This window comes from Osmia lignaria, chromosome 8 (assembly GCF_051020975.1).
Source record: "Osmia lignaria lignaria isolate PbOS001 chromosome 8, iyOsmLign1, whole genome shotgun sequence".
Taxonomy (NCBI): domain Eukaryota; kingdom Metazoa; phylum Arthropoda; class Insecta; order Hymenoptera; family Megachilidae; genus Osmia; species Osmia lignaria.
Window position 1 is genome coordinate 13,478,819 of NC_135039.1, and position 1,153,433 is coordinate 14,632,251.

A 1,153,433-nucleotide genomic window follows, 5' to 3' on the forward strand; every position below is an offset into this window, starting at 1 on the left:
CAAACCGGCTAAGTCGTTCTAACACAAGAACACCGTCCAGACTCCGCACTCCAGCGACCCAAGTGAATGCACCACGTTAAAGGGTCGAGTTCCGATCGGTCCGATAATTGGAAGGGCTATCGGCAGTCTATTGGTTTGATCCCCCGATCCCAGGCTACCAGAAGCACGCTGGTGGTCGTACGAAATTCATCCGTGTCCCCGTCGTGTACATATACTCGTACCTGTTAGTACACAACGTGTACGTGTTCACTGATACACTCTTCCAGGCCTGTTTGGACGTGTTTTCGAAAGCGTGTCACGCGATTCGTGTCTGATGATTAAATGAACGAAGGGACAGGAATGGACGGACAGGTCGGGAGTGGACTGCCTGGATTGGTACGTATGTACGTAGGCGGACGAACGACTACCCCGTGACAGGAATAATTTAATCCGGTGCCCGAGGGAAAGGGTTGAATAAAATATATTCACATATTCGTAGTAGGATAATATGAGACACGAGGAGGCGAACTTTGGCTCCTCGAGCATTCGGCGTCCCGTCGTTCGCCCTTTAGGGAGGTTATGGTGCTCTGGTGACTCGTCCCGTTCTTCGGAAACTGTCGTTTCCACTTCGGATGAGAGGATTCCGAGAAGAAGGAAGGGACGACGAAACGGGTGAAGAATCGATGCCGGGTGAATGATGAGAAGCCGCGAAGGGGATTCGGGTTGCTGGTGTGGGAGAGAAAGGGTTCGTCTCGTCGGGATTCCACCCACGCTTTTTTCACAGGATAGCATCCTCGCGAGGAATCCCATCAAGGTTTGGATACTTCGAGGAGGTGCGGGTTAGTGTTAGAGGGCTTCGAAGTTTAGCTTTCAAGTCAGAAGGGGGCATTTTTAGGTCAAATTCGAAAGGCAAGGTATTGATTATAATTTTTAAAACCAAACTTAAATTTACTATCTACTGCAAAATGGAGGGTAGTGTAGGTTCTAATTTGAATTATTTAATTCTATTCAAAATTCTCTTTGAAATTTTTGGAAAGTTACACCCTATTATATTTTTATGTAAAAAAATATTGTCTACTTTTTTTTGAAGGGAAACTCTTAAGATAATTGTAGTAATGTACTCTACCACTCTCGACCCTTCTCATCCTGGCAAACGGAACCTATCTTTCACATTTCCCTACCCAATACCCATCAAATGGGGGATCCACCATGAAAGCCAGTGTTCCGCCATCGAAACAGGGTAACCCCATAATTCCACCCCGAATCAAAGGGCTCCCAGGCATCTTATTCGCTTGCAGACCTCCTGCGTCCTGATGGCTGCCTGAACAATGTCACCTGCGGTGTAATTAATATTCATGTGTACCCTCATGAATATGACCCTGCGCCTACATCCACACATCAGGAAGATAGTTACATAAACACTATTATCATTTCAATTTCCTTATTGATCGAACCACTGTATTACACCAGAGACATTCGACTCTTGACGAGGGCAGATTTGGATCTGACACAGATCGTTTCAGCGGATTGTGCAGGTATCAGGATGCCATGAAAGTGCCAACCGATTATTGGATGACACACAAAAGTGTTAGGGCAACATAAATCCGAGCTTCTCGTGCATGAAAGGGGATCGAGGAGAGGACATAACAACGAACGAGACAATTCTGGACAATACAAGAGTAAACAAGGGGATCAGGAGAGGAGGAACGACGAGGAGGGTAGGTCGGTCGGTGAATTGGGGTGCGACAACCCTAGGGGAGGCACGAATTGCGGTTCATTCCCCACCAGGAGGCGGTTCGGAGGGTTAATGGGCTATCATCGTGATTCGGTATTAGGGGAGGGTTTAAAGCCATTTTCGCATTCCTTAACTGGCCTTTCATGTGATTCCATTACAGATGACATTATTCTTTTTCAGTGGTTGTCACCTGATTTCTCAATTTCATTTTTATTAATTTCTAATTCTATGTCAAGGGTATAGCAAATAGAAAATTAAATCGAAAGATATTTTTGAATGTCCCAATAGAGAAAGTATCTATCGAATTTGCATAAGCATTGGTAATCTAATGATAAAACCTTGAATTTATTGATGATAACGTTTTACATGTGTAAAAAAATGAGAGATCGGAGTCTGTGATTTAGAGAGTACGATCTGAAGAGATTGTTACGTAAATAGAGGAAATGAGAGGTTCAGTGTTAAGCGAAGATTGAGGAAGTAATTGAAGTTTCACAGCACGAAAGGAAATACAGAGTTTAAACTTTCTAATCACGTTCTATCATCATCTCTTAACTGATGTACGTTTCTTTTATGTTAACGCCACGTTTGCCACTGAATATGTATGTCGATCAGAGAATAATTTATTTAAATTAATTCACGCACTGCATTCAGTTCTACGGTAAGGTTAAATGAAAAATAATTTTCCACGCTACAAACGATGAAAATAAGAAATAGACTTTAAAAAGAATCATCTCACCTTGACACAGGATATAAGAATATGTTAATTAAATGACAGCTTTAGTTCATTGAATTCAATGATTTTTTAGAAAAAGGGGTAAAAAGGGTTGAAAATTCGTCACTTGAAGGCCACGTGTAAAACTATATATGCGATAGGTGGGACACCTCATATGCCCATCATCTGGGCGTATATACATCAGCGACGCCAGGAAGGTACACCTAACATCTGGGCGTTTCCGTCTCGAAGCAACCTTCCTATCCACGGGTGTCCCCGAGCGGATGCTGAACCTGTTCCGCGAGGGTATATCGGGCTCTGACCGCGAAAACAAGGAACGGTAGTTTGGAATCCGATCCCCCGTGGGGCCAACGATCGGCTCAATTTGTATCCCGATGCTCTTCAGCACGAGGTCGCGATTCCGCACCGCCTCTTCATGTCGTGGTTCCGCCCCGCGAGTTTGACGGCCTGCCCTCCGCGGGAGCCGCCCCCGCTCTTCGAACAGGAACACAGGAACTCGTAGGAACTTGATGAACTTGGCCTTGGGAAAGCGTACACCTTATTGCGATTCCCGTGATGGATATTTGTATACTATTCCTGGAATTGAATATTTTTTATCAAAGACTAGTGGGCTTGCACTGCCATTGATAGCTTCGGGTCCTTCTGTTCGACATGTGCTGAGATAGTATAGTAACCTCTCGGTAATTCCCTGTTCGGAAAGCCCCATGTACACACGTGTGTACCCTACTTTGCCTCCTAGGTAGATAAGTGATGCAAGATGACACTCGTTCCTTAGAAAGGCCTATCTCCAAAGCACTCAGAGCGAGGAATTAAAGAGCGTCTGCTATAGTAGGGTCATTGTATCCCCTACCACTTGACCCGTATTCTTCTCAAGTGCCAAATGCCCAAGTCTATACAGTAACTTAAACCTGAATTATGGCCACCCTCCATGTCATTATCCTCACTGACTTACTATTGACACTATGCGCTATGGTCCTATTCAGGGATTAAATGCTGTCAGACATTCAGCGTGCCTGATTATTGGCTACGAATGGTATTCCGAATCAACCCCACAGGCGGGTCTCGGTAGGCCGGCAAATCGACACCCTGGCATGCGTAAACACGGGGTTCGAAGCCCCGAGGGGAGGAGAACCTTATAATGAATCGCGCATGGCAGATTGCGCAACAGTGTTCGCCTTTTCGAGCTACCCCTCTTGGCATCGATAGGGTGGACGGGGTGCAGGAGCATGCGTGAGGGGTGGCGAGTACATGTGCGATTGATTGCGGACATTTATACAAATGTATACTTCTATAAAATATGTAGATACAAAGGTAGAACCTGGGTAGAAATTTAATTTATACTCATTGTCAGTCTAATAATTGATTCTCAATTTCACTTTAGAATTGCAACATTGATCAATTTTACAGAGATAAGAGTCATTTGATTCTTTGGTTAAAAATGTAACCTACCACTTCTTTAGTACACTTAGTGGGTGATTTATGTCCAATAGCATTCACGTGAGGCCTAAATACGACTGAAGTGGCGCGTTGAAATTATTGCAGCGTGTCTTCATTGACCCAATCGAGCAGCAGACAGCCAGCCACGCGATTGAACGAGGCGCCTGCGCGCGACCCTATCCAGGGACAGATCGTTCCTGAAGGATCCCGGCGAAGAAAGGTGGAGAGGTCGGAGGACAACGGTCGAAGAGGAGCAACGGCACAGCTGGTAGGGGACAGATAGTCGCACGAGGTTGGACGAAAGGGCCAGGCACACGCCAGTCGAAAAAGGGTGCGACCTTCGTTGGCCGAGGCCAGCCCTCGGGGAGACCGCGCCCACGCATTTTCAGCAGGATCGCAGCAGACGAATGGAGCTCGATGGCCTTGAAACTTCTCTTCCCCGCCGACATTCCATGCCGAGAGTCGTCTGATCCCTCGGAAGGGCCATCAAGGGTCGAGGGAATCCCCCACCATACCGACCGCCGGTTCTTACCATGGGAGGTGGGCGAAACGGGTTTTTGCAGCATCGTCGACGAATGCCAGGGGCTACGACCAATCGAGATTCCTCGCCCTTTGATTATGGTGCTATAAAATGAAGAATAGACAGTTGTCTGCATAGCATGTTCACAGTCCTGCACCCTCCTTGTTAGCACCATTGGTGTACCTAGGGAGGAGCTAGGGAGGGCTTGGAATTCTTACTTGTCCATAGCAGCACGTTTGCCCTAAAAAGATTTTCAATAAAATTAATAAAAAGTTAATTGCAAAATGCTTAAATTTTTGAGTTCTGTTCTACTTGATTTTTCTTTCTTTTCTATCCATGTTAGTCAAAGACCTCTCCTCTTCAAGTGGGACATGGATTAAAATTCTACTTCCCTCTGCAATTTATTTTATATAAAATACATTCATGTTTTCATGATTTTTCTCTACAAGACACACCTACGCATTTTGAACAGGATTTCAGCAACTGTTGCAAGGCGAATATGTATAAGATCCTGTACCAGTAAATCTTCTGAATATTTTCCTACAATATGAATTTGTTAAACATATTTAAATTTTGTATGTAACAATGAAGAATATAATCCATTATTTACTTCAGTATATTATCATTAATCAATGTAGAATAATAAGCATTGAATTTTATATTAAATAATGAATTTCCATTTTAAAGTGTTTCCTAACTTTTATCATACGACAATATTTCGACCATAAGCCTCGTAATGGCTACTAGGGTGTTGCCATGGTGAGACACTGTACTCCATGAAAATATGACAGCCACACCATAACCTGATACTCCTAAGCATCCTACTTCCCTATTTTATGATATATGGAAGATATGAATCTATCCATCTGTGAGAAATACCATGAAGTATCATTTCACCTCACATTCAAGTTGCTTGAAATTCATCTCAAACCCACTTATAAATATGCCACCAATCAGTATACTGAACACCATATATCATTAGGGATATATACAATACTCTCAATTTTTAAATTCTGAAAGTCAGTATAAAATATAAATCAATATAAAAATGATATACTTCATAAATTAAATTATTTTTTATCACAAGAAGTACATGCATATGATATCAGTGTTTATCAGTATTCCTGAGTAAATTGAGAAGCAACATTTTGACATCTCCAAATAGGAAAAGCTGAATTGATATCACTTTCAAAATAAATAGCTCAATACGTGACTTTGGTCCGCAATGCTTCCCGCTCTGGAACCTCCTTTACTGCTTTATTCCCCTGCTACACCGATGTAACGGAGTTGTTTACACTGCGCATGTAATATGGCACCAAATGCGTTTCTGTCCATGTCATGCTCCTCCTGGCTCTCCCTGTGTCTCCCCCGTCTCACCCAAGTGAAACATTAAGCGACCTGCCTGTTATAACAACTGGTTACGCGTGCGATTGCTAATGTAACTTACAAATCTGTATCTCCTTTATAAATCCTTCCTATAAACATCATACGAAACCGCTATCTAACAGTCGTCAACATTATTAAGTACAATCTTTTTCCTACACTGTGCCATAGAAAAAACGTTGAAGAAGGACATTATTACATCTTGTTGAGACCTCAGGTCAGAGATATCAGAATTGAGGAGAAAGTCGAATCGTTCTCGATACATCCCCAATCAGGAGCTCATGTATGAGAGCATCGTGTCGAGTAGGATGTTTTCAGGTTAGGACCTCTGTTGAACAAAAGAAAGGGAGAAAAGGCGACATCAAGAGCAAATCACGATACAGTTGGTAGCAGGATCGCAGCATTCCATGAAGGATACCCATTGTATCGAACGAAATGCATAAATACCATGGGACAGGAAATGTGGCCACCCTAAATCCTCTGTCTCTTTCTTTCAGGTCCAACAAAGAAGTCTCTCAATCATTATTATCAGTTGCTCTTAAGAATTTTTTGCACCATTCATTTGTTATCAGTCAGATTAATGATATTGATTTAAAAACACGAATCTTGGATGACTTTTTTGAGAATGAATTGAACAGTCAGGATACATAGAAGTCTTCTTATAAATGATGGAGGATATTTGTCTGGGGAATGTCTGATGTTCCCCCAGAGAATAAGAAAGCCGTTTACTGACCCTACACAACCGAAAAGTCCACAACGAGATATGAAAAAAATGAAAAGTGATATCCCTGTTAACAGGAGACCATGGTAGGTCTGGAGCCTTCGGTCCGGAAACAGGTTGGCATTTGACTTCCTTTAAAACTGCTGTCACCTCGTCCTTCACTTTCAATACCAGCTTCGCGCATCTGACAAGTTTTAGTCAGAAGATATGAACCTGCAATCATATACTTCAACTAAGTCACTGTGATCAACTAAAGTGTATAATTTTGATCACTTCATAGTTATACAAAATATGGACCTTTAATTAATGAATTTTATTTTAATCAAAGTGCTGGCTATTGGAAATCCAGAGTTTCATCCATAATAATTTATCAAGATGATTTTTTAAGGATATTAAATAATATATAATTTATTACAATTAAAAGGAAGCACGAAGTATACGGATAATTAAAGTGGAGTCTGTGTAGGGCACTGAAGGAAACGAAGGGGTCGTTGGAAGGCTTGGCGAAGAGTGCATACCGTGTCATCATTGTAATAACTGCAATTAGATTCGCTCCATTGAGTTCTAAATGCGGAGACTCGATCACCAGGAACGCAGAGGGATAGAAGAGTGACGAAGGATCCTTGGAAGGAGGAGACGCGATCTTCCTGCGATTTCATCCTGCTATCCTGACCGCTGTCGCCGTCTTTCTTATTAATATGCTAATTTTACATGAGCACAGCATGAAATTATGAAGCAGCAACTGCTCGTTCCTCTGCATTTCCCCGAAACAGTTTGTCCGAGGGTTTTCAACGTTGTCCAGGGTGTTTCAGGCTTACAGGCACGTGTAATACGAAACACCTTCGACCAGGGTAGCATGGAAGTATACAGAGTCGACTCATCCCTTGTAAATCTTGTTTTCTTCGAGGCAAGGCTTCTCTTCTCTTTCAGCAGTCCATTCGTTCGTTTAGCTTTGCACGTTGAAGTTGTTTGGGTTTAAGGTTCCATCGATTTCTATGGTGATATTAGCTATCAATGTTTGAAAATCAGCTGTATTTACTTATTTTTTGGATTCTAAGATTCTAAGAGGCCTGAAGCTCCAGGGCTCCATGGCATGCCACAGAATAAGCTTGGGAGCAACGAAGGCACGCATAGTGTCCTACTCTACTAGGTAGAGCCCCGAAGTTTATCGATAGGCCATAAAACCTAAGCCTTTGGCGTATTAATTAAATGGTCTGCATTAATTAAAAAAGAAAAAGTTCGACTTCTAGACATAAGTCAGAAATTTGATAAAGGGTAACAGTTTAGATACTGCAACCGACGCTTCAGACTCGTCATGATCATTTTTCTGAGAGGAAAAATCGGGTTTGTTGCTGAGGATGATTCCAGGAGGAACAGGACCGCATCAGCAGGTGGATCTCTCCTGTCCACTTGACGATCCGCCCTTCAATTCCCGGAGGAATGAAAGATTTTCTGCTTCAGTGGCTTCGAAAGAAACAGAAACGACCGATCGATCAGGAATACACGAAAAGGCGGAGCCGGCGAGACTTGACGTTTCTTAAAAATGATTTGGTGTATTTCTATGGTCTTCGTGGTCATGAACGAGCAACCAGCCCTGTAAAGTTCCCTCGTTGTTGGTTCGTGACTGGCCATATCATCGGCAGCCATTTGATACCAAACTGAGACTACTGGACACCAGGAGATCATGTGCAGAGGCCCTTTGTAAAGCACATGTTTTCGAAGCTGTGACATATTAATTTTGTATAAAGTTTTGTTACAGTTTGTCGCGATAATTATTCATTCATTTCTTTCCAAAGTGAAGGAGGACCTTATTAACCATCAATTAATGTGGCAAGTTTGAACACATATAATTAAAACTAGTCATTTAATTATTTTTTCAAGTGACAAATATTCCAATGTCCATTTATCAATAATATATTTTGGAGTTATTAAAATATCAAGGTTATTAAATAAATATTTCCATAATAGTCATATGAAACTCATCACAATGTATTATACATTAAGCTACTGTATACTAAGAAATTAGAATAAAATTAGGTACAAAATATACACATTGCAATTATAAACTCCTAGTACAACCAAAAGGCACATAAATATAGACAACCGTATATACAGTGACATAGAGACCGGATGTTCTGCGAAAGGGCATCTAAATACCCACGAACTTGGAAACATTCGGCCTCACATGAGCAGGCGGACATGAAGCGAAGAGTATACCCGGCACGATTTTATGATACGAGGAACAGGAAACAAGTATGCGCTCGTTATGTTAATCGACCTGATGGTTAGTAGAGCTTAGAATTGCATCGAACGATTTGAATATCCACTGGGAGAGACGGTGTTCGAGGAGAACTTTGAACATCGTACACCGAGGACAGAAAATGGATAAACAACCTTATGGGGATGTTAGAACACGAGAGAAGGTTGATGCCTAGGTGTTTTCTGGGCAACATATTGATTGCGTAGCTTGCTAGTAACAGTATCTAGCGATACTATTATATGGGGAATGCTTCATTTGTTTTTGCCCTCCAATTTTTTTCATCCAATTAGCTAAGCTAGTTACTGGCCTTAGTTAATTTACTGAACTAAATTACATGGTCCGTTCCTTGTGCCTATGTCCCAAGGAAACACAATGCACCATAATTTCCACCAGCCCTGCACGCGTATCGTGCTCGGTTGCGGGCCACCAGGCCTGGCACCATACAGCCCTTTAGAAATCCAAGACTTTATGACACTTGAGACGGCTATTCAAACTGTTGACGAAATTTTCGAAGGACGATTGTATTGTTAGATTCTAAATTACTAAAGTATCTATCCTATATATAAATAAAATACTAAGGTGTAGTTAATTAATAATTATATACCGAAAGTGCTCTCGGCTGTGAATCTTGGAATTTTTCAAATATGGATGGGTGTACCGTATTTTGTTTTTTACTGTTGATGGCGCATGATATTTCATTTTGTGAAACCGAAATTTACATTGCAGGGTAGGAATCTGTATTATTACGGGTTTGAATTCCTACCACATCGACATAATTCTGCCATATCAACGATATTCTGCCATACCTACAAAATTCTGCCATATCTACGAAATTCTGCCATACCATGTAAGCTATATACACTTTATGCATGTGCATATATATAAATATAAACATGCATACACTCGACTCAGGTATCTAGCCTGTCAAGCGAGATAGGACTATCTAGGCAAGACTAGATGAGAATCGGTATACCCTAGGACCTAGGTAGTATGGCAGTTGGCAGATTAAATGGCATGTTTTACTTCGAAGAATTATTAGAAAGGAACTGGCGACAATGAACCCCTTGACCGCACCATAAAGACACACAAAGTCGTCTCGGCCCGGGTAGGTCCCCGCTGGCACGTAACAATACGGACCTCTTTATGGTGCAGTGAAGGGGTCCATTGTCGCCAATGTTCCTTTGTATCCCCTAGCGAGAGGATCACCCTGTATAATTAACAGTGTAATAAACAAAAAGAAAGGAAACAAAATTATATTACTCCCCGACGGGGAGTCGAACCCCGGTCTCCCGCGTGACAGGCGGGGATACTAACCGCTATACTATCGAGGAGGAGTTGTCGTTGTTATTATTGTTATCACTATTTATAGTATTTATTACGCATTTTTCTCTATATTAGGTTGATGAGATACCAACAACTATACTATCGAAATGGGAGATGGTTATCTACAGTTATCATGTATACAGAGAACAGTTATCATCGCTGGGTAACGCCTGCGATACTATTCCTAATCGCTCGACGGTTGAAAACTACGAAATCCTAAATCAACTACTCAATGATGCCATAAGATGGCAGCACGGTGCTCGATTGGACGTATCAAAGTGTACGTCTATCTCATGAAATGCCACGGCCCAAAAGTGGCAGCGCGTGTCTCCTGTCGCTCGTGACGACGATTCGGCGTGTGTGACTCTTGTGTACATTATTATCTTTAACATTCTCCTTTCATTTTCAATTGCTCATTCTTCGTACGTGTGACGAGTGTTTGTTTCGGTGTGCTGGTCCGAATGAGACCGCATGTGAGACCGCATGAAAGCCCTTAATTCGCATCATTTCGAACGTTTACGTCGATCGAGGCGGTGACGACTGCGTTTGCCAGCAGCATTCGGGTGCGGTAACAGTGATTCGGTATTGTTGTTCGACAAGGACAGGAAAACTGTGGTGTCGGGGGACAGGTGAATCGGCCTAGCCGAACCAGACGTGTAGAGAGAGACAGACACTGCGGACCAGACGTTAGGAGAAAAGTTTGCCCGACACGCGACACAGACACGCAACGTGTACGTATACAAGCGTGAAAAGAGACAGGCGTACGTTAACAAACATCGGCATAAGTGTACGCGAAAAACAAGCCGTAGTTTCTCGTTGAGCCGGGTGGAACGGTGATTTTTTTTTTTTCGCCGCCATATTTGTGCCGCCGTCACATGCAACCTGTTGTTTTCGGTGCGTCCTCGTGTCGTCGCTGAGATCGCTGCCGGATACGTTCCGGCTACGTGTGCGTAAAACGTCAAACGCGGGAGTTCACTTAACCTAAAACATCGGCCCTGGGAGAGACCGTCAACGTGGGGATCTACCATCAGGATGAACGGGTGAGCTTTTCTTAGGAAATTATCGACGAGAGTGTCGCGGCGTGGGCGCGTGTACATTCGTGGAAGAAAGGGAAAGGATATAGGGTGTAGCTGAGTGGGTGAGCGAGAGAGAAAGAGAGAAAGAATCGATCTGTGCGTCATAAAGAGAGAGGTAAACGATATTGCGGACCATCAGAGTGGGAGAAAGAGAAAGAGAGATTGAGTGTGCATTCCGTAGGGTAGAGCGAGAGGAGTACACGCGACCAACCCGAGCAGGCGCTCTTTCAAATACTGCTTTTCCTTTTCTTTTATTTTTTCTCTGCGTATGGTACATACTGTATTCTTTTCTGTGCGCTTTCGTTTGCCCTCGCATACGTGTATGCATTTACGTACACGTGCCCAACTAGACGTTACTTATGGCTTTTCTGCTTCTGCGTGCCGGTGGCCACGTGATGCCGCCTCAAACTGGTGCTGCGTCGCGTGGCCTGTGCTCCCTCTCTTTACTCTCACTCTCACTATGATGCTCTCCAACGATGATCATTATTTTGTCATCGGGCTCGTTGGCTTCGCTTTTCTTCTGGGTCTGGTACGAATTTGCTGGTTTTGGCTGTCGAGTAGATTCTTATCATTAAATCTTTGTACAAACTTGTGTTCTAAAATAATTGTACGGAAGAGGTTCCTTTTTATGAGAGTGGTAATATGTTTATATCTTTATAATAGTGCCTTATCTAATATTATTTATTATTGTGACAACTACTAATTAATACACGATGGTCATACAACTTTCAGTTTCAAAGTTACGTGACTTTATAAAGGGTTAAGCGTTTCAAAGGGTTGCTCGAATGACGGGAAATTAAAATATTCAAGAGCAGTCGAATTTCATGAGGGTTAACTTTCCGGTCGGTATTTCGACGCACGCGGTAACTACCCCGACAGTTTCACTCTGAACAGGTGTGTTTTATCAACCCACGGTCACGTGAGAACTGCGAATTCGATAACGCGTGTGTGCCACCTATCGTTGGTGGATAATTCTTTCCAACTTCGTCATAATCGAATGCATGAAAGATAGAAAATTAATTTTATTCCAAGCGTATAGATAATGGCGCTATTTAAACAGCCCCGGGGTTCTATTATTACAACACATGCCAGATATACTTGCGGCTTATCATCACGGATTATATTCGCATATTTCACATACCTTAAGGTGCATAAACATCTTGCAACGTGCTAACGAGAGCCGCTGCGTTCCACGTTCCCAATTTTCATTTCATAATTGCACGAAGCCAAGTCGTTCATAACTCTCTATCCGAAGACGTCTATATTTGCCGTGGCAGAGACGTTCCTTGGACGAAATTAGATTTCGCCACTTCATCGGTTCCGCGAGATATGCAATAAGGCGAACGTGTCCAGCTCGTGGATTCGCGCCAGGAAAAGATTTATCGGCGAACCGTGTGCCGCTACTTAATAAGACGCTCCTAGCTTCTGATAGCTACCTACCGGTAGCTGTGCTTCCAATAGATCTCCCTATGACACGTCGCCTATTCGAATCCTAGCCGTGAGCAACGATAATGGGACAATTAGGTGACATCGTTCTAACCGCTTGTAACACGGACCTCGAGATCCCTGTGCCCTGTATTTGGGTAGCTGAATCTTGTTACCGATTCATCACACCCTTGGGTAGTTTCCATGCATTTCGCGGAATTCCATTAGCCAGGGAAAAACAAGAAACGAATTGAAACCATCGCTCATAATTTGTACCCTGATCAAGTAGGGGAAGATGGGGCAAGATGGGTACCCCTTTTAAATATACGTATTATACGTATTAAATATGTTATCGCCATTGCTGATCGTAAACAACAGCTCAACCAAGTGTGATGTTTCACCGACTTTCTTATTATTTTCGTACATCTTTTAAGGAGTGATATTGGCATTAAAATATAACAGGAGTTCTATGCACTTATATATTTCTGACGCAGAATTTAACAGACTACAGGATAAGAATGTCGTTTTATATTTTTGTCAACCAAGTGTGATGTTTCACCGACTTTCTTATTATTTTCGTACATCCTTTAAGGAGTGATATTGGCATTAAAATATAACAGGAGTTCTATGCACTTATATATTTCTGACGCAGAATATAACAGACTACAGGATAAGAATGTCATTTTATATTTTTATTAACAATGTTTAAGTGATACGTTGAAAAAAGAAGCAAGAAAAAAACATCAAATATGGCTATCAAAAAGATAAAAAAACGGGTGAAAATAATATCAGAAGAAGACGACGACAGTGAAAAAGAAAATATTCCATGTTTGGACTGCAGTGGATTATATTTAGATTCTGTGGAAGGTTGGATAAGTTGCCAAAGATGTGGCAAATGGGCCCATTGCTTGTGTGCTTACGTAGATGACGACGACGATGAAGCCGTACATGTGTGCTTCTGTTGTCAAACCGACAAATGATTGACTACAGACAATTTTGTTAATTAGTTAATAGGTACCCCATCTTGCCCACAAGGGTACCCCGTTTTGCCCCACCCGTGGGGTTAATAAACCTTAACTACCCCGTCTTGCCCCAGCTTCCCCTACTGTCGTTTCCAAACATTTATAAATAAATCGGTAAACGGAAAGGTCTTCGATAGACAGCGATAGTCTTTGTCAGTTATAAAAGAGAGGTACACGGAATATCCGAAAAGTTCGACGAAGGCAACAGGCTCGATTTATCGAGCGACAAGCCTGCAATTTCCAACTGGAACGATGTGCCAACTATCCGCGACAATGGTTCCGTTATCGGTGCTCGAAGACACGGAATCGCGTGAGGAGAATCGGATCGCGCGAATCTAGTCATTTCCGAGGATCGTCCCTTTGATCGGTAGCTAGCAGAGCCCTGATCGATGTCACGGCTATTGAAATGCAATATCGAGCACGAAGATAGGCCTGGCTCCTCGCTCTGCCGTTTGCATTCACCCGCCTCGCATTTATCAACGGAACCGGCATCATTACCTAACACGTATTCAACCAAGTCAGACGCTCGCAGCTTCAATAACTGGCAACGATGAATGCGATCCTGCGAACGCGAAAAACGAGTCGGCCAATAAACTGATTTTCATTCAGACCCCGATCCTTTCAGACGATCGCTGGCCTGTGCGCAGCTGTATGCAATTAACATACGTCAAGATACATGCAGTCAGATTTTTAAAATAAACGTGGATTCTATTGTAGGACTGTGAGGCAAAATTGTAAAAAAAAACAGACTGGATTTTTCTGGTTTTTATTATGTAGGAGAGAAAAAGGCGTTTCGCCTCAGGATCGTCTGTCAAACTCGTCAGTGGGGCTAACAACAGACCATCCCTGCCCTAGACACCTATCGTACCGCTATTCGGAACTTATATATATCCGAACGGCATGCCGGGCGAGCGCTTGCGAGAGACTTCGTTTAATCTCGCCGCCATCTAGCGCTTCCCGGCCCGAACTCAAGACGTCCGGGAAGACGAAACTCTCCCCTCCACTAAACGCCTACAATTACGATAGGGAAACTTAGGTCTAAATAGGCCTCCAGGATTTGTAATAATATTTCTATAGAACGGATGACATCGTAAGGTGGCAAATGGATATGCATTCCTCCTTGATACTTAATACTTTAAAAGCATTCATCGCTATTCATTCATTACTTCCCATAGAATAATTTCCACATCGAACCATTTCAATCGCATCCTCATCGTCCATTTCGCTAGGAAACGACCACTTAAAACGATCGATCCTTTCATGCTAACCGTTCAGACCGTTTCTCCAAATGAAAGAATCGTTCATAGCCCATCGTCATCATCGATCGTACCAAATAAAAAAAAAAAAAAAAAAAAAGAAAAAGTCAACCATGACAACAACCACGCGGAAAGGGGGAAAAACCGAGGAGAAAAAGGATTGATGCAACACGATTGACACGAGTCAGTGCACGTCGGGACAGAGCATCGTATTCATCGATATAAATGCCGAACGGACGATGGTGATGGGGACATTCGAGGCTGCATCGAAAAGTTCAATCGACGGATGCGCAACGATGCATCGGTAATGCACCCATCCGGGGCTTCGGGGCCAATTTTGTCGACGGGGGAAAAGGGAGAGAAATAGAAGGGCGAGAGGGAGAGACAGATGACGAAGAGGCGTAGGGAAGCACCGATGTCCCTCCAGTAGCAATTACCGGGCATTCATGGCATGGAAACGTCGTCTGTCTCCTTTTCACGGCATTGTCAACGGCTGGCCATTTCTGTCCGCTCAGAAACACACTGGGCTTCGTGTGTAATCAAAAATCAAGTGTCCAGGTTGACCCGAAACGTCGAAGGGGCTGAAAGAAATGGCCAACGTGAAATATTGCTTTTGATGGGAACCGTGCCACCAGTAGGAATAAACGGTGTGTTTGTTTACGTAACAGAGGGGGCAAACATTTTTTTATTTTCGTAGAGGGATTGATGATGAGAAACAAGGGAAGATTGTTAAGAGTTGTTCCCTTTTTTTTCGGGGATGATATCATTTCTCTTCGGTGCTTTTATAGGGATTATCTTTGGTGTTGGGTGATTATGACCAATGACAGGGATAAAAGTTTATTCAGTTACACGTAGCGAGGGCTTTTTATTTTGTTATGAGATACATTGTATAAACAATAATAATGAAGCTTTGTGGGTTTATAAAATGATAAAAAAAAACAAAACGTTAGGAGATCTATTGGGAACTTCTTAAAAGTATTATCGTTTGGGGGAGAACACTTTCTCTGGGGGAGGTAGAAAAAAAATCTCTGTAAATCGTTGTTAACTGTCGGGTACTTCTGATCTTGGTCGGCACGGTAGTCGGGGCAAAATTGAAAAACGTTCCGAGGCCGCAAAAATGATCGCGCTTCGATTTCATTGCCGTCGGTGGCCAAACAAAGCGTTGCTCCCATCGCGATCCGACGATCGAGTCGTTTTATAAAACGCCATCGAACAGTTACCCGACAATTTTCCAATCTCGCATTTCCAGCCCCGCTGAAAACGCGTTCCAGATGCCGTTCGTAACATCGAACACAGCTAGAATCATCGAGATGATTCGATTACAAAGCGCCGACGAAAGCTTTCATAGGGTAAAAATCGATGCCCAATCGTTCAACCATTGGGCCGTTTGTAGCGAAATCGGTGAAGTTAAAATGAAAAAAATGAAAATACGAAATACAAAATTAAATTAAAATGGCCAGGCTGTCCGGGAGCTAAACTATGTGGGACCGAATTATCGAAAGGCCACTGTAGTTAAAAACCGAAGTTAATCGAATAGTATTAATTTCCATCATTAATTCAATGGTCGAATTGCTGGAAAATGACGACAAAGTATCGAATCCCCGCCACCCTCGCCCCTCGTACGTTCATTTCCATGAAGGACCCCGAAATGGACTCCCAACGCAGAGACCTCCCATAGCGTTTCCCATCACGAGCGTTTCCCAGTCAAATCCAGCGCAGTTCAGGCGCGTGCTTCATTTATGTGCCGTGGATGTGTTCGTATAAATGTCGCTTGCACGTGGGCCGCTCGCATACAGAGGGATTTCGACTAGATTCCAGCCTGCCCGACTGAACGTACGTTCGGCAAACATCAAGAATGACGGGCGAAATTATAATCGCTTGGGCTTGTGGCTGCATACGAATGTCGGCTCGATTATCGCGATCGATGTGTTTCGTTGGGCTATGGAGAGGAATGAATATGTAGATTAAGGATGAAAAGATTGATTATTCTCAAAAGAATGTGGATATCATTGATGGAACAGGATCATGCGAGTCTATTGGGCTGGTTCATATCAAAATGTAGAGAGCCTGACATTTGATGACATAAAGGTGTAATAAAATACCATTCGTGTTATATTAATTTAAAGCTTAAAATATCAGGAAGATATGCAGAAATTTTTTATGGATGCCTCTGGGTTTTCATAGTGTACAGACATTTTAAGGCACCCTTTAGTCACAAAGTTCCATGCAAGGTTTAACGATCACGTTTTGATGCTAACAGTTTGTGGCACAGTGCCATGGTGGGCCATGAAAAGACGCTATAAATTTCTGAACATCGACATCGAGTAATAATTCAAGCAACGCGTACCAATTTCAGCTGGGGATACTGTTTTGACTGTTACTATGATTGCAATTCGTATGCGTAGGGTTTAATGCTAGTTACCCAAACCATTAATATCTATGTATATCGTTAAGAAAATGGTAAATCAAAGAAACATACGCAAAATTGCTTTTTTACATGTTAAAATCCACTATCGTGGTTAAGTGTTTCATGGTAAACGAATATTTCACAGGGTAATTCAAATTTTCTCGTCACACGAGAACTGTAATTTGAATTTAAACATCTCTGGTGAAAAAAGAAAGCTTATCGTCGTGTTAGGGATTGTTAGAGCCAGCAGACCGTTTCGTTATGCGAGAACGTTTTTCCACAGTTATATGGACGCGACGATTTGAATCTTTTATGGGGTGCACGCGAACGCCAGATCAAACTTCACGCATCGTTAGGGTGATTGTATAGAATTTCACGTGGAATGTGTACAGCCCGCATGCGGCAGCGGCCCATATCGTTTCGTTATCGATGATTCCGCTCTAACGTATGCGTAATTTTACTCTTATCGGCTTTTTACGTGGCCTGTGACTAAAACATTCAGGGTATGTTGCCGTCACGACATGTTCTCCTGTATCCACTTCTGAACTTAACACGTTCTCAATTAAATCTAGTGGAATAAAAGTGGAAGAGAAGGGCATAGGGCATATGGCATATGGTATATGGCATATGGCATAGGGCGTAGGACCAGAGGGAGGACCTCCTCCTGTAGGAGGACAAGGCGTACACTATTTAAACACAAAAATACTTAACACCCTATGCTATAAGGCCCACTTTCTTACCGATTTAACTAAAATACCTCTAAGGATCGAATACCAATACCGTAGGTACTTGAAGGTCCTCGGCTGACTGGACAACTCCGCGTCTCGGCAAATGGCCGACACAGTGGTTACGGAATTTTATTAACGACCGCAACGTGCCGGTGGTCCGTGTTTGATGGCTAGCTGGCATCGATTCCGGTGCACGCTAATTAAAACTGACACACGGTGTCCCATGACGCGTATCCATAGTCGCGACGCATCGTGTTCCGTCTAGATGGGTCCGTTGTCAGTCAGACTTCCTCTTCATTCACCCATCAAGATTTCACGCGTTCCAGTAATTTCGAGTTCCTTCTGGGTAACCAAATTGGTATTCGATTGGTTTCACATTATTTTCTTTGTTATATCTTTTTCTAGATTAGTAGGAACGAAATAATTATTAGTTCCATTTTATCGAATAAAGGCGACTGAAATCACAGTTAGGGAGCAATATGTCCTTCTCAACATATAAAACACCTTTATATCCACTTGAGGTCGCGTCCCCCAAAAGTCGTTGGTTCTCCAGCTAGGAACGTTTTCACCCTCCCATGGGGGGTGGGTGAAAGGAATACCTCGATTCGATGGCGTCGATATCTCGATCCTAAAGGCACACAAAGGGCCACTCGAAGGCGACGCGCAAATGACAAATCGTCCGCAAATAATAAATCTGTCGATCGGTCGGCCCGCACATGCTGTAGCCTGATTCTTCGAGCCGAGAATGGCTGAATTTCAGCGACCGGCGGGGGAAGAGGGGAGTTAGAAGGGAGGTCGAGGGTCGTGTTTGCACGAAATACGGGCTGGCAGGTATTGAATTTTTCTGACATTTTCCTCGTTTTTGGAAGCCGAACAGCCGAGGGCGAATTTCTTGCCAATGGGCTTGATCCTGCTATTTATTTCCCTATGCTTTCTACTGCCTGTCTTCTTCTTTTCTTTACGCGTTCGTTAATGTCCTGCTGGATATTACTTTTAATATACGTTATATACCCAAATCTTATCTTTACGAAGCTCGTATCTCTGGAGGGTTAGTGTTTGAAAAATTTCTGGCTACGCGAAACCGATAACGATCTGAATTTCAAGTTATTCAATTATTCCACGCATCTGGTGCGTGATAATCAATTACCAACCGTTCGGCCGCGTGAAATTCGCCGTTAACTTGGAAAATCACAAACAAACCAGTCTCGAGAACAGAGTTTGTTCAGGCGTTTCGAAATTCGATCAGATGCACATTGATTCGAGCTGGCTGGGCGGAATCGATCTCATTAATTTCCATCGACTACGACGACGACGAAATCGAGGGCTCTCGTGTCGAAGAAAAGAAGCCGAGCAACACACTGATATAGACGCCCTCAGACGGGGAAGTTGAATTCTATGGGTGCATTCCTATTAGTCGGTCTGATGAGAAATCAGGGAGAAGGAAATCAAAATCGAGCTGGGAAGACGTTGCATCGAACCGATTTGCGTCGTGACGACCCACGAAATCTCAACATTTCCTGATTATCCTGATCGTGTCTCCTATTTACTATTACTATCTTATCGAAATTGGAACTGGACCAATTGGATGAAACATTTCGTCCTTTTAGGTACAGTCGCTATCAAATCAGGCTTTCCTAGGAAAAATGGTCCTCTTGGCTCCCCTGTAGGGGATACCTTCATATCTTAAGAACATAGGTAGGTCGCTCAGACGTTACTGGTGCTTCCTTAGTACAACATGCACCTCATATGTAATATTAATATTTTGAAAATTCTTGCTTTGCTGAACATTAAAGCATTCTGAAAAAGCAAGATTAAGGAAAAAAGGAAGATTCTGAATAAAGTCGTGGGAGAGTGCAGGATGCCAGGGGGCATAGCGATTAGCATTTTAATCGTTTACCCAGCTAGTGACGAGCTCGTTCGTCGGTCCAGTGGTTGCCTCCCTCATTGGTCGTCGTCTAAACACGTGCGAGCCTGTTGAATGTCTTCCAGCCGCGATGACAAAGTCGATATTAGCCTGTCTCGAACGATCCTGGAGATCCTCGTTTGCATATACTCGGTAACGGGGCTTCGTTTTTAATTCTGTTCCCTGTAGGAGGCGTGCAGCGTGTAATTACCTTGTTTTACGGCGCGTTACACCGGATGAGTTGGCGACTCTTCTATATTCGAGCGGAAACTGTGACGTGGTTAATATACCGGAAGCTATGTGAACCTGGCATGTAACTTTTAAACGATTCAACTACAAACGAAAAGGAAATCACTACAAACAACTACAAACGATTCTGAACCAGTTGGAAGAGACGGGTTTCAAAAATATTAAAAATTTACGAAGTTGGCTGAGACGGATAAACAATTGCTTATAACTTTTAAACTATTCAACTACAAACGAATCGGAAATCACTACAAACAACTAAAAACGATTCTGAATCAAATGGAAAAGACGGATTTTTAAAATCTTAAAAATTGACGAAGTGGTCTTTTAGGCGGATAAACAATTGCTTATAACTTTTAAACTATTCAACTACAAACGAATCGGAAATCACTATAAATAACTACAAACGATTCCCTATCACATGGAAAAAACCAATTTGAGATATCTCAATGTCAGGTGCGGGTCAATTTTTCAATTTTGTTTATTTATTAATTGATCCAACTACAAACGAAATATTACCATTTTCCTTTAAAAAAAGTTAATTTTTTAAAAATCGGGTGCCAGGTTCACATAGCCAATACCGGAAGGGGAATTCAAAATTTCCACGTCACGATTAATTAAAAACATTTCTCTTAACCATCACAGTTATTTAATTTTTTTTTTTTTAATTTATAAGAAGCTGTGATGGCAGACATAATAATTATTAATTTCTTGATAAACACATAAAGAATAAAATATTCACGAAGAGATTGTTTTCTGCGACATGAATTCCATTATTCCAATTTTATCGTAAAATGTTCGAATAAACACGTTTATACCCATTGGTTACTTTCGACCCTGAGTATTCCAGTTCCAACCCCTTTTTTTTCTGCTCCAACATGCGCGTATTTTATTTTATTGTACCAGTGATAATATATTTTAATGTATTCTGTATTTAGTACGCGTATGAAAATAAAGTCCAACGCTTCGATTGTTTCCCGCATAAAAACTTGTTAATCGTTGAAATTCAAAAGTCTCGTTATGCTCGTTCCTGTGATTCCCATGTTGCTTTTTTCGCACGTTCAATATTTTATTAAATTTATTCAGAAAAAAGGGAAAAATATTTCTTGACAAATTAGCACTTGTGCTATATTTGAAAAAAAAAAAAAAAAAAAAAAACAGAGCTTTTTCAAAATGCAAACATCAATAATGGAAATATCTACAATGAAAAATACCGGCGCAGAAAGAAACGTGAAAATTCGAGCGTTAAAAGTTCGCGTGGGTGGCTCGATTTGTCCAGGTCATTAGCGTACAAATTCGATGACAGTGCGGTACACCACAGGGACATCAGGCTGACATGCCGTTTGATCTTCGCACGCAAATGTTTACGGAGCCATTAGGACCACGGATTGTCTCCGAATTTAGGCGACAGCCGTGTACGGGTATCCGTTACGCAAACAAAACCGCCCGCGGTCGATACGCAGCTCATAATTTGATCAGTCGAAAATCGTCGGATAACAATTATCGATCGGGCCGAGTGATTTGCGGACGAATGGGGTACGGCCTGTTTTAGTCGCGGTTTGAAAATTAGGTTAATTAACGATCATGGATAATGATCGAGCTCTTGCCGGTGGAAATTTAATATTAAAATTCTTCAATTTTAATCATTCACGGTGGAAGTGGTCGATTAATTGGATTATTAGATCTGGATTCAATTTTTAAGGAATCCTTTCATTTTTACCTTGAAAATATTACCGAAAATACTGAAAACTGACAGATTATCTTTCTGTTTATCCCCTTTCTCGCTAAAAAAAAATTTTTCAGTGAAAGGAGATAATTCGAGAGGAAAGGTCAGAAAGGAGTCAGATACAAGTAGCGAAGATAAAGGGTTAGTAATTCGAAGGGTCGTGTACGGACGTTCATGCGGTAATACCGTAATCCCGTAATCCTTTGCGCGATTCCTGTGGCCGACTAGGACCCGGAAATTCTCCTCTTTCGCGGGACAAACAGAATTAAAACCAACCTGGCCGCTCGACGCTTGCGTTAAACGCGATTAAATATCAAAGCCTGTCGTCTCTGCAGTCGACCAACCCCTAACCTACATGCACCATCCACCCCCCTCGCGCTCCATTATGCGGGGGTTAATTAGGACCAGCTGGGAGGGGCGAACGGTAGCCACGGACGATCTATTGTCAGTGGAAAAACCTAGCTGGCCCGTCGCTTTTATCGCGGATACCTTGACAAAAGTATACCAGTCCTTGCTTCGGGTCGAATTAAACGAAATTTTTCTGACGAATATTGCGCGTACCTTTTCCTCGGTGATAATTAAGGTGCCCTTTGTAGATAACTACTGGCTTAAGTATCGACAACAAAGTGGATTTTTTACTTTATCCTGGAGGAGCTTTCTACCAAGGTCGGACGTTTAAAAAGGGTGTACTTTCATTTGGAAAAGAGAAATTTTTCTTTCGAATTCAATTAGCAAATTTTGAAAAATTCTTTAGCCACGTTAAGGAATGATTAAGCAATTCTTAACGAGGAAAAAACTGATTTGTTTTTTTTTTCCAAACAAGTAGTAAACGCAAAGGAAAAATGTAAGATTCTTTTGTAATCAGGTTTGCTCTGCCTCGAGGCTCTTCTTTGACCTGACATTTTTCATTTCAGCGAATTGTAATGAAACGTTTCGTTGAATGTGAATTTTGCAAGATGTAAAAAGAATGAGTATACTGAATATTAAAAAAGAACGGATTGAATCCTTACAATATTGGGCAGAGTGGGTAGAGTGGGGAGAGTTGGGGCTCTCTTCATGGTCCGCCATCCGAGGAATAAAATAATTAACTGTTTGTAAACAAAACTGATAGTACTCTTCCACTTAAAAGGGCTTGGTACGAAGAGGGCCAAAATGTGAATTTTATTGAATCAACATATTTATTATTATTGACAATATTCTTTTGCTGTGTAAAAGATTTACGTACTTCGTGCGTTCAGAAATTTTATACCCCACGAAATGAAATTCGCGGCAAAGGGTATTTTTAATTATCTCATCCCGTGGAAATATTTAATATGAAAAGAAGAAAGCGTTTTTTCGTTGGTAAACGAAAGTGGTTAAATTGCATTTAGAAAAGTATCTCCTTTTTAATCATGGAAACGCAATTAAGATTTACAGCAAAATTTATATTCCAATTTATCAAATAAATCAATTTTAAATAAATTTTTTCTGCGATACTAAACAAGTCAAAGGTAAACCCATAACATACTGAAACTTTTCCCGAAATCCGTTAATATTTTCAGAATCATACGCGAACGGTTTACTAACAGGAAAATCTAGGAAACTTTATGGTGAACTCGACAAAAGTCCGAAATAGGATTTTCGTTGAACAGAACTAAAAATTTCACCACGATTTATCGAGGCTTATGGTACACGTTTCTAGTGCCCCCTTTTTTTTCTGAAAAAAAAAAAAAAAAAAAAAATGGTTCAACAACTTCCAATCGTTCGAACGATCATTACTCGTTATTTCTTCTTTAATCCAAAGTCCATTGGATTACAAAATCCCGATTTGTGATGGCATACCATTCGGTTATTTGTAAGAGTTCGTGGCTTAACTTATTATTCTCCTCGCTCGAACTTCATCTCCGTATCTTATCGGGTCATGGTGACCATAAACAAACTACGATATTTCAACGGTATTTGAATTTAAACAGAAATTTGATCGATGAAAATTCTGTTTAAGAAAATAAAAATCTCGGAAGCTGGAAAATAGAAAAATCAGCACGTGTCGTGTTCTTTCCGACGTCTAAAGGATTTATCCTAGCGAATACTCGCCGTTCTTTGTGCATGTCACTGAAATTCGGTATACCTGCGTGAACGTAATGTCAACCATGATTCTTCTTCCTTTCTGTCGTCCTCTTTTCCTTTGTACTTTTACCAAATCGTTGAGAATAAGCTGACAGATCGACTGGAAAGGCTTTTCCACTGTGATGGGATTCGCATCACCTTGGAATCTCGTATCCTACCGAATACACTACCTAATAAAAGAACACATACTTCATATTTAAATAAAGTAATTCTCAAAATTTCAACTGTTTTTCGTTTCAATTTAAAATGAAGCGGAATGCTTTGAAAATGAAAGCTGTTTCAAAAGTGGGGCTCGTTTGAAAAAAAAGATCTGACCGGACTTCGTACACAGAAGCATTGTTGTCGAAACGTTTTTCACATTGACGACAAAATGAAACAGTTCTAATTGAAAAGTACATTTGGTTTTACATCCACGAAAACAGAACAAGGGTGTAATTGAAATACTGTTGAATTGTGGGTTCCACTATTTTTCCAAAAAATTTTCAAATTTCATGAAAATTGTGTATTTTGCTTGGTTAATTTTCGCTAATTAATGGCTAATTTTATATAAAGATATGCATTTGTATAGACTTCGTTATTTTTTTTTCATAATGGTTAAACAGATTTAAGGATCCTCGTTATGTGAACTATGACAGTAAGAAAAGCCCTCCCTGTCCCGCAATTAATCTTGGCAAGTTTTCGAAATTAACCCCGCCACCTAGGCACTGGATAATCCTCCATTTACTCGCTCGTTCGGTTCCTTTCATCCCCCCCCTGGATACCACTGTAATACTTTTTAATAATGAAAATCCCGTTTGTAGGCTGCCAGTCTGCAAGACACAGCGGGAGAAAGTTTTTAATGAGCGAAGATTTAGCCGATATGCGAGCAAGGAACATCATTTGAATTGCGAGTTCTTTGGAAAAGAAAATTTAATATCCGATTTCTGCCGAAATAGTAATCCACGCAGATTTCTATATCGAAATCGATAAAACAATTTTCTGGTACGTTTTGCCCCTAGGGCATTCTAGAGTGCCCTCAGAACTCTAGTTGTCCCTTTCTGGTTCATCTTCAAAGTAAATGTTGGATTTTCAACATTTTGATCATCCTGTATATTCTGTATTGTTTTCAATGTTTTATGTATTTTTTTAAGAGAACAAAGAGGAGTTATCGTTGTTTTTGTTCTCCTGTTTCACTAACTTTTCACGAGCAGAAACGATGCGGAAGCCAAATGCAACCATTTCGGCCTGACCGAAAATATAAAACCAGGGGTACGGGGGGTGGTTTCGTTTATTATTTCATGGGGCGATGGCTTGCGGTAAAGATGTTCGACATATAACGATGATTTTGTTGCATACGGTTTTTTTCCCCTGGTGAAATTGATGTTTCATGGAAATTCGTGGGAGAGGGAGAAATAAAAAAGGAAAAAAATCACGCGAAACGTTATTCAAACTACGTGTTCCCGCAATACAATGTGTAAAAACATTTGGTCTATGCCAATATTTCATTTGTTGTTTAAATTACATTTTATGAACCTTTATTTTAAATCATTATTTATTTTTTGATTGAAATGTCAGTATTATTTCATATTGCAACTTATTGCAGAACATATAAAATTTAATTATTTTTTGAAAATGGTTAATTATCAATTAATTATAGTTTCATATTTTAATTACATTTTTAACGTTTTCGTATTAATTTCGCCAAAAGAACAAAAGAGAAATATATTCTTCTGGAATATTTTTAGTTCAAATCTACCAAAAAGGGAGTACACCTTTCTGTGACAGTATTTTCCATTTTATTTCACTTTGAAACGGTTACAACGTTAATCAGAGTCACGACCTTGTTAGTTCCACTGTATCTTCAGAGGAATTCTTCTGACGTCAATGTTTCACAAACGAACGGGAGCCACGTGTGTAGTGAACACGATGCAAAATCGGAAATTCAAAGTAAGTTACCTTCGTTCGAAGCTGCGTTTGACACATCTATACTGATTCGTAGCCGTATGCGTCCTCTACTTTCGTCAGAACATGTCTTTCTATCGTAACTGTCCCCCCTACCATCTTCCTCCTATTCTTCTATTCTTTTGTATCAATCTGAAAGTCGATATCCTGTACCCTTCTGCTTGTTCTTTGAATTCGTTCGTCACGATGCTATCAATTTTCGTTTTTTTTCTTTTTCATTTTGCAAAACTTGCTTTTGCTAAAGCCTTTGTGCTGAGTAACAAATTCAATTACTTGAGAATTTGTTGGATCGCAATTATTCTCTCAACAATTGTGTATATATATTGAAATTATAAAATTTTGTTGCAAAATTATTTGAATTTTAAATGGTACAGTGTTGAGCAAAGTAGACTTTCTTAGGGAAAATAGCGACGCATAGGACTGCGACCCCCACCACTTGCGTAGAAACGTTCACGCGGGAGAATTTGAATTTCTTATTCGCACTTTCAGGTTACTAATTAAAAATTATGTTATTTTGATTCTAAATCACCTTTAATATTACTATTGTCAAAATGAAGGTTTGGAGAATTTTTGCTTGGCCTGCAACGCGAATTTCCCCAGGGAAATTCCCTATATGGGGACTAAGCTGTTAACAAATTCATCAAAATTCAACCGAAATAAAAAAAAAAAACAATTTCTCTTCTGTTGCAAACAATTCTCTCTCGTGATCAACAGTTGCCAAATTCAAGAAAATTGAACATACACAATTAAAATCGAGCCAAAACGCAATGGGGGGAAAAAACAAATCCCTGTCAAAATTTCTCTTCCAAACAATTCACCCTCGTCATCAACCTCGAAATCGTTTGAACTCTCGCGTTTATCGTGCGGTCGGGTCGGGCAACGAAAAGCAAAACGTAACGCACGAAACAACAGAGTGAAAAAAAGAGGGGATGAAAAAAAAAAAAAAAATCAGGGGAAAATAAGTTCGTTCCAATCAACGCGTATCGGTCGTGTGGTCGAACGAAATGGCAACCGTTGGAACGGCCGATTCAATTAAACGAAAGCGAGGTGCAAAAACAGGGTTTCGTTCTTGGCTTACTCGGCGTTTCATCAGCGTGGAAAGCGGAAATATTCCGCAGGAAGCGCGAGGGGGCGGCGGGAGGGGCGGGGGAGGAAAGGGAAAAAAGAAAATCCCCGGGCTAGTGCAACAACGTTTGTTGTTTGACGGACGTTTGTTTCAACCGGTCTGAGAAGGATTCTTCTCGTTATTGGCCTGCCATTTGTTTCTGGCTGCTTTTGATACCTAGCCCCGACGATGATGTTTTTTGCGGTTAAAGAGCAGCTCGTTGATCTCCTCTTTCAACCTCGGGCGAAATGTTTAAACGTTTTTCAAAGCGACCCTGTTTCAACGGTGAAACTTAATAATGATATAACCGTCTGTTTCTGATTCGAGACTTCACTGTGAAGCTGGATATTTTTTTTTTATGCTAAAGAAGAGCTTTGGTAGGGTGCAAAATTCTCAGATGCTTCTACGTTTCTGTTTTCTGATTGTTTATTCGAGGAAGAGAATTATTAATCCCCAAAGTCTAAGGAACAATGGGCCACTCGTAGAGAATACACAGCTTCTCCATGAATCATCTTAAGCTAGAATGCAGCCAAAGCATCCGGCTGTCGGAAGAGAGCTATCTGCTCGGGCAATTAGACAGCCTCGTGCTTACCATTCGATTAGTCCCTAATTACATTTACCTGTAGCTGCTGCATCATCCCCCTTCAACTTGGAACTCTAACTAGACATACTCGGACATGCGTGATCGTCGATGTGCATCATGTGAACGTCATACACGAATGTATATCGAGTGGGGCAATTCCAGTGTTACAGGCAGGTATGAGTGCCTTTGTGATACACTAGGAGGTTCTTAGAGATGAGTTTGCCATACCTAAAAACCATACTTAAAATTTTTTAAATCTAACATTTGAGTAGGGTAACGTGTATAATTATTGACCCTTTTCCTAAAAAAGGAAGGAATACAGCATAATGCGTTTCTTTGTCCTCGGATGGCGGACCATGGAGAGAGGCCCGGGACGGCGGACCATGGAGAGAGCCCCGAGACTTTTTCAGGAATATGGTCAATCATTATATAGAGATCCATTTCATTAAATTTCAGTTGAAATTTAAGAAGTTCCAAAATTTAGAGGGATGATAATAAAGTAAATCGTCAGCTGTGTCAGTGGTTAGTTATTTGAGGAAGAAAAACTTTGACGTGAAAATGCGAGCGATATTGCACGGCAAACGAACAGTTTAAAAATTAATTTGTAGCTTTACATAGTTTTCAGCTTGTTTCGCCCGCTTCATAAGGCGTCCGTCAGATACTGAAGGATTCCTGCGACTCAGATGAAACGATATTGGACGAAACTTTTTTCAATAAAAGCATTTCCCTTTTATCTGATTAATCTCCACAAAATTCCGCAGTAACTTCAATTGAATTCATATTTAAAAATTGCACGGGTACAAAACTCCGGCAAAATTACATTTCAACCCCCTCTGTATGGATTGAAATTGAACCTGCATCGTGTTTCGCAATAAATCTTTAACCTGGATTTTCTCAAAGAAACGAAATATTAAATAATCGAAAATTTTGGCAAACAAAAGAATTTTCACTTCTGTTTAGTCGAAGTTGTTATTGAAAGTGTTTTTCGTTATCTGGGGCAGCGTTCCGGGAAAAGGGGTCGTTTCTCGTCGAACGTTATTGATTGCACGCAGAATTACGCGGGGATTATTTGTAACGTTATACAGCGACCGATCGAGCGTTACTAATTGCCGGTACAAACAAATGTACAGCACCGTTTGAAGGTACGCAATGGACGTTTTGCCCCTGTCCGACAACGTTTCAGCAAATAGAAGTTTATGACAGCTTTAGAACTGTTTATGACTTGAATGAAACGTCATAAAATATTGTGTTAAGTTGTTTTAAGTACATTTGCCATCAAAACTGGCTTCCCTGGGGAAAATGCTGATGCTGATTTCTTTTTTTTTTTTAATATCTATTGTTCTCTGATCACACTGTGTTTTAGAAGAGAAGTTTTTAATTTGTTAATAAAATGAAATAAAGAGCAAGTCTCGTCAAGAATACGTATCGTCGAGAAGGAATTCTAATTAGTCAGCACACCCACGTATTATCAACCCTTTGCGAACGGCTGCCTGTTGCCCTACGATAACGCCACCCCCTCGCGAGGCGACCACAAGGCGCTTAGGGTGCCTCGAAGGGTGCCTCACAACGACGTTTAAACCGCTCGAATTTACTCGCATAGGTGGTGCCAGCGATGCAAAAATTCTCGAACGATTGCAAAAACCGTCTCTGGAAGCTGAGATTAAACAGATTAGGGCGGGATCGATGTTGACCCTTTGCGAATATATCAGGGCCCCTTGCATACTTGCAGCAGTGTTCAGAAAATATTAGTGCCATTATTTATTAAATATAATTAGTAATTAAATTTTATGGGTGAACAAAAATTAAAGAAATTGCTTTTGAAGGAGTGATATGAATTATGGAAACGAATTTTGATTTCTTTAATGAATAATCTCTGATTCTGTGATAACATATATGTTGTAAAAAATTATTGAAAGGGACGAGAAATGAAAGAAAATCAATTAACTGTGTTCCAATAATCTTTTGAATAACGAAAATGAATTTTGATTTTACTTAAATGAAAATGTATGATTTGATAATAAATATTTATGTTACGGAAATTTATTAAAAAGAGTGAGCTTAATGATGGATATTGGAAATGAAAGAAATGAATGAACTGCTTTTCAAGCAATGTTTTGAATTATAGAAATTAATTTTGATTTAATTTCAATGAAAATCTGATTCTTCGCTAGCACATACTATCAAAAGTTTATAAAAAAAGAAAAGAAAGTTTAAAGATACAGATTTGAAATGAAAGAAAATAAATAAATTTTTAGAAATACATTAATGTTAACAAAATAAAATCCACGTTTCCCTAAACGTTTCTTGTTTTATTTGTTTAACATTATATGTGACTAATTATTAACATTTAAATTTCATTCTAAATTTTTAACAAAACATCCTTCGCTATGCATGTTTGTTATTGCTTAATTGAAAACGGGCTATCTGTAAAATTTTTTCGAATTTGTTACTAATAATTTTTTCTATTCAATCTTCTAAAACGCTTTGCTTGAGGATTTTCCAAAATACAAAAATATGAAGTAATGGAATCTTATCCTGTTGCAGGTAATCTAAGAGTTTGAGAAGAATTGAATTCCGTTTTTTTTATGAAATTTTGGAAACTTTTTATTTTTCCTTTTTTTTTTTTAAGACTTTTGCGATCCAGTGCTGAAGATAACGGATACCATATATTTATTTTTCAGACGTTTAAGCATTATTTTAGTTTCAAATTAATAAATATAATTGTACAGTATTGAGTACTGTACATATCAATATGTGAAATTTATAAAACCAATTTTTGTTAATTTATTATTAATAAAAATCATCAGGTAATTTCATCTTATCAAAACTGTTCTGTGTAAAAATGTAGAAAACAAATTAACACAGTCAATTAAAGCACAATTAGTGGAATGAAATTGAGAGCTTTTTAATTTTTACACGAATTACTACATTTCAAAATTTTATTTATAAATATAAAATTTCAACCTTCTATAATTCAAAACTTGCCATTTATAAAAATGAAAACAGTACACGAATTATAAGATGAATAAAAAGATCCATAAATGAAAAATAAACTTGTTTACCTTAAAAATTTGTTCACTCTTTATTTCAGCCGTTCCCATAAAATAAAATAAAATAAAATAAAAATAGTCATGGCGCAGCAGAACATTCCTAACATTCAGATTTCCAAAACGCAGCTGTCTCTCTTTTCACCCTCTGTCGCTTGCTTTCTTATCTTCTATCTCACTCTTTCTCTATCTGTCTCCAATATTATGTTCGTAGTCGTAGTGATACACCAATGATCCTTTTCTTAACCCCATATCTATCGTATTTATGTGTACGTTTTTTCTAACTCTTCTCTTTTCTGTTTTACTTTACAGAGATACTCTGCACAGCGGGCAAAAGGTACGAGCCTCCCTACATTTTACAATATCTTTTTTTTTTGTTTCTCTTTTTCTTCCGTTTGTTGTCTGTCTCTCTTTCTCTGTTGCTCACTTTCTCTGTCTGTCTTCGTCTCTCTTCCAACCCCCTTTGTGCCTATCGCGTTTCATCTTTCGCCATTGAAATAAATTCGGTGAAGCAAAAAATGTGTAATGTTACCGAAAATTTTAGGGATGTTTCTTCAGGGTAAACTGTGAGAAAACATGAAGAATTTTAAATTATTCTCTTTAATATTCAATAATTAATACATTAAAACATGCACCAAAAATCATTTTCTCATCTACTTTGCTTAATTACAGTCCGACAAGAATGCTTTTTAATTTTCGTATTTTAATCTTTAAATGAAAATACTCGTAGGATTTAATTCAATTGAATTCGTGAATAATATCTGTCCCATCCCCAATTGACCCCCTCCCCCCATACTGCACCCGAAAAATGTCCCCTCGGTCTTCAGTCTTCTCTGATTCACGTAAGTAGATATACATTTTAATTTCTTTAAGTTATCACCATGCATCAGTATTTTCTGAACGATGTGACTGAATTTAATATAATGTCGCTATAGCAAATCAGATTGACTGATGGCGGGGAACAGGCTAGCTAATAATGGCGGGAAAGAACCTAAACGATGCTTTGGTAATTTTGGTCAGAAAATTCGACGAGTCGATCGCGTTCGCAGCTTCCAATGGATTTCCCGTGTTCGTTCGTACGTATCGCTAGGAAAGCCACGACTTACGCGAATATCCCGTGACTTATGCCTCCCGTTACCCGTACCGGGTCCTTTGAATATCACCCTCCTCGTGGTTTAAGCGCTTCTCCCTTCGCCCGAACCCCTCCGATTAGCAAGCCGCTCGAATCGCACGATATCAAGTTTCCGCTAAGCAAACGGAATTAGCCGAGCTACTTCTGATGTTTCCAGGAAATGTGATTCTCAGAAATGAACCGTTTCATGAGCTTCAAAACCTATTCGAGTCAATTTTGTAATTAGCTTTTTAATTAGGTTCGTACGTTACAAATTATTTCATAAATTAAGGTAATTATTTTTCGTTGTAGATTATTTTAAAAAATTATTAAAGTTGCTATAGAAAGTGCTGTGGGATAGAATTTTCTTCCTTTAAATCTTATGGAAAAACCAGTATGGTGCAGAATTTCTGCTCGAATCTGTCGGAAAGGTAGCTGGTCCGACAATAGTCGAAGATAGCCAAGGTATCCGCAAAGAGAGGATCCAGGGGGTGGATCGAACGGCAGAAGACGTTGAATCGTATTTAAATTTCAAATGCCCCTTGAGAAACCAGCGCGGCCGGATATAATCGGATATCCGGACGTTCCGTGGAAAGCTAGGTATTACGCTCGATGTTACGGGGATACCGATTTACCTGAGTAACCAGCTGGAAAGCAACTAGAAATAAACTGTGCTCCCTTTGAACACGGTATCATCCTTGAAACGTTCATACCCTTTACCTCGACCGTCGTATCTTCATTCTACCCTTGTTCTGTGATGTCATATCACTTCATATCTATGATACTTCTCATCCTTTTTCATTTATTTCTACATACAGGGTGGCAAAAATGTCAGAAGGGCGTTTGAAAAATTCAAATTAAAATTGAAATTGTAGAATACTATTTCAATATATTTATTTTGATACGTGTCAAAAAAATTTAATATTCGTCCATTTTGTACATGCGTCACTTTCTCCCTTTTGAATTCAATTTTCTGTCCGACTAGTCTCGGTTTCAATTTTTTAAAATGTATCGACTGGTACAAACGCTCTTTGTGTTACGTGTGCATTTGACGTGCAGGCATTGCCACGTGTCCTTACCAAATTCGCAGCTGTATATTCGTCAATAATCGATTTTCCAATTTCTAGTCGACATTCATTCACCCTACGTTATTCGAACGTTTATGCGACGATTCCTTTCGAAAAAGTTGAATTTCCAGTAATATTGCAGAGAAATCGAAAAGCCGCGAAAGGGAGCAACTTGATCTCATCATGGTTCATCAGTTCGTATCGACCTGTTCGATACTCGTTATATTCGATAATCAGCCAATGGACGATCGAAACGACCGTCCTGATTACCGATCACCAACTGCGCTCGAGTTTTCATCCCTTTGCTCGCATAATCTACATCCCCAACCCCCCTTCGTTCCCTTTTGTCCCGTGTCGCGCTCCTCTCGATCTCGAGTGGTGTGTCGAGACCTATAGGAGCATTAGTCTCCTCGAATCGTTAATTAACCGTTTGATGCTGGACTCGGTCCACTGGACGCTCTTGTACCCAATGTTTATCGTCCTTCACTGACTGTACCCTGTTCTAACCTGAATGTTTAAACTATTGTTAATTAAGGCCCTTATCCCTCAATTCAGATTCCCAATAATCATTGTATCTTTGGGAAATTTTGATTAAAAATGGAATTCATTTAATGTTTTTCAAAGACCAAAGGGCAAATAGGGGTAGAAGCCTATGTTGCCCCCAGGTGTACACTTGGAACATTCTCCTTTATTTACAAATTCGAATATATCAGGATATCCTGTACTTGGATCTGTATTTTGGATCTCGGAACCCATAGCACGTACTCCATACGAAACATGCTGGTTCACGAAATATCGTGTTCGTTAAAGTCGAACGACCGATGTATGTTCGTATTCAGTTTGCTCATCGATCGACGAAAGCCGATCTTCTCTGCTCTTAGGAGGCTGGAAGTGAAACGTACCGACATGGTATAACCAGCAGGTAACCGGAGAAGCTTAACGGACATACGTCCACCTTCGTGCATCCGTGTTAGACCCGTTCCATAGCCAGATAATTTAGGTCACCTCACTTGCTTGGGGATGATCCTCCTCCCTTGATACACAACAATAGTCATTAGAGGATCGGTTCGACGCCTCGCCAATACCCTCCAAGAAGGTGATAACGATGACGTCGATAATGATGATGATGGCTATGCTGATGGAACTCTGTGGCAAATACCACCCATCGTCAACCAGTTAAGTCCTGGTGCCTTCAGACCTTAGGCGTTGAGTGGTTAAGTGGTGCCATGTGGGCCAACAGTAACCCCCGATATTTCTCATTTAATTTCCACTTCTGGCATGTGGATTTAACAGTAAAGAACACGAAAGGGTTAACTTGAACTTGTCGATTGATGTTATTTCAACGTCATATCAGTTCGACCTAGCTGCCCAAACGTACCCGGCAAATATTCCCTCGACCGAAATATAATTAGTCGGTTAATTAGCAGCCGGATGTGGCTGTACATGCGCCGTGGCCACGATAAGATTTGCGTATGTGCATTTCGAGGCTTATTCTGAATCTTTCATGAAGGTGTCCGACTACGGACCTTATGCATAATGGACGTTGCATGAATGTCGAGATACAGTAAGTACGGACCTGTATCGAATTGGCGTTCTTAAGCACGAGATGGTATCTTTCAATTTTTCATTAAAAAGACACTGGTTCAATTTCGACCCTAACCACCGTAACCTAGAAATATACCGAGACTTCAACAGAATGAAATTTGATCTTGTCTTGGTATTTAAGGATTAACATCCCGACGTCGTGTTATCCTTTTTCACCGAGCAGAACCTGCGTCAGATCTTCAAATCCTTAGATTGAAGAACGATGAGGAAGTAGGGGAAAGGTTGCTCGAGCATCGTCGCATGAGAAGTTGAAATATCGTCGGACGTTGTTTGTCTCGAGGGCATACACCCTCGTTAGGCAGGCAAATATGCGACAAAAGACTTGAGGGAGGATGGGAGAAAGACGAAGAGACTTAATAATACAAGATATTATAATTGCGGGGGAAAAGGGTCCGAGGTTGAAGGAGCGTACGATCGTTAATAAGACATGTTCGACACGAAAATTGATCTCGAATGCATCCTCTTGTAAGGAGGAAGGTTGTTAAATGTTTCGGTAAGATTACGCGGAAAGTTCGGAGATATTAAATTTATTATTCTTGCTACTTTTCAGCGAACTTAATACTGAATTAATTATTAGAATATTGTAACACCGTTGAAGAGGTATTAGACATGTATATTTAAAGCAAAATTTCTGATTTGCAGTGATTGATTATGCATAGATAGATTTTGAGGTTATTTGACGCCATATTGGATTCTACCCATAATCCACATAAAGTTAATTCGCATAGGTGGCGCTCGTAAATCAGATTATAAATGGAAGTCAAAGTAATCTCAAGGAAAACAATTAAACTTGAAAAATTTCGAAACTTTTTAAAATTTACGATCATTTACCATTTACAGAAGCGTAAAATTAGGGATATAAAGGACTCTTTGGTCCGCTGGAAAGGTAGCAAGAAGTGGTATCATAGATAAGCTTAAGTTAAAGGCTCGCAAAATTTCAACGACTAATTCCCGTCGTCTTTCGCAGACCCGCCCACGTTGCCTCTCTCAACGCCACTTTGTACAAACAATCTTGGCGCGAAATTACCCCTTGCCTTTTCTTATGTCCTTGCCACGGTTATTTGTCGAGAAAGATCGAGAGGTAAGGCTCGCTGTTGCGGAAAATGAAAGTTGTCTTCTGAAGGAGTTCCCTTACCACTGAGCTTGTTCACGCGTGCGTACATAACCTCTCTAAACAACGGTCATCTTAATAACCCGCGAATGCTTCGTTAGGTTAGGTTAGGTTAGGTTAGGTTAGGTTTTCATTTTCTTCTCTATACTTTATTAGCTATTTTGTTACTATAAATGATCCAAGGTACTTGAATGATGAAAATTACTGAATTAATTAACTTTACTGTAATTATTATGACGATTGATACGTAACATTATATTTTTATGAAAGGAAAAATGATTTTAACTTGGATAAGGGTGTGTAACAAAATTCGACGTCAGAGTGGAGACAGGTTCTAACGAAGTTTTTATAGCTTCTACGTCGCAACGGCAACAGCAGCGTTAATTAATACGTTAACGAAGAGGGTGCCACCCCTTTGAGCTTGTAAAATCTATATAAACATTCAAGATTCGAGCCAGCTGTTCGTTCGACGAAAATCGTGCCTCTACGTTATCGAAACTGCCAGTCAAGGAGATCGATATGGATTTTGGCGGAGCTTGTAGAAACAAAATGCTGAAACTTTATCAATAAATTTCAATTTTCCATAAAATTTGCAAGGAATCGTGAAAAGTTGCCACCTTCTAACAATTTCTTGAAATTCTCAATAAAAACCTGAATATTAAGCATTAAACTGGGAGTGAATATAAAAAGGTGGGCCAAATTGACCCATGTATAAAATATTAGATTAATTTCATAAAGTAACAAACGTTTCATATCTTGAACCAGGTTTAAGATCCCAGAATTTTAAATAATTCTCACTGAGACGTGGAAAACACGTTTAATTAGCACAGTTGTGGCAATTAATTAACTAAGCACTTGCGAGAAAGTAGTTCTTGGTGTTCTAAATATCTTCATAGCGACAAAGGGGGAAACTAGCGATACACCATAAACAATTCATCCCACACAAATGCAATAAACGAAGAAATACACTTCCTCCAATATAATTAACACTCCGCGTCGCTCAATTACAAAGCACATTTTTCTTCGGCAATCAAATATCAAAGCCGAGTAATAAAGCGATGGTTGATAGCCGAACTCTCTGAAATCTCATCCTTTCTATCAAAAATTCTCCTTTGGAAGATCGATTTCTACGAGCAATAAACTAGAGGAACTGAGTTTGGGGAGAGCTTTAGAATTGGTCCCCGTAGCGAAGCCATCGAAATCGCAATAAAATTATTCGTGCTGGCATGCGAGTGAAGAAGCCATCCCTCGGTTATGAAGTTACGAGCAGAACAGTAGTAACAGTAAAATCAGAAGCCTGTCGACATCTCTGCTTTGACCTATCCTATCGTAAATTTAATGCGATCGTAGTAAAATCGTCGTGAACACGGCCGAGTTAAGGCTGTCCTATTAACTCGCCGCCATTTTCTATCCATCCGACGCCGATGGCACGGGTCACGTGATCCTGGCCTGTCGTGCGAGATCCAACGAAATTAACGCGCGGTATCTCGTGGGACGATGATGCGTGTTCCTGATGGAATTGGAACCTCGATTGATACCGGTAGATCCTGGCTCTCGCGTGCCTGGCACGCGTTTCGTTTGCGTCTTGGAAGTTTTCGCCACGTACCGGGTGTCTCTGAAGCGTACGAGAAAAGAATTATAGCGAAAGTTGGATATCGTGACGCGAACCTGGCAGTTATGAAATAGAGATGTTTTTTCGGCTCGAGCCGAGCGTTTGAACGTTGCCGAACGTAGAAAAGGACAGAGAGCGAAAGAGAAAGAGGCCGGAGAATCAAAGAAACCGAGATCCCCCTAAGTGATGGGGAATTATCCAATGGATACTTATGCAACTGTTACTATTTCTCGAAATAATTGACGATTATTTGAAATGTCGTTAATTAAAGAAATGCATGCCCCTGGAGGTAAAAATGCAGAAAATTATCGAATACTGTTGGATTTTATCTGGAATCATAAATGCTGTCCAGAAAACAATCGAACGCGATAAGTCTCCAGGGAGTATTGATAGGGGAGCAGGATCTGTCAGGGACAGAGAAACAACGTCGAAGCTCGTAGAAGCGAAAACTACGGCACACGGCGAGACCGACGCACAGTTATTCATAGAGAATACATTACGTGGAACTTGGCTTTGATCTGAGCCGGAGTTCGGATTATGCAGACCTCTCTCCGTGTTTCCCCGTGTGACGTGTGGCGAACGCCATAGAACAGTCAGCAAATCCAAACTGCATTAGTCGTGTCGACTGATGCAACAGAATACTGCTATCAGAAATTCGAGAACAGCTTGAGAGGCTCTCAGGAAGAAACGAATCTTGTGATATTCGTTTGAGAATCAAAAGGGGAGGATATATATTATTTTCAGAAAGATTTTGAGACATTCATCTGGGTATTTTTTAATAAGGAGGTAATCCTCGGATGGCGGACCATGGAGAGAGCCCCGATTCAGACCTGAATTTCTGAACACCCTTTGTCGTCGAGAGAAGTCTATAATCATTCTACTGTTGCATGATTATTAACCCATGATTATTGACGTAAATGACTTGCGTCAGTGGTATATGCGTGTAACTGGTCAGACCGTTACTATGACATAATGCAAGTGAAATTCGAAACCAGAGCAAAGTAGGAGCACCTCGTAACAGGGTGTGAATTTCCGGCAGGAAATGTGTTCCTTGTGATTTTTTGGAATACTTATCAAAATAAATTGAAAATGAAAATTTGATAATAAAATCTGAAGGATCATGGAACCGAGGGAGTGAAGTATGGAAGTGGAAGAGCACCTCTTTCAATATGAATAATTCGAACCGAAAATTTCATCAATTATTACAGACACATGCAAACAAAATTGGTTCGTCAAAAAAGTTTCAAAATTCCTTGCGAACCGTAACGAACAATAAAATATTTATACAACGAGGCTGTTAATGTTTCTCCCTTTGGAACACGTATGAAGCATAGCAAATGGGTGAATTTCTCTTCTCGCTTGTTTCTTGCCTTTTTCGCTTCGTGTAATGAAATTTCAACAACCTCCATCCCTTCCCTCCATTCGTAAACCAGAAATTTCGTAATAATTTGAAAAAACGAAAAGAGGAGGTAAATTCGTTCGTATTTTCCACGGTCTGATGAAATTTTTATCTTCCCAATGTACGAATTACATGGCCATGCTCTTTCATATCCTTTTCGTTTTTTCGGTGTTTCGTTATTCATCAAATTATTGATCAAACCGTGACGAATGGATTTTACGATTCAACCGAACGAATGGAACGCGTCTGTCTTCTTTTTTCACTGTTTCTTTTGAAATTACTGGGAATTTTGTTTACTTTATTCGCAAGATGAATCGCTGTATTAATTGTATATGAAATTTAAAATTCAAAGTTCGAATTTTTACACTCCACTAAAATTCCGAACTTTAGTCAAATTACCGGAGACGGACAAATATTTTTACAACTCCTGTCCAATTGAGTCACAGACAAAAACAAAGTGTGACACGACGAGGGATAAGAGGCGGAAGGGACGGCAGCGTTTAAGCACCGCGGAAAATTCAATTTGGAAAAGCGATCCGGGCTCGTGTATCTCGGCTTCAATTTACCAGTCTCGAAAGGATCATGCTGCTGTTATGGATACTGCGGATTCAACATGGAACTCCATATCGCGTTGCCAATAGAAACCAGAAACCGTATCAAACCCTTGGGGTTGTCCCATAACACGTTGTTTTACCATAAACAGCAACTAGTTTATTTTTGGTTACTATCTCCTTAATGCATATAGGCTGAATATCTGACCTTTGAACAATAATCAACATAAATATCTTGATCCAAACAGGACCAATTAAGTCATATTGAGCATAGCGTCTTAAGACGTCATTCGGCCCAACGCGTTTATTATGCTTGTCGTCTTACGACGATATCCCTATTGAAAGTGTTAATATTTCTTTTTCTATAAATAATATCGAGCTACTTAATTTACATCGTGACTTCGAAAATGTCTGATTAAAATGAAAACATGAATCGATTTGATAGATCGTTGAATACAGACCGGATAACTTTCATTTAACGAGAATTATGTAAAGGCGCAGAATTGTTCGAACAATATCGTATTATGCAGCCACTCTTTTATGAGGGCTCAGAGAGAAAGAGAGGAAAGTCGATGTAAGGCCGTCGATATCGTTAATCGAAGACGGAAATTCCCGACAAAGGATGAATAGACCGAGCAGGGAATACAAAAGCTGGATAAGTAAATAGCTGCGGGTTTACGTAACTCTCGAGCCAGCTAGTTTTCTTCTTCTTTTTTTTTACCCTCCCCGTGGTTAAGCATAAGTTCGTCGAAGCGTTGTTAACGTTTGTTCGTGGGTATCGATTACCCGGTTTGGTTAGGTGAAAACTGATACCCCATTTTCAATATGCGTTCTCTCTTGCGTCGATAATGCACCGGATAGAATCCCCTGCAAAACCTGTTCTTCCTCTATTTTGCTTGCTTTATCTATTTACTTTATCCTTGACGAGGTGTAATTTGAAAGTTTGAGAAAAATGAAACAGAGTCAGCTAATATGAAACAGGGAATTAACGAACGTCGAGGCGAAATTACCAGGGAAATGATCAGAATACCCTATGAACTGTGTAGAAGCTGGGAGACAATCGGGACGAGGGCAATCTAAGCCACGGATCCAACGTTACATCGACCAATCATATTGCGATCTGCGGCTGCACAGGCCAATTTGGCCGCAATACTAACGCACTTTGCGATTCCCTTTGTGACTTAGCGCTGGCAGACATCGCCCCGTTGATTATCCATACTTGCAGATGCACCGTGTGTACAATATCGGATTTGCTTTTGAGACGATGCCGTTGACAGTTTGATTGCGAGTATCTGGGTCTGAATTCGAACCGACTTACCCGGCCGCTGTTTCAACCGAACCCTGGCAGGTGACTGTAAATTGGACCTTTGCCTCTGACGATGAAAAATTAAGCCCTTTGACCTATGCAGATCTTCGTGTTCAGCTATAAGTTATTCCGTTTGTGTGTTTTAGTCAGTTTCAATTTCATTGGAAATAATGTCAGATATAGAGGATGCAATACTGATGTCCTGTCCTTCCCCGGCGGCATCCCCGGGGAAAGTGACAGTCTAGCGAAGGAGGCCTGTGGCTCCCCACCACTTGCGTCTAAACGCTTACGCGGGAAAATTTGAATTTCTTATTCGTACTTTTAATATTGATATTATATTTCTAGAATTTTCATTTTCCCTAGGGAAGCCTGATTTAATTATCAGTGTACTGTCTTTCACTTGTCAAGGTAGTTAAATTAAATTCGGATTTCGAATCACCACATGTAATCCGAAAAGTCGCGAAGAAATGTATGAAAAATGGATAACAAGGCGGCCGCACAAGCGCAGGGTACATTTAATTACGTATGCGCGAGTAAAACGCCATAGGGCTGCTACGAATATTTCGACGAACCTTGTAACGACGCTCATTGTTGCGCGCTAATAATAATCAAGCGCCGGTACGAGCAGCTCCGTTTGAAGTGGCTTCATTGTTAATGAGTCGAGTAATTAGCTTCCTGCAACTGGATTCGTCCAAATTCGACCGTTCGTATGCAATTGCACAGAACCTAACATGGGTGCAGTATATGCGAATCAGCTGTTCGATCGGTTATCTGTCGAGATCATATGTCTTGCGCTATTTTTGATATAATTGGATTGAATTTTAATTAATTTCAAATAGGGACGTGTGGGTAGCCGAGAATTGGGTGCTCGGAATTTTCTTCTCGACCCAACCCCACCCAGTCACTGCCCGACCCAATTCGATCATTACTGGACCAACCTCGACCCAACGCGAGGCTCGGGTACCCGTAGTTCTTCAAAAAAATACTAGGGACATCATCTCTAGATCCTGAATCGCATAAAATTGTGCAATTTATTAATAAAAAGAAGTGATCATGATGCAGGCATTTCCACACCCTTCACCCAAACTATTAATAAAGACCAATTTCACCCATCACTCCCCACGTCCCTAACATATTTATTCGTCGCTTAATTTTCATCATCAAGGCATTAATAAACACAAAGGTGTTACCCACCACGAACTACGATATTATTAATCAACTTCCTTCCCAGATCCGCGATAAAATACCTCAGCCGCATAGCTCTCCTTCAAATTATACATCACTGAAGAACCTCGAACGTAAAATCCAACTCACCCCTTTCTCGAAACAAATTTTCAAGCACGGTTTAAAACACCACCCTCATAAAGCACCCTAAATTCCAACAAACCACCCAGAATCACCATGACCAACTTTCCTTAAACGATCTCTCAAGACAATTCCAAGAAGCCTGGAAAGATCCCCCTTCTGTCCTGTCAACCCTTTTCACCCTACACGCAAATTCAGCGGAAATTTCGACGTTCTGACATCTTTTTTGGTGCAGGCAGCCGATAGTCGGGGAAAATGTTCAACTCGAAAAAAAGGGACGTTCTGAGTTATGGTTATTTAGACCCATAATTGAAATATCATTATAGGGTAAGTTCGAAAGACCGAATTGTATAAAAAATTTGAAGCTCCCAAGTACTTGATGAATTATAAATAAAAAATTATAAATGGGTTTCGTACACAGCAGCTGGAGCAGCGGTAATCAGCCTTTAGATATTTTCCTTTGCGCTTTGTCCACCGTTGGTAATGCTCCCTCTATATCCGGGCTAAGCCGAAATAATGTTGCACCGCGTTAAATACTTAAAGGCCGACCCGTGGCCCCGTTTCCGCGAGCGGCGGACAGCTTACTCGCTCGCGGTTCCGGCATTACCCGGAAATCCTTCTGCGTAATTCGTAACGCATCGATCTTGAGTTTACGCGAGCACCAAGGATTCGTGATTAAAGCATCACGGATAATCTTGCGGACCTTTGCTCACTGCTTTGGCCGAACTTGTGGCAATACTGCTGTTACTCTGAGGTCTGAATTAAGATCCTCCATCGCAGAGTATCTTAATTATATATAAATGAGTTTATTTGAGAGGCGATTATGCGTAGGCGGGCAGAGAATGTTTGGTGACTAGCAGTGGGGCCAGAGTGGGACTAAAGTAGTACATTGGGCTGAAACTTAATGCCTTCTGACGCCATTGCTTAGGATTTCTGTTAAAGACTTGGACACTAATTACTCTGGGCTGGTTAGCCATCCGAATTAAGGGTTAAGTGTTCATTTTGAAATTTGTACAGATAGTCCAATAAGATCTCGCAGGAATTTATTCCAAAATGGCGGTCAGGATTGAAAAGCGAAAAGTTCGAGCGAGTTTCCAGCTGGGCTCTTCTTATAAAAAGAAGGAAAAACAGGTCTGGCGAAGAAGGAAGAGGCCGGAAGTGGCGTGGACGTAAATAATCCGCGGAAAAAGAACGCGTTGGAGCCGCAATCACGCGGAGTGGCCGAGTTTTTCCGAGTTCCCCATAATCAACCCCCGCAGTTTTGCTGTATGTCTTTCATGGTTCCGTCAGGGGGGGTGGAACGGGTGGTAAAAAGAGAAGAAGTTCACTTCTCTATCCGCGATTACACTTCTGGGAAATGAAAAATTTCGGGGGTGAGCGGGGAGGAAGCGAGCAATACATCGCTTTTATGCGGTCTCAAGTAATTTACCCTCTTCGAGAAGAACTTGACAATTCCGCGATTCTTGAAATACTTGGGGCGAATGATTATTCGCGCGCTCTGAATGGGTGTGCGAGCAATTATTGTTTAAAATTATTCCCCGCAGCTTAGTGGTTAAATATTTTCCAACTCTATTTCAGTAAAAACGAAATCTCTTAAAAAAGAAATATTCGCAATGCGATCAAATGCTTCTGGTCTTTATCCCGCGTATGTGGTCAATTTAACGTAGAGGAGACCCCTGCGCGCAACAATGATAACATTTTCCAAAATTCAACAGCGGTGCACGGATTGAAGTAGCAATAATTTAACGATTTAACCGACCACTCAATTGCCAGCCATTTCAGGCATCAAACCGAGGCTTTCAAAATTTCCATTAAACCGATCACACGAGAGTGGCTCGATTATTTCTAACGATAGCCCTCCATTGTTTAACAGTGCAAACATGTATCCCCGACCTCTCGATATTCCGAAACCATACACCGGGGCTGTTCCAAACGTTCGCGTGCACTCTGGTAAGCTGAAATAACGGTCTTCACCTTCGGATCCTTTATGCCCTTAATCAGCTAATTAGCCGAGCATGTCCGCTCATGATCTCCTCTTGCCCGCTGTCATTACACGACAATATAGGTACAACCTCGACACGGCCTGCTTTTCGGTCCTTCTACCCCTTTGTCCTAGCCTGGACAGCGTTTAATTACGATCTCGAAGCATCCTACAACTGCGCTCGATATATCCGACTACATACATCCAATCTGTCGAAGCATACTTTACAACCCCAAGCAAGGAAGTTTCTCATTTTTCAATCATACAGCCAGCACAGATTGTCTCTAAAACAATGACCAACTCGAACAGCCTTCCCGACTTTTGGTAAATTAATTAGCAGCCGTCTGGTGCGACACAATCGTCGTCGCTGAAGAAGGGAATAGTAAGCCAGGCTCGATCAAACAGGGTCCTGGAGGCCCTTCCTTCAAAGTAGTTCGACGTGATTAGCATCTCAGCTGGCTGGCTTGTTAACGCGACTCTGTACGTCTACAAAGAGACGAAGGAAGGAAGGCAAGGGTGTGCAAAACACACGGCAACCAGATTTATCGCGGCGGACAGGAATTCTTGACGTGCTGGAAAACGGAACGAGCACAGAGGGATCGCGAAGGCACGATAACGACGGGAGGAGGAACGGTGCCGATCGAATAACGAGGCGAACAGGTGCGCCTCTGTGCACCACTGTGAAATAACTGAACAACCCCGTGGAACTTTGTTCGTTATTCCGACAATTAGCGGAGCCTGTATTTCTTGTTGATTCCGCCATCGGGATAGAACGATGGTGGAAGGATTCGTTCAGTTGCGACTAAGATCGTTTTTGTTCATTTTAAGGGCGATGGTGTCTTTGCCTTAAAAGAGGGCACTTGGGGTGGTACAAGGGCAGGAGAGGGACCTCCCCACACGTATAGTCTTCATAGACTTATATAGACGGAACATAAGTGCGGGTACCCGAAAATTTTGGTCTCGAACTGGGAGGGGGGGGGGGCTAGCAGAGTCTCCTAATCAATGCCTTCTAAGAAATGTAAGTGTGAAATTTTTATATTTCCAGCTCTTAGCTTTTGGGTAAATACGGATGAAAGAAGTAATTTCTAGTGGTCCTTGAAAATTTTATGTGAATCTATAAGGTAATTCTATGAAAACGATGGAGAAAACTCATTAGCAGTGCATAGAATTTTTCTCGTACGAGCTCGTTAAGGACAGTATTTTCAAGAAGATGAGGTTGCTTTGAAAATACTCCTATACAGGGGTTGGTACGCGTTTTTTATCACGTTTCTATGGGGTTGAATAGGGGTTGGATTGGAATTTGTAATTTTTTAAGTAGATTATTCCGTTTCTTCTTCTGAAAGTCCTTCGCTCTCGTCGTTCAAAGAATTTCGTAATTGAAACTGTTCACGAGTATAATAGTTATCTGAATTACGGGAAAATGTAATTTTTCAACCCGTTCTGTTTCTCATTTTTTATAATTATAATATCGTGGAGGAATGTCTGCGTCATAATTTCTTTCTTTGATATTCGCAATTTGTTTTTCAATTCTCTTAGTAGATAATTTCTCGTTGAAATCCTTTCGTTTCTTTTAATCAGTTAAGAAGAATTTTATTATAACTAAAAAGTCTTATAAAAGACAAATTTTGAACATCTTTTTTTAAGCAATTGTTAAACAAAAAATTTCGATCTTTTCACATAACATAAATGTATCTTTCGAATATGAATTCGAATTTTGAAAAAGTAAAATTCCTCAGCCATTATGTTACGAGGCACCCTGTAGGATCATCGTAATCCCAGCTTCGCGGAAGAAAATGGTGTGTACAACAATTTTCTCCTCGTCATCTGCCTTTTCCATCATCCCCTTTCTCGTTGGCCTGACTTTTTCTTCGCTTCTGAATCGTAAGCAGAGCTCGTGTCACTATCTTGACGTGCCCTGAAGTATATTCGAGACAGTTCTGTATTACTCGCACCAGAGATTCTCAATCGAGAATGTATCCGAGTTTTCTGGACGAAGATTGATAACAACGAACACGAGTCAACTACAGTTCCCCTTTCTTTTTTCAAAAATAACATAAGTGATCTAAATATAAGAATATTATTTTTTTAAATAACATAGAGGTATAGCTGCATGAGATTCTATTGTTGTGATGAATCAACCCTTGGTAATCCTCCGAATTCTTTTCGAACGAAATAAAGTATTTTCGAGTTAAATTTCGAAGACGGCCCCATGGGGAATCCCTGCGTAGAATTAGTAGACACAGCCATATTAAGGGAACTAACGGGAACATAACGTTGGCTTCATCCCTCCAGATTTTCAAATATTCATTTTCTCATAGCGGGAACGGGTCTTGCATGGGCTACTCTCCCCGTTCATCAGGGGGATGCAATGGATTACCCGGTAATGTCATAACCCCCATCTGTGCCACCCCATGGCACCCCTCGGAACCTTAAGACTGAAGACGACGACCCTAGGAGCTGATCCGATTAATCGAACTTCGCGTGTCAACCATACGTTGCCGTTCAAAATTGATGAGCAGCTCTGTTTGTTACAAAAATTGTGTTTCTAATATTCTCTAATAGGGCTCTCTAGAGAAAATGGCGCTATAGGGGAAGTAGCAATTCTCAAAATCCTAATTTTACTCGTGACTATTCGTAGAATCATTAATTAAAATTATTTTTACTATCCTTCTTTGGCCCAAACTTTTCTGGGCACCCTGTACAGAGGACATTCGGCCAACGAATTCCGGACACGTTCACGCGTCTCGCTCATATTGACGGTCGACTTGCCACGATAATGACCGACCGGGCCGGGGCAAAAGTGCAGCAGGGATCCTGGTCGTCCGCGCGTTCCCCTTTCCGCGACATGGAAATCGGGCCAGCATCGATTACGATATCGTCGTGTCGCATGACAGAACGAGCCACCCGGCCATCACAATACGCTAATGCGACATATTGTTCAGCTCGGCAAAAATTGCCGCTCGTTACACCACCGACAATGGACGAGTCACTGTCCTACGCTACCAAACGTTCTGTTGAAAATTATAGTGGACATATTCTGACTTCGGGTCAGGTCCGTTCTGTCCGGTTGTTGGAGAAGAATCGAGTTGGTTTAAAAGATTAACTGGAAATATTCTGATATGCAGTGGATTTTTATTGCGCGACGAAATGGCGTAAAGAAGAATGTCGATAGCGATAGTTTTGAATCGGAAGCAATTTTCAGGAGCATTCTCACTTCTGAACAAAGTGCTCTGTTTTCAAATTTATCATTTATTTTCTTCTATAAAATCCCCCCCACCTAAATTTAACTAAGAAATCTAACCTAAATTCAACTGCCTCCTAAAACACCGGAACGAAACTTGATCCAAATAAACTCGGGGCGAACAGAATCTTCAAAGAGCCCCGCGGTGGAAAGCGGAAACAAAGGAAAACCTGCACACGGTGTATTTTTTTAGCCGGACCAAAGGACAAAGGGGTAACACGAAACGAACGTTGAACGTTAACATTCGCTAGAGGAAAAACAACCAGTTGGATACTTGAAGCGAAACAACCACGAGGACCGCAGAGCGGCGAACGGCTGGCCGTTGATTGACGATTTGCATAGACAAATAAGTTCCGGGCTCTCTGATGAGTCGCGTCGCCTAGCCTGTTTACCTAGCAGTCGAATAATCGTTTTCGAAGCGATTTCGAGAACCGTGTTGAAATGTGCAAGGGCAAACAATGGCCGAGTACCTTTCGAATTCGTTAATGCCGATCGACTGGCTCGATTTCCGTTGGCATCGACCTCTCGAAGACCTTTGAAACATTTTTAACCCGAAGAAAATAATGGTAGTGACTTGGAGATGGTGAATTTTCAAGAGAATTACATTTACAATTACTTTAGTGCCTAAATTGAAGGTCGAAGAATTCTTTCTAGGGGACCCGAGCTTGAACAAATCTCACCACGAGTCCTAAATTCAAGAGAACAATCAACTCTACCTTCGAAACAACCGCTCAAAGCAAAACGTCAATCTTAATTGTTGCTTGAAGGCAGGAAAGCAAAAGACAGTACATAAATGTAGGAACGTCAGAAAGTTGGTGGATTATCAACGGCTAGACCTCCCTCGAGGATGGACACAGCTCTCGGTTCTATTAAGACAGGGCTAATATACGAAAAGCATAATGGAATCCGTTGGAAATTAAGTTCCACGCGGCGCGGAGAGTTAACGCGTGCATAAAATATGCAGGAGCCAAGGTTTCCATGGGGTTTCTTCGCCGCTCAGGGAAATTAATCATACCAGGACTTGGCGGAGGCCTGGTGTGTTTGTCTTCCTACCGTTTCCCATTCGTTCCCGGCTGCGGGAAAAAGAACTCGACGCGCAGGAATCTTGGTCGCGATTTTAATGAAGACAAACGTCGTGTTCCTTTTTCTGTCCCTCGGCCACTTTGCCGGACGAATTTGCAAAGGGATTGAGGTTATGCGAGGCGCTGCTTGTAACTCGAGATTTTAATTAAGGAATAAGGTATAAAACCATGGAATTATTGATTTTATGACTGTAGGAAAGTTATTAGTGCTGTTTTTGTTTCATTACAACATATAAAGTTTCATAATTACTGGTTCATTTTAGTATACTTACGGTTTAGGTTAGTATACCCCTCTAAAAAGGCCCATTCATTTTGTTGCTGAGAGCGTGGACAAGTGCTGCCACCATGCTATGGCCCCCATAGGCTTGGGTCGCTATTAAAAGAGGTTATGTTCCTCTGATGATGCGTAGTTTTAGTCGTAGGTTAGTCCTTTTACTACCCATACTCACGAATCCTGCGGGAACGGTGAGAAACGACCCACTGGAGGCTACTTTAGCTCTTGTTCTCAAGGAAAGGAGGTTATGCGTATTTTGTGGGCGGTCTGGCAAAGAACAGAGGGTAAAACAGGATAATTGTGGTGCTTGTTAAATGAAGATGTACTGTGTCTCCAGTATTATTAGCCGTACTTTTGTAACCCCCAACATGCAGAAAATAGAAGTTACCAATACTTATAACTGCTGTTTGACTCGATGGTCTCTTAGAGTGTCTGGTATTTGGTAATTGAATTAGCCGGAAAGCTACTTCCGAAGTGCCAAATTTGTTAAGTTAAACTGCTAATCCCCGGCAACTTAATTCCCCGTTATCAAACTCGTACCCACGAGGTAAGGGTGAAGGGTGCTTGCGAGTTCGGTCGTGTCCAATGAAGCTCGCCGATAAACAGGAAAACTCCGTAAGCCGCCTAACCACCCCATAAATCATCGACTCCCTGTACACGTGTACTTCCTCTGTTCCTTTGTTCCCAAGTTTTCAAAATTCAAAAAATCATATTTGACTTAATTTTTACTTTCACTCCACCATAGAACGTAGCGACTTAATTATAGCCAGCTTGCACGATAAAATTGCAAATTCCCGTCTCTTTTCCCTAAATTATACATCCTCGAAGAAGCAGCCGTTCTAAACGGATTTCCAAGCACAGTTCAAAACTCCGACCCCAGTAGCAGTGTTCTAAATTCAAACAAACCATCCGGAACCACTGCGGCCAAGTTTCTCCGAACCATCTTCAAAGTCACTACCACGAAGATCGAAAGAACCCGTCCCTTTCTATCTCGTCCATCCCCTTACCACCGTTCCCTGGAATTCTAACGGAAATTCCAGTGTCCTGACACGGTTGAGGATCTGGCGTTTAGGCACGAAACACAGACTGCGAGGTGACTGGCAATTAGAACCGCAAGGTATTCTAGCGTGGAGTGGGGAAGGAACGCCTGGAAGCAGGCAACCCGACAAAACTAACGACTAGGAGATAAACGGCTCAGCAAACGACACGCGTAACGAGCCAAGGTGCCACGTGGAAACGGACTGGAAATTCGCCTTAGGGAGAGCCAGAGTGTCGGGAAATTGTGCAGGATACGTGGTAAATAAGAGACAGGGTCAGCTTTCTGTTGGATATGGGTGTCTTTACTGAGATACTTTTCAAATGATAAGATTTCCAAATGAAAAATTCATTTTTCCCTATGGCTCTCGTTATATTGCCAGTCGAGCCAGTTCTTCCCCACACAGAATGCGCTATAGGTACTTACGGGACACGCTGTATTCCCGTAATCAAATGTGTCTACGTGTGTCCAACGTATGCTAGTGACCGATAAAAGGTGACTGCACTGGATTACCCGTCTATTTGTCGCGAGAAACTAATTGCAGCACGACTGCGGCCATGCATCACGACGACAACGGTCTCTTGGAAAAGCACGCCTCGGTTTCGAGTGAATTACTGGCCAGAGGATTGCTTTATCACTTTTAACGACGCCCTCGTTGACTCGTTTCCAGTATACTGCTCACTCTCCAGTGTTTTCGAGTTCACTGGGTAACCTTGAAGGGCTTGTTACACGGTAGAAGGACCAAGGTATACGTTTCGTGGTTCAATCACTGCAGCGCGTGCCGTTTCGAAAGTTTCGATGGTATTTCGAAAACTTATCAGGTTGATCCATGGTGAATGTTGGATAAGCTTCTAAAGTTGAGTAGAAAGTCATTCACTAATTTAATACTTTTTCTCTTTGTATGCTGAATTTATGCTTTTCGATTTTTAATAATAGCAACGCAATATGAATTATGTCCAGGTAAATAAAATTACCTGAAAGCCTTCTGCACTATGCATCTATAGTGTTTTATCTCCGTGTAGGTGTGTCCGTGTACGAAAGTTTCGACTACGATAACCGTGAAGCGAATCGGGGACACGGAAGCTATTTTTCCTCGACAAACTTCCCATGTATTATTCACCCCTTGCGCTTCTGATATTTCACCCCTGAATGCTCTAACGCGTTCAGGTTACACGCTGAAGACACGATTCTTCAGGATAACTTTTTGATGTTTGTAAAACGCCTATTTCTCTGATTCTCCGATTATGAATTCAGACTGATTGAAATGTTTATTTCTTGCGTCATTTATACTTTCAAAATCTACGATATTAAAAATTGAGGGTTGCTTAGGAATAACAAGTTTATGGGACCGCCATTAGTTACGCGCCATTTTCGCAAGAACTATGTTCGCTTTGGGCATACCATCAAAGGAATTAACAATTATCTTCATCTCGAGATAGGATCAAGTTTTTCCTGCTCGCTTTCCCGTTTCGTGAAGGGCGAAATTAACCGGGAGAAAGAGAAACGTCCGGATAGAAAAAAAGAGGATGGGAAAGGGGAGTGAAACGACCCTTTGGCGGTGCTTAAAGTACCTTCGGCGGTTACGAAACCTGCAAAGCGCGCCGGATATCCCTTTAATTTCGCGTAAGCCCGGTCTTAAGTTGCGGCGAGCAAAAAAGCCGCGGGAAAGTGGGAGCAAACGCGGCTTTCCTATCCTCTCGAACACGCTTCAACAACTTACCGGCTGTTTGTGGAACGATGTACAATAGGTTTTGCTTCGTTATCGTAACTAAGCACGATAATTAACTCAGACTAATAAAATGTGAGCTCTATTGCAAATAGCAATTAAAAGAGAAATAAATATAAATAAAATAAAAATTTGTTTAAGTACTTGTAGCAAAATAAGTGTACACTTGTGATCAAATGAAGTTTCCCTAGGGAAAATGGCGATATAGGGGAAAAAGGAATTCTCAAAATCTTAATTTCGACCATATTGATATTAAGAAAAAGGAATATAATTTCGTATTATTATATATTACAAAATTACTATTCAATTTATTTAAAATGTTCTCTTTGCAATGCTGATGTTCATTTGACAACCTAACCTATAAGGCTGTTCATTGAATATCCAAGCATAACCTAACCTGATGAGTTAAAAGCCAACGAAGTATCGCGTCCATATCACGTGATCCAGTTCATTTAATGCTGTTTGACGGTGTTCGAACATCATCTTACTGTCAGCTCGAAGCTGGATCACAGGGAATGCATCATTTAGCGTGCGCGTAGAACAGCTCGTTGCGCGGGAAAGCAGCTCGACCTGGTGATGCATTGCCCCGGGAGATTAATGTATCGCGGCGCACAGTTTGTTAGAGTGAATAACGACCGGCTGCAATAATGATATCGCCGTTAAGCTGTCCGCAAAAGTTTCGTTTTCGCGGCCATACACAGCAAACGATCTCCCCTTTCAAATTCGATCGACTCGAACAAACATGACCATTTTTGCATTTTTCCCCTCAATTTTTCAACAATACAAATATATTTTATTCAATTGTGATCAGGTGTAAAGGTCTGATCACGTCGTGCAATAGAGTAGACTCTCTTCCTATGGAAATATAACCTAACATTTTTTAAGTTTTTCTGCATATGACACGTGTGTCTATGTGTCTAGACAAGGATGAAAGAATGGCGAGAAGAAATATGGCGCTCGTCGCACAGTTCATTTAACCCCTGCCACGATTTCTCTCTAACCAGCTGCCCACCAGGGTGTTGTAACTCGCTAATGAAGTATTTATTATTCCATTACCACGTGCCACGAATTCACCTACTCTATCGCTCCTCACACGTTGTTTTCTCTGCTCACATGAGACACCTACAACTATGTTCCTTATCCTTTGATGAAGTGAGTCAACTTTGCATAGAAAGGGTGCAATATCCCTTTGAACCTTAACTATTTAAAGTAGAAGGTTCTTGATGTCCTAACTTAGGGACTCTAGAGATGAGCCTTTTTAACTGTAAGTAAGGAAAAATTAAAGTGAGGTGCAGACATGTGAGAGCAAGAGGCATTCTTGACATGGAATTATCGAACAGCTTCTGTACTTTGAAGATAAGTTTCTGAGAATATTAGTCATTTGATTTGAACATTTGCTATCTATCACGACTACAGTTGATAAATATAATAAATATTTGATTCACTTGAAATAATGTTTAATATTAGTTCCATGGGAACATGTAATCAAAGCATTGAAGGGGATAAACTGGATCCTTAGACACGCATGGATCGTATTTGTGACGATATTGGAAACTAATCAAGCGCTCTGTCATCGTCGCTGTGTTATCAATCTCGATTATGCGGCCGGAGACGAATAATGATTAAGATCATAACAGAAGCATCGACTAAGATCAAAATTACTGTCATGCAACCGAACGCTGCCATTCTAAATAGAATTAAGAATATACACTTTTGAATTATGATTTAATTAATTAATTGCCAGAATTATTTTTCCCTTTTTACTTAACATTGGAACAGAGAGAAACCACTTGTACCTCGATTCCAATAGGCACCTGGCTGCTCTGTACGAGTACAAGTGACCCCTGCATGCGTGTTTATTCAGCGCACGGCCGTTCATTACCCACATGACAATATTGGTTGATGGGAATTGCTTGTATCCCGTGGTACGCACCATTTGATATGCGGGCCCTTCTCTTACTCGCTCTGTGAGTCACTCGTCTATCCGACCGATCTGTTTGACGTCGTTCCTGCCAAGTTTTTTACCGTAATTGTGAGCCATTATCGGAGACTCAATTGGGATATCATAATACACAGGGTGTTGGAGAAGGACCCAGATGAATGAGCAAAGACTTCTTGGTATGTTCTTGGGAAAGTACGATTGTCTTCAGAGGAATTGTGACCCTTTAAGGTGGCCAAAAATAAGAACAGTTCAATTGGACGAGACATTCCATTGAAGCCAATTGATAAAACGCCAAATGGAACAACGGGGACGTTTAGACCTGGCCATACACCCTGACGCCACGTCTCTTAACGATACGCGCGACATTTATGATGCCATGCGGAATGACGCACCGCCATTTCTTATTGGACATTCTAAGGAAAACGATTTATTATTGCTAGCCACCGTCCGTTTGAACTGGCGACGAATAATTTGTTGCGTCTTGTATGCGCATAGCCGTGTGGTCTGGATACACACTGTCACCCGAAAATACCGGGCTGTATTTCAACGAGAAAATAACACGATTGACACGTGACATTTGCAGCCTTTGAAAGACGTTCGTGAAATATTCATTGGGATGCGTATTCTGATGGTAATTGAAGAGGTTAGGGATATGTCTCTTTTGTTAGGTTAGGTTTAATCTGTTGACCGGTTTGGTTCTACCAACTAATAATGTGAAACTGTAAATATAAAATTAGATTGATTTATTTTTTTAAATCAATTTGAATTTCACGTTGAACGAGGGTGTGAAAGTAAAGTTAGCATAGTTGACCCTCTGTAATATTAGTTTGATTGGAATCGATTCGTTTACATTTCCGTCGATACGATATTGTACCAGAGCTCATGAATGAGATCGAGGTTACGCAATGAACGTAACTTCGTAGTAACTGCGAGTAAAATCGGAAAGGAAGAGATACGAGCGTGAAACTCGATAAAACGGGCTCATTCACTAGTTATCTCGGACAAATATGTACTCAGATACGCCCTTACATAATGCATTTCTCTGTTCTTTGTCCGCGTGTATCCGGACTGTGTACTTCAACCAGTGAAATAATTCTCAAACAAAATTCAATAGGACAAAAACGAATATTGAAGAACTACACAATTTTTAAAGCGTTTAGTCACGTTCAAAATTGGAACCGCAGCCCTCTATCGAGCCACCCCATGAATAAAAAGTGAACGCAACATTTTGGTCAAGCAAAAGGGCTTCTCATTGAACGGGACATCATCCTGTCGTCTAGTAGGTTGCGAATATTAGCCGGCACGTCGGTCCTCTGGCAAAGATTTGACAAGCTCACAAAGAGAAAGGGAGAGGGGGGGCGCAGATCCCTATGGAAGCTTCCACTTGGACGTCCTGGAATGGAAACGAGCAGCCCTACCAATCTGACATCTGCTGTCAGACGGTTTGACAACGAGATGAGCGTAAGCATCCGTGGCTCGCGAAGCTCGACCGATATCTGATGGATTTTGATTATGCAAGGGTCTGTTGATGTGTCTTCTTTGATAAAATGCGTCAGCCAATGCGAATTTTTCGTCAGCCATAGTGGCAAACCATGAGGGATGGGGCTGCTGACGGACCACCTACGTCAGTGATGCCAGTTCTCAGTGAAATGAAACGAAGATTACAATATTACTTAGATGGTCTCTAAATAGCACAACGATTTCATCCCATCAATATTCTTCCCCAACTGTGCCCAACAAGCACAAGCTTAAATTGCCCCAAAGCAAACTTCCTCGACATAGAGTTCCCCTGGCCGAAGAAAAATGATGATTACTATTCATCAACTTCTTCCTCGTCAAAACACTTGCCATTCACAGCTAGAGTCCTAATTTAGCCCAGGGCAAAATCCCCATAGAACGAAAAGCCAAAGTTAGACAGCAGCGTATCCATGTGATAGCTGCTTAAACGTCGCGAAGTTTAGTCGGAACTGTTATTGGAAAGTCAAACATCGAGCGGCACGGAGCCGGGTCAAAAGTTGGCCACGAGCCCAGCTCGTGCTGTTCTGGCACCAGCATGGAGGGACAAGCGGCTCGTGTGCCGCGCGGGAGCGACAGAGACGAGCGAAGATACGAGAGAAGAATAAAGAGCCGAATCGCAACAAGTCGCTTCTAGCGCGACACGCTTTGACACCGTGGTTAATTAACTGGCTATATAGCGTATGATCGACTTGTCCGCGGCAATTAACGCGGGCTCGTGCGCGGAATATTTTCGGGATGGGCAATTTATAGTCCTAATTGCACCACCATCTTCCGTCCCTGGATACTTGTCTTTCACTTGACTCGCGATTTTAATTTGGCCGCGATTTATGCCCAGTCTGCAGTGGTTCCCAATATGTACTGACCATCGGGGAATTTCCATGGATCGTACAGCTGGGTAAAGTATTAAATAGAGCTTTTTGCAATCATATAAGAGCGGTGAGAAAGATATAGGAAGGATTTGAAGGAAGATAGAGCGCCTTTTGTCAAAGGTCTGTTGGTAGACTCATCAGTATGGCTATCTAGCAGCGCCATCGTTGTGACCGCGGTAGATCCTGGAACCTAATCCCATGGATACATGGTACTCATGGTATCCTAAGAAAAGGAAGTGCTTTTTTACAAAGAATTTATTATTATAACACTAAACACTAAAGAAGAGGGAAATGTGAGTCGAGGAAAGGACAGGCTGGTCAATTAATTAACCAGCAGACGGATGGCAGATGGCGCATACCGTAACGATGAAAGTGAAAGAAAAAGACAGCATAAAACGAAGAAAGATAGAGAACAAGAACCGATTATGACGTCCCTCTTCTTCTGTTATAGTCATCGAGCTCCTTAGAGAGCGGAGGAGGAGCGATTACTTAATTTAGATTAATTTTGCTTCCCTCGTTTCTTACGCGTCTGGCCACTGGGAAGATTTCTCTGGTATTCTGCTGGAACTTTGTTCTTTTCCAGCTAGAGAAAGTTGAAGGGGAATATGGACGGTGCAGATGGATTTTGTGAATCGTGAATCATCCATGTATTAGAAAAATTGGTTAACAGTCTTTTTAATGGTCACCCTTAGTAACTATGGGCAGGGCCGGCTTTGGCGTGTCTGTCACTCTAGACAAGATTTTTTTCACCCCTCTGCATATGGTGCAGGGGGGGGGGGGGGCTAATACTATAGGGATACTCAATATTTATTACAAATCACTTTTTAATTCATATTTAAATGTTTAACTAGCGTATCCGGGTGACCAGTTTCCATACAAATTATCGTGGAAATAGTGGTCATTATCGGTAACAGATGTCCCAATTAAATCTTCAAAGCTGGAACGTCGATACGTCCTCGGCAATGACGCTCATTTTAAATTCTCGTCTGTCGATCGGTTCACGAATGATCGAACGAGCGCGTAATAGGTTCTTAATCGGACTTGAAATTCAGGTTCACGGTTGTTCGATCGAGAGGCGAGGAATCGAGGCGTGTCGTTTAATCGGTCGCTTAAGTAATTGTTTCCGCCTCGTTGGCCGTCGTGTTGAGACGCAAAGGAGCATTAACATAGGTACCTACCGATTTCGCATTTCTGGCAGCAGTCTTTTACATAAATAATGTTTAATACCTAACATCCTTCCGTTATTAAATGAAATTTTCTGTAGTCATTTTCTTCAAAATGATTTAGCATAACTGCCATTGGTTAGTTTTTGTAAGTTTTGGTCACGATTGGAGTTAATTATGGTATATTGATTACTCTGTGGAATGGAATCGAGCAACAGTCTCAAGGTAGGTCTTCATCTACCAAACCTGCGTCACTTTACCTTCTTTTATCGCGTCTTAGTCGTTTAAAGCAAGTTCCTCGCGAAAGAAACACGGCTATACGAGACTGTTGTTAGTTAAAACTCATAAGTCTTCGCCGTGACTTCGCGACGCCGCGTGAAAAGGCTTCCCGGTCAAACGGCGCCCACGATAAATCTTAATTCGCGCGATGAAAGCGGCGCTTAACGTTTCACAGGTTGAGATATGGGCTTCCTTCGTTGTCTCCATTTCGCGCGAAAAAGGAAAACGAACTGTGCTAAAGAACCATCGTCTGGTTTTCATATTTATTTCTAATCCATTTAGCTTCTTCAGGATTAGATGATTGAGTGGTTATTGTAGGTGGGCATTAGGGGATGCGGGTACCCGAATAGATATACCACATTATCTCAGCTTTATAAATTCCAATATGGAAATCAATCAAAGTATATTAATTTCATACAGTTCCCGGAAGTTTCAATTTTCGATGCGCCATTTTGAATGGACATTACCGGCGGTCATTACACGCCAGAACGACAACGTTCCGCGGAACGGACCAGGAACATGTGTTTTGGTATTCTTGCAGCGTGAAATGATAATTCATTACCTAACCTAACCGTGCTTTTCATTGGATGGTCAAACACGGAACAGTTTTATTTTCTTCTTTCAGGTCTATCGATCACAGCGATGAATGTATTATCGTGTTTCGATACGTAGCGCGCAATCTCCTGGTGAAAAATGAAGTTCCTCCAATCGACTCGCGTTGTTTCCCCGTAATAATGTTACCAATTTATCGGTAATTAAAGGCTGCCACGCGAAGCACGCCGGTATGCCAGTTTAATTAAACTTTTTCTTTATTGTTGCTGCCGATCGTTAAAACCGTTGTAACGGGACCAAGATATCGCGAATATCTGCGCTCTATTTTTCACCCTCATCGGGCTGTAAAAATTCATGCTTTTATAAAAGAATTAAAATTCTCATTCGAAATTCCTCTTTTTGCAACTAAACTGAAATATTTCCGAGCTCGATTATTCAGATCACTGATTATTTATTATAATTGATGATTGGTTAGAAATATTAATTTTCTCTATATTGCCGCTTTTATCATTTTTGGCTTTTCATACTTCTCCACAAAGGTTCAATTTCAATCAATACTTTCTGAACCAATTATAATGCGAGGATTATTCAATCACATCTAGGTACCTCATATATCAGTCCCAGTTTAGACGCTTCAAAGACAATCATCCATGCTGCGTGGCGCCACTATCGCAGGAGGAACATACAGAAACCTGTTCGCAAATACGATTCCCCTCGCTCAAGTTTACACGTAAAAGGTGGCCCGTCCTTTGTGTATACAGTGAGCAAGGATCCTGTGGGTATGTTCCCATGCAGGAGCGTCCCAGGGCCGTAGCCTTCGCCGTCCATAGGTGGCCCTTCTCCATGGTCCGCGTCTTTGTCTCAGAATTTCCATGTTATATAAATTATCTATTATTTAACAAAGGCCTTTACGTAATTCAAGTATTTATATACGTGGCTCGTGTTGGTATCGCCTCGATGTTTAACGTTGCGTAATCCTGGTATGTTACATGCTTTTATGTAACCCAAGTGCGATTTTAACAAATGACTCTTTAATAAATGATTCTTGATCGTAATAATCAGCCGATAACAGGTTGTTCTCTAGACGTTTCGATCGCTGCTTGATCCTCGGGGAATTCCAAGAAGTACCAGGGACAGTGGCTTCGTTTTTTATCTGAAGCCATCGTCGGATGAAGTTTCCTTATTTCGCCATCTCGGCGCTTCTTTTTCCTCGACTCGTCCGACGACTTAACCTCCACTACTCAACGCTTCACACGGATAATAGCCATTTTCTTTCCTAAGTCCAAGTTTATGCAGCGTGTAAAATTGATTAGAACTTACTTAAATTTTTAAGGACATATTTTAGTAGATCCTATTTCCGCTTAAGACCCATTCACATCGAGCTTCTTCCCGCGCAAAACCTAACCTAAACAGTCTATAACAGCATTTTTTTTATTAAATAACTATGTGAATATCTTCTGCTCCAAACTAGTCCAGTCATTCTCTGTAATTCAATTCACAAGATACACTTAATGTAGTTACAGTAACCCCTTTCACTGGTAAGTAAATAAGTCTACTTTGTGTTACACAGCGGGCAGGAAATGGAAAGGAAAAGTTAAGAAAGACGGTGCCGGTCTGTTAATTAACAGTTACATTTTACGGGTTTAGCAACGAATCGCCTGGCATTATATGTGCAGTTGGCTTAGTTAAGCTCTTTCATAAATTTACCGCCGAAATTCGCGAGTAATTAGCAAGCAGTAACCCAGTTCCAATCAAATGGCGGTACACTAATTATTAAAATCGTGCGAAGTTTATTCGTGCAATAACCGCATCTTATTAATAATTTAATTAAAACGGTTCCAATTTCCAGCCCCACTTGTAGCTACCTAATTTAATTTATTCGAATAACACGGTGCGATAATCACAACTATAGATACTTCTCCACTTCTACCATATAGACAGCTCGAACCGCTGTAGTCCAAGAATCTCGATAAAAAGGAAAGAAGAATAAACTCGCGGGGGTAAAGAAATATCGGGCATTCCGTAGCCGGAGGCGCATCTTCATCGAGTGTCTTCCAGCGAGCAAGCGGAAAGACCAGTCGTGTGAAAAGGGCTTTACGTGTGCGAATCGCCGCCAGCGGAGACGCACGAGGGCCTTCTTTTCCTTTAGACCTGTACTTCCTCTCTTATGCAGGCTACCCCAACACAAAGCGGCGTTTTCTACGCGCCACGGAGCCACGCTGTGCAAGGTCTCTCCCGTTCGTTTCCCTCCCGCCCTAACATCCCTCTTTACACCGCACACCCCTCGCCGATGTTTCACAGTCGTCGTTCCTCCTTCTCGTTCATCCATTCTTTCTCAGGCCCTCGTGGTGCCCTCTCGGTTCCTCACCTTGCCCGGTCGCGTATTCTTTTCGCCTATGCGACAGTGTGCACGTGCATACACCGGGTGTCCACTAAAGGGGGCAGACTTATTTGGACTTAAACGTATTGCAATCGTATGTAATGCTCATTATTATTCACCCACCATCGGTGACCGTCCTTGCCAGGGTTACACTGGTCCTGGACGTTGCAGGTTTTGACGCCAGGTATGCGGTAGTGAATTGAGAAAAATAAGGCGAATTGAACTTGAAGTTTAAATCCGGTTCCATTGTATAGGGGTTGATTTTATTCGATGCTGGTACCCTTACGGTTGTATCTATCGAAGCGAGTTTCAATATTGTATCATGGCTTGTAACACGGGAAATTAATCGAAGGAAAGAATCTTAGTAAAAATTCGCAGCAGACAATCGGAGGTTTAACGAGAGGCTCGCACCGCCTCTTGGTAACCGACGACAGCTCCCACGAATCAGACAACAATAGCCGAACAACAGCAACACCTTGCGGACTGGCAAAGTTTCGCTTCTGCGAAACAGTATTACCGGCTTTCGAGTTTCGAATCGAGAAACACCACCCCGTATAGTAGTCGGTGTGCGCGGCGGGAACACTAGGGCCGGCTGTATCGTGTGTCGATACACTAATACACATCACACAGATGGTCGCGAGAAACGGAGAAAGGGTGCCAGACAGAGAAAGAACGAGTAAGAAGAAGAAGAACGGGTGTAGTCGAGTCGAGTCGAGTCGGCTGTTGCCGGCTGCGAGTTTCTCCCTCCCTTGATTCTCTTGCCATCCCTCCCCAACTCAGTCGCCCTACCCAGCATGGTCGCTTCAATCACCCCACGTCCCTCCGGCGAGTCGACATGTTTCCCCGTCTGACCCCTCCGTACCCTTAGGCAGCATTCATATTGGCAGAGTAACTTATAGTCACTGGGTTGACAGAAATAATAAATAGGGAAAACTAAGTTTTAGATTAAACATTGAAAATCGGAACCTGGGTCAATCGTGACCAAAACTTAAAAGACATATATGTACAAGAATTTATTATTTACTTATTAATTTAAACTTAAGTATATAATTTTGAAACGACAGTTTTATATATTGAAAGAACTAGGAAATTAAATTAAAATTGGAGCTCTCCCCATGGTCCGCCATCTTGTGGCTAAAGAATGTAAAATACTTGAGATCGTTTGGATATGATTTACAAAATATTGGAGCAGAAAGTCCATAATAATACCAGTACTTTTGTTATAAATAATCTTAGCTTATAAAATAAAAATAATCTTAGTCGATACAATTGACAAGGGATCGAATTTCCGAAATTTGGCGTAAAAGTGAAAAATTTTATAAAAAATTCATAACTCACTACTCGTATGTGAACGCCCCCTATAGCAGCCCAGAGTCGAGTGGTCGGCACCGTTCTTCCTTCGTTTCCCTCGTCCATCGTCTCCTTTCCCCCTCTAGATTCGTCGTCTCGCTCTGTCTCCCCCCTCCCTCCTGCCCACGGCTCCTCTCGTGGCGTGCCACGACTCGTGGCGAAGTTTTAGCGTCGCCTACCTCTACTCGTGGCGTGCCTACAATTCTTAGCCGGATCTATTACGCGCAGTTTTCGTGTTCGAGCGACGTTTCGTCCTCGCCGATTCGTTTTCTCTGTCGTAACCTTCCTTTTCATCCTTTTCCCTCGTCATCTGCTTTCGTTTTTTTTTTTTTTTTCGCTTCGTCGTACGTTTGATTCACGCGGCGCGGCCGGTGAGTTTTTAGTGTGTAATACGAGCCTCCGAGAGAGAGAGCGAGTGTGAAACGTTTCGACGGTGTAGCTATTTAATTTTTTTGTTGTCCTCTACGAGTCACGCTGGTGTGCCGGAAGAAAGAGCGTCGATCTCGCCGGAAGTACTACTCCCCCCCCCTCTCCCCCCCCACTCCGAGCCGCGGGTATCGTGATCTCCGAGTGGCCGATTCGCGACGCGCCATCTCCTAACCTCCAAAACGTTTTCGCGAGACAAACCGTTTCTCGTGACAAGCCAAACCGGGCAGCGACTGCGTCCTGCTCATCCGTGTGACGTTGTCTTCGATTCAATATTCACGAGGCATTCGCGCGTTCGTTCACTTCGCTCGGCGCGGGTTGTGCGTGGCGAGGAAATCATCGATCTCCGGCTTTAGCCGCCAGTGATACGATCGTTTATCCGCGATATCGAGAAGCCTGTGCCTCTTTTGTTGTGTTTCATTGTGTGCCAAGGATAATCACGCCGTGCGACCACTCTCAGGGAGTTTACGTTTCGGATACGATCTTCTCCGCTTGCCGATCAGGTCCTACCGTTTGCACGGTGAGTAAAGAGAAAAAAATCTGAATTCTTTAATTTCGTTTCGTAGCACGCGGTTACTTCGTGGAATTCCGAGTCGAGTAGTGTTTTATTGCCGACGATGCCGCTCCTGCGCTTGTGCCTGAAATCAGTGTGTATACACACGTATCTCGCCGGTCGCTCCGTCTGTTGAGTTTCAAGGGCGCATGTCCAACGACCATTCGCCGACGCTTCGTTCAAACGAAGCCGACTCTCTTTCTTTCTCTTTTCTATTGCGCCGTATTCGATTACACGCGGATTTATCCGTATACACTGCCATAAATATCAGTTTTCGTTACGATTGTGTCCTGTACCTTTTGTTCGTGTCTAGGTCACGATTACCGGCGTCCATGCCTGAAATCATAATATTTGTGCTGCTTCGGTATTTACGTTTGCGCGGCTGAGATTCATGGTACACACGCGCGGTCCGTTACGCGCCAAAACCTTTTCGACGTCTCATACGTCCGTTAAACAAGATTTCCTACGAATATACATATTCTTTTTCCTGGTGCTTTCCTTTCATTGCTCCACTCATTCGCACGTTTCGTGTGAAATTCCTTATTTTTACAGTGTTACGCCGGCTAGGGATATTTGAATTTATCAGGTTTTTTTTAGTGTGCTCCGTTCCTTTGTGCTAGGGTAATAACGTTTGAAATGTAAATTATAATTTAAAATTATTTTTCATATTTGTTAGTGATTTAAGTTACTTATTTTAATTAGTAACTTTTATTATTATAAAAATAACTAGTGTTTTATATAGCATATACTAATGCACATACGAATACAAATATAGCATTCAATACTCAGCCATAACATATATCAATCCCAGTAGATTTACGACCCTAAACGTACCATCACTTTTAGACCCTGCCAAGTGTCAAATAAATCCTGTTGACGTTAACAATTCCATGGAGCGAGCAAAAGTATTCGCCTTTACAAATATACCGGCTGTACTTCCTCCTAAAACTCTCTCGTAATCCACGCCCGTGACCAAACCAAACGAACAAACTTACTTTCTCGATTTCCCTTACGAAACAACCTCGTTATTTGATGATACTAGTGTCTATGTACACTCGCGATCAAATCAGGCTTTTCTAGGGAAAATGGCGCCTCGGGTTCTCGCCCTCCCCCATAGGCATCCTTGGGACGAATGACAATGTAGGGGAGGAGCCTCATTTGAAAGTTTGAATTGATATTTATTCATTATTCATATTTAATAATCAACAATTATATTTTTTAATTTTTAAATTGCTTTTAATATCAATATAGTAAAAATAAAAATTTTGAAATTTCGTCTACGTCTTCCATATTTTCAAGAAAGTATAGAAATCATCATAACGAACTTATCATTTCAAGCGAAATCGTTAATGGTTCTTAATGGCTAAGTGAAATTCTAATCTTCATCTATGAAACGTCCATTCAGAAATTTCTCTCGTCTGATTGTTCGTTAAATGGCACGATATCATCGATGTCAATTAGTCAGTGTTATCTCGGAAGGAGTACGAAGCACCCGTCTGTTTTTGACCCATTAAATCGTTATTAGCGACCCAGCGATATCTGTGATTACTATGTGTGGGCGTAAAAATGCTGCCCTCGTAGCGTACAGTTACACAAGGCTTTATCGTGGAAACGACGACTTCTGTGTCTGTTGGTTCCTCGAACTCCTCGCGTGTACGCGACCACGCTAACCAATGGGTCCAATACCCTCGTAAAAGCACCCACGTGGATGGAAAAGTATCGATCAGACCTTGCCTTCTGTTCGGATAGTTTTGCGGTAGGCGCGGACCTGAAAGAAGGACCGAAGGAGGATTAGTGAGCGGTAAAGCATACTATCTTTGCTGCACTAGAATGCTACTTATACAGTTACCGGGTCATTAAACTCTTCCATTTGTCTAACAATCACTTGTTCATAAATTTCTTTAGGCAACATTAAATGGCGTCGAATAAAAGTGGGGGTATTTGATAAATTTTAAATATATGTAATTCCATTTTAAAAAATTAGGTATTGCAATGATTATCAACCAAAAGTTTTTGTTATTACACAAAGGAGAATAAGAATTATCCTTTCAGTCACATATAGCATTTTCGTTTTACCAGGGCCGTAATATTAAATCACCTTATCGATCACATTTGCTCCTCAAGCAAGCTCGATGAAAAAATGATGTCGAACTTGCTTTAGAGCACCTGCGAAGGAAATAAATTCCGGCTAAAATTAGGAGCTGCAGGAACACTGGTTCACTACCGACGAAATTTTGGATAATGTTATGAATAATCGAAACGATTTCCGGGCGAAGTCAAAGTAAACTCTTCTATAAATCACTCGTTCAAACTTGTTACATTTCACGCTTGGGGAAAAGTTAAGTTCAAAGTGTCGAAGAAATTTCAACTCATTTACATCTAGCTAAAAGATATTTTCAAATAAAACAAAATTAGAGAAATATTGTGTATAATCCTTATTCAATTTTCGCGGTGCAATTAATTTGTTTATTTTTTTTCTGTAACGAATTTGATTTAATCGCATTCGGAGATTCAATTAAGTTACTAATGATATACATCCCTTTCATGAATGTATCAAATTAATTTTCAATATCACCGTTCGATCCTCGTGTGTAATATTTCGAATATTCTATTTATTTCAATAGCATTCGAAATTAATTTCTAACATCGATAATAATTCCAAAATTGCGTGAAACATCCGCTGACTGATATGAATTTCATTTATTAATTTAATTTCTTAAATATATTTTTTATTATCGTTGTTTTCCTTTAAATTAAATTACTAGAATTTCCTTCCAAATTTCTTCAGAAATCCTTTGTTCTATTTAAGCCATTCAGGTCAGTTTGTAACAAATTTGACCAAGCTGGCCTTTGCGGGTCCGTTGTTGATCGAAAATTGAAGAGGCGTTTGTTGAGAGCGCAATTTACCTCGCGCGAAGATGGTCGATGTCGATCTGGCCCGCAATAACGACGCCATTGTCAATAGAAACTGGCTTTAAACTGGCAATCAGAGCGTACCTTCCTGCAAGTTAAACACGTTCGCTTCGCGTATTGCGTTAGAGCGGTTGTCAGGCAAAGAAACTCTTTGTACGTAACAGCCTCTTCAGCGATTAGAAACTGTGCCTTCTGTGTTGCGTTGCGTTTCACGAAGCTCGTTTCGAGCCTCGTGAATGGAACCGGTAAAAAATAATTTCATAAAAGTGTACATAGTAAAACGTTCGTTAAGCACTGTAAACTTAAGTTGGAGCCGTTTGGGCCCGAAGGACTCCCACCCTTCGGTTCGCGAGTCTGTCGGCTATCCTCGGGCGCGCTCGGCCGCAGTGGGCGGAGCTTGAGTACAGTGACGTCAGAAACCTTCAAGAATAATAGAAAAACTTTCTTTTCTGCCATCTCTAAGTTAGGTACAGTTTATATTAACACTTTGAAGACACTGTTACCTATTCCTGACTCTGATACTTAACTTTTTAAGTAATTATTTTTCATCTTATTTTTACTAAAATTATTAACATGTTTAATATCGTGCTGAAGACTTTAAAAATGTGTTATACATGAAATCATGTGTCCATCGTTGTTCTTATCAAAACCGTTCCATATCTGAACGAGTCGAGTTACGTTAGGAATAAACAGTCACTTCGGTTCAGCCAAATGACCGAATGAAATTGAAAGTTATTTTCCCTGGTGACGCTGGGGCCACCTGTTTCGATGCCCATGGACGCTTTTTGTTAGTGGACGTCCCTTCTTACCATGGTGTAGACCCCATCGTGGTAGCAGGCATGTGAAACCGGTTTCTCCAGTGTTCTGGGGAATTTCAGTCCAGGAACGCAGACGTAGCATCGAAACTGGTTGAATATTCTCGTTCAGTTGGGGACTTGGAGCGAATTCTTACGAATAGATTGCGGATGTGTAGGCAATTAACAGCAGAATTAATATTTCCCCCAATTTAGGTAAATTTTTTAGAAAAATGGGCTTGAAATCTTTTGTGGTGATAAATTATTATTAATAATTAATTATATTTGAGGCATAATAATAGGAGGTCATCAGTAACCACCCCAGTATTTTTAAGAATTTTAAGATAAAAGTGGACCAATTTTATAATTCATATCTGCAGGTATTTTTAAATGTAACAAATGAATAATAATACATATGTCACCTGTAATTTCTACCTAACAAAAAATTATTATTAAAAAAAAGAGACAAATTATTTAAAGCGATAGAAGAAAAACACACAGAGAGGAATAATTAAATAAACCGTCGGTTTATTCTGTGGTCGCGGCTTTCGATAATAACACTCTCGTTCCAAACCTCCTCCCTCGCCCTCCCCCCGGATTAATTTATTTCCCCCCCGGTTCCTCTTTGTTCCATTTAATCACATTGCACCATTGAAATGCGTGCTCGCAAGTAAAAACAGCATTTTCGTGCTGGCCCGTTGATAAATTGAATTTAACCGATGATCGGAGCACCAGGATCAAATATTTATTACGTGTACACCGGTCGCGTTTACTATTTTGTCTCGCGCCCCCTCTCGTTATTTAGGTTGCTCTCGTATCGATTGTTACCTATGGAATCGTTGTGCCCGGCCAGGTAACTATCAATTCCCATCGAACCAACGACATAATCCAACGGAAACGATCTACAGGCTGTTACAAAATTAATTTTATCAACTTTACTTTGGAACACAAAAAATTAATGACCTTTTAAAATAAAAAAAAAATAATTAATAATTTCGTGTGCCCCAAAGTAAAGTTGATCTTTGTTAAATTTTGAAAAGAGTCGAAGAGAGTTGGGAATATTTAAATTTGATTGAAATGAGCATGTCAGTGAAATTTATTTTAAGAATGCAACGCTGTTTGGTTCCACGAAAAATATGCCCCATTGTTCGTATGGTTGTCGCACGATGCTTACCGTTTGTCATGCAAATTTAGTGACGAAGAAAAACTTTCCGTTGAACGTCATGCCCCTTCGGCATGGCCAAAGAAACCACGTGCGACACTAGTTGCTTCTTCGTTCAAGGCCTCCCAACTTCCATAGCACATCAATCCAGTCTTTCTTTTTCTCTTCCAAGATTTCTCTTCGTGGTTCCGCGAATTTCGTGGGCAAATATCTTTTTATTCAAGGAAATTCTATTTTTTTTAAAAATTGTTTATTAATCCTTGGATAGTGTGCTATTGATCACCCTTAATTTAAATTTAACTTCCAAAATGTTTCCATTTGCATTATTCAGGTTTTAGGATTTCTTATTTTTATTTTCAATTGGTGCATTGTTCGTTTGGTAATACCAAAATTGACTCTGAGCTTTATTTTTAGTTTTGCACTCTGAAATGTTTTCCTCAACAGCAGAAAATTGTTATCTAATAAAATTCAATGTACAAACTGAACTAACTTTGTTTTCCACTGTTATTATTATTACAAACAATAGAATATTTTCCTGTTTTTTGTGTAACCAGATTTTATTTTGATTTTTAATGAATCCGTATTAAATGTTTCAACGCCCCAACATTCTACTGTTCCAATCCTTTGTTTTCTGCCACATTGCATTCTGTTCGGTTTCTCTTCAAAGCAAAAACATTCTGCAGCTCGGTATTTGCAAACTGAATTAATCCTTTTGTCGGAGAAAATCGATTTGCCATTGCGTGGGTACGCAACTTGGCCATGGATTTATAGATTGATTCTTGTAAACAAAAATAGTTAATCATATCAACAATATCAAACTGATGGTCGCCTGATAATTCCCTGCTTTTGGAGATGGGCCTTTTCTAGGCAACAGGCAGGTGCCATCGAAATTATCGAGCAGTTCTTTTTCCAAATTAAATCCCTTCAACCCCTCAACCTTTTGTAATAATTTAAATGAATTATCCTCTCAATAATCATGTAAATCCTGCAACCGATCTCGACTAAATTTTGCAAGGAAGTTATTGTCTAGAATTCTATGGAAAACGTAGACCACCATGGAATTCGGATACCTTATACCGTTTCTCTGATTTCACCCCCTTCACGATGAAGCCTAAACAATGAGGAGAGATTCGAACCGCTAATCAACGTTTCATGTACCGAATAACGATACGTATAAACCATAATTCTCTCTTGTGAAACGTTAAGTTGTTTAACAATTTATGTTTGCATAAATAATCCTTAACCGTGCGTCACTTTATTACGGGCAAATCAAATGGAAAGGTTGAATGGAACGAGACTTGCTACATCATCCTGGTAATTGAACAAAATTCGCGTCGTTAGATATACGTCAGAATTGGTTGTTATCGGTGTTCTTATCATCAAAAGAAGTAGCGACGACGTTTATTACGGTGTACTATTATTTATTTTGCCTCTGGTTCGTAGGAGAAATAAATTATTGACCCGGCGTAACCGGCGTTCTATTTCACCTTCTTAAATTTAATAAATCAGCGGAGGTCTAATTTTGAATGACTTTAATGCCCACAAATTTCATTCCATTTTTTATTATATCATTTAACGAAGCCGTAACATCGATAGAATCGGTGGCAGCAAAAATAGAAGGTCTGAAGGCCGATTCACACGAGGACAAAAGCCATTCATTTCATTATTGTTTTCTTCGTCTTATATAATTAATCTGAACGTAAGCTGGATGGAATCCAGATCCAGTGACACGGTTGTCAGGTTACAGGAAAAAGGAGGAAAAAAAAAATTCGTCTTTCTCTGTGTGGGTGGTGAATTATAACTATGTAGTTGTTGAAAAGTATTTAAGAACAGACGCGTAGAATTATGTTATGAAAGTTTTTTCTTTCTCAATGAATATTAAAATTCGTATATTTTAAGGCCATTTGAAATTTTTGTCCCTTATCGCCCATAGGGAATTTCGTTCTCCATTCAGAGTCGAAATATCGTCCGCGTAATATTTCGTAATTTAACCGTTCTCCGTTATGATTTAAGTTGCGTGGCCTATCGTCGTTATTTCGCGACCGAAGCGAACCGCTAAACAAGGAATGCCTCCCATTATTATGCTCCCCGTTGCACCACTTATCATCGATCATAGCGTTCGTATTCCACGGGAATTGTTCTCCGCGGATCGTTTCACCGACCGAGAAGACCTTTTTGCAGAAAAGGTTGCACACCGTTTCACCTTGGAAAGCGACTTTTAACCCCTTGTCTTTTCCTCCATGAATAAGTAAATTGTAAGTAGCATTCCGTGCGAGGTCGCTTTGTTTCAGATATCGTGCAAAAATTTCAAGTAAACTGAGATGCGAAGTAGAAATTTATTAGGTTGGAAGATTAATGAGCTGTTATATATTATTAATCATTTTTTAGGGCTAACCGAAAATTCGAGTCTCAGGTTAGATTGGGTAATGCCCAGGTTAGGTTGGCTAATTCCCAGGTTAGGCCGGGTAATGCTCAGGTTAGGCCGGGCAATGCCCAGGTTAGGTCGGGTAATGCCTAGGTTAGGCCGGGCAATGCCCAGGTTAGGTCGGGTAATGCCGAGGTTAGGCCGGGCAATGCCCAGGTTAGGCCGGGCAATGCCCAGGTTAGGTTGGACAATGCCGAGGTTAGGTCGGGTAAGGCCCGGCTCGGGCGGATCCCGAAAATAAAAAAATCCCTAACTTCGCTCCCAAATTGGGTTTGGGATCTCGAATTGAGTTCGAGCCCCAAGTTGATATTCGGTTCCCCAAATTAGGACTACCCAAGCACCCCTATAATTTTACTAACTTAAAATTAACGAACTAGGTAACGAAGTAGATGGTAATTGTCATTGAAGGCGAAAAGGTTGTCGACGGTGAACGAGATGGAAGATCTCGCGAGTTTCCCTAAAAATTCGAGGCTTAGAAGCCAGTTCACGTTCGAGGGCTCTATTTTTCCCGTCGATCGAACGTCCAATAGAGCCGGCTCGTAATTCACGTCGCTGAGAGTTAATTAATTAAATCGGCCTCGTTGTGCCGCGGCTGATCGATACTGAAAATTATGTGGCTCGATATGACCGGCTTCCGTTCTCTGCCTCCTGCGAACTTCCTCCAGAGAGAATGATCATTATCGCGACTCATTTTCCTTATTGCACCTATGCACCTGCATTCCAGGCCGTGTTTCAAACGGACGAAATTGACCCATTGGTGCGTAAATTCAGCCTAAGGTAGCTTGAAATTTGGATTTTTCTCAAAATTGCTTTATTTTGTGATACCTAAACTTATCGGTACAGTTGCTTCGCATCGGTTTCACGTTACTGAAGAAGTAGGTGAAAGGTGTAGTAAAGATCATGCAGCTGTTCTTTTTCCTACTCTTGATACGGTTATCGACGTTTCACCGTCAAAAGTGAAAAGAAAACACCTGCTTCTCGTTAACATTTTGTTTGTTCATGTGCCTCGGCACGCTCTACTCGTTTTCATAATTCATCGAGCTAACTAATTTTTAAATAGAATTTTTCTTTAGTTAGCGAATCTTGCTTTCTTGGTTCAGCTGGAAGAAAGTTCTCTACATCCTTGACCTAGAATCAGTAGCAATTTATTGATTTATCAATTTGCATTCTATCGTTAGAAGCTGATCGTTAGGCACTTTGTCTCAAGTAACAGTTCTTATCGAATACTTGTGCCCTTTTCCCGAATTTCAAACACAGAGAAAAAGATTAAGGAAAAAATGGTAAAAGATTAACTATATTATATATCGCATATCTGCAATAATCATTCAAGCTTCCCTAGAGAAAATGGTGACGTCCGAGTTCCCACCATTCCCCCTTCCCTTTTAATATTAATATCGTCAGAATTAGGATTCTGAGAATTCCTGTTTCCTCTGTATCGTCATTTTCCCCAGGGAAGCCTGATTTGATCGCGAGTATACTGTAATCATTGTATCTCTATCGCGTACTCTATGATCCTATTCCATCTCTGAACCAACCGGATGTTATTACCGAACAACGACCCATCGCTGGCAGGGCTTTTGTCCTTAAAACAGGATTATTCGGTACAGCGAGGAAATTGTTCCGAAAAACGAACGGGCCGCGATCTTTGAAACAGTATCTCCGTTACATTCGAACGGACGCATCCGGATTATCGGCAGATTGAATAATTCAGCTCGTTGATGAAACCCAATGGGTTGTGCTTTCCATTGAACGATCATGCGTTTTGAGTGCTGTTCCGAGAATGCAAGCGTTTCCTGGAAATGGACTTCGTGTTACGTTTCCACGGTGCAGTCAAGCACAATGGACTTGGGAAATACGGTAAAAAGAAGCATTAGAATCGAAGAAACAAGAGCTTTCAGACTTTTCACCGAGGAGCTTTTTTTCTGCTTTAAGTATTTGAAACCCTTCCTCGTCTTCTGTAGTGGAGTTCTATTATGTCGATTTTCATGCTAATCGTTATGGGTTTTAGATTTGGAAACAGTAAAGTGTGGAAAATATTGCAAAATGTAGAGTTCAAATACTGCAGGACGCACCCGGTGCGTCAGTCTTTGCATCCGTTAATTTGGATATGACGCACCAAGTGCGTCGGTTATTGCGCAGTGTACTATTAGCGTTGGACGCACCTGCTGCGTCAGTCCATAATGCATCGGGCTCGGGAAAGTTCGGCTGGCCTCGGGTGGATTAATATGATTCGGGAATTCGCCCGAGTCCACCCGACTCCGTCCGAATTTTTCCGAACTGAACCCACTTCTCGGGTATCCCCACGTCCCAAAGAACAGTAACGTTTTGGTGACGAATTTTAAGAACGTTTTACGAACACCTTGTATACCCATCAACGTCTTGACACAGCTGTACACAAATCGAACGTTACACGTCGCGCGATACTGCGTTCCAGGAACGGAAGTGTGTGCGGACACCGATGCGTGTCGACACACACGGCAAGGCGACAGGCACACGCACGTATCTTAAGTCCTCTTATATTAGCTCGGGGTGAGTGCATGCTTTTATCAGCTTATCTTTGAAAGCAACGGTAAACATTTGAATTATTAAGTCTTGTCTGGTCCTTTCTACTTCTCTTCGCTTCTGTCTTTTCAATTGTGCCCGCACGTCGCCGCTCGGAGCCGTAGGCGGATCGTGCAACAAAGAACAAGGCACCAACGATGATCCAAAAGCGGAAAGTAAAGTTAAAAACTGTGTAGTAAGAAGAGTGACTTCGTCGAAAATTAATGAATCTTGGAACATTTTGGATTCTTCAGTATGCTTGGATAGATACAGAACAAGAGAAGTACGTTACACTCCAAGTTTCTCTTCATGATTTTTTACTTGACACTTCTACATTTCTCTCTCTACATTGTTATGGTGAACCCTTTCGTTGCTGTCGGCGCAGTACGCGCCCTCTGTTTCGTTCCAGTCGGTTCTTTCAGCTTCGAGTCGCCTCTCATCCGCGACAAGTTCTGCTTTCACGAGGTAGAACAGAAAGGGAAAGGGCGAAACGAGACTCGTCCTTTGTTCAGGACCCGGTTCAGGCCCAAGGGCTACGAGCAATGACCCGATTGCCCGCCAGCCTGTAATTCTTCATTGTTCCCTCCTAGCTGGCTGGCTGAACGGTAGTCTCGACTACCTATGGATTAACCTTGAACGTGGCGGAGGAACAGCTGAACGATCGCCATAACGTCCTTGGAAAATTCTTTTCTGATTGCGCATTTTATTCACTCGTTCCATATCTTTTCATCCTAACTCGTGGTTGAATAGAATGGGCTTACCGGGTGCTCCATTTAATTTTCCATTTTCAAAGGTGCTATGGTGTGCCTGGAAATCTTTCATAAAGTCACAACTCTACCTATGACCCTGTTAAACTCAGCCTCATCTCGAGTATAGAGTCTAGTTAGGATTCGTGATCCTGGTTCACTAGTTTTGTTGATCACTCGTGGCAGGGAAACAGATGACGAGTCTGCGATTGGAAGAAGTGAAAGTATGTTGGTGGGTCAAGTGTGCCGAGGGCTCCTTGCGTAATGCGACCTCGTTCCCCAATGATCCACGTATAATCCCTGATTTCTAATGGCCATTGCACATCGGGAAGATCGATCAGCCTACAGCAGAATTTGGCGAAAATAGTATTTGCACTTGTGAGATATGAAAATATTCCATAAGTGCCATTTTTGGTACCATTTTGGCCATCAAACTGTGCCATTTTGGCCATCAAACTGTGCCATTTTATATTAAGAATATTCATGAATCGTTTATGCAGCCATATTTTTTAAACTTTTCACTTCAAGTGAGTGCCATTTTGTAATAATTTGATGTCATGAAATCATACAAGAACGTCTGAGTTTCAGATTCTGTTATTTATCGAAGCTTAAGATAATCTTGTCGTAGCAATGGCAAATATTAATGGTAAAAATCACGCGAGGTGCATTTTTAATGTTAAAAACGGTCCTGTTACGAGCATCGGTCGTGATACATTTAGCAAAAACTAGTCCACGTCGTGCTGTCGCCAGAGAAACACAATACCGTCCGTTAATTACAGTACTATCAGCTCGTGATAAGCGTCCGTTTACATAACGTGGACAAAACGTTTTGTTCGAACGAGAGCAGAGAATGGTCGTTGCTTCACGTTTCAACTGAAATCGCCAGGACGATCGAAGTTGTCGCTTGAACTTCGTCGAAGTCTGTTGTTTCGTTGTATCTGCTGTTTCTGCCACCGTATTCGATACTTACAGTTGAGTATCAATAGACTAACAGAATTTCGTGACATAAAAGTATCCTAAAACGATATTTATGCTGTATCGATTTAACGCTTAAAGATTGTTAAAAATTTCTACATAAAGTTTTCATGGATATTTTTAATACAAAATAGAGGAATTTTTATATTTTACTTTACTGTTATATTTTAACTCCCAGTGAAATAGATGATATTAGCATACGTGGTGTACCAGATAAATTGAACTTTTTCTTTATTAACTTTTTATTGTATACATAAAAATGAAAAATAGCTCATTTGGGAGGTTAATGTAGAAGGGCCGCGATGGAAATATTGCAGTTTAGAATGAATATTTTAAAAGCTTGATTATAAATTAAATGTAATTTATAGTAAAATATTCTACAGCAATTTTGAAGATTATTTGGAATACTAATGTTCTGGTTTTGTGTAAACTGGTTACTTTAGATTAGCTTGAATTGATGGATATGTTCGTGAATAATTAGGGTGCATTTTTAAAATTAGCTTAACATATAATTTCAATGATAAGGAAATATGTTTATGAAATATAAAAGAGTGTAGAATTCCAAATATTGCGGAACGAGAGACGGTAGACGGTTATATCGAGTATTTTATTGAAAATATTTGAACAAGGACAAGATATGCTATTTTTACATATATTTATGAAATATTGTGCAATAAAAGATTAAAGAGAATTACGAGAAATACCCGTGACACGATAAAATGTCGAGGTTTAATACCGATCATTTTCACGTAATTCCCTTGAGATGTAAAAATAAATGGTACATCGATGACGCTGTTAAAATAGAATTACGTGGCGTTAAAAAATAGCCGTCGGAAACACGGAAAAACATACTCGTTCGACTGAAAATACTTACATCTGCCCAATGGAAGAATGTATAGTCTGTGTTGACGTTTAACTTATCATCAAGAATTGCTTGTTATTTTAGGAAGAATTCAATTAAAATTTCTCAGAAAGTGTGAAATAAATTTTCATTTTTATTTCTCTTTATTTTACCAAATGATTATAAACTTCATTCATAATAAAAATAATACCCATTATTGTTTTCAAAATTCTTTGGCTTAAACATGAAAAATAATATTTCAACTTTCCCATTAAAATGAATCGAGAATTTGTCGATTACCATCTGGTTAAGGATCCGGATAGCTTTCTCAAAAGAAAACTTGCTCAAGAAAGTGTGAAAAAAGTCTATCAAAGTATCATTGTTCTAAATATTAATTCAAATTTTCCCGCGTAAACTTCTGCACGCAAGTGGTGGGGAGCCCCCCACGCTTCCTCCCTTTCCTCGGGCCCACCTCCGGGGACCAATGGGTGCCTAGGAAGGGAAAGTCCATGGTGGGGACTGCGAACCTGGGGAAGGGGAACCTGAGAAGTCACTGGGAGGGGGGCTAGGAATATCATCATTTCCCTAGGAAAGTCCACCATGCTCAATACTGTACTTTCTTCCACAAAAGCAACTGTTTCTCCATAAATGAATATCATCTTGGAAAAATTTCCCATCGAGTTCCTCAACTTTAACCTTGATCATGAATTTTAATAAGGAACCGTTCCATTGCCATTGGTCATTGTTCACAGTTTTCCTGCAAGAATTCAGAGTGTCGTTTGTATGGTTCTGGATTGTCCTTTCCACGTGGCTCTCTTCAGCGACCTTGTCCGACATTCTGTGGTTCAAATCTAGCGGATTACGAAGCGTTTCCGCTAGAGGAAGATCTCTTCTGTCGTGCGTTGAAGTCTTCGAGTTCTTAGAATAATTTGTACTAAATATGTATCTCTCTGAATCCAGTGGTCGATGCTTCAATTTTTCATAATTGAATAATTAATAAAAAGACACGGTGCTAAATAATTTCTTTTCTTATTAATGAGATTCACAGCATTATATCTAATTGTAAGTTCAGTGTTCGGCATTGTTTATGATTCTCTGTGGAATGAATGGAGCTAATTATCATTCAATTTCCGGCGGAGAACGAGAAGTTCGTTTAGTTGCTCGTACGTTTATAATTTATTTAACACACGTCGATCGAACGTTGAAAGATTCATTACCAGTTTTGACTGGCTGCATTAATCATTTCTGTTTCTACCACCCTGACAAATATAAGCGTTCCGTTGGATACCCAATTCAACGAGTTAAATTGGTTGTTGAGATCGAACGAATTTCGAAGTATCAGTCTCTAAATTACTCCGCTTCTCTGTTCAGCTTGCAAGAATAGTTCGTTCAACTTCTCACTATCGTTGGGAACGAGTTACGTGGTTGATTGGACTCTAAGTTTCAACGATATTATAACTTTCAATTAACCCCCTTGCTCTGTCGATTCAACGGTACTTGCACTTTAATCAGTCTCGTTTCATTCATTACTTTCGTTTATCTTCATTTTTTCAAAAAAAAAAAAAAGAAGAAATATATCAGAAGGTACATTTAAGGCTTGATTGGTGGTTTAATTTTAATTGGTTCATTAATAGCTTGTGGGTATTTGAAAAAAGTCTTCTCTGCTTTTTATTTTAGGATAGTTTCGATCAGCATTCTGATTCTTTTTAAGCTTTGTTAAGAGAGACTTTAAAATTAGAAGTTTAATTAGCTAATTACTAAATAATTTCTCACACAGCTATAAAATATTATCATGAAACAATTATACGTTATCGCAAAGTAATAATGCAAAGAAAATTAGAAACGTTATCAGAAAGAATTATAGTTATATAGCCTTTGTACAGTACCGAGAGTGGAGGCTTACCTAGAGAAAAATTTCCCCAAATTCCCTATGGCCTAAAGAGAGCCTAGGGCCTAAGAAGAATCCAAGACCATTATAACACCATTTTCCCTAGGAAAACCTACTTTGCTGGATACTGTAAAAATCGTACCGATAACAAGCAATGCAAATACTTAATCAGTAAGACGTGAACCGGTCATGTTAAACCGTGAGAACAGGATGGTTCGAATTTCATCAACACTAGTAGCACCTTTCCACGCGAAAGTCCCATTCGGTTCGCAAGCAATCGTTCCGCTCGAAAATAAACGTGTTGTCACGCTCGTAAATTGGAAGCAACGTATGTGTGGCGGTGTTTGCAGTGGTCGGCTAGCTGGTACGCACGCTAACCGAGTGACACACTGTTTGGGGACGCAGGTGAGACCATTTTCGCGTGTCCGGTCATCAAGCAGTCATATCCGGTCCACGGCGCTTCGGTAAATAGATCGATTCTTCGTGTGATTGCGTTCGCCGCGTAGAAAGGGTCAGCTCAGGAATATTCGACGAACCGTTGTCCATGAAATCCCAGTTGGACCTTCTCTACGGAAATCGAAAGATCGATCGACGTTCTAGTCATTTGTCAGCCATTTACCGTCAGCTCCTTTCGTAGGTGACCGCCATTTTTCATACATTGAAAATCATTCGTCTTCTTGGCATAGAAAATGAAAAAGTCAAAAGGTTACTAGGACACAATAAATATAATTGTTTGAGAAAAACAGTTCCCCAATTATGGCTTACAAGATGGAAACTAAAAACGGGAAAAAAGTCACCGTCTAATTACGGAGAAAAACAAGAGCATCCGTGAAAAACAGAGAAAAAGAGTACAACTCGATACCGTGGCAGAACCGCCCTTTTCAACCCCGGCCCATGGTTTTCGACATAATTGCGCGTACGAGCGAGGCAAACAATAATCCGTGTACGAAAAGGGGAACGGGTCTGGCATAGTAACAAACAGAAGCGTCGAGTGGGCCAAGTAGCGAAAGCATTCGTGCAACGCGAGCTGAAAGGGCCGGAGGGTGAGCACGAAAGCTGCAGGGAAAAGTGGACGTGCAACGGGGTGAAAGGAGGAGAGGGAGAGATAGATAGGTGGTCGAAGGGTGCACAGGCAGGTACACGAATTTACATGCAGCTGCGTTGACTCCGGCTTTAATAATTCAGAGGTCCGACTGACCAACGGTCCGACAACGTGTCTGCGGTTGCCGCTACGAACGAAACCGACGTGGCTGAACGGGGAGAAAGTTGCTCTTTGTTCCCTGTGTATCGTGGTTTGAAAAAAGTTCCTTTTCTTCAGGGATACTAGTTTCCGACTGACAAGAGGTTCGATTTATTCCTAGAATTTTGAATTATTCATTTCCTAGACACACAGGGTGTGCGTGGCAGTATTACAAATGACTTTTTACCTATCTGGTTCAGTAGTCATAGATGATACAAAGGTGTACTTCATAGAGTTGGGCAGTATTTATTTAAGGGTGGTGGCAGGTAGAACCGACTCGACTCGAACCGAGTCGCTGCGTGCCGAACCGAGCCGATTCAATCCGAACCGAGTCGCTGGGTGCCGAACCGAGCCGATTCAATCCGAACCGAGTCGCTGCGTGCCGAACCGAACCGAGCCGATTCAATCCGAATCCACTCGCTGCGATTCGATTCGAGCCGAGCCGAGTCGCTGCGATCCAAACCGAGCCGATTCAATCCGAACCGAGTCGCTGCGATTCGATTCGAGCCGAGCCGAGCCGAGTCGCTGCGATCCGAACCGAGTCGCTGCGTGCCGAACCGAACCGAGCCGATTCAATCCGAACCGAGTCGCTGCGATTTGATTCGAGCCGAGTCGAGTCGCTGCGATCAGAACCGAGTCGATTCAATCCGAACCGAGTCGCTGCGTGCCGAACCGAACCGAGTCGCTGCGATTCGATTCGTGCCGAGCCGAGCCGAATGGAGCCGATTCAACCCGAACCCTATATTTCGAATATCCTCACACTCCTGCTATTCATACCCGACTAGAGTTTGGTCAAGCGGCCTATAGGTGTCGTTCCTAGTCGAAGGGTTAACCCGTCCATTTAATTTCATCGCTGCAGACCGTTTTAGGATTTAATCAAGTTAATGCCGGCGGGACCGAGCTGGCACAATTAATTCGCTTGAAACGCGGTTGGGCCGCGCCTATGGCAAGGAATCCGCCCGCAAAACCCCCGATACAAAACCGCATGATACAACGCGCAGTGTGCAAACGTCTTTTGTGGAATACACAAACGGCAACCAGACGGTCCATTAACCTTGTATCTAAACGTGTACGGGTGTGTTAGTCCTGCAAACCTGCGGCCCCTTGGAGCTTCGCCTATTGGTCCAAGCTGGTACAATTTCGATCTGCAAAGTGGCGGTCAGTCGCTGTTCGATTTTGCATTGTGATGCTGGAGCTTGGTGCGAACTCCCAGAAATCTATAAAGAGGGTAATTTTTTATTTCTGTACAAATTTATTTGTGTTCCAATAGTTGGAAGAAGAGGGAAATATCTGTGTATCTAATAGTCATTCATCAGACGATTATCCAATGAAATATTTCGGTCACTTCTTCTGAACGAAAGGAAGTGACTGATTAGACTTGGGGTCATGCTTCGTCATTCGTTTGTTACGCTGGTTTCGAACTGTTAGAAAATCTAACGGCACCTACCGACATGACTGTTGTCCCAATCGTGATGATATTAATACTGCAGCGAAAAATAATTTCTGGTTATAGACTTTGGAATTTTTAATATTTATAAGTACCAAAATTAATTATCCAATTTACGAAAGATTTCCTCTGCATTCATCTCCAGCTGCTACGTATTTATGGTAGATTCAGTAATTCAATTTTCAAATGCAGAAATGATGCATTCGTCAATGTGGTCGGGACGTGGGTCAGATCAGTGCGGCATGTGCAACGCTGTTGTTCGCTGGATTCACCCAAGAATAGGTTTTTACGGCTGGCAAGGCTCGTCTGTATCCCTAGAGCGAATTATTTACTTCTGGCCAGGAATAGAACGGCCGGATATTTATTTTTCCACTGTCCCTGCTCGCACCACCCGACGAAAATATAATTTCCTACGAAAAGTCGATTGTTCGACTGCTCGAAACCTCTTGGAATCTGCTTGTACTTCGGGCGAAGAGTGTTCGTTGGTTCGTTAGCGTTAGTTCCCGACGAATTTAGCTGGGCGATTGTGCGAGAAACGCAGTTCTCCAGAGACGCAGCTGGCAGAAAATGCGTCGTTCAACTTGCGAACAACATAAAGTTAATAATAGCAATTCATAAAATGTGTAAATTGGAGAAAATTAATATTCAAGCAAAAATGTTTGATAAATAAATAAATAATAATGAGAACTTAAAAAATTTTGAAAGCAGCTAATTGTGCGTTTTAAAACAAATCGAAAAGTCCTTTACCGTTTTTCAATCCGTCGCTTCGTTTTCGAGATACAAGCGATTGAAATTCGACACCCACATCAGCTGATCGCTCGGGCACCCCGGAAGTCGAGCAGCCAATTTTCAATCGCTTATATCTCGGAAACGAAGGTACAGATTGAAAAACGGTAAAGAACTTTTCGATTTGTTTTTTCACGGCAAATCCACAGCCTTTGCGATGTACACTTGCTGTCAAATCAGATTTTCCTAGGGAAAATGGCGACATAGGAAAACAGGAATTTTCAAAATTTTTATTTTGACGATATCCTTCGACCGACAACTTGGGGTACTATACAAAGGTTATCAATTAATTTTACCGGATGAAAACGCTAAAATTAATTTATGAAAGGATCTTAGAGGGGATTAGATGAATTTTTCTCGACGTCGACGTTGTTCGTCGGGACGGATTGTAGGTGTCAGGCAAATTCTCGACGTGATCGCAACATGACCGGCAACGTCGCTGCGACAATTGGCAATTAGCCGGTTCGAGCCGGTGGGTCAATTGGACCCACGCTTACAACGATCGGATTCGCGAGTCCGGTCACGTCTTGCCACGAAATTACTCGTTGGTATACGCATCGTCGCCGCTCTCCTGAACTGACAACTTGAATTACTCGACATAACTCGTATGTACACTCTCGTGCATAAATCATAGGACGCTTAGTTTCATGTTTAAATTAACGTTATCAGACATCTGTAATATTAAGTCAACCAATTGTTTACTGTGGACAATATCTTCAAAGAATTCTCAGTTGGATTGAAATTTAATTATTAGGATAACCATTTAATTAATTTCACCTCTCCACTTTGTTGCTACCATTTCAAATAATTTTTATGTACTGTAATAGGGTACTTGGGGACATTTTCATATATAATCACAATAATCAAAATAATTCACTATGAACTTCAGTAAAGGTGTCCCAGGACTTCTGGACAGGAGTGTATGTACATCCTCCTTCGTGTTACATGTGTTCGACCTTCGTTCGGACTTCACCTCCGTGATTCTCATCCGTTCAGAATCGTTTACACGTTTAACGCTTTGATGTTAGGTGTTGCTTTGATTCGTGACATTACATAGAGGGTTTCACAGTGGTTTCCCTTTGATTCTAAATTAGATATTTGTTGAATTGCCTGCAAAATTATTACTCCTCCAAATTTCCAAGATATTTTATGTCATATTCTTAGATGACACTCGATGATTCTCGTAGGACCGTACGAACGCCAGGAACGCTCAAAGGGTTAATCCTCTTTTTACTCGAAGCTGTACGCGAACACGAAACGACATATGGCAGTGCTCCAACAAGTGGCAGCAAGAACGTCATATGCAGACGTTGCGGCCGCGTGCACGTCGTCCATTGTCTGGCCTGACGCGTGACGTTATACAAGGTGTCGGGAAAAAGTTATTCCAGAACCTAAGCTCATGGTTGTTCTAGGTACACTCTAGGTCAGCCCTGTCCAAGTAGGGGAATTTACTCCTGGAACACATGTTTTTGGTCCCCTTCCAACGCTGCTCCTTCAAGTAAGGTGGGACGGTTCGGACTACTCCGTCTTCCCTACCGTCTTTGGTAGTCGGAACCGTCCCATCTTACTTGAAGGAGCAACTTTGGAAGGGGACCCAAAACATGTGTTCCAGGAGTGGATTCCCCTACTTGGACAGGTCTGCTCTAGGTCAAAGGAGACTTCCGGAGGGAGATGGCGATGTCTCAGGTTCCCTCTTTCCCCATAGGCTTCCCCGATAGGCTTCCACTTCATAGGGGTCTTTGGTCCAAAAAACTATCCTTCATCCCTCATATATTAAACATTTAAAAATGATGACTTTGAAGTTAGTCTCCAAGTGCCGAATGCCTTTATTTAGGATTTGGAGAACTCTATAAACTCAGAAAGTTTCAAGGTGTCCCCTTGGACGGTTCGTAGTGTGAACGAACCTTAACGCCGTGGAGTGAAACGCTCACGAAGGTCAAGGCGAGTTCTCGCCGGAGCTTGCCAAGAAATTCGCCGGCTCACCTCGTGGACGTCCATTGTTCCCGACAATCTGGCGAATCCGTCGATTATCTTCCGGGACTATCCGAGCCCCCATCGCGTTATGGGAGCGTGGGCAGGGTCCGCGAGCAACGGAGAATCGGGTCGCTTTCGTACGGCTGGAGGCACGCTTTGTGTCCGTGATACTGCGAGCTGAAGAGTTATTCCGGGAGCTGGTCGCAGAGGAAAGGGAAAGTTTCTCTTGCGGAATCGATTAATGGAGGCCGTTCTTTATGTCGAAAATGTCCAGAGGATTCATTGAGTCATCCGGTTTGACGTGTTAAAATTATTTTGATAATTTTGGATCATGAACATCTGGGGTGCTGTAATTAATTTTAGAGATATTGGGAATAATTGAGAACTTTTACCCTTAAGTGCACGAAATTGTTTCCTAAACAACTATGATTATTTATTGAATGCAGTTCAATTTTGAATGATAGAAAAAGGAATTTTTTAATAACAATATAAATTGTCACAAAATTTTTATTAATTGGTAATGAGTTTTAATTTAGATAGATAATTCTGAGCATTTAATTGAAGGGTTGTGAATAGTGAAAGGAAGAATTCCCTGAAACTTTTGTCAGAGAATGTACACGGCCACATACCAAGCCACGATTTGAATTACAATCGGCGCATCCCGCCATCCCGTCCAGCCGGTTCGCGTCTCGTTAACCACCCGCCATTCTTATGTAATTTTATGCTAAATTTCTACCATCGTGCACCTAAAATCCCCCGTCCGTCAACCCTTTTCCCATGAAACTGTGCTCGGCGATCTACTTGCTTGATTTTTCATGTCTAAGATCTCCCTCTTTTGTTTTCCCCTTTTACGCCCTGGCCAAAGCTGCACCTGCATTTTCTGCTGTTACATTGTCCTGGAAATTTTTCCAGAATTTTCTAGCCTTTTTCAGTGATCAGTGATCATAAATTGTTATTATAGTCCAAATTTTAGTTTAGTTAAAGTATTTTCCAAACATTTGTATGTGAAATTTCTGTTTATTAATATCTGGGTACCAATGGGACTAATATTTCAATAGCACTAATTGATACTACAAAATTTCCAAGTTGAAAAATGATTTAACAAAAAAATTAAATAAAATCTAAATAAATTAGCAAGCTTTCAATAAAATCCGTGGAAGAAGGTACAATAATGATTGTAAAGAAAAACTGAAAGGTGCAGAAGATTTTTTGTTGCCTTTTGAAAAGGAACGGGAAGATTTCTTCTACTTTTTCTTAGGAAAAAATACTTCAAGTCGGTATAAGATTCTTCCTTCTTCTTTCTTCGAGCACTTCCTTACCACCAGCAGATGAACAGGCATTCTACTTTATCCTCTTGCGGCCAAATGTGTCTCCTCTGTCTAAGAAAGTTTCTTTAAAGTAAAATCGATGCAAAATATTTCTTAAAGCATCCTTTTATAAAGCAGTATAATAGTAATTTTAATAATTACAATGCAAGTGGTAATGTTGCTAATAGTGATAACAGTAAATTATTAATGGTGATAGTGCTAATGATAATGGTACCAATAGTAATAGCGTTAACAGTAATACTACCAATAGCAATGGTGCTAATTATAATATTATTAATGATAATGGTACTAATAGTAGGTTCTACTATAAAGCCTTACCGACCAGAGTCCCCGAAGGTCCGACGTCTGAAAGTCATGGGCATGTTACCACATTACATTGCCAGAAGTATGGTAACTGTATAAAATTTCACAGGGGAGCATGTTTGAAATCGATAACGCTTGGTAAAAATCTGGACATGGCTCGTCGAAGCCCTTTTGGCACAGAAGGTTCTTTGTACCTTCAAAGGAAGCCCCGCGTGAAATCAGATATGGAAAGGAAGGAAAAGGGAATCAGAGAGCGGAAAATCTCGACGAAGGTTCGTTGCTCTCTTCAATGATGACGTTTTCTGATTTTTCACGGTCCCTGGATCTCAATGAATAATTCTATAAAGGAGATACCTGAAAGTTCCAAATTTACTTGCCAGTTTGCTCTTCATTTCTTCAGATTTCCAAATTGAATTCTGTATATGCTTTCCTGATAGCGATATTACCAATAGCAGTTAGGTGTTTAAGGAGTTAAAAGCTTAATCGAATAGGGGGGCCAGGAATAGAGTCAGTGAAAAATGAAGAGCAAGTCATGAAGAAGAAGAAGAAGGAGTTTACTCGAAGGGGACAGGTCGGCTTTAGAAAATTTGCATGCTAATGAGCAGGCCAGCCTGTTCGCAGCTCCTGCTCGCCCAATGAAGTTTCAATTTATTCATGACCGTCACCGTTCCCGTTCTCGGATCCATTATTAATTGTACGCGACGTATAATCCCTGTCGAGGCTGTTGGAACCGGGGAAAAATGACCGTTAGAGGAAGTGAGAAAGTGGACTGATAAATTGTTGTCGTCGATAGAGGTGAAATTTAACGATTCATGAGTCAGTTTACGAATAAACATTATGCCAGACGAATCACTGTCTTTTCAGATTGATTTGTGTTCAGATTTGTTTAATTAATAATATTGAGCAATCGTTAGGTAGATTGAAAGGGATAATGGCCTCTGACGGCACTGGTCTCAAGCTCCGCCCATTTGGCCCGAAGGTAGCCGACAGCGCCCGAAGGTTGAAAGTATCGAATTATATTGTTTAACTTTAATATTTCGTAAAATTTCAACTTACATAAATTTCCATTCGATAATTAAATACTGAAAAATTATTTTTTGAGAGGAGGTGTTCTTTTACTTTTTTTTATTTAATAATAAATTGAATCTTTCTTCGCAAGGAACTAGATATTTGTTTCGTTAGCTAGCAACGTGTTACTTTTTGCACGGTTCTTCATGTCAGCAGCTCTGGCATGGCGATTTCTTCGATCGTTATCTGATTCTTGAATTACAGTTCGCTGATAACAGGTTGCTCAAGTTACTTGACGATTTCATTCTCAGATACCTATAGCGAGAGTCGAAGAAGGTTCACGAAAACATCCATGGACTTTTTATATGGTAATGATATTTAACAATATAAAGTACACAAGTTGGAACTTAAATTTCATTTGAAATTTATTTTCAGTTCAGCTTCCAATTTAACTGTGAATGATTCATATTTCTAGAATTAAGCAAACTTATAATGTGATTCAATCATTGGAAATTTCATGAGGGAATGGGGTTAAAAATGTTGCTTTCTATTACGAGTTCATCCAGAAGGAAACGAGAAAGAGACGAGTTACATTGCGGAGAAAATTAGCGAGCTTTGCGTAATCCTCGTAATCCGCTTTTGTTCCACAAAAATGGCCGGTTACATTCTCCGTCGGGGCCACCGTGAATTTGCATGCGACACCTGTTTCTCGTACCTCAAACCGTCGCCCATTCTGTTTCTATTTGTAAATATAAAGAGTTTCTGATGCAGACTTGACTGGTTCGTTGAATTGAGTAAAAAAGTCTGAAGTAGAAAAAGCTTCCTGTCCTTTTTTTATAATTTTTTAATCACTACTGGTGATATTATCATTAGGGATAGTGCTAGGGAGGATATTGGCAGTAGTGATGTTTAATATCTATAATTTTATCATTAGGGATATTGCTATTTCATTGGTAATGTTGTTAACAGTATCATATTCTAAGTAGTAATATTACTAATTAATAGTAATTATCACTACATAATAGCAGTAACCTTATGAAACAGTAGCAAGTGTTTTGTCCGGAAACAGCATTGATGAAACACGTTGAGACAAATTTTCGAAACGACCACCGTACCACGTACACCCTCCACGCCCATATTAACGTAATTCGCGGCAGCGAACGAGCTTTTTAATTAAAAGTACCCGCGCCGCCATTATCTCGCGGACTTATAATCGCGCCTATCCATCCACCCTGGTCGTCACCTCCTAGCGACCTGGAAGTCGGCCTTTATTCGCCAAGCACGAGACCGTAATGAGTAATAATTCAAATTTCTATGCAGTTCGCGGCGGCACGGCACGAAGGAAAATAGAACGGCTTGCTCTCTGTAACGGCTACGGACGAGATTGTCTCCATTTACCGTGATATAATGCAGGGGCCGTGAATGAAATCTTGTTTTAACGCTTCAGGGATCGAGGATTTTTCACTTGTATCCATTTTAAAGAAGAACCACTGCTTTGTATTCGGCTAGTGTACAGTACCGAGCATGGTAGTGATGCCCCCTCCATAGGCCGGCCCCTTCCTGGACCCCCAGCCCTCTCCATAGGCTGCCCCTTTCTCTGGCGTCCGGCCCTCTCCATAGCCCGGCCCCTTCCCAAGCTCCCACCTCGCTCCATGAGTGGCCACGGTGAAAGTGACGGTAGTAGTGGGAGGTCCCTATGTATACAGGTCCGTGGTCTCCCCTACCACTTGCGTAGAAACGTTTACGCGGGAAAATTTGAATCAGCGTTAACTTTGTTATTCGTGCTCTTCAGTTATATGCTTTAATTAAAATTTTTTTTTTTATTTAAAGTACTTCTACGTCATTCAGTGTCACAGTATTGAAATTTTGACGACGTTACCTTAACTTTTCCTCCGATCATTACCGTGGGTATTAGCGTCCTTGAGCATTTAAGCACAGAGGGGGTTCAAATTCGTAGGTAGCGTAAAACTCAGAATCAGCCAACCGAAAACTCCGTCCCTAACCCCTCCGCAAACTCGTGCGCCTGTCTTTCCTCGCCGTGTCACGTAGAAACTTGGATCGTTGAAGTTGCAGCTTTGCCAACGACAAGTTGGATCGGCGAAGTTACCCACCCCTCCGGTACACGTCCTCTCTTCGAGCTATCGTCGACTTTCGTCTGCTCCGGGAACGGTGGCGGGCACGTTTTGAATCTGTCCCCCGTAGCCGTAGCCGACGTTGGGAAACGAGGGAATTGTCGTTGGGAATCGTGCGTAGAAGACAGGACAAAGGAAACGCCTCCGGGCGACGGGTGGGCCAAAGTGGGCGGTTTAAAGTCTTCTTCCTCCTCTTTCCTCCGCTAACGTTTCCCGCTTCCACCGCGATCCGAGCGAGCTCTTTCGCGGGGCTGTTTTGACACGCTCGTTAGGATAATAGGGGAGATGTTGCTTCTGTAGGTGAAAGGGAGGAAGATAGACGTTTTCGGGTGGTAAGCGGTGAAAGACAACGTTTTACGGCGGACGGGAACAAATTCCTTCAATTAAACTGTTTTTAAGATCAATTTTCAAGGCTGTTTGAATTGCTTCAATAAAATTGTTTAATTAAACAGACTTAATTTATTTTGTAATCAGCTACGTCTGTATTCACCCTTCAGTAAATGCCGCATTCCACCTGCAGGAATATAGCCTTTGTTATTTTATAGAAATTTATTTATTTACAACTATTTTATAAGCACACTTTAATCTTTCAAATCCCTGTTTCATTAAACTACAAGACATAATTTAATTAAAAATTATCCAACGACCGACCGGACGTGTTTCCCGCCCGTTTCGTGCTCCGTTGCGACACACGTGTGGCCCCCGATTCTTGCGGCACGTTCGTGACACCCGTCGACGAAGCCAGCGTTGGCTCGTTGATAAAACACGCGCCGGAAATTCCGGCAAAGGCACCTGTTACGCGACGTCGCGTTTCGTGGTGTTTCAGGTGTTCTTTAACACTTTCCCGTACAAAATTTCACCACCCTGTCGTTTCGAAACGTGGAATCATTTTTTTTGTTTGAAAAATTAATTTATTCGCACCGAGTGAAAGTAAAATGAAAATAAAGAGAATTGCTGTATTAATTAGCGGGCAGAAAAGAAAATTTCTGTATTCATAAAGAAAGTCATTCGAACTTTCACTTGTTGAATAAATTAAAACCCGTACTTGCTCGAAAAAGTAGAAGTTTCAAGCTTGAATGTGGCGTTCGTTCTTATCATTCAACGGTTGATTAAAAACAACGAATTAAGAAGAAAGTTTCACGTTATTACAAAGCTGAAAGGGCAACCACTGGAATTTTATACCAAGAGAAGGCTAGTGGAACGCCTCGTTCTTTCACGTTTTCTCTCCCCAACAGATCCTGACTTTTCCTCTTTTCTCTGTTTCAGGTGAGTTTCCTCCCCGTTTCCTGAGGGACCAAAGACTTTTCGTGGCGAGTCGGGGTGAGTTAAGGCTAAAACTTTCGTAAGAATCCCTCCCGTTGAGGGATCGACAAAGGTCCACCGAGTAGACTCTACTCGGACCAACAATGGAGATGATCTTTCAATTTCCTGTGAAAGATCTTTGTTTCCCTCAGTAAAGTACAATAAATTCACCATATAGATTATCGGGTTTAATTTCGTCCTGCATAAAAATAGAAAAGATAATAGACAAGTTAATTGTTTACGGAGTGAACGAAACGAAACGCCCGTACACGGTTAATTAATTGTCGTTAATTAGTACGTTCCCTCGCCTCCTGTCTCACTTAATCCCCGTCCTGTTAATAATGTCATGGTAATGCCGTTTTTTAATTACGCTCTATTACCTCGCTCTTTTATCACGTTTTTAACCCGTCGCGTTTGGGAACATTTAATTAGTCTCGTCGAACGGTTCACTTTCTGACGAAACAGTCTTTTTTTGTCTCATTTTGTGTAATTTTTCTCACCTCTTGCCAAGCAATTCATTGTTGAAACTCGAATTAGCAGACGTGTTCCTCGATTTAGAGCAAAAACTATTTTACCTTGCCAATGCCAGGACTGACGTTCGTGTGCGATTGGGAAATCGATGAGGCCGTGTCGAGGTGCGCTCTCGAAATTCTAAATAACTGATGGCACCCTTGAGAGCGCCTCGTTTCGCCAGCCCTTTCGGCTTGGAACAAAAAGAAAATGGCCTTGTATTATGTTGGCATGTATCATTTCTTCGCTTACCTAACAGTCCTATTAATTAAACTTACCGTTGAAAAATTATTAAAATTATTTTATCAACGCAAAGCGATTCCTTTTTCTCTAAAAAAAAAATAAAAAAATACGATTCATCGTTCCGTGAATATTATCGTTACTTCTTCGACGGTTGCCGGAAGTTCTCGTTGGAATTTCGGAAAGGAGAATAGAAGGAGGATCGAAAGAAAGGAAAGGGGTAGAGAGTTAAATTGTTCCATTGTTCGACGCGAGTAGAAAGACACCAGCGGAGGAGGGGTGGGTGGGTCGGTTAGAAAGGGGGTGGAGAACGACAAACGAAGGGTGGCAGGCTGGTCTGTGCGTGGAAATTTTCCCCACCTGTTGCCAAACAATTCCCATGGAAACGAAGTTATGGCCACGGTTTCCGCCAGATAAATACCGCGTACACGCGCACGCGTTCCCGGTAACGAGCGTGCAACGCGTACCCACGTTTCCCTTGACAATGTTCATGGAAAACTCGTCCCTGATGTGATTCAAGATAATCACTTGTCATTTACATCCACCGAGAAAGATTGTGTTTATGAATATAAAAGATAAGGGTGCGGGGTTACCCGAAAAATCGAGTCGGTTCTGAAATTTTTTAATAATAAAAAATGACTTATAAATGCGACTGCTTTTCATCCACTTTAAAGAACACATCTAGGCAGCAACCCTTTCAGTCAGCCAATGGCGTCTGAAACGAAATAAAACGCGTTTTAACCGTCATCCTCCACATGTTTCATCCGGTGGTCGGGTGTTAATTGCTTTCGCGAAGGGCGGCTGAACGATTTCAATTATTCCTTCCCTCCACTACTCCACGCTCCTTTCCTCTTCTACTTCTCCCCCCCCCCCCCCCCCCCCCCCGAGTCGTCTGGTATGCTCGCCCTCTCGCCCTTGTTCGTCGAGGTGGAAATGTGTCGGAGGATCAGGAAAAAAATCCGGAGATTTTAATTAGAAGCCTCTCTCGTCATCGCACCGAAGATCAGAGTCATCAGCACAAGGGTCGACGTCGACGTCACAGACGCTCCGCGGGGGTGCAATATACCGTGAGCACCTCGACTCGTCTGCACCCATAGCTCCGCCATCCGTGAAACTCCCCATCGTTTTATGTATATTTTGTATCGTCGTGTGTGCACCTTTGTAAAGGATGTCTCGTTTAATGTCGAATTAATTTTAATTTCCATTTTTCCATTCGCTTGCCGCAAATGTTAAAGGTCATTTGAATATAATTTATCGGCTAACGAAGCTTCGATTATTAATGAAAACATCAATTTGTGAAGCTGTATCGTAAATGAACACGGCCGTATCAAGATGGCTTGATTAATCTTGGCTCATTATTGCAAACGTCTCGTTATTTTCCACAAACTCGAGGCATTATATATCGGGAATTCGTTGCATCGGGTTACGTTTCATTTATAATCATTCCGAAATTGTAATTGTATCGAAATTATTATTGATTCGCCGAACAGATTTGACGATGATTAAAATACACGAATATCGGTGGAAACGATACCCGCACGCATTCGTTTTAAATATTACGCAACGTCGTTAATTGTAACTCGTACCTGTATAATAATTAATACACGCCAACTGGTTTCAGGAATCAGGCTATGAATATATTTAGGAAACAATAACATCAACGAAAGCAGAATAATATCGTATGATAATGTATTCGAAACATGAAGTCATCAATGGTTGAGCTTCATTTTCCACGATTATACATTAAACTCCATTAACAATTGATATCTCTGTTTACAGCGTAATCGAAAAAGTGTTTTTCATGATTACTAATTAGTATAGAATTGCAAACAGAATGATAGTTGATGTATTCTGATAATTACAGTCGGTTGTATGAGTGCATTCGTTAATGGACGTACAGGGCGACTCAAAAGAAATACACCTTTCAAAATGGTAAAAAGTAGAGCTGTGATTTTCCCGGGTATTCGGGTACCCGAATAATAACACGGGTAGAGTATTTGGATAATACATACTCGGGGCACTTGAATACCAGGGGCACCCAAACATCCAGGGCACCCAAGCCACAGGAATACCCCTCTATAACACTATATTCTTGCAACACCTTCTATGGCGAGGTTACGTCCATAAAATGGTTGCACGTGATTCTAATGTGACTAAAGCAAAATACAGTGGCCGGGTTAAACATATTTCTAACAGCATCCCTCGTCCAACCGGCTGGAAGCGTTCAGCCGAAGACAAAGCGCGACCAAGCGTCTTCGCTTGAAGCTGAAAAATAATCGTCCTTCTCTCTTAATAGTTCCAGCGTTCTTTCGCCGCGGCTGCGATGATTTACCGAGCGTACACGGTGTCGTCGGGACACGTCGAGTTAATCGTTATTTCCTGTCCAGCTCGCACGCGAGCCGCTCGAGAAGCCTTCCACGGCTACGGATATCAGCTCCTGCGCGCTTTATCGGCCGTCCGAGAGGGGGTGGCTTAATAATTTACAACGACAAGATACACGCCTCTGTTATTGGCCCATAAAGCATCCCCGCTATGCTTCCACTCGTTTACTCGCCGTCCGTGTTTTATGTCGTCCTCTTCGGCTCTCGCTGTGGGATGAACCGATATGGGATTCTTGGGGAAGGTTACTTCTTCGAGGGCAGCCTATGTACTCCTAGACTGAACGTCACTTTTGTTCCTTTCAAAATTCTTCGTCGCAGATGTTCATTGTCCTGGCTTCCTTTCACTTGGATTCCTTCGAATTTCATCAGCCACTTTTTGATAGCCTGGCAAGGTGATGGTTCAGGTTCTCAGGAAGAGCTAGGGTCCTTTTCTGATGTTTTATCATTCCCTTTCAGTTGGACAGTGATGTTAACAGCAGAGGTTTCTTCTGTCAGGACATTCCGATCTAATCCAGGCCTAAGTTAGACCTAACTAAGTCCAACACCTAGCTACCATTTCTTCAAATCTTCCCAAATCTCATTTTAAATATTCGATACGAGCAACTTTAGCTTTTTGTTGAAAAATAAGGGTACCTGACACCTATGGATGAATAGTTGGAAGGGTGCTACCTTCGTCCTCAGTTGAGTGACGATGCCTCGACTTAGGAGGCGGTCTTAAGTGGCCCCTTAATATTAAGGCAAGCGTTGCTGGTCGTTATTGGCACCCCTGTGCATTAATCCAGTTACGGCGCGCGCCGACCGGAAATTTGTAGGCGGTTATAAATTTTAAAACTTGTTCACGCACCTGCGTTCGTACACCCTACCATTTACCGAGGTGAATCGATTAACCTGAAGTATTTTGCGCATCCATTAGATCGTTTCCGAAGTGTTTACGTATTGAGTTAAGTTTGTTCATTCGTGTCCTTTTGATGGTTAAGTCTGTTGCACATTTAGCAAAGATGTCCAGAAGGACCTGATGGTGGACGCCTCATTGGGGACATGACTCTTCCAGGCGTGTTCAAGCAGAGACTCGGTTGCCCCACAGGGTGGCTGTCATCGTGAAATTTTCCTCGTCTAGCGCTAGGTACAATTCCATCGGGACCTGGACACGTCCGTGTCCAATTAATCGATAATATATTTAATTAACGTTGTTTCGTTGGACGCTACTGGTGGATGTTTAATAAATCGCGTTGAAAAGCGGCCTGTTAGCGTCCTTTACCCGGGCACCATATTATGTGTCAGCTAATGAGAGAGTCAAAGTTAGCCCAGAGGCCGTTCGTGATCCCGATTGGTCGACTATTAACAACGGCCGACCATAACGATCATGGAACGCGCGACAAATACAAATTAATTAATAACGTTCATAAACCACTCCCGGCCGTGGAGTTGCTTTAGCGGCTGGCCCGGGCCAGGGTTAGTTAATACCCGTTAAATTATCTCCGGTACTTACGCGGCGATCATTAATTTACCTTCTGTCCTGCTGCTCTTCGCGTGCACGCAGGACCAAGGCATCTTTCGTGTACGCAGGAATATTAACCGGAAGCTGCTTCAGTGGAGGGTTTTTCGGATTTGCTACACGAAGTAAGATTGTGAGAGATTAGGACTCCCCCATGAATTGAAGTCTGTTGTCTGTAGGCAGAGGTCGTAGGATAAGGTAATGGTTGTCCAGGTTCCTTAGGTAATAAGTCAAGAGCTGGGGTGGACTTGGACTGTTGTAATACTGCTGGGGACACCAGTCCACCCGGTTTTCAGATACTACTTTGATGCTGTCATGGACATCAAGTGTTCCAAACTCTCCAGACCATTTAAACTGGTACTTTTTCTCTGCATAACGTTTGTAATTGTTATAATTCAACGGGGAACAGAGTGGACGTCACTTGTCCTACCACTGCCACGACTAAGTGATTGCAAACCGTCCTTTGTCCTAGGCGGAGGACAGGGATAGTAATTACTCTTAATCAACAAGAGTCAAATGGTGGGATGGTTTGGATTGCGATCATGGTTGGTTGTTTAAATGGACTGAAGACGATGAAAAGGTTGAAATAGATGTTCCATAACAAAGTCTTAATGTCCCTGGGGGATCGATACCTAATGTCCCTAGTCCTATGACCCTGTGATATTTTTCAATCATAGACGTGGTATCTAGGAATAATTCATAAGGAGGGCATGCCAGGACCTAAATAGAACATATATCCTCAGAGTTAGCCCATGTCATCCCCAAACACTGCTCCTTTCATCAGCGAACCCCACTCGTTGAATCAGTTAGTAGGTACCCCTCTTGCCCAGGATACCTGACATTGTTTTTTCCACGTTGTACGAGTTAAACGAAGCATCAAATCGAGCAATAAAATCGAATAGCACGCGGCGCAGCTGAGAGGTCCATCCGGGTGAATGCGACACCTCGCGGTTCCCGGCCGATCGTTAAAGCACCCCCTACGAAACGGCTGCTCGTAAATCAGAACATAGTCGATCGGACATTCGTCACGCGAGCTTTCGGCCCCGATGTCCGAATAAAAGGGACACCGAGCGAACGGTTGCAGCTGGGGGCTGACAGTTTTCACCGTAAAAATGACGACGCCCCTGGCTATTTTATTACAACCTGAGAGCCGGAATCTCAGTTCAATTATTATCAGCCTCTTGTTCGGACATTTCTCCAGGCTGGATTTTGTCGTTCGTGTAACAGAGTGTATACAGGTACCTGTATCGGGCACCAGAACCGACAGGATCAGAATCGAGTCGATGAAATCCGAACTACCCCTAATATAGTCTGCTCAAAAAGTTGTCATTTTTGCCATTACTGCCTCTAGACTCGGCTGGAGGGAAACTGTAGCCCCCTGAACCATCAGGGCTGGATTAGAGGTTCTGACCGCGAACGCGTTAAAGGACCCATCATTCCCCATAAGCCGAGTGAGACTGATTCCAAATGGAAAGGAAAAAGGTAGCTCGAAGTTCGAGTCGAGTGTCGGTGGCACTTAGACGTGGTTCGTTAGCTCCTGTAGATTGCATCTCCCTGGATTTAGCCAGGTTACCTGCCAAGCCTGCACGTCGACCATTACCAGACGATTGCCGGCTCGAGTGCAATTTCGTTTCCGGATATCGAGACTGGTCGCCGCAATTTCTTAGCTGCCACTTAAGTATCTGCTATTTTTCGCTCCCCCTCGCGAGTACACTTACAGTCTGATCAGACCTTTCTTCATTGATGTCGGTCTGCTGGGCTGTTGGACAAATGACTTGATCCATTCCGTAATTATTACGGAACTATTCAAGTGTCATGGTTTTTAGGATTGGGTCTTGAGTGACCCAGCATCCGCAGTCCAGGGATTAATAGATTTGAAAATAGATCACGGATTTATCTGAATTAATGTATAACAAATAACCTGTAAAATATTTTTCCCATTTTTTGATATTTTCAGTATTTACTTTTAAAAAGTCAGCTTTTTACGGAAATCACAAACAGCAAATATCGATCGTTATTTGATACGTGTATTTTTTATTTTTATGTTATAAAACAGTTGAAATTTTGTTTCACCGCGTCTGCCTTTGAAAACTACAGAAAATTCATGATTTATACACGTGAAATTCGAGTTGCAAAAAATATGTCCTACCCCCTCAGGCTTCGGAGGCTTGATTTTTTCCTTCCCCCTCGGTAAACTGTTTAACATATTTCGAAATTCAAAAAGCTTATTTCATAGAGTTCCTCGTTTTAATTAAAACGTTGAAATTGCCGCAACATTTCCCTCGGATATCCAACAAGTGTTGCTCTTCCTTTTTTTTTTCCCCCCCTCAGAGTTGTTACTCATGCGAATCATCGTCGGTATCATTTTTCATGAACTTCTGGCGAGATTAAAATCAATCGGAGACGGTGAAACGGTGAAAGAATGTCGCAAAATGGGAAGGACATCAGTCTCCGGAGAATTTCGGTAGCTCGAGCCGAAGACGAAGCTGTTTCGTGCAGGCGGCGCGCATCGGAAAAGCCATCAGTGTGCAATCGAGTCCTCGTGTGACCACGATCTCTGTCCGATTATTCCGCGGATTTCGACGCGAAGAAATACGAGCTGTCAGGGGAAAACTCTAACACGCTCGCGGTCCACGCTGTCGCGATTCGTGCGAGGAAAATTGCGGGACATCGTTTCGAAATTAGCCTTCGAAAGGCCAATGCTTCCCGTGACCCAGGAACAAAATCTGTCCATATTGAATTTTCTTCCTTCCATAGGATATTTAATTTTGAATTTATTAGAAATTTTGATAAACAGATTTCTTGTATTTTTTTTAAAGAGAAGAATAGGATTTCATACAAAATATGATTGATGTTATTTTAATTACGCCTATTAGGTAGAATCACAAAGTAGAAATGTTTCTAACGTCACTGTCGAACCTCCGGGGACCGTTTGGAGGAAAAGTGGAAAATGTTGGGAAACCTTGGTTGAATTTAATTCCCAGAGGACGGCTGAACGTCCTCTCCCGAGTGTTTTCGATTCCCCAGCTTTTTGCATTATGCCGTGTTTCACCTGCATCCACCTCTTGATTCCCAGCTGTCGTCAAAGAGAATTATTTTCCCTCGATAACGAATTCCATTAACGTAAAAGTGCGTCTTTTATAGATAAGCTTATAAGCTTATTCTATTTTTCTCTCTTCCTCCTCTTTCCGCGTTTCTTGATTGTTCGATGGAAGTTTAAAATCGAAGGTAAAAGCTTCGCGGGTGAAGATTTCATCAGTAATTCAATAACGAAGAAGTTGTATGAAAATTTTCAAAAGGTATAGCTATTATTGAAACGAATCTTTGAGCCAAACGTCAGATGTTGAGCAGCCAATTAAGAATAACGATTCGTGGCAGAGCGTCCCGACGCTATACCGACGACAGGTCGCTATTTCTGACAGTGTGCGTCGTTGATACAGCCTCCAGCTGGCAAGTTTCTATCACCATCCTCCTTCGTAGCCAACTCTGTCCTTGATGGCTAATTAGTTATTACTAATTGCCTCGAGTAGTTCGGCAGTTTCGATTCGTCCCATCGGTTCTAGGGTGTGAGACGCGTTCATGTTTCTCTTGAGGACACCACGTGGTCGAATAAGGGCGAAAATTTTCCTACGGATTTACTATTCTAGAAAGAAACTTTCACCGAGCAGCCTTATTAAACGTCTGCAACAACAGGAACGGAAGTCGAATAAAACGATCCCTTTCGGCAGAATCCATCGACGGGAACAATTGTTCGCTAAGAACGAACAACCAAAAAGGGGGTGGTTAGGGGTTGAAGAGGGTCTCCTCTCATCTAGCAACACGACAAAGGACACGACCGACGATTATTTTATTTATAGACACGCTAATGACCCTCGCTGGAACGGGGAAGTCGTCGGCTCGTTATTTCCTTTCTCCCTTCCAGCTCTTCCGGTTCCTGCGCGTGGCATGGCACTCTTTTAATCGTGCCAGACGTCGATTCGGCTTTCGTTCAAAATTTCACCCACATTCCATTGTTTTTTAATTAATTTGATAAATTATACATCTTTTATTTTTTATTCGTATAAACAAAAATTAAAAATTTATTGTAGTTGAAATAATTTTCAGAGATTTAACAGTTTTTTAATCGTGCAAGACGTCGATTCGGCTTACGTTCAAAATTTCACCCACATTCCATTGTTTTTTAATTAATTTGATAAATTATACATCTTTTATTTTTTATTCGTATAAACAAAAATTAAAAATTTATTGTAGTTGAAATAATTTTCAGAGATTTAACAGTTTTTTAATCGTGCCAGACGTCGATTCGGCTTACGTTCAAAATTTCACCCACATTCCATTGTTTTTTAATTAATTTGATAAATTATACATCTTTTATTTTTTATTCGTATAAACAAAAATTAAAAATTTATTGTAGTTGAAATAATTTTCAGAGATTTAACAGTTTTTTAATCGTGCCAGACGTCGATTCGGCTTACGTTCAAAATTTCACCCACCTTCCATTGTTTTTTAATTAATTTGATAAATTATGCCTCATTTATATTCTACTCGTATAAACAAAAATTAAAAATTTATTGTAGTTCGAATAATTTTCAGAGATTTAACAGTTTTTAAAAAAAGTTCTTTTTCTTGTGGTATAATGAGTTTCTGGTAATTTTATAATTAACAGGATAGAATCTATTTTGAATGGTGTAAAAACGAGTCAAGTGATTCGTAAGGGAATACACGGGCGACCCCGTAACTTTGATAATGCGCTTTGAGTGCAAACTATCCGGGCAAGCTACATTGGAGCTCGTAAAATAATTACCGATCAATCGAATCGGTGTTAATCGGGTAATTAGCCATTAACTGAACCGTATGCTTGATCGTTTGTAACGCGTCCATACAGGAAATAAACCGTGCGAGATCGCGATATCGTTAATTTTAATCTTTCGAACATTTTGCAGCAGCATCGTCGACAACAGTTTTGTAAAATCATCATTACGAGAAGATTTATTGTGTAATTATTGATGTCTGCTGCTTTTTGAATATGCCATTTAACATTCTATAAATCAATTAACATCTAATTAATATTTGAAAATCCGTATCAGGTTCTCATATTTTGTATTGGATACTTAAGACCCGGTCCCGAAATTTCGGGTACCCGGGCGCTCCTAATAATCTACAATCGCATCGTTTTTAAGCTTTCCTCGTTAATCTTTTATTTCGAATCGCCATTAGTCCATCAGAAGAGTCTGAATAAACTGTAGCCTCGTTTAATATCAGCCTCATTATATCGTCGAACGTTCATTTCGATACAGGTGGCATAAATTCCAGCGATTTATTTCAGCCAATGAAACGTTGTTAATTAACAAGTGGGAACCGCGAACGGTATTCCTTTCAATTTTCCAAATTATCCGTGCGATCATGAACGCGACGAGAAAAGGAACGTAGGCACGCACTCCGTTCGTCGCGTTTTAATAAAACGATCAATAGGGTAAAGATAATTTAATGAAACAACAATGTTCGTTATTCACGGCAGAACAATTCGATTTTCCCGGACGCGTTGGAACGCAAAACCGTGTGAAAACTGGCCGTATAACCGGCCTCCTGGTCGTTTACATAGAAATCGGTGCGGGGGCTGATAAACATGGGTCCCCCTCGGGGGGGACGGTGTGCCGATGGTTTTCGATTTTATTAATTGCAGAAATTAATTTAGGCACCGGCGAGCGAACGCTAACGCTTCAATTAAGATTGAACAGTCAATCAAAACTAATTGAAACGGGGATATAGCGGCGTTGATTGGATGTTTTTAAACGTAACCATTAACGGGCCTCGATATCGTTTACAGACACTTTTCATCCACGTGGAAAACCGTCTCGTTCTTTTTCACCCTTTTTTTTTTTGTCGTTGCTGTATCGATGAACGATATTGATGGAACATCGATGGCTTCTGCGGATATTCATGGTGATTTCCAGTCAACCTTTTTTGTTACATTTTGTCGAAGGTTTATTCGAATAAAGAATTTCAATCGATGTTCAATTGATGATGCTTATTTATCTTATGATTTTAAATAAAATTAAAAAAAAAAATAGAATTTTTTATGAAGATTAGTATTTGGAGGGTTAAATATGAAGTATAATCAATTATCGAATTATAAATAAATATTCGCATTTGTGGTCAAAAGAATCACAAGCTCCAGTTAGAACAAAGAACGTCTGAATCTTTTATAGTCTTCAATAAATCCATGCAGACTCCGAATCTGAACGACACGCTTCTCGTTAAATCCCCGTTTCCTTCTTCCAATTAAACCATATTCGATTAATTAAAGACTACAGAGGCGGGAAGTCATGCGCGCAGGACAAGCCTCTCGAACTTACGCCAATTACTCCGAATCCTGACGTTAATCAAGCTTTCGAACCGAGCAGACTACAAACGCATTGAGAACCACTGCTCTTATCAAATGTTCTTTCAATTGAACATCAATAAAGATTGCGTGGATTAATATTAAGTTATTCAAAAGTTAGACCTATTTAAAACTGAGTGTTTTTCGCGTATTTTGTGAGGTTAGGTTGACGCCATATTGAATTCTACCCATAATTCGTCCAATAGGTGGACTAACCTCAAATCTTTAGAATCCAACATGGCGTCAAACTAACCTCAAAAGTACGCTAAAAACACTCAGCTTTAAATATGCACAACTTTTCAACGAATAGATTCCTAGAGCTGAAACTAGTTTTTTCGAACCTCTTTCGTTGAATATTTTTCTAGTATAAAAGCGAAATCAATAATTTTGTGTGCCCCAAAGTAAACTTCAACCGGGACCTAACCTTCTCGCAGAAAGCATAAGTAACGAAAAATCGATCCTTCTGATATCCCTTTTCTCGTAGCCACTCGAGCGTGTTTCCGCTGGCTGGTCGGCGCGGACTTAATCGGAATAACCGAGATTCCTCTGGTTCCCAGCCTCCACGCCAGCCTCTGGAGTACCCAATTCCAGCCCTAACCTCGTTCGTCCTGGTAACTAAGTGGCGCAATCCTGTCGTGGATTCTCTCGTTTCGAAACTTAATCGCGCGGCGTATCAGGATCTCGCGTGTCAGAGAACGATCGTCGACGAACGACCCTCTCGAAGCTAACGAATTGCTTAGCTGCACCGTTTCGCAAACGAGAACATCATTCTCGAGCCATTCTGGCTAGTTCGAAGAAGAAGAAAATGGAGGGTAGTTTTTTCGGCAACGGTGTGCTTTCGGTGGTCACGGAACACGGTGATAAAATTAATTTATAGGGGTTGTTTCCTAGGATTTTCGGCTACGGTTGTGTATCGAGTGTTTCGTCTTCTGAGTAGAGATGGATGTTCGAAACACCTGTTTGCAATTCTACTTTAGAGTTAATTGTAATGTCCGTGTCGTAACAATAGATGAAATTTTTTAAAGGATAATAAACAGGGTTATAGGAACAAAAGAGGAGAAATTAGTACAAAGGAAGCCTGTTCAAAGAGCTGAATCCTTGAAAAATATTAAACAATAAGGTTAAAGGGAATCATGCTTTCAAACGTTGTTCAATCATGCTCTGATTCGCTTCAGACAACTGAAATTAAGCCGTCAAAAGGATCCGAAGAAAGATGGTTTCTTCGATTCCGTGAAAATATCGGCTCCCTTTGAGAATCATCGAAGCTTCCAAAGAGAAGGACGGCACGAATTCGTTAATTCAGTAAACAACAGGGGGTTGCATCCAATATTAAACGGCACTGATACGGAGAGAACAAGATGGAAGTAGGCAGATAAGGGAGGCAGGGACGTGGGGGTTGAAGAAAATGAGGCAAGGTTGCATCGCGATGGGCGGGGGTGTGTTTCTTATCGAAATTCTTAATTAGAAAATTTTAATTATGTTTTGAGGCTTCGTGCATCGTTGGAGAGAGACAGAAGGGGGTAGTTGGAAAGGGTGCGAAAGGAAGGGGGGTTGGAAGGCGCGAACTCCCCTGCACCGCGTTGATAGTGAATTTCTCCGAGATGTAGGAAGACCCGGCGAGGAAACGAGGGGCAAGGGGCGGTTCGAATGCCGAAGGTAATTAAGCTTGCGCCTCATAAAGATCCTCCAAAGACGTTGTCCTTCCGGGGCCGATATTAAATTTCACCTGTGGCCCTTGCCGTTCCCGGTGGATCTGCTTTAGGGCTCGTTGGGATTTCGCGAATGCACCCAGCTGCTGTTAACTGTGCCTATTTAATTTGTTAATTCCTTGGTACTGAAAGAACAGCCGGGGGGTTGAGGATGGAGGTGGTCAAATTTTACCATTCATAAGTAAACTCTTACAATACTGATACGGTAATTAATTAAAAATGATTGCCCGTAAAGAACATAATTAACCACGCGATCGCCTTAAATTCCCTTTGCGAATAAATGTTACAAACAGACTGGAATACAAAAATCGAGAAAGCGTCAGACTACCAGCTGCTCCCGTCCCTTAAACAGCGTTACTTTTTTCACCCCGTCGTCTCTACACCCTACTCTGTCTCTCTCTCACGGTTTTTTATAGAGGTGGATATTTTATTCAGCGGCATCTCGGCCCGTTCGTCTCTCGCGGCGTTTGATATTGCAGTCTCATTGCATAAAACCCGAGGCTTGCATAAAACACGGGCCAGCGTTTCTCGAGCGCGAGCTGACGGCTCGGAAAGACGGTCAGGAACGAGGCTGTGCGTCGTACAGGATGGGGGGGGGGGCAAAAAGGAATCCGTGAAAAAATATTCATCAACTCGAGGATTAAGCGCGACGTCCGTCGTTGAAGCCTTCGCTGTGTGTAGCTTTAGCGTCTAATTTCTGGCTGCTCTTTAAGCACCAGGGACTGTGAGAAACGGGGGGCGTGGAAGCGTATGGAGTAAGGGAGGGGGAATCGCAATTGTCCCTTAATTCAACTGAATATCAGATGAATTTTGAGACACCCTCTATATGGGATAAAGTATGGGGCGTTGTATCGCATAATTATAGACAGTTTATTTTTCTGCCGCCTCGATAAATTGAATCCCAATTGAAACAGTACTTGGTCAGACGTTGTGCACGCCACTGGGACAATTTACATTTTTAGCCAATATTCGAGCCAGTCATTCGCTCGACGGACCGTGACTCGTTTCCGTTTCTCCACGGCCGTTGCTCTCCAATTTTCCCTGTTCATCTGGTCCGCCGCCATCGCGTGTGATTCACCGATTTCGCGTCGTTACGCCGTGTACCTGTTGCCGGATTATCGGGTCGTGCGATGCTCGTGTCCCCCGAGGAGCTGTCTTTTCAAGGACGGAGAAATTGGGACGGGGACTGGTGAATCGAAACGAGAAAGGGTTTAGAATAATCCTGTTCGGGAAGTTACCCCTAAGGGCATTTAATTGTCTGTTTGAACCCTTAGACAATTGTCTCTTCCATGGCGGACAAAAGTGGCATGACGGTATATAAATTATCATATTGAACAATAGAAAGGAAGATGAAGAATTTGGGAAGATTTAATAACGAAGAACGTCTGTTTTCATATCTGAGATTTCATCTGCAGGAAATGTTAAACGCAAGTTTGATCGAGGCTCTCTGCTTCTGAATTGCAGACTAAAACATATCTCTCTGGTAAAACTTGCACGTCGACGATGCCCGCGTTGAAAAGAACTTACGTGAGCGCGAGAATGAGCCAGAGGCTAACTAGACAAAATAACAAAAAGCTCGATTACGATAATCACGTAGTCGAGGCTGGGAACGCTTCCTTAATACTGACTCCGTTAACTGCTCTGCTTCATCCTCAAAGCTGAAAGACCTTCGGGCTAGGAAACGTGAATGGCCTACGATTTTCTGCTTCACCTCTAATGAAAACGATTTTCACCCGTGCATGGTTCCATTTATACATCTAGCCAATGTACGCGCTGTTATGGTGCTTTTAAATTATTAGAATAAGAATTATTTTTCATTCGGATCATATTTAAGAAATTTGTTTTATAATCATAAATACTTTCGTTGGAAGGTCACAAAAATTCAAAGTATTTCCTTGTGTACAATTTCGAGCATAGTAGATTTCTCTAGGGAAAGTGGAGTTACGTCATTTTCCGCGGGACCGCCTTAGGGGCGGGGCAGGAACCTGGGGAAGGGGAAGCCTTTAGGGCGGAGCTCCTGCTCCTACCTGGGGAAGGGGAAGTCTCTGGGGAGGGCCAGAAACTAGCGGAAGGGGAAACCTCCTGTGGGCTAGGGACCCTGGAGGTGGGGGGCATTGCCACTTTCCCTAGAAAAGTCTGCTTTGCTCTACACTGTACAATTTATATTAAGAATAGTTTCTAGAGAACAGGTTAACTTTTAAACATCTGCTATTTCTTAATATATTTCCTGGGATTCGTTCTCACTTATGGGTTCCTTAACAGAGCAATCTTTTCTCATAAAGCTGTTGGTTGTACTATGAATACAAACTATAATTTAGCCTGGGAGTTAGTAGCCCTTCTAAGTGTTAGGGCGTAAGGAAGACCCTTCCTTACGGGACAGTCCAGAGGATCCTCTGGGCACCTCTTACCAGCAAGCTTCTCCCAGTTAGGAAGCGAAGTTAGCCACGGGTCGTTAATTCCGGTATGAATATGCCCGGTAGAAGCGCGGCTAGGCGCTGGACCCCTCTGTTAAGTATGTTTGGAGTGTTGGTTTATTAAGCAGAAGCCGGGATCGTTGATGGGTTCCGTAGCAAGAGATTTTGTTTTGATGTGGCTCGAACCCTTTAGGTAGGCGACCTGTGCGCAGGATGTAACCAGAGACGATGCCTTGCTGACCACCAGGAGTTTGCTGAATCATTTATGAACCTACATTTGTGTACATGATCTTACGTTTCTAAAGTACAGGGTGTCCCATTTAAATCAACCCTTTCAATTATACCTGTAGACGAAACTGGAGGAAGAATATTAATAATATACTTTCGGGCTGACGTTCTGAAAGAAAGGGGACAGTGCCCCACACCTAAAAGTAGTTCTGGGGGTATGGTCCGACATGGGAACACGGTGTTCACGGAAATAGAGATTTTCCGGAAGGTCTTACGTCGGCTTTGCCAGCTAAGCCGTCTTGGATCGTGCGGTTGCAACGTTTCCTTTACCGCCCCTTCATGGACCACCCTGTTTTTCTCTCCATTCGTCGCTGTAACTCGCGGATCGACCACCGTCATCACGCGACACTAATCTAAGTTTCGAACCTCTGATCCCTCCATAAGGTACGTGTTTAACACGTCAACAGCCATCTTTAATAATATGGCACATTATTTTTATCTTCACTTTATTGTAAATGAAGGTACACCTTCGGTCATCGATACACCTCTTCCGCAATAACCAACAACTCGCGGGAATAAAGTTTGATAGCATCCCTGTACTCTCAGAATTTTACAGCGTTGAAAATTTCCCCGGTAACCCCGCCCCCTCGAGCACGTACGCCGCAACACGCCTCGGCTACATCACGCTAAACCGTGTAACTAAACCTGTAAACCCTCGTTCCGCCGCAATTTTATGTCCCGGGAACTTCCCTTTAAAACCACCCGCCGACCTAACCCGGCCCAACTAACAACGGAACAAAACTCGCCTAACCGAATTTCAAACATGACCCCGGTGGCTGCTTCTGTTCTCGTGAAACTCGGTCGATTTTCTCGTTGCATCCCGAAGGATTAAGCTGATCGTGTTCGAGGAACACTTGAGGGGGGGAATCGTCGATCCGATTTCTTGGAAACTGATTTCGGGGGAATTTAAGAGAGGCTGCCAGATACGTTCAGCCGGATCAGCACGCACTCCCGTGTTTTCATGTAAATCGACGGCTTAAGGGCTTGATTGGTTGGTCGCGGCCTTATTAAACTGTACTCAGAGCGGTTTAATTCGTAATGGGGATCGTCGCCGTTTCGAATCGTGACCTAAATATGATTGTTGCTTTTAGAAGGACGTGGAATTTCGATCATGGTTTTTTTCCAGATATAGGATTCAAAAATTTTTTTATTGGAAAACGTCCAGGTTGAAGGGATGACAATAGCCCTTCAATTTTTTATCCCCCTCCAAAAATAGCTGCTTCTACATCATACGGTCCATAATTCTAGCGAATTTCCATTGATCTTAATGGATCAGCGCCTTAATTGGTCGCCGTTAATTGAAACGCGGTCGCGAGACCGATGGAAGTCCCGAACCGAGGAAAAGCGACGAGTTCGGAACAATGTTCGTGCGCGAGGCGTGTCGCGTTCGAGCTGAGAAAAGTTCGGCGCAGATAGGTCGTCGCTGCCTTTGTTACTACCTTTGTTGTTCAGCGAGGATTTAAGATAAGGGCGGCCGCGCTTTGTTCCCGAACGCTCGTCGTCGCTCGAGTTTGCTGATTGCACGCGTTGCTCGCTTTCACGGAGACACCGGTACGTGTTGCGGGATTGTGAGTTTCTTTTCTTTGAAACGCGACGGAGAGGTTGTTCTTCTTCTTTTTCACGAAAACTTGTATCGTTCCGCGAGGGATAAAGATTTCAAATGTGGGTTTATAATTTCTTGAGATCTCATCTCATCCCTAGGTAAACGCAATTGAAAATTTCATTAGATAATATTTATATTTTCTTGAAGTTTTATTTATTATTTTTCCAATATTTTGTTATTTCCATTATTCGTTATTTCAAATACCTAATAAAAATATTTCTAATTAGATAAGTAACCAAATTTCAGTATTTTTAATTTTAGTATTGATTTATTGATTTAGTATTGATTTTAGTATTGATCATTTTAGGGGGAGTTCTTTGTACAGTATCAGAGCATTATTCTGATGATTTTAAATTTCAACCATCTTATTTTGGATGAAGTATGAATTTATTTACTCAAAGTCAAAAAGATTCTGATTTGTGCCCAATGTGTTGCAATAGATAGATACATTTGTGTCATGTTCTTTGTTCGAACGGACTGTTTGTAGGATCACGACGAGAATGCAACTGTTAAACAATAAAGTACAATTTTATACGACGTTCACTAAGAGTTTCGGTAATAAAGTTGAAGATGTACGCACGTTGGTGTGACCATCGTTTCGAAACAAAATATCAAAGTTTATAAATAGTCGAAGTGAATTACTGTTTTATTCGTTGCAGAACGTGTAAAATTCGATGTGGTAACGGGGTCAGTATGACCGAAATACGATGCGCGAAGTTTAGGCTTGATGAAAGGAAAGTTCCTGATGCATCTTCGTGGTTTATTACAGTCGTAAAGTGTATTTGTACCTTGAAGCATGTGTAATAAACGTGTAATATCTGTGTTCACACGTATGCTTGTGTGTCATAAATCAATATTATTTGTACGATGCATGTATGAATTTATAAATGGCTATGACAATTTTCTTTTAACTATTCTAAATTAAAATTTTTTTTTCTATTAAACAAAATTTTGAAACATAGATATTCTATCAAATTTTCTTGATAGTTTGTCATTCCTGTTATTGTATTGATTTTCATTGAACGTGCTCATCTGACGTACCACCATTTTTCTATGTTTCAGGTAGGTCTAGTAAGCAATAAATTGATTTGTGTTCTGTGCACGAAGGGAAAGTACGTGCGAAGATTCTAGACAGTATGATGATGGCAAACCTACCCCCCGTTATGCTGCCACCCCTAACCGACTATGGGATGCTGACTCCTACCCTCGGAATAAAGGTGAGTCGCGATGATCCACTTTGGATTGGCAGCGAATCGCGTCGAAATTGTTCTAACTACTCGATTCGCGCGCCTCTTAAAACGTTACTATCCATTTTGAGATCAAATTGAAACAGTTGAAATAAAAATAGGGGAAGAAAAGTGGTTGGTGCTTGGGGTAAGTGAATCATGTGTCGTATCTTTTCTCAATTTTATGTGTCAATGGACCACATGGTGTAGTTTAACACGTTTCGTCTAAATAAAAAAAGAAAAAATATTTTTATATCTTTTGTTTCTTAAGGTGGGTCACTGATAACCCATTGTGCAGAGGACGTGTTAGACAGCACCACTTGTTCTTGTCACGACGATGTTGTGATGCTTTGAATGTCTGTTTATTTTGACGTGAAACAGGCATGCTTTTCAATTTCTTTCATTATTAGTATTATTATTATTATTATTAATTTGAGCAATGTAGGCAATTTTAATTTTGATAATGAAATTCAGACTTGGAGGGATTTAAAATATTTCCTATGCGATTGTCTGTGTTTCGAAAAAGCACAGTGAGAATTTTAAACAACTAAATAATTAATAACTAAAATTCATGGCACGGGGTGGTCTTAAAAAGAAGCTAGGGCATTTGATTGCCAATAAAAAACGTGGAGAAAGCCATTCTCTTCGGTTATCGCCTTTCATCCAACGTGCTTTTGTACCCCTGTCAGCCACGTTCGACTGGGTCGCTGTAAACCACCGGATATTAATTAAAATTCCTCTGGAAATACTTGGTAGGGACGTGTGCCGATGTATTCGTCGACGACGCGTCTAATTTACTACACGATTTTCCACGTGCTGCCCTTGGAAAATGGAAACGTGCATCGATTGCTTCGTGGTTGTCGCGTTAGTTGATGCTTCGAATCATTCCTCTCACTATTACCTTCATATTTGACTGTTTCACGTTTGAACATCGATAACTCGGCTGGTTTAATTGTTTACGAGCTATTGCAACTCTGATATTAATATCAGACCTCTTGTATCTTGTGGAAATGTCATAAATGTGTAGCATGTTCCAGTCGGTCGAGCTTCACTTTGGGTCACACGAAATTATTGATTTTGTTTTATACTTTATAAATATTCGACGAAAGAGGTTTCAAAAATACCAGTTTCAATTTTAGAAATGAAAAATCGAACGTTTTTAGCGTATTTTTGATTTCCATTAATCATCTGATTGACATTTGTGGTTATCCCGCCAAAATGAGCGCCACCTATATGCATCTCTTTGCTCTCATTGGACGAATTATGGGTAGAATCCAATATGGCGTCAACCTAACCTCAAAAGTACACTGAAAACGTTCAGTTTTCCTCGGATGGATTTCTAGAGTTAAAACTGATATTTTTGAACTTTTCTCATCAATAATTTCAGGTCCTGGGTGGAGTAGAAAAAATTTGTTGCCAAAATCGAACGCTTTTAGCGTATTTTTGAGGTTAAATTGACTCCATATTGATTTCCATTAATCATCTGATTGACATTTGAGGTTATCCCGCCAAAATGAGCGCCACCTATGTGCATCTCTTTCCTCTCATTGGACGAATTATGGGTAGAATTCAATATGGCGTCAACTTAACCTCAAAAGAATACTGAAAACGTTCAGTTTTACTCGGTTGGATTTCTAGAGTTAAAACTGATATTTTTGAATTTTTCTCATCAATAATTTCAAGTCCTGGGTGGAGTAGAAAAAATTTTTTGCAAAGTCTAATAATAGAATCTCTGGCTTCTCCAACGGTCCTAACATAAGGGAATAAGGGCGCGGAATTACAAGCGATTCGAAGCGGGCATTCGGCAATTAAGAGGAATCCCAGAAGCTTCGGCGTGATTTTATCACGGCCTCATCTCGAAGAATACGCCATTGTAGTCCGATCGTGTTCTTTCTCGACGCGATAACCGTTCTCGTTACGCCGGCTTATAAAAGAGAAATGCAAAACAGGCCTGAATGACGGAGGATGATTCTTTCGGGCAAACTAGGACGAAAAAGTTGAATAACATCAGGTTAGTTAAATGTATCACCATCGTTTCAGTTGAGAAAATTTAAAAAGATGAAAACGGACTCGCATTTCTGCAATTTTTATGTTTGCATTTGTTGACGATCGAACAGTAAATAATTTATTTGCATTCAAGTCCAACTTCAGTTTCAGGGAAACTTTGTTTATAATTTTCAATATTACGAATCCAATTTTGCAACTGAGATTAGGAAATTTTGCAATTTTGAAATTAGCAAAATAATAACCCGAGCCTGCTAATTTCACTGTAATTATATTTCATTCGGCCGGGAATGACCCCAGAGCGAGGGCGGTTACAAGGCAAAGTTAAATTGCTGAAGCAACAATTCATGGGGAACCGTAACACTTTGGATTTCTCCAAGGGGTACAACTTTTTGACTGCTCGTCAATAATTCTGGTTACAATCAAACGTTGAACGCGTTATCGTACCCTTCCTCTGGATCTCATCAAAACTATCGAGCCCCTCCCTCGGCTGTTGTCACCTCCCGGTTTACGTTTAATTAAAGACTACGAGATAATTAAGCGATTCAATTAAGTAGATATAGCCTGAACTTGCGAAGAAAACGACCCCCCTTGTAGGGAAATCGAGACTGGTGTTCACTGGGGAAACTGATCGATACTGTGTTTAAAATTTGTATTCGATCCTCGAGTTTATCATCCCTAACCTGCTCGTGACGTCTTAAGATTTCATTCGGTCGAAAATTGCAATTTTTTCAATGATTTTGAATTATTCAATTATACATACATAAAGAAATTTATGTTGAATTTTTGGAAAATGAATTTTGGTGATAAGTAATAGGAAGTTTAGAAAGCTGGTTGATCATTTCACGTAACACAATCGATTCTCCTAACGTGTTCCCAACGACAATAACGCGCTCCCTGGGGCAAAGGAACCCCGATCGAGCGTGGAGAAGGACGTGTCCGCTCCTAATTCCTCTGTTTGCCTATGCAAACGAAGACCACCAGCTCTCACCACGGGGTGCCACCACGCCTCTGTGTGGACTGTGTGTACGTGTGTCACTTGCAAACACTCGCACACCACGTCATGTCCAGCGTCCATGCCACGAGCGGACGTTCCTGTTTCTTTGGAGGGCTGTGAACTGTTGGATAGTTCTGATTCCCTGAAAATGAGGCAAGCCTCTGTCTTGTTTCCAGACATTTCATTTTTAAAATTGATACTTCAATGGAAAATTGTTCTGAAATATATTCATCCACCATGCAAAGTGGGTAAAATGTACCCCATAGGCATTTTGAAGTATTCGCATCAACTTCTTTAGTAATATTTGAGTTATTTATTGATAAATTATCATAGGAATGTAAAAAAGACTCGGTTTGTAATGGAAATCATTATAGATTAGTCGTGTGCTGTAGGGTTGGGGCTAAAGATACTCTTTACTCTTTAGACCCTCTATTATGACAATCCCGGTATGTCTGAAAATTCGCAGCTCTTCTGTAGCATCCTGTATATCTCTGGTAAGCAGAAAATCCCGTGGGCAAGGGGGGAAAGAACCGTGTCGAAGCGAGATTCCCGAACGGCTGTAAGTCAAGGATTGTCTCGTCCGCGGATTACGCGCGTTCCTTCACGAGGAATATTCCCCGTTTCCTGGGATAGCAACGGCGCGACGAGGCTGATTTGAATTTTTCTCGATGGCTCGACGCCTGCGGCCTGTTCCCGGGACACGTCGCATTGAATATTCCATAAATAAATCGGCGTTTAATAGAAAATCGGAGGGAACCCCTGACCCACCTCATCGCTCACTGTCACGCGGTACTCCAACGAAACCGCCTGGTATCTCAATAATATTCAGTTTATAAAGTTTCAATGGCTCCCTTATCACGTGGCTGAACGCCTCTTTACCTCTGTTCCTTCTTTCTTCATCGTTTCATCGACGTTTAACGATCTTCATTTAACACCTAAACAGTTAAACAAGGCTTAACATTCGGATGATGATGCCTGGGATTATACGCCTGTATTAGAGTCGATTCCTGTGTTTATGGTACTTGGTTTTTGATATTATTCCTTTCTTTTTGCGTGAAAAGTAATGTTTCATAGGCGTGACTGATAATTACTCACGCCCAGTTAGGACACGCCCCCGGGCCTACGTCCATGTGGTGGGGGAATGCTGCTAGGTGGGAAAAAGTAAAAACCTTATTGACTTGGGGCATCATAAGCCACGCCCATCTAGAATACGCCCCTTGGGCCCACGCCCACCTAGTATACGCCTCTTGGGCCCACGCCCACCTAGAGTACGCCCACCTGGGCCTACGCCCACATGGTAAGGAACATTTCTAAAGGAGCACAGTATTTCGTTTTCTATATTAGTTGGTTAGTAGCATGAAGAGTGAAGTTTTATTGACGTGCAGAATCGTTAGTCACGTTTGCAGTATCAAAGGTATCAGTAAAACGTGCAAGGTACAAAGTGTCAAGTTCGTCAGAATATAAATATCGTTGTTTATTTTCATCAGTGTTTTGAAGCATAAAACGAGCACTTGAATCAGTTGATAAAAAAAAACAATACACGGTAGATGTTTATTTGTTTTTCATGAATTGAATCACACGTTTTTATGAATCACTCCACGCCTCCGTTTATTTACATTCCTATGAATGCTTGTAAATCCAAACGAAACAGTGACTTTGTAACAACAATTACAATGTTTTAAGTATATATAATACTGAAATGTATGAATACATTCTTCGACAGTAATGATCACGATGAAACAACATTCTCAAATAATAGAAAGCAATTAATGGATATTAAAATTTCTGATAATGATGTCAGTTGTTAATAATTTTGATGCAAATAATTATATTGTAACATGAGAATTATGCAGGCATATCATTAGGCAAAATGTTTGCAAATGAATGCTACCCCAACCCTTCGCAGATATTGTAACAATCTGAAAAAATAACCATTCTAGATAAATTGATAATAATAATTTCCATAACAACGTTCACAATATTAAAATTAATAATATTATCTGAGAATTTTTTTACATGTCCACCCTTCGCGACTCGAAAAGTCATTTTTTAATGCAGTGGGGGGAGAAAAAAAAAAGGTTTGAATGGAAGCGCAATCGTTTACCTTCTGCCGGCGCTTTATCAAAAACCAGATAATTATTTACGTGAATAGAGGCACCCTGACGAAGCAGAAATCCATCACACTCGATCAACCACCTTTCCACCCCCCAATAATATCTAACATTCAGCCAATCGACGATGTATACAGGCTCGTTTATCTTTTTATACCCTCTGTTGGCTCGCACCTAGGGTCGCTTCTGAAATGAAGGACCCGCGGATATATTTTCCCTGCAATGCTTATTCATACCGTGTTTTCGGAATTCTTACGTGATAAATGACCGAATTGCTGAGATCCTTTGCCCCGGAAAGCAACGAGCGCCCTTTTCCAAGGGATCGAAAGTTTTTCGGTGGCTCCCTTTTCAACGGAATGATTCGTCGAAAGTCGCGTTTTGTTCGAAGAAAAATGAGATGATCTTGTTAATGCCCAACGCATGAAACGTGAAATGGTGGAGGTAAATTATGATTAGCTACCGAACCTCGTTCGGAGGAGTATTCGTTCTGAGCTCGGGGGAGGTGTTCGAGGTGGCGTCCCTAGAATAAATCGACTTTAAATAAACTGATAATTCACAACTGCAGCTAATTGCAGAAATTAAATCATCATTCTTCAGTTGCCAGTCTCAGTCAGCCTAGATCAACAAAACATTCAGCCGGCTAGCAAATGTCAGTTAAACAATTCAGAATCCAAATGATTAAACGGGATAACTAAAACAGCATCGTGCTGGGGGTAAATAGCAACAAGGACGAAGAGAAAAGGGCCGTAGGCGTCACTCGTAATGGCCGCCGCAGCGGCTGCGGTTGCAGGGACGGCGCGCCTAAAATCCACCGCCCTGGTCGAAACAAAGCGGCCGGAGCAGGGTCGGTCGTTCAAACAGCCTCTACCTCTGCAAAACTTCGACAATGGTTATTGTTTCCGCCTCTACCTGTAACCGGCCTAATAAAATAACGAAGGCTAACCGTGGTAGGATACAAAAAAAGAACAGGGACGGTCGTAGAAAAAATCGGTACGGGATAGAACGGTAACGGGAAAGTTGGAGGCAGAAGTACTTGGCCTATGGGTCGTTATCGTTTCCAGCGTGCTTTCTGATGTTTCCCGCCGCTACGGTTCTGCTTGTTTGCTTTTTAATGACGATGGGGAATCGGTCTAATGGCTGAACCGGTGTTTTAGAGAAGCTGCGAGATATTTAATTGCCGAACCGTTTGCCCCGTGAATGGCCGTGCTATTTTTTTCTGCAGAGAAACGTTCGATGATTTTAGGAACGCTTTGGTGGCGCACTCGATACGGTTAATTAGAGCTTCGGGCGTGTTTAAGGGCTCAGTTACATCGGGTTTAGTTTCATTTCGCTTTGTTCCCAGTTGCCATAGGACGCACGATACCTGGGGGTTGTGAAATATTTTACTCGATTCGAGGAATTTCAGAGGTGGAAAACGTACAGATACCAGTCGCTAGTTTCCCAGCTTATCATTTCGATGGCAAATTCCTCGGAAAGTTGGAGGTTTCGCGGATTTTTCAACCCGTTTCTCCGTTCTCTACCGATCCGATTTCTGTAGGGTCTCCCGTTGGTCCCGCAACGGCCGATTTACCTTTTCCATGGAATTAACTGGTCGCTGGAAACCCACCTACACACTTGCGCGACCGATGTTTCAGTAACGGCGGCGACGACGGCGGCGACGACGACCTTGTCTGTAATTAAACTAATGGAAACCCAGCCGGTGCTTTTATGCGATTCGAGGGTGCACGTTGTACAGAGTGTACACAAGGGCGGGGAGGGCAAACATTGGGACGCGATCCATTGAAATTTCACGGCGCGACGAATTCACGTTGTTGAAAGCTGCGAAACTCAACCAACGATGACTCGAAAATAAAAAAAAAAAAATAAAAAAATTGTCAAACTACGGAAAGACTGGATGCTTCAGTCCTTTGATGACGATGTACCTGCGTGTAGGCTCGAAGTAGGTCGTTATGGTAGCTTATGAGGTACTATTAATAAAAATATAGTATAATTCAATTTTAATAGAAGATATTCGTTGGATGTATAACGCAAGATTTAGAAGTAATCATTTTTCAAAGGGTTAAAGTGCATGACGCACCTTATGCGTCTTAAGGAATTTCCTATTAATACCTAAAGTGACGCACCCTGTGCGTCTGATAGTGATATTTCAAGATTTACAAACCTGTTTCTTAAGGAAATTTTATTTAAAAAAGAAAAATCAATGAAAGTTATATTTTGATATTAATTAATATCATTGTTAATGACAGTGATTGAAAAAGAGCAAACAGGTGGATCTTTTAATTGCCTCGATGAAAAAATTATTCAGAGGAAAACAACGGAAGCGAGAAATAATGGATTCGGTTGCTCAAGAGTGATTAATGGCCTCGCCGGAGCGTTTAAGATATAATTAATTAGCAGGTTAAGTAAATTACTTGACTTTAAATAGTTTCCAAGTTTCACTAGACTCACCGGCGGTGTTTGAAACAAATAATTGTCGCATGGCAACGTTTTAAACGTTTCCTTTATAAAAATACTTCGCGTGCTGTTTTTAACGAATGAAAATTTGTTTTCCTCCTGATTTTGAAGCGTTGTTAAATTACAAGAGCTCGCATTCCGGACAAATTTTCATTTGATAAGCTTGTTCAAATACAGAAGAATGTATATTTTACTGTTCAAACATTTAAATATGGTTTGATGTACATCCTTTACAAGGAATTAACAGAATTTATTTATTTCCAACAATTCTGTTTATTCTGCGTCAGTCGTATCGTTAATTAGATATAAATTAATGTAAGTTTCAATATTGATTGTTGAAAATACGGATGGAAATAACATAAGCGGAAGTTATTGTACATTCGTAATCAACAAGGGCGACTGAGGGAGTAGGGGGACTGAGGGAGTGGGGGGACTGAGGGAGTGGGGAGATTGAGTGAGTGGGGGAACCGAGGGAGTGGGGCGACTGAGAGAGTGGGGGGACTGGGCCCGAAGGAAAGGGGCGTCTACGGTGAGGCCCAGGACCCGAAGAACCTTCGGGGAGGGAGGTAGGCATTTTTTCTGACGAAGTCTAATTTGATGGCGAGTATACCCTGCCATAATTAATAAATTTAGTATCTAAAAAATGGATTCATAACAACAGTGTCTTCTAGTACAGTATTTCAACTGTAGCCTCTTTACTATTGCTATAGTTAAAAGGGAAAGAAAACTGGAAATAAAATAAGAGGAAAAAAGAAATCAGACGATATCGATAGAAAATACCTGATGGCAGATCGTATATCCGTTAAACGATAATAAGAGAAGCAGAGTGTGGTCGATAGTAGTGCAGGTAGTTCGATAGACATTACCAGTACGATCTTGGGAAATGGTAAAATCGCGGTGTCCCGACGCCGGCAAATGGAAAATGGATCCCTCGTACGATTTTAGTATACCACGTGCGCCGGATCCGCGAATCGTTGTATTGCCTCGTTGCATTGCCGCGTTACTATCTTCCAGCTACCATATCGTATAAAAGCCCTCTCGAATTCTCATTCCTGATAATGCTGAATTCTGGTAAATTTCACAGGATCTAGCCGCGAAATCGTTGCGATCTTTACCTGGAGATTTGTTTAGTCCTCGAGCCTTTATATTGCCTTTCTCTGTTAAGTCTTTAAGGATGCAACAATTATTTCAATTAACACTGGTCCTTACTTTTCTATAATGAATTTTTCTGAAAATGATCAAAGTTATAATAAACTGCTATAAATAGCGGAAGTTTTTCATTGGATACAATCGATCCGCCATTAGCCGAATGCACGTCCCATTGGAAACGCAACCGATCGGACAATAAGGGGTTAAACAGTTATTAAACTGTTCATTTCACTGCCCCTTGGACAGTGAGAGGAGGCAAACAACGCGCACAGGAAACAGGGGTGGACGGGGCGTGCACAGGTGAAGGGGTATAGGGGTCAGTATCGTTCGCTCGCACCCTTAATTAGCGCACTCAATTAAGCAGGCGCAGCGAAGCCGCACGACACAGCGCGCTGACTTTTTGCGTTTAAACTGCGTTAGAGGATCGAATTGTCGACGATTATACGGATGCTGGTCGAATTATTTTTCTCTTCTGGTTGAAATACAAACGAAGAATATTTATTTTTATTATTAAAAATCTTATGAGTATAATTATTACATATCAAATGCAAATGAATGAACTACTTGAGATGAACATTTTCATGGGACAAGTAACCTCAATTCTCATAATAAAGTCAGTAGCATTCCCTCAGTCTTACTTTGGCTATAAATGTACCTGGCCCGTCTAATATTAAGCCTTCTTCGATTTTCCGTGTGCTCATTCATTGGAGAATTGATTGGGAATTCGCCTCGTTGCGTGACGTTATTGTCATTTGGTTCTCAGAGAAGACAGTTCAGGAGACCTTATTTCTATTTGTGAATTCTCCGCCTTCCTTTGTCAAGTATTTTCTGCTGGTAAATCACGTCGACGATGAGAAATTTGGCCTATTTAATATTGTGCCTGTGGTACTTGCTCGAGATAGGGCTTCGGATTGGTTAAAAGGCAGAGGGAGCATTGTATGTTCCATTCAATTTTCATCAAACTATCAGTTCTTCGGTTATCAATTCAATTTTTTATTCGCAAAAAATTTAATTAATAAATTTATGTATTCTAAAAATGTTAAATCGCTGTCTAACGATTCCTCTTGTACAGAAAATGTTTTGCATTTTGAAATTTTATAATTCGCACAGAGAATCGGTCATTCGTTAGTCTTGAAAGGAAACGGAGATGGAGAGGAAGTTGAAACAGTCTGCAGATGTTTATGCAAATGTTGTCCCTATTAAGATGTTTAAACATTATGATCTCTGTTTTGCATATTTCGTTGTACTTTACTTCATGCAGCATAAGATTCGCATGTGCATACATTTTTCTAAATTTCTATCATATTTTTCCGCATGGGTGTTTATAATTTTGTGCTTTGAATATAATTACATTTAAGGTAATGAAAAAACGAGAAAGGACGACGACGGAATTAAAAAGGATCGTTATTGTTTAACACAACAGACCCTGTTCAGGTTAGGGACAGGTGGAATATATTTGCTGGTCGGCCACAAATCACCAGTTTCCGATCCCTGCTAATCCCTTGGACTTACGGGAGGGTCGTCGAAGAGAAGGATTTCCGTTTCTACACTGGTTCACCATGAATTTTCTTCTCTTCTCTGAATCTTTTCTACTCAGTTGTAACTCTTCCCTCGTAGATTGCATCTTGAATTCTTGTTTCCCTTCCGAAGATTCTATTTAAAATAAGTTGCATCCCTCAGGAAAATAAATCTAGGGTGCAGTCAGACTATCTGGTGTTTATAAATTTTTAATGTAGGCGTTTAGTGGAGGGGAGAGAGTTTCGTCTCCCCGGACGCCTTTAGTTCGGGCCGGGGAGCGCTAGATGGCGGCGAGATTGAACGGAGCCTCTCGCAAGCGCTCGCCCGGCATGCCGTTCGGATATATATAAGTTCCGAATAGCGGTACGATAGGTGTCTGGGGCAGGGATCGTCTGTTGTCAGCCCCACTGACGAGTCTAACAGACGATCCCGAGACGAAACACCGTTTGTTTTCTCTTTCCTACATTAATAAATCATATATCTTCAGCCAATTAATCCACCCACGAGTACATAATCCCCTCTCTAAATCTTCAAATTATCATCATCTCTTGGAGCAACTATTCATCATCCAAACTCTTCTTCAACTCCTCCAAAAGCTTGGCATTCCCCATAGTTTCTGAAGGAATACCACGAAAGGAGAGACCGCTTTCCCTTTCGAGACCACTTTCCAGCCCCAAATCCTCGTCCATCCCGGGCAGCGTGTAGGTAGAGGATAAGAAGAAAATGGCCGTAGGGCGATCGGTCTGTTGGGAGTCGAATCGACGACGGGAAACGAGAAATCGGTCGACGCACGTTTCCCAATGGGAGAACGAGAGTCGGTGACGGGCTTTAAATAAATAAAGAGTGAGCCCACGAAGGGAATCAAGAAAGTCGGAAGGGGTCTGGGGTATAGGACGAATGGGGAATCCGAAGGGAGGGTAGGAACGGGGGATGCGCATCCTGGGAGCCATGCATCAAGCCCTATTACTCTCGCCAGCCTAACTGCTAGACGTAACTGAAATCCAGGGAAATCTGCTCGCCTTGTCCTCGCCAGCCTTCGTGCCCAGAAGATTTCGAAGGGAGGAAACTTCCTGTTTCCATGTTTCCGTCCAATGGTGGTCGGGTTTGATTGTTCGTTCAAATGGATTGGATATAAGCTTCTTGGGGTTTTTAGCGATTGAGTAGGGTGATGCTGTCGGTGGTAATTGTTTTCCTGGGGATTTCCTTCATTGCTAGGGTAATTCCTAGGTACAGAGGTAATTTATTTGATTGGGTTAATTGATTTCTAAATCACTCGATTGCTAAAATTTTGGATGTCCTAAAGGCCACTGGGTCGGTATAAATTTGAAATTTTCGCGTTAAAAGGAGATTGTTTAAAATATAACTTCACGGACGATTCACTGTGAAAAATATCGATTCAAGCCCGACCTACCTCCGTGCATCTTTTGCATTTTATTTCAGCTCGGACCGTGGTGCAACATCAATCATCCTTCGTAATTTAGCGCGTGGAACAATCGACAGCTGGACCGTAAATGGATTTACCGGCACGTATGCACGGATGACCGCAATAATGATTCGTTCAAACAGAATTATGCACGGCCGATGCCGCGATAACGGCGCCGCTAAACATGGACAAATCGTTGTTACACAATTCTCTGTCGGCTACTGACATTCGCCAACTTGATGGACAAAATCGATTAGTCTGGAGATCGACTGCTGTGTTCTTAATCCTTTGACTGTTATGAATAGCAGTTTCACGTTTCAGAAGCTAAAGATACTAGGGAATTTTGAGTTACGAGCAAGGTACAATAGCGAGCTAACTAGACTTTCCTAGGGGAAAAGGGTCCCACTATTCGCTTATCAATTTTTACTAAGGATATTTTTTTATTCGAAACTTAAAAATTTGGGATTTTTGGCCCTATTCCCCTATAACAGTAAATTCTTACTAGGGAATTTTTATATTGGAAACTTAAAAATTTGGGATTTTTAATTTTTCAAATTTTTAGTTTCAAGTTTTGAATTTTTGGCCCCATTCCCCTATAAAAGTATTTTCCCTAGGGAAATCTCCATTCTCGGTGCTGTACAAAATCTAGACTTATACAAGTAAATGAATATTCGTCAGATTTTAAGTTGCCCAAGTTAACTTCAAAGTCTTGAAAGTTGTAAAGTTTTAAAGTAGCCTCGAAATCATCTTCAGAACCAGACTGGCCGATCCCGGAAGAGTATATTTATCAGGATGAAAATCCTCGAGGCTGTAAGCGATTACAGAAATTATAGTACACCGACGAATACACGAAAGCTGCGGAGGAGTAAGTTAAATAGGATTCCTAGGGACATTTCGATCTTCCGATTCCGTGGATCCTCTTTAGCCAAGCGTGCGCCGGTTAATCCTGAACGTATGTCGCGATTTCGCGATCTGCATACTGCTTACCCGAGAGTAATTTCCTCGGGACTTAGGGTCGTTCCTCGGCGACGACGACTGGAGGTGCTGTTGGCTGACTCTACCCTACGAAAACGTTAGTTTGCCCAATGTATTAAGTCGTCGCCGGTCTAGGGGATTAACGATCGGAGTCGACGTCTAGTAATTTCGTTTGCGCTTAACTCGTGACGCGGCGCTGCTGCGTTTTATCCCCATTAACACCCTATTGATGCGTATTCCATTTTATTCCCTTAAAAATTTTTAAATAAATTACTTTTCTCACCTCCAAGATGAATTTCATGCCTCAAAGTTTATTTATAAACTGATTCGTGCGAGGTTAGGTTTGATGCCGTGGCATAAAAATGTACACCTCTTTCGACGAAGTGTCTTATCGAATTAAGAATTAATTAATTAAGAATTAATTTAATTTCTGTTTCAGGTAAGATTTCTGGCCTCTTTGACTCCGTTTCCTTTGGCACGCGAGCGGCTCGGTAAGTTAATTAAATTTCTCTTAGCGTTGTTGCCTCCACCGTAGTGCGAATAATGAAAGAATATTGGAAGAAAAAATGCAGGATTTCTGTGCCACCCACTGGGTCGCGAGTGTGTTATAAAAACTTCATTACAAGTCCGGCGCAATTAATGATTGTTAGAATGTACCTCCGATGAACGAGAGGGTGAGATAAACTTCACTTCGAAGTGAGCAGAAAAAAAGTATAAATTAAATTAATTTGCAGAATTTATGAACTCGATGAGTCTGTAGGAAGTTACATAAATTTTCAGATAATTATATCAGCACCCATTTAATTATGCTTAGTTAAAATTTTGTATAACTGAAAATTAGTTGAGTTATAAACTACGCGAGGTAATAAGTGGGAAATTCTTTGTCAGCACTATACGAAATTCCAAGTTTCATCCAGCAGACAGAAGAGTTCCTTGCACGCGAAGAAGTTCGCTGAAAAATTCAGTGTCTAGTACAGGGTGGTAAAAAAGGAAAGTAGGGTCCAACGAGAGGGTGGTTATCCCAACGTCTGGTTGTGTTTCGTCGTAATTAGAGGTGGCCGTAATCTCGAACAGCCGCGACGCCTAGTAATTATTTCATTTGCTACTTCTTGATTTGACAGTAATTAACGAAGCCCGTTCGTCGACCAGGAATTACCACGTCAGACGTCAAGTCAGCCCCATCGAGTAACTCGCATTCTTCCCCTTGTTTAACCTTCATTGTGCCTGATACCACGGTTCTGTTTAATTAACGATATTTACCCCCGTGCCCCTCCACCCTTATCTTCGTGTCTATTCCACCCACCATGAAAATAGAAACCTTCCGAATCTTCGTTGTTTTAGGAACTTTCTTTGGAAGATTTTTTGGAAGATTTAAGAAGGGTTGTAAATATTTTGGTAGTAGGGTGTTGATAAAATAAAAATAAAATTTGTTAGTTTGGAAATAAATTTTATTGGTACCGTGTGCGGGTACTCGAATCTCGGGTCTGACCGGGACGGGTAATGATCGAGTTGAGTTCGAGTCTCGACTTAAAAATTTTTGTCCTAGACAAACTTTCAAAGTCCCACTCGAATTTAAAGAAATTCCCGACCCGACTTTTCGGGTACCCGCACGTCCCTAATTCATAGGAATGAATAAAAACATAGAGGAATTCATGTCCGAAGTATAGCGTTAAAGAACGCCAACTATCGAATTACACTCAGTAGGGTGGAATGTGATAATTATCCAGCGGAAATGGAGCACAAATTACAGTGGTCTATTTGACGGACGTGGACCACGGGTGTACACGAAACTAATGAGGACGAAGTTATTCAGAAAAAGGCACGGATTAAAGTCCTTTTCTTGTGACTGTAAAAACTGACAGAGAAATTTCCATAAAAGCTTGAAACACGCGTTTCACCTGTTTTTACTAATTCTGTATCTCGATATTCCTTTATGCTCCCCGTTGGCGGTAAAATTTGCCACCCGTGCTTTTGAAATTAATGGAAATTATAAATTGATAGCAGAGTGGGTATTAAAAAATTCATCAGAAATATTTCTCACCCGAATTTTATTTAAAATTACATTCTCTAACAGTTCTTCTTTAAAAAATAACATTATAAATGTATAGTCATGATCGTGGAGAGAAAATCTCCAAAAATCTCGCCCTCCTCGTTATTCATTCATGCGATCCTCGGATAATCAGGTTACCACTTTCGAAGGGAGTCGATTGCTCGAGCGTCCTCTCAACCTCGTCGAGGGTGAATCGGTTCATTGTGCAATCGATCCTGATCAACGGTGGTCGTTTCTGAACAATCAGCCCTGAAAAGAAGTCGTCGAAGGTTCTTGTGTGGTCTCGTTTTTCTTCGGTCTTCGAGGATCTGGGTGATTACGCTCTAGAACCATCATGACTCTATCCCTCGTTTCCTTGTTTCCACTAACACGCGTTGTCGCCTATAATCTCGAAGAGACACTTGGAAAAGTGTATTTTTCAATCGAATCCATTGGAACATCTTGGAAATGTTCATATTCTGCTATTATCTTTATCAAATTATTACACAGTCACAAAAATCGTCGCACAAAATGCACCCACATCAGTTGCCCCTGCAAGGCTGTCGAACAACCGAAAAATGGTTCAAAGGACCGATCTGAACGGCAAACACTCGTCTCCGCGGCGTACATGCCGGCCACGTAAAATCAAGCAATCGTTCGAAGCGAAGCGGCGATTAAGCGAGCGCGCTGGTAAGAGACGGACAGGTTGAAAAATAGAGGAAACGAAACGAAACAGGGTTAGTAAAGACACCACGGGTCCTCCGGCACGGGTTGCCGGTATCGTGGAGGGAGGCGAGGACGCGAAAAGGTGGAGGAGGAGGTGTCGAGCGTAGAGTCCGCGGTGAGCTTTGGGGATCGCGAGCACGCAGACTCGGGCAGTCTCGCGTGATCTCGGCCCAGTCTGCTTCCCGATTGGCGGGTGACGTAGTAGCGGGGCGGGAGGAGCAGGGGGGTAGCGTTTGAAAGGCGCGTATACGCCGCGATACGACCGGGCTGCGGCGACGGTGGCGGTGGAGGCCTACGCGGGCGTCGCGAGAGAGACGCTCCTCAGTTGTGTCAAGCTAGGCGATCGAGTAGGACGCTCTTTAATCGTTCCCGCCTCCGAGTTACTCTCTCACGTACACACACACCGCCTCACACACACACACACACACACCACACACGTACACAATACACACTTCTCTCTGTCTCGACTCCCGCGTTGCTCCTCCACAGACAGAGCCGCTCCACTCGTCCGCAGACCAGTTACACACGTGCACACAGACAGACACACACGAGCCCGCGGTCTCTCTCTCTGTCTCCCCTTTATCTCAGCTTCGTTCTCTCCTAGATACTTTGTTTCCCTTTGAATCCGCCCGCAACGCCGCCGCCGCCGCCGTCGCCGATCGCCCGTACACCGACTCTTGTTTACCCGCATCCGTTTATCTCTGTCAGCGGCGACGCGCGCGTGCCAGCCGCTACGGGATCAGCCTCGCGGAAGGTCTCCATCGGCCGCGTCTCCGGACAGCACATGATACGCGCCGCGTCGGGACCAGGGTGTATCCGCAGCCTCGAAGTCACCTGGTTGCACGTTCGGGTGTGCCAGGGCTGTCCCGACGACTCTAGCCAGCCATCCGCCAATGGGCCGAACGCATGCACCGGCTCCTTTGAATCACTGTCTCACTGATCCTGCCCCGTTCTTGCCTGTCGACGACGACCGTGTGTGTGTGTCTGTGTGTGTCGAACGCGACCAGTGAGACGACCAGTTGTCGGCTACCAATCGAGAAAGTTTCGCCAGCCACCCTGAACTGCGAAACGGGTTCAAGGTCGCCCTCATCGTCATCGTAGCAGTCGTCGCAGCCGCACGGGTGAAAGCTAACTGCTGACCACCACCGGAGGAATCCAGAGCAGGAGGATCGCTGCGAATCGTGGGACGCGGGCGAAAAAGAGATAAAGGAAGGACGCGAGGCCGAGATTCAAGATTCTCAAAGAGATTTATATATATACAGAATTTATTTTGTTGCCGCGGCGGGCCGCGATTCAGAGACTCGCGATACAGAGTCTCGTAAGTCGTTCGGACGTTAGATGATCCGAAATCCGGGAGATCCCTAGGTAAGACTGAGAGCGGACCTCAAAGAGAGCCCGAGTAGCGCTGATAAAACTTGCGACAGTATTCGTAACGCGCAATCCTCCTCGTGTTTTAATCCCCCTCCCCCTCGACCCTTTAGACGTAAACGAACTTGTTCGTAAGTATTAGAATAATAAAAGTACGCTATAAGTATATAAGAAGAGATGGTCGCGCGTGAATCATGAGCGACCGATCGAATTAAAGAGAATCGCGTCAAGACAATCAAGCACAGTAGTGGGTTGGGCATAATCGAGAAACGAGAAGAAAGGATAGAAGATAAGAGAGAGGGAGAAGGAACACCGAGTTCTTTCCTCTCTTCGAGGAGAGGCAAATTGAGAAATAACGAGTTTCGTGTCTTCATGTGATCTCCAGCCTCTGTACCGAGTCTACGTGTGTACACGCTCTATTATTCTACATAGATACATATATGTATATGTATATATACATACGATATATATATTATATATATTTACACTTATATACATACGTTTATATGTATACACCCTTCGCACATATCCGATCGTTGGGCCGAGCTAGATGATCGATCTAGAAGGAAACTAGACCAGGCCCTGACGAACGTTTCTTCCCTGTGTGCTCCCTGAAACAAGGGAACGTTCTCTGTCAATCTTTGTGACAATCATTTTCAGCTAGCTCTCTTAGTGTATTCAGACTAAGTGTCTCTTTTTAAAAGTCGCGTTTTACCAATCGACTCGAGTCTTGTCGAAAAGAAAGAAACATTTTAGGAGAAGATTAAAAAAGAAAAAAAGAAAAAAAGATACGACAGAAGCAAATCACGTACCTACGACGTTTCAATTAACGTACACGAGCGAGCCGTGCGAAGCCAACGAAGACTTTCGCGCGTCTTCGTCCCTCTTCTTAACCTCTAACCCTGCACTTGACACACATTTGTACGCGTGTGTGCAGTCATAAGCGTGTATCTTTGACCCATCTCAAGTCAGTCTGTCTTCACCTTTGCACGGTCTACCCTCGTGCACCATAACTTCCACTCCCCCCCACTGTACGCCCTCTACTCGCTCACCACTTTGACAATCATCACTTTGTATTACACCGCGTCTTGGGTAACCGCCTGATCGCACTATCACTTTAGGCTTAACGCGTTTGGCCTGCGTGCGCGCTTATGGTCTCCGCGTGTACATACAGTAAGGGATCTCTTTAGGTGATAGCCTAGTAAGCGTCGATAAGCGGCGTGCGTGTATCCGATCTAGCTGGTAAGATATAAAAATACTTAGAGGGCAGAGAAACTCTCGTCATCCGGGTATCTCGTTCGGACGACTAATACCGATCGCACGATCATACAGAGAAAAGTTGATCAGTAAAAGAAACGGGTAGCATCATCGGCCTCGCGGTCCAATCGCCACAACAATCGGTCAAACTGTGGTGGCCGTCGTTCGAGTTGAGCAGATCGAGCAAGACGGAAGCTCGCCATCAGGCGTCATCCCTGGAACGTGCCTGGGCCGCTCAGGAACGCGCCAGGTTCTTCTGGAGCCTGCAGTCGTTGCCGGCGACTGGCAGCAGCCGTGGTTTCTTCGTTCAACCAAGCAAGTCTTGGCTAGCTGAGACGATCGGCGCCGAAGAGGCACGTTCCTCCATCACCACGTATTTTCATTCGTACCCGTTTGTCCCGGGTGGTGCGGTGTCCCTGCCTCCGCCCCTGCTGAACAGCATCAACAACGCGGCGGCAGCAGCGATCACCCCCGGCCTGGTAGGACACCTTTTCGCCGGCCAACAAGCCTGCAACCTCGGCTGCAGCTGCACCTGCACCAATATCGCCAACTGCAACCCGCACCACCATCAACACCATCACCATCAGCAGCAACAGCATCATCATCATCAGCAGCAGCAGCAACAGCAGCATCACCATCATCGGCCCCTCGCTGCTACCACTGTCCTCCTGCAACCGGTCGAGCACATCAAAGACACCATGGTGAGTCCTCGACTAATTCGCCTTTAAATGGTTGATAGTGGATATCTCTTGGCGTTTCTGGGGATTCGATGAGTGGTTATGGATTAAATATCCATTTCGAGCTCTCTAATGGCTAGAGAGACAGATGGAAGGTATAGGGTTTTTTATTATTGCAAAATTATTTATTAATGGTGCTAACAATTTTGTTGAACTGAATATCTAGAAGAAACGAAATATGTCGTCGCGAGGCTATGAAACGCGTAACCTTCCACGATCCGTCATCCATGGGTTAACTACCCTGGTGAACTTGCTGCTGGATCGATTCGTGTCCAGAAATAGCGACGACGTCGCGTTTCACAGCTTTCGGCTCGTCTTATTGCTTCTGGCGTCTCGTTGCTTCATTCTTTCCACTGTTTGACGTCTTCTGAGCTCATGGCATAGCTATTTCCATTATATTCCGTGTTTACCTCTTCCCGCTGATATTCGGAAATGTTTCATCAGTTGGTAAATTGAGGAAGTGATCGGTTAAATTTATTTTTGGATCCTTAATTAAAATTAACATTTAGAACCTTAGGCAGTGGGATTAGTGTATCTGGCTATGTGGGTATGTCCAGATTCAATTCATTAGGGCAAAGTGAATCTAGAACCTATTGGAAATCATATTACTTAAGGGAGGACTTAATATTTGTCAGTATTAGCCATTTAGACAAGGAAACAAGGAGGGATTTATCATTTATAGAGGATTCGCCGTAAAAATTCTTCTGCCAATTGAATGTCGCCTCAAAAATTCTGCTTTGTCACCGTTTAACCGTGCCGGAAACGAGGGGGGCCGGGATCCATAGCGCGAAGACAGGTGCGCCTAACGCAATTCCCCGTCCGAACGAGGAACGGAGGAAGGTCGGATCGCGCGATCGAGCAGAAAGCTCGAGTTTGCTCAGGATTCCCGATCAGACGCGTCTCCGTTCGCGTAGGAGCCCCTCTCGACACCTGTCGATCGAGGGATTAAAGAGGACGCCACGCTAGAAACACGGCGGGGCTTAAAGCGTCTTCTTGCTGGGCCACAAACCTCGGCAAACAGGTTCTATCTATGAGAAATGAGAGGATGTGAAAAAGGAAGGTAGAAAGAGGTTGCCCCAAGGCCGGGAAGGGGTTACTTCCGGAGAAATTTTAAACTTCGTATGTCGGATCATTTTGACCCACGTCTAGTTTGCAATAGTCTTACGTTTGAAATACAGGCACGCGTAAGAATTAATTTTCGATGATAATTCATAATTTCGTCGACGGAAGACTCCAGTTGTTGTTGGTAGAAGTTTTCAAGCGCCTGAGCAAACGTACTTATGATATATCCTATCAAGAAACTTAAACTCCCGGTTCGCTTAATCTAGCCGGCAAATGGGAGAGAAAGTTCTGCTTGAGCAGTTTGCTAATTTTGCCACCTAAACAGTTCCTTAAGGACTGGCTGTCAAGATTTCAAACTGTCGCAAGTGCTACTCGGGCAGTTTTCAATCTCCATTTCGTATGTATTCAGCGCATGGACTTACTGCTCCTATGAATATATCCATTTTGAATTGGAAACAGTAACAAAATCGGTATAGAATATCATTACTTGAAACTGTATATCTGTGGCACTATTTGCATTCTATTACCGTCTGACCTTACTAAATATCATTTTTATTATGTTGTCGAAGAAAGTAGATGGGTAAAAGAGAGATTAATGCAGTACAATCGCGTGCATAGATGATTTACGCGGATTAAAGGGGGCGGGGCTTCTCGCGACTCGTGTGGCGGGCTCGGCAGAGTTCGGCTCGCGTCGGCGCTTGGCCACGCCCCACTCACTGGGACAACGTTTCTATGCACTTCTTTCGAGAAGCAATTAAAATAGACAATTTCTGACTTTCTCATCATGCTATCAATTATTAATGAAATTCAGTATGCTGTAAATTCACATATGAAATTTTCTAAGTAAATAGCAAGAAGAATTTGATTTCCTAATAGAAAAATCTAGAAGATTTAATAGAAATAGTAAGAAGGAACGTTTTTGTGAGCCAGTTGCTCGACGACGAAGTAAAATCGTGTTCCAGCGAATTGAAATGGTCGGATCCTTGCATCCTGAGGATTCGCCACACACTTTCGACGAGGAACGGAGCTTACGTCACGCTCGAGAAACGAGGGAGAACGGTCGTTGCCTCTTGACAGGCCGTTTCAATGCACCGTTTCCGGGAAGATTTACGCTCGCCTCGAGTTCACGCGCGATTCGACGCGACATTTACACCGGGACGCTGAAGATACACGCGCCCACGAGCACTACCTTGTCGAATATTTATACCCGTCCCGTTCTTTGTTCGGGACGAAAAAGACCCCTCCGTTTTCTCGTGATTTGAACCAGGAAAATAATTGATTCTATCGAAAGGGAAACATTTATCTATGATTCTAAAATGAAATTAGAGTATCTTTTTAAAAATTCATAAAAATCGACGTGTATTAATTAATTAATATCTTGTTATTCATCCTGGTAACAGAACCACCATAAATTTCAATCCTAAAAAATATAAAACACGAAAGCTGTTCGTTATAATAAGCAGTGAAGTAAGGAGGGTCGAATCGTAACGAGTAAAGAGAGATTAAACTAAATCCTGGCCGGGTCAAAGCGTTTGATATCTTGTTGCTTTTTCATCTTTCGCTGCAAACTCCGTGTTAATTACCTGGTGTACATAAGGAACGGGGTAGAAAGATGGAAGAACCGTTCCTTCAAGTTTCAATCGTTTTATCAGTGACTTGTTGACATTTACTATAAATCTGAGAAAAACGGATGAACGGAAAATTGCGACACCAACTATTATAAAACTATTACAAAGATACTGTTATTAAACTTCAGAAACCTGTAGGGAAGAATCTTATTTTTCATAACATCTTTTATCGGAAACATCGATGGAACTCTCGTAATTGTTTTGATATAATTTAAAGAAAGTATTTCTTGTCTCGGAAGTTGTAAGATCTGTTGAAAATTATTTTTCCTTTAAACGAAACTTTGTCTTTTATACCCCGGGTATTATTTTATTTTCTTAATCGAAGAAATTTGATTCCCTCCGCAAATTAATTCTAACAAAACTATTCGTCCATTTGCACTTCCTGCATGTCTGTTCGTCTTCCTCGCCGTGTTCAAGAACCATACCGTCTGCATCAACTTCCGGTCCACGGATCGCGTGAAAAAAATCCTTGAGCTAGTTAATTATTCGAGCATTAGCCTCGCTCTTTGTATTCCAATTATGGTCCGAAGGAATTCTTGAAAATTCAAAGCGTGCAACATATTCGGCCCCATTGATGTAATTAAATTTTTTCTTTTTTCTTTTTTTTTTTTAATTAAATTTCAATTGCTCTTCTGTCGTGGACTCGTTATCAGGAAGTTACTCGGAAGATTTCTCTTACAATGCGAGAGAATCAGCCGCGTTTAGCGAAGCATCTCGCGCGTAACAGTTTGTCATGCCAGGTTAAATTGCGCCAAACGACGCCAGTTTGCGTCCTAACCGCATTGACCGACAATTATATAACCCTTTTACACACAGTCCTGTTATATTCCTTGGGGATTCACGGGGCTGCCTTTGAACCGACATCCTCAAACATCCGCGTATCTTCTTGATTACCTTGAATCCCCTTCAAGATGCATACCACCAGCTCGAGCTTCCTTTCAAAGAACGAGACTAGTTGAGTAATTGCTGCTAGTAAATATTTCAAGTGTCTCTTTATTTCGTGCTTCGAAGGAGGCAAATTTTGTTAAAAGATCAGGTTTTTCTAACAATAAGATAAACGATGGATCCTGGGTCTGTCGATTGATTTTATTGAACCCAATTGGGGATTCTTTTTATAAGAAAGAGATGGTGAGATGAAATATTGCAATTTGATAATTTTATTAAGATTTATTAATCAATTTGTCAGCTCGAATTTATTAGACCTTCTTTTGTCCACGTTCGACGAATATTTACCAGTCAAGTTTTCAACCCCTTTTTTTTAATCATCCCGTAGATACGTCTGATTTATTATTAAACTACAGCAGAATTTTCGTTCGAATCGCTTTCTAATCAAACTCTCTCGATAAAACCGTGAAAATTCTGGGACGAGTGGTGAAGTTGTTTCGTTGAGCTCGTAAAAAATCGCGTCGACGAATAGAGAACGAGATCGAACAGGCGTTCGACTTTGGTACGAGGTCTCGTAAACTCGAAACTCGTGGATGAACTGGAAACAGGAATGGAAATATTCGAATTACGGACGATTTTGATGGTAATAAATAAGTCTTAAAAAGATATCTTTATAAGCTCAGCGTTTATTTGAACAATACCTTAAGAGAATGTTGTTTTTAATCAAGAAGACACTTTTAAGAACGAAAAATATTATATTGAATAAGTATTTAGAAAAGAAAATTTAGAATTGTGGCTCTCTCCATGGTCCGCCAACTTGGGCTTCTCTCCATGGTCCGCCGTTCGAGGGTTGCTATTAAAATTAATTTAGAAGTACAATAATATTATTTTCAGTTATTAAATATTATAAAATTTAGTACAGAATAGCACCCTGGGGGAGGGTGCTTTCCCCATTTCTCCTGGGGAAAGCTACTAATATTATTATACTATAAATTGTACAAATGATCTGAATCGTTGAATTACAATGTCTCATCTCATCGATACCCTCAACTCAGAAACTTCTTACGAAAAATCAAACCCTTCCAAATTATCCTTTTAATCACCTGAAGCGTTACGAGTACCGTAGTTACCAAAGTGTCCAACGATTGATCAATTATCATAGTCCGTTCGAAGGTGATTTTTTTTCCAAGACAAGTAACACCTCGAACGAAGTAATTGATAACATCGTTGTTCAAGCGTCCTGATTGCTCGTCGAAGTTCGATTGGGAATCAGTCGAGTGCATCGGAGTGCGCTTTAATCGCGGCACGATGGTAAATCGTAAGAATCGAAACGATTCTCGACCAGGAGCAGAGGGGTAGGCGGGGGAGGGTTCGGTTGAAAGAGTAAATTGAAGATTCGTTGAAAGTTCTAGCTCGACTCGAGGAAAGTTTGTTGTTTAATACGGTGGCCGGGGAAATATTCTGCCCGGCGCGAAAGTGTATCTTGAAAAATTTGTTCAATTTACAGCGAAACGTCAGTCGGTACGAATGTAAGGATGAAAAAAAAAAAGAAAATTCGACGAAGGATCTGGTAAAGTTTCCTTCAACTTTCTCAATCCCTCGAAGGTCCGTGTTATATATTTAAAAAGAAATTTAATAAAGTTAAATCTCTGTCTTCCATTTTTTTTTTCTCTCTTCTCCTCCGTATTTTGTCAATATTTCAGTGAAGCGGATGGGTCAGATGAGTTCGTGGAAATTATGAATGAATGGAGATTGATTAATTAAATATATTGAAATGGAGAGGTTTTTAATCCCTTGAGGAAGGAACTAGTTGGATTTTCGGATTATGTTAAATCAAATAATGTTTTCGTTTAATCTTCCTAAAGTGATACATATTCTCATCGTTTTATTGCTGTATTATAAAATCCACTTTTAGTGTAATGTGGTATTGGAGGAAGTATTTGATAGATATATTTTTTTATTGTCAGAAGTCAAATTAAAAAATTACAATTCATTTGTAATTTTGTTTCGTCGCTCCATATATTGAAATAGTAATTCTTAAAGGAATAGTGTGAAATCTAGAAAATAAAATTAGGGTTAATAAAAATCATTAAATGGTTGACAAAATTTACATAAAAATAAAAATTTAGTTGGTTCGGAAAGGAGGAAAAAGAGAGGGTGTATTGCGAAGATAGCAATTCCAATCCTCGCGAGTACCGGAGGGTTAAAAAAGGGTTAGAAAAGAATCAGGTGATCTAAATTCTCCACTAACAGCATTCCAACTAGACGAACTCCTACATTATTTTCCTCTCATTTTTCCTGTTCTCTTTTGTTAAAGAAAGAAAAAAAAAAATGAAAGAAAGAAGGGCACGCATGAATCTCGTTTCTTTTCCTTTTATCCGCGTCGCGGGCCTACTTTCGATCTCATTTCCGAGGATCGCCTTCCATCTTGCATTCGCCTGGAACCTTCAACAGCAATTCCCTCGGCAAGAGGTTGGCTGCCGAGACAGAAGGGGTGGTCGAAAGAAAAGGAAGGGGTGTAAATGGGGTGGTATCGTAATGCAGTATTGTGAAGACGTGCCTGCAGGCTCTTTTCCCTTGGCTGAGATGTAGCTACGATATGCAGTTATGCTCGCGAAAAGGAAAAGGGTGCCTCGACAGCGATGGCGACAAACGAGCTTTGAATATTTTTCGTGAAACCTCTATTTCCAATTTTTCTACGGAAGCTTTATATATGTAGAATTTAAAAAAAGAAAAGATCAATAATTTTGTGCATCCTAATATAACGTAATACTTTTTATTCGTATAAGAGTGTTCTACTATTTTTCGTGAATTCGCTTTAGCGTTCTTTTTGGAGGCCTCTAGATTCTTTCGCGCGGACCTCCAAGAGAGACGATCGGGAAATATGCACGGACCAATCAGAGCCGCGCTCGCGCCTGATTGGCGCGGTCCCGACCGCGGTTTCGCGAGCGTCCGCTACGCGAAGAAAACAGATAAAAAGATTCGAAAATACTGAATAGCTGACACTCTTCGTTGAGATACAAATTATAGTCGTTGATATGTAATTTCCCCCGTGGGGAATTTCGTTCTAATTGCCTAGCAATAGAGAAGCAGCGGCGAACGTAAACAATCGGATTCGAGTGTTGTGAAGCGGCTTCGAACGGTTGAAAACAGCAGGCCACACGCACCGTACCTCGGTGCTCGACCTTCTCGCTACACATTCCTAGTCTTCGTTCGGCCGTCGTTGAGTTTGGTCGGGTCGTGTACTGCGCTCGAATTTTCGTGCCGTGTTTAGTACTTTCTAAGTGTGCGTGTGCGTGTGTATTACGCGTGTGAGTGTGCTTATTGCTGAACATTTTACACCATGATTTTCTACGACCGTGTGGATCTGCCTCAGACAGCCCAGTACCCGTTTCCTTTCCTCAGGTGTAACAAGGTATTTCTTTCTTCTTTTTACTTTATTTTGTTAAAGAAATTGTAACTATAAACTACCGTGAGTTGTTGTCTGATATGAGTCCCATGCATATTAGGTTAGGTTAGGTTATGTGATTGAAATACATTTTCAAACAAAAGTTTTTCAACTAAAAATTGTTTCAATCACATATAACCTAACCTAACCTAATATGCATAAGACCCATATCAGACAACGCCCCTATCGTGGCTTAGGAATACTATAGGATTTATAATTTTTATTTTTAAATTGATAAAGTTATTTAACTAAATCTACTCGGAAAATAATTGATACTGAAAAGAGCAGAAGCTAAACATCAGCTTCTACGAATACTGCATTGAATCTATATTTACAAACTTCCTCTCCATCCTGGTTCTACTTAACTTACACGATTGTCGCTTTTCAAATATTTATTAACCTCTTCAATCGGCAACAACGTTCCATTACCCGTGCTGTACAGTGTGTATTTGATAAAAGTGTCCATCGAGTTGCATCAAATTTCCCAAGAAAAACAGGTAGTCGAGTGTCGAAGGTGTATTCGACCGCTACCCTTCCGGGAAATCCATCCCCCTTGCAACGTGGACAGGTAGAGAGAACCTTTCGCGATACGTAAAATGTAAACTCGGCGAGTAACTGTGGATTCTCTTTCTTTCTTTCTCTCTCTCTCGAGAGAGGGAGAGGGAAATATCGTTGGAAAATTTTCCGGGGGTTCCACGAGCGACTCGAGGCCATCAGCAACGTTGTTCCCGGCTGGAAAGCGTACTCAACCATCCCCTTACGTATCGTGCAGGCAAAGTAATGCCCCAGGTATCTATTGCGGGCATAGTAAATGCTAAAAGAGACCCAGAGAATGTACGTGCACCGCCTATGCTTACCTGCAGGCTACGGGGTTGATGTTTGCAGCGGGGGTAAGTGGCCGTGGCAGAAGTCGTGAGAAAGAGACTGTACAATCGCAGTGGTTCCCATTGCTTAGGGTTCTTACCTGTGAGAGAAGGGAAGCTGGAGATGAAATTGTTTAAGGGGTTGAAGACAGCTGGCAGGGTGAATTTGAGATTCAGTGTGTGAATTTTTCTCTGTTCGTTTTTCCTTCCCTTTTTTCTTAGTGAATTTAGGGTGACGAGGTGGGGTGGTTGCTTTTGGGTAAAACATTTTTATTGTTACTTTATTTGGGGTGAGATTTTCTCAGATTTTTTTATTCATTTTTTCAATAGATTTTCTTTAGGAAATTTCAATTTTTGTGTCAAGCGAAGAAAATCGATTAAAATTTATTCTTGACTCAATTTAAAACACAGAATAAAACCATCATGAATTATTCAATTGTTTTGATAGCTCCTGGAGGTGCTAAGTTTGGAATTTAGCAAAGTTCAATTGAATTACTCGAATAATTTTCATAAAATTAATTTTAGTGATGTTAAAAATACAAAGAGGTTGAAGTAATTTTATTAAGGAACGATTGAGAATCACTATGTTCCGTGGGATTATTCCGTCGGTCTTAAGAGGTTTTGTGGGAAGGTGATCTTTCCCTTACCTATGCCAAATTCTAAGATTATATCACTGCAAATTGTTCCGTTATTCACGTCAGGTAAAATGCTTGAGTCTTTGTTTTTCAAAATGTATTTCACCGGCTGGGTATGTTAAATAAACGTTTCGTATGCAGTTCGTATATTTTCATTTTATTTTTAGCAACGATTTAATTTTCTGAAGCTTCGTATTCGAAAATAAGCATTACAAATATGCATTTATAAAATTAATTTAAAATTTACATTCTGAAAATTTTAAAAATTACTGTTGAAAATTAATTAAATAAATTAATGAATCTATATTTTCTCAATAAATGAACCAGTCGAAGATCGATAAAAATTTATAAATGATATTTTATTATAATCGAACATTGTGTAAGTCTGTAGTATAACATTTAGTAGCTGGTATTGGTAGGGTAACGATGTTGTTCATGCATGTTCCCATAATTTATGTTCCTGTAAGACGAGGATTTAAACTAATAACGATTAAGCGAGTTTCCATGGGATTGCATGGGAATGGATTCTCGACTTTACCAGAAAATTTATTGTTCCTTCGACGATAGCCTTATGATAGACCCTGAAATTATTACCTATAACATATATTTTAATATGCATAAGGATGAAGCATTGTTCATAGCTGATGTTAGGTAAAAATTTCCTGAAAAAAGATGGAAAATTTTTCCATTTTGCTAATGGAAAATTAAGCTTAAAATTAAATTATAAATATTGTAAATTTTTAGAGGAATATGGGTACCCGAAAATTCTAAAAATTGTTCCATTTTCTCGATCCAGTTAATCAAAGAAATATATTTCCCTCAAAAACATCATAATAATCAGAAGCTCAGCAAACAACCCCTCACCTAATTAATCCTCGTTGTTGTTTCGTTAATCCGGCGTCGCCACGTATCCGGTATTACCCCTCGGTTTAATATCTCATCAAGGGAATGATTTCGTGACGAATATCCCACCCCCCCACGGCATCATCCCTCTCATCGATGGTACGACGATGAGAAATACGGTGATTTAGGGGGAATTCGTCAGAGCCGCGAGCCTGTCTAGATCTATTATTGGCGTTGGAACGTAAGTTAGTGGCCGCAGGGGTTGCGAAAGGGGGCCGGAGAAGTGGAAGTAAAGGGGGTGGTTTGCACCGATGGTGTCTGGGGATAACGTAGCGGACGTATTAGGTAATTGTGGGGGGTGAGTCTGAGCCTTGGCGAGGAACGGGTGATTTATATTGCCGGCACGTGACGCCGGATAGAAATGATCGTTAGCCACCTTCGTAGGGGTAGCGAAACCCCTTACGTGTGTTCTTCTATCTTTCCTTTTGGATTATGGATGGAATTTTTTCAATTGTTTGCTCATTTCATTTTAAATTGCTTCAGATATATTTTATATCAAAAATCATCGTTAATCATCTTCGTAAGGGTGGTTCAAACCCTCGTGTATTTCAACGAAAAATTAATTTCACTGGTTGATAAATGAAAATACAATCGTAAATGGAATTTTTAATCTGATGGTCAAGTAACTTTTTCATCCTGACGTTCTTCTGTTCTGTCCAACGGGTAGGAAGATTGAATTTTCGTCGCTCGAGTATCCCCGTTAAGGGTTTCGCCTGGAATTTAAAAGCTTTCACGGCTGAGAATTCTCATCTCAATAGGGTGACATCTTGACGAGACATTCAGCTTTCGAGATCCGAATTACGGAGACACTCGTCTACCCCTTTCAGGAAACTACCCTCTCCTATCCGTTCTTTTGACGTGCCTACACCGGAACTCCTCACCCTTGATTTATCGTCGTACAGGGTTGTAGGTGATGGGGGAAAAAAAAAAATGGAATTTCGCGGTTTAAGGATTAAATACACCGAGAAGATTTATTCCAATTCCAATAGTTAACAGGATAAACGGTGCAAGGGTTGAGAAATGAAAATTTATTCTGAATTTATTATTTCAAAATAAATATCCTAACGAATTATTTTCTTTTTTGTTGCAGGTAAGCTTTCAAAGCCTATTCAATGCGTCGGCAATCTAGGGTTAACCTACCCCTGTACCATGGAGAATATAGAGAGCCAGGTATTAAAATTCACGTAGTTCATCCGGAAACTTTTGCAGCGAGAAAATCATCCCTTAACGAGGGGATCCAGAGTCGTAGGTTGCTCGTAGCGCATAACCCTGTAGATAATGAGAGGGATGTAGGGGGGGATGGGCGAGAAGGGTGGCGAGAAAGAGGGTAACGGATAGGAACGAAGGGGCACCTGCGGTTTGTCGGTGCGTTACTGCGGTGTACGATGCGGTGTCGAGCCGTCAAGTTCATATTGCTGGTTTCCTGTCATTAACGTGCCTCAGACCTGTGCGCGGACCGTTCCCTGCACACGGTGTGTCATGTGACCCACAAGCTGCTACGAAATATCGAATTTCTCCTGTTCGTACACACTGATGCATAGTTGCAAATTTCGTCGATATCTTCATCTTTTCAAATTTCATTAACTACAGGGCGTTATTAAATTGTGGGTATAAAGTAGTGGTTTTCGATGAAAACCAAAATTCAAATATTCTATCTGGAAAGGTACGTTCTGTAAATAAGAACTTAAGAGAGATTATGCAATTAATTACCATTTTATTTTTATTTCTAATGGAATAATTGTACGAGAAGAGTAAATTAACAGATAAGCTTCCCTAGGGAAAATGGAGATACAGGGGAAGCAGGAGCTATTAAAATCTTAGTTTTGATTTACAAATTTCCAGAACATATATAAGATAAATGTATAATTTTTAGACGAAAGATTTGGTAAATAATATGAAATATAGAAGTGAATTAGAATTGTGGCTCTCTCCATGGTCCGTCGTCCGAGGGTTGACGGAGAAGCCTATTAAAATTGTTATATTCCACGAATTATCAATAATAATGAAAGTTAAATTTACATTTTATAAAACTGTGAGTATTCGAGAGAAATTTCAACCGTAAGGGAAGGAATATAATTTTTTGTTGATTGGCTCAGAGGAGATTAAACATTACACATCAAACTGAAGTATCCTCCAAGAATTTTAATGTTGAAACAAACACGTTGGCAACAGGAAATGAAATATCTTGTGCTTGATGAAAGAACACCGTGTGTTAAGAAATAATGGGAAACGAAACGGAAATGAAATTCCATTGTGGAGTGTCGTCGACCAGTCCAGCTCGAAGATTTATTATTTTTTACACCGTATATTACCTTATTTCGGCGTCAAAATAAAAACGCACGCTGCGTGAGAGACTTATGAAATACCACCCTTTATAAACGAGATTGCATTTCGTTCTAGATACAAATTTTTATCAGCAATTTTCATTTTAATTGGAATTGGAAAATATTGTTATTCCCTGTGATAAACATTTTGGAATAAATGAAATTATTATTATTGTAATAGTTTGGTAAAATCAAAACTCAAATTAAGGTAAAACATATGGCAGTGGAATTTGTCAAGGTGCCAACTATAACCACCTCGCTCTCTCGTTTAGAATCCCCTAATATTAATTGCCATAATCTTTAGATCGTGGAATAGCGTAAGTCCTTGCTAAGTGTTCCAGTTTCAATTCGGCTTCCTGTGCAGCCGAAGCGTGACAGCTTGCCTAATTCCTTCACTTCCGGATGAATTTGTCCGGAAATACAAGGTCTCGCGTGCAACCTGTTTCTTAGTTGTATGATTTCCACTCCTTCACTGTTAGGGCTGTCGTGTACTGGAATTGAAATCTAATTCAAATTTCTGAGTACACGTGAAATATTTGAAAATTAATAAAAATTTCTAACTGTATAGAAAATTTGAAATTCATTCATTTTTATTTTCAAATTTTCCAATTCTTAAAAATTTTCTTCCATTTCGTACAAAATTTTCATTCAAAGATTTCTCAAATTCCTGAGAACACGTGAAATCTTTGAAAATTAATAAAAATTTCAAACTGTATAGAAAATTTGAAATTCATTCATTTTTATTTTCAAATTTTCCAATTCTTAAAAATTTTCTTCCATTTCGTACAAAATTTTTATTCAAAGATTTCTCAAATTCCTGAGAACACGTGAAATCTTTGAAAATTAATAAAAATTTCAAACTGTATAGAAAATTTGAAATTCATTCATTTTTATTTTCAAATTTTCCAATTCTTAAAAATTTTCTTCCATTTCGTACAAAATTTTCATTCAAAGATTTCTCAAATTCCTGAGAACACGTGAAATCTTTGAAAATTAATAAAAATTTCTAACTGTATAGAAAATTTGAAATTCATTCATTTTTATTTTCAAATTTTCCAATTCTTAAAAATTTTCTTCCATTTCCTACAATATTTTATTTGTTCAGAATTTTCATTCAAAGATTTCTCAAATTTTCCAAAGTTAAACTGTTATAACCAGCAACAAGTGATCCAGTTTTCGTGAAAAGAGTGCTTTGAAATTCCACCCTTGATTCTACTTGCCCCAGGGTAATTTTCTTACTGAATACTCTTGAATCTTTTCATAGTAACCCTCGTGTAACCATAACAAACGACACACTTTGTCGAAACGAATCCAGGAACCAGTTGTTCCTTTGAGAATGAAAATCCAGCTGAACTCGAAGTTTCTTTGATAGAAAATCTTTGGGTACTCTCGGATTCCCTGTATCGAGCTGGATATATTCTTTGCTTTCAACCTAGCGCGTTTCATCATGCTGTTTCCTGGTAAATCCTGGAAAGATTATTAAGGGAAGAGGCAAAGTAACCTCTAAGTCTACTTAATGCTCGAGTTCTCCGGCTGTCTGGCGTTTAATTATTCCACGGCATCATACGTTTGCTTAGTTAAACGTCTTTGCTGCTTTATTACAAAAATGAGAGAACCTCGTCTCGACTCTTGCAAACTCTCGGAGAGAGAGAGATTTTTGGACGTAGTTCTAGATTGCTTTTTGAGATATTTTCAGGTGTGTTTGCTTTTTGCCCAATTTTATAATAAATTGTGTTGGTGGTGTTTTACCGTAAGTCATTTTTAATGTTTAACTGAGAAATGGAAGAATTATGGAAAAGCAAGTTAAGAATTATTTCAGAATCGATCAATTGTCCCAGAGAATTTTCAAGCTACCATTTTTCATCCGAGAAGTCGATCTCGGCTAGGAGGGACGAATGTTGCCTCTCGATCTTCAAGTTTTCCCAATATCCTTCCGCTTTCGCGAGCTTCCTTGAAATCGTTCGACCGAGCGATTTCAAGCTACGAAAAGGGACACGCTCCAAAGCCTTTTCGCCTGTTTCTTCCCTGTCACATTAGCTTGACAGTGCACGCCGGTCCGCCATCGTAGACAACCTGGATCACTGAAAATCCCTCTGTTTTTTTCCTATCGTGCGTTATCATGCCTCGCCTCGTTCTCTTCTTTCATCCATTTCACGCTGGTCGTCGCGAATTTTCGTTACTGTTAGCATTTCAGGATTTAAGGAACGTTTTCTTTGCATCTGGGGAGTTATTGATACGCTAGAACTTCAATTATTTGAGGTTGGTATATCACTGTAGATGCTAGTGATCCCTAGGGATAAATGGAATTTAGGGAGTGGAGATTTATACGAAAATAATATTTATTTTATTGCAAATTTTGGTGGAGAAATGATAGATTTTCTTAGTTTGGGGTCCCCCTTTACTTATACACCTAAATTCCCTAGGAAAAGAGGATCTAGGGAGCACTAGACTCGTGTTATCTAATCTAGACTTAACTCGGAGTATTTGACTTGTGAAAGATTGAAACAAAATTTATACGAAAGTAATATTTATTTTATTGCAAATTTTGGTGGAGAAATGATAGATTTTCTTAGTTTGGGGTCCTCCTTTACTTATACACCTATATTCCCTAGGAAAAGAGGATCTAGGGAGCACTAGACTCGTGTTATCTAATCTAGGCTTAACTCGGAGTATTTGACTTGTGAAAGATTGAAATAAAATTTATACGAAAGTAATATTTATTTTATTGCAAATTTTGGTGGAGAAATGATAGATTTTCTTAGTTTGGGGTCCCCCTTTACTTATGCACCTAAATTCCCTAGGAAAAGAGGATCTGGGGAGCACTAGACTCGTGTTATCTAATCTAGACTTAACTCGGAGTATTTGACTTGTGAAAGATTGAAATAAAATTTATACGAAAGTAATATTTATTTTATTGCAAATTTTGATGGAGAAATGATAGATTTTCTTAGTTTGGGGTCCCCCTTTACTTATACACCTAAATTCCCTAGGAAACGAGGATCTAGGGAGCACTAGACTCGTGTTATCTAATCTAGACTTAACTCGGAGTATTTGACTTGTGAAAGATTGAAATAAAATTTATACGAAAGTAATATTTATTTTATTGCAAATTTTGGTGGAGAAATGATAGATTTTCTTAGTTTGGGGTCCCCCTTTACTTATGCACCTAAATTCCCTAGGAAAAGAGGATCTAGGGAGCACTAGACTCGTGTTATCTAATCTAGACTTAACTCGGAGTATTTGACTTGTGGAAAACTGAAATAAAATATAATAATAGTGTCAGTTATCAGTAGAGATGTACGGGTACCCGAAAGTCTCTGAGTTCGGGTACCCGAGCTTCGACCCGAATTCTGAAAGTTCACCCAGCACATAAATTTATTCTAGTACCCCTAATTTCAAAATTCGGCAATTTTCTACCCGAATTTTCGGGTACCCCTACAATTCTACTTATGCCACATACCAAAACCTAAAATTGGAAATTGAGGAATCGAATATAAAAGTATTTATGAAAGCTGCATAACGAGATCGAAGATAATTTTTTTTTGAAGATTGCGCCCTTCATCCCTGTGAAGTTTTCAATCTTTAATTCGAGGATTAAATTGGAGCAGGAAGGGTGTATAATCAGGCGTGGAGTTTTAAGTCGATGAAGTTCCAAGTCCATTTCCATTCCTTTGGTATTATCGACTCGGATCGAACCAACGAGCGAACCGAGAGTGTTCGCTCGTAATGGAACGACGATGTTTCAGAACGTTTTATAGAAAGTAAACGGTCGCATTTTCGCGATGACGAGGGAAACACGAAAGCTCGAAGCAGGAACGACACGTTGCTAAGGGCTTTCGCCTGTTCCACGGCCGTCACGTTATCCTTGATGCTTCCACCTGCTGGAAATCCTTCCTCCTGTCCTTTCCTGATGTTGATTGTTCTGTGAAATGCTTTTAAAGATGCGTTCTGGATGATCGAAAACAGAATACAGTTCCTATTGAAAATTAAAAAAAAATTATCATAATTATGAACATCAATCAATCAAATCAATCAATGAATTTTCTGGACAAATATTTCAAATGGCATAGATTTTTAAAAGTTGTCTCGAAAACTTGCTTCTTCTGAACAAAATCACCAATAATCAGAAAATTGAATCTCGACCTCGATACCGTCCATTATTCCCTGGAGAAGAAATTGCAGGTCTGTATTTGCACGTGTGGAGAACCCGTTTGGAAGGTCGTCTGGTTGTGGGCAGGATGTGATTATGGACTTGGCGACCTCATGGTGGCCAACCACCATTGTAAACCGCTTGGAAAGCTTTACCTATGTGTCCACAATGGTCTGACCTTCGTCCTCCTTACACGAAGTTGGGATATTGATCACTGGATGAAAAAGGACGATGTTGCGAAATACAGGGTACTCCATTTTGAGTTTGTCTTAAAAATAGGGGAGTAAAATGTGGTACATAAAATGAAATATGTGGAAGCAGAAGATGCTACATTTTTTAATTAACCTTTGAATGGCGGACCATGGAGAGAGCCCCAATTTCAATTCATTTTATATTTCATATTATTTTTATTTTTTCAATTTTACATTGTTCCTTTAAAAATTATACTTCTAATATATGAAATTTTGTTGTTTCAAAATTATAGTAGATTTGGGTCCTGATTAAGGGTTACTTTTAAAATTTAACAAATTTCAGCTTAAAAGTTTGCTGACTTTGCAGAGCTTCGAGTTTGCAGAAGTGAAAGAGATTTATAAATAAATTTCAGATTCATAAATCATACTTAACAAATTACACTCCTTATCTGTTTCAGTAATCTGAAGTACATAAATCTTAATTACTGAAAGTAGATTTCGTTAACTTTGTTCATGTAACTCTGAGGGCTTTAAAATTAACTATGCTGAAGACGAAGATTTTTATTTATCCTTGCAAGTTCCCAGAATAAACAGTATCCTGAAACATTAGTTGTAATCAATGAAATTACATTTTGATAATGAAATCCAGTTGGAAAAGTTAGATGCTCCTGATATTCTGAGAACGAAACTCTTGATTAATGAAGATGCATTATTATCACTGAACCTTGCAACGAAAAGTCAAAGATTCTTCGTTCTACGAATGAATACCATTATGCTAATGGAATTTACACCATCCACCATCAATTTACATTTTGCAATTTTTATGAAACTTGAATATTTTTCTAATTCAATTTTTTGATAAATCGAAAATTCGATTATAAAGGAACGGTCGAAAAAATCTGAGAAGAGAAATATTCCGAAAGCTCTGTTCTCGTCGATGCAAACCGTGTTTACTGGCCGGAAATAAGAGGGTCCTTCTTCCCCTGAATAGATTCGAGGCTCGTTTCGGGAACAGAGAACGTCCTGGTGAGAAATCAAGTTATTTCGGTTGAACGAAAAGCCCTTTTCCTGGAGAAAGAATCCACGAGAAGGTTTCTTGGTGATCGATCGACGTTTCCCTCTCCGTTCACGATTTTACGTGTCCTGATTGTAACCCTCTCTAATAGGATTTTATTTTTATTTATTTTTAAAAGAGTCAAGTAATTTTTATTTTCATATTTTCGTGCCATTTTATTAAATTCAAATTTGGAATTAAGAAATAATATTTTATAAAATTTTCTAATTTCACTTGAAATATCCTGTATATTTGTATCATTCGGAATCCACGCAATTTAGTGGTGCAATATCCTATAATGCGTCGCAGAAAGATCAACAGTTGGTGAATCGCAATGATTGGATGTAACATCTGTGTTACAGTTTGATTCTACCTTTCCGCGCAAATAAACGGAGCTTCGACGCGAATTTCCATCGCGAGACTTTGTTGCATTGGGAACGTGGCTTCACGCTTCAGGGAACCGTACACTCGTTGAGAATATTAACCGTATCGATTCTTCGAAAATATACAGATATATTTTCTCGATTGAAAATGTTCATTTATTAACAGAAAGGATTACACTTCGGCAAAATAAATAACGAGGGAAAAGGTACTTTTACTTCGGTGATTTTTATCTTAAAATAAAACCATTGAAAATTCGTTGAATTGTGTTAATAAAAATTGGCATGATTTTTTAAGAAATTAAACAGAGGGTTCAAATGGACGGGGTTTTCATGGTCAGACTTTAAAGATGAAGGCTCGATAGCTTCTCGGGTGCGAAGGAAAGGAAATGAAAGGAACGAGACACGAGAGAGGGTTCTAAAATAGAAAGGAAAGGCATGGGGGACTGTAAAAGGTAGCAAACCGGGAGTGCAACGACCAAGTGCAGACGGCTGTGCAGAAACGTCACGGTGGGGTGAATCCTCGTGCATTCCACTCTGCTTCAAGGTTGAGGTCAAGGCACACCTAACTATTCATTGCCGATCTAGGAATTCGAATAGCTGGTCGAGTTACTTAGGACAGGAATTCAGAATGTACACTCGAGATCAAATTAAGTTTTCTTAGGAAAAATTGTGGAGCTGTGATTTTCCCGGGTATTCGGGTACCTGAAAATAAAGAGATACATCCAAAAAGATGATAATATCTCGAATTTCCCATTTTTCTCCATGGGCAATGTAGCAAAGAAGACCCTATTATTATATATTTTAAAAATTTTATTACCTACATTAGTTTTTCTTCTAAATTACTTTTCATATTAATATCGTTAGAATTAGTGTTGAATTTCGAATCGTAATTCAATCATCAGTTTGATATCAATTTTGAATGATATAATTGGAAATTGGTTATTCGCTAATGGACAAGTTGCTTGATTCAGTGTCCAGAGGGTTCGTCCTCGAAACAGAAGGTCTGACTTGGTTCGTCTTTCTCAAACACGAGGAGACGAACTGGTTGCCCTTGTCCTCGCTTTCGAGACGTCTGCATCGTAAATTAATTACAATTCTTATTTTGCTTTTATATTTCTTAACTCCTTCTGCTGGAAATCTTGTTAAATTTTCAAAATTTCTGCAATAATAGGTAATCCATCCAATTTCTTCTTTCTTGAATGCAAAAATTTGCCATTGAATTAGCATCAAATTACACTCACTAATTATTAAAAATCTCGGATAATTAATCCTCATTTTCACTGGAAATCTGAAGTTCAAATATTCATCTGTCAGCTACCTTCTCATTTGTCAAATTTGACTGATATTTGGCAGGATTTCGAAATTTCCCTACTCGTATGATTTCGTCAAATTCGTAAGGGAGAATCGCAAGAAATTTGTCGAGCAAGCGTCTCGTGATTCCCCATCTCTTTGTGGCTTGGATTCAACAGGTTGCAGCCGTCTAGCTGCGAGACGAAAAGAGGTCGTTCGTCCTTCCTTCCTTCCTGTCTTCCTTCCTTCCTTCCTCTCATCGTCAGCCTTTTTATTCGTTTCTCGTTCCAATTAAGCGCTTCGCGACAATGTGTTTCAAAACGCGGAATACGTGCGAGGAGTCTGTCAGCAAGTGGAAAATTTATATTTAATTGTCTGTCTCCATACAATCATTTTTCTCAATAATTTTAGAAAATAACCACTCGTTTACATTAAAATTTTTATAGCAACGATCAATATTATCGATTAATAATTCCTTCTATTCAACTTATAAATCCTCTGAACCGTCGATTCTTTGTCGAGCGAAGGAACAGTCTCGAAAAAGCCGCAGAAACAATCACATCCTCTCGGTACGATCGGAATCCAGCTTACAACCCTCGGCGACCACCCTACTGTGCCGAGTCAGAACGAATTGCCTCGATTCTGCCCCTCCGTTAAGCCCGTGGCACCCCTCGTTTCCGGGAACACGAAAACCCAGTTAGGGCAAAACACGCGTCACCGTGTCATGGGGTGCAAATCATTATAAAGAGACCAGTGGCCATTGTCGATAACGCCAGTAACGTCCACCCTCGTTGAAACAAGTTTACGGTCACCGTGTATGTGCAACGGTAGTCGAGACTTCCATTGGCCATCATGGTTAACTATAGTTAACTGAGCTTAGGCTAGATAGGTTGGACGCATAGGGTGCGTCATTTGGAGCATTAGATATCTTGGACGCATAGGGTGCGTCATTGGGAGCCTTGGGTATTTTAGACGCACAGGGTGCGTCATTGGGAGAGACGCACATGGTGTGTCATTGGGAGCATAGGATATCTCAGACGCATAGGGTGCGTCATTAAGAGCATTAGATAGGCTGGACGCATAGGGTGCGTCATTTGGAGCATTAGATATCTTGGACGCATAGGGTGCGTCATTGGGAGCCTTGGATATTTTAGACGCACATGGTGCGTCATTGGGAGCATCGGATATCTCAGACGCATAAGGTGCGTCATCAATTATATTGCCCAAATCCCCACATAAAAACACTTTTCTTTGAAAATAGAAAAAAGGGAATTGTATTTTCGAAGAACGAAAGAAAGGGCTGATTTCTGGCCGTGTAGAGCGAGGGGGTCAGACGAGTAATTGCCATCGGCCAAGGCTGATCGAAGGTCGTGGTTGCAATTTAGACGGATTTATGGTACCCCTGGTATCCTTAACTCAGCCCCGTTCCCCGAGGCCTCGAATTTTCCGAGCTGTTTCCCGGAAAACTTCGCTGTCATGCTCCGATCGTGCCGCTTCACGGTTTACTGGACTGGCCCGGTGTCGGCTCCTCGGAGGATTGTTGAAATTTCGCCTCGTAAATCACGGATGTAACGTTCGCTTTTTGATGTTCACCGCGGTAGATCGATCAGGGTGAGAGCGTTCTCCTTTTTTTTTTTTCAAGCCCGTTCCGTTGAATGTGGTTCAAGGACTCGGGCGACGAAACGGGGTCAGGAGAATTTTTTCCCGCGGTCCGAGGATGTTTCTTTTGGATCTTTCGAATTTTTCCACTTTCTGACTCGATCGGATGACTCTATCGCAACCCGGGTACTGTTGTTAAATTGGATCGAACAGAGAGAGCCGGGAGCTGTTTAAATGAGGACCGACAAGATTGACGGATAACCGTGGCATGGAATTGACACGGGGAATCGATAGGCGAGGCTTAAAGACGAACATCGATGCTCAGAGTTTAGTAATCGATCTAGAAATAGAATCTCTCGCTATAACAGTATCTCGATACTGTTGCTCTCCTTGGGAAAAATGAGGACGTCTCCTCCAGTTCCGTAGGCTTCTTCGATTCCAAACTTTAATCCACAGTCTTCCACTTTTCTTCCTTTTTCTTCGAGTTCTCGGTGAAAGGTAGTCGCGAGGTATAAAACGTAACGCCGTCGTTTACTCTCGGCACAAACAGTTTCCACTTTTCCGCGAGAAATTCGCGGCATTATCATGAGCAAATTTGACTTTCCTCCTTCGTATCTCCGCATCCGTGGCAGCAAGTTCGAAGCATGCGGCAGCGGTTGCCGTCTCCCAGGGGCAGAGAGCACCGCGCAGCGCCCTCTTTCCAACTTCCGCTCACGAACCGCTTCGGGATTGACTATGCATCAGTCGAATTCCGCTGGCACGTTCCGGCCACGCTCGAATTCCGTTGCATCCGGCTGGAAAAGTGGAATCGAAGATGCTAGCAGCTGCTTCTCTCTCATTGTTTCACTTTATTCCCTCCGCCGGGCTACCATTGCGATTTCATTTATGCCGCCGTTGAATTTATTTATTTTTATTTCTTTTTTTTTTTTTTTTCGAATATTCTGTACGTTTTTCCAGTTTTGTCCAGACACGTTGGAAACGAATTTATGAATTGATTTCGATGGAAATTAAAGCGTCGATGGAAGTGCAATTAAACACATCGATTTTACTAATTTCGTTACGGCTGACCGGTCGTGAATGTTTATTAATTGTCGTTTCCGTTTCGCCTTTCACGATAAACATCCGTGTAATTAAGCTTGTCGCGTTTGGGGTTGATTCGTTTAAACAGAAAGTTGTTTTTTCCAGTTTCCGTCTCGTTTGTGACCTGCTCGAAAGTTAGTTCCCGTGGTGAAATTTCCAAAATTTTCTCCTGTAACTCGTGAACGCTGAATATCGATTCAAAATTACCTCGTGTTCTGTTTTCCTCCCCAAACCGGTGAAATTTAATTACCAGTTACCATTGCTTTTTTCCTGCGAAATTGAACAGCGTTCCTTTTTTTCTTTATTTGTGAAAGTTGCAATAATTTATTTGTCGTTTCATAATTGAATGGGGCAAATAAATTATTTCTATGAAGAACTTTTATGAAATATAGGTTCGTTCAAAATATACCATTTTTATAACTATAATCCTGTCAGCGACGCTGCGTTTCCGGTTGGTCGGGGCCACGACGTCGGCCATCTAATCGAGATATCAGGATTCGCACGGTCCACGAACCTTCGACTTCCGGGACGGCGGTAGGACGTGCAAACGAGCAAAGAAATCCGTGGTGCGTAAATTTCGAAAGCGTCGGGACGTTTTTCCACGGATAAGGGGATATTCCCGAGGCGTTGAGTTTCTCGAATTTTTCCTGGAGAAAAGAATAACTGTTGGAGGGAAGCATCTGTCGTCCAAGAGGGAACAGAGAAATCTGAACCGGTTCGAAAAAAATATCGAGTTCATGAAATAGGAAAGAAGTATACAGAAAAATAATTAATTAAATTTTTCAATTGGATTCTTCCGATGATCTTCTTTCTTAATAATGAAATAGACCCCGAAGATTAACATCGACATACGATAAAACATTGACGGGAGGTATATATGGACATTAGTTTCGCCCTCGGAAGGGATAATTCGAGGCGATACACGGGTCCATGGAAGTCGGTCTAATCTCCCGGAAACAGCCACGAAGAGAAATTCCGCTCGTTTGGTGGGGTCACGCAGAGCTAGCAGCAATTTCGTGAATGGTCCGTGGCACAGCCTTTTTAAACATTAATCCCACCGCAATTGCATTTTTCGCCGGGCTTCCTTGCCGATCCTTTAGCCCAGGATTCGCCGTGGAAACGCGATTAGGTCGCCTCCAGTGGTTCCCAGCCGTGTGCCATCGAAGAAACCCCCGTACACCCTGGGGATGAAACCCCTCGAACGTGTTCAATTTCGTGCGTGAGCGAGGGATATTCTCGATGATCCTCGGCATACACTGGGATGATTTTTTTCTTCTTTCCTTGAAAAAGTTTGAATAGGGATCGGACAGGGTCGAATATGCTCTTCTTCTGTGGAAAGTTTCTGCTTTATGGGGATGATTAAAGTTGCCAGAGCCTGAAGACCTTCTACTGGTCAGTAGGGTCGATGTCCACCATATTCTGATCCGACGTTATTAATCTTTCCTGAAGTCAGCTCTCATTTCAATAAGTAATTAATCAAGACTATAAACTGAAGCTAAAGAACTGATGATTCTAATTTAAACTTCTGGTAAGGTACGGAAAGTTGAAATCTTATCAAGTAGCGATGATGTTTGGAAGTGTTTAATACAGGGTCGAAAATTTGATGGTGAAAATTAAGGAAGAAGTCTCTCACGGATGCAGAAGTTTCATCCAAGGGACGTGGATCTTCCCCCTGAAACCATCGTGCGTCCCTCGGGGCCGGTCTCGCGTGAGGGGATGAAAACTCCGGAGACGATATTAATACGAGCTTTCTACGTGACGCATGGTCTAATTTCCTGAAAGTCCATTAGAGGAATCATGAGTGGTCCCGGGGAGTCTGAGAAACTGCCCTTTCGAGGAAGATGTAAATGGTTGAAAGGACGGGGACGTTTATAGATTCACGAAGGGATCGGTATCTCCCTCTATTACACCTGGGAACTTTATGAAAAACTGATGAACTTGTTACATTTAGAAAGGTTTTGTTTAAAAATACATTTTTAGACTGGTTCATTGATATTCACTGCAGTTTCCTTGCATCTGAATGACAATCGCAGGGTCAGCCGAACGATCACTGGATCCATCGCCGTAATCTTCCGACGGTGAATATAAACCGGCATGCAGAAATGTCGCATTGTTTCGAGGCTCAGTCATTAACCCTCTCGCTGGAACTTCCAGTTTGAACAACAGAGAGTCATTATCGACTCTCTATCCACTCTCGTCCTTCCTCTTGTTTCAACAACCTCGTAAACTGATTTGTCTCTCGAAACGTGACCGATTTTTCCCTCCTGAAATCAGGGTTCATTTTTCAACCCTTTCTACATGAATGATTTTAATGTTAATCCAGGAATCTGCAAATATCATTTTATCTAACAATTTCTTTTTTCTTTCTGTTGCAGGTAAGCATTCCATATTTTCAAAGGGGCCTAATTAGCCTTTTGGTAAGTGAAATTGAATCTTTCAAAGAGAAAATTTTCAAAATTTCTGAAGAAATCTTTAAATTCGAAATAGTCTGTTGGGACGTTTCGTAGTTTTATCTGCTTCGAAGGTAGCAAGATTTTCGTCATTACTTTACTGTAATAAAATATTCTGTTTACGAGAGGATATACATTTCTTACGAGCTCTCGGGTTACTCTGTATTAACGGTGGATGTAATATTACGTAAATCCTAGCCAAGGTTTACACTATATCCTGGAAATTTCTCTATTTCCTTCATTTTCACTCGTATGTTCTCCCTCAAAGTCGTAATAATTATTAGTCGAAACTGTGCGGGTTGTTTGTTCATGTTGAAAATTCGGATTGAAGAGAAATTGAAATTAAATTCATAAATAATAATTCTCGAGCACTGCTAATTAAGGTTTGCTAATTCTGTAATACTTGTTTATAATGACTTTGTTAAAATTGAAGTTATTATCATTGAGGAAAAATAATATCCTCTTCGAGTTGCTTTCAAAAATTAATTCGAATAATTATTCATGTTAATTAGCAATTTTACAAGTGGACTGTAAATATTTATGCATTTATAATGTGTAAGAGGGTATAAAAATGTGTTAATTATGGGAAAACGAGATAAATTATTCAAAGTCTATAAAATATGCAAATCTGAGATAATATTTTATAATAACGTGAACATTTTGCATAAACATCTGGAGTGTGCTTGTAATACATTCGTGCCAGATATTGTTTGATATTCGGATTTTTGAGAAAATCAATTTTGAAATGACAGACGTTTAAACAACTCTTGTTATACATAATTATTTCCTTTGCGTTTGATGGTAATATCGTTCTAGTAATCTACAGTCATACTTATCTGTTCGAGTTACCAGTATCTGTGAAACCATCACAATAGGATGACACAGACATGCATTTGTCATGTGTAACAAGAAAGCAAATATTTCCATCAATTTGTAATTGTAATGAAATGAATGCATAATTCAAGTATATTACATTATCTCGATTCGTACCAAGCAATGGCAACATTTGCAAAGATCAACAATTCGCTTGTAAGGGAACCATCCTTCAGATTTTAATAAGCTGAATATAATTTAGGTAATATTATACAAAATATTTAAAAGAACTTGGTGAAACTTGTTCCTTTTAACCCTTCAGCCACGCCATTGTTATACTACCAACACGCAAATTTGTCATAAATAATCCAAGTGGCTGAAAATATTATATAAATAAAATTCAAAAATTTCACTTACTTAGCCCCCGGGCTAAGGAACGCTAGATTCGTCCCTGGGAACAATGGGGTCGTAGATGGTGTAAACCGGGTGTCCAAGCCTCGAGTGGACACGGTGTCTCCTCTCTTATTTCCTGTCCGGCGGAAGTGACGGTTGTTGTGTGCGTGCGTTGCTCAAGCCCCGAGGGGCAGGGGTCGGTTTTAATTAGAGAGGCTGCAGATCCCAGGCTACAGGACCGAAACAGGCTCTTCGATTAAATTATTAATTAACGTTCTCGTGGAAATACCACATCACACACGACTGGTGGGGCCCCACGGCGATACATGGGAAAATGGCGAGGATGGAAAGGGTACAAAGAGAGACAGCCCCACAGGCATCGGTGATGTGGGGGTGGAAGATAGGGGTGAGACGAAGGGATTTTACGCGTGTGCTAACCATGGATCCAGGTAATCTGTAGCATGCTGCATTCACTGGCCAGCTATGACGATGGAAAGTGTATTATGGTGGCTTGGTACACGATGCTTTCAGCTATTCAACGATCTCTATGCCTGGCCTGTATCGATCCTGAAAGGCAATCGATCTCTACAGAGCCATATCTTTAAAGTGAAAGAAGGTTTTTCGGTATAGAAAGCATAGATAAAATTATCCCAATAGTTGTTTCGTACGAAGTGGTCTGATATAACTTTACTTTGGGGCACACAAAATTATTGTCTATTTTCTATATATTTTAATAGTATTTGACAGTAAAGTTCAAAAATACAAGTTTGAACTCTAGGAATTCATCCGTTCAGAAGTTATACGTATGTAAAATTGAACGTTTTTAGTGTATTTTGAGGTTAGTTCGACGCCATGTTGATTTCTACCCATAATTCCTCCAACGAGCACATAGGTGGCGCTCATTTTGGCGGGATAACCTCAAATGTGTATCTCAAGTTAGTTTCTTCGACTCCATTTTGATATAGAAATCAATATGGCGTCAACCTAACCTCAAAAACACACAAAAAACGTTCAGTTTTTCATTCCTACAATTGAAACTAGAATTTTTAAACCTTTCTCGTCGAATATTCTTAAAATACATATTAAAAAAGAGCTTGTCACGATTTTAAACATTTATTGATCACTGTTCACTACCTGGTCTGGCATGCACATAAGCAATTCTCAGTGGTAAACAAATCATAGTAGATACACCGAGTCAGAAACAAAGGGAAAACAAGGGTCAGAACGGGACACGGATTAACCAGGACAAGGTACACCCTTTGTCCTTCAACCGAAATAATCTCGCGTGGTTTCAGTTAATTCGAGGCGAGTAAACGCGAATTTCTAGCCACCGATTTGGCTTCCCTCTGACGCCCAGAGGTTGGCTGGATATTAAGCGTTAATCGTACAACGAAATTTACTTAGAAATACGAGGAGAGGGTTGAACATCGGCGGGGAAAGACCGTTGGAGGGATAGGGAAAGAACGAATGGTGGAAACTAGCCGGGAAACTAGCTCGACAGCTTAAAGGAGAAACGTCTGCTCCGCTGTTAAACTTTCCTACCCTTGATTGGACATTTATGACGGCGTGCTCGTAAACGACGGTTACAGACGTTAATTAGCATTTATCGCCGCTTAAGTTGCCCGACTGACGCACTTCTCTCTGCGATTCTTGTTTTTCTGCTTTTCCTCATGTTCGGGCTTCATTTTACTTGATTCACGTGAAAGTGTACCAATTGTACCATTTTGTCTTGGAGTCTTGTCTTTTCTATTTTATCCAGAGATCTAATAAAATTGAACAGTTGCATCTTTGATTGAAAGAGGTCACGTTTTGTCCTTAAGGGATGCAGAATTTTCAAGTTCCATTCCCATGGATAAATAACGAGAGAAATGAAAAATTGACCAGTGTTTCACGAATGCGGTTCGCGTTTCGCCAGAAAAATGGAAAATATATCACAGTTGTACAGGGCGACGACATCTGTTCGCCAGCCCTGACATGGATCACCAACCCCTGCCTCGTTCTTTCCCCTTTCCATTTAGTCTGCTCTGACCGACACCCTTGGGATCCTCAAACTTGCCGACGTCCGACAAGACGTCTCACTGAAGTTCCAAGAAACTTGGTTTACCCTTATATTTTTAACAAATACGACCGACAGCAAAAGTGAACCCGTGTCGCAATAAAATTGTAGAATATTTTTTTACTTATTTTCAAAGTAGGAATTTGTAAATATTGATTTAAGGGAAAGTTATTTCGGGGAACGTTCGGGAAACTGAGACAGGCAATTCACGTATAATAAAAGGTAAAAAAGTGTCCGAATGATCGGTACCATTATGATAAATTCGAGGGGCGAAAACGTGCGTTGGGTTAGGCCACACGAGTCGGTTTATTACGTCTGCTCGTGAAAAATGATGGGAAACAAGGGAAGGAAAAAAAAAAGAGAAACAGACGTTCAGATCAATGTGAAACAAAAGTATCGCGAAAGTGAACTGTGTTCTCGAAGGGTGGGGGGTGGTACTCGTGGAAATTTAATACTTCTTCTTTTTCCCTCGCTGGACCGAGTTCGCCCGATTTCGGGGATGATTGATCGCGAATTTTCCTTCCTTTTTCCCTCTGAATCTCGTGTCCGTGAAAAATTAATGTATCGCGCGTGAAAAAACACTTTCGTTACTTTTATTTCTTGCCCAAAAATTCCATTAAAATGTGCCACATAAAATGCCCTCGTGTGATGCTTATCAACGCGCACATAAAGGGGATGGTTTCCAGTTTCATCGGGGTAGAAATCATTTTCGTAAGAATCAATTTTTCATATTATTACGAATTCGCAGATCGGGTATTGTTTATATTTCTGCTCCGACTATACCGAAATCGTAACCACCGTGAAAATAGACTAAGGGAGGCAAATCGTGGATCCATAGTTGTCCAATCATGGCACACGATCAACCGGAACTCCCGTCAGTCACTCAATGTCCGCGCGTGCATACGGTCACACGTGTCCCCATCGATCAGCACACGCATCGGCACTTAGCTTGGCGTGCGACACGCCACACCGTGAACAATGAAGCGCCGTATCTGGGCCGTAACTGGTATACGAAGGGTGGAGGAGACGCGGCGCGCTGACTTCGACATAGTCAATACCGTTCGCCAGGCAGATAAACGGTAAGAATAAACACAGAACCATAAAGAGAGTGCGAGAAGGGTGAATGGAACGATAGGGGCCAGGAAATCGACTTACAGAGACTCGATACCCGGTGAGATGCAGGAGAAATGTAGGTGGCCGGGTTTAATTAAACCCTAAGGAAGTCAGTCGTCTCTCCCTGGGTGAGACAAGTATATCTGAGACCCATGATGACGTAGAACTTGAAGATTTTTAAATTTCATAGCCAATTGAAATTTTTTCATAATTTATGTAAATCAGAATTAACTTAAACGAATGCATGACATCGTAAGATGTCATGGCGGAGTTGTAGTAGCGATAGGGTTAGGTTAGTAATTGTAAAATAACGGAAATTCTGTTGTCCGTTCCGCCAATCGTCTCCGTAACGTAGCCACTGAAACAAGGTAGGGGTGTGAACGCCTGACTTACCCTTGCACAGCCACCCCCTGATCCCGTGCAACGTGCCGTGTTTCACACGACCACCAACGATGCCCATTGTGCTCCACTATTACCCTCCTCCTCGTCCCCATTCTGCTTAGCCCGAGACAATTCCGATAACGAGCTTTTACCCAGTTTCGATTAGAACTGGCTAATGCTGAGGGGTAACGTCTCTGTCTCCCTTCCTTCTATTATCTTGTCTAGGTTCGTTCATTTAATAAGATGTTGCAATTAAAACGTTCTAGGGAAAATGTGTTAGCATGATTTAGGACGAGATACGGAACCGATGAGACGAAAATTTTGAATTGATATTTTAGTTTCCTTCTGATGATTTTATTATTTAATTATGTGTATAATTATTATAATAATTTGCAACCATGTGTACTATATTTTTTCTTCTAATTATGCAAACTATATTTCTTCCCCCAACTGTACACACTTTATTTCTTCCATCAACTATACATTGGTATAAATTTTAATACAATTAGATAAATTTAAATGATTTCATTGATTGTTACGATTGAGAAGCGTCTGAAACGTGGAAACAAATAAGACACCAAATATCGTACAATAATTCATACGATTCGCATCCGACGGTTTTCGACGTCAGTTGTGGGTTACGCGGGGGTGGCGAGGGTTGAAATTACACGTTTCACGATAACGTCATTAATCATTCTGTTTCGAATGTTCAACGCGTAAATAGAGGATCGTTTTGAAGCGAGGACCGTTTCTCCGCGCGGATTATCTGGCGTCCATGTGAAACGAGCTGGCCGCATTTTGTAAGCGTGCATGAAATATTGAACCTGTTAGCCCGTGGCAATATATCATTTTAATATCGTTGTAATCAATAGTGTTGCCAGTTCAGTTAATTAAACTGTCTTTTCGTGCTATCCTGTCGAATCTTTGTGATTCCTTCTTTGATTTCAAAACATACTGAAACTGTTTGGAACTGTAAAAGTGTCATTCAAGAACTACTAATAACAAAATCATTTTTTTTTTTTTTAAATAATGACATTTGGGGGTTAAAAATACCCTTGTGTTAGCAGAAAATAGTAATTATGAGTACATTAATTTGTAAATCTTGTATTCAATCTGAAGTAATTGGTAATTAAACAAGAAAAGTAATAAATTATGTGGGGTATATTATTGCTGACAGTAATCGGTGGTAGCTGATTCATGTCGTGAAATTACAGTAAATTACAAATTGATGTGCTTATAATGGGTCTATAATGTGATTTAAATGGATTTTTGTCTGGCTAGATTCATGTTACGAGTCACTCTAGCATTAAAGTATATCTTCGGAAAGATTTCTGAAAGAAAGATGCTACATAACCCTTTCATTAAAATTTTTAATACAAATGGATCAGATTAAAATTCGTCTATTGTTCGCTTTTGAATATTTATAAAATCACCGTTAATTAACTATAATTAATTTAAAATGAAATATATAATTTCGAAAAAGATTTAATTAATGAATATTTGAATTATTTTGAAATGAATTATAATACAAATGTTTCTGGCAAAGGAAAATAAATTAGTCATTCAATCTGCAGAAATCTAATACGTGTATCTCGTCTGATAATGCGTTGACTCGTTTCCCTTTAATCCAGCGCGCCGCGCCTGACCAGACACTGACTATTCTACTTGATACTTTAATGAATACAACAACCTGTTCACGCGGCGTGTTTCAGTGGTTAAAAATAGCGAATTAAACACTTATTTAAACACGATCGATCACATTATCAGTTGTTAACAACAGGAATCAAATACAATATTAAATTAAAATTGGGGTTTTCTCCTTGGTCCGCCCTCCGATGATACTTGTATAACGCAGTACAGTTTCATTATTTTTCATCACAAAGAAATGGTATTGGTATCGGCGGAAACAGAAAAGATTGCGCTTTAAAATAATCATCGTTGCTTGTCGATACGACTTCCGGTTGCCGAGATACCGTCGTTTAAATAGAAGGCTCATTTGTGACGTCCCCCTATTTCTGTCTCACTCTGGTATTGACCTATCACAAACGGGTCACGTGCTTGCTGGTTAGTGATAGATGCTGACTCAGTGATTTTTTTACTAGTACTACTAGTGACGTAAGCGTTACTAGAGAAAAAGAAACTAGGTCAGCGTATTTCCTGGAATTTCAACCGCTATTAAGCAGCATCCTCAACGTCTTGAGCGTTGAAACTTGAGACTTCATATCTCGGAAACCAATTGTGGCACCCAGATGAAACAAAATGCATCATTTAGAGTATAGTTTTCTCTATCTTTTGAGTACATTTGCAAAAAAACTGTTTTCAAATTTTTGTAAGAAAATTTGTTCAGAATCTTTAGATACCTCATAGACAGAATTTGTATTAATTTTTTAATGAAAGGAAGTGATTAATTCTTTGCTAATTATGTACTAATTTTGCTGTGTTTAAAACACACCTACCGGTTCTTAGTACAAAAAAATCAAATCGATCGTTCAATCACACGTACTAAACTTTGCGGTTTCCAACTTTTTCCCAAACGTCTCTCTTTCGAGTAAAAGAAGAAAAAAAAATTGGTCGGCTGTTAATGAAACGATCAGTGAAGCAGAAACTTTCCAGCAACTGGAAGCGACAGTCCCCGGAAGGTGTGCGTAATCAAAACCAGCCGGAAACTTATCGAATCGTGAGAAAAAGTTGAAAGTACTGCTTTGAACTAATGGAAGCCATTAGTAGTTTCTGGTAGCTGTAATTTAATCACAAAGAATAAATTATTCGATAAACAAACTTACAACTGAGAAAAAGTACATAACAAGAATTTTCGAAGAACGCAAATATTACAAGTATTTAATATTTTTTATTTGTAGAATTTTCATTTCATTTTGTAGAAGTGAAACATTAATATAAAATATTGTAAAATACAAACAATTAATATGGAAAGGAAGAAAATTCCAAAGAAGTTCCAATAAAAGACTAAAATCTGCCCAAAGGGTAGGGCAAAAAATGGTGAAACAGAAAAATGGAGAATAGCCAGAGGTTCCTTCGTTGGATGGACACGCATCGTAAAAGGTGAACGTGGAAAATAGCCGACAAAACGAGCACTCTGCTACCCAGAGAGAAAAAAGGGGGTGGGTTTGGTACAAAGGGGTGGCGCGTGCGAGGGTATTAAGCGGGAAACGCGATGGACGCTCGTGAGCCACGAAAGGGGATGCAAAAATGCGGTCGAGGGAAACGACACGCGGCTTTTCCGTCCTTTTGTTTCCACCTTCAGTTCCGTCACGCACGGTGAAGGTTTAGTTTCATGAAAATACCTCAGGAATGAATTTCCTAACAAATTTATTCAGAATGCTATTATGCGTAGTAAAGTAACTGGCAGAAACTTGTACATTCGTTGATTTTCGGCTAATGGGCGGAGCTTCGAGTATCCTCGGACAGCGTCGGCTAATCTCGGGCAGCGTCGGCTAATCTCGGGCAGCGTCGGCTAATCTCGGGCATCATCGGCTATTCTCGGCAGCGATCGTTGCGCCACGAGTCATTAGGAATAATAAAAGAACACTCTTTTCACAATTTAGCTGATTTTTTTTTAAAATCAATTTTCCTTAATTTTATTAGTGAAATTGTTTCTTCTTCCTATTGTTTCCTCGACTTAATTTGAATCAATTTTCCTGGATATTGCATAGAGGCGTGAATTTTTATGAACATTTAAAATCGCTTCTGGTTGCCTCACGTGCTTATGCAGATTTTCATATTTTCAATTAATGGTTCTCCCTGGTGGGAAACTGAAAAACAGCACAGTCAGCCTCGGTTTTAATTTCCTTGTATCTCTGTTTCCCATCAACTATAGTCATTAACAGCCACTGCGTGTTCTTGAATATCTACCGAATCATATTTCGTTGTAAATTCATTTTAATCTTGGTAAAAAATTTAGATTGGTACAATTAATAGAAAATGAATTCTTAATAAAATTTTTAACATTTATAATAGCAATTTCACGGGTTTAATAATTTATTGTTCGAGGCAATTATCGTGGTTGTTAATTCTTCGTAAAGTAACGTAATATAACATTCGGATTCGTGCTGTTACCGGCCCCTGGTAATTCGTCCTGTTCGCCTAATGGGTGATTCACATTGTTGTTAATTAATGAAACCAATATTAGGTGCTTCACTATTAACGCTGATTACTAGACCGTGGATGTTTATGCACCTGTGACGTATCAAAATAATGCGAGCTTACGTAAACGTTGTATGTTATGTATTTTGGAAAATAAGATGAAATGTGCAAATATTTGAATGATACTGTTAATATGGATTGTAACGGTTTGTTAAATTAACGGTTCGATAGGAGAGCAGATGAAAATTTAGCCTTCTGTCCTTGGAGATTAAGTTACCCGGAACTTTTAATGGAGGCCAGGAATAATCGTTGGGATTTTGCTTTTCAATTTGCTTCGGGGCGTCGAAACACAGAGGCCGGAAACTCATGTTTATTTAATTTACGTGCCGCAAACAATGACGATCCGCCTCGGCGAAATCAATTTTCCGCCCATTACCGGGATCCAGTGGAAATTTATTCGGGAAATTTGGGAGAATCCGGAAAAACTAATGGATTCTCTTGAATATTTCATTTGTCATCGTTGCACAATTATTATAAAAATAAAAATAATAACATAGAATCTATTTTACGTTTTTAATGATGAAATGGTTTTCTATAAAAATCTATTGTTGATTGGAGGAATAATTTAAAAAATAGATGAATTTTGTCACTTTGTCAATTTTAATTGTCATTTAAAATAATTTTCGCCGAATGTTGGATGAGGAGGGATGGCCCTGAAAACTAGCAACCCTCGACTCCTGGTAGTCGGCTGTGCCCGAGTCATTACCAAGGCACAATGCACGATAATCCGATCTTCATGAAGGAAACGCGATATATTCCCGTTCCTTTCCCCGGAACAAATCCCGCGGATAAGATTGAAAAACGGATTACTCGAAGGTCATTCGAACAGCAGCTGAAAGGATCGACAGCCGCAGCCCGTGTACGGAGCCATTCATAGGAGGCTGCTTTTGTGATTTTCTCATTACCGGAGTGGTAAGACACGATTCTAGAAGTCGGGAATCGTGCTTTCAGACCGGAAGACGATCTTCTTATTTCATCCTTTCCGCGCGTAATACCTTATAAATCGGTTGGCGTACGAGGAATTAAAGTTTTATCTGATAGAAAATGAGCGAAGCGGACCAACTCGATAAAATTCGTGTCTTTTAGTTAATTTGACAATTTATGAAATGCAGAAAAAGATAATTGATTGATTATCGGAAGAGTCGGCGACTCACGGTACTTTAACGATTCTTGTCACATATTCGTTAGTTCGATCAACTTTTTATACTTATATCGGATATAGATAAAATAATTCTCTGTGTTCGAACGTTCCAGCAGTTTGTTCGAACCCGTTAATTACGATTATCCGCTCGTAATCATCAGTTTCAGTTTCGAGCAGAAAATGCAAATTGCTCCCGCGAATGGCATTGTTCGCGATCCGGTTCCCAACTAAATTAGAATCACAGTGTATTCGAAACTTGCTGGCCGAGTTACGATGACTGCATTATAGTTCCGATGTATGCATGTTAACGTAGGCCAGAATCGGAGGAAGATTAATGGAAGGATGCGTTAGGATTCATTAAGCTACTAATTAAGCGAACCTTCCTCTCGCGAGTTAATGAAGATTTATTTTTTCTATCCGGCAACTTTGTATTTTTATATCAATCCGAATACGTGTCTCATTTACCTTGAAAAATTAAGATAAATAACTTAATTCAATTATAATTTCAATTTTACCTTCTTAAAAAGTTTTTAAAAAAAAAATGTTAGTATTTTAAATGATTCTAATTACACAATAGTATGCCTTCATTTTCATTACGTCAGTGAACGTGTTAAAGTTTAAAGTACGGTATAGTGAGAGGATTAATTGTTTGTTGAATGAAAGCAGACGTTAATTCGCAAGGTTAATAATTAAGGGTTAATATTAAACCTTCGTCCCGAACAATTCCGCTAGCTGGCAAAAACGACAGGACGAGCGATCTCTGCCAATTTACTTTGGCCCCGTTGGCGTTGCTGTTGCCGGAACACCGAGGGTGTTCATCCCCATTGTTACTCGGGCAAAGTAGACGTTGCCAGTGGAGAGGAAGGGGTTGGTAGAAAAGTCGGCTGCCTTTGTGAAGGGAAAAGGGGGCCAAGCTATGGCTGCTTCCGCGGTTGTTTACGGACCTGTCCATCACCCGCCACCAATTAGTATTGTAACTGGCAGACGTTTCTATGACGCGGCTTATTTCGTCGTGCGTGGGGAAAACAATGAGAATGCTGCAGCGTAAGGATCGGGGAGGGTGGTTTTCAATTGTCTGCATCCACACAGGTGCTTCGATACAGAACGAATTTATACGAAGACGATGACTGAAGATTTACCTTTGGGCAAATTATAATCACAATTAAAATGAAGTGTTCGAAATGAAGTTAGCATAATTTACCGTTGAAAATATTTTTTCACCAATCTCCCTCCCTTTAACCCTCGGAGTACGGTCCGTCGGGGGCCGCTAACGGGGTCTCTCGTGACTCACACCGAGACGTGTCTCCGGAGACCCCGTTCCCGTACTGCGAGGGTTAATTTCATCCATTTTCACCTGAATTCGTCGATCCATTCCCTTAAGAGCTTCTCTGAAACAACGCATTCCCTATAAACCTTTCTACGCTGTATTTTCTGTGGGGGGTGTTGGAGGGAAAAAAAAGAATCGTTCCTCCCCATTAAAACGTCGTGCACCTTAAAATAACAACGGTAGTTCACTTAGCCACCTAAGTGTGTATCGATACACACGCTCCTGAAAGACACACCTTACCCCATCCCTGGGAACAGTTACAAAAATGATAAAATAATTTTATGATGACTATTGAATAGTCATTGACTGACTTAGAAATTCGGGGTTGAATTGTCAAAGGATCATCGAATGTGGGGGTGAGAAGTAACCTTGGCAAACTATGACCATTATTTTCTTAACATCCTGTACACTTAAGGTGATCGTACACTAATGCATGTACACTTAAGTTGGCCACGTAGAAGCTCCGGTAACTACATCTGCTTATAGAAGCTCCCGACAGTTTCTTCTCACCCCTGCCAACCCCCTCCACGACCGTCATTATCATCCATTTGCTAATACAACAAGATAAATTGCCCTTCCTACGTTGCAACGTAACACCCTACCTGGCAAGTTTTCTCCTTCACTCGGCTACCCCTTTCTAAAGGGAGAGGGTGGAACTCGGGGGGGGAGTTGGTTCGCTCGGTCGAGGGTGGAAGCACCACTTCCGCCGGATTTCTGCCGGTTTTCTTTTCTTTGTTAGCTGAATTGCGTGTGGTAGAAGCGAGTTCTAAGTTTGAAAAGAAATTTTTATTTGTATCTTTTTTTCTCTTAGTTAGGGCACGAAGAGGGGTTGGATTTGTTGAATACAGTTTCTTTTATAGTTTAAATATTGACCATTGAAAATTCGAGTTGTTTCGTTTCGTTTCGATGGCCATTTACATACACGTTTTACCATTCTTCGTAAACACCGACCATCGAAGGACAACACGATCTTATCAAGTAGGGGTGGCTCGATAACAACCCGAAGAAGGGGCGGAAAAGAGAACAGCGATCGTCCAAGTTGCGTGACCAGCCTTGATGAAGTCCCATCGATCCGTTTTCAAGCATTTACCTACGCGTTCGTGTCTACTGGGATTCTTCATCTTTTTTTTCATCTGTCCTTTCATCCCCTCGACTCTATTATCAGGTTGTTAAGGTTCGCGGTGTAAAACAGCTTCTGATAATTGTTTATTCAGTTCACGTTTGTTCCAGTTTCTTTTTCAAGGTTTTGCGGGTGGTTGTAAGTAGTAATGGTCGACGCATTGTCAGACGCCGGAAATTAATCCGGGGAAACACGTTCGCGTGGGAGGGATCCTTGTTTCTGGAAATGAATGTAGTACTATCAGTTTTGCAAAACCTTTTCTTGATTTGCCTTAAGAAACAACGATGTTAATTTTATTATCACTTTCTGTTAAATAAGAAATAATTAGGTTTGGTTAATTGCACTTGATGCTGATTATTTTCAGTGCCTTCTTTGTTTAAAAAAAATTCTTATTTTTGCATATGAAAGCACTTAGATTTATTTCTAGACTGATAAACGTGAAAGATGATAAATCCTAGAATGGCGGACCATGGAGAGAGCCTACTTTAGATTAGATTAGACCAGGCTCCGCTGTTCAAGGGTTAAATTGTTCAAATACAATCTACTAAATATTTCTAACTTTTTCATTTTCTATTTTGCAGGTGAGTGTCCCGGAATTCCAGTACGCTCGAGGGACAGGCGCGTCCCTGACGATGGTAAGCCATAAAGCAATGTAGCTCGCGTTTCATCCCCGGCGTACGACCAGCTTCAGCACCGCGTGGCCCCATTCCCGCTTCCCATCCCCCTATCCAACCGCCCTGGTCTCGGCTAATACCCCGAGACATCCTTCTTAATTAACGTCTCGCGATATATATATATTCCGTTCGTTTGCGCGATTAAGCGACTTCCCGGTCGACGATCCCTCTCGTTGACGACGCGGAAACGCCTTAAACGTCCTTTGAGAAACCAAGCTTTCGTGGCTTGACCGAGTCCTTGTAATTGACAGCCCTGTACCAGCAATTTTAACACGCTTCTGTCGTTGCATTTTCATGCTGAAAATTTTCAGAAAATATCGAATCACCTTTGAAGAGATAGAGGGGTGTATTTCAAACACAAGACATTTATCTATCCTTTCAACAACAACAAATCAAGTCTCGTTTTACAGTTACCCTCTTGCGCTCCTTTCTACCCTTGCCCGTCTAAAATAAGACGCGTCCCGGGAGGGGTGGAGACGAATGTGTTTGTATATCATCAGGGTGGCCGCTAAGGGGTGCAACTCGCGAAAAATCGCTCCGGGCCACTGGGGTAAAACGTGACATCCTCGTTGACGTTGAATCATTGTTTCAAAAATGCTGTTGCTAAGGGTGCACGGTTTCTTCGGGTGCACAAATGCATTTCATTCAAAATAATTATACATAAAAAAATTTATAATTAAGCCTTCATCCCTTGCACGAGGTTCTAACGACCCCCATTCGTTTCGTCGAACGGAACTCCACCTCCTCTTCGAAGAGTACGAATTTCCAGGAGATCTTTGGGATCTCCTGTTCCTTGCGCCAGGATATCGCGTTATACGTCACATGATAGATTACTATCAGTCGGGGGATGTTGAGCCGCGAATACGTCACTCCGTCGCGAAAATAGATTTCTCGCGCGATTCGTGGCACGGAAATTCCATTCGTCGTCGGCTGAACTTCGAGGCACACGGAAACGGCGATACAAGGGGCGGGGGGAGAGGAAGGGAGGAAAATGTGCTCGAGGGATTTCGAAGCTAGGAATCCTCCGCTCCTCGCGAGGGTCAATTATTGGCAGGCTGCCTAAAGCGTCGGAAAATGAAAAGATATCGCTGCTCGTGGGCTTACCGACCAACCCAGATCGCTTCGATATTGATTTTCTTAGCGTTGTTTGTTCCCCTCTGATACTGTCTGCCGGATGAATTTCGTTTTCCCCGAACTTACCATTGTTTCGCTTTATAAATTCAAAATCATTGAATCCCTGGATTTACAATCCGAGGATTTCAATTTTTTCAGATTAAAATTCCAAGATCTATTAAAATAACAAAAGGTTCTCGATTTCTCAAATTTCATTTAAATCATCTCGTCACCTTTCGATTTTATGAAAGCTTTCCGTTGTTCATCGACAGAAATAATACCGAAAAATTAATTTATAGTTTCCTATATTAGAAATTTCTCAGGAAAATAGATTTGAAAATTCTGAGAAAGCTTCGTGAAAAAAATAAAAAAAATGTCGAACAAATTCTTCCTTTTAAGCGACTCCGTCACACCTTTTCATCCCCGCCAAAGAAGCTTTTCGTTTGCTCTTCGATGAAAAATACGAGCTGTAGTATGTCGGACGGGATCGAGGGTATTCAATGTACACGGAAATGAGCGTGCACTTTCGCGGGTTTCAGCTTCAAAGGATCCTCTCTCGTCTTTTCTTCCGGCCCGAACTTTCGGCTCCTACCAAAGACACCGGCATTTTTCACCTTATACAGTTTCGAGAGAAAAAAGAAAGGAACTCCCCGGCGAGCTTCTGTCGTTTCGTCGACCTGCGTCGAGAGATTAATCATCCAACGAAGCGGGGGGAGGGTAATTAATCGTACACTGATCAGGGATGAGAATCTTAAGAATGTTCATTCGTTCTTCGAATTAAAATACAAGACTGGATGAATTGAAATTAAATTTTATAGTGATTTCTTTTTTTTCAAAATATTTTTAGAAGCATAAATGTTATTTTTTGGTATGGTCTTAAATGATGATTCAAAGAGCGAGAGACTGCACGAGACACCGTTGGGACGGTCTTAAAGTGCCTCGGAAAGGAGAAAAATGGTGGCACGGGACACACGCGAAAATCCAACCCTATTTCGCTTTCAATTTGTACCTCGTCAAAGGGGCGTAAACAATTTCCAGAATGAAACTCGTATACGTCTTGCGAAAGGCTTTCTTCGAGACGTGTACAAAGGATTCGTGAGTTCTGTGATTTTTCAGAGATAAACTAACTTCCAATGTAAATTCGAAACAGGAAATTTTAATACCGTTAAAATTATCAAATCGACAATTGTTAGACGATAAAGTATCTTAATACCCGAAGAATCGTTGGAAGTGCACAAAGAAAGAAAACAGCAGGCAGAGTCGAAATCCAAGAGGGGGGGGAGGGAGGTCGGCTTATCCCCTTTTCCAGGCGATTTACGTGCGAAGTTCACGTGGAAGGAAGAGAATCGTTTATCACCTGACGAGCTAATAGATAACACGGTGGTTACGTGTTCGAGGTTCGAACGGTGCCAAACCTCTCCCAGAATCCACTTTATCGGTCTCGATCGACCGGCAGCTGCGGCCTCCAGGCTCTGGCAATTCCGTCTCGACTTCGAACTTCCGGCGAATGCTCGGTCTGCCGGAAGTGCGTAACTCTTTACGGACGACGTGACCCTTAACCGAACCACTGATCCTCGCGATAATCCCTGGAACAATTCACGAATCTTCCAAACTTAGAAAATCTTGTACGTTCGATATTATCACAGTGATCGTTTATTTCATTTATTTTTTAATTAAAGATTCAGTAATACTCAATGTTTCTATTAGTATTCCCGGTAAATCTACCTTCTTCCAAAATATATGTGGGGGTTATGAGCGGAGCATATGGCGCCCCTATTTCCTCTGATAGCCGCAAGGTGTCGCGCGTGTAGCTCCATCCTTTCTCGCAAGTGCTCCGTCACGGGCCTCGTTGATATATATATACCGCAGTTCACCAGAGTCCGTAACTGCGACGCGCAGGTTGGAAGGTGGTGGGGGAACGCAGCGAGCTCTCCGCTAATCGCTTTCTACTTCGTTTGGGAGTATCGCCAATCAGGGCGAAGATGCGTACTGGAGATGCGCGAAGAACGAAAACGGGTCTTTTCGCAGTTATGGACTACGGTATACAAGATCCGTGAATATAGAACCCAAACGTCTGGGGCAGGGACTGTCCGTCAGCTCCACTAAAACGAGTTTTCTGGTGGATCATATATAAAAATTTAAGTTTCCGACTATCGTAAGAGGAACAACGAGGGCAAAGGAGAGGAAGCAATTGCAGCAAGGCGATATTTCTCGAACAGGAGACCAGTGTGTCGATCAGGAGGAAAGGGTCCAAAGGGAGTAAGAAGAGGAGCTTCGAGTCCTATTTCATCGGGTTTCCCGATGAGAGTTTGGCTTCTCTAGCTTCTGATGACTCGTGAAACTCCTCGAGACGACCATAAGCCGATATATTTATTGCGAGATACTTCTGAGACCAGCTCCCCCGACGGGGGAGTCGATTTACTAAATAAGACCGGAAGTGGATTGCCTGTGACATCAGCGTCAAACTTCTTCTACCTTTGAGGTAGGATTTCAAAGGGATTTGTTTTTCTCTTTTACCTTCCTGATCAACGATCGACTCGGAGACGATGATAAGAAGTTGGTACGTTAAAAAATTGTAGGCCCTTCTTGATTTAATTAGAAAAATTGAAAGGAAACAGCGGAATACATTAACTCGTTACGATGAAGGCTGAAAGAAATCCATAATTTCCCGGAAATTTCTTGAATAGAAACAGGTCGACGTGTTTTTCAGAGAAATTCTAAGCGGCTACAATCGTATCGGCGCGTTTGAGTGCGTTACAAGCGTCTCGTTTCACCCCCTTTTCACCGGCAAACCCCCCACCATCCCTCCTCTATGTTGTTCACAAGAGAGAAGCGTTCCAAAAAGATAACCGCGGACACCTCGTTTCCGGTTTCTCGGTCTCTATAGACGCGTCGACACGCAAACGAGGCCAGCCGGCATTATTACAGTCGCTTCCCTCCTTCTGCACAGAGGGTGCAGGGTTGGTTGGCCTGGCTCGTTGAAACTGGCACGGAGAATTCTTTTTCTGCCACTTCGAGACGCTTTCATGCTCTCTGCCAACCGATTTTCTACCGGAAAATGCTTAATCGTGTTGTTTGCTGAATTTTCAAAAGAGATCTTATCAAATGGAGGGTTAATCTTTGGAGAAAATTTTTCAAAAGTGTCTTGGAATTTTTTTTCTCTTCATATTGGCTCAAGTGGATTAAGGAAGATGATGATGGTTGATTTAAAAACGGGGTTAATTGGCGAAAAATATTTTGCTAAAGAGATTTTTATTTATTTATATTTTCTTAAGTATGCGGAATTGGGGCGAATGAAAAATTGAAGTCACGTGAAAGGGGATGAAGAATCGATGGGTCAAGGGATGAAGCTGAGAAACTTACACGCGCGAGTGGGAATTAACGCACGGCTCGTCGACGCGAGGGTTGAAAACGCGTCGTCCAGCAAATATTAATGCGCTCATTAGCCCCGCTTCGTATTCATGCTATGAAAATTCATCGTTTATTATGTAACGATCGCCAACGGCCCTCCTCGCCCTCGATAAAATCGCGATTAACGATTAATGACCAGCGATGAACGATTTTCGATCACCTCTGTCCTCTTCACTTTAATCGTCGATTTTAATTTAATGGGTCGATGGGTCCTGTAAATGTTATTGTTTATCCTGATCAGTTCCTTTTCAGAAAAAGAATTATCCATTTTATGCTATCAGTTTTATAACATTTTTATCGTATTTTATAGTATTTTTTTTTTTAGAAATCAAAATTTATAAGAGAATAAGAAATAGGGGATGATTTTTTCGCGATTGAAAGCAATCCTTAAATTTCGATCTCAGCAGAGAAAAATTAATTTTTTCCACGAAATCTCACTTTCCTCAGCATCGTGCAAGAATCACGCAGAATTTTTCCCGGAATTCGCTCCACCCTTAATCGAGTTGCCCTTAATCGACCAGCCTAATTTTCAATGATACCCAGAGATATCCCCCCGGGCTGGCGAAGAACCAGGGAAAAAGTTAACACTAAGGGTGCGGCAACGGATTCGTTGTTTCTTTGCTTTCTTCCATCCATTCACATTAATCACTGGTTCGGGACGGGGCAGGGGGGTGGTCTTTTCCTTCCTCTCGTTTTGTTCTCGCGGCGTACCGTGTTGCAAACGCCGCTTTAATGGGTTTCTTGGAAACGAACACCGTGGCCGCGATAAACATCGATAAAGTCTGCTCGAGCTCTTTTGCCATGCTTCTTTTATTCAGCCTACGAGTAAAAGAGACAACAATTTAAGGGATGTTGAGAAACTTGGGGGTGGATTTTTTATTCTAATTCTAGATCTTTGGCAAATTGAAAGAAATAGAAATTTTTGGAAAAATCATTAACCTTCTGGGATTGAAATCATTATCTACCCCTAAAATATTTTAAGGGGCGTCGAGAAACTTCGGGGTGGATTTTTTATTCTAATTCTAGATCTTTGGCAAATTGAAAGAAATAAAAATTTTTGGAAAAATCATTAACCTTCTGGGATTGAAATCATTATCTACCCCTAAAATATTTTAAGGGGCGTCGAGAAACTTCGAGGTGGATTTTTTATTCTAATTCTAGATCTTTGGCAAATTGAAAGAAATAAATATTTTTGGAAAAATCATTAACCTTCCGGGGTTGAAATCATTATCTACCCCTAAAACATTTTGGATCACTTTTTCAGCGACGCAAAGCTAGAAATAATCGAATATTTCCGGGTTCCTGTTTTCCTCGGGAAAGGGGTTCAATTTCTATGGCGATATAATTTTCTTCCTGTGGCCAGCAACCCTTATCTTGACCAGGGTCGCAGATAAATTTTCGGATGACAGTAAGATGGATGAAGGACGGGGTGGAAGGCAGGTCGAGCAATTTAAAACCGGCCAAGACGGACAATTTAAATTTTTCGCACTACCCTCAACCATCTGCAATTACTCCACCCCGGTCAAGGGGTGGGAGCGAAAAAAGAAGCGCGAAAAGAGACGCGATTCTAGCAACTCGCGGGTAATTGCTGGCTGCCATAATTGCTTCGCTTCGATACCATCTTCCGACTGTTGGTCGGGGGTTGAAACAACCCCTCTGGAACTCTTTGTGTCGCAGAGATGACTGATAGTTAAAGTCTTCTTTTATTATTTCCAGTTCTTAATATTTTTGGAATATTATTTGAAAATGATGGGGGGTGGTTTTATTAATATACACTTTTCAATCAATTTATGACAGTTATTTTATTTTGCTACATAAAGATACAAAGAAAGCAAAGCAGTGTTAAGTACAAAATATTCTTTTCTTGCTCATCACCCTCTGTTTAAATAAAATCGTTTCAAACCACCCCTAACTACAAGAAAGATGTGCAGAAGAAATTAATCACAGATTTACGTAATCAAACGATAAATCCTGTTCTGTATCGAACGTGCAACTCTTCGAGTAAATATATAAATGGGCTGGTGGGTGCCGTAAGGGGGTTGGGACGGGGATGTTGCAAGTTTTCACGGACGCGCAGGTGCGAGGAGAAAAAACTCACGAAATAAATCTCGTGGCCAACACAGTTTCACCTGTAAGAGAGACCAGCTCACCCCCCTCATCCCCTAACCTAACCTGTAGGAAAAAGAGCGGGAAGAAGAGTGACAGAAATAATCTGGAAGGAACGTTGCCGGATTATTACAGAATTTTCCTTTCTTTTTTCCTGCAATCACTGTCTCCCTTTTTTCGCGCCCGTTCCTCCGAGTTTCTTTTTCTTGTACGCTTAGGAGCAACCGGAAGTCGTTCCATCTTTCTTGCGACAACGCTCGGATTACGTCGTTTAATTGTTTCTTAAGCTAGATCGACCACTTGGCAAATGTGTTCTACTTTCGTTCTTCTAAGATTTCTTCAGATGTTAAACCACGAAAGGGTTAATTTGCAATATTTTTCATTTTTCTTTTTTACTAATAATTAATTTCAGAATTTGAAAAATGCTATTATTTCATTTTTCTCGCAAATATTAACGATAAATTAATGGAATTTTTATCACGACTGGAAAATTCCAAGATTTCGTTAAAAATACTTTTATGAAAGGTTTAGAAAGCTTCCCTATCGTTCGTTTGTTCCGTATCGAATCGTTGTCGCGTTTTTCGAGACGATCGATCTTCGATAGGCGTTTTTGATTAGGCCAAGGATCGGGATTAAACCCTGGAGCAGCTGTCCGCGTGGGTGTTCTCGTTTGCAGCGGAAAAACCAGCGTCTTCCCTTTTTAATCTGGTTCGTTCTTCCAAGAAAATTACGTTAGTCCCAGGATCGATTCCCTTGGATCAAGGAATTGCTAATAATAAGATGAGACTACTTTGAAATAGCAATACCTTACCTTGTTAAGCAAACAGGTATCCAAATTAAATACTGAAAAATAGTGAATTTTTAAAATTTCTTTCCTTGTTTTTATATATTTTTTTTATTTACTTTAGGTTTTCTTTTATCATGGAAAATATCAATTCTGATAGGAAATATTATCCTTTTTTATTTTCTTATTTCCATTTGTGAATATTACAATTTATCATTTTCTAGCAAATTTTCCAAAACATTTCCCAATTTTTAAAATTATTTTAATCGATTATTTTAATTTTGAAAACTATACAGACATCAGCAATATTATTTTCATTTTCAACGAATGGAAAGAACTATAATAGACCATGAATAATTTCACTCTGACATTCGATATTTCCATTCCCTTTTCCTACCTTTCAAAAACTTCACATTTCCCTACAATATTACAATCTTCCTCGAATTCCCCAGCGATATTGTTATTTCATCGACGGCGTATCCGATATTCAGTTTCTTTTCAATTCATTCGCCGGTTCATTTTCGCCGATGGCTAACGCAATATCAACGTTAGACGTAACACACACGGCTTGAATATCTCGCGAGATCGACTTTCTCCTCCATTGATGGCGCATCTGCACCATCGAGCCTCGTTTCCGGTCGGCTTAGCCGGTCTACCCAGGGTATCCTGTAAAATATTAATACGAATGCTGTCGGATAGGGTGAAAATTCGATACTACCTACTCTACTTCGTACTGTCGCTTCCACCCATACCCCTTCGACATTTCTTATGGTGTTCGTCTCCCTTCCATCTCCCGTCTGTGCGTATATTGGGTGTCTTATTCACATTTAGGGTGACATTACGTTTTCTTCTTGTCGAACAAGAACAGATACGAGATATCGTTTCGAAAGGGGATCCCTAATATAAAATTTTAGCTTCGAATATTTATTCATTTCGGGGGCTCTCTCCGTGGTCCGCCGTCTTGAGGCTCTCTCCATGGTCCGCCGTCTTGAGCGCCGAAAGGTTTTTATTAATATCTCAAAAACTAATAATTACCCGAAGCTGAAATTTTATATCCAAGGTCCATTTACCCCCACAACTCTTCCAAATATCATGTCGATCCCCGTCAGGGGTGTTTCGGTACAACAGCTGTATTTTCCTGTTTCCTTTGGCTGGGATCCAAGGTGTACTGATTTATGCAACACCCTGTACAGAGAACACTTGCTAGACCTAGAATTCACGTTACACCAAGCTCGAAACGTATTGCTAACAGAGAATATTCAATGCACTGGTCAGGTAAATATTCGATGAACCTGACTCCTTCGAATATACAGGGTGTCTGAGAAGGAAGAACTGAAAAATTATCGATAATAATTTGTTAATATTCGATGACAGACCTGGAAACATTTCTGAAAGGTGACAGAGGAACGGGTCCAGGAAAAGGGTAGCTAAAAACCGTACAATTCTCTGGCTCTGCCTCGATTTCTCTAGAGGTTCGTTAAACAATTTCCCGATGAAAATTCTCGCCGACGGAATCGAAGGAAGCATGCACCAGGGCGGTTTAATCGTGAAAAACGTGGTTCGAGGAACGAGCTAGCTCGCCTTGGAAAAAGAACTCGACGGGCTAACTCGATTTACGAAATTTCCATATTTATACGGGGCCACTCCATCCCGTAGAGTATACACTACGCGAGTGTGTGTGTGTGTACGTGGTTTTTCTCTTGTTTTCCTTTCGATGGACTAAAAAGCAGCAAGGGAACGGTTGAGAAAAAAAAGGAACCCCTTCGTCTGCAAGCAATTCTAAAATCTCAATTTTACAGACTAATTTGTCCATTATTTATAAAATACTTTCTAGAATTCTTATTGAAACCTCCCATGACATTTTTCCTTATTTTATTCAATTAGCACCTTTTCTTTTTTAAATTGTCTTAAAATATTTTTAAATGGTCAGAGCCATTTTTAAATGTCCAGTGTTTCCAAAAAGTGATCGATGGAGCATAGAACTCAATTAAAATCCAATAGTCCTGAAACGGCAGGACGAAGGGCGGGTTGATTCAATTTGGAGTGTCTGACAGGAGCGGACCATTGGAAACGGCACCGGTGGGAATGGAAAATACGCGAAAACTCGGCAACGCGTCGCCATTCTTTCGCGATATTTTATCCGGACTATTTATTGTATATATCTGGGTCGCGTATTTTCGCGTTTGCGTCGCCGCGCATCCTGGGACGAAGGGATTTGATTTACGCGCCACGCTACGCTCGTACGTTCTCGCGCGGACCGAAACTTCTCGAGGCTGGATGTGTTATCGATAGACTGGTTGGATTTGCAATTGCTTTTGTTTTATTATAGAGTATAGTGTAAAGTTTCCTTTGAGATAGGTTTTGTGGACTTGAGATTTGAAATGGCATTTATTTTAAGAAGTTTGTAGACGAAACTTGGTTCACCTATGTTCTTAATTCAAGGTTCTCGATGGAAATTCTTATATACTTTTATAAAATCCCAAAATCGGTACTAAAATGGAGAAGAAGGCATTGGAATCTGTCGTTCAGAAAGGGAGAAAGGAAGGAAAAGGAGGATATCGAGTAATGGGGAAGAGGGGAGGGAAAGAAATAGAAGAGTTTCCCTTCCAACTCTTCGAATGGAATTACTTAGCTCATCCGTCGCCTGAGGGATCCTTCTGATCGCCTTTAGCACACCCTGCTCTAAAGGAAATAAAGTAACTCGTGGGTTCTTTAATATTTGTGGACTAACAAGCTCAGCGATTCGGTTTACAAGATACCCTGCCTCGATACAGATACTTAATTTATTTCCCATTTCTAACTTTCCCATTTCGAATTTTTGATACAAGAAAACCATAACAAATCATATTTTTCATAGAAAGTCTATGGAAACAGAAGGACCTCGCACGAGTTCCTTCGATGCAATCGAAAGCAGGTCGTTGAAATTTAATTTTGAATATTGCCGACCCTGTTGTTTTTCCTTCGAGGAAGGAAAACATTTTCCCGGCACGTGCAGCGAGGGACACTTTCGATATTACGACGGAAAGGTATTTCTATCAGCTCGTTAAGAAATTACTGTGCTCCGAGGACGTTTACCCTCTTGAAACCCAGCCCGTTTCGTGTTTCTCGTGTTCGAAAAATATGTAATGACCTTTTCTAACGTTACCATTACAAATTTAATACGTATAATTTGAAGGAATATTGAGAAAAAGATCGGAGTGCAAAAAATACCTTAACCCAACCTGTTCGATCATTTACGACTGTACTTTCGCTAACTCTGAAATATTGCGGTGTAAAATATTGTACTACAGGGAATTAGTGTTTTAAAAGTAGATTATTGGTGTTTTACGGCATCGTAAATCGGCTCTCCCATAAAGATGGAGCATGGTTGACCAGCATCCCGAGCAGATGTAGTTTCGAACACCTACGAGTACCTTACTTTATGGTGGTATTTTGCTATCAGAGGCAGATCATTCATGTTTTATATTATAAATATAGAATTTCAATGGTATTTTTTGTTAATAATATGAAGAAATAACGTTGATCAGACGAGTCGAATGATAAGAAACGAGGAAACACGAATGATTATTATTACCATATTAATGGGTACATCCAACGAAGAAACTTTTTTAATATTCACCACTTAACAAGTTGTTTAACTTTTAATAACCAGAGAAGTGGTTCCAGCAATTTGTTGGAACAAGTTCTAGCTCGGTAAAAACACAATGCTTTTCCTTTTAAGCACTCTTTTCCTCTGTCCCAGTGCTTCTCTTTCAAAATGTTGTAGCTTTTCATAATAGTGATCGAGTTTGAAGAGTAAACGATGTTTAACACTTCCCTGAAATTTTTCATTTCTTGCAATTTTCAAAATGAATTGTACAAATATCTTTTTATAGTTAATGATTTATGTATATGTATATATTCGTAAAGGAAGAAGATAAAATAGGCGTTTGGAAAAGAAGAAATTGCAAGTTTCTCGTAAAGGGTGAAGACTCGCAGCTTGAAGTTAACAAAAGCGGAAGCAGCGAAAGGAAGAGAACGGAAACACGAATGAAAACCTTGCACACGGTTCAAAAGGAACGATAAAGCTGTTGAAAGAAGCCGATTGGCTGGTAGTGTCCTGTTGTGGATCCTACGAGACATCAACGATGTTGTAAAATAATGCCTTTACTGTCTGACGTTGGTGGTTCGATCGTAAAGAAAGCTTTCTATTTATTCTTTTTCTCTGTTTCATATTGGGACATTTTTTTCCAGTCGTGTAATTAATTAGGGATACCCGAACTAATTTATGTGCTTATAATTAATATAATCAGAAAATATTTCAAAAATTTCTGAGTCTTGATTAAAATTTCCCAAGAAAATTAATTAAAACACCATCTATCAATTTATCCATAATCAACCATATTAACAACGACAAAAATAAAATTTCATTTCCATTTTCTTTGAACGAAAACAGATTCCCAATTTGACCCTTTAATATCATCGAAAATATATGTGGCCAAGCATTTCCCACAAATTTTCCTTTTCCTCCCCGTGAACAGGGAAGGTGGCCGGCCACAAATGGCCATGTTTCGCGGGTCACGATATACCGGAGTCGATCGACGGTAAAATCGAGCCATCGAACGCCGGTCGACAGCCATTTTTCCCCGCCACATAATAGCAATTATATTGACAGGAACGATCGAGGCTATTCCGGAAGCGGAAGGGACGCGCCACGATTGTCCGGAAGCCGTTGAAGATTGCGCCACGTCTATGCTCGATTTTCGTGAACCTCGATCCCTAGAAAACTACCCCCTGCCCCCATATATGTCCACCCTCTATATTGCTTTTCGTGGATGAAATATAACACCGACAGGAAAATTCCACATAATTCATCTTTTGCACAATTGAAAAAAAGAAATTAATGATAAAATTATCAATTAATTTACAATTTTAAAATAATCTATCTGCGTAAAAAAATGTCAATTTTTTTTCAAATCTTCCCATTTGAAAATTTGTTATGCATTTTCAAGATTCGGCAAAGTATAATATTTGTGCTTTTTTCCTCACTTTTTCTCGCATAAACTTGTCTCTTCAAGTACACCGAAAATATTGAACTCGCGACACGTGCAATAGTCGTCGCACGCCCACTTCCGTGTCCCTCTTTTCCCGCCCCCTCTCGCCACCAACCCCTTTCGACACATCCCGGCAGCCTCAGTGAACCACCGCGACTGCCTCGAAATTGGATTGTTATTCTATTTTCGAAAGCAATTTGCAAGTGTTATCAAAAAGTTTCCTCGAGCCACGCCTTGCACCCCTGCAGCCCTTCGGATCCCTTTAGCCACCCTCGCGCCGGATCTTCCGGCTTGGCCGTCCAACAAGAGGGTGTCTTTGATGTTTCTTTCACGCGTCTCGTTCCTTTAATCGAGTCTACGATTAGGCAAATACCTTCGTTCAGTAGACATGTTTTTTCCATGAATTATAAGGACCTTGAAAAATGTTCCATGATATTGTGTTTTCAATTGAACGAAACGAACCGCGTCGCGATTAAAATCGTTGTTTTTGTTCGATGCACCGGTCGTGTCAGTCAAACGTCAGTATCGTCTAGCATTCGATCCAATTTCTGTTCCAGCGAAACGATTAAACGGCACGCGGCTGCCGTGTCATTAAGTCATCTCATTACGTGACTCGCATCGGGATTAACGGACGGCTGACGTTTCGCCTACGTTCCTTACACAAATTTCACTCGAGTGTCACTTATCGCTCGAGCGACGCTTCAAACTCACCCTTTAATTCCTGTACACGAATATCGCCTTCGCGCCCGACCTAATGTCACGAATTAATTAAACTTTCAACCGTCCGGCACCACTTGGAATCTTCGGGACAAGAAAATCGGCTGCCGTTGAAGAACGCAGGATGATCTTAATTCATTTGGGCCAGGTTACAGTCAAAATAATCCTGATCGGATTGGGATAAAATTTGGGGGTGGGGGAGGGTTAGGGAACTCTAAATACAAAATTTTAGCTCAAAGTATTTATTAGTTTCCGAGTAGGGAAACTCTCCATGGTCCGCCGTCCGGGGGCTCTCTCCATGGTCCGCCATCGAAAAGTTGAAAAACGCATTGCATTATATTCCTTACTTCTCAAGTGAAAAATTGCATTTCTTCATTCGACTTTCATCCAGCCTGGCGAAAAACAAAACTTCGAAAAGGGCAGATTTTACCCTTATATTTATTTCGTTTTCAGTCTCGCAAGTTATTCCGCAAGGTGGTAGGTGTTCGTATTTCCTGGGAAGCAGCGTTACTTTGAAATTCATGAAGTCGAATGGCTTAACCGCGTAAGGAAGTTTCAAGGGGAGGGATAGAAGGGTGGGAAAAAGTCGCGTACGTTAGAGCAAACACATTTTCTATTTGCGACTTCGTTGAGTGGTTCCTTCGATATTTGAATATCCGCTTTTCGTGAAATTAAATGTGATTGCTGGAGGTAGTTTCGAGAGCCTCGCCCTTCTTTCGAAAAATTGTCCAATCAGAAAAATGGATACCGTTGCGCGATACGATTCGAGGTATCGTATCGGTAATTTTCACCGGTAGCTGTTAACACATTTTCAAGGACAGCTTGTTCTTGATATTCATCATTTCCTTGTTCCCTTGGGTCCAGTGAGAAGCAAAGTCGAACCCGAGGTGGAAGGAAGCCACGTTTTCCAGCGAATACCGATCAGCTTTACCTTCGTTCGTAATTCTTCCCCATCGTTCTCGAGTCGATGCAACGGTGAATAGTATGCACATAACTTCCGGTCTGGGTAATGTTCGATCCTTTGGGAATATTCGAAGGCTGGTTCGATGAAAATTTACAGTTGGCTGATACATACGTTACTCTCCGTTACGTCGAGGATTCTTGGCTTCCTTGTAGAATTACCACTTCGCTCGTCTCGAGGAAACGAATAAATTATCAACATTTACGGAAATATAACACGTCTGCTACTAGCAATCGGATGGGCAAGCATTATTTTATGCACCTCCGAGGATCTGTCCGAAAGGTCGGCGACGCACGGTACTTATATTCTCTTCTCTATAGTTAACCCTTTCGCTGCTATGATCGTTCAGCAGATATATAATAGAAATTTTCATATACGTAAGTTAAAATAATTCTCGTTGCAAATAATATTCCCTTCCAAAGTAGGAGGTTCACCGAAGTCCCCAGCGAATTAATTAGTTAAAATTTCATGGATGATCGATTCGTTTGATCGGATCATTCGAGCCGGATAGATTCATTTCATGGTTCTCCCTGAAGATCCTATCGGTTCCAATAGAAAATCGTAATTGAATATCGTTACCACGATTTAGGACAGTGATATTTTCTTCGAGGACGAGCCGATTGTTCCACGATGCTATTCAACGTTTCGCGGTTTTATCGAGATCCCTGGCATCGATTGGACGTTGTAATTGAGTATCGTTATTGTCGTTCGACTGGCGGGCAGTCCCTTCGAGAAGAGATCGATTCTCCGTTGATCGCATTCAACCCAGCCCATCGGCCACTGTTGCTGGAATTATCGTTTAAAAGGAGTTTGCAAATCAGTCACTTCGTATTCACTTTAGGCAAACAAAGAAGAAAATTTGCGGTTTTTGTACACGATAATGATTTTCACACGAAAACGATGGGAACTCGAGTTTCCAAGAAAGAAGCTGGAAGAAAGGAAGTACAGTTGAAAGAATCGAAACAATTACAACGTCCCCGATCGACGAACAAGAAGAAAGAAAAAAACAGCACACGGAAAACGATACAACAGCCATTCCGCATCGGGAGATCGGTTCGATGAATTCTAAAATAAAAAATACAAAAAAAGAGTAGAAAGAGAGGATGAAGAAAGTCTTAACAATCGATAGAGAAAAGAGAACGAGGAACGAAGATTGCTTCTGATGACCAGAAATGGCCACGCTGTGGCTTCTATTATACCAGCTTACCAGTCGATACAATTTCGATTTTACCACCCCCAACCCGTCAGCCCGTAAGACCAAGCTGGACTTTATTATTCCAGAAGAGGGGTGGAACGTTTGGTAAACGGTCCCGTAGGAAGGTTCGAATGGGAAATTTAGTCGGTGGGATGCGATTAAGGTCGATTCCTCGAGGTGCAGATGAAATTTAAAGCATCCTGTTTCGTCTGCAACCCCTTCGAGATCGACGATACGAATGCAAGGGAAGGTTTGCCTTCTGCATGCTCGTAGGGGATGAAAGCGAAGGGTGAGAAGTCGGCAGCCGATGCAGTTCCGAAAATCCTCGGAACGCATTTCTTCAATCTTGGATGGCGGACCATGGAGAGAGCCCCAAAACAGTGGACGCTGTCTCTTGGAAAATTATCCTAATTTTCTATAATAATTATGAAAAATTCTGATGAATCTATTATATTTTATTTCGTACAATGATGCTGTCATTTGTGTGAGACAAGCATGATGATTTCTGACCTAAGCTAAGATCACGGTATGCAACAAAGGGTTCGCCTAAAGGAAGCAGCGAACCATATAACCGAATGAAGCTCGGAAGATTTGTGTCAGACTGTCGTGATTTTCATCGAGACCCTTCTTCTTCGTGGTAAATGACGTGGAAAGAGGGGAGAAATTAAAGCCGCTCGTTAGGGTGAAACGCCGTTCGAACGATCGGACCCGTTCAACCAAAGAACGGCTTCGATATTCGAGATACAAAGAGAACGAAGAAAAGTGGATATCGTGTCCTCTCCTTGTCCCTTTTTCTTCATCCTGATTCCTGCTGGTCATATTAAATTGGATGAACTTGGAAACGTCCAAGGACAGATGGTTCAACTCCTTTTCTCGTCACCCTTCGCCAATTCCGAGATAATTAATTGGATCGAAGAGGAGAATTCTTTCGATTCTTTTAGTTTAAATTTTGATTATTTGTATAAAATTCGTATCGAAGTGGAGCAGTTTAGAGGATTCTGTCCCAACTTGCAACGTCGTCGTGAAAAAGGATAAGAAGGGTTATATTGTTCAAGATAAATTGTTCATCATCTAGATCTTTTTCAACTCAGCAGGTTTCTAGGATCAAGGGAAAATCATTTCACGTTATTGCTATCCAAGATCACGTTTATGATCCACTTTGATGTCCCTTAGAGATTTAGTGATCGATAATGTGTAAAATCAATTCCTATTTTCTAAACTTGTGATGTAAATTCTTATCGAAAATTCATAATAGATTTAATAGTCTTTCTTTTATATTCATATAACCAAGTTTGTAGATTATAGTCAGCTTCGACGAGATCATATAAAGGGTTAAAGACTGAGATATTCCAAAATATTCAAATTTTCAAGTTCCTCAAAGTGAATTTTTACTTCAGATTTCCATAATACTTTAAAACCACTCAATTTCTTTGAAATCTCCATAGAGATATCTGTCCAATAGAAGGATGCACAAATTCCATATCCCACGGTTAAGCGATCCATCTTGAGAGACCATAACCATCTCAGCCAGTGTCTTATCAAAAGGGCTATCTCGTGTCAATATTACCACAGAAGCTTCGATACTCCAGGAAGCCGAAATATTTCGCAGAAGACGTTCGTATGAAGTTTCAATCCATCATGGTGTCGTGGGTTTAGCGACCAGTTGAAAATTCCATAGGATCGATTTTTACGGAGTATGGTGTTCTTCTCTACCTTAGAAAAGGATAAACGTTCTATAGACAGATAAACTTTGAAAAAATTGTAATTCGAAGTTGAAGGGGCAACCAAGTTTTTCCTGTAGGATCTGTCGACCCTGGTTGATCCGCAAAGTGTCCCAGTTAGGCGGTCGTCGAGCAAATTGACAAGCGAGCCCAGCGTGTGCCAATTGTTTGCCCTGCAATTAATGCGAGTCGCACGAATTCTCGAGCAAATAAGAGGAGAATCCCTTCGACCATGGGGAAACTCGGATCGCCTTGCAGCTCGGACGTGAAATTGGTTTGTCAACCGAGCAAACCCTTCGCGTGCCATCTCGAATACTGGATTTACTACCCTTAAGACGAGCAATCGATTTTGAAGAGAAATGAACAAGGCGAACTTTTATTTTGATATCGTAGAAAATTGAGAAATTTTAGGGGTTGAAAATTCAGGTCAGCAAGAGTCAGGCAGGAGGAGTTCATAGGGCTCTCTCCATGGTCCGCTATCCAGTTGTTAAGAAATTTCTTACCTTTTTTTAAGGAAAATAAAGTCAACTAAGAAATTTAGGTATAGTTTCCATGAGAAAAGACCTCAGAATTGACTAAAAATCTTACCAACCGAAGCAAGAAAAATTCCTCTTCAGGATTCAATCAATCTTTCAGCCAGCTCCTCGATTTCTCAAAAAATTCGGCACAGCCCGTTTGGTGGCCACCGATCCGTGTCGTAGGTACATCAAAGAGGGCAGATTCGAAATACGAGAATGGAATGGAGTAGTCTTGTCTGAAAAGAGAAAGTCCATAATCCATAGGTTCGTGGAAAGTAAATAATACAGAAGGTCCGTTGGTCTGTCGGTTCGCTGGACCGGATGTTAGCTAGGGGATGAAACCGTCTCTGTATATCCGGGGGAATATATGAAATTCAGCTCCTCGTTCTTGAGATTTTTGCGGAATTTCCTTCTCTTCTTTTGTCCAAGGTACTTTGTTGGATCGAAGGAAATCGATTGCTTCGAGACCAGGGAATTGTTTTTGTTATCGAAGCCTAGCGGTTTGCCGAAGAGTTCCCTCGATTTCCGGAGGAAATTTCTTCGTCACTGTTCGTCGATTTGCTTCTGCTATCGGAAGAATTGATTTCACTCCAGATATTAATTGATGTTTCTTTTCCCTCTGATCGTGTCAGACGAATTTTTTAATTTAAGAAAACTGTAATTATTTTGCTATTATGGTTTAACATAAACTTTATATAATTATTTCAAAAAATCCTGATGGTTCTGACAATTTATATGCGACCAAATTTAAAGAAAAATAAAATCAATTAAAATTGCACTGTTCAAATCTCGAACGGCGGACCATGGAGAGAGCCCCAGTTTTCATTTTCATTTCCCTACATTTTACACTGTTCCTTTAAAAATACATTTAATTTTATGTTAATATCTCTGTTTGGGTCACGATTGACCCTCTGCTCTGTTGAAGGGTTAAACATAGAACAGAATGTACCTAGCTAAACACCGTTGAAAATCCTTCCATAAATATTCCTCAAAGCAAACTCACCCTTCATCCTTCCGTTTCCATCAAGTCTTTCTTACGTAGACCCGGCTGGATCCTGTACCATGATCCTGCGGGACTCTTTGATCTGCCATTCTGTCTCTTCAGCGGATGACACGGACGAGCGAGGTTATGAATTATCTCGAAGCTGTATTTTCTTCGTTGAAAGGTCGAAAGCAAGCGGAATACCTTCCCGTTAAATTGTGTCGATAAATTGAGAGGAAGCTACTTGAGGGATAAGAATTCTTTTTTCCGTTTTCGCCAAGGGGTTGAAATCGGCGCGAGATAGAGCCTCTCTGTTTATCGTCGCTTCCTTTGAGGGATAACAGGCAGGAACCGAGAATTAGAGTTGGGATTCGCGTGATCCTGTTATCGTAGTTCTCGTGGAATCGCGAGTTAAATGTGTTTACGGAGTTGGAAGGATTTTAATAATCCACCCTGGGATGTGCAACGCTGTTCTGGGGCTATGGGGATCCGTTTAACGCGGATCTCCGTTATCTGCTTCGAGAGCCTGTCATTTTCCAGTTAAATATCTTCCGTTGAATTGTACCTGATTTTTCGTAACTCATTTCCTCCCCAGAATTATTCTGTACTAATATTTTTATTCTCTTTGTTTCAGAGGGGTAGCGACGAGCTTTTGTCGCAAAGTGGAGCAGTTAGCAATGGTGCTGCAATGAGTCCACAACCACATCACGCGGCCGACAACAATAATGACGCCAAGAAGGTAAGTTCTGGAAAGAATTAATTGATAATTAATTTATTATAAAATTCCCAGCATCTCGAATTCATCGAACTCGAAACCAACCCCCCTCGGTGTGATTCATAAAGTAATTAATGGCAGAGAAATTATTTTTATAACTTTCACGGTTTTTCTCTTTGTTCAAACAGTTTTCTAATTTTATCTTCAAACACCGATTTAAATCCAATCAAAATTCGATAAATGAAATAGAGAAAAAATATCGGCGAATTCACAAACAATATTTGTCGTTAAATTCCGTCGTTTCGACAAATATTTGGTTGAAAAATAGTTAACAGTTTCGATTGGAGCGAGTTCCGTGTACCGAGCGGACACTGTGCCGAGAACAAATGCTTTTCAGTCAGCCGGGCAAAAACTATCGGTGCAGAATTTTGCAACGCGGACCGGCAGGAAATATTTATTATTGTCAGTGACGCGTGACGTTGCTGTTGGCCTCGTATATGGAGGAACGATGATGGAAAAAATGTCGGAAGTTTAGGGGAACGATAGATGCAGCCGTGTGTTCGTAAGCCACGAATGATGCACGTCTCTACCAGCGGCTGCACGTGCACCAGGTTGCATCGAAACTTGCATCCGCAGTCTCGTTAATCATTTCCTCTACGTGATGGGAGGAAAAACAGTAAAGTCCTGCGACATACACGCTTCGATTCTTGCCGTTTTCCTTTTTCTTTTCTGTCGTCTTTCTATTGTGCAATCTATCATAGGGAAAAAATAGAGGAAAGAAAAGTGGTTTGAATTTAAACCGTCCCACAATTCTGCTATTTATTATTTATTGCAGTATTGAAAAAATTAATTCTGTTTATTCTACCTTGAAATCTTTGAGGCTACGACTGATCCACGAAAGGGATCGTCGTTCCGGTCGTTTAGAAAGTAGTCCACGCGTGCATTTGCAAATTTTCGCGTGCAACATTGCGTGTTTTAAAAAAAAAAAACAAAAAAAAAACAGTACACTGACGGATCGTTAATGCGGCCACGGAAAGAAACAGAGAACAACGAGGGATTCGGTGACAAAGCCAGCTCCGCGTTCTCGGCTTTTACTTTGAAAACGAACACGCTCTACTTTTCGACGGTCTCAAAAAAAAAAAAAGGGCGAAATTGTTAGCGGCCTATGGAGCTTGAAACTGGAGGCGCTTCTCTGCAAATTTCACGAAAAATCAATCGCGAAACTAGAAGATTTTTCTTAGCATTTTATAACTCTGAGTTCCTTTCAGGAACGATTTTTAGGGCGAATAAAAGCGAGAGATGGAAACATCCCCTTGAAGCGAGCTTCCCTTGAGAATGACCGGACGATCAGACGAAGGGAAGAAAAAGAAAAATAATGTTCAGTAATTGATTCTGGTGTAACACCTTTAACGAGACCTTAACGTTCGCCCTTCTTTTCATTGACGCTCCAAAGGGGGTTGAAGGGAACGCACCTCCCAAGAATAAGTGGCGCAACACGGTCACCATTCGTGGATAATGGGACGGAACGAGGCAGTAAATGGCATGTCAGAAAGAAACTGGGACAATGGAGATTCTCTCCAACTAATACGGCAAAGTGTCGAACGACACTTGCGATATTAGGGGTAGTTTTCACGTCCCTTTTCCAAGTAACTCGAAACCCTTCTCTTTCGAAAGCAATTTTTCTTAAACAGTGTCAGTGGAAAGTCTTGGGCATCGTTTTATTTAAAATTACAATCTGTGATTTATAAAATTTCAGCATCACAATTAAAATATTTTGTAAAGTAATTCTGTGGGGGTTATGAGCGGAGCAGGGCGCCCAGGCGCCTTGGGCCTTTCCTGCGACGGCCGCAAGGTGTCGCGCGTGTAGCTCCATCCTTTCTCGCAAGTGCTCCATCACGGGCCTTGGCAATATATATACAAGATTCGTGAATATAGAACCCAGGCGCCTGGGGCCAGGGCCGTCCAGGTCAGCCCCACTGGGGATGGTTCCCGAGACAAAAATAATTTCTCCGCCGTCATCCTACAATTTAAATTAAGAATCGCTAGACCCTAAGTATCTAATGTTGAATAGATAATGGAGATTAGTGTCGAATTCAATTTCCTCGCGGATAAAGGATCACAAAGAGCGCCGCGATCCCCCCCACAATAATTATGTGTTCGAGAAGGAAGGACGTAAGCAGATTACACGTAGCCGATGAATTCAACGGTTCGATTCAGGTTGATCAGAAGCCACGAACGGCTTCCGATTTCCGCAAGATCGGTACACGAGCCATCCCTCCTTTCACGGCTGCCGTTTCAGCCATTTTCTCGATTAAAGACGACGGAAACCCGTCGCGGGACACTCTGTTTCTTTCCCCGCCGTTTCCGCTCTCGATCGACCAACCTAATTTCAAGATTACTTCGAAAGGGAACGCCTTATCTTGTGCTTTAAGCCTGATTTTCATCTTAGCTCGACAGAAGTATCCATGTGTTTCTATGATTCTTATTTTCCGATTAATCTTTCGTTTTATTCAAGTATTTCCATTTTCGTTCACTGTTATTCGGCTAAACAGTCGGATTTATTATTCCGCACAAGCGAACCATCGTTTTAACCGAGAGTTCCTGCCGTCCAATTGTTTCGCCGGATGTCGGAATTTCATATTAGAAAATGCACGAGAGAGACCAATCACCTATGGAGATTTCTAAAAGCTGACCGGAAACTTCTGCCCGGCATGTCTGACATATTTCGTTCTGGAATGTTTCTCTGCGAATGCACTGGAACGTTTGCTACGATTTTCGGATGCCAGCAGTCTGCCGTGTGGATAATCTCGATTCCCCGATTTTACGTTTCACAGATCTTTCCATTTACCTCTCAGCTTGATAAAGTTAATTAATCAGCGACATCGTTTGGACGAATCACGAGATAGCGTTTCAAATAGTGTTTCGGTCTGTCGTTGATTAAATTATTTATCAGTGAATCGCACATTTACTTTTTGGTTTAAATATTTGACAATAAAAATGATTTTCAATATTTTCGGCCTCGAGGCGGCTATTGATGAAAATACCAGGTGTCACGAGATATTGGTGAAAACTAAACCTAACCCAGGTCTAAATGGACGTGGTTGAAATGCCAACACGAATCAGGTTGTTACCGAATTAAGCGAGACTGATGTTCGAAAAATAGACGACCCGTGTTCCTTTAATAAAACAGGGAGAAAATTGATTCATAACCGTTCAGAAATATAAAATTTCAATTTTCCTTGTTTTGGTGAAACCTTTGTATGCGAGCAAATATTCAGAAAAAAAAGAAGAAAAAACATTTTCAAATATAAAAAATTCGATTATTTTATCCGGGTTTAAATAAACTTTCGTAAATCACCCAATTAAGATGCTACGATGCCCGCATTGTTATCAGCTCGAGCGAACCATCGATTACCCATCGGCGTATCAAAGAATCAGGAACACCATGGGAAAAGAGGAAAAAACAACTCCGCACTCTTTTTCCATGGGGACATAACGAGAGGACGAACGTCCAGTCGGAACCGAAAAGGCAGACGCAGGTGGAAGCAATTTATCTAAACGGCAGCTTTGTGAGGGCACTCGAATCGAAAGCAGAGTCCATCCGGAATATTACTGGCCGCCGGCAGAGCCGTACCATTACCTTTTCTACGCTTTGATTCTTTTGTACGTGGGCCAGCACCAAGAGATTTCGACCCGTTGCTACCGCGCGATTATGTGGGCGTACTCGCCATATTGCGGCCAGGCAAATAAAAAGAACAGAAGAGAGTGAACGTACTTAGCGATCCATGGTCGGGCAAGAGAAACGATTTTCCGCTCGAAACGTCTGATCGATGGACATGGGATTCTTAGGATCGACTTGTAAGCTTCATAGTGTAAGAGAGAGAGACGTCTTTTGACGGGGCAGTCCATGAACGTTTATTCAGGCGTTAGGGATAGCGAGCATAGACGACCAGGTCTATAGATATGTAGAGTTTTCGCTGTTTCCTGAAAATAGGTGTGATTCTTTGTTATAATTGTTAATAGTCTTCTATGAATGCTATGGCATTGCCCTCATATCACGTTTGCACAGAAAAGACCATAGGGCGCAATTGGTCCTAAGGCACAATCAGATGCTACCTTTGGGGAAGCATTTAGGCAAGGAATCTTGGAGTGCCCTGTGTGACTCTTTGTTAGTATTGTAGAAACTCTTCTATACCTGTTGTGGCTTCGCCCCCACATAGCGTTTACACGAAAAAGACCATTGGGAACTATAGGTGCTAAGGCTTACTGCAGGACCAGGTCTATAGACATGTAGATTTTTCACTGTTTCCTGAAAATATGTATGATTCTTTGTTAAAATTGTTAATAGTCTTCTATGAATGCTATGGCATTGCCCTCATATCACGTTTGCACAGAAAAGACCATAGGGCGCAATAGGTCCTAAGGCACAATCAGATGCTACCTTTGGGGAAGCATTTAGGCATGGAATCTTGGAGTGCCCTGTGTGACTCTTTGTTAGTATTGTAAAAACTCTCCTATACCTGTTGTGGCTTCGCCCCCACATAGCGTATACACGAAAAAGACCATTGGGAACTATAGGTGCTATGGCTTACTGCAGGACCAGGTCTATAGACATGTAGATTTTTTGCTGTTTCCTGAAAATAGGTGTGATTCTTTGTTAAAATTGTTAATAGTCTTCTATGAATGCTATGGCATTGCCCTCATATCACGTTTGCACAGAAAAGACCATAGGGCGTAATCGGTCCTAAGGCACAATCAGATGCTACCTTTGGGGAAGCATTTAGGCATGGAATCTTGGAGTGCCCTGTGTGACTCTTTGTTAGTATTGTAGAAACTCTTCTATACCTGTTGTGGCTTCGTCCCCACATAGCGTTTACACGGAAAAGACCATTGGGAACTATAGGTGCTATGGCTTACTGCAGGACCAGGTCTATAGACATGTAGATTTTTTGCTGTTTCCTGAAAATAGGTGTGATTCTTTGTTAAAATTGTTAATAGTCTTCTATGAATGCTATGGCATTGCCCTCATATCACGTTTGCACAGAAAAGACCATAGGGCGCAATAGGTCCTAAGGCACAATCAGATGCTACCTTTGGGGAAGCATTTAGGCATGGAATCTTGGAGTGCCCTGTGTGACTCTTTGTTAGTACTGTAAAAACTCTTCTATATCTGTTGTGGCTTCGTCTCCACATAGCGTTTACACAAAAAGAATCATTGGGAACGATAGGTGCTATGTGCAGGGTGCAGGGTGCTGGCATAATGGGACTGGACTAGTAGGCAAGGTTGTTACTTTACTAAAGTCTCCACCCTTTCCTACTTGTAAGTGGTATTTTTGAAAGTGTTTGAAATATTATTATTAATATTATTTAAGTGGTATTTTTTTAAATTTAAATTATAGTTAAATGATATTTATTTTGGCCCTATCAAGGTTTACCTGCAAGAATTCCCATTTATTCGTGTTACCTCTGAAAAACTTGTGTAATTCCGACCGAAGCATTTCCACCCTGCTAATTTCGTTGTCGGCATACGAGAGCAGACAGTGAAGCATCTTGTACCACTATTCGCGAACCTTGGGAATTAAACGCGTTCTTCGCCTTCTAGCTGCAATTCAGATCTTTTTTTTTTTCAGAAACGAATCGAATTGGTAAAAAGTAAAGTGCTCGCTTTTTCTCGTTTTCCCAAACTTTCGAATCATCGAGAAACACTAATTCTCACTCCCTCGGTATTACCTAGCACCGTTCACAGAAGCATCAATCCGTGCACTATTTTTCTTCTCTAATTCTCGATTACCCGCGGGAACAACCCTCGAACGTTAAGGCACGCGTCGGGGGGTGCGGCGATGATAAATCAACCGGATGTTAGATTAGGGTAGCAAGAGGGGGTGAGGCAGGTACAAAGTAGCAACGAGACAGGTAACATGATTCCCATTGAGATTCGCAGTCGCTGGCAGCAAGCCAGAACGCTCTCTTTCTAACTTCCCTCTTGTAACCTGACCATAACTTACCCCCATACGTTTCTCCCCTTTTTTTTCTAAATTTTTTCATTCCATTACATTCACTAGCAAGTCCGTCCTCTTTTATTTATGGTTCCAAGGAATGATAATATGTTTGCAAATTTTTGGAATGCACCGAAAGGATATTCGGTGCAACTAAAAAAATAAATTATTATTAAAATTGCAGATATTGAAAGTTGAGTTGATATCATGGCGATTAAGATTTAAATGCTTGACGTGGAATAAAAAGTGCGGACCAACCAGTAACCGAAACCCTGGCGAAAGGGCTTCTTCCGGCGGAACCGCGACGATAAAAAGATATTGGCGGTCGTAAAGACGCGGGGAATCGTGCTTATAAAAAAATTGGACGCCGCGCGTAAAAGCGGCGGAACTTACTTAATGGCGGATCTCTTCTGCCCGGGGCGTAAAAATAAGGGAAACAGGTTGCCGGGTTAAAAAAAAAAGCCTCATTGCTGCTGCAGGGATAAATAAGCCCCTGCAACCGTATAAACTTCACCACCTCTTCCGCCTTAATATTTCCGTTTCCAAGACGGAACTCATCTGATTCGTTGTTGCTCAGTAAAATTGTTGCAAAGATGTTGGAATTTTTCGCGTTCCCTTGAAAGTAGTTGCTTCATAAAAGTAAATGAAATATAAAATCAGTGGACTTAATTAATATCGGGGATTGATTAACCGTCATTTTTAATGATCTTCTAACATCTGATGCTTATTGGAGGGTGGCTGATCGTTCCTGGAGGCGTAAGAGGGTGCGTTTACTCGAATTTCAGTTGGAGTTTCGCAAACCCCTCTCGCACACGCGATATTTCGATCTACGAAACTTTCTGTTGCATATATGTTTGGACTCTCTGGCAAATATAACCCTATATTAACCGTGTGACGAGGGAGTAGACCCCCGAGGGTGCTTTTGACGCTCTCACCCTCTCGTGAACGTTAGCAAGCTGATCGACGTGCTAGAGTTAGGATCTCTAATTTATTTGCCAATCGATTTGTCCAAGTGTTTATGTACCCAGAACCAGCTGCTTATAATAGTAATTGAATCATTTTCAATTTTACATCCTTCCTAATTCTGCAATATTCTTTGTAAATATTTTACAAATTTTCTTTTAATTAATCAAGTTTCTGCTAATTATATCATTTTGTTAAATATTTTTAATTTTTAATTTTCAATTAAAAGCTGGTAGCTGGTTGAGAAACACTGGTTTAACAATTTCATGGACGGTTCAGTGTCTTACATGAAAGCCACACTCGTCTGTATTCAAAATTCAGGAAGGTAGTTCCAAGTAATCCGCAACAGGAGTAACCTTACCACGATTAATTGGGAAGTGCCGTATAGTAGATTTTAATAGTGGCCTAGAGTAGGTTTATACAATAGATGTTGGTAGCAAGTTTCGAGTTACCTTCGGTGTAGGTATCAGATAATAGGTAAGTACAAGTTGAACTCCAGTGTCAGGTAGCGACTACTGAGCATTAGATATTATGAAATGGGGTTGCATTAAAATTCAAGTAAAAAAACAATAAATTATTTACACAGAATGGAACTTATGCGAGGTTGAAATTTTGTTTCATATCTTCAGACTGGAATAAAACATAACCTGTTTGCAATTTATCAAATTTCCACTCGTTTCACCCAATTTTTTCCACTGCATTCTAACATAACTGGGGCTCAATTTCATCAGTGACAGCTGTGATATTGTTTCTCAAATTGTCAGTCGTACTCTAAAGCATTTTCATTAGAAGACGTTTTGTCATGCTGTTTGCAGTCTCCCTAAACAGAGTAATTGGAGAAGGAAAGGAATAGGGTAGATTCTTAAAATTGTCTCCTTATTGTCACGAGTTTCATCGGGACAGTGGGTTGGGTCTTTTTTACGATGGCTCTCCTGGTCGTACGACGATTCTCGTAAAACTCTATCGAAGGATAATCACTAAATCGACGAAAGCTTAGAAATTCTTAAAATTTAACTTGATCCTTTTATATAAATTCGATAAATAAATTACTCGATTGATATTGTGTAGGAAAAATAAAGACACTCTTAATAATATATAGAGTATTTGCTATTTATAATATAAATATATTCTGTACAGGGTACAATGATTGCATTCATTCAATGAAATCTCTTATTATTTTTAATACAGTTATTTTCAGTTCAGTCAGAATCGCGAAACGCTCTCATGTTTCCTATTTTTTTTTTCATTTTTATTACACATTTTTCTCTCTGTTCGTTCACAGTAAATAAAGTTTAACGAGGCTGCATTGTTCCGACTGTTTCTACTAGTAGCCGAATTGTTTCCGTGTTTGGACGTTTGCCCTCTGTTTTCGAATACAATGGAGCGAAACGAAAAACGGGATCCAATGAAACCGAATTGTACCTGCCTCTTATGAATCCGTTTATTCTTGTAATTGGAAAGAATAACGAAGCATTATCATCTCTGCTCACGCGAATATGAAGTACTAGGCTCTCCTATGGAACATTAAAACTGTCCTTTAATATTTAAAAACTAATATACCGATAAAAAGTAAAGAAAAGTTTGTGTAAATTCAGTAGAAAAATATTGCATTTTTTATCTCCCCCAAAAATTGCTTAAGCATTTTTAAAAATTAGCCCCCTTCTCCCCCAAAGATCGTACTGCATTGGAATAAAAATGAAGTATTTAACCCTTGGTCCTCGCTGCAGCTGAAATTCAATTCAACTTCATCCCCTAATGAACGCGGTGCCACGGTTAACAAGAACGGAAAAGGACGAGTGAATAATCGACGGCAGCTCATTCGATCCTTTCCATCCGACGTGTCTCGATGACACGAGAATGGCCAAGTAACATCCATAAATCAACGCCATCGACGTGGGTTCACGGATGTGCAGAAAGCGGGCTCGGATGGAAAGGGTTGTAACGTTCCTCTCTGGATATATATATATATAAAAAAAAAGAAAAAAAAGGGACAGCAACCGATAGAAACGAGACGATTCGAAAACGATCCCGTCCCGATAACGATCAATCAAACTGATATTTATTCACGTTGTTTAATACATTTAATATGACTTCCATCGACCACCGGGGTACCGGAAGTGCCACGGCAATACGCCACCCGTCCCGATTATTTTCAACCCTTCCTGTGAAATACGATTCGACGATTGAAATATCGTGAAAATATTTCGGACGAATCTGAGCGTGGGTCACGATCGACCCGTCGTCACTCGCGTGCGGTAAAACAGAAACATTGAAAATGGAAATGGTGTTAAAAATATTTAATTGAAAAACACTGTTTTAAATCGAACACAGTAGCGACCCTGTTATCGTGGACACCGCCCCTAATAAATCCCGCATGGACTAACGAAAGGGTGCCAATAGGAACGTTCCAAGGGTAGCTAGGGGTGGGGGTAAATAAATTGGTCGAGGTGGCGATATAGAGGGGTCGCAATGCAGTCTTGCTGCTTCCACGGAAAGGGTGTAGAATCGTAGGACGGACAGCAGGCTTGGAAATACCAGTTATTGATGAACCGTACACCCCCTAACCGCCCCCTTCACGACACCCATGTGTCCAGTAACGTCTGCTGGCGTGTGCACACCACGATACAATGCCGTAACGCCACGTTCATAACCGTATTTGAAGCCATGCAGCCTGGAACATGATTAATTGCACCCCCTGTTATCTTCTACGAACGACAGTGGCCTGGAAAAAAAGAGGGGGGAAAGAGGAATCTCCGAGGGGGGTGAGGAGGGCTACTTTTTTATACTGAAAACTTTTATATTTTCTGATTCCTTTTTTTTAAATGTGAATTATAGGTTCATTTCGATGGAGAAGGGTTGTCTTATGGGGTTGATAAAGGGGTAATGTGGACCTTTTCATATTTTTTTTAACTGTTTCGAAACACATCATGGAAACTCTAGTGTTATGTTTCTTTCACTTGAAATTTCTTTTTTTTTTTTTTTATTCAATGGAAGGATAAACGTTTGAAAAATTCGAATGCTACAAAGTTCTGTCACTGTCAAACACTTTGATGCGAGCTTATCAGCCGTGGATTTTCACGTCAATGTTACGAATCGATTCTCGTGTGTCGATTCAATGCTGGGAATCATCTATTTTCATGGAAAGTCGTTTGAAAGCTTTCAAAATATCGCAGATCTTTGTCGTGACGTTTGCAAATGCAATTAAGCCCTTGTTTTCCGATATTGATGAAAAGTTTCATCTTTTATTCAACATTGAAGATTCTATTTTTTCAATAAAATTTTTCAAAATTTATAAAGAATATCGAAGTTCTTCTGAATTATTGAATTACTATGGAGAAGAATATTTTCTATTTCAAACCACGTTAAATTATTGCGAACAATGCGCGTTTCTCAGGTACCACAACAAAATGAACCTATAAAACACCCTGTACAAAAGGGGGATAGTCTTGTCATGAATGGAATTCGAGTGGAAACAAAGAAGGAACCGTAAGGAATGGTAAATCGAACGTTCACAAACGAATGCGAAGGGTGTTACACCCTGTTGGCTGAGAACGAAATACAGCAATCCATCAAACCCCAGCTAGAAACTCGAAGAGATTGCCTTTCATCGAATCCAGACCATTCGTCTCTTACTATCGTTTCAGTTTGGTGGGCCATTTGCAATCGAACAGGGTGTAAGGGGTGCCTAAATGGTCATAGAGTGACATTCAGGTAATGCGTATTGACATTTTGGCGATAATCCTCCATGGGCGTTCACGAAATTCTGAATTCTATGTGGGTGCTTTGGGAAGGGTGCTAAAGGGGTGTCGAAAGTCGAAAATTTTGCTGGGGTTCGAATTGGGAATTTTTTAATTTCAGGTGTCATTCGATTATTAAACGACTCGATCCAACTCGATTTTTACCCTATTCGGTCCGAACCGAGACTCGGGTACCCGCCTCATGAATTCACCTATGAATGACAAAAAAAAATTGAGGGGGAATAAAATTGGTGAGCTATTTCGAAGATTGGACATTGATGTCTTGCGAGGTCCTTTTTCACCCCCTCGTTTGTCTTATTCCACTTTGCAATCCCATGAAGTTAGATGGTTGTTATTTCTACGATCGTAGCCGTGGGCAACGCAATTTCGATAATGGTAGAAGCTGGTGTTTGTCGGGCTCGATGAGCATCAGTTTGTAGGATTTAGGGATGTTTATTGGGGAATATTGATTTTCTCTGTTGCTGATGCCGACCCCTTGTTGAAACCTGTTGTGTTCGAAATTCGATAGTTTCTGGGAAATTTATATTTCTCTTCGAGTTTAATAATAATTTTAAACTAACAATTCGTGATAAACGTTTAGTACCTTTAATATTATTTAAAATAACATTCCAAATTATTTTTTCTTTTTTTTTTTTTTTAAATGAATTATCTGTTCACGATAGCTGTTATTAACAGACTAAAAACAATTTAATTGTTTTTATTTGTTTCAAAGGGAAAACCATTGGTTTACATTTCTCGTTGCCATGTTTTCGTCAGATATTCGTGTTTTTGTCACGATATCGAGGGTGAAAGCATTTTTTCCCAGCTGCATCCAGGAAAATATTTGTCGACGTCGGTCACCGTTATCGTTTCACTTCTTTCGCTGTTCTTTTTTTTTCACCTTTTTTCCCTCGTAAAATGGTTCCGTTCTATTGGATTGGTTAAATGCACCGTGCATTCGATAATAAAGAAAAAATAGGACCTTCGTTTTCGCGATTAATTAGGACACTTTACTCAAGTTCAGTGAAACTTTAATTTTCTTCAGTCCTTTCTGTTGGAAAATTCTATTCTGAAAATAATTTGCTTATCGAGAAATTAACTGGAAGTATTAAATTACAGATTTTTGGAACAATGAAAAGCCAAGGGAAAATATAGATTAACTGGAAAATTCAAATAATGCTTTTGTTACAGGTTTCGAACATTTTCATTCAGCTTTCCATTGAATTTTAAAACTGCTTTCAGTCGAATAAATTCCAATATCATACCTGTAACAACAGCAATGTAATTTTTCAATCATTTTCATGCTTTCAGAAGCTTCAATTGTTAATTTGCTTTTGTATTATAACTTTCAGTTGTTTAATGAACAAGAATATATATTAAGTAATGGATCCAGTAATTTTGTTATTTTTGTATAATTTATCATCAATTTTAAAATTTCTAACAATTCTAAAATTTAGTGAATATTTCAATAACAAAACACACTACTATTCAAAATACAAAGCAAATACCATTTATTAAAACTTTCCAAGCGTACTTTATTGCCTAGCTAACAATTACGAATCCCATAGAAAATAAAAAGAAGAGTGGTATAGAAACGAAGGCAAATTTTTCTCCATTCAACGAGACAAAGGCCCTAACAACGTATGAAAAAGAAAAGAAAAAAATCGTTTCCCTCCCTTGACCATATTAAAAAAGAAAATAGACACGAAAGTACCAATAATTGTTTCCATCGTGTTGGAAGAAATCAATCAATCTACTTTGATTAACAATAATTTATTTTATTTAAAACCATCATCATGGATTATAAATTATATTAAAAATATTGCAAGGTGATATATAGAGGAGCTGTTCGAAAAGGGTTGAAAAGGGGTTGTAGAGGAGAAAAATGTGTAGAATGGACAAGTGACCTATCGAAATCGATACCGTGGCGTGTATTCATCGAAATCGAAACGCGAGATGGGGGGTGAGACTGGCTAAAAGGAACGCGTTTCGCTGTAAGGGATGAAAAATGATGGCAGCACGTTTTCTTTTACCTGGCCGACGCATACGTACCGAGCTTGAAACGGTTGCTTTGTTTCTGTTCGTTATTTTATTAGGGGAATTGAGATAAGAGTAAAATATCGTGTAGTTTAATGGCTCGTTTTATAATAATAACTGCGACCGAGGGGTGGAAGTGGAAAAAGGGTTGGGTTAAGGGTTGAATGTCTCCGTTGGGACAGTGTTACTCTGATGTGATATTTTACCTTTTAATATAACGGATTATTGCGTATTATCGTAATAATATTTATAAAAATTTCATATGAAAAAACATATCAGCAGGCTTGTCGATAAAATATTGAAAATCTGACAGGATCGAAATTTGTTCGTTTCAACATTTTCCTAGTGCTTTTTCTTTTCAATTTGCTTAGCTGGCCGATGTTTTTTGCCGGCCATTTCTCATCGGTTTCCACAGGCTGTTCTTCCAGCCACCAATTAAACGAACACCAGGCTCCTTCACTTTTTCCCGTCGACGTTCCATCAGTCTTCTCGATCGCTGTTCATTTATAGAATTGTCGACGTGGCTCGTCGATATCCCTTACCTCGGATAATTGGAAAACGAAAGACGAGTCGCGATTTATTTTTCCTTCTAACACAACACGCTCGATTCGTGTTTGATAGTTCTCCTCGAGACGTGATTGATTCCATTCAACTTCTGTCTGTTTAACCCTTTCGGTTGCTAATACCGAAAATAATACCTACTTCCTTTATAATTAACCCTTGAATGATGGAGCCTGGGGTGACCCAAACTTACAAAAAAGTTTGTTATAATATAAAAATAAAATTACTTTAAGTTCGATTAAATTAAGGTGGATTTTGGAGAAAGGACATTTTAAATTCGAGTGAATTTTTCGAGCAGTCGATATTTCCGGGTAGCGACGAAAGAATACTTTGTATCTCGCCGAAAGAGACACTCCAGAACTCCTCTCAGCACTCTCCTCGGATGCACTCGAGTGCATTTGTCGCGGGAGAGATGTGGCCCGCGCTTATCTGCAGAGCAGCCGCAAGGTTGCTTCTTCGGAGAAAGGAATCTAGGTTTCCTGCCGGTGCTCGGGGGCGTGGAAACGTGCCCGAAGGGCAAAAGTTACAGGGGACGAAATAAGAAGAGAAAAAACGAGCGACGGGAAAACTGGGGTGGAAGGAAAATTTAGAGTGCGAGGGTGGCTACTTGGAATTCTGATGGAGATACCGCGATCGCACAGCCTGTTGCGTCGTGGCACGTGCTTCTCTTCAACTGTTACAGCATTATACCTATGTAAAGTGAACAGACATCTTATAAATATTCAGTATAAAGAAATACCGAGGTGCAATTTGAAAAAAGATTCTAGTAAATTATGGTATATTAAAGCAGTAGATTAAAAAATAAAGTCATAATGTTTATCGGACTTCGAACGATTCGTGCGTGCTTTGATCGTTCTCGCGTATCGAGCCGATCTCGCCCGATACCACCCGACTCCGCCCGATCTCGCCCGACCTCGCCCGAAGCTTGAAACATCGGCCTACTCTCGTGTCCCTGTATGCATTCTCCGTTAGTTTACGAATGCGTCGCGAACGCTTCGGTCGTTTCGCGATAGGTGGCGGGTTTTCGAGACTTTTCGCATGACACGTGTTATCATGGCTGCTGATGATCATCAGCTGACGACGTTTGAAACATCCAGGCGCATGTGCAGTAGTCTGAAAAATAAACCTCGTGGTAAGAAGTGGATCGGGCTTTGCTTGAACTTCCTGACAAATGTAAGTTTATTGTATGTTTATTAATTTGAATATGGTAACGAAATTGTGGTTGGTATCTGGATCGGAAAATTGTATTAAGTCGAGGTAAGGAGGAACAAAAAGGTTATGTGTAAGACGAGATGAAGCAGGATAAACAGGACAATATGAATAGGAATTTTTATCCTGCAGACTACGTCGGGTCTGGTTCGTCTCGAATAACGCGACAGCTGATTTTTAGTATTGGGGGTCTAGAATTGAATGCACCCTTCTTTACGACTGCATGTTGCAGCGGTGCAACCCTTATTCGTAAATGCAGACCAGATTATTTATTAAAAAATGAAATTAATTTTGATTTCATTTAGATGAAAATTAAATTCAAATTTTTTGATTAATTTATTTCAAAAATACAGTTTGACGTCGTGTAATGGAAATTTAATTGATTTAATGTTTTCAATGCCCGTGCACCTAATACGAATTAGATTGAAATTGTATCATTTATTCTGCATTCAAATATCCCAGAAAAGCTTCGAAATGTGTCCTGCACCGTCCCGAAGGGAAAATCGATATTAATTAATCGATTTTATAAAAATAGTCCTCTTTGGGCAGGATAAATTGGACCAATGGAATGGTTCCAGTCATTTAAAGTAATAATTTTTTTAATACCTATTGATCGTCGCGCTAATGGAAGTTTGCTGGAATAAAAATTGTATTATTCAGTCGTGTAACTGGAAGACAGAAATCGGTTTTAAAAATAATTTGTCCGGGGATAAATTTTGAAAAGTTCTTGAAATTAAATTAGTATTTTTCGATGAAGAAAATCATTAAAAATGTAAGTTTCTTAATTTATCTAATTTTATTAAAAGTGTACATAATTAACCAAAATAATAATACAATTTTAAATTATTCTATTAACTATCATACCAGAGTAGATTTAATATACATGTATAATGAAATAATACCAGAAGTTATGCAAATCTTCCATTAGACCAGGTTTCAAAATAACCTGTGCTTTTTGCACTCCTTTTATCGTCTTGATAATCATGCCATTACTGTTGAACAAGGCCAACCTTAGAGGTAGCTGTAAATGAGGAAAACCATGAGCAATGGTCGGGAGATCCATTATGCGGTCATATCTGCTCGTTAAAGGAGACATCAGCCTTGGTGGTTCGCCATTACGATTCCCAAAAGCACTTTGAAATATTCATTGAGATAAATGTGTTACAATTATTTAAATGGCCTACTTGTATCGTTCATAACAATTTGCTTAGTGGCTGAGGATAATTCAACGATTCTGGGTTCTCCGCAATATCCTGCAAATATGGGATTTTTATTCATAAATAATGTTTTCAAAAGCAGAAAATTGTGTAGTTTTCCGCAGAAAATTGTTTTCTCGAATCGTGGATCGTCTGTGCCCGAGCATTTTCTAACGGAATTGGAATGTTGACTTCCGGTTGGCGGAGCGCGCATCCTCCCTCGTTATCAGCCGATGGGAGGAGGTCACGGTACCCATTTCCTACGAGCGATTTTCCGCGAATTGCCTCCATTATGTCCAATTATCGGCTCGGATGAAGGAAGACGTATTCTCGACGAGGGTGAGAGTCGAAGATGGGCCAAACGAGAGGGGGAAGAGTTGAATTTTTTATCGTGCTTTGGGGTTGGAAGTGAAAAGGTTGTAATTTAAATATTTTTGTTCTCTTATCATCCAGATTTTATATATCTTACAACACTTGAAATTGATCGAATTCTACTCATAATGTGCCTCAAAGTCGAAGAAACAATTCTCCTATTTATCTCTTGATCAAACGTCAGTCATTAGCGAAAAGTGCCGACCGCGTCGAAGTCTGATACCAAAACGAGAGGGAAAATGTGGCAAGGAAAGTGAAGATGCTAGAGCACGTTGTCCAGGCACGAAGAGGTCCTCGAGGTCGTTTCCCAGAGTGGTTGAACGGTACTCGAAGTCAACCTTGTTTGCACCACGAGCGCGTTCCCCGTGGCTTCGACCAGCTTGCCTAAGAGTGCTTTCGCGCTGGCCATATTGCCTGGTACACTTGGAGGCAAAGTAGGTTTTTTTGGTTAACACATTCGCCGATTGGCACTTGATGACTATGAGACAAAGGTGTACATTGAAACATTGAAAAGCAATAAGCCTAGAGCCTAAGAAAAGTCTATGCTAAGAGAAGGTCTTAAAAGAGTCTAGGGCCTAAGGAGAGCATTGGGCCTAATAGGAGTCTCGGGCCTAGGTGGAGCCTGGACTCTAAGGAAAGTCTAAGGTCTAAGGAAAGCCTAGGGCCTAGAAAGAGCCCAGGGCCTATGGAGTGCCTAGGGACTAAAGGGAGCCATTGGCCTATGAAAGCCAAGGGCCTAGGTATAGCCCAGGGCCTATGGAGTGCCTAGGGACTAAAGGGAGCCATTGGCCTATGAAAACCAAGGGCCTAGGAAGAGTCCATGGCCTAGGGAAAATCCAGAGCCTAAGAAGAGCCCAGGGTCTAGGGTCCCCTAGAACCTCCTATCCTCCCAAAGAAGGCATATGGAGGTGTACCTCTCTTTAACTAACAGTAAGGGAAGTTCACATTGTACCCAAATGTAGAAAATGTGGCCATTGTGAATCAGCCCTACCCTGGGCTTGCTGGAAGGGGAATCACCTGGCAATTAAGCCTCTTCTTCTGCGATCGACAGACACTCGCGTGGCACGTTTCGCCCTCGACATCTCGAGTGTCTCATTTGATAGCCTCTTCTTGGAAATTGCTTGCCCTGAACGAAACCTCTGCCCTGCTATGTTCTCAACTTCCCTCCTCTATATTTTATTTCCTGTCTTGTTTACTTTCCTCTTTTCTTCGCGGGTATCTAGACAAAGTATCAGTTGGATAATTACGACATATCCAGGCAGTTATTTTTAATTTTTATGGAGACATAAAGTTTATGACTTCCATGGTCGACCCACTTAGGGACTAATGGCGATAGGAAAATGTTGCTCCATATTTTTATCTCGTATCGACAAACAGATTCGTCATGATTTATTAACTGTCACTTTGACGAGAGCAATTTTTAATAAATATTACAACGTGTTATTTCATCTGACCCGTTTCTGCTGAGAAATGAAAAATGTTCTTCCATGTTACTATTATATTTCCCCATATAGTCTCGAATCGTATTACCCATACAAATCAATTTTGTCTCGATACTTCACCCTTTTTGTATGACAAATATAAATTTAAAAATCTTTAAACAGGTCTTTCTTTAAAATAGAATTAATTAAGCCACTCGACATAATAATTCTCTTGTAATTTAATTTCTTATGTATGTATCGAAGCAGTTGTTTAAAGGATTGAAAATGATTCTCGGTTTTTAGTGTACAACGTGATTCCACTCGATTATTAAAATGCAATTAAACCGGGAATCGAACGGATACAAACACGTACACGTACACACGTTGGAAAGTTTCCCCTGTACGATGGATCTTATATCGTGCAATTAAATTATGCGCAATGATGCCTTCGTTATGCATTGTGCATTGCGAGCTCGATTATCGAATAATACGTGAATATAATACGCCATTATGCCAGGAACCGATTACTTCGCATTCAAGTCGTGCAATCTCGTCGTGAAATCTCCGGAAAGTAGAGGAAGATTTAATCCGAGCGACCCTCCACTATATTCTGTGGAAGCACAATAATTCGTGCACAACATTGCCATTGTATTTATATTCGATACTCGTTCGCGAATCGTTCTCGTATATTAACGTGAAACGCATCGTTTTATTCTATAATGTTAACCCTTAGCTACCATAGCGAAATAAAAGTAAATTCGATTAAAAAATTCAGAACTAAATATGATTGAAAATAAAAAATAATGACAATCATTCCTTCACCTTCATAAAAAAAAAAATATCACTCAACCTTTCCAATCCATCCACTGCAACAATAAAAAAAAAAGACTACCAGAAGCATCCGTCTCCCTTAACCCCATAAGAAGCGCATTTTCCGATCGGTTAAACCCGACCAAACCTCGACTCGACTCTTCCCAAGGGTTGAAACAGGAACTGCACGCTGAAGAAGTGGAAGAAGAAGAAGAAGAAGAATGAAAGAAACTGGCGAAAAAGGGAGGTCGACTAGATTGAGCCGTGATTGAAAATTCTGCCCCCGGCGACGGGGTTGCTTTCGATTTAAATGTATACACCACTGACAAGTTTCGTTACTTTTACACGCGGAGGCAGGGGTGGGTGCGCCAGCCTCTTTTAGCGAGGGGTGAAATATGTAAAATATATTTTTGAATCTTTTCTTTAATAGTTTGAAATTTTTTTAACAGGTTCACCCACCCCTTTCTCAATATCTACCCCTTTCTAGAAGTCGAAATCAGAACACCTGACATTTTAACGATGTTTAATGGAATTTTGAAAAGACTTTTGTGAAAGAAAACCAGCTGAAGGGGTAGTTCGGTTACTCCTTCTCGTACAATGTTTCTTTCTGCACATTATTTCATTTATTGTACTACCTCCTCGCGGTGACTGTTTATACTGCTTTTGGGGGAACGATGGAAAAGTAAGGGAAGTTAAACGAGAGTTGAATTGGGTAACTTTGTACAGTTGTTTAGAACAGTTTTGTTGTGTTCGCGAAGTGTACCGTAAGTGGAGAGAATATTGAACGAGGAAGATTGTTGCGGAATGTTGTACGAGCTTCTGATTTCTTTACTTTCCTTTGATCTACTTTGCTGCATTTTCAGTTACTGGCACGCGATATCGCGTGAGCTGACATTTAGCATATTGAACAGTTTGAGAATTCGAGATTGCTGTAATTTTGTAAAATTGTAATTTTTGTATTCGTTTAATTAACCATGAAGATGTTGTTCTGTTTAGGTTAAATTGGACAAGAGCCACAATGGCAAACCTTCGAGGGTTATTCACATCAGAAACATACCGAACGAGGTGTCAGAGGGTGAAATCGTCCATCTTGGTGTACCCTTCGGTCGCGTCACTAATGTCCTCGTTCTCAAAGGCAAGAATCAGGTAAGTGTCAATCAAGTTCTTCGACTAATTAAAAATTTTCAAATTGATTATTTAGTTAGTTAATTAAATACCTACTTTAATTACGATTATACGTACATCGTCGATCGTTAATTGCATTAAACATTGGCAACCCTGATAAGTGGTGCGAATAATTAATTCTTCATTGAAAATAAATTGGAGTTTGTTAATTGAATAGTTTGATCGATCAATTGAAGCTCTTAATTGCGTTATTTTATTATTTAACAAAATCGATCAAACTCGAAGTAAACTGGCTAATTATCCAAAGACTCGCGTCTACTTATTTTTAATTGAACATACAGATATAACTAAATTAACGAGCTGCATCGAATCAGAATCGATTGTCTCGTTCAATTTGCTCGAACGAGATCCCCCGTGCTTTCAACCGTCTCTGAATCTCAAAAATCCTTTTGATCCACGCCAGGAATTCGAGTTTGTGTCCACTAGGCTAGGACACAGTTGGACGAGTACTCAATAACAGAAACAATCGAATCACCGAAACGCCTGTTTAGGCATCATTATCCGTTAATGTCCTCCCTCGTTCGACAGATCCACCCCCTTCTCATCTGCCATTGTCATACTTAAAAAGATTCAATTTTTATTGAACTCCTTAAATAATTTTCCAAATTTTATTATTTCTAATACTGTCTTTCCTGTTACCTTACTGTCGTGTTAGAGTTATCATTTTTCGAATATTTTTACTAAAACTCGTTGAATTTAATGCAACGAGGTTATTTAATGCATGTAAACCAGTGTCGAACAAGGGGAACACGTGTTAGTGAACGATCCGGTACAACAGGTACGATAATGCCAGCTCGGTTTGTTTATACCAGGGGGGATTAAAGTAATGCATCGATGCATGTTGGTCCGCCGCATTCAGCTTGATGAAGAGATTTACCATCCATCCGAACCCCTCACCTCACCCCTTCTCTCTGCAAATTACATACGCATTAGTGGTGGAAATATGGCGTACGAGGCGTAAGCCACGATAAACGCGAGGTCTTTGTGCGAAGAAGCGGCTAACGAGATTCGATTTCTGGTTAATCCTTTCGTTACCAAGGATCTGTGTACGTACGTTTGTATCTGTAGTTATGGGTGATAATTTTAGATCATTTCGAAAGTCTTCGGGTATTTTGGTTAAATCAAATAGAGAGGGTGTGCTCAAACTATTTACTTCTAACTAGGCCATCTTTCCTATAAGCAATTATTTTCTGCAATTCTGAAATTCTGAAATTTCAAACCTGAAACTACGGTATCGTCTTTTGAAATCCCCACGAAAGGACAACGATTCGCGAATCATCTTCAGACGTACTCGTCGATCCAAAATCACAGCATCAACTTCTCTAAAAGATAATTCTACTGTAACTTGATGATCGAGGAAACTCGTATTATTATCACGTTGTCTTGCTCGCGGGGCCAAGCTTCCCAATTACACGCAAACAGACGGTGAGCATTGTTGCAACACGACAATAGACCCTGCTCTGGTATGTGCATCAAAGCGCACCCTTCACTGATACCACCAACGTCGTTTGTTGGTAGTGGTGGTAAATCGAGTTTCACGATGAACCGGCGAATTGACCCCTGCGGGCACTTTCGCTGTGTTTGCTTTGATTCGAAGTTTCCGGTTAAGTTGGTTACCGGAACGGGCGGACAAGGCTCTTTGTCTGATCCTGTAAAGCCGCCAGGCCTGCTGGATTTTCGATATCGTTCGCAGCCGAATCGTTTCGCAGTTTCCTATTCGTTCGTGGAACCTTGATAGACACAGGAAGTAATTAACATGTTCGGTGTCGTGCTGCAAAGTTGGCGTTTCTGGTAAGACATTAGGAAATTCTAATTATTCGACACGTGGATGATTTTTATTTTACAGTTTATTTCAGTTTCATTTTCTTCACTTAATTTTTCGCGATGGAATTTCCACTTTTGAAGCATTCAATCTAACAAAATATTAATTAATCCTTGAACAGCGGAGCCTGGGTCAATTGTGATCCAAATTTACGTGAAATTAAATGTATAATTTTGAAACGAAAGAAAATATTAGAGGCTCTCTCCATGGTCCGCCATCCATTAATTGTTCAAAATATCTATGTAGAGATTAATAAAACAAATTTATATTTGTGTTCTTCAATTTTGAGGCGCCCTGTATAATTGAGTAGTCTAAATGCACATTAATGAGAGTTTAAAGTGCAGTGAAATATTAAAGTTCCTTTATACCGTACATGTATGAGTTTTGAAAGTCTTTGTTGAAAATGATTCATAAAATAAATTCAGCTTGTAGGTTCAGATTCGTCCGATCGGAAGTTCGGTTAAAGTTTGAGGATATTTAATTACACAGTGAACTTTTGTAATCACCGTGCGACGTGTTGCGGCACGAAGTTGAACGTTCCTCTTGTTTCGTGTGCTGTATCGTCGAAGAATCTCTATTTACATGGTTTAATATTAACTCGTGTTACTAAGTTTCACGTCGGTTAACTGAAACGAAGTAACCGCGGTGTTCCCTCGGTTTCTGCGTTTCCTCTTGCGAATAAAGAACTTACTATGGTGTTGAAATGTCAAAAATTCCAAGAATTTTTAATATAATCCTTACCACTTCTGTTTTCGAAGATAAATTAACCGTTTTTGCTGTAAATGACTTTTAAGAAAGAAAATTACTTTTTATTTTGCTCTATGTGTTACTTGTTTTGTCTAACACTATCACGGTTACTATGGCTTCGATCATCGATTGCGTGCTGTACATAAAATTTGTTCTACTCCAATTTAAAGCTGAACTTCACTATCATTCTATGTATCATATCACTATATTTTATTATTTATCAAAGTATTTTTCTAATTTTAGATTGACCCATCCAATACAATAGATTATTCATAGATTTAAAATGATGTTCCCATGAAAAAAAAAGAATTCCCTGTTAATTAATAAATTAATTTCCAAACAGCATACAATGAAATTTCATAAAATAATTCGATGAACCGAGCTCGGTCACGGTTAACGAGCGTTTAGCGCGATTTTAATTTCCAGCTAATTAACTTGCTTCCGCTTTGACTCGTTCGTAGGATATACTGTCGACAAAAAAGAAGCCGGGTGAAAAACGAACGAGGAACGGTAAATATGGAAACGGTTTCGCAGTCGGTGGGATTTTTCGAGCGAAAAAGGAACAACGCGATGAACATGATAAAACGCGAACACGGTAACCGTGCTTCTCAGTGTTAACATTTTAAATTCAATTTAAATTCAATTAAAGTTGCCTGGACCGCTTAAACGATTGGTCAAATGCTCGGGGGATGGACATCTTTGGGGTGAATGGAGAGTAGGAGGGTGAGAAGCGGGTAGACTTTGTGCAAACTGTGGGTGGATTCGTTTCTAATTATTGCACCTCTGTTCGGTACCTTCTTTTCATCGTATTTTATTTTTCTTCGTCGCCTAATTAACCAGTTCCATTTTTGTCTTTATCGGTTATCCTGATGGAGCATTGTTAAATTTGGAACATTTCAATTGAGGGATATTAGTAGTAATTTTTGTTATTGGAACTTATTACCACTATCTATTAATTATTATAATTCAAAGTACAAAAAATAAATAAATTAACAGATACAGTATCTAGCAAAGAAGGCTGTTCTAGGAAAAAAGGCGATATAGGGGAAGGAGGAATATTAATATTAAAAATAATTTAGGAAGGAAATAACACAATTTTTAATCATTAAATATTATAAAATTTACTATACAATTCAGAGATATGCGAAATAACGTCAGAATCAATTCAAATTCTATCGCGTAAATGGGCAAGTGGTGGGGGGCACAGTGGTGGGGCCCTCTCCCCGGCAGCGTCAGTCTCCTCGGGACCGCGCACGGAGTAGGACGGACGCCCAGGAAGGGGAAGCCAGCAGCAGAGGGGGCTATCGTCCTTTTCTCTGGGTAAATCTACCATGCCCCATACTGTACAATTATAAAAAAATTTTTTAATTATTATATTGTATAATACACGAATTATCCATGTACCATTGGTTGAGAATCGCTGATCTACATAAAAGTCGAACAATTTGCCTAAATACATTGAACAAAAGATTTAAAGGAATTATTTACGAACGGTAGCATATTCGTTGGATCCCTGCAGGCAGCATTAAATTAAGATTAAATATCCATTATGCAAACGCGGAGGGTAGTGAGTGGGTGCAGTAAAAACTGCGTGGAGGGGTGCGTGCAAGTCTCTACCCTATCGATTTTTACGGTGTATCGCACGTAACGAGCTCGTTTACCTAAATATGAACTTCCATGGCGTTCACGACCTACTTCTTCATCGCATTCCTCAGCTACCAACAACCTTTTGTTTCACTCGACGAAAATGTTTGTCAAACTTACCTCGTTCTCGTTTGTTTATACAGCATCTAATTAAGAGAATACTTTTAAACCCTTCTCATTACTGAAGATCTCATTTTTTTAATTGCCTTTTCGCGTATTATAGTTTTCATGGTGTTGACATAAGAATCTGATAAATTCAACGATGAGTTTGCTTGATACTTCACGTTATTATTTATACGGTTTGTAAAAATGAGGTAATTTATGTTTCTGATTTTAATTTTCATAATTGTGCACTAATTGCTGGATTAATTTTCGGGGATGTTGACAGTGATCCTGGTTAATTTTTATACAAGAGGAAGTTTTATAAAATAGTATCTGAACATATATTTTATATTTTTGTATTTAAAATAATTTGTCACAATTTTATAGAATTTTCCTCTATTTGTTATTTTTTAATTTTTTCAAGGAAGTCTTGAAACGGTGGGCTTTCGAAAATTCTGATATAGAGCTGTCTTCTCTAGTGATACTCGCGTAGAGCAGAAATTTTTTAAGGGGTTAGACGAACATCCGGTTGGAGCCAAGAGGCCGGAAGGAGGGAACGATGGTTGAGCTTAACGAGCATCGAAATCTGCAGCCAAAAACGGGATTTGTTCCTTCATATTCTCATATCTCGTTCTCCTCTCTAATTTGAATATTTTTTTTTTCTTCCTCTATTTCTTTCTCATTTCTCCTTTTTTTTCGATTATATAAGGTGAATGTTTTTCGTAGGAATAACTACTGTAAAGAAACTTAGTTTTAACAAATATTTATATATTAATAAGATTAATTAAAAAGTTAAATTTAAAAGTACAATATTATTAAAAAAAAAGGATTTCGAACATCGAATGTCTTTGAAATTCCTCTTCTTTCTATTATCTTGAAAAGGGTCAAAGATAAGGCAGGTTTTCTTCGACCGCAGGATGTAACAGGTGTCCTCGCAAGGATTCTTCCGATCCGCCTTGAATTCCGATTCGATCTTCCTCTAAGGAAGTTTACCTTACACGGTTACTCTAATCTCGTTTTTTCCATCCTCTTCGAAAGGGCGAGTCTCCATCGGTGCACGTGTGCAGCATCCCTTAATCCATTCGGAAGCTAGAATTCAATATCTTTGATACGAATGTGAAAGATGCACATTTCGAATGATATTTTTTTTTTCTGATTACTTCGTTGACTCTGAAAAGATAGATAAGATTATTTAAGGTTTCCAATATTAATTTAAAACATTAATTACTTAATTAAGAATGAAGTTCCAGGTTTAGAAGGCGTAACTGTTGCCATTGTCGTTTATTTCCTGGCTGCCACTTTTTATTCTCTTGTTTGTAACTTTATGGGGCGTGAATTAGATCGAGTCCAGCGTTTTATGGTTGTTACTGTGAAAGGATTAACGCTAGTCTAGAACGACAGGAAGCGTAGTTTATGATCTGTAATGGTTAATTTATGAGGCAGATGTTACATTGTTTTTTTATTTCGAATTTTATCAGGCGATCATCTTGTGTATCAAAGTGGTGAATTTATGAACTTGAAAATTTATGATGTTTCTATGTCTAAGTATAGATTAAAAATTTGGAAATTTATAGAACACTGTTGTATTATTTTATTTCTTTCCCTGGAAAAGAGAATTAAATTAAATATCCTATTTTAATTTGAAACCAGAAGAATTTTTTAATTAGGTGAATGTCCATTTCACTTGATAATATTAAAAAGGAAAAAAGGGATCATTTGTTCTTTTTTTTTTTTTTTAGTTAAATTAGTGGTGAGTTCATTACGTTGCTTTGTTCATGGAACCTTCAATTTTACGTCGATTCCATTTTTCCTTCCTTTTATACTGCATATTATGTTTCCTTTTTCAGTTTTCACAGTATAAATTTAATTAAAACTTGAATGAAAATCTGAAAGTCTTCGGAAGTGATTATATTCTCTCACAAAATACTATTTTAAATCTAGTTTTCATAAAATGAAACACCGCTTGTTATTATTCTGCAGTCCAAAAAATATGATAAGACATTATTTTCTATTTTCAATGTTATTTCTAATTCTGTATCAGAACAGCGTTTATTCCTAGACTTTAGTTTCACTGATCAGAAAGAAAATGGATCATGGTTCCCTTAAATAGACAGCGCAAAATTTCTTCGAAGTTGCTTACAAAATCACTATTGTTACAGCAGTTTATCATCGAATGAAAGCAATCGAAGCACAGAATATTTTTCGTTTCTTAATTTCCGCCTGTCAGAAACTAGAATAACTTTCAGTACCTTGATTTCGTATTCGCTTGTTCATGGAAACTGATACATAAAAATCGAATATTCAGAAAATAAGTTTTTCAATTTAATAATTTCATTTACGTTTTTGTAAATAATAAAAACTTATCCTCGACAGTTTCGTGACCACCGTAGAATACTGTTTTCTGTATTTTTCTGGCTATAATAGCAACGAGGTTCATTGTGTAGCGAGAAAGAGAAAAACTGTGGTACCAATGAAAATGGACCCAGTTTTCCAATACATCGTGCGTTTAGGATCGAACGTTCTCTGTTTTCTGCTTTTATTATGCGTCTCCCTGTTCTCGCAAACAGCAGCCCTGTTTGTTCTCCTACGTGAAAATGAAACATTGTTGTAACTCTGCAGGTGCTCTTGTTGGTAATCAAACAAAATGGTAAAAATATGTTACACGATAAATAATACCCGTTCCCTTCGAAACGTACACATAGCAGTTTGTAATATTCAGACTTGTAGTTCACCAAAATTCAAGTAATTTAAAGGAGTAAAATGTACCAAATTATCGAGCGTTGCTTTAATGATGATTTATAAATTTATGAATATGAAATTTGGAAACATTTTTTAGAGTTTTAATGATAATTTGTCTCTTTTTGAATAACTATTACATAAAAATTATCATTAAAGAAAAAAAATTTTTTTGGGAACCAAGGATTTGAACCGAGGACCTTTAACTTGCAAGTCACGGATCTACTCCGTGGTTAAACACATGACTCGTAATCTAAGGGTCCTCGGTTCAAATCCTGGGTTACTGGTTTTTTTTTTTTTTTTTTTTTTTTTTTTATAATGATAATTTTTATGTAATAGTTATTCAAAAAGAGACAAATTATGATTAAAAAAAAAAAAATGTTGGGAACCAAAGATTTGAACCGTGGATCTCTAGATTGCGAATTGTATGTGTGAGTTTGTCATACTTCAGAATGTAAGGAGTAACTAACTTTAATTATTAATATCTTTTAAACAATTAGTCGTCTGCCCACAAAACAGAGTATAGGCGTGTTCAGCTCGACGAGCTCTACAAGCTGGCAAAGTTTCATTAATAAGTGAGTGTAACACTTGGGTAGTTCTCCTTGTCAGTTACATATTTGAAAATTATATTATTTCTAATCTTAATATGAAAAATTAGAATTTTTAAAATCCCCGCTTCCCTGTATCACTATTTACCCTAGGTAAGCCTTCTTTGAGTTACTTTCCATAAAACAGTATGTTTCCCTGTCGAATGGAAAATAGACCAACAAGCCTGTCGAAGCGAGTGGAAATAAAAGAATCGTTCGTGTCCAACAGCGTGGGATCGATCGGAGAGCTAGAGGCCGATTAATAAATTGCTTCCGTTCAATTATAGGCCGTGATAAATCGAGCCGTCTACAGGTAGTCAGCGGACTCGTCACCGAGGAAATTGATCTCACACACGATCGACAGCCTAGTGTGCACACGTGCACGTGCATCGAACTTGGAGCAGGGAAAATTGAAAAGTTAGCCCCTTTAGAGATTGACTGGTCGACAGGAGGACACGGTTTTACCCAACGTGGCTGGACTCGTTTCTCTGATCCACATGGATCGAGTTCTTTTACAAATTAGCATAAATTCTAAATATAAAATTCCAAAGCACTCGTCATTGGCTAGGTATCGTTTTTAGGGATGAATAAATCGAACTTTTATTTGAAAATTGGCGTACGTGAAATCCTTAACAATCCTCGTAACACTCCCGAAGAGGGTGGTTGTTCGAAAAGAGGGGTGAAAGTCAGGATGAAAAAGTTTCGCGGCAAAGTTGCCTGCTGGTCGGAGGAGGAAGTGAAAAACGTAACGAGCATAGGACAGGGACAACGGGAACGAGTCTCTCCCTTGGGAAAATGGGAAACTGCTGGTTCGCGGTTAGCCAATGGGACTCTGAAGCCGCAGAGAAGCCCTCGGCGAAAAACTCCTGGCCGACCTTTCATCCCCGTTACTCGTACCCCCTCGCTTCGGGTCACCGACTTTACCAATTTCCTCTTTCTTTCTATTTTTATTGCCGCCCCGCCGGCGTGCTGGAAAAGTCGAAAAGCCGATCGCGTGCCACTTCGTTCGCCCTTTTTCCTGTTTTCAAGGTGCTGCAAGATTCTTTCTTCCTAGGGGATGAAGTTACCTAGGGGGAAGGGCTGGATCTTTCGTGATTTGTGAAATCGAAAGTAATTGAAAATTAAAAACAATAATTAATACGTTCGATTGAGGTCATCTGCCACATTCATTGGGTCATTTACTTTTGATGCAAGTTTTCGTGTACACCATCCCTCGGTATTTGTCTTAATGAATTGAATCGTAGCTTAAGCAGTGCTTCGGCTAATTATTCTGAAAACCGACGGAACGGTAGATTGTTCGTTTTCATGAAGGATCACGCGAGTCCCGGCCCTTTTGTTCGTTGTAAAGTATCACGGTGGTACAACATTCATGAGGCTCGAATGATTTATTATAAGCAGGTTCGTTTGGTTGAAAAGCATAATGCTGGTAGTATCGAGTTTTGTGCCCGTGAGAACTGGCCCGTGTGCTGTTGCTATTGTAGACTCATGGAAACACGAGCTTTAACCGGGACCCGAGGTAATCCTCTTACCCTTTCGGGGGTTTATTAATTTTTTGGTAAAATCCCTGGCTCCCGGATCGAACGTGTAATACCAGGAAATTGAAATTTCTAAATTAATCTTTCGATCAATTAATTTCTGCCCTTCTTGAGTTTATTAAATAATTTTTCAAAAATCACTTAACCACCCTAAATTGGCAAAGGTTTGAATTTAGTTCGTTGCAAATTATCAAGGAATCGATAGAAACTTGTCGCGGAGCGACAGATTCGAGACCAACCCCCTGTTACCAAGCACGTTCTCCGCTTAGCCCTATAAACCACGAACGAACGAATCTATAAGCCGTAAACAATGGTTACGCTTGCTACATAAGCCGCGTTAAATTATCAAGATATATATTCGTAAGGTTCTCAACCAGCCCTTTCCATTTGAAAAAGGAGAAGGGTGGTTCGCTCGAGACGCTCGAGGGGTTGGATGAGAAACTCCACGCAGACACCCGGCTCCATTGCACCCTGGGGTCTATATTAATGATATAATATTTCTTTGATTCACCAGAGCTTCCACCTTAACAACCCCCTGCCAACCGCCCCCTTGATCCACTCTTTGCAACGAGTCTCTCTCGTTTAAACCGACGGGGGTGGAAGAAAGAGACAGAGACATGGTTGGAGGGAAAATTGAAGGGGTAGAAAGAGGGTGGACGAGTTCAAACGTAGTCGCAGGAAACCCGTTTCGCATCCCTTATAGCTTGGATAAATTACATTCACGTTCACCCCTCTCTACCACCCCCTCTGTCGTCGTCGTCGACGACGAGCAAACAAGTCCTCGTTCGGATCGTCGGCTGGAAGACGAGATTCTGAGAGTTTATTTAAATCAGAAATAACTCTCCTTACCTTCCTCTACCATTAATTCGTTGGTAGGGGATGATGCTGTTGCTGGACGCTTACGTTTTCCATCAATCGTTAGAATAGGAATGGGGTTGGTTCGATATTGGTCTGGTATTTGGATATCTTGGGATTTGCGGATCGAAGTTCCTATCTGGTTTCATTTATTTATTTTTAAATAAAATAAAATTTACTTTATTTTATTTAAAAAAAAGAAAAAAAGTGTTGAAACCGGAAGTCCAGAGAGAATTTCACGGGACGTGAATAAATTTTGATCGAGCTACGTCCAGGAAGAAGCTCGTGGACAAGAAGATAAACACAGATGAGAAAGAAAAGAAGGGGATCACACTACTCCCTCTCTTTCTTTTGTAACTGGTCTCCTCTAGCTCGAGGACAGAAACGGCTTTTCTCCTTGATCCTTTGGGACGACCTGTCCTGTGAAATTTCCATCCGTTCGTGTGTACACGTTTCCTTTACATTTACTATTTCTCCATTGTACGACTGGCACACACGTTGGATACACGTGTGTACTCGCGAAACTTCTGAATATTTTACTTTTTCTCTTTCGATAAAACAATTTTTTCGAAAATAATTTTTATGTTCATCGTTGAAAAATAATTTATACCAAGTTAGACTTCGTTTCCTAATCCCTCTAGAAAGGATTTAATCACACAGAAATGATTTCACAATGCATTGTCATGTATCGATGCACATCCACCACCACAGGTACACACAGGGGTTGTTTACGGCGTGGCGCGGGAATTCGATCCAATAACGTCTTTATGGGCGACATAGGGTGAATGCGGTAGCCTGTGCGAGAAGATTGCACCAGGTTCGGTCGAGGAAGTGGGACAGGGAGAGGGTGTGCATGTGGTAATCCAGGATCACGATTCGGCTGGGAATAACGTCTGGACCGGACCTTAAGAACGTGAAAACAGCTTTTTGCACGCGACCATCCCTTTTGCATCCTCTTTGAGGGTTAATTCCTTGTAAGTTCTGATCCCTGCTTTCCGGGGGATGTCATTCATGTTTTAGTTTCAATGTGGCGAAGTAAGTTACATTTCTTGGTCTACAGATTGTGCTAAGGGGTTGGATTTTTAAATAAAAATAACCTACTCCAACAGAATGTTAAAATAATTCTTCTTCAGTCGTTTGTATTTAATTTTATCAGTCAAGGGTTAAAATGTCACGGTTTCTTCTGTAATTTACCTCTGGAGGGAAATATACCCTTAAACTATGGTTTTAAATTATTCCATGAAAACCTTGTACCCCTGTATATATGTATAGAGAGGCAAGTGTATCCGCAAAATAATAATCGCTCAGTGCCACCCTCTCATGGTGATTTACGAGCCCATAAACGCGCCCTCTACCCTTGTAATGGGCTCGGTTACCGCGAACGGTATCCACGCCTCTACGATTATCGTCATGCCACCTATTCTTCCGGCGATTGTACATTTTTAAGATGCACGCTGCTGTCTTTCGTGCCTCTCTATCGTTTTTCTTACTACCTCGTATCCCTGGGAAAGTTTCACGAAAATGAGCAGTAATTTTCTTTCGAGAGGTGGTAATCTTTGTCGAGTGATCAGCAGTCAGATGTTGCCTTCATTTAACACCATATAGATGGTTATTTTTAAGAACTTCATTTTATTATTCAAACATTCAATTTGAAAAAGATTATTTTATTTCATGTCCTTAGCTTTAAAATTTCATTAAACGCCTTAAATCATATGTAACATATACCAGAATAACCCATTGACTGTCCTTTTGAATGCATCGGTTACTTCACTACTCAGAACCGATAAGACGGGACGGTTTTAATTAATTTTCTCATAAACTGTTCAACAACCTACGACATATTATACATCAATCTACTCGTCTCATCGAGTACTATAAACTCCATTTATCATTTTTAAAAATTTTTCATTACGACTTGAAAAATGACCGCTTTAAACATACCTGAAATCAACAGCCTTAAACAATATCGCATTGAAATGAATTGAATGACTTTAGAAACGGTATAGAATCAGAAGAATGAAGTCAATGAGCGCGTGGAGGCTTGTTTCAGCAACGATTTCCGCATTTGCTCGTGAATAGATCATTTTCAGGGAAATCACGGGCGCTAGTTTAATCGGCAAACAATAATACCGCGGTCATTCGTCGATTTACCGTCCGTTTGATCGGCGCACGCGTGGTCTTGACATAAGGACATCGTATCCTACGCAGAGATCCCCGCTGAATTTGCCTCGATTCAAATGAAAACCCAATTGCGCGGCTCTATGCGTCATTAGCGCTTGGGAACGGAGTTAAGGGCGTTAAATTCAGGACGGTTCGTCCGGTCGCGACATTATTCGCGCTTCTGTACGCATTTACCCGCGGTTGTGCAAATTTTTCGCTATACTGGGTGTCCCGTTGTTTAACTTCCTCAAAAATCAATTTCAAACCTGATTGAAAATAATCCACAATGACGTTCCTGAGGCATTACTTTACAATTTTTAGCAAAAACATAAAGAAAATTTAAATATTGAATAGTTAAATTATAAATTTAAATATTCAATTGTTTATATTTTATTTAAAAGGTGACTTCATATTGAATAAATAGGATTCATTGTGCTGCGTTTTGAATGTAATATATGACAAGGATGTGAATGTGTTTATAAAATGTAGAAGTGTCTTTATTATGGGACACCGTGTATATGAACAGTGGCTGCCGCACGGGGGCGTGCAAGCTGGCCTCTACAGAATGACGACCACCTCCCATGGAAATGCGAATGAACGATCGCGAAACTTGATTTCCGCGAGCAAACTGTACGTTTTCCCGCGACAAAATTTCGTGGCCCAGCTAACGAAGCCCCTTCTCTGATCACTGTTTTTACGAGCGTGATTTTTTTTACGGGCGATGATTTCGCACCTGGTTTATCGAGGGTGGTTGTCGAACAAGAGCGTAACAAGTACCGAACCTTGAATATTAAATAAATAACAGTTTCAAGTAAGTGTTTTTATTTTAAATATTAAGTATAATAAAATCCTTAACAAAATATTCGACGATTTAAATCACGTCGGTTATCTAGCTATTCAGAACCGATGAGACAGGACGTTTTTTGTTAATTTTCTCAATAATTATTTTAATAATCTATGACAATTTCTATATCAATTTATTCGTCTCATCGAGTACTACAACCTCCATATGTTACTTTCTTGATTTTTCTAATGTAAAGTGGTTCTCATTCGAAAAACTACTTTTGGTCTCATCGGTTCGAAGCAATCCTCGTTCTGCTTCGTAGTCCGCCTGTTTATTCAGCATTGTCGAAGTTTGTAGGAATTGAATAGTTCGATGTCGTTAATTCCGGATGTTCGAAGTTGTTCCAGGCACTATCTCGATCGAATTCCCTGGCTCGTTTAATGGGAATCGCGCATTGGAATTAAAGGGAACGAGAGATGGCGTGTTAGAATTTGGAAGTACAATTAGTAAGATGCAAATTGTTGCATCCTTTTTAACTTCATCCCTTAAAGTTTGCAGCGTTTCAAAAATTCAAATTTGGACAGAATGCAGAATTCGTAACGTGGTATCGTTTTTCGAGACATCAGAATGTAATAAGAAAATAATTCCTGAATTCTCGTCGGTAAAAGTACTGAGAACGGCGAATTTTCTTTATTAAATTCCAGCTTCTGCCTCGCCTTAAGTATTCAACCCCTTCGACTCTTTGTGGATACGATCTCACCCCTTCTCCTCGTGTCTCGATCATCGTCAGTCTTTTGTTCCCTCTGTTTCTTCAGTGATAAACCGCTGAATTCTTAAATACGAGCCACTCTATTCGTATCCTGACGAAGCACCCTTTTAAGCAATATTGATTCCAGTCGTGCAAAAAACCTGGAAATATATCGCGGAATTGGGGGTTGGGGTGAATCGGTGGCTCGATGCAGATGCAGCGTTTCCTCTCAGCCATCGATTGGAACAAATCATAAGGGATGAAGAGGACTAGGGTGGCTGTTGTTCGGTCGAAGTATCTTAAAATTAGGGGGTGAGTTTCGTACCCTGAAGACTCTGAGGGTCTCAAAATAACAGATGACTTTGAAAATCTTTTCCTCGAAAAGTATAAAAGATACGAGGGATATTTTTACATTTATTTATTGACTGAACTTTTATCTACAATTGCAAATTCGAAGATGTGAAAAAAGAAATAAAATGGCGTCACGACAGCTTGAATAGCAAAGCCTTGCCTTACAATATTGATCTAAAATTTTTAATATCTGCATAAAAATTACAATTTATTTATAATTGAATATTCTTCGTTCTTTCCATTGAATAATGGAACTTTTTATAATTGTTAAGTTAAACATAATGTAATTGGGAATAGGAAGTTCTTTAAAAGGACACACAGGTGGAGAAACAAAGGAATTAAAAGAGAGGAGACATTGAAAACGAGAAGGAAAAAGGTAAATGAAACGAGCAGAGAGAAAGAGTCGAAATAAAATTTCAAAGTTTCAGGGAGAATTGCCAGAGGGGAAGAAAGAGTTGGTTCTGCAACTCCTAATTATTAATTTAAAGTTTGATGCTTTAACTACCTTTGTAATTCAGCATTTATTATCCTGCCAAAGAGAGGACAGTAATGGAAATAAAATGCTACGAAATCCAATACATAAATCCAAAATCGAAAAAAAAGAAAAAAGGAGATTAGTTCAAGGATTGTACTTAAAGATTGAAAATTAAAAATTTTTAAAAAATGGAATATCTTGTTGACAATTCTCAATGCGATGGATTAATTAAAATCAAACTTTTCAGCAACCGAGTTTCTCAAAAGTTGCTTGTTTTCCTTTTACTCTATTTCTCTCTCTCTCTCTCTTTACTGAATTTCTCTGTATTTCGAGTGTGTTTACTCAACCCCGAACTTCAGATATTCCATTACTGCCGTGTGCTCCGAGGCAAATGTAAAAATGCATTCCTTGCTTGTTTTCCTCCCTTTTTCCCTGCGTGATTCCACAAGGAATCTGAAAGTTGTTCTGAAGATCGTGTTTGAACTTTTCACTGAAACAACTTGTTCAGATCTTTATCCCTTCTTTAGCTATTTATTAAGTATCATTAATGAAAACTTGTTAAAAAAATCGTCAAAGTGCTAAATCCCTCAATGCTATAAAATAATAGGTAACTTTGGAAATGATTTTTTCAAAAAATATAAAAGATACAAAAAAGAGTATTAGATGTATTTATTAAGCGAACTTTTGTCTACAATTTCAAATTTAAGGATGTAAAATCGGAAATAAAATGGCGACGTGTGACCTGGAAAAATAGAACTCTACCCTGGTAGCTAAGTTATTGCAAATATATTTCATCAGTATTTTATTAAAAAATGCTCTTCAAAAGAGTAATTTTACAAGAATTTTCTATTTCATTTTTGGATCGTTTTTAAAGAATATTCTTTGTACCTGATTTTCAGTGAGCTCAAAGAGAGGGTAGTCTGTGCTTCAAGGAGAAAAAAAAAAAAATGTAGAATATTTCACGAGAGTAAAGAAAAGAATGGAAAAAGATGTCCTTTGAGACGCTTGAACGAGAAATCGATATCGCTTAAAGCACTTGTTACAGTAAAGTGCTATTAATTATTTATTATGTCCAGAAGGACATTTCCTCCCTTAAGTTACCGTTCATGAAATTAGCAATTTCTTTTCTCGTACTATGTACCATACAATGCATAATTTATTATTCTACATAAATCATCGACGTAAATGGAATTACCGAGATAATTTCCTGTTAAACGTTTGGATTTCAAGGATTTCTGAGATTTAAAAAATTGTCATCCACCCTTTGGAAAATTACCATCGCTTAAATCGAGCTATAATGACCTCTTGCAAGCATTATTTAAAAATTGTGGTAATTGGTAAATGGTAGTGACGTTTTCTAACCAGAATTTTCCCATTTCCTGTTGCAGGCGTTTTTGGAAATGGCGGATGAAAATGCTGCAGCAACGATGGTGAGCTATTACGCCTCTTGTATCGCTCAGCTTCGAGGACGAGCGGTTTATGTGCAGTTCAGCAATCACCGAGAGCTGAAAACGGATCAGACACACGCCAACAACGCGGTAAGTAGATTAATAAACATTATTTATTTACTGCTATCGACATGGGCAAATTGTATTCCAGTAACATTTATATAATCATAAGAACAATTTCAGCAGTTTTCAATAATATAAACATTTTCTAGCTGAAATTAATATTAATAATTTTCAATAAATATTGAAGGAAGCAATGGTCCCTTTGCGAACCAGTTCAGGCAATTACTTCTTCACGAGTGGCTCCCTCTGTCCTTAATATTTTTCATAATTCGCTTTCCTTTCCAAGAGGTGTACAGAAGTCCACTGGCGATCTTCTCTTTGCCTTTGGCCTTTGGATTTTTCATTTTTGAATAACCTTTTCAGGGTGGCTTTTCAGAAATTTTGAAATGGTACTTGTTAGCCTTTTTTGGGATTTCATTTTCAGGTTCAGTTTTCTTCTAATAATTTTAATTCGATAAATTATTTTATTATAGAGCCACGTTCCATCAAGACTATAGCATTTATTTCCGAAAATTGTTCGCGTAATATCTGTTTCGCGTTCGATAGTATTCAACCGTTTGTGAGAGCGTTCATGCTTCGATTATCGATACCTCCGACAGTGTATCTAGCTCGAAGCATATAATCGAAGCTTTATGCGACGATGTTCCGACAGAATTCCCTGTGAAAAGCAACGAAAACGCTACTGCTCCCAGCGATTCGACTGCCTAAACGTTGTTAACCGATGAACGTGATTAATTAACGTGTCCGATTCGTCGACAATTCGAAACTGTTCTAAAGTTATAATTCTACGTTTAGCTAAGATTTATGATATTCCTAAAGAAGGAATTTAGGGTTGCGATAAATTTTTCATTAGTTCAATGATTTTTTGATGGAGTTTCATTAATTTTTTTAACTCCAACATCCTTCATTTCATTTTGCAATAATTACAGTTTTGTAGCTAGAAATATAATTTTGAAATAGAGTCTTCAATAAAATATTTAATATTTGAATAACAATCAAATAATTTTTCTTAACAAAAGACTGGGAAATTTCTTGTCAGGATATATAACCCTTTTAAGCAGCACTGTCAAGTCGATAAACAGTCCAGGCCCGGAAACTCCATTATAATTAACGCGTCCATAATTTATGAACAATCCCCAGGGACGAGGGAGTCCATCTTCCCCGTGATCCTGTCTCCGTTCTATTCTCTATCCAGGAGACACTGTCCGTCATGTGAGTTGTCTTTGCAGCTGTTTAGATGTCTCTTGCACGTGTCCCTCTGCTTGTCATCTATCCTATCACTTGACACATTTCAACCACCAGTCATTCCCCTTGTTTATACTATTTCGGAGAAGAAATTTCTTGTTTAATAAATTACCTCGTCGTGGCAATAATTTATGTTTTAATAAAAATTCATTAAATATTTTCTAAGCAGAAAATATAAAATAAATAATTTAGCAGACTCTTATTTTCCCAGTGTTAATTTAATTAATAATAGAGTAACATAGGTACATTTTTGTCCAATAACAAATTCAGCTCAATTCGTTTTTTAGTTTTTTTTTTTTTTTCTACTGTCCTCTTCACGATTTGTTAACAGTAACAAAATTTCACTCTTGAAATTCTCTTGAACTGGCTGGCTCAAACACATTGGCTCAATAGCCGCATCAATTGTACTTCCGGTGTGCTGCTCGATTTACTGCAGAACAAATCCGCAAACAAAACGCGTGCAGGCTTCGCTCTTCTATTGTTTCCTGGTACTTGGTCTCTTGTATACATGTTCTTCATCGGGAAACAATTTCAGAGTTCTTTTTTCCTGTCAATATTTTAGAGCGCAGTCAATTGAACCGTATAATAAAAAAAGGAAATGATTTTCGAGATATTTAAATCATTAATTGCAATTAAATTCTAAATAATTTCACAAAATTCCTGCATCACGGTTCGCTGTAAAATTCATTTCTCCGATCGTACATTCGAACATCTAACTTTCCACCGACGAAATTCCAATTTAAGCAACGAGATTAGTCGTTGGAAATTAGCTTAGCAGCTTACGGCGAGCACCGTTGACAGGTTGAAAGCTTTGAAAAGCTCGATACGAGTACAAGAACGCGGGACAAGCGGAATTAGTTCGCTGAATGAAATATGGAATCGATCCCCCGCGACGATATCTTCGATATTTATTTGTATTGTTCTTGCTCTGTGGCGAGAGCCAGCCGGAAAGAAATGGCCCGGGGAAGTTTTTATGACAGTTTCCTCGCCGCTATAAACCGAGCAGGAATTACTTATTAATTGCGAAAGTTTCGTGGCCGCGGTACCGTGGCAGAAAGGGAGAAATACGAGCTTCCGGTATCTTTTTCCCTGCTTTTAATTGAAAATAGTTTCGTTGCACTTTAGGGAGAGGGAAACTTCTTCGGGTAACAATGGTTTCGTTTCTCCGAGCTCGAGCAAACTGGGGAAAGTGGTAACTTTTCTTCCGATGATATGGGTGGAATCTGTGAAATCATTTCTTTCTGTTCGTTATTTGCCATTTTTTTCTAGGATGAAAAATAGAAAATGATGCTTTGTTTCATTGGTTTTTAAGTGGGAAGCAATCTGAATACATTTAGCAAGTTTTCTGTACTAATTTTTCGATGACGGACCAGGGAGAGAGACCCAATTTTAGTGTCCTCTCGATTTACACAGATTTCTCTGTTCAAGGGTTAAAAACTCTGATAAATAATAAAATCAGAGTGAAATAGTTTGAAGGAAGCGTTGAAAACTAATCGAATTAAGTTCAATTTGGCCGGACAAATAAAGAAGGATAAGCGAGAGAAAGAGCAGAGTGAAAGTGGTAGTTAGACGAGTATCTAAATTATTCGAAATGACCAGTTAACGGGAAATGGGAGGCGGGTAAGCCGCGTAAAAATGCCTTTTAATCTTGAGCAAGATCTCCAGATTGCGACAGGAAACTCTTAACGAGTCTCGAAACGAGCCCGGGCCAAGGAGTCAAGGAAAAAGAGTAAAATTACAAGGAGAGTGGATATAAAATGGGAGGGTAGGTGAGAAACTTGGGGGGCTGAAGCAGAAAAATGCAAACACAAGTGGTGGAGGAATGAAACTAAATAAAAAAATATATATCTTTTAAAAAATGATAAAATTTTATAAAATTTGAAGTTATTCTCATAAAAATTTAAGGATCATCGAATATCCCGAAGGAAACTCGTCGATAATTCGAACTTCCATCGAATCCAAAATTCATCTTCCGAGTAGTTCTCCAAAGAAAACGTAACTTGGCGAGTTCGAAGCGAATGGGAAACTGAAAATTGTCCACGTCCTGTCTTGAAATTCTTACGAACAGACCTAAGCCCCCCAGTTTCACGGTAAAACCATGAAATACTCCTCTGTCAAGCAGCAGCAACATTATAAAAAACCTTCCCCTTTGGAAAGGTCTCTTAAAAGCAGATAAGAGTGGAGCACGTGCATACAAGCAAGCAAGCAACAGAGCAAGGCTTTCACGGCGATTGCTTTCCGGGCATCGTTTGTCAGCCGACGATGTTCAGCGAGAAATCATTCGACCCCTGATGCAGGGGCGGGCTTCACGCCGGGAAATCAAACCATCTTTATCTGTACCCGTTAAAACGCTCTCGAATCAAAATGGAGAGAGATTTGTATTCGTCTTTTGTTAGAAAAACAAGAATCCAACCGGGTTAAATGGAGCTTGGGAATTGATTTGAAGGGATTTCGAGGGAATGAAAGAGGATTTGTCGATCCCTTCGAATTCTAAAAACTAACTTCCGTCGCCTTCTTTCCGTTTAATTACCTGGCCAATTCGCTTCACACGAAATTCCCTGTTTAAAATGAAACGCATCCACGCGTGGATAGATGCCAGGGAATTTACCGAAACCACTTCTCCCTTCAGCGAGTTTCAATCGCGTGGAAATTCCCGCGAATCCCAAGTATTTTAGCCACGTAAAGTGCTCGGGAAGAATAAGGGAAAGGGTTGACCGAAGGGGGTGCAAAGGATTTCACCTGATCGTTGAAATAGTTCGAATTTCTAGTAGTATATGATTCTTCATTTATTGACCAGCTGTTCTTCAGCTTTTCATTGAAACCAAAATTTAAGAATTCCAGTACCACGGGAGTTTAGGTTCTTTTTATTGAAAAACCCTAAAGCAGACCTAACCTAACCTGCCCGTGGGCCACTCGTCGCTCTTTCCCCCACCACGGAGCTAGCGCTCGGCTCCTCCCACTCTTCCAATATTTCACGCGTATTCCACTGCCCCCACTACTGACACTACCGAATGGTGGGGGAAGCAGACCTAACCTAACCTGCCCGCGGGCCACTCGTCGCTCTTTCCCCCACCACGGAGCTCGCGCTCGGCTCCCCCCACTCTTTCAATATTTCACGCGTATTCCACTGCCCCCACTACTGACACTACCGAATGGTGGGGGAAGCAGACCTAACCTAACCTGCCCGCGGGCCACTCGTCGCTCTTTCCCCCACCACGGAGCTCGCGCTCGACTCCCCCCACTCTTTCAATATTTCACGCGTATTCCACTTCCCCCACTACTGACACTACCAAATGGTGGGGGAAGTCCTGAGGACAGGCCTGCCCTAAAGCACCATAAACAGTGCCATCAAACGGAAGTTTTTCGTGCGAATGGTCCAGAAAATTTCCAAGTGTCACGTGTAATGAAAAAGTAAAACATTTGGCTGTATTTCCCTCTCTCTGGTGACCGCGAAACTTTACGATTCCCAACGGAATCGGTGTCCGTTTTCGGCGAGTTGTCACATCACCGCAACCGAACGAGCAGTTCGACAACTCCCGAGACTCCTGCGGAAACTAACGTTCCGTCCGTAAACTCCAGTCCCTAGAACCCCCCGATCCTGCTTATTAATGATAACGACGTTCGACGATCAGACTCCTGCTATCGATCGATGAACTTGGAAATTTTCATGCGAACAGGTATTTCAATTTTTGAGAGGCTGCCGCAACAGTTACGGCTTAATTTATGGGCACGATGAGAGGCGTGGGTAAGTTGCAGACAATGTTGAATAATGAAGTGTACCGGTATCTTATCGATCGACGGATCAGTTTATCAAATTCCTGAATTTATTAGTTTATTAGTTCGTTGGGTAATAAAAGTTGCATTCCTGCATCGCGAAAGTTTCGTTACACCCTGATGGAAATTGTTAGAATTCCAGGCTTTTTTACATTTCTTCTTCCATAAATTATCTCGACGGAGGGCACTTAATTTTTCAATCAACCAACGCGACGTAAAACTGCGCTAAATTTAATGTCTCAGCTGCATGACATGTAAACTGCCGTTGTAAAATTTTAATAAGCCCGGGGTTTTCTTGTCAAGTCGTGAATTTTTTGCGCAAAGAATATTTAACTATAATTTTATAGAATTTATAGAATTTTCAGAATTTCATTGATTTCATCATTATGATTTGATCAGAAACGAAAATAATTAAAATCCATTATCGTTTCGAATGAAATTTTCATTAACCGTGAAGGCACGTTCTGTTGGACTGTCGATTGAAAATCAGTTGAAAGCCGCCATCGCCGTTTCCGGTTTTCCTTCAGCACGTCGTTGCAGCTTCGAAACTTCCTTTTTTCCCCGGCTCAAAGGGTAAGGAAAGACCGTAGCCGAACGGTGGTCGCCGGCTGGGTGTAAAGTAGAATTATGTCACGGCTTTACGCGGATACTTTTTATGGGGTTTCGTTGGGCCTCTAAAGGCTACCGAAACTTTTCCTTCTCCCTCGCTAAAACCATTAGCTTCTCTCGTATATTCTCGCACAAAGGCAGCCTTGCTTCACAGCCTCTCAAAAGGTATTGGGAAACAGGTGTCTGAGCAGCAGTTTGTGGCCTGTCACGAAAAAGAATCCTTCGCGGTGTGGCAATGCGTCAATTGCTTGTCGTTCTTTCAATCCCTCTGGCAAGAATTTTGATCAACCCTTAGTTTTCTATGTTGACGATGATAAATAATAAAATAGAAATATATTAAATGGTAAGATTGTTTGAAAAATTTTCAAATCCTCTGTCATTTTATCAACATTCTGTGATTAAAGTTGAAAAGGTAGAAAGTAGTGATGGTAGTTTCTCAGTGAAAAGATGAGGGCTGTGCCGCCCTTTTAGATTCCCAACACCAGGGACATTCGATTTTTCTTTTTTCCCCCTTGCTCCATTTCCCTCTATGCCATGCAGCCACCAGATGAAATATGAGTAAAATGGATAACGTGCGAATCGTGGCTGGAAAATGGAACACCAAGGGGGTGGAAGGAGTGCGACAAAATAGCGAAAGAGCCGGCTCGTGTTTGGATTTTGCAACGGGTGATGATGATGCATCGCGTTCGTCGATTTCAATCTGAGGAACAAGAAACTTAAATATCGTTTTCGCCAAATAGTGAAAAATGAAAGTGTTTAATTTTTTCGAACATTCAAAGAAATTGATGAAATTTTTATAATTTCGTAAAAATTTACAAAATGGACCATTTTCGCAGTTTTAACAGTAAAGTAAGAAGGTATCGTTGCACCGTTGGCCTCAAGAATTCCTGCAGCAATTATTCTTCGATTCCTCCGCAGACATCTTGAACAGATACAGGATGCCTGCTCGTTTGGCAAACAAATCGCAGGACGATGTTCCTCGAGGTAGCTGAAGCAGACGCAATTTTCCACGGCCCCTTTTCGCTCTTGGTTGCCAGCGTTAATTCTTAATTTCTTCATTTTCTTTCTTGCCACGTTGCCTCGTGCGCCAAACGATCGTTGAAATATTTCGGATTCGACGAATAAGTAGCGAGTGGCCGGTTACCAACCCGGGGAAAATTGAACGGGGAATTGAAGCACCCTTTAGTTCCCTTTTTTCCCGTCACTGTGACTTGATTTGACTGAGAGTTCTTAACACCAAAATCCTTGAAAAAGGTATTTAAAAAAAAAGGGAGTATAATTTGAAAAATTCTTTAAATTTAATCAAAGTGATCAACTCGAACCTTCTGTTTCTTTTTTAAATTAAATTTATGCGAATTTAACTGGCTACGTTTCCCCCCCTCTGCTCGATACTGTACGTCAGGGTATTTTATTCGCCATCTTGCACACACGTAGTGGAAACAAAAAGCAGCTTCGTCGAGTGACCTCATGATCCACATTCGTGACAACGGGTTTTAACGTTCTGACGCCTGTGTGGTAAACACCCCTAGAGCAACCCTCTCCTCTCTTTCCGGTTAAATATACATTTTGCCGGAAACCGAGCGCCCGTTCTGCCCCTCTCCTCCGCGGTGATGCGGTTCTTTCGAAACAGAACGTGCTAGTAATAATAAAAGCGACGATAATAAATAACTACGTTGGCGAGGGCGAAACGTGTACTCGATTTTCAACCCTTTCCTTTGAAAATCTACGGTAGATGTCTTATAACATGAAAATGGAATATTTTATTATTTTCTGAAATATTAAATATTCTCTACCGATTCTTTTATCCGAGTTCATAGAGTCGTTCTAACGCCAAGGTTCTGAACATTTTTTCAAATTTGATCTTCATTCCTGTCTCATATTTCTTCACGCTTGACGTACCGTGAATCTTGCCTGCCTCTAGGTATAACCAACCCCTTCGCGAATCTACTATTTTCACGTGTTCCTATATTTTCTAAATCCTCGATTCCTCTTCATTGCTACCTTTTCACATCCCTTACGTCTCTATGCTTTACGTTTCCCATTGATTCTTTACCACCTTTGTATTTCATACGTTCTTTCTTATTTTGTGTCGTGTTTGCTGTCCGTAGATCTTTCCATTCAATTTCTTTTACCTGTCGAATCCTTTTCAACGACCTGCAGAACATATCGACAGGGTTATTGTTCTTGAAAGTTTGAACGATGATAAATTCAATATGTGCTTTGATTTCTTTTTAAAATATATACACATTTCACCGTCCGTAATAAATTTTTTTTTAAAATTATTTGAGGAAACGAAAAAAAAAATTTCCAGTGAAATATATTTGTATTTCCACTGTCGTTGTTCATAAGAGCCCGTGAATATGAAACATGGCTCGTATCAACGCGTAAGTTTGACGGTTTTGTGACCCAGTGTGGAAGCAGGAGGCAACAAGTAGAGGAAGGTTATGGTAATGTTCCCGGTCCGAGCACTTATGGTTAGTTGGAGGGTTGAAGCCATCAGAAGGGGATAGAAACTACCCCTTGGAGTAGTTATTTCGCCTGTTAAAAGCTGCTTCAGGCAAGTGCATAGTCAAAGTAACGATCTCGACTCGGTCCTTCGGTGAAGCAATCTTACTCGGATTACTTTGAGTCACAAGCTCGACTGATGTTCAGTTTTCTTTTTTTTTTTCTCTCTCATTCTGTCTCTTCTTGCCACTTTGAAACTCTTCAAGAAAGTATCTCGAGAATCGGACAGAATTTTCAAGAGGGATCTTGAGTTTTGGGTGGAAAAAGCTGAAGATTTCAAGATAAACCCAAATAATATTCGTAATACAACTATTTTTTGGTAAAATTCCTGTTCAAAATGAAAATATGATTAAAATCATCCCCTTAGTTTATGTTGTTTTGGGATTTGGGTAATTTCCACTGTTCAGTTGTTTATAGTAATTTATTCAAAATGTTGTTTTTAATTATCCAGACAGAAATACAGCTTGTTGCTTAGAACGAGGTTTACAGTTTCCATCTGGCACTGTTTACTCGTTGTTCGTGCACGCGTGCGTGCATGTTCCACTTGCTGCAAGTTTTCGGCTAATAGATGCGAACGTACGTGGCCGAAAGTGCTTCCGTCAAGTTTCAGGGAACTGTCGTTGTCGCGAAACAACAGCTGCCACATTGTGTCGTGTGCTATGCCGTGATTGTATCAAAAATTCATTAGTTTTCTAAAAATTTTTGGTTTTCATTGAAAATGGAATTTTTTCCCATTGTCGTGTGAATCCATTATTTTTCACATCTTTACATCACAATTGTTTTGCATTTCAATAATTTTTAATGATTCTTCTTCTGTCAGATTCTTACTTTTCAGTAGCAAATTCTAAATACAACTCGTGCAAGTTTAAGAGGAGATTGTTGCTCGTACAATGAATGCATTTAGGGGGAATTGCTCTAGTAAATTGTTCGCCTGATGATAGATGAACGCGGATGCAGCTGAGCTGCCTAGTGAAATTCTCGGAGTTTAGAGAAATTTATAATTCGACGAAACGCGATAGTCAGAACGGAACGGTTCTGAAACTTTTAACCCGATCTCGCGCAACTTTCCAGCGAAAATTCATGTTTTCTCCTGAAGCTTTTAAAACGTTCAGTGTATCAAAATTGAGTTGTCCAATTTCCTTTTTTTTTTTTTTTTTTAAATAAAAACTAGTCTAACACGAGCTGATAATGAAACTTGGTAGTCTGACCTAATTTTATGACATAAAAGTATAATCAGTTGACACTCGTGTTATAACAATTTGAAGCTTAAATTTTTATTAATATTCTTTATACAAAATGGTTGGTTGTCAAATACAACCAGCTACAAAATTTTTCTATAATTTAATTTCTTTCCTATTAAAATCAGTTTTCCTACTTTTTACTCGCTTCTATCTTGATTTCATTTTTCATTTAAAATTCCACAATAAATGAAACGTACTTTTAATTTCTTAATTTCTTCCCTGAATTTGTGCTTTTTCTACCATTCGGTTTATTTATTCGCTTTTCCCCCTTTTTATTCCACCGATCTCTCTCTTTCCTTGTTTCACGTTTCATTCACTCCCCACGATCTTCTTATCTGCCCCTTCTTTCTCGTCTCCGGGAAATTAAGGTACAACTTTAATTGAGCCTTACCACGGGTTGCTCGCAGCTGGCGACTTTATTATCGACATTCAGTATAATTAAACCATCTGCATCTTCTCGAGTGACGAGAAGAGCGTCCTTTGAACCATCTTGAACAGAAGGAACGTTTCTTTCCTTCTTATATTATTCCATTTGAAAACGGTTGCTTTCAATGGTACTTTGAAAATTGTTATTTAGAAGTGAGTTTAACACTTTCATCGTTGGCTGACTGTAAATTATAATTTAAAAGAAGATTATGGATTTCAGGAAGGAAATTGTCAGAATATGCTGTTCCCACAGAGAATTCTTTCGATTTTACGTATCCTCGGGGAAGATGTATGACTTCGAGGTTTCCCTCGTGAAAAGAAAGGTGTTTTGGAGATAGAAAATGGGGGCTGAAATTTATGGTGAGCACGTAAGAGATGTTTATGGGCTGCTAATTGGCAGGGTGATATCGAAGAGAAGAAAGAATGCCGGAGAATTTCTCTGGAACCCGAATTTTAGGGTCAACTTTGCCCAGAATGCCGGGAATAAATCAATGGAAAGAATTATTAATGATGAAAGCGATGGTACAGTATCCAGTAAGGTAGGCTTCCCTAGGGAAAAGGTCATAAGAGGGAAAACAGATATTCTCAGAATCTTATTGTTAATTTTGACGATATTAATGTTAAAGATCATTTAGAAAGGAAAATAATTATAAAATTCAGTTCTATTAACTGAGAAATTCAGTTAATCATAAAATAAATATCAATTCAAATTTCGCGCGCGCGGGTTTATACGCAAGTGGTGGGGGAGACCGATGGGCCTGCATCGCTGCCGCATCACTTTCACCGGGACCGCCTAGGGAGACGGACGGGAGCCCAAGGAGAGGGGAGATATCCCCATTGTTCATGGGAAAGCCTACTATGCTTGACACTGTACAGAAAGAAATCTTTATTTGATATACAACAATCTCATATTACATTGCAAATTTAATTACAATTTTTAAATATTAGTGATCCTTTTTAACAAAAATTCTTATTAGTCGCTGGAAATTGTCAGTGTAAAACGTTTCACGCGGAGCTGGATCGATTTCTTCAGCAGCCTCGTCGGCGAGCTAACTCGGTAACAAGTTCCTCTTTCACAGGGACTTCCGGTGGCGTCGAGCTTCCAGGCTGCGTTTTAATCTCCATCGAAAATCTAATGTGCCGCATTTCTTTAGCATTTTATGGTAATCGCTGTGAAGTTTACTCTGACAGTTTGCTCTGCAGCGACAGCTGATGACAACGATAGGGTTGCTTCCCGTTGATGACTTCCGTAAACACGACGGGTAATTTTGCCTCCAAAAGGGAGAAGCTACGAACCCGAAGAAATTTATTACATTATTTAAATTATATTAAACAACAATGTTGCTTCTATGTAATAATTTCTAGATGAAGTTATAAAAAATTTAATAGCTCCTTTTGACATTGTAATTTTTATTTCTTATGAAAAAAAATAAATAAATAAATTGATTTTATCAAATTGTTCTGTTAGAAGTTTTACAATTTCGATTGGAGATACACAGAGAGACGCGTTGAAAGAAGATTTCTCATCAGACTCGACTAACTTTCTTCCTATTTTCTGACTGTTACAGAACTCGAACAACCAAGTCGCGCTTCCGGGACAGAACCAGGTGGCACAGACGCAAGCAGAGACCCAGGGTGGTCCCAACACGGTTCTACGAGTCATCGTCGAACAGATGGTTTACCCAATTTCCTTGGACGTGCTCTATCAGGTGAGTTATGACTTCTGCTTCCTATCTGTCGAACGATTTATCCTCAACTTAGCCATGTTACACGATTTCCTATTAACCTTGATAATTAGTCAGCTCGTGAAAATTTATCGATCATGTCAGCCTGTTTGATTCGATTTCACTGATTGTGAGTAAAGAATAAACGTTCATTTTTTTTCCTTTTTTTTTTTAAATACCATCAGGGAATGTTTATGCAGCTGATAATAATGTTTGGTCAAACGTAACGTTGCTTTCAGCGTTAGAATAATAGCAAGCAACGATAATCCCGGTAATTTTAATCGACTCGTTAATCGACCGTTCCATCCAGCGTAATTAATCGTCCGCGGAATCAGCTTCTGGTAGGAACGGTGCCGGCCACCGAATTAATTCAATAATAACGCGTAATTCCGTCTGTAATTGCGACTCGCACTCCCGTAAATATGTAATTCGATCAAGGACCATTTCCTTATTGCGAATTTGTAATGCAAAATCCTAATGAGGGTGCAGCGAAACGTAACAACGTGTGCGATCGCCTGTTTCAATAGCCTCGCATTAACCCCTTTGCCATTGTTGCATAATAATTGGATATTCATCCCTTAAATACGTTTCGTTTATTTCTCACTTTTTCACATCTTTTATTTTCCACGCATTTCGAAAGGAGTTTCGAGAATTGAAATAATATTTCTGTCTCAAGCTCGATTGAAATAAACTTTTGTTATCCGCAATGCATTTTCAACCCGTTAAATTTCGGTGAAATTTCAAGAGGATCAGGCGGGTTGACGGGGGTTGTATGCAAAAGCAAAAATCGCCGGGAATAATGTAGGAGATGAGAAATTAATCGGATTTCGGGGTTGTTCCCGAATTCGATTCTCGATTAATCGGATATTTCCTCCGGTATCCTTCGCGGATTACGATTCGGAAGGGTCGCGGCATATTTTCGTGAGATTTTTCACCCCTCGCTCCTGAACACGTTTCCATTAATGGAATATTAAACAATCGCTCGAAATATTTATCAGAATTTCCGTTCAATAATCTAATCTTTCATTCGTTTAAAATTAAATTATTTTATTTGACAAAAATCAACACGCGCATCAAAGGGAACATGCTTTAGGGTAGTTGAAAACAAAGACTTGTAACATGGCTTTCATTAAGTTGCACTCCCTTTGGAGCTGGATAACAGGATAACCGCGGTACTTCCGGTTCCAGTTGAGTGGTCCATGCATTTTTAACAGCGATAATGCGGCCCATCGTGAAGTGCCACGAACCCGGAAACTCGGACTTCTTTTTTCTCCCTGAATATACTGTGTTTTCATACGTGACGTATGCTAAACATCCCCTTTCTCGTCGTGAATGCACTTAAAAGTGGGTGGCTTTTAAGGAAACGTGTTCTCCATGCGATTCGAATGAAAAGGTGGCAGCTTTCTTCTTTTTTTTCTAGCTTTTTTTCACATGAAACACGTAGCTACAATTTTTCTATTTTTCCTGTTCCTCGCAAATTTACACGAATTTCGTTGATTTATAAAAGGAAAGATTATTTCTATGGACTATTCTAAGGGTGTTTTTTATATTCATATTTTGATAGCCATTTTCATAAAAGTTTATGCTTTAATTTGATATCCCATAAATGGTATTTTCATCTTATCAAATGTTGTGACACAAATTCCATTTACTTCAACAGATATCACCAGTGGAGCAGATATCCACTTGCCCTTTAATTCCAATTAAAAATATCTTCATCTAAAATTCAATCAACCCTACCGAACCCTCTCCGTCCCTTAATTTCTCTATTCCAAAGTATTTACACAAATTTCATTCTCATAAATCCCAGCCATTCTCCAATAACCCTTTGGAAAGCCTACGAAAGCGAGTGTAATCCAGGCGCATTAAACATCGGAGCTGCGTACTTTGCCTAGGAAATCGAATTGAAATTCCCCGAAGATTAGGCGGGTTTCGTTGCATCCGCGTATGCCTGCTTTTTCGATAAGCGTGTACAGAAATCCTAAGCCGATAATGGACCGGCTAGAAAACATTTTCGGATTACAGGTCAACCCTTCTCGCTGACCGTTGTTTTGCCGTTGTAGCTAAGTGATTTCGACGCTTGCATCCGCACGCATTATTCGCGATTACTTGAAAAGATTAGCCTGGCTTTGTCCGTCATTGCGGCGAGTCGACTATGCCAACTGACCGGAAATAACTCTGGTTGATTCGACTGCTGTCCGATTGGTTTCTTCTCGTTTCACTGATATGGATTTAATTTCATTTGAAATCTTTAGAAAAATAATTTATTTTCTTAATGAACAATTAGGCAGTTTAATATTTATTAATAATGTAAATTCGTTAAGGAAAAATGATGGGAATAGGGAAGGTAAGAATGATATGCATTTAATTTCAATTGAAATCTGCAGGAAGCACCGCAAGTAGTACGACCAAGCATTTCTCAGACGTCCAAGTAGAAGACTTTACGGTTCAGAGACCTCTTATTAAATTTTCCGCGTTTCCCCTTGAATCCTTCATATTTCAAAACAGATCGATGACGAGAAGTCAATATTTGCAGATTCCTTTGAATCCCTCGGTAGCTCTGCATTTATAAATGAAACATTTTAAAAAGGATTACAAGACAGAAATAATTGCAGTTTCTCAATAGAAAATTATTTGGATAAATTGAATGGAATTTTTTTACATTAAATAACTGTTAATTAAGATCACATAATCATCATAATTAAATAGGGAAAGTAAACTAATTATCGAGGGGTGTCTGTTGTAATTAACCATGTATCTCCTGCACTTCAATCATTTTTCAAATAAAGATTCACATTCAATATTGAATCAAACGAGTACGCCATTTTTTAAAAGGATTTCTATTGAAATGAAATGTAAATCTTTACAATTCTTTTATTTACTTTTCTCTTTCACTTTTGAGCAAACTCATGTACATTTGAAAAATTGAACAAAAAATTGTGCAAACTGTCTTTCAAAAAGTTTGTATTAAAATTTACCAGAAATTTCCCATAGTTTTCCAATTAACCATCTTATATCGTTTAAAGATAATAAAATAAGTTATTCAAGAATCTTTGAAATTCCTTTGAAATCTTCTTTCATCCAAGCAGACAATTTTCTTCGTCGAATCGTCAAAGCATTCTCCCTGGTTGTTTCACTTTACGGTTTCGTGGACCGATTAAACGCCGTGAAAAGAGCGTTCGGTATAACTTGCACGCCCCCTCTGTTCGCGAAAGGGGTGAGAAGAAAGGGGTGCAATAAAGTAGCGGTGTTCAGGTGTGCCTCGCGAATTGACGCCATGAAAACTTGGTAATCCAACGAGGGACGGTGTTAGTCAGTGTCGGTAGCCTGCTTTAAAATTTCTAATGATCCGTGAACCTTAACGAAATGTATCCCTCCGCTAGGGGTCATTGATCCCCGGCAACTTTTAATGGCCTCCCATTTTCTTCCCTCATTTAATGTTCTAAACACTTTCACTTACCCTGAAAAGTGACTTATTACTAATAATATTAATTACACTGCCGGATATTATTTTTTCCCTTCTTTTTTCCCTCCTCTAGTGTCTCGTTCATTATTATCATTGTCGACTTATGGGTCTCCGGGGATTCTTCGCGATTACAAACCACCCCCTTTCATGGTCATCGTTACGCAGCGTCGACCAACGACGCATTGTACATATTGATTGATGTAACAGTTATTAATTCCAGCTCTCGATCATCGATGAACGTTATCTACGCTCTGTAACCCTGCTAATGCAATAACGTGTGCAATAATAGTAACGTAATTTCGACCGTGTCGACGTCGACGATCCGGCCATTATTCATGATTCAGATATACACGAGCAACCAGACGTTATGGGGTTGAAACATGGCTTTTCTATTTTGTCTCTTAAATTTCTGTGAAAATGATATTGCGTGGTTTTGGGGAAAAGAAATTATTTTTTCCTTAATTAGTCACGTTAATTATCCCTTGTATAAACGTTTTTATTTTTATGGATAACAGTTGGAAACCGTATTGTTTGACGTCACAGATTTTCGGCTGTATTCGGATATTTAATAAACATTTTCCATCTGATTTTCCTCTTCTATTTTCATTCAATATTTCCATCGAAATTAATACATCGAATTTCAGGCCGTGTTTCTGTTTAAAAACCGTCTCTGAAATGAATATTCACGCTGAAGCGTCGGGGAAGCATTGATATAACGATGGAATAAAAAATATCCTATTGTTAACAATAATTACATAAATCCGACATGAAAATTCTATAATCATTAAGATATTTTATGTTTTGACGTATTTCTCGTTAATTTTCGTTCTGAAAATGAAAATATTAAATATTAAATCTTCCATGTAACCAGCACCCATAATATCTACATTAATAATTTTTTACATTTTTTACAATATCCAAAATGAAAATTTGAAATATTGAAGTTTGAACCCATTTCCATATTTCCTTTGAGTTATTCTAAAAATGTCACCATACCACTCCAGGTTTACGTTTTCAGAATAAAAATTCAAAACAGGTCAGCCTCGATGGCTGTTCCTGGTACACAAGGGTCGAAAATGGAAATTGCCCTAAGATTTTGAACCGATAGCTAGGTAACTGATGAAATCACGTATACACAGTGTGAAACATACGCAAAATATAGAGCAGAGCTGTCGCTGTTGTCGAATATCGATGAGGATTGATTCGTATTGTGGCATCGCGAAAGGAGCATTAGGTCTCGTGATGCAATCCGAGCACGTTTGACATAACGTTTGTTAAGTGCTCGACACTGTGGAATTCGAGCTTCGAAATCGGACAGCATTGAACTCGAATTCGAGGAGGAAGGATGATTTGATGTTGCTAATCGATTAAATGATGCTTCCCTTTGGGAACAATAATCCTGTTTCAGCTGCTATTGATGAATGGGTCAGAAGGACGCTACTTCGTAATTACATTGTCAATATTTATGCAAATGTAGACTGAACTTTACTTTGGGGCACACAAAATTATTATCTGTTTTCTATGTATTCTAATAGTATTTGACGAGAAAAGTTCAAAAATATAAGTTTCAATTCTAGGGATCCATTCGTTCAAAAGTTATGGGTATGTAAAATGAGCATTTGAGGTTAGTTTGACGCCATATTGGTTTCTACCCATAATTCGTCCAATGAGCGAAGAGATGCACATAGGTGGCGCTCATAGGTGATGCTAGGATAGGTTAGTTTATTTGACACCATTTTGATGCTCTACTATGTGGACCAATCAAATTATAGATAGAAATCAATATGGCGTCAGTATAACCTCAAAAGTAAAGAACAATCAAATTAAAAGCTATTTAGAAAACGTAAACTTTAGATGGATAGCAGAATTTTAATCACCTCCTTCGATTATTTCAACTGGAATCGCAAGAACATCGACAAAAATTGCGTCGAATGATAGTTGGGAAAGAGTTTCTAGATTCTTTTTTTTTTTCGCATCGCGTGGTTAGTCGGGCTAAAATTACACCATTGTCGTTCGAACATTTCTCGAGGTACGTGCACACTTTCTCGAACGCCACGTACCTTTGAGCGACTTGATTTCCCGCGGGATTTTTCGCGGCCACGTTCCTGAAAACTCTACCTGCAGACTAGTGGATCGAATATCGACGTGAATATCATGGTGATTGAATCCAACTTACGAGCACAGAACTTGGTCCTTTAAAATAAAAATCTATATAAATTGATACTTCTAATTTTCTTAACAATTTTGACCCTGCATCAAGTGGATCAATTTTATATTAGTTTGGATGGAGGCCCAATTTTAATTTAATTTTTCATTCTATATTATTTTCATTCAACTTTCATTTTCTTAAATACTTTTAGAACGAAAAATTTTTTAAATAAATTCATTTTCAAAGATGCAGATTCTCTCGACCCACTTTAATGGTTTCATATTGTCATTTGACTGTTTCAAAATAGTTGGAGGATCACTTAACCGTATAAAAGATAAACAAATATCGGTAGACAGGATGTAACATCGACGCGTGTATCTCGATCTGGTGATTTGAAATTTTTCCATACCCGAGAGAACCCGGCTATTCGTGATTCGACGAGTTTCCATCGTTGTTTACCCGGACGATCCGCAATGAATTTCGAAACGATAATCGCGGCACGAGAATGTTCTCGATTCGCGGAAGAAGCCTGTCGGATTTTCATAAATAAAATATGCGCGCCGACTGCGAGAGGAATTTTCGATTCTCGCCGAGCGAAACCGTGATTGTAGCCTTTGTTTGTGCCTGTCTCTGAATTATACAGAATTCAGAAGATGCGAAGAGATTGCATACAGATTGCAAGATTTAACCGAGATTTGACTTTAAATAATACAGGCACGGTTGTGTTTTATTCAGAACCTTGTTCTGTCTGCTTCATTTTATACCATCGGGTCATTTTTCACCCATACCGTTCCGTCATTAATTATCGAAGATCGAAAATTAACGAGCAATAACACTAATGGGTGGTCGTCTTTTTGGAAGCATCGGCAAAACCGAGCGATAAAAAACAGTACGCTCTTCGCCCTTCGAATCAGCTTGCAATTAGCCTAAAAACGAGCCATTTCCGGGAAACACCGGGAATGTTAACGGTAATGAGCATCGGCACGCGGAAAGTAGCGATTTTTATTGTTATTAGCGACGCTTTATGCGACCATTACGCAGCCCTGTTTATTTTCTGGTTAATTTCCAACCACACCCCCGGAGGGTTGTTTTTGTTTGTACAGCTCGTTTGGGGAAATTAAAATCAGTGTTTAAATAATTAGCCCTTCGAATGGGTTTTTGATTTTGAAATCTGCGATCTTATAAATATTCGATACACTATTCCAGCAGAAATAAAAAAAAAAAAAAAAAAATCAGTGATCGTTTTCGAACGATTAGCGAGCTGGAACGAGGCATTCGTGTAATTCTGCTGGTAAATAAATAAAATCTCATAAAAATGCATGACACCGGAGGAACGCGAAAAATATCTGAAAATGTGAATGGAATCGGAATCGCGTCCCGTCAAGTGACTGGGCTGTTATGGGGGTTGGATTTAGAGGGGGTTGGGGGATGGTTGTTCGCTAATGCTAGCGGTGTTACGCGTTTTAGCTTTCATCGAATATTCAATATCGCCACGTCACTGCCGCATCAAATGAAGAATTTATATTTTCCTTGACGTAACGATAAATCTGCCCGATGAAAAAATAATTTTATTTTTCAAAAATAATTTATTATAACCATCGTAAAACTAGTTCATTTCTGCACTTTATTTAAGGGGATAAAACCGTGATGAAATCCAATATTGCACGCTTTGCGTGGGTGCAATTAATATTTCCACTGGGTTTAATTAATCTCCGTTCAATTAGAGAGGCCAGTGTGTAAATCTTACGTACTGGAAATGCGATTGAATCAAACATTTCATTGTTCCTGTTCATAATTACAAATCTTGTTGGGATTGAAAAGAGTGAATTGATATGTAGAACACAAGTATTAAATATTTTTATGTTAATTGAAATATGATATGATTTTATTATAATTCTACATGTTAAGCTTGGCGTCTTATGATGTCACTAGGACCAGGTTTCAGTCTGTTTGATTTCTTATGATATCATCCGGGGAAAAACGTATTGATCATATTATAACTCAAAATACTTATAACTTTCAAATGACTACTTATGATATTTATTAAAATGGTTATTTTTAATAAAGTATGTCATTGTAGAAATATTTCGCACCTCACTCGAAGAATCTCGACGAATGCTAAATAAACGAGCTTTCCAAATGAACGAGCTCGCTCTTCACATCGTCATTAATACTAAAAGCTCAGCATGACCCACGCGTGCTGTGTTTAATTAATTAACTTCATTTTTGAACATTGTGCCAGGACATTTCACGTGGAGAAAGAATGATCGATTGCTCGTATATTTGAATAACACTCGATTTAAATTGTTACAGAAAAAAATTGTAATTAAACGTCTTGTGAATTATTCATTAATATTAAAATGTACTTTAATTAAATTAATGAGACCAAGTGATTATTAAATGATATGCAAACGGTATTATGTGAAGTATTTAGTAATTTAATGATCTTTTCTTGAAACGAAAAATCAGTTATACAATTAGAGATACTCATTGAAGATTTGTGCCATCATTAAGGTAATTAAAAGCTTTACTCAGCAAAATCCCGAGTTAAATGCACTGAACGCAAGCTCGAAAAAGCGTAACTCGTTAAATTAAGTCACTGTATTCTCTGCGTCGTTTTTAGTTCGGTTATGGATGGAAATTAATTAAAAGATTATACACTTGCGTATCATTTGCTGAATCCATTATAACTCTGTCAGATATTGATTTTTATTTAACAACATTTTGCCAAAGAGGTGTCTATTAAAGTATAAAATTTATTGAAATTCAAAATACTAACTTAGAATCTTTTTCTCTGTTACAGATATTCACACGTTTTGGCAAGGTCCTAAAAATTGTCACCTTCACGAAGAACAGTAAGTAAAATATTTTATATAATTCATATTTTTTTATTAAATGAAAATGGCAATACTTATGTTACACTAACAATTATTAAAAATACAAGTATTTAAATTCTTAATTTTATTCGAACCTGTGGTATCCATTAATGAACGTGTCAGCTTCATACACAGGGTGGTCATAAATTAAATATTTCCAATATTTCACTGTACGTTATAGTTCTGCTCTAAAATACCTCTTTCTGCGCTCACTTGGAAGGAGTCAAATAGAGCTGAAATTGCTATATCTCATACGTCACGGAGTGGCCCTTGTTTTTCTGCTATACAACAGGTAATAGCTACTGGACCACCCTGTATAGACGCCACTCTTACTGGCAGACATGCCAGGGCACTTTAGTACTTCACTGTACACTTGAAGTGTATCTATCCTGGCCCGGCGACGCCGTTGGTACTTTCGGTGTTGCACTCCAGTGAAAGGGGTGTCTCGAAAGCAACTTTCCCTCTTTTTCTCTCTATGAACTTGTTTTCTACCGGGGCGGTGAAGCAGTAGACGTTTCGCGATATAAATTGATACCGGTTTATAGGGGAACGGAAATCTATAAATTGAAAAATTAAATGAATTAATTTACCTTAACGCGTTTAAAGTCGATGACGCACCGGGTGCGTCAAATGCTTTCTATACGGTATAACGCTGCGACGCACCTGGTGCGTCATATGTTTTCTTCAGTTAAGATTCGATTAAAGCGAAAACAAACTGTAAAAAATATTTTACTATTTCTTGTGAATGCAATTTGATAGGAATGTATATTACGTTAATGCTGCCTTTGATCTGCATGAAACAAAAACATGGTCGGTCGTTTTATTAGCGATATAATGCGAAAACAGGGAAGGGGTGAAGTTTTTCGCCGGGAGCAACGTTATTCAATTTCCATCGTTATTTAATCGCCACCGGGGGAATCGAGGGGCGATAATAAAAATTCATCCGCGGAGAAAAACTGACCGGTGTCACAACATATTACCACGAATCGAGAGGGAGAAAGATGAAAATAGGGCTGTTGCCTTTATTTCCATTTAATTTCAGTTTTAGTTAATTTTTCCCGCAGCGAAACATCACTGAAAGCGGCATCCAATTTCGAAAATCGAAGAATAAATCTCGTTTGTTGACGACAGATTTTTATTTTTTTATTTTTATTTTTAGCGATTTGGGATATTTTTTTTTTCTCTTCCTTCTTTTTTAAACAGCAATTTAAATTCAGCTTAAGTAATCGTTAAACAACTGTGCCGAGATGGTTTCATAACTAATTTCAGCGGAATAGTTAAATCATTTCGCCTACTTAGTTTCAGCATTAATTTCGATTCAGTGTTATATGATTAGTCATCAAATATCACTAATATAACCAGTTTCTCCATTAATCCCAGATCACGGTAATACGGTTAATTGTTACATAATTAATTTCTAAATTAATTTCAATTTTCAATTGATTGTAATTAATCACTATTTTTGGTCCAATGTTACATTGATTAGTTTCAAAAATAATTGAAAAATATTCCAAAATAAATTCTAAAATTTTGTCAAGAGATACTATGTAATTATCAAAGAATATTTTTAATTCTAATATTATTTCCTTTCTGTTTCAGGTACTTTCCAGGCACTAATACAGTACGCGGACATGCTGTCAGCGCAAACCGCTAAACTCGTGAGTATCCGCTTCGGCTTTCCCTCCATTTTTCCGGTCTCGAGCCCTTTTCCTTTCTTTTTTTAATCATTCGTTTCTCGTATTTCAACGACGCATATGGAGTCCTCTTTCTCTAGATTGCACATCCAGCAGCCGTTTATCCGACGTCCCGCGGGACAGATCGAAATTTTTCGTGGAATATTTTCAGAAATACACACCGTACCATCCATTAAACGGTGTCCAGATGCCAGGGCACGAATAATGCAAATTTTAATTGCTGCCCGGTATATTTCACCGCCGGAATTGCTCGCTTTTTTATTAACGAGCAGAAATACTTGCTGCACCCTGGGACCTCTACTTTCCACCCCTTCTGTTGCCATACTCTCTTTCATTTTAATTTTGTTATTTTACAACAAAAAAATTGTTAATTCTTTCATTACCAAGGGTGACTATATAAGGCTGTTTTCTACATAGAGTCTTTAAAAGGGTTAGAAATGGAAAATGTTATTTTCAAGGGGGTGGTTTTTACTTGCTCTCGAACTTAGGAATGGTGCACTTTAGAAAATATATTTTTTTGTAACGCCGGTTGATCATTTCGCAAAGGGAAAACCACATCAAACGGAAAATTTGTTGCTTAAAACCCTAACACCAACAATTTTCCCTTTTAATCTCTTTCGAATCGCTGTTTATTCTCGTCGATGAACGCTGCTAACTGAGCTTTAGATCGTAATTTCCGGTAATTAACGACAGTTTTTCGTTCGCAAGCTTCTCGGAAAAGTTTTAACGATGTTCGTTTATCGGCTCGAATAAAAACACCCCGATCTGTAGTATGCACAGTGTGATATAAAGGAATAAATTTGTAATGAATGAGATTTATCTTTCGTTCCAATACAAGCTGGAGATTTTTCCAGCTGTTTTTAAATTAACTTTTATCTACTCTCTACTCTGATAAAACATCTTGATTTTGAAAATTAATTTTTAAAAACAGTTTTACGGGATTTTCAGAAATCTCTAAAATTTTCCCAAAAGTGGATAAAAAAATGAAATCATTCGCATCGATCGTTCCGTTAACACGTTAACCGAAAATTGCAAACTCGACTGAGCTCGTGGTGAAACGTGATTTCCAGTCGTTGACAAAGATCACGGCTAATAAAACTCTCGAATTTCGAATTTTCCGCTTGTGATCGAGTTCGCTCGCTCTCGAAACGAGCCAAGAAACTCGATTACCAAAGCTCCCGCCCCTCTCCTTTGGCAGCTTCGATCCTATGCCACGTGTATTCTTGTTTTTTTTTTTTTCTTCTTGCTACGAACCATTGTTTTCGGGGTTGGAAAGCCTTTGTCGATCGTTTCAGCCGTGGGATTGGCGAACGCGATTTTGCAATTTAACGAAAGTCACAGAAACGCGTGCCCACAAAGCGAACGTTGAAGAGATTTTTGTGCGATGCTTCAAACTATTTCGTATTATTTCATATTTTGCCCTGGAATTTTAAGAAGAGTACCCTCTTTTGTGATGAATTTTTAACATGTGGGTTCAGATATGTAGTTGGGAACTGGGAGGGACAGGGTACTAGTAGAGGTAGGGCACTGGTGGGGCAGAATATTAGTATGGGCAGGACACTGGTGAAGACAGGGCACTGCTGAGGGCAGGGTAGGGGCAAGGGACTGCATAGTAGGGATAGAGCAGTGGTGGGGGTAGGGTACTAGTAGCAGCAGGGCACTAGTAGGGACAGGACACTGCTGAGGGCAGGGTAGGGGCAAGGGACTGCATAGTAGGGATAGAGCAGTGGTGAGGGTAGGGTACTAGTAGCAGCAGGGCACTAGTAGGGACAGGACATTGCTGAGGGCAGGGTAGGGGCAAGGGACTGCATAGTAGGGATAGAGCAGTGGTGGGGGTAGGGTACTAGTAGCAGCAGGGCACTAATAAGGACAGAGCACTGGTAAAAGCAAGGAGCCTAGTACTACCTCTTCACTTTACGTCCTCACTATATTTTTGAAGCCAACTGTACACTCAAGTGCAACGTAACTAGAGTACACTTTGGTAAATCTTGCCACACTAGAGATGCGGCAAAATTCAAAGACCTGGACCTAAGCCAAAGACCTAACCCCAAAGAAAGTGCAGAAACTGTATTACCCTCATTAGTTTTCCATGTGGCGAAAGCAGGAGTGAAATTCTCCCGGCATGGTGTAGTATTGCCAGAGAGGGGTAAGCTTTGGCCGTCGATCGTGCCACGGGCCACCTGTAATTATGTATGAAATTCATTAGCCCGTGTAAATATGACCGGCAGAGGAGTGAGAGATACAGCAATGCGTGTACACGCGTGCATGTTGTAACAATACAGGGGCCAGCGGTGCGTACACGGGTCAAACACGTCCGTGCTCGGTCTACACCTATGCAGAATCGAGCGTGCATATGTAATTAGGCTGCGTCTTTCCAGGCTACGACTGCATTAGGCGTGTACTCGTTGTTATTAATGGAGATCAAATGCAGTTGCACCGTGAGAGACTAGCCTTCCGGCTATCGTCCCTGTGTACGCGTGCTTTCCGGTTCCCTGCGTTTCCTCGCCTTCAGGCGTTCGTTGTGGAACCGACTGCTTATGATTTAATTATTCTGTGCTAATTGCCTACGATGAATTTCGTTTTCCTGCCATTCTCACGCTTCGACAAGCAGCCTTGTTGATTTTATATTACAGAATTTATTAGGGTGGTTTGTATTTTTTCAGAAGGGTAGATTGCTTTTTTTAAATAAAAAGATAATTATTTTAAGAACTATAATGTAAAATTGAAAACATGTTTGTTAATTTATTCTCAATCTAACATGTCATTTGAGGGGGAAGAACGAACACGAAGGGGGTAAAATGTGGTTTAGGTCGAATCGTTCTGGGGACAGATTGGTTGCCATTTGGGGTTGGATCTTGTGTTTTGTGGTGATTCGTACAAGGGGGTGAGAAAGATAGAGTGAATCTAATTAGTGTAATTGGTGGATGTTGGTGGAATTTACAAGGGTAGAAATGGGTTCTACAATTAAATGGAGAACAAGATTCGATTAAAGCAACAGATAACTCTGGGTAATAAATCTTAGGTAATAATTCATAGGTCGTTAACATTGGACTCAATCTACCCCTCAATTGAAGAATTTTTTAATTTTTTAATTTTTCTTATGGATAGATTAAATTATAAACATTACAATAGTACATGTATAATTATCTTTCGTAATTAATTTATCTGTGTTTCACGGCGAGGTAATTCGAACCACCGGAATAATTCATTAATTTCAACGCAACAGTAAATATATGAAAATATCATGCAATAAATGTTAATTAATTAATTTTATAATAGAGATCCACAAATTACGAAATTACTCGTTTATTCAATTTTATGATTTTTGTGGTATGGATAAATTAAATTGCAAATAATTAATTGCATGTTTTATTTGTTTTCTTTGTTACAGTCATTAGAGGGACAGAATATATACAATTCGTGTTGCACGTTACGCATCGATTACAGCAAGATGCAAAATTTGAACGTGAAATATAATAACGACAAGTCGAGAGACTACACCAACCCCTCTTTGCCGACCGGTGACGCAAATTTAGACGCGGCATCCCTTGCTCTTGGGGGTGAGCTTCTTCCACAGTTGTTGATGGGCGCTGGTTCGCAACCTCGAGCTAGAATACCCGGTGAGTTACTACTTCATCAGACACTAATCATGATTTTAAGATTAGTTATTTTAGAATTATGTGAGCTTCGTTTAAAAATTTACCCTTTTTATCCTTCACCCTTTTTGAACAATATAATTCTCATCAAACGGCCCTGATCGACATGAAATTTAAAAGGGTTGTAGGGGAGAAGGAGTAATTCCAAAAACGGCGGACCAGGGAGAGATCCCCAAAACGGCGGACCATGGAGAAAGCCGCAATTTTAATTTAATTTTGCATTTCTTATGATTTTCTTTTTCTAGTTTATCATTAATACCCGTAGCTAAAATTTTATATTAAGGGTGTCCTACCCTTTCCCTAATTCTTCCAAATTTTATGCCGATCCGCGATTGGGGTTTTTTGAAACAATATCCTTGCCATGCTGATCAACGAAGTCGAAGGTAATAATGATAATCGAGAGGAAATTTAATTAACCCCTTCCCCTCCAGAAGTCAAGTAATAATAATAATAACTACACACGGGGTTTGAACATCGAAGAAAGTCCGCGTGTCGGTCGTGAATATAACCGTGAAATGAAATTTGCCAGCAAGTTGGCCGGTCGAATTGAAATTTCCTCGGCCCCGTGGCTGTTTTTTCATTATGAAAATTAAATTCTCCGGGATTTCCGCGGCCGGTTTATTCCGTGTTTCCATTATTCCGCTCGCGTCAGCCCGCGGGCGCGGCTTTCTAAAGCGTTCCTCTACCAACTGTTTGTTCACCGTATCCTGTTGCGTGTCCACTTTTCTTTTTTCACAGGCTGCCTTTAAGAGCCGTTCTTTTCTTTCTTGTTTGTTTTAACTCACGATCGAAGGATCACTAATAAAATGACTGCTGCTGCACGGCCTTTTGTATTTTCCTTCCAGCGAGTTTTAACAAAGTTCTTTTTTTTTTTCAATTAAAAATTGAACAGAAATGATCTTTCAATTGTAACAGAACGCGTTATCGATCGATCGCGTGGCAGATAAAATCGATCAATTAATTAATCGCTTGTCCAGTCCATTAGAATTAATTATATTAATAGCAGTAGCGACTCGTTTCTCTGTCCATTCGGTCACCGTTCATGATGAATTGTTATTTCGCGAGTTTCGCCTCCGTTTCCAATTTGCCGCTTGTTTTCAGCTCGATTTTCGAGCGGTATCGAATTGCGTGCGGTCAGACGGTATTATTTCCAACGGATAAATTAATTAATTGCATCGCGGCTAGAGAACCCGATACCAGGTGTGATCCCTACCAATGAACATGCTTTCTTTCTGCAGGGTTTGGTTTATCACCCTGGGCAAGATCGTCCCTCTCCCCAAAGTCGATACTGGCTTTCAAAATTTGAAACTCTCCAAATTGAATTCTACTTAATAAAAATATTAATCATGAGAGATACGTCTTGGAATCTTTATTAATATTTTGTGAAACATGGTTCTTTGAATAATTTAGGTGGTAAGAGTTACTGATTCACCCTGTATGCTCGTTTATAACTTCTCCAGCAAATCGATTCTTCTCCCTTCCATTGCAATTTATACAGGGTGCTCAGAAATAGGGGTGAAATAACTGCAGACTAAAAGCATTTATTTTATTTTTTTTAATTTCATATAAAATTTCAATTATTAAAATTATTTTTTTCAAGTTAGAAAAATAAACGGATTTCTGAACACCCTGTGCATTTCAAAAGGAGGCCTGAATGAACGGTGCTAACAACAGTTTGTAAATTTCCTGAAGTAGAGTCCATTGCAGGGGCACCGGGTGTGCTGCCCACGCCCTTCGCGGCCATGCACGGTCTACCTTCACCTTTGGCGGGCCCTTACAACGGGGTACCACCAGCTGGAGGATTGGCCGGACTCGGTGGTTTCCCTTTGGGTGCTGCTGGCCTCGGGGTACGTGTACCCACCAACGCGCAGACATCGGCGGTGTTACTCGTCAGTAACCTAAACGAAGAGGTAAGTGAGTTAGAAAATAAAAAGGGAACGCTTTCGAAATTATTCGAGGGCACTAAGCATATGGAAATGAAGAATTCAGGCACGAAGAAAGATTTAAGGGATTTAGGTTAATTTAAGTTAAATGTCTCAAATTTCCAGGGTCGAGTGCTCACCTGAGAACTCATGAAAAAATTGGAATAAATTCTCTTATGATTTTTGATATTCCTATTATAATTATTCTAACACGAATAAATTTAATAGACTCATTAGTATATTATAGAATCTCCATAAAATCTTTCTTCGAGTCTTCCAAAAATAAACTGAAGCGTACACACCTTCGATATATATTTGAAAAATCGATGTTAAAAGAATATATTGTTTATTATCGACGAACTGTACGCTTTCTGTTAGAATAATTTTCAATTAACCCTGAGAGAAATGGTTAAAAATTCATTCTTTAATTTTCCATAATACATTATTATACATTCTATGAATGGTTTCTGCATTAAAAAACATTGTCCTGTCGTGTTTAAAATTTACCATCTCTCTCAGTGTTTGCCTATGTACACGAAACTGGCTTAGGTACGTACTCAAACAACAAAAATCACGCAAATACAACGATATGATTATAATGTAGTGCTACGTAGGCAACCCTATAGCAGTTTCTCCATCACTCGACTCGAGTTTCCTTCGTCGAATGTTTAAACAATTTTAATACTCGAAATGTCTATTTATTTAGTGCTAGTTAAAGTTAATAATAATTCGACAGGGGAAAAATCGAGTTCTCAATGCGTATGTGCCCTGTTTTACGTCAATATCCCTTTATATCTTACCCTCTGCCCTTCTGCCCCTCATATTTTCGAAACACACATAGAAATCATTCCAAACGTCACCATCCTCTGTCCTAAGTAATTCGTAGCGTTATTTACCACGACGTTACTTCCGTTGAGACCTCTTTCGTTTCCGGTTTATCATAAAAATTTAAGAGCGAGGGAAATGAAGATTTATAGAAACTGGGAAGCTCGATGATTTTTCAGGTGGCAGGTTTGAGAAATTTTCAAATAATCCCGGAAACGAAGGAAGTCTCACGATGAAACTGTGTGTCGACGTCACACTTCGCAGCTGCAACTATTGTCACTACTATACTATAACTATGTGTACTACTATCGTTGCGCCGCGCGCACAAGCTTCCGACCTAGTGTATTTTTCCTTTAGCAATCGTGTGTTTTACTCTCCTATCTATCTATTTTTCTGAATAAATATACATATTTTTTTTTTTTTTAATTCATATTTTTAACCCCTTCGCGAAGATAAACAAGAAAACGAGGGATTCATATTGACGAGAAGATCCCGTTTCTACGTTCCTCTTTGCTTTCTCTACGTCTCTCTGTATCTCTCTTTGTTATCTGTCTTTTCTTTTTGTGGATCGCGTATGGCTGAAAGAAAAATATCGAAGCAAAAACCATCTCCAGCCTTTTCGCTATTTGTATCCTCTATTAACTTTAAATTAATGCAAACTTTGTTATAAAATAATCTGTTGCATTAATTTAATCGCATCATTGAATCGTGCTCGCCACTTTGATTCTTAAAATCTTCGTCAAATTTAAATGAACCGTGTTCGAACCGATTTTGTATTAATTTATAAAGTTTTATGTGTTTAAGTTCGAAAGCAAATGTGTCTTACTTGAATTTATGTATCACTTCTGATCAAATATTGATGATTGAAATCACTTCGAGAGGAACATACTCGGTGAGACGATTCGGGATACGTTTTGAAATGTCTGGAGGGGTCGCGATTGGCCCTAACCCATTAAACACGTGAAACTTGTGCGCGTGCCAACACTATTTTTACATTGATTCCTATTATACTCGCTGACTACTGACTGGACTCTGTCTGTTCTCTGTGTAGATGGTCACGCCTGACGCTCTCTTTACCCTGTTTGGTACGTCTCCACATTTATATTATTAATTATATTACATTATTAATTATTATATTTACACTCGCGTTCTATCCGGCACACAGACACTTGTACACGAAACAATATTTTTGCGAGAACATTTTGTTTTCTGGAGAGTGAAGAAGAAATTTTTATTCTGTTCTCTATTTTCTACTTCGAATACTATTTTTTCATTGTCACTCTCCTTTTCTTTTTTATTATTATTTTCTATGTCTCGTGATGATTCGAAGCTATTCGATTTTATTTTTATTTATAATCACTATCATTCGTACAGATTCACCCACGATATCATAATCATCATATTGGCCGTCAGCGAGACACGTTTTTTAATTTTTTATTTTTATTATTATTATTAATTTTTTTTTTTTTTTTAAATTTTATTCTCATGTTCTCTATTTCCAAGCATCTCTTCTGAATTGTTTCATTAATATTTTATTAATATCAGTTCCAGACACCTTAATATTACATAAGCTTTCGCTTATTTTACGTAATACTCCATTTCTGAAGGGCGATATGATTCAACCACTTATTTATTTAAAAAAAGATATATATATATATATATATATAATAAAGTTTAATATTAGTATTAGTATTTTTATCCTTAATCTAAGAAATATATTGCTTGCATGGAATATTAATTATAATTTTTCTTGTGTAGTTAAGATTAATTAATTAATTAATTATTTGTGGCTGAACCGATCGCCTAATTGCATGTCCCAAATCTTAGCCCGATCGTACCCCGATCTCGATCGATTATTATTATTATTGTCCTGTTCAATCTCGACGGTAATCCCTTTCAAAGATTTTTTTCAATTTTCGAAACTTTTGGAACCTAATTAAAATGACGTGTTGCATATTGTGCATGTAGGCGTTTACGGGGATGTACAGCGTGTGAAGATTCTCTACAACAAGAAGGACTCGGCACTGATTCAGATGGCCGAACCTCATCAAGCACACCTAGGTAATTATCATTAACAAGGGGAACTACCCAAGTGTTACACTCACTTATTAATGAAACTTTGCCAGCTTGAACAGCTCGTCGAGCTGAACACGCCTATATCCCGTTTTGTGGGCAGACGACTAATTGTTTAAAAGACATTAATAATTAAAGTTAGTTACTACTTACATTGAGAAGTATGACAGACTCACACATACAATTCGTAATCTAGAGATCCACGGTTCAAATCCTTGATTCCCGACATTTTTTTTTTTTTTTAATGATAATTTGTCTCTTTTTGAATAACTATTACATAAAAATTATCATAAAAGAAAAAAAAAATTTTTTTGGGAACCTTAGGATTTGAACCGAGAACCCTGAACTTACAAATCACGTATCTGCTCCGTGGTTAAGCGCATGGACTCGTAATCCAAAGGTCATCGGTTCAAATCCCGGGCAACTGTTTTTTTTTTTTTTTTTTTTTTTTGTTAGAATAATAATTTTTAGGTGAGAATTATTCAAAAAGAGACAAATTATGATTAAAGAAAAAAATGTTGAGAACGAAGGATTTGAACTGTTGATCTGTAGATTGCGAATTGTATGTGTGAGTCTGTCATACTTCAGAATGTAAGGAGTAACTAACTTTAATTGTTAATATCTTTTAAACAATTAGTCGTCTGCCCACAAAACGGGGTATAGGCGTGTTCAGCTCGACGAGCTCTACAAGCTGGCAAAGTTTTATTAATAAGTGAGCGTAACACTTGGATAGTTCTCCTTGTAAGTAATTAGCGAAAATGTCTTTTCGTTGGTTTGGAACTTCGTTATTTTCTTAGTATTTTATTGAACTTTACATTCATCATAAAATAGTTTAGACATGTCCTTTATTAAAAGATTCAAGTTCCTAAGTTTAGTCGAAGCACTCTTGTACACAGTTGTATAGGGTTGATCCGCGATTGACCCAGACCCCTCTGTTCGAAGATTAATATTATTCTTGAAATTTGAATCACGTGAACAATGTTTGTGTTCCTACGTTCGAACAGCATTGACACACATGGACAAATTGAGAGTATTCGGAAAGCAGATCAAGGTGATGCTGAGCAAACATCAGACGGTCCAGTTGCCGAAAGAAGGTCAACCTGATGCTGGTTTGACGAAGGATTACACCAATAGCCCTCTTCATCGATTCAAGAAACCAGGCTCAAAGAATTATCAGAATATATATCCTCCGAGTTCTACCTTGCACTTGTCGAATATTCCGTAAGTACACTAATAATAATTAATTCAAATGATGATTGGATTTGGACATATATTACAATAATTCTGGTTTGATATTTTCAGAACTACTGTAACCGAGGAGGAAATTAGAGATGCGTTTACTAAGAATGGCTTCACCGTGAAGGCTTTCAAGTTCTTCCCAAAGGATAGAAAAATGGCCCTCATACAAATGCCTAGTATGGACGATGCTGTCGCTGCTTTGATCGTAAGTACTTTTACTTAACTCGAGGGAATTTTACTTTGTTCTGCATTATTTTCCTTAATTTACCTAATTTCTCTTTATTTTACCACAATTTACCCTTCTCTCACTTTACTATAACATTTCCATCAATTATCTCATTCTTCCGTTCATGAAACAGGTTTGAAAAACACGTTTAAACGTAAATTATCATAGCTTGTTATTCAAAGGAATTAACTAATTCATTAGTGTATTTAAATAAGCCAGAAATTCACATTTTGTTTCATGTTCAACCATTGTTGACGTGGTCTCTTGCGAATGTATAACGTGTTCAATATTTACGATGTGAAATTTCATCAGAATTGTAATTAGCTTAGTAGCTGGCACCGTGTTATTTGACTGTGATACAATTGAGCAAAATTATAAATAACTGATTAAACTTGTGTCTGCGCTACGCCATTGTTGCTTTACCTTTGTTATGGGCTAATGGAATTTTCCTTTCTGCCATTAACAATCGTTTCAGATTTTGTTTCCAGCTAAATGTAATGTTAAATTATATGGAAAAAAATAACAATGCTTGTTTGTTACATTTATTATGTATAACACAATGTATAACAGAATGTAATACGTCTGACAAATCTGCATTTACTGCCATCATACGACTGATGTGGTAGGACCATCTGGACAGTTAGCCCTAATGGTCCATTTAGGCTAGACCTATTAGGGGAGGTCCTAGGTACATAGGATCCCTAGGTTCATAGGGTACCCTAGCTTCATCGAGAGCCTAGGTATACAGGATGCCCAGGTATAACAGGGTGTCTAGAATGCTCAATCTAAAGGTCCTTTTAGAAGGGCTCCTGCATATTCTACACCCTGTACATGGCACCAGATCTTGGTAAACTCTACCTTGACCCAGCAATCCACCATCCACCTCATCATACTGGCAAGAACACCCATGGATCACGTGGTCGCTTCAAGCTTCCACCATAAACTAACAAAATCCTGCTTTTATCTGTTCCAGAAAATGCACAATTACCAGCTGAGCGAGTCCAACCATCTGAGAGTGTCATTCTCCAAGAGCAACATCTAACAAGAGTCACAATCAAACGACCGGCAGTGGTACCACCAGCCCTACGCCCTAGTCCCCTTTTGGTCGCCCGGCTCAGTGTACGACTGATGATCCTACGTATGGGTGCCGTCAGTCGTTGGTCTGTACCAATGATTGTCCACCCTATGGATCGACCACTTGGCTCGAGAACGAAGGAAAATGACCATTTCCTACGATCAAGAAGCATACATGAATCCAGGTTCCTGTCCTCGAGTTCAAACCTCGGGCGGCACGAACTGTGCTGTGCTCTGTGCTGCTCCCTTTGTGTTGGGTGCAGATCATCGTATCCAATTTCTATTTCTTCGCTTACTCGACAGACCGTCTAGGTTCCACACACATACACACAGTATTCAGGGTCACAAATAACAGACACACGAGCGAACGAAAGAGAAAAAGAATATTTACTTAGGGCTGACAGGAACAGCGGACACCTAGAGGGTGGACGAAAGCGTATGGGCGTCGCACCACCCGCTGCTTTCGAGACACACACACTGGTGCTGGCTTCTTTCGATCAGAGACACAACGGATAGCCAGAGAGAAAGAGAGAGGAGAGACTATTTTACAGGCGTGTGTGACGTGTCTCCCTTTGTTAAGAGGTGATAGAGAGGGGCAAGGAGTATTTCGAAGGGAGAGACTAGGTTAAATGGGTACGAAGAGGCGCTCTTGTACAGAGTTAATCTTTAAAAGTTAAGGTATATTATATATATATATATATACATACAAATATATATTATATATTTTACGAGCGTGACGCTAGCCGGGCGCAGCGGAATGACGAGCCGCGCGTAATCATACACCCGGCGACCATATACACACAGACATACAGACACACACACTCTCGCGTGAGAGTGACGCGTTAAATGAAATGATTTTTAAATGATATCCGCGGGACCGCACAGTCAGTCCCCCTATCAGGTCGATCTTTCCCGGATTCGCACACGCGCGTGCGTATCCGCTAGCTTAAGACGGTCGACGTCGCAACACTGTGTCGAGAACACGAGCGAGGATGAAAGTAGCGCGCGTACCTGGTACCCGGTCAGCGCGTTCTGTCGTCTTCGAGGCTGGCTGGTACCAAGATTAGTCGTTTAAGGCTAATGTCACGGGACCCTTTGCAGCTTTCCGCGAGGTGCTACTCGCGCCCTTTCCCTGACGACCCCAGCCACCTATCCAGGCCAAATGAGACAACCCCCGAGAGGATAGTTCAGAGTCAGATGGGAAAGGGCTGTGGACGATTTTCGAAGTATCATCCGCCACGTGTCACAGACGATCTTCTTGCATGATTCTCTGATTTTTTTTTTTTTTTTTTTTCTTTTTTCTATATGCGTACCTTCAGTATTCCCAATGCCGTGGATCGAGACTGATCAAGCCTGGCTTCGCGTTGATTGCTCGACTGGCCACGTGGCGGAGCTGCGCACTGTCGTAGTCGTCGTTGCAGGTGGTATTTTTATAATTTGTATGTTCGACGATAAGTATTAATCACACTGACAGGACACTACGTGACGAACACGCTATACTAATCACACACACACACACACACATGTACACGTAACACGTATACACGCAGAGACATTCAGACGCAGGTTTCTTAGCTGATAGGTGCTTAGGATTGTGTAGAGTCTTAATCGTATAAGTAAGGACGAGCAAGTAAAATGGCCAAAGTATCATTTGGCATGAAGGACCGTTGAACATATCGCTAATTAGATTGATGAATACGAGGCGTATCGCGAGTTTGTACGCACGCGTTCAGGATGCTGTGACTAAATTCGGGGCGATTCTGGAGCGCCTGGGACGAGACAAGTTCTTCAGGCTCGTTCAGGTCCGGCTGACGATTAGTTCCTGATCTCCGAGCATTCCTTTCGACAGGCAACAAAAAGAATAATTAAAAAAAAAAAAAAACGTAAAAGCGCGCCCCGTAGGCGACGTAGAACGAACCGATCAGAAGGAGAGAATCTTCGGTGTGCGGGTCTGTTGTGTTACAGAGAGCGTTCGTTGCAGCGCTGGTGTCGTGTGTAATGTTCTAAGATATTAAAAGAAAAAAAAAAAAAATATACACTAATGATACACACCTAGTAGCCTAAATAGTCCGCAAGAGCGTTAAAATATATTCTCTAGAGGTATTCACAATGGAGGGGCCCATTTTGTTGAGACAAAGGCGAACGACGATGAGTATTCCGGCGTGGATAGGAACAGTGATTGTGTCCTCGTGTCGAGAAACGTAGATTTATCAGTAGTGTCGTAGAGTCGTGATAAAAAGTGTACGGGCTACCATGGGAACGTTGCGACGATGCTGGTCCAGAATCTCTACCCCACCTAACCTGTGTGATCGTCACAGAGGTGTCCAGTGTCGTCGCGACCCTCCTACATGGGACCCCGTCGATTTTTGTCTAACCGACGTTCTGTTGGAGTCAATTAAATCTTATTAATATACGTATCGATCGTAGAAAGACGTAGAACGCAAGGAGAACAATGTTTTTCGCGTATGAAGTGGACGTGTTGACTGGCTGAGTATGCGAGATGGGAGAGCCTGTTGCGTGATCTGTCTGCCAGAGCGTGTGCGTGTATATGACGATGAGGTATGATGGAAAAAACGAGAAAATTACAAAAAAACGTATATATATATATATATGTATATTAAAAAGCGAGTGCCGGCCCGGGCAGTGTTGTTTGTGCCAAAGTAGGCTAGCCGTTAACTCTAGGGATGGGATGTGTCGAGTTAGAAAGCGAACTGAGATGTTACTTGCTATCGTTCGAACATCGATCATCAACTCCAAACGATCTTTAGGTACACTCGTATGAAACTGGGCTTCTTTTGATTAAAAGAAACAGTAAAGGAAGGAGTGTACCTCCATCCAAACACCTTAGGCTCTCCCAACACCTACGTCAACTGATGTTAGGTCCCTCTCCCTACGTTTATCTTTAATGAAAAGAAGTCTATGTTGCACTCGAGTGTACGCTAGATTCTGGTTGATCTTGCTAGATTGATGGCGGTTTGGAGGTGTTTGATGTGGGGTTCGTTGGAACAGCAAGGGTCGACCAAAATCAAGTAGAGACGTAGCGAGTAGCCGGCATGAGCGAAGGGGCCAGTCTTTGCATCTATGATCTGTCTTTCGAATCTCCCATGTAATTTACATTGTTTAATCCGACGACTGCATTTATAGATTCTACGAGGCGACGCTGGTGTTGGTTGCGCGCCAAGAACACACACTGGCTGTACACACGAACACACGGGTTTTTGATTTCTTTGGTTTCTTGTGGCTTCCTCGGAACAGGCTTGATGGTTCCGGTGTTCAGTTCGATTTTGACACCCCAGAGGGCGTGTTCTCGTTCTAAAGTCAAATTTTATTCATTTCTTATGTCGAGTGGATACATTGTTCCTACACTGATCGGTGAATTGTTAGCAAACATGATTCTTCAAACTTTTCCAAACCTAACCTAATCTGGTGAAACCCAACCTAATCTGGAAACTGCCAGAACGAGTTCCAAGGTCCCTTCTACGTCAATTTCGCCATTTCGTTGCCTCGCAGCTCGAGTCCTGCGTCCAGCGGACTTCCGTCTTCGACTTTGAATCCTATGTTCTTCAAGTATTATATTATCAGAAACAGGCTTTTTCAATCGTCTCGCGTCTGGTTCGAGTCGCGAGCGCACAAAACAGTTGTCCACGTCGATTACTTGATTAAAGGAAGCGACAAAGGACCACTCGCACAATAGTATTTCCGGCACAATGTCTTGCAAGCGTACCTGAAAAGCCTGTAAACGTCGATCGAGCGATGGACAGTATGAACCAGCTGTTTCCATCGTTGATCCTCGCGATTCTGCGTTGATTTTAACTTTTTTTTTTCTTTTTAAGAATTTCCGGACACATTCCCGTTCGCAAACACACTCACACATTCACGTACATAAAACAGAAGGAATCGTAGGGATTTCAAACTTGTTCAGCTATGAATCTGCTTGCACCAACTGTCGTTGATTCTTCTGGACTTAAACAAGCGATGACAATGATTTCTTCACTTCCTTTCCTGCTTGATTTCGAGGGGAGAGACCTCCGTCAAACCAAGAAAGGGAAACTGTGAATTTCCATTTGAGGGACAGTAGTAAAGCTTTAAGAGACAAAACAATCAATTTGGTAAGTTACTTGTCTATGGGTTGTAGACGTCTACAGGGTGTCCACAGTGAGTCCCACAATCTCATTTCCTCTCCATTTTTGGGTTCATCAGAATCTTTCTTCTTTTAAATATTCAACCCTAACAAAGTTTGAATCATATCCTAATAAAGGGTATGTTAATTTTCATTTTAGAATCTTCTTTTGAAATCGTTTGAAGTGGTTTGAAGTGGTTTGAAGTGGTTTGAAGTGGTTTGAAATAGTGGTTTTACATCGGCGGAGATCCAGAGACACCCTGTAGAGGTTTTAGATCGAGTATATCACTAGCTGGGTTGAGGGGGGCCGATGTGAGGGTTGGGATAGCCAGCACTCGCTACATGGTGTCGCAGATATTCAGGCTCCGAAATTTCTCCAGACCAATGAAAAAGCTCCTTGCGAAATTCTAGAAAATGTATCGTTCTAATATATTGTATACAGATATTCGATGCGAATTCCTCATATAGACGACGTATTTTTATATGTGATAGAGACAGAAGGAAAGAACGAGTGACCAATGATGAGATTGTATCGATCGATTTCGATTGATGAGAGTTTGAAGCTGTTTGAAATGATCCCGGTTCATACACCGTGGATTCTCCTTCCATTTTTCTCTTTTTCTTTTTTACATATTGGAGGCGATTGAACGTTGGAATTGAGGGTTTGAGGTGAATGTTGGGATTAATTTCTCAGTCTTTCAATGTCAGTATTAAATATTTCTCGATATTATTATTGGATTACAAGATGAATTTAATTACAGAGAATGGTAATAAGAATTGATCAACTTGAAAGAGTACCATCAAACGTCAACAAACACCATCAAACCTCAAGCAACAACAATCAAACTCCCCAAGAATAAACGTTAAATTTCATATAAAATTAATCTCCATAAGGTAAATCAAAATTCGATGAAACTCACGATATGAAAGAAAATAAAAAATACCAACAAACCTGTTCGGACCAAGGAAATTCGGGGTCTGGTTCGAGCCACGCAGTAGACGAAGCTTAGCCTACAGAGGTTAATTAGGAATTATAATTAAACAAGAGTCATGTATGTGCACACTTAAAGAAACATTCACTCAAACAACCTCGTACACACACATACACACGTAAACACACTATGTATATCTCGTATATATTTGATATATCGCATTGTAACACAGGTGTGTCCAAAAGTGAGCAGCGGCTGCATCCCAATAATATCTATATTTTATTAATAATTAATAAGTCTAGGATTATCGTCGTTACGGTTCACTCGATGAGCCACAAAAGATTAATCTATATTACAAGTTTATTGTACATTCGGTACTAGGGACACGATGATGAGCTAAAACAGAGGTGTGAAAGCGTTTGAAAGGGCACGAGTGAATGGTGGAATAGTGATATAATATATATCATGGGATCTCGTTCATCGTGTACGGTGTGTTTGCCTAATCGGGGCCTTAGGCGTCGTTCAAAAACCATGATTAAACTGGACCAGCGCTTAATCGTCGATTCTCGTCGCCCCCGGGAGCTAATTAATTAATTAAAAATACAAATAGGGAACGAACGATTTCGACGCTGTTCGATCAAACTTTTTTCCTCCCTGTTAGATATTATGGAGAATTTATGGGAGTGATATACAGGATGAAGTAAATTTGGAAAATAGATGGTTAAAATTTGGCAATTTTTTAAAAATGAAAAAATTTCTTATTCTTATTGGAATATAATAATTTACCATTATTACTATATTATATAGTAATAATAAAAATAAAAAAGAATATAATTAGTCAGATTAAATAACTGTATTTTTACAATTAGAATTACTCTATAAAAATGATCCATTTTTATTCCCCCTCCTCCTTCAAATGGGAGCTTAGAAGCTTGACAAATTCTATAACGAGAATCTACTGTAGACCCTTTTTTTTTTTCAAAAGTTTGACTGTCTATTTTCCTATCATCCTGTATAAATATTTGGCAAAGAGATAGGGAAAGGGATAGGTATACCTTTAACTCGCGACCACCATGGAACAACCACCCATGGTTTGTTGAATGTTTACCAATTTTCTTTTCCTTTTTAAGTGGACATATCAGCGATCATCGTGTCTAAGACTGTTTGTCTGGTTGGAAAGTATGTACCTTCGTCGTTTCCATTTTGTTTTTCCATTCTTTTAATGGTGTGCCTCAATAGATTGAGCGATCACGCGAGTTATCTTGCCCGCTTCCCATGGGAACCACGTGTTCAGACCATGGCGTAGAGTTGGTACAATAGCGTCGATACATTGCCAAAAAAAAAAAAACAAAAACAAAAAACAAAATGAAGGTTTTTAGGAGGGGAAACGAGAACGAGCCTAATCAGTGCCGACGACCCCAGACAAAATATCAAGATTATTGGAGATAAAGATCGAAGTTCGATCTTATGAGACTTTAAGTGAGCGTGTTAAGTCGAGATATAAGAGATTATCTAAGGAATAGCTGTTAAGTGGAGGACACAGAAAAAAATAACAAGATTTAGTGAAATGATTATAAACTAATGAGACACACACGTACGTGGTCTATAGTGAAAGTAATGGAACTAATTTTTATTCAAATTTTAATTACTTAAAAAGATTTTTTGACATTTGTCAATTTTAGATTATTTAAATTAAAAACTTGGAATATAAATTTTATGTCCACAGTGAACACACTAATTATGTGATATCTGAGCTCCAAGGATTACAGATTTTATAATTAATCATTTCTAAAAATATTAAAATTACATTTTTTTTTTTTCAAAATTCAGTTGCCATTAATTTTGCGATGGGCCACGTACACACAAAAGTACAGTCAGAGAGAGAAAACACACACATACAAAAACACAATCTTAGCGTGTTAGACTCGTGTAGTAGAGCCCCCCTTTCTAATTAAGCCTCCAGATCTTTAACAATTACTAATGTATAGGTAAACGACAATCACTGGACTCTCTGTATCGAGAATCTTCGATCCCTGAGCCGTTTGAAAAGCTATCGAACGAACGATTTATCGATCATCAAATCCCTCGATCTTCCTTTTCTTAACTATCCACATCTACATTCATCCTTTCTCAAACTCGCTTCTGTAATTAAAAATGGGAGCATTTTATTTCTTTCTCATTACACCACTTTCTCAATCAATTCAATTTTTCCAAAAATATTGTATTTCTATTTTAAATCCTTCGAGTTTCTTCGACTCTTCCATTCATCCTTAGGTCCTCATTAACACGTTCAACCCAGGATGACCCATTGGTCATTAGTGTCTTTTCTAATTTTAAAATGTGTAAATTTTTATAGAAATTCGAGAAACTTAAATAGATTGTTATTAGCATAATTGGTAATTGATAAATTGATAAATTAGCAATTGGTAATTTCGGAATTGATAAATTATTAATTGGTAATTTTTGAATTGATAATTTGTAATTTAGATAATTTTCATAATATAAATGTTAAATTTTATTAACAATAAAAAATCACGAGTCCTGGGTTGAACGTATTAAAGAGGAATGATAATTGTTATTAAAAATTGATTTCGATTGGTTGGAAAGACTGCAAGAGAGAAAACGATCAAGGGAATCACAATTTCGTGGGCCAGGAATTGCGTTGCATGTCACAATCAGCTCGTCTCCGGCAAGACAAATCAATTTTTTCATTTTCTACACGTTTAAGAGAACAGAATCTACTGTCTGAGCGGGCGTGTTTACGATTTAAGCTGTTTCTAGTTAGTTTCGTTTAGGGATTAGTTGTGTGTGTCATACAAAGTACCTCGTACCTCGATATTAGGGACGAGACAGAGACAAGGAGAGGAAACTCGTTTCCAATCAATTGATCGATCAATCGATCGCCGTCGAATCGTGATTAACATGTATAATAGGTAGAAACGATCAAATGATTCAGGTAACAGTCGCTGTATTTTTAAATGATTAGAACAGAGATCGGCAAACTTCGATTTTCTAAAAAGCCATATAATCTCTGTGGGTCAGTAAATAAAATTAAAAATATTTTCACAAATTCTTATGGATACAAATTTGAATATTTTATTATCTAAACATTTTCATTATATATTTTTCTTTCTTTCATCGAAGAATGAAGTTTGCTGACCTCTGAATTAGACGAATGATTAATGTCTATTCGCAATTAAGGATAAGGATTTTTGGGTAGGAATTGAAGTGATGAGGAATTTTTTAAACAACTTCCTTGAATGATGGTATTTTCTTCTGAGTGTTTGAAATTGAAAATTAACAAGTATTTATATTTCAGTGTTCATTTTTAATTAACAATGGTCATTTTGAATTGTCAGTATTGGATAAAAGTGCATTTTGAATAATTATTTGCTCAGTTTCACACATAAGTTCCTATAGATTCATATCTTCAATTGTATTTCAGATTTGTGATTTCAGAATGAAATTTTATGTATCCTTTTAGTATCATGCATTTTAATTTATTGGAAATTTTCAATTTTGGAATTTTTTAAAATTGATATTTTTGAATTGCAATTTTTTAATTTTTGAAAATTGATGTTTCTCAGTGTTTGAAAATTTTTTTTTAAATTCCAATTAAAAGAATTCTCAAGTACATTAATAATTCCTGTTTGAAATTCACAAATAGCCCAAGAAAATTATTATTTTCCCCTCGAAGTAATTAAAAAGAGGCTCTAAACGTTAAGTGCTTGAGCCAGAAAGGTCTGCAAAGCTCAACGACAATCATTTCCTATTTCATACTTAGAAATTTTCGAGAAATTTTCTACTTCGAAGCATCGCAAATACTCCAAACAATATCTCGATATTCTTAAACTTTTACAAAAAAAAAAAAGTACTAATTAAATATACAATCAACAGGGTGAAATAGAAAATAGAAATTCGACGACGATCGACGATCATCAGGAAGCATTTAACACGAGGATAAACGCTCTCACATTTCAAGTGTTCGCATTTATACACACACGACACAGAAACACACACAGAGACGCACATACCCATACAAAATTTCGAAATAAACAAAAAAAAGATAAAGAATTCCACAGTATGGGCACGTATCGATCGTTCTTTCGTCACGACACGATTTTTATACCTCGATTATTGAATAAACCACCCTCTACCCTCTGTCACAACCCCCTGCGAAAAGTATTTTCTGAATTATGAAACTCAGAGTACTGGAAGTGGCATTTTTTCTTTAGTATTTCTGTCCCTCGAGCCTCCAGAAATTATCAGATATTTTGTATAACAAATGGAATGGAAATTGTATTTTGGAGATAGAGGGGTGGACATTTTTTGGTTTTTTAATCCTTGGATGGTAAATTGACGAATTTCAATTCAATATTAAATTTATTTTCTAAATTTTATGCTATATTTAACACTATAATTATATTTTAAATATTTGGAAATTTGGATATTTCATATTAGAAGCTTTCGTTTTTGGACCCACCATTCGAGGATTAAATATAAAATTGTTAATAATGTTTAAATAATATAATGCTACTTCTGGTACTTATTGCCTCAACGTCTTTCACGTATTTTTATTAATACGAACAACCCTTAACGCAACACCCTCTATTTTGATCGAATAGGTTCGTTGACTTCCGGTAGAATATTAATACCTGTTTGCGTTCACGTCGTCCTACATTCTTACTACTTCGACTTGTTCTTCTTTTTTATTATTATAATTGCTAATACCTACTATGTTTTTTTACAATTACCTACGATGATTATCATCGCTACTATTAATTATCATCCTTTAATCACTGCGTTCGTTCGTTCTTTATTTTCTTTTTTTTTTTTTAATTTTTATCTTAATTATTAATCCTAGCGCTAATTATTCATTTATTACTCTTTAACATTGTCATTGATTATTCCCTAGTTCGTATCCTTCTATTATTTTACTATTTACCTACTACCTACTATTTCTTTTCTTTTTTTTTTTTTATTTACCTTTAATTCTAACTCTAATTAAGATCGTATAGCGACGCAAAAGCACGAACACTTTTTGGCCCCTTAAATGTTATGGTTCACTGTTTGTCATTCCATTCTAAATAATAAAAATTCTATAGCATTTTAAACCAAAATGATACTAAAATGTTTAAGTTATTTTCGTCTCGTGTTTCGTCTAAAGTTTCATGTAACACGTTATAATAAATCAGTATTTTCCGGGAGTGGGTACCCGTACATCCTTACTATTTTCATTATACGAATATATTCGTCGTGTTCATTGTATATTGACTTCGTTCGCGACGTATATATACGTCGATCATTTAAGGGGTTAAAAGAAACAAATACAAAAAAATTGCACACATGTATACACAAACACACAGACACACAAAGTGTTTCTTTAGTTTTGAACGAATGTTAGTTTCTAAGCTCGCTAAAATATTTCTCTTTTTTCCTTTTTCACATCAAAGCTACAGACCTTTTTCTTCTTCTATCATCTATTTTACAATTTCTCTTCTTCTCTGTCTTTCTCTGTCTTTCTTATTCTCTGTCCTCCTCTCTCTCTCTCTCTCTCTCACTCACACACATACACTCTTGTAATACGTGTATCGTATACCTTTGTACTACTTCTTACTCTTATCACTATTACTCTTACTGTATCGTCTTTGCTACTATATTATCTATCTATCTATTACTGCTAGTAACGCTCTATCATCACCGCCTATACACCCCCAAACCTTTCGTCGACCCTTCAACCCTTCGAAGACGCCCACGATTCTTGAAACCTTCCTTCAAATATATTTAATTATATAAATTACAGAAATTCTTATTAATATTTGAATGAGTCACTTTTAGTGAAAGATAGTGAAATATCATTTAAATATTAATTTAAAAATATTTAACAAAGACTAAAAAATGCGTCTTCGAAGTGAAATTCAAATATTTGTCTTTCTTCATCCACTTTATACATTTTCAATTTAACGCCCTTTGCAACCCTTATTCAGTTCCTTTATTCAGCGGCCTCGAGCAGATATTTTTCTTACGAAACCACCAGCGTTATTGTTTAAGGATCATTTTAAGAGAGTGTCAAACAAGGGATGCAAAGGGTGGCGAGTTCAGCGTCGACGAAACGGAAGGGGGTGAGTTTCATCGTAATTTCTCGCGACTCGTACGCAGTTCGGTGTCTTTATTATTTTATAATTTTCTCCTCGTCCATCCAATGTTCATCGCGATAAATTGATTGTAACACGAACGTACCATATCTAACTAACTATCCTTTATTTTTCTTTTTTTTATTAATTTTATTTTCTCAACACCGTTCTCGCCCTCTATCCGCGAGTCTCACTCGAATCCCTCGTTTCCTTTTCTTCTTTTTTTTATATTTTTTGTATTGTTCTCCTCACGCTTTTCTCGTCTGTAATTGAAGGAAAGTGATAATTGAGTGTCGAAGGAATTAAAAGAGAAACTAGAGAAGAAAGAATAGAAAAACGTAATTGAAAAATAATGATGACGATGATGCACGATGAGATACGATTGCTAGCGAGCGGGTAAAGAACTAATTTACGTATATAAAATATAGCCGATTTGTCAAGAGAAAGCTAAAAAAAAAAAAAAAAAAAACAATGAATGGAAAGATAAATAAACCTGTCCGTTTTTTGTGTTCTTTCTGTGTATCCAGCTGTACCACCCCTCTTTTCCAACCGATACCACCATTTTCTTGTACTCTTCATAAGAGGACGCAAGAAATTTCTGTAGAAAATTAGAAAATTTTTCTTTTTATTTTGAAAATTATTTATGGAAAATGAAAATTCTTGCGTCCTCTGCACTCTTCGTTTCACTAATTATTCGCTCTAATTCTTTTTAATTATTATTTTCTTCAAACTCAGAACGTTTGCTAATTAATCATTGATCAAATTGCATTTAAATTTGTCAAAAATTTTTGTTTAAATTTCAGTTCTCTTTCTCCGCAGAATTCTTTGGGTTTAAAAACGATATTCTGAATTCGTGGAACAGCTTAAAACTGTTTAAAACGCGGAGGAAAGAAGAAGCGGCTTTCCGTGTATTTAAACGAATTTGTTGAAATTTGTTTGGTCGATTTTTGTTAGGCAGTCAAACGAGGACGAGTTTTCTAAAGATACATTCACGAGCTGAAGAGAATGAGAACACGAGATGTGATGTTATTCAAATCTTTTTTATTTTCTCTGAAACCTTGCTGACCGCAATTTTAACGTTTTTATTAAAGAAACCGTGGGGGTCTTTCTCTCGGTTGAAAAGAGTTTTTATTACCCACGAAATCTGAAACTAATGTAAAATTTGAAGACGAGGAAATGAACGTGGAGTTTCGAGTGAAAATTTTTTAAATAATATATGAAAAACCATAAAGGAAAATGAAGAAGATTCAATTTCTTGAAGAATTATTAATTAAATTTTTTCTTCTCTTCTTGCAAATTATCCAAAAATGATTGTAATAATTATCGAATAATTCATCTCCAGCATGATGGAAAGAAGATTTTAAATAAAAAGAAAAAAGAGGAAAATTGTCTAATACTTTACATTAACTTGTTTTTGTTCTGTTTCAGTGAATGAGAAGGGAATATTTCTTTCAGTGTTATCTCTCTATTAATCTTTTATACATTGAGAAATTAGTTCATGTTTTGTATTAAAATTCATTGATCCTTTGTTTTTCTTCGTACGTCTTTGTATTTTCTATTTCCACTAATTTTTCTTCCAGCTCAAATCATCGACCATTTTCACTATTCTACTGCCTATCGTCGTCTTCCTCTTCTTCGTCAGTATACGAATGGCCTAGTGTTTCTACTACTATCGACACTTTTACAAATGTTTCTAAAAAAGAAACCATTCTCAGAAACATTTTCATGTGTTTCTAAATAAAGATTAAAGTTATTAAGTTCTTGCAGTTATTGAGAGAGAAGAAATACAGAATTATTGAAATTAAATTTCTGGAAATAATATTATAGTAAATTTTTTGTTTTAGAGAATGGGTTCTTTTTGCATATATCCTACTATTTTACTATTGTTGTCATTCGAAGCTTCGACCTTCTTAGCACGTGAACATTCACTGGAGCATCTTTTTTGTTAACGTTTCTTTATTTCATTCCATTATTTACAATAAAATTCAAGAGCTCATTAAGATACCTAAGAAATCAAGTTCATTGTTACTGTACTACATTAAATTAGTTACAAAATTAAAACTACTTAATTAACTACTTACAAAAATCACAACTTTTATTCTTGTGGAAAATATAGCCCACTACAATCCAGAAAGTATTCTCTCAATGCTACATATTATTTTACATTAATATCGTAACAAAAAACAATAGATTAATTCTTAAGAACGTGATATGCTCAATAATCCACTTTCTAGAAACATAAAAAGCTGATACATTCCTTGAAATTTAATTCTTTACTCAAAAAACATTGCAAATATTAACTATCTGAATCATTTTTTGCGAATACTATTTGTTCTCTTTCAATAAACTGCATAAACTTTCATCAAACACTAATATAGTACAAACTTTAAGTAAAAAGTGTCCCGAAAAATCACAAAATCTTCTCACAAGTTCTCTTAAGAGATAGAACAAAACGTTCTGTAAATAATGCATTTTGTTTCACGTTAATAGCTTAATTGGTTCCAGAGATATAAAGCTTTAAAGTTCTGCGCTCAGTGGCGGTCGAACATCGTTACTGATATGCTGACCTAGCCTTACCTCTGGACATGTCATTGACACGCAGTCACACGCGTCGGGACATGTCAGCGTACGTGGCACAGTGATCGAATACCAGAAAAATCATGTTTAGCTTTAAACGACCGTATCTCAGGAACCGGAAGTCGTATCGACGTGAAACAAAAACTGTTTTAAAGAGGAAGCTTTCCTCTTTACGATGATCACAATCATAATACACTTATGACTGATTATCAGATTGAATTCCTTCCAAGAAAAAGATTGAATTTCATTGCATTGAATTTCTTCAACTATTTTATTGAAATCTCATTGTAACTAAAAGTTTACTCAATTTTCGTCAATATTCCATTTTGTTTCATCGAATCATAGAACATTCCAATGAAAGAAAACGCAAGAAAAGACTTCTGTCTTTCTATGAAAAAAATGCAGTGTGAATGTAAATGAAGAAGAAGGAGAGAATGATTCTTTCTACTTCTATTTGAATTCCTCTCTTCAGGACGTGCGTCTGAACACTTTAATATAGGGATATAAAGTCAATTGCTCGTAATTTATCGCGTAACAAATGTCGCAACAGTATTGTGTAGATATACAATAAAGAAATGATATAAAATGCAGTGCTGGAACTTTTTTTTAATAATATTGCATACATAATACATATGCAGCTATTGATTATTGGAATATTTTTTATAATTATTTGAGCCTCGGCTGCTTTATTACACTGCACTGTTTTTAATATTATTTTTTGCTTAAGTATTTAGTATATTGTTAACAACAATGAATTTCAGAGTTCCAAAATGTTTGACATTACACCCCTGTTATTAAAATATAACTTAAGTCCTAATTTTTTTACATAAAATATAGAAGAAAAATTATTGCAACTAGGCAAGGCTTAAATAATTATTTAAAATGTCGAAAAAGTCTTTAACCAGCACTGACAAACTAAACACAAACACATACACAGATGAAAAAACACAAGTACACGAATAAATATATATATAAAATTTAATTAATAAGAAACGTTGTATAATGTTTTATCGTCGCTAAGATAAATCGACGTAGTTTCGCGAATTATTAACGAGTAATTAAAAGTTAAAGAGGAACCGTATAAATATTTGTCGAGTCACTTTTTGTCCAACAATTATCGTTCAATTCTGTTTCAAATAAATTTTAAATAATTTAACATGGTTGATTGCCCGTTGCCAGCGAATGGAATTGAAATTGTACGTACAACAAATATTTCAGAAAATCCTAAAAATCACTAGTTCAAAATTGTTTTCATTCGTTGCAATTTTTTGCTCGTTGGCGACGAACGTGTGTTCCAAATTGAATTTTTTAGACTGCAATCAAGAGAATTTTTCCAAAAATTGTTCCTAGTCGATTTTCAATCACAAAGATTGCCAGTGGACAAAATGTGGCTCTTTTTGGATTTTTCGTTGACGTTTCAAGAGAATACCGCCCACGTTGATTAAAAAAATGATGAAGGTAGGGGAAAAGCTCACAGTGAAAAGCTCGAAGAAGGGAGAAGTTGTCGAAGCATCAGTATATCAAATTGTCGAGTACCATTGTAAAATTAGTTAAAAGAAAATCTAGAATGAGGAGAGTAAAAGGAGGAGAGGGGGAAGGAGGAGGAGGGCATTGAGGAAAATGCTCCTCGATCCAAAAATGTTTCTTTTATTCTCTCGTCTCTCACGCTTTTCACTTCTTACTCACGAGAGTGAAAAGAAAAATACGTAAATGTATCTGATTTTATCGAATGTTGATGTGAATATGTTAAGAAATTTAAACTAAATAGAAGAAGGTGGATTATAAGCTTGTTTAATTGAAAATTTCCAAAACAATTACTTTCACTTATAAAAAATAGCTAATAATTATGAATTATTAAATTCTGCTTATTTTAATTAGAAATCTAATAAAACCAAAATTTAAAAAGCAAAGAAGAATAGATGCTTTGACGAGTTAAATTTTCATAAACAAATTAGTAAAAAAAGAAGCTTATAATCTTAAATTATTAGATGAACAACCACTTATAAAATGATACAAATCATGTTCAAAATTTTAGAAAAATATTTCAATCGACATTCGATTAAATTATAATTAAAGTAATTAATTAAACAGATTGAAGAGCAAAGTGTGAGAGGAATTAGCACGAAATGTTTGAATCACTAATCAGATTTAATCGCACGGATTTGTGCGCGTTTAGGACGAATATGTTACATATAAATATGAATATTAATATTTAGATTTATATTATATGTATAAGGGAATGTTAACGTGTTGCGATTACGGCTACAAGTGAGATGTAATACGAGTGACACAGGGGACACTTTCGTCTTTTTTTCATTTTTTCTCTTAATATCATTCCCATTTATCATTTTTGATAATCAGTTTTTAATTATTACAGTTTCAAATTGTCTCGTGTAAAATGTATCATAATGTAAAATAATTTTTGCAGAATTGCAAAGAAAGATATACCTTCTCTCTTAACGATACTAATTTCATGGCTCTAATTGTTGTCTGTGAATGATTGTTATTAATTAACGTTAACGATAAGAGCCTTGATAGTGTCGAGCATTTATCGATCCTAATGGAGTTTTCAGTATTCCAATTTTCATTAAAATCTCTTTTTTTTATATTTCATTCTTTTCTTGCCGGTCGTGGAACGAAAATTTCATCTGACTCCAATGAAAAGCATTTAATTAATAAGACAAAAATTTATGATTATTTTTGCAAAAGTGTTCTGATATTTGCAAACTGTTTTATCATATACGTATTTTCTTACAGGGGAAGAGTGATAATGATTATGGATGTTGTTGATTCGAGATGGCTTTTGTAATCGTTAATTAAGCGAGTAATTAAGTTTTTGATATTGATTAATCAACGATTTTTATTGTATTGATTCGACTCTGTTTTATAAATGCGATCTCTATGGGATACGACAATGGCGACGACGAAGAGGACGATGAAGATTAAAAATTCATTTGGTTGATATTATTGATTGATATCGTGTGTATTTCCTGCGTTTCATTGTCCTATGGCAGCCGGCATTATTTTGTAAAGAAGAATAAAAGTAAATTGACAAATGTACGTCAGCCTATTAATTAATTTCAATAATTATTTAGACAAATTTCCAAAATCCCTCCCAAGCCCTAAAAAATGTTGGGGTATCTGAAACCCCCTGGTTATTATAATCCCCCTCCCCCACTTAAGTTTATTCAAAATAAGTAAATATATAAACCAGCCCTTAAACAAAACACAGTCTCATTCTCAAGAAACCTAGTCCCAGCATCACCATAATACCCCCCAGCCCCCCCCCCCCCACGTTATGCAAAGGCCAGATATGTCCACCTACTCACTTCTATCAGAGAATCATGCTTACATACGACCCTTCCATAGTGATATCCTCGAATATCTTCCAACTCGTTGCATGCATTACCCTGTTTCCATAGAAGACACGCCAGCAGGACTAGTATCCTGTTCCTGGTTAGAGTAACAGGGGTCATCGGAGGACCAAAGAGGAACTTGAAACTGGTCACGCTTGTCTTCAAGGTCTCCAGCTGGAATCCGGCTCTAAAATGCTTTCCAGCCGAGCTTTTTTCCGTTCAAACTCGGCGTTGGCCGGGTATGCCCTAATATGTCTGCACTTCAGGGCCGTATCCTCGTGGTGTAATAATTTCTATGAAGGTGTGCCGACTCGTAACTTGCGATAATCCGTAATGGCCCTTTTTATTTCCGGGTTGATGGGACTCGATGAAATTTAAAGGCGATATCGAGAGGGGGTTAATATCGAATTCCTGTTTGATAAGTTGGACGTTCACTGGGCTTCGATGGGACCTGTGGAATTTCGTCTGCGTTGGAGGAGTACTTTATGATTATTGTTCAGGACAATTTTTGAGAAACTTTCCTGCTTCGCTGATCATGTGCTGATATGGGGGTCTAATAATCGTGTTTCAGAATGTTGAGTGTTCTTCATGGCCGAAGTCCTGTGCGCATGGGTGGCCAGCAGGATCTTAGGATCCTCTAACGTTAGAGCAAACATACTTCTTCTTGAAGTCAATATAAATTAATTAAAAAATTAATGAATTGTATTTGATTGCATCTCATTAGCGAATTACAGCGACCATCGTTATACGTGCCGGTTAATAAATAATTTATTTTACGCAAACGAGTGCAGTTGAAGTTATATTTAGATGAGCATCGAATCGATTGAATACGAGCAAATTGAATTGGAAATTCAAAGGATAAGTTAATGATCGAAATAAAGGAAACATCATAAGTATTAAAAATTATTTATTTTTCATATTATACTCTATAATACAATGTTACTGTAATAAGGAAAAAACTGATACCGAAGGATTCCAAGGATCGTAAGAGACATTTTTTTCTTGTTAAATGTTTTATTTAACCAGTCGTTTAACCATGACGGAAGTCAATGATTCTGCTTGATCATACCAGTACGCATCTCGTGTTCTGCAATCGTCTCTCCTTCTATTTGCATACTATCCTCGACCCAAATTCGATGCAATCGATCTTGACACCACTATAGATTTAGCTACAAAATCGCTGCGAAATGAATATGTATCGATTTCTCCGTCTGTCGTGTCAGAATGAAACTCGAGCAACGGCTTTTTGTCCGACAGATTGAGAGTTTACCAGCGATTAAAGTAGACGACCGTCATGATAATTAATTTAAAAAAAATTATATAATGCCCAATTCCCATCACCTTCTACTAAATCAAACCAAACACAACTTCATCAAACTTAACTTTATTATTCCAGTCTACATTATTCAACACCACGTGGCAGTTTAATCAAGCATCTCTGAACTACATTTATCGAAATTTCGGGTCGAAGGAATGGAGTGATCGAGAATGATCCTTCAAACATCCTCAAACTGTCTCACATCTCCCGAAGTTACCCAAAGTTGCTGTTGGATCAGCAATTCAAATTACCAAACATCTTCAGCTAAAGATAACCTTACTAATCGACTAACGATTCTCTGATATTTAATAAACGAGTCTTCCATAAGCGAACGCAGGGCCAGCGACAGCCAAAACATCAGCAGACTTGGCTGATTCCGTGGCAAGGTTCAGTTTCTCGTTCAAATGGGCGGTTGCGTGGGCAGCTTTCGCCACAGCCACTTCCGGTGTGTCTTGCACCCTCCCGTCGGGACCAATGGGTGCCCGGGGGACCACCAGAGGTACGGCCAGTGATGGTCCAGTTACTATAGCGCCAGATCTGACTGCTTCGTTGGCTAAATTGATCCTCTCGTTGATTTGTGCTGCTGCGTGGGCTGCCCTGGCTGCTGCCACTTCCTGTGTGTCCTGTACCCTTCCATCTGGGCCTATCGTGGCTCCACGGATCAGGATTCCGTTGGTCACCACTGGTACCACTTGCCTGAAAGTATGTCTTATTAAGAATATATAGTCCTCATTCCAAATAACAAAATAATGTTACATTGTATAAAAATGATTTAATAATCAGATTACCTATTCAAATCCGCAGCAGCAGACCTGGCAGCCTCATTAGCCAAGTTGATCCTCTCGTTGACCTGCGCGGCAGCATGAGCAGCCCTGGCAACAGCGACTTCCGGCGTGTCCAGGACTCTGCCATCAGGTCCGATGGGTGCTCCAGGTACCAGGATCCTCGGTGAAGCAAGGAGCAGCGACGATTGCTTCACCAGAGCCAGATTCCCATCGGAGGACCTGGCAGCCTCATCGGCCAGCTTCAGCCTCTCGTTGATATGCGCAGCCGCGTGTTCAGCCCTGGCCACAGCGACTTCCTGGGTGTCTAGCACTCTACCGTCTGCACCGATCGATGCACCAGGTGTCAGAGTAGCGATTAGCTGTCCAGATAGGATGCCAGGTTTCGCCAGGGCCCCCGAGATCAGGCCTGCCAACAGTAAAACGACCGGTCCCATGATCAACGAGTCAGCCTGTTCGAGGGACTAATCGGTTAGGCGAGGACGAATCGACCGACTGGGAGGATCGTTGGACAATGCGCGTTCGTACTATGCAGCCGGTTAGTCCTGGATCAGCTTTTATAGAGGCCTAGGATTGATCACGTAACGCGGGCTTAGAAAAATCATAGAGGATAGAAAAGTCCGGCGTTTCCGTTGCCTTGGGGCAAGGCAAGCGTGTTTGTAAGCCGAGTACGGTATCTGCGGGTGAAAAATACAGGCTCCATTTTCGTATCTTCTCTTACGACGACGGGATGACACTCGATCCCGTTTTCATTTCTATGTTGGACTGGCCCTGATCACCAAGGGCGAATAAGTCGAAGGACGGTCGCGTAATAGCCAGAGTCTGTTGCTTGGTCCTGATGGTACGTTGATGCTGTTTCATGGTAGAGTAGTGTCTTTTTAATTTTTTGATGGAATGTTAAAATTATAAATTTCTAAAATTTTTCTCTCAACCCTTGCAACACCAGGGGGCAAGAGGAGGGGGATGCTTTATGTCCACCGTCTTTCTATTATTATTAAAATTTTTATAGAACTGTTATTTGCAATAAATTTCTGTTGTGTTTGATTTAGTTCTGTTTTAATCTCCTTCGAGGTATTAGAAAGAAATAATTCTTTCACAATCGAAAAATGATCCGCGTGGAAGATTAGATAGAGAATAGTGTTCGGATTAGTGTTCCTGGTAATGTGAGAAGAAAGGTGAGTGATTGACTTGATTTATAGAATGTATGTTAATAAAATAGTTATTTTTAATTAATAAATAATTTTATAATAATAAAGATATTTATTTGAATTAGACCTCACTTTATCAAAAATGTTTAAATTTGTAGAACTTGTCATTAGAGAAAAAAAACAGATTAACTTGTATTTCTTTGTCTTGAATAATTAACAAAAATCGACTGTACCAATACAGAGTGACGAAAGAACGGCAAGGTCGCACAGAAGGAAGTAGTTGATCTCGCAACCATTCGACAAGAAATTCGTGTGTCCCATAAATAAAAAAGAAAGAATATATCCAGGAACCTTCTTAAGTCAATCTTCATGGTTGGTAAACGAAAAAAAGGTCGAATTCCTTGCGATCCGTGATTGGACCAACTGTCAATGTCAAGTGTATCGGATTTTATTGGACAGGGCGTATCCCATTCGCTCGTTCTCCCATCGATGAACGCGTGCCCCATGGAGCGAAACCTTTTCACCCAGGTACTATATAAAGGCCAGGGGACGTGGTGGACACCATAAGAACAGAACAAGGCACCTTTGCGAGTACTGTGCTTCAGATAGCGTACAAGGAGCCACATTTGTTCACCATGAATACTCTGGTGAGTAATTTTTCAATTAATACTCTTTGTTTCTTGAAACAATTACTTTCTGTACACTTGTTTCTTTTGGGGGAAATTAAATTACTCAGATTTTTATAAAACTTTATAAAATTTTTATTTCATTCATAAAATTTCCTTTACATTTTTCAACAATCTATACATATTATGTATGCTATCTAATCAATCCTACCCACATATCAACCATTTGTATACATTATCCTTCAGAATTAATAATAATAAATAAGGACAATTGCTGTCTATGGATCAATCCTATGCAATTAACATGACCTAACCATCTTCCAACCCTACCCACAGTTCAATCAATCACCAATATTACATAAAAATAGTGTTTAGGCTTTACAACAATGGCAATTGCACCTCCCAATTAGTCCTACATACTTAACCATCTTCTAACCCTACCCACAGTTCATTCACTCACAAGTATTACATAAAAATACTGCTTAGTCTTTATAGCAATTACACCTCCCAGTTAGTCCTACAGTCCTACACACTTAACCTACTCCAATCACCCACCACATAATTATCCTACTTAGAAATTACATTGTTCCATAAAAAACAATAATAATAACATCAACCAATTTTATGTCTAGATCATTTTCTCCACTATCCTGGCAGTAGCATTGGCTCGACCAGGCCTACTGCTGTCTCCCCAGGTGGCGACACTAACTTCACCGGTGGCCATCGCTAGAATCGTCCATGGAGCCCCCATCGGCCTGGACGGTCGTGTGGTGGACACCCCGGAAGTTGCATATGCGAAGGCAGAGCATGCGGCAGCCCACATCAACGAGAGGATCACTTTAGCCAACGAAGCCATCAAATCAGCTGACGTGATCGCTTATACATCTCCTGTGATCACCAGCAACGTGGAACCGATCACCATTGCGAAACTAGTCCCCTCTGCACCCGTGGGACCTGATGGTCGAGTTGTAGACACCCCGGAAGTTGCGTATGCGAAGGCTGAACATGCGGCAGCACATATTAACGAGAAGATAGGTCACATTGCTGAGGCTGGAAAGTCGGGAGACTTTCCTGTAGTCATTTCGACGTATTCCTCTCCCTTGATCCAGAAATATATCCTCTAAAGATGAAATTATGGATCTGGAATACTGAACACTTGGCGACGTTGGCTGGGTCATTCGTTTATTTCTTGTACATACGACGTGGGCTCTTAAATAAAGGATATATTTAAGTCATGCGGTCAATTTGAGCGGCAACCGTTGGTTTTTGTAACTAATTAGAGGTTAATTGACTGCTCGAAGTCGCTGAACACATTTCTTATTTTGTTTGTGGTTTTCTTTCTGTCTGGTTTGATTTAAACCGTGACTTTGAGCAATTAATTAATTCTTTTTAAAATTTACTTAGGTTTTCTTAGTTTTAAGATTAGAATAAGAATTATGTGTACTCAATTGTTCACGAGGTGTGTAATTGTAAATTTTGTTTAATTATTTTTTCATTTCTATCTTATCAAAACCATGGTCTTTCATTTTACATCTGTATTACGCCAATTCGTGAATAAACTCGACTACATAGAAATATCAAAATGGACTCTGCTTTCTTTATATCTCTACATCCCTTACATTCCTGAATTCTTTATACCTCTGCATCCCTCACATCCTTGAATCCTTTATATCTCTGCATCCCTTACATTCCTGAGTTCTTTATATCCCTGCATTCCTCACACTTCTACTTCCCTGACAACAAGCGGAATTAAATTTCGCAAAAATTTCACGCCCTCTAGCGGCAAAAATGTGAACTAAATTTCGAATGTCGAATCTGCGCCCTCTGGATTTGGAAAAAGGAACTAAAGCCTGTCGAAATTTTGGCCCTCTAGAGGCAAAAATGCGAACTAAATTTCGAATGTCGAATCAGCGCCCTCTGGATTTGGAAAAAGGAACTAAAGCTTGTCGAAATTTTGGCCCTCTAGCGGCAAAAATGCGAACTAAATTTCGAATGTCGAATCAGCGCCATCTGGATTTGGAAAAAGGAACTAAAGCTTGTCGAAATTTTGGCCCTCTAGCGGCAAAAATGTGAACTAAATTTCGAATGTCGAATCAGCGCCCTCTGGATTTGGAAAAAGGAACTAAAGCTTGCCCAAATTTTGGCCCTCTAGCGGCAAAAATCTGCGGCGAATCAGTGCCATCTAGCAGTGGAAATTGGAACTAAATTCCGCACAATTTTTCGATGTCTGTTGCAGGGATGTAAAGGATGTAAGGGTTGCAGACATATAAGGGATGCAGGGTTATAAGCGATGCAAGGATATAAGGGATGCAGGGGTGTAAGGGATGCAGGAATATAATGAAAGCAGAGATGTAAGGGATGCAAAGATGTAAGAGATGTGCGAATATAAGGGATATAGGGTTGGGCTCCATGAGGCTGAATCAAAATTTATTAGAAAACAGGTATTTCTATTTTATATGAATCTTTTTACATGTGTCATTAAAAATTTCAGTTATGGAGCATAGCTGTCCAAAGAAGTTCAGTCTGCAAGAAAGGTTCCTATCAGATTCAACACTTACAAGGAGACCTACCCAAGTGTTACGCTCACTTATTAATGAAACTTTGCCAGCTTGTAGAGCTCGTCGAGCTGAACACGCCTATACCCCGTTTTGTGGGCAGACAACTAATTGTTTAAAAGATATTAATAATTAAAGTTAGTTACTACTTACGTTGAGAAGTATGACAGACTCACACATACAACTCGCAATTTAGAGATCCACGGTTCAAATCCTTGATTCCCGACATTCTTTTTCTTTTTCTAATGATAATTTGTCTCTTTTTGAATAACTATTACATAAAAATTATCATAAAAGAAAAAAAAAATTTTTTTGGGAACCAAGGATTTGAACCGTGAACCTTCAAATTGTAAGTCACGGATCTGTTCCGTGGTTAAACACATGGTCTCGTAATCTGAAGGTCCTCAGTTCAATTCCCGGGTAACTGTTTTTTTTTTTTTTTTTTTTTTTTTTTTTAGAATAATAATTTTCAGGTAAGAATTATTCAAAAAGAGACAAATTATCATTAAAAGAAAAAAAAATGTTGGGAATGAAGGATTTGAACCGAGGATCTCTAGATTGCAAGTTGGATGTGAGAGTCTGTGATACTTCTCAATGTAAGTAGTAACTAACTAACTTTAATTATTAATATCTTTTAAACAATTAGCCGTCTGCCTACAAAACGGGGTACAGGCATGTTCAGCTCGACGAGCTCTACAAGGTGGCAAAGTTTCATTAATAAGTTACTGTAACACTTGGGTAGTTCCTCCTGTTAGGACTGAAAAATCATTCATTTATTCGGTACTCACCTGTAAATAAATCAATTATTTTATGAACTCATAAATACCTCCAACGTAATCAACTGTTTTAGTCCCTCAATAAATAAATTTGATGTAAGTTCTTTTGTAACTTTCACCTAATAATTTCTTTCCTTACACGGTTGTTACGTATGGTTAATAAATCTATTGCATGTCCCAAAATTTTTGCCCTCGTTTTATCACTAAGAAGAGGTATGTATGCTTCTTATCGGGAGGAGGAAATATTTTCTTTGAGAAATTCCAAAAGTGCAAGAAGTGGAAAAACATTGTAATCATTTCTTACGTAATCGAAGGGTTTCTCTCGATAGATTCGGTAAAAAAATGTGCGATAGCTTTCTAATATTACACGCACGCAATTGCAAAATCCTTTTTACAATTATTGTTTCGCCAATTGAAAATTGTTGTCACCGATTGTGACACCAGTGAACTGAATACCCGTGATTTCGTAATTACACATGCAACAGGGGGACAAAACAGTTCTTATGGCACCAAAATACTATAATACTAGAGTACCAAAATATCCATTTTTCTATAAAATTAGCCTCTGATCCAATTAACATTATCATTACTTCCCAGCTATTATAAATAATTTCCATTACAAAATGCAAACAATACAAAAATATGAAAAGTATCATGACATCCTAAGTATTCATACAATGTTAAGATTACAACGATATCATCATTTTTATTCATACATCATGATTCAACAAAACATTACAAAAGATTGTTCTAAATATCATTCATCAAGGTGTTAATTAACAATAATCAGTGTATCTTATTCAGAATACGAAATTTTCATTCGAACCTGCTTTCTTTGCAACCCGACTTCGTACTGTATGAATGCACTAGTTGAAGTGAAAAAATATTGAAGGAATGCATTCTCCTTGCAAGACTGTCCTTCGAGGCTCGAGTCCTTCGTCCGTTCAGGGTTGGTAAGTCGTTTAACAGTTGCATTTACGTCTTTGTCTAAAGGACAACGAATTACTGGGCGAAAGGAGAAACAAAATCGACCGATTCGACTGATATATCGTTCTGTCTGCTATGGACAGAACGTAAACGATTATGCGTGTGAAAATTGAAGGTTCATTTATTATAAAATTGAAAGAATAACAATTTTTGCAATGTACATTCTTATATTTATTAAATTTACAATATTTCAAAATAAAATATAATAGAAAATTCGAATAGAAAGTCTATGCAATCAATTGTAATTATTGCCTAATTATGCAGTTTTGTTTAGGAAGAAAATAATTAAAAATTGTTGATACGATATAAAGACAGATCTTGAAACGTAATTACAACATAGATAACTTCTCACCGCGAGCAAAACCATTTCCCATATATAATTACAGAGAAAAATGTCGCGGATGTAACTTCCTCTGTTATGATGCAATGTACTTCTCACGTGCTGTACGAGTCTCACGTGAATTCTCATGTTTCTGACTGCCAGAAATGTAATTGCAGTTTGTCTTCCCATTGCATTTTTATTGTAATTGAGACAATCTCTCGAGTAATTTAGCTCGAATAAGTAAAAGAGAAGTTAATTAATGTTTATTTTGTTCACTCTAATTTCATCTAAGCCTACCCATTCCATAATTATCTGATTTGAACCTACTCAATATTTTGATACTTTGGTACCAATGGTACTGGGATACCAATTTGAATACCATTATCCATTTCGTATGAATTTCCTTCATATCACCATACTTGGATGTCATGGGAACCCTAAGACCCCTCTTGTAGCCTATCCAAAGTTGTCAGAACAGCATCCTTCCGGTGTAAGAGTGCATGGAACCCGTTGAAATGCCAAGGTCCTGGCAGCCAGGCCCGAAAGGAGGGAGTATCCTTTTTCCTGGCGCGCTTCCCAGGCTACGTGGGTTCACCGATCACCTCCTGGCTCCCTCCAGGTCGTGGCCAAGTGGTCCATGTAGGAGGGGGCGGATGATCACAGCTATAAATGGTACCAACCGGCCGTTCTCCAGGAACACAAAACGTCCGACCACGGCTGGAGCGGAAACGAGCGAGTACTGGCCACCCAGCAGCGCCATTTTCTTTTTTTTTTTGCCAGCCCTGAAAGAGAAAGAAAGATAAAGGATCATGAAAGGATTGGTGAGTCCTGGTTACACGCTGTGCGCAGAGATATGGCGAACAAAGGAAAGTGAAAGGTTAGGTTAGGTCGGGTCATTCACGAGCCCACGCAGTACTGATCACTGTTTGTGGAATGGAACTTTCATTCCATCGATTTATTGTACGTGATTGGGATTTTGGGTGTGCTTTCGTTTATTTATATCACTTTGGTAATTAAATTTAGAAACTTTAAATAATTGTTAATTAATTTTTTGATACTTTAACAAATTATACAAATTATTACAAACAATTGAATTCTTTTATTTTATTACATTTTATTCCAGGTAATTTTAGTTGCCCTGGTGGCCAGTTGCAAGGCGGGTTTCCTTGACGCACCCTCCTACCATGAACCCCAAATTCGTCCCCAAGCTGTGCCTCAGAGGTTCGCACCCCCTGCACCGGTTGGCCAAGATGGGAACGTGATCGATACTCCGGAGGTGGCTGAAGCAAAGGCAGCGCATTTCGCCGAATTCGCCAGAGCTGCGGCCAGAGCAGCTGAACAATTAAAGAATCAACCCCAAAATGCCCAGGAATACAACCCTCGCGGGTCATCACAGTCTTATAACTACCCCTCTGCTCAACCAACTGCTGCTACTTATGTCAGACAACCGAGTTATCAATCCTCTGCACCAATTTATCAATCTGCTCCAGGTAACATTTTCTGAATTGCAATTAATTAACCCTTAACTACTTAGAAATATAAGGGTGACCCTGGGCCTGTTTAACACGTTGACTGCCGCAATGAAAATGATCTATGGATTTAATTTCGACACGGTCAAATCCGACCCACGTGGTACTTTGGGGTTAAAATGATTATGGGATACAATTTGACTACTCTGTATTTCCACTTAACAATAACACAATGGAATATAGTTAATTACACAAATAATTACAGTTCCAGCGCCCATGTACACTCAACCAAACCCAGTCGCCTACCAACCACAGTACACTGGAAACACAAATTACGTTGGCCAACAGAATTACGCACCTCCGGTTAAACCCACCCCCTTCGTTCCTGCACCTCTCGCGGATGATGGTACGGTAATCGATACACCGGAAGTAGCCGCTCTTAAGGCCGCCAGGTTAGCAGAACTGGCTGAGGCTGAAGCAAGAGCGTACAAGTTCGCGCAAGATTTCAAACCGGAAGCTCAAGGCCAAGGTATGTTCACGATCGGGGATGTTGCCCTTGATTAATTGCAAAATTTCAGGAGTTAATTAGGTCTGACGTGGCATTCAACGTGTTAAACGATCAATGATCTTTTGGTTTGTCATTAAAAATAATGAGTATATTAAAAGAGGGAGAAACATAGAAAGGTAAGAGATTGTTGAAAGGACTTTTAATAAATTTGTTAAAATATCTAAAAAAAGCAAAGTTCAATAATAAAGTAATAGGTAGGGGGAGAAGCTAATTGTATATTCAATTATCAAGGTGCACCATTTTGAATATTTGCAAGCTATCAAAACTAGTTGATCTAATGTAAATTGAACTCTGATGGACTATGAATACATTGAGACACAATGATGCAATGAAATAGCCAACCTCTTACTCAACAACTTAATCGTTCAATTGTTCCTATGAGAATGGTCTGTACAGGGGTTAATCGTGACCTGGCCATTTCTGTTTAGGAATATTAAACAGAGACATTGAGTCATGGATCATTCTTACCGAGCGAGAAATGGCATCGATCGTAATCGATTTAATGCATGAATTAATTAGCACCATGATTCGAATAAATGAAATAATGTCTGGCAAAAGTTTAAAAATTTTGTGAATCAATGCACTGAATTTGTTTAAAATAAATTACTAAATTATTTTTATTTTATCAACCATGTTGCAGTTTATGGTGGACCACCAGCTGGACCATCTCCAGTTCAATACAATGCTGGACAGTACAATGCTCCAGCAGGAAGAGTATATCCAGCCTCAGGACCTTCGTACACTGGACCACAAGCTTCCTTTAGCAAGCCTGCTTTTCAACCTCAAAACTACCAGCAACAACAATTAGTCGGTGCTTACTGAAATTCGGAATAAAATTAACACTTGTACATAATTTAGGCCAATAAATTGTTTCCTTCCTTTTTTTTTTATGAAATGAATATTTCATTACTGGTTTCCTATTTATTCTTAGGATCCTTCTTTAATTCCTTGATTATTCTTCTTATTAAATTGTTATTTAATCTAAAGATACAATTAATTTTTTAATCTTTTTCGTAGTCTTGTGAGTTTAATTAGTCAACATTAATTACACAAAGTCAATACAATTTAAATAAACATAAAGGACTCTAAAATACTTGATATTAATTTTTCTATAAAATCATAAGCTCCAAAAATTTTTGTTAGTCCTTTTCTTTTTCAAATTTCGAGTACTGTGATACTTTTAATAAACAAGAATTATTTTCGATTACACTGAACATTAGAAGTTTTGTTTTATAAAAGAAATTTTATTCATTTATAATAAATGGTACCGATCTAATTTTCTAATTTAGGAAATAGATTACATTCATTTTATAACTCTGAATTTCTTTCAAAAAAGTAGATTCCTAAAATCCAGAGGAATAATTCAACAAATTCCCTATAATTATTAATTAAACAAATGAATCTAATTTCTTGCTAAATTATAGAATTTTGATTAAATAATAAATGTCCTTTCAGATAATATATTCGTTTTTCTTTCTATTAATTAGCTCCTCCATTATCTATTCTTCCCATCAAGCTCATAATAATTTATTAAAATAAATTCTGCATCCATAATCCATCGAATCAATGTACCTCACGAATCGGTGACAAGTTTTAGTTATCAGAAACCGCTGGTTCACCTACATTTGATTTCACTGTGCACTGTGGTCAGCGTAATCCAAGAATTAGAAAGATGTCCTAACCTCGGTCCAGTCAACGAGAACACCCCTTCATGGCCATTTGGCGTGAAAATTTCTATCACGACGAAACACTGGAATCAATTTACAAATATAAGTTGAGGTAAAACTGAAGATAAATTTTAAGAATTAAACATTCTTTCCCAAAAATAAATTTATTGAAAAATTAATGTTTATAATAAATTTTCTGAATTCTGAAGATCAATTCGACGAAAGTTTCGTGGAAATGGGATTACCTTTCAGTCATAAGTTCGCTCTAGATCGTAATTATTACGAAATAGGTCAGTGCTGCTATGAAAGACGTGAGAAGAAACGCAAGGAACGTGGATTCGTTCCTGTTGAACGAACTTGATCATCATGATTCGTTGATTTTTCGTACAGAAAGGTCGGGAATTATCATTCAATTGGGTCCAGAGCATTCTTGAACGTGCATGAAAATATAGAAAGCGAAATCGAATCATCAATTATGATCTAACAGAAGCACGAGTTGCTGTTTCTTCCAATTCAGAAACAAATTTGAATGAGAAAATTGTTATTTAATTAGATTTTATTACTGTAAAATGATGAAGGTTTATGATCGATCGTGATCTAATCTACTCTGATCTACGCATTACATATTGGAAGAACAAGTTTGCGTGGAACTTTGCGCAACGATTTCTTAAAGTTCTCGACCGAATTGTATCGTGTTACAGTGTAAACAGGGAATTTGAATCGGTGTTAATTAACAAACCAGGTCAACGTACTCATTTTTTTGTCAATTTAATGTGCAATAAAATATAAAAATTCAATAAATATCTCCAATTTGTAATAATATTATTATCAAAGACAGTAATAAAAATTAATAAAATTTAAGATACATAAAAGCAAAATGTTACTTTTAATAATGAAGTAAAATTTAACAATTAGCAACTAAAAATTTTGTTTCTTACCTATTATTAATCCCAAAGTCCTTAGATATACAATAAAGAAAGATTGTATTAATTTTTGAAACTCCCTGGACTAACTTGTTGTTTAACCAGTCTGAAGCGTCGTTTATAAGGGAACGAGTCCTCATGGTAGAAAGAGGACTACCTTGAAGGGATCGCTAGATCACTGGAAGAACTATGATCCTGTCTAGTCGTCCGTGAATAAGGCTTGTTTTGAAACCGCAGAAAAATTTTGCTTAAGTTCTGCGGCGAGGGGTGAGATTGCAACGTGTGAAAACTCGGCCTCGAAAAGTCGAGACGTGATATCAGGGACATTTAAGGACGACTGCTAATTAAACACTATTTTACAATCAATTTATTTTAATTTATTAAATTTACAATCACTTGATTTTTAATACCTATATTGAGTGCTTTGGAAATTTGTTACATAATTAATATAGTATTTCATTCATTTAGAAATATTATTTGATTATCAATTTATCAAAATTAAAAAATACACTTAAGTTTTATTTAAGTTTACACTTACTTTTTGTTAGAAGTAGAATTTTTATTAAATGTACACTTGCTGTATTGAAAGGTTTGTCAATTTTTGATAAAGTGCAACAAAGTTAAATGGTAAAATTTAATATTTTTAATAAATTTATGCAAATTTTTATTGGAAAGTTTTGAGATTTCTTATAGAATCAATTCTGATGTATAAATTACTGAAATTCGAAGTGGATGCATCTGACAGGGTCACGGTTAATATTTATCACACGGTAGCGAAACAATTAAAGTATCATTTTCATTCCAGATGTGACCATCGTAAAGTGGTTTCCCGCCTCGTCACCGCAACCCTATAAAAGCTAGATCGATCGATCGATATTGGCACACTCGCAACCAAGTCGTCTGTTTTCATAGCCGCTGGTGTTTCAGCAGCATGAGATTACTCGTAAGTTCGATTTTCAAAAAAATTTTAAAAGGGTTGCTTTAAAAACTTATTGTAATCGAAATAAAAACAGAAGATGTCGCGAAAGAATTTCAAAATTGTTTAAGAAATAGAAAATTGTGTTAGCTTTTATTTTAAATAATCAGTGTTTAATAATCTTCAAATAATAGTTATTTATTTATAAGAAAATATATTAATCTTGGACTAAAATTATTATTCAAATTTCATTTTTATATTTTAAATAAATGAAAATTAGAAAATGAGTACTCACAGAATGTCGTCCTTTTTTCCAGATAGTCCTGGCTACGTTAGCCACACTGGCAGTCGCCGAAATTTACGAGGATAGGCAATATTACCAGTACCGTGGTCCTCCAGCCCCCCTCAACAACGATGGGATGGTGATGGACACACCGGAAGTGGCCCACGCGAGAGCTGCCCATCTAGCCATGCACGCTGAAACTGTAGACAGATTGAGGAAGGCTCAGAACGATTATGAAATGTATGAAAATAATGAAATGTCGTATTTGTCGCCTCCGATGATGGATGAACCAATGATGCCCAAACGTCAGCGTCAAAGAATGTTTCCTCCTTCCGCTCACGATGAACGCATGATGGGCACTCCTGAGGTGAGTACATAAAAATCATTATAAAAATTAATTTTCTATGAAATAATATTCTTGAATATCTTTTGTAAATTTGGGTCGCATTGACCCAGACTCCACTGTCCAAAGATTAATATTAATATCAAAATCAAAATTTATCTAATTTTGGAAAAAAGAAGAGGCAAGTCCTAAGCAAGCTAAAAATTAAATTTCAAAGTTACATAACCTAACTTTTTATTCTTCTAATTCAAGATGGCGGAGCCTAAGAACTCCTACTTAACAACGCATGCCAGAGCAGCATCGAAAGCGTCCGAATTTTACGAATTCGACGTGTTCGATGGTCAGAAGAATTTGGTTTACGTTACTCCAGTTCGTGTTGCTTATAAACACGCGCCATCGGTGGGTTACCGAGGACCTTTTGCGCCAATTGGTCCGGATGGACGCGTCGTGGACACGCCAGAAGTGATGAGGGCGCGCGAGGCACACATGAAGGCCCATGCTCGTGCTATCGCGATGTCCACGCAGAATGATCTTTATTACTGAAAAATACAAATGATTTTTAACGTCTAATGAAGTTCGGATGAACGGGTCCATAAAATACCCGAAATTTCGATCCGATCAAATTGCATGGAATTCCAAATTTTTTCGAACTTCATTGAATTTATTGTAAAGACAGTAGATTTAAGAATAACCAGAAACCAAAATCATTCGATTTTTCGTCATATCTATTATCAATTGATTGTTGGACTTATTGTTAGAAGCAGAATTTTATATTGTACCTGATTTTTTTTACACACCATTTTGAAAGACAATTTCCGTTTTGATACTTGACAGAAGTCGAATGATGAAATAGACAGAATTGTACTCGTATCTTGTAAATAATGTTTATTTAGAATTTAATATTACTTCAGTTATTTTATATAGATGAATTTCATTGCCATACAATTGTTAAGTGATTACGAAATTTTTAAGTTAAATGTAAGATTTGTTTATAATGTTTCTTAGGTAATAAGCAGATTTTTGACACGGTGTATGATGAAAATCTAATTAAATTAAGAAGTCCTGCAGTAGAAATTTGCCACCAAAATGTATTCCATTTTTTACTGCTTCTTCGTGGTGAAATAAAACAAAGAATTTTAATCTCTTTCCTCTAATCCTTTTAATTTTTTCATTTTTCCAATTCTGAAAACAGCTTTTAATGTGGGCATGCACTTATTCTGTCATCCTACAATGTCCCAGATTACTCAGGCTCGAATGTAGGTAAATAAGTAAGTAAGTAGGTACAGTGGGCGTCATTCAATGTGAAATGGAAAGGAAGAGCACTCCCAGTTTGGTCTTTGTATGGTGTAACAAGAATTCCCTGACATTAATCGGAATTCACAAGCTGTGCCTATTTTGTAACTAGGATTTTTGTCTAGAGGGAGCCACAGCTTTACCAAAAATGTTAGGTTATGTTTAACTCTAACAATTTTCATTTATAATTTCACTTTGTATTTAGTAACATTACATTTTGCATTTTGACCCAAATATTTATTTTTATTAAAATAAGATTTTAAAAGGAGAATCAATCTATACTTTTGAGGTTAGGACCACCTTGGCCCATATGTCATTGATCAAGATACCATCATTACCCTTTCGAAATTTATTATCTGTTCAATTCAATTTACTCGAACATAATAAATTCTTATCTTTACAACGCTTTTTCTTGTTCAATCTCAGCAGATCCTGATTTTGACCTTCGTAGTTCAGAAAGTGCTTGGATTTCAATATCCATCACGTTTTAAACGACCAATTAAACGCGATCGTCGCGATAAGGATCGCGATAAATGGCTCGTGATCCGAGTTCTGATCGAGCAAATGATCCGTGAATCGTGTCTGCTACCGGTAGCTCGATTGACTCGAATCCTTGTGCTTATCCAACGAGCAGACACCGTGGAACCGGTTCTGCCCGTGACTTGAAAAACGTAAAACGTGACACCGTGTATCCTAGACGGTATTTCGTGTTGCCAACAAGGACGTGATTGATCATGCTTGACGAAGAATGCGACACTTCAACACGTACAGCCCTCGAAACTAGATTTGAAGACCAAGAGAAAACCGATTGACAAATTCTATAACCAGGTCATAAATTAAAGCGTTCAGAAGCGGCGCTAAGTGACCTGCGACCTACCATGTCAAGCGTGACATCTTAAGACGTCACGCGTTCGTGGCATTCGTCAAGTTTAAAATCTTATGATGTCATCCGTATTGAAAGTATTAAGGGCCTGGAATTTTAAGTTCGATGTTTCTTGATAATTATAATCCTCTTCATTATGAATAATTAAAAACAGTAACAACTGTGTATCAAATGGTTATTTTTTATACAGAAGCACATAAAAGTATTTGAATTCAAATATGACAAACAATTAAATTATAATTTTTGTACCTATGTACTTACTTTCTCTGGCTAACTAACGCGAAAGCGATGAAGAGATCACCTTGAAGAGGAATGTGACATGATTTTTGCAGAAGGCTCGATAATATCTGTAACGGTACACTTCACCGTTATATCATTTCCATTCTACGACAAACAATACTTTCATTTTTATTCGACGACAAATAACACGCGTTTCAGTTTTCACTTTCGTTAGAACTCATTGTGAAAACGTCACACTATCAACATTCTTTGCTTCACAATTTTCACACAGAAACCAATAGAACCTATTCTTCGTTGTAAATAATGTAAATAATAACATTTATATTATAGAAGAATAGAATAGAAAATGTAGGAAAGAGATTTTTTCATATTTCACCATTTTTTGAATTGGATAGAATATTGTTGCAAATTTATTAAAAGTTCAGTGGACCCTTTTAAAAATATTACAAATCAAAATTTTGATTTTGAATGTGATCATGCAATACGAGCTCAGAAAATAAAGAATGAAAAAGGAGGTAGATGAAACACGATTGCAAATCACCAGCTGCAATCATAATAAACAGTAAGCCACAAAAGAGACAAAGAAAAAGAAAAAATGAAAATAGTGTAGATTTTCGATAATATTTTCTCTGTCATAATGATCGAGGTAGATCGAGTGGATCGAGGTAGAACATGAAAGAAGGAAGAATGGACGATCGTTTGTAATATCTAATACTGATTCCAACTGTTCTCGTTCCAGGACGGATTGTAAGCGCCTGAATTCCATGAAGGGTTGTGGGGAACAGGTGCAGCTGGGCCAGCTGGGCCAGTGGGGGCGCGTTGAGCTTCAGCACTGTATAGGGAAAAATGCACAGCCTTTGCTTGCTGCACTTCCGGCGTGTCCACCACGCGGCCATCTGGTCCCAATGGAGCTGGTGGTCCACTGAAAAATAAAAATGATAAAGTATTAGCGATAAAGAATCAGAAAAAGTAAACGGGATACCATTTTGAATTCTGTCATTTTTTCATAATTATAGACATTTAAACAAAGGGAAAAGATAAATTCCTCTACTTTGAGACAATATCTAAAACCTGTAGTGTGCAGCATAGTTTCCAGGTGCGTAGGAACCAGCAGGGCCGGGATAGGGACCAGCAGGACCCAGACCCTTGGGTGCTCTAGCATTGGCATCAGCTAAAGCAGCCAAATGAGCTGCCTTCAGCTGTGCCACTTCCGGTGTGTCTACGACTCTTCCATCGGGTCCCAATGGCGCTGGAGCTGCATGGCCACCATAGGCTCCAGGATGACCACCGCCATACCACTGTGGTGCACAGCAAACCACGTGTAAAGTGACGAAAAGAAGAACCTGTAACAGACAAACCAGAAAATGTCGGTAATAGAATGCAGTCGGTCATGCGTATCCACGATTTCAGGATGGTCGATCGTTTGGATACTCCAAAGATTTAATAACTTTGTTCGATAAAATTCTTAGCTGATAGAGGAAGGTAGGACTCATACAAATCTGTAGAAATTATGTTGACATTTTGATGAAATGTCTGCTAATACCCATTTTTGCAAAGATATCTGGCAGAAACTATGATTAAATTCAAAAAATAATATAACAAAATCTTAAAATACAAATTCAAATAAATACCATTTAAAATTATACAAAAATGAAATAACACAAGACAGTAGTTGCTCTTGTGAAAAATTACAAAATGAAGTATGACAAATTTATTAAAGTTTCTAAAATAAAAATGCGGAGAGATATAGTGTACTCACAAGGTACCGGATCATTCTGTCGAAGCTCAGTGCACGTCGATCCAGCGACTATCAATAGAGCTTTAAGATCCACTATCGTGGATCGTCCAATTTATAGGGGTACAGGCTGCGTTAGTATATGGTGCCCCACCCCTTGCAAGGCAGTACGACACAACGGGGTATAACCACACCCAAGAAAATGCTCTGCTTAAGGCTGGCTGCCATGCCCCGTAACATTTACCAGGCATTAACAATGACACCGTGTCCCGTAACCTCGTCAAGAATAAAACTCGATTGCTAACTATGCGACACTAGAAAACACGTGGACGCCCGTCATCGCGGATGCAATTCCGACCTCCTCGTTATTTATTGCAATATTATCATTCCGTAAATTTTTCACTAATTTGGCCAAATAATTAAGAAATAAAAATTACAAGATAATTTATAACAATTTAAAATAGCAAAGAAATTAATTTTTAATATCTTCAGTAATTCATATTGCAGTGTGCCATGGCAGACATGGCCACTTCTGTCATAATACATGTACTTACTTTCCTAACCAAATTAAGTTCTAAAATAATACCATCGCATCTATAATAGCATCCTAGTCTGTCAAGGAAGTCATTGGTAGCATGAACCTTGATTCAACTCAACAGCAGCAGGAAATCATTGATCACCTAACCTATATCATGTATATTGAAGAAGCAGGGAAAACGATCTCACCCCACCGTTTAAACATAACATTTGTAGCAATCAGTAATAAAGTCTTGTTAGTATACATTTGTAAAATCATAGTAATTTCAAATTGTCATGTTCGCAATTTTGTTGGACTGCAACAGGAATAGCATACGAATTCTTTAGAATATTTCTCACAATGGGTTGCAGTTTGTGGAGTACATTCTCACCCACCTTTACAGGCGGCATGTTGTCACGTCGTGATACAAGTGGCGCATTCAGCTTCTTTTTCTTTTTTCTTTAAATAACGAACGTTGCTGCAACAGTTGTCTTGGTTCAAAGACCACCTCGTGCATTGTTCGCGTGTCGACCTGAACGGAACTGCGAGCTTGTCGCCAACGCTTTGATAACGAAATAGATGTGGTCGGGAGGAGATTTGAATGACTGAACATGTTAGATCAAATGGGAATGCGTAACGCGAAGAAATCAACGGGTGACTTAACATTTTCGTATTACATTAACTTCAATTTTTGTTAGTACTTTCATCCCTTTTCAATGGGCACCTGCAATGCATGAAAAATTTAACAAGGGGAACTACCCAAGTGTTACACTCACTTATTAATGAAACTTTGCTAGCTTGTAGAGCTCATCGCGCTGAACACGCCTACACCCCCTTTTGGGGGCAAACAGCTAATTGTTTAAAAGATATGAACAATTACAGTTAGTCATTCCTTACATTCTGAAGTATCACAAACTCACACATCCAATTCGCAATCTAGAGATCCACGGTTGAAATCATTGGTTCCCAATCTTCTTTTTTTTTTAATGACAATTTGTCCCTTTTTGAACAACTATTACCTAAAGATTATCATTCTAAAAAAAAAAAAAAAAAAAAAAAAAAACAGTAACCCGAGATTTGAACCGAGGACCTTCAGATTACGACTCCATGTGTTTAACCACGGAGCAGATCCGTGACTTGCAAGTTGAAGGTCCTCGGTTCAAATCCTAGGTTCCCAAAAAAATTTTTTTTTTCTTTTATGATAATTTTTATGTAATAGTTATTCAGAAAGAGACAAATTATCATAAAAAAAAAAAAAAATGTCGGGAATCAAGGATTTGAACCGTGGATCTCTAGATTGCGAGTTGTATATGTAAGTCTGTCATACTTCTCAACGTAAGTAGCAACTAACTTTAATTCTTAATATCTTTTAAAGAATTAGTCGTCTGCCCACAAAACGGGGTATAGGCGTGTTCAGCTCGACGAGCTCTACAAGCTGGCAAAGTTTCATTAATAAATGAGTGTAACACTTGGGTAGTTCTCCTTGTAAGAATGAGTTCATATTTATAAGTTCATAATAGTACACTCACTATTAAATTAGATTTTCTTAGAAAAATAGGGATATACTCGAGTTCTCACCCTTCCCCATAGACGGCCCCAGGGAGAATGACAACGTAGTGTATATCCCGTAGATATAGGTCCGTGGCTCCCCTCCACTTGCGTGTAAACGTCTACGCGGGAGAATTTGAACTAATCTCAATTTTATCTTTATTTTAATTCATTTTATTATCATCGTGGATATTTTGAGATGAAACATTTTCAACAAATGCTTTAATTTTACATAAATTTTGTAATTCATACAAAATCCGAAGGGGTAAACAATAATCAACAACCAAAATTCCAGTAAATAATTGCAATCTTTTTAATCAACCATCAAAATCCTGAACCTCTTTATTATACAATAGAAACTCATCGTACATCATCATATCTCAAGTACAAAAAAGAAAATAAAACAAGAACATCAACAAACCCTGTGCACATCGACTCTAGAACCATACAAAGTACCCTTACAATCAAATTAGTCAAATTTTTCACTTTTTCCAAAAATAAATAGAAAATGTAAAAAAGATTTGGACCACAAAAGATACAGCAAAATACTCAGAGGGTTAAGTTTCCTGGTTCTAAACTCGATGATGCTTCAATTAACTCGTTCACCAATGGACCTGAGGATACGCGTCACCATAGGACTGTTTCACGATCTTCGAAAGTTGATCAGCGTGAGCAGCCAAGTGTGCAGCCTTGGCGTGCGCGACTTCCGGGGTGTCGATCACGCGTCCATCGTGAGCCAAGGGTGCCGGAGGTCCATGATAAACGTTTTGTGCGGGACTAACGTATTCCTCGTATTTTCCATCAGGGTAATCCGAGTAGCCCAAGGAGGAAGCCTTTGCTGCTTCGATGGCATGAGCTGCTAAGTGGGCTGCTTTCGCGTGCGCCACTTCTGGCGTGTCGATCACCCTTCCGTCTTGGGCCAAGGGTGCTGGAGGTCCATGATAAATTCCACCCACGGGATAGGTCCCATAGGTTGGAATGGCTGTTACTGAGAGAAGGAAGCAAGAGAATGGAAGCTGAAAAAAAGAAATTTAAGTAGTTCTGCGATAATGGTAACCACATTGGACGAATAAAAGAGGTTATGGACACCTTTTGGCGCCATACTTAACAGCGGAGCCTGGGACAGTTGTGACCAAAATTTACAAACGTAATAAACCAAATACATATACAGGGTGTCCCATGGAATTGGACAAGCTATAGCTTTAAAATGATAGAAAATAAAATAAAAAAATAAATGGCGCTTAATGGAGGATCCATTAATATGTGCCAATCTCCTAACAAAAAATCACTAACACACACAAAATTTCCCCATATCTCTTTACTACAAATGTAACCCCCAGCAATCTTATCAGACAAAATCAAAAATTGACCAAAACTATCTAATACTGTGTCTAATTTTGAAGAAATGGTACAAGTACTCACTAGGAGCCTCATGTTTGCTATGATCCACGATCTGATGCTATTCTGCTGGTCGTAGAGGCCCAGGTACACCTTATATAGTCGTGGAACAATACAAGCGCCCACTTGTTACGCTTGTAAACAACAGGACGCGAGTGTACGAGAAATATTTGCTCGCGCGAGCGCGCAGCGCGTTCCGCTTGATTTTCACATAATAAGAAGAGGTAGGGAGAGGCGTATCTCTGTTTGGACGAGATCGAACATGGTGAAAGAAACCACAGGGTGAAATGTTACTGTTGCGTCAATTTCAATAAACGATCGTTGTTGCTGAAACTGGTAAAAAAGTCATCTTCTTGCGCCAGACGAGTGTCCTTCTTAGATCGATTCGACTCGGTTCGAGGGTGATACCAGAGGAAGTGTCTTCAAGGTTGATGAAGGCCGATCTTGAAGATGGGAATAAGTGTCATGAATGCTGAATTATTGTTTTTAGGAATATAATGAATATCTTCAACAATTAATCAATTTAGTATTTTGATATGGGGTTGGTAATCAATTTTACAAATTAATTAAAAATTTTTTCCTGAAAATTTTCGATGGTAATTTTGAAGTAAAAATCCTTTGATGAAGAAATCTTGTATGGTATCATTACACTTACTTTTTTTACTTGTAAATTGCTACGAAATATCAGTTTACATAATACAATATAACGCTTTCTAGGAATTTTTCATTGACAACTTTTCTTCTGATGAAAATTCCTTCTCAGTAAATTTCACTGGTTTTGCATACGATCATAGATCCTTGAATTCCTCGATCATGGTCTTCGATGCAAATTTCAAGAGAATTCCATCACGTATCGCTACGCCCGAGTTCTTAATAATCCTTCGAACAATTACACCTTGCGAAACACAGCTAGGGAACAATGACACCCATTTGGTGGAACAATCATTTTCTAACGAGCACCGAACGCCTAATTAGGACAAGTTCATTACGATGTAATGATTACACGATGCAATACGAAATCCAGTGACCGTCTGATGGACCAATAAAGAAACGTGATTAAATAAGACAAAAATGTGATTTTCTGTGTAACAGTTACAATGTAAGGCGTTGCAATTAAATTTGAGACTATTTAAGATAAAGATAATTACAATCAAAAAATGATATCTAGTTTTGTATAAAAAATGAACTGTCGCAAACGATGGCAATCGTCTGTTAAATAAATGAAGAAATATTGTTGAGAAATTCAAACTGAGGTTCTATCTTGACCGACCATTTTCACGCACGAATGGCAGAAAATGAAAAAAATTCGAGAAATCCAAACGATGGAATTTTTAAAAAACCATCGATTAAGTAATCAAATTGCGACGAACGTAACCGAGTTATAAAATTAAACCCTGCAATAGCAATGTCAATAACATCATTAAAAAAAGCAAGGAAGGAATTTTACTTAGAAATTAACAATTATACACTACTTAAAAATTCAAGCATCTTCGTTGTGCCCAGAGATCAGATTAAAATCCTGTCCTCCTGAGATTATTCTATCAATAGTATTATGTCCTCCATTTAATGTGGATTAGTTCGATAGCTCTGATAAAGGTATTAACCATAGTAATCATGGTATTACTATATTCCATTAATAGGATGTCCTCAGTTAGCTCTTGGACCATGGATCGATATATTATCTACGAAATTGGGTAATGAAATTGCTGTTTCATTAATTATTTATAACACATCAGTAACTAAATTTTAATTAATCCCCATGACCTGCATCAATAATTGTTTAAAAAGGATGTATGTCACAAATGCAATTACAATGAATACCATAGTATCTCCTCCCTAATTGATTCATCATTAATGATTAAAAATACTGTATCACGTATCAAGTGTTCTCTAAATGTCAAAACATGCCGGTAGAAGTGACATCCGCTACTGGTGTAAAACACCATAAACAATCAAGTGAATGTCGATGAACGATAGGCATTCGCTGTCGACAACCGTCCCTGGCCTCGTGTACCGGCTTGCTGACACACCTAATCGTCCCATAGTGTTCGAGAATGATCCTGGATCAGGAAGGAGGAAGTAGCTTAACATATTCAGCCCTGGTGTTGTCCTAAGGGAGTACAGTCACCTGGAACATAGGTAGTGTCGGTAAAGAAGAGTCCTACGTTTTAGGTTTGGCTTTCCCTGTGGGGGTTAAATTAATTTGGGTTCTCCCTGAATTCTCCTTGTACACTGAGGTTTGGTTAGTCCACGAAATTTTAAACAAAATGGAAGAAGATACTTCAGCATATTTCCCTATGAACCGTACTGCCTCACCACAAAAAGAACCGAAGAAAAATGTAGATTTGCCTTCGTCTCGCCTCTTCTTTCTTCTCCAATCAGAGTAAAAAGTGAATTCGTTTCAGTCAATCAGCAAACGATTGATTATTCCGAGGACACGGCCTTCGATCGGATCGATGTACCAACGTTCTTCATTTTTTAATTGCACTTAAGCCTGTGTTTTACTTTCCACGATTCAATGTGAAATTCACTCGAGGTCAATTCGTTCTCCTACTCTTCGAATAATTGAGAAATTACTTTACCTGAACGTTGTAATTACAGATAATATGAGATTCATTAAGCGTGGACGTTGATGTTATAATAAATATAACGAGTGGTTACGTTCATTTCACCAGGATAATTTGAATATGTAATTTTGCAAATTTGTAGGTTGCATAGTGCGAATGCAACTTGGAAATTATTATCAATTTCAATTTCAACGATGCTATTTTGCAATTAAAATTTTTTTTTTGTAAAAATAACACACAAAAGTGCTCTACTTAATAAAATACATTCAATTTCCTTTTCGTATACCTTCTCTTCCTCCACCATCATTAAAATTCCTCATTCTGTTTTAATTCCACGAAGAAACATTCCTACTTACTTTCAAAGGAAACTGCTTTTCATTTTGACAAGAAGATTTCAAGGCGAATCAAACGAAAACAGTTGTCCACCGGGCTCTTTTTGCATCCCATGCAACGGGAGAGCGTCGTTGTGCCTGATTGGTCCCATCGCCGGTGCACCTGACCTCGTCGGACGGCGGATCCTTTGAGAGACGAGACTCAATGATGAGAAACAACAGGCATAATGTCAATGTCACCACTTTACGTGTAGCACTTGCTGCAGGGTGTGGTCCCCTCCTACGGGTCGACGACTCCCTACCAGATACCCATATATAAAAGGAGAAGCCTTGCTTCGAGTAGGTACATAACGAGAAGACAGGTACCTTAGGGCGAGTACTGGTTAATCATCCAGCAGCGCTCATTGCACATTAATCATGAAAACTCTAGTAAGTATCTCCCTTCAGGGTTCAATTACTCAAATAAAACGAGGGATGTTGAAGACTTCATTCTAGTCCTATCATGCTGAGCACTGATGGAGTTAGACTTTGGGATTTCTGTTTCTATATCATTAGAACACTTTGTACTTTCCAATTTGCCTGAGTGAGCAATGTTAATTGTTACTAATCAATTGACTATCCAAATTGCAGATCATTCTCACAGCATTCTGCGCCCTAGCGCTGGCAGATCCAGGCTACTTAGTGGCCTACAGTCACCTAGGTTATCCTTTAGCCTATGATGGGCGAGTTTTGGACACTCCTGAGGTGGCACAAGCGAAAGCAGCTCACCTTGCGACACAGGCTTACGAAGCAGCTAGGAACACATTAGGTTACGTACATGTGCCAGCCCTGTTCCGTGTTTATCCACATGCAATTACGTCTGGCGCACCCATAGGCGCCGATGGTCGGGTCGTTGATACACCAGAGGTTGCGGAAGCGAAGGCTGCTCATCTTACTGCTCACGCCTTGGTAATTGAGAGGGACGAGTTTCGAATAGTCTATAAATGGGGGGTTCTTGAACATCCTAAGTCTTGAATCTTAAGGAGGATATTTTCTTTTATAAAAAATATACAATTTGGTAATAATTAAATTTTCTATAATATTGCAGGAGACTGCTAAAAAATTAGGATTGCATCCATATGGCGCTCTCGCTTATACATCAGTACCTTATGCTTATGGATTTGGGTATGGTGCACCCCTTGGTCCTGATGGTAGGGTGGTGGACACACCAGAAGTTGCAAAAGCCAAAGCAGCACATTTGGCCGCACATGCTCAAGAGGCCGCGAAAAATGCAGGAAAATTTTGATTATTTGTTGTTAGTATATTTAGTATTATTCGAAAATCATTTTTTTAAAATTGTATATCTTTTATACATTTACTGTAAATGAATTTTACAATAAAAATTTTTTCTATTTTTCCATAGTTATTATTTTCTATCATAACAAGTGCATTGAACATTTATTTTTATTTTTTACATAGGAAAATATTTTATTGCATAATATGTACACCGTGTTGCCATAATTTATGTACCAGTTCTGAATCACAATAGCGATTCATTTATAAAATTGAATACTAGAAAATAATTGAAACTAGGCTATTCATCATATTTTTTTTCCTAGCTCAAGTGATTTGCGAGCCATCGTCACTGCACCTTCTAAAGTGCTATGTCCACCAATAAATCGTACGCTATGCACGAATTCTGCACCTGGAATTCCACAGGCACGTTCAAGTTCTTCACCCCTCAAACCCGCCCAAGCTTCTGGCAGGAACAATCTAGAAAAACATATGGTGTATTAATAATTTGAAAGATCGCTAGATTGTCTTCTGGATAAATACCTAGTTACAAAACTACCGGGCTTTACTGGAACGCATCTTATTCTGTAATTATTATCTTTAAAAATTAAATACTTTAACGGAGGTTGTACATTCATTTCTTTTTCTATTTCAAAGATATGCTCGGCCCATGGTACGCATTGTGACAGTACTATGATTTCTCCACTAGGATCGACCTGCAAGTACTTGTAATTATGTATACCCATTTACAATAATCAAATGCAGTTTATTATATACGTAATATATAATGTTGTATTACATAAACATTCATGTAACTAACATCAATGTATTGTAATGTTTTATTCAGGAAGTATGCCATTATATTCAAATTAATGTAAATATCACCAAGAAGATAGACACCGAGCAAATGTTTTGGTACCAATAATAGTATTAATTGCAAATTAGCATTCATAACAAGTTTTTACTGTACTTACCTCAAAGCGTTTTGCAATAGCCTCCTGCACGATTGCTTTAGCTGGCAACCAAACATTTACTGCATAATTTATATGCTGTAAGAAGTCTTGGCCAGTTAATTCCATTGCTTTTACAAATCGTGCATCAACATTAGTATCTTTATCATTCCATTTGACATTTAAAAAATCAACACGCGAAGATAAATCGGTCACAATACGATAGCTAAAAGGACAAGTAAATCTACAGTTGAATAATATTACAAAAACGTAACACATTGTAATGGATCACTTACAGTGGTTCCTCCTTGTACATAGGAATTCCATTATCTATGCCATCAATTTCTTTAATCAATTTGTCATAAATCCTTTTAAAAATTATTTCCACAACATTGTCACTTAGTTGAGGGAATAAATGCTTAATGATTTCATACCCAAAGTGACAATAAATTAAACCTGCACTGCTCAGTTTTATATCCCAATCATATCCTGGCTTCTTTATCACAGTACTTACTGACTCTTTGAAGTCTCTAATTTACAAATTAAACAGATACAAATCTATCTCATATATAAATTAATCTATTGAACATACCTCATATGATGATCATAACGGTGCTTTGAAGGATTGTATTCACCGCCAACATCAACAACAATATCACAGGTATCTAAAATACCTTTATCACGTGATCTACAAATACATTTAACATTCAACTGCCATGTACACTTTAAAAATTGGGCAAGCACAGTTTAAAGGAAGTAATTTAAACTATGAAGTCAAAATTGATGTATAATCATGTCATCATTAGGTACATTTTGGAGCATCGTAGGCTTTAAAATTCATTTTAGATCTTAAAAACACCCAGGAAATGTTGAGGGAGAGTCAGGGGAAGCAGGAGAATTAGGGAGAGCTATGTCAGACCAGGGAGAGCCACAGGAAGCCTGGGAGAGACCGGGAGAGATTGGGAGAACCTCCTGTCTGCGTAGGTCAAGAATATGGACAAATATGCTACGTGTTGGGACATTCCTTTTTCTACACTCCTCCTTAACTAAACGAAATCTAAATTGCAGTGTACACTTATGGTGTTTATAGGTTAGAAAATAATATCTTCATTATCATATAATTACCTTATAATTATTGCATCTTTGTATTGGGGCAGTGTTTTTAGCATAAAACAAGCGAGTGCTTCGTCACAATGAAAACAGCCATCATGTGTACCGATTTTTATGTTCTCAGTCATTATCGTAATATATCGCGACTTCACTTTCGTATAGGTTAGGTGGCCTGGCGAAGTAATTGCATTTGAAAAATACTGTAAAACAGTCTTAGAAATTCCCCTCACCATATTTGTGCAATCAATTTATTAATAATTAAGTTGTTTCTCACCGTACTTTTAAAATTCGTGAAAAAACAATTGATAGACTGGAACGTGGTCTTCACGCTGTGGAAACGATTGGACGGAGCCAATTAATCAATCAAATTCGACCAATCGAAGGCTACAAACGTTACTCTCGACCAATCAAAAACTACACACGCTACTAATAGCGTACACACGTGCAGTTTTTTGTTCAGTACTCAAGCCATTGATAAATAAACGTTTTATGAATGAATGACAGCTTTTTGTTTATTTTTCCGTATGCTATTAATCTCTTCGTATAATAATCGAAAGTTAAATGTACTTTCTTCCAGATTTCAGCAGAGAATTATGAAAATAGTGGACGAAATAACTTCTGACCTATTTTATTACTTAAGGCAATGATAATATACCTCATCATTTCTAAATATTACTAAGAGTACGAGTAATACCTTAAAAAAAAGTGTAAATTATACTATTCATTTACAAATCGTATTAACAAGACTTACTTTCAATATTTACAATGAACAAAATTTATTCGTTCATAAAAGTATTTCTTGCCTGCTATGTTACGAAGAAAAGTATCTCACGATACTAGGGCGAAAACCAGATTCAACGCAAAAGTGTGAAATAAATAACTAGAACGGGTTAACGACTACCAAGAATTGCACATAATATACAATTATTATTAACACAGTATAGATCCTTAATGATAACATGCGTGTAACGCGTCGCTACAAAGGGACACATTTGTATGTACAGAAATCATTTACACGCAGTTGCTTCCTCAGAGAATATTTTAACGTCCTACAGATTACCTTATCACATTATCTACGGGATAAATTCACATGTAAAAATATATAACGTGTGTGCGTACATGTAGGTAATCTATTTATACATTTACCACTATCGATAGGAATTTCGACCTAAGGGATCAATTGTTTCGCTAAAATTAGACATCTATTGATAGGAAGGGACGAAAGGCATTCATCGATCATTGTTATTAGATTGTTGCATATCAATTGAAGAAAATGATAAAGGTATCACGAAATAGTAGTTACATCAATTTCAAGCTCAAAAATTGATGAAAATGACTATGTAAATTTTTCATTCGATGTAACAAGATAATATTGTAATGATCGATCGACCTGGTGATTAACACTTTGACGACCATTGTGATCACTCTACAGAAACTCGAGTATAATTTTTTCACAATACATTTCGATTGGAATTAAGAAACGAGTGTAAAATTACAAGAGTTACATGAAATACGGCTGCTAAAGTGTTAAGAAGACCGTCGTTGTTGGGACGAACGACGATTGAGTATTTCCCGAATCTCTGCTTTTTAACGTTACTGTACATTCTCAAAATCTACACGTATAGTCGGTGGAAACGATATACTTACTAATGGAAAAAAATTATTACCGACCAAAAGTTGTATCATGAAAAATTATTCCTTTGTTCATCTACTTATAATTGCACTATATTTCTTCCACCGACTATACGACTGCACAGTTGCATCGAGCCAACAAAAATCGAAGATTTTGTGTTTCGTACGCAACGTACGTTGAGCAATGCGCAAGATATATTGCTGAAATCACTATGAAAGAGTGATCTTCTCTGAAAAAGTTCATCGATGCAACGTAGGAACCGGCATAATTTTCGCTCTTTTATACTAACAACAATAAGAGGCCTGACTATTAGTTTTCTTTCACAAAACTTAGCTGGGTAGTGTATAAAATCGTTTCCTTCCAATGTTGGCTAACGACAGTGCAGTTATTTTTTACTACAGCAAACCTAACCTAAAAGACAGTTGACGAGTCTTCAGCAATCAAGAATAACAAGCATTGTCTTCCACCAGAAAGAAAAGACCACAGCTACGAGAAAGATTCCGGCTCAGACAGAAGATTCTTGTTTCCTCGTGACCTACACGCTCGAGTCAGCACTTCGCATTAATTTTAATAAGTGTGAATCCATCTTCATGTACAAGGTTTATGGCAATGCTGAGGAAAGGAACGGCCCTCTTTCACGGATCCTAACAATATACATAAATATACACTACGTGGTCCTGGGATTCACGAATTATCAAAATCAACGCCGCCAGACACACGAGGACCTAGAGTATACATGCACAGCGAGTAATGAAACGGTCGCAGGACACAGGGCGCAGGGCGCAGGGCATAGTCACCGGCAGGCTGGGCAGGCATATTTGTGGGGAGACAGCACCCCATCCTTCAGCGTTACAATGTTTTCCCCATGGACCTACGAATAAAAGGGGATATTCAGTCTGGATACAATAGGTGTAGTTTACGTCCATGGTCCCCTCCCTATTGTAACTTCACTTCCATCCTCCAAATTGCCCATATATGTCACGTCCCCTCTTATTCCTAAGTCCATGGTTCTGAGAGTCTGCACCAAGCCCAACGCACGCGGGCGTCCGCGCAGTTAATTTCGTATGCATGCCTGACCTAGAAGACTCCTAATTACCATTGTCTATCGGGACACCGTTTATTTCTAACATTGTGACGACAGCTCTGTGTCTCCTCATCGAAGGCAGTGCCCTCCTCGCACACGAACCGGAAGTCCAGGACCTGCCTCGAGGTGAATCCAGGAGAACAATAATGAAACAGTCTACAGTCCCTGTTGTCCCCATAGAAACGGTACATCTCCTTCTCCAGACAGTTGAAGCCCCCCTGGTTTCGCCTGAGGCCCACCATTTTGCGAGTCAGCAGCCTCATGGTGGTCGATTCTACCTCTTCGGACGGTGTAGAAGTGGTCTCTGGCATGGTGGATGTCTCAGGGAGCGGGGATGCCTCTGTCACTTCTTGGTAGGTCGATTTAGTGGAGGGAGCTATGGAAGCCTCATCCTTTGTCAGTGATTTAGCAGTGGTAGTCTCGTGATCAGCTTCAGTTGATGTTGAAGAAACTGGCGCAGCTGTGGTGCTGGTGATTTCAACATCTATCAAAGTGAAGCTCTTTGCAGTGGTCGTGTTTTCAGCCTCTATGGTGGTGGATTCTGTATCCTTCAGGATTTCCTCGAGCAGAGTGGCCATCGTTGACAATCTAGCTACAGGATAAGGTGTGAAGTCTTCATCCTCCTCTTTCTTTAGGTTCGTAGGAGACTTCTGTTCACTGGGACTGGAGTCTTGATCATTCTTATTCTTCAGGGGAGCATGGTCCTTAGGAGGTTCACTCACAGGTTGACTTACAGGGTCCAATTTGCTCTCCAACACGTTTTCTTCGCTCTTGCTCACCTCTGTGCTCGTGGATGACACTTCCGTCGACGTCATCTCTGGAATCTCTGTCGAGTCCTCCCCTCTTATCGTCGTAGTCGACATGGTGGTGGCTGATTTACGCGTTAGCAGAGGGAATTTTCTAATTACTGGCTTAGGTGCCAGGTCGTTGTAGGACTTGGGTGGCTTTGCTGGCTTTGGGTTCAATAAACTTAACCTTGGTTTGATGATCACTGGGTTCGGAGTGGTCGTTGGAGGGATGTAGTTGTAACTCTTCCTTGCAGAGATTGGTTTAAATAATTTTGGAGGTGTTGGACGAACAGTTGTAGTTGTTGTGGTGGTGGTGGTGCTAGTCGTGGTAGTGGTCGTTGATGTTGTTGTCTGCAAATCTGCCTCCTCAGTGCTGGATTCTTTTGGATCTTCAATTTCTGAAGCCTGATCCTTCTGGAGCTCATCCTTAACTTCTTCTTCTTTGTCCTCTTCAGGTTTTCCAGTTTTACTCTCTGACTTCTCATCAGACATAGTCTCCTTGTTCATTTTTTCATTACTTAAGCTATTAGAATCTGAAGAATCTCGTTCCTTGTAGTTTTCAGGTTCGTAATTGTCGTCTACGTAGTCATGGCCAACATTGTCAACAGACTCTGAAGATTTCTTGCCTTCTGACGTGTCTTCTTTCTTTTCTTTAGGTAATTCATCAGTAAACTTCAACACTCCTTCGGTACTTACTTCCTGATCGCTTGCCCATTCCTCTTCCTCAGGTTCCTCAGCTACTTCTTCTCTGGAGCTTGGAATTTCTTCAGAACTGAGTTCAGAGAGAGGTGTTGAATCTTCATAGCTTTCGGGATATTCTTCGTCAGCATTTATCTCGTGGGTGCTCTCGAAAGACGCCTCTGTAGAGTCGTGATACTCCATGGACGTTTCCTTAGAATTGATTTCCTCACTCTTCACCGTCGAATACTCTTGAGACTCTATCTCTGCTTCTTCTTCCTCTTCGTTCTTTCTTTTCTTTTCCTTTTTACGTAAAGAAACTTCTCGTGAAGAATCTTTAAACTTTTTACTCTTCTCATGATGAGAACTTTTGACCATTTCGTCACTACCTTCTTCAACATCTTCGCTGCTGAAGATTGTGGTGAGTTCTTCTTCCACAGATTCATGTTCGATTGAAGATTCTTCTTTATAATCAGTCTTCTCCAGAGAAGTATTTTCTTCGGTTGTTGTCTCAGACTCGTCATTTGGTTTTGATTCTTCAACCTTCTCCTCATCTTCTTCAGGTTTGTCTTCATCCAACGTTGAAATCGTTGACTCTTCCTCATCTTCAACCTCCTTTTTGTGTTTGTCAACTTTTTCTTGATCCTTTTCTAATTTATTTGGCTGCTTCTCTAAAGTCTCGTACTCGTTGATATCACCCTTTCGATTTTCCTTCCCAGTACCCTGGTCCTTGCCACCCTGAAGACTCTTCGTGTGAGTGTTATGGTTACCTACAGCTCTGGTATCGATTTCTTTCGAAGTCTGAGACTCCGGTTCATCGAAAATGTGCTTATCAATCTGTTCTGATTCAGAGTCTGCAGCTGAGGTAGTAGTTTCTACCTTCTGATTCCTGATCTTATCATCCGAAGATTCAACAGGTTTGTCGCTCTCACTTTTCGTTTCTTTTTTTCGTGAAGATACCTTTCCTCCAGATCTGATTCTGGAACTTTTTCTTTTGGGCTTTTCTTTTTTGACCTCTTGTTCTGGTTTCTTTTCTTCATCATCTTCATTCACTTTGGGCTGTTTGTTTATTTCAGGTGTACTATCCTGGTCTTTAGGCTTTTTGGGGTCTTTAAGAAAATCACTATCCTTCTTTAACTCAATGGACTGTACACTTGTAGAAAGAACAGGGACAATTGTAGTTGATAATTCTTCTTCAACAGGGTTCATAGTACTCTGTTGTTCTGAGGATTTTAGCCTAAGGTATTCATTTGGGTCAAGTATAATGATATCGAGTTCTGGTTCTTCAGTTGTCGTACTCTCGACCTTCTCATCTGTCTCATCATTGTAATCATAAGAAACTTCTGACTGTTCTTCCTTTTCATTTTCTGGGTCTTCTATGTTACCATTCTTTGAATCTGACTTACTTTCTTCATTATCCTCAATATCTATGTATTCTTCAGCATCAGATATTTTGGTATCTATCTTCGAAGCACTTTTAGCCTTATTTTTCTTGTTCTCTGATCCCTCATCAGTATCATCCTCATATTCCCTGGCTTTGAAGTTCTTCGAAGCCCTAGGCTCCAAGTCTTCTAAAGACTCCTTCTTCTTACCCTTCGCTTTTGTATTAGAACTCTTATTCTGCGAAGGACTGTCTTCGAAAATGCTACGGAGAGTTTCATCCGTGAACTCTTCGCCAAACAGAATATCCCTAAACCTCATCAGACTCTCCTTGATAGACTTAAAGTCCATATTATCATCCTCAACAGTTACTCTGTCCTTGATCCTTTCTTTCTCAGCTGCATTTACTGTCTGGATGTCATGTCGCCTGTTCGTTTCGCCCCCATAAACGAAGGACACCATGGAATTCTTGGTTTGCCCAACTGACCTTCTCGATCTTTTAACTATCCTGCCTCGTCTGACCCCTCCATAGGCTCGTCTGCTGTTTCTGATTTTTGGCACATCCCTGTAGAAAGGATCAAAGGACTCGTCTCCTTCTTTGTAATCATCATAGCTAGCAGGAATCGTTGGAAGAGGCAAAGTGACCAGTTGGGTCGTGTTCAGAGGTCTGCCTGACTCGTCGCTGACGCTAGCTTTGGCCGTCACTATCACTCGGGACTGAGATGGGAGCAGGGATGAAGGGTTCTGCACGATTCTTTGGATGTCTGGTGGGGGTAGATTGATAGTGATCTGATGGGGTTTCAGTTGGGGAATCTGCACAGGTGGCAGAACGTGAATATGCTGGGTGACTTGCTCGCTGCTGGACTGTGAGGACTCAGATGACTTTGTCGAGGACCTCGGAGTTGGGTAGAAGGATCTAGCGGTCGTTTCTTCGGTGGTTGGGGTTGGTAGGAAGCTGCTTGAGATCCTCTGTTGCTGTGAACTCTGGCTGCTCTTCGTTTGACCTGATCGAGATGGCTCCGATGGAGTGGGCACTGGGGATATCGTCAGCTTCGAAACCTGGGCATAATGGAGCAGTTAGCTACGTATGAAGCAGACCATAAACCTAACTGTTTCGTTACTAATTAATATAAAATAGTCCGCTGTCCCCAAATCCCCAATTACCTTTCCTTTGTTGGTCGACTGTACAGCCTCCAGCGGCCTGATGCTCTGTTCACCATTATCACGGTATTCCGACGTGTCCCTCGGGTTATTACTGTGTATAGAAAACTGCTCCGTTGTACTAACAATCCCATGACTATGGAAGATGGGATTTATCAACGATGGACTGTTTCCATTGCTACTTAGAAGCGTCTGGATTGTGGAGGAGGGCGTATGGAACAGTGGCGCCACGGTCGAGGGCTCGTTGTGGATGATCTGCGGACTTGGCGTCGAACTGAACCTAATTTGATGCACCTGAGGAGTTTGGACTGTCGTGGAACTGACACCTTGGTTGCTGAACAACTGATAGGAAGTCGCCTGTTGATTATTATTTCTCTCGCCGTTGTGGAAGATGTACTGATGATGGTATCCACCGTTCTTGTCGTCATACAGGGACTTGGACTGACTGGTATGCACCTGAGGGAATGGAGGTTGAGGCTGGAAGTGTTGGGGATAGCCAGTAGGATGCGAATATGAATTGGAGGAAGGTGTTGTGGATGGTTTGTTGGGTTTTGAGGTTGTGGAAGTGGTCGTAGTCGTGGTGGGTCGTGCCGAGGTGGTGCGTTGACGGTCGTCCAGATGGTCCGAGGGGTCGACGTCGTCTTCGCTGTTCTCATGCAAACTATAAGGTTTGAGTCTGTTTGACGATGTTTGATGATGTTTAACGATGTTTGACGTTGTTTGAATATATGGGATTGGTTCTGGACATCTTCAGGCAGGAATTTTATTCTCAAATGGATGTGTATCCCAATATGTGTGACCCAACCACAAATTTTGATTGAAAGAAATATTTCTATTACTTAGAAATAAGTTCTCAAAAATGAAGTATTTATTTAATTGGCCAAGATAGCCTAATTTGAGAGTTTCCTGGATTGAAACTGTCATGCACAAGTGAAAATAACCGTTGTAGCCGGTTCACCTGTTGCTAAAATTTTTATTTTCTTCTGTCAGAACGTTCACTTGGCGTTTCGTAAGGACCAAGTTTCTTTCTAGTTTCGTGACTGATACAGAATCGAGAGAGGCGTGGACGACGGTAGTGATTGCGCGTGTCGCCGGTTTTTGATCGATCACTTCGATTGCATGCGTTTCCATAATATTAAGTGAAAGTTTGTAGCAACATTATCGAATCAGGTTTGCATTACGAACAGAAGTGTAACCTTTGAAGGACGGATAGGAAGGACAGCGTTCAAATATAATTCTCGCGAATTTATCGATTTACCTGAGTGTCACAGCATTGTTTCCGTAAAGTTCCAAATTCAAGTTGTAGAATCGTTCGCTCTTGCTGCAATCGACTTCGTCCACCCTCTCGCACACCCTGGTTTCCTGATCGAAGACGGTTCCATTCAGACAAAGGAACTTTATGTCCATAATCTCGTCTGAAACCAAGTCTCGTGGTGAAGGACAGGGTCATTATTCGGGGATGCTCTTCTTCGTCATGGTTCTCGAAACGAGAGTCTCATTAATAGCTAAGTTCAAGTTTAATAATTCTCATAATTAACATTAAATAAACATTCGCTTTTCTATTTCTTCTTTTACAAACGAAAGGGCTAAAGGTTAAGAAAAGAACAAAAGCAGGTCTCGGATTGCATGTCGATCGATCTCTCCCGAGGAGTCGAAGTCAGACGTTCTCGACTTAGGTCAGTAAACGTTCCTCGACGACCGTGACATTCTCTTCCTCGAGCGATCTCTCGATCGATTACAAAACTTCGATCAGCCGCTCGCCAGGCCCCCGGGCAGACCTCTGGATCGTTCGATCGCTCGATTTGTCGAGTCAAGATGCTCGTTACATCCGACACCGGTTTAATTATCGCTTCTAATTGTTACGATATCACAAGAGTTCGATCTTTCGCTGACTAACATGGAGCGATTAGAAGCACGTGACAAAACTAAACGGTAATTTGTTCTTTATTTACAAGACAAATCGAAAAACAGAAATAGTTTGTGAAATTATTAAAAATTTTGTTTGTAATTCTGTTTGTAACAATATTGCTGAATTACCTTTTTGTCCAATGGTACAAACATGGAACATTTGACATCCGGCTTCAACGTCTGCGTAATATCCTCCAATCACCTTCCCCTGACACGAGAAGTTCGTTTCCGGTAGATTGTCGAAGTCCAGATACTTGTAAAATGATTTGTTGTATATTTAGAGATGCCTTCAATAAAAATTCGATTATTAATAATAATACTCACGCCAGGTTCCCCCGCGCTGCATAACACGAAGCCATGCTGGAGGTTGAGGATCGACAAAAAAACTGTAACATATAAAAGAAACCCTAACTCATCACGCAGTAATGGTACATTTCGTGGAAGTAAAAGTGTCAGTGGTATCAGGAATCCAATTTTCCCGTTAGTAGAAAATGAACGAAAGGGAAGTGTGTCCATTGCAAGGATAATTTACTTGTCTAATTTATGCAGTTACGAGACACTTTTACTCGGCCAGACCCTGTTGCACCGGTTACAGTTATAATTATCAACTATCGACATGCAACGAGATTGCTGTACCAGAATATTCTGTAAATTTCTCAACAGTTTTAAAATAAATTTCCTTTAATAAGAAAAGGCGAACACCTACGGAAATATGACTTTACATGTACCGTAGATTTTTAATTATGATTAGTTGCAAAATAAAATTTTTTTAGAAAATTTACCTGGTCGAGAAATAATACTATGAACCAAAAAAGAATTTTTAGAAGATTTTTTTAAATAAAAATGGAAGCCGGATCTGCAGTGAAACAGAAAGTAAACAGTCGTTCGACGCACCTACAGCAACTTGTCACCGGATCTCCGTCAAGAGCATTGATTTCAATCGGGTGACAGAAAAATGATTATCGATAAAATAGAATGTCCAGGGGAACAGTATCGATCGAGTGTGGCCATTTGTAGGCCGAGGTCATCCGGTATATACACTGGGCCATCCAATCACAATCGTCTCAAGATCCTGTCGATCTTGCGAATTTAATATTCGTTATCGAGGCCTTTTGCATTGGTGCACCCATTCATAGGTGTGAACAGGATGTTTCATAATACACGGATATCAAATGTGGTCAAATATGGGTCAAAAGTAGAGAAAGGACCTAAATCTCTGAACTTCCTGACGTGGAGGAGGATACAAGTTTTAATTTTAAGAATCCATTGTATGAAAAGCTGAGAGCTTTAACGAATTTTTGAGGTTAGTTTGGCGCCATGTTGATGGAATAGCCAGTAGCTTTGCACGAGTTAGGTAAGGTTAGGTTAGGTTAGTTTTTGGACACCATTTTGATAATAGATAGAGGTCAATATGGCGTCAAATTAACCTCAAAAATACGCTGAAAACGTTCATTTTGATATAGACGTAACTTCTAGAGTTAAAACTTGTACTTTTGAATCTTTCTCATTGGATGCTATTAGAGTATATAAAAGAAAGTCAATAATTTTGTACACCCCAAAGTAAAGTTCAACTAAGGATTTTATATAAGAAGGCTAAGCTACAAATCGTTTCTCGTTAAAGCATCATTATTATCTTTCATAACTCGATTTCCACAGGTAATTTACCTCCCATTCGAAATCCAATCGTTAAGAATGTTAAATCGAACGCGATTACCAACCGTGCGCATAGTTTCGCCTGTTTTTTATTCGTCCATTTACGCGGTAGCATCGTCCGACTAGGCAGTGATATAATCTTTTCAGCGCGTAACGTCTGTGTGAATCCCGTGACATTTAGATCTGTTCGATGTCGATGCTCATCTTCAGGATATCAAACAGATCCTGACAGTCGTATCGGTATTTCGAAATTCGTCAACAAACCATATAATGCATATCCACCAATCAGGAATCAGATATTTATTCAACTTCACTTTGAAATTTCATTAATATACTTGTATGATCTACCAATGGTACCAAAATGATACTTTTTTTTAAATTTCATTTGCGAACAAATAATAATATAAATTTTAAGGCTAACTGCAACATATTCTTTTTCAAAGCTAACTTATCTATCGAATCCAATCGTTCGACGAATAATTAAACAAAATGATAGCAATTATCGATTTCAAGCCCAGACCTTTAAAACTTGGGAGGCCCTATCCGATTCACGGAATCGTTTCTCAAGATTTAATTGTCCCATTGTTGATCCTGGTTAAAAATCCGCGGCTACTAATTGTTTTATTCGCTCGATAATTTGCAACGTGGGAAGTTCAATTGTTACCGGGGTCACCAAATGTTTCTGTTACTGTGTTTGGTAATCCTCGTGCTGAATAATTTATCATTCCAATCGATTTACAATACCTAACCAATTCATTATGGCAACCACTATTTTCCATTAATTATTTACACATTTATTTTTACAAAACGTAATGATGATGTGACAATTATAGTAACAGGATAATTTTTATTAAGTTTATCTGGCGTATATGGAACCGCAAAATGGTGTTGAGAAAATGGCACAAGGTGAAAGAGGAGCGAACGCGACAAGTATCAAATACGAAGAAGAAACGAGAAGAAACCTAGGCTCGATTATCGCAACAGTTACAACCATTACCTGATATTACCGTTACAGTAGCGTCACTAAGGCATTACTACATCCAGCTGGAAGATTGCTCAATCTTGCTCATCTCTCGAAAGGCTCTCCACTTCGTTTGCGGGATTTGTTTCACCGGAGTTGCGATTATCCTTGATCAAATTATTATCTAATAATTATAATCAATGAACTTCGTATTATATCTCGAAATTAATTCTTACAATGTCGAGTTACACTTATATTATAAATTTCATGAAATTAATTATACGTTGATGAGGTATTCAAACTTGAATATACAACCCAAAGTATGGTTTGCAAAGTACAAAAATTTTCAAAGAAAGGTTTCAGGAATTCTGAATATTATTGTACAGATTTTTTTAAGACGCTGTAACGCGATGCACAGAGTCACATTCTTCTTGATGTCCTCATCAACATGCTAATTAGGTAATTGACGTAGTCTAGGACGCCTCCGCACTGATTTTCAGACATAATCACTTCCTGGTCTACAAAAGCTCTTTCCACATCCCGTGCTTTAAGACATCAACTCATGCATATGTTTCCTTTGTTAAAAATATAACAAATATAATTGAATTTTTTTTATTGAATCGTCACTTGGATTTTCAGAGGGGCAAGACACTATAATAATTATTAATTATATTTATTATTGCAAATGAATGCAATTAGTGATCATTTATTTATGACGTATATTTAACGTTTCTAGTAATTGTGTGCTGTATTTCTTCTACGGACTATACATAGGTATTTCCTGCATCAATATATCGCCCACGCTGGCTGACGGCTGTGCATTATCGACGTTCCTTCGTAACCGTGGATATTCGGTGTAAAAGGGGTCTGTACCTGTACTGAAGAAGGTGAAAGGTGCTCTTCTTACGTGACTGTATAATACAACCGGGTGCCCTTTGGCGTAAAAGTTGTCGGAAGAAGCGGTTCGAATTTAATTTAAAAGAAATCAATTTTTCTTCTATGAACTGGCGACAGAAATGTGCTGCTTTAACCTTTCAACCAGGAATGACGAGTTAATTAGTCAAGAAATTTTGAAGACGGTTCACATAAATTTAAAATCCATACCTTTTTAACCCTTTAACTGGGTATAACGAGTTAACTCGTCATATAACATTTGACACACACACCGTTGTACACGTTCTGTAGGTCTGGGTCATCACTGACCCAGCCATCATCGTTCGAAGGTTAATGTACGAACGTAAGGAAGTATTTTTCGACAGAGAAAGTCATACTGGAAGAATTTTCTCCAAGATGGACAAGGAACTCTGAGAAATAAATGATCCGGAGGATGAACGATTCGAGGCATGCAAAAAGATGTTCGCGGCACGATCAAGAAAGGACAAGACACGCGTTGTAAGAAAAACAAGATCTACGGTGGATGAAAGTGAAGGTGAGCAAAGAACCGTTGGTTCGTTGCAAAATCAAGCATCGACGGTAAAAGGACAAGAACCTCGTAATTTGGACCGTACGTCATCGCTTTCTAACGATTATGATGTCACGACGCGTCATTGACGTAAATGGGCCGACCAGATGTAGATGAATAAAAACACTTAACAACTGTAAAAGCGTTCTGACAGTGTTTTAATAATACATCAGGTAGCAGCTCTTTAATGGTGAGCGATACACTCATCATAATGATTTATTTTTGTAATTTAATTGAATGGTATGTATTATGGAACAGTTTATTATTAACTTAATTTTTTTTATTATTCATTTATGAAGCAATAGCACTTATCATAATTGATACATTGACAAGATAAGTTAGTAGCTGATGTAACCAGTGTTAATGGTAGGTGGTAGCTAATAATTATCGATAACATTTGTATTATTTTACTTTTATTAAATAAACATTTTATATAATTAATTAATCAATTTTACTACTTTCATTTCTATTTTAGTTTCATTGAAAATAAACAATAGTACTCTTACACATCTGACCTGTTACATCACCTAGCGCCTACATAGTAGTTCCATTTTTACCAAATCTAGTATATTATCATGCCGATATTTCCTTCTTCCCATTCCACTTTCACTTAGTTAATCGACTCATTTACAAATAGATAACTAAGAATATGCTTAGCAAAACAGATACACTCCTGGTCAAATAAAACTTTCCTAAAAAAAATGGGGATATCCAGAAAAAGAATGACAAATGTGTGTGGGAGGGGGGCTATATTTATAGGTCTGTGACCTCCCACCACTTGCGTGTAAACATTTACGCGGGAGAATTTGAATTCATATTTATTAATCACATTTCTCAGTTACCTGCCAAAAACCCATTTATCACTCGAACACGAGTGACGTGGGAAAGAAAAAATAAGAAAAGTATCAAGAGTTAAAATCCACAGACCTCGAAAATACTTCAGATACAAATGAATTCTTGTTGGACGATTAGAGGAAGAGGATAACATCCGCGATCATCTCCTGAATATTTATGAGGATGTTCCTTCAGCGTCCGAATTCTCGTCATTTGTAAACTTTCACCCAAACCATCTGTGCTCTCGCTTTTTTCTCTTTTAAATTGACGAGAAATATCAATGTATTAGAGATCCATGTCGTTGATGTAAACTTTCTACCCCGATGGGATGTCATCCTGGTACCCTTTTCGAGTAAATATTTATTTTCGCTTGGGACCACAGGCAGTGGGCAATATTATTTTTTAAACAATGAAAATGTTGGAAAAGAACTTAAATAGGGAGCAACCTTTTTATTTAAATCCTGATGCTTCAGGATACCAGTTAAAAACAGTGTTCAATGAAAGAATGTTCCCTATTTTATTTTGTATTGTTTTACAGCTAACAAAGTTTCATCTAAATCAGAATGGGATCCAATAAAAATACCTTCGAAACAAATTGATCAACGCGAATGCAACACATTTATGCAACAGTGTTCCCTGTTAACGTATGCAAAGCGGGAAACGGCGAAACTCGTTACGAAACTATCGGCTACTCGAGCGATTTTCGCGTATCCGCGCGGAACGCGTGCATAGATCGATAGATCGCGGTCCTGGGGCCGGGAGGTAGATCAGGTAAATCAGGATTGGCACGTTTCAACGGGGAAATAAATTGATCCGCTTCGATAGTTGCGCGCTGTACACGCGGCTTTCGTTTATGAGCTACCTCCACCACCGTTTCATTCGATTCATCGAGCTCCGATCCTCCTACAAACGCGTGCGTGTATTTACGTTCGACTGGAAGAATTTTTCATTTCACTGGACGAATTGTACGATTTAATTGTTTCGCGTTTTATTTTTAACAATGCAAGATTTTAATTTTAAAAACATTGCACTGTAAAATGATAAAATAATTAATATTCTAATAGCAATAATCAAATCATAAATTTTGTTATTAAATTACTAAAAATATAGAATTTTTTGAGATTTGGAGAAGTAGAATAACTGTTTACAGTGCGTGCACCTTGCAGGTAACCAGTGTAACTGGTGCCTCCGCTTCCGGTTAGAGGCGTTCTCCAGCCATGTTTCCCTGCGTTTCTGGATTACGTGCCGTTGTATGTGGGTACGTGCCGGTTCATTATGCCCAAGAAAGTAAGAAACAAGCGAGAACGGAGTCATTGCTATTCGAGGGCCGCCGCAGGAAACGGAAGTTCTCGATTATCCACGAGACACGAGAAGTATTCTCGGATCGCAATGTATTCCGTATATGATACAGGACGAAATTGTACGTCTGATGAAAATGTTACGAGAAAATGATAAATCGTCGTCGAATAAAGAGAATTCCTTTAATCTATTAAAAATGGCACTAGTAAAGAGAAAAACAATAGAGTACCATTAAACGAAGGATTTAATGAAACTCATAAGACTTCTTTGTCTTTTGAGTCAAACATTTAGCATCCACGAGTGACATTTAATTATGAGTGACGTCCGTTTCCTCCACTCATTCATCTTTCTGCTACTCAATGAAACTCACTCGCGTTTGTAGTAAGCGGGCTTGCGTGAGCAGACACGTGTTCGTGTGCATAGATGCTAGATTTCAGCCTCAACAGAGATTTCTTTCGATTGAACATTTGATAGGTTGCAATAAAATATACAGTAGGCGTTCGCTAATTCCCTGTTGAGAACGTCTTACACACGCGCGTGCATTCGACACAATAAATCTGCTTTATGCAGCAGGGCATACATGGAAAACTTGTATTCCAAAAGTGTCTTTGTTATTGAAAAATCTTGAATTAAAATTCAGTAATTAATGAAAGTTATCTTTCTATTTTCCTGAAATTTCCAAGCATCAATCCTGCGACTAATAAGCAAGATCCAATACACTTTCACGTAGCTTTCCTTAAAATTTCGCAGACAATAACTTCCTCGAAGGAGCTTCCCACAGAACATCGAAGGAACTTCGGCCATCAGCTTCATTGTCTGTCGCTTCGTAATTAGCGTTAATTAGACACTGTAGATACAGTACCGTTCAAAAATTTCAGATTACATATAATATAAATATAGTGCTTCTTTCGACTGAAAATTGTTATTTGTTAAATATTAATGAAGAATTCAAGGTGAATTTAATTTCCCACCTAACATAAAAAATGAGTCCAATTTCTTAAAGAGTTTCTATAAAAATTCGTGACTTTTGAGCGGTATTGTACGTACACGTGATGCAGACAAGGTGAAAACCTAACGCAGAAATAGCGAAAGGTCGTTGCGTGAAGTTCAGAGCCTTCAGTGAAAGACACCATTGTTCCTCCCATAGGTACTCATTAGAATTAATTAGGATGATGCGTGTCTTCGATTATACGACATGCTTCTGGTTTCCGTTCGCGCGAAGTTTCATTTTTATCTTCTAGTTTTACTTTCCCGCGTGTTATAATATATACAGTGGACATGCGATAATTAGCCGTTTTTTGGGACTCCGGAGGTGAGCAGCTCAGAAAACAGGTAAATATTGCGAGCCGATAATATCTGATATTCCTAGCCAAGGTTTTGACCAAGATTTCGAGAAAAAAATAATTGCAGCCATTAAAAAATGTTCAATAATTCAATAGAATACACAACTAAAATGATTTCTCGCACTGAAATATCTTCAGTGATCTTAACACGCTAAAATTTTCAACTTTCGTGTATCAACACGTAAAGCAGTGGTTCGCCTGAATTATTTTCCTTTCAGCATCGACTTTCCATTTTCTTTGCGCATTCCTCGACACGCTTCGTACACTTTATTAGTGCACACTGATAATGGCGTTACTTTCAACCATATTTCGTATTTCAACTGATGCACGAGCATGTTTAACAGGCTATATAATTGGACTTGATTACAGGCACGCAGCCAGGAAACGACAGAAAAAGCAGTTGGCAATTAATTTTCTTGGCCAAAAAAAATTTTCACTTGTTTTATAAGAAATGCCTCCGTGATACGTCTAATCATCTCTCATAAAATACGTCTATTCAGTGAAATTTACAAAATTTCATAGGTTTAATACTGGAGGATAATTTAAAGAATTTCCTTGATCATATTAGATTACATCATTATAGTATAATTAAATAAAATGCTAGTGTTATTTATTAGCATTATTATAACATTTCTAACAATAATGTTAAGAATGTTCAAGAAACCTTGCATGTCCACACGTTTTTCTCGTGTCGATATGTCTCTTTTGCTCTCGCTGCCGTTCTATCTGACTTTCCTTCTTATGTAACCGCGCAACTGCAGCGCAAGGATGCGGTTAGACCTTTCGAAGCGTGTCTCTGGACGGTGCCGATGTCACGTAAGGCGCACATTACTCAGTCACGATCTTAATTTCACTTTGTCACCTTAACCAACACGGCATTGGCTGTTCAATTGTGACAGATTCGGTACTGAATCAAGCTTCCTTTCTCTAACCCTTTTGTTCAGATACATGTACTGAAAGAAGGATCCATGGAATAAAGTTGCTAAGTGTCTGAATTAAAAAAAAAAAAAAGCGGTAACCCATCCCGGTATATCCGCGCTCAACTTAGCTTAACCTCGAACGCAATATTCAAAGATTTGTATAGTTGAAATCTACGATATTAAATAGAGGATAAATTCATGGAATAAAATTCCTAAGTGTCTGAATAAAAAAAAAAAAAAAAAAAAAAAAAAGCGGTAACCCATCCCGGTATATCCGCGCTCGACTTAGCTTAACCTCGAACGCAATATTCAAAGATTTGTATAGTTGAAATCTACGATATTAAATAGAGAATAAATTGGTGGAATAAAATTACTAAGTGTCTGAATAAAAAAAAAAAAAAAAGCGGTAACCCATCCCGGTATATCCGCGCTCGACTTAGCTTAACCTCGAACGCAATATTCAAAGATTTGTATAGTTGAAATCTACGATATTAAATAGAGAATAAATTGATGGAATAAAATTACTAAGTGTCTGAATAAAAAAATAAAAAAAAGCGGTAACCCATCCCCGCTATATCCGCGCTCAACTTAGCTTAACCTCGATAATCAAACGAAAACTGAATCATCTTTACATGGGCTTAGCATCTCAGTGATTGTTTCGTTGAAAAAGAAAGAAAGCAACTGTGATTAAGTTGGAATGAATTCATGCCCAATCATTCGTTCAGAAATTTCTCACGAGAAGATTTCATCGAAATCTTTCGTGTCACGAATCGTTACGTAATTATGCATTATGCGTCGATATTAATCGAAAGGTCGTCGAAATTACGAACTTCGGGTTAGGAGTCTAGAAAGTCGTGGAATTGTTTAATCACGCTATAAATAACCAGCTGTTTGCAAAGAGTTTTGCATAACGGCGACTCGAATGAAATAATTAACTTTCCTTTTCGCGACTCTTTCCTAGTCATAAACACAATAGAAAATTATTTGTCCAATTAATCGAACGAAATCAAATGAAATTAATTACTGTATACAAGATTTTAAATAAAGAGAGAAGGCAACATCACCAACCGAATATGAGGGCCAGGGTTCGAATCCCGGCGGGGTCAAAACATTTTTTATTTATATTTTAATTTCTATAATATACATAATTCCTCCATCAATCATCAAGTGAACAAAAGGAATTTCTCATTTCACTTTTGGTCGCGATCAAGATTTTCACCGAGCCGATTCGTTTCCCCCGATTTTAATTGAAACACGGAAACCGACCGCGTATCTTTTCGATCGTTTGAAAAATATTCTTCCGCGTGTTTCACGCTTCTGCTTCAGGGGCCACGCAACCTCGTTCGCCTCGTCTCGAGCGGAACTTTCTTCTCGCGTTGCTCGTGACAGCCGGCTAAAGCGAGCAACGGTGCTCCTCTCCTTTCCATCGTCCGACGATGCGGCTTGCATCGTAAACGCAATTCGATGATGATTCATTTGCGACACCATTCGCGAATCTGCTTACCCATTTACAGTTGACGACAGTTTGTTTCGGCGCAGTTTAGTCTGAGGCGATTATGAAAGCTTAATGAGTCGAATACCGTGGCGGTCATTGATGTCTAATCTCTTAAATATATTGATCTAATTAGTTCAAGAAGATCAGCTTCAAATCATCATTTATCAGTTTCATATTATTATTCCAGTTGATGTCTAACTCAAAGTGTTGAGCCTAACTCACAAACACTGATCCAATTAAATCAGTCTCAATTACAGTAATTTAACCCCTGAAGGAAGCCAATTTGCAGTGACTGATTGACAGCCACACCTCGGCCAGAACGAGGCTACAAATTGTAATAAGAAGAAAGTGCAGGAACGACCTTAAAAGAGGTCGTGCAGATGCCAATAAAAGGCGAACGAACAGACGAGACCTCCGTAGACGAGGAATGACTCACTGATCGTTGCATTCGTATTACGACTTTGCAAGGGCGTTTTTAGATGCGTTCGTAGGATGCCTTCAGAGAATCTCATATTTCTAGCATCGTCTTCCAGCTTTTTACTAAATAAGGATTTTACTATCTTGTATTCTTCCGCTTCTCAATCGTTCAACGTAAGGGTGGGCCAGACTTATCTTTATTTATAAAGATTCTTTGTCGAAGGAATTTGATAGTGTTCAATAATATAAATAAATTTATTCAAATTTATTCAAATCCTTTAATCTTGTAATTTATGTTCTCCCCAACATTCACATAGAAGATTTAAAAAAAAAAAAGTTGTTTATTGTTAGTTGTCATCTCTAAATATGCAAATATGAATTTAAAAAGAAGTCACAGGAAATGAAACAAAAATAAAGGGGATTGTTTAAAATAACTGGCAAGTATGCATCATCGTTGTTGGTCTTGAGGACCACCGATCGGGATTATAGCGCGAAATCCAGCTAGGTACAAGTGCCGTTCGCGTATATTTACGTTCACGTGGGAGCTAAATGGATGTTGCATCGAGGAGAATCGGTGAATGGAATGCAGTCTCGTGGGACATCCGTCCGTGAAACGTATGCATCGCGGTCGAACCACGTGGGACGTTCGTATAGCCACTTGTTTGCAATTTTATTTTATCCTGAATCTTTAACCCTTTTGTCTCCGATCGATTTATGGTTCTTTTTGATTTTATTATTATTTTCTTTCAGGTATTTATATACCGAAGATTTCGGTGTTTTACCTCATTAGATATTTAAATATTAATTCAGGTGAATTATTATTCAAATGCAACGCTAATACAACTAATATTTTGGATTGTTAAAAAGAAAATTAAATAAATATCAGTATTATGAAATTAGTCTTTGATTCATCACGATCGATATCCTCCCCGCGAGTCAGCTATTAAATCAGTGCTATAGAAGGATGCAATTGCAGCCCGTTGCATGCACTCTGCACTTCTTCCGTGCATTGTTTCGTTCCCTCTGCCTTTCGAGGACCTTGTATGCAATGACCGAAGTTGAGTTAGGTCAACCCCGAGCGGAGAGTGCAAATTCCTTCTCGGTGCATTGTTCTTACGATGCACCATATTGCATTCCTTTATTTCAACCGTGACAAGGGCATATGCGTGCAACTAGCGTGAGCTTTGAACCGTGAAAGGGTTGAAAATTGAGCCAAGTTAAAAAATAAAATATTCACTGATGCTGAGAACTATTTTCTATGGGATATATACCTAACTATCTCGATTACCGTAAGATATTTTTAAATTTCCCATTTGTAGAAGCAGGTGTGAGTATTAAGTAACTAAATAGGTAAAAAGAAACTCACCGTGTAGCAAAAATCCATGCAGCGCGAGGTTCATGGCTACGATCAGTTCCTTCAGCCTGAAAAATAAAAACAATATTACTTTATTAATGTTCACTAAATAATTTTGAATACAAATTAAAGTAAGAAGACTAAGAAAGTCAAATTGATTCAAAATGGCACTTTTTTAAATGTAAATTGTTTTCCTTCTTTTTTCCCAGAGTATTGCAAAAATGAGAAAGGTGCAAGTTGCTGGCAGTTTCAAATCGTCCTAACTCTCGGATGATCGATAAAATCCGAACATGTGCACGCAGTACTCGAAGGTCCTTGTCGAGGAACAATGGCCGCGTTGCAGCGGAAACAATTCAGGTCGAGCACGTATAACGCGCGTAACGGTGCTCTCTTGCGGGGCACAAAACGGCAAACGCAACAGCCTGAAATTATTAAGCTACCGCATAGCTTCTGTCCACTAAGGTAATAAGTCATTAACAATTATTTTATTAAACAATCAAAATGATTTTCCCGGACGTCTAAATCCTCGTTAAGTCCTCCACTCTAAAATAACTGTTACATAGGCAATGAGTATCCTTATTTTCATATTTTCTTTTGTTATAAAAGCAATAGGCATCACTTTATGTTTTTTATAAAAAGAAATGTAAGAGGCTGCAAGATAGGACCGCATAATTATAGGGTCAATGAAGAAAAATATAATGATTTAGAGCTGGTAATAATAGTGACGTAGCTAGCGAACCACCTGGTGGCCCATCACGAAGACGGCTCTCTTCGGGAACATCGAGGTGAATACAAAATCGGGGAACACGGCCGTCGTTCACGTGCGTGCAATCGGTAATGAACCGTGCTCTCTCGTCTTTTGTATCGTAAACTATGAGCTGTCGCCGCGAATTTCGCGTCTGTTTCACAGAGAAATGGAAAAATTTTACTTCGGCATAAAACAGACATGTATGAACGTCATCGTTCGGCGGACCATGGAGAGAGCCCATCAAGAATTTGTTGACTTTCAAAAATTTAATATCTAATGAATATTTCTACAATTTGTTTGCAATCTAGATACCCGTATGTATCCTTTTTTTAATAAATAAATTATGTGAAAAATGTGCATAAGAAAGTGGCACCACCCGTTCCCTTGTTTATTTTCTCCTGTTCGCATCCGATATGCGGGTCTCTTTCGTTTTAAAGACGATTTTCACCTTACGTAAAACCGGCACATCGGCCGTGACTCGTTTCCATGGCGAACGACTTTCCCCGATTCTGTATCGCGAACGTTACAAGCTTTAAAAAAACGATCGATGCCACGCCTTTGACCACCTGGCTGAAAATTACTTGATGACTTCAACGACCAGACAGTCTTAATCCTTTAGGATCATTTTGCAAAACAGGAAATTTATTTGTTGCGTGTCTGTTGGGGAATTTCGAAACATTTTTCAACGATGAATCAGCCATTTTGTGTTAAGTATTTCGATAGAACGCTTATGCAGTCATTTTCTTTAAACCTTAAGCTTTAAATTGATATACCATAAGTGCTATTTAATGATAGTTTTATGTCATGAAATCATAGACATTCTGTTTTGAAATCTGTCATTTGATAAGGTATAATCTAATACTAAGCTGGATTAGGTGTCGATTTGTCTTTACAAGATGGATACTTTACTGCTTAGGTGATAGTCAGATATAGGGTCATTTTGACCCACAGCAATATCTTCTATTTAGGTAATAAACTCTTGTGTCTTTGACCCATCTAAATTTTTTGGCCATCCAATGAAGAAATAATTTAATTTTGTACTGGATCACTAATGATCTAAGCAACACGTTAGCAGCAAGCAAATTAATGAAATTCTCGAGGAATTTATGCGTACACAGAGGCAATGTAGTTCGTCGGTTTCTTCAGACGTCCTTGGATTTTCTACTTTCCAAAATAGACAAAAAGAAGACGAAAAGCAAAAGTGGAAGAAAAAGAAGAAGAACAACGTCAAAAGCCAAGATATGCTAAACGAGTGTTCTTAACCGTGCGTTCCGCTTGGAATTCACTTTCCTTCTCAACCGTGGAATTAGAACTTGATTGGTGAAAATCAATGATTATGATCGATCTCTAATCGATTGCGGTTTCGCTGATCCATTAAAAATTCAGTTTAAACTCCATTTACTGTTAATACCTGAGTACTCGAGTACTTTGGTGTCTAAGTACTTGGGTACTCCTGGGTGCTTGAGTACTCTGAAACCCTGAACCGGTACCCCAGTACTCAAATACCATTTTAATGCCGCTGATAGTGTCAGCAAAAAAAATCATCAAGTGTCAAGGTAACGTCATCAAGAATTTATTTCTTAACTGGTTGATTTAAGATCCGCCTGAAGCGGCCACATTCGAGCGCATCCTCGACTTTCTAAAAGCGATCGACTCGATCGATCGTGCGAGTTTTATTCAATCCTCTGGCGAGTCACGAACTGGCTTCTTCTGTTTTCAAAGAAAACGATTTTCCCGTGACAACTGAACGTGTTACGTTACGTTGACTCACAATCTTGTTTGAGAACGACTCTCGTTTCCTGCTTGGAATCGATAGACCGGATATTGCCTGCAGCGTCGCGTGTCGAACCTCCACGATGATCTAGATTCGAGATCTTGGTTATATTCCATGTCCAGACTTTGTCTCTTTCAGTAGGATTTTATTATTCCTTTTCTTCTTTGAAGTATTCAAATACGCATGTATTTAGGTATTTAAGTGACGAGCTTAAGTACTCAAACATAAGGAGTACTCAGGTATTTAAGACACTTAAGTACTCAAAATACTTCAAATTCATAGGGTTGGGTCCTAATGACTCAGATACACGAGTACTCAGGTACCCAAGCGGTACTCAAGTTTTTAGGTGCGGGAGTACTTACGTGCCCGGGTACTCAAGTGCTTGGGTGTCCCAGTACTCAAGTACTCAAGTACTCGAGTACTTAGGTATTTTATAAAATAATCCAAGTATTCTGATACCACTGGTACGAAATATCAGATTCTAAATTAAAGTACATAAAATATAAATTTGCATTTTAATCAGCATTTAGAGTCGTTAAATTTCCTTGACATTCTAAAAAGTCAGAAATCATTCTTAAAAACTTCCGAATCAACCATATGCACAATTTCTCTCATACGTTACATCCAACTTTCTTGCAATTCTTACGTAATGGAGTAATTATCGCTACAACGATCGACTGCATAGTCTTACTCAATCGATCACTATCGCGATAAATAACCTGGCCAAAAGATGGCCCGTGTTGGTGCGCTCGAAAATCAAGTGAACACCTGTCGGCTCTAACAGTTACCTAGGATCAGGCAATGATCGGAGCCTATCGACCGAGAAAATCTTCGACATAGTTCGTATATAGAACGAAGGTAAACGAGGAATCGTGATCTAGCTGGGTATTCATAAATCAAGTGGAAGCGCACCTCTCGATCTACCGTGTTCGAGGAGAACGGACGATTCTAGATCCACCGATGAATGGATCGCGATCCACTTTTGTTTTCTTTCTCTTGAACCGTGTCAGATGGAAATTAGCATTTAAAAGACGAGATTCTGATATTTTATTCTTGTATAAAATGCCTTAATTTTCAATTTTAAATACCACAGGAATTGATGAGTTCTTTAACATTGTATCATTCATACTTTTTCATGTAAAATATTTATAAAAATTGATCTATATGAAAAGAAATGTGATATTAAAATAATCTTAGGAAAATTTTAAAGGTTCCTTCACCTAGATTTGTGACCATCATAAAATTTTTGAAATAATTAATGTAAAGATTCAAATGGGACACCCTATAGCGAAGCCGTTCTCCTTCTAAGATCTGTGTCTTCAGTAGTGAGATCCGATCTTCGTTGCGAGCATTATGCTTCAATTCGAGACGATTTTATGGAAAGTGAAAGCAAACGAAGCATCGCTTCGAGTGATCAATTAGTCTTTGTCTAAATCATCCGATTCCCACGATGCGAGAGACCAGATTCTCAATCTGAATCATCGTTTCGAATACGAAATTTGTTCTTAAACGTTTGAACCCTTTCTGGTCTATTTATTAAGAAGTTCCAAAATTTTCTCATTCATTTATAAGGCAAACTATCATTAAAATTCTCGTGTAAAAATTGCAACAATGTTGTGAAAAGTTATTGTAATATTCATGTTTTTACATAACCAAGGGAGAAGATTGTTCCTTACCCAGCGTTTAAATCTCTGTACAGTAGAATACACGACCCAGCTGGTTTACGAGCAACATTTGCATCATCCTAATTAACGAGTGCAATTTGCATTAAAGGTAACTAATAGCGTTGAAAAATACTAAATTATACGGTAACTTGATTTATAGATAGCTGTCAGACAGTGGATGCTTTCGAAAATATCTTGAAACTCGAATAATTATTTTCTACCCTATCTCATCATCTTCCTTCAATCTTTTATAAAATATTTTAAATATGGAACTAAATTTAACCAAAATTATTTGTTAATGGCTTCGTTGAACGTTGCCATTCCTATGAAACTATAACAACATGATGTTGCAAAATGCATTCAAACTGTAGAAATGGAAATAAGATAATAACGAGATCGATAGCTTTCTCCTTATACTACTCTAGAAATTATGGTCTCACCATATATGCAACGTTACCAAAGGAAGGAAAAAAAGAATTCACGATTGTAGCGAGACTTCTTTCTGGTCCGTCTAGCTGGTAGTCTGTACACGATCATCGATCGCTGTTCAAGATTATGTAAATTGTTACACATTAGAAAACAAATCCTCCGTTCTCTACGTTCGATCGCGCTTGAAATGGTCGATTTGTTGATCGCTATGCGATATCCCCACCACCGATCGGTGACCCAGGTTGTACCTTATTACACTTTCAAAATGCCCGCTGAAAGTAGGAATTCGAGTGACATATTTTCAGCCATACGAATTCCACGAACCGTGTTTTATTAACATACGAGAAAACGGTTATAACGTGGCCGCTAGGAATAAAGAAGTTTCTAAGCTTGTTCGCGGAATATGTGAGGTAACATTAATTATTGTCGTAGAACTTGATGTAGTACGGCGTTACTTGAAAATTCTTTGGAATTTTTGTTAGCAAATTCTTCAATTCCTCGAACACTGAATCGTTAAGTTATTGAATTATTGATTGGCGAGTCATACAATTTTATAGACTTCCAAGTTCCATTAGAATATTTTGTATTTAAATACGTGGAAATATGAGTATCCAAGTACCTGAGCAAGTACTGTGACCATACCACAGTATCTGAGTGACCGATGGTCAAGGTACTTGAAAAAGTTACCTTAGTACTTTAAGTACCAAGTATTTCGAACGTATTGATGTTGAAGTACTTGAATACTAAAGTATTTCAAGTACTTCCGCATTTCGAATACTCGAGTACTCAATTCAGCAACATGGGTATCAGAATACCGGTACTCGCGAGTACCCAAATACTTGAATACCGCAATACTTAAGTTTAATAATACCCCAAGGACCCAAACTTAGGTACCTAATTTTTTCTGAGTACCTCTTAATCCTCCCAAAAGACTTCATATTTTGATTTAGTCAAGAAATGAATGTTTTCGAAAGTTAAGGCAATTTAAATAGCAATTTCTACTCACATGCTTTGTACATGTCTGAAAAGAAACGATTGAAAAGCAAAAGACACCATTAGAAACTGTTACATCAAGTTTTTTGATACATTACACGTTTTGAATTGTTTTTCAGATAGTTTTAGCGTTGAACGATCATTCGATCCATGCTATTAAAATCGCTTTAGAAACACTTTCTCCTTTTCGAAAAACATTCTTTAACGACCTCGATAATAAAACGACACCTCGAAATACCGAACTTACGCTCCACGAACCTGTAAATTTCACTTTACGACCACGATCGACATGTTCGACCATTTTGTTACATTTATACGTTTTTCAGAATACTGTACGACTACGTAACTCCATGTAAACGAGGTCAATAATCGCCCTTAGAGGGTTCTGTGGCATGCAAAACAAAAATTTATGATAAAAACTTAATACTCGTCTTGAATATTGCAATTATAAATTATCAATCCCTAGCCTTTGCATAAGTTATAAAATTTCAACCACTTTGAGAGGGATTTTCATCCCTTAAAAATGTTTCTTGGCAAATAAAAGAAACGTATCGTTTAATATATTTTAGTTTCATTGAAATGAAAAGGAGGTACATTGAAATGTTTCCTTGTGAATGACTCACAAGAAGCGAACACGTTTTTCCTCAAGTTTTCTTGTACGATCGATAGTTCTCGAACGATAATCGATACCACGTTACGCAAGCCTGGCGCGAAATGCATTGTGAGACTTTCCCGAATGTGTCATATTACGGAAAGAGTAACTATAATACCTTTCATTCGATGTTTGAAACTGTTTTTTAACCCTGAAACCGCAGCTGTGAAACTTCTTTCACTCTATTAGATACACCTGTCATTTTCGATTATGTAACTCCGTGTTCCTCAAACTTTTTTAGTCGTGATACATGCTTTTTCATACTGGTAACCATGTTCATATAGACACTTCAAACAAGAAGTGTTGTTTGTTCAAGAATATTGATTATTTCGAAGTTAGGTTTCGATCTAGTTTGATTTAATAGCTAAAATATATGAAAATACCGTTCTTTTCATCGCTTGTTTTCTAATTTCTCATAGGAGTATATTTTTAGCAGAATTATGCTCTTATTTCTCTTATGGCGTATCTCACGGAAGTGGCAGTCCAGTTTCCTGTGTTACTACCGGTGAAATTGCTTGGGTGGGTATACTATTAGATTCAGGGAAAAGCGGTTGAAATTTTTCCTATGCCGCTTTTCCTTATCAGATTATATTTTTCAAATGTCGGATTATAATTATTCTATTTTCCTTGCAATTTCCTAACATGTACAACACCAAGCACGATAGGTTTCCCTAGAGAAAATGGCGATGTACAGCACTGAGCAAAGTAAGCTTCCCTAGGGAAAATGACAATGAAGGAGAATACTCCACCTAAATCCCAATTTTGTGAAAAATATTTATCAAAATAGATGAAATATTAAAGGAAATTTTCTCGACTAGATATTTAAACACGAGTGATGGCCTCCTTCCACAAGATCACCATTTTCCCTAGGGAAATGCACCATTCTCAGTACTCTACCTTTACTTTTCATCTCAATTCGCCTGAAAGCTTCTCGCCTTGGCTCGTATCCTTGCATGTATTGAGTTTCAACGACTGAAGCTCAATGTCCAGTTTCACTGTGCCTGCTCTGCTATAATAAAGTCGTCAGAGGATGGAAAGTGCGATCAGGGATCTTGGAATATTGATTCGAAACTGGATCGTGCTGGTTCCATGACTAACTTAATTGAATCGCTTCTAAACTCGTTAATTATACTCTCACTTTCTTTAATTAACACGGAAGCTGTTGGTGATTGATTTGTCATAGTATCCGATGAAGCGTGTAGATAAAGGTGTCATTTTACAAATTAATTATTTAGAGCAAAGTTGATCTAAAGATTTTCTATTGCAATTTTAATGTACATTCCTGGGCCATGAATCACCCTTGTTATCAATAAAGGGTTATTTTTGGAAATATTTTGGAAAAATAAAATCATGTCGATAGACACAAAAATGATAGAATTAACTAGTATATGAAGTAGACTGAAATATCATTTCCGCGATCTATAAGCGTTCTAAGTTTATCATTTTCGACTTGGTTACAGCAGAAATTACGCAACCATGCAGAACTGGATTTCTTAAGCGATCGAGCGCGAATTAAAAAAGAAACTCGCGACCGCGCTGATTCGAAATATACACCTAATATGCAAATGCACAGAAGCAAAAATGTTGAACGTTTCATTTGCTTTCCTTTATCTCCGCTCTCGTAATACACTTTCGCGTCTTAGATAATAACGTGGAAAATATCTTACCGGCTTTGTCATTCATCTATTATCCGCGAAGCGGAAGTGATCGAACAGGTATTGATTAACCGAGACGATCGACGCGTATCGATTTCACATTTCTTCGACCTCGACCATCTCTTCCGAATGATTTCAAAATGAATACTTAAAAATGCTTGAAATTTTATTTTAAAAGCTGGTCTTTGATGCCGTACCGAAAATTGAAGTGTTAAATCCGCAAATAAGGGTTATCATTTAAAAAAATGTTTTAACGGGGTACGGTGACAATTTCAGAAAATCGAGCGCGAACAAACGCGACAACAAACAGCTGACATTTCACAGCTGGTTACATAAACGCTTATTTCCGAATCGAAACAGAGAAACTTCTATACTGTCGACTAGGATACAACACAGCGAGTTGTCGTTATGGCGTGCCAATAAGAAGCCCAGAACCGCCAGCAGCGATAGTTGCTGGACAACTGGGTAACCAGTTAGCTTTCATTTTCGATAACCACTTGTTCAAATGTCTGCATTCTTTCGAAAGGTCGGTAATCGCGCGTAAGACCGTGGTCAAAGTAGCCAAAAAAAAAAAAAAAAAAGAACTTGGAACCAGTTGATAAATCTAATCAATTTTCCAAGCTACATAGAACTTATAATTAGTAGTTTGTATTAGTAGTTTTTTGTATTTATTTTTATAGAGATATCTAAACAATTTCAATGAAAGAAATGAGGAGAAATTAATGATTATAGAATTTCACTACGAGTAATTAAAATTTTTGTCTGGGGTGGGATAAATTTCTCTAACAAATTAATAAAAGATTTTACAGGCTAACAAATATTTTTTATGGAGTTGAAAGAAGAGCTAGCCCAATCCTGGCCCTCACCTTAGTTACCCCCCAAGGTGGTCCTATAATTATGACTGGCAGTGTACATCTTCAAGTTTATGGTTTTCATTAATGAAAACTGTTCGATAATTCAATAGACGATTCACAGTGTAAACCGGTTCGACGAGTGTGGTCCATCGAGAGAAAGGCGTTCATTCAATGGGGGTGAACAATAAATTATTGCATTGAACTCGGACGCATATACATTCATATGCTAAACAATAAAATTTACGCTATTCCTTTGATTACGTGGTCCCTTCTATAAGATAATTGCAAATGAAATGGTTCATTTATTTTCATAATTTTTGTATGTATGTCAAATGCATGACATAAACATAACTCCTAGAAGATTTTTATCAATTCTACTTCTAAGAAATTTGATTATCGTTTTATCCCTTAGCCTATCGCATTGAAAACACTACCTAACAATCGTGTATGATGAATTGTATCGTTGAGAAGAATGTTTAATTTTTTACTTAACGCCCAGCATCTTGGCGAAATAGAAATCGTTACGACGAACATTAGTCATTATTGATCCCCTGGATTTATTGCAGCCGATATGCAATCAGGATCGCGTTTCTTGCGGCGTAAACAAGAAAGCATTCTCTCCCGACGTTATCTAACTGCGAGAAATCTAAGAGTTTCGTTTCACTTCATGGCAAGCCACCATAAATCAAAGCACCACTCGCGTATTATCGTCCCTATCAAAGCCACATCATCGGTTCACAGATCAATAGAGCATTCTTGCATTGAACCAAAGGGTTAACAAATTCAGATTCCAAGGATTTTATTCAATATTTAACATTCAGACAAGAATGAGAGGCTAGAAACATCCTAAGACAGGTGGTACAACTCATAAAGAATGATTAGATTTAATAAAAATAAGATGCCACTTTGTATACCACCAATTTTGGTACACCTTGTATATGCATATTTGTAGAAAGACTTATGGTCTTCATTTCACGGATATTTCATAGGAAACAAGATCCAGCCCTATCCGCGGCTGAATTGTCTTCACGCAGTCATCAATCAATGACACGGTCGAGACACGCTTTCTTAATGCCACGCCGCCATTGCTAGACAAAAATAAAGATTCCTCGCTGCCAATCTGGGTATATTTCTTACGCAACAGGTGGCAAGCCTGAGTGCTAGGATCCCCCGTGAAGATCCGTGACAAAGTCTACAGAAGGTGCCTCAAAAACGTGTCTACATCTTTGTAAATGTTTAGGTAAGCGTGAAAATCGAATTTTTATTCAATTCTGTCTTGTAATGGATCTTTAACACCTGTGTTAATAAGTGAGTAACCATTTTTGGATGAACGTTGAATTCATGATGTTCCGATTGAAATATTGTCAAACTTATGGACATTTCTAAAATTCGTGTCATGTTCATAAACAGAATACCTAATGTATCTGAGTACACCATGTAAATCAATTGGACACATTTTGGTTTGGTTAGGTTAAGTTAGGTTAAGTTAAAGGTTATACATAACCTATATTTGAGTGGCGCTAGCGGTTCCATAAGAGACACTGAGTGTTTCAACAATTTGAAACCAAAAATACTGCAAAATTTTGTAGAAGAATTAATGAAGAACTTCCGGCGCCCTAGGGGAATCTAGTAACTCTCATATGTTTCAACCATCCTACTACCTTTTCCATCGACCACACAGCCGATCTGGTAAATGATGGGCAATAAATTAGCCTGGATAGATGCGTGGCAGCGATTCGATTGTACATTGCCCAATCCCCGGGAAAATAGCAGGGAAACACTTGCTCGGCAAGACAGTTCCGCGTTAATTTACCGAGAACACGGGGCCTTTTTTTGGGCTCGGATGCGATTTATGCAAACCACGGTCTCGCCGGGGATCATTTCTGGAGCAACACGGTGTAATTGATTGCTCGCTGTGTCCTGATTTCAGCGCACACTTCCCTGTGGAAAATCTGCGCTCGCTAATGGAGTCTCTTGCAGAGTCCAACACGGTAATTTAGAGATGTCTATGGATTATTAAGTGGCCTGCTGCTGCAGCTATATGTGGGGTACTCTACTTGTTGGGAGGTATTATTGAGAACGTTATCCTAATTGATCGATGGACTACTTTATTCGAAAGGAAAGGCAGAAATCGATGATAAAATTGAGGTAAAGTGGTCATACTCAGTGAGGAGCTTACATAAATCTATGGGAGGAATAATTTATGGATTTCTGAACAGTATGAGCCAAGGTTTTGGAACTGATCTGCTTACGAACCAAATTTGTCTATAAGGGAATTAAGTGTCGATATATGAAGAAATATTATGATAAAATTACTAAACACTCTAACTTGTTACTATTATATAACTATGACCTAATGAAAGTCCAATGTCGTAACTCACAAATATCTGAAATGCTATTAAGTACCGATGCGTGGATAGTGTTTAAACGATTAAGAAGTATTATGTCTTAATCGATGTGCAGCGATTTTTGAACTGCTTTATAAGAAAATTACTATGAAATAGGCTAAGGAGCTTATGTAAGATGTTAAGTGGTAGATATTCTGATCACGGGAAAGTATTATAGTAGACTTTACTAAGAAGATCACCACAGTTGATCTAAGGAAATTGGTAGACTGCTTTACAAGAAAGTCTCAAATAAAGGAAGTTAAAGGCTCTGAGAAATGCTAATTTAAACTGCCAATACTACAAGCTTGTTCAAACTCAATGTGGTGACTCAAACATCTTCATGTCCTGTTGAATAATGTACACTGCCAATGAACAACTTTGTATTCTAATGATTAGGAAGTAACATAACAGAGATCTAAAAGATCATTGTAGTGCTTTACTAGAAAGTTGCAAGTAATCTAAAAGTAACAAAGAAAGTTAATAGAACATGCATACAAGTATAGTTATCCAGATTCAACTATAAAGTTCCATATATGCTAAATTACTTTATGAAAAATTGTTAATTTATAAATTGCCATAAATGGTAATATTATCTTATGGATAAACCCATCCCACTAATGCTAATGACAAAAATCCATAATTGTCTACGTCATAGACCATACATAGTCCATAATAATTATCAACCTACAAGTTCCTGTATGACAAATCAGGTGTTCATAATGATCACAGAAACTTGTTTTTCCTATGTATCATACATAAATTACCAGCTTCTGGAAACTTCAATGATTCATTAAATATTTTCCAAGTTAATTTTATAAGTCACCCTAAATATGTAAAGAAGGAACAAATATTTATTTAAAAAATTGACTTTTCAAAAAAAGAAAAAAAAAAGAAAAATCCCAGAAATGCATCTTTTGTTGGTCCTCCTGAGTAGGACAGACAACTTGAAGGATTCGAATCAGTGACTCGAGTTCCATCATAAGATAAGGGGTCAAAACGGTCAGCGAGAGAGGAGATCACGAACCTGAGGTATCCCGCGAGCCTCAACGATCCCTCCAGGACGAGTATACGTTCGACGACCTCTGGACACTTGTGTCCGCGGATGGGCCACCACAGTACGAGCTATCTGTCCCTGGAAGCACGCAGGATCTTGCGCATGTTAACGCACACAGCTCGCTGTTCACAATGGACACAATTCATTCTGTCCCGGTGCACGTGAGTGCTCTCATCCTCGATCGATCCTCGATGAACCTGAGCCACCGGTTTCTACCTCCTTGGGATAGATCGGTATCCACCTGGAGATATCGCGTCACCGGACTAAACAACACTTTCTCTCCGCGCCGTCACGAAAATAACCACAGACGAACACGTCCTTTTACCGATTTCTTCCAGTCACGAATTCCTAGGCCGTAGAAAACCGGCACGTGCCACCTGAAAGACCCACGGATCACTCTGGACCAAGGCTCTAGAGGCAGCTAGAGCGTATTGTGAGTTTCCTGGATCAATTTTCGAATACGTCGAACGAAAATGATTCCTTGGATCACTTTGCGGATACAACATACACTTTCTTCTTGGAATTTTCTATTTTTATTTCATTGGAGAACTCGCGGGAAATTTGAATTCGCTGAGTTTGAACGCACGGCCTCTTAGGACACAACTCGGGATCTGTCAACCTCGCTCCGTGGAAGCGATCGTCAGACTAAAGTCGTTCCACTGGAAACCGAGTACGTGCATGGGTTTCTTATCCCTCCTGTTAGCACGAAATCTCGCCATCTTTCTCTCTCTCACGCCTGTTGGAGAGTGAACTCGCTCCCTCTCGCTTCGTCTTTCAGGTGACTCTGTTACCGACGGTGGAAGGGATACCAAATCCAAGGATACCTCGAGTACCGATTATAAAAAATAATTTGGCGTCCGGTTTCGGTGCGGGGGCGAGAATTTTGGAAATTTTTCCGTTCTTTAATCTTTATCAAGTTCAATGCTACGAGAGGCTGGCAATGGCCCACAAAAGATTTACAATTTTCTGATATAATTAGAGAAATCTTTAAACAAGCTAGCGATTTAAAAAAATGAAAAATACACTCAAATCACTTTTTTATTATAACAATTGATCTACAAGATATTATATGAGATTGGAAATCAGAGAATCCATTTTGAACATCATACTCTGATGAAGAATTGCAATTTATGATGAAGGATGCAGTATCTTAAAATCAGGAGAGAAAAAACTTGGATAACATGAATTATCAAAATTGACTGCTCATTTTTCGGACGATAATCACTGCTTACCCGAGAAATAATAAGAGGAGAACTGAGAAAGGCGAGAAGAGTGATCAATATGTTACATACGAAACGTCCAATCATTTTGTCGAGCAATTTTTTACAAGCTTGAACAGACTTTCAGCGGTAATATCGAATTTTTCTCGAAGGATTTACAAGCGTTCCAACGATTAAATACGTCGAGTTACCTTGACTGAACGGGACCGATTGAGATGTAGATTAATCGACTGCAGAAACCGCTAACGAAATCGTCAATTATGATAGGAGATACAGCGTGGGCGTGGTTTCTTTGTCAAAATGATCTTTCTCTTTTTATATTGGTGAACGCGTGCCACTTAGGAAATTGTAATTTCGAGATTCGTACCTCGAGTTAATTACAAAACGGAGATTTCAAATTATGTCGAGGTCTAATTTGGAATCTACTGAATCTGAGGCTTTGTATTAAATAAATAAGATCTAAAATCAGATCGATGAAATCAATTTGCCATGTTCCCTCAAATCCGTCAATCATAAAGGTATCAATGCCTCCAGCGATTGACTGGAGAACAATAGATTCTGGTTCTAGAAAAAAAAAGAAAAGAAGAATAGAAAATCAATTGAATGGCATTGAGATCTTGTATGGAATTCATACTTTTCCATGGACGGGATATAAATCGACACGAAAATAGAACAGACAGGAAGGCGAAGAGAAAGAGAGTGCCAAGGGAGTGAAACGAGTGCCAAGAATCAGCTGAGAAAAGTGCGAGGGAAAAGTGAGCTGGATGGCCTTCGCGACAATTCACATTTACTTCTTGTTTCGCTGCTCGAATTCAGACGAATTCCATCGATCGATCGAGAGTCGAACCATTTTCGATGAAAAGAACATCCCTTAATTCATTGGCTACTCTGAGATGAAAATTAATTTCATAAACGAAATTTTCAATCTTACCCCAAAGTTAAATGTATCATTTTTAAACGAAAGGGTTTCATATGTTGGAAGAATAATTTTTAAAGGAACAGTATAAAATTAAGAAAATGAAAATGAAATTAAAATTGGAGCTCTCTCCATGGTCCGCCGCCCGAGAGGTGGACTTTTCCTACACTTACCCTTAACAAAAAAGGTCTACATTTAAGAGATAGCATTTAAGAACTGCATACTTTATTTCGTACTCCCGTATTCTACTACTACAACCAGACCTTAATTAAGACAGCATGGTGCGTAATTAAAAGATCGTTCAATCGTTCTAATTATTACACAAAGCCGGCTAATGTCCACGCGTAAAAAGAATCTGATCCGCTGGATACAGAAATCGGTGTTCTCGCATACAGGGATCGCATTAAAGCTGGCAGAGAAAGGCGGCCACCCACTGGCTTACACAACGTTTTGCTCCAGTTATTAGTGTGTGACTGTTTTACGGGCCGTGGTTTTGTCATTCATCTCAAGACAGACAAAATAGTTGCCCACTAAATGCGAAAATTAATTAAATAGTTGAAGGATTTTAAGATGATTCCATATGCAAAGATAAGTTGAAAATGTAAAATAAGTTCTTTCATAGGATTCCCAATATGGTACCAATAATTTCCTTTGACTGATCAACACTATTGATTGATCCGATTTTATCTAAACGAAATCTAAATTGTTATACATCTCGATTAAATCGTCACGAAGCAGACATAACCCGGAGACGAAACTCCAATGTCATCCGTGGTTGATTAATGATCATAAACGTGCTCGATGAAAGTGTTATCATTTCACAATGCCACGTAACAGCCGGCTATTGTCATCGTAACTATCTACGTGCTACCAGAACCGACTGACACAACAATACCAGGCCCAACCATAGCCTCTGCATAATATTAACTGGCTCTCTGTCGTAACATTACTGCTGACCGTACCTCAACTATACTAACTCGTAGAATACCGATCATAATTATCATTACTGTTCGCAATTTTCCGTTTAGATCTTTCATGGGCCTTCGTAATGACGGTGGATTAATTTGGACTGTTTTATGGGGGTTGAGGGAACTTTCTAATTTTGTAGCTTGGAATAAGAGTAGAATAAGGATAATTTGGGAGGATTACAATTATGACAGTTATTATTAGTACGATCCAACACCTAGTATCCAATACCAGTACCCAGTATCAAATATTTAACACCCAATACTCAGTACCGAGTAACCAATACTCAATACTCAGTATCCGGCATCCAATGCCCAGTACTCAGTACCCGGTATCCAATACCTGCTACCCCATACCACTACCAGTACTCATACTAATGCTAATGGTAATAGTAGTAGTATTTTACCAGAATACTCGTAATTAGAAATAATAATAGTCACCATTCGTTCAAAAAGTGTTTCGGGACAATAAACACGGGCTTTCGTATTACGCAAATCTTGAGTTTTGCAATTTTAGTTACAGGCTGACGCTTAATACGTGCATCGAATTGAATGTTAATAAAACAGCCTATCGCCTTTCGAACGAAACGTTTCCTGCGGTAATTGTTAGAAACACTATAAGGAGGAAAAACGTGTGACACTCAATTTGAACAAAAGCTGCATTCCAGGAAACAATAATCCCTTTAACCGGAAAATTAGTTGAAAGTGTAAATTCACGACTCAGGTTATCCGTAACCAATGATTTATTGAAGTAAAAGTACAGAACACAATTTTTTATTAAAAAAGAAAAATTGTTTAATATGACCCGGAAGTAACAGCAAGCTTCCACTGAAGGAAAAACTCTAAAGGCGCCTGTTGTCAACGGCAGCCATCGATAATTTCGACAAATGCAAAATTATTGCGTGCCCGCACGTGTGGCCCGATATCAAACGGTCAATTTACCGGTTGTATCGAAAGAAAAGCCTTGCAAGTGTCCCTTGCTCTTTTCTAATCATATTAGCATATCTAGGTGAACCGTGCTCTCTCTCAAGAGTGATTGTACAGATCTACACGCGCGGCACCAGAGGCCATTTCCTTTTATCGTTCTTGCAGACAGAGCGACAAATGTCGTGTTACTGCCACGCGGATATGCGAACTGTCGTAAGCTCTCCCACTCGTTTCGCGACGTGTACGATAACACATAGAGTTACTGTTAAATAAAAAAAAAAAAATCGTAACAGAGGATATAATGGGTAATAGAACAATCACTAACGGGATAACGCAATGGGTACATAGGGCAATTATTTGCACCCAATATCCAATCTCACTACCCAGTACCCAAATACCAATTACTTTTGAAATATAAATTTATATGATACAAAGAAAGATGAAACTCCATGATAAAACCAGTTTTACTAAATCATTCATCTATTCAGCGATCACCAGGTTGTCATGGAGATTCATGAATCCTCCCTAGCAGGCTAATTAATCAAAGCATTTCATCGGAACAATTTCGATGAAGAATGGATACAGTTGGACCGAATATGCTAATCAACTGGCGAAATTACGTCAGGAATCGCACTCGAAAAATATTTTTTCACGCTTTTTGGCTTATTTGGGGTTCTTATCCTTAGAAAATAATCCTGTTTTGTGTTGTGTTATTATTTCAATATAAACATTTGTTACATAAAAATATGACTAATTAAAGGAAAAAAAATAAAATTGCGGTATTGCACTGTAGCTATGAGGTAAAAAAAATGTAGATATGAATATACATAATAATCTATATTACAAACTAAACTTACTCGCTACTTGAGTCATTAGCACCCGAAGAACATTCAGTCGATTCTGATTGTTCATCTTCATCAGCAGCAGTACTAACAATTCCTCTTTGCAAGTCACTTACATCTGTGTCTGTTTCTAATAATTCAAATACCTCGGCGCTTAACAAGTTGAGTTTTTTTTTGTTGGTACTTCATGAAAAGTATTTATTAACGGGTCCGAGGTAACTAATAACATTGTTAACAAGTTCGAACTAGTGTCGAATCGTGTTGTTTTTCTAGTGTGTCTCTCTCTGAATCTTTATGGCGTGCTTCTTGATCCTCTTCCGACATTTGCCCAATAGGGACAATAAAAAATTGAATTATATCTTTTGCATGGTAAAACAGTTTGTATAAAGTTACTGGCATGTTGTACCAGGAATATAAACTGTGAATTATAAAAAAAAGACCACTAATTGACGGGCGTATCGGTTGTATGTACCAATATATGTCACTGGCGTCAGCGTTAACTTCATTTTAACAGTTAGCATATTTTTGCAAATTCTTGCAAATCGAGTATGGTACTAAAATATAGCAGACAATCTCTACTTTTCATAGGTACAACTTTCATCACGTGGAACGACGTGGAGCATATACTTCTACACTGACGAATCGTTACATTATGAAAATTTTTCATACGAAATAATAACCTAACTCGAAGATCGATTTACAAAAATACAAGAAAGGAATTGATGATTTGGGGTGATTAAAACTGATATATTTTAACAAACTTATAACATATTCCAGTCGACCATGGAAATGCGCTCGATTGACTAGCGATGAGTTGTCCGCTCTTACATAGTACTTTGCCTAGTCTGTACACATTTACGAAAAGGCTGGAAGGTCTTACAATATTAGAATTTTAATCAATGGTTATTCTAGATTACATAAAAGCAATTAGTTTTTATTAATTCGAAAATGATTTTTGTCCACCTAAATCAGCCATTCGAACCACTGTGTCGCGGTGCCATTTTCGTCGCTCGATTTCGACACTCCTCCTCCCGATCCTTGAAGGATAAAAGAACTACCGCAGCAGGAGGGCGGCCGAAATTGTAGAGACAACGTGTCACGGCGCACGTTGAATCATTGAAAAAGAACAGGAGAAAAAAAGAGGAAGAACGGGCAGTTTCGAGCGTGCGCGACGCGAAAGTACCGAGAAACCGTGACTTTTTGCGCTCGATGTCTTATTATGTAACCTGTCCTTTCGATCTGCCGGGAACCTTTATTTCTCCTCCGCCACCGACATCTGGCAAGCAGATCGTCCGTAACTCTCCTCCTCCTAACGGCGGTTAATTGAAAGATCGTATATCTACGTGCATCGTAATAGGAGAGATGCTTCCTGAGATTACCGTGCTCTGTGGCCTACAGACTTTTTGTTTATTGATAGAAACCTAACGCTTTCATTATTGAGGATGAATTGTCATCAGAATGATAGCTGTGGTCACTCACTATTAAGGACTCATTACTCAGGACCGTGTACCAAGAAAGACCAGGGTCATTTGGCTTTCTAGGAGACCACTGGGTACTAAGGATCACTATACTCGGCCACTACTCAACCCTGGTTAATTAGGAAGGGTGGCTATAGTCACTCATTCTCCATTGTCCAGAACTCGTAAATAGGAAGTACTATATGAGTCTGATCAGTTGGCACCTGGGTCAGCAAGGGGGCTGAGAGAGGCAAGGGGCTAAGCCTACACCTCCCACATACCAACTCCTCAGACTCGTACAGTCGTTACCAGAAGGTAATTGGGAAGTCCCCCAGTAGGGACTTGAAGTCGTTCTATTAAATCTTTATCGAGAGATCCTTAAGTCCTAGTCCACCCCTAGCGACTATAGTTACCCATTACTAGCCTAGCAGCGCTGGACCCTCACTGTGCACTAAGAATAACTAATCACCCACTGCCCGTCCGCGTTGACACGTCGACTCGCAAGGTTTATAGAGAAAGCAGTGGCAGCAGGATTTACATAAGGAGCCCCGTGTATCGGCTGGACAATTGAATTTTGAAATCGCACTCACCACACCCACACGATCACCCGCTAGGCGCCACCTTGAACCCAAGACAGAGCGACCGTATGATTAACGACACGAAGGCATTCTAATTGGCCTTCATCGCGGCGGAATAAAAGCGGGGCATTCCTCGCGAAGTGACAGAAATTTCCAAGGTGGTCATACACTTATGGCCCCGAACCAACGTGAACCGTCTAACGGGAACAATAGGGGATTGAAGTTGAATGAAAGAGACGAAGAATAAACAAGTCGTTGTGAAATTGGATGGGAGACGAGGATGGCGAAAAATATGCGCCCGATGAAGAGATAAATGTTCACTTACGACTTTGTGGGTCAGTCGGTATGAAAGCTACTTTCGGGAATGTATGATGGAGTGGGCCGAGTGAAAAATGGTTCTTTTGAGTGGGATGTTGTGGAAGTAACTGTATATAAATTACACAGGCTCGTATCCTTGTGCAGTATAATGTAAAGGATACATTCAAGGATAAATGGATAAATGAGATCAGAATTTAAGTAACTAATTGCCATGATCAGTAGAACATGCCATGATTTTTTGAGCAATGGCATCTTTCCCTCATCATTTTCTAATTATTTGGCTAAATCTCATAGTACCAATCACCAAAGACCACCCATGGCGTCAATATGCGTACTACAAGTTTGCATTAAAAATTGCCAAATTAGGTTACCAATTTACACAATCCAGATAACCTTTCCTTCGCATACCTAAATTATGATTAACGATCAGATTCGACGTTGGACGTATAAAAATCACTTTTTAATTATAAATCATTAGCGTCATAGAGATTAAGATCGATATAAGTGGCTGCAACTTTGTGCTACCGCTAACACTCATTTTCCTTTATCTCTTCGAACCGAACTATAAAAACACGATAAAAAATTCCTCGCTACCATTAGAGGAACTTATTTATAATCGACGATTTCACAGGAGGGACCCGTTCTCAGGACTTTTACTCGCAGTTTCGTGTGTTGCTCGGTAGCACAGCAACAAAACGTTCCAGTTTCGATAAAAGGACGTTGAGCAACCGATAATGACCGCGACCAAGTTAGTATAGCACGGCTACCTGAGAACAATCGTATGCGTGCAATTTTCTGTTGTCTCAACGTCCTACAGAGACACGTAATCCCTTGGAACATTGCAATATCGGCTGTCATGAACGGCGATGGGAATAAAAATCAACACTCTTTCCTTCTAAATATTTTCTATACTATCTGACTTATAATTTAAGATTCCTTATACTACTTATCGTTCTAATTTCTTTCAGAACCACCCTTAAATATCTTTGAATGTTATACAGGTGGAGTCAATAAAAACTGCCACCTGTAATAACTATACAGTCAATGGATAATGAGTTGTTTCAGGTGGTAGTTTTTGCTGATCCTGTATTTAATCATACACTCTCAATCTGACAATACACACACCACAAAGCACACAAGGAAACAATTAGTCTCTTTGTTGCAATTATAGCAAAGTAAAAAGGGTTTATTAAAAATATTGTACAGTGTAAATTAACATATTTTTATAGCTCTTACATGCTTACACAACAATATCTCTATAAATCTTATTATGCCCCATAGAAAATGCAATATGTCAGTTCAACAGATCGTGATTATAACATTTATGTAGATTTGAGATTTATAGTTGAATACTGTAAATATAGAAGACACATATTATCCTATCTATTTTTTATATCAATAACGACCTGTAAAGTTGAAATCATCATTTATTTTATTGTTGGATGAATGTATACTAAGCTATCACATGCTTTTCACTCACTTTTCCTGGTAATTTCTTATTGACAATAAATTCCAGTGCATCATTTATTTTAAGTAATCCAACATTTAATACACATGTTGGTTTAATCAAACCCTCCTCGAAAAATTCTAAGATATCATCCCCTGCTTGTCTGATTTAAAACACATAAATATTAGGTGATTTAAATCTAATGTAAGCATCAACTCTGTCCTATAAATTTTGTTAGCTATTTCCGTTTTAATTAAAATTGACACAATTTTCAATGACTTATTCTTAAAGGCTTTATACAAAACAAAATTCATAGGACATTGTAATTTTACAAAAAATATTATACCTATATGTTTCAGGATTTGCCTTTCTAAATTCTCTTAAATTTAATCCAGTAACACTGAAACTACCTTCCTGATCTTTAGATTCATCATTTGATTTAATTGTAGCTGTGCCAGCAATTATTGCCCTACCTTAATGACAAAAACTATCATTACACAAGTTGTCCTACATCAAATTACGACTAACTCTATAATAATTTTATACCTTCGCGAGAAAGATGGTGCAATACCACGGCAAAACTATCGTCACGTGACAAATCTTTTATCGTTGCATCGGGTTTGTAGATATCAGTAAAGCTAAAAGTACAACAGAGTTGCTACCACTGTTTATTTTCATGATTTTCATCTTCTTTAGAGAGACTCACCAACTTAGGATCTTTTTAAGGTATTTACCATCAGCATCATCAAAAATAGCTTTAATATCTTTGTCAGCAGCTACTTCCTCAATTTGTTTTAATAATGTACGATCTTTAAATTTAAAAGATGCAAGCACACCCTTTTCCCTAGCAAGTGCTGCACCATCTTCGGTAGCACAAACACTTATTACCTGAATAAACAATTGCCTAATTCACAATGCAACCCAATTATCTTTGAAATTCTACAACAGCTAAACCGACCTGAGCTTTGAAAACATTTGTTGCAAGATCAACAGCTGCCAACCCAGTACTACTTACACCAACATTAACAAACATAATATCATGTTCTTGGAGGCTAACTTTTTTTTCTAAAGCAATCAAAGCAGTAATATAATCATCAAGTAATCCTATAGCATCCAATGATTTTATCTCAGATGGTATTTTCCAAACATCCTATAAATTTAACTTACAATCGGATGCAAAACACAAGGATGTTTCAATACACAAAACCTGCTTACAGCAATTTCTGCCACACACTGCTCAGCTAAACCTCCATAACGATCTTTATTAAGAGCAATAACCTTATCGCCAATTTTATACCCTTTCTTTTTTGCTTCTTCTCCAACTTGAACCAATTTCCCAACAAGTTCATAACCGAGAACCATTGGTAAAGTTGGTTCAAATGTATATAAATTTTTAGATAATAAAACATCTGATGCATTGAGAGCACAGTAATTAACATCAATAAGAACCTGACAATGAAAAAGATGCTTTGTGTCTATGTCTTATATTCTGAACCTTACTTATTGAGAAAATTGTTTTGTTATAAATACTAAATATTATTTTGTCTACATCATAAAAAATAACCACAAACAATATAAATTATAATATGGAATAAAAAATCCATGGAGTTGAAACCTAAAATAAATTATTAAATGATTAATTATTAAACCATGCTCTTACTTCGTTTGTTTGTAACATTTTGGGGGATTCTAAATTTTCTACAATAAGGGATTCGTTGAATTTCTTCAACACGGCTGCCAAAATTTTGCCTGCTTCGGAAGCCGGTATTCCAGGTTTTGCATCTTCTAGGTTAAGCGACTTTTCTTTAGCTTCAGAAGTAAACCCAAGGATTCTTGTCCGTGTCGACAACTTCTTCAAATGATTTTTACAAAAATGCGTTAAAATTCTTCGTCCTACCACGACTGACATTGTTCTTGAACCACAACTATTACTCAATACACAAGGAGCAGTGACACGACGCAAAATATTGCCGTATCCATTCGTCGTATCCTTCGCGCATGCGCGTCACTGCTCCAGTATCGAACTAAAAATTTGAATCGTTGAAGTAACAATCGAAGCGCAACGTCAACATATCGATATTTCGGAAGAACAAGAAGGAAGTTAGTAATTCGCGGTTGTTAACTTTGAAACGGCGTGCTCTTATATTCGATGCAATTTAAAATAGTATTTAGTGTATTTAATAGTGTAATATAAGTGTTTTGTTGGACTGTGAGTACGTGGATTATGGAACAACACTTTTGGACAGCAAAATTCTCCTATCAGCAGCTTAAACTACTTGCAGACATCATTCAAAAAAGGTAAGTGGAAATACATTTTGTTTTCTAGAAGCGGCCATTATTTGAATATATGTTTCTCTTTATTCTGAAAGCATTTCTGACTTTTCTACTAAGTATATCAACTAAAACTGTATTTAAACTTGTTGAAATATTCGTAACTGAACTTTATTTGCAATATATTATGGAAAAGTATCATTAAATGTGCTAATAGAGGTACATAAGGTAGTTATTACAAAGCAGTTACAAAGCAGTAGTAATGTAGGATAAACTTACCGATCGCCCAATGTGTGAAATATTCTGATCTTGAGAAAAATCCCGTGGCTATTAAAGGAGACTTTTTCAATGAAATTGTCGTAGAATCCATTGTTAAAAATTCACTATGAAATAGAGGAAACCGGAAATGAATTAAATTAAAATTAAATTACTCAACTTCAATTTCAAATCGATCGAATCAATCATTAATAATAATGTATTAGTCGCAGGATATTTTTATAACATAATTAATTTTTTTGCACACTATATACGAAAAATTTAATTGAAAAAATTAGCAGAATAAAAAGCAAACAAATTTCTTATGTACAACTAAAATATATACAAATTTTGAAAAATAAATGAGAAGTTAAAAATGAAACTGGAAAGTTTCGCGATATGGCGCAACCTCGTAACACAATATTTCAAAAAATTCATAAAATCATAACTAACGAACGAAATTCAATCAGAAAAATATATACAGTTCGTGAACAGTCTCTAAATTTTAGTATTTATTGAATATACCTGTTAAACAGGTTGATACGTCGCACTTTTATCACAAAATTTATTCACCAACTTTACAAACGCGTTTAATTGAGCATAATTGATTAAAAAATTTGTAATGAATTAGAGATACGTGTATTTGATAACCGACACCAGTCACGGAAACGTGTTTCCTCCGCGGTGTTCAAAATAAGAATGAAACGATCCAGTTTTAATTCTTCGAGCCTCCCCACCAAACATCCACTATATTCGTTTATTTATTTTTTTTTTTTTTGAGCTCCCTCGTTGATCCAGTTAATATACATACATTAGTAGACATTTAAATTAAAAAAGAAAATAGGAATCGCAAGCTAAAAATCTGTTACTATTAGAAGTTAGTTTATTAGTACAAAAACTATAAGAAGGATAAAATGATAAAATACAAAGCATCTGAACTTTATTTATTGAGTTAATACATCTTTGCAACTGATACGTCTCTTTTTTTTGTTCAATGATTATATAATAATATCTTACAGTAAAGAATACATAGTAATTCAGTTTCTGCAAACAACCATGAAAATTAAGTACAACGTTTATACAATACATGAAAATGACTATGGAAGTTTTACTTGAATCGTTAGTATTGTTAAAAGAAAATAGAAACATATGAACCATAATATTCGTATACTGATCATACAATGATTAATTATACTGAGCTGAGCGAAATGATACTTGTCGAGGTACTACTAACACAAACGATTATAAATTTGATGAAATTTATTCGTTGACGATATTGATTCATGCATTAAATGGTATGACCAGCCTTACCCATTACTATCACAAAACAGTTATATCATGAAATTGTTAGTTTATCGCTTAAACATATTGTAGATACTAAATTTGATTGACCAGATTAAAGTTAAAATAATAAGGCGACGAGTATGACTAGTATTAAATTACAATGTTACGTTACAAAAGTAGTAAACTTATTTAACGCCTTGTGTTAGTTCAAATAAAACTACATAATGTTAAGAGTATATTTAGGCTGCTTCAATCTCACTTATGATTCGGGCATGAAATGAAAAAAAGAAAGTAGCAACGAAAGAAGCATTTACATTAACGAGATATGTTATTGTAAACATTCTAGTCTCGGTAGAATTATGAAAAGTTCTGTAAAACAGTCCTGAAAATAGCGGGAACTTGATGGTCGGGTCGAGTAAGGTTAGGTCAGGAATGGTTGGGTTGAGTTTGGTTGGGTCGAGTCCCAAAAATATTCTCAGGTGTTGAAGATATCAGGATTCCTGAGAATTTTGGCCTCGAAATTCTTAGAAATCCTGAGCTTTCGTGGAATACTTTTGATCTTTAAAACATATTCTCCACCTAACCCTAACTGATCCGCCATTTTCGGGTTCTCACACACCTCTACACAATGCAGATTTCAGTTACAATGATTGTAATGTTGATTCCAAAACGGACTGTTTTCATAACAGCTTTGATAACTTGATTCCAACATATCTAACACCTCTCAGCCTTACAGACACTTGATTAGTATTAAAATAAAAGTTACTTCGCTTGAAGGCATATACAATGTAAGCAATACAAAGCATTGTATAAATATTCAACAGTCGTGAACTCCTAAAAAAGAGTCAGATATTAACAGAGGAATTAATTGTATATAAAGAAACACAGTTAAGAAACAATTTTTGCTGAAAAGGATCAAACACTTCCAAGTATTTTTGTGTTTGCTGTTTATACAATCATCACCTTTGCAATTTGATGATATCGCTTGATTAGAACTGCAATATCAATCGCCATTTTTTTAATTAAAAAATCTACCTACATCACATATACTAAACAATACGAACACTTGTTCCCTTCCTCACAAAAGTCATCAAGTGAAAATGCTAGGTCTAAGCATTTTTCGTTGGTAGCAATAGCTGGATTATAGAACACATACGTTGACATAAATTCGTCTATAAATTTTTTGTTTTTTGTCTTTTTCTTTTTTTAAACATATCAAACAGTATACTGTGCATTCACGTCCATAATACTGTGAATGAGATTTTTTTTTTTTTTTTTTTTTCACCTTAATCCTACGCAGAATATTAGGATATTGCTGCCGTGGTACTATGCACTCCATTGTTAAGTGTACAAGTTTAGTACAAACGTTAGAAAAAACTATTGTTATTATTATTATTATTTTTTCTCATCGCTTAAAACTGAAATCTTAGTAGTAAACCTATACTCTGGAATGCTGTATTAATAATACTTCTAATTTGACATCGATGTATATCAAAAGTCGTTCCACTTGGATACGCTCGTACAATCGGCAAGAACTTCATTAGATTATTGTGCAAAATTCAGTTCAACGTTTTCGTAGTAATCAAAAAAAGGAAGATACAATAGAAATTTAAAAACGTTCAAACGTTATGTGTATAAATTGAATTCGTTTAAAATTACCTAAAGAATACATCATTATTTTTACATGTTATATGTGAATTTTACAATCAATTAATTCCTTAGGGTCCGCAAATTAAAGTGTACATCACTTTTTGTAAAATTGTTCTTAAGCAAACGATAACTATGCTCGTTTTCTGAAACATTCTTGCTGCATTAGATATTCGAAAATCGTATCTACCGAATACTTTCATCGTTACATCAAAACTACCTGAATTGTAACAAAATAAAAGATGTTAATTATAGTTATTGTAATTACGTATTTTCGTATATGAAATAAGAAATTCCGTAAGAAAGTTGAGAATGTTTCATGAAATACTTGAACTATTATTTAGTAATTTATCTTACAAGTCTTACAAGTATAAAACTGCACCATTTTACTATCAAATCTACGAAGAATTGACTAAATATGAGAAAACTATGAAAGAAATTCAACCCCGTTCAATTCAGTTAATTCCAACACGATTTAAGTTAAAGACTAGTCAAACTTAAATTCTCTCTAAAGATTCAATCGCTTCGCCGTTTGAAGATATTTTACATTTCTTCTGCGATTGATTGTACATCGTTTGCAGAGGTACATGAAGCAATTCCACGATTTCTATAAAATTAGGCTCTGTAATGGATAGAATAAGAAATTTATGATAGATCTGAACGATAGTTTACTATTTAGTCATCATATATTTACTTACCATTTTCGGCTGTGATATATCCGTGTCTAATTAAAAAGTCAAGAGCAACTGGTACAGATGTTGTTTTAAAATGTGAAGATAATATCCTTTCTAAGCATTCGTTAACTGGAAGCAATTCAAAAGTCTCTACTTCTCCGTCATTGTTACTCGGTACAAAATCTGGCGGTAGTTCAAGGTCGTATACAAATTCAGTATTGGGAAATAAGCCCCGTTCACTTTCAAAGAAGAGTGATACACAACCAGCACTTTTTAGTTTAGCAATTAGATTATTTGGAATACTGGCTTCTTCTCCAGCCTCTTTTATAGCAGTTTCATTAATTCCATAACCGACACTTAACCCACCGCTCACCATATTATCCCAGTATCCGGGCCAAGTTTGCTTATTTGGACTACGTTTTTGTAACCATATTGATAATCCTTTGACAGGATCCATAACATATCCATTAATATCTACACCATATTTTCGAATTCCAAATAAGCCTACACAGTCATTAACGATTAGAAATAATTTTTTTTTTCTAATAGAGGAACATATAAATAGCATACATACATGTGGCTGATCGATCCATTTTAAATAATGGTGGAGTGTTGAACTGTGCACGTACTTCGTAACATTCTTCCCTCCATCCCCTTAATGTTACAAATTTCTCACCTGCGCGCCATTCTCTTAATACTTCCTCAACCCGAGCACTTCTCTCTGAATAATCTCGAAATGCAGGATTTAGTTGCACATATTCAGGGTGTACTTGAAATACCTATAAAAAGATAGTTAAAGCTTCTATAGAGTTATTCCTTCTTATTTGTGAAGTTATAAAAACTAGCATGCAATTACCTGAGGATGATTTAACAATTCTTTCATAACATCTGGACGTACAAGACCAACTTGTTGTCCATCAACAACAAAAGCCCTGCATTCACCTGCATGGAAACCTAAAGAATTGTACACATATATAGATGATAATCTTCCTGAATAACTCTAATGATAAATCATAAAATATATACTTTATTCATACATTATAACATAATACAAAATATAGAACATAAAAACATATGGGAAAGGAATAAAAAACTAGGCAAGACATAAATATATGTAGTAATACAGAAATATAGTTCAATATTATTCAGTACTAAAGGATTAGAAATAATGTGTAAGGCCTTAAAATTATCATAAACTTTATTTTTTATATTCATTTCTATCAAAAATAGAAACAATTATACAATTATGTGATATACATTCTACTTCAGTAAATATACATATACCATTAATTTACTCAAAATATTTAATATAAAAAGAAAAGACTACATCAGATAGGGAATTAAAGGATCTCCAACAGAAGTATTGCAAAACTCATTCATGTTTCTATAAAAAACAAAGTATTCCTTGTTATTCAGTGCAAAAATATGAGAACGAATACACAACAGACTCCAAATCAATATCTCAGTAGACAGGACAGAAAGCCACGCTTTTCTATGCACTATTCAATGAAAAATCAGGCAGTCGAGGTGTATGAGAGAACGGTACACGATTCCTCCAGCGATTTTACTTACCCGACAGGTAGAAGCAATTAAATTTATTAGCGAGCTTCAGTAAGCGTGACATCGGTTTCTTATCACTATCCGTCATGATGTTTCGCTGTCGTTAACCAGCTGTGACAAAAAATGTTAGCATAGAGTACATAGAGAACTATGTCAGGCAGGAGCTTCACGAAATTTCTCCGCGCTGAGACACAGTTATAGAATGAAAATGCTGTTGGATTGGTCCGAAACTTGTTTACCTTCTTCCCATTTTCTTTTTGTCGTAGATCCAGAGATAAGATACTTGAATTTATTATTTGTACAGCTGATAAAATGCGATAGTTTTATTCTATCAGTAGTGCTTCTTAAGAAATGCTGGAAACTGATGATAATTTATTATGACATTTATTCTTACAGTTAAATATATAAATATCAAAACTTGAGAATTCCATATGCAAAGGAATTTCATGTTAATTATTTATGATAATTTGAATAATGCAATTCATTATATTTCATATCAAAATGATAAAGTAAAACAACAGGGGGATAGATGATGGCTTTATGTACATACATAATTGCAATTATTTAAAGAAGCAGAATGCTTTTCACATTTTATTTTAAGTATTTTTAGAAAGGAATTTTCAGAGAATTCCTTACATATCATTTAAGCACTCTGTTAAAACATGTTCAGAACACCCAGTAGATGGTATTGAGGTGCTGGCTGTTTAAGTCTGTTTATATATTTTGTAAGTTTAATTATTAACAATGAAGGTAAAAAACGCGAGCAACAATGTTGAAGAAGCGTCAGAATCATCTGAATCTGATTCGGAGTACAACAGTTCAGATGAAGAAGTAAATATTCCATGAATTTTAAAATACTTATAAGTAATCTTTTCCTAACCTATTCTTTTTCACGTGTATAGTTACGAGAAGCTTATGCAAAGGGTTTATTAAAACCTGGTCTGAATGTAGTGGTCGAGCAAACCAAAAAACAGCACAAAAATTGTGTGGTAAGTATGATAATTTCATGATTAATTTTATAGGTATCATAAATGTTTATTCCTTAAGAAAAAATGAAGAGAAGATGATTGAAATTTTAGAATCTTATGAAAGAAAAGTTAGAAGCTATTAAGTTAAAGTTGCCATGGGTCGAGAGATTAGATTTGACAAATGCACCAGCACCTCTGGCGCCAGAATTGGCACTGCAAATGCAGGAACAGGAAGTGAGACGCGCGAAGCAATTAAAAGGAAATAAGAAAATACCTCAGTATGATCCAGCAGAGGATCCTGTTCTGAATGATTTTCGCAGAGAGACAATGTTTCATAGACAAGCACAGGGTGCAGTCATGGATGGTATCGCACGATTGAAGAAGCTTGGAATTCCAACAACCAGACCTGAAGACTATTTCGCTGAAATGGCCAAATCAGATACTCACATGCAGAAGGTTAGGCAAAATCTAATGAAGAAACAAACGATAACACAGAGATCAGAGAAGATAAGGCAGTTGAGACAACAAAGGAAAGTGGGGAAGCAGATGCAGATAGAAGCAACTCTGAAGAAGCATGCAGAGAAGAGAAAATTAATGGAAGAAGTTAAAAAGTATCGCAAGGGTATGAGACAGGATCTTGATTTCCTGGATGAAAAGAAGAAACCGCAAAAGAAACCAATTAATCCAAGGATAGCGGCAAAGAGGAAGATGAAAGACGTCAAATTCGGTTTCGGCGGTAAGAAACGTGGCAGCAAGAAAAATACAAGAAACAGCTCCGCCGATGTCTCGGAATATAAGAGGCCTGCGAAGCATGGAAAAGATTTGAAGAAAAAGGGCGGTGGAAAAGTCAAGCAGAGATTAGGGAAGGGCCGTAGGGTACAGATGAAAGCAAAGAGGAAATGACAGGAGACATTGTTTATAGCTTACTCTATCTAAACCTATCAATTCGTTTTGTACGACTCAAGGACTGGAGCACCTGTGCATTTGTAAAATAAATCGTTTAAAATAATAAAGAACCGATATTTTCTTCGTTACTGTTTCTCACTATTTTTTCTCAATCGCAATGTCCTGCAATTCTGTTTTCTGTATTCAACGAACAATTGCGAACAGTCTCAACAAAAGAATTTTGCCGTACATGTAACTACGTTCAAACCCATTGAGACGTGTACTCGCATCAAAGATTACGTAAAGGCAAAGGCATACAGGGAGCTAGGAAATATTTTTCCATTTCAGAGACCTTTTTCAACTTAGCTAACACTGTTTCGTGTTCAATCAGACGCGAATTGCATCGATACGGCGATGCAGCACATTTCTACCGCACGCTTGGAAAAATATACGGTGGCCCAACTGAAACGACACCGACCATTGTGCTTCTTATCACTCACACCTCTCGCGAAGTCTTAAAAGAAAATTCTTTTATGCTGCGTCTGATAGTATTCGTGGAACATTATCTTCTAGATATCCCTTTTTTATCGTCGTAATTCTGTTATCTTTTCCCTTATAAAGAGCTGAAAAATTAATTGTAACATCTTTTAAATTAATAATTTTGGTATTCAAAGTGTTACGTTGAAATTTGTGGATCTAGTAATTTCTGATCGGTGGGTCACCCGGTATATGAATATCCAAGCAGCAAAACAAATTTGTAATCTGCTTGCAAAGACACGTTCAGAAATCTTAGAGCCCGTATAGGGGAAAGGAAGATGAGGTGGAATCATCATTAACCATACACCCTTGGGAATCAAGCAGCAATCGCTGAAGGAAAGGGGTCGTGTACGCTGTACACATATATTTCCCCGCAAATGCAAACGTGGACGTGCATGTAATATGCGGTGTAATCGCATTTCCATGCATGTAACAAGCCCTGTAGATACAGCGGATTGTCTAATGGATGACACATGTTTAGTATTCCTACAGTACCCCCATGCCAGTAGGGAGAGCATCATTCTGATCCGCGTGTCCATAGCGCATAATCGTTTGTTTTTTTATCCCGTACGATTTTTAATAATTTAATGGCGCATTAACGCGACGAACGTCGAACAGCTAATATTGGAAATTCACTTTGTGGATTAAGCGATCCATCATACGATAATTTCTACCATATTGCTTCTTTATTTCTCCCGGATTATCTTTCACCGGCATTATGCGTTGGCGTATTTTCATTTGAATGATTGAAAAGTCAAATAAAGACACTTTACATTGAATTTCATTTGAAATTCAGTCAACTGCCACGATTTTCGACAGACGACATTTTCTGCCACGAAAGTAAAAGTCAGGACACAAAATTCAGTGTCATGGCAATCGGACTATCCACGACATTTCGTGGCATAAAAGTAAAAGTCACAATTTACCGTCACGGGAAAACATACCCTTACCGCCACGTGAAGAACGTATCCTGAAGGAGGCCAAAAATTGCCATGAAAGCGATGCAATCGATTTTGCTGGCTCAGCATATCGGTGCACCTGTACACGCGTGATCAACGATACGATGGATCCTCGAAGAGAGCTGTGATGGTCAGCAGAATATGGGATAACACGCGTGATTGGGTTTCGAGTGTATACTTGTTATTTGGTGAGTGGAAACACCGCCGATCGAGCCGCATGCATAAAGCCCTGGCCATTCGTGTTCACCCGCGCGCACACGCGACCGTGTATACATATATTTTATTTTTTTTTACAATAGCCTCGGGTTATTGTATTTAAATCCACGAGCACTCTCGCACTGTCCGGCACAGACACGAGAGAGCCCTGGGAATCTGCCCTTCAGGTAACAGCTGTTTCAGAGGGAACAGCTTTCCACATTTTTAGTCCCGCTACAATTTTGCCAATTACACAAGTGTCAGGGGTTCGTGCTAGACCTTCGATTCCGTAGACATCGGTTCCGTTTCTTTATATGGTTCAGTGTGTTAATTAGAACACATTGACAGTGATAATTAGAACCGAAGACTATAAACAATGTACCTTAGACCAATTTGCAACATAGTGTCTCCTATTTTTGAATTATTAATAGAAAAGGTAGCTGAAATTTAAGAATATTCTAACCTTAACAGCATACCACCTAACCCTACCTGGGACGCCACCTAACCTCAACAATATAGTCAACCAACCAATTAAGACATCCCTATCATTGATGATCAATGATCCGTGACACGAGCACAGTTTGCTCGAATAGTCAGCAACTAACAGGTAAATGGAAATACCTGGGTGTTGCTTGACCTCTGGTGAAGCTAAAATTCTGACGAAATGTCGGGATATATATCCACTCGGACATGATCCATATTGGAAAGTGTCGGCTAATAATTATTCATTTACTTTTAAATGAGTCCGTCTGGACAAACGGTGATACAATATTTTTATCTTGGCACAGTTTAATCGTTTAAATATGAAATACGAAATGACTGGTCTTTGTTGGAAGAAATAATGGATCAACCAATTTACAGTTTAATATTATCCATTAGCGAGTATGAACATTTAATGAACTTTATGATCTCCGGTTATTTGATTATACAATTTCCATGAAACTTTAAGCGTCGAACTGATGTACCAACGTTTAAATATGAATTGCAACGTCGTTCGTATACTTTCGTGAATTCTTCAACGAGGCACAGATTTTTAGATAGAGGACTGGAGTCGGATTGTAATCTCAGTGTATTCCAACAAATTGTCCAGTTTTTATACAACCAATTTACAGCGTTAACACGACCCGGGCCAAATAGCCGTGGTATTTATATTGTAGTTCGAACACGTGCTGTACAATTCTACGCGAACGAGCTTTTTTTTTCATCACGCGTGTGAATTCACCGGTCGGCCGGAATATGGACAGGTATCTCTCGCAGATATTTGTATCGATGACAACCACCGTGTGACACGTATCCTATGTCGGCAGCTAATGGGTGAAATTTGTTTCGCTATTGCCATCGGGCGATTTTGTACGATTTCGAATCTCACGAAATTTCGTACGCGAATCCCCGTATCGGTTGGAAGCTGACACGACGAGGATGATATATCCATCTCAATTATTTGGGCTGAACGAGATACCGAGCACTCTTGCTTCGTTTTGTGGGACTTAGGTTAGGTTTAGGTTTGGTTAGGTTGAGTCTTAATGGAAAAACATGGCGGGCAAATTAATTCAATGTAATATCTCTTTTTTATAAGTATCAAATCCTTATATAATCCTCAGTTCCAATTTTTCGCTTCGAATTAATCGAAAAGAAACAGCTGTACTTTCCCTGGATCCATTCGCGTGACTAGGCAGGGGTTGGAATGGGTCCGCTCGTCCATTCCAGAATGTAGATTGGCACCCCATCCCTACAACACTAGAAAATATTTGTCAGTTTGTAAAATCTGACCTTGTGACAAATAAACGCTATAGGCCCTATAGATAAAAATCCTAGTTACGCCAATGCCTGTACCCTTCGATACACGAATCCCCGAACGACTTTTCCAGGAAGCATAAAATCGTAGGTTTCAGCAGCACGTTGTTGGCACGTGGCTGGTACTAGGCTGAAGCGAATAATACAGTCGTTCGTAGACGAGATAGTTAGCCATTGGTTACTTCTGCGTTCACCCTCGCAGTCAGTGTGTTCCATAAAGCTCACGGTAAATCGACTGTGAGCCGTGCAGCAACCTCTCGTGTTGTTGCACGTACGTGGAACGCAGCCTGTTGGGGATGGGGATGAATGGGGTTTTGGGGAGTGGCGGAGAGGTCGGTCCGAGAGGATGGGAAACCATTATTGAAATGCAGTAAATGGCCGTGAGTTTCAATTGCCCCTGGGTGCTTCCAGCATGCCGTAGGAAAGAGAACCACCCCTCCTGACCCCCGCATGAAACCAGCCTTCTACTAGATGGAAGGGAATTACGAGAATTCGCAATGATTCGCTCTCTGTCGGCGCAGGAAAACACGCGGCAGCATCGACTGATCGGCCTACGAGCCGTTCGCCTTCGATGGATCGGCTATTAGGGGGTGGGAGACCTATTGCTTTTGCTGAGACTTCCTGTCTGCCCGGATGCTGCCGGTGATTCTATTTCGGTTGGTCTAGCTCTTTGTACTTGTATCCCCGTGTGTTTTATGATTGCTATGTCTTTGTTACCATGCGAGTGTGAGTTATGAAGATGGTATGCTGATCGATAGACTACGGATGTTTATGTGACTATAGATTTATCGTATACAGGCTGACTTACCACTTTAGGTGACTCACATAACTGGAGGGGAAATATGATCTGTTCAGTTAGGTTCGTTTTAGAATATGGCGACCGTTCATCATGATAGACCTAACCTAAACTTAATCTCTGTAATAGCAAGGATGATCAGGTGTGAATGATTAGCGTGACAACGAGATGGCGCTGATTGAGAGGAAAAAACAGATGATCCTCATCGATAGGCAGTCACGTTCGTGGGTCGGAACAAGGGCTACCAAAACGCGGTCGTTTAGGTAACGCAGTCAGGGAGACAAATGCGATATCGCGTCTCATAGCCGTGGCGGAATTTCAATGGAGCAGATGATATTCAGCGATTCGCAGACGTCGGTAACGAAATTGGACCCGCGTGTCACTGGCATACCAATAAGCGATACGCGCGCGGCCAGACACGGCTTGCTTTATTTTCTCTGAATATGACGCGACCTATTCGCGAGCACGTATTTTGTCAGCGAGCCACGCGGAATACAAGCACACTCGGCTGTTTTCTGGAAGGAGCAACCTCTGACATTTCGTATGCGGGTCATACGTATTCATGCATACGTACCGTGCAGGCATTCGTCGGATAAGCCTTCGAAAGCATCGGGGGGTGAACGAGGTTTCTTCTTCTTAGATAACCAAGGTTCATCATCGAGCCTGGAATTTAGTTTTCTTGCATCCTTCGTATGACTCAGTCAGAGTGCGCCAGCAGAGACCTCTAGGAACTTATATTTGCTAGTTGGAGAAGTATAATGGGAGGGTAACTGGCCAGATAAATTAAACATGGGATGGCATTAGATTTTGTTAAAAGTATCTGATATTTTACTATAACAATAGGGTCATGATCATTAGAATCAATTGTACGCAATTTTTAGTTTTTAGAAATTCTGGTTGTTCTACATAGCGATACAAATCTACGGGATTTAACTGTGCAAACGAAGAATGCGAACGTGAGAGTATTTTTACTTGCCCATGCAGTTTTAACGTATTCTTTCGAGGTGGAATTTAAATATCTCCAATTAAAATCCGGCGAGCACCTTTTAAAAGCTGGAAATTTAAATTCTGCCGATAAAGCTTTTGAGTACGGGGTAGCATGAAATTTTTTTTTCACCTCAGCTTAGAAACGCTATTAGCTGCCAGTTACTCTTCGTCAAGCGGAAAATAGTTCTTTTAACTGGAAAACTGAAAATATCGTTGAGAATGTTACAAGAAATTAATGAAATTACAATTTTCTTTTACTGCTTCATTAAATAATTAAAATAATAAGAAAAATACGATTTGAACAGAAACTTGTATTTTTCTTTTTACTGAATAATTCAAACGTTCAGCACTGAACGATTCTACACATAGTGTTCCATAAACAAACCGAGTTCTATGCAATCTTAATCGAGTGTGCCGCAAATCGATTTCTCGTTAAGAGGACTTGATCGATTCAAAGATCGTCGTATCGCGTGTAGTGCATCAACGAAGCTCTCGATATGTCGTCGGAGCACGCAACAGTCATAATACGAGAGGACATAAAACACGTGAACACGTAAAAGTCCCTAGAAAGAGGATTTTCCATTGCAGGCGTCGTTATGCGCGGAAAACGTTTCGTAATCTTCATTAGAAACACGCTTTGAAGATATCGTTAGACTTTAATGAATGGTTACTGCTGGAAAAATATTTAAAAACATCAATCATTAGTTAATATTATATATTTGTGAAATTCAATGATTTTAAATAAACAGAAATAGTGCTAAATTAATTTTAAATACAAAAATTATAACAAATTCAAGGCGTTTAATAAAGTGAAACGTGTAGAAATATTCTAAAAAATGGATGAAAAAGCAATATTAAAAAGTTTGGGTAGAAAACATCACTCGACTTTTAATATTTCATAAATTGATCGAAAAACTCGACGATGTGCTTCGCAGTTTATTGACTCGGAACTTTCATAGTTTTGTGATTAAAAAAAAAAAATAAAAAGAAAAAAAAACTGGAATTCGAAAGGTATTTTGATCGGAAATTCTCTATAATCGTGACACAGTGAAAATGAACTCGGCCTCCAAAAATCTTCGTTCCAAATCCGTTCGAAGTTCCGGTGTTTGTTCGCGAGGAATTAAATCGGTTCTCGACGAAAAGGCGATCATAAAGGGAACGGAAATTGAGCAAAAACTCGACAATATCCGCGGCAGGTTTGTACGAGACTCATCGATTCGGTCTCGCTCGGTCCAGACGCGGCTGATAAAGTTTCACGTCCGCTCGTTTCGTCCGGAATTATACCGACGGTAATATCGCAGGGCGTTTTATTCTTGCGGCGTAATCAAGTCGCGAGCGTCGTCAAAGGACGCGCAATAAAAGAAGTCAAATATCAATACGGGACGGACACGATGTCTCGAAAGAAATGAACGGTGAGGAACGAGGAGGATGCATCCGCCTGGAAATTGTACAGTCGCTTACGCTGACTGCCGCTCGTGTACCGGAAATTTGCTCTTTGTTAGCTGCCTTCTCTCCCATTAATAAGCTCGATATTAATCGTTGCCCTTTTTCCCCTCTCTTCGAACCTTTTTATTAGCGCGCTTGGTAAATACTCGAAACGTATCCTGGATAGGGCAGCAAGAAGGACAATTTCTTCCTGGTTATTAACTGGCTAGACGGTTGTGTGTTTGCTGTGAAATCTCGTTATACGACCCTGAAGACACGATTTTTCGCCGAGGGTAATAGTACACGAAATGTGTCGAGGGAATTTGCTTCTTCCTTTGAAGGTGCAGCAAGTAGCATAAGGCTAAAAGGCGGGGAGTGGGGTATAGGTAGTCAGACAAGTAGGAAGAGCGATGTAAGGAGATACATGTAGAATGGAGACTATGTTCAGATAAGTAGAATAGGACTACAAGACCCCAGACATGTAGAAGTAGTGAAATGGCGGATGATCAGATAAGTAGATAAGGACCAGGTGGCAAGAGAAAGAGATAAGGAGTAGGTGATTAGAAAAGTAAATAATACCAGATGAGTCAGACAAGTAGATTATGCTCAAGTAGTCAGACAGGTAGATAGTAGTATTCAAGTGGTCAGGCAAGTAGATAAAGACCAGATGTTCAGGCAAGGAGAAGGTAGAAGTAGAAAAAGCCCATATAAAGTCAAATAAGTAGAATAAGACTACATGTAATCAGGTAAGTGCAATACAGATAGCAGGTGTCAATAATTTCAGACCCTGTTCACTTTGAAGTAATTATGTAATTGGCATCGATATGATGGTATGAACATTTGCATTTAACAAACTGGTAATTCGATTTCCAATGGCAAATATCAATGTTCATTTACACTAGTTCGATTGCGTAAAGACGATACCCGATATTTGATAATCATAGAAGGGAAACAGGAGATTCTCGGTAGTTAGAGTCTGTGTCTCCTCTCCAACCCCCTCAAATCCAACCGGCTTGTGTCATCGATATCATTGTCTAGACAACTGGTCCGCGAGAATATCATTCCTTAATTAAATCGTGCTGTATAATTCATTTATTTATTTCCATCCCGCCTGGTCCTGTGATATATGTATAATATTTATCCTGACCTTTTGCTGTAACCCAAATGTGAAAATAGCAGACTGTTGGCTCGACAAAACTGTCGAAGTTAATTTGATGACCATTTTTAGTGACCTAAAATTCTATATAAAATTTCAAAATTAATTGTTTTACTGACGTTCTGTGCTTTCTGTAATAAATATCCTAACTTTTTAATTATTAATGTGTTAAGTATCGATTTAATAGTGTAATAGTAATTACTAATTAGACCAACTGTAAGTGGTAGTAATAACAACTAGATTAATTAATTACTAATTAGTAACATTTTTTATTAACTCTACAGAGCCAGTCTTAAATTTTTCCTCATCAAAATGTTTCCTTCCCACAAAATAACATCCAACGCGATTTCCCACTAATGATAGCCACAGTTCACCTGTCGTTTATCGTTTCCCGACGATTTTTACTGGTGTAGATCGTTTGAACGTTTCACTTTTCACCGCACTGTGTACCAAAAAAGAAGAGAAAGTAGGAAAAAAACGAAAGAAGAAGAAACTTCACCCTCGCGTCTTCGGGTCGTGTATGGTTCTTCTGGGACCCAAAGCGACACGTTAAGGGGGTTGAGAGCAGACCAGCAACCGAAGAGATAAGGGCTTAAACTTCTCACGAGCGGCTGGCTGTCTGGTTGATTTACGAAATTGTCCTTTTAAGGCAACGCCAGCAAGAGTTGCGAAATTCCTTGTATGTTGCATAAACTCGAGGACCGACTTCGTCGGACGACAGTTTTTTTTTATTATTTCCGCGTAGTTCATGAAACATTAATAATCAACCCTCCCTCGCGTATCTTTATTTTATCCACCGGAAATATGGGAAAAATTTTCTTGATATCGAAAGGATCCAATCGTCCCCATCGTTCCTGTGAATATTTTAACAATTGCTTGAGAAACTTGCTGAAATTTATTAGAGTAGGACAAGAGTAAAATGGTGTTGTGAAAGTTTTCATAATTTTTTAAAGATATAAGAAGTTTTTTAATTAAGCGATTCAATTAGTAATGCAATTTTATTTTTTGCAAAAGTATACCAACATTAAATGATACAAATATCATGTACATTTTTGTACATTTTCCTGGAAATTTTCTGGAATTAAAGAATCGTGCTCTCTTGAAATTCGTGGAAAATTTGTATCTCTTAATTTTAATATAACATCTCGTTTAAGATACGGTGAAATATTTCACCTTCGAGAAAGTTTAAATTGCAATTTTCAAGCTGTTACGGGCTTCGAATGTTAGGAAACCTCAAAATACCTTAGAATTCTTCATAAATATCTTCTCCCTCATTCGTTATATAATATCATAACATAACATTATAATATACCTGAAAAATTCGTATAATTACCCTTTACCTATATTTTCAATTTCAAACAAATTCGTGTCCTTTCATGTATATCATTTTAATTTGAAATAATATTCCTGAAAAAATCAAACGCGTTGCAATTCAAAGCACTTCTAATTAAACATTTCATATATTTCAAAAAATGTAATATTTCATCGCAACGAATCAAAATTCCTATGCTATAAAATATCGTAGCATAAAAATTGTAAGAATAATCAGTATAATAACAATCGCGATTAATATTTCATTGAATATATTATTCAGATATATCTTCCCATCTGTCCCAGTTCATTTTTCCAATTCGTTTTATTTAAACGACCCACCACGCGATCGTATTGAATATTTCAACAGATATATACGGGCACAATAGACCTCCATTTCAGTACATGATATGTAAATAATCAGTGTACCGAGCTTTTAGTATTTCACAAACAGCTGTTCAGCGGGACAGATCTGGGTCACAGTTGAGTTCTAGCCACCGTGTTAAGTGCCATAAACGAGGTCTGCCTATGGTTACCGTGAAACAAAACGGGGTGCCGTTAAGGCGTAAGAAAGTTCCCGAGTCGTATCGTAAAAAGTAAAGAAAAATAAATTTTCTCGTCGATAAAATTCAACTAAACGACTTAAGACCTAATCCGACCCTATTATTGCTAAATAGAGAACGCAGTCGAGTTTTACTCATAATCATTTAGTTCTACTTAAAATTTTGGTCCAACCCTCGGATGGCGGACCATGGAGAGAGCTCCAACTTTAATTTAAGTTTGTATTTCATATTATTTTCATTTTCTAAATGATATACTTTTTCCAATAATATGAAACTCTTTCGCTAATCTAGTCCTACCCAACGCCTAACCTAGCACAACCTTATAAATTCTTCGCGACTCGAGCGCCATCTGACCCAACCTCCTGCAAGCGTAATTAAAAGCGGACACTTTGTCCCGCGATAGTTCGCGATGAATCGAGAAGCCGGCTAATGAAGGCAACTTGCTGATTTTCAATTGAAACTTGCCGCTTTCGACAGCGAACGTTTTCGTTGCAAATCGAGTAAACCCGTCTTCTTTGGTCCGAGGGGACGTTCGGTCTGATTAACGGGCCACTACTGCAACTTCCGCTCGGTTGTTCCCGGTATCGGGACAGCATTGATGAATTCACGGAGATTAAGGAGCACGAAATGGATTCGTTAATTGCTCGATGTAATTCAAATGAGAGCTTTTATTGTAAAATGAACAAAGTTTACTGGACGACAAGTTTTAACCACTTTGCACTTCTGCGTCTGTTCTTAGTTTATCGAGCAGCACTTAATTATAAGATTATAAAACATTTTATAGGACACATTTGCATAATCGTTGCTTGGGACGTAATTCGAAAGAATATTGAATTAGTGGAATTCGGTATGCTTGCTTATTATGGAACCTAACCTCAAAATCTCTGCGCCATTTCCTCCGCTGTACACCAAATGCAAATTCAGGTGGTATCAATAATTACGTACGTCACCTCATCAATTAAACTCGATTCATTAAGCTAAAGACAGCACCCAGAAGGGTTGGGAGTTCTCTGAGTGGGGCTATCGCACAAATTTCTTGGATCACACAACCGAGAAGTATCTAAATTTCCAGACTCATGTCTGTCTCTCTCTTCCTCACCACTCGTGTAACTAACTTTCGTCTTTAAAGTCTGCGAGTGTGTACATTAAGGTCTTTGTACGTAAGACCTCGAGCCCAGTTCCTCGTGCATCTTGCATCAGTTCACCTCTCTGTGAGAGAGAAGGTCGACCACGCCGGTTGATACCTCGCTGGTACTTCCTAATTAACTCTCTGGGTTTCCTCGCACGACTCCGTTCCAGTGTCATTATCCTCGCGCCTAGCTGGAAACCGAGTGTTGCTTACACGTGAAACTGCAACCGGCTCGACCGAGGGGTGCGAACTCGCATCGATCGCGGGGAAAAAGGACGAAATATATTTTTGACCATACTTTGAAATTTAATACGAGTTCATTGAACTTTGGTACTCGCTAGAGAGGGTCGTGAATTTGGGTGAAATTTTATATGCTTGTGCCATAGACAAAAATGCAGGAGTACTAGTTGCTATACTACATATCTGGAAAACGGGGGTGAATTAAAATTTCTAGAGTCCTGGGACTATTAAACCTTCGAGGAGCCCTTAGTTGACCCTTAAATAAAATTAATAAACGTAAAAAAAATTTTGATTTAATATTTTTTGAAATAATAAATGGAAGGTTTAAAAAGTGGTCCTCTGGAAAGTAGGGCCCAGGGCTGTAGTTTCTATAGGCTTCCCCTTACTCTGGCGTTGGTTTTAAGACTATCCATTATTTTTGGTACATCCTGTACATAATGTAGATACATGTATAACACGTTCGCTGCGGATGCTGCAGAATCGCATCAGCTATGATCTAGGCGATGTACGTAGTTTATCTGTTGGTATGATAACAATGAGGATTACTGGCATCCATATCAATGTGGTAAATAATGAAGTCGGGTACGAATAGACTGGGAGAAAGCACCTTCAAAATTATGAGAAAAATAAAAAAAGAAAGGAAAATATGACTGCGAGGTTAGGGAGAGATTTATAGGGGTGAACAGTCAGGTAGTAAAATATATTTTATGGAAATGGCATAACAAATTTTTATAGCGAATAAATATTCGCGATAGGATAATAGAGAAGCATGTTTGCTTGGTAAATAACGCATCGTGAATATTATTTGGCATCCAATCAACAACCACTTGATAATTGATACTGTTATTTTAATATCAAATAGCATTGAATTTAATTGCGTTTGCTTCAACAAGCTTTGTGTTTAAGTTATCATTTGCAAAGTAATTTCAAATATGATTTTCAATTTTTTTTGTAGAAATTAATTAATTTTAATGGAACTTGAATCATTAGAACCTTTTCTTACTTCAATTAAAATTTCATTTGTAGATTTCTTGTTGTCTTACAATTAGTAGATAAACATTTGCTGAATAAGAACATAATCTGAGAAGATACAGATTCGTTCAAAAATAGAGTCAAATATGGCGAACTAAAACATAAAAGTGACATTTTATACCTTTCCTTTAAATGGCTATTTACATTTTGAAAATGCAACGCAAAGGTTAGTAAATTAACGTCGACATTTATTCGAGCATTTTGAAACCCTTTTGCTTGCACAGAATCATCGAAAGAACCCTGTGGGCAATCGATTCGGTAGAGTTTGATTTTCTACACGATCGAAAGCGTCCAGAACGATATCCGGTGTTTCTAGCACGGTTCCTCGTATCCGAACGGAAAACGAAGTCGCCTGGGATGACCCTCAGGGTCGGGAATAGCTTTGGATCCTCCGATTCCCGTGGGCGTTCCAGCTATCCAGGTGGTTTTATATCAGCCGATTTTAAAGTCACCGTCAAACGTGAAGTTTATAGCTCGTCTTTTCATTCGACTTTGCACCGCTACTTATGTTGAGCTTTCATTTCGCGAATCGCACCTTGGAAAGCCATTAGAAATATCCATAGGAGTTAGGTTTGGTTAACTGAACGAGACGAGTGAATGAGAACGCTATTTGAAGGTTCGATTGTCCGAATACGCCTGCAGTTATTGGCAAGTACTTTTTATTAAATTTTTGCAGAATATATAGGTACTTTAAACGAAATTGTTAATAAAGTAAACTTTGATATCATTTAAATCAGACAAATTTTCCGGAAGAGAAACGAATTTACTGAGAATCGTGTGATGAAAATGCTCGAGTAGTGTAGAGAAAAAATGGATTACGTATTCTAATTTTTTGAATAAATTTCGGCCACACCTCTGCACTGCTTTCTTCGTGAAAAAAATGTGGAAAATTGAGAGTGAAAATGAAGTGACGTTATCAAAAAAATCGATTGACCTTTTAATTCATTCAAAATTTATAGTTTCTATTATAAAACGTTATTATAAAAATATTTTGAAACAAAGAAAAAATATAAAAATTTTTAATCAAGTAGAATGATATTTTCACTCACAAAACTTACCTGTAAAAAGTTTAAAAAATTACGTTTGTTTAAATTAAACTAGCTTCAAAGGACCTGTATTGTTTTATCTTTGCTTTTAACATTCTTTTGTCCTACGAGTTTATTAAATTCACGGACGCAACTAAAATTGCTTCAGATCTAACTCAAATCTGGTCCAGACGCAAACGAGGTTTAATCTGGATACAATTGAGTCGTAATTGAAATCTAATCGATATCTATTCAAGATCTAACCGAGATTCAATTCGAACGTATTCGATTCACCATATCAGGTTGTGTATCACAGTAGGAAGATACAAGGTGATTGTGACCCCATAACAATGACATTATAACTAACCACAGAATCTAAAGTATAGATAAAAATATTCTTTTTCATTTAATGTTAAAGAACAATTTCTTATTGAAAATAATTTATTAATTAAATTTTGTTAACGTAATTCCCGCGGTTTTGCTCTTCCGTGGTAGGTCGTGAAACTTAATAATAATGAAACTGTAATAATATACAGCACTTGACATTTATTGATAGTAAAACTGAGGGATCTGACCCACCTCAGACAAAAGTCCTAATTACACCAATGATCCTACCTTTGTTCTCTCCATCCCCCTCTTTCTCATGGCAACCACCATGACTGCAATGCAAACCCATTAATTTCATTACGCCACCTGTCACTCATCTCTTTTCTTCAGCTCCCCATTGTCCCGCAAAATATTTGCACGGTTGTTCGCACGTCCCGTTACAAAAACATCGATCCACCGCGCGAAAAACAAACCTACCTCTCACATCGAGCATTCATCGAAATTATTTCCGCTCTCGACGTCGCGTTACGGTTCGTAGCGGGCAGGAATTAGGGAGAATCGTTGCTACAGCTTCGCATAATTACACGGCCACTTCATTATTGCAGCCGCGTACGGAGGCTAGGCTCGCGCGCATACGTAGCGGAAGACTGAAAATACAGTTCGACGAGCAATCGGTGAATTTCAGACACGGTCGTGTTACTGAATTGCCGTCGATACGGAAATATCGGCTTGATGCATGAATTGCACGCGTTCCCCCCTTCCTACCCTGCCCACCCACTCGCTCGATTATATATTTATACGCAACGGCATTCGATTACATGGCCACTCGGATATGAACGTTATAATTTTAACGAATGTTAAATAGCCGATTTTCCCGCGCGGCCACCGTGCAGGTAAATATTCATACGTATATTCATGCACGCGAGCGCGGGCACTCGTCAGCCATATTCGAGGATTATCATCACGAACCGACTAGACGGGGTTTCGTATGGCAACTAGTACGTGACCATTAACCGTATGTCCAATTAATGAGCTTTTTGTGCCATTCTTATCCTTCTTCAGTCCCAATAGTGGAAATTCATGATAAAATTAATTTACATTATATATCAAAATCATTCACATGTTCGAAATCCTAAAAGTTTAATATTGTATTCGAATAGTCGTCAATCGATCATATCCCAGCGATATAGTGATTCTCATAAAAATTATTTCGAACAATTTGCATTTTTATTAAACGAATAACCTCCATTTATCCCCGTTCTAACAACAGCTGGGCGCATGCGATCCAACTTCTCGAACTGTTTGATAAAGCGGTTACGCTATACACCAGACTGAAATAAGTAACTGCAAGCCTCGCGCTTACCAGTACGACCCTCGAACGACAAACAAAACGATTCCAACTCTCTCCGGTAGCTTCCCAACCCCCTGCTGCTCTCGTGGTCGTTTTCGAGTCTCGCATATGCTTAATGTCAGCGCGTTTGAAAATCGGGACAAGGGCGTAATTACGCGTTAAGAAGTCGGCGGAGAGGTTTTAAATTAAGCGAGCTGCTGCAATTTTCGGCGACATTCCCCGCGCGTCCGCGTCAAACCACTCCGTGCGGTTTGTTTACTCTCAGGCGAGAATGAGAGCCAAGTGCTAGAGCAACGGCGATCGATATACATATATCAGGATTACATCCGTCCATCCATCTATTCCAATGTTGTGAACAGGATGAAATGGCGGGAAATTGAAAAATGATTTTTGAGGTTAGGTTTGAACAAATGTTCAATAGTTTCAAAAAATGATTAAATTATACTCTTTTTTATTATTTGATATTGAGCACGTTTTTAATTTCTAAGTTTCTAAATTCTTCCCCAAAAATTTTAACCTAATCTCACGAAAGATTCTCGAACCTAACCTAACCAAGTCGTTGGAAGGAGATCCGATTAGTTTCGATTTCGCGGTGCGGCGTTTTGTAAACGTACAATGCTCCATTTTCGGCTTACCACAAACGCTAATAGTCAAGTATACCAGGACATTGAGAATGCACTTGCATTATAATTACACACTTAACCGTCGGTGTACGGGTGCAGTCGAGTCGTTTAGTGGTTGCACATATTACGCTTGCAGTTGCATACGTGTTTCAAAGACTAATTAACGATGTTTGAAACGATACACGTGACCGTGAATGTGTATGGCTAGAAGAAACAGATAATGGGTGATTTGCATAAGAGCGAAGGATAATCTAACCTTTAAGTATCATGGCAGAGTTGGATCTGACCCTGTCAGAGTACTTATTCTCCAGGCATTCCCAACTGGCCTCTTAAAACACCTCCTCCTATAGAAGTGCCTCGTCAGTTGCTAATGATGCCCATATAATTTCCATGTGCTTTTGGAATAATTTATGACACTCTAGGTTTCACATTATGATAAGCTGGCCATCCAGGTTACCCACCAGGAGATATTTAAAAATCGGCCATAAGAGTCAAGATATCTCCATACCATTAAACCGATGGTTCTACCAGCTTCTGGTACGGTCAACGTTGTCCCAAAAAGTGGATCAAGTTGTTTCCGTATAAACGCGGGTTACACACGTGATGCAGATGGATAAACGCGTGTGCACGTGCGGCTAGGCAAAGCCTCGGCTCATACAGAAGTGTTTAGAGTTTAGGATGCACATGGGAACGCGCGAATCCGGGCGACCCGTATTAGGGTCACGTGCAGATTTGCCCAGGCTAGAGAGCCTATCTTATGCGTCCCACGTACGCTCATCTCGGAATCAGAAGGCCGTCATAAACGATGCAAGGGATATATCCTCTTTCAGGACGGTCAAAATTCACCACCGTGAAATCTCGGTCGCGAAAATTATTCGTCGGACCACTGTTTGGTCCGATCGGGCCAAACATTCTGATCGCGTCCCCCAATTCTTTTTCCCATCGACTTTAGTGTTTCTTGATTTCTTTATTTTTTGGGGGCAATTGCCTTTCAGAGACTCTTTTTATCTTGGTATCCCTAGCTTTCTTGGTAATAGGTTACTATACGTTAAACTAATGGTTAGCAACATAACCTCACATAACGACTGCTCGCGTATGCGCATGCGCGGGTGCGAGTTGCAATATGGCGTGCCAACCGCTTGGTCCAGCAGCCGTTGTTTTATTCAAGAAACTGAATATTGAACCGAAAGTCAATATCCTCGGCCCGCTTTCAGATGGATGCATCGATATCCTCCGTAATCCGCGCGAAAGCGACCGGAACACATCCGGAAACGCCTGGACGGATGGACGCTTCTGATCGTTTTGCGCGGCAAACAAGTGGATAGAGGCGAATTACTCGTCTGTCTAATTGATCGGGCGTCTATCGTCCGCGATTACCGCGTTTAACGACGACGCGAGCGTCGCCCGGTCGGCGTCTGATGGCGACGGTTATCATCAGGACATTACCCAGGCCAGCTTATGCGCGTCCGTTTGTTCTACTCTGTTTGCTGCGAACTATACCGCGAATTTGCAACGTTAGCTTGCTCTCTCGAGGCTCCTTTAAATATTGATACTCACGACTCGTGTACACATCGTTTACACACGATATTAATGGTACATTGGACTGATTTAATCATCTCTTAACATAAACTTAGGAAACACATCACCTAATTGAGACACGTTGATTCTGATGGAATTTCGGTATAATTTAGAACCTGAAATTGGACGCGTTCTTTCTTATTTTATAACATTATCAGGTTAACTATATTTGCAAAAAAGAAGGAAGCAGGAAATCACGAGTTTTCCATCGAGAAAAATTTCCATCTAGATTTTCAAACATCGAAGCGACCGGAGTACGATTGATTCAAGGACGAAAGAAATAAGGATAACGGTTTCTCTTAACTTTCCGAGCAGTTTTTCCGCGTCATCGGTGCACCACGGATTTCCACGAACTTTTCAGCTCGCTAACGTTCTACCACCATCGTTATCTCCCCTTTCTTCTCGCTCTCGAACCATCGTCGCGTATCGAGAGTAATACAGTCCCCGACTACTTCATCAAATTAACAAGAGCACCCGCTGAACTTACGGCTCGCGAGACGAAGCAGGTGCACTTTGCAGGATAGTTACGTCCCTATCGCGATACCCTGCCATCTTGGAACTTTGAAACTATGCGCCTAACTTTTTCTTTATATTTGCAAGAGTGGTTGGGATATTTTGTTGCAACGTTCAGCCATTTTTACCAGCACGTTTCGGTGTATGAATCATTTTTCCATTTAGTTTATTTACAGTTAATTGTTCGTATATTTCGTGTCGAATTCAAAGTTACAGTTGTATGCGATAGAAAGGTATGACTGATATGCGTGATTAAATCTGGGGAGAAATAATCGCAGAAGCACACTCGATCATGTTTGAACCAGGACGTTGTCATGACCACGTCAATATTCGTCACTGGTGATTGCTTTTATTTTAATTAAATCTGAAAAAAACATAGGCACTGCACTGTGTACCGTGTAATCAGGTTATACTATAAAGGATTTGTTTAATTCTTTGTGATCCATATTCTTGTATCATTTATAATTGTCCTGAAGGCTCTGAAACAGCTCGCAGCGCCCTCTAGCCAGCGCTAACTACTAGGACTTATAATTGATTCTGTCTAAAATTCAATATCAGTTGGATATTAAAATTTTTAATATATCATAGCTATCATCTATAGATCAACGTAGATACGATTCTTTGGTGGTGAAGAGAGACACCCCTTTGTGGTGCTTGTAGAATGTGTGGATTACACAAGCATATCGGTGCGACAACGGCACGCGATTGAATACTGCTACTGTGCGCGACTCGATATGTGATTTGTGCCCTATCGTTGCGAATACGCATACGTTCCGCATAATTGATAGACGGTAGCTACAATTGGCGCGTATACGATCTATATGGATGATCTTCAAGGGTCTTGACTTTCATCCATATAACTCGAGAAATTCTAGATCCTCTGAGGGTTTCCATTCCTGAAGGAAGTATCGCATACTCGATAATTATTACGTTTAATTAAAGCAAAATTCTTCGATAAACTCTGCCCGAGTGTTTTTCCTCGAATCTGGCGAGAATTCATAGATCGCAGCAAAATGTTTACACGTCTCGAGAATAATTTCACTTTTGATGAAAAACTAGGTTCGACGACGGTCGTTAACTTTTAACGAATCAAGTTTCCGCCAATCGCCGGAAGAGCTCGCGCCAGGATATTTGCAATCTTCGCCTTTGACAGGCTAACTCGAGTCGACCAAGAAGAGCCTTGCCAATTCACATGCACGGTTATCGCGAAACAACTTTCCTGCCCGTTCCACGTAACAACTTGGAAACTCGTCGCTCGCGGTTACCGTGAACTTTATGGCGGTCTTCCTCAAAACGTCCGACCTGGCGATGAAAAAATAAAGCGACGGAACACGGAAACTACGCGAGAGCTTCTCGAGTGAACGCTGGGGAACAAATGGCTGGACGATCGTTAAAACGCTGGGTAACGAGTTACCCCTTTGTCCTTATGGAAACCTTTTATTTTCACTGAAACCACTGAATTTAAAACACCATTCGATTCAAAGTACTTACGTTACCGGCTAGGAAACACAACATTGGTTCATCGAACCTAACCTAAAAATCAACTCGGCCCTCTCATTTTTCGCGTATAACTCTTAAAATATGAGAGATGTAAAAAAATATTTCTAATAAAAGTTTGATAGTACAAGTGCTACAAACTTTATTAGCGAAATTTTGAAAAAAAGTGTCTTCTTTAATTTTCAAAAGGTTTTTTCCAGAATTTTATCAACGCAAATATTAAGTTCTAATTAAATAGAATGAATATTATTATTAATATTCTGTAGGTTAGGCACGGACTTAACGGTAAGGGATTTCCATGTCGCTGCAAACGACGAAACTCTTTCTGGTCTTACCAGCTGGAAATCGTTCCGCGGCTTGCATTATAGCCATAACGCAGATTTACGACGCACACGACGTCCCGGCCTGCAATATTTGCAGCGAATTTGTCATTTCACTGTGCAGTTATTACTTTCTCGTTGTTGCTGTTCGCGGCCAGTCGTATGCTAAACCGTGAAAAACGTGCGAGCAAAAAAGTCTCTAGGAAAACGCGTGCAGGCAATTCGTTTTCTCGAATCTGACGTTCTTAGACAGCCCTTCATCGAATGAAGGATCGATTAATTACGCGAACGTTCCTTGTTCTTAAAATTAAAACAAATGTGCTTCTTAGAATACCTAAAGGTTAAAAATAAAAATTATTGAAATAAATTTATAAACAGAAGAATTGCAATTCATGGTAGGAGCCATTTTCTGTCGGAACCCTTCGATTTTCTGCAGTATTGGTAAAATGGTCGGTCGAGTGCAGATGCAACTTCGTCCTGTTCCTTGTTGAGGATCAAGGATACGGAGATTCGTGGCCGTCGTCCATTATACACGTTACACTGACAGTCTAATATCGTCCCGGGAGACTGCAGGATTAACTTGAAATTTAATGGGTTTTCGAATTGCCATGGGAAGAGAGTCATTTGCGAGGGAAGTGTTCGAGGCACAGGGATTTATGGGGAACTGGCGTACTCTGAAAAAACAAAAACAAAAAATAAATAAATAAATAAATTGCCATCGAAGGCTTAATGGGTTATTAATTAAAGCACGCCTTCTAAAGTGTATTTATTATGTAATAAATTGGTCTGTCTTCATTGATTTATTAGCTTCGATGAAATTTATTACTCCTCCCGTATAGTAAATACGGATAATTGAAATAAATAAATAAATAACATAATTTGTAAATTAGATTTTCTATATTTTTTTGAATTTATTGTTTTATTGGTTGAAATTGTTTATCAGTGAAATGATTTTTTAATTTCCATCATTAGTTTAGTTAAACAAAAAAAATTGGATATATTTTATTCTTTGCTTTCTTTGTGCTTCTTACTTTCAGGTTTATCTTTTCATAATTTAAATATCCATACTTATTAAATCAAGATACACGAAACCAGGGAGTTTCGTGAAACTTGAAACTTCCGGAAATAAAAACTATTTCTCCATTGTGTGCTAGGTTCTGGGTTTATAAAATAACGAAGATAAGATACATATATGTATTATACTTCCAGTAATAATCATGAAAAAGTATTCAATATCGTACCATAACGTATACAAGTATCTAAGCATTCTAGTATATAGTACTCTAGTATTATTCAACAAGTGCCCAAGTACTAAATCACTTAAGTATATACTAAGTACTAGTATACTTTGCTCAGTATAGCAATCCCAATATTCAAACATACTGATTCAATATGTCCAAGCATACAAGTATCTATATACTAAATCAAATACTTGTTGATCCTTATTAATAGAATACTAGGAGAACTACAATGGTTTCCATCAATCAGTGGGGCAGTGTTCTTAAGGTCCATTAAATTTCCTACGTCTCACCGATGCTTTGTACATCTACGTAGCTAGTGGGCGAGCAACACGGAAATAGAAAAACTAATGTTCTTTCGCGGGGAAGCTTTGTAAATGCGCGGAAACAAGAAATCAGGAAGCACTAGGCGAAGCTTGTTAAGCGAACTTCTTTGAAACTTTCCCTTCAACGTTGAACGTCTCTGTAAATTAGTGAGCCCGGTCTTCGGAACGTGACTAATAAAAAGCGTAATAATAGCAGTTACCTCCTGGTTCTACAGGCTCTTTCAAGAACCAGGTGCATCTCATAAAGTGATCAACACAGTGATTTATTGTTTTATGAAAAATATGCAAGCAGAATTTGGAAATTTTTAATGGAAATTATTTAATAATTCGATATGATCAGAATAATCGTGGCTTCAATCTTAACTTAACCTAACCTAACCCTCTATAGACAGATATTGCAATCTGATTCAACAGATGGGTGCAAAGTTATTTTTATCTACAATTGAAACTTTTTCAATGATTTTCAGGATAAATTAATATATATCGTCATTCCTACCTAGATCATTTTAAATTACCCCATCGCAGGGACATTAAATGTACTTTATCTTCAGTTACCAAAATGGTAGAAAGGTTTGAACGAGCACTTTCTACACGGTATTTCAAATTCCAGGATCTCCATTCTATCTCACACATTTTATATTCCTCTGCACATGTGTAGTATGCACAGCTGAAGTGTTCCAACGTTCTCGTGAAGTGTTCTGTAAACGATAGACTCCGGTTGATCTCACAGATAATAACTTACCGGATTTAAGTGAAGAGATTTAGGTCCTTTATAGAGTCCCATCTATAGATCCTATATTTTATCAAATTCATAAATCCATATCTATGTTTAACAATTAATTTAATCCAAAGTGTCTCCTGAAATGTATAACCATAAAAATTGATTGCAAATTATCATTTAGAAAACTTATGCCATTTTCAAAAGTGGAATTCAATTAAAATCTCGTAAGCGTCGTTGAGTATATTTCGAGATAGCCTTACGTGGATCTTTTCTACCCTGAAATACGAAACGTACGCACGCCAGAACAAATTGCTTTTTGCAATAGGCGTGCACACGTACACATAGGGGAGTCCGTTCATAAAACATGCATAATAAACACGGTACCCGCGTCGCTGCGCTTGCGTGTATTCAACGTTCAGCATCCCCGAAGGGATGGGGTAGGAAGCTTTCGGATCGATCCTTCAGCTTTATCTGTACTGCTGGCCTGAGAGAACTGAAGATCCTTCATTTGTACCTACAGGCTGGTCATCCTTCGTCGGTGAATGTCGGAGGAGCCGCAAACGGATGGCTTTCCTTATGTCTCGAGCTTTGTCGGCGTATTCGAAGCCTCAGCGAGAGCTCGATACGAATCCACGGCTCCTCCGATGCTTCTTTATCGCTTTGGATAGATTTGAAACTCGAGAAGAAGGAGGAATGATCCTTCAGAAACTTCTATTTCAACCCTTTCTTTCAGAGTGGCAATGTCACAATGATTGTCTTGAATTTCTTGAGATTATAATTTTGATATCTATGTTCAAAAATAAAATAAATATATCTTTCAATTCTTTTAACAATTATACTCTATTTAATGAAAGCATTGTTTTCATTTGCTCTCTCGCAGATGTTTCGTAAACAAAAACATAACCTCAATTTGCAACCATAGCAACAGTATTATCGATTTTTCTGGTCGAAGTTGCACCTGCATCATTTTCAAAATAAATGATCTGAATATTCAATGATCGTATCGAGTTATAAAAGTATTTGTAAAGCAGTACAGTTGTATAGTTTCCCAGGAAAATAGATATCGATTGCTATTCGACGTCAGAATAAATTTAAATGTGTTCCATTTCGTAAAACATATCACACGTATGCATTGTTTGGACGTATTTGTCCACGTCTGAATGTTAACAAGATCTAGCCATAAGGTATTCCGTGGACGAAGCGCGGATTTTCCACAGCATCCTCGCGAATTTCTCCATTTCACGGACGATTTGTCCATGGCGGAGGGTTTTCACGCGCGGGGTCAGCACGGGGCGACTTTTTAAATCTCGCCTGACATTCCCTACCTTTAAGATTTTATTCGCTGGCTGAGCCCCAGTATCGCTCGTTGTTACTTCCACCGCATAACTTAATGGCACATCATTTATTGAAAGAGTAACTATACACTACATCTCGAAGTAGCTTCTTTTTTCTCACAGGATAGATTTTCTCCTTTTCTCAAAAATTTATATTTAAATATCTATTTTGTCGAAGGACCATTTTTAATTTTCAAAAAATGGCCCGTATAATTATTCCATAAAATGATAGAAGCCTAGCTTATAAATTCATTTTATTGATTTTAATTATAAGAATATTATGCCCAATGATAAGTACATAACTATATTGACCCTCAACATACTGGTCCACTGTATCAACATATTCGCGACCAAAGGGTAAACACAATCTCTTAGAGTCCTGTTTGCTCAACTCACACGTGTCCATTACTGTATCAATCACATAAACGACAATAAATCAACAGATTTTCCAGGAGGTAAAGTCTCAAAGATGAAAAGACGTTGCATGGAATTTAATATGCACTTCCTTCCATAAGCGTTCCATAAATATTCCTTCACTTGTATCAAACGTAAGTCATGGAAATAAAACACGGACCGTGGTGTTTTTTTTCCTTTTATTAGTAGGATGCTGTCATGCATAGAAGTAGCTGGGAAGTTTGCTGGCCGAGAAAAGTCGCTAGTCATTCGTCTGCCAGTGTCGGTACTTTTGGTCAGCTTTAAAACTTCTTTGGCGATAGTTTGTCGAACAACGTGAGAACAAGTGAAGGATGCTCAAGGCTCTGCCACCCCTTCCTTTTAAGAAGGGTTACTTCCGTCTTGGCAGCTAGGAAAAAACTGATAAATTAATTGCTTCCGCCTTCCTGACATTTTTTCAAACAACTCCCTAAGAAGTACTTATCAAAGTGTATCCCTATTAACGTGAATTTGTTTAAAATAATTTATATGTTAGAACTGAGACAAATAACTTTTATTAATCACTACAGTTGTATGTAGAATTAGAATTAGGATATGTCAGGTTAGGTTCCAGATGCCTAACCTTACCTTACGATTTTGACCTAACCTCTTTCTTACATGGTTCACGTGTGTGTTTCATGTAAAATGAAAACGAAGGTAGGTTAGACCAAAATGATAACCTCCCAATGGTTGAAAGTATACATTTATAATTTATGAAGGGACTAAATTTGTTTAAAATAATTTATATGTTAGAACTGAGACAAATATCTTTTATTAATCACTACAGTTGTATGTAGAATTAGGATTAGGATATGTCAGGTTAGGTTCCAGACGCCTAACCTTACCTCACGATTTTGACCTAACCTCTTTCTTACATGGTTCACGTGTGTGTTTCATGTCAAATGAAAACGAAGACAGGTTAGACCAAAATGATAACCTCCCAATGGTTGAAAGTATACATTTATAATTTATGAAGGGACTAAATTTGTTTAAAATAATTTATATGTTAGAACTGAGACAAATAACTTTTATTAATCACTACAGTTTTATGTAGAATTAGGATTAGGGTATGTCAGGTTAGGTTCCAGATGCCTAACCTTACCTTACGATTTTGACCTAACCTCTTTCTTACATGGTTCACGTGTGTGTTTCATGTCAAATGAAAACGAAGGCAGGTTAGACCAAAATGATAACCTCCCAATGGTTGAAAGTATACATTTATAATTTATGAAGGGACTAAACTAAATGCTCATCCAGGAATCGTTTAATCTAGGTTTGAAAAGTAGGACGAGTCCATTATCGCGGCGGGAACTTAAATGAATCATCTTTTTAGATGGTGACTGCCTTTATGCCGAGTGAGAGAAGGTGGCTATTACAACAGGAACGCGGAAATAATTCCGGAAGATGCAAAACGCGGAAAAGTTGGTAAAACTGACGTTCCGGTAATTAGATTCAACGGTGCAAAAGGGCAACGGCACCGCTTGACAGCGGGAAACTTGTCAACGATCCATTTCGATGAACGATTATAAGATCCGTCTGCAGAGAAACTTTCGTCGTTTCCCGACGTATTTTGCAATTATTATTTTCATTTACATAGCAACCAGCTTTGTGGCCGACAGACTGGCTCGTTCCCGCTGAACGATCGTTCAGCTACAAATGAAACTGTACACGTAAACGCGTTGCGTTACAAAGAAGCCCGGGTCGAGTTTTAGTTGTAGAATGCCAAATGCAGAATTGCAGAAATATGAAATATGCTGTATATAAAATTACATAAAGTGAACATTACTACGTGGAAAGTAGAATTCTGTAGGACGAAAGATATGAAATATGCAATATCAAATTGAGTATGAAATAAAAATTTTAATAATCAACATCATATGAACCAAGAGAAGAAAGAAATGTCTTAAAACGCCAAATGTGGTAAAAGTCACTGTTTGATTTTACAGTGGCGCCACGGAATTAGGTTAAGTTGGGTCAGGTTAGGTTAAGATCAGTGACCGGTGATATTAAATCTCTTATTAATATATTATTTTGCTACTTTGCAGTGGAACGAAAACTGCATCAGAAATAACCGTGATATTTTTATAAAATCCATTCGAGATCCAATATTATCTTGCAGAATCGCAGGAAAATTTTTAATTAACTTACCCGTCAATAGAACGTCAGTGCATCTATAAACGAACGTTCGCACACGTGTATCCTCGGCTCAATAGATAGACGCATTCTTCCATTTACATAAACGTCAGATGGAATTAATTCCTGTCATTTCTTCCCCTCTGCCTCCTTCTACCTCGCAGCCGATTCCAGAACGGAACCAACGATTAAAACGCTGCTCAGGATCCTTCGTAACGCATCACGTTTCTGCGTATAGATTCATTTATAACTGACAGTACATGTACTACCTATATCTTATCCGATATTTGTCACTATACATCCTAGTTATGGTATAGATACCAATTTCGGTTTACATTGAATATCAATGTCTTCTTCATTAAAAAAATTAAAATAATAACACCTTACTCAATATGCACACGTATTCTAGGAAAAAATCCAGTAGCTTTTCACGAATCTCGTTTGATCTCATCGGTTCGATAGGGCGGGAAAATGAAGGAAGCACCTTTGACGCTAATACCCCGAACCTCTAACGTCTTTACGGTCGTGGCTTGTAAACCACGAAGCATTAAAACTAATACATAATTATTCACGGTTCATTTCGTTTTCCCATTTCCTACTATGCCCGGCTTCTACACCGAGCCCGGCATCGACTCATCTCGAACGGAAAGAGATGAAACGAGCGTGGAAAAAAGATGGCGAGACGGGTGGAGGCTGCGCTTGTCCGCAGGCTTGTTTCTGCGCTTTGAGCATGCATTCTGTCGTACCGCGAACACGGGCAAGTTAACCAGCCCCGCGACTATCGCGAAAATAACGCCGTGGAAATCCGCTTGAGCGGAAACGGGTCGTCATTCCATCGATCCAATCTGCTTTCGTCTCACCCCTCTACTGCTTGTTTTTTATCCTTGCTCGTTTCCCTCCTTTCTTTTTTTTTCACTCTCTGTGTTCGTCGCTTTTCTCTTTTTTCTCGTTGTTCCTCCTGTACTCGTTCGAACTTCACGTTTCGGGCAGGAAAATCCGGCTCGAATGGAGCTACTTGATTTATATCGCGATAGCTTGTTTACGTACAAATATATTCCTGATGGAAATCGGCCGCTTTGACTCGCGCGTCGTAGCTTCCGTGTAATTTCATTAGCCCCGATTGGAGGTGCTGTTCCTTTTCTCGGGTTTCTGTTTTTCGTTTAATGCTTTGTCGCGATCCGAGCGCGCTCTGGCGGAAAGCATCGGAAACGCGATAGAAGGCCCATTCTTCCATTTTCCTTAAATTAAGAAATGAGCCCAGTAAATGACTGTCATTTCATAAATTAACCGTTTCAGAAGATGTGACATAAAGAATTATCTCTATAATAGATAAACGTTTCGAATTTCTTTGAGGTTAGAATTCAAATCCAAGATGGATGCGTCTAATAAACACAGTAGCCATAGAGAGAGAAATCCAGGTACAATACCGAAATTGACCCAGAAACCCCAAATAAACTGACGTAACATCCACTCATAACTATTGCAAACATCTCGGACGGGCAGGAAAAGTGGTGGCTCGTCGAAGCCAAAATTGCCGGTGATAAATCGCGGCGGTGTATGGGGCTTCGGAATAATAGGAACATATGCAGGGATTATCAGCGCAATTTTCCGTGGCTCGGTGCGTTGAGGTATCGCTTCTAAATGTCGTTAAGTCGAGTTATCTGTACACGAATAATTTCATGGCTCCGCCGCTCGGCTGCGCTACATTTCACTATCTCCATCATACACGGAGCTCCGTACACCTAAACGACGCACACAAAAGCGCGAACCGGTAGGTGTACAAAGGCACGCGTGTATAGGGGATGTGAATGTATCTTATGCAGCCCCTCTGTGACCCACCCACTATCTGAGATCGCTACTTATGGCTAGACACGATCTCACGATGCTCCCCATTTTTCTCTGATAACCTCTATACCCTGTACACCAATAAACTCTGATTTGGGTCGTCGATGCGTCGATGCGTTCCCCGAGATTGCTATCCTCATCCCTGGATGAGAGCCACTGTCGGATGAACTAGCGTTTTATAGATACTCTACTTTTTGATAAATTAATCGGCAAAGACTATCGTATTAGATATGTCTTCATTATCAGCTCGTTCTGGCCGAGTTAATAATTAGACAGAGGCTGACGAAGCACTCATTTAACTATTCTAATTCAGGAATATTGCACACGTAACAGGGAACTTTAATCGGTTCACTGATTCATGTAACACATCGCCGATTGTATTAGGAATTTATTGTACTATGGATGTTTAATGCGTTTCATCGGTATCAGCGAATTAGTATGGAAGCTCTGCGGTATGATTAATACCTGCCTCAAAATTCGTTCTCGATGCTAATACAGCCTCTGTATATTAATATCGTTTAACTCGCGAAGGGTTACAAGCTTCCTGTAACAACGTTAAAAATAATTCAATAAATTTCTAAACGAGCTGTACAAGTGAAAATTAGTGTTAAAAATATGAACCAGTGTCACAGGTCGTAGAGAAATCAATAGAGGTGACGTGTAGCTGAAGGATGTTTTAAAACTCCGGCAGGAAGTTACGCGTGTATCTAAAAAGCGTTATTAGGTCGACTTTATAGAGGAAGTTCCCGGGCGTTTCTTTAAACTTACTTTCGGCGTGCTTGGCTGTGCAAACGTGTTCGCAAACTCAATCGGGAATTCTCAATACACAGTAGACACCTTTAAGGCGAAATTGGCGTGCCGTTGAAACCTCTTAGCGTAGCTACGTGCCACGATGAATCGAGGGCTTTCTTAAATATCGTCGGAAGCCAGACACCGCCGTTCCTATAAAGTCGTGAAAAATGTTTTCGGATGGAACGTGGTGAAACGATCGAATCTTTCTACTATTTGCACACCGTATACGAATCATACTTCCGTAGCAATTGATTTTGATAAAAATTGAGTCTAAGGGTGCTTTTCTTAAAAATCATTTTACTCCCATCATTCATATTATTAAAAAAAAAAAGATGGAACACAGATTCATTGTTAATATCCACCCTTTCATAAGGGATACGAAATTTGGCGCTTGGGATTAAAAAGTTTTGATGTGTTCCATCGAGCCTCGCTCGGGTTAAACCTGTCCTTCCCACGACGGCGTATCACTGAACGCGTCCTCTTTCAAAAAACTGCGCCAGAAAAGGCACTTCGGCCTCAGTAGGGAACAGTAGCTTTCCCGAACCATTGTACGGTACGTGATTGGTGGCGGAGGGGGGTAGCAGGTCTGGGGTGGCGCGCATGCGTGTTCCGCGGGGTTGGTCGCGTTGCCTGCCGAGTCTGTATCCCGGCGTCATCGGCAGTTATCGGCGAACCGCGATTCAATCCTCGTCGCTTCGAGTCGCGTCGGTGTACCGGCGAGATGTAACGCGACTGACACAACTCGACAGGAGAGATCGTAAACCTGTAATCGTGACGTTTGTAACTGATCCGACCGATCGGGGAACAAAAGAGCCGCGGTATACGCGGACCGTCCTGGTGATCGCGAAGGTGTGGTGTGTGTTGCAACGGATCGTTTCTTGTTTTTCTTTTTTATATCTTTCTTTCCCTCCTGTTTTCCCTTGGTGACCAGGACATCGATCCCTCGGTGCTGTCTGCAACGTGTCAAGGACACCGGTGTACGGCTCGGACTCGTCCGCCTCGAGGTACGTGTTGATTATTTTCGCGCGAGTGGTCAGACCAGGTGGGACAGTTCCATGGTGTGGCCCCATACCGACTGGGTCCGTTGCTTATGGTAGACCGGTGTGGCGGGTGTGCCGCGCATTGTTCGTTTGAAATTTCGCGCAGTCCAGCGGTGTTTCTGACACGCCGGACGTGTGTGTCCGCGTTGACCGAGCGAGGGCACAGGCGGGCATACCCGGTACTCGGGTTCTATTACATCTGGAGTAGCAATTGTTGCGAGCGGTTCTTAATCAGGACCGCTTAATTCCGCGCCCGGAATGACTTTAACCTTCGCCTCGGCCCTTGAACTCGAGCATTGTTTACTCTGGCAATTTGCATAAGTTGAGCACAGGTCGAAGTTTCAGAGGGACCGCAGCATTCCTCCGCGACCTTATGAAACTGTCTGGGTTGGATCTGGGTTAGGACACCCTCTTAAGGATCGACTTAATTTTTACCACCGGATAAAGGCTCGGCCTAAGGACATAACTCGAGAGGAACAAAGAAATGTGAATTAGATTCGCGTCCCAATGTCCCAGGGATGACTGACACTGTCGATTGATCTTGTTTACGTGATCCGGAAAGGCTTCAGGGTTCAGTGCATTGCGGCGGAGAATCAAGGTTAACCTTGAGGCTGCTGTAAACACAGGCCGCTGTACACAGCGTGATAACGGTTCGTCGCGCTTCCCGGGGCACGGAATCAATTGGGCGAAGTTAGCAACGACGATTAGAGCTCTTCTAACGACTAGCAGCCCCGTTAGCATGAAACATTATCGTTTCGAAGGGGGGCGGAGGTGGGTGCGCTAATAATGATCGTCCCGTAGTAGCTAATGTTTTGACCGTGTTTCTGGTTCGCGCCGTATGTGCAGTCGAAGTATAGTTGGCGAAATATAGGCGAGCTGCGGCATCGGTGTGGCTGATATTACAGCCCGTAATGTACCGGCCATCTCGTACAACGGGGACATTTCTCGAAACTTTGAAACGGTCCGTGGTCACGGTTGAATTGCTTCATTAGATCTTACTCGAAGGGAATTAAGGGCATCCACTTCGAACGCCTCGCAATGTTCTCCTTTGTGAGACTTCCTTGACATTGGGTTCAGCTTTTCGACTTATTGGTGTTAGTTATGAGATTCTTGGCTCTTCCATAACCAATGGAATCCACGGATCCATCGATAGCCATTTGTTTATCCGAGCAACAGCGGCAGACAAAGAGCTATAGTAGGTAGAATACTATGACCCTCCCCTATAGTGGGGTACCTAGGGAGGCGAATTGAGCAATCGGTTATGCAGTACCACTGTACACGTTGAAAAGCAGCGGTTCTTTGTCGTTCATTCTTGGTATAGCGTGAATGTTGATCATACACCATGACTGAGGCAAATTAGTCCTCGAGATACATTAGCATTTATTAATATTCATCGCGATTCTTAAAAAAGACTGGCATGGAAACAAGTGTATTTGCGGGTAGAGATTCATTTTTGTTCTGTTTCGTTTCCCTAAAACGATATCGTGTTTATTCGAACGAAAATAATGGTGGATTTTATTCTTTTCATTTTTGGAGTGAAAGGTAGTAGAGATATTGTGGGCTAATTGAAAAATAATTTATTTTTCATTTCCGTGCCCGCGACTCGCCACGCGAGCCATTTTAATTGGAACTGAAAAGTCGACCGTGTTTCCGTGCCATTAAATTACTCGGTTTCCTTTGATTCCACGTTTCCCCTGTCTTCGATATTAATTTTCAATAAAAATGCTTGCTTGCTCGCATCCAGACAATGCGTCCCGCTACAAAATGTTTTATTTGTAATGAATTAATTACCGGTTAATAACCGCGTGCAGGATATTCAGATTGAACTCGAATAATTCTTGACTGAATGCAAGAGGGAACATAATATGCTATTAATTATTAATTCAATTACGTAAACTGGTCATTTTTATAGAATTTCAAGATAATTAACAAATTATTCTCTTTATATCCTGACTTTTATAAAAAGATTTAATATTAAAGAACAGAATCCGGCACAAACAGTACATGCAATGTTTAATTTTCAATTAAGAAAATTATTGGTTAATTAATCCGTTAATAACAACGGGTCAGTATTAAGTTCACCGTGAAGTAAACGATACAATACATCGACTGCTAATCGAATGTTCCTTTGCACCGTAACTTTAATAATATGAACAGTGATGCATACATTAAACGACGGCGATATTAACCTGTTCCTCTGCAACTAGTAACGACGCCACTAACCATCATTAACGTCCTTAATGAAACAGGGTGAATCGCTAAATATGGACAGTCGTTAGGGATGGGGTGGTTAAGTAGATACTAGGCAGGTGCAACAGGAGTGTATCTCAGGTGCACTTATTAAATTAATTTTGTAAAGATTTAAACAGAACAGGGCCCACTTGAATATGAGACATTTCCTTAAAAAATTTTCAAAGCTTTTTGTAATTTGTTTTGAATCGTCCTATAGAGAAGAAGGGCTAGCCCATGGAGTGGTCTAGTGCGGCAGTGGAAAAGAGGCTTAGCAAGGGCTGAAGAAAGCAGAGGTAGAGGGAAATTTCACGAGTCTGAGAGAAGGGGTTGCTCTCTGGTTGCTTCCTCTCACTCGTTTCATTCCGTTCTCGACCTTTCTCTTGGGCAATCTTCCCCAAAACACCACCCTCTCTAGTCTCCGGGGGTCAATGTCTGCTGGAACGGCAACCTTGTCTCGCTTGATGCCGGCGCAATTGGAATTCTCAGTTCCGTTCTTACCCTTTCGAGACGGATGGCATATATATACCCCCTAGAAAATAACTATTTGTTTTCGTTGATATACATATAGATATGATAAATTATGCATAATCTTCTACCAGAACTCCATCTGTTATCCAACAGTTTCCATTTTTAATCATTTTTTCAAAATTTAATTATAATTATCTACATACCTGCCATAATGATTCATAGTTGATTTATTCATAAAGTAGATACTTTATTTTATTTGAAAACTTTGAAATAAGTGTTTCGCGAACAAATTAGAGATTCCTTGAAACAAGGGAAAAGGAATGGTACACTTTTAGTTGTTTCATTGCAAGTGAATTCCAGGATATGCTAGGTGCTCGGTCGTAGCATCCACTGAACGGATAACTTTATTTAATGGCTCCACGCCCTTAAATTTCGGGCTTTGGGCGCGAGGGTGGCGAGAACAGTTCACGGAGGCGTTGTACCGTTGATCGTTGTCGGGCTGTTTGCTTTCGTTGTGTTCGCGGCGGTGTTGTTCTGCAGCTCGTTTGATGTACGGAAGTTTGAGATTTTTGGGGAGCTTCCGTTTATGGAATTCGCGAAGCTGTTGGCGTTGTTGCGCGTGCACGCGCCCGCGCGCACCCACGGCTAACCGACCGAGCGAAACATAACTGCCTAGCTGGATGTTTTATGTATTTTGCTGCGCGCCGAGTTTGAGAGAAAGGTCGTTTCAGTTTCCAGCTCTTTCGTGTGAAGTCCTTTGTTAGCAACAAATAGAAAGGTTATAAAATTTGATACTTTGCCTATAATCAAATTTAACCTGGAAAGTAAAATAATTCTTTGTTCATCAGAGAAATAGGAACACAGAGCCTTTTATTTATAAACTATATGCAAGCACATAGTAAAAGGAAAATGAAGGGAAATGTATTAATAGAATAGAATTTTTTAGATATAAATCCAAGAAAAAATAAGGCGACAAATATTACTTTCTACGTCGGTCAAAATTCAATGCAGCCCTTCCTTTCCCTATTCCACCTACCCTTTCATATTTCACCCTATCTACACGCATGTATTTCCCCCCGCATATACACATATGTATACCAAGGGCAGGATTCGACTACATTATTTTGGTACCAGGATTTCGATCCCCTTCAATCCCTGTCCTCATCTCTTGCCACAGATTTCTTTCGTCGGCAATTTTCTGCATAATATCTCGCGATCGGTGTCTGCATTTCCAGTATCTGGGTTTCAGACGAGGCTCGCGTGTATAGATAGCTGTGACAATAGCTGAATGCCTAAATTAAGTTAGGTAAGGTTAGGTTTAGGTTAGATTTTGGTGTAGAGGGTGCTTAGAATTGTAAGTTTTCTATTAGAAAACAGAAGACATATCCTGTTGAACTTAACCTAAAATGCAGCTAACATGGTAGTCAAAGGGTTAACATTACTCATTTTACTTTTTTAACCAGTTGATTGCAAGTTAGCTGTCAGTAAACCTCTGAAAATCGACTCGTACAGTAAGATCCAGGATGAAAAGGCCCCGTCACTCAATTTTCTTCCAAAGAATAAGCCCATTCTCTCGGCACACCACAACTTTTACCTCTCCATCGAAGATTCAAGGACGATCGAGCCTTATTCTTCCCGGCTCTCCAAGTTTCCCGGCCATACACGGTAATAAAGTATTGTTAACGTGGCCTCTCTCATAAGTCGTCGACGTCGTCGTCTAGGGAAAATTCTTGACAAGCTTCTCCTCGGCGTACAGCTACAAAGCAACCAGCGTTCTGGAACGCGAGGAAACGCTGAAGATAACTACGATGAGAGGGCCCGTGAGATTCTTGTGTCAATCAGTGAACCGGAATTCGAGAGCGGGGCATTTTTCGTCTGTTCCTTTGCTAACACAGTATTTCCCAGCGAGAAAGAAGACACTTTTCACGTCCTTTTTACCACGCTGAAATTTCAACTGTTGCGTTCGTTCGATGGTAAAACGAAGACCCACTGCGAGAACCCAATTAGCCCGAGGTTCGTGTACGGGCAAAACGAATCTTTGAGCTTCTCCAACGGCAACGATCGATTAATTGCTCGTTCTTTTGCCGTTCGATGCTTAATCGATCGATAAGGAGAACGTGGAAAATGATTTTCACTCGTGGACTTTGATGCATGAAATAGTTTTCATGAAAACTGAGAATGTTGCATCAGGCAGAGAGGGCACTGGGCATGACGCGGGCAACGCGAGGACAGGGCAATCTGGCGGGAAATATCAATGAATATAAAATGTAAATGATTCAAAAAATAGAAGTTTGAAAAATGGTATCTCTTTTAGCCATAAAAGTTATTTGTTTCTAGTTGAAAAAATCTAACAAGTGGAATTATCCCTAGGTTGAAAGATCACCGAAAAATAAAAGGGAAAAATGGCAAATTGAAACCTTTTGACGGAATTTAGAGCATATGCAATCAAAATTGTTTTACACTGGCCGAATTTCGAAACCGTATTGTCAGCGTATAGATTTATTTTAACCATCGGGGCTGCAGCTGGATTTATTTTGACCGTCAGAGCTATGAGCTCTCGTAAATTCTATAGCTTTGAGTTCATACCGCGGGAAAAAGGCAAAAAAACATTAAATTCGGCAATCCAGCAGCTGTTTGAAGTTGAGCGTCGCGATGCAGTAAACCGTATATCAAAAGAGATTTGTTTGCGCGGTCCTTTTATTTCCAATCGTTCAGCTCTCTTGGGGCATTGATGCCTGTTGAATAATTTCAATAAAATCTCTTAATTCGTTAAAAAATATTAACTGAGAAAAGTGTCAAAAATTGACCAACTTCTTAGTTTTAGGTTAGTACACTAAAAGTACCATAACCTAAATTTAGGTTAAGGTACTTAGGCTATAAGTGCTTTTAATTAGGATCTTCCATCTAAATTACTCTGTTATTTTGAAAATTAGCTCAGTTAATAATTAATTGCCCAGATAATTCGAGTCCTCTCAAAGGTCCATTTCTCGACTCCTAATCTCACCCATCTTTAACTTTGAAATCTTATCTAACCTAAATGATGTATCACGCGTTTAGTAGCTTGAACAAATCGTCAGGGTATCGATCGATGTTATTCGTCGACGCTTTTAGACTGCTCGTTACTCGATTATACTCTATCGAACCGGCTGATACGTAATCCTGCTCATCGACAACGACGACGCCCGAGAAGAATCCACTTACGAACGGTCGATCGGTTCGTCGTTTCAAAATTAACTCTAATCTAGGATCAGACCGCTTATAAAGTGGGTGCAGAGATTTGAGGGAGAACAAAAAAATGATCGTTACTGGCTACTGTGCCGGCTCACCTAATTGGACGACACGGGGCATTTTGTTCGCTCAATTATTCTATGCCGTTATCGAGGCTCTTTGCGTTTAAAATTACGAGGAACAGTCTGATCAATTGTGTTCTTTTTAATTTCAGCCAATGTAGAGTAATACACAAAATAATTTTCTTAAAATGATTTTAAAAAAATTTTTATTTCATTTTATTTTGGTTTGTTAGGGGCTGTAACAATATTCGAAAATTTATATAACACTCGGTATTGATCAGATATTTCGCGGACCACGTAATTCGACGAATCAACCTGATTAGTCGCATCCCGCGCTCAAACAGGCGGCCATCAAAGCCCATAAATCGTCCTCGGTCCACCATCTAATCTGTAAATTCGAAATGAGTTATACTCTGGCAGTGTGTGCTTTTCTAGAACGCTGCTTATCCGAATCTCCCGCTTGTTTCCCGATTTGTGCTCGTGGCGAGTCGGTTTGTTGACCTTTTGACCCATAATTGGTTATCGAGGTGCTACTGCAATTGGTCACTGTTAGCAAACAGTTTGGACGATCGAAACCGAAGCGTTTGATCGTTCCTGAACATTGAATTCTCAGATATTTCAGGCTTAAATGATTTGAATTCTTTGTCCACAGATAAAATATACTTTTCTATTTCTAACCTCACTTTTTCAAATATTTTTCAATATGGCGTATGTCAATGTCTTAACCTAACCTAACATAACCTAGTTTTTCACATCCTTTCTGGGACTAATTGATTTTAGAAAATTTATTTTAGAACTTACAATCTCTTTTTACAATTTATTTTAAGATACACCTTCTTCCCAACCTCCAAATACCATCCTAACCTAACCTCAGCCTCTCAAGATCACATTGTTTCGTCTACGAATCATTCAATTATTCGCCCCAAACGACAAACATGAAGGAGAGAACTAACGAGGGCAAACAATTCTGCTGTCTCCAATTACACGACCAGAAACGACCTCACAGAGTTGTCTCGAACAATTTCTCGCGAACGTATGCAGCCGGCTGGATGATGCTGCTCCGTGTCCGCGCACTTGAGCATTTAAAATGCTCCCTTTCGTCCCTTTTTTTCCCTCGGTGTCACTTACCTGGCGTAACGCTTTTAGCTTGGTGTCTGTGTACAAAGTGTACACAGTCTCTAACTTGGTCCGTGCGTCGTGTTGCATATGGAAATGTAGTCACGACGCAGAGGTTCTTACGTACCAGACCAAGGTGTGCATGCACGGATACTCTCGGCGAGCATTTAAATTTAGTTCTTTTTCGTTGGTCCTTTTTCGCGTGTCCCCAGCAACGTTTGCCAGAGTTTGGGAAAAAGACTGGGGAATTCAACCAAGGATTCAAAATTACAGCTTGAAAAATCTTCATCTCTTTTTCATGCAAATTACAGGATTATAAAATCAATTTCCTTTTATTAATTTTTTCTACGTCCTTATCAATTTTTATAGACCCGTATAATCTAAGTGTAGCGTCGAATAACAAAATGGTGCACCTACAAAGAGAAGAAGTAGAGCATAAAGAAAAAAACAATGAAACTATAGTCGAAAAACAATTCTGTGGCGTGTTCACGGGGAAAACGCTGAAAATTCGTAAACGTCTACCCTTGTAACACAAGCAGGCATACATTAGTGTTGGTGCGGCGCACAGACGCTTTACATAATATCTTTGCCATTGTAAAATGCAAAGTACTGCACAGGGCGAGTCTCGCTGAGCCAGCTTTTTCCTTCCGCCGCGTTCGCACTCCGTGTACCGTGAGAGAGAGAAGAGTAGAAGGGATGCCTCGAAAGCAAGTTTTTGTCTTCTCATGTAAATCGCCGCGTAGACGGGCCGATTGAGGGCTTAAGCACATATTTTTGTATTCCCTTCTTAGGGCGAGTCGATCGTGTTCGTCTCGACGAGAATCTTCGAGAGGAAATCGATATCGCTGTTAAAGAAGTGGTAGATGTACAGGGTGTATAAAAAAGATCTATCTTGAAAACATCAGGTTTTCAAAAAAAAAACATTTTACACAAAAATTCTTAAATTTTTTATATGGGACACAGTTTGGGCTAAGTTGATTCTTTCAGTGGATTTGGTTAAATTAGTTGGGCATAATTAAGGTTAGATGTACCCATTGACTTAGGTGGGCCTAATTGAAGTTAGAAGTGTCTTTGACCAAGTTGGGCCCTTGTAATTAGTATTTATTCATAAACAGAAGAAAATTGTCCTAAACATAAACCTATAATAGAAACTGATGGATCCTTCGAACATGGTTTAAATTCAACTCAAGAACACACATATGGCTGAGATAGAGGTTAGGTTTAAATCAAATCTTGCTTGAGCTTGTAAGACATATCTGTATCAGGCTTAAATCAATCATAGGTTACGTAGAAATCAGACACTGTACAAGCTTAGACTGGATACGTAATCAACACAGAGTAGACAAGTGTTAGTGCTGGATTATGACTAGTTTAGGCTAATACTACATCTGGCCTACCTGGAGATATTGTTGGCAATAGCTCGTTACAGATGAGACATGTTAATCAAGCACGTCTTGGGAACAATATTGGTTAGATGTTCATCCTATGCATGTATGCACATCATAAATAAGCTAGTAATCAGATGAACGAAATTGAGAAGTATTCTAAAAAAAAAAAAAATGGCTTCTCAGGTGCTCAACTAATAAAACCAACGTACAGCTTCACCGTAAGAAATATATCTCTCACTGGGGTCCCAGGGGTCGAAGGCAATTCACCGACCGATACGTAGCAGAAATGAAATTCCGTGATTTGTTTAGATCGAATTCACGCGGGGATCGCGACACGTATAAATCCCATATCTCGTCCGGGACATGGAGATCCGGGGTTCGGGAACGAGTTAAAAGTATTCCATCGTGCTCGCATTCCACAATTTGCTTCGACGAATGTGACGATATTTTTTCATCCATGGATATTCCATAAGTCTATTACTGACAGAAGGCTTAGCCTGGTCCTGGCCCAATATCTTTTTGTAGACACTACTACATCTACATCATATCCAAATTTTCTTGAACTCAGAAATTAGGTTAGGAATCAGGTATATAACTGGTTAAATTATTTCGTCAGTCCGGACGAGGATCTTTGGTATTGAAAGAAAAGTGATAAAAAGTATTGTATTGATTTTTCATTTATCTTGGATAGCTTAACAAATTTAAGAACCAGGCATTGAATATAGCCCAGGGAGAAATATCTCCACCAAAGCTGGAACGTGGAATTCCATGCGAGTTCTGCCAATATTTCTTCACAGCTCACAAGTGTCAGCAGTATTGCGGAACACATTTCGCAGTATTCCTAGAGTTATGCCTGTATCTGCCAGTGGCGGGCGTTACCGTAAATTTTTCAGATCCGTAACCATTGTTTGATACACTTGGAAAAACTTTGGGAGAAAAACAACGCAGTCAACTTGATATTTATTTTTTCAGAAGTATTTCTAGGGCACTTGGCAGAGAGAACTGATTTTAAGATATAAAACTTATAATTTTAATTTTTAACATTAACGATAGTAGAAACAGAATGAATTACTCGTTGGTACACCTAATACAGAGGTAACTATTCCTAATGGCGTAATAAAGTTGACCAAAGAGAAAAGCTGCAATGGGCTCAAAGTTCAAGCGGATTGCAACGGGCAAAGGGTTAATGACAGGCCACCGCACGGCCAATTATTTAACCAATTATTTAGCCGAGTGTCCGACCAGTAAAGCAGTTTTATCAGCAAACAAGCCGACGATACAACTACCGTGTCTCGGTCATGCACTCTTCTTGACGGCATATCGATTCCCCACATCGTTACGCGGACGGGCGTACGTGGCCACGCGTGTATAGGTTATGTTCGACCAGGCCACCAGGTTATCTATACGGGCCCTTTTAACGCGGCAGCATTGTCTTTAGTGAATTGCATTCCGTAGATACTGTCAGCTGTTGGTGTTGTTGTCGTTACTCGTGCCCGATGATTATCGTTGCTATATCGAGAGCATTATGCGGCACACGTGCGGTTGCACTGCTGCCAACATTGCGAGACCCGCTTGAAATCGTCCTATGACCGATGAACCTTGATGGACTGTGAAGAAATCCGATCAAGAGTTCCATTATCTGATATGCTCCCCAGGATTTCTAATCTCCTTAACTGAAATCCCCCATCTGCTATTTTTTAATTTTAAGAGTATTTTTTTAAAAGGTACCAGAAGACAGTTTTTATTTTTAATTTATTTTATCATTTGAATCACCGCACCGCAAATTTTTATTCGACCCCAAATATCACCAATTTACGTCCTCAAACGACCAGCAACACTCTGACCTAACCACCTAAGCTCCCTCTGTCCTTAAAAAGAGAGGAGAAACCATCCCACCCAACAGAATAAAAAGAACTCGCCGGTGCTCTCCAAGCTCCCAGTAGCCCTGAGCAAAGGAACGACTGTGAACGCGTCTCGCTCAAACATGCATAGAATTTTCCCGACCGTCAGCCGGATGATTCAATGCATCCGTGAACATCCTCCAGCGGCTAAAAGATATGTGTCAGCGAGGAAACACGTGGAATGATATAGATGGACTACTCGTCGTGCATTTATCATCGTAAATCGTTCCTCGAGATAGATTATTACCTCTCTAATTGAAAGGGCTTTTGTCTCTGTAATTGGCATTTTTCTTCGATGTTGGGTAATGATGTTAATACCCTACACAATTATCATTATGCAGATAATTTATTGGTCTTTAGAAACTTAGGGAGAGGATATTTGCCAGTGGCTTACATTCGGATTCGAATAACTGGTTTTGAAGTGAGGTTATATTGGGACAGTAGGGGAAGGTTGGGTAGAATTATTCTACTCTATTAATGGCTATACTATCAATGATTTATCCAGCAATTTATAATTTTATTTTTCTTACCATTATTACTTAATATAACCTAAGCTTGAATTTAGGACATAATCTCCATATGCTCACATAAATGAACGTCCACTAATCCACTTTGACTCGCATAATGATCACGATCATTAAGTACGATTTGGGTGACCGAGTGAACAGTTGTGTGTATCTGAGACTGGAGATATGAGCTAGGAGTTGTATTTGTTGCGATATTCAGCGGAGAGGAGTTTGTAATGATATTAGAGTCTGGTAATCCGTTGGTTCGTTATCCTCGCCCACTGGTGGCTCCCTCTAGACCGCATCTTTCTCCGTGTTTTGTATTTCCTCGCGTTCGAGTATCCAGGATTTGGACGATGTTGTTTTGATTGCCAAATAAATTGAAATAGATATAAAAAGTGAAATTAAAATATTATTACAAGCGATTTTATTTTATGATTTCATAACTGTGGGGGTTGCAATCGCCCTCATAGCCTCCCTTCGTATCCACCCCTGTCACCATCGATTCTTTGTCGAGAATTCTTTCGTTTCGTTCGCGTGCATTCGGAAGTTCGTTTGGTTCGCAAGTTGTACGAGGTTTTTGCATAAACGACAGCTCGCCTGGAAACGTTTCAATATCGCCCAGAGTTGTAGAACTAATATTCTCCCATATGTGTGTGTATTTGTGTGAACATAGCGAACCAATGAGAGGAGTTCACATATTTACTGTGACACAATTTTGGTAAATAGAAGCGATGGAATATGTAAGCGGAAGATAGGACAAGTTTCCTTAGGATCGATTCCGATCCTTGTTTAAATGGCGCGGAAACGTTTCGCTAACTGGCGAACTTCGTCCTTCTTCGATTTTCCCAAGACTTTAGAGGGTGGTTAATTGATGTTGGAGACTTTTAGGAGTCCGGTAGTGGTCGTTTTAGCGTTTCAACAGTTTTCTCCTGAGAATACAGGCTGTCTCAGAATAGGTATCTAAAATGATAAATCGTCGGCTTCAATTATATTAATTAATTGTTATTTGGTCGAAAGGGATTGAAATCATTCCTATGCTAGTTCTATGTGCAAGGTAATCATAATCTTCCCGTTTGAAATTGAATTGTAATAGTTTTCCTTTAACGCGAAGTCAATTTATCTTTTATCTTTACTAACGTTCCATGGTTCGCTTTGATCCACGTGACACGTTTCTATTGGCTTTATGGTGCACGGTACGCTTACAAATCCTGTAACAACCTTTTAGAGTTATCTTGCACACGTATTCCTTTATGGAATACTCCTATATCTCGTTCCAACAAAGACGGGGATATTAAATAAAGGTCAAAGAAAGCGATTAAATTCCTCTTTCGGAGACGCGAAAGCGTTCAGAAACGGGAAATAAATTTCGTGCACGTTGTACGTTTGTAATCGTTCAATTTCTCGGCTGCGCGAGACAAAAAGACGGAACAAAATTTCAAATGGAAAGTTTTAAGACGTAAATTTGCAATTTTCCTTCCTCGGATTTGTCAACACTCGAAGCAAACTGTTAATAATATTCAAAAGTTAATTAAAAGGATGATTTTATATATTCAACAATTTGCAATTGTTCGGTGCAGAATGTTTGGGAATGGAGAAAATTAACGAAACTCGGGATTAAAATCTAGGGAAATCTAGGAAATCGTCTATTGGACGGTTGTGTACACTTAATTACCTTCTGTAAACATCCCCTGACGTTTAACATTTACAACAGGAAATTACGCTGCGATTTATGGACTGATCCGATCAAATTAATTGCCAGCTGTGTATATAGACCCTTCTAAAAAAAAAAAATAATGAACATGATTTACATGCCACAATAGAGAAAGTTACTAGGCTTTATCCTTGGGAAAGAAGAATTTTTTTATTCCAAAGTTGGTACGCGCATTCCTAATGTCTCTTTTATACTCGTGTTTCACTCGAAAAGGGATGGCCTCGCAATTCTTAACAAAAAATGTGCCTCGTAACTAAGGGGTGGCGACCGCTAAGCCGGGATTGAAGACGCGTTTGCATAAAAGCTACTATTTACTCCGTGAGATTTCAGAAAACGCGTGTCGAACGCTTTGCAAACCTAAGATGGCGCTATTCTAGCGTCACCTGTGCGGAAAGACCCATTAACATATGTGTAATAAGAATTTCAATAAGTACTAAAATTATTATCCTATTTTTGATTTCAGGTAAGTCACTGTTGCCACAAAGTCCGTTTCAATAGCAGTGATTATTGGTGAGTCACAGTAAGATTTATAATTATAAGTGCTATAGTTGGAATTTCAATGACAATGGTCGACTAAAGTGTAGGGTGTATTGTACAGCGTGCGAGATCTCCAGATGGCCATTGAAAAGGGTAAATAAAGGGTAATTCAGATTAGATTTCTGTGGATGTTAATTTCGAGAGGGGTTCTAAAACAGGTTTCGATTCAATTTTGAATTTTAACTAATTGTGAATTGATTGCTCCCGGCAAGGATTAAAATGATAAAAAAACAATACTGTACAGAGGTACAATTGTAGAGTGGATAAAAGCGGCTGTACAATTGTTTAACTAATTTCCGGGGATATTCCGTGTATTGATTCTGGAAGCAGCACGCGGCCCATTTAATCGACGTGTTCTAACGTCGAATGGGGTGGTTTCATTGCTCGTAACGAGATTCGAATCGTTTGTATATCGTTGCAAACCACGAGGTTACGTTTCAGCAATATCCACCGGCAGCGTGCTAATGTATTTTTAATACGTTTCCCCGGCGATTAATCAGAGTGTGCCGGTCGGCCGTGTGTTTTTAATGTTCGACGGGAAACGCTGGCCACCCTTTCACGGCTGCTGAAAATTTAAATAGCCGTGAGCGGACCCGTGGACGGCAGATAAGGAAAATTGCCGCGAAAGGGGTATGGTTGGAACGTTCAAATAATTTTATGTATTTCCATTTTTCATAAAACAATCAACAAAATGAAAATATAATTTTATAAATGTAAAGCTCGTTACACCATATCCCAATGGAACATTAACGTGACCGGTTTAAATTGAAATTAAAATTTCATTAGGATAATCGATGCAACGAACATAACCTCTATTTTCCCGGAAAATGGCTACCGGTATAAAATGTCCGCCCATTTTGAATCAGCCCGTACGTTCATTAGAACGATCATCGCGGGCAAGACGCCCGCTCGCCCCCTCGCGGCTAAACAACAATTTTTCCGCGCGGCATTTTTTTTTTTTTTTTCGTTGGAACACAAAAGGAGGCGTCCGCCGGCCATTTAACCGCTTGTAACGGCTGGCTTTAATCTACGGTGACTGGGTGCGACTCATTAGATGCGATTAGTCTCCAGCCAGACACACGCTCCTTTCCCGTCCGCACGTGCATACATGCTTACGTAGATACACGTAGACGCGCGAATAACCAGCGCCAAACTGCGACGCTGTCCCCATCAGGATTCAAGCGGCGTGTCCTGCTTCACGAGCGTGTATTTCCTAGTCCCTATGTGTAAATCTATATCTATATCGTCGCCGAATGGCGGCACTGTATGCGTGGCTGCTCGTGCGATCTGTCGTAGTCAGCAGGTTCCAGCGACAATGAGGATGCGCTTTTAATAAATCGCCACCTTCCACGGACGATTTCTACCCGTGGCAATCCTGCGTGTCGAGACGCAATTTAATGCTGGCTGATTAATGAGCTGCGTCGAGGGGGTTAGGGGGAGGGGGGGGGGGGGATCCGAAGGGAGTATAAGTGTTGATGAAGCTCTTGCCAGGTGGTAGGGCAAATAATTGCACCTCTTGAAGCTTTTCTCGTTGTCGAGGATTTGGAGAGGATTAGAATATTACTAGATATTCTATTTGTGGAGTTTTCAAATATTTATTTCAAATATTTGTTTTCATTTGAATTCCAACTTTAAATTTCATTTACTGTGTTCTTTGAAAATAAACGAAATTTTAGTTTTACATTGGTATCAGCAGTTTTGTTCGTACAAAAACACGAAGCGAAATCACGTTTTGAGATATTGGGGGCTTAAAAATTAATAATCGTCAGCTCCCCGTAAACATTGCTCGATAAAATGAAAAATTTTTTCATTCCACGGGGAAAACCGGCGTTCCGTAATGTAAATTTACAATGTTAACAAGATAAACATTATCGTTCACCTTAACTGCCAGGATAAGTAATTAAACTTTGTTAAATTAAAAAAGTTGATAAGGAAATTGCGAGTGTGCATTTAAAACTCGGCGATCCAACTTTATTTCGAAATAATAAGCTGTGTACTGTAGCGAAGACTGCGGAATAACAGAAAATTCAGAAAAATTTTGAAATATCCGTAAAGATGACAGAACTTGAATTAATGACAATCAGACTCGCATTCGTCACGATGACAGAAGTCGTGACATTAAATGTGGCGATTTACTGTGAAAATGTACTGTGACATTCGATACCAGTTATTCGATCCAGTTGTACTATGGGGTAGCCGCTGTTCACGGGAATTTGCATTTCATTAACGGGGCGGCATGATGTCCCGTTTAACGGGGCATGGAACAGGAAAACAGGCCGCGTGCAATTAAAAGTTGAGGCAGCCTTGCTATTTGCATATGGTGTAAAAAGTCGTTACACGACGAAGCTCGCGTGACGCACGAACGGTCATGGAAAGTCTCCCAAGTTTTAATGTCATTGGTCCATGGAAATACTTACTTTTAACTAGTTTACACCGTGGATATACACGCGCCTCGATCAGCGGCACGAGTTCATAGGCAGCCGGTTACTGATCTTGGGTAGAAATGAAAATTTTGAATGACTTATAGCGCAGAGCTGAGAAGATGACCAGCTAAAGAAATTTAATTGGGGCTCTCTCCATGGTCCGCCCTCGGAGGATCAAAGAAATTTTTAATACAAAAACAAAGTCTCATGAATTTTTGTTATATACTAATTGGCATCTGTACCTATATCTTCAAATCCCAAATGTAATAAAGATTTGATGAAAGTGAAATCCTTGGGACCGCATTTTCGCTTACATCGTGCAGTTCCTACATTTTTTTCGCTTTCATGATGTAAATTATAAACTTCCAGCAAGAGCGACCTAAAAGATTGATAAACAGCTCTTCAGCCGGAAGGACTCAATCGATGATAGTAATGCGAGAACATGGAAGTCACGAATCAACTCTGGCTAGAACACCATTTAACCAGTATCGTGAAGTTCGTGGCTAGAAGTGATTAATCTTCCTGCACGCGGTGCATTCCGGTTACGGGGGTCGTTCGTGTTCACCGACACACTGGAATCCCCGTGAAAAAAACCGTGTTGGGAAAAAAGAACGGAAGCGGGAGGGCGCGTTAAGCCGAGCATTGCTCGGATGTTGCTTCGAATTCGTGTTTTTCACGCTTCCACGGGAACGCGACAGTCATAAAGAAGAGGTAACACGTGTTCTCTGCTGTGATTTTAAGCTGTTCGTTATGAATGACAAGGATGCTCCTTTAGTCGGTTAGGTTAGGTCGTGTTAGGTTAGGACCTAACCGTTAGGTCGTTTGGGCGTTGAGAATGGGATCTAAAGTTGTTTAGGCTGAGTAGATTGATTGAAATGTTTGGGTGCTGGGTGGATATTCTATTGTATCGTATTCAATAGAGTATTTAGGGTTTAGTATGCTGTGGAAAGAAAAGATAAGTTGTTAAAAAAAAATATATAAATGGGGCTCCTAGTGAAATGTTATTTAATTAAGAATGTAATGTACAATAATGGAAATTAACTTGCATGATAAATGTAAATTTGTATATTCTTATTAAGAATATAACATAGCAGTGTTAAGTGTTACGTAGAAGTTATAGGATGATATCTAGACTGGTTTAGTTGCTGTTGCATTTTACTTTCAGATTAAGCTTTCTAATTAAGCCTTCCTTATATGAAGTGAAAGCATAAATAACAAATGCAAAATAGAAGATAAAAGAACATGCAAGCTATGAATGTACTTACATAGATTCAAATATGATGACTGACAGAGGTGCAAACACAATCTACCTTTTGATACCAAGCTGTTTAAAAATTAGGAATTAGATTTCTTTACAGAAAAGGAAAATTATCAGATTGTTTAATATAATTTAAATCACAAAGAATCTTGGAACTTGAGGTAGCATTAGTACCCATATTTCTACCAGAACCATTTTGACTATTTTTATCTGTGCTACATGTTCTTTTATAAAAACATGCTACATACATCAGAACACATATATTACAAGTTCTTGTGCCCTGAAGCCTTCAACACAGACCATAAATTCCCCCATTTCGTCGGGTTTCTTGCTACCTTTTCTCCTCTCTTTCTTTCCCCATGTTGCCCGCCTTTGTTTCTCCGCCTCTTCGCCAGCTTGTCACCAGAAAGGTTCATTATCCCGTAACAGATGACGAGTAAACGTTCGCTTAATGAAATCTTCGCAGTGATTTTACGAGGGAAGTTTCGTGAACCAGAATAGTGTGGGCGAAAAGAGGGGTCAGGATGAAGGGAAGAGGAGATGCTGGCTGGCTACGAATACCAGCTTGAGGTTAAGTGTGTATGTACGACATTCCCCGGCGACAGTTTTCGAGATTCCGGAAGCAGGCGATCGGAGGCTGCTGAGAGTGTTTGGAAATTAAGCGGAAATACGGTTGGAATACTCGTGTCGAAAGTATGCACATTGATTACCCCCTTGGCAGACATTTAAGGACCTCCTTTTTAATCATTTACAAGTTGCCTCGATGCGTTTAACTTTGACTTTCATAGAATTTTCGAATTTTATATTTTTATCGAAAATACGCAAATAACAGCCCAGATGTTCGGTATGCTTAAAATTGTAAGCGTTATTCCGAGTGGGAACCTCTGGCAGAGAAATATTGAAATAATTTATGTCGGTCAATTTTTCTGGCTACGACCCTATCTTGAATCTTTCATGCGGTCGTTTCGGCCGAAAATGCAATCGCTGCACCGGCTGAATTTTAAATAATCAAGTTCAGATTACACCCGCAAAAGGGAGTCGAGGTTCTTTAATAAACCGAAGAATCTCTCGCCTCGTTGGCTGCAGCTGCATTCGAATAAAGGAACGATATATCCTTTCCATGATATTCACCTCATTTTGCTGACTTTACATAATTTTGATAGTTCAATGTTTAATAGGGAATTTATTGAGCATCAGGATTTAGAAAAGTGAGGTTAGGTTTCGACATTCGATAGTTATTTCACCACATTCTTAAATTTGTCCTCTTAGCCGCAGCAAGCACTCCATCATGGCGGAAACAAAAGTGTATGTCTCTTGAACATTTCCGTGTCACCGAGGGTAACGAGGGTAAACGCGATTTCGCAGGGCTTAGGGATGAAAGCTTCTCTCGAAAAAACAGGCTACTCGATACTGCAGGTCGTCTCGAAACTTTCTTCTTATCGCACGATTAAGCCCTTCCCTCTTCCTTCTAACCGGGTCTACGAGGTCACCTTTGTGACCCACAGGGCAATCTTTTATTAAATCTCGCCTCTGAACACCCCTTTCCGGCCGTGATTCTTTTCCATCCCCCTTTCAACCCAATCAGACACAGTTCCGATCGCTCGGAGCCCGGTTTCCGAGCAACTGATGGCAAACGTCTGCTTGGTTTCCGCGTTGTATCTACGGAATGGTTCGAACTGCTAATGCGACGTGGAAACTGAAAATTCTGCGTAGTAAAAGGAGTCGAAAATTTGGGTCAAAATTGGCCGGCATCCCAAAAGTTAGTCGACCACGTGTTATTAGGGTACCCGTAATCAGTACCCGACTCTACCCAATCTCTACCCGACCCTAGCCGAGGCAACCTGATCATTATCACGCCATTACCTATCTTTACCCGGTTAGTCCCCGTCCCAACCCTACCCGAGGTAAGGATGCTCGAATTTTTGGGAAATGAACAGCAAACTGAAAAATGTTAAGACAAACTTGTACAGAATATTAGTCTCTTTTTCTTTGAATCGCTCAATTATATTAAATTCATGGTGTTGATTACTGGTAGTGATTTAATCCAATGCATAGGTGAACGAGATCGTTTAAAACCTGATCAGAAGTTCGTCGGATAAATCGTCGAATAATCCTGAAGTGTTTTGAATAGCCGTCGATTCTCGGGACGAAGAAGTTTCTCAGACAATGGGGGTCGGTCGATCTTAATTTTCCGTCCGCTTTAACGGGGTGTTAAACAGCACGGAACTCAGCGTGTCGGGCTTTAATTAAAGTAACTCGCTACTTACGCAGTGGAGGGAAAATATTCGCGCAATGTAATCTCCGCTGACTTTGAATCAAGTTGAATTGCCGTGATTTTTGTAATTCTTCTTTGGTTTCAGCTGATATATTATGAAACCAATAAAACATGGTTGTATGAACAAATATTCGAGCTAATATGAGCTTGCATGATGAATGCCAGACGGCGATAAAGGTGTTTAGTTAATGAGTTGGATTGTAAGTTCTTGATTCGGACTATGTTTCACTAGTGATATTCTGGCAAGCTTGTATCATAAATCGAGCCCTGGAGAAATCCTAACAGGGTTAATTAGACTGGAGTTTCTACAGCTGGATTCGTGGAACGCTTGCGGAGCTAATCGCTTAACGCTAAAGGACAAGGATACTAAGGGAATCGATAGCTTGAACCGTCAGATCCTTGAGATTACTGGAAATCAGATGACCTCTGCGTTTGTCCCTATGGATTTGTGTGACACGATAATCCTGGAAGGGTGATTCTGCACATTACACTTCCAGAGTATATTACAAACTTAATTAACACACCCTATCCTTAGTGAAGTAACTTTTATAAAATTAAAGACAATGTCCTGACTAAACGGCTTGAGTGTACCCATTTAAGTTGATCCTGGATCAATTGAGACCCAGCTGTGTGAAAGGTCCATTCAGTACACAAAAGGACTTGGACAGTTACAAACGCTGCCTTCTAACAAGCCATACTCAAGAACATGCCATACCCTAAAGTGAGGGACATTGGGGTCAGCCTAGACCCAGCCTCAATGGCCTACTGCCTTAGACACAGAAGCAGTTGTCCCATGTCACAGTCTGCAACAGTAGGGCTAGATGCCTTAGACCCCAGGTCAATCGTCCACCCAGCATCCCTTAACATCATTCCCCAATAGTTGTACCGGATGCCTGAAGACCGCCGTGGCCCGTCTTCGCTCGACCCTTATCTCACGAAAGAAAGACCCAATCGACGCTTAATTGATTCGCATTAACGCCACGGCGCTGGGGTATCAAGGGTGCTCGCGGAGGTAATTACTCGCTGCTAACGAGCAGCGTTACCGGGCGCGATCGATCGCGCGTCAAACAAGTCGAACTCCAGCGGCATAAGCGGAAGTTAAGTTGGACGAATGGAGTGAGAGGCGGCAGGAGTGTGCAACTAGTCCGGAAGTAAATGAACCGAGTCTTCCACGCGGCGTTGTCCTTTCATCCCTACGATTTCAGATGGTATCGAACTGCACGAGGAAATCTGATCCTCCCGAAGGGGTGAGATATAAATTGTCACGCTAGTCTGAGGACGGAGGTATTAGACAAGTTGTTTGATGATCCAGCAAATTCGGACAGCGATATCCCCCTTGTAATTTGATCTCCCGTTGCCTGGATCCTCGATCGTTTTCATTGTTGTTTCTTACCTGGACCCGGTGGGACCGTTTCGATTCCTTCGGAGAGAATTAGGGTAATTTAGTCCAGTTCTCTGGTGAAATTGATTCCCCTCCTCTTGAATGACCTGGAACAATACTGTTGATGGGAGCATTCGTTCTTTTTATGCACAGGACTACTCAAAAGTATTAGCCTTACCCTTCTAGTATTTTAATAGAACATTTGTTGCTGGTTGAAAATTAACAATTAAGTATTTTTAAATGGAGGAAGACTTATAACCTAGTTAAACACAATTTTTTATTAGTTAATTACAATTTTTTGTATACATTGATGAATGCTTATTTATAAATCAAGTGAATCGATATTTTTGGGGCTTTAAATTCTGATAGTGATCCAATTGCAAGTCCAGATTGTTTGAAGATCGATAGGGTCTTCCTTTCAGGCTGTGTTTTAAATTATTCAGTTCCAATTTTGCAAACGTTGAAGCCTGGCCTGAATTATTTAGACCCGATAGAGATTTGCTATTTGAAAGTTAATTTTCAAATATCTTAGTTTACCAAATATAGAAGGAGAATAGATATAACCACACCTAACCTTATACCCTGAGTAAATTAAAATAAAATTGAATTTGAAGGATCATCATACAAATATAATATCAGGTGTTTTATATAATATATTCGTTTCGTAATTTAGCAGTAAAGGTTGAATGACGGTTTTGTTAAAAATTGCCCGATTCTGACTTCAATATCATCGTCAGAAACGATTAATTCTTCGCGACAGGCTCGTGACGATGGGTTCGGACGAATTTATGCGATAAGAGAAATACTGCAATGACCGGTGATACGTTATCGAGCTTTTAATTCCGGCTCTTTAGCCCGTTGATATATCGCGTTTTAAATCCGAGTTTAGACACGAAGTTTCACATGATATATAAAAGCTTTGTGTACACATACCGGCTGTTCGTATTCGCGAACCTTCCTCCAAAGGCAGAAACAATTTTTTGAGATTTAGTGAAATAATGGTCGCTGGGTATGACCATCTGCTTCGCCTTGAGTTACGCGCGTACGTATAAAACTGCTGGAAAAGTTGTGACACAGAATCGTATACTCCAATCAGAGACTCAAAGTACTCTGCCATTTAAACAAATAAAATTTATATTTTCCAAAAATGTCCCTCAGAAATTAATATTTGAGCCTTTAACTAGGCCTGTGCCTAAGAGCCATATCTGAAGTACGAAGGGTTACTTTGTTAAGGGCTGTAGGTCCAAGTAGACAATGTCCCTAACTAAACCATTCTTCAGGCGATCAAAAGGGTCTAATTAGTGTTCACCACCAAAGGCTGTAGCCACGGTAGTGTTACTGTTCAGTATGGTCAAATAATGTTTCATCAAAATTCCCGTTCGAGCTGCTTGACAAGCTACCTTCTAACCAGGGATCAATCTGACGCGCTAATAAAAGAGCAATAGACTGGTCGTGGATTCGAGGACTAAGAGGAGGGGTGGGGGCTTTCAATTTTCTCCATTTAGGCCCTAATGAAGGACCGGTCCGCTGACTTAGTCGAAGGGTGACGAGGAAGAAAGCTGTCGGCAACGGGTAACCAGTTTCTGAACCCCTCGACCTCCTGAGGTCTTAGGCTTGACGGGGTAGCAGTCAGTTTCGAACGGACTACTTCACGCGACAGAACTTATCTAATATACCTGGATCCTCCCTCGCGTCACCGCCGACCCCTCCTAGAAGGATTCCTGCTCCCTTTATGCCACGCAGCCGCACTTTGGCAAAGTTCGTTCGCGCTAAGAAGCCAGGGCCACAAAGAGGAGAGCCGCCTCGAATATAAAATAACTCTGCCTGTCCCTAGTGAATATTATACGGGAATTCGGGGAGAATCCCAAGTAGATCGATGCTCTTAATTTTTTAACACGACCCCGGCTACACGGAGGGGTGGATTCCGTCGGTGACGTGACTCGTTTGGTGGTTAGAGATACTGTGTAAGGGGAGCCTCGGATGATAACGATTGTAGATAGGTCCTCGTGTTTCTTTATGAACAGGGGTTCATTTTAAATTGCCTTCTTTCTGTTTTATAGTCGTAATCCTTGGTTGGAATACTGTAATGATTGTTTGCGTATGTACAAGGTGTCCTAAAATGGGCGCTACCCTCGTGGTCCGGGAATTACGTTTCGATTGAGCGTTGGCAAAGTGGAGAGAGGGAAGAAAGGTATGCCTGTGTCAAGAACTATTCCAGGCTGCCCTTTATCGTGGGTCATCTCTTCATTAGGACCTGTACGAGGAAAATTGAAAGCGCCATATCGAAGGCTGCACTCTACAGATCATAAACAGCGTGAACGTCGATTGCTCTTCCTTGTTCCAGGCTGAAAGTCCTTGGAGCTATGATCGAACTCGACTATAGAAGGGTTGAAATTGAGGATACCAATACGTGGATAAGATGACTATAATTTATGACGATTGTATATTAATCAATTTCAGTGCTACAAGTAGGGTCCAATTGACGAGGATACGTTCAGGACGGTATAAATTGTAAAGGCAAGGCACACTTTCACAGATTCTCATCCAGAACCCAAGAAGCCTGTCTATAGTGTCCTTAGAGGCAACACTTGCAGATGTCTCCAGTGACTAACAGCGTGTAATTAGCTAATTAACGATAGGCCAGGTAGGCGTATCAAGGACCATCTAAGAATCGTCCTCGTTCGACTGCGCGTTCCTGCCAAGGTAAAAGCTCGAAAAACCGAGGTGAAAGGCAGTCTCTGAAGGCGCAAAGTGCAACCACTTGCGTTCTCGAGCGCGCCTTGTTAATTCTCCATAGGCTGTAGTTATGGCGGGCCAGTCGGCCCGGCTGAGCACCCCTTTCGAGCACGCTGGTTAACGTGCTCGTCGAGCCACAGCACTCGGAAGAAGTTTCTGCCTGCCCTCCTTGGCCGAGCAACGTCTGCTTTTTATTATCCCGCTGTTAGAGACACGCGGCTGTTTTTAGACAAACTTCTTACGCCTTGCTTTCCAGGGACAGGTTACACTTTCCTGGAGACCCCATGAACCTTATTTTTTCGTGTCTTGGGGATATTCTGCCCTGTTCCCATGTTCTGTATGGGAACGTATGGTGATTCTTTTTCTGGGTGGTTGAAATATTTAATCCGACTCTTCCTCTAACAGTTACCCTCAACTAAAAGAAACCTACCTTGTGCCCAAGTGTACATGTCTTGAAAATACTGTGTCCTAAAAGCCATGTACGAAGGTATCTTAGTTCTGGGTCAAAATAACCCTCTATTCGTATGCCTTGTCAGCCCCAGAACATTCGTTTACCATGGGTTGAAACGGAAACGATGATTCTGATGGATTTTAATTAGCTTTCTCCTTTCCAAGGTTAGATGCCTCCTACATTGACTGTCTTTGTAAAAGCTAAACAGTGGTTGCGGTCGTAGCTCTTTGATCGTGGATTAGCGGTTGTTGCTGCGAGCAAATTGTCATATTCATTAAGGATCCGCGTTTGAAGAAGCTAAACGGCGGTTTCGCTGAATTTTAGAGGGGACTCCTCTTTGATCATATGTTAGAGATTATGTTTGGATACGTGCTGCCATATTGATTCAGGGATTCGGTTAATTCGAGCTACTGCGTTTCTTGATTCTGGGAAAGCTTCTTTCATCCTGCATCATTCATTACTTCTGTTAGGAAGTTGCTCTTTAGTAACTGATTGCCAACCATTGGGAGAGATTTCCCTATTTCATAATGTATCACTGAATAACTAAACGTGAAGATTTCTCATTTTCCACTTGATACATATGAGAACCTTTGAAAGGGTTAACCTTAGTTTTCAAAGGATTAAAACAAGAAGCAAGCAATAGTATTTTAATACACGAAGTCAAAATCATCCAAAATTCTGAAGAAATTCTCGAGAGGACTCAATTCCCAACGGCAACCTAACCTCAAAGGGAAGCTTGGCAATTCTGAACTCTTCTATCGGAACAGCAATGATTCTAGCAAAATTACCTCTCTCTCATCAGAAATATCTCACGTGGAGGAAGACCATCAAACATCGCGAACACTCGGTTGAAATTTCTGCTGCGCCAGCATCAGTACCGGACCGGTGAAAAATCTCTCCGTTCCGTTGGAAAAAAGGAGGAGCAGAGGAAAATAACGTTTGCCAGAGCTGAATGTTCCACCCATCGTCGTCGTCGTCGAAACGAGCGATTGAATCGCGACTCGCGGGTTCACAAAGGCGAGACTTCAGGAAATTTCCGCGCCCGGGACGGTTCGTCAGACAAAAGAGTCTCGAAAGTTTGTTTCCCTGTTTAGAATATTTCGAGCCTGCCCGGTGAAAAGAGGGCAAAGAGTAGCGGTCTGGTTGTGAGCCATCAAGACGAGAATTAAATGTAGCCAACGTTTCATGACCATCCTGGTTTTTCATACCTTCCTCCTCGGTTCTTTGTCTCTGACTTTCGTATTAAAAGCTACATGGGTTACATTGGGTAAAGTAAGTGATAGAATATATTAGCGCCACTGGGTAAAGTAAACATTAAAGGGGTACGAGAAGAATTAATGTTAAAATTGCTCTACCAACTCTACCACTCTACCAACATAACCTCAATGTTAGAAAACTCAAGTACGATTTTAAGATCGAAGGTAATTGATACGTTCACCGGTTAATTGATGACTCGAGTACAATTTTATCATTGTCGGATCGTAGATAGTTCAGACAGAAATATCTGGAGAATCTTGTTAGAGATACATAGATTGCGCGGTCTTTTTTGTCTCTTCTTTTAGACGAGGAACAATTTCGTGGCGTTCGCTCTTTCGTCGGAATTTACGGTGTGTTTCGGACCGGGTCTCGTCTGTCTGGTTGAAATTTATGTCGCCTACGGTGACTATTGCCTTCGGGCAACGAGAGGATTCTTTTTTGCAAGCTCGGGGAAAGGTACTGGGTTAAATACGTGAAACGAAAGTCCGAGATGAATATTCATATTGAATTTTCCTTGTATCGCTTTCTCCTTCGTTCTTGTGTTTTTTGTGACGAATATCGGAGTGAGGGTACTTTTGATCCAGGCTTGATCGTTAAATTTTCTTGTCGATGAAAATAAAAGTATTAATCTTCGATTTTATATTTATACGAACCTGAGTCAAAAGGATAACATCTATAGTGTTTACTCAGAGTAAAATGACTTCGACGTTTGTTACGTTCTTTATTGTTCTATTCTTTCAGGTAAAACTATACCTAGCGAGTACCGATGTACAGAAGTTAGCATTAATATGGAATTCCCTGTTGCCTACAATTCGTTCACGTTAATTGGCCTGCGAAACAACGGCACCGCGTCAGAAATAGCATTCGGCTAATCTAAATTCTAATTTCTCCATAATTAGCATGTAGTTTCCAGAAGCTTTCATAACGTCTCCCCCTATCACGTGTTATTGCATTAGTCACGCGTCTCGTGAACGTCATATTACCTGGTTCCGCGTAGTAAGATTATCTGATATCTCATCATATAACGTTAAAAGGAACACGTTTCCAGGAATCGAACCATTTCGAATTTCGAATTTACCAGAAAGTTAGTCATATAAAAGGATGTACGTATGTGAATCAATATAGAACAATGACTATCATTAGACTCGACAAGTGAGGTTTGAAGGAAGTTTCTTATTGTGCCCAATGAATTGTAGTCATTACAATAGTTAACAAGAATGGTACCTAACCTCTTGTAATCACTCCAGACTCATCACGATGTCTCTCGTCGTTTCTCAGAGACAGTAGCTTCGAATCGCGAATTTGCGCCAGAAAGGAGAGTTTTAACCCCCCCTCACAGAAAGAACAAACAGGCAGACTGTCCGCAGGCTAAATTAATTAAACCCGATACCTTCCTGGCTCGTTTCAATTGACTGACGTCCGACTAATTTTCGATGAATTCCTGGCTCGCGTGCGTTTCCGAACTGACGTTAATAACGCGTGCCTTTCGAACATTCTCTTCCAACGCATAATGATAATCGTTCCACGCGACAGAAAACATGTCGTGGGAGAGAGAAGAAGAGAGACGAGCAATTTGAACGATGAAACGATGCCGAATAAAATTCCGGATTAAAGCGCCGTTTCACCAGGGTTTCAGTTTCAACTGCAGGCTGCTCGACATAATTTAATCGTTAATTTTATCGACCAAAAGGTGGAAAAATATAGCCTGTTGGTGAACCAGGATGTCCTGATGAAAATGAAAGGGATATGTAGAGGACGATGGGACATTTGGTTCACTGGAACCTTCGTGGTCCATTTTGAGTCCGTTTGCTGATCGTAGACATAGTCCCTGTCCACTTTCAGTCCATTCCTGCTTCTATGTTAAGCTTGGATAACAAGCACCATGGGGTGCACAGATTCTATTAGTCGACAGGAGTCCACTACTGGACTTCTGCCTCCTACCTCCCCCAAATCTTAAAGATCTCCTTGTCTAAAGTGGATATGGTCCATCTATACATAGGACCTATGGTTCCATCCGATTGCTGCCATCACGTTTTTACTATTCCATCGCCCCAAGCCCTCCATCCAACCATTCCATCTGCATGACTCGCTGTGGAGATGCGGGCCCGCAAACAAGGCCGACATATGGACTGCCTACACGTGCAACTTCGTACTCATCCCAACGCTGCTACCCTAGCGCCACCTGTCTCCTTCCATCTCCTCCCTATACGCGATGCTGTAGTCTCCTGTCCGCATCCCCCCCCCCCCCCTCCCCCCCCCCGCATTTTCGTCAGGATAGTATACACGCGACATTAGACAGGAATGCGTGTGTTCGCAAATCGTTTGCTTAATTAAAGTTGGCGAAGGTTTGCTCCGCCAACCGGAAACTACCGATAGAGGTTATCGTCGACCTCAGCACCTAGGATGAAATGATGAACGCGTCGGAATTAACATTCTAGATTGTAGAGCATTATTTCTATCGGTTGTAAACAGTGTAATAGTGTCCCTTGCTAATTAGGCAGATGGTCCATCCGAAAAGTCGTGGATACGTTTTCATTAAGGCATTACGGAGGTCCGGATTCTCCGTGTACCCGAAACCAAATGCCAGCAGAGAAACGGATGGACGTGGTTATACGACAGTAAATTTTAATTGTACGCCTCCATCCACGCCGCGATGGCGTGTTCAGTTGTCCCGATTCTGCTGTTGGCAGATCCACCATATTGCGGTGCATATGTACGCGCGTGCCGTTTAGTTGTCGGCCTGGATTCAAAATAGATTAGTTTGCAAACAATTTCATTTCTGTTCTTGCCATCATCCGTTTACAGCCAAATCATGGGAAGAAGTGTAGGACCAAAATCTTGAGATAACGAAATGCTGTTAGGAAGTCTTCGTGGACATATGGATTCACTTTTTGTTGTTTACTCAGCAAACAATGCACTTGATCCTTTCAGTCCAGCTGCTGCCAAAACATACAGAATTCCTTCACATCTAGCCCAGCTTCTGAACTTATTAACCAATTATACTGTTTGAAGGATTAAATGTCTGCAAAGGAAAACAATGTAACTTAGGAAATAATTAGCAATTTGTAGAAATTTAATTTCATTTTTTGCAGCATGGTGTATGGGTCAGACATGGAAGGGAGAAAATTACAGTTGCTTGTTTTGGTTGTGTTTATGCACTTTATCAAGGTAATCGTTGGAGTCGGTAGGATCGCGGTGCATGGCCGACCAATTGCGCACGCGATTTTTATGCTGGAAGATCTGCGATACGGTGCGGGAAAACAGATTTTAATGCGAGCGTGCGTCCAGCTGGTCCTCGAAGTTTGTTATTGAAAACAGGCGCGATTAGGTATTTCTGTAATGAGAGGTTATTTAGCATTCGTTATCAAGGGACATTGATAGATGTCCTTGTAATTAAGCTTCTTTATTTTTGTTGTTGATTTATCGTAATGCCCAGTCATTTGCCAGCGACTTCTAGGTCCTGGTATCAAAAGGACCATAATCGTTCTAGTGTGGCTATACAGAAAATGGTGGAATAACAATACAAGTATTCCTCATCCGCGCATCACTATAACAGCTGTCTCCCGCAGCTGTCCGCCCGTTTACTGTCAAGGAACGCATCTGACGTTTCGAAAGGCCGGATTCAAATCGCGCCAAGAGGCTATAAAGCGGATCCTTCGACGCCTAGCGTTGGCTCGATGCGAGCTTTTCACTGTTCTCGTTGAAACTTTCCGCTCTCACGTATCGACGGTGCTGTCCAAGTTTTTGGAAGTTGCGGAACTCGAGCGGAAAGCTTGCCCGCTTGTTCGACCGGTCGCGAAAACGCTGTCGACGTTGACCCAGGTGCACGGCCAGGTAACTCCCTCAGGGACTGGACTCACTGTCACCGGCCAGAACGGATCAATGCATTATTTCTGGAGAGTCGAAGAAACCGGAGGTGTGGAAAGTGGAGGATGTCTCCCTGGAGGATTTTTTTTAACTTTGTTTCATGATTTGTAAATTCTGGTAAGTTATTTTAGAAGGATAGGGCACCTGGATGTTTTATGAGGTGATGGGGGTGTAATGCTATTGAGGGATAATTTTATTGAACCAAATAATATAAAGAGTAAAACAGGTTAAGAATGTTGACTAATTCTATTTACAACGTCAACCATGGTTCAAGTCCCTCCCCACATACTTACAAACCAGCACAATGCAAATCAGTTGCAAGGATCCCTTTGGGAAAAGACGTTGTCCCGACGAACCCTTTATTCCCCGTCCGGAAAATCGTGGAAAGGACTTTTACTTAAAGGTAACCACCTATACACGCACACCAAGCACGCTCAGCCGTGCACACATATACACAGAGCAAGAGGCAAGAAGAATATTTCTGGCTGGCTCACGTACCAGCCTGTTATCTGGTCCCTCTGCAGAATATTACCGGTATCGTCGCAGAGAGTCGCCTTTTTCCTCTGCAGCCCTCGCTGCACGCTGCTCCAATTACCTTCACCCCATCTCACCGCCCCCCAGTCTTGTTCGTTCTTCTTCTCCAGCCGAGCGGGCGAATTCTGTCCTGTCCGGACGAAATTCATCAAGGCTCGAGCGGTGGCTGGCTCGCCCTGCCCCGAGGCTTTGCATTCCTCCGCTCTCGCAGGAAACACGCACACGTAGCGTGCACAAAAGCCGCCTACGGGGGTGGCTGGACGAAGCGAGAAACACGTCGGAAGGGGAGGGATGGGCGCGGGGTCGAAAGTGGTGCGGTTTCGTGTCTGTCCTCGTGTTGAACGGCTTCCGTCGTACACGCCACGCACGAGATTCCGAGAGTACGGGTCAGCTGGCGTTTCACGTGACAGTGATGCGCAGCACCGTTTTTCCTCGTCCTCGTCCTTCCACCTTCTCCCCCCCCCCCGACCCATACAGTTGAATTATGCCTGGGGGCATGTTTGTCGTATGCTTGAGGATTTCTCACCGGGGTCCGTCGAGTTTCCTTCTTCTTTTTCCTGCTGTACCGTAGTTTCGTTGATGAGGATAGAGGGGTTTGAGTTTTTCTCGAGTTTGAAACAATTCTGTCTTATTTTTTCGCAAAAATATAGAACGTTTGCTCTGAAGTTAAAAAAGATTGCTGCCCGGACCTCACTTGTTATGTACATTTGTATGAACATTTGTAGCCTACCGATGCTACGTATTATTTGCCGCCTGGTTGCTGGTAACCCCTCCCTCGGCGATCGTTGTATCAAAGCAAGGTTTATCGGAAGTGCAGGACCCGTGTCCGCGTACGTGTTGCACGTGCACGCAATCGAGGTGCTCGTGCATCACGCAGCTAGCTGGCGTTTTTTACCCCCGTGGCTTTTAAAAGGCCAGCATGTCAGAGGGGGGATGGAAAAAGAGCGGAAGAGGCCATTTAAGCTGAACGTGGCTCGGTACCCGACTGAATAACACAAAGGCAACGTTTCGTCCCCCCCGTTCCAACTTCGTCGACTGTGGTTACAGGTTTAATGGCGTAAATAGTCACCCTGCCTCTTTGCCCCTCGCCCTTTCGCCCCTCACCAAAGAATTTTCTTCTTTCTTCGACCGAGGAAACTCGATTGCCGTGGGATCTTCGTTTCCCGAGGCCTATCCATCAATACTTTAACGTTTCATTGCACGCTTTGAGTCATAATTCTATGTTGGGTATGATTTCACGAACAGGATTTGAATTATGGCCCTTTATAAATTGTTCAGGGAAAGTTTGGAAACTTATGGGAGAGTTTCATATTGTTTGCAATTCTTCTTTTGTAGATGATCAGAGGGAGAATACGGTTGCTACGCTTTTTGTTGTACTCGGATAGACCTGGGGAAAGATGATTCGTGGTTAGGTTAGTTTTGGCGGGAAACGTGTTGCATACATGTGAACGTCCATTAAGGTTATGTTAAGAATCTTAATCATTTATGTTGACATTATATACCAGAAACTCGCTGTTCTCCCTAAAGAGAAAGCAATTTCTATCGAAGAACAACCAGGTGTACATCCATCACTCTGTATCGATAATATTGTGGCAGTCGCTTGTTATCAGGAGGCGTAATGTCGGGCTTCAATCGGCTGATTTGCGCTACCGGTACCACCGACTGTTATCGATTTCGACAGAAACATCGACTTCACACACTGACAGTCTCGTTTCTGTTAATGGACGAGTCGCGCGTGTTCGTCTCTGCTCATTATCGTTCTAAACGCGCCGCGCAATAACCAGGGCACTCGTTAGTGAGGTTAGGTCTCTTTAATTGACAGGCAGGAGTATCGGTGAAATGAAACCGAAATACAGCCTCCCCTTCATTTGCATAGCTTCAGAAATTGATGGGTTAGACACTGTGTGGAATACATTATTTTGTTCTTTATGTATTCTTATTTTTTCTTTTTTAAATAACTATAGCTGAACGATTTTAGGACTTGAAATTAATTTCCAAATAACTCCAGAAAAATGGCAGTCCTGATATCGTAATCATTCTTAGCATTAACCCCAAAATTCTTGAACTGGCTGCAGGATCGTGTGCCATAATTCACAGGCGTTGTTTCGATGGAAGATAAGAGGGGTGGGAAGCACGCGTGCCAAATCAGCTTTTGAAACGCGACAGCCATCACGATTCGTTATTATCTGCATTAGAGCAGAGAAGCCATTGTGATTTGCTTTATGGTGGTCGTGTATCCTGCAGGCTGGAACGGCCTAGCGAGTAGAAAGGGGAAGCATGGAAATGAAAAAAACAGGAGACAAAACGGGGAATCCTCCTCGAAGACGAGCTGCTTTCAGTCGTGATACGCGTGCATGAGAGCTCTTTTGTGACGATGACAAGCAGACGATGGGTATTTATCTCTGTTTAAATTATTTAAAAGCACTTTCTTCCCTCGGTTTACCGATTTGAAGAAACATCCGAGGGCTTGGATTAAGTAATAAATAATTAATAAAAATTTGCCATACAAATTTCTTAAACTTCAATTAAAGTTGAAGCATTTATCTACCTGGATGTTCATCTTGTGTAGTAAAGTCATTTAACACCTTAACCTTCTAAACGATTCTACCAGGAAGTTCGAAAGTCTAGTGAAACCACAAATTTCCCGAAAACTCTGCTAAATTAAATACCCCAACAAGAAATCCTTTCCCTAGCAACAAAGTTTCGCAGGGAAAAAGAGGAGCAGCTAACAGCCGAAAAGATAAACGAAACGAGCTTAAAAACAACAACAGGAACTAGAAAAAGACCGGGACAGGAACGAAAAGAATAGAAAAATGGAGCATCGAAAGGTAGGAGACTAAACACCAGGGAAGAACGAAGAAAAAAACCAACGATGCAACAAAAATACCTGGCAAAAGGGAAGGCGGCAAAGAATAACGAAGAAAACGGTGCAAGGAATAAAAAATTGGCACGAGGTCTGGCAAAAACGTAGGAGCACAGCATCGAAGAAGAAGAAGAAGAAGGAAAAACACGCGAAGAAAATAGCAGAAGGATGAAGGCGAGTAAAAGAGGGTAGGTTAGGTTAGGTAAGCACTTTCGCGCTCGCACAAGAGAGCAGCTGAGGCTGAAAAAGAAGTTGAACGACGAAAGAGAATGAAAGAAGAGGTACAGAACTTCAGGCTGGACAAAGATAGTGAAAGAGTGCGACCATTACGGCACTCTTTCCATTCTAGTGCTAATAATAATGCACTCTGTGCACTGATGGCCAGCTCGCAAAGACCGGTGTCAACGGATTTAATCCACCTTTCCACGTAGCTACGATGTCCTTGGCTAATTTTGCTTGACTAAAGGTTGAAAGGTATCGACAGAAAAACAAGTGGAAGTACGGAAAATTCGTTGAAGAGATAGAGACAGAGGCTGGGATTGAACGTGAAAAGTGACCTTACTTCTTTTCAGAATAATGATACGAGCTGTTAACACCTGTATTGTTGAATTCTCTTTGTCCTTAGCGAATGCATTTGGTTCATGATTCCTTTGTTTCCAGTAATCTTGTGATGTATTGTGAGATTGGGACTGATCTTTGAGAGGTTATGTTTGCATGAAAGACGAGTATCAGAATGCCTTAATCTAACCTAATATAAGAAGCGCAAAAGTTACAAGAGCCTAATGTATGTTAGGAGGTTAGGTTTTCCTGGTTATCTCAGATTTACAAATATTTAACATAACCCCTACATTCTCACTATCATTTTCATATTTGATATCTATAGCTCTGTATAAGAACCAACGTCTAGCCAGATATTACCATCTACTCCTGATAACTATAATATACAGTGCACAATACACATCATAGTATGCAGTCACAATCTAGAGGATTCCTAATAGTTACAATAGCTATAGTAGCCTATTTTCTCAAGCCAATACTTACATCTTCGATTTCATATCCAATCTTCCCTCGCTTTTCATAATCCCCCTTTTTCTTCTTTTCTTCTCTTTTCATTCCCCATTCCAGGTTCCGTTACACACCCATTCACATCCTCCTCGACCATCTTTCAGCCCCCTACCATCGCAGCCCGTTTCACTGGTGGCCTCTGCGTCGCACGTTGGTCGTTACAGAGAGAAATTTTATAGAACGAGCCGCGCCCACTGCTCATTAAAGCAATTAGTACCTGTAGCTGCTACAGTGGCCTGGCTCTTCGTCTCTCTCGTCCATTTCTGCCATCGTGGCATGTGGCTATCCTTTCTTCTCTTTCTCACTGCTCGTTTCGTCGACGGTGACTCACCGTTTTACTTTTTATCCCTGCGAACTAAGGAATTAAACGGAATTTTTGCACGGACAGTTATCCTTTAAGGATAGTTGTACTTTTTTGAAAGACGGAGTGGGGGTTATTATTACTGAGATTTGAAGATTTAAGAGGAATATTGTGTGTTTCGTATAGGTTAGGTTGTATGTTATTAATAAAGAATGTATGAATGGAAATGAGAAATAGTTATTGATCAGGACAGCAGGATTTTGTTCAAATTTAATTTAAACATTTTAAGCAATATTGTACATAACCTAAAAAGTCCCCATACGTTATCCTCTTAAACATACATTATTTATACAGCTAAAAGTAGAAATTTATAGCAGGATTTCTAAAGGGATCCCTCATCCCTCACGAGTACCTTTAAATCCACCCCATTAAACTTCATTGAAATCCTTCTGAAATCATTCACAATGAAGGAACACCTAAAAACGATTCTGATCTAATCTAAAAGTAACAATTATAAAATATAATTAGATAAACCACCAAACTTTTCTCTTCTCAAAGAAATTCATTCATTATAGACGAGAATAAGTAATTGCAAAAGAATAATGTTTGTGCTTTATATGGTAATAAAATGTGTACACATTTTATTTGGACTCTCTGTATCCAAACAACAAAGTTGTAAGTATTTAAAGTGCTGGCATTCTTTTTGAATAAACCTGTATAAATAGGAAAACCGGTTTCGAGAACATCCCCGTAAATAGAGGGGTGTAGTACGAGTCACGGACCCGCAAAAATTATTAGAATTCCGCGGCGAGGAGGGTAGGATGGTGCAGTTATGCACTCGAGCGAAGTTACATATTTTCCAGCGCAGACGAGTTGACCCGCTTTCGTTTGGTCCTCTTTCGTTTCACCCTCCCTTTTCGCCATGTTTTCCATGGAATGCGCTTCAAACGTGTGTTCCAAAGCTCGCACGGGTTTTTCATCGCATCCTGTATTGATTACTCGTTTACTTCTGCGACTTTTTTTCAGCTTGTCCGTTGGTCGAGTATGATTGAATTCGAACACACACAAAGAGGGGCGAGGGGGGGTCCGTGAAATGTGGGGCACGAGGTGCATGGGGTGACATTGTGACAGTTTCAGACGTACAGTACGCTGTAACTATTGATCCCCATTACATTCGATTGATGCCATAACCTACAAAATCAATGCATCGTTGTTCCTATGAACCTAACCTATAAAGTGCATTAGACGAATGCATTCGAATGCAATCCTTCAGAACGAACAGTAAATCTGATAATGATATACAACTGCTAGCTACTATTTTGCCAGATGCTTCCAGGCTTTTATACGCTCTACCTTTTTCTGGTCGCACTTCCAAAAAGTCAAACTCGCTTAACAGGTTAAACGATTAACTCCATCCTCCCTGATAGGATCGAGGAACTTTACGAAACATCAGAACCATGCAAACAAAAAAGGTAGAATGAACGTGAACGGAGAAATTAAAAGCACGGAACTGCGATTATCGATCGTGAAACAGATTGTTTCCATAACGCGAGTTCCTTAAGAAGTTTCGAGCTAGAGGCTGTTCCCCGATTCTAAGCGGATATTTTCCGCGCGTATTCACCGGAATTCTACGGTGCAACATAATTGGTCTGTGAACATTGTTACACAGTAGAAAGGAAATAAATGTGGTATAAATACTTCTTTGCAATCGTCGTCAGTACTTTCCGCAGACGACAGTTAAGTTCTGTAATTGTACCCAGATGCCATTTTAAATAATTTTTTAATGCATTCAAATTGAAAGTGAAGACATCATTACTTATGAAACGATCAGTACACGTCTGTGCTCCTTGAGCGCTTTGAGTTATTGAAATGAATGTGGTCCTCCGAGACCATTGTCAGTCATCCCAGCCATGTTGACAGTGCCCCGAAGGTAAAAGGTCCTTCGACCACGCAACATCGTCTCGTCGCGATATAAATCAGCAAACGATCGCGTCGTGAAGTACGATTTTATCGCGACGATGTCCTCGAGCTAGCAGCAGCCCTGATCGGAGAAACCGTAAAATCGCAAAGCGGATCAGCTGACCTCCCGAAGCGACGCAGGTTCGTTCAACTACGACACCCGAGTCGGCCGGTGGTCCGCTTAACCCCTTTAAAAGAGGGTGGGGCTTTGTGTCTTTCGTCTTTTGCCCGCCTTTGTTTCTGCTGTACGCGGTGAATCGTTTCGGGCTGCTGGCTGACATGTCGCCTTTGATGCTAGCTAGGTGTCCTGGCCTCTTTCAGACGCTTGATCGTTGACTGTGACGCCTGGCAGCTCGTAAGATCATGACTGTGAAAGGCTGAAGACCAGGGGAGATTGATGATGTTTTGACCTAAAGCTTGACTTGGCAGAGAAAAGGGTTCGAGTTGTGGACTCAATTTCGAATTTCCTTTGTTTCAGGACGAGATGATAGAATGGTGTGGATAGTTGTACCCTACAATTATCTGCCGGGATAATTAAATGCAGCAGAGGAAGGAGGCTTCGAAATATGTAAGTGCGTCATCTTCCTTTTTCATATCCCAAATTTCGAATTTAGCTGAGGATCTTCAGCTCCTTTTGTTCAAGATTCTAGACATCCTCCTTCAGATTCTTTCAAAATTCATTTCTGGCTAGTTGTATCCGGATCCAATAAAAACGTTTGGAAGAACCGCGTCGCCACGCGTCCAAAGAGGATGGGCGAAATTTGCGAGCGTGCAGTTATTACCGGCATGTCCCCGGTCGCGAAAGAACGCGCTTTGTGTCGGCTGTCTCCCCTTGTCAGTTTCGTCGTCGGTGTCGCGCAGGATAGTTATATATATATAGGATTCTCCTTTGTGTCTGGTCGCGGTCATTTTTGCCGTGTCCCGGCCCTGAAGAGCGTGTCAGACCGTTTTATCGGACGCCAAGCCGATGGCTGCGCGTTCGCAAAAAGGCCGATTGATTCGCCAATCGAGCCGGCTACAGAGTCTCCTGTTCACGGCCGGCCATTGTCGGCCAATCGTGAGAGAATCGTTCGCCGGGCCAGCTTGGATCCGCTTTCTTTTGCATCCGTACAATAGAAGGCTTCACCGTGGGTTTCTTTCGCGTCCCGCTGGCGTCTTCCTCATCCCCAGCTTGATCTGAATGTTGCTGTTTTTCTTCCGTACCCCTCGGGCTAGTTTCTTCTACTTCAGTGATGTCTGCTGCTTTTCCTTTGCCCCTTCCTGGGCTTTGTCCTTTTCCCAGCTCCTTCTCTGGATAAGGCAGTCATTCTTTGTTACTAAAAAGACTGGTGATTTTGAAAGGGTGGATATGAAATTTCAAAAAGTTAGCAGCACCCTGGGGCCTAGGATATTGAAAATACATATTTTTTCTGAAGGGACTTGGTTCCCAAGTGAAGTTTTAGGTACTATGAAAAATTTTTTAGGAAAAGATAATTGGGGCTACAGTAGGGTGTCCATGGGCATTCAAGGAGATGTCCTCTTTGATGTTACAGCCGATCTTCCTTTAATGACGAGTTTGGTAATGAACATGTTAAATTCTTAGGAAATTGGTATACTTGCACCAATATTTCAATCCTGTGGTTCAAATTCAATTTCGACCTGCCCTGCACAGCTGAACGCTAGATTTTCATTCAACCCTGCTACAGATCTACAGTAATTTAAGCAAAGTTTCCTAGAAACTTTGTGCACTTTAACTATCCAGTGTCCATCACCAACGAACCTAAACCGATAACTAACTTAACAATGGGCTAAGTGACAGTCGAGCAGTTGGTCGTTCGTTATCAACCACGTCGACCGGTCAGTTCAAGGCTAGTCGGAAGGGTGCAAAATGAAGCGAAGTGGCCGAATGGCGGTGTCGAATGGCGGATACGCGGCTATAACACAGCTAGCCACTAACCCCTGTTCTAATTAAGCCCGGCTAACCCGCGAGTTAGGATTATTACTTGGCGTCCGCTGGAGTGAGAGATATAGAAACCGTGCACACGGTTTACGTGTGTGCCACGGTGGCTCTCACACGGCCGAGAAAGAAGCGGAGGGTGTCGTCTGGCATCCAGCCAACTATCCGCTTCCGTTCTCGTTCCTGCGGGAGCCGCTGACAGGAATTCAACACGTTTAGACGTTACCGAGGGGAAACTCTTTGAAAATTCTTGCAAGTACCGATGTAAGCCTGCAATGTCTGCCTCCCTGTAATGTCCGTAATATATACGTTTCAATGGAATATGTGTCGCGATATGAGAAGCTATTTCTGTCGAGAACGACCACGAAGATGGGAGTGTAGGTCTGCCGGATATTTTGGTGCTGGACAGGCGCTAAGTTAGATTAATGAAGTCCTGTTTAAGAACTGTGAGGATCGTTGCCGGGTCTGAGGGATTATTTCAGGTTAGGTTCTGCTAAGATTTAGGTTAGGATTTGAATATGCGATTTGTAATAGAATATTGTTAAAACAAAACACTCTTCTCGGTGAATCAAATTATATTCACAGTCTAAGGAACACTGCGACACCACCATCATCCTACCTAACCTCTTCACAGTTTCATCTTCAACTTGCTACCCATTCCTCCTTTCTCCAACAACGTACACCATGGTAACTTTCTCCGCGAGACGAAGTCAGCGAAGACGAGGACGACTAATTCGCATTCGTTTTAAAGCGAGGACGATAAGCTCGCTAGGAGGATCGGAAAACTACAGCGAGCCGCGATAATACGTCTTTCCTGTCACGTAGCGACCGATGGCATTATGATAATGCCGCGAGTAAGAAGGATTCGAGGAGGAAATGTGAACGATGAGTGAAGTGGCGCTGTAGAGCGTAGTGGCGGCGTCGTGCAACTTGACGGCGAACACTATTTCTTTCCTTTTTTATTTCGTTTTGCATGTTGGTATACAGGGTGTTGTGTACGTACGGTATAATGTAGAAAAAGATATCATAAGACAAAATTTAATTATGTTCAATGGAAGATCATATGACACATGGGGGTGTTTCAAATTTGGCTTTATTTTTGATAATGGAACTGTATATTTTATATGTTCTGTCCTAAAGATATAGCTTGATCCAGACGTGAAAAACATCCCTTATACTATTACCTGGGACTCGTTGAAAGCATATTCCCATTTACTTGTCCCTTCTTTTGCTTGGCAAAATTATTATGTCGGGCTCGATGACACGGTGAAGTATTCATGGAATTGTGTGTAAGACATTCGTCTGGTTTCACTGGATGAATTTGGTTTGGATTTGACAAATTTTTGAGCTGCTCAGAAAAACGAGGGTGGCGAAGATTGATGACTGGTGTAGTTTTGTTTTTGCTCGTACTGTATGGAGAGAGGATATAATAGGAATGGTAGATTGTAATGGATGTTTTAGGAATTTCATGGATGCCAAATTTGTAATTTATGTAATAATTTGAAACTGATTTTTCGGTAGAAATTTTTGGTAATTTTTTTTATTGAAGAAACTTAATTCTTCATTTTGGTATAGAAGGTGGTAAAGGTTGATGAAACTTTTCGTATGAAATCCCGTTATGATGATGGATAAAATTTCGAAATTTCGTGGAAATGCTGAAATCGTCTCGCAAACTTAATTCACGAAGAGGCTTAATGGAATACGCGGAATTTATGGGCACTGAATAAAATATGAACGTGGCACTCCCGAATATCATATATCGTGAATAATTTCGCGATTTCCTTACGTATATATACCTTCGAACCTCGTTCGATTTATCGTATGAATAACTGTGGAAGATTAAATTATTTCACTGCAATTTCATTTATAGATTTCTAGGTTAACTGATTATCAGTTCTCGGATCATTACTTCTGGAAATCCTGTAGTTCCAATTTACTTTTCAGAAACAGTAATTCAGATCCTGATAATCTATGAAATGGAAATAAATATTTAATCTAATCACCTATGATTGTCATTTTTGAGGTTATAAATCCATGTCTTCAGCTTTAAGGTTAGGTTTTAATCAAACCGAAGGAAAGTTGAGCCACGAATTCGAGCCGTACAATCTCTGTACACTTGGGTGACATGTTAGACCCCCGATCGTCCAGGTTTCTGCGCCGTCGCTGGCCTTAATTGGATAGAAAGCTAATTAGACGATACCCGTTCCGCGTCCGGCAAGGCAATCCGGGCTGAAAGTGAACCGCGAGATTTATGGCGATGAAAAGACCCCGTGAGAGAGCGAATCTCGAAGAACGGAGACCAACAAGATCTATGGCTCCTGGCCCTTCCGGCAATGATACAAACTCGCGAAGCAGAACCCTGGAACCACTGGCTGCAATTGAGGATTACTGTTTGTAGGATTGCCAAACAAAATTTGCTGTAATGTGCTTTTCATGTGAGGTTAAGTTAGGTTATAAAGAAGTCCATTTTTGAAAATTGCACAAAATAATTTATAATTTATTTGAAACAAAAAATCTTTGGGTTTAATGAATTCTCTATTGATTCGCAACACCAGTGGGGGGTCAATCGGGGCTGAAGCCTTCCAAGGGCTAAAATCACTTAATAAACCCATAGTTTCACCAAACAACCCCCCGGAGAGTAGCAAATGCCCATGAAAATCGAATCACACCCGGTACACTATGGAAGAAAAAGAGTAAAGCCTCGGTAATAGGATTACACCCTGTCAACCGGCAGATTTCGACTAGATATTCAACCGGTCGACACATTCAATATTTGACAACTCGAATTAACGTTTCTGCGATTCCGCAACGGGGTATCGATTCGGCCATGGCCAATCCGTGTGTTTCGTATAATCCGTCGAGACGCGGCTGAAAATCCCCAAACGTTCGTTACAACCCTCAGCCTGGAAACTCTTCCTTTTCCCTATCAATTGTTGGGTGGGTGATATCCAGACTGCGAATACTTATACAAATTTCTTTAGCTAGTGAGAATTTGATAAACTGTACAGAAAGTTATTTTCAGTATATTAGGTGAATTCTAAAAATGAATTTGTTAGGAAAGAACTTCTGACAGTCCATAAACTCTCAGTAGAAAAAAAAAATTAAAAGAAGGATATATTAAGTTTCCAAGAAATTTATTAAAAAATACAGGTGATCGTTATAAATGAGAGTAAAATTCATTATGCACATCGTTTTACTTAAAAGCTCCCCCTGACGCTTTCTCCCATCTATTCTTCGAGTATCTTCAAAACACCATAGCCACGTAACGCTCGGGAACACCATAAATTAGCGGAGGAAGCTGGCCAAGTAGCAACTTAAGAAACGTCTTACAAACTTTTGAACAGTGTTTCAGAAGTTTACCGTTCGGTTTCTTCCCGCTGGTTTCCCCCTTCGAGCATTAAATATTTTCCCTTTTTCTTTTTTTACCTGAGCCACCCCTGTGTGTTTCATCCATGTTTGCAGAGGCGGAGGCTCATCTTTATTGAATAAAAAGAAGCCCGTCAAGTCGAATTTACAGCGCCCTCTGAATCGGGCCGCCATTTTCGCCAAGTGTTTCTCTCGCGACATGGCCGCTCGCTCCACCTCGTGAAATATTAATCTTCAAGAAGAACAATGCTATCAGGAATTATACCAAAAAGGGTTTGTACATTAAAACCAAAAGTGAACTGAAGTTGACAATCAAGATTTTATGAAAAGATTGCTATCTTCGATATGATTCAAGTGAGGTTATGGTAACTAGATGAGATAGTTATGTTTCTTATGACACTTGCAAGAGAAATATAATCTCCTGTTAAGAAAATATTATTAAAAAATTGTTAACAGGACCAAGTTAGTTATGATTAGTGTAGATCAGATGAGGTTTTAACCTCCAAACCTAAAATGCTATCCACGTCACCTGATTTTACTATTTGCCCGACAATTAGTATCATAAGTTCTATCTTACGAAGAGAAAATTCGCGAAGAAGACGGTGTAAGTTCAGGGTTGCTAATCGGAAGAACAGTTTGCGTCCGAAATCGACCCTAACTGGAAGCAGCGAACCGACGAGAGCGGAGAATCGCATTACCACTCTTAACACAGCCTCTCTATCGCGGCTAATGGAGGTCCCCGGTTTCAAGCGTCGCTCCATGGGCATGCTACTTAACCCCTACCTATCTGCGATTACCATGAGAGAAGGTACGAGTCACCGATGGGGGAAGGGACGAACACGTGACCCGGAGAAACCCTATCTGCTTCCGATTTTGTCGAAACCATTACATTCAGCTTTTGGTCGGCCCTTGCGGTTACGAGTGCTATTTTCAGGGTGGTTTTATGGGAAAGAATGAGGTCTTTGTGAGGCAAGTGAAAAATCGGTGATTGTTTTGAGATTATGTTCTGAAGATTAATTCTTAATAAAGTTTTTAGTAGCTCTATCTGAGCATTTGTAAAAATTTCTCGTCGAGAACGTTTGGTTCTTATCGTTAATGACCATAGAAAACGATGACAAAAGAGCAGTACGTCAATCGTGTCTCTGGACGAAAGTAAAGTCCCACTAGAGAGGATCGAATCGAATCTCTTGGAAACGTTAAAAGTAAGAGCGCAGCAGCGAGGGAAAGATTAAACACTCCACGTCAAACACACAATTCCATCGATCGTGGCTAGGAAATTCCTCTGGAAACACTCCGTTTAAAGCGAAATAAAGCTTTCCCGCTTTGTAGACTACTAACTATTTCACCACTCCTAAGTAATCAAGCACTATTTCATCGGCAATGAAATTAGAGAAAGAAGATTATAAACAGAAAAAGAGCTTCATACAAAGTGCCAGACGTAAAGCTCGATCGTCGTAAGGTAACGAGACATTCCGTTGAAGCGCAGTTTCGTTCAGAAACAGGAGGTGTAGTTAGCAACGAAATTACACGAAACAAGGCGGAACCGGCAAACAAACCGATTGCAGGCAATCGTGTCCCGACAAGACCAGTCATTTCGCCGATCAAAAGAATCTTCACGGACAGTTAATCGATATTCCGTGAACGAACTGGTTACATGCACGTCGGACGAGCCGATTATTCAGATTAGCCGAGCGTGTTCTACGAGTGGTTTCATCTTGAACTTCGTTTCCTCGGTGAAAAGTTCGCGAACCGTTCGCCGGGCGCGAGCACGGTCCGAGAGTATCAAAGGAGAAAGTTAGTCTATACTTAGGGAATATCGCTTTTAACGTTGCCAGCACTGGTAAATGTAGGGGCGGAGTTGGCAACTTGTACGACAGAATCCAGTTCATACTGCTAAATTATTCAGCCTTTTCACTGGACTATCATCTCCCTGTCAAACCAGCTGGATCTGCATTGTTTTAGGTTTTTCAAAAACTCTGCTATAGCCTTTGGCTGGCTGAGTGGCTTCGAATCAGTCCATCCAGGACACTTCTGACCTCTGTGGATGCTTGGTTCTGGTTTAATGTTCAGGCGAACAGTGAGTAGGCAGTTGGACTGACTTTTGCTTAATTAATTGCAAACAAGATGTACTCAACAAATTATTTACTTTTTTCATATAATAAAGTATAATTATGGCTCTCTCCATGGTCCGCCGTATTGGGGTTCCCTCCGTGGTCCATCGTTTTGGGGGTCTTTCCATGGTCCAACAATAAAATTTATAAGACAAAACACAATTATCATAATGCCTACGAGTTCCAGCAAAATTCCAACTCCAGACAGGCACATCCTTTTCTCAGCAGTGTTCTGCGTCCGATTGAAAACCACTTGAAGGCACGTTTCTATCAGGTTATACGTTATTTAATCTGGGATTTAATCCAGCAAATTAGAGACGACAGCGGAAGGTAGAAGACGTTTCCTCAGGAACAACCGGTCCCATTCTCCATTTCCTCGCGCCGTCTTTTCTCTCTTTTCTCTTTCTTCTATTTCTGGCTTACGGTCAGCGTTAGATCCCGCGGGATACCCGGCTACTCGTGGTCCCTGGTCGAACCAGACTTTGCTCTCCTTCTTTGCTCGTTGCTATCTTCATTTCCATCACGGTATTTCCTGCTGCTATCTCGTGGCTCTATCGAGGTGTCCGCTTTTATCCTTTTTCGCGTTCCCTTTCCTTACGGCAAGCCTTGGCCCTTGGTTGAATCAAACGACGCCTCCGGATTCCTTTTTTCTGACGAGATTTGCATTCGACGCTAACGATGTTTCCTTTCTTGCCATGCTGCTCACTGGAAGCCGGGTAATTTTGCCGGGAATCGGTCCTTGGGTGAACGTTCCCTTTTTTTCCTTTTAGGAAGGTGGCCTCCTTTGAGCAGAACTTTTTTTTTTAACTGCATTAATGCTGAAGGAAATTTATCTTATGTCTGTATATTTAAGGAATGAGACAAAGGGAACAAGTGTCTGAGCATTTAATAATTAAAGTTGAAAGTAAGAAGGAATTTTTTCATTTGAAGCTTAGTGCTTTGAGGGGTGGCTATTTATGATATTAATAAATTCGTGAATCGATTAAGTAGGAAGGTTACGAAAAATTTTTTATTCTTTAAGTTTTAATTAAAATTAAAACTATTTTTTATCCGAAGTAATCACTTGCCATTTCAGATTTTCGATCACTCCTCACCTATCCTGACTGAATCAAATATACAAACGTTCCTCTTTTCAATTCACCTTTTTCCTATTTTTCACCAAGTAGTTCAAGCCCGATACGCATTTCTATGACCGGCATTGCTTCCTGGCACTGAAGAAACGTTCAGCCAGTAGAAAGCCCGTCGAAAACGTGTCGGCCATCACTAGATACCTCACAGTCAGAAGAGACTGACGTTCCCGTGTGCAGTACCGTTTTCTCATTCCCATTCGCTTCTGGCCAGCTACTCTCGGTATCGCTTCAACCGTGGCTTGCCTTTTCTCTTTCATTCCTGGCTTTCGGTTAGCGTCAGATCCCGCGGGAGACCAAGTACTCGTAGAAGGATACTTTCCCCAAGCTTCTCTCGTTGCCTTTTCTCTCCTATCGATGTCTCCGCTCTTCTCTTTCCCGTCACACTTCACGGGATAACGTGGCACGACGATGGCATTCCCAGGTCCAGGACCCGTTCGTTCGAGTTCGTCGAAATCCTTAAGGACGTCGTTGACCTCGTTTCCTCAACGCTTCTGCAGCTCTCCCGTTTTTCGACTACAAGCAGCTACAAGCAAGCTTGCAAACACTATGATTCAAACTAGTACGTCATGTCATAGGAATTATTTTATTCAAATTCCTTGTGTTCATTTATTCTTACAACGACGCCAACTGTGAAATTAACATCCCCACTGACATGGTAGGGCAGAGTAAATCAATCGGGCGTTACACCTTCTTCACAGCACACCTAAATAAATAAATCCGTGTTTGTGAACCGGTCAGAACGTCCCCACTAAGCGCGCCATCACGGGCTCCTTTGAAAGGGACCGCCTGAGCCAGTGTTGAAATATGGCACGGGCCGTGGGGCCTGTCGGTACAGGCCGACAGACGTATACCCTTCTGTGTGGCTTCGCCGAGCGGCCTTGTCGGTCGGCATAAGGGGGACGCGTCAAACAAATAAATCCCTGCTTATAAAGCACTCAACAGATCCCCACTACCCACGTCGGCTTTCTTTGAAGGGGCCCGTCGAGGGTCGGCTTTCAGTGTGGCACGGGCCGAGGGACATATCCCCCACTTGCTTAGCCCCGCCATGCGGTCTTACCAGTCGGCATAGTAGAGATCCATCTTATCTACATATCAGATACATACACCGCGCACGCTACAATACTAGGCATTGATAAGTTGGCTGGTGGGACGACATAAGGGCAAGAGGATATTCCACTCGCTTCACCTGATTCCACCTTTGATGCTTCCGGAATGGCACATGTTGACATAGCAGTAGGATCTCAGTATCCACGGTGATACGTTTTGAATATTAATGGTTAAAGCTCTATCTTACTTAGTTTTGATGTGTTTCTTTCTCCTACCCTTTCTCAAACCAATTTTTCGAATTTATAATGGAATTTTGTTTTCCTTTTTTTACTCTCCTGGTTAGATGGTTGTTTTAAAACTGTATAGCGCTTCAGCCCCAGGCTGCGTTCTCCTCTTAACCGGACTGTGCAGATTCAATCTCGGCTAGAACGGATTCTGTCGTCGTGTCTGCTCGATATATGTCGAGACTTGGTTTTCCAGCGGACCGGGACACGTCGGGCCCCATCAACCGAGGCACGATGCTATCTCGTGATACCTGGAGCAAAAAGACCTCTATGCTGCGGTGCCGGAGAGAAATCGAAGACGTTGGATGTTCTCCTGCTCTCTTCCTCATACACCTTAACTCTTTCTCTCCGTTGTTTCCTTTGAGCTTTTAGAGGATGATCGTTATGGCGCTTGGCGTTCGAGCGATTGGAGGCTGAACAGCTTTGTCCTCGTGGCTTTTCGGCCCGATGTGCCGATGCTTGGCGAGGGACAATCAACGTGAAAGCTTCGGATTGGCGCTGATGTAGGCTGCGATGAGGAGCGAAGTGAGAGGGGTAGGAGGGAATTTTGGAATGAGCTTTAAATGTTGATTGTGGCTGAGTGCACCACGTATGTAGACGCGTGTGTGTCACTGCCAGGTCGTCCGTTGAGTCAGATTAGGATTTGTGAAGCTATAATATTTCACGATTTAAAATAGCTGGTATTTAAATAAAATAGGGAAAATAGATACGTTTGGGAATAAAATATGAGGATAAATTTAACTTATCGTAAGTTATCCATAATACTGATGTTTTTAATATAAATGAATTAAAATATGATTGGATACTGTTTCAAAAAACATGAAATATTTTCTTTTTGAAAGCCAATCGATATTGTTTCGAATTTATTGTTACGTGTATAGTACAATATTTTACAATTTCAATGATAAGCTCAAACAATAGCCTGGTATTGATTGCACACCGCATTACAATATCAATCAAAGCAGGGAGCACTATTCTCAGGTCGATTGTACACAGCATTACGATATCAATCAAAGATCTACATGCCGTCACTATACTGATTGCACATTGTAATGTGGCGTCTATCTAAACTACAAACAATATTCTGGCATTGTTTGTACATTAGGATATAATAACAATTGAAGTTATAATAATATTATAGAATCTATATAAACAATCATACTATTTCTTTGTTAATCAAGACACTATTATGTAACACGTTTCCAACATCTAGGTCATAACTGACCCGGTCTGCAAATATCTGATACCAGGAAAAGTAATAATTTTAAAAAGTGTATATTTTGTTGTTGAACTTCTTTTTTATCGGGGCGATATTTCGGCGCTCAAAAAACATTTTATTTGTCGATTATATGGTTTCGTTTTGGTAAATCGTTATGATATTTGTACCTGCATTTGCAAATATTTGTAGCCAAGCTAAACATAACTTGCAGCAGATGCTAAGGGAAACTCAAATACAACTTTAAAAGCCAGAACTTGTGACGAACATACCGGTGTATTTAACTGAAATGGCTTGATATAAGTAAACAGTTTGGTCGGATAAAAAGTTGAAAATCAAATCTTTTTTTAATCTCTTTTCAGTTAATCACTGGAAATGGTGAACAGTTTATAAGTTGCTTTCGTGATATTATAAAAACGTGAGCACTTTCAGTTCCCGATTTTGTTTAATAATATTTCTTCTAATAACCAAAGGTCTAAAGACTGCGATAGCCTGTGGGCTACACATCCTATGGGGTGTTCATGGTGTATCGTTATATCTTAATTAATGTTAAACAATTTTAAATTTGACAGAAGTGGAGATTAGGATAGGTACAGTGTATGCTTATCTTATCGAATTCTAGGATCGTGACGTTCATTTATCTTCCACAACCACTTCGTCATTCGTGGATGCTATCGGCGACGGGTAATTCAACTAAACAGGCCAATTTCGCGGTGAACGCCGTGAACACGGCTTTCGATTGGGTTTCAATAAATTCGCCTAATGAATAAGTTTCATAAGTCATTCTAGCCGCGATCCGCGTTGAAATCATTCGTTACCCCCGTTTCCATTTGTACACGCGTTCGATTCACCTGACTTGAATAAACATCAACGAAACAATGTGAATGATTTTCCCACAGAGAAGACATTTATGCGAATACCTGTTTACCATATCGTTTGTTGTTGTTTACTCTTGATAGCACCGATGTGAATCGGACTTTTGGTAAATACTAATCGCCAACTTAATTTATATAATTAGGTACTAAATTCGCATATTAAGTACTAAAATGCATATTAAGCTCTAAAATTTGTGATTTAGAACACTATTTTAACTAAATTCGAGCCTAAAAGCTGGAGACTGCTTAACAGTAATTTCATAACCTCACTTTTCTCGCCTAATATAAAATATCGTCGAACTGTGAGGCGATAGTGTCCACATTCAGCGAAGAGACACCTAGCACAATAAACTCCTAACGAGCCACAAAAGGAAGCATCTACAAAAGTCTGAGACAAAAGCGAAACAATAGCAGTAAGTTCGCAGAAGAGCACCGTTTCTCGCGTTAAAATATGGCCGGGATGTTTGAAAAGGCACCGCCCCCTAATTTTTCCTCCAAGAGGAATCTCACGAACGGGAACAGCGGAGGAATCCCAATAACTTTTTGCTAGGATGAGTATCGGTGCAAAATGCGGCCCTGGTGAACGAAGACGAATAAGTGTGGCATCCACTCGACTGTTCTCCAGGAAAGAGAATACGATTTCGTCCGGGTCTCGTTCGTCCCCGCCACTCGTCAACGGTGTCGCGCCAATTTGTCAGCGTCTGGAAGGCTGCGACCCTCCAATGATTCTCCCGCTTCCTCTGGCGACGAAACTGTGACAGTGGTTTCCTCGGTTTTCCCAGCAACGTAATGAACCGTATTCTCGCGGCGACGCGGTGTCAGGCGACGAAGGAAGCGGAAAGAACCCCGAAGAAACGGTCAGGTTACGTGGATACTCCTCCGCAAGACGATGAGGATCCCTGGCCACCCCAAGTTTTCACGACGGCCTGGAATTTCGTGAACGCTTAATGGCGGCTCGTGGCGACGTTCCAGACTGATAATTCGTTTAATTACTCTCGAAGAAATTCCGCTCGTTATGGGATGGGGTCACTTGTACCCACGGATTCGGGGTAACGACAGCGAGAGTACCTTGGAAGGATCTAAGATACATCTGAACAGGGATTCTCAGATGAGTCTTTTATATTCAATTGTTTAAATTTGAGTACAACACATTATTGAAAAGAATTTGAGAAATAAAATATCTCTAAGTGGCTTTCGGTTTTATTTAAAATCTTGAAACGTCAGGAAATGAAATAGGAAACTGATGAAAAATTAAAAGCTTTACCTTTGATGATACCAACAGCACGTTAAACTTTCCATTTGTTAATACAGAGGAGACTGAGGCGATAGTGGAAATATAGTATTTGAAGAGCTTCAAAGGGAAAAGATTGTACCGGATTACTTTTCTCTTGAACCAGAAATTCGCTTCAAAGCGAACCTCTGGATGTATGCTTCCCGTTTTCAATATAGAACCCTTTTCAAAAATTCTGCGACACGCCAAGCCAATATTATTGATTGCTTTCATTTCTTTCAAATTTGCGTACTGAGCTTTACTGTATGCATTTTTCCGGTCGATTTTTGGATTTATTTGAAAGGGAGTTAGGTTAGGTTAGGTTAGGTTAACCGTGATAGACCAACATGAACGCAAGCTCCCTCAGTTTTCGTGATTCCTGCTTGTGTTTGGACGTTTCTCGGTTTGGAACACAAATCAGGATTAATGATCTTTATTCTCGAAATACGCTTGAAGCTCACCGGAATCCAGGAGTTTCGACTACACCTGACTGATGTCTTACTGGGGGATGTTAATTAATGCTTTCCAAAATGGCGGCCTCTTTATCGACTTTATTGTCCTAACTATTTCATCCGAAATATTAGGAAAATACATGGTTAACCTCTATACAGGCCATTCACTAACGTATCTCCTTGCGTTTCCATGTGTGGGCATGCATGGGAACAAAGGAATTCCATCTGCCTGAGTTACATACACCAATAACAATGGAATTAATTAACGACAAATATAATGTTCATGATCATTGTTCTTCCGAATAGTAATTATTTTTACTGCTGATATATTATTACTAATGTTAACACTACATTTTACTGGGTGTATATACTGATAACAGAACAACGGTAGGGCAATTCTCAACGCAGCATCAAACAATTCTAACAATAAGTGTGTCTGTGCCTTATAAAAGCATTCTAAAGTGAACATCCCTTTTGTGATTGTCCTGCCCCCTGTAATCAAAGCTCGTTTACACGTCTATCCAGCGATTGTCACTGTTTCCATTGTTCCGGAGTCACTTGAAAATCCAGTTTCCGAGCCGTGTTCGAGATAGCATTAATTAACCGGCTAGGAAAAGTGCCTTAATTACGATGTCGTTGTCGCCCAACTGTTCACTCGTTCGCCAATAGATCCGATGATGCATAACCTATACGGGTATGCACTATCGTACACGTGCTCGTACCAGCACGTTACCAGTGACTAGCAAGCAACATAAATATCTCGCTAATTCTACGCCACGAAATAAATCCTGGCTGGCACTGTGGAAACGTTGGCCCAAATTTGTGGGTCCGTGCACGCCCACCGCACCACCCCTCTGTGTCCCTACGAGTCCACCCGAACATTTGTCGTGCGAACGCAAACAGGCTGCTCCGCTTGCGTGTATAGATTTGTATTCCGTCTGTATTTAGATGTGGAACCAGGGGGAGGCGTGTTTTACTTGCGAGAAAAGAGGATTTGGAGGGCGCTGTCCTATATACAGGAGACACTTTTATCTTTTGAGGTTATGAAATGGTGTATTTGAAATATTCATGGTGATTTGAATTATTTCTTATGGCCTTTGGGTTCCTATTAAGGGGTTTTGATTATTTTATTTGTTTCTTAAGGATTGACCCTGGAACTTTCAGGATTGTTTATATATTTAAAAGGATGAAGGGTCACTATGTCATCATGATTTTGCCATTGGACGAAGAACATAGAGTTAAACTTTATCTATACTTATTTTTATGAATAATTAAGCAATTTTTTACTTAAATTTCGACGATGCAGGAAAAAATTCCAATTCTGAATTTTGAGAGTAAAACGAAGATTTGTTAGTTTATCCCGTTGAAAATTCCAATAGTTCCGAGCTGAGAGCTGATATTTTCGCCTCGCGAAAATGCAACGCGTCAAGCTAGCATTTTGTTCGTTAACAAACTAAAAAACTCGAAGCTTTGGACGAAATCCCTGTGTTCAACGGTTTCCCGCTGCTCCGCTACATGTTTCTAATAAAAAAAAAAAGGGCAAAGAGCTCGTAATTCGACGAAGGGGTAGGTGGCGTTGAATTCCGCCCCGCGCAAATCTATTCTTCGGCCGGAATTTCGAGCGTGGTTCGCGCACGTGTCGCGGCACAATTCTTGCGAAATGACATTTCGACAATGAATGCTTGTAAACGAATGCAACGCCGGCCCGTAATTCGTGCATGGGATAAAATTCCTCGCCGCTTGTCGCTCCGCTTTGTTAATGCGACTTGCAGTCGTGCACGTGCAGGCGCGCGGGCGCGTGCACTCACGCGTATTGTGCCGTTCGTTATCGATACTGTGACGTTTGTCGATGTTCGCGTGAACTATTGTGCCACGTGAAAAATACGTGAACTAACGCTTAATATCTATGGAAAGATTGGTGACTAGCTGAAATATTCAAGAATTGGAAAAATGATAAGGTCTAACTTAAATTTCAAAATTTCTTCTCAGCAGTGTTACTATATTGTTATAATGGTAATTCTGAATTGATATCTACAATTTTTTTGTGTATTTCATTTGAATTGTTCGTTCTGTGGTGTATAAAAGTTTTCGTCTCATCGGTTCTATCAACGTTTCCCTTGAATATTGGTCCATTCTACGATAATTTCAAATGAATACTATCGAATAAACATATACATGGAACGACGTGCTTCTTTAGCGAACAAATTGTTGAAAATTTCAAAAGCTGTCGGAACTTTCGATATTCTCGACGGCAAGTTCAACCGAAACTATCCTTGGGTTACTCGATCCGGCCGATCTGATTCCAACCAAGAGCCACCGAAAATTCACCAAAAACGAGTCCCCTCCAGCGCCGATCGATCACACGGTTCAAACCCTCTCACAAAAGCGAGAAAACGATGAAGAAGAAGAGATGGAGAAGGAAAGAAGGAAAAAGGAATCTCCACGGACAAGCAGACCGAAGCTATCGAGTAGATCCACGTCGAGCAGGGAAACTAAGATCAACCTCTCACCCGGTAGGCGACAAAGAAGCCACCAGAACTGGTGGCTGGAGGGCCAAGGAGAGCCATTCACCGGGCAGGAAAATGGCGTACGACGACGGGGAAGAAGCGAACCTGTCGTCGAAAAGGTTGACCCAAATGCACAATGGTAGAGAAGAAGTTGCACCGTTGGCTGGCATCGGTACACCTACCGATACATTGGTCCTTCTGTGATCTTCGAGGGGGATAAAGAGAGACAGTGGAGATCTAGGGCTCTTAAGGGCCAGTGTCCTTACCAGGGGTCGTGGTAGGCTGACAAAAAGAGCCATTGTTACGTCAACTTTAAGTTTTCACGCGGCCCTCCCCTCAACTGTACGTCGGGCGCCTTCCTTTTTTTACTTCGTGCAGCGACGTGACGTGAATGCAGCCCTTTGTACCCCACCTTACCAAGTTTGACGGATCAATCCATATAGCTACCGTCGTCGACGTTTAGCCGTACTTCCGGCTTACGCCGACCCTCCCCTGGCGCGATAAGGAGAACAAATTGCCAGCGACTCGGCTACCCCGACGATTGAGTCGCGAGAGGGTTGAATATTTTTAAATGTAACGAAACGCTTTGGGTCATGCGATAAGTGGTATTGGATTTATCTTATAGGACCCTAAGAATTTATATTATCCATCCTGTATTAGTTTTCTTACAACATAACCAAACCTCAAACTCAACATTAAAATGGACAACAGCAGTTTGAAAATGATTAGGAAATTCTCTTCTGACGAGGCAACTCGTAAAATTATTCGGTTAGCACAATTTTCAGAAGCCTTCATAAACTTGAGAATCACCCGTAACGTCCAACCATAAGCGGCACCGGTGTTTCCACGTACAGATCGATACTCATGAATCCCAAAGCCGCCGCACAATTTATTTAATCGCAGAATAATCTCAGACATCTTGTACCGTTGGTGGACGGCCAAAAATTGATTTAATCGCCGGTTGAACACAGCTGATGCAGCTCACACGTACCTTCGTACGCCTGTATGTTGGTACACGTATCTGTACACCAGTAATGGTGGATGTTGTAGCAATAATGGTGACTTGTGAGCTTCCTGGAACACAGACCTCGGTCCCACGTGAATACGTGAAAGTTCTGCAACGGGCTGTTGATTTGCATGTGTGCGTGCATACACCGCTCGAAGATGCATAAACATTATACACTCGATCCCTGGACGAGCAATTTCAAAGGGGTTGTTGAACCGGAACGCGTTTTCAATTGCGTATAATGTCGTTTTTAATGTCCGGCACGATGAGAGTTAGTACTCGACAGAAAGGAAATGAAATTTCCATCTGTCGAGTGTCCAAACATTAACGCCCATCACTGTGACGTTCCTGGATCTATTTCTGGTTCTCGTGCGAGAAGGCGTGAAACAAGAACAGAGGAATACATAATGGCTTTTTTCGTAGACTGCCTCCTGAAATATGTAGGCACGGCCTCATGTGTCTTGGTGTTTCTTGTCGTCGAAAGGCAAGAAATTTGGATATTTCCGTTTCAATTTTGTCCAGGTCCCTCTATCAATCATTTATGTTAGGAAATAGGGAGGTGCTTCTAGTTCAATACGACGCGGACACATGTTCCTGAAAAGAAGAGTGGAAGTTTTCGGGTTTGGAAAATAGGGTTAAACTTTACTTTGGGGGACACGAAAGTATTTACCTTTTCGGTTGACATTTAGTAGTTTTAGATACGTAGAGTCCTAGAATGTAATTCCAACTTTAGGAATCGGCTTAAAATATCTCGTTGAACCGACTAACCTCAATTAGGGTCACCCAAAACGGATCCCTTAAAAGGTTAATAAAGAAAGCAGAAATCAGAACGAAATGCCATCCTGAAGATTCGCTAAACCGAGAAATCTCTTCAGCAGATAATGATAATTTCTCAAGGAACACGTGTCCCTCCACTCCATCGAGATCCACCGGCCCCGATAACGACCCAACGCTCGTTGCCCTCTCATCTGCCGACGAAACGCCTACGATCGATTATATCGCCCGCGTTCTAGCGTGTGTATATAAAACCGCAGGGCCTCCTCCTTCTCCCTTGGCGGGGACTTCGTGACGAGAAGCTATTCCTGGAGTATTTTAGGGTTACAAGTTCCGCCGTAGATTGCGCAGATAGGCCCCCGCGGGCTTATTTATGGATCGAATCCGCGAGATTTCCGGGAAAGCTCGTTTTCCTCCACCCCACATGGTTGCCTTCCTTCGCTAGCCGGGTTTATCCAGCCTTTGATACACCGGCCGCTTTGATGAAATATTATCGATAATCGAGGCTATACGCTCTCTGTTCCTGGGATTGTGAGCCTCTGTGCCATGGATTTTCGTTCGCACACGTTCACGAACGTGATCCGGTGTCGGTGTGAACCGACAGTCATAGCACGGTTAAGGGCATTTTCAGAGGACAATTTTGGTTTGGGATTGAAGAGGAGGGTGAACTGGAATTGGACTAGTTTAAACTAATGGCAGATCTAGGGGCTGATAGAAAGAAATGACTGGGATAGTTGGTTCCCTTAATAGGATATGAAAGTGTAATTGATTTCTTTCGAAAGGTTTACAGTAGGCTTCCCTAGGGTAAATGGTGCTATAGCATGTTAACTGAAAAGGGGAAAGTATCATTTTTTAAAATTCTTGTATGTTTCCTCTGTAATTATTTATATCTACTGAATTTCAATCATGCAAATTCTCCATCATTAAAAGCAAGTGTATGGTGGGGCGCTGTGTAGAAAGTAAGGTTAGGTTAGCAGCTAAGAGGTTAAGTGCAACGAAAGCATTGTTAACGCGAAGCTTTCATCTCAGCATGGTCGTAGATGCATCGTTTCTGCCTTTTGTATCGTATCAGCCGACAAACCAATCGGGTACCCACAATAGGATCGGTGCTATAGCAACCAGGACGTTTCCTTCTGATTTTCAGCGACGGAGATTTTTCTTGACGAGTTCCATACAAACGCGATCGTTCCCGTCCTCGTCGCTGCGGTGAATTCAATATAGTCGAACATCGATACGCGGTGTACAACTCGTGTGCGTACATAATTCACGAGCTGTTCGAACTTTAATGGGGCGAATCTCGAAAACCTGCTCTGACGATCGATACAGGCAGCACAGTTTTCGACGATTGTCGAAACAACATCATGGAATAATGCATAATGGAAAACCCAACGGAGACATTATTAAGCCGTTAAAGATTTATTGATTAAACAATTTTGTCTAATCCTTTGACATGATTGGTTTCATGTGTATACAGGTTGATCCATGATAAGTAAACACGGATTATTTGAAATAGAAGTACATCTAAAGCCCCTCGGGTTACATCGCCACACTTTGCGTCCAAAAATCCCCTCAGACGGGTCACCGGTCGTATTAACCCAGAAAACAGGTGCTCAAGCTGTGACTCATTAAAATTTAAAGCCCCTCTTTTCGGTCGTAGCAATTGTAGCGACAGCTTGTGGCGGATTTTCGCTAACAATAAGTGTCGCCAGAAACGACGAAAGGGGTAGCAGCCTGTACGTCGGTGTCGACAACCCCGTGAACGAAGTTTCACCCTTCTCCTCGCCTCACAGAACCCCCTGTTTCTCGAATGGGGCGGTGTAGTGGGTCGACGTAAATGACGGTAGCATCGATTTGCCATTTGTCTCGGTCTCGTCGGCCAACATTATTTCCCGGCGAGCCTTCTGTCTTACGTCCCCGGCCATTTGCCGGGAATTCGGCGCGCGTCGGGACGCGTGCTGGTATGCGACTGCCGGACGTTTCTACGGCACAAAGGTGGCCGGCGTAGCGTGTATAAGTAAAGGCCCGAGGAAACGTCCGCGTTCCTGACACCTGACGGCGCATTCAATGGACGCCATGCGCCCTTACGCGTCGCTGGCATCCCCGTTACGATACGCTGCACCTGGCTTAGCTCAGTCTCGCTTGAATGGGCACACGGTGATTTTTGCCTTTTCGACTTAACGTTACACAGGAAGGGCAGGAAAGTCTTTGTGATTCATGCTAAAGTGACAGGTATATTTAATAAGAGAATAATTAACTTTCGGGGTGATGAGGTAGAAATTTTACAGTTTCCTGTAATTTCATTATCCTTATTCGTTTCTTTTTACAATCAAATATATAAGATAAAAAATGATTTTATGTTAGAATATAGGAAAAAATGAAAAGCCAAAAGTTATCCTCTGAATCCTGTCATTTTCTTAAGTATTTAATAATGAACGAAGTTGACCTTTAAGACACCAATTGTTTTATCAATATTATCACTCTCAACGTTTCGTTTAAAACTTATTACAGCTCTGTCCATGCAGAAATGCTCATAAAAAAGCCTAGCGAAAAGTTAAGGTGGTGAAAAAACCGTAAACTAGTGGCGGCCATGTTGGCGCCGAGAGGGCGCGACAAGCGACACGCTGGTTGAGAAAAACTTGAGTGTAGGCTCTTGTTATCATGGTCGTTACCGCGATAATATCGTTGTTGTACGTCCAGTCACACAGCGCGACGATATTTGCCAAGTAAGCTGCGTGCAACATAGCTGCCGGTTACGTGGTTACACAATGGTGACCCGGATGTAAACCCGCTAACGAGAACGTACCTCGACACCTGGCCTGAAGTTTACTTTGCCGCTGCACCCTTAGTCAGTGTAAACGGTGAATAATGAAGGATAACTGTTATTTGATTCAGTTACGCGGCTAGGTTCGCGGAAAATCCACGGAGTTGCGGATTCCGCGGGAATTTTGTTGCGAGTTTCGAGCATAATGAAACGGGGAAACGCTGAGGGATCGTCGAATCGACCTTTGAGAAGCGGTTGGGCGAGGATTGTTTCGTGCGGAATCACGCTTTTCGACCTTTGGATGCTCACGTCCCGACAGCGTTCATTTATCGAGTTATTTTAGAAATATTCCGGATTTGTTAAATGTTTCATTCTCCTTTAGACTGCTGGGATGTTTGTTCTCCTCTGGATTATTCTTCTCGATGAACGCTTACAGACAATAAAAACGATTATCTAAAAGATGAAACAGAAATCTGCGGGGATCAGATAGAAGAAACAATCCATCAGTATAAAATTGAACTTTAAAAACATTCCTTTTAATCTAGATTCAATCTGAACATTAAGTTACCTGTGTTTGACAGCAAATCAAAAAGTGGTTACTGCAGGTTCGATTGTTTTTTTCAAAGTTGCCCGCAATTTTCTCGCTTGCCTGGTGGTTACACGTCTGGGAATGGTTGGAAAGCGAGGTTATTGATCTAAAAAATTGAAGCTTCAAAGTGTGCTCGGCAAACGTACCATAAAGGAATAGCATTCAATCAATATCTATGACGTTGTGTGCACACAACGCTTGTATTCACTAAAGATGGATGGTGTGAACATCAGAGGGGGAATCCCAAAGGATTCACCAGTCGAGATACATACACAGAGGGAGATACAATTGTACTTGCGTGATCGTTTTCTCTGTGGATTGCCAGTTGTGGAACACTGCTATATAATGATAGTTTTGTCACAAACATTTTAGGTTCTCGGTAAATCGTTAAAGATTAGAGTTACCATTTAGCGTGGTGTAAATTGAACATTTATGTAACACTATCTATCAAGCTCAGATCATCATCAAACCAACGAAGGTAAACCAATTAAGGATGAAGGCCAATAATCTGTTCCCTGTACTTCCAGCCAACCCTTTTCCACTATTATACCCCAAAATTTCTCTCGTAACAAATTATATAAGGACTACGTCATCTCATTCTCCAAACGATTGATCCCTAAATTGACGTCCCAGACTTAGCCACAAAAGCGACTCATCACTCAACCACAATATCCAAATGAGGCTCAATCTGATTAAAAGTTATCCAACCTTTCAGCCATCCATTCCCCTATTCGTGAGCACCGAACGTTATCAAAAGAATCATTCAAAGAGAGACGCGTAGAATTCTAAATTAAGAGTGACGGGCCCCATCGACAGCGAGATAAACCGACGGTAGCCACATTCGCGGCGCATTTTCAGGCTCGTCTACAATTGCGGTTAATTACCGGCATATTCATGCACACGATACCACGCTCCTTGGCCGAGGGTACGATACGCAGCAGGACGTGCCTACCACTCCGACACATGGATGCGACCGTAACTCGTTAGTTGCTCGGGACACGTCCATTGAATTAGCGGCGGGCTTAATTAAATCATCCAGATAAACAACCTCCCTTCACGGTGGACAGGAGTGCGGCGGCGACCTGTCTTTATCTGCTCGTCCCAGCGATATTCAGCGGACTTTTTTTTCCGTCCGCTGGCCGCCACCTGAATGGTTTGGGCTTCTTTCAGGGATGCCGACCTTTAGCGGGGACAAAGCCGAAGAGTGAAAGGGACTGCAGCCAGCTAGCATCGTGATAACGTATAAATTCACTGCTGTTTCTGTGACCTAGCGTCTATCAATCCTAGCTGGACTCGATACATTTTGCATTGGTCCAAGTAGAATGAACTTAGCACTGATGACAAGTCATTAGGATCATTTTGATTAGTCTTTACTTGGGTTTACAAAGGTTGTGTATTCATTTCAGTGTATTATAACAGTTTCAGTGTACTATCCTTATAGATGAGGATCAGGATGAAGAATACCCCACTTGTTTTCGATACAGTTCCATTAGAACCATCCATCTTGCAAAATTAATACTATGCAACTTAAAACTCCTCAGTACTCATGTTACCCCGACATCTTTTCTCGCCGAGAAATGTTATGAGTAGTGCAATCGATACATCTGTTCAGCGGAAACAATAATGACGTTTGACCGTGAAATACAACACCGGCACAAAGCAGGCGGCTCCCTTTCACTGGTAATAAATCTAGATCCATGGGATGATGCGGTCAACAGCGTCCCCTGATGAAAGGTACATCTTCGACGGTGTAACTCGATACACGACCGTAATCGTAAAGAACAATACACGGGGGTCGATTAATGAGCAGACGTCCTGCGCTGTATAGTGTGCGATGAACTCATGGTTCCAGAGGGTCGGCGACGCACGGTGAGATAGCAATTCCCACGAATCCTACTAAGTGGCCAGCTTTCACGCTGCAAAATGGCCTCTAGTATCAATTAACGGATGGGTTTGTGATCTTTGAACTGTAATACCTAGTATCACTTCAGAAGACTACGGTCGTTCCTCCTGGTGGTTAATTCTCACCATAGAGACATGACATTGATTTTCAAAAAATTATTAAATGCTGTTAACGAAAGTTTCTGAATATTTTATGATGTTCGATTGCATTATACAATTTATGCTTTGGGATTCATAGGTTAGGGTTTAGTGTCTTAACCTATATCCTCGTAAGTATGCACCATCTTTTGTTCCCATAACACATGCAGTAAAAGTAGAGCGAAGAGAACAGCAAGAAAAAGGCACTTTATCTTTAAACGTCCGTAACAGAGTTTGATCCTCGTAAAAGTGCTTGCTAGCCGAAGTATAAAACTGATGTTCGCGAAAAATATTTGCCAGTCTATCGGTTTGATCGTGCTGTATTGGACAGCGGGTACTTTTTTTTTTATATGCAAAATAACGCGTGAGCATATTCAAACCAACGAGTTACATGCTGCGTCTGTTCAATTGCCTCTTCCCCCTCGTACTCGTGTAACAACTTTTTGAAAAAACAATCGATACGCCATCGGTACCTGTCAGAGAGAAAATAACTCTTGTCATCGTTACGATCGACAGAACATCAAAGCTACTTTTTACGATGAATATTTCTTTGATCATGAATTCACTCTGTAAATGAATTGTTTTTATTCAACAATGTAGAGGCATTTCTTTATACATGTGTCTACAATTCGAGGTTAGATTTTGGTTGGGTTGAAAAATGTATGAAAAAAGTAATCCACGAGTAAAAAACAATAGCGTTCCATATGGAGTATAATAAAATTGACAGCAAAATATACATATGGTGCTGATTATATGCGTGAAGTAGTTTCAGGACGCCATCGATAGAGGGCGTCAAACAATCGACGCCATAAATGAGACTCGTAAAACCGAAGACGTAGAAATTTTGTACCAGACCATTATTCAATTATCTGATTTTGGTTTAGGACACCTACGCTAGGCTCGTTCGCACTTTAACGGCTTATAGTACCGATTCAACACCGTTTTCTCATCGTTGAACGCGGAATCGTAAAACCGGTCATTTCGAGCCTCGTAAACGCCATCAAGCTCGGGGTCTGAAAAGGAGGTAATTACAGGCGCCGCTAAATGAAAGTAAAAGGGACAGGAATTACTTGGAAAAAATTTTCAATTTTCATCTTTGCTCCTCGTTACTTAGCTCCTTCTATTTCCTCTGAAGAGTTTCTTCTCTTGTTGGAAAATTATAAAAATGCGATAAAAATGATCGTTAAAAATTCTCATCCAAAGTGGGGATAGTTGTTTTTAAATTTATGAAAATTTTTAATCATTGCAAAAATTTCAATCTTTAATTCATGCAATCCTTCATCCAAGTGACTCCAGGCAATTGGGCCGTCCGGATCATCGATAAACTGTCTGGAAGTCCAACAGGTCTGCCAACTGCATAAGGGGAACTACACTTTTCCGTGCAGTACCATCGTGCTCGATCGCGAGCTGCCGATGACAGCGATTACAAGCGGAATAACAATGCTCGCGGATAGTTCTGGCTTCGTTCGACGTAACGTAATCAGCAAAGTACACCGATGTGCTTTATTCGACATGATGCGATCGATCGTTTTGCAAACGGACGTAGGCCGTACGTAAATCCGGGTACCGGATTACCGTGGACCGTGTCGTTGCGACATATGTACGCGCGTGCAATATTTAAGCCTCGTTAAACCCGTAATTTCAAATCGGCCATGGGGTCCGCGTCATATGTTATTGATAATCGAGCCGCTTCTGCAGAGCATCGGTTGAATAATGCGCGGATTACGCGGTCTAAACCGAAGCAAACGTCGAATAATTAACAAGACAGGCAAGGCACGCTTTGAAAAGCAGCCGCGAGCGGTGAGCTCCTCGCAGCACCGCGAGCGTTACGCTTCGGCCTCATTAACTATACAACTTCCAGTCTCTTTGACGCGGCGCGAAGAGATTGATGAGGCGAGCTCCGACCGATTAGAGACTGTGATTAAGAAAGTCACGTCTCTGTGTGTGCTTATGTCTGCATGCTTTCGTGTCTGTATGTTACCTCCTTCCTGGATGCTTTTTATCCTTGTTGAAAGCGGCTGAAATTTTAGGCCATAAATTAGAGACTACAGATAATGCAGTTGGTTATCTGATTTCAAACTGCCCACGTTCATTTGTAAATTATACTGTTTTTTAGATTATGCGATTTCCATCTGTTTGAAAATCAAATTGGTTTAAATGAAAGGTATTTAAAAAGAATTTTTCCTCTCTATAACAAAAGCTTAATTAAAAAGTGATACTCTTACATTTGTCAGAGGAAAGTAATTTAATGTAAAAGTTTTTCATTAAATTGCTCGACGTTGAACAATTATTTTATTTAATTAGAAATTATTAAATAATGTTTATGAAATGTTTGCGATCTCAGAGCTGTGATTTATTTTAAATTTATAATTTATAAAATATTTGATCCATTTTTTTTTCAATTGCGTGCTTCAACGTGAATTTTCACTCAAGTTCACTGTGAAATACCGATGTATCAGTTTAAGCAATTTCAAATTTCACGAGGATTTCGGTGTCGTTTTCGTCTCGAGTTTCCCAAACACTGTCTCGTGAAATTGTTTTCGAGCGTAAGAAACAATTTCTCGGGGACAAAGAACCTGACAGTTCCTCTAAGACGCCATTACGCGTCGTCTACTTGTCGCCATCTTGTTCATCGCGAATTCACGACGGATCACGTCAACGGATACCGTCCGTTGCACCGTTGTTTCCCAAACGAGCTGGAATTTTGTTACAATTTCTAGCGGGCACGTTTCACCGTCCAGATTTTATTAGTTTCAATTAAAGTGTTCGATGAATGTGATGAGCGGACTTTGACGATTAATAACAGTCTTTGATGTATGGATAGTGAAATTCTATATTTGACATTACTGAAATTGAAGCTGTTTAGTGATAATGAAAGATTTAAATAATTACGTCGGATTATTGATAAATTTTCATTTGTTACTGTTTAATGCCCATTACTGGTATTAGCAAAATGACAATAAAAATCTCACTTCGGAAGATATTATTATCTTTACCTCAAGTGTTATCTGTGTACTGCATTTTTCAATAATTAATCGTCATATTTTCTCTTATCAATAATAATTGGTCTCGTATTTCGAGCCGAATGTCCCAGTTCTGTAGTCGTTTTGCATTCCATTCTGCTCGATAAACACGCCTCTGTATTCATTGAACAGACAAGTTTCACGGCCTTGTTCCCAACGTTCGAACGTAAACAATATCCTCGCACACTCTTGAAATCGCAAAGGTCCTCAGTCATTAACGAACTTCGGTACGCGTCGCGTCGTAGATCTCTTTCCTCGCGAGTGTCTTGCTTTGTTTTGGCTGTCGTGTGCTTACGTTGCTTACAATACCAGCGTTATAATGAACATGTGAGTATAAATTGATAAATTTCCAATGTTCGTACATTTTTAATAACAAATTTTGAAGCTCTCGCGTTTTCGTTGAATATTTGCAAAACCTAGCAAGATATTTTTAAAAATTTTTCTTGTTTGCATGTTGCAGAAAGAACCAATGAGCGTCGACCTCGTCGTAACACCATTCCGAAACGAAAACATTTTCGCCTGGACGACAAACTAACCAGTAGGCAAAAACGTGAGTATCATACTGATTGTTTTTTGGCATGGAACATGCACGGTACGAAATTCGAAATTTTACCGTGGAATTAGCAAATTATATTTTACACCGAATCCGAGTTCTGTTAATAACGCAGCATAACCTACAGAACAATCGCCTGCCTCATTTTTTTTTTTTCATAGAATCCTTTACCCTATTTCCAGCGAACCGTGAAATTTTGAAATAGAAAAAAAAGCGTCGCGTAATTGCTTCCTCTGTCGTTCCCCGGTTTCGAGATTGTAAAACGCGCACCACATAACCGTTCTACTTTTTGCAAGTTACAACTAGTATCAAAGAAAGGACGTAAAAAGAGAAATAGGGTCGAGGAATATTTTTCGAATATTTTGTTAGAATTTTTGCCAGTTATGTTTCGAGAATAATACAAAATTATAAATTTAAATATTCAGACATAGAATAGTCGGTTTCGAAACGCTTTAAAAATGTAAGGTTTTTTGAACACCCTGTATGTATAAATAGAGATTGCAAGTTTAAAAAGCGTGGTGGCTGGTTCATGTCACAAATGTATTCTATGTCGCGATTTCGTTTTCGCTGGATGTGTCTACAAAGTCGTGGCGACATCACGGAACGTAAATTTTGTCGCACGATTATCTACATAATGGGCGAGCGTCGCGCGCGTACAGAAAATTTATCGTCTGACTTCCCGATGAAAATTCATATCTTTTCACCCCTGAAATTTTCCTGTCGCACTGTTTCTCTGCAAGAAACAGATCCTCTTTTGACTTCTTTTGACGCTTGCCTAATGTCCTTCCACTATTATCATCTTCCTCTTTGATATATCTTTTTATTCATGAATACGTTGAATCTATGCCACAAGTATTATCATAGTTTTTATTCATAAAATTATAACTATGAAAGAAGTAAGATGACAGTAGAGCGGGTCTGGGCAGTCCGTGCCTTAAAGGCTTGGGGTGCCACAGCAAGCCTTAACTCTATCTAGAGATTAAGTTATGATAAGAAATGTAACATTAGTAGAGAAAGTCACGAGAATTTTTTTTCTTTTGCTGTAAGTGTTATAAGATAAGATCCCAGTTTCAGGACCCTAATTTTGGACGCTTCTGCAGTGGAGGCTATACATAACCTTTTTTTTTTTTCATTAGTTAGAGGGGAGATATTTGTATAAAATAATACAATTTCGATTATTATGATAATTATAATTACTGCAATGTTATCCATTTTGAAACAACCTATATACTTAAAGGTTCGCTCTTTCTAAGGACACCCTGTGTGTACCTACATAGATATACACTGTCTTGCACGTATGCACACAGGAAGCCCGAAGGAAATGTCTGGCAGACGCCGGGAAACGTGATATCCGAAGTCACTCACGAATTCATAGGATCCCTTTTCTTCTTTGTTTTCCTCCGCGCAGCCGTGTAACTCGCACGCGACCACGCGTACCGATTCGGTAATGTTCCCGAGGATTTCCCGGCAATCTCAGCCCGCTTTCCTCCAAATCTCCCGGCAATGAGCCGCGTGATGTTTTTCTACCCCCCTCCTCGCACACACACACGCCCCCATACCGTCGTCTCGTTCGATGTGACGGTCAGGAGCTGAATTTCGGATGCTGCTGAGAGGGAGCGTCGTATTTCCTTGAACCTAACTTAACCATGTAGGTTTATCATTCGGTCCCGGTGGAAATAAAGAATTTTAGATCGTTTTAGGGTGAATGGAATTAAAGTCTGTTCGAACATGATGATTATTCAGGATTGATAAAGAGTCTGCGATTGTTGTAAGGTTAAAAGTACCCACATACTATCGTACACCCTGCATAAATCCATCACAAGGATTAGGTATCAAACGACGCGAATGATTGTAGGTATTAACCATAGGGTTAGTGGCGAATGTAGGACATCAAGATACCGAATAAAACTTGATTTGTTAACTTATTTTTCTATTATTAAGAAAAGTAGTCGGTCTGCAATCAAAATGAACATTACGGTTGATTCTCGTTAACAGACAATTCAAGCGCCCAATGAAATTTTGCCCTTCCGCGCATTGTATTTCAGATTCAATTTTCAGTCTCCCATTAATTTCCCCGGGTACTTCAAAGGTTTGCCAAGATTAATTTTCCTCTTCGTCGAATCGAAAACATTTGTTTTGTGACAGAAGTCGCTCTCGCGTTCATCCAATTACGAAAAATGTGCTGCTTTTGCTTGAACATTTTCGTTCGATAATTAAAATTAAAATTCCTTCAAGTTTTCCATCGTTTCGATATATTTCAAACACGAACTGTCCTTAGATAAATAAAAATTGGGATAAATATCAGCCATAAATACTGATCGAATTGAGTAACCACCTCGTTTTTCGAAATCGGTTAAAAAATAATTTCGATTAAACTTAAAATATTTCGGAGTTTGTTAAAAACAGAGCCACAAAACTGTCGCCGGAAGTCATCCTCCGGGCGTCGAGTTTCCTGCGCAGCCCTTCATTTGGCAGAATTTTCTCAACGTTTCACCAGGGGTCCCGCCCTTCTCAATCAGACCGAAAAGACACCCGACCCCTAACATACGAACCTGCGTGCACACATTCACGGGGTAATCCGCATAAATTCCTGGAGTAACAGTCGCGTTTTCATCCGGTCCGGTTGGGGGTCTAAGCGGAAACGAAGAAATTGAGAGGAAAGGAAGCTCGGGTTGGGATGAGCTCAACTAGCATGTATACCGTCGTAGGATTTAGGTCAACAATGTGGAACCTCGTAGAAATCGCTCCGGGGAATAGACTGTCGTAACTGATCGAAAGTATTCTGCTCGATTTGGCCACGATCTCCGTGGATCTGCTGGTAAGCGTGGTAATGTAGCCACCTGCTTTACCAACAGTTTCGTGTAACAGGATAATCGTAACTGGTGACCCAGTTCCTGGACAAGGCGTGTTTCACGATGCGATGTCCCGAGCGCCGATCTTCGATCCAGCAACGTTGTATCGTTAACGACACGCTGGATTGGGTTCGATTGAAATTACGTAGAAGGGTTTCGTTGTGTTCCAATTAGTAAGATAAGTAATGGTATTCGGAACAATGTCACAGCTGCAGTAGAGGGAATAAAAGTATGCGGCGCATATCCCTTAACTGCTACAGCGAAACAAATGAATGTCAAGTCGAGTTATTCCCCTTTTATTAATTATTAAATGAATAAACTCGCTTCGAAATGAATACCTAACCGAATAACGGTCCTCTGTAATGGAGGCATAACGCAAAGTATTAAAACAAATGATGGGGGCCTCCTTCCCCTATAGAAGGTTACCATGCTCGGTATTTTACAGGAACGTCCTCTACAACCCAATACATACACATGGGACAGCATTGACTTTGAGGGAGTCCTAAAAGCTGCAAACCACTCCACCGACTAGTTAGAAACGTTTCACTGGCCGAATTGTTAAGTGGCCGACTGTTATACTTAATCTATGCTCGCAGAGTAAAGCGAGTTCCGGTTAGGTTAGCTCCCTGGTGGCGAGAGGAAAAAAAAAACATCCTTGGAACACACGTGTGCATCGTTGCGGAAGCCCTTCAAAGGCGTCGGTGAATCGCAGTTAAACAATGGCTTGCAAATAAATCCCGCCACGTTTCGACGCTTTTCGTTTAATGTTTCCGGGGAACGGTGGCGCAGACGGGTCTAAATTGGGAGATTTTCAGCCGGTCGACGTTAAATGTTTAATTGGAGTCGCTCGACTCGCGGAGACCCTCAGAATGGATTGCGGGAGGACGGTTTTATTTTTGGATACGTGTAACGAAGTTTGGATAAATATAGAGGCAAATATTTTGAAATGTCTACGCTAAGGAAATATTCATTAGTATGACAAAATGCTGTTGCTTTATCCCGACAGTATAAATATACTTTTTAGGTTATGTTTGTAAATATGTCCCTTGGGTTAATTTCGATCTTAATATTACAACTCATTCGTTTTGGAATTAATGTAAATCCTACACGAGAATTGCCATAAAATACTCAGAACAGGTGTCGAGGATTAGAAACCTAACCTATTTATACACTGCGGTGCATAACTATAGCACCAGCTACATTTTTAGTAGATTCGGACTTTGGAATAAGAATACATAAAAATCATCTATATGAAATCAAAGGGTATCGTGCACAATGAACTTCAGTAAAAGTTTGTTGAAATTATTTTATTATACAAGAAAATATAATACCATAACTGATTCTTCATCGTTGCATAACTATAGCACCATATGAATGAAAGTCAAATATATATATATAAATATAATTTTAATAATTTGTTGGTCCTCCTTGTTTTGTTATAACTTGAAAAATCCTATCTGACATACTCTCGATGAGTTTCTGAAAAATTCTTTCGCTAATTTCGTTACTTGCTCTTATTATTTCGTTCTTTAATTCTAAAATGTTTTGATACTGTTGATTTTCAGCATAAACTTTCCTAACAATAATGGCCCAAATGTTTTCCATCGGATTTTGGTCCGGTGAACATGCTGGCCACTTAATAACATTAATTCTATTTCTTTGCAACCATAACATTGTTTTCCGACTAGTATGTATAGCCGCGTTGTCTTGCTGGAAAGTCCAATTAATTGTATTGTGCTCATGTATAAAAGATAACAAATTGCCATCTAAAATTGCGATGTACTCATCACTATCCATCCTTTTTGATGGAAAAGCCAATTGCAACATGCCATCAATACAAAAGGCACCCCAAACCATCACACTTCCTCCGCCGAAATTTCTTTTTGAGAAGTATTGCGGTTCTTTTCGGAGATCTCGCCAATATGAGTTGTAACCGTCCGGTCCATCGAGATTAAACTTTTTTTCATCCGAAAAGATAACCTGATTATCGATGAAAGAAGTTGAAGTAAACCGGAGGAAAAAGATTTTGACGTCTAAAGTTAACTTACGTTTTTCCAGTCTCGATGCATGTTTGCTCGAGCGTACTCGAGTCTCGCAACTTTATGACGAGGTAGAAGTTTAGGTGCAGATTTTAATTTCTGTCTCACGATGTTAGGATTGTTTTGCAGAACTCGACGTACTGTCCACCGTGAAACATTGAGATTGAGTTCACTTTTAATTTGGTTACAGCTTTTTAGACTATTACTGGCTGCTTTTATAATTACCCGTTCGGTACGGGGAGTCAATTTTTTCTTTGGACCACCCTTTTTATTCTTACCATAATTGACTGGATCATGTAAGAAATTCAGAACGACTTTATGTGATCGCCCTAGCCTACGAGCAATTTCCCGAACACCAACTTTTTCCTCCATAAACGCCAAAATTTTACCTCTTTCTTCTTCGGTCAAATATGTACCACGTGGCATCGTTTAACAGAGATTTTTGTTAAATTTTAATTTATATTGCTATGAAGAATGTAATTACTTGAATTCAGTGAGTTTGTTGTTGATCTGAATGGGGAGAAGTTAACTTAATAACATTGGTGCTATAGTTACGCAACAAGTGAAAATCACTTTTTCGATTATATCGTTTCGTATAAAAGAGCAACTTCAATTAGACTTAACGTAAAGTTTATTGCATCCCATACTGTTCCAGCTCCTGCAGTAGATTTTTTACATTTTGACTTTGAACTGCAGAACAACTAAAAAAGTAGGTGGTGCTATAGTTGTGCACCGCAGTGTACGACCCTCTGCGTTTTCACCTAACCTACATTTTTCTTCGCGATGCATTGCATTTCCAAGGACCAAAGTCAGGTACTTCATGCACAAACGAGTCCTTTCTCGCGGAAAAATCTCGCGCTCCGAGGACATACATACATATACATATATTCGAGTCACCGCGGATGCATTTTGACCCCGGTCGAGTGTCAAACACGCAATAAAGCCGTGTTTGTGAGTGCGGTGACCCAGTTCGAATAAAAATATACACGCAAGCTCTGCCAGCATCCAACAGCAATTCGCTCGAACACTCTTGCTTGAGCTTGCATCCTGTTCGTTTTTCTACGCGCTGATCCTCTCGCTTGGCACCCAAGGGTACCAAATTATGAAACGCAGTTTTCATTTTGGAAACGTCGGTTTTCGAAAACGGAGTGCAGTCAGATAATGACGAAACCATTTTGAGAAAAAAAATCAATATCTGCAGAGGACTTTTTCCTTTTCAAAGTGCATCCGTGCCAGAACTTAAGCTGAGGCTAAAAGTATAATTTAGTTAAAATGTTTCTTTCTGTTGATGGAAATTTCTTTCCTGTCTTTCTAAAGATTCCGAAGTAATTTCATCGTTATTATGAGCCAGAGGAGGTGTACGGTAGATTCTGTTAAATCATAAAGACGAAAGAATTCAGGTTGGAAGGAAAACGGAAGATGCAAGTATCAGGCTTTTGAAATTCGTCGGGATATTGAATAAGTGGAATCTGTTAGTGGGGGGTTAATTTTGATGATGTCCGAAGTTTTTATTGGAAAAGTTGCCAGCACGAGAATTTTGTTACGAACTAATATCTGAGGTATTCGTGTAAGCCCCCGTCGGAATGAACCGCGGGGTAACTTTGTTTCAGAAATGACTTAGTTTTCAATTGCTTTCGCCGCCCTGCATTCGCTGTAATTTTATGAAAACATATTAACCTGTCCATATTTTTTTTTCATTACTTTTCCTGTTTCATCGTCCAACTTGAATCAAATTTTTCTCTTTATTCCATTACAACCTGAATGGTTGTTTATTTTTTTAAATGTTTCAAATATTAATTAAAGTAAATATTTGGTTTCATCTCCGTGATAATTATTTCAATAAATTGCACGAATGAGATAAAAGGAGATTTCTGAAATATTAATAAAATTCATCAGACATATCACTGTAGTCACCTACGAATTCCTAAAATTAGTCTTATAGTCTGGGAAATTTAAAAAGAGGGTTGTCATTCCACTGTGCACACACGTGTACACAATCAACCGGAGGATTACGCAGGACCGTCTGCAACATGGCAGCTCGCATTACCTGGCCCCTTTCTCTCTCTATTATGAGGGACATTAGCGCTGCCGGCGGTTGTAGCAGCCAGGGAAAAACAATAGGTATACCCAGGACACTTGTCCGCCTCTCTGCCATACTTGTCCATTGTTCACAGCGCCGTCTGTCGGTTTTGTTGTTACACAGAGGGCTAAGAACACCGTAGGAATCCTCGAAGAAGCCTGAGACTTGGCTCTGTCTTTTATTAGCCAGAACAATCGTCGAGCAAACGAAGGACTCCATCAGCTGACCAATTCATGGGTCCAACGTGGCTTTTAAGCGCGGCAAATAAGGCAATCTTCGAAAATTGAATCTCCTCACGTTTTACACTTTCTGTTTAGTTATTTTTGTCGAGGGTGCCTTATCCTTTGTCTATTAGAGTACAATTCAACTATAGTCCAGTTTCAGTCTTTTAATCCTTTAGCACTTTAAAAGCTAAGGTTTGTTGTTGTCGACCTCAATTGATGGAAACTAGGCACTGAAAATTTATGTTTCAATATTTTGGTTGACTATCGATAGAACTGTGTATTACTGGAGCAAACAATAGAATTATGTTGGTAGTCTGCTTGAATTATTCATGATAATAGAGGTACTATTGAATTACGAGACGTTCAGCTGGCATGCAGAGTGTATGGGGGTGGAAGTCCAAGTTCTGTGTGTAATAAAAATTGTAGTTTCAGGGGTGGAGCTCGATCGTTCGACGGAGAATCGTTTTTCCAAGACAAACACTGGCGCTCGTTAAATTGAACACGCGGTTGGTTACTTTAGGGATGCTTGTTTTCTTTCCTTTTTTCGGAGACCACTGGCCAGCGTTCGATTAATCACTTTGCTGGGGCGTATTTAGGTGGGAATTGTGAGATACAATCATTTTGTACCTTTTATGATAGCATAATCTGTCTTTTACGTGAGGACAATTATTTCTATTATACAGAAATGTCTGTTTATATTTAAAGGATGAAAACATTTTCAACCTTTCAAAATGTATTCATTAAGGATGGTAGCTTAATGTCTTTTCCATTGATTAGCATCTTCATTAGTGTTCCATTATTCGAAAATAGGTTGAATAGTTATCATGTTGCATAATTAGATTGCAACACTATAATTAAAAGCACCTCTTATGTCAGGTTAACATGTTTTGCCACCTAATACATTTACACACATCGCACCTGTGTGTACTCCTTCCCGAATTAATCTTCATACATCATTTGTCCCCATACTTCTATCAACAGATCAATATTAATCCTCTTAGATGCATTACAACTTCAATCTTTTGTTCGGCATGCATAGCATCAAAACTTCTACCTTTCAGGTAAATTGCATAAACCGTTCAATCGCTAAAAGAGGCGTCGTCGTGACGCGAAAATACGATCAATTTTTATTCCTGGCAAAGCTAATGCGATGTAATCATGCACGTGAATGCTAGACGTTTATAATTAGCACGCGAAAGGATCGCGAATGGCGCTGTCGTCGAACTTAACCCGTGCAGTTCCATAATTCAGCTTTCATCGTAGCAAATAACACCGATAACGGATTAAGGGTACCGGGTCCGTACCATTAAATCCCGTTGGTATCGCATTAATTCCTTTTTAATTTTTGTATCATTGCCGTTCATTGAATCGCGTCACGAAGGCGTTCTTCGTGCATGCCACGTTTATTCTATGAAATATAGTAGACGTGCAATTATTTCGCGGATAACGAGGGGAGGTATCTAGAAACTTCAAAAAAAAAATCAATTCCCTTAAAATCTCATTCTTTCGTAGCAATATCCTCAGGTACATTTCTCAGAAAAAGAAATCAAACATGTTTCTTTTTAAATAACAATTGCAAAGCTTTAATATTCTAGCGACCATTTTGTATTTCTTCTTAAAGATTCACTTAATAGATGTTTATAATAATCTTCGTATCTTCGAAATCATTATTGAAGGCTTTAGGTTGCCTTTCCCTCATTAGGGCTTTACAGATCCAATCTGATTGAAAATCGGAATTCCCATATCATATCTCTGGCCGATAGCCTAATTATTAACATTACAACAACTCGACGGCACAGTTTGATGATATCGGGTGCGTTGAACTATTATCTCGGGTCGCTCGACCGTATGATTGTCGCCTAATGATCTCCTCCGAATTGTTAACTAACCACTGTTAAGTAATAGCGTGTCGCGTGCTTTAATAACGTTATGACGGCCGAATGGATATCGGGCTGGTCGATTCGACCGGTGTTTATTGTCCGGCTGCTCGTAATTCTCGCGTAACACCAATTATCGTTTCGGCTGTGCGTACACGGCTGCTTCCCTTCCGTGGAATTAATGCCGGCACAGCACGGTTCGCGACGTTCCCAAATATGTCCGAGGAACACGGTAGACAGTGAAATTTCCATTGCAAAGATAATCGTTGCCCTATTAACGGCATAACGAGATTTCCAACGCCGTTGGTCAGCTTTATTCTTCCCAGTTTCGTTGCAGTTTAACCACCAACGGCGCCACCAGTCTTTGGCTAATGGCGGTGGTTTCGTTTCATTTCGTTGCGGCTAATCTGCCTCTGCTACTGCTGTTAATCCATTAACTGATGGTTAAAGATGGGGAGAGGGTATTGCGTTTTCCACTGTGTTCACATTTTCTGTTGTTTCTTCTCGTTTTCAAGAACAGCAGTTAGGAAAATAAATGTCCATAAATGTTTAACAATGTTATTAAATTGCATCTATTAAGAGAAAAATATATCACTTTACTTACCTTAGAAAGAAATACTACACTTACCTGCTAGGTATGTAACATGTGTTTTAGATGATTAACAAAACTGTTGGAAACGTGGCAGTCACTTTAACCTCACTACACAAAACTTCTCACCAAACTTCATCAGATCACGAAACACCTGTAATATTCACTTTTCAACAACATTTATCAGTTTCTGAATCGTCGATCGATTCGATAAAGGAAACAACCCCTCACAAAATCACTATGTACTCGTTCATCAAAAGCTGTCCGGTCGACACGCCGATCTACTACGCGGAAACGAAATGGCCGTGTCACGTGACGTCACGGAAACGATCGTCGCGCACAATAAGGTTCGTTTCCAACGAGCGTTACCGGCAGGCGGCATTTACAGAACATGGTAAGCGAATTGTAGATCGACAGGACTTAAATAGCGAATTAATTAAACGTCAATGAAACACTGAAGTAATATCTTTCGAGCAGAATGGTGCAGCGTGGCCGAAAGTCGCTAAATGGAAAGAAGCCATTTAGTAAAAGGCACATTCATACAAGAATGAACATTTTTATCAAGAATTCGTGTTTGATAAATATCTAATGTGCGATTGGGTATTGATTATAGTACAGTAATTACGGTATTGCAAGGTCCCTACCTTTTTTCTGCAAACATAGAGACAAATCTTACCGCACATGGGGACTTTATGGTGCAATTGATACACACTAGACACCAGTAGATGCACCCGTATGGTGCCAAGACGATTGATGGGCTCGTGGCTGTCGCGTGTCACCTACACGCGTGCACACACACACGTGACTCTTCTTCCAGAGATTTATCGGGCATTAAGAACGGTCGATTCAATTACGCTTGCGACTGACCCCCCTGCATTTCGTCTTGTGTGCCGTGAAAACAAAGATTTAAGTGGACAACGTGGCCAACGTACGGATGCTTTAATGGCATTACCGGGAAATTACAAGATAAACAGAGATTATCTGTTCTCGCGAGCGAGCGCCATCTCTTCTTCCCAGCTTTCCCATACCGGCTATGCTTGTCTCGTGCTAATGGCCATGGGACTGGTGGTAGTTGAGAGGCGAGGGGGCAGCTAGTCGAAGGAAATTTAAGGTTATTGCGGGTTTAAAGTAGCGAACAGTGACAAACTGGTGTCCCCTTAATCGTTTCGGAAAAGTTTCATTTGGCCGGACGTTCGAATAGCTGTCAAGACAATAAAGATGGCGCTTGATGTTTGTCGCTGGGGAATGGGAACGGAATTTTCGTAGACGATTTTGGGATCGGAATGTATTGAATGGTTTCGATATCTTTCGAATTGCTGACGTTAAAACTTTTTGGATAAGTCATGAAATATTTGGTTAAACTCTCCTGCTTTTCTATGTTTTATTATTTACAATTTTGCAGGTGTCGTGATTTTTATTGAATTATTCTTTTTCAATATCTGTTCAACAAGCATTTGACGTCGTCGTACAATTACTTCAAGAAAATAGAAGCATCGAAGCATTTTTCTCTTTTAAAATCTGCCTATTCAGAAATGATTCGTGCCGTTTAATGACATCAAAGACTTCCTTAATCATTGTTCCTCGTCTAGTTTTATAAAGGGCAGGCAACCTCTTTTATTTTTTTATTCTTCGCCTACCTCGTTTCTCGTTTCAATTTATCTTTGACACAAATGCGACCGTGATATTCATTACGGCGAAATTGTTTTAACGATAATCTGTCGACGCCGAGGAGCGTAGCTTCAATTTCTCTGGCTGCTTCCGGTTCCACGTTCTCACCCTTTAACCCGGTGCGCCCAACCCTTGCAGTAGATTTTTTAAATACTGGGACGGTCGGTCTGTTTCACGCCTTCTTCGTTCATTAAAGTCGATGGCGTGATCCGTGAGAATCAGCTGAAACACGAAGATGAAATGCCTCTTGAAGGTATTTCTACGTGAAAAATCCTTTCTCCTTTTGGTATGTTTTTAATTTTCTGCTTCGCGCCTCTTTGAATGCGATGACATGTGGAATTCTTTGAATTTTTAGAATATTGAGGTTAAGGATCTCTGGTTATGAAGGTGTACTTTCTTCACAAAAAAATTGCTTGAAATGAAAAGTTGAAACCTTTTGATCTAAAGTTGATTAAATGAAAATTTCAGATACAAACATTTAATGGCTTTGGGATTATAACCTAAAAATCTAGTTCGTAATTCCTAACCTCAAAATAATATACAAAACTTAGGAAACTTCTTAATTTTTTAACGCACTCCTACGTTCATTATAGTGAATTAATTTTGTAAAAAAGAAACTCGGTAATAAAGAAACATTTAAACGCTTGAACGTAAATTGTTTAAGAGTTTCGTAGTGAGATACTCTCCTGGAAATTTACCTCGTAAAGTTCTCCGGAAAAATTTTTTTTTTTTTCAACTGTTTGCCAAGTAGTTGAGGAACGTTTTTAAAATTTTCTTGAGAAAGTGAAGGAACGCTCGAGGTTACCCGGAAGATAAACTTCTGACTTCTGAAGGTTCGTCTCGACCAAAGTTTCTCCCCGGATACCCTCCGGTAGACCTCACAGACGAATCAATCAATAAACAACGTTAATCGCATTATAATCAAAATACTTCCCCCGCATAATCAGTGATACGTATTCACGGTGCGTCCCTCGGTCCATGAATAATGTAGAGCCTGTTTCACGGTATAATTTTTATTAACTACTACTACCAATCCTGTGGCTCCTATTATATTCTGCTATCATAAGTTAGCCTCTGTAAAAGCCTCCACTTTTGGTACTTCTACTTTTTCTACTGCTTTTACATAAATGAAGTATCGTTCCCCTTAATTCTAGGATATCATTAAATTGTGTTGCTTAACTCCAAGACTCTGAGCAATATAGCAAAGAAATTTCAAGGGATTTAAATTTACTTAGCTATAAGACACGTCACTTTTATCTGAAAAAAAAAATTGGAGTCACAGTTTCCGGAAATTCTTATTTAATACTTATCTCAAAGAAAATGTCAGCATCGGGTTGTGATTTTTGTTGTGTCCTATACGTCTTTCCATTTCCTTCCTTCTCGCTCAGTTACCTCTAGCACTTTCTCTTTCTCCTTCACCTAGCCGTGTCTTCCACCCCCAATTTATCTCTTCCTCTTCTATGTAGCGGCAGTGTGGCCCCGACAGCCGACAGCCACAACGTGCGTCGCCGAGCAAACTGTTCATCAACCCCCCTCGCCATCCCTGCCCGTTTCTCTTTCGCCACGAAACTAGATTCACTGCTCATCCTAACTCTGCCACCCACGCGAGCCAACGACGGTATCAGTGCAACTGCATTTAACTTTCTCCCATTCCGTTCGGTTTCGAGTTCGAGTTGGACCATCGTTTGATGCTTTCTTTCGCGGGAAAATAAGCATGGTTCTTTTTCGGAAAGATTCGCAAGGGGTTGTTTCTGTTTTTTTGTTTTGTCTTAGATTGGCAGAACTGTTAACACGAAATATTGTTTTTATGAAATCAGTTGAGTGACTTCAGTGATGCGTGTGCAGTGAAGTGGATCTTGAGTTTTGTTACTGTGGAAGGGGTGGGTTCTGAAGATTATTATATAAATGTGCTTGAAATATTTCTACCACCTAAATGTGTATATACCATATGGATAAAGATATCAAAATGCTTCTGTAATGTTAAGGAACCCCTTTGAATAGGTTAGGTTAGGTTAGGTCTGGATGACTATTCGAACTGTTAAGTCAAATGAAATGAATGGAACAGTGATGAGGTCGATCGATGATCATCCACCGTTCTACGGAAAAAATTAGAAGAAATTGGATTGTAGGCGCATGTAGAGGGAGGTCGCGGCGCTTGTTATCGCGTCGGGACGCGTAGGCGCCTGGTGTCGCGACGATACCCCGGCGGCTGCGTACACGTGCATAATTCCGCGTGTCTCCGGGACAGGAACGTCATTTGACACTAATACACCGGCGTGGCATCAACTCTTGACGAAATTATGGCGTATGCGGGGAGGGCGTGGAGCCTGGTGTTCAGAGAGTCCTGTCAGAAACGATTTCGTTGTGACGGGCCCGTTACTTCGTTGTTGTTCCGCCGTTGACGTTACTATAAGGGGCTGGTTTTAGCAAGAGGGGTGACGAGAATTTGAATAATTGTTAATTGGTAGTCTGGAAGACGACATGTCGTTGGATATATTTTTCGTGGTAGCAATTGCTTCAAGGAATTCACTGAATTGCTCTATGGTACTATTTTATCATTTGAACGTGTTTTAAAAATTATAACAGCTGTAGTTTTTCAATTTAAAGATCATGTATTTAGTTCAGAAAATATTTTAAAATGATTTTTAGCAGCAATTTAGTGATATGTACATATTTAGTTCCCAATTATATTCATTAGACATTCAAAGCCCAGTAGGAAATAACCTCATAAAATGAAGGATGTCCAGATGATCAGACTTTCTCAACAAATAAATATCCCCATGAAAATTCACAATCACTCCGCGTGACGGCGACGAGTGCTAACGTCGTTCGTGCATCAATTAAGTTATCGTTCTCTCCAGGGGGTGGTAAGTAATATTGGCGTGACCGGGGCTGGCTGGATTCTATCCCCAACCCCCTGAACGTCATCCCCCTTTTCTATGCCGGGACGCCACTACCGCTATTAAGACGCGGCACTCTGCCACCTCTAACATCCACCTTCACCTCCCCTTTCTGCTTCTTCGCAAGGCATCCCAACCGGTCTCACCCCCTTTAACCCACCCCCTGTTCCTCGCCTTACGATCGATCTTAATCCAACCGGGTGCTCTACAAGTCGACAAGCTGCTGGTGCTCACGCTTCGACACCTCTGCAGCCAACTTTCTCCACTCGAACAGGGTGTCTCTACTCGAATCCGCGTTATTGAATTTTCATATGGCACCTATTCACCCCTCAATCCCTCGCAGCACCGTTTTTTCGTCTTTCGGTAATTGGCGAGGTCGCACCGTGCGATATCGCATCGTCGAGGACCGTAAACTAGGTGAATCGATGATCAAGAGAGTCTGGTAGTTAGGTTCTCCTTCTGGAACAGTTTTTTTGGGAAGATTGATGGGTCTAGTTTAATCATGGAGTCACCGGTGGAGGGTCCTTCTGTTTCTGGGCCAAGACTCTGCTGCCATGCTGTTATTTCTTTCTGATAGGGTAAATTACTTAAGCATCCTCATCCGAGTGTTTGGGAATTAGGAACATCTAAGTTGGATCCGATCCTCAGGGATACTACTATCTGATGATGGACTTGGCTAAAGTTTCGAACTTAGCAAAAGCGTATCTTGTTTTGAACAAACCACTGGATCACCATAAGTACCTAATTCACATCCCATTTCTATGGCTGGTACAGTCTTTGATATAATAATGCGATAGAAACATGGGTCTTCGAAGACGTCAAAACTCTTCACTTCTTGACCCTAGAATAGGTCCAAGTTATAGGGATCCATAGTACGGATAGACCTCCTTTAGTCTTTAATGTCAAAGTCCTTAGGCTTACATGCCATGTTATTGATTGGATGTGTATTTGCTTATTTGTAACAAGGAAGCCAAGGAATACACAAATTCCAAGCGGCTAATCCCTATAAGTCTTCCCCCCATGAACATCACTGGATCATAGATGCAGTCTTCATGGTACGAATGGATATTGTAGGTATTCCTGGGTTCCCCTCCGGATTCCGTAGGTCCCGACCATTCGTAAACCCATCTTTCTTGATAGCCGTGTTATATGTTCACTATGGACACCATACACGTCGACACGTACTCCTGGACCCTTTTCCCGAGTGTCTCCAACGTCCGCTTTGTTACTGAGGGGCTCCCTCTGTGGACAGCGCTGAACCACAGCGCAGCTTCTATGGTGCATACGAATACGACGGATATTTCTGGGTTCTCTTTGAGTTTCCATGGGTGCCGGCCACTCGTAAACCCATCTTCCTTGATGGTCGTGGTATATGTTCGCCAAGGACACCACAAACGTCGACACGTAGTCTTGGAGTGAGGGTAGGACCCTCCTCCCGAGGGTCTCTAGCGTCCGGTTTATCTTGGAAATGTCCACGAGAGAGGCTCCGGAAAGAGTCGTAACGTTATGTCGAAGAAGATAAAAGGTTCTTGACGGTAAGTCGCGGTCGAGCGTGAAACGTGCCCGCTATAAAGGAGATAGGTTTTATGGGTTGAGGGTGGTTACCCTTTAATTCGTTTGGAAACTGTTTTACGCGGGGTTTTAGCGCCTGACGAGGCGGGGCTGAACCCATTCTGGAGACCTTGACATTTTTTTTCAATTTCTTAATACACTAGCTTATAATTTTTTATATGTGCTGTATTTATGATTTATGCAAGAAACTGTAGGGTAATATTAAAATTATGTTAGGTTAAGTTAAGTTAGGTTAGGTTGTACAAAAGTGCTTCTTATTTTCAATCACATAATTCACGTCAGTTTTTGCATTAAGTGTCCTGAAAATCGAATTCTACAAAGTGGTAATAAAACAGTTATTAGCAGGACAAATGGAGCTTGATTAAATTTTAAATCGTGCATCGATACGATCTTCGATATCGAATTTTCATATTTTCTTTAATTGAAATTCGTATCGGTATGTCGTTTGAAATTCATATCGAACCATTCGAAATATCACCTCGTATGATTTTCATTTTACAGTTTAATTATTATAGACCCTTTAACAAGGAAACGTCGAAACATCGTCGCACGGTTGGGACAGAAGTTCTCAATTTATTTCGGCATTGAAATTAATATAAAAGAAGGAATTATCGGAGAATGGTAAAACGATTATTTCCACACAATTCATCGAATAAAAAAAGCACAAAAGCAATTAAACAATAATTTTATTGAAATAAAAAAAAGATTCAAAAATTGCTCCATGATGTTGAAGGCATGAAACGAACTGAAATTATTTTATTTAAACCAAATATTTCGACTCATTAAGCGGCGGGATATATTTTACATAACGTCATTATCCGTCACAAACTGTACTGCAGCATCGTCGCCTGTCGCCGAGTTTATTTTCGAGCAAACAAGTCATCGCTAATTCTCGTGGTGGCCATGTAGAATCCGATTTCCCATAAGAATCGCACGTGAAATATATTAATGCGTCGCACCGCACACGGGACCGGTAATGAATACATATCATCCGCGTTTTGTAACCCGACTGGATGTGCTGAATGCGTGAAAACGCAGACTATCGATTGTCCGTTCATTTCATTTTTCTCTCGATGTAATTTGCGAGAGGTGGTTACGTGTATAATATATGTGTTTAAATTCTGATACAATTCCATTAAATTTTGCAAAATGGCGTTGTAATTTCTTTTTATTTTTACGCAGCCCCTGGGGGCACTGGAAATAGTTCAATATTGTCATCAAAATACAATTGATGACACCAATTGACTGTCTATATAATTACGAAACATCTCATACTATTCTCCAAAATATGTATATAAATTTAAGCCACAGACACAACCCTCGAATCCCCATAAACATTCCTCGCACGCCCGACGATATCGGATCGTCGAACGAGACGTATCGTACATTTCCAACTGGCTGTCTGCTCGCCTGGACACCCCTTTAACATCGAGCAGCCCGAGCGTATTGAATAACATTCATGGGGAATTACCGATGTGTATTCACCGGTGGCCCGATCGAGCAGGGTACGTCTGTCCACATTGGGATTGGTTCTCGAGACGGCGGCCTTTCAAGGGCGATTTCATGCGAGGACGATTTAAGATCTGCCTGGGCCCACCATCGTGGTCGCTCTCTTTTTGCACACGGACGCGAACACCCATAGACATTCAGGATTACCGCGAACAGAGAGGCAGAGTTTTTCTCGATGACCGAGCATCGACCACGACGACTTTGCTTCCCCATCTCGACCCCATCCCATCCTCATCCTCCTCCCATCGCCGTCCGGCTCCACCGGTGGCTCGGTTACCAACGTTACAAGCCTGCGAGACTCGAGTGGCGACCTCTCCGTTTCCAGCCTTTTTCCTGCCGAGATATATAGACGGCCACTAAACTTCTGTCCTTCGCCATCAATTCTGCTGCAGAAGGATCGCGTACCACCTAACGCGGACTTCTGCTCCTCAGCCTCTCTGTCCCTCTCGTTTACTGAATGCCTGCAGGCTTGATCTTTTTTGCCGACGATAGCGCGAGCGGGCTATCTTTCGCGTTTAAAGGATCGCCCCTTGCGACAGTCATCCTTCAGACCTGCCTCCTGGGAACTGGGCTTGGGATCGGCCAGAGGATGAAGGCGCGGTATTTCGCATAGCCCTAGCTGCTGAAATTGAATCGAAGATTTGGTCGTTTAGTGAAAGGTCCGGCTATTTGGAAGATGTGGGTCAATGATTGAAAGTAGTCATCCTGTCCTCCTCCTGACCACTCTGGAAGTGGATGGGTCCTTAAAAACTGGTGTGGTTAAAATGTACAGTGTTTGCTATAAGGTGGCAGGAATTGTTACAATCAAGGGTATGCTAAGTAGGGACCTGAATGTAATGGAGGTAAAGTTGTGGAATAATCCCACTGAGGAAGGAAGAGGAAAGAAGAAATGTCTGTATGGTGGTGTAATACCTAGCACACTTTTTAAGCGCATGTTTCATACGGTAGGACTTGTTTTACCCTCGTTTTGCTGCGTTTAAATGATCGCTCCCTGTGAGAGCGGTTTCTTTGCCTCTACAGGGTCCTTGGGACCAATCGTTCGCTCCGTGAATTTTTTACGAACCGACATTACATGCACCTTTATCTCAGGTTCCTGGTAAACGACAGGCGGACAATAATTTCTTCCTATGAGACATTCATGCAAACTACACGCTGTAAATAACTGAAATTGCATTTACAGCGCCATCTAGTTCGAATGTAAGGTTGTGCCTTTAGCCAATAACCTTCCAATTTACATTAAAATGGGTTGTATAAGAGTTTCTATTAATAACTTTCATATTTTTCCTGCTTTCGTTCTTAATGGTTGGCAAAATCAGTTGCATTCAATGAAATATTTACGTCTAAGATTAATTTAAAGTGAGGTTAATTTGACCTAACCTATATTAGATATTATAAACTCTAATCTTCATTTGAAACTCCGACAGTGTTTAATTCATAACTTAGAATATTCTACAGAATTGCTACTGTGTTTAAGCGTAATATCGAGTATCATAACCTAACCTACATTTGGTTTGACCTCAATCTGCACCTAACTTGAAAGCAGCTCTGCAGTCTCATTTGCAAGCAAATTTAAAATTCCGTTTCATTGTAATTAAAGTTTATCCATTAAACCTCATACGTGTTTAATATAACCGAATTGTGGTATATTAAATGGTATATTGCAGCTTAGCCCAGATTTGACCCAGACTTAATCCACACCCAATTTGGCAGCCTTATTTGCAAACAAATTTAAGATTTCAGTTACGTTCAAATTGCCTTCACTGAAAATCTTATGCGCTTATCATGATTTGAAATTTGAAGCTTATAATCTGGCGACGTTTTAATGCTTCAAATTAACTTGGATCAGCTAGCACGAAACAAGAGGAACATATTGGACCTCGAAAGATTAAATGGTTTCCGGTTACAACGTTATGCTTTCAGTAGGGTACGACGCGCTCATGCTCTAATACCGTGAATTAATTTGGCATCGAACTGATGTGCAGCAAGAAAAGCGTAGGTATAGAATCGGAAGAATTTAATGGCAAACTGTCAGTCTTCCATATTTACGCTGATGCATATTCGAGAAATATTGATGCTTCAAAAGTGTCGCAATATTAGACTCACTCGGGTTGTCATATTCTTGGAAAAATACTTGCGTTTCGAGTTTAACTTGATGTTTCATAATTTCATCTCACCGTAAGTGAAAACGAGAACACTGTATACACAGAAGTATATATTCAAGAAAGATTCAGTAAAGAATTTCTCGCAGTCGCTTGAAGAAACAGTTTGTTTGCGGACCAGACTGCAGATATTACATCCAAGAACCAACTCCAGAGGCTCGGTGTGCGCCTCTGCCTGGCGGATGCACAGTTTCTCATGAACATGTGTCGATCCCGAGCTCTTGTGTACGGATGTCCACAGGATCTTTCTGGCTCCTTCAGAATATCGTATCCTCGAGGTAGGATTTGCTCTGTCGATGTCTGCGAGTACATATAAGGATAGATTTCCGTGTTCCCACCAATACCTATCCGATTCAGACAGCTGTATTCAAGATATCACCTCGACTAGAAGCATTACACACAGGGTGTCCCAAACATTATGATCCATCCAATAACGTGAAGATTATTCTTCGAATGTGGTAATTTAAAACCATGAAACAGTTAATTTATGACACGTTTATTATGTCGGAGGTGTGTAACTTAACCTCCTCCCCCTCACGCCCCACTGAAAATAATTAGGGTTACAACACAGCTATTTCATTGTTATGTGTTTTTTTACAGAGTTTGCCATATCAAGTGTACAATGCGGTGATTCCAGGGAGGGCAGGACATCTCGATAGAATTACAGTGCACTCATAAAAGTGGTGAGTCGAGTTTCGATTTTTACGTCCCTCATCGAGCGAGAGCTAACATTTTTATTAGCCAGTGGACAACGATTCACTGGTGAAATTATTTCGAAATTAGAGACAAAAGTAATTTCAGAATAGGAAGCTCAATTTCTATAAAATTGAAAGTTCTTGTTTTCAACGAAACTCTGGCTGTATTTATACTTGATAAATAGAAAGAAAAACTTTGACTCGTTGCCCGCCGAAGGGAAACGAAAGAATATAATTTCAAAGCAGAGGCGAAGAAGAGAGGTTGATTAAACGGTCGTTAGAGGGAAATGAATTTTAAACACGATTCCCCATACGTGAACGGGAGACGGAAATAATCGTGAGGCTGGCTCCTTTCGGTGAGAACGTTTCCGTAATATGCAGACTCGACCTTCGGTTGAATTAATTTTTGCCCGAATTATCATCCACACGAGATTTCCAGAAATTTTCGTCGTCTTTCGCGTGAACTTTTAGTCGGGATATGGTCCAGGGTATCCAGAGATAGAAATATTTGATAGGGAAAAAGTTGGAAACTTAAATGGAATTGGGTTTCTAAAAACCGTGTCGTAGCCTCGAAATTTTTTATTTCACCCTTCGCGCTACGAAAAGTGAAGTTTAAAAATTTCACGTGTCGGTTTGGAAATTTTCTCTCTCGTAGCTAAGGTTTCAGTACCCCCGATTTCAATTTCCATGTTTCAGAAGTTGAACTAAATTTTTAACTACCGGGTTTCGAGATTCAAACTTCAATTTAGCTCCTTTCCTCCCCCCCCAACATCCGCTTCATCCGTTTTGATTCCTTAAGCGAATTCTGTTCAACATTTGTCACATTTCCCGCGGAACGATTCATTTCCTCCCGGAAGTTCTCTTCGTCGTCGAGCACATGCAGGGAGCAGAGTGGCTGGTCTAGCGAAGATAAACGTGGCCGGATCGAATCCTGGCTCGATCCTGGGTCGACCAGCCAATTGGTTGAAGTTGTCTGTCTGGCCAGGCCGATTAATCGATAAGCCCCATCGTCTTGGCTGAAAGCGAGAGTGCTCCTTCGAGAGACGAAGCAATCGTTGAAAGGGAAGAGAGGAGCATATCGACGCTTCCTGCCTCCTCGATGCTCCTCTATTCGTGTATCCACGTTTTCCAAGTGCTTTTAGCTCCGTGACATCGTGTTGCTTCGCAGTAGCTCCGGTCTGATCGATACACTGTGACCATACTTCGAGTCAGGCTACTCAGATCCGTAGAGACAGGGTCTCTGTTGCTTAGAACCCATGATTATGATGGGAATGTGTTGAAAGGGGACCTAGAAGAGTCTTTTGGTAGCTGTCAATTGCTTCTTCTAGGTGGTCTAGTGTCAGGGACTAATTAGAAAGGCATGGTTGAGGTGGGTAGCTCAGCTGGTCTGAGTAAAATTTAGGATTTGTGATGTTAGCTGCTAGGCTATAATGTTCAATTGTTGCATGCCAAATAACAATCTGAACCCTATGGGTTGATAGGTGCAGCACCTACCATCATCAACATTTTGACAATTCACCTTAATACTCACTCCTTCAGAAAGAAAGGAAAGAATTCGTGATCCAACTGACAGACATCAAAATCCGAGCTCGCCATCATAGGCAGCGCTGCAGCACGCTCCAAAGGAGCAGTTTCTCATTTCCCTTCCCAACAGCTGTCCACCTAGCCAGACCGAAAGCTAGCAATCCCTGGTAGGACCCCCCTTGGTGCCTGAGTTTTCCATAAATATAGATACCTCGGTGCACACCGCCACGCCTGAGAACCTCTGAGGTCCCTCCTTTCGGATGCTCCATTCCCGCCTCGACGAGAGGAGGATGTCCGGGGGACTGAGGGTACCATTGTCTTAATTGAGAGAGGTTAATTCGAGACGGACGAGTTCTGAGAGTTATAGACACTGTGCCGTGTTTAGCCGGAGCTTAGGCGGCTCCTCTTCATTGCCCGATACCGCAGACACGAGGACGCGCCAGTACGAGATGTTGGTGTGTCCGCACGTCTGCTTTCGTTTTTGTCCTCGTAGATTTATACATGCAGCCCGGAACGTACGGTGTCTCGTATCTGACGTAGATTATGTGCCGGCTGGCTACTGGTAGATTTCATTAGGAGTTAGCTCCGTCTCTTGTAATTTATCTCTTATCAGTTTCGTTTCACGGAGGGTCAGAATGGACGTACACCGGAGGATCGTTTCTTTCGGTTCCCTCTGTGCTGACTAGGCAATCCTGAACACCAGTGATAGGTTCACGCATGTTCTTGGATAAGGTGGTGTCAGAAATGAGGATGGGGACGAGGGGAATGACTTGGTTGGATGAACAGACATCCGAATTGGTAATTTTGCAATTTGCACTGAAAGGTTCAAGGGTGACCGAGTCTTAGAACTGATTTTATAATGCACACTTGAGAACAAAGGGATAGAGTTCTTTATTCCTTAGAATTAAAAAAGTACACACCCTGTCTAGGTCTTAGAAATTTGCATTTAGTAGCTTTGAGGGCCATTTTCATTCAGAGCCCTTTAAGTCGGCCAAAGCTCTAAATGAAACCCCAAACAACAGGGCCAAGTTTTAACAAACATACTTTTCTCAACTGTTTAGTCACTTTTATGCTGAAAGCATTATTTCAGCCATCACGACGAGATTGCCACGACAAAATCTTGTCTCGGTCCACGGCTCTAACCCGAATCACAGCGAAGAGCTACTTAACCTCATTCCCACCCTTTCCGTCTCTCTCTCTTTCTTTGTCATTTAGTCATTAGGGCTTTCAGGCTACTCAGACTAATCTAACTTTTAACAGACCGTTACTCGACGGGCAAGAAATGTTTTCAAGTCCGTGGGACCACCTTAGACAGCCTAGCTGTGTCTCGCCGAAGAGCACCCTTGCCTTGACAAGGACCCTCATTGCATAATGTGCTCGTTGAAAGACGTAAGACGGAGGGGGATGAAACAACTGCGTGGCCGACGAGGCGCATCTCAATTTGAGGGCTTGTCGTTGATGACGAGAGTGACTCTTCTTTCCCCAGGGACATAGAGAGTTGAGAACCGTGACGCGGCAAGGAAAGCGCACCGTGGTGGGGTGCCGGCAAGGTTAGGAGAGCGGGAATCATGGCAGTGTGTCTCCAAAACGTGACCGAGCATAACGTAAACTTCGTTAGGAAAAGTGGATGAGGGCGAAGAAATGCGGAAACTCGATGTTCCAAGGGTGAAATTATGTGGAACGAGGAGAGAAATCGGTTGGTTTATCGACTGATATGCTTCGCTGGTGATTTTCAACTGAATCTATGAGTATGGTAGACGTTAGGGTATGAATCGAATACCGTGATGTAGAATGTTTTAGTAATGAATGGTGCGATGGAATGAAGTGGGTTTGGATATGAAGGAGGGTTGAAAATATATGTCTCAAATCTTCGTTACAACAAATTTTATTCAAACATAATTATTATACATCAGAAATAGGTGCTACCATTTCAGAAGGTAGAAGAATTTTAATCAATTTACTCTTTGCCAGCTGAGTTCCTCGTGAAAAGTATCCTAAAAAGGTATCCAATAACACATGCACCGAGCATCCACTTTCATCGAACATTGCTGACATTCTGAATCCTCCTCTGTGTGACAAAGGAAATCCGAGGGGGGGGGGGGGGGGGGAGGGGGTGAAAAAGAAGTGAAAAGGAAAGAACGAGGAGAAAAAGAGGGAAAAAATAATAACGACGCAACGAAATCTGAGACGTGATCAAGCACGTGGGAAATTTCGCTGTGACAGCAATAGAAGAGAAAGGCGGGACAAAGAACGTCGGGCCGGAAGAGAAGCGAGAGCCACGCAAGTCCTCTTTCCGTTTTAACCGGCCTGCGCTTCCGGAATTCTGGATATTCCCCGTTATCGAGGACAAAAAATGCTTTTTGCTCGGCTGGTCGGATGCTACGCGGTTATCAGTGTCCATCGCGAATCGCTTCCCTTCGGAAAAACATTTTTCGAATTTTCTGTGGTCCACTCGGGGTTTGCTCGGTAATTCGCAACGGTAACAAAAGGCCGTGAAGTACTTTTTGTGCGTCGAGAACAAAAAACGGATCAGAAGTGATTAAAATAATGCAATTGTCAGTTGTAACATCGGTTTAATATGTTTCAAACAGGGACAATTTTGTGACATTACTGTTTGATCATTTTCAAACTTCATAATTCCGCGAAGATTTAAACATGAAAAATAACTTCGACAAAAAAAAAAGGTAGCGGACATTGATTTTCAATCAGGGAAATAACAAAACAAAATGGGTCTTCAGTGAAGTTGAAACGAACCGTGCAAACGGATTGTACATTTCGTGCCGATTAAATTTTAATATAAATCGACAATTCCTGCAGCTCTTTTAATCAAATACCATTCCTGCATCAAAGTATCTCGAAATCTCTTCCAGACCGAGGATGGACGGGCGCTGAAACGGTCGGGGTCAGGGGTGGCCTTACAATTAAAACTTTGCTCCCGGCGTCTTTCTCTTTCAGCCTCGTTCTTCGCCTTTTAGAGTGCAAATAAACTGCCCCCGTGCCCGTCGTCCCTCGTTCCTGGATATTTTGTCGCTCGACAAAAGGATAACTTTCTTTAAATAAAAAGAAAACAAATTGTCCTATAAACAATCTTAGAAAAAAAGAGGCATTCACATTTTCATTACTTGTTTTAAAAAAGTTAATTAATACAACTTTATAACTGCATTTCATAACGAAGAAGTTCAATATATACAATAGCTATCTTTATAAAGTTTGCCTGTGGGGGGCTTAAAGGTATCAGACACCCCACGACACTTTCTCGTGTCCCAAGAAACGCAATTCCCGAGAAATTCTCGCAGCAGGGCTTGAAACTGCTGTGCAACCCCTATGTAGCCCGAAGATCGTCTCTAATTGGCCAGTGGCGGGATTGTCCGTTCCGCCATTACCACGGACAAAGAGTGGATCCGTTATCCCGGTCGGGTGGATCGTTGAAATATTGCCAGGTGGCGGATATCAGCCTCAGCCTACCGGAATGGCTTCCATTCCTTTCCGGCAGCTGACTCTGGATTAACCGGACCGCGAAGGATCCTACGAGATGGTCGACCGAGGGGTATTAAAGCCGGCCCCCTGATATTGCTTTCTTCAATTTGCAACTGCTTCTAGCCACTGACATCTTTGCTCCAGCTCTTTTAGAATCAGAAACGATGCCTAGTGACGTTTACTAGCTGCCCAGTGCAGCCCTGTAGGCTTACGTATCGATTACGGCTGATCGGTCCCCAAGGTGCACCGATGTGATCGGCAGGCGCATTCACATCGGTACTCGAAATGATAAATCAGTTCTAAGAAGAAGCGCCTAAAAATCAAGCCTACGGTGCTCTATTTGACAGCTAACATTGAATTATAATGCTATCCTCGTTAAGTCATCAATCATTCCAACTGAGAGGCGACTCGTTAACACCCGTGTTGTGTTTATTTTCGAACTTGAACGCTTTCTTAATTAACCCGGGGCAAGTGTCTGTGTTAAATGGTGCCTGACAAATGAAAAAACTTCCCAGATGTCCGCCGTTTTTGTCAGGAAAAAAAGAGGCGTGTTGTTAAAAACCGGCTGACGATCTGTCGGGAACAACGGTAACGACGCGTGTCTGATTCACCAGCGAAGAAGAAAACTGGATAGCCTGGGAGAAACGCAACACTGCCGACGGAAATCTAGCCACGAATACTCGGCAATCGTAAAAAACTTTCCCCTGAATCATCGTGGTCACAGTTTCGCAACAACTCTCGTTACGAGTGTCAGCCCTTGCAGTAAAGTGGGGACCGTCTGCGTGAAACCAACAGACGTCCCCGTTGTTATTGCGCCGGAAGAAGTAAGAATCACGCGTTGCTTCTTTCCACGACGTTCCAACGAATGTTCCCAAGGGTTCCATCGTCGAGGGTTGGCGCTTCTGGGATTAATTCAGGGAAGCGTTAAGGGCGATTTGCGGCGCTGATAAGGGACCGCATCAGGAGCCTAATTGTAGACCCGCTGGAGGATAGGTTGACCTACTTTCACGAGTAAAATCAGGCACTATAAAGGACAAGTAATCTTTAATTTCGAAAATAGATTTTAATCCTACAGACCTTGAAAATCTCAGAAGTTTTCAAAGTTTCCTAAGTCCTGAAATATTACTGTCTTTATACATCCTTATAAAAAATGCGGTCAAAACACCAGTCAAGCTGACACGAACCCTAATTCCGCCTAATCATCAAAGTATCGATCCAATGCTATAGACATAGCACCATCGTTGTAGGCAGGTCACCAGAGGCGTTGACGTGTCAAAAACGTGGACAGTGGGTGGTTAGCGAATACACGGAACGAAGATTTGCTTTTAAGCCTGATACGCGTGGAACGTCCGGCTCGCATTAGACATTAGTCGGCCGCGTGAACTTGTTTGCGTTGTAGCGACGTCGACGACAGCGGCGACGACACTGGCACCAGGCGTCCGTAACGTGGCCTAAAATTAAATTCAGCCCCGATGAAATCTGTCCGTCAGTGGGGGAGCAAGCGGACACGATGCGATCCCTAGTGACGACATCGCTTGACGTTGAACGGGTGCTCTCTTTTTCTGCCACCAGGCATTTTCTGCAACTGTTTTCTAGAGATATCGAAGTTGAAAGATTAAAGTTAGAACTTGAAGACTTAAGAATTCAAGAATTCAAGAACTTGAGAATTTAAGAACTCGAGAATTCAGAAACAAAATTAAAGATTTCAAATCTTTATCTATAAATTTGGAAGAATTCTGCTTCTATCTCTGTAGAGTCAAACGTTATCGACGCGGTAAAATGTTCGACGTTCATGATTCAAGGGCCTTCGAGATCGATTATGCTCGAAATTCGAGACGTCGCGTCGTCGGTCTCGAAAGAGGGTCGCAACGAGAGGGGTTTGAACGCGCTGTGATTTTGTGCCTTTAATATCCAGTTTAAATATTCATGAGGCGGAGGATGGGCGGAGGATGGGCGCGGGATATCGTATCTCAGCGCGCAAAATCCTCGACACACGTATTTTCGGTCTTGGACACCGGCTGCGTTGCGCTTGTTCAGTGCATAACGAATGAAAGGTGTTTTTTAAATTTCATACGGACTTTAGAAGATTCGCCGTTAAAAAACGAGACGAAATTTTCACTGAAAAGCTTTCCACGTTCTGCGTTCACTTTTTTTTTTAAAGAATGACTTGCTGAATTATCGTTGAGATAATTTTATTTTCAGCAATAATCTGCCCCTCCTATTAAGATAACCATTCATAATAAATGACGGTTGCAATTAAATAAAATATCATTATTTTTTAATACGATAAATTATTACTCAAATCCCCTGATATTCTTTTCATAACTGCAATGTTAAAAAGCAGCATTCAATAATTTAAACATTTTTGACAGAAGAAAAAAATTGTAAATGGAATATTGGTCCTTAATTGGTTTGAAGGGAAAGTATATCTTATCAACAAATTAACACCTGTTTCAGTTTCACCAAAATTGGTAGGTGAATATCCTTATCCGTAAAAAGAGAAGGTTTATTTCCTCGTGGCCCACTTCACGCTGTAAGGAACTCATTTTCGAAAGTGACTAATCCATAAAAATGCGTTTCGCTCGCCTCAAAGAATGGATGCCCCGGTATTCATGCTTGCATCACCGACGTCAAAAAGATTAATGCCCCGCTCGCGGCGAGGATAGCGACCTTTTCCCTTTTTTCTTTATTCCTGAATGAGAAGGAAGGAAACTGAGAAACCGGTGCCCGGGAAAAAGCACCTTCCACCGCCAAGAAATTACATTCCCGTCTACGTTTCGCGGTTTTCTTCGTTTGCATAAAAATCTTGATAACAAAATATTGTAACTCGTATTTTCTAGACGCGCCCTTGGCTGTTTTTTAAAGATGGCTCCGGGTTAAAATGGCTCTGCCTCTCTGTACCGTTGATGAATGTTCCATAAGACATTTCCATAGTCTTGGGTAAAGTATACCGGTAAAAAATGGCGCGTTTTATATACTCTAAGAAACTAGGTTAGGTTAAGTCAGTTAGGTTACGTCTCCATTTTTACTTTCGAACCTAACCTAACATTACTTATCCGCGTTTTTACTGCTCCCGATCGATTATTTAACAGTTAAGTGGGAATATTGGTAATTAACGAGGAGATTAACTTAATTGCGGACTGAATTCCAAGTGGAAACGGGGATTTCCTCTTTTAAGACCTGTGTCTAACCTAATACTACTTATTTCGTTAATCGTGCTAAACCGAGGTTAAATTATTCTTATAAGATTGCTCCAGTTACGTATTATAAATTGAATAACTGTTTATTTTGTAGGTTAAATAGCTGGAAGCAGGAAATTGCTTCTTTGCGAGTTTCATTAGGCTGATATAATAGGCGATTGCATTACTTAAATAGATTTAGCTTATAACTAAAGTGGCAAACAAAAGGCAACCTTTTGAACGATTTAAAAATATAACCTCGAGAGGAACGAAAATTGTTCTGGCGACATCCTTTCGAAAGCTTTCATCTTTGATAATCACCGAAACTGTCCGAGTTCTAAAAAATTGAGACGACCAAAGATAGACGTACATAATTTATTCGAGCACCTATAAAAAGAACCTACGGACATAACCTGAAAAATGATAGCATGAGGTATGGTGACACGTTCCTAAAAGATTCTATCTTTAGCATTGCAAGGTAATGGCAGTGAGATACAGGACGATAGAAAGTGGCTGACAGTTGGCCAGTACTTTCGCTGAAATACAAACGCAAGTAATGCGATTATTAATTCATCAGCGGGCGTAGAGCATACGTTACGCGTCGTTTGCGCGGTCATTAGGCACACAACGAGTGCGGATCGATCGAACCACTCTTCATGTACGTTGGTCGCAATTACTCGACCGTTATATTAGGTAGACTGTCCTGATAGATTACTCGACAAACCGCGGACTCGACCCTTCCAAGATTTAATAGTGATTTATGAGCATCCAGCTGTCTCTTTTTCTTTCTCTCTCTCTCTCTCTCTCTCTGTGTTGGCTTTTTCTTCGCGGCCATCTTTCATGGATCAGTTCCTCCGAAGGATAGATCCTACTCTACTCCACTGTTTCGATGTTGACTGTCAGATGGCGTGAAATTTGTCTGCGTCATTGACATTGATTCCTTTTGATAACTGTTGATAAAGCAAACTTCGAGTTTTCAGGATGGAAGTTCTTGTCTGCTCGAGTTAGGTTAGGTTAGGTTGGAGATCGAACGAAAGGATCGTTCACAGGAATTATTATCCATTACTCATTTCAGGAAAATTTTTTGGGAACTGTTAATGTTTATCAAAGGTCAATTATTTGTTGTTAACGTAGTCGCAATTTTGGAACCTTAGTTCCGGGTTCGAAATTTCTCAGGGAAGAAAAGATTGGGCGGTTTAAGATCCACGGTAACGGCAAAACCTTTAGAATTTCTTGGGCTTTCGGATTGAGCACTTGAACTTTCGGAACTTCTGTAATTTTCGAACTTGCGCGATATTAGAGTTACTCGGGACTTTCTGAATGGCGGCAACCTTTGAATTGTTCTGTTGGACTTTGAACTTGTTGACTCTCGTGGATTCTCGCGAACTGTCGCCACTGTTATCTATGGAAACTGTTGTTACCTGATAAGGTTTATTTGTGGCAACCGTTTGCCAAGTCTGCGTCACATTTCAGACGCTTGAAATCTTTCAATTTGCAATCTGGACAGATTGGAAATAACCCGATTTATTTATAAGAAACTTGGACTATAATTACATATCATAGTTAAGGATGTGTTAAAATATCGATAAAGTAGAAAATTAATATTCGTATCAAAATTGGAGGTCCTTGCCCTCACCTCTTAAGTGTACTCCACTTGAGAATTTATCGACCCATCCCGAAATTGTTAATTTCCATTAAGAAACAATTGTAAAGTCGTCCCAACAATTCGTATGCCCGTCTGGGGGCTTGCATCGGGTCTGTTTTTCACGATCAGCCGAGCCGTAGGAGTTAATTAAGTTAATTCGAAACGTGCCGAGCAAAGGAACCAGGGAGGGGCCAGTGGTGGTGCTCTGTCGGTAAAGTTCCGATTCGAAATCTGCAGGGCACCAGCCACACTGGCAAGATTAAGAACCTTCTCTTGCTTATTATCCCGGACGTAAGACCTCGAAAAACAAGGAGACAGTAATTGCTGCCAAACCGGGGAGACAGAAGAATGGGGGGAGACGGGCAGAGAGCGAGCCGTGTCGCGGTTATGCAAAAGCAGACGACAGAGGGCCACCCCAAGCTTTTAGCGGAATTGCTTTTACTAACTGATTACATAACGTAATAAAGATTATTTTTACGTGCCCGAAAACGTTGGCACGGTGATACGTCAACGGAAACTTCGGCATGGACGAGTCGCTGTTAAAACCGCGTCAATTTGCATCTCCTTCGCGCCTTCGTTGACTTCGAAGCATCTCTAAGGATGTATTGGAATTTCACTGTGGGTGTACAAGCCCTTTGAAGGGCCTGATGAAAAACAGCAATGAAATTCTTTGAACATAACCCCACTTTTGATTTAAGGTTAGGAGAATAGAACTTGAATAACTAGGTCGATTTAAAAATTAGGTGTAGGAATTTTTGGATTCGTAGTAACTCTAGCCCTATCAAATGGATCCAGAAATTCAACTCACAAATTCACTCTTCCGATAATTAAACCACGCGGAACGTCAAAATTTATCGGCGAAGTCCTCCGGTGCAGTGTGCATATCAGTGGGTGTCACTGGGTGTGTATGTGGGCAACTCGCACACCATGGAATTGACACTAGCTCAGCCGACATGGTGTCGCGTTACGAACACTAGCCTCCACCCCTCGGCCATTTTCCATCTACCCTCTAACTCGTCTCTCGTCGTCCAGGTGGGATTCTTCCACGTGACGGACGTGTATCGGCACGGATCCATGGGTGTACCTCGGCCACTCCACTTTCGTTCTCCCTTCAGCATCCACTTCGTGATATGTGGGTGTGCCGGAACAGGATCTTCAATTACTCACGATACACGGCCCGATCAATTACACCGTTCACTGAACTGTAATTTCCTTTTTTCCCTGTTTTACAATATTCAGTAGATGTTTCGGTAGGCTCACTCTTTCTTTATTGTGCTACGGGTTAGGTTAGGTTAACTATGGCACTTAAGGTATTAAATCATCATCATTCATAAATTGCACATCAAAAGGTCCTAATTTAATTTTGTATTACGAGATGTCGAAGTTTGAGACAGAAATCTCCTCGATGATCCACCTTCAGAATATTTTCTCGAATCATGGCTGAGTGTTGGACGTCAGTGAACGCAAGGTTGCCCGCAAAGTTTCCATTGCACTTCAGCCGAAGCTACTTATCCTTAATCCCGGTATTACTCGAAGACGGAATAGAGCCAGACTCTCGGATTTGTCACGTCGAGAAAGGGCTGGGAAGAGTGAACGCGAGAGAGAAAGAGAGAAACGGCAAATTAGTTCGCATCGATCAGACTCACCCCTCTGCTGGCAATGAAGACGTATCGCGAACGACACTTATCAGCTCAAGATGTGCTCGATTAATTTGTTTAATCGATCTTCATCCCTCGCTCGAAGAATCCTCTGGTGTTCTAGTTGAATATCAACCACCAGGGATGTACCATGGATACAGGCTAATCGATGGCGGAAGTGATTTCTCGATTCGAGTCACAGGAATTGATTTGCAATTCTCTGGAAAGCTGGCTTTGAATATCTATTATCCGGTAGTTTGAGCGATTACATTGCTCGTTCTTTATTATTGCGTCCATAAAAGTGAACCAATTTGTTATGATAAATTATTATTGAAATATGTCCATTCGAGAAAAGAAATTAATTTTCACAATTAGTAGAATACACGTTCTTTGTTAGAGAATTTCTCGTAGACAACTAGCAGCCATAACAGTGAAACAGAAATGGTTGTTTCAATTTTCTCAGACTTTCCACGGAGTGCATTATCGTACGCATTTTAATTAATTTAGGTAAATTAAGCGAGCCGTTTGTACGATACAAGAAGAAATCCTATCCCCTTTTCTCTTCTTTGAAACGGGGTAATGGATAAAAATAGGAAAAGGTTACATGAAAAATAGTCTGGCACGAGCGACCGAGGGGAAGTTTTAATTTCGAGCGGTGCAATCGAGAGAGGGTTAGAACGCGTATCCTTTGCCCTCGGTTGTGGCAATTGTCTTTAAAGTGGCTTAAGTAAGTCACGTTTAGAGCAGAATTGAGCTCGGAGCTCTAATGAATTACATGCCCCATGTTCGCTAGCAACTTGAAACGTTTCTTGCATTTGTATACTCAACAATAACGTTAAAAAAAAGAAAATAATGTTCACAAAAGCGTAGTCTTCATCAGCGAACACATTAACAATATAACCTTCAAATGTTCAGCGAACATTAAAGTTTGTTAGATAACCAAATTAAAATTTAATCATTTATCATTAGTCTGCTTATGTGGTACAGCTACCCCTATTATCCCTCTCTGAATATTTCAAACAGCCACTGAGCACACACAATTCACGCTCAGTACGAACTATTATTCCTCTGGTAAGCAACCATTTCCCTATGACTCGCTATACCTCAATCATCGGGCTTTCCGTACCTCACGCCCAGCTCTCCTAAACATTTATCAAAACTGTCCACCGCAATCGCGATGGAGATGAAGTTAAGGGGTCCCGTGTAGTATGCGTCGATTTCCTATCCCATCGTATTATCTAAACAAAAGCCCCAGTCTGAATAATTCCCTAGCGCGGCCGCGAACACGTGACAGTGCAGCCACACATCGTCAGGTAACCACCGCAGTGACAAGCCGCGATACATCGTCGAATAGATAGGCTGTTCTGGTACGAGAACGATCCGTTATCAGCGTCACCGACGCAATAAAGCAAATTGTCATTGATGTACAATCGTCGTGATCCCTGTGTCCCATGTGCGCCACGTGATCGTATAACCTCAAAACAACTTTAACCATATCAGATATTCGGTTATGGTATCTGGTAACTTCTGCTTCAGGCTTCTATCCGATATATGGAATTGTTTTATTATTATTTTGAAGTAGAAGTAATACTGTGGCCTTCTCTCTGCCATGTGCGCCATGTGGATACATAACCTCAAAGCAACTTCGACCACATTAGACGTTCTACTATGGTATTTAGTAACTTGTGTTCAACGATCCTATCGAATATATGGAATTATTCTATTGTTATTTCCGGGGAGAAATGATATTGTGGTCTTCCCTGCGCCACGTGCGCCAGGTGAATACATAACCTCAACTTCAACTATATTGGCTGTTCTGCTAGGATAGTTGGTAACTTAGGTCCGGCGGAATTATTAGAATGTTAATTCTAAGCAGGGATTTTTAAGCACATAGAATCCAACATCGAAATGTACCTCAGTCTTACCACAGGCCTGCTTATTCACCATAACATTCCTTCACTCGCATTCCATTTTATTTATGTACGGCCACATGAATCTATGCATCCGATATAATTGCGCTATAGAAGGCAGCATGGCGCAACATGCATTGCAGCAATAATTACACACGATTGCAGGATTTCTCGCGTTGCCGAACGGGGCGTGCTGGAAACAAAAAGGAACAGCCCGCCATGTTCGGAGAGGATTCTCGCGTATTCGGTGCAAGAAACCGCGTATACGCGTGGCATATGCGAGGATTCCGGCGCCATACGTAATGTTAGAACGATAATCAAGCTCGGGACAAAACGAAAATCTAGCGGTTCCCGCGGGAACGCGGGCGGCAAAACGAGTCACCTGACCGCTTGGCTGACTGTGATTCGTGGATTTGCTAATTCTCCACAGTTATGCTGGACTATTTCTGATCATTAGACTAACTAATTCAAATTTTGTGCCCAGAAATAGGTATACCTCTCTGACTGTATGCCCTTGTACCCATTATAACTTTTCTCCCATATGACTGCATTCCTGGAGGATACTTAAGTGGCCCATTCACCCCCTTCACCCCACGGGCAGTCTACAGGACATCATTACCTCAGGTCAGGTGGGACATCAAACACCAAGTCACCTCAAGAGTCATTAAAAGGCCCAGCTTTGCAGATCAACTGGGCCTATAATTGACTCCTAGGGTGCATCCCTGGATGCATTGATTCCTTCCCCTCTAGCAGGGTCCTAAATACTTAATTCTATAATATTCTATTCTACTTGTCCGACTGTTTGCCCACTCTATCCACTCGGCTGGTCATACACTGGTTTATTCTACTCCCATGATCATGCAGAAGCTCTGTTTCACTCGCCTGATCATAATCCACTTGCCTAACCACACGGCACGAATGGTTGTATTACTAAACCGGTTTCAAGTCAAAATTGTCGATTTTCCCTTGATGAAAATGAACAAAAACGTTATTGAATGATGGCGTAATATATTCAGAAGAAGAAATAGAGAGCTAAGGGTAAAAATGTCCAAGGTAGTTGGTATTCCTGCCGGAGATGTTTTCGTTAAGTTCCACCTTCATTTCTGTAAAACGTTCGCATCACGTGAATACTCGCTTGCGAGCGTATTCTACAATTCTTAACCACAACTAGGTCAACGGGAACGTGTATGCCGGATACTTTAATCTTTTATGTGATTGTTACGGGAGTTCTTGTGCTTCACCATACACTTTTTCCCTGCATAACTAACAAGCTTCCAAGGGATACACCTGCACTCACAATTTTTTTGAAAAAGTACAAACAATCCCACTTGCCACTGAAATCAACGCAACCTTTTTACAATTTTATATTGTTGCACATAAAATATAGTACGTCTCTTTTGAAGCGTCCTGTACATTCAAAACGATCTGTATCGTTTTTTAACCAAACACAAATCTTCAGCATAAATAACAGAGCAGTGTTTAAGGGAAAAATATTTTCGCCTTTGGTGGTGTCAGCTATATTGAGGCATATCTTCATCGATGGCTTGCCACCCCTCTTCAGCCCCTCGTCCCTGCGGGTTTACCCACGGTTTCATCGAAACGCGTCCCGTTCGAGCGTCCATTATTGGTGGACCACGATGAGCCCGTAAAATGCAGAGCTCTCGCCCGTTGTTTGTCGACTATTGTTTATCCGCACGGTTATGTGGCTCGCTGTTATCGTTTCCGGATACCTTCGTCCGGGGCACAATGAACATTCGCGTTTCCGGGAATTTCCGGCCCTGTGGAGGATAACTGGACCGGCTTTTTTTCCCGAAGTCGTTCCCGCTCGACTCGTTCCGTAGCGTATTAATTTACCGCGTCGACGTCGATGCTCGTTCGGACGTTTCCGCAGTTTTTGGGCTCTTTTCAGCGGAATGGTCAAGCTTCAGGTCCGAACACCAGAGACTACCGTATATACTTCTTTATACAGGCTGCTTCAAAAGATGATTGTTCATCTTATTTTCTTTGTTTCTTAATTGATCATAGTTTATCCTTTACTTCATTAACTGGACAGTGTTAAATGATGCGGGTGCAAACAGCGGAAAACATTACATTTTCCAGCTGAAGTATCTAATCAGCTGCGTATGAATATGTAATCGAGCGTAGTTTCGTTTCATCGTTTCACATGGATGCTTCGTTTTCAGTACACTTGCAAATATTATTCAACGTGATGCACGCGGCTGGTACGTGCATAGAACGCTGCATCGGTTCATTTGAACGACATTGAATAATGTTTGGATAAACTGTAATTCGACTGGCATACTTCATTTCCTTGTTATTGTTTTTTCAATCAAGAAACATAAATATGCACAGCCATAGGTAATTAATGTTTTATGGATGGTATCCATTGTTAGAGATAAGCGGGACAAAAGGAAATGTACATACAGGTTGCTTCTGAGCGAGCAATAAACGTAACGCGAACAAAAACAGTTCCATTCCGAATAGCTTTCCAATCGTCGTGATTCGACTTCCTATTCAAGGAACCCCGTTTAACTTCACCGTTTCATGTAACAGCAGTCCATGCAATTACGCTTCGTCGGTCTTCGTATTTGTAGGTTTCTCTTGGTCGACTGTAAAACAGCGAGGCGAACGCACGTTGGAACAGAACACCGGCAGACGTAAAAGGAAATATAGTTTGAGGGCGCCACATTGGTTCGACGAGGCACTCGTTCTCTTTCAATTTTCAGCTAAACACCATCTGCCAGAAAAACAGACTGGTACTCTGAAGAGAAAACTCTTCTACCATTATCTTCTTTATTTAAAAAGTTTCGAAACGAAATTGTTAAATTTCTAATCTAATCCTATCCTAAAAATTAGGTTAACTCTCATTCCTAACCTACAAATTTGCTTGATAATAGTCCCTAACCTGAAAGTGTTAACCTAAGCTAACAGTTTCTGTGGGAATTAAACTGTGACCTAATATTTGAACATCATATTTGGAAATGGGCTCAGATAATTTGCGTTTTAATGCTTTTTAACAACTCGTACGTTCTGAATGAGTACATTTGAAGTTGAGGGTTAATGGTACGTTGAAACGGCGGAATGAATTTATTCTCTAGCAAAAGAGGGCGCGATACATTCAATCCCCGATTCATTTTTCCCCAGCAAACGACTCGATTCGTAAGCTGGATTCGTTCGAGAGCCAGCTATCTCCGCCTTGTCCCTGTAATTAGCCAGGAATTAAACTCGCCCCGTCCCGGACCCACCCGTTCCCCGTGTTTATCCACTAAAGCGGCATTAGCGCGAATTACCGGTGAAACGTTGCACGAAAATTGCATGTAAACAGTGCACTTTATTCGATTACGAGTCGCGAGGTTGGCGGAGGGAGTGGCTAGCAAGTTCGAGTGGCCTCGTATTAGACGTGATCAAATTAGTCTCGTTCGCAATGACTACGCTGCTGCAATCGAGTAGTTCGATAATGTTCTCTTGATGAAATGATGTATTTTATGCCTGGATACTTTTCATACAATCATGATTTCAAATTAATAAATGTATAAAATCTTTCAAAGCACAAAGCCATTATCGAACAAGATGGCGCAACGAATGAAAGGGGGTCAGGTGGATTTACAAGCTCGTAATTCCGCAGATTTCATTTTAATGAAATATCACTAAATTTATGGAATATGCAGCTTGTATTTATGTTGCTTAAACCCATGACCCAGTATTTAAATTCATGCTAAAAGCACGACTGACAAAAGTATACTGCCACGAATATCCCAGCCTTCGTTTACTAGGAATTAAAACAGTGTTACCGTGAACTGAAAGGGATCAGATCTTCACACCGACTTAACTAATTCCTTTTTCCGTACACTATAATTATAAGAACAGCTGTTGCTGTTTCATTGGGGTCAGTAAATTATCCTGGCCAGCTTGGTGCTTTTCAATTTTCAAACCCTTTCCAAAATTAGTATAAAGAAGCGGTATCTGAAATAATTTTGCAACAATGGAAGACGACTAACCGGCAACTGGCCAGAACTGGTGGTTCCGTTGAGGCACGAGTCATCAGGACAAGAAAGCTCGCATGGAACGCTTGCGATGCGCGTAGGTGTGCTCTCAACATCAGCCTGGTGTGTACGGAATGTAATATGGTGGCTGGCAGCGTCACATGGCTATTTAGAGGAGCCATGGCACGGAGTTTCAAGACGAGGAGAGTTGGAAAGAGTTCTTGGAAGGGGGGACACCCTCCCATCAGGAACAGACCGAGGAACAAGACGAAGAGGAAGAGACAGTCGCACGAAGAGATGCTCGAGGCGTTTCTCCTCTAACCGGCATCGTCCGGCTTCCTTTCTCTTCTTCCCCTGCCTCCCTTCCTTCCTGTTGTTTTTTTTACCCTACGTACATTCGACGTCTCGTTTCTCTCCTTTTTCTTCGGGGCTCTATTTTCTGCCCAGATCACATTAGCATCTTTGTCGCCCGCCCAGCCGCCGACCAACGTTCCGTCTCTGTCGGCGACGTTCACTTTTTGCCTCTCGCTTTGTGTACACGTTCGCGTTTCTCATTTTGCACCGCTGGGAGCTCAGGAACTGCCACTTCACTATTGGTTACAGATAACACTTAGTGGAGCCATGGCGACAGTAACGCGCGAGCGCTGTGTGCGAACATGGCGGACTCTAGCTGATACGAGTGTTACTTCTGCCCGAGAGTCCATGTGTGTGATTTCGTCGGAATTCTTTCATTTTTACGTTGGACTGTCTGCTTGCTCTCATAACGCTTCAATTTTCTTCCTGTTATATCTGTACCCGTTACTTCTATTGCTTTTGATGTTATGGATGCTATCTGCCACTTGTTCATCTTGGGCTCTTAGAGGTTTATACTGTGCTTCAGGGCTTCAAAGTGTATATTTTAAATCTAGTTATAGCCTTTATTCCTTCCAGATCTGATCATAGTGCCCCACTCTCACCCACATATAGGATGGACTGTGGTTAGGGAAGCGCCCTCAAGACACAGTATAACCTGTCCTGTTATGTTGGTTATGTATAGCCAGCCGTCAGCACCAAATCATCTAAAAATATTTAAAAAATGATAAAATTATGCTTCAATCCACTTTGGGTACCATCTCCATAAAAGATTAACTCGAGCCTTGTATGACACACAGGCAGTCGCACGGTAGGCAGCAGTCTTTTTTTTCCCTCGGTTTCTTTTTTTAATATCATTCCATTCTATCTCCTCCTTCCTCCATAACTCTTTCCGACGCACAGTCACAAACGCGTTCCCGGTTTCTGGAGGCAGACAACGATGAACCGAGAGGGGAATCCGCAGATACGGCCCGTCCCATCCGCTCGGCTGGCTCGCAGACTCGCTGGAGCTTGCGAAAAGCCAGACCATTGACACCGGTGCTCGCCCCACCATTGTTACCGGGCTAATAAAGAAAAATAAAGGCTTCTCTTCCCGCAGGATATTAGCTCTTTCCTATCCAGCCACGCTCGTCGGGGTCCAGTCCCTTCTTACTGACCGAGCACGGTTGAGAAACGCGACCGACGTCCGGTTTCCGCGTTGCTGCTTCGTTTGTCGAAAATCTGAGCGTTGCTTAATCCGACCAACCACCGATCGCCCCTTTTCATTCTTCTCCCGTGAGCGATAGAAGCAAATTACGAGGCTCCTTCCGCTTGGCTACGTCCCTTTGTACCGTCTGTGATGTCTTTCTCGTTCTGTTCGGATGTTGGTTAGGTTTGCCTTCCGTGTAGAGGTTAGAATTGATTGTTTTCTTGGACGGGGTTCTACGCTTTTGGGGATTTAACATGTTTTCATTTAATTATTGCAGTGAACTGTAATTAATTCTTTTAAAGCTATGTCAATATGTCCTCAGTGACTATGATCACTAATAACCTAACCTATCTGGAATCGTTCCATGGTGAATTTAATCAAGTATACCGAATTTCCTTGCGTTGTTGAGCGAAGATATTTCTTTGTGACTGTTCGGTAGACGAAAAACAACAGGATGCGCTCGAAAAAAGCCACAGACCAGCAATAGAGCTTGCTAGAAGCCAGACCATTGACACTGGCCCGCGCCTTCGCATTGTTACAGCACCTGGCTAATAAAGAAAAATAAAAGCTTTCTGCTGGATATTAGCTTCGTGCTCTGTGTCTCCGTTCTTTTTTTCCATTCTTCCACCGTGAAAAAGGAAAAGAGGGACCCACAGCGGAAGGAAGATCGTTCACCACGGATGCGACGAAGCTGTACGTTCGTGACGCGCTTTTCAAAGAGCTTAGACGACAAATTTATGGTTCCCTCTCGTTCGACCTACTGAAACATCGATCTCTTCCTCCCTGAAGGGTAGTTTTACCTCGCAATTGCATTGAACTCATCACTGTTATTATACCATAATTTACAACAGGGTCAAATTGTACATATGCATTATGGTTTGAAAGAGAATGTCAGCACCTCTCCTTCTAATTGTATTTTCCCAGAAAACGTGTCGCAAGCGCTAATGTCCCCCATTGAATCCCTTGGAGCCTTGCCTCTAATCATTTCCTACGAGAGGTTAGGAGAGGGCGGACAGAAGCAGACTAATCGACAGCAAATGGCAGAAAAGTAGAGTGCTAGCTGAGCAAATGTCCGGCTAATATCAACTTTTGTCCCCCTCTAGTTATCCAGCTCACGAAAGATCGAGAAACAACACTCATGACCCGCACTCATTTGCGGGGGGGCACGGCACGCGATTAGGGGAGAGCCCTTGTGTGCAAAATTGTTCCAGCGAACTGGATACTGATGGATTGGTCGAGTATTCAGATTGGATCTCTTTTAGGACCATGGAAATTTGAGGATTGATGCTTGTCCAAACTTTTATGGGAGGTCTGTAAATAGTTAGATGATAGAAGGGGGACAAATAATTTTGGGAAGTGATGAAACTTGAATTATAGACTTCTAGCTATCACTTAAGGAACTGAGCAGTATTTTTGCTTTAACATTTAATCTAATATAAATGATGGCTCTTACTTTATCTGTTACAGATCCGAAGATGAAGTGGCCATTAGTGCTGACTTGCTTTCTGCTGCCGCATTCGTGCATCCTCGGCGCATCGCATGCCGGTAAGTGGTTATTCTTGCTATTTCTTATTCACCGATCGCCGGAATAAATTATATCGTCGGCAATCATCTCGTTATTCTGTGCATCGACCATGTGACAGGTCGATGAATACCTTTCCTACAACGTTTCCGAATAAATTAGTAGTCCCCCTACAGCTTGAATTCGATTATCCCAAAATAGACCCGCTTTAAACTCTACTTCGAAAATCAGCAACCTATTTAACAAGCGATACACGAGCTCTTATCGCTAATTGGTTACATTAATTATATTTGACACAATCTTGATTTTACAAGGCTTGGAGGGGTTAAGACACTTCAAAAGGTTTACACTCTCTTATTATCAAACCCTCCGAAGATAAACGACACAAGGTTTCACGCAACTTCCTTTAAAAATCACTTGGTACAACAGAAATCCTCTAGTAACCCTGAATTCACTTTTTCCCTGGTCATAAATCTCCGCCTGGCTCACCTTTCACACTCGCAACCCTAAAAATCGAACAAGACATTCACGAACGAACAGCGACCCGTTAATAAATGTTCAATACAGCGACGGCGATGCTCAAAGGGTTGAACTCGACGATAAAATCGACGCCACGATTTCCGGCCGTGCTGTTATCGCCTCATAAATCATTTCCAGGAACGACGGATCGGTTGGGCGCGGGTGCGATGGAGGTTATGTTAGGTCGCAGGACCCTCCGGTTTCACGCAACGAGCCGTGAAAGCCGGAGAAACAGACGAATCATGTTCGCTTTCTTCTTTCTATTAGCCTAGGCATGTCTGAAGAGGGTGCAAAATCCTTGATTCACTATTGGTGGAACGGAAACCGTGCGAGAATTTTGGTTAGGGGTCATTTCATTTTTTGGGCGTAGGGCACATTTTCACGTCCCAGTAAATTGCAACACTTAATGTCGTGATTTTATAGGCCTGAAAATTAGAAGTTAGTGCCATAACACATAATCAAACCACTTTGGTTTCTGTGGCATTTGAGGTTAGGATAGATTTCCTTGCGAAAAATGTCACAGTGTCACGATAGCCACGAGTATTAGTGCCACGTGAAAACTACTGTAAAGAGCACAGCCATCCGTGTTCTATAATCGCAGACCTTATGGGTCTGTCCTCTGCTGGGCTGCACACGACCGGACAAATTGCCTTTTCTTCCCTTTTTCACCCCTTATTTGAACATATTGTTCTTATTGTTTCTGTTTCCGTGGCAATTAATCACCGACCACTGATCCCCTTTACTGCCCAACTAATCGAAATCGAATGCTACCGAACCGAACCATTCAGGGGCTGCTTAGGAATTTTAATTTCACACTGTTGCTCAGCGTATAATAGGAAATGGTGGTAGATTGGTAGTTTGGCAAATTTGCTGGAGTTTTTTCTCAGAGATGATTAGTATGACATCTATGGATGCATTGACTAGGGAATTGGTATGACTGATTTTCTGATTTTCTAGGTTAGTGTTACTGTATTTATTTTATGGTTGGTAGGAGCCATTTTGTAGGTTCTAAGAAAATGCAGTTCACCTTTTGACTATTTTAATTTATTATCTAGTTCAGTTTCATTCTAAATTCAATGGTACATAATACCAAAGGAAGGTATACTTTTAAGGTGTCTAGGGAAATTTTGTGCGGAAGTCATATTTTCTAGAAAACTAGAGGTTATGATTCATAATTTCTAAGAGTACATTTTACTATAAATGCGGAAGTTGTTCCATTCAAACTAGAATTCCTTCAGGTTGTTTCAAACGTCCCCTCGTTAAATTTACGATTTTGTTGTAAAAATGAAATAATTATGAGTCCATGGACTCGTTAGAAAATATGAAATTCAAAGGAAAATTCAGTACTCGTTCTACGTACTGTCCTAGTATCGCAGGTCTAATTTGCATGTGAATGGGCCGTAAAAGAACTGTGCAGATAAGCTAAAGGCACGTAAATATTTTCAAGGCAGCGTTAACTTGGCTAATAAACAGCTTAAAGGGTCATAATCGTATAACGGATAATATTGTTCTGAATAGTCTAATCTTAATTTCGATTACGATCTCGTTGTACGACATTGTGCATCGTTAGCAATCTGCTGTATCTTAATAACGTATCATCCAAATTATAATATCACCGTAATAAAATACCATCGCGCAGAAAATTATTTTACAAATTGTTTCTGCTTATAAAATTTAACTTCATTGCCTTTAATTTATAGGTTATGGTATTTCACTTTGTCCAGTGATCTTTAATTCCCTTTACCATTATTCTAAAAAATATCCTTAAATCTTCCCTGAACCCTTTTCAAGTAAAGGGATCAGCCCAGTTCGAAACAATTACACATCCCACGTGACGACAGAGGGGTCGATATTCTTTCGCCATGTGCTGGCACGCGTTCCAGCCTATGTATCCAAACCTAACCTCTACCTGGCACTCGATTCCGCTACTTGTCCAGCGGTATGCAACTTGTTCGATGCCATTCTGGCAAATCTTCCATTGGGGCCGCGTGTATCACAGGAAACAATCCCTTGTTCATCGGTCTGGGAACTTGTAGTTCGATCTCGAGACCCAGGGAAGAGGAAGAGCAAAGTGCACACCTTAACAGAGGGCTAAAGGAACCGCATCTCAGGGAACTTGACGAGACTTTCCCCTTTTGACTTAATTGGCGGCTTCGAGACTAACGGCGCTAGGCGTCTACGTCGATTGGAGTGGCGCTTTGGCTGGTCGCAAACTAACAAAAGAAGCTGGAAACTCGTTAATGGTGCTCTGTGAAACAATCGATCGCTTTCTGTCGCAATTTTTTTTTTTTTATTCTAAAATTGCGTAATCCTGATTCAACAGAATTGTACTTTTCATGAAAGAAGACAGAAAATTTGTAAATTGAAAGAAGGAATTGATTGTAATTGAGAGAAGTGGAATCTTTCAAGCTTTGAGAGGAACATTTTATGTTACTTTGACAATATGAAAGATGAAAGATACAAGAAATGAAATATTTGATATGCATATGTGCAACTTTTCATCATGGAGATTCTTGACAAAATTTGAGAACAAAGAGACAATTTGATATTCAACACAAAATGTAATAAAATTCAAAAGGAAAGGACATAAATGTTAATTTATGGAATAAAATAAATTTGATGGCGTTATAATTAAGTTTTCATTGGAAGATAAAGGAATAGCCAGTGTCTTGGGAAACGTTGCATCGTTAATGATTTACTTTTTGGCGTTACCTCGACTTTCGAGTTAATTGGCGACATCGAGAAGTCAGACGTTCCCCGTTCTTGATTAAAGTGCTATCGTTTTGCAAACTCGTGGACGTCAACTAAGAAGCTAGGGAACTTGTTAATGGCTGCCCGAGAACAATGACGTGAAGGCTTGTTGGCTCTCCTCGAAGCCCATTGTCGTAGCTACTTTACAGTGTCGTGCATATTTTTTACGCGTCAGCAACAATTATGCCGCCGGCAAAATTTGAAGCCAACCATATTGGGGCTTTCATAAAATTAATTATCTCCGTCGACGGGACAACCATGAATAAAGGAAAACCATATTTTAATTAATCCTCCGAAGACGGATGTTGTTGGACTGTCGTGGGTGAAGGACCATTTTGATCTACCAATAAAATATTATTATATTAGCATTCGTAAATAATAATTAAATATCATTATGGACAAAACGAAACGTGAAATGTCATTTAAATGGCAGCAAATGGAATCTAACCTATTCGAACCTAACCTAATCTCATCACCCTATATAGACAATGATCTGAAACCGTTCATAGTACATTAAATCATCAATACTTGTAATAATTACAAACAAAGTGTAACGAAAATCCGATTTTAATGACACCAAGCAAAGGCTGATTCACAAGTGTGCACGATCGAAGTGTCCCGATTGGTCTTACAACGGGTACAATGGCGGAGTGATTTGACGGTGCCGTAAAAAAGTTAGCAGGTGAGCCGAAGTCTTCGGCATTCAATTCCGGACCTGTGATCAGTGATTCCCTTTGAGTCGTTGAATTTGATAACCACCTTAATTGGCAGCTTCAGGCCTCGCAAAGCCGTCTTTGTCGATCGAAGACAGGACCGATGCAACGACACTTCAGACTGTGGGAGGGAAAGAAAGGGAAGTAAGAAGCTCGAAACTCGTTAATGGCATGGATTCCAAGAGGACAATGACGTAAAGACCGTTGTCGACAACGTGGTTGCGCGAACAATCTTCCTGGAACTAACTGTTGACCTTTTTCCTTCTTTGTGGCGAGTTGCTGAATGATCGTCGCTTTGATGGATACGGTAGTGATTGCTGTCGCTCGAAATAAAGGACAGGGTGCTGAAGAATCTTTTAGATTGTCAAACTGTTTTTAATGGTGGCTCGGTTGGAGCTGAAGCAATTCATAAGCTGGCGTCAATTACCTGCTTTTGTTAATATAAAATAAACATGTTTTCCTATTGTTAACATTCTTCGAATAGGTAACAGCGATTCGGATAACAAATCGAAACAAATTGACACGGTGAAATTCAATAACACCGAAACAACGAGGTCTCGTATTGCGCGATGTATCAGCATCCAAATCAACGCCTGTCGATCCGTCACATGGTACAGAACACGTAAGATGGATGTCACTTTTTGATCGTGAATTTCCAACGTCCTGTGTCAGTCGTGTTCGCTGTTCACGGCGACCCCATTGCAAACTGCAAACAGTAAATCTAACCATTCAGGTTGGGCCATGTTATAGCTCACGCTATTATTTCGAATATCAACGCGACATTAAGCCTGTGTAAACATGGAGATTCGCGACCTCTATCGAACGATCCAGGATTTACGTCATCCCATACTTTTTGCAGTTCACCAGAAACGACTATCCCTATGCCAAGTCAGTTTAAAAGGATAATTTTGAGAAATTTGGGACAATTGCTCTTATTGCGCATATGCATAGAATAAAAAATTAACCCAAAAAGTGACATATCAATCATATTGGAAATTAGGTTATAATAGGCCAACAACGCCATTTGTCGAGAAACTATAATTTTTCATCGAACCTAACCTAACCACATAGAGGCGGCGCTGTCTCGAAAAATCAAGATCAAGTCGACCACGTCACGTTACAATGGAAATTCGTTAGATTTACCTTCGGATTCCGTAATTTCCTCGCAAAGCTAGACGTTGCGCTCGGGGTAGAGGGGGGCTGGCGAGTATTTGCTTTGAAGCAATCTACACAGAGGGAAAAAAGCGAGAGGGGCACACGCGCTCCCTGATAGAAGCAAGCTTTTTCATCGGAAGAGAACTAATTTTGCGACGATGAAAATGCACGTTTACAAACCCGTGGCCGGGCACAAGGGTGAACCATTCGGAAGAGGGATGAACGACAGAGGGGGATGGGGTTGAATTGTGCGGGTGGGAGAAAGAAAAACGATGGCCCGAAGCGGAATTCGTTTGTTCCTTGTCCCTGACGGTTTTGTAACTTTGTAATGAAGATCCTGTCCGCATATGCGAATGGTAATACGTAGTCATTTTCGGTTAATGGGGTGTGAAACGAACAGGCGTCTTTGATCGCGTGTTCTCAAATAGGTTTTCCATTGGGGATTTTTATAGGGATTCTGGTATTTTTAAATGTTCGTTGCTGTAAACCTTTCTATGAGTCCGAATGAATAAAAAGCTACAGTTTACGATTTCTTTTGTACACCCTGAAGATTTTACGATTACTAATGGACGTGGCGCAGCAATTTACACACGGAAGAGGAGTTTTCATCCTACAAAACTCGCACAAAACGACTCTGTCCTTTAAATACGAATCGTCGGAGCGATGTAACGAATAGGAGGAAAAAGAAGAGGGAGCAGGAAAAAAATTCCGAGAAAGAGAGGGTAAGCTTGAATCGACGGGGATCAAGCTAAATGGCGCGGGAATGGAAGTGCTTTTTACGAGGTTACCGACCACTCGTGCCCGTGAAGTGGCTTTCGCTACGTTTTCGCCACCCTAGCGTTTATGATAGCTCGTTTGAGTCCCTTCAGTTCGCGGCATCGATGTTGTCGAAGAAACTACTCGCGATAATAAAACTGGCGTCTGATGCACTCGCGTTTTCGACTGTGGCACCAGAGGCTCGACCTGTCTCAGCGTTCTTAAACGGTCTCAGCGGACCGGATAAAACGCTGCTCGCATCGTGGAAAGCTTCCTTCTTTTCTGGAATTAAAAATGTTCAGCTAGTTCTCTTCTTTTTTTCGTAGGAAGGTTGCTGGTTTCCTTACGACCTTAAAAGCTGTGGTTCAATTAGATAATTGAAATGCCACGAAGCTTCTAACACTTTCCTTCTACCTTTTTTTTATACGAATCTTCATTTTTACGGTCGTGCAGATCGTATGTATTTCATACAGGGTAGGTGCTATTCTTTCTATTTTTAACATTTATTGCAAATAATTTTATGAAATAAGGTTGATATTGCTACTGAAAGAATAAAAGACTTTATAGGTTATAAGACCCGTCATTCCGGTGGGGATTAACTCAAACATAGTGTATGTAATATACCTGACCTCACTTATTCATCTCAACACTGAATCCTCTTCACATTACCAAGACATTTTTCCAAACAGTTCCAAAGACAATCATGCTCCCCTAACCCCCCACATCCCCAGTGTCTCTGAAACAGTTCTCAAGACAAACAATACAGGCCGACATCGAGGCAGCACGCACGACTAGACTTGATCCAAACCCTGTCACCCCTTTCCCTCCTTTTCCCGCTTGGCCGAGTGTGAAACCAAGAATCAGAAGGGTGGACACGAGGAGTCGAGGCTCTCCCTCAGACCCTAGCCACGACCTTCCTCTACTCCTCGTTCAGGGGTTGTGTTTGCGGACGAGGGGACCCAGTTAGCATAATTTCGTCTAGCTTCGGTATATCAACATTATCCAACCATTCGCAGAGAGATAAGGCACAATGTCCTTTAGCCTGGTGCATACAAGGGATTTTGTCTCTGCGATTCTGCAGATTCCTACCTTTAATGGTAAAATACATTGACAAAAAATTATCATTAACCAAAAGACAGTGGTACTTGTACATTCTGTCTCATGCTGAAGAGCCAAAGGTAGTTGATTATGACTGATGATAATTTTGATGTTAAATTGTTTATCAGAGAAAATAAAGAAAGGGGAAATACTGTGCCAGGGCGAAAGTGGAACAGTAGTCGCTCGTCTACACAGGACCTTATCCCTCGTACCCGGCTCGAGACTCCCCTGACACTGCCGATTATCATCGGCCCCCTTGTAATCCCGCGTGTTTTTATGAATCACGGTCTTTAGGTGCGGCCTGCTAATCGGATTTCTTTCGCTTCGCGGCACGAGGGATACCTTGAAGGGAATTATGCCAGCAGCATTAAGCGCGGATGGACAAGTTCTGACGCGATCCTAGCTACGGTCTTTGGGCTGGGCTGTTTGAAAGGGGCTTTGGATGAGAGTTCAAGAGAACCGGGGACTAGTACAGTGTAACCCAGGTTTATATTTTGAACTTAGGTTGACTGCTATAACGTAAAAGTTATAAGAACTATAATATTCTATCTCAGAGTGAACTCACATTTCTCATAGCTTCATCCAATTCCCTTCAACATCTTCCATAAATCATTCAGGAAACCAATATCGCAATCTCAATACCTTGAAATTCACTGATTCATAATTCCGAAGAACTACACACACGTGTGCCATAGTTTCCCGGTTCAACCGAGTTCAATCCTCCCCTACCTGGATCGAAATTTTTCAATTATCTAAGTAAACGCAGACGGCACACGTACCCTATCGTGAAATCACGGCGTGCAAAATTAATCGCATCGAACGTTTTAAGCTGGTCGTGAAATTTTTTGCGCGACAGTGGAAGAAAAGGGGGAGACTGCAGGAGGTCAGTGTTCCCCGAGCGGAGAGCCACGTGGAGGGTTAATCAGAGTCGAGGTAAACAAGCTGAGGACCGGCTCGCTTGGTAATTAGTAAGGTCCGTTAAAGTGGATTCCGACACTGGCACACGGTGCCACAAAAAAGGAACGAGACGGTGACGATTAAAACTCGTCTCGACTTCCTACTTCCTTTTTTCATTCACATTTCCATACCCCTCCACTTGTGACCATCCCTCTCGATCTTCGTCCTCGTTTCGTTCGATTGAACTAATGAGTCGGAGGTTTGGTTATGCACTACTTAGTTAGGTTAGGTTAGTCGCCAACCTAACCTAACTCCGCTTCTCGAAAAGATCACCCGGCAAAATTGTCGTCGTTCATAGAAACTGCATCGCGAGATATGAATCGAGAAATGCTCAACAGTCCATTAATGAACGATCGTTCCTCATTTGTAGCCGCGTTCCTCTACGTTGGCGACGTAGAAATGCATTTCGAGCTTCGTCTCGCCCGTCCTCTGGAAAACGAATAATAATAACAACAATAAAAAAGTAGCGGAAGGGGAAAAACGAAGGATCCGGATGCAACGGAGCGAAACATCGTACAGCCAGAGGGCTGAGCGTCAACCGAGTTTTTCAGCGGCATTACCGATTTATATTTTACGCCGGATTTGCCGCCGGATACGTGCATTTTTAGCGCACATCCTTCGAGCGAGTGGCGGATGCACCAATGCACCCTGTCAAACGTTCACTCGCAACGAAAGCTCGCGCTCGTGTTTTCCACCCTCGGTATTCATTTTTTCCTTTTGCTGATTTTTCCTATGCTTCGTGCTGTCTGTCTCTGTCAGATGGGGAAATTGCATTTTTCGAAATTAACCCTTTCTACCTGCGGCAGATTTTCGCATTAATTGTACTAGTAGAACCCTGACAGTTTGAGCTTTTGGTTTTTCTTTTAACCTTTGAACTATGTTAATCGTGACCCAAACGTAAAATAAAAATAATATAAAACACAAAATAGAATTAAAATGGGGCTCTCTACATGGTCCGCCGGCCTAGGTGGCTCTGCCTACATAACCTCATTGTCAGTGACCTACGTTGGCCAGGACCATACAAAATCCTCCAAACACCATAGCACTATTCCATGAAAAATAATTTAAAATTTGGTTTCGTTAAAGGATGAAATTTATAGCACCATCGAAAAGGAAAATCAAAAGTAACTTTCCGATTGATCCAATTCAATAACAAGTAATCGAACAGTGGAGTACCATTCCAAAATACCTCCAAGTTTCAGCAATTACATTAAACTGCAGCCACTTGCAAAGGAACATTTTCTCAAGTAGCTTCCTTCTTAACAGTTTTCCACACGCGATCGTGTTTGCACGCGCGGCTAAACGTGTCTTCGGCGCGCAGTTAAGCTTGCACGCGCGCGCAATTTCACGTGTAAACCCGTCGCTGGTGGAACACTGTGTCTCTGTGTCTGTTGATGGGCAACAGGAGAGAGGGGCTGAGAGAGAAGGTGAACAAGCGTCCTAGATAGTCGACGCTTTGTATTTGCCCATTAATAGTGAACTACCATCCTAGGCTGGGTTGCCTAGTCGGCGCTGAGAAATTAGCGGAGGCGCTAATTGTGTTACGTAACCTAGTTAGCGATGTATGCACTTGGAAATTCGAAGCGAAGATCCAACTCGGCTCCCGCCCACCTTCGATATAGACCCCTGTCGAACGACAGCTTTTTCGTCCTAATTAGATAGTAACCCCGATGTTCAGATCCTTCTTCAACTTTGGTCTTTGCTACTTTCGATGTTTCACCTAACCTAACCTCGTCAACCTAACCTCATCAATTATTGCTGACTGAAGTTGACATTTTGTTTACGGTTAGAAAGGGTGACTAATTGAGCCTTTTTTGAGAAATGGTCTGGGTTTTTGTCCCGGTATTGTAGAACCAACAAATTGTAGCACGAGTTTATTTGCTTCGGCAATCATGTTTTCGAATTGTCGCAAACGTAAAGCAACGTATTCCAGGTTTCTCAGTTTGCTAGAAGTTTTCACTTGGTAAATTTCGAGTCGTTTATCGGTCGAACGGCATTCATGAATTCCACCCACAGTTGCCGAAGATGGTGAGGCCAGGAGAAATTCCGAGGTAGTACGGTTCGCTTTGATGCGAAACAGGCGAACCATTAAAAAACTCTCGAAAAAACTTGAATAATTCCTCGCCCTCGAGAGGAATGAATAACTGGTAATCTCGAATTCCTGAGAAAACTGAAACATTAAGAGCTTCCGGTGCTCAAAGGGAACGATACATTAACAATTCCAGAAGTCTGCTGGAATTCTCATGGAATCCATCAGAAATGTCGCAAAATTAAATATTAAAAGAATCTTTTTAAGATCAAATTTTCTGAACAAATAAAATTAACGCATGGAAAGCAATTTCGTTATATTGTTGCGTTATTATTTTCAATTAAAAGATCGATGGATTTCAAGTTCGAATCCTTCCATTAAATGGATTTAATCGTCAATTCAGGAACATCCGGCCGAACGAGCCTGACACATGACTGATAAATACATCCGAGAATGGCAGCCGTTCAGTCGCTGCCATAATAAACTTTTTTTTAAATATTAAAAACCCTTTCGACGCGGCCCCATCATCGGATTTGCCGTTAAGCCGCGTAATGGCGGAAAAGTATATTATGCCGGGCGAGCGTGGATAAGCTGAGCATATTACCGTCGAGCGAAACCGCGTTGTGAATCGTGAATATAAATAGGAAGTTGAATGCGAATGCATGTGTGCGCTTATTGTAACAAAAGTGTTTTGCGTTCTGTGAATTCTCTGTACGGCTATAATAGTCGAACACTGTTCTACGCTGACTTAACCTAGTTTTCCTAATGGCCAAGAGGTAACAACTTGCAGTTATCTACCTAACCTAACTTTTCTTTTGTCTTGAATTACGTATGAGTCTGCTTTTCTTCAGAACTTACTTAAAAGCAGTTGTTATAGAAAATTAAGGATACGTGAACTCTGTTCTTAGATATATCTTAAATTATGATATCAAAATGGTGAGATCTTCGTGGGGCGATTCTTAACCTAACCTAACTTACATCACAGTACATATTGTGTGCATGTTTAATTTCATTTTATTTGATATGGAAAATGGTGTACATTTCTCTGAGACACCCCTTATGTACCCACGAACCTCTAAAGTTTTTGGACCAAAGCTCCCGTTCAAGCCTCCTCTCACCTCCAACTTATCGAATTGATCAGAGTGTAACCAACGGGTTAAAAATTCCTCGAACGATCGGTCGACAAATCCTCTTCAGCAATAATTACGAAGTTCTCGCGGTGATCATCAAGGGCAAGTCGAAAGTTCGACTGAATGGAATCCGGATCGTTTTGTCATCAATAATCCACGAGGCAGACGATGTGGCGTGACGTCGAAGCATCATTCAATGGATCCCGTTGAATAGAGGTTAAGAAGACCTATTATGCGATTGCTCGTTATTGTTTTACGATCTTGGCAAGTCGTCCGCAGACCCGAAGGGTGGTTGGCGCTAATAAAATCAAAGTACCAATGGCGGCACGGAGGGTCCCTCGATTCTTTCACGAGGAAGAGACAGCAGAGGGATGTACCAGGGGGGTGGGTAATTGCACGCTGGCTGGACGTGTTAATTTTACGCGGAGCTGTTGACTTCTGTCCTCCTTGCGGTGAAAATAGCGACGCTAGATTCTTGGAAGGTGTTTTTGAGCATTCTGGCTGCGTGCCGGATTGATGGTAATTATTCCAGGGGCGGTACGTGTCAGGAAAAGCAAGCACTCGTTCGTCTCTGGAGGATGATTCAACGGAGGGCGATGAAATAATTATTTCTGAAATAATAGTTATTTCAAAAATTGCTTTCGGCACTTAACCTCAAACGACGAAGTCAGTTTTACCTTTTTTAGGTTAGGTTAGGGATCTAACCTTTTTATTCTGTAATACATTTTGTAAGGTCAATAAAGAAAAGTGTCGATATGCATCAGAATTGAACGAGACTATGCAGGGAACGAATAAATATTCGGATAGCAGCCTTTATAAGTGGATAAACATCTCGATAACTCTCCTCGTGGATATACGAGCCGACGAGAACGCGTACTACTATGTTCTCGTCACAATGGAAAATGCGAATCCTCTTTTGGCCTCCTTCTGATATCTTCCGATGCAACTCGAGATCCCTCGATACCCTCTTTTGTGTTTGTTTCGTGGACCAGGCGGTCCGGAATGATTCACCGCTTTCCTTGGCCTGATTGAAACGTCATGATTGCTTTGCTCGTTGCTTCCTCCGACTTGTGGCTCGTTTTCAATGCCACTGTACACAGTGTCGTGGAATTAACTTCTACGTCAATATTATTCAGTCTACACAAGATTCATGACATCAAAGTAAATAATAAAAACATCATTTGTCAAATTTTTGCCACCAATTTGTATTTGTCTAACGCAGCAACGGAAGGGTTCTGACTCAGAGGTTCTAACTAAACAAGGTAAATCGTTGCAAGGAAAGCTATAACCTCGACAGCGATAAACAGGGAGCGAGAAATTGGCCCTGACAGAGGAGAGAGAAGGAGAAACACGGCGCAGGAACAAAGAGATTGCGACAAAGACGAAATTCAAATCGAATAAGACGCGGCAGAATCTGGTGAAAACCGGCGTGCCACGAAATGGAGGCAATAAAATCGTTCAAAGGGCGTCCCGTCTGCCGGAGACACGCTACAGCTAGGAACTCGATGCCTTGTCCTTCCTCGGCATCCGGGAGCCCAGAGGGCTAAATGAAATAATTTCTTCGAGAACGATTTGTTTGCCGGCACAATAAAACACGCGCGACCGATGAAGATAAAGGAGAGAAAGGCTCGATTGGGCGTCGAGACGCGACCTCTCTACCAATGAATGGGACGGGACGGGCTCTGGAGAGGGCGTCCATCGAAATCGAAAGACAAGTGGGTAATCCGCGTGGCTCTGCGGGAACAGAGAAGTCCTGGAGGATATCGAGCGACGGCATCAAAGAGAATTCCACTTGGCATTGTACACGGCTGTTTGCATTGTACATTTGCGTTCGGCTAGAGGGGCTTTCGATACCGATAGCCAAGCGTCGATCATACGATTTCTTTGACGTTGCTGAAGAATAATCTGTGGTGGCTGAGTGGTTTTCCTTTTTTAACAAGAGACGAAGAGATTCGGATAATCGAGGAAGTTTTAAGTTTACGTAAAATTAATGAAGCAGCTATTTGGTTAGATGAGTTAATGAGTGGCACTTAAGTGTATGGTGTTCCCTAACCTAGACACATTGCATAGTAACTCCTAAGTATTGGGGAGAGTGGTGGGGACCTCGTTCCCCTATGGCGCCTTTCTCCCTGGGGCAGGCCAGCATACTCGACGGTGTACTTCGAAACTAACCTCAATGGCTAAAGGCAAGATTAGATTATTCGAAGAAGCAAATGGCAGAGATTGCACGAAATAACTTTAAACTGCTTAGATTTTCCTATCAGAATGTCAGAACGAAATAGACAACGAACCATTCATGTGAAAATAGAAGGTACAACTATGGCGGCACTGTTCTAGACCTCAATTCTGACCAAGGTAAAGGAAGAACGTTGGGTGTAGTGAAAGAATACGGGAAACGAAGTTAAAGGTATAGAGGAAGCCAGGACGAGACGAGTCAAAGGAACAGGAAGAGATCCAAAGAATTTGAGAATGGACCGTAAAAGAGGAAGTCGAGAATCTGGCTACTGGTTTGCGCACAAATTGGATGTTATCTCTCGGCAGCTGGGGACAGAGATAGAACTGTGTAACACATACACACATATACCAGCATGATCAGATGTTGAGAAGCTCCTAAGCGCAGGACGAATAGCTTACTGATTCTGGCATCGAAGGAGACTTTATTGTCCAAATGTGCACTGCGATACTAGGGCAAACGATCTAGAGGGCGCTGCATGTTTTCTGGAAACTCCGAGCTTAATGGAGGGGAATTGAGGTTATGTTTAATCATATGGTTGGAACAGGCAACAGTCGCTATAAATCCTTTCATGATCATCGATCCTTTTACCTATACCGACGGACAGTGTTAAGTATAAAGTGTCCTTCCTTTCCTAACACTGTCCACGCTTTTCACGCACCCCTCGGTGCTGGTTCAATTATCTCAGGCACAATATTCCCTCCTTTCAGGTGGGGAATAATTAGATCTCCCTGGACGATGTCAAGGCGAGCGTCCACTTTGCCTCTGTTCTACGTGGGCGTGTAGGACTTTTTGCAAGTCAAAACCGCGTCTAATTATTCAGCGAAATCTCGAGTCGCTGCTCTGCGTCGCGTCGTTTGATGTAAAATAATACGCGCGTGGTAATGGAGCCGGAAGTCACGCGTTGTTGTACACCATGCAGGATGATAGACGTGGTGCTGTTGGGGATTGAAAGTGTGCGATGTAACTAGGGGTTGGATCGGATAATCGTAGGAGGGAAAAGGTTAAAATAGAGTGAATTTTTTTATTTAACTTCATTTAGCACAAGGTACAATTTTCATATCAGATTTAATTTAGATTTTAATGATCTTTATTTATAACCTGAACTTAACCTAAAAACTGACGCTACTTTGTCCTAACCTAATTCATCCGAAGTCAGAAGTTACTTTTCAATCATGAGTTATTGTGACCCATTAATTATAGCTTACTAAAGTTTATTAAAAAGAAAAACTTGGAGAGTATAGCATCAAAATTTCAGCAAAACTGCATGGATAATATCGAGAAGGATATTAGACTGGACGCGTGCTTACTTATTTATTGTTAACAGCTGGAAGCCAACCGCTTTATGCAAGAATAATAAATGAGCTTGCTTGAATATTTATAGGCAACACTCGCCTCATTCATGTTTCCAGAAGGGAGTCATAAATTAATATTTAAATTTATACTGAAAGCGCTGATGAGAAAATCCCTGGCCCTCGATCACCTACAGGGGATTACTTTGTTTATAAATCATGAAAAACAACAGATTGCAATCTCCAGGACAATGAAAATCTATCATGATTGAAATGTTTATCGACTGATCTCGATTGCATTGATCACTGTTATTAATTATTTCGCAGTGACGTATATATACGAAGGTGTTACAAATAATTTATTGCAAAATTATTTTGTATCTACTGAAAGCTTTTTGTTATAATTTTTGAGAAATTCCATTACTCTATCAAACAGCTTGGAAATTATTTAACAATTTTGCATTTATATCTTGTATAATTCTTGAAAGAGTAATTAAATACAAACAGTTGTTTGATTGTTGCTGTTTGTTTAATAAATACTTCCAGGAACTCTGTTAAGTAATTGAAATATTTATCTTAAACATTGCTTTATTAAAGCAATTTTATTTATTTAGTGATGTTTGAGAAGAACAGTAATGGTATTTAATTATATCAAAAGGGAAAGATTTTCTTTATTGACTCATGGATCGATAGTAATTTCAGTGAGATTAAGAAAAATATCTGTGCTGTTTTACCTCGGTTTTGTTTAAAAATAGAAGACGAGGGAAATGTAATCAGCTGAGTTGATTTTCCGATGTTTCTTCTCAGAAGGTTTAAAAATACAAACGGAAAGTAATTAATACTCATTAGGAAAGGAATTACAACCAGTTCAGATAACTCAACCTTACATTGAAAGATTAAAGCTCTTAATTAAAAATTTGATCAATTATCTTTTTATAAATGTGTCTTATTAAATACGTACATTTATTTCCTTGCAATTAACATATCAATCAATGGAATAAAATTTCCATGAAAAATTTATCTACCATTTAAGTTAATTCCAATCAAGATAATGGAAACGTACCATATCTCAAGGAAGAAAAAAAGTTCACGTCATAACCATCTGCAGCAGCAGGGCTCTTCCGAGTGCAAATATTATACGAGTGTGTCGTAACCTGTGCGACAAGCTGGCAGCACAGTTAGACCCCGTTTGACCTCCATTAATAACGAACAGTTTATTCGCCGTAAATATGTAAACATAATTAAGGGTCTCGTTAACATGAGCAAACGATAGCACGGAGAGCCCTACCTTCATGTTCCCCTCGCTCCTCCTCACGAGGAACCCTTAACCTGACAAGGCAGCCATGGAAAATAGAAAGAGGCTGACTTTTTGATCGAATGCCACCCCCGTTGCTTGTTTGCCGGACCACCCTCGCACGGATGTTAATTATGAATATTTAATTTCGAGTTACCAGACTTCCTTCTGCCGCCTTCTCCGTCGGTGAACGAATTTCTGCACCAAGCTTGCCCGCAAGTTGCAAATCGCTCGAACTGCCGCTGCATAATTGATCGCGACCATTAATTACGGGCTTGTTTGAACTATGAGCGGTGGGCCAGGGGTGGAAAAAAATGAATAATGAAGGTGAATTTTTGGATGATGGTTTCGTGTTTCAATTTTCATTTGGTAGAGCACACTTACTGGAGGTACTTATGACCCATCACGTATTATCTCTTGTTATTTTTACGGAACTGCTTTTCGAAAATGTAAGAATTTATATTCGTGATGCCTTCGAGCTAACCGAAGACACGAGAGGCGACTGCGAGAATATCCATCCCCTGAATTATGAGGTGAATCCGGCCAGCGAACTTTTCGAAAACTTCCCAGCCCCGGTGCCGGGTCGCGCTTTCTTCCTGTTTTTTAAATTGACCGTGCCACTTCCGTCTTATAAATAGCCCGCTTCCTTCGGGAACTTTTCTGTCTCACCGTGGATCGCTTTCAGCACGGTTCTGGCGTTGTCATTTCTGTTCTTCTGATATTTGAAGGAAACGTTCATGAAATTTTCAAGTTAACGTCATTCCCTCATGTTTATTGTATTCTTTGGAGAAGCATAAGCTACCTAACCTAACTTTTGATTTTATTTATTTATAGTTAAGTGAAAGGTTTAGTCGCAAAAATTCAAACAAAAGTTTCATGGTTCATTTTTGTCTGTCTCTGATATACCTTGTGCATTCACATGCTTATGGCTCAAGGTGGACGTCATGGCGTCCATAGCATCTCCTAGACTCGTGAATATTTTCAATGGCAGCCGCACCGTAAACAGAATGCGATATTTTGCAGCGTGAAACAATAACGACCCACCACGGTCACAATGTGTGCACCGTTGTTCCGTAATATCGCGTCCACCCCCTCGCACCCTTCGCCGCTCTCTGTGCAGTCTGTTCTCTCTCTTTTTGCTTTTTGTTTTTTGTTCGCCGCTTTGTCTTTCTCTCAGGCCGCTTGCGCCTGTCTGCTCCGGGAAAATCGCGAAAATCCTGAAGCGTGATTTGCATTTTGCCGAGGATCGACGGGAATCGTTGCTCGCTGCTCTTCGTTTCGGGCTTGATGCCATGGCGACCGAGGGTGTGGGCGGACGATGTAGAAAGAATTCTATGGTGGTAGAACTGGGATGGTGATTAATTATGCGTTTTCATTCTTTGTCTGGTGGTTTGATAGGTGTTGGGAGGTGTTCATCCCTTATTTGCGAAAATTTGGGAAGGTTGATTGCGTGGAAAGTTGTGAAAATTGAAAAAAGGTTCTTTAAAATTGAAAAGAATTGCTGGAAATTTATGAAAATGAGAAAAAATTGCCGGAAAATTAATGAAAGTGGGAGAAAATAGCAGGAAAATGAAAAAAAATGCAAAATAGTGCTAGGAATTTAATGAAAAGTGGGGAAAATTGATGAAAATTGATTTACTATTTTTTTTGTTTTAATTCAAAGGGGTACTTCAATACTAGTTTCACCAATCAATTAACTAAAAACATAACGCTGTACAATTTTTTACTACATGTCCGTTCCGATGAACACTATTCAAAAATAAAATACGAATTGATGGGTGAAAAGTAATTTTCAAAAGTATACCATTATTCGAAATGAATTTATGCCCTTGTAAATTTTCATTCGTGGTTGCAGAGAAATTTCTGCCTTGGAATATCGGATGCAGAGATCTAGTGAAGCTAATAACTGGGCTTTCGCGTGCTAAACGAGAATTTATGTTGCAAATTTGTGGCCTGGCTGATTTATAAATTTCGTTACAAACGAAACATCGACTCTCGTTTTCGCCAAGTTTTGTTTCCCTCTGTTGCAACGAATAATCATCGCAATGGGTGCAACAACAACTGAACCATTGCGCAAAACGAACAAATATCGTGAAAATAAAAATTCATACATATAGGGATTTTAAATGAAGAGAAAAATTAAACGTCGAAACTAACGATCGAAATTTTATTGATTGTGAACGTTAATTGTTGATCGTTGTCGCAGAAAAATTTAATGGTACCGAACCATTATAAAAACTCCACTACTGATTGTTGGCAACTTTAATGGACGTCAAAACGAGCATTCAATTATTGCCACGGCCCTGATGTGTTCCGTGCTCGTCGGGAATAGGTCTCTGCCTCCATTTGTAATCCTGGCTTTCGTGTCGTGTAAACATTCGAACGGACATCGAGGCAGGCACAGCTTGTTACACGCATATTTGCCAGAGCTGAAATGAAAAGCTTGCCATTTGTGAGTCGAATCGACTATGAAAGATGGTAAAAGAGTTTTAGGAAATAGAGGGAGGAGTTAAAGAACCATAGAGTTTAATGATCTGAGTCTGGTCTCTTATAAACTCACTTGGGGACTTTGTTTTGACATCATCTGCAGAAAGTTGTAATTGAGTAACTTGCTAATTTAATTTAAGTTAATTTAGCAGCTAATTAACTTAACTTGAGTTACTTAAGTAGTGGCTAATATAACTTAGGGCTTAAAATATTTTTCCAAAAAGCTCAAATACTTAATCACTGAAGCTAAACTGGCCGCATGAATTCCCAGAAAACATGCAACATCATTTTTTCATTTTAACGAACCTCTTACGAGGGGAACTGCATCAGGTTGACTTTCACCCGTAATTGGACCACCTACCAACCTCCATAGCCGGTAACCAACTACTCTTCCACGTCCTGTGGACCACGTTATTCCGGAAGCGCGAGGACAAAACCGGACGTGCTTGTAGGAAGAGTCGCGAAGCCTCTGGGCTCCTAAATTATTTTCCCTGGGTGAAAATTATTCATGGTCGTGGAGAACCTTGGACCTCGTGATTTCCTCTCCCTCGCAAAACCTTTCCATCCCTCTTTCGTCGCTGTTCTTTACATTCGTCCGTTCTTCTTCTTTAGCTCGTTAACCGCTACCGCCATAAGTTACCTTGTTTCTTTGTATCGTCGTTAGCAGCAGGACGTCCGGTTGAATTTTTAACCGCGAAAAACGCTGCAGCCTTCACCCTGGACCTGTATGCTTTAGGGGGTTTGGAGGGTCCTTTTCGAGTTGTAAGAGGATGGTAAAGGGGTGTAGACATTGGGGAAGGCTTGGGGTCAAGACAGTAGACGATTAAACAAATGGTACGACTGAATATTTCTTTATAACAATATTGTTATAAAATTAAGTTAATCCAACATTTATTTGGTTAAAAAGTACAATTTCACAAAATGTCCCAAATTGCTTGGATCTTGTTAAGACTTAAGATCTATTCTCGGGCACAGCAGTATCCGTTACGACGGAGCCTGTACTTTCTGTCTGACCAATCTCGACCTCGCACTACGTGATTCCACTTCACGACCGACGGCTTTCACACACCACGTGTGCCCGACAAATCTATCAACCTGCGTTCATCGATCGACCCTGCCAACCCTCTGATCCGTGGTCCGTGCGCACTTTATCGTCAAGTGCCGTATGTTCAGGTGTTGGGACACGTGTTGGACGCACGCACGCACTCGGATTCTTAATTGGCTTTGTGGGTTTGTGAAAAGTGTTTCTTAAAAAATAGAATTACTGTAACACAATTTCTTGTTGATTAGCTTCTATTCTTTAATTTGAAAATATTTTATAATTAACAGCAGAAGGACTAATAATAATATAAGTTCTACTAAAACTCTTTCCATAAATGGATGAACCCAATGTCATCTAGCAGTATCTCGAAAATCCTCTCGAAAACCACGCGTCATTCAGTACTCAGCGACAGGGTCGAACCCATAGCAACCCACCCCCTCGTTACCCCCATGAAACTTCCATTCGAAAGTTCATTCCGCTCGTGTCATCTTCGCTAATAGTTTAAAAGGCCTGGCTGACGAATGGTCGGGGACAGACTCTATCCAGGACTCGTCCCGACAGACGTCCACCCTTCCAACCCCCCCCATCACGCCACCTTCCCAGCGTCGAGTTTTCGTTGCCTGGCTGCTCGAACGAATAAATAGAATAATTTAATTTTCACTCTTTCAAAACGTATATTTAAATAAAATATAGAAGGCATTAAGTTGTGGCGTATCATTTGGTCGATTTGGAAACGAAATGTCTGACATTTGTAGTCTGATGAATATCTTCGATTAATTCATGAAAATTATTAATTAATTGGATATGTTTAATTTTTTATAAAATAGTTCCATTGACGTTTAATGAAGATTCAACCTTGATAGCTTGAGGAGAAGAAAAATCGTAAGCAGAAGAGGATGGAGGGGTGGACAGGGCCTAGAGACCGGTATTACGGAGGCTATGGGGTGAAAACATGATAACACCATTAACCATCCCCCTAATGAATTTATCGCCGGTAACTTAAGAACAATTAATGCGGAACTTTTGATGTATTGTTTCGAACGTTCGTGGGTGGCATCCCCGTGAATACCTTGGTCTCGCTGTTTTCCATCCACCACTATTCCCTCCTTCTCTCTTTTCAACCCCTACTGCAACCCTTCGTGAGTCTATTGTTTGCCGTTCCGCGGGAGCTTTCGCGACCGGCAATTTCCACTGGCACTTCCCGCCAGAGGTTAATGTTTATTGCCTCTATTTTGCAGTTAGGTTGATTTTTCTTTTCTCTCCATCCTTTTATCCTTTTTCATGACACCTTTGGCACCTGTGGAACAAATTTCTTTTCATTCTTCTTTATTTAATTAATCCTTGTTAGTGATGCAATCGAGCGACATATTTTTAAGAAACATTTAATGTCATTCGAAACTCTCTTTTCAACAAACCATCAGAAGTACCCACACGTTGAATACCGGATGTTAACTCCGACGTACATCCGGCGCACAGATATTAAGAACAATCGATACGATGTCAGATCTTAGCGATTCAGTTTCCACCAGACCGTTCATTCGTCCCTTTTCTCTTCGGCTTAAGGTTCTTCCAGGCTTAATCGTGATTATCGCGAAATCGCATTTACGTGGCTGGGTTTTACATGAGCGGGCACGGGCCAGTCTCCTTTCTCCATTCACTAGCGCAACGATATTATCGTTCGAGTGCTTAGACGGCCTCTTTCATGGTTGATTTTAATGGAAACATTTCGTCCACGGTACGGAGAAACTAGGGCGAAACCGTTCTCCTTCTCGGCTCTTTTCAAAACCCCGGGACACGATGAAGCTTGTAATTCGTCGCTAAGTACGCGGCTGCTACTTACGCCAGGATGGTTCTTTAATATTCGACGAGTTGACGTGTAACGAGCTAATTGGAAACCGGACATTCAGCCTGGAGCCGGCTGGATTGAATGATTCACGAGCAATTAAAGTGGCCAAATAAAAATCGGGCAAACGTCTGGGTCCTGGGGGCTGCTTCACTCGCTTTCAAGAGGATGAATGAATACGTTAAAACTTTCTATGGTCGTAAAGTCAAGCAAGCGTTTTGTGTTAAGTACTAGGTAATCGTTTGTTAATTAATAATTTCATGCGCTGATTGTTCCTGCGGTTGTAATGATCATGGTGAGTGATCTTAATTTTTGTAGGGATTTGATCAATTAACAAGTAATATCAAGACTGATAAGTTGAAATAATACTTGTCAGAAACAAAAATGGCCCGGTGGAAACGAGCAGCCTTATGGTCGAACGTTCTACAAATTGTCGAAATCGAGTTGGCGAGGTATCGACGCTCGATGCCGGCCGAAACATGATTTATCCGAGCCGTTTGACTTCTATTGTTAGTCGGATACACGATGACAGTGTTATTTTCTCTGGCAACGATCTGTTCGAACAGAATGGACGCGCGTTGGGTGTCGAAGGCTGGAGGGATAGGGGGTTGAAATTGGTAGAAAGGAGCGTAATTTCCTGAGGGGCACAGGGAAATATGAGCTCACGGAGTTCCTCTTTCCGTCGTTTATCGACAGCCCTCTCTCGGACAATATTTTATCGAGGAAATATCGTCGCCCGTTAAATATATTTATCCGTTATTGATACACGTTCAAATCGTTCCTTGTAATGTCCACTTTTTCATACGCCGATCATTTTTTCCCATCAACTTTTGTGTTGGAAATGGGTAATCGTTTGAATCGTACAATAGGTGTCAGCAATCGTAAAACAATGAAAATCATGGACGTGTAAAAATGTTCAAAGGTATTGAAAGTTATTTCTATGGAACTTTGTGCGGGAAATTTTGGTGGAGCGTTATTCTAACTTAGTGGGCTCGGTAATTGATTCAGCTTTGAAGTTACTGGAAAATATTTTTCTCTTCGGTTCAATGAATTTTTCACTTTGACGTTAAATCGAAAGTAAAGGTCGCTGCACTCTGAGTAGCAGACATTATTTAATGCTACATATGTTAATAAAAATTTATACGCAGAGAAAGGAAATAATTCCAGGTGCATTTCATTTCGTTTCTCCGTTCGAATCACACTCCGACCTCGGCGCAATTTCGAAACCCCGCAGGCAACGCAACACCGTAGCACGTTATCAACATTAGCGGGGACTTATTTCACCATTGCCAGACGTCTGTCCATCGTAGACCTAACACCAGCGAATTTACTCACCATTAAAGCCTGCGATGTGACGTAGTCGTCGTGTACACACGTTCCTAAACGCCGTGGACGTTCACGTATGAGGGTGGAAGGGGGTGAAATGGGATATGGACGCGTGCTGCGGGTGTGCGTACGAGGAAATTGCGTACGAGCTGTCATCGGCACGATACCGAGCCAACGATATCCAATTAATTTGCTGCCATCATTAAAATTAAAAGCTCTAGTATCGTACCGATACGCCGTGGAACGCGAGTCTCGTCTTACCCTCATGGAAATTTTATATTCCATAACAATGTCCAATGAATTTTCTTTTCCCTTTCTATGGAAAATTCACCGGGCATTTACCATAAATTGTTCTTTATGTTATACATTTGTTTATCATTTCAAATTGCAACACAGATTGGATCACTTTTAACCGGGTAATCGAGAGAAGGACAGAAGCAATCCATGAAATGTTTTACTCGTTTGTTTTACATTACTGCACAATTCCACCGCCATTATTGCAATACACGCGTGGTTATGCAATCCCCATCCCTTCACGTCGGTTTTATCAATTTGATTCTATCAAATTCACCGATAAACGAACAAAGCTCGCTCGCTGAAAAATTAATTACATCATCGAAATACGCGCGATTAAATTTCGCAATATTTAAATTCGCGGGCTTTTAAATTCTCTCTGCTACGTCGCTTATCTTGCCTCCCTGCAACTTTGCGAAATATCATAAAATGCGTTACCTCATTATTTGCATATGGTATCGAATAAGCCCGAAAAAAGAATGATAAATAAAGAGGAAGATGGATAAAAATAATTATGAATCATATATGGCGATGGAAATTAACGTCATATGGGTTTCCATTAACGATCCATCACGCGAAGTTCTTGTGAAATATTCAGTAATCGTTTCTTGTGACGAGTTTTAAATTATATTGTTAAGAGGTTAGGCCAATGATCATCTATTCAATTCAGGTTAGGGTGGATATGTCAGTTTTGAGGTTAGGAACGCAGTTTTGTAATTTGGAGGTTATTTGAACACCCTGTATATGCCAGTATAATAATAATAATTTGGTGTCTAGGTGAATCGAATTAAATGGAATCGAATCGGCACGAAATGAATAAAATTAAATGCGACTAGGGAACACGTGTGCCTTTTATACGGTTCGCAAGCGGTTATTTACTTTGTCGCGCTCGTTTCAAAATTACATTTTGTAAATGCATCGAAACATACAAATCAGCGGGCCGTAAACAGCATGATAATTAAGCGAGAAACAGCCAATTCGGAATTTCGTTACTCCGCCCATGGTGATTGAGCTTTCCGTCGATGTTCAATCTGTTTTCGTTTTTAACGTTCATTAAGAGATTGCGAAACGCATTATCATAACTGAAAATGTCTTATTGACATTTCATTTTTGATATTCCTGTATTTTCAAATAGGTTATGTTAACTAGAAAGGGTTAGGTTAGTGTCTTTCAATTATTTTTAAGGTTAGGTATTCAAAATGATGTGTCTTATTGTGGAAGAAGTAAAAATACTTCAAATTTCAGAAAGTGTACACTCTTGACCCCTCTACCCTCCAAAACGATCTCTACTACCCCTAGTATCAATTACCCACCCCAGCCAGGAGTCCACGCACAAACCACCCCATCAACCGAACTACACATGTCAGTTTTCAAACAGAATCGAGCCCATAATTGAATGTCCATGAATGGCTACGATTTCCACGAATTGCCCTTCGTCAAGCTACTTCACTTAGCTACCCTTATTCTGGCTTATCCCGTCCAATTTTGGCCAGGAAAATCGTTCGCAACCATTCCGCGTGCGTTTTCTCGGTTATGGGAGAAGACAATAGGGCGATCAGCTGGTCCCAACGCCATATACGGGGTGGCGTGTGACAAACGATCGAGCAACGCCTGCAATATATCCCCGTCGAGCTTAGGCGTGTTCACGTGGCCGAAAATAACGGCAGGGGCGGTCATTAAATTTTTATTTTGCTTTCAGACGATTTGCGTGCACCCCCTACCACTAATCGGGGTGGCTCTAATGATGATGTATTGGACTGCTGGGTAGGTTGAGACACAGGGGTGCCTTTAAGTCGATGCTATTTGCTGGGCTGCAATTTAAGGATGTTGATCTTAAGTCTTCCTTTATTTCATTAGGGCGCATTCATAAAAATAGACAGTCGTTGTTAAAAGTACCAACCATATAAACTGCAGTTACAAACTACTGTCACAGTTAAAAGCATCCCATAGAAACCATCTTTCACATGTGCAAACGTAACCTCTGAAACGTTCAAGAGGAGAAACGAAAAAGACCATCCAACATCCATCACCCAATCGACACAACACACTCCGGTTCAGCCCTCCCTCTTACACAAGCGAAAAAAAAAAAAACATTCCGAATATCAATCGGAAGCCGCGTAAATGGACATCGATCGGTGGTGCCAGCGATTCGAAATCGAACCAACGCGTTCCCTTTCGTCTCCATCACAGTGACGTGCTTCTTCGCAAACTCGCGAACCTGGATGTCCTCGTTCGAACCACGTACACCATGGGACCATGGTTCTATGGGGTAACCAACGGGAATTAACCGTGCGTTTACCCGTTATCCTGTAAACTTGATTAAGGCGATTGCCAAGCCGAGTTCGTTACCAGGATCGAACGATTTGCGTGACTCTGCTGCTGCGGCTTCGGCCACGGTCTCTCTACGCGCACGCGGATGCTCGTTATTGCGGCCAGATCGATCAATCGTCCGATTTGCGGTTCTAGCTGTTGCGACAGGAAACGAAAAAACTGGTTGAAACTAATCGCGACCCATTAGACGACATAGCGGACTGCCAGTTTGTTTGGTAACAAGAATTGAATATTCTTCCGGATGTCATCGATGACTGATGGAGATGAAACTTGATGGATGTCCTGGCCGGGATAGGGCGATCTTGTAATATGAAATTTCAATTTGGGAAATGAAGGTACTGGTTATAGACGTAAGTAGATGATGCGTCAGATTAACCATGCCTAACCCAAACCTATTTGGGGGCAGACGGAAATTAGCGAATATTTCGCAATGGACAGCCGAACCGACGAGACGGGAATTAGCGTATATTCTGGAGTTAATGGCCGAACCGACGAGACGCGGACTTGCGAATATTTTAGAGTGGACAGCCCGACCGACGAGACGGGGACTGCGTATAGTTCATAGCGAGTGACCAAAGTGACAAGACAGGGACTTGCAAATATTTAAGAGCGACCGACCGTGTATGCCTCGAAACGACCAGACGGCAACTCCAGTCCTGATGATGGAAGGAAGAATTTCACGTTCCAACATTTCCTTTATGTTTAAAATAACTTCATCGACTTCTGAATTCAGCCCTGCTGTGATTCCGTATGTTTTTTCTCTGTACTACAGCAAAACCTACGTCTCATTTCATTAGAAACATCTCTTTGTAATCACTTCATTAACAAAATTTAATTTTAGCTCACATGCCCTTTGTTGGTTCTGTTTAATTCGTTAACATTTGTTACACGTTCACTTGGTTCTGCCTTGCTCCCTGAATTCACTTTTGCATAAATTCGTAACAATTGTGCGGCCACGAAAGCTTTCCTACCCTTTCGCTTTTTCAACGCTCAAGGAAACCTGAATCAATTCGAGATACCTTCACAGTCACAGAAATATAATTTACAGGGAGGCAGTGTTTAATCTGAGAAGGTGGATAGCGAAACGAGCCATTTAAATCAATTCAAGCACGGGACTGCCGATGAATCCTGTGAATCATGGGGGGGCTATGATCGTCGTCGGGCCAATATCGCGCCGGATTTCGTTTTAATTCGGCCGCACGAGCGGCTTTATTGGACTGTAAACGTAACGCGGGGCGCGATCACCAATTACATCGGAGGATTCCTTGGTATAAAGCCGACGGACCATGGTAGAGCGCGCTACTGTAGCCATGCCCCTCATATTCGCGAGATTAAGGCGGATTTAACGAGCTCGTTAATTTATTAGCGACGTCATCTCCATGGCGATTCGAGGACCACGTGTCCGACAAAAGACCAGAACATGTTTTCTCATTCTTGTGGAATATGGAGGTTAAAAGAAATTTCGTGATGGTTTAATGGGCGGAGTTGAGGTTATGTGATGAAAAATCGTAAAATGAGTTAAAAAGTCATCTCCTTAGACTTTTAGATCAAAAGAAAACAAATTTACTATGATCCCTATTATCAAGTTCATTAGTATCTTTGATATATTAATTCTACCAGCGCGGGAAATTTGAAATTGTATGTGGAAATACATATAATAAGAGGAAAAATAAATTTTCTGTAATTAAAACGATATACAGGATTGAAGTTTCAAGTGAAAGTGCATTAAATCAATCAATGAATTTGCGAAATACAATGCAATTTAAATTGTTTATCGATGAGCACTGTTTTTCATGGATTTCATTTCTCCGCGCCATTAAGCGGAAAACAGTGCGAAAGAAATAACAATTGGTCGTAATTCAAAGGCGGTATCTTTGCCGGAAACATTTGTACAACCACGAACCGATGTTTTTTCACGCCCGTTTGGCTGAGCGGCTGTAAATTAATGCGCCTAAAACAGCAGCGGCCGGTAATTGAAACGCATGGAAAATTTCGTCTGGCCGCGAGCCGGCAAATGAATTAATTAATACCCTCTGTAAAAACGTGGCTTTTGGTTAACCGGTTCCCCCGTTGTTCGTCGATACTGAAATATAACCGATGATCGCGGATAGATAAATTTCTCTCGCAATTATTCAACGGGTCACGTTGAAGCCAAAATAATTCTCGTAACTTTGCTTTCTGACGATCTTTATTACCCTTTCTCATTATGCGATTAAACAGTTTGAATATAATATTTATGTTCGCAGAATGGAGACAAAACGCATCATATTTTCCCATGTTTTATAAAAATATAAAATTATGATAATTCAGAATAGTTACAACGCAAAAATATTATAATACGAGTTGTTTTTGAGGTTTGTTTTACGATATCATTTTAAATTTCGCGCGCCCGCCAAATTCAAATGCTGTAAAAAAGTTTTTTAGTTTTCTTTCCTTTCAATAGAAAATTTTATTCATAAAATTTAAATAAACGAATCTAAGGATAGACTGAGTATTCTGATTATTTAGTGGTTAGAGGAAATTGCATTTTGAGTTGATGTGTTATGAAAGACTAGTTAATTGTTTCAAAAGTAATCATTAATTAAGGTCGCGAGATAGGAAAATACAATGGAAATAGTATCCCTGTTCCTAATAAACGGAGAACAATTGTGTATAGACAAGGAAGTCACTGAAGCGTTAATTTTCTCGAATTAGAGTCCATATCTTGTTATAGTGCGTTTGCTTCCCCTTTATTAGAGAGTGCAAGGACGCGTCCTGTTGCAGCATCCGCTTCGTTAATTCGGTTAAGCTAAGTTCCGTGTTCGTACGCGGTCGACATTTATAATATTCACTTTATGTATGCATTCGAGAAGTTCTTGCGCGTGTTATCGCGGCTGGAATACCGAACGATCTCCTATGGCCTGCCATTTTGAGGTTATGTAATTATATTTCGAATATGTAAAAACCTTTAATCCTCTGTTCAGTTCAATATTCAGAAACAAAACGAATGAAGTTTTTAGGTTACAATTCACTTCCTCACTTTTTTATTAATTTCATGAGATATTGTCGTCTTCAATTCGTATTGTGTATTATTTTACTTAAAGAATAATGAAAATTCCATTCGAACTTTCAGTTCGTATTATTCCAAAGTTGAAGCTTTCATCTAGTTTCAGTGGCATCGCGCTCGATTTTCGTTAAAACCGCTAGGGGCGAAATTTATGCTCGTCGCGAACGCGAGAAGCCGATTTATTTTTAAACAAAAACAAGCCGCCGGTTGTCTGACACGTTCCTCCCAACAACCAAGCGCGAAAATTATCTGATCTCGTGCCACGGCGAAGCACGAAGCAGGAGGTAGTCGCGTGCATGCGGTTGCGAAGCATTAGACGCCATTCTTGAGAACTTGTTGAAGGTGTTACTGCTCCCCAGCGCCCTCGTGGCATTTTTCGAAACTCCTAAATTAGTTGCACGCGTTTGCGACGCTTTCATTGCTGTTCCAGCAAACTTTGTCGTGACGATTTACAATTCCTCACTAACTCTGTGCAACTAAAATTGGTACTAAAAATTGGGTGAAATAGTAGTGTTGTATATATTAAGACAGACCTAACCTAAACTGTATATAGTGTAACCTATCAAACTTAGTCTAATGTTAAATGCAACATGTGGCTTCCGACCTGAAGTTGTAATCTAAAGTGAGTTGAATTCTAACCCAAACTTAATCTGACATACTTATGGCGCACGTGTCATAAAAGATAGGTGAACGAAAATCATTTAAATCAGGCTTTATCATCTTGTCGTTGGCTTCTGTAGCGATCGTTCGATCGTTCCTTTCAACCACGCGTTAATATTCTCTCTAGTCTAATCGATAATCCCGTCAGTTTCCGGTCTCTGGTTGGCGAGTCGCACGGGTAACCGTGAATGTGGCCGGTGCGCGCGCGTGCACACATAACACTGTACATAAATTACCGGAACAGTCGATGCACTTTACGAGCTGGCCGCAACGTTGCATACACGATAAACAGGCTTTCCGGTTATCTTCGCGGTCTGATGAAACCGGTAAATCGTAAAAGGTGGCCAGCATTGGTCCCGCCTCGACACTTGGTAATTTTGGATCCCGTAAAAAGCTGGAGGAACTGGGTCATCTGGGCTGTTGCTTTCACTTGTTCTGTTTTATCGAATCGTGAGGCTATTTCATATTCTTCTGCATTCTTAAATTCATGACCTGATTTACTTTTTGATACACTGACTCCTAGAATCCGAAACAGTACTGTGTGAAGGCCTAATTAAATCACTGTTCGACCATATGATAATCGAAATCTGTTTTAACATTTTTAAGAACAATCTTCTGGCTTACCATGAACTATAAAAACCAGAAACATCTATCATAATTGTCTCCCCACGTCTCAACTTATAGACTTCCGGGATACCTACTTCAGCTGATACAGCACCCGCTACCAGCGAACCAATTATAAACGTCCAAAGCATCAATCTCAATTTCCTCCTGACATCTGACCCCCCCGACAAACCGAGCAACCGTTTTCTACCCCTGAATCAGCCAGCTGTTCGGCATCGTACAGCCAGCGCGTATTTGATCGCCTTGGAACCCCTAAATCGGTATATCCCAGCGAGTCGCGACAGAGCACGCTTCCCAATTCGTATTTCCCTCGGTACACGGCTCTTTCTTGCCACCCTTGTCGCTATATTCCTGCCACGATACGATATCCTAGCTGCTTCCTACCCGTGACGGTGCTTCGTCCTTCAGGACGTCCTGGCTGAGGCTGTCTGGCTGCCACCCCCCGTGTTTACGAAAGGTTTTACGATGTTTGCCGTCCGCGCGGGCCCTTATTGTTATTTATAACCACGATCGTGCCCCGTGGCGAGGCGCTAATACGTTCGGGCTTAATGAAAGTTGCGGATGGATTTCCAAGGGAGTCGGCCGACGTATTACGCGGGGAATATCACGTTCCCGGTGTTTGGACGTCTCGAATCTGAGACGACGTATGAAGGGAGTAGACTCGCCCGTCCTTTGTTTGAGCTAAAGCCTCATCCAGTGGGGCTTGATGCGCGGAGACGATGTAAGTTTGCCGATGTCTTTTCAAGCTGATGGGAAGGTGAATCGATTATCAGAGTGGTGGTGAGCTTTGGTAAAGAGAAACAGAGGGAAATAATAGAGGAAGAGGTAGAACAGACTCATCACTGAGGTCTGCCTAGCAGGAGCTTACTAGGAGGATAGACCCTGGGAGGATGAACTCATTAGCAAGGCTACCTATGATGTCTGCGCTTTAGGTACTGGGTAGTCGCAGTGAAATTGGAAAATGAGAGGACATTTTTGCCCTGGATCTGTTAATGGACTTAACGAGACTAACTGGCAGTTGCCTACCAGTGGACTTATCAGTGACTACCCAGGATGCGAATATCTTAGCTATGGGTTCATGAGAAAGGCTATTCAGTAAGGACTGTTAGTGGACTCCATCTATATCTTTAATTTGTCATATGGAATTGAAATGTCCCATCTATCCAACTACAAACGATCTCAATTTAACTTCTCAAACACTTGTCATTTCCATCCCTCTTCCTGAAATTTCAGTTTAGCATCGAAATAACATTAGAATTTCGTAAATTCCCCTTAACAACCGGAGAAAACTCCGCTTTTCCACGAACGATCAAACAATTTCCAGCCTGTAAGCCGGCGCGAATTAAAAAACCACCCCGAAGGAAGAAGCATTCCGTCCCGAACAGCGATATTGCTGGCGGCAAGGAAGAGGCACGCGTTCCCGCTCGCCGGGTTGAACGAAGACTCGCGAGGAATCCGCCGGAAATCTCGTCGAAGCATCACTCGAGGCGCGTATAATTCACGTTTCAACACACAACTCGAGGGTGGAGGCATTTGAATACGCCGTGCCGGGATTCTCTGGCCGCGTTAGCCGTTGAATCCGTGAAATATACAGTTATGGGAGGGGTGCATTATAAAGCGAAGGGTGCGTAGGGGAGGGATAGATAGGCTTCTTTCCCTTTTCGAATTCTCTGCTGGAACTTTATAACGGTCGATTCAGTGTAACTCAAATCAAGCTTAGTTGTTCTTATGATGTTAAATCTTCTGGACATCCCGGCTTATGGGAGAAACAAAATACGAGGGGGATTTATTTTGTTGTATAACTTGGGGCGATGGTTTTGGTTTCGGTAAGTGAAATTTTATGACAGTGAGTTGGAGTTATAGATCCAATTTAAGAGTATCATTTTTCATTTAAATAAATTTTAAATTATTTTATGAAATTTTAATGAAACGACGTGACGTCACTTTCAGTGTTTAATACATTATAGAATGAAATTTTATTTTATTATTATCATTTGGTGTTGCTAAACCAATTACGCGGAGAGCATGTTGCATGATAGATGAACGAAATTTTCATTCGCTTTTCACCTTTTCGTTCTCGGTCAGCTATTACCTTCGTTAATTGTCATTAATTATGTCAATAAGTGGTAACGTGCACTTCTGATTGACCGGTTAAGTGGACGTCAATGAAATAAAGATTCCTTCTCGTCGCTTAAAGGTATTAATCCACTTCCCTGCATTTATTATTACTGATTTTAGTTAACTAATTTTTATTCAATCAAAGCTACTATACATTCAATTCAACAACAGTATACAACTGTTTCTCTCTTTCAACAATCAATTCTACACTGAAAACAACTTTCCAATCCTTTCTTCGCTCCCAGGGGCACCTGCAACGCGTAACTAAATCGTTCTCTCCCCCAAATCAACCCCATCACGTTACAGGGGCCAATTAATCCCCATTAAAACTCACTGAAATCCGATTCAGCAACAGCAGTCGATCGTACGAGTTGAGCACATCTGCCGATCCTAAAGAGGGTGGCGCCAGGGTGAACGGCGAGGGGTGGGAGAGCCTCGGTCGAGTAGGGGTATCATTGAATCCTGAAATATTAAAATGTAGTGACGGGGTGCGTACAATGTTACCCCTGCCAGATATCCAGAGGGGTGGAAACGACGCTGGCGGAAATACAGCAGATATTGAAAACGCCACCCCCACCCCTTCACAATTCACCGTGTCTATGGTGAGGCCGTATACGGAGAGAGGAGAAAAATTTCAACCGTACAATGTGGTAGACGGTGAAACGAAAATCGCCTACAGCCTTATTAATACGCCACAAATTCGTGCATGTGGGTGGAGGGCGGAGGGGGAGCTGGTTGGATGCGTTGCAAACTTGTACAGGATGTTGAAAATATGATGGTCATAATTGGACGTCATATGGGATGCATATTTACAAAACAGACCGTGATGATTATAGAGGACTAAGGGTTCAGCTACTAAAGTGTCATTATACTGAATTAAAATTCTGAGTGATTTGACACCAAATTACTTAAACTATAGTTTGACAACTTCTACTTATTAATATTTAAAGGATATGAATGTCTGTTGACCTCAGGACTCTATGTATGAACACTGGATACCCTTCTAGATAAGTGACTGCAGTGTTTCTTGCAAATGGGGCTCCAAAAATTGCACCATCTTCCCTTACCAACCTCACTGACCGGAAGATTTACTCGCGTGCAGCCCACCCCTAACACCCCATAACCATCCTCCGCCACGGAATAAGCGTTTCCACCTTAACTCTTCCTCAACAAGTAGCTGGGTGTGGTTTCCACGCTTTAGCTACCAGCGACTACAAGGGGTGAAGGATTTGCTTGTGTATTTAATTTCCGCCGAAACGAATCGGATCGCTGGCGCGTGGAATTCTGGAGAAGGGGGAGAATGCGAGGGTGAGCGGGGGAGGATGGAAGCCAGGAAAACGAAGAAGAAGTTGCACAATCGCTTTGGAGAGCGTCGAATCGAATCTAGCAACAGCTTTCAGCGTTGCTTATTCGCCTGTATACATTTCTCTATCTCAATTTATAATGCAGTCCCGAGACGAGATGAGATCTCCGCGAACGGAAAATGGTTTTTCCTCGGAGAAGAACCGCCCTGACTTACATGGCCACTCGTTTCGACGGATCAATTTATGTTGAAACATTTTTTACACATTATTGAATTGAAGTTTCCATAATTTCTATGGTTGTTCGAATATTTTTAGTACTTTTATTGGATATTTAAATGTTCTTGAGTTAATGAGTCGATTACTTTTTAAGTTAACTCAAACCCAACCTAAAAGAGGGTGGATGGTGAATGAGGCGAGGAGTAACGTGTGTACAGATTAAATAGTTTCACGCCAGGACGAGATTGCAATGCGGGAAGAGGGTATTTTTATTTCGCTATCGCATTTTTACCCCCATAGGGAATCCATTTGGTTTGTTTGCGCAGCTATTGAACGATCTGCTTGCGTGACGTGTAATTACTTCGTAAATATTCCACCTTTGCTGTATTTTTAGAGTTAATGTGGCTTTGATTTGTTTAACAGTGACGAGAGGTGTTCAATTGTTTGCAGATTGCATTTTTCAAAAACGAAATGAAAATTTCTAGCGTCATGTTGGAACATTCATTTCATAAAAGTTACTTGATAAAACGTCAAAACAAGTTTCATTTAGAAATATCCAGGCGCAACTACTAAAATCGAAAAAGAAGCAATTTCTATAGCTATAAAAAACAATAAAAATTATCTATGAAACACCCTGTACAATATACTAACAGTGGTTTGCTGAAGAAAAAACAAAAGCTTCCCCATGTTGCAGGGACTATTAAAAAAAGCACGCACTGTACCCTTTCAAAACAAATTGAAAAGGATTCCCATACATGTTGACCCATTCGCATGCTATTAAAAAAAAATACAACATGCTTCTGTACCTTTTTGGGTAAAAAACAGACAAAAAATTCTGACAAATTAACACGCGATACCATGGACAATCCCCGCGAACCATTCCATCATCCAGGAACGAAAACATCACGACCTACATTCCATTACAGTTTCATAGTGCAAAAAAAGGAAGACAGAACAAAAAAAAAACCGAACCAATTCCTCCATTGGGAAAAGAGTCTCCCCTGCATCTGAAAGTGCACGCTTTCGAGGGTGATGAATGGCGAGCGGGATCATTAGCTAATTGTAAGTTCAGCCAGGCCAAGTGCAGCTCAGAATTCACCCCCGTAAGTTGAAGCAAGTCTTCAGCATGAGAATCGAGCGTCGAGCAACGATGGCTATAGAGTACCTAACCTAAATCTAACCGAAACCTAAATTCCTTTGAATTGAAGCAAGATTTCAGTAGGAAAATTGATCGCGGGTAGCGATAGTTTGTCGTAAAGCAGAGGAACTGTTTAATCCAAACCTAACCTCAATCTAATCTTCATAAACTTAAACAAAGGATAGGTAATTTTAAGACGTTTGATACGTTCTTGAAGATTCAAAATAGGATCACCTCTTCTAAATGAACCAATAGAGGTTTTTGTTGCGATTTTTTAGGTTAAGATTCAACCTAACCTAAAGCTGAATTTGAATTCAGCCATTTTGTTGCCATAACCAAACACGTCTTTCCTAAGTTTTTCTGAATCGTAATCCAAGCTCAGTTCGCTAACTATATAAATCCAATTAAGACCACGAAGACACTTCAAGGTATCGAATCTCTCCGATCGATCCCGACCGAAATCTTTTTCCGTTCAGCGTCGATTTTCCCAACATCCCCGTAGAATATTAAAACTCCACCACCCCTTAAATCAATCCATGGACCGCGATGGAAAGATGGATTTGGACCAGACGAATTAATCGCTCGTCATCGCCATTAAAAAATGGATTATCGAAAGAGAGGGAGTATCCCAGGCCGTCTGGAAGAGTCTGCCTGGAGATTACCAATCTCGCTGGTCCTATCGAAAAAAAAAAAAGACCTTGGAACATGCACCGATGATTTCCGAGCGAAGGCTGCTCCATCGAGTTCCCTCGATTTAATTCGATTTTCATGTATATCTTGGGTCCAGGCTGGCTCTTCTCGGAAAATGATCGGGTTTCAGCGTGGAATAACTTGATTAAAATAATCTATCACCCGACCAGTGACAAGGGTGATTGGCTATCCGAGTTAAATATGATGGAGCGATCACTTTTCCATACACACACACATGTCCACTACTTTTTTGCCTACCAGCCTGCCAGTTGGTTTCATGCTGTCCTCTCTTTTTCCCTTTCTATGTCGACTCTGAGTATCGACAGAGGTAAATTGATTGGTAATATGTGGCCACCGGCCGTCAGGCTATCTCCGTGACATTTACCAACGGAAATGCCTCGTTTTTCCGATATCCGAGGCCGAAAGAGCCGCTGAAAGGGCTTTTACTGGAGGAAATGAATATTACACCGGTAGGTACCGTAACCGGGCACTCGGGATCAGATGATATTACACAGTCGCGCAGAGGGCTGCACGAATCAACAAGGGTCTGGAATAGCGGCGAATGTGTCGTACGAGATTCAGATCTCGCGATACACAAACCTGTCCGTGAATACCGGCTGCGATATCGTCCGAGGAATGGGGCCACTTTTGATAGGTAATTGACGCTCGTTTGCGCGGAATATCTGTGAAGCGATTTTCTAGGTCCCTTTATTGTTTGCTCTGGGGAAGTTTTGAAGGTAGCAGAAGTTATTCTGAAATGGATTTCATATTTTTATTTATTGCTTAAGTATTCTTGAGCAATTGTTGCTACTTGAGTTAGTACTAGTACTCAAGTCATTATTGGCACTTGAGTTAGTATCAGTCTAAATAATTACTGTCTAAAGATCTTCATCAAGCTGATTGCTTCAGAAGTAATTCACTTGAAAGTTTCTCCCCTATCTCCAAGCATTTCCTCACCACTTCCTTTCAATTCCTTCTCATTTTCCCAAAATCGTTTCTGTGATCTTTATAGCAAAGGTCACGACACACGCAGGGACAATGCGTGCTGTACAGTTTTTAAAACCAACTAACCTTTATTCAAGCGAATACACGTAGACCGTCTTGTAATTACGAGACCCCGAGGACTCGTAAAATTGTAGACGATGCGTGCGATTCAGCGTTTTATTCGCTGAGGGGAAGTTTTGTATTAGGGGATGTTCCTGGAAGATGTTGCAAGCATGTTAGTAATTTTTGACACGTGATAGCCCCGTTATTTTCTGGAAATTGACCCCGCAGACGGAAAGGTGATTATTGTTTCTTCGTTATATTTCTTTATTATATAAATAGTATAACTTTATTCTTCTTTTGTAGAAAGTAGCCCAAACTCATTAGTGAGAATGAAGAATTTTTTAACTAAATTATTTATGATCACCCTAGAACAGCACCAAGCATCACGTACATAGTTTTCTATCCTCAACAAAATTCTAGAACGTACACGAAAAGTTACCCCAACTGTCGTAGGGTATGAACACTAGGCATGAGCAACGTTATTAAAACAGAAAGTATTACTTTCCCCTACGGTAGGAGAAATTATCCTTACCTACCGGTGTCCTTTTAAGCTACCTCCTACCGAAATGGCCAGCGGCTTCGAGGTACAGTAATTAATTAGTAATTATATCAGCAGGGGCGAAAAAGTCAAGCCACCAGGCTACGATGTCGAAACTCACCCCGATAACTTCTGCTTTCTGACCTAACTCCAATTTCTGCTAATTATATCGCGACTGGCTACTTTCCATCCCTCCTTGCCCCCCTTTTCTCGCCACTTTTCTTGCCAGCACTGTCGAGGCTGGATAATATCATACACAACGAGGGGTAGTTAGGGCTACTTCGTAAGATGATAGCTTTCTTTGTTCTGTCTTGATGGGGATCTTTATTTGGAGAGATTAAGGGATGAAAGAAACTGCTTAATACCATTTTCTTTCACTGAACATTTACCACAACAGATTCTATCTCAAATCATTAAACTCCATCGTGTATAAAAATTATCCCCTTCACCCTTTTTAATCCACAAGAAACACTAATTTAGTACATTCACCGCGAAACGAGTTCAAAAAGCGACAAACATGTACATCGTCCAAAGATTAAGAAAGAAAAAAACCTGAGGAAAGCCCATAAACGTCCTCATCCAAGGAACAAGAAAATCGAGTCACGAGCTCTCAAGAAAATACACGTCGTAAGACCGCGACATTATAAAACGATGACGATAATGGTCGACGAAAGCATGGCACGGTTCGCTGAACCCGGAACAGCCGTTTCCTCTCGTCCTTTTAAACAATTGGAGCGAGTTTGCAGGCTTTGCTTCAGTTCGAGCAACGACGAAAGCTACAGAAATCCCGGGATTCTAGGAATATTAACTGGAATGGGTGTAGCCGAACATTCGTGGAGCGGTGGCTGCCTCTAAAAACTAACCACACTATAATTATGTATCCTAACTAGTTTGGCAAACGTACTATACACAAAATATAAAGATCATAAGCTGATAAATTGTACAGTCATTACGTTTGCAAAGTGTACTGTCTTTTTGTCGAGGACTGTAATTGAGGTTACGTCTGACTTTGAGGTTAGGTTCGAGTTTTTAGCGCATGACAATAACCTTCCAAGAATGTGGTACTTTCCTGAACTGACGAAGATGGTCCAACTACATAAAATAAATTAAATTTCTACCGCAGACCTGTAAAAACGCAGAATCTTCTTAAGAAGATCGGATTATCAGTTGAAGGAGGTTCAACCCATCCTCTTTTGTAGAAACCTGGGATTACTAGGAAGTGACGAGTCGCGATTAAGCATTGTTTGTCGACGAGGCATTTTGCATTTAATAAGTCCAGGTATTCGGGAATCCTGGATGGAATCTCCTCGCGAGTATAATCCATCCTCCCGGCTAGTTGTATTTTTGTTTTCCACCGTTACTTCAAGGGGTTATTGCGAACCAGATGGGGGGAATATTATTGCCGTGGCGCGCGTGCATTAAGATGATTTGCGTCCCTCATCCCCTACCTCGTCCCACCCTTGTTCGAGGTGAATGGATGAACGCGCGGTTCCTCGAGCGGAACAGCTCGTTTCCGCGCGATTTACGACTGCACCTCGCAAGATTTTTGGAGATTCGATCCTTCGAACTGGGTTACAGGGACGTTAACAGGTTAGTAGGTTCAAATGAGGGTCTAATAGGGATCCAGCTGCACGGCAGGATGTATGAGGGTGGTGAGGTAACATATGTTGGGAAATATCTGTGAATAGGTTAGATTTTTTCCTAAAACCCTAACAGAACACTACACAAACCTAATAAAGAATATTGTTATATTTATTGATACAGGGAAATATCAACATCCTTCATTTGCACTGGAGAGGATAAGTAACCTAACCTCAACAACCATACCAAAGTGCCAAAAACTGATGAAACAATACCCAAATCCTATCACAGCATCGAAAATTCTCTCTAACTCTAAAAAAAAAAGAACCAATCGATCCTTGTTTACACAAACCACCCCGTTCGGTTTGAATATTCTGTATCTCGGGTCATATATGTATATATATATATATCATGCCTTTATTTATCCAGCAACCTTTGGCCAGATGAAAAAAATGTAAAACCCTCCCCCCTTCTACGGGGGTCGGTGTGTTGCAGGCTGTGAGTTTCCGGCGCAATGGAACGGCCACTGGTTTCAATCGGGGAATCAGGGGTTGGTGACAGTGAACGGATCCATGATGACCAGCAAGGGCCGCTGCATCGAGACCAAAGACGACAAGTTCCTCATTCATGACACGTGAGTCTCGTTTGAATTGCAAGTGAGATATGTATATCGCCGGTCCCGTCGATATGAAACGATGCATGGATCGTATTTCATCCTTTTATCCGCGCCGCCATCCCCCCACCCCTCGCCTCCTTCATACCTCGACTCTGGTTTCGAGTTTGAGCTTTTATTAATTAACTGCACCCTTCGATGCTTTCGACCCTCTGTGACAAAGCACCTCGGGGCTAGGCGTGTCAGTGAAAGGGGTGTATAAAACGTTTCCTAAAGCGAAGGGGGGGGGGGGGGAGGGGGGATGAAGTTTCGAGATTCAGAAACGATCCTCGAGAGGGGTGCGTATGTTCCGTTGCTTGTAATGTTATGATGGATACTGATATCTCTTTAGCAGGGAATTTAAAATATTTGGGGTGAAAGGAGAAGCTTCTTTTTTTAAGGGAGGGGATTGAAAACGTCTTTTCTTTCAAGGATGGTAGATTTAGAAATTAATAGTCCTTGATTACTGAATTTTTTAAACGAAAGATTCTTCTAGTTGGTCGATTTTTAAGTCATTTATAAAGCAGGAAGAGCGTCAGAAAAGTGTCGTGGAACGTTTACGAGAAAAGAGGTCTTTATGAAAGTCTTTAAAATGTATCAAACGAAATTATTTATCAGAATTTCGTTTATTTGTCAGCGTTCATAAGACATTCAGTCGCGGGATGAAAGTCGAGCAAAGTAGCGCAGCGAACGATAAGAAACGAGCGAGATGAGGATCCTTTATTCCGTTTCGTTTTATCTTTCGCTCGGTGAGATTCTTATATTCCTCGGTAGTGACCTTAATATCCACGCTGAAGAAGAATGAGAAGACGTTAGAGGATCATTTCGTGTGCTTTACGAAAATTCTATTTTGTCAGTATCGTCGCTCCCCGCCATTTTACAATGGATGGCGTTCAACGATGAAAGATCAACCGGCCAGATGAAACCATAAAAGCATGCCAAAACGGTCGTTTCCTGTACGCGAAAATTCTCTTCATTTCTTGAAAATGACAAAGTTTGCAAAGTTTCAAATTTGGAGAGCTTAGAAGTTTCGAAATCTCAAGGGTAAAAATTTTGATAACTTGATTAAGCTGGTATCTAAAGAAATTTATAAAGTTAGTAATTTGAAATTGGGACGCTTTGGGCGTGTGAGAAATCACTTGAAAATTCAAAAGATCGAGGTATCACATCAATCAGTAACAAACCCAATCGAATCTCGCTGATGCTACTTCGTCAGCTTGCCTCGGCATCATTGACATGCAAATGAGAGAAGAAAATTGACGAGCAAGCGTGTAGAAAGGAGTGGAGACAAAACGGAGAAGCGAACGGGGAAAAGTTGAAGGAGGACAAGATAGCCGTGGGTATCCTGGCAAAGTTGAGAGTTAAGTTTTAATTAATGTAATGGAGAGTAGCCCGTGATTAGCCTTCCAATCAGGGTGCTACTCTTTTCGAGGATGCTGCCCTGGCGTGAAGGCAAAGAGGACGTTGTGAGAGGAATGTCCTTTTGCGAACTGAACTGTCCAAACGACGCTGAAGCTGGCAAATGGGCCAATCGACATTAAGATTCTTTGATTCGACGATGAAAAGTGATGAGAAGAAGTCAGGCAAATGAGATTCAACGCTAATTCAGTGTTTAGTAACCTCATCAGGATAGCCTCTTCACTTCTTGTCCTTTTTTAATTGGTATAGTCATATTTCCTTTAAACAGAATATGATTTTATCAATTTTTTTCAGGTTAGAATGATTTGAACCACTCTGTTTAAAGACTTACGCTATATCCCTACTCGGGGGGGGGGTTATAGGGTGCTTCGAAAAACATAACCTCAATATGCTCTAAGTCCTTGACAACAAGAGGACAAATACTATTTTCAAGGTTTTTCGTTAATTAAAGCTCCATTATCGATTTGCTGGAAAACCCTCAACGGTAGTTAAAAACAGAATCAAAGTTGCTTATCCCGGTTCAACTTACAGCCATGCTTCTATAGAAACTTCATTACGATTAAAATTAAACTACAAAATTGCTTGCCGGAATTTCAGTGCAATTCCCCGTTCACGGTGAATTTTCTAAACATTTCCGCTTCGATTCTGCGCGAATTCTAATTAACTCTCAGCCCGGGCACAATCAATTATCGAGCAACGTAACAAATCGTCGAGTTTCCGAAACTTTCGCTGTATTAAAATCTGATATCGAACCAATAGTGCTGAACAAACTATACGCTAACTTTCAAACCTGTATATACGTAATCTAACCTCACTTTTATGTATATAGTTATTTCATACATATCTAATTATAACTATATTAATAATATTAATTAAAGCCTATGCGTAACAAATTGATTAAGCTGAAAGAAAAGTATACTATTTGAACGTAATTACAATCAGTCCAAATCAAAAATAAAATGGTGGGCAGGACACATAATGGCGGCACGAATGAGTTGTATTGGTCGAACGAAGGTCGGAAAACAAATTGAATCTAACGTTGCGTAAATACCAGCATAGTGGCCACGGTACTTTTTAATCGATAAATAATTATTACGAAGCTGAAGCCTCAATCGCTCGTCATTACGTTGGATTATCGGTAACCATTAATCGACGCTCGGGTACTGTGTATTACGCACCCCGACGCCAAAGCATCAGTGTCGTTATCAGAAACAATCAAGCCGACTGGAAGTTAATGGTGACGGAAAAACGACACTTTCTGGCTAATCATTTCCTCGTAAATAACAGGAGTACCAATATTAATTTGTTAACTAACGAGAAATTTTTATGATATTTTTCTAAAAGAACGATTGATTTATGAATCATAGCACTGACAAGCCTTTTTACTATAGTAGAACAAAAAGAAATCAACTTTGAATTTTTAGATTATGTTCAATTTGATTGGTTATCTTTTTTAACTATCCAGCTCGTGTATCGCCAAACAACAAAATACAATTATTTTATACAAATAAATGTTAGCCTCGCCTGAACAAACGTAAACATTGTTTGTCGTTGTAATTTGCAACCAGGGAATCTACATATGTAATCATTTACAAACATGTTGATTACAATTGTGGTACAACCGGTGCATTCTAAAACACGATTGAAATACGGCAAAGCAGAGCATTGTACGTTGAAATCAATTGAAGGTTTTGGTAGAGGGGTTTCGGTGTATCTCAAACGCAGCCACGAAAGCTCTGGCCACGATCCGATGGGCACTATGTACCAGCACCCCATAGGTAGATATCGATTATCCCGTAGCGTCGTTAACGAGGCGTCGCGATGCTCAGGTGCCGAGATTACGTTACACTTTAGCCCTGTCTTTAACTCCCTCCAACCCAATGTTGTATAATCGAATGGACACGATTGTTGCGAATGAATTTCTTCTCAATTAACTCGATGGATCTTGATAGTATTAATCAATTAGTAGTTTCATTTTATTTGAATTAGGTTAGGTTTTTTCTCGTTTTAATTTGGAAAACGTTGTGGAAGTTTATAAAGGTATCAATCTCATTCGAAATATGCCAAAGAACAACGAAATCAGCAATTTTAGAATTTTATGCAACGGTCGCTTTTTCATCACGTCGATAAATCATGACGTGCACATTTCGTACCGTTAATCATTTATTCAGTGCGGGACGACAAACATTTCATCTCATTTCTCCATTTTATTTTGGCATTTTTTCAATATTTCAGTTGCAACAATGTTTTATTACTCATCAGTCTGTTTTTATTAACGTTCTCAAAATGTAATGTAATTTTACTTTCGAGATTTATGAAACATTTATTAACAGTGAACATTATATAATAAAAAATGTTTCTGTATGTTCGGGATTGGTGTCGATCCCGGAAGGATTGCGCCGGAAATAATTTTACACTTGCTGGATGGGTTTCTACAAATTGATTTATTTGAGTCAAGAATAAAACAATGGTTGAACACTCTGATCTGACAATCAGTTCACTGAACACACAAACACAAGTAGAGAGATGAGCAGTTACCGTGATCCGTGGAATTTAACAATTTGGTTTTGATCTGTGGTTATGAACAATAAGCCCCGTTAATTTTATAAATTCAGCCCGCTCTTTGATGGTGCCCGTGAACATGTGCTGGATTAACACGTGGTCGGCATCGCACGTGTGCTTTGAATTAGTGTATAAAGAACATTACCTGGTGATCCTGATCACGTGCACAGCTGCGGAAGATCGTGAACAAAGATTCGGTTGTGAACACGGGGTTGAGAAACGCTTAAAATGAACTGCATTGAACTTTTCTTTTGAGCACGTGGTGATTTACTTGATGCGTTGATCGATAATGGCGTCGTTGCGCGCGAGCCGGCGAGAAGACCCCTGCTCACGCATTGACCTAGATGGGCGACTCCCGATCGATAAATCGATCGACCGTGAGCGCCATCATGATTGAGCGGATTCTCAAACACTGTATTTTCAAAATACCCCGTCTACAAAAGTGTGAATCTACTTTTGAAACGTTCTGTATAGAACATTAGTCCCTCATAAGTTCGAATGAGAATTCCCTCTCTGAACCACGAAAGTTCACCCCAACCTCAATTTTCAGTCACTTGATTTCGATTTTCACTTGGTGAGAACTTCATTATAACCAAAGCAGGAGCTTCCCAATGTTTCCTAATAAAAGGCTGGTCACAAGAGACGGGCGTCGATCCGTAGGAACGGGTTATAGGCTCGAACGAAGCCAGGAATATAGAGTTGGTAACGAGAAAAAAAAAAAAAAAAAAGAGGAAAAAAGAGTTATATTGCCTTTGCGTTTGCGACGAGGCCACGCGACGCCAGCATATGAATAATATCCTGTCGGCCAGCCGGGAATTTCCTCTCGCCTTTTCCTACGCGATCCTCCTCGTCGACGGAGAGGATCCGCTGATTGGATTCGAATTGAAGGGAAAGTTTATCTGTCCGTCGACGCGCGTTACTTCCGGGAATCATTTCGGTTTCCAACCGAACTAGAACCGACCGGAAATGGTAATGACGTCTCGCGTTCTCCGCCGTGATGGATATACTTTATTATGGAATTGTCAGCTGGCTCAATGAGATCCAGCCCTTCCCTCTGCTTGAAATACGATTCCGCTGTCGAAGTTGGATCGCAAAGCAGATTTTCGGTTTGCTCGAGGGTTGAGGAATATTGTCGATGGATATTTTATCTCTGTGCTGGTTTTCTCTGCTTTTTAAGCTATACCATTCTGCATTTTCTCATCCTCTTTTCTCTTTTGGAAAATTATGCTGTAGGAAATATATTTAATGTTAAAGGAAAAATATGGCTGAAAATTCTTTAATTTCTTTTCATATAAAATATTTTCAATCTTTTTTGAAACTGCTCAACAGCCAACCTATCTTATTTTTATCGAACTATCTTCGCCGTAATTCCCTTGCAAAGTTTAAAACAGTGTCTCGCATAATTACCGAAAGCAGTGCAACACGTTTCTGCCCGAACTCGCTTGGTCGATCGGTTTACCCGACGCTGGCTCGAGACAATGAACAATGGAGACGAGCGAGCGGTTCCGCATAACTGAGAACGCCTGCCGCCGAGAGGATCCAGCGTGAAAGATGAAATTCGAGGCGTTGGCGCGCGTTGCAGCCACAAAAGAGAAGCGGAAGAACAGACGCGAAGCTATTTACCAGGAGCGTCGCGAGTCGTCGTCTAGCCGGCAAGAAAGCGGCAAGTTATAGATGCTCGCGGGTAGAAAGGCTAGATAAGAAACGAACGTAGAAATATAGAGTAACGACCGAGACGTTTCTCCGCGAAGGAAAAGAAACGATCGTAGAATCCTTTTCCCTCCTTTCCCGGCTCGATACTATCCAATCTTTCTTGAATGATTCACGACGATTGGCTTTATCGATCGTTTTGTTCTTGTTCGCCAGGGCGATGGTTTTAAATTTGTTCGGTGTCTACTGGCAATTAGCGACACCTGAGATTTATCAGTGACGCTGCTTGCCTGTTACCGGTCGATCATGATTTGTTAGGTAGTTGCAACCGTTCTATCGACTATTAATTAGGCTTGATTGCTAATTAGCGAGACCGGTGCTTTATTTTGACCTGTCTAGTTATCGGTTTTGCTAATTGTACGGCTGGCGCAGAACAGCTACGCGTTTGGTCATTTAACGATGGATCATTGTTCGTTTTATGATAATTTGTGCTAGATCTACAATTCTTTGATAGTTTCGATCCAATCATTTCAATTATGTCACAGTAGAAGTGTTAATTCTACAATCTGTACCTGTATCAAATTTATAGGTTGTGTGGTAAATTTATTTATTAGAATCTATGCAATTTTTTTTACATATAAGATCAAAATAAAAATTTCATTAGTAATTGAAAATTAACCAAGTCCAGCGGAAAAAACTCGAACATAACCTCTTAATCGATCGGTTAACATAAATTGTCCGCCGTGTTAAATAGGTCCAGATTAAAGAGTAGGTGAAAAATCCACGCGAGAAGCTGAAACCTTCAACCGCCAGGTCACGACCTTAATTTTTTCTCTTGTAGCCTTGCCGCTTCCTCTTTGTCCGCTTTTGAGCCACAGAAATGGCCGTCGTGTGTCGTTGCGGGGAAACGAGCTGCATGAATAAATAAAAGATGGTCGGAGAGAGAATGAGCCGGGAAAAGAGGGCGGGTAATCGAGGCTAGGACGAGTTAGGCCAGGAAAACTTATCTAATCAATCAACCCGGCTGATCAAGCTTTCATTGATCGCGGTAATCCATCAGGATATCGAACTGATACAAACAGCGTTCCAGCCGGATGTGCCTGGACACCCTCCAGTTCTCGCGTTAATTATTTTTCGTTGAAGGATGCAATGAGGTGTTGAGAAGATGTATTCTTCCTGCTCGGGCTGTTTGTGGTTATTGATCACCAACGGTATTCAAATTTGGTTCATCAAGAATTCTAGGTTAGGTTTGCAATGGCACTTAACTTAGGAACATTTATATTTGAATATTAAAGAGAGGTCTACAAAGAGCAACGTTTATCCGATTAATTCGAAATGCATAAACAAAAGAGACACCCAAAAGTCACTTCCTAAGAACATAAAACAGTTCTTACAGTGATGCCAACCTCCTTGATCGAAAAGCACCAAGGCGCGCTGGCTCAATCTACGTTTTAATCATTTCGTTTTGGGACAAAGGGTTGAAAGGACGTGCAAATTGTCAGAGCAATGCTAAATAATTGCGATGAGGAATTATCTGAAAGATTGTTTTCTTTTGTTATAAATTATCTAGTAAATTGAATGCATTTAAAGCTCTTGCTCTGGTGTTTCATGATTTTTTAGGTTAGCTTCGTTGATGTAAGAGTATCGTATTATTTTCTGATTAGATCGCGTTATTAAAAGTGATCGTTTAAAGCTTAATCACGTTTGTTTCAATTTTCGTTTCCACGATTAAAAAGGACGTTTATTGGTGGCTCACGTGTTTCGTTTCGCAAGCACCACTCCACCGAGTCTCCGATCCAATTAACGATGAAACTGATTCCATTCCCGAAAGTGTCCTCGATCCTCGAAATTGTAATTTCGTTTCGTTTGCCCTCGATCTGAGACTTCGCTTAGCAATATTTCACGCGTTTCGATTATTCGAATTACGTGCGCGAAAAAGCGCTTGGAACGTTCGACCGTTGAAACGCTATTAAACGTCGTCGCAATTAAAAGTTAATGAGCATCGCTTTTTCCCGTCGTACAATGTAAATTACGTTAATCAATACTTTCCGTTCGCATGATACGGGAATTCTCGAAATTGATTCGTACCATTCATTTCCAGATCTGGAATCGTTTAATTTTCACGCCTTTGTAACCTATACAGGTTATTTAAAATCATATTTCTCTTATTCATTCATTTTCTTTATTGACACTTTTGATGCAATTCTATTTATAATATATTTTATGAATTGCAACAGTTAGATTAGAATTTGAGGTTGGGTTAGAATTTAAGGTTAGGTTAGAATTTAAAATTAGGTTAGAGTTTATGGATAAGTTGGTTTGAAGTTGGAACAGGAAGACATCAAACAGAATTCAAATCTTTTTTGTACAAACGATCAAAATTTTTTGACAAGTGTCTTTCTACCCTACTTGTAGTTAATTTCTATGTCCTTCCCTTTCGTTTCCCAGTTCTAACAGTTTTCAGTTTTTTATTGGAGTTTAAGTAGGCCGAGCAGAATCGTTCTTTCTCATTCTACGGATTTATTTCAATTTCTTCGGAACATTGGGCTTCTTTGGTTTCTTTACGAGGAAAATAATCGTTTGTAATGGTGGACGGAGCAAGGAAGATAATTCCTCGAACTTTAAACCTCCCCGGCGTTTTTCCTCGCGCCGATGATGGACCCACCGCGAGTAGAAAACTACCTGTAATTACCCTCACCCCCTCTGGGTACATTTTTCTACGGTGGAACAGCAATATCTCTTCGCCAGAAGAAACTCGCCAGCGGGCAATAAATGTGATCGTTTAAATCGTTGAATTGATGGAATGGAAAAAAAGCAATCCCCATCAGACGAGAGTAATTTGATCTCAAAATACTCCTTTTATAAGACCATTCATCAATCTTATTTATATTTCAATATCAAACACCATCCCTTAATAAGAGAACTTCTTATCCAGAGGGTCAGACAAAGAAAAGTACCATCAGACAAATAGCCCTCCAGAAATAGTGGTTTTTTTAGTGTGACACAGTTTCCTTGGGTTCATCAACCTCTATATGGCATCTGATCAACTCTCCATCAACCCCCACATGAACCATAAGGTATCAATACTCAGAAGGAGATCGTTTCAAAAGAGCAAAATGGTAGGAAAAGTTTCATCCCCTCTGCTGACGTCTCCATTTCCGGCTGCGTTAACGGTCCACGCAACCACCTCCACCACCATCGACGAGCTTCTCACCCTGAGGCTTCGTTGCAGCAGCAACGGTATGGCCGTTTTGAATGGCGAATGGTCGGATGGTGGGCCTCGACAAATAGAGACAATTAAGCGGCTAATATGAGATGCCCTGCCGTGTGCGTCGCTCCCACGGGTATACCGGACGTGTGTGCGGACGAAAGAGGGGGGGGGGGGTCCAGGGGTGGTCGCAACAATGCTATGCCACTGCAAACACCACCAGGGAAAACCAACAATGCACGCGACCCACTAGACCCCATCTACCTCGTTAAAGCCCTACCTCCTTCTTTCCTCTTGATCTCTGAATCGTGATCTTCTCTTGATCCTTCGGGTCAGATTCAACCCCGACAATTCGGGAATTTCTGTCTTTGATGCGGTGATCCTTTTGCGCGCTTCTGATACGATCGCTTGAGGTATTCAAGTTTAGGTATGTTTGGACTTCTGAAGACAGGATTCTTGGGTATATTGGGACTGTTTAGCGGATGTCCAGGATGTTTAATTGGGGTGTGAATGTTTGAAGGGACGTTGTAGGATTTATGGTGGTGTTCCGTGTCTTGGAATTGGGGGAATGTTAATTGATGCGACCGAGGAGATGTTAATTGCAACAGTAGGTGAGAAAATGTTTGCACGTAATTAGGTATTTAATTAGGTAAAGAATGGTAATCGGAATAAACAAAAGAAAAAGCAATATCTGGCAAGTATTTAGCGTCGTATGTTTTTTCCCTAAATTTCGGACATGGGAAAATAAAGCGTACCAAACACTGTGTACACACGACTCGTCCACCCACCCTTAAACGATCCGTGTGTATTTAGGGTAACTCTCGAAACGAAACGATTCAGGGTGGACAGGGGTGATCGTGACGGTGCATACGCTCTTGAAATCGCGTTAAATGGACGGATGGAAGGGTGAAATAACGTTGCGATTATTGTTCTGCAATTTTATTTATTTTACAATTCAATAATTCTACCTCGATGGCAATTGTTCCCATTCATAACTTTCATATTACTTAATTAAAAAAGAAAAATGTCCATAGGTCCATTGGGTCCTCGCATCCTCTGTCTTCCTCCTCCACCCTCGTTTTCATCAAAGTTATCACCCTGTCTTTCGAGGCATGTTTTCTTCCACCAATTTCCATCGACTATATTCGAAAAAAAGAAAGAAATTCCATTTCACTGAATCCAGCCAGTTGGAGAAGCGATTCCTCTTTCACGTCGCCTAGACGCATTCACCGTTCGCCATTGACGTGTTCGAAATTCCGAGCGCGTTGAAAATTGCTCGCGAAAACGCGCGCGGTCGCATTCACCGGCGACTTTTCTTTTCGAAACGGTAACCGCGTTACCGGCAATACTTCCGGCCCGACTCACCTATTCGATTATCGATTTCTTTCATTTTATTTTTAAGTGACGCTTCCGCAACCGCGCGAGCGCGCACATACACAAGCTTGATGGTAACTCGTTTGCGCGGGAGAAAATTCAGGTGCTCCGCGGGAATTTCCAAAGCGGAAGAGTCCTTCTTTCTGCAAGAGAGAAAAAAGAAGTAGATCGGGGCGAAGGAAAACGGTTCGGGTACTTTAATGGAGAACGTTCGAACATGGCGGGTGGAAAATAAGCAGCCTGGATATCCTTGCGGCGGTGTGGATGCTTTTGCATTGAAACCCAAGCCTTTTTGCTCGTTTTACGCTCGTTCCAGCTCGAGGAGAAGCCCTCGTGAGGATCGACACTGAGCGATGCGAAAACTCGCGCTTGTAAAGGTGAACGTTTCTCACTGGAAATACCCCCTGTATTCTTGAATTTTTCGACCTCTCGGACGGCTCGGTACTCCTTTAATTCCTTGAATACTTTTCAGCATTTGCGGTCGGTCAAAAGGTTAAAAGGTTAGGAATTTGCACGAGAGTTATTCAAGGACGAACAGCTAACAAATTGGTTGTAACAGCAGTCGAGTAGAAAGGATTAAAAGTTTCAAGTCCCTTGTGTGATTTTAAATCATTCTATATAGTCAAATTTATGCGCATATTATACTATTTTTATGGAGCGTAATGTGATAGAATTCAGTAGTATAAGTTAGCATATAGTCGGGCGACAGACTGCGACGGAATCCAGTAGTATGTGTCAGCGTATGATCAGACGAAACCGCATTTCTTAACATTCTACCACAGCTAACTTATTTTTGAAGTCGTTTCGAATTAAATTTTGCAAAATTAATGAAAAATTTTTAATTGCTTGAAATTTCGAAAGGAATTTGGTTTGATATTCTCTGTTCGTTAAACTGTGTCTCGCAACACAAGATCCGTCCAACTCTCAAGAAGGTTGAAACGCTTAAAGGCAGTTGTACGAAAGAAAATATTCAATTTCAAGTCTTTGCAGGATTTCATTATCGGACGGAAGAAAATATCAAAGGTATTCTTCCTGGTACCTTTGAGTATTCGAGCTGTCGGAATGAAGCTTGAACTCTTTCGTAGCGGTGAAACTCTAAACTTGCTGCACCGGAAATCCCCTCCTCTCATTCTTGATCTAATTTGCATTCTCGGTTTCTTTTTACCGTTTGAAAAGTGTCGCTAATTGAATCCAGTAGCTTCCGGTGTATTCTTTGAGCGATCATTAAGGTGTTAAGCAAGTAACTGACCTGTTAATGTGCGAGGCTTAGAAAATGAAATTTTTTTCAAATTAAATTAAAATTGCCGCTATTCGAAGGTTAAAGAATTCATCATATTTTTCTGGAAGAAGGCTAATTACATTTCATTTGGAGTGCTTGGAGTCAATAAAGCGTCAAGATAAAAAGAAAAAAGTAAATTTTGTTAAGGTTCCTCTGCTCTCCCTCGAACAGAAGCATCACGGACTTCATTAAACGAGTTTAATTCTTAATAAAGAATAATTCGTTCATGAAGAAATCGATGAATTAAAAGGGGCGGCCAGGACATTCGTCATAATTATTTCTTCGGTTCGTTCCAAGCTTTCGCTCAACTTCCTTCATCAATTTGTCAGTCAACCTTTAATTTCTTCATTTTCTCTCGTCTCCTCCTTTGTGTCCTCTTTTTTGTTCGTTCCTCGGAAAAACACGGGAAGACGTTGGAGAAGAAAATCTCGTAACCTGCTAAGGGGAAAGGAAAATCGGATATCACGTTTCTCTTTCGTGCCACGCGAACAGCTTTTCAAAATGGACGCCTGATAGCACCCTGAAGGGACACCTTTTAATTCAGCAACACTCGTGATACTCGATTACAGCAGCCAACAGCCGGTTGGCATCCAGATTAAACGAGTTTAATCCGTGTTGTTTGTTCCGACGTGAAAGACGATAGTAAAAAGACGCTTTGGTGGATAATCAGATTATATATTCGGTATATGCAGTTGCTACACGAAAAAAGATTGGTATTATTATTTATTACATGCATAAAAAAAAATAATCATGAATTTTTCAACTGCAAGAATGACCCTTTAGAATACACAGTACCGACCACCCTATAGAAATAACACGAATTTCAATTTGTCAATACTCTGGAACTATCCGTAGGATTCGTTCCCAGTAGCCACGATTTCAATTAATTCACCAGATAGCCGAAAATATCTTCAATCAACGCGTAGCCGGAGGCAAGAGCTTTACAAAAGATTCCACGGTCGGGGACCAGCTAATTAAACAATCGACTGGAAAGGGGATGCGCCAGGATGCACAACGAATTCCCATCGTGCGTGTTGTGCCGAAACCCCCGGGGCGACGATATCATCGAAGCTGATCGAGATACAGCCTTGAGCGCAGCTGAAACAGACAAATAACGAAGAGCAAAGACGCGGCACGCTGGATCCGGCTAAATCAATCGCCTGAAGGCGTCGAAAAAATTCAGCCTTTCCGTATGTTGCTTAGCTGCCGTGCGGTAACTACGTGAACGTCTGTTTTCAGATGAAATTTCGCAGAAAAATTGGGTTCAGGTAGGAGACTTTTATATTGCGACGTTATTTTAGGTCTTCTGTGTGTAATTTTCAGTCAATTTCAACTTAACAACTCATCAAGTATTTAAAATTTACTTAATCTAAAGCTGATAGGTAGATTGTATTTTCAGGTGCTAAAGATTTAATATTGCAATTCTATAATATGTGGGATTTACTGATACATAAACAGTTTTAATAAATGATGTTGTAGGACAAAGAACGTAGAGGTTTCGAATTTAATTGCTAATCTAATAGTTTCATTGTAAACCGCGCAATAAGCAAGCAGAGTGTTCTCGTTGATACCACCATGTTCTAAATGATTACGAATCTCGAGGAATTCTGGGAATGCTGCATTTAGGCGACGTTGTTCCCGAAGGAGGGCCTGTCCCTGCCCTTTCAAACGCTCCGCAACCCTTCAAATGCTCACGGAGGGGTGGTTCACGTGGCGTCTTGAATCGTGTACAGGTCCGTTGGGAGATATCCCCGATAGTCTGTTCTCTACCTACAGTTGTATGTCCATGCTTAAGTCACCGACCGATTAAACTAAATAATAGATCGATAATCAGGTCAGTTAAGTGCCAAGATTGCCTTTGATTGCATTCAAAATTCATTAATCACTGATTGATTAATTTGATATAATTATTGTAATTCGATTTCCGAGTTCTTCAAACTTTGAAGCTCGTAGAGACGTGTTTATTTTAAAGAAATTATTATTCATTCATAATATGTAATAATTAATCTGTTGGGTCGTCGTTCTCTTCTACTTCATGAAACTTTTCTGCAATTTCGACTGGTTAGCTATATAAGGCTTGTAACGAGTTGCGCCGAGAGGATATAATAAAACTCGGGGCAAAATTAGTCCGTCGAAGGTGGTGGAAGGGGGGAGGTTTTTAATTGGGATCCCATCGGGGCCCCTCGACCTCGTTAATAGATTCTTCTTTTTTCTCTGGAAGTTTGTAACAGGATAACAACGTCGTGAAACGAGGCGTTTTCAAATTTGCAAAGGGACACCTTAACTAGTGGTCATATTAGATAAGAAACATTTATAACAAATATTTTCATTCAACCAGCAGGTTTTGTTTAAAACATATCAAGAGTATGTGCTGTTCTTTGTTTACTAAATTTATTATTGGAAATTTAGAAAGTTGATTCAATAGCACAAAATCTCACTTCCCTGTTTCTATATTTTCTCCATTTATCACTTATTCACCTTTAAATAACACTCATTGATATGTATTAACGTGGTACTGATATGGAAAGTAAAATATATCAGTAAAAAAATGAAGAAATTTGAGTCGTTACTACACTCAGAAGATAAAGGAGATTACGCTCTGAATAACGCATTTTTTTTCAACTCGATAGCTCAATTGGTTCTCAAGATACGAGGCTTCAAAGTTTTACCGAAGTTAGCGCGAGTATAGTGAGTAGCGAGTTAACACGGAAGTAGCGTGACTCGCTGAGTAACACGCTAATGACTCAGCGCTTATCGCTGACTCACCGCGTGCGAGTGAGATGGGTATAGCGAAATATTAAAAATTACCCTTTGCTTTAAACGATCATATCTCGGAAACTAAAGGGCGTATTAGCACACAATAAAGCGCATTTTAAAGAGGAAGCTTTTCCGCTTCTAATGATATAAATGGTAATGCTCTACCGTTATGGATAATCATATTATATTGCGTCAAACTTTGCTATGTTTTAATAAGCTTCTCATAACGTCCTTTTTTTTTATTGCGCATTCAAGCAAGTATTGAGGCTAATTATTAATCTATAACGTGTATAGTTGTGTAAAATTCAATGCCCGAGATGTCAGAAGTGATGATTTAACTGTTTTTGCACTATACAGGAGGATTTAAACTTTCTGTAGTATTTGCAAAGTGAACGAAATAGAGAAGTGAAAAAATGAAAAGGGAAAAACAATTGTTCGATAATGCTTATCATATCAGGTGGAAAACGGGATTAAATATCGAGTCGAGGGAAAACTAATTGTCCAACCGAAAAGGATTTCACGTTAAAGATTAAACGTTTTTTTCCGAGTGAAACCGCGATTTTTTTCCTATGATATTTTCCCGCCGAAATCCGTTGGTTTTCCCCTCTTTGTACTATTGACGTCTGCCCGTAAGCCGACCAGAGGGATCGTCGATGCTTTTCAGTGTGTTTTTTAAACTGCTAACAAATTGAATAGCGTAGAATTCAAATTCGAAACTTTCTGCATTTGCATGCCTGACTTTTTCCAATTGTGGAATCCTTGTTAAATATTTGTTTATTGAAACTGGACTTATTGTTATCTGCAAAACAAACATCATTCAATTTGAATAATTGAATCGAACAATGTTACATTTGTTACGTTTTGATGAACTTCGATAAATTCTTCTTCTTTTTTCTTTTAATAGTACCTGTTGATTTTGATGGAAGTTATTGTTTATTATTTATTTATTTAAAGAGAGCGTGTGTAATAAATCCTTGAAACAGATAGATCGACATAATTTTAAATAAAATTCCGTACGCTGACAGCTGTCAATAATGAAATACCTCAATGCCATAGTATTCACACATGTATGAATCAGCCTGAAATGGAAAACTTTAAATTGTCCTTGCGAAATTTTACCGAAACGTTCGTTACGTATTCAACTGACAAAAAAGTCGCAAAGGTATGCGGCACGATCATTTTTCCCGTTGAAAAACAGACAGAAAAATTCGTGCTCGATTCCAAATGTATCTCGTGTTTGTTCGAAACAATCCGAATTATTTCGATTTTGTGTACAAGCGGCCCTTTGTAACACGATAGCTTTTCGACGTTACAGCGCCGTCTGCGGCCGAAGCGTCGAGTTTCCGAATTCTCCGCGCGCGTATCCGAACGTTTTCCCTTCCCTTTCGCCCCTCTGCTCTTTCGATCATGAAATAAAATCACCAGCCGGAAGTCCGCTTCTCAGCGACAGATTTTTATTTGACCGATGACAAGATGGGAATTTTTGAAACGCAATCTGCGAAGAGTGAAAGAGCAGAAATTGGTTGAACCAGATGAAGAACTTTTGAGATAGATGGTATAAATTTTGATATAGAATATCAATACTCAGTCCGCAGAATTTACTGTACTAAATTATTAATATTTGTGAGTCATTCGGTATTCAATACTTAGTATTAGACACAGTACTCAGCACTTAATATTCAGTAATCAATACTCATTACACTAAATTAATAATTGTGAGTCACTTTAGCAAACCTAAAATTCATTTCGATAAAAGTTAACGTAGTTTTCAAGGATTCTGAACTTGCGAATCTCGATTATTCTTAAAACGTCGTCGAGGGTTCAGCGAAGGAATTTCAAGAATTGAATAATCACCGGGAACAGTTCGTGCTCGGTCCATTGCACTTTACTCTAAATCATTTCAGCAACAATTTCCCCGGGAGGATATAATCGCGCTACGATTTTCACCATTGCATTTCACAGAAAGTTCGATCGGTGCTGTGCACGCGGCCATGCAAATTATTGCAGCTGGATATTAAACGCGTCACGAACCTTTATTGTTGGTTTCAAGAGGTTTAATTCACTCGACAGTATAAAAATTGATTTAAAACAGTACACGTGTTCAATAATTAAAGGGATATTCATCATTTTTGACGTTTAGTAGACGCTTGAATATTTTCTCTATTTAAATTTCTCCTTTTTTTATTCAGTTCAATCGAATGAATTATTATACGATCGGATTCCAAAATAATATGATCTTTGGTTGAAAATTTCAAACATGGCATGAATGATTGATTGAAATTAACAGTTGATTAAAAAAGATTCTCTCAAAGTTGAATGAATCGATTTTGTTCATATTTAATGGGGTCGGAGGAGTGTTGATATCTCTGACGTGTATCATAGACGACTAAAAATGGAAAGGAGAGTTTTCTCGAGTATCTTGGGTCAAGCTGACCCAAATCAGGATTTAATGTGAGATGTAAATAACTTTTGACATTTTTTGTCTGATCTTACCATGTTTTTGTCGATGAATCTTTTAGTATTTGCAAAGTGATTTTAAGAATGTGGGACACTAGCTATGAATAGTTCTAAATCTTTTATTAAAGATTGAAATTAGAACAAAAGTTTGCTGCATTATACATTTTTTAATAAGAAAAATGTGAAATTAAACGATTTAGGAAAAGAAGAATTTTTGAAAGTATCATCAAAAATTGATTTTTAAATATAATCTACAACATTTGTAAATAATGCAATTTAATATACTAGAAGAGGAATATGAAAGATAGAATTTTTCATGAATATTTGATGAAACTTTTCAATATCCACGATTTTCCTATTTTCAACGATTATTCAGAAAATAATTATCTTCCCTCGCATTCGCACGTGTTTAATTTTCATTCACCAAGTACCTTTGGTCCGTGAATTTCTAGGGAATATCGCCGTATCCTCGCTATTCTCTAGTAAAATATTCCGGTTTACTGTAAATCGAGAGGTAGGAAAGGTAATGCATAAATAGTATCGATACAATATCGAGATAGAGCCCGGCCAGCCGGAATGCTGCTCGAAGCAGGAAACCCGACGAATTATGTATCGAACGTGCGAGATCTCGCTAGCATGAGCTACAACAATCCCCTTTTCTACAATGCTGCAAACTACATACACCCACTAGTGGTTTACAAGCTATAAGCTCGTTAAAGTTTCATTCAAACGATGATTTAAGTAATCTTACTGATAAATTGAAAATCTCATTGTGAGTGCAATAGTGATATGTAGTATCATATAACTCGAAGCTACTGAAAGAATAATTGACTCAAGGTAACTTAATATTAGTGAAAAAGTATTTAACTTAAGATAACTTAGTGTAATGAAACTTATTATCACTAAAAAGTATTTAACTCAAGATAACTCAATGCAAAACTTATTATCACTAAAAAGTATTTAACTTAAGATAACTTAATGCAATGAAACTTATTATCACTAAAAAGTATTTTACTCTAGATAACTCAATGTAATGAAACTTATCATCACTAAAAAGTATTTAACTCAAGATAAATCAATGTAATGAAACTTATTATCGCTAAAAAGTATTTAACTTAAGACAACTCAATGCAATGAAACTTATTATCACTAAAAAGTATTTTACTCTAGATAACTCAATATAATGAAACTTATTATCACTAAAAAGTATTTAACTCAAGATAAATTAATTGTAATGAAACTTATTTTCGCTAAAAAGTATTTAACTTAAGACAACTCAATGCAATGAAACTTATTATCGCTAAAAAGTATTTTACTCTAGATAACTCAATGTAATGAAACTTATTATCACTAAAAAGTATTTAACTTAAGACAACTTAATAGTACACAAATCTTAGATCGAGATCAAAGAAGAACATGTACAGCTAAAAATATTCAGTATTCCTATAAAATGTTGGAGTAGTATGTAAGCTAATAACCCGAGTTGTGTAAACATGTGATCCGTTTCTGATCCTCGAAACTACATAACGTTTCGTGATCCGAAATGTCTGGTTCGCACGTTGGTCGTTGATCGACGTGGTTCGCATTCTGTTCCCTGAACTCGTAGTCGATCCTGAAACTTCCGATAACATCGTAAACTACCGTGCAAAAGTTTCTGCCTCCTCGCTCGCTTCGGAAACGGCCACGATGGAGTCGTCGTGGAAGTCAGAGATTCACGATTTTGTTACCGGATTATTTCTTCCCCGCGAGTTTCTCCGATAATGCGAGCACTGGCACTCGATATTCCTCTGGCTCTCGGTTCCTTTACACTCGTATCTCTAACCTGGTCCCTTATTTTTCGCCAGCTCTGCTTTCATCGCGATTACCTTCCTTGCTGAAGGCAGATTTGCTTGGGGATCCGGGCCAGAGAAGTTGAAATAAATTCAAAGTTCGAAGTTTTAGATTTGAAAATTGAAATTCCTCGACGCACCCGGTGCGTCATATGATATTTAGAAAGGAAAATTTTTACGTTATCACTTTTTAACTCGTGCCAGGCGAGATAGGACACCCCGTACAACATCGACGGATTTATCTTTTTTCAGTCACCCGCATTCCGTATTCATTGGCCTGTCGCGGATCAAGCGCCATCATCGCGCGAATCTCTCGCGTTCCCGGCTGCGCCGGCTGGCTTTGCGATCTCGCTTAAAATTTAATTCGAGCACAAAGCCTCGGGCTTTGTGGCGACTCACCGACCGTGATTGGTTGCCACCTAAGTTTAAGCTGGTCGGCTTTAGTTCCGCGTCGAAGAGCGTGCGTGGCGCAATGCGTAAGCTTCGCCCGACGCTCGTAATCCGACTTGAACGATAACTCCGCGTTGCGCGGGAATGCCTCGCTCGATGATGGATTTGTCGACAACAATGGATTTGGGAAAGAGCGGCGAGAAAATTTGAAAGAATCAAAATTTTCGAAAGGAGCCATCATCGTCGAGATATTTGCCATTGAAGTTCCCAAACCTTATATACTTGGTGTCCCTAAATTAAACAATTTTTTTTTTTTTTATTTCTTACGTGCAATAATTTTAACTGATTGAATTTGTATTCTATTGATACTTTCGTGTGGCGGATGCAGCTAATCAACCGTTGAAAATTTATTGCGATTGTTAACTACGGATATAATAAACAAGGTATACCATAATTAATCAATTAATATTAACTAAAATTGAATAATACGTAACAGATTGTTACATTTATCTGTATTTTGATATTGTATCTCTTCGAAATAATATAACGAAATAATTATTCATAACAATACCAATATGCATAAAGGACATTTTCAACAAATAAACGTCAACGAAAATGTATATTTTATACTCCACATATGATATTCAATGTCTTGTTTGAATTTCAGTCATATAAATTTAAATTTACGTTTAAAATATGAACAAATGGAAATTGCTTCATTTCATTTCATTTCAATTCTACCCATTTTTCCATACGTTTGCACTGTCAGTAAATTTTTATAAAAACTTTTGTTTCCAATAATGTTTAATGTTTATTATCTGCTCTACTGCTTTTAATGGCAATAATAGTTATCGAATCACCCCGTATAATACCCATCAAAACCATAGAATATTTAGTTCTTTCACCCCTAACATCAAACTCCTCGTATACATCAGCCATCAGCAAAATTCGATCCCCTAATCACTTTCCGCATTACGTGTCCAAACATCCTCGACCACATTCTCAAAATCCCATAAATATTCGATGAGCCAAATCGAGCCAGCCCCGTGGAACTTCTTCCCACGATGCTGACGCGTTGATAAACGTCTAGCCAGAACCTGGAAGAAAGGGAAGAAAAAAAGGAACTTGCTCGACAAGTTGTCAAGCAGACACCATCATAGCCCTGTTTGTATTGTCTAATAGCCGAATGGCGTGTAAGAGGGTGAGTTTGACCCCTTGCGTCCGCTCAGCCACCCTTGGTCGAATGGTAGACCCCGGGCGTCTCGTTCTCGGACATGGTTTATTGATTCCTAGGCTGCGTAAATACGCACCCGTGGTCCCTGCTAACGACGCCCACGAGGGCGTCGCGACGCGACAAATTATCGTGCACGATCGCGAGCCAACGTGTTTTAGCCGGCGATTTCGATGTTTCTGATCCCTGTGCGATGGCTCTGGTCACGTAAAAAGGTGTTCACGAGAATGGGGTGCTGATAAAAGGGGAGTTTACGATCTACAATGGCCCTTTTTTAGTTGTAACGTAGAATGGCACCAACCCTGGAAGATTAGCTTTTAATTCTTCACACTTTTTTATTCGAATTTATAAACAAGGAATATTAATATAAATTCATCTGTGTTTTTGTAAATATTTAATTTAAGAAAAAAGACAATGGTATGATTTAAAGGGTAGTCAATTAGGGAGGTATTTAATTCTCTTAACAATTTAACAATTACCATGGTATAGAAGGTTAGAGTGGAGGCATGGGATGTAAGGGAGGAGTTCTACTTCTCTTTTCATCCCCCATCCCACCCATAGTTCTATGGTGAGACGTTATTAACCCACGTGCTTCGACGAGGCATCGGAATTATTGAACGACCGTGACGAGAGGCGACTTTAGCGAAGAATCTCGTTAAAATGCGAATACTTGACTTGACGCGACCGATTTCTCTTAATGGCGAAGTAAATACGTCTACTCGATTTGATATACCTGCACCCAGGATGGCAACTAAATTCACGATCTCCATATTTTTCCTGCTGCAATTATTTTCAATATAAATTGTTACTGTAAGTGCTATTTATATTAATAATTTGTTGCCATGTTTGGGATCATTTTTATATTTCATAATAGTTGCCATATTTATAATGGGAGTAATAAATTAATAAAATTACCTACATTTTTACGGACTGCAATGTAAACACTAATTTTTAATTCTCGGATGGCGGACCATGAAGAGAGCCATAATTTTAATTTTATTTTGTATTTCATATTATTCTAATCTTCTAAATTTTACACTGTTCCTTTAAAAATTATATGTATACAATTTTTATGTTTGGGTCACGATTGACCCAGCCTCCGCCATTCGAAGCGTACATCTTTTGAATTTTCCCTAACAATAGAATAACAAAAATGAACAATTCTATGTTGTAGGTAGAAAATTGAATTTTTATTTCATAAATTATGAATACAAGCACGCCCAGGACACAACGTGGCGCTTGACTTAAATCATCCTCGAAATGTTGATTCATGGAACAATTTTCATCCCGTGCATCTTTTATGCTGATTAATTTAACAGACGAGCTCGTGTAATCCCAGCCGTACGAAGAAAAATTTAAAGCATGCAGTATGTGCAGCATTGCAATAGTTTTTTTTTTTTTCCATCTCCTGAACGGACGTTCACAAATGCCATTTGTTTTAAAACTGTTGCAGCCACTGTCCTGTCGCGTTGCAGATGAAATGAATCATTTTTTGAAAGTTTCATACATGCTGACAGAGATTTATTCAATACATTATTATTCGACTTAATTAGAGAGTCGATTATTTATGAAAATCATCGTCCTACATTCTTTTTAAAGTATATTATTAATAATTATAATTTAATTTTTCACTCCAGACTGGAGTTACATTTTGAATAAAATTGTTTTGCTTGCAAGTACTATGAAATTCTAAAGAATCATAAATAGCAGTAAAATGAAGTGACAAAATGAGCTATAAAATGACGAAATAAAAAAATGAAACAAACGTTCTACGGTACGAATTGTTCGGGAAAAAGAGTTGTAGGACATTTTTCATCGGGAAATTTTTGCAGTGTAGCTTCCCTTGCTCGCAGTTATCAATCTGTCGATAACGGTGTTGTCATTACTCGTAGGTTGCAACGCGAGGACAGAGAATGAGCTGTCTCAGCGCGATCCTCGTGATTTATTTATGCGATTGCATCGAAAAACGTTCGTTGACCCGGCTGCGTTGGCGGTTCTTTAATTTATCGACGATTGTTTATCCTATTCCATCCTCCCGTTTTGTTTGCTAAATATTACCTATTATAAAACTATCATTTCCATTTTATTTTACAACCTATTCGCATCCTAACGTCGTTAGATTCGCATTTTTCAATCGCGGCAAATAAACAAATAAAGAGCAGGCGATGGCAATTATCGTTGGAAAAGCATCTCAGAGCTCGTAAAGGTCGGCTCTGAACGATACAGGATCGTCTCGAGACGACAAGGGTGAAGCTCAAAGGATATCGCCGTGATGCTCTCAGGATCATCGAGAAACGATAAAGCAACGCTCCTTCGCAGCGTCCCGGCAATAATCCGGAAGTACGATCTATATCTACGAGATACCCGTTGCAAACAATATTCCATACTATAAAATTGAACTTTCCTATAACTCGGACATTGGTACCCACTTTAGAATTGTGTACAATTGAATTTCTATCGGGTTTAATGATTTCTTGTTGAAGAAGATCGATCGTTGTATACTGGATGTCCTATTATAAAGAAACTGATAAATATTTAACAGGATTTTGAAGGAGGAATAATCTGGGAGGAAAATAATTGTATAAACGTCCGACAGAAAATTCAGTGTATCTACACTTTACACGGTCGACCTGGTTGTAGCTGGTCAGGTGCCATCGTCCAATCATCTGTGCAGCTGCATCATAGGCAATTATCGATATTTCCCCGTAACCTTCCGTCGGAATCGTTAATTCCTTCCAGCCAATTACGGCTAATTAACTGGCGCCAGAAGAGCACGAAGAACGTCGTAAAACGATTGTCGTTTTGACTTTTAACGCAGCTTGTGAAATTGTAATAATATTCATCCAGAATGAATTGCGAAGAAATATTAAGAATCGTTTCCTCGAGCTTCGAATCAGTTTCTGATTGATTCTAACCTATAAACTGGGATTCTAACCTATAAAATAAAACTACCTTCGTTTCGCATGCGCGATGAGAATCTGAAAAGATTCTGAGGATGGTGTTCCATAGTTCTCTCGATACAACGTTCTATCCTCCATTAAAATAACGTTTTATTGCCGTATCTCTGAGAGCCAGGAACGATGCACGTCTTCCACGAAAAGCATCAAGGGTGGCGGGTATCTCGAAACCGGAAGAGCCGTACGATAAACCCGCTGGAGACGTTGTTGGAAACGAGCGATTTATAAATGTCACAGACTAGCAAATACATCTCTCTGTGTTTCTTTTATGAACCATGAACCGTTCGAAACATACACGGATACGTAGCATTTGCGTTCTGTAACGTCTCAATTCGTTGATGCCTCGGCCCCCCACATATATTTCACCGATATATTTGTCTTTCGAGTCCGCTTTTGTACTTTTCTGGCATCGATCTTGCGCTTTGAAAGCGTTTCAGCGTATTCAAATGATGAGTTACTGTCGATAATGAGAAGAAAGAGAAATTTTTCCAGTAAATTTCAATTCGTACAAAGGAAGAAACTTTATTTTTAATTTTACAATTCATGAAAACATAGATAGATTGATAAGAGTAATTGAGAGACGCAATAGCGACACTAGCATTGGATGGTGAAAAGGAGAGGGGAACAACGTGGGGCGGAGTTGCGTCCAAGTATTGTAGTATCGCGTAGCTACTTAAAACTTTTGGAGCTTGTCTTGTGTCCCTACTAGTTGGCACCTTGCTTACTTAGCTCGGCTCTGCAATTTCTACCTTTTCCCATGGTCGCCTCCTCTTCCTTACCACTCTCCTCACCCTCATTGGATGTCTCAGTCTTGGTTACACCCTTCTTGGTGCCTGAAGACGAAGTTTACCTTTGTTTCTGCCCGTCAACGAGGCATACTTCTCGGTTGGGGATCATCCTGGATGATAGCGATACTTAGGCTACTGGCTTAATAATTGGGGGATGAAGAAGGTTGTTCGTGGATACCTTTGAAAACACTTGATTTGGATTCCTTCGAAAACTGTCATTAATGTAATTTAATTTTAATAACAATGTTTCCTTTTTTGCTTCAGAGAGGTCAAGTGCTATCGATGCATCGTGATGCACATGAAGCATCCAAATGTTCTTCAATATAAAGAGAGTGAGTACCTTATTTTGATATTAATTTCTGTCAAATTTAATTGATCTAATCTGTATTGGAATTTTTCTTTCAGCTTATTGCACGATCGAGTCGCCAAAGCCGAGTCTGCCCTCGATGTGCAGCGAGCTGACCAGCGACGCGATTCTTATTTCACTGTTTCGCACGGGCGCAGCCCCGATGCCCTGTCCCTTCAAGGGACCCTTGGAATTCACCTACAGCCACGGCGAGGGGGAATGTAATTCACCACTGTCCACTGCTGAAACCTGCACCCAAGAATCGCGATTGCTTCTTCGTTATCAGGCCTGCGCCAACGTTCTGTCTTCTGAAAGCGTTGGTGGGTACTTTATGACTTCGTGTATTACAACCAAATGATTGTTGGAAATATCGTTTAGTCATTGGGTATCGTCGTTAATTAACCCAACGCGAAGAATCTGCGACGGTCAATAAAGCTTCCGGTGATTCGATGAATGATTAACGATGTTATCGATCCCTCCGCTCGTTGTTATGGCTTGTCGAAACGATTTTCCGTAATTACTACACCGATATCGTTACGGTGGACAAGCGTGGCCGGAACGAAAATCCGCGTGTAATTCATTCTAACCGACGAGCCACGGTTTATTAACGGTTAGAATATTTCCGTCCATAATTTTCCGCAAGGCTCGGTCGGACGATTTACCCTTCGACCGTAATTGGAATCGTAATGAACCTGCCTGTAATTAGACGCCGATGATACCGACAGGGAGATTTGTTGATTCGTTTATTTTTATTATGATATTAATTGTTACATTGTAAAACTAACTTGAACTAACTGTTCCTTATTTGAGATGTGGAGCTAGAATGTCTTGCCACGTGGAAAGAGGGCAGCACGCACAATTTAGTAGCACGGCTGCACAGCGCGCGAAAGACCAACGACGAGGACAGCTACAGATGCTTTATTTACGAACAAACTTCGAACAACTCGTGGAATTTGGCGCAGAGCGCTGACGCCTCTTGCACAGGATTGATCAGCGTCAAGGAGGCTGCCAAGACCTTTAAAATGAAACAGAGTGAGTACTTTTTGAATCTTTATTCTTCCGACTGTCGTATTTTCTTCAACCGTTCGAGGCAAACAGTCTGAAATATAAAATCTCGAACGATATTTCATGAAGTGTACTAAAAGATTTTATTTCTCAATCTTAACACGCTCGTCAAAACTTTTCCAACGATCATAGGAAGAACGTGAAAATGATTGTTGCTATAGAACGGACGATACCGCCAGTTTGTTTATACTTTTGTGTAATTTCATTGTTAGTTGCACAAGGTGTTAAATTGCTCGGAATCACGCTGTATAGTTGACCGGGACGATGAAAACCGCGAGAGGTGATAGGGACAGGCTCGAAGAACGAGAGCATGTAAACTATGACGGTGTCCATGGACCAGCAGATCGAATTCTTGCAGCGCATGCTATCGAGACCGACGTCGGGTACTTGGAATATTCCATGGTATCGCATACCTGCATATAACCTTATCAGATTGCGATGATTCTGGCGCTGCAGCCACGGTTAACCAAATTGAGGTGATGACCAGGCCTCTGTGAGCCACACCAGGCATTCTTGGAATTGATTTCGTCGAAACTCCCCGTAAATTTCTTTGACCACCCTTCCGATCAGCCTATCATGGAATTTTAGCTGGCTTCTTGGTGGAACGTTAACAGCTGCATCTGTGTAGAAGGATTCTGTGGATTCTATGTAAAAGGATTCAGGGTGCCTGGGTCTGGGGTTCAGGGAGCCAAGATAAGGGGGTCCAGGGTACCAAGGACCCAAGTGTCCAGGGTGCCAAGGCCTAGGATATAGGGTCCAGGGTACCAAGGACCCAAGTGTCCAGGGTGCCAAGTCCTAGGATATAGGGTCCAGGGTACCAAGGACCCAAGTGTCCAGGGTGCCAAGGCCTAGGATATAGGGTCCAGGGTACCAAGGACCCAAGTGTCCAGGGTGCCAAGGCCTAGGATATAGGGTCCAGGGTACCAAGGACCCAAGTGTCCAGGGTGCCAAGGCCTAGGATATAGGGTCCAGGGTACCAAGGACCCAAGTGTCCAGTGTACCAAGGCCCAGGATATAGGGTCCAGGATCCAGGGTCCAAAGTTCCAGGGTCTGGAGTTCAGAATCCGGGGGTCTGGGGATCAGAGTCCAGGATGCAGAGTCCAGAGTCTGCGGTACTCGCAGGCCCAAGGCCCAAGGCCCAAAGTGCGAGACCCAAATTATGAAATCCAAAGTTCAGAATCAGTACCCCTTACCATTTGGAAGGTTTGATTTAGACCTTGTTTAGGATCCAGAATCCAGATCCCAGGTACAAGTGATCATAATCAAGGATCCACGGATCAGAGGCAGCAGTAATTACACCCTTACTGTGAACTCATGTGCATCATACAGCTAGACTGTATCAGTCCATTGTTTCTCCATGTCATCAATTAGCTGCTTAATTGATCATCACTATCAAATGTCCATTTCGTTCCACTGTTGGCGATTTCGTTCAAATGCATTTGTCTCATACCTAGAATCCTATAGACCTGCAAGCGTAGATACGAATAGACCGCTGGTATCAGATGGAGATGATCTTGTTGCTGGCTTTGTGGTAAACCGCATTCAGTTGGATATCCGGAATACATGACTGATTGCGCAATGCTGTTGCAAGCACACTAGGAGATTTATTTCCAGCGACATGTTAGCCAGACATTCGTGATGTTTTCTCAGTTTCGGATCAATAAACCCTTGGCGTTCATCAGAATGATGATTGTGATCGCAAGTGGTGCAACATTAATAGCAATCTTCGGATGCTTTCTACACCTAATGTTAAGGATTTTAGGGGCTAGGACCCAGGTAAAGGAATTAAAAACTCAGAAAATTTTAAGTGCACATGGCCATTGTTTAAGCAGCTTAAGGATTTTTCCAACGCCACTATCGCACCATTGGACTCGAGTGTTTCGTTAACCTCGTTTCCTGGCGTTAGCTTGCGTTTCCATTTAAACTTTCCAGAAGGCAGATTAGCTCTGGAATCCCTATCCAGGCTTTTTCGTGACTCGGTAGAGTGAAGGGAACATTACTCACGCTGATGTCTCCTTCAACATTCCGATCTGATTCTGATCCGTCTAAGAAACAATATCACTCGTTGATTTCCGGGAATGTAAATTGAGTCTTAAAAACATAAGAAAAAATTTAAATACAACAATTTGAATTTCGAACATCGTTTATTAGAAAAAAAAGCAACGTGTTAGACAGCAGAATGGAGGGAATGCAATAATCGTACACGAACGTGCACGATGCCCGTCGCCTGTAAACAGTTATCGTGTCGATGGTCGACTGCTCACAGCCATCAATCATTGTGCATGAATTAATGGACCGTTAAAAATGCACAGGCGTCGAAGTATGCAGTGTGCTGAACGTGTCGGCTAAAAGGCGGTCGATAATTCGATCCGACAACACGATCTGGGAATGTCTGTCCGCGTTACAACTTAACAACAATTTAATCTGATTTCGTTTTTATTATTTTCTGTCTGTAACATTTCAATTTATAATTTTGTTCCTCTATCACTACAGATTGCATGTAATTATTTGTTTTATATTGCTAGGCAAAATATATTTGTATTTATTGATTGAAATCAGGGAATTGTTAAGCAATAATACAGGGAAACGTTTTTAATTCTTGTTCATTTCTACAATATTCCATTAAAGGCAAAAGTCTAATTCTTATCATTTCCATAGTAACAATTTCTTACTCGAATTCCGAGAAAAACTAAAAAGCTCCAGAAAACTTTTAACTATTTAAACGCATGTCGTTAATCATCTTCAGTTCGCATTAAAACAACCGGGAAACTTTAAACAACTGCAGAACTTCGAAAGCTCCCTTAATGCGAATAAACGTAAGCCTGTTATACGTTTAGCACGCCAACGATTCCTCGAACAAGAATTTCAATGTAACTCGATCCTTCGTCACGGTGGAACTGTCTTAATTAGACGCCGAGACTCGAAGGGAAAGAGAGAAAAATATCGTGTAATCCATAGGATTCGTCGTAACGGATAGAAAATGGCAACGACAGTCGTACGATTAAATTTATATCCGTCGGGGAGAAAAAATAAACGGGACAAGTTTACGCGTACTTCGGTTATCAGCTGACGGGACTTGGCGAACTCGAAGAGTCTGGAATGAGTTTCTGCTTGCATTATGCACTCGCGAAGCTTGGAATAACCGCCTTCGCGACGAAGTTATATTATTACGAGAGGGGAATAAAGCCTCGACTCACGAATACTCCCTTCTTCGACATCTAATCGTATTTAACTTCCGTCAGGGATCAAAAGTTATCGAACCGAATTTATAGTTTTTTATGGTACCATTCAATGCATCCTCGTTTTATCACAGACATTTCTAACAATCATGTGTGGAGTTATGTGAATTTTTATATTCTATCAGAAAAATTGCGATATAGGGAAAGCAGGAATTTTTTAAATTCTAACTCTGCCTATAATTCTATTAAAAGTAATTTAGAAACATAATAATATAATTTTCAATTATTAAATATTATAATATTTATTAATACATGATTGAAAAGGACGAATAATTTCGTACGTCTCCCGCGTTAACGTTTACACGCATGTGGTGGGGGGCACAGGCATGCGTAGACGAGGCCTTCTCCCTCCATCGTCATTCTCCTACGGAATGATGGGGGTCTTGGGGTGGGGGGCACAGGCATGCGTAGACGAGGCCTTCTCCCTCCATCGTCATTCTCCCACGGAATGATGGGGGTCTTGGGGTGGGGGGCACTCCCATTTTTCCTAGGGAAGCCGACCATGCTCGATACTGTATAATGCCATTGTGCCATTTCAGAACCGTTAGTATATCTAATAGGTACCATTTCTGTTTCAGAAAATTCACCGAATCGTTGCACTTATCCATCCTGGGTGGTGGCAAACAAGTCATGGGTGGCCCTGGATCCAATAACGTCGCGACTGCAGGCATCGCCTTACAACTTGACGATCCTTGATCGAAAGGAGACACGTCTGGTGTGTCATTCCGTGGTTCCCATTCACGATCGTCATTATCATCATCCCTTCAATCCTGACAAAGAGATGCAGGTCCAGTACGTGGCCAAAGCTACCCTCGATTGGTGAGTTCTTTTATTCCATTGAGGAATTTGTTTATTAAATTAATTTGAAGTATCAAAGTGGTACTTGTGAGAAAAGGAACGTTCAGTAGTAGAGGTCGGTTAGTGGTCAGACATTTCCTCGAGGGCGAGGACTAATCTCTTCCCGGTTTCTCAGCAGTCGTGTTTCCTTCGTTTTTTCCTAGCGATGAAAGACTTAATGATGAGAATTCCTCGAGCAACCGGAAGTTACCTCCAGTATCTTCGTTCGGAGAAATTAGTTCTGAAAAACAGCTCCATTAATGGAGTCGTAATCAAGTTTCATTAAGTTCGTGAAAAACTAAGGTCGTGTCTTAAATGTAAATGTACAGGTCTGTTTTAAATGCAACACAAATGAAACTTTTCTTTCAAAGAATTAGACAGAATATACTTATTAGAGTATTTATCTATTTAACGTAAATTGAACAATTTGAAGATTTTACAAAATCATTAAAAACGTGTTCTTCGATAGCGTGCAATTTCCTCGCCGCCATTTTCTTTCCTCTATCCGTCGGGAACATATGAATTCGCCGATGGCTGCCGCTGCAGGATATAAAAGAATACCTGTCCTCGCTCCTTTCTCACGAGGATGGAAGGCGAGAGAAGAAACTCTTGCACGAAGCTTCTCATAAAATCGCGAGCTGGCGCGTAATCGCGGGTATATTAAAGCGCGAGAAGATCAGCCTGGAAGATTCGCGAAATAAGAGAGAAAAGACTTTCCTTTTGGACCCGAGCAAGTGATAGGTAACGGGTATGCGATATGCATGCAGAAAAAACCATCTGAATGTGATATTTCTTTATGCAAAGCTTATTAACATTCTCGGTATTAAAACAATATTAAATCAGTAAATAAATAAATTTAGATCGTACGTGTAATTTTTATTCGAAAGATGACAGAAAATGATTTGTCAAGTTAATGAAACTTTGTAACACGAAAGTGGTCATTACGTTTCAGCAGTGTATCGTTTTATGTAAACGGATGTTAATATTATCATTACAACAGCGGACAGAATATTCATTTGACGAAACACAGAGGAATACACTCCGCATGCAAATTGATGATCTTCTTTATTTCAAAATCAACAATGATTTATTCATCCCGTAAATTGTTGCTCATTATACGACATAATTAATTTGGTTACAATACACGTAATTAATTCCAGCTGGAAGGAACGATTATACAGGACACAAACATCATTACTGCGATTAGTCGATGGAGGAATTAATTAAACGTCGAATCGACAAACTTGACGACAAAAAAAAAATTGGAGTCGGGGGTACCGTGCAACTTCGAAACTGTCGGGGAAAGGTTTTTCGTCAATTTAAATTGCAACGAAACCGGCTGGAAGTTCAACAAAACAGCCCCTTCGATTTTCATCTCATTTTCATGAAATTGAACCTCCTCTCGAAAAGATTTACTCCGTTCTTATTCTTTCAGAATAAAATAAAAATAAATTTAAGTAGATAATTACACATGGAAAACAAAATTATATTGATAACGAAATTTTCATCACTTTTGAAAGAAGAAATGTGCCAGAACTTAATTTTGAAAAGTGGCTCATTTGTTTGAATAATCAGACAGCTATTACCGGTGAACAAAAACACAAAGAATGTTTCATAACGAGCATTCAGTTTGCTTAACCGCATCCCTCTTAACCCTGTTTCACAGATTTAAATGCCAGTCGCAAGATTTTCCGTCGAAACACACTGCTCTATAGCCCTCCATTCACTGCTCTACCGACTATTCAACCCTCCTGATCTACTTCCACCTCCGTTATTTCGTTCAGTAGGGGATGAATCCCGATATACGGAGACACAGATCGTGTATGCTTTTCAAGAAATTTCGCTGCTAATAAAAAAATTAAAGCTTAAAAGCTACTATTCAGACGTAAAGATACAGATAGATTTTTATTGTTCTAAATATTCATATATTTAAAAATTAAAGTGGGTGGGCGGTGTGGTGCAAGTAAGACCACGCCCGTTACGTGGTCAGTGGGGTGAAGCAACAATGAGCAGGGATCGCGTTAAGATGGGTGACCGCTTTTTTAAAGCTTCAATGATTTTGAAAGTTCTAGGGATTAAGAGGTTCAATGTTTTGGGTTCCAAATTCCAAAATTTTGATATTTTTAAGGTCCAAAATTACCTAGAAACCTAGAGCTTCTCAGGGTTTTCCAAAGTTTAGAATTATTCCTAAAGGCTTCAAATTCCAATGTAAAAATCCAGAATTCAAAGCTTCCAAAGTCCCAAAGACCGTTAAAAACGACATTGAATTATCAATGGAGCAACCAATTATCAGACCGTTTAATCCACCAATTGGTTCGGTCGACAGAAAACACGGAGTTCCCATTGATCAGACAGCAAAAACCACACGACACAGGGAATCGATGCTCCCCACACATACACAGAGGATTTTTATCCGCCAATGCTTGTATTACAAATCGAAACCCCTGTAACGATTAACCTCTTTCGTCCACGTTTAATTGTTATTAGCCACACAATCGTGAGGAACAGCTCTAAAAGCTCGCGGTGGTGTAACGATTGTGCGGCGCAACACAGTGCAGTGCAACGATTGTGAATTGATAAATATTCTGGTGGCTATTGTACGTTGACGATCGATATACCCCCACGATATTTATGATTGCTGTTCCGTCCCTGAGTGAATAGAATTCCCTTGCAAGAGGGTTACAAAGGAGCTCCGTTTCTATGGGCACAGAATCCCACGGCTGCAACTTTGTGCGTTTGCGTGTTACTTTGGTATTGCTTCTGAATAATTGTAACGTTGCACGAGTATATCTTTGTTATAAAACTTAATGGAATAAATTCCTTTGTTCCTGAAGATTATGAAGAAACTATTTCTCCAACTTTTGTGATGACCCGGTGGAATCAAATTCTAAGTTAAGAAGTAGTTGTTCTATGCGGATTCTAAATCACTGGCGTCAGCATTTTTTTTGCTGACTCAGCAGTAATTTGACACCATCAGCAGAAATATGATACCCCCCCCTCCCCGCCCCCTCTCCCCACCCCATGACCTTGAACTGAAATTTGACACCACCGTCAGCAGAAATATGATACGTCCTCGACAACCCCCCCCCTATAACCACACCTCCCCTCCCCTCTCCACACCCCATAACCTTGAACTGAAATTTGACACCACCGTCAGCAGAAATATGATACGTCCTCGACAACCCCCACCCTATAACCACACCTCCCCCCACCCGCACCCACCCCATAACCCACCCCTCCACCCCACCTCATGACCTTGAACTAAAATTAGGCGCCACCGTCAGCAGAAATATGATACGTCCTGACCTTGAACTGAAATTTGACACCCCATGACAACCCCCACCCCCACCCCATGACCTTGAACTATTTTTGTCTTATCGGAAGACGGCACAAGGCCCCCAAGTGGACCCGCACCCACCCCATGACCTTGAACTAAAATTAGACGCCACCGTCAGCAGAAATATGATACGTCCTGACCTTGAACTGAAATTTGACACCCCATGACAACCCCCACCCCCACCCCATGACCTTGAACTGAAATTTTACACCACCGTCGGCAGAAATATAACACCCTCCGTGACCTTGAACTGTTTGTTCTTATCGGAAGACCACTTTTTCTACGTCTTGGAAATGATTTTTTCTACGTCTTGGAAATGAGTTTTTTGTTGACGCAGCAAATCTGACACTGCAATTCGTGACTATAGAAGGTAGGGGGTTTGCTAAAGTTTCAAGCACACGCAAAACCAAATTGACCATCACCGCAAGCGCATCGTTCGCGAGATTGTATTGTGAAAAGTGAAATATGTATTCTCAAAGTTTCAAAGAGTTTTTTTGCCAAAGGAAGCGCCCCGCAAGTTCTACTCAAGAAGAAGAGGCACGCAAAAAAATGACAAAACATCAGAATGACGTGAAGTAAGTGTTCGAAACACATTTCATTTAACGCTGTCGGTATTTGTTCTAATAACATACTTAAACGGTATTTATTTGTTCTAGAATCGCAACACAATTATCATGCAGAATTTTGGGCCGAAAATATCCATTGACGGATTCCTGTACAAAGTATTTGGAAATCGGCATAAATATACTTGGCGACAATTTCTACCCGCAACTCGTATTATCAGACAGCCGAAACAACCGCCTGGAGCTGAGCATAGTCACATGGTCGCTGATAGTAGCCGAAGCAGACAACGTATGCAGCTTCTTTGACGATTCAAAAGATACACGCGACAGTATTAATTTTAATAATATAAGTGTTGAATTTGGAGTGCTATATGGTGAAAAAGTAATTAAATTGATTAGCAATGATATGTGTATGTGCATGATGAAAAAAACATTTGAGAAAATGGTAATTTTAAATGATTGTATAGTTGAAATGCATAATGCATTATATGATAATCTGTATTCGGTGGAACAAAAATTTAAAGAGTTTGTTGCATTAGTTCGGGGATACGGGGATGTAAAAGTGCCTGCAGAGGTTGTGCGGCATATCAAAGAAACTGATATTTATGATCCAAATTCAATTATTGATTGCGAATTAGTAGCTTTAGGTATTCAGGCAATAATAACAGCCGCATCAGCAGCATCTTAACAGAGAAAAAGAATTATGTTACAAATTATGTTAGAAATTATACTTTAATAAATCATAATGTATTGCATCATTTACAACTTCTCTCTCTACCTATATAAACCCAAACATCCCAGGAAAAAATTTCACTTCCTATACGATAGTCGTACGATGTGCATATGCACATTTGATCTTCGAATTAGCACAAAAAGAATTCGCACCAGATTGGAAAACACTTTTGTCTGCGCGCGTTGCTGGAATATTGTTAGCCAAAGAGTTAGCCAAAGAAGAAGAAAGTAATGGCACCGCGGAAAAGTAACAAGAAGAAGACGAAATTGCGCAAACTTCCAGTTGCAAAACGTGGGGGATTTCTTCCAGCACTTGTACCTATTTTTGCAGGCCTTTCAGCTTTGGGCACGGTGGCCGGCGGTGCAGCAGGTATCGCCAAGGCAGTCAACGATGCATCTGCAGCACGGAAAACACTGGAGGAAGTGAAACGGCACAATCGTGTTATGGAAGGACATGGACTTTACCTTGCACCATATAAACGGGGAAAAGGAATTAAAGAAAAAAAAAAAAAGAAGCGCTTCGGCAAACTGTAACGCTTCCACAGGACGCAATGACAAATGTGCAATTATATAACTTTGCACGAAAGTTGAACTTTCCATATTTTCGAGGCGTTTTCATGCGTACAAATTTGCCCTCTAAATCGTTCTTAAACGAATGCGGTATCGTGAATTTAGATAAATCGGAAGGTCCTGGTACACACTGGGTAGCTTACGTAAAGCGAGGTAATTGTGTTAAATATTTCGACTCTTTTGGAAATCTGAGGCCACCGACAGAGTTAATAAACTACTTCGGAAACCATGCAACGATTTTATACAATCACGCGCAGTATCAAAAATTCAATACGAGTGTATGCGGACAACTCTGCTTGCATTTTTTAGCCGGAAATGTATAAAATAGTTTCGATGCACATAGTCTTCACAGTTGCAAAGATGTCGTTGACGTTTACGTTAAGCGGAAAAAATTCTGTGCTTAGCACTGATTACTTTCCACCTATAGACTTGAAGGATGATAATTACGAACTCGGACTCGTTGATTTTCAAGCTTTCAACACAATACCGAACGTTGACTTTACAAACAATAAATTTTACTTTGATGCCGATGGTGAGATCACGATACCGGATGGTTCGTACGAACTCGAAGCGCTAAATAAATACATGCAAGAGAAAATAATGGACAAGACAAAAATCATTTTATTTCGTACAAATAACAGCACTTTGAAAAGTGAAATATATAGTGATTATACAATTGATTTTACCAAACCAAATAATATTGGATCGCTTCTCGGGTTTTCTACATATCGCATATTACCGCCGGGGCAATGGCACGAGTCGGATATACCGGTAAATATTATGAAAGTAAATGTGCTGAGGATCGAATGTAATATTACAACTGGTGCATATAGCAACGGTCAATGTGTTCATACCATTCATGAGTTTTCACCGCGCGTGCCGCCAGGATATAAAATTTCGGAAAGTCCTACGAACGTCATTTATCTTCCAGTTATCGTGAGAGCCATTGATCACCTTAGTATACGCATTACCGATCAAAACAATAATCTGATAAATTTCCGTGGAGAAGAAGTGACAGTGAGGCTTCACATTAGGCGGTGTAAAAAATAACATGAATATAAACATAATCGACGGCCTGTTGAACGGCTCGAACGGCTCGAATGGCCCGCGAACGGCTCGAACGGCCCGCGAACGGCTCGTTGAACGGCTCAAACGGCTTGCCGTTGCACGGCTCGAACGGCTTGAACGGCCCGCGAACGGCCCGCCGAACGGCTCGAACGGCTTTCCGTTGAACGGCTCGAACGGCTCGAACGGCCCGCTGAACGGCTCGAACGGCTTTCCGTTGAACGGCTCGAACGGCCCGTTGAACGGCTCGAACGGCCCGCTGAACGGCTCGAACGGCTTTCCGTTGAACGGCTCGAACGGCTCGAACGGCCCGTTGAACGGCTCGAACGGCCCGCTGAACGGCTCGAACGGCTCGAACGGCCCGTTGAACGGCTCGAACGGCCCGTTGAACGGCTCGAACGGCTCATTGAACGGCTCGAACGGCCCGCTGAACGGCTCGAACGGCTTTCCGTTGAACGGCTCGAACGGCTCGAACGGCCCGTTGAACGGCTCGAACGGCCCGTTGAACGGCTCGAACGGCTCGCTAAACGGCTCGAACGGCTTTCCGTTGAACGGCTCGAACGGCTCGAACGGCCCGCTGAACGGCTCGAACGGCTTTCCGTTGAACGGCTCGAACGGCTCGAACGGCCCGTTGAACGGCTCGAACGGCCCGTTGAACGGCTCGAACGGCCCGTTGAACGGCTCGAACGGCCCGCTGAACGGCTCGAACGGCTCGTTGAACGGCTCGAACGGCTCGTTGAACGGCTCGAACGGCTCACTGAACGGCTCGAACGGCCCACTGAACGGCTCGAACGGTCCGCTGAACGGCTCGAACGGCTCGAATGGCATGCTGAACATTTTACGACAGCCGCAGTAAGGATAATGATGTAAAAACGATGACAATTATACAATCATTCAGTAGAGGAAATATATCCAAATCGGACACATCGCAAGAGCACATCGTTGAACGCTCCGACGACGCGGCCGTTTAATATACGTTAAATATCCATTCATTTAATAGCCTTTCAAGAGAACAAGCAGCACTTATGCCAAACATTACTAGAAATAATGCTGTTGTACACAGATGCTAAAACTCAACCGATCAACAATCCTCCGAATGCATTATTGGGCGCCCCGTTGAACGAGTTGCTAAAAGGATCGTTAGAAAATGGATGGAACCAGAACTTCAATCACAAACGCACAAACTGTACTTGCTGCAGCAATTGCCACGGTTACAGGAATGATAATCATGTATTAAACGGTGATGACTCTTTACAATCATTTAGTAAGGACAATATCTCCAAACTGAACACATCGCAAGATTTGAGCGACAAAAACGCGCAATTTCTGCAATCGTTGGGTTTTGTGATTAAGAAACAAAAATGATGGATCCATTGAACATTGCTAGTTTACCGATTTCTGATGATCGAATTACAAAGATCGAATTACATAGTTACGGCCCATACGCCAACACAACGTTCGGAAACAATGATGAAATACGAATTCCCATTCAACAACAAGATTTGTACACGTTTCCTAGTGAGAGTTACCTTTACGTCGAAGGAAAACTCATTCTCAACGATGACAATGTTGCAGGAACTTCAGTTGGACTAGAAATGAATTGCGCCGCATTTATGTTTGATGAAATTCGATATGAATTAAACGGCGTGGAGATTGATCGTTGTAAAAACGTTGGAATAACAACTATGATAAAAAATGGAGTATCGTTGACAACGACAAGATCGAAAATGCTTGAAAACGCTGGCTGGATAGACATACCCAATGCAGGAGGCTACTTTGACTTTTGTGTTCCTCTAAATATGCTGCTCGGTTTCTGCGAAGATTACAAACGAATAGTGATTAATGCGCATCATGAATTGATTCTGATTCGGTCGCGAGACGACAAAAACGCTATTTTTGGAACAGATGGTGCAAAATACACGCTGCAACTATACAAAGTACAGTGGAGGATGCCACATGTCACGCTCGAAGAAAGGCACAAACTTTCATTGTTGCGCATCCTTGAAAACGGTCAAACGATAATTATGAGTTACCGTTCCTGGGACTTATACGAGTATCCAATGTTACAAGCAACCACTAAACATACATGGAGCATTAAAGCAGCTACGCAATTAGAAAAACCACGATATGTAATATTTGCATTACAAACGGATAAAAAAAATAGGCTCAATAGACATATCACCAAATTTGATGACTGCAAACTCACCAATTTTCGATTGTATTTAAATTCGGATTCATATCCGTATGACAATTTGAATCTTGACTTTAATAAAAATAGATACTCTGTCCTTTACGACATGTATGCAAAATTCAGAAAGTCATATTACGGAGCAATGTGCAGTAATGATGATGACGGAGCTCTATACGATAAAATACTCTTTTTTGGCTACGGCCCATTCGTTGTCATTGATTGCTCGCATCAGAACGAATCGATAAAAAGCGCTACAATCGATGTAAGAATCGATTTTGAGTGTAGTGAAAACGTTCCTGAAAATACTAGCGCTTACTGTTTGATCATTCACGATCGTATCGTGCAGTACAATCCACTGACCAATGTAGTGCGCAAACTCTCTTAAGTGGAAGAGGGTTTATATGAGATTATTCCACAGCAAAACCAGTCATTTTTCGCTACAAATTCAACTAATCAAAATGAACGTACCAACATTCGTGGACATTCAAGGCTTCAAAAGCGATACGAACGAGTTATTCGTAAAGGAACTTGCCATCTTCCAGAATGGGAATCGTGTACAATGTTTCATCTTTGCGCCTCCATTTGCTAAGAGAAAATTGTCGAAAGCAGAATTAAGACAAATAAAATGGTTGACGCAAAATCATCATGGTTTTGAGTGGGACGATGGTACCGTGCCGTATTCACGCCTTCAAGAGTGTGCCGCTTCGTGTTTGAAAGATAGTATTCATGGATCTGTATACGTCAAGAGCATTGAGAAAGAAAAATGGCTGAAGAAACTTTATCCTTCAGTCAGTCCAATCAATATAGAGGTTTTGAACAAAGATGACGATCTACCGAATTTGCCAACCAAGAGCCGGCATATTCAGGATGGATGGATGGATAAACATATGGCATGCATCGCGCACAACGGAGCATGTGCTATGAGAAACGTATCGATATTAAAAGAATGGTGGTTAAAAAAAAGGAAGGAGGAAGATGAAGAGCTGTGTATGGAACATTATAACCGGCCGGGGGATGACACGCACATAGATGGACCTCCACCGAAAAAGAAAAATTGTTACATTTGTCTTAAAACACGAAACATTTAATATCATTTATTAATTTTGTTCATTACTGTAAAATAATAAAATCTATTTAGTAAAAATATACTTTATGCGTCTTAATGTTGTTTTACCTAGAACGATTGTATGTGTAACGTTTATGTTTCATATTCCAATGTAGGAGATACAAAGGAATGTTCTTCTATTTCAAAGACACGAGGGAGTAGGGCGAAATCTATGTTTACATGCAGACACGTGTCGATGTGCAATCTGGCACAGATAGAGAGAGCATCGCCGAGACAGACTTTTGGTCACGTTGTTGCTTGGATGCGTATTTGATGGCTCGGTCACGAATTGCATTCCACGTGCCCGCCACCACCGCGTGCCCGCCAACGCCGCGCGCCGCCGCCGCCGCCGCCGCCCCGCCGCCGCCCCGCCGCCGCCGCCCCGCCGCGGACAAAAAGGGTTAATCGCGGTTAAAGCGCGTTATCGCCGCGGAGAAAAAGGGTTAATCGCGGTTAAAGCGCGTTATCGCCGCGGAGAAGAAGGGTTAATCGCGATTAAAGCTCGTCTATGGCCGCGGCTAAAGCGCGTTCACGACGCGGGCAAGCAGCTTTTCCACAACCTATAAAGAGGCTGAATCATTAAATATATGGTTATTATATAGACGATATGCGTTTCGCAAAGCAGCCCCTGTCTATCATTATTCTCGATGTAGACGAGAGGACAACACGCATGGACGATCGTCGGCAACGACACGGACCCCTCTTGCCGAATACGATACGTGGTATAATTTGCGGTCCATCGAACTGCGGTAAAACGAACGTCGTAATCAGTCTGATCGAGAGCCCGAACGGTGTAAGATTCAATAACGTATATGTATACTCAAAATCATTGCAACAACCAAAGTACAAATATCTTGAACGAATTTTGACAAACGTTCCTGAAATCGGATACTTTTCATTTTCAAATAATACCGAAGTCGTGCCACCGAACGAGGCGCTGCCCGATTCGGTGTTTATATTCGATGACGTTGCATGCGACAAGCAAGACGTGATAAGAGAATATTTCGCTATGGGCAGGCACTCGCGCGTGGACTGTTTTTATCTCTGTCAGACTTACGCGAGAATACCGAAACACCTAATTCGCGACAATGCCAACCTTTTGATCGTGTTCAAACAAGATGGCACGAATCTACGCCACATTTATAATGATCATGTAAATACAGATATGTCGTACGAAAATTTTTGTAAATTGTGCACACAGTGTTGGGAACAGAAGTATGGTTTCGTAATAATCGACAAGGATAGCTCGATGGAACGTGGTCGTTACAGAAAAGGATTTAACGAATTTGCCGTTTTCTGAAACATTTAGTCCTTCGATAGAACGCTTAGCGAGTAGACGTCTTCTCTTTGCAATGGATAATAGTAATAATAAAGAATCGAGTAAAGTTGCGAATGCTATAGCTAAAACAAGCGATGCTATACGCAAAAAACGCAGAGCTCTCAAATCGGAGAGCATCGACGAAGAGAGAGTCATCGAAAAACGATTGAGACCCGTGGTAGAACCGCTGGAACGAATTATCGAGAATATGTCCGCGGAATTGCCACATTCAGACACGATCGATATAAAATCCGAGTCGACATTCCCAACTTTTAATATTAAAGAACCACAAAAATTGACGTCAACTCCTTTTCTTAACCCTCAAAGCACACAAACTGCAAGAGCACGCATTTATTCCGAACCTGGCACATCTTCGAGTGAACGGTCGGTGGATGTGACGAAAGATCGCCCCGATTTTCATCGTGAAGAATCGATACATGCCGTTGATACGTACGGCGACAGCGACGAGAATCTTAATGTTTCTATGCAGCGAATTTTGGACAATCCTAGCGAAAACATACGTAGCCATTTCACGGAAAATTTGGGGCCGTTGGCGGCTAAATACATTCAATTACTCTTTACCGATCGTGAGAAGAAGATAGATGACGTGTATGGAGTATACGTACAACGCAACAAATTAATGCTTGGAAGTTCAGTTTTCGACGTAAACAAAAACGACGATGTGATTATTAATGGAGTGAGGTACAGAGGAACAACTGGTTTGTACGAATTACTATTTATGAGAATGCCTGATGACACCTTGTTCAACGATGCTGATTTACACAAATACGCGGAAATATTAAAGTCGTCGAACGCTCATAGACGCAGCCATATCTCGTCGGGGCTTGTGAAAAGTAACAAGGGTTACAAGTATAAATATATCATTGCAAAATTGCTTAAGAGCGAGCGGCGTGGCGGCAATCTGATACCGTTCGATATGGTGGCTAACGATAACGCGGTGGACTACGTGCACTGGAATGACCCAAACGAGCTCGTCGATAGATTACGTCTTCTCGTATCCTCGAAATCCGCAGGACATACGGGGCATGACAACGAGATCGTTTCTATTATCGAAGAACTTCGAGAAGCCGGGTTGATTATAAATTGACACGTTCGTAAAGCATGATGTTAGTGTACAAACATGAAGAAGGTGAAGAGCAATCATATCACGGACGAGAAGATACAGCTGGTCAACGAGTTGCATGCGCCAGCGAGACGTAACTTTAGACGTAGACGAGTCATTGTACGGGGTTACGATGATCTCTGGCAAGCGGATCTTGTAGAGATGCGACAGTATGCACGAATCAACAATGGCCACAATTACATACTCACCGTCATCGATGTCTTATCTAAATACGCTTGGGCCGTAGCAGTGAAAACGAAAAATGGAAAAAACGTTACGGATGCATTTTTAAACGTTTTGAATGATGGAAGAAAACCGAAAAATCTTCAAACGGATAAGGGAAAGGAATTTTATAATACAGAATTCCAAAATCTTATGAAAGAATACGATATAAATCATTACTCTACGCACAGTGTAATGAAAGCATCGATAATAGAACGTTGGAATAGGACGTTGAAAAACGAAATGTGGAAAAAGTTCACGCTTAATGGAAACTACGCGTGGACAACCGTCTTACCGAGGCTGGTCTCAGATTATAATAATAGAAGGCATCGTACGATTAGAATGCGCCCCGTCGACGTAACACCGGAACATGCAGACAAACTCTTATCGTCCGTATATTCTAACATAAAGATTGCAGCTCCGGCCAAGTATAAGGTCGGCGATCACGTGCGAGTTAGTAGATACAAAACCTTATTCGCAAAGGGTTATACGCCGAATTGGACAACTGAAATTTTCACAATTATTAAAATTCAACGAACAAATCCTGTAACGTATCTCTTGCAAGATATGCAAAAACAACCGTTGGTTGGCGGGTTCTACGAATATGAGCTACAAAAAGTAAAAAATCGCGATGTATACTTAGTGGAGAAGGTTCTACAACGAAAGGGAAATAAAGTTTTCGTCAAATGGTTGGGGTTTGATTCTACACACAATTCATGGATAGGAGCGAACAATATTTTGTAATCTATATTTAAAAATGTTTGTAATTATGCAGATTATGTGAATAAATAATTTTTCGGCTTTATTCTGTGTTTACTTTATTACAGGGGAATGTTATTTTATAAATGAATGGAGGTTGGTCTAAGAATAAATTATATTGATAATTTTGAATACTTTTTAATACATAATACATAATACAACACAATAATACATTATATACAATTCGCTGGGGGGTGGAGGCTATAACAGACAAAATAAAACTCGCATTAGGTAAAATCTAATAAATTAAAGACATAAACGGACGGGCAACTCACATCAGCATCTCCTCCAACTGGCATCGGATTGCATTTATTGACCACTTAAATTTTCCGCGTATGGTAGACATGGTGATACACATCAATATCTCCCCAAATAGGGCCCTCATCTATTTCCTCATCAAACAGAGCCCTCAAATCGAATAAGCCTTCATGATTTGGATTCCAACCTTCGGCCCACATTAACATCTGGCTGAACCGATGGTCTGCTCGCTTCCGGCGCACTTCGATGAATCTTTTTATTGGCACTAATCCTAACCTTTCAGCTTTTAACAAACACCTAGTTAAAAATAAAATTAACACACCAAGACAAGTAATCGTTAAAGACTACTTACAGTACTGCTCAATAAGTGCCTTAAAGGCAAGTAGTTCAAGTCGCGGAACGGTGGCCATCGTAGACTGAATAACGCGAAACGAGCAGCGGATAACGAAATGAATAGTGGATAATGAAAACTCATCGGTTTATAAAACACCGAGAAAATACCCCCTCCAATCCTAATACATCCAAACACTAGACATTCAGCATCTCGCGAAACTGCAAATTTGCAAGAACTCCGAATCGGGCGCCTCTTTCTCTCTCACATGAAATTGCAAGGTTCGCAAGAACTTGAACATTGCAAAGAATAATTTTAATATCGCATTAACGATTTTACAATTTTATTTTCATATTACATTAATGAAGTAGGGGGAAGGGTGAGGCAAAGAATAAATTACAGTAATAACGATTATATAACTTTGTCATATTATTTATTTTATTATATTGTTACAAGTACGGGGATGGGTGTGGCAAAATAAATTACATTGATAATGATTATATACTTTATTTTATCTTTATAACTTTACTATATTATTAAAATAAGTATGGGGAAGGGTGTGACAAAAAAAATTCTTTTATTTTATCATTACTATATATTTATTTTCTCACCGATATTTTATAACTTATTAAAGGAAGTATGGGAAAGGGTGTGGCGAAACTAAATTACATCGATAGTGGTTATATATATAATTTATTATATTTTTATATTATATTATTATATTATATTATTATTATTATATTATTATAATCATCATCTTCCCCGCCTTCGGCTATAACAGATAAAATAAAATATCGATTAATACATAGTAAAAATCTAATAAAACAAAAAAAACGGGCAAGTAACTCACGTCCAACTACTCCCGGAACAACTGCGGCAAGTAAAAATTTGCCTCCGCCCATATTTTCACACAATTTCGCCGCCTCTCTATTCGCTCCCGGCGAATATTTGGGAAATTGCTTCTATGCACATAGCCCATCGATCGCAGGGCAGCGGCTGTTAACAAAAAAAACGAATTAAAAACAAATAAAATCTATGCACTAAAAGTAATTATTGAAAAACTACTTACGCTGAGAGGCGATGAACGCCTCTAATGCAAGAATTTGTGAACTTGTTATTTTTTCCATTGTAGTGGTATAAACGCCGCGTTGATGCGTTTATAAAGCAAAGAGGAATCATCTCCCTCCACTTCTAACAATGAAAACAGCTGACACATTCTGAGAATAATCTGCCAGATATCTTACATGTTTGTAACACCTCGGAATCGACATGAAATTAAAAGGTTTGCAAGAACTCGAAACCCTGCATGCGTATAAAGATACTTTGATCAGCGAACACGTGCGAGTTAGTGAATACAAAGCCTTCATGCATTCGCAGCTTCGCCCGCTCTTATAAATAAAAAACTTCGAGAATTTGAATCCCGATTTGCACAATGTTTCTAAGTTCGGGGGTTTGGGCTGGGCGTTGACGGGTCAGTCAGGACATGTTCTTATAGATTATATTATTGGGAAGGGTCAGGCAAAATAAATTACATTAATCACGATTATATAATTTTATTTTCATAGATTATATTATTGGGAAGGGTCAGGCAAGATAAATTACATTAATAACGGTTATATAATTTTTATTTTCATATTATATTACATTAATGAAGTATGGGGAAGGGTGAGGTAAAGAATCAATTACACTAATAACGGTTATATATATAATTGTATATGTGTTATAAACTAGGAATATACGTGTTATAAACTAAGAGTATCAACTAGGAATATATGTTATAAACTAAAAGTATAAACTAAAAGTATAAACTAAAAGTATAAACTACGATGGTGGCGGGGGATGGAATATCTACCACCAGTCCGGCTATAACAGATAAAATACACATTAATACACAGTAAAATCTAATAAATCAAAATAAAAACGGATTGGCAACTTACATCGATTTCCTCCCCAAACAAATATCGGAGGCCGAATACTTTTGATGGTGGCTGGGGGAATATCTACCACCAGTCCGGCTATAACAGATAAAATACACATTAATACACAGTAAAATCTAATAAATCAAGAATAAAAACGGATTGGCAACTTACATCGATTTCCTCCCCAAACAAATATCGGAGGTCGAATAAATCGACCTCCGTCCATCCCGCCGCCCACCGCGATTCAAATTCGCGGCGCCGCTCCTGCCGCTCCTTGCACTTTGCGTGCAGCGCCGCGACCTTCTCCCACCGCATTATTCCAAATCGCCGCATCATTTTTGCTGTTAAAATGAAAAAACAACTAGTTAAAAATAAATAAAATTTACACACTACGGGTAATTGTTGAAGACTACTTACGATTATGCCCCATAATGGCCATAAACGCCAGATTCTCCAGCCGTGGCACGCTCATTGTTATCCGCAAATAATGAATAGTAAAACGAACGCGCGTCGGTTTATAAAGCACTGAGAAAACATCCCCTCCAAACTCTAAGTCCTGAGATGAGTAAGAACTCCGGTCTCTCTTTCATGAAATTGCAAGGTTTGCATGAACTCGGAACCCTACAGGCTTATAAAGATACTCGTGGAGCAAAGAATAAATTATGTTTTTTACGAATAATTATTTATTTTATAATGTCCCCAAGGCAATGTTCTTGTGGATTGTGGAATTATGAATCGTTTATCATCGTAGGGACTAAGCACCTTCTTTTCTTCACATATAGAATATACATTGTGCAATTTTGAACGAATACATCTCTGTTCACGATGCACTTCTAAACGATCATACAAGCAACGTATATAATCATCGAAGGAAATAGTTTTCCTAACTACGTTACTTTTGACGCCCTTCACTTTTTTCGTGTCCCGTTTGCCCTCTACGCGCAAAGCATACATTTTCGACCGAAGTCCGACAAACTCAGTCATTATACACCCATTATTCTCATCCTTCATTAATCCTGGTACTTTTTTATTTACTCGTGGCATACTGTAAACATTGTCCTCGGTATAGTCGCTCGTGTCAAACCGATGTATATCGCGTTTCATTACATCGTATATGTCATCACATTCCAGTTCGTATATAAGACTGTCTGTGTCTGTGTATAATATTTTACAAAGATGTTTAAATTTCGGCCAAACATAATCATGATGGAATTCGTACAAACGTGTTTTTGATATATCCAGAATGCACATACCAACATAAATGGGTTTTCTAAATTTAATTTCCAACTTTCGCATCTCTATTGCAACCAAATGTTCCGAAAATATTGATCTGCTATGAAAATTTGGTTTTGCTATCAGGGCCTCAGCCCCGTATCTGCCTTCCCATTTTGTAACTAATTTAACGTCTACATGATTTCTAACGTTCTCCATAGTTTTACCAAAGACTGCATTATTCATTAATTTAAATAAGTTCTTTTCAAAATCATTTTTAGCTACAGTTCTAAGTTGTGTGTTTAAATTAATGTATTCGCGAAGCCATGGAGATTGTTTAAATTCTAAAACGCGATGAATTACAGAAACTTCTAAGCCATGATTTATGCATTGTTGAAGATTGCCGTAATGGATGATGTAACGTTGCTTATCCTGAACTGTAGCGAGTAGTTTCTCATGTTTGGCATTAGGAGGCTTCTCGCGTATTGGGCAAAAAGGTAAATCTGCGTGCTTATCGTGTAATTCTAGCGGGTATTTCAAATCGACTTCCAAAATATATCCAATGTTCGAATTTTCGGATATTGCATGAATGTTAAAAGTTTTAATTTCATTATCGTCTAACCACTTAAACTCGCCGTAAGGTAGATACTGCGACATTGCCCATCCATACAAATTATTAACGTCGAAATATACTAAATATCGCGATGGTTCTTCGGAATTGTACGAATCCATGTATTTATTATTGGCCTTTGCATATCGATTAGAACATTGACTTAAACCACCGCGTATGCCGCGCTCTATGAAAAGTAGCATATCGATATCTGTCAATAATTCTAATTCGATACGCGTGTGCTTCAGCATTGCATCCCACGTAAAACCTGGTAAAGTATAGTAATATGCAGGATCCAATTTGTAACTTCTCAAACAGCTGCTACGAAAATTTTCAAAAATGTCGGCCAATAATAAAACGTCTGTTTTTAGATATAAATCGCTATATTCGCCAAGTGTTTTTATATTAAAACTGCACCAGACTTTTATCGCGTGGTCATAATCCTGCTGTGAAACGGCACAGTCGCTTAGTTGATTATAAAATTTGTCACATGTTGGCAATGTCGTCTCGTTCAGTTTCATGTAGTCGGTAACATAATCGTATGGAAAGATGCCTTTTCGTGTAAGCAAATCAAATCTTATCTCGTTCAAAAAATTAAATTGTGACCGTAAAATCGTCATATCGTCTTTCCCTAAATATGAACTCAATTTATCTAAACTTGAATTTAAAAATTTGAATGAATCTATAAATCGAAGCGAAATTTTGTAACGTTTTAAATTCGTTGAAAATGAAATATATTTTTCTTTTGTAATTGGCAAGACTGATGTCGAGCCTTCGATAATCGTTACCAATTCTTTTATTACAAAATGGGCATCGTATCCCGATAAGTTATGAAACACTATTGGTATAAAACGTTTATTTTTATAATTTAAATTACATCCCTGATGAGCAGGTCCTCGGTAACGACCAGTGAAATGGCAATGATCTCGAACTTTTATTTCGTCGATGTCGAACGGTTTTTCGCAAATATAACAATGCGTTGCATTCATATAATTTTCTCTTTCATCATCCGTCAAATTTGTCATGGGCACAATCGTATTAAATAATGGTGCAATTTTTCTTACAAGGTTCTCAAGTTCATTCGCGAACCATTCCGCACAGTCAGGACCCCGATACGCGCGATACTCACACACCGATGCGTTGTACGAACAGTGAAAATAATATCCCACACTGTATGCTTCGTGCTGCTGGTATGCATTGCAGTGTCCTTGATTGATGTTACTGTTAATCTTCTTAAGCATGCATTCGAAATCGGCGTACACGATGAATGGATGACGTTCTCGGTGACAAAAATTATCAAACTTTATTATTTTATCCTCACTCGATGGTAGAATGATTGCGCAATCGTTCATCTTCATGCAGTCCTTCGTATGTTTCAATAACTTTTCTTCCACATAAAAGTAATGAAGGCATCTGCATATAAACAAAGTAACTGCATTAGTACAAAAGAACAAACGCATACACTAAAATAGATGGTAATGGCGTGATACAAACCTGTCACAAATATAAGTTTTACTCTTATGTGCACTGAGCTGGTTTGAAACAAGCCGGGAAAGATTTTTAATCCATGCAAAGTGGCGCACATTACGGTTGGGCGTTTCAAGCATCAGCAGGTTAACGTGACGAAATCTTTTGTTAGTGGTGAGTTGGAGCGGAGCACACCTTTTCACACTCATGTCCCAGAAATAAACGTTTATCGAAACATCGTTTTGGCGCTCAAATTTTGGTATTTGATTAAGCGTTATTGGAAATGCGATGCCCTCCAAATTTAAAACGGTGTCATAGTTGGGATACGATGATGGCCGATTTGCATTCACATGGGCGGGATATAATGCTGCAACTATCGATCTGACAAAACATGTATCATCGTCAACTTCCACATTTACTACCGCTCTTTTGTCCATGATTGTTTTTGGTATGTCGGTGTAACAACCAACATGCATCGGATTGCATTTATTGATATTTAACATCAAATGCAGAATTTTCGATATTGCCCAACCACTATCCCGTTCCTGAAATTCTTCCATCAGTGTTAAAGTTGAGTTCACAACGTATTTGTCATACCAATCGTTCAAGTTTGATGTAGAAAATAATTGTTTATTTCTCACACTGAAACTTTTCACATCAGTTTTATTATTAGCGGTAAACTCCCCATACAACACCGTATTCACTTTTATGCATGAATGATTTTGGAAAACTTCCGCTAGACGTTGGAATACTATTTTTCTAGCATCTTCCAAAAAGTTTCGTGGTTCAATATGCTCGGTGTTGATTATAATTCCTGTAGTTATCCGGCTATGGAAAGCTGATTCTACATCCTCCCAGATAAGAGATGATGATGATGCATGTGATTCAGCATCTGTTCTCCTTTGACCTTCGCCTATTTTTACAGATCCGTGTAACTCTGCTCTTAACGATTTAAATCTCGCTATCCTGGCTGTTAAACTATTTTTCAAACCAGTTGATAAGTCCTTTTCCAGTTGCAATCGCTCTATCATTAAATCAATGCATTGATTGCATTGCACCAGACATGCGTTTCGGTCGTCGTTACTACTTATGGCTGCAATACGTTGTGTCAAAAGTTGTTCTATACAAGCAAGTTCGTTTAGTAATATTGCCTTTTGACCACTAGGATGATCATTGTCACGATACAATATTCTGCGCAAGGCGTCGATTCTTTCTTTGTATGCTTCTATGTCTCGCCATCCTTCGACTGATAAATCGTCTCCCATTTGTAATCGTTCGTCTATCAATTCGATGCACTGATCACATCGCATCAAGCAATCGCAACGCTCATCTTCAGTATTGATGTTTATCGCCCGCTGCGCCAATAATTCGGTGATGCGTTCGAGTTCCTGCAGTAACGTGGCCTCCATTTCTCTTTTCCACAAACGCGTTAAGTATCCTTGCACTTCTAATTGTCAAACTACATATGACACACATTGCCAATTTTCTCCCATTTTATTAAAGTGGGGCTGTCATTGACGAAAGTGTTTAATTGCTGTTCACTCTGCAGCGTCAACAAAAAACCGCATTTCCAAGACGTAGAAAAATTCGTTCAAGGTCATGAGCAAAACCTCTACCTTCTATAGTCGCGAATTGCAGCGTCAGATTTGCTGCGCCAACAAAAAATCTCATTTCCACTTGGGGGCCTTGAGCCGTCTTCCGATAAGACAAAAATAGTTCAAGGTCATGGGGTGGGGGTGGGGGTTGTCATGGGGTGTCAAATTTCAGTTCAAGGTCAGGACGTATCATATTTCTGCTGACGGTGGCGCCTAATTTTAGTTCAAGGTCATGGGGTGGGGTGGAGGGGCGGGTTATGGGGTGGGGTGGTTATGGGGTGGGGGTTGTCGAGGACGTATCATATTTCTGCTGACAGTGGTGTCAAATTTCAGTTCAAGGTCATGGGGGTGGGGAGAGGGGAGGGGAGGGGTGGTTATGGGGTGGGGGTTGTCGAGGACGTATCATATTTCTGCTGACGGTGGTGTCAAATTTCAGTTCAAGGTCATGGGGTGGGGAGAGGGGGCGGGGAGGGGGGTATCATATTTCTGCTGATGGTGTCAAATTACTGCTGAGTCAGCAAAAAAAATGCTGACGCCAGTGATTTAGAATCCGCATAGAACAACTACTTTAAGACTCTATTATTCTTAATTCTTCGAAAAGTTGGTCAGTAAATTGTTAACGTATCTTTCCAACTGGAACCGTCGCCAAAAACTAGAAAACTCGCTTATTGAATTAAAAGCACCACTATACATATAAACATTGCCAGAACGAGATATCGATACCACTGACTCGATCGGAAACGTGCTTGTTCCCGGCTGGTGCAACAGGAAAGGGTGTTCTTATCACGGAGTAATGTTCTTATCACCGCTATATATCGAACCGAACTGCATCGTGTACTGCATAAAACTTTCGTTCGATTCGACGTGGCCGCGGACTCAAAACGGCTCGGTGAATCTATTCCTTGAACAGCCCCGTTTTCTACATTGTTACACGAGCTACATCCACTTCCGGTGTTCCCGCGTCTCGAGATAAAACGGATAAACGTGTTGTTTTCCCTCGTGAGTGTCGTTCTTTCCACTTCTGAGACCGTTTCCTACGGGTTGAAGGAAAAGATGATTGCTTCCCGGTGAAAATGTTTGGAAGTAAATTTTACGAATTCAATAAATTTTAATGTTCGTTTCCTCAGTATGTTGTTCTCAATCTTGATAAACAATTTTCTTACTGAATTTTCTTGTTACATCAGATGAATATTTTGGTTATGTTTCTAGTTGCTCCATTTCAGTTAAAACTCACGTTACATTCTTATTACAGTGATATTTAAAATATCACCCATCCATTTCATAAAGAAATATGCTTCAGGCTTTATACCTTCAAAATAGTAGCGCCCAATGATTCGCGCCTACATAAACCAATCACTCGCAGTGCCCTTCGCATTTCCCCGCCATCATTCCACCATTTTCTAACATTTATCTCCGCCGCGACAGTGTCGCCCTCCCCATACATTACGCCACGGTATCGCGCCTCGCGAAAAAACATCTTCGCCCGAGTGTTGCGGACGAATTCATAAATCGATGAACGCCAACGGCAGAGGTAGGTTGGACACTTCGAAAGGACAAAGCCAGCCGGATATATCGAGCCGACGGAAAATAAAAAGCAACGAGAGATAAAAAAAAAAAAAACGAAGAATAATGAAACATAGTCTGGTATATCGCGAGGGAAAATGAAACGAGGGAAAATCTGAAACTCGTACCAGGGACACAGTACTCGATTATGCTTAAAAAAAAAGTCACTTGTAAAACGCATGCGTTTAATTTCGTAGATGTCCAACAAAGAGGGCGCTATTTAACGAGCCAGCTGACTCTCAACTCGTCTATGGCTACTTGCTTTTGATTCAATGAACCGGAGGGGAAATGATGCATGAAAACAAGCTTTGATCGACGAAACGTTTGAAACTGTCGAAGCTGGACGGTGTTTCGAAAAAAAAAAAAAAAGAAAAAAAAACTGGGAAACGCGTCTGGTTATTAGATCGCGACTACCACTCAACAGTCCTGAAAGGTTTTATTGCACCACGTGGTCGGTCTCAAAGAACGCTTTTGACTGAAATGTAGCCACTGGTGTAGACAACGATGATTGGTCGATGGAAAAAGTCGACTGCCACAGAATGGACAGTTTTTTGACGTAAATTTTTGTCTAGCTGTGTAAGCTGGTTTGGACAGTCGCGGATTTCTAACCTCTTGTCCTTTTGTCATTTTTATTTTAACAAATTTTATAGAATAGGAAACTGAATAGTTTCCTGTTTCGCTCATTTATTTGAATCGAATTTTATAATTTCCCTGGTATTGATTTTTTAAAATCTCATTGGATAATTTCAATATTTTCCAGTTCCAATTTTTTGTTCCAGTTCTGGCTGTTTTTTAATACCCGGGTCATTCCGGAGCATTTATTTTACAATTTTCTGTTTTATAACCTCTCGCGTCCCCTATTTTTTCTGTTTTTTGTTTCATCGTCCATTGTGCGTGGTCGGTGTTTATTTTCGCTACGTTTTTCAATATTTTCCCTGTGTAGTGCTTCCCCGTGTTTTTCATCCGAACAGCTTTCTACTCTTTTACCATTTCCCAGCTCTCGCCTTTTCGTTCCATGATGCATCTTACCTTAACCTTTAAGGAAACTTCATTAAAAACGTGTGAATATTAACGGAATTGAATTTTTTTTTTTTTTAAACAATATATTCCATATTTTAAAATGCAGTCCGTTTGTAAATGCAAAGTCCGTCCCTTTTTGGCCACCTGTTTTATTTCAACAAATTCATGTATGCAAGGGGAGTCTTCCAGAAAGACCCTACCAAAGGAACGCGGAAAATGTGGTTATTGTTATTTCCAGGGGCAATGGAATATAGAGTAGAAATTCTACAGCTGCACCCTCCACGTTGATCTGAAACTTTAGCGATGCAGAATGTATGGATTGAATTTGAAAAAGTGTAAAATCAAATTTTGTATAATTCATCCCTTGAATATTTAAAGCGAGCCATTGTAGAATTTCTATTTTCTACACCCTTTGAATAAGAATTTCCTAATCACCCCTTGAACGTCTCACAATTCCCACAAAATATCTATTTCATTCGAACAACACATCCTCCAACCCCTATCAACGTCCCAAAGCAAACACTTACCCTCCACAAACGGACTGGAATCGACCCTTCACCCTTTCAACCTCCCCCGAAAAAAACCAATGGTTTCGTTCTCGCTAGTTCTGAATGCAGCCACGTGGCGATTCCTGAACTAAAACACCCTCGAAATTCGAGCCAGAAGATGCTGGTCACGTAGTTCGGCCGGTAATATACGAAGGACACGTCTCGCAGAAACCCCCTTGGCCTCTCTATGGGGTTAAGGAGCGAACGTATGTAGCGTTAGAGGTGGGGGTGGTTTCGGGGGTGGCCACGAGGTAAACAAGCGTGTCTCTTTCTGTCGACGGAGATCGACTTGGCCTGGAAGTTGGACGTTTCAGAGGTCAATTGGCCGGAAAATTGCTCGTTCAGCCGGGGATCTGGCGACCGGAAGTGCAGTGCTCGTGTCCGGCCCGGTGCACCGGTTCCTGTTCAAATTATCCACCGCGAGTATGACGGTTTGCCTCGGTCGATATGTATCGTTTAATCGATTTCCTGCCGTACCTGCCACAGTTTCAATTGGGATGTTTTCAAGGAATTTCAATATCTAGAGTGGATCCTGTGGGTTTAGTCATTATTTTAGTGGTGGTTTTTTAGGGTTGTTGTTCAGCTATTGTTTTTTAATTTCTCGTGAAACGGGTTAGAATGTTTTTGTTCCATAGAAATTTAATTCCGATTTTATAAGGATGAATAATAATTTTATTTTTTATTGTAAATTAAATTCCTGTAAAAATAAATTGCAACCCTTAAAAAAATGTTAATTAGAAGCAGCGTTTTCGGTTTACAGATCAAACATTTGTTTCAATTACCTCTTATCTAGCAATCAAGGGATTAAAGTAGGAACAGATCTGATCATTAATTATTACCGTCAGTCCAATAAAATCGAGTTCTTCAGCTTCCGATACTTTTAATCGAATGTACAAAAAGTAGAGAGGTACAAACTGATCGCGGAGCTAATATTATTTTTCATAAATCTCTCCGAGACATATTTACACCCCTAGCTCGCCTCCACTCCCTCTAATCTTCTTTCGCTCTCTCGCTGTTTGTTATCATTATTCTCGTGCCGAGAGTTTTTACACGAAGATTTATTTTGCTACTTCCAATTAGTTGCTCTTCTATGGAGCTACCGAGTTTCCGACGTTCTGTCGCCAGAGGTCACGTTTCACAAAATAGCTAATTATCATCAAATTATCAAGTATAGATTGAAAATGAACTGGATGCATTTTATTTTAATTCATATATTCCAAATATTAGGAGCATGTACAACCACGCACACTATTTCATCATCCCTTTCCATCTCTCAGCCCAAAGGTTCCCTTCCTTCTTGTTACGGTTCACCGTCTCCGTGATGAGAGTGCATCAGACAGCACGATTCGTGTCGATATCCGGCGGATGTTGCGGCCACAACCGCAGCCGCAGGCCGGTGATCGCCGCTCGTGATGCGGGAACATTGAATGAAATGAGTCGAGTCGATGAAACGGGGCCGAGATAAGTGGGAATCGGGTCTTGGAACGATCAAGCCGCGACGTGAGACAAACGTCTTGCTTGCGTGGGTGGTGTGTCGCTGATGGCGACGAACGAGCCTTTTATTTGTCGTTGCGGGGCGCTGTTCCTTGGAATGGCTGAGTTGTGGCAATATGGAGGTGGTTTGAGGTTATGTACACTTCCTTACAAAATTGTTCGATCATACTTAAAACAGAATAATTATTCTTATCGTTAATAAAATGCAATTGTAATTTTAGTTTTTGCTAGCGCTCTGTTTAACCTAACATAACCTAAAAAAATTTGAAAGAACGTCAAAGCAGCTCCCTCTACAGCAAGGTGAACTTAAGCAAGCGATTGAATAAATTGAGTTAGTAGTCGTAAGTAGTAAAAACAAAATGTTCCTCGAAACAATGAAAGAGGAAGAAAATTCAATTCCAGGACACACGGGTACAAGATCGAAAAAGTAATACACATATCGATAAATAAAAGGGATATGGGATCTGGAAACCATAGAGAAATGTAAAAGAAAAAGAACATGGAGGTAGCAGGTGAAAAAAAAAGAAGAAGAACTCGGTGGATCGAGAAGAGGAACAGCTGGAGGAAATACGACAGGATGGGGGATGGAAGGGGACGGTAGACCCTTGGATGGAGAGGGTGCACGTCAAATTGGCCGCATAAGTGCGCTCCTTTCATTGAATCGTCTAACGACCGGACATAAATTAGATTGGAAACTCGAGATGCTTCGAAGAAAGAGTCGCGGCCGATTCTCTGCATCTGGTAACCTCTTTAAGGTTAGGAAACGAGGACAATATGTGACTTGAAGAGTTTTATTACATTTTTACTTGACATTTATTGTTAAATTTCAACTATTTTTTTTGGCCTCATTCACGAGAATCGAAAAAAGATTTAATGCAAATAATTTGTGATGTTTTTAAATTTCAACAAAATGGTCAATTTACCATTTTTATTGCCATAAATGATGAGGGGTAGGAAATGGAATTTTAATGATTAATTTCGATTGGAATTTTCATTGTTTTCACCAGACAAATATTTCGAGGCTGTGCTACCGTTTCGTTTAATTTTTTATCTTGCCATAAAGTCAATTACTAACTGAAATAGCAAAGGAAGTTGGGAGAGAAGTTTATGACTTCCAATTTCGTGTAGCAAGGAAATTCGTTGTTAACCGGAGGTAGTTGAAACAGCCGAGTTTATTAATTGAAGTTACGCATTATTAATTGATCCATTTAAAATTCCCTTGTTAAAGATAATTTCATTGTTCTAACCTTCTTTAAGTTTAAAATTGAACGTATAAGTCATCGGACAGAAAATTTACTCTAGCCTAAAAAATAATTAACAGTATTGTTATAATTCAAAAACATGCTTCCAAAAAATTGGTTAAAAATTCAACTGAAATAAAAATAAAATACTTTTATTACATTTATTACAAAAATATGCAAAAGGTAATAGCAGAATTTCTATATCAAATTTCACAAGTATATTGGTTCGTGTATTTCTTTGGACATAAAATTTTCAAGGAAAAAGAGAAATTCGAAAATCGAAAGAAGGATCATTCGAGCGAAAAGGTCTGCCAATAACTTCCACTCTTTTTATAAAATTGAACCGTATCGAAGGTCCCCGAAGGCGAAAAGCGCAGCAGAGTCGGTGGAAAGTGTCTAGAATGGGATTATACCGGGTTACATTTGCGCTTCCTCGTAAAGAGAGGGTTGAAAATGTACACAAGTCCGTAAGAAGCCGCCATTGCACCCCGGGGAACGCTAACACCGTTCGAGACTTCGTTGGATACACTCCAGAAAGTCGGAATGTAAATGGTTGCGGCAACTCAATTAATTAAATTGCCTTTTCTCTGTTCATCGTGGCCCACTTCGTGCCTCCTTTTAACGCTTAAATGGCTTCAAATTATCTTGTCAATAAATGCAACCATTTCTGCAAAATAAAAATAAATACTGCTATAGAAATTGTTATAGAACTTAACATTATCCATAAATGATTTGGACTACATTTTACTAATTTAAATTATCACTTAACTAAATTCATTATAACAAATTATTTCTTCAATAGCAAATTAGGTACTTCTTTTTCGAAAAACTCTCCAGCGATAGTAAACCAGAAAATCCTCCCCTATTCCCATTCAAAAATTCATATTTCTCGAAATTTAAAAACTCCAGGTTTCCAAACCAGCGCAAAATTTCTTGACCGTCATAAAATCCTGACGAAACCGGAAATCGTGGACATTTGTATCCGTTCCACGGAGACTTTCCACCGAAAAGTCGCAAATCTTAGCCGTCCAAAAGGGACAGCCGAGTGAAAATAAAAAATCAATTCTCGGTGGGAAAAGTTCATCGCGCGCAAGAAAACATTCACCCGACCGGAAGCTGATCTGTCGCCATAACAATAATCCGCGGGAACGCGTCCGTAAGAATAGCCGTGTTATAAACCCGAAAATCCCGACTCGTTCTCGATCGCGGGCCCATGGGTTTTCACGACCCCCTGGAAAGCAATACGCGGCACTTTATGTTCGTTTTCATGGCGCGAAGGATCGTAAGGAAAATACAGTTACCCGCGAAAGTATCCGTTCGCTCTCTGTCTGTATCAGGTTGAACGCGTTTGACGAAGCTGTGAATAAAAGAACCTCGATGTTTTGAAAATGATGGGCTGCAAAGAAAATGTGTATTTTATGGTGGCTAGACCTCTGCAAAGAGGCTAATTAGTTACAGTAAAAAATTACTTCCACGAATGTTGGATAGATGGCGCTGAATCATGGATAGTTGAGGTTAGGTATGAAATTTTAGTTAAGGTTGGGTTATGTCTGACTCACAAGGAGAACTACCCAAGTGTTACACTCACTTATTAATGAAACTTTGCCAGCTTGTAGAGTTCGTCGAGCTGAACACGCCTATACCCCGTTTTGTGGGTAGACGACTAATTGTTTAAAAGATATTAATAATCAAAGTTAGTTACTACTTACATTGAGAAGTATGACAGACTCACACATACAACTCGCAGTCTAGAGATCCACGGTTCAAATCCTTGATTCCCAACATTTTTTTCTTTTTTTAATGATAATTTGTCTCTTTTTGAATAACTATTACATAAAAATTATTTTGTGAACCAAGGATTTGAGCCTAGGACCTTTAACTTGTAAGTCACGAATCTGCTCCGTGGTTAAACACCTGATTCGTAATCTAAAGGTCCTCGGTTCAAATCCCCTGGGTACTGTTTTTTTTTTTTTTTTTTTTTTTTTTTAATTAATAATAACTGTTAGGGAAGAGTGATTGAAAAAGAGACAAATTATGATTACAAAAAAAAAATGTTGGGAACCAAGAATTTGAACTGTGGATCTCTAGATTGCTAGTTGGAGGTGGGAGTCTGTCATACTTCTGAATGTAAGTAGTAACTAACTTTGATTATTAATATCTTTTAAACAATTAGTCGTCTACCCACAAAACGGGGTTTTCATCAAAAGTTTCATTAATAAGTGAGTGTATCACTTGGGTAGTTCCCCTTGTCAGAGCAGGGAATAAGGAATACAAGAATGAAATAAAGGGATGTATCGCTGTCAAGATGCTTTTTGTAGAATTTTCTAAATAAAGATTCGGTTGTTTAAGAGATTGTTAATCATTTATGATGATGGACCATAATCTGACCAAGTGTACAAAGAGAAAACAGAATGAAGCCAGAAACAAACACGCGTTGTTTCATGTGTGCAATTCAAGCAATGTTATGGACTAGCTATAACAGAGTCCTCGGATTCATCGTAAAAGAGTGGGGGAGGGGGGCAAGTCGTAAAAGGATTACGTTAAGGTTAACGCACGCCCGTTAAGAAACGTCCTGATAAAATAAAATCTTAATCCTGGTCCGACCACGGAAGCGACCGAAGATTTAATGTCTTCCATCCTTGTATTCCAACCCCATCCTTCCCCTCTTTTATTTGTTTCTTTCCCCCGGTTTAGTTGGCTACTGCCAGCTTTTATGGCGTACTGGCTCGATTATTAGATACGTCCAGTTTTCATAAAAGTATACGCATCGTCTGCCCTCATCTAATTTCAAGGCCAGACATGTTTTAAATTTTAATTCTGTTAAAATGACGATAACAAAGCTGTTTACTTTTATTTTATAGCATCATCAGTGTTCTTCAATATCCCTCTATCAAATTTTATAATTTTTACAACGTACACTTATTTTGAGGCGCCCTGTACGTTACCCGGGAATCTATTTTTAATTACCAATATATCAGCTTATTAGAAATCTGTTTTTCAGTGGAATAGAAAAACAAAATAATTTTTAAAAGTTTAGCGGATATTGCAACCACGAGTTTTGTTATTTTTCCTAAAATTTTTATTCATCTCCTGCGGAATGTTTACCAGCAATTTCTATCCGGAAATTCTGTTTCCGTTTGCAGCACCAATGGCTACGTGTGCCTGATGTTCCACCGAAGGGACGACCATGTAATAGAGATGCAGCTGTCGGAATGGAGCCAACAACCTGACGACGTGTGCAACTCCAGTACGTTCAACTCCCACTCGACGCCGTACACGACGTTCATTGGTAAGTCAATTACGATCATTTATTAACACTTGCTCGTGCGAAGTACTCTCCTATTCCGACGTATAAGTTTAGACTGAAACTTCACCTGCAGTCATAGAGACCCTTAGTTTCTTTACTATCTTATGACATTTTTCGAAGATGAAGAGGGCAGACCGTTTAATAGAAAAGTAGCGTAAATTTATTTCAATTGAAAATTAAAAAGCAATAATTTAGTAGGTTTGATTAATATTTAATTTTAATTTTAACTCACGCATAGCTAACAATCTGCTTCATTTTTCCCAGGAATAAATATTTCAGGGCAATTCACGTCTAACAACCAATAAACTTTCCTAATCGATAGATCGAACTAGTAACAGTTCGCTAAACAAAGGGAAAAAAGAGCGGTTTAAAAACGCGTTGCCGATGGTCAGTGAACTCGAAAATAAAACGGCAGTCAGTAAAATTAAAAGCGATATTTCACTGTCGAATGTTGCGAAAAAAGAGAAAACAAAGAATACGAGTTTGAATGCGAGGGAATATACATATATATCGTGGGAAGATAGTGAATTCCCAATAGGGGGTTGATGGAGGATTTTGCCAAAAGGGATGAAATTATTTCGCGAAAATTCGCGATTCTCTTTTTTACACGTGTAACGATAAATAACGTCTTAACAATGGGCAACGTTTCGTTCGCTGGCCACGATAAATGTCTTCTCTGGTTGTAAAATTTCCATGAAACGATCGCGATCGTTTCGCGCGGAAAAATTCCCGCATAAAGTACGACTCGTTATTTAATATCGGCCACGGTGAAATTAATTAGACGCGATATTTCAGCGATAACGCGTGATTTTTATCCGACCGGGCGAAATATTCGCGACGGGACGAAAAATCGGCGAATTAATTATCGGCCCCGTTGATTAATTTGTTGATAATGAATTGGACGCGCATACGGTACGCGAATGAATTCCATGCGTATTGTAAACTGCATTTGAACATTTTTTATTCATCTCTTGAATATGAATGAAAAAAGAAAATATACATATATTGTTAATTAGCTGGATTCATTTATTTAAACTGCAATTAGTTGGTTGAATTGTTTGCACGAAGTTGAGAGTCAATTTTCTAGAAACACAAAGACGTAAGTATCGACGAAACGGAAACAGATAGAACACGAAGGGGAAGCAGCAAACGGGAAACTTTAACAATCGATTCGCGAAAGCAGCTCCTTTACGATTGCGTTAAGGATCATATGCCGAATCCGTCGTAAACTCAACCCTCTCAGGTCTGCTCGCAGTTTCCGTTTAAGCCGATTACTCGATTCCATAACACTGCGACGAAGACAGCGCTTGGAATTTATCGCGACAGCATTGAGATTGCGATTCCGGCGTCTTGAGCTCCTGGAAACTATTCGTCGACCTTAACATTTATGTTCCTTTCGATTGTTCCATTCAATTATTTAGTTTCTTGGAAATTCCAGCAGAAAAATCACCTCCGTATCATTTTACCTTCTCAGAACAAAGTAAATTAGTTTTGCTAAATAATAATATTAAGTTTTACACATTAAGTTAATAACACTATGCTAATTGGTTGAACTTTTCTTTGGGACACGGATAGAATTTAATATGGCCTCTATCGAAAACTATTAAAATATATAAAAAGAGTCAATAATTTTGTGTGTCACATAGGTGGCGCTCACTTAAGATCCTACGAAAAAGATTTATTCTAAAATCGATCCCAGATTAAAAGAATCTAACCAATATAGCAAAAGTAGAACACTTGGCCCATCTTTTCAGCAACAGATCCGATGACAAAGCAGTGTCCCAACCTGGGTCGCTACGAGATTGTCTCCGTGCTTCATTCGCATGCCGGTGAGAACCCCGAAGAGATACTGGGCGTGGAGGGTGAACCGAACATGGCAAACGCTGCCGAAGTGCAAGACGTCAGGGTCACATCGACACCGTATCCGGGACGATGTCGGTACGGAAGTGTTCGCCGACTGGATATCGGTTGCAAGACACCGGATCGCATGGAGTTTGCCACGTCCTGCAGCGACGAGTCACCCTCGGGTAAGATTTCTTCTTCCACCGGGAATTAGGGGATAAAATTGATCCTTGTTCTGTGAAACTTACTTTCTCTTTGAGCCTGTTTGCTCTTATTCGATGCGAACCGGCTTGGATTCAATTTTCCTGGACTTGTACGACGATGTTTAAAACTCTAATAGATAAATCAAAGGTTCGTTTAGATTCATTTTTCAATTAACCTTAATCAGCTACGAACGAAAGAACATGACACGCGCGTTTCGAACTCGGTCAAACATTATCATACATCACATTCGAATCTTCATTATAATTCCATAATTCACGATTCGCTTTTTGCTTCGCCTCCCATAGGAACCATGAGATTAATATCTCCAACGATTAATCTTTACCCTTGCTATCCCCTCGTTTCCATCGTTCATTACTTCCCGCCTATTTCCCTTCGGAAAACAAGGGAAAGGGAGACATAAAAATTCCTGGCATCGAACAGGATGACGAGGGCACGGAAAGTGGCTAGGAACGTTGATGGCTTCGAGACGTGGCTTCTGACGTTTCTCAGACGTGAACAGTCGTCGTTCTCTGTGTTACCTTTGAAGGGTTGCTACCCTCTTCAATTTCGTCGGCCTCTAGACAGAATAACTGTTCTTCGTGGCAGGAATGACGTGAGGGAAATCCATGTCAGCAATCTATACTTACATGACTTATCTAGTATATAATACTACTTCAAACTCACTGATTCCAAAAGTAGACATTTGTCGTCAAGCTCTTCAATGGAATCCATTTTCCAAATACCTTCATCATAATTGACAATGAGAGTACAGATCAAGGGCACTTAGGGTGAAAATCGAGTTATTAAATTTTCTCATTGGAAAAATGTCAAATTGACTTTGACCCAGACCCCAGCGCCCTTCGATTGTCATCCGTCTTACCTGTATCTCGTTTTCACCCCCTTTGGAATCGAGTGCACGCGCTAGCTGCAGAATCATACGGGGGCGGAGTGAATCCTCGAAGGGTGGCTCACCCCCGACAAGGAACATCTTATCGGATTACCCGCACCAGGCCAAGTTATTCCTCCGTACGGAGACGCGTCTCTCGCTTCCCCATTTACCTCGAGCCGCCAGCAGCACCACCCTTCCCTGTTGGCTGGTAAAGTTATCGCAAGTGGCGATAGTTAGTTTGCGGGGAGTCAGCGGCGTGACGGTTGCCCTGGCTGCCTGCTTGCTTATGTGCAAAGTTTGTTGCTTTATTCGCCTGTACGTGTTTATGGCGCGTGCCTGTGCACCGATCCGTTCGCGTTGAAAGATAGCTACGTATCGAGCCTGCTTTTAGGGCTTGTGATAAAAAGTTGATCTTTGGGGAAAAACCGGCTTGAAATATGCTGCCGGAGAGCGGGAATCGAGATATGAGAATCGTTTTAGATACCGGGCTGAGAAACTTGGCGATGGTGTCACGTATACGTGATGGTGATTGATCAAGGCCAAAGAATCAGTAAGGATGATAGTATGGTAATTTGTACGTGGGTGAAGTTTAGAACCTTGAGCTCCATAGTAAAGATAGTCATAGCTGCAAAATATAAAATATTCTCAGGAATAATACTTGTTACTACAATTCTTTAGCACCCTCACTATTGAGGATGAGATTCCATTAAATAGTAGCACCCAAGTTACTTATTATAAAGCTAAAATACTATAAATATTCAGAAATGTTGAGTCTGTATCTTATAATTCAAAATTAATGAAATAAATGATCACCAATCAAGAGATTCTGAATGAACGTCCAGCATAGTTTCCTTCCAGCACGGTTTTAATCCCAAAGCGGACAAATACTGCTACGGTGGAAGGTGAGTGTGATTAACGATCGGTGCCGGAAGCTAGCTCGAGACATCTCGAGATGTTCTCGGTCTAAGAGCTCGAGCTAAGATCGCTGTTTGTACGAAGTCTTAATGACCAATTCGCGTTCTACTCGCAGACAGAAGGGAGAGACTGCAGGCTGGAACGCAATCCCCTTGTCGACAGCCGTAAGACAGGAAGCTCCGAGCGCCTAAATCCACGGTTATGTCAACCTGCTCTCCGTTAAAATAATTCCGGATACTAAACCCCTTCCTCTTGAGATATCTGCTCGTGTTTTTGTGGATTACGAAACGTCACTGCTCTACCATCTCCTACTTTTGCTCATCTGGCGATTTTTCACGATTGCTTCGAGTTTAGGTATCAAAAAGTTCTTATCACGAGATAACTGACTTTTTTTATTTGTTAAGTCAAGGAACATAAGTATACGGAAGCATTGGTACTTTTAAGAACTTTGGGGAAGAAGGTTCCTAGGTTCTTATTTTTCATTTATTTCATTTTAAATTTTATATATCATCTTAGAGGGTTTTTATTCCTTACATATTAGTGAAATTCATTAAAATTATTTATAATGTCCATCCTAATCGTGAATAAGTGGTATCAGAGTGTATTAAAATATAGCATTTTTCTTTGCTTTATAATACAGAAACGTGTGGCTCTAGTCACTCAATGGCTATATCAGTAGAAGCGCGAAACTTTGCTCTTTAAAACGCCGTTTGATTTGTGTTGATACGATTTTTAGTTTCTGAGATATCATCGTTTGAAGAGATTTATAACTTTTAACGTTTCGGCTGTTCGCGTCTCTTTCTAACTTGCGTATCATTAGCAGCAGTCGCGCGGCTACTAGTGAGCGGTGAAAGGGTTAGTAGCTCACTACTATCGCTACTTAAGTACTTAACTACTGGACTACTAAGCGCTGAATGTCGTCAAACTTTGAAGCTCTATATCTCCGGAACTAATTGAGATATCGACATGGAACAAAATGCGTTATACAGGGTATACTTTCCTCTATATTCTGAGTGCACTTGCTGTACAAATTATGCAATTTTTCACAAAGAATACTGTGTTTAAGTTTGACTTTATAAGTATATTAGATTGATTGAACAACTTCAAGTAATTTTATAGCTGTTATGGATTGAAAATACAGTTTTCAACGATGATTAACAGTGTATTTGTGTACTAAAAATGTCTCTTTATGAAAAATATTTTTTATATATGTATTTCAGTCCAGGACGTTGTACTCGTACATTGTGATAAAAGTAATTAATATTTTTTATTAAGGTATGAGCAATAAAATGAAATATTTACCGAATAAAGCTGCAGGTATTGCTTTAAAGCTCAACATCGGCAATCAATAAATGGACGTCCATTTGGTTTGTTTGAAGTTCTGATAAAATATTTTCAATAATTTGATTTTCAAATCTACATTTGATTAACAATATATTACTTAACAATTGAATATCTTATTTCTAATACTTCTATTGGCAAGTGCAAAATACTTTTTTAAAATAATGTAATCTTAAATACATTTTGGGTGCGGAAAATATTTCTAATGTTGAAATAGTTATTCGACGAGCAAATTTATCGTGATCTATCAAGGAAATAGAACCGACTGCTTTGATTGACTGTTCGTCGCTTTGAACTATGTTCCACCGAAGAGTAGACCATCTTTCTGTCGCTAAATTTTCGTTGTTTATTTTCATTTTCAGTCAGGGAACTGTCGCGGGGACGCTGTAAATTCTCATCTTTCTATCTTGCAGTCTCGATAAGGTATCGGTGCCGAGACAACACGCCAGATATCGACATGTTCGAGCGATTTACGACTTTCGTTTATTTCGTTCTCGTTCGCGCCTTTCTCGAGCTCCAACACACAGCCGATCTATTCCCTCTCTAAAAATCCGGCTCTCAAAAGTGTCGACTCCTTTTTTTCAGGTATTATTTCAAACTGTTCGACTTTCAACAGAAGTTCACAGAAACCGAATCCATTCACAATAACCTTTCTTCGAATTACTATGAAAGATATAAGGACTATCTGTTTAATAGTGATCACTGCTTAGATAATTACAATTCAGCTAATAATTACTATTAGGATTCTAATTGCGGGTCAAATTACTATTCTATAGGGGATACTGCTATTTGGCTAGTTAATTACTATTTTGATTGCTGTTGGGAGCTAGTTATTGCTTGGAAATCTATAATAGACTCTAGTATTACAATTTATTAGTATTTTACACTGTTTAGACTAATTTTACACTTTACAATATCTCGGTTCAATTGTTACCCTTTTTTACGTTCTTCTTTCTTATTTTTTTCTTCTTTCCCCGTGAGTTAGCCCGTAACTCGATCGTAAAACGACTCTTATGGTGAACGAAATCGTATGCTTAAAATCGTTGCATGGATGATTACCCATTCAGTGCTTTCGTTAGAACGATAAACGTTTCTCCGTTGCTATGGGAACTTTTTTTTCTCTTGTTCCACCTCTGTTGAAACCGATAAACCACTCGGAAATTGTGCTTTTACATGTACTTCGATTCGATTCTCGATAATGAGGTCACATTACCCGGGGATGTAATATTCCGATGTTCCATCCATCTGTTAAAATCAGATTCGCGTTTATTCTTCTGTGAATATTCCCATGATAGCGTTCTTTAAAAATCAATGAAATTGAATGGTGATTCACGCGATGTAACTATGTTTTTGTATTTTGAAATGTGTGCTCTGATTATTTCAATTAAAATATAAACTGAATGAGTGTTTCTACGTTCAGATGTGTAATTGTTTCGAGTTTGTAAATACAGAATATAATTTCAATCAACATTTCGTTACTAATTGATAGCAGAAATAGTTTGAAAACTGGATAAAGTTAAAATTATTCTTCCACCACTTAATAAAATGAAATTTGCCTTGTTAGTATGCCGTACAAGTATCTTATCGCGTGCATTGTTGTTGTTCTAAGCAAAAGACATTATTCCTGTGATGATCTGATAACTTTGAACCGAAAAGTTTGCGCAGCTCGTCTCTTGATACGCTGCTCGTCTCCTAACTTTCTTTTAACGACTTGTCGCGAAGTCTAGTTTCCATGCATCATCTTAACTAAAATTTTCACTTAAAAGTGATGAAAAACGCCTGTCTAAGAAGATCAATTACTTTCAGAATACTGGTGTCACGGAACTTGGATCGAAAACGACACGGCATACTTGGTCGCTAGTACGGACGTGGGACGATATTGTCTCGTTTACAGTGCATCCGCCGCGGCGACAGGAAGCCGTGAACTCTCAGTGACGGGTCATCTTGCTTCCTGTCCGAGGCCCTCTCATCGTCATCTAGTATCGTGGCAGGTCAACCTCACGTCGTACGGTGAGTATTGCTGACGACTCGACACCATCGAGTCGACATTTCTAATTAACTTAGACGTTAAGTGTCCCATCAATGATCCTGCTGTTCCCATCACTAATTAATTAATCCATAACAATCCTGATGAACGGATTCGAACAGGCATACATCATATTGCTCTGGTTACTTCATAGCCTCCTGATTTTGTTCTTTATTTCTTTTTTGACAAATATCAGAGTAAAAGGCATCTCCTGTTAAAATTTCTGTGTAATTATAAGGTTCACTATTGTTCCTTCATTGGTGGAATTAGAATTTTTGTCTGGAGGCACTTAAATAATTATTTCAATGGCATCCTTTAACAGCTGCAATAACACGTGTTCTCTGTTACAGCGCAATGTGGCGACATCTCGACGGCCACATCGTGGACCTTCCGGATCTCCGCGTCTGTGTACGTTCTGCTGGTTCTCGGCATCATCTTTGGCAGATATATCGCGAGGTGATACCATTGAGTGGAGGAAACAGGCCAAACAGAAACGGCCGTGTAGTCAGCTACACAGAACGACAAGCCCAACAACTACAACAAATCTCTATATAAATAAACAAAACGAAAATATATAAATATATATAAATATAAATACAAGAAAAAAAATTATATATATATTAAACAGAACGGTTTAATGGAGGGTGCCGAGATCGAGGGAGAAAGTAACCTAATAATCAAGCTTAGTGGATAAGTGATCGTGGCTGCAAACTGTGCTGAGAGGAGGGAAGAGCTACTTGGAAGATTTTCATCGACGCTGCGAATATGGCGGACACCTGAACGATCAGCTGTATATAAGCTAGGAATTCGTTTAGAAGAAAATGATAAACTTTACTGGAAAGATTGAAATAGGACCCACACCCTTCTCCAGGTGTGTATTACATTCTGCATGGGTGCTTTGGGTGTTGGGACCTAGGTGTTTGGTGATGGGCGGATCGCTGTGAGCATGTAGATAGGTTTTCAAAGTGTTCTTTTCAAATGTATTTGATTTTCTCATCAAGATGTACTGGTGATGCAAGTTACCTGCCTCTGTGTGATATATTCTTCAATTGCATTCAATTGTCAGAGTACCAGTAAAGCTTTCATGATTTATGTGGTGGGGAATTATCTGTATTCAATTTATTTCACAGAATTAATTATAGTGGTATTGAAAGTGTGATATAAGGTAACTTCTCAACTGCTTCAAAGAAACCTAGAATGTTGAACTATCTTCCATAAGTCGATACCCTGAATGTGATCTAATGAATGAATATTTCTAATTAAACCAAATTAATTTTCCTTCGCCACAAACACATCAGATACATCGAACGAAGGAGGAAACAGTAGAAGAGCAAGGAAGAAGAAGAAATAACAAAACAAAACAAAAATAAGGGTGCTGGGGCCAATATCGTGTGCGTCGAACGATGACTGTATATCCCAGTGAGTGAGAATGAGTGAGTGGGAGAGAAAGGGAATCAAGATGGAAGACGTGCAAAAGTAAATGAAACCCAGAAAAGAAGGAAGATAAAAGCGAAGAGAAGAGAGAAACTTTATAGTACTTGTTTAGGGTGCTCGACGTCCGCCACATTCGCAGAGCTGTTTTCCAGGTCGAACGAAACGTGTATTTACTTGCCAGCCAGGGAATACTGTTTCGACTGTAATTATACACGTTTTAATTAAAGTTCCGTGGCACGATTGCGTGGCCGAAGAAAAACACGAGAATCTTTTCCGTACGTGTAACCTGATGCCCGTGTGTGTGTGTAAAAAAAGGAAAACAGAAAAAAAGAACGAAAGAGAGGTTAGCGGTGCTGCGCTATGAGTACCAACAGCTAAAAATGATTATTATTATTATTATAACTATCATTGTGCGTGTTGGAACGAGCGTATAAACGGACTTCTCCCTTCTTCGATGTCTTCTTTCCTTTTATTTTTCTTACTGTGCCATTTTTTCACTTAGAAAATGGACTTCGACGTTAGCTTGTAAGGACTGTACATTAACACCTTGCCCATTGTTCTGATAACCTGAAATGGTGGTTGTGCCATATCAATTTGGAGGTTAGGATTCGTTCAATATGGCTTTATAAACTATCAATGGAAACATGAAAACGGGCCAGGTTTAATTATGCTAAAATTTTATACTTTTAATTATTATGTTCAATGTCTTATTAATTGGTATTCAATTAATAACCAAAAAATAGGAGGAATGTTAATGACCTCAGGTTGGTAAGGTGTTAAATGCTCCGTGACACTGTTTTAAGGACTGGAAAGAGGATTTCCTGATTTAATCTGAACGATACGATCCTTGGAATCCCTTCTTTCGGGTCGACCCCTGAATTGAAATTCACCAGACGAGCTCATTACTTCCTCTTTTATTTCTGTAGCTTTCTGAATGAACTACGCTTCAAGATCGCTTTGTGATGTTACACATTGATTTCAGCGATACTTTATTAATAGAAAATTGGTATCTAAATTGTTTTTATTGAAAGTGGCTAATTAATTTAATATTTGATGAAGTGGCTCATAGAATGTGGCTCAATGGCTCAATGAATCTCAGATCCTTAAGATGTGAGTTACTAATTATTTATTTAATTAAAGTTTCAGAAGTTCACAAGTTCTTAGTCTATTGTTTGCTTTAACATATATTTATTCCGTCTAGCCGGTTCGGTCATCCACTTTGAAATACATTTCAGCTGCAGTCCCGTCGGTTCGGTCGGTTCCATCGAAATATCCACAAGTTTGGTTAGTTTTGGGTTAGGATTGAGTTAAATTTAGGTTAAGCTTGGCCCAATAGCGTCGAGAATCTGTTATATAGGAGAACCTCTACGTTCTGAACGCATGAATTCCCAAAGCTAAGTACCAAGTTTCATCCCAATTGACCACCAAAAGAATATTCAATTAACTTGACATAAAATAAGCACGACATATCGAGAGAACTCAATTAAAACGAACAGTCTGTACTGTGAAAACGAAACCAAAAAATGAAGAAAAGAGAAATTGTATCCAATTTCTCTGGTAAGAAGCACGAAAGAAAAGAGGAAGGAAAGAGAAGATTCTTGTTGAAAGTGCAGATATTTTTCACGTGTAACTACATAGTTTAATTAAGGACTAACGCTGACTAACGAAGAAAGGAGATAGTACTTGGTCGCATAGCTAGTCGATTTACTATACATACTTGGATAGTTAGGTATACATATTATAAATATGAAATATAAATATATAAATATATACATATAAATACACGAGGACAATTCGATGTTGGTTACAAGCTTGTACACTATTAGATAGAAAGAAAAGAAAAAGGGAACTGGATGTCTGAAAGGGGGATGTGGGGATGTGCTATTAAGTCCAGACTCACTATGAGTCTAACTCACTCCATATCTCAAACTCAATCTAGATTAGTGTTCCTAAAAAAAAGGCTAAATACCATCCACACTAATTAAAAAAAAATTTATTTAAAATAATCAGAAACCTTCAAAAAAGTTTAATATTTTTTTAATTTAACAGAAAAATCTTTTATTTTGAGAGGTGCTAAAGGTATCAAATCAGTCTAAAATCATTCTTGTCCATCCCCAAACACATAGTAGCTAAAAAAATTCATACAATGTTCCAATTGAATAAAAAAAAAATCAAAATATGACTGTCCTATTTAATTTTACTTGTCAGACAGAGAACAACAGTTCCAATCCCCTGTTTTTTTCGAAATGAAGAAAGACGACGACAACTCCACCTAACTGTAAATAGTAGATTTAACGATTTTCGTGTAGGATGGAAGGAAAGATATGAAACGAAGGAAACAGAACAAAACGAAGGCGATAAAAAGTAAAAATGCATGAAACACGGTCAATCGGTTCCACGCGCGTTTGGTCGCAAATTTTTTCCTGTAAAAAATCTGAAAGAATGTGTGCGAGAGAGAGAAAGAAAAGGATGAGAATTTGGTTTTATATAGAACGCGAGAATGTAGATTTCAGGGTATTTATATCGAAGGTTAAATAGTTATACAGATATGCAAGAAAAATATTTAAATATAAATTATATTATAAATATGAATATAAATATGGGAGAATATATATATACTATGTTTTTATTGTTGTGAATTTAATAAATGATGGTCGACGTCTTGCAAAATTATTGTCGACCTGGATACGTATTTCGTGTTCCATCGAAAAACATACTTTTCTGATCCTGTCGTCTTTTATTTGCTAATAAATATTGATAAAAAATGCAGATTTCAAAATAAAAAGCACACTTTTTCAACTGAACTCTTTTGTAAAATTGAATTATAAAAATGGGAACTATGCAAAATTATAAAATTGTCGTGTTTGAAGATGTGAAATATTGTGAAATTTCACTATTTTGAAAAAAGTAACAATGGTTCTTTGAAAAGCACGTTCGATGAAATAATGACGAAGAGCGACAGAAACGTATCTGTATTCTTTCGACGATGTAAAATAATGTTTATAATCGTAATGAAAATTCGAAGGACAGGTATTTACGAAGGTGGGTGGTGAGTAAATCAATTTGCGAACGAAGGTGTACTACATGCTGTTTTATTTGATATGGTGGTGGGTTTGATATGAGATATTGATCGTTTGAAGTTGGAAAGCATTTGAACTGCCATTCGCCGAATACAAACGAAGATAGATATGATATTAATTAAGAATAAAATTGATTTGAAATTTATTGACATTGGTAAATAATGTTAATAATAAATCAGCAATGATATTTAAAATTTAAACGATGTAATTTGATGATTTTTAAAAAATTACCTTGCAATTTTTCAGAATTTAAATTACAATTTTTTGTTAAATTAAATATCAATTTTTCTTTTATTAAATCATTTTGTTTCAGAATAAAATATTCCACTTCAATAAAATTCATTCGTTCATAAAATAAAATTGCAAAAACGTATAAAATTTCTCGGATGGAAAAAATTCTCCGAATTGTTGGAATTATTGCAATCTTACAATTCATGAAATCAATCGCCCATAAAAAATTACAGCATGTATTCTCCCACCACTAAAAAAAGAAAAAAAAATGCACGAAAAATAAAGCAATTCGTTCCTCATCCTCGTCGCGCCCACACGTCACTGCCTGTAAAACGAAACACAACGACTATTACCGTCTCTAGTCTTAGTAATTAACATGGTAATTTCGATTTTGTAAATTAAACCCGCGCAACCCTTGATCGAAATGAGTTTCTCCTCATTCCAAGATCTTGGGAGATTAAAAGTGTACCAAACCACCATCTAACAACAAGTAAAATTGTTTATGATTACACTTTTGATTTTCCTCCATTACAAATATGTACTTCTCAAAATTAAATTTCCAAAGAATTTTCGAGCTCATCTTTCATGTCTCATTAAATTTACCAAGAAAAAAAGAATTAAAGGGATAGTAAATTTGTTGTAAAAATTATTTAAAATAAGAAAGAAATTAATGAAGGCACTGCAAAGGATGAAAATGAGAAAATTCTTGAAAATTTGGTTCGATCAAAATATAATATCGAGAGAATTTCTAGATCTCGATCGATGGTTGTTGCAGCCATCTCGATATACCCGCACTAATCACACTAGATTAAGGATAATCACGTGTAAAGGACGCCTGATACATTTTTTACCAAACTAAAACAAGAGAGAATGATTAAGAAAGAATATACCAGCTTTATCTCACTCACCAACGAACCGCCATAACGTTAGTTGTGGGTGTATTGGTAGATTTTCAGAAACGCAGAACTCGAATTCGTGCTTTGAAATCTTCTTTATAGTGAAATGAGTGCTTTGCTGATGAATTTATGGTGAGAACGAGAGAAAGGGTGAAAGATACACACATGCATACACACATACACATGAACTATTATGATGATACTTATTAATGTAAATGGTTTTTCATTACTATATTATAGATGTTAACTTAATAATATATTTACAAATAATTAAACGGGAGTGGTGGTTTCATTTGCACATCCTTCTTTATGATTTCTTATTTATGATTGGAGCATCAGTTAAGTTTGAGTTAAATCCAGTGACTACAGATGTAGAAGACTGGACATGCCTTTGTTTTCGAAGGGTCATCATTCAGGAGGTCCCAGACACCCCCAGATGAGTAATTCCCCTTGTTAGTGTATTTCGTTTGTAAATCGTTTGTGATTGATTGTGAGTCTATTTTTAACGTTTGTGACAAATTAGTTCTTTTGTAATTAGCAATTTTATTTCAGTTATGATGTGAGCCGAAACTTTTTAGTCATTTTTTATAATAAACAGATTTTGCGATAACTGATAACTGTAATTGCTCTTACTGATAACTGATAACCCTCTTCATGGGCTTCGGCTCACACTTTCCAATTACTTATTATTTTTTTTGTCTTCGCAGGTCCCACGGGGCTCAGCCGTATATCTCTTATATTCTTGCACCCCTTACATGTAGACATCCTTTAAATCCCAACATCCCTTATATGTAGACATCTTTGAAACCCCAGCATCCCTTACATCTCTGCAGCTCTTACATTCCTATATCATTTACATCCCTGTACCGCTTACACCCCTTTATCCTTTACATCCTTGAATTCCTTAGATCTCCGCATCCTTTATATCTCTCCATTCCTTATGTCCTTGAATTCTTTCAATCCCTGCACCCATTACATCACTGCATCCCTTATAATAAATATATTACAAAAAATGGTTCGAGTAAAGGTAAGTAAAGGTAAGTAAAGTCTTGTACAAATTTAGTTCCTTTTTTTGCCGCCAGAGGGCGCTGATTCGAGGTCGAAATTTTAGTTCACATTTTTCCCGCTAGAGGGCCAAAATTCCGACATGATTTAGTTCCTTTTTTCACCGCCAGAGGGCGCTGATTCGACACCGAAATTTTAGTTCACATTTTTCCCGCTAGAGGGCCAAAATTCCGACGTGGTTTAGTTCCTTTTTTCACCGCCAGAGGGCGCTGATTCGACATCGAAATTTTAGTTCAAATTTTTGCCGCTAGGGGGCGCTATTTTTCGAAAATTTCGCGAAAATTAACTTACCTTTACTTACCTTTACTCGAAGCAATCTTTATAATATATTTTTTATAAGGGATGCAGGGATGTAAGGAATGTAGGGATGAAAAAAATGTAGGGATGTAAGGGATGAAGCGATATAAGGAATGTAGGGATGAAAAGAATGTAGGGATGTAAGGGATGAAGAGATATAAGCGATATAGGGATGTGAAGGATACAGGGGTATAAAGAAAGCAGGGATGAGAGGAATGCTGGGATGTAAGGAATATTGAGATGTAAATAATACAGGGATGTAAGGGGTGCAGAGATGTAAAGGATAATGAGTTTATTCAGTGAGCTAAGTAGATAAATACAGCAAATTAAATGAACGCAGAAAATGAAATAAAGGTATATGTATGTTTAGCAGGTAGATCTGCACCCCTTGACGATCGCTGTAAGACTGAGACGATGGTGTTTCACTTCGCTCTAGGTCGAACGGTTGATAACGGTGCCACAGTTAGCTACTTTTATTCGAATCAGTGGCTGTAAACATTTTTTTTTTTTAACGTGGAGAAATCTTGCATAAGACCCCTGGGGGAGGGCGGCGGGGGAGTGTCAGATTCCTATTGACTAAAACCCCACGGCGACTGTCACTGGTACTGAAGGAGGGCTCCAGGACCTTATGTATTTGCAGAGAGCACAGCCAAAGACATAAGCGCAAGGCAAGGACTTAAGGCAAAGTTGGGAAATTGGGTGTTGAAGTAGGCAAAGTATTAGACAACAAATTCCGACAATAAATATGTTTTATTACACATATATCTCGTACGAGGGTTACACGATATTAATACATGTTCATTTAACTGTCCAGCAATCAAACACGTTTGTATTTCAATTTGTTTTTTTTTTTCATTTTTTCAGTTTCAACTCTTTATCTTTTACATCTGACTTTCGCAATCATCAGCGTTCAATCGTCGTGATCATTTTCGTGGTATACGTCATCGTCATCACCATTATCACGGTTAAATAACAAACAAATCACACATCACGTGAAATCATCATAGAAATCGTCATTTTACAAGTAAAAACATCATTCTCTAAAGCGTCGTTAGTCACGAAGTAGGAAGCTACTGGGTATGATGAAGGAACGGTGATGAAATGAATAAAACCATGAAAATTCTTAAATACAAAAATCAGAAAAAAAAAAAATACTAAAAAAAAGAAACATTCTTTCGTCGTTCGATCGGTCATTCTCGCTCGAATTTAATTTGAAGATTCATGTTCTGATTTCGATCGATCAGCTGATAGAATCGAATCCATGTTCGAGCTGACTACTCGTATGATTTTTGAAAAAAAAAAGGAAGAGGATCCAGTTTGAAGAAATCGAGCGAGTTTGTCCATACTCTTGTTTCACGGTTAAAACGATTAATTACCATTAATTAACCTTGGTTGTCGCTTACGGCCTAAAGAAGTTTCGTTTTTCATTTAAGTTAATTCCTCAGCTTAATATCTAGTCGTGTACTTCGTTAGCCTTACGTAAAATTACTCTTAATCATATCTAAGCTTGGTGGCCAGCACCAAAAAAACACTCACTAGTTTTCATACTGCCTACGGACACAGATACGTGTTCGCCTCTTCCTCGAGCGGACTTCAATTGTATTTCTTTTTTTTTTTTCTTTTTTAATCGCCTTTAAAATACTCTTTTCCAGTCTTATTTTGTCATTAATTTTGCTAGAAAATTGTGTCAATCGTGTAAAGTCAAATGAACAATCGTCGTCGTACGCTATACCATCGTTTTAGTCAAAAGAGAAAAACAAGGAACCGTAGAAAAGGCTTTCACAGAATCGTCAGGGATGCCAATTACTCGAGAAAGAGTGCGATGAATCGATTCTCGACCTGTATATCGCGACTGTCGAGACTCGATTCGCGAGTTTGAGCGATTCACAGACATCCAAGCGAGAGAGTACTTCGTTTATTTTCATTTTTGTCTCGATATTTTATTTTTTTTTTGCATTTTTTTTGTTTTAAATGTTTTCTTGTCAACACATCGAGCTGCAAGGTTCCTAGCTAATTAAAATTCCCCTCGATCCCCTAAGTATCTACCATCGCTAGAAGCCAGAACGCGCGATGATGATGATGAACGTGGTTTCCATCTCGTTCAATTTTCTTGTTCAGAATCTTGGATGAAGAATAAACAAGTTCGTATCTTGCCGTTTTATCGAATGATCGAGTGACTATAACAATACTCTTTGGTTAAAAACGATCGCCTCGTGTGCGTCTGAGTGTGTATGTGTATACGGGTGTATGTGTATGTGTGTATGAACGCGAGAAGAAAGGCTCATAACAATTAATTTTAATATAAACGCAAGGAAAAAGGCCAGCCTTCAACCTTTATATTAAAATTAACTCACTCGTCCATCCTGTGAAGACATCTAATACAATTCACTTTTAAACGAACCCTTTCTTCCCTCTTCATGCGATGAGTTGTACGCGCTTATAATCAGCGAGCATGACAAAGATCCTACGTTTAAGGATAGACTTAGTCCTAGACGATTGGGTAGCCGTGAAGATGATCGTCGGAGAACCAAGGATGAACGTGGAAAGCGCAATAACTAGTGTTCCTCTACAGTCTTCTGTTCACCTTTCAGCCTCTGACCCCCTCCTTTCATCGCCAATCAGCGCTTCAATCTTCATCCATAACATCTCCTGATCATAAGGGAACATAGCCATCGTTCAAAGCCTTCGTCCCAAGATTAGAGGTAGCTGGGGGTCAGATGGTTGCGCAGAAGATCCTCCGAATCGTTCGCATGTCGCGGCATCAGCCGCTTGTACCATGTAATTGATATGTCAGAAAGGATCCTATTATTTGGCGGGATGAGATTTCCTGCGTCCTCGAATCGTATCGGTAGCAAGGAGCCTTCACTGATCCTTGGCTAACCGGTCTGCTTGTGTACAGGTACTTGGTGAAGAGATTCGTGTCCTCCTTCGAGCTAGACACACCAAAAACGGTCGAGGCCGATCGAACGACGTCAGGGAAGGGGAAAAGCGACGATGATAACGACGACGATACTCCAGTCTCCGTCTTGAATCGAGGATTCAGGTTGAACGCCCTCGATGCGCCTCGAACCAGCCGAGACGCAGCGATCTATGATCGTTGCTCTTTGCTGAGACCCGCGTCAGCTTCGGAGCAAGCGACCGCGTCAAACGAGTGTCCTCATAGCGCCATACGCTCTTAATCGTTCGCCACTTTGGCTGATCCTCTCGTTCACGCGTCAGCAAATGACCCTTCACGTCGGTCCAGGTCTCTGAACTAGCAGCGACTAGACGTTCCCATCGTTTCCGTGCTCTCTGCCCTCTCGTTCTACGACGAGGCTTTTTCCACCGTCCCAGGGAGTGGAGCTTGGCCAAAGGTCAATAGGTCGACACAAATAGACCCGGACGGTGGCAGCCAGCTAAATGTCACTGGCGCACACGCCACCAGGTCTGCTGCACCTTCTCGTGGAGCTTCCTGCAAATACCCGCGAGCCTCCGTCACATTCCAGCCTCCGCGGCGTTCTCCTCTGTCTCACCGCCCCCTTCCTCGCTGGATAACGTTGTTGTCTGTGCCGCTCCACCCGACTCTCCGGTTTCTGTCGCCTCACCGGTTTCATCGCCTTCCTCCAGTGTCACCTGAATCAGCAACAGGATCTTTAGATTATATCGGAAACTCAAGTGACGCTTAAACACCTGACTGATGCTAACAGATGAGCAGAAGTGATAAACAGGATCAAAATCCTACCTGGAAGTGTATCCTCTCAGATTGTGGCTCGTTTCCTTGCTGTTGCGGCTGGTCATCGGACGGCGGTGATGGAGAAATCTTGGATTGGTACCAGTCTCGGTTCTCCTCGAGCGTGTCCAGGATATCCTGGGCGTCAGGGTGCACTAGATCCGCCCAGGTCTCCCAAAGAGGATGGACGATGTAGTCAATGAAGCCGACCTGCGACTTCTCGATCGTGGCACTATGCCTGTCGCACATCGGGCTGATGTCCATGTTCTGTTCACGTTCGCGGTCTCCTTGGAGGAAGAACTCTTCCATCAGCAGACCGACCCATCGTTCGTAGAGTGGTAATGGTTTCGTGGGGTTGGACAGGTCAGCGCAGTGCACCAGGTTCTCGAGGACTTGGATACGATCGGTGTAGTTGTCTAACAGAAGAACGCCAGAGCCAGCCACCTTCTTAGTCTCCACCATGGTCTTCAGATCAGCGAGGAGGGACATGTGTTTGGACATGTCCGTGGAGAGGACCATGTCAATGACCATCTTGCGAAGTGTCTGACGCTGTTTCTTTGTCATATTTACGAATATGTCGCAGCCCTCGTTCTGAAGGAGTTTGAAAGCCACGGCCAAGTGGTGGTTCTCCAGAACGGACTCGTCATTGTACATCAGGGCAAGCTCGGAGCCTGAACAGAGGACAGGTCATTAGAATACCGAATAATCTGAGGATGCTACCACCTGGACTGAACCCTCTAAAGGCATGTCCTCGGAAAGAAGTTGTACGGGTATCAATGAGATACTTACTCGAATTGATGAGGAACTGGTTGGTGAGTCCAGGGTGGTCTACGTCGTGAATGGTAGCAGCGAAGAGTGCCGCAGTGATTTCCAACGGCGTAAATACCGACTGCAACAAAAAGAAACATGTCCCATTAGCCTTTGAGTCTAACAATCACTTAGCGTCATCAACATAAATTGGTCGTTAATTAAAAAGCAATTGGAGGCCAGAGAGCAGGAATTAGCGGGAATCTCGAAAGGAATGGGTACTAAATAGGCGATCAAACATCAATCTCGCGACTACAGAGCTCTAATTAGCAACGTTTCCTAGAAAAACGTGAGGTTAACGCGCAGTTTAACGAAACACCTAACAGATACGATTCATGAATACAATATTAACCTCGAGTGCGGGCGTGTTGAGCAGAGTGTGGGTGGACTGGGTCACGTCGGCCGCGTGCAGGCTATTATGGAAGGGATTGTCCTTGACGTAGTGATCCTCGAGGGTCATCATAAAGGTGACGAAGGTCTTGGGCGGTATGGCCAGCGATTTAAGCAGATCTCGGCTTTGGAAGGCTGTATAGGCGACGCAAGTCAGCGGCCTGTTGTTGCTCAGCTCGCCTATCCTGAAAATGTCGATGCCCCACTTGTCGATGTCTGATAGAAGCTGAAAATATACGAAAGAAGGTCAACCTAAATCTATCATCATCATCAGGTTCACTGAGGGAATTTTATATTTAGTAACATGGGTCAATTAAGCCCTATGGTGGGACTTTGAATGCATTTCTGATTGAGGATCAGTAAGACCCGTATGTGTTTTAGTGGCGAAAGTCTATTTCTGGCAAATCAATGCAAATGGGATGAAGATTTAATGAAGTATTGTTGAGGGGGTCGTATGTAAACGTGTTAAATAATGTTCTTTTAGGACAGTAGAACGTATTATGATTAAACAATTGTAATACTTGTGAAAATAACATCTGTCTACTGTGAAATTGTTACGAGTTTAAATAAAATCAGTAAAGTACAAACGGTTACACGGTCGCTGAAACTTTTTACCCTAGTTCTGCTTAGCAAACAAACTAGAATGCTCCGTTTCACAAGCCAAATAAGGATTCACGAATGATTTTGCGTAGACTGAATCAGAGCGTGTGGGCTTTAGAACCGTTCTAAGACCTCAAAAGGTAGTTTCCTTGATCCGGGAACTATCTGATTAGCATACAAAGCAGCAGCCACTGATTACGCGAAAGTTGTACCAGCTTTCTCTTTTTCAGAGAGATTTGCATCTATTATAGGCGACTGTGAAACTCAACTACCGTGTGCTCGATGCTGTTATCGCTATTCATTTCTTCAGCAAAAAATACAGATTTTAATTTCACGAATTGAGAAACACTTCGCTAGGTAAAGTAAGTTGAGGTGGAACGATAATGATAAGAAATCGAAGAAATTGGGTTATCAGCTGACCTCGGCCCACATGGGTGTAAGTATAAATACTCGACCCCTGCAGTAGCCAAAAAATAACACCTTTGGCTCTTGGCGAACTGAACCCCATTATCAATTTTTTTAAAAGATCATGAGCACTCCATGTGTCCTTGCAAATTAACTTATTCTTACTTTAAGATAAAATTCAACTATGAGAATAATTTTATTCATCTACCTACTGCAAATGAAGAAAAGATTTTATAAACAATCTTTGTTGCTGGAGCATTTATTAGAAATAAAAATAGAGAAGATGAACAGGTGTAACATGGACATAAACAAGGAAGCATGTTTCCTAGTTCGTATTGGAACGTCGATCAGAGATTACACGTGTTCCCTACACGTGCCGAATGTGATTAATAATTAGACAATAGCGTGGGATTAACAGTGGATTAACTGTGGGGGATTTCAGTTGTCATTGTTAGAGAAACGGGAGTATGACGAATAGCTATTGTGAAAGTTTGATCGATGGAGGCTTTGAAATGTATCTTTATGCTAATTTGTAAAGCAATTTAAATGCAATATAATATTATATTAACAATGAAATCAATTTTGCGTTAAAAAATATTGAAGATCGTAGGAAAAACGTTTTGAATAAACATGATACTCGTTTGAAGACACTGAATCTATAATCGAGGTCTTCCGGTCTGGTAGAAAGTATGGGTACCGTTAATTAATTTCACTTTCACGGCAGTACCTCGCGTTCGAAGAAACACTTATGCAATTTAGATGATTCATTTCGGGTGGAAGTGTTATTTAATCGTTCAAGTTTAATATCAATTTATTTAATGGACTCCATCCCACTTAATAAGTTATTTATATCAACCACGCGCGTATAAAATAATTTTGTTAAGAAAATTTTAATTCCAGTGAGATATCTATTATCACAAGTGTTTTATTACCATTTCAAAATTTCCATTGTTTGCTATTTGGAAATGTAAATGTTTTACATCGAACGGCTGAAAAAACATTTTTTAGGGACACAGATGTGTGCAGTTTTAAATTTTAAATAAAAAAAAGATCAAACAAAGATGTTCGAAAGCAGTTTCGTTTTGGTATGTTCAATTAACACGTTCCACTATCCTGGTTGGGATTTGGTTTAAAGGTAGAACGAAGTGACCTACCTTGCCAAGTTCTTCTTCATGGGGCGTTTCAACGCCGTAAAGTGGCACACGCTCCCCTGTGAAGCTATTCGTGTGTGTAAGTGGCCGTTTCACGCCGCTGATATGGGACATCGCAGCAGGACCTCGCTGAACACGGTCCTTCTTTTTCGCCGCCCTTGCATCTGCGCTGCCTGCAGCCGCGACTGCATCCTCGATTCGCAGGGAGGGCAAGTCCAACTCTTGCTGCTTATCTGTAAAAAAAAATATTTAAAAAATTATTAACAATTGAATGCTCAGTTAGTAGAGTACGTAGGAAAAGAGAAGGGCCTAACAAGACATTCAGTATTGGGCGTAGGGTGGTCCACTCTCGGATGGCGGACCATGGAGAGAGCCACAATTTTAATTCAACTTCAATAGGGCGTATAGGGTTATCGAGTTCTTGTCTTAAAATTGTATAAAAGGACTATTCTAATAAAAAGAATGCCAGAAAATTTTGCGATGCTCTGTACTTTCTCGAAGTTCCTTATTGTGTGGGCGGTTCCGAGAACAGGTGAAATGTAATTAGTAAAAGCACTTGACGAAACGATGAAATGAGCAAACAAAGAATTACTACGAGACAAAGCACGTGAAACGGAATGAATGGTCATGAGATACGGTTTGCAAAATCTCTCAAGGGCTTTTGGTGCGTAAGAGTTGCACTTTTTTTTTATTGCCAGTTGTAAATCAATTTCTCACGCTGGCCTCGGAACGAGCCGGTTAATTGTCTTTGTTTATCTTACATTCTTTCAAACTCTTAATTCGATGTTTTCTTTTTAATTTGCATACGTCACAATGAGTCTGTAGAATAGACGGTAATGTGATAAAAGTACATACGTACTTTGATTATGAACTTTGAATGACATAAATTATTTACATATTAATGCTGAAATTTTTATTTGCTGCTTATGAGAGGCTAAAAAAATTTTGTTTGTCTGACGCCTATCAATTTTGAATTTTTTCTTTTAATTGTATTTATTACCAAGTGTGGTCGAAATTTAATGGTTGATTCAACTATTAATATTTGAATTGTTTATTGCCAATGTGCAAAAAAGAAGGGGTTCAAAGATCAAAATTCCAATAAGAATTCCAAGAAACTATTTCTGAGAAAAGAAATTTTAGTATTTTTATTTTTTTGTTTTTAACTTACCAAGGAAGGTGCTGCAAATATATTCTGAAATCTGATTTCCAGATTTTGAGGATTCCGAGAAGTGAGAGAGTTCCTTGTTCAGCATACGTTTGAACTGTAATCAGAAAAGAGGAAGATGATTAGTTTTATATAATTTATTTCATGAATAATTGTTACATAATTAGTTAAATGATTGCAGCAATTTGTTTTGATCTTAAATTTAATAATTGCTGGCTAATTACGACAGATTGTGTTTTTTGCTCTCAACTCGAACATTTTTATTATATGTAACAGTTTTTATTAATTTACAATTAATCAATCTTCGTTTCCTCATTTCCCAATACATTTTCTTAATTTTCCGGTTTCCTAATTTCCGATTTTAAATGTCCTACCCCTCCATTTTTCTATTTGAGGAAACGGAGCAAAAACTGTCAGTATCATCGAAAAACATTGAAAATTGATGAAACACGTGACAAAAAACTGAAAGAATCGAGATGCTGTTTTCTGATTGGTCGAAGGAAACGTTATCTCGTGAAATTTATAATATTTGCGTGTCTCGTATGAAACTTCGACGCAGATACTTGATAGCAAATGAAACATACTCATACACGTATACACGTTCCATAGAAGATGCTAGAGGATTTGCAAATGGATGGATGCTATCGTTGTCTGAGTTTCTTATTCTTATCGGTGCTTGTTTGAGCTTTGTAGCAACCGGTAAAAGGATCTCTTTGTTATCCAGCCTGATTACATAGACGCGTTTATCGATAAGAACGTGCTGGAGAGAAACGAGAAAGGAGGAGTGACCTGTTATCGAATCGGTTTTGTTTTCACTTTCAGATCCTTCAAGACTTATGACTGATTGTCTCGTGAGTTTCCCTAGTAACCACGTGTTCATGATTCGATAAGGGAATTACTCAATGAATTCATATGCGTTCTGGAAATTGAGAGGTTTTCTTTTAGAAAATTGGGAATCTAAACACTTCTATCTAAAGCTTTTCACTTTGGAAAATTTTGGATCGTTGAATTTCCCACCTTTCCAATATTTTATCTTCCATTTTCCAATATTTCATTTCCCATTTTCCCACTTTTATTTCCCATTAGCAATTTTCCAGTTTTATTTCCCATTTTCAATATTATAATTTCCCATTTCCCGATTTTTGTACAATTAAATTTATTAACCTGATTCCCTCAGTTCTCAATCTCTCATTTATCAAGCCTCTCTTTTCCCTCTGAATTATCCCAACCAAGCAACCGAACAATAAAATAAAGTAATTACCGGAGACTAATTGGGTCATCAAACAGATATTACTTGTGATAAATGATCAAACACCTATACATTCTTACGCTTGACAAAATGTATCCTATCAGATAGCATACCCATAAACATAATTAATTTAACAACGAATCAAACAAATTATATGTCATTAATCAACGTCAACATAAAATTCTTGAACAAATTAAATTGAACAAACTGCACCTGACGAAGATTAACGCAGGTAAAATCATTTACTGTATAATAATACGATTATACAAAAGAATTTACAATTTTAACATTCCTTCTTTATTTCATTTTGAAATCATGACAGAAGGTTCATAAAAATGATTTTTTGGTTTATTATCCAATTGCATAATATATTCAGATAATTACTACGGATTAAATCACCGATAATACTATCTTTGAGGAAAAATTATAATTTGCTGATTGTTTGATCGAAACAATTCAATGATCCAATCGATCGATTGTCTATTTTTATCGAATCGTCACCGCTTTTTTTTAATTTAATTTGATTTAATTTCACTTTCTAATATTGTATATGGTCAGGGATTTGTTGTTTGTTTAATTCTGAATCTTAAATCAATTTAGACGTAGTTTATATGTAAATCGTGATCAATAAGCTTGTTTTTCAGCCTTCTTAATTAACACGATATCTCTTTGAAAAAAGACGGAGAGATATATTTCAAAGTCTATAATAATTTAATTCGTATGAAAATATTGTTCCTGGGATACAATGAAAAGCTACATCTCTGGATATTCTTTTTTACATTAAAATTTTTGAATTTTCCAACTGGCAGCTTTGAAATTTATAATTATTTCCAATTACTTTGGATCTAAATTGTTCAACTTTTAGCTTCAATATTTCCCTTTTATTTTATATAATTTTACTTTGTCAATGAATAAAAAAAAACTCGTTTGATATTATTTACAATATTATCATCTACGTTACAATAATAGAATAACAAAAAAACAAGGCTGCCCATCAATTATCTCACTCGATAACGTCTCAGTTCATTTCAGTGGCACGCAAGGAGGCGTCATTAATTGAACTCATCGATTACGTGATCGCACAGTGGGTTCTTTCATCGACAACATCCTGAATCTCATAAGGTGATAGATAACGCTTATCACCCCACTTCAGAAAGCCCCGACTTTTATTATTTATCTCTCAAGTGATACATATAGAACAATATTCCAACAATAATTTATTCATAAAAAAATATTAGCAATTTGTAATATCAATACAAAATTACTGAAATACGCTGAAAGGTTATCTTCTAAAGTCTTTCGGATCGAATCGAATCGACGACCTGTTCGCGGTGTCGATTCCTTATAGATAATCTAATCTCCAGAGGTTTCAGATACTCTGTAAGTCCGGTTTTCGTAAAAGATTGTCGAGTTTCGCTAATAAAGAATATTCAGAGTCGTACGCTAAGATAGTTTAATCCGTTTCACTGCATTGTTGTAAACAAAGCAGATAAAAAAATTTTTTTATCTGATTGAAAAAATATGATGCAGACGAATCGGTTCTGAAACCGGTTTTCAATGCACTCTTTGACGTTTCAACACAATTGGAGCTGTTTCGATATCATGTAAGAAGACATGGTGAATTGATCTTAATCACCCTTGTTTGTTTGTTTGTTTGGGCAACATGTATCAATTGCCCTGATGACCCATCCTAATTTTAACCTCCGTCATATTATGACATGTGATTAACGTCATTGTTTGGGTAACAATATATCATATAATGTCCAAAGATTGTCCTACTGGTCGTCTCTGTTTTTCAGCATCGTGTTGTTTTGAACAAAGGATCAATCTGGTTCTAACCTCTTAGTACAATCTTATACGATGAATGACGATAGTTCAATCATGTTTATTCATATTGATACGAATAATCAGTGCAATATAGTATTTTTAGAATATTTTATATTGAACCAAGATGAACTTGCCTCCTTAACCACGCCTCCCAAACGTGGGTCCACGTGGTGGGGGAAGCCCACGTGGTGGGGGAGGCCTACGTGGTGGGGGAGGCCCACGTGGTGCGTTCAACATAGAGGTTAGGTTGAATTTATCTTTTTTTACATACTTCACGTTTCATTTTTAAAAATTGCCTTTCGAGAAATGTTTTTTGAAATATTTTTTTATAGAAGTTCTAGTTCCCAGGAAAAGAAGATGAAAGAAATCATTTCTATGAATACTGTGATAAGGAAATTGATGAAGCAATTTTCCAATTTTCTTCTTCGTGGTACAATGGTTACTCATTTTTCCCACGATTATTCTGCGTTCAATGGAGGAAATTTCATTCAACATGATTTCATCGCTAATGCTTTATCATTAACTGACGTCATTCTGAACCGCAATTTGAATAACAATCAGGCATCTCTATAATTAAACCACCCCGACTCTAGAATTCATCATTTAATGCAAGATGAATATCATTTCACGAAACTCGTTTACTTAACTGATAAAATGATTAATCAACCATTACTCCAAAATTTGTAAAAACTTAAAAATGTAATTTTAGATTTCTTTTTTATATAATAATATTTTGCAATAAAATCGATAAAGTTTCCAAGGGAAAATTGAACATTTCCAATCGAATTGCAACAGGATACCATAAAGATAGATGTTTTCAATTAACGAAAGTTTAATTAGGCTGCGATTTGTTGCTGCGGGAAGAAGCGAAACCAACGATAAGGTCGATGAATCGATTTCTCGTCTCGATTTGCCCTCGTTTCGCGGCAATGAAGGGTCTTGAAACTCGCAACGATTATCGATTACTTTTGAAATCTCATTTAAAGGCGACATATGGCGAGAAGATCATGATCCTCACCCTTACCCGTCGGTTTTAATCAAATTCATGGATTAAAATTTCTTTTCGTTATCATAGAAAGTAATCCATAAAATCCTTGTGTAAATATTATATCAGAGAAGAATTTGGTAATATATCCCTCAGAAATTTTTATAAAAAGATATTCGAACTTAAAATTTGTCGAACTTAAACAAAATTGAACGAATGAAATATTTTCATGATTTCTAAGAACTCAGTATTCCTAACAATGGAATTCTGTGATTAATAGCTTCCCATTCCCCGAATTTCTATGTGCTTATCTTTGCATAATTTTGATTTTGCAATTCTTAATTCCAAGAAAAATTTTGAGTTTCAGATAAAGCATCTTGAAAGTTTTCCAAATACTAATAAATCTGAATTTTTCTGGCAAAGCTTCGTGTGCCTTCTACTGTGTTAAATTACAGTACTTTATAGTTGATAGAATAAATAAACTACTACTTTGCTTAGAATTATTACTTTTACGACATGGGAATCTAATGAATTTATAATTCCTTCGAATCATTTTTTAATAAGATCCAAAAATGGGAAGAAGTATACCTCAACAGCAACGATGCTAGCCATGGCAGTGAGATCCGCCAGGGTCCTCAAGCAATTGAAATATCTCCCGGAATCGTCCACGTTTCCGGTCGCAAGTTCCGCGTCCGTCTGCATCTTTCCACGTCTATTCTCACAGTTCCCACGAGATTATTCGGATCGAAGTTGATCGAAAACGGTCAACATCGATGTTATACTTCCCGAAAATCGATTCTCACTTTCACCGGTACCGATCGCACTTTCTACGCTCGTATACCGATTCTTCTCGAGATTTCGTCAGGAATACACGTGGATTTTATCGAAACGATGGTGTATCCCAAAATAGTTTTTCAGTCCAACAGTACGATAAGAGTTCACTGGTTATCTCCGACTCAAAAACACGTCGATTCGATCAGATGGAAATACTATCTATTCGAGATGAAAAAGTCCACCTCGTTTTGTTTCACTGTCGCGAGAATTCTCCGTTGACTAGTATCACGAACGTATAAATTCGATGAGAATACTGATATTGTGCGAGTATCGAGGTGTAAACGTGCCTCGAAGCGAGCCGCACTGACTTCGCTCGACTGCTAAGCGTGGTCTACGTGCTGGAATCGCGTCGGGCAGCTATTTATTGAGGGCAGAGCGCTCGGTCTTTGTCGCGCTCGCGGGAAACGATTCGCGCGAGTTGGACGCTGGTGGGGGAAGCGTTAGAAGTGCGATTTCGCGAAACTGTACCGCGCGGGAAACGCGGACCTTACGAAGAAAAATGGTACTTTGGAAAAGAAACTATAACTAATTGGGATTTTTGGTGAATATATTGGGAAAATTTTTTTTCATACGTTTCAAGTGAAATATTTATATGTACAGGGTGAATTATACTAATTTGTACACGAAGCTTGCAAAGAAAAATGGTATTCTTAAAATAATTCAAAAAGCAACTATGATTAATTGGAATTTTTGGTGAATATATTTAGAAAGTTTTTTTTTCATACGTTTCAAGTGAAAGATTTATATGTACAGGGTGAATTATACTAACTTGTACACGAAGCTTGCAAAGAGAAATGGTATTCTTAAAATGATTCAAAAAGGAACTTTGATTAATTGGAATTTTTGGTGGATATAGTTAGAAATTTTTTTTCGTAAGTTTCGAGTGAAATACTTGTGCATAGTAATTTATATAAGAAGGTTACGAAGAGATATGGTACTTTTATAATCATTTGAGTAACAGAGGATGACTAGTTAGAATTCTGGATGAATCTGTATAGAAATTTGTTTTCAATACTTAGGCAGGATGTATTATATTAATACCTTTGAAATTATGCAAAAAAAAGAATTAACTGTGACTAGGTGAAATTTTTTATGAACTTGTCTATAAAAATTGTTTATCAGTTATTTTATCGCATGATTAATTAATAATTCATTCGACGCTCGATCAGAATTGGTAATACGAATGATTTTCATTTGATTTGTTTATTATTACGTTAAGAACGATATAATTCAAGGATTCCTCCTTCCTCAACTACGTAGTTCTGAACATTTGCTTGTCTACTTCCATCTTCAGGTACTTGTCTGTTTGATTACTGGATGAAGCTAAACTGGCACGCAAACATTGCATTTCTCGATCGAATGTGAACAGCAACAAAGGAATTCCCAATTTTCGAGAATTGACTCATCAATTCAGACCCCAAAGTTTATATTTGACTTGGACGATATTCGAGGATTCGCCACTTTTCTTGGTCCTGATATCATCACCCACATGCGTCCATCTAACATCCCGAAAGCTTTTTCCGAATTCTATTCAACGTGAGTCAACGACGAGTTCCGAGGAACCCCAGCATTGTCTCCTATTTTAAAGCTCGACTACTTGTGTGTCATTTTCGAGTGAAAATTCGTGGGAGTTTTTGTTTGCCAAATTAGGAAGTCAGGTGAGCCGAGTGGACTAAAAATAAAATTACCGATTATGAACTATTGCTGACACTATGCAATTTGAATATCACTAGTAATAGTAAGTACAGTTATATCATATTAGTATTTGGCGTACTAAGATTACTTGCCAGTGGCGTAATGATAATGAGACAGGGGAGGTCAAAACACTATTTGTCATGGCTTATTAGGATCATGATAATATTCAATCTAATTTTCTTCATTATTGAAAAATATTCCAGGCTTTAATTTAAAAAAAAAGGTTTTCAATTTCTTAATAGGGAATTATTTGACCCTTCTGCCACTCTTCCCATCGTGCTACTGATACTAGATATGCTATAGTAGATACTATAGTAGTCATATTGCTACTACAGTAATTAGTATATTATAATAATACTACTATACTTAGCGTATTAGTAGTGTTGGTGTTAGTAGCAATGATACTGACTAATTTGAATATTATTAGTGATACTAATTACTAATCACCAGCATTACAATCTACGACTATTCGCGACTGACTATAGTAGTGTGGGATTACTATAATAATGATATTGATAATAATAGCAATATTCGCAGAAATTTTAATAGCAACAGCATTAAATTTATACAAAATGTTTATTGACCATTAAGAAACATGGGGAATAACTAAAAGATGTATTGTCCTTCAGCTTCACGATTTTCAGCAGATATTAAATCACTGAGGAAAATAAATATTCAGAATAAATGTCGACAGCACTAAAGCACTTCTCCAGCACTTTGATAAATCTTCTAAAAAAACATTTTGGAAATTGAAAGAATCTTTAACTGAACAAAAAAGCGTGATTCTAAGCACTTTTACATATGAATATTCGTTGAACTCCACTGCTTACATAATTTAGGTTTGCAACACTGAATGTATTGAAGACACGTGTCGTAAGTTGCATGGAATAAGACGAGTTTTGTGTTAAATACTGGCAAAATGGTAAAGTGACATTGAACTTTCGCATACGTAAATAATTCATTCACCTTTTGCTACATTTTTTCATTCAAAATTTTTTCATTTCCTAGTAATAAAAAATAGAAACTGTTTGTTTAATAATCATCATTTTCAACAAACTTACATTTATTAAAAGTTTTGTAAACAAATTGGCCATTTTATCGCACGTGCGCAAAATTCCTCCAGAGTTCAACGGTTACACTGTTTTTTCTTCTACGTGCTAAAAATGTACGAGAAGAATGATTTCTAGGAATACGTAAACGTATAATCAAGGGAACTATAATTTTTCAATGTAAATCGTTTCGACAGCTGGCAATTAGGGCAGTGAATACACGAGTGTACGTGACACGAAGCGCGTACACTTAACATACTAAGCCCACAGTATCTCGAATTGGTAAATGTGACGATGTAACAGAATGAAAGATAATTTTTCTTTTTAATTATTCCTCATCTCGTCCGATTCGACCGACATATCGCTTTTACGCTCGTTTTACATTGCTCTCAAATGTACAAATACGTCACTGCTTCGAATTATGGACTTTGAGTCTATTGATCTGCGTGCCTTATGTTTCTTTTCTTCTTTTTGCTGTGGGAAGAACATGGTCCACTTCGTAATTCTATTTTTCAAGTTTGAAGGGTTGAGAATTGAAAAATGAAAAATTTGAAGGGTTGTAAATTGAAAAAAAAAAAAAAAATGAAAATTCACCACTACTATTACTGTAGTAGTTAATAGAATATTCATCATATTTTTAGACTTCTGTATCAATACTGCGCGAAAGAGAGTTTTCGATTTGGAATAATAATCGTGGGTGATTTATAGCTGGGAAATTGATTGTTTTTCAGGAATTTAATTCATCGACGGAATTGGGATTCTCGGAGTGGCTTGATACGGTATTCGTAAGTTTATTTGAAGTGTCTGAGAACGTAAGGGAGACCGGAAGTTGTGACCGTTCAGTAAAAGTGTGGATAATGTTAATTCTCGATTCTGAAATAACACCAGATCAGAACCATCTTCCAGCACCATTCATGGCTATTGTGGTAGGTCTGGCCATTGTTTACTGTTATTTTTATTTCATGAAAAAAATAAGAACTGGGTGGTTTTCTCTGTACAGAGGGAACCACAACATCCGTTTATTATAATAAGCAAAGATAACTTTAAAAAAATAATTTTGCAACTTTCAATTTTCAAATTTTAAGTTTCATAATTTCCCAACTTTCAAGCTTCCAATTTTCCAAGTTATCATATCCCAGTTTCCCAGCTTGGCTTTTCCAATTTTCCCAAAACTTTTTAATTTAAAATCTTTCAATTTCTCAATATTTAAATCTCCAAAAAAACGAAGCAAAGAATGGAGAGATAGAAAGATGAAAGTTCTTCAATGACAAATTATCGATCTCCGTGGTGAGTACATGTGAGCAGTGGCCGGAAATAACTTTTGTTCTTCCTTCCGTTAGATAAAGAAGAAAGAAGGCCATGTCCTCGCGAATCGCTTATTTCCTTTCGTGCTTTCTTTTGCTACATTTAGCCCGGCCATAGTTCCGTCTACTATCATTACTAAATCGATCTTATAGTTGAGAATCGAGAAGGATAGGAAAGCGAAGTGTCGAACGACTTATATCAGTTGGGTCACTATTTTTAATGAAGGTAACTGAAGGAATTGAAAGTTCATGGACACTTGGGACAATTGATTCTTAAGGCCAATACGAATCTATATTCGAAAATACCTTCTTAAAGATTAATGACTATGCTTATTGTCTTTTTATTGAGTTTAGATAATCCTGATAAAACTAAGTTAATTGAAAATTTAAAAAATTGATGAATTGAAAACCTGAAGATTTGAAAATTTTAAAAATAGTACTTAGATGATTTAAAACATCGAGAGATCAGAAAATAAAGAACTGAAAATAGAATATAAAAATTTTAAATAATCAGAAAAGAAAAGAAAAAATAAATCATAAAGTGTACGAGGTATAAATTTTCAACCAGATCACCAATAAAAACTCGCATAAATAGAATCGTAATAAACAACAAATCTATTAATACTTCAACACTTAAAATAGAAGAGAATTGAACAACGTAATAATAAATCATCTTCGAACAGAAATACTTCAACGATTCTAAACACACTAGTTTACGTAATAGAGTTGCTCGACATCTTGTACCGCTAATATATTCATAAAACGTAATAAATCATTGCAGTAACTTAAGCTGCAAAACCGAACGCTTACAATTGACATCATCGATTATTTCATATCAATTCTACGTCTTTAGAGATGCACTTTAATATCTCGTGATGCTTATTTCTCTAATGCTTCATGTAATCGGTGTCAACAGTAGCTCTTCAACACGTGTCAACCTCGTGAACAATCATAACTGACATCCATTCTATGCATGCTCATCTGGAATCTTCATTTTATCGATTCATTGACTTTAGTGCTCTTATAAACTGCTCGTATATCTCAAACTAATTTCACTTCTGATACAAACAAATTTGCGTGTGATACTACTTAGAATTTGCAATTAACAAAGTTTAATATACGTACAAGGCTAGGAAGATTATAATAATAATGATGTTAGTAATCATAAGGAAAGTAGGAAGTTTAAAAAATTGGGAAATGGAAAAATTAGGAATTGAACGCTTTGCAATTTTTCCAACTCTTCTACTTTCCAATTTTCCATTTTTCCATTTCTCTGTTTTCCAATTTTCCAATTTTCAATTTCGCAATTAAAAAAGGAAAATATCATCACTAGCACCTATAGATACGAAAACCAATTTAAATGTGATTAATGAGAAAAGTTTCATGTGTATTTCATATTAAATATTCCCATAAAGAAATGGGAAAAACTGTTCGTCTTTCATGGTTTTCTGAATTCAGAATACTACCACGCTTTCTATGCAAATACTGATCTCCTTTCCTACTGATAAATGTACTCGAACCAGAGACGATCCACGTTTCCGGTTCAGAACACTGGTGCTCGTAATTTTGAACCCCGATTGGATGCACACGACTTAGCTATTGCATTTATTCCCCGTTTCCCTCGCTTTCTGAGCGTTTAATTTATGACGATGTTGTTCCCTTTGCTTGTATAGCGAGTGTTATGTCTCGGAAGGATACTAATATACTCCTATGACGTAATAAAATTTCATGTTAACAAACAAAGAAGTTCGTTTGCCGCTTCTATTAAGACTATGAGGTCGTTTGTACTTACTTATGGTGGATAAAAAATTGAATAAATAGTATGTAAATAGAAATTAACTGAATTGAAAGAATAGTACTTCCGTAAAAATTCATGCCAGTAGATATCCTATCAGCACCAATCAATCCTACCAACACTCTCAATAGTAGTCAACTATGAACCTTCTAAATATTATCATTTAAAAAAAAAAAAAAAAAAAAAAAAAAAAAACAGTTTCCAGGATTTGAACCGGCGACCTTTAGATTACGAGTCAGGTGTTTAACCACGGAGCTGTTCCGTGACTTACAACTAGAAGGTCCTCGGTTCAAATCCTCGGTTCACAAAAAAAATTTTTTCTTTTATAATAATTTTTATGTAATAGTTATTCAAGAAGAGACAAATTATCATTAAAAAAAAATGTTGGGAATCAAGGATTTGAACCGTGGATCTCTAGATTACAAATTGTATGTGTGAGTTTGTCATACTTCAGAATGTAAGGAGTAACTAACTTTAATTATTAATATCTTTTAAACAATTAGTCGTCTGTCTACAAAACGGGGTATAGGCGTGTTCAGATCGACGAGCTCTACAAGCTGGCAAAGTTTCATTAATAAGTGAGTGTAACACTTGGGTAGTTCCCCTTGTAAGACAATTTACAAGCACTGTTCTCAAAAGTGGATCAGAATAAAAAAAATGAGGATATGGCATTGTTTAATGAGAAACAGTAGGAATCAGATTCATTAGCATTCACCGAGATTATCATTGGAGGCAATTGAAAATTAATTAGGCGGAAGAATTGGTTAATTAGATTCCTGGATTATACTGAACCAGATTTATGCTGTGCATGAAACACCGCAGTGTCCAATTAAAAGTTCAATTAAATATAGTGAATTGGAAACAGTACTTGTGGCTAATGAGACAGACGTTACACTTCCTGGCAATGATACATTGAATTTTATGATGTCATGTTTAGAAAATTTATCTATTATAATTACTTTAGACATACCTTGAAATTTATTTTATTGCTCTATCGTTATGAATTTTATATTTTTATTAAAAAGAAAGAAATACCACACTGAATTTATACTTGTAACAAATACATTGTTATAACAAAATAGTCAAATTTTTAAGGAATTTTAAGGATTTTAAGGAATATGATATATTAAATGGTGCAACAAAAATATTTGGACGTTCTGGTTTTATGGATTACCCTGTATATATGGTGACTCGTTACTTTCCCAGCCAACGCAGCGCGGGACAGTAAATCGAGATGCCATAAATGTAATCGCGGGTAATTTGTCTCGTTGTTTAAGCTATCTGGAAGCAAAGCCTAGCGTATATCAAGCAACGTTTACGTCACCGTGTATATATTTGCACATCATTGTTATCGTGTGCTTACAGAATCTATAAAAGAACGTATACTACCACTAAATAAAGATGAATTTTTGACAGCATCGATACTCTTTCAATGACAAAAAATCGTCTGGTAAGTTGTTGGTAAATTGACAAACGTCATTCGATAGTTTAAATAAAAATTTAATAATTTCCGTTAATGAAAATGGGAGGAGCTGTCTTGAACGTCATGTTCTTGGAAATGATTTTGGTGCTTCTCTTCAATTGATATCCTTGGGTATATTATTAACATTGTTAGTACTGTTAACAATGTCAAAAACATTTATCAATATTGTTAGTACCAGTTAAGTGGTAATATTTTTAATATTATTATAGGAATTAAGTACTAATATTGTTAACAGTACTTAACTATGAACTTGAATTTTGCCAACTAATCTTAGCAATTTTCTTAATTAATGAGTACTACATTTAGATTTCTCAGTAAAAAATACAAGGTAATCATTTTTTCTTCTGTTTAATTTTACAAAGAAATATCAATAAATTTCGCTTGGTGAGAAAAGAAACTTTCCAGCAAGTTCATTTTGCTTCTCTTAAAAATCATTCTATCAGCAGCTATTTTTTTTAGAATGAATGTCATTGTTTTTAGCAATAATATTGTTTGTGTATTTACTCCATACACCGACTGTTTGTTTGATTTCTCCGACTTGCAAATTGTAAGACAAAAATATTTTCGATTCACATGTGGTAAAATGCGTACGATTTTTGTTATGCGTAACTACTTGAGAAAGGAATGGAAATCAAATTTTTCACTCAGAATTGAAATGTGAATTCAACTGTGAAATTTCCATAATTTTTATGAAATTACCCAAAATGTTTTCCATGTATCGTTCATTTTTTGCAAAGTGTTTGCAATAAAATATCTGCTCCGAATCGGAATTATTGAAGGCTAAGCATCCGGCTTCTTCCGGCAGAATATCTTCGACGAATTCAACCATCTGTCGAGTGTTTCCATGAAACTTCAATTTTTTTTTTTTTTAACTTTTTATTCGATCCTTGACGAACGTACACAGACATCAATGATATTTAAGTGAAAATTCCAAAAATTCAGGGCGAAAAGTTTATTTGTCCAAAATTCATCGCACTCGAAATTGTTTAGAAGAATTTGAAAAGAAAAATTTGCAAGCACGTTCATTAAGTAAAATCGACGTTAAGGAACAGGGGCAAATGATCATGAAAGAGGTATCGTGAATTCTTTCACAGAATGACGTTATTTCCAAGAATTAAGTAGTATGCGAGTTTCGACCAAAATCGGAATTTGGTATCAGGAGAACATGACAATGAAAGAGGTGAAATTTGACGTAGTTTCTCAGAAATTTAAGAATTTTTCAAATTTCAATGAGGTCAAATTTCTTGAACATTTATGGATTATAATTTTGTACAAGATTTTTTTTAAACTGCACATTTAGTATTAGAAAAACATGGCGCCAACTAGAATTTTTAAAACAAAGACGACATTAAATTTTAAGAATTGTACAAATATTGATACATCGACAGTCACGTTGGTTATCGGTGACTGGCGCCTCAAATTGTTAGGAAAGGAGAAGAAAAAACATATGTACCTCGGACGTCATTAGCATAAAGCTAATAATGTAAGACAACAAATTTAAAATTTGAAAACTAACCAATGGTTAAGATAATTAGTGTCTTTAGATGTCTGACTGCACACGTCTCTTTCTACTGCGCCAATCGATCTGTTATCCCCGAAATCGTTACTTAACTCTGTTTAATGGTAGCTCATCAATTTTTGTTGAAAAAGTTACATCACTCGAACGTCATCATCAAGAACGTGACTAAAATTGGAACACGTGAAAACCTGTAGAAGTTAATGACGTGGTGGCCAAACTTTAGATTTAATACAACATTACGTCGTTCACGGAAATATTGGTTTATGTAACATTGAGTATACATTTTTATGAATGCCACCGCTATTCGTCGATGCATGTAATTGATTCACGAAGAGCTGCCTACCACAGGGTTTAAAGATGCTCATTACATAACTTAAACAGGGATGAATTTTGGGATGGTTCCCTAAACAAGTATCATATATTTATGGTATATATTAAAATTTTATTGGAACCACTCGTTGCTCAGGATTACTAGATAGGCCAAACTTAGAACTTACTCATTATTCGAGTATCTGGCAAAAGTACACATTTGTTGCAATTTATTTCAGCTGTTCGTATCAATCATGACTTCCTGTTGCGAGAAATTAAATTCGATTGCTCAAATTTACCTAGAATTAAATCATTCTCTTCAATCATTTTGTACAAACTTTTGCACTCAACTTGTAATTATCTCTGATTTTATCGTAATTGTTCAGAGAATACTTCTGAGTGTTTCAGGTATTCATAACTGGGCAATCTCAACCGAAGCACCGTATCGATGTATTAAAACAACAGAAAGTCTGGGGGCGGAAATTTGATAGGTAGATAGAATGAAAGAGAAACTAAACAATGAAAATAATGGTACACAAAGCATCGCGACGACTGGCGCCTCTCAAACAGACGCCAATCTCACATATTCTTAGACAAAATTCGGCGAACGCTTTTGTTTATCTCGTTCCCCTCTTCTGGGGGAATAGATTCCATCTAATCTATTTAACCCGATCGTTTTACATGGAAATCGAGCCGTAGCTGGAAATTATTTCGTGAGTCTTTGATTTAAAGAATTCTAGGTAAGATGAATCTAATGAGGTCAAGTGGTTGTTTAGTTTATTGAGAAATGATAAAAGAATAATTGATCAATTCAACTGTTCTATAAATAGAATTAAAAAACATTGTTCCAGACTGGAAGAATGAAAACAATTTTTTAATAAAACTCTCTGGTGGCAGACGAATTGATGCAAACCTGTCAGTTTTTATACAGTTTTCAAAAATGACTTCAAAACCTCAGACGCGAGGCGTCCTTAAATTTTTCCGCGTCGACTATCGTCTCGCAAACAGACGAAAAGAATTCAGAAAAACCGCGGATAGTTTGTCAGGATCCTTCTAAAACGTGGACAAAATTAATCACAGAAAAATGTTCAGTGGCTGCGAAAGCTGGCTGGCTGCCAATTCGATGGCCGGACATATTTACTCCCTGTAGCGTGGACGATTGATTTATGCGGCTGAAGGACACCGACGAAAAACGTATATACACGTGGTTGGTTTTATCAGCATCCCGGAAGTCGAACAGTCGATTTTTAATCGCTTAAATCTTGAAAATCTGGCCACAGATTGTAAATTGATAAAATGTCATTTTGATTTACTCTGATATGGAAAACATTGAGATTTGCTTCGTTTAGATTAGATTAAATTTAGGTTTAGTTAGGTTAAATTTCGGTCTAGATTATGTTAGGTTTAGGTGAAGTTTGAAATTAAGTTAACCTACAAAATCACTAAACAACGATGGCATAACAGAAGTAAATTAAAAAAGTTCCTTGTATTAAGTGGTTAAATTAGTTGTCGAGTAGTAAGGACGTTGTATTAATCGGACAGTGGATAATCCGAGCAATCAGGCATGTAGTAAAGGTTAATAAGAACATAACTTACACGTGATATACATTGAAACATATTACGTAGCAATTAAAAGTATACCTAATCCAAATCTAGTAGCAATCTAGCAGTAATCAAGCCAGCTTTCAGTAAACTACGAGAAGAGGAGCAAAGTTGAACGGATCAAGATCCAGCCACCTGCTCCTCGTAACGATATTCATAGTTCGTCCACGTGTACGCCGACCTGCATATCAACTCGCCTAATCGTGAGGTCGCAGGTCCTCCGATGTAGGTCAATTCGTTCGAACGATCGATTTTCAACGAAGAGAAAAAAAGATATAGCCGAGGCAGACAAGGGCGGCCCTTGAGTCACGCGAGGGACTCGTACTTACACACTTTTACCTGGCAAATGACGAACTCTAACATTTGCCGGCAGCCAAGGATTCGTTCGTTTGGCGACTTTGAAACGGTGATAAAATAACGAATAAGACCTTACCGTGGTGACATTTCGCGATTTCCAAGGCAACTCTGCTGAAGCTCATCAAATGTCTATCATTACGTTATAAGCTCCTTAGACTATCGTTTTCAGATATCCCGTCGTTTCTTCTAAGTATCTTCAAATAGGCAAGCTAGCTTTAAAACATTTAATAACTTAAGTTCGCAGGACTTAACGATAAGCTATGAATCAACAAAACTATCTATCCTGTAGAAAACAAAAATATTTATGTAACCCCGGTCGACTTTGTTATTTTCGGGAGTGTAAATGACGTTGATCTATACATCCAGGGATAAATAATGTTCTCAAAGTTTGCCACGACTTTCCTTGAGCTTTCAATAACGATTGACGTATGGTAAACAAGTCGAGTACCAGACTATGTTTTCCAAGTTATGGATCGATGTTCCGAATCAAGGATGTGCAACATATGTGTATCCGCATCCACTATGCGGCAGACCGAATGCTGGAAGCATTTCTCTCTATTTCGATGCACCGTCTTGTTGACATAGGCGCAACAAGCTAGTACTGCGCCATCATTACCCAGAATGCACCGCGAATGGCACAGTCAGCGCCATCTGCGCGCCAGCGATCGCCTTGGCCGTGAAACGAGCCCGATTATGCAACACGGTTCTCTCGAACATAATACCGGACCCACGGGTCAAAGTCGACACTCGGAAGCTTCGGGCTTGAAAGTTTCTGTTCCCCTCGAGGCCGAACGGTCGGTCGAAAACAAGTCGTAAAACCGACGTAAACAAACGGGAGTACGCGCAATTGCACGGCTGCGAATCAAAGTGTCGTCCATTGCAAATTTAATCCGACTCTATTGGGTCGGAAGATCCGTGGTTACCTTGAACGATGTTAGTTTACGTTTGAAAAGTCCTAACCCTTCGGTTCGAGCTATAAAAGCAGAAAATGAAGGAGACACGAACGGAATCGAAGCTTCGTCGACGCACTGCCTTGACCCGGCTACGTGACATGCGAATATACGCGAATTTCCTCCGGGAAAACATGGTCAAAAATGTAATTTTCTAGGAATTAAGTCGAGGCTGCTCGGTCAATATTCTTTTGCTTTCATTTTCCAAGAACCCAGCCTGAAGCGGGCGCAATAAAATTAATTAGATTCATCGGGGAGGACGATCGAGGCTGCTGATCGACTTCCTTGTGCCATACACTAATACCCGTGACATTTGAACAGCATTAACGAGAAATCTAATAAACCTGTACAGTCGAATGAGCAATCGGAAAATCTAAGTGCGATACACGGTAAGTTGTCGGGATTGGCGAGAAATACCTGGCAGCAGTGCGATTCAAATGCAGTCCGTTATGCAATGGTGCAAACCGGTATTTCCTAGTGTTTTTGTCATCAACGTACATACTCTCGCGAATTCCCAATGCGATAAACGTACTGAATCGCTTGTTTAACTTTTTTTTCTCGTTCTTTCGTTTTTATACTCATTAGCGCGGTGACGATTTTCCCGTATCTCGCGAGGTAGGAGGAGAACAGAAGGGGACGTAATCTCTTCCTTCTTGACAACTGAACGCCATTAATGATGCTCTGTAAGAAGTGCACCGAGGCTCAATTCTGCTATATTTACCGTAGTTTGTGGATGTAACGGATTATAGCAATAGAGTATAATCAGAGTTGAGGGAATTTTCCTCTACGCGATGCAATTAAGAAAAATTTGACCTCGAATTTTCAGGTCAAGGCCACTTTTGCGAGTCGTTTTGTTAACAAATCTCATTATAAATTAAGCTTCATTTTCATTAGTAAGAGTTATGTAGAAGTCAAATTCATTAAATTTAAAAGAAAGCCATTTAAGCCTCCAATTTGTTGGAACGTCTATTCTTTGATATAACGTCGTTTCATGGAACGAGAACATTTCATTGGTTGAAAGAAATAAAACGATCCGACAGAAGCTCGATGTTCATAGAAAATTACAGTTGTAATTCTCAGTCGAGTTTCTAGTTCTCAGCGCGACGATATCAATCAACTGCCGCGCGAATAATTGCGCTCGATAATGTTCCCTTGCCTTGGAAAGCTGTGTTGTGAGAAAGTTCGACACAAAGAACTCGAGTGAAACAGAAGAAATTCACGAGCTTTGAAACGAAGCTACAGCTTTCTGCGATAAAGGAATACTCGAGGCACTAAATCATCGGTAAGGTAGATTCCTGCCTTTGCGACAAATAAATTTAGCGTCTATAAATCACGTAACGCGTCAGAATCTATATCGACGAAAGAAGCGAATGAAATTCGTAAACAAAAGACGAAATTAAAGGTGGACTTACCTTGAGGGAGGCCATGTCGGACACGGACCGATGAGTCTGAATGGTTTCCAGCTGGTCCAGGCACCAATCCAGCTCTTCCATCGTCTCGACGGCCAGTTTCATGTAATTCTCCTCTGAAAAATGAGAGGGACACCAAATTAAATCATCCCCACACAAAAACAGGATGGAATCGAATGGATTAATCTTTTCTCCTGGCGAATCTTTACCTCCTGGCGCCACAATCCGCGGTTGCGGTGTGCTGCTACCTTGGGCACCGCTACTCCTTCGTGATCTAAAGAGAAATTCACAAAAATACACTGCAACTTTAGTTACTTGCATAATTTATACAAATATCGGGCTGTTCTACTCACTTGTTCGTGGGCACATTTGTAAGGGACAGGAAGTTGTTCCTGACCGACCGTAAGGAGGCAAGGATCTGCGCGAAGGGCGTGACAATGAGGTCCTCGCCATGGCTGCAAAAAGGAAATACACAATCAGAATTTGCCCTAAACACGTGGGAAATCTAGGGATAATTGGGATATGAATGATCAAGTGGCAATCAATTTGACGTTTGCTTCGTGCCTTTAAGCTGCGCTCTACCGACATGCAGGCATGGAATTATCTTCTTGCAAACTGTACACCCTTTATAATATTTAATTAAATAATTTAAGAATATACTAGCAATTACCTGTTGATAGTTAATAAACTAAACAAAAAAGATAGAAAAATGTTCTTTATTTATCAAAAATCAATGTTGTAAATAGTAGTGGAGTATTGCAATGTATCTATATTAGAATAAAAATTATTTATAAGAATAATTGCAACTAAAAATAACCCTCAGATCCCCTAGAAGTCACTTTACGACCCCTTTTAGGGTCGCAACTCGTCCCGTCTAGTCGGTTCAGTCGCTTGCAAGTCTTCGTCTCGTCTATGCAGGGTGTCGTGTCACTGTACTATATGATAAACTTTTCTGATTCAATATAAATTCCAAATGGAGTAGCATCTCAATTTTGTACCAGCAATTACGCAACATCCTGTTTACATTAATTTCCTGTCTCATCGGTTAGTGTTTTCCGTCCAGTCGGTTCGATCAGGGGTTAATGGGTTCATTAACTCCCAGAGGTCCTTCACTAACTAGAGACATTACTTAATTAACTTACACCAGTTCGGATGTAATTTTAGTGCAATATAGTACTCGAAAAGCATTTTCTTTATGAGCAATTGTGAAAGGTGAAATCTTCCGTCTCATCGGTTCTATCATGGAACATCACTTAATTGACAGTACATTATTGAACGAATTTCCATAAAAGTGATTTGTTTAAAAAATAGAGTTCAATGTGCTGCTGCTTTCTGGTAAGGCGGAGCCAGATCGATTGTAAATCTAGTCCGAGATATACCGCATTCATTTTTCCGTTGCAAGGCAACTTTCTCTTAGATCACAAAATTCGAGCGTGGTATCGTTTCTCAGAAAGATTGAAAGGGAAAAGAGACTTGATGCAGGAGAAAATAAACGAAAGCTTGTTTGCGTCATCTGCATTCCATTCTTTCAATTCTTCGTCAGAGAAGAATAGTTCAACCTTCGAAGATTAAATTCCTAATAAAAAGAAACTACACTGTAGTTGCGATTTTTTAAAAAAGTACAATATTTATAACAAAGTTTAATGAGCTTTTTCTACGTTAATTATAAAAGCAAATTGTTTATTTTCTGTTTTCTACGAATTGAAAATGTTTCAATTAAACTACCTTTCAACAGAAGCGCAGCTAGTGATTTAGGAAAAGTCTATCAAGAGGAAGTTGTTTGATTCAATTATCGAGCAATTTTTGTTCGTCCAATTATATTCTAATTAAAACAGACGTCGATCCAAACAAAACTAAAATTTATTTTCCACCTCAGAGAAATATCATGTCACCGTTTCTGCTTTCGTTTCCAATTTACTCGGTATCGAGAGAGCGTGGAATTTACTTTAATTAAATCACGCGGCTCTCACGCGTGTAAATCATTTTATCCCCCTCTAGCGAAATTCTACGAAGGTCATAGGTCAGGTCATCCGGTCGTGGTCGATCTAAAAGTGTCATCGATGTTCACGTATCAATCGACTGATCTTGGCTAATTGACAATCAAATTACTTCAGGATGATCGACTTCATTCTACGTGATAATGCTTCGATTTTTTTATCATCAGAAATTAGGAGGAAGTATCGATCATTGAATCTATAAAATAATGCATTAATTATTAATTTACATATTCCTTAGGCAAAATCTTATATCCTGATCCAATCTCCAATTCATCCCAGATCATCCTGAAATGAAACTTCGCAAGTTCTGAATATCTAACAGGATCATGGAAAAGTAAATCCATCTCCGTCGTCTTCAAAGAGGACCAAGTCCATTTACCAAGTCTTTAAAGTCACTGAAATCCCAATGTACACCTATTCCAGGAGAAAATTGCCTTTGCAACAATCAAAGGACATCAAACAAGTAAGCATCGTGAGTTCATATTGAAGTAGGTTACACAGGATATTCTCTGAGAGGTCCTTGATGCAGAATAAAATTCATCCGGAAGAAAATGTCTATATCCATCTCTATAAAGCTTCGGAGACAAGGGAATCACGTCACGTATGAAGGAACGTGTACTATACCCAATAGGAACTTCTTAACTTTCGAACGTTAGAGACGACTTTATCCGCGGAGGAATCTCTCGGCTTATCTGTATTTATTCAACTCGACCCGCTGAATCGTTGGTCCGCATCTAAAATTGATGGAAACGAGGGTGGTCCAGCGGTTTCTGGGTCAACTGGAGCGTGCTACGAATGCCGTGGATGATAAACACCGGCCCAACGGCTGCCAACGGAATCATTCCTGATGTTTCCTTGTGTGTAAACGCGACCAGACGAGGGCACAAGTATTCCTTCTGGATGGATATTGCGATCGAAGAAGTAGCTTTGGTCTCGACAGTTTCGTTCTTTAAGATAACTGGAGTTATAGAAACGATTGGACAAATGGCTGGTATAGTGCTGACATAGCAGTGTAACACTTTGGCAGAGTAGCCTAGTGGAGTATCAGTGCAGTAGTACTGCACTGTGGTGGTATGCTACTATATTAGTAATCTATTCCAGACGAGTACCTATGACGTTATACTACTCTCTAGCACCTTGATAAAGTTTTCCACTTCATCACTACCCTTGTTTCTCCATTCCAATATGCTAAGGGGTAGAGAAGGTAGCCATTACCCAAGGAGTGGCCAATTCTAATCCCTAACTCAAACTTAACTTAGACTTAACTGAGCACTACTATAATGAAAGAAAGTTACTAGTAGAAGTACTCAATCATAGCAATATAGTATTATACTAATATCACTGACTCATGTAATACTAACCCTAACATACCTTGCTAATGGAAACCGAGCCTAACACAGGAGGGTAGTTAGGCTAGTAACTCAAACTTAACTTAGACTTAACTGAACACTACTATAATGAAAGAAAGCTATTAGTAGAAGTACTCAATCATAGCAATATAGTATTATACTAGTATCAATGACTCATGTAATACTAACCCTAACATACCTTGCTAATGTAAACCGAGCCTAACACAGGAGGGTAGTTAGGCTAGTAACTCAAACTTAACTTAGACTTAACTGAACACTAATATAATGAAAGAAAGCTATTAGTAGAAGTACTCAATCATAGCAATATAGTATTATACTAGTATCAATGACTCATGTAATACTAACCCTAACATACCTTACTAATGGAAACTGAGCCTAACACAGGAGGGTAGTTAGGCTACTAAACAAGGAGTGGCCAATTCAGGTAAATAAGAAAGAAATCAAACGTTGTTAACACATTCGTCTTACTTTATTATCCATTTGCGAACTAGTGTTAATTTCCTCCATGGTTCATTAATGGTTTGATGTAAATCAAAGTCACAAAATAGAAGTTACAGTCGCTAAAGTACGAATTATTCGAATTCATTTATTTCCGAACGAGTTGAAACAACCGTGAACGATGAGAATTAACTGGAAAAGTTGAAATGAGCCTCTGGCTTCTCTCCAGAACACGAATTTATTCCCTCTGATGGCCGTTTCACCTGATTCGTTATGCAGATACGTATGTACGCACGTCAAACCGATAAACATGTGACTAATAAATGTTAAAGGGATCCGTGAATGGCCTCTCTGTACGCGGGCCAATTATTTTCATCGTTTCAGCAAATTACGAAATATTTCGTGGGCTTGCATTTGCGTGGCTGTAATTCTCTGTCAAGATCGAACAGGATTTACGTCAGCTAGAAATGATCGATTATAGTCGGTTTCATTGATGAAGGATGAAAATAGCTGCTTCTCATTGCTCTAGTCAACGATACTTGTTTTTCGCTGTTGAAAACAACATTCGAATGCATAGCAATTTATTATAATTCTATTATGAATTATTAATCCAATTTGATTAAATAACAGTACATTATTCCATATGTTTGCTAATTTGCATTTGCAATTGTGAAATTGTTATTCAATCGAATGACTTAATTGTTTCTTTTTTTATTTCTTGCTAAAATTAAATGTTGCGCAAAAATGATTTTCAATCCAAATTTATTCAGATCGATTCATCATCGATGATCCGACCAGCAACAAGGCACAATCAATTATAATCTGATAAAGTCACAAGACCCGTGAAATTGAACGTTATCAACAAAGTGTTATCAGTTGAATAAACATCGAGTAGATATCATTTGACACTTCTACACTGGAATATCAACGACAATTATAATCTAATTAACCCATCAAAACTGCATTAAGTTTAATCAACCTTGTGAGCTTACAAGTAATAACAATTTTATCATTATTGTTATCACGAAATACAATTTGATTAATTGAAAATCCGTCATACCCTTATCATGATGGAATGTTCAATCTAAATTTAGTTCGTATTAAATCAATAAGAGACTTTCTGTCAAACACTGGTCATCAATAATGATATAACAATGAATTGATTTTGGATTATTAACTTAACAGCGATTCAATAAACATTTCTATACAAAGCTCCTCCTTTCCACAACGAACACACGTCTAATTCCTAATCATTTTTGAATAATTCAACATCCACCTCAGCAATCTCATAAATCGCAAAAGGAACACCCCAACACATTTATATATCCATACATCCAACATCCCTATGGGAAACATCTAAATCAACCCCACACGTATTCTACGCGGCAACATCGTGGATCCTCATCAGAATCTTTTCACCCAACCCCAAGGAGTCGTCAGCAATTACCAACTCTGCGGATCGTCGACCTCGATTCGACGTCCTAACCACCCCTGACAATCATCGTCCACTTACAAGTCTCTTTTTGGCGGCGACTCGAAACACTGTTCCCAGAACAGAGCCTTCCTGGACGGTCGTAGCCGAAGAGCGGAAGCGGATAGAGTTCGAGGCAGCCCACCGGAATTTCCTATGCTGCCTCCAGCGCCAAGTGACGGGGAACTCATGCCGGCCCCACACCTTTTCAGGCCACTGCCGGACCCCGAGAAGTCCATTAAGCCGCCACTGGAGTCAGACATCGTTAGGCTGCGATGCTGATCGCTTCGAGTCGTTCTTGAAAACGATCTTCAGTCTTTGAACGCATTCCAGGTCCTCTGGGAAAGCTTCCAAATGATGATTTGGAATCCTCACTTTTAGGTCTATAGTCACTCGGAGTACATGTGTGGTTCAAAGTTTCTTACGGAGGCTAAGCTGACCTCTTTGGTGATGATTGATGGGGAATTGGTAAATTCACTTAGAGTTCACTTGAGTAGAACTGTTTCGTCTTCTGCACTCCAAGAACACACTTTTTACGAAGGTAGTTGTCACTTGATACGGTTTGGTACACTTTCAGGGTACTATGTTGAAGGTGTGAGTACTCATCGTCACTAATTTAATTATCGAGTACTTGGAACCTTAATGAGTTCTTTATTTTAATTATGCTATCATCCTGTCATGTCTAAACTGGAAACCTCTTCATCTTCAAAAATGAAAGATGTCTCCACTTAAACTTTATAAACAATATTTATGAACTTAGTAACTCAATCTTGATCACCATGAAACCACTTCATTTCCCTAACAAGAATGTCCAACGCTTCAGGGTGAAACAAGAGGAGGCGAAGTGAAACGTTAAATGAACATGGACGGAGGATAAAACTAGATTTTTGTTTACTCATCAGAGTAGCCTATTAGAATGATTGCGTTTCGAGGGGACGTTCACTGGCTCGAAAAGACGCGGAGTCGTCGCGACGCTTCGACAAATCATGGTAGCAAAAGTGTTACGTTATCAGGATTTCAAATTGCCACTGAAATTGCCCTCGTTTGGCAGGTTCGTTTCGTTCGCTACGGAAACGAGGCAATTTGTCCCCTTTTGCTCCCGGATAAATCTCTAACTAGCTGAATGCCTTTCTGAAATCGTGTCTCGATTGTTTGCATTCAAGTTCAGAAAATTCTATCAAGTATTTCATTATTATTTCAGAAGATTTATATAATAAACCTGACCTATCCTAACATTTTCAAATTTGTACCTGTACCTCTTGCGAAATAGAGTATAAATAAATTCTCTCGACGTGTAATATGCAAAATTGATTGAAAATAATTCTGCAATTTCAAAGTGTCGAGGAAGTTATTATAGATAAACATATTTAACAGAAGATTTCGCAGATTATCGAAATTTCAACGTTCACTTTGAAAGATTCCTTGTTAATTTTAGTGGCCGAGAGTTGGCAAATGCTTACGTTCCAATTTAGTATCTCTGTGTCGCTAAATTCCGAGATAAAGAGACTCGATGCCAACAAGTAGCCGAGGGTCTAGCCTAATTAGTTTCCTCTTGGTTAAGTTGGTACTTGTCCCACTTTGTCCAACATACCACGATAGAATTGCTGAACTGTTCCATTCCAGTCGTCAAATGTCTATTTCATTAAACAATTATTTTTCACGGTGGGTTAAAAATATTTCTCCAAACTTTCATTCTTCAACTGGCAGTTGTTATTGACTCATTTCCATATAATGGAGAAAATGAAATTTTTCCCTCAAAAAATGAAGGAAATTTGAAGTAACGAATCTCGATTTAAAAGAGGAAAGAAAATGTAAAAGATTCGCCTTTTATTTACGATAATACAGATGTTTTAAAATGGACGTTGAAATTCCCATAATTTATGCATCGACGCTTTCTATGGAGATAAAAGGGAACAGGAGAAGAACATCCAATCCTCAGTAGTAACATGACATCTTCAAATGCTGAGGGAAGGAAACTGAGACGGAATATTGAACGAGGAAACGTAAACTTTTCTTTGTGCCCCTTACTTTAGACGTCGAATTGCGTTTGGATCGAGGGGGTGCTGAAGAATGGGCAAATGGGCGCGAAAGTCTGATCGAATTTCCATTATTGGGAAATTCAATTTGGGATTTCAGCCTGGATCCCAATGGCAGTCGAGAAAACATTATTATATTCCAAAAATTTTGCAATTTAATATTTTCATTGAATTCCTGAATCTTTCAAAAATTTCTGTACCTTCCATAAAAATGACCAAATTATTATTAAATTCTCAATTGTTGATTTTCTAAAAAAAGAAAAGTCTTCGACAACAATCGATTCAAGCGTGTGCAAAACGGTCGCAGTTAAACAATGGCAGGTGTATCATTAACTGAAGATAATGAGCAACGTTCAAGTTAATCGAGGAGTTATCGTACGAGAATGAGGAACAAGGATATTCAAGGAAAACGAGTATGCAAATTGCCTCAGCGAAGTACATTTGCCGTTCTCCAACAGGTTTCTGGAAAGATTTCGAACAAAATTGAAAAGAAAAAACCACACGTCCAACGTAATTATTACATAATTTCGTTAATCGTCTTTTTTTAGAATAGCTTTCGGTGTATTATTCAATAAGATTTAAATTGATCAACTTTCGATTTTCATTCGTTCATCAGAATACTCTATTGGTGACCTAACCTAGACCTGTTGATGAATATTCATCATGAAAATTAATTCTTTTACCTCCATTTATATCTCGATGCAGAGTACTCTGATACAGGTATCAAACAATCGTAGAAATTTCTATTCGAAGGAAAGAGGATTTTAAGAGAAATAAATTGAAATGACCTCAACATAATCTTTAGTGAATCCAAAACCTGTCACTCTTAAAGTTATCTCCATAAATGTCAGAGTACAACCGTCACGATTTCTCACGACAGAAGCGACTTTTTCACCGCTTATATCATCCTTCCTTATCGTCCCATCGCTTCCTCGGCATCAGGCAAAAACGAAGAAACCAGTTCGTATCAGCGTTTTCTATCTAAACCGGAAGAAATCTCGTCCGAGAAAGTCGTTACAAAATTTTTAGATTATCTCGTCATTTCCTGGGGAAACTGTCGTTTGAAGACGAGCCTTTAAGACACGACGATCGATCCACGTGCCTTCCCTCACGCAATTGAGAAAACTGCGTTGCCATGGTTGGAAACTGTGACGAAACGTTTCGTGAACGATCAATTGAAATTATAATAATAAAGTAGGTATCTAAAATAACTAGGAGATACTAGAGATACTAGGATCCATAGTTGTCTTTGAATTAGGTTTACTGAGTATTTGTGTTTCATCCCACTTCAAGTGGATCAAAATGAATTTTTTAAGGCTATTGTTAGAGTAATTTTACTATCTTTTAGTGAGTAGTGTGATCTGTCTTCCTTCCTTAATTGATGACCCATTAACAAGTTATCAGTGGAACTTCTTAATTTACTGGAAAAATATAATATAATTGAGCAATGGAACACTTGCCCACCTTTTATAAAGCTTTCTCAGCTAAGAAAATTACGTAAAAAATTCAAAGAAAGTGGAAAGAAGAAGTGGAACTTCATCCACTTATACGAGTCAGAAGACGACCATAGCTAAACAGTATTCCCCTAGCACCACTATAATTCCTAATTAAACCATAACTTATATCACGTGTATACCTCCAGTTTACAAGACAGGAGCTTCAGCAACTCGTATAAAAAAAGATAAACTGCGAACCCTAATCTCAATAGAGTGTACCCTCCCTTATAATGGCACACCTCTCAGCCATCAACCTGATATCAAAAGAATTAACTTTTTATCCGAATTTATGACATAAGAATCTCAAATTTATAGCTAAGATCTGAGGAATAAAGTCATTATTTCTGATTTTCAGAATAGGAAAGTTTTTGCCCTATCCGGTCTAAATACTGATTCAGCCCCTGTACACAAACCTCCATCAATTCCTACCAAATACGGTATCAATTAAACGTATTTACCTGTCAGTAAATACACAGAATTGTGCAAGCAAACAACGATCATTGATTAATTATGAGAACCTAATGTTACCACAGGTTTCAGAGCATTTACACTTCTAACCCCCTGAGGTCCATTTCTATAATACTACAGGGGAGCTCCTAAGGGGTTAACATTCCCACAAGAAAAGATGAAGGAACCCTAACAGTAAACTGCACACCTGGTTCACCACAGATCCCCCAGAACTCTGACGAAAACCCTGAATACAACTGCATTACCTTGAGAATCTCAAGGACCTTGACCTAAAATGTTTTTAATTCATCAAGCCATACGAAAGAATCCCACCAAAATTCATACAGCAACCTCTCTGCCGAAGACTCAGCCGCTAGAGCCTAGGACCGGGCACCTACATCAGGAATACTGAAAACTGTGCATGTAGGCAAGTGCTTATCGATAAGGAAATATACAACCTACATATGAAAAAGGTTAAGGAAGTATCTGGCAGCACGCAATTACCCTGAAGAAGTGAGCTAATCGATGGTACACCGTGTCGCCCACGAGTGTTCCCCGTAGCCAAGTGATCAACCGTTCGGACGTAGCAGTCACGCGTGTTCCACAGACGATGAAGAGAAACGGGAAACGCGTAAGCCTGATTCACGTGACGTGATGCATGCTCACGCTCGCATGCACTCATATACACGAACACGCACTCACACACGAAGGACACATAACACGGTACACGAGAGACACGCTGACTCGAACGACCCGATTGGTGTCGTCGGACACCTCGTGTTTGTTCAACTGGCCAGGGTGATCTGGTTTCGCCGGAAATTTCACCGTCAACGTAAGGGTGGGGGTCGCGATTTGCGCGGGAAACTTGCGCGTTGTCAGCTTCTCTCTTTCTCTCTTCAGCTCATTGTTCCTCTTTCATTCTCTACCTTACTATCTTCCTTTTTCATTCTCTACCTGCGATCCTCACCTTTCTCGCTCCCTCTATTTTTATGCCCTCTCGTTTTCTCTCTCTCCCCATCCGACTCTATCGTTTCAGGACTTCCTTTGTGAGGTGTTTTATGAGGCTTCTAGTTATATCGGGTGCATTCTTCCGCTTGATATTGGTCCGATAGGCGTACACGGATGTAACCTTATACGGTCTGCTATCTGTTTATCGTATGATTGAATTTTTCCCCTCGGTGTACTTGAAATCTTTTTTACCTACTGGGTCAACAACCGAGTATCCATCTTCAGATTGATGGTAACAGATTCATTATGTTTACAGTTGAATATTTTATAGTCAATTTAGACCCTTATTCTTTGGACACTTTTGTCAGCTAATTTATTATTATTATCCAAAAGGTCTAAAATAAGAATCTCTTCCTTCACTTTTCCTATTTCGATGAATTTTATCACTGTTTCTCTTATCATCTATTCTTTTCTCATACCTTTTTCCCTTCCCTTAACTTTTTTTTCTTTATCTTCTCCTCTCAGACTGCTTATCTCCTTGCACTTATCTTAATTCATTGCTTATCTCGAACAGTGATTTCCATTTTCAAACGTGACACACGATTTCCCGTTCGATCGGTGCCGAGTCTCGTTTGGAAATAAGAATCCAGGAAGGGTCTCCTGAAGAATGATACAAATTGGATGTTCGAGGAACGATTGCGAATAGAAACGAGCTACGTTGGATACACTCGCGGCACAAATGAGCCATTTAATGAATAATGTATTCAAATTGGCCTTCCCTGCCGTGAACCTCTCGTTTGAATTTATCGAAACATTGCGACTCGTTGGGAACGGAAAAATGTCAACGAGCTAATTTATCGAAAGACGATTGATTTCAAATTGGATACCCAGGGATGATATATTTATAAAATAAAAATTCATTTTAATCTCATGAATTATTGAGGGTGTAGTTAGGCGAAAATACACTGAAGTGAAGAAATTGCAGGTTGCAAATATTGCAAATGACACAAAAGAACCAGTTCACCCTTGGAAACCCTTCCAACCATTAAATTCTACAAATTTCACCCTTAATGTGCCATCCTCCATCGCAAAACTTTCCACCTCCCCCCAAGTCCCAAAACTCTCACCCCACAAACTTCGTAATCATCTTCAAACTAAACACATCCTCGCTGCACTTAATCTGAATAAACAATCACCGAACTTTAGCACCTACTTTAAAACAGAAAACAAGTATACTTCATTAGAGCATCAATTACCAATGACGATGTAAAGTCTCATTTAAGAAACACGCAATGTTAATAGATGATCAAGCAACCAGTCACTTCTGAAGAAGAGGAGACACTGCATCAACACACAACCATTCCTTGGATCACGGCTACCACTTACACACAATGCGATACACACTGTGCTGGGATGCAGTTCTATTCGTAAATGACTCGTCCTGACGTAGAAACTAGCGGTCATTATTTTAATGAACGCCTCAATCGGCCTTAATTCTCTGGATTCTTCAGTTCTACCTATGCGACGTTCTCATTGTACATAGCGTGAGGACGAGATCGCCTCAAGGATCAAGACTTAAGGGTACCTTATCGCGTGACGTATGTTACGTGACACCTGCAGTCATGACTTTTGTGAGACTGTATTCATCGGAAAAAAAATTGATTAAAAAAAATGGTCTTTTATGATTTTACAACGAAAAATAAACAATTTTTTTATAGCAAAAATGCTTCATTACTCAGAACCATTCACACCACCGTAAACACATCCACATGTTCCATGTGCAAACGCTTTGACTCAGCTACCAGGAACCAATGGTGCCTGATTAATCGACACCAGCCTAATGGCTGTCGATATTATGCTTTTTTCTTGTTAGGCAAATGCCACTGATAAAGGGGGCTGAAGAGCTCTCGTTTTCTTGTTTTTGTGCAACATATAATATCCATTAGGGAAAAATAAAAATCACTGCAGGGGAAAATTTTAATAAAAAGAAAATACCTAGGACGTACATGGACAGGCTGTCGATATTATGCGAATGCGCGGGAAAATAAATACCAGTGTGCACGGTAACCACGTAAACGTGTCCAATCGTTATTTTCTCCTCGTCCAGGGGTCAATATTGATTTTCAACGACGGCCACGTCGCAAGCTCATGCTGCAATTGCAATTTCTTGCTACATTAACCTCACCTAACCGCAATCTAACCTTCCAATTTTCATCGGTCGTTGAAATTTGAATAAATTTCTTAAACAGATATAGCCTGTACCTAACCTAACCTAAACAAAATCCTAGTTCCCGCAAAGCGTTATAATCTGAGAAGTTTTTTAGCCTCTCTGAAATCATCAGTGGAAATCTTGATTCTTAGGAAACTAATAAAAACTTAACCTAACCTGATGTCCGTCTTTCATTAATCGTAAAACTTAAGACTTAACGGTAACCTAACCTAATCTGATCCCTGGTCACATTTTATAGGAAATTGAGACATAACCTAAATTCTATTTTCCACTAGAATAACAGAAATCACCAGTGGAAGTCTATAAATGTTGACAATGTAGATTCCTGTGTGCAACTTTACACAGTGTGCAAGATAATCGTGGGACGACAGATGGAGCGAAACGGATACTTCACGATGTTTGCTCTTCCAGAGATAAAAATATTTGCAAACGATGCACTTACTCTTCCGTTGCATTCGCGATGCACTCGTTGGAAAAATATTTATCAGACGAAACTGTGACGACTTGATGGCAGTTCTTAACACAGATTTGAAAACTATAAATTCATCTTTTACAATTTCTGAGACAAATTTACAATCTTGAATTTAAAAGTTTAAACAATCATTTCAACATTAACTTTGTTGTACAAAATCATTATTTACACATGCAAAATTTAATTTTCAATCAAAATACAAACCATCCGTCAGATAGCATACTAAATAAATTTTAATAACTGTTTAGGTGTACAGTTTGCAATAACACTAATTGCAGCGTATTCAAAATTACGTAATAATGCGACTTACCTATACTGATCGGTAAATATCCTGAAAATAACAATTCGTATTTATTCGAAAACGTTCCACTATGTTAATCATGCTGTTAATTATTTAACGTGTACCTGAACACAATCTAGAAAAAAGAAACACTCTAATCCCTAATTAAGTGTTAGTTTAAGGGTGTAGTGTAACTATGCTTAATAAAAGCTGGCTGTCCAAGTGTTCAACAATTAATTTGTACAATTTTTACATAATTTTAGTTTTTAGAATTTTTCATTTGGTTATCACCTGATGAAGCTGTACAATGTCCATTGTTTGCAAATAAAAGAAAAGACAATGCAGCGGTATTTCGTGTGCGTGTGCGTGTGTCTGGTGGCCATGTGTGTATTCAAGCATCAGTTTGATCAGAGCAATTCTGTCATGTATCATTGTTGAAAATTGCTTCAATGCAATCATCAACAGTCATTGTTGACTCACAGCCATTCGTTACTTTTTTATTTCAAACAATCCATTCCATCGATCTATAGAATAAATCAGGCTGTTGTTCTACCTCCGATGTGTCAATTTTTAAAAAGGTTAATTAAGAATGAAGGGAAATTTTATTTTCTACTTTGCAACAAATTTCATCAACCAATAAACAATCCTTTCTGTCAAACTTTCAACGTTATACCTACTATAAAAACTGCTAATACTAAATTCATAAATTTCCTTCAAAAATTTTATTCTCTATTCTATAAAATAATTAAACAAAAATTCATGTATTGAACGATCAATAAGCAGTAATTCTTTGTCTAACCAATCACAAGCAACTCGTAAGCATAATTCAAAATAACTGAACACCTCAACAAATACTGTTTAATAAATGACAGAATTTGTTTATCCTTTGCACAGCAAACAATAGTTCATGCACCTTAAAACCCCATTGTTAAATGTATTTACAGTGTAAAAAGAGACAGACGAACAAAGGATGGTGTCGAATCGAATTGATTTTACAGCATTTAATTATTGTCGTGGCGAGGGGTGTTCATTAGTCTGTGAGTGTGTTATTTGTGAATTTATTGAGACGTGAAGTAATGCGAGAGATTGATATAATAAATAATAGGGTCGTGTACATACGCTCTCTCGACAGGAAGCTCTGTCTCTTTGAACCTGCAACCCAAGGATCACATACATGATAGTATTGTCTCACCCCGCACCCCCTCTGACAAATCATTTCAAATAAATAATTCAATATTCGATGCAGTAAGGCGTGAAGCTTAAATAACAGCCTTGATAACTTCAAATTTAAATTTCAGTCACTTCGAAAGTGAAATTAGACGATGTCTTTCTTCGTAACTTTTTATAATATCTCTGAGTCATTCTGTCTCCTAGGAAATTAAGTGAAATTTGAATCACAAATCGAGAGCATAAAGTTTGAATTTTCATGCCTTATTGCATAAAACATACACAGACTATGTACAAGTCAAATAATAAATCGCGGTAACACACGTTTCTAAGCACCACCATCACCACCATACAAAGCTACATGTAAAAAAGAGACCATAGATCGTATTTGTACAATTGTAGTACAATATGATTACATTTTTATGATTGTGCTTCAATCAGACATATTATAGTTGATATTATTTGGTTTCATACTTGCAGGTCTGTGAGAATGTAGAAAAAAAAAGAATAGATTCACAGTTAACGTGTGTGAATAATATTTTCAATTTGAAACTGTACACTCATCGATAATATTGGTCACGTGCAGAAACATCTAACTTTTTGTACAATTTCATTTTGGTTTACGAACGATCTTGATTAAACGATAGATTATTTGAAAATTTAATGAAAAGTGTTTCTGTGCATGGACGTGCTACACGGTGAAATATATTCGTGGTCATTAAGAATTCTTTTGAAATTTTCAGTAGAATAAACACGGCCATGATCAGACGTCAGAGGTTCTGATGGCGCATTAAATACTAGATGTACTTAAGTATTTCAAGTACCACCTTCTACCTGGGCATTTAAGTATCTGAAAGATTTGAGTACTTAAGTATTTCAATATTTTTTAGTATTTACGTATTTTAAGGTTTGAGGAATAATTTAAGCATTTGGGTATTTTAGTACGTAAAGAAGAAATTTGAATACTTCGAATATTTAAGCAATTGAGTACCTTCAAGTACGACTCAATTAAATTACTTTCTGCTACTAGAAGAGAAATTCTCATTTTCGCCATGTTACTTGCCTGCTGCTAGTAAGAAGGAAGGACTATCCCCCCCACCAATCACAACAAGGAAGACGTCGTCGACCCTTTCCTCCTAGTTCTACCAGTTTTCTTACTTGCGTAATGGAAATCCATCCAACCAGCAGTACTCTAGCAGGCCTCTCCCTTATCGCCCTTATTTGGGAACTGCTATATGTACGAATCAATGACTTCGCGAGGACTTGTGAGAGAACATCTCCTACCGTGGCCCTCTAGTGGCAAGCACGGAGGCGTACTATGAGCAAGAAGACTACTACCTGCGCCATCTAGTACGAATGCAAAATCGATGTATGTAGGATACCTATCGACTAAACGCGTTGAACAGATGAACCACCAGGTGGCGACAATATCTCAAAGTCTGTGGCAGTCTATCTGAGAGAAAGCAACAACTTTACCCAGAAGGTTTATTTCCGTCACTCACCGCTAGATGGTACTAGCAACATTATTTTCAACGCCCGAATTGATTTAACTTTAAAAATCATTTAAAAATAAATTTTACACAATACTTTTGCTTTTCTAAATTAATTACTTTGCAATGAAGAACGCCCTGTCTTACTACTGTGCAAATGAAACAATTATAATGTGTCTAATTAAAAATTGAAGTTGAAGAAATTTAAAGAATTTTCCTAAATACATACACAGTTGTTATAAATTGTATGCCACAACTGTGTCTACTTTCCTAATTGACAGTCGGTAATGCAGTTGCACCAAACAGTAATGGATTTCCATTCTGCGGTTAATTAATATGTATGAGCCCACTACCTTTAAATAACACTGATTCAAACAGTCGATAAATCGATGTTACAGGCAGACCGTGTTTATTTCCTAATTCCCCTTTTAATTATTCATGAACACGTGCATACTGCGTTACAACTCGCTAATTATTACCGCGGTGTGTACAAGCGGATTCATTAATGGCGCCCTATCAACAGGAATCTGTAACTTACGTAGGTGTTAATTACACCAGCTTCGTTTAATCATAAGCTATAGTACGCCGGTGAATATCCCTCAATTATGAATTTCGCGCTAACACGTATGGTAGATAATTACATGGACAAACCAGCCATTTTGAATATAAAATTGAACCTTTTGGTACTACTTCATTTACATTTCTGTTAGATACATTTATCTCAATATCACAGCATTAATATTAACAAATATAAAACTTAAATTAAAAAATTAAATAACACGTCTGACCATGGCTGACCTATTCTACTGAAATCTCAAATGCACAACCAATAGTACGAGAGATTTAATTGTTTAACACAAATATTCCATATTTTTCGTGGAATTATTTACAAGACCAATTTTTTCCCTGCTTCCCCATACGTCGACAGAAAAACAGAAGTTCAGAAGGTGACCAAAGCTGAAGCATATTTTTTGGGAACCTACCTTTCGCTGGCGATCGAACTATTTCGAGACATCGACTTCGGTGACATCTCGAAATCGCTGTCACTGCGATATAGGAAACTCTCCCGTCGCTGGGGTAGAGTTTGGAGAACGAGGCCTGCACTAGGTGAGGCGCCTCCTCCGCCTCCGGCGCCTCCGTCCAGCGTCGAGGCGCCATTTTCCACATCGAAACTGTAAACAGAAAAAGGAAACATTTGCTTTATTACCGTTCCATTTACACATTTGCGATTGCTCACAGGATACTATATCTTTATACATTTACAACCATGAATCATTTGCTTAACACAATGCCTACCTGGCTAACAATAAGTTACCATGATACTTGGGAGATTCAGAGGTAATAATCATTTTTTAAAACGATTTTTTTTTTTTTTGGACATTTTCAAAATCTTGAATAATCTTAAGTAAAGGTGAGATTTCCATGGTTTTGAGCAATATGGAAGTTAGCCCACGTCCCAGCACAAAACAAGTATACCAAACTAATTTCCAAAGTAACTTTATACAAGAGAAGCTCCCTAGTTGAACATTACCATAATATAAATAGCTCTTGAAAACGTAATAGTCGAATTTCTTCGTTAAGCTAACGATGGTGTACCATTACATCATCAAACAGCGTCGAATTCAGTTTCTCCTGGTCCATGGTGTCTCATAAATAAATCTAATGAAGTCGCGTAGGAGTTGGTAAGGTACTTCTCATTTTATGAAACTTATACATATTGCCCCACTAGGGACGAGGGTAAATACAACTACTCTTAACTGCATTAGGATCCGATAAACAATGGAATCATACGGTTGAAAGCAACATTGTAAAATAAGACAGGCAGAGGAAGAAAGCTTCTCGCTTCGGCGATCAAAGAAAAACTGGATTCACAGCAGCTCAGATATATTTTCTTAAATGAGAAACGTAAGAAATGGGTCAAGAAAATTTGTCAGGTCAGAGGTCACGAATGTATCAAACTTTCGTCATCCAGCAAGATTATTCCAGGGAATGGACCATTTTTTCTTTAAACAGCAATTTTGATTCCTTTTTTATTAAAATTATCAATTTTGCAATTTTTATCTGTTTGCTTGAAAGCTGATTGAACATCTTCATTTTTATTTCAGAAATGATTTGACACATTATGTAAATTTTCTTATTGAATAAATTTTTTATTTTTGGAAAAATGATTTTTGCAATATTGAGAATCATAAACTAATTTTTGTTTTGGAGCTTCTATTTTAAAGTTATAAAATAGCTAAGTTCTATTCTAGCGCAGCTTTTATTAACGTCGTAATAAACTGCTGAAGACAATGGTACCGCGCGGGTTCGTCTATCTGATACAGAGCGTATCGCTGTTTTTAATATTTTATTGCGACGTTAACAAAAGCTGCACTAGAATAGAACGCAGTTATATTATAAAGAAAATTTCAAAAAATATGATAGTAATTTTTCTCAGATTTATAAAAACGTGTCCTTTGGGTGGAATCTGCAAACTAAAAATTAATTTGCAATTTTCAAAATTGCAAAAACTATTCTTGGACATAACAAAAATTTATTTAGAAAGAATAACCTTCCCCAATTAAAATAAAATAAAAGCTTACACAATATGACAAATAGTATTCGAGATAAAAATTAAAATATACAAACCATTTGCATGAAGATATTTATCTTTTTTTCAGGGGAAAATTAAAATTAGAAACACACTCAAGGTTAATAATTTATAGTATTATTTTTTAACAAAGAAAATAATTTCAACCTTCGAGGAGATCGGGATCAATTCGCTCGTTAAGCGGTTCTAATTACCCCGGTTTAATCAACATTCTTTCGTTCTCATAATCACTTTGACCAGAAAACACGGTTCGTCTTCCTGCTTTTGATAATCATCATTGTGTGCGATTATATAAGCAATGACCTTGTTATTACGATAGAACGAATCTAAATAAACAACAATTAGAATTTTCAATTTCATTTATCTTATTCACGGTATCGATACTATATTTCGTTCGTAATAAAAGAAAGATAAAGAAAAGGAGTAAATTAAAATTTCGAATTCAGGTTAATCAGTGATCGATATTAATAAAGGCAGAAAATTGCCTGCAGGGAGATAGCACATAAAACAACGATGATCAATGATAATAAGAAAGGCTTTCATTTCCAGAGCTTTGCACGTGACCTAAAAACCTGTTGCAACAAGCTCTCCCTCGAGCAAACTTACAATCGGGACATCTAGACAATCTTTCCGTTTATCTATAGCCACGGCCAAGCCTGAACAGCTAATATTGGTTTTCGAGCAGAGCTGCCAATAAAGTAGTGATTAAAAGGCACTTCCGGCCTATGCTTGCCGCGCCCATAACGCGTTACGTAAAACGCATTGAGTAATGGTTAAATGTAACACGATTGATAAATTGGGGGTGTGCAATCGATACAGAACCGGAACCATTACTACTTTCAAATATTAACACTGCTTTTCAGTTATTCTTGGCAAGAATTTTATCGAAATTTATTTGACGTAAGATCCGTTGTGTAACAATTGGTATCGTTCAAGAGGATCTTCGAACAAATCGGTCCAAACTTTGGAAGAAACACCTAGAAACTGTGCTTCCACCAATCCAGACGCGATAAATTCAAGGTTCTAGCAAGTAGCCTAATTTTCCCAAGAATCGTTAAATTAGCAAATCGAGATCATGTGGGGTCCAACAGTCGTTAAGCCCAACGATCCTACAGCAAGTTGTAAATTTCCCTTGATCATGAATCGCGCTGGCGTGATTAGGTTAATTGCGCATGTACCTAATCATTTCTCTGTCTCTCTCCACGGCGTTCTATGTTACGGATAATTAAAAGGAATCATTGGCCGACCTCATTTTCTAATGGGTTCCTTCGACAGTAAAAATGGTAAAGGCTCGTCTGATCGTTCATTAGATTTTAAATAAGGTGATTATAAGAAAATGAGTGGGCCATTACTTTCCTCTTTAATTTACTATACTTAAACTAAGCATGTCTTCCGTTTCATTATATACATTTCATTTATATATATTAATAGTAAGACATTAGATTTCTTCCAGTTAAGGTTTCGTCATATATTAATTTTGGATAATTAAATTAGGACCAGGCCTGCCTTATAAGAACTACAGCGGTCAACAGAGCCGCCTATTGCCCATGGGCGAAACTAATGGTAACAATGGCGGACGTAAACAATCCAGATGGGCAAATACACTTTCTCGTTATTTACATCGATAATCCTTGCGTGGACAATTGAATTCGTATCGAAGTTTCGATATTGGAAACTTTTTTTATTTTGCAAAAATAAAAATGTTCAAACAATGAGAATCCGGAAGGCTATTTTACACAATGCATGACAAATTTTTAACTGAAATATGGAAATATTTATTCAGCTTCCAACGCAAGAATTAAAGTCGATATGCAATTGCTGCCCATGATGGAATATACAGTTGCCCGTAGGGTACCTTTGTCAGCAGACCTGGTTAAGATAATCTTCCAAATGGCAAACTTACGGTACAGCCACGTAGACAAGTTTGGGATGCGGTTTAGCACGCGACAACATCGAAACGCAACCGCTATGCCTCCTGAACGAAGTCACCGGAAGTGTCACCCTCATCGTCCCGGAATCTCTGCGTGCCAATCTCGAGGACACCTCGTGTGGCACGAGAATAGCGTAGTCGCTCATGATGGGCGTGACTGGTCCGCTTAGGACCTAGTTTCCATCGACGATTCACGTCACCCAACAGGTCAAAGCTCAATCTTCGATCGTCCAACGTTTAAGTAGTTATTTACTTATGGGGCAGCCTGATGAGTTCAAACTCGTCGTATGGGAACGAGTTATGTGGGGAGCTCCGGATAGAGCTACTATTACTGGAGAGAGGTTAATTTGAAAAGTTACGTTCATGTTTACAGTTTGACTTTATGTCTGCCCTTTCGATCTGATCCTGCGCACGGAGGTTCTTGTTTCAACGAATTATAAGTTTTTTTCATTCGTGATTAAAGCTAGTCTGACCGTAGATACAGGGATGAATTTCGAGAGGTGAAAATGAAATGAAATGCCTTTGAGTGGAAGAGTGAAAGATAAGGAAAGAGGAAGATACTAGTGGTGGCGCGTAGTGGAGCGATAGGATACTAGTGGAGGCGCGTAGTAGAGTAGTAGGATACTAGTGTTAAGTGCAGTAGCATAGTAGCGCGCTAGTGTGAAAGCGTAGAAGCTTGCTAACTTACTAGTATAGTAGTCTACTAATGTAGAAGCACAGTATCATAGCAATGGATACTTTTCTCATCTCCTAAGGTTAAATAACTTTGCATCGCCTCTAACTAAAAAACGACAAAGCAATAACAATCTCTTTCCTTTCCTAAAGAAATTATTAACCTTCTATAATAATTGTTAACTGCACTAGAAAATATAAATAAGGAAATAAAATAATCTGAAATTATGGACTTCCTTAATACGAATATGGGATAGAAGAAAATTCTATTAAAATGGTGCATTTTAACGGAAGAACAATTACGACACGTTCTAATCTGATGGCTCGATACTCGATTAATTGTACCAGACGATTTACTTTAATTGCCCTCGGAAGACACAAGGGAAGTTCCAAGGAAATGAAGTTAAACAGACGACGCTTTGCTCGATGCAGGAAATGCGAATTGAAATTACTTTGTCCCTGCGAAGTTAACTGCAAATCCGCCTTCGCCTGCATCCGATTTATCGAATGTCGTAAAAAGAAGAAAATACAATTTTACGAAGCACGAGAAGTATTTTTTTACAGACCGTTGGTCTGGAATCCTTCACTCAGATTCTGCATCTAAAATATTCTATCGAATCAAAAGCTGTCTTCAATTTCCACTGTTGAATTTTATGAAACATTTCTTCAGAGTATATCTTGTTAATTTTTAATTAAAAATAGTAATAAATATTTATCGTTAAAATTTCTACATTTTCTGCAGAGGAAAACCTTCTTTTTAGAGTATTGATTAAAATATCGTAAGGAATTTGCGTTACGCGCTTAAATTGCACCAGGGTATGCAGGATAAAGCGATTCTTGTTACTTTTCAGAGCACGTGTTGGCTATCCTAGCAAGATTCTCTATTTTCTCGGGAAACAAGTTTACAGGACAGGGATAAAGGACATTTTTCTTGATTTTCAGCTATGAAACGAAAGATTTTTTCAAATATATATATATATTAATCGCTTTGCCTCACCAAGGAAACAGGAAAAATCGTAAAAGTATATTTATCGTTTACCAGTTCCATTGAAAGTTACTTCGATAAATTCCAGGAAAGATGTGAAGCAAATTGCGTGAAGCAATTTAGGAGGAGAGAAAGGATGTACAGGAATGTTTGTTCATTTTAAATTCAAATCCATTCGCCCGTTTCACCGCGGAACAAATGAAGTGAACAGCAGTTGTTAAATGAGATTCATCGACGGCAACGGTTGGAATTCCGGTACTGGAAGCTAAAGAAAATTCATCTCACTTCGTTACTTCTCTCTAGGTAGAAAATTCATCCCACTTCGTTAATACTCTCTACGTAGAAAATTCATTCTACCAATCTCAAATTTTAGTAAAAGTATCATAAATAATCTTGGTCTTCGAATAAAAATAGTGTTGCAATACTGATGAAACATTCAAGTGTTTATCTTAACCCTTTGTCTGTGGATCTAACGAGTCCTAATCAAGTTTCCTGTCCAAAATAGCGTCTTCCAACTTCAAAAGCAATACTCAAAAGCAAATCAATCAACAAGTAGGACCATCATAGAACAAACTGAAACTGTTTTCCCTCATTTGTCATTTTCTCTTTCAAACATGCATAAATAAGTTTATACTACCCTCTGTTCAGCCACATACCAGGTTATTCATAACAAAGCTATTCATAGAAACCAGGAACCATAAAGACCAAGCATTTATCCATCATCGTCGTCGTCTCGCTTTCAACTTCTAATCGTCAGATTTCTAATTTTAATGCAACGTGTTCCACATGCCTGCCTCCATTTACCCGTCAAGGGTCTGCGTCGTGAATCTTTCACGGTCCCCCATGAAACTGTGCCAAATTTACCACGTCACGCCTCCATCATAGTCGTTTCGGATGCTTTACTACCGAACCACCTGGAACTTTTTCCATTTCCATGGAAATCTTGCCTGGTAAGGACCAGGTTCTTTCGTCCCCATAATTCCTTCATCTCTGCTCCATGGTGAAAGACGACCGAGTGTTTAAGAAGGATATGGAGGGTGGATTCGTATCAGGGACATCACAGTGGATGATTCTTATCATTTCAGTGCGTTTTATTTAATTTGGGAACCGGTGAATGAAGCATTGCTAATTTAATTAATTTAGGACACTTATTAAATTCATTTTTATTCACTTAAAAAATTAGAATAATTTGTGAATTATGAAGAAAATTAAATTAATTACTGATTGTATTCTTTGACCTAAAAATTATTTATCTTTTCATTTTCTCTTTTTAATTTCGAAAGAAATGAATAGTTATACGATTTACTGTGTAGATGGCAATATTATAAAGGATCCATTATCGAAGTTAGAGCAATTCGAAATAAGATATGATACAGAAATGACGTATTTTACAGAAGACAATCAATCAACGTCTACTCTCTTTACTCAAATCTTCTATTTCGAGAAACGTGTACCCTGCCGGTGTGGACGAAAGTAAAGATTCTGACAGTTAATTTGCTGTGGATAGAGATAATCAATCACTTCTTCTCGCATTTTCAGTTAAACCTCATTGAACGAATAAGCTAAAAATAATCTTACTTTTGGTTACTACTCATAAAAACAGGTCAATGTTCCGTGAAGATAATTTTTTATTTTGACACGTTCGAAGTAATCATTGGAACAGAGTTTCTCTACTGGGGGCATACGTCAAAATTATAGGAAATTACTGGAGAACCATGATCGATAATTCTGCCACCGATACGTCCTCGTTTGATGCACTTCGATCAACGTCCGATGTTTGCATAGATATGGAAATCTATCGACACTCCTTGATAACGAACTAGCTGTCGTGAAATATTAGAAACTTCTAGCCGAATATGCCAAATTCAAATTTCTTGAAATTTTTAAAGCAATTTGGAAAAATCATGAGGAACACTTGTTGCTATCTATGAGTTCTGAATTTACGCGTTTGGTTGTAAAAATTGTCAAATTTTACAATGTTAATCCAATATTTGTAAAATATAATTAAAATATTGTTAAATATTCCAATAATGAATTTTTGGTAAAAATGAGAAATACTTATTTCAATAATTTACAATTTCCAAGCTCATTACAAAGTTCATTATCATATTTTATCACTGTTTCTACCTGGTAATATGAAATATTGTTTTCTAACTATTTCAAAATGAAAGTTACGTGCTTGATTGCAAAAGTTATCAAAGGCAACCATTCGGGCAATACTGATGTATTGCCGCATGTTGCTGAAATAAATTTGTGAAGTTCTAAGTGAACGCATTATCAAAAAATTAAAGTCAAAAATAATTGTTTCAATAATTTGCAACTTTCTATTTATCATTATTTCTAAGTTACAATTATCAGTTGCTTGAAAACATCAAACGTTTATTACAAACCGATGACGTTGGAAATAGAAATGTTCTGTAAAAAATGTGCTGAAATGTGAGAATGTTGTAATAACAAATACGTAATTCGTAAAATCGTTTTCATGTTAATGCTCCGACTTATCATTAATTGCCTACGATAAAACTGATAAAGTGCTGAATCGTAAAACACCAAGGAAAATAAGAAGGAAAAAAGTATATAAGTAATGAAGTTCCTGCGTCATTGAGACTAAAAAATAAATTAATTAATTAATAAAATTAATAATTAGCGATGAAAATGATGAAGTAGCACTTCTGTATCGATAACCTATCAATTTTAATGAATTGATAAATAAAAAATTACTGAATAATAAAATATTATGCAAAAAAGAGATAGACTTTGTAATTTTGGAATACTATGTCTGAATTTCATTTTATTTATACTTCTTGAATACTGTTCAATTAATATTACTTAAAAATTTAACATTAATCTACTGTAATTATAAAACGATAATGTCAACATTATTCTCAGTCTGAATTTTCAATTATTTCGTGGCATTTACTTTCAGTATATTAAAATTAGTTCCAAAGCTTTTCCTCATTATTATTGCTCTATAAATTTTCATCGAAAATCCAATTTCACACCATTGGAATAATAAAACTCTGTTGTCAACGACGAAATTTGTGATTCGATAGTATTTCTTTAGGTAAACCAAACTAAATGGATTACCAAGGTTCGTTCTTTTAATACCAGAGACCATCAGTTTCCATTAAACGAAGTCGAACGTTTACCGTCGTCTCGATAGAAAATAAATTGTTTATTTGTATCGTCAGTACGTTGAACCAGCTTTCGAAATACCATCTTGCTCGAACCCGTGACAACAATGCGCCGTTCTGACCCAAACACGATCGAAACGAGGAATAAATATTTGTTCCTTTACCTTCCTGCTTCTGCTTGACATCCTTGATTTACACTTCAGTTCCTTCGATTCGAGAAATTGCAAAGAAACGAGTTTTTCGAAGTTCAATTTTCTTGAAATTACAGATGGAAAGTTTTTTATGTAATTTCATTAACGATGGAAGAAAAAGGATAAAAATACTTTATGAGAAAGGTTTGTAATTAAAAATTATCTTAAAAATCGTGAAACGAGAATCTATAAAAAATTTAATTAACAATCTTTTTGAATTTGTTATGGAATCACTGTTGCATAACAAATGAATAAAAAGAAAATTGCAATGTAATATTAAAAGTCGTCTAAATCCTAAACAACCTGTACCTAAATAATTATTCTAACTCTAAGAAATTGACATACAATAAGAAAAGCCTTCATCTAACACCACCATTACTCCAAATTCTGAAAAACCATTTGTAATGTGATAAATTATTAAAAAACAATTCCCCAAATTCTAGAAAACTTATACCTATACAATCACTTTAAGTTTGACAAATTAATAAAAAAATAAAGAAAAGGCCTCAGTCTAACGCCACAGGTATCCTTGATCCTAAAGAACCTCCGTCGAAAGGGCAGACATTTAATCAGTAAAAATCAAACCTAAATTCAAATTCTTCTTTTCTCTCCAAAAACCCAGCTATAAACAGGATCCTCTCCAAAAAGTCACAGGATCACTTCACGATCACCAACACCAATGATCACACTTTCGCAAGGAACCGCACCTAATGTCGGCACTGGTATCGCGGATAGCCACGCATCAACTGCGGCTCACACGAAGTGGCACCGGCTAGTAAACACAGCAGACTAAGGCTCATCCTGGCGCGTGTCCTGCGCCAAGGACACCGGCACGTTGTTCGCGCGTCGAACTCGCGACGAGCGATCCTGTATGGTCGCGTGCTGCCCGTCAACTGACGGCTGTTGCTCGTCGTTGGATACACACTACCACGGTTTGCCGCTATGTATAGAGGGTGTCATATTTGTAACCAGAGAATATCGGGATGGGGAGAGATACTACATGATGAAATAAGACGATAATGTAGAAGATTTTCAATTATTTGGAAAGATTTTTTTTTTAATTAAACGAAGTGTAATTTTTCAATAATATAGAGCGCCGTAATTCAATTATCGAATAAAATGAAATTTTTATTAAATTTTTGAAAAGAATATTGTCCCCACACCGAAGTCATAGGGCAGGAAGCTACTCCCCACACCGAAGGCATAGGGCAAGAGGCTACTTCCTACACTGAAGGCATAGGGCAAGATGCCTATTCCCATACCGAAAGCATAGGGCACGAGGCTTCTCCCCTCACCGAAGGGATAGGAGGCTTCTCCCCACACCGAAGACATAGGGCAGTAGACTATTCCCCACACCGAATGCATAGGGTAGGAGGCTACTCCCTATACTGAAGGCATAGGGCAAGATGCCTATTCTCATACCGAAAGCATAGGGCAGGAGGCTTCTCCCCTCACCGAAGGGATAGGAGGCTTCTCCCCACACCGAAGACATGGGGCAGTAGACTATTCCCCACACTGAATGCATAGGGTAGGAGGCTACTCCCTATACTGAAGGCATAGGGCAAGATGCCTATTCCCATACCGAAAGCATAGGGCACGAGGCTTCTCCCCTCACCGAAGGGATAGGAGGCTTCTCCCCACACCGAAGACATGGGGCAGTAGACTATTCCCCACACTGAATGCATAGGGTAGGAGGCTACTCCCTATACTGAAGGCATAGGGCAAGATGCCTATTCCCATACCGAAAGCATAGGGCACGAGGCTTCTCCCCTCACCGAAGACATGGGGCAGTAGACTATTCCCCACACTGAATGCATAGGGTAGGAGGCTACTCCCTATACTGAAGGCATAGGGCAAGATGCCTATTCCCATACCGAAAGCATAGGGCACGAGGCTTCTCCCCTCACCGAAGGGATAGGAGGCTTCTCCCCACACCGAAGACATGGGGCAGTAGACTATTCCCCACACCGAATGCATAGGGTAGGAGGCTACTCCCTATACTGAAGGCATAGGGCAAGATGCCTATTCCTATACCGAAAGCATAGGGCACGAGGCTTCTCCCCTCACCGAAGACATGGGGCAGTAGACTATTCCCCACACCGAATGCATAGGGTAGGAGGCTACTCCCTATACTGAAGGCATAGGGCAAGATGCCTATTCCTATACCGAAAGCATAGGGCACGAGGCTTCCCCCCTCACCGAAGGGATAGGACAGGAAACTTTTCCCCACACCGAAGACACAGGGCAGAAGACTATTCCCCACACCGCTGGCATAGGGCATAAGGCTTCTCCACTTTTCTTCTTACACAATAGAATTCTTTGTTGTATCCAAGCGCACCGTTATTTACCGAACACTCAGTATATCTACGTGTTAGACTCGAGCAAATATTCTGATTTTTTACGCAAGCACCCAACGATAAGCGACTACAGGAATCAACCGATACGAGATCAGAGTCTAACAATAACTAAAATGGCTCGAAGGTGTGTTTAGGGATTTAATAGTGGAATGGGGGGGGGGATTTTGAGTGCGGTTACTGAGGTTACTTCGGAGATCCTGGAATTTGCGGTTAGGTTTGAATTAATATGAACGGGGAATTTTGTGAATTGTATTGAGGATATTGGAAGTTGTAAGGGGATAACTTCAATTGGAGTGTTGAATATAGGTTGTAGCTTGTAATATAGGTTATAGAACCTACGGGAATTATTCCTGTATATTTGCTTATAATCCAATGAAAATAAGCGATAAAACCTAACCTCAATTTTAAATCGCGAGGTTAAGCCACAGGAATTTTAGTGCACAAGATGACTCCCAATGAGTTCAATAATACAATTACCTTTCATTATTATTCTCTTGTGACGCTCATTAGTACGTTAGTAATATGCCCATAACGTATTTACATTCCTAATTACCATGCATAGTAGCGCAACTGAAATTTCGTTCTATAATTGAGTACGATTTAATGATTTACAATGCATATGATTTACGCGAAAATCCGAAGGCTGAAGCTCGTTTCAGATTTACGGCAGCCATAACGTTTCGTTATTTTAGATAGTTATGCTCGACTGTTGTATACCTACGCTCTGGATATCGACGTTTCCAGCAAAACACATTTCGAATTATTTTCGATTTCTCTGTTGAAACTTTCCTTTATTTCCGAGTGGAAATTTGTTTCTTCTTGAATACTAAGTTCCAACGATTTTGTGAAATTTAAAATTATAATTGTAAGTAAGATTAAGCTTGAAAAACTTTGACATGACAATGCAACAGCTATTTAGTTTTGTAATGAATATTAATATTTTTTATTTAAAAAGGCCCAAATGTAGAGACTAGATAATAATAAAATTTTAAATAAAATTGAATGTTGTTAATTATTTCCATTCAACCTAGAAACATATATCTTTTATTTTTTTTGAAATGTTTAATTTGTCGTTCATTAGTAGTCATATTATTAATTATGCTACCTATCATTATCCTTAGAAATACCTGTCATTAAATTGTGCTCTATGGTTCAATGAATGACATTTATAATTGTGTAATTTGAATATTTCCTGCAGGCATAGAAAATTTCAATACAACCTAATCAATATACGGACGTGGTATATCTAATATACGATATTAGATATACCATATTAGCTAATTTTATCTTTTTTAATTTTCAATATTAATGAAGTTATTTGAAAAAGAAACTAAAATAAAAAAAGATGATACCAAATGAATGCTCACTTTATTTAGCTTTGCACTAATTAGTCCAAATTTAACCACTTCCTGTAATTAACTATTGGCATGAATTCAAAGCACACATAATTAAAGTTCAAATTAATCAACGAAGCAAAACAACTTTGAAAAACGAATTCATATGAACCAAAGGGAAGTTCAAAACTTAAACAAATATTTGACTTGGACCTCTCCCAGTCAAATGATGATTTAAAACAGGTTTTTTTTCACTTTGTTTCACACTGCTTCGACGTAAAAGAATGTTGGTTTTTAAAAAGGAGTTTCTAATTTGAAGGTTCTTCTCAGCCTCCAGACAATACATGGCTGTTCTCATAATTCTTGCGTTATTAACTAATAAAAGGTCTTCGGGCGTATGGTTGTGTAATGAATTTCATAATGACAAGACAAGGATTTTCTGTGCTACGTAATTAGACGAGCGTGACACGTTCATTTTCTTCGTATCAGCTTTTAGTTGCTGATTTTTATTGTGTAACCTCTTCGAATTTCCGAATAATCACCGTTCAAAGTTGCTGCGATACCCTGTGTTATTCGATCAATCAATCTTCAGGGTTTTACTTGTGAAAAGTTTGAAAATGCTAAGCTTTATTGTTCTCTTCAATCTTTCTCTTTAAGTGTATCTTGATAGCCATCATTCAAGCTCGTTATTATTTCCTAATTCTTATTGCGTTTGCCGGCAAACTCGTAAAAGTCCCCCTTCGGTTATCAATGGATCTTATCTTATGGTTTCTAGGACCAACAGTCACAAAAATTCGGATGCTTCATGCAATATAATAATTGAAATACAGTGGTTAATTATTTCCTCATTTGAAATGTAATTATCTCCAACATTGAGATTAATGAAAATTGAGGTTAGGTACATTCCATTTAACTTGAGGTTATAAATTTTATTTCATTTTGAAGGTTCATTATCAGTTGGAACATTTTTTAGATAAAGTGCGTCAAGTCTTTCTAAGAAATTATATTTTTATTATTTACTTTCTGAGGTGAGGCCCGACGCCATGATGTAACAGCACGTGATTAATTTATATTCAACATTAAATCGGCAAATACCTGTCTACTTGCTTAAAAAAAAACTGTGCATATATGAAGATTCGAATTATTAACATAATTAAACTAAATCTCCTATAAAAATTTTTCTCATACCATTTACCATACTAGAACATCTATTATTTATTTCTACAATTCTTCATTTTAATGCGACACTCAAAATCAACAAATAATAAAAATTCAATATTTACACAACAAACTGAAGGTTGTTTAAACAGTCCATCTCTAAACAGTGATAATCAATCATGTGATTTCACACGTATCTTTTTTCATTTCATTTTATTTTCGACTCTTATTTGCGCTGTGTATACAATTTATCATTGCAACATTGTTATGTTCCTTTTGCAATATTTTTATTGAAATTTGCCAGTTTTATACAATATGTGGTAGCAATGAATTTTCAATGATAGGCGACGAGGCGATTATTGCTATCTATTATTTGCCACACACTCAGAATAGATCTGGTTTACAATGACGATAATTCTTTGGATTCATTTTGTTTACAATGAGAGCATCGCAATGGCTGGTTATTTTTTTCTCTTTTGTCAGCTGTGTAATCTGAACGCGGAAGTGCGATAAAATCTCTTTGCTGGTCGCGAAATCCAAATAGAAAATTGATACTCCCTCGCTCCGAAGATAAACATCGCATTTGCATCCGAGGCATATGTTATTTATATTTATTTATTGGATCCGAGAAGTTTCTACTTGATATGAAATCTAATAAAATGTTGCACTTTAATGTTACTCTGAAAATCGACGACGTTTTCATCGTGCGTCGATTCGAACGCGTTAATCAATCCCACTGTAATTAATTTTCAACAGTGCAAACGTTGATTTCATGTTGCTGATACGATTACTGTTCGAAAAGCGTTTTAAATGAGAAATGGAAATTTTCCATCCAACGATACAATTAAAATTCATTCAGTAAGAGGTTTATTCCCAGAAAATCTTTATTAAAAAAGAAATGCTTATAAAGATATAGGTTAGGTTGCCTCGAGTTACCCTAACCTCAATCACATGCATCCTCGAAATTCAGATTATAATTATAATTATTTTTAACTATTTTAGGAACCATCTAAGTCGTCACTGTGTCAAAAACAAATAGAAAGTCACGAGTAATCGGGAAAGATATAGGTTAGGTTCACTTTAATCGGAACAGAAACCACGTCAGCCTCCAATCTTGTTCAGTTTTAATTTGAAAAGGTCCCGAAACATTTCAGGAACGATCTCAGTTTCCAATCTCCTGTAAAACGATCAGAAATCGCGAACGATTGCGAAAGGTCGGGGTGAAAGCTCGGTATCGATCACAGGCTGGCGTGCCGCACGGTTGTTAAGGGTGTTTATCACCTACGCGCTCTTCAGGGTCGCCAGATTTGTGTCAAGAACTCGTTCTTGTACTTGTGCGCGATATGCGGCACTAGCTGCTGGAAAAACGCTCGTCGAACGTACGTACGCGGAAGAATTTACGAGCCTACGAACGCGGATATCTCAGGCGTAAAAGTCGTCGCCACGTCTTCTTTTTAACGGTGCCTTTCAAGGATGAAATACCGAGGCCTCGACATTTCAGCGAACCGCGCCTATTCTCATTCAAACTGTAACGTTCAACTCAAAGTCGCATCCTTTCAACATGAAAGGAAAATTGAAAGTATAATACCCGTTTCAGCATAAAAGTCACTATAAGCATGCCACGAGGGGTTTCAGTTTCGATAACAGCCCGCTGGATTAACATATTATCAAACATTAGAGATCTTCACATTTCATAACACATTGTTGAACGTTTAACCAAAAGAAATTCATTCAGCGTGAAGTGCAAAATGAATATGACAAGCAGAATTTTCTATCGAGTGCTAAAAATGTATATTTTTAGGTTAGGTTAGAAAGTTCAACGTATTCGCGAAAAGGGAGGCTTCTTTTCCCTCAAGAATAATTCGACCTCCAGATGCTAATGGGTTTCAGTCGTGTGGCCGGTACTTCGAGCAAGGTGCACATCGATTACATTAGCATTAGGGCTAGCAAGTAGATCGGATTTAATAAACCCAGCTGGATATAATCTTAAAGGGGTATTACACGACCCTGGTTCAGTTCCAGGGAGCTGCTCACCGAGGGTGTGTCGCGACGAGGAGATTATTACGGCTTCTGTTTATTAGCAATGCCCGATTTCGATTTTCCCTATGGTGTAATTAAACGGGCAGTCGTGAGCCGAGGTTAATCTTGTGCCTTACATGTCTAATATATTATACTTCACAGGATAGTATCACAGTATTAATGATGCAACAGTGATATTTTAGAATTTTTAATTTAGAAGAAGGATAAGCAATTAGGAAACAAATAACTATGCAATAGGACAGTCGGTAGTCGGATAAGTAGATTATGACCCCACCTACCGCAGATAGTTAGACAGGTAGATTATGCGCAGCGACGTCCTAAGTGGTCAGACAAGTAACAGGGGAACAGAGGAAGTGCTGGTGGTCAGACAAGTAATATAGGGATGGTGGAACCGCAGATAGGCGGATAAGGGAATAGGGACGGTGACACCATGGGTAGCAATACGAGTATGACAGGGTTCATAGGCAGTCATATTAATAGGATGAGGACAGTAGTACCATGGATGGTGGAATGGGTTTGTGGGTGATTAGGAGGAGTTAGTGATCCGGCAAGTAGAATAGGCCTAGTGGTGCCTTGGGTAGTCAGGCAGGTACTGTGGGGGCAGTGTGCCCACAGGTGGAGAAACAAGTAGCTAATGGACAGTGGTATTGCCATTAGTCTGATAAGTATAATACTACCACCAGAGTCAACTAGTCAGACAAGGATCAGATTGTTATCATTTTAATGAATCCTCTTGATAGTAATTCGACGGAAAAAATTTTAATCGTAGAACTGTAACATGGTACACTTTTACGATGATATACATTCGAGCTGTGATCACGAACCTAACTGATCGCATTTGATGACGTCAGTATTTCTATACTTCCAAGTGTAATAACAAAGAAACAGAATTATCCTGGGCAAAAAAATTTCCATCAACTTCCAAGCTTTAATTAGCAATCGATATCTTGACTCACCTCCTGTTACGATCGACGTAATAACGACGCGAGTGTCGTCGAAGACGATGACGACGTCTGTCGATGTGAGGCAGACCAATCGACGTAGTTTCTTTCGAATTTCGTCTAGAATCGACACGTTCCCGATTATCCTTGCTAAAAGAGTCACTTCTAGTATCCTGCTTTTCATCCTGCGGCTCCTTCGACCTGACCATCATCCAGATGAGGAACAAGAAGGTGATCATCGTCGCGTCTTCGGTCATTGCCTCTTTTCAACTCATTCTTTAAGATACCGATCATTCGTTATTTAAACGACACTCACTTTTTTCTTTATGTTCACTTGGAGATTGTTTTTCCAAATATTTTTCCATTTTATTAATTGAAAATTGAAAAGAATCAGTTGATGAACAGTATTCGTAGTGATTAAAGTTAATTAAGTTCTATCGATATTTTCAATAAAATGGGTAATAAATAAACAAGTATAACAAGGGAACAAGGGTAGAACGACTTAGTTAAGAGAACCAGGCCACCTAGTCTTGCAGACACCATCGACAACTAGATAACACACGACAACACGATCCATTATTCCCGGGATTTAGGACAATAGCCGTTCAATATTATTCCAGAACAATATTTATTGTTCTCCGGTTGTAGGCAGCAGCTAACCAGAAACGCGTAACCGTGCCCGAGATTCCTATTTTTTATTGTAAAACGCAGGAAACCATGAAGGACAACCGCGTTTAGTCGATTTTCCTCTTTATTTAAAGTTGAGGATTCGGTTGAGCGACTTTTGTCAGCGTTTTTTACATTTTTCTAAACTTTAAACTGATTACTTATAAGTTCCCTTTCCAATTTTAAATAAATTGTGATACCATTTTGAGGTTAAGTATGGACCTTCCCGCCTTTTCTATATTTTCACATTTCTTATTAATTTCTACAGTTTGTATCAATCAAAATGAATTACAGAGTGAAAAAAATCTACTATTGATTTCTTGTTATAGGAAATGTGACTAACCGTCAGCCATTTTGAGGTTATGTTCGATAGCGACAAAGTGTGCCAAACCCATTCATCGTTCTTTCTACTTTTTAATCTTTTTTGAACAATTTAGACCAATAAAAATCGTCATAACGGGAAGGTTATCGATGTACCGGGAGAAAAAATTAATGCAACACGACTCGACGATATTTCCAGTCGTTCGATTTTCTAGCTAAGGGCCACGGATGAATTATTGAACTACACAGAGACGTTTATGCGTGCGGAACAGCCTCGTTCTGGTATATTGGCCGGCACAATGGGAATGTCACCGCCCGTGACATTTCTCTTGTGCTATTATTAATGTGACATCTACGAGTAAGGTGGTTCCTATTAAAAGTCGATTTGCAGCCTTTCAAATTTGTATATCTTCCTGCTTCCTGGAAGTCGAAAATTTCCTTAAAAAGAAAGTAGAACTACTGATCGAAGATTTGTCTTTGAGCCATTATTGTGAATTGGTTATACTATCTCTACATCAGGGGTTAGGTTAGGTATTACAAGTTAAAGTTAAATGTATCATTTTTAAACGAGAGTTTTATATATTTGAAGAATAATTTTTAAAGGACTATTGTGAAATTTAGGAAACGAAAATAATATGAAATACAAAAGTACATTGAAATTGTGGCTCTCTCCATGGTCCGCCGTCAGAGGGGCTAACTTCCCTAACTTCTGTTAAATAATTAAGCCTGAATCGTTTCTATTTCACCATTTAACTAATTTCTTCTTTTTAACCCCGAAATTGAAAGCAGTTCACAGTAATAATACGTCGCACCAGGGAACTTTTCAACCCTCTTCAACTAGTTTCTCCCCATTTGCTCTGAGAATTAAACCTCAATCCTTCTCCATCTCCAAAACCAACTCACTCTACGCTTTTTAAACCATTTTACCATTCGTTCCTTGAAATTTAAACGATTCTTACAGTAATCCTCCGCACGAGAAAAGTTCATCGCAAAAATTCATCCCCCATCAACCTACTTTTTTACATTTCCACTGAAAGAAAAAGGGGAATCGTAATCTCTTTCCAAAACCATCCTTCATTCCACGAACAAACAACATTCTCGTTCTTGTCTGATTAAATCGTTCCATTGAAATCGTTCCACCTTGGCCAATCACGCTCTGTTCCAGGATCAGACTCTTTGTTAGACGATGGCGACTGGATCGTTAAATATTGACAGTCTGTGGGATCCTATGGAACTCGTAGTCTAGTGACGTAATCGTTTGTATGACCAGAGAATTCCTCGTTGCACGGGTTACGAGTTATTAATATTTGTGAAGCACTCATACTGACTTTAGAGAGATTCATTTCTTCTCTTTACTTTGCAGCGCAAGATGCGCTGTGGGGAATGGTTTGAAAAACGAGCTTTTGGGGGAATGTGAAATTTTTAGGAGCACTTTGTGATAACCAAATAGTTCTGGTATATGTTTGAAGTATTTGGATACCCGAGTACCTAGGAGACATCCAAGACAATGAAAATGTATGTTTTAGTTGGCTGGTCTACCCAGGGGTAAAAATTTTTAATATATTATTAAAAAATTACAACAGAATTATGCAAAGAAAAATGATGTCCGAAATAAACCTTGTACAAAACTGAATTCTAAAAGAGTCATAAAACTTTTCTTTCTCAAAATCAGCTCAAAAATATTCACTACCATATTCTAGCAACCCCTGCAACTTCTCTGAAACTTTTCAACGTACCACTATCCTCTGTAGAATCTACTGAAAGTCTCCAACGAAATTTGCTTAAAAAAGCAGTCTCACCCCCTAATTTGCGATGCAGAGGGGTTATGGTCAACCGTGAAGGGAGGCTGGATTTTTCAATAGAGTACAGGATCCTGTGGCACGATCGATGGAATCCATTAAGAGAATTGAAATTCCCGGCCACGAACGGGCTCAACAAGTACTCGGTTCACGGAACAATGCACGTACCGTGAAAGACTATCATCGTTCGATATCTGGATTCACCGGTTATTGATTTTGAATCTTCGATCTCGTTGCGGCTACCTCCAAGAGATAAAACCATTGATTTTTAAAGGGCCCTTTTTCATTTTGTTCGTTCAAGTACAAAAAGGAATAATTTTAATTGAAGAAAAGGATGATTCATATTCGAAAGGGTTTTTTTTAAACATTATATAATATTTATATTGATATTTGAATAGAATTCAAAATCACGTTAGAAATTTTCATTTTAATTGCAAGCTTTACACTTCGTTAGTTTCAATTAATTATTTCACAGCACGTGTGAAATTTTACACGATTACGTTTAAAAAGGTGCTAATTGCAATTAAACGAGCACGCAACTGATCACAAGACTGTGATAATTAAATTTTAACTAACTGTTTTAAACACGGAAGCTTCCTTATTGGAAGTATTTTCATTGGAATTAAAAGTAATTTTAATGATTTGCTTTAATAAAGTTTTATTCAAGTATTATTTTATCACCTATCATTAATCAAAATCGAAAATGAAAATGGACATCAATTAATACGAAAAGTCTTAAAAAGATTCATTTGTATGGCAATTATTCATTTACCAATGAAACCCTTTTATCAGATTATCTGAGCATACTTTCATTCATTGACATTTATTAAAAATTCAATTATCTATCACTTATCAATCACGAAGTCACAGAACACACTTCAAATAATTCATTTCATTCATGATAGTATTCTAATCGGTGACGATCACTTATAAATAAATCAAAATTTGGCATTAAATACAATTGATGAATGAGTATCAGAAGAACATCACAATTAAAAATTTTAAAGACACTTTAAGTGACAATGAGTAACTTTTATAAAAAAAAAGTCATTAACAAATGGGATTAACGTCACAAGAATGTCACAATTTCACGTCAAAATCAAGAAAGGTACTCGAAGTTCACTTTTATGGATTACAAAAAACAGATGGAATGAAAAGTGGCAAGTGAGGAATCTGTTGAGAAATTTTGGAAAATGTCGCGGTAAAATGCAATCGCGAGGTGCACCACCACGTGAATCGAGGTGAACTAAGCGCAGCGACGCCAGGCGTCGCGACACGACCTCGGGCGCGAGCACACGCGTCTCTTGTTGCACGCTCAAGCGTAACGACGCTCGTTTCCTCGGCGGAAGCGGCGCTTATCGTCTTCCTAGAGGTTTCCGGCTTCCGATGAATAATCTTGTCAATTTATTGTTACACCATTACAAGCAATAACTTAAAATAATTCAAATTTAATTTACTGTAGATAATTTATAAGAAAAAATTGGAAAATTTGAATGAAGTTTTAATTAAGATAATTCAAACTGAAGTAAAGTATGATTTACACACAATTTGAGGAGAAATTCTGAGATAGGTCAGGTTAGGCCAATGATTATGGACATAGTTGTATAATGAAAAATAGTACTACAAATACTCTTGTTAATCGCTGCTCATCAGAAGATCATTAATTGGTTTGATGGTCAGTGTAATTTGTTGATGTAATTGAACTTGATATGCTCGACGGTTTCGCGTACTGTAAACAACACTAATTGAAAATGAAGGAAGCAAAATCGTCAGAGATGTGATTGTTGAAATTCAAAAAACCTTAAAACTTTATACTATTTCTTCATTTAAAGCAATATTTTTTAAATCATTCCTTTTTTAATTTTAAATAATTTATAGAATAATTCAATTTTTTAAAATGGTGTCATTGTATATTTCTATTTCAGCAAGGGACAATTATTCTATTTAAACTTAATTAATTAATTGGATCATTAAATTTTTCATTACCAACGATCATATTGCTCAACATATCACAATCAGCCTCACAATGAATCAACACGTAGTTTCCCTCACACGAACAATTAAACAATTTATCATTTCCCTCCAATTATTTTTATATATTCTTATCATATCTTCTGCAATTTAATTAGGCGTTATTATTTATATTAATTAAGCACAGAAATTCCCATTGTTGATAACATTTGCACCACAACATTTTCAGAGACGAAGATTCTCTCTTCACCTTATTTATTTATTTATCACAGAGAAATTAACTTTCTGTTAATTCCAAATATCAGCACGATAACACTGTTCCACGACACGATCGAGATCATAACACGGAACACAAATGATCATAATATCGAAATTTCATCACGATCAATGTTAATAAATGAAATCGTGCGATAAATAAATTTTTATAAACCATTCCAATCACTTTCGTAACAAGATGAGAACGAGAAATCGGAGGGATCAGCGATAAGAAATTTCACGTGAATCGTTACGATTCATCGATCACAATGGCCGTTCGATTTCGAAACGAAAGTAGATCAATCTGCGTTTCGAGCTGCTCTCGTACCGAGGACAAACTAAGAGAACGGCTGAAGCGGAACTGCTGAAAATCCGTCAGCGAGAGCGAGAAGGAAAGAAATCGATTGTCTTGCGATATCTTCGCGCGCTTTAAATGCGAGCCGCCATTAACGTATCAACACTTCGAGGAGCCCGCGTTTTCGTAACGTTCCCGCCCAATTTATTAATTCTTCATTACAACACATTGAATCTTAAAACCACTTTCATTCTTTCTAACTGGGTCTAAAAATATTTTTCAGAGTATAAAAATGTATTTTAACGTAGCTATACTGTTTCCGCCCAATTTAGTGATCCTTCTAAATATATTTGTTAAGATATCGAAATATCTTTAGAATGTAAATCATATAGAACTGTTAAACTGAGCTAACTGCCCAACTATATGTAGACAGTAATTGACACTTATGTAAACTACCTTTCAAAGCAGAAATACAAACATTTCAAAATCTTTTCAACGTATATTTAACTGACTTACGTAACATCTCAATATTCACGTCCGTTAGGTGGAAGTTGAGTAGAATAACCACTTACCTGCAACAGAAAAATACGAATAGGTTATTATTATTATATTTATTAATGAACAAGATATGGTAGCGTCAAAATTGACCCGGTGCCTTTTTAACATAACGGTTAATACGAATGGGAAATTAAGATAAAAAGAAATCATGCAATTAGTTGTTAACCCTCGGACAGCGGACCATGGAGAGGGTCCTAAAACGACGGACCATGGGGAGAGCCCCAAGACGGCCCCAATTAATATTTTTATAAATTTGAGGCAACACTGACACAGGCTTCGTTGTTCAAGGGTTAAACGTCGATTGAGTATATAGACAGCAACAGAAGGTGACGTTTAGTGCTCATTTTCAAGTAATAGTCCTTCTGTTTTTATGAAATATTCATGCATGGACATAAGTAATCAAATGAACGATCGTTCGTGTAAATGTTACGTTCATTATACAAGCTTTACGTCACGAATTATCATCCCGTTACCATTTTATTTCACGTGTCGTGTATTCCTTTACGTGTACGGACACCCACAACACACAACACCTCGAAGCAACTGCTTGAATAATAATATTTTAATGAGGGAAAATTGTGTCGTGCTATCAACGTCATTAATGCTTGATCGTTTCTCTTTGCTTTTAATCTTTCAGCCAACCTCTTCAGCTGTTCCTTATTATATTTCTTATTGTTTCAACTGTGATGCAGTCGATCGATTGTTAATCGTTAACGAGGTATACGCATGTTCGATCGATAAATAATTAATGATGACTAATAAGAATCATATCAGAGATGATAATCAACCACGAAAGAGGTTTCTAATTATTGTTGTTGGCGTTTCAGAGTCTTGAAATGTTTTAGAGGATTGATTGAGTATGGTGGTATAGTAAATTTACTGTGAAAAATAAATTTCAAACTTTAGTAAGTAACTGAATCACTCAACATCAAATCGGGTGATAAATTATAGCTATTTTACTTTAATTCTGTTTCAATTTTATAATGCAGTTTATATTTCGAATTTATTCTCCAAGTTTACCAAGACTTTCAGTTAAAAAACTTGATTTTCCATTGAAGGAAATTGAATTTTTATCGAAATTCAATATTGAAAGGAATTTGACTTTGATCGAAGAAAACTTCGAAACTGGGTATTAAAAGAAGTTTCACTTCTATTGGAAACTCTTCGCAAGAAAATTCGATGATTGTATTGATTTTCTACTGTGGAAAATTTTAAAAAAGAATTACTCAAATCGTTCCAAAAATTTAAAAAAAAATGGAAATCACCGCATCTGTCGCCCAGTTTTTAAAAAATTATTGCGATTTCATCCTGTCGTCATTTTTGTCCATGATATTGAATCCAACTTCCCCCTACCCCCCCATTTTTTGGCAGTATTAAAACTTCCACAACTTGTCCAATTTAAACTCTGCAATATGCCGATTTTCCGATAGCTACGTGGTTCAGCATATTGTCATATGTGTCGCTGGATGTTTCTAATGACACGATAAATGTATGCTATTGCTTCATCATCCTTGCCGTTTACCCAGAATCCAATGGTGCCCCATAAACATGGCGGGTGCGCGGGAAGGGTGGTTTAACCTACATTCGTTGCACGCAAAACGATAAATCTTGCGTTTTGATTTCAACAGCGTAGCAATTTCCCTTAACTGGTTTATAAATGAAGCACGGAATGTAAGATAACGAGAGAAAGAATTAAAAATTCCTTTAGAATGCTCGCTTTAAACGCAAAAACGTAAAAGTACCTTTTAATCTTACTGTAAGATACAACATAACCTATTTTCTGAAGGACTGATCAATTCTTTCCAGAATACAAATGTTTTCATTAATAATTTAAGCATTTATGAAGTTTTTTAAAGTCGGTGCTTGAATATTTATGGAATGAAAAATGGGCAGAAAGTTAAATTATTAAAGCTGAGGAAAAACTGAAGAGCTTTGGAAGCAAATAAAAATTGCAGGGGTGCAAAAAATATTGAACGAAGTGGTATGTATTATTCAAGATGGAATGAGAAGCGCCATAAGCGGAGGTCTTGAGAAACTTCTCATGAATTTAATGTTCTGTCGGTGCAGCAGGATTCGATATTACCGGATGATAAAACAGGAATTTCGTGTTGATAAAGAAGCTCCCTACAGTTAGATACAGCAGACGTGGGGGCCGATGTTTCTTTCTTGAGGCTTTGGAGGAGGACCATTTTAGGAAATGAAAAATTATCGTGCTGCAATTGAATGCGTGCATTCTTCACAATTTATATGTTTACGTGGCACAGCTATACATTCTATGTGAATAATACATGCGAACATGAACTACACCTAATGGAGAATTATACCTCGATATTTCTCTGCGTTAGTGGTTCTAGGTGTAGCACCATTACTAAAGTAATGAAATACTGAAACCTTCACAAGCGAAGAAAAAAAGTCTAAAAAAATTCCTAGATTGGTAATCATCTGCAGTTCGTCCCAATTTTCCCCTATTTCTTCATTCCTTTCATGCCAGTTACTGAATGTTCCTTAACTAATTACTAGATGGCGCAGATGGCCGCTTCCCTCTAACCTGCATACGCTCAACACACCAAAGTGCAAACTAAAATTCAAATGTTGATGAATCCATCTACTTTCATTCCTTTTGATTAATTTGCGCCATTTTAATATGAATAGTACATAAATTTCACGCTTTGAAATTTCCCAAGGATTGAATGAACAAATAACAAAAACTCTGTCTACGTCATCATTCCCCACCACTTTGCTTTTCTAATCGGATACAGCGTGTCTCGGATAAGTGAAGTCAGCACAAGGCTGGCGGAAGAAAAAAAAAAACGAGCCGAGTCGAGGGTCGGAGGTTAAGTGGTCGAAACACGGTTGCGAAGGGGGTGGCGAAAGGGGCGGGGCGCTGCAGAGATTCCCTGATACGCACCTGGCCACGCGCATTTGAGGGCATCAGTGACGTCAAAGCACGACGGTGGAGGTTCTCGACTACGTCACTGGCCCAGCCAGCCTCCAACGCCACATCATCGATCAGTTTGACTCCAATGGTGGGGATAGGGTGAACCAGAAGGCTTGGACGAGAAGTGGGGGAGGCGGGAATCAAGGAAATATCACTAATAGCCGGCTCGCGGTCTATTAATTAAATTTTTGATTAGTCGACGGATATTTTAGTACCACTCAACCACCATTTTCGATCAATTAGAGTCGAATCGACGCATTTCTGGGATGGTAAACGCGACATTTTCAGTGCAATGAGATTGCACTTCAACAAATAATTATTTTTATAAAAATACAAATGTGAATATACGATTTTTATAAAAAAATATGCGGCAACATTTTTACATCAACTGTTTAACAATTGGAAATCATTCCTCGTTTGATGGAAAAACGAGAGAGAGATTCGTTTGAGAATCTCCCTATTTCAAGAGCAAATAAGATGAAAATTGTACGGAACTTCACGAATCTACTTCAACAGAGCAAAGAATGTGAACTTTTCCACCAACAGTGTCTCTTTTATTGACTTTTCTTCTTCCTATTTCAGCAGAAATATTCCCACCGAAGTTTTCGACAAAAGCATCAACTTTTAACAAGTCTTCCGAGAATATCGTTTGTCGTTCCTGGAATTCTCCAACTTTCCAGACAAAATTGACAGAAATATGTCAATTGAAACGTAACAAACAACGTTAATTTTACAGTATACGAACTATTATAGTGCGTACTGCTAAGTTAATCAATATATTTAAATGAAAAAGGGAATTCAAGTTAAATGAAACAAATAATCTTCTTTTATGGTTAATTCACAAATCTCTGAGCTTCTTTCCGTTCATTAATGTAACGCTGTCAAGATCTCGTTATAGTTGCCAGCAACAAGATGAAAAAGGAATTCAAGAATACTCTCGTGTTCATTAATCCCGTTGCTTAATTAATTTCAAGGCAAGCATGTCAAGAGTTAACACCACTGTTTCGCCAAAGGAAATAATAAAAAAGTAGTATACACCCTAAACGAAAATTTCCTTCATCATTTCTGAAACCCTTATAATAAGGTAATAAAATGCTGCACTACTATGCTACTATATTAGTAATAAAGAGAATTGGAGCATAAGTGTGCACACTAATTAGTATTCACACTACAGCAGAATATATTGCTGTAGTAATTAATATGTGAGCGTAATTGTTTATACTATTGAACTAGTTAGTATACTTAAATGAAATCACGTGCAACAATTCTGCAAATTAATATCGAGCTAATAAAACAAAGGTGTTAATGTGCAAACGAAGAATTTCAGCCCCATTTCCGTTTAAGCTTCAACTATTTATCACCTTTCGTGCATCTTAAAGAAAGAACAACGTGATGTTATTAACAAGAACGTTCCAATTGGTCACGAAATAGCTACGATTTATGTTTGTTTGAAAATAGTTGTTATCTCTGTGTATTATAACAACCTGTTTTTCTTTCCTTATGTCAAATTAATTTATTTCTATGATGAAAACAAAATATAAATAGCACGTACAATATTTATCGTTCTGATATATTTTATATTATTTAATTTCCTATTGAAATGTTTAAAAAACTGGGTCAAAGAAATGTTAAAGTATTTCAAGGTTTCAAGAGAAGATACGTGTTCAAATCAGATTATTCACTGATAAATTGCTATATTTGAAACCTTGCTTTCATCATGTGATGAATTGTTAAGTATTTTTCAGCTTTCTATATTTATGATCTTATTTCTCTCTGGTCAGTGTTTTATAAATATCATGTTACTAGTAAACGTTGGTCGCTGAAGCTTAATATAAAATCTTCAAGTCGTCTGAAAATCTGAAATGCTAATCCAGTTGAAACGCAAAACTCTAATTTATCTTAATATGCAAATTGTACGTCGTAAACGTCGTGTGCGATGGTAAATGAAGAAACCGAGCGAACGGAACAACAAGCGATTCTTAGAATTAAATGAAAGAACAGACTAGATTGAAGTTCATGGTTCCATGATATTTCGTTGGTAATTTTCTTTTAATTATCAGCCTTTCGTATCAAATCCAGATACTCACAAAATTCTCTGAACAAGTTTATTCTTTGTTAACAATTAATAAAAGGGTTTTTTATATGTAAAATATTAAATTACTGAATTCTGTAGAACTTAATTTTGGTGAGATATTGTTTACCTTAATTTGGAATGAATTAAGATGAAATAAGTCTTGATAGGAAAAGACTTGAAATTGTATTTAAGTGATGAGCGATGATTAAGTTAGGTCTGACTTAAGTTAGACCTGACTTAGTAGTATCTAATAGTAACTCAAACACTAACGATAAGTAACTATAATACTTCCAATAGTGATTGTTTGAATAATACTTAGGTACTAGTAGCTAAATTAGTAACTGAAATAGCAGGACTACTATTTTTATCAGTTCCATGGGAAGGGGATTCAACTTTCCATCCAATTTCCTTCTAAAGCAGCACGAAAACGCTTGCGATTGCTATCATCGCAGGATTAAAATCAACCCCATCGTCTCACTAACCTACTTGAGGGATGAACACGTGGTCCACAGGGGCAGCAACCGCTGCTCGAACGTTTCCTTCTACGTGCACACCAGTCCTGACCCATCCTCCGTCAGCAACCCTTTCGATTTCACCCTTTCGATCAATCTATCCAACCTTCTGGGCCACAAAATTCCAACGGCAGTTCGATAAAACAAATCTTCCACTACCGGTACACGAATGGTGAACGCATTTTCAAACTCCCTTAACTTTTAATTCGTTTAAAAAAGTTTTGGTTTGGAATGTTTAAGCTCGCCATTCTGATTAGCTGTATCTCCTTTTCGTTCTACAGAAGCAATTTTCTTTAGTAATTAGTTGAAGGGTTCTTTTAAGTCGTCGTTTCGTAATTCTTAATACATTCGCCGATTATTCTTGAAAATGGATATTAAAATTCGTTGTCGGAGCACTTTGCAATAGCTCTAATTAATTTCTTAAACACCTTAAGCACCAGGATGTCTCTTTCTCCAGCATCACTTAGAATATTAAATAGTTGTCTCGTTATTTTAGGGATACCATTGCATTAGGCTCATAGCTTTGTCAAAATTTTAACTTTTAGGCCATTCCTCTTCAGTTTCTTGTTATTTAAAAAAAAAAGAATATTGCGTTAGGCTCATAATTTTGCCAAAATTTCTTCCTCAATCTTTTAGATTTTGAAAAAATCATCACGTTAGATTTATAATCTTGCATTTCTTGCATTCTAAACCCATGATTTTATATTATTCATATCTGAACTTCTTGTTTCCAACACATCAAACTATAAGTCTCTATCTTGAGCACTAACAGATACAAACTTTTATCATTAATCTGTGTCCTATATTCATACTTCTTTGTTCTCCATAAATTTCATTTCACAATTTTTTCAAAACGTGCTCTTTACTCATACCATTCAAACCACCTTTCACATAACCCCTTTTCACACACTTTAATATTTAATTTAACTTACACATTAATATTCCTTAAATTTAGAAAATAATTCCAACATTTTAAACTTCACTGTTCTTATTTAATAACTAAATATTCTCATCAGAAAATGAGTTCTCTCCTACCAGAAGATACATTGATTCATCTTCCACCCACGAATGTAAACATTAAGTACTCAATCATAAATTATCACTTCTAATGATCAGTATTTCATTATACTCGTCACAAAATATGTATCCCCATAAAGAACTGCTTAATCAACCCTTAAATTCACTTTTGACTTAACCATAAATTAATCATCACTTCCTTGACCCAAAATTTATCAATCCAATCACAAATCATCATCACAAACAAATCAGTGATCCTCAAACACTGTGATCTTCCAAGAAAATTATAGGATTACAGGATCAGTTGAATTCGGTCCAGCCGGTCCCATCAGTGATCCTCATCACCCATAACCACCCCCAGTTGCTCGTCAATCCCAAACCTTCAATTATCCAGTCCTAATCGAGGAAGATCCATGGATCCCACATAGATGATTCAAATATAACACTGAACATCCTTCAGCACCCAGTTACACCCACAAAACCACCCCCACCCGTGTCAATCGCACGTGGACACTTTTCAACCCTTGCTGGAGCACTGAACGCGACTGAAACGGAACTCACGTGACCCAAGGGTCTCCATGGGCATCTCGTAGGGCACTTAGGATGTTCGAGAATGAAGGGTACCACTGAACGACTGACAGAATGCAAACTTCTTGAGGGATGCTCTGTTGAAGGGTGAAACAGAGAGGAGATGAGGGTGCAGCCACGTTGGAGAAACGCGAGCGGATGAAGAGAGGCTCTATCGACGCCAGCGCCTCCTTCGGCGCCGAAAACGACGACGCCGGCCACCCTGGGAGGGGTAGCATCACAGAGAAGGCCACCAGGATGGATTCTCAACGATTGTACGCTTTTTCAGCGTAGATCTTGCTTAAACATACTTTACCTCTTGATAGAGAAGCAATTCTTTTTTGCTCCAAGGTGCTTCGGAGAAAATAACAGGGTGATTTTTGAAGGATGCTGGATGATTCAGTTTCGAGTGAGTTAGGGGGTGAGTTTCAGAGAGCAGTTGGAAATTGATTTTCTCAAGGACAGTAGGGGGATGGATGCTTTCTGAGAGACAATTGAAACTTTATTTCTAAAACAACAACTGAAGGTTGTTGTTGCCTTTTTATTATTGAGGGATGATTCTTCGTTGTCGTCCCTGTTACGCAAAATTGCGTGTACAAAGATGAAGTTAAAAGTAAAGTCCAGGGAATACATCACCCTCAAAATTAAAGAAAAAAAGATCCTGAAGGGAGAGGGTAGAAAACTGTGTATCATCAAATGACTGATTGAACGAAGAATTTTAATTTCCATATAAAAAGCAAAAGACCTTTCATAGCTTCATTGACATTTTGCAACGTCATTTAAGAAAAAGCTCCCTTTTTAGCAGTAGCTACACGTTAATTTACTTTCTCTGCTTTCTTGCTGTTCCAATAATTTCTCGTTTCGCGAGATATACCGTGCAACTGAGTTACCAACGAAACAAAGTTAACATCGAACGTTATAGCACATAAGTTACGGAGCCTGCTGAGTAAACACAATGCTCGAAAAGAGAAGTTACAATGAGGTTGGTGATTTTTTCCCATTTCAGTCAAGCTGTAGAAAACACTGAACAAAATTCTATTAGAAAAATTGTACAAATTACATTCTACTATTTTTGTTTTTCGTTTGCAATTATACTAATATTCGAAGTGGCAAAAAATAAATAAATTTTTGATTATTGATTGAAAAATTAAAATTATTTTTATACAGTCCAAATTTGATGTTGTAATTTGTACACGACTTCTGTAACGCACTGTATAGTAATGCTGTCGAACATGTTAGCAAAAGGAAATGGTTTAATATCCGCGTTGGAAATATCATTCATGGTAATGGGGGTTAAATACACGTTTGCTAGCGTACTCTGGAAACCACGTGCTCGACGACACACCCACGATGTTCAAAATCAATGGAAAGTCGGGTGGGCGCAGCGACGGTGTCGTGACCCCATCGTTCCTACAATTGCTGCCCCCTTTCAACATCAAAAATAGAGAAACAGCTAGAGTAATTAGCAGAATAATATTCTGCTAATAATAAACTACCTTATACTGCTAATAAATACAACCTTTCATTAATAGGATGTATTTATGTTGCATTAAAACTGTACAGGTTGAGTCAAAAGAGGTGGATGCCCTGAAAAATGCTTGGAAGACTACATATGAAAAGAGATACTAATTTGGATCTAGTCAAAGTAATCCTTACCTAACTTAAACTTAATATTACGTAGTGTAAAGCTAATTAGGACCCACAAAAACAAACCCAAACTAACCTTAATTACATTAAAAGGGTCCTGTAATCTTACTAGAACTTTGGCCCTACTTATTTGACACAATTTACAAATTTTCTATAGAACTGGGTCTTTCACTTGAGAGGTTTGAAAATAGCGTTAGAATGAAGTTGAACATCAAAATCATAAATTTCCCCGGTTACTTGGGACGCGAAACATTCCTGATAACGATAAGAACAGCATCGAAACGAGGAAGGACAGGGTATTACGAAAAGCGGTAGATTACATCCTCCTGATAGGAAGAAAAACCATGACCCTTCTGAACGAACACGAAGTCATGGTTATAAACACCGTGGACAAAGAAGTTAGTAGGTTACCTATGGCCTACGTCAACGATTTCCTTGCAATATTGAGCCTACACACGCTAACTGTTAACATCGTGTGAAAGAGAGGATCACGGATTCAGGAAAAAGCTAAAGGTTAACACATCGCATTCGATACAAACACGGAATAACCTTCGAATAAAAATCCTTGGTTACAAGGATTTGCTTAATTTTTTTTTGGTAAATTATTTTAAAATTCCTAAAAAAATTATTCGTATAAAAATAATTGTATCTCAATATGGATTAGTAATTAAAATAATTTTTAAAGAGTTAAAATAAAAAAATGGTCATTAAGTACTAAGATAATTCTTTTCGGACGTGCCATCATCCCTAATAATTTTATACAGATTAAACGCGGGAAAGGGGAATGAAAAGGAAGAATAATGTCTTGGAACGAAGCTATCGAATCGACAATTTATCTCGAGTTATTTCCATTACGTTAGATCCCCCTAAGCGGGGATCGATCGAATCTACATTTTTCGCTCGCGTCTTCTCTCTCGACACTCGAACCGAGCTTTTTAACCTCGAGAAACATCTTGGCTCTCTCGAAAGAGGCCGGTGATGTCCCTGAAACAGGAAACACCGAGCTACCTCGCCGATTCAGGCCGTATCGTGCACAGGCAATCTTGTGATGGGATCTAATAAAGATGGAACGGTGAACTCCTTTTTAAAATTGATGCTTCTGTTTGTTTCGATGTTGCAAACTGATAAAAGAAGAAAATTTCCGTGAAACGTGAAAGTTAGAGTCTTATTTACTCTACTTTTATTGAAAATTGTGTGACAGCTCTCCAGCCTTGTTTTAATTTGATATGTTTAGGGCACTGAAATGCTAGGGAATTTTGTATCTCGTAAAATATTACTAGAGAAATTACAAAATATTACTAGAAACATTTACAGCTAATTATTGACGTTTCAGAGTTGCTTTCTTATGTTGGTACATATCTTATTAAATTATTTAATTCATAATAGTTCAGAAACGAACCGGAGATGGAAAAGTTTCATTGCAAGAACTGAAGATGAAGCATTTCAGTGACACAAAAACAAGAAAAAGTTCATCTGGTCCTAGTTATTGATTCCCAACAGAAGCTACAGTGCTACCGCGACAGTCCCTAGTGGAAAACTGTTCTTTTCCTCTCTGTTGGTAAAATTCTATGCCGATAATGCAGTTTCCTCTGCTGTAGTTACCTGTTGTGAATAAAACATGTTTCCCCTGGCATTTGCATGCATAGTGTCTAAGTTTCTGGATGTGAACATCAATATACAGAGTAGATTTGCGGGCTACGATCGCAACGTGTTAAAAAAGCAGAAGATTATGCAATAAAAAGTACAGAAAATTATTATTTAAGTTGTACACACTTCCATCGAAAATGAAGACATCAATACTAAATTTTACCAACAGCATATCAAACGAAATACGAGATGAAAATTAAAAAGACCCTGAAGAAATATAAAGAGGAAGATAGAAATCCATTTAATGTACTAGAAACTGGAAATTGATAGCTCGGAGTTGATCATCGAGCCAGGTTTCCAGCACGATCGTCTACGCTTGACAAACAAGACCTAATCGAATTATCGGTGAAACAACCAGTTATATTTCCTGTCACAAGGTTCACGTGTACACCGGAGCCGTGTTTGCACGGTGAATTATCATCAGCGTGTAAGTGAAACGGAAACGACGAAGTATCTACTCGTGGGAATGGATACAAATATACTTCAACGTGAAACGTGATATGTACATAAACCCTCATATGTACACTGAGAATCTTTATGTAAATATTTGTTTTTATAAAACATTTTTTTTGTCAATTCATTAAAAATATTATCTGGATGTATATGTGAAAAAATAAAAATAAAAATAAAATTGCAATGAACCAAAAAAAGTGTAATTACATTTTGCATGACTGAATCACCCTGTAGATTGCATTATTGAGTATAAATATTTAAACATCAGATTGAGCGAGCAAATGACACAATTACTATGGCACACGAAGTATATACACCCGAGTTGAATGGCGATTCGAGGAGTCGATAAAAAAGTTGCTGTTATGTCTGGAAGGTGTTATCGATTCAAGGGGTGAAGTGTACACGAACGATAATTGTTTCCGACTCTATACTGACAGAGTCTCAGCTACGTGATCGTAATTCAAAGAGGAGGGTGATCATCGATCGTGCACTTTTTATTCGGCAACTGAAATTTTCATCTTGGATGTTCGTTTTTACTGGTTCAAGTACCGCTGCTCTGTCTACTTGAGTTAATTAGTAAGGGAGAGTTTAATCGAATCCCTGATTAAAGATAGAGGGTACTAATCCTTGATCGAAGGGTCGAAAGTTCAGTGATTGGAGGATTTGAAGCTTGAAATGATAGATTAGGAAATCAGGAAAGTGGGAAATTTTGGTAGGAATGGATTTTGGTGAAATTGGATTATTTGCTAATTAATTATTTCATTTTAAAAATCAATGATCTGTGTAAAAATTAAAATAATTAGTTTTAGTATTTCTTAATGCAGAATTTAACGAAGACCACTTCATTGTACGTGATGTTATCAGTAGATGCACTAGGTAAGCAGAAATTACCGGGTAATTGGAATTTTGGAGCTTATTCAGTCAACATGAAATGAATGGTAATTGTTCCTGACGTGGAACACATTGTTCAGCGTGTTTGGATAACATTTCTGGCTCGTGCTAGATTTCACAGAAAACCATTTTTAATTAAAATTAGACGTTCTTTCAATTTCTCGATGTTTATCTTCATGATGTCTTTCCTAACTGTTTGAACGAGAAAATTATGATTAAATTAACTTAGACTAGTACTAAATTCTTTGATACTAAACACTTAGTATCTAAAAAACGCGTTTCATTCGACTGGAAATCGAACTTTCATTAGCCAAATGATAATTAACCATCGCCTCGTGGCCCGTTATGAAGCGATTAGCGTTTTCCGCGTTGCAAATTAATTCCTGAGGCATCAGCGCGATGAAAGCTTGTTAGAGAAAACGAGCGGAAAGGGACGATATACCGATATCGATTATTCTCAAAGCCGTTTGCTGACAAAATACCTAAATATTGCTGAAAATATTCCAACTTTCTGACCCATCGTTTCAATCGCGCACTGTCTGAAATTTATCGATCTGACAGTGTGGCATTGTTTTACGTTTAAGTAACGGGCGTGAAATAATTATCCTGATAAAATATACGGATCAGTGAGCTTCAACAAACACTATAAATTAATTACTGCAATTTAGTACCTGATAAATGTGTGCTCTCGTTATCAGAATGATTTATTTACGAGCGATAATTTTAACCTCTTCAAGGATATTAACAAATATATTAAACATTCCACTTTGTATATTTTTCGATGCATTTCTATAAATAAAGATTCTCTAAGCAAAGATAAGAATGTCTATTTAAAGTATTACCAGATATCATATTTGTGTCACTTTGTATAGCAGATTAAGATAATTTCCTTTACGACTTTAATAAATACATTCTGAAGAAGTTGAGATAACCAGTGATCTTATTCAGTTTATTAATAAGGAACTTATATAAAGGAAAAGACACTTGTATAAACAGGGATGCATATATTCATTTAGATACTTCTAAACTTTAACAAAAGTGATTCATATTCTTCTTGTTATTTTATACAATTCAATAATTATTTATGCTGAAGACCATTGCATCAATCAAACATAATTATATTGGATAAACAGATATTAGCAAAGAAGTATGAGTCACTATGCAAATATTATTTCAGTTGAACCAATCATTTGTATTAAATCTACTATCTTTTCCTCTATATAAATCAATCGTCCTGTAATAATAATTCACTTGATAGAAATAGGAAATTAAAATGCTGACGAGTCAATAAAATGGAAAGATACTTTAAGTTGCATAAAAATGTTATACGGTAGCATAGTAAAATGCAGTTATAATCAGTAAAAACGAGGATGCTTCTTCTTTGAAATGCTTTTTATTTCACGTCGATATCAGGCTTGGTTGCCGAGATATCGTCGTTTAAAGCCCTGCGTAAATTTTAAGGATTCGCTATCTGTGTCTTACTCGGGCGCTCGAACCTCTCGCTATCTACCTTTCACTCGCACGCTCGGACCTTTCACTCGCACGCTCGGACCTTTCACTCGCACATTCGAACCTCTCACTCCCACTCGAATCTTTCACTCACACGTGCGGACCCTCCACTTGCATACTCGGACCTTTCACTCGTCCGCTCGGACCACCGACTCACACAAGCGCGCGACCTACCTCACGCTGGTCAGCAACGCATGGTGAGTCAGCAACTTTTTTACTATTGTATCTAAGTACCTGATACTACCACCAATATCGCTAACGAACTCACTTCCAGGAAAAACCGGTTTCAGCGATTCTGAGAACTCTATACATCTCATACATCTCCTACACGTTAAAAAGCGTAATACTTTGGAAGGCTATATCTCCGGAACCAATTGAGCTAGCGACTTCAAACAAAATGCGTTATAAAGGGCACACTTTCCTCTATCTTCTCCATGTATTTTTCAGTTATAATTTTTTATTCCTTCTTAGTGTAATCTTTAGATTAATTTTGATTATTTAATTTATGAATCAAGAAAGTGGTTTATGTTTAAGGCCTTGCTAGCTAAGAGGTAGAATTGTAATTATTATGTGGGTAGATGCTTGTAAATTAAGAAATATCATGGATTCTTATGGATGCAAACTTTTTTTACTGATTTTAAAATAAGAGGCTCCTTCTACGTGGTTCCATGAGGAAGTTATTGTATGTAAAATACAATTCAGTATGCATTATATGAAACAGATTATAAATTTATGAGCATATGTAAAATATTCTGTTGTTTAATTTATAACGTAATGCAAAGGGTATATTCCATCTTTCTCATTTCTGAAAATAATTTAAAATCAAATTTTGTGAACAAATCAAACTCAGTGAAATATTAATGGTAAACAATTATAACAATGAATAACAAATAATTTGTTTAAATTTTACATTCATCTAATTCAATTATAGTAATTTCCTTTGATTGCGACCAAAGGTAAACCCTTTTACGTTGATTAAATAACACACAAATATTGTTTAAACCATAATATTCTCACGAATTTACGTGTTTTCGAAACAGCAATAACATTTTCGCGCAAATTAATAATTTCATTATACACTTGGGTGGTAATAATTAATGAAAATGTACCACGTTATTTCATACAGTGATTAAAGTTTAATGCGACACAAATTAATACCTTCAGACCAGTAACAATTAATATATCGTTGTTCGATTTATCAATCCGTATGAATCAGGAGGGGATAAACTGTGTCAATTTGTAGATGGTAATTCGATTTCATGATTTCATAGGTGGAATTGAAAAAGAAATTTAAAGAGAATATGAATGAGCTTTTCCCGATGTTCTAACGAAGCACGAAGTTAATTAATAAAATCCTCTCTTCTGTCTCAGTGACAGAAATATTGCAAAAGCTGGAAAGTTAATCCACCAACTTTGTTTCGCAGATTAACCTGGATGAAGTTGGACCCAATTCAGACGTTTTAATTAAAAAATCGTGCCCGGCGTTGGTAGAAAATTAATTCCATTGCTAAATTATTAATTGGGTTTTAGTTTTTAATTAATTAATAATTGATTGAGCATCTTCTAAATTGGATTCTATTCAAATTTTATAATAAAAAATTGTGTTTATCATCGGAAAATAACTAAATTAAGCTGTTTGAAAATTTAAAACAATGAAAGGACATAAAATCTTTTGCATATCCTTATGAATATTAATGTTATTTAATACTTCCTTTCTTCTTTCTACCTGATCGAATACATTAGATTTCCAGTATAGAACACCAATGACCCTCATTGCATTCACGTATCAGTGAGAACGGAAATTGCTTCTTCGAAATGGAGATGTCGAATCAGATCAATCCATTAACATATCCCATTTTCGGAACTGCCCAACGCGAGGATGTGTATTGATCGAATCCAACGCGAACAGAAATTCAACCTAATCACCGGGAATCTCACGTTTGTATCTTCCATTCATTTGTCACACACACACACACCTGCTCGAATGATTACAGCCTTTCAGTCAAAACAAATTGCAATCACATTCAATGATTAATTACATGGATGCATATTTTGTGATGGGTTATTTTAATAATTGATAATATTTAAAAAGCTTTAACATTTAAAAAACAGGTTAACGAAACTGTTATTTGTTTTACGTCCTACGTTTAATGCACTTACTGATATTTATTCCATCAATTTAACTTTAATGTCCTATTTATTTTACCAAATGAACACACATTTCAGAATGAAAAGTACACAGGTGTCCTACTAAATACGAGATAAATGAAGTGAAGAGCATCCAATATGTACTATTCAAACATCCAAATACATCTAGTGTAATTACAATTCCAGTTTAATTCCGTGAAAATATCCCAGTCAGTTGGTTTCCTTTATTCCGACTTCGAAATGTGTTTATCAAAATAAATTCCCATTCACGAAGCTAGTTGTTAAATTTTGATTTGAACTTAAACCTTCCCAACACAAATTAACAATTAACGAAGGTAGACGAGCTCACTTTGTAACCCTTGTTCTGTTATGCAGGATCAAATTAATTCTAAACACATGACTGTTGGCGAATGCAAAGGAACTTTGCTGTGGGTTAACAGTGGCCTAACGTTTCGCATATGAAACAATTACAACTTAATCCTTTGAAGCATAGCAACATGCAAAAGGTCATGCATCAGTTTTGCTACTAATGAACTCGCTACGAGAGATAATTAGTGACTGCACAGGTTGAACCTTGGAAAAATTTGCGCACCTGCTTTTTTCCACTCTACAGTGGAAGGCAAATGTGGAAACATTGTTAAATGACTTCCGCTTCAGGTCGCATGACACTTTGCTTAGTAGGTCAGGCTTTACTAGGATTAAGCCCTGATGATTAAGATATATTGTTGACAGAACAAGGTGGAAACAAATTACTGTCACTTGGAAACTTAGGTGATGATTAATGAAATGGACTTTGAAATTTGGATAGCAGAACCTAAATTGTAAGTTTCGTACCCTGCAGTCCAACTATGAATCCTGAATCGTAGCTCGTGAGTAACAAACCTCAAGACATTCGATCGTAAACCACAAATAACGGAGCAGCTTTTGATGAAATAAACGCACCAGGCACGAAGTGTACCGTAAAATACCCAAACCACAATGCACCGTGGTTCTATATAGGATGGTACATGATACCATCAACCGACACAACTCTGTATACCACAAGTAATTCCTCGTTCGAGATGCTCCCCCGATTTCGCGCGAATGCACGAGATACCCTGCGATCCTGTTTCCACCTTTAACCTTCCGCAACAGCTATCGAGCTAACCAATCTTCCCGCCAAAACTAATTCAGGTATCTATCCTTCACGTTCACCGTGAATTTCCAGCAAACGGCACAGTTAGTATACACCAATTCCAAGAAGATCTCGAAGACACCAACACCTACACCAGCCAGATGTATACTCAACCGTTTTAACTACTCACTCTAAGAACACCTCGGATTCGCTTCTGGGCAACACCAACCTCGGCAAGACGATCGCCTTCTTGCGTCTGGTCTTCAGGGTCTGCGTGGAGAACTGGAACTCCATCGACTGAATCGGCGAATGCGGACTCAGTATGGTGATCTTTCGGTCACTGCCACCTGGACTGGTCAAAGAGAACACACTAGACGGTGGTGGTAGGCTCAGATGCTGAGGTATCTTCCTCTCCAAACCGGTGTTCGCGAACAAACCGCGTCTGACTTCAGCGTTTAGGCTCTCCTCTCTCTGAAGATTCTCGCTGCTCTTCGACTCGACAGAGACTATCCTGCGGACATCTTTGGTGGACGCGGTCAAGAAGCTCTTATATTGACTCTTGGAACTGGTTACGTGAGCTTCCGAGGACAAGGACAAGGATTCCATGGACTTGGAGTCTTCGCTGTAGCGATCATCAGCGCTGAGGAAGTTCCTCGAGGTTCTTAGGCTCTCCATCGACCTGGCGGTTATCTGACCGCCACTGGTGGCTGTTAATAGATGCTGTTGCTTCTGCTGTTGCTGCCTTTGAAGCTTGGTCAGACTTTTCACCTCGGGTTCGTACTCTTCTTGGCTGGAGGATGACTGAGGACTACGGTTGAACAGCCCCAATCTGGTCCCTGCGAATTTAGTGGTCCTGGTCTCTTCTTCGCTGACTCTCAGCCTGCTTTTGGTCATAGACTGTTGACGATTCATCAACAAGGACTCTGCCTCCTCAGGAACGTCCAAGGAATGACGTTCTATGGCTGGGATCCTGCTGATTTTCTCATCAACGATTGGTCTTGAAGCATCCTCATCTTTTGGGAGGTTCTCCACCTCGTTCTCCGAGGCACACTCCATAGTGTCCGAGTCTTCTGTCGAGTTTCGTTGCTTTGCTTCGAGCCTTGAACTTCTGGACGTGAATTTCGACGTGACCAACAATTTTGCCTTGCACTCCTTGTGCGATAACTTATTGATCAGCGTCAGCTTCTCGTCCGTGTCGTCATCATCCATTTTCTGGGATGCCTCGACGATGGGGGTTAGGTGAAGATGGGGTTAAACGGGCTCTTTTGAAAGTGGAAGAGTTGCGGATCTAAGAAATGGAGGTTTCAGATGGGAAAAGCACGTGGACGGGGTAGATTCATTCGATTTCTTGCGCAACGAGACTTGCAATCTCGTGTGAAGGATAATCGAGCCACGATTCCTCCAGGATTTCCGAGATCATTCCAGCGACGATTGCTTCCGTCTCTTTCTCCCACCTCCGATGCTGTTAGACTGTCTTCTGCGATTACACCTCCGCTGGCTGAAAGAGTTAACGAATCTGTCTCGCTACCTTTCATCTACCGAATGCACGATTCCTATTTGGAGTACCTTTGGCTACCGTAGGTCGATTATAAGGTTAATACTAAATATTGCAATCACTCTTGGGTCAAACTGGGTCAAATTCAGACTTTAAGAACAAATCTCTCGACAGTATATGATCAACGATATCAGAACTTCGAAAGTATCGTTCTTATTTTGCCATGTTATACGAATAAATAAAAAAGTCTTAAAATTATCCTAATTTGTTTATAGATACATTTAGAAGGGTTCTTTGGGTCACACAATTCCGTTAGTTTATTTTCGAGATAATTATTCTATTGCATGTTTTCCCCTCGATTTGATAAACTATTATCACCATCGTCGGACAATTTTGCCCTAGTTCAACGACCATTCAATGTCCAGGTTTATTCAACGGGCTTGTTGCGTGAGCAAAACTATTTTATTGTCTTGAAACACGTGTTGGACACGAAAATAGAAACCGTCAGTCGATAAACAATTTCAAGCTTGGTCTTTACATTTTCATTTGTTCATACTTCACTAGGTATAGTTTCTGTAACGTTCGAAACAGTGCTTTTCGATTTCTTTTCGTTTCGACAAATAGCTTGCAATCGTTTCAGAGAAAAAAAAATTTGGAAAATGGAACTTTCGATAGCAATGGTTTAAGCTTCTTTGAAGCTTCGCTGAAATTTTCAAGCTTTCGATTTGCACGCGATCGACTTTCAAGCTTCAATCTGTCAAGCTTCGATCTCGAAATTACGATTTAGCCGATTTTAAACGATCGACGTAACACGGTTTCGGTCGACTGTTGATACCTCTCAAGTGAAATTAGATTTTCTAGAAAACACGATTTTCTAATGTTGAAGTCTGTTCTGAATTCTCTTATTTCTTTATTAAAAACAATATATATAGGACAAACTGATCGATAAATTGTTTTAGAAATATAATGTGCTAAACCCTAAGTTGGACTCTATTGTTTAGAACCTAACCTAACACCATCCCATACGATACTAAACGCAGATTAAAATGACAGTGATAGAAATTATAATCAAGTTAATGGAAGATAAGGACCAACACCACCAAAATCATCACCGTCCTCAGTATCTTGTGTACCGCAACACAAGGTAGCGTGCAGGGACAAATTATCCGTGGCAAATTAGATTGACGCGATTAATTCTGCAGGTCGACGTGAGATTCAAACGTGTCTAGACAATGCACCATTCATGAACAATGAAAACAATGGACGCGTCGACGTCCATACGGTCGGATGCTTCTCGCTTCGAGCCCAAATTGCCGTCTAATTTTGAAGAGGACCAACAGCGTCGCTGTATTATGGGATATGCCTCCATGGGAGGCGACCTCCCTCGACTGCGCTTCTAAATCTGTTTTCTTCAACTGCTCTGCCTTCTGTCCCGAGCCTGATGCATACCATTCTTTTTTTAAGTCCTTCGCACTGTCGCAAGACTAATAAGGCGCACCATAAGTTCTTTATGTTTATAGTTCTTTCTGAAGTCTGTTGTATTTGCTCAATGAACTTCAACCCATTTTTGGCTCTGTGAATTATTATTTTCTTTTTCATGGGCTGCCCTTGTTTTGAACAGGATCATTCTCACTATAATTAAATTCTTCTCCTATTTTTTGCAATTATTAAAAACGGAGGAGCAGTAATGAGCGAGCCAGATTAATATGTAGAGAGAATTAGGTGCATCTGGATTTCGTTTATTGTCGAACGGCTCGTTTATAATTGGCGCCAGAGTGCTCGGTTCTATTTTAAATATACCCTCGTAATTTGCTGAGACTCGATGTCGTCCAAGCGTGAATATTCCTCGGGACGCTTGTTCATCATCCTTTCATTTATATTTCCGAGGAAATACAGTCGTTCGAAGATCATCTACGAAGCAAACGATCGAACGTGGGCGGTGAAGAGCAATAAACTGCCTTTTGCTTTAAGAGTGAAACTTATCCACTGTTCAGACTTTTGGTCCTCGTTTTAAGCTGCCTACTTATCGCAAACTCTGTGTACCAAACAATTTAGGTGTTAGAGTATTTATTTATCTTGACTGCTTGTTTAAAGTATAAAACTGCGAACTTTGATTTAACATATATTTTCTTTTTTATAATTAAATCAGTGACTAAAGAAAATTATGAATTTTTTTAAATGTAAAACAGACAGTCAAATTTAATTTTAAAACCATTCTGTATTATGTTTCAAAACTTTACACAATTCATTTAAACCGTATTTCATGAGAATTATAAGTTAAGCAAAACAACGAGACTGTCGACTAGAGTTTCATTCTATTTGGAAATGTGTCTTGTAAAAACAAGATTCATTTCATTCTGAGGACATCAGTTTCTGTGAGTTTGAAAAATAATAAATGTTTTCTTTTCTCTTAAAGAAAGCACTGTGAGTAATTTATGTGCTTGATAATTCCATAATGACAAATGTTTTTCATTCTTCTGAAAGAAAATAATGAATTTCTAGATTTAATCTAACCCAGACTTAACCCAGTAACCCTTAGTGAATTTGATCCACTGAGAGAATATGTAATTTTCTCAAATTCCAAGTTCCCTAATTTCTCTTGGATGCTATGGTACTGCCATAATCTCTGAATTATCATATCCTAACTCTGACCTGACCCTATTTAAACGTCACCTCCACGTATACTACATCAAATATTTATTATTAGACTATAAAATACAAATTTTGGCTGTAACTCTATCACTCGATTTATCAATGAGGCATAATCTTGAAATTAAAGAAGGAATATCAAGGAAGCTGATCAAATTTTCGGACTATAAATGAAAACCGTATAAATAGTGGATAGGTTAGGTTAGGTTGACTGTGGTCAGCCAGGAAGATATGCCAAAAGTCCCGCTAAAATTCTTTCTTCAGCGACCTTTACTGATTTAACGCTTTAAGAAGCAAGAAAACGCCCACGACTGTCGTTTAGCAGCAGCACGATTTATCGCACCGTGTCTCAACAGCAGAGGAGCGGCCGTAGGATCTTCGCAAAATACTGCTCTTTTGCTATATCGCTTTGATTTACGACGGTCATTTACGGCGTTCGATGGTTATTCTTCCTCGTATCACGAGAAATCGGAAGATCGATATAGTATGATAGGCATTATGGTGGCAATTCACCGTTTCACTGATACGTTTTATTGCTTCTGCTGTATCTTACTTGAACGAAATTGCTTCTTGGATTACAGAGCATCATTAATAGAACATTTAATAACAATAAACAATGGTATGATGTGATAAGTATAATGGAAGAACTGTTTAATTAAGATCATTTTTCTACTTGTATAGTGAATCAATTCAGTTAGATGTATTAATTTAATCTAACTCATGAGGATGATGACAAACTTATTACACCATCCAATCTAATCTAAAACTTGAATAAGGAACTACATAACAATATTTATCTTCTGATGAGAATTTCTCTCCATTTTTAACTTAAAAATCTTGTCCAAACTTAACTTAACTGAATTTCAATCAGGAATCTAAAATTGAACTCAAAACACGTAATTGGATTGAGTACTTGAGGAATTCCGATCCAGCCGCAAGAGATGTCGATTAAAGAAGCCTCGAATCAAGAAAATTGGATTAGTTTAGCAGGGCTCGAAAATTCTAAAGCATCCTCGCGTAAATGGTTCCAGTTAGCACGACCTTTATCGTTAAAGGCCTGTTTCCCACGCGAAGCTTCTTTGCTAGAAGCCGTTTCCGGATGATTTAGAGGTTTCATAGAATAGGCCAGGCCAGAACGGCAACTGGTTCACCCAGATTTACCAAAGTTCTAGGTCAATCGACATGGGTGCTCGCTTCGCCAACTGGAATCGTCGCGATAACACGCGACGATGCCTATGTGACTGCAAACAGCTGCATAGATCGATCAAACCTTCGGAAATCTGTTTGCTGCATGGCTTAATCATACACGTTTCATCGTTTGCACGCTGCTTTTCAAACTTCGAATAAGGTTTTCACAGAAATCACGCTGTTTTAGTATTGGCATTTGATATTAGCATTGGCATTGGCATTTAGTATCTGATATTTGGCATTGGGACTTGATATTTGATATTTGGTGGTTGGTATTTTATACTTAATATTGGCATTGATACTGATACTGATCCCAAGTACCTGATACTTAATATTGGTACCGATACGGCTACTAATACTAGGTACTTAGTTACTTGACCTTAGTGCTGATACTAGTGCTAATACTGGTACTTTCATTAGCATTAGTATCAATATTAATATTGTCTATGTGGTGCTGATACTTGAAACCAATACGTTGAAACCAATTATTCAGAATTGCTTGAAGCACAGTGAATCCATGAAACTTGAACAACTCCAGCAAAAAATCGCTAAGAGGATCTATCCTTTCTCAAATTTCGATATCTAGTTTCCAGCTTTATACGATTCCTTTTCGAACCATCGTATTTTAACCAAAAGAGGAAATTTGAAACGCAACGAAAGCTTTGAGAAGAGGTGAATCGTTTTAGGTTTCAGTTTTTATAGTGCATTCTTCATTGATAAAACGTTTGCTAGAGGAGACATTTATAAATATTCCATTATTGCAAATGTTTGATATCAAAACATTCATTTCCATCGCTCCAAATTCAATTCTAGTGTGACGAATTTTCATATTCAATTGAAACGTTTAAATAAACATTGAATTTTGCTAGTTTACACGACTTGGAAGGTCCAATCAAGGATACAGACTAGCCTCGAGCTGTATAGTAATTAATTGCAACCTTTCGTGATATTAAACTTTAAATTGCCAGGAAAGCTGTCTCGGTAAGTTTGGTTTCGGTAAACTTTGCGTCGAGAGCATCTAGCATGCTGTAATTATGCTTCTTACAAGTTCACGGTTCTCAAGCTTCTCAGAGAACCATTCAACACTAAATTTGCCTCTTATAATTAGCAACGCCTTAATTTCACCAACAATTAATTAAAAATTAATTTGTTTCAAAGAAAAGTAATGAGATCAATTACTCTTTTGAACACTTAATAAACAACCAGAATCTATTCAGAACCATAAGATAAATTTGGTGAATCGTATATAAGGAAGTCGTTGGAAGTGCCAGGAAACAGGAAACAGATGAACATGGGGTTGGAATTTGAAATTCATACACAACTCCCTGATGGCCAATGGAAGTCGACCCTGTTCGTCCTGCTGCTATTTACCGTTTCCACTCATTGGGGAAAGGTTAGGTCAACCACGGTGACACAATTCAATTATCGACGCACTGGTCAACTTTCTCGTTCCATGTTTCACGTAGATAGCAATTCCTCGTTCAAAGGTCGATTTAATTAGAATTTTTGAAATCTGTATAGAAATTAATGGGTGTTGAGCAAACTTTGATGCAGTATATATTGGAAAATTTCTATAAACACCGTAGCTTATTTGCAGGAACTTTGAATAATTGAGGTTAGGTTTGGATTGGTAATTAAAAGTTAGGTTAAGTCCAGAAATTGGATACTTGGACTGCTTACATAACCTTTTATATAAATATAGTATATATAAAATCTTGATTAGGTTATGTTAGGTTAGAATTTCTTTCTATTTATATTCTTAAAGCGTAGCAAAGAAAGAACATGGAACTGTGTTTCATAATCAAATGAAAATCTCGTTCAACCTTAATAGAACGTTCCTTCGAATGAAATTATCCAGAAATCGTGCAAGGAAACAATAATTTCCAATCGCGACCACTTTACCTCGGCAAACTTTTCAGTCGAATATTCCCACCGGAGAAAAATTCATTTCTACCGGAAACGTTCTCCGCTCCCGAAGGTGCTCTTTCTGGAGATTGAACTCAAGCTGCTCGTTTCGCTTATTAATGGGAGATTTCTATGCGTTTTTCGACTCGAGTAATGACAACTTTTACAGGAAGCGTTTTTTCTTAAATAAAAACTGGCTTAAACCCGTTCTAATTTCTCCTGATCCACATGATACATCAGTTTTATCGAAAATCCCTGATATGAAGACGACCTATCCCAACGAATAATCCCGCTGCTGTTTCATCGACGCTTTAAACGACGATTAATCAATCCGAAAACGTGTTCGAAGTGAATTTCTATTCTCCACCGAGGAGGACGTGAAATTTATGACCCGTAATCTCGAGATTTCCTGGTACCGTCTTGTGATCCCCGCAGTAGACTTGTTTGAATTAATTCAACGCTGCTACGACGTCCCCTTATCTCCTTGGGAACTCAGTTTTCTACGTTTCAAATTTTTTGCCAAGTTCGTTTTTTCGCTTCTAACGACGCTCGCGAAACGAGAGTAAACAGAAGAGAAACGACAGACGAACGAATGAAAAGAGAACAATGGCACCGCTCTAGGCAAAACATACCGAGGCTTCGCCGCTTTAAATTATGCAGAACGTCTGTGTCTGTCTTGTGCTTTCCGCGTAAGTTGGCCAACGACTTTGTCAAGAACTGACGCGTGTTACGTCAAATGAATGCAAATTTATTTCGCATGTTAATTTTTTAATAAAATTCACGAAAAATAAGGTGACACTACCGAGACCGGATATTAAAAGTTTGTTTACCATTTCGTAGTCTACGCTACCTTAGTTCCTTCATATCCCACGATATTGCCTATGGCATTTCTTTTTATAAAAGGATCCTATCAAACCCTTTAACCACGAAAAGAACAGCGATACACAAAAGAAATTTGTCGGAATCAGCTGCGGTGTGTTGGATAGAAACCGAAAAGGTATAAAAAGCCCATTTTCAACGATCCAAACGACGTTTAAATCGCCTGCCCGGCCGATTGAAAACGTGGAAAAAAGGAAAAACGAAGGAAAGCTTAACGTGCTCCATCGATTAAGTGGATTAAAAGTGAACACGCGTGTTCTGGCGGAACTAAATTACGTTTCTATGTGAAATTCGTTCGACGTGCTTGAAAGAATCCACCCTTCGTAGATCTTTGATTTTTAAATCACAATGGGACACGTTTCTCAGCGCGAATAGAATCACAATGAAACTCTTCAAGAGAATTTCTTTTATTAACAAGAATACCTACTCGAGCCTGCGAAACTTGGTGCAACGTTTTTTAATTTATTTTCAAGTTTTTTTTATGGTTTAATTGGAGACAAGGTTGCCGGATTGAATTAGAAGAAATTGTATAAAACAGACAGCTTGTTAACTTTTTACTTCCCTTTTAATGAGAACAGAAGTTTCATTCGTAATGTTTCATATATTGAAATTTGAGCTATATTTGAGAAAGTTAGACTGCTTTGTGCACTGGAGATGAACTTTAAGCTTAAATCGATTGGTAATGTTTTTTGATAAAATGTATTTGTCTTGCCCTCGATTCCTGACATTTCTTTTCCATTATTTTGTCTATTCTCGCAGTGAAATTGCATTATCCTTTACTCTCGTTTGGTAAAGAAGATTAAATATACTATACTAATGGTAGAGGAAATAAGTTTCCTTTATTATTTGACTAGATATACAAAATGGCCAGATAATCTCTATGCATGCATGTGAATTTGCCTCGCAGCGACCTTTTCGTTTATGTCAGATTATTTTGTGTTTTATGAATGAAACGATGTAATCTTTTCATGTAATAACTTTCCCTGTAATAACAGTGACAAGCGCGATTAATTTTTATGAATATTTATCTTGAAAAATGTGTTCAAAGTTAATAAACCACCATGTTGCTGTTAACGTTATTCTAAGTGGATTATTTTCTATTTATTAAATAAAAATTGATTTTCAACTTGCTACACAAGTGTTCCAGACAGCTGCCCTAGATTTATAAACAAAGATGAAAAGGAAAATCAAGCAAAAACCAAAAACTCCACAGCACCGTTCTCGAATTATTTCAAGCTGTCGACCATTTTGCAACATTTTCTACCTCGAAAAAGTGTCAGAGCCACTCAAAATGGCGTAGCGAAACTGCAAGATTCGTCCAAGGTCGATTAATTATTTCTCCGGTTTGACGGCCTCTGGCTTACGTCCATGTTTTTTAAAAAGTTTCGGCCAACTGGCAAAAGTGTTTCAATCGTTTCTTCCACCATTTTGTGTGAAACAAATTTCACGGGATACGTGGTAATCTACAACTTTTAACTGAAGAATCTACTTTGCTCCGTAGGCCTAGGTAACAGGAAGGTTCTCGGTGAAGTTAATTACCTTTCAACGTAACTGAATAATGGCAGTCGGGAACAAGCCATTAGCAAGCCTTCTAGTGGCCATTTTAACTAGTTGGATGAGAATTTCGAGAGTTATGATCTAATGAATTCGTCGAGGGAGTTCAGACACTGATATTCGAAAATGAAGCTTAACCTAACTTAATAACAAATTTCCTAACAAATAATAAATTGTCCAGATTATTAACTTTATTTTCCAATAATTTAATAATATCTTTTCTTTTCGTTTCTCACCTTTAAAGGTTATAACACATAACCTCAAAATATCATAACCTAACCTGAATTTCAAATAGCGATTCAAAACACTTTAATCTTAATGCATTTAAACGTTTATTAAAAACAATGTTTAGACCAATGGTAACATACTGACAGACATTTAGCCGCATTCCCGATTGAATCACGGAAGAGATGGGAAACTTGGCAAGACTCGCGATTCTCCATCGCGATTTTCGCTAATTCTGCGGTTGTCTTGCCAACTTGTCGAGACAGTGAACTCTGCGATGCTTGATTAAACATTCGAGAGTGTATCAGAGAGTAGTGTGTTTGTGGCCGATGGAATTTCGAAGCACCTGTTACACATTTGGTGGACATGGACGAAGAAACATGGGATCTCGTTAGGTTAATTTTAAACCAGCACATATTTGAACTAACTTCAAGATTCCACAACGTTGTAGCAATAAATTTAAAGAACCATGTAAATATATTTAAATCAAAACGTTTAAAGCTTTGACAATCCTATTTCTACGTTTCCTTAACCATATCCGATTCCTTTATCCTTTTATGATATTCTATACAATAAAAGGGAAAGGTACTTCCAGAAATTGCAGTATCCCGTCAGAATTCATTTTATAATAAAGCTTCGCTATCTGCGCTTCAGATATGAAATCACAGAAGAAACCAAGACTCTGGAAACTGGTAACATCGTCAAAGAAACCATTTCCTTCGGTTTCTTATCGTGTATCCTGTTTGCACAGCTGGTTTCTGTCTCCATAAAGCATGTTGTTTTGTTTCGAATTTCAGCTTTGAGCTTGTTTGCTACGAATTCGATAGAGAAAAGAAAGGAACGAACCTTTCAATCGGAGATTTTCTAGCAGACATGATATTCTTACCGATTTTCCTTATTCAAAGATAATACTATCTTTTATTCTTGGCAGTTACATACGATAGGTGTTTCTTTGTGTAAATACTTAAGTGTTAAGTTAACTCAACTACGTACTCAATTAACAAGTATCATTCAAATGATGAATCACAGTAAGAACCCACTTAAGTAGTTAAGTGTCCAAAGTCTGAATGACTCAATGATAAAAATTCTTAAGTACTAACTCAATCTACATAAGTATATTTAGCTAGTATCTCGAACTAAACACTCAAGTATCAATGGTATCATAAATCAGAAGAAGCGAATCGAAATTTATGTTCCCAATGCTCTACTTAATGCCCTGTATATCCAAAGCTTCAACAACTCAACAGTATAAATTTCCGAAACGCTAAGTCAAACAACGCCTCGGAGGTTCAGAAATAGCCCGGAGCCACTATCCGAGCTCGACTTCCGCGCTTCCCTCAAACAATACCGAAAATATTCCCTCCTGGTGAACACGTTATTTCGAGGCTGAGCAAACACTCATAAATTCTTTCAATCGATATACCGAGAAGCCTAATGCTCGCGTCGGAATCGATGACTCGTCGCGATTTGTTTGACGCGACAAAGCAACGCGTGCTATTTCTCAGAATCGATCCATCCTCAACGGTTATGATGATCGAGTGTAAGAGACTCTAGAAGAGCTCTTAACCTTCCCAACAGCTGACCGACACGACATGGTAACCGCAGGTACTCCAAATGGGTCGTTTACGATTAAATTTTCCTCTTGATAAGTCAAACTGATCAACTTCGATTCTGGTCAATATTCGTTTATATATAGATAAGAAAATTATTGTAGAATAACTTGTTGGCAATATTTTGTTATTTAAAACCCTCGTAAAGACTTTGGGTAAGTGGTACAAGGTAGTGATATAACTACTAGCGACTCAATGGTATAGTCGCTACTACGATATAGCGAGGTCATAACCTTTTAGTAATGTGGATTATCCAGAGGTGGGGATACTCCAGTGGTGGGGCTCTCTAGTATGGAGACTCTATATTGGTGAACCTTTCACTGGTGGGACCTTCTACTAGTAGGGCCTTCCAATGGTGGAACCTTTCACTGATGAGGCCCTTCAGTGGTGGAGCCTTCCACCACTTTGTCTCCCACTATGGGGGCCTACCAATGATAGGGACCCTACAGTGGAAGGGACCTTTTACTAATAGGGCCTTCCACTCAAGTGGCCCTTCAGTGAAGCCTTCCACCATTCTGCCTCTGATTATGGAGGTCTTCCACTATGGAAACCATTCAAAGGTGCGGACCTCCTAATACAATGGATCTTCCACTGGTGTAGCTAGCCACTACTGGGACGTTTCAATGGTGAAACTTTTTATCCTTTAATCGTCTTATTCCCTAAGGAAGCCTAGCATCTTGGCACTGTACTCTACCTTATAAAAACTGTTACGACCTCCCTGTATGGTTATGGCGCCTATACCTTAACACAAACTACGACATATACTATGTAAGTGGGCCAAGCTATAGTTCTAATGCCCTAGAAGATTGAAAATTTCATGGGGTAAAATTAAATGATGTCAGAAGTAGAATTGCGTATTAAACGTGAAAAATTTAAGTAATCCAACGAGGGAATTATATAAGAACTGAATGTCTAATGTGTATAATAAATATTTTTGAAAATATCCAATTCAATTTCAAGTATATATTGTTAATTTAAGTAACTCGTTATGAATACACCACTTTGTAGAAGAAAGTAATTAGTTCAGTTGGGAAATTTAGTAAATTTGAAATGTCTTTGATGTTTCTACCATGAGAAAATAAATTGGTTGAAAACCTGTGTCCCTTTGAACATTCCAGTTTTGTCCTGTTATTCTTTACCTCGAAATATTACACTCAGCATGTTTTTATCCTCATATTCATTGATATTCGTAATTTATAATACAAGATAATAATATATGCATAAACAAACTCACGTTTTTGTTTATATTTCCATACACATTTCGAGATAACATAAAACTTTGCCTTTGTGTAACCAACTTTACTGCATTTTTTTTATTTATGGCATGTTTTGAAAGCATTAATTTTCTTCTGAATTTTTACTCGATGAAGTTCATCAGTTTGACTTTCGTGAAGTTTAAATGTAACTTGAAGAGAGTTCTTTCACCGTGCACTTGCGTCGTCGCTTTCTAATTTTAATTAATTAAGCTGCAGATTTTTATTATTTCTGAATGAATATTTGAAGGACAAAGTTCAATAAAATTTAAGTGGCTTTTGATTTCAATTTTAGCGATTGAAATAATTGTCCATCGTTTAAAAAGGGAATCGACAATGAGATGCAAGACAGAGGAACGTCATTCGTGTTGCACTTTTAGAGTTCCGATACTCGAGGAAGGTACTCGAGTGCTAGCTGTAAAAATAGGAAAATCTGTAGGTGTCACGAGGCAGCCTTTCCTTTTCTTGTGAGTTAATAATAAGGATGATCATCGAACGACGTGTAACGGTTCTGTACTTTTCAACTTGTCTTACATTATTATTAACCAATATTGTTTTATGTGAGAAAACTAACAAAGGATGTATCAGATGGGACATTACAATTCTCATTGAAGAATAAGACAATCAGTTGTTCGATTACCTCATCAGTGACGAAAATATCGAGTTCTTCGTGTTCCAAATAACACGTCTATTCTTCAACACTATTGCCAATTTCTATTCTGTTGGAAATAAGGCTTCCCAACCAATCTTTCATTATCGTTATTTAGACCATTGAATTCTATTGCAAGATAAATTTTAACTGGCAAAATTATTTATCTAGAAAAAGATTGATTGCTCCATTTCTTTTATCAAACATTCCTCTCTACTCCTACATTTCTTTGCCATTCTGAATTTACTTTCTGCTGCAAGAAAGATATTGCTTCTCCCCGATCCATTATCCTTCCATCTATGTTCTCTGAAACTACTTCGGCATTTAAATTCTGATTGCAGTTTTTTGTCTTTTGTAATGAAAGAAATCTTTAACTTTCAATGCTAATTGCTTGGCTCATTATGACTCAATGAATAACTTCCACTGCAATTTGCAGAACAAACATGGTTCTTCTAATACCTCTAATAATGAAAACAATTATTTTTATTACCGCAAACCATTCTAAAACTCAATTATAATTTTCCTATTAAGGTATCTCAAGACCCCATTATAGGATTAACGTATGTCCATTTCGCCATAGCTGTTATGGATTACATCCCCAATGAAATCATCTCATCTGATACAACACTGGACCTTGCGAACAGGTGAAACAATGTACCTAAACAAAAGGAACCACAAAGTCGAAGTTCAAACTTGAACCAAAAGCCACATCAAACCCATAGCCCCAGCCAGTCCTTCAAAACTTTCACAACAGAGGTCCACTGACCACTAAATACCCATCGATTCTCCTTGAACTTCGAAAATGAACTCATCTGACGCAAATGTCACGGTTTAAAGAAATCTCCAGCTCATCGGTAGCTTAGTCTCACCTCCAACGTGCTTTGAAGCTCTCACGAGGACGGGGATGAGCGTTCGAGAAGCTGAAGACGATGAAAATCCACGATCACCGGGCACATGACACTTAAACGCGGCATTCTCGCGATAGGACGACGATTTAAAGAGCTGAACGATCGAAGACACGCGGAACGAGTCACGGATTAGCTGTCGCGATCCGTTCGAGGTCGCGTGTGCTGTCGTACTGAGAGAACGCCAATCGAGCCGCCCTCCTACGACCCCAGGCCCCTCGTGTGCTCGCCCACTGCTGCGAGCATGCTCTCTCTATCCTTCACGCTTTCTCTCGCTTGCTCTAGACTAGGAACGACTGTACATGTGCATCGTAGGTGCACTTGCTTCGCTGCAGTTTTCGATCTCTAGCGAACGACGGTTTGGACTTGACAAAGCAGCTATGATGAACGATAATTTTGACCCTGGATAAGTTTTTTGGAAGAATAAGATATTTGGGATTATACCCTAGGACTAACTGTAGGGTGAAAGCTAGCATCCTTAATGATGTAGGTATTTCAGATTCAAATAAGCAAGTTAGGAACTGCGAGCTAAGACTGATTGCAAGGTGGAAATTTGCCTCCTTGAATGTTTGTTCTCATAGCCAGGGAAATCCGTTCACTGAACGACTGATGATAAGGATAGAACATAGTCAGCTGAATAAACTATCAACTTTCAGCTCGTATCAACCTCTGGATAAAAGTTTCTACCTGAGATTTGATGACTAAAAGGTTGCTGCTGAATGATATATAACCCATACAACGAAGTCAATTTCGTAGACCACTTCAGCTACTGAATAAAAGATTTCTATCCTCTATGTCGGTCCTCGTGAGATTTGGTAACCAATGAATTTAAGAATTTAAACAAAAACTGTTGAATGAAAGTTTACACCCTCTATAATAGGTGAAAACTTAATGATAACGACATTGAAAGTGTGCATTTTCATTGAAAGAACCCTTATATCTTACTTAACTCTACATGAGAAGGTTAAAAAATTTAGGAGTAATCGCTAGGTGCCATCATCGTAAAAACAAAGTACAAATTTTTTCTTCCACCGTATCTTCGTCTCCCATAAAGTTCCAAGTAACAGGACTTAAGATCCTCCACTTCCTCATCGTCTAAACGATCTCGCTTAACCTCTCACTGTCGGTCATTATCCGCGTGAAACAAGGCCAATCTTTCGGGTATAGCGTAACTTAAATAGCGAGACTGGCCAAGAATTAACTCGATTTCCCGGAAAGACGAACGTGCCACGATTTTCTCTAATGATCGGTCTCGTAACGAGGCATCCTTTTCTTTCCTCGCACACAATAAAGGGCGGAGTCCGATGCAGCTTGACCTTTCTTCCTTTTGAGTGACTTCGAGCGTGTTACGCTTCCTTCTTATACCTAGCCAGCCCTCTTTCAAGCTTAATATAGTCGCTGGGTGCTTGCCCTCTGTGCGACTGACATTGCAGCACACAGAGGAGGCTTACTCTGAAAGGAACCAGTCAGCCTTGAATAAGGCTCATCCGCGCCATCTGGCCGGAAACTCGATGCTACTGTCGCGAAAATGGCTGAGATTCGGATAAGAATCGTTCTAATTCCTGTCCGCCATTCTTTTACGATTTTATCGTCCACCATTTCACCGTGGAAATGAAGCACACTTAATTCTATGGGGGTCTGATTGTAGATACTTCACAATGGTTATGGTTATTTTCTGTATTTCTGTCTGTAAACTGTCTTGAATGGTCAGGCTAAGTTTTATAAATTCTGGTAACCCTTTTTAAATAAGGTTAGGTTAGGTCCAAGAACTTAAGTCAAAAGCTTCTTTTAACTGAAATGAGGTTAGATTCTAGAAATTAGGTTAGGCACTTTTTTTAAATGCAATCAGGTTAACTTTATCAATTAAACACACAGTTATTCAGAATTTTGTACTATTTTTTCCTCTACATTTTCGAGCAACGATTTTTAAATAAACCGCAGAGGAAATTGATTTGAGTAGCTGAATACGAAAAGGTACGTTTCAAGAGTATTTTTTATGTTTTCTGTTTGGAAAAGTGAACCTTTTTTCGAAATGTTCGACAGCGAAAATATTGCTGTATTTGAAACTCGAGTCGAGGAGTAAAAATGAAATACGGAAAAGTACCTGACTGTAATACGATATTTATAGTGAATATAAAAATTTGTACTAAAACAAAATATACGAAAAATTCGCAAAATATTATTTTCTCCGCTTACTTTTTTTAGTCACTCTTCCCATATTGTTAAGAATAGAGTTTGTTAAACCGTAACTATTTCATTCCGCCAATTATTATAGAACGAATATACGAAATACCATACACTGCGTCATTCTATTCTTTATGCAATTTTATACTTTCAATCGTTCCATTTTTAACCTCTACAAATTTTTTATTATCTCACGTTCTATTCTCTTTTCGTCGATCCTATCACCAATGCATAGAATGTTGGGCTTAATAATGCCTCTCTCAATTTCTTCACTATATGAATATGCAAATTAATGTTATTTTAACCGTCTCGTTTTATTCGACTCGAATATTTGAAATAAAAATTGGAAATAATGTTAGATATCTCATTCCAAGTTTGAGGACCTAGGGTGAGTTCCAAAAATTAAAAAAAAAAAAATTAATTGGGTTTATAAATTTTTAAATAATTTTTATTCCAATTCCTCTAGGCTAACCATTGCCAATCTTAATTCAAATTTTTCTGTAAAGTAGATTATCTTGCGAACAAAAAGTTGCACAACTTTCTCAATCGCCTCAAGTGTCATGAGATTAATATCTCACCAAGCTTGAATGAGTTTACAACAGCTTGCTTATCGCGATTACGTAAAAATGACGTTTTGTTTTTTTTTAATCTCAAGGACGTCAATTCTTGGAAAAAAATTCGAAATGATGGTTGATGGTTAAAAGTTTCATTAAACGTACGACAAAGCTTTTCAGAGCTGATAAAAAATTTAATAACCCATCTTTGAGTACACGTCACGTGTAATTCAGTGAAACTTGAATTCATTTCTGGAAATATAAAGTCAACATCATTGATAAGATGAAAAAGACATTCTTCCTGCAATGTTCGGTTAATCCACTTTCATTTCATTAACATAAGGAAACTCGTTAATTATCCGACGAACGAATTCTAAAGGTACGAACAGTTTTTTCTCATTAAAACTTTACTCATGAATTATCCCATTAAAAATTATGTACTGTTAAACAAAAAATAAAGGAAAATTTCATGGTGAAAGGTTGATTAATTTTTCCTCAGAGAAAAATATCGAGAGGGTATCAAAATCAAAGTGTATCACTTTGTTAATTATTAATTAATTAATCATTACTTTGTACGTTCGCGATTAATAAAGGAAAATATAATTTAATCACCTAAATACATTTATCAATTTTGAGAAATGTTGAAATTCGGGCTTATTGACTGAATACCACAAATTTTATTGTGTATCCGGAAATAATCGTTTCTGCGAAATGATCGGAATGTGTGCATTTTTGGTGACGAGAACAATGACTACGACCACGTTTCCATTAATTCGTACTGGAAAATTTCGGAATGTACCGGGGCCACATTCATCGCTAAAATTTACAATCCCCTGAAATCCAGCCTGTCCTTGTAAATTTTCGTGAAATACTATTGTGGGAGGTTGGAGTGATAAAATGCTTGCGATGAGGCCTTAATTTCGTTAAGCAGGCTGTTGAAACGAGTTTCGTTGGAAAATTGAAAATGGGCTGTAACGAATGCTTCTATTCAAACTATGAGAAGTTTGCATAATATAATCATTAATATTCATTGAAATTACGATAGCAATATGCATAATAATACAAAAATTATTTTACGGTTTACTTTGTGGATTTTTGGCAATTGCAAAATTTTTGTAGTAAGGATTTTTATTTTTATCGAATTAGTATCTAATTCCAGGTATGGTTGTGTCTTTCAGAAAAAGTAGCAGCACTGATAATGACACTGCTAATAAAGATAATGATACTAGTAGTACTAACAGGAATAATAGTTATACTACTAGTATTACTGGTACCAATGATGTCACCTCAGCAACGATACTAGTATCAGCAGTAGTAATAGCAACGTTTCATGTTACTTTTTAAACTAAATATTTGGCAAAAGATGGCGATTCATCAGCCGCGATATTGATCTAAATGTTACTCCACGAGATTGCTATCATTCGAAGAGGTTTCGAAACGTAGCCGAAGGTGGCAGCGCTGTCCAACTCAAAAATTGACCAACCTGCGAAGGTACGCAGAAACCATGTTACCGACGTTCCAACTTATTGTTACCATCCTATTCGATCTCAAATTCTAAGGTACAAGTGAAAAAATGAATCTTCAATTATTTCCAATATAACTGTTCCTTGATTTTCATTTTTTTGTTTCAATTTTTAGACTTTGGGTCAACTAATCCCCAGCTTCCAATTTTAATCTTCTAGTTTCTAGTCCTTAGGTACCTTTAATTTAACTAACTCTCAAGTTTCAGTAGTCAAAGAGTAACTCACAACTTCCAAGTATTTTCTATTTACCCATTCCTGTCTCCAAAATTCCAATTTAATTCATCCCAAACTCCTAATTCCTAACTTTAAGCTCTCAATTTCGAATTTTCCAACATCAAATATTTTCAATTCAATCTGCCGTCAATTTTCAATTACAAAAACCAATCCCTGTCATCTTTTACACCCTCTCATAAAATGAAAGGAAAAATGACTGATTTACTTGAAAGCATCCCTTCTAGATAAAGATCGACTTGATCTCTGTAAAACTTTCTTGATTTACACTCACCGTACTTCATGACCCACCACCACTGTCCAACCCCTGCGCCTCCTCCTATCTTTCCGGCGCAATGTTTCCGCGACACTGAGCCTCTCCATCGTCACAGCACGTGTCCTCAACAAATCTTCCAACTTGCCGTTAAAGTGGCCTTGCTTCTTGGACCATTGCCTCGTTCGTCATACGCTGGCTGTATGCTTCATGGTGAAACGTCATGGGGCAGAAATAACGGACTTACTCCAACAGGGTTTGATGAATTTCGACGATGCCTTTTTGCTCGATTGCTCTTCGATTCGTTCGAATTTCGATAATGAAGATCAAGTAGACGGAGTTGGAGTTGGGTGAAAAGTTCTTTTTCAAGTAGGACGTGTTAATTGGTGAGAAACTTTCCTTCAAAGTGAATCTTGAAAACTTTGAAAATTTGTTACCGGTCCCCTCTGCTTCTTTGAAGCTCTCTTTTAGTAATATAATACAGTTTTTGCTAACTCAACACTCGTTAAGTTAGTACTCGATACTTGTTAAGTCGGTACTCAATAAAATTAAGTACTCAATCTTCCAGTGTGGAATATCTTATAACCAACGATTTTCGAATTGCAATCTCCCTAATTTAAATACTTAACTGACTCAAGTAACTCAAATCCTAGTATCATAGACTTCTCGTATCTAAAATCCTTTTCCAAGCACTCAATAATCCTTTAACACTATCTTGAGTAACTATCTCAGTGTTGGAAACTTAATCCATCATCAGCAGCAGCTCAATGATTCATCAGCTGAATATATACACCTGATGATCAGGTCTTCAAGTTGGAGATCAATGTTTCCTCGCGTCGAGTGTTTTGACAGCCTGGTAAGAGACGCGCTCTCGTCTTCCGGCAAGCGTGACCGCCTTATCAGCGTAAGGAATCACCGGGCGGGAAATAAAGACGAGGAGCACGGGTCAGATAAGCATCCGATCTTCGCGACGAACCGCACAAGACTGAATGCCGTATTGTATTTATAGAGCGAGTCGGATTATTTTCAACGGCGTCGCTTTTCTCACGTACACACTGTTTGTCCAAGTGGCTCTAGGACCTGTTTCCTCGTGGAAATATCTTTTCAGCGTGCCAGGATCGCCAGGATCTTCGAATCGGGTCACGATCCACTTCGAACTGAACGTTTTGCCAATTTCAGGCCTAATAACAGGTTACAGCCATTTCATTGATCTGTACAAATTCCTGTTACATAGAATAGTAAATTTAGTCAATTTTGAGAACATTCCGTTTGTTTTTTAGTCATTTCGTTTAGTCGGAAACGAATCAGTCTCATCAGTTCAAGGAAGTGGATGGAACAAAATTGGTCTCATCGGTTCAGAACTCCAGGTGGAGAAATAGATTTCAAACTGATTCAATTCAGAAGCTACAATTTCATTTGAAACTCTCCATAATAGTTCTATCAATGTCACTTGTCCCTATCATCCTTTTACTCAAATTTGCAAATTTATAAGTTTCGGTATTTCAGTCACGTGAGTTCAATTACTCAGAACTTGGTCTATACCATCCATCATTTTCATAATAATCTATTTTGAATTCTCTGCCACAGAGAACTTCCATTCCTTATGATGGTACATTCTTTTTGACACGACCTGTATAGACCCATTCGCATAAATTAGTTCTTAAGTCTCATAATTCTTCGGTTCTGATTTTCCCTGGTCGTAAACTTTAATAACTGGCAAATTGTTCATAACAATTCAACGAATGCCATAGTCCTTCGATTCAGATCCAATATCCGAGCCAACCGGATGTGTCTTGAGGTAGCCCTCAGGTGTTGTCCTCTTCCGGCCATATAATGTCAACGCCAACGTGATGACACGTGACGTAGCCATTATTTGGCCGGTGTCCCAGGCTTCGAAATTATAACAGCTTTATGATTCACGTACCTCGTGTTGCATCACGCCAGTACCACGTGGTTGCCAAGTTTTCGCGCGAATTGCGGGAAAAATCGTGCCGCTCCCGAAATACGGGCCATTATAATTCTACCCCCTTCGCACCTCGGCACCCACGATTCGTGAACGTCGCGACGTAGTAGAATTTTCTTGTTTACGATAAATAATCGAGGCGACCTTTCGACGATCAAGGCGGTCTAAACATAACCAGTTGACAAATCGTTTTCATTCCTCGGGAGCCATCGAGGTATGTGTCTCGTTGTTCTGGAACGCGAATGGATTTTTGTTTTCGGATTGAATTCTTTCGACTTTTTTTCTTCGTGACTATTTCACTCCTCCGTATGGGTCCAGTTGTAAAGTATTCCTATCTAAATTTATTTTTAAACATTTGAAAACATTCATCTGTTTCTCAATTTTGCAAAATTTTTTGCAAAAAAATTATACAATTTTATAAACAAGAATAGTAATTTATATCAGTCGAAATATTAATTTTGGGAAACTGAAAGAAAATTTGGAAATTCCTCCAAAATCTGATACATAATTATGATTTATGTAAAACAATTCGGGTCGAAAAATTGAAGTCTTGGGAATCCGGTGGATGATGGTATGTGGGGCACAGCCTTGTCACAAAATTTGCGACTGAAATTTTGTAATGTCGCTGTGAAGTCGCAAGATGCATGGACATGTTCGCTAAAGATTGACCCCTTTTCAAAATAACAGACAACAAAGTTAAAATTAAGCTTCGTTTCACATGATCTATGAGTTCGTAAGTCCGACAATTTTATAAAAAAATCTGCATTACACTCCACATTTGACAGAAAAATGATGAATTATTAAACATTTACTAAAAACATTTCAAAATTCTGCAAAAGACCTATAAATTTTTGATCTGTAATAAATAGCAATTATATTTAAAAAAGAATTCTCAGAATTGTTGGTTAATTTCCTAATTGCTTAAGAAATATATTAATTATATAAAGAAAGTATATATCGAGTTACTAAGTTGAAATGTTGAAAAAGTATAAAACGCACGAAGTGTCTCGTGATATTCAATAACTTTAAAACAGTCTATTATTAGAGTGCTATTATAAAAAAAGAACGGAATTCGTAGGTGGATCCAAATGTCGCGGTTTTCAAAATGCACCCTCCTACTGTCTCTTTCCTTTGTGTTTAGTCGACTGAGGTCGATAATCGCGAGTTGGACTGGTGGCGCCATCAGTAGATCAAGAATGAACCTGTCTGACACAATACAGTCTCAATCTACTACGGCGACGATAACTGACTTCTACTCCAATATACCTTTTTCAATTTTTACATAAACAAAATTGCTATTTCTTAGAACATACCTTTGTTATACAAAATAAGTTAAATTTTAAATACAAATTGCAAATTTATCCTTAAAAAAGTGCATTTGCATTTTGCAAGGGCATCAGGGAAATTTTTAAACAGGTCCTAAAATTAAATGATCCTACACTGATTACCCTGTATAAATAAACAATATTTTCCTAAAAACTGACTATTAATTCAATTTAGTTTCTCACTAAATCCTTCCTCTTTCACTGAAAGCATTTTGGATGCACCCATCTGTGGACACTCAAAGCTCCCATCAGAGACTTAAACGCATCCCCTAAGCATCAAACCATGATCGTTCCAGAAATACCTCGAAGATACCAAACATCAGAGACCTCTTGTTCCCTCGATACGAATATTCGCACATAATTATTCGCGCGTTGGCACGGGTTCGCGGAGCCCCTGGGAGAACGCAACCCGGCCAGGAGTCATAGATCCGCCATTACGATACCTCGGTTGCACGCTTCTCCTATTTGTTCGTCGTGTTAGCGTCGCTTGGCTCGTTCGTGGAAGCGAATCGTCGAGCAAACATCGTTGGCCCTTCCTTCTGTACCACCTGGCCGGCCTTCATTTGCATTTTAATGTTCGCGAACAGTCGCGAAGTGGTCGGCGCGGTTTGCGTTTCCTCTTCGCGTCCACGCGTGTTTGGAACAGTTTCCACTTGGTTTAAGACGAGGAGACAATTTTCCGACTGTAACGAGGTCAACTCCTATGTAACGTGACTTCTTTTGTTTTTTTATCATCTTGCTAGGCAGAGTGTACTGCGATGGGACGAGTGATCATGTAGGTCGATTTGTTTCTTCTATTTGATACAATCTGTTACTGGGACGATGTTGGGGAATTAGTGCAGACAATTTTTTAACCCTCTGATGACTTCATTCCTTTATTGCTAGGGTGAGACTTTCTTTGCTCTACGAAAGCCCACCATGCCTTCTATTGTACAGTGGCATATAACTTAGGCTTCCTTCGAATCTTGAAATTCTTCAGTTTCAAGATTTTGATATTCTTAGACTATATTTTACTTTGACAAGGGTCATCGTTGTCCCACGTTAAAACATTCTCAGTCGTTAATCTTATCAAGTCCATCGATCAAACAAAGAGTTCTCCACTGTAGCCTTGATCTTGCGAGGGTTCTTTTGGATGTTAAGGTTGACTTATTGAATAAAACATTGGGTCAATGTTATCGAAACGAGAAAGATAGTTTCTTTTATTCCACTTTGCAAGATAGACTGAATTCTCCCCGATTTCGCGGCTGAGGAAGCAGCCATCCCTTATCAACGATGCATTCGAATGCAATGGGGTTGAAGAAATGAACCGGGGACCGTCCAGCCACGAAAATTTCCATGGTTCACAGGCTGGTCGAGGTTCAACGAGAGAAAGCACTCTCGGTGGTTCGGGCTATTATGCAAATTTTGCCTACTATGCTCCCCCCTCCTGTAGAATCATAATCGAGTCGGGCTGCATACGAAGCGTTATTCACGGGCTGACGCCCTTTGAATGTCCCTTTGGAGGGTGCTCCTGGATTTGTGGATTTTTCATCTGGAAGTGTACCTTCCTCCATAATTTATGGCACATTTACTGGTCTTAATCATGAAAGGTCCAGATTAAGTCATTGTGTCAATAAATTTTCCTACTTCTATTTTAATTCTTTTTTATTCGTAGCTGTTTTTTTATATTGGCAATCGACTTAGGAATGTGTAGTCTTATCTTTGCTTGACTTTGAATGTCGTTTGACTCAGGAATTATGGTGCTGAAGAGAAGAAATTTTTGATTTAAGAGCTGGGGTGCAAGTATCGTGGGTGGCCGAGCAAGGGGATGTAGTTATTCGATGGGATGGGAAGGGGATGGGGCCAGGACAGGTTTCGGGGGCGGTCGATATCACCGGTCGTCAAAGCGCCACCACGCAGTGGTACACAATCAAATTTTGGCCGGCTCGAATTGCATTTTGATTCCCAATCAATAGTTGCACTTTATGCTACAGTGCAGTGTTTGGGTTATTTTCGAAAACCACGGTTACCTTTATAACCATTCGACAATAATAATTGGTTTCTACAAACAAATAACAAGATTACTAATTGAAAATTATTTGTATCACAACAAAAATTTTTTATTTTCTTCTAACGAAGGGAGACTTAATTCTAAAATTATTTGTTTATAGTGTTAAAATAATTCATTTCTATCCTAGCATGATTGCTACTAATTCTTGTAATGGTCTGTTTTTCTCTTGGAACGAGAATTCTTTTAACAGAAATTCATTATAATTACTCTGTGCAACACTCGGAAGATTTCCTAGTTAATTATTTTTTAATGAAACAATTTAATAAATTTAATGATACAATTTAAAGCGGTTTGCAGAAATGTTGGAAATAAGGGTATGAATGTAAGTGAAGTTTCTTGATTGAAAAAGATGGACTTTTCATCTCTATGAATTGCCTCTTAGGTTATTAAGCAAATTGAATTCGTTCAATTTCCCTTGAGATTCCAAACGTTTAATCTTAGATAGATTGATTCCTTTCAAATAACTTTTTTAATTACCCGCAGAAGGGTACTTCATTTTTCTAGCTATTTAAATTTTTAATCAAGTACTATTCTCAACTACAAAAATTTAATTCAAAAAATGAATTCCAAAGAATTGAATTTATGGAAATTCTTTTCTTTTTAAACACTCTGTATAAAATTGCTAATCATCCAAACAAGGAGTGCATCATGATAAGATACAAAAAGGAACTTGTTTCCTGCAATCTACAATGTCCAAGCAAAATTAATGAACTTCCCTTTCTTATGTCCTTTTTTTAACACCCTGTATAAAATCGCTGGCACCGGTGTCGATTCTCACCTGGAATCACGGGATCGCGTGCGCTACCGTATCCAAGATTCATCGTTGAGCTTTAATAGGTCAAGTTCTCGTTTCGTCTCGTTCGTGGGTGGCACGACGAAAGCTCAAAAGCTCATCAGTGTATCACGTACGTGACTGTGTGTGTGGGTTAATGGGTGCGACTTGGCCTAGGCCTAGACCCGGCCTACTATTTCCTGCTGTGCGATAACTCGAAGGTTATTAGCCGTCTGCTCTCGTGAATAGAGCGTCGAGTCATGGCCCAATTATACCCTGGGTAAAATTAGTCCAGCAAGATATAATTGTACCCCAGCGAAGAACATTGAAATTAGAATGATCGATGGAATGTACAATCGCTATTATTTTAAACGCTCGGATTTTCTTCGAACACGGCGTGAAAATTGCTTGCAGGAAGGCTCGCAATTTCTTCAACGCAGTTCGCCATTCATCGATGCAAATCGGTGATAATGAATAGGTACTGAACAACGATACTCGGTTTTGCATTGCAAACGCCACGACGAGTCACCGACGCGAGTTTTTCACGACAAACTGCGAAATTATCTTAATTACAACGAGCGAAGAAAATCGAGGATGTAAAAAGCTATTTGGTGCAAGAAGAAACGATGTAATAAAGTGTGGAACGATAAAATCGACAGAGAAAAATCAGTCACCCTCTAGATTACTCACAATAAATTGAATTGAAATCTAACCTTTGGAAGCCTCAAAACACTAATTTTCAACTTTATATATGAAATGTGAAAGAATACAAATCACATACCCTTAAAATACAAATTTTCATAGGTGTGCATCAAATTAAAAAGAAGCCTAACATATTGCAAATTTTCAACCATGTGCATTAAATGAGAAAGAATAAATTAGGTTAAGTCTGGTAGACTTTGCAAAGCAAAATAATCTCCATGTACAAATTACAAGGAGGCAGGTTAAAAGCAAAATAATGAATCACCCCATAGATTTTACAAAGCATCTCAGAAGACAAATGCTGAGATAATAAGGGGCTCTTTATTAGGAAGGTAAAACGACAGCGTTACAAGACCAGGGATCAACGTCTTCCCCCGGAAACTCGTGTTTCATTAGCTGGTAGCTGCTTCCTGCATCCACCCGGCGTGTGTCCCAGGATTCCGTAGATCTTGCAACCGACGAAACTGGGCTCTCGCCCATTGGGTGAACGTGCAACCCTGTGCAGTAGTAGGCGACGGTTCGTATCGATCCCTCAGGACCACGAACCTCCTCTCCCTGGTAGCCTTGCACTCTGTTTTCATCCACAGACTGGATACATTTTGAATAAGTGTCCCTTTCTTTTCTACCTCAGCCAATTATCCTTTATACACGATTTTTATATGAATTTTATTTATTTTCAAATAGCGAGTTAATTTGGTTTATAACGAAGTGTTTTTTTTCAATTTCAGGTATTCGACTGGGTTGTTTAAAAATTCTCGTTTAATTTGTATTCTAAAGCATTAAGTACTTTGGAATGCTCGACTCAGAATTCTATTTAGCATTAAACTTGGGTAAGCCACTGGGCTTCTGTTATATTAACCTTTCTGAAAATCCTCATTCTACCTGGGTGAGCTCGAAATTTTACCATAATTTCCATTTTTATTCATTTAAAAATTGTTCAATCCCAAAATTTAATTTACTAAATTTCTAATTTTACTTATGGAACTTCAGCTTTTTGAAATTTCTGTGATTCCAAAATTTGATTTTCTAAAAATTTCACCCTCCTGTTTTCTACGATAAATTCAAGAGAAATATTGAAGTGCTGGCGATTTTTAAATTTAAAAAAATCATTCGATTTTCCCGCTTGCCCAGCAAGAAATTCGCATCACCACGAGGCCATTTGTTATTTCGATCGACGACGCGAATAAAATTCGATGGAACGTGAATCTCGTGCCAGGACTTCTTTATCTTATCACTTTACCAGTGAAAGACGAGGCTCGAAAGCAACGAGCCACCCGACGACTATAAATAAGAAGTTAATAAAACCACGCTGGGTGTTCTTGACCTCCGGGAACGCTATGCTGTATAGCGGGCGACTTATTTCTCGCAAGCTATCCAAAATATTATATAAATCATTCCAATTAAAAATTATCAAATTCCTTAGGAAGAAGTCAATTAAAAATATAAAATAAAATTTGCACCCATGGGGCTTCAACTTTGACAAGACAGAGACTATTAATTTTATACTACTTGATACTACTTACTATTACATATTTTTAACATTTTTTAATAAATTCAATTTATTATTTAATTTTAACCATTTTTTATCGATGATCATTTAATTAAGAATACTGAAATGAACTTTATCTAAACCAAACGTCGTTAAAAGGAAATAAGTGAATATTGTGAAACTAATGAAAGAACGAGCAAACTGTTGATGTAAAAAGGAAATTGAATTTTTCCAAGTCGACGACACGTGAACGTATCGTAAGAGAAACGAGTTTCAGGAATTCTCAGTGGGCAAGGATTAACCTAGAATGTGAAGGGCTTTTCACCCTTTGTAAATTCGTTTAACTGTCATCCAGCTTAACCACATTGATATATTATAAACGTAAGACATTAGTTGTGGCATTTTACTCACGGGGATGATGTTTCGTCACTCACCACACACGTAGAATATTTTAAATGGACTTACCTGAAACAGAAAATACAAACGTTTATAATAAAATTCTGACCTAATTGTAAATTTTTCTGTATTTCTTTGCAAATTTTATTTTTAAATTCAATTTTTATTATATTTAGTTTACGTTAAATCTTTCAATTTAAGTAAAAAATTGAATCTTAAGAAGTGGGAAATATCATTTTTAATAATAATTTCCAAATGAAAATCAATATCGTAATCGTATAGAAAATCTTTCAGGCAGTATGATAGATAAAAATCGGGTTTCCCTTTGAATTGAAGGCGTTTTCATTTCCAGCGACCAAGTCTTTAGAAAAGGCTGAAGAACTCGAATCCGACGACGAATGGCCTTGAACGAAAGCTGTTCTGATTTCTCAGTCGCCCTGCTAGGTATAGGATAAATAGAAGAGGAAAAGTAGAGCTGAAAATGCGAAAGCCTAGGCCAACTGAAATCGATATTCCTGGATTTTTATCATCGCGTACACGAAGACGCTCGATTTCCAAGCTTTTATTGGTCTCACAAGAAATCCTAGCAGCTCGATAAACTGTTATTTTCACCCAACAATATTTTATAACTTTGTTACCGATGGTATTTTTGTAATTCAATGCGCGGTTTAATTTTCAATCTTACTTTCAATAATTTCTATTTCTTTGACGACTAAACGAGCCGTCCCGGAAGAGGAGATAACAAACGAGGTTTCACTTCAGGGTACACGCAGAAGAAAACCAGCTCCATGTGGTTTCACGCGTGATACCAGGCGGATAAACAGGCTGGAAACGAGTCCTCCATCTTCATTTAAGAAGAAGGATTGAGGACAAGTGTATCCTCCTACTTTCCGTCGTTCACCACTCTAAAACTCTCTCGACTTCTATTCTCAGCGCTGTTCAACGTTCTCGATTATGTTCGAGAAACTTGAACACCCTGACCACCAATAAGAATCAAACGAAATTGACGAGGATTATTTCTCAAGCTCATATTACTATTTTAATATTAAATTTTAAGCACACGATGACGAATAAAAATGATTATTGGCATTATTTCATGTATATTTTTAGTTCAAAAGAAGTTTTATAGGTTAAAACAGAAAAAACTACTAGAAAACTAGGGGAAATGAGTTAGGTTAGTACTTCTGAGCACATGGTGGTGGCGCCACATCGAATGGCTGATATAACCTATACAGATTCTCACATTTTTTCATTAAAGAACTATTTATGTATTAATTTTATAGAATAACCTTTAATATTCTCAATAATACGTAAAGTTATTTCTACATTGTCAGTAAGGTTACCAAGGATGTTCGGGTTTGGAAAAAGAAGAACAAAATTTAAGTATTTCACAATTAACCCTTTGGCGATCAGCGTCCCGATTAAACGCATAAAACAAAGAAGCCATTGTTGCTGAAGAACGCGCGTGCAGTTTTATAAAATAAAAAAAGAGGATAACCGGTGCTCGAATAACCCTCCAAGGGTTCCTTTGTGTAGCCGCCTCTCGCCGACCGAGAAAGAAACGACCCCGTCCATCGTGCCAACGTTTAGATTTTCTTTATTTAATAGTAATTTTTATAAACATGTTCATTAAATAATAAAATCACTTTTTGGACCGTGTAACAAAGTGATTATTAGCGCGATCCCTGTTAAATTACCGGCTTCGATAGCAAACCGAGCCCACTAGGGTAATTGTTTTTCAAATCAACCCCGTTAAATCCTCATTAGCACCCGAGCAAGCAAGGCAATTAATTTTGATTAGTAGCTGGCTCGATTCATCGATGTTAATGGAATTGTCTGGGAATCTGTCGTGTCCTATCAAAATCCAAGGATTTAATGACTACCAATTTGCTGGGCGATAAAGTAACAATGATTATTAACGAGATTCAAATATTTTTCAAATATTTGTTAATTAACCCTGGGTCAATCGGGACCCAAACTTACAAGATATCTACCTCCAAGGATATTAACATAAATTTTTAAATTTTTAAAATAAATAATCTAGAGAAGCTTGCAAATGCAGAAAAGAAGAAAAACTCACCCGCAGATCCACGAATGCCTCCTCCTTGGCACGCTACTTTGAGGAACGAGCAATAAAGGGGCTGTGCCCTTTCCGCCACTTCCGCCACCGTCCCCGGCCGGAAGCCGTAGCTCCGGTACCTGAAGGCTGCTCATCTTCCAGGGTGTCGCTCGTTAGGTCAGCAAAACGACACACCTAACCCTCCCTCCTCGACTCGAATTGCACTTCGATCATGCATCACTCACCGTTTCTCGCTCTGAATCGATCAGCGAGAATATTGAACCACCGATACCAACTTCCGGTTTCCTTCTTCGACTATGGAAAGGACATTCTTGGTTTTCACTCGACAAGAAGATCGTCGTTTCGAGTAACATCCAGTGAGACTACACAGGACAAACCACATAGTTTGGGTCATCATTCGTAGGGGTCGAAACGACCCTTTGTAAAGTAACAGACACTGTCCAGAAAATTAATAATAATACTACTTTGTTATTTCAAAACGTTAAAAGGAAAATTGTGTAACTTTTATCCAGAACTGTTTCGAATGGATCGGAATTGAAGGCTGAACGTTGAAAGTTCGCTCTTAAATTGTGCCCGTCAATTTCTTTCGAACGTCCGTCGAAAGTTTCTTTGAGAATAGTTCTTTTCTACACAGTGCTGCTGCCTCACAAAAGGTTAAATAGGGTTCCATTCCGAGAAACGAGTCCCTTTCAGTTCCATAGAATTTATGCGAATCCCAGTTGGTATCAGTGCCGTGTGACGTACGATTTTCACCGATTTTTCTGTCAGTTAATTTGATTGGACAGAATAATTTGTAAGGAACAAAATGTATTTCTTATACTATATTTTGATCTACAATTTTAGAAGAATTGCAAATTAAATTTTTATTAACTGTACCAGTGAAAACGACCATATTTAGTATGACATCTCAGAAAATTAATCACTGAAAGTTTTTTAAGTCATTTTTCCAATTTCCACATAATCCTGATGATTGGAAATTAAAAATTTTATTTTCTTATTTTATCGCTATGAAAAATCATAGAATTAATTTCTCCCACTTCCATCATTTAATTTTTTAACCTGCCACTATTAAAAATTGAATATTTATAGTGTATTTTCTCCTTGACATAAATAGTAATTAATACTTACAACATCTACTTTGTATCAGTTATGTAACATTAAAACCTGAACATTTAAACTTTATTTTCCATTCTCCTTCATTTAATCGCTCAAATTGATCAATATGCAAAATATCCGAAAGATAAGACTTTATTAATGATGCACCTTCGGAAGATCGTTGAATCATGGTTCGATGTCCAAGGTTTCATAATGAAAGAATCATAATTTTTCATGTCGATCGAAACACTTTTTATCGCCCGTAAAACGTCAATTCAAATTGTACACATAACTAACGTGCAATATGCGGTCACACCTGATAGTTTGATCGAGGATAAAATATGGAATGCGATTCATTGATAATAGCATTTGAATAAACTTCATTTATCTCCTTCCATTTTTTTCTTTCTTATCCTTCGAATATTATGAACTAAATAAGAAAAATCCTTCTTTCTTCACGATTTATAAAAAAAATATGATATCTCAATGTCGTATAAGTAATTTAACATAGTCAGGTTGCACTTAGTAAATTATTAGAAAAATAATTAATTTATCATAATTCACTTACTAATTAAATTTTTATAATGAGATTAGGGGTTCAACTTTATCGAGAGTTGTAATTTCTCTTCCATAACAAAATTTTTTTTTTTTAATTATTTCTTCTTGATAATAATTATTTTTCAATCATTCTGACTTTCCTGGTAAAAATAACGTTGTACATAAAACAAATCCTTCAGGCATAATACAATCTCTGTTGTCGAAATATCGATTGAAACGTGTAAAAGCTATAATGTGATAATCGATAATCGATTATCGATCGTCTTTGTCCCCTTTAGCTTGAAAGCTTATTAATAATAATGCAATAAGGGCGGCTGCACCATTGTGCAACGCTAATCGCCGAGGCTTTTCTCCGATCCTCCGTATAAACACCTCAGTGATTAGGTGGTTTTATGGAAATAATTCGCAAATTATTGGTAACAATAATAATAACTAAAATTTTTAAGATGTCAACGTATTCATAATTTTTAAATAATTTTTTGTGACTCTAATTATATCATCACAGAGATATTTCTTTTCGATAATGCTTAAAGAATTTTTAATGTAATTTTCAATTTAAATGAGGATCACAAAACAATGTTATGATACCTTGTTTTTCCCATAAATCAAAAATTTGCCAAAAATAGACACTGTCCGGTGAAGTCATCCTTAGAAATTTATTTCATCAAAATGGATTGAAAGTTCTGAAACTCGTCAAAGTAACGTAATCACGTTTCAAAACAAGTCGAATTTTGTCGACATGTAACATAAAACGCAACAAAATCTGCCGAAACAAGCTATTAAAATTCTTCTCGTCAATCCCGACGTACGTGCGTCTCTTTTTTTTCGCAATTTTTGCTCGCGAATTTTAAAGAACTTTCCTCGTTACAGGAATACAAACGAGAAAATTGATCAAGTTTCACAAAATTCAACGCAACAGGTTTAGAAATTACTTCTAAATACAGAAAATTAATTTCAAACTGCAATTAATGCAAATATAACATTAATGAATAACAGTAAGTATTAAATAATTTTTGGTATAGTTATGATGCCCCAGGTTAAGTTAGATCATTCGTACAGTATCGCGAATGGTAGTCTTTCCGGAACTCCCACCCTTCCCCATAGATGACCCCGGGGAGATTGACAGTAATGGAGTCTATGACACCCCCACCGCAACTTAGGTGTAAATGTTAAATTTAGAAGCGAGAAAAGAGTATTTTGATATTTATTGAAATATCTAGAAACAGCTGTTGCGTCTTGAATATCGTTTGCTTGGCAGATACTGCGATCTTAGATTGCAAGTAATATAATAGCATTTGCCAAACATTTTCATATTTATATTTAGGGGTTTAAATTACAACGAGCGTTGCGTTTACAAAGGTCTCTGAAGCGCGGCACGTACAATGAGTTTTCATTTAATTGTAGACGTTTCAAAGTAGCATCTTCATCCATCAATTGAGTTATAGATATAATCTTAAGTGATTAGAATCGCTACGATAGAAGATTAAAAGGTTCTCCTGAATCCATAGACCTGTCTGATTGTGGGAAATGTGGTAGAATAACGAAATCCAATATCTCTCGTATTTTTGGAACTGGTCCAACCATTATCCTGATGGATAACATACATTCGTGACAAGCTTTTGTTGCTCATTGGAAAACCATGATTCATGAACGGTTAAATCTTATCTATTCAGAAAAATTTAGAAGATAAAAAAATTAAACGTTTAAGAAGGAGATTTTGTAAAAATTAACCATTTTTAAAATAAACTAAAATAGACTTAATTTTTCAAATATCAAATGATCAACTTGGAAACATTAACAGTCAATGATAATTTCATGACATAAAAGTATCTCAAAATAGCACTTATGATACATCCATTTAAAGCTTAAATTTCCCTCAAAATTATTGCAAAAAGTATTCTTCAAAGTTTTCTAGGTTTCATCCGCAACATCTGCACAAAAACGAGGTTAAGTTTTTGCCCGTTCAAAGAAACAGAATTGTATTGCAGTGGAGCATTCGGAGATTTGGAAAACTGTTACCCGGACAGGGTCGATTCGAGGATTCACGAGGGTTGTGTTATCGACGGAAGCTGAAGAATGGAGAAACTCATTCCGTCTGGTTGCACAGATCGAGAGAGAAAAAAAACGCTATGCAATCGATGCTCTTCAGCTTCTGCGAGTGACGTTCCCTTCGATGCCGGCACGTTTCCACGATCTAAACTAGATTCCTCGATAATCAGAAATGCTGAGAATTTCGACTCTGTCGCCGAGAGATGATTGGAATTCTCCTATAGGTGAAGAACAATTCCGTACCTGATGTAGTTCGCCGAATGATTCGAATTGTAGATCAATTATTAACGTCACTACTGATACATGTCTCGAATTTATCTCTAATTTAATTTTTACAAATTTCTCTAACAGCAAACAATTATTTAAAAATTTTCAGATATGGCAAAATACTTAAAATTGAAAGCTAATTAATTAATTAAAAAGTGAGATATTCTATATTCGATTTGCAGCACTTTGAGATAAAAATTAATATGAATGAATCGTTAATGAGAGATTTAACTTGAAAGTTCCATTCGAACTTAATGGGTGTTCAGAATTTAATTGAGCCCATTTGGAGTCGAAATTCATTAAGTGACAATGAAGAATTATTGTTACGGTTCGCTTGAAATTCATCAAGAGTCGCTTTAAGTAGAAGCGTTCAGTGATCAGAAGCGGTTGATAGAAACTGGCTCGAGGTACCAGACACCGTTTTCCACTTTAAGTAGATTCAGACAATAACCAGACGCTCTTAGCGTTGTCATTCCGAGACTGGAAAATTTTGCAGCTCGTGTTGCCAGCCAAAACAATATTATAATTTATCATGAGGCTCCTCCCGAGAATTTCGATCATAATTTTTATAGAACAACACTTCCAAGAAAAAATTTTTCTCAGGAAGAAATCTCCTTTGAATTGTTTTCATTCATTGAAACGAAATCTCATAAAGTATTTAGTTATTGGAAAAATTAGAATAACGAGTGCAATATTTTGCAAAATAATACTACTTTGTCATTTTATTAGTTTGTAGTAGAAGAATGATCAGGTTTAATTGATTTGTAATTAGTATTGATCTGAAACAGCCATACGCATATAAAAAAAGAAGATGCGTGGATATTGGTGATCAATCGATTAAGCGTTATCGATGACGATGATGCAATAGGAAATCGTACGACTGTTCTTGGACGAGCATCGTGCATCTGATTATTGAGAAGCAATTTGCGTGCCAAACGTTTTAGACATTTTATTCGGCGATGGTATAATTTATATGGATTTCGCAAATGTACGATCAACTCACGTATTTACTTCGCCATCCGATATCACCTGCTTTCGATAAATTAATTATCGACGCTTTGAATTATAATTTCAGGTTCCCAGGAATTTATTGAAATAATGTTTCATAAATTTTATAAACGAAAAATATCATAAGAGTTCATATTTAATTTTTGCTGTGCAACATTATTGTACGCCTGACTGATGGAGCATTGTAATTGTATGCTAATTAATCATTACGGTCATTGAACAGCTCTAATTAACATGAAAATTAATGTAATCAGAATGTAATATATTGTATATTACTATAGAAAATTATAGAATAAATTATAGAACAGCAAAATTTATTCAACAGTTAAATTTGAAATTGGAAGAGAAATTTAAGAGAAATTGTTTAATTTTAGTTTTTGAATAGTACAAAAAACAAATTTATATTTTCTTTTTGCAGAACATACAGGGTGTCTCAAAGTAGGTGTTAAAAATTGAAGGAGGGTACTTTTTTCAAAAGAGATAAAATAATATTTTTGTGAAGTTAACTTTCGGTCTTGTACAAAAGCATCTTTGAAGTACAAAGAAAACTTTCTTCTATTTTTCTTTTAAGAAAATTCTGTTCTTGACACCAAGTTATGATAGTGAAGTATCATGGCTCGAGTTAAATGCAGGTGCACGTTGTAAATCTCCAAAGTCCGATTCAAGAAAATAAAGTCTAAGAAAGGAGATTTATTCTCCAATTTTGACCCATTTTTTAGCACGAAATCATCTTCTTTTGGATTTTATCACGTTGGGTACACAATGCCTCAAGTACTTTCAGCTACTTTACACCACTTTACAAAATTAGAATAGAAATATGAAATAATAACTTTTTTTCAATTTTTCAATAATCTTCAACTTACATTAATAAGAACGATTCATATTTTGAATCTAAGAAAATCAGATAAATATTTTTCAAGTGATTTCACGAAGATTCAGTACAATAAATTTTCGCGATTTTCCAAGAATTCCAAGATTTCTACAACTCTTGAAAATTATTTGAAAATATACGAGAAAACGTACACACCGCTATCATACATTAAACTACATCCAATTGTTCCTGTTTTCAAACGTATTTACAATAAACAATCTCTGAATATAAAATTTCTACCATGACAAGTGAGAAAAGCAAGAAAACAAATTGAATTTTCGAAGATTCAATAACAAAGGGTCTGTTGTTAATTGAACGACAAATGCTTTGGAACAATGTGTCCTATCACTATTGAATCAACAGAGGATGGTTGCTGGTGTCCTGAACCGTGTTCAACCGTGATATGCCCAAGCATTGTGTCGGTAAACCACATGTCATCCTTTCCAGTTAGATATCGATCAAACGGGAACATGATACGCCAGCTTTTGGGCTGCAACTCGACTAAAGGACATTGTTTCTTTTTTATCGCAGGCAAATGAAATTGTTTCAAAAATAAAAAACGCTTCGGTCAATCAGCTAGCCGATGAAAAATATCATTTCTTAGGTCAAAATAGTTGATTAAGGAGGCAATCGACACTATAGATTCAATAATAATTGAAACATTTAACATTAATCGCAGAGCCGATCAGTGATAGGATATATACCCAGCCTAGGGGCTCCTAGGAGGAGCCAAAGAGGAGCCTAAGAAGAACTCCAAGGAGGTGCCTAAGGAGGATTCTAAGTAGCAGCGTAAGGAGAACCCTAAAGAAGAGCTAACGTAGAACCTAGTAAGAACCCAAACAGATCCTAATAGGATCCTAAGGATGACCTAGCGTGGAACCTAGGGATATTCCTAAAAGAGCCAAAAGGAACCTAAGAAGAGCATAGAACCCCCCTCTTTTACACTCCCCTTAGACTTTCCCTAGGTTCTCCCCAGGCTCTCCCTAGATTCTCCCAAAACCAAAGGGCAGTGATGGAAGGCTTTCCCCATACACTTATTCCCCTATACACTGGACCACTAGAAGTCCACTTTGCACCTCCCAGTACCTTATGTAATTGGCTTTACAATCATCATTTTTCTTTCAACCACAACAATACCTTGTTGCGTATTACATTTCCAATCGATTATACGGTATACTGTCCCTGAACTATGGACTTTAATTGCAACTTCGAGGCGAATGCATCGCACAACAAACTTTTTCCAACGGCAAAGTAGATATTTTTACTACCCGATCCCTCGGTATCGGCCATTGTTTCAAAAGTTTTACGGCCTCTTTGACACGGCAACTCGTCACGTCATCGGGATTTTTTAGATGAAGGATCTCATAGGTGGCTTGACGACGACAGAACAATACTATTGGTCCGTCGTCAAAGCTTTATTCCCCTCTTTTGACTTTGAACATGAGTTGACCTCCTGAAGGCTACCCTTTACGTTGTTTATATAATTATATAATAATTTTTGTTATGAAATTATTTGTTCTCCATAGAATCAACCTTACATCTATGTTTTCAGAATTATTTTGCTGCGATATTAATTATATATTTTTCTTCTTTATGAAAGGAAAAGAAGTGAAATTTATTGAATATCTCACCGACCTAACGTCGTATATCATCTATCCAGACGATCGAATAACAGGAAATTGCAGCAGAACTTCGAAACCGACGAAAGGGTAACGAAATCGTTTCCAACATCTCCAGAGAATTTAGTTACATAGGTGTAAGATTGATTCCTTGCTTCTCGTGAAAACGAGACACGGTTACTTTTCCTCGGTGTATCGTCTAGGGATTTTCATGTTAAAGGTAGATTTTGGTAGACGGAGAAGTGTATATGGGTTCGTTTATTACGTGAAACGTAGTACTCGATGAAGACGAATAGTTCAGAGTTGGATCAAATTTACTTGCCATTTCTTTGCCTAACTTTTATTATTTTTATTAATTTTCAAGTAACAACTACGTTTCAAAGTAATATTACTATTATATTAATGATAATTCGTATCTTTATACTGCAGAAATTGAAGAAACTTTATTAAACCTGGAAAAGAGCAATGGAGGCACGATGAAATACCAGAGGCGTACCTTTCCCGCGGTTGTGTAACAAATCGACCACTAATAGTAGTCACGAATTCACATTTTCTTTTTTTCCTAACTCGATGCTCCATCTAAACTCAAGTCGGTTATGTAATCGATCAACGATTCGTGTTTCGATCGAGTGATTATGATTTCAGCGATTTACACAGAAAATATATTTAGTGATTTTATAGAGAAAAATGGTAACAAACAGGGAATTTTACTTAAATGTTAAACATGGTCGTTTTCATAATTGTATATGAAAATCCTTTTAAATAAATTTTAATTAAATTTGTTCCTTACTTATGATAAAATATTAATTTTATCTAAAGGAACCGGAAGTGAGTCTAAACAGGATGTTTCTGAAAAAACCAATCTTTATTATGAATTCCTGAGGACTTAAAACAATAATGACTATTAATAATAACCATCCATTATTTTCATGAAAATCAAAAAAGAAGAAAGTTATGTTTACTTAATCACGGCTGTACGCACACCTGTATTATTTAACCCACTTCCGGATGCCTCGCCAGCACAGATAAAAACGCTCACAATGCAAAATTTTCACTTCCTCTTTACTCGATTTCGTCGAGAATTCTCACACGACACTGATACCTCTACATTATTCGCGTTTATAAAATACATGGCATGAATTTTCATTCAAGAAAAAGAAATAATATTAAATTTTTCTTTTTTCCAAAAACACGCACAAGATACTTGTTAAACTTCATTATATACAACTAATTAAATGGCAACGATGTCAAACAAAATATTCAAATAACATAAATTTTATCAGAGAAACTACGTTTCTATTTGCATAAATAAATATAGACATTTGCCAGCTGAAACAATAACTTTTATCAAAAGCTTGTATCTTTTCCCGTTATTGATAATGTCGGTTCGATATTTGACACTTGTTGTACAGCTGTCAACAGTGACAGATCGAGCTGGTTTGGAAATCGCAATGGCGTGAATAATGACTCGGTGTCATGATCTTAAGTGATATGTTAATAATTGTACTCCAGTATTACATTGAGGTTAACCACATATAGTAATTAATTTTTCTTATTTTTATAGTATATCAATCATAATAGAAGGTTACAAACTAACGTAGACACCAATGATCAAATATTAACAAAGATATTAATAAAAACACCAAAACATTAACAGAGAACGTACAACGCGCTTGAAGGCGATCAACGGTACCACAAGTGTATATTCGTGCGACCGTAGTTTCGAAAAAAAGCGTCTGAAAGAGAGTCTCGTGCGTGTTTTCGTGAAATCTTGAATGAAAATGCGACGTAATATTTCAACTCACGTGATCTGTTCGCTCTCTCGTTGCTTTCCGCTTAATTAATCGTGCAGACTGTTGTGTGTTGTCGAGTGTGTCAACGCACTCAGGTCAGTGGAAGAAAAGGGGCAGGGCATGTACAGGCTTCGCGACACGCACGTATTATACACATTTCACCAGGCACGAGTACACTAATCACGACAGAGAAATGGCCACTGGAAATGTCCGTGACAACCGAATCACGGCATGGTCCATTTCGCAGCTAACTTCATTTTAGGAGTGTTCAAAAACAAACGAACAGGTTTTTTCAAAACGCGACGAAAGAGCGCACGACACACGCACCAGCCGGCACCGTACACGACTGACTTAGTGACTGACTGACTGGCCGCCCGAGGCGCGACACGAAACCAAACGAAGAAGCACGAACAAGCACATTTCGCCGGCCGATTTCACAGCAGGCTGTTTTGTATCTAACCACGCGTGAAAGACCATAACAAGGAACAGTATTCTGCAGGATGTTTAAGGTGACTCCTTATCGCGCGAATTTAACCGAACAAGTAGATCAAGCGACTAACAGCACATCGAGTAGACACGAAACTACCCGCGCTGCGGCGCTGCAAGGTAACTCGACCCGCGAACGAACCCACCCGATTGGTCACGGACATACACGAAGACTAATGTCTTGCTTTAATTTATCGGACGCTCTTAGGTTCCTACCCTCTGAATTATTTAAATTTTCATTTTTCTGAATGAAAATGTCGGATTTTGAGGGTGAATTTTAGGTGATATGTGTTATGGGAGTAATTACAGTTACATAGAAATGGAAAAACGGGGAGGAATGTGAAGAAGTACTCAACCCTCGGATGGCGGACCACGTAGAGAGTCTCCACTTTAATTTAATTTGCATTTCACGTTATTGTCATTTTCCTAAATTTTACACTGCTCTTTTATAATTATTATTTCAATATGTAAAACTCCTTTGTTTAAAAATTATTGCGATTGTTGTTGCTTGTTGAATAAAATTAAATAATTTATTTGTTTTCAATAATCCAAATTTTCCTTTTATCATCGCGTTTTTATTTTCATTTATTCATTCTAAAAATGTCAAAGTATTGTATGGAATCGATTTAATATTCAATACAATACATATAGAATTGAAAGCAGAAAGGAATTATTGACGTTGAACATTTTTTTTTTTTAATGTTTGAAGGTATTTCTCCAGTAGATACGAATGAAACAAGTCAAAGAAGGGAACGTAACGAGACAAGAAAACAAAGAATAATGCTTTTCATCTTTCGATATTTTCCATTTTATCCAATTCGTCAATAACGACTCGAAAAAAGATGCTTTTACGTGCTTCGCCTTAAAAAGCATGCATCTCTGACAAAGAGAAAGAAGGATGAGTGTTAATATTTGAGCTTTTCGAAAATAATTGAAACGAATGTTTCATATCCATTTCCTCTTAGGATTTATTCCACAAAAGCTCTGCTTTTAATGGATACACTGACACGTGAGATTCCTAATAAACATATCTCTCTTTTTAAAATTTAATTTTAGAATACAGCATTTCACAAGGTAAAAAAATGAACCTTGGAAACTTGAAATAAATGTAAAGGTTAGTCATACTTTCTGCACAGAATTTTTTCCCCGGAAATCGGTCAAGAAACAGATATACATAATAAAATAAATTTATAGCAAGAACGCTTCAAGTTTTTTAAAGTGAGCAAAACATGTTTTGCAGTCCTTCAATTATATTCATTCTGAGTAACAATTATGCTAATTGTAAATCTATCACTTAATAATTATTTGTTAGAAAATTATTTATACGACGACCAGTCGATCTTTTTTCACTCGACATTTACTGATCGATCATGGAGTATAAAAAGGAATAAAAAAGAAAAACAATGTATTTCAAATAGTTAAAGATTAATTGTTCTTTAAAGAAAAACAAGCAATTTTCTCGGTTTCTTTTCTTTTCTTTCACCTGCAACTTGAAGATGCATGATACATAGTATTGTGTATCAATAAAGGTGTTCTACATATTATGTGCAAGCATTGATTATGTCGTGTGTCGTTGATGGATCCTGACGTCTGTCTCCGTTTAACCGGGACACAGTCGATGAGAAACACGTGTTTCTAACGCCTCGAGCATTCCTAGCGATCCAATAATTGGTGCTGCACATTTACGGTTCATTACTTGGCCATTACATCAACAGAAATACATCATTAGCAGTGGTAGTAATAACGAAAGATTGAATACAACCGCAGGCTATAAAATCAGTTTAAAAGCGATAATAAGAATATTTTATTAGAATATTTAAGAAAACTCAAAAAAATGTAGTATTAAATAAATTTAAGTATGGGTAATTTGTATTAAAATATTATCACTGCTTTTAATTTTGGAACAAATATTGAATAAATAAATATTGTTAATTTAAAGAAATTATGGAATGGTATCATGGACAACTCCTAATTTTTGCAACGTAAAATCAGACCAGCATAAACGAAGAAAGTCTTCGGCAACCTACATATTTTTCGACCACAGATGAAACATCGATGTACAAGCATTCCAACGAGCAGGAATAAATTATGCAAATTCGAAATTGCGTGCTCCCACGTGGTCTTTTCACGGTATACATTCGCTTTATACAAGCATTAATTATTCGTTTGCCTTAATTAAAATTTCCTCCGATTTCATAAAAAACATTGTATTCGAATCGTATTACATCGAGCTCGTTTCTTCCTCCTATGCAAAGATATGATAAATGATGTGAACATTAAAAAGAAAAGATAATTAGGTTTTTTTTAATTTTCTTTTTAAACTATCCACACTATACGCCTCAGAATAAGAACTATACAAATTTTATTGAACAATTAACTGATCAATGTTAAAGCATCAAAGAATATGTTTTTTTTTTTAAGCAGAAGTAATGATAATTGTAAAGTTTCTTCGATACAATGGCCCAGTTCCTTCCTTTTGACTAAAAGTCCCGCGCCTTACGAGCAAACAGGGGAAAAAAGACTGGAAATAAGTAGATTTCAAACTGTCACTCGAAACTTTTCAATTCTGGTGAATTTGCATCGAAACTTGTGCCCCCTGCAGCTATTTCTCGTGGAATACTTTTTCCGGAAGCGAAAATCTTCGGATATTCCCACGATTTGTTACTTCAATGACCGACAATGGTCAGCTAAACGCGATTTCCTCTTCCCATGTTCTGCCCATCAAACTGATAACATTATTTCTGGCGAAATAAATCGAAATTTCATTTCAGAAAATTTTTTTCTTGCCGAGATAAATAAGCACTTTGGATTCGCGCAACCGTTTACGAGAACGGCACTCGCGGGAACAATAAGTACCGCAATATTTCTGTCGGAAAGGAAAAAAGAATGACAACATCGCGAGTGTGTCGGGAACGTTAAGATTCCATCGACGACAAGAAAGATTCGAAAAACGTACGAGCAACGAACGAGCCGTGAATTACGTGACTCGGCTGCGAATATGTACATACGGCGGTGCGTGTAAGCGACACTTTCCGATGCGTGACGCCGAATTTATCGTAGAAACTTCTGTTCCCTGCGAACTATCGTCACGGTGCTCGAACGTGTCCGTTAATCGTCGCGATAATGCCACTTCCATGCGATAAATTTGCATACCATTGTGCGATGCATGTTTCGTTGAGACGCCGCGCCGTCGAGTGCGCTTCTCAGCGACAACAGACGCGTCAATATTTTACCAGCCTACTTTATTGATATGGATAACTTACCACACTTCAATATACATAAACAAAACTTTCTTTTATATCAGAATAATCTCGTTGAGATTTCTTTTGTATTTGGATTTTTTATTTAAATGGTCATTTTCAAAATGTCTATGTGACATTTTGTCCATTCAATGATTTATAAGACCTATGTATTTTACATAAGAAAATGGTTCGATAAATCCTTTTTAAATTTTTCTGTAGAATAACATTATCTTAAATAGAGATACTGAAACGAGTAAGCAGATAAAATTGTAAATTTCAAGGAAACCAGAAGTCGAATTTATAGAACCGTATTTATAGTGTTTCCAAAATGGTTCGATCAGCTCGTTTGCCAAGTAAAAGATATTTGCAGAATATTAGAAACGACACGAATCATGAGTGATCGAGTGTGACACAGAAAATGAAACAGGTCGTCATGGTCATCAACATACAAATTCCACGGTCCAAGGCGAATATAATTGAAACGCAAAATGTTTCACACGGTTTACTTAATTTTAAGTTCACAGCTGCAACTGTTTGGCTGCTACCAGCAATTCAGAATTAACTTTCAAGTAAAATTAAAATTTTGTTAAATTTAGGTTTTTCACCGTTCCTCTCCTTGATTAGAATTTCGGCATTAATAACCGGTTTTTAATCGAAGAAACGTTTCGAAGCGTTGGACAGGTGTTACGAAGTGTGCAAAGGTGTGACGTCAATTAAGTAATTATTCCACCTTCGTGTGTATGGTAACGGAATCCGATATAGCCTGCACGCGTCGAGACCGCGAATTAAAAAATTGATACGAACCAGGCGGGACGAGAATTGAAATCGCTTTTAATTGCGCACTGTTGGAAAACCATCGAGCTCGTTCGAGAAGAAATTGACACTTGTAGTGGGGAATAAAGATTACTGTTTTCCTTTGTTCTTTTCTACTCGACACTGGGTGCTATCGAGATTAATTTTTTTTAAATTATACGTTAAGATTTAAAATAAATAATTTTTTAGATCATGTTATGAGGAACGAGTTGATTGGTCAGGTACCATAAATGGACATAACAACGCCCATAAGTCCCAGAAACATCTGCCATCGTTCCAATCATACTCGTCAATTGAAAATGTAAAAAGGTTTCAGAAAAAAGTCTCTCGTTATCAACCACGATCAATGGTTCGGAAGGGTATGCAATGAAATTACACGACGAGTAACCACAGAGTCCTTTACGTGGAAACGGTTGGGAAAAGGATCCGTAATCCTGTTCGCAAAAGGATTTTAATGATTCACTCGAAGCGGATTCGTGCTTCGCGTTTCCACTGAACAGATGGCTCTGTGATCGTCGCGTCTCGTTAAAGGCTTCCCAATCGTAAAAAGCTCGGAACTAACTACGCTCATTTTAAGTTTTCACACGAGATAATGAGGTCGTTTCGTATCTGAGCCTCTGCGACTGTGTGCGACACTACCCTTGCAGTTTTATTGCTTCCTCAACAATTTGGACGATGGATACTGTCTTTTAGTTGGACATCAGGTTAGGTTGTTACCGAAGTTACCGAATGGTTGAGATTTTATAAGGTGTTTCGGTTATTTCGAACTAAACTTTGTTCGTATAGTCCATGAGTATAAACGAGGAAAAAATAGGAAACGAACCTTTGGAAATCCTAAGTTTGGAAATTTATATGCTTAGAAGATAAATGTCCTCGTATATAACAGACTTTCGAAGTTATTGGATTACCGAAAGCTTCCAACCCGAAACTAACTCAAACTTTTGAATATTTTAGTGTGAACGACCGAACCGGCGAGACGGGGATTAGCTAGTACTACGGAGCGTCTGACCGAACCGATGAGACGGGACGAAAACGACGTGTATCTTTCGAAACAAGTAGTACCTTAGGAAAATTGCAAATTCTCCATGGCGTAACGTTTCAAAAACTCCAGTATCCTGTTGGAAACAAAGCGATTGGAGATTGGATATTCGATAATGGAGTATGCTAAACATTGATGAAGCGTTCATGAAGTAATTTCCATGAAAGAATTTTTTTCCTCGCGAAAAGTAGAGCAACCAAGTAGGTGAAGCGTTCACTTGTCTACTCCACAGCTCCGGATAATCGTGTTTTAACGTTTTCCCAATTGACGCGAGATTAATCGAGCAATTCCGAGTCTAATTGAATTTCGTGCATCGCGACCGTTTCGAATTCAATAACCCAGGAATAAACTGTTTTCAATGGAGCACCGTGTGCCAGAGGATTGCCGATACATCAGCTTCCTGTACCCTCCTTTTACGCCCCCATCCGCTGTGTTTACTTGGTAAAGAGCTAATTCACTGATTTTCTGTCCCTTCGAAAGAGAGAAGTAATCTAACTGAACGAATTACACTCTATAAGTCGCTGCGCCCTATATACAGTTCTAGCTTTTGCTTTTAATCCGATTAGCAACGTTGTGCGAGCAATAACGGGTCATCGATTTTTGATGAGTGCTTATGCGAAATGGGGAAGGAAGCGGAGAAATTCGACGATATTAATTACTACGATATTTACGGTCCAGTGGACTAATTATGGCTTTGGAATGACAGAAATTGGATTTGATTGAAAGTAGATTCTTCGAGGCAAATGGAATTTTGAATTGAATGAAACCGATGACCGAAATATGAAGCGTAGGATTATACTCTTTTTCAAATATTTTAATTATTTCGTGAATCCTGAATTTATCGGTTCATATTTAAATTTCACATCCATTAAACGTGCCAGTGATTCGTACGCGTATAGTATTTATCTTTTCATCGAGTCGTGATTGTTAAGCTTGAATTTAAGTTTCCCGCCAGGAACGTCGACATAAACCGAGCCATATGCATATGTGTCAATTATTCAAAAAATGCACGTCACCTGTTTAAATAACAATTTTCTTGATCGACCGTACGCTTGATGGACGTTCATGCGCCTCACGTACACGTAACAAAAACAAGATCAGACAAAGGTGTCGTTATATATATAACGAAGGCGAAGCATGTCGTTCGGGTTGCATTGTAATGCAGAGCAAGGCGCGGCACGTGTCACTGTCAGCGCGTTCACCGCGTCAAAAGTTGGGTGTCTGCGAGTGATCGAGCGTCGTTTATGCATCACGCGAGCGAACAACCGGACAATGACGCTTTGACATTGTAAATACACGACCGAAGTGCCACTGACAAGACAAATTATTGGGATCCTGGCCAACGACGCGTTTGCCGGCCCTTGTATTCTTGTGGGCATATCGACCAACTGACCATCCACCCACTCGACTTTCCTATGATGCGTCCTTTAGTGCTTTTTTCTAAGTGAAATTAGTGTTTTACAACAAAAAAGGGCACTGACCAAATAGATTAAGTTATATTAAGTATAAAAATGCATAAGAACTTTGTCTTCCCTCTTTTCTTACTGTATGTAAAAACCAAAATTTCAAGTGAAACCTAACCTAACCTCAAATAAAGGATTATGAATAAAATGGTTCCGTTAACATAGATCTCAACATCAATTCACATTAAGACACTATATCAGCCATTGTGTGAATATGAAGCCATTTATAGTGAGGATTTCATTTTTGGTTTTGGATGCTAGCCATTTCCGGGATTGTCAATATATTTAGAAGATATTTCATCGGATTTTTCCTATAGCTGGTGACAGATAAAGCCATGAAATTGTTTCTCTGACACCGCCATTTCATGTGTCTTCAGATGATACTGAAGATGAAGGATTCCATTTACATCTGTCAAATTTTCAATTGCCTGCAAGGTTCAACGAGAACCCTGGAAGGTTATTGAAATATGAACGATAAAGGCTGATGAATTATTAGATAATATCCGAGAGCTGCTTTTTAGCTCATATTTTCATTAGTTACGCTCTCATTAAAAGCCTCCTTTACTCTGCCACGGTTGCTTTTAAACGTATCCCAACAGGAATCTTAATAAGGCGAGTATGGAAACTTCACATTAAAGGTCGAAAAGACGAACAAGATAATGATCTCCTTAACATATTATCGGAAAAAGGAATAATAACTACAAATACTAAAAACATAATCTAAAATCTTAGAAGATGAAACATAACCTATAATTGAAAACCTAACCTAACATTTCCAAAGCATCCAGATACTTGATCGAGACCTAAAAAATCATTACTATGATACTAATTAATCTATCTACCCTTGCTAAACAAAATGAATGAACCCTTTTTCTATAACCTCGTTGGGTGGCCCAAAGTACCTAGAACTGACAAGTCCAAATTAATGGTTGAAACGAAATAGACATAACGATGTAAGCATTCGTGTGATGAAAACTATGCAACAGTTGGCCAATCCGTGATCATCCTGGATTTATGACTGGTGGTCAGGTTGCATGCACGAGTTAGCGGTGATCCGCCAAACGTAGTGTCAAACAGATTTCCTTGGACGGAAAACCGGTTTAAAACGAGGATTCAATGGCGACGATCTGGCTTCTGGATTATCCGCGACCACTTATCACTCCTACGTCACTGACACCGTTCGTATAATGAGATTCGTTTGAACGTCGCGTCGGTGTGTTTGCTTGAAATGCTCGAAGAAACGTGGCAGCAACTGTGCAAATTAAGACACATTTCAATGGAGGACCACATTTCAATCCTAGATACTTCAAGTTTGGTTAAATAATTTGTTGTACAAAACTTGTTCTATGTATATTTTATGCAAACTTTTTCATTGCATAACGTAGATCAGCTTCGTTACTGAAAGACTCAATTAATAGTCTTGGTACTGATTTCCATTGACGTGCCTTATTTATTAACAGCCACACCACCATTTTCAAGGTACATTAACATTGATGCAAAGTACTGCTGGAAGTAATTATATGTATCTTAATAACTGCTTGCAAAAGACGTCACATCCTTATCTACAATAACTAGTATAAAAACAGTGTTCGATTTTATATCGTTGCACCTCGAACACCCACTCCTCAATGTCTCGTTTTAAATCCAATAAAAGTTTCAAATAAATGCTGGTATCAAAATTATATTAACAATTTGGACCTTTCCCACCAAGAAAAGGTCCAAATTGACCTTAGAAATTGCATGATTTTGCTAATGGCTGCATCAGCATAGTCCTACACCTTGGAGCCAGCTCCTAAAATTTGCCCATTTGAAACAGTTTGCAAAATGAGTCACCCCAGTCTCAATTCCTCAGGGATGGACACTGAAACGACATACACGTTGTTTAAGCCCATCCAGGTTAGTCATTCAGGTATCGAAAACGAAATCCTCTGGTGAACTTCTCATTCCATACATCACCCTCTTCTTCGTTGGTTCGGAGTGTGCTTTTGTGGACTGTGTGTAACCAGATGCCATGCTTCCAACCCTCTTGTGCTTACTATCTGACCTATGACGATGGTCTGATAGAGTTTTGATGGTGTTTGCTGTGCGGGATCCGTTCCTGCAATGGAGGGACGAACGACTAACGCAAGACACTGACATCTTGCTCTTGCTGTCATCCCTGTTCAGTGACGTTTCACATGATTCGATGCTGTTTGCTGAGACCATGCTGCTCTGAGTCAAGGCGGATGTTCCTTTTTTGAGCTTGACCAGGTGGCATTTCACATTGTGCAGATGGGTCCTTGATCTGGTGACTGTGAATAGGGGAATTTTCTGGGGCTCTGGGACACCATCCGTAAAGACGATGGGGACAACAACCACCTTCTCTTCTGTGGCCACCTGTATGCTCTTCGATTGGTTGGAGCTGCCCTTGGATGCGTTACTCTCTTCGGACACTGAAGGTTTCAGAAAACTTTCCATTGACTGCCCGAGGGCAATTTCCTTCTGATGAAACTTCAAGTTCGATCCTGAACACTGGACGTCCAGGTCTTTGACACTTTTCTTCTTCTGCCCTTTGGGATGCTCGTGCTTCGTGACCACTTGACTCGAACAACTAGTTGTTTGGTCCTCTACTAGTCCTAGATTTGATACCATTACGTCTTGGTCTCTTTTTGAAATTACTAGAGACGCTTGACTGTTCAGACACTTGACTGTACTGGGCCTGCTTAGGTCTGACGCAATACGTATCAAAGATGCTGCAACACTCTGGTCTTGATAACAATGGAGACTGTTATTAGAGTTTTTTGCTGAATTCTTGTGGGAACGAGGCTTCTCATCAGCAAGGAGTTCTGCGTTAACACAGGTTGTACGGACTTTAGAACTAGAATTCATTAATGATGCCCATGATGGTTTTGGTTGATTATCTGACAAATCAAGTGGAAATTCCTTCGACTTCATTGTTGACTTCTCAACAAGGTCCCTTGACTTATACAGGTTTTCGTCGGCTCGTTTGCTGAAAGCTGATGTCACTTGGCCACCTCCGCTACTGGTGCTGCATCCAGCAGTGTCGTCGTAATGCGAAAGGACACAGGTTCTATTTCTGTGGCACCTATAGCACGAGCTGCTGACAGAAGGAATCAATGAGCCTGATGGATGCTTCTCTACATACTGTCCAAATTGGAAGTGGAAATTATTCAAAGTAACTCGGCTGTCATCTTCCCCAACTGTCCTATTGGTCAGCCCACTGGATAAGTTCCTTCCAACGTACCTGGAGGAATGTTTCATTGGGTTCTCATAGTGGGTATAGTCACGACCCAGAGGGACCATCTGGTTGCCCGCTGGGCAAAATGCCCTACTTCCCACATAATCTGTATCTCTAATTCCTTGAGAAGATTCGTCTATCATCTGCCTGCTTATCAACTGTATTGAGTCGTTCACTTGCGTATCCCGGCTATAAGTCTCTGTTTGATGAAGGTAATAACCAGATATGTTGGAATACGGTGAACACTGGGTAGAATGCCTTTGACTTGAGAGAAAGGGATCGATCTGACTCAGGGCACGAGCCCTACCCGATATTACGTTCAGCTGCTGCAGCAAGAAACGTAGCTCGCTCACATCTCTCTGGACACCGTCTTTGGTGGCTCTCGAGTGCGTCCTCAAAGACGCGGAAGAAGCCTCTTTCTGTGGATTTGGGGGAAAGTAGAAGGATTTAATGGACGGGTGAGGATTCTCCGCGATGTCTATCAGATCGCCATTCTCTTGTGAATGTTGCTGAGACTCGTCGTCCCTTGTGGGTAACCGAGATGACTTGGTTTTCTTCCTTTCCGATGTCTGAGATCGGTCGCTAGAGAAATCTTTATCTTCGGGCAATTCGTGAAACGTTACCTCCTTCAGACGATTCGGTGGATCGTAGTCTATGCCCTAGACATAAGGGGATTATTCAGGAAGGCGGGGTTAGGGTTTTGGAATTTTTCGAAGTTAGGATAGATTTTTTCTCTGCGTAGTTTAATAAGTTAAAGAATAAAATTGAATGGACCAAAGCTTGCTTTAAATACGCGACCATCAAAGTGTTAAAGAATACTTATAAGTCCTATTTCACAAGTTTCTCTCGCAGGCACACAAAAAACACATTAAAAACAAAACGGTGCACCGGAAACAAATTGACCAAGCCCGTGATCAATACCACAGTCCGCAGGAAAGATACAGCCCCACTAATTAGAGTCTGCACAAAGGAAGAGCGGATCAAAGGGAAGTGCAATTAGAAAGAAACCAGGCCACCGGTGTTAAGGACCTATTTATCGCACGACTCGAAAACCGGCTCCAGCTCATTAATCCTTCACGAGATAATCACCTGGAGCACAGGTAGCATAGTTCTCGACTCCATCTTCTTAGCCTGGTAATTTTCTTTCGTCAACTCGGTTCTGGAACCGCCCGACAGTGTGGTCGACGTGATACTGGATCTCGAGAAGATTTGAGCCACTATCATCTTCATTTTCCTGCGACGAGCCAACGGGGACTCTGAAGAGACTACCCTGGTATCCTCTACGGTATCCTCCAATGAAGTAGTGCTTTTCAGTACCGGCATAGATTCTGATTTCGTTAGAACATTCGAGTGCAACAGACTGAAAAACTTCTCTGATGATTTTTTCTTTTTCGATTCGGAATCTTCGGTATCGTTGTCCTGCTGCGAACCCATTTTAGAACTGCTGGCCGAGAATGCCTCCTTATTGGTCGAATTCTGCGCGACTTCTTTACGAACTGGCCCCTCACTAGACGTCTCGTAATCGCCGTCTATGATTGGAAGGGGTACTTAAGTACTTATTTGTGTACTTAATCGAAGTTTTAGACTATTATCCCTACGGTTATGACATAATACGTGTCATCGACGTCATCTACTACAGGGTTAAAATAGTCACACAATTTTAACAATGACGTTATATATCTTCAAAAGCAAAATTCAATCTTCAATTTATGAAATTCGAGGGAAATTTTTAATAGAAACAAACCATCGGTCTCTGAAGCGCAAGTGGTCGTGCAGCTGGTTTTAGCCTCGACTGACATCGCACTCTGGAAGGTTAGTTATCGTTGCTGCTGCATTTCCGTTCTTCCTTGCCTTCTAACTACGCGTCTAATGCCGTCGTCGAGGGGGAGCTGTATTTTCACAGCCCTCTGTTAACATAATTCAATGGAATCGCGATAGAAACGCGAAATTCATTGACGGCCGAACCACGAGCCACACGAAAGACAGCGACATTCGTGTGTTGCTGGTTGTCGATCGAATCGAACGATTGTTTTCTCGAGATTGGTGCCGTTCGATCGCTGCTCGTTCACGGGGATTCAATTTCGTTTGTGTTTGCGCGAAATGCAAGCTTTGTATGTTGATTGGATCGTTTGTTAGAATATATTGGGGGATTATTGGTGATTTGAGGTTATGTTTGATGGGAGGCGAGTGCTGATGGATGCTCGATACTCTGATTACAAATTTTCAAGCTGTTCAAGCACAACAGAACTTCGAATTATTTGAATAATTATTATAAATTATCTTTTGGCTGAATATTTGTTATGAAATTTATTATTCTTTGTTTATACTTTAATTAAATTTTAGGTTATAATAATATTTAATGTATTCCCAAAGTACTGTAGACCAACATTTTTGAAAATTCAATTTAGAGAGATAGAATTTAATTTTTGATCGACGAACTCTTCATTCAAATAGAATTACATACGAGTTTCATTCTCCAGCGACAAAATCGAATGGCGGTTTCGATCGGTTTTCAGTTCCAATCGTCGCAATGGTTTTATTATGCATCGTGCCCAATCAAAATGCATAACCGGCTGCATTCGATGCAACAACAAAAGTGCCCAGAGGCTTTAACACACGAATGGACGAGAAGAGAAATTTATTCGTGACGATATTTCGCATAGGATGGATGCATTTTGTTCGACATCGTTATTGAAAATTCCAGTTTCACGCGTGGCTTGTAAGCCAAATGAATTCCATTTCTTCGATTAACATGATTGACAAACTTTTAAAACGAGTAGAAATAGTTGTGAAAAATTGTCAAATACAAAAATAGTTTTAATTTGATTTTGCATTTATATTATTTATATTATTTGATATTATTGTTATTTGATATTATTTTCACAATAGGGAATCGATCAAAGGAACTCTAAACGGTCGTCTGTGTTAATATTTTTCGACATAAATTCTAAACGATGGTTATTACAGGCGTAACTGCGCATCGACTATCTTGGTAGAGCAAGTTGGCAGATGTCCACCATGTATACCATGTATGATGCACAGGCCATCGTAAATATGAATAATGATCGTGATACCGTAAATTATATGCGTCTGGATGCTCTAAAATAATCACAAACAAACCTCTATGTATATATGCAATCACCAACAGGCGTTAGAAACTTTTTAGAATTTTGTATCTGAGTGTGTTATTTGATCAAACACGACACGAATAGCACTCTGATATTTAATACAATAAGGAAAAAAGGTAGAGTCTCGTCGAGGAGGAAATATTCAATCGTTTCCTTGTTTTCTCTTCCCTTTGTCAACGTTTCTCTCGACCCACATCTTCGGTGTTCGAGTGCATTTATACGAGCCGTGCAATCTTTCAGACAGCTATATCCAAGTATTATATAACATTCCACGCTTTTCACGGTTGCTTTTATTCAGAAATTTCCTGGAAAATGTATCGCGACAGAATCGATACCGTGTTACGTGTCGTCGAACGAGGTCCATTCTTGAGAGAATTCTCTTGAAAAAGCAAATACACTGTCGGGATATTTGCATGGAATATATCGGGACGGACAAAAGGAAGCTCGTTTTCAGAACGTTTAGGAATTCGTTTTCTACCTTTTGTCAAAAGCTTCCCCGCGGCGTAACTGCGTTTCCTGTCACTTCCCAATGTTGCAAAACTTTAAAATTGCAAAAATAACAACAATGATTATTTTAGACTATAAACTGTTACATTTGGCATTGAATTAAAAAAATTGTTTTAATTGCTACGTGTCCTCCTCGTTGCCCTATGGCAACTACAGCCCTTCAGGAGGGCCACATATAAATGCGAGAGATCAATCTCAATCCGCCATTTCAAACCCAACAACTATGATACAAAAGACTTTGTTACACTCGCTCACTGCAAAATACTTGGTCAAATTGCTGGAACACGCGTTTGACACACGATACATCATCGAAGCGACTGCCACTCTTCCCAGATGCTGTCCAGACCTATCAGACGCGGTGGTGTACGTGTGTCCCACAACGCGGAATCGGCCTATTTTCAACGATTGCGGTTACATCACGGATTGACGGGATCGGATGAAGCCTGTCGATGAAAAATCAGAAGCAGGCCATCCAAGACAGGGCGTGTGCGATCGTTCATTCAGTGAAAGTCATCTAAGACCTGGTATATAAAACCGACCCGTGTAACAGAGGATGGCACACTCTTGGTTCACGTAGAAGACAAGCAACAATGAGGATCTTGATAGTAAGTAAACGATCGATACTGAGTGATTAAGTGATTATTTCAAGAGGATCGTGGTCGTTGAGGTTAGGTCTGGATTTTTGAAGGTTAGGTCAGAAGAAGTGAGGTTAATTTCATCTTACAGTGTTATTTCTAAAAACACTTAAGAGCCTTCCAATTACTTCTATAAATATCTAAACCACCATTTCACTTCAGTCATCATCATTATTTAACATCATTTCGAATCGAACATCAATACTCTGCAATTCTATGTCAATAATTTCTCTAAGAACCAAAGTGTTTTTTTAAAGACTCTAGTATTTGTCTTTTACACTATTCTACACCAGAAGTTAGATTCAATTCTTCTACTTGATCCAAGGGTAAGTTCACGTTTCAGCTACGTGTACCCATCCAGAACATCCATCGATTCCGGAAACTTCCAAACTACTATTTCCAAAACTCGAAACCAGATCTAATCGTTTCACAGTTCTGCCTTTTGGCGACGGTGGCATTCGTAACCAAAGCGGAACCACAGCAACAGAAGACAAAGCGTGGGGTGCTATTGGGTTCAGGAGGGCTGGGCGGATCGTTGGTCGGACTGGACCTCGGCAACAGTCTCGAATCAGCTGGAATTCCTGGAGGATACACGAGTGGACTGTCCATTGGTACATATGGAGGGCTCTCGAACGGAATTTCCGGGCTTACCGGAGGATATGGCTCAAATATCGGCGTAGGAATAAATGGAGGGCTCTCGACAGGTCTTACTGCTGGAATTTCTGGAGGGCTGAGTACTGCCAACGTTCAATCCATCGCTCAGCAGGTTCCAGTCGTTGTTCCTCAACAGTATCCTGTGTCCAGACCCGTTTCTGCCACTTACTACGTTCGACAGACTGTCCCCCTCATCAAGAACCTACCTGTCCATGTATCCCAACCTGTTCCAATCGCTGGGTCACAATCCATCAGAGTTCCAGTACCAGCTCCTCAATCAATCCCTATTCAACAGACTGCCCCTCAGTCTGTGCTTCTATCTAGTGGGTCCAGCCTAGGTTCTAGCCTCGGATATACTGGTCATGAGTCAGGAATTAATTCTGGAGGACTTAGCCCAAGTCTGGGTGCTGGACACATCCCTGGAATCCACCTTAACTCTGGGATCGACACAGGACTGACGTCTGGAATTGGTTCTGCTTATGGCTCGGGTCTGAACTCCATTGGTTCTGGCTTAGGACATGGATCATTTTTAAATTATGGATCTGGACTGGGTCTGAACTCTGGATATGGTTCAAGACTTAGTTATGGATTTGGATCGGCTGGTATCCCCTCTGGTGGTGGACTGAATAGTGGATATGGATCTGCATTTGGATGGACACCTGGAACTGGCCTTGGTCCTTATAGCACGGGGTTGACTGACAACCTTGGTTCTGGGTATGGAGCTAGTTATGGGTATTCTACTTCTGGCTCCCTGGACCAAAGTGGTATCGTCTTCAGGAAATACTGAATTAATCAATCAAGATAAATCGAAATGTATTTTGTACAGTTGGCAATATCGATGTAAATCCTTTTCCTTAAATGTTGTGCTTTATACATTTTTAATAAAAATATGTTTTTGTACGATAAGTATGAAGTTCTAAATTTGCAAGTAACCCATTTTTTTGTGACTATCTTCATTATCCTGTCATAAAATGAACGTAAATAGGTGTGCAAAGTATTATTGCACACGAAATGGTGGGGTGCATTAAGACACCGATGCATACACGAACAATGGTAATTTTTCAAGCCGATCGGTCAATATGAAGCTTACGTGGGGTGGAATTGCGTCAGCAAAGATCCTTTCGCGTCACACAAATTAAACGAATCAGGTCATGATTTCGAAACTAGGTTTCACCCCTCTCTGAACGAAGGACGAGAACCAAATTTGTTCGATGGTCACATCTGTGTTAGATGCAATCCAAGTAACTCTTCCTTGAGGTTTGTATCTTAAGTTGGAAACCCTTTCCAGCTGTTGGAATTTCTTTATCGATAAGAAACGATCAATACAAGTGTTTCAAGTTTATATTATTCGTGTATTTTGCAAACTGAACCATTCATGCCATCTAGCAATGAGCAAAGAGACTGACGATAAAGAAAATCTTTTTTTTTTGGTGGGAAATTGATGACTTTTACACTTTACAAGGATAAATAGAACGTTCTTGATTTTTTATTTTCCATTTCCCACAGAGTGCGCCATAAAACAGATCCTGAAAATGGCGCTATGAGCCAGGTCGGTATGGCAGTTTATGGGATACGAATTTTCACGATGGGTAGTTCATCATAGAGGCATTTAATCGATGACTGTAATACACAGTCGGTAACATGCATTTTTTTTGCATAATAACTGTTTATAATGCATGCAAATTAATGGAACATCATTATTCGAAGCAAATTATCATCATAAAAGGAATTGCCAACTTTAGATAGGCTGGAAGAGTCCATTTTTACAGGACAAGGCTGCAAAATTTAGTTTCCATTAGTTGGTTCTTCTACCACTAGATGGCTGATGCATTCCTTGGTCTATCGGGTATTATTTTTTTTAATTTTCGAAATTAATGCTTTAAACGAATTACAGTTTGTCCATAAAATATTTTACTGATCCTTAGGAATCATAAAAGGTACTTTCTTCAGAAAGAAATGCAATTTTCTATTTGGTCAATTTTACCACCCCTCGAAAGATGGCGCTTGCAGTATTGTTTTCAAGGTATATAATGATACAACATCAAAAAAAGTATGAAGTCAAAACTTATTTTGCAAATTAACTAATTATGTCACTCTAAAAAGTGAAAAATAATAATTTATCAACTTACGAATTTCCCTTTACACCATAGTGTATCCAAAAATGTAATCACTCACCTGAAACAAACAAAAAACAATACACTTATTTATTAACATAACAATTGCAAAGCTTCCAAATATAGTTCATAATTTCTACTTTTTAAGTAATGAAAAAAACAATTAGTTTCTGCTAGTATACCTGCGACCTCATAAACTGTATTTTCTTAATACCATCGTAGACACAAAGGAACCTGACGTGCAATGTTCAAATCTAGCTGCACAAAGTTGGTCCTGTTTCCTTTTGCCAGCCACCATTACTGTGCTTAATTATGGCAGAAAGTTCTCGAGGATATTATCTTGTACCAACTCATGAAATTTTCATTATTTAATTAATTTCTTATTGCACAAAACAAACAAAATTTGTATTATAAAAAAAATAGCGAGTTAATTAAATGCATAAGTTTCAAATTTAATGTATTCAGATGAGGGGGTTGAAACGAGTTAAAGGGCGCCTGCTGTTATAATCCTTCTCTTTAGCAATCTTTCTCCCACGGTTTTAATAATGCAACGCAGTCCGCCGGTCGAGAAAGTTTTGCACAAGCAAATGAACGAGTGCAAAGGAAAAAAACAGAAAGAATATTTTTCGAGCTCGTTTTAACAAGATACAGATGGCTGTAATGAAACCGCTAATGAGAAACATTTATCCTTCAAGAAATGTTATTTTTTGGTGTAACTTTTCCTGGAAAATTATTTCTATGTTAATATGCACATTAACGAGTAAAGTGAGATTAAAGCGAAATATAATTAATTCGTGGGGTCCGACAAGAGCTATTGTAAGTGGAACAAGGAGAAACAGGTGGTTGGTTGTCAAATATATGTATGTTCTAGTATAATTTCCGACCTATACGTTATTTTCAAATGTAAATTGCGAAAGTTTTATTTAATTCTTCCAGCTTGAATTCTTAAATGTTATGTTTTTATAATAAATTAAAGCGCTAATTATCAAGTATAAACCACAAAACATTTTAGTAACATAACTGTTCAATACAATGTATCAAACTAGACAGACTATAAGATAATGTTTCATTTATCATTCTTTGAAATTATTCCTTAGTATGTTTCTCGAGACCTTTCTATCGTATTCAACGTGGAAACATGAATGAAAAATGCAGCAAATACTATGAAAATCTACACGATTCAACTTTACTTGATATAAGGTTACAGTTTCTTACTTTGACCGAGGAACAAAGTTTTCTACAGAAAGTGTCGGTCGATGGATTTGCATATTTCATGTTCTGTTACCGTTGCGAAAGCTCATGCACCGAGCTGGCATAAATTTGTAGCACAATATTGACTTTCTAATCCCTAGACCTCTTTCTGGTAAACTTCATATTTTTTAAAAATAAAAAAAATTCTACTTCATACAAAAAAATAGATATAAAGCTTTTGAGGGGTAGTTTAATTGAAAACACTTGTGATAACAAGTGGTTTAACACATATCTTGATCCTACAATTATTAAAATTGCTGATTAATGCTAGAGAAATATTTGGACGTTTAATGCAGAATTTGCGAAGCCCGATGGCGATAATCAAGCACGGTTAACAGTCGATTATGCTCATAGTTAACGGATGAATAGGGGTTGTTTCGCTTCCCTTATCTCACGTAGATCGCACGAAAGTTTAATTGATACACGTAGATAGTTTATCGAGCTATATGAAAGACAAAGGCAACTTCGAGAGACCCTCCTTTGCTTCAGCATAATGACTGTATTTCAATTTATTATTTTTCAGCAAGTAGGAAGTTGAATATCTCTTGAAATGTCAAATGTTAAATTATCAAATATGATTATTTCATAAAATAATGATATTAAGGTAAGATTATTATTTTAAATTAATTATTAATGCCCTGGGTTTCATGATAAAGGGATCATTTGAAGTAAACCTGCACCATCAGGAAACTAACCTAAATTACCACCTAACCTAATCTAAAAATTCTTTATAGAGATCTATTATTCTATCACATAAATGCTATCACAGACATTCTGTACATTACTGTATACTACTTGAAACAGTAATATCATACGACGTTTACTTTTCATTCCAAGTGCAGCTCTTCATAACGTACTTTATTATTTGAACCTAACCTAAATTACCATATGCAATATTCCATTACAGAAATCCCATAAAACATTATAGACTGCATAATGTCCTCTACTGTTTTGTTTCCATTTGAAGTACAACCTTTTGTGCAGTATTTGGTTACTTTCAACCTAACCTACATGCAAAACGCAGTCATTGAACGAAAACAGACGCTTAGTTTCCAAACAAGCTCCATTTATCCGCCAGCTGTTCGCTTCCAATTACAACCTTCGCCTTGACAGCTTAATTGCCTCGAACCGGGAAAAAGGCCTGGCTGAATCAAAGGGGTGGATTAGGCGCACTCAGGGCTGGGTTAGGTATCGCTCCACCCTGTGCATAAGAGCGTGCCCTGATCAACCATGCGTAAGAGTGTCCGTCTGATTTAAAAGAGCGTCCAACAAGCGAGTCCAATCAGTCACGGTTGATGAACCCTTCAACACTGCCTTCCCTCGCGTGTACGGTGCACCATGGTGGCCACTGACACAGACGCTATAGGGAGCCCAGTACGGGTACACCATTGACAGTGATCAAAGGCTGTGACGGTAAACAGAGCCATGGTGGATGAGAAAAAGTGTGGGTAACCTTGCCTCCTTGAGGACAAGGTATGCGGCAGCATACCGCACATACAGGGGCGTATACCTATGGAAAAGTGAACAAGGAGGGTATCGTGGGACAGGTCGAGCAGATGCCCTGCGTGTATTCTGACCATGTAGCGAATTGATAATGGATGGCGGCGATGTATTATACTGGAAGCGGAAAAATAAGAGAAGAAGTGTTTCGTCCAGGTCTGATAGTGGGCTCATCTGTTAGATCCCTCTCTCTTTTTCGGCGGTGCGAGAAAATGGGTTAAGGTGGAGGTATAAAAAATGGATGTGGGTTAGATTGGGACTATAAATATGTAAAAATAAGTTGAGAAGAGGTTTTGGGAATAGGAATCTTCATGATCCAAAGAAGAAACAACAGAATACAGGTATAGAGTAGGGCACCTTGGGTGCCCTGAAGGGGCTGGTGTCTTACAAAGAGAACTACCCAAGTGTTACACTCACTTATTAATGAAACTTTGCCAGGTGGTAGAGCTCGTCGAGCTGAATACGCCAATACCCCGTTTTGTGGCCAGACGGCTAATTGTTTAAAAGATATTAACAATTACAGTTAGTTACTCCTTACATTCTGAAGTATGACAAACTCGCACATACAATTCGCAATCTAGAGATACACGGTTCAAATCCTTGCTTCCCAACATTTTTTTTTTTTAATGATAATTTGTCTCGTTTTGAATAACTCTTACGAGCTCTACAAGCTGGCAAAGTTTCATTAATAAGTGAGTGTAACACTTGGGTAGTTCCCCTTGTTAGACATAAGATTTTATGCTTTTTTCTTGCGTTATTATTATTTTAATGCAATTTCTATTATTATTATTGTAAAAGTTAAGATGAGAAAGTCTGAATGTGCCATATTGACAAGAAAAAGGAGGGTTAATAAACGTTAGAAATGGGTGTAGTGAGAAGTTGTAAGTTTAATAAAAGTGAAGTTAAGAAGAAGACGTGTCAAGTGGAGAAAAAGAAGATGTAATATAAAAAGCATAAGGGTTAAGAAGATTTTACGAAATTCACAGTCCCATAAGAAGATTCTTTTTTCATATTATAAGTTTGGGAAGCGACCAAACAATGCTGAAAGCTAAAACCTTTCGGAATATAATTTTAATTAAAACAAGAAAAATTTGTTATAGTTTTGCAAAGCTGTTAAAAGAGATACACATATAGTTGGTATAAGTTTTAGAAATTGAAATTGAACCGCAATGAAAATGGAAGTCACGTTTCTGCTATCTGAAACGTAAACTATGACTCACTACCACGTTCTAGGGGTTTGAATAATCTCTCGATGTGTTTTCATCGGAGAACTTCGTATCGAGATTGTTCACCCACACGGCAAACAATGATATACGTATTTCGATGGACTCATGGGTGGAACAAGATGGACGATTGTTTTCCATCGATACGGGGGTTGAAAAGTTTCATAGGCTCTTTGTCTACAGAACTCGGACATCACGCGTTAATACACTCTGTGGCTGTCATCCATTTCAATTTTCGATGGAAATACTTCGATTTTCACAAAAAGGTTTCGCAAAAACGATTAATATTGATGTTCTAGTTTCTGTAAATTTAAAATTAATCTTAATTGGGAAGAATCATAGACAATCTTACACAAAAATCGTAAAACATCTAACGAACATTTTCATGGTAGTTTTTCAATGAACCCCCTCATATAATAGAATACATGGACCGAGATTTCCCTGGGGTATCGATAGCTGAGCTGTCGATATTAAAGAGGAACGTGCCGAAACTACGAAACAATTTGCCAAAGAAATCACTTTGACCCTTCTTCAGATACCTTCGTTTAAATTATTTTTTACTACGATGAAAATTCTTTTCTCTTTTCTTTTATAGTGGTTAGCAATTGCTAACTGGAGCGTATCCAATAATTAATGAACAACGATTGAATGAAATAAGAAATTGAAGAGAAATTAAATCCAGCCAAGAAATCAGGATGAGTGTTTCTTGAGAAAAGGACGAGGTATCTGAAAAAGGGATGAAAGTAGAAATAAAAAGCAAATTGAAAGACGAGGGTGGATTTCTTTAGACCAACGTGTGACACGTCTGCTATTTAATTTGTAGCAAGATAAATTGTATGTTTCTTTAGGTCGAAAGAAATTACAGTAACGTGTGTTAAAAAAAAATGAATGGCAAAAGAATTTGTTGGATCATTCCATTCCAAATCAATTACATCTTTTCCTAAATGTCTGGAATCTTGTTTAAAATAAAATATAATGTAATTTATATAAAATTAATTAGAGTTTAAGTGATTATTTTACTTTTTTTGAAATTACTTAAGAAAGTGTAAAATGATATAAAAATCTTCGATGGTGTATATACTTTCACGCCCAGCTATCAACAAGGATTCACTCTGTTTCCTAAGTAAATGAATTTTTCCATTACAAGAGGATCTTTCGAACGTGTCGTTCATCTTCAAGGACTTCGAAGAAAGAATTTGTTCAACAATTTGCTACCACGACCTATCTGTGAAACTGAAAAACACGCTTCGTCGCCTTGGAACTCTATCAACACTCTGGAAGATCGAGTTCTAAATATATCCGGAAGTCTGTTGGACCAAGGATTCCACTCAGTTTCCGTGTTCGAGAAGATAATCGATCAGATTGCAACGCTTTCCTGAACGGTTGCTGGCTTCGCTGATAAGAAAGCCCGTGACGTATGTAACCGGAAAAGTGAATCTCTGATAGGTTCGAGGCTTGTTCCGTCGTTAACTGTGATTAAGTTCACGAGAATCTGAATTGTAATTAGAATATATAATGGAGAGTTTGTTGGGAAGATTGAACAGAGGTAAGAACGACTTTTCTATCTATCTGGAAGTTAGATATAAACGTTAGTTAGAAGTTATTTGAAACGTGGTACTGGCCGTCTGACCATTTGTCTGACTTATTACGTCCTCATTCTACTTGGCTTTATATCTACTTGCAAAGTTTTCTTCTGAGAACTGCAAAACAATGTCATTCCCTTTGACGTCAACTCATATTATTTATAGAAACTATGAAAGCGCTATAATTTGTATAAAATATGTAGCGTAACTTGGCTGAGAGTGTGACAGTTACATGATGAAGAGGAAAACGCAGAGAGTTGAGAACAGGAACTAGAGCATGGTCTATGCAATGGAAGATATAGACTCCAGAAAATAAAAAATAAAATGAAAACGTAGAACATATAATACAAACTATAAGGTTGAACTAAAGAATGGGAAATGTGGAATGTGAAACGTGGAATGTGAAATGAGGAACGTGGAATGCGGAGCGCGGAATGTGGAATGTGGAATGCGGAATGTGAAATGTGGGATGCGGAATGTGGAATGTGGAGCGTGGAATGTGGAATGTGGAATGTGGAATGTGGAATGTGAAACGAGAAATGTGGAGTGTGGGGCGCGGAATGTGGAATGGGGAATGTTAAAACTGATTGTCAAGATTCAGAGATACAAATTTTATGTAAATTGCTTTCAGAATCCTTGCTTATTGCTTTGTCTCATTATTAAGTCATTCCCTTCTTTAAATTCAAAGAAGGAATTTTCCAGCAGACTAAAAGAAAAGTAGGCACCTGTTACTTTAATTCAAGAACACGTATTGTTTTCGAGAAGAGATTTTAGTAAAGAGGAAACCGGAGGGACATCGTGCAGTGAAAGTTTTAGAGAAAATCGAGCGAGTAGAGTGGAAATGGGGGTAAATAAAAAGAAACGTGGGCTTCGTGTGGAATTTCAAACACACATAGAAGTGAGTAACAGGAAACATTTTATTACGATTGAAAATGCCTTTTCTTCTATCTCTCATGATATTTCAATCGTTTTAACCCATCAAGAATTCTGCAGTGAAATAATGCAGGTTTTACACACAAGATTCTCCATCTTCTTACAGAAATTATTTATAAAATAAAAATTATTTAAAACATATTAGGACGTATACTATAAGAAAATAAAATATATAACGTCCGAATTAAATAAAAATAAATAACCCATAATCTTCAAGTACACTGTAAAAAAAAAAAGAAAAACAGGGGTGCAATTGTGATTTTGCTCAACCCCCAAAGGCAGGACGTTTCAAGTAATTTTCTAACCAGCTAAGTTGAAACCATTAACCATCTCAGCATCCACAATGAATAACAACCCCTAGCCACCCCCGTTTTTCCCACGATTGCTTCTAAATCGAAGTATAAACCCTCTAGAACCACCCCTCCATCCTCTACAACATATCAAGGGATGTAAGGGGGTCGTTGGAAGCCCTCAACTTGTTGGACACTGAACAAGGGTGAAAGAGAGGGCACTGGCCACCTGATGATACGCCACTGCGGCATCGATCCCCCAAACTACCCCTCCAACCGTAACCATGACGACCAGCCACCCCGTCTACGTCCAAGGAACCACGAGCCTCGTTTTCATCCCTTCTGAACTCACGGAGCCAAGTGACGTTAGGTGATAAACATTAACCACGCCGTGAACCTCTATCCAACAGCCCCCAATACGGGGGTCAAACACGGCCTACGTTTGTAAGGTGGTGATTTTTGATCAATTGGTCCTTTGTCACTTGGGAGGGGAGGTACAAGAGTCTTTCGGGGTTATGGATGGTAGAAGAGGGTACATAGGCTCGTTACATTGGCTGTTTTATAGGGGTGGGTTTCCATGTTTTGTTCGACAGTGACGGGGAGGGGAACAAGTGAACCCTGGAGGGATGTTTTACTATACTGACGAGTGAATAGAGATTTTATGGAAAATAGGAGAGTGATGCAGATATAGTTGGGTCCTTATAAATTGAAAATTTTTTCAAAATTGTTATTTGAGGTAAACTGAATTTTTTTTTTTAAAACCTAAAGCTGTAAGTTTGCACATGTCCAATTAAGAAGCCTAAAAATGTTTATAAAAATGTTGGAATCTTTTTCATGAATTGAAAATGTATTTTGTTCTTTTTGAATCAATAAGTCACTATTGTATATTTCTATCTTACATTGTGTCATTATTCCTCTTGCACAACAAAGGATTATGTAGATTCACATTTATGTTGTAAATAAATTTCAAACATAAATTTGCATTTTAAGTCTCAATATAGAGTCCCAAGGTATTTCCCAGGGTAACAGTATCCTTTGCAAGATCCTTCTGGCTCTCCAGCAAGGATCATACTTTTAAATACTGGATAAGGGAGATCCTGTTTCCTGCTTACAGGAAGCTTTTCCATGTAAATGCTGTCCTTGCACGCATTTATGAAATCCTTTCGAGTTGCATTCTACGAATTTAAGTGAATGATCTTCGCTGCAAAGCCAAAAGGATCTTGTAAAAGACGTTGTTGCAGCCTTGAGACTCTCTTAAAACGAAAAATTTATTTCTGAATATAGAGCGACTCGTATTAGCAGTGAAAATAATTAAGATCATTTTGAAGATACATGGTTCAGTGAGTGATACACAACAGCTACAACGGTTTACATCACTCGCAGTAGTAAAGATAGATGTAAAACGAGACGGTGCTGTAAAAGTTACAACTCTCCGGGCAGATGCAAAGCGTTCACCGTAAATCGCGGTCTCTAACTGTACCGTGAACGATAAAAATGGTGATCCCCCTTTTATGGTGGCACCATAAGTAATCGGGTAGTTCGACGTCGAATTCACTCTTCAGGAAACTTCAAAGCTGTAAACATGAAAATATACGATATCACGTTCCTTTTATACGCTTGGAATACAAATATTTTATAGATAATAATAATATCACCTGAAAGAAATGTTAATAAGTTCGGCTGAATTTTCGCCTACCTGCAGATCCCTAATTTTAATTATATAATTTGAAGATTAACAATCAAAGCGTTAGAAATAAATTTTCAAGTGAAATAAGTGGATAAATGGATCGGACACCCGTGGAATTGAATTTCACGCTTTGTTTCCCTGGGAAAGAATGCAAAAACAACAGGGGTATCGGTGTTTCAATTACTGAAAAAAAGGATTCAAGTAGTACGAACCAACGAATGATCCGACTCTCCGACACGCTCGACCTACCCTCTTCGATTTTCCAGTGAAATGAAACGAAAACAATGAGAAATGAAGCTTCAAGTTTTCAGAAAACTTTCAGCTAGAGTAGGCTGGGATAATAAAAATCCAAACAACCCTGATCGACCCTTATTTCAACATTTCAACGAATCACTATTGACATTAACTTTATTCCTTTGCCGAAGGTCTTCGCAGCTGTATAGTTTAAGCACTTAATTTAATTACAAAACTTTGCAAGAAAATTCTCAATCTTCTTTGTCCCTTCTAATTATTCGATCACATTACATTTGAGAAGTTACTAATAATGCAACATCAGGAAATGTTTATTGACAGTTGAAAAGCTTGCTGGTTGAATGTTTGCATTCGGTTCTATAAACGGAATACAGAAACCAATACTGTAGGATATAAAGCTGTCTAAACGCTCGACTGGACCTGTATCTCGTTGGGACTAGCATCGACGGCCACGCCATTGAAATGCTTCCGTCTTTTAAAGTATGTAGGTTAACGATGACGTCACTAGGCAATCCGTGACGTGTTTACAGTGAAATATACATCGTTGCGGTCGTTGACGTGGATAAGGAATCGGTTTGGATAAGGTCGAAGATAACGGATTAACATTTTGGAACCATAGAGGGCGTCACTATAACCTCTTCATAGTTATGTAGCTTTAAATATAACTAATTAAGTGTTAATTATACATTTTTTAATTCGAAAAATATTTTACCACTTCACTTTATTTTACTGTGAATAAACGAGGCTGTCCAAGTAGATTAACCCTCGGACGGCGGACCATGGAGAGATTCACAATTTTTTAATTCTACATTGTCTCTTCAAAAATTATTTTTTAACTATATGAAACTGTTGTAAATGTTGCAAGGCTCCTTGCAGGCTCCACCATACAAGGATTAAGAAACGATTAGTCAGACAGGTTTGACACTTTACAAATAATCCCCCCATGTTTCCGGCTGACAGCAGTGCACCTAAAGTGCTATTAGCTTGACTGGTTGTATCAAATATTACTTAGATTTCGGTGTGGTAACCCAAGCATACACACCTACATAAATATCCCCGTCTTTAGGGAAAGTTTTGGGCATTAACCTAAGGGATACGAGAATGTGTTAGGAGAAGGTTCCTATTTGCAATGCAAGTTTAAATGGTAGCAAATCGTGTCTGGATGCATTCATATGCATTCGTACAAGCGTTTATGCTAATTCACCAACGGAGCTACGAGACGCAGCATCCAGTTCGATAGGGGATGAATTTTGCAGGGGGTGATTCGAGGACCATTTTAGTTTTTGTCTATGTTCACACGAAAACTGGAATAGTATAACAAAATTAAGATTAGATTCATGTTGAACTGAGTGATACTTTTTGTTAAATTACAAGATATACAGGGTATCCTATTTGTAAGGAGACATGTAATTACAAGTTCGAGATCGGTTCTGAGTTTTCGTCTCCAACAGGGATAAACGAGGTTTACCTGTACGATTAGTTGCTTAATCTTGTTTCGAACTTCATTCCAGTAGCACGGAGAGAGTTGTGTTGAAATTCTGGATTCAGTAACTGTGCAGGACAGCAAAATTTTTAATCAAACGAGTTACGTAGATTTCAATCACTTTATATTATTAGCAAACTGTATTGGAAATCTCTCTGTTGTCATTCGGATGAATAGAAGATCAGTGGAAAGTGAAAACGTTTTGAAATTTGCGTTTGCGGCAGCGTGGCAACTGCTTTTGACAATATGTCGCATAAATCATCGACCTGTGCTACTGAAATTCCCGTAGTTAATTTAAGATTGACCGAAAATTGACTGGTGTTTAATTACGTCATTACGTCTGGAATCAATTAGATTGAGTGTAATTCAAATTATGTCCACGAAGCTCACGTTTGATCCATTTTGATTAGTAATTAATTAGGGCGTGTTGATTGATTAATTAGATCCGTTTAGTGAATGCCTGATACCAACGATTGATACTAACTAGCTTTTGCTTTTGTGCATGTGGTAAATGATATTCGTTTTCAATAAATATCAAGTAATTAAACCAGTAACCATTTCTTCATGGTGCTAGAATTATTGAGTTGTACTAATGGTTTTTAGTTTTTGGTGAAAAAAAAATATCTGGAGGTCCTCAAAATCACTAAGAATCCCTTATAACAAATATAATTAGTGTACTTTATATTATTGACACTTGATTCACAGTAATTATTGAAATAAACACAAACATGGAGGCTAAATTATTGATCTATACTACTGATAATAAATACAATATCCTTTCGAGGCTAAATATTAATTTTCTGAGAATCAGTTCCTAATTATTTGAATTTTTAACTGAACGTTATATAAATAAATCACTGAAATTTATTTCGAAAATGGTTTGTATTCCCAATTACTGATCCATACTACTGAAAAGTGATGAAATGAATAGTTTAAATTAGACAAACGAACGGTAACAAATTAAGTGCTGTCGGCATTGAAACATTGTTCCAGTTAAATGCAATTAAAGGAGTCAACCACCTATAAATTTGCGTACAAAAATTTATTGCTCTCCATTGAACAATTAAACCTCTAATCGATTTTCAATCACTTCTTGCACTTCTTTGAATATAATAAATTTAATTTAACTTTGATGTAACAGTCACACAATAATAATGTTCCAATTATAATTTTTTTTTCTTAATATTATGTCACTCCTAATTATTGATCAAAAGCAATTCACAAGGACATCAAAGACCGAGAGCCACTGTGTCCCCTTCAATTACCAGGCAATAATAACGTTCTTTGTGCCAAGTCTGAAATCGGCAAAAAGCTCGCAAAAGCTTCTTAATAGAAGCGAAATATCGATAAATTGAATGTGTACACCAGGCAAGGTGCTCAACATTTAATGAGAATCGAGTATTACTTGCAATAAACAAAACTGAAAGCAGAAAGTTGGATTTTCTGTAACTTTGGTATTTATTCTAAAAATAGAAATCCAGTAATTTCACTTAGGTTCACCTTTAACTCTACGGTAACTTTGATATCACGTTAATTGAAGGCAAGTTTCAAATTAGTAATTAAATAAGTTGATTCGATGAAAGGACCAGTCTTCCACGAACTCAGTTATACGGATAATTATATTTTGGTCCGGTTAACTTGTTTCCTCCTTTTTGTACCCTACTTTTGGTTGAACTTCGACACAAGTAACAAGGGGAAGATAATTAATTAATTAAATAAACCGTTGTCAGATTTCATTTTCTTTGTCATGTGGCAAAGTCTCTAGGCTAGAATTCAAAATTACTAACTGAAACACTTATAAATCAAATTCCTAAGATTGTAGTCTAATCAATTTCTGTGCCATATATGATGATAGAAATAACCACGCAAGTTGCACGAATGGTCGTGTAAAGTTCCCATCGATCCGCTTTTCTCGCGCACAATGGCCGAAAATTACTGTTAAGTCGAAAGTTTCGAGGAAAGCGAGGATCGCCTGCAGCTATTTCGTGCTAAGCTGTCGACGTTCGGCTGGTCCGTAACGTGGGATAAACGCGGTACACCGATACTATTGATTTTGCGAGAGGTGCAGAAAGAAGGGCGGCAGAGAAAGTGGAGGGTGAGCGAGGTCAACCCCCTTTTCAGGCTGGCCCGACATAAAACAGGGTTTTTCCGGGCTTAGGCCGGTTTATCCTTTAACGTTGCTCCTCTGCGGTAAACCGAACTGGAAAAAATTGATATTTAACTCTGTACCTGACTGATGCTCGTGCTTTTGTTCCTATTTTCAGCCACTACTATTTTAAAGTTGTTATTTGTTATAAAAAATTCAACGGCGCAGACTAGAAATTGTATGCCGGAAAAGTGTTAATATTAGTATCGATGTTTTTATAAATTCATTGTGTAAAATATAACGTTGATTATAATGATAACGAAATAAATAATAAGGCAGAACCGAGATGAATGGCTGGGAAACCAATTAAAACGTCGCGTATTTACCTGGAACGATGATCAATACATCAATCTAACGCAACTTTTCCCCCTATTAAATCTCCTCCATACCCTTTACGCCATCGCCTGAATGGAACACGTCAAATTACTATGCTGAGGGGCATGATTTATGGGCAGAAAAGTTGCAACCACTGGATGTCAGCTTCGATCGTTCAGCGATAAGGAACACAACAGGGATACTGAACAATGATTATACAGGATGATACAAAAATAATGCCACCAAAAAAATATATCAAAAAATATTAAAAAATGCAATATCTCTGCACTGAATTTGTTCATTGATAATGAAAGGAACAATACAACAATTAAGTTTATCAAATATAAGTATTTCGAAATCTAAGGTAATGTAATTTCAAAGTCACCAATTTTTGAGTCACTAATTAATTAATTAATTATGTTTATCGAATCCTGCCTCGAGTCACCATTTCGAAGAAGAAACCAATGGATGTGCCCGATCGATACACCTCGAAGTTGGTCGTATCTCGACACGACAGCGGCTACGTTCAAATCGAATTACAAAATTGACAGAGTAGACAGAATTCAATCGTGCTTTTCCGACGAACCTGCCAAAACTAGAGTGATGGTGAACTAAAGCGTAAGCAACAGCCCAAATTGGATCGGGTCCAACATCAGAATCGCTTCTTTTACGAATATGTAACTCGAATTAACTAAACAGACCTCCATCCCCTGACACGGAAAGGTTATCTCACTTTTTCCTTTTCGTAGAATAATGCACGTGCACGAAAAATATTTCAAACATCGTTCGTACAGGTGACAATGTCTTTCTAAACCATAATTGTTATAATTTCTGAGTATTAACAAAAATAACTAAAAAATTTTAATAACAACCTTCATTTCGTTGATCCAGGTAACTGTATTATATAATTTCCCATCGTTACACTGAAGGACACTATGGCGGACACAGAGGACCCAGAGGAAACCTCTGCACCCCAAGAATCAGACTACGAAATTCCAGGGATACCCGAGGATTCAAAGTCGAGTACCACGAGTGCCTCGAAGAGTTCGCCCAAGATGTCAAAGATAGAGTCCCTCGTTACTACAATTCTACAAAATGGATCACCTTCGGCATCAGTGGTAATGCCACCTCCAGATGATCTACCTAGAGACCCAAGTATCCAGAGTCAACAAGAGGAAACATCCATCTTGGAAGAAACATCCAAGAGTCAGGAAGAATTGAAAAAGTCTCAAGAACTTCCTCTGAATGGAAAGAAAACCTCATTGGATCAACTGAGCAAGGACATGTTCCAGAATGGCCAGAAGCCTAGAGCGGCTAGATTGCATCGACAGTGCCAGCGTCGATTCCGGGAGCTGATCGGCAAACGAGAAATGAAGAACGAAGAGCTGGAGAAACAACAGGGTGACCTGAAGCACCGTCTGAATATCCTGGAGTGCTCTATGCCCGCGGTGATGGTGTGGAACATATGGCGGATGAGCCAGGGGGCATGTGTACCTAGCATTAAACAAGTGTTAGAGAAGTCGTTCCAAGGCCCTGCATCCGGAGAAGTGTACTGTCCGAGCACGCCTAGTCGCCATTTCGACTGCAGAGTCAGGGAGGTTGAGGCCGAGAGGAAGCAGGCGCAGAAGAGGGCGGAAGAGGCTAGGACTCTTTGGGCTGAGAAGGCGGCTGCGTTGGAGGAGAAAAATAAGAAGCTGGATGAAGCTAGGAAGGCTCAAGAACAGATTAAAGAGAACATAGAGAAATTGAAGATCGAGGCTCAGAAGCTACGGGAGGCTGCTGCCGCTAAGATGAAGGACGATGGTGCCTGCGAGTCTGGTGAGTCCTATAATTCCTTAACATTATTACCAGATTTCTGAACTGTGCCCTCAACATCTCTACTATGATTACCGCAGGCGAGTGTGGCGTGATAGAATGCAAGAAAAAATGGCTGGACAAAGTGCCCAGCAGCGCGTCCATCAAGTCAACGGACATCGAGTGCCTGGAGGAGCTCCAGCAGCTGGCAGAGACCGAGCTGTGTATGAAAAGGCAGATCGCCGACCTGGAGCGTCGAGAAGAGGCCTACATGAGGACCCTCCAGCAAGCTGATGAGCTATGGTCGAAACTGCAAGGCGACGCGGCCAGCAGAATGAGCACTCTTCAAGAACAGTTGGATGTAAAGACGGCTGCCAATCAACAGATGGCTGATCGAATCGTTCAGCTGGAGGACATATTGGAGAAGCTAAGAACAAGAATGGCAAATTGCAGGAATGAGCTGGAGAAGTACATGAGTATAGGAAAGATAGAGGCCCTGATAGGTAGAGATGATGACTTCGCTGATGTCGTTGAACAAAAGACATCTTCTGAAGTGCTTCGGTCGGATCAGAAGGTGGGAAGCAAGTATAGTGTAGCGACAGTGGAAGAGAAAGGGGTTCTATCCAAGGCAGAAGTGTCAGAGAAGGATGCCCTGGCCAAACCAGACTTTGCAGATCTCACTACAAGCGTTCAATACGACGATTTGACTGTAGAAGAGAAACAAAAGCTGGAAGCAGCTAAAAATTACCTGGCTAGTTATGGATCGCTTTCGGAACTATTCACTGACGATGACTATGTCTGCGCTCCAGACTTCATTTGCAACGACCAGGTATTCACAGAGACTGGACTAACTGAAGAAGAACTGAAAGCTTTGAAGGAAGGACGCGTGACAGCAGAGATGTTGCTGAAGAAGTTTGAGGAAGCAGATGAAATATCTGAAGTAACAGTTGGCGGAATTTCAAGTGCAATGAGCAAGACGATCAAACATACAGAAGATAGTAAGGAAGCTGTGGAACTCTGCGCTCCAGACTTCATTTGCAACGACCAGGTATTCACAGAGAGTGGACTAACTGAAGAAGAAATGAAAGCTTTGAAGGAAGGACGCATGACAGCAGAGATGTTGCTGAAGAAGTTAGAGGAAGCAGATGAAATATCTGAAGTAACAGTTGGCGGAGTTCCAAGTGCGATGAGGAAGACGATCAAACATACAGAAGATCGTAAGGAAGCTGTGGAACTAGTATATGAAGTGGGGGAAGAAGAGCTTATTTCGGTTGATGAGATTACCATTAAAAGTGACAGAAAAATTGATGATGAAAAAGAAACCCCAGTCACTACCCTAGAAGAGACAGAGATTGATGCTGTACAGGAAGCTTTTATTGAAGCCCCTATGCCTGAAGAAGAAATTGTAGAAGGAATGACTACTGAAGCTGAAGTAGAAGATTATACATTGTATCAGGATGCAGTTGGAGATGACAACATCCTGGTCCCGCGTGATGAACTGCAAACGTGGCAGGGTAATGTGGATGCAGTACGTGAAACAATAGCGGTATGTATTAAAGTTGAACTAAATAATGATGAACAGTGAACTGAAGATTAATTTCTCCACATTATGTTTAGACTTGTCCCGATTGCCTGGTTGTCAAGAAGGATGCTGATGAGGTAGCTGAGATGATAGCAAGGTACACTGGAGTAAGTATAAATAGCTACAATTGTTTCTTGTTTAAATGGAATTTTATCTTCATGTTCTGTATAGTCATTTCTTCAAACTCATTATCTAAAGCATCAATTTTTCGGTCTCTTCCAGATAACAATGAGAGACGTGATCGATGACCCTCGACGAAGAAAAGAGGAGATCGAAGAACTAAGCGTTCTAGAACAGGTGTCTCCTACAGAAATTGGAGTACAAGTAGAAGAAGAGGGACAGATCGAGCCAAAAATAGAGGAAGCTGAAGTAATTGAAGAACTAGTAGTTGAGGAAGTAACCCAGTCAATAATCAAGGAAGAAATTCAAGACATCGAAGAACCGATAACAGCACAGAAGGTAGCTGAAGTAGAGGCACCACCTGAAAAGGAGAAAACAGTAACACCAACGGTATCAGTGGTGCAAGAGGTGAGCAAAGAACCTAGTAAAGTTTCGATACCGCAAGTAGTATCTATTAAGGAAGAGACACCATCTGAGGAAGAGATACCTCCACTTATGAAGGAGGGAGTACCTATTGCTGTAGAAATCAGTCCTGAAGAAGTGGAAAAAGTACCTGTAGAAGCTGTTAAAACTGACACTGTACCATCAGCTGATAAGGAAGATACTATAACACCCGTGGAAGTAAAACAAGAGGTATCACAAGAAGAAAAAGAAGAAGACGTAGATACAATAACGATAAAAGAAAAAGAAGAAGTAGTTGAGGCTGAAGTTCCTATGGAAAAGAAGGAAGATGAAGCACTAGTGTCGAGGGAAGAAGAAACTGAATCACGAATACTGCCAGAGGAAGATGAAATGGTTACAGCACAGAAGAAAGAAATTGAAGATGATTTACTTCCAGAGGTGGAAGAGAAGAAAGCACCAGACGAAGAAACGGTTGAGGTGGACATGCTTGAAGTAATGGAAGAGCCAAAAGAAGAAGACATTGGGGTGGAATTACTTCCAGAAAAGGAAGAAGAAGAAATACGCAAAGAAGACGTTACAGTGGAATTACTTCCAGACGAAGTGCCAAAGGAGGAAGAAGTAGAAATGGAAATGCTCCCAGAAGAAGAAGAAGTATCAGAACCTAAAGAAGAAGGCGAGGAAGAAGCTGAAGTACCCACAGAGGAAGCAGAGGAAACAACAGTACTAGTAGTAGCAGTGATTCCAGAAGAAGAAGTAGGAATCGAAGCTGAAGAAACCCCAGTGCCTGAAGAAAAAGTAGAGGAAGTACCAATAGAAGAAATAATAGAAGTAGAAGAAATCGTAGATAAAGAGAAGATAGAGGAAATACCAGAAGAAGAGAAAGTAGAAATGTTGCCAGAAGAAGAGAAAGTAGAAATGTTGCCAGAAGAAGAGGAAGTAGAAATGTTGCCAGAAGAAGAGAAAGTAGAAATGTTGCCAGAAGAAGTGGGAGAAGAACCAGCTGAAGAAAAAGAAGCAGAAGAAGAAGTGACAGAAGTACCTGTATCAGAAGAGTTAGAAATATGTATAGAAGAAATATGTGAGGGACCATGTAAGGAAGAAATACCAGCTGAAGAAAAGGAATCAGAAGAAGTGATAGAAGTACCTGTATTAGAAGAGTTAGAAATATGTACAATAGAAATATGTAAGAGACCATGTACGGAAGAAGTACCAGCTGAAGAAAAGGAATCAGAAGAAGTGATAGAAGTACCTGTATCAGATGAGATGGAAATACCTGTGGAAGTATGTAAGGAAGAAATATGTATTAAAAAAGTATCAGTACCAGAGGTATTGGAAGTACCAAAGGTACCAGAAGTTCCAGCTCTAGAAGAAGTGGTTTCGTTTCCTTGTGTCTGTTTCATTGAACCAGAAGTACCAAAAGATAAAGAGGTGGAATTACTTCCTTGTATCTGTTTCACTGAACCAGAAGTACTAAAAGATAAAGAAGAGGAGCAATTACTTCCTTGTGTTTGTTCCTCTGAACCAGAAGTACCAAAAGTTCCAGATAAAGAAGAGGCCCAAACATTTCCCTGTGTCTGTTTCAATGAACCTAAAGTATCAAAGGTTCCAGTTCAAAAAGAGGCACCTTGTGATTGTTTCTCCATACTCGAAGAACCTGCACCAAAAGCATCAAAAGTTCCAGTTCCAGAGGACCCGACTAAGCTTTGCAGCTGTTTCTTTGCGCTGGAAACACCGGAAGCTCCAGCTCCAAAAATTCCAACTCCAGAAGTGCCGCTTGTAATGCCCTTTGTTGCTGTCCTCCCTACAATTGCTGAGCAGCAAACTGTAATTTACTTCAATACCTATTTACAAAATCAGCAACACATCAACTTTTCTACAATTTTAATATTGTTTCGTAGGAACCAGAAACCAAAATCGAAATCACCCAGACAGAATTCAGTGCAACCATGGAGTCCATCGAAGTGGTCACACAGACAGTGTCCGAGACAGGAACACAAACACCAACGAACAAATTCACAAGACCTTCTCAGCAACCAAGGATTATAACCATCACGAAGTCAGTGGACCCAGAACTGGAGATCCTGGACCAACTAACCCGCAGGTTGACACCCATAACAGAACCATCCCTAACAATAACCACTGCCGCGAGTACCCAAACAGAAAAATCAAGTTTCCTCCAAGTTAAAGCTACATATGTTGATAGTAAACCTCCGAGTCTCCGTATCTCAGAGATTCTGCAGTCCCTGAAGGCTGAGGTCGCCCATCTGAATGGAACACCCAAGTCTGACCAGGAGCGGGAGCTTAAATCCTTCCACTATAGCAAAAAACCTAAACAGCCTGAACTGGCGAAGTGCAACTGTTGCGTATGTGGCAAGGACGTTCCTTCAAGTATATCCATTGATCCAAGGACTCAAAGGCAGTCGACTCAAAGACAGTCGACTCAAAGGCAGTCGACTCAAAGGCAGGACTCAACGGTGAGTTGCGCCCAGCCTCCTCCGCCGACGACGAGGAAGACTGTCACCCCATATACAAATCAGGGGATGCAAAATGAGACTATCTGTCCTGATTGTAAAATAAGGAAGCTTCAGGAGGCCTTGAAGCTTCAGGAGGCCTTGAAGCTCCAGGAGGCCTTGAAGCTCCAGGAGACCTTGAAGTCCCAGGAGGCCTTGAAGTCCCAGGAATCCGTGAAATCCTCCAAGAAGGAGGTGAAGAAACTCACTAGTGACAAAGAGGTCTGTGCCGTTGCCTCTACTACCCCAAGGGGCATACCATTCCATAGGCTGAAGAAGAAGGTCGATCAATGCTGCTCGGCGAAAATTTCCAAGGCTAGCTCCAAGGATAGCTCCAAGACTAGTTCCAAGAGTACCTCCAAGGCTAGCTCCAAGGTCAGTTCCAAGCTTGACAAGCCCTTGAGGAAGGATACAATGGATCCTGAGAAGGAGGTGCAAGAAATTATGCCTGCCACTGAGACGACAGACAAAGAATCCTTGATGCACTGCGTCTGCAGTTGCGAGATAGAAACTGGAGAGTCTGGAGAGTTCAATAGAATGCACTGTGCCTGTGGTGATCCTGACTGATCTGGTTATTTGATTCTTCAAGGATGGATGGAGGCTAATGTGTCACACTTGAGAATTCCTCTCCGCTGGGGTATGTTTAGCAGTTTTTTATGTCGAAGCCTTTGTTCCCTTTACGTCGTGTAGATAAGTGTATCGCATGAAAGATGGCTTTTGTGTACTTGAAGGAAGAAATAGTATTTCTCTTTAGACTTTGTCAGATGATACATTTCTTCGAAAGTTTATACTCCTGTCCTTATGATGGAGTACTTTTATGTACGTCATTCGACTTTTCGAAAATTTATGCACCAGATAGTAAAAATGTATTGCGACTTTTGTAACCTTGCGTTTGAAAAGCTTCTTATATAGAGAGGAACATTCAAAAAGATCTGTTTGAAGTTATTTTATTATGGAAACTGTCAGACTTTCCTTTCTGAACCTTGACTAATACTTCTTCTGTCTGAAAATGTTTGAGGTTAGGTTTTAACATAACCTAATATGCAACATTTTAGAATCGTTTCAGTGAAGGTTTCAGAGGATCAGAGTTTATTCTGAAGGAGCATATTCCTTGAACGTATTCAGAAGATGAATGAAGAAAGTAGGAGTAACTCGTCCAGCAATGGCTTCTGAGCGACTGAACCCGATGATGGAATCAAACATGGTCGCAACAAAGAGAACGGTATGTAATTTCCAATAATATGGCCTTCTGAATGGTACTCTTTTAAAATCAATAGCATGGAACCATTGTGCAGGATGGTTCTTCTCATCTGGCTGTCACATAATAGAATTGACTATCATTCAGAAATTAAATTTCGACTTTGGCTTACCCTCCATCTGAAGAAGAAACACAAGTGCCCAGTGCATTGTTCCATGTAATCGTTTATGTAGATTGTAAATTGATAATAAAGAACAACTGCTATTATGTGTAATTATACTGACTTTAATTTTATTAACTTAGCTATAATTAAATGAGAAATTATATAATTGGAGGTTCACCTTCTTGCGATGGCTTTGTTCGTGTTACATCATAATTAGTTTCAAATTAGCTTCACGATGAATGTGGTTTAAATTTAAACGAAGCTGAGTATAGGCATCTATTGTGTTTAAATTAAGACAATTGAATTTCAATCGGGTTGAATGAGATATAGGTTATGTTCTGATGCGATTCAAAGAACTTATTTAAATTAATATCATATTTTTCAATTAAATATATCCACCTATGTTTAAATTAATTGCAGTTAGAACAGAATTGCTTCTTGGCTGAGAATAGGTTAGGGTTTCATTAAAAGTAAGTTAAACCTCGGTTAGGTCTACTAACTTTAGTCATAATTAGGTTTTCATTCTGTTTGAACCAAAATCGAATTAAACTTCTTGTTAAGTTTAAGGGAAATACTTAATAAGTTTTTATTAGATTTGTATTGAATTTTAGGTTATGTTTGCAAGTTTAAAGTAGCCTAATGGAGATAAATGGAAGTTATTTAACTTCATAATCAAAACCTACAATTTTATAAACCACAGTTTTACATATTGAAAGATATTTATTTATTTCACTTAACGAATCCATGAATATTCTTCCGTGAAGTGCACTATCGAAAACACTTTCATTAGTCAAACGCGTATTCTCAAACGTTGTTCCGTTGAGGTGGCTTCACCAATTTGCTTATTAATAGAACTGCAAATGTTGAAAGGAGCCTTGCCGAAATTTCAATGCTTCCGTTACTAACGAGATTTCATTACTTCATAAATCAGACACCCACGACATTTGGCACGGAACGATTACAATTTGTCGCCAAACTTAAGTGACCCCCAGTCCAAACGGAGATCGTCCATTTTGTTTTCTCAAATGATTCATCAGGGTCATAGACACATAGCTTGTGATTTACAACATGACTGCCATTTAAAAAAAATACTGCGCCTCAATAAAAGAAAAAAAAATTGGTTTCACCAGAAAACAGTACAGAAACGGTCCAAAACGAGATATCCAAGTTAAGACATTCTCAAAATGAAAAAAAATATGAAGAAAAAAAAAAATGAAACTTACCGAACGTTGGCCAAAGTGTGTCTCCTGGACCTCAGGTTATGATAACCCCTTAATTCCCCGATGCTCCCCTGTTCCGCCTGCATCCTGGCCTGTGCAGTTGCAGCTGCACTGGCGATCACGTGGTGTTGATGAGCCGGTGCACCCGCGGTGGTGATGCTCCTTCGCGATCGCCAGCCGGTTCTGCTGCTACCACCGCCACTTGGGGTCGGCGATTTCTTCTGGTACGGTCTGCAAGATTACCGAACGCCGGCCAATTTTAAGTCTGGCCTTCTGGCTACCGCGTGTCTACCTCTCGTTTCGTCGTCCGAGACACCACTGTGCATCATTGGCCGGGACTTCCCCTTTTGGATAGTGCGTATCGATTCAGGGTATTCAAAGTATGTACGTAGGATATTGAGGAAGGTTGTCTCGTGAATGGGGGCTCGAGGCCACGAAGAAGGGGTATAAGGCTGGACGTATCTTATGTGCGAACGGTATAACATTTCATTGAAGTAACCCGACGAGATAGACGTAGTGGGAGGTTATGAATGGCCCGCGATACAGGTTCAGTTTAATTAAAGGTTCAAAGAGGAGGAAGATTGTGATATGTTGAGAGCAGCAAGTAGCAATTTTTCAATAAGGTCACTTGGCACTATGGACACAGTAGAAGTCATGGATGACCCACTATATAAATTTTGGTTCATACAGTTAGTCTCTTATAAAAACATATATAACAAATTCTGTATTCAAAGAGAGTTACCAAGTGCAAAGGAACGTGACAATCGTTGGAAGAAAGAAAATAAAGGGTAGCAAGAGCTACTGCAAATGCAATTTGTAGCAGTAGCTAAATCGATTCTCGGTGTTAATGCAGCCGAGGTCCTCGTTGATTAAAGGATCGTGCTCGAGGACGCATCGATAGGCCCTACGATTCCATGAAATATTCATGAACCCCATGGAAAACTGTTACGCCTTTCGATCGCTTTTAAACAGGTTACCCAAAGGCTCTCTGTGAACGAGTCGCGATGAAAAGTTTCTAAGTATCAAGGAATTGTAAATCAGTCCATCTCCTTGCTTTCGCATCACCTATTTAAAATTTGAAGTTACTTGAACCATTGACTTTTAGAAAATGGCAAAAATTAATAGAATTTATGAAGTTAATAATGGTGTTAATAGAAATGAATGAAAGTCATCTGATCCGATTTATGTTTGAAGCATTCAGCAGTAAAAGCTCCATCTTGATGTGGCTAATAAACGCCAGAACATTCGAAGCAAAAGCACTGGTCCATGAAATAAACACCATAAAGCCGTATGGCGGCATTTACCACGTTAATGCATAACATGGTTTAGCTCGAGCCTGAAATCGAATTCACCGTGCAAGCGTTTCATATGTTCTGAATAAACATGCGCTGCCAGTGCTGTCGGGGGTAAATATTTCCATTACGTTCCTGACCCCTTCTCTCTTCAACGTCTGTTGCACACAATGCAGAATGGAAGCCTAATGAGCGACAGAAAAGTCCTGGCAGACGTCCAAGAAGTCTTGATTCGTTCGAATCAGACGAATCTGTGTAATTTGTTCTTCAACGACGATCGAAGTGACTTTGGAATGGTTTAAGATTATGATTTCATTAATGTCAACAGTCAAGAGTGTGATTGAGGTTATAACTAAATGGTCCTGAAAAAGGGTACATGACTCAGAGGATCGGCTTAACCTCAAAATTCAATATAACATCAAGCTAACCTCAAAATTAAATATATTTACATGTAAATCGATTAAAATATCAACCTAACCTCAAAATCAAAGCTGACCAGGACAAACTAAAGTTAAAATAACGATGCAAACGTGCTATTCGTGGACTAAAAAAGGGAGAAAGGAAAACACGACATCAATCAGCGTCATATATTCGAATCAATCCCAACGTCAAGTTCACCGTGCTTTTTCTAACCAGACGAACGGATGCTCTAATTGAATAGCGAATGGAAATGACGTGGAGTTTGCGAAATCAACGTTGGCGTGTATCGAGCAGGCCTCGAAAATGAAAGGGCAGCCACGATCCCGAATAAACGTGGTCTTTTTCCAAACTCGACGTCAATAGAAGTTTCTCGATAGCTGGGAAGCAAGAAAAACAACGTCAATGAAGATAAACCGTGATTGTAGAATGTTTCCCATCGCAGCGAATTTAGAACAATGGTTAACCAGAAGAGCCAAAAGAGTGTAAAACACTGTGAGCTGGTGAAGCTGTAGCAAACCACGAGGAAATGTAACCAAGTGGAAGCGGATGCACTTTTGACAAGTTTTAAAGCTGCATTGTTCGAGAGGATTGGAATTTCAGTTTCTAGTACGTTTGGGAGAGTCAATGGTGACTTGAACAGAGCTTATTGGGTATTTTGGGAAAATTCTCATGAAGAGGGATCTGAATGGCGCGCCACTGAACTAAAAGCTAACCTCAAAGTTTATTTCTTTTTCTACAAATCTACCCTTGTACTCTATTCTGAAACGGAATTACAATTCATTCTAGAGAATCGTTTAGAAATCTATATACCAGTATTTCGCTTTTACTGTTTCAATTTTATTATCGCATAAACTTGTGTTACTGTGCTGCTCTAGAAAGCAGCGCCATATAAAATGGCGCATCCAAGGAGTTTTATAACTCTTCGCTTCTGTCGAAATTAAATTCCAAACTTTCGTGATAATATTGAAACTCAAAACATCTCTTTCAGTTTATTGAAGAAATAAACTTCAGGCCAATTCATCTGTCTCTATTTTTCAGATCAAATAAAATGCAAATTTTATTGTTCTTATCCTTTTCCACGGAAAAATAGTTCTTTTATTTCCTCTCTTCAAAATACAAATGGAAATTCCTCTCTATTTTCACGATAACTTGTAACTCGTGTGCTGAAATGAGCAATCCGACAATATGAAAACAAAAGCAACGCAGTTCGCGATTCTTTTCGTTTAATTCACCGACTCGATTCTGCGGCTGGAGTGGTTAATTCGCGTGTAACTTAATTTCGTCAGCCTCGGAACACCGGCGTTATTTTTAATTGCAATTTCGTCCGAGGCTTTAAATAAACACTGTGCCACGCGTTCATAAAATAACCTGGGAGTACAATGCCCTCTCAGTTTGTTGAAGCACACGAAACGTTGTTTGTTCAGCCTGTTTGTTGAGCAGAAAATGAATACAGCAAATTGCTGCATCAGAGACAAATTGAAAATTAACTGATTATAAAGACGACAACAATTTTCTTACGAAGTTGTTACACGAATGAACGAACAAACCCTTTTGTCCCTTTCACCTTAGAATCAAAGTAGAAGAAAAGGAAAATTGGAAAAACTAATTTTCATTAACATTCGTGGATTCTCCATTAAGAAATGAGGGCTGGTAATTTGGAAACCATTCCGGTTTCGATAGTAAACGCGGTCGTATCCATTAGCGAAACTAACACGCTGCCGGATTCAATGCTGCCTCGCTTTTCGACGCCATTATCGTGCAGTTGCACCTGACACGTTCCATCTTCTCCGAACTGAGGATGTCATTGTTAGTGAGAGATCAGATAACATCGAAGTAAACGCGAACAACGAGTCTACGAGCGTGCGAAACGTACTCGGTTTGATAATTAGCCTGATATTGAGGTTAGATTCCTCTGAGAATTGGGAGAGGAGTGGAACTCAACCATTAATCGCTGTATAGCAACTATAATTATAGGAAAAGAACATTTGTTTGTAGGCACGCAACACCATTATCACCTAAGAAATATCTAAAAAGTATAATCATTGTCTTATTTTATACTTTACCCAAAATCAAGTACAGATCTCCAAACATAACCTATTATCTGTTTCATAACCCAACGTAATCAGGTGATCATCTATTACGCCAATGAGTTTCTCAGGCTGAAATCCTGCAGGATAAAGGAATCATGCCCATCGCGGAAGCGTATGTCCTTATCTCAGGCAATCGATCTTTGTCGTGGGTGTTTCTGACGCAAGCTCAACGGCGAAGCAACATCAACAGGTTGCTCCGCGACGCTTAGCGAGACAAAGACGAGAAAACTCGATGCGTCTGTAGGCGACTGGTATCGTCTGAGTTAGGTCGGAACCTAGGGGTTTATTAGATTGACGCTAAGCTAATATCGCAGCGAGTTGCGTGGATTTCCAGCTAGTTGAATGTGACCTAAATGCCTCTGCCTCTCCGTATTCAATTCTGCATTAAACGTCGGCCTGTGACGTGGATCAGTGAAACGGGATGGAAATGATACCTTGGATTCTGAGTATCAGGAATACGCAGATGAAATACTGAGAACGTGCCAGTCATTTCTGTCAATTTCAACAAACTTTTTAAATTCAAGGAATATAACATGAAGATTGATGGATTAGGGTCAATTGTGATGGCAGACAGTGGCTCAAACTTAGAAAATAAGATTTAGAATGAAAAATCCTTGAATTCCTAACTTAACCTAACCTATAACCTATCCTATCTCTTCAAAATCTTCCAACAATGATTTAAAACTTCAATACTTGTCATCTTGGCTGTTTAAGCGAATTGGCTTAAAAGAGTCGTTCACGAATCTTCATTAAACTGTCGCCAAATAATTCAACGCGGAATTTTGCAAGAATTCGTGTATGTGTGGGTGCACCCACAGAGGCACGTGTTGCAACGACGAAGGAAATAGTCACTTTAAGCCTCATAGCGAGGAGAATTTCGTGTTCGCCATTTCGATGAACGACCCATCCAGACGTGCTAATTATACGCGTTCCGTTTCAAAATTAGCCGAACCTCCGCGTTTGTAACCATGATTGAAAGCTGGGTAATAATAAGCGTCATTTTATTTATACGGAATGGCGATCAAAAGCTCGCCGATGCCCCCTTTCACCGGGCTAATTCTGTACGTCCAGGGTTTATTTTCATCAGGAGACAGAATTGTTTCCGATCAGGTATTATTAAGGTATTCGGTTATTTATATGTTCCTTTGAGAAGTAATTTTCCTTCAAAGGTAAGAAACAGATGGACTGATAAGGTAACGTTAGGGTGGTGTTGAATGGAGTCGAATTTGAACAATTGTTCGATTAGTGTTTCGGAATTTAGACACGAAATACATTTAAAATATATTTAAGTGGCTATAAATATAAAAAAAATAATATTTTTATATCAATTAGTACCTTTTCCAAATTAGAGCATCCCTTAGTGTAATAAAGAGGTGTAAACGTAATGAATAATAAAATAATTTGGTGTAGTGAATACATTAACTAGCAGAAATAATTAAATTTCATTATGTATAATAATTATAATTAAATTATCAAAATGTCAAAAATTATTTTAAACATTATTTGAGGAGATTCGACTATTTTTCACGTGCTAATCAGTTTTTCTTCAACCCAATTGTTTAATGAAAAATATGTTACCAGCAAAAGTAATGAGTTTTTAAGAATTTACGAAAGCACGCACAATGGAATTTAATAATAATGTTCAAAGGGGTAAATTCCAACGTATCAAAAGGAATTTCCCAGTAAAAAGGATGCAGGTTACAAGCGCACTACGTGCTATTTTATTTCTTTTAACAAAGCAATTTTACAGAGAAAAAAAGGAGATGAAAACAAATGGCATATGAACTGGTGCAAAGAGGAAATAAAGGAAGTATATGTGCCGCTGGTTGGATGTTGCGATTAAAAAATCTTGGTAAGAACAAAATTTAAACAAAAAAATTCCTTCATAAAACAAAACGGGAGAAAATTATCGCGTAAAAATTATCTGTTGAATGCTGAAAATCTAAATAAAAAAGTGAAAACTGAAGAGACTGTTGATCTTTCATCGCACATTGTCTCGTAATTAAAGATTGGCGCGGACGCGGCGTAAGTTTCACGGAAAATAATGGGTTTGCGTTTCTCGTCGCCCGGTAGTTAAACAGAATAGCGTGGTTTTATTGCGTTGAAATCCTCCGTTTCGTTTGATCCAAACAAAAGAGCTAGCCAGGCGAAAGGGCGCCACTGTTCCGCCACGTGTACCATTGTTATGATCACGTTGCGCGAACAAATGACCGCGTGAACGCATGAAAAGCCTCTCAATCGAATATTTTTCGCTTACGAAAACTCGTTACCCATGGATAACTCCGAACAACGACCATGAACTAGTTTGTTCTGTCATGGTGACCATTGTCAGGTACTTGGTTTTTCGATTAGTGGATATGTGAATGGGACTTATTAGAGATTCCTAAATGGTGTTCACCTTTCTATGGATAACCTATAATGGCATGTATGTGAATTGGACTCGTCTCAAGATCTTCAACAGATATTGTGCCTGATATCAGTTCATTACATTTCTAAGAAAACGTCCAATAAAACCTTCCCTTTCGTTGTTAGCTTTGTATTCAAGATGTTTGTAATCCAATACATTCCAGGGGATATCCGTTGCCGATAACCATTAACGCAAAACCGATACCGGATCATCGTTTACGTCAAATCGATACGAACCGTACGAGGAACGCTATAATCAGGGCTAAGCAAGCAATATGTAGAAGCCATTTCCTCTTGGACTCCCACACATGTCACACATGCCTGTACACATGTATGTGCACGTATGCCTCTGAGCATGATCAAAGGCTGAGAGTTGGGCGAGAAGGTCAATGAAAAGGAACCGCAATGTGATTACCATTTGGCGGATTATACCATGGCTCTATTCATCGTATAGGGCGTTTCAAAAACTGCAGGCTCTACTAGATTATGCCAAACCAAGTCAAACAGTCTTTTTTTATTTCAATAAAGAATCACCCATTTTGATAGAAATGTTTAAGAAAAAATTGCTACCTTTATGGAATTAGAAAGAAATAAGGAAGGGAGCAATGAAGTTTCGGAGAGGAAATGTGTTCCAATGCACACATAACCTAAAAGAGGAAGTCCATCCACCTAAACGCAGCGATTGCAGCAATAAATGCCTCAAAGTTTTGCAGGGAACGAGTAGGTTTCTTTCTTAATACCCGACGAAAGTTTCACCAATTACAGTTACCTTATCTTTCTTACAAGTTGCTGGAAAGAAATCTTAATCTGTTAAAACCGAGGAATTACTTGGCGTTACGATTCAAATTTAAATTGCAATACCCGAAGCCAGGACCAGTAAATCTGATTAGTACTTTGAATTGAAATGACAAAGTTAATTATAACTCTTCGTACATAAATTAATTCGGTCCCTTATTGGATAACCTTCATCGGACATTTTACCCAGCTGTGCTCTGTGCAATTTTCCTTATACTATAACAATAAAACAGTGTACCCTTAAAAATAAAAATCGCTCAGAGCACAGAATTTAACTTGAAGAAGACATCACTAACCTTTCCTTCGTGTTTCGACCGTCCTCATCGTCCTCTTCCTCAATATCGTGCAGCCTGGGGCTCAAGCGATGCTGTGTGTTGCCCTCTTTCGAGAACTCCTCTTCTTCGATCCTATGTTCAGGCTCTTTTTCGTCCTCGAGATCGTCTAGATCTTCGTCAAGGTTACTCAGAGGTGCCAGTTCCTTCGTCTGCACCACAGGTATCTTTCTCTGTTGCTGCTGCTCCTTTTCTTGTTGCTTCTGTTGCGATAATTGCTGCTGCTGTTGCTGCTGTTGACTTGGTTGCTGTTGCTGCTGGTATTTGTGGCCGGTGGAGCCCTTCTTGGCCTCGGGGGTGGCCCCCGAGACAGCCGCACCACCCCCACCCCCGCCGCCACTGGCGCACGGCAGGCAGCAAGACCACGCGCCCCCCACCTCGGCACCCTAGCGCCACTTAGCGTCGAAACATCCAGGGCCGGCAGCACCAGGCTCTCCAGGACCTCTATGGACCAGCACGACCGATTTCCAGCGATTTCTAGCTTTCAGTCGCGGGCTACATTGCCCTATCTTAACCCTAGGGCTAGACCTGGTCCAAGTATGGGGGATTTTTGAGATACTGTGACTTCTATGAAAGGGGTTCAAGATTTCTTGGGTCCTTCAGGTCTTCTAGTCACTTGGTGATGATTTCTCAAAATTAGTTATCCTCTGTGGGATGCGCCACAAGAAATTTGGAGCCTTTTACACCTCTGGCTCTCCTAGTAACAGTGTGTACTTTATGGACCTGAGTGGAGCACTTTGGATCCCCTAGGCTCTCAGGTCCTTTATATTCTGTACCTTCTATGGTTATGGATCCAAAACTTGTTGGGTCCTTTAGGTCTTCTGTTGAGTTTCTGACTGATTCTTCAGATCTTATATTAGATATTTAGCTCTACCATTGACAGCGTGTACCTTTTAGACTTAGATAGAACATTTTCTAGGTCTGCTAGATCCTTGCATATGAAGGTTTATTATAATTAAGATCCCTTTTCTTATGTTTTATATTTTGTGCCACTTTATTCACCCATAGATGTGACTGTTGAGTGTTCAATATCTACGTCCATTATCAAAATGGTTTCCAAACTAGAGTACAGTGAAAGGTTCTTAAAGTAGTCTCCTACAGCTGAGATGAAGATGAAGTTATAGGCCCTTCTTCTAAACACGTACAAAAGAGATTGGAATGAAGATGTAAACTTTACTTCTCTACAGGTAACAATAGTTCTCAGTCCTTGACACTTCCAGAAGTGGTTCTAGGTCTCAGTTGAAAATTATTTTGACACAAAAACACCAAGTACTCTTCCAGTTTGATCACTAATTGTAAGAAGCAAGTACTAACAGCCCATCACACATGAACCAGAATACCAAGTGCACACTAAACCTATGATTAACAAGGTACTATTTTCGACAGCACATCACAATTTATGATCCCCTAGCTCCCATAGAGCTTTACTTTCATCACCATCAAAGATCAACAAGAATGGCTGTCGATCCGGCACTAAACACTGATCTCACGAACGAATACACCTGCACACCACTCGCACCTCCAATTATCTCTCTTTCAGCGACTGGAACTCGCGTTGTAGGTGAAAATAGTGCAGCTGCAGTTAGTTGAAGCAATTAACGGTCATATGCTTCGATGGTATCGATTCCCAAGATTCCTCTTTGGACTGGGCTTTCGTTAATCGCTCTTCTCTTCTCTGTCCAGACTAATTAAACCCCTCGACTTGTTACCTGACCGCTTTTTCTTCTTTAATTCGGGATGACTTCAGCTGGACTGCTCCTCCGGGGATCAATTCTTTGTCTAGATAGTTGGTTATGTCTAAGAACTTGCCTCGATCCTTCGATAAGTTGGATAGACTGGGGCAAAGTTGCTGGTCACTCTGTATGGAGGTCCTTTTGGGTTCTGGTTTCGTATGGAGGGTACGTAAAAGAGCTCAATAAGTGTAGTTTGGCACTGGGTTGCGTAGAAAACGTGCGTAGAAAGAGTAGTAGACGTTGATGAGGATGAATCTTCCCGCGTCCCTTTCTCACGTGGAGCGGAACACAAAATTGATTGTCGTCGGTGATAGGACGTGAGGTCTTCGTCGTTAACGACACGAAAGCATTGGCTCTCTGCAAGATTCATCTTGTCAGATGGTGTACAAAAAATGGAGAGAGAAAAAGACAGAAAGAGAGATGAGTTCTAATTCTATCAGCTGATTTTGTTACCTTTTTTGTATTAGATCACTACAACCATTTTTATTTTTCTATTCTATTTTAATTCTTGCTCATATACCCAAGATTAATTTATTTAATTATTACTCAGGATTCATGGGTGTGTATCAAGACGTATGGGTAGAAATTTTTTTCTATTCACTTTCTCCATTGCTTTCCAGCGAAACTAAATTATTTAAGGCTGCAATATCGAAAAGAATCGAGTGCTGTGACGAGAAAATGTCACGAGGGTAATCGTTCGATGACATTTCCAGCTGGACAATTTATTTCTTCCCCTTTCAATAGCAATCTCCATTTGTCACTATTTTATTTATAATCTTCATCCAATATTCAGTTACCGTAATTTTAAATTTCAAGGAGAATTTAATGGAAAAATTGTCGATCGTTTTACAAAATTAAATAATTTTCTTTTTTAAGTACGAAGATTCTCTTTTCCAATTTTTATCGAAGGCTCAAGCGGTGGAATGAAATAATCAAGAAAAATGACATAAACCCATTAAGAAACGAGAAGCCGAGGCAATCAAGCGGTACGAGGTTGGAATTTTTAATTTTCTCGCAATCTACGCTGATTTTTATTAACCATTAACCGGGAAATTGCTCGAGAAACTGTCTGGATCGAGACAGGTCGTGATTTTTCCTTCTACCGTCGAAGTTCTTCAATTTTTATTGCGATGTAAAAAATTGAAAAAAGTGAAATGAATGAAAGTGCCCGAATCGTTTCCACTTCTCGAAGCTAATATTTCGTAAACTTTCAATTTGATATTTGACAATTTTTCATTTAACAAATTGGCAAACTAAGAACTCTGCAAACAGCAAATTTTAATTTTAATTCTCAAGGCATTAATCTCAATAAAACAGCCGCGGATAAAATATTAGAATTAAAAATTTCATTTTACAAAGATATTTTCTGACAAGGTAAAAAGCAATTTCGATTTTCTGATGTTCGCCCCGTTGAGTGGTTACGCGATTCGCAAAGCGTGAAAACGGATAAAAGTAAATAAACCAGCATCTTGCCCGAGTCTCTGATTTTTCTCTTTCACGTTCCATCGGAAGTAATAGTAGCGGCGGTGGTTTACAGGACATTCCATTTTCTGGCCAATCCGATTAACGGCTTCCGCGTATCGAATAAACAGAAAATTAGGTTACGTCATTAGCTGACACTTTCTTCGCCCCCTTTCGAAGTCAATAATCCCATAGACAAGCCGGTTGCTGATTAATTTCTCTTTAAACGAAAGCTGTCGCCCGGTCGACTGGCACACAGGGATCGATTTCTCTATCCTCCTCCTTTCAAGCAGTGATTAGCGTGAACGTGATTAGCCCGGAAGATAACTTTAAAAATTTTTTTAAATATTGAATGGAATAAAATTTTATTTTGCGAGAAAAAATTCCAAGGGATATCGTCGTCAGGTGATAAAAAGAAACTTCCGCGAATCCTTATAAATTTTTCCACAAGTAGGGTGTCTTATCAGCCCTAATTTAATATTCTTCACTCCGTTAACACTTGCCAGTCTCGACGATATTAAGTGGAAGAAAAATTGACTCCGGAAACATCCATGGAAGCTTCTTAGGATTAAATTTTTTGTAATTCCATTAAAGAGGGTGTTTTATCATCCTACTTTAATATTCTTTACTTTGATTCTAATCAATCTCAAAAATGAATTTTACAGAATTTTATGTAAAAAAAGAATTAATTAAGTAATGAAAGGAAGTTTGAAACAAATGCTTTTAAATTCCACTGTAAAGGGACAATTAGTTGAAATCTACTCGTGAAAATGTTTAATTCGCGTCAGCTGCTTGCCTACCCTCGAGCAAATTCATAATTGTTGTTGTTGCTGTCTGTTTCTCGTTGTGTTATGTTCCTCCGGATGAAAGAGGCTGATAAAAGGGCGATTCCTATTCAGAGGTTGCTTAATTAAGCCTCGGTTGCTGCTCGGTTCGTGATGAAAGAGCCACTCGCAGTTAAGCTAGAGGATACACAGTAAGTGTTGTTGGTTAAATTGAACGAGAAACGTACGTTTCCTAAAGACATTCATTTCGTTCTCCTCGTACAATTTTTCATGAAAAGCAATGTTTTTAAATTAAAAATTTCATACCAGCGTATAGTGTATTAATAAAAGTAAATGATACTCATTGAACGAAATAAAAAATTTTATATTCTCATTTCATGGCACTAATGAAATATTCTCCCTGGGACGACGGACCATGGAGAGAGTCACAAATTTAATTTAATTTTGTGTTTTATATTATTCTCATTATACAAATATTACACTGTCCCTTTGAAAATTATTCCTCAATTAAAAATGGTACATTTAACGTTTTCTGAATTTAGATCTTGTTTGATCTAGATTCTAAATTGTGATTTTCTACTTATATTTCAAAATTTTTAATTTTATGCCTTTTTAGATAAATGATAAGAGAATGAAGTTCATTGAGCCTTTGGAACGATCGATAATTTTATTTTGCAAACGGTTATTAACCATCCACTGCAATTAATTGACACATGCCAAGGGGTCTTGGCTGACAATCGATGACTGCCCCTGGACGTAATCATCGAACCCCTCGTAATTGATGACACTAACCGCGTCTAATAATGCAGCCACTCAACTGTAATGACTGGGTTTAAAACACTCTTCCCTTTCAGAACATTGAACTCTATTTATTGTGCTTTTTTCCTGTGAATCGATAAATTTCAAATCATTTCAGTCTTCTCACAATTTATTTTGAAAAATATAGTGTCAAATGAGTTCATATTTTATCAAATACTACTTTCACTGAATTCTCGTTTATTTTCGGAAAATATATCTTGTTTCCTTTTCCAAAGAAAAAAAAACGTTTGACAAATGGAGAATGAAAATCGAAAAAATTGAAATCGAACCGATAAATCTCCTTTATAGCCAGACGAAGGAAGGTCCGTGTACGTCGATGAAAAAGTGAACCGGAAACTGAACGGTTCCGTTGAACTTCCTATTCAAAATTTCCTTTACTCCCGTTCGCAAAACTTACGAAATTCATCTTCAAAGGAAGGAGTGAAAAGAAAGTTCTGAGAATGACTTTCCTTGTTTTTTCCTTTTTAAATAAAAACAAAGTCAAAACTGGAAAATCCAAAGCAGTGCAAATGACATTTTTTTTTAATAAATGAGAAAATTCTGTGAAATATTTGTTGAAATACGAAACAGTAAAGAATATTAAAATATAAATTCTGCGAATTTATAATACCATTACAAAGGAACATGAATTAATATTACTTATACATTCCTCCATAGAGAAAATTAAATTATTACCTCCCAAGAGTCATCTCTGTCCCTCTTCATCTTTTCAAAAACACATAATACCTGAATAAAAAAGAAGAGTAATAAATTTTGAAAAAGATACGAACAAAGAGTTTCAACAGCCTGTGAAGTATCTCTTCAGCAACAGTAGAGCATAAAACAAAGCAATTAAAAACTCATCTCTCTGTCTCTCACTTTATTTCTAACATTCTTAAATTGCTCGATGCGTGGCACGGTTTGAGTGGGACTAGTGATTGTCTTCGATTCAGAAACGAAGAAATAGCTTCTTTTTCCGCCTCTGATCTTTGTCAGGACAGCCGGAAAGGAGTGTCATTGTCGTGTTTCTACCTTTGTGCCGCTCTCTTCGTTTTTGTCCGGCTGAACGGATGCCACGGCACCGTGAGATTCTTTTAATTGATTCCCCGACAGCTTCCTGTTTACCTTCAAGGAGCGCTTTGACGATGTTGTGCAATCAGATCGATAATTCATTATGTATAATACAAAATAATATTCTCAGTATCAAAGAATTAACAATAGCTGCTTTACAAAAATTAAATAGATGTTTATGTCTAATTAATTATAACGAGCGCGATTTATCAGATAACGAGTAACAAGTGGCCAAAATAATCCCTTAAACAGCTAAATCCTTTTTAAAGCACCCTCTGATATCTAATCCATCTTATTCACCGTTCCTCATCAACAAGTATTACACAACCTCGTCCTGGCACGTTCAGCCGTCGACCAACGGTTCGACCCAAACATTCAACCCCTGTAAAACACCCCTCCAATCACTGAAAACAGCCCCGTGAAAGCGGAATCACTGCCAAGATCCGGTTCACCCTCGAGGCTGGACAGAAGGGAGAGGCTGTTGTGTCACGCATCGGCACGTTTGCATGGAAAACTTCCTTTCCGTGGGGTGGTAAACAACAGGTAGCATGTATCAGGACACGCAACCACCCCCGTCACCGGAAATAACGAACGGTCTTATATTAAGCCGGCTTACTGGGGTGCTAAGGGCCCGTTGCGCTTCCGGTCACTTCGCGATTCACCAGGAATCGAGAGAGCGTAGTCCCACAGGACGTGGCCCTGCCCACTGCATCCCTGATCTGCTCACAAAAATCAACACTGAACCACGACACTTGCGACTGTGCACTTGGAGGAAGGAAAACAGAGATCGGACCGGACGGCGGCTGAGTTGGTTGTGCGAATGAAGGATTCTCGCGTGACTGGAGTGGATTCTGAGGATTTGAAGACTTGGGCGACGTAGATTATCACCTGGCGATGATTTTGGTTACAAATATGTGGACTTTCTTTAATTTTTCTTTTAGAAAACAAAGAAAGTTTGAGTGTCTACACTGGGCTACGTCTGAAAAGTCGTTGTTATTTCTAGTTAGATAACAGAGTGCCAATTTTGGAATTCGAAGATTTAATAGACTGGGATTTAATGAGCTTTGGAATCTTTTTGCTGAAAAGAAAAACTATGTTCAAACTTGACTGGGTTACTCAGTAAATGAAGACTATTATCTTTTGATTGACTTCATGCCTAGAACAGGTATGATAATTGATTGATAAGATCCAATCTTGAAGCCGGTACAACAGAATCATTAATCTTATACCATTAATTTGTTTTTATGATACATTCCTACAGGCCTTTCATGCTTTTCTGTTTAGACATCAGTTTCTAATTAATATCAGCTCCAGAACTAAATTTTGTTTGGTGCCCTTCGACAATTACCCTGAAATTTGCACTTCGCGATAATAAACAGTGAAGAGGGATGAAGGATTTGTCTAATAATCCCTACAATTAATACCAAACACCACTGTACACCCAGAGAATTAATTAAACCTGCACCACGTGTACATGAGCCACCTGATTCGTAAGACCCTGCAGTCATATCTAAAAAAACTACTCAAAAATACATAAAATCAAAATCAGAATCTTTCAAAAAGCATGAACCACAAACTACTCTATGGAATCACTATTCATAACCTGGATATTGATATCCAAAATGAGTAGCATCAATAGGATCCACCTAGGACCTCAAAAATCTCAGCAACAAAAACTATATACCAGAGAAATATCAAAGTTTATCATTTTTCAGAGTCCAAATCACAGTGCAACTCAAAAAGAAGCTATAAAGAACACTTCTGATCAGAAGCCGACTTTATCGAAGCAGAAACCTTCGCTGTGTATGCATCCCTGACAGTATTACCGGTGTATACCAACAGCCCTTTACCCCATTTTCCTTCAAAAGCCAATGCACAAAGTCTTTCACTTTAAAATTCTGCCCTAAAAAAGCCACTCTGATCGGAAATCACCTTTGAACGTCTGCACAAACACTGAAGGCACCTAGGTGCTGTGGGTACCTAACGCCTGATCCAAAGACCGGGCCGATAGGACGTTGAGCGATGAGAGGTCAATACTGATTTATAACGATAGAATTTATAGAAGGGCTTGATTCAAGGGTGTAGGTTAGGATCTGGGTGGAAAACAATGGATTCTGTACCGCGAGGAGGCTCGGTGCTTCCGAGCCGAGACGATGAGCCCGTGCGCCGTCGTATTGACGTTGACGGCGGCCGAGACCCGACTGACGGAACGATTCTGTGTGTGGCGTCGCCGTGGCACAGTAACGTAGCATCCGGAAAAGCGGAGGGCTTCCAGTGGCACCGCGACGTCGCCAACTCCATGCCTTTCCTCTGTTTTCTTGATTCTTGTTGATCTCCCCCATCTATGGATCGATCAAGTCATCTGACAGGTGCATCCTCCACTCTGCTGGACGCAGATTAATTTAAGCTGCATTGCGGAAGCATGCTTGATTCCTTAAATTTCGAATTAAAAACATCTGAGTACTTATAAATTGTTGAGTACTCGATATGGATTTGTTATCCTTGTTCTTATGTCGCATACTGGTACTCGTATTGCTAGTTGATGTTTATTTTCGAACCAAATGAAGTATCAAATGATGGCGTAGGTTAAGTTAGGTTAAGTCTGAGTTACAATGGGTGAATCTTCATTCGAGAGCTAAAATAACCCTCGAAACGTGGTCTGGATTACGACAAGGTTAGGTCCGGTTTAGTTACCAGTTAAATCCAGTAATCTTGTTAGAACCTTACAAAAACGTGTGCATATCGTTCCGAAGAGAAACACAAATAGATATAGAGGTGGCAGGAGGGGAGCTGAACAACGTCCTTGATCCTTCCAATTTGCCAAATCTCATCCAAAAAATCTCCATTTTCTTTAACGTCTGCTGCGAATTGTTACGAAGGAAGATAAACGTAATCCCACTAGCAGGAGACATTTCGCTTGCAGGAAAACGGAAACGTTACAAAGAGCAAACATGGCGGCACGGATATCAGGAAGCTGGCCAACGTCGGGAAACGTTACCAGTCCTCCAGAGACCGAGCTCTCCTAAATTAAACAGACAAATCTCCGCGCCGAGATTCTTTAAACAAATAGCAGCGCTGTTGGAAAATATAACAGAGAGATTTGTGACCGTGTGTGCATGGTGGGGTGTGTAGGGCTGACCTAATTTTTGCAAAACAGCCGTTGCAGCGAACTGGCCATTACTGGCTACCAGCAATGACGCCTACGTTATCTGACACCATTGTGAGACTGGGCGTTGTTAGAGAAAAGTTTAGTGGATGAGTTCACAATGGGGATATAGTTCATGATGGGTGTTTTATTATGCAAACACTTTTGGGATTGTTTCAATTTATCTATTGGAGATTTTGTGATGGTCTTCTTATGAAGAATTTGTGATGTCTCTAATTTTGTTTTTGCTTTAATATCCTCGTTTTTGCAATGTTGCTTCACAAAGTGTTTGTGATGCCGCGTCACAAAATTTTTGTGATTATGCCCACAATTGAAATTTCAATTCTTGTGTCCTTATTTTTTAGATTCTCATCAATATAATTTTGTAAAATCTTTGTGATGTGCTTGCCTTCCATATTGGCAATAATGTAAAAGCTGCAATTAGTAAATAATTTTTTATCCTTTTCCCTCTGTGTATGCAATTTTTTATTATCAATTCTCTGCTTTATAAAACGTACGTATTTTTAATCCCAGAGAGGTGGATTCTCATACAAATAGAACGACGAGGATTTAAAATGACTACGAACACGTTACATCATACATCAATTTTATGATTTACTTTCAGCGAGCAGCAAAAATGACAGAAGCATGTAATTTACGAGGCTCGGCGTACCAATCAATTTTGCAATATTACTATAGTTATGTTACAAGCTATTGTGAAAATTCCATGAGAATTTTCCTTCTGAGAACCTGAAGAATCTCCTCACTGCGCATGTCTTTAGCGTCTCAGGGTCGTATCAAAAAACTAATCGTCTCAATTAACACTTGAAAACTGATACCATTATAAAATAAAATATTAATTGTTTATCTAAATAATTTTCAGATAATTTTCAAGCTAATTTATTTGGAAGCAAAGTTTATAGTTTCTCCAGATTTTCAGAAAATTAATAAAATTCTGAATCTTCCTCGCAACCATAACGAAACTAAGGGCCAGTACAAAATTCTCAATTTAATTATTCCTATCACGCAGTTCGTTTACCAAAGTCGAAAATCGATAGTGGACCGAGTTAATTAATCCGTCTTGCCCGGTCTAATTAAACCGGATAACTTTGCCTGCGATTCGTTTAACGAAACGACGATTCTGTTTGTGATTGAAAGTTCACTCTAATTCAAACATCATCTTAACAAATGGTACGAAAATACTAGAAGTATTCTAACCTAACTTTTATTCATTTTTGTATTTAATTGCATTGTTTCAAATATTGGTATAATTTCTAAGGGGTTATGGGGTAGGGACGTAAACCAGGTCCATCTTGGGCCTACTTACTTAGGCGAAGACTCAATCCTTATTCTTTTAAACCCACTTTAAAACCCAGGTAACTTATTTTTAAGGTTAGGTTAATTTCTGAATCACCTATTATACATTTGTCAGAAATCAATGTTTGTCACTTATCTAATTTTGTGAAAACTTGGAATCTCGTACACTCCAAGTGATGCGTGTCCAGCTAGGTACATAACAACGTTACATAAAGAAAACAGTGTCCTTCAGAGGAAATACACTGATGCTCAGGCAAATTGTGCCAATCTTTGCAGCAGATAGCCGTGCTATCATTTCGTACGTCACACAAGTGGGTAATAGACGGGAGCTTGGTCATTAGGTCTGTCAGTTCTACTTAAAGGCGACACGTTCGTCACATGACATGAATGATGGGCTACACGGGAGTAGTTCGCGTGTTCGTCGTCATCCTACAGCGCTATGGAGGCCCAATGGATACTTTATGGTGACTTATCCTATATGAGGAACAATGGTAGAATTTAATGAAGCATGATAGCTTGCAAACTTGATTTACATATGTATGGACATTTCATCAATTTTCTGTTTGAAAATGATTCGATTACCATTAATCTTTGGAAATTATGTCAGTGCTAGGTTTGAACCTGGCACATGTAAGGGCTTAATAAAATTAGGGAATTAATTGTATGAATATTTAATTGATAAAGCTTCCTGTGAATTTCAAATTAAATACCGATAGGGGAAATTAAATTTGTAAAGAGAATAATTATCTGCTGATGCAATTAATTGTTAAAATGAAATAATTAACATACGTGTCACAATTGTTCTAATATGTGCATTATACAATACTGATTTTGACAAACACTGACAGATACATGAAAATATTCCAACAGTATTAAACATTCAGTTAAAATAGATATAAATCATACCGACGAACTTTAAATTGAATATTTTATTGAATATTCCTGAGTAAATTGATAATCAGATTTTCAATCGTCCACGTTTGCAAACAATTTAATTTTACACTCGGATTACATATGTTTGAAATATGAAGTGAATACGGAACAAATATGTATTTTAATATTCATTTAAGTGAAAAATAAAATAAAATCAATTTTAACGTTAAAAAGATGATAGTTTTTGATTCTTTTATATTTTTCAAGTTACAATTCTCTGAATAAAGCAAATAGAGAAGAATTTTATTCAGAAATAAAATCCTCTAGAATTTTTATTGCGCAATACGGATTTTCTGTCGAAGAATTGAATACTAATATCAATCTTTTCCACGAACAATATTGCTTCAGATTTCTATATCATTTTATTAACTGTTTTGTAACTTTCATAAAATGGAATTGTTACATGTTAAAATAAACAAGATGAGTGGTTTTATTGAGACTGGGTGAACTTCCTGGCGTTCGAATTGCACTTCGACGACGATTACCTCTTCGTTTCCGGTTCTATTGGAGGGAAGGGTGCACTCGTTCGATCGATCGAAATTCCTCGAACTCGTGAAAATCGAGAACAAGGGATCAGACTTTTTAACAAAACTGAATTTCTGTACTCTAAATTTATGTTTCTTTTAATTCTAAATATTTTATTTAGAAAACAAATGATTCATAAGTTATTGGATATATTTTGCATATTTTTGACGTGATCGTAATTCTATAAACATCCAGGGAACATTAATCAAATTCTTCTCCTATAATGCAACCTTACGAGAAACAACGAAGCGAGAAAACCCTGTCTCGGACAAAATGCAATCGATTATGTCACTGTAATGCAACATGCTAAATAAATAGCCTCTTTGATATGGAAGACTGCAAACATAATGCATTAATGCACCAACCAAGCATGCACTCTCAACAAGAACCAAACGAGAACAGTCTGTCTCTGTTTCTCACGCCTATATTCGCCAAGTCTTTTCTGACTCTCTCTCTCATTTAGTAGACTATAGATTGAATTTAATTAGAGGCTGAGAATTTCCAATAATCCAATAGTCTGCGTGCAGTCATTTATGGTTGATGTGAATTTTATTTATTCACGTCATAAGTTATGAAATCTTGAAAAAGCTTATTTATAATACCTTTCCTAATATCTTCATTTCACTTAATTTTTATTTCAAATGAATTATTTAGGCTATTGTGAGATAAAAATTTTAACAGATAAATATAAACAAAATGATAATATTGAAATTATTTTCAAAAAAAAAATATTATATTTTACTTCCATATAACGTATGGTAATAATAAAATTGTTTATGAAAAAAAAATATCAAATTCTACCTCCATAATAATAAAATTATTTTTTTTTTTATTATTATGAGAAAGTTTAAAATAAATAAGTTTATGCAACGGTACACAACGAAGTTCATAAACATGTGCATTAATACTGAATAGCGTTATAACGTTTGCAAATCATGGTAATAATGCAGCGGGATCGACTCGGTTGTTCCATCGGAACGTCGGTTCGTCCATGCGTGATAAAACAACAACCCCGTTATGACGAATAAAGAATCTGAAGCGATTATCGACAGCCGCGTGTTCAATATTTGTTTTGCGTTCGACAGTTGCAAATTAACCAAATATTGCGACAACCGATATCGATTTTCAATGATCAAAGGACATTGGTTACAGTACGCGACATAAATTCAAATAAAACCCTCAATTATTCCAAAAAAAATTCATTTTATCCCTGGTAAAAGTCAATAACTTTTATTTTTATAAATCACCGAGTAAACAAAAATAATTTAATTTTTAAAGTCCACTTTTTTAAAATTTAATGTTAATAGACATCATTCTAGGTTTGGGTCTTTATTGGCCCGGGTTCTTTGATAAAAATAATCTTATTCGTGTGTTATCACGATATTATCCCATCATATTTCGTCAGCTTTGATTTAATCAGATTTCATGGATTCACAATAGGCAAACAGTTCAAGCTGCATGTTCTCAGTGTTCGAATGCTGCATTAATCGTTAGCAAATCGTACAATCGAGACAACGAGGCTTGTATCCTATGAAAGAGGAGCTCGAAGAGACGGTCGAGGGTCGATATAGGAGGAAACGCTTGCGCGGTTTGCCTTTCGTCCTCGGTTCGCCACTAATAATCGCGAATTAATGAGGAACCACATCCGAATACCACTGAATTCGGTCACACGGTAATATTTTGCGAAATCAAAAATTGATTCGAATAAAAAAAATTGCCAATATTCCTCCTCTTCATTTGAATGAAGTACAGCTTCAAATTAGCAAAAACGAATTAGAAGTATGAGTAATTTTAGAAATTGATAAATAATTGCCTGACATACCACGCGAGCACGATTATTTTCAAAGAGGTATTGTTACAACAGGGAGAGGTTGACATCGCATTCGAACTAATTTAATAGTTTGCTACAATGAAGACAGCTGCGTGACAAAGACCATTAGTTAGACACAGGAGTTTGCCAAGTGTGGAACTCGAGCAAAGTTAATTTAACTTTGTCTTGACAATTCTTTGATCGCGTTAATGGAACGAAAACATTACACCTCACAGACGGCAAATAAATTTATATATTCTTCATTCTAACTTCATATCATTTTTGTTTTCTAAATTTTACAATGATCCTTTCAGTATATGAAACTCTTTTGTTTAAAAATTACACATTTAACTTTAGGTTAAAATCCTTGTTTCAGAGCTCTTCATCTGAAATTAAGAACAAATCTCAGCTTGGAATTTTTGTAAAGGGGTGGATTTCATCCTATGAAGTTTCACCCTCGAATATCTACCCTTATCATATAATACTTTCTCACACGAAAGTCATTAACTTCGTAAGATCCTTATGCTGGTACCGGTCACTGGTGATGATAAGGGATACGGGGGGTGAGTTATCGAGGGTGGAACTTAAGCTTCTTTCGTGAATGGGTCTATTCTTTGTGAAGGGTAACTTTTCTTTCGAGGGATTTTCCTCCTTTTCCAAAGAGATTTACTTTTTCCTAAATAAATGGTCTTCTTTTGATGAAAAAATGGTGCAGTAAACGATAATCAATCGCAAGTTGCCGTGCAATAAATACTAAATAATGGAAACACATATTTTCGTGCTTATCAGGTGAATAGGGGTGAACATCCACCCTTGTCGGTATAAACTTGAAGACACCATAAAAAATTAATGATAAACACCATGGCGACCGGTGTACGTGGTTAAGTTAGTGAAGTTGTAGCCCAGCCAGAAGGTCGGTTATTGATTGGCTGCCTGTTGCTTTTAACCCTGCCACTGCTGCGGTTATACACCCCTGTATCCCCCTTTCATCCCTCTTGTTTCTCGTTCTTCGACCCTTCTACTGTCTACAGACTAATGGTTACCCCGTAGTATTCACCCACTATGGATTTGAATTACTTTCTACCTTTTATCCTGCTTTCCACCCTCGCATGATACTAGAAGACGAACAAATGGTGCTATGAAGTTTACCCTCCACTCTGTTTTTTTTTTATGTTCGAACAGAGTTCGACGTTTTTTCGCTGAAATGCTTATACGATTGGGGTTTTTTTTTCTACGGGGTAGTTTTTAGTAAGAGGAGGTCGATCAGGGATGAAATTGATTTTTAAAAAAGAAGATATGGAGATCTTTCTTTTTGCTTTGAAAGAATACATGAAGTATGAATTTACCTACTCTTCTTCAAGTATAATAAACTGTCCCCTATAAGTTAGGAAGGTGCTCGTATCGATGCTCGTGGAGCACAAAACTTTCTTCAGATTCAAAGAGTAAAAAATAAGCTATAGAATTTTAAAAATCAATAGTTTTTAGATACAAAAGAAATTCCTTTAATGGTTTAGTGGAAAATTACACGTCTGGGGATCACCATGAAAATTGTCGATTTGTTCCCGGAAATGAAAAAAGTAGCCGAGAAATTGATACCCGAAGCGATATTAGCCGCTAATATCGACGATGCTCTTTCCCATCATTCGATTCTTCCAACCGGAAGATAAGCCGGGATTAACGTTGAAACTATCCCTAGGGATTCTGCTTGGGAGCTTTAACAGTAGTAATATTACGAATGATACGATTACTAACTACTCTTAATCAAAACCATTCAATTACTGATTCTGCATTAAAGATTTTTTCCTATTACATACATTATAACAGGACATTTTATAATACTGAATTCACTTATTTCCTTTTATTTATTAAATTAAAGGCTCAGACTAACAAGGATAACTACCCAAGTGTTACACTTACTTATTAATGACACTTTACCAGCTTGTAGAGCTCGTCGAGCTGAACACGCCTTACCCTCTTTTGGGGGCAGACGGCTAATTGTTTAAAAGATATTAACAATTACAGTTAGTTATTCCTTACATTCTGAAGTATGACAAACTTACACATACAATTCGCAATCTAGAGATCCACCGTTCAAATCCTTGGTTCCCAACACTTTTTTTTTTTTAATGATAATTTGTCTCTTTTTGAATAACTCTTACATCTTTAGATCTTCCAAAAAATTTTTAAGAAATTTAACGTGGATTCAATTTGATAAAAAAGATGGCGTTCATCTTTTCTAACTCACAGTTTCTAGTGATTCTAATATCACCTACTGTGAAGTTCCTGAACTATCTTTAAATTGGACCCAGAAGGAACCTCCAGCGCCCTCTATCACACCTTGAAAATTTAATTCTGCCATCGTATAGGTGGCGCAAACCGTATATAATATAACGGATACAGCCGAGGTACTACTTTACCATCCTGGATCGTTTTGGCTGGTGTAGTTCCTAAAATCACCGACCTGAATCATGGATAGCGTAACAAAACGACTGACAAAACTAGGGTTTTAAGCTACGTCGGTATTTCAGATCGTGAGACACGAATTCCTATAATTCGTACCTCGTCTATGACATTATTCGTATTTTAGAAAACAAATTCAATTTATTAAAATAATTTAACGTGCAAACTCACCTTATTTGAAGACTGAAACAGTCCCAACAGGTGTATAGTAATCACATGCATGACTTACCTGAAACAAAACAAAAATAAAAAGTTAGTTAACAGTTCCCTTTTATCAAAAGTCGATGGCATAGAAATCTTTCAGAAATTAGAAACAATCTTGTAACATAGCTTCTTTACCATGGACAGAAAACTCCTGTACCGGCATCAGGGTAAAACAGAATTCTACTGTATCTTGCGAATTTACCCTAGATATTTTATAGGGTTGAATGTAAAATTCCCTAGAAATGTTACCAGAAAAAATTTTTGGAGCTAAATTTTTCATTTTATTTTTCTTTTACTAAATTGAAATTAAACTTTTAATCGATTAAAACGAACATAGGAGCTAAATTTAAGCACCTAAATGTCGAATCGATCAACATCAACTAGAAATAAAGAAATTATTAATTTTTCTTCTGAATCTCTTTTCGTTACTTCACCGTTAATTAGTGCTAATTAACACTTGGGCGCCAGGCTTGTTAACGTTAACGATGAGGGGAACAACCAGGTTTCAGTAATATGAACTTGTTGAAATTCGGTTGAATAATTGTGGATAAATTCAGTTGCTATGCGAAATTTTAATCACAATTTTGGGAATATCAATTTCATTACGTCCACATTACAATTAATAATGCATCGTTGTAATTATAATCGTTTTATATACTGTGCATAATTAAGGAAATTATGAAAGGTGGCTATATTTTTAAGTAACAAATAATTCATTTTAATATTCGTTAGGACAGGTCAAAATAAATTAAATCAATTACTAAATTTAACACGTTGATTGTCATGAGGATCTCCAATTTCGTGCAAACTAATAATTAGCAAAATTATTGATAAATGGTATTTTAACGTGGCTTACTACAGATGTCCATTTGCACTGTGGCAATTAACGTGTTAACCAAACGTCCGTAATAAATGGTTCAAAGGGATTAATATTCAACTTCTGAACATTACTGTCAGCTATAGTATTCATCTGACATGTTACTGATTATTGCTGTCATCGAAATTATTAACTATTCCACAAATACATATTGTTGACTTTACTGGGAAGAAGATAAAATTGGTAGTTTAAAATTATATAAGATATAGAACACTCGTGAATGAAACTTGGCAGCTTCATTGATCTCAAACCCTTCATGAAATCGGTGGTTTCACTAACTCCGTTGGTCTCAATAGTTTCAACGGTTCTGATGATCTTAAATTCAACATTTCGAATGGTTCTGAATAATTTCAGTCCTGGCAAGCTTCAATAGCTTAACTGACTGTGAAGTGGCTACATAGTGAAGAGATTTTCTTCAAAGGGCACAATTTCAAAGGAATTAATACCACCTCGTGACTTTAAATCCTGAAAAGTGTTTCTTGTTAGAAAACTTGTTCAGCTAATTTTCAAAAGCCAATTTATTCTTGGTTCAAAATTCAATTGGACAACAATAAATTTTATTTCAAAGGCCATCATCAAGTGTAAGGCTCTACAATTTTATCTCTTAGGTTGTCATTTTGTTTCTTCCTTTATGTATTAATATTCAAAATCATAAAGTTTCGTTTATTAAATAAATCTAAAAGCAATTTTTATATTTTCTGCAAACCATTTCGTTCCATACTGGAAACATAATCTAACCATTCGTAGAAGCTACATATCATACTGAAACTTCCAAGGTAACTCAACCCCCCTTAAAAGGGGTAGGTATGAAATCGTACTCGCGATGAAAAGAAAAAAAAAAAGCATTCGTTCGATTTGTGGAATAGGTTGGCTGGTGGGTCTGCAATGCAGTTACGGCTTCGTATCGACCTGTTATACGGCAGTCATCAACCTGCCACCAGGTGAACGTGTACACACAGGTGTACTGTAAACGCTCCGTTAAGAATTGATCGCATGGGACGAGTCTCGTGTCGCACGAAATTTTACCCAAGATCGTCTCTTGTTACCGTCAAGGTGACAGACATACCTCATAAAATGAATGTTTCTATTCAGAATAGTGAGTTTATGTTAACCTTAGTGTGGTATAGCCAGGTCCTATGAAATGTATGAAATAGTACACTCATTAAATTGCCTCCATTTATAGCAGACTCTAGTTACATTGCCTCCATTTATAGTAAACTCACGTAATATTGCCAACATCTACAGCCATAGGAAGCCGACTTAACCATGACCCAATTGAAAGTTTTTCAGAAAGAGAAGATAAGAAATTTTTCCGTGAGAAAGTTTCCTTTTGGTTAACGACAGCCGAAGATATTTGGAAAATGACCAGTAACCCTTCTTTTATTGCCTTCTAAATTTACGCCTCTGGGTGAGCATATGGCATTTATATGGTGGAATCTAGTGGAGTGTTTCAGTGAAAGGAAACGAAGTATTTGACCCTAGACCCTAAGGCTTGACCCTAAGGTTTATAAAGATGGTAGCTTGAAATATTTTCAAAGTAAGGGTCGAGCTACCTTACAGGCCATTAATAATGAAAAATATTTTACAAAATGGATTCTTAAGATGTTTTGATTACATTTAAGCTCCTGGAAGGAGTAAATCCTTATTATGTATACATAATCCCTTAGTTTAAGCTCCTGATCAGCTTATGTTTTTAAGGTACTAGTTTAAGTACTTGATATAAGCTCCTAACAACTCAACAACCTTTTAGTCAGAAACTTTGTTATCAGTAATTTCAATTCAATTTGATATTATTATGATTTGAAGCTTTTACAATTAGGAATATTTTCATTCTCTAATTTTGTTTAAATCTTCTTCAACACTTAGAGCATCCGCCCATCAGAAGAATCTGTTACAGGATACGTGACATACTCTACGTTTCACCGCTTACCCTGAGATTCCCTAGGGTTTTATCATGTATGTATGATCACACCAACGCCCACATTTGCATAGGACCTTGTAATTGCAAGCTTGAACCTTGTATTAAGCCTTCTATTAAGGATTTACTTAAGTTTAATCTTCTGGATCAGAACAGATTGCTGTTCAATCATCAAAATGATACTCAACAATCAAAGTCTAAAAACGTACACAAGATGATTTAATTTACCCAATGGATTTTACTGGTTGTTGCCTCTTTGGGTAACCAAGCTCCATCGACAACAAGGACGATTCTACGATGAAATGCCCCTGATAGAAGCTGGACTCAATGATTTACCGATGTCACGTAGCTGACCTGGGTCAAATATTTAATCAACGCTCGTTCTAGATCGTTCAGTCACCCTTGGTTATTACAACCACTGCTTGTTACGGTACTGAGGACAATACCAACCCTGTGTGTTAACACATGGGTAATGAATTTCCAGGTCATTAAGCAGTGTCCAAGTTGGACTTCATCAAACCAGCCTTGGATAAATAGTGTCGAAATGGAAAAGTGTGGACAGGATGACGAAAATTAAGTTGACAAGGTATGATGAGGTTAGAACAACGCAAATGTCAGACTTTATTAAGGGAAACTTAACCTTGGGAACTATAAGCTTCGTTGTCGTGTTGTACGAATTGATTTCCTCACCTGAGCAAGTACGTATTTCAAGTAACAATTTAAATGTAATTAGAACGTGTCCTTTGGGTTGGAAATAGAGTTAGTCTGGTTCATCGGGGGTTGCGACAGGTTGAACTATCCCGACGAGTTGTATCGATTTCGCCACGTTAATTGCACCTGTCCAACCGATGACACATTAAAACGCGACGGTAAAACTACGAACGGTTGTAAGCTGGAATTAATTGGCGTCCTGTTTCGTGCCAAATTCAGCTTAATTGCCGAGACCTGCATTTTGCAGTGGATTCGATCTTATCTACTTGTCTGACCATCTACGGTACTTATCCACTTGTCTGACCATTCACTGTGCTACTCTACTTGTCTGACCATTCACTGTGCTACTCTACTTGTCTGACCATTCACTGTGCTACTCTACTTGCCTGACCATTCACTGTGCTGCTCTACTTGCCCGACCATTCACTGTGCTGCTCTACTTGTCTGACCATTCACTGTGCTACTCTACTTGTCTAACCACTCACTGTGCTACTCTGCTTGTCTGACCATTCACTGTGGCACTCTACTTGTCTGACTTATCTAACAATGATGCCATTTCATTCATTTTACATTTCCTTTTAAAAAATCTATTATATCTCAATCAATACCTGTTTTCTAGAATAGACATCACTTTTGCAAAGCATTAAGAGATTTATTGCCTAACAATGATTGCTATTGATGAAGGTGTTCTTTCTTTCTGGAAAGCCTTTCTGAAGACAAACTTTCTCAAGGCTTGTCCAAATATCAAGGAAGTAGGTCGCGAGCCAATCTAAGGACGTACAAATAGGATTGGTTCTAGTTGGCAGGATAAAGAGCAAATCAAATTACCAAGTATCGGTTTTGCAAACGTGACAAAACTGTGAACAAAGACGTTTGTTTGATCAAGTCACGTACGATAGAATTCATTGAATATTTCATAAATTCTGTCAATTATTTCGTCCACCCACGATTTTCTGATTTTTTATTTTATCTCACTTTGAAGTCACTTTATAAAATCAAGTTTTCTGTACGCAATATATCTCCGTTCAAATTAATTTCATATTAAAATTTCAATCTAGCGAGGAGTTTTTAATTTTTCTTCGAAATTATTTATTCTCCAGTTACCACTAGAGTTTCACTTCACAGCTTGAAAGTTAATTTTAATTCCTGTCAAGCGGTGCATTCGTTTTAATAAACGAGTTAATAAAACGCAAAGAAGGAAATGAATGAATTGCTCCTTCATGCGGATTACGAAATCCCAAGTGATATATCGTCAGTAGGGAATTAAAGTACGTGCCGTTGGAAAAAATTTCTCCACAAATCATTATTAAATCGACAAACTTTATGTGCGTATATATCGTGTAATTATATCCACACATTTTATTTCTTAATTAATGCGAGGGTGCACCATGAATTCTATCATAAAATGAAAATAAATAAATCACATCTTCATCAAGGTATCCGTCTGTAAAAATCAAACGTTCGTTCAATAATTTTTATCTCGTTCAATTCGTAAACATTACACAATTTGCAGTAAATCAAATAAAAACACAGCGAAAGAGGTAAATTGGGGAACGAGATAAATTATACCGAAAAAAACGAGGTAAAAGGGAAAAAATTACGTTCACCACTTTTTCGTGCTCAGTTTTCCCCATCAACGATCCCCATTTCTACTTTATTTCACCATTTTATCCCCGGCAATCCACGATGTTCTGACCACGAAACATTCTCGTAGCTAGTCGAGAACGAGGAAAACAATCGAGCCAACATTCCTCCTAAAGGGAATGTTCGACTCGAGTAGCTGTTCAATGAAGTGAAATCCGAATTCGAATCGTTTCGCTCACTTCACACGACTTATTTCCGACAAATGGTGCTTCGTTCTTGTCTGAAACACCAATTTTATTTCTGAAGATGAAAAAAAATTGGTCGTATTTTCTATGATAGTCGTCATATATCGCTGTTGAAAGGAAATGAGGCTTATTTTGCTTTGGAATGAAATACATGATATAGAAAGTATCGATCATAGACTTAATTAAATATTTAACAACAAAATGTGAAAACTGATTACAATCCTTTGAGTCTGTGCATGGAAGACAAGACAATGAACCTGCCAAGTTCTGTATTTTTAATGAATATTGAAATTTGCTTTGAACGAGATTAAAGTAATTAACAATATTTTTATTTAAATATGTAACAGATGGTTCTTATCGAGATGTCTGAATCGAATATTTAAAAATTACCATCTTGTTTTATACGAATACCATTATTCCTGAAGAGAAATGGGTCAGACAAGTGTTGCATGCCTTTAAATGGAGCACAAGATGTCTCGAATGAAATTTTTTTTTAATAAAAGCACTCCTGCAAATGAAAGTTGACAGATGCTTTTTAAATATTAAGGTACACTTCTTTCCTTTCACGATGTACCTACACGAAGTAACAGTTTATTGGAAACAAATGTTCAACTATACGTTCTACGAATAGAGTTTGCAAAGTAACCTTTTCAATTTTTCCCGTGAAAATCGTTCATAAACGTCATAATTGCTCGTGTATGGGAAAATATTTCCATATCCAAAGAAGGAAGCAAAGGTCTCCTTCGAGACAACTTTTATCTGGGTCGTTTCATTCTGAAACGGCGATACAAATGTAAATGAAGATTATCATTTCAAATACGCGAACAATTTTTGAAACTATACGAAAATATGTAATTGAATATTTTCTTTAATTTCAATGCAACGAAAATTTACAATCATGAATTTATTTAAAATTCTTTATTTTCTATGCTTATAAAAATGTTAAAAAATTTCTATAAAATTGTTATTCAACATATAGATTAAATTCTCTTAAGCTACTTTGGAATTCAAATGAAAAATATTGTAATTCTAGGGATTTTGTGAAAATAGGTGATACGCAGTATTCGATTCAATCAAAATATGCAAACAGCGGTCGATGCATTTCCCGAAGCAAAAAGCTTTCAAAATATCGGACGCTTGATTTCCCTTCTGTTTTCGCAATTGGTCCAATCGAATGGACAACATCGATTTATTATGTCCGGTATTCCGTGCAACGGGCACTTCCGATTGAACCGAACAGGAAAAAAAAGGGATTTTATTGAATCTGGATCAGAGATGAAACTGTAACGATGAGAATGTAACCATACCTTACCATGAATATTCACGATCGTCACTGATACGTGCGAAAAATAATCAAACGGCTGACAAAGGAAGCGATCAGTGATTTTTGAACGAGTCAATGAATCGTATAATTTGAAAAGAAATTTCAGAATTGATTTTTGAAGAATTTTTCAATTAAACACTTCACAATAATTGTGTTAATAATTTATAAATATTATATGATTTAATTTTTCATTTTAATTTCCTTCCAACCTTTTTTTTCAAAATATGAACACATGTGTAATTAGCAGTACTGACAACCCATTTCATGGAAATAGTGTCATCAGTTCTAATAAACTCGGTTAAAAGAGATCACGTTCGAGCATCTATAAGTCCAGTCGTATCCTGATGCTTAGCACACTTCTATAGAAGCTGCGAATCGATATTACCTGTTGTTCGTACTTTAATATCCTGAAGTTGATGTCTGATTCTGTATGTATTGAAAAAGTTTACTAGAGGATTTGCCAATTAAGGGAGGGCAGCCAGGCCATGAAAAAGAAAAACTGTTTTTAATGCAGTATCTTGAAGAATTGTTTAATATTGATGAGTCGTTGAGACGAGGGGTGTCCTGCTTCGAATAATCATCTCTCTTGGCTAATTGGACTTTATTTCTCGATTGAAAGAAGAAAGTACTGAAAGATTGAAGTGTCTTTTATTTTTACAATTTGAATACTTTATTTAAAGATACGATTTGCTTGTTCTAAAAAGGTCAAATCAATCAGACGTGATTGAAAATCGAGTACAGAAGAATCAATCTAATTTAGCATGCTCATTCGTTAAATTTTTATACGAGTCAGGACGACCCCAAGAAAACGGTACGTAATGTAATGAAAAATAGAATTCATACAATACAATGACTAAGCAAACGAATTGAAAAGAATGTATGATATATTGAAGAACCGTACAAGGGACAGACATGGCAAAGGAAACGAAAAATGTTCAGTCATCGGATAAATGGTACCTCATTTCTCATACGACTTCTTGCATAATAACCTCTTTTTATTTGAACTTCCCGCTCAAGCAGGAGCGATCGAGTAATTTTATCACGTGAAATCTTCTGGGAATTGAATTCAGCCTTCAACGAGCTACTGTCGGTCTCATTTTGTCATGGGATTTCAGGCAACGTGAAAGTAAGAAGAATTGTTTTAGTTATTCTTTGAAACTTTTTACCAGGTTTCATACGCGATTTTTAGTAAAAAAACGAAAAAGTTACTTTGGGTCGGTGATTTTGAACAGAAATAAAAGTTTCTGATTACAGCAGCTTTGCTGAAAGTAGTTGACGTCATACTTGTCTGATCATCTAGTGGGATAATCTACTTGTCTGACAAATCACTGTTCTATTCTACTTGCCTGACCAATGGCTACCCCTCACTACTTGTCCCAATCTACTTGTCTGACTATTTTTCGCCCTCACCCATTTTTCGATTATTTTCGCCATAGGAATCGTTTCAAATACTATCACCCTATCCGGAATTTAAACGGAGCCAACGGTTGGCTTCCATTTTCTTTCTCGCTGAAGCAAAACGACGAAGCAACGTTCCACCTAGCTATATCTTCGTTCCGCTCGAAATTCCAGGAACGTGCGCACGTTCCTGAAATTATTATCGGCGACACGATAGCTTTTCACGATGATCAAGATCGACCCCGTAGATTCGAATAAAATCGCATGTCACGCGGATTGAAAGTGCCTCGTCCCCATTTAAATGCACTTGTTCGTTCCTCCGACTTCCCATTCTTCGACACTTGAAGCAAACGTGCAGAGCAGACGGTTCCGTTTATCGATTTTCTACGCCAGGAAATAATTATACGAGTTTTTGGAATTTTTCGAATCCCTTGAATAAATTTCTTCTTTATAAAATCGTTAATTGAGAAATATTTATCATCGTACTTTTAAACAATTAAATATTGGAAAATTACAAAAATGAAAACGTAATGTGAAGGTTCGAGTAAGACAGCTAGAAAAAGTGTCTGACTAAGCAGTGGACTCATCCACTTGAACGAAGAAACAAGATACAAAGATCCTGCTGATTCAGGATTCCCTTTTTGCGATTATCTCGTTATGAGATTGAACATCATTTGCAAATTAGATATAAGTTATACGATAATAATAAGGCATTGGAATAAAGTGTGTCAAAGGTTCATTCTGCAAAGTGTTTGCGTCAGGGAGTTCATTATAAAACAGTTATGCAACAGTGCCTGCAAATGAATTAGACGAAGCTGCGTCATTTAATCGATAGGAAGAACAATGTGAAAGTGTGAATAAAATTTGAATAACAAAGTGAAAAGTTTCTACATTCAAGATCTATGTGGTGGCAGTATGCACTTTTTCTACTTGTCTGATTATCTACGACTACGACCTCGCTCCATTTCTCTCATTAGTTATGGTCCTATTCTACTTGCCTATTGTATTTCTGCAGTTTTCTATTATTTCACTTAACTATGGCTCCATTTTACTTCTCTGGCCACCTATCCTTATCTACTTGTCCGGCTACTAACTACCCCATTCTACTTGCCTGTACTCTACCTACTTATCTAACTACCCCCTACTCAATCCTACTTGTTTGATTACGTATGGCTTCACTGTCCCTGCAGCACCACTCTGACCACAGCAATTTATCATACACTGAATACATACATTAATTATGAAAGTATAAATAGTAAGTTTCTCATTTCCCGGAACAAATCGCAGTACATGCATACTAATAATGAAACTGCAACACCTGCTCCTGAGAATAAAACTATTATGCACTTTAAATAAAGGTAGATAACATTGGACAGAGATAACTAGCTGAGTTTAAAATTACTCTATCCTCAAAGGATTATTCTAGTGGGTCGTACGGTACACAAGCCGGTAGTTTCATTTCGCGGATACGTCGTTGTATCTCTATGGAACGTAAACACATTTTCCAGCGTTCCCGTCAAAAATCCATTAGTGCAAGTCAAGAGACCTCGAGGTACCGACTTCCCGGCGAAAGGCGCGTTCTTCTTCTTCGATATAACCTGTTATTTAACAGTAACGGGGGCGGTAAGGAATGAGAGTCTTCTCATATTTTTCTTAACTCTTCCTATGGAAACGAGAAATTCAACAAACCATGCGAGACGTGCGAGCTTTTCACGTACATCCCCCGTAAACGAATCTCTTTGCTGTTGAACTTTTCATTTGATCAGATTATCTATTAATTTCTACGTCGTGTTTTTATCTTGCCAGTGCCGTTATTCGAACAGAGCAAAGTAAAATGAAAATTTTCAAATAATAAAGTATAATACTATAAGATAAAAATGAAGCTACTTGTTATGCAAGAATAAAACAGGGTCAAATCTATCTTTATGATCCAATGCTTTCTTATTCCTACCTGTAGATCAATGTGTCAGAAGTTATCTAACACGTACAAAGACTCAACAGCAACCTCACAAATTCATTTCCAACTTCTCTCTATCTCCCCCAATTAATTCCCCACAGACGTACTCTGACAACCAAAGGCTCGGTCGTATCCTTCACAGCTGTTCGTCGAAATTAATCGTCCAGGAAACGTTCGAACAGATTCCCAAGGCTGTTCATTTCATCGACGAGTGTAATCCGTATGAAAAAAATGGAGGAAGAGAAAATAACAGAAATGTAACTGCCGCTAATCACGGCAGTACGATCCCCATAATCGATGAGGAGGTGTGGTTTGCGGTTAACGAGCCATCGATTTGTCCGACGAATTAGAAAATGTCACGCACGGGTGCAAAAATCGAAACAAAGATTATGTTTCCGGCCACATGTGGCAAATATTCATCCTAGCCAGCTGGAATATCAGCCATTTAATCAGATATTTCGCTAATTTTGATTATTATGTTAGGTGCATTCGTGTCCGAGCTAGTTGCATAATTTCAGAAGGATGGTTGCATAACTTCAAAGGCTTCTAATGAACTTCTGACTGTAATATGGGTAGATTGATATGCTATTCTGTATTTCAACCATTTCAACGTGAATATCACTATCAAGCAACAAACGAACCCTATGGCTATGAATGTAGAATACTAATAAAGGAATTTATGTATACTTGTAATGATGAAAAATTTACGAATTAAAAATAAATTGAGGAAAACGAAGACTGAAAAGAATTCAGATAATTATAAAGCTTAATCGGTCGGTGGGACTCGTTAATCGCATACGACCGTCGTAGAAAGAAGGAAATGGAGGGCTTTCTTCCTATAAGCTTTCGAGGGCAACAGCTCCCACTCTATCGATCCCCGAACTCAAGGTTCGAATGCTCTAAGTTTCGTAATGCCATGGACGTGTGCGTTCAACCGAGGAACCGAACGAGAAATCGATGGCTTAGAGAAAAGGGACGTTCGGGACAATGGTCGCATCGTGTCTTCTGCGTCCACGTGTAAATCCAGTTAAAGTTAGCACTTAAGATTTCATTTCGAATTATTCAGCAATTGTATATTTGACTATTTATGTTATTTTAGACCATATTGTGCTAATCTGACTCAATTATCCTTCCACACATAAAGTTCATAACAATATTAATTACTAAGTTAATGAAAAAATTGATTTAAACACAAGTTGTTGGGAAAAAAAGCAAAAAATCCTACCTTCTGCAGTGCATCGGTGCAACAGGCCAGCTCCTTCTAGTCCTAAGGATAATAGCAGGTCCTCTAGCGTGGCCCACGACAGGCGCCGAGGTACGTCCCTGGTTCCTTTTTCCCCAGAGATGACCACCGCCGCCGCCAGGGCCGCTTCCGGTACCTGGTATACCCGGATGAGGGCCGCTTTCGCTACACGCGCGTCTCGAAAACATTTCGCGTTTTCTGTCGTCGCACTTCATCATTTTTTCTCGTCGCGTTTCCTCTATTGCTCACAGAAAACCAACGAGAAAAAGAGAAGAAGAACCCTTCGACAAGGGGTAGAAAGTAACCGACACTTTCCCTCGTGGGAATCAACTTTTACACCAAAGTTCTTTTCCTTCTTTAACGTTTTCTCTTTTACAAAACACAGTCCTTCTGAAAGTTTCTTCCCTATTCCCGTCAGGAATTCCACGAATCGATGCGAAAACTACTGACGAGGGATGTTGTGTCTTCTTTTACTCTTCTTATCGTGGAATTTCGTTTCACCGTAATTAGGGGAAATCAAGCTTTCTCATACTTTTTCCTCGTTTAATTATCTTCTATGTACTTATATCTTAGATATTTTGTAGATTTTCAGTACTGTTTTTCTCTATTTAATTGACTTTGGAGAGGTCCTGTGGAATTGTTACTTCACTTTTCTTCAATTTTCCGCTGAATTTTCCATCACGTAACTTCTATTTTCCCGAGTTTTCCTTAACATTGTTTCATTTTCACTATTTTCTATTTTGAACCTTCAATTTGTGCCCATTGTTTTCCATTCTACTTTTTTTTCATTTTCTTTTTCGAGATCAGATTTTCTGCTTTTTCGTTTTTCTTTTTCAGTTTTTTCAATTTTTCTTTTTTGATTTTTCACTTATTTATTAGTTGAAACTCTATTTTACTTTGTACGTGGGAATTTTCCGACGAAAAATAAAACACAGGTTTCGGGATTTGAACTGGTGCTTCCTCGCATTTAAAGTCGCATGCTTTATCAACCCGACCAACCAAGCACCTTGTTTTGTTTCAGTTTTTTTTTCTTTTTTTAAGAATTTAATTGCAGAAAGTTGTTTCATTAATAATTGCCTCGTTTTAGACTTTTATTTTTATTTTGGCCCCCAAAGGCGAGAGAAATTGAGATAAAATGGGCCCACAAGTAGAATTCCCTCGTGTCCTAATACTCTTAGCAACTCTGTGCGCAACTCATCCTTTTACCATCTTTTTTCTTCTCAACGCTGCGATAAATCCTACTTCTGCTGGCTCTCGAAACGTTCATTCTCGTTCCAACGCTGTCGGTAGAAAAAGATCTCAAAGAGAGGTAAAAAAGCGAATTGTTGGTCCGTCGGATGATAGCTTGAGTATAATTTCGTGTAAAATTTGTAAAGAAGAAAAATAGTGCTCGTTCAGCGTTATATTTAATATATCTCTCTAATCAATTTATAGAATTATCGTAGCTTAAATATTATTCAGGTGCTGGTGATTCTCAAAAATGTTCTTCTTAAGTTAACATAGACATGTTTCTTTTTTAATAGTGTAGATAATTAGATATTTTATCATGAAGAAAAATAATTAATTTTTACTATTTAGTGTTGGATTATTGAATTAATATTTACAACTTTCCTTTCGCTTCACTTGTATACTAAATTTATAACATTTAGGATACTGGTTCGTTAATTCGACGTGCAGTTTCTTGCTGGATCACTTTCTTCCTCCACTTCCGGCTGTTCCATCTGAAACTGCAGAAGCATTCTTTTCGTGCGAATTCTACTTATTAGACAACCTTGAGACCTGTTTGCAAAATACAATAAATTTCGACACGTTATGAAATCTGTTATTCAAATAATTTACAAAAACCCATGTTTCCATAAAGTAATTTACATTTCCTGAAATCTAGCAGGAAATGCGAAGAGTTCCTTCAAAGTTCCGAGAAACTGTAAATGAAAAAGGAAACCATTGCCAAGAAAATTGTAAAACTTTCCTGCAAATGCTCGTTGGATCCTATAAACGAGCTCCGTTTCCGATTACTCGGAGAGTTTGGCCAACGTGTGCCCTCTGTTTCTGTCCGCATAAGAAGATGACCCTGTTTCAAAGAGGGTCGATTCAATTGCCCTGCAATCAGGGATTCAGCCAGAAACGCAACACCTCAACAAGTGGTTGAATCCCTGACTCGAATTCCTTGGCAAAGCAATCACAGTGAAATTCGAGAGAGATTCAGGGCAACAGCAAAGTCGATTTGGTGCACGGTGTTTGGGGATTAACTCTCAATTTGGTTTATTCGAAGTTACTTTGTGGTTCGGTTCGATCAGGATTCACATAGAATATAGATTTAGGGGAAATTGGCAGAGTTGTAACAGTAAATGAGGCAGCTATAAATGGAATTGCTTTGAAATATAAGCGTATTACAATTTCCTGCCCGGGAAATTAAATGGCAGGTTGGAAAAGATGAGGAAATGAGTTCCCGCCATTTTGAGGTTAAAAAAGTACGCACAATTTCTGCAGAAATGGCGCAAGACGCAGTGCAGAGAACAGAACAAGCGAGAAATGAGGGATTCTTTCTTTTTTCTCCCCCTTTTTTCCCCTCTTGAATTTAAAATGAACACCGCTATCGTGGCCAACACGGACTTAACCTCGTTCCAGCTGGATTTATGTGTTGGGTGTGTTCGAGACTGTGGGACGTTGGCCTGTGCTTCGATCGAATTCGTTTCATTGACGGTGAATGGGTCGAAAGTAGTGTGTCGTCTTGAAAAGAGGGACTTTCTTTAGAGTGGCACCTGCTGGTCTGCGTTTCAGAGACGTTTATTGACTCGAGAAGCCTGGGACTACTTTGTGAAGGTTAAATTTCAATGAACTTTTTATCAGCAAACTGAAAGACACGTTTGATGTGGAAGAAAAAGTAGTTTAAAGTCAATTTGGAATAAATTGTTTGGAGGTAATAAAAATTTTTAAAGCAAGAATAAATGAAAAATGATATTGGAATGATAAAACAATACAAAATCAATATGACGATGTTCCAAAGCTGAAATATTTACAGATATTTAATATTTTTAACGAAGAAAACTATAATGAATCAGATACTTCAGATCTGTTAATAAAAGCTCAAGATCCAAGTCAGTAATTACCAACCTCTGTCGACAGAATACACAGTAGAAGGAAAATAAAAGGAGATTGCATCTAAGCTAAAGAAATCGCAGAAGTGGACGAGCAAACAAACAGCATGAAACCAAATCAAAGATAGCCTCTATAAAATTGCATCCAATCAAGCATTCTTCACAATTTGATCTGTCGTCCGCCTTATCGGCGCGACAACCTTAAGGTTCGTTCACATTAAAGGACCAACTTTAGCAAATTAAACTAAATCACAGTGCAAACTAATGAAATTTTTAATTATACAAATTATAAATTAAATTAACGACTCTTAAGTACCGTTTTCAACGACCATATACATACATAACACTGGGAGTGCATTCCAGAGTGCACTGTCACAATGCAATTTCATTGCGGTCAATCATCATTAGTGAGAAAATTAGCATCGAAACCCAGAGCCAAAGTAGATAATTAAGTTCACTGACGAGAATCAGTGATTAAATTTTAAACAAATTACAGTTTGTTCACGAGCTTGTTTGATGGAAACCATGTTACATGATCCCCCTCGAAATTGCGGTATTTTATTTCCATTCCCTGCATACCCCGGGAAACTCTGCGCCCGTTCTTCAGATTACAAGTTGCCACGATTGTAATTACGTTTCGCTGTTGCTTCTCGTTTTCGTATCAAGCTCACTTTCAATGAATATAGCGGAAGCTGAATTAACCACTTGTTTTTACTGCTGTTTTTTTCTCTTCTCCATGAGCAACTGGCGAGTGCATCATGTCTGTAAATTGGACGGGAAAGAAGTCTGAAGGACTTCTGTATAAAGTTACATGAAACGAAATTTTTAGGTTAAGTTCAGCCTTCATTAAAAACGGAGTTTAATGTTGGAAAAGAGAAGATTAAAAAAAGATCAAAAAATTCAAGTGTGTGCCAGCTCAAATGACCAAAACTCTGTTCAATTCATCAAGATTTCCAGTCAACGTACAGGCAACGAGGACTAACTCAGGTATAGCTCATATACATTATAAACTCAACGACCACGTGTGTCGCCAACCACGTGCTTCTCTCGCACATGTTCAAAGGCATCAACACCACACAGCGGGCTGAATTTATATAATTAACGGCGCTAAGATTCATTTACACGCCAATGTAAATACAGCTTAATTTGCGAAAACCGAATCGGCAAGTGTTTTCCTACCGGCGCAATTCCCCCCTGAGAATTCCGCCATTCTCGAACACACATAAAAACTCGCCATTAGAATGTAAAAAACGTTCAACCTGCATTTATCCACAGCTTATACATTTTTAATCACGGAAATAAGGAAAAAAGAATCGCGGTCGTTCCTAATGTAATTAATTTCTTTCTTCGGAAAACGTGCCGCGTAAACAGCGTCAAGCTCCGTTTCCAACGCAAACGGGTAGATATAATGGAATTTCGTGTACGGTATCAAGCATCGCGCGCGGCTAATTGCATTTAGCCGGCTGGCGAACCAAGAATGGGTAAATAGAACGTGACAGAAAACCCCGGGCATTGTTTCAAACGAGGATATTCATGGCGTGTACGCAAGATACCGTCGGCGATACGAACAAAAACATTTGTTTCGTTCGTTCGTGACTGACATTCTGATTCACCCGTTTCCATCAAACTGATTTTGCTCAGTGATGTTTACCTCGACTCATCCAATTTTTCGCGGAACAATACGTTTCTTCTTTTGCCGTTGGACGCCACTGTTTGTGAATCAAAACAAATTTTAATGTTTCTTTGATGATGGCATTGATAAAAGGAGTACGTTTCATACGGGTAGTGACAGACAGGACAAGACGTGGGCTTTGGGTGCATTTCCAAGTGGGCGACCAAACCAACCAAATGGCCACTTGCGGTTACTTTCAATTAACCCAAATGACTAAACCAATGAGGTTAGGTTCTACTAATGCTTTGAAGCGAACGATTGAAGGCTGTATCACAGAGCAAGCGATTAAATTTCCTAACCTCAAATTAATTCAATTTATGAATTTAGAAATATCTCTATCGCCAAAGATACATGTTTGTAAAAACGTAACAACAATGTGAATATCGTTGGATAACTCTTCATCGGTCATTTCCAATTGACCCTAGGTAATAAATAAAAGCAAAAGGTATCTAAGGAAAACGTTTTTTCTACGCAACCACTTCACAGAACAAAGTTAAGGCCCTGGGACATCGTTAGAAAGGTAGTTCTAGTGGAAAAGTCTTCCAGCTCGTAAACCGTCGGTTTTTATGAACCCACCTTATGGTGAAGGAGGATAGTGGTGGATGGTAAATGTTTATTACGACGTTTCGCTAAGATTTATTAGTTGAAAAAGAAATTTAAAAAGGGGTCAAAATAAGGCCAAAACATCAAGTCGTTTTTTTTACAACACTTTGCCAAGTAGGATCTCTTAGAATGATTATAAAAATTTATTTTGTGAAAAAAGAAAAGCCCTTTTCTCATTATCTTAATTTAATGATGATTTTATGGTGCTGGCTCGAATAAGAATATTGATTTTCCGCAACAGATGAACGAATTTCCATTTAACGTCGAACAGAACATTTTTTTCAATTTTTTTGTGGAATTTGCAAAGTACCCGAAGACTTTAGAACACTGTTTTGTTCTCCATGGAGTTACCTAATGACAGATAATGGTATTTTAATGATTTTCTCTCTTATGTGGGTGTGGTGAACAAAAAACGTTCCCAAACGACACTGAACCGATGAGACGGAAAGATTTTTTTCTTATTTTTCAATCATTTTCGACAATTATTCGATACAATTATTAAGAATCTTTCATTTTCTGAAAAATGAAAGTTGAAATACCACCAGAGGTATTACTAATCTATTGCTTTTGTAGTAAAAATAATTTCTCTGGTTCTGAGAAAAAAAATTATGATTAAAAATGCTTTCTTTAAGTGCATGAAAGCAGCCCAGAGATGCAATTACACGAAGAAAGGCAAACGAATAAGGAGAGAGAGGGGCGAGACACATTTTATTTCTCCAGGAAAATTGAGGGTCGGGTAACGAAGTTTCTTAATTTTGCGATATAATTATGCAAAATAAAGAAAAGAGGGGACAGATGAGATGAAGGGAAACTTGTTTTACCTCTGTTGGCCTCATTTTCGCGGATGCTGCTCCCCCGCAAAGTCTGTAAAAATATTTTCTGCAAAAAGCTGCAAACTGGCGGAAATTCTTAAGCAGCCGTGACTTATTAAATCAACGAACTACATTTTCTCGTTAACTCGAGAAGAATGGATCTCTAAACCTACTGAAAGAAATTGAATTTCACTTGTGTCTAATTGAGAAACACTGAATTTATGAAATAACCTTGGTTTCGTAACAGAAAATATTTCTGTCATCTCTAAATTAATCTAATAACGAAGAAGGCATTAATTGAGAAACACTGAATTTATGAAATAACCTTGGTTTCGTAACAGAAAATATTTCTGTCATCTCTAAATTAATCTAATAACGAAGAAGGCATGTATCTATTTGTACATATTATGCCAGATTTAGGTTAACATAACCTAAATTGAATAAGTGTCACTAGTCCTCTAAAGTAACTGGAGGAATTCTCGAGAATACCTGGGGAGACCTAACTACATGATATTATACGCGTTGAGGAGCTAGTCGTTAGCTCCCATCTGCTTCCTCGTGAACAAGATTTCCATGATCAAACCGGCAGGGGACGTACTGCAGACTTTAATTAAGGCAATAATTTATCAAGGAAGTATCAGAAAGTTCTTCAAACTTTGAATGAAGAAGCTGGTCCAACATTCTAAGGTACTGATTTTAAGGATCTTCAAATTCTATTAAGCGTTGAAAGATTAATTAGTTTCAACCACTTGATGATGATGGAGGTTAGGTTCTACAAGTGTTACTTGATGACATACTGTTGTCACATAACCTTCACATTATTCGAGATATTTTGAGATTAGAGCCTGAGTCAATCTTGACCCAAACTTGCAAAACATATTCAAAGATATCACCGGAGATAGGGTCTGTCCTTATATTCCTTCAGGTCGTTACCGACAATCGATAACCAGTTCTCTATAAGTACTGGAATCAAGAGCAATAAGATCATCCATCTCTGTCCGCTTCTAATTCCAATTATCCCTCTTGCCATGTACGCTCTGACGTACTCTGTCAGCTCCGCTCATGAATAATCTCGATTTCATCAGCCGCACGCATTCCGGCGTGGTCTCAACTCGGCAAATTGTATAAATTGTCCCCTTGTTCACGGTTCAACTGGGAACTACGTAAATTCCAGAGTATTCCCAGCGTGGATGGCTCGCTTGGCCCCGTTTCACTTTTATTCCCGACACCGCAGAATGCCGGCACCCCTTCCCACGACCACGTAGCCAATCTTTCTCCCTCTTTTGCTCTAGATTCCCCGCCATCTGAAGGGATGGGACACGATTTTACGTGTCACCAATTCGATTCCGCGTGTCAAGCAGCCGTTGAACCGTTCTCCTTTTTTTTGACAGCTTTCTCTTCTATCACCACCTCTCTTAACTTATTTATAAACTTCGTTCCATCGAGAACTTTTATGATTAACCATGGCTAACTTGATTTCTCCAAATTTTTCTTATTGTAAGAAATAGTCAACGATATTTATGATGAAAAATGGTTCATTTTCAGAAAAAAATATAGGACCTGGCTTATTGGAAAATAATAGCAAAATACTTTTAAAAAATAGCTTTCTCATATATCAATCACGGAAGTGTCGGTAATCAATCATAAGTGCAGGTGTCGTGGCAGACACAGGATGGTGGTTGTTCAGATATCAAAGTCAAGCTGCGTTTGACGCGTTTATTGTTAAGATAGGCGCTTGTCAGGTATTCCAAACATAAAATACAATTTATGGCTAATTTCCATCTTCGTCTTACTATGAACAACGTAATTAAACTTAATTAGAAAATTAAGTAATAACACGGAGAATAGTCTACCCTGAAATACTGTTCCATCCCAAAGACATAGAATTTCTAAAGGAACAGCCAAATGAAAACTAAAGATCCCTCAGTCAGATTTTCCTCGCATTAAAGATACCATTTGATGGCAGCAATCTCCACCCGAAGAAGCCGCGACATATGGTAAGAACGTGTTCTGAAGGAAATTTACAATGTAAACTGATGTTTGCATACGTTATTCAAGCACACCGTGTGCACCATCGACAGCAGGAGATTCTGAGGTACATAGACCGTGAGATCTCTTAGATTCCATGAAATTTTTCTTTACCTCAGCGCGATCTTCGTGTTTATCTTTCAACCTGAAGACCCTCGATGGTACCGGGAATCTTTCCTTTGATCGATAAGGGTCGATAGAACACTTTATTGATTCCTGTTCTGCATCCTGGAGCAGAGTATCGATAGTATTGATTGGAAAAGCGAGTTGTCTGCTCTGAGAGCATAAATGTATTTCTTGTACCAGAAACCATGTAACAGCAATGCAATTTTAAGGGAAAATCTGGAAATCGTATTACCAACTGGTTTTCGATGAAATGGATGAAACGAAGATTTTCAGATTTATATTGCTAATTCATAAGGAACGACGAAGGATGGTCAATTATTTAGCTATTACAGCTGAGGTCACAGCTAAAGAATGAATGGACAAAAATGGTCCGAATAGAATATTCCGTAGTCTAATTCCTCGGGTCGGAAATCAAGCCGGCCGAGGAAACGGGGTTGCGGTGTTCCACGATCGATCCCCGAGCAGTTGACACGGAAGTTGCTTCAGAATTGTTAATTAACGCTACAGTGTGTCAGAGCTGAGTATGGTGTGCCATAAAAGATGAATTGATATTACGGAACAAGTTTTCCTTATATGACCTCTTAATCCTCCAGGAAAATAATTTCTGTAATACCGTTTTGCAAGGTACCCCATCCTTGTACATATCGTCTAACTCCTTATCGTCACGAAACTTTCTTCATAAATGTGAGATTCCATGAAAAACAGGATGAGATTCTACCCTATCTAATACGCTACTACCATGTATCATGCTACTAATAGGTGTAGAAGTCGCACATAAATAAGGTAAAAATTATGCTAGTGCTTTTTTAAAGTGCCCATTATCTGCTGAACCAATATTGAGACGTTCATGAACACTTGGGGCAGTTCCACACCCTCTCGGTGTATTAGCCCAGCCTTACGTAAGACGCGCGTTGAATAACCATGTATTAGGAGGCCACGTGTTATCTCGCAACACGTTATTCTATGCCGCCACAAGTTATTTGATACTGTCACAGGTTATTCTAGAGTGCCACACATTATTTTCAGTAGTTACCATCTTGGCTTAAGATATTCCCTGCAGGCCTGAGGTAGTCTATGAGAACCCTAGGTCTGCCATGTGGCTAGCAATGTATTTCGTGGAGGGATAAGTATCCTCAATGTAAGGTGATGTGCAGACGGGGTATTCCGTGTGGGGACCGACGTGTCCCATCTGCAGCCAAGGCAGTAGGCTATGTGGGGACCGACGTATTCCATATGAGAGTGAAGTATTTCATATGGGGCCTAAGTATTTCATATTGGTCCCAATTATTCTATATCGTCACGCAGCGTTCGTTTCTTCCTAGCCTCTGACTTTTGTGGAAATATATCTAGCTCTGACCAGTCGTATGAAGAACCTTGCATACCGTTCGTTGGAAACGGGCTAACGAATACAAGAGTGCAACAACCAACAACGCAGGACAAAGGGTGGAAAGGAATGAAAACTGCTACTGACGGAGGTCTGGGAGGGGGCTGAAGGGGTGAAAAAAGCACGCGGCCTCGTTTAACCCCTCGTGTTCTTCGGCCAGAGACGGTCGCCTGATATTTAGGATCTTGAATATGCAAGGTAGTGGAAGCTTCAGGCAGCTGTTTTCTTTAGGTCGTCTGATGCTGAACATTCTTTCACATGATGGTTTAATTTTTCGTTCGAATATTAATACTGTTGTATTTCGAAAAAACCTCTTATTTTCATTTCATAAAAATCAAGGAATTTTAGATACAGTTTTTAACTGCCAGAAAGAGAACACGGTTCGAGTGTTTTCTTTCTCAATAAACGCGATTCGAGTGTGTTTGACTTGAAAGGAGGTCGTGGCTTGAAAATTACATAAAGTTGGAGACAAAAGAGGACGGAAACGTTCGAAACGTATCTAATTCTTCCACTCGGCTCATTCCAATGGTTAAATCCTTCGTTAGCAACGCGGTTAAAAGTTTCGAAGAGCATCCGACGAGAAAGTTGAAGTTAGTCTGTCGATGACAAAATTATCAGCATGAATGTTCTATTCTGGGTACATTTCGATGGAACGAAAATGAAATGGTATTGTGCCAATAACAAGAGTTGATTAATTTAATTTTATTTTTCGGTTTGAAAATCAAGCAAAATTTTGGAAAATTGTTAATTATTTAAAGCCAGGTACAATTTAGACTTTTATTGAATTTGTAATATTTATTATTACTATACTCGTCTATTTTGATTGATTATTAATTAAACTACATTTAATTAACGGTTACATGATTTAACCTGTGAGTGGATTTTATCAATGTAGCCACTACCTAGGGATTTAAATTTGTAACTAGCAGAGTAAGCTAACTGGCACCTATTGTTTCCCGCTGTGAAACTTGAGCCGATTGTGCAAACGCGTTTCCAGCGTTTGCGTTCGCCATTTCAATGCTACAGTGACAAAGAAAATGGCGGAGGTGTTCGACTCAAGCGAAAATAATTCATTGAGAAGACGTACGATGCAGATTGTGCGAAACAAAGTTTCGAATGGGTAACATAGCGATTGACGATGATGAATAAAGGAAACTTCCTAAGAGAAATTCCAGAATAATATTATTTTTATAAAACGATGAACCTCAAAATATAACTAAGTACTTCCTAAAAATAAGACTATAGAAAATTTATAAAAAAACTTCACCCTTCTCAACCCCCATAATTCTTTCCTTATATTCTAAAAGTACAAAATTCCTTCCAGAGAAAAAAGAAGGTAAAAGAACTAAATATAATGTACATTATTTCTTTTTATTGAATCACATCAAGTATCTAAGACACACTGAAGTTAAGGGCTGCTTCGAGACCACCCCTCCACGTCAGGATCGATCCCATAACACAAATTTAATCCTTTTCTTATCTTCTATCGATCGCAACCGCGACATGACCGAAATTCCCCAAAGTCCTGCTTGAAAATACAAAAAAGTGATGAATGTTCTTCCTTTTCGTTTAAGAAAAGAGTGAAAAGAGATGAGATTGGTCAAGGCACGAAGAAAAAACCTCGACGTTTAATAAGCGGTGTTTGAAGCTCCGCTGATTCTTTTCTTCTATTCTTTAATCAAGATTTCCATCGTCTTTTTCAAATGTTTTCATCCCTTCTTTGCCTTTGAGCAAGGTTTTTGACGGCGGATTCATAGAAGCCGAGAACAATGAACATTTCTCTCGCGTGATGAGCAAATATAAAAATTAATTTCAATTCCGTCGCATCAAAAGAATAATGATTCATTATTGGATTGCTTATTGTAATTCCCACAAACGTTATCCTTGAGACTCGGAAATATGAAATAAAAAGAAGCAGTAACACAATTCCATGGTAAAAAATTCATAGAACGTTCCGAAAGATTCGTCTACTTCAAAAACGAAGACGTTCATCTCCAACAAGCTTATATATTCATCTGAGAGAGCCTCTATTCAGTCCGAAAGTGGCTGTCTGACAGCCGACTGTTATTTTTCTAACTAAACGAACAGGAAGTCGTCCAATACCGTTGGCTTAAGAAACATGTAAACACGTAGGGACAGAAGAAAAATAGAGTGGGTCGGGAACATTATTCTTTGTTTGAGAAACTCGAACGACGAGTGGCTGGAATCTGGACTGCGAAGTAAGTTTATGACAATAGATTTTATGGAAATGCGTACCGTATGTCTTTTGTTAGCACAGTAGAAACCGAATTATTGCCATCGTTAAACCCGCTAACTGCGTCGTTTCTCCAGCAGAAAGAGTTGTTTCCTTCGTATGTGTAATAAAAAAACCATAAAAAAGAGATGATTCATCTTTTATCTTTCTCATTTGTGCGAAATAACACAGTTGGAGGCAAAAATTGCATGGAAAGCATCAGTGAATAAAGTGGCTGACTATGGGCACGATTATACTACTTTCATGGTGATATATTGCTTAACTGTTCGTAAAAGGACCAAACATTGTTTATTCAATAACCTATATTATATCATAATATATGGGGATTATAGACTACTTTTAGGACCAGTACTACTCGTCTGGCCACATGTCTGGTCAAACTGTCCGACCATATAGGCAATTACTACTTGGAAATGCTAGGCTTGACAACTATTCCTCACACCGGTAATTGGTAAGAACATCCGAGTAGCGCGTGATCGAGAAGTATTTAACAGGAGACGATCGATCGTAAACTACCTCTGATAGGAATCGAGAAGTTCTCAATGCTTCCGGAAACCAGGCGGTTGAATTTCCTCTGGAAAATTACTCATCCAGACAGCTCTTGCTGCGAAAACTTGAGAGAAATTTCATAGTCGAAGTGTTTCTTACGACCTTTAGAAATGTGAGGTACCTCTGGCAAAGTTTAAACATCGATGGTGCTTCGAATTTATGAAGAAAGACCAGAGGAATTTAAACCTCGTATTCGACACTTCGAAGATCAGTTGAAACAATAAATCGAACAAATTGGTCCATGTTTTTTTTATTTTTCATTTACGTCCACATCGGTTGAATTTCACCACCCACCGTGAAAATCGAGGCGATACGTTGCACGTGACTGGCAATTAAGCTGGTCGGTGACAGATAATTTTTCAAAAATTCATTTTCAACGACAGAAGCGATGAATCATCGTCGAACAAAGGGATAGAAATTTTTATTTTACTGGTCGTGCATGAAATGAAGCTCGAAAGGCAAGTACCAAGCAGGAAACTGACGAAGTGTCCCGACAAAGTTAACTAATTAGTAGGATGTAATTAATAGAAGCATGTACACGTTTCAACGTTCTTTTTCCTCGATGATCAACGAACAAGCTGCTTGATAATTCTGCAGAATTTTCAATTAATCAAGCTTTATTTAGCCTGAATTTTAACCAATTATATCGCTCGCATACCATGGAGTTTGAAACTAATTTTTTGCTTCGATGGAAAACTACCCTAAAGGGCCTTCGGACGCTTTTGTTCGCAAATTCTTTTAACGAAACATTTAAAAAATTTGATGGATACTAATTTTCACAAAAGATATTTTTACCCAAATTCATTAAAATACATCCTGCTATTATGAACCATGGTATTTTCTCGAAATTGACATAAGAATATGAATATTTAAATACAAAAATGTAAATTCATGATGAAATACAAATTTCATTCAGAAGAATGAAAAGAGGAATCAATTTAAAAACTCCTCGGATACAGTAACATTGAATAATCCCCGGCGGTCTCTTAATTACATTCACCTCACGTTTGAAACTTCTGATTGGATCATTTCGTAGGCGATCCTAATTTGCACTGTTTTTAGCGAAACTCTGCGACTGGCAGTAACGTGATCTGTACGAACGCGTACAACGACAGGACATAACGAAACCGCGACATGAAATAGAATTATGGAGAGACTGGTACACGATTCAGCTCGCAAATCACGGCTGCGACCGTGTAAACTTCGTTTGAAGGTAAGTCAAAGCTCGATCCGCCATCGCGAAACGAGATTTCCCTAACTTGACTGCTTTTCATAACTAAACTTTCATCCCTAAAATCCTGTATTGAAATTTCCAAAAAAGGAAAATCCTTAGGTTGAAATTGTAAAAATTTTAACAAATTAAAAAATAATGTATAGAAGTAAGAAAAAGTATCTTTAATAAAATAATAATAATTTTGTCCTTAAATGTCCGAATTCCTTCAATTCCCAATTGACACATTAAAATAACTCCTGAGCAATCAGTCTATTGAACCATCCATGATAGAAGATGGTATTAAAGACAAAAATAATCATCACTGTTATCATCTGATCCATTAGAAGGAACAAGAATAACGAAGAGGAACTTGTTGATCGAAGTTCATTAATTTGGTAGCACCTCGTCAGGGAAGCAGAAGGGCCCGGTGATATCTCAGATGGCCTGGTGATATAATATTATCCAGGGTAGTTAGCGGAATAGCCTGGCAGGCCATTTCCTTCCAATAGATTGTCATCAACAGAGAAACGTGAAGATATCAAATATAGGATCGACTGACGCAGCCAGCCTCGTTACTCCGACGAATAACGAGCTTTCCACGGTGATCGTCATTGGCTGAGGCAATGATCACTTTGCTGCTATCGAGCGCGACGGAACTAACGGGGAAAATATATATATTTTTATCGAGATCCTCTGGAGAATCTTGTTATGGTGTTAAAGGTGGATTGAGTTTCCACAGATGTCACATGTTTGCTATTTGTGATATTCTAATTTTCTATTTTTTCTCATATCGAAGTTTTTGATATTATTTTTTAAATATATATAGGAATTGGAAAATTCAAATTTCACAGACTGATGCTACTAATTTTATCGAAAGTAGAAATGTAAGAAATATAGAGGAAAATGAATACACTCGACGATAAGAGGTCGACGATGAAATAAAAAGAGAAGAAGGTTAGTAGAATAAGTGTAAGAAATAAACTGGAGGGAAAGTTGATAAGAAAGAAAGTTATGAAGAATGAAATAAGAAAAGCCTATTTTAATTTGAACGTTTCAACACGAATTGTGTAAAAAATTGCCAAACCATATTGCAATGTAATGCAAAGTGTTTTCGTTGAAAACTTTTTGTTCTAATAAAAACCTAAAAGGCTCTAACAAAAAATTGTAAATTCTGGCGATACCCTTGGGTGAACTACTGAACCGTAATTGGATATCGATAACTCGATATCTTTGCGACTAAAGTACCAAAAAAGTTCAGCATTTCGGGCTCCGGCGAATAAAAACTTTTTAATTGCAAAATGTATATATTTGCAAGAAAGGTTCCATAAAGAAACCCTTTTCTGCCATTACGATTTGGAAGTGTAATGAAATAAAATGCTCTTCATTTCATCCCTATAAATTGTGAAGAACCTTCATTCTCATTTATGACTGAAATGCTATTAATTCTCATGAAACATGGCAATCTGTTATGTTCATAAATGTGTATCTCACGAAACCATCTGAAAGAAATTAAACGTATAGGCATAACAAAGAGACAATGTATACAAAACGTTTTTATACCTCAAATGGTCGTTTCAAAGGACACAAAAAGAGGTGAACATAAAAACACCGAAGATATAATCTTCGTCCCACGTTTCTATTTGATAGAAAACGTAATATTTCAGGAATGCGACACTATAAATTTACGGATGAATTGTTTCCCATGAGGCAAATGCTTATTTGTTTCTTCATGGAAATTTCGACGTCGGATCAATCCGCCCAGCCACATTTTCACAGGACATTTGCTTCCTGAGGGACAGAAAAGAAGGGTGTCCCTTAGTGCTACCACTTGTAAAACCACGGTCCACGTCCTAAAAGTAACGACCTCTCGGGAAATCAACCGCGACATGTGGCAATGTGTTTCTCAATTTCCGAACAAAAAGGATACAATGTCGCTGGGTATTGTCAGGTCCATCGTAAACTCGAAAATGTTTGTTGTTACAGAATTAGTGGGGTGGATTGAAGACCGTGCAGGGTCATTGTCTGTATAGGATCCACCATTCAGAGGACCACATTATCGGTTGAGATCTCACCACCCATACAAATAGCATCATCCATTGGAAGCCTGCCATGTGTAGAGACCTTACTACAACCCGCCATTCATATAGGCTTCAACATTCATAGAGGCCCCACTATTCATAAGGGCTCCCCATCCACAGAAGCACAGCCTTTTATAGAGGCTCGCCATCTATAGCGTTTTCCCCCTCCATAGAGGCTCCCCATCCACAGGGGCCCAGCCTTCCATAGAGGTCCTCCTTTCCATACAGGCCCACATCCATAAAGGCCCGGCCTTCCCTAGAGATGCCCCAATCATAAAGACCACATCATCCATCAAAGAGAACCCTACTGTGCATAGAGACACCACCACCTTCAAAGACTCTATCATCTACAAAAATCCTTCCACCATAGAGATCCTACGAAATTCTATCATCCATAAAAACCCATTATCCATAGAGACATCCAGTTGCCTCTACTTCCGCATGTCCCTAAGGTCTGCTGTGTCGCCTCCATGCACACCAGACACGTTTCACCTTATGGACAGAGGCTTTTAAGCTTCGTACACACGTACTGTTTGCAGAAGAGACAGAGAGCAGTGGAAGAACGATCGACAAGGGACAAAGGGAGTCTAGTGCTCTTCTGAACAGACGTCAAACACTCGTTCCCCTGCAGCTTCCGGGCTCTCATAACGACTTCTGCCAAGTTTCATTTTCGTTGGGTCGGCGTATCGAATGGCTGGCCGGGTGCTTAATGCAGAAATTAAGTGAAATCCGGCAACCGTAAAACGTTCTATGAGCTCGATCCTAGTATTAGCGCACGTTCGGTCGTCCTTTACCAGAGTTAATCCGCCTTTTTATTGTCCCTTTAGTAGCCGCTTTTATGCTACCCTTTCTGTACTGGCTTCACTACTAGTGCTGCCATGAAGACACTATTTTTACGTTTATTTCTTTCGCAGTTTAGTTGATGTTTCTTTGATAGCAACTACCTCTGAGAAATTGAATCGCTTGTGATCTTTGACCGTAAACCAATTTGGAATTTACAGGAAATGAAAATATGAAATCATTTGATACTCAGACATTTTGAAGATGATATTCTAAACATATAGGAACCATGTTGCCCTGGAAATCGATTTTGAACCTAAAGCTAATGAATATCACCATTAATCCCGCAAATTTAACGCACAAACACATTAAGCTGAATACACGGATTCCGATTACATACTCGTCATTTTCCCGGTCTGATGCATAAAATCGACATCCACCGACAGGAAACGTCCTTGGTCGTACACTGCGCGGATTAATCCCGCGCGTTTTCGTGTTTTAACGTAGGTACGACTGCGAAACCGTGGATAAATGGCAGGCCAACACGCGATTCGCTTCTAACCGCTTACTTCGCAGTGCCTTGAAAACCCAAGGAACTGCGAAACTACTGTAATAACGTGGCGTCTCTCCTGCCAGTTGAAGACAGCATTATGGATTACGGTTATTTCGAGACTAAAGATTTTCCTCGGATAAATATGCTCTATTTTCGTGTATTTTTTCAACAGCTGAGAAAAAGAGGTTAACCAGTTAATTAACTAGAGTCTAGGGACTTTATGTGTTGATGACCTGGGCAACTAGTATTTTTCTAGTATATTTACTAATATATTATTATAATTATAGTTCGAAAATTACTAGCTGTTCAGTGATTTCATTGGTGGAAAAATTTTTATATTCAAATAGAAGAATAAAATTTCTAACAAGTGTAACAATATAAAAAAAAGTATCTGAATGTTTCATATTATCTTCAAGTTCAAGTTCGTCGAATAAAAATTTCGTTTAACCAATTCTCTAGTCTAATCTGCATTTAAGTTTTGCGGGTAAAATGAATGTCGAGAAGAGACAAAATTGGAGGGAGATCTCGGGCTTCCAGAGGCAGAAAATTGCTGAAATTTGCTAAAACTTTCTCTTAAAGTTACGAAGAAACAGAGACCGTGGCAGGATATGAATATCTGTTGGAAAGGTTCTGAAACATGATTCTTCATTATTGTTGATGAAAACTGAGATCGAATGAACAATATCAGTTCTTTCTCTTATCAGAAAATTTAAACTTCAGTCTTCTAAAATCAAATTCCTGCGGTTCAGATTTAAATTTGATCAATAAAGTTCTCCTTCTGAATTGTATTAAAATTTACAGGGATAAAGTTCATGTAGACGCGTAAATAAAGTTATCCGAATTAACAAATTAACAAAATAAAAGTAACGCTCAGAAAAACATTCGTTTATCTAAAAATTAGAGAGGGCGTTAAAAAATAGGTCGGAGGGTGAGTTCAATTTGTTAGCATTTTAACGGTCCTCGTGTCTGACAAAGCGACACGTGTCAATAAAATCATTTAATTAGGAATCTCGTTATAGCGAACGGATAACAAAGAAATTGGATGCTTTACGAATCACTGAAACACGCTTGCCAAAAAAAAAAAACAGAATTACCGTAGCTGTGTTTTTTAAAAGTCATTCGTTTAATTGCAATTTCAGTGTTTATCTGGACAATGAACATCGGTGTTCGTTAAAATGTCGACACGCGATGACACGGTGAAGATAAGAGGAACATTTTTAGAAGTAACCGTGTAGCCATCGCGTGAACAGGGATTCGCGAGGCTATCTTTAGACTTGATTTACACTGACCATTCATTTTATGGTGTAGCCTCAATTTAACTGCTATTTAGTATGCTGAAAGTGGTTATAGTTCATAGAAGTCTTGAAAAACTTTATTTATAACAGTTCGTTGCCTTATGAAAAACTTTAAAATAGAAACGAACTTAGAAACTGTAGTTTGTATAGTTTTCTAGAGACTTTTATGTCTTCTATTTTCCCCACCGCCATATTTAGTGATAATTTTACTTTTCTAGGGACTTCTATATCTTCTCCTTTCATCCTACCACCATGTTTAGTGATAATTTAATATTCTAACCAAAAAAGTAACTAGCAATCCGAATTATTTACTAGAACGCGAAATGGTGAAAGGAAAACAACTCCAACATGCCTCGTATGATGTGCGTAATTCGAAGATAAATGGGATTTTATCCCCGTACGTGTAGCACGCTTGTAATCTTTGCATTCTCAATTTCACTGTTTGCTTTGTCCAACTCTGAAACAAGGGAGCGGCCCCCGCAACTTTTCAACAATGCGGGTCACGGGTAAACTTCATTAAACGTGAAAACAAATTTCCTTTTTCCGTAACCAAAACTGGTTCACACTAGTAAATCATGATAGAACGGTGAACTGATATTGCTTGCAGACAATTTTATTACGGGGTAACCGTACACCTCTGTGCTGTTGGGTTTTTCTCAGAACTGATTACAAGTTCGACGTTTATACATCAGTATGCCAGTCAATTTAGTAACTTCCCTCCGTAAACCCACACATACGATAAATCTAATAGCATTTCCCGTTTTAATCGAAATTGTATAATAAATATGATAATCTGTCGCTAATAAAAACATGTGATCATCCTATTAACAGATTAATTCTCAAAAAACGAATTATATAGGTTATGGCCATTTTGGCCCAAAGACGAGAGGAAGGTCGATAAAACAGGACTATAGTTCCTATCTCTGGGAATTCTATTTTTCGGTAATACAAGGTAGACACGTGCGTTAGAACGTGGAAAGAACGTTTATTGGTCAAAAGCTGGCCAAACGAGGCTGATGTTGATGTAACGAGGCAGGCTTTGTACTCTGCCTCGGCTGACAGCTCGATAAATTTCAAGAGCATGACACAGCCGAATGTCGAGCAAGTATATGAGGACGACGACACGATGTTAGGGACGGCCATCAATATTAATTTTCATACTTTGATCAGTTAATTGAGTGATCTTTAACTTATTATATCTATAGTCTTTTTAGGTCGTGGAGGAGATCTGAAGGGAAGATCTACTATTCGTACGGTAGAACAATAAAATAGTAAAATAGTGTAATGATAACATAGCAAAATAATAGAACAATCAAATAATAAGATAACAAAAGACTAGATTAGAAAAAGATCCAAAGAGTGAAATAGCACATTAGTCAAACAGCCTAACATCCCAACTGTCCAACATTTCATTTAGCAACTACATCATGTTCCCTCTGTCCATCAACTTCCATCCAGTCCCTCAAGATCAACACGAATCGATGAATTTTTAATCCACTTCACGCCTCACGAAAGCAACGACTCACATGCATGAAAATTTCCTGAACTTCCAAGGTTTTCAAACATATCGATTTCCAGTCAGTCGATTCCACGAATCCATAGATAAACAGTCGTATTACGACACTAGAGCCGAAAAACACTTGACAGAAGCATTCAACATTCCACGATAAAATATTCAGTCGATTGTTGCCTAATCGATCATCGAATTATCGAAAAAAGGCAAAGAGGAACTGTTATTTACCTCGCTCTTGAAACGACTGTAGTGACTCAGAGCTAGCGAAAGCCTGACAAATGCAGATTTCATAACGTGACGTGCTTTGCAAACGCGTGGCTGTGACCACGTCTACTGCAGGTCTTCAAGGTATCGACAAATCCATGAACAGCATTAAAGACCGCTGAGAGCGGCTGGAAACTTCGGTGTCCTGCTCGCAACAAGTTATCTTGACCGATCAGCTGACCGGATCGATCGGTTCTATACACCTCATGAATCATATGTATCTTGCATTCTAAATTGGATTTAATGTTTGAAACCGTCTAGAAACTTTAGCCACTTCTGCAATGACCGCATCCTCAACAGGTAGTCTCGAAGTTGAATGAAGTCAAAGGGGATGAAGAACTTTAATCGCAAGAAATATTGGATTCGAGGTCGAGGATTTGGTCGGGCGTGAGTTGGGTCTGCTTCAGAAGAGGCTAATTAAATTTTCAAGAGGAAAAATCATGCTTCATAAATAAGGGATTGAGGTTAGGCCGGGGTTGTGAGGTTCCAATTAAAGTTTCAAGAAAAATCCTGGTTCGGAGATTGAGGTACCGACGCGAAGGCGGAAGTCACGTGAGAGATTACCCGTCTCAAGGCGAACACCGAAGTTTCCTACTGTGAAGGATAAAGCTTCGTTACCTAAAACCTCTTTCTCCCGCTTCGATTGAGTTATCAATTCTCCAGCTTAACAAGACACTGATTTAACGTTTGTGGATTCCACGCTACTTCCTCTTCCTGCATCTTCACTGATAAAATATATGAGCACTATTCTTAATCCTCTGTTCAATTCTTGCACTTGTACTTAGCACCAAATCCTGAAGACGAGTCTCTTACCACTGACAAACTTGGTAGATAATTGCAGGCTTCATAGGAATCATACAAAAGACAGCTGCCCTCTTCTTCTTCTTCTAGATAGGTCTAACTATGCTCTTGATCAATCTTCAGACAGAGTTCATTTGAAACTGTCACTGTCTTCACTAAATCCTCCAACATAATTAACGTCCTCATAACACCAATCCTCACAAGTCCTTAATAATGTAACAGTGATAACTTCTTTAGATTCATCAGGGACACTTCAGCGAGGTCCCACAGTAGCTTGGGTAGTCCTTTCATTCTTCAAAAACCATTGACCACGTACATAAAACAAATCCGAGCGTGTTTTCAGCGACGCCTTTGGGGGACACGTGTCCTCCCAAAATTCAAACACTGATGGAAAGGGAGGTTTTACCCTCTGTTACACAAGGACGTGTTTCATTCGCGATGAGGAAGTTTCTGGCGCTTCGTTTGGACTGGAGTGAGTAATTACGCGGTAAAAGGGATCGGAATTGGTTGTGAATAATTGTGGAGGCTGTACAAGGGTGTCAAGGGGTTGCGGACGATCATTCCCCTGGGCGGAGAGGTGGAATGACAATAGAAGGCGCGGCACACGCGGTAGTTTGAAACCGGAGCGATCTTAAATCCGCACTGCTCGATCGCAATCACGCGCGACTGTCGACAAAGCCGTCGTCGTGGTCACAACAAAACCTGCAGAACGGGGGAACCACGAGGGGTGGCGGCGTCCCGACGCCTCGAGTCGTCACGGCACCACCCGACGACCACGCGAACTTAGGTAACCAAGCAACGGTGGCGATAATAATACTTTTGCTAGGAAACAGATGCAAGCAAACTAAAAACAACTGTGAGGGAATCATGCAAAGAAGTCTGCAGGAATCATAATTCCTAATTTGGTTCCTATAATACGGAAGGTGATGAGGTTATTAACTTTTCTAAGCAAAATGACCTTTAACTGAATTGTCCAACGTTTCTTTCATTTAGGGGTGATTTTCTTGTGCAAAGAAAATTTTTCAAGAATTCTATATTTACAACAATTGATAATATAATTTACTGTAATGCAGTCGATGGTAAAGTCAATAACTTCATCCCTATCTGTAGGTAAGCACTACGGTTCTACTTTTTTAGACTAAGGGTAAAATAGTTGTCGATATTGTAGGGTTTCATTTTACCCTAAAATGGCCAGGTAGAAACCTGTACCAATACTTAACTCTGTCGATGTAATATTGTGTATTGTCGGTATAATATGTAATACTTCCTCGGTAGGACATAGTACAATTCGAAATGAAGCACAACGATGCAAATATATTTTTGTAATGATCCAAATTAAAACAGAGCAATTATCGTTCATAAAAATCACTACTCACCCTAGTGCTGGCCATTCTCCCTCAGTGGTGGTCGTCGGGGCAGAGGTACTTTTATTTGGAAGACTCAACCGTGGTCCAATCCGAAGAGTCATTGGACGTCTCCGACGCAAAGTGTAATCTGCAACATGACAGAAGTCAAATCCAATAAATTAGATGTTAAATTAACTATCCTTGATCCTAAGCCGAATTAGCGAAGCTCAAAGCACTCGCATCCACCTTCTATTAAGGTAAAGGTCTTACCGTTGGTGCAGCACAATGAGTTCCGCCCTTGAAACACGTGCGGAGATAGATATTGCGGATGGGGATTCGTAGGGGTTGGCGGGGAGGTTCGACTGTTGAGAACCGACATTGTTGCCCAGGGTGGTGCTGCATCCTTCAGTACGTTCTCCTCTGTCGTGGTTGCGGGCACCTCGTTGGTTACCCGCACCTCTATTCCCACGGTCTGTAAATACAACAAGGAGACGTTATCCTTTGATGGCAATTAAGCTTCAATCTCAAGAAACACATTGAATTAACGCTTAATCGTGGAAAGATATAATCAGGCCAATCACTATAGACCTTAATTATAGTTGAAAGCATTTTAGGTCCAACAATGCGCCATCTAGGTCCCACGTGACAGCGGAAGCTAACTCAAAGCGTCCATCACTCGATGTAAACCCAAGGTAGCTTTCAGACTATGATATTTCTTCGCTGCTTTGAGAAAATTATTGACGTAGAAAAAAAAGGTCTCCAACAAGCGAGACGAAGCGTGAGTTTAAAGGAGGCGACGGCACACAGCTTCGGCTGATTTGCCGGGCAATTTTCTCTCGCTCCACCTCGATAACTGGATTCTCTGTGACATTAATAACCTCACTTTGCGGTTCTCTTCAAATAATTAAATGTACTCTCTAAATAATTAAATTTTACATGAGTTTCATTTAGTCTCGGATCATGTAGCCTCGAACATGACACTTTGTAATTTAGACTTCCAATGAAAAAGTCATAACCCTTAAAATTTTTATTGATAGGCGTTTGCTAACGACTTTGACATTTTTCTGGAAAATAAAGGAGGCGTTGTGAAAAAATTGGAAGGGAGAAGGAATTTGTGATTTAAGTAGGTGTAGGTGTGATGGCGGAGGAGTTGCAAGTTATTACACCGTTGAGGCATGAAGGTTCAGCTTTAAGGTCGAATCGAAGAGATGTCGATGGAAAAATTGTAGGTTATCGAGTAGGATTGAACGTTTAATATCGTGACGTTTCTAGGGCAGGAAGTTTGATATTTCGTTCAAATGATTCTGAGGATCATAGAGGGTTCTGCATAGAACCTGTTAGAATTGATAAAAATATAGAATCGGAAATAAATTCCAATTTTTATTAATTAAACGAAAGAGTTTCATATATTGGAAGAATAATTCTCAAAGGAACAACGTGAAATTTAATAAATGAAAGTAATGCGAGATTAAATTAAAATCAGGGCTCTCTTCATGGTCCGCCGTCCGAGAGTTGAATACTCAAAGTAAAATTGATTTGGATATCAGTGGATTTCTTTCACTATAAATTAATTTTTATTGCAATACTTGTTCAAAACAATAATTAAACCAATCCGTACAATTTCTAGAGCACACTTTACACATTTGAAGCTTGCAACAGGGAAAGGGATCAGAACACAAAGATGTCAGATCAGAGTTAGGAATTAAGTTTATATCGATCTCGGGAAAAAGTATTGACGAAACTGTCTGAAAATTGGAAAACATGAAACCTTTAGAATTCAACGAGCAAAAAGCAGTGTTTTGTGCTCAATTCAAAAGCTCCTGCATTTTTCTGTCCACCCACGCAGAGACGTACTTCGATTCTGTGAGTTCAGTCAACAGGTAGCTTGTGCTCCCATTGAACGCTGTTTTACAGATACGTGATCCTTTCATCTCTGCTTTCTGCCCTAGACTCGTTTGGTTAGGATGATTCTCCCATCGAAACAAACAAAATTTTCATTCCTGTAAACCGACCCTTCGTTTCTAGCCTCAAGGTTTGTACAACGGTTCCCTGGATATTTTTTCTTAACAAGGAACTTCTTAGAATATAAAAAATATGTACGATGCTATATTACTTTATCAAATTCAAAACAACGAAAGTACCTCCTAAAGCATACGAAGCAATAAAAAGAATTAATTTTCATTCCTCAACCATAAACAGCCACCCTGGATTGGTAATGTCAAATGAAATGTGCTCGACAACTGGAAACTTCCCACGTGGCACATGGAAGCAGGAGCAATCGAGTGGAACAGCTTTTTTTGTCAGAAACAAATTTCGTCGAGGGGAAAAAGGTTATTGCCTGGAATTGGAATCGTGGATTAAAAGACTGGAACAAACGCAGCCGTTTGCTCGTTCTTCAAAATCCAAGTGGAAGCTAAATGGCGGATTAACAGAAAGGAGTAATTCGTCGGCGCTTAAATTCGTGGCAGCGGGCGCTGCGAAAATTATCCCCAGAGGTGTTGTTAATGAAATCCAGCAGAACCAAAAGTTCTCTCATAACGAAGCCCCGTTTCTCCAGTAATTATTGCTAGGATAGGAATAATTATGGGATTATGATACTCCTTGGATCAACGTGGCTGGAATACGTGACTTAATAACTCTCTCACGGAACAAATAACGATAGTAAGAAGATATATACGGTTCCTATAAAGCCAGTGTTATTCTCGCGACCGAATAAAATGGAAGGAAATGTTTCATTATCATTTCTCTCTCTTTAATATGCTCAAGTTACCTGGGGAAAAAATCCAGCCAGCGAATGGGAAAGGGTATTACCTGCTTCACGAGATGAAATAACGTTGAAAGGTACGTATTTCGTTACAAAGGAAGCTGTACTATTAATAAGAAGAATAATTGTCGTAGATATGTATAAAAAGAAATGTTATTCCTTAAAAAATTAAAATGAGGTTAAATGATTGTTAATTTGGAAGAAACAGTTACATCTTTGAGATTTGGTTACATTACTAATTCTACTAATAAAAAAAAAGCAGAACCATAATTAAAAGCTTCATAAAACAAGTGGGAAGGTGAAAAAGTCAGAATAATAATAGTACTCCACGTGTTAAATAAAAAATTCAACGTACAGTTTTACTCTGTTTAATAAATCCTCCTTTTGACGAACCTTTGCAAATAAACCTCTGTATAAAAATGTATATATTGATTTTAATACGAAACATTTATTCGGAATCGATCAATGTATGTACATCTCTTTCAACCTACGCCTCCTGCCTTGGCTAGAGTTACAATGGTGTTTTGTCATTGTACTTCTGCAATCAAATAAATATCAAAGGTCTCGTCCCATCAAAGAAGTGCTTTTTTACAATTTTAGAGAAAAAGAGAAATTTGAGATCTGCTGGGGCAGCTGATCTTTCATATATTAATAATAACAATGTGAAAAAGAAACAATTTAAACATATAATGTGAAACTGAAAATGTTTAGAAATTGTTTTCAATTTTTAGAATAAATGTAAATCATTTTCAAAGGTGGTGTTGATGATCTTAGGCTTATCTTGTTTGACCAGTTAAATCACTTTGCTACCTGGACCCCGAAGATACGATTTAGGATTTGAATTATTCTATTCCTTAGGGACGGGAAATTAGTTTGCCCCCGTAGTTAAATCATTCAACACCTCAGCTCCGACAAATTGGATTAGCCTCGTCCGTTGGCAAAACCGATTTTTGCAAGTCAAACAGATGAATAATTCAACCTCTAAGACACACTGTACATTAAACGACTTCCATGATAGAAATGAAAAACTCTACCAACGTCTTTGCCCAATTGATCGTCATCCAACCATTGGATTGGTAAATAAAATCATAGTCCTTATATTTTCACCACAGAATTATTTTTGATCATTAAAATACTATTCGAATCAATATTTACTATAAAATCCCATCTTGGCCTAATCTCATCCCTAAAGCCCTTTGCTGGACCTAAAGCAAGGCTATAAGTACCTTTAGTGCCCTTCAGTTAGCATAGAAAATTCAAGGTATTTAGCGTATTTTTTTAGGTATTTCATCGATATTCTGTATTCTTGGGAAGATTTACAGTGGACAGGCACGTATAGGAAAATTGAAAACAAGCTTCGACCAAGGTGAAAATAAAATTCGTAACACGTGTATTACAGGACGATCCGCGAAGCTCGGTAAAAAAATATCATTGCTGGCTTTCTCGTTGCACTCGTTTGTTTGCGAAAACAAATATTTGTCCCGGATACGTTGCAACCCTATTATTCCACGAGTCTCGGACGTTAATTGCATATCGATCGAAACTGTCCTCTGTGCTTTCCTTCTTTGATACACGACGCGACGGTCCATCTGATCCGTTCTTAATGGATTTCAACAAGGACGCGTTCTGATCTCAACGCTTGATATTTGTTCGATTAATTGTTGAGAAACGTGACTTCCAGCCACGTGGAACGTCTTTGGTGAGCTTACGTTTGAAGGGACGGAAGGGTAGCCTTGAGCTGCCGGAGAATTACTCGAGCTTCCTCCTCCGGATCGTCATTCCACGGATAAGACGTGGATTTAATTTCAGAGAAACTGTGTTTAAAATCCTTCAGGAGACAATCTTGACCTTGAGGAATCTCATGAACTGCGAGAAGAAGCTTCGTTCGGTCACTTGGGAAAACAATTTAAGAATACTCGGTTAATAGGTCTCTGTGTGCTAATGTACTCAGCAAACTAATTTGGAAAATTAAGAACCTCAGAGAATTGTCTCAAGGTCTGTAGGTACCAATTACATATACTAAATGATTTTAGCTTAAACACCCAAATTTAGTATATCTCACCCAGGCCTAACTCACAATTAGTCATAAGCATCTATAGTGCTCTGCCAATTAACTTAATAAATTAGAAGTATTTAGTGATCTTTTCTAGAGTTTAAATGCTCCAAGTGTCTCTTTAATTAGATCCCATGAAAGAAATTGCCATAAAACCTGCTCAAAGGACTCAAGACCCTCCCTGTCTTAACTGAATGGTAACAGATCTGGCCCCATTCCATTTCCACTATCTCCATTGAAATTTCTTTCTATTCCACCAAGTTTCATTGACCGTATCACTGATGGAAGATAACTTGTCACAGCTATCCAAGGTTTATTAGGTGAAAATTGGACGGAGGAGTTTAATTAGACGGACGGTACTGGCGTGCCGGTATACCACGTGTCCTCCCAAGGATAGTCAAGGAAACAGTAACACCGGTAGCAGGAATAAATTAACCCGGGACAAGTGTAGAGGCTTCCCTCGCGTTTCCGGATAATTTATTCGACGCCCGAGGCTGTTTGTCGCCGTTGAACCTCTCCGGGGTGCAATTCCAATGCGCATCAATCCGGCAGGGGTACAAAAAAGCAGAAAGTGCTAAATTAACTTTTTCAAAGCCAGTTTTCGTGCCTTTCATCATCCTTTTAAAAAAAAATGGTGAGCCAATAATAATAATAGCAGGAAATCTTGAACATAACCTCTTTAAATTATAAACCCTTTACTGCAACGATATAAAGCTTAAAATTAAATGCCACTTTCTGTTCACAACCTATTGTAATAAGAATAATGGATCATTCTAACCTCAAAATTGGAGGGAACTGCTATTATTTTTGAAGCAACGTGATATATTGAACAGAATTATAGTTTTCTTTTCAATATGTACCTAAAAACAACTTCCTAGAGGATATTAAATTCTGCACAGCAGAAAAACAGTCGGTTAGCTCCTTAGAAAAGTGAACCCGCTGTTTCAGGCGAAAATTTGCATTTAGATGACTCAGAAATTCCCTGTGTGCTAAACATTTCAGAACGTGACCTGCCTAGAGCCACATAGCTGCATTCGATCATACGTTCCCTTCGAGTTATCAAGAATCTATGTGAATGGGTGTGTATAAAAGGAAAAGGGATACACGGTATCATTGTGCCAATAGAGAAATGAACTGTCAGATAAGAGGACGGGGACGATTATAGAGACAGATAAGCCGACGGATAGCCATGGTACACGGGGGCAGCTTTCATTTTATGATCCCTCGTACGCGTTCGTTCCGGTTCGAAAGAAAAATAAAACTAAATCGACTAGAAGGATGCACGATGGATTGATAAATTATTGACACTGCCTTTGAACTTTATAATCAGTTCATTGAGTAGAAGGGCGCATAGAAAGGTTTGTAATAGTAAGTTACTTATTCTTGATCTATCAGAGAAAAATTAGATAACCCTTATGGTCTTTCTGTATTTTGAGGCAGATTTATTATAGTTTATTGAGATTTTTATTTTTTAAGTCACGGAATGGCTCATTAGTTGCATAATTTTGAGGTTAGGTTAATTCTAATCCTAAGTAATTCACGCTAATACTATAACTAAGCTATGGATTTAATTTGGACGATTTAGTTATAGGAATGAAAATTGCTCGTCAGTGATACACGCAGAAACCACTGTCTAAAAATCGATACAGCAGTATCGTAATCTACGCAAGTATTATCATCGAAATGGGTATTAAAAGGTTAACTTTTCCCCGCAGGAATTCAGTAATTTCGTTATCTGATGCCATAAAGGACCATTTCCTGACGAAACAATTTCTAAACAAAGAGTGCCGTATAAATAGCGAATATAAAAATTAAATTTTTGAGGTTATGACTTATTAAAAATTCAACGAAAGCTTTGTCTTAAAAAGTAAATTAGATATCGGCCATTGAAAGACACTTTTATCGCGAAGAGAAATGACTTTGGTATTAACAGAAGCTTATCAGGGAAAATTGAACGTAAATTTGTAATAACATTAAGGATGAACGAAGAAGTAATAACTTTCATGGAGTTAATTAAAGGTAAATGGAATAACAGTGTCTGAAAGTACAGGAGAAGCTTCACAATGAAAATACAGTTGGGTTCACGAAAGCAGAAACTGGCGGAAGTTAAACTTGATCAAAGAAAGTGTTTCCAGATTTCAGTCAAAGGATGTGATATATTTTTATCACGGACTTCATTCGAAATAAGATCTGTACTTTATCTGAAAGCTTCGACATAATTCGTATTTTACGGCTGAAAAAGTTGCCAGCTTGCTGAGAAGTTGTTGCATAAATTCATAGCGTGCGGAAAATACGTTCAATTTTCGCGGAAATCGAGGGAAATCTTAGAAACGTTAGATGAAAATCGATTTTAAGTTTCTCTCGAATTATTTGGTGGCTTTAATTTTTTAAATTTGAAAATTGAACAGCTACTTAATCTAAAAAGTATTATTATCACCAATTTTAACAATTTTTTAATGAAAAGTTGTAGAAATAATGAATTGACCTAACTTCAAAAATAAAGAACGATGAAATACCAATATTTTGTTTTGTAATCTGGAAATTGTAGAAATAATGGATTAGTTTTTACTATCTAACCTCAAAAATATAAATATCTGAATTTCCTAACCTCAAACGAGTAGAAATAATGGATTATCCTAACCTAAAAAATAAAAAGAATTACAATACACTATTCATATATTCCAATCCATACCACGAATAAATCTTATTCCACTTTGATAATATGAATTTTTCTCACGTTTTTCGCGTTGATTTTTCAATCTATAGTACACGCTACCAATATTTACACAATATATATTTTGTAGCTTTTATATTAAACGAAATATTCATTTCAATATTTGTCCTATCAAAAACATCTGAAATATTAAATGTTATTTTTAAAACTTTTCATCTGTGAAAATTGTGCCCATTAGAGACCTTCAATTTCCCAAATAATTAACAACATATTGAGATGTACAAAATAATTCACAGAACCTAGAAAAGTTATCAAACAACAGTTTTCTAATTAACGTTAATTCTAACAGCAACATATCAGCAGATTTCTCAAAATGTCAACATTGTAATACAAGCAACGAACAGACAATGAATACAGAACAGTCTCAAAGCAAAGGTATTTCAACCAAACCGTGATAGCAGATTGTTAGAGGTGATAAACCACGTGTTTCATTAACGGGGGAAGTTAATTAAATCTCTGTTGAAGCAACAACGAATTGAAATTAAAGCAACCGCATGTCTTGACGGTCTGTGTTACTCCCACATACAGATATACGCACATGCACCCATTGAATCATTGAATTCCATTGTGCATAGTACCTCTCTGAAAATTATTATAAAAATTGTTGGACTTGGAATCAATTCATCCCCATCAATTTCCTATTAATGCTTAATTAAAGGATTCATTAGATTAAGTGATGGTACAAGAGCAATATTAAAATTATCAGGTGTTGGCCTGAGGCCGAGTTTACATTGAGCAAGACTACTCTGGACTCAAAGGATAGAAAGAGTTAAAGATGGGACATATTGTTCGCCCCAAGGACCTTGCCTAGGTACTGGTAAGGACAGTAGGGCCTGCCACTTGCCCAGTGTGAATTCAACCTAAGAGTCAATGGATACAAAGAGTAATGAAATATGCGAGAGAGAATCCATCTACCCATTCATACTAACCAGATGAATACAGCATCTGCATACTGCTATTCAAGGATGCTCTCAAGTGCCTGCTGCTTGTAGGACCACGTATATGTTGCATCCCTGCAGGCACAGCTGCCCATCTAGGCTAGCACTGTTCATCCTCATTTCTACTCTCACGATTCCTCTTATTAGGTGTGGAAATTCACATACCATACACAGTAGCAGCTCGATAATTCCCTGCTTTTATAGAAATTCTGTATTTGTCACATATGTAGCGAAATCACGGATTGGACAAATGAACCGTTTTATCGCGGTGAAACACTCATTCGTGGGGGATGAAGGAACAACGCAATCTCGCGAGGATGGAGGTCAACGTGTCCATTACACGCGACGGAGGGAGGAATAGTAGGGGTAGATTTTGGAGGGAAGAAAAATCTCTTTCGTTCATCCTAAGCTATGTATGTTAGACTTCATTAAAGTAATTAAGAAAATTTACAAGAAGCTCTTATTTGCTTATGTTGCTCTTTGGTCACTAATGAAAATTTGAGTAAACTCGTTCTCAGTAATAAATGGAAATTCTGTTCACTCTATGGAAATGTGTAAGAGTCACTGGGCAAAGTGGTCGTCCAATAATTGTGGACGTACCTTCTGGAAATGTCATCCATAATTTTATGACAACGAGGACATATTGATATTGAACCAAATACAAAGGAACCGCAACTTCGAAAGCTTCGTATGAATGCAAAGCAAAGCAAATAATATTCAAAGCCCAAAATCGACGTTTAAATTATCATTAAATTATTTGTTTATGTAATATGCTTTATGAATTCTTGTTCGAGTTAAATTATCTTGGACGACTACGAGTCTCGGATGACACAAAGGATCGTAGAATTCGGATGTACAAAGGATTCCACCCCTTGGGATTCCAGTAGCATTTATTTCTTGATCATTAAGCGTAATGGTCGCTAATTGAATCGCTTTCGAACTTGACTCCCGCCCTTGACCCGCACCCTTTGGTCGTCGGCGTGTCACCGACAGATTCGTATTACGACACCTCCTCGTGCCCCGCACAATTGGACTCCGCCAGGATTCCGGGAATTCTGACGGTGGAAAATTGGAATTCTAACCGATATGACAGCGAACGATTTGCAATTTTGAACGTTTTTCACGCGGAACTTCGGAAATCGTGGAATTATTCAACATTAAACGTGTGACAATCTACGGAATTCACGAAGTAACAATTTTAACGGATTCGTCGAAATCTGAAGCAATCACAAGGGAAGTAATCAAGACCCTACAAGAATCGAAGGTCCGACCATCCGATCCCTACGGGCCAAAAACACTGGAAACGAATAAACGAAGGTCCAGAGTAGATCTTACGGATGGCAATAGCAGAAAATGAGATTTCTTCCTGAGATAGGGTGGCGACGTCTTTGTATTTTCACTTTCGATTTTACGACTTTACCGAACTGGTCCTGCAGGCTTCCTCTATTAAGATCATGAAAACGTGCTATCGATTCGTGAGGAGTGGAAGCACATTCTCCATTACTCTGGTCCCCTCTGTGGAAAACTTGAAAGAATTTATGGGAAACATTCTTCCTTGTCTTTTACCACGTGCCTACCAAATATTATGAAATGGGTCAGCAAACTCTGGGAATCCTAAAGCACGGTTGTAAGACCAGGTTAGGTCTGATTTGACATTAAGTAATTACCTCCCTAACTTTTAAGACTTTACACAAACGCAAGATTCAAGGTTAGATCTATTTAAGTCTACTTTGGCACTGTAAGTCTCTGTAGCTTTGAGGTTAGGGCACTGATCCTGTAAACCAGGGATCAAGGGGCTTAATTGTACATTGCCTCAAGTTTCAAGACTTTGCCTAAATGCAAAATTGAAAATGGCCCAAACATCAACCAAAGATTTCATAGAAATCCTAACCTCATTGTCACATTAATTAAACAATTTTGAATCTAATATGGAGACACCATTCAACAGGAAGTACTCTATTAGTACCCTCTCGAAACATGGATTATAATCCATCACGTAGATGAACAAAGTTAGCCTAGTACAAATGTGTCAAGTTGAGGTTATCGTTTGAGACAGTTTCCGGTAGGGAAGTTCCGATGGAACGCATAATGTCCTGCACGTGTAATGAAGCTGATGCGTTTGTCGAGAGAATATCGGCAACGCGATAAAGCAATTATTTTCATCCGACGTTACCCATTAGTTGGCAATCTGATTACACAACACGACCGGCTTCCCTTTCTCGTAAACTTAGAAGGAAACACGATGGCCCGTCGATGCGTCGCGGTCGCCATTTTGTTCACGGTCGCGAATCAACATGGAAGAAGTAACCAAGTGGTTTCAGATGCATATCTGAACGTTGCACTTTAGTTGTATGGAGTGTGATGAAAGCAGAATAAAAATAAAAGCATGCTAAGATTTTATCAAGTGGAATACCTAACAGACCTAAGTCCAACCTCGATATCTACCAAATTATGCTGATGATTCGCGATTTAAGTCACGTTTAAATGGTCTAGACAGCCGGTGACACGTACTGATTGCAACGAATACGTAAGGTGACCTGTAAATCCCTGATACACCTCCAGTCGCAAAAAATGTCGTAATAAAACGACTTGACTACCTGAGGCAGACCAAGTTACCGACCTATCTAGTAAATAATTCAACGGAATATTGTCAGAGACTTGTGAAGTTTTAACAGAGTCTCCCCGTTCCCAAGTTTCGTCTTTTGAGAACGAAAAGTTGCGAGACCCATCGTCGGTGTCAAATAATTTAAGGAACACTTAATAATGAAATATCTAAAGTTTCCGCTCATTCTCAAAGTCTTCGTTAACGAGTTCTCTTGAAGGGAACTTCGAAGCTTCCGAAACAAGATCAAATCAAAATGATTTCTCCCAATGGTAATTCAGCGATTTCTCAAAGGCTATTGTAAATTGTCTGGTTGAATGGTGCTCCATAAATATCACTCTCAGCCGCGATCAAGCATGATACAAAAGGAAAGGAAATGAGGATCTTGCATTGAAAAAGGAACCGTTTTACAGCAATGTTCCCTGGTGAGAATAAAATCATGAATAAGGAGGATCGTTATTTATACACGAAACGTGCAATTCTAGGGGGTGGAAAAATAACCAAACGAGTATTCTTTTTTTTTTCTTTACCCATGGATCACGATTAATCTAACAAAATATTTCTTCTAACTCGATTGAATTAAAAATCTTCATGAAAATTCGTTTGGATAAAAATTTCATGTTTTTTTTTTTAACTAAATAAGAATTGCAAAATTCTGTCCCTTTTTCTAAATAATTCCCTCCCCTCCCCTCAATTTCACGTGATCTCATATTAAACAAAATTTAAGACATGGAGGGAAAAAGAATGATTGATTTGACGTCGAGAGACCACATGCTCCTTTATGAATTTTTTTTTAGAAAATTTATGAGCCCTTTTTTGATAAAATTTCCTTATTTTAAAAAATAAGTTTTCAACGCAAAATAATGGAGAAGGTAAAAGATATTAGTCTATGATCAATATAAAATTATTAATATCTAAAAGTAACTTCCTCTACCAAAATTAAACTAGAATTCCTTTCACGAGACCGAAGAAACGATTTTGTAATCTATATTTCTGTACCGGGTTTCAATATATTACATAATTTCAGGAAAATCTGTGGGAAGTTCGTTCATAAAGTTATTTGGAGCTGCGTGGGCGTAATTCAGTTACTGTTGAGATTAAAATACTTAATTGGTAAGGTATATTTCGATGAAAGGTACAATTACACATTGACAATGGGGAAGGAAATTTATGATTAAAAGGAATATTTTGAAATAAATACAGTCGAAATGACTTTGTTGTGACAGGAGAATAATTTCGCACAATTCAAATAATAATGACGGGTACATTTTCTCGTTAAAATAAAAGCGACAGTGGATATTAAAAGCTCATCAGTAATTGGTGATAATAATTTTCCAGCTCTAATACTTAAACGTTTTAAGCAACATGGATGTAGAGTGTAGAGTGAATCAATATCGATAGCCAACAATTTCAGCTTTATTATTAGATCGACAACAGTGCAAAAAAAATCATAAAAATAACTATCATAGAATACCTTGAATTTCCATGTAATAATTTAGAGATAAAAATAATTTAATCATTCCAAGAATTATGTCTTGAAATTGTGTAAAGAAATAAATTCCGAAACAAATTGTTAAATTTAAATTAAATTAAAATTGAGATTACAACTGTATTAAAAACTTATTCAATTTCTACATTGAATATTCATTTCAATCTCGAATAATAAAGCTGAACCAATTACCAGTTCAAAAAATACAAAAAAAAAAATGGAAATAATTTCACTAAATCTTATAATTACATAATCAGCAGTTTCACTCGCAAAAGGGTATATTTAAAAAACAACTTCTGCATGGCAATTAATTCTGCCATGGAGAAAAAACTGGTACACCATTCCACGTTCCTCGTTAACAAACCGGAAATGCCCGTGTTTCGATGCTTACAATCGATCGATTGAAGTCGTGTAATAATTTTTGAGAGCTGCAGTTCGCTGTCGTTTGAAAAATTAGCTCTGTCGATGGAAATAAACTGGATTACGTTCAATTTCAACTTTCCAACCCATCATTCTCACCCCCCAACCCCTGTCATTTCTCTGGTAAGTAACTCGGCGCGAGCAACAGATTGTTGCGAGCTGCAGTTATTTCCGATACACTAAAGGGAATTTTCCTGCGTAACGATGACGAACGTGAAATGCATAAAGGAATTAAAGTAGTATGAGTAAAAAAATAAATGATAATAGAAATATAAGTAGGGGTGTCCGGTACCTGAATTTTAGAGTAAGTGAACAATCCTAAAAATGAGTAATAATCTAGAAGTGGTATCAAACAATATAATAAGAAAAGATTATTAAAAAGAAGTCACTACTTTTACCCCCCTTCCCATCCTCTGTTAGAAATTCCGTCCAAAATCAAAACTCTGATGTCAAAACTCACATGCTGCATTGGATAGGCGCCGCTACCGACGAAGAAATCCCATGCCCACGCAAAGATTCGCGCGCAAATGTGCATCGACGTCACAGCCAGGGTGTCAAGTTTGCCCTTCCCAGCGTCCACAACACCAGGATCCACCTGTCCTACAGCTATGATGTTTTTATAGCGACACTCCAGCACAGATTACGATTACATCTCAACCCCATGACATTATCGCGCGATACCGATCCGCTCATGTTTTCCCGCCATTGACGTTACATTTTCCCCGCGGCCATTATAGTATTCCGTATTCCTGCATCCTGCATTCCCCGGCTCGTTACAGTATCGGTAATGGAATCTTCCAGTAACGGTATGTTCTGTTACAGGATCGTCTTAGGGGGAGCAATCCGATCGTCCTGCAACCCGATCGCTTCTAGTATTGATTGTGATTCGAAACTGGAAACTGTGTTGATGCTGAAGGAGACAGGATCTTTTGTCGTGCAAATTAGTCCAAAAGTTCATGGCCCATTTGTATCTGTTCGTAACAGTTAGCCTCGGGTAGCCTTAATGTTAAGTTCACCATATTTAATCTCGGGCTGAAGTTGAATCTCGAAGCTACAGGTAGGATACAAGTCTCTCCAGTCTTCAGGGTCACAGAGCCTCGACCGTGATTTCGATTTCGATTACATAACCGCGAAAACGATCGATCATTCGACGATTGCCAGCCGCGTTTGCCCGAGATCCTTGTCACTCACTCCTACCGGAAGGAGGCCGGCGAACGTTCGCCCGGAAGAGTAATTACGTTCCTGTCACTCCTCGCACCTCTTCGCGGCACTTCGACGAACCTGAGACCTACGCTATTTCCAAGAATCCTACGTCCTATATACCCTAGGAGCTACTTGTTGATTGACACACGGCACAAACTTTCATTCACAACAAACTATCCGAGTAGTCCAACTTGTCGATGTACGTGCAGAGCGATGCGAGATCAGTCGATCAATATTCATTATTTTTACGATCTATAAGATATATCGAACATTTAAACTAGACCTAAGTTTAAACACTAACTATTTGATTGAAATTGGTGAGTTTGTGGAGAAATGATGTGCAAGGATTGGTTCTAGAGGGTCTGAGGAGGAGGACCTGCGGACGCAGACCTACGCGGAACACTCTCGTCTGAAGGACTGAGCGATACTGACGGAAGAAACAGGCGCGTGCCGCTTGGGAACACGTAGGGAACGCGGAACGCATGTCAAAGGAGTATCTATAGATACAGGGTACACAACCCTTTTCAAGTGGCCAGGAGGCTTAACAGGTGGATGGAACGGTGGAAAAATATTAGCACGGAATGCTTGAAGCACCGGATAAAAACGAATGTATTGGAGCACGAGATTCGAATGGAATTAGAAATGAAAAATTCAATGGAAACTGTGTGCACTGTGAGCGCTGTGTAAAGCTACCGTCAGTTGGGATAAGCCTTTTAAATTGAAAACGATATTTGACAGCAAAATTTGGAATGGATAAAAGCATGAAGAGATTAAATATTTTAAAATGTGTCAATATTGTTGTAATATTAGGCTTCCTTAAAACTATAGAAATTCAGAAATGAAATGTTCGTAGAAAATATAAGATTTCTACTTATTCGTTATTTTTGGTAGAGATTAATTATTTATTTAATTAGTCTTATCTGATATTCAATGTTTCTATCATTAATCATAACAAAACCATCGTTAAAACCATATTGAGCCCCGAAGTATAATATTAAATACATGTAGCCTTATGAGAAATAATTTAAATTTTCAAATATGTGGCGCCATAACGAAACGTAACTAGCGCCACGGAAATGTGCGTTTGACGCTGTAACGAAGCGTTGCAGCGTCACGGAGAAACACAAGCTTGGCGCCATAAAAGTAATTAAATAATTGCTATTGATTGAAATTAGAAATGAGAACTACCATAATATTCTTTATTGCTATCAATAAAACGTAATAATGAACCATTTTTAAAGCTATTTTCCTTACCGTGTTGAAGACTAATTGAGTTCATTGCAGAAAATGCTGTACGGTTCCTCTGGAGTCCGTTTATCTTCGAAATTTCGTCACACAAAGAAATCACTATGTTGTTTTGCATTAAATGTGATCACGAACCATCAATGAAATACTTATTTAATAAATAACACACTCAAACATTAAATTTTAAAAAGAAAAACACTAAAATACCGCTTATGAAATAGATTACGCGTTACCGCATTCACTCCCGGATTGAAACTGACACAGGGTGGCGCTTCAATGCTCTTCGGTACGAGAACCATCCGCTCAACGCTTTACCGGTAGACGATGGTACTTACGTTTTCTTTTCTTCTAACATTCGATAAATATATGACGTTTAAATCAGTTTCTGTTCGGCCTAATTTTCAATGAAACCTGGGCTGTTTTACCGACGCGGAATTCGTTGTGATGTGATTTTTAAATTAATTCTCGTACATTTTCAAACATCAACGGTTTATCAGACCTGCAGCTTCTAACCTCAATTGTCCAACAGACACGCGACAATTTTACGCGCAAAGTGTAATTAGAAATCTATACGTGTATAGTTTATATACTTGTACATAAAATCGTGATTGTTAACAAGTAATTATAAACAAGTTACTTAAAGTATAGTCCAAGTAAAAAGTATGTTGGGATTTCATACACTTTTTAATAAAGGAAGGTGTTCAGTTATTGGGATGGTACATGTTGGTGCACTGCCTGGTATAAAATATTTCAAAATCTTATATTAAATGATTGCATAAAAAAAAATTTCTCCCAATAAAAGTTGTTGACAGTTGTCTTTATCATTCTTAAGTTTGAAATGTCACATAAATGCTTTATCTTTGTTCTTGATGTAAAAGAATATATCAGTTATAAATAACATTTGCTGTAAACATCATATCACTGTTAATCAATGAATGGACAACAACCAGAAAAATATGTTGTTATCACAATATATTTTTAACAATAAATGTTCTTTAAGGTAATATTTTTTAGGATCACCTTTGTATGGTGGTGATACAAGAAAAATTTTAGATAATGCTATAAAGGAAGCATTAATATATAAAGATTGTTATGTTGTAAGTATAATTAGAAAATATACGAATCATTGATTCTGTAGCTATCAAGATTATTGTGTGTTAACTTAAGGATGGTATCTTGGTGGAAAACATGCACGATATTCCATATGTAGGGCCCAAAGATATATCTCCAGAAACTACAGCATTTATGACAAGAATCTGTACAGAAATTAAAAGAGCATTACCTGATAATTTACCTTGTGGTGTACAGGTAAATGGCAGAGAATATATCTCATGAAATATTCTGTACATTGTTCATAAAATGTTATCAAAGAAAAAAAATAGATTTTAGGAGGATGTAACAAAGAAGCAATGGCTGTAGCAAAAGCTGCTGATTTTCAGTTTATTAGAGCAGAAGGATTTGTTTTTTCTCATATTGCAGATGAAGGTTTTACAGATGCATGTGCTGGCTCTTTATTGAGGTACAGAAAGCAGATTGATGCAGAAGATGTTCTTATTCTTGCTGATATTAAAAAAAAACATAGGTGATTTATGATGCTTTAATCAAAAAGAAACTCATCTCTTCCATAGGTCTTTTTCATTAGTAATAATCATATTTGTGTAGTTCACATTCAATCACTTCTGATGTAAGCTTATCAGAAACAGTAAAAGCAGCAGAATTTTTCTTAGCTGATGGAATAATACTGACGGGCACTGCTACTGGTGATCCAGCAAGTGCAGCAGAACTTAAAGGTAAAGCCTTATATTAATTTATTAACAATTTATTGTATATATCAAAATTACATTATGCAGAAGTAAAAGAAATTGCCAAAGGACCTGTTCTTATTGGTTCTGGGGTATCAATAAGTAACATAGGAAATTATTTATCATCAGATGCAGTGATTGTAGGATCATATTTTAAAGTAGATGGAAAATGGCAAAATCCAATAGATAATCAAAAAGTGTATAATTTCATGAGAATATTACAAAAACTGCAGAACCCAAAATAATATTTTAAATAATGCTTTTTTAAAAATTATTTTTTTCTTATACATATATATAAATAAACACATTTTATTTTTAAAAGGAACAAATTTTTTTTGTTACATTAATCGGTGATAATCGAAACTCCCAGCGAAATGACAAAAAAATTAATTGTAAGGTAAAGCGGAAACACAGGTAACCGGTTTCAGGGAACCTGTCCTACACAGTGCATGAATAGGCTTTTAATGGTGGGGTGTAAACCCAGACCTTAAACTGAATTTATTATTATGGAGCATTAACCTGTATTCCTTAGAAAAATTTATATAAAGGGGTTAGGGATTTACAAATATAACATAATATTTCAGTTTTTAACATAACACACGATAGTTAATTTTGTACAGAAATCAATTTTATTATTTTAGACTTTAGTTTAAATTTAAATTTCTAGTCAGGGACTGTGCACTGACTTTGAGGCAGCTATCTCTGAACAACAGAGTCAAGCTGCTATGGGTACCAGGTCACGCTGGTATCTCAGGCAACGAGAGGGCTATCGAATTGGCGCGACTGGGGGCGACAAGCTCCCAGCCATACCATGAGTACCCTATTGGGGTCTCAACCTATGCATTGAAGGGCCTGGCTAAAGAATGGTTAAACCAAGAATTCACCAGGCTATGGCAAAACGCTAACGGCATGAGACACACGAGGGCCTTACTTGAGGGACCGTCACAGAAGCTGGGTGACACCTTAACTCACCTGGACAGGGCGCAGCTGCGCATGCTCATGGGCCTAGCGATAGGACACTGGTACATACACGAGGAAACACCTCGCACGCATGGGACTCACAGAGGAGTCGACATGCCCGAGGTGTGAGGAGGTGGATGAGACACCCCTCCACGTACTTCTAAGATACAGGGAACTAAGGGCCCTAAGAGGATCAATCCTGGGGACCTCGGAACTCTCGTCATTAAGTATTTCGGCTGGCTTGGTGCCGGCGCTTCTAAATTTCGCAATATTAGCCCAGCTACCAAGGCACAGCCAGTAAGGAGGCTGCCTAGCGGCCCGGGTACAATGGTCCCCAGGACTGAGTGCGCGGCTAGCCTCAACCAAATAATAATAATAATAAATTTAAATTTACGCGCCATTATTTATTGTTTTCCCGCGCTTTTGTTCGCGGCAACGGGTATTCCCCGAGAAGAGTACAAAACAATGGTGAATTTGTTGAAAAAAAATTAAATTTAGAAAGAAAAATGATAGAGGAAAGTTATCTTTTACGTAAATCTTAACATTTTAATTTTTATCCTTGAAACAGTCAAATTATTTTTATACCGTTCATATGTCACGAATATTAACCTGTGATTTATGTGTTTAGAAATTATAGTACATGCCAAGTGTAAATGTAAATATTGAAAACATGCCAATTCAGTTTTTGTGTTTATAATTAATGTCAATAAATGTTTAAGATTTTATACGTATACACAAATGATGCGATAGACAGTAACAAATTATTCACTTGCAAAAGAAGACCAATATAGATCTATGTACATATTTTGATAGAAATAAAACTGACAGAAATAAACAATAGGGTAATGATGAATTATATATAATATCGTTAACGATACAGATTCCTATATATCTTATATCTTATCTACTTCTACTATTTCTATTGGCAAAGAATTTTCTTCCGCTTGTGAAACGGTAATCGTGAAATTTTTGGCATGTTTTCAATCAAATAAAACTCGGCCCGTGTAAATTCAAATCTTCAATTACGTACGAACGAATATTTTAAACGAACTACGTTATCTCATTTATGTATTCATTTGCCTTGTTCAACGTACACCGTGCGTTTCCAATCATTTTCGATTCAAAAGAAAAAAACGGTACGTTTTTATCGTAACATTGTTTTCGTATTTCTCTGATAGTTAATTATCACTGTATATGCATATATGGCATACAAAGAAAAGGTCCGCGAAATGCGTTTCATGGTTTTTGTTGAAAGTATCAGTCAATGACTCAAAATTAATGACAAAAAAACGGCGATACTGGGTCGTAGGAAACAAAAAATTTCTCATATAGCTTGGTTACTGCCGTGCATTGACTCGTATCAATTCAACAGGGAAATGGAGGGATCCCCCAACAGTATTGACAGGGTTGCCTCGCGCAGGCGTCTAGTTGTTGGTTAGACTGCCACTATGCCACTGCTCGACAGTGGTATCCCAACCTCGTCCTGTTCACTATGCAATCCATTTTCATCAGAATTCAGTATATTTACAAACAACAAACAATTTTAATTACTGATTATTTTTCAACAACATAATTACAATAAGAAATCAAAGTTGGGGATTATCTGTATAATGTTCAACTTTTGATTCCATTAAGGATGAAAGCGTTAAATCAGTTGTTTAAACTCGGGATGATATAATAATGTATTGTAATCTGTGATCAATTGGTAGATTTCATTTTGAGAAACACTGCTACATATGATGCCATCTTGCCACTATGGGCAACGATGTCGCTATGAGGTAAATGAAACTGCTTCAAGGAAACGCATAGTGGCTAGATGGATCGAACTGGTCAATTCCAATGAACGAAATGCTTTGTCTTCGAGCCTGGTAATATTCGCTTTCCAGGAACGGTTACGGTTTTTCGCGAAGTAACGGAAATTTAATGGATGCTAGGTAAAAAGGAAGTTTTCCAAGTGTCCTAGCATTAACAGCGACCAGCAGCTGTTCGCCCAGCTGAGCGTTCCCCCACCCAGGATTTTGTCATCACCGACGGATCAATGAATCAGCGGGCCACCCGCTATATTTTCGATTCGAAATCGCGTCGGGAGTTATTCAGAAACGCCAGTTGGTCGTTAAATTACGAAATATTGTTGTTATATCAAGGACGTTGCTAAAAGCATACAGAATCCTAAGTGACTGATCTGAAGGTCAGCATAAAAATAAAAACACAAAAATACTTTGTCCACCGCTCTTTGATCCCTGTAATTCAGCAAAACGGTATTTTTAAAGTGTTTCTCAGAAGTTTTTTTATAGTGATTTATTATACCGGTGCTACACTATCTATACTGTATTTAATATATAAATAACAACAGTTAAGTGTCACACTACCAACGTTCTACATATTTAATACGAGTCTTGTGCATCGCCAGTACCAAGACACGAAGTCCCGCATCGATTTTTCACTTCCTATATTTGCAATAATTTCGTGGTTCTTATTCTTAGCAAATCTTACATTGAATCATTTTCTTATCTGCCTTTAGTTATCTCGTAAATCAATCTGCACGAAATTCACAGAGATACGAGTAATTCAGTTGAAGAGTAAACAATTAGTAGTAAACACAAAGTTCACGACCGCACGTGTACCATGCATTCGCGTCATGATTATTTATATCGAAGCCGAGATTATACGAGTTGTGAGATTCGATAACGAATTAGAAGATAACCCAAGTAACGTCGTCGAGTGGAAGATCGATGCGAGATGGGGTGCCATGGTTCGCGCGATTGAGACGGCCCTGATATTGCTTTAAAAGCCCTCCCCACCACTGGGAATTCCCCCACCAGTCGGAGCGTACCTCTGCTCTTGCCCCTCGGCAACGGCTTGACTGCCCAGCCAGCCAGCCAGTCGAAATCAGCTGACGACTATTACTGGGGGCAGTTGCTACCACGGCTCCTCAAACGCAACACTGTTCAGGCGAGTGGATCCTTTTCTTCATACAACTTCTTCTTCCTCTTTCTTTTTCTATCACTCTCGTTCTCCTTTCGCGTGCTGCTTCTGTTTCTCTGTCGTGTGTCGAGAGGGGTCAACGATACGTCCGTGGCCCCGCGCCTAGCCCAATATTACGTGACGACAAACGGCATACGGCATTTGTCAGTCAGGATAAAGCATCGTCAGACTCGACTCTTCTGCCTGTTCGTTCCTGTTCACCTAGCCTGTCTCTCCTACGGTGTGACTCGAGTACGACGAAGAGGAGCAAAGGGTGACGAAGCTTGAACGGAGCGAGTGAGTGACTGAAGGGGAGAGAAAGATATGTATATAGTACGAGTGACTTAAACTACTGAGTTTTGTCAAGAAAAAAAGGATATTCGTTCAGTGTGAAGGGACGATTCATCGTGAAGAAGTATGCGTCTTGCCTGTCTGCCTGTGCTGCCTGAGTGTACGTACCTGATCCAACCATTCGGGGTGCAGTGGTGTGTGGGTTTTCTGCTTTAACTACGTTATTACTGCATCGAAGGAAAACTACTCCAAGCTGCCCACTCGTTTGAAGAAAGAGAATGACAGAGAGAGAGAGAGAGTGTGTGTGAGAGAGAGCGATAGAACACGCGAATTCGAGATCAAGGTCGTTGTCACAAGCAACTTGAGCGCATCCGTGTGTGTATGTACCTGTATGCGTGTACACGGAAACTTGACTTTTTCGTGACTACCTGTGTAATTATTTTTTGGAGTACGACGGTGCCAAAGATGCGTGTCCGCAGTTGGTATGACATTTCCTCGATTTTACCGACGGAGCATCGAGGCTGCTCGTGAAAGTGATTAAAAGAAAGACAGGAGCGGCCTTGTAACGCGGTCAGGATCGAAGTGCGATGCTGTTGAGGCGGTGAATGTGTAGACGCTAGGTAGTGACAGGGTTATATGCATCATAGAATTCGATCGAATACAGAATGCAGCAGTGCCAGTGAGCGCCCGGTAACCACAGCCCGCTGTTAGAAGTGCAAGGGCAACGTCAGTGGTTGCCTGTAGAGCCGCGAAACGAACGAACGTCAATTGTGCAATACACGTAGCTTCGCGAACGGTCCACGAGCCAATGCGTCTATTCTCGTCGACGATACAACGCGTCCTTTTTATCCGCGAATCGCAAAGCACGCCACCCGTACTACGCGCCGTTTCTTTTCTCTTCGGCCTCGGCCACTCCGCGATTTCGATTCGTCGAACGACTTTGTTTACTCGGACGGTAGGAAGCTGACGGGAGTAACTGCCGCGAGAGATGGAGGAAGCGACGGTGGAGGAGGAGGATGAGGAGGAGTATCGCGTGCTGGTTTTTATTCCCCTCCCCTCCCCCCATTCCTCCGATGAGAGATCAACACTGTTTCTCTCTTTGTTTTACGATCTCCATATTGGCGACACTGCGGCTGGCTCGGTAAGAATATCGCATGCTTAATGGGAACGTCGATCGGGCACGCTCCATTACTGTTTCGTTATCCAATTTTTACCGTCGATGTTTTTAATGATCACGCTTTGAAGTAGAGTCCAGTGTTGGTGTCCATTTTGAGAAACTTATCTGTAAGTTTGAGGCAGTTAGGTGAAGAACTTACAGACGGAGTATACGACCTCCTGAACTCTGATTTCGCCCAAACTTTGCATAGTTATGGAGGACACTAAGGAAGATATTTGTAATGTCTGCAGTAATCGTTCAATAACTTTTGCGGCTTTAGAGATGGTCCTTTCTAAGAAATGGGGAATCATCTAGTGTCATTGGCCATCTAGGTTGAAAAGTGGGGGGCATTGATGTGTGTGGGCAAGAGACGTACCTAACAGAAATTATCGAACGAGTACTGTGCCTAATGAGTCATCTGCTATATTCTAGTGGAAAGGTTACGAGTTCGGTTCTAGTTTAGTGAAGCCAGCTTTCCATTATAATAAAGTAGATTACTCGCTAAGTAGCCATTACTAAGCTTTAAATATTCATCACTCTTCTTTTAGTTATAAAGATTAGATAAGTCGATGATTGTTGAGGTTAGAATCAAACACTTGAAGACTCAAGTTTGTTAATCAACTATGTTTGTAACATAATTTTTTAGACAAATCAAATTCACATTAGAAAACTTAACACTTCCCAAATCGCTTCTAAATTAACTTGAGAATTAGAAAGTTTGGATAAGCTGGTCATTAAGACGTAAGACTGGTCATTAGAAGCTTATTTTAGGTTGACCACTCAAGTTCAGGGTGAAGACAGTGATCCTCTAAAACCGTACAAAAGTTTTTAAGCAGTAACTTAAATTACTACTGACAAGTAAACACTGGCTGTACCTTTGATAGGCTGGTAGAGTGGTAACGCCATGTTTAATTCACGCCCAATCGCCCTTTGAAGTTAGGACATTTGTCTCCAAAGTCAGACGGAGTTTTACTTTTTTGCAAATAACTCCTAAAGTACAACAGCTATAAAAAAATGTTTGCAACAAAAGTTTTATGGTCCAATAAAAGCTACAAACTTGCGTCAATAAAATTTCGAAAAATATTTTTTTCTCAAAATAAGAATTTTGTAAAAAACTTTTTTCAAAATTTCTTTAAGGCAAGTTTATAGCGTTTATGAAACCATCAAACTTTCATTGTAAACATTTAGTTACATCTGTTATATTTGAGGAGTTACAGGCGGAAAATGGGTGGACCGAAGTGCCTTTGATGTTGCTTTTCACCCTTAAGGGCGATTGGGCACGAATGAACCATACCGTTACTCTTCCATTGGGTCACTCTATAAATCTACAGCTTCGTTCAAATCTCTTGTAAATATTTTTCGTGGAAAATCTTCGTTATCCAAAGTTCGAAAGTTTCGTTCGCAAATTGTCTCGCGCCTCTTCTATTCCGGCTTTCATCGATCAGCCGCGTATTATTAGAAACCTTTGCGAACTTGCTCGGAATTTCGTCACCGTGTGCCTCGTGATTGTGTTCTTCTTTCGATCACTGTTTTCATGGTAGTTTTGACCGGGTGATTTTCTTTTGTTCCCTGCGTGGACACATTGACCCCGTTTAATTGCTCCTCGGACAATTTCGTCCGTCATTTCTCGTAGCCGGATGCCAGCGCTCTCGTTGTTATGTAAACTATCGTCGTCTACGAGGTTACATCATTTTCGTGATAAAAACGGTTATGTTACTTTTGGCGCGCTTGCAACGACTGCATTCATTGATTTCGATCGTTCAGCTGCTTTTCAAACTTCCTTGAGTGTAATGGAATAATCAAATTCAGCAAATTGTTAATGTATGTTATATAATATTGTAAATGATTTTTATTAATACAATGTTTAAAAGTATGAAATAATTTTTTTTCTAATTTTTCTCCATTTTTTTCTTAAATAACACACACTGCATTCTTATAAATAAAAGAATGCCTTGATTGTCGATGCGATAAATTTTTATTTTTTTAAATTGTCAAGTGTTTGATTTTATTTATTTATTTTTTATATAAAATTTATCATTCCTTTGTGATAATGGGAGTGTATTTAATCTTCTATTGTGGTGTAACGTGTCGATTTAGATATGGTCCATGTTATATTCTAATTGTTTTTCATTTATACAATTGGGAACACGAAGACTTCGATTACCTTAAAAACGGCTACCTAATCGCCGCTTGAATCACCGACACTATTACTCATGAGTCACTGCATTTTGCGTTGCAACTAGTTCCACCAGCCACAATAGGCAAGAACACTTTTTACCACGATTATGTGTTAACACCACAGTGATGAGCAACTTTTTCTTGCAACGAACCAAACCTGCAAGTAAAAAGAAGTATACAAATAAAATTTAAATTAAATTTTTCAAAACTTCATAAATTACTGTCACCATTCCTTAGAAAGACCCACTTTTAGAACCCCAAAGGCGGGGAATTATCGAACAGCTTCTGTACATATTTGGAGCTGCAGGTTGCTCATCACTATGTTGAAACATTCTGTTTTAACTTGCTTTTTTTATTTTTAAATTCATGGTAATCGATGAAACTGAATTCCGATAGAATTTGAATTCCAAAAAATTCAATGCAGTATTTTTTTTCTCTTTAAGTGTCCTTGTTAATATTTTCAGTGTTTAGTCAAGTTAAAGTACTCTGAAACAACTATAAAACCTGAGTTTGTGAAAATAAACTGAAGTCTAATTTGAGTTGAAAAAAATAAAGCTGTCAGGTATATTTTTTCAAGTACAACTGTTCATCCTCTGCAATAAAAAAATGATAAAATTTGTACAATTTGTTTCGAAATATATATGCAATTTATATTCCAGGAAAATAATCATCAATATCTCTCTTTTTTTATGAATGTACAGTAATATGTTTAATGATTCGAACCTCTGTTTTCAATCGGTTTTTTTGGATTGATATAACGTTCACTTATCGTACAAATAAATTACAATTGCGACGATGAAATCAGTGACTTTTCTGACGCAACGATAAGACTACAGTAACAAGCGCGATTAGCCTGATTATGATTCACGAGAAACGGGCGAAATCGATAGACTGGTAGCATTTGTTATTCTGTGTGATATCTGCGCAAAAAGAAAACAGTATGATAAGGAGAATGAAAAAAGGAAAAAAAAAACGATGACCAGGCAAGAAAAAAATGCCGATAATGCAGTCAATTTGCGCTGTTTAATTTATTCAACATTTCATCCAGATAATTCGATGATAAACCAAAACGATTTGTTCCAATTTACACGAGTCATAAAAAACGATGCATCTTTATAGATACTCGTATTTTGTTGTTTGACTTCGTTTAGGTGTCGTTTGTTTTGTATTTTGTGTTAAAATGTAAGTTTTATGGCAGGTTAATTAGTCATGTCTGATATGAGTTGAAGATTGGGTCACTTAGAAACGTGCCGTTTTATTATGTAAATAACAAACAAAATTGTAAAATGTATAATTATTTGTGATTTAAATGCACTTAAAAAAAATTTTTTTCAGTACCTCTCTAATTGTCCCTGTGCTGCCTAACAAGTGGAACTACCCAAGTGTTACACTCATTTATTAATGAAACTTTGCCAGCTTGTAGAGCTCGTCGTGCTGAACACGCCTATACCCCGTTTTGTGGGCAGACGACTAATTGTTTAAAAGATATTAATAATTAAAGTTAGTTACTACTTACATTGAGAAGTATGACAGACTCACACATACAATTCGCAATCTAGAGATCCACGGTTCAAATCCTTGATTCCCAAGATTTTTTTTTCTTTAATGATAATTTGTCTCTTTCTGAATAACTATTACATAAAAATTATCATAAAATAAAAAAAAAATTGTTTTGTGCACCAAGGATTTGAACCGAGGACCTTCAAGTTGGAAGTGACGGATCTGCTCCGTGGGTAAACATAGGACTCGCAATCTAAAGGTCCTCGGTTCAAATCCTGGAAACTGTTTTTTTTTTTTTTTTTTTTTTTTATAATGAGAATTTTTATGTAATAGCTATTCAAAAAGACACAAATTATTATTAAAAAAAAAAACTGTTGGGAACCAAGGATTTGAACCGTGGATCTCTAGATTGCGAATTGTATGTGTAAGTTTGTCATACTTCAGAATGTAAGGAGTAACTAACTGTAATTGTTAATGTCTTTTAAATAATTAGCTGTCTGCCCACAAAACGGGATATAGGCGTGTTCAGCTCGACGAGGTCTACAAGCTGGCAAAGTTTCATTAATAAGTGGGTAGTTCTCCTTGTAAGATTTGCGACAATTAGAGAGGTACTGTTATATCATTAAAATAACAAATTCAGAGTTCAAAAGAAACAAAATGATTGTCTTACGTAATTTTTGACAACTTTGATGTGTCAACGAGAGCGTTAATTAGAAACTTCATAAAAAAAGTTGATTTAATCACCGGTCTCGAATCTCATCGCGTCTCCATCGCGTTAATTTCATAGAAGAGTGTTACGAAACGGCACGTTTCAAGGAGAAACGTGTAAAAAGTGAATCGTTATCCATTAACATAATTACGAGGAGAGACACTCAGCATGATAAAACGCATGTGTGCACGTGGTTGGGTGTGTGTATGTTACACATAATATTTCAGCGAGTGACACGGTAACCGATGATGCGTTAAGAGTCATGAAAAACGAGGCGAGAAAGGAAAAATCGTCTTTGCGTAACGAAGCAGCCGAAGTATTTATAGCGGCGGGAAAAAAGAGGGCCCGTACTTTGACCGCGTAATTCAAATTTCGCGGGCAAACACGCGCGTCCTAAATCGAGCTAATAACACGCCTCGAAACGTGTCTAAAGCGTGAAAGCAGCAATCGAATGATTTTATTTCAATTTTGTACAATTATTAACTTTCAAAATCTCTATAATTGTACAGAAGAAAAATTATAATCCCAAAGTTTCAATTCCATTTAATTAAAAATAGAAAAAATCTCTTTTCGTCGAAAACATTCGAACATGTGACAGCAAATAAATCGAATACGGTTCCATTTCTGAAATTCAATTAAACTTTCCATTCTGTTGGTCCCTCTTTCTCTACTACGATACACGTGCTAATCAACTCTCGTTGCAATTTCGCTATTTTTCATCTGAATTTTCCTGCTTTTTCATCGAAGCCTGACGAGAAATCGAAGATCCACCGATGGAGTCACGGTTGTGTCACGTGTTTCGCGGCAATAATACAGAAGCCCGTTATCCGTTCGCGTGAAATTAGCAAAACAGATGTTCAAACCGCGATAGGATGAAACACGCTTCACTCTCCACGACGTGTTTTCACTCGTTTCATGAATCATTCGGGCTTAGTCTCCGGGCGCGAACGTTTCTCGCACGACCAGTGTTATCGAACTTGTTGCCTTATCAGCGAGTAAACACACACCGGGAAGCTGCGGAATATTTTAATTGCGAATCTCGTTCTAGCTTCTTCCCGTCATTTTTTACTCGCGATTCGAATCTCGTGAGCAAAGTTTGCGAATGATCGAGGTGACTGAACTTGTGTGTGCATTCGGATTGAAGATCAGGGATGGATCCAGAAGCTCTTCAGAAGAGCGAAATATCTAGAAGATACACTTTTCAAATGGGACTTTAAAACTCTCAGATATTCATTATTTTAATATTCAACAATTTGAAAATTATAAATAATTTGATGAAATCCCCCTCTAGATTCGTTCTTGCTGGAGATAAAGTGTGTTCAGTGTAGTAATAGTATTGCCACTGGTGTATACTTTGATATGTATCGAAATGATTGGAGAACTTGTAATGGAACAGGTGATATGCCGTCGTGATAGTGGAAGGAACTATAGTTGATTTAGTTGATTTTCACTCCTGGTGTTTCTGGCTGTGAATGAAAGGTTGTTTCTGCGCAGATTAGCAAAATTTGTAACGGTAAGTATAAATAATAGTATATTAACTCTTTCGACTCGACATTGGTACAGTGCTCAACTGTATTTAGAAATTGTAATAATTTATATGACTCGGGTCAGAGGGGTTAATTGAGCTGCATGTGTGATCCTTAGATACAAACTGAAACTTGATGTCAGACCTTAGTTCATTTCCATTTCGTAAATTAGCATATTATTCGTACGGTCGTGATAAATAGGTCACCCGTTATGTGGCACGTGTTTCGGGTCCTTCGACCTGTGTCATTCGTGAAGATGGCGCATTTAGCAGCCTATAAGAAACTTATCGATTCGCTGTCAGGGTCAAAGAACGCTGGTTATTTGACTTGTCACTCAGCGTAACGCACACCATGCGAATTCTTACGAGAGGCAATAATTATAACATGCTGACCATGGGCCCGATAGCGCTGCTACTACGCACTTCAGCGTGCTCGCGCGCGGATGGACGCGTTCCGTGTGGATGATCGCTATGTATTGCGCGACAAACGCGCGCGAGCGCGTGACACTTTGCGATCGATGGGATCCTTTCGAAAAGATTTCCGAAGTATGGAAGCATTTTTATTAAAAAAAAAAAGCAGGAAAGCTTTAGGTACTAAATCTTCGGATGCATCGTCAATAATACGGTGGAAGCAAACACGTTAATCAGTACTAACATGCTCGCTTTATCTTGGATTTGCATTTCTACGGCTTCTCGATAGTTTCCGTAAGCAAATACACCGTCTTCGTTCCTGTTCTCCATCTGATACTAAATTAAATCATTTCCTTTAACCCTTGAGTACCATGGTGGGGTCAGATTTGATCCTGTAAAAGTGACTGTAAGTTAGGGTTCTTTATTTTGAGGACACCCTATGTATTCATAAAATCTTCCACCATTTCGTACGATCGTCACCAAAAGACATTTTATTCGAACGGATGGTTCACGGACGTTTTGCAGGCGCTGAAGAGCTAAAAGAAGGTCAGGATGCTGAGCAGCTTGGCAAACTACTTACTCGGAGGTAATATCTCCGGCGCACAAGATTCACGGGAAGGGTCCAATAACGAAACCCCGGAGTCCCTTCCAGTAATGGCGAGGCTCAGTCAGGTGGAGGTCGAGGGTGATGACTGGATCCTCATTGACCGTGCTGGTACGTCTGGCACCCTTTTACAAAGGGACCGTGCTCGAGAAATTCGAAAAAGTCTGTCGACCCTTTGCAGTCTGACTACTTCTCACGTTGGGGGTGCTTCTGTGTGTTCGGGCAGTGTAAAACGAGACGCGTGTTTGGATGAGGAGGCAGCGAATAATGTGATTACTCTTCGCTGAAATATAACCAGCTGTCTAAAGACGATCGAGTTCGTTTCGTAAAGTCAGAACAGATTTTGAATCTTTCCTCATGCGGAAATTCTTTTGCACGTGCTCGCGTTTAATAATTCGAGCACGAAATTATCAGGTTCATTAAAATGCAATCCTTATCGTTCTTAAAACAACGTGAGTAATGCAATGTATTCGCTGCTTAAAATCATTCAAATCAAGCTTAAAATATTTTTCATTGTGCTTGAGAATTATAGAAGATAATTGGTATGACGCACACTCTGCGTCATCGATTTCAAATAGGTTAGGCTAACCGCTAGAAACCGACCGGAGGCCACAAATTAGTGCTGTCCGCAGCAGGGGTCCTTTACGAGCTTCGACTATCCCCAATCACTCACAGTCTTCCTTTGATCTCCCCCACACACATTTGTGAATACATGGATCCGCTTCGTAGACTAGGCAGCTAATACAGCTATACGCATACACATATTGGCGAACTCATGAGTCCCATCTGTGGATTAAACGACCAGTGCACCCATGCAGGTGTATGCACTTATGGACTCATGGGCCCCATTTATAAGAGGAATCATAGATAAGGTAGCTGTCTATGAATGCGAAGGTCCTAAGTTCTATTTCCAGTGCCACAATCCTAACCTAATATAACCTAACCCAATCATGAAATTCATGTGTTCCCCTTGTGGACCATGTTAGCACATGCATACACATTTGTATCGAAGTCTCTAAAGATTCCAGTGAACAGTAGTGTAACAAATAAAGACTAATCTGAGGTCTGTTTCTAAATCACAGTTGAGGGCACGACGGCGCTGGAGGAGTCGTGGTATGTAACGCCACCCGCGTGCTTCACACGGGCGGGACCCGTGAATGTAGAAACTTCACCGCTAGAGGACCTGCTGATAGAGCACCCCAGTATGTCCGTTTACCGAGCCACAGCGTCTCCGGTCGCCCCCGACACTCCACCCCCCACGCCGGATGCTCCGGAAGAGCGGGACGTCGAGGAGGACGTTTTACCTGCTGTCGTTTCCGGTACACCAGCCGAGGCAGCCTCTTTGGAACGCCCTAGTCCAAGAAGAAGCGAGGACGAAGAAGCAACGCGCAGACCGGCCATCCACGACGGAAGACCCGTCAGCGGCCGCGTCCGCACCGAGAAGAGGATAGTTCAGCTTCGATCGGCGCAAAAGGTATCTATTGTTCTGTTGCCTACGTCAAGTGACGCTGATGTCAGTAAGGTTGTATCTTTAACTCCCAATGGGCACCATTAGGACAGGCATTTATGTAGCGCCCTGGCTAATGTTTCAGGTTCTTATGTTTCTGTAATTGTTTCGCTGATCAGATTTCTTATCCATCTTACGTCCTTGCTATATAACTGATGTTGTCATCAAACGCGATAGATGTTTTAGTCAACAGCCTGTTGCACGATGATCACTAAGAGGCAGCAATTAAATTATGTTCAGGTCCTCGAGAAGAGGTCCACCCAAGCGTTGAAGAGAGGCCGCCTGGAGAGGAGTAACAAGCTGAGGGAAGTGTTCAGTGTAAAAGGCAAGCGGCCACGTCGCCAAGACCGCTTGCGGATCCAGAACAGTGGCGCGAATAACAACCGGAAATGCTAGTCATTCGATCTCAGGCCAAGGTGTACTAAAATACCTTATTCCTAACACATAAAAAAAAAAAAAAAAAAAAAAAAAAAACGAAAAGAAAAAAAAATGACGACGTACACGCGTACAAGAGCCACACGCAAGCGCGGACAAAGTAAAAGGCTGGCGCAAAATTGAAGACGAAGAGGAACATGAAGAGCCAAGTTTAAGTTTTAACTGCCGTATCGCGTTCTCGCTCGTCGTCACCCACGTCGAACACACCAGGTGCACACGAATGTATTAATGTAAGCTGCGAGAAACATAGTCGAAGTAGAGACTGTGCTTTAATCATCGACGATGGGTGCCCTCTCTCATCGCGCGAACAAACGCATCAAGTTTTTATTAGTTAATCCGCTCGCATGCGTACAGAACCCTCTGGAATCACGTGTTTTCATCGAAGAAAGGACCTTAAAGCAATTTGTACCAAAGTACAGGCGGCACCCGTGTATAGCCTCTGTCGAAATTCGCCACTGTCAGGGTGTCCGTCCAGGTCTACCACACAATTCGAAAGAAAGATTTGCGTGAACGCAGCAGGTTCACTCGCGATGAGAGATTCGATGGGGTCGGACGCGTACGGATACATTGGCGAGCAAAGTAGTTTTCCCTAGGGAAGGCTACCATGCCCGACACCTTGCGCATCTTCCCAGTTTCAATCGCGTGTATACTCGGTCTTAGCCTCTAGCATAGGGCAAAACGTGTTTCTACTCGTGTATACGTTAACGTTAGTTTTTATTTAAGACGATTATAACGGCCTGCCCCTCGTAGCGGGCAGGACAATTTAGCGTAATCTCCGAATCCATGATTTTCTGTCCATCCGTCTGTTCCTTTATTTTTCGCTTATTTTCAATGAAACGATCAAGAAATTCACTTCGGGACCACGCGTTTTCGGTTCGTCTTATGATTAAATTCGCGCTGGAATTTCGCGACCACGAGGAATACGACGAAGAGGATGCGTAGCGAACACTCGGTTGATCGCCATCCGGATAAGTGTGTTCAAAGATGGTCAGACTGATTCAGAGACGCGTCTGAACGATCTAACGTCTGTCAACTATGGGTGTCCGAATAAATATATTTATTTAGCGGCACATGGTATGGTAATATCGATTAATATTATGCGTAACGTTAGGTAGGCTATGATAAAACGCGCGATCGACGTGACAAAGCCCCATACGATGTTCTATGAGACTTTGTCGCGCATAGCTTTGCGTAGAACGATGAAAATGACACTTTAGCACGTTAACCCGGATTTATAGCAAGAAAAAACAGCCGTGTCCCCTCGTGCTACCTTCAGACGGGGCACCCAATGACTGTGAATAACCATGGGCTATTAATCGCTTTGAATGTCATGTGAAAATAAAAACATTTTTGGAAGTTTTGAAGATCTTGATGTCAGTGTTTGAGTGAGCAATGAAGCGAATGATGTAAAATATTATTATGAATAATTTGATTTTGTTGTTGCATACGTAATAGGAAAAAATATACTTATTTCTTTTAAATGACTTTCTATTTTCTTTACTTCAAGGATCTCCATTTTTGTATTACCACCTGATGTGGTTTTTTATTTAAGAAGCTTGAGAGTCTAACAAGATGCTTGTTTATTCATAAATAAAGATTGATATTGTGATACACAGTTCATTTCCGAAATGTTCAAAACTTCCAAGAATTTTTTAATGAAAAATTTGCAAGAATGCTCATAACCCCAATGACCCAAAATATGTAAGTGAATTCAAGCGGTTTGTTGAACGCGCGAAAAAGAGACACGGCTTCAAAAGAGATTCCAACATTGAGAATCGGTTTCTATATACCCGATGCGCGTTATAGGGCATCAACAATTTCAAAGTATGGAGATTGAAAGAAAGGAGAATAAGAGAAATGGCGCATACTCTCCCGGCGTCTCCAGTCCACCGTTAACTCGGTCGATAAGTCAGATTTCCGCTTATGCCGGAAATTGGTAATAGATTGAAAATTTCAAATAACGTCCAAGCGATCCTCTGGTGATTTCTTCTGTGAAGAAGAGCGTTGATACGATTAAACCACGACACCGATTTCTTCTAACATTCCTGCTCTTCGACATGATTAATACATTTGGTCGTCAAAGTCCAAACGAATCTCATCATCATTAGAGTGTCAATACGTTTACTACCAAGCATTGGTTTAGCAGCTCTTTGTTTTATAAACAATGGTCACCTATGCATGGTGCTGGTAGTAAAGGTGTTAGCTAACCTAATCTAACCTAAGCTTCATTTTACTGGAGCTGTGTATCATCCTAGATTGATAACAATAGACATTCAGACTGTGATTGAATTCAACGCTATAGAGTCCTTGGATTCCCTACTTTATAGTCCTAGAGTCACCATTTCACCCCCATAATATTGGTTCCAAGATGCCTAACCTAACGTGACCTGTCTCATCCTGCTGAAGCTGTATATTATTCCTCATTGATAATGACAGACGTTCAGACTGTGATTGAGTTAAACACTATAGAGTCCTTTACTTGGATCCTCTACTTCATGATCCTATGGTCACCATTCTAACCCCGTAATGATGACTCTGAGATACCTAACCTATTAGTCAAGTGATAGCTAGCTCTGATAGTACTTAACGAACCCAGAGGATAATGGGACAATTGAGGCTCCATTTTTTAACTCTGAACAAATGAACATAATGTCCAAAGGATTTAGCTAACATTTTGTAAATAAAATTGAAGAGCAAACATGGTGGACAGAAGTGATAGGAGGCTAGATACTTGGCTAGGTGCACACTGAACGTAACTTGATGGACGAGAGGAGAGTTAAAGCGCGATTAATTAATTGTATACACGTATTGTTTATATCTAACCTTTCTCTCGTAAGGAACAGTGTTCGTCCTGAAGTTATCGTCGCGGTATAGCAATTAATGTCTTTAGAAGAGGAGACGTTCTAGCGTTCGCGAGACGCGACTCAAGTCGACATCGTGATCCGGACTTTTTAATTCGTATTGTTTTTTTTTTTTTTTTTTTGACTTTTGTTGTATCAATTGATCGACATGTATTATTTGAATGTATGCTCGTACACCTTGGCCCTTATAACGATGATTAATAAACTATTTTATGTCACAAATTATGCAGTCATTTTTAATGATCACCCTTCTTTTGTATATAGCGTGGAGAATGGAAGAATAAAGATGAAAAGTGATTAAAAATTCATTATCTGATCCAGGTAAGGTGGAAGATCAATTTTATGTTCAATTAGTCAAATATCCGCTGAGATCGTCATCAGATTTCTTGAAATCAGCAATGTAACCACAACTGTGCACAGAGTGGGGTGTTCTATCCTTTGGGCTGAGCATGGAACGCAGATTACTCTCGCTGTTTAAGTTCAAGGACATCTCCCTTTTGATGTCTGTGCAACGACCAATTTCATAGTCCATATCGATCTCTTTGCCCCTTCGGTTCTTCGTGAACAATAGTTCCAAGCTGTAAATAACGCTGACCAGCTCCTCCTCCAGCTGTGGATCGCAGGAAAACGAGACCATACCTGGCTCGCAACCGGGAGCGCCTGTTGAATCGTTGAATAATTGAGACTTAACAAGTACTGACTTGAATGAATAATTTATAGCGATTGATTGACAAGAAGAATTTAAGTGCCTAAGGCATTGAAAGGGTTCTGTTGTGCGAATTTAATGATTTTTGGTATACTTGTAAAATTTTTTTAAATTTCAAAATTTATGTCATGTCAGCAAGTCTAGCTAACCTTGGGTATCCTGTACTGTCTCCCATCGAATCAGAGCCTCCTGCAGTGGTTTATAAAGCTGTCGTCTATTAGGGCAACACCAGCTTGCAACTTTGGCATCCAGTTGCACCCTGTCTTCGGTGCCAAGCTGGCTCCAGCTTAGGAACAGCTGCTTCAATCGTGGAACTGTCATAGAACCCCATCATAATTACGTATCTATGGTCAATGCAATGACAATTACATTGATTTTGGAAAATTAATAAAAATACTAAAATTGAAATTAAAACAAAATTTTTTATCCTGATTGAATTAGAATTATTCTGTTTTTAATATTGTAACCTTATCGTTGCGTTTCTAATGAACATAAAGACCGATTTTAAGGTTCAACGTACCTTCGGGAATCAAAACGAATATCGTGTCACATATCTGCTCGAAAACAGACTCATCCATCGATTCATCTGTATCGTTCTCGTTATTAATAGTGATCGTTGATTTAGATTGCATCGCGCATTTTCAATCGCTAATTAAATTTCTGTCATTTTCCCGTGCAAACAAAATGTTTGCATATTCGTGACGTTGCATTCCGCGCGCAACTTCGCTTGGATTTTCAAAAAAAAGTAACTCTCGTTTTGCAAAACCTTGAAATTTTGCTCATCATCCATGATACCATTTCCTCACATATTTTATTTTGTAATTAATTTTATATCCCTCTTTATCCCTCTTTATAAGCCAAAGCCCATCCTTTCCAGTTATGAATTATTTTATCCTTCTTTGTGGCCCAAGACCCACGCTTCCTAATTACTTATCCCACTCTTCTTTATGAACCAAGGCATCCCTTTTCAGTTATATATTTTTTCATTCATTTCATGAGCCTCATTCATTTCATGAACTACCCCTAAATCACTGTATTTCCGTATCCCTTACATCTCTGCATCCTCTTATATCCCTGCACCAGAGAGCGAAAAATCGTGCCGAATTTAATTTCCATTTTCACCGCCAGAGGGCGCTGACTCGACGTTCGAAATTTAGTTCATATTTTTGCCGCTAGAGTGCCAAAATTTCGGCAAGCTTTAGTTCCCTTTTTCGTCACCAGATGGCGCTAATTCGACATTCGAAATTTAGTTGAAATTTTTGCCGCTAGAGGGCTGGAAATTTATGGCAATTTTATTTCCGATTTTTAATTATTATACTAATTAAAATTGATTTTCCAACGATTATTTATTTTATTTGATAAAAACAAAAGTATAATTTATCGAAGTATTGGACACAAACCCATGGTTCGAGTCTGAGCTAAAAATCTTGGAAGCTTCGAAGCTTCCAAGATGGAGGTCGAAGAGTACGTAAGCTACGAGTTTCAAGGAATTCTCGAGGAATTTGGAAGAATTCGCGACGTATGGGAATTTATTCACTCTGTTTTATTTAAAATATCAATTATTTTGTAAATTTTTTCATTTTTGACAGGCGTACGTAGCTTTAAAAGCTTATTGCAAGATACAAGACGAAACTATGACAATGGAGAAAGAACGCTCGGAAAGAATGAGGGAGAATTTAGAAAAATTGTCCAGGACTTATCTACTTTTGGAAAGAAGATGCAAATCTACAATAGTGGCATTGCAAACAGAGAAGGAAGGTCTTCTTAAGACGATCGAAGATTTGAAAGAACAATGCGATCACTTGCGACTGATTAATTCTGAACGCAATGCAAATGACGAGCGAAGTATGTTAATATTATTGTTAATATTATTTCAATTTTTTCAAGTTTTTTAAATAAATATTTTATTAATTTCTCTAAGGTTTTTTGTTCTGAATATTTACAGATTTTTATTGTTTTTATAATTTGTTAATTTTTGTTGGTTAGATATTATTATTGAGTTGTTTATTACATAGCATATCAATTACAAGATGAAATTGAAATTTTGAAGGCTCAATTGTCGATGCAAGAAGAAAAACACAACGAGGATATAGCTTTGTTAAAACAGAAACATTCTGACGAAATACAAAGATATAAAATGTTATTGCAAAATACTAAGAAGAATACTACTAAACCAAAAAATCTTGTTAAAAGTAAAAACAATACTTCTTGCTTTAGGTAATATCATTTATTGCTAATTATTTAATTTTTAAGTATTAACTTCTTTCAATTGTTAAAAATATTGCTTAAATTCTTACCTTAAATAAATGTCCAATGTCGTATCATGAACATTTTATTTTAAATTGCACTTACAATAAAATATTGTCATAAAATCAAACATTTAATTATTATAATGATCATAAATAATATATTACAAATCAAGGTGGCCAGAATTAAATATAGAAAGACATAAGAGCAACCTGATGGATATTAAAAACGAATCCACCGGAAGTAAAAGTCAGGGAAACAAGAAGAGGAAATTGTTTTCTGAAGACAGAACAGCTACATTCGATATTGTTTAAAACAAAATCACTATCAATTACGTTGAAATAAAACTAATTATACTTGTTTCTTATCTTACACTAGCAACAATTTTTGGTTCGATTCAGAAATTCTTAAATAGATAATATTATTCAATGTTTAAGATCCTTGAGTTTAATTTACAATTATAATTTCTTTTCTTTCTGTCAAAATTATTTACTAATTTTACGATTCAATGAGTTCCAGCTGTTTGTATAATCAATCTTTAAATGTCCATATGTGTTCAAATCGAGATGCGGGGGCGGTACAATGTGCATCATACATTCTTCTTGTTCCAATGAACGATATTCTGTTCGCGGATGATGCTCTTGAATATCTACCGAAAATAAAATAATAATAAATTACAGTAATTAACCAAAGAAAAGTTAAGTTAGCAACTTTGTTTTATAACAAATACAACTGAAGTGAAAAATAAATTATTAATTTATGCTTTGTTGATAAATTGTTATTTATTTACCTAATTCCACTGTATCCATTGGTGGCATATGATTCACATACATAGACCTTGAGAAAGATACTTTGCAATTATTTTTTTTGTACGCAAAAATTGATTGAAAATTAGAATTGAAAATACCTATGAGTATCTTTTATTGGCGTAGATTTGCATCTGTGCCTGTGCCGCCTGTGGTCTTCCACATATTTACCATGTCTCACTTCTGAAATGAAAATATAAATAGAAACATATCAGCTTATTTTAATTTTCAATTAGTGAAAACCTGAAAATCAGGTCAACGTGTAGTAACTGTTTCTAAAATATAAAATCTTCTATAAATAATTCCGTACAGATTGATAATTAAAAACAGAAAGCTACGAATGTCTTCATGTATTAATGTTGAAAAATGATATACAAAAATACCTATATTTTATCACTTTCAAAGAGAAAGCCGCCAAACGAAACTTCACATCCGATCCAATTTTGTACAGCGGAGGTAACTTTCTCAAAAACAAACTATCTACGTTCCATCTGTTTATCAACGCTAAACAATCAATTTTCTGGTTGTTGGTAAATGGTTCCCCCATAAAAAGTCTAATTTACAATACGCACTTACATAACAAAAGTCTGTTTTCCTTGTGAAAGTAGTATCAGACCATCTGTGGTCAGTCAAAAACAATTCATTTGCATTGTGGTCGTTGGGTCACGTAATTTTGTATATTTTTTCAAAAAGAAAAGAATATATTTATTTTCTATTATAACGAAGTGATAATAAATTACTGGACTCGACTATAATAAATTATTAAGGAAATGGGTGGGTTGGACACCCACCGACGCCTTCTTCTATGCAATTCGGAACGAGGACGTGGAAATCGTCGCGATCACACGAGAGTTATTATAGCTGATTTATGAATAGATATATTTTGTTGTCTGTGATTGAAAATCGACAGTATCAAACTCGTTTTCTCCTCGTTAATCGATATTCTTGCACACGTTGCGACACGATTGCGTGTTGCGATTCGAAAACATTATGCAATTCGCGCTTCAGCTTCGCGATGCATGTGCTGGCGCGTCGCACGCGTTTCCTCGAGGAATGCACTTCCGTTTCAGGGCCGATCGCCATTAATGGCCGACAGTAAGGAACCAGACTTTACCAAAAGTATCAACTGGTATTCCATGAGACCGTCTACCTTTTATGGCACCTGCTATGTAATCACAGACCGCGCTATTCGATCGTTAAGATTTAATTATTGAAATTTGAAACATTCCGAGGCCATAAGTAAAAAGACAGAAAATTGAATTCCTTTCCTTTAATGCATGTCACCGATTCCCACAATTGTGCAATTAATGAATTTCCCATTGTATCCTCCCATTGAAAATACAAATGTCATTCGCATGGATGATTTAGCATTTGCAGGAGAAAGCAGGGACGCTCGAAAGCTACTGGAAATAGTAATAATAATAACGCGTCGCAGAAGCGTATAAAGGACGATTCGTCACGGCGATAGAGGCTTTCTAGGACAAGATAGAAATCGTGGTCGAGTTATTGCAACGCGTGACGAATCGTCGATAAGCTTTCAATCAATGGACAATGTTCGGTTGCAACGATTATTGTCCCTTGTGACATTTAGTTTATGACACTTGTAATGAATAGGTATCATTTGGAGTTTTATGCATATCCTTTAAATGATATCTATTACAAAATTTCCTATTGCCTTAAACTACCAAAAAACCTGTTCTACACTTTATGCTACCTATCAACACCATCAATCATCACGGACTATTTACGAAAGTGGTATATTCCAGAATATATCAAACAGCATGTAGTTAGCTTTCTCAGTGAAAACAGTTTCCGTTGTTTCCCCGCCTCTAATTTACTGCATGAGCCTCGATTCGATATCCAGGGAGTACTTTCAGGGAAAAAGCAATTAATCTTACCGGAGAGAGGCGCGTAGACCGGAAACGGGGCGACGTAATCCGGTACCTCGTCCTCGTAGATCGGCTGGTGATAATAACAACTATTGTTCGTTGGCCTGACTGGTCCACAGTACAATTCTTCCACGAAAGCTGGTGCTACGTACCCCGGTTCTCTTGTAGACGACGAGTACCTACAATGTTCGTTCATTTCTTTTGTTAATTAGTCCCTTAATTAGTATCTGTCCAACATATAAATGGCAACAGTTCATCACCCTCAACCTACATCATTTAACATATTTTATCAAATATTTCTAATTATAAAGGGGCTAATTATTTTTTTTTTTTGAAGTTAGTTTTCTTATTTCAGCAATTATCTGTATAGCGATCATTAAATTGATTTCTATGGTAGTTTCTATCGTACTAGAGGATAGATTACATGTTCGCTATTAAATTCTAGCTCTAGCTCGAGGCGGGTTCAGTTTATTATCATTAATCGCGCGTTCCCGTGATTTTTCGCTTGAAAATCGGCAAATTAGCCGTGCTCGCAACGCGAAACGACTCAAGAGACCCCGCCTTTCACCGACTCGTTTCGAATGATCGATTTAAACGCAGCTATGGGGTTCAATGCACCATGATTGGATCGTTGATGAATGCCTATTACGATTAAAGGAAGTGTCTCTTTCCGGCAATTAAATCGTCGTGTAATTGTGCACCGACTTGTGGTCAGCTTTATTATGCAAGTACGTTTACGCATAATTTAAAAAGAAAGAAATGAAAATTAAAAATAGGATCATTGGGTGAAATGTTAGGTCAGGGGATTGATGAACCTTGACTATTCAATGTTCTTATGAGCAAACATAACATCATTTGCAATTTAAGATGGAAGTTTATGAAATTTTAATAATGGTACTTTCTCATATGAAATATTATCTTTTGATCAAATTAAGTACTTAAGATTTTGAAATGAACTGAAATTAAAATTAATTACTTTTCACTACAACCTACAAATCACCTCCTCCATTTGATTTGAACCCTCCCTATGTTTTCTTAAAAACTAGAAAGTGTTTATTTTCACAATTAATGATTGCAAAAATTGAATAATGTTTATATTCTCACTTATACTATTATATCTCAGCACGTCTTGAAAAAGGAACGCGTTTCTTTAGAAAGAGATAGAGACGAGCGAAGTGAAGGTGTAGTTTAATGTAATAAGTACATAAATATTACAAGAGAGCAACGCTCAAGAACACAGCATGGCCTACTTCGCGCCCACCGATACGATCTTCGCGAGCAAATTGCAAGCCATGAAAAATATATTAGGTTAAACAGACTGTGAACGAAAGAAAAAAAAAAAAAGGAAGAGGCAAATATTACGTTCGTAAACAATATGACGAGTTTCTTTATGCAATCGACTTAAGATCGATGAATTATTCATGTTAAATCATTTCTATTCCATAAACTTTTGGTTTCACAATTTCCCATTTTTTTTCTTTTTCTAGTTTTTCATTTTTCCAAAAATTTGGGTCAAATAGGAGATTAGGCCCCTTCAATTTGGGCCATTATATTTTGTTTCCAAGATTTTGGAACACCCTGTATATTTGTTGGATCATTTTGATTTATTTTCTTAGCCGATCGTATCGTATCGATTTCATCGATTTACACAGGTGATCAAGTGTCACTTACCAATATTCAGAATGGGCGCGAGACTCTTGTGACATACGATGTGCCTGATGCCGATGGTGTCGCGACGCCTGTTGCGTCAGGCCAGCAACGCTGTGGCGACGCAGGTACGCGTAGTTCTCCAGGTCCCACGGGTCCACATAGTGCCTGCTGGCGCTTCCGGTACTGCCGCCGGATGTGGAGCGCTGGGAACCAACCGAATCCCAATAAATCGAGGACTCTGCTGGCATTTTCATGTCTCGGCGATTTCCGTCGCACTTCTGCCTTTTTTCCAAATATTTTATCGAGATCCTCGAAAATCTGTCTTTCAAATCTGGATGGAATTCTAAGTTTTGTATAAATATTTTATTTTTTCTATTTTTTTTTTATTGCTTTTTAAATAAATTTTTAATGTAGAAACTTCATTTAACACGTGGGAACACCACGAGATCACACTCGATGACTGTTCGAAGCTTCAACTCTTATTCGTTCGCGGTTCTATCGCAACGAGAGCGAGCTTGTCCGTTTCCGGTGTCGCATTGTGTACGCCACGAGCACGATTTCGCTTGTGGATCCGTTCGGTCAGCTTGGAACCGCGGGCTTCACTGTTTTTCCTCTTCTACCAGCCACAGGTAGATGCCGATCTCGAAGACAAGTGAAACCGAAGACTTTCACGCCTGCGCCAACCCCACCATCTTCTACAACTGGTGCACCGTGATATTTATCCATTGCACCTGTAATTGGATCTACCCCACCCTTAAACGCCTTGTTTTCGGCCAGCACTATTGACCTGGTGATATATTACCTGAGGTGTGGGTGGAGGGGGATCACATGATCTAATCAATTTTTATTTTTATTTAAATTCTATATATGTAATATTTTTTGTATTTACAAAATAATAAAAATTGCTCTTCATTTAATATTACTTTTCTCAATTTTAATAATGGTTACCTTATGACTTTTTCAATCCTAATGAAGGTTTTACTTTTGTCAAAGAATTGTCCAACAAGTACCTCCGAAACAGCACAAATCATAAATCAAGCGTAAAATCGAGAGTAACGTTCGTTTTTATTAGCTAGTTAAAAGTATATCTGAGGAAAGAACCGATGACATTCTTTCAGTCGCTCATTATTTCTTTCATTCGTTCGAATTCCCATGGTAGATAATTGCGCAATAGAATTTCATTGGCCATTCGAAGAAACAATCGTCAAACCGATTCCCGCTTAATTATATCGAACGTGTGTGTAACGACGTTGTCCACTCAACTAAATCGAATAATACCTCGGGCGAGTCGATTAAGTTGCGTTACTGCCGCGTTTTAGCGGGATGGATGGTGTCAGGTGCACGGAACCGACGAGACTGAAACTGAATTCCGTGATTACCATTTCCAGAAAGCTGTATTAGAATTTTTTTCTGTGGAATTTAAATATTTGAAAGCTTCGTTAATTAAATAATAAAATTTTTCAACAATTTTTTAAAAAATGGAACTTCAAAGAAAATGTTTCCTAAAATTTCGAAAGAATAAAATATTAAAAATTCAGATTTTCATTGCAAAATAAGAATAAAAAAGAAGAAAATGATAAATAACGAGGAAGAATGAAGGACCACGAGTGAAATCAGTATACAAAATATAATTGGTCGGTAAACATAATACAATATCGAAGATATCAATCAAATCACAAGGCAGCTATAAAGGTAATATAACGCTACGATCACAAATAAGACAGCAGTGAACGCTGGATAAAATTAATCTCGTAACTGAAAGAAAATGGGAACAGATCCTATTCGATATTCCAGTATCTTTGCGACGATATAAAGTCAACGATCGTTAGCAACCATGAAAATACCGATCCAACGAAAACGCTCTTCGTTAGTGATCGTGAATATTCATGCGATACAGATCGATCCGGTCTATCGAAAACTGAAACCGCTAGAAAGCCGGAATCATCCGGCACTTTCCTCGATCTCGTTTACAGTGTGAACCTTCCTTGACTGTATATTTCCGTTTTTCTTGCTTTCCCTTTGAAGCAGTTTAACCCTTCACAATATGATCTTATTTAGCAATACAATGTTCTAGGAATTTTAATAATATCGTTTCAAGACACTTGGGCCGCATTTTGGCGGTATAGGTGGCGCTAGTAGCGCCAACCCGATGACATTACTAACTTCTGAATGCTATATTTTTAAATATTTTGATGAAATTTAAATAGTTTATTAATTTGCCTAATATGGGTGCACGATATTGAATCAAATTATTAAAAGTATAGCCTCGAGAAGATTAATTGTTCACGCGAATGAAAGTAGACCCGGTTCTCATTCATTATCTGTTATTTATTCGTGAATATCAAACATTTGCTGGGCCCACAATGGTGACCAAGATAGCCGAGGCCCCATGGTGTGGATTCGCACGTTGATACACAGCAGGGAGATCAAAAAACGGACTGACTTCCGGGGAGCAAATTAGAGAGCCTACAATAGAGCGCGGACCATCGCGAGTAGAGTGAACTTTCGATTTTGCAATGGTGCGCTCTTTTTTCATGCATGCTGCGTCAACTAATTGAAATTTATCGAGGCGCGATCGATTTGGCAAGAAACTTGGAAACACTGTCAGTGTACTGGTTCTATATTCTTTATCCGTTGGCTAGAAAAATAGTGACTCTGTCTGGCGTTTAGAAAATACAAGGGTGGCTCTCGACAATCACAGTGTTTCCTGCTTTCGTAAGTTGGAACGATGCTATGCAGAAAGGAATCTCGACTGAATCATGCTTAGTAAAAGGATTGTGAAGTTAAACCTTGCTCTTGCAAGGAATTCCAATAATGATCTCTCGTGTAACCGTGAGACCTGTGATTTTGGACTTTGTTAAAATTAATCAGCATTTCTTGAAAAATCAAGATAATTATTATGGCGATTGTTTCTCCAATGATTCAGTGGAAAATATATATTTATAGTACAGCATCTGGAAATACTGTGTTGTTTTATCCCCACCATGTCGATGCCACGCCCCCAAGGGGCGTTCCTAACCTATCTAATACTACAGCGCCCTCTGACCGCGCGAATTCAAACAAATAATTGCAACAAAGTGCTGCTTTTGTTCCTTTCTGCATAAAATAACGCTCTCTGTCTCGAAAGTTAAGCGAAACAATTGAAGCACGCGATCCAATTACGCTCGAAATCGTTTCTGGCCACGCGATCGAGCGGAAATAAACGTAGTAAAGAAAGAAATAAGCTTAACTCAGTCACTGAAACGGCTATGTACACTCTTGGACACACGATTGCCATCTACAGTCATCTATCCCTAAAGAAAGGACAACAGAGAAAAGGAAAGTTCTCTGTTCTTCTCTTTTCTATCTCTACCTCTGAACGGTACTGCCTAGAGCCTTTAGCAACGCATATCACAGTTACAAAAATTCAACGTTTTGTCGCGCAACATTTTCTTATCCGGGTGTAATCGAATCGTGTTTTTACGAAGAATTCGAGGCTTTCGTCAGCCGGCGTTGCGTCGCGTTTCGTTGGAAAACAATCATGATCGATCGTGCTCTGAAACATTTAAGGCTGCAATTATGCCAGCTCAGATATTGTTTTTGCTTGGCTGAGCTGGCTTTGAACAATAGCAACGCAACTCGTACCGACGAAACGTAGGTTATGTGGAGTTGTGCCTGCTGGAAGCTCCACCGTGTCGCTAGTGTCGTTCGTTGAATTTGAATTTGAAGCCTTCGCGTCAAAAAATGGAGATTAAAATAAAGAACATTTTTATCATTTGTGCAGTAATTAAATTCGTGTCTCGTAACTGACCACACTGTCGATTTCTATTCTCCTACTTCGCATAAAAAATTTACGAGTACTTTCACGGTGATACTGTCATGAATATGTATGAAACACATAAGAGAAGACTTCTCTTTTACATGGAATTCCAGAAGGCTGAACGGAACACAGTGACCCGTTTCACTTCCGGTCACGTACCTTCAATTATAAACAGTTCACTGACGCGAAGAACTTCAGCTCTCAACTATTGGACGAAAATGTATCATTTGTTACAATTATTTTGTTCATTTGTGGTATACGATGAAAAAATTTAGGAAGACGTACAAAAATTTCATCAATGGAAAAAATTGTTATGATATTCAATGAAATGCAGGGTGTTTCAGAAAGTGGTCCCACATTTTAATTGGCAGCCATCTTTATCAAACACCCTGGACTTCTCAAAATTATATTTCTTGAAGAAATCCTTTTATTTTCACCACAAATGAACAGAGGTGTTCACTGAATAGAAATCCTACTAAAAAACATTTTCTCAAAAATTTCAATGAAAACTACTTTCAAAATCTAATTATCATGCCAGCCTTTGTATGGATAACCAAGTACCCACTGAATGAATATTTAAAGAACATAATTATTAATAAATAAATGGATAGCCGGTTGCCCATACAAAGATTAACAAATCGATGTCAAGAAAAGCAAACAGAAACACTCTTTCGACAATAACTCATAAGAATATTGTCAAAAAAAACTTCAGTCATCTCTTTATCGAAAAACTGTCCGCTTCGATGTCGAGCAGTTACACGCTGGCACAAAAGCAACGTCCAAGACGATTCGCTACGGAAGTGCGCATATCTTTTTCTTTTTTTCTGGAATGCAATTAGTGTTTCTCGATCATCGTACAATTTTTCCAAGTTTTTCAAATATCCGATCAAAGAGACGCTTGTCTAACTCTATGCCTGTAGCCCGTAGCTTCGTGCTTACGCGTGAACGGCTATCGTTTATAAATATACATTACGTTTAACACAGTATATATATCGCTACAGTTATTTTACACTATTTTCAAGTAATGGTTTCGTGACGGGTAGCATTGAGTCTGTCTTCATCTGACCTGGTCTAGCAAGACGGAGGCCGCTAAATCTACGTCGTATTCAGTCTGCTTCAGAGCACCCTCGCACTGCTGTCTGTCTGCCAAGCCTAATCTGAAATTGCAATGGTTTCAATTATATAATGATTTTTAACATCATTCAGTTTATTGCACACTTCAATGATTTCAACTAAGAAAAAATCCTTGCAGTATCTATTTAACAGTCGTGTGTATACAGCATTTAGTACATGACGAAATTTTACCAACTTCACGCAACTGTAAATAGAAACGGGCGAAAACTCACGAAAAGAAAGTGAATGGAATGTTAAATAAGCTGTGAACACGATGTGCTACATGTACAGCTATAAATTTAGAAAATTGCAATCTTTTTTAATTAGAAGTATCGAAAGGATGAGAGCTAAAATGGACCAAATACCATTGGTGTACACTAATTTTAAGTTTGGTCATACCCATCCTTAGTGTACATCATTTTGATCAAAATGTGTCCTGTTCGAACTCGTCACTACCTGGACCCCCAATCTCGCTGTTAAAAGGCAGAGCAAACGGTTCAAATGTACCTGAAAAGGGACTCTACTTTGGCCTGCCTGTCCTTCAGGATCTGTTTGGCTGCCTGATTAGTGTCCCACCCAGTGGCCTGCAGAGCTGTGAGTATTTCCTGTTGCGACGCGTCGGTCGCCTCTCGTTGCACCTTCATCACTTTGTTTGCACGGAACTCGTCGTTGAGGGACATCACCAGCTGCTGTGATGCGGCCGTCAGAGGGGGGCTCACGCCGGAGGGGTACGCGGATGCGGAGGGGGCTAATTGAGTATTAACGACCGTCTCGTTCATCTGAGGAGGCAGAACTCGCGTTACGGAAGTCTGTGGCGTCACGGCGCCCTCTTGAGGTACGTTCGTGTGCGTTAGTTGTAATAGATTGGAATTAGTCGCCAGATTACTCGCTAAATTGGACTTGGCCGCGACACTGTGGATCTGCACCAGTCCGTTTTGGACAGACTTCATGGGACTCCAGGCTGGCGGAGGAGGATTGTACACGGGAGGTTGTTTCAGGTGGGGGCTGAAGTCGCAGAGATGACTCTGGACCGACAGATTCCTTGCCGGGCCAGAACGGACCTGAGAGGAGCCGGCCGTCCCCTCCGGATGGTGATTATGACTTAGGTTACTTGTGGAGTTGGAAGCGGACGAACCACTCGCAGCATAGTGGTTCCTGAGGATATTCTGTTGGACAGTCTTATTGTATAAAGTATTGAACTCGTTCTGGGACAGTTGCTCCAGGTTTGGCACTGTCTGTTTCAGCTCTGCGTACACTTGTTCCGAGAACACCATAGTGGCGGGCTTTGGGACGACGTTGCTGGAGTGTGCTTGCTGGAGATCGTTCTGGATCTGAGTTATCCCGTGGGTCGTACTGGACAGAGGAAGATTCTGAATGTGGACAGCCTGACTAGCCGTGGGTAACGAATTCTGTCCGTGGTTGAAGTTCGTCTTGGACACGTTGCACTGGTTACTTAAGTTACTGGGCGCGATTTGTAATAGGTTCAAGTTCGCCTGAGTATTACCATAGGTGCTGTGCTGGGATGTCTGTGCCTGCTGCCAAATCTGACCGACCATTTGCTCGGTACTCGTCTCTAAGACTCGTTGCTGGTCAGCAGGCTGTATGCGAGGTTGTTGAATGTTCGAAGTCTTAGACTGCCAGGAGTTTTGCACCTTGCTAGGCAGGTTGTTGCTTCTGTAATCGATTTGAGGAGACTTGGGCTTCGCAGACTGAGGTGGAGGTCTCAACGCCGGAATCGTATTCTCTTGCAACTTATTCACAGAAGAGTAAGAGTCAGAAGATTCTGGATTCTGCTGACTTGCGTTCATATTCTTGCTCGCCTCTTTCTCGCCCAGGTGCTTTTCCAATTCGGCTAGAAAAGCTGGGTCTAGTTTCTTGGGAGAAACGTTGCACGCGTTGATGGTCAGCTCGCTCAGAGTTTGTGCTAGGTCGTGGTTCGATTTTGGCTTTACAGGACTCTCGTTGGGAGCGACAGGCGGAGGGGGAGGTACTTCAGTATTCGGCACATTGCGGCTAGTTACATTTACATACGTCTGTGACTCTGTTTGCATATCCTCTGGCCAATTCGACCAATTCGCCATGGGAGGACTAGGTTTGTCTATTTCGGTATAGTGATTCTGACTGTACGCGTTGTTCTCCTCAGAGTCGACGTTCACGTTTAAATTAATACTGTCATTTCTGTTCTCCTTACTCAAGTTTATAGAATAATGATTCACGTCTGACCCAGATTCTGGAGCGAAGTAATTCGCGCTGCTCTGGCTGCCACTGGCGTCTTGATTCTGTACACTCCCATACGTCTGAGTCTTGAAGTATCGACTGCTGACATCTGATGGAACGTGGCTGTAGTATCTCGAGTGTGGAAGTTTCATGAATACCGAAGACGTGTCAAAAGGGTCCGAATAAGCAGGATCAACGTTCCCTGGGAAATTGGCGTAGGTCCGGGGATCGTCTTCCTGCCAATTCGTTTGTTGTCTTTCCATGTCGTCGATTGGTTCGTCAAGAATATTGACCACCCGCCGACAGGCAGTATCTGATTGTGCTACATTAGTGTTTACTATCTCTTCCGGAGATAAATCGATCAAACTACCCTCTTGGCTGCTGCTCGGAGCCGAGGTGTTCGTCGACTTCACAGGACTAGCTCGTATATCGTTCTGAAGTTTCGTATAATTGAACTGCTTTCTCGATCGCGGTGTGCCGCAGGAAAATTTCTTTTTCAAGTGACTGTCTGGCGCTGTCGCCACCCCCACGATGTCGGGAGGTTCCATAGGATTCCGCAAGTACACATCGTCTATGTAAATAGGGCTGCCCCAACTTTTGCCGAAGGGAGCACCGTGACCCGTATGAATAAAAGAATTTTCTAGCGGTTTACTGATGTCCTCCGGTTGCTTACGCCTCATAGGATCGACTAAGCAACGGGGGAAGGGTCCAATTTGGAAAGTTCGTTGATTCTGACCCTTCCACCAGTAATTCTCTGGTCGACCGTCCAAGATGACTATCTGATCACCTTGTTCGATGGTCATTTTATCAGTTTCCTCGAAATGATTTACCGCTTTCATTACAGCCGGGACCATCCCAGTCAGGGACGTCCGTAGAGATGCGAAAGTCGGTCTCTCCGATGGTTCGCGGGCCCAACAGCGCAGCATCAGTTGGTACATTACTGGTGGCGTTGCTTCTGGTTCGTGCAATCGTTCTCCTTCTCTGTCGATCTTCCGCAGGATTTCGGACCCATTCAAACCCACCCATGGCTCCTCGCCAAAGGTAAGCATCTCCCACAACGTGACACCGAACATCCAGACATCCGATGCGTGGCTGAATTGACGGGCTTTCAGGGATTCTGGGGCACACCAAGGAAACGGCACTTTCTTGTGTTCAGTCATCACGTAACAATCTTCCTGTTGAGGCAGTGCCCTCATTAGGCCGAAGTCACCGATCTTCACTTTATCCACTGTACTTAGGAGAACGTTTCTGCAGGCCAAGTCGCGATGCAAGAAACGTTTTGCTTCCAAGTAAGCCATCCCAGTGGCCACTTGTAAAGCGTAATTGCAGATGGTTAATACTGAAATCCGACCACCCTGTTTCCGCAGGTAGTCTAATAGTGCTCCAAGAGGCGCGAGTTCTGTCACCATCATCATTGGCTGTGACAACACCACTCCGTACAATCTAAAAACAATAATTGAACGTGTTAGTGAAAATTATTGGAAAAGGTTTAACTTAATCGATTTGCGCCGTTTTTAACAGCTGTACCGAATGAGATTGTGATGGTCCAGTGTGTGCATTGCTTGGACCTCAGAAACAAAGTCTTCTATGACGCTTGGCTGTGTCAAAGCATCTGCTTTAAGAACCTTCACTGCAACTGGTAACACTCTACCAGAAGGAGAGGTCCACTCTCCCTTTCTAACAACACCGAAACTGCCATCGCCCAGTTTTATCGATAGCATCACATCCTTGTCCTGAATCAGACATGTTAACACAGAGGAACCTTCAACCGGTTGAGAAGATCTTTTATTACTTTTGGTACTGCTACCAGGTCTAATCTTAGTCATTAAGCTTTTCTTCCATTGTGTGGTCCTCTTTTTCTTAACAGCATCCAATAAGCGTCTGATGCCTGGCTTTCCTAGACCTATCTTTTCAAGGTCCTCTGACTGCACATAGTCAAAATGGTGCAGTCTAGTAACCTGCAGATCATCCCTTATCCTGGTGAAGAACTGAGAGAGCTGAACATCGTGCAATAGTTCTTGCAGCCATTCGGTTCCCTCATCATCTGCCATATTCAATTGTTCTAATATCCTAAAAAAAGTTCATATTTTAAATTGCAGAATAAATACAATTAACATAAATAATTACCAACAATTAGTTCTTGGATATCTAGGGATAGAAGAAAACAAAATAAAAGAAAGAATAATTTATTTATTTAGATATTACAGTAGTAAAGGAGGTGGGTGTTATTAATACAAGGAAACAACTTTCATACAATTTCAACTCTCTTTATTTTTGTATTCAAACAATTAGTACCAAAGCCATTGCCCGAGCATATGAAATGGAATAGATACATTTATCATTCATTCTCGTCTCCCCTTGAACAGGAAATGAAATAATGTTTAACTCTGAGTGGAAGCACTGTTGGCGCATGCCATGCCATGCATTGCTTCATGACTACAAACAGAAAAAAACACTGTGCAATATAAATTGCACGTACACCAAGTATTCGGTACAAATACTTGTACACCATTGCACTTTGCAGCCAGATAGGAAAGAATGTGCAACATGCAATCACTGCATATACCCTGTGTTCATAAAAAAATGATTGAACAAAGCACTCAATCATTCATTAACGATAGAAGAACACGATATACAATCGTGGACTTGGAAAAAAAGAAAGTATAGGAGGAAAAATCTTCGTGAAGGACACGAACCCAATCACCGAGCAGATAAAAAAAAAATTAATCAAAGCAAAGCCAACACTCGTCTCGGGTCAACCGTTAAGGTTATCGCCTTGAACGATAAAACCGTCGAAAGGGAAACCATTTAAGTAAAAGGGAGGTCCTGACGAGGTGGAAACATCGATTACCTTTTAACGAGAAAAACCAGCCTCGAGAAAAGTTACGTTTCCATTCCGTCGGCGTGCGTGATCGTCGCTATGGGAATCCGTGTGTTTACGGTCTCGATGAGTAGACAACAAGAGGAAACACTATATGAAAATCAACGAAGGCGACGATGAAATTCGAGTAGAATCATCGCCACTCGAGGAGTCTTGACATTTCTTTTTTTTTTCTCGTCCTTTTCACTTCCTTGTTCGTCTGTTACTTTGCGAGTTAAGAGCAGACGGGACGCGCACGAGAAAAAGGATGCTCAAAAGGAGGAGTAGCAGACAGAGGATTCGCAACAATGTTCTTTTCATTGGATTTCCAACCGAACGGCGTCCGACAGACTTTCACCGTACGAATTTCTCACGCAACGCATTGTTATGCACCCGACAACGGAGAGTTTTAACCTAAAACGGGTTCGCGCTTTTCGACCCTTCTCAAATAAATCCGATCGGACGCGCCTCGTTCGCTGCTTCGAAACGCGTCCACCACATTTTCGTCGGCTTTTTGAAACTTCACACGACCAACACGAAACGCCAATCCGTCCGACGATACACAAATTCGCCTACTGCCACGGACTTATGCACGGTTGAAACTTGATACTGTTCGTGTAGATGGCGCTACCTTGCAGATTGCAGAAATCAATCCGTAAATTGCAACGAAACGTTTACTGCTTTAATAATGAGTTCTTGAGAGATTTGACGAATAGTTTTGTTGTCTGAAGAATTAAAAGATGTTTGGAGGTATGTTTGAGTATTTGGGATGGATTTAGTTTGAGTATATTGAAGATTTTTGTGATTAAGAAAAAGTAACTAGATGGAAGAGCATTGGAAGGACGAAAGGACGCGGGAATGTTTAAATATTGTAATTTAATTGAGAGATATTTAATATTAATTTTAAGTAATTTCTTTTTATAGTTGTTAATGTAAAGTATCATGATACAGATGTGATGTTGAATGTTTGTAATTGGAGTTTCTTTGAGGTTGGTGGGATTATGAAAACGTTCCTAGTGTAGGGCTTTATCACTATGGTTAAGGACCAAAGATCGCGGGAATTTTAAACGTTCTTTACTGAATGCATCATGTCGTAAATACATAAAAATAAAAGAAACTTTAAATGAAGGTTTTTATAAATGATATAATTACTAAGTAAGTAAAATAAGGAAATTAGAAAATATGATTCGAAGAAGTATACACGTTTTATTATTAACACAACCATCAACGAAATTCACTGGTGCATCCGCAGTTTCGCTTTCGATACAATTTCAATTGCATCTTCGACCCGCAGATCCAGTATACGAGCTGTGAATGACAAGGACGATAATTATATAGCTGATGATTATCGTTATTGTGTCACCCACATCGCTCGTGTGTACTCCTTCTCTCTCTGTTTGCATTTTAATACTTTCGTTCGGCCGCCTTTTGTGCACGATAATGAATTCGATTCGCGTCCCACGGTTGCGTCACGCCTGTTCAATAATTCAGAGACGGGTTGCAAATTTGTTGCACCATTTAAGAAAACGTCTCGACTCCGATGCACACGCGTTTCGCTGTATGCAAAATGAAGTCAAGTGAATACATTACCGTCGACTGGTACAGTTCTTTAGCTTGCTTAACCTGATTTTCTTTTCGATCATAATGGGAGTAATTCAGAAACTTTTTATTTCATAATTTATGCAACTCAAACAGCGCAGCCGGGTCATTTGTGACATATGTATAACTAATTGTCAAAAATTTATGGGGTGCTTTCGACTAAAATTAAATACTCCAATTTTTAAACAAAAAATTGTTTCATATTGGAAAATAACATCTAAAGGAATAATTAAAAAAAACACTGACTGAGCCGAGATAACTTTTTTAAAATTCAAATTACATTTAATAAAATGGTTGAATTTATTGAACTGTTAATGATTAAAAGATTAGTAAATTGCATGCGTGATTTTTCAAGATTACTATAATGATGTGAATTTATTATGACAGCGCATGCTTGGTATCGACTTGTAGCAGCAACTGCTTTCGTGAAACGCAGTCATAACCGCAGCAGCAACAGCAACAGAAAATGACCATTAATGGAAAAGAAATTAAAAGTAAGGGTGTCAACAAAATTCAGATCTTCAATGCATAATTCATTATTTCACACTGAATATATATCTTTTTTTTTTCAAGATAAAATTATAATTGAAAATTTTTTAAGGGTGAAAATCATCCTGGGGATTACAAAATTATTTTCAAAAATAATAAATAAAAAAACTTGTCCATTTACGATTTTAATTAACTGAACGCGAATTGTTAATTAGTTGTATACTGCCAAAATCAAATACAATAAAGTTACATACCCCTAATTAGCACGAACTCTCTAAATAGTTTCATTAGTGCTGAAAAAAAAATTTTCGGTCACCCTAAAAGGGAAAATAAAATTTCGCAACTTGAAAGAAACTCTCTACACTCGATGGTCATTTGAAAAGGGTGCTAAATGGTCAAGAAAATAAAAAATAAAAAGGGGGAAAAAGTGCGCTGACGCGTCGAGTTCGCTCAAGGAGCGCAGCCGCGCCGAAATTTCCTCGCCAGTCCAGCATTGACCGTCGTACGTGTTCGCGTTTTTTTAATCTGCTTTTTCCAGTGGAAAAAACTCTGCATTGACATAGAAGAATAAACATTGACGCAATTTTTATGAACAAAAGAATTTCCAATTAATAACAATTTTCAAATCTAATCTTAAAACCTTTTTCTATTTTTTTATTTTATTCTTACATTCTAAATAGGTAATTTTTAACAAATAAAATGTATGTAAATGTAAATATTGCTGTGTTTCTTTTGTGATTATCATTTAACTATTATGTAAATTTTAGTTCCATGAATTTCAATGAAGAGTTCCTGCTAAAATTACAAACTTCAGTGGTGATGTTTGTTTAAACAACATTGAATAGCGAGGAACATTTGTAGAAATGCATTTGTGATAATCGTGTAAACAATAGAGGGATGATTGCGAGGGTGGTATGTGCCACCCTTTAGCTACGAGTGGTGAATTTTGAGTATTTTTCGACGTTTCTGGATTCACAATTCAACAATTGGAGAGGTAATAATATACTGGTAGTGTAATTTATTGATTATAAAGTTGGAAAAAGTATTTTTCCTTAAAATTGCTATTTTAATCTCAAAATCATTTTTTTCTCATTTTTGCAAATAACCAAATTTTCAACCCACTATGGTTCTTATTTATAAAATATTTTTTTGAAATCAAAATTTCTGTTCTCACTTAACCCCTTTGTTTTGTCATTGCAAAGCGCACAAATGATCATCAATAACGTAGTATGTATGATCAACCGCTTGTTGCATGCACTTCAAGTAAATAAGTGCCTCTAAATCTCTCTCGTTTCAACCATATATAACACAGTACACACCCTATAATGGTGTTAGAATGATAACCAGAGGGATAAATATTATTAACAAATTTATTATTGAATTTTAAACTCAATATGTTAAACTAAAAAGACTTGGATTAAGTTATGTTAAGGCTTTTTATAGTAATATTACAAAAGGGTGATTTTCTACAAAATTCTAACAAAAAAAAATAATTGTAAGAAATATAATAATTTACGAAATTTCAATTTTAAAAAGGGGTGTAATTCTTAATCAAGTTACGTTTTTAATTTGGAAAGAGGGAGAACAATTAATGCTTCAATTGTACCATAATGTTTTAAGGGGTGCGAAATTCTGTAGGATCTCATGCGAGCTACTCGGTATCACATAAATTGATATAAACGAAAGATATTAATAGAGAAACCAAGACATCGATCGATGCTTAGGCTGCACAGGGAACGCTTCCACCATCGACTTTGAATACTTGTCTTAAGATTAATTAACACTTGCCTGCAAAAAATAAACTTATTTAAAAAAAAAAGGTTCAAAGAATCATTAAATTTAGGAATTTTACCTTTCAAGCCACCAAATAAAACAATTAAAAAATTAAATGAAGTGCCTACAGGGTGATTCAAAAGTCACTTAAACATTTTAAAATTGTAACATTTAAAAATCTATAACAAAATAATATAACTTTTCACGAACCAGTTTGCTGTTTCTTCTACAATCTATTGACACTGGAGATGGATATTTCTTTTAGATATCAAAGGGATCTGACAGGTAGAAAATGACCCGGGCTACGGCAAGAGAGGGGGGTTGGAATGTAGAGGAGGGTGAATTTGTGGAGCAAGCGAACGATGATGTCGATGCACGCACCCTTCTGCCCAACGAACCGTGTCACCCCAGGTAAAATGTATCTATTAACACTCGAGAAACACTGAACCCAGGTTACATAAACATGATTCAAAAAATTGATAAAAAAAATTCACCACTCTTTATAGATAAATCCCATCAAAGTGTTAATAAGGTGCTTCATTTCTTCTGGAATTATCCTTATGAATAACAAGAGTCATCAAGCAAAAACTCCCTCAGAAATTTGAACAAAGGGGATGCTGTACCGGAAATCCTCCCTCTGTCGGGTTGGCACCCGTTGTAAACAAAATCGAGGGTTGCCCGAAGGGTGAGGAACGCCAGTGGAGGGGACAGGGACACCGGAGGTGGTGCGAGACTGCGAGGTGTCCGTGGCACTCGTCAGTAGCACGGCGGTCACAGATCCTTTCGGAACTAAAAAGCTGCCTGATCAACACCTCGTTCTTCAACATTCATTTCAAATCATCGTGAACTATCTGTGAACAACTTCTCATCAACGGCATTCAATAAAATCATATTTCAAAAGAGACCTCCCCTGTGAATGCACAGGGACCAAACTGACGGACTTAAGAATCTTGTGCATCTGTGTGTCCCTTTATTTTGAATTACTTCCAAGTGACTGAGAAGCAGAAGAAAGTGAACCCAGAGATCTTTACAGTGAGAGATAATCTTTGAAGGGTTTCTGTGGTATAAGGATCGATCGATTATCGAGTAGACTGTGCCGGAGGTCCAAGGCTGATCGAGAGCAGCCGCGATGTCAACGTTACACCGGTCGTTGACACAGTTCCCGGGTTGAAATTCGGACGTGTCCTGTGCTTCAGTTTGTATTAAAGGACGAGAGAAGCTGAGGATCGAGGATGAAGGCTGAAGGTAACAACGGCTACCTCAGGGCCACCGTCATCACCGAGCAGAACGAGATCACCGGTACGGCCGGTCAGGAGACACCCGCTGCTAACACTCTTCAGGTAAGGAAATTAAAAATATTATTTAAATTAACACATTTTTCATCTTAAGTCATGTTTGGAAATTTAGGTCCTTAACGATTAGGAAAATTATTTAACCATAGGGCCTAGGAATTTATCTTCAAACGTTTGTAAATGATCTGTTTGAAGGTGACTTATGGTCCCCGCGGAAGCACCACGACCACGGTTCTTCAGCATCCGGGGAATAGTCGAAGGCCGATCGGCGGGATAACTCGGGCCACGTCCATCACCCGTAGACGAAGAGAACCAGCCAGTAGGCAGCAATTGCTTGGTGTTTTGGCCGTCACTCTTCTCGCCACTTGTCTCTTCATTCTTCTGTTGTTGGCGTTGAACACGAGCCGCGAATGCGTCCAGGAACCACGTATGTCGAATCAATGCTGAACGATACGGTTAACTCCCATAATCTAATTAATCAAACGGTCGGCGATGAGGGGCTTAAGCATGCTACAATGTGACTAGTATAGAGGCTAGGTGTTAGATCAGTGTTGCTTGCTGAGTGAATTGAGTTATCATAGGGAATTAGACTAGACTTGAATGCTTTTGAACTATGATGATACTAGTACTGAATTAGATTCTTAGATATACTAGTAGTTAAGTACTCAGACAGATACTAGGGTATACTAGGGGAAAATAAAACTAGTATGATACTAGGTATTAGAGATACTAGTGGAACTATGCAAATTAGTAGCAAATTAGTTGTCAAGTATTGGATACTCAATGCTACTACTTAAAATACTGATACTAGTTTCCAGAAAATTTTACGCGGGAAATTCAAACGTCGATCAAACAGCTGTTTACGCAATGCATTACTGATAGTTTTTAGGTTATGTTCAAACTGCAATTCTAGTTCAGAAACGAATTTCTTCGTCATGAAAGTTTCCCAATAGAGTTATTACACGCGAGGAGGAGCTTGTCCTCCTCTAAACTCGTTGTTGAACGCAGTAGTACAGAAAACTGGAAACTTTTACCGTAAAGTTTGGCCCGCTTTCGTGGCTACCGCATACAATCTTTCTTTTCCGGTGAGATCCTTCCAGGAGAGTTTAATTACAACTTTACAGGACACCGTGAAGAAAGTTACAGAAAACAGCTCGTCCTCGCGTGAAATTGCTCGGGGGAATATCATTCTTTTTGCAATTTAATCTCCGTTGCACGCCATTAAAGTTTCATTTCGCGCTCACCCGATTCTTCAACACTATGGACTCTTTCTGTCCATTTAAAATTCAGAATCTTAATAACAAAATAAGAATTCTGAAATTTTTAAACATGGCATTAATTTATATTCATTTATCGTTTGAATAAATTTGATGATCCTTCAAGGTCTATCTACGACAGAATCAGTTGCGTAACAAAGGGACCAAAATTGTGAAACTAGAAAGCCAAAATCATCGATCAATCGAATCGAATCGAGTCGAGGCTATCAAGTTCCTCTTGAAAAGGCCGACGTTACCTCACAACCATTGCCCATCATGGTATTAATCGTTCCACTGACGTCCACGAACGATCCATCAAAATTTCGAAACATTGCAATGATTTGATCATTTTGACTGCCATGGTCAATCATCCGGTCTATTTCAGCCATCAATTCCAAAAAATATATTGTTGATAGCATACAAAATTGGTTAAGAGAAATTGAAACATATGCAGGCCTGTGATGCATTTTAAGTGCACAAGTTTTTACTGAAGCCTTTTGAAAGAGGGTTTAATTAACGCAGGTCTGCAAACCATCAAACGATCCAAAGAAGTCATTGTGTCTCAATAATGACTTACATGCTTCTGTTCGAGCTAAAGAACATTTCGAACAGCTTTTTGCGATGATAAAATACTGTTTTATTCGCATACCGGATGTTTTGAACGCAGAAGCAATAAAGGCACATTATTGAAACAAAGAAACATTTTAGTGTCACGATGCATAACATCGTAGAACTATTGTATAACTTAACAATTTTTTAGTTGAAAAATAATTAACATTCTGTTTTATTTTTTAACAGGTCCAAATGTTTGTATGACAGAAGAATGCGTCAGAACAGGTATGAATTTTTAATTAACACCATTTAAAATGTTTTATGACAAATTTCAATTTCGTGATGAATTATTAAAAATTGTTGAAATCGTAATACCAATGGCGAATATTCGGAAATGGAATCGGATCAGAGGTGATTGGTAGCCGACGAGATTTGCGTTGCCCAACGTCGCGTGCCGCACACAAACACACCGACAGAAACACACATTCACACTCGTTAATCAGATTAACTATTCACCAGGGAATTGCCTGCTGACCGAACAGCCAGCTGACTGCAACTCGATTTTCGTTTCTCCACAAATTCCCTGACTCAAGTGCGGTTTAATCGTTGGAAACGCGATCGAACGTGTAACTTTACCTGATTATTTGTTTATCAATCTAAAATTCATAACTAGTTTTAGAGTAACGTTATTATGCGTTACAGATAATTTATCGGTGATCTAATTAATTGAGAGGACACGACGAACTTCGTTAAAACGTTTTCGCTCGATTAATCGGTGATATTAACCCTGGTGTAATTAATTGGCGGCTAAGGGACTATTTAATTATCCTTTCAGAACGATCATTTTATTTTATTTTTTTATTTTTAGTATCTCTATGTTATCGGTTCTGTCCTTTTACCTTGACTGAAGCTGAAATTCAATTTCCTGCCTGTGATAGCGCAATTTTACATTCTTGTATCAATATCAGTTTCAGAATTTAATATCAACATGTTTGTCGATACCCTTCTGGAAAAGTAGAGTTAGAAAATTCTGACGTGGCATGAAACATGAAACGTACATGAAACAATTATTAAATATTTTTTAGGAGCTCCCAGTCACCATCTGATAGTCACTCTATTCACTTTATAGTTATTCTACACTAACTCCCAGTCAATATACCTTGTAATTACTCTGAATTCATCTTATAGTCATCATCTGATCACTTTATTCACTTTATAGTCACTGCATCTCAGTAAGACTTAGGAACTCCAGACAATCCTGCAAAAACTCATTACTATAATCCAGAAGATTAAACTTCCACATAATTAAATTGAATTTCAGCTGCGAGTCTGCTGTCAGCGATGGACCGAACAGCAGCACCCTGCGTGAATTTCTTTCAATACGCTTGTGGCACTTGGAATCGTCTGCACGTGATACCAGAAGATCGAAGCTCGATCAGTACGTTCGAAGTGCTTGCGGATCAGCTACAGGTGATCCTGAAACGAGTCCTGGAGGAGCCACCTAACGATCAGGATAACAACGCCACCCTGAAGGCGAAGATGTTCTACAAATCTTGCATGGACATCCGTGGGTACACCGAATAATTAATTTAACTATGAAGTTGCTGGAAGGAAATCTTGGACTTCATTACAGAATACAAATGGTTGCTTAGAAAATATCTTCAATTTCTTGTTTTCGCAGCTCGGATCAGAGAGATCGGCGATGTCCCGCTGAAAAGGACGCTGGAATATCTGGGTGGATGGCCAGTGGTGGTTGGACCATCATGGAAACCTCCTCCGTATCCTGTCGAGGTCCTGTTGGGTAGACTTCGTGGCGAATACAACGAGGGAGTGTTGCTGGAGCAGTGGGTCGGTCCAGATGACAAGAACTCCTCGGCGAACATCCTCCAGGTGCGCCGGCAAAGTAAGGCCCCTTGGTCGACGACTGCATAATATAAAAAATCCGATTGGTCTCGCATATTTCACTATAGTCAGTTCACTATAAACTACTTTTACTTTTTTTAATCTGCATTTGGAGACGCTTTGCCTCGAATATGTACTGGGATAGGTACTGGTCCTTCCAGTGTTAATAGACAACAAATGAAGGAAATAAGAAACAGAGTTCGATTTTAATATTAAATATTGTTTAAATTTTTCGTAGCTGGACCAGATGCAACTGGCGTTACCTAGTAGAGATTACTATTTGAAGAAGAACAGCGAGGCTGAACTGAAAGCGTATCATCGTTACATGACGAGCGTTGCTGTGTTGCTTGGCGCTAACCCTAAAACCGCAGCCGAAGAGTTCGATGAAGTGATTAAGTTCGAGAAAAAGTTAGCTTACGTAAGAATATAATTAAAATCTTTAATTCTCTTATTATCATACGTTTTACGAGATTGTCACACAAAATTTCAGGCATCCTTACCCGAGGCGGACAGGCACGACACCTCCGCCATCTATCGAAAGTTGACGCTGCGGGAGTTGCAGCGAGAAATTCCGCAACTGCAATGGCGCGCGTATCTTCAGGAATTCATCAGTGCTCCGATCACCGAAGATGAACCAATTGTTGCATACGCGATGCCATATTTTATGCAGATGGGTCGTATCGTTCGAAGTACACATCGCAGGTGATGAGAAAACGTTAATTACAAAAAGAGAAATTTGGTCTATTAGAAATTTCGGGCTCATCATATTGCCATTGAAATTTTTATTTTTTATTATAGGACGTTGCATAATTACATACTTTGGAGATTAGTCATGTCGATCATGCCCCACATGATAGACGAATACCAGCAGAAGAGGGTCGAATTTAGAAAGATCCTGCTGGGGATATTGAGCGAGGGGAACAGGTGGTCCCAATGCGTCGATTGGACCAATAAGAAGCTTGGAATGGCTGTCGGTGCCCTCTTCATTCGAGACAATTTTAATCACGATAGCAAGGTTACTTTACATCCTCAAACTGATGGAGCTGACATGTTGGAAAATTTTTTCTAATCCTAATTTCTTTGGCGCCATTTTATCTTTAGGAAACAGCACTCGAGATGATCCGGACGATACGCGAGGCGTTTAATGAATTATTAGCAGAAAATCATTGGATGGACGATGAGACCAGAGCTGTGGCCAAGAGCAAGGCTGACTCTATGAATGAGAGAATCGGGTATCCTGAGTTCCTGAAGGATCCTGTTGAACTATCAAAGGAATATGTGGTGGTATGTAACTTGAGATCACCCAATCAATATTTTGAAGCACACTTACCTAGGGTCCTACTTTTGCTTCTGCAGTTGAACATAACCGAAAATCATTTCCTGGAAAACGTGTTAGCTGTGCTAAAGTACGACGCTTATCACAATCTACAGAAGCTAAGGAAGCCAGTTGATAAGAACAAATGGTCCACGGAGCCTGCTGTCGTGAATGCCTTCTATAATCCCAACAAGAACGATATCGGTAAGTAGGTTTCCATCTTTACCTACCTTCGAAACTCGTCTGACCATCATTGACGTCCAAATTGTTACAGTCTTTCCAGCCGGGATTCTCCAACCTCTTTTCTACTCCCAGCACTTCCCAAAATCATTGAATTATGGTGGAATCGGTGTAGTAATCGGTCACGAGATCACTCACGGTTTCGACGATAAAGGACGCCAGTTCGACAAGGATGGCAACATGATGCAATGGTGGAACGACGCCACCATAAGGGCATTTAGGCAGAGGGCCCAGTGTATCGTGGACCAGTACTCCAGATATAAATTGCAGGAGGTCGATTTGTATATTAATGGCAGGATGACCCAGGGGGAGAACATCGCTGATAATGGAGGGCTCAAGCAATCTTTTAGGGTGAGGCTAATTATGAATAATGATAGTATGCTTATTTTGGCAATCCTGGTACCAATGATACTGTTGTCATAATCAAGGCATACAAGAAGTGGGTGTCGATACATGGTGAGGAGCCCCTGCTGCCTGGTGTGAACCTCACCCATGATCAGCTGTTCTTTCTGAACTATGCTCAGATCTGGTGTGGTTCCATGAGACCAGAGGACGCGCTAACAAAAATACGAAGCAGTGTCCATTCACCAGGTCCTATTAGGGTCCTGGGACCTCTGTCCAACAGCGAGGACTTTGCCAGGGCCTACGACTGTCCCCCTGGCTCACCGATGAATCCAATCCACAAGTGCAGTGTTTGGTCAGTTGGCACCTTAGCCACTTAGTTACGTGTCCTTAACCTAACTGCTATTTCATCAATTTTTATAATTATTGTAGGTAATACTGAAGCCACTGAACGGTGGTAAAGACAGCATCATATCATCATAGGCTAACTAATTCAGCTCGTCTCCGACGTAAACCATGATAGAGCCACGAAAGACTTGTTTCATTTACTTGTGATCCATTATGATGTGGTTCCAGCAAAAGGAAACCTGAAATTCGAAAGGATTGTATTAGTGTGCGTGCGTGTGCGAGTCTGATCATGATGTCAAAAGTTACATGTTGTATATACAAGATTTTAATCGTGTATGCATAATCGTTTCTGTGTGCTTCAGCTCGTCGTGGACGAGTCTAATAAATTTTTCGATGAAAATAAGAGAAACTGGTATTTCTTTTCCCTCTTTCAAAATTACCAGACTTCGAAGAATTCTACATGTTCTTTGCAAGGTAGCAGTGGATGTGATTCGATGTTTAGTGATGACTGGATACAATAATAAAATGTTGAAGGCAGCAGTCGAGTATTTGTTGAAAGATTTATTCTATATTGGAACATATCATCCATACATAGCACGGTCAATACCGATCTCGCTTTTTTGTTTTCATGTAAAAAAGGTGGAAATAAAAATAATATACAACAGACAGAAGGGCTCTCCCTTTTTCTCTTTCTCTCACTTTGCGTTATATATCACTTTACCTTACTGACTACACGCATTTACACAAATGTTTATACAATATTATGTACAACATAAAGAATTGCAGCAAAAAGAAAGAAATTATCATTCCACCATGAATTGCCATAATCAAACGCTTAAATAATAATAACAGTACCAACCAATACACGTATACAGTGCATCGGTGAATAATCGAATTCTTTTTAATTAAATAACTAATAACAATTAAAAAATACCATCTATAATTTATGCAAACGAAAGAAAACTAAACGCTAAAATATTATTATACTCGAATTTCATTCGAATACATAGAATCTATTTTAACATTAACAAACTCGTAAGAAAAATAAATTAATTTGCATAATGAAAAGGAAGCTCGGAGTTAATAGGGTAGAAAGAAAAGAAATGAATCAGGAAAATAATTGCAATGTTAACTGTCGCGTGTTCAGTGAGAGAAAAGAAAGAAGAGAAAGAACATCAGTCGACGAAGTCGTCTCAATTAATTAACAAGATGGCTACCAGTAGTCTTCCGGTCTATGTACATGCAACGGGTGTTTTAATATCATTTATGTCTTTTAAAACCACTGAACTACAAGAAGATCTGTAAATGTTACTTTCATTTTACAAAAGGCAATAATTTATTAATTATTTCCAGAGAAATGATTTTACCTTTTCAAATTTGAAATTATTTTCAATTTAAAAAACCTTCAAACAATCCCTGAACCCATAAACAGAGCAATATTCCATGAATTGAATAAAATAAAAATTTCCAATTCTCTTGTGTACCTCCCTTATCGTGTTTTCTTCATCTCCAAAAAAATAGTCATCTCTTTAACAATTGTATTTCTCTCACTCTCTCTCTCGCTCTCGTTCTATCTATTAAACTACACCCTGATGCCCATACATCATAATCGATTATAGTGAATTTTTTATTGCGTCCACGAAGTTTGGATACGTCCTTCCGGCTATTTTTTTTTGTCTTCTTACTCCAGAAAAATATATATGTTTTTATATATGTTCCGTTATGTATACACATGTATATGCACAGTTTTATATACATAATAATAGATAAACATCTTCCTATCTTAAGTTTGCAAAAGAAAAAAGAGAAACAGAAAAATGAAACCTGGTTTTCATTTTAATCTCAACTTCACATAGAGATATGAGTATAATAAAATATATATATATTTATCGTGGGTAAAATCTTTGGAATTGCCAGCAATTTCGTTTTCTCCCTTCTATACATTCTTAGATACTACAGTTATGTCATTTTTAAGAAAAGAAAATCCACCTTTAACAAAAAGACAAATAAATTACAAAGTTTGTAAGACTGATTTGGATTATTGCTCTGTTCATGGTCACTAAATCAAAACAATAAATATCCTAATCAATACGAAATCATTTCTCTTCAGTATAGGGGCATACATAAAGTGGGCGGGCCCAAGGTAGGAGGATCTAAAGGGGGCGTGCCTAAAGTGGGCGGCTCCAAAGGATGCGAATCTAGTGAGTGGGTGAATACAGCGTGGGTGGATCCAGAAAGGGCGTTACCAGAAGATGCGATTTAGTGAGTGGACAAATATGGAGTAGGTGGACTTAGAATGAGCGGATACAGAGGAGGAGGGTGCAGAGTGGGCGGATCCAGAGGAGGCGGGTACGGAGTGGGTGGATCCAGAGGGAGCAATCAGCCCAAATACAATAAATTTGAGGACAAAAATTCTCTCAAATTTCTATTATTTTCATTTTTATGAAACCAAAAATTTGTTAACTGAAAACATCATTTGTTGAAGATTCATCAATTGAACGACGAGTTATCTCCTTAAAACCCGTTAACAAATTAAAAGTGAAATACCTGTATACAGATCTCCTTTGTTCATTAAGCAATAATGAAAAAAAAGAAAACAATAGGGATCATCAATGTACAAAGCTAATTTACAAAGTTATCGTTCGGTTACCACACTGTATTTTTTACGGCTCTGTTCTTCGTCTTTTTTCATTCTTTCTTATGTATGTACACAATGCACTCATTTTTTTATTGTATTTTATTATTTTTTTATTTTTTTTGTTTGAACTCTATGGCTTCTGTGATTTCTCTGTCTCTCTCCCTCTCACACGCTCACCACGCATTCTATGTATTTTTCTTGTTTTTTTCTTATTTCCTCGTCTCCTTACCCTAACGTAATTAATGCTTTTCTATTCGATCGTTTACCGTCTCGAACTTGTTAATTAATCATCTGAGAATTGTCGTCTCTTCCCAAACACCTACAAACTTCACCCGCCATCTTCCTTTTAATTAAAAGGCCTGTGCAATACTGTGTAAGAAAAATAAATAGTTTCTTATTTTCTTATTCTTCTTCTTCATTCTAGATCTTTGTCCTCGTTATTAAAATAAACTTTTGAACGCCGCTTGGATACCTCAGGAAAATAAATCTTATAACGATTTAATAGATCTGAGGGTTGGTACTTGTCTTTTCTTTTCGAGGTTAGAATTCAAGGGGAAAAACATTCAGCGCCCTCTTTCTTGTACTTGACAGTAGGGTATTGTTCCTTTGTTAATTTTTCATCTTCCATTTTGGCGTTCCTTGTACCGCGTTAAATTTCAAACTTTGATAAAAATCTTTATTTTTAGGTTATCTTTAGAGGTACTTTTTTCTTGTAACAGCGCTTTGGTAAAGTTTGTAACCGATGAATTGCTTTGAATTCTCAATTATCGACATCCTAAGTTGTTCATTTAAAATTTCAAATAAATTTAGCAAAATTTTGAAAGATTTTATCGAATCTCTATTTTTTGTTTACTTGATGTACTTCACAGTTATTGCTCGATCTTATCATCAATCATTAACAAACGATTGTCGAATAAGACAAACGTCTCAAAAAAAGATGTCAAAAATTTACCTTTCTTTCAAAAAATGAAGGAGGTGAGGGATGCCCTATTCATTCCTTATATAGTTCACAGTATTGCATTTAATTAACGAAACACGATTAAAAAAATTCTCTAAAATTAACTTTCCTTTCGCTTAACTTCGATTTTCAATTAGGAAAATCAAATTTTCCTTTCATTTCCGCTTGACGTGATTCAATTTCACGTTCAATTACTTTTGCGCGCAAAATTAAACAGCGACCCAAAAACATCGATCTTGTTTACAGTTGTATAGATCGGTCACTGAGCATAAACTTTTCAAATGTTAGTGAAACATTTCCACATTACTTTTAATAAGCGCAAAAATTCGATTTGGATATTTCTTTTCTTTTACTGTTGATTAATTTGTTATTTAACAAATTTTTGCACTTATTAGTTGAAATGACCTGGTTCTTGCTAATGCAAACTAGCAGCCGCTAGTTGCCAGTGGTTCTCATTCTATTTTTTAATCATTGATTAAAAAATAATCAAGCTGTTAGTATATATTTGTTTGTAACAATATGGAAGCAGAATCCTAGATTTTGCACCATCTTCATATTTTGTAAAAGTTTGTATCTTCTAAAAAGACAATTGCAAAGCTTTTTAATTAAAGAATTGTTATCTGGAGTTAATTTCCAGTAACTGAAACAACAATGTCGAAAATTGATATTTCAAAAATCTTGAAGAACTTTTGAAACATCAATTCTCCATACCACTTGACTGAATTTCTGAAAGATAAAAACTGCAGTGGTTTGTTAAAATGCCCACCCCACAGAACACAAACTGGCAACAACGGTCTTCTTGCCTTATGTCCTTCCAAAAAATACACACCTATTTCAAAAGACAGATACATATTCTCCTTTTCCTGCTGATTTCGCCTAGTTTTATCTTTCTTTTCGCCATTTTACATTCAGGATTCCTTTTGTTGCCTATCATACTCTCCCTCTCTCTCGCACCCTCCCACCTCCCTATCATCGTGCAACACTGTTAATATGCATAAAGACTTCATCATCGTCATCGTTTAGCAATCGTTAAAATTATTGTACATTAGTTAATTAGTAATCGTTAGAATATAATATTGTTGATGTACAATGTGGCTCCACGTATGTTCATTGCGGAGAACACAAGAGTTCCTAGACACGCGTGAACACTGGGGAATTCCCCGTACCTCTTCTTTTGGGAATACCCGAACGAATTTCCGAGAAATTCATTCTTTTCTTCTTTTCTTTAAATGTAACTCGTTTTTTTTAATGATTTTTTTCTTTTTTCTTTTTAAATTGATAAGGTATATTAGTTATAGGATATTCAAAGAGGATTCAGTCCACAGTCGAGGTACAAATTTAGTTTCTTTTATAGGTTAGTTTTACTTATCGAATCTAGAGACTTCTGGTACCAACACTCTTTGTATTCAGTACCAACACAAATGGAATTACAAAACTGCAAGTGTTTTGGATAAATTTTGAACTATTTCTCTTTGTACCACGTCAAAATCCACAGATTTGTTATATTACTGCAAATTTTCATGTTAGAATTCATTCTTTATATAACTTTTTCCATTTGAAATCAACTTTGTAATTCCATGCGTTCAAATTTTTCGTAATTTTACAGGGAGTTTTTAATTTTCGCCAATTTTTCGATTTTTCCTTTTTCAAAATTTAAAATCGACTGGGACTTTTGTTCGCGCGTGTCTAACGAGTCATCTACTTCGTGTAACTTCTATTTTACACGCAACACTGGCGCATTTAAGTCGAACCGCACCGCCGTATTTTGCCGAATTTTGCAAAATATTTCCCCCCAAATTTCTCCTCCACATTCCGGGCGGAGTGCACGCCGAGTCCCTTTCTTTCTCGCATACACGCTGCCTTCCTCACGCTCACATACTTCACCCACTTCCGTTCGAGCACAGAATCTGCTAAATTGTTGTTATACATACAAAGTAATATCGCTTGCCATTTTGGTTTTTTTTTTTTTTAAATTCGCACGTTCATGTTGTATACACACGTGTGAAAAGTTAGTGCTGGGAATCGTAACGCGAACATTTTTTTTTTTTTCTTATCCACTTCCCTTTTCAACATTCGTCTAATTGAAAATTCGCCTACTATTAATTATAAAAAATTCGCAAATTATTCAAACTATGTATTTGCAAATACTCAGTCCAAAGTACACCTAATAACCGCGAAGAAAATTGCAACGACGATAGAAATTTTTCCTTTCATCAAACGGTTTCAGCGGTTCTCAATTTTATAGTCGCGAACGCTCGTTTTTTCGAAAAACGAATTTTGTACGAACAATATAATTTTTTTAAGCGTATCGCAATAAAAAACAATTTTCTTTCGATCAAATATAGCGCAATATTAGAGAAATTGAGGACCGCTGATGTATGCGTTTGAATATTCCCACGCAAACACGTTCGAACGTTCGAGATCGACATTTACGAAAAAACAGGAACAACGCCGCGAAATACTGAATTGACGTTAACGAATATACCCTCTAAAAAGAATTTAATCTCGATAATTTTCGAAATACAATCGAATCTAACAAACCTAACCTACTAGAATCACAAACGTTTCTTTTTTCTCTTCTACCGCAGCAATATCTGCAATAATTCGGTCGATATTTTTTATTTTGTTCAATTTCGCAGATCGATACATCGATATCCGTCGCTTGGAACGAAAAGGACACATCGAAGTATCGATAACTGATTTAAAATAACTTTCTTAGAAACAACTTTCCGATCACAAAAGGCGATTTGATTCCCATCACTGTTCGCAATATATAGTGTAATGTGTTTGTGTGTGTATGTGTGTGCAACCTAGCGAATATATAATATATATTGTATATATATAAAACGCTCCAAATAGAAATCATTATTTACCAATTATTAATTGAATACGGAGCAAAAGAACTCCCAATCAAGTGTAATTCCTCGATTTTTCAGTTGTTTTTTTTTTTCGTTTTCATCTAAAACGTACAACAATAATTTTTTTTCAGTCTAATACATTCCAAAGCACCAATTCGTTAAATAGTTCTTTCATTCCAATATGGCCGACTCTGTGTCCCGACCACGAATTTTCGAGAATAATTCTTACGCGCGCTTACGTCTAAAGAAAAATACGAAAAGAAAAGAGCCTACGCCCAGTTTCATCTAATTTCACACCGATTTCTCAATTTTTTAACAATTAATTTCGATACTTTACAGTAGTAGTACGTCTTTATAATAGTTAGGTATAGTAAATGCTAAGTAGAAGATACGAGACGCGCTTTTAGGTTAACTTTTTCGTGTTCTTCGAACAGGTGCACGCTGGGGTGTACCGTGTATTGTACAACTGATCGAGTTTTGATAGTATAGTTGCTCATCATTTATTAATAATTCCTTCTCAGTTGATACTGAAGGTTGGTGCACCTAACTGGAGATACCTTTTAGGGAAATTATCTTTCGTTGCTTATATGGAATAGTTGTAAAAATTTGATATAGTTGATGGTAGTTGACATGATTAAATCAAATAATGAACAAATAATTATATTTAATCATTAATTGTAATTGAATGCAAAGTTATTTTAAATCATTGTTATGGTTCACCATTTCACTGGATTACACTATTCTCCAATCTTATACAAATTCAAAACTAATTATAAGTAAGTTTCAAACTATACAATTTCAACTATACCTCCAAACTATACTGGTAACTAATTTCAACTATTTTCATCACAAAGCATGTTAACTGCCAGTGAAATTATTATATCCAAAAAATGATAGTGCCTCGAATTCTGAACTATACGTTTATAGTTAAACAACTATACTTCTCGATCAATCGTACGATTGTGTCGTGTATCGTGTGTGTTTCTTCTGCGTGCGTTCCCTGTGATGCAAGTACAAACGTTAGTGTTTAAGTGTTACAATAGCAATAATAACAGCAGTAACAGGAGCAATAAATAGTAGCAATAGTAGTAGTAGTAGTAAGTCGACTGGGTGCACATCCGACGAGGGCAGGTCCTGTGACAAGCGACGACGGTATCGTTTCATTTTTTTGTTTTGTTTTCTTTATCTTAAAAGTCTGGAGACAATAATTTGTACGATAATCAGTACTATACAATTATAGTTAGTAACTCTGTCCTTTTTTTTTTTTAGTTTATCGTGCCTCTTTTTTTATTTCTTTCTGTTAAATCAATTTCTCCTTTCCACTTTCACCGCTACTCGTCGCCACTATATTACTTTTTTCTTTGCTCTTTTTCTCGTTCCTTCTTCGGACTTACTCGTATTATGCCTAAGCAGCGATTGTTAGCCGTAGTATCTTATTTATAGTTGATCAACTATTGAACAGTTCGCTTGTAAGTGTGATGAAAAATTTTGTACGTTTTGGTGTTAGTATTGGCAGCCCCGAAAATTTTGTTAGTCGATTATCGTTATAGTTGTTTGCACAGAGTATCGGTCGCTACTATTCAACTTCACGATTTTGTTATAATAAATCAATCAACGCTTATGTTAGTTATCCACGAATCACTTATAAAGTAGTATAGTTGCAAAACAATGCGACGAAAACCGATTTGTTCTTTCACTATAATTTCAAACGCATGTACTATACGATACTAACTTATTGCCGTTTCATCGCTTCGATATTCTGTTTCTTATACCTCTATGTTCGATTTTCTTTTTTTCATTTTCGAAAAGCAAAGATATACTTCCACGTTCTTCGCAAATTTGTCGATCAACAAAATTTTGAAAAATTGCCCAATGCAATATCAAAAAAGTCATAAATGAAAAAATGGAATTCATTTTTCTTTTCAAATTTCGAAAAGAAAAGGACGAAGAACAGTTTCGATGAAAATTCTCAGGGCTCCTTACATTTCTCTCGTTACAAACAACAATTATGTACAAATACAATACGTGTACGTTGATTAGAAAAAAAAAAAAAAAAGAAAAGAAATGAAGGGGAACGAGTCGCGGCTGTTTCGTTCGTGTTAGAAAAATGAAAACCCAGAAAATAATGCATAAAACTACCATAACAAAGTATAATCATTTAACTTTATTTATAATAATCTTCAGAGCTTATAAGCTTCTTCCGTTCCTTGTTCTCTTCGTTTCTACATCTTCCAATAAATTAAAACGACTCCCCTCGTCCATTTCGCGATTTAATATAACAAGAACCTTCATCTTCTCTAACATCCTCTATCTTTCTCTCTCGTTCGCTCTATCTTTCTCTCGCAGGGCCGAAACGTTGCCGTCCAATAAGAAAATACCGTATCTCAACCGTCTGTCGGCTAACTACGAACAAATATTATCTTTTTCTCTCTCTTTCTCTCTTTACAAGTAACGAAAGTATCAGGTTGCGCTGCACGGTGACTCGGTTTCAAGATCTCAGGAGATAAGCGCGACAAGAGGGCGCTAAACCTGTCTAGAAGCAATGGCAAGATGTTTATCTATAATTTGCTTTCTTTATGATTTTAATGCTTTGATGATCAGTGTTTTGTAATCTCAACCCAATGATGTAAGTGTACCACTATCCCCTCCTAGATTTACTCAATACTATGTACCTATTTGATAAAATAATAATTTAAAGTGCACTGGGCACCCTTGGGTATGCACCTATCCCGCCTAACTTATCAAAGAATAAGTGGCCAAAGAATTTACCAAACCAAATGAATTTAACCCTTTAACATTTCTTATTATCAGTGGCATCTTTGACTTACGGATTTGCAACCTCCTGTCGCGATTTCATTGGCTAATAGTCACCGCGGTTGCTCTGATCTATTACCTGATATATTAACACGTTATGTACGTATCAGCTCGTCTATTAGTATGTACAACAGGCGAAAAGAGACATCTAGGAGAAACTGACAGATCAGGGTACCTGGGTGGACAAACAGACAGACAGACAAGAGAGATTGCGGCATGATGCGCATACATATGACACATATTCACATTGTGTAATTCGTGTACGAGTGCATGTATGTGTGTGTATGGGGAGGGCGCGTTTATGTGCATGCCTGTACTTGTGTGTGTATGGCTCAACGACACATTTAAAAGGAGTATTATAGTTTTGTCCCTTAAAAAACAGAGAAACTCGAGTCTACGCTTGGCAGTTATCATGAACAATCGCTCGCGAGAAAATTCAAACTCGAACGGGCGCACATACATACTATATACATATATGTGTATGTATGTATGTATATATAATATAATATATTTTTTGCAGTTTTTTTTTTTTTTCGTTTTTGTTATCGCTTAAATATCTCTAGATGTCATCTGTGACGCGCAAATGGTAGTGTCCTTCTTTTTCGTATAATTAGAATCGTTTTGCAGCAGCTTCTCGAGAAAACGACGACGACGACTAAAACGACACATTTAGACAATGAGAAATCGACGTCGACGGTTAAAAACGCCCTTGGCAGTGATCGTAGAATTGCATGTATTATTTCTTTCGTTCGCGTGTGTGTGTCTGCCTGTATGAATATGTACTGTCTCTCTGCATGTATGTGCACGTGGATCGACGCTCATACCCTTCCAATTGCTCTCTCTCTGACACTCCCACCCTCTTCCCTCTCACTCTCTCTCTCTGTCTTTTGCCTTCAATTCCTTTCGGTTCACCCACGGAGCAACGTGTGACCGGTTTCTGATTAGCCGAAGGATGCGGTTCACCTTGATTCCTCTCCCGTTTGTGAATCTCTTCGATGTTAAACCTGTCCCGTAGCTACAGGCGGTCGGTTCCCGCGTTTATCGACGCCCTCTGGCGTCGAACGCGCGAACCGATGGGACGCCATGCTGGGAATCACGGTGATGGCGTTCTTCGATGGGCAAAGTCTGTCAACAGGGCGGTTCTAAACACTATGATCGTGGAAGATGGAATTGTGTCGATGACGCGACCTGCCGTCGACGGTTCGTGACGATTTTTCTACTCTGCGCTTGGAGAAACACAGGGATGCATTCCCTTCGGGAACGTTCTTCGCGTTCTCCCATACTGGGACTTATCGACGCTTCCAGCCAGACTGCCCTCTTATTGCACGATCTTTCGACTCTTTACAGGCTAAAGAAAAAGAAACGCAGCTAATCCAGAATAAACAACGTGTAATAGAATTTTAACAATGTTACAAGAAGCTTCGTTCAACGGAAGTTCATTGTAGAAAACACTTTCTAGAAAGAAAGGAAAGAGCTCGATCATTCAAAAATACGAAACATAAAAAAAAAAGAGAAACCGTGTCCCGCATGGGAGAACACAATTTTTACAAAGGTCATCCCCCTATTCTCAACAAGTGTACATCATTGCATGGTGTTCACTTAAAAGCGAGTCGACAAGGAATTATTCAAAGACTTAACAAAGCTGTCCTCACGCTTAAAAGTTAATTCTTTTCAAGAATGCTACTGTTCGAACGAACAATATTGAGTATCGTCGAACCGTGGAGCTTCAATAAGGACATCTGCCACGGATCGACGATGCACGGCCTCTACTTTTACAAGATGTATAATAACAAATAGGCGATTCATCCTTCGTTTTCTCGGCGTCTATAGCAAAAAACGGCGTGTCTGAAAGCACTCGATAACGATAGAGTGAGTTACAGCAATGCGGAGTACAGGTGTGTGCAGGTGGTGTTCCATGGTGATGTGTTTTTGTACATATGTGTCTTCATCCGGACGCGTTGCTGGCCAGGAGTACTCTCCCTTGTTGAGATCAATTTAAACCGTCCAAATTGTCACTATTTCATCTCCATTGTCTTCTTTCAGACTATGTGACCCAGAATAATTCCAAATCCCGACTTGCGGACCCATGACCAAGGAACAGTACGTCCCAAGGTCCAGGACTAATGACAGACAAAGATGATGGCTTCCAGCAACGTTCTGGGATGATGTTCGAGGTTTCTTAAGGATATTTCTCTAGTTCTGAAGAACAGCACGTGCCGCCTTGAAGTTGAAGCGGCTAAGCACGTCGGCGGGGCGATGGCGGTGATGGTTTCTCGCGTTCATCCTCTTCTTCCACGCTATTCTGCGGTGTGGCAGTGTCTGCCTTGAGGCAGGTTAGACGGTTCTCTTATCATGGTAAGATCAGGTTAGGTCCGAGGCATCGAAGAATTCTCTTCGGGGCACCGAACCGACCGGACCGAAGAGAAACGACGTTATTACTTTGAGTATAGTGACACGCCGCCAACGTGCGACTGGTATAACTGTACAATAGTAAAACACGATACGCGTGTGTAGGATGTTTCTATTTGTCCTAGGCGAAGTACTTAGTCATCCTTCCTCTCGTGTCACTGTATTTGATTCGATTACTTTCTCTTATCCTTTTTTATTCCAGCTGTCTCTTGATCGTTTCTCCTCTTCTGTTACACATTTACACGAATTTTCGTTTAACTTACTACGGAATACAACTGCGTACAATCAGTTAATAGCATAGAGTTACAGTGTTACAACATTGAGAATCTTATTGTAATCTGTGTGTCGAATCACGAGTGTCTTAGATCTTTCCGTTCGGGGTCCAAGCCCAGTGTTTCCGACTCCATGGACTGAGGTTAAATGTCTACGAATGTGCGTACGCGCTCGTGTACAAGTGTGAATATGTGTAACGTGTGTGTGGTATGTGTTCGTCTCACTCTCCATTGATGTACGAGCCAGATTGAAAGTCAGTCTCAGAAGCTAATTAATTCTCAGCGCGATATTTGTTCATAACGATCGAGTGTGGTTTTTAATGCTAGCATATTATGTCTCAGGGCCCTACGAGACCCAAGTTGTCGAGCGAATATCCCTTCGAACCCTCTAAAGCTCACCTAGCGCGACCCTGTTCCGTGTTTCTCCTTAGAAAGATCTTTGTTTCCGGTTCTTGTCAAATTTCTCGCGAAACCCTGCTCCTTTCCTCTGTGTCTCATTCACTCGGTTTCTCTCTCATCCCCCGTCTCTTTCATTCTTCCCTTCTTTCTCACCGTCTAGACCAATTTATCTTTCCTGGTCACACCATGCTCTCCCTCTCTCTCATTCTCTCTCTGCACAGATTTACAATATTTTACTTGATTTTGTTGATTTTTCTTTTCTTTTTTTTTTATTAAAAAATTAAAACGGACGGTTAAATTTCATGCTTTCGTTTGTCGGTGAGCCGATGTCCGCTGCTGAAGGCACAAGGCTTTGCACTTGAACTCGGTCCACCTAGCCTAGCTTCACTGACTTACTACGACCTACTACCAACTAGCCTCGCTTACTTTTACTTTTTACTTAACTTCCTACGGTTGCTACTAACGCTTATTCTCTCTTTCTCTCTCTCGCTTTCTCTCGATTTACCTTTCCAGTTGCCACGCACAGTTCGCGAAAAAAGAAAACCCGGATACGCGCAAATGCCAAGCCTCGTCGCGGATTAACCCCCCGTTTCTTTCCGCCATTTTTATCCATCCTCTCCTCGTTCCCTATCGCGCTCTTTCTCTTCCCTCATCACGTATAAACAATGTGTACATGCTAGCAATATATTATTATGCTATGTGTTGTGATATAGACTCTATGGTATCATTATGTATAATCGTATCATCTGTTATATCATCATCATCATCAATTATTTTTCTTTGTTAATTCGCACTCGATTCGTATGTTGGCTGAGTTCGCTGCTCAACAGCTGACCCGCCTGTACTCTTTTCTATACTTCCTTTTCCACAAACTACGGTGCGATTAATCCTTTCTCTCCATCATCATCATCATCATCATTTGTGGTCACATCTCAGCCGAATTGCCGCACGCATACCGTTTACACACGCTCATTCTTTCATCTGCACACATACATTCTGCGTCCTTAGCTCTTAATTAGATTCGTACTCGCTCGATCTGCTCGTACAACACGCTCGCCTTAGTCGATACCTTATACATTATACATTATACATTTACATATCGATTCCGGGGGTAGCCAGGTAAGAGGATATAGTAATAACATAACTGTAGGTAGCTCCTTATTACAGTCTCTGTACTGTCTCTACGTATCACAGCCTGGGTGCCTCGCCACTGCCTTCGTTCTAACCATTTATCGCAGCCTCCTCGGGCTGTACCTGTTGTGAACTCGTGCAACATTTCACGATGCCGAGGTGCCATGGAGTACACCTCGAGCAAAAGTTGAGAGTAGAAGCGAATTTTTGTACGAACCGGTGCTCCTGAGACACCGGTCGACTCGCTGACACGTTCAGGCAGTGGCATGGTGGTGCACTAGTACAGGAGTTCTCTCTGTCTCTCTTTCTATCTCTTTACGTGTCCACGTTTTCTTCACGTCTGGGTCTCGATGATGCTGCTGCACTCCAGCGTAGTCCCCTCGACAACGTCATGCGGACCGATGAAACAAGGATTCAGCCGACGATCGGTTGTTCACCGGGCAAACTAAGGTGTCACGTCCCAGATCTCGGCGAGGAAAAGTGGCAGCTTTTTGTTCTTAAACTTCAGACTGAAGCAAATCTCGCTGTTCTGGTTGCCGAGGGTCCTCAGCTCCGTCAGAACGGACAACAGTTTCGCGAAGATCGTACCGGACTTTGGCCTGCGCCGATTGTCCACGTACGCCTTCAACGCCTCCAAGTAAATCTCTTGGATCTTTTCCACTTTCCAACCTTCCAGCAGGTTTGGCCTTTCTGTAACCAGAATAGAAGCTTCGCTTTGTAGAGCGTTCGGGAACTTTCCCGCGCAAATGTTTTGAGGTTAAGATGTCCTACATGATTTCTTTCCCTATCGATGAAACTTTAATGTAAATAGTAATAATAGCGTACCTGAGAATATAACAATGGCGGTCAGCAACGCGTACTCGGCGTTGTTCACCTTCATGGCGTACATCTGCCGGCAGAAGTGTAACAAATCTTCGATCGTCTCCCCCATACCCGCCAGGTTATAGCTCTCCCTACTGTATGGCTGATTGTTGGCGAATATTATGCTGTCCGTCTGCACATCGTACTTCCTCGCCATCCGAAGCATCATCACCTCGCTGGAGCAGGCCTTCAAAAGGGCAATCTGATCCTCTCGCATCAGCTCATCGAAGCCAGGTAACCTTTTCGAGAACTCGACGATCAACTGCACCGTCAGGATCGTGATCTCGGTGATGTGCCTAAACTTGTAGTCACTAATGTCTTCTCCTTCTGAGGGCTGATTCTTAAACAGAAAAGCAACCACCAATTTTTATTGTAGATGAACTTTTATTCGAACCAATACTCTTAGGCATGAAGAACTTAAAGCCAAACTGGGTGGATGTCCATACTGGAAGTTGGTCCATGTGGGGACAGGGGATTCCAGGACATATCAGTCACCTAGTCTGCAAAAGTTTCATACTCACCGTGATCCTCTTGAGATCCTCTTCACTGGGTTGCTCGTACTCGTTCTGGAAGTACACGAGCCTGTGTATCAGCTCCTCCTGTTCCGGACTGATCGGTTTCACGTAACCGTAAGGGCTGACCGGCGTTAGGATGCCGCTGCTTCCGGACGTGGACAACGATTCGGCCTCGGCTGGCTCGATCTTCACGCCCATCGGCTCGGCGCGTATTCCACTGCCCGGAGAACCGTTCATCGTTGTACTGTTCGGTTTGTCCTTCTCCTGCAATGAAACATTCGTACTCTGTCATCGAAGGTGTCCCGGACTCTACCTAAGGACTGAAAAACCTGATGGACATGAAGGATCTTGAAGGGTACCTTCTGTGCTTTCTTTTCCTGACGCTTGACGGCGCACTGGTACTCGGGCACGACGCATTCTGGCCTCATGCCGACCGTCAAACACTTCTTCAACCTGCATTCCTGACATTTGCGCCGCATGTACATGTCGATCTCGCAGTTGTTCCCGTATTTACACTGATAAACCGCGTTTTTCGTGATGCTGCGCCGGAAGAAGCCTTTGCAGCCCTCGCAGGTCAGCGCGTTGTAGTGATACCCGGAGGCACGGTCGCCGCAGACGAGGCACAGTTCTTCCTGCTGTCTCGGCGTGGGTCCTTTCTTCTTCCTGGCGTCGCAGCCATCACTGCCACCGCCTCCGCCGCCTCCTCCGCCTCCTCCACCACCGCCTCCACTGCTTCCATAGCCGTTCAAGGAGCCAGGCTGCGACAGCTCGTCCCTACCTATAATCAGGAATTGAAAATCGTATTAAACAAAGTTCTTCAATAAAAGATATGAAGGATTCTGAAATTCTAGGTGAATTTCAAAGCTGCAACGAAGATTGCTATTCGTGAATTATGGGGTATCCTGCTTATCTATGTGGGCCTTAGGTGTTTTATCGAGAAACCTCGAGTTTCTAATGGAATTTTCGAAGCGGGCGGAACACGCTGTCGCAATTGGCCCGCGCTAGTTCCTCGGGAGGTTTCCGGCGATTACACGAGGAGAGGCGTGTAACGCCCGTAAGCAAGCGGGTTCTAGTAACCTACGTGGCGACACATCGCTTCTATTACCCCCTTTATCCGTGAAACCCGTCGAATGGAACGCCGCGCGGTAGAAGTCACGGTCGGTGAAAGTACGCCACGCTCTGCTCTGCTCTTGCACGCTTACGTGCCTTCTTTCAGCGAGGCGGAATCGAACAACGCCGGCGTGGCTTGAAGCTTCAACGACTGTTGAGGAGGAACGTGACGAGACGTTCGAATCCTCAAGTTCGGAAACAATTGAATATAAAATTTTTTTTTGGAAACCTTGAATTATTTGGACGGAGAATCATTTTAGGTAGAAATGTATCGATTTTTTACTTAACCCCCAACTTATGTAATATCTAGGTAGTTTTAAGAATATTAAATATAATTTTATATTTAATCATATTTACTGTAATTTTTAATGAAAGTATTTAAGTCTGAAAATTAATTTCAGTTTTTTTAAGAGGAAGGTCAACCTAAAACCCAATTATTCAGTCTTCCAGCGTTTCAGTCGGAGCTTAACAATAGTCTGAACATAGAATACAAAGAAGTCGAGAACAGATGATTACTATAAATCAATCAAACGCGACGTTTTAAAAGAATGGCGTGGGTTACACGACCACATTTTATCTCTTTTTGTGGCGATTGGTCCTATAACCATTTGTACCATCAATAACGTCATAAATCATAGAACGGTACCTTGAGAACACTGCAAATAACGAATGATCTATTGCTCATCCATTTTATCCGTTTCCTCGATACATTTCTACATTTCATTTAATGAAAAGAGATTCAAAAATATTTCAAAAATACCCTACAAATTTAGCCAAAGGATTCTACAAACTCTCTAAGTTTCTTAGAGTGATGGACTTGATTTTCTCTGGTTGCGAAAAGCGAATGTGCTCTTCTCGACGATTCCTCGAAGAGAAGAGTCTGAAGACGAGTTGCTCGCATCACCCGGAAATACTAATCGCCGTGAAAACATCCGGCTGGAACACTGAGACACTGACCGGGCTAGGTGGTCACTCGGTTATTATCCCTTCTTCATCGTCCAACCGATTCAATTCAATCTTTTCACCTGTGATTGCTTAACTCCTTTTATTTTCCTTTTCTTTTTGCTTTCACCGGAAAATTGGAGAAATTTTTCCCCTAACCTATCAATTTATCGAAGATCGTAATATACCGACTGAGGATATTAATTTCTTAATTTTCTATTATTTGCTTTCACAAACGTGATTATGATAATTTTCAAGTACTAGATTTCTTTATTCATCACTTTTGCTAGATTTATTATATGGATTATTGAAATTGTAACGAAGAAACTAGAGTCCGAATAAATTGTTGTTGTGGGCTCAAAACCGATACCATAACGAACTTGTGTACATATTAGCAAGTAGCACATAACGATTCTATGTAGAGCGAATAGACCTCTCGTTTCTGTGCTTCAAACAGGTTTCCTCTGCTCGATGCTGGATCACCGTTGGGATTCTTGCCGATTTCTCGCTTCTGAATCAAAGTCACCTATACAGTGTGTTCCTTTTAACCAGAAATGTAAATACATTTTTTACTTCTGAGAATGGAAAGTTTCAGTATAAATAATTGTTGTTATATTTTAAAAATTAATTAAATTACAGACCTAACCTAACACTGCCATAAATTGTTTAAAGATCTATACAATATTATTCAAATAATTTATTAAAAATATACTTAAACTCCTTTTAACAATGACAAGTAATTAATTAATTTGATTTTAGTAGTTCAAATTTAACACAGAATATCCAATGGCCAAGAAACATTTCAACTTAAAATTAGAAACAGAGGTTAGGATCTGCGAATTGATCACTCATTTCTCTTCTAGTTCAAATAATTCTGTTCAGTCTCACTGAGAAGTTTCAGACCTTTCTTTAGACCGCTCCGAATCCCCATTTTGCACTCTATAAATACACAAGACTTATAGGAAAGAAGCCAGTGTCAAGGTCGCTTGCGAGACAGACTTGCATCATTCTTTCCTTGATATAACATAGTAGGGTTCGAAGGTTCCTAACCTAACTCTTTACATTTGCATTTTAGACCCTTCCTTGAATTATGGTTGCCCTAGTGACTCCATGAAACTTGGAATTAAACCTAGTCTAATACGGGTTAAATCAATCCTTTGGTGATCACAGTTGCCCTTTAAAAATTACTATCCTACAAAGGATCAGTGTCCTACAATATCGAATACCTTTAGGGACCTACATTTGTCAGGACTTTTTGGTCCATTTCAATGACTTCTATTAACTATACATAAGTTCCGACCAATAGTTCGTTAACACCCTGTATAAAGCGACTCGACGTGGCACCGCTCGTTTCTATACCCTACGCAGCAAGGTTTCCGTGCTGGTTAGTAGCTCTCTCACGGCGGAGCAGTGAGCGGCCTTGACTCTGGCTCGCTGGTTGGATACCTGTGTGGCCGCAGGTACACCATTACACGCGTTCCTCCTCCTCTCTGCCATTCGCCCATCTCTGTCTGTTCAATAGGCTTGTCTAAAGCCGCGTACATATCAAGCAACAGGGTGATTCCGTCGGTAGTTAACCCAAAGTCACTGCCACAATTCACACCGTGGCAATCATATTAAGTTAGTATATGGGGGCTGCTGACCGGGTTAATACAGCCCCTATAACATCGACTGTTGCCAAGAGCAATGGAGACGGCTCTCTGTGAATGGTAGTACTACCTTAAGTTTACTAGGTTCTTTCAGGGTAAAAGAAAACTGGGTTTATGACTAAAGGAACCATAATAATCCATAATACTCGCTTAGATTTAATATGAATATGATCGCATTGCCGTTTTAGGAGACACAAATTTTTCCCATATCACTCAACTGTAAGTTAGTTATGGCTTTTATGGTCTTCCTGGACCATATTCTCTTATACACAGTCACCTTTTGCAGGCTAATGTAGTTGGGCCCTTTGGACATACTCTATTATCTATTTTATCAAGCTACAAAAATGGGATAGTAGGGTACGCAGGCAAGTCACCAATGTAAACTAGGCTTAACACAGTGCTGTCCTATAGGAGGGTCCCCTAACGGTCTCCCACCACTCGCGCCCCCTATCGAGGCCTCCCTTAGCACACGGGCCCACTGGGTGGACTCGTGCGTCCCACTCTTGAATACTGGGTAAATGCGTGTGAGCGCACACATACAGGTAAGAAAAGAACGAGTGGGGGACCGTAAGAACCTGAAGACTCCTGTGGACAGTGCTGGGGCCTTACAGACAGCGAGTCTTCGCCTCTCTCTCTCACTCTCTCAATTGGCCCCCGTAGCTCATCATCTCTCTTTCTCCCTCGTTTCCTTTCGCTCTCTCGTTCTCTCTGTTCGCGTCCCGATCCGCGCTGTCGCTCTTGCCGAGAGAGGAAAGCTAAAACGGGCCAATGAGCACTGCTTCTCGCCGACTCGAGCGTACCTCACTTCCTCTCGACCACGAACGAGGGAAGGAGAACGGCGTGTCCTAGGATATAGAATTCTTTTCTGGACACGAGGGATTTTCTTGTTTCAGGAAGTTTTTAGGGATGGGTGCTGGCAATCCGTTCTGATGCTTGGGCGTTAAAGCTTCAATTCTGTAGTATGGAATTATTACTTCAAGTTATATTAATTAATTATCTTTCATTATTATATAAGAAAATTTATACTACAGAATATTAATAGAATTAAGTCAATGGACTGTTCAGAAAATTTCTAAAAATTCCAGAAGCATTCCTATCATTTTACAGAACAATTACTGAACGGTTGAAACGATTTTAGAAGAATTATAAGCATTTCGCGGGGAAATTGTTTGCTTTAACGAAGAAAGTTAGTAGCGAGAAAAGGCTGGGGTTCGGGGACGCAGCTACTACGACGCTGGGACAAGATGGACGACTAGCGGCACATCGCTCTAACGCCAACGACTATCATTGAGGTCTCTGAAAGTCTCTTCGCGAAATCTGGTCATAACACGCGAAATATTGCAATCCGTGCCACCGAGTCGACGGCTTCTCTTTCATTCTCGTCACATTTCACGGGAACTGCGTGTCTCTTCGACATTAAAATTCTCCGTGGCTACCGAGAGAACCACGATTTCAGCATCGTTCAACTACTCTCTTTCAACGAATTATGAAATTACAAGCGATTATCAACCTCTGTCTTTTTATCTTTTATCGTTTGACAATTCTAGAAACGTTCTGTTCTCAGATAATTGTGTACTATTAAGGAAATGAATCACAATGTTTGACCTCTTTTTGTCATAGTTAAGGAAGTTCTCTAAGTTTCTTCCTAATTAATTTGCTGAAAGGAAAACCCAACCGATAATTGTTTTTCGATGTTCGTATCAAATACGTAGAAACAAGAACACACGTGACCTTGCTTTACCCTTCCTTGTCCCTTTAAATGGCGATACCCATCCTATATGTTTAATTCTGTGCGACTCGCACATGTGACTAATGGATGTCATTTCCGGTCACGGTCCACGATTTGATAAGATCTGAAAACAAAAGGAAAAAGGCGACACACGCGACGATCATCCTCTTACAATCAGAGGACAAACATGGGCGCAGTTGCATGGGATAAAAAAAATTCCATTCCAATACTGCGCATTTGACAAGGAAAAATAAAGATTTTTCCAAGATGTTTAAAATCATAAACGAAAGCTGTCCTTTCGAATTTCCGTTTTTCTACTAAATCCTGAAAAGTACGATCTTCGTTCTCGCACATCGAAGAAATCGAAAAGGAGAGACCAGAAAATGACATGTAGAAAAAGAAGGCCGAAAGCGAGCACAGGAAATCCATGAATCACCGACGACGAATTTATTTTCGTTGGAACGATCCTACGCAACCGTGGACGACTTCGAAAGCCTCGAAAAACTCATTTCGTATTCCCGCTGGGTTGCTCGCGGCATGTTGAAACTTCATCGCGGGACTTTTAATCCGCCTCGTCTTCCCAGATTCTGTCGAAAATACACGTCCTGATCGCTGGCTCGCTAAGAATTCAAGTTTCTGCTTTTGAAACTTCTATTTTCTGTATGACTTCGTCGGAACCAATTGCACAAGTTTAATCCACTATCATTCATCAATCTAGAAAACGTCCAACTATTAATCTGAATTAACAGAGAATTCTTATTTATTGAAAGAATAGGGACTAAAGAAAAGCACGAAAATCCTTCATAATCGAAAGTCTATCTAATGACTATTCGTCCAGACGGGGAATATTAAGTTTTCTCAGCAGTTTGAATATTAATGAATCATGTGATCGTTTATTGATCGCATCTCGATAAAATTATCTATCTGAAGCACCGTTTGACCGTTCGGTTCGAGTCGGAAGAACGAGCCTCGACTCGAGTTCCTCGGAAAGACGACCAATAAAAACGATCATTTTCTCAGCAGCACTCTGATCGACTCTGAACGTTAGAAGTTAATGGAACAAGATGATTTCCATCGTTTCCACTGCAAGCACAGCAAACCGCTGATCCAGCTGAGCGTGACATTGGCCAGCAATACCGGATAGGATTTATCCTTGAACCGGAGTGGCCACTGTGCCTACAGGTCTAACGAGCGCCAACCAGTGAACAGCTGAAGCAAGAAACTCGAGGAAGACGAGTGACATAATAGCGTTTAAATTCTCGGGCGTAATTGGCACGACTCGAACAGCGAAGAATCCTTGGAAAATCAACATGATGGAACCATTGTTACAGGGAGCAATGATTTGTCCCTACCTCCGTACGAAAAAACACTTAACACCATTTTATTATTTTTACTATTATACGCCTAAAAGTGTTAATTTAGACACGTTTGAATGTTTGTTACTAGGGGAGGAGGATTTACAAATTCATGTTTAATGTATTCCTAGGTTTGCAATCGGACTGTAGGTATCTCGGGTACGACCATAAAGCTAAGTCACTTTCCTGCGAATTTTATGATGCTCTCTGATTTGCAACCTGATGTCGATAGGTCTGTGGTCATACTGTTACGCGAAAGTCGGCACACGCGGACGTGCCGGATACGGTACTTTTACCAGAGGGAATACCACCTTCGCACCGGCACAGAGAAAACCAACATACCGTCCTACGTATATCAGCGTTTCCCAACCTTTCACGAAACACTATTATATGTATTAAGATGCACGTCAAATGAAAAACATTAGTCTTTCAACAGTTTGTTCGTCAAAGGGAACAATACGAGAGACCAATTGACGTAGTCGAGGTATTTGAAAGATGCAGCAAGTAAGTCTGAATATAGATTGGCGTGTTTTAGACGTCGCTACTCTAATTATTCTTCACTTGATCCCTAGCCAATTCCAATTTATTTTCATGATCACATTGTTGCAGTTGATTTAAAGAATGATGCTTTGATTCTAATCAAATCATTCTTTAATTACAACGTACATTGTATAATTCTTCTATAATAATTGTAAAGGTCTAGAAATTTTAGCGATATAATTTTATTACGATGATTACCCACGCGGCTATATCTAGAGATCCCTAGATTGTAGTTAAAATCCCTAGAACCTCGAGGTTAAGTTGAGAGGCACTATTCCATGGGTTTTTGATATCGTTTCCCGTATACGTAGCTCGTTACCATTCCATGCACGAAGTACCTACACACACGACGCATCACGACCACCGACGACCCACTTCTCCCGTCCGATCGGTCGTTTTGTTGGTCGACGCTTGATCCTAAGTTTTCCCGCGTCCAAGAAAAGTTGCGATCAACCTTTCCCTCAACTTAAGATATTAAATCAATTATGGAAAGTGAAAGTATTCAACCCAAGTTTACTTATAATAGTAATCTTTTTGTACAAAAGTTTAACAAGGTTAATGTACGATAAAAGTGTGCATCGATTATTTTCAGGTTAGAAAAAAGATTCTATTCTCACGAAGAATTTTTATGCTGCTATATGTCCTCGTTTCCACGAAGAATTAAATTCTGGAAAGGTATAAAACTACTTTCTACACATTGTAGAGTCTTCCTTGAAGAACCAGACTGAACTTAAAAAATTCAAGAAATTAAATCGTCAAATCGAATAACAGCTACACGTGGGCAGGACAGTGGAAGTCCCAGAAGCCTCGACTTAGAACAAACTCGATCACCTTATAAGGATCACAACCTGATACACCAGCTTATCGTTAGCTAGACGTTCCTTCCACGCGATTGAGTCTCCTCTTTCTCGAGTGAGAGTGACCCACTGACCTCTACTTGCCTCTTTCTCTCTCGTGGCCCTTTTCTCATACTACCCACCAAACGATTCGAGGAAATTACACGTGGAAAAACGGACCTGGTTACCCATAAGAACGAATCACTTCCTTGGTGTGAAACCAAATACCTAGATTTTCTTAACCTAACGCTACAGTATATTATAACATCATATGTTACGTTATATTAAATGAAATCATCGCCTCGTCGATTTATGATGCATATTTAATAATATATTTTATGGTGCAAATATTGTCGCAGTTCATTCCCCCCGAACGTGAATCGCAGAGGTGCGAATTACAGGATCAAGGTTCCGGAAATTAATGAGACGCGATTCCGCGTGGAAATGTGCAAAAATTTCGCGGTCGTGTCTCGTCCTTTTACATTCCGGCCAGATCTCAGAAAATTTCGTAATTGCTAGCAAAGAATTACGTGTAGGTAGTGCTTAGGAATTGGGAAAGTGAGTCTATGATTCTGTTTTTTCTTTCGATATTTCCCACTTTCAATCCATTTACTAAATGGTAATTTAAAAAATAAAATTCTTAATGTCCTTGAACACTTTTTACCTCTTTCAACTCCCCAAATACATTCCCAAGACGCTTTCAACTCCAACGAAAATTTTTTTTATATAATATAATATAATATAATAATAATGGCTCGACAAATTCTTGGGATAGTTTACTATACACGATTTCTTCGAGACAACCAGAATTTTACGAGCGAACCGAGAACGAGTTTCGAGTAGTTTCTTTTTTGGAACGTGTCCGGTGGGTCGTACACGGATACGGTGTCTAACGGTTCCCATCGCCGAAATTGTGTGTGCCTCAACGACGGAATATTTACGAATCTCCTTGTATCTAGCACGTCGTCGAGGGCCACAGCATTATTCGTCCGCTTCGGAATTCGATGACCCATTTCGAGAGGAATGAGTACCACGTGGCGCACGCTTATGGGGGTCGAAACTATTGGCATCTCGATTACGAGGACCCCACGTGCATTCAATTGCATTCACAAACCAGGGGGGTTGGAGGGTGGATTCTTGGGGTGGAACGTCGACTATCATTGATTAAGTTTGGGAACAGAGGGGGGTGATTTTCGACCCTTCACAATCCATAAAGTTTTGGACATTTCGGATGTCTTCAAGTAATTGTTACTAATTCGCTGGTTATTTATGGGGGGGACTGTGCTATTATTGATTTTAGTCATAGAATGGGGGCAGATATAGCCGTGGGTAGTTGGGACAGGATACTGTAAATGGAAAGTGGGTTGCTATTATAGGAAAATTGAATTCCAATGGCTTCACATTCGCACAATTTTAAATAATCTAAAAATTAATAACTTTGTAAATTGATGGATTATAATCTTGCAAAATGATTAATTCTGAAACCTTCTATAATTAAAAAAATTTATGAGTATGCTTCTCTTCTAAAATAACTAAGTATATTTTCTTATATTCTAATTAAAAAAAATTCCATAAGATCTCCCGCGTAGACCGCCAACGCACGTGGTAAACTAGTCGTCTTCCCAGAGAAATGTAAAACCAAAACTCCCTAATCAGAAACCCTAAATCTTAATATCTAGGAATCCCTAGAACTTCAGAACTAGGTTTAATATAAGAACAAAGTCCGTAGAAACCATGACTGGAATAGCGAAATTCTAGCGAAATCTCATTAACACGGATGGAGAAAATATGGCAAGATATGAGGTGTAGCTTCTCAATAAACCGTGAATCATTCGCTGGGGGGAAAAAGCCAGAGGACCGTGACCCAGTTTCCGGGTCATCGGTACCGCGGCTACAAACGAAAACACAATGGTTCACCGCGTGCATCGCACCGACAATATACGTGACGTATCGCGTTATTTAAAGCCGATGTATGTACTTGCAGCCAACAGACGTCACACGATGCAATAAACCCGACAGTGTACGATGAAAATAGCGTACGCTAAGAAAACGAACGCGACTGAACTGTTCGTAACGACAAAAAAAAAGAAGAAAAAAACAAATTGCAAATCGAACTCTGTACCTTCGATATCGAGCGTTTAACTGACGACTTGAAGATTTCATTGATGAATAATTATCGTCTGAATGATGGCAGAGGCTTAGAGCGAGATTTGTAGTGAGTTTTCTGAAATTCCCTGGATGCCAGTGTAAAAAGTGAAACGTTGAACGAAGAGATCAAATATTTTTTCATTGCTGGTTATACAGAAATGGCAAGTTTTTGTGCAACGAATGATACAATCGTGCCTCGAATGCACTGGCCTGAGGTAATTAAATAACCAGGTCACGGAGGTTGACAATTAAATATCGCGGGAAATAACTTGAGACGCTATAATTGCATGCCTCGGTTGAGAGTCTGATTTTACGTACACGCGAAGAAGAAAACGTTTATTTGAAAACACTCTGTGAACTGAGAATCGTTCAAGTGTTTAAACAATTTCGTTGTAATATACCTCTACTTTGATTTCAAACTCTAAAAACTTCATCTCGTTAAAAAAAATTCCCTAGATTCTTATAAGCAGTAAACCGGTGCAGAAAGAAATCAACGGGTTCGCAACAAGCTAAATTCATAAACGGTTTCCGCGATAGATACCTATCGCGAATTCCCACGGAACTGTGAAAGAAAACGCGCGATCAATCATTGCGAAGCAAGGAGAGAAAAAAATGCAATTTCAAGAGGAGCCTCGCGAGGGAACTGGCGCCGTTGCAGCCAACTAAACTGCAGATAACAACGAAACAGGAAAAAAGACGATAAAACATCCGAGCAGATTAAAAGCAAACACTGACAAGCAAACAATAAAAGCGTCGAAAGGAAGAGAACGAGAGAAATGCAGGGACGAGGGTCGAAAATCCTTCGAAAATGGTGAAATTGCGTAATCTGCGCCAGGTATGGTGCAACATGGCGCAATCGATGACGAACACGCTTCTACGGGGTCCTATGAGGTCGTCGATTCTCGCTCTCTATCCAGTTTGATCGACCTCGACCTGATTTCCACGCGAAAAAGAGAACACTGAACATTTCGAAAAAAGTATTCCGTTTAGATTTCAATTAGATTCCTAACTACAAAACGGTCGATCACCTTTAAAAGTCACATTTTGGTTTTTGATGAAATTTTAGATTTTCTTTCTGTGGCCAATTCGTATTTTCAATTATTAAAAATGATTTTAATTGCAAGGATAATCGCAAAGAATAGTAAATACTGAAAATATGAATTTCAATAATTTAATGAGTTTGTAAAATAAGCAAAATACAACGAAGGGTATGAAGCTAAATGCTCCTAGACGGCGTCACTCGCATTTACATCTCACTCTGAATTATAGTACTTTTTGAGGGTCACTGTTTGTGCAATAGAAGAAATAGTAAGCAGTTTGCGTAACATGAAACGATCTTTCTAGAATAGACGATTGAATAAATGAAAATATACTTTCTATCGTTTCTGGAACGTTCTAACCTAAGATCAACAAATTCGTTAAATCGTGTGGAATAGATTTTTAATTTTAGTTTTCATTGTGAAAGAGAAATTGATTCGAGGAAAATCCGTGAAAGTGAATCGACCAACTTTCGATTCTAAATTTTCACTGGACGATTACGACATGCACCTAACACGGACGGTGGGATGTTTTATAAAAGAAAAACAATTCGAAGAAAAGCAAGAAAGTGTGTCGACGCTCTAAAAATCAACGCGTCCAAAAATACGAACGTCAAACTGGAAGAACACATCGAGAACGGGGTTAAATTCTTTAACAGAAATTTATTGGGCTCCTGTGTTTGTCTTCTTCTTTAATAGCACATTTCGCATGTTTCTAATTTAAAAAAAATTTTGTAAATGTCATCAAGTTTATAAATGTCGCGAAGTAAATTAGTTTGCGTTTATCAATGACCCCAAGAAACCATTAAAAATTTTTAAATGTCTGTTTCTATTCAAAGGCAGAAGCCTACTATATTTTTTCATAAATATATTTCGAGGGAAGTAGAAGCGGTTACGCAACGCCACGAAGAGAACGTGACAAACCTTCAACGGGGGTGGTGAACGGGGAAGCCGGATCGGCGACCGTTGCCAGCACTGTGGTAGTAGTGGTGGCAGTGATGGTAGCCCGGTAATGATCTCCATTCGACTGTAGTCCCCGATGAAGATCCAGATCCCACAGCTGTAGCTCTTCGTTTCTCACAGCTGCACTCTCCGGTGTGGAGGGTTGAAAGTTCAGCGGTGGTGATAGCACACCGCTGCTCGACACTTCCGGGCTCGATTCCTGCAGACTTCCTGTGTGCCTGTTGCCCCATCGTCGCCGTACACCGGCAACGGGCACACGAGGAACCGTCTGCAGCATCTCGCCAGCCTGCTCCGCCTTCTGGACCACCGTTTGCTGTTCCTTCGACTCCACCGTATCAATTTTCCTTACCACTTCCGGTGAAAAAAGAAAGTATCTCGGCGGCCACTGTCGCGTCACGTTGTCTCTTTTAGAGGCGATTATACTGTTACCGCACACTGGCACAAGCACAGGTTGCACGGGAGGGCCGCGAGGGAGGCGGAAATTTGTCGCGGCCACCTCTCTCTGTTTACAAGAAAGAGGCTGCTACTACTACGCTAGTCGTTGACCTCGATAATTCGTTCGTCGACCGAAATTGCGGCAAGGAATACGAGGTCAGGGCAGCGCGAGGATCGATTCACTGTCAAGAGTCCATGGTCCCCGAGGTCTCACGCATCATCCGTCTCATTTGGCCGCGTTGCTTTTCCTTCTGCCCCTCCTCAGCGATCGTGTCGCTATTTCCGTCTGTGTGTGGGAGCGTATAGATTTGTGTGTGGACGCGTAGTAAGACCAGGAGGAGCTCGACGGGAGACTACGATCGTCTTCGTTTCGCCTCGGTTGCTCTCGTTTCTCTTTCTCTCTCCCCTGCTCTCGGCTCCTCTAATGGCGGCCAAGCAGCCGCGGAGTGTCGGTCATCGAAGAAACGGGGTCACGATCGCGCAAAAGGGAACGCAGCGGGTGCGGGAGGTAGGGAGGACAGGGAAGGGGAGGGAGAGGGAGAGAGAGAGAGAAAGAGAGGACGCACAGCCAACGAACAGCCGGGTCTATCTCTCTCTCAGGCACGCCGCGTTGTTCGGGAACGTCAACCAGCCGAGTAGCCGTGGTAGAAATGCATGATTTTCACTGGCGAAATTCTGCCGTCTGAGGCTGCGCACGATCGACGAAGAACGAACAGAGCCAGAAGTACGCGTATCGAGGTCACCAGCGGAACGCGTGTACGTTCGTTCGAGCGAGTCTCTTTCTTGTTCGCTCCACTTTTCCGTCGCGCCGATACGCGCGGCCACTCTTTCTCTCCTCGTTTTTCCCTGCTTCCACCTTTTTCTTTCCGTCTCTTTTACTCCCGGACGAGTTTCTCGTGCGCACTTTTCTCTTTCTACTTTCTCGTATTCTCTCAGCACCACGCGCGCACGCACACACTCGCGCCGAATAATATCAGTCGTCACAGAAGGAAGCCAAAACTCCGTCGTCTTCCGGGCTTCACGAGCCGCCGCTACTGTGCGAGACCGTTCCTCGCGCACGTGTGCATCGTCCACGAATGCGAGAGCCAAGCGCAATACATAAACAAACCGCACGACGGTTACGTCACACTCGGAATCAACTCAGGCACGCACACACGCGTGTCGGGAATTCCTTTGAACTGCCGGCTTCGAGCAACGAACCAACACACGAACGTGCACCAACAGATCTGCGCGCTTTACGACCGATGTTTCTCTTCTCTCTTCCTTGCATCGACGAGTATACCTCCTGCGCGTTACTCACGCGCATGCGCGCTAACTAATAGACGTTATATCGTCGACGGTCCGTCACTGACTGAACGCGTACGAGCTAGCCGTGCAGGCACGAGGGTGCCCAGTGCCCGCCAGGCTCCGATTTACCTCGACCGCCGACCACTCGACCAATCAGCGCTAGGCTCTCTCGCTACTTTCACTGTCGCGCGTACCCTGCACCCTAGGGTGCTCGTACCTGCGCACTGCGCAAACGCACTGCTTTCTGCGCTTACGTTTTAACCTCGAGGTTTTCCACCCACGATTTGCCGCTTTATTTTGGAAAACGCTGGGATAACGTTTTTTTATATGTGACCTAACGTTGTCTTGTTTCTGTTATGAGTTATGAGATTATGGCGTGCATAATCTTTATCCTTCTTTTACTACCTTTTGCATAATTTTTCGTGTAGATTTTTATTAACATGGTAACTAACATAATAAAGATGGCTATAATGGAAATTATTTAGAATATAGTTGTATTATATTTTAAGTGTTTCACATGTTATCTTGCGTAATTTAATGCAATATTACATATTATCTGATTTTTTATATTTGTAGAAATATACCAAATAATTTTATTTTAAATGACCCAATGAGTTCTTAATGTCCTATTTTCTGAAATGCCTACGCCCACGATGTTTCTTGATGCAGATTGTGACCTTTGCGATCCAAGGAAATTGATTTTCCTGCGACCTGCACTCTGATTTTTACAGTATCATGCATTAAAGGGATTTTGATCAACATACGAGCAAGACAAAGAAAAGAATATGTATTTTTATGAATGGCTGCAATCATTCATGTGGTCAAATTATTTATTGACTTTGGAATCATCGATCTTCGAAGAAAGCTTAATAAAAATTTTGCAAAAATAAGAAAATGTATTTTCAGTGCGAAAATATACAAAGATTCGTAAGAAAAGCACTTTTGGTTTCCAAAAATACATCAACTTCCAAGAATGATGTTTTATCCATCGAAAAGTTCATTGACTTTTATAAACAGCCTTTTTTTACATCACATAACATGTTGATTTCGAGAAACGAAAAAGACTCTTTGTTACAAAAAATATTTATATCTGTGGACTCTAGAGTGCTGCGTTTTCTGCATTTCCCTTATTTTTTGTCGAATTATCATCGTCGATTCTTAATCACTGTCTTGACCTTTGACGCGGCTTTTTGTTGTTCGCATTTTTATCGCAAACTTGGCCGTGCTTCGATAAAGAAAAAGAAGTGACCGTATATAATACGCATTCTCGCCCTACGACTCATTCACGGTCCCGATAATCGGGAAAAACACTATAATCAAACACATCACCGCGGACGTGACTCGTAAGCGTGGAAAATCGGTTCGAAGATTCTCGAATATTAACGTGGCAGACGTAACAGTTACTCATAATTAGTTAATAATTTATCAGAATCATATTTACGAAATGATCTAATATTTTCACAAATCAGCTATTCCATTCTTTATGGAACGCCCTGTACGAGCATCAGGACCAAAGGTACCCTCAAGTTGCACAACGCAGAGGAATGGGTGTCAGCATGGAGGGGTACCCTTAGACAACTGGTGGGGGGTTGCTACCCTGGCCATGACGTCATCCACCTGTTACACCCTGAATAAATACACACGGACGCATGCGCTCGTACACTTACACACCTGCTCGCAAGCAGTGCATACATATATAAGTAACCGGGAGGAACACGGTGAATGTCGCGGATCAGTGATACACAATCCGTGACCCGTGACCTGCTTTCAATGGATCCACGAGTTTTCCACTAATTCAGATGCTCAGAGGAATCTGGTTGAATGGAAATCAGCCAATTCCTGTTGTTATGTATCACCCTTTGACAGTCTATTAGGATTAGCACATTTCCTCCTTTATAATTATTCAGTACAATGGTTTTTTTTAAATATACCATATTTTCTCCTTTCTTTTGTGAATACTAATCAAATGCTTATGTTAAAAAATAAATGAATATTTGAGAAATGCTAAAATTAATATAATTTTTGTATTCCTGATAGTTTATAGGAAAGAAGAAAAGATTGGTTATTGTGGGGGTTAAGAAACGAACAAAGGGAAACCGATATGTACGTCACTGTGTTGTGCCACGAGGATGAAAGAAAGAGGGTGTGTGGGTGTCGCTTCCAGCCAGAGCTATCTGGGTGGGTCATGGCCAGAGAAACGGGGACAACCCTCGGTGCTGATCCTGGCGAGCCTGGAAAAGTGGCTGGAAGTTCTAAACCGACCGACCAGCTCCCGAAAACACCCTGGGTCAGCTGTGCTCAGGCTATTATGTCGGTCAGGATTTCTCTTTCTAAAAATAGCACCCGAAAGGTGGTGGTTTGTGGGTTCAACGACAGGGAGATCCTTTTCCGCCAAGAAAGCTGGAACTCCGAAGAATGGACGTTGACCGCTTAAAGGTTTTTTCTAAGAATTTTCAAGTTCATTTTCGAGAAAATGGAAAATATTATTTCATAGTTGTTTGCAGAAAATAAGAATTTCAAAACTCGTTGCACATGTAGGTCTAAGAATTAAATAAAAAATATAAGAAAATGGAATGTAACAGTATATCAAATAAACCTGATATTATCCTAAAGAATTTTTTCTTAAATACCCATCAAACTGTCTTACATTCCCCAATATGTCACCAACTTCATCCGAAGTATCTCTCTATCATAAAATAGCCATATTTATAGGTTTTCTAATCAACATTTTATTCCTAAACAATTTCTTCAGGAACGAAGATCAGATTCTTCGAACTAAGCTATCACCGGTAGTTTATCTCGCAAAATTCCACGCTGGTCGAATGTAAATTCGTAAGGCGATCCAGGTATTTGTACCTACAGAAACGGAAGAGGACGAAGCGAGAGCCTGTTGTAGGTAACACGCGATGCGTGACTAATGGCGGCGGCCATAAAAAGAATTATGCGAGATGCTAAGAATTCATTCAGAGAAGTCGAACGCATCAAAAGTTGAGCCGCGATAGCGGCTTTAATAACAACCGATACAAGGTCGATTGCTGGCCACCATGAAACGTTGAACGATTTCACTGCGTTTCAAATCGAACGCGGATCGCATACAGTTCACAGTTAAAACTGTTAACGTTGAATGTAATGTAGTTGAACGAGGTATTAATTATTTAATTACCGGTACGTTATTACAAAGTTTTCATTGGGGTAACAAATTTTGCGTGGGAACGGTATGTGTAATGCTATGGTAAATAGAATATGCGATTCCATACCAAATTATAAAAGCTTCTGTTATATAAAGATTAGCTAAAAGTACGAATAAATACGCGCACTATAAAAAGTCCCTAGAATCTCAGTTCCTCTGTTACTTATTCAAGGTATCGAGCACGTGCATCGTGACGTTGCACGATATTAATAAACAAGTACCTACTGTACGCTCGAAATCAGCGTTCGAATAGACGAGCCATGCCCGACGAAAGGTAAAATCAATGACGTAAAATCAACTCTTTTAACAGCTCGTGGCTCGTAAACAGTGGCACGAGGTCACCGTGATTAAGGCTCGGCTCGTGAACGACGCTAAACGATCCGGCGAGGTCGCAGAGGCGTTGCGGTGCCTGTTTCCTCGTTGCTTACCACACGGCCAAAGATCTTTGACCAGCGATGCACGTATCATCGACCTCTGTTCTCGTTTGTGGGCCACAATCGAAGCCAGACAACCGAGATTTCTTGCTCGATTCAAGAATATGAATCGATTTAAACGAGTGCCAAGCGTTCTAATTGTAATTCTCCTCCTTTCAATGCATACAATCTGATTTGATTCAGACACTTTCAAAGCAACACTGAGAAGCCTCAGTCGCCAATTTGAATGAAACTCTGTGGTTTATAGAGTGATCCATGGCAAGAAGAATGGTAGGTATGTTTCATTCATGCCCAATCGCCTTCTGAGGTTATGAAAACTAACCTCAAAGTCAAGTGGGAAGAAAAATGCTTCGAAGTTAAAATAACACGTTCCTAGATAAAAGTTAGAAGAAATTTTGAGATTATTCTAATGATTATGAAATATAAAAAATGAATTATCACAATAGGACCATTTCGTTTCAATTTCGTCAGAAAGAGAAACACGATATCTTTCGTAACACGATGTAATCGAATATGCATCTAAAATGTAATCCAGAAAGAGACAGCGATCGAGACTGGACGATGCATCATCGAAGCAGAACGAGGACCTTGAAGGACATAATCGTTAGTCACCGATAATGTTGCTAACGAGACCTCCAATCGTATATATTCATACGTGTGTCGGCGGCAAAAGTAAAAAAAGTCGGCTCTGGTGCTCTTGACACTCGGTCACCTCTCCGCCATTGCACAATCATCATCGTGTCTCCGTGTCGTGTTTTCACCTTGCTTTATGCCGGTCGTTCGATTTGCAGAGCGTGGGAACACGGCATTTTTAACTTTGCCCCCGCTAATTGCCTTCAAGTACGATTTAATCGTACGCTACATTTGTATTCATACATTTTCCGCTGCGTTCGAGGCACAGCCGTTCTCGACACTGTTATCTTGATCGTTTTAACTTATTCTTACACTTTTTTCCCTGCAATAGCAGGTTTTTCACTTGTTCTCGTTTTATCGATAAAGAATCAACGATTTTTTATGAGGAAACCTTTGTTTCCTGTTGCCTGAGGTGAATAACGTTGAGCAAATAATATTTAACCCTTGAACAACGGAGTCTGGATCAATCGAGACTCAAACTTACAAAACAATGATATGAAATACAAGATTAAATGAAAATTGGGGCGCTCTCCATGGTCCGCCACCCGAAGATTAATGGTACATTCCGTCATTGTCACTTTTAATGACACACAGAAACGTAAAAAGGTAAAGAATCTTTGCATCATCGAAGACATGACCTAGAATCCAATCACCCTGTCAGATTTAATTACAATCGCCACCCACTCGCATAAGGGTACCTTGGAGTACCCCTAATATCCCTATCGAATCAGTGGTCAGATCAACGGATCGAGTGTCAGTCAGGGTGGCAGCACGAAGAACGCAGTCTAACAGCGCGTGTACACAAGCGTCAAAGCCTTGAACTTGAACCCGAAGCGGACAGAAGCCGCGCGCGGTCATCCCCGGCTCAGTTCTAGGTTGATCCGGGTCAGGTGTGCCTCGCCACGGGCTTCTGAATCGAGGTTAGGGCTGGATTTCCGTTTACGCCGACCCCGCTGGTTCTCTACCTGTGGTGATCCTTGGACGAATTGCACGGATGACCCCCCAACCATTCGAGAAACGACGCGCACGCGCCCTCGCGATTCTGGGAACGGGACAGCTGCTCTGTTCCGCTTCCTTCTATCCCGTTTATGCCCCGCGACCCTCGTTCCTGTCTCGTCTAGCCTATGTCGACCTTGGCCCGTCTTCAGGTGGCTCTAGTCGGGAGAGGGTTAGGCACGCGCTTTTGTCATGGGCGATCGGGAGTTCCCCATACCCTTCAAGGGCACTTTTACCCGTTGCTGGCTTCTCTTTTGAAATGCACGTGTTCTCTTGTTTTGGCGACATCTACCGACACGTTTAGGGAACGAGTTTCGTATTAAGATCTTTGTTCGTCCCGTTTTGGGTAATTAGGCGTGGGGATTGATGTTAGGGACGAGATGTTACTATAGATACAGTTGTTGGGACTTTTTTGGAGGGTTATGGAAGGTTTTTTATCTCTTCCTGCACTTGTCTGGGTCCTTGTATAATTTCATTTCTTTTGAAAAATAATTCTAAGAAATTATTCATTCCATTGGTGCATAAAGCATGAATAAACGATTGCGCAGAGATATTTTAAGACAACATTATAATATCAGTAACATGTCAATACTTTCCTTGTACACTATGTGGCAAAAATAAAAGTTTATACGAAGTTCTGCGAAAAGGAAATCCAGGAAAAAGAATGACGGAGTCCCTGACCGCTCAGTCTACCGCAGCCTCGTGCCTCCGCAATTATACACGTATTGTGTATTTCCACACCGAAACTTGCCATTCTAATCCTACTGTAATCAAGTGTTATTTCAATACAAGCGAGAGAGAACGCGAACGACAGTCTATCATTAGTGAAAACCACCGATTATATTCTATGACTAACCGAGAATACTCTTCAAAGAGAAAGACGCGAACAAAAACGAGTCTGTTTTGATATAAACAATGATACTTTGTGAAAATAGTTGCAAATGGTTTCTCGAAGTCCAATCTAAACTTTAATTAAGTAGATAATTAGCAAGTAATATCTCAAGAATGTAATCATTGCAGAAGCTAAGATATATCTTAATTATTTTTCCATTTAATTGAGAAACCGATGTCATTCAGACGTACAGTCAACTATCTTCATTAGAAGAAATCATATTAAATTTGTTTAAAATAATCCACTTCTGACTTTACGGAAGATCGTCTCTCGATCAGTATACGCGAAGCAGGCAACGAGTCGCAATGACTGGTAAAAATACCGGTCGAGTGAGTAATTCCGCGGAAGAGCGACGGGTTCGAGAAAGAGGGAACGCGATGACAAAAGAAAACGTGAGTCGATCGGTTGCACATGCACCGAACGGCCTTGAACAATCGCCTCGTCGCGAAACCGACCGCTCCTCTTCTTGCACGCGTGTCGAGCGACTTTCCGTTTTTTATCAGCGGCAAATTGACTTCCTTCAACGCGTATTATAAAACTTCGAACTTAATTATACTCCCCGTGGGAAAATAATTATACAAAATTAAAAAAAAAAAAAGCAGTGACCAACCAATAAGGGATACAAATCGAATAACGAATGCACGAATAAAATTTGTATTCACTCATTCAAATAACGTTCAGAACTTAATGAAGCTATTGGAACGAAGTAGCCGCCATTTTTGTATTGAACGCGGGCCGAGATCGCGTGAAATGATTTCGTTTTATGATTGTTATTATTTCTGTCGGTAATCTGCGCTTCTAAAACGCAGACAGCAGTCTGTCGGTGTCTCTGATGTTCAGCCGGCAACACAAGAGGAAACCGGACACGATTACAGAATGAAGTGAAGCTTCGTTGAACACCACGAGGTCTCGGCCACGCATCAGGGCTTGTTTCTATTTCTATTTTCGTCTTTCTACATCATCCCCGCTCTATTCTGCTCAGCACTTCTTTTCCTACCATTAATTTAATTTTTTGAATGTGATGCATTTTGAAATTCAAAACGATAAAATTAGACTCGTAATCTTCCTCTGGTTTTTGACACAAACACGACGAATACATTTAAAACTCACCATAGGTGGAACCACGAAGATGATTCAAAAAGCTACTCACCTGAAAGAAGAGAAAAATGAAATGAAAAATTCATTCTCACTCTTCAAGATGGCTAAAGCTTAATTCACACTGGTTCACTTCCTCAAGCATTTTCAGGCGTACGTTAACACTAACACAACTGTAAAAACAATAACAATAACCCACTGAACCGTTAAGTTTTAAATTGCAAATTGGACATTTTAAGAAAGTTTGATCAGCTGTTATAAGGGATTCTAAAACGAGTCAAAACGACTTATTGAGGAGGCTACAAATGATCCTTTCAGATGACCGAGTCTGCAAAAAGGACGAATCCATGGAACGCGAAAAGAAAGAACGAAGTTTCTTTCACGTGGTACTCGCGAAAAATGCAAATAATCCCGGCAATGCCGGTCTTTTGTCGAAAGACCTTCTGTCGGCTTGCAAGCCCGTCTCGGAATTACCATAACAAAAATGCTCTGATTGCTGCAACGACCCCTGGACAAAAATGCCCTCTTCTCTCGCGCATTTTCAGAACAAAAGCTTGGCTTTACACGCGAACAGGTAAAATACATTCGAGCTGGTCATTTTGAGAAAAAAATTATCGATCGACAACCTTTTCATATTATTTCTAAATAAAAAAATTATTGAAAATTTCAAACACGATATTTTTCAGCTAACTATTTCCCTGGATAAAATTGACTCCATGTAGCACAGTTTTATAATTTTTATTTTTACTTATTTGTTAAAATATTTTTTCCCTCATCAAGAGAAATATAAATTCAACTTCAACAAGGTCAAATCTAACCCCGTCATAGTATTTAATTCGAGCGATGCTTAAATTTCTGGACAAGGAATGAGTCAGGTTCATTTAAAAGAAAAATACAGCTTTTAATTGGACGTCATGGACGGTTAATTGGTAATTTCTCTCACGCTCGTGAAGCGTCTCACGCGGATTTCTGCTTTGTCAGTCATCCCTCTTTTGCGTCTGCCGCTCGGTCAGAAAAGAACCTCTTTTTCGACGTGACCAGGAAATAGAGAACCCTCATCCTCCTCTTCTCAGACAAGGGAAAGTCTAATTCGAGGAACAACGCCTTCACGGGAATTTTTGCAAAAGAACTTTCAATATATTTCTTTAAAATTTTTGGAATCTTTTGATAAGAAAGATATAACTTTGAAATATTTATAATTAAAATTAAGAAAGTTAAATTTGTTATACGACTACAAAGGGAAGTATAAAATTGAATACTATCATAAAGTAATGAAAAAAGTTTTTGAACTATATAGAAAATTTTTTCAAGGAGAAAATATTCCATTTTGTTCGTTTTGCAACCTTGGAGGCACAGTGTTAACTCGCGATACTTAGACATTCTATTTTTGTAGAATTCGTGTTCGCAACGAGTTGGAATGGCCTAAAGCCGTATACCTGTGGAAAGACGGGTCACCGTGACATTCCACAGAAGATTAGATTACTTGCATCCTTTTAGGATCAAAAATGCGAACGGTTCCATGAAAAATCTGAATTGCTCTTTAGAAGTTCGTTCAAACTTAAAATTCTTTCACATTTATGAAAGTTTATTTCCTTGTATAATTCTTTTAAATTTAAAAATAACCTAACATATAATTAATATAATTCTTTTAGTAATCCCGTTTTCAATGCATAAAGAAATGTCAAATTAATAACAAAATGTTTCCATACAATCATGCCGGAAGAAGAGCCATTTGCTCAGCTAGTAATGTGTGCTAACATGTGTGAGTACAAAGGGTTGAAAGTAAACAAGGGACAAACTGGGTAAATTTGTAGACTTTCTTGGTATTTATCGAGAAAACTCGTCGAAGTTGAGAGGACTTTCCTCTCGCACGACTCGTACCGTTAGCTCAGTGATCCTCCTTTCTTCAGGTTCGTCTCGGTTTTTCCCTTTCGAGACCTAGGTTTCACCTGCATCAGGCAGAGGTTTTTTGTAGGTGGCACGAATGCGCGCCATCGACCTGGGACACGTGATCCTCTATTCACTGCCGTTGACTTCTGGATGAATAGAGTCGCCCATTCTGAATCGATCTGGGGGTATGCCGTTTGGAAACCGTACTCTGACGAGACTTCCGAGATTATTAGGCTACTAGGATGTTGATTTATTAGGCTTCTGTACTTCAGAATTACTGAGGTTGCCAAATTAGCTACCATGCTGCTGTTGCTCAATTGAGACAGGTCTACGTCTACGAATGATGGTCCAGACCATTAGAGCCCAGGTAAAAGAATTTGAACTGCTTTGGATAAAAGGTAATGGTTCGCAACAGATGTTCGACCCATGACATTTCATCTGACCGCACGCGAAGGTCCATACAGTTGCAAAGAAGCAACGACAGGGACATTTCCCGGGGCTTTTCGCGATCGAACCAGCAATTATCCAACACACCACGTGGTCTCAGCTAGAAGGATTCGCGTGGCGCGACCTGCATTCCGCGTTTAGCATTCCTTCCTTGACATCTCGTCGCTCCTCCTCATCCCTCTATGTTTCTCACGGAGAACGCCCAAGGCCGGCAGCGTGGGCGCGGAAGGCACACCCGAGCATGCTAATACACGACCCTGATCACCAATCGACGCGATGACGTTCCTCGTTAAGCCTTGCGTACAGGGTGTCCAGAAAATAATCGTAAATGAATTCTATCAGTCACTTTTCTAATTGATTAATGTAATATATGAACGTGAATAAAACAATTTTCTGGATAAAATTTCTTTTGCAATAAGGTATAATATTGTTAGAATAATACAGTAATAAAAGGAGAAGTTGTTTCCTATTTTAAGATTTTTTGGAAACCCGGTACATAAGGCTGCAGCGAGACGCTAATCGGACCAGATGCTGCGCATAATTTTGCTTCTACGCGTCTTTCAAGATCAAAGGACAGGATGAAATTTTTTGTTAGGTATAATAAGAAAAGTTGTGTAGGCTTAAAGGTTGAATCAAGAAGAGACTAAATAAAGAATCTTTATGTCATATTGATAAATAAATGATCATGAGACTGACTATTGTTCACGCATGATCAACGTTTAAATTTAACTTTACTTTTTTTAGGGTATAATAATAATATTGGGATTATCCAGTAATTTTCAACGAGATTACAAGTAATAATTACAAAGTGCGTTCTGTCGACGCCATTGGATGCACAACGGGAGAATAAATTCTGCACCGTTGCCTCGAAGGTTGAATGTGGGCGATAAAGATGACGACGGTACCACAAACACATGGGATGACGAATTTATCCCATCTCGTTGCACAATTCAGCCTATGCAACGGTACAGTTACGTAGGCCTCCAAAAATATAATGTTATTACCTCGTCGTCACAAAAGGAGGCATTTCCTAATAGTAATTTATCAATCTTCATTGCTTACGGAACTACACTCTTCATCGGTACTTATTGAAATTGTATTTTCATTAGAAGTATGAAGTAATAAATCATTATTTAGTTTTAGTAAATTTCTAACTTTGAAAGGTATCGTGTTAATCTTTTTTTGTGGCTTACTCTATAACTATTTACAAGGGAGTCAGACGTAATCAACAACATTGTTAACAAATCTGTATTTGTTGCAGTACGTGACATTTTGCGTGAATGTTTTTCCCGAAATCTTCTGCAGTCTTTATTTCTACCTTCCTGAGCCTCTTCAGATAGCTGGCCAATGGGTATAATACAACTATTAATAATATCAGAACTATGAAAAAATAATTTGTGTAATGTTACGGGCATGAAATACCACGAATATAATTTTAAATAAATATTTTTTGTCTCTAAACAGAAAGATTTAAATTTTTCTATATCAATGACATGGCTTGAAGATATCGCTTGTAAAATTGTGCTTAGATTTTCAATTAATTCGTGATTAATGCCCGTGATTTGTGAAGTTACGAAAGAATTTTTAAAAAATCGTCTTGCCGAATTTCCATCATTTGTGGAACCATAACCCGGCTTTGGTTTGTCTACTATGAGACCCATCTGTTCTTTAAATTTTTTTTGAATTTCGACCTTCCTCAGTTGTATTAAAGATTTCTGCACTCAACGATATTTCTACCACGTGAGACTTCGGTTCTTCCCTGAACGACAAGCAATCAAATCATCGCGATAAAATTACCGAATATAAGACGAGATTGCGATAATAAATCGAATTTATGAAAATATCGCCCGTGGACATGAATGAAAGACAATGAAACACGCAGCATGGTAATAAAGGAGTAGTAATAATGCTAGCTGTCGCTTCCTAGAAACATTTTTCTGTTTCTTTTCGAAGAGGAAAAAACCGCATTCGCTTTCTAACAACCGTTCTCAGTGGCAATTTTGATGTTTTGAATAATTGTTTCCTTATGGAGCTCGTTTTATTAGATTTCCATCGTGGAAGTTTATCACTGTAAGTTCGACAGATTTGGTTTCGAATTGGACAAGATAATTTCATTGATTTTATCGTCATTATTATCCTCTATTTATAAATATAATATTCCATAAACAGCCTTTAATTTTATGCTGATTATACTTTCACTATCATAATAAAAAAGTGACACTGTGGGTAAAATGAGCTTTTATTTACTGATTAATTAAAAAAGAAAAAATTGGCGGAAGTGAGTACGAGGACGACCGGAAGCGAAGAAAAGGAAGCAGTCAACCGTGAAAGAGCAACACTGACCTGCGCCATGAACGCAAGATGGCCAGAATGGCGGTCACGACTGATCAGGTCAGGTCGGGTCATGGTCATTGGCCCTACGAATGCCAGTTTGAATCCGAGGAAAGCGGAAGTTACATCCCAAAGACCTGACAGTCTTATTTAAAATTTAAATTTGCGTAAAATAGGTTGGTACCACATCAAATAGTATCCTTGGATTGCATTCTTTAACATTAGCAATAAAAATCCGAATGCAAATCTTTTTATTTTCATTCTTAAAGTGTTTGAATGACTTTTAAAAAAATTGTAAATTAAATAAAGAAAACAAATCTCAAAGGAAGAGGACATTATCGTTGAACTATAATCATACATCTAGCAATGACATGGGTAAAAATAATTGATTGGATTAATTTTATCCAGTTCACGGTAAGCAAGAGTTTACACGGATTAATGGTTTCCAGTTGAAAGTACGAGAAATCGGGGTAAGAAACGAAGAAAGGGGCAAAGAAAAGGTAAAAGCTGGATCATTAGAAGCATCACTGACCTAATACGTCACGCGTAAAGGCCAGCCATGACGCGTGCAGGAGATCGCACAGATCAGGTCAAGGTTGCATACTTTACAACAGTTCGCAGTTTCCACCGGGGGAAATGGGGAAAATAGGGCACCGGTGACGAAAGCAACACGTTAATACCAGGCCGTGACGACAGCGAAAGGACGACGCGCTTGGTGAAGCCTGCAGCGCTATCTAACGCCACTTAACCATAACCTCGTGAGACCCTGGAACTTTCCAATTCTAATTTTCAACGCTTTGATGTCTCGTCCAATCTATATTTTTATGTAACTTTCCAATATTCCAATTTACATATTTTTAATCTCCAACAAATTGGATCTATCCTTTCCAGATAGCTTTGAGGTTATGTCTTCAGGTTTATATTTGCTACAATTATTTTCCAATTGTGTTGTTATTACAACCTTAATATTATTATAATAAAACTAAGATACAAATGAGTCTATACTGACTCAACGCGAGGTCGTCGAACTGTCCATATTTAAAGGGTTAAACTATATTACCACTCAAGGTCGTATAAAGTTCGTCATGGCTTGTTTGACATTTGAAATTACAGTAAATGTTTTTGTCACGAGGATGCATTTTCTGACGTAATTTACGTCCCTTTTTCCCATTAACTGACATGGTCTACGTCAATTTACGCGGTGTAAAATGTGAAACCTTTAAGGGACTTGTGTTATGGGGTCCACGACACGCGTCATGCTTGGCCTTTACAAGTGACCGGTTAGGATAATGGCTTGATTGATATCACTGGCCTTTACGTTTTCATGGTGAGATGGTTAACTTGTCCTCGGTATTTATGGCAGGTTTTATTTAACCCCTGTGTTACTAACTAGGTACTTGGATGCCCATTTCTGTATTTCCTATATTTTCTCACCTGCTATATACGTAGGATTAAAAAAAAACAAAATAGATTTCCAGTTTGTTAATTTCAGAAGCTAAAGTCTCGAATTGTATTCAAAATTGCTGATGGATTCGAACGATCAACTGGAATCTAATTTTTATCCTTTTCGATTGTTTCGATTCCCACAAAGGCTCCCATTGTCGTTCCGAGAAGCCTTTATTGGAATTCGAAAACGGATTGCTTCCGAAACGAGGATATCAAATTCTGCACCATTCAGCATAGAAGAAAGTATACCTTGAAACCGAATTCTCGAGGGTAGAGTGGACCAGGTGGAGGGTCGAGGCGTGGCGGGAAGCTGAAATATGTCGATATCTGGCTATGACCCAGTTATCCCAGTTCCCCGGGAATGTGGCGACGCTTCGACATCGTCCAGACGAACGAACTACTGACAAGGACTTAGGAACGAACGAATACTACTTGAACGACACTTGATTGAAAATGTACCTACTTTGAAATAATAAAAATCGCTTCAAAAATTAATATTTCAATCCTACCCCCTAAATAGAAGAAAATGCATAAGGATTTATCTAATGAAGACAACATAGCAGCCCTATGATTCAAGGACTGAGACTTGAAAACCTTTTTTTTTAAACTGATCAATGTGGCTTCATAAACAAACTAAAGACATTAAAGTTACCAAACTTTAGCAGGAAAAATAAAAAACATTTTTCATATTTTTTTAAACTGAAGTTACCGTATTAATATTACGGAAGTTTTACGATTATTTATCTTTCCTGACAAGTCGAAAGTTTTTATTGAACAATTTTTTCCAGCTTATACGTTCGGTAATAATAAATTTCACAAAGAGACACCAGTAACCTAATTTTGGTTCTACATAATGGAAGCTGTGCGACCAATTTGAGATTTACGACCCTGACCCAAAACCCTGTATGGCGTATTTTCACAGGACAAATTTTCATGTGTGACCTGGACAATGGGTGTGGCGTACAAACCATGTTTTTCAGGAAGAAATGTTTTTTCTACTTGGAAAGATTTATTACCCCTCTTTTTAGAGCAACTGCCCTCAAAGAAAATAAAATTCATTTATTTTGATGAATTTATAGTAACAATGCACAGTTGTGGACCAACTGGAAAATTGAATTTTGAAACTGGTCTCGTGAAAAACTTGAACAAAACGCTTTATTTTTACAGAGAATGAAAACCATATATTTTCAACATGTCCCACAAACGCAACGCATTCAAAATCCACCCATAACTTTAGTATCCCTACACAAAACCTCGACTCAACCTTAAACCATCAATCAGGGGAAATCATTGCACTTTACACCAGACGAGTGTGTACGTATGTGTGTGTGCGGTAACTGCACCGACACCGTACGTGCCACGTAACTACGAGAGAGGGCAGACAGTTCTGCTTGGTAACTCGAAAGGAGAGGGCCCGGCAGGCCAGATAGATCGGCAGAAAAAGGAGGAACGAGGTTGCAACTAGAAGAGAAGGTTGAGGTCTGAGTTCGAGGCCAGCTTCCTCACTTTCCCACACTCGCGGCTGTGTTACGTAGCTCGCGTAACGTGCTCGCTGCACTCGCAGGCTCACCTACATTCCTCACTCTGATATTACACACACTCGCACAGATAAACGCCTACGCTTGTAACTGTTGCAATGTGAGGAAAACCTGGCGTTTCTGTAACGTCACTCAGTGAAAAAAATTGGTTTCTAGTCCTTTGCCTACAACCGACACTTCCATGGCCAAATTATTGTTTTAAACTGCATCTCTAATAAACATTAAATATTGGTCATTATGATTTTTCAAAAAGAAATTAAACTTGTCGAAGTTAAAAACGCAATTACCTCCTTAAAGTTTTCAAATAACTAAAAGGGGTGTTCACAGTCAACGACTGGATATCTTTGAAACTATGCGGAAATTTCCATTCTCCTTCATGGGGAATCTAGTCGACTTTTATATCAGCATTTTCAGTAGGATTACCCTCGTAGCTTTACCGCTTTCGGGCGATTCGATCTCCTTTTTCCCCCGCGCACCGCGTAATAGCTGGCAGACGAGAAATCGCGGATTTTCACACGGCCATGTCGGAATGCGGCGCTCAGAGGTCTGCCAAGAAAATGGCTGAACCGATTCAGTGGTGCTACGGTATCAAGGGGCCTACGACACTTATCGTGCGAATCTTTGGAATTCACTGAATCCGACCTGCCTGCCTCTTCGCGGCCGTTTTCTCACGCGTTGCACGCGCACAATGGCAAAACGTTGCACGCTTGTTTCTGCATCGGTGTATAAATAAAAATAATTCACGCGAGGGTGTCTCGTTTATGGGAGAACAACAGGGGAAAATGGAGGTACGAATCCAAAGTTTCAGCTATGATATCACCAGAGTTCTTTGAATAGTTCAATTGCAAAAACAATTTATATTAAACTAAACTGTTCTAATTTGTCTAGACTAGTACGATTATGTAAGTAGTTACGAAACGATTATCAAAAACGGATCGTCTATTGTCCACTTCGCGTATTCTTTAGACCAACGCTACCGGCCAACGATCAATGTCAGAAAACGTGTTCGAATATCGCGGAAAGGACAAGAAATTACTGGGGACAATGTTCCACTTCAAGGATATCTACTTCCTTGCCAACGACTGACAGAGACCAAGAAATAAAGAGAAACAACAGCTGTTACGTTCTGAGCAAATGTACAGCCAGAAACCAGACGAACAGAAGTTGATTTTTAACCGTAAAACAACACTATTGCATTTTAGAACATATGACATTGGCGGGCTCGTGGTTGACCTAAAATAAAATCTACATAATTCAATTCAACATCATCGTGGAAATTGTTTGCAAGAATTTAGTTTTGTACCCCTTTATTTTCATTTAAAGAAATGAAATAATATAAAAAGTATTTTGAAGTATATGTTATAAAGTTCTTCAATAAATGTGCTACCTTTGTATTGCCTTTAACGGACAGAAAAAGTGATCTATAGCTTACCTGAGTAGTTTAAAAGAAAATATTTATTACACTCCTGCACATAAAATTAAAATCCGGAATGGTCAGTGGCGACACTACAGTGTCTAGGGTTAAAACTACACAAAATACTCCACATCCCACCTGAGTGGTTAAGCAAAAAGTTTTTATTCACACTTTGTAGACAAAATTAAAATCCGGTATGGTTAGTGGTGACACTATTGTGTCTAGGATAACTTCAGAAATAATCTTGTCCCAGCTGAATGGTTGAGAGGAAAATGTATTACACCCCTAAATAAAAAAAAAAATAAATATGTTGATCGAATTGAGTAACCTTCTCCCTTTTCGAAGTCAGTTAAGTAAAATTATACGGTGTCAGTAGTCCATCAGTTAAGTGCATAACTGCATATAAAATTAAAATCCGGTATGGTCAGTGGCGACACTACAGTGTCTAGGGTTAAATCTACACAAAATACTCCACATCCCACCTGAGTGGTTAAGCAAAAAGTGTTTATTCACACTTTGTAGACAAAATTAAAATCCGGTATGGTTGGTGGTGACACTATTGTGTCTAGGATAACTTCAAAAATAATCTTATCCCAGATGAATGGTTGAGAGGAAAATGTATTACACCCCTAAATAAATAAAAAATAAATATGTTGATCGAATTGAGTAACCTTCTCCCTTTTCGAAGTCAGTTAAATAAAATTATACGGTGTCAGTGGTCCATCAGTTAAGTGCTTAACTGCATATAAAATTAAAATCCGGTATGGTCAGTGGCGACACTACAGTGTCTAGGGTTAAATCTACACAAAATACTCCACATCCCACCTGAGTGGTTAAGCAAAAAGTGTTTATTCACACTTTGTAGACAAAATTAAAATCCGGTATGGTTGGTGGTGACACTATTGTGTCTAGGATAACTTCAAAAATAATCTTATCCCAGATGAATGGTTGAGAGGAAAATGTATTACACCCCTAAATAAATAAAAAATAAATATGTTGATCGAATTGAGTAACCTTCTCCCTTTTCGAAGTCAGTTAAATAAAATTATACGGTGTCAGTGGTCCATCAGTTAAGTGCTTAACTGCATATAAAATTAAAATCCGGTATGGTCAGTGGCGACACTATAGTGTCTAGGGTTAAAACTACACAAAATACTCCATACCCCACCTGAGTGGTTAAGCAAAAAGTTTTTATTCACACTTTGTAGACAAAATTAAAATCCGGTATGGTTAGGGGTGACACTATTGTGTCTAGGATAACTTCAGAAATAATCTTGTCCCAGCTGAATGGTTGAGAGGAAAATGTATTACACCCCTAAATAAATAAAAAATAAATATGTTGATCGAATTGAGTAACCTTCTCCCTTTTCGAAGTCAGTTAAATAAAATTATACGGTGTCAGTGGTCCATCAGTTAAGTGCTTAACTGCATATAAAATTAAAATCCGGTATGGTCAGTGGCGACACTATAGTGTCTAGGGTTAAAACTACACAAAATACTCCATACCCCACCTGAGTGGTTAAGCAAAAAGTTTTTATTCACACTTTGTAGACAAAATTAAAATCCGGTATGGTTAGGGGTGACACTATTGTGTCTAGGATAACTTCAGAAATAATCTTGTCCCAGCTGAATGGTTGAGAGGAAAATGTATTACACCCCTAAATAAATAAAAAATAAATATGTTGATCGAATTGAGTAACCTTCTCCCTTTTCGAAGTCAGTTAAATAAAATTATACGGTGTCAGTGGTCCATCAGTTAAGTGCTTAACTGCATATAAAATTAAAATCCGGTATGGTCAGTGGCGACACTATAGTGTCTAGGGTTAAAACTACACAAAATACTCCATATCCCACCTGAGTGGTTAAGCAAAAAGTTTTTATTCACACTTTGTAGACAAAATTAAAATCCGGTATGGTTGGTGGTGACACTATTGTGTCTAGGATAACTTCAGAAATAATCTTGTCCCAGCTGAATGGTTGAGAGGAAAATGTATTACACCCCTAAATAAATAAAAAATAAATATGTTGATCGAATTGAGTAACCTTCTCCTTTTTCGAAGTCAGTTAAATAAAATTATACGGTGTCAGTGGTCCATCAGTTAAGTGCTTAACTGCATATAAAATTAAAATCCGGTATGGTCAGTGGCGACACTATAGTGTCTAGGGTTAAAACTACACAAAATACTCCATATCCCACCTGAGTGGTTAAGCAAAAAGTGTTTATTCACACTTTGTAGACAAAATTAAAATCCGGTATGGTTGGTGGTGACACTATTGTGTCTAGGATAACTTCAAAAATAATCTTATCCCAGATGAATGGTTGAAAGGAAAATGTATTACACCCCTAAATAAATAAAAAATAAATATGTTGATCGAATTGAGTAACCTTCTCCTTTTTCGAAGTCAGTTAAATAAAATTATACGGTGTCAGTAGTCCATCAGTTAAGTGCATAACTGCATATAAAATTAAAATCCGGTATGGTCAGTGGCGACACTACAGTGTCTAGGGTTAAATCTACACAAAATACTCCACATCCCACCTGAGTGGTTAAGCAAAAAGTGTTTATTCACACTTTGTAGACAAAATTAAAATCCGGTATGGTTGGTGGTGACACTATTGTGTCTAGGATAACTTCAAAAATAATCTTATCCCAGATGAATGGTTGAGAGGAAAATGTATTACACCCCTAAATAAATAAAAAATAAATATGTTGATCGAATTGAGTAACCTTCTCCCTTTTCGAAGTCAGTTAAATAAAATTATACGGTGTCAGTGGTCCATCAGTTAAGTGCTTAACTGCATATAAAATTAAAATCCGGTATGGTCAGTGGCGACACTATAGTGTCTAGGGTTAAAACTACACAAAATACTCCATATCCCACCTGAGTGGTTAAGCAAAAAGTTTTTATTCACACTTTGTAGACAAAATTAAAATCCGGTATGGTTAGTGGTGACACTATTGTGTCTAGGATAACTTCAGAAATAATCTTGTCCCAGCTGAATGGTTGAGAAGAAAATGTATTACACCCCTAAATAAATAAAAAATAAATATGTTGATCGAATTGAGTAACCTTCTCCCTTTTCGAAGTCAGTTAAATAAAATTATACGGTGTCAGTGGTCCATCAGTTAAGTGCTTAACTGCATATAAAATTAAAATCCGGTATGGTCAGTGGCGACACTATAGTGTCTAGGGTTAAAACTACACAAAATACTTTTTATGATAAATATATACAACGAGGTGAAAAAATTTTAGATGTATAATTTAATTTTGTAAAATGTTCATAGAATTTTCTTGCAAATGTTCGAAAATTTGTTTAATTCTGAAACGCAATTTTCCAACTTCAAATAATTGCCGTTGGAACACTAATCAACAAATCGACTTGAAATTTTCACAAAAAGTACTTTAATTTATATACTTGATATTAGTACACTTCTTTCAGAGAAATTCCAAAACCGAATTCTGGCGAGTTTTTCTGGTCCGCTGACCCACTGTGACACGATATAGTTTGAATTATAATTACTTGCTAAAATTGATGTTAAAAGTTGGCGAAAAGCAAAGGAGGATTGGAAATGAAAACCGGTTGCGGTGTCGGCTCGGGTTTCAAACGTTGCATATATCCAGCCGAGGTGTCGATTCTGGGCATTTAATGTTGCATATATCCAGTCTTGGTATCGATTCTGCGTCCGTACAAATCGTTTGTACCGTGCCGCGATACCTATTTTACGTTCGTACAAATCGTTTGTACCGTGCCGCGATACCTATTCCACGTTCGTACACAACATGCGACGTGTTGCATGTTGCATGTTCGATGTATCATTGCTGTACGGCCTGCCTTATACATATGTACTGTTTTATTATTATTTTAATAAATAAATATAATTCAAATCATATCGTGTTTGGTACCATTTTAATCAGAAAAATCTCACAAATGCGTTAGTAAAAGTTTCATTAAGAAAAAGTTAAAAATAAATAAGTTTTATCGTTCAATTAGTATTAGTCACACCGATGTTACGGTCGGATCATATTACACGGTTTCCTCGCCGAGCGGCTCGGCTTAGGGGGATCCCCCCAAGTGGAGGGGATAGCGATGTTGCATATATCCAGCCAAACTTTTGTTGCATATATCCAGCTTTTACTGTAGTGTGTTTGGTCTTTCGCGACAGCAAACTGTTCCGTGAGAATGGGTTTTGAGTCTGCTTCAAAGTGTTTTCCTTTCACGAGGTGTCTTCCACAGTCAACGCCATTGAATTTACTGTAGTATTCTTTGCGATACTGAACTCTCACTTAACGAGTCCACAATAACCTCAGATCCTTGGTAATAATACATCATTTTTTAGATAATACGACAATTTAAATGGAAGTCAAACTTCCATTTATTTAAAACTACCTTATGTAAAACAATAAGTTACCATCTCATATGGAGATTGTAATTGATTGTTTTTTAATTCACAAAACCTTCAACGAACATACCGAACAATACACTAAAAAACGTGACGTTTCCTCATGATCCGGGTAAAAGGTAACAAGGTGGAGAAACCTTGTTAGTCGCGAGGGGGAGGGGCCCACAGTTTCGACAATAAGTCTGATTGCGAAACAGGTGACCAGTTTGGTCGTTGCGAAAGAGACACAAGGGGAAATTCGAATGGGTTTACGAAATCCTGTTGTGATACTCTTGAGCTCGATTATTCGCGTCTATGTACGCTATGGGATCGCGTTCTCTCTCCATGTTTCACAAAGCGGGAGCCACCTAATGATCAACGGAGTCCTTGAGTACTTCCGCCTCCTTTTTTTCTTCGCTACGTGTCAGCAGTATGATGATCGCTTCTCTGACATTCACCATCGCGAATTGATAGCCGCGAAATGAATGTTGAGTAATTGAGTTGGTTGCACTGATCTTTTCCTATTTGTGGTTTGGGGGTCAGATTTGTTGGGGGTGGATAAAATTTATTAGCTATCCAGAAAACTGGATCAGTTAGGGTATGGGCTTGATCATGAATTTGTTATTTTATAACTGATGTAATTATCAATGTTAGGTGGCTCTTTTAATCACTGTTTATTAATGAATTATTGAAAAATTCTGGGCCGTTAATTTCATCTGTTGAAAATTTATAAGAAGCTTCAAAATTCTTGTAAAGACACTTGTCATCACGATGATGGCTATAAAATCACGCCAAAATACATATGTATAAAAAGGTGAACTGTAATCTGGTTGTCGTTCAATGTATAAATCATCGGGCATGTTTTTTCGCATACGATGACATTATGCAACCTTTGTCAAACATTCTTTTGCACATACATACACTCACAAATGTTTCACTATCGCGATTGCAGAAGGATGGTATTTCTTCATTAACATACCAATTTATTTATCACCCTGACATTTCCGCGTCGTTTCTTCCGTTTGTTATCTTTCGTGCAATTAATGCAGATATTTATTTATATCGTTATTCACTGAACTGAAGCTGATACTGATTTTTAACACGTTATATATGCACTTTAATAAGTATTATTAAAATAATTTTTAGTAGTTCTTCTAGTAGTAAGGCATTCAGATTTAATTTTTGCTATTTTGAATTAATGGTATTCAAACCCTTTTATTTCTTCATTTATTAATCACCATCACTGTGAATTTCAGAATAGAAATTTTACTATTCACATCTACACTGCCTTTCATCTCAAGGTGATTTCATTTATGGCATCAAGTAAAGGTCTTAGACACAGCACTTCATCACAAATGCACACAATAATTCACTAAACAATAGAATTTTCATCTACTAGATACTGTAATAAGTATTAAAGCAATAGAATACTGAATTCTAATATAATCACTATTTTACTCTAATATAGTACTGATACTGTACTAATACTACACTAGAATAGTACAGTATTATAATATAAATTCATATTATCAATTCTATAGCAACTACTATTACTACTACTTTAACTATATTACTCTTGGTAAGCAGTAAAGGCTACTATAATTAAGTTACTATGCCTAAACTCTCAACTTCTAACATGTTTTGCCAGAAAATATTGTGCCACTTTCAGGAGGAACCCCATCGTCCTATCCCTTTGAAACAATATTTTACCCATCTAAAAATCGATTCTCTATACCTCGTTCAGGGTATAGTGAATCCGCGAAGCGGACCAAAGCGGACAGTAAAAACTGGTCGAGCGAGTGCTCCAAGTAAACGCCATTCCTTGCAAGCGTCCTCGTGTCCTCGTAAACTGAGGATTCCTCTACCTATTCCTAACTATCTAATGTTCCAGAGTTACATAAAACATCACTACCTATGTATGCTTCAGTAGAGAAACTGAGACTGTTTAGAAATGCTTGTTTATATTTGTATAGCGGCTTTTAATTTGGGTCAATTATATAAAAGAATAAATTTCTTAATATTTGTGAAAATTCATATGTAAAATTCATATTGGCATTTAAGATTTGTATTTTGATTTTTTGAATTAGAAAAGATATTGATATTGTAATACATAAGAGGTTTTTAGAATTTGTAAGATAAGATAGATTTATATGATAAATACACACACACAACTTCTGTTAAATATGTTCTCAAACTACAGTAGTATTTTTTAAACAGTAGTACGTTCTCATTCGACTTTAATTAAGCTATTATCATTTGTAAAATTCCCTCGGGCATCGCTTAAAAGTCATCAAAAGATACATAGCTATCTCAAAATTATAACAACTTTGTAATATTTCTACCAATAAGCAAATTATCAAAGCTGCAACATTATCAAGCCCTAATTAGCAACTACATTTGTATAAGATTATAAAATCGTAGTTGCAAAGAATTTTTTAAGCACGATAAAGCAATAAATCATATAATGAATCATTGTTCTAAAGAAATTCTTTAAAAAAATATGTTTCTAAGTTATGGTATCCTTTTTACCATAAAAAATATTTAATACCTCCATTAATAAATTATTAGATTATAAAATATGATTGTAAAGCATTTTTATGAGACCCACTGAGATCTTAAATGATATAACATTTTAAATTTAAATGCAATAAAAGAACCAATTTCTTATTGGCTCGAATACTGTTCCACAATTGAAAAAAGAACAAAAGAAGAACGCCTTCAAAATGCCGCTCTTTTCGATTGAGAAATACTTTAATCGTAACATGATTTCACTAAGAAAACAATAACCACAGAATGTTTTGATCTACTTGGTATCGTTAGCTAATTAGCGTATCAATGCTGAATTTCCATGACGTTCGTTTTATGCAGAATCATTTAGATCCCATTAGGTTAGAAAGCGACCGCGTGTTAACGGCGTGGGTACGGCGAGGTCGGTCATTGATCGCCGTTAAAAATTCTATGCAAATACGAAATACATTAATGTTTTACCTTGTTCAGTGGAAGAATATCGCTGACAAACGATCGATGCAACCTCGTGACACTTTGTCGTTAATTATTTATCACTTTTTTTCCCACACTTTTCGCAAGCGTGCAAAGTCACTTCACTTTTTAACGGTCGCCAACCAGAACAGTAGCGCTACCTTTTACCTAACCGACAAACTACTTGCATCTTCCTAGAACGTTCAAAGATGGCAGGACAATACTGATTTTGCAAGCAATGAAATTATTTTTTAATTTTTTAAAAATATATTTAATACGAGAAGAGAAAATATAATTCCTACTGATAAAAAATGAATGCAGTCAACATAAGAATATTTGAATAAGAGATTTTTCTTCAATATGAATTTGCAATTCACACGTGAAAGGTAATCAAATTCCTGCCTTAGGGGGGCCACATTTTTCTAGAGATACGAGTTCGTAGAAAGTCACGAGAAAAAAGAAGCTTATTTGCATCGAAAGTGGCACTCAGAGGCGAGACAAAAATATGATAACCCTCGATCAAAGCAATCGTTCCACTTACGAGCATCATCGCCAATAAACAAGAAAATTGGCGTTTATATCTCGAGCAAAATATCCACTGTGACTGATACTGAAACTAATGTTCTACCTCGAATTTGCAAACTAGTTTTTCTATTTACTTTTTATATAAATAAAATAACAAAAATTCTACAAATGAAAATCAGCATTAACCATTTTACTATTACAGACGACTATAATTATTTAAGTACATTTCAAATGGCAATTAAATATAACAAAATTATTCAAATTTCTGGAAGTTATATGGTAGTAAAGAGAAAAATAAAATAGTTTGAAAAACTTTTAGTAGATTATAGGATCTCGAATTGCACCCTCACGAAAATTGCAAATGTAATCGGCTACCTGGCAAGCGAGTTGCGAGCACGAGGCCCTTATCTGACCGTGATAACACGGATCGTGATAAGAACGAGCTATGTAAGGTAAAGCACGTCCTGGCGCCCGCACCTCTAACCAGTCTGATATCGCGACCTAAATTCGCCAACCTCGTGTTGGTCATCGACTTTAGTCATTTCACTATACAACACCTGTTTTCGCGGTAAGCAATTGTAATGTGTAATAAAAGAAAATAACGAAAGGTGTACTTTATTAAAGCTTCCATTAGAAAGCTTAAATGTTGTGCTGCGAATTTTTTAATAATGTTCTTTGTACAACGATACCAGCTCGACGAGTTCGCAACAGGAACTCGTTCTATCGCCCGCCTCCGAAGTGGCCACTTCCGGAAGCCCAGGACCTCGCGTGTTTCCGCGTTAAACTCACGCTAGGAAATAGGCCGATCCTCCCGACTGTGTACAACGAGTAAGAAAAGCATTTTGCTTCGTTTCGTTTTCCAGATATCGATCGAGACGTAATCGTGATTTACTACGAAAATAGCTGCCACCGCGGTGGAAGGCAGTCTCGAAAATTCGATCGAAACCAAAGGGATCGGCCCAAATGCGATTACCACGACCATAAATCACTCTGAACGGTCGAAACACGATTCGCGGCAGTGTAATTTACTTTACGAGCAATCTTGAACGTTTTTACCCGTTGGAAAACTTTCAAGACTCGGCTGGAACAATGCATTCCATGAGAACGACATAACATTTCGAAATGTTAAAGATAGTATACGACCTTGATTTTATAAAAATATATATACAGAATTCTTTGAATTGAAAAGAAAATTAAAAAATCCTTAGAGTTCCCTTTTATGATTAATTTTGTACTAACCCTTGGACGGTGGACCATGGTGAAAGCCCAAATTTTAATTATTTTCATTTTATAAATTTTACACCGTTCCTTTAAAAATTATTCTTTCTTGTTTGATGAGTTAACAAACAAATTTTTGTCAATTCATTTAACTTTGTAATTATATGCATCATATATAATAATTCTTGCAATAAATTAATCACTGATAAAAGCATTGTAAATATTGCAATTTCAAAGGTGTCATTCGAACTGAACCTATAACGACCGCGGCTATGTCATTTTGCATTTAAGAATTTAATCTGAAATAAACACGTTTAAAGTGAAATTTCAGTCAGAATTTGAAATTTTTATTGGTCCTGAGTAGCACGCGATGTGGGTCAGGCATGGCCCGTACAGATGATACGCCGATAGCGTGGCTGATAAGCGAAGCGACTGACTGATTACGTACCGACGACCTACATCAACTCCTCGACTGTCTCTCTTTCGCTCTCATGGAAATTAAACGATAATTCTTTTTTTTCGTTTTCAAGATACCAAGGAAACGTAACGCTATCTGTTAAGTTCCATTTTCTGCTTATTTCTATCGGTACAAAAATGTGGAATACGTCAGGCAGAATTTTTAATCTGTTAATTGGATCAGTTTTGGAAAACTAAAAGCGGTTTTAATTTTTTTTTGTCCCCCCATTATGATAACCAAGGTTAACTGAGAAACCGAATAACCCTAAGGAGCTTTAACCAAAGATTCTGATAATTGCAGTAACTTATTTCTTTTTTCTTGAAGCAAAGATACATGTGTACCGAGAAGAGATTAATAAACTGAAGAGCACTCAGCATTCGAATACTCAAGCAATTCAAGAAGCTTTTAACAAAATGTATAATGCAACAGTATAAAGAACACTGGACGCTCCTTCTTAGCGAGGACAAAGGTACATTAACAAAGAAAAACATCAATACTCCAGTCGTCGACAAAAGAAACGCCCACAATTTTCTAAAAGCCTAAAGATCTATTACAATCTTCCATCAATATCTTGCAGAAAAAGAAAAATCTATTCGTTTGAGAGTCTAGAACCTTTTAAATAAACAAACAGTGCATTTGGAATTATTTTAATGATCCAAATCAAAACTGGGCAACCGGAAACTTACAATAATTAAATTTTTATTTTAAACACATTAAAGTATAGAAATGGGTATCTAGTTTCCCAGGTAAGGGTTATATCTGAACAATGGTGTAACTAGGTAGGGGCCAGGACCACCCTGGCCCACCCAGGGGTGGGTCTATCCCTTTTAGAACTTGCCCAGACCCCCCACTTCTCAGCCAACTAGAAATTACCACAGGATCTAACCTCCAAACAAAAATCCTAGTAACATCAATGATCTCAAGTTACACGAATACCTCTGAAACCTCCCCTTCCGCATAGAAAACCATTTGAAAAACAATGGCTCTTATGAGAATCGAAGAGGACGACATCTGTAGGCCAGGTTCGCAACGTCGGCCGACTTCAGACACCGTGCAAACATCGTCGCGTGATCACCTTATAACACGGCCGTCTGTCGTGTCGATTAACCACAAGGAAAAAAAAGAGACCGGGGAGAACACAGGCTGCAACACGGATCCGTGGTTACGTAAGGGAACGAGAGAATCGGAGAAGGATAAAAATAAACGGGGAGGAAAAGATGGTGGATAGAAAGGAAGGGAGAAAGCGGGAGACATAGTGTTTGCTCTATCAGCTCTAAAATACAAGAAAGAAAGATAGAGGGAGAGAGAGAGACGTGTTTCGTTCGACTCCTCCGTCTGTCTCGTTGATAAGCGACTGATAAGTGAATCGTGGTAAATATAGAACGTCCCGATGCTCTCCTCGGTCACGTTGCACATCGACGCGACGCGTCTGTACGCCGGTGTGTCGTCGATATACCCACAGACTCCTCTGCTGGTATGAGTGTCTGTCGAGCATTGAAATTGCGTAGTCGACTGCTATGGTACAAGCTTTCTTGCCAGTCTCGCGACCGTTGATTTAACGATCTTTCCACGAAACGACGCCGTCTTTTATCGGCGAGTCGGATCTCAAGGTTAATCGTAGCATTCAGAAGGTTTTTGAACGATAAGGTATAGATTATTCCTCGCAAGCGAACTTCTTTCCTTTTCTTATTCGATTCCGCTACGAGAATGCTGTCTGAATGAAAGAGAACAGGAAAAGGCGATGGAAATTTGTCTGGTCGTAAAGGACGCACGTGTTTGGCATTGGTTTTTAGATTAGGTTCAAACGATAACTTCTCTTTTGCATGTCCTCTTTCTTTTTTTTTAAGAAGAACAAGACTTTCAAAGGTCATCTTTGGCATCTCAGCTTTTTAAAAATAGCTGTCTGATCAATATTTTTATAGACATAATTTATGGAATCCAATTGAGAATACAGTTTTCATTTTCTAATTTAAACTGGACGTTGTGGGTTTGTACGGAGTTATAACGATTGTCTGCGAGCGATAGATTGTCGACAATGTATCAAAACCGGAGGTTGCATCGCGTCGGAGACGTGTACCTCCATTTGCGTGGTCCCCGGTAATGCAAAGCCCCACCAGAGCTTTCGCGAACGGCCACCTCCAGCGTGACTTCCGGTTCTCTAAACCGGAGGCGGATACCCGACGGAAGTAGCAGCGGAAGGTCGCCGGAAATGTCATCGAAGGACATTGTGCAATTCCTGTTCTCAAGATTGCCAGTGCAGCCTTCATTCATCACAATAGCCTTTAGAATTCATTCTCTTATAATATTTTTTTTATCATGCAAAGTAAAATTTTCTCAGAACTATTAAATAAGCACAAAATAAACAATAAAAATTAATTCCCCGAGAAGTATTCTGAAATCAAAACGCTGAATCTGGCCAAGAAAACGAGAACTCCGAGAAACCGACCTAACCTAAACAAAAAAAAAACCCGCGCCAACCAGCCAGAATCTCCCGAACAATCAACAAACAGGCTTGCCACAAGCAAGGGAAAAAAAGAGGAGAGCCGCGACCATGGATTCGAAGCGAGGGAAGAAAGCGGGCTGCGACGCAGAAATAAACGGCGTGAAATTGCCGGATACCGGTACAGACCTTTCCGCGCAAAAACGCTCGGGTTTAGAGCGATGGAAAATTAAATGGTCTCGCGCGTGTGTGCGCGTCAGAATAATAATTATATGGGCCAGTGCAGCCGGTGCGTGGGAGGAACCGTGGCAGCCCGACATATTGTCATTAACCTCGTCCCATCAGTGCTGTTTCACGCGGCCTCCCGTATCTCTGCGCGCCTACACACGTAACGCGCTACGCGCATACACATAAAAGGACGAGCTACTGCAAGCACATTTACGTAACCGTATCACTAATCTGTCGTATGAATCGATATCTCACAGGACGATTAGTAGCACGCTGCCTGAGTTATCGACGCGTGAAGGTTCTTTGTAGATCATGTGACTAGATTGCTAATGGATCTTGGTACGTTCGATAGATCTACAAATATGCGGAAGTGTCTATAGCATGTGTGAAATTTAAGCAAAATATTTCTGTAAGAGATTTGAAGAGGTTGGGGCATGAGGATATACCCCAGGAATATATAGGGCACAAGGGTATACCACAGGACCATCGGGCACAAGGGTACATCCCGGGACCCATAGGGAACAAGGGCACACCCCAGGACCCATACGGCATAAGGGGATACCCTAAGACCACAAGGCGCATCCCCGGACCATAGGGCACCTAATAGTAATACTGGAATAAATACAGTTTCTTTTCAATTTAAAAATGATATCGATTTTATACTTCTATAAAAATTAATCTCGAAATTGTGCAAACTATCTTCGCAACACATGTACCCAATTTCCCAGTTGATCCCCTTGTACAGCAACGCTGGCGATGCAGCGTGCAGGCTCTAAATAACGCGTAGTATACACGTTACTCGATCCGATGGTATTAATCTCATGGGTAACACACGACACAGCACCGTGTGTAAGTGAGAGGTCCATGCATCTGCGCTCGCGTCACCATACTCAAGGCCGTATCTGCATCCTGCCGCAATTTGCAGCACCACCCGCTACTAGTCGCTGGAAAATCCAGCTTGAGTTCTCCAACACCCATTCGGGCCATGGAAAAAAGGCTTCAAACTGTGAATTGTGGTTCTCGCATGGGTGACTACGCACAGCAGGGGTCATTTATGTAATTTTTCTTTTTTCTAGGAATTGACTTTTCTCTTCTGCTTCATGCATTTATATTTCACGTTTAGACAGCACTGATGTATATAGTGGTATATATTTTATTCAGATACTCTGTAGTTACCCTTTGGCAAATTGTACACATTATGGAAATTGAAAATTTTTGCTAACGACAACATTGCCTTATCTTCCCGAGACCGATACTGACATGCGGGTTCAATCAGCTACATAGTAATTTCCGTGAACAAAATACCCATATCACAGAAACCGCTTAGAACCCCTTCGATAGTGAATTCATTTCGTAATTGATGTCATAGCCCACATAGGTACGACTAAATGGAACGTACTGTTCGAGGAAAATTAGTATGGAACACGTCTGTTGTTCTAGTTCCGAATTTACACACTGAGATGCGCGCGCAATGTTTTTTAGAGAGAAAAAAAATTTCCTAGACTACCTTTTGCTTAAAAATTCGAAATTTTTTCCATTTTCATTACAAGTGTGCTATTATTTCAATATTAAAACATTAACAGATGAACAAATGAGCTTAATTTAAATAAAATTTTATAATAAAAAGGTTTATGTTCATATAGGTAATTAAAATGAAATGAGGAAATAATGTTCTAAGTGGAAGTTTAGATTGCAACGATAGTGAAACTTTCGAGGACGCGATTTATCAATGGAACAACGATTAGCGTACGACTTATCAAAGAGAACGAAAGCAAAACGACTTCCTAGTAGTGAAATAAAATGAAGAAAGAAAGAACGTTTTTAACAGTGGAAGTTTATTACGGTGGTGATCGATAATTCAGCCCAATAATACAACAACGGTGGCACGCACACGTAACGGCGAAAAGACGAAGGGGGAAAGAAAAGTTGCACCCTGTATGATAAAAGCAGCCAATTAGCACATGTCGCCGAGCAGAAAAAAGTATCACCACCGTCTATTTTTAAATCGTTTAAAGACACAGCTATCTAGCGGTTCTCATTAACAGCACGATCAGCTGTCCAGAAGTTCAACGAAAAAGAAAATTATCTCAATGAAAATATTTATATAATAAATAAAAGCAAAACCGCGTGAAATAAAATGGCTCAAAAAATTTCCAGGACCAAGAGATCCATCTTTGAATCGTCCCCTAACTGATCGCAGCGCCCTCGCAGCTGTCATTAAAATGCGTCTTGAACGTGAAGCATCGCGTGCATCGCGGCGCAGCACGCGAGAACGCTGTAGTGTGGCAGTAGTGCAAGCAATCACTTGGATTGACGGAAGTGGACACCAGAGACAAAGGGGAGGGGCGCGTGAGAGGAGAACGTAGCCGATGACGTCACGTCCGGCTGCTCGGTCGACGTTTCACTCTCTTTTTCTCGCCTATTGCACCGTCGAGCGAAAGAAACGCAAACGCGTGCACTGAATTCCTGATCGTCCCCTCTTTGTTCTGCTCCCCAACGATCCTACGTCTTGGCCGAGCATTAAAAACTACGCTATTTCTACTTTTTTTGAGGTTCTTTCAGGGGAAACAGTTGTGGTTAGCCTTGAGATATGAAGCTTTCGCTTAAATGTTCGTGAAAGTCGCTGCGAGACTTGTTCTTTCTCTAGATATCATCTAAGGAGACTGAAGATAAGAACCTGACGAATAAAACATTTAAGTCGCATAAGAAACTCGTCTAGGCCAACTAGGACTAGACCAACTAAAAGAATCACTACTACAACTACTCTAAGCTTTCAGTCATACTCAGTCTAACCACTCACTCAAACCCAACACCAGAAGTCACTAGATTCTTTCCACTTACCTATCTTACTGTTGGGACTGTAAGGATCGTAGCTGCTGGTGCTCATGGGGCTGGCGTATCCGTTGTTGCTGTTGGATGGCTGCTGATGCGCCAGGGGGCTGGAGTGCGCCAGAGGCGGTTGCTGCGAATCGGTCAGCTGTTGCTGCGGAGTCGTGTAGACCACGTGTTGACTCTGCAGCGCAGCCGTCGGGGACCCAGGACTATTAGTGGACAGCCAGTCGTCCGGTCTTGGAGTCTTGTTGGCGCTCACGATGCCGGCGAACAGACCTGCGGCCGTCGTCACAGGTCCGGTGACCGACGAAGGCGTCGTCGACGTGCCGGCCAAGTGTTCCGGCGTCTCGGCCTTGACCAGCGTCAAGGACGCCGCTCCAGCGACCACCGAGGCGATCGTTCCGACGCCCGGCACCCCGGCCACGGTGGTGCTCGAGCCTCCGTTCGTCGTGTCCATGCTGGAGTCGCTGGTGTCCATGCTGGAGGTGGCTGGATCCGCTGTGGCTAACCTGGAAGTGGCTGCCAACACGACACCCCCCGTGCCAACCACTCCCGACGCCTCATCGTAACGCACTGCTACGTTGCCGCTCACTAAGCTGGCCACCGTGACGGCTCCTCTGCTCACCACTGTCCACGTACCCCTAGAGATCTCGTGGGATGTCTTCCTGGGTGTCTACAGGGTCACTTTTGCTCTGAATCTTTGATGTCTGGTGTCCTGGATCGACTGATCCAAACGGCGACGAGTCTCCTGAATGATTCGAGACTTGGACACTTAGGGCAGGCAGTGGTTTCTGTTTGTCAGAGGCTATGACTCGTACGGGATGTATAGCCCCTGTGTTTTGAAATGGCTCACCCTCTACTGGTTATTACTGAAGGATACTACTTATGATGATTCTTAATCTTATGGTTGTCGCTTTGAACCGATATTATGCGTGTGCTTATGTCCTGTGTATCACGCACGGGCACGACTCGAGTCTCGCTTTCTTCTGGACAGCGTCGTCAATTCTTCTCGAGGAATTTCTTCTACCGCATCTTGACACGCGCCTCGAAACTCGCCTCCAGATGCATGCTGATCGATTCGAATCGTCGCCCGTTACTTCTTTGAGGTATCTGGAACAGAGGATGGTAGACTAATTAGCTTTGGGCCGAGAGGTCCTCAGCTTCATAAATAATATGCTGTGTCCATTAAGGGTGCATGATATCACAATTATTTGGGGATATATTCAAGGCATAGGACCTTTGTTTAAATAATAGAAAATGTTTAGTTTCTCATCAGAAAGATACAACACTTATAGTAGTGTCGTTTGCTCAATCTATTGAAGTCACGTGCAAATCGAACGATTGAGAAAGAGGATTACGACAACGTAGAAATTGCGTTTCAAGTGAGAAACAATGCAACTGTAAATTGATAGGATGCTCGTCAGTTGTAGGATGCGTTTTTATCGGCGTGACTCGAGTGAAAGTGTTCGCTCGTTACGTGGACGATCGGTCGTTTTTCACAATTCGTTCTCAACGTGTAACTTCACTAAAATTTCTCGAATAACTTACTTCAATAAAGAATACGAAGAATCTTACACTCACCTAAATCAAAATCATCCACACTTCATCCATAAAAGAAGAATGTTTTTAAAACCGAAAGGAAACACAGCAGAAATACCATAAAACGGACGAAGGTTGTTTTCAACGAGCAACATGCCGTCTAATCTCCCTCGGTCAGCATCCCAGCGGGATTAAGATGCATAGGGAATCCCCGGACTTGAGAAGCGGCGAAGAGGAAGGGCAGGAACACTCGCGAAACGCAGTGGAACGCGCGATTCGAGGGAACGAGCCGCATGGTGTGACGCAGTTGCCGAAACTTCTCCCTCCATGGGGCACTGTGGGCCTTGAAACGGTCACGTGGTGGAACAACGACGCCAGATTCCGCCAGAGACCGCGACTTTCTACGCAGCACCGGCCTGGCTGGTCCCAAAAAGAGTATGCCCGAAAAAGGACGACACACAACTTTAATATAGCCGTCTTGTCGCGAGAAATTCAAAATTTTTACCAGTTTCTATTACTGAATTCTCAGTGTCTTTAAGTTCTTACATGTTTATCTATGCATATACATAAAAATTATGCAAAGAAAAATTTATAACCCTTAACTACCATGTTTGTTATAAATTACATAATAAAGGCGTAATTTTGAATAATTTTGCTTATTTTTAATTATACCGTAATATGGTTTTAGAAAACCATACGTCGGCACACTATGCTTTGATCCCCTCCTCTCCAACTCCATTGGGCCGTCACCTCTTTTGTTTACTCGTCGTCCTCTCCCTCCTTCGGGACTTTCTGCCTCGCTCTGGGCCCTCGGCACACTGCCTGCTTTCGATTGGGCGGCTTTGAGCGGGTTCCGGTGACGTAATTCCAGTTTTACAATGGTGGTGTGTGATGCCCAATGCTGCGGACGTTTGGGTCGAATGAATGGAGCGTGTTACTCTACATTTATATCTTCTTTTTGATATTTCTCGGCTTCTTTTTGGATTTTAGGCTCGGTAAATAGTTTCTATCCCTTGATTTATCACTACTGAGTATCTTTCAATAAATTTTAAGAGGAATGTTAAGTGGAGATGAGTAGGACCTCTATAACTGTACATGGTACTCCCTGATTTTAGGTCTACAAAGTGAACATTAACACAAAGTGTTAGTCATCTCCTTTCTCTAAGCTTCTAACTTCAATGTGACTTATTCATCCTCATCTTTATTGCCGCTAGAAGTGGTCGTGCAAGACACTCGCGATTTTTCTGCATCTCCCTTTCACCTTCACTAGATACGAAAGAACGCCGACGTGATTTAGCCGAGCTTTCTTCCACCTTTCTACACTAAGCCGCATAGAATGCGAGAACGGCCATAAGTGTTGCGTGATACACATAACACCTTGGACGCTGTTACACCGTCATCAGAACCAGTTCACTAGCAATATCGATCCGAGGATGCTTTAATGACTCGATAGCAGACCTGCTGATGATGCTCCCTCTTAATCTCCCCTAATGGGTCTTGGAGGCTCAAGATCCCGAGCCCTTACTTATTTATTGCCTGCAACAGTCGCTTTAATCGCAGCAGGAGTTTTTCCTCTTTCCTTCCAGTGAATAGTAGATATACTTTGAAACGACAGAGAATTTTTCAGAATGAGACTATCAGGCTTTTTTCGTGCTGAATGTGAAATAATTTTTATTCAGTCAAAGATAAGCGCACTCGACCACGTTCCCTTGTGGCCAGGATCGATCTATACCGATTGATGGACCCTCTCGAGTCTCATAGCAGTCCAATCAGGGCCCAGCACTGCTGAAAAGCACGATTTATTAATCATCCCTCGGTCTGTTGTCATCTCGAACACGCACGGCCGACTTCTGACAATAGCAGCCCGGTAGGCCGTGTGTCATCCGCAGAAGCAGCTCGTTCTGCACGTCGTTGCGAATCGGCTAATCGATTATTAAACTCAGACACCAGCCCTCCACGACTCTGCATCGAGCTGATCTTAATATTTGGACGTCGTGCGCAATGACTGCTAACTTCCAACGTCAGATCCAATTGTCATCCATTCAAAAATCAACTTCAACGGGTCATTGTTCAAGAACATTAAATATTATTAACCCTTGATTGGTGATATGCTGTTTTTAATGCACATCAGGTGATGCTGGATCAATCTGATCGTTTGAAGCATACTAACTTCACTTACAGTATAAATACTGTGGAAGCAACGAAAAGAACACGAAGGAGGTCATACTGACCCCACAAGTAATCGAAGCAGGGCAGGGATGGACCAGTTTTAAGATCAGGCTCTTCAGCCCCTGGTCCCAACCCTCTGCATAGCCCAAGAAAGTAATGCATAAAGTAATATGCAAATTCCATTGAATCGTAACGACATTTCAGGGGACAATGTCGGGAAGAGGACTAAAAAAAATTGGAAAGTTGGACGAAAGGGAATGAAAATCGTATGAGCGGTCGTACAGCCAGTAGAATATCGATCCGACTGCCGTGTACGCCCCCTGTCCCTTACCCTGGCTGGCATGTTATGGGATTCTGGGTAGGGAGGGGCCTAACCTTCGACACTAACCCTGACCCACCCCACTGTGGTCGTCCGCCAGTTCTGCCTTCCTTTTGCGACGCTCTTTCGCCCTTCTCCCTCTGCCGTTTCTTCCTCTCCTTTTCATGGAGGAAGTTAGGTTATGGAGGAGATTACAACGGGGATACTAGGTATGGAGCGTGGGCGGGATGGGTTCACGGCGTATTTAGGTCTGCACGCTACTTCCAATACTTGAACGAAATGCTAAAAAATTATCACAAATCTTTCAAAAGTCTCGAATACATTCAATCCATCTTGCACGTAAAAGTTTAATCAGTTTCCTAGAAACATCCGACTGGGAATGATGTTTTTTGCAGCTGGAAAGCATGGTAACTAGCGAGCGTTCAATTTCCAATAATTGCAACCACGTCGGCAAGAAACGCGTCTGAAAAGAGTTACCGCTCTTTTTCTTCGGCCTGTTTTCATCAAAGGAGAAACACATATCAGCGGCGCTATCGAAACACGTCCGGATATTATTACGGATATTGAATCCATGTCGAGGGCTGGACGTGCGCGTCGAATCGCAAATTGAACGCGGCTCGATTGCCCGTCGAATTTTCCACCGTGTCTCGATGACAACTGCAACAAGCGACGTTCCGCGACGCAAAATTACCTTTCAACAGGTAGCTACCCCTCCCGCAGTTGACGTTTTTGTCGCATCAGCGGCATTCAATCGGACGACGTTCAGAATGCTGTGGGATGCTGCTTATGAACGCAGCCTCCTGAATTTATAGAGATAAAACTAATCTACAGCTAAAGAATCTAAGAAATCTTCGAAATATAGAAAAGGAATAGTTAAGGAAGAGTGACATAAGAAATGGCGAGAGAATAACGTTTGAGGTGCAAACAGGACATCTAGGTCAATGCCTGGCCTAGCTCTCGGTTCTGAATCCCGGCTGCGACCTCCGAGCAACAAATCCCACCCCTTCCAACCCCTTCCAGACAAGCCATGAACCTACTACTGGCTGCTGGAGGATGCAGGAGGTCGCATCCTGCCCTGCCACTCGATAAAGATTCGAACGACGGCCTTGAAGTTTGCTCTGATTCAAAGAGAACTTCCTTTCATAGAAAAATTTTCTTCAAAAAAAGATGAGAATTAAGATATCTCTTATATGTACAATTTTGTTTTAAATAAAATATGTATTCCAATTACTAAGACCCTAGACTACCTCAGGATGTCATCATTCCACTTTTGATGAAGAGTTCCCGGAGTAATCAACTTCTCACTCTGTTGAAGGAAGAAAGAAGTTTATGGAGGATAGCCAGGAGCAAAGTCTGCAGTTAAAAGGGGGAAGAAACAGGAGATACGCAGGATTGCAGGGATACACTCACCCAAGGAGGATGGAGAAAGCGGAGAGGACATCTAGGTCAATGCCTGTCCTCGCTCCAGGGTTCGTATCCCGGCTACAACCTCCGATCAAAACCACCCACTACTGCAACCCTCTCCTTGTTGAGACTATGTGTTCAACCACCACGCCTTCAGCGTCGCGTGGTGCTGCTAGAAAAGCCGCCATACTTGGCTCTCTACAAGGTGGGGCAGAAATTGATGGCAATGAAATTTTGATGAAATTGATTTTGGAGGTTAGTGAAATAATAAAATAAAGAATAATTATTTTTAATTTAATGTCTCCTATTTGGTGACCAATATATTTATCAGCGTTTGTAGTACGTAATATTAAAGTCCTGACATTCATGGTCTTAATGTCAAAGGTTCGGAATTATATCTGAATCGTTAAAACATCCCTCTTTTGTCAAAAAATCATGCCTTTCCCAGTTATGGCATGACTTTCGCCTCACCCAGTGTGCAGTCTGCCTGGGGTTCTCCCTCTTTCTCTCCGTGTCTCACTCTCTCCTGGTAACTAGGCCATCAGATCGATTCTGCAGTGGCACCAACACGCTGCAAGCATTGCCACCACCACGGTAGCCGGTCGTCTCAAGTTTCTCCAGCTTGGTCTGGGTTAGGTCTGGGTTAGATCTTCTTCGAGGCCACTCCAGACTTTGGATTCTGGTCATAGAACGCTAGGCAAGTGTCTCTACACTTGTGAAACGTGTTCCTCTGGTCACGTGCAGTGAAATGTCGCCTCTTTTGTTGGATATTTTTCCAAATGGCACTGGTGTGGCTCATTGAAATAAAATTTTGTGGATATTTTTCAGGAATAAAATTTTATATGGAACAAATTTTCAGGGGCATTAGAAATTATCTCAAACTAACCTAATTTTAAATTCCTTTTTGTAAATAGTCACGACAGATGCTTCTGTTTCAGGAAAATGCTGAAGTATTTTCGCTTTTGAGTTTAAATGGACAAAATGGCGAGGGTTAAAAGGTGAAGAAGGTCTCTGTTAGATGTCGGCTAATTGACCCTGGTGTAATCGTTCCTGGAAATTGTTTTGAAATGACGGGTTGTCGGAATATCCTCGATTAACTGCAACTAGTGTTTAGCGGAATGATGTTATCAAGCGTACGCGAAGTTTAATGACGCAAAATGGCGGTGACGTGCACGATACGTTATTCTACTTTCCGTGCTAACCTCATGTCTCATTATTCATTGTAAATGCCTTTGAATACTACACAAGAACCTCCTCGAACACCTAGACGATCTTCATTTTCAACACGGAACTCCTGCACACTTTGTTCGCAAACTCGGTACATCAGTTTCCAGCGTTGATGTATACTTCCTCGGCAACGAAGTACATGAAGAACGGACCCTTGAAACATTTACAGGATCACTTAGAAACTTCTCAAACTAACAACCGAAACTTTCATCGCTAAACTTTCCTGTACTATCATTGGCACTATTCCTCATGTTAAAATTTTCAGGACACGAGGTGTTTATAAAAAGGATTGTTAGAGAGCGAGGGATAGATTTGTCCATCTGACCTGAATGCAAAAGTACAAGAACTTTGTAAACGAATGTCTGATCCATATAAATGACTCACGGTTCCTATCTGATCAGTCTTCAAGAACATCAACAAGTGTTAAGTCGAGCAACGATCCCGGTTCATTGGGGCCAGTGATCGAGTCTCGGTCAGCAGCTCTGGATCTGACCTGGATGCAAGATTCATCGTTCCTCGACCACTCAGACAACGGGCCAGTTCAATTTTTCCACTGCATCCACGATGATCCTGACTATCATTGACCTCGATCCCCTGGTATCGAGGCCGAGATTATCGTGTCCCGACACGATAGCCAGCCTTTTTGTGGACGTTACGACAGCCATTATGTAATTGTTACGTGGAGTAGACGTTTAAAAGGAACCACGTTCATCGTGTACACTGAGATTTAACTTTGAAGTGGAGGACCGATAAAAAAGTGACAATTTAATTTTGATTTTAATTATTGTTTTCCAGACTTGAAATTATTTATCGGTTTTAGTAGATTCAATGGTGTTTCTTTTCACGTTTTTTACATGGACCAATTAGATTAATTGAGAGGAGAAAACGTTCACGCGAGAATCTAATAAGCTGGGAAAAAATTTCAATTCAATGGTAAATAATTTTTTTTTTCTTTTTTAGTGATTTCTTTTTTGCATTGAACACGTTGGTCCGTGTTTCCTTTTAATTAACATGGTTATTCAATTTACAAACTGAAATCAGGAACCAACAACGTGGGAGCTAAGATTAGAAAACGCAGGTTAGACTTTGAAATCAGCCGACAGATCTTGGATTCAATTGTTATTTATAGGTCCATCAACTTGAACTTGTTTTATAATTTGACGAGGAATGGTGCGTGTGATAATCGTTTACAGTAATTGTTGGTACAATTAGGCACCATATATTTTTATAAAATATTTTAGATGTTGTGAAATTAATCTTATTTGGTAAATAAAAACTTTGGGAAAGTTGAGATTTTTGGGAAGAATCTGTGGTAAAAGTTGAATAATGCGAGGTACAAAACCTTGAAGATTGTAATTCTGAAGTGACGAGGCTGAAGAAAGGACAGGAAAAGAAAGGGACGCGAGTTTGAGTGGAAACTGCTGAGTTACGTTCCTCTGGTATCATCGGCAAGACTCACAACCAGCTCTGCTGACTCGAGAATCTTTGCTTTGTCTCTGGACGAGTCTCTCTCCAGCGAAGTCAGCTTGTAACATGGTTTCTTTTCAGCCTGAGAGAGTCTCAATCGATGTAACATGAATGGAACTTCATGAATGTGTCTAATAAACTGTGAGCACAGATCGCTTAATTCTATTTTCCTAATTTCCTCATTTCCAGCTTCAATTTCCCATTTTCCGGCCCAATTTCCCATTTTCCAACCTCAGTTTCCCAATTTTCAATTTCACTCAAAGTTTCCCAAGAAAATTGGAAACTCCTTTCGGCAAATATTCTCCCACCAATTAATCATCCAATCCCTTCAACCCCAAATCCTCTGTCCTACATTAAAACACTATAACAACGCCGCTATTACCATTAAACTACCTAAAAATGGATCGGCGGTGATTCTGCACCCGGCATGCATGAGAATCAGTGAAAAAGAGTGTAGCAGGGAGCGAGTCTCGAGCGATTTTCCGGCTAGAAAATCGACAAGGGCCGAGCATGCAAGCGTGCTCACTTAACGCGAGTCTAGGAAGGGGTTCGAGGGATCGATTTCTCGCTTCTTTGCGTGAGGGGTGCATGCGCGTTGCAACTAGGGCAGAGACGACGCCGACGCCGACGCCATCGACGAATACAAGTCTGCCGCAATGAAAAGCTCTAAGCATCAACGCCACGGCCGAGGTACGCGTGCATGAAAATGAACCGGATGAGCTTGGAAAATCAGGGAAAATACGATACATGGGGCGCGCAGGAACACGGGGATGGGGTGTGAGATACAAAGACATTAATGGAAGAGATGAGAAACAAAAAAAATTAAACTCAATCAAAAAAAAAGAAAATTCGCAAGAAAACAACAGGAAGAAAAATAAAAGATAGAAAAGCGACAGACAGAACAGAGAAGATAAGTCAACGGAACGTGATGCCGAAGCGCAACGCGTGCCAAAGCAAACAGAGAAGGATGCCGGGTACAGGAGCGAGAGGCAGAGCACAAAAACGTCGCTGTGTTCGAACAATCAAGAGAAGCAGAAAAAAGTCATCCGAACGAGATCGCAATCTCTGAAAAAGAAAACAAGAAAGAATTCGTAACGCAAGATAAGAGTCGAATACAACTACGAGCGCGCTAATTCGAAGAAGGACGGAATTGTGCGAGGGGAAAAAGGGCTCAGTCCGTGCGAGTCGAAGAGGAATGCAGCGTACGAAGAAAAAAAGGAAAACGAAAAAGGAGAAAAGAGCTCGAAAGAAGCGAGTTGCCCAGATAAAAAACAACCGGTGGAACGGGAACAACGCGCGACAGAGAGGGAACAGAGCGAGAAGGAAGCGGGCAGACAGCAAAGCGGAAGAAAGAACAGAGATAAACGGCCACTCTCTCCGTCAATGCACCACACATGTCGACCTAGTTCATAGAACAAGGCTGAATGCCAAGTCACACGAACGAGTGACGTGATGAGGGACCGGGGATCTGCACGGAATTGCGGGGACGAGTTCGAGATAAGAACACGCGAGATTTAGCTGTCATTTTCTATTATTGGCAACCGTACACGGGATGCAGGATGTTCCGGAGAAATTCGTATCGTTTCGAGCGCGTTGTATTTAGGTAAGGTTGGGTTTACGCAATGATAGAGCGCTGGGACTGGCACGTGAGTTTCGGCGGTTCGTAAGTCAACGACACGGGCGTCAAACGTGGCAAATGGGCGGAGGAAAAATTCAGTATTATTCGCAAAAATATTTTTAGCGGTATAGTCATTGGTGTAAATAAAATTTTCCTACCAGAAGATGGACCAGGTCCATTATTGCTGTCTACTCCTCACTTTCACGAGACAACAAATACTTCTGAAGAATAGTGAATTAATTTCTAAATTGTAATTAGTACCCGAATCAAGTAAAGGAAAGTGATTGTAAACAAGTCACATATGGAAAGTCACGTCAAAATGTTAATTGAAAAATCGTGATAGGAAAGAAGATGTTCATAATGGACAGTTTGACGTGAACAGGTCGAACTGGAATCCTCGTGTTCAAACAACTCGCGTTCCACGAGGTCGTACAACACTGACCTGCGAACAGCATTCTTCTACGAGCAGCTCTATCGGGTCACGCGCTAATAATAGGGTCTTTGATATTAAAATAACTCGGTGACGCGTCACATTATTGGTCCACTCGTAGATCACGGCCAAGGATACTCGATGATGTCTACAGAGAATTCTTACATTTCTTAATTTACTTGATCTGTTTGGTTATCTGTCTTTTACTTTCTTCTTCTTCTGTATTTGGATTTTGGGAACTTCACTAATTTGGTCATAAGTGGTACCATTTTTCTATTTCCCGCTTTTCATGCTCCAGTTTCCCATTTCCCACTTTTCATTCTCCAATTTTCCACTTCCCACCCTTCATTTCCCATTTCCCACTCTTCATTTTCCAATTTTCCACTCCCCACCCTTCATTTCCCGCTTTTCATGCTCCAGTTTCCCATTTCCCACTCCTCATTTTCCAATTTTCCATTTCCCACCCTTCATTTCCCGCTTCTCATGCTCCAGTTTCCCATTTGCCACTCTTCATTTTCCAATTTTCCATTTCCCACCCTTCATTTTCTAATTTTCCCATCCCCACCCCCACAAAATGAACCTTGAATCAGAATTATAGGATCGAGAGATTGCTAATAAATCCGAGGAATTAAACGAGTCGATCGATGAAACGTTCGTGGATCGAGACTGGTTCGAGAATCCGTATCGAATTTCTCGAGGAAGAAACGCCAAGCGGCTTCGCCAGTTTCGCTGTAGCGAGACGAGAAATGCAACTGGGTCTCTGCATCTCGAAATAGCGCGTGCATCATGCACTTTCCGATGCGACGAGGTTGCGAAAGTTCGTGGTTCCCGTGAAATTGTTGCAAAACCGCGACAGGCAACGTGCAAATATTTCGCCTTGGTCGTCGACCGAAGAAGAAGCTTGGAAATTAATGAAATTTTCTGGTGAAAGTGTAATTCAGATGAAAGTTTCGAACAAACTCTGAATCCCACTATGAACTTCTGTTTCCTGAAATTTGATATACTTTGTTTTTTGTTCAGTTGTAAAGGAAATGTGTTCTAAACAATTTCCAATAAGAAATGAATTTTATAAGAAAATAAATAAATTATCTGTTTGTATGCATTGAATATAAATATTGTTATAGCTTTTTCTTTATTGGAAACAAACTTTATTATTTTATGAAAAGATATTGAATCACATATTGTCTACAATTTTCGAAAGCTACTGTAACCAGTGTTCTGTTGACACAGAAGTAAAATATCCGATCGAAATTTGTGTTTTCACGGCCTGAATTCAATTCTCTTGCTTCAATAATGAAAGTTAATTTATGAGGCGCAGACGCATTGGATCTCTGCACTCGAATTGGTTACACAACTGAAAATAGCACGTGTACCGAAAACATTTAGAATGGCTGTGCCTCTTCTTCCATCTCCTTCTTTTTGATCATCCATTCGAGCAAGCATTGTGTAGAAAAAAAAAGTATCAAATTTAATAAATAATTTTCGCGCCACTAAGAAAAGAAAAATTAAAAATGTTTAATAGAACTGGATTAAGAAGTTTTATTAAATAATGTAAAGAGCAAAAAATAATTTAATGCTAATTTTATATTTTTGGCAAAAAATGTGATTTTCTTCATTGTGACCCGTAAACAAAAATAATAATAAAAAAAAAAGAAAGATATTTCGATAAAATAAGAAACCGTCGTCACCGATAAAAACTATTAATAACCGAATAAAAAATTCGCGAACGCCTCTTAAATATTCGTTATGGCTAACACACATCGTCGTGATGGAAACACCGTCTCAAGAATAGCACGAACAAATGCAATTCTGACGTGCAGCTGCTCAAACAACCGGCAGGTCTGCCTTCGGAACCATGCACGATACGTGTGTGAAAATTGCGATACCGATGCTGAAGTACGAGCCGTGAAAATTACTTGAAAAAATATTTTCAAAAATAATTCAGACATAAATTGACAAAAAAAGAAAGATTTCTTAAGGAATAACAGGCAAAAGTTGCAATAAATTGTAAAAAAAACCACTATTATTAAATTTTTTAATTTTCTATTGAATTTTACTGCAATATTCACGTTTCTCTTTCCTTCAGTCGGATAATCTAAGGTTTGAACTTGGGGTCCTTAACAGCCCGTTCAATATTAAGAATGCAACTTACTTGTCTGTTTTTAAGGTTTTACGGGGAACTATAAACTTCGCCGGCGATACCCCAGCCAGAGTTATTAGGCTCGTTAGGGCAAAGCCGCATTAAAGAAGCGAATTTGTGACCGGTCGGACACAATTTATCGATTTCACGGGAGCTTACGGTAAAGCGAGCCCTGACTCTCGTGTTTGAGAATCAGTAAAAAAATAATCAATTTCAGAAACTTTGTTACACGTGATACGCGTGAAACGCTCTTGAACTTTCTCACCCTGAAATCGTATACTCGTGGAACGAAATTCCCTAGAATAGTGGAGTGTATTTGTATTTATAGTTCATTCAAAGAGATGGGACGTTCAAAAGATAGAGACATATCAAACATTAGACACGTCAAATCAACAGAAGAAATTCCCTAGGAATACCAAGAGAGGTCTAGGGAATAGGTCTAGGGAATCTAATAAGAACATTGCAAACAAGAAGTAATGAAACATTTTATGAAGCTTCTTAGATTCTGAAGCGGTGGATGATTCTTGGAAGCAGTCAAATACTCGTTCGACTGCTTTATTTTCAAAGTAACCCCCCATCCCTCGCCATTTCGATCCGTTACACGTTACCCGAACGAAATTGTGTCGAAGTCCGCAGCGAGGTTAAGGGCCACAGATACGTTCACCGCGGAGACCTCCCACGGTGGACGATCTTCTCTTTTCTGCTTTCTTCCATCTTTCTCGTTTCGTTCGTTTTCCCCTTTTTTTCGCGGCTACACATGGCCGGACACAAACGACCATTTGTGTACACTTTCGAGCACGTTGCTTACCGATATTTTTGCTGGAACCCCAAGAGAAATCGCTACCAGTTGATAAACCGCACTATCCGACATTGAAAGTCCCTAAGGAACGCTATGTTCACCCTAACTCTTACAAATTCCTAGTAATTGCTTCATTTTATTACAGATAATCCATTTCTTGAGGGTCTATTAACACGAAACCTTAATCCCCACATGAGAAAATGAAATTCCCTAGATGTTCATTTCACTTCCCAAGCTATCCAGCTAATCCCAGTGATTTTCACCCGTGAAACAAGTGTCCCATCGTGGCTCATTGTGTCCCAAATTAGGTCAAGCTCGTTAGAAACAAAATTAAGATCGCTAAATGATCGATTAAAAGCGACAAAGGTCCCGTTTCACAGCGGCTAATTGCTTTTTCCTTTGCGAGTGCCTCGAACCAACCCATAGATAAAGACAGGAATGAATCATAAAAGAAGAGTTACTTCACGATTCTGAATAACAGAACAATCCTCTGTCTGTAAAAAAGAAACAGGGTACCAGTAAATTGTTAGGACCCTGTCTTTGAGCTTCCAGGCAATTGCAAATGAAGAAAGAAACACAACTGGCACTACATCAACTGTAGCAAACCTCTGTCCAAGATGCAACAGAAGCAGTGCTAAGAATTGGGATATTCGTGATCTTAGAAACAAATTTCTCTGATCGAGTGGAGGAGCGATTAACGGTGCAGTCGCATTACGAAACAGCACCGGAATAAACCACGAGGGCAGGAGAAAGAAAGACGGAAGGAAGGGACGCCAATTCGCGTGGGTGCGTATAATCTCGCAAGTTTACTCGTGCCACTGCGATACACACCGGTCCTGCTTTATTGTGTCGGCGACATACGCGACAGAGAACATCAAACGCCCGACTGTGCGCGCGTAAGCGAACGCTTGTTTACAGCGCGTTTAGACAGGCTTTCGTGGCCTCATGGTTTTCTAAGCGTTCTCCTTTCGGCGCCGACCCGCTCGTTTCTTTCTTTTCCCTTGATTTTGCGCCGGACGTGTGTTCATGCTAGAGCTGGTGGACGCAGAGCGTGAAAATAAGGCTTGAAGTATATTTGAAGATGTGAGATGAAGATCTTGTAATTAGAGAGGTTAGGTTTAGTATCAATACTTAATCTGATACATGCTGTGTCTTCCAACTGACAAAAATCTAACCAAAAAGGTACAGTGTGATTCACGAAAGGACACCATACATCAATGATTAAATCTACACGTCAATACAAGCAAACATTATGATCTGGACATTCATGCTGAACCATTCCAAACCTCCAGACTCGCAAAACGTTCAAAAAGAATCCAAGTCCGAATGATTTTATCCTTGAAACAAGACTTAACCTCAAAATCCCCGCCATAATTCCAGTGCATAACATTGGAGACCGATCGAAGTGCTTCGTCATTCCCAAAAGAACGTTTGGCACCGTCATCAGTCGACAAAATTCTCAAAATCACCTTTCGAAAACGTTTCGGATCTTGACCGGAGACGCATCGAGAAGAAGCTTAGAGAGTGCAAGAAAATCAACGCTGGAGAGGAAGCGGACGAAGCAAAAAGGACATCGAAAGAAGAGAAACACGCTCGTCCTTTCGGTGTCTCGCGAACCAACAGGCGCGCCACACGGTTTTGATCCCGAAGGAATGTCGTCGGCCGTGAGAGAAACGAGGACCAGCGGCAGCAGGCAGCAGGCAGACCAGATAAGAAAAATCAGCGACCAAGAGGAATCTATGCTTCTCACAGTGGCGAAAGTGAGCTGAGAGAAGCCCATCGTCAATCGGCCTTGAACCCACCGGCCAGGATCGCTGATCTCAGCCGTGAATGCATCCTGATAAAGGATGTGGGCGTTCGTGAAAAACGAACAGAACGTCAGGGGCCGTCACACAACGGACGCTTCTTCGATTTTGCCTGGCTCGTTCAGGGAATCGCGAACCTGTATCCGCTGGAATCTACATCGTATCTTTTGTTACCGACGATACGGATGAGGATGGGGGGTTAGGTTGGGTTAGATTGATCGAACGCTTTGGAAGTCGTCGCAATGGATTTTGTGGCGAAACGTCGAGTGTGACAGCGGCTTGAGGCCTCGAACAGTGATTTCACTGTGTCTTTTTCTTTTTCTTAGAAACACCTTTAAATTTCTTGGACTCTTTTCATTATTTGAAATGTTAAATCACTTACTTGAAGAAGCATTAAAATTTCCCGCCAAAAGTGAATTAGTGCCAAAAATGAACTCACCTGAAACAGAAAGACCAGCAAATTGTTAGAATATGAATAAACAATATACTGGTTTATTATTAAAGAAAAAAAGGAGTTAACCCTTAATTAGTAATATACTGGTCAAAATCACTCGCGTGTCCCTAAAGCTCCCCCCCTCCCGGGTACTTGAGAGCTCAGAACTGATTACTTGTCCTTTTATTAAACAATCAAAGATTAAAATATGATAGCAATGAGTTGTATGCAGAAAAAAATGGCGTTGTAGTCTGCAACCGTTGACACGATGGCATCATCGTTGCGTCCCAACGACCAGTGTCCTCCGCGTCTCTTTCACACCCCCTCCCCGCGTCTCTGACGTAGCTTTCCACCTTGGTTCTAACTGAGATGCGTCGAGCAACAATGCGCTCTCGTCTGCTCGGATATAACCTCGCCATTGTCCCCTGGACGGTTTAAAACGCGTTAGAAGGAGAGAACAAGAAGCTGCCATGATATCCCGACGAAATACAGACGGTCTGCCCTGACTCCGCGGGCATAATGCGGACATTCAGACACGTACAGCGCGACCAAACAAGAAATCTGTTGTCTCATCCTTTTTCAATGGCGCAAAATACCATAACCTAACAGTCGGGTCTTAATTAGGCAATTTGTTAGCCCTGGAAGATTATAGGGCACCCTCAAACCCTACAGTTGGATCAGTTGTGTCCTGGACTTATGCTGTTTTAATTAAACTTAAGCATACAAATTTTTAATGAATGAAGTTTCATATATTGAAACGTAACCTTAAAAAACGTGGTCTAAAATTTTATTTTTAGGGAAGATTACTCTTAAATTTACAGTAATTTAAATCTTACAATTTATCTGAAAGAGAATCACCTACCAACAAACAGAGCTCGAAATACGAGGCCGAGTGTCGACCATCAAGATCCCCAGAAGAACTCGTAAAACTTGCCTCGAGGATGCATCGCTGACTGGTAGCTCAAAATACAACGATTCCAAGAACGAATTGTCCAATTTCGCCCAGCAAACAATGCGTAATTTAGATCGACCCGAGACAACGTTCTCTCTTTAATTAATTGCGAATGTTTCCGTTTGTATTTCGTGCCGCTACGACAAGAACTTCGTGAAAGGATACCTTGGCAAAAGTATGTTACTAATTCTTCTCGTATATTTAAAATTAATGAATATGTTTCCCAAATCGCCCCATAGATCAAACATAACTGTAGGTGTTATGGATGCTCTTGGAACCTAACCTCAAAAATTCTAGAACCTAACTTTAAAATCTAATGTTGATATATATATTTTTTATTTGGAAGTTCATTGGAAGCCAGAAGGTACACGCTCGAATATCGACCCAGTGCATTTCTCCTGGCCATTATTCCGAGCAAAGCTCGGCCTTGCACTATCTTTGCCAACTCTGGCCAAGCCTATTTATAGGGGAAGCTTTGAAAGTCGACGTCCAGGTCACGCCGGACCCTGAACGCCGAAATACTCGCACCGCGAGTGCATTGGACAGTGTCTTCGCCCTCTTTGCGATCGACCATTGCCAAAAGCTGACGTAACGCAGTGAAAACGATATCAGGTGTTCGATTGAAAGCTACAATGGTCTTAACATCGTCTCTGTTACTTTCTTTCCTTCTTATTTCTATACTGAAATAAATTCTTCATGCACATTTACGATATGTTGACTGTTACCGCACATCGTTTGTCACAATTCTGTAACTTAACCTCTTATTAAGGTTAGGTCTGAATGGAATTAGATTAAATTGTGGACCGTACAGTTGCGATCAAATCGGGCTTCGACAGAAAAAATAGTGGTATCTCGAGTTCTAGTGATTTCCCCTATAGGTATTCCTGGGGGAAATGATAGTGTGGGGAAGGAGTCCCATATCACTAGGAGTTTAGCCCTACTTCTTGCGTGAAAACGTTTGGGCGGGAAAATTTAAATTGATATTTCTCAGTTATAAACTAAATTTTGTAATATTTAAAAATTACATTATTCTTTTTTCTAAATTACTTTTATTTGAAGAATTTCTACTTCGGAAAATCAAGGCGTATGTACCCGGTATCCCTTCCAGATTCGAGAATGATTTCACTAGGTCGCATGCGCATATCTTCCACGATTAAACGCTTAATGAAACTGTTGGCCCCAAGGCGGCCGGTTTAATGGGTCGAGTCGGACCGATTATTTTCGTCTTTATTATCGAGCTGTGTCGTTCGTTGCTTCTGGCACCATCGGCCATGAGTCTTCCAGCGTTAAAGCAAGCTTTCGCGATCCAAAATGAAAACGAATTCTCCATTGTGATGATTCAGATTTTTACGATCGATTTTGATGATTCCTATTTCGACGTCTGCTTCATGACATCATTGAAAAGTGATTTGTATGTCGTCGACCTGAAATGTGAGCTACGGTCGCTCCACCTACCCGGAGTCTGCTATAATCAGTCACTAAACTCGACAGAATCGGGACATTCAACTTTTTATCAATCTCTGACGATGCCATGTTTTTTGAAAGTCACATTTTAATGTTGTGAAAGTACAGAGATATTTTTAGGCGAATCGAAACAACCGGGCCGCAAGGAAAATGTCAGCCGAAGGGAGGTTGACGTAACTGAAGGTAAGGAACCATGTAATTACCGGGTAAGTATCCGTGCAAGGAACGAGTGTGTTTAAGATTTACGCCTGGCAAATCGCGGCCAGCTACCTTGGCCCGCATTCCACGTCCTCGAACGTATGTACGTTCGATGCTTATCGACGCGTCGCAAATATCGTCCGTGTTAATTAGACCTCGGTTCGAACCTGCCACGTGTTATCAGCTTCATTACGTTCGGAATGCAACCACCTCTGCTCGATCCTATACTGGTCAATTCTTTCACAAGTGCTATGAATAATTAATTTCTCACTTTTTTCTCCCCTTAAACCTTTTGCCCTCATTGAAAATAATTTTATTTTTTTAATCCTTCCTTAGTTAATCAGTTTGGATTTTCAACTGAGGGATTTAAACGTCGTTAAAACAATGTCTTTGATTATCATATCTATAATACTGGGATTTATACAATCCAATCACGATCTTTGTAAAAAGAAGATTATATAATACTTTTAGCATCATGTAAATTTTATTTTATAAAGAAAAAAAATGTAACAATTACTACTAATCCTTTTATTTTAATAATATATATATATACGTTTGCAACAATCAACTACTAATTGCAATTACTGCACACGCATAATCAGTAATAATGACGAATTAATATCGTGCAACATTATCGCAGCACAGAAGCGAGCGATTGGCGAAAGGATTAAGTAAATGGTAACGAGACGAGTTGTACTAATTACTCGGATATGGAACCAGTTTAAGATGGCGTTAGCCGTGCAATCATTGCAACAAGTACGCCTCCCGGTGTAATTAACGAAACGACGTTTAATGTCGACTCGATCGCCCCGATAAAGAGATGTTAAAGGTTGTACTCTGGAAAGGCGGGAGTTTCGAATGCGCCGTGACCTTTGAATGTGCGATCATGGCGAACGTTGTGGTACGCCTCGGTCACGGAACCGAGTAGAAGCGAGGAGGAGCGACGAGAACCGCGAGGGCGGGTATCGATCTTTGACGGTATGCGATACGACTTTTCCAATTGATCGCATTTTCATATTAAATTTACACATAGATCCGAAAATTATATTTTATAAAATATTAAAAAAGATTTAAAATAAAATTATAGCACTTTATCTCTTAATGACTAAAATGAATGTCATTTGCTTGGAAAGATTGAATATCGATCAGAAAAAATGTCGTCAGTGCCTGACATTTTATATTTTTAAATTCAATCAATTACAGATGAAAAAATATTCTGTGAATATCTTTCCTCCCTCCTACAGAAATCACAGATACCAAGAAACCGAGTCGCAATTAAGCGAGGGGATTTCGGGGACGAGGGTTTCATCCCCTGAAGAGCGGAAGTGCTTGAAAAAAAGCTCTCGAAGGTGGGCTTGTTAAGAGACGATCGATAACACGGTCTCTCGATCCACTCGCGCTTTCGCGAGACGAAAGAGAAATAGAGACCGGTTCTTCAATGTTGCTCTTCACGAGGCTCTATGCCAGCAGGTTCCACGGGCACAGGAGCAACAATTCCACGCGTGGTCGCCATGGATCAAAGGCGACCATACTCTTTAATAATGCACGGAGGTGTTCAGATTACACTATTCAACAACTTTCCAAGTTTTCATCAAACTACACCATTGTTCAAAATTTCAAATGTTTTTAAATTTAAATTATTGACCTGACTGAATAATTTTATACTAGCGGCTTGGAATTGTGCAAGAAGGCCCTAGGCGACATTCACAGGGTGTCAAGAATCACATTATCCATAATCGAGCCTGTAATTTCGATAAAACAAAGAAATAAAGGAAAGGCTTAACCACCGAAACAATCGTGTCCACTCGTAGAAACCTGTTCGAGCGTTGCGAGTCTGCGGTGAATTTTCTTCGTTCGTTACAGTGTAACCTGTGGCCGCCATTACGGTGCACGGTGCACCGTAACGCATCGGCTGTAACAGCTTCACGGTGTTCAATGGCGTAATTGCGTTACCGCGCTCACGTTATTAGCATAATATTCTATAAAGAGCTCTGATCGTATCGGAGGCCTAGGCGTTATTAAATCGTGGCTTTAATGGCGATTATTCGACGCCGATAATCAGGGATTGAAATACCTTGGAAATCTTTATAGGAATTAGAAAGAAAGAATTAAAATTCTAACCTAAATTTAGTCCAAAAAATATTAATAAAGCCAACAGAATATCAAAACTGATGTTTATGATGTTATGAAACTTGAAGTTATTAATGGTATAATCGATGAAAGTTCATGTTCTAAGGAACTATGGTTATCAAACGAGCGATCGAAGGAATTTTAAGTTAACGACAGGGTTTCAGGCACGCGGAATAACAATCGCGTGTTCATCGGTTGAAACTTGAACCGACTCGTTCGGAATTAACGATTAGGAAATGAACGCGACGGGGAGTCGCGGAAATTCGAAGTGCTCGGAGGAAGAAGAGGCGATTGTGTTTCAAGGATCACTGTAACGTTGCAAATAAAGGCGAGAGAGGACGGGACAAGATACCAGTCGGCGAAAGGTGGGAGTGGCGAGCAAGGGTCGCGTAAAAGCCAAGGTAAAACGGAGTTAAATTAATCTTAAGCCCACACTCTCGTGTGCTGCGAGAACGCGATGTTTCTCGAGGGACTTCAGTTCGATCCTGGTCATTACGCTCGATCAAGTAGATTTCGAGCTATAGTCATTGGCGTAAGTAGATAGGGACTAGAGGTGGACCTAGCCTCCGTAAAATAGGGACTGGCCTTCTCCACTAAGGATTATTGGAATAAATAAATATTTATGCCAAAATGCAATATGCAATATACAATGCAATACCTTGACATTTTTAATAAAGCTGGAGGACCTGCCTCACTCTAATTTATTAAAAATCTAACCTTTACTAAAGTTTTCTAATAAAACAACTAAAGTAGTTAGTCACTGATGAATCCAACTAATGACCCAACGATTCTGTACGGACATAGACTGGTAAGTAGAAACGAAAAGAAAGATGGCGCTGTCTGTTGGCCAGGGTAAAGTGCATTTTGAATAATAGAGACGGTACGGTCTATTTATGCTCTGGAATCAATAGTCCTCCGTCTATATCGTCGCTAGAATACACTGACAGGGCAGTGTTGGATCGTTCAGTGTCGTTCCTTCGTTGTTCACATGCATTCGTTCTACTTATGAGCGAGTCTCATTGTGTTAGGGGGTGGCGCCACCGTCGTGGATCGCAGATGGGGCATTAGTTACCGCTCTGCAGCACCCTCTTCTTTTTCCCCTCACTTTTTATGCGTTTAGAATGACATTGTCATCGAATCTGAAGATGACTGTTATGTATGGTTTCACTTGCTGTCCTAGGTTGAGGATCATACCATATACCCTCGACCCATGTCTATACCAAACCATGTTTCCGCTCTATAAATTAACCTTACCGATTATTTGTCTATTTAAGTATTCATTTACTTATATATTATAAGAAATTGTGGAAAATAGGGACTAAGGGAGCGGAAACCAACCCAGGACCTTCATGTCCACAGCAGTCTACATTGTTTACTATGTTGCCATCACTCTGCTGTCACTTTAACATTGGGGATTCATCTCATTATTAAGTCTAGACTGTCTAGATGTCCTCGTGTCAGAATATTTTACCTCTGCATGCCTTTCCAATATACCCTATCAACATCCTCTGTTTATTCACTCAGCCTCATCTTCCTTTACTTTCCTCATCCCTTTCCATGATCCTTTATTAATTGTTACCATAAGATATTCCAGTTAACGTTTGAATGCAACAGAAAAATTGCATTCAAGTCTGCTAATAGCTAGACCTAAAGCTCATTTCCCTGAAGACAGCACTTAAGGCATCAGAAAGTCCATCAGGGTTTCCATGTCCCTGTCTCATTTATTCACTTTTTAAGCTTTGGGCTTGTCATAATTTTGAATCCCGTAAACTGGTATAATGATCATCACTTTTATGAAGAACATAGAACTTTAAGTAGATCCAGTGTCTATTTGAACCAGTCAAGTAGCATTAATATGGGCTACGTTAACGATTCAGGCTGTTATTACTCAATAAACACCATTTAGCAAACACTGATATTATTTGCCAGACAAGCGGCTACAAGACCTCTGTAAAGAGCTCGTTATGATTTCTTCCTTTTGCCCGTAGTGGGAACGATCATCTTTAATTACGAAAAGTTACTCAGCAATAAGCGAACGTTCGTGAAAAGGAACCGGTCCAGTCCGCGAAACCAGAATTCGCCAGCGTACGAAAGAGAGAGGACGATTGAAAAGGAAACAGTAAAGGAGGGAGGACGTGTGTTGCTTTCACCGGGCGACGCAATTAGGGACGCGATCCTGGATCGCAATTAAGAGCCCGTCAATTACGAAGGCGTGCACGAAAACCTGTAATCCGTCCCTCGAAGACGTCTACTAAATTCTCTTGGCCTGCATCCGATGCTATCCTCGCCTCTAACGAGAAGTTTTTTCAGCTTCCTCGCTGAAAGACTTATATTCTTAATCAGATTACATGAGACTTCAAACTTGAAAGCCAATAGGATCTTATCGTTCCTTTTTAGATGCTCGACGTTCAAGGAAAATCCCCTCATCATGTCTGATGCCTGTATGTTCTACACGTGTAAAACACTAATTATGGCTGCTGTACGAAGGATAATGAAGGATCCAGAATGAGAAGAAAATAATTCTCTGGTTAGAGTACTTAATAAATCCCTATCTCATATGAGGATAGGTGGATCAGATCAGAAGTCCTACCCAGGATGTCTCTAGCAATTAGGTCAAGCTGTGGGTTTAAAAATGGAACTGGAATGGTTTAGAACCTGAGCTAGAAATTTCAAAATTCACGACGCTTCTTAAATGTGGTTTGTGCCTAAAAGGCATTCTAAGACTACAGAAGGCTGACCAGCAGCCTGGACATGTGACCCTTGGTCCATGTCCATAGACATCTATAACTTTGACTGAATTGTGCTCATCTCAGAAACACATGCAGAGCTATAAACAAGTCCCAATCGCTGCAGCATCCTTCTAAGACCTTCCACCAACCCTTCATCCCCATAGGACGTCCTGTGTCCAACGCGTCCAAGATATCATATAACGAATCTGGACCACCATGAACGCCAGCCAATGTGCGTGTACACGTGCGTTGCGAGGTAAGAGCACCGGATATGGACTAGACTACAGCCAGACGGGCCGGAATGGAAATCAATACAGTCTCAACGCTCGTCGACTTCTCGTCGCTCTCCACCCGCTCATTTTTCCCCAACCTACCTCATTTTACTCCCTGTCTTTCTCATTCCACCATTTTTTTATCATCCGACCGTATCTCTCTCTGGCCTCTTGTCTTTCTTTCTGGTGGTATCATTGGCTGCCCGGGAGAGTAGTTTCCAGGCCTAACGCAGATTACACGCCGCTGGGCACAATGTATCTCTCCAAACCACTCTGCAGGGCTGTACGGGCTTTCAAATCCACGGGAAAGGATGGATTTCTCTGTGCTCGCTGCGCGAACCCGTTGCTCGGCGGTGCGCGTTTTTTAATCGACCGGAAAGGGAATCGATTGTGCCACTGGGTCATTAGAGACTTGGTGACGGACCAACTGAACTTTGAGGGTCGAGGTGAGAATATTTCACTTTTATTTCACAGAAAGTCTAGATGATCAGTGCCTTGGACCTAGACTCAATTGTTCAGCTTTCCCTCCCCATTTTTGTGATTCCTCTTTTTCCTACTCGTTTGATGCAACTTCATGAATGAAAGTGTTTTAAATAAATTATTTTCTGATCCTCGGATCACTGTTTACGGATTTGTACTATTTTTCTTTATCAGAAGAAACGAATAACCCATTCGTTTTGAATCATTCAGGAGCGAAGTCATCCATCTATTCGTGACAAGTAGAGCACGAATTGAAAGAAAGCTGTGTGTGCGCGCGCGACCTCGACTTACTATCCACGTCGGGAACATTTCGCTGTGGAAAACGAGAGTAGTTTCTTACGACACTGATCAGACAGTCATACCTGAACCTTCAAACTATCTCGCTACCTAAAAATCTACTTTCAAAGGTCGCTAACGATTTGAAGACAATGAAATAAATTTTATAACGTTTTTATAGAGTCAAATATTTGCGAAAGAAAAATCGTGATACGACCGAGTGAATCACGATTCCACGAATTCGTCATAAGAAAGTTATGTAAAAGGTGAAGAATGGGGAGATTCGTAGGGGGAAAAAAGAGAAAAAAAAGTAGGTAGAGGTACGAATGGATGAAGCGATTCAAAGGTTTCCGTTGTTAAAACGAGATAACCAACACCAAACATGGTCTTGGCGGCGATTTCAGATGGAGACCGATTCGCAATCCTTTTACGGCTTGGCTTACTCTTTCTGGACGCTTGTGTGAGTTTTATGCGCGTGTTGCGTCCGCACGTAACGAAACTAAACCGTGAAAACCATTAAAATCGTTCTCTTTGTGGAACCTGGACAAATAACGATAAGGCTTCATTCTAAAACTACCTAGATTTTGATAAGAATATTTTTTGGATCGAGTAACATACTGAGAATGTAGTCTATGTAAATATATTAAAAAGGAACCCTAAAACAGAAAGCAGTATGCGGTCCTAAACACCCCTCCTTGACGGTTTAATCTGCACTCGCCCTATACCGTGTCTGCGATGTTCTAAACCTTCCAAAAACGTTGCTCAAAGCTCCGTCCAATCCAGAAGACCTCTAACCCAACGAACCATCCCTACACTAAGACGAGGAACCTACCCTAACCGAACTTAATCGCAGTCACCCCGGAACTTCCCCCGGTTCACCTTGCCCTCCGGCGAGCAAACGAAACGAAGGATCGAGGCCGAGGTCACAGGGGTCCCGGCAAGAATTTGGTGGGGGATGGTGGATCACGAGGGGTGACATGCAGTGGCTGGTCGCTCGGCATGTGGTCGAGAGACACGGTGAACCAGATATTCGAATGGCATCGACGGGTCGAGGCAGCAGGAGCAGGGGGTGACACCAGGGTGTGGAAGGGACTGCGAGAATGGAAGGGTGGGGGGAGGCAACTGGGTATACGAGGTAGTGGGTACAGAGCGGAGATATCCAGGTCACAAAACAAGTGTCGCAACCGGCCACGCTGGCACGTTCCTGCGAATACACTTGCGTCTCGGCGCGCCGATTTCGACTCCTACTGGCTTCCCGCACGGTGCCCGACGGGCGTGCCTGCGAAACGGCTATCGATTCGCAGCAGTGGCTGTGCAGGGTGCTAAACGAACCGTGTCCTTGGTATCACTGAAACGTCGAGATGATGTCTTTGTTTTAGGAAAGTCTGCAACTTTCTATCAAACAGTGTCCACAAGCTTTCGCACCCTCATTTATTGCTTTAGCACTTTGCAGTCACAGAGAGATAAACTTTCACTGAACTGGAAGTCGAAGTCGGATTTTCCACTCATCAAGTGATTCTAATCATTAATTTATCCCAGTTACTCTTCCTAAATGATTCAGACCCAGATGACAGTCACTTACTGAAGAAGGATGAATGTTATATTACACAGAAGGTGTATTCAAGGTTAAATGGGTCCTTCTAGACCCACATACGACTGAATATTTACGGTGTAGAGCCTAGGCTGGTCTGCGGGCTAGTCTAATGCAGCAGGTGTTGGGACGAATGGGTAGGACCGTGCTATTGATACCGCAAACAGGTGGAAAATTCAGGAGGCCATGAGGGCTTGGGTTAACTAGGGTAGATTTTTTGTGCTCCTGGATCATTTGCGAGTTTATAGGGTGAACTGGATATGCTATAACGTCTAAACTAGTCTGATGGCGCAGAAGGGTTTAGGGGATCTAAATGGATTAACGAGACCACTACTAGCATAGCGGACAGGTGTGGAACTTTAGGACCCAAGGACACCTAGGTCAAACGACGTCGTTTTCTTCGTGTTTTAGGGCAATTTGCAGTATCACTAGGGCAGGCATTTATGGGATAGTGTCTAGACTGGTCTGCAGACGAGTCCAATGCTGGACAAGGCTAGGGGTACATTATTGATCTCGTGAACAGGTGGAAAATTCAGGGTCCCCTGACACGTGGATCGACTGAGGTCGTTTTTTTTTCGTGCTCCGGGGCAATTTGCAATTTTATGAGACCCGGTTGCTATGATGCAATGGTGTACCGTGGGGACTAGGTTAGGGATGCACCTAATCGATCTAGAATCCTCTTTCTCAGAGATAACTTAAAATTTCTATCAAATTCACAGAATACTTAAAACTAAGGAACTGAATTGTTGAATACTTTGAATAAAAGTTCCATTCAAGCACGATTATCGTTGCGAATATCGAGGCAAGCAATTGACCGAGGACTTGGCGTGAAATCACGAACAGTCTTCGTGGGACGCTGAAGAAATAATCGAAGCACGCGTGCGAGCAACACTGTCGAGAATTTCAACGAGCTCTCGCTAACTGTAAAACTAAACACTTTTTTCTTCGGTATTGTTCCCTGGACATCGATTCCTGTCGCATTATATACACTAGAACTTGTAGGAAGTGGAAAAGAAATTTCGAAGAAATTCCATCATTGCAGAATTAAATGCTAATTAAAGACAACAGACCCCTTTATATCAACACACCTGTTGTGGATTTTATAATAAATATTCACGAAGATATTTTGCAACTAATTATTCTTGAAATAAGATTCTTTCAAAGATGAGAGGAATAAAAAGTTGTATAAAAAAAAAACGGAAATAAGTCTTGAAGATGAAGGGAACCCCTGACTATAAGCCTCAGAAATTAAATCTTCGTAAAAATTGATTCAGATCATTTTGATATCACGAAGAGTGTCTGAACGTGCAAGGAACGAAGTCAAAGACCAGTAGAAAGACGACAAAGTTCAAAACCGAGGGCTATCAGTAGCCTAGCTGTCCATGGCTTCTTAGAAAGCTCTTAAAATGCGAATAGCGTGGCCGTGAACGACAGAACGATGCTCGTGAAGACGTCGAGCACGGGAAATTCGTCACGTAAATGCCGGACAATGACTCTGTACTGCCAGCGAGCCAAACGACGACTCGTCCAGGTGCCCGTTAGTCCTCCACCGTAGAAAAACAACGAAACACACAGCTAGTATAATGTTTGACGCATCCACTGCCTCGATTCCACGCTTTTTACTTCTACAATTACTTCATAGAGAAGCTCATGTGACTCGTGCACTTGCTCTGAACCACAAGAAATTAATTGTATCGCTTTTTCAACCATTTGGGTGTAAAGTTTCTATCCTCCTCTGTTTTTCTTCAAATCTTCTATCATTTTATGATGTACTCTGCGGTTGGATATTATTAAGAAAATTACCGCTGAAGGATTATGATGAGGTTTGAATGTGTGCTGAACGCTCGAAGGATGACGATTAAATTTGTATTAGAATGTGGATCTTTCTTGCAACACTAATCGTTTGCTATTACTTCTTTTCATCCCATCACCACTTATGTCATAGTTTTTCTTCACTCGTCTTCACAGTATACATAAAGTCCGTGTCTAATCACTTCAGGCGTAAGTTTGGTTAGGTTTGGGTTAATTTTAGGTTAGGTTTTGTTCCCGCCATTTTAGTCGGCCATTACGCGAAGCCTCCATTGGTTACTGTGCCATAGGTCCAAAAAAAAACAATGGCCCACGTCGCGCTCGGGACGTGAATTTCATACACGGTGTCGAATAATCGCGGAACGAAGGGAGAGGAGAGTCGGACGCACCGTCGAGTGAAAGTGAACGGTCGGGACCGGCGTCGAATGTCGAGCACACGATCGTAACGAGAATTCCGTAGGATAATTTACGCCGAACGAAGATCGACGGGAACGATAAACAGCGTATGGTGTGTGTGTATCGCGTGCCCACCTTTCACTGCCGTTCGTGCGACTCTCATTCCGCGTATCGGCCATCACTTTTCTGTCCAGGCCTGCTAATTATCACGCCGAAGATTCCCGCGTACAGATATCCAGGTAAAAGTTCCCTCTCTTTCCTGGATCGCGGATCCGATTCGGCGCGCTAATGAAACGCTCTCTGTCGGGACGCCAAGGAAACACGACTTTAAGGATCTAACCATGAGAAAAATTCCCGCGACACGTGTCGATCGATTGTGCGAAAAAGCACGCTCGATATGTATCGTGGGAGCACGGGGAACTGTTAAGGTTTCGTTCTTTCCATAAACAGACATTCTTCGCCGAGCAACGATACACTGGGTGTCTGAAAGTTTTTACACCTTCGCTGGTGCTTATGTCGGTGATGCTTGAATTTCCATAATTCAATCAATAAAAAATCCATTTATTAACCCCCCTCCTTCATTTTAAGTAAAGATGTACTAACAGTTCAGAAAACATCACTTACCTTGATATATACGTAGAACAGGCCCCGCAATCGCTGAGTAGATTAATCGCAAAGTAGAAGTACTCTAACCGTAGCGCGTGTAAAATTATTTAAGCGTTCACACTCCTCTTGTACAATCTTCCTCCCTTCTTTGTCTCCTCTCCTCTACGTCTCTCTCTCTCTCGATTAGCAGCTTACGTTATTATTATATTCAATATTTAATAATTATTATTCTCTTTGCCCTTAGCTGTTACCGCTATCCTCCTCGTTAATTATTTAGTATCGGTAATTACACTTCTATGATCCATATAAATTATTCTTATAAATATATCTGTGTCTGCAGGTACTTCGCTGTCCTGGTTCGTAGAATCGATTAAAAGGGCTTTAGAGGGTTGGAGGATTGTGGAGGTACCGTTATCAACGACAATTTCCTGATAAGATCCTCTGTCAATCAGGATGACAGTACTGATCTCTCACCGGTATGTGGTGTCCAAACAAGTCTGCAAAACTTACTGCTTTCAATCCATACAAACGACGGTCACGAAGAGCATGTACATGTGGTACGTGTACATATGTGACTTGTCCGTTCGTTGTTGACTGAAGATATACATATATGTGTGTGTATATATATAATTAAAACGTTATACTCTTCTCGTCGTTTCTGTTCATTAAATTTGTTTCCCTTCTCTCTTCTTTCTCACTGCATATATATTATACATATATATAATATATATATAATATATATTATAACGACGTTATTATATATAATATTATTATTATTTTCTTCAGAGGGGCCTAGGCACTATTGCGCTGCGAAAGAGGTTAAGTTTGAAGGTACTTGTACGCACGAGGTATATGTTCTCAAGGTAGAAGTTCTTTTTTTTTTTTATTTTGTTTAAACGTAGACAGCGATCCCGCTGTGGAGAGAATGTTTTATGTATATGTGTATTATTATATCGTGTATGTGTGTATTTGTATTTGTCCGGCAAACTCGCCAATGGGGAAGGGACTACTTTTCAAGGTTCTCCCGCCTTTTTTTTCAACCCCCTTTTTCTCTTCTCTTTCCAAAGAACACGTGTGTGATCCTCTGTCCCCCCTAGAGCTCGCCTCACTCACTCTCTCCTTCTCCGTTGCTTCTTCTCCTTCGTCGTTGTTGTATTTCCTTCTTCTTTTTCTTCTTCTTCTTCTTCGTCTTCGTTCTACTCTTCTGCTTCGTTTTCTTCCGAATGGTGAGCCTTTTACTTGACGATCGATGGCAAGGCCCTCTACGCCACGGTACACGCTCTCACGGAAGGTCAGAAGTCGTTATCACCTCCTCGAGTTTTCCCACTTGCAAGCCACATCGCCCTGGGCCCTGCAGCCGCCCTCCACCCGATGGTAATCAACCTCCACCACCATCTGGAAACAGAAATTTTCGGCTATTTAGCATCGACAGTCTTCTATGGCTCCTATAGTCTTGGTCCTAACATCAGGTCTTAAGGCTGTAGTCTTAGACTGAGGAGTAACCTTAACACTATAGTCCTTTTACGACCAGCAATGGTGCTAAAGCTTCAGTCATAGCTTTTCTGATTCAGAATTAATTAAAACTTTCTTTAGTTCAACATTGAGTCAGTCACGATACTCAGTTCCTGCACTGTCCTAGGTGTCCAGCAAGTGAAAGGCTACTCTTTCAGTTTTCATTTAACGTTAGATGCTGTGCAGCTTCAAATGTCAGGAGTTGCAAAAAAACTGCGACGTCTGACGTTAATTAAAATCGTGTTTCGAAATCGCGATAATTTCGTCGCGTGAACGTGATCAACGGAGCGACGTGCGGTTCTCGGCGAACGTCTCGCAATTTTCAGCGCACGCCTACCTCGCAATTGGAAAGAAAACGAGGCAGGAACGTAATATCATTCGAAATGGAATGCGTTTGCTGGAGGATCGCCGGGCACGCTGCACTTAACGCGCATGCATTTCTGTTAGAAGACGGAAAATTAATTTCCACGGAACTGGAACGCACCGACCGTCTGAGACTGTGAAACGATCCCGAGGAGACTCTGTCGTTTACATCTACCTTGGTTAAATAATAAAATTCTAGTCGAGGCGAGAAAATTTCAACCAGGGACTCGAATGTTTTCCACCGACTCTGAAAGTGAACTGAACCACAAGACGACAATAATAATAACGATAATCGTTGCCCCTTTAGGCCTTAACATTAGAACCGTCCGTACTGTCCATAAATAGAAGGGTAAATACCCTATAAATCACGGTGTTGGCCTCGATCGAGCGGGCAAAAGGGTAGCCGGGCCCCGTTTTCGTGCTCGACGGCCCTGAACGCGTCAGAGGGAAACAGAGAGACGAGCGTGAAACAGGCAAGAAGGGAGGGTTTCACGGTATTTTTAATTTCACCCTCCGATCGTCGGCCGACGCGCGTGTTTCTGCGTGGCCACTCCACGATGGAGACCAGGCAACAAAGAAGCTAACCAGCTCGGCTCTCGTCGAAATTACCCGTACGAATGCACCGTGAAAATCGAGAAGAGGCAACTTGACTACCTAGACCTACCACAACGTGAAGTTCACCTGGCACGCTCTCCATTAGGCATCTGGAAAGAAGATATGTAAATGCCTCAACCTAGCCTTTGGGATCTGTTGAAAGTAGTCTAATACAGAAGTCTCCCCAACCTCCAATTTCACAGCGATTCCAAGGGGACAGATCCGTTCTACAGATAGGTCCAAGAGGAAAGTCTAAGAATGTCCACTGTTTTATGAGGATTTCGCGTATCTTTCAGCCATGAGGTCCCTTGCATTTAGATCGAATCTCTGTGAATCTACGGCGGAGGGTAGAATCCAGATAACCAGCCTCTGGGCTACAAAAGGTCGCGGCAACGAATGTTCCTATAGAGAGGAGATATCCGAATATCGATGACGGTAATTCACACCTGCACTGAGATAAAATAAATGATGAGATTTGATTAAAAATTGGAGGGACTGGGGGGGGGGCTCTGTTTTATCGACCGAGCCGATAAAATCGCAAGGAATGTGGATGTCGCAACGAAGTTAAGATAGACTCTGATTTCCTCAGCATTGTGAATGTTACATTAACTGAAGAACTAGGAAATACTTAACCTGACCTAGAAATTAGCAAAATTACAAAGGGTTGACTGGAAACTCTATAGAGTCATTTCCCATTGTTCATTCGCATTTCATCCTCCAATTAGGCGGAGCATAAGACGCGTTTCCAACGGTACTCAACACGATTGCATCGTATTACGAGGCACACTGGACGAACGTATGCAAATGAAAACGAAAATGGAAAGGCGTCTACGCACTTCCGGACAGATGTTAAGGCTTGCCCGTCCCTCTCCCCTTTCTCGTTGCCCTCCTTCCTGCTTTCTTGCCTTCCTTTCAACGATCTCTTTCCCCCATTGTCCTTCCACTTCTAACTGCGCGACAGGAGAATAGCAATCGCTTCAACAATGTTACTTATGCTTCGTTCGCACTTACTTCAATGGCACACCGTTTTCACAAGTACCCTGCTGAATGAGGACACCCGGATAATTCCTTACTGTAGAATTCTCTATGAATATTAGCTGTGTTGCAAGTCTTTGGTTCGCATTTAAGATGACTATTTGCAACAAAAGGTGACTATATTAGGAGAACCTAGGAAGAACCTAAGCTGGACTCTCCCATCTTCATCTGTAAATCTGTTATTAGTTAGATCCTTGGATCCTTATGTTGTCTCCAAGTCCCACGACTATAACCCCCAAGGAATAAGTCCCAATCACGACTAAAAATAGGGAGAGAAGGTTCTAGAAGAAATCAGAGGCAACAGGACGGTTAGAGGAAACCCGAAACCTCAGCTTTGCAACACTGTTTCGCTACCAGACGAAACACATACCTCACCGCCTAGTGTTGTGACACCCAAGCTGCGAGTTGTGATACGCACCCGAGGCGGAGCGTGAAAAAACAATGAGCACAGCCACAACAGGACGTGCATTCACGCACACGTGAACCAAAGGACAATCGGTGTGGTTGAAGCAGACAAGGTCATTCGTAAGTAGCTCAAGTTCAACTAATAGTATTGTATTACGATACCTACGGCCCTCTTCCTTCTTCACCTTCTCTCTTACACTAACCCCTTACTCCGTTGACCTTTCTCTCTTTCGTCCAGGACGCTTCCTTCGTTCACATGAACGAACAATACCTGCTGATCAACGGCTGATTAATTCATTCGTCTTTCTTTAATCCCCTTGATGGTCGAGTGTTTCAGAAGTTTTGGTTTCAATGGAAGCTCGAAACTTTTGAGCTTAGCTTCGTGTCCCTTCTTCTGAAAGTTTTCTTTCTGGAATTAACCCCTTTGTGGACTGAAGGGACATACATGTACCACCTGATGCTCAAGGGTTTCTAATGGTTATTTTTATGAAAATATGAGCCGATGAAGGTTTTTATCTACTTGCGAGGGTTGCTTGGCTAGCAGTAATGATTCTTTTTTAAAGATGCGGTTATAATACCAGTCTGGTTCCTTGAAATTAATGAAGAATGAGATTCAAACACAGGACCTGCTACTTCCAGGTTATATTTTAATTAAGAATTCTTTCAATACAGAATCGTTTTCCATCAACAGGACTTAATTAGTCGGGAATTCGTCCTCGAATTGAATCTGTCATGGCAGACATTTCTTCAATCTACCTTCCCACGCCGTATCAATGATTCTCAGGTCTGACAGACTTTACTTGAAGTCTCGTTTCCTCGGGGTTATGTAAGCCTCACGGTTTTACCGAGGTTTCCACGCGGACAGACACCCGTTTCTGACAACGTCATCAAGCCAATCGATTTCTTTCGCCTGTCGGAGCGGATATTATTGCAACGCTGTTGTACAGTACATCGGCAACTTTGGAATTAAAAAAAAATACAGTCTCTTGAAAACCTTGAATCATCCACTGTCTACAGCTTCTTCCATCAATCTTCGTAGGATCATTTTGCTAGCCATTTTCTTTTTTTGTGTGTGTGTCTTGCAAATGAAAGTGCATGTCTCGTGAATCCCTGTTAATTGCATAGTGCTTATGGGTCTTTAGAATTTTGTAAGTCTGGTGCATCTTATGAACCTTTCCCATTTTTGTGAATATATGTCCTTGTGGATTTTATGATTTTTAAAGATATTGTTGTCATTTTATTCTTTGTGATTTTTGTGGACACTCAAGAATTTTCCCAATAAAAAGTACTTATCCAAAATTACCTGCGAACATTCTACCGCTAACTACTTTCACGGTTAAAACAGAACTTGGAAAGAACTATAAATGGAACACTTTTCTGTGTAAAAAGACCCATCTATTTTCACCTCTCTTACGACAATCCAAGCAGAACGCAACAGTGTTTTCCTCGCATGAAACACCATTTGGCGAGGACAATGAGAGCGTGCACGATCGCAAGGACGCCAATGACACAGCAGCAAATAACCTTCTCGAAAAAAGGAGGAGAGAAGAAGATAAAAAAATAGTAATTTCTAGACGGCGAACGAGGGAACATAATCGTGCTCAGCCTTGACCATGGCTGATTGTGAATCGCACGAAAGTGAACCTGTTCGCCTGTTCTAGAAAATCGTTTTCATTCGAGAACACAAATGCTAATGAACTTAAAACTGCACGTTTCAAATTCGAAATCAAAAAATAATTCATGAAGGATTTAAAAAAAATAAAATTAATTTCACCCACAAGTTTTTTTTATTGATCAAGAGGAATAGAGGAACAAGATAAACGACACAACACAGCCGGTGCCTACATCGCATATACATACGATTAACGGCACGATCGATAATGTATTCCGCTCGAAAATAAACTAACCTATACCAATAGCGATGTTACCACTTCCGCCGGGTGACCCCTCATCTGTCGATAAATATTTACGCGTCTGCGAAGTCGAGCTGCAGTGTCAAACAGTCATCGAACGATCGACTGATTCAGCAACGAATAATCGTGAAAATTTTGCTGATTAACAATATTACTGTTACCCGATATGTTTCGATTAATCATTCAGCGAGAATAACAACTTTTTATATGCACTCGTAAATTCAAATTTCATATTCGTACGTATACAGTTGTTTATCAAGTTCATAAATAATATTTGTGACCTGTTTTATGTGCTGCATTATGTAACTTTATGCGAAATCGAGTGAATAGTAGGGAACATCCGGTCGCATCGGTTCTCAAATTTCGATCGTGGACAAAATTGAATATTTCTTTTAATAAAACTTATAAATCTTCAAGTTTCTCATTATAGTTATAAATAACTTACTTACATATACGTTTTTAGATGCATTGCACTTATTTATTTACTTAAAACGTGCTGATTTTGTGATCTGTGTTGAAAAATCAATCCGGTCTCATCGGTTCTAGGGTAATCTAACTACAGCTTCTAATAATATCCAATTTTTTTCACTTAATTCACAAATATTTACATCGTATATGTGTTTCTAGATTTTCTCAGTCATCTATGAAGCCTTTTTGTGTTATATAATAAATTAGTTTAGATATGATCAAATTTTAACTTTCGACAGACTTCAATATTTTCTTACTGCACCTATGAATAGTCAGTGTCTTTAGTAATGTTTGTATATTTATTTGAAAAATATATTTGCTTCTTTTTCATGCAAGAAGATCGAGTTCAGTCACATCAGTTTCCCGCTAACCAAACTTCAACTACGCACACATGCAGAATGCATTCTCGGTGCATACATTCTTGCTTCTCGAATACGCAAGTAGCCTTCGTGCGCATGCAACACGTTTCTTCGTTGTAATTATTTGCATCTTCGAGCGGACCGATAAAATCCCCCGAGTCACGTCGATTCTCGGTCGGTCGAGCACCAACCTAACCTCAAATTTCATACCCTATAAAACTATGGCGTCTTAAGCTTCAAATCTTCGAAAGACAACTTTGACCCATAATAAATTAATCATAATAAAATATGGACACATAGGAAGAACTATACATGCGAATGTATACACAGTACATACTAGGTCAAAATGATAGCACATTGGCTATGCGAGGTTCCAGGTTCTTTCTTCGTGTTTGAAAGTTGATTTTTATCGAGTGTCGATAGCCAGTGACCACGAAATTCGACGTACACCTATACCAGTATTTATAAACGATCGAGAGCCGAAGAAACCGCAGAAAGAACGTAATCCAATAACGCTTGAAACTGTCCAAAGAACCCGATGATCCCCGGTGAGGCAAGAACAAAGGAATTCGAAGGATACTCACCGCAAACGCTGATGTTCGCGTCACGTTCGAGACCACGAGACCACTTATCTAGAATGTGCACCGAAAAAACTGCATCGACTGCACGGCTTGGTCGAGCCTAAGTGTTAAGGACACCAACGTGGACTGGCTTTATCGCGTGAACGTGACTTTTTCGCTTTTTTTTTTCCCCCGGAATACGTAAGTTCTTTGAGCATTTTATAACCACTTCGTATTCACATCCTTCGATTAAAAAAAAATATTGCAAATTTTGATCAAAAGTCCCTAAACAGCACTAACATAACCTAGAAAGCACTGCCTAGGGATTTTATGACTTTGAAAGTAAAATTCTAGTGATATGGCAATAGAAGGTTAGGTTCTAAGCAATATCTGGGGATTTTGAAGAATATATATTACTAGAATAAGTTTTCTGAAGTGTTTTTTAATTTGGAACTAAAAAATACTAGATCCAATGAATTTAATTATTTCCAAACGAGTTTTGGAATTGCAGTTCGACTGAGAATTTGCGTAACGATGGTTAATCGAAGCACGCGCCACGAAATTCGAGCACTCATGCGCAAATTGAGCCCAAACACCAGTTGCACTCTCCGTTGCACACGCGTGCAATCGCCACGCAACGAAGCTTCTTTTTCTCGTCCATGCTAATGGGCGTTCCAGTCTGGCCGCAATTGCATTATACGCGCGCGTTATGCAACACAGAGGGCTCTGGCTGACGCCCTCCCCCTTCATCTTCGCTCCCCGCTTTTCAAGGGTGAATCCCTGAGGCACGAACATTGCGTTCTAGGGCGATCAAGTAACTTTCGTACGGCCATCGTTTTACTACGTAGATAATGTATTTTGTAAAAGAGGAGGAAACAAAGTTAACTAAATTTAAATTTTATAACTCGTTATCTAACTTTCATTATTCTGTCTTGTCGGTTCTGAAGTGGCCAAACTTTAACTTCTAAAAATTTAAATTTTTTAATATTTTCTTAATATGTATATGTATTCTTAGTTACTTATTTTTTTCGAATTTAAAAAAAATTTAAATCTTTTAATATTTGAATAAAATTATGGACTCGAATCGAATCTTATTCTTAACGATACCATCTGAGTCTTGAATCAACCACACCGTAGGCCCATTACAACTCGAGAAAAGAAAGGGTCATTAACGATTCGACGAGTCAGGGCACGAAAGTACAGGTTGTTTCGCTCGCGCGAATGCGAAATGGATGACTCGAGACGAACCCTAATGACAAAGAATTTGATCGGCCACATGGGCCACTATCGGGCGTCGAGGTTTTGTTGATCGTTAAATTACTCGGCCCGATTCATCAAGCCAGATTCCACACTCGAAATCCTAAAATCAAGCCCGCTGTTCGACTCGAACAGCGCGCACCGCCCAAGGCGTGAATTATTAATGCGACTTTCGCGTGAGATAAGCAGTGCTAACCTTTACGGCTCGTGACTAGCGTTAGCGTGCATCCAATCACGAGACTGTTTTCAATATCGATTTACACCTGGCCCTGTCGTTCAATGTAAACTCGAGGAACCTTCTACCAATAACGTACAACCGAACGATCAGGTGTCTTGGATACTTCAGGTGATCAATTATGTGGGTCACCAGTGACAGTCATGGGTATAGTTAGGGGATAAGCTTCGAAAATGAAAATTCAATTTGGTCAACTGTCCATGGTAACAGGAAACTTTTTACAGGCGATTTATCTTGAAGAGACTCTCCGCTAGGTCCCCGGACCTAGCTGGATCAGCGCAAGTAGAATAGGACCGTAGGTTTGCAGACTGTCTCCATCAGTCAAGTGGATTTACCGCTGTTTTCCAGACGGACGAAACCCCTTCGAAACTGGAACGTCTACCAGACGGGTCTGATCAGCCAAATCTGGTAGAATCTACTACTTCCTGGTATATCCCTAGCGTTCAGGGCTAGGAAGTAGAGGAAGGAACCAAACAGACATTGACTACTTCAGTAGAAGTAACCTTGATATGGGTCATCAAAGATATACGAAGAACTAATTTTTTAATCAATACTTCCACTTGCTATTCCGACTGATTAGTGTAATCTTAATGGTACTTAAAATCGCCCTACTGTTCTTATCTGACAGAATATAGATTATGGTCATTTTGACCTATAGTTAAAATCCCATTAAATGCATGTAGAAAATTGAAATTATATTTTCATTTGTAAATGTATTTCTCGCATGAGGTTTTTAAACAAAATTGCTATTATTTCTGTAGCTGAGTTCAAACGAGCCTGCAATCGTTTGCGAGGGTTAATTATACAGACACGTTGTGGCCTGAAGAAAGCGTCGCGTTCGTAGTGATATATCTCGGTGAACGAAACCACTCCCATAGCTATTAGGGATTCACCAGGCGTCCGAGGAATGAAAATGCATCCTCAGCTATTGTCCTCGTCCTTACTCCGCGCTGGCGAGGCACATTCCGGCTACCATTGCCAGAAACCACGGGCAGATGGTAGTTTTACTTTCGACACCGCCAAAAATTTCTTCAATTTCTGTATTTACAAACTGTCCCTCTGAAATTTCCAGTTTCTCATATTTCTTTGGGAATTATCGAGCGGCTGTTATATATGGCGGGAATTATCAAACGCCTACTGTATCTTCAACTTAGAATACTATAAAGCATTCATCTTTTTTTGCGGTATTTTGAAACTGTAATAAATTATAACGTTGGAAACGACTCTATGTTTGCTTGGAACCTTTCCCAGCAAAAGCGGCCAGTTCTCTGCTTTCTGAAAGCGGGCACTCGTTCCCTCGTATTTCCCCACTTTCCTCGTCATTTGCGAGCTCTTTCGAAGCATCCTTTCATCGTACTCGCCTCTACGCAGCTCTCCCTTTCTCGCTTCAAACGCTCTCCATCAGTTACAGCTCTTTGCTGTCACTAACTACCATTTAATATCGGTACTTTTTTTCTTCATGAGCCGTTACAAGCAGCTTTTTATTCTGTCGTTAATTACCATTTAAATTTACTTACAAACATAATTACCATTTGAGCAACAATTATATGCAGTTTGCTTCTATTGGTAAAGTTGTCTGTCTATGTAAATTAAATTAAGTTAGGTTTTTGTTAAATGATTCTTTTTCACTGATTTCTGTTCATTGACAAATATTTCTAGTTTGGAATCAAAGGAACTTCAGTTGAGAACCACTCGTCTAAAGACCACACGGAGTAATGTCGTACTCAAGAACTCGCGGTATGAACGAGCAATGTTTTCAGCTCGGTCACTAGTGCCAAGGGAAAGCGCCCACAATGCAATCGCGGGAATGTACGATCGCCCACAAAAACATTAGGTCGAGCCTACACTTGCATCTAGCGACAGATTCGGACTACCTACAAGCATATGCTTTCAAACAAACCAACTCATTCCGTAAACATACATTATCATCGCCCATTCATGACCCCTACGGTATTCGACCAATCACAACATCTGACAAATTTAAAATACAGTAACTGTTCAAATATAGCCTTAATCTAATCGATTAGCAAAAAACACGTGTTTCACTCACGTGTGACTGACTAAGAAGATATTAGATAAAATATCGACATTCAGTGCTGTACTATGTCGATTTGGAATCAATTCCTCCACTACAATATATTTAAAAAATTGTATACAACATGCAATTTTAAAAATAAATTATTTCAAATAATTTAAACATTAAATAGAATCTATAATTATATAGAGAATCTCTCAAATCTAAATTCATTTTTTTAATCTCCTTCATTAGACCAAATTTAAGTTCTAATGCGCTTCGAATCCATCATTAGTGTTCAGTTTGGCCTATACCGCGCACTCGGTCACTCGCACTGTCCAGAGTGTGTCGACCGTGTGTGTATGTGAGCATCCACAATCACATCCACACGACGAAGTCGTCGGCGGGGGGGACGAAGAGGGACGAGCGGGCAACGCGGCTGTGTATATGTGGGCTAAAAATGATACGCTGGCCGCGGTGACGTCATACGAAGTTAGCCCGTCTGCCGACGATTGCACTGGCTGCAACCAGCCACGGCAACTATGCTTTCGTCGTTCAAAGTCGCCGCGCGACTCGTCGTTTTCGCGCTTCTTCATGCAAGCCGAGCCGCCATCGAATCCGGTTTCCCTCGCTATGCAAGTCGAGATCGATCACCCAGGCCCGAACGAGGCCTGAAGTTGTTCGAAGAGCCAAGAAAGAGCCCTGTGAGTCCTTGTTCGAGTAGATCGATCTCGCGGTATATAGGTTCTTGGGTGACGAGATTCGGCCAACTCCTCGACCGTTTACCATTCGCAAGGTCGAATTCTTTAGCATCGATTTACGAGCAACCTTTTTCTGCGCCCACGTCCGCGTAGACGCGTCTAACTCGTTCTCGCGGTAAAATCCGCTGCGGTCGCATCGGTTCGGTTCCTTAGCGCGAGCTACAAGGTTCATCCTTCTTTTTTTCCGATGGTACACTCGATGGATTTATGTACTTTCGTTATGCACACCTTGCTTTTTACTTTTCAACGAAAAAATTCGTACGGTCTTGTCGGTTTCTAGGAAAAGTCCTCCCGTCCACTCGGTTCTATAGTGCAATCTGCATTCCGTTGCACTTAACTTTTGCAAATTTATATTAAATTAATTATTATTCATTTTTTAAGTATTTTGTTATACGATAAAGTTTCTCCAGTTGCATTGATTTAGCTGTGTCTTGAAATTTATAAAATTGGTTCAGTCTCGTCGGTTCTAACCTCAAAATGCTACGGTTGTTTTTCTTCCACTTCCGGGGATACACGTGCAGAAATAGTCGATCGTGCATTATTATCAAATGAGCGTTAAAAATGAACCGAGATGCGTTATGCAGCTGGCTGAAAGGGGTACATTATTCATTTGATCTCTACGACAGCCTTGACGCAGCTCGTGTAGTCAGCTGATGTGGCGATCAACTGATATTCATGGTGCCACTGGAGCAGAATTTATATTCTTCCCGCAGATCCAGCCACGATATCGTGGAATTGAACGAGAAAAGTAGCCGTGAATTGTTGCTAGCGTTGATCGATGAACCGTGACATCGGAAAGGAAGCTTCCATCTCGGATGTGAAACGAGACAAGAAAATGGTGGCTAGTTAACGTCCACTACTACTCGTGATATGAGTTACGCTCTAAATCAAACTACATGTTTAACATATTTTTAATTTATTCCATATTTCAGATGGCTGTATAAGCTGTGCCATTTTGATTATCTTCTGAAGTATTACTTTTTCAAATTATCAAGGTATTATGAAAAAAATTTTTCATTTCTTTAGAATTTCTTTTTCTTCAATGACGATTAGTATATTTGTTCAGAGATCCGTAGGTTCAATTTTTATGGTCTTTCTTTTCATCCAAAGATAAGATTATGATTTAAATGATAACTTTGAATTGAAGTGTGCTTTCACGAATCATTTTCAAAACCTGGTCAATTTCTTTTAGGTGTACATTTTTGAAATAATTTAGAACATTTTAAATACTTTAAAATATTGTAAATATTTGTCCTCATTCCTGCAATATTTAATTGAATCTTTTTTAAATAATTTTTGTTATTTATCTGGTACCTGTTTTATAGATTCCCAAGTATTATCTGAATTGTACAGACGTATAAAAATATTTGGAATACGTTATTTTTTAAAATTAAGCAATTTACAGATAGCGAAAATGGAATCAAAGTTTGCGTTCAAACAGATTCGGTTTGCAGCAAGACCGTACAAAGTTCAACGAAATTAAACAGCGGAATTTCGATCTGGATTCGAGCGTTCTTCGACCGCTGCTTTTCCACGGAGGCTTTATCTGAAGGCAACGCAAACACGATCATATAATTTTATCAGCCAGGCCTGTTACGACATCGACGAGGTCAACGGAATGCGTTTTCCAGCAAAGTGCAACCGATCGTTATTTTAATTTCAACATAAACCGTGTAACTATTTTTTCCACTAAGTTGATCTTTCAACAATCATTTTCCACAACACAAATTCACGGTTCCAACTTAAAATTGACAATAATTTTGACTTCATGTGGTAACAAAAATTTGAAGTTAAGTGTCCTCGAAATTGAAGACGATGGATGTCCATCCAGAATTTGGTGAGGACGTACCTCACAGAATTTATACGAAGATATCCAGTGGATAAAAAGTTTCAATGACGAAAGATACCCTCCATCATCGTCGCGTGGACATCGATCATGATCCTCGACAAGTTATTCAAACGTCTATCACGATTTCGCGTTCTTTTAGCGCCTCTTCGCTCGTCCTCCCACGGTCTCATCACCTGTTTAAGGCTCGTCTCAACTTCAATATATTCTCAAATAAAATCCACGAGATCGAGTCCTCGAGATATGTTAATTCTTAAAACAAATCCGAAGTCATTAACTAAACCTAAGCTGTAAAAATCCGAAGAGTAAATTTCAAAAATATCTTGAAGATATTTTAAATTTCAACATTAATCTGGAAACAGAGGATCAGCGTGTGTGCGAGCAAATATTTGGAGATTTTAATGCCCGGCATAAAAAAAGGAAGAAACGAAGTGTTGATAAGATGCACGGATCAAAGAGGCTAGCAACCTGCCCGGGTAGCGATCAGTGATCGGGGAACGGACGTTTACCGAGGAACGTCGGTCAAAACACTCGCAAAATTGGGACGCGAGCCTATTTTTCGAGTGTGACGCAATCAGTATGCGCCGTGTGATGCATCTCGAGGAGTACAATGCTTTCTGCTTGATCAGTAGAGACAAAACGGGTCAGTCTGTCGAAGATTTAATTTTATCGTGTCGCAGTTTTTATCTCTCGATAAAAATGCTGGCAAAAACGATCGAGCTAATCGAGAGGGAAACCGGTAATATTAAGTTCCCCTAGTGAGTCAAATTAAAATTCCCTAGGCCCAGCGCTAGATTAAGGGGGACTACAGCCCCAGGCCTTGTTATAAGCCTTCTATTTACTTTACTCTACGATTAAATGTTATTTAATGTCATTTAAAATAAATTTCAATTTTTTAACCAAGGGCCCTCCAAGATTTCACAGCTCTGGACCTCAAAAATCTAGGGCTCCTGTCTGGGCCCTAGAAGGGAAGGTAACCTCACATTCTCGTCTGGTTTTAAAAGGATCTCGAACCGTAATCCCCATGTCGAAGATCTACTCGCAAATGCCTCGGTGGCCTGGTTAAAAAATGCATTTTGTACGAGAAGGGTTTCCTCGTCCCGGAAGGGGGCAACCGTGCACGGATTCAGCCAATAAGCGTCGATAGGGTCGGTAACGTAGACAGCCTGACGACTTCGGCTGATCGAACAGCCCGTATCGCGGCGATGAACTTCGAAATCGAAACTTCATTATTGACCCCCTCAAATAGAAAAGCAAAGAAGACCTGGCTGTCGGTTAGATAACGCTGGGTCACCGGGTCATCGTTGTCTTCCGACAACATTGCCCGTTTCCTTGGAATAACTCGCCACGTATCTTGATCACGCTCGCATATTTCTGGAGATGGGTCGTTGCTTCTGTGTTATTTAACGAACTGCCGGTGCACCGTGATTCGAGCGCACTGCGCATGCGCGTGCGCCTGCGCATGCGTGCGCGCCTGCGCATGCGTACTCGCACCACCCGCAAGACGCGATATGATTTCGACGAATGTTTGACTCTCGATTAACTTTCTTCCTTTTTCTTTCTCGCTTTTTATTGAAAGCAAATACTGTTGATTGAATTTTCTCTGTGTGTATTCAAATACGCGCACGGGAGATTAACAAGCATTGTTTCATCGAGTATCTTTGGAATGAACCAAGCTATGAGTGGATGCATGATGGAAATCAATTTATAAATTGATTAAAAATAAAATAAACAAATAAATAATACTTGAAAATTCCAAATATTGTATGAGAGTTATCAAATCGTCTATTATTTAATTACAAATAATTTCAAATAGTAAAATTTAAATTCTTTTCAGATTCTAAAATTTTGAAAATAAAATTAAGTTAAATTAAAGGATTAAAATTTTTTTAAACCACACTTATAGTAGATATTAGTGTTGAAACTTCAAGTGATTACTGTGAAGTTTCTCGGCTAATATTTCCAAGAAACTGGACAGAACTGAATTGGTTTATTATTCATCGATCAGTTTATTGAACGTGACTCGATCCACTATAACGTAATCAAGTTGAAACAAAACAAATTTCACTTGTAGAGCGGACAAACGCTTCCGTGGCCATCGCTGAAGGAGAAACAAAGTTTTTTTAGTTTATGGAACACCTTGGCCTCGGTCGAAACTCGGTCACGAAGAATATGAGGAACGTTCCAGAAAATAACAACGACGAAGAGAACTTTGATACCATAAAATAGCTTATAAATATTTTACCACATTTATATTATAATTTTAGTCGTTTGTATCAATTTGCAGTTAAGAAACGAAGGCCAATAATTGTGCATTTAAAAAGAATTAAAAATCCCACAGAAAACATGAAGTAAAATAAAGGCCGATTTTCAATTTATTTTTAGACTCTCTTTTAAAATATAATAATTTACGACTGGGAACAGAGTGAAAAACAAGAGAAAAAATAAATAAAAATAACAGTTGCAACGGTCGCTGGGTGTAGAAATCGGAACGCTTAAAGGCTGTTTTTCAAGTCAGCGTCCGTGCTTACGTAACACACGCGCCGGTGTCTCCCGCGTATCTAAAGGCAGAAAACTTGTCACTCGCGCTACAGCACGGCCCGTTGTACAACGTTTATCATCATCGTCGTACCATTCCCATTCCAATTCTATTCTCTCCAACAGTGCGACGACATTGGAGGCCGGCTGGATGTGCACCGTGATAATGCACGACTCTTATCAGCCCCCCAAACACTTCTATGTAAGTACGTTTTCCGTGGCCGTGCTTATCGGCCGCTATCGATGTGACATCGGATAAAAATCGTCGACGGTCGTTCGACCATCGCCACAATTCAAGAAACACTCGACAACGATATAAAAAAAAAAAAAGGAATGGGCAAAAAATTTTAAATTGCTTGTATCGACTAAACGTTCGGCAAACTCCGTGAGTGCAGTGCAAATAATCTAGAATCTAGCGTAGTGGAGTATTTGCACCGAAAAGGTAGTAAAAATTCGAAATTTTATACTTTGATAAGATTAGGAAAAGTTTTTTGTATTCTTAACTCGTTCGGTGCCGATCACGCGATGTCGCGTGTTAGATTATGAATGTTTTGAACGTTGCGGCACACGAAGGGGTAAAACGTTGCAATTCTCACGACAGAATCTCAACGCAATCTCGCTCGACCGTAACACCAGTGGCGCTCTTATGTTCCAGAACAATCCACGGCTGATATTCAAACGACAAAGTAGAAATCTTTTCAAAAAGAAACGAGGAATATGTTTACCCAAATCGTTGCAACATGGAAAAAAAAAAAAGATTTATTGTCACTAGTGAAAACACATGTTCGAATAAACCGTTCTCAATCTCCAGGTACGGTCCGATTCGTTTCAATCAGCGCCGATATCTGTAGATTTAAATTTCCAAGCGACGTCGGACAGTCGTTAAATTTGAATTTGTAATAAGAACGGACTCGACGCGAGGGACACTTTCGTGGCCAGAGAGAAAGAGAAGCGGTATGTCACGTAGTTTCAGCGACGAGCCACGCATACACCGTTATTTCTTTCTCTGGACAGCATGATTTCGAGGTGAAAACGATAATGATGAAAAACCAAAGGCCAGCCTGATAGGTTGGTGCTACCACTCGGCTTGTTTACAGTTCGACTAGGCACCGAGTAAACACACTAGAAGGCACTGACCATGGAAGAAACAACAAAAATTATGGCCAGACTGTCTCGAGTTCGAATGCCCGCGTAAACATGCGCGCCTAGAGACTTTTTCATTTTGTAAAAAACATTCGATAAGAAATTTAAATACCCTAATCTTCAAAATCATAATATGAATCTTTAAAAATAATATTAACAAAAATTGTTTCTATTAAATAATATACCCTGGGCCTCGCAGGCTCTAAGCCCGTCATTGAACACGTGCACAGGTACGTGTATTCGTGACACAGTGTTACGTAGGAGAATTAACTGCGCGTCCCATGGACGTAGTCATAGTTACAGGTTAACTGGTGCACGCTCGGGGATAAGGTAAGTACAGGAGATATTCTTATTTCGAAGAAGTAGCCTCGGTATCCTGTCCGCGCATCCAAGCTATTTACGGAAGGAATCGAAAGTGAATCGAAGAGACGAGTCGACTATGATTTCATTGAGCATAGAGAGAATCGAGGCGCGTGTCAGTGTCGTATGTTGCAACACTCGGGACGAAAAGAACCTCTGCGCGAGCAAGAGTTCACCGGATAAATTCGGTGTCGCACCAACACATCCTCGACCCACTCTCCCGATCTGACCTCGCGCGCACATTCGTTCACGAACCTACCTCACTTTGCCCCGCGACAGATGTAAACAAAGTTGTACCCCGGTGTCCCATCAACCGACAGAACCGCGATGCCTCTAATTTCAACGTAATTCCCTCGAGAAAGCATAGAAACGCAAGATAATTATTAGAAAATTGTACTCACATAACGAGGTGTTACACGATGAACCGTTGGTGGTCTGCTACCGACACACGGTCCCTTCTAATTTGGCGGGCAGACCGTTTTAAGAGAAACACTTGCACACTGGGTATTTAATACACGTGTAGCACACGTCACTGCTTAATTCAATAAGAAACTTTGCTTCGAAGCTTGTCTGTTGGACGTGAAACGCACCGCGAAACGAAGTCGTCGACACCGGTTAGGTTCGACCCGGCCTCGCCTCGCGAAACCACGGCGACCCGCGTCCGCGTCGTTTTCGTCTGCTTCCCTCGTCGATTCCCTGGTTGTATTTTTTTCTCTTTCTCTCTCTCTCTTGCTCCGTCGACGACACACACAGATACCGAACGTGCGTATCGGTGAAAGGGGAGCGACGTTGGATACCTCTCCTCGCGTGTACGGATCTTACTCACACACTCGTTTTTATGTTACTCTCTCTCTCTCTCTTTCTCTATCTCTGTCCAACACGGTATACACGAACACGGGAATCGATGACGGGGACACAAAACCGTGAACGTGCCACCACTGTATACGGAACGATCGAAACGAAACAGGCCAAAAGACGTTTGGGAGCTATTACGCACGTTACAAACTCCGCTCACCGCTGAGAGTGCAAGCGCGCGACTGCGGCGCCCGACGCCGCTTATGCGCCGGCCGACAGTTTCCACGCTCAGCCGCCGTCCTCGACAGTGGCGCCACCAGCGAGCCACTGCCCTATCACCGGCCGCGCACGAATTTTCGGTCTCGACAGGCCACGCACCGATTGCCTGGACTCTCCTTTTCTGTTTTCTCGCCATTCCATCGCTTCTTTCTCTGCAGCGACTTCAGATACATTTTCAAGTGACGGTAAGTAATTACTTTTATCTGGGTGTAAATTAGATTTCGTGTCACTACTTCTCACCTGACAGCAAAGCATGTTTACTGTCATGAAAGGTGGAAGTCATTCTGCCATGACACTGAATTTCAGATCCCAATTTTAATAGATATGTTTTTATTTGACAACCAACCGGGACTCTGATCATCGGGAAAACTACAAGTCACCTTATCACGTTCAAAAATAGCGACTCAATTATCTGATTGATTAAAAATTTGATAAGCGGAAAGTTGCGATTCAAAATACTGGACGCAGACTGCTTTATGCAAATGCGTTGCACATAGCTGATGGTTCAGTTTATCTTTGTGTAGAATTGAATGCTTCGGTTGGCAGAAAAAAGTGTCGACAGAAGCGTGAAACGACGCCATCCACGGGGAAAAATGTTCGCAAAGTGAAGCCGGCGATAAGGTTTCAGAAATTCTGCGACACACCGTCGCGCCTGAGAGTTCATTGCTTTGCTGGTCAATAGCCATTGCGTCTCACCGTCAAAACAAGCGGAGCCTTTATTAATTTATAGCGAGTGACTCAATAGCTCGAGCGAAGCTACCGAAGCTTCGCTGAATATCACGACAGACGTAACGAGTTTCGTTGCACATTGTTCTTTTCTCTGTTCGAAGCGTTTTCCAAAGGGAAATCCTGGGATTGAGTGTCCTTTTACAGGCAGCTCATCTAAAACTTTCCTTTCAATAAGTTTCAAAGTTGGACAGTCGCTGCATAATATAGTAGACAGTGACGAACACGTTCCATGTTGTACGAAGTGCCTCTAAAAGTTTATATTCCAACCTTCAATATCATTTTTATCTTTATAAATGTATAATTTTTAGCGCGCTATTGCAGAAACCGAGAGTCACGTGATGTGTACGCAGCGCTAATAATCATGCTTAACCAGTCCATCCGACAGCCCTACTGACCCTGGTCAGTCCGCAACCAAGAATGCAATCTTCCCCTTCACATTCCGTCCCCAAAAGTAGGTATTCCCCATCTTCTTCATGTATCAGATTCTCTGGTTTGGTCCAATCCATTGGTCCATCTCTTTAGGCGCTTTAGGCGCTATTCCTCCTCCCGGCAGCAGGGGACTTGCAGTTTTGGCAAGTGTTCATAGTCCAATCCAAGAACACTCTGCTGCCAATTCCCTCATATATTTACAATAGAGACGTGGAAGTATCCTTTAATCCTAATCTTTGCTTTCGGAGGATCCACAGCACCGGTACATAATAACAGACTAGGTACTGGCTGCCTATTTGTCCTCAAATTAGTTCCTGCTTAAGAATTCTCGTCATCTGAGTGCTGAATGGCTGGCAGTCCAGGTGCGACACGTGTGTTCGTTGATTCCCGGTAGAGCGCATCCCACGTGACCGAGCTACCTTGAAAATTGGGCCACTGGAGCAGTGCTGCTGCTGCTGCTGGCAGCGATCTCGATAAAAACGTTTCTGCGTTTCCCATAAACCGACGCGTCGGGGTCAATCTCGTCACGCAGATGCATGATTATTTGCCACGAAATTTCGTGGCCCCCCTTTGGTCTGCGGACAAGCGTCAGCCGCGACGCGAGGCGAGACGAGACCGAGAAGCCGTGGAAGGTTGCTTGCATTCTCCCGGCTAATCTGTGGTAGGAGGCATGTAGGACGAACGGATGGAGAACACCAGCGCCGCGAGTTGCCTGCCGCGATGTTCGAGCACTCTGGAGAGCAGTTGGTGCTCTCCGGGTTCGGCGAGGGGGAAAGGGAGACGTTAGAGTGCGCGGTGAGACGAGGGAAGAGGAAGGAAGAAGCGAGGTAACCGAAGGCGAAGGAAGATAAAAAGAGCGGCCGGGACGCGAAAAGAAGCGCGGTGGGGAGGGAGAGACAGCGGCGAGACCGGCGGAATCTTGGACCAGCAAAAAACAAAAGTGCATCACGCCAAGATGGCCGTCGTTCGAGCGACTCTCAAGGTTACGCGGTTGAGCATAGGGGAGAACAGAGCCGGCGAATAACAGCCGCCTTATGGTGTGTATGTGTGCCAAACCGACACCCAACCGGGCTTTCAAACTTTCATCCGAGGACCCGTTACTTAGGGTACCTTTTCGCGCGACACCAAAAGTCATAACTCTGTCATTGCCACGCCGTGACATTTTTTCACACGTTTTCACAGAGTCTAATGTGATCTTGCGTCGTGACTTTCGGCTGACGTGAAATCATTCTTGGAAGGCATTCTTAGTGACCTACCCTAAACAATTACAGCTACGACAAGAAATCTACTGTCACGACGTTTAATGTCATGGCATTAAAAGTGAAAAGGTATCTACATGGAAGCTGATGCGTTTAAAAGAGATTATGCTATCGGTTCTTGATTAGTCGTCAGGAATAATCAGTTGGAACCAGTTGCATCCGCCAAAAATAATGTCGCTGGAAAACTGTGTCGAGACGCGACAGAAAACATGGACCCGATACGTCACGCGTTAAGGTTATTGTTCACGGAGAAAGAGAAAGACAGTGTGTGTATGTGTGTATTGCATAAAAGCGTCTCCCGTCCTCTGTACACCTCGGCAACACGCCGGTTTCACCTATCCTCTCGCCTGCCTTGCGTTACCCCTATTCTCGTCTACGTTCTAACCAAGGTTACCACCGCCTGCCTCTTCCTTCTCCTCCTCCTGTTACTCCTCCTCATCCTTCAGCCAGCCACGTACAAGAGTACAGTCCGGCGAGAAATGGTGAAGGAATGCGCGGGACATAGAACAAGCAGGCAATCTGGTGCACTTGTCGGATCCTCTCCGCGAAGACGCGACGTCGAAGCAGCGAAATTTACGGCACGGTAGCGAACGCGCTAGCCTGACGCGTGGATATGCCCACTTCGAAAGGTGCCTGGTAATATTTCACGGTCTGTCTGAGTTTCTCTGGTGCGGACCGATAAACCGCGGCCCGGGTTTTCAACAAATCGTTCAACAGCGGGCCAACGTTCGTTTCTACGTAGTAATCTCGAACATTACGTAATCTCTGTCTCGGCTAATTGACCAGTAGCAAGGTACACTCCGCTAGAAGACCGAGCGATTTTATCGACGCAAGATAAGGAAGGAACTAGCGTGACGAATGACGGATAGAGGGAAGGCGATTTCGAGGAAGAAAAAAAAAAAAGATTTGTCAGAAGTGGGATTCGAACCCACGCCCACAGAGTGGACTGCGACCTGAACGCAGCGCCTTAGACCGCTCGGCCATCCTGACGTGTCGTTTCGCTTCGCGTAAAGAGGAGAAATCGACCGGACTCTCGGCCGAGTCGTGTACTATGCCGAGAAACTGGTCTGCCGTACTAAATTTACCCGGCAGCTAGGCGAAAATAGCTCCCTAAGAAGCGCGGCCGTGGTTGGTCTCGAGAAATGCACCAGCAAACGGGTTTTTTTTGCTGCTTTCTTTCTTACCTCCCCATTATTCCGTCTCTGGCGCACCCCGCTCTTGGAAACTATTCCCTGGGACGAACGCACGAGGAGGTCTGATGGGATTCGGTCTTGAATGATCAAGAAAATTCTAAACAAACAATCTGGTATGATCTTCTAGTATTCCAATCAGATTTCTTTTCCAAGTAGATACAGTCAGGACATACGACAGTCCTGATCTACTGATCTTATCTTAAATGAGATTATAATACTTGCAGCAAAAATTTACTTTTTTATTAACAAAAATAACCATGAACTAAAGCTAAAGACGAATCAAATCTTCCTGCATTAAGAATCAAGAATAAATCTGACATAGAGGTTCATGGAACTAATATGTTCCACATATCAACATCTGAATAAGCAATAACCTCTCTATTGCGTTGATTCGATTCATAATCGCGGTTGGCCAAGTGCCACCAGTCGTCGATCGCTTCACCGATGCATCGACCCAGACCTATTTTTAATTTTCGACTCGTATCATCAACATTCTCAACCCCTATCAACGTACACCTTTCTATAAGGATATTAGAAATAGGAGGAGTTGACTGGCGCGCATGTGCGTGGAGCGTGCGCATAGATCGCGAAGGATCGACATGATTGCTTCGAATATAACGGAATGTGCGTTGAACAAGCGGGTGGAAAGGACCTCACACCAGTTTCTCTCGAAGATGGACGATTGGTAAGTTCAAACGTATACTATTTGCACCATGTGGCTAATAAAGGCATTCCTGAAGAAATTGGATCAATAGACTTGGTTTATGTAAGCAGAATACTTATGCGACAGAAAAATAGATGAGAATCTAATTCTAACATTTCGAACCACCCCTCTGCGATTCTTTTTCGCCCGCGTAGCAGCTGTCCAAGTCGCGATCGACACGTAGGATCCAGGAACGAAATCAGCTTACGAGGGATCGCCTTTCCTGAGGCGGCCTAGCTTCGCAGAATTGCAGTTTCCGGTGCAGGAGGCGACGTTATATTCGCATTGAGCGTCGCTGCGTCTCAAGGTCGGTCCGTCCGAGAGCTAAGGACGACGTTATATGCTCTCCCTTCATCCTCTCGGTCCCCCACACGCTAGTCCTCACTCGTATGCATCTCCGCGATCCCTCCTCTCCCCCCTCTCTCTCTCTTCTCTCTCCCGCCCCTCTTGCTTTCTGCTCGCGTTCTCGTCTCTCCTGCTCTAATCCTTTCTCTCCTCGTCGTTTCGCATCGGTCCTCCTTGTCCCGACCGCTCGGTTCAAAGCCGAGAAACGAAACTGCTCTACTGCGTTCTCTCGGATTCTTCTCCTCGAGGCGTGCATTATAAAACTGGACGGAGCGTTTTCTACGGCAGGAAACGATTTACCTGCTTCTCGCCATCCCAAAGAGGAACGTAGAGGGAAAGGCTTTTGCGTATTTACATGAGAGACCCGGTCAGCAGAACCTTTTGGTGTCTCTGGGATCAACAATGTGCCCTGGCGCCATGGGACATATGGCCGGTTATTCAGACTGGGATGCTGTTTGTCTTGTTTAACCATTGCATCAACTGCTGGCGTATTTATGTTACGTTATGCGATGGTTTTTCCCAAAGGATGATCTCTTTTTTGCCCTGTCAGCCTTTCTGAATCATTATTCCTCTTTATATGCCAACAGCATACGGTCACACGTCCGAGACCAAACCGCGTCCGGAGGGGCACCGATAAATTCTGTGTTTAATAATTTTGGAGGGCAGACGGTTAAAAAAATAGATGCAATAAAAAATTGATTCCAATAAAGTTGTTATTGGATAATGTGGAATAAAGACTGGTCGAACTTAAATAAGTGGAGAATTAATGCGCATTGTCACCGCGCGGCAGCACTGATTCATCAGCGTGTAGGAAGTAAGGGCATCGGTTCGTTAGGATTCCTTACATGTCACTGGGTTACTATACTCGCATTCCGCGCATAGAACGGAAGTCTTCGGTATGAAAGAAACTACTTCAGAATCTCGAGCCTCGTTTATCACATTGCGTCAGCCCTGGGTGAAGGGCTTCCCTCCGTTGTGAATTAATTTCCTCGTTCTTTTACCATGATCGCGCCAATTGCTTTCAATACGATCCACCACACGACCCGATTATTCAACCTGTTTACACCAAACGGCAAAATAATACCGCAACAAGTGTCAGGCACTGACTTCATTTCGTATCTGCCCGAGATCCCTCTTTGTGGTCCGTCATCTACACAATTGTGTAGCCGACGTTGCAAAAAGAGAGCGACGAAATTCAAATTTAGTACCCTAGACTGAGGACGAGGGGCGAAAATAGATGAAAAAGGGTAGGAACAAGGTGTGCCGGATATCTGGTGTAGCAGCGGGCACAGGTGCCACGGGAAAAAAGATAAACAGGAGGATCGAAGATACTTGCAACAAGCTACGTCTAGCCTCCAAGTTGGCCTATTACACGACCTTGGACACACACGCTGCCTACCGTCCACCTGTTTCACGAAAAAACGAAAGTGACCCTGACTGAGTTAATTTGACCGTCGTTGTTCCTTCTCAATTATCCTCGACGAATTCCGTTCCTCGTTGCCGCTTCCAGGAAATGATTATACCGGCTCCTGTTGCATAAGTCCATGCGTTTATTGTAGATCGCAGATCAAAGGTATCGCATTGTTTTGACTTTTGGTCGTCCTTGGAACGCATTCGAGGAATTGCAACACTGTTTATTCAACCCATTCCACACCTGTGCGTAAACACACTATTATTCCTTCATATTTCTAACCGAGTTCCTCAAAACGACTCGTATGTTGTAATCTGCGCTCGCGGTCGTTCAACAACGAATCAGAAACGCAAACGTCCCTATTTAAAAGGTTAACTGCTTTGGATCATGTGGCCAAGGAAACGAAGAAAACCGCAGACACGTGGTGAGACGCCACGTTCGTCGAAGATTTTCCATTCGATAGAATCTCGTGGAGGATCCTGTTCAGGATCAGTCCTGACGATCAGGTTCTTTTCCTGGGACGAAGTTACTTAATTTACAGCCATCAAACAGCCTGTCGTGAAATAAAATCGCCTCAACTACCAAGAACAACACCCAACTCCATTCGTGAGGTTATTTTCGTGTCGCGTATAAAAATCATCACGAAAGAATGACGGTAATCGTGGATCTTTTGATGAAGATTCAGAGACCGTGGCTCCTGGACCATACCAAGATTATTTTCAATATTTTTCGAACTTAAACGTAGTACTACATCGACAAGAATTATTGCGCCTCTTCAGTGTGACATCCGATATCTTAGAGGATCTATAGCTACCAATTCAACCTAACCTAACTTAAGATCTAGGTTTTAAGTTGAATTTAGTTTTAAGAACTTTATTGACTCGCCATGATGGAGTGAACGGAATCCAGAAAGAGAAAGAGGAAGTTTTAGAAAGGGAAAGAGAGCATGTACGTCAGAGGACCAAAGGTGGATGCACATTCTCCGAGCGTATTATAATTGCACTCGAGAGGCTGGGACTCACTCGAATGCCATTAAACCAGTCATGATCGCTTGGCCTTGGACTGCAGTTGCACATATTGCCCCCTTTTCTCTTCTCTCTTCTTTTCACTCTTTCTCTATCTTTCTCACTCCTCTCCTGTCTCTTTGGCTGCTGTTAGTTACTGTTTTTCACGCTCTTTCTTCGAGGTCCTCCGTATTCTTCAGCGTCTCCATGAATAAGTCCGTGTGTTCGTCGAAAATAAAAAAAAATCGTATGTTTTTAATACATTCGTGAAAGATCAGCCCTAAACGAGGAATAATAAATAATAACATCGATGGCTACACAAGAAAGAAGAGAAAGATGAAGCGTTATCAACGAGGCCTAAGATTCTCAAGACGAAGAAAACAACGAAGAGAAGAGGGTAAAAGAGGCGGTCGAAATTCGCCAAAAGGAACCTGTTTTCTTGTGCGAACCAACCACCAGGCCTGCTTAGAATTCTACGACACGACGATACGTTATTCCGGTTTCTCTTCTGCCAAACTGCACGCGATCCACCAACATTTCTGTGCGCCGAATCAGCCAGCCACGTTCAAGCTGCTTTTCGCAAACATTATAGGATTTAAGATTAATTTGCATTGCAAATTTCATTTCTTATTTCGTGGATCGATGATGTGACTATTGGAATAATAACAATTGTTGGTGCAATTCTGACTGCTTAACCCTCGGATGGCAGACCATCGAGAGAGCTCCAACTATAATTTGTGGATGCCTTTGGTAAAAGATAATTATTATACAGGGCCATTTTTATTATGACTGTCAAGTGCATCCATGCTAAGCCTTAATATAATATAGCGTCCTAATATAGCACACACTATAATATGCTGCAGTAGTATAACAACTCTAATATAACTATTCCTTCCCCAGAAAATCCAATAAGGTCAATAACACCGATGTAAATATCAAAAAGCATCCGCCAGACTCGTTTGCACCAGCGCACTATAATACTCATTACTCATGTCCGAGGAGAAAACAAGCGCAAAGGGTAAAAGATCGTTGGTCGTGGTACGAATTAATTCGAGAAGGTGGCTCTTTTACACGGTCGTGTTTCACGGCCAGGCAACACATCGTGCACGTACACGGGGTGTTCGCAGCGACGCCGAGCGTCGTGCTGCGTGCGTGTACCGCACTGCGTTTCGAACGTCGCGGTAGGACGTAGAATATCCCGCTGGTATTGATCAAGGAGTGGTAGCGGGTGTTCTTGAACCCTGGTGCTCTTGCTCCCACTTTACGATCCTCGCCAAAGCACTGTGTGCTCGACCATTACCTGTACCGTGTGTGTACATCGTGCACCAACGATCAACCACAGACACTTATACCTATGTACAAGCAATTGGAGGATGCATCCCGACATGAAACGCAACAGCCACATAAACGGATCCTTTTATCAGTCGGGGATAGAGTTATTCGATGACCGGGACGTCTGGTCGTTTCTGCTAATGAGCAGAGTCGAGGATTGCTTTCCTAGGGAATTTTATTCCCGGGGAAAATTGTGGTAATACGTTGGATTCGATCGTATAAGGTACTTAAAGATATTAATGAATACTTTAAGTTAGCGAATGTTCCTACTTGACTGGCTAATGGAAGAAATTACTATATTGGTTTCATAGGGAATTTCGTTCCTAGAAAGTTGTGGTAATGCGTTGGATTTGATTATGCAGTCGTGTAAGATGCTTGAAGAGATTAATGATTAATTTTGGTTAATGAACGAGTATGTTTGGACAGTCATTAGTGTCCTAGGGAATTTTTATTGGAATTAAATGGAATATTAAATTCTCTAAGGAGGCAGTACGGGGAAGTACAAACTATCGTCGCTGCCAATCACGTGAAATGTCCCCAAGTCCAATTAAAAGCAACGATTCGCGTATTCTCGTGAGCGATGTCGACTGAACGAGTTCGTTCGTGCTGCGATATTTATCTGTGCTACGATGCACGTCTATAGGTGGCTATGCTAAAAGCATTTACGAGCGAACGATCATGTGTGACCTTGCTGAGACATTGCACCGACATAAACAGACCGCGCGCGTGCATTCGTGGGCGTGTTTTATAAATCCGCTCGATTGGTACGCCTTCAAGCAGTCCTGCCTCTCGTCGTTAAATCAACGTGACATGACACGATCGTAACAAATGTGCGCAAACAATGAACGTTTACGATTAAAAATACCGATTACCCGCTCGTTTCTGGGAAATTTATTTGCAGTTGACAACAGGAGAATCACGAGGAGAAAACGCTTTCATTAAACCAATATTCATCGAAAAATGAAATCCAATGACCCTCGAGCAATGATGCCTTGTAGGCTAGGAAAGTTGGACATCCGAGAGGTTATAAACCTAAATTTGATCCTTAGGGAATCTGGAGGGAAAAAGGACTTTTTTAGCGAATTATTTTTATTGGTGCGTGATAAAAGTCCCTAGATTAGTTTCCAGCAAGCAGTGATGATTGTTGGGATAAGTGAAAGCAGGCTGAACTTAAATCAGCAGTGTCTAAAAAATGATTCGAGAAATATTCTAAATACCAGAGTCCATTTATATTTCACTCACGACGATGTTGTTTCATATATTTCCCTCGGAATTCTTTGAAACTGTAAAATGTTCAGAGTGACCGGAATGCTTTTTACCGTCGAGACGAAATCTCGAGGCTCACGTTACATCTTTCTAATTATTCTATTACCTCTATCTCAGGGTCATCTCGAAAATTACAGTACACAGGTACCTATCAAGATTAACAATAGAAATTTAATCTCTATGACCAGGGGAAATCATACTGAACCGACTAGACCCGATAATCGAAGCGTGGGTACACGAGTAAAAATCATGATCCTAGAATCTCGTAACGTATGGTCCGCCATAACTTACAGCTCTTATGTCTAGATTTTTTGTCGAACAACGTAACAATTTAGAGATTAAGCCCGAAAGACTTAACAGGGATGACCAGCAACACCGAGGATGTTTGCGGACCAATCTTTCGCTTCTTTTTTTTACAATGTCTCGAGCTACCATTAAATTATCGAAGCGGACAATTTTCTGCCATCAACAGGACCTATAAACGCTCTTTGCCATCGTCGTGGCCGTCGGTTCAGCCGGCTTGTCAGGGTATAACGTCCTCGTGCTAAAAACGACGCAATGTCACCGCGCACGAAAATACGCGTCAGGTGATGCACGCCATTCGCGGAAATCGGTCGCACTAAAAATACGCCCCGAAGCGAAAGTCAAGTATACGCAGATGGCGGAACGATTGTCGCCGAGTTACCAGCTCTCGCTGAATTTCTATGCTGCCCGAAAGAAATAACGCTGGGATGCAAAGCGAAACGATTTGACTTTTTATCCTTCAATGTGTTTTTCCTCGTCTTGGACACAGTGACAAAGATTACTTGCTAAGAGAAACACAGATAAGTGATATTTAAGAAAACAATAAACATTGCTAGGATCTAATAGATTCCATTATATCAATTAGATTAATTAAACTTGTTTGATAAATCCCAAGAGACTTGAAGAGTTAATCCGTAACTTCTAGGCCAATTTTAGTTGGGTCATACACTTGGGATTAGGACCTCTGAATCCAATACCTAGGAAGGTCATGAAAGCAGGAGTAAGTAAATTTTGGCTCACGTGTCACGATCAAAGAACGTAATACAATGTTCCATTGCTACCTTGATAAAGAAGTGGAGTGCGTTCCTTTAGTGGCTACAGTGATCTGCACTGACAATGATTCGATTTAGGAGAGCAAGGACGTCGAGTTCCCCGTCGATCCACGCCGTATCGAATCATCATTGCTCCCCACTCTCAATAATTCGCGCGCGAAAAGTTTCTCTGACGAAGAACAATCATCTTACAAAAGTAAACTAACCAGAATAACAAGATATAATTCGAATCAAAAATGCCAGGACTCCATAGGATCTGAGCTAACCCAATGTCCAAATTTCTAATTCTATTATGTCCTTTCTGTGAAGCCTCCATCCGGTGAATAAAACATAACCTCTCGGTCGAATTTGCCACCATAGTCGTTCGACATAGTCGCATCCCCTGATTACCAGGCCGCAACGACGTACACAATGTTTCACAGTCGCAGAAACTGTTCAGAGTGCTTCGTCCCTTGAGTGCGACAAAGAAACAGGCAGACAGATAGAGATCGAACGACATTTTTCTGCGAAACGTATGTGCGAAACGGTGGAAGGAAGGAGCAAGTTCCTGTTCGTACATCTCCTCGTATCAATGAGGTTTTTACGCGTCTGTTGTCATAGAAACGGGTGTGCCTACCCTGTCGAGCAACTCGAACCATCCCCGAATACCGGCTCGAGGCCACGTAGACGCCGAAAGGGGAAATCCCGGTGCGTACACCGCCACTCCGACCCCGTAGACACGGACTTTCCCATCGTTCTACGTCGTTCGACGATTCGCTGGGAGCCTTGCACACGTTGTTGGCCATGATTTATCGGTCGGACAATGATGACGTAGCTGCCATATTCGGCAGCACCGGTCACGCCAGATTACCCTGCTGCCAAGGCTGCTACACAGTCTGAAGGGGAATATTGGACAGTACCCTAATGTCTAAGTCTTGGGGCACTTGTCGTACTCAACAATAGATCCTTCGTGTATTGAGGGCAACGTTATAAGAATCAAAGGCCATTCTGTTATTTACTAAGAATAAATTCCTTAGGGGACCAAGGAGACAATGCAGGGACAGGCTTAAAGATGTGGACGTCTCAAAATGGCCTGGTTATATTAAGAACAAAACTCTAACTTATTACGGTATAATGAAGGATATAATGATATCTACTAAACCAAATTATTGGAACCTATGTATATCCTGAAAGGACGCTATAGAAGCAAGATATTACAGTCGAGTCCCAAAGGAGCGTCCAAGAAAAACACAGGCTTCCAGTATCGGAAGGGTTCTTCCAGTTATCGCAGCTTCTTTTCTCTTCGAGACTATCCCCGACAAGGCCATAGGCCGATAAAATTCTATACCGAGTACCGTAAGAAGGAGACTGGCAGGTGGTGTAGGCGGTGGTTAGATATGGCGGAAGGAGGAGGGACAGGGTGGAAGTCCTTAAGAGGAGACGGGGTTGTTAGCCGACGGTTCAAGCGTCGTCGATGCGGCCCACGCGCGTCAGACCTCCCGCGAGGTTCTCAACCTTGTTTACATAAATCATCAGAAACGGTCTGGTTTTCTGATGCGTGCCTCGGACGGTTCCTCGGCCGTCCTTCGGCTGATCCAACGACCCCGCCTCGAATAAACACGGCCGCGAATAAAAGCGTGCCGACGACTGTTGCTTACGCCGCCTAGGGACACGCGTGTAGCGGGTTCAACGAGACTAACGGGGCAACGTTGCCAATAAACCGCGAAATCGTCGCTGCAACACGCTTGCATCCGGCGTGCTGATTCGTTGAAGGCTTTGGGCTGACCTTGAAGTCCCAGAGGACGGGTGGCGGAAGTTGGGGAGCGCGACGATATTGCGATCGCTAACTTTGTTCCCTCCTTGGTGTGGAGATACGACGCCAGGGCACGAGAATCAGCAGGGTTCTCGAATTGCCCTAGATTCGGTGAATTAGGTGGTAGATACTGGAGGACCGACATGTTTCATTCTATTCTTTTTCTGAAAATATAGGAATCCCTAGAAAACGTAGAAATTACCCTAGGATTTAAGGTTATAAAAATATCCCCAGATGTGAAGAAGAAGAAATATAAAAGACATCGATGTAAAGAACAAGGTGACAAACACTCAAGGTCTGTCACCTCTTCTATGACCTCGTTCTATTGGTTTGGCTACTGCTATTGATTCTTTTTATTAGAGACGTCTGAGTACACGAAATACCCAAGAGAACGCCACACCTAGAGCTAAATTCAATCTTCAAAAGAAAAAGTCCCTAGACACCCATTAAACTGATCAAATCCCCTAAATTCTAAATATACCAAATCTCGATACAAAATCATTTGTGCCTCTCTTAAATATTTCAAGAACGTCGCTAACACTTCTCCCTGCTGTTGAATCAAAGTACAACTGAGAAAAATGAAAAATTAAAAAATGCATAACAACAGCACGTGTTAGTATAACCGCGATGGAGTTTAGGGGGTTTCTTTTGGCCGCGTGTAAAATATCGTTCGCGATGCGAAGTGTTTCAGTTATGCGGCTGGCGGCAAAGGGAAATGTGCCGCGACGCAAAAAGTCGCGGCGAGAAAGAAAGGACGCGGGGCGTGACAAGCGGGCGTCTGAAGAAAGAACGAGGAACGAAGACGTCCGTAGCTCGGGCGATGAAGAACGAATAGAAAGGACCCGGTATCGCGGTCGGTATGCTTCTTTGCCCGAGGAAGATACAAATAACCGGATTTTTCGTAAGAACGGCGCGGCATTTTCGGTCGTGCCGCCTAAAAATACGCCGCAAAACGCTCGAGGGTGCGTTATTTTTGCGAATAAGCTGCATCTTGAGGTAAAGCAGCCACGCTGAGTCCACAAACCGTTCCTTGATTAACGAGCCCCGTCAGAACCGGGTGATAAATCTTGCGGGACGTTTAAACTTCATCGATTTCTAAACGAATTTTCCTGAAATTCGGTTCCAACCTTCGGAAATATTCTCAAGGAAGTCCGGTGATAATTTCTGGAACTAAATCAACAAATAGGAACGCGAATATTTTATGACTCACTCAGTGACTCAGAAGACCCATGTCTACGTATGTATTGGTTAATTACAGTAGGCAAGTTTAGCTGAATGCAGAACATTTATGTGCACATTAAATGATTAACACCTCCCATGCAACATGGGCTACCAGTGTCCCATAGCATTCATCAGGGACACGCCTTCAATTAAGTTAGGAAGTTTGCAAAAAGGAAAGGTGAATTTATCATCTTGTACAAAAAATTAATCTAACCTAACCCTGTCCAAATATATACTGCACCCTTTTATTTGCACAGTGTTTACATCCGCAAATGCGTTCAAACAAACAGTGAGTCACTACTTGGTGCATTCGGTGTCCGTGAAAATATCGTCGTCCATCACGTTGCACGCGTGAAGGATACCATTACAAAATTGCTTATTTTCATTCATAAAATGTTTGTTTAAATTTAAAAAATGACTGGCAGTCCTCTCTAAAATGTTTGCCCTCCCAAATTAAACGATCTCCCAGTAATATTTATTTATTTCGTACACTATACTGGTATAGTGATGTCAGAGTTGGCCTTAAAGGCCTCAAGACACGATATCGGACCTATTAAAGGCAACAAAGCATGGCGTCAGACATAGCGTTAAATGTCACAGGACGAGGAACACGTTTAACACCGTCTCAGTCCTTTAAACCATTCTGCAGACTAGTCTCGGAGACCTAGAATCCCCGGCAACCGTCCAATCGAGCCAGCCCCGGGTTGGACAACAACCGCAGCGTCGAACAAGGACGAAAGTCGTGGGGCATAGGTGTGTTGGTGGAGTCGCGAACGATAAGGAAGAGCCAAACTCGATGGCAGGGACCCGTGGAATCCACGGGTGTACCGAACAGAGGGGGAGGGAGTCATAGCCATACGAAAGGAGGAGGTGAGGGCGCGGTCTTCCAGCGAGGGCAGTGGAGGGAAATCGAGGAAGGCGAGAAGGAAGGGGCGTCTGCGTCTGCGACCTTGGTTGGGGTCGCTCCAAGGTCGCCGGTGCTCCCCTCTACCCCACGCCTCCCTCTCCATTATAGCCGAGAGACGAGGCTGTGCTCTCTCGCGTCCCTCGTCACCCGATCTCTCCGGCTGGGCCTCCGCTTGAAACGGGACCGCAACTGCGTACGCACCGCACGCGGCACGGCCTGCACACGAGGCTGTGCGGTGTCGCGGGATCAATGCCAGGGTCAATGTCACGGCTGACACACACGGCCATCGTGTGCTGGGTCGCCGGGTACTCGTACAAGCCCCCTTCGCCCCGTTCCTGACACCCTTTTTCGTCGGGCTAACAACCGGACCGCCTGATAACACCGCCCAAACAATTTCAACTTTTCCTTTCACCTGTTCCGAAATGCACCTCGTACAGATTATGGAATTTCGTGCGCTGTCCTAATTTCATGAGAAATTTAATTTTGACTATAGTCCACTTTAGGGTGGGAATCTTCAAAGTTAAATTTCTCAAAACTGAAAAGTGATTAGCGTTTGAGACTCTGTCAGAGATAGAGTGTAATTTCACCATAGAGAGGTCCCTTTGGTGGGTTAGGTTTGCGAATCGATGATTATCGATTTGGGAGGTGATACAGTAGGGTGAGGTCAGTTGAATTGGTGGGTGGTGTGTTTTATTGGGGTTCGAAAAGGGGACGAGGATGTTTGGGGGAGTTGCAGGAATCTCTGTGACTGTGCTTCTGATAAAAATAGGATCTCGGTAGTCATTTATGATCATCTTAGTTTTACATAAAAGCTTTACATCACTTTCACTAGGATCGATCAATCCTTTTACTGTGCAAGGTAGTTCTACTGTTTCTGCAAGCGCGCGGTTTCGCGAACAGTTACGCAAAGGTGAAGAAGCGAGACGAGGAATAATTAGGTTTCCACGAACGAAGCCCCTTCGAGGATTTCTAGTACCCTTGCCTGGCTGCAGTGACAAACTTTAAGACCTTTCAAACCTACTCCACGTTAGAGCAAAAAAATTGAAGCATTTGTTGGAATTTTAATGTTAATCAGCGATTCTGAAGCGAACGTGGACGCGACTACAATGTGGACAGTCCGATAAATCTGCACAACCGTGACATTGACACCTTATCATTGTAGCTGCTCTTATCGAGCGGTCGATAACACGCACGACGAACGAACGTTCTCGTTAAATCACGTCGAATTCCAACGAACTCTCGTTTGTGATCGTTATTCAATTTCTTGTAAGCCATTGTCAGTGGAAATATAACAACGTATAACCTTATTCGCTTAAAAGTAACAATTAATATTAATAACTAGTCTTTTTCTAATTATTTTTAATGCAATGTTCCTACGATTATAAATAACTTTTATTATTAAACACAGCATGTACTTAATAATTGAATGAACGCAGAAATAAACAGGTGTACTAAATGTATAATATGATGCATCGTCACCCAACGGTTGACGTCATTTCCCGCCACCTATGCAAACCGATTATTCCTAAACAAGCCAGAAATAAAAGTGTTGTTCACAGGTCGCTGAACAATTCATAATGACCGCCCAGTGCCGTTTGAAGTAAGTGCACTTACATTGCCTGTTCGGATCGTACGAAAGCATTTAAAAATACGAAATCGATCGTGGTTCGTGACCTTTCCCTAATATCTTACGTTCCGCTGTCGTCAGCTTCGAGTATACGAAATCGATTCACTGAATTAGAAACTTCGAATGAATATTTATATTTGTAGACATTATAACAAAAGTGTTTTTATTAAAAAAAAATTGGCCCATGTTCAATTAAAAATAACGAACCAAATAATTGTTCCCGTCTAGTCGGTTCAGATACTCGCAATAACTCCCATCATTTCAGACACGAATCGACCACCCCATTGCCATAACCTCTTTTGCCCCAAAATTATCCGACCAATCCATCAACGCCCCAAGTTCAGTCGTCACCCTAGCAATGGCGAAAACAAGCGACGCAACACCGAGTGCTGACCTTTCCAGCAAGAAGGAAAGTTCGACAGAGGAGGGTCTTCCTATTAGTAAAAAGCTGGATCGAAGGAAGTAATTCGAGTCACTAAACAGGCGCCACGATTGTCCTTCAACTCTTCAGCGAACAAACGAGTTCACGGTTCACCCTTTTCCTTTCCTAGACTTCCCCTAACTTCAGGACGTCGTTTTAGGATTTCAACAATTGAATTGTCAACAAATCTAACAAACACTTAAAAATCCCTAACGGCACGTTTGTTTTAACTGTCGAAGGAATGAATTTTATTAATGTACTATGCATCAATCCCCTGTTCCTTTCCGTCTTTCTCGGGTATTATGATCTTGTCCAGAGGCAGACGGCCTACAGACTTTAACGATCGATAGAGCTTTCCTTGTTCCCTCTTTCGTCCCGCGCCACTTGCTCGCCGACCCCCACCACCGAATACTCTCCCTCTCGACCAATCAGTCAACGCCAGGCCAACGTTGCCGCTCGCATTCGCAGTGGCGTCGACGCACGTTTCAGTGGGGCCTCGGTCAATGTTAACCCTTTGTCTGTAGCGCGAGCTTTCAAAGTTCAAACTAGTACACTTCGATAATAACTTCCAGCGTTAGTACTTTTTACTTAATTTGCAAAGTAATCGTTTAATTATTTTTCTAATAAATTGAAAATAATTCTTGATATACACCCCCTCACTGTCACCCTATAATGGAAATTGTCTTAAGGGTATCTTCGACCGATCCAGACCTTTTACCCTCGTGAAATTAGGGCCTAGGTCGGGAATGTCACAGCTGCACGACACATTTGCATTCTCCAATCGGCTATTTCCCCATCATACTCTATTCCTGCTCTACTGGATAAAATAATACATATCCGCGAAACTGAATGCCACCTTTGCGATCGTATCATTTGCATAACATAATAACTCAGTTGTTCTGTCTAATCAAAATATTGTTTCAAAAAATTATTACTAAAAAATTAGACACAAAGCATATACAATGAAAATTCAGCCATCGGTCAAAAATGAATAATTACAAATTGTCTTTTGAAAAATCTTTCTAACCCAGGGGGGGGCCTCAAAACGAGATCAGAGATCGTTTGAGATGTAAAAGAAATTCCAATTAAAGCTGGAGTCCCGCGACGCGGCCAGGAGCCCAGGATTGGGGTATGTGGCGCAAAGTCGGTCGAGCGTGGCGTCGCAACGCGTCCAGGAACGAAAGCGCGTCCGGGTTGAACGGCGTGCCAGAAAGGGAAAGAGGATCGGGTAAAGCAAAAGCAGCAAGCCTGGCGACACAGTGGCACCGGTGCAGCGGCCGAAATTTAGACCGGTACCATGAGGCGTCGCGGCGCCGAGCGCTCGGCCAACTGCTCTACCGTCGTCCACGTTTATTGATCGACCCGATGCAAGCAAGCAAGCAAGCTGGGCCACAGCTGGCCGGGCTTACCAACCTCGTTGCAAGTTCGAACGGCTTTCTACGTGTTCCAATCGCTGAAAGCTCCTGGCCCGACTCTGTTTACCCTTCGTACGTCGCGAGACCTATTTTCGATCTACTCTGCGACAATTGTTGGGAATGATCATTGAACGAGTGGATGAACGAATGATCCTTTCATGATTTTAGAGGAATATGAAGATCTATGGCTGTTGGCAGTAGTTAGTAGGGTAGTGAGACACGGGTAGAGTGGCCCAGTAGTAGAGGACTGCAGTGTCTGACTACCTACTGTTTGCGTCCCAATCTACAACGAAGTAGATGATCCAGGAAATACAGCAAACTGTGGCTGATCCTACTCAGATTTTCTACTTCCACCTTCTTACATAGCAACAATAAAAAATTTTAACTTTTTTGATCTAAATGAAAATTTTTAATCTGTAATTACATCCGCAGACCAATTAGGGCATTCGATCCTAAAAAGACAAAGGAATGAAAAATCAAGTTCACAGAATTTTTGCTTAATGATAGAAGAATCCAGCAAGATTCATGAAAGGCAAAACTTTCGGCAGGAAATCCTTTGGCGCTCGGTGTTTTGTCGGAAACGCAGTCTCAATCCGTTTCAGTGGCTCGCTACCGGCGAAATCGGATATTCCAATAGTTTTTTCGAGCTGCCTTCGAGCGTCTAAATATACAGAGAGAAAGAGAGACGTGTACCTTGCAAGCACGTCGACAGTCGTACGTATTGATTTAGTCGGATCTGTATGCGTACGAGGAGGAGACGCTTTGTGCGGAGACACCGCTCGATAACCACCCCTTTTACACTGGCTTTGGCCTTTGCCAGCCGACTTACATTTCCCTCATCGTTAAAGGCATCAACTTATCAGGAATTTTATAAACAATTAGAAATTTCTCATTTTTCCTAATTAAAAACGTCCAACCCTCTGCACAAAAATTAAATTCTGCCTTTTTTTTTTCAAACCTGATCTTCCTTCAACCCTTTCGTTTCCGTAACAGCTCTTACGAAATCATGATGTTGCTCGGAGTACAGGGAATCGTCAGTTCCAGGAAAATCATCGAAACAAGTGGAACATTGAAAAAAATTCCATCGACGATAGGAGATACGCTTAATTACCTGAACCAACAGCATCCCGCCGATGCGAATGAGCAAAAGGGGGATAAAAAGCGTTGCACATGTAATCTGGTTGCGTTTGTGCTTGCTCGTAACCTCGGTGAACCTTGCACACTTCGAGCGGGCAAATATAGCCGCGATACGTCTGATTAGCAGAGAAGAGGAGAAAAGGTGGAGGCCGTGGATAGACGGGCCGAGATAATGGAGTGACGGCATAGAGAACGGAGACGGAAACGCGATTTCGTACATTAGGCGAAACGAACATTGTCAATCAAAGCTTTCACGGATGAATCCTCAGAGTCAGATGAGATTAGAAGCCTGACAAAATCGATCCTGAAGAGGTTTAGGAGAGTTTCGAGCTTACGCTGAATGTTTTGAGAATTTCCCAAGTTAGGCTATGTAGACTAGACTTTAGACTTGAGACTTTAGTTTCAATTTTAGAGATTAGGATGGAGCTGAATTAACTGGACAATAGAGATATGACACTGTGTTAATTAGAAATTAATTTTTTAAAGACTTTCCTATGCTTATTTTGGCATCTGTGTTAGCACTTTGATATGTTAACAATAGTATCGACTTTCAGTAAAGTTCACCTGTTTGGAGGGACTAATAGCCGTGAAATCGATATCCGAAGATCAAAGCTGAAGAGCGGACACGTCGCGGCTGCATTCGAGCTGCGTTGACGTCAATTAACACCACGTGTGGTGAGGCCATTACATCGAAAGGTTAATATCCATCCTTCGATAGCTTTTGAGTTCATTGTAACTTCATTTATGTGTAGAACATAATACATAATTGCTTGGGGTAGGTAGTTAAGCTGTAGTGCTATGAGGTTGGGTTGGTTACCAATAATAGAACTTCACTATTTTATTTAGGAAATTAACTCGATCGTGGATAATTAAAATAATGAAACCTGAATGACGGATACAATGAAATTTCGTTCGAATAAATGAAGCTTGAATAAATAAATTCCGCCTGCAAATAAGGAATAATTTTGTCATTCAAGTTCCGAGGTGCACCACCGAAAATATAATTGAATTTTCAATAGTACCATAAGCAACTTTTGTACTTAAGGAATACTTAATCTAAACTTACTTAGTAATCTAATGACATTAAGTATTATCAGTTCTGTACCTAACCTCAATTTGTCCAATTAGCAATTACCAATTTGAAAGAATATTGACAGGGAGTACAAAATGGATTAAGTTAAATTAGATGAGTACCAGACAGGGTGCTGTAATTTTAAACAGAACCCATTTTGCTACCTTTCTCAGAGCGCAGTCCCTTGACGATGATCCTCGTCGCCGGCGATCGATATGCCCGCCCGGAGACGTCGAAGCCGACGTGGTCGTTAATGACACCGATAACAGGATCGACCCTGGTCGCGTACGTGCACATGAATCTGCATAGTAGCGCGGTTAAAGAACCGGGTTATTACCAGCGATTCAACCCTGACATTTCGTACGATGACGCTAATGCCTCGCGCGTACATATGTACAATATGTATACGGACGGTCCGCGTTGCTCGTGAGCTCGAGAAAACGGTCTCGATGGGTGCTAGAGCAAAGGAGGAAAGAGGTCGAACGAAAATAAACGGCTGGAAGGTTGCGGATTGCGTGCGTACAACTGACCGATTAAGGGTGAAACCGATCGTTCGCCACTACTTTCCATAACTCGTGCCCGTATCCCTCGTGTGAGACTTTGGCACGTGGCTAATCGATTACTTCTACTACGGAACGAGAAGAAGTCGATCAACTTGAACTTGAAATATTCTGTTGAAATTAAACTTCTAACCTCGATCGTGCACGCTGTATTGGTTATTCGTGTCGTTTCCCAATATGGCGGGCAGAGAACGTGACTTAAGGGGTACCTAACCTAAACTTCGTGTACCAGTCTGCAGGGAATTTACTGGCCTAACCCAAATCTTACGCAACGAGCAAAGTCTACAATCTATAATTGTGAAATCTGTTGGCCATGAGTGCACAGTTCAGCCGGATGACTTTCTTAGGACACTCAACACGCGTCCGCCGCGCTCGGAGGGTTAACAGTCCCGCGAACGTGGCCTCTATCCGGTCGGCTACTGTTACCATGGTTATTCTAATTCCATCTCGTCGTTGAACTTGAAATATTCCGTAGTATACAGAGGCTATCTGACTCACTTCGATTAGCCGGTATCGTGAGATGCCCTGGGGTGGGGTGGTTATGGGCCAGCCTTTGGCAAATATTCCTGATAACGGGCCAACAATAGAAACTGATCGCAATATCGTTGCAACGCGTGCAGCCTCGACGCGTAACAAAATACTGAAAATTCTCTCGAGCAGACTGGTGTTTTCACTTTGACTCATTCTTTGTTCAGCCTGCCGAGTGTTAATGAATTCTGGCTGTTGATCCAGCCACGGCTGTACGCTGAACCCGTGTCCCACAAACGTAACAGTCTGCGGATGTTTTTGTGTTTCAAAAGTGCAGACTTTTGGGTACCTTCAGTCTTTAAACCTTGTCTACGTGACAGATAGAATAGTGATACACATCTCGCCACGTACAAAGAGAAATAAAAACGGTATCCAATGTCAGTCGGATTATTTCTGTCTCTCGTATTCGAAGGCGTGAAATCGAGTAGAAGAAACCCGAGGTGCCCCGATCGTTGACTCAGAAACACGATTTTTCGCACGCGCAGCATTGTTTCCTGGTATTCGATTACGCGCTCGAGCTTATGCAAACAACAATTCCCGCCTCTTATTATCGCGGCTGTTCGTGCACGTGATAAAAGTTCAAGGTGCCGGATCTCTGATGGCTCGTTCACTCCCGCGGGGGCACCGAGCTTGAATATAGTTATTCGTCTATACCTGTTGGACCTGCTTAACGGTCCCCGATCGAATTGTTTGTTTATGTTTAATGAAAATTTCTTGTATACAGGATGACTCAAAATTTGAGTACCAAGTGGGGTCAGATCTGACCCTGTTAAAGTTATACATGCTTATCCAAACAGTTTCATTAGTGCCTGAGAGAGTAATTTATATGTAGCCATTTTCTAGATACTTTTCCATAACAAGTCCCAGTAAAATTCCCTAGACCACCATTCCACCACTTCTATGGCAAACGAAAGGATTGCCTGGATAACCTACAAATACTCATAGATGTCCTGGCACACTTCAAGTCTATCAAAACTATTAGCCTTATCTAGGAACTGGTTATCGATGATGCAAAAGGAAAAATACATTCGATAATTGGCCCACAGGCAAAACAACATTGCCCGACGGAATATGAATCGATGATGACTTCCTGCCACGACGGCGGGTCGTAAGCAATAAAATAAATAATTATTACCGGAACATGGAGTAGACGTTCGAGGAAAGAGAGCATCGTGTTCGAATCGTCGATCGAAGAAAGATGGCTCGCGAGCTTATCCAAGCGAGGGAGAGACGCTTTGGAGAGAGAAATGAAACAGGAGAGCAAGGGAGAGACCCATAGAGCGGAAAGTTGCAATGCCGACCGCCACAGCAGTTCAAGGCCTTTAGTCTCTCCTCTTCCTCTCTCTTTCCCTTGCTACGAACTATTAATTTTCTATATTCATTCTATTTTCTGCTTTATCTTTCCCCTCCGTCTCTCTTGATCAAGCAAATTTTGCATTTACAGCATTCTGCTTCCTCTCTGATCTTCTTTATCCTCCGAGCATAACTCTGTCTTTGTTCCTTCTCTTGATCTTGGTCCCACAGGTTCTGCAAATACAGGGTGCCTCATACATGGTGGACCAAGGTATAACTCCAAGATAATAGTGGATGGAAAACAATTCCATTAGACAAAATAAAATGGTGTCATATAAAACATCAGGTGATGCATGTGTCAGTTTTGCAAGTAGAGATGTTCAAAATGTTTTAGAAGAACCTAATTACTTGGAACACCCTGTATTCCTCTGCAATCTCTATCTCGTTCCATTAATATCGTCCCCTTGTTCTTCGTCCCTGTCTATTCGCAACGTTGCCTCTATTCCTTTGGTCCCTCCCTTGATCCCACGGATTCCGCATCTGCTTTTGTCTTTCTCCTCTTCTCTCTTGATCTGGTGGCCTCTTTGTCGCTGCATTCATTCCTCTGTCATCTCTCTCATTTGCTATCGTCTTTATTTCCTACCGCCGCGGTGTCTCTGTCCCGCGTTCCATGGTTCTGTTGCCTCTCACGCATTAAATTGTGCTGATTGATACATTCTCATCGTGTTTCCTCCTTCCTCTCCGCTCGTTTTGTTTCGCCGGTCTAATTGACGGCAGATCCATCAGTTAGATACTCTCGTCTAGTCCGCGGTTAGGTTAAGTTCCCCGTGGATCATCTTTTGCGTTCCCCAAGACGTTGCGTGAGCTCTGGCCTCTCTTGTTTGCCTCTCTCTTTCTTCCCTTGATGCTTACAGGATGATTCTGTGGGAACCTTAGGTGGAGCCTTCTCGGAGGTTAGGGTGAAATGAAAGATTACGTAAGCGGGCTGGGATCAAAATACACGTATAAAGATTATGTAACTAAACGATACTGTTTTGGATTTTCTGGAACTATTATGTGCCCTGCTTTGCGATTTTCAAGATCATCGTTTCAAGATTACTGTTATTTATTGACCACCATCTGTCTACACACAAAAAAATTAGTTTTTGATGTGTGGAAGCAATTTTGTTATAAATCACTGCACTGGGATGAATCCTCGGTAGTCGTCTGACTCTGTCTATGATTGATATTTATTCTTCCAGTTTGTTAGGGTGGGTTGTAATTCTACTTTTGTGTCTATTTATTTTATCCTCAGTTGTTGGTTTCAAGATTTTTTAAAGAAAAACAAATTAATGCTGCTGAAGTAGGCAACTGGTATCAACTCTGCAGTTGCTGAACACTACAGGTAGAATTTCTAAACCACAAAGGCTAATATTAGATCCATGGTGATTTAGATCTTCACAGTGGCTAGAAAGTATGTTTTGGACTGCTAGTGATCTTGACTACATGTAACTGATGAATCTGTGGGGTCGACTGCGTATAATGCAGTAGTTGACTGCACTATCGACCGTGTGCAACCGTTGCATCGCGTCGCGGCGTCGTGACGTCACAGTCACTAATGCCCGAGTTACATAAACCCCCATTGCGTGCGTTCTCCCTCTCATTCTCCCTTGTCCGCTACGCGTTTCTCTTTCTTTTCCTTTCCCCACCATTTGGAATTCACGTCGCTTAATAACCCGTTTCGAAAACATTACTTCTATATTATACAGAAACAATGGCTCCAAGAAATTTGTAAATGAAGAGAATTCTCAATAGTGATCTAGCAGCCTACCTAACTTGACCCTGTGAGAAAGGGTCAGTGAACGATACGAAAACCCGAACCTATAAACCAGAGCTTACGTGTACAAGCGTTCAAGATACGCTGCCATAAATTTCTGAAGAATACAGACATTTATGTGCCATAGGAAGGGTCATGCTGACCAGCACAGCTATGACGTAATGCAACGTGCTCTCAAGCACTGGAGAATGTTAGCTTCAATTATTCATTTATTTCTTAGGTTGTCTATTTTAATTACTGATACAGAGTTGTTTAGAAATATTTGTAGAATCAATTCAACTTGTTCTTATTTTTGATAATACTTATTCAAATATAAGCCGCGGGCAAGGATAGCTTCCTTGGTTAGGGGGAAGTTCGACCCTGCTGCCCTCTTGCATAAACAACAAGAATGAACCCTAGATTTATTCCCATAACCAAAGAAACCCATTCTTGCTCGCAGGTGCACATTTGGTTGATGTGAATTTTAGTAACACTATTCACTTTGCAATTCTACAATATTATAAATACTGTTGTATTTATAATTAATTTTCTAATTATTAATTAGATCTGTGAAAATATGGTATTTATAATAAATATGTATTTCTTTCGCAACTTTTAAGTCAAGAATAATTTTGTACAGTGCAGTTCAACACCCAATTTTCATCATTTACTTGAAGCAAGTTATTAATGCACAGAATATGGGGGCTTATCCCACATTTAAATTAAATGAATTGCGTTTAAATTGTAATAATATATTTGAAATTGTTAACATAATGATATACACGTCCTTTGGGTTTAAAGGCTTTTGGAAGAATGAACATTCATAAAATTAATTCCAATTTGTTTTTAAATGTAACAAATGAATAATAAACATAGTTCAACAAAGGTGGCGGTGAGAATAATCTTGACTAATCTTCCTTATCGACATCGGTCGCCACAATGCAATCGTGCGCCACCTACTGGTAATTCCACTAATAACGTGCATGTGCAACTGCACTTACCTGCAGAGCTAATTCTTTTTCAATAAAAACAAAAAATAAATTATGAATCCTATGCAAATAATGTGAACAATTTTATTTTCTATATATTGCATAAAATTTCATTTTTCTACATTGCATAATCAATTATCTCCTGTCGATAATGCACTTTTCTACAATAGTATATGGCAAGTGAACGATTAGATGGCGCACAAAGATATTATTAATTATTTTCTAAGTTATTATAATTACGAAGCTAATACTTATATTTATATATTGTATATGTTATTCAAAAAGCAAAGTATAATAAAAATGAAGTAAAATACACAGACAAAAAAACTGTTTCCGCCCGGGATCGAACCGGGGACCTTGTGCGTGTGAAGCACACGTGATAACCACTACACTACGGAAACAACTGTGACATGTTTTTCTTCAAATGAGAAAATATGGCACACGTTTTAGTTATTATATTTATTAAAGTGCATATAATTAAAATACCAACATGTATTGAGTTCTTATTAATAGCAATAAAGAGTAGTTCCTTATAACATTGTTATGCAAATGTAAATGTTCTAAAATAGAGTGCACTTACCCCTTCATCTCGAAGTATGAATTTTCGGCAAAGTAATCATAATTAGTTCTAATTATCACTATCACTGTCTTCAAATACCTTAATATTCACATTACGACAACCACTATCACGATTAAAACCCAAAAACTACTACGTTTTTCACAAAATAGCTCCGCACTCGGCAATACGTCCACTCCGGAACTAAATCAAACGAAACTAAGATGGCTTCCACGCGCATGATCAATTGAGTGTTTATATACGCATAAACTTAATTTATTTCTCAATACATTACAAAGAATAATTATCATATTTAATTGTAATAATAATTTTAAATTTGTTCCACATGTTCACACATTAGTTACAATTTATTTGCAAGCAACTTAATTTTAACATTAAACACTGATTTGACTGTAGTATTACTTCACATCTTATGCTTGTCAGATACCCATGTTCGAAATAAATACTTCTAATTACTAGTAATTTATGTTTTCCATACTACTTAACGTACACAAATAATTGTCAACGCTAAATGTCCGATCATTCGATTAAACATTGTGGCACACAGCGACCAACTCGCTTTTCTAGGTCCACAACATTAAGAGAAAAATAATTTATAATACTAAATAGATATTAAAAAGAAACATTTGTATCCAGAAGAACAGCAAATATGTACAGCTTTGAGTATTAATAGGTTAAGTGCAAGTTTCTGTGTTCGCACAATTAACAGAGAAGCAGTGTTTACTACCTGTTGCAATGATACCAGTCATTAATGGAATGTAACAACACATTTATCGTCTTTAGAATAGGACACAGTGTGTCGGTATTGTCACAACACGTGATACTTATTTGTGCCACCATAAGAAGCGAGGTATGGAAAAGTAAACAAACGTTGAGGACGCTGGTCGGTCTCGTGTTCGAAACGTAACTTGACTCTTCCCAGTATTGCGAAATGGGTAAAGTGATACGTGACAAAGCAGCCAGTGACAGTTCCGAAGAAGAACAAAGAAAACCTACTGGCGAAGAACGAAAAGTACGAAGGAAGAAGAAGAAATGTAAAAAGGATCTGAAAGAATTGCAGCGGAGGCTATTAAAATCGAAAAGGGTATCAATACACTGGACATCTCTCTTATTAAACATTAATTATAACTTCTTTCTAGAAATCATAAATTTTTCTTTCATTTTAGAACATTATGCGAATATATTACATCTGACAGAGCGATATCATTTTGGAATCTTGCTATGCTTTTGGTTATGTTCGACAAGTTATTGAAAATACTGAGATTATTATTTTTATAAAAATTGTTGCACTCTAAATAAATGTTAACAATAATTTTTTTTAAGAATCTATTTAATGAGTACAGGAAACCTTTTATTTAATATATAATTCGAAATTGAGGCTAGGTGCACGTCTGCCAAACTTGATACAAAAATGAAAATATGTGTTGTATTTTCTTATTAAAAATTAAATTTTGTGAATCTTTGTCGTTAAATCACAACCTGATGTTTGTTAAATAGTGATGTTCTAAATGTAATTTTTCAGCAGAACCGTCAGGTGACGGGCAAATTTTGGCAGAGTAGTTTCATAAAGCTTTTACATCGTTTCGCAGACATACGAGAACAATATGTATATCGGAAAATAAATTTTAACTCACATTTTAGTCTCCTTTTGCAATTATTATTTGCTAACGCAATTTTCCAGAACCAACAAACGAAGATTGATGGGAAATCGGGCAAGGTGGGAAATTCAAAAAAGGTGTCCAACAGAATTCTACCAAAAGCTGTAAACACAAAGCATTATCTTTATAAAATGCTTCCAAATATTAAATAATATTTAAAAATGATATATTTTTTTTTGTTTTAGTTAGTTGGCATATATAGGAATGGTGCAGCAGGTAAAATAATAAAAAAATGTACGTATTTATGGTTGATTTTATTTAATAACAAAATTATCTAGTTAATTTGTAACAATTTACAGCTCAAACTAAAGAGCCTTTAAACGATATAAACAATGCGCGCCTACAGGGGAATGTTTATAAACTTTTAAATAATTGTGATTCCGAATTAGAGTAAGCAAAAATATTTTAAACAATTAGTTTCAACTTGAACTATCATTAGAAGTTATTTATCCCGTACTTTATTTTATTTTGCAGACCTATTACAATTGAAAATGGTACCAAGGGAGTTTCAAAAAATCCTTTATTTGATTCTGCTGTAAAAAATATTTTACATCCAACTCCTCCTGGTGATAAGAGATTAAGTCCTGTTTTGGGTAAAGTGGATGGGTAAGTCTCAGGTAATTTTCATTGAATCTTCTCAAACCTGTCACAGACACGAATCGATCAAATACATGTATAGAACTACTGATAAAAAAATAAAATAAAATAAAAACAAAGGATCCATATATTTTTACAGAAAAAAGCAACGCCCAAAAATCAGATGCATAGAAAATGTGAATCCTCCAAGAGTATTCAATTTTCTTCTAAAACCTAAAAATAAAAATTCAGTTAATATTGAAAAATTTCCCGACTCTGCAATTAAAAAGTATGAAGAATTATGTAGTACTGTTTCTGCGGAGAATTTCGAGGGAAAGAATTTACCTCAGTTCGTAACAGGTACTTATCTTTCTCTGTATTTATCCCGTTCACCATTACTTCCGTTGTTATTGGAACTTTTGTTTCAGACCCGTTAATAGCAACAAAGAAGAAATTGAGAAGCATGTACGCCGAATCGTTCCGTAGTCAATATTTAGGAGACACGATTAAACGTGGTACAGTTTTAAACGAAGTAATAGCCTCTTCTAGTAAAGATAACCCATCGGACGTTGAATATTGCTCTTTAGGTTATGTTCAAGACTCAGACCTTGGATCTGTGGCCGTGGAGAAGCCAGATCGTCAATTACGTCACAGAAAGGACAAAAGGGAAAGCTTGCCAGAAAGTGAAAATATATTTGTAATTCCAGAGAAACATTTTGATTTGAATGGCAGGAAGAACGAGGCTCCTCCTAACCTATTATTCGATCTGTCCTTACTAAATAAATCAAGCTCAGGAGTCGAGAATGTTGAACCAGAGTCACTGAACGAAATGAACAATTTAAAGAGCAATTTGACGGATATAACTATAAATAATCGCGATTTTTACGAAGGAAATTATTGCAAGAGGGACAGCAATTTTAAGGCTGCTGCTTCTATGCATGTAAACAAGATGGAAAGGTTGAAGGAGAAAATGGAATCCCCCCTTTTCATACCGAAGGAAGCACAGTTGCCAAACGATTTAATTACCAAAAAACATTTGAAGCGTAAGATTCAACGCGTACAAACGCAGTTTGTGAAGCATGGAGCAAAGAAACACCCTGGAAGAGGGAACCTAAAAGTATCACATCAGGTGAAGAATTTGAAACACATTCCCGCTATACTGCGACGATGTAACAATGCTGCAAATAATAACAATCGTTTGAATTTATTCGACCCGTCGATGCATATCAATAAAAAGCCTCAAGAGATACTGCTGGATGTGGCCCCAAAGCAGAGCGCCCTCTTCTCCCCACAGACATTAGACACGGAATCGAATAGGAACAGCAAGAAACTGGAAACGACAGCAATGTTCGACCCCGCAGACGTGCAGACTTGTGTAATGGCATCACCGAGTCTGCTCAGAGACGAAGTATGTTTCAAGAGTTTCCGCGAGCAGCCAGTGGACGCCAAGCAACAGCCTCAAAAGTTGAAGACCAATGAAATATTCCTGGGAAAGAAGAATATGAATCCTTCAGTACAGAAGACTATAATGTTCACGAAGAAGGATTCTCGTAACATAGGTCATTGTCTGTATCTGAACAATTTAATTACCGACCGAAGTGCCGACAACTCTAACGTCTGCGTGATGAGGAGGAGCGTTTCTGTGGACCAGGAGAAATCGATGAAGAATCCTTGCCCAACGCGCAGAAATTGTCAGCAGTGTCATCGTTGCTCGGAAGGTTCCGATGGCTCCTACTATTGCAGTCAGGAGTCGAATCCATCGCAGATGCAAAACGCAGAGGTGCATCAGAAACCTGTCGTTTGCGAGAAAGTGTTGCTGAGAAGAGTCCAGCAGCATCTTCATTCCAATCAGAAGTGCCATAACGATCAGCACGTTTGTTACGTGGTTGTAGATCCCAACAGCGTCCAGGAATGCTCAAGTGATAATGTCTCTTGTCAAAAGGAGAAGCACAGGACCGTGCACCCTAGGCATTTTTATCAGGACGATGTATCCGACATTGGTATACTAAAGGGCGTGCAAAATCTGCAGATATTGCCCATGGAGGAACGCGAGTTGCAAACGAATTTTACCAGCAATCAGTGTACAGGAAGGAATGCCGTGGTAATCGAAGAACAGCCAATCAAGTACTTGGCTGTTGAGAACAATTCCAGGGCACAAAAGATACCTATATACATGCAGAGCAACAAACGTGTTACCTCTGTCGATAAGGTAGAGGTAGTCAATCCCAATGTTGGATACCGCGTGGTATCCTGCCCTAAGGAATCCTCACAAAAGGTGATATTTGTACCCACGTGCGAGCAGAGTAAGGCAGTATACGGTAAACAAGAAAATTTGGCTTCTTACGATGAATCTCCTCTGGCAAGGAAAGTGATCTTGTGTCGACCGGAATTTCAGTCGAATCTATGGTACGTCAAAGACCCTTCGAACGTGTGCGAAGTTCACGTTCCAAAACAAAACCTCATGGAAGTAAGAAACACCAAGTGTGATACAGTTGTGAACAATTTGCAAGGGGACAAAGTTAAACTGTCCAGACGAAGTACAGTCAATTGGGACGATCTGCATTATCGATCGAATCACGGTACGGTTTGAAATTTTTTTTTTAATTTAACTAATTGTAATTATAGTTGTTTCTTATTTTAGAATATCAACACGTGAACGACGGCTGCGTTAGAAATCACACAATTTTCTATAAGAAGTGAATTTCTTGAGTCTCTTGAAATGTATATTATATTTTTTCTATCTTATTTCAGCGAGGTACGTGAAATTATTTATTGTACTATGATATATGATTAATTGAAATATTTATTTTTCCGTTCTTTAGGTTTTTATATTTATAAAAATGCAAGATGTAAACAAACAGAAATCGTCTATGGAAGTTTATTTATATTAAATTTTGTTTTGATAAGGCTATGTTTGTTACAGAATATAGAAGAACGTAATGATTTAATCTTCATACGTTAAATATAGTCGAATTAAGCTATTATTTTTCGTTACATTTATAAATTACTCGGATATTTGATATCAATGTTATCTTTATACAATTTCCAGTATTAAAATTGGATTTTTCATCGCATCTTAGTTTTCTCTTTTCTAATACCTTTCGGTATTTTTAATGTTTGATTATATACGTCATTTGTGCTATTTTTGAAATAAAAACTGATCTAACTTACCTCAGAAACTCCGAAGTACTGCCAGTTTATCTATTCGAAGAGATATTAGCACTAACTGTACATTAAATACAGAATAAAACTATTATAAATATCGTTTTAATACTAGGTGTATTCTTGTTCTACTTACACGTTCTCAGGCACCTGTACCCACCAATTATAAAAGTGGCGCCATCTTTATATTAAAAACCAACAATTAACATACAACTGAATTATAGATAGTACGAAACATGAAAGAATATAATAAGTGTACTTAAAACTTTTAATACTAGTGCAATGACATTTCATGGTCACCTTTCAGTTACAATTTTCGATACAGGGAGTTCGAAATTAACGAAGAGAAAATAAACGGACGCATAAATGCCCGATAAAACAGGATTAGCCTTTAATAACGTCGTGCAAGAGCAGATCAGCAAACGAATAATCGCAAGCCATTTTAATCAGCGCCCAGTAACATTTTACAGCGAGCTAACGTGAATTACTACGTTAATCTATTTTACGTCTCATTACACCAGCACACGACACGTTACGGCCATATTGAGTTTATGAACACGACCAACGTACGAAACGTTATGATATTTTTCGAAAAGAACAGATTCGATGATGTAAGTAAAATATAGAATAATATGTGTGTTACGTCTACATACTCCGTTTTTCAAGGGTTAATAGTGGTATACACGTGTGAATCGGAAGAAAAATAGTCGACTGTTGCCTGGACGTAGAAATATTAAATTGTATTCCTATGGGTCTTCGAGTCGATGGGGTGGAATCGCAACGGGGGCGAAGGGTGTCCGAGATCACTAACCAATATTTAATCAACCTTCCAGGAGAATATTATTCTCCGGACAAATCAAGGACATATGTATCAGACCACTAAGGGGGGTTGACGTTTTCTCTGTGGATATAAAAGACGAAACACCATGTATTTGTGTATGTTTGCGATTCGTACCATTGACGTAAGCATCTATTTAATACTGAAGATTCTTTTTTATAGGTTAGGTTGAAATATTAACATCCATGGATCAGTGCGACACTCAATTAAATGAATTAACATTATTATTACTTTTACTTATTTTATTTGTCTGATGTATGTCCACATTCCTCAGTGTTTAATTAGAAATTCAGACTTTTCTTTTTTATAAAATGACATAACCTTAAATTATGCACATAATTTGTTTCGTAATAATTAAACAATATTATGATGCAGTTATAGCAATTTTTATATTTTAAATTTCTGTAATTCTATGTGAATTTTTATGAAACAGATATGGATTTAATTTTATTATAACGCGAATGTAACGAAGAGAAATCATGGAACGCCTTACGCCAATGGGGAGCCTGTTCCAATGTATTCTCAACACACACCATAGATGGTTCGGTGTTGCACGGTATACGATGTTCCGCTTGCCCTGGAAGAGAATTCCCCCGGGATGAGACACAGGGAACAGGGTCGAACACAGGACTACTTCTCATCGTGGCCCTTTCGTGAGAACAAGTGCGAAACAAGTGTCGCACAGGTTCGCGTGTACCGTGCGTCCTAACAGCCCCGTGTCGTGTTAAGTCATGTAATTTCTCTATCTGAAGATAAATCATATTTCACGCTCTCTAATCCCCTGATCTCTGGCTCACACTCGCACTACTCTATGTGAAAGCATCAGAGACACTTTTTAATCCCAAACGAATATTATTTTTATTTTTGTATAAATCTTCGTGAATTATTTGTAAGAAGACTACGAAGACAAAGCACATTTGGACAAGACAGAAGATAATTCTCCACCTTGTTTTTACAATTACAGGCAATTATACATAATTGACTTTTCTATTAGATGTTCTAACGTCGAACCCTTCAAATCTCGTCGTAACACCTATTATTCGCAGTCAATAGCTGATTAGTTACGTTTATTTAAAAACTAAAGTACGACAGACAGGCTGTGATCGACACCAAGACAGCCGCAGGAGATGTCAAGCGTAAACACGAACGGAAGGCTTCCTGGAAGCGTGGCTCTGGTTGTCCAGCGGAAACGGCCTGCCTCGGAATCGATCGTAAAATCGAGAGCCAGGAGAGAGGGATGGCATCATCGAATGATAGCGTTCATTCGGGTTGATGGCTGTTGGGGAGAGGTCGCACCCGACGAACCGGAGCTGGCACACGGACGGGGATGAATGTGGAGACGGCGAGGGCGGTAACTGCTCCACGGCTTGGTCCGAGGGTGGCTCCAAGGATCGACGAATCAGCGTCGAGAGAAACACAGCCGGTGACCAAACCCGTTTCTCGGTAACAGGCATCCGGCCACACCCCCCGGCGTGTACCCTCTCCGTCGGTTATTGAATTAAGCTTATCATTTGATTTTGAGGAGACCCACCAGTCGGTCGTCTCGGGCTCTCTTAAGCGGGCCGAAAAACTTCTTTCTATCCGCGGCTATAATCGCAATAATTTGATATCGCTGATCCGATTACGCGTCATAAGCCGCTATCGAGGAGGCGGTTGCCGCCCGCGTCCCTTAGCTCTCGTCCGCGCGACCAGGAGAATTACGTGACGTTGCCACCGTGGCCTGTACACCAGCCTCGATTAACCGACATTCCGACGGAAGAAGCGATCCACCAGTTGGGCCCGAAGGGACGCCGCGGTTAGGGCCCGGAGGAGCGCGCGCCCGCGCGCTCCACACCCTCGGCTTTTTTTCTTCCGCGATTATCTCCGATCTGCCTAATCGAATCTCCAGTACTATCCGACGGATCGCGATGATCCAGTGAATGGAAGAGACCTCATCGACTGTACTTTCATCATCGACCAGGAACAGCCGTCCTCAACGAGCCAGGAAGCATCATGGAGAAGAAATAAGTAATTTCGATGAACTGTCGAGGTGTCCTGCGTTTAGTGTCCCTGTTTATCCGTCTCTGACCTCTATAACGAAGAGGTCTGTAGTTCAGTTGACCTTTACTACCAGTGCACCCAGTGAACCATGGACTATTCGTACTTGAACCAAGCGGCTGCGGCCGCTGCAGCTGGTTTTGAAGCCTCTAGCTGTGCGTTAGCTGCCAGTGAAATGCAGTGTGGTTACGGGGATCTAAGTTCTTGCTCCCAGATGAGTCAAGCTGCTTATCGTTACACAGCGGCGAGAGCAGCCGGCTATCCTGGTAATGCTGGGACCGCGAGCACTGGGAGCAGTACGCCGCTAGGGGCCCATCACACCACTCACTCGCATGCCCACGCGCACCATGGGGCCCATGCAACACCATGCTCCGTAATGGCCGCCAGATCTCAGGAGGTACACCGGCACGCAGCCTCCATCTTCCCGTCGGCTATCAATCTACAGAGTGAGTGATTTTTGTTGTTACTTGAGGAAGATGCTCTATTAGGATTGTTTGTCATCTTTTTATGTTTCTTTTAGTGAGCTTAGTTTGCTGTTCTTGATTGAGTTTCCAGATCATTGAAATTGGGTTCAGTTTTTTGTTTAATAGATTTTGTTTTGTAGATGTCCTAGTTGATTTTTAAAGTTTATAATTCAGAAATGATAAAACTATTAAATTTTCAAGGGATGAAATATCATGATAAATCATGCATGGTATATTTCATGAAGGACCATGTGATTAATATAAAATTTGTTATGTATCTTTGTGCATTTAGAAGTTCAGAGCTTCCCATTGTCATTTTTTGCTTTTTTTGATCATTTGTTTATAGCCTGATTTAATTTTGTTTTCATTATGAAAACTTGATATTTCTCTCAGCCTTGAAATATGTTCATGAAAAAGAATTTTTACTAATCAATAGGGCCCGGTGCTTCAAATTTATTATATTAAAATAATATTCAGTATAGTAGACAGATACGGTGAAGGAATTAAAAGAAAGAAAAAAAAGAATTCCAATCCTCTCCACCATCACAGCACACCAAAAAGTAAAGAGAAAGAACGTATGGACGAATCGTCGTTCCAGCAGAAGAATCGAATTAGAATCTCCTCGTTAATTCAACGAAATTCCAGGAGCGAGTAAATCAAACATCGTCCATCGTTAAAACGGCAGAATTTATAAAGGAACAATCAATTGAAAGCGCTGAAGACGAGGAACGGAGGGTGGTCGGGCGGGGCAAAGAAGATCGTCTTTCCCTTGAAAAAAAGTAAAAGAGGGTGGTTCTTCTTCTCTCAGGGGAAAGTTGCCGTCTCCATGCTCGAAGCTACCACGGTATTTCCTCTGGAAACGACGACAAGATGGCACTGAAAATCAATGGATGTGTCTCGTCCTCTCCCGACCCCTCTCTTTCGTATTCTTGCCTCTCTTTCTTCGAATGCTCTCCCTCGTTTACTCATTCCTCTCACCCTTGTGTTGCCCTTCCTCTTTGTCCTGTCTCATCCTCCCTGGGTTCCCTCTGTCTCTCCCTCTACCTCCTCAGTCACTCATTGCTATGGTTACGTTCCATGGTATCCCAGCCATTCTCACCTATATTCTATAATCTATAAGCATCATGGAGAATGTTGCGACCTGAACAAAGTAATTCAAACGGCAGAGATTTTCTTGGCCTATCAGGAACTGCTGGCTCTTCTGGGTGATTTAGAAAGTGAGAGGATTAGGGAGAGCCTTGAGGTTTTGATGATTAGAAGCATTTCACACTTTCATTTCTTAGTGTTAGTAACAGTATTTCTAATATAACAGAAATATTAATTAAAGAGCAGAGGATTTAGAGAAATAAAATTATTAATAATGAAGGTGTAAGGGTTGAACCCGTAACTACTGGTATAGATCAGCAGAATGTTCCATTTACCTAATTTACATAGAAAATAAATATTACTTAATTAAAATCCAGGTAATTATGAAGAAATGAACTTATTATTATTATTATTAGTACTCCAAGTGTAAGGGTTGAATCTTCTGACGAGGATGAGAAGATTTCCTTTAAGCTTCCATTTCATTGAGATTTTAAGCATAATGATTAGAGTGATAGTTATTAGTAATTAAAAGTTGTCTAATTAGTAATGAATCCATGTTATAATTAATAACTTTATGAAAACGTGATGTAGATATCAAAATTGAATGTCTGATTATCTACATAACTTTAATTTTGCTTCCTTAATGAACTTCTTGAATGGGAATGTTATTGAACCATTAATGTCATTAACCATTTTGATTCAATTTACAGGTGGACTGGGATATAAGGCGTATTCTGGTCACGATGGTCTAGCGGAGAAGAGGAAACAACGTCGGATACGAACAACCTTCACCTCGGCTCAACTTAAGGAACTAGAGCGTGCCTTCCAGGAGACACATTATCCAGATATTTACACCAGAGAAGAAATCGCCATGAAGATCGACCTGACGGAGGCTAGAGTCCAAGTAAGTCAATGTTTCATTCAAGAAGACCATTGAAATCTTAAGTAACTGAAAGCTGGAAGGAGCGATTCGTGTTATCAAAGTCCTAAAAATTACAAAAGATTAAAATTTTATTCCTTCGATAACTATCTAATAATTGCCGGTAATGTGTTGTTAAAATCAAATTTGGGAAACAAACATAAAGAAGATTTTCTTTGTCCTGCGTTTACTTCGGAATTCTCCCATCCAGTGTGTCACACAAAATGGAGGGATAAAACGAAGGGACAAGGGTGATGGCGGAACACGGTCCGTGTAATTGCATTACGAGCTCCATTTTCGTTTTCACGGTTACCTGCGAGTCGCTACTTGATGGATTATATCGTCTAATGCATCTGACGGATTAACTTGAACTTCTTGGAGATTCTCCTCCCGAATCGAACCGATGAAATTTATTATCTTCACCATTTTTCACGAACAACAACTTCCTATTTTCATTAGAAAGTGAGAAACCCTTTAAAATTTAAGGTTATGTTTATCAAAAGCTGCCCTGAGATTTCTTAAATTGAATTACAAAAAAAAAGAAGAAATACATTTCAATATTATTTTATTTCAAAGTTAAATCATACATAGTTTTGAGATTATGTTCGTTATGGATGTGATATCAGCTGTCAGGAAACTATATTTCTTGATCCTGATCTCCTGTAATAATAATGATGATTGCCAATCAGAGACTAAGGTTAACGCTCGACGAAACGACAGTGGTGCCACATTGTGTGGTACTTCGGAACAGCTCTGCTAAGATTAAATTTATTACGACTTCGAAACGGCACGTACTTGAACTATAATCTAGTAGTAGTTGAATGAAATTCTATAATAAGATCTTAAAATGTTCCAACATTCATATTATTCATAAGCAATTTAGCTAATTTTGTGTTTTTGTAACATTTCATTCTGTTTATAAATACACAATACAATAATTTATTAATTTGCCTCGTAATTTGTTATCATCTGTTCAAATGAAAAGACAAATCGAGTTAGATATTGTATGAGATTATAAGCAGGAAGGTATATGAACACATGATAATTCAGTAGGAAGTTACTATCAATTTTCTAGTAGTTTGCGGCAGCACGGGCAGACCGCCATTTCCAAGGAGGTTTGCCATGACGAAGGGTAGCCCTTACTCAGTTCGAATCTTCCCTAATTCGTGGCTATCCTCCAGGTGTATCGAAACTCCATACATTTACAGAAAATTAATTGTAAAATTTTTCTTCTTTTCATAAGTTTGTTTTATTGGCCCTTTTGTTCCCTAGGAAGGAAGACCCTTTGTCAGAATTGTTTCTGTCCCTCGATCACCCTACTTCAAATTGACCTGCGTGTCGGTACTCAACTTTGTCCCAATGGGAAAAGAAATCCATGTTGATTTTCCGCATCTCTCCAAGACTGTCTGTCTCGAAATTGCTAGCCACCCTCTCTGTCGCCTTTTGTTACATGGTTTGGGGCTTTTGGTGGAGTTCACAAGGTTTTGTAGAAATTCCAGTATATAAAGGACCATTTGATAATCTTTTGTGAGGTAAATAATCGCTGAGTCCACATCAGTAGCTCAAAGATTAAAGAAATAAATTTTGAAGTAAGGTTGAAATATCACTCACACTGATAGGCTTTAATATTAATCTCCAGTCGATTCATAAGTTCCATCTTAATAAATCTCCATGCTAATAGATTAATGACATAACCTAAAAGAAACACTATTTCCCATTAAATTACCCTTAGAAGATCATAGATAACCAGATACCTCGTAAACCTGCATTCCAGCAGACACCCAGGTCGTTCTTAATGACCCTGCTATTGAATTAATCTCTCCTAGCCAGGTCGCGTTCCACTTCTTTCAATTGAATTCAGTCCCTTACGACCGCGTAAGAGCAACGAGCGTCCCTTGATTGTTGGTCCACCAGGCCTGTTCACCCTCGACTCGCTTCTGTTCACGATGCTGCATCCCATCGATGACATCCGAGTGTGGGGTGCACTGTGTCGCGTGGCGACACGTTTCGCTGTTTCTGAGTCACATGTCATTCCGTATGAATTACAACTCCATTAACGTTTCGGGCAACCTGCGAGCATACATAATGCCGACAAGTCGAGCATACATCAGTTAACTCCTGGGCCAAGAGGTTGATTTGTGGGTGCATATGTATGGTTTCTTCGTTGAAGGCTCTATGCCAAATTAATTGTGCTTTTTGACATCTGTCTTTGTTTCTTGAAGTAGTAAATATTTTCTTTTAAGAAAAATTGAGGTTAGGTTAGGTTATCCATGCGAGGACGATGGAAATTTTTGCGTATCCCTAAAAGTCATAATGAAAATAGAATAGCTAAGGAAAAACGAAAGCAAAAGATAACCTCAAAAATATTCTCGTCTCCCGGAGACAAAGTGCTGCATGAACGGAAAGACTTAGGAAAGATCAAAAAGCAACGAATGGGCAATAACACTTCCTGACGAAGAATTCTCGGGTCGAGGAAGGGGATGGCAGAGAGAGGGATGCGAAATGGGGAAAACACTCGAGCTGGCACGGCTCTGCCGGTTCGAGGGTGGCTGATACACAAGGGGCCCATGCCCGGAGTGTGCCCTGGTAATTGCGAGCTCTATGTAGATCCACTTACGGTGATTAAAAACTGTCCTGCTGGGTATCATCCACGTAGAACGACGGGAGGCTACAAACACAGCCACCCTGGAACACGGTATTTCGCGTTAAGCTGAAACTTCTTCGGCTCTGGTCCAAGTGTTAGGGCGATTAAGAGGGGATCGTTTGCGTAAAGAAACACTCTGATCTGTGAATTGGTATCTCGTTTAGAACTTTTCAAATGTTCCTGCATATGTAGGGTAATTGTGTTAGCTTGTTGCATATGGGATGACGTAAAAGTATCTCCATATGGCACTTATAAAATGATTTAAAGGATAAAGTTTGCAAAAATTAATTACATAAATCTGTTATTATTTATTTTTAATATACATAATATGGTTGGTTATTGTAATAAAAAATGATAGTTTCGTCAACACAGAGAATCTCTTTCTTCAATTAGCCAAATAAGTTGGGGCCATAAATGCTATGGGTCTGCAATTGAAATCTTGATTAAGAGCAGCATCGATTGGATGGACCAATACCATTCGACTGATGAATAAATCGTCTGGACAGATCTCATTAACTCTGCATCCACTTTCGTGTTTGACCACCACCGTGACGAGTTCCTGTCACTCTCGAGTCCAATTCATCGAACAATCTAAATACATTTATTTCTTCTGAACGTTCACATAATCATGTATAAAGCTTAAGTCTTCTTCAAAAATTGACTTATTTTAAAAATCCAAGTTTTAAGTCATTTTAGGTTAACCTGAGATAGCGTTTGATCGTATATTTATATTTTCTGTGTTTGATTTCTTCAAGTTAGGTTCAGATTAGAATAGCCTAAGGATAGAATAACAGTTGCAAGAAATCCTTGGTTAACTGATTCAGAAAGAGGAAATCAGAGCGAGTCAGAACCTTGTAGGGTTAATCGAACGAGCAAATACGAAGCAGACCCATAGAATTCCTAATGATTCGTCCATAAGCTTCTGGGTTTGCTTGCTATCAATGTTTGTACTGGCATCACAAATGTTCCTATTCCTTTGCTCGTCGTGAAGATGAACAAATAAGTCAAATTATAAATTGCAAATTTTGTACTTTAATTTTATTTTATTCGAAAACAATTTACAAATGGAAGTGGTTTTGTAGTCGACGAACGGCGAGATAATGAATCAGAAGAAAATTCATAGAAGCAAGTAGCCGTGTTTGCCGTTCGATTGGCATGAAGCGAGAAGCCGAAGGCAACGAAGCGCGTGAAGCGGTGCTTAAATATTTATCCAAAACGAGTCGGACATCTGTCGTCGCGGCTGGTCGCATTTTATTTAGCTGCACCGTATTTATTTAACATTAACGCGAGCGCGTAGCCTCCCTAATTCACGCCGTCGTCGTCGCCGTTGTCGTCGTGGTCCGTTCTGCAAACAACGGCACACATGCTACGGTCTCTTCGGGGTTTGGTCCGTGGCCAAATACGAATTATTACCGTTCTCACTGTCGCTCTACCTTCTGTCCGTGTTACATAATTTTTCCACTTTAAGCACGTAATTTTTGTAAACTTCTACTTACCAATCAATATAATACAAAGTTGCTGATGAACAGCATAAATAATTGCTCAAATCCAAACCTAACCTAACACCAGAAGATTTAAAACAGTGAGAAAATATTCGTTAACGATGTACCATGAATATGTAAGCCGGTACGCTGATTTTTGTCGAACGCACCGGGTTAATCCTTCCGCAGGTCCGCGAGAAAAAAGGTATCAGGCAAATTCTTCAAACACGCTCGACGTTCGTCGAAGGTCGCTCGAATTTCTCGAACGACGCTCCCGTTCAGCGGCAGCTGATAAAAATCCAATAGCAGTGTTTGCCGTCCGGAAAGGGCAATCACGTTCATCATGGTGTCCCGCACCCCTGACTCTCGGAATCCACCCCTTTCCCCTTCCAACGAACGTCTGCCAGTCAGCCTTGCGCTAGGGATCCCGAACGTAGCCGCCCCTGGAAAATTTAGGGGTGGGATCCACGTGCACACGCGTGGAGAAACGAACAAGGGAGGGAGAACGCAGGGGAACAGGAGAGAGGGTGGCTTTGCTGGTCAGATAAACGGTAAAGCAAATAAATCCGCTACTTTAACATGCAGGTCACCGCCGCTTTCCGTTTATTTTATTCGTTAAATATTTCATTTGGCCAACTAGAGCCAATTACGAGCGCCGCCTGACGAGCGAAGTGACCAGACGCGCGTGCTGTTCCCTCCCTCTTACCCTTTCACGGCATATGTTTGCCCTGGAAAGATTTTTGGCGAGCCTTTTTCATGGCAAATCTGCTTTTGTTTAATAAATTGCTTGATTATAACATAACGATAATGAAATAAGGAAGTCGCTCGAGACCGGCCAGTTGCTTATTTCGGATCAAGATTGTACTACTTCCCTCAGGGAATACTGTATCCTGCACTTTCAAAGAATAAACTATCTCTAATTGTTAATACAAAATCGTGTTTTTAGGTATGGTTCCAGAATCGACGCGCGAAGTTCCGCAAGCAGGAGAGGCTCGCTCAGCAGAAATCCAACTCGCAGAGCGGCATCGGTGTGGACAGCGGCGCTTCCAGCCCGGTAGCGGGCAACGTGAAGGCGGAGGGCCGTTCACCGAGAAGTCCAGCGACGCCGCCGGGCAGCTCCAACAGTGTCCTCTCGTCGAACGAGGTGAAACCGATCACGAACCCGAATCTGGTCAGCGTGAAACACTCCAGCGACACCTCCGGGGAGGGCACCTCGCCGAACACTCGAGGAAGCAACAGCGGCGGAGGGACATGGGGATCCTGTAGCCCCAGGCCTTTCTCCGCGCTACCACCGTACTTGCTCGACCCCCTGCCGCTGAAAACCGCGAACCTCTACTAATCGTCCTGACGATTGGTAATGGGCTAGCGATCGCTTCGAATGTCAGCCGATTTTAGAAGTTTCCGAACGTTTCGAGGGATTCTGATTTCGAAGAAGAATCGTAGTGGTTCGAAGTTCTGCAGTGATCGAATTGCTTGGGAATTAGCAATAGGGAGTGTTTAATGCCCATCACTACCGAGGATACCGTTCCATACCACCAGAATCGTGTAAATATAGAATATCGTGTGCTGTTCAGAGGACGCTAAGTCAGTCGCGAGGCCGTTCCATAAAACAATTCTATTGTGATAATTATGGAGAAATCAATGAATCTTCTAACATTAACCTGCTATCAGGTCCTCTTTTGTGTTACAGCTTTTATGGAAACCACCATCGTAATTAGTTTCTTTTGTAACCTAAACGAACGGCCTTGTCGAAGGACTCGCTCGAGAATACTAGATGCTGATATCTGTGTACCGTCCTAATTCCTCGTTGATTAATTAAACAGTGTCCAGCAGTTGAGCCAGCAAGTTGCACATGAAGACGTTTAAAAATGAAATTGACTTTTGCAGACCTTATTGAGGAGTTCTACCTTTAATCTGGATCGATGGAAATATCAAAAGTAAGGTTTTGATTTTAGACGTCTTGAACAGTTTACGGTGTGACGAGGAGCAATGAGGGAACCCTAATGGGACTCTGAACAGCGTCGTTCGAGGATAAGTGTATCGAGGACATCGATGTGGCCGGCGCCTGTACAGTTGTTGCTATAAATATAGGAGATTAGTGTTTTACACCGTAACTAGTACTTACTGTCGAACGGGAACAAGCTCTCTCTCCCATTCGTCCAGCCAAGAACAAGAAGACGATGTAGCTCCACCGACGTGCGTATCATTGTCCATTCACAATATACATAAATCCACAGAATTATCCATTAGCGTATAAGGATTTATTAAGGTCCGTTCGTGTAAAGCCGCGTACATGCCATACAAATAAAATGAGAGCGAAGAAAAACAGGCAGGCGTTCTTTGCTAATAGTCACTTGTACGATATACTTGCTCACTTGACTGAATGATAGTATTGTCTTTCATTTGATAATCTAGGATACATCGGCAGGGTAATTAGTATGTACATTGAAGTGATGCAGTACATAGGTGGTACAGAAGGCGACCAATCCCTCGCCTAGTACAGTGCTTTGTTAGCGGGCCCTACTGCCTGTCTCCCAACGGTACAGGTGGGATACACTATTGTGGTCAATTGTCGAAATGATCAAAGGGAGTTGGGCGAAGCGAAGTACCACCTTGCCCATATACCGTCCCCTTCCAACAAGGCACCTGCACCACTGTGACCTAGGCGTAGGTCCCTCTTTGAGGTCTGCGCACCAATGAATGAAAAGTTAGCATAGCTATGACGAGTGAAAGTGGAGTCCCGAATACACATGGGCTGGCAGGCCTGCGGAGCGAGGGCCTTCTCCCACTACTCTCTTCAGAGTGGGTCCTGTCTATGGGGCCTTACGTTCAGTCCCCCCACCGTCCATCCACTGGCGGATTGCGACAGGTAAAAAGCGTGCAGAGCCAGAGTAGTAGGGATGGTGGCGCGACACAATGAAGGATAGTACTGTAATTTATAGCGGTCTCTTCGCGTTTGCTTGTTTGTTTGGCGCGTACGCAGCTTAAAGATACGTTAGTCCCTGACGATACGAATATGAATGTGATCGTAAGAAAGTGATCGAAGGATGAAGGAAACGATAGGGTGACCGTTCCTGATTCTGTCGAAGGAAAACTTATCGCTGTTCGTCGATCGCGAAGTCAATCCTTAAACCGACTGGACAAGAGAAATGTCATCAAGTACGATCGTTTAATCTTTAAGTGGTCGCTTCGGGGATCGAATCAACACAGGGGGCTGGCGTTCTAGAAATCGAGAAATGATATTTATTTTACACAAGACTCGCCGTGGCGCGTTTGACATCGTCAACGTTCGCGCGGCTACTTAAAGATTAATCGCGGAGAAAATTGAAGATTGCAACGTGTTATATTATTTGCGCCGACGCTACGAAAGCTTCCGGTTTAAGGGTTAGAACCTAACGAGCACGTTATCTCTTACTGTGTGTGTGTGTGCGCCGTCGATATTGAAACTATTTTTATATAGTAAATGCTTCGGGCGATTGCTGAGCGCGCGAGGCACATCATTTGCATCATTATTTTCCCGAACGATGACTTTTCCTTCGACGCGTCTTCGATCTGACAAATGGAATGTCGAGTGCCGTCGAGACACGATGTTCGTCGCTTCCCTTTTCAAACAGGTCCACAACCCAGCCCAACCCATAGCCCACAATTTCCGTTCGTTCCTTTTCGAAATATACATTTATTGAAAATAATCGTTCTTCGCATCTATTGCATTCTTTTCGTCTATATGTTTCTTTTTTATTCGTTGTCGTTACATCGTTGCTCCTGATCGCGTTTCGAGCAGCGACGGGCCGATGATCGCTTCGAGTTTCGTTCGAGGGTATGAAATTTTGGAAATTTTTCAAAAGTCTTGGAAATCTTGAGAAAAACGAACACACCTTCGTATCAAGACTTCGAAGACCTTTAAATCGTTAGTTTAGAATATTAAAATTTCTCAAAAATCTTCAATATCGAATCAAAGTGATAAAAAATTTATCAGTGATCGAATCGTTAAAAATTCGTTGCCCATCACTAATTTTCCGTTTGTACTGTATGTTGCTCGTGCCCCTAGTCCCCTGGATACATAGGGATCCAGTTCACCTTCGATTTCTTCGCGTGGTAATTGAAGACGTCCCAAGATCTCGATCCGTAAGTCTCCGGGGGACTAAGGGGTCCGGAACATGCGTTTCGCGGATAGTCGCCATAGAAAAAGTAACAAAAATCGATTTGTCACTTACTTCACGATCGTTGATCGTGATCGGTTTGCGTCTCGGTCGTTGGCGCGCACGCGTTCGGATCGGTGTTGCGCGTTGCGGTCGTTTAGCGAAAAGAGAAACGAATTTTTTATCCAATGTACGGAGCAGCGTATTTTCTTCGTCACTTTTGGTCTCGGTGTTAGTCGAGGAAGTCAGGCGCCTATACATATACATATACATATACAATTATGGCGATACGCGCGAACGAACGATCGACCATGTTAATACGAACGGTCACCGTTCGTTTGCACGCATACCTATCCGGATATAATTTAACTTTTGCGTTTATATTTAAATTCGTATATATATATAAGACTGGTTCGCAAGTCTGGTCAGTTAGGCCATCGTCAGGGTGCCTGCGCCCATGCCGAAGCCCACACCCTTGGGCCCGAAATTTCGGCCGTAACAACCGCGACAGTAGATGTCCCCGTCCGGGCCGTCATTCAGATTCGTCGAGTCTAACGAACGATGGCACTCGGCGCAGCTGAAGCAACGCTTGTGCCACACGCGGTTCTTCGAGATCATCTGTTCGGCAGCGTACACCGGATAGCCACAACGCGCACATCCGTGTCCGTCGTTCCGCTTCTGACCAACTTGAGGCTTTGAATCGATGCTGAAACAGACAAGATTCTTTGATCTTAAAGTGTCTAACCTCCAATTACAGCCACTAGTTGCATTTTAAGTTTCCAGATGGCGCCTCAAGACATAACTGTTATGGGCAGGCGCTTTGATGGTAAGAAAGCCATAAGGTTTTGTTCTATTGAACTTACTATGAGGGAGCATGATCTCCATTCGTCGAGACAAGAGTCGGAGCGTGTCCGAATCCGAATCCTTTGGGTCCAAAAAGTTTACTATAGCAAGATCGACAGTGGATCTCCTTGTCAGGTCCATCGCAAGCCAGCATGGAGTCCAACGGTCGGTGGCATTCTGCACAATTGAAGCATTTCTTGTGCCACATGGTGCCTTTGGCAAGCTGTTGTTCAGCAGCGAATACCATGCCACCGCAGCGAGGGCAGCCCTGTCCAGCTGGTGCCTTGATCGAGGTCGTGTCGGGATTGTAGAATGGTCGGCTGGCTGAGATTTCTTCCTCCCTGAAAGAAACATCGCTTTGAGCTTCTTGCTTTAAAGAATTAAACAAAATTTCTGTTTTGAACATCTTAGGACCTATGTGTCTTCTATGAGGCTTGACAAATAATGGAAGTCGAAGAATTTACTAACGTTAAACCATCAGTTTGTAAGAAGCCTGATCCGCATGCGAATCCATATCCATGCGGTCCCCATTTCTTTCCGTAGCAGGTCTTGCAGTAGACATCTTTGTCGGGGCCGTCGCAGGCGATGATGGAGTCAAGAGTTTTGGTGCAGTCGTGACACTTGTAGCACTTCCTGTGCCACTCGCGACCCTTTGCCAACACTTGTTCAGCAGCGAACACCACGCCACCACAGCGTGGACAACCCTTGCCTGGGGGAGCCTTGATTATGGCGGTGTCGATCACGGTGGTACGGGGAGCCGCCTCACTATATTCAAAAGATCACCAACCTTATCCTTCAATTCTTTCAGTCCTTGGAAAATGTCATCCAATTTCAAGTCACTCGAATGACGTAAGCAACTACCAGATATTGAAATTTCATTATTTTTATCAAGGACTATAAGATAATTCTTTTTATTTTGCTATTGGTTTTCATTTGGGCGACTTGATAGATTGGGTAGGCACAAATTTTGAAAAACAAGCTCATGCTTTATTCAAATGCATTAGGGGATGTTTGAACTACAAAGGGTGCATTGATCAGAGTTAATTATTTCATGTGGTAGATTCAACCCCTTGCGGACGAGACCTACCGGTGAATTGAAACAAAATTTTATTTTTATTTAAAACTCTACGTTATTTAATCATCCGCAAAGATTGAATATGCAACAATTTAACTCAAGATTCAATGTAATCAGCTTCATAGTAATAAGGGTCATGCTCGAAAACTAGGGAACAGAGTTATTTGCAAATTTCCTTAAGAAATCTTTCAGCAAGTGAAGATAACTAACTCCAGGAGCGTTGAAATAATTAATTACAATTAGTAACTCGACACTCTGAAGCGATTGAATTGCTGCAAGAGAGTAGTGAGGGTGAGTAATAGCGCAAAGCGTTAAGGCGTCGACTCGTGTGGACAGTAGAACGTCGATACTTGCTGGCGGACCTCTGGTCCATCGCATTCTTTACCGACAGTCGGTAAAAACGAAAACAATGATTCCAAGTGTACAATTATCGAAATTCTACTGCACTTGTGTATAAAGACACAAACGTCCATTTGTTCGTTCTTTCATTCATAGACTGGTTTTTCTTTGGGGTTAAATGGAGCCCAATCGATATCCTTGGCTCTTTATGAAGATCGATGGGGTACAGACGGACACACACGTTAAGTGGCGAATTACGGAATAGTATAACTATGGGGTCGCGTACCCCTCGTCCTCAATATCGCACTGCAGCCCGATCCACATAACCCCAGCATGGCCAATACCTCGCGGACCGAATTTCTTCGGATAGCAAGCTGTTAAGCAGACAAGCGCATCATATTATAGTGAGAGAGTGTAGAAGCCGAGGCGGGATATATCTCTCGCGTGTTCCCGTCTCAATCTCGGCTCTGAAAACCCACCCATTGGCGTAGCAGTCGCTTTGTAGGGCGCCACCACCCTGGCCGTAGCCATAACCCTTCGGTCCGAATCTCTTTCCGTAGCATACTGCAGAGAACATCAGTTAAAGGAATCTGGTCGTTTTGGCCTGGTTGCCTGACGTCTACGCAGGGCACCACGTGTCTGGACGTGTCCTAACTATTTTCTTTACTATTTTTTTTTTTAATTTTACAAGGAGGATCAATAAATGGGTCGATTTGGAAGTTTTAAAAATTGCAGTCAAAATAATCTTCAACCATAATTTATACTTTTGATTTCCCCAACAGATGGCGCCACAGGGTGGAGCAACTGGTGCACCTAACGTAACCTACGCTACTTCATTGAGCTTTTTGGGTTCTAAACACAATGTAACTGTTATATATGACAATTTTATAATAATAACTGGAATGGTTCTGATTTTTATACCACTTTTACAACTCTTCTGAACACGTCCAGTACGTTATGCCTCTGCTTTATAAACCCTCGGTTACCTCACCTTTGCAATAGATGTCCTTGTCAGGACCTTCGCAGCAGTTGACGGAATCTAATCTCTTGTTGCAGTTGGCACATTTAAAACATTCCCTGTGCCATTGCTGCGTGGGACACAAAGGGACGAGTGTTAGTCACCAACAGTTTTCAGAGGATTCTTAACGAGTCTTACGTTCTATTATACATAGTTATTCCCGAGATCAGTTTCCTCAAGTGCTATTACTCCGATAGGTCTTATTTTCAGAAAGGCATTATTCCCAATGTATCATAATTACAAGGACTGAAAATAAGTTTTGTATCACGGTACGACTGCCCCACTAATGCTACTCTACACCTGTGGACACAAAAATATGGGACACAAGGACCAACACTCACGAAGTTCGAATAAAAAAAATATAGGCAATCTTAAGGGGAATTAATAATCCCTATGATCCAGGAATTGTGCGACAATTTATGCAACACTTTGCGCCAGTGTGTACAAAAGAATTATCATTTCCTTTTTTTTCTCTGAACGAACAAACAGTGTTAACTAGCTGTTGGACCATCATGAAGGGGTTGGGGGGACACAAAAATCCGTGAAAAAATAGAGAGACTTTTTGGATTGCAAAAAGAGATACCTCGACAATATATTTCGCGATCGGGACCATCGCAATGAAGCGTCGAGTCCAGAGACCGTTGACAGACTTTGCACTTGTAGCATGACTTATGGTAAGCCTAATCACAAGAAGCAGGAATAACCATGGTGTGCCCGGTAATAGGCGAATTCTTCTCGCGATAATCTGTGAAGGGTCTTGGTGCCGCGACCATCTTATATACCGAGTGTCATTTTTAAATCTATCCATCATGATTATTCAATTATGCTTGAAATTATTTTTGGAAAAACCTCAAATTATATAAATTAACTTTTATCGATTGATTCAAACAAAACACCCGGCATACTTAACCAGAGTTCATCAAACTTTCTGTATGATCTTGAAAACGAACCAGACAGAAAGATCATGGCGATTTGTTTCGCGTATACCGAAAAAAACAGCTCGTCGTAACTTGGGGTCATTCCAATTGGCCAGCGTCCGTGGTATCCCTAGGTTAACCGTGAACATAATGGATTTCATATCTCATATTTTCACTTTTAACGATTACGTATGCCAATTTATTTTGAATTCAACAAGTTTCGCCCTCGAACACGAAGATACTCGACGTTTTTCAGTTCATTTTTGTACTATGAGTCATCTTTGCGATCCTAACCTATATGTTCGCTTTGAGATGCTTCTATTCAACGTCAGGACAGATTGGCAGCGGCCTAAGAAGGGCAATTAGCCTCCATCGGTTTAATCCTCGAATACGATACTCGGTTCCAAGTTATTTTCCAACATCGAAGCATGTCCGCTCGGCCAGTTGGTTAGCTGCCAAGCTCTATAAAGACAGGAAAAGTTTCTGGGCCGGCACCAACGGCAACAAGCTACGATCCCGCCGCTCATTCTCCACTGAGCTAGGGCTTTTTTTCCCCACATTGTTATGAAATGTACCGGTTTCATCATACGGTAAGATTACGGAGGATACTTTACGGTCCATGAGCCATTGGCACTGTGTCAGCCAGGTGGTCTGGTCAATTTTAGCATCGAATTACGCGAGGCCACCCTCGAATATTATTCGCGACTCTGTCTCTTGCTTTCACTGTTCCTTCAAAAACAACCTTCATATGACAATCTTATTTTTAATGAATTTAACCAATATTTGCACTGCAATTCATCAAATGATAATAGAAAATTTAATCCAGCTTTATGAAGAGCAGTGGGATCAGCTAGTTTACTTCAGTTCCCTCTTCTAAAACGTCCGCGGATAAGATTAGCCATGAGCAATCGCAATATATCGAAGAAAATTCAACAAGCTACCGTCTTAATAATTAATAACCCGAATATTTCGTAACCCGTATGAAGTATCAAGTTTCCGTGACGAAAATAGGAGCCGGCGCTTCTACCACCATCTTCCGGACGTAACGTGAACATTGTTCTCAGGCGTGACAAATCGCGGCACCAAGGTGTTTTACTCTACTGCACGCAATGATGCGGTCGTAAGTGACCGTCTTTCGAGGAAAACTCACCCTTCCTCGAGCCAGCATCTGCTCAGCTGCGTACACGTATCCTCCGCATCGAGGGCAGCCCTCTCCTTCCGGCGCCTTAGCGATCGCTCGTGATTCCAGAACAGCGTTCGATCCTCTCGATAATTCCCTAAAAATGCGTCCTTTGTAGAGATCGGATTGTCAGTCGTACGGTTAGCGTGTGTGGTCGAGCTGCTGGGGATTCCCAACAGCAGTGAACCACAGCCCCTCAACGAAATGAACAAATTTCAGGACGATACAGACACTGGACAAATATTTTCATAGTTAAATTTGTTGGAGGCTTTCGGTAGATTTTCTACTGAAAAGTTTTTGAGGAGTTTTTAAACAGTTTCTCGAAGATGAACGAAGACAGGGGCCGTTGGACACGTAGGGCTGGAAATCACCAGGGACCAAGCGGATAATACAGAATACAAATGAACAAAAAAAAAAACACCACTGCAAAAAAAGAAGAAGGAAAGTCGAGCGGCGAACACGTCGAGGCGGGACATTCAAAACCCGTTTCTACGATCGGTTCACTGGTCGAACAAATGATTACCAGAAACCCGTCACAGAAATAACAACCCGACGGTTAGCGTGTTAGGCACATGTTAGTATTAGGTTAGTATCCCCTTTCCCCTTTGCAACCACGCAAAAGTGGCTTCCGCCGAGCCCCGAGAGGAGAGCCAAGAAGCGGATAACGTGTGTGTACGTGTATGTGTGCGCGCGTGTACGTGTGTTGACAAGAAAACTAAACAATAATACAATTTTACTCGAGTGAAAATAAAAGAAAAGAAAAGAAACAAGTGAGGACAGAGCGTGAAAGAATAGGAGGGAGCACATGGGATATGGGCTTGTCGTGTAGTACGTGGCAATGGTAGAGGGTGCTAACGGAAGTAAGCCGAGGAAGAAAGTGTAGAAAAGAAAGAAAGTCTTATTACAAAAAAAAGTAGGTGCGGAACAAATAGTAGCCAATTAAAAATCAAAATCAAAAGTGATTCGATACCGATCGTGGAAGCCTTACAGACAAAAGCTTCTACTCATCTACGTACATAATTCATTTCTACACCAAGCGAGCGCTCTAACAACCCTATGAAGCACCCAACGAGTTAACGTGTTAGCAAGGTTACGGGGTTACGTGTGTGTTTCGATAAGAAAAATAAATAAAAGGTACGAGAGGCCGTGCAGGTGTGCGGATCGATAAATCGTAGAGAGAGAGAAAGAGAAAGAGTGATGGAGTAAAAAAAAAAACGGAGAAGACCAAAAAAGAAAAAAAAGTAAAAAGAAAAATATCGAAGAAAAAAAAATGAAGAAATAAGCTCGTTTCTTTGGTCGTTCACGAGAATGTATAAGGCAAAATAAGAGACATAGGCAGATATAGAGAGAGAATAGAGATAGATAGAAAGAAAGAGGCGGAATCAGACTCGGTGCTCACCATTTTGATTTTGTTACTCGATAGTTCCCTTTATCACGAGGGGTGCGCGCAGGCTCGTGATAAAGTGACAACATATATTGTTCAATGGGCCTCCGGTTGGCTCGCACTCGACGGGGCTGGCGGGGGTAGTTTAAGGTGTACATATAATATTCTTTTCTTTTTTTTTTTCGATTTGACGTGCTTTCTTTCTTTACGAAAGGGGTCCAGGGTTTCGGGGAAACTGGGTGCAGGTTAACGGACGGCCTGGCAGGTTCATCCATGAACCTTGCGCTTGGTACGCTCTCCTTTTCCTCTGTTTTGCGACGCCAGGCCGAAATTTCGTGCACTTTTTTCTATTATTCTCTGTTTTCTATTTTTTTCTTCTTTTTTTGGGTTATAGATATAAATATATATACATACGTATCTACATGTATGTACACCGGTGCATAGGAAGTGTTCGAACCACAGCTTGTGTAGTCGAACCAAAAATGACACAACAAAAATATTTGATTTTAATAGTTAAATTTGTTCGAGGCAGGTAGGCAGTTAGGTTAGGGATCTGAGGCCATCTTTGATTCTAATATGATCCTGAGTACTTTTACACTTCTAAAAAGTTTTTAAATTAATTCTTAATTGTAAGAATTAGTTAAGGATAATCTACCCAAATGGGAACACCACCATAAGCCCTCGAGCAAACCTAACCTCAAAAGAGGATAGTTGTAAAATATGTGTTACAGGTAAGATGGAGGTACATCTTTTGGATAAAGGATTAGAATTGTTCGAATATCTTCGTGCACCCGTGTACATATCGAAGCAGGTTGTGTATGCATGTACAGTGGGTCAAAAATGTTTTCGACACAACGAACCCGTCAACCAAAATCTTCCTCATCTGTACCATAGTAATTTTACTATCGAGAAACTGATCCAGTATGTTTGTTAGAAAGAATGGCAAGAACATTTTTGTCCAACCGTAAATGCGTTCGTAATTCGCGAAGCAGTACAGTGTCAATGAAGAACACCAGGAACCTTCTGTTTTTTTTTTCTTTCCCTTTTTTCGTCTTTTAATGGCACTTATTACAGATGGTACAAATGATTCTATAAACTAGCGTAATATGTAATGTAATCGCATTAAAGAAAAAATAAAATAAAAGGAAGAACAAGTATATACATATGTATATATTCGCGTGACGTGCGTGTGTATATATATGCATATACACGATCGAAGAGAAAAGTATTCGATCCGGCACGGACAAAGAAAATTAAGGAAGAGAAACAATTATAAGAAAGACAACGGAACGAAACGTAAAAGAGACTCAGAAAACGAAAAGAAGAAACAGAAACGGGAAGTTAAACGTGACAAAAAAACGAGAGAGACAGTCGAACTAGATTAAAACACAGTTAATTATCATTATAATAAACGTCGCGTCGTCGTCGTCGTAACATCATCATCATCATCATCATCACCATCACCATCATCGTTGTCGGTGCCGATGGACGACGAAAGGAAGGGGGGTTAGGTTATAGGTTAGGTTGCAGGCAAGTGGGCTACAAGGAGGTTGAAATTCACAACATAACGAACAGAAAATAAGAAAAGGTGAAATGCCGGCTCGTTTAAACACGAGCCTCCAACTCCAATAGGAACAGGGGAGACAGAATTTCGAAAACAGAAACAGGACTACAGAGATTTTGGGCTTAGGATCAAGTGGACAATCTGACACGGTCGTGATTGTTGTGTACACGTGCACGAAGACGTTATGATCCACTCAGAAGGGCTGCTGTTCCATCCAGGTTCATTCTTCAGGGCACGATTTGTCAAGAAGAGGATCATGCTGTTGGATCTGTAGGCTGTCTGGTTGATTCGACGGTCGATTTCGTTGGTCTATTTCATTCGTTCTCTTGGTTAACAACAGAGGGACAGGGTTTGGGGTTCAGGATCAAGGGTAAGTAGTTTTTCGAGGTGTGGGTGAGAAGAGGAGGGAGATGGACGACGGCAGGTGCACTCACTCGCTACTTTTCAAGTGTTCGCCCTGATCCATGGACAGGCAACCAGCGCCACCACCGAAGCCGTATCCTTTAGGGCCGAACTTGCGGCCATGGCACACTTTGCAAAACAGCTCTCCCTCGTGCTCGGAGCAGTTTGTCGAGTCAAGAAGTTTGCCGCACAGACCTGGAAGACAAACACACGATTCTTTGGCTCTGGTCTTTGTGACCCTGGTGTCAATTCCCCACACGCCAGCCTTCCCTATGGAGAAAGGCGACGTAGAGGAAGAACAATGACTTCCATGTGCATCATAAAAAAATAATGGTAACTATTTGTTCGTATCTAATTCATTTAATTTTCGAGAACCTCAGCCTTAAAAAATTAAAAATTATTTTGAAGAAAATTCATCTCAAAAGGGTCATGCCAGATTTATACTGATATGGTTACTGAAATCACGAATTGAATACTTTACAAAATTTCTTATTTCGAGCGAAAGTCAAAGAGTTTTCAGCGAGTTCGTACAGGGTCGTTGCACCCTTAGCTACGACGCTGGGTGGTTCCAATTGATCGCTGGCTAGCATACAAAACTAATTAAGGCCAAGACAAACCATCCGGGACTGGCATATAATTTATTTATAGGGTCGTCTAAATTTAAAAATGGCCGATGGTGTTTTTGCGCAACGAGATAACTCGTTTTACCTGCTACCGACGACGAACGTAATCAAATGATTAATAAATTTCTTCTGGAAACATTGTATATTGATTCGTTTATGAATAAGAAAAAAAAATTGGATTATCTTTCATGTTTGTCTTCCTATTTTTTCGTCTAGGATCTCCTACATTGAATTAGGTTAGGCGTAAGTGTTGATGAAAAATGGTTTTCAAACCCGCATTCAACACATAAAAATCTATAAGAAATGTTCATTAAATATTCCAAGTCCAAAAAAAGTCAAAATTTATTTAATAATGTAATTAATTAATAGCAGCATTTCTACGATAATTCCTAACCTAATATGGATCACGTTCATCGAATTATAAGATGTAAGAAAATACGTAACGTGAAATTCAGGTAGTATGTAACACTTAAATGCAAACACTTACCACACTTGAAGCACATCTTGTGCCATTTCAGTCCTCCGGCAACTCGTTCTTCCGCGGCGTATACGGATTTGCCGCATTTGGGACACTTAGGGTGCTCTACTGGTTTGAAAGGCATTTTGTTTATACTGAAAAAGAGAAAGAGAAACATATATTATTATTAGAATCAACATTAAATGAAATAATCTTGAAATGATCAATGGTGAATCAAGTGATTATTCAATTGTCCTCTGACAAATGTTAGTATTTTTGCACAAATCCATTGTACACCTCAGAATTCAATTAAAATCACAATGATTAATGCATCCCTATTCTTAGAAGATCCTTCAAGATTTTCGCAAATTCTATCAATCACGTCTCATTCAGACCCCATGAATGACTGACAATTGAAAATTTATAACAAATTTTCTTCCTCATTTTCTAAGATAAAATTACAATGAATATTTCGTAAATCCTTAATCACGACTAAACTTAAGATAACTGTTGCTTAATGTAACTCAGGCCAATTCACATATGGACCTAACCTAATCCAAGCTACGTCTCCATGCCAATTCACATCACCACCCAATATATATCGAAAGGTCATCAATTGCCTTCATCAAAGAAGATGAAAGGGGTGCATCAGGCACAGACATCAGGTATTAAAGGTTCATAGAACATAGAAGAGTAATTAAAATCATAGCTAAAGCCGAAGGATATTTTCCAGAAATATATAAGAATATAGCCTAACATCAATAAGGTTAGGTTCACTTAAAACAATAACCTAACTTCCTTCTGTCTAAACAATGGCAGGGTGTGGTATGTACCGCCAGTTAATGTTAAACAACTGATTCAAAATTCAATGTGGCCAGAGGTGTATAAACAAGGATTCACATCGCAACAGCGATAATTCAACAGGCGATTACTTAACCGTACCACGAGGAACGTAAACAATTTCAGCCTCCGCCCTACTGCCGGTGAACGAATCTATTTTTGGGACAAGTTTGAAGCCGACATGTGTGCTCGGTCACAAACACCAACAGGAAATCAGAGACTCGAGGAAAAGCTGAAGAGCTTACGTTCAACTTCAAATTCATTTACATAAATATAATTTCAACAGAGGACCATATGTTTTATATTAACATTTAGAAGATACTGGTCACTAATGGAGCCATGACAATTCTGCTAATTCTGTTCAAACGTCAGATTCTTTAATCCTCATTAATAATACTCTCATGGAGGCTTATTAATCTACAATGAGAGTAATAGTAACACGAGACTTGAATTGTCCTTGTGAATCTTGAAGTCGATCAAATTTTAGACTTTTATATGAATGGAGAGCAATTCATCATAAATATTGGCAAATTGAGCCTAACCTAAAAATATTATATCAGATTGGAACTTCCTTCACTTGCTATTCTTCTTTTAATTTAAAAAATTGATCATTTTGGACCTTAAGGCCATGAAAATGGTAATACCAAAATGGTCGCTCTAAACAACAACAACAGCAACATGGAGTCATCTTAAACACCAAAGTACCCTACTGGCCCAAACAATGTCCTTATCAAAATTGTTGGAGAACATTTGTTCGCACGTCTTTTGGAACCGTCTATAGTGGCAACGGTATTAGTAGAGAGGCTAGAGAGACCCGGAGAGAGCAGCAAGAGAGACGGAGGATTCTATATCCGTGCAGACGCGAGGCGGACCGCGAGGCCGTATTAGGGAAGGTGCTAGATTCTCCACAACGCGGTCGCCATTACCCCTACCTTCGAAACCTGCACATCCTCGTGTCGTTTTTAAGTAGGTTTTCTTACCCCATCAACGTGTGATGTTGGACTATAGCTATAGGGGTATGGTTACAGGGGTGCTATAATAGAAGCAGCCTTAGCTGGTATGGCACAAGATAAGAAAGGCCTTCCATTTGGGATGACTACTTGCAAATTTAATTTTAGTGGTATTTATAAATTCCTAATATGTAGGAAGTATAGGGTCCAGTGCACCCCATAACACTACTGGTGTAGGGCTAACCTAGAGGGCAGCACCTGCAATTAAGACCCTTGGACTTATCATCACCTGTGTTTTATTTAGCTTTCTATAAAATCTATATGACTCATACGGTGGAAAAATAATATTGAAGATACAGAGCATCACGTAATTAATGTTGGAAGTTAAACAATAACAATTCTATATGAAAAACTAAAATTTGTTGGCACGTGGCTTCATGCTTTAGAAAAATCAATGAAAATTTTTATTTGAAGCTACATGTTCTTTAACAAATTGTATGATTCCTCGATCTTTCGACTAAGTAGAGGGAAGAGAAAGCATTACATCACAACAGTGCAAGAATGCTGTGCCACCCTCGTGGGTACTAAATCTAGTCCGTCTCAAATTTCATGGCTTTTCAGCGAACACGAATTCCACTCATCTGAACTGAAACTTTTTCCTTTTATTGTCAAAACAACGATCATATTTGTTTCTTCTCCTAAACCATTTTTCAAAAGCAATTATGAAAGCAAAATGTATCCCCAAAATATACCTTGCTCCCTCTAACCTAAAAGCCAATTCCTTAGGACAACCCACTTCAAACAATCACCAGTCCTCATTTTCAATATTCTATCAAGTCAAAATGTATCAAACTTAATTATTATAATCAACTGCCCTAAAAATGCCACTATCCTGCTTTGGGCTATGCTCGGAAGTCTCAGATCGACCATCATGTCATCAAGGATTCAAAGCATAGGGACCAACAGTTAGTTGCAAGGAAAAAACTGCTCCCTTCACTATTTGAAATTTGAAATTAAAAATCCTTAGGTCCTGAAAGTAGCTGAGACAGTGGTATGAAGATAGGCCTCCCATGATCACGGACACTGATGTCTTGGTACTCACCACCGTTATCGGTCGAAGTCACGGGTGAAAATGGAAACTCGGGTAGGAGACAGGCGTGACGATGAAAAAACACCGAGAAGCACTCTACACCGCACTAATACTGGATTCGAATGGCTGTTCTCGCGTCGTGACCGTCCTAGTCATAGCCAGGGGTTTGCACACGGCACGTGTGCATCGGAACGTCAGTGCTGTTGACGACAACGTCGCGGTGGCAGAGGGAGTACAAGCCGCCTTCCATCTAGCGGGGGTGTTACACTATACTTTGAGATGGCTACTGGATAGCGAGGTGACTACCGGGTTCTCGATAACGAATCCTTCACACTCCTGATCCTTTGGACTCCCTACAACTGGTCTTTCAAGTTTGTGTATCTGGTCCTTTGAATTTGGTATCATTGGAGGTCTGTGTAGCTGATAAGTAAAATTTCGGATGAGTGATCCTTGAAGCTCTTATATTTGGTATACGGTTAGCCCAGAGGTCTGTGTAATTGATAAGTAAAATTTGGGGTAGGAGGATTTTGTAATTTGGTATGAGTGATCCTCAGAGACTTAACATTGTAGGCTGACCGTTTAAGCATATGTATGTACCTATTTTGACATTTAGTATAGGTCCTTTTGTGTTACAGGTTAACAAAATTTGGTATACTTGGCAAGAGTGATCCTTGAAGTTCTTGTGATGCAGCACAGCTAATCCTTCAAGTTTGTATGATTAATTAGCAAACTTTGGTGAACTTGGTATGAGGATGTTTGAAGTTCTTGTAAAGTAGCACAGTGAAACCTTGAAATTTGTGGAATTGATTACTAAAGTTTAGTATGATTGGTAAAGATGATCCCTGAGGTTCTTATAATTTGGTAAATTATTTTATCATAGATAAACAATTTTTCATTTCAATTTTTCAATTTTTTTAACGAGAAGACATGTTGTCAATTAAAAGGAGATATTTTAAGGGGAACTGGCCAACATCTGTCAATACTGTCATGAATCAACCTGATCGCGATATGGCACTTCGGTATTCGTTTACATTCTACTACAGAGGGAAATGTGTTTTCTGAGCGATGAACCAGCGAAGACACACCGAAATAAATTTATTACTCATACATTTTGGACTAACTCCCGGAGCATAATGGCATCCGCGATGAACGGCAACGCGATACGATAATGTTTTCTAGGTTAACACTGATTCAACATTGGTGGTCCATCGATCAAAATCGATGATATAGCAGACATAAGTAATACAACTTCATTTCTTAAATAAAAATATAAAGTAACATTTCTCAACACAGATCCCATATTTTAAATAGAGATCTTCATAAACTTAACCTCCACTATTTTAACCCTACCAGTTCAAACAGCAAAGTCAGGGTAATTAACGAATGGAGGATGGTTCCAGTTTATTTCGAAACGAAACGAGGATAGAAGATAGTTGTGCAAGGATCGAATTCCATTTCTTTTCGTTAGTCAGTTGTAGGAGGGCAAAAAGGGGCGGTCTTTCCAAAAAGCTGTCGGTAACGAACGGGCTAAGCCGAGTGAGAGCCGTAAGCCACGGCTGTGGGAACACACTCATCCACTATTAATAGCACCTTGCTCAAATTTCTATTTTTAGAAGGACTTATATACGTGCACGTGGCTTTATGTAAAAACCTCCCTGCGAATGTATGATCGTGTGTACGCCCACGCGAATGCTGCGCGGCCCCGACTGTGCTTGGGCCATTGTGGTGAGCTTCCTTCTTCGAACTTTCTTCCTTTTGCTTGGAAACCATCCACCCGACAATCTTGATATCTTCTTGTAAATTGGACAGTATTAGACTTCTAAGTTCCAACGTTTATTTGATAATCTATCAACAAGAATCAAACCTAACCTCACTTAACCTAACCTAAACCATTGTGGCAAATTTTAATTCTTTTGCCTAGAAATTATTGATTCCTTCTTTTCGTAATTTTTTATTTAAAAGATAAAAAGTTATTCTTTCTTAATAATCCTTCATGCGAAGTTCAATGAACCAGAGGAATAGTGTGAAGAGCTCTATCAAGAATCAAGTACGATTTCTCTCTATTTCTATTTTAACAGAAGGATCATAAGAAATATATGAGATTCCGTGCATATAATTAGAACATTAGCTGGAGACACTGAAACGTAATCGTGAAGCCATTATCTGTTTGATTGACACCAGAATTCAATTAGATCCTGAGAATGAGTGCCCGTTCGATCCACCGCTGTGGCTTTCGTGTCAAAAATAACGAAACCTGCCGCAAAAGAGGAAGTGCTTAAAAATTCATGATACCAGGAAAACTGGTCGTTTTATTTATATTTAACGGAAAGGGTGCAACGATCTCGAGGTGGATGCACATCGAATTCCGTCAGCATTCTTTCCATTTACTTTTTTATAAAATTATGAATAAAAAGCTATTTAAAAATTATTCAAAATTAACTAATTACTTTTATACAAATTTTTAATGGAAATCCGAATAAATTTTGCAGCATTCAGGAGGTAAGGCCACCTTGGAAACTAGGTTAGGTTAGGTTAGGTTCCTGTAATTTATTCAGTAATTATTCTCAAAAGACTTTTACAGATTCTCCAATTACGTTAAAAATGCTTAATTAGATTTACATTTTATCTTAATTAATTTTCACCGAGGATTAACGTAAGAAGCTGAGTAATGCATCAAGTTCGATCATTATCTGATGCAGATTTCAATTATCTCGTTAAAGATCAAGTCAATAACGAGATGATAGTTTACACGACAACGAGGAACCATGTAGATAGCTATTAGTAGCGATTAAATCGAATTTGTGCAGCGCATAATGCAGAATTCTTGACTCGTTCCACTTGACCGTCTCTCTCCTTCACCCCTTCTTCGTAGCCTGAAATTATTTCCGTCCCGTGCTGCGGGTGTTACATGATCGCGGAAGAGCTCTCGCCCGAGTAATCCCTTGAAAAGCATTCATTTAATATTTTCACCACCCCCATCAATCATAAAATTCCATCTTCAACCGCCAAACGGTAGCCAGGTGAATCCTGACCCAGACCTGCCAAATGTGTACGTAATTTCTGGTAAAAACCTCGGTAATAATATTAAACATATGTTCTATCAACAATTTTAGTACTCTGGCAACCAAAATTACTATAGGAACAAAAAAAGAATGAGTAAAATCTTTCAAACATGTGCAAAGACAAATCGAAGCAATTTGTCAGCTATGAAATCACGCATAAAAATAACACCGTTGTTTACAAACACTAGAAGACATAAATAAAGAAAAATGTGATCTAGTTTCTTTTTTAGAGTTGGATCAAAGTTCTCTTCGAAAAGTTTTGTTAAGCTCCAGACCGTTGGAATTTTTCTGTAATAAAACTGTCTATGGTTTTAACTACTTCCTTCCTTCTTTCTTGATCATTCGTGGAGATTTCTCAGCGTGGTCAGGAAAGCAAATATAAGTATAGAAAGAGGACGGCCTAGTTGCCATCGCGGCCATCCGAAATATTAGAATAAGCCCACGCGCGTAATACAATCCCGATGGTAAGGTAACCAAATTTAGCATGTGACTTAGCAGACGCCCTCGAGACACTTGCACGCCCGATGACTCAGCTCGAGAACCGAACGAAGTCGAAGGAAAATGACGAAGAGATGAGCAGAGGAAGAAAAGAAGAGAATTGATTGACAATGATTTATTGGTGTAACTAACAAGAGGAGTGCACGATGGTTAAGTAGTAATTGTAAAATCTCGCTTTTATTTCAAAGAGGTTCGCGCTATAATTTTACAAAATTATTGTCTTTATTACGCTGGCCCCTCTTAAAATGACCCTGGTCCTCCCCACTGTGGGTCTGACTCCTCCTCAAATGGGCCTGACACTCCCCACTATGGGCCTAGCCCCTCCTTAAATGGGCCTGACTCCGCCCATTCCAAATCCCACCAGAAATCTTATCTTTTTATCCTAGGAAAATACTTTCTTCGACTCTTATTTTATATCAGAACGTCAGATTACAAAACGGAATAAATAGTACCATTTGGGTGGATAAGTAGGAAGAAAGCTCGAGTAAATTGTTTGCGTGGAAGACAAGTTCTGTCGCCAACTAATGTCTCGTTTTATCCGAGATGCAGTTAGTGAGTCACGGTAGCTTACGAAACGCAAAATTTGTCACCAGTCATTGTCTTTGATTCTACTTTTAACGATCACGGAATTACGTTCACCCTTTTTCAGACACTTGGCATGCCCACATAATCAACTTGATTCTTTTGCTTCAAAAATTAAAAAATTGCTGGAAAATTTTAGATGATTCATGGTAAAGATGTCTGACAATGAAATATTTCGATCTTGTGGCAAATTGGGTGAAAGAAATAAGTAGAATCACTTGTAAGGTTTTAACAGAGTGGTCAATCTTTAGACAACCACTTTGAAAATCCTTCTAATTAATCTCACTCAATTGAGAACTCGATAGAGCCATTGTGCTTGTGCCAAGCTGCTACATTTTATAAGTAGGTCGTTCACTTAAGTAAAATCATCATACTATTTATAACTACTAGAATTTAAAACCAATAAATTAAAAAATGTGTTTCCAGTCATGTATAAAAACAATGAATTAGAAGATATGTATCAAGTTGATGTTGTTATTGCCATTGTTGTCGTCAAAGAATTAGATCAATAGATGTTAAGGAATGCCCAATGTGAAAGATGAAACCTTGTTTCTTCATTCATCATTTAATTTATATTAATTGGTGATTTACTTCTAGGTCACAGCAAATTGTTGGTCTTAACTTATATGTATTAAACTTGAACTTCAGCTGAATTATAGAAACAACAGTAAAGACCGGCTGATGAATTTAGAATGGATCAAGGATTATCGCAAAAAATACCCTAAGTACTCAAGATTTATCACACTGGTTCCTGTCAGACTTTATTTACATCTAATTCGGATCCAACCCTGACCTAATCACGACCGTACCAAGGACTATTGCAAAAGATACCTTAGATTAAACTAACTTAACTTAGACCGACCTAACTTAGACCAAACACTAGGTTAACTTAGGCTGGAGTCAGATACTATGGTGTCCTGAACTAAAGTTAATAATTAACTTAGGATCATTCTAGAGGGCAGCACTGTATATGTTGAACTTGAACCTAGTATGTTAGATTAGATTCATTTTTATTAAAAAGGATAATTAGTATACAAAGGAAATAAGGTTAGGATTGTTTATAAATCATTATGAAATATGTATCCCATTTACCAGAGGATCTCAGTTAGTCAAATAGAACTGCTAAATATTCAGTACACCTAACCTTCAAATTATGAATTCCGCCCTGTTTCTGTCAAAACTTTTTAGAAAAGCGTGTCCGTCATCAAAGAAAGCTCTGTTCACTCCTATGTTTACTTGCTTCGAGTGCATTTAAATATAGAGGTTCATTATTCACCAGAAATCGCTCTGCCAATATTATTTGGACAATCTTCAATTCTCTCTTTCGATGACATAGTCAGCATCCTAATTTTGATAGTATTTCGCGCACTTTGTTGCAATTCATTCGTAAGATAACAGAAAGAAATGCTGGCCTAGTTGAACTTCATTGTCGGATTCAATCTCATAGTTGAATGTTCGCCAAATTAATCGCACGGTCTTAGGATGTAAATTGTTCAATCGATTGACTGCAACACGGTACACAATGTAGCTTGTTGTGATTCGTAAATTGCTGTCGTACTGACATGTTTTCGAAGTGGAAATCTCTCACTCGTTGAAATTTGAATACAATTTTTATTTACTAAATTCTAATTCCGTTTTCTAAATAGAATTAACAATTTTCAGAACTCTACATGTTTTGATACGAAATGGGCCTGCCCCCCCCCCCCCCCCCCTGTGGGGCTGGCTCCTCCTTGAATGGGCATGGTCCTCCCCACTATGGGCCTGGCCACTCCTCAAATGGACCTAGAAAAATAATAAGGTATGCATTTTCCCAAATGGCACAAGTAATCTAGGACCATCTATGTAAAAGAAAGCAGTCTCTGTCTTGGTAAAGTGCCTCCTAATTTCTTTCTAGTAGCCTAACATCATGAATCAGCAGCCCATAACAATCCTGTACAGCCTTTCAACGCGAGGAAGCTTGCACAACTGTTTGGTCGTGAGTATCCAGAGACGGTTCGCGTGTGACCAAGTCATTATGTCATTATAATGTAACAAGTTACCGATCGCGAACTGGCAACGATCGTGGAAATATTAAATCTATGCTCTGCAAGGGATGGAACGAGGCGAAGTGGGATATTTCGGCGGTTACCTTGAAAGTATTCGTCATCGCGGTTGAGAAAAACTGGGCCGGCTGCCTAACACATCTTGACTGTCTTTCTATTATCGGATCCCTATCAGATATCATCATTATCAGGCGGGGAATTTTAATTACACCGGGATATCGACGGGAATAAATTGTCGCACGTGCGACAACGAGCACAGTGTGCTTTGTCACGTTTAACGAATGTGTTAACGAGCGATTAATGTTGCAGGCAGAAAGCAGAGCCTATAAAGGCTTCTATTAGGTCGCCTTGTGGCTGTCCTGAAGTAACATCAATTTTGTAATTTGGGGAAGGTCTTTGGGATCGTTGAGACAATTTTTGACCCTTTAGGTATTATCTCTAGGCTTCTATGGAGTCAGTTGCTCTAGGGTAATAGCCCTTGGCCTTAAGGTCATGCTAGACCAGCCACTCCTGTGGGGCAGTACTAGGACTACTACTATAACTACTACTACTACGCTTAGTATTATTGTTGTAACTTCTTGCCCAACGATTTATAGACATCTGTGAGAACAAGAACTGCCAGCATCGGCAGCTAAGTCCTAAGTTACTGGGTTGTGGACCCATGTTACTTCTCTTCCAACAGTTCTTAACAAAGTTTTCAAGGTTTCTAAAAATTTTCAGTTCACTATCTTCTTTATAAAGGAAATATATTTGAAAATAGAGGTAAACAAGCAATTGATGATATAGGTAATTCGAGGTAAACGAATAAGTAGTATTCCGACAAGCATTAAATTCGATGAAACTTTGAAAAACAAGTCGTTCGTTTCGTCAGATGAAATATGAATATGACACGTGGGAAACTCGAGTGTCGTATGCAGTTTCTAAACGAGCCGCAAATGCCAGGAACTGTATCTACGATGTAACACGGATCCAGGAATAATGTACGGTAGTTGGCGTGAAAAATGAGCGGGACAATCGGTCACATTAATTACCTTCCTAGGAGGTAAAAAACTTCATCTTAAATTCATCCAATAAGATAGTAGGTTAATTACACTTCACAGCACTTGGAAAAATCAATTTTAATTTCTTTGAAATTCTCTCAATTTTCAAGAATGGTTTATATCTCCGAAAATAATTTTCCACTGCTTTTGTTTACACTTTTTAAATCACTCTGTCCCTCGATGCCAAGAGAAACAACAATAAATTGGACAATTTTCTAAACAAACGATTTGTCGAAACTTGATATGAAAACTAATGGGAAAGGGAATTTAAATTAAAACCAGGGTGCCGGATGTTACATTAGCATAACTGGGCGCCCTATCAAAAAAACGCAGTTTGCTTCTGACGCCAAGTATGTACGAAATGAGAACGACCACCTCGATCGTGTCTATTCCTGAGCCCACGTTTCCTAGCAGATTTACTTTGTTTTATTTTATTTCATATAGCCTCTCCCATGGCTCCTTTGATGCTCTCCCTACTAGGTTCTCTCGAGGGACTTCCTAGGAGCAACCTAGACTTCATATAATATCCTCCTAGTAGGATTCCCCTTAGGATTATCTTAGGATTCTCCTAGGCTCGCCTTTGGGATTCCCCAAGGTTTTCTTAGGGTCTGCCTAGGTTCTTTTTAAGCTCTCCTTAGAATCTTCCTATGTTATAGTTAAGTTTCCCTAGGTTCTTCTTCAGAACTTCCCTAGGTCCTCCCTAGAGAGGACAGTGAGCTGCCATCTTCTTGCAGTAGCACATCAACTACATCAAAGAAGGTTGAACAAAGCCCAGATGATATTTTCGTAGTGTTGCTATCCAATACGTGGCGCCATCTCCTTTTATTGATTTCGCGCGACGTTTCAGAAGATCTTACTATGATAACGTTTGCTTATCATTGAGAAAACACAAATTACAGATTTGAACTTTAAAAAAAATCAGTAACTCTTTAATTGCACACTGGATACAATAGAATTTTTCAAATTAATTTGCTTAAAATCAAAGTTCTATAGAAAATAAACTTCATTTTATATTTTTTTTTAATTACATCATTTTTAAAAATAATGTTCAGTAAAATATGAAAAGTAATTTTTATAATTACTTCCATGATCTTTCTGAAATGATAAAAAACTATCATAAATCACACGAATTCCATCTGCCCAAATCTACTTCTCGAATATTTTATAGTTGGCAGTAAACAATAATTTTTCTCGCTACAAATAACACTGGTAACATCCACTATAATTTTACCTTCAAAAACAACGGACAATCGTGTCCAATTTCGAATCATTATATCATTTACAAACTTCCTCATAAACACACAGACCCATAATAATCAAATCAAAATTCCACAGCATCCTAGAATATCCATAGTACAACAATGAATTTCAATTTTTGTTCGTATGTTCGCTGGTGGATGTGCATTCCAACCTCATAACCTATAAATATGATATGCCACCTCCTGTCAGAGATGTACCACATGTTTAATTTTAGTTTATAATATCAAGAAGATTCATATTTTGGAAGATGATTCAAAATAAAAAATAACCCCATGTTCTTATTTAACAATTTTCTCTTCCATAAAATATATTTCAAATTATTTATTTTCAATGGAGAATGGTTTAAATGATTCAGTAACATTTCTGGATGAAATTGAATCGAATAAGAGGCGATCAGTTCTCCACCCGTTTTCCAAAATTGTACGGACCGAAGCGTAGACAGTCTTCACACATCTGGAAGAGGCGAAAATAAATTTAGACCGACCTGTTACGAACGAAGGCCGTGCCAACTTGAATATACAACGACGATACACAATACCAATTACAATATCACACTATTTTCGTCGGCTTGCGTCCACTTTGTTCCGTTGCAATTCAATTTTCTTCCACCTGTTGTTGGCTGTCAGTAGAGATAGGATCCAAGTTTGTTACAAGTAGGTGCGGACAGATCATAAGTATTTAGAGGAACAGTATCTAGGGACAGTAAAAGGAAAGCCTAGGGATAATTTAGATCGATCCCAACAAAAATCTAGGGAGAACCAAAGGAGAACCTATGTACATGTTAGGAAAATCCTAAGGACAATTAATAACAACCCTAGAAAGATTTTAAGAAGAACCCACGGATAATCAAGGGAAATTCTAAAGAGAGTCTAAAGAAAGCCATGATTCAACTTTAAAGAACCTAAATATGTTCAAGATGAACGAGTTGTGACTTAAACTGCCAGAAAACTTGTTACAAATCCAAAAATCTTGACAAACGTTGTATTGTATGGATTCCAACAACGTAACCCAATGCTTTTAATAAATCCTGCTTCTGCTCTATTCGGATACACGAAAAGGAACATTAACATCATCATTTGAGAATCGTTGAAACCTTAAACGTTCCGAATAGCATCAATTACATTTAGCGTACCATAACGTAGGTAATCTCTATTTTCAGTAAGCTATTATAACCTTCCTACAAGGATTTATGGTATTTTCATTTCTACCAATCTAATTATATCCCACGGTGTAACCATAACATCAAACATCATCGCGGAAGGAACCTTGTTTCTGGAACAATGTTTGTTGTTTAAACTCCATAATTTCCTTAGGTTGTTGGACGAATCATTCTTTGGAATTGGGTCTTTGTCATAATTTCGAGGACGCGACAGTAAACTTTGATAAATCACGAAAACCGCGTATTTAAAGATCAACGAAAATCTCAGCGCGAATGTTTCTATTAGCCTCGCCAGAAATTGTTAAACTTCGTTTCACCACGTCTGGCATGTTGGACGGGATGGTATTTTAATTTGGAAGATTCTAGAAATTTCAGGAATCAATTTTGATGATTTATCTGCCTCGTTTTCGGGCAGAGCCTCGATTATCCGGATAATTGAACGGGGAGACGTTTGAATAATTAATTGTTAAAAGAAACACTAATGTTTATTGTATTCATCACATTTTGTATTTCAATTTTGAATGAAATTCATGAAGATGGAGGTCCATGTAGACATAACTGTGTCATGTCCCCATAGAGGGAATCTTTGGTGTGGCGAATGGACACGGAGGGGGGAATCCCCCAGCATGGAACAGACGCAGTTATGTATAAATGGACATTCTTTATATCATTAAAAATTGCCTAATAATTAAGACATTCTTATTACAATATTTATGCATTTTTCTACATTTGTAATGATAAAATTGGCCTTAATTAAGAAACTGAATTAATCATCTACTTTATAGTGCAGGAAAATTTATTTTCTAAAAGTATCTAAAAAAGCCATTTTTACTATCACTGGATGAAGGAAGTATCCAAACAGTGGAGGTACAACTATGTGTATCTCGTTCTTAAACAATAGATATATGTGTATATGGATGGTTTAATTAGAAAATACAAAATAAATACATAACGTATATACACGTACATACAAAATACACAATTTTCGGGTCTAACACGAACGGATCGATGGTTCACTTTCCAAGCAGGATCTTGCGGGTGGCGCCGATGCTTTGGCCGGATTGGGTGGCACCCTTGTTGGAGCCAGCCTGCAGACCGATCACTGATTCACCTGCACGCAGTTGCTCCTCTGTGAATTCACGTTTGCACTCGTCAGCTGGTTTTGGTCCCAGGTAGGGTCCCTTCCACTCTGGGTGCTTGTATGTCTGTGGACAGGTAAGTAAATTTAAGCACAAGCTATTTCGATGGGATTTAGCTAAGTTTATTAAGTATACCTTCAGTGTGGAGGAAGTTGTAAAAGTCTATAGGAGAACTTGGGATCTAGGTTAGATTGAGGTCCTTAGGTCTGAATTTTAAGCAAATGAGGATTATTAGAAGACTGTCCAGCTTAATCAAGTGGTTAGATTAGGTATCACTGATGCTAAGTCTTGAAGGTATGAAGATCAATCTTGAATTTACATACCGTGCGACCAAGAGCGAAGAGGGTCGTCACCACCTGCGCAATGTCTTTCTTTTCCCATAAATCTACCGTTTGGAAGACGTCGACATCGTCCACACCATAGTCCTTTAGAGCCTTCTGGAACCTAACCCAAAACGACATCGTTCTTAAACTTTTCTAACAAGGAATATTTGCGTACCTAAATAATTCTGTAATTAGTTAATTCACTTACATGTTAATATTTTCCATCATCTTGAACTGACCACCAGTGGAGTTGATCTTGGGGACCGATCCAGGGGAGACCTTGTTCATCAGCTCACACAACACCTGTCCATCCTTGATCACATCTTCGAAAAGTTCACCCTGAGGGAACTTCCTGCCAAGAATGGACTCGATCCATTCCTGGGCTTCTTTTTCCTGTTCAGGATTACGCTTTCCAGCGATCTGCAACGAGAAACCCAATGAAACGTCGCCTACTAACAATCTGTGACCCAGGGATCATCGGGTCATTGGAAAACAATCCCATAATCTATTCCCAAAGACATAGTTCACAATTTCGGCTCCAGCATCATATGGCCTTATTAATATCACCAAGAACAATCTAATATAAGAACTGTCCGAATATAGAGATCACAACAATGTTCCAATGACCCAACACTCGATGCACAACGATCCTCGTGTTCTCGTACCTTGGCGCGCACTTGACGTTCTAGAGCCATCCTTGTACCTTGTAGTGTTTCTTTCAGAGGACTGAAGTGCTTGGTCTGTGGCCTGGTCCCTCTTATACCCCAGAACGATGGCGGGAACACGGCCCACGCTTCCTACGAAACTGTCCAACGCGATTGGACCCGTGTGTATATGTTTCACCACCGTGTGCCGTACGTCGAAAAAAGACGACGTCGCGGATGTCTGGGTGTATGCATGTACGCGCTTTCCACGCTTTTCAGGGGTCTAATATTAGCAGCTTATTCACTTGGACAGAGGGCAACACGTAGGATTTCCAAAATCACGGCTGCCAAGGTACGCCCTGGTGCACATATGACGACCATTCACCGTGCAATTGTCTGGCGATGAAAAATGTGCTTCCTGTTGGATGAAGACCTTCATTTATGGGCTAGGGACACCGGATGGAGGGTGAAGGAAAAAGGGTAAGCAAGATAATTTATTATCCTTAAATTATAATATAACATTCTAACTGAGCTTGCAATAGATCAATAAGGTTTTAGGTAAAAGTCGTGTTTCCTAAATATTAATATAACATCATAATTTAATAATTTTGAGTAATGAAGCTAGGGGGGATTATAGACTATCTGTCAAAAAATATATCCTGTAAATTAATAATTAATAATTGAAAATTCTCCAAACAGCTAACCAGTGTCTACTTCATTCCAACATAAATTCTTCGACTTAGAGCTCGCCATGTTGTATCCCAAAGCGTCCCACAATGAATTACCCTCATCGCCGCTGCATCAGTCGCTCCAAATATTCGGAGAAAAGGGAAAAAGAAAATACAGTTGCGCAAAGTGTCGATGGTTTTTTCTTTAAATAAACCGACGGTTATATAGGCCGAGTTATTATTACGTGATCCACTTTTTGGATTTACGTGAATTCGAGAACTAGATAGGGCGACTAGGCGCCAGAAGGATCAGTTTAAGCTTAAAAATTCGCCCTGGAGAGGGCGACTCCGTGTAGGGCTACGCTTTTTGCCCTGCGTGATTACCGAGACACGATAATGATAATAAAATTGCACAATCCCGTCCTCTTGAGCCAATGATATGAAAATCTATTCATTTTGCAAAATTGTTGTCTACTGAGTCAGGTTTAAATATAATCGCTGCGTTCTGCGTACTTCCATTTCTTGCGACTCCTCCTCAGATACTTCGCTCGATGAATTTCTAAGATTTTGGCTATTTTCAACGCGATTTAACACCCTCATCATTTTTACTAACAACCAATATACTTGGAAGATGAATCTTAATTATCGACCACTAAATTCCCATATGATGGTAAAACAAACATTCAAGTTTTTTAAAACGTGCATGTCTGTTGGTGGGTCCTTTTTGCACATAGAAATCAGTTTTCTCGCAAGATTTTGTTTAAGCTTCTTGTATATTTATAGAGATGAACTGTTTAAAATTAAATCTCTGCATCTTGTGATTAATTACATATTTTCATGAAAATCCACGTGCGCAGGTGGTATTCAAGGTATTCTATTATTACCACGTATTAATCATTTATTTAATGTTAGAAGGAGTTCAAGGTATTGATATATAGAATGTTTCTGACTTAGTGACCCAACCGGAAAGGAAATGAATCTGCCTGACAATGTAAGTAGAGAAAAGTGACGTTTTTTCGTATGAAGTTCCATTTCTGATAAAATCGATATTAAAAATCGAATCAGCGCCCTCTGGTGGTAAAAAAAGGACCTAAATTTTACAAAAAATTTGGCCCTCTAGCGGCAAAAATTTCAACTAAATTTCGGGCACCAGATCAGCGCCCTCTGGTGGTGAAAATGGAAACTAAATTCATCACGATTTTTTTATCTCTGATAAGGTACACAAGAGGAAGTACACAAGATGCAGGGATGTAAGGGGGTATAATTAACGCAGGGATGTCACTCTACATTTTTAATCTACTTTTTTATTTCAATTCACTTCTTCTCTAACACTTGATATTCGTACATTTGATTCCATCTAAATTTTTCATACTACTCTTTTTCTAGTTTATATTTACTTTAATAATTCTTGCATTGTGTAAACGATTGATATAAATGATTCACCTTAAATAGTAAAATGTGTATTTTTATACTAAAGTACAATGGGGCATCCTATTAAGAAAGACCTTGCAACGAACAATTTTTCTCATTAAATGAAAATACCTAATGCGAACGAGTATGTTATAATGAGCACGGAAAAATACAATCGGCTGTTGAGTCGATAGCTCCGTCTTTGTTAGCAGAGTAAAGCAACAACTAACCATCGAATAATCAATTTGTATGTTTTTGTAAATACGTATACAGGACCGACTATATAGTGTCTGTTACCCTGGACTTCCTCTCTGAAGAAATTCGTCCTGAAACGAATTCATTAGATATAGGTTGAACTGAAGATTCCTTCCCCTGGTCAACTAATTTCTGGAAAAGTTGAAAGGGTGCTCAGGTTTGATACCGTCATCAATTAAATTTCAACCCAACTGATGACGTATTTAAAGAAGCGTGGGAATTTTTCTGTTCCCGCTGCGTAAAAGGAAAGATTTATCAATGTACGTACACATCTCGAACAGGTTTTCTGCCAAACAAAAAGAATCTCGAAGGTCAGGATTGACATGTTTGATGCAAATTTCGTTTAACACCGCAAGTGTGCAAACGAAAGTCAGGAATTACCAGAGTAATCCTCAATTACTTTCGGGTACCATTTATTGACTTCTTATGGAAAAATATTATTTAGTTATGGGAAACTTGTTTAACCCTCGTCCAATCTATATGGAGTCACTTTTGACTCATGTTCTATCACAGGAAATATAATAAAATTTTTCATCGATCAGTTTACTATTTATTCAAATATGAACAAGCAATATGCAGATTAAAAAGGCAATTCTTTGAAAAACAATGTGACACTTGGTCGAGTTCTTTGTTAGACTGAAACATGCGTACTGTACATAATTATCAAAGATTTATTTGCATTCGTCACGTGACACGCGGCATCAGCAGTTTGAGGAATTACGCAGGAGAATCGTGAATGCCATTACGATTTTCGAGATAAAAGAAACAATTTCTGTCCCATTGTCTTAGCAAACCACGTTTCGCTAGAGTACTATGGAAAATTAACAATGTTTACCGTTTGAATGCTCAAAATAAGCAATTCAGTTTGGTGACATCCGTCATTTAATATGCAACAACTTAATAGAGTTGTAGTCTCTGCTATAAGTATATTGTATGAAAATTATTAATGTCATCATTTTTTTCAAACCTTAAGCTTTAAATTGGTATGCCACAAGTGCCATTGTGTGACACTTTTCTGTCATGAAATCATGTCAGACTTTCTATGCTCCAGAATTTGATATGCAATAATTTGATATTTTTAAGTACGCATTCTTTTCATTGCAAATTATCACTTATAATTTTGCAAAATAAAAACAGGAATTTGACTTGACATACTTTGTCTTATCTTTAATTACAACACCTTGTGTAATAAATAGCTTCACAATTGCATCTCGCTGCAAGTGTAACCATTAGCTTTTTTCATCCTACCGATGATCGTAAGAGTTGTTTAAGAATTCATTTTTTTTTTTTTATTTCATTGACTGTAATTAAGGTCGATAGTCGCACGTGCAAGTTAAATCAAGGCAGTTATTCATGCCAGAAGTAAGGTGTTTCGTGTTCAATGAACATACACTATGATTCAAAAGTGCAACATTCACAATGAATTAACTTAAAAAAAAAATTAATGTGTAAAAAAATTAACTTTAAAATATATATGAACATTTTAGAATTCAGTCTTTTTTTAAAATAGATATTTGCTTGTAGTTTTCAAAAAAAAAATAAAAAATCATTAAACTGACGACTTTTGAATAGTAATGTATTTATGCAAACTTTTCTTGAAATGCTAACGAGAGGACAGGAATGAATAAGAAAAATGTATGATGATCGAGCTTTCGCACCAGAAACGTTCTCCTATAGAATGACTCGTTCGAGGAAGATCCGTGATCTAATTTGAATATCGGTACTACGTCAGCTGCTATCCTGATTTATATGCATAGCGTAGATTTCCTGATGCTTTGTTTTACCGCCATCTTTCTTCGTCACGTTCCTCGGTTTCGTTGGCCATACGTTGAATAAAAAAATCCCATTGATCGGATACCTGTTCCCGACCGACATCGCAATTACAAATGTTACACAATGTAATGAAAGCCTTTATTGTCATGTTGACGATTTTGATTTGAATTATTAGTATTGCTTCTAGTAGGATTTCAATTCAAAACTATAGTGTCATAAAAAAATGATTTGTATATTATAAATGCTGCAATTTTTTTATAGATTAATTTTATAATTTTAGGTAGTATTTTTAGACCCATTATTAATAATAGAGATATTTCTGTATTTTTATGTTATGACAATTTACCTGTAGGGAACTTTCTACTGAACATGAGAAGCGTCTGATTAGAAAGGTTAATACTACTTAAAGCTTCTAGGGGCGAGCCATGCTCAATAGCACAGTGTTTCCAACCCTTCGCAATAAAAGCAGAAAAATAAGATAATAGCAACAACAATAATTATAATAATAGTGTGAACAATTACACAGCTCTACAATTAATTTAAAATCTTCCCTATTAGGAATAAGTGCTTGAGTTTATAAAAGTTCCAAAAAATCCCCATTTTAAATAAAGAATTATTAAAACCTTAAAACCTCTTCTATAGAAGGAGACTTGTACACCGTTCTACAGAAAAATTAATCTGCTCGTAACTCCTCTCAATGCCTCCAGATAAAAACAAATGTAACCATGACCACTATCAACACGAAAAACCTTTATTTTTCTTGCTCAAATAAGTTTCAAGATCGTCGACTTATCGTTCGAAGAAAGACATGTCACCTTGTCTCTGTTACGAATTCACGTGCTCTCCGCTGTTACAGAGCATTCGGTTTTCCGGAATCCCATAATGTTGAAGAGTAACCTTGACAGCGATCATTGAATCGGGGGACCGGTTGAGGTACAATCAAGGTCCTCGATAATTTGCGTACGCAGCAGCCTATACTTTTGTACTGTTCCTTCGGCAGGAGAATCTGAGAACATAGCAAACCTCTGATAGGGATATTGTTCGATGTCGCTGGTTACGAGTGGACAGAAGTGATCGGTGTGTCAGTTAGAGAAGAACCATGATCCGAATGTGTCTCCTCTTGCAATTATGCGTGTTGATCGCCTCACAAAGGACACCGCTCGACTCACCGGAAAATCTGTTTGTTCTCCGCAATCTTCGTAAATGGATTCTTCAGAATTTCGGTAGGCGACACCTTGTGTTCGTGACTAATGGTGTTTCTCCTTCGATGGTGTCAGTGTAATGAGTGTAGGAGACTTTCAGGCAAATATCAAAATTTTTTTTTAATTCTAATTTCCATAGGTAGAAGTAGAAATTTTCTTCGGGAATGGAAGTCTCTTTGTGAAATTTGTTAGAAATGAAGTGTTTTTGGAAATTTTATAAAAAGTGTGCCAAGGTACAGTACCAAGAAAGGTGGGCTGCCCTAGGAACAGTGAGACAGTAGTAGAAGATGAAGGTCCTACCATTTAGATGGGAACGTTTTTTTAGAGCAATTTTATTAATATCTTTTGGCTGTCAAAATTTAATAAAATGGCACACGTATAAAATCTAATTACAAAAATTACATTGTTTTACAGGTAGAACAGACAATGCACGAGGATTTTCAGTGGAGGATCGAAGACAGATTCAAGACCAACTCCCTCCAAATGTTCCTTTCCCCTGCAATGTGACAGGTAGATAATTAGAAACATTCAAAGTTCAATAAAAATGATTTTTTTTTATTAATTTATTTTGCATTGTTTTAGGTGGCAGGTCCTCGACAGTACCAAATTCGGTTCATCGTCTGAGACCAGGTGATATAGATGTCATTGCCGCGCTTGGCGATTCTCTGACGGCTGGTTTTGGCATTTTTGCTACTGATATATTACAGATTGCCGTCGAAAATAGAGGAGTCGCAGCAAGTATTGGTGGTCAAGGAAATTGGCGAACATTTTTGACCCTTCCTAACATTCTCAAGGTATATTTGTTATTTTTAATTCTTCAGATTCGTTGTTTGTTTCAATGGGGCATCAGCCATTTTGTACTGAGAATATTAATGAAACCTTTATGTAGTCATTTTCATTGCACCTTAAGCTTTAAAGTGATGTGTCATAAGTACCATGTTGAAATACTTTTCTGTCATAAAATCCTCTTGGACTGTACATGTTTTATAATCGGACATTTGATATGTAACAACTTACGACTACCCAAGTATTACGCTCACTTACTAATTATGCTCACTTATTGTTTAAAAGATATTAATAATTAAAGTTAGTTACTCCTTACATTGTGAAGTATAACAAACTCACACGTGGAAATGCCCCCAAGATGGAGTATAGAGGTATTCAGCTCGACGAGCTCTACAAAGTGGCAGAGTTTCATTAATAAGTGAGCGTAACACTTGGGTAGTTAATGGTTGTCAAAGTGTGTTTCTAATTATAAATTTTCTTGTAAATAGGAATTCAATCCGAATTTAATAGGTTATGCACTTGGAGATTCCTTAACTTCCGATCCAGCTTCACAGTTAAATATAGCTGAGTCTGGTGCAATGTCCAGAGACCTACCTTTCATGGCCAAATATCTAATCAATAGGATAAAAAAGGATCCAAGAATAAATATAAATAAACATTGGAAGGTTCGTATATTCAATGTTTGAATTTTAACATAAGAAATCTGAGATCCGCCATTTTGATAATTTCTATGGTTAGGTTGGGTTAGAATTAGCCATTTTCTACCATTAACGTTTAATACCTTATAATTTCATATTAACATTTTTTTGCCATGTTAATATTTTGTTAATTTTAATTTCTTGCAGTTTATCACAATACTTATTGGAAGCAACGATATTTGCAACGAGATCTGTGAAGTATCATCACTGTCCTCCTTTTTGGAAGCTCATAGAATGAACCTGATTAAGGCACTGAGGATATTTCGAGATAATTTACCAAGAACTTTAGTTAGTGTTAATGTGACACCTAATCTCCATACTCTCGTCGATTCAATTAAAGGAAAACCATCGTTAAAATGTTATTTTCTGACACAAATCGAATGTCCTTGTTTATTTGGTTTACAATACGAAGATAAATTATCAGAATATTATAACGTATTACATAGGTATGCGTGATTTAAGGAATTACACCAATTTAAACCTGAAAAATTTATTAATTTTTTTTGTAAAAACTATAAAATAAACAGAAAATCTGTTCGATGTCTTTTGTTGTATACATTTTATGGTATATGAGAATATTTTTTTATTTTCTTTTTTGAGGAAAATAGCGGAGCTACAGGTGCCTCATGATTAAGGCGCCCTATCGGAAACACCTACTGTGAGGCAGCTGCAGCGCTGTCATTTTTCTCAAAAAAGAAAATAAAAAAATATTTCCGTATACTTTAAAATGTTTACAACAAAATACTCCAAACAGATTTTCTATTTATTTCATGGTTTTTCAAAAAAAAATTATCAAATTGTACCTTATTAGCACAGTATGAATGTGTTTCATTTTTAGGTGGCAAGACTTAGAGGAAGAAGTGGCATATTATCCTGAGTTTAATAGAAAGGACTTCACTGTGATAGCTTCACCTGCTCTTAAGAAACTGATACTGCCAACTGCAGAAGACGGATTTGGAGATATGAGATATTTCTCAGTTGATTGTTTCCATGTGAGCCAAAGAACTAACGCACTATGTAAGTGTGTTTCATACCCTGTTATTTAATTTCAACATGTTAATTTTATTATTTTACTATTTTTAAGATGGTAATGGTCTGTGGAACAATCTATTGGAGCCAGTTGGTAACAAAACCAATTACTGCCTTCCAGAGTACGAAAGATTCTTATGCCCTACACCAAAGAAGCCATTTTTGATGACACGGGAGAATTCATTCAAAACAAACAAGATTTCGTAACGAAAAGTATTATCACAAAAGTGAATAAATTATTATCAACAGCAAATTGCAATATTGTGAAAAATATTTTCACTTGTAAGCTAAAGGAGAACTTTCGTAAAACACTTGGTGGGAAAGTGCCATATATGTTCTATTTTCAGAAATAACTCAAACAATAAATTCCAGTGCAAAAATGGTAAATTTTAAGGAATAGTATAACGTGTAAATAAAGGAGGAAATTGGATTTGTTAAAAATATTTGTAACTGATGACTTCATTCCCACATTCTACAGATCACTGCATGCATTTCATAACGAGCGGTTTAAAAATATCACGGTCCCGAAACATTTTAGAAATGCCACATCTCAGCTGATTTCGAATCGAGCTATGAGAAACGTTGAACCTAAAGCCAACAGGAAATATTAATCTACCTCTTTCTTCTAGAGGTCGTTGAACCGTAAGATGGACATGGTATAACTTGTATCTAAAAAAATCTTTTGCATATACGAAAACATTGTGAAAGTGGATTCGAAATGTATCACAATACACTCAAAGCGTAACCAATTTAAAAGTCAAGATACCAGTTAAAAATTATGACACCTGATCGTACACTTAATTACAAAATTTTACATTCTAATTAATTCATTCCTTAATAAATGAATGACATAAGAATGAGTGCCTTAACAAAAGTGATATAAATTAAGACGAATTTCAACGAAAACTGTAAACTGTTGATCGCACAAGATTGGGGCCAACATTTCAGATGTTACGATACGTGAAAGTGTAATTGTTATTAGTATCTTTTTCTTGAATTGGGTTACAGGTCTAGTTTAACCAGCTTCAAAACAGTTCCTGCTTCGTGAAAATTACGAAAGACCTTATGCCTCGGGTTACAGATTTCGTTAATATATTTTTTAACGAAATATATCCATTTCTGGTTCGAAATATTATATAAACTCTCTTCAGGATATAATCGAAGTTATGAAATTGTGTATTTATTGCTTGACAACTACTTATATTAATTTTAAAAGAAATTACTATTTTTAGGAAGTAAAAATTACCATTTTTTAAAGATTAGTATATTAAGGAAATGCAAAATAAATTTTAATTTATGTAAATGATAATAATTATTGTATAAATTTTGTTATTTCAGCAGATATTTTGTAAACTGATTTAAAGATCGATACAGTTATTAGCACCACCAAAATGGCGATGGCTATCCCTCTAGAATAATCTTGGCGTTCACCACTCTTACTCACGTACGTCTTCGTTACCGTACAGAATACAAAAGACCCCAAGTGTTTCTTTCAGCAGAAAAAGTAGGGGAACCGTCGATGGACACATGTATGTTTCCCCAGCTGTCTTCATTCATGTCCTATTCCTTCTTCATCTAGTGTCAAAATATCCTCGAAGGAGGAAGGTGTATCCACATCTTCACTGGTGTCAAAAAACTTTAAAAATTAGATTTTTAAAATATCCTAACTGAAGTGCAACGAAAAAACAAGAAACGATAAACAGTGTAAAATTGTGTAAAATTGCCAAAAATTAAAATGAAACACCATCAATAATGGTAGCAATTTTATGGAAAATTAGTGGAAAAGTGTTTCTAATTTTTATTTCAAATTCAAGTTATGATTTGTGATAGAACAAAATATCAGGAGCAACCCCGTACATGGACAAAATGGCACGTGTGTACTAAGGTTTTGCTCTTCAGATGAAGGAACCAGGGCATCGATGAAGGAAACTTATGTTCCATGTTTTCAACAAACACAACCACATCGATATGAAAGAAAAAGAGAAAGCCTTATTCGATGAAATAAATCTCAACCGGTGATAAATCTTTGGCACATGAAAAACGACCTGCTGAACAGCATAGTAAAACAAAGTTTCAAGAAATATACTTCTTTGCTTTTTTACGAGATTCCCTGACCCCTTTGCATTATGAAGATTAAAAAAATATGTTTATTGCTAATTTTGGTTGTGTTACCAGTAGTTAGAGGTTCCATCATGGACCTGCTAAGAAGAGTCTTCCAATTGGGGAAGGTGAGTGACCTGAAGGTTAGCTTCAATTATAGATCAGGTTAGGTTCAATTACAGGTCAGGTTAGGTTCAATGGGTTAATTTAGGTTAGATAAATTACGTGGTATGACATGATACGACCTTCCCTTTCGTCCAAATTTAGTTTCACTTCCAAAGGAACTCATTCTATAGTGACTTTTAAGTAGATTTTTGAAATACTTGTAAGAATCGAAAACGTGACGCACAAAGACATAGTCGCAATTCTTGTTATGTCAAACCGGAAAAAGAGCCTAAGCAGGGGGGGAATACTTTGCATTCCAAACGAACGGAGAAAGAGGAGAACTTTTCTTTTCATTGATTCACGAACGGGCTGTTTGTGGCCGTATTCAATCGGCCCACTTCGATCGGCACACTCTTAGTTCTTAAATGATTTATATGCGACGGTATTTAATCCACGTCGTGGTAGAATGCAAATGAAAGAAAGCAAACGTGTCGACGTGCATCGTGTGCTAAATTCGCGCTTTAAGAAACTATGTTTGTACCGGACACGACATTGCGAATACCGGTAAAAGAGGAACCCTGAAACTTTCATGTATTCTGTTGAATCACTCTCAGTTTCTTTGATTTCCTGTTTCTGATCGCTTTTGTACGTTATATTACATTTTGAGGATATAGGACGAAGAATATCTGTTCAGTATTGTTTCATTGTATCTTGTTAGGATTATTACCGAAAGAAGTATTATTAATTTTTTTCAGAATGATGTTGAGAGAGAGGAACTTAAATACCCTGTGATGTATAGTGGAATAAGAAGTCAACCCCAAGTTCCTGATTACGTTCCGTTTCCATGTAACGTTCGCGCTGGACGGTATGTAGAAGCTTAATAGTGGAGGAGGTTGATTTTTAGATCTAGGTTACAGTAGTAGAGTAAATAGTAGAGTACTAGCGCCAATACAGTGCCGAGTATGGTAGGCTTCCCTAAAATGGCGATGTAGGGGAAGGAGGTCCCACCATCCATCTTAATATGTTCAGCCGGTTGCAACTTAGGCTCTAGAGATAAAGAATGATTGAATGTTTTTTATTCTAGGTCACCTATTGTGCCTGACAATGTGCATCGATTACGACCAGGCGACATAGACATAGTCGGTGGCCTAGGTGATTCACTAGTTGCCGGAAGTGGAGCTTTGGAAGAGTTTGCCATTGGAACTTTCATAGAAGCACGAGGTGTCAGCTGGTGTGTGGGTGGCCAAGGCGACTGGAGACGGTTTTTAACCGTTCCCAATATATTAAAGGTACTAATTACATTAGTGATAACAATAAGTTACAGAGTGTCTTACAAGGGGAACTACCCAAGTGTTACACTCACTTATTAATGAAACTCGAGCTGAACACGCCTATACCCCGTTTTGTGGGCAGCCGGCTAATTGTTTAAAAGATATTAATAATTAAAGTTAGTTACTACTTACATTGAGAAGTATGACAGATTCACACATACAACTCGCAATCTAGAGATCCACGGTTCAAATCTTTCGTTCCCAACATTTTTTTTTTTTAATCACAATTTGTCTCTTTTTGAATAACTATTACCTAAAAATTATCATTCTATTAAAAAAAAAAAAAAAAAAAAAAAAAAAACAGTTACCCGGGAATTGAACCGAGGACCTTTAGATTACGAGTCAGGTGTTTAACCACGGTGCAGATCCGTGACCTGTAATTTGAAGGTCCTCGGTTCAAATCCTTGGTTCCCAAAAAAATTTTTTTTTCTTTATGATAATTTTTATGTAATAGTTATTCAAAAAGAGACAAATTATCATTAAAAAAATAAAAAAAATGTTGGGAATCAAGGATTTGAACCGTGGATCTCTAGATTGCGAGTTGTATGTGTGAGTCTATCATACTTCTCAATGTAAGTAGTAACTAACTTTAATTATTAATATCTTTTAAACAATTAGTTGTCTGCCCACAAAACGGGGTATAGGCGTGTTCAGCTCGACGAGCTCTACAAGCTGGCAAAGTTTCATTAATAAGTGAGTGTAACACTTGGGTAGTTCTCCTTGTTAGAGTGAGTTATCTAACTTGATGGTGCCCAGTAATGTTCTTAATGTTAAATTAATATTCATCTTCTGACGTCGTTTTAGGAATTCAATCCAAACTTAGTTGGTTATTCGACGGGCACAGGCGAGTTTATTTCGACGAAAGCGAAATTGAACATCGCTTTCCCTGTCGCGGCTACTGAGGACGCGCTCCACCAAGCGCGCATCCTCGTTCACAGGATTAAAAGGAACCCTAGGATCAATGTGAGGCAACAATGGAAGGTATTATAAATTTTTACCGACTGCGAGCTAATCGGCCGATAAGTAGGTAACTCTTTTATCGGGAAGGGGTCGATAAGTGGACAAGTACATAAGTGCATACCGTTCCTTGATCACTGATAAATGGCGCGAATAGTTTCCATCGTGTTTGTATAGTCGGCGCTGGGATCGAATTTTAAACTTTTTAAAGTAAAAGTCTATTCTAATTTTTAAATGTTTCCTTATATTGCAGTTGATTACGATCTTCTTCGGCGCTAATGATATTTGTTCGGCGCAGTGCTTCAGCCCTATACAATTTTCCCCACTCCGATATGCTCTTCATTTACAAAGAGTCTTGGACTTCCTGAAAATTGCTCTACCTCGAACCTTAGTCAATCTCGTACCAGTTATAGGTAATTGTCAATTCTTTTTTAGACGTTCTGATGTCACGTGATTAATGATAGAGACTACTGTTTCCTTTTTGTTCTCAATTTTTTATTTTTGTGTAGATGTTACAGTTTCCATTAGGATACCAAGAAGTGCCATGTGTAACATTTTGCATCCATTGTACTGTGCTTGCATGCACAGGGGCAATAGACCAGACATTGCAGCTTCAAAAATGTCGCACTTATATCAACAAGCTGTAGAAACTTTAGTACACTCTGGAAGGTACGAGAATATTTAACAATTCATTAAACAAATAAACAATAATTATGAAATTTTTAACTATATTTTTTATTTTTTATTTCAGGTACGACAACTCTCCAGACTTTACAGTAGTGTTGCAACCATTTATTAAAGTATTCAACGCTCCAAATGCTGATCCAAGCAAAGCGCCGCCATTAGATCCTAGTTTGGTCACTTATGACTGCTTTCACTTTAGTCAAAAGGGTCATGCATTGGGTAAGAAATTAATTATAAATTAAAATATGATTTTTCTTGGTCATAAATAACCCCTTAACTCAATTTGCAGGTCTTACATACCTGTAAGACAAATTGCATATCAGCAGGCGTAAGAAAAAAGGGGGGGGAAATAGTTAAATCAATCAATCTCCTTCCCCTACAACTCCTCCATTTTTATGTAATTCGTCCCGAATAAAAGATCAAATCACTTAGTACAACGAAGCACTATGAAGTCAACTAGTCAAGTTGACTTTTCATGAGAGGAGTTAATCAAAAGTCATGGTATCAATGTTTCTAATATTAGTCCTCTGCTTATACTTGAAATAGATCAGAAGTTACATCACTTTTCAATTTTTAAACTCTTATTATTTTAAAAGTCAAAAATCAAAAATTAAATTAATTCTTCACTTTTGACACTAATAAAGATTTCTTTTCTTTTTCCTTTTTTTTAATTTCAGGAGCAAATTTATTATGGAATAATATGTTGGAGCCGGTAGGGAACAAAACAGACCAAGGAGTACCGGAAATCTTCGAGCGGATTTTGTGTCCTAGTGAACAGACACCATACATATTTACAAATGTGAATTCCAGACATTTTCGACTGACAGGCAGTCAAGACGGGACAATGGACAGATAACGAACAGACGTTCTGATACCGTTGCCTTCAGTCTTGATAATCACTGATATGGGTCGAACAAAACTCCAGTCAAATGGAAAATTTGATGTTCAAGTGGCGCCTAAAAACCGATATACACTGTACCATTCTTATCGTACCGCCGCGCCGTGCCAGGTTCTTAGAAACGTGATGTTCTAATATTCGTTCTGTGATCAACTGTTTTATCGTGTTGGGATCATCAGTGGAGGACGTTCCAAATTTTGTATGATTGAACAATTAGTAGTTTGTCACATTTTCGTGGGTGATCTCTCTGACCCTTCTTGGTTCTCCCTGGTTCTCCTTGGACCTCCCTGGATCTTCTTGGTTCTCCATTCACTCTGATTCTCCCTGTCCCTCTCTAAATCTCCATCACTCTAAACTATCCCTTTTAAATATTATGTTTCTGACACATGAATATGATCTTATTTAAAAATTTGTATTTCCAATTTTGATTGCAATATCATCATAAGTATGCAATTCGTAGGTCTGATTAACCCATAGGTCAACATTAATGCATCATCCACAAAAAGCACATAATTTGCTATTTGTCACCTGAATAACTTTTCATTTATTAATCGATAAAACGCACTTCTGGTCCCAATGATGTAATGGAGTAATTAAGTTATTGTACTGCAGGTACATCATTTGAAACACTAATCACGTGGAGATAAAAAAAAACCGTATGAAAAAGAAGGTATTAATTAAACACAATGACATGGTTGCTTTTGATATCGAAACGTACAAAAATCTTGCTACATACGTCAGTAGTTACATTAAAGAAATAAATATTTTGTACCAGATACATGAACAAAATAATAACGATTAATTATTTATCGAGTATTTAATCAAATATTTGCGATTGCAATATAGTGTTTATTAAAATATAAAATGTATCGAGAAAAAGAAATGTGCAAGGAACGATACTTTTACCGGTGTTTTGTGCAAATCGCGAAATATGACCTTAAGACAACGGTAATAAAATTAAAAGAATCATTAGCCTTCGATTAACCACAGTTTCTTTGGTCAAGTATTTCAATGTGGTGCTTTTAAAAAAAGTATGTCAAGTATAATTGTGGCTGCAGAAATATATAGGATTAATTAGTATATATTTATAATTAAATAGGAAAATTAACTTTTTTTTTTTAATTCATTTATTTTGTAATGTCAAATATTATGTGTTAAAAGAAAAAATTTAAAATTATTAAAAAAGAAGTTCAAAATAACGCCTCACTGTACACCTGGAGGCAATGTAAGCCTCCTGAGACTAAAGGTAAATGCAGATCGAGGAAGCTACCCCTAATTGCCTTGAACTTTGAAAGAATCCACGAAGAACCAAGGAAGACCACAGGGGAAGCCCAACTCATAACTCCCTATTAATATTTATTCTTGCCAGCAATTGTTAGAAATCCATAAATATAAATTGGTCAGAATGTCCTACTTTGCCGTCAAGTTTATTTGCTATTTTATCTTGTTCCAGTTTCAATCTGGCATTACTTCCTTTTTATCGTGGGAAATAGAAGTCAGGGTCTTCTACGCCATCGCCAACTGGCTGTCGTCTTATTGGGTAGAGTGGCCCCAATTCCTCAATATAGTTCTTGGCATTTTTTGATTGGGTCATTATTCGTACAGGTATTTTTGATCATCTAGGCTGCGATTTTAGTATTTGAGTTTAATTTTCATTAATTTACTCAACACTCTTGTATATTAGTATCTTTACTAATTATATTTCCATATTACCCTAACCTCAAATTATACAAAATGGCGCGTGATTACTCCATTTATTTTCTCATGAAAAATAATTATTATTAATTTTCGAAGTACACACCATTTTTAAAACACTCTGTATAAGACAAAATTTTTCTTTTTGTAAGAATGATATAATATCTAACAATAGAAATGAGAAAGAATGACGAGTGAAAACCTAAAAAACTACAAAATTTTTAGGTTAATTTACATATTTATATATATTCGAAGAAGAATTAATATAATATAATAGATTCTGTTTAGTCATTGATAAAACGAGTGAATTAATCAAGTGATGATCGTATGTAAATTTTATGGACGTAACGGTCATCTTTAACGCGAAATTATTGCCGGTGAAATGAATTTGATGAAAGACGTAAAGAAGAAGAAATACGTGTTGAAATCCGTAAACGGGCAAAATATGTTTCCGCTTTCCACAATGCAATCTCTTCTTTTCCTCCGGTGAAAACATTGTTGCGTGCTAATGAATTTTATTAGGTCACCTAGTTTCTCGTGAAGTAGAAAATAAAACTGGAAAGGAATCACATATGCTTCAAATTCTTTTGAATAATATTTATTTTTTATTATTATTAAAATATTTCTAATAGCGGTGTTAAAAGTTTTATTAACTGTTGAAATTGAAGTTAGGTTAGTTTATTATAACCAAAGCTGAAACCTAACCTCTTTGACAGTGACGTATTAAGGGCACAATTTACCCCTTTATAGTCTTCAACCTTCAAACGATATAGCTATATCTAAAGTGCTTTAGACCATCATAGACGACGTGTACGACCTCATTAAACATGTTTTCGCTTCACCTACAATAAATACACGCTATATTTAACTTTAAATAGCCCGGACATCTTGATGTGGGTACATAGTGTTTCATTAGGCGGAAAAATAATCGAGGAACTGCGACTCGATTGAAAGGAAGTGATCAAAATAGATGTACATATACGTACATATATGTATACAGGGTGACAAGAAAATAAATGATAAAACTTTAGTACTTATGTATCTTAGAAATTATTCATTTAAGTTCTTTTTAGTCGATATTCCTGACGTACTTCCTTCCATAAAATGGCTAGCAAGTTTGCATGCCATATGGATCGAATTACCCTTATACACGCCATGTACCCTGGTCAAATGAACACCTTCTTGACAGATCAATACAAGTCTTCGCGAAAGTTCTGAAGTGCCTTGAAACTTTGTAATTGTTCTATGATGGCTTTGAGGCACAGTACACTGGTTGTGACAAGGTTGAAATAAATTTTAATAATATGTGGAAGGAAACCAGTATACAGGGTGTCCTATATAATATGGTATTAACTGCTGAAGGGTGGTAGTACAAAAACCAAGGCAGAAAAATTAAATTATTCATACATGTAAGAATATGTTTATATAGAAATGTGATCCAAAAATAGGTACACTACTTTGTATTTATACCATGTTACTTAAACCAGTCGCCCAAAATATCAGGCTAAACGTGTAACGCATTATCAAAGTTCAACTTCCATTGTACCTGCATCATGAGTTCTAATAGTAGACAAGAATTGCTTTCCTTAATAGTATACAAACCCTCTAAATTTAAATTTGTCAACATATTTTTGGAATTCCCATAAATCACTCAGAAATTATCATTTTTATTAATTTTATCAATTTTTCATCTTACTACTTTTTTCTTTAATAAAAAATTAAAGCTTTAATTTCAAGTTTTATCATATTCGAAGAATTTTAACTGTCTTGTTACATAAATTCTTTAAAAGGAAGGATGTAGGATCGTTTTTCATTTTAATATTGTAAAAATGTTTAGAGATAAAATATTTTAAAAATATGCTTGAAAACTGCAAAAATGGTAAATTCCAAGGTTATCATGATGCCTTAAAAATTGTTTTGACAGAAAGTAGCTTTTGTTGACTTAATTTTGGAAGACCAGGTCAAGTTATCTCTAAACTTTCTATTAGAAAATGGTCACACAATTTTGACTTTTTTATTCATAATATTCGTTTCGTAAATCTCTACTTTCTTAAAGTGAAATTTTTAAATTTCTAAAAAAGAAGAGTATCTGGAAATAATTATATCTTCCAAAAATGTTATCTTCTTTAATAAATGAAAATAATGATTTGCAGTATCTTCATATTGCGACTTTATACTTGAATTCTGATACAAATATGCAATAATTATTTACACGATTAGAGATAGCAAATGTAGTAAGACTAAACTATCCCCACCAATGCAAAATCAATAAAAGATTGTAAATGCTCGTGAAATTATCTGTCATTCATTTTTTTGTTTCAGAATTAATTTCAGAACAATGTTTCTAGATTGGTGTATCTTGCATTATTAGTATAATCGCAATGCTATTTAAAGTTTCCTTTCTCTTTTCTGTTACAAACTGTTCATTATAAAAAAATTGAAGGCATCAGTCATTGATAACCACCATGACAGTCATGTTCATTTGACAGATTAAACTCCTGTGAAAATCTATTGAAAGCATCTTCTGCAAGTGGTTAGTGTGCTAAGAATGACTGTCAATCAGTTGAGAGTGACTCTCGACAGCTTTTCACGCGACTTTTACTCTTAAGTAGATAGGTACCCTGGACACAGTGATTCAGCCGTATCTAGTACGGCACATTATAAATCAACGGTTCTCAACTAGTGAACAACTTGTGCAATGCACATTATAACAGTCTTTTTTGTGCTATTTTATACGACATATTTAATCGAAGCAGGATTTTATCCAATGCTGTATTTAAAAAATAAATGTAGAACAAAACTCGAGGTGGAGCCAAATTATGCAAAATGGAAGCAAATGCGCCGAAACTGGTTTCCGTCAAACAAGTACAAATACCGCAATAAATTATAATAAATCACTTTTATTATTAATAATTACATCGTTTGTTAATCGTATGTGTCAGAAATAACAGTACTACGAATTCCAACGCAGATAAAGCAAATTAGTAGAATTAAACAAATTCAAATTAGTGTAATTAAATGACAATAATTTAATTTTAGTTTTTTGAAATTTATTTGCCTACACTAACATTAATAGCAATTATTTTTACGAGAAAAAAAATAGATTGTGATGGCACGTGGACTTAAGTCGCATCCCGCAGTGAACAAATATTACGCAAAAGCTCTTTTAATTCGTTTGTTGATCTCTTGGTGAGATGAATCGAACGTACAGCAACTGTTATATAAATATACGAAGTATTTTTAGGTTGTGCTTGCAACCAGTGTTGGACAGATAACAAATAAGCAACTTACTCTCAATTGTTATTAAAAATTCTCAAATAGTCAAAACAAATTTCAACAATAAGACAAGATTATTTCATCAAAAACTGAATAAACATCGATAAATAAAAATCGATTCCAATAAACCTGCAACACTGTTTACAACGCAGAAGAGGGATAAAGGTGAAGTAAATAGTACAAATATATAATTTGGAAATAAACATGTTTAATTCCAAGCAAATTTTTATACAAAAGAAAATAAATTAAAAATCCATAGAATTACAATGTTCTAGTATCTTTAATACTGTCTATTGACTAGTGACTCAATGGCTCTAAAAACCATATACATACATGCATATAAGCTGAATACACATTCTGAAGTAGGTACAGACTACTTAACAAGCGATTATGGCACAATGTGACTTAATCGAAACAACAGTACAATGTACATATGTACATATGAAAGCTGATGTCCATAGAAGTTGACGTTCCAGTTGGACTTCATGGTTGGCACAACTGAAGTCCGTTAAGGAGAGCCCGCGCCGGGAATAGTACTTCCTCTCTCTGATGAAAGGGTGGCATGCATACAGCTTCGATGATCCCTTCGTGTCTCCACGATGTCCATCTTGGCTGACCAGCGGCGGACTCCGTCTGGAAGGCCTGTTGTGCGAGGCTCTGTTCCCTTATCGGTTCGCTTCCCATTGTTAAACAGGTAAGGATGATTAAGTGAAGAAACCCAGGAAGAAAAGAATAAAGCTGCAGCCTTTTCCTTCCGTTCTTCACTTTCTGCCCCATTGCAACATCTTGTTATTGTGAGAGTATTTGTTCAAAGAGCCGTTGCTACCCTTCGAACTGTCGCTGCCGGAGCTCGACACACTTTCTGATCTTCTAATCGACTTCTTGGTCGGGTCCAAAAGCCGGTCCAGCATCTGGCGGATGGTGCTGTGTTTGCGGTTGAACGGGTTCGTGTACATGGTTGCTATACTTTCGAACACAATCCAGTGATTGACACTTTTGCACGAGAATTATCTTGTAACGGTCACTTAGAGAACTCGTTGTATCGTTCGCTGATATCCGAGCGTGCACGTAGTTCGTACTACGAATGATTGCGACGCGCCGCTGTCCACTTTTATATAGGCGTCGCGTTCGGTGGCCTTCGTTCAGGCTCGGCCAACGTCGGCGCGAGACGCACAAGCCACAGGTGCATCGGCGATACTACGAACAAGTGCGGCTCATTCTCTTCGGCGACGAAATTGCATATCGACGAAAGTCAGGGGTGAAGGGTTCTTTGTACGTCCACCTTTCGCGGCAGGGAGAAAAAAAAAAGATGAAAAATAAAAGCGGACTCGAAGCCGTCCATCGGCAACTGGACTGGCGCATTCGCTCGGAAAGGCACCGAGGAAAACACGAAACAGCGAAAGGAAAGAATGCGATGCAAAGGATCACGGGTAGTTCGTAGAAATCGATCGTAGATAAATGTACCCTCCGGCGAGAGTTTGTTGATATTATTTTAAATGAGTTGGAATGGATCTATAGATCATTTTCAATGAAATAGGTAATCCCATGGAAATTCAAGCGTCACTAAAATCATGCTACCTAACTTACAATAACCTTAAGGTTAGGTTAGGCTCGCAAAAATTGCAAACTGAACCTCGAATGATCCAAAAGTGCCACCTAAAAATTACCTCAAAATTTGAGATGAACCAATAATTCTGTAAAATTTTCTAGAACCTAGCCAAGATGTCTGCAAGATAGAACTCATAGCAGGAGATTATCTAGCAGACAAAATTATTCGGCGCCTTGAATTAGATAGAATCAGTGCCCTTGACTCGAACTTAGATGCAATAGAAATAAATGTCTTATCTTGGAAGTGGTTTTCTGTTGCATTTACTTAGTTCTAACTGAACTCGGTGATACTTAAGGTCATGGAAATTGATAACCAGGCGAATTCGATGGAAATAGATTGTTATTCAACGAAATAGTGCATTTGCTGATGTGTTTTATTGTGCTGAAAAACTTAGAGTAATGTAAACCAAATATGCACTTGTAGTTTCCTGGAAAGATAAATTTAACTTACAGTCGAAGTCAGCAGTGAAGTACACTTACTACTTCTATTGTAGATAAGGTTAACTTGCGTTTATTTTCTTCTTCTAAAAAACATAACTGTACAGAGTCTGGCTATAGTTTCAAGATTTTTAAGTTTTCAGTAAAATTAAGAGTATGTGAATTGTAATAGCAAAATTTGTTTAACTAAAAATAGTTTTTATAAAGTAACAAGCCTTTCCCTATTTTAAGTGTCTCGCCATTTCCTTACATTAATATTAGATTAATTAAGAATTTTCTGACCTAAAATCCTAATATTCAAACACCAACAGAAAAATAATCCACTTTATCTAAACTTATGTTTTTACTTACTTCCATATCAGTTTACTTGATGATTACAAGTCAGACTGATATTAACATATTCATGACCTGTACGGTTAAAATGCGTCGAAGACTGACAATAATTAATTAATTGCTGTGTATAAATGATGTTTTACGTATTTAGTGATAATTTGAATATTCAAGGACAATATGCTATTTATAAAGCAGCGATTTACTTACAAGCAAAAAATTTCTAAATGTAGCTGCAATTTGGTGGCCAAGAAGCGAACTACTCCCCATAAGATGGCGTCGAATAGTAAAGGGCTTAAGTCGAAAGACTACCGACATGACTAACCTACTTAATTATGCTCCAAATCCCTATAGGTTCATTGGGAAATATCTCAAACTTCCAACGGTCAGTTTGCCTCGGATTCCCATGGAAATTCAGATGTCATTCGCATATGGATAACGTAGAACCCATTCCCCAACGAAATATAATCCATCCGGTTTCACGTTATTTCATCGTCACGAATTAATTACAACGTTTCATTTATTAAGTCCGCCGTCATAATTGTGTGATTCCCATGGGAATTTGAGGAAAGTATGCTATCTTAAATCTCAGAAGTAGAAAATAGTCTTGTAACTGCAATAATGAAAGCGTGAGGTAATATTTCTTCCCAGCGTAGAATTTAATTCAGTGCGCGATAAAACGTTCGAAGGCAGTGATAAAGGTCAGAGGTGAAGCGACAAAATATCAAACACGTGTAGATTAGTATCTAGCATGTAAATAGATCTGTAGACAGTCAAATTCGTTCAGTTATTTGATGACTGTCTTCTGGTATAATACTTTTTCAGTTCGGTGAACTTTGCACTTAGGTGTACACTCTATTTTCTATTTTAAATAAATAAATTCCATGATTTTATACTCATTTTTAGTTTTAAATGTACATCATTAAAATCTGAAAATAGTACTTCAGTAATACATTAGAAAGATTAATTAATGATTATGATATTAGGGTGCTTTGGATCCGAAAAGTCAAAGCTATCTTTGATAATTTTTTCTGGAAAAATCATGATGTAAATTAAAAATCTGTTATATACCTTTTATTGTACACAGTTTAAGGAATACAAGAATATTTTTAGATCTTCTATATTCAACAAAATGGCGGCGCTGTAGCTGCCTCACTGGTACAGTTACCCTACACACCCTCTCAAAAACAATCATCATGAGGCAGCTCCCATGCCGCCATTTTAATACCTATAGAAAATCAAAAAATATTTTGGTATTCCTTAAGATACGTACAACAAAACATATATCCCAGATTTTCTATATACCTTATGATTTTTCTAAAAAAAATTATCAAAAATAGCTTTGATGGCTAACCTAACCAAACTCTCTATCCAATGATTGGTAATGAAAACTGCTTACACGTATGTTGATTAATTCTTATTCAAAGACCTTCTAACCACGGTGGACTAGGAAAAGAAAATTATGAAATCTCCCTGTTACTCACGCTTCCAAATGGGATGATCCCCTTATAGCGACCAGCCATGTCACCTCCATGGAATGTTTAAGTCACAGCGTATTACTCGAGGAAATTGTCATGATGGCCATGTCTGGGATGGAGTAAACATGCAGGTAGATAATCATCGGGGAAATCCCTTCGGATATGTCCTTCGCTGTCGATATACGTCTTCTTCCTGTTAACGACCTTACTGGCATAGCACTCGATAAAAACTGGTATTCTGAAATAAAAAAGTATCGATCATAACAAATCGTCCTTGTCTACTATGAAAATCATTGTTCATGCATACGTTAAATCATGCAAAACAGGAAATGAACGTTTGGACACGAAGCTTTATCATAATCAACAAATTTTTATCCTGACGTTCGAATCAATTTTTCTTCTTAATGTAATTCATTTTTCAAATAAGATGAGGATCTTTTTTCACGAATTGCTGACGCAAACAACAAGTCTGAGTTTTTTGAGAAAGCGTGCCCTAAAAAATGTCTCCTAACCGGTTGAGAATTCATTTTACATCTTTTTTTGTCTTCGCTGTATGTAAATTAACAGTCACACGTGTATTCCATTATCAGTGGTACGATTAAGATGTAACACATTTGAAATGGTAACATTATCCGCATGTCTGAGTGCCATAAAACGTAATTCTTCTTATGCAATGATATCTACATAGCGTCTTTCGACTCATTACTTTTTCCATTTGTATATTTACAAAAAAAAAAACGCGTATTAGTACAAGCAATTCTCTAGAATATTTTAAAATTCAATTGAATGGAAATGTCAACGTCGGTTCAAGGAATACATAAAAATCCGGTCGGCAAATAAAAGAGTTATACAAAGTAATAATTATTGAACGGAGATGAAAATATAAGAGAATCTAATTAATGATAATTCGGGGATTTAAATATTGATTGACGGATTGGAAAAAATTATTTAATTTTTCTTAGAAACTTGCATCATTATTTATTGACAAGCCATTGATTTCGTATTGATTCCTTTGCAAGAATTATAAAATTTTAAAAGTGTGAAACTTTGATTCTTAAAATTGTTTCTGGAAAAAGTATGTTTTGAAAGCGAGTATATTTATTCGGAATAACCCATTTAAATTTGAAAAACAAATGATTCAGCGTTGTCATATAACTAAGGATTTTTATAAAAACATAATTGAAAACTCGTTATATTTTTATTACGCGTATTTCGTATAATAGTTTATTGTTTATTCTTATGAATATTGATGGTAAATGTCCAGTTTGAGCTTAAGTAGGACTAAGTACCGTGCATCTCCGACTCTCCGGACGGATCCTCAGAAGTTCTCATAAATACCAATTAGGTCAAAAAAGATTCAGATATTCTATTAACTTTCTCCTATCAGATCAAGTAACTTTAACCCACATTTTCAATAATTAACAAAATAACAGTGTACATAGTTGAACCGGAAACATTTAATGTACTTGACTTTAGTAATAAACATGTTGAAGGAAAAACTTAATGATCCAAGTTCCGAGGAATACTAGCGAACTGTTGTGATAGGTCTGCTAAAAAAAATTAATAACATCCTCGTTTCTCTGACGTTGGTGAAACGGTATATGTATACCGGCTTCAACGTCTCCAGGTATTTGACGTCATTCTGGGTTCAGGTACACACCTGATAGGTCGTGGCAAGCTTTGGTACAGTAAATTATTTATTTTCTTACGTCGAGTATCCACAATATGTTAAATAATTTGTAGATATGCAAAACATACCGAGTCCAAATGACGAATAAACGTAACAGTTGGACGTAAGTAAGAGATGAGCAAAAAATAAAAATTCAAAGTTGAATAGCTTATTAGTCTCGTGATCGTCTGGTGCACGAGCTACTACGTCAGTGTCAAAGACGTTAATTGCATTTTATGTAAATTACCTGTGCAGTGGAAAAATTGATATAAGAATTATTACAGTTCTTCAGTAAAAGTTCAAATGACAGAGGAAATATTCCTCATTTTTCATAAAAAGAAAAACGCATTAGTGGTGGTTTTATATTATTGGCCTTCACGGTTTTATTATTATGTCAGTCATTATGGAAGGGATTTAATTTAAATTCTACAATGTTATAATAAGATCTTATAGAATTACTCAATTTTTAATATTTTGATTTTTTGTATATTTTTGATATTATTTTATTTTTTTAATGGTAATATAGCAATGAGTGGTGCAGAAATCCTTTAAACGTCCATATATAGTATATTTACCCTATATGTTCAGACTAAGAATGATAAAAAAATTAATTTTAATAATTTTCAAATATAATTGACAAAATTTAAGGTATCGCATTTATAAGAAATCGAGAACGTTCAAATTCAAATATAAGAAAATTAATTGCTGTATTTGAGACTGAAAACACATTAAAATTTATGTTATTTGTTTTTGTTTGTTACATAGCTTTCAAAATTGACGTAGATACTTCTTTGCTCTGACTAATATCTTTTTGTTAGAATACATTAGTAAGTCTGGTTACAAAAACGAAGGAAAAATAATACTTAATGAATTACAGACACGTACTTGATTACTTTTGAAATTAATTTGAAAATTTAAACTATCGTTACTTTTTTATATATTTAATTTTCCTATAAGCAAACAATTCATATTTATATTACAAAAATATTATTTTTCATTATTTTAAAAAAAAAAGGAAAGTTCAAAGGAAAGGGTCAATTTATAATTTCTAAAAAATTTTTGAAAAATTATATCTTTCATAATTAATAGGTATCATGATGATCTAATATTGAAACTCTGAATTCAAAATCGAATTTTTTGGGTGAAAAGTCTACTGCTTTAGTCATTCAAATCTCTACTGTTGTGGATATGTAAATATGAATGGAATAATCTGGAGAAGTACAAAAACCCAAATCAGGTTGCAGACCGGTAATAGGTTCAAAATCTAGAATCTTCTTGTTTTGAATACTTATACTCTTACTTTGAAAAATATAGAACAGCATCGGTTTTAAAGAGAACCAGTTCTATAGAACTACCAAATTCAAAGAATAAATTACAAATAGAAATTCCACGCTATTCTAATTAAAATTAATTTTTATTTTAACAAATAATATTCAAAATTATACTGCTTCTAATAAAAAGATAAAACACATGTTTATTATTTATAATAAACAGTTTTAAAAAACCTGAACTTATGAATAAATGTTGTATCTAACAATAAGTATTTTATTTAATAAATAATACAAATTTCATAACTTTTAACATGGGTCCACCCAGTTCATCCATATTTTAATCCATCCATATATTATGTTATTTTTTAAATTCATTAATTTTACTTTTTTAACTGAATTTTCAAGTTTCTTCTCGAAAATGTCATTCTAACGAATTGAAGAAAGAAGAAAATCGTGTAACCTTATTACAATGACCTCGTTAGTCATAAAGGAAGCAAAGTTACGATTTACATTATAATAATTGGACAAAATTCGCAAACTTTCTTCCCACCTACAGCGTTTACAATTGTAGTGAAAGCTAAAACTTTCTTCTGAAAGTTTTGCTAAATCTCATCGATATTTCTATTGGTTCCATTATAAGACCATCTTCTCCTTACTTTCAAATTTTATAAAATATTCTACTGATTCCTTTTAAATACACATTTACTCTTTTTTTTATATATTTACTTAGGTACAAAACAAATTTTATTTTAGTCAGTCATCTCCGACATTTTTAATATAAACTTACTTTATTTTGTCTTCTAACATTTTTCAGAGAGGCACGCAGGCATCTCTACTGTGAGACGAGCAATTTGCGTTTAGAAATGCAAACACAGTACACGTTACATATTCATGACTTTTCTTGTTAACAACGCCTTTTTACTATTTTTACCGTTCTACCAAATTATTCAAACAAAAGGTGACTTTACGTAAATGCAAAAGATTTGTTCCGCTTAATCTTCTGATCCTTATTTGTCATCGATGCTTTTTAATTTTGAAGTACCAATTGCAAAAATGACGTACACCATTCAAACAAAAAAAATACTATTTATTAATTTAGAAAACGAAAATAATATGAAATACGAAATTACATTAAAATTGGGACTCTCTCCATGGTCCGCCGTTCAAGGGTTAATTAATTCATAAAGATATAAACTTTATAATTGTATTGAATTACCTTTAATCCATTTGTTTTCAAAATTGAACTAGTGAATATTACTTTTCAAAATAACGACAAATTTATATAACATTATTTATTACCAGTGGTAAGATATCTTGACATATCACGGAGGAAAATAAGCATATCTTGGCGTACTTTTCATATTTTGCAAAATTAATATTAAATATGTGAGCAACAGAAACGCAGTAGGTTTCAAAAATATTCATCGATCCTTTAAAACATAATAACTTTTTTGAAATTGAACCAAACGATATAAAGTTCTATTGGAAAGCTAGAAAAATTAATTTACTGAAAATTATGTAGATTCAGAATGCAATATAAAAATCAAACGTTACCCAATAATTTATTGCTCAAAATTTATGGATCGTTATTTTACTACAAATTTGTTTAACATACAGATTGCTGTACGAATGTTATCAAAAAGAACCGCAGGGGTTTTTGAAAAATAAACGAGAATATCCGGTTTGATGGCGAAGCCGTTTGAATACATGCTCGGTCGAAAATAAAACTAACACGTGTAAAAGCGTGAACCCCCGAAAACCAGTCTCCAAATTTTCTCCCTGTGAAAATAAAATAATATGAAGGGGCTTAAGAGATGGAATTGACGCACGAGAATCTTGTTTGGCTAAGATAACAAAGAAACGATTGTTTAACTTTTAGCTTACTGTAATCATCTTACACAATAATCTTCAACAATGTTAATTACAAGTTGTAAATCGTAGTCTTCTGTTGTGCAAACAATTTTGGGAATTTTATACATTTCCAGTTATAACATTAACCCTTGAACAGTGGAACCTGGGTCAATTGCGAACCAAACTCGCGGTGTAAAATTTGGAAAATGAAAATAACATGAAAATTGAGGCTCTCCCCATGGTCCGTTGTCTAAGGATTAATATAAGAATATGATTTATTTGCAAAAATTTTAATAATTTTCCTTAAAAATTAAAATCCTTTTTCCCCCTCTTGTTTACTTGCGATCTGATCAACCGGTTTTTTATATTATTGGACAATTTGGAATTTTAGTATTTTCATATTCTGTGATCTTTTTACAGTTTTTAATAAAATATCGCACTTTATAGTATGGCATATGGAATACTGGTGATCTGCATTATAATGCTAATAAGTATTCAGAAATTCATAATGTAACCATTCTTTTTTTAGTTTAAAAAAATTTATTTTATTAATTTTCAACTATTGAGCCTTAATATTGAATCAGTGTGGATCGACCACGTCCTTTCAAGGACCAACCAGGTCGTTGAACTTACTCTAGTAAACCAGTTGAGTCTCTTGGGAGGTACACATCAGTGTAGGACGTTATTCAAGTGACTTAAGGATTTAAATTTTAATAGTTTTTACCTACTTATTCATTCATTCCTTATTCGAAAAGGAAGCTTATTAATTATAAATATATCCTCTTGCAAATCGATAAATTAAATATTTATTAATCATGAAATGTCTATATTCAAAATTGGCAACCCAATGGTACCTTTTTGTAACGACAAAATAAAGGCCGAACAAATACTTTATTCCAACAAGATATATGGCTAACTGTTCATAGAAAGGTGCAGAAAAAATACTAGCAAAAAATATGGGTTCGAGAGAAGGTTGTTAGAAATTTCTTGAACTTAAGTGCCGTTCCCTCGATTTCATTCAACTAATCCTACATTCCACGACCAACCATATACATTACCGTCCATTAGAAGTGAAAGTGCCTCTCTCCCACTGTGCGGAATCATTTCGATCGATCGGAAGGTTTAATGGATAACCTTGTTACCAAGGACACCCTAGGTCATTGTCATCGTCGAGTAGCACGAAGTCAATGATTCGATACAGTGGATTATGGTGAATGCATGGAACATTCCAGAAGAAGATACGTTTTCTTCCCTTTATTGCAACATGTATGAAGTGGTACGAGGCCGATCGAACGGTTCGCTTCCCAAAACCTTGAAAAGAACTTCAGGGAAACGTAGTTAATTATGTAATTGTCCGAATTAACTTTATAATGATACTGAAATGAGTATGAATTAAATATTGCAAAATTTGAATTATTTTTGAACTGCGTAAGTAATTTTTGCAATAAAGATAGAGACTTGTAATTAGAGTTCCAATATGTCTGACTATGTCAGATGATCCGTTATGTTTCAAGAGGAATATTTCAATGCACAAAACAGACTACAAATGACCAGTAGGAATGATTGTAGTAGAATTTCACACGATTAATTCGAAGAATATCAAGGAATTAATCGCCATTGGTGACCACTTCAAATAGGGAGGTCAATTGTTTCATTTGCTTCTGTGACGCACATGGCACACGTTGAATTCAAAGAATCAAGAATAAGATTGGTGCTGAGTGTCTTCAAAATAATAAGATCAATTTTGCAAGATTATTTATTGTAAATTAAAGTGATTTAGCTTTATGAAACTTTCTAGAATGTTTAGCCCCGGTTTGCAATAATTTTTTAAATAAATTATGTAACATGTCAAGTGTTATCTTGCAATAGGATGATTTATTATTTTTCTTGACAAGAAAAGTTGCATTTCTCTTTAATCCATAGATAGTAATATATTGCATAATTGGATCTTAAGTTCGCTATTTTGTGAAATCAATTGAAAATAATTGACCAATTATGTAAATTGTAACGCAGAACTCAATAATAAAAGATACGAGACTAGCTGCGTCATTACGATTCTCATTCTCTGTAACACTGATTGCATCAATACAATACACGTGTATGCAAGTGTTTTTACCCTTTCATAACAAAAATTTTTAATTACAAAAATGAATTTTAAATTAGTTGAGAAATAATTTCCCTAATGGGGCTGAAACTTGATATGATTTGATGACACAAAAGTATTGCAAAATAGCACTTATAATATATCAAATTAAAGCTTAGAAATTTCTAAAAATAACTGTATAAATAGTTCGTCAATATTTTTAATACAAAATGGCTGATGCTAATTAGAACGAACAATGGATTCATTGATTGCTGTTTAATCAGTGTTCAGTCCAAGGCAATTTATATTAAAATTATTAATAAAACCTTAATGCAATTATTTTTATTGAACTTTAAGCTTTAATTTAACGTACCACAAGCGTCATTTAATAATACCTTTATGTTATTAAATCATATCAGACTGCACGTGCTGCAAAATCAGTCATTGCTTACTTCAATTAACAACCAGCCATTTTGTATTAATAATATCAATGGAACGTTTGTGTAGTCATTTTTATCAAACTTTAAGCTTTAAATTGATATAACACAAGCGATATCTTACGGTACTTTTATGTCATTTAATCCGCCATTTGTTATGCAACGACCTAATAATTATTTTAAGAATGAAAACAGAAACTAAGGAGTTAAGAAATTGCACAGCATGTCCCGAACTAGTAGATAAAGAATGATACCAAATGCGTAATAAAATTGTAATAAAATTTTTCTACTTTTGACATTTCCAATACTTTTTAAATAATATATACTGTTTCATAATTTTGTCCACCAGTGTACATCATGTACCACCCTCGAAGGGCTATTCACTTCATTTTAATGATAAAATAGTAAATTCCTTGTATATGCAAGTGATACTCATGTCCGGCACGGGATTTACCGTATTTCTGCAGTTCATCGATAGGGGAACGGCGAGCATAAGTAGCCGTCACAAGGTCAAAGGACAGAGACATCACATGATATATATTAATATTATCCAACACTAATGCAACTAGCTCTTGTGACATTGAGTCTAGACAGTGTGTCGCAACAATCTTCTATCTTTGTTCCCGGCAATTCATTAATGTACCGCCACCATGAATAAACGATTCAGAACACTTATCTCCCGCTTAATTGGCGTTCTCGTTCCCGATAAACCTGTGCATTATGTTGGACAACATTGAACAGTAAAACGGCACTCGAGCAAACTTGCACAGACATATTTTAACCCTCCGAGGTAATATATCTGCTCTTAACTACCTCATCACCACACCATTCTGAATATTTATTATCCTGACTTGACACGCCATAGTGATACAATGGATTTTTACAAGCCTTATCGCAATTTGTTTTAAACATAAAATAGATAAAAAGTTTCTTTGTAAGGAATTTTTATAATCATTGTAGTTACCGTCAGTAATAGGGTAGGGTAGGTAGGGTAAGTCTAGGTTAATAAGGTTAGATTAGGTCTGGATTAAGTTTAAGTTTGGATTAGATTTAGATTAAGTATATAATTGCTTAATTCATGCCTTTCGTAAATGGAATGATAAAGGATTAACTCAAAGTATGGAAATTTTTAATATTTAAATGAAAGATACTGTTAAATAATATCTATAGAAAGGATTAATGAAAGACTACACTCTGCTTCTTCAGGGCTGACCTAAACCTGGTTTGTAAAACCGGGTACATTTCGTACCTCCTCACTAAATAATACTGTCAGTGTCATCTAGAGATGAAATGCTGAATTATGATCACAATTCAGATTTACCAACACTCCACCAGTTTAAATTATCATTTTTGAGACTTTAATAAATAAATAATAAATAAATAATAAATTTTAATAAATATATGAATAATCTAATATCAAGCTAAGAGCTACAGTAGGGAGATTTATATTTCTTAATTGAAGCACTTCGAAATTGGTTATATTTTTTGATATTATTTCATTTGAATTACATTAGAGTCATAAACTGTTCTATTTACCCCAATAAATTAAGAGTCGCTTATTTTATGAAAAGAAGTAATTTTCAAAATATGACAAACAACTTAAAAAATGTATGCATAACTTTGAGTAATTTAGGCTTCTTTTAGTTAAAACTAAACGTAATGTCCATATTTTTTATTAATTTACCTTTCTGGCTCTCCCTGTCTCTCCCAATTTCTCCCGGTCTCTCCCTCGGGATCCATGTTGCACCCGAATGTATAACACAAACTTACAAACATTATTAAACATCAACTATTGCACGTACCCAAAATTAAATACACGTGGACCTCCGCGTGGGAACAAGCTTTGCACATGCGCATTAATTCCTCTTGGAGGGGCAAAGCCCTCCGTTCAGTACATGGAGGCTAAGAATGGAAACATTATTTTATAATTGTCACTTGTCGCGTCGGTACCAATTAAAATATTTTTTACATACTGTCATGTGAATACGAAAGTAAATTCCTATAAATATCTCAATAAATGGCCTAAGTGCGATTGGTACATATGTGAGAAAAATTAATGTATAGAATGGAGTTCTTTTCAAATTGTATAATAGAGTAGTGATTTGAAATTGTGTGGTTTAAATAAATAAATGTCAAGATTGACTGTGAAAAGAACATATATTGACTGAAAGTTATCCTGATTTATACAGTATTTATTCATTGCTAAACTTAGAAGAAAATTCTGACTGAAAATAATAGTATTATTATAAAAATCCTTAGTTATTTGAATACTTTAATTATATACAGAAAGTGAACAAAATTTTAATGTTCAATGAAAACAATAGAAATATCAGTGGTATTAATTATAAGTAACATGTTTTATTATTAGAGAAATTATACCACTTTATTGTAAAGGATAAGAAAATCTATGATATATTTTTAAAGAAAATCTAATCAATGAAACACATTATCAAATTAAGTAATCTTATCCTTATTTCTATGTATACCAAAGAATTATTGCCAATCTTCTACCATCACCCTGTTTCATGATATTTTAAACCACAGTGGTTCGTGCAGATGTTACGTAATCTATAAGCCTAATGAAAATCATAAGTTTACAATAATCATCAAAGTAATTATAAAGTATTTGCCAAAGATAAATGTGTGTTAATATAATTCAATTTCAATGTAAATAAAAGATTGTACATATGGGTTTCACAAAAATATTCAAACGCATGCTCTATGCAAATTTTGCATCATGCAGCACCAAAGCAATAGGAATATTAGCACCATTAACAATTCCACCATTGCATATTGCATTTCTGTATTACTTTTGGCAAGAGTATGCAAGAGACGTGGACAAACAATATTGTTCTTGCTCATGTTGGGATACAGTGTTCAAGGGTAAGTTTAGATTGTTTAAATAATATTACATTCTACAAGAAACAAGCTTTTCCAAAACAAATGTTATTATAGGATCATACGAATCTGGGATTGCTTCGTATAAACACATGTACTTTAATGCAACATCAAATACCCTAAAAATATGGGTGACTATTGTAATTGGGGTAATTACTTTCTATGAAGTAGTGAAACATTTAACATGGCTAGCATTTCAAAATCGTCTTAGACTCTGTATGATGATCCTTTTCTCAACTGCTATTTTCTCTCATTATTACACTTGGTGGGTTTATATGAACTATTGGAATGATGAATTCTATTCCCAATGGTACCATCAGCTGTTTTTTTCTATCACTGAGCTGATATCTACTTTCCTGGTTGTTCATCTGGCAGATAATAAAAATCCAGTAACTCATAGAAAAGCATTTGGTATAGCTGCAATAGCTATCTTGCATATTGTAGCAGGTGGTTGGGATCAATTTGTTGCTAATGTTGTTAGAGGAGAAGGGTATGCACATCAGGTAATATTGGTAACAATATTGCTTGTAATTTTAATACACATTCGTAATATATAGTTGGCATTTTATATGCAATAGGTGGTACGTGATCTTGGATTTATGATCCCAGATATTCTTCACGTTGCTATTCCATTATGGGCAATTAAATGGAAAAATATATATAATCTTCCTGGTTCAGCCAAACGAGATCCGAGTATCAGAAGAGATTTAGCTTATATGTTAGGAATGATATGCATAGGATTATGCATCTGTGCCATACTGTAATTTAACAGTTACAATGCCTAAAAAATAGTGTCTTAAAAATAATGAACCCTTTGATTTGATTTATTTTCATATCAAAGGTATTTACATTTATACATATATGAATGTTGGTGAAACATATTAGGTATGTTTATGTTTATTTATTGTACTTAAAATTGACTTAGCCATTTAGCGAGTTCCGTCACAAAATGACTCCCACTGCCAATTAATTACTTAATTTTGTAGAAACAAAGCTTTTTTTATTCTTTTGCGACGCGTTTCATAGTATTATTAAAAATCAAACATTTTATTTATTTAATAGTAGTATTACACTAACAGGCCTGTAGAGTACAATTTATTTTAAACAGCAAGCTTTTTTAAGTTGTTTATTCCCATCTTTCTTGCCTACCACATAAATATATATCATAAACGACGAAGTTTAGAAGTTACAATCAAAAGTTCACATTTTTCAAATATCAAAACAAATATTGCACTTATTGTTATTCGTCTCGATTAAATAATGAAGATATAGTGAACACCATTGCAACAACTAAACATTTGTGTATATGGGAATGTGTGAGTGTGCAAAATGAGTTGATAAACATAATAAGTTACCTATTTTCTAACAACGAATGTATTCTCAGTTTAAAGAAGTACTTACAAGAATTATCGAAACTTATTTAGATGCAAGTTGAAAGGTAAAATCATTTTGCAACATTTAAAATATTTATCAATATATTTTTGTAAATGTTATTAATATCACTGGTATATGCGAAGCATTGTTATTATACCTTTATAATGTTTAATGCATTCGTTTAAATTGCAAAGTATAAAACTATACATACAAGGTATACAACAAAATACATATCGTATACAATATTGAATAATCATTGAAAAATAATTATAAATGAAGAGAATGTATGATACGGATTATTAGCAGTCATCGAAAACCAATTGTTGTTGTCAATGAACGTAAGGCTACAACAAAGTGCCTACATGCAAAGTGAATTATTTTTAGCAATATCATTGCATTAAATATAACGTGTAAATTGATTCTAAAGACGATGATAGTTACCGTTTAAGAACTTCAAATTCAAACATAGAGCTTTAATTTATCTAACAGTGAAATAATTTTAAGTAATCGTTTTACTTAAATTTTCTTTCTTTTCTAACAGTATTTTTTTTATTTATTTATTATATATTTAAATACAATTAATATTTTCATTACAATTTTAATTATCGTTTAAAATCTTAGATTAAATTTTCACTCCTTTTCATGAAACTAAAATATATTAATTTCATAACAATTTATAATAATCCTTTGTCAAAAATATTGTACAATTACCTATCAGTATTTGCCCTTAATCGTATCATAGCATATCAAAAATTTGTGATCGTATAATACAATGTTGATAATACGACGTATATCGCGAAATCTCTGGTTGCCAATTCATTGTAATATTTTAAACAATTTTCTACGTCCATTGAAAAGAGTCTAATTTGTTTCGTATTTTTACAATTTTTCGTAAAGAATAAGTTCGTGCGAGATGTGTATCATATTATATTAAATAATATAATAAGAACATGAATTATAAACAGAATGTATTTAGTTTGAAAATATGGTGAAAAAAGATATATGTAAATAAAAGTACAATTTACAAACATTTTATCTTTTTTCTTCAAAAAATTTGACACTCGTTTATGCTTATCATTTAATGGTTTTTATGTGTATTCTAACATGACCTCTTTTTATAAAACTTAATGTAATCCTTATCTGTACTCAGTTATCTTTATTTGCTTTTGTTGAATCATAAATGTACCATTTCCTGTCAATTGGAGAAAAAGTTTCGGTTTGTACTTCCTTCTTCTGGGAGAACCTCAGGGGGATCCTTGGGGAGATCCCCAAAGAATAAGATCTTTATTATCTTTTCAAAAATTTTTCAAGATTTTTGTTTTCAACATGTATGTACAAAAAGATATTTTTATTATTTGTATGAGTACAAACACAGGAAAATGAACATTGTTTTCAATAGCAATGCAGCAATCATCCCCTTTGACCAACCAGATGCATACACCCCCTTTTTCTTCTTTTCCTGTGCGTCACGAGACAATGTTGCGCGCATGACATTTGAAAAGTTGCGATTGTGAGGGCAGCTTTAGTGGCACGTTGAAAAGCGCAGGCTTCGAATCGATCCTCCACCCCCAAAGTGTCGAAAGAACAACCCTCGGCCGACGACTCTCTTGTCGACTCGGAACACAACAGTTCAAAAGCAGCCCATAAGCAAACATGGCGCTTGATTTCGCAGCCACTTACAAGGTTCTCGTGTTGGGTGATTCGAACGTCGGTAAAACCTGCATCGTGCATCGTTATTGTGACGAACGTTACTACGACACTTACATTTCAACCATAGGTGAGATGTCTTACAATACTTCTGTGCCTATGTGTTTGTGAGCTCGTTTCTATGTCTAACAACTGGTCAGTTGATCGGTTAAGCTGTTTACAATTGTTTCATAGAATCATTACTGACATTTGTTGTATGACAATAGTTGAAAATAAATTGGTAGATCCTGCTGGCTGCTACTGCAACCAGGATGTCACTTTGATCCTCCAGCTGCAGCTTGTTGACATGCATGTATTGTTAGGAGCTGCCTGGAGGACATATCCTTATTTACATAGATAATAATTAATTATTCAAATATTGGTTCTTGGAAAGATTGATTATTAAACTGCAGAATTAGTTATTTATTTGAGCTATGTAATAGTGTTTACATTTTGGAACATTCCTGTTATAGTAAATGCTAGGTTTAGTAGATGTCTTATCTGAGTTCAGTACATTGGCACTGCACTAATCATTGGCATTCCCAACTTTAGTAAAGATTCATAGTATGTTTGTAAATTCAAGTGTTTGATTAATTCTTCTTTCAATTGGCAACATTGGTGATGGGATGTGACTGGAGGGTTAAACCCCCTGGTATAATATGGAGGTCCCCCACAGTTGGGGTATCCCAAGGTGTACCACATTCTCGTTGTAGTAACATGCTCGGCTTAATCGATCAGCTGATTACCGAAAAGTATTTACTTTTCTCATCCTTAATATTGTTCGTCAAATTTTTAATTGTAAAATTAAACTAATCAGGTTTGGTAATTAAAGGAATCGAGTTTTTAAATTTCATGAATTTAATCTGATTAACTATTATTTCAACTGATATTGCAACAACCTACTTGTGAAATGACCTGATAATCTTTGTAGAATTAATTTAAAAGGTCTGATTATTACAAATAACGAATCAACAGGTATCGACTTCAAGCAAAAGATAATTAACCTGGATGGGACACCAATTAAGCTTCAAATTTGGTGAGCATTATACATTTGTTTGCTATCTAGTTCATGTATTGTCCTTTAGTTCATATATTGGGAATCTCAACATCCTTATGTCGCGAAGTACTTTCGGGAACCCGACCCAACCTAACCCGTCCCAAGTATTATGTATCAGGGTTTCAGGTTCTTGCACAATGTTGGTAATGTTGGTGCTTGAACTCTTGGGAATTTCAGCATCCTTATGTCGCGAAATACTTTCGAGAACTTGACCCAACCTAACCTGTCCCGAGCATTGAATATCCAACCAAGAATTTAGGGCTCCTATATTTCAACATATCCATTATTATTAATAATAATTCCTCTGAAGGGATACTGCTGGCCAAGAGCGATTCAGAACGCTGACCACAGCGTACTACCGGGGTGCCATGGGCATCCTTTTGATGTACGATGTCACCAGCTTAGAAAGTTTCAACCATTTGTCCTATTGGCTTCGAAACATTCAAGAAGTAAGAATGCGAAAAGACCGATAAGAATCAAATACCATTTATCGACAAGAATGATTCATGCTTCCATCCTTCTTCTTGGCAGAATGCCTCCCCGGACGTGGTGAAAGTGTTGGCGGCAAATAAATGCGATGCAACTGCGCACAGGGCTGTGGATGCTGAAAGGGGACAGAAAATAGCCGAGAACTTCGATATGCCTTTTTTCGAGGTGTCTTGTAAAGAAAATATTAACATCGAAGAGGCGTTCCTTACTTTGGCTAGAAGAATACGAGAACAACGGGGACGTCGGGTACTATTATTTATTTTATACAGGACTTATGGTACATTTGGGAGCAATGTAGACCTACCAAGTAGAGAGAGGCTCCTCCCCCTGTACTTACTAGGAAGATACACAACTATGAATTTGTCAGTTTGGGTTAATCTTTATACGGTTTAGTAGAGGACCTCGAAGTAACAATTAATAATTCATAATTTTAAGATCTTCTATTATTGTGCAAAGCTTAAGCCAAATTGATGGCTGCTTTCCTTAAAGACTAGGTTGCCTTAAGTGTACACTTGGGAGGAACCTACCCTCATTTGCCTTTAAATACAACCTCCAAAACTCGAATCACCTAAATTGTGTAGGTTTTTTATTTTTAAAGTGTGTTTGAGCCCTTTCCAACTTTAAGCTGAATAGTCTTAGGCCTTAGGCTTTTGTCAGTACCAGCTATGAGGGTTTTAAGTACTCAACCCTCACTCATCACTAATTTTGTTGCCTTATGGTTTCAGGCCAGCCTGTTCGAGGCTTCCGAAAGGGAAGGAGCCGACAGCGTGATCAAGGCTCAGTCCCCATCCCAACAGGGTGACGCTTGGAGATGCACATGTTAGTTTCTGTAATTACGGGGATCGGGACACGCTTCGAGTATCGGTAAATACGAAGTAATTCTTATCTATGGTGGCGACGTGAAACTAAAGGGAAGTCGTATCTCTGTGGGCAAAGGGCAAACGGGACGTGAATATACAGAAGGTAGAACGAGCTTTCCTTATCGAAAAAGTAGATCACGTGAGGCGTCTACGATGCAGCCGTTCGCAATACTCGAATATTCCAAAACACCAGCGTAAATTTCGCACTCATGTTCGAATGGTTTAACGTAAAAAAAAAAAGCACAAATACATTCTATGCTAAGTGTTCATATTCGCTGAACAGACTTTTACCTCGACAGAACTGTGCTCTGACGTTACTAAAGTTTCATTCTTAAACAATTCGAATCGTATAACATATTTACATGAATATAGGTTGTCGTTGGGGTAACTGGAAAGTCGTAGGTAATGCATTATATGTGATTAGATTAAAAATTACTGTGACACTTATGGGTCATTTTCTATAAAGGATATACATACTTATTAACTTCGATCAAGCTTTGTAACAATCGACAAACACTGAGGCTGATTCATACACCGATGCAACAAACGTTTTATAAACATTTTTCATTCGATATCGTGATTTAGCAATAACCAATCTTCCGGAGACGATCGTCTTTATAATCAGCTTGATGAACGTTGTTGGCCCATCGAACTTTGAAGTTAGGTTTGAGAGGATTAGCAGTACAAAGGACATACACAATGCTTAATGTTCACGTAAGGCCTAAAACGACAGTTATTCGTGTTTTTGCTGCTTCATCGAGCGCAATTGCAAACACTTGACAACACTATTAATCGAGGACCATTGCTTTTCCATTGTCAGGGGAGGGGCGTGCGTGTTTCGAGATCGTTTGGCATGCAGACGATCCAAGTGATTCAGTTTCAATTTGCTGATGTGCGTAAGACAATTAAAACCTCCTTGCCTTTGTTCAGTGTAGATCTGGTTTGGTTCGTCTGCAGGTCAAAAGTAACAGAGGGGAATCACGCGAGTCGAGTTTCGATTAGTGCGCTTTGATAATCACTACGGATACACCTGGCGAATTCGAATGTAGAATTAAAGGTTAAGTAACATGTACAGGATGATAGAGTATCGTTGTTCTATTGGGAAATATGAGGAAATAGTCCTGGTCACGGAGCTGGGAAGTTGGCACTTGGAGGGAATGAAAGCCAGATGGGTCAGGAAGTAATAGGCCTGTCCTTTGGGGCACATGAATTGGTCAAAGAGGCTACATCTAGTAATTTCATTATGGAATGAAGAAAGCAAGGGAAATACACTCAGAATGAATGGGACAGTGCAGTAGCAACTGTATTTCAAAGTGTAGGCATCTCAAATCTGATAGTCCTTCCATGTCAACCTGTGCCCTAGGCTTTGGGCCAGTCAAAAAAATTGCAGAAGCTACTTTCCAGCTCCTTATAGTACAGTAGTGGACAATGTAGGCTTCTATTGCCTTGGGCCTTGGGAGAATCCAGGGAGAGCCCAGGTACAGCCAAGGGAGGTGGGGCACTTAGACTGTCCCTAGGCTCATCCAAGACCAACGGCAAATGACGAATGCCTCCACCCTCGCCACTCACTCTAAGCCTACATTGGACCCAACTGTACATTTTCTCATGACAAAAACTATAAAAGAATGAGTTTGAAGGGAAGGATGAGATTAATGTTGGACAACGTGATGCGACTCGTTCGAGACCAGAATATTATTGTACGCGATAGTAAAGATATTAACGATAGAATTATATACAACGCGCTCGAGCATTATGTATATTTTAGAAGGACGCATTAACTCATTAGTAACTCATTATTGTATAGAGGCACGGTAATTAGCGCGTACAAGCATCGCACAATACTTTCGTAGATGCATAGATATGTACACAGTCGTTGTCTTTTAACTTAAGACCATCATCATCGTATTCGTATTCCTCGTTTACGCTGGCAACAGAAAATAAAGCCTTTATTGTGCCTACCAACGATTTAGAAGGAACAGACAGTGGGATAATGGTACAGACAGTGGAAGCGAAAGTAGGTGAACGAACTTCGAGGCTATGATACTTTAACATTTGGATAGTATTACTACGTTTATTTTTATATAAATTTTATAAAATTATCCATTATAGACCTTTGCCAAATTATGTTTAGTTATATTTACGTAACGTGTTACATAACGTATAACTACCCGCTTGTTAATTTGCAAGTAAAATATCAAAAATTCTTTACGACTCGTTGTTTCAATTTTTCTTCAAAGTTAAACGATACCATTACAAAAATTACTAACTGAAATGTAGTCAGACTCAACGCAGAGTCATAAATGGTCAAAGTTCGTTCAACTACTTTAATAATTGTACTCTGTACATTGCGGACTGACACGCTGGAAGATTGATCAGTATCGCGGGTGAAAGAACGTGCGCGGAAGATTGTCAAGGTGCGTTATGCGAGTTTCGTTGCTCGTACTCGATCGTTTTCGTAGTAGAAGTCAACGAATCATTTACAATTCGTGTTCGACGCTCGTTGCCTTGGCAATGCGGTAGAACTTCTATTACTTCTGATCTCAATTTCCCATTTATTATCTCAATTATTAGTTTCCGTCAACTTGTCACAGTCGTGAAACTGTGAGCGATTGAATAGAGTGGAGGTTCTACCATTTTTGCAAAATGATACACAGGAGAGTCAGAAGCTGATACACCTTTTCAGAATTTGTTACATAATTTCTATGTGCATACTTCAATTTCCATTTCTGATATTTTGTGGTAGAAAGAGTTGTAGAATAGTATAACTTGACTTAGCAATGATAAAAAATTACAAATTTTTTTTTAAATTTAGTACTTGCAAAACATACCAACTCCTGACCCTCATACGTATACTGTTTGTGTATATGGTTTATACACAGACACATGTGCACACATTACACGCACACTTATCTGGAAACCACGATACGATCGTACACCTTCGTTGCTTTTTGTATATTTATATAACTCGTCGCAAATTTGTATAAACACCAACGACTTCGACTGCTTGCTAGCGTTAAGGCGACCCATTACGCCAGTGCTTTCCACCAAGGAGTCCTTTACACACTTTCTTCCCTTACCATATTAGGCTGTTGCTCAATAAAGAAAAAAGAATGAATCTATGCAGAAAAGAATTTGATTCAAATAAACTGTGCTTAAAACAGAAGGGAAAAAAGTGGAAGTTTCACTTTAGCTTCAGAAACAATGTCTGGAAAGCACTGTATTATGCCTTGGATCAGCAAATGGATGAGAAATTGAACAACGTTTCCCAAATTGGTTTTACTGTAGATTAAATGCTGACATACAAGCAACATATGTACATTTGTTCAAGGTTTATCAATGAACATTCTTTGTTGATTATGTATAAAAACAAGTAGCTTTGAATTAAGCTATGTAGAGATTAATCTTGAAGATAAGTTCAAGTGATGACTCATAATTTTTAGGTAGGGGAACCATAATGAATTTATTCGTGATAAGTTATTGTTTTAATTCATGAAATGTATATTTTATGTAAGTAGATGATGCTTGGTCATTTGGGAAGCGTTATATTGAAATGACAGGGAACTTGAATGGTGATTGTTTACTCACTTGACATCTTTTCTATTCTACTTTACACATTTTTCATTGTATTTAACTGTTCTTAGCCATTTCTTTAGTAGCTTAACAACGAATCATAGTATTCATGAAAAGAATTAAGTTCAGAACAGTGTAATAGACAACATGTTGATTGCCACAGTAACAAGAATTAATATGTTAATGAATATTAATGATATTTTAAGTTTTCTTCCTTCTTATTCTAATTATGTGTTTCATGAAATTAAATTTGTGTTACTGGCCAAAAAGTGACTTGTAGAACAGTCAACATGTTAAACTCAGAATAATAAACTGCCCAAAGTGAATTTGTAGCTTGTGGCTAGTAGAATTGTTTATATTTCTTTAGAAGGGGCGCTGGATCGTTTACCTATTCTTGGCTCTTCACGGAAACGTTTCGTTTCTTCCCTGAAGCTGGTCTTTGGGTAAAAAATTCGTGAGAAACGTTTTTTATACGACTTGGTTGATTCTTTCTGATAATTAGGCGCAACGCACATTCGTACGTACGAAAATGTTTTGGCGCTACGTCGAGACAATTGCGAAAGCTTATTTTAAAAAATCCTCTATCCGTTGTTCTTTTCCAAGCGGAAATCCATTTTTAGTGAACGTACAGACAAACCTGCTTTTTTAATTTACGCTATAAGAAACACACATAAGTGAAGCACGTTTGAAAAAGAGAATTCTGTTCGTTCACTTAAATAGATTGAATATTGAAATATATACTTGATGTCACGAGAGTCCATAACTAATCGTAAGACGCGCAGGCTGGAAGATAGTGGGGGAACGCAGCGAGCTCTCCGCCAATCGCTTTCCACTTCCTCTGGAAGTTTCGCCAATCAGAGCGACAATGCGCAGAAAAGAACGAAAACTGGTCTTTTCGCAGTTATGGACTCCCGTGACATCTATAGATAGTCTAGTTACAGCTTTTATTACGGTTTACTTTATCGTTTACCATAAGACTAATTCACGTGTTTTAGTTGACCGATACTATCAGTCTAAATATATATACATATATGTATACGTTTATACATTTTTAAGTTCGTAGGGACAACTGTACAACTTGATGTCTAAATCGGTAATAAATAAAGATGCACACTTTTTACCTATGAACTCAGTCTTTCCAATTGCAGCATCCATTGTTTACGTTGGAGACGTCCGAGGGATTCCCCCATTCCGTGTCCCTTTTCCTAAAATCCAGTTTATATGAAAATTGTACGATGCAGATGGATTTAATTGAAACTTTTATTAATTAAAGGGAAAGAAGGAGTCTTCTACCACTTATTTTTGATCCTGGGAGGACTTAAGAAGAGCTGGGAATCCCAAGGGAGTTGGGAGAGACCGGAAGAAACCAGGAGAAGATAGGGAGAGACACCCCATTCGCCTATATTAATTAATTTTCGAATTAGTCTTACTTCAAATCTATAACAGAAGAAAAGTACTATCTTGATATACCAGGAGTGTCACAAATAAATACGGACACCCTGTATATGGGTAATTTTGTATGCTCCGCATATACCTGATACGTGAGAGTCTTTATGATAAGAGGAAATAATGAATCAACCAGTTGAAGAAAGGAGTCACATGACTTTTTGATAAATGCGTGTATATTTTCAAATATTTATCAGCTTTTGGTATATATTAAAAAGTTAAAAAATAGTAGTGTAATATTTCTTTTTATGCGCTACTCATACAATCGTACCAGTAGAATAGAAATTAGAACAGCGTTCATTGACAGGCGTAACACACGCATCTAACAAAAATGAATCATGAATTAGGTTTGGCGCGTTCTTTGAGTCACCGATAGGGTTATCATGCGCACCTCACAAACAAATTGTATGCTGAAGTTCACTCGAATTTAGAGTCCAATATGGCCGCGATGACAGATACGTCGAACTATCAATTGAATGTGGGATACGCCTAAATTTTCAGCTTTCAACGACATATCTTTTAGAAATAGTAATACGATGAACGTGATGAGTTCTTGCTGTGGTATGAAAGGCGGAGGATGCACGAGGAACAAATGACTTCTACAGGCGCGCAACTTCTCTTAACTTGTACGTATGTTACGTTTCATGTTCAGTCTATTTTTTTCACAGAGTATAATGTGTTCGTTCGCTGTAAGAGAAACAGTAAGAAATTTCTTGTAGCACTGATCGTCCAAATAAATTCAATTACAGAACTTTTATTTGAAAAGTGTGACTAGATGCAAATGCTTTACCTCCTCTTATCATTTTATTCATTTATCTGTAGGCACATTCAGTTATTGTTCTGTATGCTTGATGTGTATGTACTTGTTGCAGATATAAGGTTGTGATACTTATGTGTTAACAAATTTCAACTACTACTAGAATAAAAGAAAAATGGAGGCAATTGTAGAGTATAACTATGAAGCACAAGAGCCTGACGAGTTAACTTTAAAGAAAGGAGACATTATCACTGAAATTGAAGTATTGACAGGTGGTTGGTGGGAGGGTACTTTGAGGGATAAACGTGGCATGTTTCCTGATAATTTTGTTAAGGTAATTTTTGGTATCTTCAACATTGTACTTATTTAAATTTTATTAATCATGTAAAAAATACTATTTTGTTTATATTAAATAAGAAACTTAAATGATTGATGTAGGTATTAGGGCCTGTATCAAGTGGAACTGTTAGCAGTATAGAAACTGCAGCAAGTGAAGGAGTCAATAATAATAAATCTGAAGATGTTCCATTAAGAAACGGAGGATCTAGAAGACGATTCTGTAAAGTGTTGTTTGACTATGAACCTTGTAATAAAGATGAATTAACTCTGATACCTCAAGATACTATTGAATTTTTGGGAGAAGTAGAAGATGGATGGTGGAGAGGGCGACTTAAAGGCAAAGTTGGAGTATTTCCTTCGAATTTCGTCACTCGTCCAGTATATGAAGAACCTGATAAACATAAACATCAGAATAAAAAAGAACTGTATAAAGTGATTTTCCCTTATAAAGCTGCTAATGATGATGAGCTAACATTAAATGAGGGAGATATAATAACCCTCTTATCTAAGGAGGCCTCTGATGAGGTGCTTAAATAATCATTCATTTATACATCTATTATAAATTCAATAATAAGTTATTAATATGTGTTAAACGATTTTTAGGGTTGGTGGGTAGGAGAAATAAATGGTCGAATTGGTTTATTTCCAGACAATTTTGTTGAAGTAGTTAATGTTGCACAAGATCAGACAGATCACGAGCAGAGACAGGAAACTTCGGTTAAATCAGCTGCGAGACATTCTCATGTACCGAAGAAGAATGAAAAAGTAGAGAGAGAAAAAGTTAGAAGGAGTTTGGATGTTCAAAGTGTGCACGCAGGTATTTAATTACCGATTTATTTGATCTTTTCAATATCGCTTATACAAAGAATAAAACGATAAATAAACGTATTGTAAATGGTTTGATTTGTTATGTGTTAAACGCAGAAATAAATAAGAAAGCCATATCTACATCAGCCTCTTCTTCAACGTCATCAACTTCTCCAGGAATTGGAGAAAGTAATGAAGATAGAAAAACTATAAGTTATTCAATCATATCGAGTTTGAAACGTTTCCTAGGTGATGTTGGAACCAATAACGGTAACGAAAATACCAATATAAGTTTGGGTGAAGAGCTAGATGTGGTAGAACGAATAGAAGGAGCACCGCTTTCGCACTTAACAGCTTCTCGAGCTAAAGCACCCCGCCGACGTCCACCTTCTTCGCAACGTTTACGACGTTACACTGCTGGACCAACAATTACCACTACAACTACTCCAACACCTGTTAGTGCTCTTAACACTATTTTAACCGTCGGATGGGGGGCATTGAGACACCAGTACAAGTGGTGGAGCCGTATTTTTATTAATATAATTTTCTTGAATAGATATAAATATTTCTTGTTGTATAGCATATAAATAAAATTAGGTTACAATTGATCTGGCTCCACCGTTTGATGGATTAATATCTACAAAATAACATTTCAAAAAATAGAAAGCTATTGTATATTTAAATTTGTAATTTGTACTTATAACAGGAAGATAATTTAGCAAATGGAAATGGAGATACTATATCGAAACAATTACGAGAAAAAGAACCCGAAGGATTAGCAGCAAAAGCAAGAAGAAAAGCACCTTGGGTAATTAAATAACTTTCACGCACAAACGTTGTTTTTAATAAACAATTCTTAACAAATTATTTACATACAGGTTACAGAATTAAAATTGAACCACATAGAAAAAAGAAAGATCGGGGTAGTCGATCATGTTGATATATCCGAATTAAAGAAGAAATGGAATTATTCACGGTAATAATATAATAAACTTTTAATTCATTGTTTAAAGTTGTATTATAATTTTAATCGTAATTTAGAGTGTCACCAACAACGAATGTCACAAAAGCCATTAAACAAAAGGACACTAGTCCAAAATCCAACGCATCTTCACAGCCAGAGCAAACCTCACCTACTACTGGAACTCCTGCCTATGTTCCATATGACGTTTTCAATCAGCTTTTAGAAAGGGTAAGTATATTACATATGTTTAATATTTTTTTATTTACATAAATTATATGAAATAGGTTGCCAGCTTAGAAGAGAAACAAGCAATGTTACAAGAAGCACTGACAGAGATTTTGGAGCAGTTTGTAGTTACTATATCTTTAATAAACAACGTAACAAATTAATGGATATCAGCACACAAATTTCACAGTATGTTTTCTTTATGTAAACTATTATTGTCTTGGTTTTACTTTCCATTATAAATGGAAAAGTTTAGCGTATATCTACTATACAGTTGTTATATTTATTCATTGTAGTAATGACATTCTTGATTTTTTAATCACTAACATGGTAACAGTATTTATCCGATTGGCTATAAAGCAAAACATTCCATATATCATTCTTTATTTAAGAAAATGTTCTTCTAATGTTTATCAGTAGTTTGCGTTATATCATTGCAATTCTTTATTACCACCTTTGTGTTATTTTAAATAATGCTCGAAAATTTGTCTCGAAAACGATCTCATTTAAAATTTTTGTTTATTATTTTATTACTTAATTATATATTTTCAGTGTTTCTAAACAAAACTGATATATCATACCGATATATTTCTTTGAACTATATCTTAAAATTATAAGAGTGTAACGGTACTTAAATTGACAATGATCAATGCACACTATGCTGTCTTTTCGTTAAAAAGCTGCCTCACATTTATGATACAATCGTTATTTTTAAGTTCATTAAGTAATACAAGTTCCAATATATTTTATTTTACATAATTTTGTACCTTCGTCGTAAAAGCTTCAACAGTATTTAATTTTGATTAGTAAGGCTTAAAGACGTTATTGAATATGCTTAAAGGGAAATAGATTAAATGCATTTAAATTATTTTTTTAATTCATAAAACATATTCCCTATTGTATAACTTGAAATGGTGCTATGTAATAAAATACTTGTGATATGTTGTATCACGTATGACTAAATGAGGCAGCGAACTATAATTAACAGTTTTTATCCTCAATAGAGCGACGAGATATGTTGAAGCTCGCATTAAAGGAAAAAAAAAATGCATATTAATAACTTTGTTTCATATAATCGCAAAGTTGTTGAATATTTCAAATCTTTTTATTTTTTTAAAAAAACAAAATCTTAAGTAAATATAATGAAATGGAGTAATTAGAGATATATGAGATAAATACAAGCCAAACAATATTATTCTTCGCATCAGTATTTGACCAAATATAATTTATCATCTTTTATTTAAAGAAACGATAAACGTAAAGGTTTCCTTCGATCGTAATTGTATTATTCCAGAGTACGTGTTAGGTATACACAAGTATGTAAATACACAGATTATAAATGAATCGGAGAAAACAGTAAAATCCTGTTCTAATTTGCGATTTAGTTAATAAATATATCAGCTTAAAAATTCTAGTCTAAAACAAACAGATTGCAATGATTATAAAGTTGAAGTGCCAGCGCTAATGAAACTAACACTGTCACAATGATGTTGTTAATAGGTATATTCTTCAAAAAGTAATGATCCAATTTTACATTCGATTAATAACCAGAATTTCTTGATCAATAAAAATTGTAATTTTAGGTTATCGTGAAAATGAATAGTTACAGTATTTTTAAAAGATAATATTCCATGCATAAATTAAAAGTCACTACATTTTGAAGGATATCTAATGTATTATATAAAGTAGACTACATTAGTGGTGTATAAAATTTTTATACGTTTCAGCTGGATGTAGCTTATTTAAGTGGGGTATAAGTATAATGAAATAATCATAAAATACAAGTGTTTGTTCTACACACAAGGGAAAAAAAAAATGTTAAATTTTGGCAGCTTTAGTACTAGATACATCTTTGTTTAATTTCTTATTAAATGTACACTTTATATTCCAGTTGCTTATCACTAACTCTAATTGCATAGCAGGATGATACATCTTCATAAGTATATAAGATTGATGTATAACAATTTCAATTAAGAGAAATTTTTATAATTATACCACGAGTACAAGTCTTTTAAATTAAAAGTTGCAGAAATATGTATGTGTATATATATAATACTATGTTCATCAGTGTGCTATAACTTGCTACCAAATTTTTTCATAAATTGTGCTCGAAATGCGTTAGATGATTCTGTTGGAAAATATTTTTTCATAGTATCCGTCCCCAAATTAAAGAAAACAAGAACATAAATTTGTTGCAGCAGTTCAGAATGTTGTTTTAATGTACTATATACACATTTCTTAAATTAAGCAGCTTTCATACTTCCTTTTTTGTTACAGTATGTATTGTATATACATGACTTGCATGTTACGTATAATATAATATCCACGCCACACTAAGCATAATTAATTTCACATCAGTTATTTTGAATTTTATGAAATTCAATCATAACAGTTGATATAAATTTTGGTAGGATCGCGTGCAACCACTTTAGTTCAAAAACAATACAGTGCATTGACCATGTTTAAAGAAGGTCCAGTAACCAGTATTGTTCTAATCATTCATAATATCAAATACAAATGTTTTTATACTTTTATATATTATCGGACTCGAAGCTTTAATATAAGATTTTCATGTAGAAATACGTTTACACCCTACAAAATTATTAATTCTAATATAAATTTCATACATTCTTGCAGAAAAGTAATACATGACAATAATAGTCCTAAGTAAAAAGGAAAAAGATCGTCTAATTTTGTATAAGTTTCGTTATATCATTTTCATATAAATATTTTTCTTTTCCTTATTTTTATAGGTGTTACAAATATGTCTAGGTCGTATTTTTGAATGTATATTCATAAAAAGAAACACTGTCTTCCTTTAATAACTAATATTACAGACTATCATATTAGTTGGAACAGAGCAACGATTTTTTGAATAATGCGTGTGCCATTCATAGCATTTTTGTATAAATGAGACTACTAAAGCTTGTCTTGTATAAATTTTTCATCACATTTTCAATTGCTTTTTTATTTCTATATTTAAAACAAATATGATCACTAAATTGCACATTTTGTAATATCAAGGAAAAATCATGTTATTATTATTTCTGCTTGTAATTTGTAGGTTTTATGTGAAGAATGTAAATAACTTATAAAAGACATTAGAAAGCATGTTTACCACACTTTATGTCTTTTGAGTTCTCTTTTGAAGAGCAAATGGAAATTGTTTCATTATATTTGTTGCTATGTGTAAAACGAAATTATAAATTTAAAAAAAATGTTTTTGTAATACAACAATAATTGCATAATTTGTGCATATTGCTTGCATAATACGTGAAATGTTTCAAAAATTGATATTTTTATTTTGCATAAATATTGTTAAGCACTGAGACACTGATACAATTCAAATTGTTATTATAGCGTATTTTCATTCGCTCCTATACCATTCACAAAAGTATTGACACAGCAGCTGTTCTTTAGTTATTAAGTAATTAATTTAGAAAGCATGTGATTAGATGATAAGAAGATAATGAGAAAAGCACAATTTTTTAGATATATAGTTATAGCTGTATATAATCAAGGAAAAATGAAAATTGTATTTTTTTTCTTTCCTATAAATCGTATATTCATAGCAATTGGAATGTGTAAATAATTTGTTAGGTAAATCTTTTTCTGCTAATAATGAAGAGAGGCACTTGTAACCATATATTAAACATCTGTATATATTTAAGATTTGCGTTTTTACTTTATTAATTTATCCTTTTCATTTTATGTATATCAGACTAGTGCATCTTTTTATGTAATTGTAGACACTTCATATTTTAAATTATGTTAATACTTAGAACCTACATAGGTGGAATCTCACAAATAAAAGGTAGTGTACTGTTACAGGATACAACTTTCCAAAAAGGGCTAAGTTCTGATTTGGATTGCAGTAGTAAAGTAACACATCCCTTGGAGTGTGATGGCTCTCCCCCACCCCATGCTCTATAATTGAAACATGAAAGTGGTTCTCCTGAAAATTATATTATCCATTTTATTTATCATTCTCTAAGCCTAAGAGGCTAAAATATTTCATTTAAAAATTTAATTCAACTACCGAATTCATTTTTCCACAGACTCTTCCTATCATGATTGCTGAGTCCAACAAAAGTGGGTGTATTTTGCGAAATATATTTCGCAAAACCGTTTGTACGTTCTTCACTAATTACGTGGGCCAACGAAGCATTCATCTTTTGGCAGGCTGCTTGTGCCTGGCTGTAATTCAAACTATTGTTTGAAAATACAAACACACCTGTCCTAGGGATGCAAGCCAGCGTGTAATTAGATCCTGAAAGTAGACGAGGAAAGTCTTTGTCTCGTTTATTTTTTAATTTTACATATTATTTCATTTACCAAGTGCCAAGGAAGTGGGATAGGTGCTATAGTAGTTGTAATTCTTGTCCCTTGCCAACATAGTCAAGTTATGTACCTCAGGACATTGGAGAGCTTCGCACCTTTTTTGGGTCTTTTTGATGCTTTTATTGTGTCTGAGTTCATCTATTGTGGGAAATAAGTATGAAATAGATTCTGTTCTCTTTTGGGAGAGACAGGAAGAGCCTAAGCGTCTCTCCCTCAAATATCTTTCAAACTTGCCTCAGTTGCATATACTCTGTATAGTAATCACATTTTCTTACCGTGATGATCAGTTTCCAAGCCGTAATTGAATGCCAGGGCTTTCTTGGCCGTAGCAAATTTCATGCACTCTCTCACGTTCAGAACCATTGTTCTCGACAGTATTAACTGATTCAAACGAGCATTAGATTTCATTAATTTATAACTTGGTAATTTATAAGAGTTGATCTGACAGCAAGGATTACATGTAATTAAATTTATTGATAATAGTGCTATTAAAAATCTTAAAACTATATCTGTACTATCCATTTTTACTTTCGTGATTTGATTCAATGCACAGCTTCAGTTTCAAACTGTTACTGAATAACTGAAAAACAGGATTCAGTGACAGACATAGCTAATTAACTTGTCATCACAGTGTATGTACACTCAGGTTCAAAGTGGTGTAATTTCTTATTGTCTTGTTGTAGTAGGTAAAGGAGACAGATTTTCAAAAAATTAACACAAAATTCATAAAATATATCAATTTTAATTGCCAGTTGAAACAATAACAACCATCGATCATCATATTAAATTTCTAATGTACATATTGCTTTGTGTCGGCAGGTACTTCAGATTTACAATACATATTCTAATTTGTGCCATAGTTGTGTCAATAGGTGTAAATCTCATAAAAAAATCAACTGTAAAATAAATTGTGTGTTTCAAGGTCGATGGTAGAATCACGGAAAGATTGTGCAATTAGGCGGTTTTTAAACAAAAGCTCATGATTCTTTTAACAAAATTTTCTAAGCTAATAAACCATCTAGTGCTTTTGAAGCTTCAAGGAATATGGCGTCCACTGATCCTTCAGCATTGATCTAAAAAAGATAAAAAATAATTTACAATCAATTTATGGGAAGATTATCACACAAGAACTTACCCTAACTACTTTGTCTTTGTAGTGTTCAACAATTTCTCCATTTTTAATATTAAATATTTCAATCCTCTTTTTAATTGTTTCCTCGTTATCGTCTGCTCTCTTGGACACAGCTGCACGACCCAGCAGTCTCTTCATCAAGGTTTCATTTGCGACATCGAAGAAGATGATTAAGTCAACGGGGCAAACCTAGATGAATCATAAATTTATGTTAGCAATTCTTTAAGACAGGCATGCACAGCAGGTAATAAAACAGGCTTGGGTATGGGCTTGGGCATGGGCATATGCATGGGTATGGGCGCCCTAATACAGTAGCCCACAGCAAGCGTGACGCATCTAGGCCCCCCTTCGGGCAATCCGGTGTGCATACCTGGTTTTAATTAGTTCAATGATTATACAGTGCTTACGTTCTTCTCAAAAAGAATTCCCTGATCTAATTCACGAGGATAGCCGTCGATAAGGAATCCAGTCTTTGTGGCTCCTTCACATTTCGCCTTTTGCATCCGTTCCCTTATCAGGTCCAGTACTATATCCTAACGGAAACCATAGGATCTTCACACTATGAAAAGTTCATAAATCTCTTTCGTTCAAGTTTCTTTGAAACATTATATGCTAGTGACATGTTTCTCGTTCCGAAAGAAGAAATTTGTTCATTGCTTGTATTTGTTAATATTTACATACGTAACTGGCTTTGCGCCACGAGCATTATATGTATTACGAATGATCATTGGTGTAACTAGGAAGGAGTCGCGGGCCTCCCTTAAATAGGTAGGTGACATGAATTCAACTTGGTGGGTACGTGCCTTGCCCCCCTCCCTCAATGGACCTAATCCCTTAGAGTCCCAATTATGCCAATAGGCCCAATCCCATAAAGTCTCCATTGTGCCATTGGGCCCAATTCCATAAAGTCCTAATTACGTCAATGGGCCCAAACCCATAAAGTCCCAATTATGCCAATGGGCCCAATTCCATAAAGTCCTAATTACGTCAATAGGCCCAAACCCATAAAGTCCCAATTATGCCAACGGGCCCAAGAATCCTAGTTACACCAATGTAATTAACATCCCATTCCTAATTACATTCACATATTATTTACCGTTGGGACGAATAAACCTTTGGACATAAGTTCCTGAAGTGAGGCTCCTCTGGGACTGCCACTGGCAACCTCTTCTCTTAACAAATCACCACTGCTTATGTGATAGAATCCATATTTCGCAATGATGCGCTCGCACTGCGTTCCCTTGCCGCAGCCAGGTCCACCAATTATCCAAACCGTTTTCATTTTCTCCAAATTTTTTAATCGATTTGATGTTGATGATACAAAGTCTTGCTCAAAATTTATCCTACAGTTGTTTTCTATTTTTCCCCGCCCCTCTTCCTGTTAAAAATATATTGCTCTCCATTAATCTTTCTCTTCGTGCAACCATGATTATGATTTCTCACTTTTTATTTATTTATTTAAGAAAACAAATTTTTTGATACATTAATATTGTAAGTGTACAAAATAAACGAGTATATGCGTGTGAGGATGTAAGAGTTGAATGAGGGAAAGAAGGAAGTTACACATCTCAGAAAAATAACAATTTTAAAGAAAAAAATAATTTTTAATCGGTCCACTCTTTTATTTTAATAAGTTCTAAAGGAGAAACTTTTTATTAATTATGAAAATAATTCATTTTCTTAGTGAGATTCTTTTGATCAATAACTATCTTCGCTTCTGATAGACTCTTTTTATACTTCCCTTGAACTTTCAGCCAATTTTCATACATGAACGTTTCACAGTAAGATCGAAACGGTAATACGAATTAGATACAGACCAGTGGTCACATAAATTTACGTTGATGTACGAGATGATGTTATAAATAGTTGTTAGCGGTAGCATTTATTTGTCTCGCGTGCAAATTCTATATAGCACTATTGCTTGCATACTTTTAATTAAAATAATTTTTTAAATTACATTACATTAATTTTTGTATAATATCCATTATTCAATTGTAATAAAAAAAAAATTTGAAATGAAGATGACCTTGAAACATTTCACTTCCGGGGGCACATGCATCACGTGATGCACTATTCAACGCCATTTAATTTTACCTAATGACATTTTTTTCTATAATTTTGGAGTTTTAATTCTGTAATTTATTTTTTCAACATTTGATACCGTAAAAAGGATTTGTATAACTTGACAAACTGTCAGAATCTAATATCTCATAATTCGTATCTTTTTAATGATAAAATGATAAGTATACACCTGCTGGTAACGAGGAATCATCAAAAATAAAATTCATAAAAATTTTGGTGTAATCAGTGTCAATAAACGGTGGAATAATTTCCCCCCATCTTTTTCACTCTATACTAATAAGTACCATCTAAAAAAAGAAAATAAATTATTCCTCAGATATTATCAGAAATTTGGAAAGATGTTCAAAGGTGATCTTACGTAACGTCCAGATAAATTTTATGTCAATTTTCTTACTCTCTCCCAAAGAATTTGATGTTTAAATAAGTACCCAAAAATAAACCTAGATATACTGCAGTAAGTACCTTAGTTTGACATTGAGTGCCCTTTTTATATCAAATTATATGTGTAATGCAATTTTTGATTAAATAAATAAAAATATTAATTTTTAAATTATGTTCCAGGTGTAATAAATAATTTTGAGGATTTAATTGAACGTGTATGAAGTGTATAGTTACGATAATAATAGTGATGAAACTGGTAAACAATAAAAATGGCGGGATCGTGGACATTTAACAGTTTGATCAGTTTACTTTAACTTAAAATCTCACTGATACAGCACGTGACCGTTTTACTTACTATTCGAGACACATCAGACACGAGATTTCACTATTAACTGCTGAAAGAGAAATAGTCAAAAGCTTTCGCGTGAAAATTTCGAACATATCGATTTGTCATTGGCTCCTTGTCGTGGGGTGGGAGTTATTTCGCGCATGTGCAAAGTCGTAAGGTCAGCACTTGGGATGCAAAATGTATGTACATTTTGGTGCAATGTAGACTTCTCTTAATTAAAGGTAAGTATGGGTAAGTATACTAAGGAGAACCTAACCTGGACCTAAGGAAGATATTTGATCTTAAAAAGTTATTATAAAAATACAATACTAATATTACTATATTTAGTTAGCCTTGACTACTCGCGAATAGACCTACTTCCGTGACAGTAGTTTGGCCAACTTAGCAGGCACATGTATCTTCTACTTGTGATGCAAATCGATTGATGTCAAGTAAAAATGATTGATTACACAAAATATATTAGTGACAAATTCAAAAAGGGAAATGTGCAAAATTATCTTTACAAATTGTGAAGATACATTGTTAAAATTTTGAATTTGCTTTTACCTCGGTAATAAAACTGTCTTGTTCTGAAGCGTGTAAGATACGATCCTTCTGGATTTTACTTAAAATTAAGAGTATCGTGTAACACAATATATACACTTTTTGTAATATTTATATGTCGACATGTGTGATATGTAATTTCAGATAAATGCGCGCATCTCTTGAAAGCTGTAACACGACTAGAATTTGCCGGTAAGACACTTCCTGGGTGTACACTAAGAACTTGTAGCATGTTTAAAAATAAATGGGCGGTAAATGTTGAATCTTAATTTCTATTCACGTAAATGGGTCACGAATTAAACCCCCTTGCGATGCTACCAAAAACTAAATCCTCCAGTGTTCCTCCGTTTCCGGTCATCATTTTTGCATAAATGACTGCCATCTATTGCTTATTTAGGTGAATACTCTATTTTATATATAAATAAATAAAAAGAAAAGAGTATTTGAATACTGAATTTTCTATTAAAAATTTTTGTTATAGCTGTAAATATAATATTACACACTAAAAAGTAAAAAATTAATTAGTGGTTTGCTACCCCTTCATATTCTAATTGCATACTTATGTTAGTATACAAGTGAGGTAGTTAAATATTACTTCCATTAGTAGTAATATATTTTTGTATAATAACCCTTACATTAATGATTAAATGAAATATTTAAAAAGAATATCAAATAATTTGGTAAGTTTAAATTTTTATTTCTGATTGGTCAATGCTTTCTGACAAACCTTCTTCCGTTGAGTATGAACGACACTCAACGCTTGTATCCTTAGTAGAATCATCTCGAATAGTAATTTACAGGTTACCGAAGTATTCCTGCTCGAACAGTGTATAAAATAAAAACGAAAGCCAGTTAATCGAACGATAAGTTATAAAAATGGTAAGCCAGAGATGAAGTTTCTCATTTTAGCCATAAAAGAATATGAAGTTTTTATTCTCTGATAAGAATATAAATTTATATTCACAATTTCAATGCCGACTGCTTCCTTACTTTAGAAAGAAAATATAATTTATGTTGACAAGTAATGACCGTTTTAACAATGAAGAATGACTATACTTAATTAGTATCAATATTTTTAGGCAGTAATAAGTTATTGCACGGAAGAATGAATATCATGTTATAGGTTCGGTTGCTCTAACCTTATAAGGATAATTTCAGTTCACTTCCATAACGTGCATGCGGAAACGCATTAATAATGAATCAAATAAAAATCCATTCCTTGGGAAATTTATATAAACTAATTAATTTTATAAGCAATCAACATTTTACATAGTAACAAAACAAAGAAACTAATTCTTAATTCATCTGTCTTTTGAAATTTGACAAGATATTCACAGAAAACTTATAATCGCCATATTACTGTAAAAGTCACATGTACAATTGAATAAAAAAATAGCAAAAATGGGAAAATACATGAGAGTATATAATTATTGTTATCAGAATTACTATTTCATTGTTAGTAATAGATATACAAAATTATTTATATTCCTTCCAGCAACCTCAAATAATTTTACTCAAAGAAGGCACAGATGCCTTACAGGGAAAGCAACAGCTTATATCCAACATAAATGCATGCCAAGTAGTGGTAGATGCTGTGAGGACTACTCTAGGTCCAAGAGGAATGGATAAACTGATTGTTGACCAAAATGGAAAAGCCACTATTTCGAATGATGGTGCAACTATTTTAAAACTTTTAGAAGTAATTCATCCTGCAGCTAAAACCTTAGTAGATATTGCTAAGTCTCAGGATGCCGAAGTAAGTAACATTTAATTAAAAAATTAGCTCTGTAAAAAAAGAAAATGGTAATGTGCAAAGTATAACATTTACCGGTTTATATGCAGAGAACAGTATTTAAGAACTGCTAGACTGGTAACTTCTTCAAGATTTGTAGTTACCTCAATAATGTTCAAACATTTTATGAAATATAAAACTTTGTGTAAATGTTCTAATCTCTCTATTTTGTATTACAGGTTGGTGACGGTACTACAAGTGTTGTTTTACTAGCAGGAGAATTTTTGAAGCAAATGAAACCATTTATTGAAGAAGGCGTACACCCGCGTATCATGATCAAAGCTCTCCGTATTGCCCTTCAAGTAGCAGTTAACAAAATAAATGCAGTCAGTGTGAAAATAGACAAATCTAGCAAAGAAAAACTAATGGAACTTTTAGAAGAATGTGCAGCTACGTCTATGAGTTCAAAATTAATTCACCAACAAAAAAAATTCTTCAGCCGTATGGTTGTCAAAGCTGTTATGATGCTTGATGATATGTTACCTCTTAACATGATTGGAATTAAGAAAGTTTCCGGTGGAGCATTAGAAGATTCAGAACTGGTCAAAGGAGTAGCTTTTAAAAAAACCTTTTCTTATGCTGGATTTGAAATGCAGCCTAAGAAATATCAAGACTGTAAAATTGCTCTGTTGAATATAGAGTTAGAACTCAAAGCAGAAAGGGACAACGCAGAAATACGCGTGGATAATGTTGCCGAATATCAAAAGATAGTCGACGCCGAATGGCAGATTTTATATAACAAGCTCGATAAAATTCATCAGAGTGGGGCGCAAGTTGTATTGTCAAAATTACCAATTGGTGATGTTGCTACGCAATACTTCGCGGACCGTGATATGTTCTGTGCGGGCAGGGTTCCCGAGGAAGATTTGAGGAGAACATTGAAAGCTTGCGGAGGAAACATTTTAACCACGGTACATGATATTAAGGATTCCGACCTTGGCAGGTGTGAAATGTTTGAAGAAAGACAAATTGGTGGAGAAAGGTATTTAATCCCAGTGTTAATCGATCTTTATTGTCAATTATAATAACAATATATTTATCTCTAGATTCAACTTCTTCTATGAAGGATCACGTGCTAAAACTTGTACATTCATATTGCGCGGAGGAGCCGAGCAGTTCTTGGAAGAAACTGAGAGATCTTTGCACGATGCTATTATGGTTGTAAGACGTTTGTTTAAAACTAACGCTTATGTGGCTGGTGGAGGAGCTATTGAAATGGAGCTATCAAAAACTTTACGGGATTACTCTCGTATTGTAGCGGGAAAAGAGCAACTTTTAATTGGAGCAATAGCTCGTGCATTGGAGGTTATTCCAAGGTACATATCCTTTCCTGTCCACTGATCGCAAGAAGTCGCACTAGTTAGGCTCGTATAAAACTAGGGAGTTAGTCGTTTGCCTAGTGTCCCCTAGTCTGCGTTATCTCGCGAGACTTTTTGGCATCGGAGGACAGTACATAATAATATTAATTTTATGAAAAATAAATGTAATTATGTTATTTCTAGGCAATTATGTGATAATGCTGGTTTCGATGCAACTAGTATTCTAAATAAACTGCGACAGAAACAGCACAAAGGCATGCATACTTATGGCGTTGATATTAATACCGAAGATATCGGTGACAATATGGCAGCTTTCGTATGGGAACCTGCCGTTGTCAAAATTAACGCATTAACCGCTGCATCCGAAGCGGCGTGTCTTATTTTGTCTGTAGATGAAACCATAAAGAATCCCAAGTGCGGTCAGGACAATGGTCCTCAAGCGCCAATGGGACGCGGCATGGGAAGACCAATGTAATAATAAAATTGCTTTATCGGCTTGAATTTGAAAGAACCCTATAAATTAAACACTAATAACACATGCACCGAAGTTTATACTATTACGAGCTATTGTATTACGTGACAATTTTTTCATATTTCTTTTCCATATTGTAATATACGATGAAATAGATCTCGTAATCTCTTTCCTCAAGTATTTTAATATTTCGTCATTAAAGTCATCATTGGTAAAATTTAACATTAATTTCTGTTTAGTACTTAGTTACATATTTTTGCATTTATAGTTACAAGATAAAAATGTATTAAAACAAATGAAATTAATTTATATGCTTGGAAAAAATTAAAGCTATTGCATTTTAACAATAGCAATTTAGGTTTATTTATTACCATACGATTATTTATAATTAAATAATTACTGACTAGATCCTTACAAAACTTGGATGCAAACATAATTAATTGTTTTAACAACCGACTTTCGAATCGAGCTCTATTCATTTTACTGGTTAATTAACGAACTGACTCGCTTTAGCAACTATTTATTTGAGAAAAAAAAAAATACTTATAATATTTAATAAGTAATCGATAAGAAAAATTTGTGATCCTAAAAAACAACAGACTCGTACTTGGGACTTCGATATTATTAGGTTACCTGTTAAACTTCCCGGCGGAAATTCAAATCGCCTTTTCGATTATCAGAAATATCGATGAATCGTAGACAACTTCGTTTATTCCGCAGTTCACCAGAGTCCATAACTGCCAAAAGACCAGTTTTCGTTCTTCGCGCTTCTCCAGTACGCATCTTCGCCCTGATTGGCGATACTTCCAAACGAAGTGGAAAGCGATTAGCAGAAAGCTCGCTGCGTTCCCCCACCATCTTCCAACCGGTGCGTCGCAGTTATGGACTCTGGTGAACTGCAGTATACATAACATTTTAGTACCATTGTAATTTTGACTGTGTTCAAAGTGAATCGTACTCCATATAATGTTTGTAAATAATACGCGATGTGACCTCTGATTTAAAAAAAAAATGCATATTTTATTTATAACTCCATTATGTGATATGTTTAATAAATGCTTCATACGCAGAAGCAAGTATTGAACCAAAAAATTATCAACTTTTAAAGAATATCAGGCGACTCTTGAACCGGCAAATATGAAAACTGAGATATCTTGGAAACGTCGTTTATTAAGAAAAAAATTGAAATACACACTGATCTGCGTTTTTATAGCAGCTATTATTTTCGTAATACATCAGCTGGTTTATTTCAAAGAACTTAATCAGGCAATTGTAGGGAAATTAATTAGTGGATCCGTAAGAACGTCTAATTACATTGTTACTGGTAAAGTACATTCAAAATGGAACGACCTCTCACATTCTAAACTTTTACGTGATAAACAAGGTAAAACTGTATCATTGCGTGGAACACGCGATCAGGATATTTCAAAATACCTACCAAATGCCCAAGGAGAATTTGTATGTTTTACTTCTAAAGATAAGATAGACTTCTTTAAAATTAACGACAATTATTGTGACTGTCCCTTGGATGGTAGCGATGAGCCTGGCACTAATGCATGTAACAATGGTGTGTTTCATTGTGAAATTTCAACCTTGCACTTTCCAGGTATTTAACATTTTATACCTTATTGTATACACATTTAAAAAAAATAAAATTATTGATGATTTTAATCAAATCACAGTAAAAATACCATCTTACAAAGTTAATGATGGATATTGTGATTGTTGTGATGGATCTGATGAATGGGATGAAGTCATATTACCTTATTCAAACAATGGTAAATACCTTTATCAAAAAGTGATATCAATGTTTCAATTATCTTACACTTATTAACAATTATTTCTTTCAGAATCTGGGAACATAACATATGATAAAAAGAAGTGTCAAACCAGATGCTAGTACAATATTAAACTTCATTGTTCAAATCAAATGTTTATTTTGTACTGATTCTCTATTAATCGTGTTACATGAATTTTTTGCCATAAATTAATAGAAGTATTATATGTGAAACATATCAGAAGTTATGTTATAAATTCTTTCATGTAACATGTTAGTAGAAAATAAGATTTTAAAAATTTTTACAAATACATTTGAATCACAGTAATCTAAATACCATTTAAGTGAACATTGTAACTGTTTGGCTTATCTGAAGAATATTATCAGGTAAAGAAAAAACACTTTATATGCATTTACTTTTTATCCATATTTATTTTATTATATTACAGTAAAAGCTGGATATATGCAACAAACATTGGGACCCAGGCGTTGCATATATCCAGCCGAGGTGTCGATTCTGGGCATTTAAACGTTGCATATATCTAGTCGAGGTGTCGATTCTGCGTCCGTACACATCGTTTGTATTCAGCCGCGATACCTATTCTACGTTCGTACACAACATGCGACGTGTTGCATGTTGCATGTTGCGTGTTTGATGCATCTTTGGTGTACGGCCTGCCTTATGTTTGGTATCATTTTAATCAGAAAAATCTCACAAATGCGTTAGTAAAAGTTTCATTAAGAAAAAGTTAAAAATAAAAAAGTTTTATCGTTCAATTAGTATTAGTCACACCGATATTACGGTCGGATCATATTACACGGTTTCCTCGTCGAGCGGCTCGGTTCGCTTAGGGGGATGGGGATCCAAGTGGAGGGATGTTGCATATATCCAGCCAAACTTTTGTTGCATATATCCAGCTTTTACTGTACTTTGAACAGTATAGTGTATATCATTATTTAAAACAGATGTTACTAAAAACTAACAAGATTGTGATTAAAATCACATGTAAATATTGAATCAAGAAGTTAACTGTCTTGTAAAAAGAACAGATATAAATTGTAATTAACTATAATTAAAACTACAGGTTTTTTATCTTTTCTTTTTTTAATTATTTCATGTCTGATAGTGCATTTAATAATTTAAGGCATAAATGTGTTAATATTATTACTTACTGATAAAAGTTAAATATCGCAGACTTTTTTTTATTAAATCTTAAAATAAATGAGGCAAATATCACAACCTTACTGTGTGCAATTACCAACAGCTTTGATAACGTTAAAATGAAGCAGCAAACTTCTTGGTTTATCTGTGAAATGTAATTCCCGTTTTATGGGAACTCCGATATTTTTCAAAGTAGTAGAAAATCGGTTTTCCTCTTCGCGATTCCACGGACGACTAGAATCTTGAACTTGATATGGTGTAACATGTACGTGAACATTTATCCCTATAATAATACATCAGTTTTTAAATATAATTAAATATTTAAAAATTAGAAACAAATTGCAACTTCTTTTCGTATATTACTTAATTTTGCAAATGATTCCAAGATGGATTTATCTGTGATCCATGTATCTTTAGTTCCTGCATGTCCACCATCTAACCACCATATACTTTCAATAAGTTTTGTAAAATTATTAATTTCAACATCAGGTTTTGATTTTCTTTGGTAGTAATGAAACTCGTGAAGCAACTGATTTAAAACAACACAGCCTTTGCTAAAGCCCATTAATGTTAATTTTATTTTCTCAATACTGAAAAGACTAGGATCCTAAAAATTGAAATATATGTAAGATTACATACAGACCACATACAGTGATTTAAAACATACCTCACTACCACTGCATGTCTTAATATGATCCAAACATGATTTTACCAATTCATGTAAATGTTTTAAACCATTATGTGTTGGAAGGTACGATGGGATACCATATTCATTTCCTGGTACAAAGTTATCAAAACAGCTAAACAAAGCATGCATTGTTACATATATTCTAAAACAAAATTGAAAATAGTAAAACAAAAGCATATTAAATATACTGTCTCAAATATTATTTATAATATCACCTCGATGGACGAATGACAATTATATGTTTTTTGGGGAAGTTTGTTGATAGTATATGAGCAGTATTTTGCAAATTCCATTCTATATACTTTTTACTATCTGAATGTTGTTCCATATTCTCCTGAATGTCCTAGAAAGAAATTATACTGTAAACTATGTAACATATTACCTAATTACAAATGATATTTAAATGTACTTGAACATCTCCCCCAAAATATAAAAGAAGATCCTGGCTCGGAGGTGTTTTCGGACGTGAATAAATGACATCGTTACATCGACCGACTATACCAGGAACTTTCTTCCAAACCCAAATTTTGGATGACATAATTTATCGAGGATTACTTCACAGAGTTATAATGAAAATATACAACGGTCCATATTAATTATTGTTACGCTTTCAATAAATTCGATAACCGAATGAGATTGATAGAACAGTTTATGGGAAAATACATATAAGGCGTCTTTTCATCGATATCCCTTCAATCCTAGCTATATATGTATGCCTCCCATAAGTGTGATGCATCGAATTTAGAGCATCTTTATTTTGTTTCAATACACTTCTTGTGCGATTATAATGATTTATGTGATACCGATAAACGATTGTCGAACTATAAGGTGTTTCTGAATAGACGTAATACTAATCCATATTTTCAGCAGTGTTAACAATGCAGATACTTATGCTAATGAAAATGTTATCATGTAGTTAATTAATAACAGAGATTATTAATTTTATTCGAATTTACTTTAGAAATAATATATAATAAGCATTTTTGTTAGGTCCAAACCACGTGGTGATGACATTTAAATACTGAATTGACATGTATTTAAATTTCTATATCAATTATTAAAAATAATTATGAATATGAAAACATAAAAGAAAGAAATTGAAAAAAATTATTTTATTATTATTGCTGCGTAAATCGTCGTATATAAGTCATGCACGTTCTCAAACGAAGTATTTCGAAATTGAGTTTCGTCGCGAATGCAGTCCGACAATTATTATGTAAGGCTTATATTAAAAATAGTAAATCTTCAATGTAATTTTATATAAGTGTTCTCTTATGATTCTATAAGATATTAATAGAACTACAATTTTCTGACAGTGACTGAATTGTTCAAGTGACGAATTTTTAAACTGTGCTACATAACCTAATGTTTTAAACGTTTCTTTGCAGTTTTAAGAAAATATCAATCAAGCCAAGCGATGCAACATGATTCAGATTCCAATAGAACAGTATGGAATCCTTCACAAATATTTAAGTGTCCCACACATTACAAATATGCTGTAGTTATACTGAATCGTCCTCTTTATTGGAAGCATGACAGTGTCCTTAGGATATGGGAAAAGGGTAGGTTTCTATCCGTATAGAATTTTCATCTTTATTAAAAATATTTTACTAACAAATACTTATATTATTTAGCACAAATTAATGTTACTGTTGATGGTGGAACACATGCTTGGTTACATTACTTAGAAGAGCAAGGTATAGATGTCTTCAATGGAAAGCATAATGAATATATACCAAACTTAATTACTGGAGACATGGACAGTTGTAGTCCATTAATCCTAGAGAGGTTGCAGTCCATAGGTTCAAGGGTCATAGAAACAATCAACCAGGATTATACAGATTATACAAAAGCTTTGATTCAGTTAGGACAATATGCTCAAAAGGAAAATATAAATGTAATATTGGATATCTTATTAAACTTTATCGAATGAATTGCATTTGATTACATGAAAATTATTGTTAACAGTTAAACGGAATATACGTGTTTGTAGACTCATCAGGAAGATTGGATCATATTATTGAAAATCTTAATACTCTTCATAAAAGTGATAAGCTCATTGGACAATACATTCCGATAATACCGGTGATTATTTTTTATTCTGTAACATTCCTAATAATTCTATATAATCAGTTTTGTTTCTTTATTTCAGGTGATTCAAATAGCAAGTAATTCATTGACATGGATTTTAAAGCCAGGTTTCCATACTATAATTATTCCTAAAATCTTGGTCCAGAGTAATAGCTGGTGTGGACTTCTACCAATTGGTGGACCTGTTAACTGTATAACAACAACTGGTTTAAAGTGGAATTTAAGTAAGTGTAAATAAATATTTCAATTAGTTTATTATTACAAAACAATGTTTTATTTTTCAGATCGTGCGACTTTACAATTTGGTGGTTTAATAAGCTCTTCAAATACGTATGACGATTGTTCTGAAGTAACTATAAATACAGATTCATCAGTAGTATGGACTATGGGTATCGAAGCACTCGACGAAGAATTGAATTGCAAAAAATGTTGTCATTAGAAAATGATATTTCTATTTAGTTAATCAATTTTGAACACCTACAGTACCTGAGGTATAATAGCAGACGGGCTTTTTGGTATTACAATCCTCGGATGGCGAGTAGCCGGAGTAACGAAGCATTGGTACCATCAGGTCTGTGCTAACCCAAGATACATTTCTTTCAAATTTAATTCTGTATATATTGCTTTTATTAAAATTAATTTATTTTTTTAAATCTCATTAAAACGAAAAGACAATTATGATGGATGGTCACGGGCAACGTAGGCTTCCTTTGTACATTGTAAATAAGTAATTGACAAATCACAGTGTAAATATTTTACACAAATCTAGAAATGGTGATTGAAAGTGATAAATACTTAATAATAACGCCGATGCCGCCATCCAAAAATTCAAAGAAAAAACAAATTAAATTCACATATTCTTCATTAAAGTTCTTATTTTAATGAAGAAAAAATTTTGATTGAAACGTTACATACAAATAAGATGTAATTTATATATAAAATATTTATATATACGTAAAAATAAGTTGTTATTATTAATGGGTTAAAGATTTTCAATTTTTCGAAATATTTCGAAATTTTATTACATTATTCCAAAAGTACAGCTTTTCCACTAAACAAGTAATCTCTAATAGTGATTTTAACGATTTATTGGATTGTTACTTTAGTACTTATTATATATTTATTTAGGGATTGAATAATTGTTTTATTTAATGGAACAAGTCAATTCTAAGTTTGAAATAATTTAGTTTTCATACAGAGTTTTCTTTTGATCATGACAAAATTTATGAATTTCATATTGTTATTAATATTTTATTGTTACAGTGATTTTGTTTATCACATAGAACGTATGCCAAATCGTTTTTGTGATCCATAACATATTTTAATATAAACTTTACTTATAAATAGAGCTTAGGAATTTTGGGGTAAAATAATTAATTTGTACTTATTTTTGGGTGTTTCATTTTTCAAGCACAACAATAGATATGATTTATAAAACAGTACAACTGTGTTAATAGTATTGCACAATGGAATTATTAAAATAAATGTCGGGAAGATTTACGTGATTAATTACGTCGTTAATTACATAGTATTAATAAATGATATTTTTATGTTGAGTTAAATATAGTACTATGCATACTAAATATTCTATTATACAATTAGATATAGTATTCTATAATAGAATATACATAATATGCATATGTCTATTTTCTGATTTTGTTCGAATAAAATTATTTTCGTTTTTTGTCTGCACTTCAACATAAATTTTTCAACATAAAATTATATTTTTATATTTCATTAAAAGTGGAATGTAAAATTAATGTAATATCGATTATATTGTAATACAAATGTGATATTTTGGTATTTTTTAATCAAACCCATCATCTACTCTACTCGTTATCAAATCAACCAACTTCCGTAAGCTAAGAAAAGTCTAATGCCCGTTTCCTCCAACATAGATCAATTCAGAGTGGTAGACCTCTGTGGCTCGGGGGGATTAGAATACGGCCACGGTATCCCCTGCCTGTCGTAAGAGGCGACTAAAAGGGGACATACACGCACACACACACACACACATACATACAGACTCAAGCAAAAAATTGTAAAAGTATGGCGAAAAAACAGAAGCAAAAGTATGGCAAATGTATGAAACAATGTAAAATGCAAAAGAGAATGAAATTCGAAAAGAGGCGCGCAAAGCGCGCGTGGCCGAAAATGTTCGTTGGGCAAAAGGGACAGTAAACGTACCCAAAGTATGCCGCCCGGAGGAAACGGGATATAAAAATGTATCCCCTTTTTCCGAACCGGGGAAAATTAAAGTAAAGTCAATTCAGAGTTCCTGTGAACTGCGTTCAATTTTGAACGCAGTTTAATCTTTAGTCAACGTATATACTTTGCTTTCCATCAACGCCACCTTTGTTCCGATCAACTGAACGTATACCTTACGCGTGCTAATCCAACGATATTCGTATCAAGTGATGTGATTGGTGCATAGCAGTGACTACAGATCCAGTGACTTGAATTTGGAGCAGGCCCTCCAAGCTCCACTCTTGTGAACTTGATGCAAATTTTAACTCAGCGCAGAAAATCCAGGCGGCTCTGATGTCGCTTCTCTACATGCATACCTTGTATCACTGATTTTAACATACACAACTAAAGATATCGTGACGTCATGTTCCCGCGAAATTTAACGCCGCGTTTTTCAATTGTTTCAAAATTTATGGACAATAATACCAAGTCATACTGATACGATTGTAGTCACTGTACATAGGTAATGAGCGTGTCATAACCAGAAAGAAGCAGCACAACCAAAGTCTGTCTAATCTTATTTATAATATGTGTATCTGAAAATAATAAGCTTATAATTTCAATTAAATTGTTTTTTCCAAAGTTCAGAATTTATTTTAATCAGATAAATAGACAAATGGAGCCAGTAAATAAAAAGGAGAGAACCAGGAATCTTACAGAATACGAGAAAATGCTTCTGGTTGAATTAATCCAGGAAAGGTGCAAGATACTGGAAAATAAAACAACAAATAGTGTTTCCGTGAAAGAGAAAGAAGATTGTTGGGATTATTTCTGTAAAAATAAATATTTATATTGATCAGTAGTTTCTAGTATTAAGTACACGGCATGAAGATAATTATAATTAAAAAATAAACATAGTATCTGTTGGATCGAGAAGAAAAAGAGATAAATTACCGAGCTACCTCGGTAATCATGAGATTCATGAGAAGTCATGAGACAATCACTCCCTACATTACCGACGTTCATGAACCATGGTCAAAAGACAATCGGTTTTGAAACTGAAGATTTCCGATTGTTTTATGTGTTTAGGTACCTCGTAACTACCCGGGTACTCGATCCAAATCAATAGCCTTACTGAGAAGCTAGTATTTGGTCACGCATGCCTTACGACGAAGACAGCCATAATTTAGGCCCTAGTACTCAACTTTTATCTCTTGGGACCATAACTCTACTAACCCAAATATTAAATACATATGAAGAAAAAAAAAAAATTCTCGCGACTTCCTCTACTCGTGTTACAATTTCTGTCATTGCCTACTCCCAAGATAAGGTTGCGATTCGCTATGGCGCCACAGGCGCTGGGGCACGGCTTGGCTGCCCCTTGCATCCAAAATGGTGGACAGCATTTTGAAATGGAAACAAATGAAGTGTTCTTCAATATAATGAAACATGATAATAAAGCGTTTATACATCCTGTATTTTTAGTTTTAGTTACGCTCGATTAAAAGTAAGACTCGCGTACACCCGATATGCTTGCGGCAGGTATTTCTGTATCGCAAATAAGTTTGAATAGCCCGTTTGGAAGTACGTCGGTTTTCAGCTTCAAAGTAGAAACCTGTGTAATTTTACTTTACCTATATTGCAACGTCGGGATGCCACGATACGCACGTGCAGACAGGATTAGACGAGACGAGGGCGGCAAACCACTGAATACGTAAGTACTCACATGCTTACGCACACGTGTGTATATATATTCACAATGAGGTCCAACAGTTTCTGGCTTGACTGCTTTTATACAATAGACTGTGTGTACTCTTGTCAATTAGTCATTTATAAAAAAATAGGAATGCTCTAACAAATGTCTAGAAATATAGGGTGATCATATTAAAAAAAAGAATTGACACCCTTGGACGATGGACCAAGTTGTTTAGTTTTAAAACATAGAAAACAAAAAATTATGATCTCGTATGGAAACAGTCAACCATTTTACCAAGTTGGTAAGTGCAAACGAATTTGTTTTGCAACGTGTAAAAACCTGATAAGATAGTAGAAGGTTAAATAAATTTTACATTCACTAAAAATATAATTTCGGGCCCTCATAATTTGATGAAGATTTAAAGGATTGCACTAGTCTGAACCTAATAAACCAAAGCTATTTTCAACAATTTTTTTTGAAAAAACTATAAAGTAAATAGAAAATCTGTTACATACCTTTAATTATACACATCCTAAGGTACACGAGAATATTTTTTTATTTTCTTTATTCACCAAAATGGCGGAGCTACAGGTGCCTCACTGTAACTAGTTTTGAGAAAACGTCCTAATCATGAGGCAGCTATATCTCCGCCATTTTCTTGAATAAAAAAAATCCAAAAATACTCTCGTATACCTTAAAGCATACACAATAAAAGACTTATTACCGATTTTCTATTCACTTCATGATTTCTGTCTAAAAAAATAAAAATGAAAAATAGCTTTGATTTTTCAGATTCCAACCCCTCAATTTTAAGTCATAAAATTATGTTCTTTTTAATTTTCAGGTTTATTATTATTTAATTATGGTTTATCAATTTTATAGACACCCTGTAGAAGTGTATAGGTATATATGTCACGACGATCAGCTGTAGCGATGTTTACATTTGTTGGCATCCTCGACGACGGTATACCGCATGGTGGGGTCGCGGCCTCTAGCCAGTTCTTCGCGGTCTTTCGAGCAGTCGGTATCGTATCCCCGTAGTTTCCTTAATTTATTAGTCGTCACTAATTCTTAAGTTCACGGTGCAAGTTTAACGCGGTGTGTAACCGGGATGGATGTGTCATGTGTGTCATCGTTGACCTGGTAATCTAACGAAATTGGTAAGTCGTTAGAAAATAGATATTAATTCTTAAGCAATTTTCCAAATTCAACGCCACTGAATTTCCATCGGAAACGTGCTTTTGTAAGAATTCCTCGTTCACGTCGATGCGTATTAAGCCGGCAGAAAATGCAGCCGACCGCTAACGTATCTTATCGTTCGAATTATTCACGGCATTATGTGTTACGTAGTACTCCAGTCTGGTTGGTGTGTTTCTTGCAACGCGATATCGCGCGGCAAAGGCCGTCGGTGTTTCGCGGTTTTCGAAACTCGAGAAACGTGCTACGAATCCGTTTTTACCGTTATCATCGTCCAGTGCAATTTTCGCGGTGAACGAACACGTATATCGTTGATAGATAAAAAAGAAACCATCGGACAGGTCAGCTGGCTCGTCTATAACATACAGCAGCTTTCAAAAGTTCAGAGCATTAAATTATGATTTCCTTGATTAACTTATTGAAAATTGCAATTAAAATTAGGCAGTCAAATTTCGAAATAAAAGCCTTTTATATATTGATTCTTAATTAAACTTTATTTCATTATAATTCAAAGTGCTCTAGATAATTAATGGTTTATTAATATACAAAAATATTTATATTTGCACGAGGTATTGATTATTGGGTATGTTGGCCTTCCAGTTTTCAAGTGTAACGTGAATACTTATACCAAAGTTATTTAAATTAATTTTCATTTTATTTTATTGTTAATTGCAAGTTTCTCAATTTAAGCAACCGATTGAGAAACTGATTTTTATCTGTATAATCCATAGGGTGGTAAATTATTTAATTTATTAACACCTGAATACTAATTACAGGATTTAATAATGGGGCTTAAAAATTAATTAAAAGTGAAGTTAATTAGGTTGCCTTCTGACGAATTCCTTTTTTCTTTTTCTCCTTTAATTAATACCAAATGAATTCTAGCGCACAGTTATCGAGGGTAATAGTCGTTCGTTGATTAGCTTCCGGTCAAGGTGAACAGGGTACAACCGATTCTGTCATAGTTGTCGAGCTCATATTATTCTTCTTTCTGTGAAGCGTCGAGTAGCCCCATTTGGTGCGAGGTACTGTGTGCCCTGCTACCAAAATGGTGTCAGACACCGAGTGTAAATAACCTTATGAACGCAAGAATAGACGTACGAAACGAATTGGGTTTATATATCTGTTGCCCCCGAAGAAAGCGTTCCTCTGTGTATATTAGAGACACCGGAATACTTTGGTGCCGCATTTTTGGCAACCGTTACCGTTAGATTCCGTCATAGAGATTAGGTTCGAAAGCAATTTCTTATTTGAATAAGGGAAAGTCGTATGAGTAATCAACTTCAGATCTTCTGTACTTTGACAAATTTCTCACCATAAAATTAGAATGAATTCTATGTTAATTATAATTATTCTATTTGTTTTCTTTTTTTGTTAAAAACAGTATGCAGTCTAATATTATTTTAATTTGAAATTAGTTGAAATGTTAATTGAAAAATGATCCAAAATGTTTGTGTAACACTGAAATTAGAAACCAAATCCATTATCAATTGTTTGTTTTTTTTTATCATACATTTACTTCTTCATTTTTCAAATTTTTCTTTGAAGAGTCAGTATTTAAACACAGTTATCGTAGACGTAGAGAAGCATCTATGAATAGCCAGATAATTTGAATAAATTGTTATATCAGGAATTTGAACGGCGCTGCGTTGTGTTCGTGACCACATTTTCTAACGCTGTGAGCAGCGTTGAATAAGCGCGTTAAGAGATCGTTAACATTCGTGACCCTCTGAAAGATCGTATCAATAAGAATGCGTTCCATATCAGGCTGACTTAAATTAAATTTAGACTTTAATGTAGTGAAGGATGTAGTAATAGAACGAAGTAATTTATTGGATAATTAAAATAATTATAATTATGATTCCCTTGATAAGAAATTAATATAATTGAAAAGTATCTTTCTTTTGCACGGGACCACACTGTATACGCATACCTTTTATAATACACTCACTGTGCGTCTGCAAAGCCACAGACCAGACCCACACAGCTCATCCCGTTTGTTTGGCAACAAAAATTGTCTGGGGCTTGCATCAGCGATGCTAAAGTAATAAGACGATCGTGAATGTCACCAGCTGTGTCTAGAGAAGCTTTTTGGCAAAGAGAGGGCGAGACAGTGAGAGGGGTTGGCTAGAAATGTCTGATTGCGAGACATTTGTTATAATAAATGTCTGATGGAAAATTTTTGCATTTCGTATTAAATTAAATAAAAAGAATAATTTATAGAACTTGTATCAATATTATTATTAACAGTTTGATGGCCACGTATTCATGATTTTGACATTTATGTTAATAATTACGTTTATAGAGCTTACAATTAAATTTCACTTGATTCTATTTTAGAGTTAATTAAAATTCCAAATCAGGAATATTTCTTCCTATTTTTCTTTTGATTTACTGTTGTCATTTACCATTAACGACCCATCTTGGTCGGATAGAGGCGGATATAAATAAAGCGTGGTGGTATCGATTTTTTATGGGTGTGCGAGGGAATAAAACCGAAGGGTGGAAGAATTGGAATCGATATCATTATCGAGTCAACCACCTAACTGGCTGCTTTTATCTGCTAATAATCGAGCACAACTTTCACGCGGATTCCACGCAAACCTTACTATAAGAGCATACAGTATTCCTCAAAATGAATGATCATACTTTCAATAGAGGGTTAATAATTAAATTCACAAATTGTTAAAATATTTTTCTTCAATTTTTCTTTTCTTATTTTCTATACTTAATAAAATAGTGGAGTTATTGAGTCACAGTGGATGTTGCTAAGGGAGCTCTCTATTTATGAAGCAGCTGTAGCCCCACCATTTTGTTGAATAAAGAAGATAAAGAAATATTTTTATATAAATAAAACGTATATAACAGATTTTTTATTTACGTCGTTATTTTTTCAGAAAAAAAAAAAAAACTTATCAAAAGTGGTTTTCAGGTTCAAAGATTATCAACTCGAGTGATATTTACTTAAATTGAAAGTTATTATTTTTGGAGTTATAATAAATAAGTGAAATTAATATAATGTTAATACTACTTATTGTTAGAATACATAATTATACATAAGTATATATAATTACAGTCTATGTAGTAAATAATTATGTATTTATGATTTGCTGTGATTTATGGACATAATTTCCTGTTCAAACATAATTTGTAGGAAGAGTCATAAATTCCCTGTGCTTCTTTCTATTAGCCTTTAACTTAGAACGATTCGTGCAAAGTGCAATGCGTCATCAAATGGAGTTCTTGAGCACAACACGCGAAACATGATTTCCGAACTATACAGGGTGGGCCAATAAATATAATCATTTCAATTATTATAAAAAATTGCAAATTTTCACTATACAAAAATAATTGTTATATGATACTAATTTTTCTTAAATTGGTTCGTTCATTGTTTGGTTAAAAAATGAACCAGCTATTTTGTATTAAAAATAGCGACGAAACCTTTATTTAGTCATTTTAATTAAATCTTAAACTTTAAATTGATGTCTGATAAGTGCCATTTTGTGGTACTTTTCTGTCATGAAATTATGTCAGACTTTCCATGTTTGAAAAATTCTCCATTTGATATGTAAAAATCTAATTAGATAGCTAGATCTAATTAGATAGTTAATAATTACAGATTGGACCATCCTGTATATCCTTCGTCCTTTCGATAAGTTTCACCGTTCGACATTTCGATCGTGACTGAAAGTAGACTATCGAACAGTGACTGTCCTGAACCACGTCTGCAAATAGTTAAAAAGTATTCTCAGTAGTTCGCTTTTAGAATACCAGAAATACTAGCTATTCACTGTAGTCATTTTATTAAAAATTAAATATATTATTAAATCTTAGAATTTTGGAATTTTAAAACCTATAGGATCTTTGAATTCTAGAATAATGAGGGGTTCAGTCCACATTTTTGGGGAACCATTCCCACCCTGGTCTCTCCCTAATTACGTCAATGGGCACTGTATGACCCCCCATGGGTTCGCCATCGCTGCCATAAAGAAAAGAAAAGAGAGCAGACGTTGTTTCCAAGTTTATGGCGCCTCGGTGTTTCACGTGTTTCGCATGAACACATCGGATTAATGTAGTCTCACACAATGGGGGCAAATCTAAATATATACCTTGTGAAAATATTTTTTGGTGGTAAAACTTGGACGCTGCATAAGACTCTGTTGTATATATTTTCATTTACGTTACGAGGGTCTGTTAGATTTTTCCTGCTTTTGCCAGAATAAAATAACACCAGCCAGGAAAATACACGTGGCTGATAACAATTCTATCGTTCATCATTTTCACACTGATTCTCACGGTTTGTTAATCAAAGGTGTTTGAAAAGTCATTAAATAATGTTCATAGTATAAAAAGAGATGGGTGCAGTGAAAGGGCAGTTGCAGTTCAGTGATTGATAAATTATAAATCACGAACTTAACACTCATTTAGTCGTTTCAAACATCCATATGTGATAAATTTTCCCGCAGGATTTATGTTCCTTAAAACACGACCCGACCAGTGTTTAATTCCTTTCTGGCCAAAGAAAGCAAGCAAGCAATAACTCAGGAACCAGATACGAAGGAAAATGGCTGGAACGATGACTGTTTTACATGCTCGGATTTTAGGAGTTACAGTACAGTGTTTTTAAAAAAAGAATATCGACAAAACTTAGATTCATAGATATTGAAAAATCGAAATTAAGATATTCTTTTTGAACAGCCTTATACAAAACACATTGTCAAATATCTTGAAAACAAACTAGAGATTTGATTATTTCATTTGGCAATTGAAATTTTCAATTTATTTTAAAAATTAAAATTACATAAGAAAATTTAATTACATAGTAATTTAAAATAGTGCCAAATTTAATTTTTCAATTAAATTTCAATAGGGACATTAAATATGCAACTGCTACAGGAATTTCTTAAATTGATTTTCTCCTGCACCCATTTCATTGGACTTTTTATGGTTTACGCGTGTGTCCCAGGAGCATTAATTTAAAAGTAAAAGTTCAATGGCCGGGGGTGAGGAGACACGTTTACGCGCCATGTTTCCTCATACTTTTATTTCTTTTTCTTCTTTCTTGCGTGACCGTGAACGTTCATGAACTTCCGCTCGATATATTCTCTCTTTTGCAGCATTCGTGTCTGATAAGGGAAATGGAAATCGTATTGATTACAATATTGATTTACATAAGAAAATAGGAATTTTATTCTTAGACGTTTTTCTTCTTATTTCACTTCTAAACACAAAACATGAAACAAGTGTTATTTGTTGCTACAAAAATTATTGAAAGTATTAAAAATTTGTGTACCATCTCGTTAAAGAAAAAAAAAGAAAACATAAAGTTTCATTGGATTTTGAAGAAATTGCGTTTTACGTTGATTGCAGATTTTCAAATTTCACAAATGTAGTTACAAAAGAATGTAGAAGCATATGTAGTACATGACATGTGGCCTGTAGATGGACAGATGGCCTGTACGATTATTAGAATCACTCAGCCGTTGATTGCCATCCAAGGTTCTTGCTACTTAAACATTTCGAGCGAATAGTCCACGTAGGATGTTCCCCAATGACTCGTTTCTTCAATTCTCTATGCATCTAACATGCTTCCAGTCAAAAATATTTAGATCAACTTTGCCCCAAATAATCAGTTTGTAACATGGCATTTTTATCTACAGACGTTTTCAATTACTCAGCAGGTCATCATTTTATTTTTTAAATTAACCTTTCCACTTGTTGCAGTACTTAACTCTCGAACGGCGGACCATGGAGAGAGCTCCAATTTCAATATAATTTTGTATTTCATATTATTTTCAATTTCTAAATTTCACATTGTTCCTTTAAAAATTATTATTCAAGGGTTAAATAGCAATATTTATATTATGTATTTTTATTTATAATTGAAATTACTATCTTGAAAATTATTATAACTTCAACCTTAGGGAAATAATTGGTGACCACAGTGACAGGGAATGTGCTGTGATTGTTCGTTTGAATAAACTCTCTTTTAGTAGCAATTTAAACACACGACATTAAGAATAAAAACCGCATACGTGGGTCCGGTTTAGTGGCCCACATTTTCTGTTTACTTGTCTATTTCAATGGAGCTATGTTGCACAATGTTCTTGTGCAATGGATATACTACTCTTGTATGCACAGACAATGGTGCATACGTGCACTATAGAATACTATAGACCATAATAATGGTAATTTGCACAAGAAAAAGAAAGATGTCACACTTGAACACGTATAGAGTGTTTCAAAAGTCAGTTCCATATTTTGTTTTTAGAAAATTTCTAAAGAATATTAAAAAAATTTTAATTTTGAAGATACAATTTGATGACATAAAAGTAGTTCAAAATGGCACTTATAGCATATCAATTTAAAGCCTAAAATTTTAACAATTCTTAATACAAAAATGAGTAATTCTTGTTAATGAATCAACCAGTTTACAATTTAATGTAGTTTATTAGTGAAGTATATCTCCTATACTGTGTATTTCAAAACAGGGTCATGTAACTCAAAAATTACAGGAATTTTTAAGCTTCAAATTGATATACTTCAAGTGCTATTTTGAGATACTTCTATGTCATCAAATCATGTCAGACTTCATACGTTTCAAAATGGAACATTGTCAGCTGTAATTGGCAACCGGCCATTTTACATTGAAGATATTAACGAATGTCTTTTGTAGTAATGTTTATTAATCCTTAAGCTTTAAATTGATGTACCACAAGTGCTACTTTACACTAATATCGTGTGACATTCCATTAAATTTCATGATAGTAAAACTGTAAATGGCTGAGCACGCCATGTCAAGATGGCAGCCAATTAACACTTATAATGACTTTCAATTTTCCATATGACATATGCAGTCATAACTTTCTGTCTTATATGCTTTAAAATAGTATAGATTTTAAATTAAAATATAGGAATGATTTCTGGAACACCCTATATAATCCTTTCATTTAGTATTTCTATCATTTAACTGACTTTTTATAAATTATACTCCTTCAACAGTTAGCTTTGGTCCATTGCTTGAAGCACGTTAATAGAACGAGCATTGCTATAAATAATCTGAACAGAATGGATCACTCCTAGTATCGGTTCCATTTTAATAGAGTAGTATTGTAGACTGAATGAAACTGTATACATACACTGCGTGTTCACGATTGTACGGTTTCTTAGTACATAAAGGTAATTCAGAAACCTCTAACTCCTTCCAAAGTGCGTCGCGAAACAATTCCAATAATGTCTCTATTTGAAGTATTTTACAAGTGGCAAACTGAACAGATGCCAGGTTTGAAGTAACAATGCTGTCATTTTAAATAAGGAAAATGATACTTATTTGCATTTGTTACAACACAGCACGTGTTAAATGCAATATGGATACAATAAGTAATGTCAAAATCATTTCATTTCCTCATTCCAATGTCGCGACATTAAGTTGAGTGCTACGGTAATATGGCTTCTGGTTTCTATGATGATCAAAGTTGTGATATTTTATGTCACATCATTAAAAATTGTGGTTCGATACTGATATTGATATCATAATATTAAATTTAATACAATGACAATTAAATTACAGTTCTATTGTCAATTGGAAATTTAGAAAATTTGGAATTTGGAAAATTATATTGTAACAGTGGGAAAAGCTGTACTAATATAGTTGAAATTTGATGAAAAACTATACTAGTATAGTAAAAAATTATTGCATAAGAATTGAAAATAAAAATAAGTTAACTAAAAAAACAAAATGTGGGAAAACAGTCATATACTTTTTCTAAAGCCTCTTATGAAGTAAAGAGGCTATCCAAAAATTGCATCTCACAATAAAAATTGCGGATGCGGTTTATAATTAAATAATGGGCTTCAGCAACAGTACTCTCACTAGACGATCATTGAATACTTTGCTCCCCAAGACAAGGACTGCGAGTACTTGATGCGAGCATGGTTATATCATGTTAGCAGAGATATTGACTTGCGAGAAAGTTCTGCCATCTAGTATTCCACGATGCAACTGTGGAATTTAAAGGCACATTCTTACCTGGCAATTTAAACGTGCTTGCAAATAAGTTGTGAACACTGTACGAACTGTTCTTTTTAGGAACTGTAGATCAAATAATCCAAATAATTGGATATTAATTATTTGAAATTGCAAATTTAATATTGAATCAATTATGTATTTACTATCAATAGATATTGGGGAGGTTTGTACTATTGTACCTTGAAGAAGAATATATTAACAAAATTTAATGAACATGAAGAAAAATTAATATTAATAATTGTACTATATTACGTGTATTTTTCAGAAGTAAAAAAATTAGAACATTGGATTTTATTTTATTGCTTCTGGTTAAATTTATAATAGCAGATAATACCGAGGATGATCAAACAAACGGGTTAAGTCGCAAAGTGACAATGACCTAAAAACCACGGCTGAATAAATTTTGTCCTCGGTGTTATGTTCTAAGTTACCTCGAGCTACATTGTCACAAAATTTCCATTGAAAATTCCCACAAAACGTTATAAAATTTTATACTTATATTATCTATTTAATTAGAAAAAAGTTTAACTTTATACATTAACAAATATCACAAATTTGTGTACAAATTAATTTAGTGCCTTTAGAATTATATCTTTCTAATTACTATTTTAAATTTGAATAACAGTAAAAATGATTTCATTAATTAGAGTTACATTGGCTTGTTAGAAAAGTCTTCAATTAAAAAAAGAGATGACGGAATTAATTTATACACCTAATATTTGCTTACGAGTATTTTAGTATCTTTGTTTCTTGCATCAGGATGAATCTTCAATCTCCATTATGTACTTAACTCTAAATCAAGTACAATAAAGTAGCATGTTCGTCGTAGTTGCAGTCTATTTTCATTGTTATCGTGCAGATAACCAGACATGCTCCAAAAAATCTCTCACGAGACTGATAAGAATTTTTAAATTAAAGAACTTTGGTACATTCTGAGACGCGTTAAAAGTGTTCTATACTACATTAGTAGGTGCAGAAAATGATATAACCATTTGGTACATTCGTTGAACAATCAAGAGATAAGGAAACATTGATTTAAAACGTTGTAACAGCCGAAAAAAAGAAACCTATTATCGTTGGTCTTATCTATACTCGGTCTACCAATGATTCGGTAAATAGAGTTTAATGGCTTTAGGACATGGATTAACTCAATTTCTAACGTATTTGAATCAAATTTAGAGGTTGAGGTAATTATCGAAACAAATGATTTTAAGAGTTAATGGGATTTTAAACTCGAGTTGAATAAAAATTTAATACTTAATATTTAGATCTATTTTAAAATGGTAGGGTCAATAGTGACCCAAATTTATATAAATGCTTTTTGAAAAAATCCCTTGAAGAAGTAATAACAATAACAAAAATAGTGAATGATATATATTCATATTTGCTCAAAATGGGTGAAAGTAAATTTAGGGTTTAAATTGTACAGTGGGTCAGTAAAGACCCAACTCTGTCATCCGAGTGATATGTTTATTTTCAGTTTACTTTGAAAAATCTTCCACGCATTCTTAGCAGCCATTATCTTATCTGCTTCGTGTACCTGAAGACATATGTATAGAGATTTTTATCGAGCCCCTTATTTTCAGTACAGACTGTTAGAATGTTGAAATTTCTTTGTAGCAGATTTAGGTACAAACAGTATATTTTCTAGAAAGATTATTATTTAAAAAAATACCTTTCGTATGTTTTATATTTTTCAAAAAACCCATTTTTAAGTTCTTTGAACCTGAAAACTCAAAGCTATCTTCGATAATTTTTTTTTGAAAAATCATGAAGGATATAGAAAATCTGTTATATACATTTTATTGTACATATCTTAAGGTATACGAGAATATTTTTAGATTTTCTTTATTCAACAAAATGGCGGAGGTCCAGCTGCCTCACAGTGACTATACCTAAAAACGACGTCTTAATGGTGAGGCAGCTGTAGCTTCGCCACTTTATTAAATAAAGAAAATCTAAAAATATTCTCGTATACCTTAAAATATGTACAATAAAATGTATATAACAGATTTTCTATATACTTCATGATTTTTCCAAAAAAAATTCCCAAATATAGCTTGCTCTTTGATTTCTATCAATCACTATAATTGAATTATGAATATCATGTAACTTTTCATAAGTATAATGAAAACAAATTTGACTAATTTTAATGTTATTTTTTTCAATATCCACTAGGAATTATGTAGGGGAAGTCCATGGAATGTGATGGATTATAAAAATTGAATCTAATCATATGTATTGATCCTTTTATCTAATATAATAATCTGCTTGATATGATTGTGTTTAAGTCATATCTTTCCAGTAACAAAAGAACTAGTAATCAGTATATGATTGTATAGTACAATATTTTATTTTATTTATTTTCTATCGGAGAACAATTGTAGGTAAATAAAAAATATTTTGGAGTAATATTAAAAATCCTTTTTTAATATTAAAAAATATTAAGAAATTGCAATGAATTTTTCGCTGATCATGTTGCTAAATTAATTTAAAAAAAATCAAAATCTTGGAGAACTGTCTGGTTCAATTTTAATTGTTCGCATGCCCTGTTGAATTGCCACGATATCTGTTACCTGAATTGATTTGAATAAATGTATCTTTACATCGTGCGATTATGTACAATGAACAACTCATCACGAGGTCTGTCCTCCCACCCAAGCACACGAAACACAGAGGTAGGACGTGTGCTCGTCCACTGTGTTGAATTAGATTCAGTAAAGTAAGTAGTTGAGTACGCGACAGTCGGTCCGATATTTCGTAGAATTGAACCAAATCGCTGGAAGCCCCATTTGTTATGTAATTTTCTCTCACTTCTACACGTCATTAATCATCGCTGAACAAAACAAAAGACTAGTTCTTCCTGTGTACTGTGCAACATTAGGGTGAGTTCTTTCAGGGGTGCACCCCACTAAACCAACACAAATTCTTCTCTTTTTTGAAAATTATACAATGGAGCCTTTTAAAATTTTGAAAATTTATAAATAAAAGAAAAAATTTACTGATTAATTAAAAAAGGTAAACAAATAAAATGATTTATGCAATTATCAAACCTTCCATCTTCAAAATTGTTCCCTGACTGTTCTGTTTATCCAAAATTAAAACATCAAAAAGACTTTTATTTATTGAAAAATTGTGCAAATAATGAATTTTGATTAGATGAAAAAGCTGCAGAATTAACAAAATGACAGCAGTTTGGAAAAAAGAAGATTTGATCATTTTAATAGGAAATTAAACAATTTTATTATTTTTGGATAGTTAAAAATTTCTATACTGATAATTGTTTTCATATTTTTTTATTCACATTGTTCGTTGGTTTGGAATTAGAGGGTCTTATTTTGAGGGAGGGTCCATCTTTGTTCCTATTTATGTCAAGGGTGATTATCAGTGAATTACTGCGTAGAAACTTTGTGACTAATAAATAGATAGGATATATATTTAATGACGGAAAATTTCGGCGTGTGTCTTTGCATGAAGGTACGGGTTAATTAGTGCTCGTCAGGCAGATAGCACGCGGAATGTACATCCGCTCTTTTCTGCTCGTTTCCACGCAACGTGGACAATGAAATCAACCGGTCACAATTTGCAGGGAACGTAAAAAATAGATACTCATACGTTGATCTATGTATAACTATTTATTGATCATTTTTCATAATGCATAATAAGGGGTGGGACAAAATTACCTCTATTATTTATTAAGACAATAAAAAAATGATAGATATTACTAAATAAAAATATTGTTTGAAAAAAGAAAATTGAATCTTTCAATTATTCAAAAATTAAGGAAAAGTTAAATTGGGGTGACAAAGAATTAAAAAATTATGAAATCATTTTTCATTTCCTTTTTTTTTTTAAATTTAATGTGCTTCAAATTATAATACTTTAATACTTATAAAATTGGGAGGACTCTTTTTATTTATCTACTAACAATTATACTGTAATCATAGACTTAAGTTTTTCTTATCATGACAGTCATTATCCCCCTCTAATAACTGTTCATTGCAAACTTTCATACTACGGGATAATCAACATATTCTTTCTCCCAGTTTTATCTTTATCTTTTTATTATACAAAATTCCGTTTTAAAGTCCTATTTACAACATTAATTACGATTAGCAAACAGTACAATCATGGATGATGAACTAATAATACGAATAATAGGTGCATTAAATTTTACAATAAAATAGAACGAAATCTATGTCTCTTATCATACGATGCAAATATTGTGCTAAGTTGAACGGAACTTATTGTCACATGTGATTACACTTACTCGCTGCTGGTGCCATGTGATTATGTGGTGATGGAAGGTGTGCAAACCTTGACGCGATAATTACACGGTTAGAATATATTGATAAGAAAGGTATTTCCTCTGCTCCTTTTTAATCAATGTTGTATGCACATGCTTGATAAAGTTTCTACTCGAACTACTTGCATTTTAATTCTTGTTACTTAACAGTAGGTTAATAACCCTGACTATTTTAGACATGAAAATTACATATTAGATTGAAAAATTATGGAATTTCTTTAGGTTGTTGCATAAAATAGGGGATTTTGAAATATAGAAATTTAGGAAAAATTTCATGACATAAAACTATTGCAAAATGGCACTTATGGCATATGAGTTTAAAGCTTAAAGTACAATGAAAATAATGATGTAAACGTTTCATTGATATTCTTAATACGAGTAGGTTGAGTGTCAGGTGCAGTAAACAATGACTAATTTCGAAACGTATGAAGTTTGATAGGATTTGATGAGATAAAATTATTGCAAAATGGTACTTAGGGTATATCAATTTAAAGCTTAGGATTTAATGAAAATGACAACATAGATGGTTCATTGATATTCTTAATTCAGGATGATGGGTACTTTGTTGAAGTAAACAATGAATCAACTAATTTACTAATTGACAGCTTGGTATTGTTCAGTTACTTTTATTCTAAAATGGTAAGTTTTAAATCGATGTGCCGTAAGTACCATTTTGCGGTACTTTTACGTCATCAAATCATAAGAGACTTTCTGTGTTTCGAAATCAGCCATTTGATATGATACAACCTAATAAATTAGTCACGCACAGCTCTTATTCAATGATTTCTCTATTATCTGCCTTAAATTTGCCAGAAAATAACAGGAAGATCGGAAATAGAAAATTGAAAAATTGACAACTGTGCATTGAAAATTGAAAATTGAAAAATTGAAAAATTGAGAATCAAAAATTGTTCTATTATAAATAACAATTTTTATACTGCTATATACGATCTTTTGTTGCACATTTCATTTGTTTTGAAAGCAATAAATAATCACCCTATCACAAGGTGTGCACACTACGCGTGAAGATGTTCTCAGAATCACACTCGTACTTTGCACCTCGTTCTGGATTTTCTGTGCTTATCAAAACAAAGGTCGTTCGTCGTTCCATTTTTCATTCGTCCATTATTTCCTTGCCATCTTTTGTATCGTTATCGGGATGGATCGCATCGACTGCTCGTGCGAAAACGCGAAAACGAAGGCTATCGTTTTCCTTGTTATCTCGAGAAAATATTGATACGTTCGTAACAGTTATTGAAACACGTAAGCAGATATACGTTTATCTCGGTTCGATTAACCCAGTTGAAGTGGCTCATGTTAATTAGTACACTAAGCTCCACGATACGATCTTCCCAATCATTTCGGTTTAATGTTACACTAGATATACCGAATCATTTTATCATAGTCGATTGGACACTTCCTGTCGTAAGTGTCCAAATTAATTCGGCACATTTATAAGTCTATAGGAGGGTCACTAGCACGTCTACTTTAAATCTATATTTAGAAAACAAAGATAATATGAAATACAAAATTACATTAAAATTGTAACTACATCTTTTGCGTATGGTTATGGTGTAAAAAATAAGACTCTTAATGTCTCATAACTTACCCCCAAAAATTTCACCCCGTGCTGAGAACCCCTGGGTTTGAGTCATTAAATTACTATCACTCTGTCACCCCTCGATAAATATTGTTTTTTATATTTTAGTTTTATTGTTTGTTTGAAATTTGCCTCTTTCTTTCGAACGTCATGTCGGTCGGAAGTCTAGGAATACAAAGTACCTCGTTACAAAATAAGTTGAAAAGTGTTACGTGATATCAGGAACGTTTCGTGATAAGATCACGTTTCGCTGCCGAGTCCTGTGGAACATTTCATCGTCTTATCAGCAATAACAATAACGATAATAAATTCGATTATCGTTACTATTTTGCAAACCTCAATGACAGATCTCGTATCGAAGGCGTTACGTTTCTCGTTAACGATTGCGGTATCTGAAAACCTTCCGCTTCAATTTCTTACAAAATTAATTAAGGATGGATGGCATAAGATATTCAGATATTACATTTTTTTTAAACAATGTTTTTTAAAATTGTTAAAAATGTTTAAAAAAAGATTTTCAGTTTCTTAATAGAGGGGTAACTACCCCTTCACCTCCTGCCATCCATCCCTGGTAATTTCTCTATTAATTCTGTCTTGAAATTCTGTCTTCATTCTGTTTGTGGTAAACTGTTAATAACGATTGTTTGTTTTTATTACAGGACATAATTCGCCTTCAGGATGGGGGCGTTATTCAGAAGCGAGGAGATGGCCCTGTGTCAGCTGTTCATCCAACCAGAATCAGCCTACTCGTCTGTTTCTGAACTAGGAGAAACTGGCACGGTGCAGTTCCGCGATGTAAGTTCACTTATACTTCATTATGTTTTATTACCATTTCGCGAAGGTAGCCTTCACGAACAGGTATTATAATTATTAGAAGGTAATGTTGTCAAGGATACTTCCGCAAGAGTTGCAGTTGTTCTCACAAACACGTTGATTACTGCAGTGAAAATATACAGATTGAAACTGTGATTATTAAAGCTTCCAGTACGGATGGCGTCATAAGATGTCATCATAATTAATTTTTAAATTTCAACCTCGTGACTTTTGGTATGATGTTGAAAGTAACATTTTTATATATTTTTTTTTAATTTAGACCCCTCATGGTATTTAGAATGCTGCTATTTAGGGACCATGTTATTTTTTAGGCTCATAAATAAATTTTGATTATTGAGAATGTTAATTTTCAAAAAAATTATTGATCATCTACCCCAAAATTGAAATTGAAATTTTACCTTTTCCTTTTTTTTCTTATGATGGCTACGTTCATAGCTCAACGCCGACGTGAATTATTTTCAACGTAAATTTGTCAACGAAGTACGTCGATGCGATGAGATGGAGCGGAAACTTCGCTACATCGAGGCGGAAGTTAGGAAAGATGGGGTTCCAATCGCGGACAATCTAACGGAATTACCACGGGCACCCAATCCACGTGCAATTATAGATCTCGAGGTAAGAATTCCTCTTTCTTATTACTCATTTAGATGGATTCCCTGCTCCCATCCATCCCTATGGAGATCCTTCACCTCCCAGGACCCTTTTTGTGGAACTGTATATAAGTTATTTCGTTTAATGACTGTTTCAGGCCCATCTCGAGAAAACGGAGAACGATATATTAGAGCTGAGTCAAAACGCGGTGAACCTGAAGAGTAACTATCTCGAGTTGACGGAATTACGGCACGTGCTCGAGAAGACGCAAGTGTTTTTCACGGAGGTAGCTAAAGTAGTTCAGCAGCTTTTGCTCATAGCGCCCTCCTCCTTCGTGTAATCGATGTTACCGTTCTGTCGAAGAATCAAGATTCGTATCTTCTTCTATATCAACAGGAAGAGGCCAACGACTCGATCACCAGGACGCTAATTAACGAGGAAGCACAGAATTCGAGCGCGATAGGTCGGGGACGTCTCGAGTACGTTTCTATCAATAATAATATTTAATTCTCGAAAAACGAATCTTTATGGATTAGGATAATTTTAATCCATAATTACAATCAGATATCCCATTTTTCCCAAGGAGATCAAAATAGCTTTTTTCATTCTGAAAATTTTCTGAATTTTTTAAAATCATTGTCATCGTTCTGTTTGATAAAATTTCTTTTGTTACAGATTCGTTGCTGGAGTAATAAATCGTGAACGAGTGCCTGCTTTTGAGAGAATGCTATGGCGGATATCCCGAGGGAATGTGTTCCTACGGCAAGCCGAGCTTGATAGGCCATTAGAGGATCCAGCCACTGTTAGTCTATATCTTGTTTCTTCTTTTCTCTTAACAGATTATTTTGTTTGCTTCTTTTTGGCCAGAGAAAAAAGGTACAAAAATACAAAATTTGACGAATTTGCCCACTTTACAAATAGCATAAAGTGGAAAAGGTGTAAGTCTATAAAGTTTCAAATATTTATAAAAAATCATCAAAGTTTAAAAGTCACCTACTAATTGAGTGATATCCACTTAAGTGTTAATTTATCGTTAAAAATTTTCACTTCACAGTAGTCCAACATGTTTGCTGTTATTATATCAAGTTGTAGATATAAGTTGATAAAAATTGAGAGTAGATTCAGATAATAAGGTTGATAGAGAATTAAAAAAATTGAAATAAAAATTAACACTTGAACAGCGGAGCCTGGGTCAATCGTGACCCAAACTTACAAAATGTATACAAGGGTTTTAATCTACATTCATCTATTGGAAAAATAATTTTTAAAGTAACAGTATAAAATTTAGAAAATGAAAAAAAAATGATATACAAAATTGCATTAATTGGGGCTCTCTCCATGGTCCGCCGTCCAAGAGTTAAGTGTATAATGGGCAACATTCAGTTTCAAAGTTTATTATAATATGATCAATAATTAATTTATCAGACGTGTATAATAAAATTATCATTGAGATGATATTTTAATATTTTGCAGTCGGAAAACGTAATGGTATGTCATTAATAATATTCAAATATTCTAAAGTAGACTTCGATCATTAAAACATATCTTGTTGCTTATTTTCGTTTCATTTATTTGATCATCGTGTCAGTATCATTTTTATAATCTGACAAAATGATTTTTAAAGTAGTCTCCTGGAAATTGTCACACACTGTAAATTTTTCAATTTTCAATTTTCTCATTTTGACATCACCCGAGAAAAAGTAATCATTTATAAATCTTTAGTAGCAAAAGCTTCTTTGTGAGTAGCTTTAATATCTTCAATTAACCCATTGAGATCTCATTTCTTTTCAGAGCGTTACAGCTGGAGAGCAACGTTACTCTCGTCACTCGGTAACTGAGATACTTTAAATCAATTTCCAAGTGTTCATTAAAAAATGCAAACATAAAACCAAGCTTATTTTTCTAGAAAATAATCATTCATTAATCATTAGTTTTCAACGATCCCATTTTGATTTTGATGAAATGAATACTCCACAGCTTAATGACAAATTAGAACCCACTCTTTTTATATTCTCTGATTAATAGCCACGCATTTTTTGTTTATCAAATAAAATATTATTAAAAATGTTCAACTGCTTTGCAACTAAAAGCCACGAACAGTGTGACTTGTTTTCATGTTCAAGCCCAAGTGAAGTATGCCTCGGGTGTGGGTCTCAATGGATTAGTTGGTAGACTAATCCTGATTTGTCCCTCATCATTTTTACACCTTGTAGTTAGATGCGTACAAGTTTTGCGCGCGACAATTGTTTCAGGGTAACAAGATGTATAAAACTGCCTTCGTCGCGTTCTTCCAAGGTGAACAGTTGAAGAGTCGCATCAAGAAAGTTTGCAGCGGATTCCATGCGTCTTTGTACCCTTGTCCTCATAGCCATGCTGAGAGAGTGGATATGGTGAAGGGTGTTCGTACCAGATTAGAAGATTTAAATTTGGTAAGAATTCTGCTCTGACGACTAAGCTTGACGACCGAGTGGCGTCATAAGATGTCATAAATGCTTCATTTTTGCTAAAATTACTGAATGTGTGGAGGCAGTAAAAATTGACCCTTTGACAGGTTCTCAATCAAACTCACGATCATCGTCAACGTGTGCTACACAATGTAGCCAAGGAGCTGCCTAACTGGATGATTATGGTCCGAAAAATGAAAGCAATATACCATACAATGAATCTGTTCAATATGGACGTTTCGAAGAAGTGTCTGATAGGAGAATGCTGGGTACCTGTGGCGGACCTTGGAATTGTCCGGAATTGCCTCACCGAAGGATCGGTTAGTTAAGTGAACACAGGTCTCAAAGATACATAAATACTCATAGAAATATTCTTCTTCAGCGTCTCTGTGGTAGTTCCATACCATCCTTCCTTAACGTAATCTACACTGATGAGAATCCTCCGACGTTTAACAGGACCAACAAGTTCACCAGAGGTTTCCAAAACTTGATTGACGCCTATGGAGTGGCATCATACCGTGAAGCTAATCCAGCACTTTATACCATCATCACGTTTCCTTTCTTATTTAGCATCATGTTTGGCGATTGTGGTCATGGTAACTAACCTTAAATATTTATGCTATTGTATAGAATTGGTAGTTCAGGGAAAAATAAAATTAAAAGTCCTGTATCATTTTGCAATGAAATGTTTCATTTTTGAGATAATCAGAATTTAAGATCAATCATGTCACTTTTGGGACGCCTCCAGTGCTGCCACCTGTGGTCACTGGATTAATGGCGACCCACCAAATGTTAAAAACGCTGCATCAAAGTTATAAATGTATAATAACATAATGTTTTTTATGCAGGTTTAATAATGACCCTGTTTGCTCTATACATGATCATACTGGAGAAGAAGCTAATGGCTCAAAAATCCACGTCCGAAATTTGGAATATATTCTTTGCTGGCCGTTATATTATCCTCCTCATGGGTCTGTTTTCCATTTACACTGGCATCATCTACAACGACTTATTCTCAAAGTCGTTTAACATATTTGGATCTAGTTGGTCCATTAGATACAACAAGTCTACGATCATGGAAAATAATGTCCTTCAGTTGAATCCGGGCACCGATGCTTATGCACAGGTACCATATCCAATGGGACTGGATCCAGTTTGGATGCTCGCCGAGAACAAGATCATATTTCTTAATTCCTATAAAATGAAGCTCTCCATCATCTTTGGTGTTGTGCATATGATTTTTGGTGTCTGCGTGAGCATCGTTAATATCTTGTAAGCTTCTTTTCCATAAACGCCATTTTGTGATATTTTTCTGTCATGAAATGGTACTTCTATGTCATCAACTTCTTGTTACGTTGTATTTTTGCAGAAATTTCAAGAAGTACTCGAGCCTGTTTCTCGAATTCTTGCCACAACTGCTCTTTCTTATTTTATTATTCTTTTATCTGGTGTTGTTGATGTTCGTTAAATGGATCTTATATGACGCTTCATCAACGGGTACGTATCATATTTCCCATGATAGATCAATTCTTCTTGACTGTGTTAATAGTCTACTTCAGACTATATTTTTTTATGTTATACACAGATGTAGTATACAGTCCTGGATGTGCACCATCGGTTCTAATCACCTTTATTAACATGATACTGATGGGACACACGGTTATACCAGGTTGTCCAGAGTACATGTTCCCTGGTCAGCAAATATTACAGCAGGTGTGCGTTGCGCTCGCAGCATTGTGCATTCCTGTGATGCTCTTTGGAAGACCAGTCTATTACCTGTGTACCAAGAATAAAAAGAAGGCAGACAGAGTTTGGGTAAGAAGACAAGCCTGTACTAACATGCTTTACTAACTGATGAAATAGTGTTTGACACAGGACTTTTATCAATAATTCTTATGTAATAACGTTAGATATACAATATTGCATGTACAGTTGGGTGCAATGTAGGCTTCTGTTGGTTAAGAGTCTGTGTAGGGTTGGAGCCACCTATCATTTAACTTTAGTCTTGGGAGAACTTAGGGAAATCCAGGGAGAGCCTAACCTAAAACACTTATAGGGATATTTTTTTCTCTGGTAGAGTAATGGATCCACCTCCCAGGACATCGAACTGCAAACCGAAGGGTTGCAAACCGATGGCCCCTCAAACCCTGAGGCCGCCGGTAATCATGATCAAGAGAATGAATCATTCGGTGAAATAATGATCCATCAAGCTATTCACACCATAGAATACGTTCTTTCGACGATATCCCACACTGCCTCCTATCTACGTTTATGGGCCTTGTCGCTGGCCCATGGTCAGCTGTCTGAAGTACTATGGACTATGGTGTTACGCGCCGGTTTAGGTGCCAAAGATGGCAGCTATGTATACAGTGGATTGTTGTTCGTATCCTTCGCAGCTTGGGCCTTTTTCACACTCGCCATTCTTGTGATGATGGAAGGGCTTTCAGCTTTTCTTCATACCCTACGACTTCATTGGTAGGCAAACAAATGATAAATAATTTTATTTCTACCAAAAATTAGATTTAGTAGGAAAACTCGTTTTCTTCCAGGGTGGAGTTTATGAGTAAGTTCTATGATGGTCAGGGTTATGCTTTTCAGCCATTTTGCTTCAAGAATATCCTGGATACCGAAGATCTTGAAGAATAATTAGCTCATCAGAGGCCTTATTATAGATACGTCTGTTATGTTACGTGCAGAAACTTATTTTCAGTTTCTAACCAATTTTAAACGAGATATATCAAGAAATATATCTTAAGAAATTTTTACAAAATATCTTCTTCGAATGCGACTTCGTTCAGTAAAGAATGCCATCTATCGCGAGACAACAGTATTCAGTGTATGTCTTATGGAAGTTCATATTTAAGATAGGCTTTTTATTGGTTATGTTTCATACAAAAACGAAAGTATCCTACAATCTTTAAGATTTATTGTCCATTGCTGCTTTCGAAGTTGCATTACTTGCAATACATTTAGTATAAGTTGTAAAATATTAATATACGTAAATACGCAGGCAATGAAAGAAACAATCAAGGAAAGTATCGTATGGGGTCCAATATGGCCGCCGAGAGAAATATTTGTCCTCCTTCAACTTTAGAAACAAAAAATTAAAGTATAAATACATATATAATGTTACAATAAAACATGTTTATGAATAAGATTTTCTTATTAATAAACTAAATCAAAATATTATAAAAAGTAAAATAGTATTTGTGTACAGTTGCGAGCATAGATGTCTCAATAAACGTCATGAGATTCATTCTTATTTCTTATTTGCGAAGGCAGTAGGCGTGGCCAAATTACCGAAAGGAGCCGAACTTTACCGAAACCAAAGCATAAGTGGGCATCTAACCATCAGAAGGCATCTATTCGCGCGGTTGTACACGTGGATTAATGTGCCTTCATAGAAATATATCATGAATGAAAAAGGACTTTGTACATATTATAATAGTATAAAAAACTATAAATATAAGAGTTGCTTTATGAATAACTTAATACATTTTAGTAGCCAGTTTGTAATTTTGATGGTATGAAATATTTTAATTAACTTTTTATAATGATTGAAACTTGAAAATAGTTCATCGCAAATAGAAACCACAAATATAAGTTTTACCACAATTTATTGATATTATTCTAAATTACAATTTTTATTATTGAGATTTTTATACACCACCTTGTCTTCATCTCGGCGGCCTTGGAATACGAAACTAATTACCATTACTTGTTAGATGAGTAATATTATATAATTTTATTGTTAATGTTCAACTACTGTTTCCACAAATTGTTATGGAAAAATTGGATTAGGCAGTGCCGATTAAATTTTAGGAGAAAAGACAATATTTGAAGCAGATATTGATTATTTATTTTCAAAAGCAAATAATATTAATTACAAAAAATACAAAGTATCTTACGATGAGTGATATAATCGAACAGACAAAAAACAAAATCAGAAGTTTCGCAAAATTTAGTCTTTCATCTAGATCAGATGAATTTACAATATCTTGGGTCAATTATAAACATACGACGAGATTGGTGCACATTATATTCATTCCACTGATCATTGTCAGAATATCTTCAACTGATACGACAACAATCATACAATATGTGCACAATATTGTACGCCATTACAATCAAGGAATATGAAATCTGGAGAAGGATACGTTATCAAAGTACAAATTGTTGCTATTATAAGAGTGATTGCAAAAGGTATTCATTCTTCAGTGAGTAGAAAGAGACGTCGTTAGAGATGTATGTTGAAAAAGAGAGTGATTCAAATATACATACGAATATATTTTACCAATATTGTAAATCAGGCATGCACAACTGACGTCTTTTGGACAATGGAAAGTTGCTGTTATCCATTGGTACACCTTTGAGCAATGATCATTAGTTGCGACGTCATAAGCCAGGCAACATAATCATAAAATGAATGCCCGAAAGGCATTTAGTTGTACAGGTCTGCTGTAGATATTAAATTCACCAACCAATCCACTCGTTCTATTCCTAAGCTAATTAATGAATATATACGCCCTACAAGAAACTGTCCTTCTGACCCTAAGATGCATTTGCTATGATCCTAATCAGGTGTGTACTGTTATTCCCATGCTCTTCCAGCTGACGAAAATATTTTTATAAATTTTTCTATTATTTTCGTGTGATGAAAAAATCAGAAGGCTGTATGTGCGCCTTTCACAGCCGAAGGGTTGACCATTGTCTAATTCTCCACGGTGCTTTTCCCTCGAGCGGGATGAGGAGTTGCGCGCGCTTCTGCAACGATTTTCCGCGCTCAATCGGCGGGTAGGGTTTAGTCGATGTGGCACGCTCGTGTGCGGTGTTCGCGCGCGCCTCCTCCCTACCTCGTCCCTCCCTCGAGGGCCAATACGTTCACCTCCCCAGGTAAGTAGATACACACGTATACAGTGACGCATGTGCACGCGAGTAATCTCGAGACACGCCGGGAGCATTGATGCAGCCCTGGTCAAACGATGCCCCCGAGCGCCACAGTTTGCCACGAGATGAATCTCGTGACAGACACGGTCAGATAAATAGGAAAAGACACTTAACCTACCCATTTGATATTTTCTTTCTCTTTTAATCAACATTTTCTTGAATAACTACCGTCACAGTGGCACCCTTTCGGATAGCATTGTTTCGACAAAATTCATCCTGAGGGGATTTTTTCAAAATCACCAGGGATGCTGAAACTGTAAAATTCGTATGACTGAGAGGGTAGATGTACGGTTTGTTTTATAGAGCGTAGATTCGTACAGCATTCGGTCGCAATGGGTTAATGGACCAAGTGAAAGTTGACAGTTCAACTTTAATCTTACTACATTCTGACATTTGTCGGATGCTGTTTTTACAAGTTTCTATTAATTGCAGATTTTGTTGATAAATATGGAGGGATTTGTGTATTTTGGAACAGCTTTGATGTTGATCCGAAAATAAAATTTTCAGTTCGTTTTGGTTGATTCAAGGACACCATGTACATTATACGAAAGTAATTTGCAATTACGATGCAGTTACTCGGGGTTTTAACTTCCTACGGTAATTAAACATGACGCACATCAGTTTGCCACGACATATCATATTAGCAACTGGCACGTAAAGTTGAAACGCGTTGACCTGTGCTTACATAAGGTGTCGTTCTAACGGTATCTTAATTGTTAGATTAATTTCTGCCGGATTAAATGACATTATGTTGCGGTACTATTCAATGCACTGATGGATAGCCACAGTGGCTGGCATTAATATTCAAGCATCACATTGCTTAACTCTGCATTTCAAGTGGGAATAGAAAGTGACAGGATAAGTTTTTTTACGGAGTTACAACACTTTGAACCTAAAAAATTAAAACCATCTTTGATTATTTTTAAGAGGAAGAATCATGAAGTAAATGATTTCTGTTCATTATTGATAACATTTATTAGTAACATTAACGAGATAAATACTTTTCCTTTAGTACACAGTGTGTTTAGTACATAATCTGTGTCCGATTATTTATTATGCAAGATTTAATATAAAGTACTTCTATTTCTTATTTTTAAGAAAAATGTTATATCATGAGTGATATTGTGCGGTTGTAGTTTCTATTTACAGAATTGAATAATGTTTTCTTTTATACACTTTGACACTTCGTTATGGAAAATCATTTTATAAGTATGTACATTTTATTGAAATATTGAAAATTGATGAAAATATTATTTGAAAATGATCGATCGATCAAAGTGCCATTTTTATATTTTAGTGATATAAAATTTTTTTAAACAATTATTTCATTATTAAAATTTCATTAATGACTGACACACACACACACACACACACACTTTAATTTCTTATTTTTTAAAAACGAGACTTAAGATTTGCAAAACAGTGAAGTTTATCAATTTTTACTTTTTAAGCACACTATAATGTTTTGTAACATTAACTTTATCGAATAATTAAGTATATTTTATTATAAATAAATAATCAATAGTTAAAATTAATAATATAATTGTTAGCAACGCATTTATTTAATTATTTGTTAATAATCTATGCAACAAATAATTATTAATATCTGCAATATTTTCAATTTGTAGATATTTGTAGATTATAAACATTGTGGCATGAGTCAAGTGCATTGGTTAGCAAATCATTTTGTTCATTAAGGCACAGTGGTTAACTTTTAATCCTTAATTTACTAACATGTCTAATTTATTGTGCACTAAGTTATATAGAAAAAATGTTCTCCTTCCATTTCGAAAATTCGTTTTCGAACAGTTCGTTGTTTCTCAATTTAAAGCACTTCAGTTCAAATACTTTCATTTTTCTATGTATTTAATAAAACTATTAGTGCAGCAAATAATTGAGTCTGATAGTAAATATATTTTGGAATGGAGTCAGTCTTTCCAAATAATTCCATAGAAAGAACAAATGAGCACAAACCAAATTAAATATAAAATCTAAACAACATTTAACACGTTGACTGTCATATTTACATGAAAAATAGTTGAAGTAGAAAAGTAATGAACTTCTAACTATTTTTAATATTTAAATAGAAATATAGTACAACAAATTGCAAAAATTGACCCTGTATCAGCTGTATGTGATCACATCCGCCATTTTTCATTATGGCAGTCAACGTGGTAACATCATCTGGTGGCAAGATTCCGAATGATTGTTAGGTTAACCTTAGCAAGCATACAACGTACCCAACCAAAAATCCACAGTATCATAATGGCAGTCATACCACGATTAAAAGTGGCAGAATTTGCATTTAAGGTATTTTCCTCCTTCAAATTAACGTGGACTCTCTTTTGCACTTTCCGTTTGATTCAGCTTTTCCTTTTCATCTTTATCGCCCAACTGGTCCATAGTAACTTCATAACTAGAACTGCTTTTCCTTCTCGTCCCCATACACGTGGTGAAGCAAGTATCGTGTTTGCCGAAATTCTCCCCGTCCTCGATGCTCTCTGGCATGGCTTGGTTCACCGTTTCTGGCAGGTAAAGAGATAGGAAACCGGACACCAAAGCGACGAAGCCGAACAAAACTGCGGGAACTTTGGGATTGAAGGAGTCTAGCAGCATTATCAGTGGGGTCAGCGAACCACTGAGACGGGCGCACATCGACCCGATACCGAGGGCTGTGTTCCTGACCACTGTGGGGAACAGTTCAGCGGTGTAGTTGTAGATGACTGCGAAGGAGACAGCTATGCAGGCTTTCCCGACTAAAACCATGGTCACGATGGCAGCGGAAGAAATGTCCGTGCCGGTGGGTATAGTGGAGGCAAGGATGCAGCACACACCGCCGATCAGCATGAAGGTACTCACCAGACACCTTCTGCCAGTACGGTCCATCACCAGGCAGATCAGAATATAAGCAGGCAGCTCGACCAGACCGTTCAGGAATAGCATCAGAAATGGATTGCCCACCAAGTTACCTGAGTTCAAAGACAATCCATAATACACTATGGAGTTGGCGAACCAGTTCAGACAGACGTTCAATGTCTTCTTCCTGAGATTTGGGGTCTTAAAAAGATCAATCGCCCCATATGAACGGTCCTCCTGCTCCGTGTTGCGCATTTTCCCTTCGCTGATCAGTTTCTCTGTATCAATCTCCACATTATTCCCGTTCATCCTCAGTCCTTTCCGGATGATTACCAGGGCTTCGCTGATGCGCCCTTGCGCCCAGAGCCATCTGGGAGACTCGTCCATCAGCCACCAGTGGCCTATCAGCAGCGCGCTGTGCAGTCCGTACACTATCTGAAGCCACATTCTGTCCTTGATGACGGCACCCCAGACGGCTACTAGCATGAAGCCGGTAGCGAAGGCCAGCTGGAACATCACTCCGCAGACGGTCCTCTTCGACGCGCCCACCAGCTCCATGGTCAGGACGAAACCTGTTATGTAGGCCCCCGCTGAACCGAAGATCCCGTAGAGGAACCTTATGACCAGGAAGAAGTAGTAGTTGTTGATCAGGGCCACTGATACTCCCAAGACCAGTTGGGCCACGGATGACACGTAAAAGATTATCTTTCTGCCATGCTTATCCGCCAGACTGCCCAGTGTCACCGCGCCGAAGAACACACCGAACATGTAGGTAGACTGTGCCACTGCGCCCATCCATCTTTGGGAGCACACGAAGTTCCATTCCATCCCACGAGATGACTGGAAGTACCGGGTGTCGTATGTCCACGATTCGCAGTCTTTGATGACATTTTCGGTGTCCAAGTAATGGCACGAGTCGATCGCTCGGGGAAGTTCTGTTAAGGATACGTTGGTATTGGGGTCTGTGATGTTTGGGAAGGTGGATTCTGGGATGTTGCACTCGTAGGGAGGCACTGCGGCGACGGTCAACAAGGTCAGCATATGCAAACCTGCCGTCAGGGCACCGATGATGTGCAGAGAGAACTGCCAACACTGGTATTTACCGAATTCACCCAGATGAGACATCAGCTCCTCCAGATTTCTGTCAACACTCGCCATGTTTGTTTGACTTGCTGCCGCGGTTACCGATTCGTACTCTTCGTATGCCAACTACAGTTTCTCTTCTAACGTGTAAAAGTCATTTCCAGTGGAGTTTCGCTAATTTATCAGTGGCTGTACCGAGCGTGGACGTGCACAGCAGCCTGTTCCAATGCCCACGGTGAACTGCTAAGACGGATAGCGACTGGTAATGTCTTTGTGGCTAGAGAATGCGTTGCACTCGATTTTTTATCTTTTTTTAAATTTATTCTCGTCCTTGGTCGTTTGATATCTTTGCGGTTTTTGCTAGACTTCTGTTGACGTTATTACTCGGGACATATAGTCTGAAAAGAAAAGTAGGTATTTATCAGACATTATGTGTTTCATCTGTAATTTAATGGTTTGGTGGAATTTTATTACTTTTTTAATTTAATTTCTTACTTTCCCTATTATCTAATATTAATTTATAATTTTCTAGCTTTCTGATTTCTTAAATTTCCATTTTTCTAATTTTTTAACTTTTTCATTATTTACGTTTTGACATGGCAAAATGAAAGTTATACAATTCGAAAATTTTGTGGCGTATATTATCAAAGTTCTCAAATGTAATTTTATCCATGATCTCTTTCCAAATTTATCAGGGCCATTAGTTCCACCATATATGAGATCATCGGGGTGTTAATTAAAGTATTTATTACACTCAACGAATATAGCCACTTACGAGTGAAACTTTAAATCGCTAAGGTAGATGAAAACTAATTTTATTAATACGGCCTTCAGGCAATCGAAATGTGAAAGTGAATACTGACAGATGCATTTAACTAACGTTCTCACTGGCTCTATAAACTTCTACCATATGGTAAAATGCGATACGTTATCGTTGTGTACAGTCATTCAGGATGTATAGTCATTTGTAAATCAAGTAGCAAACAATTTTATTCTATCGCGATGCTATACAGACAGTGGCCTAGATTAATATTTCCACACTATAAAATTTAATCCTTTTTACCATAATGACGTATAATTTAAGTGGTGATTGTTGTTATTCTTTGCTACCGTTTATATATTTTCCATGAACTAAATTTTGAAGATTTCACACTTGATACCATGATGTTATCTCGACAAGTTTGAATGATTTATCATCAATATCCAATGCCATCATTGCTCCAACTTGGTTACCTTAGTTTTGAAAGAGTTCCAATAGATAGTCTATTTCAACAGATAAACGTTGATAGGGCGAATGTCATAAGAGTTCAAGCGTAACGATATTATCTATTTGAAGTATTTCATGATATACGATGGTCGACCTTCCGTTGCACCCGGAAAATTTGCACTGTGATTATCAGTTTCCTTGCCGTTGCTTTCCAAGCCGGAAATTTCTGAGATTTAATCGATCACGGAAACTAGTAAAAATTTATTCCACCAAGTTTTAAATAAATTTTTACTTAGAATAGGTCAGGATAATTTTCAAGTTCCAATTTATATTTAGTCAGTATAAAAATATTTAATAATTTAAATTAATTTTACCTGATTATTTATTGCAGAATAGAAATGAAATTAATAAAAAAAAAAATGATTGAAGCGTGTAAAAAATTATGTTAAATATTTTCATACCTGTAATGGTAATCGCAAGTTCCAAATAATATTTTTGAATAGTCCGCGCTTTTTCAAATAGGTCACGCGGTGCGACAGGTGGTTCCCGCGCACATATAAACGCCTCGTTCCCTTGCTTTCACTCAATCTTCCTTTCGATCCGCCGTCGCGCGGAGGAATCAGTGTCCGACGATGGTCATGTTCCTTATGAGGCAGTGAAACTAACGATCAATGCCAATGAACTCGCGTGGTAGAAGTGGAAACTAAATGAGCTGAAGTCACGTATAATCATTCTTTTATCGTGTATAAATTATCTCTGTTTATTATTCTTTGCGTACATAAAATCACACTAATGTGTGGCCTTTCTTATGAGAAGGCCATACACGTGACTCCAGTCTCGTGATTTTTAGATACATTTCGGGTCATCTGGATTTAAGATAAATTAGTTATTTTAGGCACAGTAGCGGATCCATAAAAAGAGCAATGGGTGCGATCGCCCTCAAAATTAAGAAATTAAAAAAAAAAATTAATTTCATAATACTATTGCTAACATATTTTTATCAGGTTATTTAAAGAAAAATTAATAATTTATTCAGAGATAGTGTAAATTGTTTTTTCTTTTTAAATACATAAATAATTTATGTGAATTTGATTACTTTGGATGAAAATAAATTGTAAACAAGTCTTAAATCTTGCAAAGAAGGATTTGCAAATATACTTGTTAATATTTAACATATTTCACACCCTCCCCAAGCAGGGATCGTGGATTCATCTCTTATCAGACGAAAGATTAAAAATGACAGCTGAAGAAGTAATTAAAATTACTTAATTACAATTTTAAATTGTATTAAAATGACAATTATTTATATTTTAATAACAGGGATCAAGCGTGTTGAAATTGAAGCGTTTTTGAAACTTCCAAAAATTGATAGGAAATCAAAAAATAAACTTACAAGTCCGAGCAGAGTGCATCCAGGAACAAAGCCGACACAAAGTCAATTAAACGACGAGCAGCGTCGTCAGTTTTTTAAGCTCGTAGTCAAGGCCCTTTGTCCAATTGCGAGCTGTGCTCCCAATTCTATCTTCGTAATTAATTGATGAAAACGCGAAGGTGCATCATCTAGAGACGCGGGATGCATGCTCGTTCATCGACAAGCGTCTTACGACTGGTATACTGTGTACCAGATAAACTGGAGCATACCGTTAGGAGACGTGTACACTTGGTACACGTGGTAATTGGTCCGCTGTCTTCCGATCACTTTGGAGATACTGTTGTTTGCATAAGGTACAACTATGTTGCAAGTTAAGAAAATTGTTGATTTACGACCTTTTAGATATCGATAAGTTTTTAGATAAAACTTAATACAATTTTTATAGAAGAGTAGAAGTATAATAGGTAATTTAATTCCATTTTAATTTTCGATCGCGCTATATCTCCGCCCCCACTATACACTATACCTTTGCAAACATTTTCCTACACCACCTGTGCCTTCACTTATAAAATAATTTAATTTTGAGAATAATTTATGAATTCTTAATTGAATTGTATATTTTTGAGTTTATGGCTATTAACACAAGGGGTGTCCAAAAAATCATGAACCTTATCTTCCATCATTTATATCTCAGAAACGAAGGCTCAGATTGGAAAATGGTAGAAGGCTATTTGGTTTTATTTATCGTGAAGAATTTTCAGTTTTATCTGCACATCTTTAGAGACAGCCTGTACAGAAAGATTCTCCTGCATTCGCGTGAGGTTGTCCAGGAAATGGAACGATTATTACGTCGTCGTGCTGGGTAATTTCGCAAGAACCGTAAGACGAACCGTGTATCGACATTCCAGGATAGTTGCGGAGCAGGAAGCGTCTGTAAAAGGGGATAGGACAACTTCGAATTGTGTCGATTAATGCAAAAAGGTCTTTGCAGGTGCATAGCGATCGCGGAAACACGGAATTGAGGTGTAGTAGAACTTCAATTACCCGAACAGATAAATTCTATCTTATCTTTCTACAGTTTACGTAAAAATAATGATAATAATAATAGTATTGATATGAATAAACTTGGAATTGACTACGCTAATGTAACGAAAGTATCCGAGCATTGACGAACAGAGCCGAGCCCTCTAGAAGCAGCTGGCGTTTCAAAGTTCCTGGTTATTCTAGGATGTTACCAGTCCAATTTGATAGTAAAAGCCCCATGAGAAACGATTTGGTGGAGAATATTTTTTGAAAATATAAAATTAACAAGGCTTCATAAAATATGCGACAGGGTGAAATTTTTAGAAATATGAGACATTCAGACCTTCTTCTAATTAAAAATTAGAAATCCTAATTAATTCAACAGTAAAGAACTTGTTGTCGTGGAAAAAACCGATCTAGAGGAATATTGGAGTTTTTAAGGGGGACCTCCCGTGGACTCACGTTCAGCCTCTAAGCTGATCCAATATACTTAAATGGATTTCCACACTGCTCTTGCATCGACGTCTGCTTAGTATCGTCGAATCGAACCGAAGGAATATTAAAAAATCACCAAACCACCGAAGAAATTTGTTAATCACTTCAAAGGAATCTTAAAAAACTTCTTCACAATAGGTCTATTTTGTGTTTATAAATTATTTAAGTGTTTCTTTTAAATTAATTACCATATTTGTTGCAGTTATTAAATGGAGGTTCATTTGTTTATTATAAAACAATGAAGGAATGATGCAAATTAAGTTCTTTTTTATTCGTACGATTAAAAATAGTGTATAAGTTGTTTCGATTGAAAAAATTGCAAAAATGTAAACTTACCTAGGTTGCAATGATTTTAAAGTGAAAAATGATGCAAGTTGCAGAGTAGAATGATTGGCAGCCGAAAGTGCGGTATCCGTCTGCCAGCGCAATCCGAGTTCCCGAAGCGCTCTGGTGATCGAGTCGGGTACTTCTTATTGGTAAAAGCTAACCAAGAAATGGCGGGGTCGAATAAAAATACACGGATGCCCTAAAACTTTGTCGTTCAAGGCTTACGATCGATCATGTGTCATCAAATTTTCTAGACTATGGAAGTGTGGTTTGCTAATAAAAAATTAAAGATCAAGATGGTGTACCCTCCATAGTCAAAATTTAAATTCGAACTTAAATTTATATCTAATTGAGACTTTTGATAATTATTGGGATTCTCATTCATTTATGGAGTCATTTTCAGGTTAATTAAATTTCTCGAAGGTACATGGTATTGCTGAAGACAGTACAGTCTTTGGGGGCAGATGGGGCGACGTTGGGCTACTGCCCGGGGCAACGGGCGCCCAAGGGCGCCCTACATTCAATTTCTTGAAACAGGTAATAGAAAATGCACCATCTTTGAGCTGGAAAATTTTTATTTGCATTTGTTGTTATTGAGAAATTAGGGGTGGGATAGGGGGGTAGGGTGAAATGCAGGTTTCCAACTTTCTCTATTGCCAAGATGGAACGAGATGAAGATAACTGGAATAGCTCGGATTGAGGATCGAGTTATCGCGTGTTATTCATTGAGGCATCAGGGAGGTATGGTTCTCGTTATTCGATTATGCGATTTACTTTTACGACGTGGAAGTAGCGCAATGTAATGGGAGAAGGAGAAGCTGGAGGTCCAAGTGGATAATGACATCGGTGGATACGTGGTTGGTTTATCAGTTATTCAGCGAACTGACACCAGTTTCATCGCGACGGGTAACTGGCATTCGCGCGTTTCGTGCACTGATTTAAATTTTTCTATTTTAGGGGTTCTTCGCACCCCGAATCAATCAATACGTAGCGATGTACTAGTTCTTCAGATATTTCATTCGCATAAGTCACCAACCACCTGTATGTCATTGAAATCCTGGCATATCACAGGACACGGTAAGAAATGAAATAATTAATAAATAATTATACGCATGTATATACTATATTTTATTAAATTCAATTTTTCTAATGCCCATTGCTACCCACTTCAAAAAATCTTCTTAAGATCAAGTCCCATCACTTGTCATCCCCAATAATAAAATTTTATAACTTTGATAATTTTGCAAAATGTCTCATAAAATTTACAGAATATCAAAAAGAACCTTTAAAGATAATATAGATCAAAATATCAACTCAATATTTATTTCCTTCAGTTTTATTTCCAAATTATAAAATTGGAAATATTATATACACAAGTATTGGGACCAAAATTTGAAAATTTCTATGGGGCTTGTGTGAGCCTAAAACTGTGTTCAGATCAATTTCCAATCGATGACATTGAACAGGAAGTAGAGAAAGGAATTCATACAAGAGGCCGTGTAGCTCACTTCCGGACGGAAGAAGCCCTTCGATTCTTGAGACAGTGGCCACAGGACGAATCTCTTTCGAACGGTTGGTTACAATAGTAGATGACAGGGTTTTTTTCTCTCGTAAATGTACACCACAACGAAGGGTAACTTAAGATGGTCCTGTAGATGGAGCACGTCCTGTCAAAGGGATCGTATTACGTGTGCATATGCGCAGGATTTTCGATTCGCCCGTATCGAGGTGCCTCGGGAGAGATTCCCCCCTGAAGAAATTTGATGTCCTGCTCTGCTAGAAATTCGATTACCAAACTACATCAAGGTTACAGTAGCTCTTCATTAATGGATCCGACCTAAGATACCATCCGATCTACAGTACCGGTAGAAAGTTTAGTAGAAGAATTTAAGGGTGTGGGGGAGTGATTATAATCAGCTTACATTATTAGAGTAATTTTGGTTTTCTTTTATTTTATTTTTTTTTAATTGCTATTATATTGTTTCCATTGAAACAGTATAGTGAAAAAGATGAAAGTTTTATAAAATATTTCCAAACTTTAAATATAATTGTTTCAATGATTTGAATGATGATATCATAGATAGTATTCGCTATTATTCACATACAAACCAGTCAGTTTCCTCTTTCACACTTCCTCAGACGAATCATCGTAAAAGATTGCAACGATGTTTCAAGAAGCACGGCTGTAAGTGAATCATCTCGGATTAGTTAGTTGATTCTGATTCTGCGAATTGAACAAAGATATTCAATCCCTTAGTGAATAAAAACTGTATGAGGGCATGCAGTTAAAATATCCGAAGGATATATTGATTTTGTACAATAGCTTCTTGTTTATTTCATTATAGGATAAAAGGATAGATTAGATCATTTTTAACAGTGGATTTTAAAATATATTTTGTCTTGATAAAAAGAAGAAAAAAGAAGCTTTCATTATTATTAACTGACCATTATTTATTTATTGTTATTTTTAATTGGTCCTTTCGAAATTTTTAAACGAGAACAAAAAAGTTTCTTTTTGAATTATTATGGTATCTCTAAAATGACATTCTGAATTTAAAGGGTCTTCAATGACCCAGCATCCTTCACCCAGGGGTTAACAATCTCCGCTCCTCGAATTAAATTCTAAACTGTAATTCAAGGATCAAATAAACGTGACATAAATTCCAATTAATTTCAATATTCGTGCCCTTTAATCATTTTCATCATGGCCTATCGATCACATCTAATAACAGTTACGAGCGTGTACCATTGTTCCCCTCTGCCCGTCTTGCTAACATCGAGAAAAACGAGACACGCGTGCCACTCGCGATGCATGAATTATGAGCTAATTCCGAAGGAATTAGAGCGTGACGACGTGCCAGGTATTTGTTTTACCTCGTGCCCATAGAAATTGCCCCGGTGGTGTTTACACAGGGCTAATGGCACGCGCGTGTTCCCCCAGGCATTATTGAAACTGAAAACAAATCACGACGGGCGTATCTGTTCACACGTCGAACGTGTTACCGCCATTTTATAAAATCACATTTTCATTGTATTTTATTGTTATCAAAAGCGTTGTTCATGGAAGTATTCGTATCGAAGAATTTGTTATTTTCGAACCCTCGTATGACGGACCATGGAGAGAGTCCCAATTTTAATCCGCTGTTAAAGGGTTAAAAAGTGGCGCGAAAATACGATTCATTTTTTAAAAATAAATCTTCAATTAAAAATAAGGAAAATGCACAGAATTAATTTGCACAGCTAATCAATTTATAAATTGCAATAAAATGGAACATTTTTCTTTTTTAAATTGCACCTGTAATGCATTTTGGTTCCCGATTAAAATCACCGCGTAAAGAAGTGAAGTTAGCTCAGACCGGAAACTTTTGCACCTGACTACGTAATACCTCGATCGAGTAGTCGATCGTCCAGGAAGCTTCGAGCTACTTGCGAAGCCGAATGCGCGACAGTCGCGCGCAAAGCACCAAGCTGAGCAGGAGGTCGCGCGCGCTCTTCGCTTCCTGTTGATACACCGTCGCCAACTTATTCGAACAGTAACGTTCAGTGTCTTTCCAAGTGTCGAACGAGTCGAACTCTTACCTGTCGATTTCTTCGAGAATATTTTCACCACGTGGCAACTCGTGTTGCTATAACGCAACCGTTCTCCCGGTAGCTGTTCATGGTACGTACAAGGAAAATTCATCCTCCGATTCTTCTTTCCCATTTTTCTTTTGTTTTATTATAATAAATTAAATAATTTTTCTGGGTAAAATTGTTCAAGTGCAAAAGGTGCCATGATAATGGTTTTTTTAATAATTGAAATATTATATTTATATAATATGTGGAGTTTCATTGTGGGTATTTGGTAATTAGTATTTCAAATAATTAATTTCGATTAATTATAAGTGTCGATAATTATTTTTGGATATTTGCTAATGGATTATTCTATTGTTTCTTCTAACGGGGAACCAGCCATTTTATATTAAGAATATTAAAGAAATCTTTTTGTAGTTGTATTTTTGGATTTTTAAACTTCAAATTGATATGCCATATGTGCTATTTTGAGATACTTTTATCTCATGAAATCATGTCAAACTTTTTATGTTTTAATATGCATCATGTAACATGCAATTCAAACCAATTGATAATCCATAATGATATTATCTAATAAATTTTAATTAAAAAAGTTATTCAAATTTTAAAGAGAAGATTGTTTCAACACGTGCAAAATATAATATTTAACAAATATTTAACATTATTTTTTCCAACAATTCTTAGTAAATGTTATTGCTAAAAGACATATTTAAACCAGTGACATTAGAAGTAAAAGTGATTCGGATTAACGGAATGTGATGCGTATTACGACATTTGGCATGGCACAGAATTCTTAAGAAATTTTCACAGTAATTGACATGCTATAAGCATTCGTCGATACCTTCTGTTGAAATCAGCACGTATCTTCTCTTTGACTACATTTAATTATCATAATCCTTTTCCTTTTAAAAAAATATAATAATAATATCTTTGTTGACAATCTTTATTACAATTTGTTATCCTTTACAGTTCTATTTAGAGAGAATAAATTAAACTTGGGGCTCTCTCCATGGTCCGCCGTCTGAGGATTAAAAAATCATATATAAGATATTTCACGATTAAGAGATTGCATAATTTTCCTAGCATCATTATGCTTATTTCCAACACTATTATTTGTTTGTATTACTATGGAATTATGTGAATGTCACACGTTCAATGATACTCGCAAAATCCCATTGTTTCTTTAATACCCACAGGTGTATGTGTTATTAGTAGTTATGGCGACTATGGTATGATTCATTGTCAATAAAAGGTGATGAATAATTACAAGGATCCTTTCTGGCTCCACTCGTCTTTTTAACATGTTCGTTTCGAACGTGAAATTACTTTTAATGATCGGTTGCCTTCACCCTGTTTACACCGGCCAGGAAGTTTCACCGGGACAATGATCCAATGACGGTGTATTTCGTCATAGACGTAAATGAAGGATCTAACAGCATGAAAAACTTGCTGGTAGAAACTAATAAATACTTGGGCAAATAGACGGTGTAAAAAGCTCTTTGTTTACGAGCGACTTGGCATGCTCCGTGAACTGGTACATTATAGTTGCTCGTGAAAATATTCCAAGTAAAATAACAGTTTTGGAAATTTAGTAGCAAAATTTGGAGAAAATTAGAAAATAAAATTCTAAGGGATATTAATTATAGATAATTAATTAATGTTAACAGTGATCCAACTAAATATTTATTTAGAAAATATTAAATGGCAAGTTGGATGACAGCTAGGAATCATAAAAAGTAACTGCGGTTGTGAGTCACAAATCGTCGAATATAGTATAATTATCTCTGTTTTCAATGTTACGTGCGATTGTTCCTAGAATGCTATTTCAGAGAGCATTACAAAAAATACGTTTAAAAGATGCTTCCACTTACTTCCTCATTTAAAGAAAAGAATTATTAAAAACAATATTAATTTTTCAAAGTGATCCAGGTTCTTAATTTTGGCCTCTTGACTCATTGTACAATGTATCAAAAAAACAGAATACCAAATTACCGATATGTGATCGATATCGCAAACTGACAAAACAGATCCATATTGGAGACACCTGTAATCACAATGGTATAAATGTAATTTACCTCACTATCATTAATAAGAGAACATCTGTTGCATTTATATGCTCTACTATTAAATTT

The 1,153,433-nt window shown here is 39.0% G+C and overlaps 42 protein-coding genes, 9 long non-coding RNA genes and 4 other non-coding genes across 161 annotated transcripts in view; 28 read left to right on the top strand and 27 right to left on the bottom strand.

The window, feature by feature from the left end:
- Positions 1-10,027: 10,027 nt before the first annotated feature.
- TRNAD-GUC (transfer RNA aspartic acid (anticodon GUC)) lies at positions 10,028-10,099 on the bottom strand. Its single transcript has one exon. It is a non-coding gene; the product is annotated as a tRNA-Asp (tRNA).
- A 297-nt stretch (positions 10,100-10,396) lies between these two features.
- Positions 10,397-261,208, top strand: heph (polypyrimidine tract-binding protein 1 heph). Of its 12 annotated transcripts, XM_034329309.2 has the most exons (16): positions 61,252-62,068; positions 105,991-106,145; positions 161,934-161,987; positions 181,202-181,306; positions 200,581-200,730; positions 216,704-216,853; positions 228,195-228,335; positions 236,769-236,820; positions 238,441-238,499; positions 241,927-242,155; positions 243,884-244,101; positions 245,990-246,023; positions 246,907-246,999; positions 248,016-248,232; positions 248,314-248,455; positions 249,450-261,208. In XM_034329309.2, the coding sequence occupies exons 2-16, from the start codon at positions 106,065-106,067 to the stop codon at positions 249,516-249,518; spliced, it is 1,794 nt and encodes a 597-aa protein (XP_034185200.1). In that variant the 5' UTR covers positions 61,252-62,068; positions 105,991-106,064; the 3' UTR covers positions 249,519-261,208. The 12 variants fall into 12 exon arrangements, with proteins under 12 accessions (XP_034185203.1, XP_076545707.1, XP_034185205.1 ...); XM_034329312.2 differs by lacking the exons at positions 61,252-62,068; positions 105,991-106,145; positions 161,934-161,987 and adding exons at positions 10,397-11,131; positions 30,975-30,999; XM_076689592.1 differs by lacking the exons at positions 61,252-62,068; positions 105,991-106,145 and adding an exon at positions 10,397-11,131.
- Positions 261,209-267,599: 6,391 nt separating this feature from the next.
- On the bottom strand, positions 267,600-269,286 carry LOC117606705 (uncharacterized). Of its 2 annotated transcripts, none has more exons than XM_034329513.2 (2): positions 268,776-269,286; positions 267,600-268,695 (listed from the first exon to the last, which is right to left on the bottom strand). In XM_034329513.2, the coding sequence occupies exons 1-2, from the start codon at positions 269,204-269,206 to the stop codon at positions 268,293-268,295; spliced, it is 834 nt and encodes a 277-aa protein (XP_034185404.1). In that variant the 5' UTR covers positions 269,207-269,286; the 3' UTR covers positions 267,600-268,292. The 2 variants fall into 2 exon arrangements, with proteins under 2 accessions (XP_034185404.1, XP_034185405.1); XM_034329514.2 differs by having other exon boundaries at positions 267,601-268,683.
- Positions 269,287-270,405: 1,119 nt separating this feature from the next.
- On the top strand, positions 270,406-272,085 carry LOC143305573 (uncharacterized). The gene is made up of 2 exons (XM_076689679.1): positions 270,406-270,564; positions 271,176-272,085. The coding sequence occupies exons 1-2, from the start codon at positions 270,553-270,555 to the stop codon at positions 271,665-271,667; spliced, it is 504 nt and encodes a 167-aa protein (XP_076545794.1). The 5' UTR covers positions 270,406-270,552; the 3' UTR covers positions 271,668-272,085.
- Positions 272,086-275,850: 3,765 nt separating this feature from the next.
- On the top strand, positions 275,851-278,115 carry LOC117606623 (uncharacterized). The gene is made up of 4 exons (XM_034329321.2): positions 275,851-276,004; positions 276,307-276,673; positions 276,918-277,181; positions 277,861-278,115. The coding sequence occupies exons 1-4, from the start codon at positions 275,993-275,995 to the stop codon at positions 278,040-278,042; spliced, it is 825 nt and encodes a 274-aa protein (XP_034185212.2). The 5' UTR covers positions 275,851-275,992; the 3' UTR covers positions 278,043-278,115.
- A 2,592-nt stretch (positions 278,116-280,707) lies between these two features.
- LOC117606706 (uncharacterized) lies at positions 280,708-293,261 on the top strand. Its single transcript, XM_076689802.1, has 5 exons — positions 280,708-280,753; positions 281,044-281,376; positions 281,605-281,889; positions 292,496-292,813; positions 292,953-293,261. The coding sequence occupies exons 1-5, from the start codon at positions 280,742-280,744 to the stop codon at positions 293,148-293,150; spliced, it is 1,146 nt and encodes a 381-aa protein (XP_076545917.1). The 5' UTR covers positions 280,708-280,741; the 3' UTR covers positions 293,151-293,261.
- LOC117606622 (uncharacterized) lies at positions 283,625-285,585 on the bottom strand. The gene is made up of 3 exons (XM_034329320.2): positions 285,528-285,585; positions 284,840-285,111; positions 283,625-284,690 (listed from the first exon to the last, which is right to left on the bottom strand). The coding sequence occupies exons 1-3, from the start codon at positions 285,540-285,542 to the stop codon at positions 284,477-284,479; spliced, it is 501 nt and encodes a 166-aa protein (XP_034185211.2). The 5' UTR covers positions 285,543-285,585; the 3' UTR covers positions 283,625-284,476.
- Positions 287,833-289,491, bottom strand: Cpr92F (cuticular protein 92F). The gene is made up of 2 exons (XM_076689680.1): positions 288,991-289,491; positions 287,833-288,584 (listed from the first exon to the last, which is right to left on the bottom strand). The coding sequence occupies exons 1-2, from the start codon at positions 289,000-289,002 to the stop codon at positions 288,171-288,173; spliced, it is 426 nt and encodes a 141-aa protein (XP_076545795.1). The 5' UTR covers positions 289,003-289,491; the 3' UTR covers positions 287,833-288,170.
- Positions 293,262-293,270: 9 nt separating the features above from the next.
- LOC117606702 (MYG1 exonuclease) lies at positions 293,271-295,600 on the bottom strand. 3 transcript variants are annotated; one of them, XM_034329507.2, is made up of 7 exons: positions 295,477-295,600; positions 295,213-295,369; positions 294,680-294,775; positions 294,384-294,617; positions 294,112-294,313; positions 293,681-293,853; positions 293,272-293,617 (listed from the first exon to the last, which is right to left on the bottom strand). In XM_034329507.2, exons 2-7 carry the CDS (start codon positions 295,323-295,325, stop codon positions 293,446-293,448), a joined length of 990 nt encoding a protein of 329 aa, XP_034185398.2. In that variant the 5' UTR covers positions 295,326-295,369; positions 295,477-295,600; the 3' UTR covers positions 293,272-293,445. The 3 variants fall into 3 exon arrangements, with proteins under 3 accessions (XP_034185396.2, XP_034185398.2, XP_034185399.2); XM_034329508.2 differs by having other exon boundaries at positions 295,472-295,599; XM_034329505.2 differs by having other exon boundaries at positions 293,271-293,617; positions 295,213-295,566.
- Positions 295,601-295,689: 89 nt separating this feature from the next.
- Positions 295,690-328,422, bottom strand: LOC117606699 (uncharacterized). Of its 5 annotated transcripts, none has more exons than XM_034329489.2 (7): positions 327,748-328,422; positions 315,580-315,635; positions 304,154-304,215; positions 303,959-304,082; positions 303,180-303,336; positions 301,925-302,582; positions 295,690-301,819 (listed from the first exon to the last, which is right to left on the bottom strand). In XM_034329489.2, the coding sequence occupies exons 2-7, from the start codon at positions 315,611-315,613 to the stop codon at positions 297,923-297,925; spliced, it is 4,932 nt and encodes a 1,643-aa protein (XP_034185380.2). In that variant the 5' UTR covers positions 315,614-315,635; positions 327,748-328,422; the 3' UTR covers positions 295,690-297,922. The 5 variants fall into 5 exon arrangements, with proteins under 5 accessions (XP_034185380.2, XP_034185378.2, XP_034185381.2 ...); XM_034329487.2 differs by having other exon boundaries at positions 301,925-302,597; XM_034329490.2 differs by having other exon boundaries at positions 301,925-302,567; positions 303,180-303,348.
- On the top strand, positions 325,471-585,124 carry LOC117606700 (uncharacterized). 12 transcript variants are annotated; one of them, XR_013062566.1, is made up of 15 exons: positions 374,810-375,174; positions 411,211-411,300; positions 437,580-437,669; positions 457,742-457,824; positions 478,199-478,276; positions 516,961-517,099; positions 541,283-541,350; positions 541,424-541,684; positions 542,175-542,396; positions 546,247-546,487; positions 575,892-576,037; positions 577,810-578,082; positions 583,053-583,256; positions 583,623-584,143; positions 584,571-585,124. XR_013062566.1 is itself a non-coding variant. In XM_034329491.2 (14 exons), the coding sequence occupies exons 5-14, from the start codon at positions 478,207-478,209 to the stop codon at positions 583,730-583,732; spliced, it is 1,734 nt and encodes a 577-aa protein (XP_034185382.1). In that variant the 5' UTR covers positions 325,471-325,576; positions 411,211-411,300; positions 437,580-437,669; positions 457,742-457,824; positions 478,199-478,206; the 3' UTR covers positions 583,733-585,124. The 12 variants fall into 12 exon arrangements, 11 of the variants coding, with proteins under 11 accessions (XP_034185382.1, XP_034185388.1, XP_076545793.1 ...); XM_034329491.2 differs by lacking the exon at positions 374,810-375,174 and adding an exon at positions 325,471-325,576 and having other exon boundaries at positions 583,623-585,124; XM_034329497.2 differs by lacking the exon at positions 374,810-375,174 and adding an exon at positions 338,646-338,745 and having other exon boundaries at positions 583,623-585,124.
- LOC117606701 (quinone oxidoreductase-like protein 2) lies at positions 336,159-338,455 on the bottom strand. Its single transcript, XM_034329504.2, has 8 exons — positions 338,108-338,455; positions 337,663-337,896; positions 337,406-337,597; positions 337,154-337,335; positions 336,994-337,085; positions 336,794-336,920; positions 336,481-336,610; positions 336,159-336,406 (listed from the first exon to the last, which is right to left on the bottom strand). The coding sequence occupies exons 1-8, from the start codon at positions 338,354-338,356 to the stop codon at positions 336,380-336,382; spliced, it is 1,233 nt and encodes a 410-aa protein (XP_034185395.1). The 5' UTR covers positions 338,357-338,455; the 3' UTR covers positions 336,159-336,379.
- LOC117606703 (uncharacterized) lies at positions 339,730-345,520 on the bottom strand. 2 transcript variants are annotated; one of them, XM_034329509.2, is made up of 7 exons: positions 345,381-345,518; positions 344,378-344,499; positions 344,151-344,249; positions 343,435-343,532; positions 343,153-343,357; positions 342,603-343,082; positions 339,730-342,526 (listed from the first exon to the last, which is right to left on the bottom strand). In XM_034329509.2, exons 3-7 carry the CDS (start codon positions 344,224-344,226, stop codon positions 342,402-342,404), a joined length of 984 nt encoding a protein of 327 aa, XP_034185400.1. In that variant the 5' UTR covers positions 344,227-344,249; positions 344,378-344,499; positions 345,381-345,518; the 3' UTR covers positions 339,730-342,401. The 2 variants fall into 2 exon arrangements, with proteins under 2 accessions (XP_034185400.1, XP_034185401.1); XM_034329510.2 differs by lacking the exon at positions 344,378-344,499 and having other exon boundaries at positions 345,381-345,520.
- Positions 344,736-346,009, top strand: LOC117606704 (putative rRNA-processing protein EBP2 homolog). The gene is made up of 3 exons (XM_034329512.2): positions 344,736-344,969; positions 345,041-345,127; positions 345,218-346,009. The coding sequence occupies exons 1-3, from the start codon at positions 344,883-344,885 to the stop codon at positions 346,007-346,009; spliced, it is 966 nt and encodes a 321-aa protein (XP_034185403.1). The 5' UTR covers positions 344,736-344,882.
- LOC143305522 (uncharacterized) lies at positions 378,163-380,473 on the bottom strand. Its single transcript, XR_013062535.1, has 3 exons — positions 379,421-380,473; positions 379,042-379,202; positions 378,163-378,727 (listed from the first exon to the last, which is right to left on the bottom strand). It is a non-coding gene; the product is annotated as an uncharacterized LOC143305522 (long non-coding RNA).
- Positions 585,125-591,100: 5,976 nt separating the features above from the next.
- dnc (phosphodiesterase dunce) lies at positions 591,101-785,557 on the bottom strand. 15 transcript variants are annotated; one of them, XM_034329024.2, is made up of 14 exons: positions 757,790-758,147; positions 750,494-750,721; positions 633,695-633,883; positions 631,174-631,206; positions 630,085-630,105; positions 617,223-617,324; positions 617,079-617,143; positions 616,873-616,985; positions 598,506-598,599; positions 597,341-597,570; positions 595,144-595,407; positions 594,774-594,873; positions 593,997-594,655; positions 591,101-593,887 (listed from the first exon to the last, which is right to left on the bottom strand). In XM_034329024.2, exons 2-14 carry the CDS (start codon positions 750,574-750,576, stop codon positions 593,750-593,752), a joined length of 2,091 nt encoding a protein of 696 aa, XP_034184915.1. In that variant the 5' UTR covers positions 750,577-750,721; positions 757,790-758,147; the 3' UTR covers positions 591,101-593,749. The 15 variants fall into 15 exon arrangements, with proteins under 15 accessions (XP_034184915.1, XP_034184913.1, XP_034184909.2 ...); XM_034329022.2 differs by lacking the exons at positions 750,494-750,721; positions 757,790-758,147 and adding exons at positions 702,260-702,621; positions 711,532-712,037; XM_034329018.2 differs by lacking the exons at positions 750,494-750,721; positions 757,790-758,147 and adding exons at positions 672,655-673,923; positions 686,702-686,913.
- Positions 720,014-723,807, bottom strand: LOC117606509 (uncharacterized). Of its 2 annotated transcripts, XM_034329031.2 has the most exons (4): positions 723,545-723,807; positions 723,162-723,329; positions 722,890-723,080; positions 720,014-722,459 (listed from the first exon to the last, which is right to left on the bottom strand). In XM_034329031.2, exons 1-4 carry the CDS (start codon positions 723,597-723,599, stop codon positions 720,468-720,470), a joined length of 2,406 nt encoding a protein of 801 aa, XP_034184922.1. In that variant the 5' UTR covers positions 723,600-723,807; the 3' UTR covers positions 720,014-720,467. The 2 variants fall into 2 exon arrangements, with proteins under 2 accessions (XP_034184922.1, XP_034184921.1); XM_034329030.2 differs by having other exon boundaries at positions 722,890-723,329; positions 723,545-723,806.
- LOC117606511 (uncharacterized) lies at positions 725,714-727,622 on the top strand. The gene is made up of 2 exons (XM_034329034.2): positions 725,714-726,040; positions 726,504-727,622. Exons 1-2 carry the CDS (start codon positions 726,026-726,028, stop codon positions 727,509-727,511), a joined length of 1,023 nt encoding a protein of 340 aa, XP_034184925.1. The 5' UTR covers positions 725,714-726,025; the 3' UTR covers positions 727,512-727,622.
- On the top strand, positions 742,012-748,367 carry LOC117606505 (uncharacterized). Its single transcript, XM_076689569.1, has 8 exons — positions 742,012-742,178; positions 742,251-742,295; positions 742,393-743,319; positions 743,397-744,841; positions 744,913-744,984; positions 745,100-747,223; positions 747,298-748,261; positions 748,339-748,367. The coding sequence occupies exons 3-8, from the start codon at positions 742,437-742,439 to the stop codon at positions 748,365-748,367; spliced, it is 5,517 nt and encodes a 1,838-aa protein (XP_076545684.1). The 5' UTR covers positions 742,012-742,178; positions 742,251-742,295; positions 742,393-742,436.
- Positions 748,391-749,325, top strand: LOC143305521 (uncharacterized). The gene is made up of 3 exons (XR_013062534.1): positions 748,391-748,546; positions 748,965-749,131; positions 749,205-749,325. It is a non-coding gene; the product is annotated as an uncharacterized LOC143305521 (long non-coding RNA).
- A 23,371-nt stretch (positions 785,558-808,928) lies between the features above and the next one.
- On the top strand, positions 808,929-811,120 carry LOC117606518 (uncharacterized). Of its 4 annotated transcripts, none has more exons than XR_004581970.2 (5): positions 808,929-809,218; positions 809,321-809,556; positions 809,643-809,725; positions 809,893-810,534; positions 810,592-811,120. It is a non-coding gene; the product is annotated as an uncharacterized LOC117606518 (long non-coding RNA). The 4 variants fall into 4 exon arrangements; XR_004581971.2 differs by having other exon boundaries at positions 809,893-810,354; positions 810,460-811,120; XR_013062529.1 differs by having other exon boundaries at positions 809,643-809,789; positions 809,893-811,120.
- Positions 811,121-813,298: 2,178 nt separating this feature from the next.
- On the top strand, positions 813,299-814,948 carry LOC117606519 (uncharacterized). Its single transcript, XR_004581972.2, has 3 exons — positions 813,299-813,423; positions 813,513-813,868; positions 814,226-814,948. It is a non-coding gene; the product is annotated as an uncharacterized LOC117606519 (long non-coding RNA).
- An 8,549-nt stretch (positions 814,949-823,497) lies between these two features.
- Positions 823,498-825,259, top strand: LOC117606510 (uncharacterized protein F13E9.13, mitochondrial). The gene is made up of 6 exons (XM_034329033.2): positions 823,498-823,879; positions 824,156-824,238; positions 824,309-824,449; positions 824,524-824,723; positions 824,804-824,931; positions 824,992-825,259. Exons 1-6 carry the CDS (start codon positions 823,804-823,806, stop codon positions 825,186-825,188), a joined length of 825 nt encoding a protein of 274 aa, XP_034184924.2. The 5' UTR covers positions 823,498-823,803; the 3' UTR covers positions 825,189-825,259.
- Positions 825,260-828,706: 3,447 nt separating this feature from the next.
- Positions 828,707-842,179, top strand: TP53INP (Tumor protein p53 inducible nuclear protein). Of its 7 annotated transcripts, XM_034329039.2 has the most exons (5): positions 828,862-829,164; positions 835,993-836,214; positions 837,163-837,352; positions 838,324-838,715; positions 838,971-842,179. In XM_034329039.2, exons 3-5 carry the CDS (start codon positions 837,190-837,192, stop codon positions 839,142-839,144), a joined length of 729 nt encoding a protein of 242 aa, XP_034184930.1. In that variant the 5' UTR covers positions 828,862-829,164; positions 835,993-836,214; positions 837,163-837,189; the 3' UTR covers positions 839,145-842,179. The 7 variants fall into 7 exon arrangements, with proteins under 7 accessions (XP_034184928.1, XP_034184927.1, XP_034184930.1 ...); XM_034329037.2 differs by lacking the exons at positions 828,862-829,164; positions 835,993-836,214 and adding an exon at positions 828,707-828,855; XM_034329036.2 differs by lacking the exons at positions 828,862-829,164; positions 835,993-836,214 and adding an exon at positions 828,707-828,855 and having other exon boundaries at positions 838,989-842,179.
- LOC117606515 (uncharacterized) lies at positions 842,132-843,837 on the bottom strand. Of its 2 annotated transcripts, none has more exons than XM_034329047.2 (3): positions 843,271-843,837; positions 842,900-843,094; positions 842,132-842,704 (listed from the first exon to the last, which is right to left on the bottom strand). In XM_034329047.2, the coding sequence occupies exons 2-3, from the start codon at positions 843,069-843,071 to the stop codon at positions 842,391-842,393; spliced, it is 486 nt and encodes a 161-aa protein (XP_034184938.1). In that variant the 5' UTR covers positions 843,072-843,094; positions 843,271-843,837; the 3' UTR covers positions 842,132-842,390. The 2 variants fall into 2 exon arrangements, with proteins under 2 accessions (XP_034184938.1, XP_034184937.1); XM_034329046.2 differs by having other exon boundaries at positions 842,900-843,064; positions 843,271-843,830.
- Positions 843,838-844,168: 331 nt separating this feature from the next.
- Positions 844,169-845,311, top strand: LOC117606516 (uncharacterized). Its single transcript, XM_034329051.2, has 4 exons — positions 844,169-844,269; positions 844,340-844,595; positions 844,766-844,967; positions 845,173-845,311. The coding sequence occupies exons 1-4, from the start codon at positions 844,201-844,203 to the stop codon at positions 845,309-845,311; spliced, it is 666 nt and encodes a 221-aa protein (XP_034184942.2). The 5' UTR covers positions 844,169-844,200.
- A 171-nt stretch (positions 845,312-845,482) lies between these two features.
- On the bottom strand, positions 845,483-850,825 carry LOC117606513 (uncharacterized). The gene is made up of 5 exons (XM_034329045.2): positions 849,364-850,825; positions 847,702-847,871; positions 845,905-845,986; positions 845,788-845,834; positions 845,483-845,646 (listed from the first exon to the last, which is right to left on the bottom strand). Exons 1-5 carry the CDS (start codon positions 849,594-849,596, stop codon positions 845,483-845,485), a joined length of 696 nt encoding a protein of 231 aa, XP_034184936.1. The 5' UTR covers positions 849,597-850,825.
- Positions 850,826-850,952: 127 nt separating this feature from the next.
- Positions 850,953-859,949, bottom strand: Ack (activated Cdc42 kinase). Its single transcript, XM_034329013.2, has 4 exons — positions 859,323-859,949; positions 857,999-858,541; positions 854,762-857,914; positions 850,953-854,298 (listed from the first exon to the last, which is right to left on the bottom strand). Exons 2-4 carry the CDS (start codon positions 858,520-858,522, stop codon positions 854,199-854,201), a joined length of 3,777 nt encoding a protein of 1,258 aa, XP_034184904.2. The 5' UTR covers positions 858,523-858,541; positions 859,323-859,949; the 3' UTR covers positions 850,953-854,198.
- Positions 859,950-861,893: 1,944 nt separating this feature from the next.
- Positions 861,894-871,226, top strand: LOC117606569 (neprilysin-1). 3 transcript variants are annotated; one of them, XM_034329144.2, is made up of 16 exons: positions 861,894-862,120; positions 862,187-862,413; positions 863,458-863,610; positions 863,699-864,532; positions 864,680-864,911; positions 866,539-866,577; positions 867,614-867,859; positions 867,974-868,182; positions 868,433-868,612; positions 868,685-868,896; positions 868,993-869,209; positions 869,296-869,478; positions 869,551-869,713; positions 869,784-870,100; positions 870,178-870,446; positions 870,524-871,226. In XM_034329144.2, the coding sequence occupies exons 4-16, from the start codon at positions 864,425-864,427 to the stop codon at positions 870,525-870,527; spliced, it is 2,379 nt and encodes a 792-aa protein (XP_034185035.2). In that variant the 5' UTR covers positions 861,894-862,120; positions 862,187-862,413; positions 863,458-863,610; positions 863,699-864,424; the 3' UTR covers positions 870,528-871,226. The 3 variants fall into 3 exon arrangements, with proteins under 3 accessions (XP_034185035.2, XP_034185034.2, XP_034185036.2); XM_034329143.2 differs by having other exon boundaries at positions 861,894-862,099; XM_034329145.2 differs by having other exon boundaries at positions 861,894-862,099; positions 863,458-863,603.
- A 4,757-nt stretch (positions 871,227-875,983) lies between these two features.
- On the bottom strand, positions 875,984-977,334 carry Ecr (ecdysone receptor). Of its 10 annotated transcripts, XM_034329148.2 has the most exons (8): positions 976,710-977,333; positions 958,964-960,340; positions 945,992-946,048; positions 930,702-931,802; positions 885,654-886,072; positions 885,301-885,579; positions 884,744-885,119; positions 875,984-884,608 (listed from the first exon to the last, which is right to left on the bottom strand). In XM_034329148.2, the coding sequence occupies exons 4-8, from the start codon at positions 931,168-931,170 to the stop codon at positions 884,364-884,366; spliced, it is 1,788 nt and encodes a 595-aa protein (XP_034185039.1). In that variant the 5' UTR covers positions 931,171-931,802; positions 945,992-946,048; positions 958,964-960,340; positions 976,710-977,333; the 3' UTR covers positions 875,984-884,363. The 10 variants fall into 10 exon arrangements, with proteins under 10 accessions (XP_034185039.1, XP_034185043.1, XP_034185038.1 ...); XM_034329152.2 differs by lacking the exon at positions 945,992-946,048 and having other exon boundaries at positions 884,744-885,113; positions 976,710-977,334; XM_034329147.2 differs by lacking the exon at positions 945,992-946,048.
- A 32-nt stretch (positions 977,335-977,366) lies between these two features.
- Positions 977,367-1,008,699, top strand: LOC117606568 (uncharacterized). Of its 3 annotated transcripts, XM_076689535.1 has the most exons (10): positions 977,367-977,567; positions 1,005,145-1,005,225; positions 1,005,307-1,005,355; positions 1,005,421-1,005,511; positions 1,005,596-1,005,727; positions 1,005,858-1,006,057; positions 1,006,126-1,006,212; positions 1,006,285-1,008,276; positions 1,008,339-1,008,452; positions 1,008,520-1,008,699. In XM_076689535.1, the coding sequence occupies exons 1-9, from the start codon at positions 977,367-977,369 to the stop codon at positions 1,008,395-1,008,397; spliced, it is 2,892 nt and encodes a 963-aa protein (XP_076545650.1). In that variant the 3' UTR covers positions 1,008,398-1,008,452; positions 1,008,520-1,008,699. The 3 variants fall into 3 exon arrangements, with proteins under 3 accessions (XP_076545650.1, XP_034185030.2, XP_034185033.2); XM_034329139.2 differs by having other exon boundaries at positions 1,006,126-1,008,276; XM_034329142.2 differs by lacking the exon at positions 977,367-977,567 and adding an exon at positions 1,003,834-1,004,547 and having other exon boundaries at positions 1,006,126-1,008,276.
- On the bottom strand, positions 980,707-980,789 carry TRNAL-CAG (transfer RNA leucine (anticodon CAG)). Its single transcript has one exon. It is a non-coding gene; the product is annotated as a tRNA-Leu (tRNA).
- On the bottom strand, positions 1,003,215-1,003,287 carry TRNAV-CAC (transfer RNA valine (anticodon CAC)). The gene has a single exon. It is a non-coding gene; the product is annotated as a tRNA-Val (tRNA).
- Positions 1,008,700-1,009,337: 638 nt separating the features above from the next.
- LOC143305617 (uncharacterized) lies at positions 1,009,338-1,011,038 on the top strand. Its single transcript, XR_013062650.1, has 3 exons — positions 1,009,338-1,009,470; positions 1,009,526-1,009,821; positions 1,010,131-1,011,038. It is a non-coding gene; the product is annotated as an uncharacterized LOC143305617 (long non-coding RNA).
- A 333-nt stretch (positions 1,011,039-1,011,371) lies between these two features.
- On the top strand, positions 1,011,372-1,021,501 carry LOC117606814 (uncharacterized). Its single transcript, XM_034329755.2, has 3 exons — positions 1,011,372-1,012,180; positions 1,013,995-1,014,188; positions 1,019,275-1,021,501. The coding sequence occupies exons 1-3, from the start codon at positions 1,011,826-1,011,828 to the stop codon at positions 1,019,665-1,019,667; spliced, it is 942 nt and encodes a 313-aa protein (XP_034185646.1). The 5' UTR covers positions 1,011,372-1,011,825; the 3' UTR covers positions 1,019,668-1,021,501.
- Positions 1,014,813-1,017,041, bottom strand: LOC117606817 (uncharacterized). The gene is made up of 3 exons (XR_004582070.2): positions 1,015,958-1,017,041; positions 1,015,815-1,015,898; positions 1,014,813-1,015,725 (listed from the first exon to the last, which is right to left on the bottom strand). It is a non-coding gene; the product is annotated as an uncharacterized LOC117606817 (long non-coding RNA).
- A 1,355-nt stretch (positions 1,021,502-1,022,856) lies between the features above and the next one.
- Positions 1,022,857-1,035,321, bottom strand: LOC117606813 (muscle LIM protein 1). Of its 8 annotated transcripts, none has more exons than XM_034329748.2 (9): positions 1,035,162-1,035,321; positions 1,032,300-1,032,424; positions 1,031,222-1,031,384; positions 1,027,810-1,027,936; positions 1,025,716-1,025,812; positions 1,025,204-1,025,288; positions 1,023,779-1,024,075; positions 1,023,331-1,023,651; positions 1,022,857-1,023,173 (listed from the first exon to the last, which is right to left on the bottom strand). In XM_034329748.2, exons 2-9 carry the CDS (start codon positions 1,032,412-1,032,414, stop codon positions 1,022,897-1,022,899), a joined length of 1,482 nt encoding a protein of 493 aa, XP_034185639.1. In that variant the 5' UTR covers positions 1,032,415-1,032,424; positions 1,035,162-1,035,321; the 3' UTR covers positions 1,022,857-1,022,896. The 8 variants fall into 8 exon arrangements, 7 of the variants coding, with proteins under 7 accessions (XP_034185639.1, XP_034185638.1, XP_034185642.1 ...); XM_034329747.2 differs by lacking the exons at positions 1,025,204-1,025,288; positions 1,025,716-1,025,812 and adding exons at positions 1,025,011-1,025,098; positions 1,026,326-1,026,422; XM_034329752.2 differs by lacking the exons at positions 1,022,857-1,023,173; positions 1,023,331-1,023,651 and adding an exon at positions 1,025,011-1,025,098 and having other exon boundaries at positions 1,023,934-1,024,075.
- Positions 1,035,311-1,038,398, top strand: LOC117606815 (uncharacterized). Of its 7 annotated transcripts, none has more exons than XR_004582068.2 (4): positions 1,035,311-1,035,447; positions 1,035,785-1,036,010; positions 1,036,107-1,036,874; positions 1,037,228-1,038,398. It is a non-coding gene; the product is annotated as an uncharacterized LOC117606815 (long non-coding RNA). The 7 variants fall into 7 exon arrangements; XR_004582069.2 differs by having other exon boundaries at positions 1,036,107-1,036,388; positions 1,036,503-1,038,398; XR_013062647.1 differs by having other exon boundaries at positions 1,036,094-1,038,398.
- Positions 1,038,399-1,045,696: 7,298 nt separating this feature from the next.
- Positions 1,045,697-1,047,080, bottom strand: Mp20 (muscle-specific protein 20 transgelin). The gene is made up of 4 exons (XM_034329641.2): positions 1,046,920-1,047,080; positions 1,046,463-1,046,674; positions 1,046,255-1,046,375; positions 1,045,697-1,045,997 (listed from the first exon to the last, which is right to left on the bottom strand). The coding sequence occupies exons 1-4, from the start codon at positions 1,046,947-1,046,949 to the stop codon at positions 1,045,806-1,045,808; spliced, it is 555 nt and encodes a 184-aa protein (XP_034185532.1). The 5' UTR covers positions 1,046,950-1,047,080; the 3' UTR covers positions 1,045,697-1,045,805.
- Positions 1,047,081-1,051,972: 4,892 nt separating this feature from the next.
- LOC143305582 (phospholipase B1, membrane-associated-like) lies at positions 1,051,973-1,055,925 on the top strand. 3 transcript variants are annotated; one of them, XM_076689725.1, is made up of 7 exons: positions 1,051,973-1,052,227; positions 1,052,621-1,052,716; positions 1,052,789-1,053,000; positions 1,053,481-1,053,657; positions 1,053,838-1,054,136; positions 1,054,529-1,054,682; positions 1,054,775-1,055,925. In XM_076689725.1, exons 1-7 carry the CDS (start codon positions 1,052,104-1,052,106, stop codon positions 1,054,883-1,054,885), a joined length of 1,173 nt encoding a protein of 390 aa, XP_076545840.1. In that variant the 5' UTR covers positions 1,051,973-1,052,103; the 3' UTR covers positions 1,054,886-1,055,925. The 3 variants fall into 3 exon arrangements, with proteins under 3 accessions (XP_076545840.1, XP_076545839.1, XP_076545841.1); XM_076689724.1 differs by having other exon boundaries at positions 1,051,977-1,052,227; positions 1,054,529-1,054,707; positions 1,054,775-1,055,920; XM_076689726.1 differs by having other exon boundaries at positions 1,052,167-1,052,306; positions 1,054,529-1,054,707; positions 1,054,775-1,055,920.
- Positions 1,055,926-1,056,845: 920 nt separating this feature from the next.
- On the top strand, positions 1,056,846-1,062,544 carry LOC117606621 (phospholipase B1, membrane-associated). The gene is made up of 8 exons (XM_034329319.2): positions 1,056,846-1,056,947; positions 1,057,680-1,057,789; positions 1,058,009-1,058,213; positions 1,059,060-1,059,236; positions 1,059,466-1,059,625; positions 1,059,722-1,059,881; positions 1,059,964-1,060,115; positions 1,060,574-1,062,544. The coding sequence occupies exons 1-8, from the start codon at positions 1,056,846-1,056,848 to the stop codon at positions 1,060,750-1,060,752; spliced, it is 1,245 nt and encodes a 414-aa protein (XP_034185210.2). The 3' UTR covers positions 1,060,753-1,062,544.
- A 3,409-nt stretch (positions 1,062,545-1,065,953) lies between these two features.
- On the bottom strand, positions 1,065,954-1,078,751 carry LOC117606764 (uncharacterized). The gene is made up of 3 exons (XR_004582050.2): positions 1,078,615-1,078,751; positions 1,069,626-1,069,857; positions 1,065,954-1,067,047 (listed from the first exon to the last, which is right to left on the bottom strand). It is a non-coding gene; the product is annotated as an uncharacterized LOC117606764 (long non-coding RNA).
- A 23-nt stretch (positions 1,078,752-1,078,774) lies between these two features.
- On the top strand, positions 1,078,775-1,082,203 carry LOC117606758 (uncharacterized). Its single transcript, XM_034329635.2, has 3 exons — positions 1,078,775-1,079,813; positions 1,079,886-1,080,331; positions 1,080,407-1,082,203. Exons 1-3 carry the CDS (start codon positions 1,079,618-1,079,620, stop codon positions 1,080,590-1,080,592), a joined length of 828 nt encoding a protein of 275 aa, XP_034185526.1. The 5' UTR covers positions 1,078,775-1,079,617; the 3' UTR covers positions 1,080,593-1,082,203.
- LOC143305583 (ras-related protein Rab-8A-like) lies at positions 1,079,730-1,085,299 on the top strand. Its single transcript, XM_076689727.1, has 6 exons — positions 1,079,730-1,079,813; positions 1,082,602-1,082,979; positions 1,083,864-1,083,924; positions 1,084,256-1,084,394; positions 1,084,477-1,084,680; positions 1,085,160-1,085,299. The coding sequence occupies exons 2-6, from the start codon at positions 1,082,856-1,082,858 to the stop codon at positions 1,085,256-1,085,258; spliced, it is 627 nt and encodes a 208-aa protein (XP_076545842.1). The 5' UTR covers positions 1,079,730-1,079,813; positions 1,082,602-1,082,855; the 3' UTR covers positions 1,085,259-1,085,299.
- A 3,869-nt stretch (positions 1,085,300-1,089,168) lies between these two features.
- On the bottom strand, positions 1,089,169-1,090,841 carry LOC117606763 (uncharacterized). 2 transcript variants are annotated; one of them, XR_004582049.2, is made up of 4 exons: positions 1,090,702-1,090,841; positions 1,090,158-1,090,263; positions 1,089,986-1,090,069; positions 1,089,169-1,089,301 (listed from the first exon to the last, which is right to left on the bottom strand). It is a non-coding gene; the product is annotated as an uncharacterized LOC117606763 (long non-coding RNA). The 2 variants fall into 2 exon arrangements; XR_004582048.2 differs by lacking the exon at positions 1,089,169-1,089,301 and having other exon boundaries at positions 1,089,931-1,090,069.
- Positions 1,090,794-1,094,389, top strand: LOC117606762 (uncharacterized). Of its 3 annotated transcripts, XM_076689722.1 has the most exons (10): positions 1,090,794-1,090,936; positions 1,091,183-1,091,401; positions 1,091,506-1,091,931; positions 1,092,010-1,092,223; positions 1,092,331-1,092,402; positions 1,092,463-1,092,668; positions 1,092,920-1,093,021; positions 1,093,092-1,093,189; positions 1,093,255-1,093,405; positions 1,093,462-1,094,389. In XM_076689722.1, the coding sequence occupies exons 2-10, from the start codon at positions 1,091,243-1,091,245 to the stop codon at positions 1,093,564-1,093,566; spliced, it is 1,533 nt and encodes a 510-aa protein (XP_076545837.1). In that variant the 5' UTR covers positions 1,090,794-1,090,936; positions 1,091,183-1,091,242; the 3' UTR covers positions 1,093,567-1,094,389. The 3 variants fall into 3 exon arrangements, with proteins under 3 accessions (XP_076545837.1, XP_076545836.1, XP_076545838.1); XM_076689721.1 differs by having other exon boundaries at positions 1,092,331-1,092,668; XM_076689723.1 differs by lacking the exon at positions 1,092,331-1,092,402.
- A 2,727-nt stretch (positions 1,094,390-1,097,116) lies between these two features.
- LOC117606759 (uncharacterized) lies at positions 1,097,117-1,098,371 on the bottom strand. Its single transcript, XM_034329636.2, has 4 exons — positions 1,098,019-1,098,371; positions 1,097,738-1,097,881; positions 1,097,442-1,097,672; positions 1,097,117-1,097,357 (listed from the first exon to the last, which is right to left on the bottom strand). The coding sequence occupies exons 1-4, from the start codon at positions 1,098,263-1,098,265 to the stop codon at positions 1,097,188-1,097,190; spliced, it is 792 nt and encodes a 263-aa protein (XP_034185527.1). The 5' UTR covers positions 1,098,266-1,098,371; the 3' UTR covers positions 1,097,117-1,097,187.
- Positions 1,098,372-1,098,465: 94 nt separating this feature from the next.
- Positions 1,098,466-1,103,511, bottom strand: Ak1 (Adenylate kinase 1). Of its 3 annotated transcripts, none has more exons than XM_034329639.2 (5): positions 1,103,370-1,103,511; positions 1,099,972-1,100,253; positions 1,099,283-1,099,408; positions 1,098,879-1,099,064; positions 1,098,466-1,098,816 (listed from the first exon to the last, which is right to left on the bottom strand). In XM_034329639.2, the coding sequence occupies exons 2-5, from the start codon at positions 1,100,155-1,100,157 to the stop codon at positions 1,098,745-1,098,747; spliced, it is 570 nt and encodes a 189-aa protein (XP_034185530.1). In that variant the 5' UTR covers positions 1,100,158-1,100,253; positions 1,103,370-1,103,511; the 3' UTR covers positions 1,098,466-1,098,744. The 3 variants fall into 3 exon arrangements, with proteins under 3 accessions (XP_034185530.1, XP_034185531.1, XP_034185529.1); XM_034329640.2 differs by lacking the exon at positions 1,103,370-1,103,511 and adding an exon at positions 1,102,234-1,102,373; XM_034329638.2 differs by lacking the exon at positions 1,103,370-1,103,511 and adding an exon at positions 1,101,694-1,101,852.
- CCT7 (chaperonin containing TCP1 subunit 7) lies at positions 1,102,952-1,106,057 on the top strand. Of its 2 annotated transcripts, none has more exons than XM_034329630.2 (5): positions 1,102,952-1,103,109; positions 1,103,726-1,103,986; positions 1,104,202-1,105,004; positions 1,105,069-1,105,338; positions 1,105,525-1,106,057. In XM_034329630.2, the coding sequence occupies exons 1-5, from the start codon at positions 1,103,107-1,103,109 to the stop codon at positions 1,105,814-1,105,816; spliced, it is 1,629 nt and encodes a 542-aa protein (XP_034185521.2). In that variant the 5' UTR covers positions 1,102,952-1,103,106; the 3' UTR covers positions 1,105,817-1,106,057. The 2 variants fall into 2 exon arrangements, with proteins under 2 accessions (XP_034185521.2, XP_034185520.2); XM_034329629.2 differs by lacking the exon at positions 1,102,952-1,103,109 and adding an exon at positions 1,103,511-1,103,649.
- A 153-nt stretch (positions 1,106,058-1,106,210) lies between these two features.
- On the top strand, positions 1,106,211-1,114,990 carry LOC117606756 (thiamine pyrophosphokinase 1). Of its 2 annotated transcripts, XM_034329632.2 has the most exons (7): positions 1,106,211-1,107,419; positions 1,107,496-1,107,591; positions 1,110,829-1,111,002; positions 1,111,075-1,111,337; positions 1,111,409-1,111,525; positions 1,111,593-1,111,755; positions 1,111,816-1,114,990. In XM_034329632.2, the coding sequence occupies exons 1-7, from the start codon at positions 1,106,951-1,106,953 to the stop codon at positions 1,111,968-1,111,970; spliced, it is 1,437 nt and encodes a 478-aa protein (XP_034185523.2). In that variant the 5' UTR covers positions 1,106,211-1,106,950; the 3' UTR covers positions 1,111,971-1,114,990. The 2 variants fall into 2 exon arrangements, with proteins under 2 accessions (XP_034185523.2, XP_034185522.2); XM_034329631.2 differs by lacking the exons at positions 1,106,211-1,107,419; positions 1,107,496-1,107,591 and adding an exon at positions 1,110,516-1,110,656.
- Positions 1,108,677-1,109,990, bottom strand: LOC117606757 (mitochondrial protein C2orf69 homolog). Its single transcript, XM_034329633.2, has 5 exons — positions 1,109,850-1,109,990; positions 1,109,656-1,109,783; positions 1,109,420-1,109,582; positions 1,109,116-1,109,359; positions 1,108,677-1,109,035 (listed from the first exon to the last, which is right to left on the bottom strand). Exons 1-5 carry the CDS (start codon positions 1,109,976-1,109,978, stop codon positions 1,108,833-1,108,835), a joined length of 867 nt encoding a protein of 288 aa, XP_034185524.2. The 5' UTR covers positions 1,109,979-1,109,990; the 3' UTR covers positions 1,108,677-1,108,832.
- A 1,412-nt stretch (positions 1,114,991-1,116,402) lies between the features above and the next one.
- Vha100-2 (V-type ATPase subunit a family protein Vha100-2) lies at positions 1,116,403-1,137,690 on the top strand. 8 transcript variants are annotated; one of them, XM_034329762.2, is made up of 16 exons: positions 1,116,403-1,116,574; positions 1,131,209-1,131,344; positions 1,131,819-1,131,998; positions 1,132,132-1,132,260; positions 1,132,338-1,132,453; positions 1,132,650-1,132,776; positions 1,133,448-1,133,462; positions 1,133,766-1,133,804; positions 1,134,227-1,134,403; positions 1,134,526-1,134,738; positions 1,134,801-1,135,014; positions 1,135,267-1,135,690; positions 1,135,788-1,135,915; positions 1,136,004-1,136,233; positions 1,136,496-1,136,893; positions 1,136,968-1,137,690. In XM_034329762.2, the coding sequence occupies exons 2-16, from the start codon at positions 1,131,228-1,131,230 to the stop codon at positions 1,137,062-1,137,064; spliced, it is 2,604 nt and encodes an 867-aa protein (XP_034185653.1). In that variant the 5' UTR covers positions 1,116,403-1,116,574; positions 1,131,209-1,131,227; the 3' UTR covers positions 1,137,065-1,137,690. The 8 variants fall into 8 exon arrangements, with proteins under 8 accessions (XP_034185653.1, XP_034185655.1, XP_034185656.1 ...); XM_034329764.2 differs by having other exon boundaries at positions 1,132,371-1,132,453; XM_034329761.2 differs by lacking the exon at positions 1,116,403-1,116,574 and adding an exon at positions 1,116,932-1,116,952.
- Positions 1,124,406-1,124,529, bottom strand: LOC117606835 (U4atac minor spliceosomal RNA). The gene has a single exon (XR_004582075.1). It is a non-coding gene; the product is annotated as a U4atac minor spliceosomal RNA (small nuclear RNA).
- On the bottom strand, positions 1,136,496-1,147,847 carry LOC117606821 (organic cation transporter protein). 9 transcript variants are annotated; one of them, XM_034329771.2, is made up of 5 exons: positions 1,147,738-1,147,847; positions 1,145,905-1,146,242; positions 1,144,973-1,145,377; positions 1,144,538-1,144,737; positions 1,136,496-1,143,702 (listed from the first exon to the last, which is right to left on the bottom strand). In XM_034329771.2, exon 5 carries the CDS (start codon positions 1,143,377-1,143,379, stop codon positions 1,141,694-1,141,696), a length of 1,686 nt encoding a protein of 561 aa, XP_034185662.1. In that variant the 5' UTR covers positions 1,143,380-1,143,702; positions 1,144,538-1,144,737; positions 1,144,973-1,145,377; positions 1,145,905-1,146,242; positions 1,147,738-1,147,847; the 3' UTR covers positions 1,136,496-1,141,693. The 9 variants fall into 9 exon arrangements, with proteins under 9 accessions (XP_034185662.1, XP_034185659.1, XP_034185661.1 ...); XM_034329768.2 differs by lacking the exon at positions 1,144,538-1,144,737 and having other exon boundaries at positions 1,144,973-1,145,155; XM_034329770.2 differs by lacking the exon at positions 1,144,538-1,144,737 and having other exon boundaries at positions 1,144,973-1,145,172.
- A 759-nt stretch (positions 1,147,848-1,148,606) lies between these two features.
- LOC117606818 (Suppressor of ER stress-induced death) overlaps positions 1,148,607-1,153,433 on the top strand; it is a 13,130-nt gene continuing 8,303 nt past the window's right edge. Inside the window, exon 1 of one of the 2 annotated variants that reach the window (XM_034329757.2) lies at positions 1,148,607-1,148,805. The gene's annotated coding sequence lies outside the window, so the exon portion shown is untranslated. Of the gene's footprint in view, positions 1,148,806-1,151,167; positions 1,151,390-1,153,433 lie in introns of those variants that run through there. The other variant, XM_034329756.2, reaches the window with a different exon arrangement.

Coding starts and splice junctions, on each gene's coding strand:
- heph (XM_034329309.2), top strand. CDS start 106,065: ATGATGATGGCAAACCTACCCCCCGTTATGCTGCCACCCCTAACCGAC. Junction 216,854..228,194: donor AGACACACGCCAACAACGCG/GTAAGTAGATTA, acceptor TGACTGTTACAG/AACTCGAACAACCAAGTCGC. Junction 244,102..245,989: donor TCAGTAACCTAAACGAAGAG/GTAAGTGAGTTA, acceptor TTCTCTGTGTAG/ATGGTCACGCCTGACGCTCT.
- LOC117606705 (XM_034329513.2), bottom strand. CDS start 269,206: ATGGGACCGGTCGTTTTACTGTTGGCAGGCCTGATCTCGGGGGCCCTG. Junction 268,696..268,775: donor GCTGCTGCGGATTTGAATAG/GTAATCTGATTA, acceptor ATTCTTAATAAG/ACATACTTTCAGGCAAGTGG.
- LOC117606623 (XM_034329321.2), top strand. Junction 276,674..276,917: donor AATTTATCAATCTGCTCCAG/GTAACATTTTCT, acceptor AAATAATTACAG/TTCCAGCGCCCATGTACACT. Junction 277,182..277,860: donor ACCGGAAGCTCAAGGCCAAG/GTATGTTCACGA, acceptor ACCATGTTGCAG/TTTATGGTGGACCACCAGCT.
- LOC117606706 (XM_076689802.1), top strand. Junction 281,377..281,604: donor GCATGATGGGCACTCCTGAG/GTGAGTACATAA, acceptor TTCTAATTCAAG/ATGGCGGAGCCTAAGAACTC. Junction 281,890..292,495: donor CCACGCAGAATGATCTTTAT/TACTGAAAAATA, acceptor TCCAAATTGCAG/ATCATTCTCACAGCATTCTG.
- LOC117606622 (XM_034329320.2), bottom strand. Junction 284,691..284,839: donor AACTATGCTGCACACTACAG/GTTTTAGATATT, acceptor TTTATTTTTCAG/TGGACCACCAGCTCCATTGG.
- LOC117606702 (XM_034329505.2), bottom strand. CDS start 295,430: ATGGTGAGGGGAATTTCTAAGACTGTTTTACAGTATTTTTCAAATGCA. Junction 294,618..294,679: donor CGTTATGATCATCATATGAG/GTATGTTCAATA, acceptor TTTGTAAATTAG/AGACTTCAAAGAGTCAGTAA. Junction 294,314..294,383: donor ATGTACAAGGAGGAACCACT/GTAAGTGATCCA, acceptor TTGTCCTTTTAG/CTATCGTATTGTGACCGATT.
- LOC117606699 (XM_034329485.2), bottom strand. CDS start 315,613: ATGAACCTCGCGCTGCATGGATTTTTGCTACACG. Junction 302,598..303,179: donor AACAATGCTGTGACACTCAG/GTAAATCGATAA, acceptor ATCGTCAAACAG/ACTCAAACCTTATAGTTTGC. Junction 301,820..301,924: donor AGTCGACCAACAAAGGAAAG/GTAATTGGGGAT, acceptor CATTATGCCCAG/GTTTCGAAGCTGACGATATC.
- LOC117606701 (XM_034329504.2), bottom strand. CDS start 338,356: ATGTCAGTCGTGGTAGGACGAAGAATTTTAACGCATTTTTGTAAAAAT. Junction 337,897..338,107: donor AAATGTTACAAACAAACGAA/GTAAGAGCATGG, acceptor TTTCATTGTCAG/GTTCTTATTGATGTTAATTA. Junction 336,407..336,480: donor ATAAGAAATTACCAGGAAAA/GTGAGTGAAAAG, acceptor TCAACTTTACAG/GTCGTTATTGATATAAAAAA.
- LOC117606703 (XM_034329510.2), bottom strand. CDS start 344,226: ATGACGGATAGTGATAAGAAACCGATGTCACGCTTACTGAAGCTCGCT. Junction 343,533..344,150: donor TAATTGCTTCTACCTGTCGG/GTAAGTAAAATC, acceptor ACAATTCTTTAG/GTTTCCATGCAGGTGAATGC. Junction 343,358..343,434: donor AATTGTTAAATCATCCTCAG/GTAATTGCATGC, acceptor ATCTTTTTATAG/GTATTTCAAGTACACCCTGA.
- LOC117606704 (XM_034329512.2), top strand. CDS start 344,883: ATGAAGGTAAAAAACGCGAGCAACAATGTTGAAGAAGCGTCAGAATCA. Junction 344,970..345,040: donor ACAACAGTTCAGATGAAGAA/GTAAATATTCCA, acceptor TCACGTGTATAG/TTACGAGAAGCTTATGCAAA. Junction 345,128..345,217: donor AACAGCACAAAAATTGTGTG/GTAAGTATGATA, acceptor TTGAAATTTTAG/AATCTTATGAAAGAAAAGTT.
- LOC117606700 (XM_034329491.2), top strand. CDS start 478,207: ATGAAGTGGCCATTAGTGCTGACTTGCTTTCTGCTGCCGCATTCGTGC. Junction 541,685..542,174: donor TCTGTCTTCTGAAAGCGTTG/GTGGGTACTTTA, acceptor TCCTTATTTGAG/ATGTGGAGCTAGAATGTCTT. Junction 578,083..583,052: donor CAGCGACGAGTCACCCTCGG/GTAAGATTTCTT, acceptor AATTACTTTCAG/AATACTGGTGTCACGGAACT.
- dnc (XM_034329014.2), bottom strand. CDS start 673,634: ATGGATGATGACGACACGGACGAGAAGCTGACGCTGATCAATAAGTTA. Junction 631,207..633,694: donor AGTTCGATCGCCAGCGAAAG/GTAGGTTCCCAA, acceptor CTTGGGTTGCAG/GTTCAAAGAGACAGAGCTTC. Junction 598,600..616,872: donor CCGACATGGCCTCCCTCAAG/GTAAGTCCACCT, acceptor TTCTGATTACAG/TTCAAACGTATGCTGAACAA.
- LOC117606509 (XM_034329030.2), bottom strand. CDS start 723,599: ATGTCAGTCGAGGCTAAAACCAGCTGCACGACCACTTGCGCTTCAGAG. Junction 723,330..723,544: donor TTGCGCTTCAGAGACCGATG/GTTTGTTTCTAT, acceptor TTCCAATCATAG/ACGGCGATTACGAGACGTCT. Junction 722,460..722,889: donor CTATGCTACCTGTGCTCCAG/GTGATTATCTCG, acceptor CCTTATGTCTAG/GGCATAGACTACGATCCACC.
- LOC117606505 (XM_076689569.1), top strand. CDS start 742,437: ATGGCGGACACAGAGGACCCAGAGGAAACCTCTGCACCCCAAGAATCA. Junction 744,842..744,912: donor CAGTACGTGAAACAATAGCG/GTATGTATTAAA, acceptor CATTATGTTTAG/ACTTGTCCCGATTGCCTGGT. Junction 747,224..747,297: donor CAATTGCTGAGCAGCAAACT/GTAATTTACTTC, acceptor ATTGTTTCGTAG/GAACCAGAAACCAAAATCGA.
- LOC117606510 (XM_034329033.2), top strand. CDS start 823,804: ATGTTGGGATTTCATACACTTTTTAATAAAGGAAGGTGTTCAGTTATT. Junction 823,880..824,155: donor ACATGTTGGTGCACTGCCTG/GTATAAAATATT, acceptor AATATTTTTTAG/GATCACCTTTGTATGGTGGT. Junction 824,724..824,803: donor GATATTAAAAAAAAACATAG/GTGATTTATGAT, acceptor ATATTTGTGTAG/TTCACATTCAATCACTTCTG.
- TP53INP (XM_034329037.2), top strand. CDS start 837,190: ATGCTGAGCAGCTTGGCAAACTACTTACTCGGAGGTAATATCTCCGGC. Junction 837,353..838,323: donor GATCCTCATTGACCGTGCTG/GTACGTCTGGCA, acceptor TCTAAATCACAG/TTGAGGGCACGACGGCGCTG. Junction 838,716..838,970: donor AGCTTCGATCGGCGCAAAAG/GTATCTATTGTT, acceptor ACTAAGAGGCAG/CAATTAAATTATGTTCAGGT.
- LOC117606515 (XM_034329046.2), bottom strand. CDS start 843,382: ATGCAATCTAAATCAACGATCACTATTAATAACGAGAACGATACAGAT. Junction 843,065..843,270: donor ATTCGTTTTGATTCCCGAAG/GTACGTTGAACC, acceptor GTTCTATGACAG/TTCCACGATTGAAGCAGCTG. Junction 842,705..842,899: donor GACAGTACAGGATACCCAAG/GTTAGCTAGACT, acceptor ACGATTCAACAG/GCGCTCCCGGTTGCGAGCCA.
- LOC117606516 (XM_034329051.2), top strand. CDS start 844,201: ATGGAGGTCGAAGAGTACGTAAGCTACGAGTTTCAAGGAATTCTCGAG. Junction 844,270..844,339: donor AATTTGGAAGAATTCGCGAC/GTATGGGAATTT, acceptor CATTTTTGACAG/GCGTACGTAGCTTTAAAAGC. Junction 844,968..845,172: donor AACAATACTTCTTGCTTTAG/GTAATATCATTT, acceptor TTACAAATCAAG/GTGGCCAGAATTAAATATAG.
- LOC117606513 (XM_034329045.2), bottom strand. CDS start 849,596: ATGAAAATGCCAGCAGAGTCCTCGATTTATTGGGATTCGGTTGGTTCC. Junction 847,872..849,363: donor CGCGCCCATTCTGAATATTG/GTAAGTGACACT, acceptor CGAACATTGTAG/GTACTCGTCGTCTACAAGAG. Junction 845,835..845,904: donor CCAATAAAAGATACTCATAG/GTATTTTCAATT, acceptor ATCTTTCTCAAG/GTCTATGTATGTGAATCATA.
- Ack (XM_034329013.2), bottom strand. CDS start 858,522: ATGGCAGATGATGAGGGAACCGAATGGCTGCAAGAACTATTGCACGAT. Junction 857,915..857,998: donor GACCATCACAATCTCATTCG/GTACAGCTGTTA, acceptor TATTGTTTTTAG/ATTGTACGGAGTGGTGTTGT. Junction 854,299..854,761: donor AAAGTAGAGTCCCTTTTCAG/GTACATTTGAAC, acceptor TTGCAATTTCAG/ATTAGGCTTGGCAGACAGAC.
- LOC117606569 (XM_034329144.2), top strand. CDS start 864,425: ATGAAGGCTGAAGGTAACAACGGCTACCTCAGGGCCACCGTCATCACC. Junction 867,860..867,973: donor CAAATCTTGCATGGACATCC/GTGGGTACACCG, acceptor TTGTTTTCGCAG/CTCGGATCAGAGAGATCGGC. Junction 870,101..870,177: donor GGCTCAAGCAATCTTTTAGG/GTGAGGCTAATT, acceptor GTCATAATCAAG/GCATACAAGAAGTGGGTGTC.
- Ecr (XM_034329150.2), bottom strand. CDS start 931,170: ATGGACACCAGCGACTCCAGCATGGACACGACGAACGGAGGCTCGAGC. Junction 886,073..930,701: donor CAGTCCCAACAGTAAGATAG/GTAAGTGGAAAG, acceptor TCCTGATTATAG/GTAGGGACGAGCTGTCGCAG. Junction 885,120..885,300: donor AGGATCTCAAGAGGATCACG/GTGAGTATGAAA, acceptor TTTCTGTTTAAG/AATCAGCCCTCAGAAGGAGA.
- LOC117606568 (XM_034329139.2), top strand. CDS start 977,367: ATGCGCCGGCCGACAGTTTCCACGCTCAGCCGCCGTCCTCGACAGTGG. Junction 977,568..1,005,144: donor AGATACATTTTCAAGTGACG/GTAAGTAATTAC, acceptor GCAATTTTCCAG/AACCAACAAACGAAGATTGA. Junction 1,006,058..1,006,125: donor TTTACCTCAGTTCGTAACAG/GTACTTATCTTT, acceptor CTTTTGTTTCAG/ACCCGTTAATAGCAACAAAG.
- LOC117606814 (XM_034329755.2), top strand. CDS start 1,011,826: ATGGACTATTCGTACTTGAACCAAGCGGCTGCGGCCGCTGCAGCTGGT. Junction 1,012,181..1,013,994: donor GTCGGCTATCAATCTACAGA/GTGAGTGATTTT, acceptor TTCAATTTACAG/GTGGACTGGGATATAAGGCG. Junction 1,014,189..1,019,274: donor TGACGGAGGCTAGAGTCCAA/GTAAGTCAATGT, acceptor TCGTGTTTTTAG/GTATGGTTCCAGAATCGACG.
- LOC117606813 (XM_034329747.2), bottom strand. CDS start 1,032,414: ATGCCTTTCAAACCAGTAGAGCACCCTAAGTGTCCCAAATGCGGCAAA. Junction 1,031,385..1,032,299: donor CAAGATGTGCTTCAAGTGTG/GTAAGTGTTTGC, acceptor TTTGTCTTCCAG/GTCTGTGCGGCAAACTTCTT. Junction 1,024,076..1,025,010: donor TGCGATATTGAGGACGAGGG/GTACGCGACCCC, acceptor TTTTGAATATAG/TGAGGCGGCTCCCCGTACCA.
- Mp20 (XM_034329641.2), bottom strand. CDS start 1,046,949: ATGGCTCTAGAACGTCAAGTGCGCGCCAAG. Junction 1,046,376..1,046,462: donor ATGATGGAAAATATTAACAT/GTAAGTGAATTA, acceptor GTTTTGGGTTAG/GTTCCAGAAGGCTCTAAAGG. Junction 1,045,998..1,046,254: donor TCTTCGCTCTTGGTCGCACG/GTATGTAAATTC, acceptor ACCTGTCCACAG/ACATACAAGCACCCAGAGTG.
- LOC143305582 (XM_076689724.1), top strand. CDS start 1,052,104: ATGATCCGAATGTGTCTCCTCTTGCAATTATGCGTGTTGATCGCCTCA. Junction 1,053,658..1,053,837: donor ATATAAATAAACATTGGAAG/GTTCGTATATTC, acceptor AATTTCTTGCAG/TTTATCACAATACTTATTGG. Junction 1,054,137..1,054,528: donor TATTATAACGTATTACATAG/GTATGCGTGATT, acceptor TTTCATTTTTAG/GTGGCAAGACTTAGAGGAAG.
- LOC117606621 (XM_034329319.2), top strand. CDS start 1,056,846: ATGAAGATTAAAAAAATATGTTTATTGCTAATTTTGGTTGTGTTACCA. Junction 1,056,948..1,057,679: donor GAGTCTTCCAATTGGGGAAG/GTGAGTGACCTG, acceptor AATTTTTTTCAG/AATGATGTTGAGAGAGAGGA. Junction 1,058,214..1,059,059: donor CCGTTCCCAATATATTAAAG/GTACTAATTACA, acceptor ACGTCGTTTTAG/GAATTCAATCCAAACTTAGT.
- LOC117606758 (XM_034329635.2), top strand. CDS start 1,079,618: ATGGGTTTCACAAAAATATTCAAACGCATGCTCTATGCAAATTTTGCA. Junction 1,079,814..1,079,885: donor TTGGGATACAGTGTTCAAGG/GTAAGTTTAGAT, acceptor ATGTTATTATAG/GATCATACGAATCTGGGATT. Junction 1,080,332..1,080,406: donor GAGAAGGGTATGCACATCAG/GTAATATTGGTA, acceptor TATATGCAATAG/GTGGTACGTGATCTTGGATT.
- LOC143305583 (XM_076689727.1), top strand. CDS start 1,082,856: ATGGCGCTTGATTTCGCAGCCACTTACAAGGTTCTCGTGTTGGGTGAT. Junction 1,084,395..1,084,476: donor GGCTTCGAAACATTCAAGAA/GTAAGAATGCGA, acceptor TCTTCTTGGCAG/AATGCCTCCCCGGACGTGGT. Junction 1,084,681..1,085,159: donor GAGAACAACGGGGACGTCGG/GTACTATTATTT, acceptor TTATGGTTTCAG/GCCAGCCTGTTCGAGGCTTC.
- LOC117606762 (XM_076689721.1), top strand. CDS start 1,091,243: ATGGAGGCAATTGTAGAGTATAACTATGAAGCACAAGAGCCTGACGAG. Junction 1,092,224..1,092,330: donor TGTTCAAAGTGTGCACGCAG/GTATTTAATTAC, acceptor TGTTAAACGCAG/AAATAAATAAGAAAGCCATA. Junction 1,093,190..1,093,254: donor AAGAAATGGAATTATTCACG/GTAATAATATAA, acceptor ATCGTAATTTAG/AGTGTCACCAACAACGAATG.
- LOC117606759 (XM_034329636.2), bottom strand. CDS start 1,098,265: ATGGATAGTACAGATATAGTTTTAAGATTTTTAATAGCACTATTATCA. Junction 1,097,882..1,098,018: donor CTTGGAAACTGATCATCACG/GTAAGAAAATGT, acceptor TTCCCACAATAG/ATGAACTCAGACACAATAAA. Junction 1,097,358..1,097,441: donor TCTGTGGAAAAATGAATTCG/GTAGTTGAATTA, acceptor TATAATTTTCAG/GAGAACCACTTTCATGTTTC.
- Ak1 (XM_034329639.2), bottom strand. CDS start 1,100,157: ATGAAAACGGTTTGGATAATTGGTGGACCTGGCTGCGGCAAGGGAACG. Junction 1,099,065..1,099,282: donor GAATTCTTTTTGAGAAGAAC/GTAAGCACTGTA, acceptor TGATTCATCTAG/GTTTGCCCCGTTGACTTAAT. Junction 1,098,817..1,098,878: donor ACAAAGACAAAGTAGTTAGG/GTAAGTTCTTGT, acceptor TATCTTTTTTAG/ATCAATGCTGAAGGATCAGT.
- CCT7 (XM_034329629.2), top strand. Junction 1,103,987..1,104,201: donor CTAAGTCTCAGGATGCCGAA/GTAAGTAACATT, acceptor TTTGTATTACAG/GTTGGTGACGGTACTACAAG. Junction 1,105,339..1,105,524: donor GCATTGGAGGTTATTCCAAG/GTACATATCCTT, acceptor TGTTATTTCTAG/GCAATTATGTGATAATGCTG.
- LOC117606756 (XM_034329632.2), top strand. CDS start 1,106,951: ATGAAAACTGAGATATCTTGGAAACGTCGTTTATTAAGAAAAAAATTG. Junction 1,107,420..1,107,495: donor TTCAACCTTGCACTTTCCAG/GTATTTAACATT, acceptor ATCAAATCACAG/TAAAAATACCATCTTACAAA. Junction 1,111,756..1,111,815: donor TGGTTTAAAGTGGAATTTAA/GTAAGTGTAAAT, acceptor TTTATTTTTCAG/ATCGTGCGACTTTACAATTT.
- LOC117606757 (XM_034329633.2), bottom strand. CDS start 1,109,978: ATGTCATCCAAAATTTGGGTTTGGAAGAAAGTTCCTGGTATAGTCGGT. Junction 1,109,784..1,109,849: donor ATTTTGGGGGAGATGTTCAA/GTACATTTAAAT, acceptor ATTTCTTTCTAG/GACATTCAGGAGAATATGGA. Junction 1,109,360..1,109,419: donor AGACATGCAGTGGTAGTGAG/GTATGTTTTAAA, acceptor TTCAATTTTTAG/GATCCTAGTCTTTTCAGTAT.
- Vha100-2 (XM_034329762.2), top strand. CDS start 1,131,228: ATGGGGGCGTTATTCAGAAGCGAGGAGATGGCCCTGTGTCAGCTGTTC. Junction 1,135,015..1,135,266: donor GTTTGGCGATTGTGGTCATG/GTAACTAACCTT, acceptor TTTTTTATGCAG/GTTTAATAATGACCCTGTTT. Junction 1,136,894..1,136,967: donor CATACCCTACGACTTCATTG/GTAGGCAAACAA, acceptor GTTTTCTTCCAG/GGTGGAGTTTATGAGTAAGT.
- LOC117606821 (XM_076689553.1), bottom strand. CDS start 1,143,379: ATGGCGAGTGTTGACAGAAATCTGGAGGAGCTGATGTCTCATCTGGGT.